General features: G+C 45.1%; 2 protein-coding genes and 2 pseudogenes across 3 annotated transcripts; 1 reads left to right on the forward strand and 3 right to left on the reverse strand.

Moving 5' to 3' along the window:
* The first annotated feature begins 6,941 nt into the window (after positions 1–6,941).
* THAP3 (THAP domain containing 3) lies at positions 6,942–173,884 on the forward strand. 2 transcript variants are annotated; one of them, XM_085604452.1, is made up of 5 exons: positions 6,942–7,202; positions 49,720–49,924; positions 77,783–77,860; positions 147,588–147,659; positions 171,678–173,884. In XM_085604452.1, the coding sequence occupies exons 1-5, from the start codon at positions 7,129–7,131 to the stop codon at positions 171,948–171,950; spliced, it is 702 nt and encodes a 233-aa protein (XP_085460578.1). In that variant the 5' UTR covers positions 6,942–7,128; the 3' UTR covers positions 171,951–173,884. The 2 variants fall into 2 exon arrangements, with proteins under 2 accessions (XP_085460578.1, XP_085460585.1); XM_085604459.1 differs by having other exon boundaries at positions 7,009–7,202; positions 77,783–77,854; positions 171,678–173,688.
* On the reverse strand, positions 73,894–76,666 carry LOC146867356 (putative tRNA(His) guanylyltransferase; annotated as a pseudogene).
* A 99,147-nt stretch (positions 173,885–273,031) lies between the features above and the next one.
* DNAJC11 (DnaJ heat shock protein family (Hsp40) member C11) lies at positions 273,032–868,524 on the reverse strand. Its single transcript, XM_085604469.1, has 16 exons — positions 868,365–868,524; positions 735,945–736,074; positions 708,183–708,256; positions 573,119–573,220; positions 473,323–473,451; positions 445,340–445,462; positions 415,683–415,756; positions 405,262–405,451; positions 402,043–402,128; positions 391,755–391,871; positions 343,516–343,671; positions 340,124–340,193; positions 326,804–326,861; positions 323,907–324,049; positions 301,409–301,538; positions 273,032–274,257 (listed from the first exon to the last, which is right to left on the reverse strand). The coding sequence occupies exons 1-16, from the start codon at positions 868,434–868,436 to the stop codon at positions 274,232–274,234; spliced, it is 1,680 nt and encodes a 559-aa protein (XP_085460595.1). The 5' UTR covers positions 868,437–868,524; the 3' UTR covers positions 273,032–274,231.
* Positions 577,845–581,565, reverse strand: LOC146867358 (band 4.1-like protein 4A pseudogene; annotated as a pseudogene).
* Positions 868,525–1,153,433: the final 284,909 nt, after the last annotated feature.

Here is a 1,153,433-nt window from a genome sequence, read left to right on the forward strand (position 1 = left end):
ACATTGACAATGCTCCGGAAGTGGAAGCGTAGTGTCCATGGTATACACACTGGTAATTCTCTGGAAGCGGAAGCGTGTGTCCCATGGTATACACACTGGTAATGTTCGGGAAGTGGAAGCGTCGTGTCCATGGTATACACATGGGTAATGCTCCGGCGGTAAAAGCCTAGTGTGCCATGGTATACGCACCTGTAATGCTCCGGAAGTAGAAGCGTAGTGTGCCATGGTATACACACCGGTAATGCTCAGGACTGGAAGCGTCGTGTCCATGGTATACACATGGGTAATGCTCCAGCACTAAAAACCTAGTGTGCCATGGTATACGCACCTGTAATGCTCCAGAAGTGGAAGCACAGTGTGCCATGGTATACACACTGGTAATACTCCGGAAGTAAATGCCTGGTGTGCCATGGTATACACACCGGTAATGTTCCGTAAGTGGAAGCGTAGTGTCCATGGTATACACACGGGTAATGGTCCAGAAGTGGAAGCATAGTATGCCATGGTATACACACGGGTAATGCTCCGGAAGTGGAAGCATAATGTGCGATGGTATACACACGGGTAATGCTCCAGAAGTAAATGCCTAGTGTGCCATGGTATACACACCGGTAATGCTCCGGAAGTGGAAGCATAGTGTCCATGGTATACACACCAGTAATGCTCCGGAAGTGGAAGCGTACCATGGTATACACACCGGTAATACTCAGGAAGTAAAAGCCTATAGTACCATGGTATACACCGGTAATGCTCCGGAATTGAAAGCATAGTGTCCATGGTATACACACCGGTAATGCTCCCGAACTGGAAGCGTAGTGTGCCATGGTAAACACACCGGTAATGCTCCGGAAGTGAGACATTTTTTAATAATCTGAAGTAGAAGCATAGTGTGCTACGGTAAACACACTGGTAATACTCCAAAAGTAGAAGTGTGCTGTGCCATGGTATACACACGGATAATGCTCCTGAAGTGCAACCGCAGTGTGCCATGGTATACACACTGGTAATGTTCCGGAGGTGGAAGCGTAGTGTGCCATGGTATACACACCGGTAATGCTCAGGAACTGGAAGCGTCGTGTCCATGGTATACACATGGGTAATGCTCCGGCGGTAAAAGCCTAGTGTGCCATGGTATACGCACCAGTAATGCTCCGGAAGTGGAAGCGTAGTGTGCCATGGTATACACACTGGTAATGCTCAGGAATTGGAAGCGTCGTGTCTATGGTATACACATGGGTAATGTTCTGGCCGTAAAAGCCTAGTGTGCCATGGTATACGCACCTGTAATGCTCCAGAAGTGGAAGCACAGTGTGCTACGGTAAACACACTGGTAATACTCCAAAAGTAGAAGTGTGCTGTGCCATGGTATACACACGGATAATGCTCCTGAAGTGCAACCGCAGTGTGCCATGGTATACACACTGGTAATGTTCCGGAGGTGGAAGCGTAGTGTGCCATGGTATACACACCGGTAATGCTCAGGAACTGGAAGCGTCGTGTCCATGGTATACACATGGGTAATGCTCCGGCGGTAAAAGCCTAGTGTGCCATGGTATACGCACCAGTAATGCTCCGGAAGTGGAAGCGTAGTGTGCCATGGTATACACACTGGTAATGCTCAGGAATTGGAAGCGTCGTGTCTATGGTATACACATGGGTAATGTTCTGGCCGTAAAAGCCTAGTGTGCCATGGTATACGCACCTGTAATGCTCCAGAAGTGGAAGCACAGTGTGCCATGGTATACACACTGGTAATACTCCGGATGTAAATGCCTAGTGTGCCATGGTATACACACCGGTAATGCTCCGGAAGTGGAAGCGTAGTGTCCATGGTATACACACCGGTAATGCTTCGGAAGTGGAAGCATATTGTGCCATGGTATACACACCGGTAATGATCCGGAATTGGAAGCATAGTGTCCATGGTATACACACCAGTAATGCTGCGGAAGTGGAAGCGTAGTGTGCCATGGTATACACACCGGTAATGCTCCGGAATTGAAAGCATAGTGTCCACGGTATACACACAGGTAATGGTCCAGAAGTGGAAGCGTAGTATGCCATGGTATACACACCGGTAATGCTCCGGACCTGGAGGCGTAGTGTGCCATGGTAAATACACCGATAATGCTCTGGAAGTGGAGCATTTCCAGTAATTGGAAGTGGAAGCGTAGTGTGCTATGGTATGCACACCGGTAATTCTTCAGAAGCATAATTTGCCACGGTAAACACACCGGTAATGCTCTGGAAGTGGAACCAAATGTGCCATGATAAACACATCGGTAATGCTCCAGAAATGGAAATGTAGTGTGCCATGGTAAACACACCGGTAATGTTCCGGAAGCGGAAGCGTAATGGCCATGGTTACACACTGGTAATGCTCCAAAAGTAGAAGCATAGGGTGCCATGATATACACACCGGTAATGCTCTAGAAGTGGAAGCCTAGTGTGCCATAGTATACACACGGGTAATGCTACGGAAGTCGAAACGTAGTGTGCCATGTTATACACACCGGTAATGCTCCGGAAGTGGAAGCGTCGTGTCCATGGTATACACATGGGTAATGCTCCAGCGGTTAAAGCCTAATGTGCCATGGTATACGCACCGGTAACGGTCCGGAAGTGGAAACGTAGTGTGCCATGGTATACACACCAGTAATGCTCCGGAATTGGAAGCACAGTGTCCATGATATACACACTGGTAATGCTCCGGAAGTGGAAGCGTAGTGTGCCATGGTATAGACACCGGTAATGCTACGGAAGTCGAAACGTAGTGTGCCATGTTATACACACCGGTAATGTTCCGGAAGTGGAAGCGTCGTGTCCATGGTATACACATGGGTAATGCTCCGGCAGTAAAAGCCTAGTGTGCCATGGTATACACACCGGTAGAAGCATAGTGTGCTACGGTAAACACACTGGTAATACTCCAAAAGTAGAAGTGTGCTGTGCCATGGTATACACACGGATAATGCTCCTGAAGTGCAACCGCAGTGTGCCATGGTATACACACTGGTAATGTTCCGGAGGTGGAAGCGTCGTGTCCATGGTATACATATGGGTAATGCTCCGGCGGTAAAAGCCTAGTGTGCCATGGTTTACGCACCTGTAATGCTCCGGAAGTGGAAGCGTAGTGTGCCATGGTATACACACCGGTAATGCTCAGGAACTGGAAGCGTCGTGTCCATGGTATACACATGGGTAATGCTCCGGCGGTAAAAGCCTAGTGTGCCATGGTATACGCACCAGTAATGCTCCGGAAGTGGAAGCGTAGTGTGCCATGGTATACACACTGGTAATGCTCAGGAATTGGAAGCGTCGTGTCTATGGTATACACATGGGTAATGTTCTGGCCGTAAAAGCCTAGTGTGCCATGGTATACGCACCTGTAGTGCTCCAGAAGTGGAAGCACAGTGTGCCATGGTATACACACTGGTAATACTCCGGATGTAAATGCCTAGTGTGCCATGGTATACACACCGGTAATGCTCCGGAAGTGGAAGCGTAGTGTCCATGGTATACACACCGGTAATGCTTCGGAAGTGGAAGCATATTGTGCCATGGTATACACACCGGTAATGATCCGGAATTGGAAGCATAGTGTCCATGGTATACACACCAGTAATGCTGCGGAAGTGGAAGCGTAGTGTGCCATGGTATACACACCGGTAATGCTCCGGAATTGAAAGCATAGTGTCCACGGTATACACACAGGTAATGGTCCAGAAGTGGAAGCGTAGTATGCCATGGTATACACACCGGTAATGCTCCGGACCTGGAGGCGTAGTGTGCCATGGTAAATACACCGATAATGCTCTGGAAGTGGAGCATTTCCAGTAATTGGAAGTGGAAGCGTAGTGTGCTATGGTATGCACACCGGTAATTCTTCAGAAGCATAATTTGCCACGGTAAACACACCGGTAATGCTCTGGAAGTGGAACCAAATGTGCCATGATAAACACATCGGTAATGCTCCAGAAATGGAAATGTAGTGTGCCATGGTAAACACACCGGTAATGTTCCGGAAGCGGAAGCGTAATGGCCATGGTTACACACTGGTAATGCTCCAAAAGTAGAAGCATAGGGTGCCATGATATACACACCGGTAATGTTCTAGAAGTGGAAGCCTAGTGTGCCATAGTATACACACGGGTAATGCTACGGAAGTCGAAACGTAGTGTGCCATGTTATACACACCGGTAATGCTCCGGAAGTGGAAGCGTCGTGTCCATGATATACACACTGGTAATGCTCCGGAAGTGGAAGCGTAGTGTGCCATGGTATAGACACCGGTAATGCTACGGAAGTCGAAACGTAGTGTGCCATGTTATACACACCGGTAATGTTCCGGAAGTGGAAGCGTCGTGTCCATGGTATACACATGGGTAATGCTCCGGCAGTAAAAGCCTAGTGTGCCATGGTATACACACCGGTAATGCTCCAGAAGTGCAGCGGTCTGCTTAGCTGACATGACTATGCCTGCCTGGCAGGCGTACTCTGCCTTTTTAGACAACGACTTTTGATTAAATAACAGGCCGGACCGGTCGTTTACTTCCATTCTCTTGTTTGAGGACTTTATCTCTCCCGGAGTCCCTCCTATTGACGATGTGCCCTTTCATGTGATTTGCGCGTTACCAGGCACGCACATCATTGCCACGCCGAAAACCTCCGTAGATAACCTGATGTTGCCGTTGCTATTTTTCTCTATCAATATATAAATCTCTGCTCTCCCAGTCTCACCTGGGATCTAAATCTAATTATCACGCTGCTGGAATCCCACGATCGAAAGGTCTGGCACTGACATCAAGCCCTCGACTTCCTTTACAGCAGATTCTACCTAAGTAAACGCCTTGACCTCCGTTCTTTTGAGACCAGAGCGGCCCCGCCTGTGTCCTCACTTTGATATATCTGCCACGCCTAGAGTTTTTACAGGTCCCAGCAAAAATTCTAAAGCTATTTCCTTGTTCGCCCTGAGGAAGGTGGCACCAACATTTCGGTGCATTCACCGAAACGCGCGTCGGCGCTTCTACGGGGTCCACCCAAGCCCTTTTTCCCTTAAATTCGAACATGTACTTTTTAGCACAGCATTGAATGTTCATATATCTTTGTTTATATATTGATTGCTGTGGCTTCCTTTGGACCTCTTTTTGATTAGTTGCATTTTTATGTACAGATGTTTGATGTCTGTTTTTATGGTGTGATATTATACCGGTATAAGTTTGTGAGTCTGTGTGCGTTTGATTGTGACTGGGACCTATTCACATTCGTGTTTTGTTATTTGATGTTATTCTCTCAAATTACCAATAATTCTATGTATTGAATTTATTTCTTTTTGAAATTGATTATAGTGAAAAATAAAACACTAATGCATCTTTCTTTGACTATGTGTTGAAAGTTTTTTTTTTTTATTAAATTACTGCCTTGTATGTCTAGCTTAAGTGTCAGTATACCTATGTGATGATACATTGTACATTTTGAAACATATAGGTAGAGTACCCTCTTTACTCTTTTATTCTTATTTTCCCCTGAGTCTCTACCTACATCTTTACTGCAGGGGTTCCCCTTGTTATATTGGTTGCAATCAAATAAACCAATGGGAGATATAGTGACAAATTAAAAAGTGTGAGAAACAAATAAAGGAGTGAACATGAAAAAGAACCACAGAGACGTGTGGAAGACAAGCACGCGCGGCCGCTATGTGTAATTTGTAACATGACGCTATGTGTAATTTGTAACATGATCCACGACAAGGGAGGAATGCAGCTCGCAGCCTGCGCGCCCCTGCTCACTCCTGACAGCTGGAGGCTGTGGGAGTGACCATTTAGAGAAAAGGTGGGACATGCACCCTATTTTGGCCAATTGTATGCTTTCATTTTTGAAAGCCACACGCAAAGGCCAATAGAATGTGTGGAAGTTGAAAAACCACATGGAACACAAACGTTTTGGGGAAGTCTGAAGTGATTCCAAGAAGCCTCCCCATAGGACAGCACATGCGTGCTGCGCTAGGCTTGACCTAAAAATGGCTGTCGCCGTTTTGCAAGTGTTCTTTGTGCATAAAAATATATGTGCATCATTAAATAGGAAAACTTGTGGACATTATGTGAATTTTTATAGCATGATTATGCCAGTTTTGTCCACTTTACTTCCACCTTGCAAACCAGCTAGTGCTCTCCACGCCTGATTTGCTATAATCACCCCACCCAGAATGAAATTATCAGGCAGTGTGTTGTGGCATCTGCAGATCTTTCAATTTCTGGCTGGTTATATAATTCATAGGGTTGCCACCTTTCCCAGAGAAAAATACTGGCCTTCTGTTCACGTTTTAAGTCTCTACAAAGGCCGGGTATAAGAAATTGCAGGTAATTATTTTTAACGTACCGATTTTGCCTTTACTTTAATTATCAGTCCAGGACATTAGGGCAGTTATAGAACACATTTTAAAGTGTTTTCTTCGAATATTCACTTTTTGAAGTATGTACAGATAAATCGAAAAAATACCAGATTAATGCGAGTTTTCTGTTTTTTGCACCGGCACAAATATGCCGGTCACAACGGTATGAGACCGTATAGGTGGCATCCTGATAATCCTCTATCGCTCGATTCTTCACATCATCCATTATTACATTGGATTCAGGAACTCAGTGAGAAGCGAAAACGTTCCTATTTTCACAACACCCTCCGACACCTGACGATCTCATTTTGATTCCCATATCACCATCATCAAAAGGCCGCTTTGACAAAGCTTATATGTCTCAAGGATGAGGTCTGTTGGCTTTGCCAGTGCTTGTTGTTGTTTTTACTTTTTAAAGTGACGATGACGGCAGATAAATCGTAGGCATTGCGGACGGCCATGTTGGAGACCTCTGTCACCCAGCCACCTGTAACTACGCATGTGTACGAGCATAGTATCCTGGTGCGGCGGCCATGTTAGGGTCAGCTCTAGCGTCGATTTGTGTAGGATATTGGACGAAGGATGCGTATCCGTTTGCATGGAGCATTGAACTCGATGACCTTAACATGGCCGCTGCGGCCAGACAATGATACGCCCACCAGCTCAATCGTGTGTTTTAGGTACGGGGAGGGGATAGGCGTCCATTTTTGTTGGGGGCAACAAGCAGGCTGGATAGGATGCCCAAGTCGTGTTCGGTGCCCTACTGCAAGAGCAGATATAGCAACAACAACAAGGACGTAACCTTTCACAGGTAAGAACCCAGAACAGTTACAGACCAACCTTCACTGTTTTGGACGTGCCCTTTTTGGAAGTGAATACCCCCCAGGATCCAGCAGTCTAAAGCGAAAGCCATAAATATGTAACAGCTCTAACTGCCCCTCCAATGATTTGTGCTTCCATTTTTTGCAATATAAAATTAGCAAACCTGTAATCTTTGTCAAAACTTTCACTTTCAAATTGAAAATGGTAATGTTTCACGAGTTTAAATATTGTTTCTTTTTTTGTCTTTATTTTAAATAGTAAATCATCAGCTTTATGCTCTGCAATTGTTATTATTAATTGTCATTTGTGCATAACAGTCTGCCATTCGAATCTCTCATTGCCTCTGTTATGCTATACGGATTCAATAAATAATAACCAGTATGGCACTTCAAAATTCTCAGTAGTCCAGAGATGATTTTAATTTTCCAGCTCTTTCTATTGCAGACTGGAACCTACTTTGCTTTGGGGAGATGTGCGGTCAGTAGAGAAAAATTGTAGTGGCCATCTGATAGGGGAACGTGTTTGATTCAAAGAGTTGAGCTTGGTGGCTTACTTTTGAGGGCTATACCAAATTGTTTACATATTTTCCCAGATTTCGTATATAAGCTAATTCAGAGTGTGTGCCGTTCTTTGCATCTCTCCCTTTTTGATGTACCCTTACCTGTTTTGTCTCAAATGTGGTGAATGAATACACGTTTTACTTTTCTTTTTTTGTTTTTGGTTTTTAGGCAGTCCTTTAGGTTATTGAACCATAAAGTTTGTTTTTAAAGCTTTAGATTATATGCCTCGGATCATTTTAGCAGTGTTCTTTTTGTTGCCATTTTTTTTTTATTTTTGCCACATGCGTCATCTTTGCAGTTTATTCATTAAAGCAACCGTCTTAAGAATTGAAACTTCTGTGGTATTTTAAACTGATATTAAGAGTTTTACTTTATATGACAGTTCATCGCTTTACTTCCTATTTTCTTATTTGTCAAAATGTCATTTGGGAACTAATTTCGAAACAGCATAGCAATCATTCAAAAGATTAAAGATCCAGGTAAAGGAGAGCTGACATAAGATAGAACAATACATTTTAAGACGTTTAACTACACTAATGTTTGTCCTTACATGCAATTAGAAGCAGTTTAAATCCTATGAGAATCGGATTGGTGGAGTGTTGCACTGCTTGTTATTATGACAGTGGTGGTCAATTAGTCAATGAGTCTTGATGTATAGTAAGTCTTTTTTATTTTCCAAGAAATAGTTTGCCAGCCAACGCGTTTCGTTCATGAAATGAACTTCTTCAGGGCTGTAATTTATAATAAGAACATATAAAAGTGTGCACAAAATAAGCATGTGCACGTGTGTTTTGCATACATTTCGTGACACAGAGGTGAGTACGGAATTGGAACAGTGATGTGGGAAAGGAAGGAAGTGTGTTGGATGAGGGAAGGGGGGTTTAGTGAAGGAAAGACAAATATATGCTGGATGAGCAGTGAATAGAAGAAAAGGGAAGGAATTGTGAAAGGGACTGGAGCCAGGGTGGTGGCGAACATGGTGTGCTATTACAGATTCCTGGTTCCTGGACATTATTGCCAATCCAATGAGGGCTTGAGTATATCGCCAAATCACTAAAAACACCATGATTGCAAAATGCATACATGAAACTATACTGTCGATGGACCTCCCAAGCCAATGGATGCGGAATAATCCAAAGAATAATGCAATGGCTATATGTCATGGATTATTAAAACACAATAATGCTGTATCTAAATACGTCAATGCGCCCAGCCCAGTAGCTAATAAATGCTAAATGAGCAGTGAGTGCAAGCAGCGGGAAGAAGTGGTGAAGGGGATGGGAGCCGGAGTGGTTGTGAAGAACGGTGCGTTAATACTGGTTCCTGGTTCCAGGAAAATAGTGCAAATACAATGTATGCATGAATATGCCGCAAAATCACTAAAAACACCATGGCTATAAACTGCATACATTCTAACTTAAGATGGATGAAATTCCCAAAGCACGTGACACAAAATATTTCAAACACATAGATGCATTGTCTACAAAGCTCGAGTTAGTACAATTATTATTTCAAAATAATGATGTGATATCTATATAAGTCAGTACTCCCAGTCTCGCCATGGTATAGTTATCAAAAAAAAGAAAAAATATATAAAGTGTTTGAGCCAGGATGTGCTAGGTTATGAAATGTGGCGATTTCTAAATCATAAACGCTGACCCTCCCACAGCTGCTGCACCCGGACATGGAAATAAGGTGCATGTACGTACCATGTGTAAGCACTCTTGTTGGATCGGAGCAGTAAGGTGGCAAGTATTCAGCGCGGGGGCTGCCTTGATAAGGGCCTGTATGCGCCAAGTCTGTGAAAAACAGAGGGCAGATAAGGGCTAAGAAAGCGCAAAGGGTGGGGAAAGCATGGTGGCGCGGGAGAGCGTGTGAAAGACAAATGGGAAGCGAGAGGGTATGAAAGGGCAGGGGCTTTGATGGTGGGGCATGGGCAAAGGCGTAGCCATGTGGGGCCAGGGATAGTACGGTGGAGCATGGGCTCAAGTGCAGCCATGCTGGGGGAATGGCCACGAGGCGCGACGATGAGCGGGCCACGTCTGAGTGTGTGGATGACGGACGGGGCGTGGGAACAGAGAGGCTCGAAAAATGTAGCCGGAGCTGGCCAAGCGGAAATAGTGGCCTCTGAAAGTAACAAGGAAGAATGCCAGGTAGGGGTAAAATAAGGAATGTAGGCTCCGGTGAAGTTGGAAACAGCCGGGAGGCCTGGTGGGGAGAGAAATCTGATCCGCAGTGGAGGTGACGTGAATATGTGGAAGCTAAGGGGAATGTGAGCCAGTAAAGTGCGGAAATGACAGAGAAATAGTGAAAAAATAATCAATTTTGCCTTTGTTGGACCGACCAGCACACCTGACTATCCCACAAAGAATATGTCTAAACTGATCGACCGACAAGAAGAAATAGCGCAAGACCTCTTTGGGAAGGGGTTCAGTGCAGCGACATCTGCACAACCTACAGAACAACCCAACACTGGACTAAAATCATGTTTCATATGTCTGGAAAAAATCAAAAAACAAGAACTGGCCTGCTGGTGGGACGGAAGGACCCTCCAGCATTACATGGACAACGACAAAATCCCCAGAGGCCTCAGAATCCTAATTTTTCCAACATTCGAGGACCTCAGTGGAGGCCTATTGGAAGAATGGGAACATAACCTCAAAGAATCATCCTTCACCATGATGAGAATCCTCGTGAAACATGCTAATGAGAAAGGCCAGAAATTACAGGCAGAAATTGAGGAGACTGAGAAACAAATAGCTTCCATGAACTGTCACAACTTAGTTGAAAAAAACTATGCCATACTTAATAAAGTCATTGATGAACACCAACAATATCTTAGGGATAAAAAAATGGGAAAAATGAAGAGGGATGATCGTGATTATAGGGACGGCAGGATTTACACTTTTGCCAAAAAATATGATAACCCCGCAAATAGCGATGACAGAAAAAGAACCAGGGAAGCAAGCCTAGAAATCAAATCTGTCAGTAGTAGCTCACTGGCATCCAATGATAGTACCACATCTAGTACAGGACAAGAATCAATCCCTTTAGAGGAGGGCACATCCAACTTCCAAAGGGAATTGGAAAGATTATGCATAGGCGAGAGACAGTCCAAAAGGAATACAAGAAAACCAGACGAGGTGGGAGGACAGGGAGGAAGAACAGACAATCACACAATGTCCCTCCGCTCCAAAAAGACCAAGTGATCACCCACACCATTGAGCAACCTGAGGCTCCCACCACAGGGGGAACCACCGGGCCTGCACCCCTGAATCTACCGAATTCAGAGTTACAGATCATTAACCTCTCCAATAGACCGCTTGACAAGCATGAATGTAATGTTTTAAAAATGGGCTTAGGTTTCTGTCCCACCCAACAGGGTGACCTCGTTGATGTGCACATTGATCTGTACAAGTTTATTAGAACACTTAAATTAAAATAATTTTTTGCACAGCAACAAATCAGACCTGTTGTCAATATTGTACCCACCACACCATCTGACCGCACGTTTGGAGACATACGGGGGTACAAACACTTCTGGCCATCGAATCAGATGAAACACCCAATATACGGAACATCCTGGATGACTTGAACATCCAAGAAGATTACAATAGGGACACAGGCCTCAGGTGCAAATCCAAGTTCATCCCCCCCGGGGGATTCCATGCCAATATCGAAATATTCGGTGACTTAATCACACAAGAACTCAGGAAATTAGAAACTCCTGACAAATACGCACAACATTTATCCCCTAACCTGGCACGAGAAGAGAGAGAGGCACTTCAGAGACTACAAGATGACACTAATATCGTCATCAGAGAGGCAGACAAAGGGGGTAACGTCGTGGTCATGAACATACAAGATTATATGGGGGAAATCACTAGACAGCTGAATGACCCCCATTGCTATGAACCCATCTCACACAACCCTACTGACACACTACAAACCACCATCAACACCAGACTTTCTGTATAGAAAGAGGAGTGTTTACTGACAGATCAGGAATATAGATATCTGCATGTCAACAATGCGCGCTTCCCGTGCATCTATATTCTGCCCAAAGTACATAAAGGGGGTCCCTTTCCACCTGGCCGACCAATCATTTCCGGGGTGGGCTCCCCGTCAGAGAGACTGTCCCAGTTTGTGGACCTTACACTCCAGAAACACGTCATCAACCTGCCCTCATATCTTAAAGACAGTAATGACATCCTGGTTAAACTGGATGGCTTCACTTGGTCTGAGGAACTCAGTTTTGTCATGCTAGATGTGGTTGGACTATACACATGCATTGACAAACAGTACCGCATGCTCGCCACTCGCCATTACCTAGACACTGAAGGGGCAGAACACTTTTCCTACAACAACATGATCATGGACATGATTGACTTAATTCTCACCAACAATGTTTTCAAACATAATGAGAGGTGGTACCACCAATTGCAAGGGACCGCGATGGGTTCTAGATTTGCGCCCTCGTACGCCGGACTCTTCATGGGCTGGTATGAGAAAGAACACGCATGGGCAAGACTTGCCTCCCCCTGGACCCAAGTCATCATGTACTGGGGGAGCATAGACGACATCATCTGCATTTGGTCAGGGTCCGAGACACTTTTGCATGACTACTTGCACTACCTGAACGACAACCCCTTTAATGTCCAACTCACCATGCAAAACCACCCCACGCACATCGAGTTCCTAGACATCCATTTCTACATAAAAGAAGGAGTAATACATAGCTCACTGTACTGCAAACCCACCTCATGCAATAGCATATTACACGCAGACAGTGCCCATGCCAAATCAGTAATTGCCAACATTTCTTATGAGGAAATGGTACGGGCACGTCGTATATGCAGTGAGGATGTGAGCTTCAAGAGGAACATTGCTGACATCAAGGCTCGTTTCACGTCCAGGGGTTATGACCAAAAAACTGTAGACAAGGCAGAACAGAGAGTACTTGCATTACCCAGGGCAGAGACACTCACCACCAAACACCCACATAGGGCAACTGCCCACGGTAACCAAACAATGAAAGAAAGGGTATCCTTTTTCACCAACTACACATCCCATAGTGACAAAATATTTAAGGCGTTTAGGAAACACTGGCACCTTTTGGTTGAAATTCCTACATTACGCCCTCTCATTAGCAACCATCCATCCTTGATCTTCAGGAGAGGGCGTACCCTAAGAAGTTCCCTATGCCCAAGCTACGTCACTACAAGGAAAGCCAATACCAACACCTGGCTACCACATCCACCAGAGGGATTCTTCACATGCACCAATTGCAATGTCTGCTGCCTGGGACTCAACAAAAGCAAAAACTTCAAGTACAACTCAGGTCACACACATAGAATCAGGCATCACATCACCTGCAATACACAATATGTTGTATACATTCTAGAATGCCCGTGTGGTATCCTCTATGTAGGAAGCACAGCTCGCAACCTCAAGACCAGAATCCAAGAACACCGCAGAGCACTCATCAACAATGATGACAGGTACCCCATGACAGAGCATTACCGCACCACACATACAGGACCCATCAAATTTGGCTTCCTAGGGATAGACCATATCCCACTAAGTAACAGGGGTGGCAACAGAGAACTGTCACTTAGGAGAACAGAATGTAAATGGATATGCAGACTTGATGCGGTGAAGAAGAGACACAACTCTGACCATGAGTTTCACTGTTTTCTTTAGCCTAGCTGCACTGTTTTAAAGCTCCCCCTAACTTTTTTCTCCCTCACGATGGAGCCCTGTCCTTTCCATGACCCATGTCCATTTTCCATTTCAATTTTACTTATACTTTGTTTACCCTCTGCACGATATTCTTTGTGGAGTTGCATTTGGACTCCCTGATGGGTATTTACTATTACTCCCACATTCATTCCCACTTTTAGGTTTATCTGATACTTTCATTCTGTATTCATTTCAGTTCTATTCACTCTGTCTCTACCCCAACCTATTTCCTGCTCATGTGCACTGATTTCTCCATTTCATACTCAGCGCCTTTTTCCCCCTCCATTGTTGTCATGTTTGTCTCGCTTGGCTTGTGCTGTCCCTGCTACCACCCTTTGTTGCACTACGGAGCCCTTGCCCTTTTCCCCCCCTCCTCCCATCTGCGCTACCATTTATCCACACGCACATTTTGCACCAGTGCTGACTCTGCCCCCCAGGGCCGTCACACACCCAGAGCATTGGATCTATCCTGATCTCGCAGCGCAACTACACCACCTAGTGGACTTCCCCTTCCGTCCATTCAGCGACGTGCGCACCGGCACGTTTTACGCTTCCACCACTTCCACCCGAAGCTACTTATCTCCCCCGACCAACAGAGAGGCACCACACTTTCTTCCTTCAGCGAACAGCTCTACTCTCAGCCTGCTTTACAGGTACGTCCCTCTCGCAGGTCACCACGGCCGGCGCACCTGCACACTCCCCCTTTCCGCCTCCAGACCCTGACCTGGGTCTTCTTCCCCCGCGAACTTCAACGTCTCGCCAGGATTTCTGCACCTCTGGTCCAGACTGTGAACCAGACCCCTCTCCTAACGGATCCCGTGTTCCCTTTTTTATTTTATATTTTTTCACTATTTCTCTGTCATTTCCGCACTTTACTGGTTCACATTCCCCTTAGCTTCCACATATTCACGTCACCTCCACTGCAGATCAGATTTCTCTCCCCACCAGGCCTCCCGGCTGTTTCCAACTTCACCGGAGCCTACATTCCTTATTTTACGCCTGCCTGGCCTTCTTCCTCGTTACTTTCAGAGGCCACTATTTCCGCTTGGCCAGCTCCGGCTACATTTTTCGAGCCTCTCTGTTCCCACGCCCTGTCCGTCATCCACACACCCAGACGTGGCCCGCTTATCGTCGCGCCTCGTGGCCATTCCCCCAGCATGACTACACTTGTGCCCATGCTCCACCGTACTATCCCTGGCCCCACATGGCTACGCCTTTGCCCATGCCCCACCATCAAAGCCCCTGCCCTTTCATACCCTCTCGCTTCCCATTTGTCTTTCACACGCTCTCCCGCGCCACCACACTTTCCCCACCCTTTGCGCTTTCTTAGCCCTTATCTGCCCTCTTTTTTCACAGACTTGGCGCATACAGGCCCATATCAAGGCGGCCCCTGCGTTGAATACTTGCCACCTTACTGCTCCGATCCAACAAGAGTGCTTACACATGGTACGTACATGCACCTTATTTCCATGTACGGGTGCAGCAGCTGTGGGAGGGTCAGCGTTTATGATTTATAAATCGCCACTTTTCATAACCTAGCACATCCTGGCTCAAACACGTTATTTCCTTTTGCTTTTTTTTTTATAACTATACCATGGCGAGACTGGTAGTACTGACTTGTATAGATATGACATCATTAATTTGAAATAATAATTGTACTAACTCGAGCTTTGTAGACAATGCATCTATGTGTTTGAAATATTTTGTGTCACGTGCTTTGGGAATTTCATCCATCTTATGTTAGAATGTATGCAGTTTATAGCCATGGTGTTTTTAGTGATTTTGCGGCATATTCATGCATACATTGCATTTGCACTATTTTCCTGGAACCAGGAACTAGTATTAAATCACCGTATATAGATACAGCATTATTGTGTTTTAATAATCCATGACATATAGCCATTGCATTATTCTTTGGATTATTCCGCGTCCATTGGCTTGGGAGGTCCATTGACAGTATGGTTTCATGTATGCATTTTACAATCATGGTGTTTTTAGTGATTTGGCGATATACTCAAGCCCTCATTGTATTTGCAATAATGTCCTGGAACCAGGAATCTGTAATAGCACACCATGTTCGCCACCACCCTGGCTCCCGTCCCTTTCACAATTCCTTCCCTTTTCTTCTATTCACTGCTCATCCAGCATATATTTGTCTTTCCTTCACTAGACCCCCCCTTCCCTCATCCAACACACTTCCTTCCTTTCCCACATCACTGTTCCAATTCCGTACTCACCTCTGTGTCATGAAATGTATGCAAAACACACGTGCACATGCTTATTTTGTGCACACTTTTATATGTTCTTATTATAACTTACAGCCCTGAAGAAGTCCATTTCATGAACTAAACACGTTGGCTGGCAAACTATTTCTTGGAAAATAAAAAAGACTTACTATACATCAAGACTAATTGACCGCCACTGTCATAATAACAAGCAGTGCACCACTCCACCAATCCGATTCTCTCAGTTTTCTGCACAGCAGTTGGCACTCTACGACGGCGAGTGCTGGAGTTTGTTTGTGCACGCTCACCCCACATCTGACTACCAGTTGACAAAAAGGGAACAACACAGGGTAGTGCGGTCACTGTGTCCGCCGTTGTTTGGAACCACAATTTTGCAGTTTAAATCCTATAATGACCGAATTTTGGATATGCATGTAAACCATCTCCAGTTTTCTTACTACAAAGGACACTGGATGACTCTTTATTCACATACTTAGACAATCGCCAATTAAAAGGAGGAAAGAGCATAGAAATAATCTCTGCATTCAAGAGAATGAAATGTAACAAAATAGAATCTCCAATATCGATCAATCGATTGACTCTTGTCTCGGAAAGTGATTATTTTCTACTGTAGGCCCCACGTATGAACTCTGACTAGCAAGTGATTCAGAAAACTATCGGATTCAACTATAATACGTGGTGAGCCCGGGTTTCATACATGAGACAAAATTTTCATCTCTGTGATATTTTTCGTATGGATCTAGTGGAACAGTTTTGTAGAAGAGATTACATTACACCAGTGACGTTTTTACTTATCTGCCTTGAAAAAGTCCAGATTGGGGAGGAGCCTAGCGCTTGACCAAGATGGCCGCGTGAGCTTTGAGCTCCCGGGACCCACGCGCCCTCCGTCGATTATCCTGTCTTAAATCCTGTTTTATATGCACGGCATCTTGCAGATGACTCATTGCTGAGGCGATTGATGCTGCCCGGGCTCGGATCACCCACCGGGAACCGGAGTTGTGCATGGCGGAAGATTGAGGCCTATCTCCGAGGGATGCCAGGGGCTGGCGTTGGCAGGATGCCCGGCCTCTAATTGAACAACAGCGGCCTGGCGAGGTGTGAACTGGCGGACGGAGAACGCCGTACTTTCACTTTCACTTTCTCGCCCTTTGTTTGCCTTGGCCCGGGAGTGCCTTCTGATGCTTTATTATCCTCTGGACGCCTTGCGCCCTACTCTGCCTGGTTATTGCAGATCTGGCTTCTCCTGTTCCCTCTGACTGAGAGAGGGTCGTCTCCTTGCACCGGATTGCTCGGTGCCAGACATGTCGGGTAAAGCAGAGGTGGATAGGCTGAAACCCAAGGCTACCAGGCGGGGAGCCTATACCCAATCCAATAATATGGATCGCTATTCCCAGCAGAAGGGATCGCCTGGTGGATCGGGCCAGTCGCTGGACGTACAGAAGGCTGCCTCATCCCCGACCTCGGAGCTCTCGTTGCAGGATGTCATGGGTGCGCTCGAGGGGATGCAGGCCTCGATTGGGAGACAGTTTGATGCCCTGGCGCATAAAGTGGATACTATCTTGGTGGATGTCAACTTGATCCGCGCGGATTTGGGCAAAACTAATGAGCGGGTTAAATCCCTTGATCTCAAGACCACAGGCCTCGCTGATGATGTCTCGGAACTTCAGACCGAAGTTCGTAAGCTGCGGGCCGAGAACGACCTCTCCGCCCGCCGGCTGGAGGACTTTGAGGGCCGGGCCAGGCGCAACAACGTGCGCATTACTGGGGTCCCGGAATCCTCGGACGAGATCTCCGCAGATCTGCTCGTGGAGGACTTGGTGCTTAACCATCTGAAGCCTAAGGGCCTTGGGAAATTTTTTGCAGTCGAGCGGGCTCACAGAGTTCCTGGCGGGAGGCCCAGGGCGGGAGCCCCTCCGAGACCGATTGTCGCCCGGCTCTTTCACTTCCGAGATCGGGACGCTATCCTGCAAGCATCGCGGGTGACGGGCCCGGTCCCTTATCAGAACGCATCAGTGAGTTTCTATCCTGACTTCACCCAGCTGGTGCAAAAGCAAAGGCAGAGTTTCCTGGGGGTGAAGAGACGTCTTCGGGAGAGGGACCTGAAGTATGCTATGCTTTTCCCTGCCAGATTACGTGTGGTGTATGAGGACCGGACTTTCTTCTTTAAGTCGCCTGCTATGGCCGGAGACTGGTTGGACACTTTGCCCCGACGACGGACTGGCGGGGATGCTGCCACAGACGTGGAGGGTGACCGGGATGGGCAGGGTTGATGCCTTTGGGGCCAGTCTGACTTGCTTTGGTTCCGGACAATGACTTGAGCTGATTGCAGTAATACGGAGGGTTGCGGGAGGAAGATGGGACTTCTTTCCTCCCTCAGGGTACTTTTTGTAGTTTTGCGTTATGGTAGGGCGACAGGCACACTGCAAGTTGGGGGGGCTTTGTAAGCTGCAGCAGGGGTGCAGGGTGGGGGGTGGAGTTGGGATTTTGGGGTTGTTGTTGGGGGGTTTGTTTTTGCAAGGCGTAGTAATGGTTGTCAGGGTTGTTTACTGGTGGCACTTCGGGTGTGGGGTGGGCCTCTTTGTGTGTGGGGATGGGGGGTAGGGGCTTAAATATTATTAGCTGGAATGTTAATGGCTTGGGAGATCGTATTAAGCGGGGGATAGTCTTGCAGTTCTTGAAACGGTCTCTGCCGGATGTGGCCCTACTGCAGGAGACACACCTTATAGGTAATACTTGCCATGCTCTTAATAGAAAAGGTTACAAATTCATCGCTCACTCGGGATTCTCCTCAGGCTCCAGGGGTGTGGGCATCCTAGTTAGAGCTTCACTACCTTTCGAGGTGGACTCCACCATTGTTGATGATAGGGGGAGGTTTGTGGCGGTGGCGGGGAGGTGGGAGGGAAGAACGTTGGTGTTTGTTTCGGTTTATGTCCCTCCAGCCCTGCAGGCCTCCACGTTTGCAGATCTGGGCAGGGCTTGTTGGACCTCCCGGAGGGTATGCTAGTGGTGGGGGGAGACTTTAATGCTGTCGGCTCTGGGTTGCTGGATAGGTACCCGCCCAGGGACACCGGGGGGGGCTCAGAAGTGGCTTCCAGACTTTATAGATACACTCGGTTTGGTAGACTGCTGGAGGCTCCGGCACCCCACACAGAGCCAATATACCTTCCACTCGGGGGCGCATGGTAGTCTCTCTCGGATTGATTATCTGCTCACTCTGGCTGCGCACGCCTCATTGGTATCTGAGGCTAGGCATATGGCGCGGGGCATATCTGATCATTCGCCAGTGTGGGTCCGGCTGGATGTCGGCCGCGAGGGAGGGGGCAGGGTTGCTCCTATTAACCCCTGGTACTTCCGTGATCCCAAGATGCGCAGTGCGCTGCTGAAGACAGTTGATCACTATTTTAAGGACAATCAGGGTTCCGTTGACTCGGCTGTGTCGTTGTGGGAAGCATTTAAGACCGTGTTGAGGGGGGAGGCCCTCTCCTTGGTAGTGGCCGCCAAGCGACGGAGAGATGGCGAGGTTATGCAGGTTGAGGATGAGATCGCGGCTTTAGAGGTGGCCCTGGAGGGGAAGGTTACAGCGGCCTCACTGCATGATCTGAGCTTGAAGCAAGCGGAATATAGGGACCTGGTGACGAATGCCGCCAAGACCCTCAGTAGGGAACAGCAGGGTCGCTTGTACGATGTTGGCGATAAGGCCGGGAAACTCCTAGCGTGGCTGGACAAAAAAGAACGTGTTAATAGAGTGGTGCCGGAGCTGACGAGAGAGGGGGGAGAGGTGGTTGTTGATCCCGAGGGTATAGTACAGTGTTTTTCGGATTATTTCCGTGTGGTTTACACCTCGGTTTCGGATAGGCCAACTGAGGATTCGCGTGACCTCCTGCGTGACATCGCTCTGCCCTGCCTTTCTGACGTAGATAGAGATGACCTCGATGGAGATATAACGGTTGATGAGGTGGCGGGTGCTATCCGCGCGCTGCACTCGGGCAAGGCCTCAGGCCCAAATGGTTTGCAGATTGACTTGTATAAGCTGTTTCCGGATAGGGTCGCTCCTCACCTGCGCGCCATGTTTGTGGAGGCGCGGGGGAGTGGGTCCCTTCCGTTGGACCAGCGACTGGCGACGATTGTTGTGATCCATAAGGATGGTAAACCCCGGGATAAGTGTGCCTCCTATCGGCCAATATCACTCGTTAATGCTGAGCTGAAAATTCTGGCTAAAATCCTGGCGGGCCGCTTGGTCAGGGTACTTGGAGACCTGATCCACCCGGATCAATCGGGCTTTATCCCACACCGTAACACTGCGTTAAACCTTAGGCATCTTCATGGAGTGATTGCCAGGGCGAACACGCTGCGTGAACCAGCTATTGTGGCGTCTCTTGATGCCACGATGGCGTTTGATACGGTGGAATGGGCATACCTGTGGGCTGTGCTTGCCAAGTTCGGCTTTGGCCCTGGTTTTGTGAGCTGGGTGAGGTTGCTTTATGAGGGTCCTCTTGCGAGTGTTGTGGTAAATGGGCGAGCGTCGACTCCGTTCCAGCTTGGGAGGGGCACCCAGCAGGGTTGCCCCCTGTCGCCTTTGTTGTTCGCCCTTGCCCTCAAGCCGCTGGCGGCGTGGATACGCTGGCACCCGGATATACGTGGACTTAGATGGTCGCCTGATCACGAGGACCGTATTTCGCTCTACGCCGATGACATCCTGTTATATCTCGCCTCGCCCAAGAACTCGCTTATAGTGGTTTGTGACGTTCTGACATCTTTTGGTAAGAACTCTGGTCTCATCATCAATTGGAGTAAATCATATCTGTATGTTCTGAGCGGCGACGTCCCACGAACTTGTTCGATCCAGATCGCCCAGCAGGGCTTCGTGTACCTGGGGATTTTTATCTCTCCACTGATTCCACTTTGCGGTATGAGAGGAACCTGCTCCCTCCCCTGGCGCGTTTGCGGCGGGATGTTGCGGGCTGGCGGAGGATGCCGATCTCCCTCCTCGGACGCGCCGCTTTGTTCAAAATGATGTCTCTTCCCCGGTTCCTCTACGCCTTGCAGAATACTCTTGACTGGGTACCGGCCAGTTACTTTCGGGAGGTTGAGAGCCTCCAACGATCGTTGTTGTGGGATGGGCGGCCGCGCATTGCGATTGCTAAGTTGACGCTTCCGTGGTACGACGGGGGTATTGCGCTTCCGGACATTCGACGCTATTACTGGGCCACCCAGTTGAGCGCGATTAATCATGGTTTCTATGGTCCGGCTCTAAGCCCCGGCTACGCCATGGACCGATGGTTGTTGCGCGGCGGTAATTATCACCGAGCGTTGTACTCGAGATCGCTGGACTCGTCCCTCACAGGGCCCACGGGGGTGGCGGTGCGGGTGTGGAAGTTGGCGACTGACTCGCTGGGCTGGAAGGATAGGCTCACCCTTGCTACCCCGTTGTTTGAGTCTGACAAATTGGGGAAGCTTTGGCATACAAAAGGTTTTGAGAAGTGGGACTTGATCGGTATCTCCAGGGTTGGAGATTTGCTGATCAAGGGGAGGGTGAAGTCCTTTGAAGAGCTGCAGAAGGAGTATGAGTTGGGGAAATCTGAGTTTTTCCGCTATGTTCAGGTGCGTCATGCCCTGCGGTCAGTTCTCGTAGAAGGTGAGAAGGTGCCTGAGTCCTCTCCATTGGAGGACCGGATCCTCGATGGCCATATGCCGGAGAGTACGATCTCTCTTATCTATAAGAAATTGATTAATGTTCGGGCTGACCTGCTATTGGGGCTGCGGGATCAATGGATTAAGGACGGACTTGAGCTGGATGACGAGGACTGGCAGTCTGTGGTTTCCTCTCCTAAGGAGGTTGCGATCCCGTCGCGTCTGCGGCTGGTGCAGCTCAAAATACTCCACAGAGTCTATGTTACGGGGCCAAGGCTGGTTCATATGGGATTTTCTGAGGAGGGCTTATGTAGGAGGGGCTGTGGTATGGTGGGTACCTTCCTGCATATCATTTGGGAATGTGGCGTCATCATGGAATTTTGGAGGAGAGTCCATGCGGTAATGGGGGAGGTGACGGGCATTGTTATGCAGCCGGAGGCGCGGTGTTGTCTCCTGAACGTTTGGGGGCCTGCTGATCACGATGAGGCACAGACCCAGTGGGTGACTCTGGGTAACATGGTGGCTAAGCGAGACATCACGCGCCTGTGGGGCTCCGCGGGACCCCCCACATTGGCTGCGTGGAAGGAAAACATGGACTGGAATATGTTCAGGGAAAAGACGGTATATTGCGCTAGAGGGCGCCCTCGGAAGTGGCATGCCATTTGGGGGCGGTGGAACCAATATAGGGGGGGCATATGTCTTGCCCCTGATCTGGATCCCCCCGAGGAGCAGCTCTCTCCTTAGCATTCTTTCCAGCTCTGTACATATGTTTTGATTGTTAATTGACTTCTTGGGCCTCTGCTTTTCCCCTTTTTCCTCTTATCATAGCGCTGTGACTGATAGACGAAGGGGGTCCGGTCTCCCCTGAGGGGCAATCACCAGGTGTATTCAGTGTACTTCGCCTTGCTTGGGTTTGGTTTGTGTTTGTGTTTATTTAAAATAGAACCTGTTTGCTTCTCCTTTCTATGCACTGTGGACGCTTCTTTGTATTGCTCTCTTGAAGCTGCCGAACCTCCGGGTTGTCGGCTGAATAGCTGTGTCCTTATTTTTTGATGAATAAAGGTTTTATAAAAAAAAAAATTTAAAAAAAAAGTCCAGATTTACGAAACACGTGTCGGCTGAGTTTTCTCTGGAGGCGTTATTTCTTCAAAATAAACCAACTTTAAATGGAAACAGGATCGTGTTCTTTGTCATAACATATCGTTATCTGGACTTATATGTACTTATATGTACCAACTGTGTTCTAATAATATAGCATTAGTACAAGAATGATGTAAAGCACATTGTCTTATCAACAAATATCCACTATTGTTTTGGATTAAGTGACTTTTTTGGAGAATGCTCGTTCCAGTTCCTCTATACGCTCAGCATGTGTAAATTGCAACACGGTCATCCCGAGGGGTATCTGGGTGCTGTGCCTCCGTTGAAGAGCCAGGTCTTGAGTCTCTTTCTGAAGTCTGCCAGCGAGGGTGCTATACGGAGCTGGAGGGGAAGGTTGTTCAAGTACTTGGCAGCGATGTAGGAGAAGGAGCGGCCACTGCTGCGGCTGCGACGGGTGCGGGGAGTGTGTGTGAGGGCAGATGAAGAGGAGGGCAGGTGCCTAGTAGGTTGGTGGAAGTTCAGTTGGTGGTTGGTACACAGGTCTCAGGATGTGGAGGGCTTTATAGGCATGCATGAGGATCTTGAACTGGCATCTTTTCTGGGTGGGGAGCCAGTGGAGCTCTCTCAAGTGGGGGTGATGTGTGTTTGTTTGGGGAGGTCCAGGATGAGTCTGGCTGCAGTGTCTTGTATGGTCTGGAGCCTTCTGAAGAGCTGGTTGGAGATGATGGCGTAGAGAGCCTTGCTGTAGTTGAGGCGGTGGTGACGAGGGCCTGGGTGATGGTCTTTCTGGTGTTTGTCGGAATCCATCTGAAGATTCCGCGGAGCATGTGAAGTGTGTGGAAGCAGGAGGAGGCAACTGCGCTAACTTGTCGTTTCATGGTCAGTTGACTGTCGAGGATGATGCTGAGTTTGCTTGCGTGGTCGGTCAGTGTGGGTTCGAGTTCTGCAGGCCACCAGCTGTGGTCCCATGCAAAGGTGTTCTTCCTGAAGATCAGCACTTCGGTTTTGTCAGGGTGGAGATGGAGGCAGTTGTCTTTTATCTACCTACGTTAGTCATTGTGTTGCAGAAGTTGGTTTTGGCGTTAGATGGGTCCTCATCAGTTGAGTGTCCTCTGTGTAGGAGATTGTTGAGTCTGTGGGATTTGACGATGTCAGCGAGGGGAGTTCATGTAGATGTTGAACATATTGGGGCTGAGGGATGATCCTTGTGGTACGCCGCATATGGTGTCTTTGGATACGGAGGTGAAGGGAGGCAGTCGGATGCTTAGTGTGCTCCTGTGAGGAAGGAGGCAATCCATTTGATGGCGTCTTGCTGTATGCCTATGTCCTGGAGTTTGTTGATGAGGGTGTTGTGGGAGACTGTGTTGAATGCCGCAGAGAGGTAGAGGAGGAATAGGGCCATGGTTTCTCCATGGTCGAGGAGTGTTCTGATGTTGTCAGTGGCGGCGATCAACGTTATCTCAGTGCTGTGGTTGGCACAGAATCCTGATTGAGAGGCGTCCAGTAGGTAGTTTTGTTCCAGGAATTTGGTGAGCTGCTGGTTGATGGCTTTCCCGAGAACGTTTGCCGGGTAGGTAAGCAGGGAGATCAGATGATAGTCTTTGAGGTCGTTGGCGTCAGCGGAGGCTTTCTTTGAAAGGGGTCTGACGTCTGTGTGTTTGCATCTGTCCGGGAAGGTTGCTGTGCAGGTGTTGGGGATGCTGGTGAGTTGCATGCTTATAGGGTTTGTTGCAAGGTTGAAGAGGTGGTGGGGACAGGGGTTGGTGAGCTCCCCGGAGTGGATGGAAGACATGATGGCTGAGGTGGTGAAGGCAGTAAGCAGTGACCAGGTGATGATGGTTTGACTGGTGTTTGCTGGTTGTTTGAGATTGTCTGGGATGAGGGTGGCAGGTTGGATGTTGAAATAGTTGTAGATGTTGGTGATCTTGCTGTCGAAATAGTCTGCGAGGGTGCTGCAGAATTCTTGGGACGGGTGGATTCTGTTCTATATGGCTGTAAGGTTGGAGAATTCTTTGACTATAATGAAGAGTTCCTTTGTGTGTTTGGCCACGGAGTCGATGCGGGTGTTAGTGGCTGCTTTATTGGCTCCTTTGATGTGCCAGTAATAGTTGCTGAGGGCTGTTTTGTGAGCTGCTCTATGGGCAAGGTTCTTGCTGGTGCACCATCGTTTCTCCAGTTGATTGCAGTTGCACTTGGTGGTCCTGAGTTCTAGGGTGTACCAACTTGTGTGTTTTGGGCTCTTGTTGGCTGTTGTAGGTTTCAGTGGGGTGACTCTGCCGGTGATCCAGGCGGTAAAGTTCTGGACGGCCTGGTTCAGGCCTGCTGAGTCCTCAGGTTAGGAGGTGGTGAAGGCCTATGCCCACTGAGTTTTGGTGACCTTGCTCCAACTACGGTGGGAGGAGATCTAATGCCTGGTGATGTTGTGCTGGGCGTCCAGTGAGCTTCTCATACAATTAAGCTAAACAGGGCCCATTCAGTTATAATACAAAGTATGTGTCCATGGCACAAGTCAACATCATGTCAATGCCTTATAGAAACGTGACATCATCATCACGGCTTTGTATTCCAGTACATCTGTTCTCCAGGGAGTTCCGCCATATCGGAGTGGGCAACACTATATTGTGTGCCCCAGGGATGGGGAATTTCAGTCAAAACAGTCCTGTCAGCAGGCTCCTTGGTTCCAAGAGGGTCCCCAACTCCAAGGATCCTGGGCAGTTGGCAAGCACTCTCATCACCCATCTCCAGCAGGACAGAGCAGACTCCAGGCCAGGGCTATGTTGAGCTCCAGAGAAAATAGCCATCTCAGAGCCTAGTAAACCCCAACCTATCTAACTGGCTCTGTCATAACCAAATAAGGACCTGTGACCATGCAGCTAGATCCTATACGACCTTGGGAGGGTTTTGTAAACAAGTACATTTAATATGTAGTGCTTCCACAGTCTAACACATTGTTGTAACTTTGATTATAAATCATAACTAGTGCATTAAGTACATAGCTAGTTTGACCAGCCATGGCTAAATCACAAGCAGCTGCATCACTTGGTAAACTCTTAGTTGCCGGACCGGCAGTGTTAAAGTCACCCTCCCCCCACCAAGGGTGAGGGCCTTTGCTCTTGGGAGGCCAGAAACCAGGCCTGCTTGGGCAGGGGGTCTTTTCACCTCCCCCCAAAGGATGAATTGAAGATTAACATTCCAAGGCAGGGTAGCTTCAAAGCGCCTACTGCCTTTGGTATGTGAATCGGTTTTCTATCACAAGAGAAGAAGCTGACCCCCTTGTCCAGAGCCATTTGGCACCTGGACAGGCGAGAGAATGATCCAGTCAGATAGGCGAGTCCACCCTCAGGCTACTCCTAAAGTGGGCTACCTGAAGTGCAGGTGACTTTTCAAAGTTAGCCATATTGATGATGGCAAAATCAGTAATTCGGGCCAGGGATATGACCACTTCTCCCAGGAAGTAGTCAAATAGGGGGCGTAGTGACCCCAATGGTAGGTAGCCCATTGGCTACTACCCTACACTCCCCCAACGCTCCTAAATTCAGTATTTAGAGGAACCCTGGCACAAGGAAACAGATCCTGCTAACCCAAAGAAGAAGGACTGAAAAGCTTCGAAAAGCATAAACTGTGGAAGAAGCAACTGACTTGCCACCCACCCTGCCAAACTGTCTGCTGTTCCCTACAATTGTGCCAAAGTAGACTCATCCCCAAAGCTTCTGTGCCTGCAAAAGTCTGGGAGCATACTGGCACTTCTGTCAAGACACAGGAACTCTTGTGGAGCAGCAGAGTTGCTTCCCAGCATCCTGCAGGCACCCAAAGAGACCTGAGACTCCAGACCGCCAAAACCTGACACCGGAAAAAGCACCACTGCATCTGTCCCACCTAGCCAGAGCGGAAGTGGGCAAACTGTGCTAGCGTGGTCCCCAGGCCCTCCAGAGACAAAGCCCACCGTGAACTTACCCACTTTGGACTTCCTGCCGCCACCTGTCTCTGTTTGTAGGCCCCCTCTACGGCGAGTGCTCCTGGTGATGAAAATCCGATGCCTCAAGACACCTTTGCACCCGTCGCCCCTAGCCTGAGGAGAAGAGGACCAAAGGTGTTCCTAAGCATCCTGAGACCTGAGCCCCCCTTGTGGTTCAGTCTGACTGGCTTCCCAGTCCAAGCCTGCAGTCTCTTTTCGACCGGATCAATCCCCATAGGATAACATTGGGTAACCGATGCTGAAAAGTATCTCTGCACCTGGATGCCCCAGTACCTCCTAAGGTGGCCTGTTGGTGCTGTCTTGGTCCTTGCCCCATACTCACCTCAAGTCCAGGAGATTGGGCCCGTAAGTCGCTGCGAAGTGCCTGAATGCAGTTCCCCCCTTAGGATAACATTGGGCCCAGACGCTTGAAAGCACCTCTGCACCCCGGCCACCCTAATGCCGCCCAAGGTGACCTTTGGATGTTCCCTTGGACCTTGCCCTATACTCACCTTAAGTCCAGGAGAGTGGTCTCGTAAGCTGCTGTACTGTACCTGAATGCCATACTTGTTTTTCCTCCCATAGGATAACATTGCAGCTTCTGAAAAATGCACTAAGTGTTGACTTTTTAAATGCAAAAGTATTCCTCTTGAAAAACATACTTACCTGATTGTATTGATTGTGGTGCCTAAACATATATAAAGACCGTTTATTTTTATAAATTGGTGTGAATCTACTTATTGAGTTGCGTGCATCATTTACTTATTGACTATTGTGTGCATTTGCAGATGTCTAACACTCCTCTGTAGCATATTTAGACATACTGGCCACAGCATGCGATGCCATTCTCCCCAGCTGAAGAAACAGCAGCCCGCGTCCCTTGCTCCAGCAGTGCTGATTGAGCGTGTGCTGACTAAAGCACTCAGAACGGAGGAGAGATCCTTGCTTCCCCATCCCAGTCGCAGCGCTGATCGAGCACATGCTTGTCCTGCACAGAGTAGTGATTTCTGTACTCCCAGCGCTTCCCGCTGGCTTGTCTTCGCATGAAAATTCCAACCGTACAGTGGAGCTGACGCGTTTTCCCTGAAATATTACCAGTAAGTCGCACGGGGCCCTCCGAGTGTAATTGTACTAGTTGTATCACCTTACAGCGGCTATTCATAATAATTACACGAAGACCTGTACATTTCTTTTCCCTTCTTGAAGTTATTCTTTTCATATTGGCACGCAAGCTCATTGGCACGTGTTACAGAAATTGGATTGTATAGGGGCTACAGATGTTCCTTTTGTTATGGTCAGTGTAATTAGGTCGATATATTTCGCCTTGGGGAGCATGCTCAGCTTGCATGACTTGCCCAATTCATTAAGGCTCCACCTCACTCCCACAGCTATTCGCTCTACTTAACCCCTGCCCCCTTCATTGTGTTTTTTGTTTGTTTCATGCAGTATGTCCCATTATTGTCAGTCCTGATGAGACTCCTACATCCAGCTGAGTGGGAACACCTTTAACAGTAAAAACAGACAACCTTGCTGAATTTCTGCAAACTACTGACATTATTATTCATTCTGTGGAATTGTCTGTTGAACAACAACCTTCCTTCTTTTTCGTATATTTTTTTGTGTTTGTTGTTTGTGTTGTGTTCCTTAGCACTTGGGGCATATTATATGTATTTGTATGTACACTAGATCTACTAATTACGTTAATTGGGGCTCTAGGTTAACTATGAATCACACAAAAGAAATAACTTTAAAAAATCACTTAAATCTTTGTGTCCATTGTGATCATTTTTGGTTGTTTTACGTGTACAGGAACTGTTTGTGCCACTACCTAATTAAGTTAGGTGAGTGTCTTTTGACAAGATATTGGCATCTTTATTATAATCTTTAAATATAATATACTATATTGTACTGTTTCCTGTGAGAGCCACTGTAGCACTTATTAATCATGGATCAGGCAACACAGTGTAAGCAAAACACTCCAAATAAATATGCGCAGCATCCACATGACACATCACCCATAGTTGTTTGGGCACTGATGCTACAAAAGGGAGTTAAGTACGGGTCTCCGTTGTTCCTCAAAGTTTGATTCGTTGTAGGTAATTCTGAATCTCCTGATCCTTCCACCCAGTGATGGTGGATAATAAGAACTCCACGAGGTGGTGAACTGAATAAAGTGACTTTAACACTGCTGGTCCGGCAACTAAGAGTTTACCAAGTGATGCAGCTGCTTGTGATTTTAGCCATGGCTGGTCAAACTAGCTATGTACTTAATGGATTAGTTATGATTTATAATCAAAGTTACAACAATGTGGTAGACTGTGGAAGCACTACATATTAAATGTACTTGTTTACAAAACCCTCCCAAGGTCGTATAGGATCTAGCTGCATGGTCACAGGTCCTTATTTGGTTATGACAGAGCCAGTTAGATAGGTTGGGGTTTACTAGGCTCTGAGATGGCTATTTTCTCTGGAGCTCAACATAGCCCTGGCCTGGAGTCTGCTCTGTCCTGCTGGAGATAGGTGATGAGAGTGCTTGCCAACTGTCCAGGATCCTTGGAGTTGGGGACCCTCTTGGAACCAAGGAGCCTGCTGACAGGACTGTTTTCTCCATCCCTGGGGCACACAATATAGTGTTGCCCACTCCGATATGGCGGAACTCCCTGGAGAACAGATGTACTGGAATACAAAGCCGTGATGATGATGTCACATTTCTATAAGGCATCGACATGATGTTGACTTGTGCCATGGACACATACTTTGTATTATAACTGAACGGGCCCCGTTTAGCTTAATTGTATGAGAAGCTCACTGAACGCCCAGCACAACATCACCAGGCATTAGATCTCCTCCCACCGTAGTTGGAGCAAGGTCACCAAAACTCAGTGGGCATAGGCCTTCACCACCTCCTAACCTGAGGACTCAGCAGGCCTGAACCAGGCCGTCCAGAACTTTACCACCTGGATCACCGGCAGAGTCACCCCACTGAAACCTACAACAGCCAACAAGAGCCCAAAACACACGAGTTGGTACACCCCAGAACCCAGGACCACCAAGTGCAACTGCTATCAACTGGAGAAGCGATTTCTGATGGTGTGCTGACGAAAGCCAGTCAATCAGCACCAGGGGCTGGTAGGTTTACAGGGGGCACCTCTAAGGTGCCTTCGGGGTGCATGTATTACTAAATCCGAAACTGGCATCAGTGTCAGTTTAATAATACGAGATGTTTAATACCAAGCATCCTTCTTTTCAGTGAATCCATCATGTAGCTAGGGAATTCGTTTACACCGGTGTCCAGCACATGTTTTAAAATGGCTTCCCTGTTCACTTGTACTGGCAGTAATGGAACTGACCCGCACAGGGGCATATCTGCTCATGCAGATATGCCCTCGCATGTTATATAAGGCGCTCTGCCTTAGTCCTGCTGTAGGGGTGACTTCTGAATATTATATGCAGTATTAGGGAACATGGCTAACCGAGATGTGTGTCATAGACATGCAGCCTGCAGTGGCAGTTTGCATGAGTTTGGTGAGGGTTCTTTAGGGTGGCACAGGTCATGCTGCAGCCCTTGGGGACCCTCTTTAGCGTCTCAGGCCCTAGGTACCAGGGGTACCATTTAGTAGGGACTTACAGAGGGTACTAAAGGCATTGCCAATTGGGAATACAGTTGCAGTTTTGAGAAAGACATCTGGCTCCTGGGGACCTTGTTAGCAGGAACCCAGTGAACTTTCAGTCGAAATCACATCAAATACCAGGCAAAAAGTGTGGTGGTGACCATGTCAAAAAGGACACTTTCCTACAGCAGTTCTTTGCTCAATAGGGAGATCTCATCAGAGTATAGGAGGTGATTGTTTAAATTAAAAAGAGGGATGAACCTGTCAGTGTCCTGTTGGCTGTTATTGGATGAGTAGTTTAAGGTCCCTGTGGATCTAATCTGTAAAACGTCCTCCGGTTTTGGCGGCCCCTCGGCGTTTGCCATTGTTTCCACCTGCCTACTCTGCCCTCTCACCCCTCACTAAGAAAGTTGAAGGAGATTGTCTCAGATGTGTGACTCCTCTGGGGGTCTTCTTGGGCATCTGATTCGTCTGCACCCATGGATGAGTCGGAGAACGTCATGTTCTTGTCTTGTTTAAATCTGCCCCAAGTGTTTGGTCTATGGAATGTGGGGTTTGCTGTATATAAGTTGTTTCCTAAATATGGGTAAGCTTTTACTTGAGAGAAGTTTTTAATGTCTTTTTTCACTTTGTCAGCCTTTTTCTTCAACTCCACTTGGTTGAACTCTGATATACTTTTGTTTAATTTGTCTAAAGATGTTTGGGCCTCTTCTAGGGCATCAGTCCCTTGAAGTTTTTTTTCTAAATCCTTAATTACTTTAAATTCTTCCTTAGCATGTTCCAACACAGTTTCTATACCCAACATCATCCAGTGGCGAGAGCAAGTGGTAGAGGTGTTGCTGAAACCTCCCCTGACCATAATGTCTTCATGAAACAAGCCTGGGATGTTTTTAACTTGTAGACCTAATAGAATGATCCCAGCTTTCAGATACTCCTTTAACGTGCGGGGATGAAGTTAGGTGCATACTAATCTTTTCTTGGCTTTCTCTAGTTTTTCTATGAGTGTCTGTCTAGGATATGTTGTGGTTGGTGTGGTATGAGTGAAAAGCGATGGACTGCCAATGACCAGGGCTATATATTTCTCTGTGTACAGTGGCGGCTTCCAATTTGATATAGTGGGAGTGTGATGAATATGTATACTCATGATAGGTCAGGAGAAAATGTTCTTGATACAAGAAGCTCTTGCTGTGCAGCCACCACTCTAAACTAGGATTATAGCTGTAAGAGCAACCCTCCAACCCAATGGACCCTGGGTACACGATACATAAGTGCTGCAGTGGTTCTCATAGGAAACAGTACAATATATCATATTGGATTAAAATATTATAATATGAAAAATCTTGCCAAAAGACAGTCACTAAACTTAACTAAGCACTGGCACAAACAGTTCACGTAACAACCAAAAATGATCACAATGGACACAGAGATATTTAAGTGGTTTTTCTATTGTTTTTTCTCGTGTGATTCATTGTTAACCTAGAGCCCCAATTGATAAATGTAGTGTGCATAGAAATACATATAATATGCCCCAAGTGCTAACGAACACGACACAAGCAAAATGACAAACATAAAAAAATACATACAAAAAGAAGGAAGGCTGTTTTTGGGCAACAGAAAACTCCTCAGAATGATTATTAATTTCAATAGTTTTTAGAAATTAAGCAAGTTGGTCTGTTTTCACTGTCAAATTCAGGACTGACAATAATGGGACATCCTGCATGAAACAAAGAACAATGAAGGAGGGGCAGGGGTTAACTAGAGCGCATAGCTTTGAAAGTGAGTGGGAGCTTTAATGAATTGATCCAAGATGGCAGATTATTGGGCACCAAAGAAGTCCTTTTTACTTCCCCAGAGAATATGCATCCAATGACGTGTCATGTAGAAGTTGAGAAGCATACTACCAGACATTCTAATCCTGATGGAAACATGGCTAAATTAATCACTATCTACACCCATCCTGGACATACTAGTACACCCTAACTATGACATCACCAGACTAGACAGAATTGATAGGCCGGATGGTGGGATCGCCTGTATACATCAGAGCAATCTAACAATGACCAAGGCCAATGCTCCCGCGTCATCCTCCTATGAATACCTTCGCTTAAACATCTCTAGTAGTAACAAACTAATATGTTCATTACACACATACTATCACCCTCCAGGAGATAACCTCTCATTCATAGAACACCCCATGGATATTCTAGCTACAAATGACTGGCAACAAAATATGCAAATATTCCTGGGTGACTTCAACCTTCACTGGGATGACCAGAACGACCCAGGGGTCAACTGCCTCAAAGCTTTCCTCTCAGACCTTAATCTTAAGCAAATCTGTAACAGCCCCACACACGACAAAGGCGCAACCTTCGCCCTAGTAATCTCCAAACGTGACTCCACTCAGCTCGACTCGATCCTCCCCTGTGATTGGTCTGACCATCACATCATTACACTCCAAGTCATGAAATCAGTTAAATGACTTTAGTCACAACCCCTAAGAGCAAAGATCTGGAAGAGAAATCTGAAAAACGTCGACTCCGATCTACTAGCATACTCTATTCCAAATATCCTATGTCCCCCGGAAAACCTAGCCGATGCACAAGGTCTGACCAACCACTACTTCCACTCCATGAACAGCCTCCTAGACAAAATAGTCCCTCTACAATTGAAAAGAACCACCACAAAAGACTCAAAACCCTGTTATGATGGTAGGCTAAATAAAGACAGACGTTCACTTAGAGTAATTGAACAACGGTGGAGATCCGCACCTTCAGCTGACCACCTCAAGTTACTAAGAACCACCAGAAACTCCTACTTTAGAAAGATCAGAAGATCTAAAACCGACTTTTTCAGTAATCGACTAGACCAAGCCAAGAACCGTCCCAAAAAACGATTCGATCTAAGCAAAGCCCAAACCAAGAGTGCACCCACCCACCCCAAGGCTATCTCTGACACTCTATCCAACTGTGAGGAATTTGCCACCTTTTTCACTACAAAATCAGAATCCATAAAAGCCGACTTACTCAATAACCTTTTATCCCTTACGGACATGCAAAAGAACTCCTCACTGCCATTGACAGGTGCCCCAGTCAAATGCTCCACAAAATTCAACCTTAAAAATAACGCAACCTCATCCTCCTTCAACACTTACAATGAAGATACTATACTAAAGACGCTAACCGCCTTGAATCCCTCCAGCCACTTCACAGATCCGCTGCCTGCTAACAACTTAAAAGACTTCATTCCACTCTTACTACCTCTCTGGACCAAGATTATAAATACCTCCCTCCTTCAAGGAACCATCCCAGAAATCCTGAAATCAGGTCAGGTATCCCCTATCCTAAAGAAACCAACAGCTGACCCGTCGGACTTAAATAAATATCGCCCCGATATCCAACATCCCCACTCTAGCCAGGCTCTTGGAAAAATGTGTTAACACGCAGCTTAACAACCACATCGAACAATTCAACCTGCTTAACCAATACCAATCAGGCTTCCGGTCAGGTCACAGTACTGAATCAGCCATGACACAGATAATTGACGACGCTCTAAAAATCCTGGATCAAAACCAAGCCTGTTTACAAATCTTACTCGACCTGTCATCGGCATTTGACACAGTCAGACATGACAACTTGCTAGAGCTCCTGAAACACAGAATGGGATTATCTGAATCAGTGCTTACCTGGTTTACCTCTTTCCTCCAAAATAGACCTCAAAGATTCAAGGTCAATATATCCTGGTCCAACCCAGTTCCAGTCAGGTTAGGAGTGCCGCAAGGCTCTCCCTTTCACCCATACTTTTCAACCTTTTCATGGAACCACTCCCCGAAATTCTCAGTCTCTCCAAGATCCATTTCCATATGTATGCAGACGACACCCAACTCTACATCAAGATCCATTCACTTGAGGACATCAAATCTCTCAAGACAACGCTACAAAAAACTCAAACATGGTTGGCCAAAAACCATTTGAAACTAAACTCCCTCAAAACAGGGTTCCTCTTAATCGCCCCCCCCAAAAATTCATCCACCATCCTTGACTGGATGAAGCACCTAACAGCACTCAAAGGGCAACTTCTCATTTTAGAATCAGCGAAATCGCTAGGTGTGACACTTGACAGAAACCTATGATGCAGAAGCATATAAGCACCTCTACAAAAGGAGCAAATTTCCACATGAACACCCTGCGAAAACTGAAACCCTTCCTGCCAGGAAACGACTTCAAAAAAGTAGTTCAAGCCCTAGTAATCCCAAGAGTGGAATTTGGGGCTGTAACTCTCTGCGGCCTCCCCAGATCTATGGCAGCCCGCTAAGAGCCGCTATCAATTCAGCTGCGAGACTCATCACAGGTTCAAATAGAACCTTGCACATCTCTCCAGACCTTAGAGCACTCAACTGACTACCGTTTGAAGCTAGAATTCATCTGAAAATCGCATGTATGATGCACAAGGCCTTACACCACAACTCTCTGAGCTACCTAGCTCAGAAACTGGTACTCTCCACTGGTAAGAGAGCCTCCAGGAGCTCCAAGAATCTTCTGCTGAAACCACAACGATTTGCCAAGAAAAAAACTTACAACCGGACCTTCTCTGGAATGGCTCCCAGGATCTGGAATGCTTTGCCCACAGAAAAAAGACTGAACCCTTCCACTGCCTCTTTCAAAAAAGAATTGAAAGCGATCCTCATGGCTAAACTCACGTGAATTACTTACTTATTACTGTATTTTAATTACTAGTATGTATTACAGAGAACCTTATATCTGAATCACCTATACTTGTACTTCACTAGGCCTATACTTATTATATTTATTTGAAAAGTTTTATATAGCGCTGGCTAGACCCGGAGGTATCAGAGTACTTTACATGAGGAAGGACAATTGTTTCAAAGCATAGTTACAAAGTTACATCAGTTTCAGGAGCGTAGTTACATGAGATACATGAGTTACAGAAGCATGACTCAGGCATAGGGAAAAAAGCAGGCAAGGGGAGAGAAATTCAGGGGAGAGAGGAAAGGAATAGGGGAGGTAGATAAAGAGTGAGGGAGGGAAGAGGTAGGGGAGGGGGTAGGGAACACAATGGGGAGATGAGGAAAAAACAAAAAACAGTGTCAGACGTCCGGCTGGTGTACGGTGTACGGTGCTGTACTCCCAGCGGTAATGGGAACATTCCCAATCCTCCGCTATGTGTGACTCCCTTATCGCTGTGGACTCTCTCAGAGGGGTCTCTGAGACTCCAGGGCATAAATGCTGGATCCCTCCGCAACAAGGGGAGAAAGAGTGCTTAGACACATTCAGGGAGGCAGGAGCGTCAGGTCACCTGAGGACGGCTCAGAGGGCCCAACATGGCTGAAACATCTGACATGTAAAGCGCTCTGATACCCGCAAGGTTCTTGTTCGCGCTATATAAAACCTTCAAATAAATCAATAAATACATACAAAAAAAGTGATGTTTGGAATACTTGAACTAGTCTCAGACACTGTTAATTACTTTGGGCCTTATCCCTGACCATCTTTATTTCGCACACCATGCCACCTCAATTTGGACCCAACCATGTGCACATCAGTCTGGACTCCAATAGGACCAGTCTAGCCCCCTGGTACAATAAGTACAGCCGGCGGGCTGCCAGCGGCCTGGTGGACCTTTACTTGCGGCCCGCTGATCATCTTCTGTCACCACTGGTAATTCGGGTTGGAAAGCTGCTTCAGTTCATTATTGGCTAATTCTCTTAACCCAGAAACATCGTCATGTGATTCTGGATTTAGTTTCTATAGTTAGTTCAGCTTGTTTTAGTAACAGCTTTGTCCTACTCATAAAACAAGCAGCAATGACTAGAAACAAAGCGTATAATCATTAAGGCAAAAATGATGTTGCAAAGGCACTTTTTTTGCTCTCTTGGTTATGGGCTTTGTTTCTACAGCTATGTCACCTTCTACTTTCAATAAGGCAACCTTGCTCATTGGTAAAAAGTTAGATGAGAGTTCTAGAAAATGTTAACATGAGCATATTGGGACAGTGCCAATGAGTGTGGGGGAAGGGTGGTAGACAGGTAGTTAAAAAGAAATAAATATTCTGTTACTACTTTGATGTCCTTATAACCTACAGGTACCTGAAAATAAAATGTAATGCAAAACCCTTAAATAAAATATGAGTGCAAGTGAAACTGAGCTATGGAAATTCATGGTTTTGATAGGAAAGCGCAGTTAGTTAATACGATCTCTACAGAATTTACGTCTATATGTGTAACTAGAGAGTGGGTCACTAAGTTACATCCTGGTTGGAGCACTTGGGAAGTGATATGTATATATAATGCTACGAGGTCGCCTCCTGTGACAGCACTGTAAATATGCATGCAGTTTATTAAAAATAAATTATTACACACAGTATAATCTAACCTACACAATAAAAAAAATGATGGTCTACACAGAGTATAAGATAAACTGCAGCAAAATGTTCAAAATATTTTTTTAAATAAAGCATTTCCTAGTTACATTTTGAAAAGGTAAGTTTTTCTTTTCTGTCCCAATAATTTCCAAACCTATCCCATCTCTTCGCCACGGCATCAATGCAGCCCTCGGTCACACCTCAGAGTGTACATTTTAGCCCCCGAGAAAATGTTTGTGAGTGCTCATGGTGTAGGGCGAGCTGCCAGGCCAGGTCCTCCTTGATCCAGGCCGCAAGCAACCCAAGACTGGGTTTGGCCCTGATTTGGGCTCCTCAGTCGGGTTTAGCTTGGACACAGTGGGCACACGTTTCACACATAGGGTGCCACACTGAATCATTCAAAAACTTGATGACTGGAATGCTTGAATTAATCTTAGCCTCTGGTAATTTACCCGAAGGGCATGCTCATGTAGAATCTGAGGACACTGTACTCAATTATGCTACTGGTGCTCTGGTTCCTGCACGGCCATGGGAATTGTGAAGAATAGAAGATAATAACAAGGTAATGGATAAATAGTCTCTGCTATTATTTTGTACATAATCATCTTGTATTTTTTTGGCTTTTCATAAGTCAAGATTTCAAAATGCATTTCGCCACTTTTGTGTAGTCTTTGAAGAGTGTTGGTCAGTTCAAATTTAACATTAAACAACTTGAAGGGAAACCTTGTAAGCAAAACTTGTCAGGCAAGTACCATAATCTTCATTGCACCATTAGATAATACAATCATAATTTTTTCGAGATCTCATAGTTTCTGTTCATGCACAGGTTGCAGTTAGAATTAATTGTTCGTGGTGATGCTATGGAGGAGGACCAGAATTATCTCGATTATTATCACCATTATTGGTGGGGGATTTTCAGTCTTCCAGGACATTCATTACTCCTCTTAGGTAGTTAGAAAGCCAAGTAAGGGCATTTAAAGGCTACTGTCAAGCACGCAAAGAGTCAGACCAAGGGAGACCCCTAATTGCGCGCATTATGAACTTCCGGGATCGCGACACTGCCCTGCGCCTGGCAAGAGAGCGTGGGGACATTACATGGCAGAACTCTAAACTCTCCTTCTACCCGGACTTTACAGTCATGGTGCAGGATGCTCGCCGAAAGTACACTGGTGTCAAAGCCACCCTCCGGAATCTGGGGTTGAAATATGGCATGCTGTACCCCGCCAGACTGAGGGTGGATGTGGGGGGTAGGCCACGCATTTTTGAAAACCCCACAGAAGTGCAGGAATTCTGTCAGGCCTACAAAAAGAACAACAGCAGGACTGGGGCGATTGGAGGAGGCCCGTCGCCTCCCCACAGCGGCTCCGGCGCAAGCGTTGAACTCTTTTCCAGTTCCGGCACTGTTTAATGTTACTTCATTGGTCATTATTTGTTACATGCATGTCGATTTGGGGATTCTACCATACATGCATCCATAATGTGACATATAACTGGTTGTCTGACGTGGCGTTGCCACCTCCGAAGGCGTACACCCTTGACATTGTTCTGGTTAATACGATTGTACCTTTCTTAGGCACTTTAAGTTCAGTGTCAATGATATTGGTGTTTCACGTTCTACCTATTGAGATGGTTTTGCCTCGCTTGGAAGGGAGTGAGGTTGGGTGGGGGTGGTGGGGGGGTCGTTTGTCATGGTTTTATTATTTCTTTTTGTATCCAGCATTGATTACTGTCACTGTCTTCACTATCTACAGCTGCTTGACTATAATGAGGTCCAACAACCACACAACCGATGGCTAGGTTAGGTAATGTTAAAGGCCCTTCAGGCCTCTCCTTGTTGTCTTGGAATGTTAGAGGCCTTAATGATAATCGGAAACGGTGGCAGATTGTTCACTACCTACTGAGGCATAATGTGGACAACGCCTACCTGCAGGAAACGCATCTACCCAAATCAGACTCATACCGTTTTGCAGCAAGCTGGGGCACACATAGGTATTTTGCTTATTATAGTAACTACGCTAGAGGCACAGCCATCCTTATTCATAAACGGGTCCCTTTCAGTCCCAGGTCTGTGGTGGGTGATGAGGAAGGTAGATACATTATTGTCTCTGGCTCACTTATGGGACACAACACGGTGTTGGTGTGTATCTACGGCCCAAACACTGATTTCCCCAGATTTTTTCCATGCGTTACACGCCCAATTAGCAAAGATCGAACCTTGTTTCATGTTGCTAGGGGGAGATTTCAATCTGCTCCTAAATCCTTGCTTAGACATCACCACTATTTCCACGGACACCAAACCTAGGGAACGTCGTGCCCTATTGGAACTCTGTGAGCAATTGTCCCTACTTGACATCTGGCGTCAGCGTAATCCCACTCACATGAACTACACTCACTACTCTGGCCAACACAATACCTGGACTAGAATAGATTATTGGCTGATTGCCCCAGGCCTTTCTAGCTGGTTCAGGTCTCTCACGACCTTACCAAGGACATACTCGGACCACTCCCCAGTGCAACTTCATCTGCTCGTCCCTCGTCCTGAGGGGTTCGAGCGGAAATGGAGCTGGTGTTCGAGCGGAAATGGCGATTCCCGGGCCGAGCCCTCCAGGATGATATTTTTAACGCAGGGGTACGCGAGGCCATTGAGGACTATTTTTCGTTAATCACTGGCACAGTTGACACATGGGCGATTCTACGGGAGGGCTTCAAGGCATATATCAGGGGAGTATGTATAGCAAAGCATGCGGCGTTCTTAAAGACTTACGGACTACTCTTACACGAATTGAGCGCGATCTTGCAGATTTAGATGCTGAAACGGTCCACGCTCCCAATGCCGCGACCTCGGGTCGGCGGTTGACTCTTTTGGTTGAATTTCGAGAGGCCGCTGAATGCGAGCTCCTATATAAGGGTACATATCATACCGCTAGACAGTACGGAGAAGGAGAGCACCCTGGCAGAGTTCTGGCACAGATGCTCCGCCCCAATACAGTTGCGCTTACATCACCGTGCTTCGCTCCTCCACAGACCAGACTCTCACTTCTACCTCAGATTCGGGATGAGTTTCTTGCCTGCTTCACAGCCCTATACACCACTAGAGTGGAGAAAGATCCGTTGGCCCAGGAAGCACATCTGTCCGAGATCGCTTTGGTGTATCTGGAAAAAAACATGCAAGATTTCTTAGCAGAACCTATCTCGGAAGCAGATGTCCTTGGTGCCATTGACTCCCTACGTGGCTCGTCTGCGCCTGGCCTGGATGGCTTCACAGGGGACGTCTAAAAGGCTTATAAAGACCTTTTAGCACCACAATTAATAGAAGTATATGCCGAGGCCCTTGAAAAACAGATACTTCCACCCACGCTTTGTGAGGCTGTCATTATTCTCCTACCCGAGCAGGCAAAGATCAGTCTCTATGCAGCTCTTATAGACCATTATCCCTATTGAACCTAGATGATAAAATCTTAGCTAAAATCATCGCCAACCGTCTATCGCAGCTAATGGAGTTTATTATATCTCCGGCCCAATCGGACTTTGTCCCACATCACTCTACCTCTTTAAATCTCAGAACACTTTTCTCTATACTGCACAGAATTAACCCAGAGGTCACCGCTACCGCCATTCTTTTAGATGCCGAAAAGGCATTCGATTCTTTAGAGTGGCCCTTCTTCATCTCGGTTATGCGCCGGATGGGCATGCCTGTGGGCTTTATTGCCACCACTGCACTGTTATACAGCCATCCCACGGCGAGGCTTTGCCTGAACGACACGCTATCTAGTCCCTTTTCTCTCTCAAGAGGCACCAGGCAAGGCTGCCCCTTGTCTCCACTTTTATTTATTTTAGCCATGGATCCCTTAATCCGTCATTTTCAAGAACGGCATTTGCAGAGAGGCTTGCAATTTAACAGCGGCAGAACGGCATTTGCAGAGAGGCTTGCAATTTAACAGCGGCCCCCTGCTGGTTTCGCTCTATGCTGATTACACCATCTTGTATGTCAGAGAACCCAGAGCAAATTTAGATGCCCTCATTAGGGAAATCCTCAGATTTGGTCGTTTTTCTGGCATTGGTATCAACTGGCACAAGTCAGTGATCTTTCCCTTAACGCCATGCACAACCCAATGGGACTGTAAATTTCCCTTGGAATGGTGCAGTGACTCAGTTAAATTTTTGGGTATCCATATCCATTTAGATGCTGCCCAGATAACTCGCTTGAATTATGGACAAGCACTATGCGCATTAGAAACGCAGGTCGAGCGGTGGCTGCGCTTACCGCTGTCAATTGCATGTAGAGTCGCAATAATTAAGATGGTCGTGCTCCCTAAATTTTGATATCTTTTTAATAATATTCCAATTCCCCTTACGAATGGCTTTTTTTTAAACTCTACGTACACACCTCATTAGATTGGTGTGGGGAGGCAAGGGAGCAAGGATCAGTTGGCAGGTACTTACTCTCCCGTATGAAAGAGGGGGTTATGGCGTCCCTGATCTTCAATGATATTTTCTGGTGGCTCAATGCTGCTATGCCTACACGTGGTACCATCCGGACGCGAGAATCCCATTTCTTTGGCCTGAGGCAGATTTTGTCTTACCAGAACGTCTCTCGACAGTCCTTCCCAAAAGTGTGCCCAGAGATCCTAATGACATACAGACAGTCTCCACCACCAGCTGGGCATGGCATAAACTCAAGCGATACACTGGCGCCACTGCGCTATACTCTTCTGCGCTGCCCCTGCCTAATGCCCCTTGGCTACCTATAACAGGTGAAAAACTGATTCAACGCACCTTAACTGAATTCGATATCCTCACCACAGGGGATTTATATCCAGAGGGACACATATTCTCGATACCAGACGACACCCGGTTTCAAGATGTCACCTTCATGGATAGTTTTGTGTTAGGTCGTCTTCGCTCGGCTCTATGCTCTTCCCTACCTACTTATCCATTGGAGCCAGACTCCTTCAAGCCCCTTACTTTGAACATCGAACATGAGAAGGGTACCCATTTAATATCTAAACTACACAAAGCATGCGCTAGTCTGAAGCCTGTACAGGATGACAAAGCCCACAGTGCGTGGGAGAATGATCTGGGGCACTCCATTACGGATGACAATGAGCTATATGCTGCAATGTCACCAGGAGTATCTCTCTTAATAGTAGACATAAACTTCTTCATTTTAAATTCCTACGTCGTATCTATTTTACACCCGCAAAGGCACACAGGCTAGACCCGTCAAGACCACACACTTGCCTGGAATGCGCTGCACCGTTCACAGACTTTGTACACCTAGCATGGACATGCCCTAAGTTGCAGGGATACTTGGAACAAATATACACTATTTTAGGCGCCATGATAGACCTGCCTCTCATTCCTACACCAGAAGTAGCCTTGATAGGCTATACAGTAAATTTTCCAAACAAGATTTGCATCGATATGTCTTCTGTTGGCTAAAAGAGAAATTGCCATAATGTGGGGCCGCAAATCAGTTTATATGCTACAGAGTTGGCTGCGCAGCATGGCATATTGTAATGTTAACAGTGAAGTTTATGCAGGCATGGGGCCTAGCACTTCTCGACCTAAGGACATATGGGGGCCCTATAGAGCGTATGTCGAGACTTTAAGGCAATCCACAAACTCACAGCTGGAGAAGGGTATTGTGCCGGAGGGGGTGGGATGACGATCATACTCCAAGAACAAAATGAATGTAATGTTTTATGGTATGTTCTGCTACATAAATTTAGCGCAATACGGGACTGTAGGCATTGGGATGCTCCCCTAGATGGTCACAAGAACGACAAGGTGCAGACGGAATATTGGTAATGCAACTGTTTGCGGGAACCCTTATATTGTTACCAAAATGAACCATACCTTACTAAAAATGCTGTAGCTGTTCTAAACTTCTTACTGATGTTACTGACAGTAACCCTATGTTTTTGTTCACTGTGATAAATGGAAAATAAAGTTTAAAAAAAAAAGTCGGACCAAGGGCGCTAGCACTTGGCTCATTTGGTTCAGGCTGACATAAGTCATCCAATTTTACTTGGTTCAGGTCCATCATAAGCTGTTCTAGGTCTGTGGCAGTATCATTTTTCTATATCTCAGTTTGGTTTATAAACAAAAGATTACAAACCTAGCAAATCAGACTGCAGAGCAGTAGTACATAGCTTTGGTGTACATAACAACATACCATGCAGTGTAGCATATTTTATGCATAACATCAATCATATTTATCATTTATAGTTTACAGTACATCTCCCATATAAACTGACTACACTGTGTGCTGTTGCCTTTATTTACACCCAGAATTAATGCACTTATTAAAATTGCTTTTGTAAAACTTCATTTCTTAAATTCCTGATTAACACACTAATCAAATCTGCCCAACTGGATTGATCGTTTGGTGCTTTTTTTGTCCTTTCTTACAGCTTTTGTGCAGAACTCTTTAGCTGGGGTTCATTTTATCATCATACACAACAACAGGACCAGTTCAGATGGTGATTCTAATACTCAGATCCCTTCAAATCCGTTTATGAATTACTTAAAGAAATCTATTGGACCAGCGGTTAAACCTATACCGTCTGTATTACTGGGACCTGGATCACCATTTTTAAACAATTAAAAACTGACTGTTGCGTTCATTCTAACTAGTGTCTCCCATAGTCAAACCCATCTTCTCATGTGGTGTGACCAGCTCAATTGAGCAAAAAATATGGTGAAAACATTTTTATAAAAGAAATGTGGGGAAAATGTGAGGGGGGATTGGTGGTGCCTCACGGAAGTAACACCAAGGGAGAGAGCAGGATGGTACTCGCCTGCTTCCTCAGGTTCTCATCATCAGCAACCACCAATCCTTAACACAACTGTGAAAAAGTGAATGAAAAATATATGTGAACAAGGTGCAAGGGTGTGATGACAATTACTGCCTCTGCACCAGGTGGTTTATCTCAGTGTGCGGCAGAATCAACCCATATTAAATTGGAACTACGGGGTCAGTACTGTTACTCTGCTCGTCCCAAATTAAAACCGAGCTAGATGACACTGGCTATGTAATTTTATTCCGTGCTGTGTGTCTGCTCATTGAAAGCCAACATGTTTCATTGCCAAAGGAAAACTCACGGGAATTTCTTCAGGGCGTGGGTCTATCACTCCACCCTGCACCAATGCTTCTCTGTTTTAATATTCCTACGGGAGACACAAATAAGAACACAACCGCAACATAATCAAAGGGCACATTCTGAGAAATCCTCGTTATGGAAGCCCCCCTCCATGTTGTCACGATAATTACCGAGATACTGCCACGCTAGGGCATACCTGTACCGTTGTGCGCTCGTGAGTGTATGCATGTTTCACTATCTCACTGGTTCTTGCAGTCACTGCCCACCGTCACACTGCAAAACATGGTAAACTTGTTGAAAAGATGGATTGTAGTCACGAGGTAAGTTCAAGTAGAAGTTTATTGGTAAGTTACAAGTTAGTTCAAGATGGTAGTTACAAGTTCAGGATCTCAAGATCCCACCAGGAGCTGCATCTTTGCTGCTCAGCCTACTCCTCCAACTGTCATTCCTCCAGTCCACCAGGCACACCAACATTCTACACAGTCATCACGCATTCCAACATTCCATACACACATACTCATGCATACTGGCTGAGCAGCAGGAAGTGTAAGTACAACATATCCTCTTCCCTTGAGAAATCAACGAACTAAAACAAATAGAACAAGCTTTTAAGACGGTAGCACCCATATGCAGAGGGCTTATTAAAACACTGCATCCAAGAGAATATTTTAGGTGAAGAAAGGATGCAAGATGAGGAAGAACATTGAAGCTGCAAGAAAATAGGTACGTATTGCAGAAGAACAGAGAACGGAAGAATGAGTCAAAGTATACAGCAAGGAAAAGAGTGCAAATGAGAAAATACAAACATAACATAGCACATCCCCTTCCCTTGGAAACATAAAGAGGAAGAATCCAGAAATTGGAATAAATGAGAAACTGCAAATATGAGATAAAGAGGGAAAACATATTAGCAATTCACATGGAAATAAGATTTTCAGATGGAAAACGAGAATAGGAAGAAGGCTATCCTCTAAACCACTATATTAAATTCAATTTTAGCATGGAAATACTGTGCAAGGTTGGGAGAAAAGTTGATACCAATAAGGTATATGATCCAAACAAGTCACCCATTTCAACACACCACGCACTAAAGAGGACAAAGTGTAGGACTTGGAGAATGGAGGACACCCGCGGAGTGTAAATTCCAAACCAATCACACTGTTCTACACGCCACAACAATATAAGGAACACTATGGAAAACTCAATGCATTTACTTAAATGCATACAAAATAAACAATTCTAGGGTACACTGCCCATTGCGCAACAAAAAAAACAGACAAAATATATATAGGGAACACGGCCCATTGTGCACCATAAATTTTAGAAAAGGATACACTGCCCATTGCGCTCCAAAATATATAATGTATGGGAAACACAGCCCAATGCGCATTAAAAATGTAAGAAAAGGGTACACTGCCCATTGCGCACAACAAGTTACAATACTTGGCTAAACCACCAACTACACAAGTATGCAGGGAAAACAAAACAAAAATATAGGTGTAAAGGAAAAGTAACCCACACCGCTAGAAAATATACGGGTAATGCAAGTGTAAAAAGGGTAAACGACCCACACCACTAGGCAAACAATCTTCACAAAAATTAGGCACACATGCTGTAAAAGGTGAAATCAGTGTAAAGGGTGTGCGCACCACCCACACCGAAAGATAAAAACAAGTATATAGAGACCAGCTCTAATACACAACTACCCTAAAGGAAACATCTAAGCATAGTGCCCTGAAGATAACTAGATCGGCCAAAACATTAACAAATAAAGCTCACACTAAATGCATACCACATATGCAACAACTCAATTAAAATATGAGTAAAGATAGAACAAAACACAGTGTAAATAACAGATTACCTGGTGTACTAAATAAGATGAAACTGAAGTACACCTCCCCTTACACATACTTGTCAAACACCTTAGAATGTCATTAAAACAAAACATAAGCCATTACAAGCATATTAAATCGTAGTTCAAAACTCATGGCAGATGACTATCAATAAGAAAGGAAGAACAAACGCCGGTGAGCGAACTCTCTCACCCGAAAAGTGTTGAACTGTCCCACGCCGATTTTAAGACCTTTAATTGTTAGGACTTGGAAGAGAAAACACATACAGAATAACTGCACCCTCGGTTGACAACGATGTGACTTATTTTAAATGATGTAAAGATTGCTTAACGATTCGTAACGCCAAGTCAGCTGGTAGATTTTCCGGTGACTAGGAAGCACAGTATTCCCACAGATTGCCAACAACTGTCACACGCCAGGTGCAGGGTTGATCGAGGATACCAAAAACAGAGTACAACCCAGGAGCATTCACTTCAACTGAGCACGAAGGGTTACGTAGCGTGAATGTGATCGGGAAGCTAACAGCAACAGAGATGACTCCGGATGAAGTCAACAGTCAATATAACTTTATTGACTCGCTCAGCAGAACAAACGTGGTTGGCATGCATCCTGTTTTGTGCTGGAGTTTTCTGGACACGATGAAGCACGCCAAACTAAAAATGACGGCACGCACAGGTGACGCCGTGCAGGATGGCTCCCGGCACTTCTATGTTACAGTGCGCAATGCATTGAGGCTCTGGATACCATCACACGTCATAGAGGAAGCGCAGCAGCTCCGCTGGACACAGGAACGCGGTAAGGCTGCATGCGCAGTGTCCACACACAAGGTGAGCGCGCGATGTGGTGATTTGAACTAGGCGATTGAACCGTCACATGTAGGGAAACGGTTGAGGCCCAAATTATAAACCAAGAATTGGGCTTACCTCCAGATGTCCATAACTTCACGACTTCGGTACACATGGAAAGTCGACCATTTCGACAGTGTTCGCAATGCAGATCTCGTCTCACCCAAAGCGTAGCATTAAACACTCCTTAAACAAAGTGCTCGCAGTGCAGATCTAGCCTCAACCAAAGCGTCGCGTTAATCACACCTTAAACAAAGTGCTCGCTGTGCAGATCTCGCCTCACCCAAAGCGTCACTTTAAACACTCCTCACAACCGTGTCTTCTGTTGATAACAGTTAATCAAAACATTGCCATACATCTTGTGCTCTTCACCACTGTCTCCGAATAATTCTGAAAGTCCAATAATGTAGCCAACAATAAAAATATGCCAGACCTTGATGTCTACTGATCAGCGATGTATCCGTTTCTTTTGAAGTATAAAGCCATAAGGAATGTGAAGCGCCCTGGGTAGGCTGTCCAGATGGTGAAGGACACTGGTGGGATTTACGAGGGCGTTCTTTTCCTTGATTTTTAAGTTTCTTTTCGTCGAGTAGTTTCTTCAATCCATACAGTTCGAAAAAAAATATCAGTATCTTAACCTTCAGTAGTCTTGTCACGCAGGGTTTCTTCCAGATCGTCGCCAATGTAGAAAGGATGGATTGTAGTCACGAGGTAAGTTCAAGTAGAAGTTTATTGGTAAGTTACAAGTTAGTTCAAGATGGTAGTTACAAGTTCAGGATCTCAAGATCCCACCAGGAGCTGCATCTTTGCTGCTCAGCCTACTCCTCCAACTGTCATTCCTCCAGTCCACCAGGCACACCAACATTCTACACAGTCATCACGCATTCCAACATTCCATACACACATACTCATGCATACTGGCTGAGCAGCAGGAAGTGTAAGTACAACAAAACTCAACTTAAAAGAGGGCGTTTCAATATCGTATGTTCCATCTTGTATTTTGCACCCCTGGTTACACAGACAATTTTATCAATCCGAGGGTGTACTAATATCCAGCCCCCATTTCCATAGTCCGATTCAGCTAACCAAGCCCATCGTTGTTAGCAGAAAAATCCACTGAACATAATGAATACTGCTCCCCTCCCGCTATGCTTCTGGTCTCTGCAAATCCCGCTTACCGTGACCACGTCGGTGTCTGGTCTTAACTCAGCACCACGTTGGTCCGGTCCACTGTGGAGGTATTTAACAAGCCGGGTGCACCACGTCATCTCATGCGCCACCGGTCCCTCCTTCAAACTTCTAATCCGTGTCTGCTGCCGGCAAGGAAAAAACCGGCGCCATCTTGGAAGGGATACTGCTTCACTATTCTCCTGTTGGTTTTAATACTGCATGTTGCCCCCCTCCATATATAGATAAAGTCTGCAAGTGCTTGCTACCATCAGATTTAGACTGGGATTATCACTATATTTCGTCTCTAATTTTTGTTTATGTATTGAACTATTTTGTATTGTCATCATATGCATCGCTACATGCCTTCAGTCAATATGCTATGTTATTCAATGCATGTGCCGAACTTACGCACATGTACACGCTATATTATAAACTGGAAAATAGCGAGCAGCAAACGGTATCTATATAGATATTTTTTATATGTTTTTTGTTGTGTTTGATTACAAGAGTGGGGGATGACCTGTTTTCTACCCCTAAGCTCCTTATTGTATGTGCTCATTTTATCATGTCTTGTTCTCATGCTGACTCTGAGGCACCTTTATAATGAAGGCAATGAATGGCTTATTGTTAATGTTAACCTCCGTGTCACAAATTTGTTAATCTCATTGTCAAACATTTGTTTTATTGTGTGTTTGAATTTGGATTATACTTAACAGGCATTGTTTAGGTGCACGCATTAGGCATAGTGCCACCATAGGGCGTAGTCCCAGCACTTTTCCCCCCAATAATTAGTGCATTGCATATCTATGTCATTTGTATAAACTACATTTCTTGTTTGTTACTCCTAGGGCAGGGAGATAATCTTCTGGCTACATGTTCTAGATTTTGTTTTGGGTCTAAGTAAATGTGGAGCAGGAAGTTAAAGTGAAATTATTCAATTCTAGGGTTGCGTGATATCCCCTGCGACTGCAAGTATGTTTTCTTCCCATTCTAATAAGCTCTTGGGTATAATTTTCCTTTAAGGGTGTCTTTATCCTGTCCTACATTAGTGCTCTCTGGATTGGTGAATCCTGCCTGTGTCCCGTCCCTGTATTAATAGGGCCACAAAGTCTGTGACTCGTCAGGGGTATTTCGGAACCCTTTCCAGGCTGCTCTGGCAATTTCTTCCAATCAGGTGTACTTGAAAAACTGGGTAGGTGTTACTACAAAAGCCAAACACACTGATACACGGTGGCAGGGTATACGGTGCTGCACCACTACCTGTATTATACAAAATTAATTGGAAACTCAGTTATTGTTTCCTAAATAGTCTCATACAACATGCCCACCTCTAAAGACCAGCCACTGTTGGTGGTCCTGAATACAACATAGAAACACACAAAAATAAGAGAGGCACATATACAGAGACGTCTGAACACAGTCCTTGGGTTAGTCCATAGGTCAAAGAAAAATCACAATGTCAGAGGCAAATTATTCTTAGTGTGGACATAAATCCTTTTATTCATCATTTGGATTGTACAAGCAAATTGTGCAACACAGCCAACGCATTTCGCCCATGCGGGCTTCTTCAGGGTGAATTCTTATACAATAAAGCCTTTCAAGGTATTGGCCCGAACAAAAGGATGAGGTTTAGTTTCAATTTGTGGTTCAAATCACAAAATATCAATGATGGCAACAAAAACGTAGAATTCAAGATTTGTGAGGGATGCGGAAGTGAAGCTTTGCCGGCCGCATAGAGCCTATTGTTGTATAGCGCGACACGTTATGCGCTCCAGTTCTTGATTCCACAAATCTTGAACAACTACATGCTAAAAGTAAAACTTAGGGATTGCAGCACATTGCACACATTGCATCTAAAACTGCCACCACGACACATTTAGTTCACAAAAGAACTGAGAAAGTTTTCTCTTGCAATTTCTCTCCCACTGTCTTATTCACACACTTCCATTTATGAAGCTGTTTCATGTTACATTAATTGGTTCTTCATATTATGCTCATCCTTACAATAGTGCCTATATTTGATTGCTGAACAGTGATTTCAATGAATCCTTATTAACGGTCTATAAAATTCTGTGTACGTTCTGAAATAATATATGTTAACGATACCTGTTGCCATCCCTTCTGTTTTTTAAATAGGGTAATTAAAATTGCTTGCAAAAATACATTTGTTGATAAAGGCATAGAAATTGCTCAGAAAAAGGGTTATAAAATATTATTGAAATAGCTTTTAGGAGGTAATAGACCTACAGTAAAAAAAAAAACATACAACTAATATATCATAAGTCATGGAATGTGCTTTATTTTATAGATTCCCATTCAGCAGGCCTGACTTGCTTGGAGAGTGGATTGCTCGAATCGGATATGCTAATTTTAACCCCAAGCGCCACACCGTCATTTGCTCCGCCCATTTCATACCAGACTGTTTCAGCAAATATGGGAACAGGAAGAACTTGAAGGAAAATGCAATTCCCACCGTCTTCATGTCTGAAGACCAGAGGCTGGAAAAGTTACTGGTAAGGATGCATGTTTTTAGTATTCTCCAATATCACCGGAGTGCTTTGTGTGTCAGTGCACTGCATGTATGCAAATTTGCATCTCTTAAAACAAATATCACGTTGCCCACAAAGGATTGACTTTCTTTGTAACTTTACCATGCATGCTTAATGGTTGTGTAATTCCTCTAATTATGTAAAGCTTCTAAATCAGACACCAGTCCTTACTCTTGGATTACTTAAAGCAGAAATGTCCTTTGTTGAATGAAATGCTACGCCACTGCTTTCCTCTCTTTATTTTGATGGTCCACTTGCTGGTTAGTCCTCTTTTCTGCTGCTCCGCTGAGAAGACAATCTACTCCAAAGAGAAATGTTTAATTTGTTCACATCCGCTCCTAAAGACCATCAGCTCTGTATACAGTGATATATGCTTTCTATGCAGCCAGTTCATCTATAAACATTTTACAGTGTCATAATGGTATACTTTTGAGAATTTTGGGTAAACGGCATAACACAAAATTACACAAATTAAAGGGAGAAAGAGGTAAAAAAAGATAGTCTTCTGGACGTTCTGGGACCCCTAGCCAGAATAATTGACATGGCAGAAGAGTGCCATCTCAATGAAAACCCGTGGATGTCACTCTTCTCAGTGGTTGAAGCCAGAAGGCCTTAATCCTATTGGGTAAAGCTAACGCTAGCATTAACTCCGAATGGCGTAGGGTTATTGTGACCAAAATAAACCCCAAGTTGGTTTACCTGGCTGTTAAGGAACCATCTGAAAACCCCAAAGGTTTTCTCTTTAGGGAATGCATGATTAAATCCTTGGGAAAATATGTTGCTACCTTCACACCACTAGATAAAGCCCAATCTAACATGAAGAGCGTCTTTAACCGAAGAGTTTTTGGGCGGGCCAGAAGAAGGGACCTTTCTCCCGGCCATGCTTTATACAGTCCCTATTTCAGACGAAGGTGGCTTGGTAGGGGCTTCCAACCAGGAGCTTCACCATCCTTCTACCCACAATGTGGACGAGGTTCTCGAAAAAGAGGCTTCCAGTGGTGTGGACAAAGTGCAAGCAATTTTCACAGTGAGTACAAACATTCACCCTTTCTCCTCTCCCAGGAAAAAGTTAGGGGGTTGCCTCAGGTTCTTTTCTCAGGCCTGGGAATCAATTACTCGGATTTCTAGGGTCTTGGAAACTATCCAAGGGTTCAAAATAGACTTTTTACAACTACCTCATTAGTCTCGTTCCCCCAAGGGAATTAAGTCTATCTCTAGACCAACAGAAAGTGGTAGAGGTGTCCTCCATGTTAAAAAAAGGCGCTACGGTAGAAGTCCCATTGGATCATAAGGTTTTTATAAGTACTCTCTTTCTGGTAGCAAAGTAAGGCAAAAGTTGAAGAACAGTAATAAATCTCAAGGATCCTAATAGGTTTCTAATATACAGACACTTAAGGATGGAAGGTATCCATCACCTAAGGGATATATTATTGGAAAGAGATTGGTTGGTGAAACTGGACCTCAAAGATGCCTATTTCACCATTCCCATGGCCTTAGAGTGACAATGTTACCTCAAATGTTTCAGGCAAAACAACCACTTTCAATTCCAGGCACTTCCCTTCCGACTCGGTACGGCACCCTGGTGTTTTACCAAGGTAATGAGAGCGGTTACGTCCTTCCTCAGAGAGAGGAGAATACGTCTCAATATCTATCTGGATGACATTCTGGTAATGTCCCAATGTTGGACTCAAATTTTCATGAACTTGGATATGGTTATATCTCTCCTAGAGAGCCCGGGTTCCATTATAAACAGGAAGAAATCTATTCTAACACCCTTGAGTTCCCTAGAATTTCTGAGCTTCGATATAGACATAGTGAGGATGATGCTGGTTTGACCTCTGAAGAAGGTCTACAAAGTTCGCAAAAAAATTAGCTTTGTACTAAAACAACATTTCCTAACCCTTGCGAGAACTCACCAGACACCTGGACCTCCTTTCCTCTTCCATTCAGGCTATATTTCCAGGCCCTCTTCACTTCTGTGCTCTTCAGCGAATAAAAGCAGGAGCACTCCAAGCAGGTTTGTGGTTTGGGACAATGTTTTCTTGGATCAGGGAGCCAAATGGGAGTTGAGCCGGTAGCTTGACAACCTAAATGCCTGGAACGGACATGCAATCTTTGAATCCTTTCCAGATTACATTTTCGAATCTGATGCGAGCCTCCTTGAATGGGGCGCTCGCCTGGAAATCCTGAATACAGGGGGGCTATTGTCCCACATGGAGAGGTCTCACCATATGAACTTTCTGGAGTTAACCGCAGGGCTTTATGTTCTGAGTTTCAAGCATTCCTTACAGGGCAGAACAGTACTGTTGAAGATGGACAATGTCTCGCCGGTAGCTTACATAAACCGTTTAGGTGGCACAAGATCCACAAACCTATCGAACTTGGTCGAGAATCTTTGGGTGTTCTGCCTGGAACACAAGATCAACCTCAAAGCAGAATACCTTCCTGGGGAGGCCAATATATCGGCCAACTGGAATTCCAGAATCCTAAGGGATTACAGTGACTGGAGGGTAAACGTATCCCTCTTCAAAAAACGATGCCACCTATGGGGTCCACTGACGTTGGATTTCTTTACGAACAGAGCTAACTTCCAGCTAAAGAGAAATTTCAGCTGGATGCCATACCCGGGTGCTCTGGTGGTGAATACCTTCCTGCAGCCTTGGAAAGGAACTCTGGCGTATACCTTCCCACCTTTCGCGATGATCCAGAGAGTTCTTCAGAAAGTCAGACAGGAGGTATGCACTCTGGTTTTGATAACTCCCTTTTAGCCGTCTCGGGCATGGTTTCCAATGATTTTGGAACTTGCCTGCAACATACCCATTCTTCTACCCGCAGAGGAAGGACTCTTAAGAAACGTGGATGGAGGGAAACACACTTTGATCTTGACAGGGACTTTGAACCTTCTTCCCTGGAAAGTATTCGGATCACTAAAGAGATGTTAGGACTTTCGGGAGGAGCGCCTCTGGGAGGCCTGGACTCCAGATACCCGCAGTAGATACAACAGAATACGGAAGAAATGGGTATGTTGGTGCCTAGAGAGAGGGTTCTGGATCCCGTGGAGGCACCTATAGTTGAAGTAGCTGACTTTTTAGTGGAACAGTTTGTATGGGGCTTAGCTACAGAATGCTTAACTGCTATAGGTCTGCAGTTTCAGCTGGTCACGCTTTGGTAAATGGAAGAAGTGTTGGGAAAAATGTAATGGTGTGAAGAATCCTTAAAAACATCAGATTGAGAAGCCCTTCTAAGCCTAAATACCAGACTCTCTGGTATGTAAACCTGGTTCTAAACTTACTCACCTCTTGGCCAAGTAATAGATTTCTGAGTAAAGTAATGCTTTCTATGAAGCCTCTTTACTGTGCCTGATTTCTTGTCGATGTGTGTTGGATGTGAAAGCTCTAGAGGTAAGTAGCAGAGTTTATGATGCCTTTGAAGTGAAGTTTGAGATCATTAGAAGAACTAAATCAATGTCGGACTACATTTTTTATCCCAATTTTGACTCTTGCAAGAGATTGTGTGTGGTGGATTGTATAAAAGTTTATGATTCTAGAATGAACGAACATCGCTCAGATGGTGTAGATCAGCTTCTGATTTCTTTTCTAAAACCTTTTAGATCAGTGACTTGTGCAACTATAGCTCGATGGGTTAAAGGAACTATACAGCTAGCGGGTGTCAACCTTAATTGATTTCAAGCTCACTCAGTGGCGCTATGGCTAGTCAATCCTTCTGGAAAGGTGGCAGACTAGAGGACATCCTTAGGGCAGCCAATTGGTCAAACTATATTAATTTTGCAAAACATTATTGCAAACTGATTGAGCACATGTCAGATGTGGTGGCGAGGTCTGCTGTGGAGAGAATTCATGCATTTGCCCAGGCTTACTAATTTGTTTGCTTTCATTCATTCAATTTACAGTTGATGGGAGAAGTGCCAATTTGCAGTAAAAAATTAATGCATTTTTGGCAGTTAGAACGCTTAACTGGGATATACTAAATTTTTGTAATTAAACTTGGAGGGCAGGCCAAGATGATGAATGAACTAGTAACAGCTTACTCTAACCGTGCCATGACAATGTAAATAAATAAACTACCCACTGTACTTTGATGCACCTACTTTTGATGAACCAGAAGCCTGTTAAATAGCAGGATTGTGTTGAATTGGAGATGACCTAGTGATTCTGATATTTGAGGGCAGACATGGCAGCAGCTCTGGCCTACTGATCCCATGCACCAGAACAGAAGTCAAGCTCAATAAAGACCTAGACCCTCTTTCAAGTCTCAAGGCAAGGCAGAGGTGTGTAGGCTCACCTGTCCCAGCCCCACTGCCATATCCTGTATTAATTAGCTGCATGGGCCATTAGGAGGGCCCTGCTTATAGGTGAATTGGTGGCTCACTGCCGGAGTACTACAAAACGACATATGCCTGAAAACTGGGAATGGTGTGGGAGAGGATTGGTGAGCTGTTGGTTGTTTAGGTCTCCTTGAGTGGTATGAGCGCAAAGATGAGGAAAGGAAACATTAAACCATCTTGTTGTTCCACCAACACAACATGCTTCCATATTATGTTAAACTGTTCAACACAGCTAATGGGTCATGTAACAAATGTGCCAATGTGATAATACTTGATCAGATTCACTATCCGTGACATTTTTTTTTTTTTTTTTTTTAAACCGTTTATTACAAAATTAAAAAAATATACAAAGATGGGCCTACAACCTTCAGGCCGGCCGCTAGCAAGCAAGAGGAGCATGTGATACAAACAATAGCGCGCATGCCGCGGCAAAGGGAAATACACAGGAGTTAGAAGCGGTGGTAGTCACACCATCCGGGCCCACATAACGGTTTCATTTTAATATAAATAACAACAAAAGAACAAATCCACAAGGCAACCCACAATCGGAAACAGCAGCATGTGCTCCCCTAGCGGGGGGGACCCTACCAATCCATAGGAGTAGCAAGGGGGGGAAAAAGGTCAAGACTGGGATTAGGTGGACTCAGTGCCCGGGACCGGGGAGATACACTGGCTAAGGGGATGGGGCCGGTGACGGATCGGGCAATAACGGCGAGGTACAGATTCCCCCGCGGTAGGCGTTCCAGGGGCCCCATACGTTCACCCATGTCCCAGGCTTACCTCTCGCAACATACACCACCTTTTCCCGAAACATGCACCAATCCATGTTATCCTTCCATGCCGAGACAGTCGGCGACCTCTGGGAACCCCACAGTTGAGCAATGTCGCGTTTGGCCACCATATATCGAGTCACCCACCGCGTCTGCGGCACCGAGTAGTCGGTTGGCTCCCACACGTTCAACAGGCATCTCCTCGCTTCGGGCAGCAGCGACACACGCGTAACCACCCGCAGGACCTCATGCACACCACGCCAGAATCGCTCCACCTCCGGGCATTCCCACAAAATATGGAAAAAGGTCCCCAAAGAACCACACCCACGCTTACACAACCCGTCTACAGCATATCCCATACGCAGTAGCCTTGGCCCCGTGACATAGACCCTATGGAGTATCTTGAGCTGGACGAAGCGAAGGCGGGCCGGTATGGCCACCTCTTTCGGGGAGGCCACCGCCGATACCCAGTCCTCGTCATCCAGCTCCAATCCATCGGCCACCCATGCCTCACGAAGGTTAGTCAGCAGTCCCGAGCGGTCATTGATAAGTTTTTTATAGATCAATGAAATCGTGCTGTCCGGTACATGTCCATCCAGCACTCTATCCTCCAGAGGGGAATACTCCGGGATGGAGGCAACGTCCGGGAATACGGAGCATAGCGCATGATGGATCTGCATATACCGAAAGTACTCCCTGTCCTGCAACTGGAATTCTGTCCGTAGCATCTCGAACGTTTTGAATCCCCCCCTCGTCCAGAGATCACCCACCCTGCTGATGCCTATCATGTCCCACTTTTCAAAGCCCTTCGAGGTCCACAGGGAGCCCAACTGCTCAGATGCGTATAGTGGCGACGCCCGGGTCAAACGACCTTTCCACCCCATCGCCACATTAGCCGCGTGCCACACTCGTACCATGACACGCGTGGGGCTCGTCAGACGTGCGTCAAGCGAGCTGGAATAAAGCGCTCGGTTATAATCACCACCCGGCAGTAACATCTTATCCATTTCAAAGGCCGGGTTTAGAGCGGGCCCGTACAGGCCGTGATTAATCGCAGCCAGCTGGGAGGCCCAATAATACCGTTTGATATCCGGGAGGGCGATCCCCCCGTCATACCACGGGAGCGTCAGCTTCGCCAGGGTGATACGCGGTCTACCTTCCCAGAACAGTCGGCGCTGCAAACTCTCCACCTCGCGAAAGTAGCGCGCCGGGACGACGTCCATTGTGTTCTGCAGAGCGTACAGGAAACGCGGCAGCGACATCATTTTAAACAATGCCGCCCGGCCGAGCGGCGAGAGCGGCAAGCGCCTCCAACGCGCAACATCCTCCTTCAGGCGCTGGAGGGGGGGAAGCAAGTTCTGACTATATCGGGCCTCCGCGTCCAGGGTAATGAAGACACCCAGGTACCGGAATCCCCGCGGGGCGATCTGGATAGGACAGCCCCGCGGAAGGATAGGGTCCTCCCCAGAGAGAACATAGACGCACGATTTAGCCCAGTTGATGACAAGGCCGGAGTTAAGACCAAATGAGTGCAACACATCAACCAGCACTATCAGTGATTTACGTGGGGAAGCCAGGTACAGGAGTATATCGTCAGCGTATAGAGATACGCGGTCCTCATACTCGGGGGTCCAGCGGAGACCACGAATAGAAGGTTCCCACCGCAGCCACTCCGCAAGGGGCTCCAAGGCGAGCGCGAAAAGGAGCGGCGATAACGGGCAGCCCTGCCGCGTACCCCTGCCCAGCTCGAACGAGGCCGACACTCTACCGTTCACCACGACCTGCGCCAGCGGGCCAGAGTACAACAATTTTACCCAACTGATGAATCCTGGGCCAAACCCAAACTTGGCGAGCGTCGCCCAAATATAAGGCCATTCAAGCGTGTCAAACGCCATAGTGGCGTCCAAGGACGCCAAAATGGCCGGCTCTCGTATGAACGGGACACGTGCGAGCACCCCATGCAAACGCCGCAGGTTAAGCGCTGTATTGCGATGAGGGATGAAGCCGGACTGATCCTGGTGAATCAAGTCACACACTACGCCGACCAGCCGATTGGCCAACACCTTGGCGAGGATTTTGGGCTCTGCATTCAATAACGAAATAGGCCGATAGGATGTGACCCGGTCCCGTGGCCTCCCCTCCTTATGAATAACCACGATAGTAGCTAGACGCTGGTCTAGCGGGAGGGAACCCGCCGAGTGGGCCGCGAGGAACATAGCACAGAGATGCGGTGCTAGCGTATCCGGTCGCAGTTTATACAACTCGATGGGAAGACCATTAGGGCCCATGGCCTTGCCGGAAGCAACCGAACGTATGGCGAGGGCAATTTCTTCGGAAGTTGGAGCAGCGTCCAACGACACTCTGTCCTCCTCCGAAAGGGAAGGCAGCGCGATATCCCTGAGCAGGGCGTGGGAATCCTCTTCAGAGCGGGAGGACACCGGGGAATACACCCCACGGAAATAGTCTGCAAAGCAGGAGACAATTTCTTCTGGTTTAGTGACACACACACCATTCTGTTTCTCAATCAACGGGACTACTCGACTCGCTCTCTCCTTTTTGTCCAACCATGCAATCAATTTACCAGCCTTATCACCCACATCATACAGTCTCCCCTGTTGCTCTCTACTGAGGCCCCTGGCCGCCTCCGTAACGAGGGCCTTATAAGCCGCTTGCTTGAGTCGGAGAACATGTAATTTGTCATCCGTCACCCCACATTCTAGATCACCCTCCAACTCGGTTATCTCAGCTTCAACACGAGTCACCTCCTCCCGCTCGCGCCTCCGGGAATGGGAAATAAGGGACAAGGCCTCTCCCCTGAGTACCGTCTTGAACGCCTCCCACAATGAGATCGCCGATGACACAGACCCCACATTCTCGTCAAAGTAGCGCTTAAGGGATTTAACCAGCTCTGCGCGAATGGTGGGGTCACGCAGGTACCAGGGATTAATCGGGACCACCCTACCCTCTCCCCTCGGAAGAATATCAAAGTGCAACAAGAGTGGAGAGTGGTCCGAAATACCCCGTGCCAAATGGCGCACCTCCCCTATCCTCCCGACGTGCGCCGCCGGAACCAGGACATAATCTAACCGTGAGAGACTACCATGAGCCCCTGAATGGAAGGTGTACTGCAGCTGCGTGGGATGTTTCAAACGCCAACAATCCACCAGCCCCAAGGTATCCAAGAGGCCAGACAACCATGCCTGGGCACGGGGGAGATCCCTAGGGGGGTGACGATCCACAGTTCCGGATCCACAGCATTAAAATCCCCCCCCACCACTAGAATCCCCTCCGGAAGGCCAAGGAGGAGGCGCCCCAGATCCGCAAAGGTGGTCGTCTGCAGCCCCGGCGGGACATAGACAGACACGAAAACGACCACTCTGCCCTCCATTCTACCCACCAAAACCGTATAACGTCCCCTATCGTCATGGTGCACCTCATCAATCTCCAACGGGAGCGAGTTCTTAACCATAATGCCCACACCCCTTGAACCAGACGTGAAGCCCGAATGGGCCACAAGGCGGTAGCCCCGTCGATTCATGGCACAAAAGGAGTTGCCAATGAGGTGTGTCTCCTGCAGAAAAACTATATTGGGCGAAATTCGCTTCAAGAACTGCAGGACACACCTCGTTTTATCCTGTCCCCCAATCCATTAACATTCCAGGACAACAGACTCAGTCCCCTACCCCCCATCATAAACAGAAGCCATCACTCGTCCCCCAGAGAGCACTTTAGAAATGATGCAACGATGCTTTTGCCTTGTGGTAGAAACGAACAACACCCCACCCCAACCCACCCACCCCAATAAAACTCCCCCCTCCCTGCACCCCTGCATGAGCCCAGACAGCCCCCCCAACTTGCAGTGTGCCTGTCGCCCCTATATAGTGAAACTAGCTAGACCCCCTAGAGGAGGAAAGAGTACCCCTTCTAGACCCCACACAACCTCCAAGGGAGGGGAAAGAACAAAGACAGAAGCTTGGTCGAAAGTGGCATCATAGTCGTCCAGAGTGAGGCCCAATATCAACCCCTCAGTCCCGATCCAGTGGGCCGTCTCCTCCCGCCGCCCCCCCCCCCACCATCCCGAGCACTACCCCCAGACAGAGTGTCCAGCCAGTCCCCGGCCGCTTCGGGACGATCAAAAAAGTGCGTGCGACCATCCACCTCTACCCGCAGCTTGGCCGGGAAGAGCATGGCGTATTTTAAGTTCATGTCCCGGAGCCGGCGCTTAACACCCAGGAAACTCAGTCTCTGTTTCTGGACCGCTTGAGTGAAATCGGGATAAGAGTTCACCTCCATATTTTCCAGCTTAATCGGCCCTTGCAGTCTGGAGGCTTGCAAGATCACGTCCCTGTCCCGAAAGTTAAAAATCCGGGCAATGAGAGGCCGCGGAGGGGCTCCGACCTTCGGCCTTCCCCCGGGAACTCTGTGGGCCCTTTCCACGGCAAAGAATTTACTCAGTCCCCGAGGCTGGAGATGGGTAGCGATCAGATCCTCTACAAAAAGATCCGCCGCCGCTTCCTCCCGTCCCTCGGGTACTCCGATGATGCGGATGTTATTCCTCCGGGCCCGACTCTCGGAATCTTCCAGGCGCCGATCCATAAGCGCACTCGCCTGACGAAGTCGGTGCACCTCCGTTTGGAGGGTCGCCACCTCAGTCGTGAGGCCCGACGTGGTGTGGGCCAAAGAATCGACCCGGTCGTTGGTCTTGGAGAGATCAGCCCTCACCAGGTTGACATCAACTAGGACCGCGTCGATTTTATGGGCTAAGGTGTCAAACCGCTGGCCCACCGAGGCCTTCATCTCAGCAATGGCGCCCATGACGTCTTGCAGAGTCAACTCTGTGGGCAAATCCGGGGCATCCGGAGGGCACTCAGAGGACTTGTGCGGTCCACCGGGAGATCCTTTCGGGAGGGTGTAGCGGTCCATGACGTTGGCCTGATGTGCGGCGCCACGCCGGGTCGACTTGGCCTTCAACCGATCGCCATCTTGTTTCGTGGCCATCGTCGCGGGTCTTACACCCTCACTAGCCACGCAGTAAAAGGCAAGCAATCAAGGCCACGGGCTCCGGGGGGTCACCCCAGGACGGCGGAGCGGGCCACAGCAGGCAGGCAGGCTGGGTCACCCAGCGAGGCCACCCCAACACAAAGAGCGCCGCGATCCCACTTGCAAAGACGGCAAGGGGGCGCGAAAGTGAAAGTGAAAGTGCGGGGTACGCGACTCGCCAGGCCCAGCCCGCCGTTGTTGTTCACTTTGCCACCGGGTCGCCCCCAAACGCGAGTCCGGGGTCAGGAGCGAAGGAGGCCGCAAACTTCAATCGGTGCTCACTCCGGCACCCGAGGTCCGATTCGAAAACAGGAAACGGGTACCACCTCGGCTCAGGCTCACCGGCACAGTCCCCTCAACCGATGCAGGATGAAGACAGGATAAACGTAGGAGGTCGCGGAGGTCCTTGGGAGCCTCGCACCTACGCGGCCATCTTGGTTGCGCGCTAGGCTCCTCCCTCTATCCGTGACATTTTGTGGTCGATTGTTACACATTTGTATTGATTGTCAATGAAATACATGTATCTGATTGCTGCTTCTGAATTGAGAGTGGAACCACATGAAAAAACAAGATGTGCTCCTCAGTGACAGGGTGGACGTTCTCGCTAATGGGTTATTTTCCCTTATTTTCAGCCTATAAAAATGAACTGTTGGAGTATTATTTTTGAGAAGGGGTTGTTTGGTGGGGTATAACATACATTGTCTGTTTCAGACCAGTGAGGAAGAAATTAAATGCACAAGTTATTTTATACTTTTATTTTCAATCACCAGCCAATTTGTGTGTTTATAGCTGTAATGCTAGGGTGGGGTGCAGCTGAATGCTATTTCAATGATCGAGGTGTACCGTAAGTCAAGGTGGAAACTGATGTACATTACTTGTCCTCGTGTAGGAAATCCGCCTTTTATGCATGATCTCCACATATTTTTCACCTTTTGCTGTACCCTATATTTTTGCTGGTGTTAGAACTCTGTGCATGTTACTAATACTAATGTTGCCACAGTAAAGTGCCTGTGTTCTCCCTTTTAGTTGAATTGGCATATTCATTATTGATATATTTAACTTACCTATAAGTCACTACTATGTGGTACAAAGTGTACCCAGGGCCTGTAAGATAAATGTCATGAGTGGACTGCAGCACTTACTGTGCCTTCCACTACAGTGACAATGTAAAACTTGGCTTCAGGCCTACCAGTGTAGCTGGACGTAGCAGTGTAAAAACTACAATTCAACCTGTCAAAATAATCCCTTTTGACAAGTCAAAACCTCCTTTCTCAATATTAATATATGAAGCCAAATTCACTTTTTAAGGTATGGAGTGGTTTTAGCCACCATCCTTCAGTAGTTGGGCAAGTGTATGGAGCCCAGCAGATGCCCAGGTGTCCCACATTAGAGTATTTGACCCAATACTGAAGGCCATGATGTGCCATACCATATGGAGCTATGTGTTTTAACGGCATAATCAGTCCACAGTCATCTGAGTAGTTTGCCGCACCTTGCTCTGACAAAAGACTGGATGATTGGGTTGTGGTTCCTAAATCCAATGGTAGATCACCTAAACTCTCAAGTTGCAGGAGAAACGCATGAATACTTTTGTGAATTTGAAATTTTATTTGTTCTTAGTTCACTTTGCTTACATGATGACAATAATTTGGTGTTGATAAAATTGTACTTTTTTTTTAACACAATTAGAGTTTTGAGGTACACATCGTGTATACATTCAGATCATTAGTATTCTCTGTTTCGCGTCTTCGTGACAGTGCATTGTGGAGAACAGCCATGTGGTATATAAGCCTGTGATCCATGACACCATTTTAAGTTCACAATAATCTGGCTAGTACAATTCTTCTCATAACTCCGTAAAACATCAGTTTCGTTCCCAAACACCCGCCCTCAGTATCCCATCCACAACTCTTCCCTCCCTACTAACCAATAACCATAAACGTAGCCGCTGTATTCCAATCAGTCATGCCGGGGCAGGCTCCTGAGGGTCAATCCAGGTAATGCTCTGCTAGTGTGACCCAGGGCGGAAGAGGGGGGAGAGAATAAAAGGAGGTGGGGGGTTGGACCCTTCTCGTCCAGACTGCCTTCCAAGCAGGGATTCGGTAGTTATATCTAGGTTAACAGTAGGTCCAGGGCCTCTGCTGCATCTTCGTCTGTTTCCGCTTTGAACTGCTCTAGTACTTGGGCCCATTCCAGGGAAATCGGACTTCTCCTTAATCCCCTGTATTCCTGGTGACTGAGCGCCTCCCCCTCTGCCACCGCCCATCTAATGACCGCCTCTCTCCATTTGCCCTCTCGTGGCGCCGTGCGAGACTTCCAACGCTGTGTTATTAATCATTTTGCAAGCATCAGAGCTAACCCTGTGAAGCGACGTAGGAGTTTCGCCTTCTTCGAGAGTGGAAAGAGACTCAAAAGTTGATAAATTTGTACTTGTGAGTGAATTAAATTATACTTCCCAATAGTAATATGTGTGGGTGAAGTGTGTCCTCTATGAATGAGATTGGTTTCGCCTGAAAGTGCACACTCCTAATGTGAATAATCTATGGTTGTTCTCGCTCATATGAGGCATAATGGTTGAAACATAGATTGACTGATGCTAAAGGTTTTACAGCAAAAAAATGGACGGAATGCTGACAATGCAAACATTCACCCCCAGTCAACAGATCAGGGTTAAATCCATCGTTCCTTTGCTCACCATGCCACCCCAGTTTAGACCTGGCCATATGCAAATCAGTCTTGACCCTGTGCCTCATGGGAACAGTCCAGCCCAAACTGTCAAGCCAGGTCCTCCCTGGACCAGAAACAAGCATCCTGGGAACGGTTTCAGGGTATGTCACCCTTCTTCAGCTAGGCTAGCTTGAATCCAGTGGCACAGTGAGCAAGGGATCGACGTCTGGGCATACCCATCCCACTTAGAGCGAAAAGTGTTACAGCAAACAAATGATGGATGGAATGCTGACAATGCAAACATTCTCCCCCAGTCAAAAGATCTGGGTTAAATCCATTGTTCTTTTGCCCACTACGCCACCCCAGTTTGGACCCAGCCATATGCAAATCAGTCTTGACCCTGTGCCCCATGGGAACAGTCCAGACCGAACTGCCAGGCCAGGTCCTCCCTGGACCGGAAACAAGCATCCTGGGAACGGTTTCAGGGTATGTCACCCTTCTTCAGCTAGGTAGCTTGAATCAAGTGGCACAGTGAGCAAGGGACCCACGTCTGGGCATACCCATCCCACTTAGAGCGAAAAGTGTTACAGCAAACAAATGATGGATGGAATGCTGACAATGCAAACATTCTCCCCCAGTCAAAAGATCTGGGTTAAATCCATTGTTCTTTTGCACACTACGCCACCCCAGTTTGGACCCAGCCATATGCAAATCAGTCTTGACCCTCATCAGCCAGGATAGCTTGATTCTAGTCGCACAGTGAGCCCAGGACCCACGTAGTGGGCAAAAGAACGATGGACCTGGCTTGACAGTTTGGGCTGGACTGTTCCCATGAGGCACAGGGTCAAGCCTGATTTGCATATGGCCAGGTCTAAACTGGGGTGGCATGGTGAGCAAAAGAATGATGGATTTAACCCTGATCTGTTGACTGGGATTGAATGTTTTGATTTGTTCTGCATTCCGTTCATCAATTGATGTTTTTTTTTATGCTAAAGGTTGGCACCTTCAGTACAGCTTTGGTTGCTACAAGAGGCTGATTGTGGTGAAAAGCTATGACACTATTGTTGGCTTCAAGAATTCTCCTGCATATTGAACAGTGGAAGGACAAACACCTTTAGGTCGATGCACTGCAGCCATTCTCTATGATTTAGTATGTCTTGATGAGTGCACTCTGCTAAAATTCATATTTATTGAAGAAAGTAGGCACTATATGCACACACAACCACCAGAGTTCTATCTCAAAGTTGACCCAGTCCATTCACTGTCACAGTCAGCAAAGGGGCTGGCTCTCACAGATGATCCTTGCTTTGACTATTAGGTTATTGAAAAGCAAGTATGCAACATTATTAAATTCACTTTAGGTGGATGGTGTGCTTTTGTAGGTCAGTGACCTCCTGTTGTCAATCCTGTAATCATACTCAATCGAGGAATTAAGGATGATGTCGATCGCAGAGTAAACTCATGCAATTTAGTTGTGCTCCCTATACCTTAGCATTCTCATCTGGGGTCTGCAGTTTCTGCTCCTTCATTTAAATATGTAGACTTTCAAATACATGTAGATAATATGGACATTTATAGATTATGGTATGCTTCCAAATGACTTTTGAGGGTTCTGAAGGATTATTTCCTCTTCTTGGCCCTTCGTCCTACACCCAAACAGTGGAAGTAGCCTAGCAAAAATTGTGTAGTTTAGCCATGGGGTCCTTACCGTTGATGTCACTGACTATGAGGACTGGTGCAAGAGAATGGACGAGCTTGTCTCCTGAGAAAGGGAGCGGAATGCTTTTGAATTTCTGCTTTATTATTAAGTTGCTCAGCTGTAGCATGTTGGAAAACGATAGCATGAGCAGCATCAGCATTTCTGACAACCATGATCATGCAATGTATGGCTTCTGATATTCTAGGTAATGAACTCAGACCTGACACTTCTTACTGAGATGTTACCCTGAATCAGTTTCATTTGCTAGCTCAATTTCTTTCATTTTTCTTCCTTTCTCTTAGGGATAATGGCATGCTACTAAACAGATATTGGGAAATTAGGTATTGGTGGGCTGGCTACACAGGTGACTGAGAGAAACGGTTTAATAAGAGTTGTCCCTTGAAAAGTGATCTTTATATGGACCAATGTACAGTTGCAGCTGTGGCATGTACAAGGTTATGTGCATAACAACTGGGACTCCGAAAAAAGTCTCAGCTAATTGGCTTGAATGTGTGTGGGCAGATCAAAGTCAGGAACAAATGCTTTAAACTGATCCCGTTTTGTGTATCTACTTCAATCCCCAGTAACTAGTGCAATTTGTAAAATGAACCCGAATGCAGATGCAACAATCCAGAGTGTCTTCCACATTAGAACAGTAAATACCATTTGTTGTCTGTGGAACAACTCTTTTGAAGGCATTGAGCGGGGAACACTAGATCCCTATGCGGTCATATGGGTGCTTGGGAGGCATAATGGTCCAACGTAGCACTGAGGATATGAGCCACGTTGACCAGTCAGTTCCACCTTCTAGTTTCAAAGAAAGGAGACCACTCATCAAGGAACTTTGTCTTCCGCTTTAGAAACATGAAAATGATGCTCTCACAAGAGCCATTTTACGCATTTCAGTGAGGTATGACTTCCTAAACTGTGAAGTTGCTGAACATTAATGCCTCAGTATATTCACTTTGGCTGTGGCCAGGGTGACAGATAACCATTGGACAACTTTTGTTTCTGGTAGGAGGAAATATCTCATATGTCAGTCATGTCATGCAGAAGTGCAAGCCTACTGAAAGGTGTAAGGGGCTGGTCATCCGAACCGTTTAGTGTGTCTGACAATTTTCCAGAACCCATCCAAAACCAGACAGGACCAGAGAACATGACAAAATTCACAATCTGGTCATGTTCTTATGTAGCAGTTGTTTTTCATCCAGGATCTGAACAATTTTTGTGGAGTTCAGCACCAGTTCTGGAGTATTTTGAATTGGCTGAATGTCAAGCGGACTGGTCTTAATTCCAGTCCTGTTGGTATGATCAAGCAATATTTGACAAGTGTGTCAAAGTGGTCCACTAGGAGCTTGCAATATAGTCTGTCTACCAGGACTTCATATTAGCCAGACATCACACTCTTATATCTACCCCAGGTCTATAAGTAAGCCACTGTCTGAGTTTAGAGAGGACCCAAAGAAAAGTTCCCAGTATACTCTTAAGGGGGTAATTATATCTCCAAATTTTCCAGGCCATGAAGCCAAATTCACTTTTTAAGGTATGGAGTGGTTTTAGCCACCCATCCTTCAGTAGTTGGGCAAGTGTATGGAGCCCAGCAGATGCCCAGGTGTCCCACATTAGAGTATTTCACCCAATACTGAAGGCCATGATGTGCCATACCATATGGAGCTATGTGTCTTAACGGCATAATCAGTCCACAGTCATCTGAGTAGTTTGCCGCACCTTGCTCTGACAAAAGACTGGATGATTGGGTTGTGGGACAGTGTAGCAGGTGTTTTTACTGTTTAATGTGGAGAGAGGCTAGTAAAACCATAAGTCGCCCACCCCACTTCAGCAGCTTTCCACAAAACGGCACATCCTTGGCATATGGGAACATGTATGTTAACTGCTATAGCTGTAGCACACTATAGTAGGATTACATATGTGTAGGCTATCCTGTTTTAGGTTAAACAGCGTAAACATATAAACACCGATTAAAAACACTTGTACAACCACAAACTAAAATGGCATTCAAATTAAGGAAAGTGAGAGAATGAGTCGTATTTCTTGCTTTCTGAAGGGGCCAACACAATGTAACAAGTTATACAAGGTAGCGAGAAAGACTGTTCAAACATAATTTGGCTTGAGTTTTGTTGTTTGGGGATGTCACTAAAATAATGTTTGTTCTTCCTTTTGTTTCCTCCAGGTTTGTGTGCTCACTTAAAGGTGTAGGGTTTAGATGCATGTAGGCCTGATCTAATTCTTCTATACACTGTAGATCAGCTGGGAATATTTAAATCATATTTGATCTTTTGGCACTGTTTAATTCTTGCACTGATTGGTGAAATGACTGGCTCATAAGAATGTGTAGAACACAGACGCAGAATGGGTAGAACCCTTTGATACATCAGCCCCTTTTTTCTGGCAAATCGATATTGATAGCAGGCCACCTGCCAAACATCTCAGGCTTTAAACATTCAGTGAAGGGTGTAGTGACAGGTACTTGTGGGATAGTGGTGAAAACATTATACAAGACTTCCACTTACAAACTAGATTCTTAGCTGCAGATGTTTCAGTGTTATGTGTGATACCTTCAGCTAATCCTGGCTTTTTACTCAACTGCACTTTCTGCTGGGGTTTTTAAGCCCACAATATTAACAGCAAAACCTTTCAAAAACAAGGTCCCAGAATACAATGTGTCTGTTAATAGGTCAGGAATGACTTACAGTCAGATGGTTGCCATGAGAATACTTGGGCACAACGACTTGTACATCCTTGTATTATGCACTGTGTCATTGGTGGGGGGTTGTCGATTACTTCTCAGGGATTATGCTGCTGAATATTGTGTGTGATTTCGTGGATGTTTGCATAAAAACTCAATAAAGTGCGTTTAAAAAAAAATGAGAATACTTGGGCACTATGAATGTCCAAACAAGAGCAGCACCACCTTAATGTAGTCAGCCAATGAGTGCACAAAACGGTGTGTATGTTTAAAGCATCATGTTTTCGGTGTCTTAGAATGCAGGGCTACAAATAATCTGGTGTGATTCAAAATGTTAAAGGTTTCACAGGGTGCTAAGCTGTTGGCATAGTTGACCACCTCTACAATATCATAATCAGTAAAGAGTGGGTTAACAACTCCAAACTGTGTCCAGGATATTGTTTTTTTTAGATTCATATATATCACTCTTTCTTTTTTACTCTTTTAAGGTCCTGACAGAGTGAGTGTGAGAGTTAGTGAGATGTAAGAGAGGGCTACGAGAAGTGAATGTGAGGGAGAGTGCAATGCACAGATTTTCTTTCCTTAAAACAGTCGACCATAAGGCCATTGGACACACTGCCAACGGGACGACACTAAATACCTTGCATTACTTCTACATAAAATAAATATATGCTTCGTAACAATCAGTGCAAAAAACATGCTTTGTAAACGGTAGAAAAAACATAGATGTGTCTATTTTGGGGTTTAAGTAGCAGATTACACGTTTCTAAGCACTGATTTGAAAAGGTTTGGCAAATACTAAGAAAACGTCTCTGAAATCCACAAAACTTAAACAGTGAGAACAGGAGAGCCTACATAAGTCACATATCCAATCCACTAGACCACCTATCAAAGTTATCTTCATAGTACCCCACACAAAACATCTGATAACTTTACGTATGGCGTCAACACTGCTCAGCAGGACTCCTGGTGGTAGCATTCCCAACACAGTTAAATTCTGGTTTTATCTCAATTTTAAAAGTGATCACGGCCACATAACAGAAGTTGTAGGTGCAACATGCATGCATAGACGTTAGACATGTTGCCAATCATTGGGTTCAGTTGGTCAACCACAATACGCTGTAAGCTCAATTTGTGGAATATTCCTAAATATTTTAGACTGCCATTTCCATTGGTAATCATCCCCTAATAATGCTGGTGTAGTGACCCTGGAAATAGGCAGACGCTCCACCTTGTCCCAGCAGAGCTTGTAACCAGCGAACCGGGGAAAGACATTGATCACCAATAGAAGTGTTTGCACAGAGGTGCCAAGGCCTGTCTTCACATATCATCAGCATAGAACAATATTTTCGAATCCCTGCCGGGGTTTACACCTGTACTATTTTCACAGCAGTTCCAGTTGCTGCTTAAAGGCTCACGGGCAAGCGGAAGCAATAAAGGGGCACGGTACAATCCTGATGCATTCCATTTTGTATGTGAAAGGTATTGGACAAGAAGTCCCTGCAATTCACTTGTGCTATTTGGGAGTCATATACTTTCTCTTTTTGGCGATGAAGTCATCCCCCAAACCGGCTCTTCCCTGAGTGCGGAACACGTAGCCCCATTCAGTCTGATGAAATGCACATTCACCTTCATGCACCTAGAGAGCCACAGAGGTGCAACAGGGTTCATTGGTGATTTATCAATATCCTACCTGGGACAAATTACACTTGTGTATGATGTATAAGGGACAGTGTTACCTTCTGAAGCCTTTTGGCAAGAGTTCTCATTAGCATTTTGATGCTAACATTGATCCAGCTGTGACTGTAGCTACCACAGTGAAAAAGGTTCTTGGCCAGCTTGGGGAGAACAGTTACCAGTACCCTATTCAAGATAGATGAGGTGGCCTATAAATGGCCTATAAATGCACTTAGAGGAGTTGGAAAACGTGTATAATGTTTTCTGTAGGAGTCTCACTAGATAATCCGCGTATCATAAACAGCTGTTGATGCGTCCCTTTGACGAAGTTTAGCAGTTAACAATCCGCCTGCCTTCTCGTTATCACAATGGTGACTGATAAGTCAATATAAACAGTGTTTGGCCTTCAAAAGTATTCAGGGCATTATTTTCTCTAGTTACGTCAGTAGGTTTTGTAGTGTAGGAGCAGGCTAATGATTTACAGTCCGTTTCTGTTACTGTGGAGATGGGCGAGCCTCTCATCATTTGGGCTCTTATTGTTGCCTTCTGGCTGCCCGTAAGATCTGTGGTGGTGTCATAGTGGCTTTTTAACTTTAGATAGGTGCGCCTGGGATCTCTCAATAGCCAATTCCATGCAGAAAGCATGCCCCAAGAGTTCCTTAGCGCAAGCGCAACCCCCATTCCAGCTGCATGATATAACAAGGACTGCACAAAAATCTCACAAGGAGAGGAAATAGTCTATCTTTGATTGGTACTGTAGGTACATAAGAGAAAAGTATATGCCTTCTCTGAAGGATGTATATTCCTCCCTATAACAAGAACACCGCAACATTGTAAGGATCTGTCAGGACGGACCAGTCTATAATTAGATGTAAGGTAAGATTCCAGATTCCCTCCAAAATCGCCAGCATTCACCCGCATTCTGGATGGCTGGAACAGGGATTGGTGACATTAGGGGCATAAAATGATCCTAAAATAAAACTCCTGGCACATTATGAATGCTCCATGAACATGTACCATCCCTCTATGTCAGACTGTGACTTCTAGATCATAGATTGGAGTGTTTTACTGACCTGAATGGCTATATCATGGATCTAGCAGGATGGTGCTCAATAGGACCTCTGGGTGGGGTGGAACGCTGCAGTTAAACACCATACCAACTCAATTCCATTTCACTTTTTTTGAATCAGTTTGTGACAATTTGGGCTCCTCTTGGAGTACAATATCTGTGTTTTGAGGCAAAGTAGGACAGAATCTTGTTACACAATTCGAACAGAAAATTCAAGGTAAAGGAGATAATAGTCAGGGGGACCTGATATCGCGCCAGAAAAGAACAGTGTAGGAGAGCCCCCTTCTTGGGAGCATGCACCCTGAACTGGCTCTTGATGGTAGGTTAAGCATGTGCCTGCGAGAATAGAATTAACAGTATGTCAATAGGTGCAAGAGGTTAAGAAAGTACCAGTATAACAGCAGTCAGGTAATGGCACACCAAATGCTGTAGCACTACGGGGTGGGGTAAACAAATTTACAGGTAAAACTGGAGAGAAACAGATTAAGGAAATGGAGATAGAAAGACTGAAGGGGAGTCAGAAATGGTTTGCTAAAGTCCCCTAAAAACCTAAGCCCTAGGACTGGTTTCTGTCGCTGATTGACTGTGCTACCACATATTGGTGGTGGGCTGCCAAAGTTAAAGCCTTGACGTAGATAAGCACATCAGATTGTGGAGGATGGAGCCATTTGATATGTACAAGTGCCCATTCATGCAACGTTGACTGTGTGGGCCGTAGTACGGGGAAGAAAAACAGAAGCATGACTGCCTGTGGTAGAGAGTCAGCCAGGAAATAGAAATTCAAGGACGATAGGCCATGCTGCATAGGGAAGTCATGTATCAGATAAGTAGTGGTGGGGCTGTCATGAGAATTTGACAGAGTTGAGTAAAGTTGTGGTAGTGATAATTTTGAGTCAACACATAGAGGGAAGGGTAGAATGAAGGGAGTGTGTCAACCATAGAAGCAGATCAGTTAACTGCCCTGTGAGCCACACCCAGATTGGAATCATTCCCTCCCATCCTAAACTGGACATTAATGTAGGCAGCCACATGCCCTCTTGGCACCACATTGATAGCAGACAGCATCATCAAAAGCAGACATCCTCTACCGGAAATTAGTAAATCAATCTTCGGCAATGGGAGCTCAGGAGATAGGTTTCAGTGGGGATCTGGATTTGTCCCTTTTGTTGTTGCTGATCAGTTCTTACACTACTCAGACTAAGCTGTCTCCATCGGATTGTCTCCGGGCAGTCGATCTCTGTCTGTGTCCATAGAGGAGGATTTTATTCTGCCTTGAAAACTCTCAAGGTCCTCAGGTCAGAGTGATCTGTGGATTTTCTGTCCACTGTAATCCAGGTTTTAGACAACTTCAGTGTGGTCCCCTCTTCCCCAGACAGACAGATAGGCAGGCAGTGAGGGAGAGCAACAGCAACTTCGTTGAGGTCACTTAGGGCTAGCAGGAGTATCGCTGGAGGTCCCTTGAGTGCAAATGCCCTTTCTCTGTTTTGCAACACTGGCACTGCAGCATGAGGTCACACTTCACCTCTTTTACGCTGACAGGCATTGTGGTGGCAAACAATCTTCCACACTGGACCGATGATTCTCCGGCTCGGCACCTGCTCCTGGAGACGACACGAAGCGCAGCCTAGCTGTAGCAAATGAAAACCAGCATTAAAAATGCAATATGTCTCGCCTTTCATTAAGTTAAAGCCATTTGCGTTGCTATACAATACCATTAGCAAAGCAAATGGCTTTAACTTAATCAAGGGCAAGACCTCTTGCATCTCCAATGCTTGTTATTTGTTGTTTACCATTCTCTTAGGGACTTCTGTCTTAACAATCTTCTATGCATAACATGTTTCAGCTAGGCATAGTTTTCAGAGACAGATCTTGCTCTAATATACTTTTAACTATCTATCAGACAGTCAGTAGGACCATCTGCCTCTACTTTTTTTTTTAATAGCACTATTCTCAACCAGTTGGTTCACTGTTTTGAACAACACTACGGGAACCTTAGCCAAGAATGAGCAATATACATCTAGCACACACGGTCCACAAGACTTAATATCGATGTATGGTGACAGTTTGGGCTGCTGATGATTTATGTACTTCCTCTGAGAACAAGGTATGTCAAATAACCTGTCAAATGTGTCCGTCCGCTTCCCTTTTTCCTCGCCCACGGGTTTCTCTTGTGATTGGAAACAGTAAAGCAAGGAGGAGTGAAAGCATTGCTCTACACTTCACACAGGAGATACTAGAGTTAACCACTCCATTATATGTTACGGCATCAGCTGTCAAGGTTCTACAGGACTAAGGAAATACTTAAATAAGGGTGGGTCTCAGACTAGGGAAAATTTGAGAAGAAAACCTCCGAATTCTGTTCATATAGTGATGAAAATGCATATGGAGGTTTCTCAAATTAAAAACTAAAATAATACAATTAACAAACAACATTCACTGTATTTATGTTTATTATTCTGTTTGCAAAGCAAACCAAGTGAAGTTTGTAAAGATTATGTCCCCTAGTACAACTCGCCACAGATCTTTGTACTTCTTTAGGGCCATGTCTCTGTTCTCCTCACATAAACGCGCACACACCCCTCATCCTTCCTGTGTCATGATGACAGTTTCTCTGCTCTCTCACACAACTCGCTTCAATTCTCCCTTGCATTTCTGTGTTCCTAGCAGTACACACTGGCTTGCTATATTATCAACAATTTTGCAGCACACTTCTACCAACAGTATGGTTCTGTAACGCTTCTGGAGATTGGGAACCCTTTCCTGACAAAAAGCATTTGCAAAGCCAAGAGGCCTCACCTTCTTTGCCGATTGGGCTTTGAGGCAAAATGTTTTTTTGTAAAGGCGTGATGTCGAGTTGAAACTGAAACCCACGTCATAACGCTGGTGCGCGAACTCTTGATTACATATATGTGTGCCAATGCAATGATGCAAGCAGCATGTTCTTTTTTTTTTTTTTTTTTATCGATCCAAGAAGGCAGGTTCCACTTGGTTCAGTAAATTTAAAAAAACCAATTGTTAGCACACAAGCACCAGTTAATTTCAGAGCTGCCTGGCAGCAAACTACAGCAGCCAAGATCTAAAAAAATATATATTTTTTTTAACTGTAAAAAAAGGTTGGGGCAACGGAGGAGCGAGGGAGAAGCAACAGGGAGTGGGTGGGAAGGGGAAGCAATGGAGAGTGTGCTAGAGGGGGAGAGCAGTACGAGGGAGACAGCAAGGAGGATGGGCACGAGCGCACAAAAGATCAAGCAGTATACGATGGAGAGAGCATGGGGGCAGATATTTGGCAGAGAGAAGCACACGAAGGAGCGAGCTGGAAAACAAAGGCAGTCTCAGAGTAGTGACCTAATTTTTTTTTAAAGTATTTCCCTAAAAGTGAACAGCGGAAAGATACAAGTCAGCAAGTCAAAAGGAAGGTGAAAAAGCTATGTTGTAGGGAGTAACAAAAACAAGATGAACAAGATGGGGCAAGGCAAGAATAAGACGCAAACTAATGAGAATGACACTCCACCTAAAACTAAGCCCACTGGAAGTTTTTGGTAAGACCATAACTGGTCTTTTATAGCCAAGACCTAAAAAATGTATGTGAGTAAATAACTGTGTAATGTGTTTTGTGGTGTAGAGCCCGCAATCAAATGGAGCTAAAGTGCCCGTCAGTGGTACAATACCCAGACAGCTCCCTTTCTATCCATCTAACTACCTCATGGAGACTGTGGCACCATCACGGACACATTGAGTATTCTTGGGTTTATCCCCTCTACAATGCATGGCCTTTCAAGGAGGGATGTTTTTTCTGCCAATTTATTTTCAGGGTATTTTATTCTACAGTAGTCACTTTTTGCTGCCAGTATGCACTAATCTCTGTATGACGGGAGACTGTTATCCTGACGTCCAAGACTAACCTCTCCACTATTAGCCTTTTTGCATAAACCGTGTTAATCTGATGATGGAGTCTGTCACTACTGGCTCAGGTTAACTACGGTGTGCCACACAAGTACGGTCTCTTTTACAACACTCGCTCTCAGATGTACGTCCCCCAACACTGGCTGATCCTTTTTCACCTTTTTCCACAGCAGGAGAGTTCCTTTCCGGTACATTAAGGGCTCGTTGTTATAGTTAATATTGAATTCACTAAACAGAATCTCGTTCTTATTGGCAGCAACTGTACCCTGGAAAGAGAAGAGACAAACATGAGATCTGCAGTGTACCTCAAACTGTAAATAAGTGCTCAGTAAAACACAAACGCACAGTGTACTGTCTATTACTGTTACAATTAAATGTCTCGCCCTCTTCGTCACATCCTGGTTTCTGTAATTGTCTCAGGTGGATTTCATACTACACTGTGTGCGGGATCCTCCAGATACAACATTAAAGCTCTATGCGGTGCTTGGTGCCAGGTCTGCATTATCGATCAAATACCCAACAGAACAAATGAAGGCCCAGGGCACAGGCTGAATGGCGTTGGATTGTCCTGCCTCCTGGGTTCTAAAGAAATAGAACAGTGCCATTGACTTGGGGGCGCTGGGCTCTTGAGTGGGAGACTGCCTCTGAGTGACAGCACAGGAGTGAAGATGAGGCATTAAGACTTACTACTGGGACTAGTTATCAAGGATCCCTACTGCAACAGCGCCATTGACTTGGGGGCGCTGGGCTCTTGAGTGGGAGACTAACTCTGGGTGACAGCACAGAAGTGAAGATGGGGCATCAAGGCGCACTGCTGGGACAAGTTATCAAGGATCCCTACTGTAATTAAGAGGACCCTGTTGAATACATCAAACCAAAATGCTGACAGCATCGCTGTATTCTTTTTACAGAATCTTTCTGCCACTAACACCACTATGCCCTGCACTTCGCCATGGAGAATGCCAGGTCCTACACCCCACCACCAATGAGAACGCAATATCCTGCTGCGTTGAGTGATGACATCTCGTCTCCCTTTGCCCTGAAAAGATGCATGGCCAATACAGAGTGCCAGCAGTCACTGGTGAATATACACAATAAAAGCACTATTTTTTATAGACTGCAGGCAATCATTCCACAACACAGTTCCTGAATCCTTACTCGCAACCTCTCCTGCGCCTGCGCTGGTGTCAGACCTCCTCCCTGGACGAGTGACCAGAAAGCAGTGTTATACAGGTTGTTACCGTGGCCTGAGGAAGGAATGCAAGTAACAGTTCAATGTCAGCTGAAAAAGACGTTATGCCTTCAGAGTGCTACTCACTCAAGAGGCCAGCTTACACAGAATACAAGATACCGTAATATACATCGAAAGCAAATAAAATCAGTCATCCACAACCAATCTTGCTACTCCTTCTCAACTCAACCCCAAAAATATTGTAGCCTCTGCCACTCTCCTACTATCGTACACCAGTGCCCATTCCCCTATCTTGAAAGGGCCCCCTCTCCTCAAGTTTCCGGTCATCCGTGCCCACTGATCTCTTTCGTCATCATCAAACACTCTTTACTGGTCAGCGTGACCTTACTGACACTCCCCAATAGTCTCCTTGTCAAAGTCAACTCGCAGCTGCCGACAGTAGCCCTGCTGGCGTTCCCACGGTTCCCGCGGAGCGTAGAGTCTGCTTGTCTCCAGCTGAGGTAGTCCTTCAGGTTTTGGTCGCTCGGATATAACTCAGCTCGGCCATCAAATCCCGGTGGGTAGAGGAGGGGCGGCTCCGCAAAGTAATCTTTCCAGTAGAAGACAAAACTTGATGCAAACTGGGAGGCCACTTGAGTCAATAACTGATGGGTAGAGGGGAATGCAAATAGAAAACAGATGATTACAAATGGGGGAGCGGAGGAGATATAGCATTAGAAAGCAGCATCACAGAAATACACTATTTAAATAGTACACAAAGTATCAACAGCGGCAGGGCAAGGGGGAGAATTACAAAAGGAGGAGAAAGGAAGCAAGCCAAAAATGGACATAGCTGAAGAATTACCATAAAACTGAGAGAAAGAAAAAAAGAAGTACAGGAGGAGCAAATGATGGGAGAGAGAACACATACCAACAATCTGAGCAAATCGTACAACCGCTTTTCAGACTTGGTCTTAATTAATGACTCTAAACTGTAGAGACACAAAGGAGCCCACACATACTATCTATGAGATCAGACCTATGTCTCTGAACGAGGAAATAATTGTGTGCAGTCAGATAAAATACCTTTGTGGCTATATGTGTTCCCACTAGTAGTTTTTTCAAAACTGCAACAGAGAAATATAGGAAAATTAGGGTTAAACAAAATCAACGCAATTACTTTTGGCTCCAAATTAGAGCTCACAAGCCTACCATCTGGCCTATTTCCCGCAGGTTCCATGTCACTGTTTTCGGTAACAGGTGAGAAAGCCACACCTAGTTGCACGTATAATTTACTATTCCATCTCGAGTTAATGCATGTTAGCGGGAAGAGGGTGCGGGCACTTGTAGGTCACTGGGCAAGCACAGACAACTGTGCACACTCACAAAGGAAGGACAATGTTTTTCAAAAGCTACGGAAAATTGGCAACAAATCAGTTTTCTTCCTTCTTGCTGTAGTTTTACCTTACTCACCTGGCCCGCCTCTTGAACCAATTTGATTTCTTGTGGAAGACGAAGTTATATTCGTCACTCTGCTGCATTACATTCTGTGCACAGCAGTTCATCAAGTGCAGGGCACGTGCATCATTGGGCTTGGAGAAGTTGTGTTGCTCAGAAAAACTGCACAGAAAACAAATCTCAGGTTCACGAACAGGCATGGTTATATTGTGAAAAACTAATAACGGTCATTGAAAAACAAAAGATTTAGAAACCAGAACTTAATAGCACCCAAAAAGCAGGTCAGTACCCACTCACTCAAAATTACATCCACAGCAATTCATAGACCTGCTCAGCGCTTGCTTGTCTAACAACAGCAACATACTCACATTCCGTAGCATGGTCAGCCTCGCAGCCTGCCCCATTATCAAAACGAGACGCCGTGCGTGTGCACATCTGCTGTCCGGCGCCGGGAACAGCTCTGAAGCCCACGAGCCGTGCAAGACGCCGTGCATGACGCCGTGCATGTGCACATCTGCTGTTCGGTGCCGGGCACAGCTCTGAAGCTGCCTTGTATAGTTGCAGTGAAACTGAAAGCTAAATGAAGCGCACAAAAGTGAGAGCGCAGTGGGAGTGTGTGAAAGCTAATATCGCTAGAGAGGAGACGCCATGCGCGTGCACACTGCCTGTCCGTGCGCGCACATGGTTTGTCTCCCTTCGCGCACCAAACCGACAACAATAGTCTCGCCAAGGCGAAGCAGCGCATGCACTGCGTTCGCTTGGCGAGACCTAAAAAAGGCTCCAGCAAACTGCATAGAGGCCTCTTAGTTTGACCAGTGAAGTATGTTAGTAGATGAGGGACAGGGGCCCTCTCAGCCTCACTGACAATCTTGCAAGGTAGCTGCCAAGTGTCCAGGAGAAATCCCTTGTCAATCGCTTCTTTCTAGCTCTCCAGTACATTACTTTGGGCACCAAAACCGGGACGTTTACTGGATGGCTTAAAGCTGGAAGTGGAGTTGGATCCAGAGAGTGTGGTGACTGTAAACTTGTTTTTGCTGTATTATCATGCAGTGTGTTCCTGTAGGATGCTTTTAGATTAATGCAATACTATCTAATAAATGCTTTTTGTCTTGGTACCCTTGTTTATTTTTGTTGATCGGTTTTGTTGTTTTAATGTTGATTTTTGAAAAGGAGAATGCAAAAGCTCAGCTCAGATTCTGTTTGCTTGTTTTCTGTTTGCTTGTTTTCTGATTCACATTGACAGAGGCTGTATCGCTGTGAGATTATTGATGTTATTTTGGTCCATATATAACTTCTGGCATTCACATTTTTTTCAGCAATTACAAGAAAGGGTAGAAAAGAAACATAATCTCAAAAAGCAGAGAAAGAAACTAGATCACCATTCTAAGGTAGAGGTAAGCATACTGTCTCATGGAGTAATTAGAACATTGTTATCTGTCGGGATTGGATTTATTTGTAGTAACAAAGAAACATGAATAACCGGAAAGTATGTAAATTTTGACTTACTACAGTTGACAAGGAAAATCGAATATTCGTCATGCAAATTTCAAAACTCTTATTTGATATTTTGTTACACAAAGGCTATCATTTTAGGGACCTAATGGGACCTGGTGAGTGTGCTAATTTAGCTGGGACTTGTTCACTGATGTGTTTGCTGGCTTCCACTCTTTTAACCAGGGGATTCTGCCTCAAGAATCGATTACTGCACTCTCTTCTTGGGTCTGTAACTTTCTTATTGGCCTGTAAATTTCTCTTGACAGATGACTATTCCTTCCAAATTCTTCTTTTTAAGAATACAGCAGTGTATTGATGAAGGCATTATACTAAAAGTTATCCCATATTGCCAATTCTGGGATTAGGACAGTATATGTTATGTCGATTTGTGGAGCACACTGTTCTACAGTTTCTACTAATCTAGGAGGACTGTGTATTTAGAACAAGAAAACTTCATAATACAGAGACTCAGTCTTCTTGTATAATCTGTGAATGTTGGTGTTTGACTAGCTCACAGTACTGCATCCAAACTCCTAAACCTCCAGTGTTGTAGATATTGTCAGTAACCTAGAACATGACTCCCAGATTCCCAAGGAAATCGTGGAGCAAGATCTAACCCCCTTAGTTTGTCACTTTTGCATGCCCAAAGAGCCGCAAAGAAAAGATACAATATTGCTAATGGTACTCCTATCTATTGCTAGCCTCTATGCTAAAGAGAGCATATTGGGAGTACCCACCTGCACGATCTGTTGGAATGACCTATCCCCATACCTTGGTAGTCTATGTCAGGAACACAGGCTCAGTGCATCCATGGATGCACCTCCAAGTGTACAGCTATCTTCTTTTTCAGGTTGAAGATTAGGGACAGAGGGTCTACATTTGAGCAGCGTTCTGTGATGACTCTGGCAGAAGCGCACCTCTCACCGACTTCCGCACGGACCCGGTTTATATAGTCAACCAGCAAGCTAATCAAATGGTGTCAAAGATGCAGGACAATGCATTGATTAGACTGAAGCAGAAGAGTCATCTCATCGTGAGCCTGAAAATAAAACAATGTCTCATGTCATGAATTTGTGCGACCCTGGAGCTAACTGTGCAGACTACAGGGTGACAGTGCCCATCAGGAAGAAATGTGTGCAATGACCATTCACACAACAGAAAAACATATACAAAGCTCCATTAGGAAATGAGGCGAAGTCAACACAAGAACTAAAATGGAAGCTAAATGCAAACCGCATAACAACACTATCACCCGTGAGGATATCCAGGTCCTTAACTGGTGTGTCGGCATGTGGACCCTGCAGAGTTATTCGAAGAGTCACATCTTCAACTTCTTGGGGAACTCACGAAGTGAGGAGGAGGCACAGATGTGTTGTGGGAGGTTGTTCAATGTTTTGGGTGCGATGTAGGAGAACGAACAACCTCTTGCTATGATTTTGTTAATGCGGGGTGTGCTTGCCAGTGAGACTAATGCTGAGCATAGGTGTCTGGAAGACTGGTGAAAGTGTATGCTGGTCCAGTGTTGTGCAGGGCTTGTAGGTGTATGTGAGGAGTTTGAATACGTTTTTGTGATTGGGGAGCCAGTGGAGCTGTATGAGGTTAGGTGAGATATAGGTGTGGCTTGGAAGGCTGAGTAGAAGGTTTGCAGCGGAGTCTGAATGGTTTAAAGACTGTGCAGGAGCTGCTTGGAGATTACGGTGTAGAGTGCATTGCTGTAGTCGAGTCTGCTTGTGATGTGGGCTTGCTTGACGGTTCGTCCGGTGTTCTGTGGCAGCCACTTAAAAATATTTCACAGCATATGTAGGTTGGGGAAGCAGGCGGAGCTCACTGCATTGACGTGTGCCATTCTATTTGGCTTGCCGTCCAGGATGATACCTAGATTTCTGGCTTGATGGTGGGTGTTGGTCCTAGTTCTGTCAGCCACCAGGTGGCGTTCCATGTGAAGTTCTTTTTTTTGGAAAGACTAGTACATCTGTCTAGTCAGAGTTGAGTTTCAAGCAGTTGGTTATCATCCATTCTGCTACCCTGGTCATGCAGTTGGTTAAGGTGGTTGCCTTGTCCGTCAGGGAGAGGATGAGTTGGGTGTCGTCTGTGTAGGATATAATGGTGATGTCTTGGACTGAGTGTATTTCGGAAACTGGACCATAGGCGATGGATGTCTGGGTACTCATAAAGAATGTGAACTGTGTTGCATGCGGTTTGGTTGCAACACCAGCAGTTCAAGTTGTGTAAGAGGAGTTGGTCAGTTTTTGCAGTGTCCAATACCAATCCTGGAGTGTTTTGAAAAGACAGAATTTCATTGTGGATTCTCTGGTCTCCCATCTCCATCCCTGTTTTACCGTCTTTGTTTGAATAAGTCAATTGTAGTTGTTTCTGCCATTTTTGACAAAAGTAGAGACAGTAGGGGTTGCGATTTGAGATGTATAAGCAGACTGTAAAAGCCCAGCTGTACACCTCTATACATTCCCCAGTGTTTCAGGTATTGCAGGATTAGCAAATTCTGGATATCCCAAGCTCTGGCCCCAAGACTCTATGTAGACAGTGTCTAATTTACCTGTATTTCTGTTGCTGAGAGGCAGGCAGATGGAATTCGTCCTCTAAAAATGTCAAATGTTTTCAGTTCACCTGCTATCAATAGATGGTCTAATGTCACAATCCCTGCCTTTTTCCATACCTCCCAGCATATGGGTTGTCCCTATACTTGCAAGACTGCATTATTCCACAGGGGGCTTGGAGATGCAATCTAGCATTGCATTGGAGTAACTTATTGGAGTGGTTTCAAATCCGTACTGTATTCTGATTTCTGGGATTGGACATCAACCTAGAGGGTATCCTGAACTGGCACAAGAGGTGGAGGCCCGAATCACAGTTGGCCAGGTGCTCCAGGTGTACCCAGAAGGGGGAGGGGTCTGTCACCCCGGGTCATATGTAAACTATCTAGGAGAGGTTAATGCATTTTAGTACTGTTCAATACACATTAAGCTTAGGTCCCCGCAGTTCCTGTGAGTGATCAATTTGGAGATTTTTAGTCTCTGGCTCATTCTTCCACAGATAAAACGTTTGATACCCTTTTTGATAGACAGGAGGACCTTGTTATGGAGTAGGCGTTACTAAGGAGTAGGAGTGGCAACATCCCCATGACATAGATGAATCATGGGGCCACTGCTATTTTTAGTTTGTTAATGCTAATGTTGATGAAACTTGTTGAGCGCACGAATACCCGGGGGTGTCTTGGCACTATTGACTGCCATAATTCTTCCTAGTTACTCAGTTCTGGAAAAGCCAGGTTTTCAACTTTCTCCTAAAAATGGTGAGGGAAGCTGCTCCTCTCAGCTCGGCTGGAAGTGTGTTCCACAGCTTTGCGGTACTATAGTAGAGACTCCGGCCGCCCCAACCCGAGGTGCGTATTCTAGGTACCTTCATCAGTCTTGTCCCTGAGGACCGCATCTGTCTGGCCGGATGGTACCAAACAAATAGCTTTTTGAGCGACAGAGGTCCTGTGTCGTTCAAAGCCTTGAACTCTAAACAGGGGCCTTAAACTCAACTCGTTTGGCCACTGGGATCCAATGGAGTCAGCGAATTTCCTTGGTGATGGAATCGTATTTGGGGCTATTGCTCATCAAGTTTGTTGATGTCCCCACATAGACAAATTAAGCTAATTCCATTTAGCATATTCTAAAGTATGATTGACTATGAATAAGTCTAGGTTGTCTGAGGCCATTACCTCTAGCACTCTGTTGATTAGGATCCCCAGATATTTGAGTTGTGACCTTTTCCATCTAAATGGATAGTCATCGATGGCTTCTTTGGCGGTAATTCGTAACATAGGCAGGGCTTCACTTTTGTCCCATTTGATTTTATAACCTGAGATTACTGAAACGTCTATTATGAGGGACATTATGGCTGTCAATGAACTGTCTAAATCGGTGCAGGTGAGCAGTTGTCACTCCCATAGAGTTGCAGTTTGGAGGGGCTGGCCAACCTGAAAATACCTGTAATATCGGGGGGTCTTAAATATAAATGCAGCCAGAGGTTTCATTGCTCACAAAAATAATAAGGATGACAGAGGGCAACACTAGCATGTCACTATATGTGCCAGAAAAGCGTTGAATAGAAATTCCTTCCAATTAACCTCTGCGAATGGGGAGGTCTAGGGCCATTAAATCTTCTTAATGATGTTCTTCGTGTTTGCAGGTGTATCCCCTGCGATGTAAATGGGCTCCTACAATGTCGCACATCACTCCATTCCTACCCGCCATTCAGCTAGCGCGGGCCACCTTCCATTCCCGGGCTGTCTCTCTTTTGGCAATCAACGTAGCTATACCTATGAAGTATCTTTCCCACCTGGTGTTTCCTAAGTCTTCTAGTATCCCCAAAAGGGCATGTTTGGGCTTCTGCTTCTTTGAGTACACCAGGACCAGAGTCTGAGACTTAGCTATTCATCTCCAGGAGTCGGCAATTGGAGGGCATAGCCATGTTGTATGGAAATAGTCTATCAGAGCATCAGAATTAGGTTGGAGAGAATAGTTCCCCTCATGCCATAACTTCAGGGGGGTAAGGTAGATGCTGCAGGGGGGTAGAATTTAATAAAATATCTACTTGTCCATGGGGCAGGTCGCGTCATAAATCTACTTTTCCTGTAACAAAATCCAGGTGTCCCTTTGGTGCCATGTAGTGCGGCGACAAATTATGGCAGCAATCTCATATAAGAGCTCTGATATAGCCTCTCTGATTATGCCAGCGCTCAAACCATAGTAGTGTTTGACTACTAGCAATCCCCTTATATTGCCACGTTTCCGCGGATCTATATACTGGGGCTGAAGGTAGTGGTAAGCAGTAGTTCCAGGGTTGGAATGCCCTTTTGAGTCTGTGCAAACCTACTAACTTGCATGTTTTAAGGGTTTTCAACAACTCTTCTATAATCTTTTCCCATACTGAGAAATGTTGGAAATGTATTCAGGACAATGGCAGATGTAAACTTTCTTCCAGAGATGGGGAGGTGGGGAGGTGGGGGAGGAGTGGATGGAGGGAGGGAAAGTGAACTTGCAAACACTCAGATTTTTGCATGAGCAAATCTACACCTGAATATTTGCTCATGCTAAAATGCAGTTCACAAATATTTTCTAGGAGTACTATTTCTTGCCCTACTTCTGTAAATTCTTGTGAATTCACAAAAACCCTATAGCTGCACTTAATTCAATGATGTATACCTTGGGTGCAATTTTGAGACTTTCTTTAATAATTGAGCCCCTAATTTGGTCTGGCGTTAACCGTGACCTTTTGTGTTTATTACAATTCAGTCTCTCTCTGTGTATTGGCTGGCTTCTCTGTGAGTGACCGCATTCTGCTCTTTCACAAGTAGCATATCGGCACACAAAGTAGTTTTGTTCAGTGCAAGTAACTACAGTGGCAGTGTGTGCTTTTTGAGACCAAAACCAATTTTTGCTTTTGCCAATGTTTGTTTTAATGGTGAGGGCCTGGCAGCTCCCAGACCAATAAGGTTTTACAAAAACCATGCCAAAACAAGTCACACATTGACAAAACTAAAAAGCTGACCACCAATTTCAGACCTACTGGCTTTGCCAATGCTGGTTTATTTTTATGTTTCCCATAATCTTATTGAAAGTGGTTACACTGATTTTCCATTATGAATATTTTGGGGAAATATTAGCATTCATCAACACATTTTACTAAATGATGCTGCAAAGAAATGGTACCTGAAATCTTACAGTAGTTTAGCTAACTGTTTTTTTTCCTGCTTTCCTTTTTATATGAACATTTTATTTTGAAAGCAAAGAATCATCAAACTTGCTTTCAAGCTTCTGCAAATATTAGTATCTAATCAGAAAGCATTCTGGGAGCATAATACATAGCCTCATATTGCTAAACTTTGAAAATGTACGTACACATTTTTATACTGTAACCACTGTCAGTAGTGCAGTTACAGCTTACAACATTTACTTAGAGCTTTCACCCTAATAATAAAGGCTTTCAATTAATAACCCATAAATACAAGTTTGAACAGTATTAAAACTAACCCTTAGCCGAGTATTCGTAGTGGTGCTCGGTGTAGTTTCACGGAGTTAAACAAAACTGCATGGAACTACGTGGTGCTCCACTCAGTGCCCACAAAAGAGTAAAACATTTTTTTTTTAAAACCACTTAACTTCTCTTCTGCCTGCCCTCCTCCTCGCCGCGGTGTCTCCCTTCTTCCGTGGTCCTCCTCCTCGTGTCCCTGTACGTATTACGTCTTGCGTGAACTGCGCAGTTCATGCAAGACGTAATACGTACAGGGACGTAAGGAGGAGGACCACGGAAGAAGGGAGACACTGCAGCGAGAAGGAGGGCAGGCAGAAGAGAAGGTAAGTGTTTTTAAAAAAAAACGTTTGTAAGGAGGCTGGCCTCGTACTCCGCTCCACCATGGAGTCAGAGTTTTGCAGCAACTTTGCGTTCCCAGTGGAGTGCGGAGTTGGTAAAACTCTGCAAACTCCGCTGGTGGAGCCGAGTACGACGCCCAGGGTTAATTAACACATGGACACAAATATTAGTTTAACTGCAGACAGTGCCCTTCCCTGGTCTATAATGTGGCGCTGCAAACTGGCAGCCAAAGAGTTTGTGCTGCAGGGAGTTGCACCTACTTGTCCCAAGGACAAAATACACATTAAAACTTGTTGCCCTTGACCCCAAACAATATGTCCTGGGCATCGGGCTATAGGAATTCCACATCCCTGATGCTGTGTAGATAATTCAATTGAATTTGTCTCAGTCAGGAGGATGTGGCGATTTCGCGAGAGACCCTGCAAGTGAGTCACCAGTTCAGGTCATCAAGGGGGCCGATCCAAATCTCCCATTTTCGTCTCGGGGGTAAAGGAGTCAGGGGAGTTGCTAATCAAAGTGCGGTATATGCAAGAGACACCACGTCTTTCGGGCTCGCCCATCAGTAATTTGACCTTTGGTTGGTAATACTCGGGAGCCTTCAAGACAATCTTTGTACATGGCTAGAGCATGCCTAAGATGCAGGTATTTATGAAACTGGGCCTGCGATAAGTCATAATGGGCCTGATGTGGGTTCTCTGCCAAATGTTTCCCAGGTTCGTTATGACGATTTTGTTCCGGACCTGAAAGCGTTGGAGACTTGTGGTGTGATGGAGGTGACGTGCCCTCCACAGTGAGTCTGTTGTGTTAGTGTGGTAAACCAGCCCATGTAGTTTAGCAGCATCTCTGAATTCCGAAAGATTATTCGGATAACCTCAGTGAGCTGCTGTTGGACAGGGTCCCCATACAGTAGTCCCATTACTCTCTCTAGGCCAAAAAGGGAGAGTTCAGCCCCGTATGCAGGATTGTCCCAACCTGTGGTCAACTAGTAGTTTATCACCAGTAACTGTGTTGCCTTATAGTATATCTGAAACTCCGCCATTCACAAACCACCATTGTATACCAACATTCTGCGTTTAGCCAGGCTATGCGGGCTGGGTGGAGGACATATAAGTATTGCGGTAAGACCATAATTTTAAATAGGGCCAGGTGGCCCAGTACAGTTCAGTGACAGAGTCTGCCAGTATCAAGAATTTTATTTCCTCGCAGATATGAAGAGTGTCTTGTTGAGGCTCCATGTCAGTTCTGGCATTCGGGAGATAAAGATTCCGAGGTATTTACAGCGTAGTGGTTTTATAGGTATGAACGATTGTCACTGTGTAGCCGCATTGTCACCCTGAATTGGAACAAGTAAGGAATTGACTTTGTTTACCCGAAGTCCGGAGGCATCCTCATAGAGCTTGAGGAATTGAAAACATTGTGGCCCCATAAGATGTGGGTACGCTAAGAAGAGGAGGATATAGTCGGCATAAAGTTCAATTCTTTCCTCCGTACTGCTCTCCCATTTTCACCTTTGCAATTGGGCGTCGCCTCTCACCAATCGGGCTAGGCAGTCAATGGCAAGGGCGAAAAGGAATGGGGAGAGGGAGCATTCTTGTTGGGTCCTCTTGCAGATTGGAAAGGGGTCAGAGAGCACACCAATATCCAACACCTGAGCTAGTGGTCATGAATAAAGCAGGTCAATATATACGTGTATGTTAGAACCAAGACCCATTTTTACCAGAACCGCCCTAAGGAAGCACCAGTTCACAGAATTAAAGGCTTTCTCAAAGTGAAGATGTAAAAGTGCACAGGGTTCGGCCAGTTTGTGGACCCGGAACAGTGCCTCATGCAATCGATGTATACAATAATGGGTACGTTGGTTGGGTATAAACCTGCACTGGTCCGGATGGACCAAGTTAGGTAAAGCTCATTTAAGTTTAGTGACAAGGACTTTTGCAAAGATGTTGATCTCTGTGTTAGTAAGGGATATGGGCCTATATGAGCTGCAGTGCTGCGGGGGATGGCCACATTCAGCTCTAGTGGGTAGTGGCTTTTCTGAGCTGCCTCTAAGTTGAGAAGATGATTAAGTAAGAGGACATTTCGACATTTTTGATAAGTCTTCCCAAAGTTCAACCCAGATATAGCCTTGTGGATTTCTACCACAGAAATGGGCTTGTCATTGTCAGCCCTATCTCTTGGGTATATCTGTGGGAGTGGTTTGTCTGTCAAAATGAGTCAATGTTGCTTGCAAGAGGGCAGAGGTCAATTCTCATACAACCTTGGGTTTTACCAACTAATACTGCTTCAATCTCAGCTGCGTTGCATTTAAGGGAGCCTTTCAAATCAAGGATTTTAGGGATTATTCTGTTGGTTGTGTCAGGTAGAATAGTAGCTTGCTGGATTTGTCCCCGTACTTGGATACCCTTTGTGTGGAGGCCCTCCAACATTGGCGTGCCTCCTCGAAGACAGTCTTCTTGAGGATGGACCTGGCAAGCGCCAATTGGTGCTGTGCGGTCTCAGTGAGACTGTTTGCTTTGTGCCATTCCAGCATGAGAACACCGACGTCCAGGTCTGTCACTACTTCTTGCGATCATTCCCTGTCGTTCGTATGTAATTCCTGCTACCCCACGGATAGTTGCTTTGCCGGCAGCCCAGAGCGTACCTGTGGCATCCCCTGTCCCTGTGTTAGTGTCAAAGTAAGTCTGTAATTCGGTGGCCAGGAGATCCGAACACCGGTCATCCTGGAAGAACAAGGCATTGAGACTCCAGAGTTGTGTGGTAGTAACCCCACCATTCCCAAATTGAGTTAAATTGCCGCTTAATCTGAAATACCCCTGGTGAAAATACCCACACAGTGGACATGCAGGACATCAGTTGCGGGAGCCGGGAGGAGGTCCATGCGTGAGTGATTTGTGTGCAGCAGACATATGAGTGTATACTTCATCTTGGGGATGCCAGATCTTTCATGTCACACAGGACCTTTTTAGTTGCTTAGCCCTCGTCAGTCGGTATGCTGTGGGGGCTCCTATATATCTATGTTGGGGTTTAGTGTGGCGTTAAAGTCTCCCCCTATAATAGTATTGTCTATGGGGAAGTTCATGATTATCTCTGCAAGGGCTTTAGAGGCGTGGGACATGCATACTCAGGATGTTGTAGTGTCGTCCCTCAAGGAGGCCTACTCAAGGGGACTGTCACAGTTTTGATAACGGTTAGAGGGAAGGTTTTGAGCAACAGTACAGCAACGCCCCTGGAGCCCCATGCAAATCCTGTGTGAAACACACTGCCTTATCCAAACTGTTTCAGGAAAGCGCTGTGGAGCCCAGGAGATGAGTCTCCTGCAGCTTAAGGATAGATAGACAGGAGCATTTGGCGTAATGGAGAACAGCTGTTCTCTTAACACCCGTCCAAAAGTGCATTAAGATTCCTGGTCATGTCAGTAGGAGCTGTCATAGGATTGTGGATAGTGTGTTACAGGGTATTGCCCCCTCTGGGGGTAGCCAGGGTAGGTAGAGGAGAACCAAGAGGGTCCAAGGGGTTCACTTGTTGGTCACATTTCCCGAGAGGGAGGGGCCACAGCAGACTGCATGCTGGTGAGACACAAAACAACAAAAAGGTAACTTAACAACCAACCCTTCCCAAACAACAGCCCCCCTCCCCGTACTTTCTCTCCCCTGAAGCATCTGTTGCCCTAATCTCCCACAACCAAAGATGTGAAATGAAAGTTAGCAAGGTGCTATAGGGGGACCTCCTCGAAAGAACGGATAGTCTGAAGGCAATGCTGGTGTTCTCTTGCCTCCTTTCATAGGATCATGATTTGTTGCTCCCTCGTGCTGTGGCATCCTCGGACATTGGGTCATTTCTGAGACCAGACCATCTTGCGACGCCCAGCTGGTTTCCTTTTGTTTGTGGAGTGGTCGAGTCATGGTGCATCCCTCTTTCCATACTGAAGGAGTCCAGCTAGCCCATTGTCTGCATGTCCTCCGGGATCCAGTCCTTCTTTGCTGCGTGGGTTGCACAGCAAAGGGTCATTTCGGTGACTCTGTGAGCAATGGTTTGGGGATCCTGACAGAGTAGTGACAAATTAACCCTTATTTCCCCAATTTTAGTTTTGACTGCGTCACAAGATGCTTGGATGGTCTGTAATGTGGTATTCAGGTTAGTAGACCGTCGGGCGCCGAGTCTGGGTATTGACACCCTGTTTCCCGGCTCCTCCTGCAGGGGCAATAGTGAATGTGTTTATTTTAGTTTGGGGGTTCATTGCCAAGCCCTTCTTCCACATTTCATGTTGAAGGTGAGTGGAGGCGTGCAGTCTGAAAACCCAGGGTTGCAGTGGAAAGTAGATGGTATCTTGCACTTAGCCCACTTGTCCAGCAGGCATGAGCAGCAGAGGGTGACTTGGTGCAGTTCAGTCGGGGGTGGAGGGTGTCACAAGACCATGCCCAGAGATTGTAGGTGGGTTTGTGCTGCTCATCGAGGCGAGGTAACCTCTAAAATAGCTCACCTACAGGCACACATGTTGCAAGTGTCTTATTGCCCACAGAAGCATGGGCATGGTTGGGCTATCATAGGTGGAGCGTGTCTGTTCATCCTAGGCATAGTGATAAGCCATGTCAAACTCAGCCCGGTATTTCAGTGGGGAAATCTTGCATTTGAGGATTAATAATCCCAGCTCAGGGGGAGGGTGCACCGGTATCCAGGGAGATGGCCCAAATCCTGGTGAGTGGGTGTAGTGTGGGGTCTCAGCTCAATTGCCCCAGCGATCTGGCAGGGGCAGCACATGCAGCCAAGGGTTGAGCAGCCCAGCATTGGGGACTGATTGTCCCAGGGAGCCTTCTCCATTGCAATAAGGAGCAGCAGTTGGTATAGTCACTTAGGCCTCATCCCCCTCTGGTGTCTTCAACTTGCACTGCATGTCCAAGCTGCTCCATCCACCCCGGGTGCAGCTTCAGGCTGAAGCTCTCAGTTGGCTTGCTCTCCTTCCCCTGCGCTCCTCACCTGAGTGCAGCACCGGACAACAGAATGCATCTCCCACAACGGGCCTGGTCAGACTACCCTTCTTAGGACGCTGGCCTGCGGCGAGGGAAGGTACGGGTTCTTCTGGCTGGCTGCATCACTCAGTCAAAGGCCCTGGTGCCACGATGTCACAAGGCCATCTGTGTCCAGGAGGGAAAATCGCAGGCTCCGTCACTGGATTCAGCTCCAAAACAGCCCAGCCGAACTCACGGGGTCTCCTCGAGAACAGAACTAAAGTGGAGCCACATGCAGAAAGCTGGATGCTGGGGGATGCCAGAGAAGGCCTGGGAGCACGTTCTGAGCACATCAGCCATCTTGGCCGGGCTAGCCATGCCTCCCTTTTTATAAGCATTTAAGAGGGATATTGGACAATAACTGCTACAGAGCAATGGGTCCCTGCCTAACTTTGAGAGGACTAGTATCGTGGCTCTATTTGAAAGAGAGGAGAGGGGGGAGGAGCCTAGCGCGCAACCAAGATGGCCGCGTAGGTGCGAGGCTCCCGAGGACCTCCGCGACCTCCTGCATAAATCCTGACTATATCCTGTCCTAGATGAGGGGACTGTGTTCGTGAGACCGAGCTGAGGTGCCACCCGTTTTCCGTTTCCAAATCGGACCTCGGACACCGGCGGGAACATCGATTGCGGTTTCCGGCCTTCTCCACGCCGGCCCCCCGGATTGGAGTTGTGGGGCGATCCGGAGACAAAGTGAACAACAGCGGCGGGCGAGGCTGGGCGATTCGCGTACCCCGCACTTTCACTTTCGCTTTCGCGCCCTCCTTGCTGCCAGGCGAGGTAGGGTCGCGAGGCGGCGTGCGGTGGTGTGACTTCATCGGGGTGCCCTGCCGGCCCGCCAGCTGTGATCCGCCCTTCGGAGCTGTGGTCGCCCTCCCCCGGAGCCCGTGAACCGGTCTGTCAGCCCTTTTCAAGGAGATTGGCACGATTTGGGGACTGGAGCCATGTCCACGAAACAAGATGGCGACCGGGCAAAGGTGAAATCGACCCGCCGTGGCGCAGCCCCTCAGTCTAACAACATGGACCGCTACACCCTCCAGAAGGGATCTCCAGAGGCGCCGCGTAGGTCCCCTGTTGGCCCGACTGATGCCCCTGCTTTGCCCGCGGATCTGACCCTCCGGGACGTCATGGGCGCCATCGCCGAGATGAAGGCCTCAGTGGACCAGCGCTTTGACACTCTGGCGCAAAAGATTGACTCGGTCCTCGTGGATGTGGGCCTGGTGAGGGCCGATCTGTCCAAGACGAATGACCGGGTCGACTCTTTGGCCCACACCACCTCGGGCCTCACAACGGACGTGGCGGCCCTCCAAAAGGAGGTGCGCCGACTGGGCCAGGCGAGCGCCCTGATGGATCGTCGACTGGAAGATTCCGAGGGTCGGGCCCGGAGGAACAATGTTCGCATTGTCGGGGTGCCGGAGGGACGTGAGGAGGAGGCGGCGGATCTGTTTGTGGAGGACCTGATCCTCACCCGTCTCCAGCCCCGGGGGCTGAGTAAACTCTTCGCAGTGGAACGTGCTCACAGGGTCCCCGGAGGGAGACCTAAGATCGGAGCCCCTCCGAGGCCTCTCATTGCTCGGATCTTCAACTTTCGGGACAGAGACGCTATCCTGCAGACTTCTAGGCAACAAGGACCGGTCAGACTCGACAATATGGACGTAAACTTCTATCCTGATTTTACTCCGGCGGTCCAGAAGCAGAGACTGAGTTTTCTCGGAGTCAAACGTCGCCTAGGGGACCTGAACCTCAAGTATGCGATGCTTTTTCCAGCGAAGTTGAGGGTAGAGGTGGATGGCCGCACGCATTTTTTTGATCGTCCCGAGGCGGCCGGGGACTGGTTGGACACTTTGCCCGGGGACCGGGGCCGGGGGGGTGGGGGGGGCGCGGTTGGTGGGGAGGGCTTGCCGGATCAGGACTGAGGGACTAATAGTAGGCCTTGCTCTGGACAACATTATTGTCATCATTGACTGATTGTGTAAGTTCCCCTCCCGTGGAGGTCGTACGGGGTCTCTTGGGGGCTTTCCCTCCTCCTCTGGGGGACTAGTTAGTGTTTTCATCTATGGGGCGACAGGCACACTGCACTTTGGGGGGGCTGTTCGGGCTCATGCAGGGGTGCAGGGAGGGGGGAGTTCTGTTGGGACGGGTGGGTTGGGGTGGGGTGTTGTTCGCTTTTACCGCAAGGCAAACCCTTTACTGTATTGGTGTTTTTGAGGTGCTCTCGGGGGGACGAGTGATGGCTTCTGTATGCGATGGGGGGTAGGGACTTGACTTTGTGGTCTTGGAACGTTAATGGACTGGGGGATAGGATTAAGCGAGGTGTGGTCCTGCAGTATCTGAAACGAATTTCGCCAGATGTGGTCTTTCTGCAGGAGACACACCTTATTGGTAATTCCTTTTGTGCCATGAATCGGCGTGGCTATCGCTTGGTGGCCCACTCGGGCTTCACGTCGGGCTCGCGGGGGGTGGGCATCATGGTGAAGAACTCGCTCCCGCTGGAAATAGATGAGGTGCGCCATGATGAGAGGGGGCGCTATACTGCCTTGGTGGGGAGAATGGAGGGCAAAGTGGTTGTCTTTGTTTCAGTGTATGTCCCACCGGGGCTACAGTCTACCACTTTTGCGGACCTGGGGCGCCTCCTCCTTGACCTTCCGGGGGGGCTTCTGGTGGTTGGGGGGGATTTCAATGCGGTGGTTTCTGGGACTATGGATCGTCACCCCCCTAGGGACCTCCCCCGGGCGCAGGCGTGGCTGTCCGGCCTTTTAGATACATTGGGATTGGTGGACTGCTGGCGCTTAAAACATCCCACGCAGCTGCAATACACCTTCCATTCGGGTGCCCATGGTAGCCTCTCGCGGCTTGATCATATCCTTGTCCCTGCGGCCTATGCTGGGAGGGTGGGAGAGGTGCGCCATCTGGCGCGGGGTATTTCAGATCACTCCCCGCTCCTGTTGCACTTTGGTGTCCTCCCGAGGGGGGAGGGCAGGGTAGCCCCAATCAATGCCTGGTATCTGCGCGACCCCACTATTCGCGCTGACCTGATTAAATCCTTGCAGCGGTATTTCGAGGAGAATGTGGGGTCTGTCCCTTCGGCTATCTCCATTTGGGAGGCCTTCAAGACAGTTATTAGGGGGGAGGCCCTCTCCTTCATATCCCATGCCCGGAGGCGCGAGCAGGAGGAGGTGACCCGAGTGGAGGCCGAAATTACTGAACTAGAGGGTGATTTGGGGAGTGGGGTGACGGATGCTGCACTGCATGTTCTACACCTTAAGCAAGCGGCCTATAGGGCCCTCGTCACGGAGGCAGCCAGGGGCCTCAGTAGAGAGCAACAGGGGCGACTGTATGATGTGGGTGATAAGGCTGGTAAATTGATTGCGTGGTTGGATAAAAAGGAGAGAGCGAGTCGTGTGGTTCCGCTGATCGAGAGGATGGATGGTGTACGTGTCACCGAGCCAGAAGACATTGTCTCTTGCTTCGCGGATTATTTCCGCGAGGTGTATTCCCCGGTCTCTCCCTGCTCGGAGGCGGATTCTCATGCCCTGCTTCGAGATATCGCGCTGCCCTCCCTTTCGGTGGAGGACAGGGAGTCGTTGGATGCTGCTCCTACCTCGGACGAAATTGCCCTCGCTATACGCTCGGTTGCATCTGGCAAGGCCATGGGCCCGAACGGCATCCCTATCGAGTTGTATAAGCTGCGACCGGACGTACTGGCACCCCACCTCCGCGCGATGTTCCTTGCGGCCCACTCGCGGGGCTCCCTCCCGCCGGACCAACGTCTGGCTACAATCGTGGTGATCCACAAGGAGGGGAAACCCCGAGACCGGGTTACCTCCTATCGGCCTTGAATGCGGAGCCCAAAATCCTTGCCAAGGTGCTTGCCAACCGGCTGGTCGGCGTGGTGGGCGATTTGGTCCACCAAGACCAGTCTGGCTTTATCCCCCATCGCAACACGGCCCTCAATCTGCGGCGCTTGCACGGGGTGCTCGCGCGTGTTCCGTTTGTGCGGGAGCCGGCCATCTTGGCGTCCTTAGACGCCACCATGGCGTTTGACACGCTCGAATGGCCATACATTTGGGCGATGCTGGCGAAATTTGGTTTTGGACCGGGATTCATCAGTTGGGTCAAATTGTTGTACTCGGGCCCGTTAGCGCAGGTGGTAGTGAATGGGCGAGTCTCGGCCCCGTTCGCGCTGGGACGGGGCACACGACAGGGTTGCCCCTTGTCGCCGCTCCTGTTTGCATTGGCCTTGGAACCCCTGGCGGAGTGGCTGCGGTGGCACCCTTCCATCCGTGGTCTCCGTTGGACCCCCGAGTATGAGGACCGCGTGTCCCTCTACGCTGACGATATCCTTTTGTACCTAGCCTCCCCGCGCAAATCACTGATTGTCCTGGTTGATGTCCTGCGCTCCTTTGGCCGTAACTCAGGCCTTGTCATCAACTGGGCTAAATCATGTGTCTATGTGCTTTCCGGGGAGGCTCCCGTCCTCCCGCGGGGATGTCCGATCCAGATTGCCTCGCAGGGGTTTCGGTACCTGGGTGTCTATATCACGCTGGACCCGGCGGCCCGCTACGAGCGAAACTTGCTTCCCCCCCTCCAGCGCTTGAAGGAGGACGTCGCGCGCTGGCGGCACCTGCCGCTTTCGCCGCTCGGCCGGGCGGCATTGTTTAAGATGATGTCGTTGCCGCGCTTCCTGTACGCTCTCCAGAACACTATGGACCTAGTCCCGGCACGCTACTTCCGTGAGGTGGAGAGTCTACAGCGCCGCCTGTTCTGGGACGGGAGGCTGCGTATAGCCCTGGCGAAGTTGACGCTCCCGTGGTATGACGGGGGGATTGCCCTCCCGGACATTAAGCGGTATTACTGGGCCTCCCAGCTAGCTGCAATTAATCACGGCCTCTATGGGCCCGCCTTGAACCCGGCATTTGAAATGGACAAGATGCTCCTGCCCGGTGGCGACTACAATCGAGCACTCTACTCTGGCGCGCCGGATCCCCGCTTGACGGGGCCCACGCGTGTCATGGTGCGAGTGTGGCACGCGGCCAATGCAGCTATGGGGTGGAAGGACCGTTTGACCCGGGCGTCGCCGTTGTATGCGCCTCAGCGGTTGGGCTCCCTGTGGACCTCGAAGGGCTTCGAGAAGTGGGACACGATTGGCATCAGTAAAGTGGGGGACCTCTGGACGAGAGGGGGATTTAAAACATTCGAGACGCTGCAGACGGAGTTTCAGCTGCAGGGCAGTGAATACTTTCGGTACTTGCAGGTCCGTCATGCGCTGGGCTCCGTCTTCCCAGACGCCGCCTCCATCCCGGAAGACTCCAGCCCTGGAGGATAGAGTGCTGGATGGCCACGTTCCGGATAGCACGATCTCCCTCATTTACAAAAAATTGATTAATGACCGCTCGGGCCTGCTGACCGGCCTCTGTGAGGCTTGGGTTGCCGACGGGCTGGAGTTGGACGACGAAGACTGGATTTCCGCGGTGGCCTCTCCGAAGGAGGTGGCCATACCGGCTCGCCTTCGCTTCGTCCAGCTTAAGATACTCCACCGGGTTTACATGACGGGGCCAAGGCTTCTGCGTATGGGTTATGCTGAGGATGGGTTGTGTAAGCGTGGGTGTGGTGCTTTGGCGACTTTTTTGCATATTTTGTGGGAATGCCCGAAGGTGGAGCGATTCTGGCGTGGTGTGCATGAGGTCCTGCGTCTGGTTACGCATGTTGCACTGTTGCCTGAAGCGAGGAGATGCTTGCTGAATGTGTGGGAACCAACTGATTACTCGGTTCCGCAGACGCGATGGGTGACTCTGAGATATATGATAGCTAAGCGTGACATCGCTCAACTGTGGGGATCCCAGCGGCCCCCGGCGGTGTCGGCCTGGAAAGAACATATGGATTGGTGCATGTTCCGAGAAAAGGTGGTGTATGTGGCGAGGGGCAAGCCTGGGGCGTGGGTGAAAATATGGGGCCCCTGGAACGCCTACCGCGGGGGTATTTGCGAGCCACCACTGCTGCCTGCTGCCTCACCGGCTCCGTCCCCCTAGTTGACCCCCTCCCCCAGCCCCGGGCACAGAGTTCCCCCAGTCCTGGACTTGTTTCCCTTCCCCCTCTTCAGATTCCTGCGGATGGTCGGGGTCCCTTATTCGAGGAGCACGTGTGGTTACCTTCGATTGCGGGTTGCCTTGCGGGTGTGTGTTTTTTTATGTTGTTGCGTGTGTATAAAATGAAACCGTATTGTGGGCTTAGAGTCATGTGGCTTACGTCGTTGATGTCTCCTGATTTGCTTCTCTGTAACGCCAAGTGCCCTTTTGTAAGTTTGTCAGGTGCTCCTGTCACTCTAGCGGCCGGCCGGAAGGTTGTAGGCCCATACTTGTATATACTTGAGATTGCAATAAACGGTTTCACAAAAAAAAAAAAAAAAAAAAAAAAAAGAAAGAGAGGAGAGCTTACGAAACTGTTCTACTGCCAGAGAAGGCCTCAAAAGGTTTCTCCACAGCCTCCTCTTTGACCCATTTGTAAAGCCGTCCTCTAAGGGGATTATTGCATGGGAGGTTCCATATGGCCTGAGAGATCTCCTTCTTAGCTAGCTCACCCTTCACTAGTATTTTGCCATCTGCATTTGGGCAGGGTATGGATATGTTGGCTAAAACGACCTTTGTCCACCCATCTATTTGGTGTGGTATAATATGTCCCAAAAGTATTCACAATACTCTGTTGATCTCTTTGTAGTTGTCCTAGTTCATCCCAGATCACCGGAATAGATGTCAGTGCTTCCTGTTATCGTAACTGGGCGGCAATGTCTTCCCCCTTTTTCACCATGGGCCATGAGTTTGTAAGGCATGCATTCTGCTTTGGTTGTATAGATATCATTGAGGGTCATTATGGCTTTTTCACAATAGGTCTTTCGGCCAGTGTGGAGTGTCTCGTATCCAGTCTTGTGTTTGTTTGACTGTTATGTTCGAGAATGCTCTGTTGTATCCTCTGCATCTTGGCTATCACTGTGTCCCTCATCAGTTCTCTTCTGAGAGAGTGGCTTTCGCTGCAGCCCACAATGTTTGTGCCGAGTATGGTTTTAATTAACTGTTCTCACTGGGCATTTTGCGTTGAGCAATGTTGAGGCACCATGGTTTTTTCTTATTGGTCGGCTGAAATTCAAGTCCAGACTAGTCCAGTGTTATGCAGACCAGTGCATGGTCCATTGGGAAGCCTTCCAAAATGGTGCAACCTAGGACCTACGGGATAACAGGTTGAGATATAAAGTGATAATCGAGTCATGATTGGGTGCCATGTTCTGCCTGTGAGAAAGAGTACTCTTTGTCAAAGGGGTGGAAAAGGCGCCATACATCGAAGAAGTTCTGATCTTTGAGTATGTCACTCAATAGTGCCCTGTCATTGTTATTCTACATATCTAGTGGCCCTGGTATGGTCTAATACAGCGTCAGGAGCCCAATTCCATCTCCCACAGTGATGACACCCAATTCTGTAATAATTCTGTTAAGATGGAGAAAGAAAGTGTTGTTGTCACCATTAGAGGCATATATGGATCCCACGCTTGATACTTTTGCAACAGTCCTTATCTCATATATCTCCTCAGTCAAAATATGAATGCGTATAGGATGGGATTCATGAATTGTGTGCCAATGTATGAGCGAAGACCTGTAACTTGGTGACAATACAGTACAGGAATTTTGCATGGAAATGTCAACGGTGGAGCAAGCCTGTTCTAGAACCCTTGGTCTCCGTAGGAGAGGAGCATTGGCCAAGGTAGGTAGCATAAGTATACCTTGTGCTGGAGAGTTGTAGTTTACAGGTAAAGGAAGATGCTTGTGCTGGGAAGGTAAGTGTTAAACTTGCTGCTGCAAAGGAAGTAGAGGGATGGGAAAAGGTTTGGAGGGTACAGAATGGGGAAAGTGGAGTGGGCAGAGGTCTTGGAACACCATTTTGAATGGTATCGGTGTGATGTAAGCACCTGATCTGTCAACCTTCTCATGCCCCTCCAGTATGTTCGTGGAGGCTATACTCGAACGTCATGTGGGAGCAACATTGCTAAGAGGAGTACTGGGATGGGGAGTCAGGGGTGAAGAAGAGGTGTGAACGTTCCTTGTTGGTAAGTGATTAAATTAAGGTGGACCGAGATAAGCGGAGGAAAGGGGAAATTGGCAGTCTGTTGTTAGGTACAACTTTGTCCTGTTGGACTTGTCAAGGGCTACATGCATCAGCTGAAGAAGCCATGCGAGACACTGGTTAGTGCTGACCAGGAGAGAACAATGTTCAGGGTAACAAGTACGAATGTTGCATGTTATAGACGGGAAACAGCAGTGGACATATATTATAAAACAAGATGCTATCCGTATGTTGGGGTTGCCCAACAACCAGATACTCATTTGTTCAGACAAAAGGCCGCCCATTCGGATACTGTCTTGGTTCATACTCCGCTGGCATTGTTGTGTAGCTCTATCTACATCTTCCAGGCGAACCAGAGGTTTCAGTGGGGTTTGTGATTTGTCCCAGGGAGAGAGATGAGTGAGTTCTACTTTTACCCATCATATCAACTTTTCTCTGTCCATCCATTTTCGGCGTGTGTGGTCAAATTGCCATCCCCTTCAGGCTTTTTGTTTGTCATCTCTGTCCAGTAGGCTGTGCCTTCCTGGTGAATGTTGGTTAACTTTGTCAGTGTCTAGAGTTTTGAGTGTATTCAAAAAGTGTGCTAGGTTGTCTGGTTCAGAGTAATCTTTAGACTTTCCATCAATTTTTATCCACATAGTTGCAAGCTCAAGGAGGCGATATTTGATATCTAATTTCTTAAGCTATGGCCTTATGGTTTGAAAGTGTTTTTTCTTGCCGTTGGTGGTAGAGGAGAAGTCCCTTGTGATCTAGATATTAGACCCATTCAAGTCGTAGGTGCCATGTTTGTGTATTTTCATCAAGATCAGCCTTGTTTGGGAGTGATGTAAAAAAAACAGGCTATATTCAGGGCCACTGGACTTATGCAGCAGGGAAGCACCAAGTTATGTGGCAAGGTTGACCAAATTATGCATCAGGGTTGACCAAATTATGCGGCTATAAAAAGCTAATTATGCTGCATAATGCAGCACTTATTTTTATAGCATTACTATATTATTTTGCCATTTTTAGGTCGAGCCTAGGCCGCGCAAGCACTCGTGACATGCAGCATCTACTGTATGGGCTTTCAGCATGCCCATCCGTTTTCATTTGTTCCTTCATGTGCCTTTCTAAATTCCATTCTTTTAATTTTTGAAACTTTGCTATTTGTCCCGCCTTTAGGTGTGTTCTTCACTTTCATGGCTACTGCCCCTGCACATGTCCCCCTACTCTTTTGTTTACTTATGGTTTGTTCGGGCCCTCTTTTTCTTTGGGTTGGTCCCCCGCCCGGTATTGGTTGTTTTATTCTGTTTCTGCCCGTTTTTTTAATGTGTTTTTTTTCCTCTATGCGTTCACGCAATCCTGTACCATTGCTGTAGTACTATTGGCATTTGTAATTTTGTTTCCTGTTCCTATTTTGTTTCAATTCGCTATTGTGTATTTATTTTTCACAGTAGACACGGGGGAGTTGATGCCGCGACTCGAACCCGGTTACCCTGTCCCTAAGTCAGCAGCTCTGTAAGTTACGCCACACCCTATCTAATGGGGACTCAAGGATACTGCATTTGTTATTGAGCTTTGTTCCTAAGATTCTGCCTTCCGAGACAATGCTAAAAAAGAGCTTTTCGTCCTGCCTTACCCCCTCGGACATTTGTTTCTCTCAGCCGGGGCTCTGTTAACCCATGGTGCACAGCCAATTATTTTATGTAAAGTTATTGCCTAGGCGCACTGCGCGTTCATTTAGCTTGCTTTTACAGACCCAGTTATAACGGGTGTGCAGTTTCAAGGAGAAAATGACCTAACCCTCCCTCCAGTTCATAGTTCTATGATATTTATTAATTCAAATACAAGATATTTGTATAAAACAATCGACACACTCAATCACCCCCAGAACTGGCATGATCAAATCTGCCCCCTGGCTGTGTTTGCTATGTGAACGTCCCTGGTGGAAGTTCCCGCTGCCCAGTTACAACTGGTGACCGCTGGATCCAGTTCTGGCTGCCCTGCAACCTTTAGATCACCTGAACGGCTTCTCACTGACCCAGTTGGATTCCAGAAGTGGGCATATGTTATAATGTTTTTTATTGGTTTCTGATGGAAGTTTTAAGTGCTGTTCTGAGTATTTGTTGTGTTTTTCACTGGTACTTTCCCGGCCTAGAGCTCACGTGGGGCAACTGGGTCCGATATAAGCCGTTTGCAACTTGACAATTTGACAATTGGAATCGCGGGTGCCGTGCTTACTCGGGCCCTGATTGCCTCCAGATTCACAAAAGTACCATGGGTTCAACTCTGACGGGGCCGGCTCGCCCTGTTATTCCTACTAGGGTGCTACTAAATTTGGTATTGACCACTCTTGCTATTTAAAGGATTATGAGAGACAATCCGGTTTTGTGGTGTTATGTTAATGATGTTATGTTAATGAAGCTTTTAAAGCGCACTGTTACTCAAGGGTGTCCTGGCGCTGAGCACTGCCTAAGTGGTAGCCAAGGAGAAGAGGATTATTCAGAAAACAGCCAAGTTTTCAGCCCCTTCCTAAATGAAAGGAGCTCAGTGGATTTCCTTAGATGCACTGGCAGGTTTTTCCAGGCTTTTGCAGCACAAACGATGAAACTCCTGCCGCCCCATTTAGCTTTTTTCACTCGGGGGACAGTCACTTGCTTTGCTCGTTCTTCCGGGTACATACCATTGTAAACGTTGTCTCAGGTAGTCCGGGCCGTTGCCCTTCAAGGACTTAAAGACCGTGCAAAGTGCTTTGAATAGTGCACGTTGTTTTACTGGAAGCCAGTGGAGAAGTCGGAGTCCATTCCTCACTGAGACGAACCTAGGAGCAGCCTGGCTGCAGCATTCTGAACAAGCTGGAGTCTGTTCAGATGTTTCTTTTGAATGTTGCAATAATCCATCTGCGACAGAATGAGCGCTGGGACTGCTGTCCTAAAGCTATCCTCTGGCAGAAAGAATTTTATTTTCCTCAGAATTCTGAGGAGAAAGAAGCTCGTAGAAACAACCCCGCTGACCTGATCACCAGAGGTGAGATTATTATCCATAATTACCCCCAGATTTTTGGCTTTCGTAGTAGGGGCTGGAGGCATTCCCATTTCTTCAGGCCACCAGTCTGGCGTCCAGATGTTAGGGTTATTATAATATTATAATAAAAACCTACATTGTTGCGATCCTTTATATAATACATTGTTTTTTTTACCTCAAGCTTGTTACAGTTTTGCAACAGTGTCAACAATAGGTGATATTTATTACCCAACCAATCCAATCCAATTCAGTCATTTGTAAAGCGCACTACATACCCGGGAGGGTATGTAGTGCGCTGGAAGGCGCTGGGGGGGGGGGGGGGGTGCTACTGATCGAACAGCCAGGTCTTAAGCATCCTCCTGAAGGTCAGCAGGTCTTGGGTCTGTCGTAGGCTCAGTGGGAGGGTGTTCCATGTCTTGGCGGCGAGATGGGAGAAGGATCTCCCGCCAGTGGTTGTTCTTCGGATGCGCGGGACGGTGGCTAGTGATAGGTCGGCGTAGCGTAGCTGGCGGTTGGGGGTGTAGAAGGAGAGCCATCTGTTGAGGTAGGCTGGGACGGTCTTGTGGAGTGCCTTGTGTGCGTGGATGAGGAGCTTGAAGGATATCCTTTTTGCTGACGGGGAGCCAGTGCAGGTCCCTCAGGTGGAGGGTGATGCGGCCGTGGCATGGTACGTCGAGCATCAGTCGTGCCGAGGTGTTTTGGATGCGTTGTAGTCGTTTGATGAGCTTGGTCGGGGCTCACGCGTAGAGAGCGTTTCTGTAGTCGAGTCTGCTGCTGATGAGGGCCTGGGTGACTGTCTTTCTTGTGTCTGTCGGGATCCATCTGTAGATCTTGCGCAGCATGCGGAGGGTGTTCAAGCAGGAGGAGGAGACGGCGTTGACCTGCGTGGTCATTGAGAGCGTTGAGTCGAGGATGATTCCCAGGTTGCTTGCGTGGTCGGTGGGTGTCGGGCTGCCCCCAGTGCCGTCGGCCACCAGGAGTCGTCCCAGGCTGAAGGGTTGGTGCCGAGGATGAGGACCTCCGTCTTGTCCGAGTTCAGCTTCAGACGGCTGGTCTTCATCCAGTCAGCGACGGCCTTCATTCCTTCGTGGAGGATGGCTTTGGTGGTGATGGGGTCCTTGGTGAGGGAGAGGATCAGTTGAGTGTCGTCGGCGTAGGAGATTATGTTGAGGTCGTGCTGTTGGCCGATGTGTGTGAGCGGGGCAATGTAAATGTTGAACAGTGTCGGGCTGAGGGAGGATGCTTGGGGTACGCCGCAGATGATCTCGGAGGCTTTGGACCGGAAGGGGGGGAGGCGGATGCTCTGGGTTCTGCCGGAGAGGAAGGAGGTGGTCCATTCCAGAGCCTTGTCTCGGATCCATGCAGCGTGGAGGCGTGCGCATAGTGTGCTGTGGCTGACGGTGTCGAAGGCGGCGGAGAGGTCTAGGAGGATGAGTGCTGCGGTCTCGCTGTTGTCAAGCAGGGTCCTGATGTCGTCGGTGGCAGCGATGAGGGCAGTCTCGGTGCTGTGGTTGCTGCGGAACCCTGACTGGGAAGGGTCCAGGATTCTGTTTTCTTCGAGGTATCGGGTTAGCTGTCTGTTGACGATTTTCTCGATGACCTTGGCCGGGAAGGGGAGTTGAGAGATGGGCCGGAAGTTCTTGAGGTCTCTTGGGTCTGCCTTGGTTTTTTTTCAGTAGGGCGTTGATCTCGGCGTGTTTCCAGCTCTCTGGGAAAGTCGCGGTCTCGAGGGAGAGATTGATGACGTTGAGCAGGTGGGGTGCGATGGAGCTGCTTTGTTTGTTGAAGACGTGGTGCGGGAAGGGATCTGACGGGGAGCCGGAGTGGATTGTGCTCATGGTCTTGATGGTGTCATCGATGCTCACGCTGGCCCAGGCTAGCAGGGGGTCGTGGTGATGGTGTGCGGAGGGTCTGTTGTGTTGCTGTCTGTTGGGGCTGTCTGGGTGTTGAAGCTGTTGTGAATGTCTGCTATCTTGCGGTGGAAGAAGGTGGTGAGGGAGTCGCACAGGGCTTGCGACGGCAGGATGTCGGTGTTGGAGCTGGGGTTGGAGAGTTCCTTCACGATGTTGAAGAGTTCCTTGCTATTGTGTGCGTTGTTGTCGAGGCGGTCTTTGAACGAGGTTCTCTTGGCAGGCCTGATGAGGTGGTGGTGGTGGTGGTTGCGGATGGCGTCCTTGTGTGCTGCGCGGTTGTCCGGAGTTTGTTCGCTGTGCCATTTCTTCTCTAGTTTCCGGCAGGCTTGCTTGGAGGCTAGGAGTTCTAGGGTTAACCAGCTGGCCCTCTTGCTGGTGTCTCTGTGGGGGGTTTCTTTAGCGAGGCGAGGGTGTTGGCGCAGTCCTCAATCCAGCGTTTGAGGCTGTGGGCAGCATCGTCGGTGTTGGAGGGTTTGGTGGGTGGGCTGGGAGCGAGGTTTGCATGTAGTTGGTCTTCGGTGATTTTGCTCCAGCAGCGGCGGGGGATCTGTTGGGTGCAGTGGTGTGTGGTGGGTTTCTGGAAGGTGAAATGGATGCAGCGGTGGTCGGTCCAGAGGAGTTCGGTGGTGTGGCTGATGGAGACATGCAGGCTTGAGGAGAAGACGGGGTCCAGCGTGTGGCCGGCGGAGTGGGTGGGCGTTGTTACGAGTTGCTTCAGTCCGAGGTTGGTGAGGTTATCGATTAGGGTTGTGGAGTTGTTGTTGTTCTCAAGGTGGAAGTTCAGGTCTCCGAGGAGGATGTAGTCGGTGGCGGTCAGGGCGTGCGTGCTGATGAAGTCGGCGATGGAGTCGCTGAACTGGGGGCGGGGTCCGGGGGGTCGGTAGACGAGGGTGCCTCTGAGGGTCGAGTTGGGGGTCTGTGTGGATCTGGAAGTGCATGTGTTCGGCGGTGCTGAGCGCGTCGTCGGTGCTAGTTGCGACCCTGATGCTGTTCTTGTGGACGATGGCGATTCCTCCTCCGACTCCGTTGGTGCGGTCTCTGCTGGGGATCTTGTAGCCGTCTGGATTGGCTCTGGCGATTGCGGGTGCGGAGGAGTCGTTCAACCAGGTCTCTGTCAGGAAGGCGACGTCCGGGGATGTTGTGTCGAGCAAGTCCCAGAGCTCGACGGCGTGTTTGCGTGCGGAGCGGGTGTTCAGTAGTATGCATCGCAGGTGGGTGCGGTCTTTCTTGGCGGGTGGTTTGTTGGCTCTGAGGCTGGTGTAGCTGCAGTTCCGGCAGGTGAAGGGACCGTGTGTGCGTTTCGGGGCGGCCTTGAAGCAGGTGAGGGTCTGTCCAGGGTTGAGAGCGTGGAGTGTGCTGACATTGTAGCGGCGGTGTTCGTCGCGCCGGGGGCAAGGGGTTCTGGCACTGGGCGCATTCCAGGCACGGACGGGTGCAGACGGGCTTGCCTTAGGCACGTCCGCTGCGCGCCCGCACAGCGGCCGGCATATATGGGGAGGTGGGAGGGAGGAGAAGCTGGGAGGCGGGAGGCAGGGGCATCGAATGGGCAGTCAAGGGGGCGGGGCTGCAGGGGACACAGCAGCGGGGGAGGAGAGGGATGACAAAGGGAACAGAGGGAAGGGCACAAGATCAAGTGGAAAAACGGGTGTTACAGAAGGCAAGGGGGCACAGGAAACAAGGGGGAAATGAGTGGCACAGAAGGCAAAAGGGCTAAAAAAAAAACGGGTGTTACAGAAAGCAAAGGGCACAGGAAACAAGGGGGAAATGAGTGGCACAGAAGGCAAAAGGGCTCAAAAAACGAGGGGAAAAAACGGGTGTTACAGAAGGCAAAGGGCACAGGAAACGAGGGGGAAATGAGTGGCACAGAAGGCAAAAGGGCTAAAAAAACGGGTGTTACAGAAGGCAAAAGGGCACAGAAATACAGGGGTAGCTAGGAGACAGAAGGCAACAAGCATTGGCATAGCGAATAGGTCTCGCTTTTGGGTCCTTCTAAGTATTAGTTATGCAGCACAATATCCTTGGTGCAATCACATCCACTGTTGCGTGGCTAAACACTTATAATGGCCCAAAGGAGAGACCTATTGGCTATGACAATGTTTGGTGTGGTTGTGTGTGTGGTTGTGTGTGGTTGTGTGTGTGTGGTTGTGTGTGTGTGTGTGGTTGTGTGTGGATGTGGTTGTGTGTGTGGGTGTGGTTGTGTGTGTGGGTGTGGTTGTGTGTGCGGGTGTGGTTGTGGGTGTGTATGTGTGGATGTGTGGTTGTGTGTGGTTGTGTGTGTGTGGGGTTGTGGTTATGTGTGTGTGTGGTTGTGTGTGTGTGTGTGGTTGTGTGTGGTTGTGGGTGTGTGGTTGTGGGTGTGGTTGTGTGGTTGGGTGTGGTTGTGGGTGTGGTTGGGTGTGGGTGTGGTTGTGTGTGTGGTTGTGTGTGTGGTTGTGTGTGGTTGTGGATGTGTGTGTGTGTGGTTGTGGCTGTGTGTGTGTGTGTGTGGTTGTGTGTGGTTGTGGGTGTGGTTGTGTGTGGTTGTTTGTGTGGTTGTATGTGGCTGTGTGTGTGTGGCGGTGTGTGGTTGTGTGTGTGGTTGTGTGTGTGGTTGTGGTTGTGTGTGTGGTTGTGGCTGTGTGTGTGTGTGGCTGTGTGTGTGGTTGTGTAGTTGGGTGTGGTTGTGGTTGTGTGTGGTTGTTTGTGTGGATGTGTGTGGTTGTGTGTGTTTGTGTGTGTGGTTGTGTGTGTGTGGTTGTGGTTGTGTGTTTGTGGCTGTGTGGTTGTTGTGGGTGTGTGTGTGTGTGTGGTTGTGTGTGGTTGTGTGTGTGGTTGTGGTTGTGTGTGTGGTTGTGGTTGTGTGTGTGACAGTAATACTAAAAGCATCTCAAAATAAAGGAACACAAACATCGAGTTTGTGGAAAGAGAAAGCACGTTGTAAGTCAAACGGGCGCAGCAAAGCATTAACACAACAACAAAACAAACAAGATCACTTAGCGAAGACTGAGTGCTGATAATGAATACACACAGCCCATCATCTTAAGAGTTCGATTGCAGCCAATGTGCACTCAAACCTGCCCCCTCCTTGTGAGTTGCACCCCATATTTCATGAGTTGTAACTGCTGCACCCACCATAGCGCTTTGAGATCTAAAGCGCTACATAGGTGTAATTGATTAACCAGTCGCCAACATGCTGTGCTTTTAAAGAGAATGTGCCAAAAGTTTCCAGCTTCCTCATCATGTCCTCATGAAAGCACCAACGAAAGGACTCCCTGAATGGTGCAACAGACATGAAGCAGCCGCTGCGATCAGAAATAAACACTGTGAACGTTGTCCAGTTTCACAGTAACATTTCCGTAATGTTCCTTAAGTCAACTTACAAAACAGTAATTCTAAAAGCATCTCAAAATAAAGGAACACAAACATCGAGTTTGTGGAACGAGAAAGCACATTGTAAGTCAAACGGGCGCAGCAAAGCATTAACACAACAACATGTTCTTTGATGTTCTTTGAGCGAGAACATCAAAGGGGCACCGCGAAAGTGATCGCGGGCGCTTAATGAGCATGACGAGGTGTGCCATATGGTGCCTCTGCTCCTAAGCGCGCCATGGTAGCATTTTTTGAGCCCTCACTAGAAGTCTCGCCAGACCAGCGCATGCGCTGGGTCAGGCGAGACCTAAAAACGGGCAGAGAGGCACGGGGCAGCGAGGGGAACAGCAGGAAAAACAAGCATTGGCATAGCCAATAGGTCTCGCCTTTGGGACCTTATAAGTGTTTAGCCATGCAACAGTTGCATAACTAAATACTTATAAGGTCCCAAAAGCGAGACCTATTGGCTATGCAAAGCGGCCGTGCGGCCGCGAAAGTAAAAGTGATCACCATCACGATCAAACATCAAAGCGGCCGTGCGGCTGCTAAAGTGAAAGTAATCGCGGTAAAGCGCGGCGCGCGCGCCCGCACACATGCACTGTAGCTCCAGGCTGGCCTGGTAGCCATTTTTGGAGCCCTCTCAATAAGTCTCGCCAGACCAGCGCATGCGCTGGGTCAGGCAAGACCTAAAAAACGGGCAGAGAGACACGGGGACAGCGAGGGGAACAGAGCGAAAAACGGCACAGATCCAAGTACAGGCAGCGGGGAAGACTGGGAACAGCAGTCACAGGCACACTAATGAAGACAAAGGCAATACAGGAAATACAGTGAAAACAATAAAAACAATACACTATAATACAATAACTAGCGGGGTAAAAAAGCGGAGATGAACAAACCTACGGCCTACCACTGGCCACCAGGGATGAGGCGCAGGTGGTAGCCTGCGGGTGGAGGAGGGCCTCGAACTTCCTCAGCAGCGGCAGCTGGGGCAGGGACACACAGGCGGTGCTGTGCGGACAGGGAGCGACCTACCTCTGTAGTCGCTTTATGGACACTGGGAGGATGAAATATGGGTAAACCCCTCCAAAACATGAGCTGGGTCACCTGTCCATTAACAACAGGTCTCTGTTGTTATTGCATCATCTCCTACTAGGCTTTTATTCCACAGTATATCTCCTGCAGCAAGCTGTAATGCCTGTTATTTTGGAGATGAACACAGTGTTTGATGTTTGTTGCTGCCGAGCCTTGCGCTAGCTCAGAAGTGTGAATGTTTGTAGCCGTGATTTATATGACGCCAGGTCCTCTTGGCACTGAATGAAATAACTAATAATGATCACATATACATATAGTGCCTTGCAGGTGAGAGTGTTATTACTTGTCTCGTGTGGTAACGCTTTTGACCACTGCATTCATCATGCATCTTACTGCATGTGATGGCTTGAGTAGCTGCCTCCTCTATGGTAGTTCCACTCACCGCCATATAACTGTGGATAGTTACTTTTTAGAAAAGGCGTACATGTTCCACAAAACTGAAAATATGATCAACATGATAAAAAAATATGTTTATCCGTGGCTAGGTAAGGAAGATTAACGGCATCTAAGTAGTGTTTGTCTGCTCGGAAGCGACACCATTATTCTGTGCAGGACCAGAAGCAGGCGATGGCTGCACTAATTGTGCGTCTAAGGTTGCATCCTTGATTTCTTTGTTTTTTATTCCTCTCCAGAGGACAGCTGGAAGTTAGCTGTGTTTTCTAAGGTAACACTATGACCAGTAACTGCTACTCTGACCATGTTTTGCCCTGATGGCGAATGGTGAAGTAGTTGTCTGCTGCGAGGTTACACCAGTAATATTGGCATTCTATCCTGTAATGAAGCTTTGTATTGTTTCACTTCACACACTCACTGGCTTTACCAATGCTTGCTTGTTCAGCTATGATTTCTGTCATGTCTGTTGCTTTTGATTTCCTCCGACATTTGCATTCTTTTCATGCTTGCAGTTTGACTGTTGTGGCGGTTAATTTATTTATAGGGTTTGTCTTGTTTCTCAGTGGACTATGCCAAACACTGCAGGGAACTGTTTGATTTCATGGTTACAGGTTCAAATCCCAATGGGGCCGCTTAGCATCTCATCCTTACAAGGTAAATAAAATGAGTATCTTTCAGTTGGGTAACAATTAAAATCTGTATTCTGTGTCAAATACCTCTCCAGGGGAAAGTTCCCTTAAAAATAAACATAATGTTACGGTTTCATACATGAATGCATTTTGATTTATACATGTTTGTCACGAAGACGCACGAATGTAGTAACTTTATTGTGTGTATTTTTTGGCCTATTCTGTGCCTTTGAAATCATATGAGAGTGACATGTGTGTTAAGGGTTTGCTTAGGGGACAAGTGAGACGAACCTCATCCAGGTCAGTTATATGGTGCGAAAAGTCATATGGTGGGGAGGAAGAAGCATATGAAAAGGTCACTCGGCTTCCACTGGTGAAGCATATCTTAATCAAAAGAGAGTGAATTTAAAGATCTGCTGATGTCTCCATGTGCCAGTTATATAACCAAAACCCTCAACCAATAGTTGCCAATGGTGATGTTAAGTGGTCACCACTATGGTGTAGTATCGGGCGGCATCATCATTGGGTTTTGCACCTGAGTACTCCCTTCCCTAGGTGAGTACCGTCTCCTTTTTAGGGAACGTATTGGTGGGATCTGTGGGGTGAAATATAAAATTACCTCCTGTATCTAAAATTTGATGTTTAATATATGTGCAGTATACTGGGGTAAGATTCAGTGGTGGTGCGTCCATTGGGGGCGTTGCCCCACTAATGCCACGGCCCCATTTAGAAATCGTTCTACTTCTGACGCTGATTGCGGACTCATGATTGGAATTAGTGTCAGAAGTAGAACACGGACGCTGAAGGGGGTGGGGCTGCGGCAGCACTCTCAGGGTTGAGTGACAGCGCAATAGTGCTCATGTTCGTTTTTGGGCTGATCATTTTTACGATCAGCCCGAACATGTGTACTAGCCTTCCCCTTAAGATTCCGTGGGTTGCTTCATGCGCAGCTCCCGGTCTCCTAATGGGCAGGGAGTATCCCTGCCCTCAGCCAAGCCTGGCACGCAGAAGACGTTGAAGGCACCAACGCACCGGCCCCCGGCCCAGGAGCAGACAGCAGAGGCGGCGCGGAACCGCGCAGTCAGGTAAGTTTAATTTTTACTTTATTTTTAAACCCCCCCCCCGGCCCCCCCCCCCCGGCCCCCACCCCCCCCGCGACCCCCACCCGACCCCCAGCGAGTATTGCGAGCCGCAACTGTCACAGCTTTACTTTGTTTTTTCTTTGCTGTTTCTCTGTTCTTTATACTTTGATTTTAAGCCTTTGGGATACACAATTTAAATTGAAACGCCCCTTGAAATCAAGCATACGTAGATCGATTCCTTGTTTGCGGTGCCGCATTAAACTGAGGGTGACATCTAACCCTATCCCCCTCTATCCTGGACTCCAGCACCTCGCTCGAAGCTTTAATGGCCTAGAGTATTTCAGAGTGTGGCAAAAGCTCTGTTGGTGGAGCCATCAGTGCTGCGGGTGTAGTCCCCGCTGTTTCAGGATGCCCCTCCCCAGCAGCTCAAAGCGGTCTATCTTGCCCTGGTGTGCCTCCTACCTTCAGCATATCACTGGGGGGCAGGCGTTGGAGGTATGTGGTCCACAGCAATGATCAGTTTGAAAGTGGGCCCCGGAGCTGGCAGCGGGCGTTTCTTAAGTAGTGCAAGCAGTAGCGGCTGGTGACATGTGAATTGGTGAGAATAAACGCTCTAATCTGGATGAGTGCCCGACTGCCATAAGGAGCGATTAGGGGGAGAAAGTTAGGAAAAATGATTGGGCAAATTGTGCTTTTTTTAAGCATATTTGAGAAAGCAAGGACGGCTCTAGAGAAATACCCCAAATTACGAAAAACACGAGTATATGACGCAGACATTCAAGCATGCCGCGAATAGGCAAAGCTCAGTGTTAAAGGCGCGAATATGTGTTGTGTGCTTGATTAAAGCAATATTACGTAGTAAAGAATATACACAGCGTGTTTGCAGTGCACTATGACAAAAATGAAAAATGAAATGCCAACAATCACTGTTGGCTCGTCATTTTTACTCCCTCTAACACACACGCACCCAGTGACGTCAATCCATCGAATGGAAAGTTCCAAGGTGCCCAGTAATTACATCTTGCACTTCTGCTGAATGCAGCACGTATATTTTCATTTTACTACTTTCATACCTGTACCAGCGTCGTCACCAACACAGCACTCCTTCAGCTTCTCAATGCGTGCTAGAGGCACTCACTTTACTATTCCACACAGCCAACATGCTGACTAACACACTGGTTTCAGCAGACTTCATTTCTGTAACAATCTGTTTTTTGGCCTCAATGTTGCTGCACTGTGCAAGGGAGAGGATAGCTCTCTTTTGTGTTTATCAGAGGTGTCACCTAGGGAATCCATCTCACCTCAGGAGTCCTGTGGGCCACATGCAGCTGCAAGTTCTAGCCTCCTATGAGGAGGCTGTGTCCAGGCTTGTGTCTTTGACCCTCTAGGGTCGGCCTCCTCCTTTGTCTTGGATAGTTGCCCTAGGGTCGTCTCATCTCCTATGACATGCAGGCCATGTGTTTTATAGCCTGGCTGCTTACTGTTGCGAGGGCCCCCCCCTTGAGGCCAGAGTCAGTGCTCCATGCGACCAACCTCACCACAGATCCCCGGGGGCACATGCGGGCGTGTGACATCTCACTTCACCACCGCCGGGGGTTTGAGTCACACCGAGTTGCCTGGTGGCAGTATTGCAGCTCAGTCCGTCCCATGCCGCTGTCTTCCCCATGGTCTTTATTCTCATTTATCCATCCCCCCACCTCTTCTCTCCTTTCCCTGGCGGGGGGACGGGGGGCACACTTTCCGTCGGAGCTGTGGCCCCGGTGCACCCGCCCTGGCACCCCGACGGCCCACCTCTGTGGTCCTGCCGGACAGCGGCTGTCAGTCTCCCCCACCATTCCTGAGGATGTCCTGCCCACAGCATTTCTCTGCAGAGCTGAGGGGTGGGCTTGTGCTGTATAATCAGAGATCCTGCTGATCCGTAGTAATCGATTATTCATCACTTCAGCAACACCTACTCACGGTGCTGCCGAAGCATCCGCAGCCGCCACAGACATCCCCCGCCTTCACTGGAAAAAACCCGTGCTTCACATGAGGGTATTGTTTTCTTCCAATCACACTAAAAATAACTGTTTCTTTCATTCTTCATGGCATGAAACAACGTGTTTTATTGTACTTAATGATTGGGGGATTTTTGTGCTACTGAACAATGTGATTTCCAAGCAGTGTTTTAGAATTTTTGCAGGTTGTTCAACCCAAGTTTAAAACTGTCCCATGTTTACGCAGCATAGAGGATCTACAACACAGAAGGGAATTATTTGATCCAGGCATGCTCTAGAGGCAGTATTAAGTGTCTGCCATGGCTCATGGATAATGCACTGACCCCGTATGAATCGGAGGTGGGTGGGGAAGGGGGGTGGGGGTGTTACGAAAGAAAGCACGTTTGTGTATCAAACGCAGGCTTTTGAATCCACAACTGGAGTTAGCGTTTCTCCACCTTCCGGTTAGTTTTTGGTGTTGGTGCGTCGGGGCTTATTATTTTATTAATCTGCATTTGGCAGCAGGATGCAGAGTCTTTCTGCTCTTTGGAGGTCCGTGTTGGCTTGGCTAACAAGCTGTACATCGACACCATCTCTGTTCCCTATTGATGCAAGGTGTGATCCTGGTACAATTGCATAATTTTTCATATTTGCCTGTGTTTGTGGAGTGATTTGGTATAACCCTGTAGCAGAGAATGGGCAGGAAATAGGCAGACTTAAGGGGTTGTCCCTGTATTGACTGTTTAACTGTGCACCATTTTATAAAACGTGCAATATGTTGATGGAAAAGTAATGGTTGTATTTATTTAAACATATTTTAATGCCTCATACCCCTAACTACTTCCTGGCTTTTAGAATGCAGCATGGTGTAGCAGAGGTACAAGCTTGAACATTTGAGATGGAAGCGGGGCGGAGGCTGAGTGTCTGACTATTTGTCTGCATTATAATTCCCATTATAAGATCCGTTTGGGTGTCTCTGCTTTACAGTTTCAAGACTGAGATGTGTCAGCTTGTTAGTTGTGTATTTTTCAGTCTACTTGGCAATCCCCAGTAGCGAAGTGTGTGTACACCTGTGAGTAAGCATTGCTATATTAACCTTCCTGTTTCCTCAAATTTGCTTAAAAATGCACCGTTTGTCCACTCTTCATTTCTTGGGGGGGAATCCCCCAAAACCCCCCGTAGGTTGTTCAAGCACGCTCGCTACGCTCGCTCGCCGCAGTGAGTACGACATTGTTACGCACTACCACTTTCAAATGTCACCAGCGCCACTGGTAAGATTAAAAAAGTGAGGTGGTGGTGATGTTCGAATATGTAAATTGTCCTTAGCATCACACGCATACGGTCAAAATGTTTCGGCCATTATTGCTCATAAGCGTCCAAGCCTTCGCCAGGACCAACTTCAGAGATCGACAGATCCCTTGGTATGACTCAGTTGACTCCTATGTAACTACTCACGTTTCTTCTCACCGATCATTTTACTGTGAGTAACAGCGGCTTGAATGGAGCCTTTTCATGATTCCACATTCGCCTCATACGTCATGGATGCGGCGAGGGTGACCGGCCCACAGCGTCTCCATCTAGATTGTCCTTATCTAGCCTGTAGAGAGCTCACTAATTATAAATACATTGTAGAGTTTGCAAACTGTGAAACTCTGTGTAATTATTGTGACAGTCTTTGACATGTGTGGACTGTTTCTCATCTAGCACCAGGATGCCAGTTCCTATGCCCAGATTCTAGTCCACGGACTTGACTGCTTCACATTTGAGGTCAGGACTTACTCTGAAGTCAGCGTACTTATAACAGAGTCAGCAGACTTTTTGGAAAGTTTAAAGACATTCTGAGGTTTTCATTGGTTGTGTTAGAGCTGGCATCTTATGGCGTGATTTCTCCTGTCTTTATGCTTCTGACCTTCTGTTTTTTAATGTGTGCTGCATTTTGTTTTTCTGGTTTTAGGACTTTGGGCACTTTATCACTGCTGACCAGTGCTAAAGTGCAAGTGTTCACTATCTACATTTTATTGTTAATTGGTTCATCCATGATTTGCATATTGGATTTACTAGTAAGTCCAGGGCCGGACTGGTAGTTGCGGGCACTGGGTGTTTCCCCAGTGGGCCGGTGGGGTGGGGGCCAGTTTTGTTACTGGGGGTTGGTTTTGCAGCAGTGCTGCAACATTGGCCCCCTGTAACAAAAGCGGGAGCGGTGCTTTTCACTAGCACCCCCAACCCAGTCCGACCGTGAGTAAGTCCCTAGTAAGGTGCACCAGGTGTGCCCAGGGCCTTTAAATCAAATGCTATTAGTGGGCCTGCGCCACTAATTGTGCCACCACATAGTAGCCCTGTAAACATGTCTCAGGCCTGCCACTGCTGTGTCTTCGAGTGCAGTTTTAAACTACTATTTCGACCTGGCAATTGCACTCACATGCCAGGCCCAAACCATCCCTTTTACCACATATACGTCAGCCCAAGGTAGGGCCAAGACAGCCCCATGATCTGGGTACAGTGTATTTAAAAGGTAGGACATGTACTGGTGTGTTTTACATGTCCTAATAGCAAAATGCTGCTAATTATGTTTTTCACCATTGCAAGGCCTATCTCTCCCATAGGGTAACTTGGGGATTGCCTTGCAATATCTTTTAAGTGTCAATTCCCATTGGGAACTGATAGAGATTTGGAGTTTAGGGTCTCTCAACTCACAATTTGAAAATACGTCTTTTTGTGAAGTTGGTTTTAGAATTGTAAGTTGGAAAATGCCACTTTTAGAAAGCGGGCATTTTCTTGGTTAACCATTCTGTGCCTCTGCCTGTCTGTAGAATACATGTCTGGGTTGACTGGCATTTGGGCTCTTGTACATTCACTCTAGACAGTAACGCAAATGGAGCCGAGGTGTGTCCTGCATATCCTGATGGCCCATCACCAGGCTGATGGTCCTTCCTGAGCTAGATCGGTGGAAGAAGTTGTCACTGACACCTGAATCGTGCTGTGCTTGTCTCACACAAAGCAGTCTCCAGTCCCCTGTAGTTTGTCTGTAGCCAGGGCAGGGAAAGGCAGGGTCTTGTGCCCCACGGAGACGTTCCTTTGAAGATTGCTACTTCAAAGTCAGAAAGATGTATAAGTATTGGACCTCTGACACCCAAAATCAGGAAGGTTCTGGACTGAGGAAATTCTGCCAGGAGGAAGAGCTGGAGAAGCTGTCAGGAGGGACTGCTACTTTGCTGTTTGCTTTGCTATGTTGGCCGACTGCTTTGCTGCGTCTGTCTTAGGAGTGAAAGGACTGGACTGTGCTTTCTGTATCATGCTTCCAAGGTTCTCCAAGGGCTTGAGTTGAACTTGCCTTCTGTTAAGTAACAGGGCAATCAAATACTTCACCTGCCAGTACCTGGGCTCTTCTGCAGAGTCCAGACTTGTCAAGTGGTGCCAAATCCAGTTCCTGGGCCCTTGGAAGTGCAACCTGGTGATCTTAAGTAGAAAATCCATGCATCGACTCCAGCATCTGTTTTGTCAACGCACCACTCTAAAACATTGATTCATTGCTGCTGCCTGCCCCAAAGCGTGGTTCCCTCTTGACGCATCAACCACGGCTTTCATCACAGGCCCCGGCTTGGCAGCACGTCTGAAAAATCGACGCTGCGTGAGCTTCGAGCCCTGTGTCACAGACGTCCATGACGACCACTTTGACCCAGCACCTGCTTCGCATCTGTGGAATCAACGCAGCGTCTGCTTCACTGCTGCACATCGGCGCAGTGCATCTGGATTTTAGATACATCATCCCTGGGCGTCAATTCTTCATCTACACTGTACTGCAGTAAGGAACCGAGGCTGCGTGTCTGGAATCTAACGCATCACCTTCCCTGCCAGTAAGGAACCGACCCATCACCTCCCCTGTGTAGTAAGGAACCAACACATCACTTTGCTTTTCGGTGCCACACCTTCCCTGCGCCTCATACCGTCTTTGATTTTTTGACGCATCTAAGGTATTTTGTGCTAAAACAAACACATCCATTGATTTCTATGGACTAACCTTTGCTTAATCTTTTGAACGTGATGTTTTTACTTCTGTATGTTAGATTTGTGTCATTTTGGTCTTGTTTTATTCAGATCCACAAGAGACTTTTCCCTACAGACACCTAAAAGCTATCCGACAGGCAAGACGTCAAGTGCCAAGCATCGTCTATGCAGAATCTACAAACAATACAGCATGTTCCTGTACAGGTGCTGCAGCAAGATAACAGAACAAAAGCCACCTGAGAAGCTTTCCATTTTATTACACAGACACGTGTGGTGCACAGAACAAAACCCCTGGATTTTGAGGGAGATTATGAATCAATTGAAAAGAACTGTATTTCAATTTCTAATTGGCTGTTTGCCATCACAGTTGCACCAAATTTCAATTAAAATAATCAAAATCCCCCCAAAACACAGAAACATCCGAAGCAAGAAAAAAGGTAATGTTGAAAACCACCACCAAAACACATTAAGAGAACTTATCTGCAAGGTCACCTGAGGCGGTATAGGCAAAGGCCTGGTTGAAACCTTAGCTTGTACACCAAATGTACCAAACATTATACCAATTAATAACATCTAAAAGCAACACATTATTAAGTACCCAGCTTCCTCATATTCAAAGTAAAAAATAACTTTATTCGGTTCCAAGAATAAAAGTTTGCCAAAACATACAATACATTTTAAGAGTTTCTAGCATATTTGTACAGCAGCATAGTTAAAATCAATAAAAAATAATTTCATAGTATTCAAACAATTTAGAAAGGAATATAATCCTGGTGCCAAATACCCAAAACAGCAGGCTGCTTTGCCTATCATAAAGCCTCACACATATGTAAAAAATTATCATTTTAAAAGGTTGCAGCGTTCCTGATCATCTAATGTGACTCATAACGTTTTCTAATAGCCATTGCAATTTAAAATAATTAATCACTGCAGTGCAAATAGCAGAAGTACCCAAAGAGTGCAAGAAATTAAAACCTTCGATATAGGTGCAAGGCCGGATTCCCCTCAAAAGTGGGGCTAACAATGTTCCCCTCGGATCTTTATAAAGGAGGCAGAACAATGTAAAGTGCAATGTGCTCTGGATTGCCAGGTTATTGCACGGGCAAGGAGTAAGTATATCGATCCATCCTGATTGTTTTGGGAATGCCACTAGAAAGTGCATAAACGTAGCCTAGTTAAAAGAAAACAGGTCTGTGCATTGGTGGTAAAAGTTAGATTAAATTGCTGTTGTGCTAAAAACAGATATGAGGGACCTGTCGCTACAGCTTGAGAGCAGCGCTCGGGTTACCCCAAAATGATGCGCTTCTTTTTTTTTTTTTTTTTTTTTAAACTTGTTTTTATTGGCATTTGTTAGTACAGTTGTTACATATCAGTATTGGAGCGTGGCGTCATTAAGTACATTGTTCCAGTCAGGTGATACCCATCTTGACATGTAGAAATAACTTTACTGCAATTATATGCAATGTAACAGGTATTTGCCATATGAATAAACAAACCAGGGAGGGGGAGAGTAAACTAGGGGCAGTCATGGACTATCAAGGATAGGGCAGCCGGACCATCTCACATGTGGTCCGTTAGGTAACTGGTGAGACGACGCAGTGGGAACCCCTGGTCGGGGTACGACTATGCAGGCGGACATACGACATAGGTGCAGGCCCCGGAGTAGCGGGGATAGGAACGTGGTCACTCTAGGGTGGGCGTGGGGCATTAGGGGGAGCATTATCCGAGTGGGGTTGTGTCGCGTAAGGCTGCGTGGCAGTAGGGATGGTCGCGGTCGCGCCCTGGTCAGCTAGGGGCTGGGGCTGTTTAAACTGATGCATCAATAGCGCCCACTCCAGGGAAATCGGGGTTTTACGTATGCCCTTCGCTTCCTCCTCTCGCAGGGCATCCTCCTCAGCCGCGGACCACTTGAGCACCGCCCCCCTTGATGCGCTTCTTTTATAATAGCTTTCGCATTTGTGGGTATACTAGCAGGGTTGTCATAGCAGTGCCCCAATCCTATTTCATGTAGTTTATCCGTCACAAAACTGAGCCAGGGGATCGACAATGCACTATCTAGATTATTGCAGTCCTTAATGACTTCCCTTGTGAACATTAATTCTTCCGACAGCCTCATTTTTGCCCATAAAAGCAAAGGGGCAATGTGTATTCGATCCTCAACAAATTCCAGCCCCAGCTTACGGTGTCAAAAGAATGTGGGGTACTGTATGCAGTCATCAGTAGCCTTTTATTAATTTATTTTCCAGAACCTGTAGATGACGGCTTTTGTGATAACCCCACACTCCTGCCCTATACAATGCAACAGTTAGGCATTTGGCTTTATAAAGGGTAACCGGCTTGTGACCTAACTTACAGGCGAAGCGGAATAACCCCTCCACAACCTGGCTAGTATGTTGCACCCTTGCAGTGATAAGGAGATCCCAATTCATAGTGTTATTAAAAATGTTCCCCAAGTATGTAAAATTGGTCAGCTTGTCAATAATCCTACCCCTTACAGCAAACTTTCTGGTTTTAGTCGATTTGGGTCCACACACCATAATATATGATTTAATAAAATGAACTTTAAAGTCAAGCATCAACATAAAATCTGTAAAAGCATGGAGGGATTTTTGGAGGCTGTTTGCTGTCATAGCCATTTGCACGGTGTCATCCGCGTACGATAGTAGCAGGACCGGATTACCTCCAATTCGGGGGAAATCATTTATGTTTCTAATAAAAATGCCTCTAGGCCATTAGTATAAATAAAAATAAGGAAAGGAGCTAAAATGCACCCCTGCCGTACACCTCCTGTGGAGGCAGTAGGCCCAGTCTTTTACCCCTGGGGGCCATATCTTATGGCAACAGTAGTGGAAGCATGAAGCTTACGTAAGAGGGAAATCAGAGCTTCCTCACTGCCCATTCGCCCCATTAGAGCCCACAACTTCTCACGATTTACAGTATCGAAGGCACTGGACAAGTCCATGAAGGCCAGGTGGATAGAACCCCTCCTGGCCTTCATGTACTTACCCATAATCAGGGACAGATTGAGGCACTGCTCCGTGGTGCCCTTCCCCTTCCTGAAGCCATAGTCCATTTTCAACATGATCTCTGCATTAGTCGCCCAGGTCTCAAGTCTTGCAAGGACGACCCTCCCTAAAACCTTAGCCGTGGGGTCGATAAGGGAGATTGGCCTGTAACAGACAGGGTCACTCCTATTGCCCTTTTTAAACACAGGGACCACAATGGACTCCTTCCTGGTTCCAGGGATTGGACCAATCACCCCTGCTTTGAAAACATTGGTCAGCAAGGGTGCCCAAAGATTGGGGTTACTTTTAAATAAATCTAATGAGACACCATCAGGGCCTGGGACTTTCATACAGATACCCTTTGCTAAGGCCTCCTCAACATCGGCTACTGAAAGAGATGCACCTAATTTAAGGGCCGAGTTTAAGTCTAATGACAAATCCTCACTTGTCTCCTGTAACTGAGCACAATTTGGGTTACATGTGGCCGAGAAATGAGATACCCAGGCATCCCCCAAAATCAGAGAATCCGTGTGCCTAACCTCATCCGTAAAGAAAGGGCAGTTAATTATATCCCCAAAACTTTTAGAGTCTTTTTTGGCACTAGCTCTCTCCAGATATTCCCAGGCTGATCTCCTTAATTCTTCTTTCTTTTGATTTATAATACTTTTATATGCCTGACTTGCGCTTTTGATTTGAGTTCTATCACAAGGATTGGCGTGAAGGGCCATTTAAAGGTTCTTCTGGCTCTGAAACACTCGGTGTTGAACCACTATGTCTCCTGGGGTTCACTTCTCTTTTTTTTTTGTGGAAAATATTTTTTATTGAGCACTGCTAATAATACACAGGTGTATACGATGAATCATAAGCATTTGAAGGCCTTGCATATTAACAAGGCGGCCCGGATCCTGGCCGCATGCCAAGATAAGGCATACATGCATCTTACAGAAAATATAGCATGACTTGCAGTATAAATGTATAAACCGTATATCCAGACAGGTAAGTACCATACTAATAAGTGGTATCTCATGCAGTACCCGTTACATCCCCCTCCCAAACTAACCCTCCCCAAACAATACCCCAACAAACAAGTAACTTAAGTGCCGCTACACAGACCACACACTGCGCTGATGTTCCTGTGTCCAGTGCGCATCTGGTCTGAGAACCCCGGGAAGGGGCGCGTACCGAGGGGGGGAGGGGGACGGGGGGGGGGGGAGAAGGAGAGGGTAGAGAAACATGGAGAGGAGCAAGGAGAAGGGGAGACCCAAGGGGACAGGGACAAAGGAACAGGGCCAGAGATAAGGAAGCAGGAGGGAGGCCCCCAGGTAGAGGGTGGGCAAGTAGGAATCCACCAGCTCCTATGATACTGCACCACTGTCCCGCCTACTGTGTTGCGATCCCGAAGTTTCACCATCTTCCATAGCCTTGAATTGTTCCATTAGGTGCACCCAGTCTAGGGAAATCGGTCACTTTCGCAGTCCCCTGTATTCCTCACGGTGTAAAGCCTCCCTTTCCGCAACTGCCCATCTGCCCACTTCTTCACGCCAATCACCCACTCGCGGCGCTAGAGTAGACTTCCAGTGTCATGCTCTCATACGTTTTGCCAACATCAGAGCCAACCCTGCAAATCTGCGTAGCAATTTAGCCTTCTTAGGGAGGGGGAATAATCCCAAAAGGCAGGCCTCGATTGTGTCCCACGGCGCACACTCTGTCAACCCCTCCAACCCCCGGACGACCGCTGACCAAAAAACCCGCAGCACCCGACAGGACCATATCATGTGAAGAAAATCAGCGTCATGCATCCTACACCACGGACATATCGCGGCCGTCGTGGGAAACATTTTCCGTATCGTAGCTGGGGCATGGTATCCTCTATGTAGTACAAATAACTGAATAGTTTTTAAACGGCAATTCCGAGAGACTCGCCGGGGATGTTCTAGCATTTGGGCCCACTCTCTATCTTCCAACTCCCGCCCTAAGGTCATGTCCCACTTCTGCCTAAGATGTATTAGTGGAACATGCAAATGTTCTCTCAAACCTCTGTAAAGCCATCGCACCAAGTGTCGGCCATGTCCAATAATGTGTAGTGATCTCAGTAATTGAAAAGTTGTGGGTTCCGTTTGATCTATATACGAATGAAACGCACTACAGCCGAGTGAATGAGAAACAAGGTGTCAGGCAGCTAGTTAGCGCGTACAAACTCGTCATGGGGCATCAAGTGGCCCTCGAGAAATAAATCCATGACTGTCCCCACCCCATCCCGAGTCCACCCCTGTATTTGGGTCATCGATAGCACCCCACGCCTAGTAGGCAATCCACAGATGGGGATATTTAGGGTGTACGGAAATGGCAACCGAGCCACCCTCTTCACCTGTGCCCAATAATGTAATGCAACATGCAACAAGTATGGAGGATCACGCATTTTCCGTGCACCCGGACAGAGCTGGGACTGAAGAAACCCACGTCTCAAACAACCCAAGGAGTATCCAATTTCGAATAAATTCTTACCGGCTAACCAATATGCCATCCACTGTAACTGCCCCACTATACAGTACGTCCTAACATCAGGCGCTCCCATGCCCCCCGCCGTACTAGGTAGCTGCAGTTTAGTCAGCGCCAACCGATGTCTGCCCACCCCCCATATCAGAGATGTTAATAACGTGTCAAGCACTTTAAAAATGCAAGCCTGCAGGACCACCGGCAAATTCACAAAGTAATAAAGAAGGCGGGGTAGCATAACCATTTTCGACACCGCCACAGTTAATGGCAACGAATTCCAAAAGGCAATCTGGGAGCGCAACGAGTTGATGGTGCGTACTACATTACCGTCTATAGTATCAGCGTTCGATCTATAAATATTAACCCCCAAGTACTTAAAAGTGACAGGCTCAACTCGGAAGTGCATCTGACCAAATTGCAGAGTAGGAGACGCACAAGTATTATAGAAGGCGAAGGCCACCGATTTAGAGGCATTAAGACGCAAGCCAGAAATTTCCCCGAATCTATAAAAGGCTGCAGCTATCTCGCCTTTATCAACGTCCAAATCGTGAAAATAAAACAACATGTCATCCGCGTATAAGGATACTGAATGTATCACCCCACGCAACTGTATGCCATAAGGGATCATAATCTGACGCAGGTACTGTGCACGAGGCTCAAGGGCCAACACAAAAAGCATGGGGGATAAGGGGCAGCCCTGGCGTGTACCCCGGGATATCAAATAAGAGGAAGAGATGGTCCTACCCGTCTTAGCACGCGCCATGGGACTAGTATACAACAATTTAATCCATGCACAATAGGACTGGGGCAGGCCAAATGTAGACAGCACCGCAAGCATATACGGCCAGCTGAGAGTATCAAAAGCCTGACGCACGTCTAAAGACAAGCAACCAGCAAGAGAGGAAGAGGCGGACGCAGCGTGTAGTAAGGCATGGAGCCGACGGATATTCAAAGAGGTACTGCTTTGGGGTACAAATCCACATTGGTCTGTATGGATCAAACGGGGAAGGAGTAGAAGGAGTCGTGACACCAATACCTTACTCAGCACCTTGTATTCTGTATTCAGAATAGAAAGTGGCCTATAAGATAAAAGATCAGTTGGTACCCTGCCCGGTTTCAATAAGGACGTGACTATCGCCTCCCTGGTAGTAAGAGGCAAGACCCCACTCTCTAGGGAAGTAGTATAGAGTTGAAACAACCTTAGAGTTGCAACAACCTTGGAACCAACTGATCAGCAAATGTGGAATAAAACTACACAGGGAAGCCATCGGAGCCTGGTGTCTTGTTGCAGACCAACGCTTTTAGTGCCGTCCGAATTTCTGCAGCAGTAATCGGAGCAGCCAACTCCTTGGCCATTGAATCAGTAACCGTGGGAAGCTGGACCTCGGACAAAAAGGAAAGCGTGGGAGCCATGACATCTAAACATGGGGCAGTATACAACCGAGCATAATATTCCCGAAATGCAGCATTAATCCCCCCTGAGACGTAACCAGTACATTATCAACCGTGTTTATAGCTAAAACAGGGGTAGGACTCATCGTGGGTTGGATCAGTCTCGCCAATAATGTACCTGCCCTATCGGCCTCAGAGTGTGTTTGCAGTGTGTAAGCATCAAAATCTAACAGACGCAATCGCTCTAACAACTCCGCATACTTAATCCTGGCGGATTGAAGCAGCTCTGCGCCGTCCTCACTCCTCTGAGCTGCCACCTCCAAGGCCTGCAATTCCCCCTCCAGGTCGGTAATGTCCCTGATCACTTCCCTCCGTGATCCCACCAAAGTCCCCATGGCAACCCCCCGTACAGTCACCTTGAAGGCCTCCCATTCGATAGCCCTGGGCGAAGCAGTACCCTCATTCTCCACAAAAAATGCGTCAATAGTTGCTTTCAATACCGCCCGATAGACCTGGTCTTCCAAATGTAGAGGCTGCATCCTCCACGTTGGAATTGGAGCAGGTGAATGGCCCCATGACAACCGCAATTCTGTGGGATTATGGTCAGATATCGTCTTGCCCAGAAACTCACAATGCGTAATTGAAGAGGAGAGACCCGGGGAGCATAGAAAATGATCTAGACGTGTGTGCAACTTACTGGGGTAAGAGTAAAAGGAATATTCCCTCATGTTCACATGCATTGCCCTCCAGACGTCCAATAAATCCCAACCCTGTGCCCAACGTGTCAAGGTTACAGCCTGTGCCCTTGCCACCGTATTAAATAAAGGAGGATGGGAACGATCCAGGCCAATGTCGAATACTGCATTCAGATCGCCCCCCAGAAGCCAAGGGACATGGGACCAGCCAGCAAGCGCCTGGGACACCCACGCAAAAAATGCCTCATGATCGGTATTCGGTGCATAGAGGGACCCCAACACTATCTGTCTTCCATCCAACGTTCCCAACAGAAGAACAAACCGGCCCTGATCATCTAACTTGCTCTCAGTAAGAGAGAAGGGAATGCCCGCCCGAACCCAAATGGCAGCCCCCCCTGGAAAAGGCTGAATATGCCGTCGCAAAAACCTGACCACGCCATCTCCTTTGTAGCTTCGTAGTTTCAGGGGGGATCAAATGGGTCTCCTGAAAACAAATTATGTGTGCTTTACAGCGATGCAACTGCGCAGCTAGTCTATGTTGTTTTGCCATAGAACCCATACCTCGCACATTCCACGAGACAAGGGTATAAGAATTAACAGCAGGCATCATCAAATGGAATAAAACCCCCACCCGGATCCCATCCCCATCCACCCACCCCCGCCCACCTCCCCACAATCCCCAGACCATGCAGCATAGTTGCATCAAAGTCAACAAAATCCCAATACTGGGTCCAACGCCCAAACATCGTTCGACCAAACCGTGATAACAAAGTGAACATACTTCACATTCAACCAGTGCTACCGCCTTTGGGGGGAGGTCGCTAACACCACCAACAGTCGCACAAGTGCAATGAGGCACTCAGAAAAGCGCCCAGAACGAGCACCGGGCCCAGGAACTTAACCATGTGTTCCCACCTGTCAAGACGGCATGCAAGTTCGATAATGTTCTGCCAGTCAGGTAAGGCACATATAGTGGATTATAGATCTACGATCCGGACTGTAACACAATAAGAAGCTAAACATATCCTACAAGGCAGAAGACAAAGAATCAAGAGTCTGACGAGGGCAGAGGATCATTGCTGAGTCGGGAGGTCGCTGTAGGGAACAGCGCTACGCTACCATCTGAATCAGTGTCCATATTCAATCCTTCCGATGGGCTAGAGCTGATCTCTGGGTGTGAGAAGTTGGCCTGGCATATGCTGTCTCCTAGTTATAGGGACACCTTGCACCAGTCCAATTCGACTCTTATTGATGATAGGTTTAAGACAACCTTTAAAGAAAGCTATCCTAGTGGTAGCTGTGGAGAGCAGCCTTCAGGCTAAGTCTTGAAGGAGTGTTAAGCTTATTGTTTTACCATAATAACCTCTTGAATAACCAAATGAAAGAGTAGCCCACACAGGTATATATATAAAATATATGTATTTATTCTAGGCAGAATCCCACAGTCTCTTTATGAAGCTGTGGCAAAGTTAAAATTTCAAACCAAGCATTGATAGATACAATAAATAGCACTATTAACATTGGGCCCCAGGGGGGGACCAAACCATATACTAAAAAAGTGGTATAAGAACCACGACAATTCTACAGACAATGCCTAGGGCATTTAGGATCGCTGGCCCCTTAAGAATCCACCCCAGGTTATGAGGAAGGGGACCCACGGGAGGCGCGTGCAGTGCAAGTAGCTGCTATCGGGATCTCTATTACAGCCTATGGAGAATGCCGCGGTTGGAAATAAACAGTTTAAAAATACTTCTAGCAGGAGTACAAAGTTAAAACTTTAGACTTAAGCTTTTGAGGAGCCCACTACCACGAGAGTACCGAGGTACCACTGTTACCTGCCCCAGGGAAGCCGGGTGCATAGGTCGTTTCTGCTGTCGGGTCGCGGGCTGATTTTCAATGGGAAAATAGTCAAAAGTTCTGCTAGCCAAAAGCGTCAATGATTCCGTGAAGATCAAAGATGTGAAGATTGTAGAGAAGAACCTGAAAGCAGAGGGGACAGAGTCTGGGTCACGGCAAAGTGACCAGGAGGCTCAAAGCAAAGAGCCCTTCGATGTCGGGTGCTTCAGGTGGAAGGTGGTGTAGCTTGGATCTGCAGCCACGGACTCCGGGAGGCTTCAAGGAAGGCCAGCTTCTGGAGGGCGACTGTCCCACGTCGGAAGAGGGTCGCTGCGGTGTTAGTGTCCGGATTGGATCCACTAAGCCTTGGCAACCGCAACCCACGAAGGATGAACAAATCTGCTACAGTGCAGACCCACGAGGTCTGGGAGAGGTCTCCTTTGGGGAGACTGTAGAGCAGGCCTGGAGCAACCAGGGGAACTCTTAATTCTTGAAATAGACCTCCGCTAGGGCCCACAAGTCGAGAGACGGCAATTTGGAGTGCGTAAAAGGGCACCCACGGGCCACCGGAGGGGGCTAGGGCGCTGGTCTTTGGCACAATTGCTGTAGAGTGGTTGGCTCGTAAACGGGCCAAAGCACAACTTCCCCACTGGTCAGGGTCGTGTGCTACGCAAGAGGTGGCCGGTGTCCTGGGGTATTGGGGATCTCGGCACCCACGCGGTCCATGGTGCCCAAACTCGTTGAGCACACTCACTGGCCTATGGGATGCGCTGCGAACCCACCTCAAGGTTTCTGGAAGTCGTCGAAGTTCGTGAGAGCAGCGAAGTTCCAACCGGGTCACTTGCAGTGTTTCAGGTGCCTGCCAAGCAGGAGGATAACTCCTTTATCCCAAGGGAGATTTCTTCCGTCAGCTGGGCAGCAGCAAGTCGAAGGTCAAGACTGTAAAGTTCAAGATTAATCTGAGGCTCTGGGGCCACGTTATTCACCTTTTATCCCCAAGATTAGGGGAGTGTCCAGAGTAGTGCCCACCAATGAGAGGTGAGGCGGGAAAGGGTGGCCACACCCTCTCCCCTTTGTGTGTTTCCCGCCTGGGCGAGGGGTAGGATGCCCCTGAACCGGTTCCAAGCGGTGTATGCAGAATGAGGTCTCTGCAGCTGCCTACGTGCAACTCTGAAAGGACATTTGGTGCACCCACCCTGTTCCAATCCACATTATCCTGTCTGGGGAGATGCTAGCACCTCCCTGCCACAGGAGCCCTATTGTCCTGCTGGCGAGGCTGGGGTTTTCCCCAGCAACAGCCAGCCAGGGTCGTGTAGGTGGCGGGCAGTAGCCATTTTGTGTTACTTGTGCACTATTAAATTGGTGTCCAAATTCTACCGCTTTTCCCATATCGCCTCTCTAGCAGGGGGGAATCGTACCCTCATGCCCATGACTGGACTGGGGGTATGATTCCTACATGTTTGACACCAAACACGATATGGTTCTGTGTAGCCATTCTCAAGTTATCGCGTTATCGCGATAGACTTATAATGCGGTTAAGAGTATATGGTATGGCTACACTACAAACAACCCAGCAATGATTTTACGAGGGTTGCAGAGAGGCCCTACTCACGTAGGGGTTCCCCCCTCACACATACCTCAGCACCCTGCCTTGTAGGATTAGCAAGGCCTGCTATAGGTGTGACCTATGAGAGTATATGTGTTGTAATGGAGTGGGATATAGGGTACCTATATCCCTGTAAGGGGTGCCAGCACCACCTTACCCAGACTACAATAGTGGTCTGGTGGTGTCAGTTTGTATGGCTGTCCCAGGGTGGCACAATAAGTGCTGCAGCCCTGGTAGGCCTACTGAGGGATCCATGCCCTGGGTACCTATGGTACCATCTACAGGGGACTGTCAGGGCATCCTCAGCATCCAGTTTGGGTTGTACCTAGGGTACTCACATCGTTTAACAGAGGAAGCAGATAGGCTGGGGTCCTCGATAGCAGGGCCACAGCCTGGCTAGAGTCATAAAACAGCAAAAACATCAGCAAAACGTTGGGGGCAACTATGCAGTCGATGCCACTCTCCTACACTGGGCGAGTGCCGCGAAAAGTGGAAGCAGCATGTAGAGCCCTCCGCCTGCCCTCCAGTACTTGCTGACGGCCAAAGGGTCTGGAGATCGAGCTTTGAGAGAGGATGCCCCTCTTACGCCTCCGAGGGGGACGCTGCGGTTTGGGCAGTGAGGAGTCCATGCGTCTCATAGGTTGGACGTTGGGGAACGTCTTGTCCAGCCATTCCCACGCACTGTCGGGGTATCAAAAAACAAGGAACGCTGATCATAGATGATTTTCAGTTTTGCGGGGAATAATAATGCAAATGACAGGCCTGCTGCTCGAGCCCGTGCTTTCACCTCCATAAAGGAAAATCTTCTGCGCTGGACTGCCAAGGTGTAATCCGGAAATATTGAAATACAAACATTATCAATTTGTAGAGGACCATTATCTCTTGCTACCTGTAGTAAATGATCGCGATCCCTGTAATTTAAAATCCTGGCCAGGATGGGACGCGGGGCAGCGCCCGGAATAGGACGTCGTGTGGGTACTCGGTGCCCCCTCTCAACCGTGAAATGCGCGGACAGTCCGGTGGGGTCCACAGTAGTCTCTAACCAGTTTTCAATGTACTCTGTAAGCGTAGTACCTTCCTTCCCCTCCGGCAGGCCTACGATTCGGAGGTTGTTCCGGCGTGCCCTACCTTCTGCATCATCCGCCCGTGCCTGGAGGGAGTCAATCTGCTGACGCATGTGCTGTAGTTGTTCTTCGTGCGCCTGTACCTGGGGTACCATGGTGTCAACCTGCCGCTCAGTCGTTCTAGCCCTCTCTGCTAACTTCTTATGGTCATCTTTCAGCAAGTTGAGATCCACCGAGATTATGCCCAGCTGCGCCTCCAAGACAGAACGGGAATCTCGAATCTCCCGCAAAATCATGTCCAGCTTGTCCCCAGAGTTATTGGTCTCCACAGCACCTGGTGGGATAGGGCGGAAGATTGACCCGAAGTCGGAGAGTGAAGTCGGAGAGTGAAATCCTGCCCTCCCGGACCTCGTTGGAACCCTAGGCCTTCCCTTGCCCATAGCCAGCGGCGTGATGGGGCTAGGCAGCAAGCCCCCAGCTACTGCAACTGAATACCAACAAGCACACAACAGCCAGCGGAGAGCCGCACCGGAAAAACCAGCAACCACCACCAGCTAACAGCACAGTTCCACAGCAAGGAATCCACTCAGTTCAAGCGGAAGGGAAACCCGGTCACCCTAGCAGGGCTTGGAAGCCGCTATCCGAAGTGTAAATAAAGGAAATGACAGCAGCAAGGTTTCATGCAGCTCCTGTGCCATCAGGTCCAAGTAGCTCAAGTAGGTCCCCACGCAGCTAGGCGCTCCCACAGACTATACTCTCATGCAGGGCCCAGACCTCAGGCTCATGACTGTCCCAGCTCGCCCCCGGTCTGAACTTCGCACCAGGTATCACCAGTCCGGGCAAGGCACCGCAACTGCCATGCAGCGTGAGAGGACTTTTTCAGGGACACCGTCACCGCCGCTCGATACCTTCCAGCTCCTGGGGTAGAACAAGGGAGGCCACCCCAATCAACTCGCACTGTCTGCGCCTCCAGGAGGGATCATCAGCTACCACCCCATGCAGGGGAAGGGGCACAGGTTCCAAGCCCCAGCGCTTATCCTTAGCGCCCTTCATGGCCTCACCTCAGCAGCAGGGGGGTACCACTCCAACTCTCCCAGTCACTCCTCCGATCAGCATGCTGTATGCGGCCTGCCAGGATCTGCCGGGGAGCCGCCACCGGCCTGTGGCGTAACGTGGCCCTCAACCACTCTGGATTGCGGCTGGGGAGCCTCCCCCAGGATCGGGCACCGCAGCCCCCCTTGCACTGGCGCAGCACTCGTCCCCTCAGGTGGGAGCAGGAACCCGACGCCTCCCAGCACGTCCGGGCAAAGCCCTACTCGGGGGACACAGCAGGTATGACGCCATTTGGGCCCAGAGCAGGGGGCTCGCGCGGGCGCCGCCGCCAGGCCCGGGCGCCCGCAGCCCCACCAGGCCTCAGGATATGCCGTGGCTCTCGATGCACTGCAGGCCTCAGGAAGGCCAGGAATCGCCGCCGTCGCCAGGGCCGCTCCAGGGGGCCCCAGATGACCAGAAGTTGCCGTCGAGGCAGCACCACTGTCTGAGATTGGCAGCCGCTCCATGTCTACCGTCTGGCAAGGTAGGGAGTCATGGATAATTTCTCGGATAAAAGTCCCGGGCCCGGAGCTCGTCGCCTATGCGACCACCATCTTGGGCTGCAGACCACCCCCCCCTCCCCCCGGGGTGCACTTCTCTTAACTAATCTAGTTAGTCTTTTAGCTACCTCTGCACAGACCAGTTCAAAGTCATGAACGACCTCGTCTGGGGTAGCATCATATTGAAGGCATCTCATAATAGAGTCTAAATTTGTTAAAACAGTTTTTTCCCTCAAATAGGGTATTGTTTATTTTGACACGATTCAGTGTCAACCCTTTGTTGCGATTGGAGTGAATGAGTCAACCATCTCTTTTCCCTGCTTGGGTTATTATAGTGAGGGAAGCAGTGAGGGGTTTGGGTTCACTAGCATTTTTTGGTTCCACCTCAAAGTCGTCAACAAGCAGGAGGTACTTCCTAGAGATTAACATAAAATCAATAAAACTTTCCCTGCCTCCCACAACATAAGTAGGGCACTGTGATGCTGAGTTATTAATATGGCCAAGGTTGTTTTCGATAATAATAGAATTCAAGGCTTCGCCCTGTGGTGTATGAATAAAATGCTGCTGGGGCTGACCCTCTATATCCAGCAACCCACAGACTCGTTTGGTACTATACGTACAGGTGGTACCGTTAAAGTTAAAACCCCCACCCAGAGGATACATAGTGGCTACCACTTCCCTGAGATGTTATTAATTTTCACCTCTAGGGCGTCAATAACATGACTGCTCTTTTGGTCAAAGATATTATAGTAACAAAATGGATGGAGAGGCACACGCTAGGTTTACAAAAATGAAAATTCTTCAGTTAATTTCTCTGTATTCTATACACTTTTGACATAAGCGTGCTGCAGGGGAAGGCATAAACAGTCAAAAGAATGCCAACCAAACACAACAATATCCAGAGTCAGTGAGACCCATCCTCTGCGCACTGTTGCTGAAGGTAAAACATACCCATACCTTTAAACATTGTTAACGCCACAATATAAGGCTGTTGTTGAGTTCTATAAGTGAAACATCAAATCCACAACAAACTCAGAAGTTAATGCAATGTATTTGCATGGATACATTCAAACATAATTCAAAAAATTGTCCATGAGTCCTTCATAACATAATTTCTTTTTTGTCAAACAATAAATTCTCATGTGTCCGTAAGTTTTCTTGCTGCCGAATGCATTTCGAGCCAATGCTGGCCCTTCTTCAGGGGATTGAGTTCTACAAAGGTAAGCGAAAATATAATGCAAAAACAGAAAGGACGCAAACATCATCAAAGTCAAAGCAGCAGCATAACAAAAAATCCAAAGGGTTATGAATGATGATACATTGGTGAAATAAATAAAAGGACGCAAGAGCACAAAAAGAGGCCCTCCACCATAATGTGACGAATACACCAAAGAATACTCACTAAAAACTCAGGGACCTTTGACGCATCTGAAATGAATAAGAAATGCGTGTCTCAATCAAGGACTCCACTTCTTAACGAACCAAGAAAAACCAAACTAATATGTGGATGAAACGAAGAATGAATACCTTTTATGTCACAGTAAGGGATATACTGGTTGCCAAGCGGCTCGTCAAACACCTGAAAGCGTTAAATCAAACAAAAATCAGCCCGTAATTCTAATGCCAAAAAGGTAAAAAACCATGTTCAAAACTGCGGAAAGAAATATTGAAATATAATACCTTGTTGAATGGCCGGGAATCCTAGAATGCCAGAACCCCCAGTAACGGCGAAGCTGACTCGGGAATACTCTGCCGCAACACCGCCCAAGTTAAATGCAAACTCGCCAGATCGCGGAAGTACGCGGTCGGCTCTAAAACAAACAACGGACTGGAAACCAACATGAAAAAAAAAAAATCAACGCGCATAAAGAAATAAAAGACCGGAACGTCCGTTCGTGCAAATGAATGCTAAGAAAATCGCCATATTTAAACAAACACTCGTGTGCTAAATACAAATGACCAAGCGCTCATTGGAGGGGGAACTACAAGGCTTTCTCGACCTACACAGGAAGAAAAGCACATACAAAGTGTACCATGTGAATGTGTATAGAGAAAAAGAGAATAAGAAAGTAAAACTAAAAAATAAATAAATCATAAAAAACATAAAAACAGAACCAATGTATAATACATCAAGATTCAGCACTTGAATATTAATATACCAGGAGTCTTCATACAGAACATGCCAGTCACAGTAATGGTGGGTGGTCTATAAATAACATGAATAATCAATTCTATCATTAATTCCTTTTTCTATCAGAGTATCAAGACGTCTGATCCAAAATGTTTCTCTTTGTAAAAGAGCTCTAGTTAGGTCCATATCTGAATGATGTATAACTCTTTCTAACACTGAAAATTTGAGTTGGGCTAAACTGTGTCTCCCCTCCAGCCAATGGGTGGCTAGGTTGCTGCTTTTATTTTGTGTTCTTATAGTACTCTTATGCTCAGATATGCGTATTTTAATCTTGCGTTCAGTCTTGCCCACATAGAGCTTACCACATGGGCATTTGATGTAATAAATGAGTTTATTGGAATTACAATCAGAGTTGTGAAAAAGCTTAATGGTTTCTCCTGAAATAGTATGATATAACACATTTCCCACAATGATATTGTTGCATTGGACACAATTATTACATTTCTTCATCCCTTTGAAATTGGTCCCGAGTGATTTCATAGGAATATTAATTATCTCTTTCAAATTTTTTGATCGCGTGTAGGCAAACAAAGGTGGATCCTTAAAGATATCATTAAAATCAGGTTCATTCTGAAGCATTTCCCACCTTTTAATAATGATTTTTTTCACCTTAGTTGAGCTCGTGGAAAATTTTGAAACAAAAACTTGCCTAGACGTTTGTCTACGGAGTTGAAATTGTAACAGACTCTTCCTCGTGTATTTGGAAGTACGTAATTTAGCTTGCTCAATCACTTCCTGAGGGTATCCCCTTTGAAGGTACAATTGTTGTTGTTGTAAAAAATGATTATCCATGTTGTTGGGGTCAGAACAAATCTTTTTAATCCGCAGAAACTGTGAGAAGGGTAAATTATGTTTGAGATTGGTAGGATGAAAACTCTGAAAGTGCAAAGCACTGTTGACATCAGTAGATTTCCTGTGTACTTCAGTCTGGATCATCCTCTCGCTGATAGCAATGGTCACATCTAAAAATGATATGGTAGTGTTGCTGATTAAATGTGTGAATTGGATGTGATCATCAACTGTGTTTAATTGTTGAATCTTTTCTTCCAATAGCTTCTGGGTATTGGTCCAAAGGATAAAAATGTCATCTATATACCTGCAATAAAGCAGGGAATTCCTAGTCCAGTCGGCATCATTGTAAATATGGTCAAACTCAAATTTAGCCATGAACGTATTCGCTTATGCAGGGGCCCCTGCAAAGCCCATCGAAGTTCCTTGTTGTTGAAGAAAAAAGTTGTCATTCCAATAAAAATAGCTATGGTACAGGCAAAAATACAAAAATCTCAAGTATAAAGACTTTATCAGCTCTTAATGAGGATTGACGCAGTAGAGCCCACTCTACAGCTTCCATACCGGCAACATGCGGTATGGAAGTGTATAGAGATTTAACATCAATAGTACACAATAAAGCCTCATCTGTGAGAACCACAGTCTCCAGTTTTTGTAAAAAGTCCTTGGTATCTTTTATGTAAGAATACCAGTCTTGAACAAAAGGTTGTAAAAAATGATCAATATAATGACCAAGTGGCTCAAAAATGGTCCCACATCCAGTCACAATTGGTCGCATGGGAGGGTTGTGCAGATCCTTATGAATTTTGGGCAACATATACAAAAGGGGTTTCCGGGGATAATCCACTGTAAGGAATTGTTTAGTAGCAATAGAAATCCAACCCATCTCGAAGGCATGGTCTAAAATGCTCTTGAGTGTGATTTTGAGATCATTGATGGGATCTTTGTCTAACAGCAGATATGTCTGTGAGTCTGCTACATGATCTTGAACAGAATCGAGATAAAAAGATCTGTCCATTATAACAATGGCGCAACCTTTATCCGCTTTCTGCACTTGGATCTCGACATCATTCTGAATAGAACGTAACATACGAATTTCATGTTTGGATAAGTTAGTCTTCTTCGATCTTTTAAAATGCAAGTGGTGAAAATCTTTTCTGACCAAATTCTCAAATGAGTCCAGTATTTTATGAGAGATGGGAGCCTGAAATTTAGATTTTGGACGAAACTCTAGAAATTCTGGTGTCACATTGTCATTTTTAGGTGGTAACACATTCGTAAAGAAATGTCTTAGGCGTAGGATCCTCAGGAACTTGAAAAGTGCTATTTCACATTCCAAAATGTTGATATCCTATGTAGGGACAAAGCCCAAACCTTTATTAAGAACTCGAATCTGTTATGAAGTGAGTTCCTTCGAAGAGATGTTTACAACTAGGTTTGTTTCTGGCTCCGTGTTCGTCCGGACTTTCCGATCACTTCTCCTGGTTTTCCGATTTTTTTATGTTCCTGGTGGTTGACTGGGATCCGGGTCCTTGGATAAAAAATGAACAGAACTTGACGTTGATGCACCTTCAGTGCTCTCCATAGGGTGTGCAGCACTTTTCTTTTGGCTTTGCGCTGGTGGTCTAGACGTAGTTGTGTCGGACTCAGTAGCTACACTCTCTTCTGATGAAGTGGTGGTAGTAGATTTTTTGAAGTATGAACGTCGCTGTGCATAAACTTCTGCCCACGTGTAAACTTCGTTTAATTTATAATCTAAAGTATCTCTCTTATATTTCAGCAATTTTCCTTCTTGCAGTTCTTTGGTATACTTATCCAATCTCAAATTTATGTCTTCCAAGGATTTATTCAATTCCACATCTTCCATTCGTGTAAGTAGATTTTGTTTGATCTCTTCAATCTAATTATTGATTTCATTAATGGCTTTGGATAATTCTTCTACTAATAATAGAATCAAATCGAGTGAACATTTGTTTAAAATCGAGTACCATCTTTCCATGAAGTCTTTATTTAGGTGAAACCTAAATAACATGGGTTTAATGGACAAGCTCAATCCACGTGAAATCCTTTTGGCTCGGTGATACTGTACTAGGGTGGACGCATGAAGACGCTGGTTGATTTCTCTCCTGACTAGAAATTCTAATTGCTTTAGTTGTTGAGTGATTGTGCTGCCTTGAAGATCCGATGCTTTGACATCCTGTATCAATGCAGAAATTTCTGATGCTTGCTCTGAAGTATAAGCAAGAATATTAGCCCTATTATCCGTCAGACTAGTAATTGCGTCAAATGACATGATTGGGTGCTCTCTGCCAAAGACTAAAAGGCTAAATAACAAAATGGATGGAGAGGCACACGCTAGGTTTACAAAAATGAAAATTCTTCAGTTAATTTCTCTGTATTCTATACACTTTTGACATAAGCGTGCTGCAGGGGAAGGCATAAACAGTCAAAAGAATGCCAACCAAACACAACAATATCCAGAGTCAGTGAGACCCATCCTCTGCGCACTGTTGCTGAAGGTAAAACATACCTAAAGAGTTATACATCATTCAGATATGGACCTAACTAGAGCTCTTTTACAAAGAGAAACATTTTGGATCAGACGTCTTGATACTCTGATAGAAAAAGGAATTAATGATAGAATTGATTATTCATGTTATTTATAGACCACCCACCATTACTGTGACTGGCATGTTCTGTATGAAGACTCCTGGTATATTAATATTCAAGTGCTGAATCTTGATGTATTATACATTGGTTCTGTTTTTATGTTTTTTATGATTTATGTATTTTTTAGTTATACTTTCTTATTCTCTTTTTCTCTATTCACATTCACATGGTACACTTTGTATGTGCTTTTCTTCCTGTGTAGGTCGAGAAAGCCTTGTAGTTCCCCCTCCAATGAGCGCTTGGGCATTTGTATTTAGCACACAAGTGTTTGTTAAAATATGGCGATTTTCATAGCATTCATTTGCACGAACGGACGTTCCCGTCTTTTGTTTCTTTATGCGGGTTGATTTTTTTTCATGTTGGTTTCCAGTCCGTTGTTTGTTTTAGAGCCGACCGCGTACTTCCGTGATCTGGTGAGTTTGCTTTTAACTTGGGCGGTGTTGCGGCAGAGTATTCCCGAGTCAGCTTCGCCGTCACTGGGGGTTCTGGCATTCTAGGATTCCCGGCCATTCAACAAGGTATTATGTTTCAATATTTCTTTACGCAGTTTTGAACATGTTTTTTGACCTTTTTGGCATTAGAGTTACGGGCTGATTTTTGTTTGATTTAACGCTTTCAGGTGTTTGATGAGCCGCTTGGCAACCAGTATATCCCTTACTGTGACATAAAATGTATTCATTCTTCGTTTCATCCACATATTAGTTTGGTTTTTCTTGGTTCGTTAAGAAGTGGAGTTCTTGATTGAGACACGCATTTCTTATTCATTTCAGATGCGTCAAAGGTCCCTGAGTTTTTAGTGAGTATTCTTTGGTGTATTCCTCACATTATGGTGGAGGGCCTCTTTTTGTGCTCTTGCGTCCTTTTATTTATTTCACCAATGTATCATCATTCATAACCCTTTGGATTTTTTGTTATGCTGCTGCTTTGACTTTGATGATGTTTGCGTCCTTTCTGTTTTTGCATTATATTTTCGCTTATCTTTGTAGAACTCAATCCCCTGAAGAAGGGCCAGCATTGGCTCGAAATGCATTGGGCAGCAAGAATACTTACGGACACATGAGAATTTATTGTTTGACAAAAAAGAAGTTATGTTATGAAGGACTCATGGACAATTTTTTTAATTATGTTTGAATGTATCCATGCAAATACATTGCATTAACTTCTGAGTTTGTTGTGGATTTGATGTTTCACTCATAGAACTCAACAACAGCCTTATATTGTGGTGTTGACAATGTTTAAAGGTATAGGTAGGTTTTACCTTCAGCAACAGTGCGCAGAGGATGGGTCTCACTGACTCTGGATATTGTTGTGCAAAGATATTATAGTACCAATTAACCACTAAAACCTTCACCCCGATCAGACTGGAAATCAAGATTAGTTGGTACCAGGGTGGGAAATTAACGCCAAAGGCTTGTACAGACCCGTTTTTAACTGAGATTAAGAACACTAGCCCTTCCTTTGCCCTCCCTGCCGGTGAAGGTGTTGCATGAACAGTGAAGGAATGATAGCCTTCCATCACGATATCATTCGTATGCCAGGTTTCCTGGAGGCAGATCACATCAAAACTCCTGATATACTCTAGCCATGCTTCATTGGACAGTTTTGAACGAATACCTGCAATATTCCAAGAAATTATTTTAAATGGGATAGGTGTGTGTCCCTGGTATGCCAGGCCCATAGTTGTAATGTTGATGGCGGGCATGGTGACAGAGGTTGCCCGATCAGACCCCTCTCCTCCGTACTTATCAATGTGAGTTGAGGTAAGAGGCCGGGAGGACTTTTCAGGTATGTCTATGTTCATTCTAATGCTGGAAGAGTTGCGCAAAATGGTGCCAGAACGCTCTGTAGGCAGCCTGCTACTAATGTAAACCGCTTCTGAAGCATTTTCTAGGTTGATACATTGTGAACTTGATCTTCTTGTTTTGACTGAACTGCCAGATCGTGAAGTTAGTCAGTCATTTTCGGTCAAACCAGAGAGTGCATCAAAGCAGTTAGGATAGATAAATGCGGAGAGCTGATAGGGAGATAAAATATTCGGGCCAAGCCATGTCTCATGAAGGACCCCTGGTCAGGAGGATAGAAAAAGCCCAATGGGCGAGCTATTATCAATTCCCTAGGTGCATCCCTAAAGTATGTCAGAGCAAGATGCACACACCTAGCGTTGCTAAAATTAAGCACAACACAGTCCCCTTCCACAAATTTGGCCATGTGGCCTAACCAGCTCACCTGCCTTGCCATGATAATATGTTCTGGCCAGTTTATCTGTGATGGAATTTTCTTAGAGCTCCAATGGCCTGATTTATTAGTGAGACTCTGGCAACTTTCTTGTTGGCCTGGTGGAAGATGGGGGACCCCTGTCAGGATCAATATAAACGGTGTGCAATCAGTAGGTAGGTTTAAAATGCTGTTTGCACCCCGCCTGCTTTGAGGACCATGTGCTGGGCTGTTTGTAATTTTGTTTCCTTGTGGCAATCTCCCCCCTCTAGAAGGGCCGGGTCTAAATCAATTCATGGCCCCATGGCTCAGCTTGTGGTTATTCCCCAGGGAACGCTCTTGCAGCCCCTTAGTGTTGGGCCGTCAAATTATTGTTAGTAATATTGAGAGAGAGCTCTTGGGCGGAAACCCAGTTGCTGGTGGTGGGAAGTCCATTTGTAGGGGCTAACCCACTCAGCGTTGCAGTAATGGGGACATCATCTGCCCTCTTATTTATATAACTTGGTTGGGGGGCCATATCTTTTTGTTTTTCAGTTGCCATTATTCTCCCTGTGGCATTCAATATGGGTCAAGGTGCTCTTCTATACAAACTAAGCGGGATAAAACAGGTGCCAAGGCCTCATGTACTGCTTTACTAATTCTTTCAGTAGAGGTGTCCGTTTCATCCTGTGCGGTGGTTCTTCCTCCTCCAGCACAAGATCTGCATCCATTTCTAGGGAGAGGGATTGTTTAAATCTCTTGACCTTTGGTGACTGGCCCTTCGGTCTATGGTCAGCCCCTGCTGGCTTGGTACGCTTCCTTTTTCCCCCGGTGCAGTCTGAGACCCTGTCTTTGTTGCGGTTGGGCAATAGGTAGGCTCAGTTATATCACGTGTGGCACATAGATTACCCTGGCTCAAGATTATAACAGTGGGCGAAAGTGGGGCTTGTGGCCTCTGTTCATAATCAGTTTCTGCCGTGACTGCATGAGAATCAGAGGTTGCTGGGCAGATCGATCAGGGAGTGGGGCTAGTGAAAGTCTTCGCTCTGCCAGTTCTATTTCCTTACTGTCTTTTGAAGGAAGCCATCTAGAGTAGTGTCGGTAGTTTTTACAGCAGGAGTAGGTTTCTGTTTCCCCATAATGGGATTTCCCTTGAAACTAGGGGAGATTAAGAATTATTACCTTGACGACACTGCTTCAACAGGTTAGGTCTTGGTAGCTCTTCCCTGAAATCCAGGCCGAAAAAACCAAGAGCGTAGGCCCAGTCTCCTCCGGGCTCTGACGGTTGTGGACGGGCCCGCCCTTGGCCCGGGCTTCTCCTGGGCACGGCATGGGCATGCCCGCCCTTGTCCCGCGCTGGAGGAGCCCCGAGCTATCTTTATGCGTTTCCTCAGTGGCGTAACAAAACTTTAGGGGGCCCTCCTTCAAGGTGCGATCAAGGGGCCCTGCTCAACTACATGCAATCATTGTCCCTCACCTTTCACCTTTGCAAGGATTTTCAGAACCGCATTAATTACAGACACTTATAGCAGAACTATTCCCAGATTACACACATTTTCAGGCTGTGGACTGAAAAAATATTGTACCTCAAGTGAAAAAAGGCCTATAGGCTGCACACACTAAATGGCATCAACCAGACTGGGTGCTAAACTGAGGAGTAGGTATGATACTGATACAAGAAAGAGAGGCATCTTAGACAAATTAGTATTGTTCTTGGTGTATCCAATGCTGGTGCTGGCAGAAAGGACATCGGAAGATCTAAAAAGATCTTTTATTTAAATGAGTAAATGGCAGAGTTGGATTCAAACAACTGTAGACAAGAACAAAAATCAATCAATCAGAAGGCTTATGTAGTGCAAACGCAAGGAGCACTAAGCACTTAGCACTGACAAGCTCAATACTTTGTTTCATGATTTGGGAACATGGTAGGCAGAAACCTTGAGGCTTTTTATTAAACCATAAACACGTGTTTGAAGATGTTGGTGCCTCTGTCTGAGGCAGCCAGTCTATCTGATAGGCACAAGTCTATACCCTGGTTTAGTTTATCACCAAAGGGAGATGTGTAGAACGGCAGAAAGAAGATGGAGGAAGAGCGAATTTGAGGAAGATAGAGCTTGCTGTAGGAAGCACCTGCAGCTTCATTAGGCACTGGGAAACGTAAACATATGTATTTTATTACTACAATAATGAAAGCCATAACATAACATTGTGCTGCTAGGGGGTTCAGTTAGCTTACTCATCCATCAGGCCTCTTCCTGATGGCATTGCCTTCAGAGTTTGATGACCTACTGGGACTCTTGCCTTTCAACACAAGATCATTATAATCCAGCACAAAATATGAATTTCATCTAGTCAGGAATTCACATTTTATTATCCCTATCTCACTGGGTGAGGCACTGTTGGGTCCCTGCCCAGCAGCATGTTGTGGTATCTGCCCCAGGGTGTGGTCTCACAATAGATTACAACTGCTGTTGTGACTCTTCACCTTAAAAAAGAATGTCTGCCCATAGATGACTGACAATTTTAGACCAAGTTCTTATTTGCCCGTATTGACCAAGTGTTGGAGGGAGTAGTACATGAAATGATCCAGCAGCATGTTTGTACGTTTTACTTACCGAAAGGTTCTGCAGTTTATCCATTGTTCTTTAAAGGATATATGGCTGGACTTCCAACTGGACTGATCTTTCAGCACTAATTATGACACCCAAATAAAGGTTTATCTGGAGGAAGGCAGTTGCCAGGCTCAGTTCCTACATTCTTAATGGCTCACAGAGATTGTGGCCTCCGAGTGGTAGCACTTATTCATGGAATTATTGCCTTCATCCAATAGAGCCTTCATCAGCAACCAATCCAAGCATTAACTGTTGTCTCACTCACTCTCTGTCTCTCTCTCAGCTATTTCTTTTCTTCTCACAGTCTCTTTTGTACCTTTTTAACTGGCCTCCCCTCTAACGCTCCCCATCGTGTTTCACCTATCACTAACACACCTGTCTCTTCTCTGTCTCTCTGCCGTGTTCCTTTTTCACCTGCCTGCTTCTTTATCACCTATCTACTCTAATTCTCTGTCAGCTGGCTCGCCTATTTCTGTCCCACACCTGTCTCCTCTCTCATCTGCCTTTTTCTCATCCTCCCACGTCGCCACCTCTCTCTGTAACCAGTTCTTTATTACCCCACACTAATTCACGCAGTTCTCTCTGTCTCTTTCTCCCTCTCTCCATTGTGCCTTGTAAGTGTCTATTTCTCGTTTGCCTTTCTCCTTCGCTGTGTCGTCTTTCCCCTCTCTCACCCTGGTCTCTGCAGGTGTTTCCTTCCTCACTGACACTGGAGGCACGTTTTACTGAGGGCCTTCTCTGCCAACAACGATTCATTTTGCAAGTTTGTTGTGTGTTCCACTGTGCTGGTGATATCCCATCCCTTGCTACAGGCTTCAGCCAGACAGCAGCTGCCATGTTTACTTCATTCACCCTTTGCGAGAAGGCTTGGGAAGTGGATGGGTGCCCCCTCTAGAGTAAGGGTAATTGGGGGGCCCCCCGCACCGCGGGGGATGAGGGGGCCTGTGTTACGCCCCTGCGCCTCCTGCCGCGGGCTGAAAACGTTCGGGCCGCCTGGTGCAAGTGCTGCTGGGGAATGGAGTCCCCTGATGGTGGTGTGGCGTGTAGCGGCAATGAAGGGGTTCGTCATATTATTATTAACACTTTATGTAATTTCGACTTTAAGATATTTTGCCATTTGAAATTACAGGTCTTGAGAATTGCATTTGATGTGTGAGGTATTGTTTGCATGACTGTTAACCGTAACTGGTTATTTTCAGTGGCTTTTCAATTTAAATTCCTAACTGTACTTTAAAGTATGTTTTTAAGTAAATTTCAGTTTTGTTAAAAACATACTTTTATGTGTTATGACCAAACCTAACCATAACTCCACTTTAACTGTGTTCTTCCCTGAAAATACTCTACCAGACTTTTCCAGAGGCTAAATCAATCTATTAAAAGCTTGTTGGCTTCAGCAACCTGTGTCTGGCAAGCATCGTTTGTTGCCTTGAAATCTGCACACCGAGCCCGGTGCGCCCAGCCTGTCTGGGGAAGAAGCCAATTTCTGTCAAATGTCTCTCAAACAGACGGAGCTTGCGTGCTCCAGCTCCACGCACAAACGCTGAGTCATTGCTAAGATGAGCAGATCTGGGCGATAGTCCAGTGTCTTCCTTTTGTGTAGACTTCGTTTGTCAACGCTGGTTAAGAAGACGAAAACTTAACTGTAGACGTGCCAAAGTCATTATGTTTATGAATCTTTCTTTAAGGAAGGGTGCCACAGTATTGATTTATCGAGTATATAATCAGGGACACACCTATCAATGCTACAGAAGGTGCAGAGGCTCCAGGTTCAGGGCTATGAGAGACCCCATGGGTGGCTCCACCATGTGGGCAGAGGAGCATCGCCCCACTGCTTTCTCGCAATGTGAGAAGCAGAAACATAAAATGGTATTATAAATACTGCGAGAAAGCAGTAGGGTCTGGTTGGGGGCAGGCGAGTGGGTGGATCTGCTCGAGGGCAGGGGAGGAGTGGCTTTCCCAATGCTGCGGGCCCTGACTGTTTGGTCGGCCTTCTGGGGCCGACCAAACCAGTCATGCGAACTCACTCTCCCTGTAGGCTGCAGCCTACATGGAGAAAATGGCCTCCCCATAGACGCTTGTGTGGTCGGCGTCCAAACCAATCACAACGCTGTCATTGCAGCATTGTGATTGGCTTAAGGGAGGGAGGCTGCCTGCATCCTGTTCCTGTGAAGGCAGTAAAGCAGGAGCAGACTCAGCAGTGAAGACGCGGGACCCGGGAAAGGTACTTTTTAAAAAGTATTATTTAATCCCTCCCTGCGCGACCCCCCACTTACCTTGCGACCTCTTCCCCCCCCCCCCCCCCCCATGTGAGCCATGCCTGCCACGACTGTGTTTTTCACTAGATAATGGGGGTATATGTGACAATTTTCCATACTTGCAGTAGGGGCAGTTTTCAGTTTGTTAAAATAACTACTGCTGGGACCCACAGTTTTGGCTATAAGTCTGCAGCCGGCGCTATTGAATGTCGGTGTGCTGAGTACGAAGACTGCGTAGTCTTGATTCCACCTCATGCCTCTCTAATCCACCACCAGATCTCCCTTGCCCCTTTATCTCACTCTTGCAGGTACCTGCTATCTACCTTTGTCACTTTTTTCCGTCTTTCTCCTCATTTCTCTCCTGTGTATTTTTCTCTCTCTTGCTCTGGGTCAAAGTTTGCTGAGGAAATGTAAGTGGTAGTCGCCAATAATAAGTGCCAGTGGGTCCCACCTGCAACCACCAGCTCAAATTAAGCGCTGATTAGAGGTCATGGCACCCTTGCTTCACCGCTCATCCCCTCTTTCCTGTGGCAAAGGGCTTGATCTTATAAAAATATTTATTTTTTACGTTCCTCATGCCCCTTTCTTTTGAAATTGGAGCTGGGCTGGACTTTGGTGTGTGTGGTACATTCCGTCACTGACAACAAATACACCTGGCTTCATAGTTTTGCACATTTCTGACTACTGAAGGTGTTGGGCGAGTTCCATATTTATGGTATGTGTAGAAGTGCTTGATCGATAATTGTGGTCTGCAGCTTGTTATGTATTGATTTATCTCTGACCATGTGAATTGTTTAGGAATTTGTATAATTTAAAAACATTTCTCAAGCTTCACCGGATACAGCATGAGCAGCAGCAGTGCAGACCTGCTTTAACACAACAAGTTACAACACAGGCAGCAGCAGTGAAAACGAGTTCTTTCTCGTCACAGACAGATAAAAGTGACCACACAGGCCTCCGTAGTGCACGCGCCTTTACTCCTTGAGGATATTTAAAGTTCTCATATTGGATTATGTCAAAGTGGGTAAACAATATGCACAGGCTGCAGGGCGAGTGATTGAGTGCAAACCGAGCGACAACAAAATCTGCAAATAAGGAAGGTTGAGTTATATCTTCACTGTGTACACAGCTTAGGCCTCAGATGGAGACTGAATTCCATATCTGAAAGAGTGTGGTGAATTCTGGTGCCTTATGTGGACTACTCCTGCTACCTTTAGTGGCCACATCTGGTGTATTGTCTGGTTTTCAAGGCCACACCCGCTGCCATATAGAGTTGGCTCGTGTGGTGTATCGTATAAAGTGCTTGAAGTCCCATCTGGCACATTGTGTCATATTCCATCGCCTCATCTGGCGTGTTGCTACTGCTTTGAAATGCTACCTCTGGCACAGTGGGCCTCAGTCTACTCTCTGGATTGTGTTCTGGTTTGAGTGCCACCTTTGGCTGTACTCCTAAATTCTGAACACCTCTTCTGGTATACTGTGTGCGGTACAGAGAACGCTTCTAACTTGTGTTCACTTTGGTTCTGAGGGCTACGTCTGGGGTGTGATCAATTCTGACGGCTTTATGTGGAGCGCTTTGTCCAGATGTAGAAAAATCAGCCACTGCGCTTGGACTCCCAAGAGCATTGAGCGTTGTTGTTGCTAGGGCAACTAAAACAATGGTGCCTGATATTTTGTGATGTTTGCAAAAATCTGTGCATGGCTGCCAAATACTTAACAAATTGTTAACTTTTGGCACTCACAAGATTGAAAATTCAAATTCTTCATTTTGATGCAGAAATGCAGAACATTATTTCTGAAGGTGCTGTTTCTAAGTGTTTTATTATAATCTTCATTAAGAGTGCAAATCAAAATGTATCACTTGAAAACGGGCAGGTACTGCGTAAGGCAGTCCATACAAAAATGTTACATAGCTCAAGCATGGAGTAGGCACAGCAAAGCCAGATCTTATGGAAGATCTTATGGCTGGCCCCTAACATATAGAAGAGATGTGCGGACATGAGGAAACGACCACATTCAAGAGAGGCGATTTTTAGATTAAGAGGAGGAGTCTGGGATACAATTGTGGTGAAGTTGAAGTGTTGATAAAAGTGAGGTCCCGTTACGTTGTGAGTGATGTGACAAGGAGGTTTGAGAGCCTGAAGTGGGGGGGGGGGGGTAAGGTAAAGTTTAGAAAAATCAGCTAGCTAGAAACATTGGCCCACATTTGCAAATCTGGGGCCCTATTATGTATAGGGCACACTTTCCCTGTTTGCACCCGGCGCACCTTAAAACAGCCAAAAAAGTCAGTGACTGCACCCGCTTGCAAGGGGATGTCAGGGTCCCGCCTCCAGAGGGCTGCTCTCAGGTGGCGCACGGTCAGTGGGTCTCCTGAGAGTTGCTTTGCCTCTGCACGCGAGTCTGTAATACGGCGCAGAGGCAAAGGGATTCCCTCATTTGCATGGGGCACGCTCCCATGCTAATGAGGGAACACCCCCTGAAGATGGCATTGGCGCTTTATGTGCCCCAGCACTATCAGTAGTACAGAAGGGGCCACACATGCATCTGCGGCCCCTTCTATAATACCAAAGTACCCCGGGGACGCGCAATGCAGTCCCTGGTCAGGTTTGAAGTTATGAAGACACCAAAATCAACATCAAAATCAGCCCATTCGACCATAAAACAGGTCAACAAACTGCTAAAACACCAGCCCACACATTATTCTGTCATGTCAGTCCTTCTGTCAAACTAGCCCTTCTGGCACTGCCAGATTGACGTCCAGTCCAGCCCGACCCTGATGGGTCACGTCGCCTACCTGCTCAGTTGACTAGCGCCTGTTAAAACATGATATGCATTCATTTAATGTCTGACTGACCACAGAAATGCTAATTTTGTTGATGCATCTAAGGGGTTGATCCCTCTCCTGGCAATGGTTAGTCGAAGTTAGCTCTGTGGGCGGAAGCGCTTTTGCGCTGTTGCTGTTTTCCCCATGTTGTTGCTGAATTAAATTTACCTGCAGTTCCTGTGACTCAGCCGGGATCTATTTCTTTCCGATGCCAGAGTTTGTTCTTTAGGGAGTCCGATAGCTGACGTTTTTACATACAAATTCTGCCTTCTGCCAAGGAAAATAAATGTAAGATGTTGAAGCTTCCCCAAACTGGAGCCCCGTCCGTGCATAAATGGCCGCACGACCTGCCTTGCCTGAGAGTAGGTGCGCGGCCATAAGCAGGGAAGGGCTACTACAACTGCTCGTAGGGTCGACCGGTTGACTGTGCGCCTATTGATCAGTACAGGGATAAAATTGAATATCCGGACAACATGGTTTGTGCATAATGATAATTACTCACATAGCTAATTGCATTGATTATTGAACCTGTTGCACATGAGTACTGCACTGTTTACTGTACAATTTATTTATTTAAAACATTTCTGTGATTGTTGCTTTTTCACTACATTAATACAAAAAAAAGGTTAATCAGATGCAAGTGATTTTCTATTTCCAGGCAGCATGGCTGAATTCAGGACAATAAGCAATTGTCTGGGCGAGCAGGAAGGCACATCAATCGTGTATGCGGCCCGGGAGAATGCCGGACATACATTTCAGTATCTGGTGCCATCTAGTGGCGTGAGCCATGTTAGCTGCAACAAATAAACAGTGCATGCACAAATGACCCTCCCCTTCTGACAGCCTATGAAAAGAAATAATCGTGTAGCAATTGAATCATGAGGCTACTTCAAAACAAGTCAGACAGGTTCTGGGATGTTTCTCAAAAGGGCACAAATCATGGTGTGCACTATTGACTGCAGGTGATCACCTGAGAAGTGTAGTCTGAGGTAACATGAAAGTTGTAGTAAATACTCTCCTGGGAATTAGATGTGAGATTGCCCATACAACAAAAATATGTACTAAAAATAATTTTGTGACATGTTTAGTGATTTTATATATCTTCTTGCACTACTACGAAAACGACGTTCAGGAGATGTTGCCCGAACCTCCATGACTATGGTCTTTTATCTTTGAGTGCATTTATATTCCCTAACCCCGATGCTCAACCTACCGACATCCCCTCAGTGAGAGGAACGTCTCAAGAAATGGCGGGTTTGAGAATATGAGGCTGTGAAGGGAGTTAAGTATGAAATGGCTTCCACCCCGGGTGCATGTGTCTCCAAGCATCTTCCAGAGTCAAAGATGCAAGCCCTTAACCTTTTCTGAAAGTGCATTAGTGTCATTAAAGAGTGAGGTAGATCTGTCCAATTCTGGATTCCTAACGTTGAGATCTTGGCAGATGAGATGTCCCTGGCCCCTTCTAAAAAGAAAAGGTAGGGTACCAATCTAGCTAGGAGCATCTTTGGAATGTGTGTCGAACTCTATATCTAAGCTTGAGTTACTGCACACAGAGAGGGCCCAGGCAAATGCACAATGGATTGTAATAGACTAAATACCGGTTATTGTTTTGTTATGTGTTGTTTTATTGTCAACTCGGTTTGCAAAGTTTAGAACTGACATGCAAACTTTGAATCTGTTTTTGACCTCTATGCCACATCAGATAGCATATTGAATTGCATGATAAGAACACAGTACTCTGAGGGAATATACTTTTAGTTAGATTACTGACCGAATGACACATCGCTAGTAAAGGAGATGGCTGGTATCACATTAAATGTGAATTGTGATGTATAAACGTTTATACTGCACTGCTTGTACGAATTGATCGACATGAAAATACAATAAACAGACGCTAAAAAATAAGAAGAAACTATTTGATTCCCTCCTCATATTGCCGTTACCTCACTTCATGTGTTGTGCTCTATTTTTAAGGACTGGTTTCTTCAGTGGCCTATGTGCCTTGTGCAGGCTGTGAGCTTTCTGAGGGTATTTCTCCTTGGCGGACGCACTCTCTGGGAGTGTGAGGCCTTGTGCGAGTTATATTCCCGGACACCATCTCTAGGTACCTGGGCTTCGTATGTCCTGAGATGGGCTGCACCTTTATTCAGATGGTGTGCCTTTGGCTCCCTCTGTTATTGATGGGCTAGGGGTCATTAGTTGAACTGAGATTTCCATCAGCTAGTTCTTCCTTTACATGGCTTTTCCTGGGCAGGGCCCTTGTCATGGGTGTTCCTGGGCTGCAACACTGGGTGGGCAATGTTTCCCACATTTTTTGAAGGACACTGTTTCTGGACACTGGTGATTTTCGGTGGAGGGGGCACGCTGCCTGCATATCAGCAATATTTCTCCCATGGGCATTCTGGTTTGTGTAATTCATAGTTATGCAAGTACTCACAAGGTAGAAAGTGTTCTTTATCAGTGTTACCATATCCATTGCTGGCATCTCAGGACAAGCGCTTCCTGGGCATTGTCGTTCATCAGCAGAGGGTCCCCTCTGTCATTGTTGGCCTCGTCCTGGAGCTCTTTGGCTGACGATTCATGGGCTGCACCTCCATGCTTGGGGTGGTACTTTATCTGAGAAACTATAAGCAGCATTGCAAGCACCCCCAAACCTCAGAGATGTTCAGCAGGGGCTCTGCTAACACCGATGGTGACCGTGGTCTGCTTGTGAGGACTTGAAACTCCTATGAACTGCAGCAAACAGAATGCACTTAGGAGGGCCACTGCTGATATGCTGGCAGTGTGCTCCCTTCCCTGTAATTGTAGGATACTCCTGGGTGGTGAGTCATGGGGCGCTGTGCTGTCCTTTACAAGGCCGTTTTCCAAGCACCCCAACCTCAGATGTCTAGTACTGGCGGTGCTAACGTATCTGGTGAATACTTTCTACTTGTGAGTATTGTTTTGAGTAACAGCATCCAGGATACGCTTGGGAGAACTGGTGCGGATATGGCAGCATTGAGCGCCCTCAAATCTGTAACTGTTTCTGAATATTGTCTATATGTGGACCATCCGATTTGTATGGTAGGCATCTTTTGGGGTCGGTTGTTTGACAGATACGTTTCCTAGAAGGGCCGTACCCCAAGTTTAGCTTTGGCCATTTAGCAAGGTGCCTGGGTGGGCTCATCCTGGCCTTTGGCTGATGATGTCTAATGGAGAATGCGGTCTTTGGTCATTTCTCTCCTTATGCCTACACAGCCGCAGAACTGTGGAAGTCTTTGTTGCCTTAAAAAACTGTCTCAGAATTTAGAAAGATAGTTGCAGATCTCAGTTGCCATGCAAACATGTCAGTCTTTCATTTTCCATTTACAGTTTTAAAATGCTATGTCTGGCATAATGCAATCCATGCTAAATAAAAAAATAAAAAAACTATAATTCACACGAATGCGATTTTCTAGTATACATTTTCTTAAACCTGTTTTAACATTTTTTTATAGGAAGAACAGAGTATCACCGAAACTAAATGTTGGAAGAAAAGACTCTTGGAAACAGCACAAGCCACAGAAATGGTGAGAATGCCGTTTTATTTGAGAAAAATTAAACTAACGTACTGTTTTTGTGCACTTTCACTACACGTTCCTCTACCAAGTCACACCGGATACTCATTCAGAAATATGCGTAGCAAAAGCCTATCTTCTTGCATGTACTAGCTGTCTTCCTTAATTAATCCTAGGGTACTCTATCATCTGGTGGCAGGAATGGACTGCGTTAGTGTTTAATAGAGCTTTGGGTGCCCTGCACAATGGAAGCAGGGGCAACCTTTTGCTCGTTTTCTTTTTTAGCTCATCAGTGTGGTTTGGAATCGCTTTCTTACTGGACAAATTCTTAATTTTTCCAGATCAATTTTTGCTCTTTTCTTCATTTTTGTTTATCTCTTGTAGCTTCTGCCTTACTGCTCTTTTTGAAAGCCATGCACATCATGCCGTGTCTTTTTCTTTTTTTGCACTGACCAGATCCCGAAAATCAGTTACCCCATGTATGTCTGTACTCGATGTTAGGTGCCCCTGGAGCACCTGGTGGGCATTTATAGTGAAGATAACCCAGTATTTGGTTAGGATGTGGCTTCAAGAGGTGATAACAGGTGTGCAACTAGAGTGCCCCTGCTCTCACCGAGCACCTACTCTGTCAGTAAGGCAGGAAATCATGCATCTATGGGCACTCTGCTCCTGTGCGGCGATCTCCCTCACTGGCCCTGTTGAGCAGTGCTAGTAACAAAGAGATGATGCTAGAGCAGAGCTGTGAAGTTGTGCAGTAGGCACAGTGACACCAGCACAACTCAAAGATAGCTGTATTTTGCGAAACTGGCTGGTCCATTTCCTTCGTTGCATGAGCACGCATGGCACACTTGCCACACCACGAGGAGGGTGAAGGAGTCCAGCTACTCGACCATTTCTCTCCTCCAGCCTAGTGCCAGATGACCTGTTTTAGATGTATCAGGTCGTCAAAGTCCACATCTAGGGTACCAAAAGTGTGAGAGGTAAGTGCCTTTGGTAGAGTCCCATTCTGCATCGAGGACAGCGCCATAGCTTAGTAGGAAAGACTTGGGGGGAGGGGGAGGGGGGGTGGATCTTAAATTTACCAACTAAAAAAGCTATGGGCTGAAGGGTGCAGTGGTGTGATGACCAAGGTTCGGTAAAGAATGTTTCCATGAGGAACAGGGTAAATACTGATTTGCGTAAGACGATCCTCTGTTTAGAGTGACACAGTGAGCAAAGAGCAATGGGCTGGAACGCTACCCTGAAGAATTGCCATTTGTTTGCAACCATTCATCCTATCCCCTTTTGGGTCTTTGATTGGCAGTCGTATGCCTATGAACTTGAGGCTGGCGTGGCTTGCCAAGCCTATTACTGCCCGTGTTTGTGCATTCCAAAAATAAGTACATTTGCAACCATGAGAGGAGTACTTCAGTGTGTTCAGACTCGACGTATGGCCCCCAGACCTTCCTGTCAAGCCAATAATGCGTTTGAGGGTTGTAACGCCACAAACATCCCACCTGAAGCTATGCTTCTGCCCGTCCCACCTGGGCCTGGCGGTTATCTCTGGGAACTTATGATAAGGGTCACCTAGAAATCGATGGCCTGGAGTCCATATCCTGGGATCACTTATTTTAAATATATTTTTACTACACTCACACCTGTTCATCTCTGCTACAAGAAGCCTTGATAACAGAGTTGTCAAATTGGTGCATATGGGCAGGGCTGCATCTTCCTAGTCCTCACCTTTTACAAATGATTTTGTCAGGTGACTGATTGCTCCATGTACTAAGCCCGAGCCTCGAATAGAGGAGGGCACACTGGTAAATTAATAAGGCAAGCCAAGCCAGAGATGAACCATAAATAAGACTTGGCCCCAAGAGTCCATGCACTTGCTATGACAACGTTTGGGAAGTATATAGTACAACAAACATAATATACAAACATGATATCATCTCTTCAAAATACAAAAAATGGTTCTTCTTTAGCATGCAGAAGCCTTTCACCTTAGTACATCAGGTGATATCACTGCCTAGACAGACATGTATTAAAAGTTTTTAGCAGGCCCCCAGTGACAATACCATTAGTAAACTAAGAGGCTAGTCAGTAGTCATATAAACTGTAAACATGGCCAAATTCTTATTATAAATAGAGCAACATTATAGTCTATTAAATCAAACATAAGAGATGTTTGTACCTCTCGCATCCTGAACTCAAGTACTTATAAGTGTGTTCATATGTAATGAAGAAAATGGAGGCTCTGTGAAGTAAAATATTTGCCTAAGATCACACAATTTGGACAAGCAACGAAGTTGGTGTTGATTCCAAGTTATCTGGTTTCACATTTTAAAATTCAACCAGCCGATGGGTATCTCTGTCCTTCTCTCTTTCTCTCTCTCTCCTGGTTAAATCAAAGGTCACTTTTGTATTTTTTATTTTTGGCTCACGATGAGAAAAACCTACACAGAGAAAGCAGACCCAAATCGGGGCCCCCAGACCGAACTACCAAGCCAAGAATGCTTTGTTAGGGGCTGTCACACCCCAAACACCCACCACCCTTTTGATCAGGTAGGAGTGGATTTTTGAGTTGCCATTACACAGTGGCTTTGAGAATACCTCTCCTTCTGGGCACAGTATTTCTGAATTAATGCACCTATAGCTCTATTATGTACCTACTAGATCAGTTGCCGGCCCACCACTAGGTGTCACTATATGCATAGATTGATAACTGTGACTGCCCAACACTAAGAGTAACAGACCAAGTAAAAGTAGTTTATCCTAGCCCCCACCCCTAATAACCAGAGAATGTATGTAATGTGTTTAAATGCATATATAATAATGTTGTGATCTACCTAGGGAAGATATAAATATCTAGGTGTAAAGGATTTCACTATACAGGTTGTTGTTTCAAGGTTTGTGGAGGCTGGACGCAGAAGATGTTTGCAAAATTGACGAATTCCTTGTAGTAAAATATTTGCCTAGAATCACACAGTTTGATAAATTAGGGAGCTGGTATTAATTCTACGTTGTCAGGAACCCACTTGGGTTTCACAGGATTATCGAGTGTTCCATTAACATCCCCTCCAGCACGCTTACACTCTCGTCACCTTCCATCGCCTTGATCTCCACGGTGTTGACTTGGCAGGCATCAGCATTATCACTGAAACACCTGAGCGAAACAGTCACCCTAATATTGGCAGATACGGCAGACAGTAGACACAGACAGTGACAACGGAATGATTTGGCCTTTGCATAGTGAAAAAGCTGTTTTAATCTTTGGAAAAAGTACCGTTATGTTTACAAATTAAAACAGTAAAACCACTGAAATTCACAGGTTATGGTCAGAGTCGCAAAACGTAAAATAGCCATGCCAACCTTAACACGCCCACGAACTACAGTGCTGATGACCTAACTCTTGATGGGACAGTTGCAATTACAAATGTCATAAATGATTTTATAGGTGAGATTACGTATCACATTACTCTTAAAACTATCTTTCAGAGTTACGAATGGTGGACCTTACTTCTGGTGAATTTAAGTGTTTATAAAAAACAAATTCAGTTGTATTCATGCCTGTACTATAACTGTGTGTGTTAATTTTTTTAAGTGAATTTCAGAGGTTCTTTTAATATGTACATTAAGGTATTATAACCAATCCTAAATGTAACTTTACTTTTGCTGTATTTTTTTTCAACTATTATTTGAGTTTTTTGAGGCTATGCTACATCCAACTTCTATGAAACTATTCCCTTCTGCAGGGCCGGATTGGCCGTTGCGGGCACTGGTCATTTTCCTGGTGGCCCAGAGGGATGGGGGCCAGTTTTGTGGCCGTGGGGGCCGGTTTTGTCACTGGGTGCCGGTTTTGCAGCAGTGCCGCGATATCGGCCCCTTTAACAAAAGCGGGAGCGATGCTTCTTACTAGTATCCCCTCTCCCATGGCCGGTCGGGCAGTAATCTGCCAGGGCTGGTTGCTGTTCCAAGTCCGGCCCTGCCCTTCTGCATTGTGCAGCCAGGACTGCTGCTCCCTGTGTGTTGGCCGCAGCGCCTGGCTAGGTCCTTTGGACAGCTGTGTACAGCTGGTGGGTGTGTACGTCTAAAGGGCATGCATAGCAGGTGTTAGGTACCTGCAGCTGGTTGGCCCCTGTGGATTAACAAAGGCACTTCTCTGATTAAAAGGTCTAGTATAATGCCAAATTAGGAGCAAATCCTTTCAGCTATTTGTTTCTGACTCTTATGGAAAACGCAGCTTTTTTGACACTCATACCCCCACCCACTTAATTTTGCCCCACCTTGATGGATGCACATGAAACTCAACATATCAAATATAAGCTAAACATGGTAAGTGTCTGCCAAGTGTTGCGCAGATCCGTAAAACTGTGATTAGATATTGGCATACACCCCCTCCCTCCCCCCACCTCCTGTCGGAATTACATCAATCCTGAGAGTCTATCACTGGCCTTTATTGGCTAAAAGCATTGTCTAATTTCATGCAGATCCATCAAACAGCACCAAAGGTATTAGCACATGAAGGCATTCTTACTCACCTCCCCCATTTAACGTTGCTTCTCCATTATGGATCTGTATTAAACTTACCATTTCCACAGAAAGCTGAACACAATAACGGTCTCTAAAGTTTCATGTGATTTGTCGAATGATGTCACAGTTACTAGCAAATGGACAGTTCTTTGACCCTCTGTCCCATTTCAGCTGTGCTCCTACCCCTTGAACGCGCTGCAAAAAAGTAAAATGACCAACAACAAGCTAAATGTGCTAATTTCACCAAACTACTGAATTGATTTACACCAAACAAAAGGCACTTGCTTCAGTAAAGTTGTATTTTCATGCCATGTTTGGTGTAAATCCTATCAGTAGTTTTATGTTTTGCCTGTAGTAGTCGAAAGACCTATTGTGGACAGTACCAAAACGCACAGTGGGCTTTGGCACCACTGGCTGCTTACCATTATTTGGCCGTATTCTCAATCCTTGCCTGCTTGTTTGATGGCCTTCCTCTTCTTGTGTTTGTCCCTCCCATGGAACATAATTTCTTTACCGTCCCTTTAATTCGATGTCATATATCCTCCCACTCCTCACATTCAGGCAACTTTTTTTCATGGGAGTGCATGTGATGTTTTTTGCCCTCTGCATCATGTGCTGCTTCTATATCAGATACCTGGCTCTCCGCCTTATGTTGTCATGTTGAAAGAAACAGACACCACATGAAGGGATCACTACTCTTGGAACACCTGTAGAGGAGATGTTGAAAATGTGTCTAAGATTACCAAACAGGAGTGACAAAGAAGAATACGAGAAGAGTCTACCTGAACCATAAGAACTTTTTGCTGCGGTTCACACCTCAGAAGGCAAGAGATTCACTAGTTGCATTGCAAGCAGGGCTGCATGACCTGATAAGCACTCGGATCGTTGCTGACCCAAAAGAAGAAATCTAGTCACAAATAACAATGGCATAGTGCGCATCAAATTTAAGAAAACAATTCTTGAAAGAGTGAAAATAAATCTGCACACCATGTTGGCTCTGGGGAATTTATCAGAACCTTTTCTGGTCCTAGTGGCTCACATGGAGGTGGTTTTCGTCTACATCACTGTGCAAGAACCTCCTGAGAAGGTGGACTGGATAAGCCACAGAGTTCCGGGGTATGTCCCAGGGTTAGCTGAATGGCAAACCTTGCAAATACTGTAGCGACCCTGTCAGGAAGGAATGCCCCACTGAGGAGAAGCGGTGCTCCACCTGTGGAAAAGACAACTACCTTGTGTGATGTCTGTCTCAACCAAAGACATCTTGCTTCAAAGGGCAGGCCAATGCAAGGACGATTGCATTAAAAAGGCCCAGTGGAAGGGGTTGCATACTCTAGTACCTCTGAAGAGAATCCGGTAGAAGGATTCACTTCATCCCCCAGGTGCAAGGCTTGAAACAGCAACAGTGCCCACCCAAAAGTGCCAAGAGGCCATACAAGGTTTGGATATAACTCCAGTGTGAGCAAAGTTCAACATTATAGAATTGAACCAATACTGCCAACTGTAAGCCTACCCATCCCTTTCCCCAAACATACCCACATACATGTCTTTGGATGCCGTGAACCTGATTATCACTGGGGTATTTCGAGTCCAACATCAAGCTTAATGGGATTTGATACATACCTCCAATTATGTTTAACTGAAGCAATGATGGCATACTGCTAAGATGCAGCACACTTACAGGGCTGTAGCTAGTCCACTTTGATCTCCCAGGCTTAAGTGTTCGGCTGAAAAAGTACCAAGAGCTGCTGCAAGGAGTTAAATGCCCTCATGACAAGCAAATAAAGCACATTGAACATACATAACAGCTCCTGGTACTAAGGAGACCTGTGCATGCCATTCTATGTTTGTCAGCAAGGAGGTCAATAAACTGGAAAAAGCAAAGTTATTGAGAAGGTGTAAAGACCTAAGCAAGATTTGCCCACTGTGGTCCTTTGCATAATTAAACAACCAGGCCAGATGGGCATGCGATGAGATGAAGTTAACCCAGCTAGCCATAGGAAAGGCATATCACGTCATGGAGACGAAGGAGGCTCAGGGGTCCTCAGGATTAGATGTCTTCCATAGATATCATCAATTGAAACTGCACCTTGGTACCAAAACATAACAATTTTACCCATACATTGAGACCTGCGAGACATAGCTTTGAAAAATCCTCAGCAGTAGACGAATTCAAGTGTAAATTACTCTGATCGATAAGTCCCCTTCAGTCCACCTTCACTTTCAGCCTTCCAGCGTTCTTTCCAGGAGCCAGCACTCTGCAGTGGAGAGGGCTGAAGCACTGGCAGCCCTGAGGATCTTCTGGGCAGAGGATGTATCTTCCTGCTTACATCCTAAAACCACCAACACCTGTCCCATGACTGCTTACAGTCGCAACATAACCAAGCACCCCTCTACACATCTCCAGCACTTTGTTGCGTTGACAGATCTTCATGGTTAAACGCCATGTGAAGGTGTTGCCTATTGACGTTTGCTACTGGTGTGAAAGAATGCACGTTGCAAACAGTGTTTGTGCCATCCAGTTTGGAGAGTCATCCCACTAGCGTGTTTCCTGCATGCACACAGCCATGAGGGAGGAGGCATGGCTTCTGTCAGTGAATAAGCAAAACTCCTCTCCGTTTATTCGGCGTTATGCAACCCACAACATGGGTGTCTGTGTTACATGTCCACCATGTCCCCATGCCCCCCTGCAGCAAGAATCCCATCCTGAGATAATCACACAACAAGGCCGGCTTTGCACTTCTGTTATTGTGGATACTGGACAATTTCTAAGGCACAGCAGGGTCTATTTCTGCTTTGACTCTTCTTTGAGTGTCATGCGTCTGCTGTCTTCAGCTTGGAGGGAATGTTAGTTGGTAGACGATGGACTGTAGTGTGTTGAGAGGTAGATTAGCAGTGGGGCATGTGATGGTTTGAAGGGTGGCAGTTGGCAAGAAGTAAACAGGATCATCGGACATGTACCCCAGTACTAATTAATTACAGCATTCTTGTTTCTTTATACGCTGTCCCAGAAATTTATCAGGTTTACAAAATGTACCCGTGACAAGCATTGTTTCTTCCGTTCCACAATGGCGACGAGCAGAAGACAGATCCGTAAACAACAAATCCTGATAATATCAACAGTAGACTATTCCTTTCAATATTAAGGTCTGGTATTGCATGAGAAGGGAGTAAAGTTGATGGATGGTGAAGGATCTTCAAGCATTTCTACCATGGGACTAGCAGTGCGTTCCAACAAAGAGTTATTGTGTGTTCATTGTGACATCATGCGAATACGCAATCGTTAGTTATCTTCGCAAGTGAAACGGTACGAGCACATAGCAAGCTGCTTTGCACGATTTTAGTGGATATTTGTAAACTTTCAAAAGTGGAATACATTTGACAGTTGTGCATTCAACTTCGAAGTCAACCATTTTTCCCGCATTCTGCTTGCATAAGTACGTAGTTCATTATCATTAAATAGTTTATTCGGTTTTAGTAAATACAAAGCCATAAAAGGGCCCATAAAAACAATACACAGACATGACATATATAAACATCAACACTGTTGACATTCATAGTTATAAATGACCATGCACAAAGTTATAAAATGTATCACCATCACTTCTTTGTTAGGTTTGCTTTCAGATCATTTTGTTCACGCAATCTTGAAACAGTGCACTAAAAAATAAAATAGATTAAAAAGTATGTCTAATTTGGGTCTAAAGACCAATATGGCCAAGCATTATACTATGGTGGTGGGCAAATCCCCCGCCCCCATTTTAAAATCATCATGTTTTATCAATGATAAGAGGATGTCTTGTGTCTCAATTTTTTCATATTTAGGTGGCATCATTTGGTTGAAACTCGGGTTAGTAGTTTCAACCAAAACTTGGAGGCACTCTTCAGGTTTATTAAGAAATTGGCATCCGGACCTATTGGTTCAATTATTAACATCTATAAGGCTCGCTCGTGCTCTGCAACATTCCGTGGGGCTGGGGTATGGGGCTTTTGCACTCCGTCTCACCTTCGGCAGTGGAGAATAATTTCCTCAGATGATTACTAACCGTCCCAAGCAGTCTCCCAATTATTCTTTGTCACAATGAACTAGGTCCGACTCCTCTAAGCCATCATATACAAATTGCTCCAACTTTGCTATGGCACTCAGTATATGTAAATGTAAATGTCAAGGTACTTATAGAGCGCACTGTCACCAGACGGCCACCTTGCGGTGTCGCCTTTTGCGGTTTCCTGGCGCTGATACTCATACCGCTGTGGAACCCCTCCTGGCTTTCCCTGTGAAGTGTCCACTCCTGGGCACCCCCAGGGTGAAGCCAGGCATCCTTAGCGCTGTTGGGGCCGGTGTGGAGGCTAAGCAAGCTATTGCCCAGAGTTGCAGCGTGGGGCCCGTGATTAGAATAGGCACCGAGGCGAGAATAGACAGGTCCGAGGAAATTGAGCCCGAGCCCCGCTGAGGCGGGAATCGAACCCTGGTCCCTGGCCAGAACTCTGCTTCAGGGTCTGCCGCTCTAACCATTGAGCCACACTCCTCCAAAAAGATGAGCCGGCCCTCAACCGTGCACTAATACTGGATTGCTTAGCCTTGATCATATGCAGAAGATACCATGGCTTAATTATATTTAAAGGCAGCTGGAGACAGTGGGGAATGGTGGATTGTTTTTATAACTTTGAACAAATTTCCAAGATTTTATCTTTCTTAAAGATGACCAGTGAGCATCTGGAGACTGGGAAAAAGAGAGTTTTGGAATATTTGCCTGCTACCATTACACCCCGCTCCGTTCACTTGTTTTATGGTTTTATTTGATCCGTCATGAATTGCCTCTGAACATCATGGCTTTTTGAGGACACTGCGTGGTTTTTAGCATTTATATTATATTATTATTTTCTGTGTGTTGACCTATGATCATGGTTACAAAATTTTAACCTTTGTCCACATTTGGAAATTAGCGATTTACTGCTACGTGATGAAATACCACTGTTTATTATGAATTTTATTATATATTGTCTGTTTCTTGTCTTACCTTTTGATGTTCTCTTTTATGGTTTCAATAAGAACCGAATAAAGAATATTTGACTGAGATTAAAAAATAAGGAGTGGGGCAACATCATTTAAACATACCTGTTTCCATACAGGATGTAAAGATTAATATGTTAAGGTGCTCATGCTAAAGTGCACATCTACAAATTGCTGGCAATACAGTCATTATACAATTATTTTTCTAATATATAAAACACTGCTTAAAAGTGCAATCACACAGTCAATAACTTCTTCATTGTCCCTAGACTTCAGAAAACTTCGGGTGTTATTACAGTTGAAAAAGCCATGTTTTCTATCAAATTTGACCTTGTTGCACTATAAAAGGTGCAAAAGAATACAAAGAAATATCGAGGGTGGGGTACAACATCATACATTGGCTTACAAAGAGCATATGTACACTTCTTGCCCACCTGTCTTTACTGAGAGCTTCAATGCATAGCTCCCTCACTGACTTATTCGAGATGGAATGCAGGCTGCTCGGAATCTCAAATAATTCCGGCCTCATGATTTTAGCGGTCATATGCTTGATATTTGGGATCCAAGGAATATGTAAGGTTCGGTGTAAGCCTAGACAGTCTAAAAGGAGGGCTATTGTAAAATGTAATTCCTCGGTCCTCCAGACCCTATGCCATAAAGTAAGATGTCCGGCCTGCAAAAATCAATCAAAAAACAAAGACCCACTTCTTTGTGACACAACAAAGATATGGCAGATGGTGGGAGAAATAACAAGTACTTTAAAAATGTATTTTCCACAGATTGTGCACTGTTTGCCATCTCCCAAACCCCGCCCAATAAGAAGCCACTGCGATACACTTCGCCCAATATATGGACAATAAGTGCTTTGCAAGGGAGGAGCCTAACTTTGTTAGAAAAGATTGCGCCTATCTCCCTTTCCATCTGGGCCTTCCTAATGCTGTTTTGATGCTCCCACGAACCCCAACTGTTGAAATGAACCCCTAGATATACAAAGGTGGTGGTGCTATAAGCGGGTTTCTGTTAAAATGGAAGTTTTGTTGTGGTCTACTAGTATGGCCACACATCATCACAAAGTTCTTTATCGTATTAACCCTTAGGCCCAGATCATACAGGAATCGGGTAAAGGCATCCAGTAGAAGCTGTAGGGAGTTCGGTGTTCAGCCCAGCTGCTCGCAACGTCTGCCTACAGCAGGGGTGGGTTTGGGCGATAACCTTCACTGCTCGACTAACCAACCCTCTGGATGGGCAATATAGAGAGTGAAGAGGAATGGAACTAGGACACAGCCGTGCCGTACCCCCCCCCCCCCCCACAACAAATGGGTCAGTACATTCCGTTGAGTGGCCGACCTCACACATGTTTTGTCTGCCTTTGCAGATCTGTGTTCAACCTAACTACCTCATCTTCCGGAGACAGATTAAAACACTAATCTTCCCTAAATGAATGGGTCACAGCTCAGTGTGTTAGCAGACATTAGCGTGGGGATGCCTATGGGTAACCAGGCGCTTTAGAAATCCTGTTTTCATTTCATTTCTCTTATAAACTGAATTATGGGCCTGTCCACGCCCATCGTGTGTGTAATATCCCACGATTTAGTGTTTTCCACAACATCAAAAGCACTGGACAGGTCTATAAAACCCAAGTACAGAGACATCCCCTTGGCCACAGTTTACTTTCCCAAAAGAAGCGACAAGTTCAGGCATTGATCTTCAGTTCCTAGGCCTTTCCTAAAGCCAAATTGGATGTTCCTAAAGACCATTGGTCTACCCAGCCCCTGTTTCAAGACGGGCCAGCAGAACTCACCTGAGAACTTTCACCAGAGAATCAATAAGCAATATTGGCCTGTAACATCTAGGGGCGTTACAGCATCAGGGGGCTGTGGGGATGCTGTCGCGCTTCGGCAAGCTCTCGGGCCTCAAGGTCAATTGGACCAAAACCTGTGTTTTCCCGCTGCGGGCAGATGTCCCATATTGCCCTCCCACTCGGGATGTGGTATGGGAAGCTATGTGCTTTACTTACCTGGGAGTCCGGATATACCACGACGTCGTGAATCTCTTGGACGGTAATGTGGGGCGGTGTATAAGGGCCTTGAAGGGGTGCATGGCCTTCTGGGCTGCCCTACCGCTCTCGGTGCTGGGCCGGGTTGCGTTGCTGAAGATGGTGGCTCTGCCCCGACTGCTCTATTATTTCCGCACGCTGCCAATATGGATCCCGCAGAGGATCTTCAAAGAATTGAAGTCGCAGGTCATCGGCTTCCTTTGGGGGACGGGACGGCGAAGGGTAGCCCTGACAACTCTGATGCGGCCTAAACTAGAGGGGGGACTAGCGGTCCCCGATTTTGAATTATACTACCTGGCGGCAGAGCTACAAGTGCTGACATAGAATGTTGCCAGAGTGTTCAGAGGCCCGGAGCAGGGACGGGGGACTGGCATCCAGAGGCATGTCCTGTCCTACATAGTCATGCAACAGAAATTGGACCTGAGAGATTTATCCATCGAGGAGCGGACTCTCCGGCTATGCTGGCAGAGGGGTATGAAGAGGGCGAAGACGGTGAGACCTTATGCACCGGAGATCCCGCTGGGGATGTTGACGGCACTGCCGCATGGAGGCGACTGGTCCCCGCTAGCGGAGTGGGAAGAGCTGGGGCTGCAGATGGTGGGGGACCTCTACATAGACGGGGCGCTGGCCCCCTTCGGGGTTTTGCAGGAGCAGTTTGGCCTCCCGGATGGGAGTTATCTCCTGCACGCGGCGGTGAGCGCGGCGATACAAAAATACTGGAGAGAGGGGCTGGCGGAACCCTCTGCGGCCCTGACCTGTCAGTACGTGGTGATGGCGGCGGGAACGATTAAGGCGGTGACATGCCTACAGGCTAGATTGCTGCAGGAGGGGCTGGAGCCGCTGGCGGCATTGAAAGAGCGGTGGGAGGAAAGCATAGGCAAACCCATTCCGGACACGATCTGGAGCCACATCCTGCGGAGGACATGGAAGGGTAGCGGGAATGCCCGCTTTCAGCAGGTGCATTTCTTCATCCTCCATAGGGCATATTTGACCCCGGGAAAGATTAGCCGGTACTTTAAGGTGCGGTAGGCCGCTTGCCCGCGCTGTTTCACACTGGGAGCTGAACTAGATCATATGCTGTGGGGGTGTCCGAAGCTTGGGTCGTACTGGGCTGAGGTAGGAGAGATCTTGAATACTATCACTGACCGGGAGGTGGAGTTTGACATGGGGGCGTGTTTGTTGCTTTGGTTCCCTCACACAGCAAAGACGAAAGTGACGAGCAAATTCATTGACTTGGGGCTCATGTTGGCTCAGAGAGAAATTACATGGCACTGGAAGTCCCGGGAGGGCCCGTCAGTCGGGCGGTGGATATCCGAGTTGTTAAAATGGTCTAGATGCGAGAGTGAGGTTAGACGGCGGCAGGCGACTAAGGCGGATAAAGAAAAGGGGTTGGAGTGGGTGAGGGCTTGGGAGATGATAGGGCAGGCCCTGCAGGATAGCCGGCTCGAGCGGGCGGAACGAGAGCGCGATGAGAGCGGAGTTCCTTGAGGCTGGGGAAAATAGTCGTAACCTCCGACGGATGGCACGCATTAGAGTTAGGGACCACTGGAGGGGCCTACATCAGCAGCAGTTGGGGGGTGGGGTGGGCGGGGGGGGAGTTCCTGAGGTTGGGGGGTGGGGTGGGCGGGGGGGGAGTTCCTGAGGTAGGAGGGTAGTGTTATATCGAGTTGGATGGGTAGAGAATCTGATTGGACAGAAAAGCAGAGGCTCTCATGGGGCATGGACCGGGCACCGCTATGAGGCGATAGTTGTGTTACTTTGCTTAACTGTCTATATATGCCGCCCGGCCCCCGGGATGTGGGCTAAATGGCTGTGTGCATTGCTAAACCGAGGGGTGTGATCGGAGATTGTACGGGGGTGTCGATTGCCCAGATGGTTATTTTGCTGAAAATGCTGCAATAAAAACACATGTTTAAAAAAAAAAAAAAAAATAGGGGCGTTACAGCATCCTTTCTTAAATATTGAGATAATGTTTTAGTATGACCAGGTCTCTACTGTGCCCACACCTCAGTGGCTTTCAAAACGTTGGTAAGCAATGGGGCCCACAACTCAATATTGTCTTTAAATATGTCCAAAGGAACCCCATCGGGGCCCGGGGCTTTTCCTCACATACTCAAGTTAATTGTGGTTTTCACTTCTTCCACAGAAAAGGACAAAGGGGGCAACGCTCATCCAGACTGCCACTTTTCAGATGCCCGAACTCCTCCATGCCTATTCCATGGGTATGTGAGGTGCAGTCATGTATTTTAGTGAAAAGGGCAATCTGTTCCTTTGGAGGTATATTAGCTTCCAAGTCGGGGATAACACTGGTTTTAAAAAGGGTGATTAATGGTAGCCCGAACAATCTAGAGTTCTTCACAACGCTAGCGTTTTCTAGGTCCTCCCATGCCTTGGAACTCAACTCCACTTTTCTATCTGAGATGGCCTTTTTATAATCCCACCGGCTATCTCTCACTCTAGAAATACATTTGGGGACCGTTTTAAGGGCCTGAATCAGTTCCCTATGTGCAGTAGAACAAGAATGTTCGGGCAAGCCCGTAATCATATAGGCGGGGAAAATAGGTATTTTTGTGTCTAAGTACAAGTCTATGTCATCTGGGAGTTTGGCCCTGTGCTCTGTCGACCGGGGACAGTCCCATAACAAGTGTAACAAGGTGCCCTGAGAACCACAACCTCTCCAGCAATCTGGGCATCACTCAGGTTGCCTCTGTGGAGACATACCAGGGTGAGATAACAATAAGTGGCTATCTTGGTGGCGGTTTCAATACTAGCAGTATTGCGGGCTGTATGCTGTGACCTGTAATAGATCTCTCCCCACTTCTTTGAGGACAACTGCCTGCCCAACTACAACTCCCATCTCTTCTGACTTGGAACAATCAAGGGCCGAGTGGGCTGGCGTTGAAAAGTATATAGATCGGTGATGAGCCTTTTATCAGGGGTTTTAGTCACTAGCCACCTTTCATAGGGCGTAAATTGTCTTTGTACTTCTGGGCAGTGAAAAGGGTGCACGAGTCAATGTCGCAGTTGCATATAATGCATTCTTTCAGTCTTCTGTAGATTGTAGTGCGAGGGTAGTTGAGTGAATGGTATTATCCTGTCCTAATCAAAATTATGGCCTGTTGAGCAGCATTGCGTCTGACGCCATATTACAAACGCCCGGCGGAGAAGTCCGCATTATTGAATAGTGGTGTCAGAGGGGAATGACGTGAAGCCCCTTCGGATCCCCACCTGATCCCAGACCTCCATCATCGTTCTAGTGATAGAGGATACATACAGACTCTTTGGTCTATGCGATATCTTTAGGAAGATGGGCTTTCCATAGGTGTAACCCTGCTATCGCCCTTTCTTGGAACAACCAGTGTTTTTCTGATTAGTCCCTGTTCCACTCTAGCAGGCAGCGCAGTTGCGCCGCTTGTTAGTATTGCTGGAGATTGGGTACACCCAAGCCTCCCGCATCCGGGGTTTGATAGCTCATCTCCCTTCGCATTCAGGGTCTGTTACCCATCCAGACAAATTGATTAATTTCTTTCTGTAATGTGAAGATCGTCCCTTTCGGAAGTATTACTGGTAGAGTCCGGAAGAGGTCCAGGACTCTAGGTAAGGCAGTCATTTTAAGGGCAGCCATTTGGCCAAGCCATTAGAGATGATGATGTTTCAAGTGATAAAAGTTTTTTCTAATCCGGTGGAGTAGGGAACCGTAGTTTGGTGTAGCGGTCAGTTGGATTGAGGAGGCAAGCTGAATTCCTAGGTATGGCCCACTGTATGGAGTATCGTGCCTTAAGTTGGGCTACCATTGACGGGGGTGTCGATAGGTTGAGAGCTTGGGATTTATAGAGATTGACTCAGAATCCCGGCCCGAGAACGAGTTAAACAACCTTGTTAGGATTGGAGCCAAGGCCTGACAGAAAGTTTTATAAAAGACCACCTGAAATCTGTGCAGTACCGGAGACTTTAAAGGTTTTTGACGGGACACTGCAGAGATAACGTCCTCCAGTTCAATAGGGAAATCCATTGAGGCCGCCTGTGCTGGGGAGTCGTGTTTACTCCCTGCAAATTCAAGGTGGGGCACTGGAGGGGGGGAGGTTTGCCTTGTATAAAGTTCCTTGTAAAATTCCTGAAATGCTGAGAATATGGATTTGTCATCTAGCACTTTACTACCATTGGGTGCCCGCAGTTGTTGGGCCCTTCATTTATTAGCTAGCAGGTGCCTGCACTTGTTCCCCCCTACATAGAAGGAGTGTTTTAGTCTGAGTGCTGCTTATTCAGCCCCGTCTAGACCTATACCTGCTAGTTGAGATAGCGCAGCTTGTAGTTGTCGCCATATCCTCGGGCCCCCATACGACAATGTATACATTCTAGTTTCTTCACCTAGGTGACCAGCCGATCCCTTTTCTCTTTGCGGAACTTATTGTTAGCTGCCGTGATAGCTATGACCTCTCCCTTATAACGGCCTTCAGGGTATCCCTGAGTGTGGAGTCAGTAGTCTCAGGAGTGTTGTTGAATCCTAAGAAGGTTTGAATTGCTTTTGTAACCTGTGATACGACCTCAGGGCGGTGCAGTAGGGTCTTCCGTAGTCTTGTAGGGCGCTCTGTCGGAGAGAATTTCAGTGCGAGAGTTACTGCATCATGGTCAGATAGGGCCACAGGTTCTATGTCAGATGCTACTGTAAGAGTGTGTATGTCTCTTGTCACTAAAAAGTACTTATTTGTGCATATGTTTTGTGAGCATGTGAAAAATGGTATACTTGAGCGCCTGTGGGTGAAATTCTCTCCAAAGGTCTCCCACTACCAGTCCCACTTGCCCCCCCCCCCGCCCTTAGACAGGGCCCCTGTTTAGCCATAGCAGTGTGTCGTCCTATCTTTGTCATTATCAAACACCAAATTGAGGTCACCTCCTGGAGGATTCACTGTTCCGGAGAGGACCTCCGAAACAGCTGTGTGTAAGAATTGTTCCTGTTTTTTCATTGGGGGTATAAATTGAGCCCACTGCGAGGGGTTTGTCCCCAATAAGCATGGTGTATGCAAGAAGTCTACCCTTTATTTCTGCCACTTTCAAACCCACCCTGCCCTTAAAAGATCTGGATATTAATATGGCCACTCCAGCTATTTTAGTGGGTGCGGATGAAAAGAACTGGTGAGGGAAAATGCGGGATCGGAATCGATGCCAAGCGCTAATCAGGAGATGGGTTTCCTGGAGTAAACATATGTCAGCCCCAGAGTGTTTAAGGTCTGACAAGGGTACTCTGCTTTTGATTGGGTTGTTGAGAGCTTTTACATTCAGTGTGAGAACTTTAACTTGTGTTCGGGTCATTTATATTCATGGTGGAGCAGGGCTAAGTGGACAATCCATGGTCTAGTTACATCCCTCCCTTCCTCCACGGTCCCTGCATAAGTGTGTCTATTCCATCATGTGTCATTGTCAAAGGTGAGTACTTTCCCCAAAAAACAAAATCAACAGAATGCAAGAGCATTAATATAAAGTCCGGTACTGTTGGAAGAAGTCCACAGGTCTCTGTAGAATGATGGTAGAGGTATGGTGTTGTGGCCCCTGGACATCTCTCCCCCCAAACCAACCCCGCCGCCCGCCCAGTCATCCTATCAATAAGTAGCAGTGTCAATGCCCAGTTATTGTATGTGCTGTCAGCTTTAGTTTGGTCCCCAGTCAGTGACTCCAGCACCGCCTGCCGTGCCATTGCAATCGTAGCTGGGTCAGGTATCAAATTCCCAGATTCTTGTTTGTTGTTGCCATCAAGAGCGCCTGCAGGACTGTTGCTTTGATGCGTCCACCTCGTGGGCTCCAATAGCAGAGTCATCTACGTCAAGAATCCGGCAAGTCTCCTCCAGTGAGCGCAGCCGACATAGTTTGCCATCGAGACGAAAGATAAGGCAAAAGAGGGTGGCCCCAGGAGTAAGAGACCCCAATGCGCCATAGGTGAGAGGTTGCTGGACAGAATTCAGGCCTCTTCTACAGCGTTATTGTCACAAAATCTTGATAATGCGTCAATGTGTGCCCCCTACAGTTCACTGGGTGTTATTCACAGGCCTTTCAGTGTGTGCCCCCTACAGTTCACTGGGTGTTATTCACAGGCCTTTCGCAAGATGTTCTCTTTTAGCTGGAAGTCGTTAATACAGGCTAGGATGTCCGCAGGTGGGGCCCATGCAGGTTTCGGCAGACCCACTCTGTGTGCTCGATCCATTTTAATCTCTAGATCTTTCGTTGCTTCCAATATGTGGTGGAAGAGATCTCGAAGGTAGAGAGCAAGATCCATACCCTCTTCTGATGATGGCACTCCCTTAATTTGTATATTATTTCGCCTTGCCCTGTTTTCCAAGTCCTCTGCATGAGCCTGCTAGTCAATCTGCTGTTCCCGTAGACGGATTATCACTTGTTGTAGGTGTTCCACTTCTTCATCACAATTATGTTCCTGCTCTCCGATAGCTGAGACCCTATCGTGACCACGTCTCGCCTGATCACTTTGATGTTGCTGGAGAGGTCTTGTTTCATCGCTTGAAGATCTTCTTGTAAAGAGAACAGGTCCTCCAGGAAGGAGCGAGTGACTGGCTCCTCACCTCTGTCATTATCCTGTAGCTGACTGGCGTTGAACGTCGACTGATGGTCCCCAGGAGGGGTGCCAGGGGGCCCGGCCAGCATCTCTTTTAGGGTCCGGTCCTTCTTTATCCGAGCTGATGCCATGTACCCCGGCGTGGGGAGGCAACTTCAGATCCCCTCACCCCTCTAGTTAGTACCGCTGTCTACAGCGAGGGAAGCGTATATCAGAGCAGTCGATAATTGAGGAAGCAGGAGGTATTCCGAGTGCACTGGGGACTCTTGAGTGAAGCAGCTGGAGCTCGTTATTGTGAGTACTCCGACCCCTTTGTGTGCCCAGTGTCTTTCCGTACCTGTGGGCAAAGTTGTATCTCTGAATCTGGGCCCTGAGAACTACACAGAGTCCAATGCACAAGCTCAAGACTCGCCAACAAGCAACTGCAAATGGACGCGGTGCACAGGGGTTCGGGTTATGCAGTCCCCACGAGGGGTACTGGCCTCAAACTTGCTGAGAGGGTAGATCGTCCTCAGGGAACTTCAAAAACCCATCTCCTGTGTTGCTGAAATCTTCGGAGTCCGCAGGGGCTCAGGAACAGCAGACCGGTCAGTTGCATTAAGGTGCCTGCAAATGCAGGGGAGTGACTCCTTCACTCCAAGGGAGATTCTTCAGTTGTCCTTAGTACACCACAGGTCCTGCATGGAGCCTGTATGGAGCAAGGGCACAGACAAAGGTTTGGATGGAGAGGGAGACTAAGTCGGTCCAGTTGAAGTCCAGACGGGCGAAGATCAGTGGTTTCTTCTTGTAGAATCTTGTCCACGTAAAATCTAAAGTCTTACAGCCAGGTAAACCCTTTTTATATCCACGGGAGAGGGTTGGACAGTTTCGGGGGACCCTCCTAGGGGAGGGTCAGGACAGAGGGGTGGTTGCACCCATGTCCTTTGCCCAGTTTCACGCCAGAGCAGGAGCCAATGGCTCCCAGAACTGGTTTGAGCCGGACTATGCACAGGGACACCAAATGTGCCCCCTGTGCAGACTTTGAGGCACGCTCAGAGTGCACCCACCCAGCCCCTATACACTAAATCCTGTCTGGGAGGTGGTCACACCTCCCCGTGACTGGATGCCTATTGTGCTGCCTTCCTCTGCTTGAGCTTGGCTCAGCAGCAGGAGGGCAGAAATGTGTCTCTGGTCGGTAGCATCCATTTTGTGCTATCCAGGTCGAGAAGGCTGGCACCGGATAGACCAGTGATCCCATGAACCTCGCTTCTGAAGGTGTGGAGGTATGATTCCAAGGTGTTTGATACCAAACATGATGTTTCTATGCAGCCGTTTTTGAGATAGCATTTACTGCGAGGTTATAATGCACATCTACCTATATGTACGGCTGAGTCACAGACAACCCGGGAGAATGGTCTCCGAAGGCTGCAGAGAGGCTCTGCTCATGCAGGGGCACCCTCTCACTAAAAACCTGGCATCCTGCCTTCAGAATTGATAAGGTCTGCTATAGGGGTGACTTATAAGTTTTAAGTGTAGTGACTTATAGATATAGTGAGCCTATATCTAACGTAAGTGGTGCAAGCACCAGCATACACAGGTTGCAGTAACAGACTTGTTGTTCCATTTTGCATGGCCTCTCGTGGGTGGCACAATACATGCTTCAGCCCATGGGAGGCCTCTGGGGTACCTATGCCCTTGGTTCATGGGTACCATATACCAGGGACTTCTAAGGATACCCCAGTATCCAACCTGGAGTGTACCAAAGTACATGCATAACAATGTTAGGGAGAATGCAGATAGACTGGGGTCCTGATTAGCAGGATCCCAGTCAGACTAGTCAAAAACTAGCAAAACACCAGGCAAAAAGTGGGGGTAACAATGCAGTCAGATCCGACCTTCCTACAAAGCTCATTAACAAAAGTCAAATAAAATTTGACTAGCAGGTGACTCAGTGCCCTACCATACTGGGTTTGCAGAAAATGGGTCATAGCTTGGTCGTCTATATACCATATACCACAGGCTTCTCTCAGCCTCAGTGGGCACAGGTGGATATTAAACTTACCCCCTCCCCACACCGAGTATAAAACATAAGCGAATTTTGGGTGGAATGAATCAAGATATTTCCCATTTTACCTAAGATCTCAAATTTATTAGGGCGGAAGGTATTACTGTAGAAATTCACCAACACCAGTCTAGAGCCATCTTTAAATGCTAGACATATTAACAAATAATGGGGTGGCCCAGTTATGCACCTAAAGATGGAGATATCTATAGTAAGTAAAATATTGAGAGGCCCCCCCATTATTATGCCCCGAACATGATGGAACAGCAGATATGTGATAAGATCTATAACCCTCTAGGAAGATGGAATTGTCAGCCCAAATTTCTTGAAGGTTAATAACAAACCGCTTGACAAAGCCCAGCCACTCCAGGTCAGTTATTTCTATCTGAGACCCCTGCTGTATTCCAAAATAAAAATGTGATATAATTTAGTTTGACCACCCCTCCCTAACAATCGTATCAATTGTTAAATGATCGACCCTAAGTTCCAGGGACCCACACAGCACTCAAAGCCCTCTTTAATATCTTAGCTTACAAGGTGTGTACACATGTCTCTGGTCACCATTATGCTGAACCGACATCATCAGATCCAAAGAGACCCACGGTACGGTACATACAATTTAAATGTTATTGTCCTCTCTTGTGATTTGTTGAGCATTGTTGGAATATGAACTCTGTGTAACAACAGCATCTTCTTGTTGTCCTATAGCTTTAGATCACAAACAGCAGCTTTCAAATGTAAAAAGTGTGTACTTGGGTGTTACACATGCACATCCTACAGTCATCTTGCCATTAACTCTTATCAAGACTTCTAGATGACTGTTTCTGCATTTTGTGTGTTAATTTATCATTTAAGTGTTTCACAATTTCTAGCATATTGATCCCTCCATTTCTCCTGCCGGTAACAGGATAACCAGTTCTAGCATGGGATGTATGGCATAGTATGTGTTTAGCGTATGTGGAGGTACTCGAAGGTGAAGAATGCATGTATCAAGAAAAATTGTCTTTATTGAAGAACTGCTTAGGAGGTGAAGGTCTACAATTAAATTGCTACGTGCTTTGACAAACGTTTCAAACTTAAACTCATTTGAGTATGTTGTCAAGCAACTTTAGAGCAGATACAGACACACAAATAATATTGGAATAAAAACGTGGTACGTGTTACTAAAGGAAACAAGGGGTAAGCGAATGCATCAAATAATATGTTGCATCCCTACGATCATTGGCTGCAAACTGTGAATTTGAGATAATTAATAATGATGAAGTCTTCAGACATCAGGTACTAATGAGAACTAACAGCAAGAAGATACAAGAACGCTGTGGGAAATGCAGATTCTAACCTTGAAAGATGCTGATGAACTAGCTAAGAGCATTGAACATTGAGAAGTTTGTAGAGAAAATCCATGGTCCAAGAGGATCAAGAGTTAATGTCCATGTGATATCGAAAAACAAGACAACACTGTTTAGGGCCATTAGAAAGAAGAGGACAATGGAGATAAGAAATGTTTCTCTTCTTGCTACTAATGTGTTAGTGGCAGCCATATAGGTAAGTCAAAAAGCAGCACAGCTGTTGATAAATTGTGCAATAGGTGCAGGAAAAAAGGTCACTTTGAGACAGTGTGTTAAGGTGGGAAAGTTATCATGTTAGTGCAAGATGTTAATGTGGATGATTCAGATTTGGATGCCAATATTATCTTGGGTGTAGGGCAGCGACAAAAAGAGCCAAGGTGTCTCAAAAAGCTATATTTATTTAGATTGTTGTTTGGTGGAAGTCTTGGAAGATTCAGGTGCAAGGTCTACAATTCTGGATAAAAATCTGGTACAAGAATTGTGGCAGGGGAGAAAACTCTTACCTGTTGATGTCCAACCTGGAAGCAATACAGGTCACAGGATAGGATAGGATAGGATATGTGTTTATAGAGCGCTCGTATGCCGTGGCGTCTTGGCGCTGAGGTGAGTACCTGTGTTAAAGCCCACAGCAGTCGCCTATGTTGTAGCAAACAGCCAGGACTTCAAAGCTCTCCTAAAAACCAGTCTGTTAGTTTGGAGACGCATGGCTGTAGGCAATGAGTTCCATAACTTTGCTGCACAATGGGAGATGTATTAATTATGGTGAACTGAGTTCTAACGGGTATAGGACACGTGGCAAGGTGTATGTTGTGGACACATGTGAAGCTATATTGGGTTGGCTTATCAATAAGAGAACGGAATAAGATTAGACCTGAGGCAGATCCCACAGTTTGTTACAGGAGGGTCCAAAGAAACGTGCATGGGATTGAGAATTATCTTAAGGCTAAACAGGACGCATTTACCGCTGTCTTTTTTGAGAGCCTAGGCAAGTACTTGAAGTTTGAACACCATATTAGAGTTATTAATGGAGCCATGCCTGTTAGACTTAGAGTGAGGAATGCCCAATTGTGCTACCGTTTTAATCTAAAAGAGAGTTTGGTAAACTTGTGTGCAAAAGATGTTTTAGAGCCAAAAGAGTCTTACCTGGGTGGCTGTCGGTAATTGCGCTCAAGGGTGAAGGGAACCTGCATCTATGGTTGTACAGTCTTAATGTGGCTATTGGAGTGGATCGTCACCCTGTTCCCAATATGCACAACATTATTTCTTCCTTACTTAAGGTTGCAGTGTTTTCCACATTAGATCTAAGGCAGTGCCTACTAGCAGATTGTTCTGGTGACTAATTACAGTTATGTGACTTCATCCAGCACTTCTGAAGGCATGTTCCAAATCCATTCCTTACAAAGCTGTTGGGTCTGCAATTGGACTTCAGCCTCTGAGTGCCACCTTATTAGCCAGTCCCCATTTGTGCCACCCCTCCCAATTCGGTATCCTTTTATACATTGTTTCCAATCATTCTCTCTGGAGAGGGGAGGTGGCACTCTTGTTCAACTCATATGTTGCTGCTACAGTGACGATGCTTGTTTTGCAGGGGCAGACGGGAGGCAGGCAAAGGTAACCCTTTGCCTTCGTCCAGGTCAGATGCTTGGACCTTTCAGAGAACAGAAGGCTCCCAGCTCTCTGCTTTGTTAACATGACTACTGTCAAAATGGTGATTGGGCATACATTTTATAGCATTACCAGTCAAAGAGTTCTCTTTATAGAGCCCTGTTGGCCTGGTCTGTAAGTAGCCTATGCATTATCAGGAAAATCTGCCACCCAGGACACAGTAAATCATTCAATTTTAACGTCAGCAAAACAAAACTATAAAAGTGGCCCTAGAACTAAAAATTCATTTATTGATGATTATCACCAGGGTATGAAAGATGATGCTACTCTAACTCCAGCATTCAAAACATTTACCATTTTTCATTGCCACGCATTCCTTGGAATAGTAAACTCCTGTCAGGGGTTTGCCTTCATGGTTACGTGTAGATTTCAGGCTACAACCCAGCACTATTTCTTTGTACAATGCACAATGCAAAACTGTTCTCTGGTGATTTTGTGGGGTTGGTTTTGCTGGGCAGTAGGGATCATCTGGATTCTAGTGATTGAGTTTATTGCATAAATTGTTCTCATTGCTGTGTGGATGATCTCTGTGCTGGGAGTAGCATCCTCCTTGGTTAAAGAGCCATCCCTTTCTATTTGCCCTAATAATGTGGGTACACAACATTAAATTTAAGAAACCCCAACCGCCAACTTTACCCCTAAAATACTGTGCATATCACTGTGTTGTCCACTTTAAAAAGTGCAGCACAGTGCATAGGTTAACATAACATGGTGAACAGACATTGTACCATTGTCTGGAACATGGATAGTCAGTTTAAAATTCCTAGAGCAAAAGTGAAAGTTCAGTATGAGCCATACCGGAAGGGTAATCATTTTCACGTTTTCTTCCTTTAGGTTGTAGAAGCGGAAGCAAACTTTTATTCCAGGAAGAGTGACCCACACCCCATTCAAGTCATCGATCACAGCTATGCCATCGGGGACTCTGCTGTTCTAAAGAAGAAACTATATTTTGCCTTGGAAGACAATGAGAAACTGAGGAAGCGGATGAAAGCCAAGAATTTAAAATTAAGACGATTGAATGAAAACATCAGGTTACTTGAAAGCGAACTGCAGACACTGAAGGATAAAGTGTCTACTGGTCAAGTAAACCAAGCAATGGTCGACTGAACTCAAGGAAGAACCAACTGGTATTGTCACAGCAGAGGGGGCTGCTTCTTGCCACAAACAATGAATTCTAGTTTGTGGGACCACTTTCGATGGTGTGGATCTCCTGCTGTCCAGAATATGAGGAGCTTAAACATTGGCCTTCCTGCAGATCTATTGGATGATGCACCTGTCATCACAGCCTGCTTCAGCTATTAAAATGGACTTTGTATCTTTATATAAAAAGGAAGGGTGAAACAGTGTTTCCAAGCACCACTGCAACATGGTGCCAGTGTTTCTGATAACCAAACCAGACGTGCCTCAAAGCATTGGGAAGTAGTCTTATGGTCTCTCCGTGTGAATATCTCTGCCTCTTGCCGAGGTCATGTTGATGTCACGTTTTGAAATCTAAAATTGATTTGGGGTTGTGGATAGCTTTGTAGACGTATCTTCTAGGAAGGATGATTGGTGTTAAATGTGTTCAGTGTAATATGTTTTTTTTTGCATTTGTTTTTGAAGTGTTAAATGCAAAAATATGATCATGAGCAAAATGGAATGCGAGGGTCCTCCCTAGGGTAAGGTGGTGGTTAGCCTGGTCCGCTGGGTCAGCTTAGGTCAGGGCTTCCAAGATCAAGGGATGTTAAGTGGCGTGAAGTTACCATCATGACTTGGTGAGTCAGGAAAAGAGTAGATGTATCAGACTCTGTGATCGTAGGTCAGATGAATTAATCGTGTCCGGAAAAGTTAAATCAAATTTCTGAGTATTTTTCTTCACACGTAGGCCAGCATAGTAATAATCTCTTCATTTGAGAGTCCCCATTTTACTTTACCTTTGTCTTGGAATTGGGCATAGCTTTCTGAAAGTTGCAACAGTGTTTTGCAGCATTTACTACCAGAGGGAAAACATCTTGAATATAAACCACATTTACAGTAGTATGAGGGTCCCTTCAGAACATGTAAATATTAACCCGCTGGGGAACTTGTCTTTTGTATTCTGGCATCGTTGTGTATTTTAATATGTCAGTAACTTTTCTTGTTAGTTCATAATACTTCAAAAGCAACGATACATGTGAAAGTGTATGGTGCAGAAAATGCCTTATGGTTCACTTTAAGTTGGAAGGTTACTGAAGGGGTGAAAGGTAAGGAAAATACCCTGTGTATAATGACATACCTGCGAAAATGCTGGTACCGCTTTAATATTTTATTCTTTTCATCATGGTCTTTGCTAAAGTTGCAAACCGAGTCTACATTGTACCTTTAAGTTGTGCATATGTTCAGCAGTCTCGGTGTAGAACTCTGGATTGGCAGCTACAATTTGTCATACCAAGGTTACATTCCCTTTTTCATTCCCCAAACTATTCATTAATTTGATGTGCAGCAACTTCAGTAGGACAATACTTGAAATGGTCATAAATCCAATGTTCTCTGTTCAGGACTCACTCATATGTTAAGATTGATTATCTGTCAGCATCACAAAGGTTATGTATATAGTCAGTTTCAAGTGTACGAAAGTGGATTTATATATATATATGTATATATACACTACTCATTGAAGCTTCTCAGAAACAATAACTGCCTTGGACAATCCTCCACAGGTTGGTTACCAGAATGATTTATTTAATAAATTAATTGGTGTGTATGTGCTGCCAAAAATGATAGCTATTCATGTCTTCTTGCTCTCAACACACGGAGTACAATAACAGCATATTATGGGTGAACAGTTATAATTATCTTCACAATCCAATAAAACACAATAATTTGATGATGTTACCTGCAAAGCCTATGTTAATCAGCTTCATTACGTATTGTTATCAAAGCATTATTGAAAGGTGCAATAATGCTTGTCTCGCTGCCCTTAATGGAGTCCAGGATTTTGTTCACAATCGCTAGAAAAAACTACTTTCGATGGACTGAAGATGAGTGTTATGCTGTATTAAAAGTTACTGTTTGTTTCATGACCGCTTCTTCAAATAACTTTGCCGTAAAGGCGATAAATAAATTGTTTGTTAATTATTAAAGTTGGAGGGCTCCAGCAACAGCTTTTCAGGAAGAGCATTACCAATGCCTATTTCTTTTCCTCAGGAACACTTGCCCGCGGCAAAGAAGGGGTGACAGACGTCAGGCGGTTAACTAGCAAAGAGTCTATTGTTTTCAAAGTTCCTGTGGAATGCATGTTCCTTGGTGAGCATGAACAATGGCTCAACTATATCCAGCCCAATACGCCTTTGTAGTTAAAGCTACAAATTCCACCATGTGTCTAGCAGATTTGCAGAACTGCAAGACTATGGCATCTTGAGGTTGAGCCATAGACCCCTGTTTAGTGCCAGACCTAATATTCACCCTGAAAGTGAGATTATGCTTGTCAAAATTCTTAAAGGTGAATTTGACGACACTTGGGATGGCCCTATGTTATTGAGTTGAGTATTCTGATCGGACTTCATGTGTATTCACAACCTATCATCCCTGAGTAGAACTCACAATTGGTAGGTAAAATGTGTTTCTTTGAAAAGTGTTATTATGTTCCACATAGTAATGCTCTTGCACCTCCTGCAAACGTTTTCCTCCTTTCCGTACCTCAGCCTTGCTACAGGTGAGCTCCACTGTAAATCGACCTTGAATGTGATGAAGTGCTGAGAGGTCATAGTATTATTTTACTTGCCTTATCTTTACTAATGAGGTAGTTAAATAAATGCTGAAAGCCTCAAGGCCCATTGCCTTCATTCCAATCAGATGTTCAGTATTTACTTAATTTCCGTGCGGCTACTTTGTTGAAACAAATCACAAATGAAACTCCTAAATGGTCTGCCTCAGTGACATGTTTAGGAGTACCTGCTGACAGTGGCAGCTCCTCCGCTAAGGTGGAGGAGCGTGACCCCACTGCTTTACAGCAGTAAAATAAAGGAAAAATAAAATGATAATAACTTGATTGTATCATTTTATTTTCTCCTGCTGCTGCATCTTGGTGGGGCTGGTGGAGGAGTGGTGCGCACACACTAAGTAATCAGGACTGGTTGGCCGGTCGTCTCGGGCCGGCCAAACAGTTATGCCCACTTTGCGTGGCCCACCCAGGCTGCATTACATCCTGGGTGGAGAGCATTTTCAGGCTCCCATTCCACAGCGCTCAGACCAATCACAACGCTGCATTGCATTGTGATTAGCTCTGGGGAGCCTGGGTGCTTCCTGTTCCGGCCCAAGTTTGACACGAGGAGAGACGGAGCCGAGACACAGCCATAAGGTACGTTTTTTTATTTTGAATTGTTTTTAAAACCCCTTAGCCCCCCACCCCGATCAGTGGCGGCAACCACTTCATGCTGACCTGACACTGTAAGGTTAATTACAAAGATAGGATCCAGGTGCTATGGTTCCACAGAATTGAGTCTGGCATTACTGGGCTCAGATTCTAGCCACAATTTCCAGGCACCAAGTATTACGAAATTAGATACATTTCTTCTTACTCAGAAAAGTGGAATCCATTTTGGATGCCCCTGGTTTAGCACAAGATAGAGGACGAGGAAAGCTTCCTGAGACAGTGAAACTGTGTAGCCTGCATTTCTGTGGCTTGAGGGTGGAGATCCAGACACACTGACGTGAGGAGGATGGATACAATGCTACCCGTAGAACTTCCGTGAAGACTTTGTTATCAAAGGGTTGGTAATTAGTGCTTCCTGAGCACTGTCACTTGGTTATGGTGGGTGGAACTGCTATTTCTAGTCAAGGTGGGAACGTTTCTAAGCTAGGTCTACCCTTTTGTCTGTCTAATTACTGCTTCAGAAAGGCTGATGACTGCCAGGTGCAGAGAACTCATGCTTCATTGTGGCCATGTGGTGGTCCTAAGAGAGCTAAAGATCTGCCTGGTGCTTAGAAGCCTGCTTCTGAGAGAGTGAATGAGGGTCCAGACCCTGTTGGAAGAGAAGGACAGTGTGCTTCTGTCTAGGGAGACCCAGAGAGAGCAGATGGAATCAGATAGTGAAGCACAGAGTGACCTGTCTTGTGAGGGCCTCACGGATCTCTGTGCAGTTCCCCCCTGAGAACTTACCCAAAGACTGCACCAAATCAAGCATGGCCACCAGCTACTGTGGGCCTTGAACTTGCATGCAGCCAGGTCAAGATGGCGCTTTGCCCCTCTGAGGCTAATCAGCCTGGGAGGCCTTAACAGCACCTTGCCGCTGTCAGCCTGAGAGGCCACAACTGCACCTCTACACTGTAAACTAGATTGGCCCAGGAGGCTGAAGCTGCACCTTATCGCTTTGAGCCCAGTCAGCCTGCAAGGCCGTAACTTCTTGTTGCCATTGCAAGCCTGATTGGCCTGTGGTGCTGCAGCTGCTGGAGGATCCATGCCATGATCCCGGACCAGCTGTGCGGCCATCACCCAATGATGGCACCAAAGAGTGACTACTCTTGAGTGACCAAGGTTAAGAACAAGTGACAGAGTTTCGCTTTTTGCCCAAAGGTGGTAACTACAATAATCAGCACCTGTGACTCATTCATGCTGGTGCCACCAGATACCAGGGACTTTAGTTCCTAGAGTTACACAGGTGGGGAGAAGATGCTGGAGCAGGAGGGTGTAGGACCTTCTGTAGAACATGATTAGGGATACATCCCTGTAGTCGCATGCTGTAAATTGAATTGTGTAGTATTTAGTCTAGTTATGCGAGTAAAAGACTTGCTTTTTCTTAAAGACCAGCACTAGGCTCCATATTAAATTATTGTGTATGTTGGTTGATTGTTGAAATTCAGGGCTTTTACACCCGTCCCATCATACTACTATAGAAGCCAATAACTACTCGCCCTCCCAAGCCTGAGACTCTAGAGTGGGAAGAGTTTTACTTGGCCAAGTTTGGACAGCCATAGCATGACTGACCCCGTAGCACCAGTGGCAGAGGGCCTCAACTACCACAGTTGGAGTCTAGTAACTGCTGTCTGCCCTGTGGCCCACCGAACAGGGGGTGGCTATCGACTGCAAGAGGTGTGGGATCGGCAAGTTCCAGTTCTAACTTTCTTGAAGACTACAGTAAGTTCAGCTTAAGCACGACATTACCAGGATAGTACAATGGTAGATACAAGGATGGTGGAAATAGACCATGGCACCCTATTCTTGGATAATTTTATAGATCAGGGTTTGGAGAGATAGTGGAGAATTCCCAGAAACCAGTATTGTTAGATCCTTGTTAGTTTTATTGTTTTTTTAGGCTGTCTTAGCCCATTAGCACTGGTCCCACTGAGACTCTGATTTCAAGAGTAGCACTAGCAGCAACTCCAGGAGTTATTCCCTTGAATAAGTTAAGTATAACTGAGGCCCTGAACTTTCAGTTGGTACTCCCTAATGCTGATTAAGAGGAGAAGGCTAGGAAGTTTATATTTATAAATTCAGTGTATATAGTTCAATTACAACTATTTTATTATTTAATACACACTTAATTTGATAAGTTAATGTGCTGTAACATTTTAATTTTTCCAGGTAGTAATACATTTATTTTGCATCTTAAAAAAAATAAAAAATAAAATATATATATATATATATATGTATGTATATATATGTATATATATATTCACTGAAAAAACATAGGTTTCAGGTACGTTATAGTTAGGAATTAGCATTTAAAAAACCTTAGAAATTCACTGAAAAAACCATAGGTTTCAGGGGCGTTCTAGTTAGCTGGACTTTTCACTCGTACAAAACCATTGAAATTCCCCCGTTATAGTTAGTTCAGCTAACTATAACTCGCGCGCCCGCAATGCACTGCTGATGACGTCACATATTACATCACTCATGACATGGTCAGTGACATCTCAAATGACATCACTGATGACATCACTGATGACATCATCCAGTGAATGTGTGTTTTTCTGAAAATTACATACGTTTTATATATGTATATCTCAAGGTCGATGGAAGAATAAATCGGTATATAAGTGTCTAAATGGATGATTTGTTTTTAAAAAATTGATTGTATAACTGACTGATTAAGTGTATCTTAGGGAATACATGGCTTAGTGAGTAATGTTTAAATATGTAAATATCTGTATCAGTCTCACTTTGTGTATAAGTGGCTTCATGGGTTGGTGAGTAGCTACATGAGTGTCTATATAGGTTATTAGTTGGTTTTTTGAGTATCAGTATGAGTGTCTGAGTGTCTGTATGGTTCGGTGGGGGGTATCGCGTAGTGCATAGGTGCATGAATGAGTGACTCACTGTTTGTAAGTGTTGAAGACTGTATGGGTGGATGAGTGTGTGCATGGGTGTGTTAGTGAGTGAATGACTGTCTCAATAGTGTCTTTATGAGTAACTACATATGTTTTAAACTAGTATATGTGACTATTGGTGTATATAAGTGAGTATATGTGAGAGTGAGATTGAAAGAGTTCCTGTATGAATAAGTATGTATTTCTATAAGTGATTGTTTAAAAGACTAAGTATGTGTAAGTTTCTGTAGAAGTAAGTGTGGTGGTGTGTGTATAACTGTATATGCAAGTAAATGGATGTTTGATTCTTTATTAGCATGAGTGACTACGTGTGTGAGTAAATCTATGGATGAGTGGTGTTGTGTAACAGGATGTATAGGTGTATGAGTACATATAATGAGTGAGTACATGTATGAGTGACTGTATAGGACTGTTGGTGAATGAGTGGATGTGTATGTGGATCTTAGAATTACTGAATAGGTTGTTGTAACTGATATTGGTATGTCCATTGTTTTGAAACTTTTAGTTTCTATTTTTGAATGTGTGTATCAAAGGTTATATTAGGGGGAGAGGAGGTCTGCCACGCTATCACAAGGATGATGTCATCAATGATGTCATTTGAGATGTCATCAGTGATGTCATGAGTGATATCACTGACCATGTCATGAGTGATGTAATATGTGACGTCATCAGCAGTGCATTGCGGGCGCGTGAGTTATAGTTAGCTGAAATAACTATAACGGGGGAATTTCAATGGTTTTGTACGAGTGAAAAGTCCAGCTAACTATAACGCCCCTGAAACCTATGGTTTTTTCAGTGAATTTCTAAGGTTTTTTAAATGCTAATTCCTAACTATAACGTACCTGAAACCTATGGTTTTTTCAGTGAATTTCAAAGGTTTTTTAAATGCTAATTTCTAACTATGCCTACAGAGATAGGACATGTGAAGAAAGAAAAAAAAACACACAGAAAGAAAAAAAAGAAATGCAGAAAGAAGCAACAGAAGTCCTCAAAGACTAAGAAAAGTGCAGGAAGAAGGATAACGTGCAGAAAGAACAAACAGAAGAGCAGAAAGAAGCCATGTTGCAAAATCATACTGTACCCTCAACTTTTTCAGACGGATACTGGTGGTAACTGAGTCTGACTAACCAGTCCTAGAGCCAGTGCTATGTTAAAAGACACTCAGAATACAGTGAAAACGCCTACATACACTATGGAACACTATGCGTTGGGGTCCCCCTGTGATCAGCATGACCTCCTCTGTAAGCCCCTAGTATATAATAGGGCAGGGGATTAAAACTACCTCTCAAAACGCGCCACAGGACGTGTTTGCACACGTCACCTGAGTCCCCGTCCCCTCACTTCCTCACTGTGTAAACACGCCCTGTGGCCATTTTAAGTTGGGAGATTAAGTCCCCTTGAATTCTGAGGGTCCCTAGGGTCCAACTAGACCACTAGGTACCTCCAGTAAGCGCCACAGAGCTGCGTTGCAGAGAGATGTAGAATGGGGCACGGCCTAGACCACCTCTCTGCAATGCAGCGCAGTGGCGCTTACTGGAAGCACCTGGTGGGCTAGTTGGCCCCCAGGGTCCCTCAGGATTGAAGGGGAATTATTTCCCCAACTTAAAACGCGCCACAGGGCTTGTTTGCACACGTTAACTCAGGCCCCGTACCCTCCCTTCACCACTGTGTAAACACGCCCTGTGGCCGTTTTTAGTTGGGAGATTAAGTTCATTTGAATCCTGAGGGTCCCTAGGGTCCAACTAGCCCACTAGGTACCTCCAGTAAGCGCCACAGAGCTGCGTTGCAGAGAGGTGTAAAAAGTGGCACGGCCTGGACCACCTCTCTGCAACACAGCTCAGTGGCGCTTACTGGAAGCACCTGGTGGGCTAGTTAGCCCCCAGGGGCCCTCAGGATTGAAGGGGAATTATTTCCAAAACTTAAACCGCGCCATAGGGCGTGTTTGCACACGTCACCTCAGGCCCCGTCCCCTCCGTTCCCCACTGTGTAAACACGCCCTGTGGCCGTTTTTTAAGTTGGGAGATTAAGTCCCCTTGAATCCTGAGGATCCCTAGGGGCAAAATAGCCCACTAGGTACGTCCAGTAAGCGCCATTGCAGAGAGGTGTAAAAAGGGGCACGGCCTGCACCACCTCTTTGCAACGCAGAGCAGTGGCGCTTACTGGAAGCACCTGGTGGGCTAGTCGGCCCCCAGGGTCCCTCAGGATTGAAAGGGAATTATTTTCCCAACTTAAAACGCGCCACAGGGCGTGTTTGCACACGTCACCTCAGGCCCAGTCCCCTCCCTTCACCACTGTGTAAACGCGCCCTGTGGCGCGTTTTAAGTTGGGAAAATAGTTGAGAGATTAAGTCCCCTTGAATCCTAAGGGTCCCTAGTGTCAGACTCTAATTACGGTACTCAAAACTTACACAGGAACAGAGATGCTAGTTCCCAAATCCACCCCGACAGTAATCCAGAGCTTAGTGTGACAAGTCTCTAGAGTGGCTATCTAGGGGGAAGGGGGAAAGTGGATAAAATAACAAAAGAGAGAAGAGACTGTTCTGCGGCTTCCTTGAGGAGTCCGTCCAGCAGACTTCTTTTGCTGAAGAGATAACCTGTAGATAAGAGTTATTGTTATAATAAACTTTTAGTCCTTAACCTCTCTTATCTCTCAACCCCAATAGCCTTATTTCCTTACCATGCCAATGTCAGAACTCTGCTTCTCTTCTATTTCTTTTCTGTGTGTGCTTTTGTTTCATTAACTATATTCTTCGTCTGCAATTAAAAAGGAAATAGCTAGAACCCAAGGTTTATCTGCCTCATATTTATCTTTCTCTCTGAGCTTCTCACTTACTTTCCTATTTTTCTTTTTACTCTCCTATGTCTTATCTTCCTTGGTATCTGCCTTTATTCACAGCTTCTTTTTCTTTTTGCACACCTGTAATATAGTTACATTTATCTGTTAAGAACTTCTGCTTTCTTTTAAACCTGACGTTATCTATTTTAATTTGGTATACTACTTACTGTGTTTGAGGTCTTTTCCTATTGGTAATTATTCATCTGTGTGTTTAATGCTTTCTCCTCTTTTCGTGGTGGTATTTCACTCTCTGTACTTAGCTATTGTTCGATGACTTATTTCTGTGGTAAGTATGGTTTTATCTTATTCTATTATTTGTAGTTGCTCAAGAGTTCTAATCTATATTGCAATTCTCTCTTCGACTTTTTCAGGACTTGTCGTTACTATTCGTTACCTCTGTGAAGAATTACAGTAAAGCCACTTCCCTCACAGTAAGTTCTATGACTCTATTGCTTTCGGTAATTTACTTCAGTTCTCTGACGTGACAAATATTTACTTCAGTTCTCTGACGTGACAAATATACACTCGTTAACTTAGCTTCATTTTTTCTTGTGCTTCCTTCAGATGCTCCTGTTGACGCTGCTTCCTCTTCCTGACGACTCGGTGCGAAATCTCCACAACTAAGATTTGCTGTTCTCCTCAAAAGTCACTTTACTTCATGGAACTCAGATTTCGAACTTGTATCTACTGACTTCCGAAAACTCTTCAGGGTAGATTCTGAAAAGCCTTCGAGCTAGACTAAAACACTTTTAGTCAGCGCGCACTGAAATGCGCACCTGACTCTCTAGAATTCTTGGTGAAGTGCGCAGTTCCTAGGCAGCGCGAGCCTCACCTAGGATTCCAGCGCGTTCTCTGCCAAACACTAGAACGCTAACAGCTACTCAGTTCTGGTGGCCTTTTCTGGCGCCATTTCCGAGTCAGCTCCACCCATGAACCTTCCATTGCTCGGGGTGTACAAACTTTGAGTCTTCGATGCGCAATTAAACCTATCTGTAATCTTGGGTTCCAGACACCTAGGGTCAAACTAGCCCACTAGGTACCTCCAGTAAGCGCCACAGATCTGTGTTGCATAGAGGTGTAAAAAGGGGTGTGGCCTCAGAACACCTGTCTGCAACTCAGCTCCCTGGCGCATACTGGATATACCTGTTGGGCTAGTTGGCCCTCAGGGACCCTCAGTATTGAAAGGGAATTAATTCCCCAACTTACAACTGGCCAGGGGGCGCGTTTGCAGAGTGCTGCAAGGAGGGGGCATGGCCTCCGGCGCGATGCCGGTCTTTTATTTATTTTTATTTTTTAAGAAGGAGGGCTGTGTGGCCCCCCTTCTTTTTCTAATTTACTGGCCCTGGGGACCCCATCCCCCAGGGCCTGCATCCTAATTTTTTTTGTCAAAAAAAATACATTTGGCCCTCCCAAGGCCTTAACCGGCACCGGGGATCCCAACCCTCGGGTCATGGCCTTTTTAGGTCTCGCCTGACCCAGCGCATGCGCTGGTCTGGCGAGACTTATTGAGAGGGCTCCAAAAAGTGCTACCAGCCCAGCCTAGAGCTACAGAGCATGTGCGCGCGCCGCGTTTTACCACGATTACTTTCACTTTCGGACGCACGGCCGCTTTGATGTTTGATCGCGATCACTTTCGCGGCCGCACGGCCGCTTGGCATAGCCAATAGGTCTCGCTTTTGGGACCTTATAAGTATTTAGTTACGCATCTGTTGCATGGCTAAACACTTATAAGGTCCCAAAGGCGAGACCTATTGGCTATGCCAATGCTTGTTTTGTTTTTTAATTCTTTATGAGGGGGCTGCGTTGAACCCACCTCAGGCCACTTATGGCCCCGGGGCCGGCCTTTTTTTTTTATTATTTAAAAAAATATATATATTTAGAGAAACACCTAGGACATGCTGGACAAACCATATGTACCTATCACCATGACTATTTGCGTGATATTCATTAAAAGGCGACTATGCATAGAATGAATCCACATTGAATGTTTTTACACCGCTAGTGAAGCTCTGACGTGTCTGACGCCCTATCGTGCCTAATCCCGGCGCGTCCGCCGGTGGGTACTCTCCAAGTAGACACCCTTGTCGTTGATTTATACAAACATGGGTAGCTATTGACGGGCACATTTAATATACACGCACACCAAGCCATTCAAAGGGGACTCAACAAAAATTCGACCAAACTATGCAAGAAACCCCCCTCACGGTTAATAAAACACACATCCACCGCCGGATGTGTAATACTTTTTATTTTACTCTCTGGAAAGGAGACAAACCTCAGTTGAGAGTCACAGCATGCTCCTGGCTGAGCCCAATGCTGTGTTACACCCACCAGTGCCCGCCAAGTGCCAAACACCTCTGTGTTTTATTCCACCAGCTAGTGCGTATGCTATGACACTCTCTAGCCCATGTGCACTGTAACACCACCCCGTGAATATGTCATGCCATACTTGCCTTCGCACGGGTTATATTGCCCCATCTAACGTGCCTTCCTCGATGCCTATGTTATAATGCACAGCGCTATGCCATACATATTACAATCTGGAATCCATATCTTTGTCACAGTGCATATGCAACGTTACACTCCCCAGCACATATTTTATATTACAACTTTAGAGACTAGTTAGGTTACACAACACTGCCCTGTGCATATTACACTCCAAGGCGCATATCGCATAGCACGTGCTAGTGCCTGTGCTATCTCGCGCTCTCCAATGAATCTGTCATTGCGCACAATGTATTGCATATTATATTTCACGCCTCGGTTCATCTTATATTACACTTTTTGGTGCATAGTTTATACCATATACCATATCTAATTTTCATTTTCAATCGTGCTCAGGACTATGTTCTATATAACACTGCATCCACCTACCCTTTTCACGGGCATTACATTTTGCGATGGGGGGTGGAGGGTCAGGGGGTGTTTCTGCCAAGTGAGCCCGGAGTCACAGTCACAAACGTCCTCTTCTTCCTGAATAAAAGTGAGATTATGCTGCATACTTGTTCATATTTTAAGTAGTTCGCACAGACACACATTTTAAAAACAATAAAGTTCCTAATACCCACCTTCTCTGAACAGTTAGCTTGCTGCCCCATCCACCTCCTCCCTATCCTCTGTTGTCTGAATCCATGGACTAGCCTCCTCTCACCTGCCATGCATGGTTTGATGTGCTGCCACTGCCCTCCATTTAGCATGATGTACCAGTCCACTCCTCCTGCCCTCCATCGCCCAATTCTATGACCCATCATTGACCTCCTGCTTAGCCTCTGTGCTTAGATTGCTGCCCCTATTCTCCTTCCCCCTGCCCTCCGTTGTCTTTGTGCATGCCCCTGCTCCATCCTTTTTGCCCACCATGTTCCATGGACCTGCCACTCCTATCTACTCTTGAGTGTTCTGTTGAGCTGCCACTCCCCTCCCACCTTCCTAGCATTGTCAGATGACTGTAACCTGTCCCTGCCACCTCCACCCTGCCTGTCCACATGCCATGCCCCTATCCCCTTCCTCCTGTCCTCCATGGTCCATTTTACTGCCACACCCTTCTGCCCTCCCTGGTCTGTTGTGCTGCAACTGCTCCTCCTGCCTGCCCCGCGCGGTCTGTTGTGAGGCCCCTTCCCCTGAACTCTCTTTTCTGTGCCCAGGTCATGACCCTCCCTTCTATCCTCCATGGTCCTTTGTGCATGCCCCTGCACCCTCCTTCTTGCCCATCATAGCCATTATGCTGCCACTAACCCTCCCGCTTGCCATGCATGGTCTTCTGTGCTACCATGGCCCCTCCCACCTTCCCTGTGTGGTCAGCTAGCTGCCCCTGACCCCTCCCACCTTCCCTCCATGGTCTGTGTGTATGCCATCATAGTCTCACTGTTGCTCTCCATGGTGTGTCTTGTTTCTAGTGCCCATCCTGCCTGACCTCCGTGGTCATCTTGCTGCTCCTGACCTGCCCCCTTGCCCCCAGCCCTCTGTTTCCATGTGCAGACCCCTATTCCCTCCCTCCTGGCTTGTCTGTTCCATTGTAATGCCCCTGATCCGTCCCTCCTTCCCTTTATGGTCTGTTATGCTGCAGCTTTCTCTCCTGTCTGTCCATTATGGTCAGCTAGCTACCATTGCCTCTTTTCCCTCTGTTCTCTGTTGTCCATGTGCATGGTCCTGTCCCCTCCCTATTGCTTTCTATGGATTGTTGTGCTGCACTCCCGTCCCGCATGCCCTGTGTGGTGTATTGTGCTGCTGCAAAACCTGATGCCTGCCCTGTAGGGTCAGCTTGGTGCACCTCTCCATGTCCCTCCTGTCCTCTGTTATCCCAGTCCATGTCCCTACCCCAATTCCTCCTGCCTACCATTATCCAATGTACCATACTTGCGAACATTTTGAACATGGTAAGAGGGAGATTTTGAAAAACAACTGGGGTATTGATTTTCCCCTTTGAGTTACATTGAAAAAGAGGAGATTGTAGACAGGAGACAGATCAAATAAAGCCCATTTGAGCTTAAAAACATTGGACGTTTCCTGGCTGAAACGGGTCTGTTGGCATGTATGGTTGTACTACCACTGCCTCTTCCTTCTGCCCACAATGGACTATTATATTGCCACAGCCTCTCTTGCCAGTCCTGTATTGTTGGTTTGTTGCCCCTGCCCCCATTTCCACTGCCCTCCATAATCTGTTGTGCTGCCACTGCCCTTCCTGCCTGCCCAGTGTGGTCAAATCGTTGCATCTGCACTCTCCTACCTGCCTTCAATGTTCAGAGTCCGTGCCCCTGGCCTCTGCCTCTCAACAGTATCCTAATGAACAATTAGATTGCTAACATTCTATATTTATTACAAAAGTGTGGAACGCCTGACGTCATCTTGATGTAATCGAAACTGTAATACCTAGAGTATTTCCTTTAGAAATTACATATATGAGAGGGTCTTATTTGCATCAAAATTATGGTTAGTGCTCTAAAAAACTAAAATGAGGACATATTTTCTGAGTTTTCAAATAGCGACAAAGAACTTATTATTATTTGTAATCTTTATGTTTTTTTATCCAGTTGACCACTTGATTAAATGTTGCATCTAGGGGAGAGGATGTGGTGTTACGTCCAGAGCTGCAGACTTTGCAACTGGGGAATCAGGTTGGAGTTTCTGCTTCAGCTCAACATTCTGTGATTCTGGTCAAATCACTTAATCTCCCCATGGCTACAACCAAAATGAATTTGATCTTGTGTGACGTAACCAATGCTCATGTAAAGCACTCCAATACCTGACTAGTCTGCACTATATAAAACTGCAAATACACAAAAAATAAGTGTTTTGCACACTTCTGTCATTGGGCTACATCTGGGTGATATTTGGGCTACATTTGGGCTCTTTTGTCTCTGGTGGCCATCTCGGTAGATTTATTTGTTATGAAGTTTCCTAATTTCCTCATTTACTGCAGTCTCCTCAGTGGGAATACTTTCAGTTTTTTATTTTGGTTCCATCAAGAAGGCATTCAGATGCGTCACACATTTGCCATAAATTCTGAATGTTAGCACTCTAGTTGCTCATTAGATCACTGTAGTAAAACTACTGCTCACCAGGGAAGTCTGCTGCTGGTATTCAAAGTGCATGTTTCAGTCTGCATGTCAGAATTTTTTTATTAAATAGAAGAGGATTTGAGAAGTCAAAATGTGCCCTAATTTTTCTTTCTGCAGAACTAATCATACTTTCTATGGCAAAATGAACCCCCTCATTGTGTTCCTTTGTAAATTAAATGTTTTAAGTGTTACCACTTTATTCCAATCAAGATGGCTTCAGGTGTGCCATACTTTTGTCATAAGTAAGACTGTTAGCGCTCCAGTTTTCGTTAGAACACTCTGGGATATTCTGTCATTGGGCTATACTTGGGCTACATCTGGGTGATATTTGGGCTACATTTGGGCTCTTTTGTCTCTGGTGGCCATCTTGGGCGATTTATTTGTTATGAAGTTTCCTAATTTCCTCATTTACTGCAGTCTCCTCAGTAGGAAATACTTTCAGTTTTTTACTTTGGTTCCATCAAGAAGGCATTCAGATGTGTCACACATTTGCCATAAATTCTGAATGTTAGCACTCTAGTTGCTCATTAGATCACTGAAGTAAAGCTACTGCTCACCAGGGAAGTCTGCTGCTGGTATTCAAAGTGCATGTTTCAGTCTGCATGTCAGAATTTTTTTATGAAATAGAAGAGCATTTGAGAAGTCAAAATGTGCCCTAATTTTTCTTTCTGCAGCACTGATCATACTTTCTATGGCAAAATGAACCCCCTCATTTTGTTCCTTTTTAAATGAAATGTTTTAAGAGTTACCACTTTATTCCAACCAAGATGGCTTCAGGTGTGCCATACGTTTGTCATAAGTAGGACTGTTAGCCCTCTAGTTGTTCTTTAGAACACTCTGGGAAGCTGCAGTAGAACACAAAGGAATCAACTGACAGTCTCTGCCCTTGTTGGATGTACATGTTTTACTGAGAATGTCAGACTTCATTCTCACATGACTGAGAAAATGAATGTGAATTTACAGAAAATATGCTCTCAGTTTAGCTTATAGATCACCTTCCAAACCTCTGTGGGAAAAGCATGAGAAAATAGTTTTCTCTCAAACATGATTCATGATATCACAGCAGAAGGCTTTTTCACATGGTAAAATCACCTTAGAACACACCACAATTCCTAAAATGAGTATGATACCATCAACAAATGATTTATAATGTAACTAAAGTCTTAAAACCTTCTATTAACTGCAATGCTTTTTAATGAGGTGCTATCATGTATATTGGTCCCAAGATGGCTGCCAACACTTCTTGGATGAAGTGCTGACAGCCAATCAGATCTCACGATGAGATGTGTGGTTAGGCTCCGCCCAGATATATATGTGATTTTACTTTTGATTTTCTCAGGAACTACTGAACGGATTTACACCATTTAAGCAAAAGGCACGAGTCTGAACTGAGGACTACCTCTTTGCCAAATTTGGTGTAATTCCGTTCAGCACTTCGGGCTGTACCTTCGACTAAAGGTCCTATGGGAAAATGCATGGGGAAAACGCGTTTTGGGACCCCGCTTGACGAATCACCCCGAAACTTTCAGGGTAGGAGCTGAGCGGAGCGCCCCATTAGTTTTGAACATTTCACAAAGATAAGTCAATCGGCGCCAAAGTTATTCAAAATAGAATTTTCAGATTTCCTATGGGAACTCGGTCCTAACTATAACTATCTACTGGCAACCGCCAATAGATAATATATATATATATTTTGGCTTCAACTCTCCTCCTCGCCTCCAACTTTCATCAAGAAAGATAGCACTTCCGGGGGCCGTTTCTGTTAATTTATTAAACAGCAAACTCGCACATCAAAACAGACGCGTTTCGGTAACAACCTTTTTCAACTGCAGGGAATTCAGTCCTGCATGCCTCTAGTGGCCACCCCACTAATCTGGTGAGGAGTATGCCCTATGGGGAACTACTCAGGATGAAGAGAAACAGCTCGGAAGACAGTGAGTTTCAGTTGGCTGCAAGGGACAGTATTAAACGTTTTAAAATACAGGGCTATAGCCAGCAAGTCCTAGATGAGGCCTATGGGAGAGCTAATGCTCTAAAAAGGGAGAATCTATTGATGAATAAGGACACACAGAGTACAGACTCCAGAACCAGTGAGGGCAAATTTAGTATCATCACTACTTTTTCAAGGAATGCTAGGGATCTGAAAAGAATTATGAAGAAAAACTGGCACATATTGCAGACAGACAATGTGATAGAGGAGGATCTTCCATCTAATCCCCTTATCACATTTAGGAAGGCCAGGTTGTTGAAAAATGACCTAGTACGTAGTCATCTAACCGATGCCCCTAGATCTGCTTTTGGTTCTATGCAAATGTTTTTCCTATGCAGGAAGTGTAAAGCCTGCAGGGGAAGCAAGAGGGTCCTCGCATATGATATTCCAACTGTAGGCATTCGTAAAAACATTAGGAAGTTTCTGACTTGTACTACCCCCATACAGTGTATTGTCTCATGTGCCCATGCGGCCTACGTTATGTAGGCAGCACAATTCATCCCACTAAAATCAGGATATTGGAGCATATGCGGGCAATAGTGAAGGAGGATAAAGCCTACCCTGTTGCGCGTCATTTTGATAAGGAACATCAGTGCAACAGGGATTTTGCTGAGTTACTTCTGCCTTCGTCATGTGCCTAGCAATCCAAGAGGTGGCGACAGGATTTTGAGGCTACGAAGGCTGGAGTCGCGGTTCATAATTGACCTTCAGACGAAGGAAGGTACCGCTAGGCCTCAATAGCAGTGAAGAGCTTGCTATACATCTGGGGGAGTGAGGCACCTGATGAACTAGTGTGGTCAATTAGTCTGTCGTAGATATTATGTATATATACTGAGATGATGCTACTATGTATATAGGATCTATAAGAGATGTGTGTATATATGTATATTGATGCATTTCTCCCTGTTCTATGGTCTCTACCTGTGCTTAATGGAATCCTCAAGTTGCTGATTTGATCCCCCTATCTTTCTTTATCTACCTTCATTTTCACCTTTTTTCCTGATTTTCTACTTCCATCTCTTTTGACGTAAGGAAAAGCAGTATAAGCTCATTTGTATACAAGTGTAAATAATGTGTATTATGTAGATAGGCTGTCCCAAATCCTGTAGGAGCGGATATAATTTTGGACATATACATTTTGAGGATTGGTGATACCTTTTCTTCCAGTATAGTGCCCATTCAGGACGTGATGAATTTAACAGTACATTTATCATAGGAGTAGCGCCAAATTGTGAGCAGTGCCCATTTATGGGCGAGATGGATAACTATTGTTTTGCATTTTGTTTGTGAGATTATATATTTTCCTCTTTAGTTGGCATTTAGGCTGACAATCAACTGCTTATGTGATGTTTATTTAAGCATTTTGACATTCTAAGATGACGCTCTTAGATTGTACTGAGTGCTAGGGACGCTGCGATTCCGCGACAGTCCCTCCTTTGTGTTGATGCAGGAAGGAAGGTGTTTAAAAATCATGACATTTCGGCGCTTCGGTAAACATAGAAAAAGGTTGTTACCGAAATGCGTCAATAATTAAAGAAGCACCAGCCTGCGAGTGCACCACGTTGGTGCTTGGGAGCTGGTATATATAGATATATATATATATATATATATTCACAGAAAAAAACATAGGTTTCAGGCCTGATATAGTTAGGAATTAGCATTTTAAAAACCTTAGAAATTCACTGAAAAAACAATAGGTTTTAGGGGTGTTCTAGTTAGCTGGACATTTCACTCGAACAAAACCATTGAAATTCCTACGATATAGTTAATTGTACTAACTACATCTCGCGCGCCCGCAATCCACTGCTGATGATGTCACATATTACATCATTCATGACATGGTCAGTGACATCACTGATGACATCTCAAATGACATCACTGATGAAATCATCCAGTGAATGTGGTTTGGTTCATTATTTAAATATGTATTATATATATATAGCAATTTGCATTGAAGAATGAGTGGATATATAAATATAAATTTCTGGATGGAGGATTTAGTAGCAGTGTGATTGACTGTTTACTTGACTAATTTATAGTGTCTCACTAAATATATTGGATAGTGACTAAACTGTGTGAATATCTGTATCACTGTGTAAGTTGTTGTGTAAACTGCTGCACCAGTTGATTACTAGCTACGTGAAAGTCTATTTTATTTATTGATTAGTTAACTGAGTATTTGTATGGGAGAGTGAATGTGTGTGTGTGGTTCGGTGGGAGGTGTGTGACTGCCCAAAGATGTGTAAATAGTTGATTCAGTAGGTATATGAAGTTAAAACTACATGTTATAACAGTTGTTTGGGTGAGTGAATATCGTCATGGGTGTGGTGATGAGCAAATATGTCTCAATGGTACATGTCCAACAAACTAGGAAAATAAAAGCCAGTGTATGTGTCAGTTGTTGTATATAAATAAGTATATATATGACTCAGTGATTGTATCAGTGACTGTATGGATAACTGTATACATGTAATAGTGTTTTTATAACACACTAAGTATGATTTATTATCTATATGAATAGATAAAGTGGTGTTTATATAAGTGTATAGCTAAGTAAAAGTAAGTATGATCCATTGTTTGCATAAGTGAGTAGGATGACTTCATAAGTGATTAGGATGTGTGCTGGAGTGTAATGTCGATATAGGTGTATAAGTGATAGTGTTCTATTGATCATTGACAGCATGTATGAGTGAATCTATAGGTAAGTGATTAGATGTGTGTATAAATCTAGGAATCACTGAGTGGGTGTTTAGAAACTTGTATTGGTGTGTCAATGGTTTTAAATCTGGCACTCTGTATTTTACAGTGATTGATGAAAGGTTATACTAGTGTATGATGAGGTGTATCTGATTGTCACGTGGATGATGTCATGAGTGATGTCATCAGTGATGTCATTTGAGATGTCATCAGTGATGTCACTGACCATGTCATGAATGATGTAATATGTGACATCATCAGCAGTGGATTGCGGGCGCGCGAGATGTAGTTAGTACAACTAACTATATCGGAGGAATTTCAAGGGTTTTGTTCGAGTGAAATGTCCGGCTAACTATAACACCCCTACAACCTAAGGTTTTTTAAATGCTAATTCCTAACTATATCAGGCCTGAAACCTATGGTTTTTCAGTGAATTTCAAAGGTTTTGTAAATTACAGTTTTTAATGTATTAATTATTATACTGATTTTTTTATACTGATTTACTACATTTTTTAAACTATTTATTTTTAGATATATTTTTTTTAATTACATTATAATTACATTATACATTACAATACAAAATATACTTTCTCAGAATGAATTACTTTAGTTTAAATACTTGGCAAATAGGCAACAGACTTTTAAGTACAGTAGTTACAGTTGTTGCAATGGGCAACACAATTTCAAACACAAAGCAACATTGAGCTCAATGTGAATTTCTAGTTAAATGCAATTAGTTACTTTATGGATTACTTTTCTAACCACAGGACTGGATCCTAGATTTAGTCCTTGGACATCTCCTGTAAACAGTTGAGTAAAAGTGTTTTGGTTACAGTAGGAATATTATTGTATTTTAAAAGTTGACACTTAGGAAATGTTTCACATAGAATCACCAATGTTATCCTATGGCAGAAAATTCACATAGCAGGTAAGTAGTGTTATCGTTACTTTTTCTTACTCAGTGGTGGATACTGGATCCAGCACTGGCCAACCTCCTGTAAACAGTTGAAAGAATGCGTTTAAGTCATACAGACGATTTTTTAGGAATATTTTTAGTTTGTGAAAATAGACACTTCGAAAATTTTCTGCTGAAAACCACACAATGGATTCCTATGGAAGGAAATACAAGTTACTGGTAATTACGCTTAGAATTACTTTTCAGAGTCAGCGCTGGGCTAAAAGATGCAGCCCTGGGTTCTCTCCTGATAACAGGTGAGTAAATCGGAATTCGTAGTTCGGCTGATTTTAGAGGAATATTTGTACAATGGTAAAGGAAGGGGGCGGGGCCTGAGGTGACATGTGCAAACATGCTCTGTGGCGCGTTTTAAGTTGGGGAATTAATTCCTCTTCAATCCGGAGGTCCCCTGGGGGCCAACTAGCCCACCAGGTACCTCCAGTATGCGCCAGGGAGCTGCATTGTAGAGAGTTGTTCAGAGGCCACGCCCCTTTTTACAACACTCTGCAACGCAGCTCCGTGGCGCTTACTGGAGGTACCTGGTGGGCTAGTTGGTCCCCAGGGACCCTCAGAATTGAAGAGGAATTAATTCCCCAACTTAAAACGCGCCACAGGGCTAGTTGGCCCCCAGGGACCCCCAGTATTCAAGGGGAATTAGATCCCCCTCTGCAAACGCGCTAGCGGGTGCGTTTGCAGAGTGGTGCAAGGAGGGGCGTGGCCTCCGGCCTGATCCCTTCTTTTTTTTTTTTTTTTTTGAAGGGGGGCTGTGTAGCCCCCCTTCTTTTTCTAATTTTTAGGCCCGTGTGGCCCCCCTTCCGAGGCCATAATTTGCCTCCCCCTCCTGTGGCCCATTTTGGCCCCGTTATTTTTTTTTAATCTTTTATTTTTAGGAGGGGGGCCGTGTGGCCCCACCTCCCGGGCCACTATTGGCCCCGGGGACCCCATCCTCTGGGGCCTGGCCACCTCGTTGGGGGCCGCGAGGCTCCTGCCCTGCCATTGCAAACAGCAGTGTCCTGGGGTGGGCACCCCGGGACACTGCAGGAGCCGGCCCTGGGGGGTGGCGCTCCCCAGGGCCAGCATTGGCTCCGGGGGGGGGGGCCGCGGCCCCCCTCCCAGTTAATTTAAAGCCCTGGGCCGTGGTGGTCCCCGGGGCTTGGGGGTCCGTAACGGACCCCCTATTTTTAATATTTAGTGCCCCGGGGAGGTGGCGGTCCCCGGGGCTGCGGGGGGGCCATGAGCCCCCCCGCATACATTGAAATAAAGCCCCGGGGGGTGGTGGTCCCCGGGGCAGTGTGGGGGGGGATTGGGACCCCCCCACACTTTTTTTTTAAATGATGCCCCTGGGATTCGGCCCCCGGGGACAAATTAGAATATTCAGCGCGGGAGCCCACCCTGAATTTTTTTTTTTTTCCGGCCGAAATTCGCACTGGGTGCGCGAATCTCGCCGATTTAATAAAGGGCAGGCCTAGGGGGTCAGGGTGTTTCTACCCTGCCCCCTTGTCGCGTTTTTCGCCTTTGTTTTTCAGGTTTCAGATGGCTGCCAACACTTCCTGATCTGGAGTGTTGACAGCCAATTAGAATACAGCTCGTGCACGGCAGGGTGCGCGCTGGGTGCGGGGAGGGTGCGCGCATCCTCGGAGGCCATAGATATCACTAACTTTTTTACCCTAATTTTCTCAGGAACTACTGAACAGATTTACACCATTTAAGCAAAAGGCACGAGTCTGAACTGAGGACTACCTCTTTGGCAAATTTGGTGTAATTCCGTTCAGCAGTTCGGGCTGTAGCTGCGTCAACAGGTCCTATGGGAAAATGCATGGGGAAAACTCGTTTTGGGACCCCCCTTTTTTCTCGGCCCCCGCCTGATGAATCACCGTGAAATCTTCAGGATAGGAGCGGACCGGAGCTGGCCAAAAGTTTGGAAAATTTCGCGAAGATTCGTCAATCGGTGCCAACGTTATTCCAAATAGAATGTTGCGGATTTCCTATGAAAAATAGGTCCTAACTATATCTACCTACCGGCGACCGCCAGTAGGTTATATATATATATATATATATATATATATATATATAGATATATATATATATATATATACTCATAATAAACCTTATTAGCCTTTCAATTGGGAGATCGCCACCTCAGTGGGAGCGATGTTCCAGCAAGGTGTGAAAAGGTACTAGTAGTAACTTTACATTTGTAAATTCTGTTGTAGGAGGCTGAAGATATGAAAGTCTACACCTAGGTGTAAATATCCATTCTAATATAGTGAATAGCAAAAAAGTGCGTAGGAGTAGATCTACACATGTAAATTTACCTTTGTTAATTTTAATGAATCGGACCTATAGTTTGTGAATATCAGCAGTCTTACTGTTTTCGGGGTTTGTGTTTGCAAGTCCCTCCCTAACCCCCTCCCATTTAGTAATGGATAGTCCCCATTTTTTCTCCCCTCCCCTTGGCTTCCAACATTCACAGCTAAAATGTCCATCTAGGTGTGTGGAAATCGCAGCACAGAAAAGATAAGAAAGGTGGAGGTGTCTGGGTGTAGGTTTGTGAATTGCATTCTTTAGTAAGTTGATGCTGTGATGAACAGAGGCTGTTGTCCCGGACAGGATTTTCTTTTTAGTGTTCATTTGTCACTGAACTTGTAGTTGTATTTGCCCTTTCATGCGGGTTCTCGGTAACAGTTAAATGCTATGTTTTTATATTGCTGCAGTCAGAGATAAAGCAAAGACAAAAGCATAAGCATCCTCTTGTGCTCGGCCATAGAATTTCCATTGCCATTGTGTGTGGTCTGAATTCTTCTCCTGTCACCTACCACCTCCCACCCAGAGTTCATCCCCACAAAAGGGTGTCTTATGACAGTGAATGCATAGAAGAATGGACACCATAAGGGTAGGTGGCATAATCAGATAGCACAAAATTAAGAGGAAGAAAACATGCAGACGTGTAAACATGGAGGCCAAATGCTTGCAATAAAACACAGTTTTTTTAATGAACCGCTCTGTATAATTTTAATAGAATAATGTGGGTTCTGCCTAAAGGGTGTGGAAACCCTGCGCTGTCTGGTTTGTTAAAGATATATTGGGGACATTCAGAAAGCTTGCCTCGGAATGCATTCCGCCGGTTCTTACAATTGGCTTTGCGGTTTGTAACTCACATTTGCTGGATTTCTATTTGCCGGCTTTATTTGTTTTAGGTTGTCCAGGTTCAGTTTGTCCGTCTCAAGGAACAAAGCTTTTTCACAGCTCCTTGTATTTTTCCACAAGTGCTCCTTTCTGTAAACAGGCATGTAAACCTTGTTCTTATCTTATCACATTTGCTGTGCATTCAAAGAAAGAGGACAAATATCAGGCTCTGTCTTCTGCAGAAGCTTGGTGTTTACTTTTCTTTCTGACTTCAGCGTGAAAGGATTTATGTGACAATTTTGCTAGATGCCGGGGGTAGAGTAAAGGGTTTTTTCTAGCACATAACACTTTAATGAACTGTGTATTTCAGAATATATCGGAATTAGCAAAGGCCAAATGAAGCACATTTTTGTTAATACTGGAGTGTGTGGAAAACAAATACTTTAATGTGAGGAAAACAAATCAATACACTAGGTGATGCCATTTCCACACATTATCGTTTGTGTGCTGTATACTTTTATTAGTAAAACTGTATGTCTGGGAAAATGTAATGGTCATTTCAATTGAAAATGTGTTGTCTGTAATGGAAGTGTGCTACTATACCATACATACTCCACTCTACGCCACTCCACTCCACTCCACTCTACTCTATGCCACTGCAGTCTTCTGCATTCTATTCTGCACCACTCTACTCTATGTAAATGCACTTTATGCCAGTCTCCTCTACACCGCTCACGTCTACTTTACTCTACTGTGCAACACTGCACTCTATGCCAATACACTCTACTATGTACCAGTCCACTCTGCCATTCCACTGAATCCACTCTAATCTACTCTGCACACCTGCACTCTGTGCCACTACACTCTACACCACTTTATGCCATTACTCTACGCCACACCACTCCACTCTGCACCACTTTACTCTACTCTGAGACAATCTACTTTACACCACTGCACTCTACTCTATGCTAAACCACTGCACTTTACGCCACTGCATTTCACTCTGCACCCCTGTATTCGATGCCACTGCTCTCTGCGCCACTCTACTCTATGCCAGTGCACCGCATGCCAATACAGTCTGACACTCTACTCTAGGCCACTGAAATCTATGGCACTTTACTCTGCACCACTGCACTCTACTACTATAGTCTAATCTGCACAACTCTCTGCCACTGCACTCTATGCCCCTCTACACCACTACACTCTATGCCAGTCCACACCGCTCTACTCTGCACCACTGCATTCTATGATGCTACACTCTACACACTATACTCTGCAACACTCTACGCCCTTGCACTGAACACCATTCCACTCAATGACACTGCACTCTATGACCCTGGATTCTATGCAAGTGCACTATACACCACTGCATTCTACTCTGCATTTCTCCACTTTTTGCAATGCCTCTCTATGCCGCTGCACTCTGCAGCACTCCACTGGCTGCCAATGCACTCTGCAGTGGCATAGAGTGGTGCAGAGTAGAGTGCTGCACTGCACCACTGCACTCAATGCTACTCTACTCTACATCACTACACTCTACACCATTATTCTGCACCACTGCACTCTACTGTGTAACACTCTAATCTACTGCATTGAACGACGCTGCATTGCATGCCTCTGAATTTGATGCCAGTCTACTCTATGCCACTCCGCTGTACACCACTCTACGGGACTCCAATTTATGCCATTCTGATACACAAGACTCAATGCCAGTCTCCTCTGCGCCACTAACCTTTAGCCATGCTGAATATCAGTCACGCTGGTGTGCTCTTGCATAGGCGGGACCTATTGGCTTTGCCTATGCTTGTTAGTTTTAGTGAACATCACAGGAAAATAGAATTCCTATTTACACAAATAAAAGAAAGTGTACTATGCACAGACCTGGGTTCCTTGCTCACTGTGCTACTGGATTCAAGCTAGCCTGGCTGATGAAGGGTGACATACCCCGAAACCAGTCCCAGGATGCTTGTTTTTGGTCCAGGGAGGATCTGGCTTGGCAGTTAGGTCTAGACTGTTCCCATGAGGCATATGGTCAAGAGTGATTTGCATATGGCTGGATTTAACCTAGATCTCTTGACTGGGGGAGAATGTTTGAATCAGTCAGCATTCCGTCCATCATTTGTAGCAGTTACAGTATTCAGGATATGGGCATAAAGCTCCGCCCAGTAGGTTGGCAGTGGTTACTTCACTCACTAGAACATCTCACATTTATTTGAGACCGTCTATAAATTTCCCTTTATCAGCTCCACACAGAGTACAACCTAATCCAAAATTAATGTAATAATTCTTTTGTCACATTTCAAAGCTACTAATCGTATATATGGACATAGCTAATTGAATGTACTTGTAGTACTGTCTTGCATGCAATGCATTATGGGTAGTGTGAATATACCCTATCTTCTGCAGGGTGCAGTACCATATGTGTCCAAAAGACATCCCCTTTCAGCCACATATGGTACTGTACCCTGCAACATGGCTAGGTAAAAAAACATTGCCATTTTTAATGCCAATAACTCCAACTTTGTAGACCTGCAGTGCTGGTGCCTTGCTCATTAGGGAGCTCTCGGAGCAGCTTGTGGTACTGCACCGAGACATGCAGTGCTGGTGCCTCGCTCACTGGGAACCTCTAGGGGCAGCTTGTGGTACTTCACCTAGACGTGCAGTGCTGTTGCTTTGTCCACTAGGGAACTCTAGGAGCATCTTGCGGTTCTGCACCTAGACGTGCAGTACTGGTGCCTTGCTCACTAGGGACCTCTAGGAGCTGCTTGCTGGACTGCACCGAGACATGCAGTGCCGGTGCCTTGCTCATTAGGGACCTCTAGGAGCAGCTTGCGGTACTGCACCGAGACATGCCGTGCTGGTGCCTTGCTCACTAGGAACCTCTAGAAGCAGCTTGCAGTACTGCACTGAGACATACAATCCTGGTTCCTGGCACACAACGTAAGCATTTGCAATGCATTATGTCTCGCATTACTGAAAGTATGAGCTATTGGCGTTGCATTGTTATTTGCAACGCCAATACCTCAAACTATCAGTAATGCTAGACCTATTGCATTGCAAATGCTTGTTTAGTGTGCCTTGAAGACTTCTGTGATATTTTTGAACTGCGAAGGAGGGATTTTCCACTTTCGCAAGCACAATACCTAGCCAATCTTTTTGTATGTCATGTTTTCTCAGCACATGCTACAAGCCGATTGATGTCACAGGTAAGTAGTGTTTTCCATTCTTTTTATGTTAAAAACAAAACACACACATTTCATTATGTTCAAATTGATGTATTGCCTCCTAGCTAGTCAACAGCTGATCAATACATTTATTTATGTTTGTGGAATTTGTAAAGCGCCGCATTAATTTAGCAAGTTGACAGCGTACCGCTGCCCAGATTACATGCAAGCATGCATACACCAGTTGGAGGGGTAGTTAGGGGTACTAGGGAGAAGTAGATTGTCATTGCTTTGTGATGTAGTTTTCTGTAAAGAGGCGTGTCTTTAGCTTTTTTTCCCCTAAATTGAAGCAGGGTTGGGGAGCAGGCGCGGTGCGTCCATTGGGGCGTTGCCCCCCCCGCCCACGCCCACACCCGCGCCCGCAGCTCCCTCCTCGGTGTCTCTGAACTTAGTTTACTTAAGTTCAGAGACGCCGAGGGTGGGGAGAACTGACAATGCATGTCAGTCAGCATGACGTCGGACCGTGGGCGGTCCGGCGTCATGTTGACTGACATGCATTGTCAGACAAGCCAGGGAAAGGCAGCACAAGTGCGCATGAGTGGGCATGGAGAGTAATTTTTAGCCCGTGCCCAGTCACGCGTACTTGTGTTTTTACTGCCTTGCGCATGCCCATTAGGAGCCCCTCGGTCTCCTAAGGGGCAGGAGGCGGACGTAGCGTAAGCTGTGCCCTCAGCCAATCCTGGCGCTGCAGCAGCGCCAGGATTGGCTGAGGGCACAGCCACTCCAGTGCTGACGTGGTGTTCCGGTTTGAAGGGGGCAGAGACGCCAACGCGGACCAGGAGCAGAGGCGGTCAGGTAAGTTTTTGTTTTTATTTTAATTCAGTTCTCCCGCTGCTGGTGGTAGGGTTGGGGTGGTGTTTAGGGTTAAGTGGTAGAGTTGGGGTGGTGTTTAGGGTTGAAATTTGCTAGGGTTCCCGGAGTCTAGGGCTCAGGGCCCGATTCAGGTTCGTGCATAATGGTGTTGGGAAGGTTTTAGGGTGGTTTTGCAAAATTCCATCCAGATTTGGCTGATTTTGGGGTGTTTATGTGGGTTTGCGGGGGGCTTGTGTTTGGGTGAAAAGTCGTACCCCTTCCAATGGATGGATTTGTGTAATTATTGCTGAGATTCATGGGAATGGCTGGAACTAGTGTCCCAGTAAATTTGAAGATGATCGAAGTCGTGGAAGTGCGAAAAAAGATCATTTTTTGTGAAGGCCCGGATTGCAATGTTATCCAATGGGCGGTGTTGGGGTATGTGGAGAAGTGTTTTTTAGGGGGTTCCAGTGGATCGACAGGAGCGGGGCTGCCTGAGTGGCAGGGAGGTGGAATTGATTGGTGTGCAGGAAGTTTGGGAGGAATCGATCGATGGGAAGGGTGTTTTTTGGCAAAGTCGAGGAAGGGAAAGAGCTGCCATAGGAGCCCATGTTAAACGTGAGTTTTGCATGTTTTTGGGGTTCGATTGTAGGGTGTTGCAGGTGGGTCCGAGTGGATTTGCTTAGCTGGGATCAGAGTTGGGAAGGTCTAATTTTGATTGCAAGTGTTTTGAAGAAAATCCATGAAGGGGAAGGTGTGTTTTGGGCCTAGTTTCAAGGTGCGTTTTGGTGCGACTTTAGGCCTTTGGGAGCTGGCGGTAATGCACATGTTTGGGATGTTAATTTAGGGTGTTCTGGCTTGGCAGCTTTATCTCCCACCTTTGCGCCGAAGTGGTAAGCTAGCGTCCAGGTTATGTTATGGGGCACTCCTCCAGCACTTTTACGCCCCGCCATTTTCAGATGTCACCAGCCGCCCCTGTGGGGGAGGTCCTGAAGAATACAGGGATTTCCAGAACCTGGGTGCATAGATGGAGGAGGCCTGTTGTCTGTTTTTGTCTTTTTTGTGTGTTTTTTTTTGTTTCTAGTCAGATGATGTCTTGGATTTGAAAGCTCAGAGAACCACCAAAAACGGTGAGTTTATCAGTGAGATGGGCAGGGGTACCGGGTTTGTTGATCCGTAATCTGGTTTGGAAGATGAAGCTGCCTGACTGAGGGAGCCAGTAGAGTTTCATCAGAGTGGAGTGATGTGAGCATATTTCTTCAGTCCCTTGATAAGGTGTGCTAATCCATATAATTCAGGCTTAACGGGGCAGTGTGTATTATTTTTGGTAATCTGTATAGAGAAGACCTACCTCCAAGGAGCTGAGAATGCTTTAGCAAGAACATTATTTAATTAGGAACATCTCAAACATGATCTGTTAAGGTCAGTTTTGTGTATGTGGGGCTCTAAAAAAAAATTGTTTTCTGTGAAAAATAGGCAGCATTATTGCGAGAATTATGTGGAATTGACTGCTTACATGGAGTTAGTGGTTTTGCATTGCTTTTCATCACAAGAGCCCTATCTCCACCACATATTCACAGAGGTAAATACATTCTTAAAAACGATAATTCTTAAAAAAGATATACAGTACATTGTGGGAGGCACATGCAAAGTTATCCACGATGTAGAGACGCCACTAAGCATGCTTCAACTTGCCACTTGGTTGATCCTTGCTGCACCCAAACGAGGCCCTCTAAATGATACATAGTTAACAACATGGGAATTAGTCAAACTTGTCCCAAAACAGGCTGTCCACAACAATAGAAACCTGACTGGTGCATGCACCCGTATGCTCGTATGTAAGGTGTATGGGCATGCAGGTGTCAAGGGCAAGAGTTGTGTAAAGCAGTTGCCTTGGTAAAAGTGTGCCCCCACATACGTCGGCTAGTAATTGCCCTGAAAGTGGTCTATGGCTGCTGTGAACTGTAGTGGTGCGTCTAACTCCCTGCCAGGGCAGCCCAAGGAATGTCATCATTGAGACCATGTGAATTGGTGGAGAGACGGTGCACCCATCTTTGTTCTATCTTGAAAAGAGCCCGTTGTGTGATCTTCGGGTGTGCTTCGAGGACCACCCACTTTAGGGATTCCGCAGAATAGTTAAGGTCTTTTCAGTGTGTGTACAATCTGGTAGTTGTTTTCATGCATCTAACATTGCTTTTATGTTCAGTAATGTGTACCTTTACAGCCCTCATCGTCATCCCTATATCTCAATGATAGGGATGACGGGGGCACACTTTTAACAAGGCAACTCTTGCTCTTGCAGCCGTGTTCCAATGCAGAACTGGATCAGTTAACCGGTGTCGGAACCTTCTCGCTAAACCTTTTTATTTCTTTACCTTGCCTCAAATGCTGCAAGACACCAAGACTCTGGTGTCTGGAGCCCAAAAACACCGAATGGAGTGAGTTTTATCCCTTAGTTAGGTGAGTCGCCGTCTGCACTTTTTGACTCCCTGTCTAGGGAATGTTTTGTAATGCTTTCTACCACCAGTCTCTCTTCTAGCCGTGATTGTAGTCCAGTCTCTCCTTTAACCACGCTTTTTAACCACGGGTCAGACTAAATTTAAAGTTTGATCATTAGATGGACAACTGATATGAGAATGTTGGGGTGTTTTGACCTGTCTGCAAGATGGAAGTATCTAGTGACTGCATACTGTTTTTTGATGTCATCCTCCTTGTGCAGGTTACCACTAGGATTGGCAGGACTTCGCGCTCGCATCCATGAAGTGTGGTAGGTAGGAGTCGCCCTTTCCACCACCACCACGTGTAGATAGTAACAACACTAGGTCCTGATGAAATGCAATGGATCAGTATTGACCGCTATGCATGAAACATGTCGACCACACTATATGAGATGAGCTAAGCTCCACTGGTCCAGAGAGCGGCCACTCAGTTTGCTTTTAAGAAGGTGGATAACCACCCTAATAAAGAGTTTATTTGGATTATCCAACCTTTTTTAACATCACCCACCCACACCACATCTACACTTTTCTTTAGGGCCCTCACACCCACGCACCATACGGCAGGAACAAAAGATCTTCGCTAAAGAGCCCCTCTATGGGTGCCTGTGGGGTATTGCAGTGCCGACCCGACGAGGAGCAAGTCCATATGATGATGCATGACACCTAGCTTGCAGGGTGTGTGAGGACTCGAGTTCCGATTAGGAGGTCTTTCCTCCCCTAATCCCTTCATACATTGTCCGCCCTGGGGAACAGCGTACCTTACATGTTAAGCACTCACTGCCATTCTGACACAACTGTTGTGATGAAGCACCCACTTCTTTAAACTTCCACCCATATCGTCCAATTCTGTAGAGATGCAAGAGTAGTGCTGAAATGGTAGCTAGTTGGTTGATTTGTCATGTCTGTGCAGACCGATTAAAGTGGTGGAATTTAGGCGGCGCTCTTGTGCCGTCAACCTCCATTTTTACTGACTGCTGAGCTTCTGCATAGACCCACGGCTGGCAGGAGAACATCACCATGGGCTGACATAGCTTACTAAGAACCGCTGTCAACGAGGAGCATAGAGCATAACAGAGTATGACGCGGAGGGATGGTGCAAAAGGTGGTGACGGAAGATGGCTGGATGCCATGCTGTCTATTGGGATTTAAACAAAGTATTTTGAAAGGGTGTAGCGTTGAAGAGGGTGGCATGATATGAGGTACACTTTAATTCAAATATTTGGATTGACGAGCTCAGGTAAGGGTACTGCTTATGGTGGATGTGGGGGGTAAGACTCCAAATATTATTATTATGACTTAGGGCCTTATTACAAGTACGGCTTGGTGGCGGTCTTGCCACCGCCACACTGCGGGTTTGCCCATATTCCGAGTGTGGCGGTCAGACCATCACGAGACCGCTGGCTCCGTCGGGAGCAAGGATCCCGCTGGGCCTGCGGTTTGCAACGGGCCTGAATATGCTGATTGTGCCCCTTTCATGGCGATGAGCCGTCCGAGAAAAGGGTGGCTGAGAGGCAACTAAGGACGATCTAATAGGGCCCCCTGTTGGATCTGGGCCTGGGGGGGATGCGGGGTGGGCACATGTTGGGCCCCCTTATAATTGCACCCCCGTTCCTACACAGTGTGGCATGCATGTCACACCGTGCAGGAATGTGCTGCAGGTGCTGTCACAGCAGCAGGCTGCATGTTAGGCTCGCCTATGAGCCTAACAGCCCACCGCCGCAGCACCGCCCATCTGCCATGGATTACACTGGTGATCCAGCAGGCGGGTGCACTATGGGCTTTGTGGTCCTCCTGTCGGCGCAGCGATGACAGGAGACCGCCAAACTCATAATAAGGCCCTTAGTACTTGGATGTTTTGTTAGGCGGGCCAGTAACTAAGGGTGATGGTTGATCTGCAGTGAGTAAGAGGGAGAAGCACAAGGGAAGAGTGAGGGGGTGTACGGCTCCTCTGAGTCCTCTCCCTCTGCTCAGTCTGTTTGACGGTTCAGGTTTTGTGACTTTGCAAACACCCTTACTGCAGGGGAGGAAAACTAATATTTGAGGAGCAATGAACTACTGGCACAATAATGAGGGAGGAATAATGGGGATGGAGGAGTGTGTAGGATGAGTACAATTATGAGTCCTATTACTGAACTAGAAGATTTTGTGACTTGATTTTGCATTTGCTTGCTGCATGTGCTTCTACTAATGAATAACGTTTTTGGTTGATCCTTTTAGGATAATCACAGTCCACTTTTTATTTTATTTTCTCGGCCGGATTCGCGACCCCAGCGTGAATTCGGACGATTTTTTTAAAAAAAACAAAATGCTTTTTTTTGGCCCTGGCGGTCCTTGTAGGACCCCCTGAGCAGGCCTAGGGGGTCAGGGGGGTTGTACCCTGCCCCCTTTTCATGTTTTTTATCTTTGTTTCACCCTTTTTCTTGTGATTCGGTTACCGAGTCACAAGATGGCTGCCAACGCTTCCTGGTTTGGAGTGTTGGCAGCCAATCAGAGTGAAGCTCGTGCCTGGGAGGGTTTGCGACTCCTCCTTGGTGCTCAGATATCGATATTTTTTCTTTTTCTAATTTCTCAGGAACTACTGAACGGTTTAAAACCATTTAACAACAAGCATTTTCAATGCAATAGGTCTCGCATTATTAAAGTTTGAGCTGTTGGCATTGCTAATAATAATGCAACACCAATAGCAGCTCAAAGATTCAGTAATGTGAGACCTATTGCATTGCAATATTTTTTTTTTATATAGCACGAACTTGAGTGAAAGGTGTGTATTTATGTTGCATTGCACAACCAAGAGAGAAAAGAACATTTCACTAAACAGGATTGGTGGGAAAGGGGTCTTATATTTAAAGGACAGGGGAGGTGATTCCAGACAGAGCTCCTGCTGCACTTCGGGGAATTACCTTTCTATAAATCACATGAAGACCAGGCTGCTTTTGGCGTTTGGGGAGCCAAAAACTAGTAGTAGTCAGCCAGTGCAATTTTTTTAATTTGACATTTTATATAGTGTCACTCTACCTGTGAAATGGGGTTAATGCACTTTACAATGAACAAACAACAATTTTCTTTACATTTAATCTTAAGGGAATAAAATAAGGGAAGGGAGAATTAATTAAACAATCGTCAAGTACATCATTTGAGTGCAACATCTTTTTCCAAAAAGGTAGGAATGGATAATGAGACGTGTGGTTTTGTATGTGTAGTTGTGTGTGTGTGTGTGTGGTTGTGTGGGTGGCTGCGTGTGTGTGGTTGTGTGTGTGTGTGCTTGTGTGTGTTTGTGTGTGTGTGTGTGTGGTTGGGTGTGGGTGGTTGTGTGTGGTTGTGTGGGTGGTTGTGTGGGTGGTTGTGTGGGGTTGTGTGTGTCATTGTGTGTGTGTGCCTCGTGAATGTGTGTGTGTGTATTTGGTTGTGTGTGTGGTTGTGTGGGTGGTTGGGTGTGTGGAAGGGTGTGTGGTTGTGTGTTGTGGTTGTGTGTGTGTGGTTGAGTGTGTCTGCGGTTACATGTGTGGTTGTGTGTGTGCTTGTGGTTGTGTGTGTAGTTGTGGTGGTTATGTGTGTGTAGTTGTGTGTGTGGTTGTGTAGTTGTGTGTGTGGTTGTGGGTGTGGTTGTGGGTGGGTGGGTGTGTGTGTGTGTGGTTGTGGTTGTGGGTGTGGGAATGGATGAAACTTTCCGCAAAGAGCCGACAGTCACGCGAGAAGTAATTCAATCGAAGAGCTGCAGCGATGGCATCCAGGTCACCTCAGTCAGGGAGAATAGTTTCATATGAGGAGGTAGCTGGCGAGCGGACGGACAGAGGGAGGGCGGGTTGGTCAGGTCACAAAGGGCCTCCAGTCAAGCGGCAACAGGATAAGCAACTGGAAGCTTAGCACATTTACGTCAAAATCCGTGGCAGTCTTGCCAAAAGCAGTGAAACGTGAGTCAGAGTGAATACATCGCCTCACTTACTTAAAATAACATACCATCCCTCTTTAAAGGCAAAAGCCAACAAGAACAATATCCCTACTTTAAAAGGACAACCACTTTTAAGCGCCACCATTCTTCTCACAATAAGGCTGAAAAAAACATAGGTTGAACATCCTGCGAAAAAATGTAAATGTTCTACTCTTTTTGCGGACCCGAAGGCAAGTGAAATACTCGCACCAGGCACATCGCAAGACGCTAGCACCAGCAGCCATTACTAAAACAAGGCTGGCAGTAAAACAGGCGCAAATGCGTGATCTATGGCCACTCCAGCCCTGAGCCAGGTAGGTCACCCTATCCAGAGCCCTTCGCTCTCCCGGTTGTGACGTGCTCGCCTGCTTCTCCCCACTAAGCGACATTTCTCCTATTAACAAGCCCCAGGCTATGAAGCATAGCGGCAAGAAAAGTAGCAGTAACCCCTGTTATCACTACTTTCCTTACGCCTGCTTCAGGACTGACTTAGCCATGATATCCTATGGAAGGTGGATATCATGGCTAAGTATGTGAGGGTTTCCAGCGATAATCTCACGTTTGGCAGTTAGCGCTAGGATTTTTGTCGCTTTTGGGATAAGCGTTGCTAATAGCATGCTATTTCAGCGATAAAAATCCACGCTAGCCGGCGATAATTATCCTAGCGCTAAGTGCGCTTAGCGATGATTATCGCCGGTTGTTGCTGATATGCCCCAAAGTTTATGAAATTGGGGCTTTCTTTTTGTCCTATCAATGATTTTAACTATGCGCAAAGCAGGATTGAACTTTGTAGGTCTCGCCTGGCGAACGCAGCGCGAAGCGCTGTCGCCAGCGAGATCTATTGTTGCTGACTTGCCTCGGAAGTGGGACAGGAGATGGGCACGCGCAGGCTCTTGGCGGATTTGAGTTGGTGTACGCGCTTACAGCCACGCGGCGTGCACATCTCCTGTCCCCCTTCCCTCGCAAGTCAGCATGCAGTTTCACTTTCGTGAACATTCACTCGTTAAAAACGCAGCATTTGGGCATCCGCAGGGCTTTTGGCGCTTGCATGTAACGTGTACAGCTGGTGCTTGGTGCCGTGTTAATTAGGCTCGAGGCGGTAGTTTCTTTGTGAACACGCTCATAAAGACTCGGGCCCCTCTCAATTCCTGAACTATGGCTATGGCGCAGCGGTAAAAATACAAGAACCACACCAGAGAGGTACGATGGACCTGCGCCACCTGTACCTTGGTACCCACATGCTGCGGTAATTACCTAGCCCTCGAACTCCAGTGCTCGCGCCCCTTGCGCCATTTCAATGTGTACATATTAACAGGTTCGAGCCTTATGCGCGCTCCGTCATACTACATGCCGCGCTACATCCGCTAATAGCGAACGGGAGGGTTGGTGCTCAGGGCGCCCTATACTGCCTTCTTCATTCATGCGTAAACAAGCGGGCCCATTCCTTTTTAGCGCTGGGAGCTAGGCGATTTGCCCAGAATCACCGGATGTTTGAGGGTCGGTGCCGAGACTCGAACTGGATTCCCCAGCTTCAAAGTCCCACGCTCTAGCCATTATGTTGTGTTGCTCTACACAACGCGTGTAGTGTGCCTTGCACCCCTAGGCCGTCGCGCTATCACCCCCCCTAGGGACAGGATAAAGGATCTGTGATCCCGGCTGTCAGGAAACCCGGTCTGGCTGAAGGGGGAAGCGAGGAGAGAACTCGCGGGCAGTCTTGCCCGAGTGTAATCCAAAGCGGGCCAGCCACCCCCATCGCTGGCTACCCTGGGGCAGTCCCCGGGCAGCTAAACATATCGGCATGAGCCCCCGGTCCTAGTGCCTGGTAGGCAAACCACTAATGCAAGCGCAATTCAAAGCAACAACGAATATTTCGCAGTCGCTGGGCCGGCATGTACTCCCGGGAAGACCCGCTGGTCATCTTGTACTCCGACTCGGCCTGCTCTCACCTGCTGAACTCCTGCAGCGCCTGCTTCGCCGAGTTCTACGCCCCCTGCGCCAACAAACACACACGCACCAGCCGCCCTCAGCCAGTGCATGTGTATCCCTCAACGCCCCCTGCTGGCATGTGCACGTGATCGGCCTGACACCCCGTGCTGGCATGTGTGCGTGAGTGTGAAGGAGCCTGACCCCACCCTGCTGGCGATCCTTACAGGCCAGCTGCGGCTGCGCAGGAAGGTGGGTGCCCCTGGCCTGACAGCCTCTCCTCCCCCTGCTGGCATGTGTTTTGTGATGGTATTGTGTATCTTTATTTTCAGTGTGGTCCGCTTTCAGTGCGGTCCGCCTTGGTCACGCTTGTCTTTTCATATTATCAGAGCTGGTTGTAAATTGCATTAACTGTTCTCTTGACTCTTCGTAAATGAGGTGCCATGGCGGCGGTACCTGCCCATTGATCGCTCGCCTTGCACCCTGGCATGGCAATTCGCAGCATGACCGGACTGAGAAATCATAAGGGGGTGTCCCGCCCAAACAGCCCATCTGAAGCTACGTACCTGCATTTACATTTAGTAAAAACATAATTTTCGGTCGATTTTACCATTGCCAGCACCTCTAAATGGGCCAAGTCCATAATGTAATCTTTTTGGCCGCCTTTGTGTGTGAATTCACTTCTAGCTGAGTGTGCGGGTTTGTGTATTTCTTTAAAAGTGCATGGGCATGGATGTCTGTGCCACTCTATCTAAGTCAATCTGGGTGTGCGTGCGTAAGGCTTTTATGATTAAGATCTAAGAATCCGCCTCGGGCACCACACAAACCCTTCGTTAACGCCTTTCACAGCGCAGCAGTAAATGGAACAAAAATTTCTTGGAAACCTACACGCGTCCCCGGGCGATTCAGGCTGGGTCAGTACTGCCAGCATTCAGCTTTTTGTTTCGTTTCTTTAATTGAATTTAAATATATTAATCAGCAGTTGAATTAAAAAGACATCCTGTGCATTTGAAGGCCGCAATCACTGGAGGAACGCCTGGCCCACCTTTCAACGCAACCACGGCACAAGTTTTCACGTTTTACAAATTATTTATGATTAATTATTTTGTTATTATGCAACAATACTGTATCCTGCCGTCGAGATGGAGAGAGTAACAAACATTTTGCGAATGTTCGACCTGGCACCCCGTCACCCTGAGGTTAAGCAATTGTTTGGCATTGGAGTCTGGAGCTTGTTGCTTTCTATTGAGAGTGATTTTTGTGTTCATCGTTATTTTTGTGTAGCTGTCTGTTGGCAATAGGCCTCGCATTACTAAAAATTAGAGCTATTGGTGTTGCATTATTATTTGCAACGCCAAAAGCTCAAACTTTTACTAATGCGAGACCTATTGCATTGCAAATGCTTGTTCAATTTGTGAGGAAACCAAATGGTTTACGTTAAAAGCTAAATATACCCCCAAAACAAAAAAAAAACTGCACAGAGCAACCTAAAAATTGGCGATATTGATACATAATAAGAGCGTGGCAATGACGGAAGTTGCATTGGTTGCACTAGTGCATGTTCAAACAGTATGCCTCCAATTTAGTAATGGGTGTTATTTCTGTAATTGTTTTTACCACGCAACGCTTACACAAAATGTACGAACATAGAAGGAAAGTTTATGTCAGGAAGTACACTCTCAATGAGAACGATACAATGTGACAACTATATGTTAAAGCCGGATACTTAAAACGTTATTTAGAAGTGCGTTTGCCCACTTGGGCATAATGGAATAATGGTGGTTACAGTGATTACTTCGAGTAATTGTCATCAGATATAGAACGTGCCGTTATATATTCATGATATTCTGAAAATACAAATGTGTTTGTGTATGTGTGAAAGGTACACTTACATATGCAGTATTGCACAAACGCGTAAATATTTGTGATAGATACAAAACTAGCATAACATTAAGTTGTTTGATGCCAGCCGTGATTGAGTTGGGGTTGTAACTGTGACCGCAGTGTGCTCTTGTAGGGGATATATGGTTACAACAATGGACAATATGTTAATATAATTAATTATGTTTTTGAACATAGCAGACAATATATTCGTTTCAGCATTGGACTTTGGTGATCATCAGATGATATGATGTTTGTTATATATTTTGATTTGATGAGGATATATGTGAATTAACATATTTAAATATGGCTGACATTTTTGAGATGTAAAAAGGTTTTTTACGTCTGTGAAAACCTGCAATTTGCCTTTTAACACGCCTTTCAAATTTGCTTGATGGAAGGCTGAGTGAACTTAGTTGGCATTCACAGAATCAATGCCTTGAAAACATATCCTTCTTTTAGATGTCTCGAAACTTGTGTCAGATAAAACACTGAACTTAAATCCACTGTTAACTTTGAAAACCTTAGTTACAAAAGGACCTGTTCTTCATTGTTCAGCCCGCGAATTCTGTCAAAAATATATGAGTATATTTAGGAGGAGATTCACTAAGATTTTATGCCGTGTTTGCATCCCAAAAGTGACGCAAATCAGTGCAAAATCTTTTTTTCCTATTTACTTTCCAGCGCTAAACTTGATTAGCGCTGGAAATCACAGAAATGCTTCGCATTACCTTGTGCCATGGGGCGTACTTAGGGTGGAGCATGGGGGTTCCCATGTAACCACCCTTGGCACTGTGCAGCACGCATACAAAGTGGGAAAAACTTTACATCGTATCTGGGCATCGTACTTTGTACAGGAAGGGATCCCTTGCTAGCACCCTAGTTTTAATTCTGGCGGTGGAGTCATTATATGAGAGCCGTCCAGTTCACAAAGCCATCCCCCAGTCCCATTTTCTGCATCACAGGAAATAGGAAAGCCCACTCACGACTGTTGAAGGCTTTTTCCACGTCCACCGAGAATATCGTGGCAGCATCCACATGGTAAGTGTCCGCTTCCAGGACGCGCATGAGCCTTCTGACATTGATCGCTGTGTTTCTAGAGGGGATGAACCCGGATTGGTCTACATGTATGAGGGTGGTCATGTGAGGGAGCAAACGGGAGGCCAAGATTTTACTCAGTATTTTATAATCGAGATTGAGCATGGCCAAGGGGCGGTACGCAGTTTTGTCCCACACCTCCTTGCCCGGCTTTAGCAGAGGTATGATGATCGCTTCCCTAGTGGAGACAGGGAGTTTGCCAATTCTCTTGGCATCATTATATAATTGTACGAGTTTGGGAGCCAAGAGGTCAATGTATGTGAGGTAAAATTCTAGTGGTAAGCCATTGGTACCTGGCGTTTTATTACGGGCCATACTCTTGATAGCACCTCTCTTATTTCGATCTCTCGTCCTAGCGCAGTTGCTGAATCCTCGTCTAGAGCAAGTAGGTCAACCCCTTGCGTGAACCCCTGCAGTTCCTCATCCGTTGGGGACAACTGACTTCGATAGAGTTCAGTATAATATTCTAAGAATAGGTTATTGATCCCTTGTTGGTCGTATCTGGCTACCCCATTCTGGTCTCTGATTTCCAATATGACTGATCCCCGCCTAGCCGTGTTTGCCAACCTGGCCAAAAGGGCCCCAGATTTATCCCTCTCCGAGTGTGCTCGACTTATGTAATGTTTGTAATCAAAGCAGCGCACCCGCTCTACTTGCACGGCTACCACCTCCCTGGCCTCTAGTAGCTCCTGTTGCTTGGCTGGATTTTCGGGTCTATCTTTTTCCAGGGCCCACAGGAGCTCGTTATCTCTTTTTATATTTTGGTGGAGAGTTTTCCTAACCCCATCCATCTCAGAAATGCACCTCCCCCTAAGGACCGTTTTCCAGGTGTCCCATTCCACGAGGGAGGATGTGGCTGAACCTTCATTGTCTTGGAAATAGTTAGTGATAGCTGTACCTATTGTGGTGCGTAAAGCTTGGTCGTCTAGGGCCTCTGGGCGCAGGCGCCAGGTGAGGATTTTTGGGCGTGCGCGTGACCAAAGTAACTGTATCGGGACAGGGTTGTGGTCTGATAATGTCCTTGTAAGGTATTCGCTGCAGCCAACATGGACATCAGGTGAACACAGAATGGCGTCTAGTCTGACATGTAGTTTGTGGAGCGCAAAGAAGAAGGAGTAATCTCAGGCCGTGGGGTGTTGCGCTCTCCAGGTATCAATTAAGCCCTATTTCTGTTGCCAGTTACGACGTAAGTCTGCCAATTTGTGTGCAGGTGCATTAGTGAGTGGAGGGTGAGAGCGGTCAAGGGCAACATCAGAGGTACAATTAAAGTCACCCCCCAACAGCATAGGCACCGTAAGGACGGTCGCCCGCTTCCCTGATAGAAGAGAGAAGAAGGCCGGTTGATACGAGTTGGGCGCATAAATACTACCAAGTGTGAGGTCCTTTCCGTCCAGCCTCCCCGACACCACCACATACCTGCCCTCTGGGTCAATCAGTTGTGTCGTGCATTGGTATCGAACACCAGCCCATATCCATATCAACGCTCCTCTTGCAAAGGCAGAGTATGTGGTGTAATAAGCCTGACCCCTCCAGCGGCGTTGCAGCACCTTCCCTTCTTTTGCTAGCACCTTCCCTTCTTTTGCTAGCATGTGAGTTTCTTGGAGGAATGCGATCTGAATGCCTCTGCAGATCAAATAAGAATGTATTTTATGGCGCCTGACCATAGAGTGCATGCCCTGCACATTCCACGAGAGACAAGTCAAGCCTAATGGGGATCTCATTGTTGGAGCCTATGGTTACAACCCTTAAAAAACGTTATCTCCGTGACACACCTGTGCCCCCTTAAAAAATCCCAACTATAAAAACAATCCCAACTCCCCCTCCCCAGGACAGGTATCCAACCAGGAATCCCAGTCCAAACCATAGTTAAACAAACCATCGTTCAGCAACAGCAGAAGGGGTGGTCACTCGACGAGCCATGATAAGCACCTCATCGTGCCGCTTGCCCTTAACTGCCCCAGCCAACAGGCCCCTTTCCTAGCTGGATGTTCCTCATAAGGCAATGCAGGGAAGGCATAGGTACACTGTCGCTGCATCAGTAGCATAAGGATGGGAGGCCTCGCAAAGCTGCCAAGTTGAGAGTCAACTCAAGATCGTCACATGAGATCATCAGCTGTTTTGAGGCGTGAACCTTGGCATGTCCGCTACGAGACTGTCATTATTGCTGCGGTCTGGTGAGGTCTCTGATCTACCAGTGTGGGGACCACTCCCACTTAGAGGAGAAACAGGGCTTTTTTGACTGTGTGATATCACCGCCTGAAGTGCCTTGAGACGTTCAAGACTAAGTTCTCTAGGCGAAGGAGTCTTGGTTCCAGTCCTACGGCTGCGAGGACTGTGCTGTGGGGTCCCAGGCGCTGAAGTATGATGACCCCCCAAACCTCAGGTGTCAAGCCAGTCCCAAGCATCTTGTGGCGTGTTGAAGAAACGAGTTCCCGTCGGATCTGCCACTCGAAGCCGAGCAGTAAATATCATGGCATAGGGCAGGTTCAATTTGCGTAGTTTAGCCTTGACAACAGCGAAGGATGCTCTACTGCGTTGTACCTCTCTCGTGAAATCGGGAAAAATCATGATGGTGCTATTATCAATGGGCAGGTCCTGTTTTGGCCGGCACTTTGCAAAATGTGGTCTCTGTCCCGAAAGTGTAGACGTCTGGCCACAACAGGATGGGGAGGAGCCCCTGGTTTCGGTGGTTTAGCTGGAACTCTGTGCGCACGTTCCAGGGCGTAGAAGGGGGGATAGCCCCATTGGAGCCACCTCAGAACGGAGCCAGTCCTCCAAGTAGCGGACCATGCTTGCCCTTCTGTTTTTTCTGGAATCCCGACCACTCGGATGTTATTCAGACGCAACCTCCCTTCACTGTCCTCAGCTCGCATTTCCAGTGTCTTTACCTTAGATTCCATGGCAGCAAGGGAGCGGTGCATGTCATGGACAAGGTCCGGCAGGCCATTCAATTCTTTTTCATTGCTAGACACTCTGTCCTTGAGCTTACGATGCTCATCTTATAGCAGGCTGAGGTCTGTTCAGATAGCATACATTTTCCTTACCAGCACCTCTCTGGAGGCCGTTATGGCCTGCATTATGTCAGCCAAGGTAGGTTTGCGGGAGGACGGGGCTCCACTTGTTTCAGGCAAGTTATCCTCCTCCTCAGAGTGGGTTCCTGGGGCATCCACGCTGAGGACAGTGAACCCATTTCCAAGACGTGACGTACTGGTGCGGTATTGACGCGAGTTCTGTACCCGCCGTGCTCAATGCGTTGGGGCACTACCAGTTCCGCCAAGTCGCCTCTGACACCTCACGCTTCTCTGACCCTCATACAAGGCACCGCCGTTGCCTCTGGTTTGCCCGCTCACTACAGGTGTCGTGGGCCGAGTGATCCCACTGATGGAAACTCTACTCAGTGGTCCGGGGGTCTTGTTAGTGGCCCCCAGCATTCTCCCGCGTCAATTCGCCCCAGGCACTTCCAGCGGCCTCTTCCTATTGGCATATGTGAAGGGTAGGCCACCCTCTGCACTTTGCGCAACTGCTGTGCAGTCGCGTCCCTCTCGCTGGCTATGACCTATAGTTCTCCGCCACTAGTTATAGGGCCAGCCCTCGTCCCCGCGATGCAGGTTCCAGTTGTCCCCCTTCTGCTTGGGGGTCAGGACGCCTGGTGGGCGTATAGGGGGTCGCTGCTGGGGTCCACTTTGTTGTCGCGCAGCCTCAGTAGGCACTTAGCACCAGTCACCACATGAGTGCCTACCGGTGAACCGTCCTTGCAGGCTTGCAAGCTCCATTTGCAATTTTGACGGCCCGGCGTAGTTGGGTGAAGTCTCCCCGCTGCTATTCCACCTTAGCAGAAGTCTAGTTCAGGTCATTCCGGTTCCTTCCTGAGCGGGCCTAGTTTGGTCTCACAGCACACATTTCCCCCACCCAATGCCACTGGGATCTGGCAGGGCCGCGCTGGGATCACTGGGGCCTCCAACGCATCGTCACTCTTACACGGCTCCCACCCCTGTTTGAAGCGTTTCGCGGTTCCCCAGGGAAGCAGGGACGTCTCTTCGTCACGGCGGTCGCTGCAGGATATTTATGACTCGGCCACCATTTTGTAATCAGGGCTGCGGAGCCTTGACCTGCGGCCCTACAGGCTAGATCTCCCTGTTTTATTCCAGGTCAGGGATGTGGGCAAAGGAGGGCTCCCTGGTTCTTGACTCTCCCACTGACGTCCTTGACTCACAGCGCTGGGCGGCTACCCACGTGGGCTCCTCTCTATCCAGTCCCTGCAAGGAACCTCATTCATAGCCCCCAGGCGCGGGTGGGCTGCAGCCGGCAGATCCTGCACTTCTCGAGCAGCGCCGCAATCACCAGGCACTCACCAGACGTCCTGGAGGTCCGCAGGGGATCAGGGCAGCTTCACCTCCACATCAGCCAATTCAGGCCAGCCGAGGCATGGGCGCCACTTTGCGGGCACTCCCGGTGGTTCACAACTGCCCTGTTGCAGCTGAGCAGGGATAGTCTGAACTGTGGCACCTTCCCCCCACCAGCAACTCCTCCAGGCTCTTGGCGGGTCAGGATGGGTCCCACAAGTGAGCTTTACTGCCCTGGCGATGAGCCACGACCCCTGTGCGCCATCATTCACTGCGCCGCAATCACCGGGCACTCACCAGGCGTCCCGGAGCTCCACAGGGGATCAGGGCAGCTTCACCCCCACACCAGCCCATTCAGGCCAGCCGAGGCGCAGGCGCCGTTTTGCGGGCGCTCCCGGTGGCTCGCAACCGCCTCGTTGCAGTCGTGCAGGGACAGTCTCAATTGTGGCGTCTACACCCCACCGGCAACTCTTCCAGGCTCTCTACGGAACAGGATGGGTCCCGCAGGTGAGCTTTGCTGCCCTGGCGGTGAGCCACGACCGCTACGCGCCCCCACTCACAGTCCGGTCGCCATCTTGCCGCCGCGCTCGTCTTGTCAGGAAGCTCCGGTATCTACCTCTTGCGGTCCAGTGAAGCGGGCAATCTGAACTCGCTGCCGCTACTTAAGTATACCAGTGGTTCCCTGGTCGAAGAATCCGCCTTCCCAGGGCTATTTGGGGCTCAGGATAGTTAAACTCGGGGAAGCGAGTCGGTCGGAGCTCTTCAGCTTGTGTCTGCTCTCATCGGCTGCTGGTCACGCCCCCTTCGTTTAATGGATCCATGGAGAGTTGCAAATCCATTGCTCCGAGATTTGACACTCATTAAAAATGTATTTCAGCAGCATGCTTTTTCCTAGTTTTGTAACAATTAAGAAAGAATATCGTCGAGAAAATTACATAGCTTCTGAAATCATGCAGCCATCTTACTTGAAATAAATTTAACTGTAATGCAAGCAAGTCCGAAGAGATGTCTTTTGAATAAGCCACAGCCACAATATGAGCAATGAGTTCAAAACAAGATGCAATTTATTAAGGCTTTCTTCCAGATTAATACAGGCTCAATGAATCTATCCTCCATTTGAGAGGCCCTTTAAAGTCACTCTCCGAGGCAGAATTCAATCTAATAGTATTGTCTTAAACAAGTGCAGGGATAAAAATTTCAAAAAAACTGAAACAGATAATTGCAATAGTGACATGAGATATGAAAATATTCAGCCTCACATAGAGAAAACTTGGGAAGAGGCAGGAATAGCTCAAATAGAGTGTTACTAGCAAGAACAGATGATTAATTAAAAGACTGTAGGCCAGAAGCACTATTGAGAAAGTGATACATTATCAGTCCTATCAGCAAATAAAAAGAGAACAATGGATTTTTATAATTCACAGACTTACTAGTGAACAAGCTCACAAGATGAACCAATCACAATGGAAGAGTTGGCTGATATTGTTCAAAGTCTGACTAGCAGTAAATTAGTGCGAGTGACGGTTTAGCATTCAAAATTAATCAATACATTGAAAAATTCCTCTAGCCTTTATTGCTCAGTAACATCCTACTTAAAGCTTATTTTTTTCCCCTCTCTGAGAGTGCATATTAGTAATTGAAAAATAATTAGAGAAAAAAAGCAGAAGATCCAATTTCATACAGGTTATTTGGTCCCCTAAATCTACACTCCAAGACTATAAGACATTCACAAAATTTGTAGCTAAAAGGCTACAAAACTACCCAAAAACCTAATCCACATGGATCAGACAGTTAGCGCAACCTATCTTATTGATGCTATAGATGTTTTCTCATATTCACTGGCAAGTTGCAATTTAGAATTTATTTATGCTAATTTAGTGCGATTTTAATTAAGTACTCCAAATAAAACCCAATCATACTCTGTACAGCCTATTGACACCAATTAACAAAACTATACAGTTAAATGGAAAAAAATAAATCAATTGATAGTTAATATTGCTAGAAAGACAGTATGCGAAGGTGCCGATTCCCCCTAAAAAACAATTTATTATCGTACATTAACTATATAAATAGCAATACATTTTCTGCTGTTAAAAACATTTCATATTCAAAGTCATACTAATTATGCTGCCCTAAATTGCTGAATTCATTCTGTTGAGAACCTTTAGGGGAGGTCTGCTACTCATGTGCGACTGTGCATACGTTAATCCTTGGCGCTTCCTTCCCTACAGTCTTGAGCATGTATTCTGTTTGTTACCTTTTCCAGTTCTCTGATAGCAAAGTCAAAATATTGAACCACTCTACTGATTACCTGTACACCTTTGCCTAGCACTCACGTAGCAGTCGCCTCTTTAATAGTGTGTACCCCCAATCATAAAAAACAGGGCCCTAATAGTCTATTCCTTGGCCCTAAAAAAAGGGGGTACATGTACAATACATAAGGAACTGATTACCGCATCCTCTACAAAATTTGCAAGACATCCCGCATTGTGAGTTCCAGCTCACTCGTAAATCTCCTAATGTGAGAAGTTGGAAGTCAATTTGCACAAATTTTATCCTTATCTCAGATTTGCCTTCATATAATACCGGGCGTTAAACGACTTGAAAGTGGGCAACAGCAGGACCCCTCTTTTTAACTTAGATAGCGCTTCCACATTCTCTGAAAATAACATGGTTAGTGTAGACTCTATCTATTTCCTTGAAGGAGATACAGCTCTGGATGCTGTTCCAATCTTCAGTTGTCCCAAAGCATCTGTGATTCTTCTGAGATTCTTATTGCCATTTGTGTTATGTATTATAGCCTTAAAGCCCGCCGTAGCGGGCTATACCGGCTATTAAAGGCCCGCTGCAGCGTTAAAGGCCCGAGCCGAAGGCGAGGGACTTTAACAAAAGCAGCGGGACTTTAATAGCGGTATAGCCCTGCTACGAAGGGTTATAAGGCTATTAGAACATTCTGCCACTAGAGGGCAGAATGTTCTAACAAAATAAACAAAGGCTTCTGGAAGCTCGAGGGGATTTAAATCCCCTCGAGCTTCGAGAGGCTTTTGTAAAACATTGGAATGTTGCTCTGCGGGCCTTTACCGGCCCGTAGAAGCATGGAGCACTCCATTGTCTACAATGGAGTGCTCCACATTCCAATGTTCTAATTTCAAGTTAATGCAAAGTTCCTTCCATAATACATTCTTAAGCGTGCCTGCGGCTGCATTTTCCAGCCAGAAACAATACTTGATAAAAGGGCTTCCTAGCGATTCTTTTAAAATGCCTTGCTCGAACATTTTCTCAATGACAGATGCCCTTCCCTCCTCTGCTTCACATGTAATCTTGTACTGAGGAATACAAGGAAATACTGCATTAGGTTTCACTTTGATCTGCACTTTTTTTATTAATTTAATTTCAATTCCTGCAAAAGTTTCAAACCTCCTCTTTCACCGTGTCTCCTAAATCGGGAGGCAAATCCTGTTTGGGAACAGACTCTTGTGATTTCAACTTAAAGTCTAAGGGGCAGATTTACAAGCCCCTTGCACCACTTTTGCGTGCTTTTAACATGGCAAAAGTGACGCAAAAGTGGCGCAAGGGGCTTGTAAATCTGCCCCTAAATCTTCATCACTATTGGGTGTATAATAACACAATTCATCTTACAAAAAAAGTTCACAACCCAACAAATGAACTTGACTTGTGTCCCAAATTATGAATTGGTGATTATTCTCTATAGATCAGATTTTTACTGGGAGATACGCTGACACCTTGTTGGTGATCATCTTATTACTGATGCCTACAATTTTGACTTCTTTTACTGAGAGGGATACGTTTGGAACCTCCATTGGTCTAACTGTGGAGTGGGTAGCACGTCTACTGATTGAAAATGATACTCTGTGGCCATTCACTTAACCATCAATATATGGGCTACTCTGGTCTACCTCAAGAACTGCAACAAGCATGCAATCATCCTCCACCCTCATGCACTGTGATTTTGCCTGCATTTGACTCAGTCTATATGAACACAGAGGGGCAGATTTACAAGCCCCTTGCGCTGCCAGTACGTTACTTTTTGATACTCACTGGCAGCGCATTTCTCTGCCCCATATTTACAATATATTGTAAATAGGGCTCCCAGTTTTCCGTTTTTACTGATTTTTACAGATAAATACAGACAGAAAACTATTTTTTTCCTGTCTGTATTTATTTTTAAATACAGAAAAATATGGAAAATATGTCTTCTTTGGATGTTTTTTCCTACTGTCAATCATGAGTGCCAGGTCAGTAAGTGTATAGATTGAGAGGTAGGGCAGATGAAAAAAGACAATACATTTCCTAATTTATCTTAATTAAGTGCAGATCTACAGTAATTTATGCTATTTTGCAATGCAAGTGTTTTCAGATAATGCTATTGCACTGTATGCTGCTGAAACCTTTTGACATTCAAATGTGAATATACATTTATCAGTCAAATAAATGTGGAAAAATACCCATGGCAGCTTCATTTATACAGAAAACACAAAATAGAAATGGATAAATGCAGACAAAATTAGCAAAAAATAAATATGGATAAATACAGACGGAAATGTAGAAAAAATAAATACCATAAAACCGGGAGCCCTAATTGTAAATATGGCCCCTTTACATGCAGCACTTTGCGTGAAAGGGGCGTTCCATGGGTGTTGCTGTGGGTGTTCCCACGCAACACCCAAGAAACCAGCCACACTTCCAGAATTACGAGGATTTGTAAATCTGGAAATGCGTCAGTTTGCTACACCACCCTAGAGGTGGCGTAGCCAGGCGCAACGAGGAGAAATGTTTTCATTTCGCCTCATTGGTTCCTCGTTCAATGCGTGCTGCATTCTACAGCACGCATTGAAAGAGGAAAATGCATGTAGTGATTGTTTTTGTGCAGGAAGGGGCCCCTTCCTGCACAAAAACAATCTCCCCATGGCGCAGGCACTCTTCCATCATGGTGCAATGGTGCCTGCATCGGCGCATGGCAGCTGTTTGTGCACCAGCGCAGGGGAGAGCACAGGAATGCGACATATCCTTGTAAATATGTCGCATTCCTGTGCTCTGAAAGTAGTGCAGCCAAAGGGCTTTTGGTGCCTCGCTGCGGCACTTTCTTGTAGATTGGCACCAGAGTGTGGGTGCAGTTTGAGGGCCATTTGTGCTCATCACTGAAGTGTTTTGCTGAAATCCAGGATTCTCTTACAATTCTTCATATTATGATTCATCATTGGAGCTGAAGGCAAGTTTCCATTGAATTGCCTTTGAGTCTGCATGTTCTACACAGATGCCAATTAGGCTGGGACTACTGACTGAATGATTCCATTCTGTGATATTTGATTTATGTTTCTTTGCATTTGCGGAACCATTTGAAACTCATTCTGCACTCTTGTCTGGATTAGAGCTATACTTTCATTTCCAATGGCCAATTTTGCCCAAAAAATGACAAGGAGTAGAGTTTTTCAACATATTAATATTTGGATTAAGCATATTCGAATCACAGAAGAACGTCTACCTCTACCTTGAGAAACAACCTGTCCATTTAGCATAATATGGAAATCATTATTCTGTATACCATCTCCTTGCATGGTCAATCTTGCACCAAAACAAACCATAATCAAAACCAGGATATGATACTTTAGAACCTTTCCTGCCACTTTTCTCAAAATACTTTGGGGCAAATTTATCAACGGGTTCATTGCTCTTACAACGGGGTGCAAGAGCGACGCAACTCTTCAGTGAGACTCTTCAGTTAGATTTATCTAACGGCTTGATAAATCTGCAGTAATGCAACGCAGCTCAAATTGCTGAGATGCGTTACTCTGCCCCAGGGAGGTGTTCCATTTGGGAAGTGTGGGTGTTCCCACACACCACCCATGGATTTTGGCACTTTCCCAGATTTACCATTACTGGTAGACCTGACGCCGTACCACATTTTAGCTGCTGCTTGCAGGCATTTTAATCTGACCTTTTATAAAACTTTGGGCCCCAAACTTATAAGAGGAACCTTCCTCTGATAAACCAGATAACATGGCAGTAAACATTACCCCCAGTGGTACTTTTGTGTTAGAAATGAATGCACGCACCTCCTGAGTTATTATGTGGCACCTCTGGAATCCCTTGTGGAGTTTCTTAAGTATCAAGAGCATAATTCTGCTTGGTGAGGTCGATAGTAGCACCAAGAATGCTCCACTTGTTTGCGGCTCCGTGCCACACAGGGCATCTTGCCACAATGAGGTTACGATGGAGTTAATGTTGGTAGAGCCAGCATACGTACAAGCTTAGGTTCATCAGAATGCGGCTGGGAATTACGCAGCAGAGCAACAGGCACCAAGCTCTTGAGGCAGGCAGAAGTTAGTAGCAGCGTATTGGTGTCGGCTTGCAATAAGAAACCCCGGCGACAAGCAGGCCAGAATGCTTAGATGGACGTAGGTGGCCATTTGCCAGAGGGTAAGTGTATTTTGGGCCTTGGCATATTGCTCTGCACTGGCCCCCCTCATCAAAATAAACTAAGAAGCTCCAGAGTCTAATGGTAAATGTAAGGCAGAGGGGTCATTGAAGGAAACTGGCAAAGGCTATACATTAAGGTCCCAAAATCCTCACTGGGCTCCCTGTGAAGATGACCTGGAGAGCAGACAAAGTAGTCACCAGTTGCCTGTTGAGCTGCTGGTTGGGCAAGGTAAACTGCGGATTAACGCACGTCCCCCCAAGAATTCTCAACCTAGAAAATCGATATCAGTGGCCGCATCAAAGGAGAGGCAAACCCCTGAAGATGTTAAAATCCCAAGAATTAGGCCAACTCTAAGATCTTTTTCTAAGTTAAAGTCGATTTAAAGAACATGAGAGACTTAGAGGAAGGTGAGAGTGGGCGAAAAGTTAATTTTGACCAGGAAAGTAGTGAGAGTAGACCAAGGGGTATGGGATCGAGGCTTGGGGGGGGGGGGGGGAGCCCCAGTAACGTAACCTTAGACCTATAGTACATCCTGCGGTACCTATACAAAATAAATGTTCTAGCCTGACTGTGGATGATTTGGTCCCAGCAGCAGGAGTTTTTATAAGTGAGAAGACATAGATCAGGGTAGGACCACCGCTCCTGGGGTTACAGAAATAGTGGGTGGTGGCTCTAAAGGCTGGGAAGCAGTTCAGGAAATGTTTGGTCAATTAATGCAGGATATGAAAGATCGTTTTTCAAACTCTGAGGCAAATCAAAAAGAAATACAGGTGACTTGCTCCAGCTTAGAGATGAAGATAGAGAGCTTAGCCCAGCGAGCACAGGAGTTAGAGAGCAGAATGCAGGATCTATGCCTAACAGTTCAAAAGAACTCACAAGAGGTGGCACGTTTGAAACAAAGAGACAAAGTACTGACCGACAAGTTGGAAAATAATGCCAGGAGGAACACTGTTAGAATTTTGAGAGTGACTGAAGATGTGGAGGGGTCGGATATTAAATCTTTTGTAATAAACCTGTAGAAAAGCAGGTTTCTGCAAGATCTCACTTCAGCTAAATTTGATCCAGAAATTCAGCTGGTTCACAGAGACCACTTTAAAATGCACTTTTGGCAGTAAAAGCTGCGGAGATTCCTGGTGAACTTTGTCTTTTGGTGTGGAGAAGATTTTGGACCTAGCCCTAAAGGAGAAGTCATTGCAAGCTTTAGGGGTCACCTTCAAAATTAGATCAGATGTCTCCCGCAAAACAACAGACAGAGGGAACTAGGGAAGCGAATGTAGGAGGTGAAGGGGATGGGTGCTAGTGTTCAAATGAGGTTCTCTGCAATTCTGAAGGTTATGTGGTAGAATAAAATGTATAATTTTCTAGATCTTGTAGAGGTGGACCAACTTATAGTGCAGGCCAAGAAAGGGGGAGAATCCGTATAAATGAAAAGTAAGAGGAATAATGTAATAGTGATTTAAACTCCTTGAGGGAACAAGCTCAAACAGGCTTAAGGAATGCCTAGATACAGAGTTGGGAGGGAGTACACATGGTAGTAGCCTAGGAAAAAAATACAAAATATATCTTTTTATGTCCTCTAGTCATGTTAGTGGCATCATAAGAAAAGTACATCACTCAGACTGAGATTAAGTAGAGGCACAAGGATGAGGGGAGGAGATCATTCGAGTGGTGGCAGGACCTTGCAATCCTATGTTGGAATGTAAATGACTTGTAAGTGAAAAAAGACAACGACTGATCGTGCAATATCTAAATGAACATAAATCCCAAATGATTATACTTCAGGAAACATGCAAGGTGGCCTTGCGTGTGTTGATAAATCTCATTTAGGTTTTGTGTCGTCCTTGCGCCCCCTTGTGTGATACAAGGGTATAGGAAACCTTGATAAATCTGGCCCCATGTGCGGATTGATAAACAGACTAGTGTGGAATCTGCTGTCTAAAAGCTTCGGGAAGGAACCTTATATCCTAAATTAATTGTTTTTATTAACTTTCAGACAGAGAAACTGCCCAGGAACTGTGTTGTGACATACAAATTACATTTCAAAATCCAGTAGTAAAACAGAAAGGACATCAAATTATATAATAATTATATTCTATAACTATATTCTATACCTATTGAATAATCCTGTATTATGCTCTACAATAAAAAACAAAAACACATAAAAAAATGTAAACACCTCTGTTCTAGGACACAGAAAATAATACATTTTATTTCTATTTTCTATTTAGGGAGTTTTGTAAAGCGCTTGGTGACGCACAGTGGCGTGTCCCCGCGCTAAGGAGCGGCTGCTAACTGGAACCTACAGAAGTGGAATACTTTACTGTTCGAATAGTGTAGTTTTGAGCTTGGCTCTAAAGATTTGTTCAGATGGTTCGAGACGCAATATTAAGGGTAATGTGTTCCATCTGACGGCTGCAAGGTACCTAAAGGATCTTCCGCCCATCCGTGCTCTGGACACCTTGGGGACAACAAGGCGTCCCGAGCCAGAGGATCTGAGGGAGCGGGACGGTTCATAAGGCGTCAACAGTCCTTTCAAAGGGAGAGGAGACCTCCCGTTGATGATCCGATGGCACATGCAGAGTGCTTTGAAATCAACCCTACTTCTTATCGGGAGCCAGTGCAAGGACCGAAGGGCCACCGAGGATGCGGCTCTTCTGGGTAGTCTAAGTACTAGCCTGGCAGCGGCATTCTGTAGGACCTGTAAACGGCTCAGATTCTTCTTCGGAGTCCCTAGATAGAGGAGGTTGCCATAGTCCATCTTTGAGGTGACTAGTGCATGCACAAGGGTTTGACGGGCCTTTACAGGTAAAAACTTCAATGCCTTCCTGAGACTTTTGAGGGTCCCAAAGCATGATCCGACCACCCGGTTGATCTGAGGGCCGAAGGTCAGGTCGGAGTCGAACCAAATGCCCAAGTTCTTTGCTTTCAGGCATGGGATAGGTGTTGAGCCAAGGCATGGAGGCCACCATGCCGACGTCCACGCCGATCGGTCTCCCCCTACGACAAGCACCTCGGTCTTATTTCTGTTAAGCTTAAGGCAGTTTGCGGACATCCAGGCAGCTAGGTCTTGCATACAGGCTCTGAAGATGTCCGCCGAAAGATCGGGTGCGCGCGACAGGGAGATCACCAACTGCGGGTCGTCGGCATAAGAAACCATTCGGAGGCCGTAGCTCTCTACCAAGGAGGCAATCGGGGCTACGTAGAGTTTAAAAAGTGTTGGGCTCAGGGACGAGCCCTGCGGCACCCCCTGGTCCAGAGCAATTCGCTCAGAGTAATAGTCACCCTGCCTCACTTGGAAGCCTCGGCCTGCGAGAAATTAATAAATCCATTTCAACGCTGCCCCTCTCACCCCACCTTTGCTCAGACACTGTAGCAAGATGGAATGTGCCACAGTGTCGAACGCCGCGCTAAGGTCTAAAAGGATGAGAGCCATGGTTTGACCCTCGTCAGCACCCTGCCTGATGGTTTCGGAGGCCCTAAGAAGGGCAGACTCGGTGGAGTGGCGTGGCCGAAACCCGAATTGAGTCGGATGAAGAAGGTTACTGTCCTCCACATATTTCATTAGCTGCTTATTTACCACCTTCTCTGCTACCTTCGAAAAATAAGGCAGGAGAGAGATGGGGCGTAAGTTATCCAGCTTTTCGAAGCCAATGTTAGGCTTCTTGCGGAGGGGAAGCACCACAGCCTGTTTCCAGTCCACGGGTAGAGAACTGGAACGAAAGGAGACATCTAGCAAATGCCTGATGTAAGGTTCCAGTGTCTCTATGCTGTCACTCAGCCTTTTTGGGGAAGCAGGATCGCGTGGGGAGCCAGATCTGACGGATCTTCAGATTTTAACGAGATCCTCCGATAGAGGAGTGGTGAAATGAAGTAGCAGATCTGAGTCAGCTTCAGCTCCTGCTAAATCTGCGGGTTCTTCCGCTAAGGGTGGCGTGTCGGGAAAAGCAGAGTAAATCTTGTGCACTTTGTCTCCGAAGTAGTTAGCAATGCGATTGCATGCTGTTACTGAGTGATCTTCATCTCGAGTAACGGTTATTGGGGTGGAAAGGGATTTATATATGCTAAACAATTCCCTAGCCGAGTTTTCAGCCACGTGAATTTTATCTGCATAGTAGGTGGCTTTTTCTATACGGATTTTATTATGATAGGATCGTCGTTTTGTGAGGTAAGCCTCTTTCATCCGATCATCATAAGCCATTCTCCATTGTCTTTCTGCTCGTTTACAGTCCCTTTTGGCACAGCGCAGCACCTCGCTGAACCAGGGAGCAGTTCTTTGTCTATGGACAGCTTTATTAGACCAACCCAATGGGGCTGTGTGGTCCAGTGCAGCCGTGATACGGTCATTCAGCAATTTATTTGCCGCTGTCACGTCATTTCCTCCTGGGGGCCCTTCCACGGTAAGAGCCTTATTAAACTCTCGCAGGGAGAATCTTGCCCACCTACGTCGAGGGTAGTTAAGAGGGGTGGGAGCGCTAGCTATATGCTTAGACAAGTAAATAGTAAACGGAACGAGAAAATGATCTGTCCAGGGCAAGGGCACTGGGGGAGCGGCTAAAACACCCTCCCAATTGGCGAATATTGGGTCGAGCAGGTGCCCACGGTTGTGTGTTGGCAGCTGACCTTTTAGCTCTAGCTGTAGGGTGTGAAGTTCTTCCCGGAACTCCACTGCTCCTTTGTCTAGTGCGTCTTGCAGGTGTATATTTAAATAAATGTTACAGAGCAGCAACACCAAAGAGTTAACTGAATTTTGTAGCATTATTATAATAATAAAGGTCACATCCAAGGCTATTCGGTGCACAGGTGGCGAAAGAGAAAATTAGACACACTTAAATTACGTGTACAACAAACTGAAAACACAACTAGGCCCACTTATGTCAAGATAAGAACCCCATTATTATTATTCAGATTCGTAAAGCGCATGGCTACCCCAACCGGGCTTCTCAGTGCTAAAACATAAACAGAAGGGCTAAAAGATGGCCATGTCTTCAGGAGTTTTAGAAAACTTTTCAAAAGAATTCCAGAGCCGAATCGTGGCAGGCAAGGAATTCCATAGTTTTAGACCAAGTAGGCAAAGGACCAACTGCATTGCCTCACCTTATTAATACAATGAACAACTGCATAGTTCAAATTGCTGGATCGAAGAACCCAATTAGGAAGACATGGTGACACCAGAGCGCTAGGATACAACGGTCCAGAATTAGTCATTGCTTTGTCCATGTAGCAGTGCCTTAAACTAGATATGCTTGGTGATTGGGAGCCAATGTAGGACCCGAAGATGGTAAGACCGTGTGTAGGTAGATCACCATGTTAAAAAACTGCACAAACATTTAAATTGTGTTTTATCTGTCACTTTAACACATAATCATTCATTTTAAAATTCAGTTCCACCAGGAAATCACTAGGAAGCTGTTATGCATATAGTTCCACAGCTCATCTGAATGGCCTGTCAGCCCATCAACGCCAAAAGTCAAGTTCCTGCCGGTTCAGGTCAGAAGAAGAAAGTTGGTTCCAGCACTTGCACTCATCTGTCCTCTACAGTGATGTTCCTCCCTGTGTCTACTGCCATCGTCTAGTAGCCAGTGCCCCTCAGGAGGCGGAGGAGGTAGCAACTAGAAGAGATCAGGGCATGCAGGAATGTAGTGCAGCCCTCCAAGGAACAGTATGACGGCTGAGTTTCTGGGGGCACGCACACAGCCCTTAATGTCACTGAACCCACAAGGTATATCATGGGTGAGGGAAAGGATAGCCTCCAATGCAGGCGCCCAGACAGGAGTCACTCAACACATGCAGTCCGGTCCCTTCGTGCCCAGGCATGCCACCACACATTTTCCATTAATGGCGCCCCTCCGTTGATGCAGAAACATGTCTATGGTGCCATGCCCGGGCAGAGCAGGCGTTGACGCAACACCAGTCCCAACCAAGCCCACATGGGGCGCCCACACTACAAGCATTGAAGCCTTGGCTGTAACCCCTAATTATTCCCACAGCTCAACTAGGAGTGAGGGTATACCAAGTCAGGTTGGCATTTCAAGAAATTGCAGTAGAAATCCTCAGTGTGTCACCTCAACTTTCTCATAGCCGCTTTCTCTGGAACACAGACTTAATGCCACAGAGCAGATAAAAAACAGGATGGACAGTAGGTATCAACTGCAGAGATTAGGGGGCATATGTAAAAGCCCCTATCGCCACCACAACATCACTTTTACTAACGTTGTGGTGGCAATAGTGGCTGCACCTCATGTTCAAGGCAGCGTTAAGCCACTTAACGCTGCCTTGTACATAGGCCCCCATTCACGCTATGGTTAGCGTGAAAGGGGAATGCAGTGGGTGTTGTGGTAGGCGTTCCACCGCAACACCCATTGTATTTGACGCTGCCCCCATGTACAAAGGTGGCGTACATAGGAGGCAGTGCCAAAATTAAGACCAGGAAATCCCTGGTCTTAAGTTGGCGAAACGAGGAGAAATGCATTATTTCTCCTCTTTTTTGCTTTTTCCATGTTTGCTGCCTTGTGCAGCACACATGGAAAAAGCAAAATGCCAAGGTTTGCTTATGCACAGGAAGGTGCCCCTTCCTAACCATAAACAAACCTTTAAAAAAATGCAAATTTGTTACTTACATGTGTGCTGCATGAAGCAGCACATGTGAAAGTGACAGAATGGCATCTCTAGGATTGTTTATGTGCAGGAAGGGACACCTTCCTACCCATAAACAATCCTCCCCTGCACGCAGACACCCTTGCACTCTGGTGTAAGGGTGCCGGCATTGGCTCCAAGTTGCTAAACTTAGCACCATCGCAGAGGGAAACGCAATGCATTCTTGCAAATATGGAGCAGCCCTGCGTTTCAGAAGTGGCGGAGCGTGTCGTTAAGCCAAGGAGGCTAACGACACGCTCCACCACTTCCTTGTACATATCCCCCCAGAAGTTTTAAAACTAACGGCCATCTTGCATCTCGCTGGGCTACATCCCAATCTGGGTAATTATAGTGAACAGCATCTAACATTTGCTTGTTACATATTCCACGATTTATTTTGTTTTTTTCCCAAATAATTGATTCCTTGTCTATACTACAACTCTGTTGCTAGAATACCGTCTTATGTTCGGGAGGGCATGCAAGTGTTTAAGGGGTCCACCATGAAATAAAGAGAATGTTATTAGACACTGAGAAAGCATTCTACAGGGTAGTGCTTGCTGTCAAACATTGTTCAGTTTTCTACAAGTCTACTCGGGTTGAGTGTGTTGTAGTCAGAATGTGAAATAAGGGTTGTTAAGATCACCTTATGATGTACATTATATATGAGCCAAAGCATCACAAATGTAATAATGCTTCCATAAGAGGTAAACAGTTGGTATTTGCATTTGCATGTTTATCTAATAAGTAGTTCAGGATGTGACAAATATCTGTAAAACTGGTTGGTTGAGTTGTCATTCATCTGCTGCATTAGAGCTCCGCAGAAAACAACCCGAAGCATCCGGTCCGGTGCCAAGAAAAAGCGGTGCATCAGTGTCAAGCCAAGCCCTGCCCTCAGTATTTGATGGAAGATGAGAAACTGAAGCAGGCGCTTAAATGATGCATGCCGGGAGAGCGAGGTCTTCCATGGGTGAAAGGGGTCGCGTCTTTTCCCCAAATGTTAACAGTTTCCATTCTACCCTGCAGGTAGTAAAGGGACCTAGGAAGATCAGGATGTAAAGTAAATAAAAATAAGCATCAGCATAGCCAATGTATTTGGCTGATTTTGAGTCCTGGCTAAAAATTTAAAAACAATCGGCTGCAGTGAAAAACAATAAAACAAAAACAATTGTTTTCTGTATGGAATGAATCACTGAGATAAACAATACAGGGGCATATCAGCAACAACCGGAGATAATTGTCGCTAAGCGCACTTAGCGCTAGGATAATTATCGCCGGCTAGCGTGGATTTTTATCGCAGAGATAGTGTGCTATTAGCAACGCTTATCTCAAAAGCGATAAAAATCCTAGCGCTAACTGCCAAACGTGTGATTATCGCTGGAAACCCAGCGATAATCCCACGGAGTTTGGCGATAGATTGCTGATAGGGCCTCACATACTTAGCCATGATATCCACCTTCCATAGGATATCATGGTTAAGTCAGTTTCAAAGCAGGCGTAAGGAAAGTAGCGATAACAGAGGTCATCGCTACTTTTCATGTCGCTATGCTGCTTTGCGTGAGCCTTGATAATAGGAGAAATGTCGCTTGGCGACATTTCTCCTGTTATCCTGGGGAGGAACGCCCACTTTACATCTCATTAGAGAAATGGAGATAAGCCAAGGTTTCACGCGATAGCGTGACCTTGCAGTTAAGGCGATAAAAGTATCGCCGCTTTTCGGACGAAAACAGACGCAAAAGCGGCGATAATTTTCTAACGCCTGCTTGCTGATATGCCCCTTAATGAGTGATGATTTAGTGAACTTTTGGATGGTATAGTCTCTCATGCACTGCATGAGGTGAGAGAGAAATACTCCTCTGTGAAGATCCAGAGCCCACTCTATGTTTGGTGTAAAGCATTGGAAACAATAGGTTATAAAGTCTGCTGTGTCCTCATGCCAGACCTAAAAATGGCGAAAGGATCAGTCACCTCAAGCTCTACTGGCACTTGTGGAGGTTTTTTTTCCCTTTATCAGGCAGTGCTGGTGGTGGATACTCTAACTGAAGAGTCCTCAACATCAGAAATCCCCCACGCGCCACACTGGATCTGGAACTTCTTTCAGCATAGCCCCTGTACGCTAGTCGGTGGCATTTGTCGGCTCCATGTCAACTCCAATCCAACCTGGCAGTGACTGATGGAGCTGCTTAGGAGTCACCCAAGCATGCTCACGTCAGTTTCTTTCTTGCCACTGACTGTGCCCTCAGATGTGGAGCTGAAAATCCAATTATCTGTGCCAGTGTGCAGATCTCTAATTTAGGACCTTTTTAGAAAAAGGGAAACAAGACCATACTGAAGAATATGAAGGTGGGAGGACGGTGAGCAAAATGCAGTTCGATAGAATATCCACCAGAAAGAATGTTATAGAAGGTTAGTAACTTGATCTTCTGATGGATATTTCTAACCACTTTTAGAATAGATACCAAAGGAGTACCTCTCCATGTGGTGAGTCTGTGGGATGGCTGAGACCAAAAATGTCTGGCGGGACCTAATGGCCAAAATACTCTTCCAATTGGCCCTGCCAGTTAGAGCAGTAGTGCTTCGTTAACGTGTGCACTGAAGCCCAAATTGCAGCCTGACAAATATCTGGGACAGGCACTCCATGTGCCAATGCAGTGGTGGCGGCCATGGCCCTGGTGAAATTGGCCCTCAGTCTTTTTGTAGGCTGGTTCTTGGCCTGCTTGTAGCAGATCTTAATGCAGAGGACTATTCACCTGGACAAAGTACTTTTCTGTGCTGCCTTGCTTTCCATCACCCCAGATAACTCCCCAACGAGCTGACCATCTTCCTGATGATATCTGGTAAAAACTCAGATGACTATCATGTCATGTAAAAACGTAGTGCTCTTTTGGTGTCCAAACAAAAGTCTGTCTACCTCCTTCGAGGGGTCAAGTGGAGCAAATAATATCAAAAGTGTGATGGGCTGTTTGAAATGAAAGAGAGACGCAACCTTTGGTAGAAAGGTCTCTCTACTCTTAGTACCAGTTTGTCATGAAAGAAGGTGTTGTTGGGCGGCAGACTGAAAGATCCTGAAGCTTACTCACATGACGAGAGAAAGTTATTTTGACAAAAAGGACGGTTTTCAGATTCAGGAAACGTAGAGGGCAGCTGTGCATTGTCTCCCAAGTAAAACACATAAAAAAGTAAGGACCAAATTAAGATTGGATTGTAGCATCACAAAGGGTTTAGAAGGAAACATATGAAGAAGGCATTTGATAAATCTCATCACAACAGGTGATTTGAATGAGGAGACTGGTCCGGTAAACACAAACATAAATAAATATATCCTTTAACAGTGTCCACTGCAAGTACTTGCTGGCCCAAAGGCTAAACAAACATCTGACAGTTTAGCCACCAATGGGTCCGATTACGGGTGCCACACTAAAGCCACAAAATTTACCCTGCGTAGAGACTTTGCTGAAGGATGCCTAGTCGCAAGGATGACATCTAGTACTTCTAGAGGGAGATTGAATATAGTAAACTGTCACCGATCAATCTCCATGAGTAAAGGTGTAGATTGTGCAGGTCTGGGTGCAAGGCCCTGCCAGCTGCTGTAACAGAAGATCCTCTTGAATTGGCAGACTGATCAGACAACAAATGCCGATTCCTAGAAGTTATGGGTACCACACTCTCCTGGTCCAATCGGAAACCACTAGGTTGACTTCAGCCTGGTCGTTTCTAATATTCTATAGAACTCAGGACAGGATAGGTAGTGGTGGGGAGGCAGAATAGAGTCCTGTACTCCACTCTATGTGGAATGTGTCTCAGAAAAAGAGCCCTCTTGGGAGCTCCAGCATGCTTAAGTGCTGACATTGCCTATTCTTGGCATTGGCAAAGAGATTGAGCCAGTATTTCCCAATTGCTGGTAGACACCCTACGCCAATTCTGATTGACTGCCATTCATGATCCACTAGGCGCCTCCTGTTAAGTTTGTCCATCCTGGCATTTAAAGATCCTGCCAGGCGGTGCAAGTTCAGGGAAATGCCCTGACAATTTAGAGGCATAGGGCCTCCTGGCACAGGGCCTAGGACCTCACTCTGCGTTTTTTTGCAATACCTGATGGTGCTGTGACAGTGAGGATCTGAATCAGCCATTCCATGATAGACCATCAGCTCTGGGTGAGGTGGGGATGGCTCTGCTGCTGCTCCAGTGGGGCTGGAGCAGTCACCACTGCAGATCTTTTCCAGTCTCCTCCGAAACCTGGATTGAATTTGACAGGTTCTGTTGGTGCAGGGCCCACTGAGACTTCAGTTCCCATTGCGGAGCCGCATATCCCATCTGAAATGGTCAACCAGCAGGAAGCAGGAGGCCAACAGACTAAGTCGTCTCAGAGCCACCTTACCGGAGACCCATGATCAAGGCTGACACATCGGGATCATAGCCCGAAAGTCCTGGACTCGCTGCTCCACAGGGGAGGTCTGAAATTTTGTATCCAGGATGGCGCTGATGAAATGGATCCTCAGTGAAGGAGTCAGGAGTGACTTCTGCACATGGATAGTGAACACCAACAATGTCAGGAGGTTCACCATTGTCTGAAGGTGATCCACAAGGCAGGAGGAGACTGATATACTTGACATCTGAAGTTAGTCTTCTACCACTGCCATCACCATCATGAACACCTGAGTGGCCCTGATAAGGCAGAAGAGGAACATGATAAACTGAAAATGCTTATGAGGGGTGACGAATTGGGGTCTGGCGCTCACTTAACAATCCCACACAATATCTAGCTAAATGCTAATTCGGTTGCGGTGCTCCAAGACTCACCCAACTCCAAGGTTCACCCAACTTCCCAATTTGAGTGATCCAAGACCACTGAATATATCACATTCCAGCCTCAAGCACACACTGCATTATTTGTCAGAGTACACAAAAGTATATTTAAAATCACAATCTGTATTCCATTGTTCTTTTTAATTATTCGGCCTGCTGGCCTCTTCTTTCTATTTAGCCTTAAAATCAACAATTGTTTCGTTGGGAATAGGGCATACCCTACGAATTACTCAGGGCTAAAAAATAGAAAACAATCCCAATTGTAATTTTACATATTCATATGCCACCCACTTTACTCCTCTGATCCTGTAACATTAGTGTCAATATCTATATTAATTGATATCCTCATTGGTGAGAAATATATATAATCCTTAATGGCACTCCATATTGTCCACCACAACATTATATAACGAATGCTTTAATCAAAGGGTTCAATTGACTCCTCAATAACTGTGTACTGCCATCATTAAAGATCTCCAAACGTGATTATCTACAGCACCTTACTGCACCACAGTGCATGTCAACCATCTCACTATACCACCAAACTGCAAAACCATATAGGTGAAGTATCTGTATGATCAAAGTAGTGTAGGTTCTGGGTTTGCACCTGTAATGAGAACAATATCTACCATAAGCAACTAACCATCTCAAAGTGAGTACGATGGTGCAGTAATAAAGGATACGGTGCTGTAGATAATCACGTTTAGAGAGCTTTACTGATGGCAGTACACATTTATTGAGGTGTCAATTGAAACCTTTGAATAAAGCATTAGATATATAATGTTGCAGTGGACAATATGGAGTGCCATTATGGATTAGATATATTGTTTTGTGCATAGATTTCCACATATTTGTCACCAATGAGAATATCAATTGATATATATATCGACACTAATGTCAACGGATCAGAGGTGTAAAGTGGTTGGCATATGAATATGTAAAATTGGGATTGTTTTCTATTTTTTAGCCCGAGGAAGTTGTGAGGGTACACTCCATTAACAATGAAACGTGTGTTGGCTTTAAGGCTAACCAGAAAGATGAGGCCAGCAGGCCGAATAATTAAAAAGAACATTGGAATACAGTTTGTGATTTTTAATATACGTTTGTGTACTCTGACAAATAATGCAGCGGTAGCTTGAGGATGGAATGTGATATATACAGTGGTCTCGGATCACTAAAATTCGGGAGCTGGGTGAATATCCCTACCTCTTGGAACACCGCAACCGAAATAGCATTTAGCTAGATATTGTGTTGGATCGTGTTGGATTGGAAGTGAGCACCAGACCCCTATTCGATCACCCCTCACGAGACTTAGTTTGGAATAAATAGGGAGGCAGCCCTTGACACACTTATTATGCATATAATGGATAACACAATGGATCATGACAGATTGGCTGAAGAATTACTCAACAACCTAAGTAAAGACAGTAAAATAGGAGAGGCAGTCGGAAGTGGTAACCCACAGCAGAGAGAAGGTCTAAACATATTAATTCATAAGATTAGCAAGACTGGGACAAAACTAAATGTCTAAACGGTGGGACAGAGCTACGATTAAATAGTATGCAAGACTAAACAGGATACCAAGAGGGTTGAGGTCACAGATCATCTCGACTTACAGACGATCTGGATGAACACTTGCTTGTTTGTAGCTTGGGAAAAGGACAACCAGCAGCATAACTACTGGTCTGCTTTCGACCTTAGCCTGATTTATTATATTGTTAAGAGAGTGTTTTACCCCTGAATCTTCAATTTTGGACATTTCAATATACCAGCGCCCCCCTAGCCGTGAATTTGATACCAAGTACTTAGGTGATGTGGGGCCTTCTCCTGACTTTCCTCATGACTCTATATAGGGGATACTTGATATTAGTATCTTCTTTTGGGCCTTTGGCAGCCTGGACCATTTGGACGGGCAGAGGGATGCCAACCCCTCACTCTACTTGAACTCCTGGGGACCTCCTTTCTCTAGAGCACCCCCTGTAAGCCTTTGAATTATGGCGCTGTCTTTTGAGACCTTCTGCCCTCGCTTGGACTTCTCCCTGGTGAGTATACCTGCATTCTTGGCTTTCCAGCTATACAAATGTTGGGCCCCTTTTCTGTTGGATTCCCCTATACGTTGTTTCACCCTATATCCTTCGGAGTTGGACCACACTTCTGAACTTCTGTATGTACTCCGGCTGGAGTGTACTCCTTTTTCCGTTCCTGGGCAGTCTAATAAGGACGTAGGCCTTATATATCTCTAATAGGAGGTTGGTTGTTCTGTATTAGAATACGTACACATCTCTTAGGAAGTAGGTATTTCTCACTATGCACAAACTCTTTTGCATGAGGTCCCCACAGAGGTTATATTTATTATAATGGGTCTCTATATTGTATGTATGATACTATGAATGCAGTGATATACCTTTCTGTGTTGACAACCTTTCTCTATCCTGGGACACACCACCAAATAGCACCATCTTTTCGATTTGTTGTTGGAATACGTATTAGTTTCATAATGGTTCCCCTTTTGTTTGTCATTTGCTAATACAGGCCCCACCTCCCCTTTTCCTTGATAGCTTTTGCTGTCTGTTCTGCCACTAGTCCAGTGCCCTGAAGAAGGTGTCTGTCCCAGTGCTTCACCGAAACATGCGTTGGCGCAATTCGAACCTGTATCCAACCTAAGTGGATAATCAAGCATGAAGTACTAATGTTCTAGTTCATTTCAATGATAATAAAAGTCTGCTAAAAATGACACAGCTAAATTATGTCTGCTTATTGGGCAAATAGACCACTGTAAGTGAATTATTGTGCAAATTAATTTGTGGGCAAGGATATGACGCAGTGGGATACTAATGTTTGTTTTTAATAGACTTTGGAATGAATGAGTATGAGTGGATGTGGTACGGTAGATTATAGCATGGGTGTGAAATTTTAGCAATGTCCTTGGACGGGGATCTCGTCATGTAATATTCTGCTTAACAAATTTTGTTTGAGCAAGCATATTTCCCTTTTATCAGTGGAATTTGGAAACATATGGTATTTCTGATACGAATTACTTTTTTGAGAGATATGTATACAATAGTGAAAATAAACATGTGTAAAAAAAATAAGACGTTATCACTGACTCATGAACTGGTATATTTTTTGTAAAAATTATTTTTATTAAGCATCAAGCAAAACTGATATATTTTACGTGGAATTATACCCGTATAAAGAAGTATGGAGTTGGCTATTTTTGGTGCCTGAAGCAATTTGTTCCCCTGGTTCTGCCTTCTCCATTCAATGTTTTACAGGGGCCCTCTTCAGTCTAGTTCTAGGGCAGATAGAACCTGGGCCAAAGTGACCATCTTGTATTTGTCAGTCCGGAAGAAGAAATTGGGAAGTGAGAAATCTAAAATAGGGCAAAGGCCTCCACCCTTTTTCATCACTAGGGAATAACATCCAGTTCCGATTTCCAATACTGGGACTCTCAATATCTCCTTTCGCCAAAAAAGCCTGAATTTCCTGCAGTAAAATGGACAAGTGCTCCTCCAAAAGCCATTTTGGTGTGGTCTGCAGATTCAGTGGGTCAGAAAGGAATGGCAGTACGTAGCTCCGTTGAACTATTTGCAGGCACCAACTCTCAAATGTTATGGCCTGGCACCCCTGGAGAATGTGACTGGTTCTGCATTCCATAGGGTAGTCAAGAGGCTGCTGCTGAAAGGGCGTGGGACTGAAATGATCGCTGCGGACCTAGATGTTGTCGGCTGGATCCGCAATATCAAAAGTATTGGGGTGCATGTTGGAGGGGTGGTATGTTTTGGTGTTGCCTATAAGCAAAATTTGGTGTTGCCTATAAGCAAAACCTTTTGCGATGCCTCGAAAAGAGAATAACTATTGTAAATACTGCCGTGCGGGCATGGAGAGACAGAGGGAGCATGCTATAGCTTTGCTGTTTTTGCAGTGCACTATGCAAAACGGTGTCATCAAATAGGTGAGACCCATGAAAAGGCATATCCATGAGTGACGACTGAATGCCAGCAGAGAAGCCCATGGATCTAATAAAAGGGGGCACCGGAGCACCATGGTAGTTCAAACTTCTTTGTTGTCCAATCCACTCCTTATGACGTATTTGGCTGCGTTCTGGCCATCCTGAATAGTTTTGCCCCCAGTTAGCATGGAATTCTTCTGGGTCTGCTGGCAAGATCTCAGCAACAATGTCCAATAACGTTTGGGAGTACCTTCCCAGCAAGCAGAAGGGATTGACTGACCAAAGGGCAAGGCTAGCAAAGGTAAAGATCAGTTTCCATAATGCCACCATTCTCTTCGGCTCTCTATCTGGGGGTATTGTAGGAATTTAGTTGGGATTAGTCCTTCTAGTCAAAGCCTGAACTGCCAGACATTCAGAAGTAGGGAGCTGCATTAAAAAAGAAGGATCACCCAAAGCAGGTCTGTGGCGTGGTGCTTCAGGTCTATTTACAGGTGGACAGGAACAAGGTTTTGCCACGGTACCCATGAGAGTGTCAGTCAGGGCTTCATTGAATGGCAGCAAGTGCTCAGATGAGGTGTACCCCTGCTGCAAAACTTCACTGAGAATATTGGCTTTCACCTCCGTAGATGACAACTGTGTCCAGACCTCAGCTGCTTGTCTGATGACTACAGCAAATGAAGCTGTCTCTTATGTTGGGATAACAGAGAAACCTGTGTGTGGGGAGGCGTCCAATACACTGGCCTCTTGAAGATCCAAAGAGAAATTGTCATCATCATATTGTAGGTGAATTTCATCCCCATCATCTCTATTGACACCAAAAGCTGGTTGACTTTGGTCACAGTAGATCCATAACGTTTTTGGATTGCTGGAGGGTGCGTAAGATGAATCCGCTGGGAGTAACCTGACTGGAGGACTCCACCCACCCAAGGAGCCCTAAGGCACGCTGGGGAGCTGGAAGGGTGCCAACCCTGACCCAGACTAGAAAGTCACTGGCCTAAGGCTAGTCTCAAGAGAAAAAAGCAGTAAGGAGTTAGTGAGCTTGTAAGATACAGAGACAGCTCCGGTGTAATTTGTCTCAGATTTAGTGTGGGTACTAGTCACAGAAGAGATTTGGGTTCAGGAATTGAGCGATCACTGGTGTTGGAGAACCTCTGTCTAGGGTAACTATTCCTGGTAGAGGAAGTAGGATTATATAATTCAGAAACAATACATATAGTTTGAAAAGACATTATAATAAATGACTTACCTGCTGTGCCAATAAAGACTGGAACTAACTCACGAATACACCAGGTCACCATCTTAGAAGCCACAATGGAACTACTGTCGGGTAAAGAGGACACCACTTCCTGTAGCCTTCTGAAATGGAGGCAGAAGGGCAGCAAATCATTGCTGGCGATTCCTGCATTTACCGTGGAGCAGCAAACACTTGTAAGAGCAGGGGGTGAGGTAGCCGCCCCCAAACTCGTGCTGTCCGTGGCGCACCTCACCCCCTTGCTACGTCACTACGGTAAAAAGCAGATTGTACCAAATGCTGCTCGCCTTATCTTATAACTCAACATACAGTGGTGTATTTCAACTAGTTAACCCAGTTTCCCTGGTGTATTCACAAACGTTTGAGTTCCTATATGTCTGTCAGCAAACAAGGTGAGCTTTCAGGATGAACACAATCAACACAATGCACTTCGTTGGGCTTTACCACCGAACACACCGAACGATACTCACTCGCATCACATCAGATAACAATCCAATGTCATCCAGGCTCCCGTATGAGAGGCGACCCAGAACTTTGTGGAAATGTACTGTCCAGACAGCCTACAACTATCTAAGAGACCATATGGAGGGCTCATGTGCACTACACACACATGCTGGTACATAAGCTATACAAATTGTTGGTTCCAATGATTGACCCTAAACAGATGTTACCTTTAGAATATCTCCAGGTGCCAGCTTGGATCCAGAGAATTTCAATTACTTGGCTCCTGTGTGCCAACAGATGGTGTCACGTGGCTGTGCGTTGGCTTTGTACCACCCCAGAAGGGATGGGGTGAAGACGAATATATACGGGCCAACCTTGCACATCGATGTCCGTTTCTTATGCCTTTCCTTTTCCACGTGGTAAGATGCAGAGCTTGGAACATTAGTTAGTGACAGTATACCTTTAACCAACTAGGAGAAAACTAACCCATGAGGTTGTTTACACTGTGCACAATACTGTGGGTGATTAGAACCCTTTGTTTATACAATCCTTTTTAAATCACGGTACAATGATCAAATCCAACCAATCTGGTATATACAGTAACATGTGTATTTGGTATCAATTTTTACACAAATATATGCATTGTTGTACAAAACAATCAAAGCAAATGTAGTAATCATGCTATTTTACAATTCTTATGGCATATTTAGCATGTAAATGCGTCATATACATTGCAAATGAACAATACATGAGATTAAGCCCGATGCATTTCGGGACTGGCGTGTCCCTTCGTCAGGAGCAATCTGTAAATAAAATAAATTGTATTACTGATTTAACCAACTAGGGCCATTTTTAGGTTTTAAAGAGGCCACCACACGAACAGGAGTGAGAAATCTATTTATCTGATGGATACTTCTAACAGCAGACTCCTCACCTTTAGAATAGATATAAAAGCAGTCCTCTCTAAGGTGGATGGTCTGGACAGTGCACTCATACCAAATAGTCTTCCAGGACAAAGTGAGGGAAGAGACCTTCTTGCTGGGCTGAACTGTAAAATAAGTAGTGCTTCGGAAACCTATGATCGGTACATAGGTTGCAACCTGGCAGGTATCAAGATTAGACATCCTTCATGCCATTGCCTTTACTGTGTCCTTGGCTGTGGTGGTATAAGCTCCCAGGGGCTGATTTTTAACCATTCCATAGCAGATCCTAATTCAGAGAACTATCAACCTTAACAGGGTCATCTTTTGCACAGTCCCTCTCTTTTTTCACATGAAAAGGTGATGAAAGGTTGATCATCTGCAACATGATTTTCGTCAGATTACTGTAAAAGCGAAAAAGTTGATCATCTACCAGATGATCTTTTGTCAGTCCGATGTAAAAGCTCAGCACCCTCTTTTGGGTCAAGGCAATGGAGACTCTCCTTCTCTTTCCAAGAATGAAGAATGAGGCAAGGTGACTGATTGACCAACATGTAAGGGCATTAAGACCGTTAGAAGAAAATCTGACTGAGTTCTCAACTCTAACTTATCTGGGAAGAACTTGGTGTAGAGTGGTTATACAGACAGTGCCTGCAGCTCACTCATACAACATGCTGACATGATGGTGGTAAAGAAGACTTTTTTAAGTGTCAAGGGCCTAAGGGAGCAGCTATGCTTAGGCTCGAAGTGTGTGCACATAAGGAGTGTCAGGACCTGGTTAAAATTCCACAGGACCATCACAAATGAACTGGGAGGAAACGTGTTAAACCTTTCTTGAAACAAATCACAATTGGTGACAAGCAAAGATGGTTGAACGACTAAACACTGAGTAGCATAAAAGACCACTACAAATGCTTTCACTGTACTCACTACAAGGCTTTGCTGGCTAAGGAGAAAACAAACGAGGGCACTACAGCGTGCAACATTGCTGACACTGCATGCTCCAACAGGGGAACATAGATCTAGCCAGGGCTTGCTGTTCATGTTCGAAGATGCGCAGCACAACCTCAAATTAGGACACCACTATTGGTCTGCCAGGCAAAGCCTGCTGAGACAGTCTGCTTTGGCATTTAGGGGCTCTGCCAGTTGGTTGGGGGCCAGGCAGATGTTCTGCTGTTCCTCACACCACCATAGGCACAGATCTTCATGTTACAAGGCCAATCACTCCACTCTATCCTGCTGGTTGCAGTACCACATGGTGGTAAGGTTGTCCATGAGGACCTGCACCAATCTCTCTTGATGGATGGAAGGAAAGCCTTTAGGGCAAGATGGATCACCAGAAGCTCCAGAAGACTGATTATGGCACTAGCTCTCCACTGATGACTGGTTATCATACTGTGCTTGGTGCCTTCGGGTGCCATGTACACAGGCCGGAAAAGACTGGACTGTCTGCTATACCACTGGTTGGGAAGGCTGATTTTGCCTATATGCTAGCCTGATTAGCCTCAGAATTTTGTGTATTAATGGGGGAAACTTTTACACTGGCATCACTAACCACAAAGAGCTTGCAGCGGCCCGGCTGTCTTTAAATCTCTGAAGTGTTGAGTCCGCAAAGAGTCTGTAGTCATCAAAGGGCACATTTCCAGGAAGGCCTGCTTATTGGCAGAGAATCCAGTTGACCTCATCAATGTGTGTCTTCGAAGCACAACACTGGTGTCAACAGTCCCGCCAAGGCAATCAGTATTATCCAGGGCTACATGGATACCACCGCTGCATCCTATCCATCATGTATTGTCTGAGCCGAAGAAGCTATGTGGAATTCGGCAAGATGCACAAGTTACTTACTTGTGTAACGATATATCTGTAAGAGACATTAGTTAGTGATATATTCCTTACCTTAGAATATCCCCAGGCGTCAGACTGGATCCGGAACGTTTTCGTCAGCAGTACCCCTGTGCGTCGGTAGGCGTCGTCGTATGGCTCCGTGTATGTCGCTGGCGTCGTAGCTGCCGAGATGACATCGTCAGAGCTACTTAGACGCGCACACGCACGCTGACGTCAGTTCTGTACACAACTTTTCCGCGCCAGAAGCGCAGAGCCATGCCAGAGACCGACTACTGGTGACATAGAACTAGGGCCCTGAAAGGGATGACCTGAACCCTAGAGAACAGTTTGCAGAATGGGGAGGATGGGTGGGCAGTAAGGAATCCATCACTAACTAATGTCTCTTACAGATATATCGTTACACAAGTAACTTGTGCATCTGAAAGAGACACGTTTGTGATAGATTCCTTACCTTAGAATATATACCCAAGCAATACCAACACCGGTGGTGGGTCTGCGAAGTGAGATTACACCAGAAAGTCACGGAGAACTGAACGGCCAAAGAAGCCGTCTCTCCAGACCTGACTGTCAAGGCAATAGTGCTTAGTTAAAGTATGCAACGAGGCCCAAGTGGCCGCCTGACAGATGTCTTGCAGGGGGACGCCGCGTCCCAATGCTGTGGTAGCTGCTTTCGCCCTGGTAGAATGGGCGCGCAGCCCAACCGGAGGTCTCTTTTTAGCCAGAGAGTAAAAGGCTTTAATGCACAAGACAACCCATTGGGAGATAGTTCGCTTGTGCACAGCCCGGCCTTTCTTGGCGCCCACGTAGCCAACAAAGAGCTGGGCATCCACCCAGAACTGTTGTGTGCGGTTGAGATAGAATGAGAGCACACGTTTTGGGTCCAGACGGTAGGGCCTCTCCTCTTCTCTTGAAGGGTGTGGAGGCGGAAAGAAAGTGGGCAGCGTTACAGTTTGCCCAAGATGAAAGGCAGAGACTACTTTTGGTAGAAAGGAGGGACACGGTCGAAGCACAACCTTGTTCGGATGAATCGCCAGGAAAGGTTTGCAGGAAAGAGCCTGGAGCTCACTCACCCGCCGAGCGGAGGTAATGGCCACCAGGAAGACAGTTTTCAAAGTCAATAACTGCAAAGGACAGTTATGAAGAGGCTCAAATGGAGCGCACATCAGATATGTGAGAACCAGGTTCAAGTCCCATTGAGGCATCATAAAAGGAATAGGAGGGAAAAGGTGAGTAATGCCTTTGAGAAATCTATTGACAACCGGGGACTTGAAAAGAGAGGGCTGATCAGGCAGCCTGAGAAAGACTGAAAGAGCAGAAAGGTAGCCCTTGATAGTGCCCATAGCAGAGCCCTGCTGGGTCAAAGAAAGAGGAACAATAGCACCTCAGAAAGAGGGGCAGCAAGAGGATCAACGGATTTTGCTGTGCGCCATGCCAAAAAGTTTTTCCACTGACAGGCGTATACCGTTTTAGTGGAGGGACGCCTGGCTGCCAGTATCACATTACAGACTTCGGGAGGCAAGTCAAATGGAATCAGCTGTCGCCGCTCAATCTCCACGCAAGGAGGTGGAGGTTGGACAGGTTCGGGTGGAGGACCGTCCCCTGTTGGTGCGACAGGAGATCCTCCCAAAGAGGCAGTCGGATCGGGGGATCCACGTTCATACTGAGTAGCTCAGGATACCAAACTCTTCGAGCCCAGTCCGGTGCCACAAGAATGACTTGGGCCCGGTCGCGCCTGATCTTCTTCAGCACTCTTAGCAGAAGTGGTGTAGGCGGAAAGGCGTACAACAGACTGCAACTCCACTCCCGACGAAAAGCTTCGCCTAGAGAGTGCCGCTTTGGAAACTCCAATGTGCAGAACTGCTGACATTGCGCTTTCTCTTCGGTGGCGAATAGATCTAACCAAGGTTCGCTCCACTGCTGAAAGAGACCTTGCACCACCTCCGAGTGAAGACGCTATTCGTGATCCAACATGCACCTTCGGCTGAGTTCGTCCGCCCTGGCATTTAGGGTACCTGCCAGGTGTTGAACCACCAAGGAAATGCCTTGACGTTCCAGCCACGTCCAGAGGCGCAGAGCCTCCTGACATAGGGTCCACGACCCCACCCCGCCCTGCTTGTTGCAGTACCACATGGCGGTGGTGTTGTCTGTGAACACCTGCACTACTCTCCCCTTGACAGAGGAATGGAATGCTTTGAGTGCAAGTACGATCGCCCTGAGCTCCAAAAGATTGATATGGAGCTTGGACTCCGCCGGAGACCAGAGGCCCCTGATCTCCGCCTCTCCCATGTGGCCGCCCCATCCCAGGAGGGACGCGTCCATCACCACTGTGTGCGCCTGTTGGGGAAGGGAGAGGGATCTGCCGCTGAGCCAACGCTGGTTCGTGAGCCACCACTGCAAGTCCTGTGCAGTGCCCTCCGAGATCTGGACGTAGTCGGACAGGTTCCCCCGATGCTGCGTCCACTGGAACTTCAGGTCCTACTGCAGAGCCCGTATATGCCATCTGGCATGATCGATCAGCAGGATGCAGGAGACCATGAGGCCCAGCAGCCTCAGTGTGTTCCTGACCGAAACCCAGGAATCATAGCCCGAATGTCCCGGACTCGCTGTTCGGGAGGATAAACCCGAAACTACGCCGTATCCCGAACTGCTCCGATGAAGAGGAGCTTCTGAGATGGAATCAGGTGCAACTTCGGCACGTTGATGGAAAACCCCAGCAAATGCAGGAGGTCGACCATAGTCTGGAGGTGGGAGACGATAGAGGAAGACTGAAACCCCTGATCTGCGCAGATGAGCTGCGACCACCGCCGAGGGGCGCTGGTAAGGCCGAAAGTGAGCACGGTGAACTGAAAGTGCTCGTGGCCAACCGTGAACCATAGGTAACGCCAGTGGGCTGGCAGGATGGGGATATGAAAATAAGCATCCTGCAAGTCGAACGCTACCAGCCAGTCTTGTGGGTCTAGAGCAGACAAGACCTGAGTTAGCGTGAGCATCTTGAACTTCTCCTTCCGGAGGAAGCGATTGACGTTCTGGAGGTCTAAGATAGGGAGCAGACCTTTGTCCTACTTCGGAACCAAGAAGTAGTGGGAATAACAACCAAGACCTACTTCTGGCGTTGGAACGCACTCGATGGCCCCCTTGGCCATGAGGGCCGTAACTTCCTGCTGGAGAAGTGCCAAGTGTTCCCCCGACATGCGGTGGTACTGAGGTGGCATGACTGGAGGGGTAGATTCAAAGGGGAGGGAATAGCCCCTGAGGACTATTTGCAGAACCTACCTGTCCGAGGTTATAGAGCGCCAGTGGGGAACTTGATGGCGAATCCTGCCACCCACTGGCGTCAGGTGGGCCTGAAACACCGGACTAGGAAGGTTTCGAGGCGGCGGCAGGGGAGGTGGTGGACTGACCCGTCCACTGTCCTCGGGACCCACCACGGCGGGTCCCACGTCCGCGGCTGCACTGAGACTGTGGCTGCACAGACTTGCGGGTCTGATAATTGGAGGGTAACTGAAGATCCAGCACCACAATTGCCCTTCTGACTACTGCGACAGAAAAAGCACTTTCTTTGGTTTGTGGCCCCTATGGCGAGTCAAGCTACATTTCAGGGGTGGTATCTAGCAGATTGGCATATTGTAAGCCAGAGTATAGTGCATTGTCAGTATAGTGAGGGGGGGAGTAATCCATCATTTTCCTCCTCATTATCATGAGTGCCCTCGGGGACCCTATGGGTTTCATGTATAGAATGAAGAATCTGCAGACACTGGGATAGTCAGGCTGCATGATAACCAGTAGTGCTTTCATGATCGTAGTGCAACACTGGCCAACATCTGTTCAGGATCTGGCATGGGTGTCGGCACTGGGTGTTTTCTCAGTGCCGGTGGAAATGGCATTGGTGTTGGTGCGAGGAGAACTGGTGGGGATGGTTGGCCAGTGTGTATGACTGTAGCGGTGTTTGTTCTGGATCCTTTAATGGGTCTGAAGGGTACATACACCATCGGGGGGAGTACTCACTGACGGAAATCTGGCATGTGAGAGGGAGTCAATCTCACTAGAGATATACAGCATGATGTCCTTGAAGGCTGCTATCTGCTGTGTGATCGTAGGGTGCATCTGGACCAGCTAAGGAATCGGTTCTGTAACCGAGGACTTCGAAGGAATGCGACCGTTATCTTGACTACCTTGCCCCATCTCTTTCAAGCTAGTGTTGAGATGTGGTTGAGTTCAACTTGGTCTTGTTTTCGTTGCGCTTGGACTTCGACTTAATGGAAGACTTCGAATGAGGTAGCTCGTTTGCCAGAAAGCCATGTGACCGAGACTGGCCGAGGAACCTGAAGCAGGAGCAAAACTTGTGCTTCAACCGCAACCTTTTCTTGTGTTTGTCGATGTAGAGTTTCTCCTCCCTCTCCTGATCGCCTCCAGGTGCATGAGGGCACAGTCACACGACAAAGTCAGGACTAGAGCCCAAGCACCTAAAATACACCTCGTGCAGTCTTGGCATGGATTAAGCCTGTAGTTTTCAAAGGGAACATAATTCCGTAGCACACTGTCTGATAGTTTTTGAAATTCGGAAGAACTACAAATTTGGGAACACAACCCTGGATCCACAAGGGAAAGGACAGAAAGAAAGAAACTCATGTCAGCATGCAGGGATGGCACTTACATGCATTTCATATCATACTTGGTTTGATTAATTAAAATCTTACATTACAAAACAATTGTTCGTATTATAAAAATCCAATTTAAATAAAGAGAATTAAAACATGGATAAATGCGGCATTCTTTCATATTATAAAATAGGTTGGGCTTGTTTATACCGATTTCATAATACTATTTACATATTATATACATCATGCATTATATTTCAATTTGATTTTGCTGATCTAACTTCGTTCTTACTATTATTAAAAACTTTACGAAAGCTGAAGTCAATAATAGTGTGGAAGAGAACAATGGTTCGGGATGGCCTGAGAAGGTCCAGTGAAATGAAAAGCCCTTAGGAGGGCGAGATGATTTAGTATAGGTTCAAGGACTCATATTGGAGAGTGATACTTAATATAGAGAAACAAGGGACAGGAGAGGTCAATGTATGACACTTATTTATTGAACAAAGATTGAATTCAAGTGCTCACATATTTAGTGACAAGAAAGCGTGACATGCAGGTGAGGGTGGGGTCTTTAAAAGAGAACATCGCATTGGCAACAATAGAGAACCATTTTTTTTTAAATAAAATTAGTACAAAATAGGTTCGAGTTGCATAGGGTCGACGGCGTTTCGAACTCAGTTATTTGAGTTCATCATCAGGACAAAATGTGAGCATATGAACTTGAGCATATGAGCGGTAGAGTGACGGGATAGTCGTCAGTAAAAACGTGTTCGTCGCGGTAGTGAACGTCTTGGTTTGAAACAATAGCTGAAGTAATAAGCTGGGTCCGGACTTCTCATTAAATGGAAGCGCGATGTCTGTGCCGAAATTTATTTCAAGCAGGTATCAGGAGGAAGTTGCTTAAGGTAGGAGTGTAATCATGCCTGCTCAGCGAGTTGAGGCGAGTTTTCGGTGCCGAGGAACTCAATTTAATCCATGCGGCACTCGGTGCATTCAATGGGGGTCACGGGGTGGAGCGAATCCTGTGTGCGTGTAGTTACGCGCGGCGACTGCGCGTAACTACACGCACACAGGATTCGCTCCTACCTTAAGCAACTTCCTCCTGATACCTGCTTGAAATAAATTTCGGCACAGACACCGCGCTTCCATTTAATGAGAAGTCCGGACCCAGCTTATTACTTCAGCTATTGTTTCAAACCAAGACGTTCACTACCGCGACGAACACGTTTTTACTGACGACTATCCCGTCACTCTACCGCTCATATGCTCAAGTTCATATGCTCACATTTTGTCCTGATGATGAACTCAAATAACTGAGTTCGAAACGCCGTCGACCCTATGCAACTCGAACCTATTTTGTACTAATTTTATTTAAAAAAAAAAAAAAAATGGTTCTCTATTGTTGCCAATGCGATGTTCTCTTTTAAAGACCCCACCCTCACCTGCATGTCACGCTTTCTTGTCACTAAATATGTGAGCACTTGAATTCAATCTTTGTTCAATAAATAAGTGTCATACATTGACCTCTCCTGTCCCTTGTTTCTCTATATTAAGTATCACTCTCCAATATGAGTCCTTGAACCTATACTAAATCATCTCGCCCTCCTAAGGGCTTTTCATTTCACTGGACCTTCTCAGGCCATCCCGAACCATTGTTCTCTTCCACATTGTATCACCCCAGGTTCGCATAAGGGGTACCCTTGTTCTTTAAAACAGAAGTCAATAATAGGTCATCATAGTGGCTAGCCATTGTAGAAAAGACTTAATATACGTTAATGGGAAACGACCAGTGACTAAATATTAGCTGTAAAGTAAAATTGACTTTTCTAGCTATTGCTAAGGTATGGGCCTGCTAGGTGCTTTTCACGTTCACATAAAACATCTCCCAATTCAAGTACACTTTTGAGGGAGGTCCTATTTATCTCAACCGTTCCCTTTTGTCTCGACAGAAAACGTTTCTTAGCCCCAGATTGATAATTCTTCACAGAAATAATTTTTTTAATCTTAAACACAAAGCTTTAAGGTAAAAAAAACAAAAAAATAATTTCGTGAAAGAGCCAAAGATCAGCCTATGTCCAGGCTTCTCTGGTTGGGTTCTATCTTGGGCTCTTGCCTTCTAGGATGGCATGAATATTGCTGATTCCTGCTTTGCCACACCCGCATCATTCTACACTGATCAAAGTTTCTTTACTTCGTGTGCACAGCGGGTTGAAGTAGTACCCCAATCCAAATGTATGCTAAATAACAATTTAAAATCAAATCATCCTCTTTAAATTGTGGGCTTCCCTGGTGAACTTCACTTAGCACAAAAATGCTCGATGTCCAAAAATTTCCCAGGGGCTGGTGGCACAAATGAACAGATCAAATCACCTTTATTAATGTCTTAACCTGTTTTTTCAGCTATTGGGTGGTCACTCTTAAAAAAAAATGCGCCTTTTACTGTGAAGATCTTATTCAGAGTAATATTTCAGAGAGTAGCGGATCGTTGTAAAGTAGTAAAGGTTATTTTAAGGATGTTTCCACAGTTTGCGACGGTTAAAAGTGAACGATTCATCATTCTCCAATGCCAGACTCCCTCGTGCCTTATTAAAAGTTCTAAGGAACAAAGGAGTGATGGATTTACGGCTGGCTCTTGGTGCACCGCAGCTTCCGTAGGAGGTTCCTCTCCCGCCATCTTGAAACCCAGGCGGCCTCCTCTAGCATGACAGATGGCCACTGGATACAGGCCAGCCATTAGGACAGAAAATAACTTCAAATACATAACAGCACACAGGCAGGTTTCCAAAAGTGGCGCTCCCTCCCACCCAGTGGGTCAAGATGAAGATTAAACCGCATACTTGTGAGCAGCGCCAAGGACAAGAGCTATTTAACTTTAGTGGGATGTGGTGCAACATCAGACCAATATATATATTTTTTTTATAACTTCGTCTACCTTCTGCGAGCACCCTCCTCCCCCAAAGCCTCCTTCTCGGGTGATAACATTCACACCCTCTGAAACAAGGAAGCAGGAGTCTTTTTTTCGCCCAGAATTGTTCAAACATTTCCTGCAGCCCCACGAAAAGTTTCCTGCAGCATGGTTAGAGCTCCTCGAAACCTTGCAACTAACGTAAAAAAGTCGCTTTAAATTGACGGTTCCACCATTTTTTTTTAAATTTCTTCAGTTGACACAGGCATGACAGACATCGCTCCAGTCCTTACAGGGCCATGTAGCGCGTCAGGATTGTCTGGTGCATATTTTATATGCGGACTGTGTAACGCATGTTTTTGTGCGGTAAACATTTTGCTGCTTGGTTATTTCGGAGCAGACTTAAGGGAGGCTTCAGTAGGTTGTGGAATACCATTTATTACATACACCTCAACCATTTGAATTTCCGAGGAGATTGAGTGGTTTGGGGGCTTATCTCATGAAATCAATGGAGATCAAAACATTTTTGGACAGTGAAGAAGACGGTCACGGCTGGTTATCCCACTGAAGCCTGTGGAGGGATTTTGTTTGTGCGGTGGATGTAGAGGGAGACATCTCCATAGGAGGTAAGTTGAGAGACATGCCTTTTGATGCAGGAATGCCTATTATTCCCATGGAGATGGGGAATGAAGGTGGAGGCACCTGTGTCAGTTAACCAAAGGCTGGATCAAAGTCTCCGGAAAGATATGCTTTCCAAGGCTCCCATCTGAAATCCTAGTAAAACAGATTGAAAGTGAAAGTCTAATACCCTGCGAGAGATGCGGTTACCTCCCCCATGTGTCATGCCACATCTGAGATGGGTTGCAAACTTTCCCGGTAACAATTACGCAGTATTCCTCTTTGGCTGGACTCGAACTTAGGGGATGGTCTAAACAATGGAACCCAAACCTTGTGCAAATGACAGCAATTAGGGAAAGCATACTTCAACAGTAGATAAAGGAAATCTATACTAGTAGGTAAAGAAATAATGGTTGACGATAGCAAGCAGAAGCTGGTCAGAGTATGAAAAAACCCATAACAGGTCATCTTGTAGACACTTTTGTGCAAGAGTGTCTAGTGCTGTGGCTAAGAGTTGTAGGGGTGACTATTCTCTGGTTCTTTGTTACCACTGTCAACCACAGGCCAGCTTACTGACGTGGTGCAGAGACCCCATATGTCGCAGTCCTTGGCCTCACTTGGTGGTCCTGGAGTAGGAACGGCTGTGCATCCCATAAGCAAAGAAAAAGCGTGGCCTGCAAAGTAATGGTGTGTGTGTGTGTGTGTACCCACACAACTGGGGGACCTTCAAGCTCCTTCCCTCAAGGGCCTGCAAACAGTCAAAAGACTCTGGTGGAGTTGCCATCTGTCAAAGTGCTCCCGACTACATCATTCCCTAGCACTATTAGGTTTCCTGACCAGAAGCCTCATATACGAGTCCACTGGCAGGTACTGTACGTGATTCTGGTTGAGCCAGTTATTTAAAGAAAGTATGGTGGAGCGAGAGCTCCACTGTAAATGGGCGCGGTCCCACCCTGTCAAGATTGCAGTTCCCAGCATCATTTAGAAGCGAAGGAACCGCAAGTTTTCCCAACAGCAGTGTCGCAGATGGCTTGCTATGAGAACCTCTGACCCGACGGCATGTCTGTCAAAGTGGCGCCTGGTTACAGTGATGGTTGTCACAACTGTCACTTTTTCCCTGCCTGGGACCACCCTACATTGCATTCAAGACAAGGCGGTCCCAGGCAAAGAAATCAATCAGTGGCCTCAGCGATCAGGGATAAAATTTCCTGTGCTTCAGGAAGCTGATTTTCCGTTTGGGCGACTGGACCAAACATGGTGCATGCTGGGCAAACCGGAAGCTCTGCAATACCCGACTGCCTGGCGAGATCTCTAAACTTGATGGGCAGTTTATTCCAGAAGAGTGGCCCTGGTCTCTACTGACCTAGCAGGCTGGAAGCTGGGATGTAAATGACACTATCAGTTTCTAAGTGAGTTGTACACCAGGAGAGTATTTCACTGCTTCAAATGCAGTATAAAGTGGTACTAATTTTCCACCTGAGAGACTACCATTCCCATTCTCCGGTCTATGACGCATCTAAAGGCTGCTATTATTTAGTCGTATAGAGGTGTAATTTACAGTAGGAAAGGCAGCCTACTGGCCCTTCCAAGTAAATCTGTGAAGTCTGCCATTACTGTAACCCTCTCAGTTGTTTCCTAGGCCTTGAGAAGACGTGGAAGCTGCTTGGATGTGGTGTACAGGAGGAGCTGGAAGTATCCAAGATGGGAACCATTCGTTTTTTCGGAGCTCCAAGGAGGAGGGCTGCCATCTCGAGACAGCATAGGTACAGAGACTGCTGTCTCACCTGACCCTGCATGTCCATGTACTGAACACCACCACTCCTTGCACCACGGGCACTGTAGTCGCGTCCCTGTGCGCCTGGTTCTTTAGAAAGACTGTGGGCAAGGCCACACCATCACGAGAATATAGGAGATTTTGTCAAAGGCACCTGTTGTCAACTGTGGAAGAAGAGGCTTAAGTACCCAGCAACAAGTAGCCAATTATCTGAAAGGTTCAATCCATTACAGCTGGTGATAATACAGGATGTCTGACATCGCCTTGGATAATGGAAACAGATTATTACTGACATGCGGGAGCAATAAATGACATGCGGGAGCAATAGGCCTAAGATGACATGCAGGAGCAATAGGCCCAAGAATAAACAACATCATGTGGGCGGGGTTGTTATTAACAGAGTCTCATCTTTTTCTTATTTGGGGATGCTTTTTAATAGGAGTGGTACTTGGAATACCCATATTGAATTATGTAATATGAAATTTTTAAGGGTTATAGAGAATATTTTTTGATTTTCTGCAAAAATAGGTAATAAACCCATCTGTGAAATCCTGACTTTGTATCGGAGTAAATGTATCACAGGGGTCTGCTATGGGGCTGCAATTTGGGGGAGAGCTAACACCGCATCCCTACAAACTTTAGAAAATAAGTTCCTAAAAAGATTGTTGGCAGTCCCTAGCTCAACGAACAAGTTACTTACCTTCGGTAACTATGTATCTGTAAGAAACATTAGTTAGATTCCTCACCTTAGAATATCCCCAGGCGTCAGACTGGATCCGGAAGATTTTTGTAGCAATACCCCTTGCGCGTCGCTAGGCGTCGTCTGCGGCTCCGCGTCCGTCGTTGGCGTCGTGCGCCGGAATGACGTCGTCGGAGTACTTAGACGCCGCCCTCGCGCGCTGACGTCAGTTCTTGTACATAGCTTTCCGCGCCAGGAACGCAGAGCCATGCAAGAGACCGACACTGGTGCCAAAAAATCTAGGGCCCTGAAAAGGATAGCCTTAACCCTAGATGTCGGTTCGCAGAACGGGGAGGATGGGTGGGTCGGTGAGGAATCTAACTAACTAATGTTTCTTACAGATACATCGTTACCGAAGGTAAGTAACTTGTTCATCTGAAAGAAACACGTTAGTTAGATTCTTCACCTTAGAATAGATACCCAAGCAATACCAACCCCGGTGGTGGGTCTGCGAAGCAAGATCACACCAGAAAGTCCTTGAGGACAGAACGGCCAAAGAAGCCATCCCTCCGGACTTGGCTGTCTAGGCAATAGTGCCTGGCAAACGTGTGCTGCAAAGGGACTCCCCGTCCCAAAGCAGTAGTAGCCGCTGTGGCCCGAGTAGAATGGGCTCGCAGCCCAACAGGAGGGACCTTTTTTGCCAAGGAATAACAGGTTTTTATACACAAAACGACCCACTGGGAGATGGTCCGTTTGTGCACAGCTTTTCTCTTCTTTGCACCCACGTAGCCAACGAAAAGCTGGTCGTCCACTCGGAACTGTTTTGTGCGGTCCAAATAAAACGAGAGCGCACGTTTGGGGTCCAGACGGTGGAGCCGCTCTTCCTCTTTGGAAGGATGCGGAGGCGGAGGCGGAAAGAAGGTGGGCAAGGTGACAGATTGCCCAAGATGAAAGGGGGTCACCACTTTCGGTAGAAAGGAAGGACGAGGCCGAAGGACAACCTTGTCCGGATGAACAGATAGAAAAGGAGGCTTGGACGATAGAGCCTGGAGCTCACTCACCCGTCTAGCCGAGGTGATGGCTACCAGGAAAGCAGTCTTACGAGTCAGAAGACGAAGAGGGCAATTGTGAAGAGGCTCAAAGGGAGCGCACATCAGAAATGTTAAAACAAGATTTAAGTCCCACTGAGGCATTACGAAAGGGACAGGAGGGAACGTGCGAGTAATGCCTTTAAGAAAGCGTGACACTACAGGGGACTTGAAAAGAGAGGGCTGATCAGGAAGCCGTAAGAAGGCAGAGATGGCAGCAAGATAACCTTTCAAGGTGCCCAGGGCAGAGCCCTGCTGGGCCAAAGAAAGAAGAAAGAGGAGAACCTCAGAAAGAGGGGCGGAAAGGGGATCCACAGCCTTTGCTGTGCACCATGCTACAAATTTGTTCCACCGGCAGGCGTATACCGTCTTTGTGGAGGGACGCCTGGCTGCCAGAACGATATCACAGACTTCAGGAGGCAAGTCAAATGGCATCAACTGCCGCCGCTCAATCTCCATGCATGGAGGTGGAGGCTGGACAGGTTCGGGTGGAGGTCCGTCCCCTGCTGCTGCGACAGAAGATCCTCCCGAAGGGGCAGACGTATCGGAGGATCGGTCAACATACTGAGTAGCTCGGGATACCAGTACCTTCGTGCCCAATCCGGAGCCACCAAGATGACTTGGGCCCGGTCGCGCCTGATCTTCTTCAGCACTCTGGGCAGAAGTGGTATAGGCGGAAAGGCGTACAACAGACCGCAACTCCACTCGCGACGAAAAGCGTCGCCGAGCGAGTGCTGCCTTGGAAATTCCAACGCGCAGAACTGCTGACATTGCGCGTTCTCGTCGGTGGCGAATAGATCTAACCAAGGCTCTCCCCACTGCTGAAAGAGACCTTGCGCCACCTCGGAGTTCAGACGCCATTCGTGATCCATCATGCACCGGCGGCTGAGTTCGTCTGCTCTGGCGTTCAGAGAGCCCGCCAGATGTTGAACCACCAGGGTGATGCCCCGGTGTTCCAGCCATGTCCAGAGGCGCAGAGCCTCCTGACAAAGGGTCCACGACCCCACCCCGCCCTGTTTGTTGCAGTACCACATGGCGGTGGTGTTGTCCGTAAACACCTGCACGACACTTCCCCGGACAGAGGGAAGGAAGGCTTTCAGTGCAAGTCGGATCGCTCTCAGCTCCAACAAGTTGATGTGGAGGCGAGACTCCGCCGGAGACCAGAGGCCTCTGATCTCTGCCTCTCCCATATGGCCACCCCATCCCAGGAGGGACGCATCCGTCACTACGACATGCTCCGGTAGGGGTAGGGAGAGGCTCTTGCCCGTGACCCAATCGCGGTCCGTGAGCCACCACTGCAACTGCTGTGCAGTGCCCTCCGAGATCAAGACATGGTCGGACAGGTTGCCGTGATGCTGGGCCCACTGAAACTTCAGGTCCCACTGCAGAGCCCGCATGCGCCGCCTGGCGTGATGCACTAGTAGGATGCAGGAGGCCATCAGCCCCAGAAGCCGCAACACTAGCCTGACCGAAACCCAGGATAGAGGCCGAAAGATGGGAATCAGGGCCTGTATATCCCGGACCCGCTGTTCCGGTGGATGAACCTGGAACTGCGCCGAATCGAGAACCGCTCCGATGAAGAGGAGCTTCTGAGAGGGGCTCAGGTGTGACTTCGGCACGTTGATGGAAAACCCCAGCAAATGCAGGAGATCTGCCGTAGTCTGGAGGTGGGAGACGACTGCCTGGGGCGAGCCCGCCTTCAACAACCAGTCGTCGAGATAGGGGAAGACTGGAACCCCTGATCTGCGCAGATGAGCTGCGACCACCGCCATCACTTTCGTGAACACCCGAGGGGCACTGGTAAGGCCGAAGGGGAGCACGGTGAACTGAAAGTGCTCCTGACCCACCGTGAACCGCAGGTAACGCCGGTGGGCTGGCAGGACGGGGATATGGAAATATGCGTCCTGCAAGTCCAACGCTACCATCCAGTCTCCAGGGTCTAGGGCAGCTAGAACCTGAGCCAAAGTCAACATTTTGAACCGTTCCTTCCGGAGGAAGGCATTGACGCTCCTGCGGTCCAAGATAGGGCGTAGGCCCCCTTTGCCCTTCTTGGGAACCAGAAAGTAGTGGGAATAACAACCACGACCTACTTCTGGGCTCGGAACGCGCTCGACGGCCTCTTTGGCCAAGAGGGCCGAAACTTCCTCTTGCAGAAGATTCAAATGATCCTCCGAGATACGGTGGTGCTGCGGTGGCATGGCTGGAGGGGTCGTCTCGAAGGGGAGGGAGTAGCCCCTTTGGACGATTTGCAGCACCCACCTGTCCGAAGTAATGGTACGCCAGTGGAGCAGGTGATGGCGAACCCGGCCTCCCACTGGCGAGGAATGGGCCTGAAAGCTCGGACTAGGAAGGCTTTGAGGCGGATGCTGCCGGGGTGGATGTGGACTGACCGCGTTGTCCTCCAGTACCGCCTCGGCGGAAACCACGTCCGCGACCGCGTGCAGGCTGGTTCTGCGGCCGGTGGCTAGGCGGACGTGAGGAGGTGCCCCTTCCTTGGCCACGAAAGGAGCGAAAAGCGGAAGTTTGTGGCCGCGGGGCCGAGAGGCCCAAGGACTTGGCCGTAGCCCGGGAGTCCTTGAAGCGAGCCAGCGCACTGTCCGCTTTCTCACCGAAAAGGCGAGTGCCATCAAAAGGCATGTCCATGAGAGTGCTCTGGACATCCCCTGAAAAGGACGTGGACCGTAGCCAGGCGTGACGGCGAAGCGCCACCGTGGTAGAAATCGCCCTACCCAGCGAGTCCGTAGTGTCGAGTCCACATCGGATTGCATGGCGCGCTGCATCTCTCCCATCGGCCAGAGCTGAGGAAAGCCGTGCCCGGGCCTCCTCCGGGCACAGGGGCAGCACGTCCTCCACCGTATCCCACAGAGAGTGGGAATAACGGTCCAAGAGACAGGCGGTGTTCAAAGACCGCAGGCCCAAACTGAGCGAGGAGAACAGCTTCTTACCGAACTGTTCCAGTCTCTTGGAATCCCGGTCCGGAGGAGCGGACAGGAAGGAGAATTGGGAGGTAGAGGCCTGGATAACCAGACTCTCGGGGGTAGGGTGTTGGGACAGATAACTGGGGTCGCCCGGAGCAGGGCGGTGGCGCCTGGCAACGTTCCTATCCACAGGAGGAACTGTGGAGGGCTTGGACCAGGTGCCCTGCAGAACGTCAATGAGGGCCTCATTGAACTGCAGCAGAGGCTCAGTGGAGCATGCGGCAGACTGAAGCACCTCAGTGAGGATGTTAGTCCTCACAGCCACGGCAGGCAGCTCAAGCCCAAGGGCCGCGGCCGCCTTGCGCAGCACCACAGAAAAAGCTGCACCCTCCTCCGAAGCCACAGTCGGAGGAGAGATGAATCCAGTGTCCGGTGAGGTATCCAACCCACTGGCCTCCCCAGTTCATCTGCCCAGTCATGTGAAAGTTGGCCCTGAAGGGCCAAAGGGTCCACGGACCCCTCCCAGTCGCCCCCATCATCCGATTCCTGGTAAACAGGAGGAATAATCGGAGCCGGTCGATAGACAAAATGTGTCTCTAGCGGCGTCGGATGCGTCATCGGGCGGCGCCGCACTGGCGTCGGGACCGGACAGGGGCTGAACCGGGGATCGACGCCGACCGGAGTCGGCGTCTGAGGTGGCACCGGTGTCGACGCCGGCGGAGGAGGCGTGACAAGGTCGACCGGCGTCGACGGGGGCCCAGGCACGGGCCCCTCGGGGACCTGCGGCGTTGGGGTCGGAGCCTCCAATGGCGCCGGAGCCGCCGGCGCGCAAGGTCGCCCAGTCGAGTCCGCGGGGCCCGAAGGCGCGCCAGTGGGGCCAGACTCCTCATGGCCGAGAGGAAGGCACTGACCACCGCCGGCGTCGCGTCAGTCCCAGGGACCGGCGGGTATGGGGACGTGCGCGGCGCCTGCGGCTCCGGCAGAGCCGCGGGGGTGGAACCACCCTGACCCTCAGCCGAGTCGCGCGACCGGCGAGGGGAGTCCGAAGAGCGGTGTCGCCTCTTGGACTTCTTGGAACGCTTCGACTTACCCGAAGACTTCGAGCCAGACGAGCGACGATGTCGAGTTCGGTTCCGCAACCAATCCTTGGACCTCCTCCTGGACCGGGATCGAGAGGGGCGCGGAGCCGAGTGGCGAAGATCGAGAAGCTTACGGGACCGCTCCCGCCTAGCTTTCAAGGTCAGGGCCATACAATCGGAGCACGACTCCGCGTCGTGGTCGAGGCCCAAACAATACAGGCACCGGCGGTGATGATCGGTCACCGACATCAGTCGGTGACAGTCGTCGCAGGCCTTGAAACCAGGCATCCTACCGGCACCAGAGTCGAGAAAGTGACCAAAAAGAGTCAAAAAAGTTAGTCAAAAAATGACTAAAGGGGTAGCTCTCCCGGATCAGCGCTTACTGGCGCGGAAAAAAGAACTGACGTCAGCGCGCGAGGGCGGCGTCTAAGTACTCCGATAACGTCATTCCGGCGCACGACGCCAACGACGGACGCAGAGCCGCAGACGACGCCTAGCGACGTACAAGGGGTATTGCTACAAAAATCTTCCGGATCCAGTCTGACGCCTGAGGATATTCTAAGGTGAGGAATCTAACGTGTTTCTTTCAGATAGCAAATTATATAGTCCACAAAGAAGTCTCAGTCCCGTATGTAAGCGACTCCATAAAATTGTCTGGTCTCACTTTCTGGCATGGAATTTGGGCTAAAGATGAAACAAAATTTACAAAATAATTAATTACGGATTGTTTAGCCCTCGACTTTAGTAGGAAAATATCTTGGCTGGAGTACATTTTTAGTCTCCAAAAATATTGTGAAGTTGATATTGATAGGAAGAACCCTATATCCATACAGGAAATTAGTAAAAAAAAAAAAAAAGATCTGAAGTTGAGATATCTAAAAGCCATGGATAATGAAAGAGAAAGGATTGCCAGTCATAAACAGTGTTTCCTATTGTTAACACCCACTTATGGGGGTATTCAGCCATATTTAATACTGGCGAGAAATGTACAACAGATTTTATTTAACTAGACTAAGGATGGGTACACTACATTATTTAGCTGCATTTCCTAGAATGGAAAAATGGCATAATAAATTACCAAACTGTTCATGTGATGGAAAATCCAAATCTACGCTGAATTTTATTCTTTTTTGTAGTTTTTATAAGGACAGCCGGAAATCAGTTTTAAAACCACTTTTTTTTTATCAAACAGGCTCTTTAATTATAAATATGTTAATGTTGTTTCTCTTTTTGTACAACTCGCAATTAGGAAAAGAAAAGACTATTCACATTGGGACGTATTGTTAAATGAAAATCAAGATGAATAAGCTTAGCCCTATTTTTAGGCTCCGAGTCTGGATGTGGAAACTGCACTTTATGTATCATTATGCACTTTCATGCATTAGCACTTTATATTTTATGTATGTATGTCTTGCAACCTGATAAGTCTGAAGTGTATAATTGATTTATCTCCAATTCTCTATGAATTTCAAATAATGGCATTTTGCACTTTAGATTCTTTTTCATGTACTAGTATCAGTCTTACTTTATACATTTTTAATTGATGAATCTTTAAATTTTAAACTGTATACATTTTAATTATGATGTAATGTAGGAATGCTTTTTGACTAGTATGCTTTTATGGTGGTATTTATTGCACCGAATAAAGCTGATTTTGACTTTGACTACTGAATATTTCTTTCTAAAATTCTCAGCAAGATGAAGGTGGACCTCTTTGGATCGCCCAAACACTGAAATTTCACACCAGTTCTACAATGGTCCCCAGAATGGACTCCGGTTATAAAATGGGTCTGTGAGAAAACCATAAATACTTACCTTTGTTTTCAGTTGAAGCTTTGCACCCTGCCAGACGTTTTGCACCAGGGATAGCAATACTAACTAACCAGACTTCAAGACCAGACCCAAAGGATGGCATCTACCATGACTTATGGCACCAAAATATGCAGGTTATTCCCTAAAAGCACACAACAAGTGAGATATAGAGCACCTTTAGTCCGACAAACTTTGAACCAGGGCCAAAGTGTCACCTCAGTTAAATGAAGAAAAAGTTAGTTACAAAGAAAATGTTACTTACATTAGGTAACAAACTGTCTGATGGACACGCTACCTGCAGATTCCTTACCTCTGAATGTTCTAGGCACAACAATGAAAGCGGAAACCTCTGAACTAGCTCTCCCACACCAGTGGCAGGTGATGACTCATTGTCGATGCCAGAAGTGGAGTTGTGGTGAAGTCAACTGGAGCCATAAAACAGCCACCTCAGTGTCCTGATGTCAGTTATAGTCTGTTTTAACTCTTAGAGGTGGGGATAAGATTTGACATCAGTAGTTGTAAAACTGTGGTACTACAATCTAAATAGATGTCACATCAAAAGGTCTATGATCTTCCTACAGAATGGAGAGGAGGATGAGATTCGTTAGGAATCAGCAGGTAGACAGGATATCCGCTAGAATGATCGCTTCTGAAAGTAAATAACTTTCTTCAGATGGATACTTCTATCTGCAGATTTCTCAACTCTCAATAGGATTCAAAGAAATACCGACCCCTGGAGGATGGTCTGGAGGAAGTTCAGATGAGGAAATCCTGGAGAACCGAGTAAGCAAAATGATCACCCTTTCTCATCTCCGCTTCAGAAAATAAATGCTCGAGAAAAGTATGAAGTATCACTTTGTTGTAACTTAGGGAGTGATTTTTTTATTTTGTGCTTTTAGATTTCAAAAGTGGACTATTTATTTATTGCTTGTACTTGAAACATAATGTTTTTATGTTTGGATTTTTTGATGATGAAACAATATGTTTCAAATGATCAAATAAACAAATAAAGTATGAAGGGAAGCTGCTCTGCAAATCTCAGCTCCAGAACGCCTTTGTCCACGCCTGCAGTGGAAGATTTTGTCATGATGCAATGAGCGAGGATTTTCTCAGTTGGCTCCTTCTTTGCAGTGTCATAGCATATTTTGATGCATAGCAAAATCCAGCAGGACATATTTCTCTTCTGAACTGCCTAGTGTTTTTCGTCTGGTCAACATAACAACTGACTGCACACCTGGGTCCACCTTGCGTAAACATGTTTCCCACTTAGTTGGGTAGGTTGGTGGATAAAAGGTGAATAGGTCGATAAATTGACCCAATTAGAAGAGAATCACCACATCTGATATAAACAGTACAACCAGTGGTGACTTGAAAGGAGAAAGCTGATACCAGAAGCAGATAAAGGCTGATAAGACTGCCATATACTCTTTGACAGTGCCACTGCACAACCCTGCTGAGCCAAAGTTTGTGCAAACTAAGGTTTCTATCAAGCCAGCCATTAAGTGGTCCAAATGGTGTTTGATACGCCAACTTAAAAATCTTTTCCACCTCCTCAATAATCTGACTTCATGGAGGGGTGGTGAGCATATAGGGTCATGACAACCCCTTTGAACTCGTGGGTCCACTCAGTGTCTCTAGATATGAACGTGTAGGCCCCAGAGACTGTGGTGCAGAACCTGCCCCTCCAACTGGCCGCACAGATCCACCCTGAGAGAGAGAGACAGAGTGGAGGACACAAGAAGAGGAGCAGAAGGTCTGTGTACCACGCACTGTTCTGTCAATCTAGAGGGGATTAGGATAACTTGGGTTCGGTCTTGGCAAATCTTCAGAATCGAGTGTGTGGGAAGAAAGCCATAGTGAAGAGTAAACTTCCACCTCATCTGAAACGTGTCCCACCAGGATCCCTGCAACAGATACTAGAGGGCACAGTACATTAAGCAATGGACATTGTGGTGAGAGGCAAACAGGTCCACCTGAGGCATGCACCACTGGGCAAAGATGTCCTCCGCTAACACTGTATGGGAAGATCACTGGTGGGTGGTAGGCAAGATGATTTAAAATCTGGCTTTCTGTCCATTTTTTCAATGAGCCAGCCTGATTGATGGCGACCAGTCAATTCCAATTCTGCTGCACCTAGCCACAGAGAGTCAGTGCTTGTTGAGAGAGAAGGCGAGACCCCAATTTGGCGAGACCCCAATTTTCCCCGATTGTTGACATACCGCAATGTGGTCGTATTATCCATCAAGATCTGAATGGATTGGCCACGAAAGGCATGAGGAAGGCCCTAAGCGATAGCCAAATTGCTCATTGTTCAGGTAAGCTAATGTGTTGAACTATCTCCTCTGGAGACCATAGGCCTCAGATCTCCACCTCCTCCAAACACAAGTCCCACCTTAAAGTGGAAGCATCCATCACCACTGTGGCCATGCCAGTGGCAGACAGAAGGACCTCACTTTAATAAGGCTCTCCTATGTCGACTACCTGCTTAAATCCACTGCTGTGTCCCTGAAGATCAACATGGATTCCGCCAAATCTCTCTGGTAATCTGACAATGAATCTTTCTGGTGAGACAGCGGCCTCCGATCTCCACCTCCTCCAGACAAGTCCCACCTGAAAAAGGAAGCATCCATCACCACTGTGGCCACGGCCAGACCAGAAATAAGGACCTCACTTTAATCAGGTTCTCCTTTGTCTACCACCAGCACAAATCCACGGCTGTGTCCGTGAAGACCACCATATCCGTGAAGACCACCATGGATTCCTCCAGATATTTCAGTGGCCCTCATGTGCCAGCATGCATGTGTGACCAAGAGAATGCAGCAAGCCAACAGACTCTGGAGGTGCATAACTGTCTTACCTGGAATGCGGACCCCAGCCTGAAATATCTGAATCGTATCCCTAATGCCAAGGATTGTCTGTAACAGATGGAAGCCTGGAAGTGATGTCTTCAATACGGCCCCTATGAACAGAAAGTGCAGAGATGTCTCCAGGTGAGATTTGGGCACATTGATGGAAAATCTAAGATCAAGCATGAGGTATTCTGTCACCCGCAAGTGATGCAACATCATCTGCGGCGAGCCTGCTTTGAGCAGCCCAGTTGTCCAGTTCCAAAAATACCTGAGTGAGGGATAGCATCTTGAACTTTTCTTTGCACATGTAGAACTAGAATCGGATGGAGACTGCTGTACTTCTTTAGAACCAGGAAGCACCGGAGCAGCACCCCTCTCCGATTTCCTGCCCTGGCACCAACTCCTCATCTCATTTCTGAAGCTGTATTGCCATCTCCTGTTGCAGTATGCAGAAATTGTTCTCTGGCTAAAGAGACTGCTGTATGGGCTGAAGGTGTTGCTATTGAAACAGTATGGTGCATCCCTTTTCTACAATTTGTGGGACCCATTGGTTGAAGTTATGGCCCTCCAGGCCTGTAGAAAACACAACCGTGACCACCCATCAACAATACGTGCTCCTTCCAGGACAAAATTCAGTGACTTCCCTGGTGGTGCCAGAGAGGAAGAGGATAAGAAGTAAGACAAGGAGGAAGGCTTGGAGGCCTCTACTTTTGCACTGTGGTACAATGGGATTTTGTTGCTGTTGGGATGGGTGGCAGTGCTCGCTTTAGAAAAATCTAGAAAACTTCTTAAAACTCCAAAAGTGACAAAAGTCCTTGAAGGAGAACTACAGACCCAGGGTTTCTGGCTGTTGCTCTTCTGTCCATAAATCTTTTTATGGCTGTATCTTCCTGGTCTCGGAAGAGATGTTCTCCATCGAGGGGCATGTCCATCAGGGTATTATGGGCATCCCCAGAGAAACAACTGAGCACAGCCAGATGTGACTGCCTAACACCATATATGACCTCATTGCCCTAGCTATCAGCCTCACTGATGATATGGAAGCCTCCTGATCATTCTGAACTACCTCATTGAAAGGTAACAAAGATGTTCAGACAGGTTGGGTGCTACCATGGCAGCAATGCTCCACTGAACATGGGGGGTATCCTACCAGTAGGCATGCAGCATTGAGGGAGTGCAGCACTTAGCTGCCCTAAGAGAAGACCTTTTTGCCTACACCATATAATTTCTGGTGGATGGGTAGGGAAGCATTTTTGGTCCAAACTATGTAAAAGCTCAGAGCTCCCTTTGGATCTAGACAATTAAGTCTCTCTTCTTTCTTAGATGGATGAGTGGCGAAGAAGACCAGTATGGCAATCAATTGCCTGATGTGGGAAAGTGTGACTGATTTCGGGAGGAATACTACTTTCGACCTTAGCACTAGCTTGCGTAGAAAGGTGGTGGTAAATGTTTCTGGACAGAGAGTGCTTGCAGCTCACTCAAGCAACAAGCTCACTTTATCACTATGAGGAACACTGTCTTCAACTTAAGCAATCACAGATGGTAGACATGCATCTGCCTTAATGAAGTGCATTTCAGGAATATCAGAACCAAATTGAAGTCCCACTAGGACATCACAAATGGTTTTGGGTGAAACATATTGGCCATCCCATTTAGAAAACGCATCACAGCAGGTGGCTTGAAGAAAGATAGCTGATCATGTAGACGTAAAAATGCCAATAAGACTGACAAATAACATTTAACATTGCTACAACAAGGCCTTGCTGGGCTAGAGATAGACAAAAAAGTAGATCATCAGACAAATGTTCTTGTAAAGGCTGCATGTGATGGGAGAATCGAAAAACAAACTCCTTCCAATGCCCTGCATAGTTTTAGTAGAGTAGGGCTTGGCTGCCAAAATGACATTCACAACTTCGAACAGAGGAGATCAAGGGCCGTCAAATGTTGCTCCCAGGAGACAATTGGAATTTGAGGACCACCCGAGAGCAAGGATGGCATATGAGAACATGTGTTTGCCAAACATGTTTTGACTGAGCGGGTGGTCAGAAACTCATTGGGTTTGGTCTGCTTGTGGAGGACTATGTCTCCTGGCAATTTGCCTGTTTACTGGAGGGCAAGATAATGGCTTCATACAGGTGCCCAGGAGTGTGCCCGTTAATGCTTCATTAAAAGGTAAAAGGGAGGTCTGCCTTCACTGCAGTACTTCAGTAAACATGTTTGTTTTTACTTTCATTGCTGGAATCTGTAAGTCCAGTATTTTGGCTACATTCCTTATAATATGGCGAAAGAGGCAGATTCTTCAGTGGGATGGCTAGGTAGGAGTTGGTGAATCTAGGCCAGTGCCTGGTGATGCATCATGATCACTGGCCTCTTAAAGGTCAAGAAAAAGTTTTTCATAGTCAAAGTTGAGATTGATTATTAACAACATCGTCTTGTGGCTCGGAATATACGTAATATATAGGAACCATTTCTGAATCCGAATTAGCTTGGGTGAGAAGTTGAAGGGGCGCAACTTCAAACAAGGTTGTGGTGGATTTGATTCTGAGTCTAAAAGGACCATCGACTCCTCCTCCAGCACTAGTGGTTTTGGTGCAGATACTCAGAGGCCTGGTGCTGGTCCCTGTGCCGTATGAGGTGTCTGAGCAGGCATCTGCCCCGGAGTCGGGGCTGACCCAGGAAGGGCATCAAGAGGCACATTATGCATCTAGGATGGATCAGACAGCAGTGACCCGACTAGAGAGACTCCTCAAACCTGTCTTGCCTGAAGGTGCTCCAGCGGGATCCAGCAGGGTACAAAAAACAGCAGCATGGCCTCCTTGAAGGCCTGATCTGCTGCGGCATTACAGTTGGACCCGGAAAATCAAGTTGGATTGAGCCTAATGCCGAGATTGGTTTTGTGGTCGGAGACCCAGACACTTGGGTACCATGAAGTCCTCGGACTTCTTGTGCTTCTTTTTATTTGATTTATCTGAAAGCTGTGAATGTGAGAATGGCGTCTCTCTCAGGATTGGCCTCTGAAACATGAACATGTCCTCGACTGGGACAGGCCATCCTAGCCGTTCTGCTGTGCTCAGCAATGTAGAGCTTGGCCTTGTGGTCCCAGGTGGCCACCAGTTTCAACAGGGCACAGTTGCCAGATGAGTCATGTGCAGACACAAGATAACATCATGGGGGCCCGTCACTGAAATCTGTTTGTTTTTTAAACTGGTCATCTTTGGGGGACACATGTACCTTTCACATTGGAAGAATTGAAAAATTTGGAAAAAACCTGGTCTGTCAGGCCTGAAAGCAAGAGGGAGCGAACTCTGGATCCACGTCAGAAGGAGCGGAAAGATAGGCAATGACATCAGGTGGCAGATATGGAGTGGCCCGATGTAACTTCCGAGGTACGATGGACCAGATGTGGAGCCAGACAGCGCAACCTACCTACCTATGTGCAAGGGAAATGCTGTGAAAAATTGATAGATTCAGTCTGGCACTTGGAAGTATTCACAAGATGAGGAATCTGCGTTTACAAGTATCCATCCAAAGCACTGTTGAAAAGGTTTTAGAGAATTGAAATATAACCTCAGAAAAATGAGGAGAAAAGCTCCGACTCAAGTCAAAATGTACCCAATTTTTTTATTTTTTTTTATTGGACGGACGTCGGGTTCCCAATGCAGGTGCTGTGTGCCTCCAGTGATTTCACCATGACTCCTCTTCTGGCCTGGACACAGAACCTGCATCTCCTACTGGTGTTGGAGACACATGTCACAAGTTTACAGATCCAATCTTGCGCCTGGCATGTTCATAGGTGAGGAATCTGTATGTAGAAGCATCCATCACAACAATGTAATCAACTTATAATGAAATAATGTGCAATACATATTTTAGGAGAAATGGCTATATGGGGCCATTGACAATGATGGCAACACATCAGAACTGTTGTTTACTGATAAATAGCTGCTACACGTTGCGTAATCAACCAAGGAAGTAAGAAGGCCAGCCATAGCAGAACTTCAAGGTTGACCAACTCAGCTTGACATCAAAAGCCTATCCGGTTGCTTCTTCACATCTCCATCAGTGTGAGTCATCACAAGGACAACTGAGTAATCTAGACTCCTAAAAGGGTTCTACCATATGTGGCAACTGTTTCTCCCAAATTGTATTTGCTTTTGATCACATTTCAAAAATTTTGCTAATCTCAAAACTCTTTCTAATTTATTAGAAGAAAATAACACTTTTAATCCCAGAACATAACTCGCCAATATTGATGTAGAAGGCCTTCATTAGACCATTCCCTATTTATGTTTGGTTCAACATATGTCTATTGTATGAACTATTACCTATTATTATCTGTTATCCCACTAGACATGCTATTGTGTAATTTCTCCAAGACTATCTTATTTCTTTCTTTCTATCCCTTCACTTCTGAATATAATCTGAATTCATATGCATGCTGCAGCTACATCAGCAGGCGAGGTAAACAAATATCACCCAAAATGGGGCAGAGCAAAACAGAGGGCATGCCACAAATACAAGGTTTTAGTTTATCTTTAAGTAGGAGTTGTGTTTATTCATTGCTTTATTCGAAAAAGTATTCTGAAATAATGATCGTAAAAGAATTGAGGCTAATGTGAATTTTAAGACAGGGAATCATGGATCCATGTATCGCTGTAAAAGCAGTCACTGTTATGGCCGCATGAGAACAAGGAGAAGAAATGATTACCTAGGAGTATAGTTCTTTAACACTGGTGTTTTTCATAAATTAAATTATTTTTTTCTTTTAGTATTTTCCACCACTCTGTTAGGTATAACCAGGAAAAGAAAAATCAGTTTTCAATTGACCAGTTACAGAAGTTATCATATACTACTTCTATGCATCCTAACTATCACCTTTTGGGGTAACTTTCCTCTCACCTAATCATGTGCTGGATGCCTCAGCTCAATTATGAATATGTGTTATGCAGTATAAAATCATGCACAACGGCATCCTTGGAGAGGAAGCTAATGACAGGTGAAACTACAAATGATAAGAATGCTGGAGAAAATTAACTACAGGATTACTACATATGTAGTAATTTTATCTTCCACAACATTAATTATATATTTCATACTCTGGACCCGAGATCTGTACACCATTAAATCACCAGTTAGTTTCACATGCCACCCTCCTTTAACTAAAATGCGCTGGGACCCAAGCCCCGGCCTACCCGTTTTTTCTTTTTTTAAATAGCATAGGAGCCCGTGTTAAAAAATATATATATATGTCCAGCCAATCCAACGCAAATTTGCAGTAAAATAATAAAATCAAAAAAGTTATTCACCATGGGGGGAGTGCCTCTGGGACCACCCCACCAGGCCTAGGGGGCAGGGTAACACTACCCTACCCCTTTATATCTTTTTTGATCCTTTTTTTCAGGACTGGTCCTCCATCCCAGAGTCTTAAAATGGCAGCCACCACGTGTGGTAGTAGCCAATCAGATGTCATCTGAGAGCTTCCGGCACCATGGATCCTCCGCAGCATTAAATATACAATTTGTTGTGCCATAATATATCCAAACTTACTGAATGGATTTACAAAAAATAGCATTCCTTCTGGACCAAGATCTAGCTTTCTGCCAAATTTGGTGCAATTCTGTTCAGTCGTTTTGGCTGGGTCTAATTTTCCTATGGTAAAATGAATGGGGAAAACGCGTTTTGGGACTCGTCAAACTGGGTCAAAGTTATAAGTAAACCCAAAAATGCTTTTCCTATGGAAATGTGGGTCTAACTATGTTTAGCCTGTGATGACCGCCACTGAGGAACATACAAAGACACACACATACATATAAATATGCATATTGCTCTGCTGCAGCTGGTCAATAGGGAAACTTGAGACATTTTAGTGATTTCCATTCTGACTGGAGGGGTGGGGGGGATATTACAAACCAAACGTGTTAATCTATGAAAGATCCACTGAGGTTGAAGTCAATATTTGATACATGAGTAGGGTGAATTTGTTCAGTGTGGTCACAAGTGGAAATGAGAAGAAGGGGGCACAGATGCATAGTGTAAATGCTTAGAATTCTGTAGAATTCTACAATTAATACAGCTCACTGATTGCTGTGTTGTAGATATAAACTCAAAGCACAGCGTCAAGGATGCTTTCCCAATTGAATACGTTTGCAAGGAAAACAAAGTAGACAGAAATTCAGAAGCATCCATTACAATAGCATTTGTAATGGGTGCACTAAATAAAATAATAAAGTGCCCATTAAGGAGATGCATAACATGAGTATAAAGGGTGAGGACTGAAAGGATGACAGTTTTTGGGAGGGTACTATCTTGAACAAGCGACAACATATGTTGCCTCCTTTTGGTGCATACATCATTTTAAAATGCAGATCAATTAACAGTTCTTTAATTGTTCTTAAGTAATGCACTACTCCTGCTGAGCTAAGCAGACTAGTATAACATTCAGATGCCAACCGGTTAATTAGGCCGAGGCCAGTGTGTCTACATTTCACAAGTAACGTGCCACTTACGTGCTCTGCAACTCATGCACACCAGCTTGACCAGTCTTACAATGCAATATATTTATTTTCTGTACTGATTTATTTCCAAGCATGCGCTCAAAGTCCTGAATGACTAAGTTAATTGTTTCAGGTAAATCTATAGTGACACTATAGACACCCTGCACATCATAATGATAAGGTATGTATAAACATTCTCAAAAGTATATTACCAATAAGCCTTCACTGTTTGTAAGAATGTAATGTATTTGCTTACAATACCACTTTGCTTCTTCCAGAACATCGACTACAGTGGACATTATGCTTTTTAATTACTATGTACACTATCATCCTATTTGGAATAATGCCACGCAACCTGCAAGACTTGTGGTCCTGCCATGACCAGCAACAAACTGTTCAAGTTGAATAATGCTATCCGAGACCATAATATCAAAGTAAGAACAGTTATTCCCTTCTCGGTCTACCCCTGCACAAAACGACCACACTCATGTACATGAGCTAATTTATCCCGCTACCCTGGCAGCAATAAGCATTGTTTTTGGCAATAATTTGACCCATAGTCGCTGGCGCTGCACTTGTATTTACTAATTTTTTATCGGACACAAAAGTATGCAATGTGGCTGTGTCCTCGAAATAAAAGAGGGCTAAATTCAATAGTCAGCCGGATGTGAACCAGAACCAATAAATGTATTCTTAATCTGCTGCCATGACGGCATATAGTCAGCATTTTGAATCAAGAGTATTTAACATATTTTTAAAAAATCGTTTAATTGGAGAAACGTGCTGATTGTTTATTGCTGAACTGTATTGTGTCTGAGTTTAATGTTCAAATAAGATACAATAAAATAGCATAGCATCTATATTTGAAATCTATATTTGAAACGTGCAAGTTCCTTCTTGGGGCATCTTGTCACTGAACACAAATGTTTACGATGATAAGTGTACTCAAGTGAGGAAGTTTCATCTTTCAAGAGTGCATTTTGTGAGCAACACTTGGCTAAAGGGGAAAAACACTTTACAACGTGGTTTTTACCAAGTTGTACCTTTACCACGCATTTTTTAGCACGAACATTTTTAGTACATATGCTTTTACAACGTATGCTTTTACAACGTATGCCTTTGCCACTCATTTAAGGTAAGTTTGGGGGAGTCGGGGGGTCCACTCCCCACAAATACATTGTGTATATATATGTGTGTGTGTATATATATATATATATTCACTTAAAAAACCATAGGTTTCACACATGTTATAGTTAGCTGGGCATTTCCCTCGTAAAAAACCAATGAAATTCCCCGTTATAGTTAGTGCAGGCAACTATAACTCACGCGACCGCAATCCGCTGCTGATGACGTCAGATATTACATCACTGTATTTAGACACTTATTTACCCATGTCTTCTTCCATTCATCTTCAGCTATACATATATTTCATTTTTTTTTTTTTCAGAAAGACACATATGTCATCAGTGATGTAATATCTGACGTCATCAGCAGCGGATTGCGGTCGCGTGAGTTATAGTTGCCTGCACTAACTATAACGGGGAATTTCATTGGTTGTTTATGAGGGAAATGCCCAGCTAACTATAACATGTGTGAAACCTATGGTTTTTGAAGTGAATTTGCAAGGTTTTTTAAATGCTAATTCCTAACTATAACGTGTGTGAAACCTATGGTTTTTTCAGTGAATTTGTACGGTTTTTTAAATGCTAAGTTATGTATTTATTAATATATTTTTTTTAAACAAAACTTTTTCTCGGCGCGCGCTGGGTGCGCTTCGCGCACCGTGCGCCCACTTTACGCAGTTCGTGCCGTGCGCACACGGTGCGCTTCGCGCACCGTGCGCACACAGTGGGCTCGCGGTGCGCACACTTTTCGCAGTTAGTGCCGTGCACGCGCGGTGGCCACGGAGCGCTTCGCCCCCAAGGGCCAAATACAATTTTTTTTTGGAAAAAAAATCATGGAGTGCGCGCACGCTGCGCGAACTTCGCAGAATTTTTTCAGTTTGGGTGGTGCGCGCAAGGTGCGCGCACTCGGCGATTTATCGGAAAAAAAATTTAAAAATGTTTTGCCCTTGGGGGTTCTTCTGGGACCCCCTGACCACGGCTAGGGGGTCAGGAACTGTCCACCCTGTCCCCTTTTTACGTTCTCCACATTTGTTTTTCACCCCCTCGGAGTGCAAGAGACAAAATGGCGGCCGACACTTCCTGGTTTCGACCGATTCGAATGTTTACTAAGATCTAACAACCAATCAGAATTGCGCTCGCGCACGGCAATGTGCGCGCACGGCAATGTGCGCGCACGCTGCGCGCGTACAGATATATATATTGATTTAAATGCTATTTTCTCTGGAAATACTGAGCAGATTTACACCAAACCTGCAAAAGGCACTTCATGGACCTTATGGCTACCTCTCTGCCAAATTTCACGTAATTCTGTTCAGCCGTTCGGGCTGTAGCTGCGACTAAAGTCCCTATGGAAAAATGCATGGGGAAAACGCGTTTTGGGACCCCCCTTTTTCTCGGCCCCCGCTTGACGAATCACCCCGAGACTTTCAGGGTAGGAGCGGAGCGCCCCATTAGTTTTGAAAATTTCGCGAGGATTCGTCAATCGGCGCCAAAGTTATTCAAAATAGAATTTTGAGATTTCCTATGGAAACTCGGTCCTAACTATAACTATCTACTGGCGACCGCCAGTAGATAATATATATATATATATTACGGAGTTTTTCGTTTCAAGCGCTCCTGTGCGCCTCAAATCCAAAGGAGACCAGGAACAAACGAACGCTGACCCAGGATGCGGGTGAGAAATTTAATTTATTATCATTAGAACAGCAATGCCTGTGTGTATATATATATATATATATATATATATATATATATATATATATATACACACACACACACACACAATGCGTGGTAAAGGCATGCGTTGTAAAAGAATGTGCATTCCCAAAAATGCAGAGTAAAAAATTCATGGTAAAAACATGGGAGTATTTCCCTGCGCTCTTCTGTCATACAACCGACTAAAGAAATAACAGAAATTGAAGAAAGCGTGTGTACTAACTTCAAACAGCCAATGCAGCCAAAAACTGTATTGATTGTGCAATATGTCTGGCAAGTTGTATAAAGATGCAGAGAATTAGAAGACATCATATTACTTCGGATGGAACATGATGAGTTTATAAGACTAGCTCGGATTTGTCCCAGTGGTATGCTACAAGGAGTTGGGATACCAGTTTAGCAACAAAGTGTGGACATTTTAAGGAGGGAACTACACAACATCAATGAATAATGATCCTAAAATTCAACTTAATTAAATTTTATTAACGGCAATTGCTGTGAATCTGGCCTAGTTCCAGCGAAGCACTAAATAAGATCCTACTGGAATATCCATGCCTCTCTGCGGGTCTGGCAGCTTCCTGCTTAAGTACCGCATTATGTGATATTTAGAATTGTGATTATGAGATAACCCAGAAACAGACTGTCAAAACTATCATAGTTATTATACAATACTTTGTTTTTCTTAAGATTAATTCTTACGAGAGTAATGCCAACCAGTCTCACCTCACAAAGTCTACTGCTATCGTCCTGGCCACAATCAGTGCTCTTCTCTCCTAGACTATGTGCTGTTTCTGTTCATACGAGTGCGGTAATCCCTCAAAGATATTGGTTGTCTCTAGGACAGACCATTTTCTCTACACATGAACTGCTAATTTTCGGTCATCCATGACTCACGCAAAGTATGGTTTAAATTGTCCATGGCGATAAAATGTTGTTACTGATGTAATGTTTGACTGAGTTCCTATCGGAGTCCAGGCTGGAGGAGTTGAGCAGTAGGCTTTGGCTGCATCTCTACCAGCACTCTCAAGGGTAACAGGGTGCAAAACTTGTTGGTGATTTTCAGAAACAGCCACACTGCTTGTTAAGGTTTCAAGGGCTAGATGTACGAACAATATTACGATTCGCTGCCATCACACGGATGGCGGCCTACTGGTGATTGCGTTTAAGGAAAGCATTTTTTTTCTTTTTAACTCAGCCAGCCAGTTTCCCTTAAAGGAAAACGGGATAAGTTTAAAAAGAAAAAATGATACATTTAAGATACATTTTTTTAGATTAGGCAGCTGTCCTTTCGACCACTGCCAACTCTTAAAAAATATTTGTTCAACCATTTTTAAATGGGAAGGGGTCCTTTGGGGACCCCTTCACATTTGTGAATGGGTTACCACCAACTTTGAGCTGTCGGTAAAGTGTGAATGTTTTGAGAAAGCATTTTGGTTGCAAAACATTTGTACATACTAATGTGAATCGGTATTTGGAAGGGATGCCCTAAATACGCCCCCTTCCAAATACTGATTCGCAAACCCAAATTGCGATTCAGAAACAGGTTTCTGAATAGCAATTTGGGCTTCGTGCATTTGGGATGTCTTTTTGTGTTTGCAAACGTCCCAATTCTATGAATCGGTCTGTTTGCGACCTCAAAAAGGCTTCGTATATCTAGCTCCTAGTTTGCTATTTATGTGTTTAGTCCAGGAAACCAGGACTGGATAGTATAGCACAACCTGCTTACAATGATTTAGTGATAAATGTTTGTGAAATGGACATCAAAGGCATAGCTATGACAAATGCATTTTCTAGAACTGGACTTTAAAAGGATTTATAGGGTATTACAGAGTAAAAAAGTGGTTTGGTGACTGGGTCCAACTTTTAATGTCAGATTGCTGCTAGGTGTCTGATTTCTCTGTCCACTTTGTTAACAATTTCTCAAAGTCAATTGAAAAGTAATAATCCTGTGCTGAAGCCAGCTGGGGGGAATGGGACAAACCATGAGTAGGCCATCACTATATACTGAATTGTTCTGCTGAACACGTTAGTTCAATAAGGATCAGAATTGACGCATGTTATCTACAAGACTATCAACATATAACAAATCAATAAAATCATGCAGGCTCAGTGGATCACTTTGAAGGCAATTCACATTTTTATTTTTCCAGGCAGACTGATCCATACCATGCTAGCATTTGGTTAACAGATATTTTAGGTGGACAGCTTCTGAAAGGCAATAGGTAGAGTTGAGTCAGAAACACATTGGGCTAATTACTTGATATCCATATTAGGGTTGGCTCTATTTACTTCTTTCAGGGCGCCTAGGGTACAATGGAAACTGAATACATAAAAAAGACGTTTGAAACATACATTCCAGGATGAGGACAACTTCTAAATTACAATCCGTGTATATATAGAAAACAATTAATTCACCACGTGGGCCAAAATCCACTAAGCTGTCAACTTTGTGAACAGTAGAACGGCAAATATTAAGACAGATCTAAAAGAAACGGTGCTGATAACTTCTACTTAAGTTCCTAGTATTGTGGTATCCAGATGGGAAGCGAATCGGTTGGGTAAAGTTCATTCTCCCATTCAAACACAAGCTTCAAAAATGTGCAAAACTATTCAGTGAAAAATAGGGTAAAAATATTTAATTTTGCTTGGCATGAAAGATCCATCTATGTGAAGAGCCATGCCCTTTGGACATATTTGACAATGTTTTCACAAAGACCTTTGATGATGATGGGGTGGAGGCCAACTTGTAATAGTATCCATTCAGCTACATGTCGCAGAACCTGCTTACATTTGCACTTGAGAGTGGAACCTTTCCAGTCCAGTGTTTGTTTCCAGTGGATGCAGTCACAAGAGACCTTGAGAAGGGCAGCTGTTCATGCAGTCACCTCTGTTCAGTTTCCAAATGCCAACATGGCTTAAAGTTTGTAGGCGCACTGGGCTAGACTACAAAGAAGTGTGGGCTTCAACACCCACAGCAAACACACCCACAGGAACAACTGCGGTGTATAAATACTAATTAGTTTAACATTAGAATACACGTTTGCCAAAAAAAGGCAAATGTAGCAGTTCTAAAATGTGTACTTCCTTCCCTCACCACACACCGGTACAGTGCAGTATTGCCAGATTTACTACCTGTAGCAGCAGGATTTGTATACAGTCAACATAATTGGTCTGTGACCACACTCTATATAATAAAAAATAAAAACATCTTTTGGATTTCTTGAGTTTCTCTTAAAACATGGAAAATCTTGGGAAGAGTATTTGCATCCTCCGTTGGTTCGGGCTATGACCCCCGCATTAACTTCTGGCGGATATTAACAATCTGCGTCAATCTTGTGAGCTGAAGAAGACAAAAGAGCAAAGAACCCGTTTATATATCATAGGTCTTAATGAGAGAATGCAGTTGTCAATCTGTCAATTAAAAGCGTATAACAATGCATGGGTAAACTCCGCTCAAAGGACAGTAAGGCAATCATGGTCGCAACAGTGAATCATGGCACAACATGAAAACAATTAGCCTGAAAAAGAATTTCCTCAATACACATTTCATATGCAAATTCATAAATAGCTTCTTAATTACTTATTTTCACATTTTCCATTCACAATGTACAATTAGAAATTATCTTTTATTCTTCTCGATAGCACAAGTTTCAGCTGCATACTCATTTTAGTACACTTTTTTTTCTTTGGACTATATGTGTCAAGCTGATAGTTTTAACTCGTTGTAAATACAGTCAATAGCTTCATTTATCTGTTTAGGCCTTCTACTTTATGATGCGCTGAGATATGCCACATTGTCATTTAATTAGTTTAACTAAATACGCAAAATTTGAAAAATATTTGGAATTTCTTTCTTCTTCCAAACGCTGGTATTGAAGCACTTAAGCCACTAGTCTGAGGGAGAGGCACTTTGAGGCAAGACTAATAATTATTTCTTGATTCCATGATGTATTTCAGTATAGGGAATATCCAAAATGTAAGATAAACCCCAAAGTCACTGATTCCACACTCCCCAGTCATGGTGGTGCTTGTGTGCCAATATCAATGCAAAGCACTACTTATTTCCAGAGAGCAAACATCCTAGTTGTTCAAACAACAATAAAAAAGCTATTTTATTATCTCAAATAACCATCTCTAGTTTCAGCTGTTACATGACTGCTTGTTCCTTCTTTCTTTTGAGCCCTTTATCCGATGCCAAGGTCAGTATATTTAACGCAGCTGCACAGCACGCGGGGTCTCAGCTTTTGTGGTGATAATCACACAACCCTGACCTTAACAAGTCTACACAGGCTTCTTGTGTTGAAACACACCTCACTTAAGGCCATATGCTATGCACAGTATATGTTCAACCTTTCTTTCACTACAAATCATTTATGTTACCACTTCAAGTTCTTTTTCTCAGTATGCTAAACGCAAGATGCTAAACTCTCTGGGCAGTGTTAAAGACCAAGGTGCCCCACAGTGGAGGCAGAGATCTCTCCATCAAGTCTGACCTCGACTGGAATAAAATCGACTCTCATTTTAGAGCTATTAGTTAACTGGCTTTGTAATGCTTTGACGTTCAAGTGTGTAATACAGGGAAGCCCAGACCAAAGAAAAAATTAGAGCGTCATCAGCAGTGCGAAAAAGCGGTCCAAATTGTAATCAATGCACTTGATCAGAACTAAGAGAAGAGACTATCTTATAGACATTTCACTCTCAATTATCTCTAAGTCCGGTCACTTAAGTCAGCAGATTGTGCTGTATTGACTGTCAGATTCATTTATGGGATACAGTGCCCATGTTGTACAATGTAAGGATACTGCAAGTCACAGAGGAGTTTTATTACAATAGAGAGAAACGAGGATGAAGACCCGCCTGCAGAGGATATAAATTACCCTCATTGAACCAGGGTCGAAACGCCCACACTCTCCCCCAGTGGGCCTGTACCTGATATCATCCCAGCCTGCCTTTTCACAGATGAATGTTCTCTGTGCATCATCAGAAAATCATGAAATTAATATTTGTAAATCCATAAGGGACTGGCCTATCTGTAAAACTGGTGCCACTATGAACCACGACCAGTTTTACTAAGGATACCAAAATGTGTAATTGATTGGTTATTAAATTTGCCTTTTGGATTCCCCTCCTTTATATCTGTCCTACTTCACGAGCACTTTCCTTTTTCAAACTCCCCTTGGAGCAACCTCTTCCTTAATTTGGAGAATTGAATATGGTGATCTGTTATAAAAGTAACTAAATAATAAACAGTCACTATTGGAGCAATATTTTGTGCCTGTGTCTTTTGAGGATATACTTGTTTGCATTGTAAAGAAAATGGTGGTACATTAATGATACAATGCTAATTCTATATGTACCGGATGCTCTTTGACTAATGAATGTTTTTCGTAACTGAATTGTAGCTTTAAAGAAGTCTAGGACCGTTGTTTCCTATACCAATCATTACCCAGGTCCGTGGACAATTGTGGGTTACCCCATTATATCATAATGGATGCTCACCATAGCACCACGGATGCCAGGATTATGCCAGTAATGCCCACCATGAAACTAGGGCCACAGTTGTACCAGGGCTGGAAACCAGAAGGATCAGGGATAAGACCACATATCAGTCATGACCATTAATATGCCAGGATAAGGTACATATAGGCCAGTCATGCTCAGAGTAGGTGTATGATGGCTGCCAGCAAACCACAACTAGACCAAAAAATAGTAAAATAGTCAAGGATGACCATAATTATGCCATTGGCATTATTATGTCAAGAATGGACACAATTATGCCAAATATAACACTCTTATGATGGGGCTAGCATACATATTTGGCGGTTCTTGGCACCAGGCATAGTTTCAGGAAGCAATAGTGTTTATTATGGACACACACAAAGGTTGATGAATCTCTTAATTTTCTCTGGTCTGGATCATACCCTGTTCTCCTCAGGTCTTGAGCTGATCATGCATCTAACAGACACATTTTCACTCTGACTCCTGAAGTCCCGCACTTCGGTGGGTCAGCACTGATTACAGCTCAGGCTACTGCTGCCATACTTTGATGGTGCACTGTTCACACACATGTTGTGACTGATAAAGGAGGGACTGTAACATGGTCAATCTCCTTGTGGCTTAATTATATTGAGATTGGATACAGACTGTCATGTAGCAGGTCCTATAAGCTGGCAAAGTGTGTGTTTGAGTGTTAGTATGAGTTACTGTGATAAGTTTAGCTGGCTGTCACTCTTAGCGTCTTGAGATGATCAGTGCTGCCTTCTTTAATAGGCACCTACTCTGAAATTGATACTAGGCTTGACTTCACCTCAGAGAGCTACTTTGAAGGTACTGGCGAGCTACCAGTAGCTCCCGAGCTACTCGTTGGAGACCCCTGTCTTAGAGATTAGAAGGGGCATGCAGCCGAATGGAGTGATCACAAAAGGATTCCCTCTGTATGAACTAGCAAGAAAAGCTGACAAACGAAAGCTCTATGTACAAACCGTTGAAGAGTGTACAAGATTTGTGAAGAACAAACAAGACAACTTTTAGGATTGTTTGCAAAAAGAAAATCTTATGCTTATAAACATAAAAGAAGACAAGGAGGGTCAGAATTCCAAGCTTGAACACTAGACCTTGTAGTGAAATTAGCATTATAATAGCATGGTGCAGCTATTATTGATAAGCTAAAGCTATTCTACTTGTAGTATTACCATGTAACACCTTGAGTTTTTACAAAGCAGGGCATGTGCTATTCATGTTATATTGCTACTAATCTAATATGTTGAGTAATTAAGGTATGTTAGAAAAGGTGAATCAGAAAACGCTCTAAAAATCTGTGGATGCTGTGTGCAGAGCATTCTCCACACAGCATCCATCCTCCCTGCACTGCCTGATACTTTGGCTGGCATCCAAGGTCTTTAGAGGCCCAGAGCCCTGGGACCTCTGCCAATGTTTTCAAAGCAAAAAAGACTCTAAAAATATTTTCAGAGCATGTGCTACAGCTGAAAGCATCTTTTGGTACGAAGCGAATCTTATACGTCTGGAATATATTTCAATAATAATGCAATCTAGGTATATCAGTTAATGGCAAGCCACCAGAACAGTGGCAACATCAGTTTAAACCCTTAGTATGAACTAGATTATATTATATAAATGTCTCTAGTGGTCTAAGACAAACTGAAACATTCTAAGACTTGTAAGTTGATAGGGGGATTTAATTTAATTTATAATTAGTTTGGATCTAAAATGAGATCAATAAAACTGGATTTGAATCAATGAGAATATCTGGGAGTAGGGGGGTGTTCCATCCATAATTAGAAGAATGGTACAAACTCTATACAAATTCATGCTTTTAGAAGCAGAGGGAGAGTGCTTAGATGTTGCTGGGCAGAAGCCAAAAACATACAGATGCCTATATCCTGTGCCAGCATCTTCATTCTGCTGGATGCTAAGCTGGAACCTAGCAGGAGTGTGATACTGGTCCTCTTATGGAAAGCAAAAGAGCAGGAATGATGGATCTCTATATGACATAGCTGTTTTTACTTCTTAAAAGTGTGTGTCTCTTTTAGTGTTTCTTGCACTGGTTTAATATTACTAATGTGACTGGATAAGAGTCTAGTTAGATTAGAATTTAGTATTTTGACATAAAAACAACCAATGTAAGGTTTTTATATCTAAATGATGACAAATACAGTATCTTCATCGCTGGTTTTACTTTATTTTTGCCTAATTTTGGTTAATGTCTAACTGATGTTTACTATTATCCTGATACATCAAAAGACTTTACAAATGGTGTCTAATATCACTAGACAATGTGGTAATAAATAAGGCATTAAGCCCCCCTGCCATATATAATAGGGATATTGCAAGTCATAGAGGACTTCCATACCAAATAGAGGAATGAGGCTGAAAGCAGAGTTCCTTTATAAAGTTATGGAATTCCGAAGTGGCTTTCGATATCCTTATTGTTAGAACCGGGATTCCCTGGTTGGCTGAGGTAGGTACTTTAGGCCAAGTAGGGACCCTCGCTTCCGCGTCAGGGAAAGGAAGGACACCTTCTCAGATAGCCCCTGCTCACCCCCTTGGCAGCTTGGCACAAGCAGCCAGGCTTATCTTCAAGGCAAATGTGTAAAGTATTTGCAACCACGCTCACAGTGACCCCATGATGACACCACAAAAGGACTCCACACGAGTTTCATAGAAAAATAAGTATATGTTTATATGGAAAGATATACGATACGACCACACGATAAGAATGCAACATATGCATACTTGTAATATTCCTCCTGGCCGGTTATTAGGCAAGCCAGCCCTTGTAGGTTCTAGTGGTATTAATGAGAAATTTTAGATGATCCAATGCAGTCCTAATGCAATGCTATGCAGTTCGTAATGCAAGAATCAGGCACTTTGTAATGTAAAAATAATGCAGTTCGTTATGCAACAATCCAGCAGTTCGTAATGCCAAAATAATGCAATGCTTAATGCAACAATCAGGTAGTTCGTTATGCAAACTAGTGCAATGCGTAATGCAACATTCAGGCAGTTTGTTATGCAAACTAATGAAGTGCGTAATGCGACAATCGGGCAGTTCGTTATGCAGAAACAATGCAACGCGCAAGGCACTTTGGCACCGATCATGGTGCTTTAGACGGTCTCTCTGCCTCTCGTACTGACTCGCGGTAAGCTTCCGCCAACATATGCCCCCAACACTCCGGCCCCGGTACTGCCACTCCTTGGCAAGTACGGGCTGCGATACGAGCTTAAGCAGAGGCTTGTGCTGCAAGAACAGTTGAGGCCGAGAGCATCTCTCTCTGAGCCTGCACCCTGCCCCAGGCGGTGACCCACATTACCTGGGGGGTGCGACCCTCTCTCCTCCTCTCCCGACTTGGGCCTCCGATGCGACTTGGTTGATTCCAGGGCAGTGGGACTCGGGTCCTCTCCCGATGGGGTTGGTTCGATGTCCTGCTTCTGGCAATGGCGGGCTCGGGCCGGCGGCACAGCTCCCCTGGAGATGCCGGTCCGAGTCGATGGTGATAACGAAGATTTCAGGCTGCAACAGGGCACACACACACACACAGCGTCGCTGAGAATCCCTTGAGCTTCGGGTGTGCACGGTCACAGGGCAATCCTCACGAAGGTCTCAGGCTGCACGAAGCACACAGCGTCGCTGAGACTCACTTGGACTCCGGGTGCGCACGATCACAGGGCAATTCTTACGAAGGTCTCAGGCTGCACAAAGCACACGCACACAGCGTCGCTTAGACACTTCTGGAAACTTTTGCGTTACTGAGTTTCCACAACAGGGAGCCAGCTCACCTCGGGTCCTTGGGGGTGAGTTACTTCACGACACAGCATAGCAACGTCCTTTCAAGCAGGGGGACACAGCAAAGTCTCTTTAGCTTCTCCTTGGTTAAATCAGCAAACTGCAGGCCAGCCCCAGAACACACAGCAAGGGTCAGTCCTTTCCTTCAGTCTATTCAGCTATTTCTTCCTCGGCAGAGGTTCCTCTTGACCACGAAGTAGGTTCAATCCTTTACAGTCTTGAACTGTTCCATTCCAAAATCCAGGGGTTTCAGCTCTCATAGTTATACCCCTAAATGTCTTTGAAGTCTTTGTGTTCAGGGGGGCACTGACCACTGTCCAAACCAGTTCTGGGTGTCTCCCTGCCAGTGACACCTTCTGCCTTTGATAGTGGGGGTCTGGGTCTGTAATCACTCAGCAGGAGATGGAGCCATTGTTTTATGGCAGCAACCCAAGCCTCCAGGGGCTACTCCTCCCCCCTACACTCCAGATGCAGGTCAGCCTGTTGCTGTTCACCTCCTCCCCTGGGTCAAGATATTCCCCAAAGCATATCACACTCAAATCCAGACAGTCAATCCACAACCTGGCAGAGACACACAAATGTTAAAACACAAAAAAACCAGCCCCTTCTAAAAGAGTGGTTTCTAAACACGCAATTCAAAAACCACCTTCACAAAAAGATGTGTTAATAAATTGTGAGTTCAGGCACACTAAACTTCACCTCTCCTTTGGGAAGGTAGGGTGGAAACATATTACACAGCCTCCCCCATTCTGTCCTATGCGCAAGTTGGCCTTTCAATACTGAAAAACGAAATGGAGAGTATTTCACCGTCAGGACATGGTACACACCACAGTACATGTCCTACCTTTCACATACACTGCACCCTGCTCAGGGGGGTACCCTAGACCTACCATAGGGGTGTCTGATGTGCATAGAAAGCGTAAGGCCTGGCAAGTGGGTGCACTTGTCAGGATAACATGGCAGTTTACCAAACTGCGCGCAGGCACTGCAGGGGCAGGCCTGAGTTTTATTTTTAAGGCTACTTGTGTGGGTGGCACAATTAGTGCTGCAGGCCCACTGATAGCATTTGCATTACCAGCCCTGGCACACATAGTGCACTTGACTAGGGACTTTACTCGTAAGGCAAACCTACCAATCATGGACAACCAATTATCATTACACTTTATACAGGGGGCACTTGCACTTTGACACTGATCAGCAGTCTAAGTTGGCAACACCATGTCAGAAAAAAGGTCTAGGACGAAAGCAAAAAGTTTAAGAAACTTTAGCCAAATAGGGCCAAGTCCAACACTTATCATCTGTGGAAGGGGGTACTTTATACCATATTATATATGTTCATGCCATCATCTTTCGCATACAGAACTTAAAACTTTCCTGCGTAGCTTTTTCACACGAAAGAGAGAACATGTTTGCAAACATGAAGACAATAAATAGAACCTCTAGTGCAAAATTAAACACATCAAACACCTGTTGGAGATTTGTTGCACAAAGATACTATAACCAGTTCAATACGAGTCAGTTTAAAAAAAAAAATGCTGCACTAGCATGGCATGTTTAGAACATGCAGAAAGATTCTAACTTTTCTCTAGTTATCAAAGGAGTGCAAAAAATAACCATGGTCTTTCTGTTTGTCACTGTGGGCTAAAACAAAATAGAGAAGAAGAAACAAAAGCTATGTTATATTCTTGTTGCTTCAAACAGCTGTTCTATGACTGGCCTGCCTTTCACCTCGGCTGCTGGCTCTAACAGCAGCCATTGTGACATCAGAACTCGACTGCAATAACATATTACAGATGAGTTCTGAATCCTTTTCTTTATAATTTGCGACTGGATGCATCACAATTAACCAATTATAAAGAAATTAGAGACATGCATTAATAAAGGGATTGCAGAATCCTGTAATAATTATATACCTTTATTGATTTGTGCACTTATTTCCAGAGTTGTCCTTTCTGAGTTTGCTCACATGATAACCTGTGAATCTCTGGCAGGTAGAAAATGTCTTATTCAAATGTACTTGCTCGTTATAGGTAAAAGTATGACAAGATCCACCTATGAGGTTTTCTTTTCTCATTATTAGTTTAGATGTTTCTAACCTAGTGCTCGAGTTGCAATAGTGTGCCTTTTCTCCTAATAGGGTCACTGGGGCCAAAACATAATGACAAACTCTTAAGATAAAGCAAACAGGAATCAGATATGTTTGCCATAGGTATAGAACAAGTCCAGAGTGGGTAGGGTGTCAAAAGGCATTGACTCTAAAGTTTGAGACATTGTTACAAAATTCACTTTCTTTCAGTTTAAAGAACAGCACAATAGGGATGTGCTAAAGCACAAATCTCTGTGTTTATAATTGAGAAGCCCAGGGCCGTAATATTTCTCAGTGCTGAGAATACCTCAAACCAGTGGCGGCTGGTGAAATTTTAAAGTGGTAGGCGAAACATTATTCCCATACTGCACTATGACGAGCGAGCTTAGAATGACTGAGAAATTTCTGACTAACTTCTCGTTCAATAAGGAACGCTTACATTTGGAAATTGCTTCTTTTTGCATATTTTTAAATCACATGCGCTAAAATATGTGCCCAATAGTACTTTGCATTAAAAATGTAATCCCAGTATCAAGACTCAAGCCTTAAATAAAGAAACTCAGGCATGCGCAGAGAATGGGAAATGCTTTAGCTTTAATGATTCTGAGCCACCACTTGGACTCACTGATGTTATGCACTTGGGCTTTGGGGGTTCATATGAGTGGTTTGTAGACTACCAAAGCTAAACATCCTCCTCCTTTGACATATGCATTAGAGGTAGAAGGCGCGTGACCCTAGCCAAAGAACATGCAGGAAATGAAATAAAAGGTATCATGGAAACATCACTTTATTTCCTGTTTCGAACATATCTCATTCATGTCTGGTCTATAGAGAGGCATCTCCACATTCATACCACCCATGCTGCCCGTAAAGTAATATGGATATTGCCCAAGTACATTTCTGACTTCTGTTTACATATACTGTCCATATATTTGTAACCACACAAAGGTAATCCTTGTGCTGTATACATGAGGCCCGATCAGCCCCCCGTTCCTTGTAGGAACATGGCCCATTAAGGGGGACACAGACACTCCTAATGAGGGGAGCTACCCCTTAAGTGCCTAGATGAAGTCTTGGCTGTCCAATTGAAGTGCAGCGGTACTAAGGACCTGGGACATGAACGACAGTAGCTGCACGCACTGAATGCTGCCCAATAATAAGCACTGCCACAGGACATCAAAAAAAGGCCTCACAATAACAGACACGCTGTCGACACAAAGCAAGCATGGAGAAAGACTGTCGTTGAGGCGTATCAATGCACACAGGGCTTGAGCAGCAGATAAAACAGAGAGGCCACACACGGCAGACGAAGTAAGAGTTACTTTACAATTGCAGAGAGGCACAGTGACTGCTAATGAGAGCCAGGGAGAGGCACCAGAAGGAAGCTGCAGGGAGAGAGGCAGATACATACAGGCATCTTCCTAAATTTGCAAGTTACAGGCTTTTTCTGGCCTCTCCTCACCAGAACATCTGCAAATTCCCTTTTTCCCCTTCGCTTTTAATGAAAGTCTGACCTCACCTGCTCCTTGTCAGCGACCTCGAGTTCACACTCGTGTTTTAAATGTTACAGGAAACCAGATATCACAGTAAAAAGAAAAATAATGTAAAACTAATGCAGCAGTGCGCCTAACTGCACCTGAAAGGGCCACGGCCTTCATTAAAAAAAGCCTGCATAATGGTAGCCTAAGGTCACTTCAGCTTTTGTAAACCGTACGAGAAAACCAGGAATGCCTGTGGCCCCAGATGTCAGCGGGAAGGCAGGCGGATTACAAGGGACCTGTGACTCTGCCTCTTTCTGCCTTTGCTGGTAGTTTTTTTTTCTTCTGTGTGTGAACAAGTGCTGCACTGCACAACAGATGGGCCCGGTATAAATGCCTGGGACTGTTCAAGAACTCTCCGCTGGGACTCAGCTGTGCTTGCAATTAGAAATAGACCTGAAATGATTCTTGTTGTGGTGGCCGATGGCAAACCGAAGTGACAAGTTTTGTGGGGTGAAGTTGTGGTGGAGATGTTCAGCAAGCTCTTTTTTTTGCAAACAGTTTGTCCGGGGCTCTAGCGCAGTCGCGGCTGGCATGATGGACGGGTGGGAGGGGGGTGGAAATGGGGTCGTCGCGGGGGGATGGGGGGAGGCGGGAGGGGTTTAATTAAAGAAAAATTAAAGAAACATATTAAATAAAACTTACCGAGTACGACTCCCGCTCCCGCCGTCCACCATTTTCCAATTTTGACCTGCAGCCCTCGTCATCATGGAAGGCAGCCTCCCTCGCTCCCCTCCGCCAATCACAACGCTGAGGCGCAGGGGAGCGCGCCCCACCCAGGCCATTTTCTCTATGTAGGCTGCTGCAGCAGCCTACATAGAGAAAATGGGAGAGTGGGCGGTCCTGCTCGAGAGCAGGGGGGAGTGGCTTGCCCACTGCTGTGGGTATTGACTGTTTGGTCAGCCCCAGGGCTGACCAAACAGTCAGTACCCACAACAGTGAGCAAGCCACTCCCCCCCCTGCCCTCGAGCAGGACCACCCACCCCCAATCAGGCACTTCTGCTTTCTCGCTGTGCGAGAAGGCAGAAACATAAAATGGTAGTTATTACCATTTATGTTTCTGCCTTCTCGCACGGCGAGAAAGCAGTGGGGCGACGCCCCTACGCCGCAATGGGGGAGCCGCCACTGCCTCAAACAGTGTTAGTTGGTGATCCTCAAGGAGAGTGCCGAAAACAACTTGGCTTGGAACATAACTAAACTAACCCCGGCCAACTATGCCCATCCTACCATGCATGCCCAGATCACTGGAAAGAAAACACATCCGATAATATCCTACTTTTTACTTTCTCAATGAATGCTCGACAGCCCAAAAATTTAAGCTTAACGATAAAATCGAGAGAAGCGTATTTGGGCATGATGAACACAGAATGTACGTATTCACTGATGATATTACAATTGTTATTTCCGAATAGTGAAATTCACTCAGTGAACTCACTTCCAGAGGATCTTGGATTTAGGACCAATTTTATCAAATCAAATTTTTTCTAGACCTTTACAATAACAAAGCAAACTGGATAGAAGAAACTTCAACGTGGGGATAAAATATTTATTTGCCCTCTTAAAATAGCACAAATTAATGAGGACCTCAATGAACAGATCAGACCTGACATCTTATGGTTAGGTAGGTAAGTGGTAAATAAAATATATATTTTATTATTACTTTTATATATCATCAGCCCTTACCAAAACAGATTTATGAACAGTACCTAACCTAACTACAACAGCTGGCTGGTGACTGTGGATTCATTTTCGGTAAAATAAAGTTTTGTGGCATCTACAAGGCCCTTTCTAACAATACCATAGATTGAACGCGATGGTCATGCGGTCCCGCCGCCCGCTCAGACTGAAGATTGTTCTAAGCGGGGAATGGTCAGAGATGCCCCAAGCCAGATGTCTCTGAAAAAGCGATCGGCCAGGGTAAGTATGTAATTTATCCGTGAGAGACTGCCATGGGCATCGGAGTGCAACGTAAGTGTTGCGCCAAACGGATTGAGGGTCCGCCATACATCAACTAGGCCCACGCAGAGAGGAATAGGTCACCAGAGGATGCACACTGTCCCAGGGGTAAGCGGTCACTGGAGTCGCACTGCCTAATTGAGGTCACCTTCCATTAGGAGTTCCCCTTTAGGCAGGCTCATTCGAAGAGAAGTAAGGTCAGGGAACGTGCTGTTGTGTTAAGTGGGCGGAATGTAAGTGGATAGTATATTCACCATGACCCTCTCCCATTTTCCCGAGTGGGCCGCATATCTGCCATGTGTGTCGGACCGGGTACGATGAACAACCAACGGCAACTGTTGATAGTCCATTGAGTGCCTCTGGATTGTCAGCACCAACAGGTCCCTGGTCCTGGCAGTATCGCCTGAGCCTTCCCAGCTTTGTAGGCCCAGCAGACCCGGCCCAGGGGGTCAGTCGTTCAGTCAGACACTATCAGCCAGGGCCACCTCATTGACTCTGGGGCAGTTTACGCCATGAGCCACTGCCAAAGGGACCACCAAATGTAGAATGCAGAAGTCCAAGGAGCTTGGCTGTTTGGGGAGTCGTACCATTCCTGAATGCCTTCTGCTGCTTCACGTCGGGTTGTCTGATCTGGTCATCGCCTCCGCTTTCCCGGGCCCAATTTTCACCCAGAGCCGCTCACTGTTCTCCATCTATCGAGCCAAGACTTTCCTTCTGCTGAAGCTACAACGTTGCGTTTGGACTTGAAGAGTAAAATCCGTAAAAAGGTTATATTGACATTTTCACAGGTCAGTGGAAGAGCGCTGCAGGCCGTCTGAAGCACCACACAGTGATAGTTATAAAGACGGGTTACAATGGAGCGAGGTGGGGACCTGGGCATAGGTCGTGTACACGGGCCCTGGTGGGCCTTCTCCACCAAAAAGTACTTGGAAAGGCCCCGGGGTTGCAGTTTCTTAAGGGTGAGGTCTTCCACGAACAGGTCCACTGCTGGCCAATCCCCACGCTCTGGGACTTTAATGATGCGGACGTTGTTATGCCCTCGAGCTGCCGTAGTAATTCTCCGAATGAGCTTCCAAAGTTTTGGTTATAGCACGTAATTCGCCTTCCTGGGCATTCAAAGTTGCTGTATCTGCCATATGAACCGCTGCTGAGTCCTCTACCTCTTACACTCTGGCGTCCATGTTGCGGAGGTCTGCTCTCACCAACGAGACCTTTGACTTGATTGAATCGTTTTTAGGTTCCAGCGACGAGCGCACACGCTGGTTTGCGGCCAAGAGGTCGTGGAGTGTCAGTGGAACCCCCTCAGAAGACAACTTAATGGTAGGAGATTTCTGTTCTCGGGCTCGCTCCATTGTCGCCGCCTCTTTCACTACCTATTTACACTTTATGAAAGTGGTAATAGGTAGGAAACAGCAATACAACTTACGACTACCCTATATCTAGGGCCCTATCCCAAAACACAGCCAAGGTGTGATTAAACTACATGGCTGCCTTTTACGTTTTGTAAAAACAGCCATTTCCCAATCATATACCATGGCAAAAAATATAACTATTTACACCTACTACCAAAAATGACCATTTACACTCCATAATCTATATTCCCGATTCATTACATCTGTTCACACTTTCACTTTACGTCTGTTTAAACTATGACACTACACTCTACGCCACTCTGTGCCACGCCACAGTACATTATTCCACTGTACGTCACTCAATGTCACTTCACTATATGCTTTTCCACTGTAAGCAACTACACTCTACGCCACTCCATTACACTGTACTCCACTCTACCCCACTCCACTATACGCTATTCCACACCTCGCTATTACACTGTACACAACTATACTCTATGCCACTCCACGCCACTCCATACTATTCAACTGTACGCCACTCTATACCACGCCACTATATGTTTTTCCACTGTAAGCAACTACACTCTGTGCCACTCCATTACACTGTACTCCCCTCTACCCCACTCCACTTTACGCTATTCCACTCTATGCCATACCTCGCTATTACACTGTACACAACTATACACCACTCCATGCCACTCCATACTATTCAACTGTACATCACTCTATACCACTCCACTGTACACCACTCCAGTCTATGCCACTCCACTTCAATATATGCTGTTCCACTGTATGCCACTCCACTGTACACTATTTCACTGTTCCTTACACTACTGTATGGTGTCCACTGTATGCCACACCGCGCCACTCTTCAGTAAGTTAATTCACTCTACGCCCCTCCACTCTATGCCACTCCACACTATTCCACTGTTGGAAACTCCACTTCGCCACTATAGTCTATGTCACTCTATACTATTCCACTGTATGCCACTCTACTACACTGGACTGTACACTATTACGCTACACCACTCCACACCACTATACGCTATTCCACTGTACTCCACTTCACTGTACACCACCCCACTATAAGTTATTCTACTGTGCACAACTACACGCTATGCCACTCCACGGTATTTTACTCTACGCCGCCCCAGTGTATGCGACTCAACTGTACCTCACTCTACACCACTCAACAGTGTGCTTTTCCACTTTATGCAACTACACTGTACACCACTCCACTCTTCCCTATTCCAATCAACACCACTCCACAGTATGCCACTCCACTGTACGCCACTCCAGTCTACGCCACTCCACTTTACCCCAATTCACTGTACAATATGCTATTCTACTGTATGGATCTACACTGTATGCCACACCACTGAACACTATTCCATTGTATGCCACTCAACGCTATTTCATAGTATGCCACTCTACTGTACTCTATTCCACTGTATGCCACTCCCATCTACACCACAGAACTGTATGCTATTCCAGTGTACGCCACTCGAATTACACTTCACTTTACGTCCCTCCACTCTGCACAACTCCTCTCTACGCTATTCAAGTGTACGCCACACAAATAACACTCCACTTTATGCCACTCCAGTCAATGCCACTCTACTCCACTACATGGTACTCAACTCTTCACATTCCACTCTATGCCACTCAACTCTATGTTTTTCCAGTGCAGCCTTTATGTTCTAAGGTGGTTCCTTTGTCACAGGGGGCCCCACAGGGCTCCTCATTGAGCCCTACCTTATTTAATTTGTACATCCGTCCCCTGTCAGATATCATTGTGTGGTATGGCTTTGAAATAAAATCATACACTGACGATACCCAGTTGATAGTTACCTTGTCACAGAATTTTGCTGCTGCGGACGACTCTCTGAGGGCTTGCTTTTCAAAGGTGTCTTACTGAATGGACTACAGCTGCCTGAAGTTAAATGCAGGTAAAACGGAGGTCCTGATCCTCGGCAAGCAGCCCTCGATATGGTCCTCTGCCTGGTGGCCGAAGTCTCTGCATCCCTTTTCACAGCCTAAACCTCAGGTTAAAGACTTGGGGTTTTGGTTTGACTATAAACGCACTTTTGAAATTAAAATCGCATCCTTAGCTGGCAAGTGTTCTGGCATTATTAAATCTCTCAAAAGTTGTATTTCATTTTTTGCCTGCCTCAGCCCAGCAGACGGTGATCCAAGCTTTAGTGGTTTCTCGGCTGGACTACTGCTACATCTTTTATCTGGGAGCTTCTGAGGCTGTGATTAAGAGACTTCAGTGTACTCAAAACTTGGCGGATCGCCTTTTCCTCAACCTCCCTAAGTGTGCATTTATGGGTATGACACTTCATAAACTGCACTGGTTCCCCGTGGAGAAACACCTCTGTTTCAAATCCCTTTGCTTCTGCTACAAGATTTATAGGAAGATTAGGGCGACCTATCTGCATCCTCTTCTTACTGCTTATTATCCTAGGAGGTGCCTCAGGTCTTCAGAGGCACTACTAATGCAGCTTCCCAGAGTTAAGGAAGCTCGCTCTGGCGATAGATCGTTTAGCTTTCCTGCGTCCAAACTCTGGAACTCCCTTCCGCTGCAGCTGAGGCAATCTCCGAAAGAACCTCAGTTTTTTAAAATCTGAAGACTTGGCTTTTTCAGATAGGCTCTTCTCTTCGTCTGCTATTCTGACCTCTCAGCGCTGGGACATCCTAATAGGAGTAGCTATGCGCTTTATAAAACTAAAATTCATTTAGTGTATGCCACTCCACTCTACAACACCCAACTGTACTCCCCTTGTCCACACTGTACTCACCTCAACGACAGTCTACGTCCCTCCACTCTACCACAGTATACTCCACTCTATAGCACTCCACTGTACAACACGGTACTCCTGTCAATGCGATTCTACAGCACTCTACTTTATTCTATGCCACTGTCCGACACTATCCCACGCTAGGCAACTCCCTCCATGCCGCTCCACACCACTTTACTATAATCTACTCTATGAGACACAACTCCACTACCACACTGTACGTCACTCCACTTTACGCTACTCAATGCCATTCAATTCTACGGCCAACTATGCCAATTCCCTCTACCATACTGTACCGCACTCCACTCTACTGTTGACAACACTGCAATCCACTCTGTGATATTCCACTCTACGACACTTTCCAACACTCTAGAACATGCCAGTCCACTCAGCTGCACGCCACTCTACTCTACAACACGCTACTCCACTTTATGCTATGACACTACCCATTAAAATTTAATGAAAAAAAACAAAGGTTAAACCGCAGTGAATAGTTAGAAAAACTTTATTATTTCTATACAAACCAAAATTTAGCTACACAAACATTGGAAATTCGAAAGTTACAGTTATTCCTTAAATGTATTTATAATTGATGCATCACATTGAAATACTAAAACTTTACTTACTCTTTATCTACAAACCAAATGTAAACTACATAAAAATTTGAAATTCTAAGTGCATTAATTTATAATTTACACACCACCTTCAAAAGGAAATAACTAGTGCATGGAGGAGGCGCGAGTTATAGTTAATGCAGTGTGGCTACTGTGTTCACTACAGGGTGTATGGAGGTGCACGAGTTTTAATAATTTGAAGGTCAAATTATAAATTAAAGGTATAAATATACATTTAGAATTTCTAGTTTTTGTGTAGTGTAAGTTTGGTTTGTATACATGAATAAAGTTACAGTAATTCAAAGGTGGTGCGTAAATTATAAGTTTACGGTATAACTAATTTTAAGATTTCTATTGTTTGTGTACTTTAATTTTGGTTTGTATGAAAAAAAAGGTTTCCTAATTATAACTATGGTTTAACCGTTGTTTTTCTTTCATTGAATATATACACAGACACACACACAGACACACACTTAAATGCTTTACACGGACACACAAGCACCAAACATTTTTTAAAATACTTTTGACTAACATTAACAAACTTTAATTTTAATTAAATATATTGTTTTTGATTACTTTTAAATAAGCAATGTTATTTAACATTACCTTTTTAACTATTAACTTTTTGGACTATATAAAAGGTTGCATATATTTAAATATAATTCAAAAATATTTACCTGCAAAGTCCTCTGACATAACTTAAGAACAGGAGAAACGAGCAGGTAATGACCCCATGGGCCACTACCCTGGATGTTTAAACAACCCACGGCTCAACACATCGATGTGTGTTGAGCAGAGTTTTACTGATATCCTGGGGAGTTACTTGCTGAAAAGTAGTTCATGAATACAGAAACTTTCAAGGCGAATCTGGAATTCTTCATACTGACCTGGTCAAGGTTGTCTCACAGCTTTCACTGACCACTGGTTATGGTCACCCAATAATTTCTATGAAATATGTTAGGTCTATCTAGAGCAAGCAGGATAGTGCTTGACTTTAGGATAAATAAATGAATGTGGTCCAGAGAAGACAGTTAAGTTCTGGGTAGGGCAGTGTAACAATTTTGTAGTAGCCTTTTTGTTTGAACTCCTTTTGTACATGAAAATCATAAATACCTCAAACCTAGGAATATTGTACTAACGATTTAGAACCTCTTTTCTTGCACTTTTGATTGAATTGGTAGCAGTCTATTATCTATAGACTTTTACTTTCTCTGATTTTTACTAACTCTTTAACCTGACAAATGCCTTTAAAACATAATAAAGCAAAACTGAAATAGGGTCTATATTTTCAGCCAGGTTAACAGCTCGATTGGTATCATCTCCTCGGCGGAAACCCACACCTTAAAAATGAACAGTACCACAATCCTAACCTTGGCATAGCACGCATACCAAAGAATACTACTGTAATTATTTATGTGACGATGATTTGTAGCTAGATAACCTTAATAAAATGTAAGTGAGTAGGGGAAAAAGTCTCTTTAAATAAAAGAAACTGTTGCTGAATACCCTGCTTTCAAATCTCGTATCTCTTTGGTGTTCGGGAAAAATAACAGGTTTAAAGTGGATTTGTGGTGTGAATTCATATCTATTGCTTTTGCTATAGCTAGTCATAGGAGCCCTTCAGGGGTGAGATGTGACTTCAAGATATAGTTACTTCTTGTCTCTACCTACATGTGTGCGAATCATGGAACCACTAGCCCATATAATAAAATTTGGCCAAGAAAAGATCATGGTGGGTGGACAGCCTCAGGTTACATCAACAGACACAATCTCATCAAACATTCACAATACTAGGCCAGAAGTGTCATAAATTATAGAACAATTTGCATGTTTTCTGTCATTCCCATAAACTGGTCTAAACTGGATAAACGGGTCTATCCACTTCTGGGTGATGATGCGTTTGGGAGTTACCCTCTGAATATTACATATTTACACATTAAAAATTACCTGGAATAGAGACATGTCAATGATAATTTAGCTCAGCTGCTGAATAAATTTGAGGAGAGTTTATTTTTGGCTATCCTTCTCAATGTCCCAAGATGGGCAGATTACATGGTCTAAAATCAGTATGTTGCCAAGAATATTATAGATCGTATAATGCATACCAAAGTAATTTCCAGCTACTATATTCAATCGACTGGGCATACTCTGCTTTGCTAGCTACAGAGCAGACGTGATGCTCAGATCATACTTTCTACTCTGGAATTGCCATGGGTTTTGGGTGTATGCAATTAAAATATTTCTGATAATATTATGCTGCTTCCCAGTTGCTGGAAATTGATCCTTTAATATATATGTGGGCCACGGCCTATTTACTAAAGTGGTATGATATGGATTAGAGTGATTAGATTCCATCAATACCTTTTTCTTAAAATCCACTCCTTGCCTAAATGAGGCAATTATATGAAGAAAGACAGTTTTTACTGTCTTCTGTAGTAAATGAGGTATCTACATGCATAAAATATATAGAAGCAACTGCTGCCAGATTTAGGGAGCCCTGGACCTTTTTTTGTGGGAACCCGAAGAGCACATGATCATTGCTACTTTACTTACCCAGTTAGGAGGAGGGGTGGAGGGCAATTACTAGAATTGGAGGCCAGTTCTGAAGTCAGACCAACTGGAGTCCGTCCGACATCGGACAGGAACTGGAACCGAACGACCTCTTGTCATCAGGTCCAGACCTGCAAGTAGGATGCGACTGAACCCTGTTCGGTCGCAATCCTATACTTAACAATGGGAGCGTGAATTCAGAACGGAATGAATGCTTGCATCGTTAAGTGCAAAGGTGCAGTTCATCCCTGCACCCGTGGCAGACACAAGGTGCCTGCCACCGGGTGCAGAGATCAACAGGGGGGCTAGGCCACCATTCGGCGGCCTCGCACCCATGGGGGCCCTGCTGGGGGCCCCTAAAGACAGTTTCCCACTGCCTTTCTGTGTCAGAAAGGCCGGCACAGAAAAGTAGTGGGAAACTGCCATTGTACTCTCTTAGCCGGAAAGAGGGTTTCTGGATGGCGGCCAGGCTCTCCGAGCCTGTCGGAAGCCATCCGGGAAACCGAGTTCGGATTCCTTTCCGACCGAGCCCATCGGAATGGCTTGGTTGGAAAGGAATCTGAACGGGTAGGCCCGATGCTGTTAGGATGGCTCGGACTGAGGGTCGGAGCCATTACTAACCGCATCGGAATTGGGCCCCATATGTATATGAAAGGTGGATGCATTAGGAAAGTAACGGGAAGGTTGAGAAATTGAGTCAAGGAATAGGTACCATTAGATGACACACAATGAAACAGTGAGATGGAAATATGCAACAGTATGCTGGAATCGCCAAATTCAAACCAAAACATTCTATAGTTCCACACATGTTGTACAGGTCTCCACAAATCATGCACAAAATTAACCAAAACAATAGCGAGAGCTGCCCGTTGAGTAGATCTAGACTAATTGATTTACATGGATGTCTTGTAGAGCTGTTAGATATTTTTCGGACAGTGTGGTCACCTTTCTTTCCATGATAGACTCAATGCGGACACCTTCAATGAAACCATGTTAACTGAAACTAATACCGGGTAAGAAAACAGTAAATTGAGCACCAAGTTAATTTCTTTGGGTTTACCACTGACCTTCGTAGGGTTTTTAGGGAACATTTTGATGGTTAAAGATCTTTATAAATGGGTAACATCAGAGAGCAGCATAATGATTCACATGGCTTAATTATACAGGGAGTGGTATACTGCACTTAATATACATACAGTCATCTTGAGGTATGTTAAGTATGTTCTGTTTGTCATTTTATTTGTTGAAAGACTTATATGAATGTGTAATTATCTTTAACTGTCCCATTAGTCCAATAATGATTGATTGACCCCAAGGGAGCGCGCGTGGAGGCAAGACCCAAGGAGTGGGCTGTAGACCGGGAGTCTTTAAAGCGTTCCAAAGTGCTATCCGCTTTGTCACCAAAGAGGCACATGCCATCAAAGGGCATGTCCAACAAAGTGTTCTGGACATCCCCAGAAAAAGCCAGTTGTCCTGAGCCAGGCGTAACGGTGTAGCGCCACTGTTGTGGAAATTGCCCTGTCGAGGGAGTCAGCTGTGTCAAGGCCTCAACGGATAGTGAATTTTGCAGCATCTCTCCCCTCGGTAATGGCTTGGGAGAGCACCGCTCGAGCTTCCACTGGGCACGGAGTCAGCACCTGTGCTACACTGTACCACACAGAGTGGGAATAGCGGCCCAACAGGCATGCAGTATTCACCGCTTGCAGCACGGAACTGGCAGAGGTGAAAATCTTTTTCCCAAACTGCTCAAGTTTTTTAGATTCTTTGTCCGGAGGTGCGGAAGGGAATGCGCTCGGTGAGGCAGAGGCCTGGACAACCAGACTCTCAGGCGTTGGGTGGTGCATGAGAAAACTGGGGTTGCCCGGGGCCGGGCTATGGCGTCGTGCCACACGCCTATCCACAGGAACCCCTCTGTTAGGCTTGGTCCAGGTGCTTAATAGAATGTCTGTAAGCGTGTCATTAAAGGGCAGTAGCGGCTCCGCCGAGGAGGTCGCCGGCTGCAGCACCTCAGTCAGGAGATTGGTCCTGATAGGCACGGAAGGGAGCTCGAGGTTAAGAGCCTCAGCCGCCCTACGCATCACCACAGAAAAAGTCCCAGTCTCCCCCGTAGCTACGGAAGAAGGGGACAGTGTACCAGGGTGCGGAGAGAAATCCAGATGGCCTGGACCTTCCATATGATCCTCCCACTCTGGTTCATCCTCACACAGAGCTGCGAGAGGGTCCTCAGACCCCTCCCAGTACTCCCCTTCGTCCACTGGCTGTTTAAGAGGCCGGTAAGGATGAGGGGCCCGGGGAAAGGGAATAAACTCCCCACCTGGAATAGGAATCGGAGGATAATAGACCAATCCAGGCTCAACGTAGTCCGGTCTGTAGGCAACGGCGTTGTGTTTGGGATCGGCCCCGACACCGGAGGCAGCGTCGAACCCGGCGCTGGAGGCGGCGTCGGACCCGGCGCCCGGAGCCAACGGCGCCGCAGGGTATCTTGCTCGTGTAGCTGGGGCCAAAGGCGGCGGCATGGGGGCAGACCCACCCAATGGGTCCACGGGGCCTAAAGGCGTGCCGGAGGGGGCAAATAAGCGGCCCAGTGCCGACAGGAATACATGTATTTCTTCCGGAGTCGCGCATGGCCCCGGGAAAGGCGGGTAGGCCGCAGGCAACAACGGAGGCTCCACCGGAGCCGAGGGGGAGTGACCACCCGCTCCCTCCACTGCGTCCCGTGACCCGTGAGGGGAAGACTAAGAGTGACGTCGCTTCTTCGACTTCTTATGGCGCCTTGACTTACCTGTCCCCGATTCCGACGAACGGTGGTGTCGGCCCTGCGACCTGTCCCTCGACCTCCCGCGGGAGCGGGACCTCGAGCGTCGTGAAACCGATTGCCGGGCCTCCAACAACTTTTGGGAACGGTCCCGCAAAGCTTTCGGCACCATGGTCCAACAATCGGGGTATGTCTCGGGGTCATGGGCGTGCCCCAAGCAGAAGAGACACACGTCATGCGGGTCTGCCACCAACATGTTCCGACGGCAGTCCCTACAGGACTTAAACCCGGGCATCTCCACTGCACCAGAAGTCGAGTACTCGACAAGCAAGAGAAACAAGTCTCAGAAATAAATGTAAAATATTAACTAGGAGTACCGCTCTCTCTCGGATCTGCGCTTGCTGGCGCGGAAACAGAAAGAACTGACAGCGCGCGTGGGCGCGTTTAAGTAGCTCCGATGACATCATCTTGGTGAACATGACGTCAGCGACGTACGCGGAGCCGCACGATGACGCCTACCAACGCGCAGGGGTACTGCTGACAAAAACTTACCGGATCCAGTCTGACGCCTGGGGATATTCTAAGGTAAGGAATCTATCACTAATGTGTCTCTTTCAGATATGAAGGTACAATGTGTGCTGCAGCCGAATGGTGACAGGTAACTTTCAGGCTTTGGGTATACTTTAGTTACCATATATTAAGGACGTATAGGCAAGTTAAATATGCCTATTTGAGGTATCAGTTTCAACATGCTTAAAGGGGACACACAAGCACTTTATCACTGGCTAGCAGGGGTAAAGTGCACAAAGTTCTATAGCCAGCAAAAATGGAGTTCAGCAAAACGGCCAAAAATTTAGGGTGGCAGTGCAAAAACGGCAAATGCACATATACATTATATGTATTAAACAAAGGTGATAGGCACTGTGCACTTTCATTGAGAATGCATATATTATTTTGTCTATAACTTCTGTCCCTGTGAATGGAACTGCACAAAATTTGGCAACCATTTGACGTAGCCAGCTAAGATCCAGCAAGCTAATTTTCATCCAGTGCTGTGCAGGTAAAAATAATGTTAAAGGGTGGTGAAAAAAAAATGTGATTTCCATTTTTTCCCACTGGAATTTTTTGCTCGTACCTAAAGCCAAAATAGCCGCACAGATTTACACCAAGCTTGGCAAGAAAGTAACTTTTACTCAGAAAAAATACTTTTGTTACTTTGGCATAAATTAATTCAGTGGTTTTGAAATGCAAGTCTTTTAAAAAGTTTCTGATTGGGCTTCAAAAAGTTATCATTTTTATATATCTGGGCTGTTTAGGATTTGCAGATCCTCTGAGAGTCAAGAAATTAAAAAAGACAAGGGCATCCGATTGGATGAGTGAGCCTTTTCTCTCATTCTCCATTTCAAAATCTCAGTTTCAAAGTAGATCAGAGTGATCCGATTGGCTGCTGTAAGAGAAAAACCTCTCTAGTGGCAGCCATTGCATGAGTTTGGGCACAGCCTCCATGTCCTTGAAAACAAATTGAAAGGCCATATAAGGGAATATGGTAGGCATACCCCGAACCCTAGGCCACAGTGGGGTAGATTGGGCCTTTGGCAGCAAGCAACAAAGGTTGGGCACCGAGCCTGTTCCCAGACCTACACTGTTCCCGTAGCCAACCTCTGCTATGGCAAGACGCTAAACCCTACCAGCTGCCAAGAGCCTTATGTTTTCCATGCCAATAGGTCCCTATCGCCTGTACCCTGGAGTCAGACACTAGTTATAGTCTCTCTCCTTACCTGTGCAATTTTATTTACCTTTCCACAAAAGGTGTGAATTATAACTGAATATGTGGATCTTTCAAAAAATATCACTTGAATCCGGTTCTTAAAATGGCTTGTCACAGGCTTGCAAATGCTTTTTTGATTTGTGACTGGCACACTGGTATATATGTTTTTTCTTGACACATTCCCCTAGGATCGGTTACCTCTGAAGGTGCCCCAATGCCTACAAAATATTTTTTCCATCAGCACAAAAATGATTGATTTTCAAGATGGTGCAAAAAATTAGGAGCCCAGCTCTAGCCAACCACACTTGTCAAAATATTCAAAACATGATTCACCAGAGTTGCCAATCATTATTTTAAACCACAAAGATATAGAAATGTTAACCCTTTCAAGCTCACATGGCACCTTTTTTTTCAAAAACGCTTTTATCTCAAAAACTACTGAACAGTTTACACTTAACCAACGAAAGTGCACATTTTGTGTAAAGTTATACTTTAATGCCAAGCTTGGTGTGAATTCACTCAGCGGTTTTGGCTGAATATGCAATCAAAATCACCTCTCAGAGCTAAAATGGAAAAACACCACTTTTGCAGACTTCCATTAGCATTTTTCCCCTGCACTGATCTGCACAAAAACTGGTGTGCCACACCTCTTGGATGACTATGCCAAGGCGACTGAGCTCATGGATGAATCTGTACCAAATTTGGCAAACATTACAAGCACATCAAAAAATACCTTGGACATAAAAGATACAATGACATATTAAAAATGCCATGAAGGATCTTTTAAGTTAGGTGTTACATTACCATCAATGCTATCATATTAGATAGCTAGGCTTATAGTACTATTCACTGGTTAGAGTATGTCTTTTTTTAATGACGCTGGGGTTTCAGGTGCTATTATTTATTAGCGTGTGTGTATGTGTATATATTTTCAGGAAAGAAATGACTCAAACAGATGAACTCACCAAAGAACAAAAACATATTTCCACTACAACCTTTCAGCTTCCGCCTTCCTCAGGTAGTACAACATGGTTTGCTCAGTGGCTGCACAGATGACACTGCTGAATTTTCAAAAAGCATCATGAGTGAAGGTTCCGTTTGGAATGTGGAATCAATGCAGTCCCAAGACCTCTTGAGATATGCAGTAACCAGGTGGTATTGCAAGTGATGCTCAGTCCATATGGATGCAGTGATTTTAAACAGTACATTCTAGAAGTTTCTCTGGAGTCCATTAGTTCTTGTTTTAAGACATGTTCCACAGGGAAAAATCTACAAATCTGATAGTAAATGACCCACAAGGTTAAAATGATTGGGTACAGGCTGGTCAAGTTTTCTATTAATTATAGCTGATTTGTGGTTCCTAAATCGTGTACAGAGGCCATTCACTATTTGGCCTCCATATTGTTTTTTACAGCTTTGGCATTGGAACTGAATCACATAAATAATACATGTTGAGCGGCATGTCAGATGCGGTCTTATTCCATAGGTCCTTCTCGTAACAGAACTAGTTACTGATGATGTTTGTAAGTGGTATGTACGTTTGATGCACCTTTTAGAGTCCCAGCAATGAACCCCTGCATTTGTTACAGCTTCTTGAGTTCAGCGCTTACAATAAGAGATCATTAATTTGAAGCTCTACGTTAAGCAATGATTGCCGGTTTTGGAAAAACCTTTTGTACTGCTTCACTAGTGAACAGTAAGGGAAATGTTTTTTGCATTATATTTCTGTAGTTGGGAGCTGATGGATGATAGTCAACCACAAATGGAATTCTGTCACTTTTGTGTCTGCTGTTGGTATTCCAAATCAGTGCTTCCCAGGGTAACTACAAAGACTTGTAAATTTGTTGCTGTATGATATGCAGAGGATAGTCTTGCATTTTAAATAATGTAGCAAGCTCTTGTCGATGGTCTTTACAGGTGTCCTCATTGCTGTAGATGTGTCTTACTCGGAGTGCTTGGCTGTAGACAATGCTGAGTTTAGCGTGGTGTGAGTGACATGAAGTTCAGTTTAGATACAAATGAGCATCTGTAGGCTTGTGGTACAGATCAGTTAATCAATCAAACATTTGTAAAGCGCACTACTCACCTGTGAGGGTCTCAAGGTGCTGGGGTGGGGGGGGGTGGGAGGGGGGTGATGCTACTGCTCGAACAGCCAGGTCTTGAGAAGTCTCCTGAAGGTCAGCAGGTCCTGGGTCTGCCGCAGGTGGATGGGGAGGGTGTTCCATGTCTTGGCAGTGAGGTGGGAGAATGATCTGCTGCCGGCGGTCGTTCTGCGGATGCGTGGGGCGGTGGCGAGGTCAGCGGAGCGAAGCTGGTGGTGGTTCGGGGTCTAGAAGGTGAGTCGTTTGTTGAGGTATGCTGGTCCGGTGTTGTGGGGTTCGAATTTTTTGTTAATTAATGGTGAGTAGCACATCAAGAAAAGGCAGAGGATGGTGTTGTTTTCTTGTGATAATTCATATTCTAGGATATATATATCATAAATACTGAATTTGGAGTGTGACTTACGGACTAACAGTCTACATGGTTCTTGTGCCAATTATAGGTCTCAAGGATAACCATAACTTGTGAATTTCAGTGGGTTTTTGGTTTTAATATTTGCTCATTACTTTAATGATGTTTAAGTGAATTTGAAAGTAATTTTACATTTGTTACATTTTTGTAACTAATCCTAACCATAACTTAAATTTTTAAATGATCAATTTCATTTTTTTGCAGTTTTTTTATAGTGCGAACCTGGTTCATGGCATTAAAATGCTTTACAACAAAACATTACTACACTACACTTTTTTGGCACAGTGAGATTAAGTGATCTGCACACAAAGATGTTGAGCTGAGATTTAAACCTGGCACCCCATGTTCTAAAGTTGACGGCTCTAGCAACTAGGTACCATCACACCCAACTTGCATGCAAGTATTCCCTACCCTGAGAAAAAAAAGACTCTGAGTCATCACATAGGCTATTATTGCTTCTGATAATTCTGGTACTTTGAAAGTGTTACAGTAGCTTCAAACTTTCTCATGTCACTGGAATGATTGATTTTGTCCTTGCTTCAAATGGTAAAAACAGAACAGCAATGACAATTCCAGTCACTCCAAATTCTGAATGTCCTGGAATGGCGTGCAATCTCTTCCAATTCAGATGTAGAAATATACTGTAAAATACACAGAATGACCTTAGCATGTATTAAACCCTTGTGTGCCCTTGACGGAACCACGCCGTCATGAGCCACGGGCACCGTGTGCTCATGACGGCGTGGTTCCGTCATGGAGCGGCCGCTCCTCCCACGCGGCTCGAATTCCCCGCCTGTGCGGGCGAATTAGAGAGTGGGCGGAGTCGTGACGGAACCACGCCGTCATGAGCACAGCTCGCCCGTGACTCATGACGGCGCGGTTCCGTCATGAGCACCGCGCCACCGCGCTGCCCCCAAACCCCCCCAGCGCTGCGGCGGAATTCACGCCGCAGCGAAGGGGTTAAACAAAAGAAGACATTCTCTGTCAATCAATTTAGCACATTAGGCAGTGACAACGTTTAGGTGCAGGTTCCTCAATTAAATCGGCATGGGATTTTTTAAGACCTTGTAAGTTTAACAATAACATAACATTGTATTGTGATGAATACCATTGCAGGTGGTTCCAGTACCACTTTTCAAGGTTTACCCATTGCCTAGCCTCCTGACGAATCAGCGAGTGCGCAGTATTCTAGATCTCAAGATGATAAAAATCGTATCTAGAAAAAGAAAGGAATACCTCCGATGTCAGACACTTACACTGCTTTGGTATCCTAAGTGCCTCCAGGTCAGCTGACAACACTTGGTGTAACACTCCTCGGAATTGATAGAGCACCTTCAAGCTTTTATCTTCTCCTATACAGGGATCATAGAATCCAGGCAGACCAGCCTAAAATTAGAAAAACAACCAACATTACAAATCTAGATCTCACTGGGTGACCACTACTGCACATCCCAATCATTAGCTTTTATAACGCTTTTCTACAACACAGAACTTTGGGTGCCACTGAAAGAGGGTGCAAGTGCCTAATTTATTAATTTGCCATTACTTTACAATGTTACACGTGCTATTCTTTAAAGCTTACGAATCGCAATTCAAGTTTATTTTCTAAGCAGTTTTATGAAGAATCAGAAGTTTCAAGATCTGGTAATCAGTGGACTTGGTGGGTATTGGTGGACCACTAAAAGATGTCTGAAAAAGAGACATTATCATATCCAAAAGTTGATTTCTACCCCATCTCCCTTCAATTCAGAAATTTGGGGTAGCACACTCTCCTGGCACAATCTAGAGCCACTAAGATAACTAGGGCTCAGTCTTTCCTGACCTTCTTCAGAACCCGGGCAGGAGAGGTAGATAAAGAAAGGTGTACAGGAGTCCTGTTCTATACTCTACCCTTAATGTGATCCAAGAGATGGCCTTCTTGGAAACTCCAGCAAACAAATGTTTTGACACTGCGCATTCTTGGCAGTGCAAAAAGAGCTAACCGGGGTTTCTCCTCTTTGCTGGAAGGTGTCCTATGCCACCTTGGGGTGTAATCGCATTTGGTGATCTGCCAGGCACCACTACCTGGGCTCATCTTCACTGGCGCTCAAAGATCCCACCAGGGAAATGCCCTGATGCTGCAGCCAGCACAAGAGACAAAGTGCCTCTTGCCTAGGACTGAAGACGGCATCACGCCCGCTTGTTGCAGTACAACATGGTGTGCATTGGGAGAGCCTGAACCAGTTGTCCTTTGATGGATGGTAGGAAGACTTTCAGACCCTGGTGAAATAACCCGCAACCACAGCAGGTTGATGTGGAGACAAGTCTGCCGTTGGTCCAACTGCAGTGGAGTAGCCATCCATGCATATTTTTTGCAGTCTCCTCCGTAACCTGGAAGGAATCCCACAAGTTCTTGTGGTGCTACCTGGCATAGTTGATGGGCAGGAGGCCAAGAGGTCAGAGGCCTCAGAGCCACTCCTACAGAGAAAGAGGAATAAGGCTGAAACATCGGGATCATAGCCTAAATGTCTGGACACAGTGTGCTAGAGGGAAGGCCCATACCCAGGATGCTGCAATGAAAGGGAGCCTCTGCAAAGGTATCACATGTGACTTTGGCACGTTCATAGGGAACCCCAATGAGGTCAGTAGGTTCGACTTTGTATGGAGATGACCTACTACTGATTGTGGCAAGCCTGCCTTCCAAAGCGTGTTGTTGTGGCAGAGGAAAATTTGAATCTCTAACCTCCAAAGTCTTGCTGCTATGTCCACCATCACTTTTGTGAACACGTGAGGGGCACTGGTGACGCTTAAGGGGAGCAAGACAAACTAAGGGGCATATCAGCAAGGCGGCTATAGAAAATGATCGCCGCTTTTGCGGCCGGTTTCGGCCGAAAAGCGGCGATAATTTTATCGCCTAATTAGTAAGGTCACGCTAACGCGTGAAACCTTGCATTAGCGCACGAAATCTTAACGCCCAGCTTTGCATCTCTAATGAGATGCAAAGTGGGTGTTCCTGACCTAGCATTACAGGAGAAATGTCGCTAAGCGACATTTCTCCTATCATCAAGCCCCACGCTATGAAGCATAGCGGCAAGAAAAGTAGCGATAACCCCTGTTATCGCTACTTTCCTTACGCCTGCTTCAGGACTGACTTAGCCATGATATCCTATGGAAGGTGGATATCATGGCTAAAGTTTGTGAGGCCCTATCATTAAGCTAACGCCACATTTCGTGAGATTATCGCTGGGCTTCCTGCGATAATCTCACGTTAGGCAGTTAGCGCTAGGATTTTTATCGCTTTTGAGATAAGCGTTGCTAATAGCACGCTATCTCAGCGATAAAAATCCACGCTAGCCGGCGATAATTATCATAGCGCTAAGTGCGCTTAGCGATAATTATCGCCGGTTGTTGCCGATATGCCCCTAAATGCTCCTGGACCACCTTGAACTACAAGTAGCATCTGTGAATTGCAGGACGGGTACATGGAAGTAAGCATCCTGCAGGTCCAAAGCCACCATCCAGTCGCCAGTATCCAGGGCCTAGGACAACATAATGCTCTTGAATTTGCCCTTTTATAAAAAGGCATTCAGAGGACAGAAATCTAAAATGGGACGAAGGTCTCTATTCTTTTTTAGCATGATGAAATCGCGGGAGCAACACTGAGTTTCTATTTCTGGGGCCAATGGAGTCTGCACTTCTTGGAGCAAGATGGACAGGTACTCCGTTGTGAGATGCTCTGATGTGGGCCGGAGGTGCAGTAGTGGAGTTGAGGCAGGTAGGCATAAGTGACACTTAGTAATTAACTTCTGTATGGTTTAGAACTGTTAACTACGTTGATTTAATTAAAATCTAACGTCAGTTAATTAGAAACAGTGAAGAATATAAACTATGAAAATCTTGAAAATGTTTCGAGGGATTTATAAAATAGTAAAGTAACTAGAACCCTGCATTGACAACTCAAGTTAGGTAAATAATTAAGTGAAGTTTTTGGCTGGCTGGCATAAATGTGGCATGGCTATCAATTTCTTGCTGGTGTAGAACTGTGCATTGAGTTGATTCACTTGAAATAGAATATTAGTTCATTAGATACAAAAATAGAAAATAATCTATGTTACGAAAAATTGCAGCTGGTTTGATGTTATAAATTTTTAAAACCGCACATAATCAAGAATTCCAATAGGTGGAAGTCATACATACGCATACATGGGATTTGAAGTATATCCATGTGTATATAACTTTAATAAGTTGAGATCTAGCCAAATGTGTCCCCAATTACTAGGTTATTAATGGTGCTACTTAAGTAATAAAGCATTATAGCCGGTTGCTGACTGATGCTGTCAGAGGTTCTCTACCCAAGTTACAGGTGAAGCCTCAGGCGAGGGCCTATATGAGATTGTGCATTTGACAAAGATATAGAGCGAGGCTATAAAGGTTTTAGCACACTGCATAATATTCTATATGAAACTCTTAGAAACAATAAGTGCACTGAATAGTGGAGAAGAATGTCTACATCAGCAAGCTTGAGGAAAACAAATGGAGCACAGATGTAAAAGGCACAGAACGAGGCTGGTTGCAGAGAAAAGAGGCACAAATAGTTTGCACATTTGTTCTTGCTTGTATTTACTTATCTTAATACATTAAAGCCAGACACATTAGGTTCCCTTTGTTTATTTAATTCTCTCAGTGAGACAAACCAAGTGCAAACAGTATACCCAGCCTTGGGTCCCATGCTCGCTGTGCCACAGAACTTAAGCTATACCTAAATGGAGAGCAACAATAGGCTGAAACCTGTCTTAGGTTCTGTTTCAACACAGGCAAGACTTCGCAAGACCAGCAAGATTGTTCCTACGGGACTACTCAATGTTGATTTGCATATGGGTGTTCCTGTGTCCGGTGGCACAATGAGAAAAAGATTACAGAGTGGAATAGGACCCAGAGTACTTACCATTAACTGAGAATAATTCAAACATTCAGCTCATCCACTTTGTTTGTCTCAGTGAATCCAACTGTGGTTGTTAATGCTTTCCCCACCTTGTAGGCAGTTGCTTGGGTGGTTTTCAATGCTCTGATGTCAGCTTTTGCATCTGTTCTGGTTCCAGTCATTGGTGTTGCTATTGGCCCTACTGTGGTCAATACTGTTGTCCCTACTTTGCTGGCAAGTGCGCTTGTCCCTGTCATGGTTGCACCTGTGGTCACTGCTGGGCCGGGCCACTGCTTTTGTCACTGCTGTTTCGACAATTGTTCCCGTTGTCCATGCTCTGATAGCAGATGTGGTTGCTGGTGCAGATCCTGCTGGAATTACACTTATTGTCGGTATTGCGGCACGTCGGTGTAGCCATTGTGGCTGTTGCTGCCTTTCCTGCTGTGGTGGCACCAATTGTCTTTGCTGTGGTTACAGCAGTGAATCCTTTTGTGAGAAAAGAGGGGTTGCTATTGTGATCGCCTTTGTATGGCTGTACAGTGGTGAAAGCTGTTGTCACTGCTGCAGGCCTCGTCATTCCTGCAACTACTGTTGTAGCTGCTGTTGCTACTGTGGTGCTGGCTGTGGTCACAGCTCTTGGACCTGCTGAAGTCCCTGCTGTGGAAGAAGCTCCGATTGATGATGCAGTGGCAGCTCTGGCTGATGTAGTTCCACTGTGGGTACAACTGTAGTCACTGCCATGGTGAGTGCTGTGGGACCTACTATCATTTACAAGTATGGTCTCCTAAGTGGCCTCTGTTGTTCTTGCAGCGGTTATTATTATGTCAGATATGGTGGATGATGTCGTAGCCAACACTACTTCTTGCTGTTGTCCTGGCTGTGTTTAAAACTGTGGTAACTGCTGTTATCATTGCCCTGCTCGCAACTGTGGTCACTGCTATGATGCATCCTGGTCTGGCAGCTGTTTTTGTCCCCCATCTTGGTGGCTGCTGCAGTCCCTGTTGTTGCTGCTGATGCCCATTCTGTAGTGGCAGCTGAGGTCTAAGCTGCGGTTACAGCTGTTGTGATGTGTTGTACTAGTCGTGGAGGCAGATGTTGTCATTACTGTACTGACTGCTGTGATTAGATGGAAGCTTTGTCTCTCCTGTCCTTGCAACTACTGTTGTAGGTGTTGCTACTGTAGTAGCAGCTTTGGTTGTAGCTGCTGTATTAAGTGTTGTGGTTCGTTATGTTGCCCTTGCAGTAATGATGTGGCTGAAGCTATTGTGGCTACTTCTGTTGCTGCTATGGTTAGAGTTGCAGTCACTGAAATGGTCTCTGTTGTAATGGCAGCTTTTGTCACTTGAGTGGTTGCTGCTGTCGTAACTGTGGACAACTGTGGTCCATGCTGAATTTGTTGTCTCTGCTGGTAATACAACTGTTGTTGCTGTTGTCTCAGCCATGTTGAAAGCTGTGGTTCCTGATTTGGTTACATCAGTAGTTGCTGTGCTGTCCAAATTGTGCTGACAGCTGCTGTGGTCCTTGCCATTGTAGCTGCTAACGCTCTGCTGTGATTGCAGCATTATTTGCTGCTATTGTTCCAACAATGGAGGCACCTATGAATGTTTGTGGATTCACTGCTGTTGCAGCTGCTGTGGTGCCCCCTATGGCACTGCTAAAGTAGCCTCTTGCTTTTGTTGCATGGCAACATTACAAGGATCCTCAGAGCAGAATTTGAGTCAGGGACACTCCATAATGCAATCACGGAGGAACTACATTATTTCCCTCACTGATACATAGGCAATGCAAAAAATATATAACTGCTCAAAACAACACTTCAATTTGGTCTCTGGGCGTGGCAAAGATGGCGGCCAGAGGGCGGCCAGAGAAGACGCAGCTTACTGAGCTCTGAAGCCGCCCGTCCAATAAACCTTAATCATCCTGCCCAATCGAGTCCTTGCGAGGCCAAAACTACTGCCGGCATTGCTATGAAAGCCGGTAGCAAGAAATGGGGAGCAGAGGGGGTCCCTTATGCCCTGGGTCGGCCAGCCTGGTGACACTAGAGAAAACAAGCGTCCCACAAGCGCATTGAGTAGAGAGAAGACTGTGCCAGGGCTCCTCATCTGTCTTAGGAAATCTCAATTAAAAATATTGCAATATATTAAGAACTACGTGAGGGGGCAGACAGAACTGTATCAAGGGGCCCTGATCCTGCTCCGACTTGCGGTGTCGGGTCAATACGAACACGTTGATGCCTAATTAGGAACGCAACCAAACACGACGGTGGTAGTAACTGCGATCGAGCACGAGCACAGAAAAACCACGCGGTGAAGACGACTATCGGATCCTGCAGGCTCACCCCCACTGGGGGAGCTGCGGATCACAATCTTGATTCCCGCACGACCAAGAGAGGCGAAACCGCAGCGAAGTCCCCCGCGATAGGATATTGGTTTCTGAAAAAGGGCAAGGACAGGCCCCAAAGAACTGCAAAACAGATGAAAATGGACCATTACACTGCGTAGGGAGTGCCCCCGAGGTTGGACTCACTGCGAACGGACTTGGTGGGGGGTGGATCGACCATGCCGGAACCTGCCGGAACCTACCGGAGCCCAGATACTTGTAGCAATTGATGCATCTAGTGTAACAGTCCAGGCAAAAATAGATGCAGTCTCGCTAGACATTGGACTGCTGCGTGCAGAATAAACTGTCAGTGAGCTTCAGATGGAAATCACCACATTAAAATCAACATTAACTGAACTCACGCACAAGCTGTGCCGGGCTGAGGATACAGAGGGTTGCTCCCGCAGATGTAATCTGCGTTTTGTTGGATACCCGGAGTGGGTCGAGGGGAAAGAGCCGGAACTCTTACTGGAAAAGTGGATTAAGGAGGTGTTCCCCGCAGCTGCACTTTCCCCCATCTGCTGCACCTTCCCCCATCTTCATAGTTGAGAGGGCTCACCAGGCGCTAGCGGCGCCACTGCCGCCAGGAGTGCCGCCTAGGACAATAATAGCACAGATCTTACATTTTAGGGACCAAGACTGTATCCTGAAAGCCGCGAGACAAGATGGAGACCCTGTCTTCGGAAATCAAAAAATGAGTATGTTCCCAGATTAAACACACCTAGTTCAGCAGCAGATCGCGTCCTTTATTGCGGTGAAACCAAAACTGCGAGCCATGAACTTACAAAGTATGCTCCTGTATCCAGCAAAACTTAAGGTACTTCATGCTGATAGAGCTCACTTTTTTACCACACTGGAGGCGGTCTGGGATTGGCTGGAGATTCACAGAAGCAAGAGGTCACTGCCCAGAGGGAAAGAGGAGAGGATACCTCCGACCAGTTCCAAAGAAGCAAGAGCAATCCCCGGCGGCAGGGACCCAGGCAGTCCTCTGGATTGACGCAAAGAGTGGTGGTCAGAAGGGATGGATCCCTGGACTTGGAACAATCAGATTCTGGCAGACAGGGCAGGAAATCTCCCAGAATTGATCAAGCGACACAGCAGGAGGAATAGGGGCTGTCAGAGCACTAGTGGAGGTGGTGACAGCCACGGGCTCCGAGACGGGTACAGGAGATATCGTTGAAGACACGCCGCAGCAGGGGGGCTCCTGGGTTATTGACGGATCAAGATGACAAAAGCAGGAAAATAGAACTTAATGGCTGGCTCTATGGGGATCATAACTTAAAACTGACGCACTTCTTGGACAGGGAACCGAGTAGCAGTGAAGCTGGTCCCCATCAATCCCTGGCTGGCGGACTGGATTCGGCAGAGCGGCCCACGAAGCCCCCCCTATTCTCCTTCTTTTTCCTCATTTGATCTCTCTAATTGTCTTGTATTCTGATGACCTCAATTTCCTTCTGACGTTTTCTTTTTCTATTCTAGATTTATTTTCTCTTTGGATGTTCGTATATATTGAATGATTGTGGGTATGAGCAGGTAGGGTCAGTGGAGAGTAGAGTGAGGGTGAGTGATGTCCAGGGTCAGGGGGGCGCTGCAGGCGGACACATAGCGGGTCTGGGAAGCTCGTTACTCTCTGGCCTGGCAGAAGTCTAGTATGATTTAACGAGTACTGTGTGCATGTTGATTTTGAGGTATGATAAGTATGAAGTGCGGAAATGTATGGTTGCTTTTGTTTTCGAATATTAAAGTTACAGCAACGGAAGTATGTTTGTTTATGGTGTTTAAGGGTAGGGATGGGAGGGGTGGGGTTTGGGGTTACATAGGGATGCACGTTTTGTTATTAAAGTGTCTTCCCGGGGGGTGGGATGTTCGAATTATTCAGTTTAAGGGCCTCGCCGGCAGCAAAGGGGGCATTATTCAGCACCTACACAAAAAAAGACAAGACAGATACGGGCAGGATGATATGGGACAATTCAAAATTATACCGTGGAATGTGAGGGGGTTAAATTCATTTGTTAAGCGGTACAGAATACAAACATATTTGCGGAGGCAGGGCATTCAGATCGCCATGCTACAGGAGACACACTTGTTCAACACCGGGACACAGAAAGTGGAGAGGGCAGTTGTTCCCCTCTACCTACTCTACCTATGCTAGGGGGGTAGCCATATGGGTGGCCCCACAGGTTCCGTTGAAATTACATACATATGAGGCAGATGTAGAGGGCAGGTATGTCATAGTACACGGTGTGCTTGATGGGATCGAAGTGTGCCTGGTTAACATATATGCTCCGAACATAGATGACGAGGAATTTTTCACAAACATAGGAGCCCGGCTTCTCCAGTACATTGGGATGCCGTTGATATGGGCGGGCGACTTTAATTGTGTGCTTGACGGCCTATTGGATAGGTACCCACCGAAACAACACACTAAACCACACATGATAACAGCCCTGGGTGAGGTGATGGGCAGACTCAACTGTGTGGATATTTGGTGAGACTCGCACGTAGGCGAGCAAAGCTACACTTGTTATACCCCTGCCCGCAAGGTACAGATTAGAATCCATCGCTTCCTGCTTTCTCGAGAGGCATGTGATGAAGTGACGGAGACTGAAGTGTTGGGTCGTTTTCTGTCAGATCACACCCCGGTGCTGCTGGTATGGGGACCCAAGAGAATTGGGCCACAGGCTCCACTGTGGAGATTACAACCAGCAGCATTGCTTGATCCAGTATTCAGAGAAGAACCCATGGAGGTTGTTGCAGGGTACTTTGCCACAAAGTGGTCTACCGCCGAGACCAGGAGCACAGAGTGCGACACTTTTAAAGTGGTTAATAGAGGGGACCGTCTGTCCAGAGTGGGAGGAACCAGAAGACAGTTAGAGGCAGAATTGAAAGAGGCTGAGGATCGACTTGCGAGGGTTCAGCGCAGCCCCCTAATGATTCACTCTTGCAGGCACAACACAGGGTGGGGGAGATCTGGGACAGACTAGATTGCTTAGTTCGGAGAGAATACCGGCAACCACTACATAGAGAGGATAGATCAGGGAGGTTACTGGCGTGGCTTTTAAAATGTGAGCACCCTGCTCTGCTGATATTAACGTTGCAGCGCTCTGATGGAGACAAGGCCAACACACAGATGGGGGTCAACACTGTGCTATTCCAACATCTATCAGACACTTACCGCAAAAACCTTGGTCATGGGGTCCCTGTAGAGGGGGGGTATATTTCGGATGTTCCCCTCCCACGACTTACAGATGACCAAAGGGGGGAACTAGAGCCAGCACTTCAGCTGGGGGAATTGCAGTAAGCACTACAGGGCATGGCTCATTACAGATCGCCAAGCCCGGACGGGCTCCCGGTGGAATTTTATCATAACTATGCGGATATTCTGCTCCCGCGTTTGCTGGAAATGTTGCAAGAAGCAAAAATGTCCGGACACTTGCCACATTCTATGAGGGAGGCACAGATAATAATGCTCCCCAAACCCGGTAGAAACACGGAGGATCCGGCGGCGTACAGGCCCTTGTCTACGTTGGGAGCAGAAGCTAAACGACTGGCCAAGGTCATGGCCAATAGACTAAGAAACGTAGTAACATCATCATTAGTACATGAAGATCAGTGTGGGTTAATACCCGGGAGAGGCACGCATATGAACTTAAGAAGGTTGTCTCATGTTCTCCACTCGGTTGCCGGCGGTGACCATAGAGCTGCGGTGGTTGCCTTAGACATCGAAAAGGCCTTCGATACTTTGCGGTGGGAGTACCTCTGGGAAGTGCTAGGAAGGATGGGTTTCAGGGGGGTGGGGGGGAATACATCTCGTGGGTCAAATTGCTATACTGGCAGCCGAGAGCTCGGGTACGAAATGGGAGCATAGTCTCGGAAGCTATACGGATCAAAAGGGGCACGAGACAGGATTGACCGCTGTCCCCGCTCCTTTTTAGGTCTCGCCTGACCCAGCGCTTGCGCTGGTCTGGCGAGACTTTAAGTAAGGGCTTCAAAAAAATGCTACCGCCGCCAACAGCTTGCAGTGCATGTGCGCGGGCGCGCTTGAGCAGAGGCGCCATATGGCATTCCTCATGCTCAGTAAGCGCATCGCTCGCCTGATCGCTATCACTTTCACGCCACGCGCGCACCTCTAAGAGACTAACACTGCCATCCCGTGGCCCTAAATAGCAACGGCATCTCCTGTATTTAAAGGCTTGCACGTACCGGTTGTGTAATTCAGTGATATTATGCAATAATAAACATTGATATTATGCAATAATAAACATTTTACAATAACTATGTGCAGATCGGATTCTTCTCGGAAACCAATCCCTTTGTCAAGCCATGACAACCCCCAATGTGCTAAACAGTTTAATATTACTAAGTTAAGATTGTAATTAACTAGTGTGCATATTTACATCTCGTAATTAAATCATGCATAACAAGACAGCTTCATAAAAGTTTGATACATCAAGACAGTAAAGGAATCCAAGTCTAATAACCTATGATACAGAGCCACCCGATTCATCTAATCAAAACCAACGTAGACCTTCATCCGATTCGAAACCTCCGTGCTTCAATGTGTGCATTATATTAATTGTGTTTGTAATTAGCAGAGTTAACACCCAGTCTACTGTTCTGGGATGGCAGGGTGCCCTACACACGCCTACAAACCTCGAGTTGGAGTCAGATTCATGTTTTCCACGAAACACATGCCTAGAGGGGTTCGAGGGTTGCTGTGGGATCCCCAACATGCTCTGCCATGCAGCATCAACTCTCTCTCTCTTTCACGCACACAAGCTCTCTCTCTCTCCCTCTCACACACGCACACATGCACGCTCTCTCTCTCCCTCTCTCTCACACACACACACACGCATGCACACTCCCTCTCTCTTTCTCACACACAGGCACACATGCACGCTCTCTCTTTCTCACCCACCCACACACACACACACACACGCAAACCTGCATACTCACACATGCAGGCTCTCTGCTCTCTTTCTCTCTCCCCCTCTCACACACACAAAGGCACGCACACATACACATTCTCTCACTCACACACACACACACATTCTCTCACTCACACACACACACATTCTCTCACTCACACACACACACACACACACGCACAAACACATACACTCTCAATTATGGGAAGAGTGGCTCTTTCGAAAATAGTGGTGTTGCCCCGCTGCTTATACGTCCTACAGAATTCCTTCTGTAGAATCCAAAAACCAACTTTTGATATATTAAATAGTTTTTGATTTCCTTGGTGTGGGCTGGAGGTCAAAATAGAGTAAAATAGGACATGAATGCAGGAGGCCTTGGGTTACCGGACCTCAGGTTATACTATTTAGGGGCTTTGCTACAACATGCCACACAATGGTGCATGGAGGAACGCACGGTGGACAAAGAACTATCGGGAGACTGGAATCAGGAGAAACAACTGCAGAAGTATCTCATGATGGGATCAAGGATCCCAAAAAACGCCCTATATAGTTCAGCAGGTTATAGAAGCCTGGGAACAGGCTGTCAAGCTGGTTCTCCGCAGGGCACCGTATGCAAACGCGCTACCTCTTCGGTGGTTGAAGGGGTTTCAAAACATCCAGGCAACAATGGACATCTCAAAGTGGTACGAGGGAGGATGCAAAAGGGCTTGGGATCTATATCAGAACATGACCTTTCTCACTTTTGAGGAGGCACAAAACTGGTTTCAGGTACTGGCAGGCCATTTCCTGCAGTATGCAAAGGTCTTGCGTATGGTCAGGGAGATATGGACCACATTCCCGGAAGAGCCACAGGAGTCACATACATTAATGACGCTCCTGGATCCAGGCTCCTGCAGAGGCCTGATTTTGCGCATATACGCAGTGTTGAAAGACCGGGTGCCTGATCTGTCGGCCATAAGGAGGAAATGGGAGGTAGACCTACCTACTCCACTGACAGACGGAGAATGGAAAAGAGCACTAGCACAGATGGCGGAAGGGACAAGTAACGCTAGGTTTAAGTTAATCCAATTCCACTATTTTCATCGTACATATGTAACACCACAGCTTAGAGCGCGGTTCACATCGGGAGCCACGCCGTCCTGCCCAAGATGCTGCACTGACCCTTCTACCTTTTTACACACGACCTGGAGCTGCACACGTTTACAATTATACTGGAACCAGGTGGTCCAGATCGTCTGCGCAGCAACAGCAGTGCGTATATTTCCATGGGGACGCGCTCACCTGATCACTCTGCCGCAGTGAGGGGAACGGCCACCGCTTGCCCTGCTCCACTTTACCCAGCACCTTCTGACAGGGGGCTACAAAGCCCAGAGGCACTACCGCCTGCGCCTGGAGGCGTGTTGAGCGCTGCTGGCCTCCCGCAACGCGGAACGAGCTCACCTGATCACTCTGCCGCTGTGAGGGGAATGGCCGCCGCTTGCCCTGCTCCGCTTTACCCAGCACCTTCTGACAGGGGACTACAACTCCTACAGGCACTACCGCCACGGCGGCACCGGCCGGGACGCTAACGCCCGTGCCTGGAGGCCCGTTAAGAGCGCTGCTGGCCTCCCGCACCGCGGCCATCCCCCTATCGTCTGCCCTCTAGTGCTGGAACGCCACGGGAGTCTAATCCCGGAAAGAAAGGTACTGTGCACCTATTTCTTTTGCTTGCTCTTTTAGCCACCCGAGCCTAAAATCTGCATTTTGATTAATCTAGCAACAGGACAGGTGGAAGAGCCAACCCTTGCAACCGTAACTCATCACCCCGGTTATGAGGAAAAGAAAGCTGATGGAAAGCGGCGGAGATGGGGGTGGGGAGGGAGGTAACGCGGGCAGAAGCGTTAAAAGGAAAAAGGCATGGAAGGTAACCAAGCAGTCTGGTAATAACTGTGTAATGGACAGTCTAGATGTGCCAATTGAAGAATGTGAGGATATTTTAACACCAGACACAAATCCGAGTATGCATAGGCCCAAGCTTCCCTCTGGTAATGTTCATACTCTGTGTGCTGGCTCTGTAAACGGCCCAGCTATTCCAGCCATGTTTACTATGCACAAGAAAAATCGCAATACTAAGGGAGAGTGTCGGATAAATACAACTAAGGAGGTAGATTCCGCTGCTAGCGCTCTTAGCCAAGTTGAACTAGAGGTCAACCATCCCCAAATCCTTGAGCCCACAGTGTTTTGTTCCAATAGATATGACATACTGTCAAACATCCAGGGGGAGGGAATTATGCAGCCCCCCACATTAATTCCAGGTGTCATCACAGAGCCACTAGTTAAAAAATCATCGGAACTGCAGGATATACTTAAAGTGGTATGCTCGCTTCGTGATGAAATTGGGTTTTTGAAGTCAACGATGGAGAATCTGACTATGGCGGTTGGTGCGCTTGACAGCAGGAGGGTCCCCCCCAAAAAGCTGCGTATCCAATGGAGTCACCAACTCACCACCATCAAGCCTATTCCCAGCCCAGGCAGAACTTAGCGCCCCACAGTCCGCTGGTAACCAGAAGAACGCTACCCTATCCTTTAGCGAGGTAGCCAAGAGGAAAATTTCCCCAACATCTTCATTAGCTTGTCCCAGCACAAATAATGCACCCCCTCTTATTCGTACCACTGCTAGGGTCCGCAACACTGATGTACCAAATGGCCGCCCAATGCTTAATAGGAGCATCAACAGGAGTAATAACATTAATATGCCTGCATGTACAAATAACAAATACAGCACACAAGAAGGGGGGGTGGGATCAGAGTACTACCAGAGCAGACAATAGCCATAGAATTTACATGGTGAATGTCCCAAAGTTGGTCCATAGAAAAAACTTTGAAAGTGTGGAGTTGTTAACCAACAAGGCAATCCACTGGATACGGCACGTAGGGGGTTGTCGTTCAGTGATCAGAGAAGATTTTACTAAGGTGTGCAGACTCACCTCCCCCTTCAACCATTTGGATTGCATAGAACTAACTATGCAGAGTGAGGAGCTGGCCGATAATCTATTTGCCCTTGAATTTCGAACCAGCTCCCCTGAACACTCAACTATCCAACTTAGGAGGTCCCCGACTGTAAGCCCGACAAACAATCACCCGGGGCAGCCACATATAGGTAGGATGGGTAGTTCCTTATTAGAAGGTATCGATTGACTGCTGGGTGAGCCTGGTCTGTATCATGGTTGTGCTGGTCACCTAACAGTCTCCAGGGGTAGGCACACAGTTAGGAATTTCATCAGTAACAGTAGTATGGCCGTGCCCATCAAAAATGTCCTCTCATTACCAACGAAGCTAGTGAGTCAGCACGAGCATAACTAAAACACTCCAGTGGAGCTAAAGGGACCAATAACCTTATGTTAGTATTGGTAGCACGATAGTTCCCAAGGCCAGTTACAGAGACAGGGATCCCAATTGCTCAAATATATCTACTAAGTCCATCCAAGTGGCAAACCCACTGTCTCCCCAGTCAGTGGGCCAGACTGGGCCCATCAAAACCGCATCAGTGGAGTTACATGGCATATCAAATATGCATCGCACCGCTAGCCAATGTTTGTTGATATCATGGAACATTGCGAGGTTGAGTTCCAAACTTACATCCCCAGATTGGCTGGCCTTCATTAACTGCTTCGACATATGTCTCTTCCAGGAGACATGGCTTTTGGCACCACAACATTGTGTAGGGTACTTTAAACTATCATATACCGGCAACAAAAGGAGCCAAAGGTCGGCCATCAGGGGGCTTGACCATATGGGTTCGTCAAGGCCTGGACGTCAGCATAAAGGAGCTTGCCTCAAAAACCAATATTTCCATAAAACAGTGCTTACTAGGCATCCTCCCAACGCCGAAAAGGGGGACATGGATACGACATAAGTTCCTGATGCTGGGACTGGTCCTGGCAAAAAGACGGACCGCGATACATTGGATTCTTTCCACACCACCCATATTGAATAAATGGAAAGCTGACGTGCGTGAATCGGGTGTGGCGAAAGAATGCCGCCTTAGGGCAGTAGGAATGGATGAAAATGTAGAGTGACCTGATGGATTGGGGACAAATGTTAACAGAGGTGACAGTAGCAGCAGCCCAGAAAAACAAGGAAACAAAACCCACACAGTCATCTACACACGCTCTACAGGTACCCTGTACCGAAGTTAGATTAGGCCCCCCCGCACTCACAATAACTTAAACTAGGTACATCATCCAACCTGAACGCCCACACACTGCACAAATAGTGATGTTGACAGCTGCCGGGGAGGGAGGGGGGAAATGTTTATGTCCAATGTGTTCATTGGGGGTTGTTTTACAGTTAAGATAAAATGAAAGAGCGTCGCAAATATATTGTGATTTGATAGGTCGCAGAGATTGTAGCACATCAATGTATAGTGTTAAAATGTAAGGACACACACGATAATTCTATAAGATGTAATGTGAAGCAACGCTATCAATAAAAACAGTTGGAAAAAAAACCTGACAGATTTACTGCTAATGCGGCGTCGTGAAGAGTGGACTTATCAAGGTCCTGACTCACCGAAAACTGAGCTCGTAAAAAATGATTAACACGTGACTCAAGATACAAACAAGTTCTTATAGAGCATATAGTGGCTGCTATTTGGACTCCTCACTTACCTACACTTTTGGATTTACATATTTCTACTTACATTCCATTGGAAATTTTAGCATATACATTTTTTGTATGAATTGTATGATACTGAACATACCCCAAGAATTTGAATTTAAGCCTTGAGAAAGTCCAGGAGGACGAAATGCACGTCGGCTACTGCTTTTGGTCTGTAATGGAATTAATTAAAATATCAACAGTGACCTGACTCATCATTTGTGGTGAACTTCTTCAAAGGACACCTTACGATTGGCTGGGCCGCGGATTACTTGCAAAGAATAAGAGTAACTCAAGAGTGGTGTGCTTCGGTGTATTTGTTGGACTTTGGATCTAGACTATTTTTACAGTTCTAGTGGATCTATTCTCAAGTGGGAGGGTATTGTGACACAATGAGAGCACCCCTATGACATGTGATTGATTTGAAACTGGTAAAAAAAATTACAATTCCGTAAAAGAATAGATGTGCAGATCAAATAGCATACCCATAATTATTGTATGTTTAATTTTCTCAAACACATACCTTACATTAAAACCTTGAACTGGAGAACCTGTAAAAGAGAACCTGTAAAAGAGGCTGATGGACACTAAGGGGGACACTAGGGGGCCAAATATGCATGGTGTTTCCATGAGTTCCTTTTGAGGAGTTCCGTATACGGAGGTGTGATGATTGTAACACACTAAGGTCACAATTGCAGCCACCTTGCTTGGGGTGCCATGAAAAAGGGTAGCATGTAATTAAATAGTAATTCAGTACACAGCCCAACAAAAGTATCACTATTTTCTCTTAAATGTAAAGCACCACATAAGAGACCCCCCCCTCTATAAAAGTGCCAACTTCTTCAACCACTTTACTGTCAAAAGTAGATTCCAGTACGTCTACAGTTGATAACAGAAGTGAGTATCAATAGTAATTATTGGTATGTTAGTGGGTACTTAATATAGCGCTTACGACTTGCCCCAGGGAGGGGCATCTCGGCCCTATAGCGACAGTCAAATAGAGTAGCAGCAGATCAGAATAACCAAGTTTTAAGATGTTTTTTTAAAACCTGTGATGTCGGTACATGCACAAATATACATGGGGACCCTATGCCAGTGGAAGGAGGCTAGCTAAGAAAAAACTAGGCTGCTGTATTTCGACGTACGGTTCTGGCAAGGACATAAGAGAAATGTATTTTTTAATTTTAAATTTTTGTCTGGACAGTAAAATATGAGTTTCTCCTGTAAGTATTTGGGGTCTTTACCGATCAGGATTTGTGAGCCAGACAGAGAAGTTTGAACAATGCTTTTCTCCTGATAGGGAGCTACTAGATGACTCTGAGCAAGGAGGCCAATAGTGCACCTTGTGGCAGTTCTTTAAACAGGCAGCCTGCAGAGTTTTAGACAACCTGCCTCTTAGAGAGAAGAGATTTGTTGGACACTAGTATTAGAGCATTTCCATAATCAAGGCGGCTGATTATTAAAGCCACTGAAAAATTCTCCTAAGAAGGTACATAGCTTCTGAACACTGGCCACATGTGAATATGACCTGGTCCTTCATCAATGGGTTTTTATCCAGGTGTATACCCACGTCTCTAGCTGTCTTGCAAGGAGATGGCCCATGGCCAAGCTTATCAGGCCACTAGTCCACCGACCTGTACGGCTCAGCTTTGCTTAACAGAAAGATCTCGGTTTTGTCTCAGTTTAACTGAAGACAACTAAGGGACATCCATGTGGCATTTTTCTCAGGCAGAAGATTAATCTGTGTTTGACATTATCAATATCAGACATAAAGGAGATGACTAGTTGGGTATCGTCTGCATAGGAAAGTATCTCAAAACACGAAGACTTTACTAGCTAGGCAAGGGAAGCTACATAGATGTTAAAGAGTGTGGGGGCTCAAGGAGAAGCCTTGAGGAAACCAATTGCTAAGGGAGAGGGTCTTGGATTGAAAGGTGCTAATAGAAACCATTTGGGTCCTGCAGTTGAGAAAGTCTTTAAACCATTCAAGGGTACTTACCTATGTACCTATCTAGTGGAGGCATTGAATCAAGATGGAATGTGAGACAGTATCAAACGCCGCCGACAGGTCGAAAAGAACCAGCATTGCTGGAACTCTGGCGTCTACTACTGCTAATAAGGTGGTTTCTGTACTATGGGAGGCTTTAAAGTCCACACGTGAGGCATCCAAAAGATGGTGGTTCTTTAAATAGGAGGAGAGCTGTTTGTTAACGTTGAACTCCTGAACTTTGCCCATCAGAGGCAGAAGATATATAGAGCAATACTTATCTGACTCCTTTATATCTGCATTGGGCTTTTTAGTGTGGATGTAACATGTGCATCTTCCTATTCCCAAGGTACAACAGCTAGGATCAGTGATCGGTTGCAGAGAGAGGCAATGGTGTGAGCAAGAAGGGTGGGTAGAGTAGTTAGCATATGAGGGGGGCAAGGATCGGAGGGAAAGCCTGATTTGGGTTTTAGCTAGCAGATCTAAAACCGGAATTTGAGAGATAGGGTCGAACCTTTCAAGCACTGTTGAGGTATTTGCATTTTGTAGGGCATGAGTAGCTGGAAGATGTAGCATTAGTGTGGAAATTTCGATATTTAAAATGTTGGTTTCAAAGTGGCTCGCTAAAGTATCGCATAAGTCTGAGAGGCAGGGATAGCGGAGATGCAGGCACAGGGTTTGGTAAATTCATTTGGGACCTTGAATAATTCTTTTGTGGAGTTTCCTGCTTGATCAATCCTATTGATTGTAGATTGTCTGTGTGCTGCCCTTCTTTTGGGGCGATAGGCACCTAGTGCTAGTTTTTTATCTGTAGCTGCTTTTGAGGCCCTCCACTTTCGTTCCAGTCTTTTGCGGCTCGATTTGTCAACCCTCAGTTCGGCTGTGTACCAGTGGGCATAAGGCCTACTAAATGTGTGGTTTGTAAGGTGCGACTACTTCTAGTGCTTAGAAAAGAGATTCTTAAAACATATTTGTGGCAGAATTAATGTCCTGCATACTTTCTAGATTAGGAGCAGGGAATGCCAAGTCGAAGTAATCCAGAATGACCTGCTTCTATGGGCTCGATCTCAGGCGCTTATCCATTTTAAGTTTTGAGAGAGTGTCCCTGATAGGGATCTGAAAGCTAATCAGAAATTGGTCGGTCCATGTTAACGGCTCTGGGATGTCTGCGTGGAGGAACCTAGAATAAACAAAATGAGGTCCAATGTGTGTTCTGCAGAATGTGTGGGTCCAGTCACTATCAAGTGAAGGTCTAGCATTTCAAGATTGGATAGTAGGAGAAACACATCACAGTCAGTGCCTATTTCTGTGTAATAGTTGAAGTTCCCCATCAGGAGAAAGTTCTCTGTGGATAGCACGAGGTGCTAGTCGATATGCTAGTTTATGACTAAAATTGTTCTTGGGCGGGGGGATGTATACTAGAGCACCTTTCCATATGTCACTGTGTGGGGTTTCCAGCTTGAATACAGCTATTTCCGCCCCATGAGCTCCGCTTTGAGGGAATCCAGAATGGCAATAGCTACTAGCTGACTTTGTTTGCTGTTCCTCCTCCTGACTGCATGTTTGGGGATGGACGTTGTGTTCCAGCAGCGTCCTTTTAGTGCAGGGGAACTGGACTAAGGTACAGTGTAAGGGTAAATAATTCAGTAGATAAAGGTTATTGAGTTGTGAGGCCAGATATCATCACGAATAGGGCTCTGCCTGTTGCTGGGTGGCGAGGTTACATATGCGACAGGACGGGAGAATCTACATTTATAGCAGAAGATTGGCCCTTCTAGACGCTAAGGGTGTTGGGGGTGAAATGTAAGCAGCTGGTCTCAGGCTTTTTAAGATCATTTCTATGATAGAGTTTGACAGGAGAGACGCTTACCTCTGAGGGTGCAGAAAAAGAGTCCCAGGCGCCTAACGACATTCGGGAGCAGATGGGCTTGCTCCTGGGATGCCTTTGGCACACGCCCCCTGCGTGTCAGTGCCAGGCTCTCTATTTATGTTATCTGACTGCAGAACAGCCAGACCACAAACCTGATAAAATGGCGGCCTCCGCAGTGTAGCGGACCAAGAGAAGTTAAAAATCAATGAAAGCCCTCAGTTGCCTCCTCACAAATACTGAACGCGCTGGACTGGGGATCTCAGGGATGAACAATGTAAAGGAGTGTAAAGTGATGTGCTGGCTTGGAACACAGGTAAAATACACACAGATAGTATTTCTTCTACAAATAACTAAAAGCTAGTATGAGCATGTTAAAAAACAAGTAAAACGCCCAGTAAATTAGAGAGAATTTGCCACTATTAGACTTGCCTCGTCAAGAACCAGCCACTAAAGTATCTAAGAGCAACAGTTTAATGGAGCAGCAGTTAGAAAAATATTTTTCCAAGATTAATTATCCCCTTTGTATGAGCAGGTAAAACTTGGTGAGTTGATCAATGCAAAAAGAACAATTGATGGACAGAATGCAGAACAATAGTGAGTTGATCGGCTCAAACTATGTGCCACATTAAAAGATTGTTTGGGGGGGGGGGGAATAGTCTGGCACTACCCGAATTTAAATTGTATTATCTCACCGCCATTGCCCAAAACCTTCACAAGATTGGAATTTCAGCTATTCAGGATCAATACTTCTGACATATAATTATTTATATGGCTGGTGAGCAGGGGGTCCTGTGATATGCCTTGTGACTTTCCAAAGTATTTAAGGATATCTTTTTCAAAAAGTTAAGTAAGTTTTGCCCATTCACAATGGTTGAATAATTAAAGAATACAAAAAGAGGCTGCATTCTATCATTGGATAACCCCAAACTGCTGGAAGCTTCTATACACTCTCAGAGACCGGTCTCAGCAATCGATGAGAGATCGATCAAATACTAGACAGAAAAGGGGTAAGCTCATTTACTGTACTATAACAAAAATATACATAACAGCACAAGAGCTTTTAAAAAAATATATATATATATTTAGAAATATTTACTTTACTCTACATAATCAAACTAGCAAATGCCTAGTTAATGCCGTCTTTAGCCATGCTCCCCTTCCTGGTCTTTACAGAATGTACATATCAGAATTTATTAGATACTATAATATGAGATTTTACTAAAAGCTGGGCTCAGTGGTTAGAGATCTTAATAACCCCACCAGTTTTCTCTGCTAATTGGAAGAAGATGAATATGGCTATCCCTATCCTCTCTGTAAGCTCTGATTTATGTTACCTTCAGTATTTCTTTCAATACGGATTATTATTAAACCCATGAAAGGCTGCATAAAACAGCCACAGAATATAGAAATGTATGCACCAGGTGACTTAGTACTGTCAAAAAGTGGATGCATATCATATTAGAATGGCCAAATTTACAACCTTTTTGGGACACGATTCGAGAGAGAAAGGAAGAACCTAAGGCTTTGAGCTGAGTAACAACGGAGGAGTTGCAATTGTAGGGAGTTGGAAAGACAATGGCAATCGTAGGGCTACAGCGAGGTTAGTCTTTTTTAGATCATAGTTGGCAGGATCAGTCATTGCTCAAAAATAGAGCTCATATAACCTCCCACTCATACAGTCTCAAAATTAATATAAAAAATTAAGAAAATCATGCACCTGGAGGAGGTGTATCATTTATGAAAATGGCAACCCTTAAGATGTAATTGTACTTAGGGACTGTATGAAGACTGGATTAAAACTCAGCAATAGATTGGAACCCAATCAAAAGCATTATAATTACATTTTTGAGCAATACGTAGATAGAATTGATATGATAATTTATTTGGTGTTTTACTTTGTCTTTTTCTTTTTATCTTTGTTATTTGTACTTGAAAAGAATTTTACTTGAACCAACCCAAATAAAAAAAGAAATAAAAAACAACTTAATTTGTTTAAAAAAAAAAAAAAGCTCACAAGATCACACTGACTGATTGTTTCTTTTTGCACAGGATTTCACAGTTTCAATCTGGGAAGTGCTAGGATTACAATCCAGTATTTGAGTATGTGATCTCTTTGACCCCTCAATGATGATGACAAACAACATTGAAAAAAGACATGTCATACAAACATATGCCAATAAATTTACAGCAAGGAGATCTGATCCTGAAAAACCATCTCAGAAACATATCCAGAGCTGTTCAAAACATTTTCTATAAGGTAATTCTAAAAGTGCAGTGCCGATTAAAAAGATTTTCGAAACCAACAACATGGCATGGATTCTTATTTACAGAAAGCAAAAGTGAAAATGAACATAAGCTTCAAGGTGCCTATAGAAATAATAAAACAAAGGTTTCCTCAAACAATATACATACACACATCAACAGTTCTTGCATTAGTACAAACCTGAATTCTATTCCACAGTTATCTAAATTAACTCAAGCTTTGATTGCTTTAATATTTAGTTTAGGATGGTAGCATGATCAAATACAACAGTGAAACTTCAATTACTTAAGTAGCTTTTTATTATTACAATTATGTTTGCAAGAGGAACTCTACATGACTGTTTTAACTACATACCTATCTAAGAGAAAGGAGCAAGTTCAGTGACAAAGAGGTGTAGCCACAACAAGAGGGTAGTGGACAGAAGTATTTGTTCCATCACGCATCTACTTTCTAGCCATTTATCACTGGGGCTTTATCAGTGTAAAAGATGGTTGTTCACATTGTTTTCCTATTTTCTAATAATATCAATCATATTAAATTGTTTCGTATGGAATCATTGTCCTTAAAAGCATTATAAGATATAGCTAACAGAAGTTATAATCAACATCAAATGTGGTACCACTATCTTCTGGACAATTTAAACGTTCAAAAATAACCAAATCCATTAAAATCAAAGAGAGTGGGTCAACAATAAAACAAGGTCAGTCATAAACTGATAAGCTTCTCCTCACCATGCCTTTGAATGAGTGTCTCTCCTAAAACCCACAGAGCTTGCAACAGGTTCCTTACCTTGCACGCTTCGGTGAGGATAAGCTTGGAATCTTTCACCAAACATTGGAGAGGTACTGTCACATCGATCACCTTCACCTTTTCATTCCTTTTACTCTTGTCGGTCACAAACTTGCCATACCAGGCATTTAAAATGATCAGACCTGCATTATAAATATAAAACTGAATCATCAGGAATAATAAGTAGAATTTATTTGTAATTTTGAAATGGTGAGCTACTGCGGCTCAAATATAGTCAAGAATTCCCACAGCACAGTGCCAAAACGAAAATTAATCACACTGAATCATCATATTGAACTAGAAGTCTCGTTCACCCAACCCAATGGTTCTAAAGAAAAATAAGTGTTTTTTTTAAAATCAAAATCAAGACTCATCCATTCGTATTCTCTTGGCTCTACTTGGGATCACATACATTCGCAAAGGGATGCCAAACTCACATGAGAGGTGTTAAAGCAGACTTCAATCCCCCAACCTGAAGTAAATAGTGACACATGCAAAATGGTGCCCCAGGACTGTGCATTTATAGTAATTAAATTGTTTTCAGTGGAAATCGTGGCCCATTATAAACTATATTGCATCATCATTCGTATGGACATTAGCACATTCCACAACAAGAACAACAGAGAAAAGGAGGCAGCATACAAAGAAGATATCTGCCCCAGACGTTTGAGAAAACAATGTGAATGAACTACACAAGCTGAACAAGAGAACAAACTATCTCAGAGCAGTTCTGAGGAACAGTGGTGTAGAGCTCCGAATAGGTTGTGCCATTACCCAGAAGAAATGCCATTCGACGCACTTTGTCTAAAATAATATATACTTGCCTCAAACACAAAGGGCACAGAGACCCTACAAATACTTGTATCCAAAACCATGATTAGCTTTCTAAGCCAGTAAGGCTTCAAATGAATGGTTGGAGATAGTGGGGCAGTTTGTAAAGCACTACTGAACTCCAAGGGTAACAGGGTGCTTTACATGCCTGGAAAGTATAGTAATAAAACACTAAAACCAGATTCTCTGCAGCTCTGTCATACATTATAGCTACAGAGCCTTTGGAAAAATAATTTACTTCTAAACTGACACTTCTAAATCGATACGGATTTGTATAAAATAAACCATGTAGGAATGTATTGATTTAGTAGACTGAGCACACAAATTGAGACATAGGGTTGTGATCCATGAGACCAAGACCGAATAGGTCTCAACATTTCAGCACTGTAAAATGTACTTGCTGATGCCTCTTTATCTAGACAAGTAAGCAAAATATATAGAGTGGTATTATTATGAAGGAATGGACCTCTAATTAAAGAGACAAGAGCAGTGAGCACAACCTAGCAATTACCGAAGGTAACATAACATATTGCCAACAGTTAAATAACTGCCTAACATTACATGAATTCTACAGAAGTGGAAACTAGTTTTTAAAGTCTGAGCAACAGATCCAATAATTTATCTGAGTCCGTATTCTATGCCTTCACATCCACCAGGAAACCTTTGTATGGCAGAAACACAGGGTAGAAAGACTTCCATGCATTATCAGACACAATTCTGATTGTCATGATTACTGATGCTGCCTGTCATGCTTCCAGAAAAAACATGCAGAGACAGATGTGTCAGCTTAGGCTTGCAAAGTACCCTACAGCATTAGAAGAAATGTCTGTGCAGGAGAAAGAAGGTACACCACAGTACAATCTCCACATGATCAACAGTATTTAAGGTCCTTAAATTGGAATCTTTATCAATTTCTGACTTCTTCAGGAGTAGCTAATGAGCACCTAACTAAGATTGCCTTGGAACACTCAATCAGAGCGGAACAACTGGACCAGTGCAGACTAAAAGGCCACGCAAGAAAAGGCAATATATGGGTCATCATAAACTGTGCCATTTATACCCGATTTGGGCTGAATAAGGTGAACAAGCATGACTGATACATTGTCTCAAGAAAAAGACATTATTTTGGTAGGACACAGACAAATTATATAACAAAGAATAGGCAGCTTTTACATTTGTCATCAACCTCATCAATGAAAAGTACAAGTAAATCCTTGAAGCCTTCCACAAAAGAAAATGATCTCCATGGATGCTTGCAACCAGACTGTCTAAGGCTGAAGAGCATTATGGAGTCCTTCCTTAAATCTGGATAATATTCAAATATTTTTATACCCACAAAGATGCCTCTATCATAGTCCTACATACACTGGGATCCCTTGACCGTCAGTGGCAATCTGAGGTTTCACTGTACTAAAGTGGCGGACAAGAGCATTTCAAAAGGAAATGCACAGAAGTAGGTTGGACTTCTTAGCATGACAATATATGTTATCAAAGGACTATGAAGAACTCTCAAAGAGAAAGGGTTCGCCACCATTTGTTTGTGTGACCAAACCCTAGTCTTCTGGAGATCCACTGATGTTCAGAGAATCTATGCGTCTCAAAAGCCTTTTATTTATTTACAATCAAAAACAAAGAATAAATGTGTCAAATTAAAAAATCCCGGGTGCAGGCTCCACCATATAGGGACGTTTACGGAGAATGCATGCACTTAGCAAGAGAATTCCATTTTTGGCTGTGCTCTATAAGCTGTATGAATGTTGGTTGTGTGAATGTGTGTTTGGATTGTTGTAAATGGCAGTTGGAAAGATCTTAGAGAATGGGTAATCTTCCTACTCTTGGTAGGACACTGAATACTATAAGTGGTCTCAAATATGTTTGGAGCCACTTCTAGACCATCAATTACAATATTGAAAATCATAAAAAATGACACTGAATGGTCTAATATTCAAACACATCCATCCTGAAAAAGACCAGCTGGATTCTCTGGTTTCTAGCAATAGGACTACAATGAACTAACTAAAATGTTTGTCAAGACTGCTTAAATATAATCGAATTGTTGATGTTACCCATTTTGGATTCTTCAGCTTCAATTATTCTTTTAACAGACTCTTGCATCAACCGGACCTGCAAAGGAATAAAAAGAAATTAATTTGTAAATGTAGTCAACATCTCTGACAATTATTTCACAGAGGTATGGCAGCTCAAACTGTTCCACACTTGTTTCACAGGTATCACCATTACTAATGTGCCAATGCACACATTGTAACTTAACAAATCAAGCCTCGCACATCCCACCTTATTTTTCCACCAAATATTAACTGTGTGCTTATAATGAGGAAATGCTCAGTCAAGCTTTTTACTAGCACATGCCACGGGCAGTACATTTTCTCACACTCCAAATAACTGCATCTACAATGTACAGCCCTATTCTTAGCTACTACCTGCTCACATCGCTCTGAGATTACCCTTTAAGTTCTTAACCCCAACCATCTCTCACTTGCAGTAGCCTTTGACCTAATTTTGTATAATGAAGATCCTTTGAGAATAGGCGCTGGATATAATCAAAAACAACTATATCAAAGAGTGGGACCAGTACAGCTTAGAGGTCAAACATACTTGCTCCTAACTAGAACGTGAGAGAAAAGGGTATGCCGTTCCTTGTGAAAACTAGTATAGAACTAAATTTCAGGTCGGTGTCATCCTGGGGAGTCAGCAGGGAGAGCGACCCCTCAGGAGCAAGTGCCCTCACTCACCCAGAAGGGGGTCATGCTTTATCACTGGGCGTGCTCTGAGTTGGGGCGAACGCTACAATGTCTGACGGGCACCCACAAGGGGGCTTTTTGGAGGAGATCTTTTTGTTGTGCCGTTTGTGAAGCCTGGCTGTGGGGCAATAGGTGTAGACTGGCATGGGTTGTGTGTGTGTGTAGGAGGGAAGCGCAAGTTAAAAATAGTAGTCTTCTAAAAAAGGTTTAATAAGCAAGTCCACTTGCCTAATTTAAATCGTGGTCACTTTCATAAGAAATAACGGTCTATGATAGCTGGTAGGTCAACATGTTTCATGCTCTAATCAGTTAAAAGATCTGGTGGCAATTCGTCAGGACCTATATTTCCTAATCTACACAGTGGTTGGGATCTTATGTAGAAATGTATAACAGATAACCAATCACACGGCATCTATCTAGATCTGTATAGATACCTTCGACAGCAATTCTAAAAACAGACCCATTTGGGGTAGCAGTAGTGCTTCGACGAGTGAAAGCAGAGCCGCACGGAGGAAGCCGAGCCCAAGTATGTCATCCTGCATACCTTAGCACCGGACACTCGAGAATATTCACCATGCGGTTCCGCTTTCACTTATGAAAGCACTACCGCTACACCAAATGGGTCGATTTTATAGTTGATTAGGAAATATAGGTAATGCCGAATTGCCACTGGAAATTTTGACTGATTAGGGCAATAAACATGTTGGCCCTCCGTCAAAGAGCCCCCTTGTGGGTGCCCATCGGGCATTGCAGCGCCGGCCCAATGTAGAGCACTTCCAATGATGAAGCATGACACCCACCTGGGTGCGTGAGGGCACTATAGAGGCACTCACTACCTCTGGACTTGATGTTGCACAGCTCATTTTTCCCAATGCACTGAGGATACAGCATCTTGAGCCAAGCATAAACTATGGCAACATGGTGTTGAAGGATGACATTGGGTTTGGGAGGTTGGGGGGGGGGAGGGGGGAGTTACAGTGTGTGTTCATGTGTGTGCGTATTTATGTTTGTGTTCGCTCTAAGTTTTTTAATCCTGTATCTCTAGTAGCAAATACTCTGTAGGCTGGATGGATTACAGGTAAATTGCACATCTTTTATTTAAGCCTTCATGAAATAAGTTATTTTTGGGAGGGTGTGGAAGAAAACTCTAGTTGTCTCCTTAGGGCGGGTCACCCTGTAGTTTCACAGGGTAGCCTCTTGAGCGGGCTGCTCACCTAACAGTCGCTGGATCAACGTGAGCTTGAGCTATGAGTATGGTCTCAAAGAGGAACAGTAATGGAGATGACTTGTGCTAGTCCATCACTGCTTCTTTAGGACAGGTATTGTAGGTGACATGACAATACCAATTCCTGGAGTGATGGACTGTGTTCAATGTAACGATGACATTGCCATGAGCTTCCCTTTCTCCTCAGGATTTATTGGGTACACAGGAAAGTCCGTCTGAGGCATAGAGAACATAGAGGCATACAGAACCTCTCACAGTACTTCTGAGCTTGCACCCGCCACCATTGCTCCACATTAGAGATCACTCACTAGTCAACCCTTTTTTCGTCCACTTGTTGGGCAGACAAGTGGGCTCATACGAGTGAATAATCTATTCTAAACTAAACAAAGGCATCTGCCATCCTCCTTTTGAGATTCAGGTATAGATTCATGGATGTTACTATGGCTCTGTTTAATTAAATGTCATCCTGCAACATTGTTTTATGCCATTTTAACAATAATTCCTATTTTCTGACGATTTTAACAAAGGTACTGAGCTACTCGTGGGTTCTTATTACCTTCCCATTCGTAACATTTGGACAACCTTCTGAGCCTGCTATAACCCATGGGTGGCTCCCTCCATGTGGGCGGAGGAGCGTCGCCCCACTGCTTTCTCGCAGTGCGAGAAGCAGAAACATAAAATTGTACATTAAATACCATTTTATGTTTCGGCTTCTCGCACTGCGAGAAAGCAGAAGGGTATGCCTGGTTAGGGGCGGGCGGGTGGGCGGGTTGGGGAGGAGTGAGCAGAAGGGTATGCCTGGTTGGGGTGGGTGGGTGAGCGGGTCGGGGAGGAGTGGCTTGCCCAATGCTGCAGGCCCTGACTGCTTGGTTGGCCCTCTGGGGCCGACCAAACTAGTCATGTGCACTCTGCCTTTTCTCTATGTAGGCTGCATGCAGCCTACATGAAGAAAATGGCCTCCCCATAGATGTTCGGCTGAGCGCTGTCCCCACCAATCACAACGCTGCCATTGCTGCGTTGTGATTTGCTAATAGGAGGGAGGCTGCCTGTGGCTGCTTCCTGTTGGAAAAACGCGGGACCTGGCCAGGAGCTGAGGCGGCGCCGGACCCGGAAAGGTATGTTTAAAAACCTTTTAATTAACCCCCCCCTGCGAACCCGCGTGACCCCCCCCCCCCCACGCAACACCTCCTCCCACGAGTCATGCCGGCTGTGACTGCTATAATCTTTACCTTACCATCACGTATGGGACTGGGCCACGTCTCAAACATGCTCATATGCCACAACAGACCCGATTCACTGCCACAGAGGACGGAATGGTTTTATACCATATGCTGTTCGCAACTCATCCCAATGCATAGCACTTTCTCAGCAATGAACAGCATCCTCACTTAAGTGTTGGCACACTGTAAAACCTACAGTGTGTACTATTGTAAGCAATAGTTTTCAAGCACCACACCAACAACAAGCATGCAAAAAACTATTAGTAGGCTTTGGGCAATATTTTTAGAAATGTAGGTTTTGGAGCATGGTTTTTAACATGCCGTGTCAATACATATGTGTATATATTTTCTCAGGTATATTTAATTTCCACTTGTAGGTAAAAGCAGAGGGTTCCTAATAAATCATCACTGTCAAGGATGTTCATTTTCAATAGATGTGTAATCATCATCTTGCTCTGCAGTTCTGTTCATTGTAAATTACTGCATTTGGTAAGCAGGACAGGCAGGCTCGCTCTTGTTGACCCCCTGTCCAGTGTCGGATTACAATATGGAAGAATACTTTCCCAAAACTCAGCTTCAGGAATATTTAGTCAACAACAGAGTTCCAACTGCCCAAACTCCGGACTATTATCCTTCTCCAGGCTTAACATTCCCAAAGAGAATGGCAGGTAAAAATTACATTTGTTTGTGGGCTAAGGTAATTTAGAAAAAAGCCCAGTGCCTAGCAATCGCTATACTAATTTGAGGGCCACATATGTACCATGTTGTGCTGCACAATTTTTTTTCCAGAGTGAAACAAATGTCTGTATTTTTGCAAAGGTGTGTTAAAACCCTAGGGGTGTGAGATCCTTATTGTCGGTCAATTGTTGGACTACAATACATTCTCATGATTGAGTTTTTTACTCAGGCATGTACTTTCTGTAGTCAAGTTCATTTGTAGTTTTCCTTTAGGACCTTATTGTATTGAGTAACATTAGGTCGCAAACAGCTGTGAAATACAATTCACAGAGATTCAAGTATCCGCCCCCTTGGAAAAAACAGTTCTTTGCAGAGCTTGCTATCAAGAACTGCACTGTGCACTAACTCATTGTTGATGCCCCTACCTTCTGCATCTTTAACACAGTTGTGGGTGGAAAACATGCCATTCCATATGAGGACATTTTCTATACACTCGTTGCATAAAAAATCTTAAAGGTTTTTAGCGATCCCTCAAAATCTACCACGGCACCTAACACCAACTTTTAACCTACAATTTGATCTGCCCAAGTCTACACATGTTAATCTTTCAGGAACCATACTCTCAAAGCCAGCAATCATAGGGAGGTACAATAAACCATCACCTCTAGATTTGAAACCTGCTAGAAAAAAAAAAAAATGTTTTGCACAGAAGCAGGGGACTCGTACGCCACACTTGATGAGGTCATACGGGAGTTGGGAGAATTAGGCTGGAACTTTATCTCTCGCTCAATGGAGAGGAGCGGAAGGATGGAGTGACATCAGGCCTCGGAAAATGCCCCGAGAATCTGAGGATACTGTGACCCAGGGTGTCAAAACCTTAAAGGGCCCCCTTTCTGTAGGCTGGACTTGGCAGTTTATTGATGAAGTAACAAATGTTGCTTTCCAAATGTTGACATGTTTCTTCACTTACGCCTTTGTGGATTCATCAGGGCCAATATTGCTTTGGGACTAGACCAAAATCCATCTCTCACATGGCTCTCATGCATAGTACAGTTCAGACTAATACCATCATTCAGTGCTTGGTCACAACAGAATTATAAGTAATAGTTCAAACTACTTCATGGACCTCTCCATAAAGTACTTACATTTTCACACAGCCTTATTAATAATGATCCAGCATGAGGGCCAATAGCCATTGCTTTGTTGGGTCTCACTTGTGTTTCACATTCGCCCTCTTCTGAAGTCAGTATTCAGTAGCGCAGGCTACAGGATTGTTTTGATCACTTGTACTCTTATGGCTTTTAGTTGACAACAATTAAGATCTGATTTGGGTGGAGGGAGAGCAGGACGACCGATAAATTGATCCTGTACCTTAACAAGTGGTATGGCACCTTCTCCACAGTAATTGTAATAAAGCTTTGTAATGATTAAGATAGCAGCCAAACCTAACTGTATTCTAGTAATTTTAAGAATTAATAATTGTATCAGTACAACAACTCTTATCAGAATGGTGGATACCATGAGAATCCTGTAAACCCACATGTTTGTCCAGGTAAGTTATCAAAATGTTTAAACACTAATATTTTAAATAAAATAGTTTACGGTCGTGCCAGGTAGGTTTTGCTACCAAGCAGTCTACTGATCAATCCAAAAGCCCAAACTACTACTACATTATATTATTTTATATTATACCAAGGGACCATTGCTTTCCTGGGGATAGGAACCATTAACACAGTATTGCTGTCTATCGTGCTGGAGTTTTCCCTGTGCCAGTATTATGTATTTCTCGTGAAATATATGTTCCTCATATTCAACAGAATACAAACAAGCATTGAAAATGCAATAGGTCTCGCCTTTGATTAAGTTAAAGCCATTTGCTTTGCTAATGGTATTGTATAGCAAAGCAAATGGCTTTAACTTAATGAAAGGCGGGACCCTATTGCATTTTTAATGCTTGTTATGTCAGTGCCCCTTAAGCACTGTCACCCGTTCTGGAAGTACAGGTATGTCACAGGAACTTCCTGCAGTTCTAAAAGTACGGTCAGAAATCCAATGAACGCCAAGTGTATTTACGTGAACTGAATGAAGATGCTGTCCATCGTTGTACAGGAACAGGGGATATGGTCAGTCATTCTACCAAAGGTAAAGGAAGACGAGGGCAGTAAGTCCACAGATGAAAATAAGACATCAGAGACTCTATAGGCTCATACAAGGTGGCAACATTTCGGTAGGTGCAGTCGTGGTTCTCAAGACAAGACGCAAGTATGATGTCAATGGATTCAAAGGTCCGATTGTCAAATGTTGTAGAGGCACTGTCACATGAGGTCTCTGGGTCTCGCAGAAGCCCCCTTACCTGAGCCTCTGCTTCTCCGCCCGGCCCATGGCGGCTTCCCCAGGGTGGGCGCTCCCACAGAGGAGCTCCAGGAAGAGCAGTGCACAGCCCTGGGATGGGCACATGTCCCGGCTCATGGCAGCGGAGAGGGGGATAAGCCCTCGGGGCAATACTTTTTTTCTGGGTTCCTTCGCAAAAGCGTCTCGCACAGGAGTGGCTCAGCCGGTCTCTTGAAGAGTCGGGGGGGAAGAAACCCTGCGCGTAGCTCCATTCCCGGAGATTGTGTTCATCCTGTTTGGTTTGCAAAATGCCGCTGGCACAGCTTGCTGATCCCTGGCAGAAGATGGCCAAAGAGAACCTGGAAGGCAGTGAGGTGAGCCTGTAAGATAGACATCACGCTCTGCAGTTGGGCTTTATAGGCGGCGGTGCCCTTGCTGCGGAATGCTCTACTTGCAAGGCAGACCTTTCTCAATGTGTCAGCTGCACCCCGTCCGGTCTCCAGCAGCATTGGGGGGCGAGAATCCGAGACTCGAACCTGGTTACCCAGCGCCAAAAATCGGTAGCTCTAGCCATTAGGCCACATTAGTTGTGCTTTGCAGTGTCACACAACCACACCACAAGCTGTCACACAGTCAGGGTACTGTATCACAGCCTCTTACCATCCACACCGCAGCTGCACACTGCGCCGTCACACAGCTAGGGCTCTATATCCTGGACAGCACTGTCCCTCCGTACAGCAGAGGCTCATACTGGCCCGAGGCCTGGGCACGTACCCCAGCTGCACCCTGCAGAGTCACAGCGCTATACCCCGCACTGCCCTTCTACACAGCTCACTGTCCCACAACCCGCCCGACCACACGACAGATGCACCGTGCAGGGTCACAGAGACAGGGCGCTGTACCCCAAGGGGTATGTAAACCAACTTCACTATGTAGCGTTACGAGGTTAGGTTGTTGTGTAGAAACTCAGTCAGGAGAACTGTAAGAAGTGACTGCGGGGGAGTGTACTCGTGGTGCAAACTGATGAAACGCCCCAGCTTGTTTTACGGTGTGTTAACGATGCACCCACCTTGTTGGCTTTTTATGCCTTTGGGGCCGATGTGTGTTGTTGTAAATGTCCCTTCAGCTGAGTTTTCGTTTGTGGCCGCTGCCGGCCAAGCCAGGAGAGGCCTAGTTTTGCATCTATGGCCTGTATGATGCAGGAAACCGGGGTAGACCCACACCAGGCCCGGAAGAACAAGAGCATTTTTTGAATTTTTACCGGGATGCTTTCCCAGAGCGTGCGGTACCCCTTCCCCCGCAGTGTTTCTCTTGGAGAGGAGCGAGTGTGTTTGTGATCCGTGTGTGTGAAATGTTTATTGTCCCTGCTCACTGGGCAGTTTTTGTTAGTGCGCCGCGGCTGTTTGTCCCATGTGGCGAGCAAAATGGAATTCCACGAAGACGTGTGCAATGTTGTTATGCTGCTGTTCCCTCTGTCGTTGGGTCTGTGGGAGTGTTCTTGCCACAAAGTGTGTGTTTACAGTGTACATTTCTTGTCTGGAGAGACAAATGTCAGCTATGTCTATTTCGATCACCAGCTCCATCAATCGTTAAGAGTCACTGCCCCACTAGTAGTCCAAAGAACCACACAATGCTACCTTGCCGTAATTCTCTTACCTGGACGCCGAATCAATGTTTCCCTTTCCTCGTGTGCAAACAACGCTATCCCGCCGCCGTTACAAATACACGGGGCTCCACCCCCAACTAATTAACACGGAAGGGACTGTGGCAGCTATGGCGGCCGATTTCCGGCATCTGTCTTTTTCGCAGCATACCAGTACCGCAAATCCTGGGAGGGGGCGTGCTTTTAATAGAGGATTCATAACGCGCTTTATCGCCCACACAAAAGTGCGCATAAATGAAATATCTGTAGAGTCAAGCGTTCATTCCTGTTCTTCTGCATTGCCTGTGCTTGTTTTGCATTCATCGTTCAACCCCCACTGCTCCCCAGTCAACTTTCACTTTCATCCTTTACGAAAGCTTTCTTGTCTTTATGGGGCCATATGTTTGAAACACATGGCCCCATTAAGATAAGAGAAGCTTTTACCACAAACGTAAAGGAACCGAGCCAGTCCAACTGGGATGGCTCTAAAAGAGAAAAGTGTACGTCACTAGACGCTCTTTTCCAATGGCTGGCCACCGTTTAGCATAAACGGTGACACAGGCCAATGGAAAAGAGGGGCGGGGCTTAAAGCCCACTAGAGAAATCTACCCTAAAACGTTAAATCTCGCCAGCGAGACTGCGCATGTCTGAGCAGCCTACGCTAGCCGAGACCTAAAAAACAAAGTAGGTCTGATATCTTTTTTTAGAAGGATGACTGTTACAACCTATAGAAATATTTTTTTGCCATAACTGCAATGACATCTTTGCGCACTACCTGGTGCAAAGGAGTGTACCTATTGTGCTATTGTAATGCTTCAATCCCATGCAATAAACTCTCGTCCTGTTCTCAAAATTCTTTTTTGCTTGTCTGACCATAGAGATTCAATAGGATCAAGTACATTTATAAATCAACTTCTTTGTCTTTTAGCATAGGTCTACACACATTTCCTAGGAACAGAATAGACTATAGCTTGAAATAAGAGATTTTGTGTTGTGATGTAAAGGAGTTTTGGAAATGTGAAAGGAATTTAAGAGAGTACATCCACACCTTCTATGCACAGGGTTTACCATGGACAAGAGGGTGTAAACAACATCTTTCAATATTTATTTTATAGTTGCACTTTTCTATTAAGCAAAAGCACTTGAAGTGGGCACTAGTTTCCACTTGGAGCGAGTGAATGGCTCTTTTTGTTACCATTGTGACATGAACTCTAAATGCCCAAGCCTTAGGCCAGCTGAGGTACAACATTTTACTTCTAAACAACTCGGACAGTCTGTCTCTGGTAATCTCGAAGCAGAGCCCTCTGTAATAGCAGAGACAGGCGTGGACTACAGCACTGGACCGTGGGATCCATAGACCACGGGGAACTAGCTCACTCATCTCAATCAGTCAGGAAGGGGGTGATGTGATGTTTTTCACTACATAGTATCTTTGACTGTCCAAAGACAGGGTGTCATACTAGAAGTCCCAGGTTTTTCACTGGCTTTAATCAGTGGGGAATGTTCAAAAAAGCTTGTGGCCAGAAAGAGGTCAAGAATCTGAAAATTGTTGCTTTGTTTGGTCTGGTTCCGGACAGTATGACTTCAATTTATCCCATTTAAGTTGTAACCAGATACGAGCCATCCAAATGTCGATATTCTTTAAGCAATTGATGAGATGAACACAGTTTAGTTGATACCCACTGACCTTAATCATAGCCCGAGTTTAATCTGCCGAGGAGTGATACCGCAGACTATGTTTAGCAATTAGGCCTGTTATCGCCTGGATGAAGATACCGAAAGTGTTTAGGGACCGTGGAGAACCCTTAGGTACTAATCACTAGAAATGGTTAAATAAAAGAAGTAAAAGTAGCAGATTTAACTCTTTGCTTCATTTGGTCCAAAAAGCAAACCAGTTAAGAACAGTGCTTTTTCATGCCACTACATTCACAAAAATCCAGTGATTGACCTTAACAAATGTGAGGATGCAACTCACATCAATGGTCCCCAGGGGACTGTCCAGCACCTCAATCAAGGTGTTTGTGGTGATAGTGCCTTGGCACACCTGCACTACATTTTGTTCAAGAAGCTAGAAATTACCAAGGTGTGACTGGATTTGACCGGTAAAGAGCCTCTCCAAGAAGCCGGTCTGTAATTACTAGCATAGCAAATTAAACATTGGCTTTCTGAAAAAGAGGCTGCCTGTTTTTATAGAACGGTGGTCAGTTGGTCGGTCTGAGGTCAACCATCAATTAGATTCTTTCAAGCTTTGGGCAAGTGGCTGGATTTCATGTTGGATGTGATTAATAGTGCAATAGCCATTTTCTCCGGCATCCTAGTCAGAGGAACGTGCTGATATCCGTAGGTAAGTGTTAGACCTGTCAGCCCTAGGGTGGTCTCCCCATCTATTTTTGATCGTGCCTCATTTTTTCCACCCTCATTTTTGTGTTGGACTAGGTCTCTGGGCGCCTTTTCATTGCCAATCAGTGTTAAGGTGCAGGTGCTCCCTTCTCCCAAGATGGCTGCCACAGGCCCCTGCTACTGCAGAGTGGTCTTTATTAGTAGCACCCTAGCTGCCTGGAGCTGGCTGGGACCCCGCAACAATGTTGCGACACCAGCCCGCCTTTTTCTTGTCCCATAGGTAGAATGGGGAAGCTCCTGGAATGTGCTGGAACCTTCTAGAAGGGAGGTGTGGTTTTACTTTTGCCGCCTTGGCTAGAGGTCACCGGACCTAGGGCTACTTAAGTGAGGGAGGGAACTTTTTCTAGTTAGTTGGCCAGTGGGGTAAAGCAGAGCTGGAGAATCCATGCAGGAGTTTTAGGCGGTAGGGCCTAGCCAGGGACTTATGCCTCTGAGAGTGACAGGGCTTAGGTGCTGCCTCTTAAGTGAGTGAGGGATCCTGTAAAACCCACTGATCTTGCCCAGCAGTAGGAGGACCCAGGGAACCTCTGCCCAGCCTGACTAGGAAGGACCTAGTCGCCAACTCATTCCCTACCCCCCAGGAACAGAACCCCCAAGAGCGCCAGAGTCATCTGCGCCGCAAGGACTGAATACTGAAACTTCATGCCAGAGCTGAATCCTGAAACTTCATGCAAAAGCTGAATACTGAAACTTCATGCCAAAGTTGAATACCGAAATTACATGCGAAGACGGTTTGTCTGACTGCTGGGGATCAACCAGGTACTAGCGGTGTGTCCCCTGCGCTCCCAAACCTGGCCTGGGATCCCCCGCGTTCATCTCCCGTCAAGCACAGAGCTGGCAGAGCTTCTGCTTAATTTGTGACCCCCCCCCCTGGTGCGAGGACCAGCAGCGCGATCACCGCCGCAGCCCGGAGGCCTCAGGGTCGTGTCAGCACTGAGTCGGGGCCCGCGGAGAAGCCCGGGGCCCCGCTGCTGCCGTCGCAGCGTTGTGAGGAGGAGCTGTTGGCCGTGACGTGTACCGCGCCGTTGCGCGTATGAGATGAAGGGCCCGGAGCGGAGCCGGACGACGAGACAGAGGTAAACCCCGGGGGCTGGGAGGTAGCGTGGCCGTGGGAAGGCCTGGGACTCGCCCCCCCCCTGCTCCCCGAGAGACGCGGGAAGGCCCCGGTGCGCCCCCTGCCGAGTGGGAGCGACACCGCACGGAGAGACTTTGACTTTCCCCCCTCCGCGGGAGACTCCCCTTCCATCTGGAACTCGAACTCCCCCTCCGTGGGATTGCCCTTGCCTGGGGACTGCCGTATGTTCTTAAATGCAATGCGCTCCGTGTACGAGTAGCGCTCTATCTGAAAGATGTGTTCTTAAATGCAATGCGCTCCGTGTACGAGTAGCGCTCTATCTGAAAGTTGTGTTCTTAAATGCAATGCGCTCCGTGTACGAGTAGCGCTCTATCTGCAAGTTGTGTTCATAATTGCAATGTGCTCCGAGTACGAGTAACGCTTTATCCTCAGGTTATGATCAGAGGTGCCCAAGGTGCTATAAATACGTGTCGCGCTTTATCCTCAAGTTAGGCCCATAGGGGCTCAATGTATTATGTATGCGTGTAGCGCGTTGTCCTCACGTTATGCCCAGGAGTGCCTAATCCTTGATAAAAACGAGCAGCGCTCCAACCTCACGTTATGCTCAGGGGTGCCTAAGGTTTGAGGTATAAGAGGAATGCTTTACTCTCCCGTTGTGCTCCAGAGGGTGCATATGCACAAAGTTCAATGTGTACGAGAAGTGCTTCATTATCCAGTTATGTTTATGTGCATTTGATTCCTTGTAGATACCAGTAGCGCCGTGTATGCAGGCCCTGGCCCACAGCACTGGTGGAGCCCATGCTAAAGATCTGCAGGGATTGCTGAGGTAACTGTAATGACATGCAATAATACCAACGTTAATGTGTTCAAGTGAGGCCCATTGCCATCTAAGAAACTGTGCGTGCTCCTTTGATTAGATAAATCTGATTAATTTGCATTCACGTTACTGTGTGGTGTCCCTTATTGTGTGTGTTTACTGCTTCAGAGGATGTGTGTGTTGTATGGTCGCTTAACACATAGGCCTTTGGGTGCCCAGCCGCTCGTGTCACGTTACCCCCTTAGGGCCTGGAGACCCCAGGTCTTACAGTAAGGATGTAATTTCTTGCTGAAATTGTGCGATCTGTTTGTCTGTTACCACTGCTGGTGTCTGGTCGGTGGATGGTCATACCATGTATGAGGTGGTACCAAGCATGAGTGGCTCTCATTTCATCAGAGTGGAAGGTCTTCATCAGTCACCTTTCACTGACTAATGCATGAGCGGGAGCCATGGATTTTGTGCATGAATGAGGTCAGTCCACTGATGGTGGGTGCTGCGATATGGAATGGCGTTCGACTGATTACTGCCAACCAGTAAGCCTCATAATGGTATTAGTTATTGAGATGGCGGTCGTCTACACTTTAAAGATACCAATATGGTGCCGGGTATGGAAATTCTGCTCCCCATCTCCAACCCCACTCGTGTTATGATGGAGCGAGAGTCTCCAATGGTGTTATCTATTTCTCAAAATCAATATAGGTACCCTAAGCATATCATCCTCTCTACAGCTCCATGTGCGTAGCCCAGGAAAGGAGGCGGCCATCTTGAGCTTCCTCTTCCTGCTTACGTCAGCCACGAAATACACTTGTGGGCTACAAAACCTTGCGTATGTGCATGGCAGCATCGTCGTGCAGTGGAAATGTATTCATGGTGAACTGATCTGGATCACCTAGTTCACCTCATTAACACTAAGCAGAGATTACGATGGTGAAGTCACAAGTATGCTCAATGATGTATTTACTCCCTTTTCATATGTGAATGAGTTTTCAGATAAAAAATGTATTCCTGATCCACTTCTGGCAAAGACAGTCAACATTAGCCAAGTAAATCAGTTTCAAATTTGTTTTGAATGTCCTAATGATTTCCGAGGGGAAAATACTTTTCCATTTAAAAGAGAAACAAACTGTACTATAAAGACATTGAAACTGATACAGATTTGTCTGGGTTTCCCAACATTCACCATAATGCACAGCATCGCGATGATTCCTAAGTGTTATTCCACATGACTGTACTCACCGCTGCTTCAGCTTCTTGTTTCTTCTGTAAAACGTCTGTTGCTGAGCTTTCTCTTTGTTTTTCTAAGTCCCTGGTGAAAGAAAGGGCACAAGTGTTTGAAGGTTTTTTTGGCACAACACATTCCAACTGATAACTCAGATCTTTGTCTTGCACAAACATTCAACTCACGTGAATAGGCCTTGTGTAACAAAGGGAGTGGCAGGCCAAACTGCACATACCATTCTCCATCAGTGCACCTCAGTCCTTCTGTGGAGGCTCCACCTTCCTGGCAATTGCAACATGTGCACCAACTAGGTCACTGACAAAGAAGTATCTCTGATCGAAAATTACCTTTCGAAAGGGGATTCAGGTCTCAGAGTGCTATGAAGCCGGTGGACTAACACGATGTCTTTCAAACCAAGATGTTAAATAAAGACTTTTGGAAATGCTGTGCCTTACGTGCTGCACAAGGCCCGACGTGTATTGTCGGCATTTTAACATCTTTAACACTTTCTGCTATTTGCTTGCAGGGTAAAGCGTGCAATGCATGTTAGATGGTTTAAACTTAGAAGTGGAAGAGGGTTCTATCAAGGGAGATAGAAGTATTGAGTAACTGCATTCCTACTAATTTATGGTACCTCAAACAAGGCCCTTTTGGCGAATCTAAATAACAAATACGGCAATTTCGAGCAAAACAATTCACCAAAAGGATGAATAAAAAAAAATGGATTCATCAAACAGCTCTGATAGATTCCAACTAACAAGAAAGGTCAGGAGAACAGAGTGCCAAGAGAGGTAGCAATTCTCGGACAACAAAATACTATAAAACACCATCGCATTAAAACAAAAGACGTCTAAACAACTTTTCAAGCAAAGGGCAGAATTGGCTTCACAAGAAATGTGGGCCCTATTCCGTCTAGTAGATGAGCATCAACCCGTAAAGCGATCTATGCCATCCCCAGCTGTGCCTGAAGTCACTCAATCAGTCTCTTTTCCAAGACAAAATTCACCTAATCATTCTCAACATTCAGAAGAGATCTCTACACCCGCCAAGGCTTTCAGGTTTCCATCAAGAGCTACTTTGCAACTGGATATGCCATAAATGAGCAACAGGAGCATCTTGATTGAGGCAACCGAACCCTCGTGATCACTCGCAAATGAATCCTTGGCCACTCTCCTCAAAACTGTTGTTGGCGCATCAGTCCCATGGAAAGGACCTCTCATACAATTCAACATCTGCTTATACGTCATCTAAATCCGTGATACTCAAAGTATGGTGCGGGGGACACTTGCGGACCTCTTGACCTTTACATGCAGCCGCCTGGTGAACAGCAGCATGAGCTGCTGTCTAGTTGCTGAGCACTAATATTCAGAAAGAAACGTTAAATAATCGGGCAAGCATTTATTAACCTGCAAATAAATGTTTGCTCGTTAAAAATTTTTTTTAGACCTCCTTTCACAATCCCTGACCCACTACCGCCACCCTGTCGGCAGCAGTGCAGCCCTCGGTCCCACGACAGACCGTACTTTATTGCAGCTGCTCAAATGTTTGCAAGTACCCATGATCTAAATAAACATTAATGCAGTTTTGAAGAAAAACGTCCACTCAGCCCTAACCTTGGGATAGACTATCATCCCAGGTCCAACTTGCTCTGATTGGCAAACAAAATAAAAGAGCAATCACTCGGCGGAGTCAATGTTTACCCTTTGGAATGAAAATCTTTGGCTCAATGTAGCTGGTGCTCAGACCGCTTTACAAAACAGAATTAGCAACAATGATGAAAAAACCCAGACGAATGCTTATCAGGAGAACGTGTGCTATGCTGATTATGTTGAAGCAATTCATTGCATTCAATATAGCCTTATAGCCCGCTGGCTATACCAGCCATTTAAGGCCCGCTTTAACGTTAAAGGCCCGAGCCGAAGGCGAGGGACTTTAACAAGGGAGCGGAACTTTAATAACCGGTATAGTCCAGTTACGAAGGGCTTTAAGGCTATTAGAACATTCTGCCACTAGAGGGCAGAATGTACTAACAAATGAAACATAGGCCTCTCTTAGTTTGAGGGGTTTAAATTCCCTCGGGCTCTGAGAGGCCTTTAAAAACATTGGAATGTTGCTTTGCGGGCCTTTACCGCCCCGTAAAAGCATGGAGCACTCCATTGTCTTCACTGCAGCTCTCAGCATTCCAATGTTCTGATATAATATAGTGGAGTGTAAATGAGCAGTCCACTAGTTATCAAACATTTCACACACCCTTCAACAGAACAAGGGTGTGTACTGTACAACTTATAGATGATTGAATGTTTTAAATTATAAATTAAAATGAAATACAGAAATCTCTAGCTCTGAATTTGGAAATTAACAGGAGAACCTGCTATTTAATCATGATCTGAGATACATTGTATATCATTTAATAAACTAGGTTATAGGACAATATGTAACGAGTGACGGCATTGGTTCTCTCATTTTTGGAGATCGTCAGGCTTTACAATGTGTGACCCCCCCATTAAGAGTTTCAAAATACACGGTAAACATATTTCAATAAAGTTCTGTAGCTTACACGGTATTTAACTTCAAAGACAAGATCAACCACATTTTTCAACACAATTAGGAAAGAGTGTGGAAATTAGGAGGTACTTTTACAATTGCATGTGCAACCATGCAGTTGGTGGATCCATTTGTTAGAAAATAATAACTGAGAACTAATGGAGAAGTTGGGTATAAGCAGGAATTTTAGGATGGACGAAATGCGGGTGGGTGATACATTGTGGTCATTCGTGATACAACCAGCATCTTAAAAGAGAGTGATAAAATGAGGTATTTTTGATTGAAAGCCATGTTTGCACGGATAGCATGGTAATAAAACGGAATGCCCATGTTGAGAGCTAATGAAGTTCATTGCAATTAACCTGATCTCAGCTGCCACTGTTCATAAACAGGTAAGTCCCGAAAGGAAGTAAATGAGGCCCTTGAAAAGATAAAGGCAGCATGATCAGAAGATTTAAACATGATCCTTAAAGACCAAAGCTGGAAAAACCTAGACTCAAGCCATGTAGTGTTGTTCAGGGCTATCTGAATTTAATCATCGCTTAGCTCGTGGCCAACTTAATGAGGCGCCGAGTCATTGCTTTTGGACCACTAGAGGATGAGATTTTTAGAATCATATAATTGAACGGGTGCAGCCGGTCATGGAGTCCAACATCACTATGTCACCTATGTGCATTTTACTTCACATTCTACCAATTATTGAAATAATATCTCCACATTTAGAGTTCCTAACAATATGTTTCTACAGGTTTGGAAGTCTGGTTTTGAAAGTCTGGGCACAAGGTGTAAATGGAGCACTGGCAATAGGACATGTTACTCAAACATCACAGTGTGATCACAGTGAACAGCTTTCCTACACACTCACTTTTCTTTCTGGGCTTCGAGGTAGGGTTTGATGACCAGCCTGTGCATGGCGACGTATATCACCAAGGGTCCCACGGTGGCATAGAACACAGCACTGGGTAACAGTTGATCTGTCAGATGGATAGGAAAGAAATATGTCTGACTGGCTCTATTTAACCTAGAACATAGAAGAGTAACACAAAGAAATTTAAGAGAAATCATCAGTACTTGGAAAATGAAAAACATGCCATAAACAATAACACTGATAAAGCAGACCAAATGTGTTGCTTGTAAATATACCAAACTGGTTTCCTTTGACCCCATACAATCTAATGGTATCTCATTTTCCCTCCAAAATTCCAGGTTTATAACAAAAATGTCACTCAAAATACTCTCAAGAGATCTCCGCCTTATTTTTTACCAGTAGTTTTTTGTGTTCCCATGCCATTTCGGCAAAGTGCTTAGAATTCCTAATGCTGTGGGGGTCCCACCCCACTCATGCAACTATTATAGTGCCCTTTGTTCTCGTTATCATGGGTGTAATGCTTGCAGTGAACAAGGTGACAGGAGTATACTCCTTTATGTATTTGACACGATAGTATCCACGTTTGTTTAATTTTTCAGTACAGCAGCTGGTGAAAGTAGTACATTTTTGATATTTCCAAACATCCCTCTAAAACTTAAACCCTATCCTTCCTACCGCGTATTTACATCAGTTCTGAATCACAACAGCAACAGGACATGAGGGTACCTTAAAGCTACTAGAGGAGAGAGGGGAGCTAGAGAGGTCACGTGCACAAATCATGAGACTACAGAGCTACAGAAACCTAACTTGTTCAGATATCACGGTTTCCTATAGGCACAATCCCACTTGCAACCACAGCAATGATTCAGATGGCCTGTCCAAACTTGAAGAGATCCTTATGCAAAATAAAATGTCTTACAGGTCTGCTGTATGAGCCACAAACTCTGGAATAAATATTTACTGTTGTGGTATTGAATGTATGCACAGAAGCACACATGGGGTGTCTCGCAAATTTTAAGGATAAAATTAGACCTGTAAATGCCAGCGACAGTTGTCTTAGCTCCAGTACAAAGTAGAATGTAGTCTGACCACTTTTAGAATACCTTTTTGTAACAGGACATACTGGGTTGCATCACTCTTATGCATGTGGATTCCTCACAGCTATGAGTTGCATCACTCTTATGCGAATGGATTACCCTCAGCTATGGGTTGCATCATTCTTATGCGAATGGATTCCCCTCAGCTAATGGTTGCATCACTCTTATGCGTATGGATTCCCCTCAGCTATGGGTTGCATCACTCTTATGCGTATGTATAACCCGCAGCTATGGGTTGCATTACTCTTATGCATATGGATTCCCCACAGCTATGGGTTGCATTACTCTTATGCAAATGTATTACCCTCAGCTATGGGTTGCATTTCTCTTGTGCATATGGATTACCCGCAGCTATGGGTTGCAGTACTCTTATGCATATGGATTCCCATCAGCTATGGGTTGCATTAATCTTATGCGTATGGACTCCCCTCAGCTATGGGTTGCATTACTCTTGTGCGTATGGATTACCCTCAGCTATGGGTTGCATTACTTTTATGCGTATGGATTACCCTCAGATATGGGTTGCATCACTCTTATGCGTATGGATTCCCCTCAGCTGTGGGTTGCATTACTCTTATGTGTATGGATTACCCTAGGTTATGGGTTGCATTACTCTTATGTGTATGGATTACCCCTCTTCTATGGGTTGCATTTCTCTTATGCGTATGGATTACTCCTCTTCTATGGGTTGCGTCACTCTTGTGCGTATAGATTCCCCTCAGCTATGGGTTGCATTACTCTTACGCGTATGAATTTCCCTAGGCTATGGGTTGCATTACTCAAATGCGAATGGATTACCGTCAGCTAACCCGCATGGTACCGGTTTTTCATCTTTATTAAGTGATAAAAGGCTGCCGGGCTTCAACTCCAGTCACTGCCCTTCTCACAGAAGCAGAGATGATGTACAGATTAATGGACATTGATGCTCATTACTGTATTGTACCACTTCTGTCCCTTCCCAGTAAGTTAAAACCTAAACTAAAAGGAGGTAATAGGGCGCTCAAAATGCATTTAAACTTCAATAAGTTTTTTAAAAGTTTTTTAAAACAGAAGAGGATAATCTTCCAGAAGCCATGGGCAGACATGGTTCAGTAACCGTTGCACTACAGTCTGGACTGAAAATGATGTACATAACCCAGGAGAACAGCTAGAACGTAGGGCTGTATGATTATTCACATACCATTACATTCTACCTATATGCATAATCTCTGGTGACTGCAACTGACCTCTGATTAATACTTGTTAAATCTGTTTACTATAGCTAGATGGAAAGAGTCTTGCACAACATGACACATCCTTCTTGCTCACAGACAGAAGCAAGGGCTTGTGGCATGTTCTACCATGAATTTGTTTTATTGCTACCTTATTCTGCAAGGCTAAAGTAAGGAAAGTAAGGTTTTTAATGTTTTTTCGCAATATCAGAAAACTGGAAGGTGCTATTGGTGGCCTCATTTTGGACGTAAAAAGCATCACTGATAAAACCATGTCACAGACCACACTACGGTTGGTAGGTGTTAATGGGCACCTCCGAGGTGCCCTCTGAGTACATGGTACAATAAATCTCACACAGACATCAGTGCGGATATATTGAGAGGAGTAGTTTGGAACCAAACACTCCTGTGTTCAGTGAAGCCATCATGGTGCTGTGGTACTCGGGTTGTCGAGTTTCCAGCCCATGTACTCTCTGGCTTCACTGGCACTTACAACATTAATGAATGGACCCTAATATTGTAGGGGTATATTGTCTCATGCAAATATGCCCTTACCTGTGGTATAGTGCACCCTGCCTTTAGGATTATTTGGTCCGACAGCCAAAAGGAGAATCCCTTCGTGGAGACCCGGAGAAGACAATGCAAACATAATCCAGTCATGACACCCTGCTCGGCCACAACTGCGGTGAGTTGTCATTGTAAATCCCGCACTGTTTTGGACTCCAATTTTAATCTCACTCGGACTGTGACATTCAATGCAGATACCGATCCCGGCTACCACTAATTGTGTAACATTATTTTAGCTGGCCATTGGTCTTTAAGCACTAGAAGACCATTCTGAAGACTGACTCAGTATCTAAAGACATCCTTTATTCCAATAACCTCTTGTAAATGAAGTCACATTTTTAAATAACATGTTGGTTTTGGACACTTCACTGGGGTAACATTTGTCACAAATATATAAAAAATGTTCTGTACAGTACATATACATGTTGTGCGTATTTTTCTCTTTATAAAAAATAATGTAGTTTTGTAAAAATCTTGTTTATAAATGAATACATTGTTACTCATTTCGGCTGAAATGAATGAAACCAGTTAAACGTATGGGCTAATACTGTCCTGATCTTGTGAATGAAACTAGATGTCCAGATTGAATTGTGTTATCCTATACTTGTCTCATTTCAGGATTCAATCCTTGCAAGAACATACACTTGCTCAATTTAAATTTCTTATGAATGAGTTCCTTGTGAACAATTGTTGAAAGCAATATAGCTCATACCCAGTTCACAGGAACATATGAGTCGCTCTTGTGTTTTTAAATATTAGTTCTATGCTTTAACACATGGAATATGTAGAAAGATAGATGATAAGACGGTAACAAAGGAACACTGATCAAAAAACAAGATACTGTATTAAAAGAACAAGATACTGTAGTAAAAGAGGCGCTCTTGTGATCGGGCACCCTGTGATGACCCTCGACTACCACCGTTTTAACTGACTTTAGTGTGTTATTTTGCCCTAGCCTTAATGTAGGATGGTCCTGCATATGCCTGCTTCTCTTCTTTCCTGTAATCTTGCTGTCTTTCAGTGGGAGCTGTCATGGAGTAGAACAGTCTTGCCAAGAACAGAAGGTGTGGGATGTGCATTTGAAGGTGTGAGAGGGAGAGAGAGGTGTGGAATGTACTCTTTGGTCTTGAAGTGCAGTGTTGTGAGCGGTGGTGCACACATGTGCTCAGTGTTGTACATTGAGATATAAAGTATGTGATGCTATAGGACATTGAGAGATAAAGTATGTGACGCTATACACAGTTGTGCAAAAATGTGTATGGTGTTTGGGTTATGTGAATTATGAGCTCTAGCTATTGGCTTTGACATGGTCTCATGTCATTCTTGTTTTCTGACATTGCCTTGCTTATGAGTTCTGACAATTGGCTTTGACAGGGCCTCATGTCAGACTTTGCCTTGTTTCTCTGCGTGCAGAGCAGTGCTTGCAAGTTGTTTGGGTTATTCACATTTAAGGTCTTGCTGTTTTCCTGAGCGATTCTTTTTGTTTAATGTACTCTGGAAAGCCTTGTGAGCGCTTCGTCAAGATAGAGGCTGGAAGATGTGGGAATGGAGGAAGGGGCTTGAGAGCTCGTTACTGCCATGGGGATGCTTGCTTGGAACTTGGCCAGTTCTTGTAAAATTCCTCTGGCGCTGGGAGGAGGTCTTTCGCGAATCTTCTAGTGTGTTTAAAGCTGAGGGTTGCAGACTGAGAAAGTAGGAGTTTGGAATCCGAGCGAGGGCAGACGTGTCTATCTCGGAGTGACCCTGGTAGCTAAAGCTCTGAACCCCGGCTGTGAACTTCCCCGGCCAGAAGTGGGCTAAGATGCAGATGCAGTGTTTGCACCAGGTGATGTATTGAGTTTTGTCGTTATTGCCATTGTGATGTTTAGCCAGTGGCTTTGATCATTTGAGGTGTTTTCTTTGTGGTGTGGGAGGTGCACATCCAGAGTAATCCTCTGCTGTATATATATATATGTATATCTTTCTGATCTCTTGCAGGACGTACAGTATATCTCATGTTATTTGCTGCTTGTTTATTAATCAGTATTATTCATGCATTTAGATTATAGTTTGCTACATATATTTGAATCTTGTGCATTTGCAATCTGCGACAGCCTTTGTTTAGAGAGCATTGTGTAATAAACCACAAGCCTTATTCCCTGCATTTTATTTTACTTGTTCATTTAAAAGCGTTTGATACCTAATTACTCTGCATTTACTGATATATTTGGCCTACCGTTCATTAATAAACTTGTGTGTGTGTTACTTTATCTACATTTGGGTTTGTTTTCTTACCTCGCCTTAAGGAAGTGCTGGGTCTTGCCTTGCCTTTTGGAAGTGTTGGGGTTTGGGTGTGTCCTTTTTTGTGAAAAGCAGATTCATTACAGATACACAGCTGTGTAAGCCCTACTATGTATGCCATTAAGAAACTCACAATGAACAGCCAACAACCTGAATCAACTGAGGACAGGAAAATAATGACTAACAGAGGTAATCAAACACAAGATTAATGGACCACGTTCACAAAGTCTGCCATTTTCTCAATGGTACACTGTACGAGAAACCAGCGTAGTAAACAAAGGAAAACTCTGATGGGCGTGTGGGAAGCAAAATATAACTGCCACAGAACACACTCACTTGGGGTGACAGAAAATCACAATACTTAACCACCTTACTAAATACGAGCAACTGGGGAACCCCACAACGAGCCTTTCAAAGACACCTAGAAGTGTCAAGAGGCTATGGATTTGCCAAATAGGCCTGGGCGGTGAACTTTGCTCCGTTCACGGAGTTTTCTGCACTTAGGCGGATCTCGCAGAGAGCAGAAAACTCCGCTTTGCGATGGGCAGAGGAGTTTTTTTCCCCTGCTCGCGATCGCAAACGGTAAGTTTGTGAACGAGAACGGTAAGTTTGCAAGCACGAGCTGCCGCTCGGGTAGAATTTCTATCCGAGGGGCAGGAATACCAGCACAAACTGCAGTTTGCACTGCACTCCGCCACTCGTGGAACTTCGCTGAGTTTTTTTGTAACTTCGCGGAGTTCGCCTAGCAAAACTCCGCGAACTACGTCCAGGCCTGTTGCCAAACACTGCGCTACGCAAAGAACTTGTAACATAACTGAAAAAAAGGACACAGTAAGAAAAGCATGACTAATATTTAAATAGTTAAATACACAAAGAAGAAATGGCTTGAGCCGGGGAAGTGACTTTTACAAGTCAAATGAACATTTACCTTTCTTATTCTTAAGAGAAGGAAATGTCTGCTTCAAATGGCCATGAAGACTGTGCATTAATAATGAGGCAAAAGCAGATAGAAAATCCACTATTAATCCCAGATAAAAACCACCGTCTTTGGGAGAGGCCGTACCAACTTGGGAACAATATGAAATTACCTGTAGCCAGCTTTTGCACTGCCCTGTAGAGAATTTCGATTAAATGTTTTACTTGTTTTTTACCACAATCTCCCGACGTGAGTTGGGAGACTAGAGGAGTGAACACCTGCCACACGAGCTGGTGCAGAGGGTCGCTGCACCCCATGTCGCCAGCTATTGCCCACTGCTTCCACCAGAAAGAGGAACATGCCAAACGGACCATGTTTTTGCAGGTACATGACTAAAAACACTTAGTTTAATACACTACGTTGTGCCTGCAATGTACACATTAGGCACCTGTTTTTGACATTTTGTCTTTGGAGCTAGAAAGAACATTTCAGGTTGCCGAATAACACACACTAAGAACTGGAAAGAGGTTCAAGAGGCTACAATCAGTCGATTAAAAACACGTTTGCTGCTTGGGTTTTTGGGGGCGGAGGTTATCGCTGGCATAATTCAATATTTTAATCCATTCATACAGATGTCTTTTTGGTCACAATCGTAGGAACACATGAGGCCAAAGATATCAGCACGAGCCACATAGGTGATGGAAATAAATGCATTCTGGGTGTTAAGGGGTACTGCTGAAAACCACACGCTGGATAGCAGAGCACCAGCAGTATAAAAGGCCACTAGCATTGTGCGAAAATGAAGGACCAAGTTATGTGGCAAGACTGACTAAATTATGCTGTAACGAGAGCCAAATTATATGGCATATTAGGATTCAAAGTCAAAACCATGCTGCATATTCTGTGGCTTTCTCTTGCAGCTATTTTGAAATTGAACATTTTGACAAAAAAAAGAATCCAAAGGAAATAAAATACATAGGCTGCTTAATAAAGAAAATCAAACAATTTAAGCAGGTCCTACTGAAGGTGTTTGTGACCAACAATTAATGATTTGGTAGGGAGGAGCCAAGATGGCGACCGGAGCAGACGCTTGAGCGCCCGGCTCCGTCGGCCCTTGGCCTCGGACTATCATCCTGACTCCTATCCTCGCCGATTTTCGAGGTGCAACGTGTGCGACGACGCGCTGACTGCGCCGCCGCTTTCCCAGAGTCTTAGCCCGCCCGGACGCCGGAGTTCTTGGTGCTTTTGTTCTCCGCACTGGACCCCTGCTCTATTGTGGCCTTGGCCGGCCCCCTGGAAGCTCCGCAGTTACCGGACCCGCTAGCGTACACCTGAGCCCCGAGGTCCCGGTCCCACCTCACACCACGGACTGTCGCCGGATGAGCCGGGGGAGGGACGCCCGGACACCTCCTGCACCCCGCACCTGATGGGCTGGAGCTACAGGGTAAGCCCCGGTGCGGCGGGTCTCCTGCCCCGTTCTGTGGACCGCGCTGTGGGAGGCTGCAGACCCCCTTCTTCTATTGCCTAGTCGGCCGCAAAGAGAACCCGAGGGGAGGGCAGCGACTGTTGGCTTTTCCCTGTTGCGGCGCAGACCTGAGGGGAATTGCCTCCTTGCTACGACCCTTCCCCTGGCCACTGTACCGTTCTGCGGTAAAACATGGCGTTGATTGCCTGCTCGCGGCTGGGGGATGCTACTCCGGTCTCGCCCGCTGCCCGCTTCGCCCTCCCTCTACCAGACACCAGCTCCACAGTGCCGTCCCGGATTGCTACCGATGTGGGGGCGCAGCCTCCGCTGACATGCGGCTCCGTTCTGGCTGCCCTGCGGGACTTTCGTCTACAAATGTGTCTTGGCTTGCAAGCGCTGAGTGAGCGGTTTGACTCCATACTGTCGGCTGCGGGTCGTGAGCACCCCGTTTGTCATCAACAAGGCGTGGGTCTGCCAGTGCTTTTGTCCTCTTGCGGGGACGCAATGGCTGTTTATGATCGTGCTACACTGGTGCCTGCATCTGGCTTTACCGGCACCCAGGATCAATCGCTCTCCAGCTCAATTGCGGATACTTTGTCTCCCCGTTCATTGCTGCCTGCTTCGTTGTTGCCTGCCTCACCGTGCCCGCAAGAGTATCCAGCGGAGCGACACCTGACGTCCTCGAGGAACCGTTCATGGTGGCCTACTGCTTCTTTTCTGTGGAACTCCTGTACTTTACATGCCAGGTCTGGACTTTATGTGGTGCACAAGGGGACCTCAATAGATGGTCGGCGGCCATTTTGTGACTCTACTTCACCATCTTCTCCCGAGCGGCCATATTGTCTTTGTCTGCACGGGGTGCGGGGCCTTCATGTAGGGGCTGGTGTAATCTTAAGCCCGCGATCGGGCCAGGGCTGAACTGATTTATATCGCCATGGTTTCACGGATGGGCTGGACTGGGACTGGAACTGTTTGCATATGTTGTGCGCACTCGTCGCGGTTTGTTCGCCTTCATTTAAATTGTTGTGACACGTTATCTTCACACGACCGCTTTTGGCGTAGTGGGCTCTCAGTGTGTGGAGGCCATAGCTGGCCGATGGTTTCGGGCGCTCTGGGGTAACGTAGGCTCCTCCCCACTTACCTCTCTGTTCTCTTATTTTTCTTTACTCTATTCCTACTTTCTCTCTTGTCTATATTTCGGGTTCATTGGGCGACAGGCACTATGCTGGGGGGGGGGGTAGGCCGTAGCCTCCGCATTGGTGTAGGGTGGGGGGGTAATTCACTGTTTCTATTTAGTTCTATGGGCCTTTTTCTTTTATGTTTCTGCGCTATACTTGTTTCGATTCGGGGTCCGGGTGGATTGAGTGGGGGCGGCTCTGGAGGGGTGCATATTTACTCATGTGACTATCCTGTTATATAACTGCATCGCCTCACTGCCTGAGATTTTCCTTCCATGACCGTTTTAATGATGCTGCTGCTCTCCCGTGTGGTGAAGCTATCTTGCGGACTCGAATCTCCTTGGTTCTTATTCTTTACTGATTTTTTCCTGATACAATTATTTTGAAAACCTTAAAATTAACCTTCACTTCTCCTCCCCCTGGTGTCAAGGATCTCTCCAGTGTATACCTCATGACTCGTTGCTAATCTTGACCGTGGATGCGCAGGGGATGTAATGTTTGTACCAGTGCTTAACCGTACCGTGGCCGGCCTGACGGTTGTAGGCCCGTATTTGTTCTTTTCATATGCACAAATAAAGGTTTTTAAAAAAAAAAAAAAAAAAAAAAAATTAATGATTTGGTCTTCGAAGACAGTAGAGGAACCCTCAACACTGTCCTTTCTAAATCCCAAAGTAAAATATTCTATTTAATACATACATCAGTTTCCCTCAGCAGAAAACACCTACATGTGCACACTATCGCCAATAAAAATGATCCGATTTTGTAATTTGCAGATCCCGGTTATGCTTTAAATCGGACCTAAATAAGACAAGCCACATTTTGGGGAATTCGACTAAAGTAAAATGTGTGCACTCTTGCAAAAATATGGCTCTGAAAACTCTGTCTAGGATGTAAAGAACAATTTAACATAACACGTTTCTTCGTAAGGCGCACATTCACCCAAGTCTTGGGGTCTCTTGACGCTGAAATAACACATTTTTTACCCAACTTAATGATACTCGTTTTGTCGACCTCGGAAGAATTAAAGGCTGAGAGGACCTGACAGGATTCAAACCTGTGAACATAAGGTCAAACCCAGATCCCTGGGTGAACGCATTAATCCACTGAGCCAACAACCCGGTAATTTGCAGAGTGAAACTAAATATTATAATAACAAGGAAAGAATGGTCTTTCCGCCATGTTCATAGCACCATTAAAGAAGCAGGATTTTTATTTTCTGCTGGCAGGACTTAATTTGGTTAAAATAAACATAAGAATGCAGAGGGCAAAAGTTTTTCTCAAGAACCTGCAGATGGAGCTTCCGAATTCTGGAGATGTTGAATATAAATACTGTCTGTTCTTGATCCCACCTTAATCTGCATAATATTATTTATCTGGGGACTACATGAAGTATACATGTGTAGCCTACAGATCTAAATATGTTTATGAAATACTAAAGAAGTGGTCAATCTCTTCTAAGAGTGTGCAGGGATGCTACCCATTTCATCGTTGAACAAGCAACCCTCCTAACAGTGTACAACGACAGACATCATCAAACTTCAGAGAATGTTGAAAAATCCTCCAGACTAAAACAATTGCCCAACTACAAGCAGCCGGCACCCATCTATTCACTGCAGTGTGGGATCTGCCTTAGTCATGGAGTAGGCGAAATCTGCAAGAATCGACTGAATTTGTCAGTGAAAGATGTGTGTCCTGGTGCCACTGGATCCAAGCAGGGTTTCGGAAAGGTGGATGAGGAAAACATTCCTTCCCAGTGCCGGATTAAACCAGGCGCGCAACACCCATTGGGCTCACCGGCTCAGCCCCCCCCCCACCGTCGTGTGTGTCAGCCCAGGCTGAGACAGCCTCGCAGGCTGGCGTCCGTCTAATTGCAGCCGCACCCGAGTACTTCACAGGTCTTTAAAAGACCATTTACTTGTTCATTAGGCTTTTGTTGTGTTTTCACCCCTTCTTAGAGCCACTCTGCCTATGGCTGGAAGAATTAGCCCCCCCCCCCCGAAATTTGGCTCTAGTTGCCCGCCTGGATTAAACCCTTTGGAGGCCCCTAGGCAGTCAAAATTTCGGGCCCCACCCCGATTCATTTTTTTCTTACTTTTGGAAGCAATTTAAGAAAGCTAGATTGTAATTTTCTTTCAAAATCAAATCAATATTATTTTGATCCGTTGTCGCGGGGCCCCTAAGAGGAGTTGCCCATTTGGTAATTTGTGGCTGTTACTTCCTGCTGCTTGGAGGGCGCTGTTGCGTCGCACTTCTCTCATCCGGTCCACTGTGTTCCTGAAAATTACCCGTACTCTTGTCACCAGATCACGTGCACAGCTTCCTATACATTGCTCGTCCTCTAGTCCCTACATCAGGCACGAGCAAAAACAATATTGAACATTACTCTGCAGAGGAGACGCTGACATGCCTGTGAGTAGCCGACACACATACGCAGTTAGGCCGGGAAAACTGTCGGTCCTCTGTCCAACACATGGATTCCAAGACCTCATTCAGAGTCAGCTTCTCCAACCCAGAAATGCATTTTTTAGGTCTCGCCTGACCTAGCGCTTGCGCTGGTCTGGCGAGACTTTAAGCTTGAGCAGAGGCGCCATATGGCGTGATTACTGCTGCACGCGCACCACTCGCGCACATGCACGGCAAGCTGTGGCCGGCGGTAGCATTTTTCCCCCGCTATCACTTTCACTTTGGCCCCGGGTTAACTTCCTTGTTTTAAATTCCGCCAGTTGGCATGAGAATTCCTGTCAGCGATAAAGAAGCAACTGTGGAGTCAGCATCTTTCCTGTGGGTTCTTTCTTCATTGGAATGGAGTTTGTCTGCTTGGCATTATTTTCCTGTTTAAACAGGCCCCGGGAGGTCTACTTTAGAGAGGACCATGCTTTCCTACTGGTTTATTGCAGCATGGTGACCACTGGTAGTGGTGGTTTTTTCCAGTGTTGTGAGTATAGTTCCGGGGTGCAATGCTACGTTCCGGTCACGTGGTTCTTACGCCCATTGAGTCGTGGCATTGGAGTAGTGGCGGGTGGCATCTGCTGTCCTCGCACATAGGACTTACTGGGGTTCTTGCTCCCAGTCACCTCTCTCCAGTGTTCCTGAGGACTTTTGGCTTTCAAGCTCAGGCTCTGCAAACTGGTGGTGTGCGCTTTGCTGTGGCGACGGGTGCCATTGCATCAGGCGCCAAACTGAGGGGGCGCACTGAGGGCCAGCGTCTTCCTCATTTCCCCATCTTGTGGAAATAAAAGACGGGCAACGTTGCTAATGCGGTAGAGAGGGTTGTAATTAGTCGAGAGCTGCGACTTGCCTGAGGCTGTGTGCTCCCTCCTGCCCTGATGAACCATAGGGTGACCAACCGTCTGTAAATTTCACGGACAGTCCGTAAATTGGACCTCACGTCCGTTGTCCGTGAGGATCCTTTTTACGGACGCCTTTTGTCCGTAATTTTAGGCATTTCAGGAAACAGATCTGTTCCCCTGCGAGGCCTCAGCCCCCTGATGGGGCCGCCTTGCACTCCTCCGAGTACAAGAGCAGCCCCACACCGCCCATTGTCATTCTGTGTAGGGCTGATTGCCACATACAGAATGACAATGGGGCAGTCTGGGCTGGCACAGCATGTGGTGGCCTCCTCCTGCCTCGGTTTCGGGCAGGGCATTCTGTCACCTGGAAGTGCAAAAACGCCCATGCTGCTGCTACCTGAGAATCCAGTTAATGAAGGAAGGCAGTGAAAGAAGATCAAAGGAAAGGATTATAGTTATAGTATAGCAGCCATGGTTGCGGCTTTTTACTTTTATGCAACTAACAACCATTGACAAAGCCAATAGTTTTGGCTTGTTGTAGGTGTAACGTTACTTGTTCTAAGTGTAACGTCACTTGCTGTATTATATATCTGGATGCAATTACACAAGCAACAAAAATACCAGTCGGGCGGCACATTATATTAAGCACTGATTTTTAGTTTGTGTTTTAAGCCACGCATTTTACTACATTAAACACCCTTTTGGAGAGACCCCCATAGTTTTTACATCCCACTTAAAGCTCTGAAAACAACACCATGTCAAAGTCGCCCCACGTCCAGGCACTGTGCATCATGCATGACTCATGCCTTCCACTTGTTCACATTGCCTAAGTGCAGGGGCATAGTGAACCCTGCCCCACCCCACCCCTTGCTTTAGGAACTACAGCGAGGGTGGAGTTCTTGATGGGTCTCATAATTAATGTGAAAAGGTGAGTGAATAAGTAAATTAAGGGATGGGTGGAGGGATGGGTGGATAGAGGAGTGAAATGATGGATTGATGGATGAGTGAAAGGATGGATGACGGGTGAGAGAATGGGTGGATGGATGAGTGAAATGGTGGATGGATTGATGAATTGATAAGTGAAAGGGTGAATCGATGAATTGATAAGTGAAAGGGTGAATGGATGGACGGATGAGTGAAAGGGTGGATGTAAGGCTGGATGAGTGAGTGAAAGGGCGGGTAGATGGACAAAAGGATGGATAGATGAGTGAAGGAGTGAAATGGTGGATGGATGAGAAAGGATGGATGGATGAGTGAAAGGATGGATGAATGATAGGTTCAATGGATGGATTCATGAGTGGATGAGTAGATGGATGGGTGGGTGGGTGGATGGAAGGATTGATGGCTAAGTGAAAGGGGATTTGAAAGAAAGGGGGATGGATAAATGAATGACTGAATGGGTGAATGGGTAGAAGGATGAGTGACTGGATGGATGAATAAGTAAGTGAAAGGATGGCTGGATAGGTAAATGGCTGGATGGATGAGTGAATGGATGGATGGGTGGAAGAGTGGATGGATGAGTGTACGGATGGATAGGGTGAAAGGGTGGATGAATGGATGATGGATGAGTAAAAGGGTGGATTGAGGGATGGATGAGTGAAATGATGGATGGAATGATACGTGATGGATAGGCTTGTAAATGGATGAATATGGACATGGATGGGCACATAGATGGAAGGACAGAATGAATGCTGAAAGACTGAATGATGGATGAAAGTATGATTACACATTGTAAGCTCCATTATCTTAAGCAACATTTCCTATACATTGACACTCACATTTATATGAGTGATTGTCTCTATATAATATGTGTGTGTTGTAACGCACTCCAACACTCTGCCCCACATACTTGGGATGAGTAGCACTATAGAAGAAATTAAATACACGTGAGAGAGGGCCTATGTGAAGATGAGGGGCGCCATTGGAGGGTGGTATCAAGGCCGGACTGGCCGAACCGGGCATTGGGCGTTTTCTCTGGGAGCTGGAAAGGTGGGGGCGGTTTCGTTATCACAAAAAGACCTGCACATTTGCTTAAAGCTGCGCGCACACTTTCAAACCACGAAGTGCACAATTGTCTCAACCTAATATAAACTTACTTTCACTTGTACTTTAGTAGTTGTCTATTTACTTACTTATATACTATTGCGCAACCTTCTCTGATGTGTCTGTAAAACGTACCTTTTGTCCTGAATGTTGACCTCCTGTCTTGAATTTTTGTCCTGAATTTTGACCCCTTGTCCTGAATTTTTACACTCACTGTCCTGAATTTGCACCCATGTCAGTTGGTCACCCTAATGAACCAGCCCGCCACCCCCCCCAGGTGCACACTTAGCAGCCAGACACCCTCCGGTCATCCAAGCACTCGGGCGGCCTCTCAGCATTCCGGAACTTGGGACCTTCCAAAGGCCAGCAGGGTTTGGAACGGGAAGGACGGGGCGCTGGCTTTTCTTTCTTTCTTTCATCTCTCTTTGCAAATTAATACGCATGTTGGCTATAATGTTCTCTTTCAGGCTACTGGGGGGAGGCCCCTTAGAAACTATGGTTTTTAGGTGCTAGCTCAGCCACTTTAGAACTTATGCTATTGTAAACCTCAGTGAGAGCCGCACACAACTCTGGTCTGATCATTCTGTGGATTGTAAAGTTATGCTGCGTGTTATACTCTTTGGGTTACGTTTTGTTAAATACTGATGCCAGCCTTTTTGGGTGAATGAGACAGGAAAAGAGGATATAATGTACAGAAACAAGCAGTTATGCACTGCACAAGGCCATCCAGGTAATTAAAAGCTCACCAGAGTGTAAATGGAATGACTACTTTTTTCTGAATAAGCAATTTTGGGTGTTTTTTAAATTATGATTTCCCTAAATACGGCCGATTTGTGAACAACATTATTTTCTTTCTATTTGCTTTTCTCGTGTCACTCCAAACATCGGTCTTTCCACTCGCTGCAAGCATCATGCCAAGTGGAGTCCAGCAATGTACTCACGAGTGACATTTTAAGCACTTTCTTTTGTACAGGCGCAGGAGGCAAAACTACAGACAACGCTTTTCGGTGTTATTCAGCGGTCTCCACCCAACCCCAAAAACCTATAGTAACTCAATACTTTTAGGGCCTAATGCACCAAATGCTTTTACCCCTTCTGTGCTAAGGGAAAATGCGTAGAATCATAAGGGCCTAAACTTGTAATGCTGTCTTTTTGGACCTTCTGAATGAACAAAGGCCAATTTGTTTGCATTTCAAACATATCTATTATTAAAATGTGTGCTTCTTACTGGTTCAAGCAGCATGCACTTATGCGTGCCACACAAGGCCCTACATCTGTGTGCGCCTCTGGGATTTAGCACTGGACATAAATTGCCCCTCCTGCACTTCTTGCCACTCCTATCAGCCTCATGTCCAAATGCTTTTATTGTTTTAACGACTGGAGCAAATGCTAAATGTTTAATTCTTTTACTCACTACTTTCTTCGATGCCACTTACTGCCTTTCTTCAAAAGATTCAGACCAGTCTGTCTGGAACCAATGGCCAAACCTATGGTTTGACTTTGCAAGGCTAGTGCGGTGGTAATACCTTTTTATTGCAAGAATATTCCCCAAAGTAAAAAGACGGTAAAAAAAGTTAAATTGCTGCTGGCTAAACAAGGTAACTGTGTGCTTGCAATAAAACTGTAAAACTAAATTTACAATCTCTCATAATTTAATGGAACCGTGCAAGTGCTGCCTGGCGGGCAGATTAAGTTAGAAAAGTTAAAGAAACCCTTTTAATGTTTAATGCATATCACATGAAAATTATGATTGCTCGTAGTACACAGGAAACTACTATTTGCTTTGTATTACTGTAACCGGAAGATGGTTTAAACGCACAAGGATGACGCAAAGAAAGTGAAAAGAATGGAAGGACAGAAGCGTTGGCAAAGTAAAGTATTGCCCACCAGCCCTGGCATCCAATTGCATTTCTTTTTGTCACAGCTGTGCACATGTGCTCAGGAAAATGCTACTCCTCACAGTGCACGAGAATAAATTACTGAAGTTGACCGACGCATTGCCCACGTTGTGGAACGAGGAAGCAAAATGTGAATGACAGTTGAGTAGACCAATGGATGACGAGGACTCGCTAAAAGTCTTTCAATATATATATTTTTTATTTATGATATTTTTTTTTAATTACATGAGGCAGCAGTACAACAAAAGCTGTGTGAAGTGTGGGCTGCTGTGCAACTTGGCTAAAAAAAAAAAAGCTATGATGCGGTACACACTGGCTCTCCTACTGCTATTTTTAATATTAACTACAAGCCATGTTGCACAGCAACCTGTGCTGCTGTGCATCATGTTTAAAAAAAAAAATGGACAAAGCTAATGATCACGTATCAGCTTTGCCAATGCTTGTTTTTTTTGTAAGCGAACACCATTTTCCTGCTTGATCAAGCAATGTACAAGTTAGGCAACTTAAGGAAATTGATGTCCTGGTGGCTCAGATGGCTGCTGAAAGAAATACTGCTGTAAAAGCTTTGTGAAAAACAGAAGATCTAATCGAAGCAGTATTTTACGTTTCTGACAGCCTTTCATCTATAATATGCAGCTCTTTGAATGCAGAAAAACAGAGCGTGTGTGTCGTTTACTCTGGTTCCAGGCTGATAGAGATGAGATTTACTGCTACGAAAAACTGTGCAACGAAGGAAGAATATAACCACTTTGGCCTGCCAGTTCATGGTCTGTCTTCCAGTAGGGTGAATCCCCTTGCTCTGAGATCTCATCTTCAGCCTCTGTCCGATGGCCTCACAGTGTGAGCTGCAAGCCATTCACTGCATGCCATGTTGCATGCTGGTCGGAGACCACTTGGCAGTGAAGGTGAAGAGGTTCACATTGAAGGACACTCATCTGTAAAAAGTCCAACCTTGAGAAGCCTTCAGGAGCGGGTCTAGGGATGAAAAGGAATGCAAACGAGGGACCTCGTTGAGGCCAGGGTGGTAGGCACCATCTGCACACTTCAGATAGTGTTCCAGATTTTCCGGGACAGTCTTTTTTTTTTACCATCCGCCTCAGCAAATTTAGAAAATGTAGCATGTCCAAATTTTTAGAGAGGGTCAGCATTTACTTACCTCTTGTGCCTTATCTGTGTTTTCTGTGTTGGTGAGTAGTGTAATTTATGCTATTCTGTGCAGAGTATTTATCCTAGCTCTATGTTCGTGGAATGTTCCAGTTTTTAGGTCTCGCCTGATCCAGCACATGCACTGCTCTGGCCGAGACATTTAGTGTACGGGTTTTGAAAGTGCTGCCACACGGCCTAGCGCTTGCGTTCACGCAAGCGTGCACGCGCGCAGCCGGCAGCTTTCAGCACCCGAGGCGCCATCTGGAGCGTTCACTTTTTCCGCCCGCGTCACGCGCCCAATGCTTGTTTTCCAAGCTTTGGCCGCGCGCGCACACAACTCCCACTTCTCCCCCACCACATAGGGCGTCTCGCACGCGCGGCCAATGCTTGTTTTCCTTTCACCAAAGATTTATTACACTCTAAAGACAACCAACCCCACGACCTATCACTGTAGCTATGGAAACGGAAGAACCAATCAGACACTAGTTGGCAGTTGAGTATGAAAGTGACCTTTCGTTTCAATCCAATGGCAAGTGGGCCCCAAGCCCCCAACTCCCACTCAACTTCCTGTGGCGGCGTTTGGCCTGCAAGAGCGTCGTAGTCAAAATTAGCAAACTCAGCAGCTGCAGCTTTCACAATGGAGAGAGAAAAGAGCAGCCCGAGGCAAAGAAGGAAAACGGGCACTTTGTAGAAGCAAGGCACACTGTCAAACAACTCCACTCTCGGGTCTCGAGTGGATAAGGTCACGGGTTACAAGCCTTGGACTGAGAACACCGACGGCATCGTAACCCATTGCTATATCCGAGCTCTCAAGATTCAAGCGCATGCACCTCTTTCTTTTCCCGGTTTTTACCTTTGAATTCTGGAACTCGTTGTCCTACCTTTAGAATGAGTTTAATAGAACCAGAAATCCATGCATGCAACTTCAAAAAAACTGATCTGGGTGAGATAGTCATGAAAGGGAAATTTGATAGCTTTGCATTCCAATATTTGGATCCAAATGCACCTCGATCGGGACTTGCAGCATCTTCTGAAATGTTAGTCCTGGCGTTTACAGAGTTCGGGTCCGATATTCATAGTCCTCACCTGCCACTGCCCTTTTTACAAGCACTTTAAATTGACAGCTCGCGCAAAGCCCCTCATTCTTCACCTGCAGCCAGGGCTTTAAGTGGGATGGAAAAACTGGGGGGTCTCTCAAAGGGACGTGGCCAATGTAATTAAGTGTGTGGCTTAAATACACATAAGCTAAAAATCTGTGCTTAGCATAGTGTGCCGCCCGACTTATAATTTGCTGTTTCTGTCATTGCATCTAGATATATGCTACAACAACTAACATCATACCTACGAGTCAGGACTATTGGCTTTGTCAATGGTTGTTAGTTGCATAAGATAAATAAGCAGCAACAATGGCTTGTATATAATATTGAAACAAGCATTGGCATAGCCAATAGTTCTCGACTTTGGGACCTTTTAAGTGTTTAGCCATGCAACAGTTGTTGTTGTACCAAGAATATTGTGCTGGATAACTAAATACTTAGAAGGTCTCAAAAGCGAGACCTATTGGCTATGCTAATGCTTGTTTTAACTTCATTTGAAACGTCTTCTAACCACCTTTTGATCCCAAAATCACTACAAGCTTCGCCCAGCTTGACAGGCTAAGGCTCGCTTATCATGAGCTCTTCTGCCCTCTAGCGGCAGAACTAAAGATTGCAGGGTTTCCTCATAACAAACTACATGGCGTCAAGGCACTGCAGCAACAAACCGATGTCCTGGTTTATCAGATCAGGGCACCGCAATTCTTGTCCTAATAATTTCTCAACACGTGTACATCACCATCTCCGGGCAACAGACTTTCTCTATGTGCAGAGGTGCTGTAATGGCTCATTCGTCAATGTGACTGCCGAGAGCAATGTCAGCTCTTACGTTAACATTTTCAAATTTCCTGTCAGTGCCTCTCAATATCACAAGGTCACCGGTGCGAAAACCTCCTTTCCGTATACATACTCATGTACCCACCTATGCACATTTACATATGTATGTGTATTGCGTGAATTATGATATAGGCGAAAGATAGGGTTTGCTCAGCAAAAATAAATACCAAATTTAAGAAGACATTGTAATTAATTATGGTACCTGATTAAACTACTTTTCAGAGTTGTAGCTTCCCCTTGCCGGGTTAACAACACATGTAATACTCGCAGGAATGAATTATGCGTTTAAATTTCTTTCTTACACTGGATTTCTCAAAGCTAGACTGCCCGCTGACAAAATCAGATTATTTTGCCATGCACTTGACAAGGCTAAATCCAGTGCTTAATTTGTAAAATAATAAGTGCCAGGGCCCTGGCCAGGAAGCCACTGCAGCTTGCACCACGCATTGCCTCTGAAATCGCTGCCAACGTCAGTACCACAACAACTACTAACCATCTCTCTCACATGCAAGTGCGACAGTTCAGATTATTCCAGGTTCCCAAAGCTAAGGGAATGGCTGGGGAGGCAGGTAGTAGTCATTTTGCATGTATATTGTATTCATAAACAACCGTTCTACTCCTCTGAGCAGCGCCACCATGTGGCAGTTGGCAGTATGGTGTTGCCAATTAAGTGCCGGTGCCAGCTCCGGAAACCAATTAAGTGCCGGTGTGCTGAGCAGAAACCACAGGGCACAGGCTCAAATAAAGCACCGGCTAAATCCATTCGGTCACCAACAGCTGCACTGTCGAACCCTACAGCGAAGGTGGGAGTAAATGGTCACTTTCCCCAATCATTTCCATTATCCCAGGGCACAGGCTGCCCATTGACCCCACTCCTCTTTCCGTTCGCCATTGAACCACTGCTTTGAGCACTCAGGAATGACCAGGAAATTAAAGGAATCTCTCCCCATGCTGGTAGACTACTAGTGGCGGCCTATGCTGATAATGTGTTATTATTCACAGAGGAGGCCGAACATGCAATTTGAGCCGGTGGTTTCCGGTGCGAACTTAATTGTCTAAAAACGGCACTTATGACAGTCTGCACGGTTTACCTAAATTAAAGATTAACACAGCAACAGTTATTTATTAGTTCAATGAACATTGACAATGACTAATATCCGCGGCCCAAGGCATTATTGTAGCTTTGGCGTCTGGAATAATCTGACAAGCCATACTTGCTTGTTGTGTTGATTAGTAGTTGTGTTGATTCTGTCACTGGTGGCAGGTATAGGGGCAATGAGCAGTGCAAGCTGCAGTGGCCTCTTGACGAGGGCCCCAGCACTTAAAAAATAAATAAAAAATTAAGCACTGTGAACACGCCATTCTGAACATCATGCATGAGAGGAGGAGGATACTCGATTGTCTCAGGTTGCTCTCTTAATAGAGAAAAGACAGAGTTTTTCCCACTCGGTGTTCATTGCACTCCATCAGTAATTGGTAATTCAAGCTTGAAATGGCAACCTGTTGCCTTCAAATACATAGGTATCTGGTTTGGCAAAGATCTGAAAAGCTCTATTGCCATTAATGAAAATAAAAGGCTATCAAAAATCAAAGAATTGCTGGCTGTCTTGTCGCTTATATACATCACATCACTTGGTGGGGAAAGACTGTAACTGTGAAAATGATGGTAGCATTGCATGGTAATGTTTTTTTATCGAGTATTATACCAATTTCACTCTTATCCACTTTTTTTTTTTTTTTTTTTAAATCAGTGGACAAATATATCTCCGATTTCCTATGGAAGGGTAAAAAAAAGCCAGGATTGCAGTGAATAATTAAAAATGTGCAAGACTAAAAGGGGGGCTTAACCTCATTAATTTCCCCAGATACCAGCGTGCAGTCCTGGCTTCCCTAGGCAAGTGGTGGTGCATGATCCAGGAACATAGAGCTCCACCTTGGCTACAAATAGAATATAATCTACTACACCATTTATCCCTTAGCTTTACTCGCTCTCCATGTAACGTATCAAAATTGTCATTAGAACACTCTAGTAATCCTAGACACTGCTCATGCCTTACTTCGAATCGATAAGTTACTAGATAAGAGAATGTGCGACTTTTCGAAGGTCTCTTTGTATAATAGAATCAAGATAGAGGGGAAAACGACGTATTGGGAACACTTGGAAAATAAAACAAACACTGTAGTGGATTTGGGACCACTTTACGCATGACATTTGCACTGCCTGATATAGAATTCTATAACTTCCTGAAATTGAAAAGGAATTAGGAAACTGGTCCATCCCTATATCCTAGAGCTTCCGGGGTTGCTCCGTAATTTCAGGAAGATCGGCCACTCAGCATCACATACTTCTAAAATGCTTGAACCTTCTAAAAGCTACTTAATGAAAGGTCTGATAAAGAAATGGTCCACCTACATGCAACCTACTCATACTAACTCCCTTAAGGATGCAACATGGGGAAAGATCTGTCAGTCCCCATTTCTGGCCCAAATCACCCAGGTTCTAGCACAATCCAGATTCTGGTCCATTCATAAAACGTACTGGAATCCTGCCAAGCTTCACAAATTGGGCTCATCTTAGACACCGACTGGAAATGCATGGAGGAGGTGGGCTTCTTAGATCACATGTTTTATTCCTGTAAACTGGTCCAACCCTTTTGGACCAGAATACAATCTCTGATCCCAGACGTTTACGACAAACATTTTATGGTACAGTCTGTAAGATTAAGGCAGCTTCTTCCTGATAGGGGCCACTCCATCATTCTTACCAACTACCCAATAGATAAAGTTGGGGACTGCGTAGGGTTCATCTCATCACTGGATCCTGGCAGACTTGAGCAGCAGAATACAATTCACTCCCCCTTTCCTCTCCTCCCACCACCTTTTTTTTTGTTTGCTCTTCTTTCTCCCCTTTCTTTTTTCTCTCAATATGCAGTTCTGTTTGGAATTAGGGCAAACACAAGGAGATGGACGGAGAGCTGAAACTTTTCCGACACTCATCTCCAGTCACAGATCTGGGATGAATACATCCTCATTCTTTAGCTCACTTCGCCACCTTCCCTGGACCGGAAACAAGCATCCTGGGACCGGTTTCTGGGTAACACCCTTCATCAGCTAGGCTAGCTTGAATCCAGGGGCAAAGTGAGCAAGGGACCCACGTCTTGGCATACCCTGCCAACTTAGGGTGAACAAAGCAAACACAAGGAGATGATGGACGCAGCGCTGAATTTTTCAATCACTCACCCCCAGCCTGGCTGATGAGGGGTGTTACCCCGAAACCGGTCCCAGGATGCTTGTTTCCAGTCCAGGGAAAATATGGCTTGGCAGTTCAGGTTGGACTGTTCCCATGAGGCACAGGGTCAAGACTGATTTGCATATAGCTGTAGTTGAACTGGGGAGGCGAAGTGAGCTAAAGAAAGATGATGGATTCAACCCAGATCTGTGACTGGGGGTGAGTGTCTGAAAAGTTTCAGCAATCCGTCCATCATCTCCTTGTGTTTGCTTTGTTTGCAATAAGTTGGCAGGGTATGCCCAGACATGGGTCCCTAGCTCACTTTGCCACTGGATTCAAGCTAGTCTGGTTGATGAGGGGTGTTACCCCGTAACCGGTCCCATGATGCTTGTTTCCGGTCCTGGGAAGATATGGCTTGGCAGTTCAGGCAGGACTGTTCCCATAAGGCACAGGGTCAAGACTGGTTTGCTTATAGCTGTGTCTGAACTGGGGTGGCGAAGTGAGCTAAAGAAAGATAATGGATTCAATCCAGATCTGTGACTGGGGGTGAGTGTCTGAAAAGTTTCAGCACTCCGTCCATCATCTCCTTGTGTTTGCTTTGTTCCGTTTGGAATACCATGTTCTCTTACTCATTGGGGGAATACTCTAGCCTTGCTCGAGATAGGTGACATATTGTGTTGTTCCCTAATATCTGCATCTCAATCCTGTGCTCAATAGTTGTAGGTACGAGGTGTAACGTATGACGAGGTGTCATGATCGCGTGGGCAGGACAGATCGGAACACGAACAGAGGGAGAATCTCGCCGGAACTACAGCTCCCACAAGGCGTAGCGACCGCGCTCCCCCACGTGACCGGGAGCGCTGTCGGTTAAAAGACGGAACTACGTAGGGAGGCGGCGCCAATGATTCGCTTTCGACACCAGTAGCTGACCAACGGCCCACGATCAGCATCTTCGGACCCCGCCGAGTTACACGAACCACGGACACCCCGGATCCCAAGACCGAAGACCACGCCTCCAGAAGCGCCGGACAGCCCGTGTCCTCAGTCCTGCGCTCACCGCCTCCGGAACCGCCCGACTCTCCTCCGGCACAAACAGTTACCCGAGGTGAGTGCCCTCAACGCGTCCTGCGCCCGACCCGACCTCGGAGGTTCAGGACCCCGCTCCTTTGCTCCATCTCATACGGAGGGGTAACGAGTGCCCTCCATTCACCTTCACCTTTCCCCCAGCGGGTGTGTCCGTTGCCTCGACACATCGCAGGAAGCACCCCCTCTGTGACCGCTACCCCGGCGCTCCTCGGCCCCAAGGATTCCTGGACCTTGAGTGGAAGCGCCACCAGCGGTAAGCGGGTGCTCCAGACCTCCTTGTTTTCCTTGCCTGCACCCTTCGTCCAGGCGCTCCTCGACCCCACGGATTCCCGGGTCTCGAGTTGTAGCGCCTTCGAGAGGCTCAAAAAACGTATTTGGGTCATTCTCAGCCAGAGCGAAATCACGAGAGTCGTGCCACCCCAGTCCATCCAGACCGAGCTCTTGACCAGGGCTCTGATTACAGCTCCGCCCAACCAGGGGAGAGAGGACGAGGCAGGTAACGCCGGGGACACCGGGGGGGGAATACTATAGCCACCGGGAGAGAAGGAGTAGCATCTAAATCCTCTCTCTTTGTCTCGTTGCAGGTGTCTATCCCAGCTGACTCTTCCCTTCCCTCGCCCACCTGTCTCCCGAGCCAGAGGGTCATTCACACGAATCCGGGCTGGGGACGGATGGGAGGGGGAACCCTCTATAGCTTCAGCGTCATCCCGAGGAGAGGACCAAGTGAGCGCCGCGACACGAGGCCACAACTCTTTCCCCTGATGTACACTCCCAGAGGTATGTTGTTCTTCTAGAAGGGTACCTTTTTTCGATATAAATCTCAATAAAAATATGTTGAAGCAATACGTGTTCAAACTCCTCCATATTGCAGGTATGTTCTGTCATAACAAAATGGCGGTCCTAGTTGTTTTTAATCAGTTATTACACTAAGGCTGCTCTGCAGCAAGAGTTGAATGGACAATCAAAGCAATTAGATACTAAGGACAGTTTGTCTCGTTTCATTGTCAAGCGGGAGAAAGAGGCTTTGTAATGTGCCTATTGTTGTCTTATAATAGCCAACATTTTCCTCCGAGTCTGTCCATTACTGGAAGCGATGGGTTGATGCAGGGCATGAGAGAAGTATTTTGGATCCGCTGTACTAACACAGAGTAGGGAAGGAGTAGGGGATAATGCATGCATGCTGGTCGAATTAAAGTGTCTATGTCGACTGCTGGAATAGGACACGATGCTGTTGGGTATGACTGGGGTACATTGGAAGAGTTGCATGTACGTTCTAGTAGGGAAAAAACAAAAGTACTACAAGGCAGATACTAGGAGAGCTGTGTGTTCAGTCACAAGGACGCCTTTGTAAAGTTTCATTTGGATGCGAGTATTAGAATAATAGTGTGTGTTGCACATGGGAGAACTGAGGGGCATTGGCATAGATCCTGTGTGTGATCAGGAATGCTGGAGATACTGCTGGTTGCGACAGGTCATTTCAAAAAGGGGTCTGTCCATGATGCTAGGGTGGAAGGGGGGATTGTAGTTCGAGGTTAATGTGCTGTGGTAGAGTTGTGTGACCCAGTGTTGGATTATGGTGTGTGTGGCAGACAGGGCAGGCCTTTACTAAGAGTGCGCCCCAGGTGAACCCAAATGAGGCCCTTCCAGCTTCACCTCCCCTCTGCTCTCCTGGGTGGACATCTCCCAATCTCTTGCTGTGGACTGGAGCCCTCACCAGTTACTCTCAAACCCAATGGGTGCCCTTTCCTGAATTTCTACTTATTAAATTAGATCAGTTTCTAGTAGTCTGTTGGTGAGCGGGCCCTACACATTTCACAAAACATTCACACCTCCCAAACGTTTGGATCTGCGTTCCGTCCATGCGAAAGGGTGACTTCCACTTGTATAAGCATGTGCAAAGCTATGACCACTGGAATTATGTGGCAGGGTTGGACCAGATTACCCAGTAGGGTTGACTAAACTGTACTGCAAGAAAAGGCAAATTGTGTGCCGTAATGCAGCACATTTTGTGATAGTATTATTTCACTACTTTGCCATTTTGATGCGTTATCACTGCCTGTGCAAAGGTTTCACCTGCTTAGTACTAGCTCCACACCCAAATACAGCAAGAAGCAACTAAGAGGTGAGTGGTCAAGCTTTGCAAATGGCCTTCCATTGCACGGAAACACGTGTCACTGCATTTTTTAAAACATTTGATCTGTTTGAGCTAAATAAAATCTGTAATAACCTGATTATGCAGCAGATGATGAACTATGTGGAAAGTGCGGTAAATCTATACTTATGCAGAAACCACCAGGCCACAGAATTGCATAATTCCAGTGGCTGTTTTAAGACTTAAGAATAGTAGGTGATTTATCGATCCACAGCATGGCCAGCTCATCCCTTCATCTTTCTGGGTGAGATAACATGAGCACCAAACATGGGGATCTCACCCTGTCTCCTCCCCCTCTCTCGCAGTCAAAAAAGAACAATTTAAAATACAGACTCTTTGCTGCAATTTTCTTATCAGCACCTTTGTTAAAAGAATTAAACTTTCTGCTTCAAGAGGACGAAGAGCAGAATCCAAACGCCTGTAAGGCTCAAGGAGTACAAAAATAGGGGTGGGTCGGGCAAGTGATGACTTGGACTAATAAGTGAACTCTTTTGCACATGAATCTAGTGGATGTTGTGTGCAGTGCACACTTTTGTTATGAAAGGATAAATGAAACCAGTGGCAGGGAACATGAGTGAGGCAGCGCGCTCTGGGTCACTATTTATTTGTGTTATTTTGCTCGATGGTGCGAATGGAGAGGTGTGGCGCAGCATCCAGAGCGCTGACTCCGGAGCACGGGGCTCATGTGACTGTGGCCAAAAGCTCACTTAATCACCTCCGACAGGCCCCAAAGCCTTGAAACCTTAAGGGCGATATGCTCATGCTTTACAAATATTATTATTATTACTTCTTCTTCTCAATCTTTATTTCGACAAATAGTCATAAAAGTACATACAATTTTAACAAAATACAATAAAAGTTGAAATGTATATATACGTCAGCATGGAGGAAAACTTATACTAAAATTTTCAGCAGCCGGGAAAAACCAAAGGCTATACAACATGCAAATATTAATAAGCAGTGTGAAATGCCTCCATAGGGACATTAAACTTAAGAACCTGAGTCAGGACATTTAATGATATAGACTAAGTGCCTAAAACTTCAGACAGAGGTTACACAGGATCTTCTTTTCCTCCACATGGATGCAAGAAATGATGATACGCCAAAGACTATTTGAGTGGATAAATCTGTTTTAAGGACCCGATAAGTTGGCATACATTGCGTGAATCCCAAATTCTTACAAACAGGCACAATCCAACACTTCCTAATCTTTTTATAGGCAGGGCAGAAAAATAGTATATGTAGGTCGGTTTCCTGATCTGCGTCGCAGCCAGGGCAATTTTTAGGGGAAATCGGCAACCATTTGCTAGTAAAAGCTCTTATGGGCAGTGTGCCGTATCTCCACTGCACGTAGAGTTTTCTGGCAAAGTGGGGTCTGATCTCACTCAAAGCCTCCTCGAAGTAATAAAAATCTTTACAAATTAAAAAAGTTTGTGTTAAAATGGAAGATTGAGATTTGGAAATAAAAACTGCTAATTTGGACTCATAGTAGGAATTAATAAGATGCTTTCGGGAGACAGTAGAACATGATGTTACCGGGTCTGACCACAGCTGTGAAAAGCCTAGTATTCCTAATTCCTTCTTCACATAGCTAAGCCAAGGATGTTTCCCTGCATTAGGTAAACTCAGAACTTCCATGAGTTCATTCCTGTACACCTGAAGCTCTGGAGTACTCCAGATCCTCCGCCAGAATGTTAAAGGTTTGAGACCGAGAACTTCATCAATGGGTCGCAAGGCCAGATCGAATCTCAATGGAAGAAGGGGAGTACTAGAGGGGAGGGCTAGCAATTGCCTTAGGAACTTAGTTTCTATAGATGAAATCTCCGGTGGGCATTTAGTCCCCCAGAGCTCACCTCCATAAACTACTCGGCCTCTAGCCTGTAATTTATATATTTCGAGAGGTGGGGCAATCGGTTTTACAGTTGATGTATTGAAAAATTTCATAATCCCTCCAGTTGCTTGGACTAATTTCAACTGTGCCTTAATTTGGTGTGGAGCCCAGGTCATTCTTTCATTTAATGTGAGCCCCAAATATTCAAAGGTGTGGACCATTTCTAAGGTAGTTCCCCCTATGCACGGATTTTGGCGCGTCGTGGTTGGTGGGTTAAAGATCATAAATTTAGTTTTAAGGGTATTTATTTCTAAGCCCTGCTCCAAACAGAATAACTCAAAGCCATCCAGCACTCGCTGTAGACCCATCGGGGATTTAGAAAGTAATAGAGTATCGTCTGCGAACATTATCGCTGGAACCCTATTACCAGCAAGTTTGGGGGCGTCGTTGTTAGATGTGAGAAAGCTCCATTGACGTAGAGACAGAAAAGGGTTGGAGCCAGAACACACCCCTGTCTGACTCCCTTGTCAACGGCAAATCTAGATGTTAAAGCCCCATTTTTCCCACACCTAACTTGCGCAAAATTACCCTTGTGTAGGCGAATTATCATGTTCAATAAAGGGACAGGGATACCCAACTGTGATAGTACAGACCACAATTTTGATCTAGGAACCAGGTCAAAGGCCGCACGTAAGTCCACAAATACAGTGTACAAAGAGCCACCCTCCACTTTTACAGTTTTCCAGTATAACATCATGAGGCGGAAGATTTGGTCCAAAGTTGAGACATTCTTCCTAAACCCTGCCTGATAGGGACTCAGGATAGAGAATTCCTCTATCAAGTCCCTGAGGCGTTCTAAAATCAGCCTTGCAAAAAATTTTGGGGGGACATCTATAAGGCTTATAGGCCTATAATTAGCCGGGAGTAAGGGGGAGCCCTTCTTGAAGATTGGAACTATTTCAGCTCCCAACCAAGTGCTGGGTATTGCCATACCCTTCTGAACTACATTAAATAACGCCGTCGGGTAAGGGACCCAAACCAACGGTTCGTTTTTAAAGAGATCGCCAGGGAGTTTGTCTAAACCAGGTGCTTTACCGGCAGGAAGACTGGAAAGTATATCAGAGACTTCCTGTTCCCCAAAATCATCCCCATGTTGGACAATGGTGAAATTGGGCAATTTTTCCCCCTGGGCCTGGCCACTAGTGGGAAGATCGTTACCATAAAGGGAGGAGAAGTGACCTTCCCAAACACTAGCAGCGATGTTGGGAACTATTGCAGATAAGGATTCAGACGAGCCAGTATTGACAATTTGCCAGAACTTGCGGGAATCTTTTTTTTTTAGTGCCTCGGTTAAATTATCCCAATTGTTGCTATCCCACTCTGACTTAGCATGGTCAATTAATTGCTTATATTCCCAGCGTTTGTCTAATTAGCGCCTTATTGTTATTAGACTTTACAGCTGCGAGTAGTTCGGTTTTTAATTTCCTGCAAGCAGTATTATACCAAGTAGGTATAATACGGCTCCTGCTCTCTTTGGGTGCTGTAGGATTTAACACATTAGCCAAAATGGCATTTAACTCCAAATTTAACTCCTCAAATTTTTTGTACATTTCAGAAGTGGGAGCATGCAACGGTAGGGAACCTACGGCTTCCAGTACCGGAATTACCTTCTCGTAAAGTTCAGGCAGTAATCCGGGATGATTAGCTAATTTTTCCCACCTTACCCTGCGCCTATTAGTGGATAGATGGCAACCTGTATCTAAGTCCTTATTTTCATTACCTGGGGCATTATAAATCCCCGGAGATAGAAACTGAAGAATCAGTGGGTTATGGTCGCTATCTTCCCTTGATTCGACCCTAAAATCTAAAACCTTGTCCCACGCACTCGTCTCGACAAATATATAGTCCAACCTAGACTCATTACCGGATTTATTAAAGGTACACTTGGCAGGGACATCTGATTTGAAACGACCATTACATGCCCTAATTGAATGCTTTAAAGTTAGGGCCGTAATCTGGACAACAAGAGGCGTCCATGACCTGGGTGGCAGACCCACAGCTGGGGGTATTACCCAGTAATCATCCTCCTCCTGGATATCACCATCTATCAAACCCGGAAGAGGCTCGAAATGACAGTTAAAATCTCCCCCTATTAGGAGGGTGGAGCCCTGGGGAATGGTATTTAGGAATATTGAAAGCTCATTAATAGTGTTAGACTCCGCTGTAATGTTCGCTGGTCTGGAGTAGACATTGATCAAAGCAAGCCGAAAATCATTTGGCCATACCAGAGTCACACACTGCACATCCGGGGATGCCGTGTCCACAACCATCGCCTGGCAACCGAGATGGGTATGGACCCAGATAGTCAGGCCCCCAGATGGTCTACCTCTCCCCCCCTCACCTGGCTGGGATCGAAAATGAAGCGAAACCACTCCGGTGGTATTCATCCCTTGCCCAGGTTTCTTGAAAGAGACATATGTCATTCTTATCTATAAACAGTCCCCAGTCGGGGCACATTAGTTTATTGGCAATCCCTGCTAGATTCCAAGATAAGATTGTCAACGTTGCAAGGGGAGGTAGAACATCCGGAGTTGGGTCCACAATATCTTCAATGATTGTTTGATTTACGAACGTCGAGCCGTTATCAATAGTCGTGGTCGGATCGCCTAAGGGTGTTTTGGGAGGAGAAGGTCTAATTAATATACTCTTGGCTACATCCAAGCCCTCTGAACCACCCTTACTCACTAATGTGACTCTGGGGTCGATGTATGTAATTTTCATGCTATCCATGGCGCCAACAGACGGCTGGCTCACTGAATTAGGGTTAGTGGTTAGTTAATCTATCTCACTCAGGCATCTGAACCTGTTGTAATCCCGAAGGTACGGAGTGGTACTTGGGGGGTAATAATTATTCCTAGCCCCTCTAGAGCGGCTTCTACGGCCCACCCTCATCCACCCTAATTCCAGAACCTCATCATAATGCCTATCTAGTGGTGGGTAGAAGAAAGCCAATGGAAGAGTCCGAATCAGGAACTCTTCCTCTAAGTGGGGGGAGCTTAAGATAAAAGAGACTGCTCACAATCGCCACCGATACTTTTCTTGGTTAATCCCAGCCATTGAACCCTTCTTACCATCATGATTTCACCAGAGAATTTTGGGGGAAGAGGTCTATGCTTATATAACCAGCTTACTACTTTGTTCTTTAATGAAGCAAATGTTTCTTCTCTTAAATTAGTAAGTTTGGGAACTCTCGCTAAGACGACTACCAATGGCGCTGCTTCCGGAGGGAGATTTAATGTTTGATCATTCCCCAAACTATTGGCCTCCTGGATTTCTTGATCTATGTCCCCAGTAGGCTTGTCCACGTCCTCACGAAAAGAGGAGGGGACAGCATGCTTGTTCGGTGTTGGAACATCCTGTATATGGGGAGGGGGGATTGCCGAGATTGGAACAATTGCTGGAGCAACAGAGTTAGGTAAACACTCAGTTAATGCAGTAACAGCCCTCCCCCTTCCCATTGTTGGCAATGTATGAGGATGTTCAAATCTCGGCTCAATAACCCTTTCGATATTTGCCAGCCTGAGATCTATTTGGTCAAGTCTGGCAAGAAGGGGGTTCAGAAGAGATTTCAAGAGACCTTCGAGGTCTTGCATTTGAGGGTCGACCCTTACCTGGGTGTTATCACTATTGGTCATAGTAAGAGAGTGATCTACCAGGGAGCTCTGGGTGGGCTGGAAAGCCGATAGAGTTGCAGGATCATTTGCTGCAGTAGGAATCACCTTAGAAATTATCCCTCCAGAGGAGTCTGTGTGGGAAACAGCAGGAGCTGCCCTTGTCTTTTTGCCACCCACAGCCTGCGCTCCCCTCTTTCTTTTGGGCACGGCCCCCTCTCTATTACCTCTTGGACGCTTGCGACTAATTTCTGAACCTCTAGTGAGTCGTTGATTAGGTGCGGAAACAAGGTTAGAACTGTTGAAAGAAAAGAGGGGGACAGTATTTTCACCAGGGGGGCAAACAGGGACCTGGGGGATATTTACCTCTAAACGGTCACTGAGCGATGTAGGCTCAGGCAACATAGTGTGTCTATCGGGTGTTCTTGCATTAGCTATGTGACCGAGAGACGATCTTTTAACATTGTCAATGCCTTGCGAGAGCCGCCTTTCCAATGCCTTGCGAGAGCCGCCTTTCCAAAATAGTAATCTCATTTGAAATCAGAGAGTTGGCTCTCAGCAAAAAACAGTCCAGGGTGCCCGAGATTGACACACTGGACGAAAGAGCTTTACTTCTAGTCTCCCTAGTCGACATTTTCTAAATGCGTTGTATAGCTAGACCCCAAGGTCAACAGGCTCAAAACAAGAAGAAGAATACAGTTTTCCAAACATCCAAGAGTAGTGGCCCGGTCCGGTCTAGAACGGTCTGTAACGGGCAAGAAAGGGCCTGCCCTTGGCCCGGGCTTCGCCCGCGCTGCGTCCCGCGCTGCGTGACTATACACACATGGTATTCAATCTGAGCGGGGGAGTGGAGTCACAAAGGAAGAGGCAGCAGCTGAGTGTTGGAGGGCAGCTGGACCTCGCAGTCCTGTGGACAAACTCCCTCGTTGGCAACAAGTAAGGCTCCTGAGTGGCTCCCGCGAAGCGGGGGCCGCGAGGCGTTTTGTAGCGTCCTGGGCAGGGAGGCGGAGTCACAAAGGAAGAGGCAGCAGCTGAGTGTTGGAGGGCTGCTGGACCTCGCAGTCCTGTGGATAAACTCCCTCGTTGGCAACAAGTAAAGCTCCCGAGTGGCTCCCGCGAAGCGGGGGCCGCGAGGTGTTTTGTAGCGTCCTGGGCAGGGAGGCGGAGTCACAAAGGAAGAGGCAGCAGCTGAGTGTTGGAGGGCTGCTGGACCTCGCAGTCCTGTGGACAAACTCCCTCGTTGGCAACAAGTAAGGCTCCCGAGTGGCACCCACGAAGCGGGGGCCGCGAGGCGTTTTGTAGCGTCCTGGGCAGGGAGGCGGAGTCACAAAGGAAGAGGCAGCAGCTGAGTGTTGGGAGGGCTGCTGGACCTCGCAGTCCTGTGGACAAACTCGCTCGTTGGCAACAAGTAAGGCTCCCGAGTGGCACCCGCGAAGCGCGGCCCGCGAGGCGTTTTGCAGCGTCCTGGGCAGGGAGGCGGAGTCACAAAGGAAGAGGCAGCAGCTGAGTGTTGGAGGGCTGCTGGACCTCGCAGTCCTGTGGACAAACTCCCTCGTTGGCAACAAGTAAGGCTCCCGAGTGGCACAATCAGGGCACAAGTCCTATAAAAAGAAGTGGGGGGACTGACAATATGCAAATGACCTCATGACGTCACGTGCTGAACGTGTCCGGGTGTCTGAAAATTACACCGGGACACGTTCAGCTTATTTCTGTGGAGCCCAGATTCTTGGCAGGGGGGACGGTGTCCACCCTGTGAAAAGTGTGGGGGGACGCCGTGTACCTGCGTGTACCCCCGACTCGAGCCCTGATTATAATGTAGTGATCTCTCACTGATCTCCTACTGGTCCACTGCTAGTCACCAACAATTCCCTGTGTGCAGACCAGTGCAGAGGAGGCAGTCCATGCAGCAAGGGGGCAGGGTTCTCTGATGCTTCACCAGGTCGAGGATGAAGGGAGACTTTGCACCGCAGCAGCTCGTCAGTGCCTCGTCAGGGGTAGAAAGCGCTACATAAATGACATTACTGGATTTGCAGGTCTGGTCACTAATGGGCTGCAGAGTGGGGACTCTCAATGGTAGGTGACCTGCAATGACCTTATCTATCACCCCCTCCTTGCTGCTGCAGATGCTGTTACCGGACCTGAACCGCCTATTCAGATGATATTAGAAATGAGCGGCCCTGGGAGGAGGTGCCATTGAGAAGACAGGTTAAGGGAGGAAAACAAGATTTCATGCAGCGCCTCAAGAGAATGGGAGGCAAGGGCAACCTCGAAATAACATTAATGACTCAAAGCATGTTTCTAACAATTAAAGTGCGCCCTTCTGAAATTAGGCAGCCTGGGACCAGCTCACCCATGTCTGAATCTGGTCCTGGTGGCAGATGTGAAATGGGGTGCGAATCTGCCATTTTGAAGGGCTCATCATCCATCTATAATTAGATAAAGTCAAACTATATGCGGTTATTCTGCAGTGGTCCAAGGCCGGCCGCACAATTATAAGCCCTGTGAGTGAATCATAGCCCCTTTTAATTAGCTAAACGGATGGCCAGTCAGTTTGCATGCTGGAGCAAGCATTGGCATAGCCAATAGGTCTCGCCTTTGGGACCTTACAAGGTTGCCCATGCAGCAGATTATCCCCTATTAGCATGCCCACACACTCAACATTTTCGAATAATCGTAAACTTTTTATTCAAAGTCGATATGAAATGAGCCAATATGCGTTGGAGATGAATGTGCGTTTCTAAGCACTAGTAAACAGTAATCATCAGCTTAGCGCCTTGAACTCTGGAAGGAGGGTTGTCTTTGAGGCACTATTGAGAAAGACACTACAGGTGTTCCACGCAGCTCTTTCACTGCCGTGAGACACCAAAGATTGGGAAGGGGCAGCAGTGAAAACATACTAACAGCATGAGGGCGGCCAAGACTTGTAAACTGAGGCGCTACACTCTGCCAGGCACCACCCTTACGGAATCCACGAGCAGCACATTCCTGACACGGGTGAGTTCACTACGGCTCGGCTTGTGAAGCGATGCGTGACTATAGCACGCCTGAGGCCATAGAGTGCGAAGAGAAGCCCGGGAATGAGAAACACGTCGATTGTGCGTTTACACTGGCAGCCGTGCATTTGCACTTCTATGGTGTGGGTGAAATACGTACACATAAAAGCAAACACCGTCTTCCACAGCAGAGCCCAGCCATGGTGCACAGGCGCAACTGCAGGGCCAACGCAATCCTTTACCTTTCCGAAGTCAACAAAGAGGACCAGCGGGTGGAATGGCTGCAGTATATTGTTTTAGCAACATGACGCAGCTCGCGCTGCGCTGACATTAAAGCCAGGTTATTCACCTTGCCAATGCTCTTTTTATTAACCATCCAACCATCGTAAAACTTAACGAACGATGCATATAAAAAAAATGATTGTGGAGGTTAATCTCAACCCCTTTACACACCCCCAGGTTGAAATGCACTTTGCACGGCAGAATTGTGGATCAGATCTGAAAACAAACCCCTCGCTGCACTGAACCTCTCGCCAAAGTCCTCGGTCTCCGCCCTGCAGCTGTACCATGGTGTTGCCTAGGAAGCCCCCTCCCTGCCGAGGTAGCCCCGGGCCCCAGGAGAGGGAGACCAGACGTCTCTGATTCCCCCAGACAGTCCCAGTTTCCGAGGGCTGTCCAGCTGTCCTGACGATTTCCTTAATTTTAAATCCATATCTCGGTTTTTGGGACAGAGGTTGAGTCATCCTGCATAACAGAATTAAAAGGTATATTCTTGTGAATTAATTTATCCGTTTAGGGCCACGCAGAAGGAGGTGGGCAGCATGCATGTTGCAGCAGAGGGGAGACAGTGAGGAGGATGGTAGAGGTCATGTCATAAGCTAATGTTATGCAAGTCTAACTTGTAAATGTGTGGATTAATACGCACGCACACTTACGAGGCTGTGTAAAAATCAGGCCAGAGATAGGAGTAAGGCTGCAAGGCTTTAGTACTACTTTTAACTCTGGCCTGTCCCGGTTTTTGCTTCTTAACATCTCGTCATCTTACCCTAGAACCCCCAACAAACACGCTACACTTGGGGTCTGTGCCGCTACAAAATGCCTCGATGCCCAGGGCAGCACATCGCGTGTCTAGGTGGAACACAACAACACGGTGAACCGGCAGCAGGCCGGACAGGGCCCTAAATCAATACCTCGAACAGCAGGAGCAGGCCGAGGTGACTGTGCCGATCCTAGCATGCACTAAGTGGAAACGAGGCCCTCCACCCTGGAGTCACCTGGGCGGCTGCTGGCAGTGCGACACGCACGGCCTGTTTATGTAGCTCCTAAGGGCAGCTGCTGTCAGTGAGATACGCACTGCATTTTTGTGTAGCGCCTAATAACGCCGGTTCTCATGTATATACGGCTCGAGTTGGCCACGCTGGGACGTGAACTAGCCCCCAGCAGCTGTGGGTAGTGAGTTGAGTCTCTCGAGGGAGACCCGGTAACTTATATGGTCTGGGACTACCGAATTTCCCCCTCCCCCCCCCCCCCTGCGCATACCACATTTCTAATGATGGACATGAAAAGGGAATTTCTTTTGGAGGCGGGGGTCGTAAAAACCCCCGGCCGTATTTATTAAAATATGCCAACAAAATTAAATTTTTTGAAATAAACGATATTTACATAATTATACGCAAAAACATAACACGACATTTTATTACAATTTATATGCACAGATATCAGATGGCTAACCTTAACATATCTCCAATACATAGTTTTCCTATCCGAATCTAACATAATGATCATAATCATACATTAATTACTTTCTGCGTATCCTATTTTGGGCCTACGGCAAAGTCGGTAAATGGTGTCAGATCCTTATCAATTAGCCACGCCCTCCCGTAAGAGTTGCGCATGCGCAGAGGGCCCGCTTACTGAGAGGGTACCCCCCCCCCCGGTTACCCCATACGTTCCCTGACTCCATTCAAATTTGGGGGGTCTTGCACTCTGCGCCATTTAGTGACGTCCATGCCAGTGCGGGGTGGCCAACCAGCCTAAAGAAAGCGTGACTCCCCCCTTTCCCCTCACCCATCCAGCCTACCGGATGTACCGCCCCTGGAGTTATAGGAGAGACCCCTTGTCCCTCCCCCTGGGCGACCCCATCCAAGAATGGCGCCGCCCCCTAAGGACCTTAAATTTACTGCTCACCAGTCATGACCTTACCGCCTGACCAAGGAATAGCAATAAATACGACGATTGATGACCTGTAAACGGGAAAAACGCCTAAGGAACAAAACCACACCGTCAACTTCATTACCCAATGACCATATTGCTACAGGGGATGGAGGGTGGGTAACAAAATTTAGCAGCATCCAGCCCGCAGCCTTCCAGAGGCTGCGGGCTGGATGCCTGAGAGCGCGGGACAAAGAGTCCCGCGCTCCCCGGCTTTTTATTGTTTGTACTGGGGGTAGGCCAGTTCTAACTGGCTGCCCCCTGCCCCCCCCCAACCCGGAAGCGCCTTAACGCTTCCGGGCCAAGGGTTCGCCGCCACCAGCCAATCCCCGCCGCGGCGCGCCCACCACGTCATACTGACGTGGTGGAACGCGCCGGGCCGGGCGAGCAAGGGGGTTGGTGCCCCGCCATATCTGCGGCGGGGCCTTTCTCGTGTTTGCTGCGGAGGTTACCAAGAGCCGAGGGCAACAACTTTCTCAAAACAGCGCCTTGACGCGCATCAGGATTAGCGCCGTGCTGCATGAATGCTGGATACACTTAGTGGTTATTCAGCAGGGCAGCTCGACATAAGCACTGGGGGTACATCTTTGCACTGGGAAGCAGGGGGGGGGGCAGCAATATCTTTGCACGTATGTACCTAGATGCAGCTTTTAAATGCCCCCTTGCTTGCACTGTGGGTTAATATGGCACTTTCAGGATGATGATTGTATGCGCAATCGCAATAGAAATGGATTAGGTAGATGTCGGAAGGAGAAAGAAGCATATACACATCTGATTCTGGTAGTTTGAATCGTTATTCAAGTATAAAGAATTTTTCAATTTTTCAAACAATACAGTAGTGCATAGTGTCCACAGTGAACATGGAACCTAAAACAATTACATATTGGTGATATGTACATGTGGTTTCCAGTATTTCATAAAGTCGACCATTTCAAACAATATACAATTAATCAGCTTTCTTTAAAATAACAAGTGCTGGTAAATGGTTTGCTTTAATTTTTGTCGACGGCATTTCAACCCTGTGTGCAGTAAAGGGTCTCTTCAGGACCTAAAATTGTAGGGACATCTAAAATTGAGACAAAGGAGGCTGTTAGTAAAAGGCATTGATTGCGGCGATGTTGCTTGAAACACGCTGCGCAGTGCAAGGTTAGCCTGTACCGGAGGAGATAGTTGTGCAGCAATGTGGGGAACCAGTGCCACACGGAAGTGAAATGGAAAAGGAATTACTCACATGGGACCCAGCCCAGCTTTGTACATGTGAAGAGGGAAGAATAAAGGAAAAGGTCAGGGTGGAATCCAGTAATCTGCTATTAGGAATCAATACTATATCATAATGAATTAGGTAAATGCGCCAACTTACCCCAATGTGAGGGCGGGGAAGCTGACATCTATGGATGGCACCTGAATTTCGAATCAAGAAGTGGAAGCTTGGGTATTGCGAGGAAACACTGTAATCCGCGAGTGCCTTCTGTACTCTGTGAAAGAGTAATATTTATTAGTTTACATAGTGGTAGCCACGTGTGTTAACATTAGTGATATGGGAGGGGGGGAACCTTACCCGTAGTGTGTGTGATGCTCAAGGAAAAACATTTGCTGCGACCTTTGATCGATCCATAAATAATTTCTTTCTTCACTGCTCTTAATTCTGTAAATAAGTGGGGACATGGGAGGAATGAACAGAGGGCCTATATTCATGGCCTGTGCACTCTTGAAGAGGACGGGTTCTTACCTGATTTCTGGCGTGCTCGGGTATAAGGAGCGCGTGTAGCGGCTACGCGCTGGTGTAGATCAGCGTTTGTCTGTCTACATGGGTCAAGTGGCAGGGGAGCGGCGATCGCGTCACCATTAAGTGTGTCACAATCCCACTAAAACCGGTTTCAGAGGCAGGCATCACTAGCGATCACTAGCGATAGCCGCTTAGTGATGCAATCCGGTTGTCTGTCATCATAAACAGAAATGGTGGAAAGACCGACAGTTAAAAGTGAAAAATAGAATAGTTTAAGTCAAAGGACAGAATATTAGAAGGCTGACACTTGCGCATCGTGAATAAGGCATAGGGTGAGCAAGGATTAGCCATTGTGGCATGAACAATACTATTCTTAAACATCTTCAGCGTAGCTATAGATATAATTGGGCACACAAATGAGTGTAAAAGAGGCCTGGGTAGGCTGACACTCGCGCTTTGCGTATAAGACAAAGGATGAGCAAGGATTGGCAATTAAAGCATGAACATTGCTATTCTTGTACAAGGGCAGCCTTACTAAGTAAATTCCATGAGTACAATAAGGCATCAGTAATAATGCTATTAGGTTGTGAATACTAGTCTGTACCCGTCCATGTGTGGAAATGCAGGTCTGTCTGATAGAGAAAACATAAGCGCTTGCATATACAGTTAGATATGATAAGTACAAATATCGATCTTTAAGATCAGTAGATCAACACAGAACCCTTCAACTGGCAGTTCTAAAACAATCAAGGGATATTGTATGTATAATGGCACATAATAGTCTGTAAACAACCCTGACATATAGGATATGCACATGAAATGCTTGTAGTTGTATACATCGCTTAACAGAGTGTAAACCGGGCCAGGTCATACGGCTATATCACGTTTACCAAGTAGTACATGTATTCAGGGCCGAGTTTATTAGTGGTCCATTTTAGGTAGTACTGTTACTTATATCAATGTGCAGCCAGTGCTAATCATCCTGTACCTTCATGTACCAAGAATACTTAGTTTGTCAATGATGTCACAAAACCCCGCCACTCTTCAGCAGAGTTAAATCCCTGGGTTATGGAGTTGGTCCTTTCTATCTACCGACATTCCAGTCGTTGGAGAATTTGTGAGAGATCACCTCCTCTTTCCGGGATAGTCACAAGGTCAATTATTTGCCATCTAATGTCATCTGGTGTATGATTTTTTTAGGCAAAATTAGTAACTAGTAGGGCATTGGATACATCTAATGTGGCTACGATGTTATCCTATTCGTGCCTTGGCACAATTAGAAAATAATTCTAATGTGTATTACACACGGCATGCGACAATTTCTGTGGACAAGTTTATTAGATAATCTTTGATATTTTTGCCTCTCTTGTATGCATTGCATTGCAGGTGGGATCAATACTTTTTATGAGGTTCCAATTTTTTGTGATCAAATTGAGGACCTGATTGGACGTGGAAAACTAACACGCTAGAATCAGCCTGGGGCTTACCAGAGCTGAAAGAACACTTTAAATGCAGCAACTGTTTCTCTTGTGACTTCACATTTGACACAAGTACGTTTGTACAGGCCAATAAGCAACACACATTAGAATTATTTTCGAATTGTAACACACGCAACGTGGTCTATTGCCTATGGTGTCTGTGCAATCTAGCATATATTGGACAAACACAACAACCTGTCAACTATCCCGGAAAGGGGAGGTTTAGCACTGGCTTCGCATTGATATAAGTAACAGTACTACATAAAATGGACCACTAATAAACTCGGCCCTGAATACATGTACTACTTGGTAAACGTGATTTATCCGTATGACCTGGCCCGGTTTACACTCTTAAGCGATGTATACACCTACAAGCATTTCATGTGCATATCCTATATGTCAGGGTTGTTTACAGACTATTATGTGCCATTATACATACAATATCCCTTGATTGTTTTAGAACTGCCAGTTGAAGGGTTCTGTGTTGATCTACTGATCTTAAAGATCGATATTTGTACTTATCATATCTAACTGTATATGCAAGCGCTTATGTTTTCTTTATCAGACAGACCTGCATTTCCACACATGGACGGGTACAGACTAGTATTCACAACCTAATAGCATTATTACTGATGCCTTATTGTACTCATGGAATTTACTTAGTAAGGCTGCCCTTGTACAAGAATAGCAATGTTCATGCTGTAATTGCCAATCCTTGCTCATCCTTTGTCTTATACGCAAAGCGCGAGTGTCAGCCTACCCAGGCCTCTTTTACACTCATTCGTGTGCCCAATTATATCTATAGCTAAGCTGAAGATGTTTAAGAATAGTATTGTTCATGCCACAATGGCTAATCCTTGCTCACCCTATGCCTTATACACGATGCGCAAGTGTCAGCCTTCTAATATTATGTCCTTTGACTTACACTATTCTATTTTTCTATCTTTCACTTTTAACTGTCGGTCTTTTCACCATTTTTATTTATGATGACAGACAACCGGATTGCATCACTAAGCGGCTATCGCTAGTGATCGCTAGTGATGCCTGCCTCTGAAACCGGTTTTAGTGGGATTGTGACACACTTAATGGTGACGCGATCGCCGCTCCCCTGCCACTTGACCCATGTAGACAGACAAACGCTGATCTACACCAGCGCGTAGCCGCTACACGCGCTCCCTGTACCCGAGCACGTCAGAAATCAGGTAAGAGCCCGTCCTCTTCTCCGAGAGCGCACAGGCCATGCATATAGGCCCTCTGTTCATTCCTCCCATGTCCCCACTTATTTACAGAATTAAGAGCAGTGAAGAAAGAAATTATTTATGGATCGATCAAATTTTGCAGCGAATGCTTTTCCTTGAGCATCACACTCATTACGGGTAAGGTTCCCCCCTCCCATATCACTAATGTTAACACACGTGGCTACCACTATGTAAACTAATAAATATTACTCTTTCACAGAGTACAGAAGGCACTCGCGGATTACAGTGTTTCCTCGCAATACCCAAGCTTTCACTTCTTGATTCGAAACTCAAGTGCCATCCATAGATGTCAGCTTCCCCGCCCTCACATTGGGGTAAGTCGGCGCACTTACCTAATTCATTACGAGGCCGTATTGATTCCTAATAGCAGATTACCATATTTCACGCTGACCTTTTCCTTTATTCTTCCCTCTTCACATGTACAGAGCCCTGGTGGGTCTCATGTGAGTAATTCCTTTTCACTTCCGTGTGGCACTGGTTCACCACATTGCTGCACAACTATCTCCTCAGGTACAGGCTAACCTTGCACTGCGCTGTGTTTCAAGCAACAACGCCATGATCATGGCCTTTTACTGACAGCCTCCTTTGTCTCAATTTTAGATGTCCCTACATTTTTAGGTCCTGAAGAGACCCTTTACTGCACACAGGGCTGAAACGCGGTCGACAAAAATTATAACGAATCATTTACCAGCACTTATTATTTTTTTATAAGAACGCTGCTTCATTGTATATTGCTTGAAATGGTCAACTTTATGAAATACTGGAAACCACATGTACATATCACAAATATGTCACCAATGTTTTAGGTTCCATGTTCACTGGGGACACTATGCACTACTGTTTTGTTGTTTGAAAAATCGTAAATACAAAAATAACGATTGAAACTACCAGAATCAGATGTGTATATGCTTCTTTCTCCTTCCAACATCAACCTAACCCATTTCTATTGCGATGGCGCATACAATCATTATCATGAAAGTACCATATTAACCCACAGGGACCTCTGTTTCTGTTTTCACTTAGATTACCTTGGTTCCTTGTGAGTAGGGTCTCCCTTGTTTCTTTTTCTACCCTTGCTTGCACATCAGGTATACATCAAAGTGAAAGGTGGAGTTGGCCAAGATCGCTGTTTATTACAGGACGGATAAAGGGGCCGGAATTGCCACCTCCAGATCCAGAGTCCCTGGCACCTAGAAGGTCCTTCCACTCCCTCCGTAGGCACTGGCCTGATGCAGACGTGCTCCGCCGGGCTGAAGTCCTAGAGCCGGCCACGGGAGAGTAGCCTTGAAGCACCCCCGGCCTGGGTGCAACCATGCAGAGATCCTCGCCTGTACGACTGGATGGGGACGTGTAGGAGGAGCATATGAGCCTTAGAAGGAAAGGGTAATCTGCTAGCTCGCGAGTGGTGCGCGCACACTGTTAGCAATGTAATGCCACCCTGCGCACTGCTGCTCGCTCCCGCAAGCAAAACGCTGTGGGAGTGAACCTTTGCTAAAGAGGTGGGACATGCACCCACCTTTAGCCATTTGCAGCCTACGAAAAATAAATGACACAGGCAACAACCAACCCTCGTGCGTGGGGGGAGTCAGACCCACACGGAGAAGTTTGGAAAGTTTGTAGTGCTCACAAGAAGCCTCCCATAGAGCAACGCATGCACGCTGCGCTAGGCTCCACCTAAAAATACCAAATTGAGATAGGCTTACCTTTCGGACGGAGAGAGTAAGGCACTGTATTTAGTAGATGTATGGATGTATAAACCGGTGTGTGAGTAGGTCTGTGGGTGAGTGAGATGCTGAGTGAGTTGGGGTATTGGTGAGTGCGTGGATGTGTCAGTGGCTGTATGGGGGTGTGAGTGGCTCTATGGCGGGGTAAGTGGGTGTGTAGTGACTGTATGGGTGAGTGAGCCGGTGTTTGAATGGCTGTATGAGTGAGTGCCTCTGCGTGTACGTGGAGGTATGGGTGAGTGAGGGGCTGTTTGGTTGAATGACTGTATTGGAGAGTAAGTGTCTGTGTGAATGGCTGTATGGGTGAGTGAGATGTGTGACTGCTTGTATGGCTGTGTGAATGGGTATGTAAGTGGTGAGTGTGTGTGAGTGGCTGTGTTGAGAGGCTGTGTGGGTGTGTGAGTGATTGTAGGTAAATAAGCGGGTGTGTGCATAGCTGTATGGGTGAGTGTGTGGCTATGTTGAGTGGCTGTATGGGTGAGTGGCTGTATGGGTGAGTGGCTGTATGGGTGAGTGACTGGTTGTATAAGTGGTTGTTTGGGTGAGTGGTTGTACGAGTGAGTGGGTGTGTGACTACTAGTATGGGTCTGTGAATGGGTGTGTGTGGGGGTGAGTGGGCATACAAGGGGTCATATGGGGGTGTGAGTGGTTCTGTGGATGATGTCATCAGTGATGTCACTGGCCATGTCATAAGTGATGTAATACGTGAGGTCATAAGCAGCACATTGGTGGGGTGTAAGTTAACTTGGGTAACTACAACTGCTTCAATTTCACTGGTTTTGTATGAGTGAAATCTGAGCCTAACTAGAACGTCCCTGTAACCTTTGTATTTTAAGTGAATTTCCAAGGTTTTTCAAATTCTATTTCCTAACTATATTGTCCTTGCAACCTTTGTTTGTTCTTTAAGTGAATTTCTGAGTTTTTTAAACTAGTAATCGAGTTTGCCGAGTGGTGGAGAGAGGTGGGGGGAGGCTTCTGGCCAGATCTCAGGAATCCTGCTGTGTCGGACCTACTGGAGTTAACAGGATGGTTTCCGGGCCGCCAAGAACTTCCAGCATTCAAGATGACTTCATCCTCCAACTAGTAGTGCGCCAGGAGGCACGTTTGCAGGGTGGTGGCAAAAAGGAATATCAAAAAAGCACGTCAAAAAGAGAGAGGTAGCTCTTCTCCGGATCAGAGCTAACTGACGCAGAAAGAAAAGAACTGATGCCCGGAGTCTGGGTGGTACCTATATAGGTGACCGCGAAGTCAAAACCGACACCAACGACATCACACGGAGCCAGACCGAGCACGCAGGGGTACTGCTCACGCAAAAAAGTTTGTGGATCTGGGAAACTCAAAGGTAAGGAATCTGCAGCTATAAGTCCTTATCAGATATATATAAGTAGTAGGTTATATTGTTGTTCCCTACCTATTATCACTTTATGCAGTGGTAATAGGTATAGAAATGTATTTAGAATGATCCATGTTTTTTTTTTTTTACAGATGTTTAAGGAGAACAGCGCATTTTAAAAAAAACGTTTTAAGTAGCGATGTCATTTGAATGCATTACTGGGGTGCTCCGTAGACTCTTTTCAGAAGATTTAAATAGGTTACAAAATAGAAAATACACTGTAGTACACTATATTTGTAAAGTATAATGTAGTGCAATGTGTTTTAAACTTTTTAATATATTTATTAAAAATAATTTCAAGTATTTCTGGTACTTCAGATGAAATACTGTGGTATATAAGCATATAGATATTTTTCCCTTCCTATTACCACTTTAATTGAGTGATAATAGGGAGGGAAAAATATCAACCATAGCACTTACCTATTTCTAAGGCTGTAACACAAGAACACAGTCAACCTAAAAACAACATTGCTAGTTTTAACTTTAGTAAAGGCAGCCACTGATCGTTATGTAACACAGTACTTCTGCAAAATTCCATGAAAATAGTGTGACGACAGATATCTCAAAGTACCGTATAACATAAAAAACACTAAACATGCTTATCTGCAACACTAAAAAGGATAATTTGCAAACCCTAATCTACAATCCTGCCAGGTTTCATGGAAATATGTTGGTTTGTTTTTATGTTACGAGTGATTACAAAGTCTATGGAACAATGCATCCTTTTATCTTTTCCCCCCTTTGATCAAACGCCGCAAAACCTTCCATCCTCTGCCAATGCAGACAAGCATTGGCATAGCCAATAGGTCTCGCCTTTGGGACCTTGTAAGTGTTTAGCCATGCAACATTCGTATAACTAAATACTTATAAGGTCCCAAAAGCGAGACCTATTGGCTATGCCAAGCGGCCGCGAAAGTGAAAGTAATCGCGGTAAAGCGCGGCGCGCGCCCGCGCACATGCACTGTAGCTCTAGGCTGGCCTGGTAGCACTTTCTGGAGCCCTCTCAATAAGTCTCGCCAGACCAGCGCATGCGCTGGGTCAGGCGAGACCTAAAAAAGCAACAGGTCTGGAAAGTTATGTGGAGATTCATCAAACATGCACCAAGTTAGTAATAGTGTAAAATCAGAGAAACTCCTAACTCTGGTAGCCCTCACTATAACTACAGAGTAGTTACTGCCACTCTGTAATTACACGGGGAGGGTTGCTACTGTTTGGTTATATTTAGGACGGGGTTTCCATTGGAAATAGATTTTTCGGTTCGGTAATAATTTTGGTGTCGCTTGAAGAATCTTCACAAAACATTTCAAAATTGAAAGGTTTATCCACCTCAGCTCCTTTTGGGAAAGTTTTGAGGTGATCCATCAATAGGGGACCCAGAAAAAAGGGGAGGGGTCTCAAAACGTGTTTCTCCTTTCAATTTTACTAAGGAATATTAAACAGGGATTACAGCAAAAACTGTTGGATGGAATGACACAAAATTTGGCAGAAAGCTAGATCTTTAACCCAGAAAGGGTGCGAATTGTGATTTGGTGTAAATTCATTTGGTAGTTTTTGATAGATTACAGTTCTAAATGCAAGTATATATAGAGATGAGGTAGTACAGTGGCTTCGGAAGATAAAAAGATAAGATCTAATTGGCTGCCTTACATTAGGTATTTAGTACCCATTTTTGAACTCGAGGACTCTGTTTCAGGGTCCTGAGAAACAAAAGTAGAACAAACCATACAAGAGCATATGGCAGCGATATCCTAACCCCCTGGGCTCAGTGGCGCAGTCAAAAAATAAACAAGCATTGGCATAGCCAATAGGTCTCGCCTTTGGGACCTTATAAGTGTTTAGCCATGCAACAATTGCATAACTAAATACTTATAAGGTCCCAAAAGCGAGACCTATTGGCTATGCCAAGCGGCCGTGGGACCGCGAAAGTGATCGCGATCAAGCGGCAGTGCGGCTCAGAAAGTGAAAGTAATCGCGGCGCGCGCGCCCACGCACATGCACTGTAGCTCTAGGCTGGCCTGGTAGCACTTTTTGGAGCCCTCTCAATAAGTCTCGCCAGACCAGCGCATGCGCTGGGTCAGGCGAGACCTAAAAAGGCAGGTTCCCGTCCTTTGGAATTAAAAGCCTCCCGGAGTGAGCCACTGCCAGGGAGGGTAGGCGCTTGTTTTAAAAAAATATATATTGGGGAGGTATGTGTGCTTGGGACCCCCTCTCCGAACCAGTTATGGCAGCGGAGGGTCCATCCCAGAGGCCAAAAAACATTTAATTTTAACGGAGGGGGGAGGCTGTGTGTGTGGCTGTCCTCTCTGAGCCATTTATTGGCTCCCTGGAACCACAAAGTCCAGCTCCTGTATTTACTTTCTTTCCCTGCCCTTGAGCGCGGGCAGGAAAGAGTGGTTGCTCCCACTGAGGGAGCAGAAGTTGAAACTGCTCCTGAAGGATGGGAGCAATTCTGTTGCCAACAGGCCCCCACGATGAATACTGGCTGGGAAGTTGGCAGAAGGCATGTAGGGGCTCATTCTTCGGCTCTTAAGTATACATAAACTGTGGGTGTCCTGGGTGGGACTGGGACACCCAAAAAAACAAAGAAAAAAAATAGAATAATAGATGAGCAGCAGAAGCCTCTAATTTGTTATTCACTGCATTTAAGGGTCATTTACATATTTTTCACAGCTTTGTGGTGCGAATTCTGTTCAGGGGCACCACCAACATGTTACAAAACTAGGGGGGTGCTGCACTAAATTAACAATAACTCCGCTGCCATGTACAGTTTTGAAATCATTTCAGATTTTGCTGTTATGTTATCAATGACGTCATGAAACATGAAACATGTAATTTGTGAGGAGATTAGCAGTGCTTGGTGAGGGCGTGAGTTATAGCTACTTTAGGGCACACGTTATAGTTACTTGAATTTTAGTGGTTTTGTCTGTTTAAAATGGTATGTTTTAACTTTTGGGTTTTTGTCCAGTGAATTTCTAAGGTTTTTTTAAGATAAAGGAAAATATTATTACAATTCCTCGCTATAAAGTTTCTTTAACCTTTGTTTTTTATGTGAATTTCTATATTTTTTAATTTAAAGTTAAGATGGTCATCGTCATGGTGCTGTGGCCAGACCCTTCATCCAACCTGCAGCAAATGTGCCCCCTCCCCCCACTGCGAACGAGTCACTATGTCATGTCATGTAACAATGTAAAGCGTGTCAATTTAAGTAAGGCAGAGCTAATGGCGTTGTTAATGGGTGAGAACATCAAAATATTGTTTTTTTTGAGGGGTCAGCGCATCAACATATGTAAAGAAGACCTATTGGCTTTGTCAACACGTCACCAATAACTATAATTGTAATTGCATTTATATAGCACGTGCTACCCCTGATAAGGCATCAAAGCGCTGTTCGGCGATTTGCACAGTTCTCCAGAACCCAAAAAGTATTAGTGGTGAATTAGTATAGGGAAATATAAAATTAATTTGAGCGGTGGACATGTGAGTGAGTCTGTTAGTTGGATTGAAAAGGATAGTGGCGTAATAGAAGAGGGAAGGGCCTAGAAAGTGTTTATTTGGAGATCATAGCAGTAGGGGGAGGTTTGGGATGAGTAAAGGAACGATGGAGGAGGGAAGAGTCTCGAGAAACGGATTAGGGAGAGAGATGAGGTATCAGATGAGTCTAGGAGGGATACATGAGGCTTGTTTGGGAGTTCTGAATAGCAAAAGACGTTTGAGATGATGCAATTAGGGGTAGAGGAGAGGTGGGAAGAGTCTTTAAAGGGTTATATATCAAATGTATATTTTAAAATTTCACACATGTTTAATAATAGTGATTGTGATGTTATTTTCAATACAGCATTAAAAAAAAGGTAATTCTTTAACATTTTTCTGGCCATGAAGTGCAGCCATAGAATTAACTAGAAGGGGTCCCTGCACTGCAGCTGAAGAGCATAGCTCCAGCTCAGAGTGCTTTACAAAATATGGTATGGTTTCAATGACTGAGTTTTATTTTTTTTTATGTTGCGCGGGGGGGGGGGGCTGCTGCGCTCTCTGCAGCCCCACACAGATTGTTAAAAAATGCTTTGCTCTGGGGCACCACCAGCATAACAAAATATTTAATGCGGGGCGTTATGGGGCACTCCTCGACTGGAGCAGCGAATGTGTGATGAGCGGCTACTCCTCGTTCCAGGCTGCACATTTGGGTCTTTTGAATAGTCCTTCTCAAAACGAGTCACATTCTAGAATAAACTCCAGCTCAACCTTAGTCTGCGTCCTAAACCTCTTACCTTCAAATGTGTAGCCCTTCCTTCTGAATATTTTGAAAGCCTCTCGTTCTGACCCAGGGATTATTGACTCATGAACAGTTTATGAGCATTGTCATCATGTCTGCATGGTCATGGTGATATCCCTTAAGTACATGCACAGCAAGTGGTTAATTAAGAGTTCAGTAAATTATGAAATACAAATAAAATACAAACTGACTTGATTTTCAGCGACACACCCTGAGGAACTCCCACACTGACGGTGGCGCCTAAAACACTGTGCCTGGAAATCTTCCTCTCTGCGCCGTATTCCAACACGGTCCCAAAGAATCCTGCCCTGAAAAACAAAGTTAAAGTTGGCAGCTTGGTTCTGAAATACAGAATGCATATTAATTGTTGCCAAAGCATCTGACTGAGTAACTCTTACAAGGACCACAGTTACAGGTGCACCACTTTTCGTTAAAGAGCAAAAATGATGTAAACAAGCCAGTAATACTTTAAGAGGAAATACCAACCAAACTATTATGTAGGAACAACTTGGAATGAATCTGGTTGTTTTGCTCGGCGATGTCTATCCATAGACATTTACAGGTGCATCTGGTAAATGGATAAGCATCCGTTTCAGTCTATAAGATAAAACTACAGCCTTCTAAAAACATTTAAAGGGATCAAATGTTGCGTTCTTTCCTCTAATCCCTTACACAAGGTATTTGGTCTTGTATTTGGATTGAGCAGGGAATTTTCGATTGGGTCAAGTGCATTCCTGGCGTTCTGCCATTTTAGTGCCGCTATACAAGAAAGATGGCCATGGTTGTTCTTCTAAAGGGCAATTTCCCTTTTGGATGGGGCTGGCTAGATCTTCAGGAAAGTCTTGTTAAATCTGCTCCAGAGCTGGTTGAATAGTGCGAATATCCTGTATGAGAAGCAACCTGGCTTCAAGCCATGGATAGGAACTATAGACCAAGCTATTCCCCTATACAGGCTCTGCTATGAATATACGGTAGTAAAGAAGGCACCATTAAATGTAAACTTCATTGACCTGAATTCAGCATTTGATCTAGCTAATCTCACAAACTTATGTAGAACCTTGGAGAATCAGGGAGTCGAGAATCTAATTTTAAAGGGTGGTAATAGGTAACACAGCTAAAGTCAGATTTAGTCCTGTGGGTGAAGGCAGTAGAACATTCCTCAAAGGAAAGAGTTTTTAAATGATGTGGAAGCTGCTTTAATGGGCATCCCTTGTGACGTCCCTATATTTGATGGGCGCAAGGTCTTGATCCTTCTTTTTGCTGATGACGTGTCCTATTGACTAGATCATAAAATGAAGTTATGGGAGTATGGTAATTTACATGCATTGCAAGTAGTTGAAAATAAATAACCTAGCTTCTTGCTAAGGCTTGGACCTGGTACCCCGCTATTGGCCCCATTTTCCTAAACTCGCTCACACTTTGATCTCAGACCTGGCTGTTACCAAACTAGTATTGTACTGCAATAAGCTGGTTAGGAACGCAAATGCCTCTACATATTTAAACACAGTGGAGAAAATGGAAGTTGTGGTAGGTCGTGGGGAAGTAATTGGTTGGTGCATGTTAGAAAGTTACTAATAGATGTACAATTAGGCTACTTATGAAATGAACCAGGTATGCTACTGGAGAGGTTTAAGAGACACGATCTGGATCCCAGAGTTGTGGCGGGGTCCCAGTGAATAAGTACTCATTGATCCAAAGAAGGTATTGCCCTAGAGATCACAGGTACACAGGGTTTATTGTCACCATTGACGGTCAAGTTATAAATAGGGCACTTCAACCCCCGCAGACAACCCTCCTCCCCTTGGGATTATTTTCATAGTGAAGGTTCTTTGGTGACACACAGACGTTCTGGTTTGTGATCCGGGTGGGTGATGCAGTTTACTTGAGCACTTGATTACTTTCCATGGGATTTAACTGTATAGGCTGCATCACAGAGGAAACTGGAAACTAATGACTTCAGGGTGACACTATGTTAAAGAATTCAGTATGTTATTCGTGCTCACGAGATGGACACCAATATTCTGTATTGTAGACTATTTGTCTCAACAAAATGCAATAAAGTTTGTGTTTAAAAAAATTGAATGATCCAGGTAAAGTTTGCCCCAATACTTTGGAAATGGTAAAAGAATGTTAGCAGCTGCCAAAGTGGGAACTTAGACTTGATACAATAAGATCAATTAATATAATGTCAGCCTACTTTGATCATAAGATGGAACTGGGGTTCAAATTTTATTTCGACCAGCTCCAACCTTAATAGAAATGGACTACAAATAAAGTTTAGAATTAGTTTTTTTTTCCAACCAGTGATTGATTATCTTGTCAAATGTGCATTGGTAATTTAGGGGTGTGGATTCTGAAACTAAGTTTTGCAGCGGGAAAGAGGACATCAGGAATCTTCAGTTCTTCTACACCAAGTTTGTAAGAGTGTGCAGAAACTGGCTCATGTCTTTATTCAAGTTTCATGGGATAAACTAAACTTGAAGTGCCTTGGCCCTTTGTTATAGGATAGACCAGGTCAACAATGTTAAATCTGTAGCTTCTTACTTGGGAGAAGTATTGCCATTAGTTAAGAATATACAGTTAGCTAGGAACAGTTAACTACCATATCTACATGAATAATAGCTGCTTTAACCCCTGTGCTCGATGTGGTTTTGCAGCAAGAACTTTATGAGCAACTGCACTTTAGTGTTTCCTTTACACACTAGTTTGGCATTGCTAGCGTTTTTGCTGATTTTATGCTGCATGTAATGTTATTGTTAGGCTCAGCAGATAGGAATTGTGGCTGTATGATATTCTATTTAATAAGAACATGACTGTCATTATCTTGACAAGTTGTTGTACTCCAATGGAAAATTTCCCAAGGTAAGTAACTTGTTCTTTTGAGGAAACCTTCTAACCCCAGATTCCTTTTCTTGTGAAACAGAACCAAAACACTCCCCCTCCAAGGAGGTCGTTCTGAGGAGTACACTTACACCAGCAAGTCCTGCATGAGGGAATACGCAAAATGCCCTTCTATGCAGACTTGGGATTCAATGTAGTAATATTTAGTACAAGTATGAACAGAAACCTGCTTGTCTGCCAGGCAGATATCCAAAAGAGAAAACCCTGAGCAAGTGCTGCAGTGGCGGTTTTTGCCCAGGTGAAATGAGCCTGAGCCATAATGTCCTCAGGAGGAAAGGTTTTGTTCAAGGAATAACCCTGTTTGATGGCAATGGACTATTCTTCATAATAAGGAATGTTTCTGGAACGCATTTCCTTTCTGTGCAATGGTGAACCCAACAAACAGCTTATCATCAACACGGGTCTCCTTAGTCATATTAATGTAGAAGCTAGGACCACACCTGGGCTAACCAAGCAAACAAAAAAAGGCTAATAATGAACATTTAAGAATGCCAACAGCAAAGCCTTGCCTTGCTTAAGCTAGTACAAACAAAAACACATTAGCCAGCTTTGCTTGTAAGGCATTAACATGCTTCGCCTCACACCAGGTGACGTCGTAAGCGCCGAGATGACGTAACGGAAACTACTAAGGCGCCACCCATGCACGCCGACGTCAGTTCTGTACACGACTTTCCGTGCCAGGAACGCAGAGACATGCAAGAAACTGACCACTGGTGTCAAGAAACTAGGGCCCTGAAAGGGATGACCTTAACCCTAGAATCAGTTCGCAGAATGGGGAGGATGGGTGGGGCGGTAAGGAATCTATCACTAACTAATGTCTCTTACAGATATATCGTTACACAAGTAGTAACTTGTGCATCTGAAAGAGACACGTTAGTGATAGATTCCTTACCTTAGAATAGATACCCCAGCAATACCAACCCCGGTGGTGGGTCTGCGAACAGGATTACACCAGAAAGTCACGGAGAACAGAACAGCCAAAGAAGCGGTCTCTCCGGACTTGACTGTCAAGACAGTAATGCTTGGTAAACGTGTGTAGTGAGGCTCATGTAGCTACCTGACAAATGTCCTGCAAGGGAACGCCGAGTCCCAAGGCAGTAGTGGCTGCCGTTGCCCTGGTAGAATGGGCACGCAGCCCCACAGGAGGCACCTTCTTAGCCAACGAGTAACATGCTTTGAAGCACAGAACGACCCACCGAGAGATGGTCCGTTTGTGCACAGCCCGACCTTTTATGGCGCCCACGTAACCAACAAAAAGCTGGTCTTCCACCCGGAACTACTATGTGCGCTTCAGATAGAACGAGAGCGCACGTTTTGGGTCCAGACGGTGGAGCCTTCCCTCCTCTTTTGAAGGATGTGGAGGCAGAAAGAAGGTGGGAAAAGCGATGGTCTGCCCGAGGTGGAAGGGTGTGACAACCTGTGGCAAAAAAGAAGGACGGGTCCTTAAAACCACCTTGTCCGGATGAACAGAAAGGAAAGGAGTTTAGGAAGAAAGAGCCTGGAGCTCACTCACTCTTCTGGCAGAGGTGTTAGCTACCAGGAAAGCCGTCTTAAGAGTGAGAAGACGCAAAGGACAGGTATGAAGGGGCTCGAAGGGAGCGCACATCAGATATGTCAAGACAAGGTTTAAGTCCCACTGAGGCATTATGAACAGCACGGGAGGAAACGTGTGCGTAATGCCTTTTAGGAAACGGTTAACAACTTAAAAAGAGAAGGCTGATCTGGAAGCTCTAAAAAGGAGGAGATGGCCAAAAGATAACCTTTGATAGTGCCGAGAGCAGAGCCCTGCTGGGCCAAAGAAAGAAAGAACAGCAGGACTTCGGAAAGAGGGGCAGAAAGGGGATCCACAGCCTTAGCTGTGCACCATGTCACAAACTTTTTTCACCGGCAGACGTACACCGTCTTAGTGGAGGGACGCCTGGCAGCCAGAATGACATCACAGACTTCGGGAGAAAGATCAAAAGTTGTCAACTGTCGCCGCCCAATCTCCACGCATGGATGTGGAGGCTGGACAGGTTCGGGTGGAGGGCCGTCCCCTGCTGCTGCGACAGAAGATCCTCCCGAAGAGGCAGTCGGATCAGGGGATCGGTCGCCATGTTGAGTAGCTCGGGATACCAGTATCTTCGTGCCCAATCCGGTGCCACAAGGATGACTTGAGCCCGGTCACGCCGAATCTTCTTCAGCACTCTGGGCAGAAGTGGTATAGGCGGAAAGGCGTACAATAGACCACAACTCCACTCGCGATGAAAAGCGTCGCCTAGCGAGTGCCGCCTTGGAAATTCCAACGCGCAGAACTGATGACATTGCACGTTCTCTTCGGTGGTGAATAGATCTAACCAAGGCTCTCCCCACTGCTGAAAGAGACCTTGCACCACTTCCGAGTGAATACGCCATTCGTGATCCATCAAGCACCGGCAGCTGAGTTTGTCCGCCCTGGTGTTCAGAGAACCTGCCAGGTGTTGAACCATCAAGGGGATGCCTTGATGTTCCAGCCATGTCCAGAGGTGCAGAGCCTCCTGACATAGGGTCCAGGACCCCACCCCGCCCTGTTTGTTGCAATACCACATGGCGGTGGAGTTGTCCGTGAACACCTGCACCACACTTCCCCGGACAGAGGGAAGGAATGCCTTCAGTGCAAGTCGGATCGCCCGAAGCTCCAACAGATTGATATGGAGCCAGGACTCCGCCGGAGACCAGAGGCCTCTGATCTCCGCCTCTCCCAAGTGGTTGCCCCATCCCAGGAGGGACGCATCCATCACCACTGTGTGCTCCGGTTGGGGAAGGGAGAGGGATCTGCTGTTGACACAATCGCGATTTGTGAGCCACCACTGCAAAATGCCGTACAGTGCCCTCTGAGATCTGGACATGATCGGACAGGTCGCCCTGATGCTGGGCCCACTGGAACTTCAGGTCCCACTGCAGAGACCGCATATGCCATCGGGCATGTGTCACCAGCAGAATGCAGGAGGCCATCAGGCCCAGAAGCCGGAGGGTCATCCTGACTGAAACCCGGGACAGAGGCTGAAAGATCAGAATCATAGCCTGAATATCCCGGACTCGCTGCTCGGGAGGATAAACCCGAAACAGCGTTGAATCCAGAACCGCTCCGATGAAGGGGAGCTTCTGAGAGGGACTCAGGTGCGACTTCGGCACGTTGATGGAGAACCCAGCAAATGCAGGAGGTCGGTCGTAGTCTGAAGGTGGCTGACGAATGCCTGGGGCGAGCCCGCCTTCAACAACCAGTCGTCGAGGTTAGGGAAGACTGACACCCCTGACCTGCGCAGATGAGCTGCGACCACCGCCATCACTTTCGTGAACACCCGAGGGGTGCTGGTAAGGCTGAAGGGGAGTACGGCAAACTGAAAATGCTCCTGGCCTACCGTGAACCGGAGGTAACACCAGTGGGCCGGCAGGACGGGGATGTGACAGTATGCGTACTGCAAGTCCAACGCTACCATCCAGTCTCCAGGGTCGAGGGCAGCCAGGATTTGAATATGTGTGCACATCAAGGACAAGGGTCTGGTTAGATCGAAATCGGCAGAGTATATTAATGGCTATAAAAAATAAGGCTGATTCTAAAGAGGAACGGGTTGTTATTCAAAAAAGTGGACGCAGATTTAGTTTTGCTGAATATGATGAGTGGTGATGCGGGGGAAGTATTGAATAGCAATTGACAGCACTACATTTGTACAGAAGAATTTATGGTGATGTAATGTATGGCCAAAACAAGATAAGCATGTTATTAAAGCAATGTTACCATTATCTTTATACATAATCATAGGGGACAGGACCAGTGGGCAGTCACCCATTGGGCACGCGATCAGCTGACGCGTGCGCCACTCAGAGATGGTTGCCGGTATGAGGGATCCTTGCAACCATTTGGTAATGAAGCATATGAATCATCTTTGAATAAATACATGGCATTGATGGCGCGAGGTCGTTTTGCGGTTTTTACAAGTGGCATGTTCTTTCTCTGTTTTAATGTCATACTATCATAGGTTTGATGTGAAATCTCACAAGAAGCTTATATTGGAACCCCAAGAGCCCTGAAGAAGTTGCGCGATTTTACTGCAACGAAACATGTTGGCTCAGAATTGATTATGGTTAGACAGAAATTATTTTTAATTGGGATGCTTACAGCATTAAATAAAGTTACATCAAGCTAGTAAGTCTTACCTGTTTTTTAACGGTGAGAATTGTTGGTTTGATTCTCACATGCGGTCCAGTGGGCACTAATATTGACACTTTGCACTAACAGTCTATTTATATTTTAGTTTTACTGGTTTTCTTCCCTTTATTTCATTGGGCTGGATATTTTCACTATAGAATACACATTTTTTCTCTAGTAGGGGAGAAAGTAACCTATGATGATAAGTGGGTGTGTGGGTGGGTGAGTACCAGCCACCAACCCCCTTGGTGTTACGACCGTGAGGTGCTTTCTCTCCTGTCTCACACTTTTTAGTTGTAGGTGGAGAGATTGATGGTATTTTGATGTTTTTTATTATAAATTGACGCACCACGACATTTTGACTACCTATAGGGAGTACATATGTGAGAGGGTTGAAAAGCTTGGGAAACCCCTCCAGTGTCAAAGGTGTAGAGTAAGGTGTGCGTTTGGTCAGGCCATTTTTTGATGTTAATGCGTTGAGTGGGGGGCGGCCTGGCCTTTTCTTTCCCCCTGTAGCTCCTTTTTTGTTGTCTAGGGCAGCCAGGACCTGAGCCAGAGTCAGCATTTTGAACTTCTCCTTCCGGAGGAAGCGATTGAAAGTCCGGAGGTCCAAGATGGGGCGCTGGCCCCCTTTGTCCTTCTAGGGGACCAGAAAGTAGTGGGAATAACCACTCCCTACTTCCGGCCCAGGAACGCACTCGATGGCCCCCTTGGCCAAGAGGGCCGTGACTTCCTGCTGGAGAAGTACCAAGTGATCCCCCGACATGCGGTGGCACCAAGGTGGCATGGCCGGAGGGGAGGACTGAAAGGGCAGGGAGTAACCCCTGCGGATGATCTGCAACACCCACTTGTCCGATGTGATATCGCGCCAGTGGGGGAGGTGCTGGTGGATCCTGCCACACACCGGCATGGGGTGCACCACAAAGCTCAGATTAGGAAGGTTTGGAGGTAGAAGCAGCGGGTGCGGAGGTGGACTGACCCCACGCTGATTCCCAGACTGGCCCCTGCAGAAGCCACGTCCGCACTGAGGCTGGTTCTGCACAGGCTTGCTGAAGGAACGTGCCTGGGCGCCTCTGCCGTGGCCACAAAAGGAACGAAAACCAGGAGTGGCCGGGCCCTTTGCAGAAAGACCCAAGGACTTGGCCGTGGCTCGCGAGTCCTTAAAACACTCCAGTGCCCTGTTGGCCTTATCGCCAAACAGGCGAGTGCCATCAAAGGGCATGTCCATGAGCAAGCTCTGGACATCGGGCGAGAACCCGGTAGATCGCAACCAGGCGTGGCGATGCAGCGCCACAGTCGTAGAAATCGCCCTACCCAGGGAGTCTGCGGTGTCCAGCCCACACCGGATAGCAAACTTAGCCGCATCTTTACCCTCAGCAACAGCTTGGGACAGCACAGCGTGGATCTCCTCAGAACACTGAGGCAACACCTGCACAACTGTATCCCACACCACGTGGGAATAGTGGCCTAATAAGCAAGCGGTGTTCACTGACTGCAGCCCCAAGCTGGCCGAAGAGAACAACCTCTTACCGAACTGCTCCAGCTTCTTAGAGTCCTTATCCAGCGGGGCGGTAGAAAAAGCACTCTGTGACATCGAGGCTTGGATGACCAGGCTCTCAGGCGTAGTATGAGTGGTCACAAAAGCGGGGGCGACATTCTTATCCACGGGGGCCCCTGTGGCTGGCCTCGACCAAGTGCCCAACAAGACGTCAGTGAGGGCGTCATTGAAGGGAAGCAGGGGCTCCAACGAAGTGTATGCCGTCTGGAGCACCTCAGTGAGGAGATTAGTCTTGAGGGCCACCGTAGGAAGATAGAGGTTGAGGACCTGAGCTGTCCTACGGAGCACCATCATGTAGGAGGCACCCCCCTCCATGGTAGGCGGGGGAGAGGCAAACCCCGGGTCAGAAGAGACATCGAGGTCGCTGGCGTCCTCCAAGTCGTCCACCCAGTCCTGCTCGGAGCCACACTGACGGGCAAGAGGGTCCTCAGACCCCTCCCAGTCATCCTCCACCTCTGTCGCAGGGGGAACAGACCGCGGCAGCAGAGCTGGAGAAGGAACATACGGCGCCGTGAATGGCGCCGGCCGGGGCCGAGCCGGCGCCGCCTCCCAATGCGGATCCCAGGTAGGAACTAAATGGTCCTGGAATCGGGGCAAGGACGGGACAAACGGCACCCACTGCGGTACTGGAGGCGGAGCCAAGGGTGGTGCCGGGGTCGGAACCGGCAGCGCTGGACCGTGTGGCGCCAGGACCAGAGCCAATGGCGCAGAATCGTGTGGCGCCGAAGCTGGATCTGCCGGCGGCCCCACAGGATCCAGACACAGGACCGCAGGGCCCGAAGGCGCGCCGGCGGGAGCCCGAGGCCTAAACAGGTGGTCCATCGTAGCAAGAAATTCTTGCACCTGTTCGGGAGTCGCCGACGGACCCGGGTAAGGCGGGAAGCCTGCGGGACTCCCAGGCTCCAAAGGAGCCGCAGGGGCAGAACCCCTGTCCCCCTCGTCCGCATCCGAGGACCGTCAAGGGGACATCGGAGAGCAAACTCGCTTCTTCGACTTCTTTTATGTCGTCGCTTACCCGAATCCGAAGACTTGGAGCCCGAGGAGCGATGACTACGGCCCCGCGAGCGTTCCCGGGAACGGTCCCTGGACCTGGAACGTCATTGGGACGAGTGCCAGGCCTCCAGCAGCTTCCGGCGCCTCTCCTTCGGGGCCATGGCATGACAGTCCCGGCAGGACCGGGAGTCGTGGTCGGTCTCCAGGCAGTAGAGGCATTTTGCTTTGTTTGATGAATCAAGAGGGACAGACAAAAGGAATCCTCCAAGATGAAAAGGGAAGGTAAAGTCGGAGTTAGAGTAGGGCGTGTAGTTTCACTGTAGCTCAAAAACAGAGTAAACTAAATTAAGCTTTCCCTTCCGCCCAACTGGGCTTTTATAAAATATTGTAGGATTGATGGACCATTAAACACCTGGTTCCTAAAGGGACAGTATCATGGTCACATGTGTAGTGGCAAGGATGCACACCGACAGTATTCAGCACCTACAACTGTCACAAGTTTTGCAGGCCGCACCTGTCCTTTTCCTAGGATTCCTGATTTCCTGCATTCAATGACGTAAGAAGTGGCATCATTCTAATGGAGGAGGACCTGGCATGCCCATCATAAATAGCGGGACGAGGACTGTGCGATAAATTGTGGTAGTTAGCTGGTGATACTTTTTGTGAAGCTGAACTTGTGCTCCACTAACAGAACTGCTCAATGATCACTCTAAACTAAACCTCCTGGAAGAATGCATCAATTTTTTACTGGGTCATAAGGATTGATCTGTAGCCCTAGAACCATAAGCAGGGGAAGGGAGGCGCATTAATACACTCATTTTTTTTATACTTATTTGTACTGAGCATAAGAAGTACTCACTTGATAGAGCCCTTAAGTCGCGTTTGGTCTTCATCTTGAAACTTGTGCTGGTAACTGACCATCATAAAGGAATGTGGGATACCCAGCTGAAAGAAACCAAAGATTATCAGTTTATTCATTACAGAGCCTACAAGTCACCACACCACTTGGCTCTTCTCTCCATGGACAGCTCTGATGAATGCCCATGCCCCAGTACCTGCACCATCAGTTCCCTTCACTTTTCACTCAGCACATACCTGGTGATCTGACTTCAATCACCCCACTAGTCTAAAAAGGATCCGCAGCCCGAAATATCCGCCTACGCTGATGCAAAATATCTCGATATTTTCTGCACCAAAATGATTATGGATCTGAAGATTGGTTTCATTTTAGGATGCGATCGACTGCCGAGCACACATGACCCTAGTTAGGAAAGAAGCTTCACGCAAAGGCCGGCGGTGAGATGAAACGGGCGAATTTGACTTTGGAGGGTGTTTATTGAAACTCCTGGCAAAGTGAACTTCATCAATTAAAAAGATCTTGTCTCCCTCTTCTGGCTCGAGACTGCTTGTGTCTCCCCATTACCGTGGTCAGGTAGCCTAGCACCTCCCAGAATCAAACAAAAGGTGAATGTTTGCAACTGATCATTAGTTTACAGAGACCTTATTTAAAAAGTGGGAAGAAGGTACCCGGCATGCCACACGTGAGCCTGAGAGTTAGCTATGGGTGATGGCACTCTCCAAGCGCCCCAGTTTGTGGCTGCAAATAAATATTCAGCCAATCAGGAGCCTTCAGGGCCAGAGGTGTCACAACTCTCTGAGACTGTCAGTACACTGGCAGACGTGCTCCTGCTTGGTCATACTAACTTGGATCACAGAATGTCACAGCGCTTTACAGAAGCAACTAAACAAAGAAATCATGTGCCTGTGAGTTAGGTTTGTACTAGCAGGTGTTATTACAGGTTGCTAAACATATGATGCGAAGAACGATGAACACCGTATTGAATTCCCGTGCACCACCACAGAGTACATAAGTGTTTCCAATTAGGTCCATGAGGGCTAGATCCATGTCAGATTTTCAATGTTACCATTAACGGAGTTCCATTTACGTACACTGCACGATTATTGCTTCATGTGGAGACCTAAAAATCTGGCATGGATCCAGCCCTCTTCGGTCTTTGATGGGCAGCCCGTATATACATGATTTAAAATGTTATGAGTGCGCCACCAGCTCTCTACTATGGTTAACCAGGTTGGACCACCTGTCTGCCACTGCAACGAGGGTGGGGGGGGAAACTTAATTCCCTAGTTGGGATGATTAATATTGTTGTTTATTTGTTATGCAAGGTATAGGTCCAACGAATATAAAAATATAAACTGTATTTGCACTGTTATAATAGATGAGCAGTACGCTCACGTGATGGTGAGACTGTATGTGAACAGGATATGACATGTGGACACCACAGACTGTTTACTGCTTATAAGATCCCAAATTGTATGTGCATGTCCAACACGATTTTAAAGATGAAGAGCCAATATGAAATAGAATATAAAATGCCAAAGTCCTAGCTTTGTCAAACAAGATTACATAAATAACTAAATACCCGTTTCTTATACATGTTTAAGCACCCGAGTACATTTAGGTGTGTAAAAAAAGTTGTTTGCGTTTCTACTTCAAATGGAATTTGCTCACACAGAATTAATTTTAGTAATTTCATTGATGGCATTTGGTGGGTCAACTTCTAAGGGGATCCAACTTTAAATGAGGCTGAACACCCACAAACGACGGGTTCGTGGGCATTTACCAATAACTTACACATTTACACATAGCAAGGGCAGAAGTAGTTGCATTTCAGGGTGGCAATTGGGGAAAGAACATCACCATAAATCATGTTTTTTTTTTTTTTTTTTTAGGGGAAGGGGATCTTTTTGGCAGGGATAAAGCGTTCCCTGTCAGTAAACAAGTATATCAAACATTTTAGGTGCTAACATGAGGAAATGTACATTTAATCAATTTCCGTTTGGGGAAATAGTTAGGTATTTGAGCCATGCATCGAGGGCTTCAAAAGGTAACCTGCATCTTCCCACAACCCTGGGATGTATTCTTTTAAAGTTATTTGCGTCTCAAAGCCGCCAGCATACTGAAAACCAGAGAAAGAGGTGTCTCACCAAAACCTTTTCATCCACTACACTGCTTTGCACTGCGCCCCATAACATGATAACTGCACCTAAGTGGTCAAAACACTCGACATAGAAACACTTATCACAAAGGATCAAAAATAAGGACAACACCCCTCCAATCCCACATCCTACATGGCGGAGTTTAGTGACCATGTAGGGAAGTGTTTCAGTGCCCACATAGGGGTAGTAAGCGCTATATAAATGTTGTAATACAATACAAACTCCTGTTAATCCTTCAGTTTCAAAAAAGTTTGAAATCGACTTCAAATGTGAACATAGATCCACTGAAGTGATTTCCAGAAGTTTTGTGAATCAGGCCATTGATGAACACAAATTTAGAAAATTAATTGTAGGGTATTATATTTAATGTGCAATGTCTACAATTAAGAGCCATTTTCCTTTAAGAAATATAAAAGTGGAAGAAGGATCCAGACAGGGATCCCTAGCACCTTTCTGGCAGTTGTTAAATTTACAAAGGTTGCTTGTAATGAAACAGATGCAGCCAAACGCAGTGTAACAACAGAGTTTATGTTTTGCAATATCACAGACCACCCATTAAAAGTAAACAGAATATAATACGAAAATTTAACACATAATATCTGAATTCATCAGACTTCTGTAAAATTATGTAGCCCTATTGCAAAGTACTCTTGAACCTGGTTTTGAACTTTGGTTCAGATTTTTAGCATTAGCTACTGATTTACAGTGTGTTCATTTTCTCATTTAATTGAAAATGACGTTTTATGGCTGTTTAAGATGGCCACTTTTTTTTACTTTTTAAAATATATGAAGGAAAATCTAAACCGAATCCTGTCAGTCCCAGATAAACCAGGTTTTTTATTTATTTTATTTTGTGGCCTGAAACCCACAAACGCAAAGAACGCAAAGAACGTGACCTGTAATGAAAGCTTCCTTATGGATGACTGTTGCCATTAAAGTTATTGAAATATTTGATTACATAAATACATCATGCCAAGGTGTTCCTTTTATCCCAAGTTTGACTGAATCTAGCCGGACCACCTTCACACTACCGCTCTCCTGATGCTGCCCACACCTTTACCTGCATGGCCATGGTGAAGTGGCTGGTCTTGGTATCGCGGACTATACTGGTGTTCATGGCAGACTGGATACCCCAGCGCCACTGGATGTACCCCATGGTGTTCTTGTCCAAGTGTCGCGCCAACACAGTGGTGAGGCCTGGCCGGATCCCACGGGACGAAAACTGTAGTGCGCAGTTTGTAGTGATAAAACTGCAAGACAACATGTGAAAGGTTACTTCTATGGAGAGGATCATGTGCACGGAGAGTTCTAGGCAAGAGCGCACGTGAAAGGACAGCACTTCTAGGATTACAGTAGTTCTAAGGACACTTTTCTGGACAATCTGGATCTGCAAAAAGCAGCATAAAGAGACAGACAGGAAACAAGTGGAACAAAAACAAAACTCATATCTTACCACAAAGTGTATAATTGTATGATTCTTTCAACATGTCCATTTTATGCCAATACATTTAAGTGTTAATCAAATGCGGTTATTTAAAATGTACAAATGCAGGAATGACAGTCCATCGCATAACTATTATTCACCTATGACGGAGCACCACTTGCCAAGAGAACAATGACTATTTTTCAATTAAAAGGTTCCTTTTGAGGGCAAATGCATTTTTCACCTGGAAATGAGTTTTGTCGAATGTCGAGCTACAAACCGAGGTGACAGACTCTTTCCCAAGAGATACCTTTCAACAATCGAATGACAAATGTTATGGCAAGAAAAGAGGTTTCTCAGTATGTATTTCTTTACATCTAAAGATCCAACTGAAAAAAACGGCATAGCCGATAAGATGGGGGAATTCTTATCATCAACCAACCCAAACCAGAAGCAAAACGCAGAAATATTGATTCCTTAAGGCGATTCTCTTACATCTCAAGCTTGCAGTGAATACTATTTTAAGGGATGGCATTCTTCTCATTTTGGCCAACAATGCTTTAACACTTTCCTTACAGCATCGTGATGGAGTGGGCAATCCCAGTTGCCTACCTGTGGAGCTCAAAGCTTTTGCGAATCCCGTTTTTTTGGTTTCCACACACTTTGACAATTGCTTTGCATGTGTGCATTTCATGTGTCCTGTGCTGCACATAGATTAAGGTGTGTGATGCATGGCCTGACACACTGGAGTGCTATACAAAGAGAACCCACAGAATAGGAGTAGATCTTCAGATCCACCATTTCACCAGTTGGAACCAGAGGACAAATCGAATGAACAAACCAAACATTTTCCCTCGAACCAGAGGACAAATCGAATGAACAAACCAAACATTTTCCTTCAAAAAGTTCAAGCCACGGATGCAAATAATTTATTTTGAAATATAACACTGGTTTGTGACATTGTTCTGCCAAGGAATACATGAGCAAATTACTTTTGCGACACTTCTTGTAACACAAATACAAACACAAACGTTGCATTTTGGCACAGGGCTTTCTTTTTCGAGTTTGTTTCGCATTTTGAGTGTGTATGTTTGCTAAATATATTATCTGTCACTGTGCGAAACGGATTAACGCTTGGGGTAAAACGGAAATGCACTGATGCCAACGTTACATTAGCACTAATGCATTTTAAGAGCATGTGCTATCGACGCACGTGCGGGCATTAAAAGGAATGCAAAACAACAAAGAAGACGCTACATAAGGAAGGACACAACGGGTGCAAGGAAACACACAAAAGCTGGTTGCACCTATGCACCTTTCCATTATGTGGCCCCACATATATTGTCACTTTAACAGGTTTATCTTAAGACCACCAACTTAAAGCATGTTCTCATTTTTTTTTAAACTTGTAATGTACTGGTCGTTACTTTTTAATACAATTTAAAATTGCCTTCGAATATTCAGGCCGACAGAAAACAGTGCAACACCGCAGGCTGCCAACACCATTCAGCCACAAATTACAGTGTCGGGAGGCAGCTTTCATACCACCTACCAAATATCTCCGCGCTTCAAAACTATGGTGCTAGCAAAAATTGCGATACACGAATTAGGTTTATAAGGTCTAAAAAATAAATATCTCCATTACATTCCAAAACGTTTGCTCACATTTTCGCTTTTAACGAATAGGGAAAGGGCGACATCTTGTGGTCACATAGAGGTACTTTACGGACAACTAGTTTTTGTCAGAGAAATCTGGTCAATACCTTTACGAACTGCAAAGAGATTTACAAAACCCACTTGTGTTTAGATTAGTAAGGGGCAGGGAGTAGCCTAGCAAAGATGCCATCGGCACTGGTGCAAGCAAAGAAAATATCCCACTTTATTATTGTTGGGGTAGTAAATGCAAATATGAACAGGATTCAGTGGGGCCCTCAAGCTGGGGGTGCGGCTTAATTAGATTTTGGGTGGGGGAACAGACATTTCTCAACCATTACTGCCACTGAAATTGAAAAATAGATGAAAATAGAATTAAATTAAAAATGCTTCTCTGCATCGCATAAGAGCCATTCAGTCCTTTGTTTATTGTTGGCCTGTTTGGGGCGAGAGGGAAGAGGAGGGGTATGTACAGGGCACAAGTCCTAAAAAAAGAAGTGGGGGGACGCTCCAAGTTAGGTGGTGTCACCGGAAGTGACCTCACATCCGGAAGTGACGTCACGAGATGTAGTCCCCACTAATTAACAAAGGTTAGAAGGTGATGGGGGCAGGTTCAAAGGGCAAAGGAGAATGTTTACGTTGGAATTAGTCACCGTATTGACACTCAAAGGAGCGGGGAAATTAAAGATGCGCTTGTTCGGTGCGTATTTATTGCCCACAGTAAATTTGCCGGTCTCCGTCTGAAATGCATAAACACATACTGACCTTTTCTAATATACGGCCACGAGCGCCCGTCTGTCATACTAAACGGCTCCATCAACGTGAAACAACTTAAAGAGCTCTGTTCGCCCTCTCTCGACAATAGAAGGTGAGGTTTGGTGAGTGCTGAGCGCGCGCGCAGGCTCGGGTACCGGCTCCATCTTTTGGGCAGGGGGGACAGCGTCCACCCGGTAAAAACCCGGTAAAATAAGTGGGGGGACGCCGTCCACCCGCGTGGTACCCCGACTCGAGCCCTGGGTATGTATACAAGCTCTGCAAAGTTTCATAGAGATGTGTGTCTGTGCTATGAGAGCTGCTAATCCGAGAAGAAACCAGACCACAGACATTGCTAGCCTGACTGGAGGCCCCTGGACCAAACTACACACATCAGAATCCATTTATTAGGGGATGTAACGCCCCGAACAAAGCTACTCCCCCACCCGGCGCTACGCCCTTGCCCTCAAGGCTCTGGCGTTCGATGCCACTGCACCTGCTGCAACAATGACCCCTGTGGAGGCGTCGGTTTCAAATTCTGGACAGCATGTCCTCTAAACACTGTAGCTCCTGGTTGTTTCTTTCCATTTAGATAATGAAGCTTTTGCACCTTAAAGCTCCAGCTGGAAGAGCTTACTGCTTAGAGACTGATAACGAGTTGAGGGATTGGATACCACAGACAGGGTCCTCAATTTTAAGACAGGTCTCAATTTTAAGGGGAATGTTGTTCCTGCATCTGAACTTTTCAGGGACGCTGGAACGCATTTTCTTGTCCGGAAAAAGCATCTAGTAAAATCTCTGGGATTGGCTGTAAGTGTAGAACAGGCCAAGTCCATGGCTTCCCTTCCCCCTCTAAGGAAGAGGGAAGCATGTGATGCTGACCACATCATATCACACGTTAACGCAGTAGCCATTGCATAAGGATACCGGTATTTTATTTGTGCCTCTCAAAGAGATTTGCCAACCTGTCCTACTTTCCTACTCCACATCTTGGCAATTCCAGGAATTGGATGAGGTGGGCTTACTTGCTTAATGTTACATGCTTCATCATAAGCCACTGCATCCTACCCTGGTAAGATGGTACTACCAGGGCAGACAAACTCAAGTGGGAATATCTTGGGGAAGTTTTTAGAAATTACTAAATCTGGATAATTATCTGCAATCCAGTTATCTTAGCTAAAAACTTCCTGGGGCAGACCACAAGAAATCCTTTTATTAAGTGGGACCCTAGGTATATATAAAAATACTTAAGAAGTATATTCAGAGAATGCTATTGGGTACCATGGCCCTGACGTACCTCTGTGATGCCAACATGTTTCATCCCCTGCGCCTACCTTACAGCCCCTCTCAAAGCTGCACTTATACCCTGCTGGCATGAATGCAGTTATTAATTTGAAAATGACTGTCTACCCTAGTACCATTATCTTTCTTCACTCTTATATCAGGTAAATTACCTTTGATTGCACAAGGGAAGGCCGGTCCTTTCCTTTATATTACCACATAGATTAATATAGGGATCCTAACATAAGCCTGACAAATGCTCGAGACCAAATTAGGCTATCTGGGGGCAGAGACATGCTGGCACAACAGATACGTAAGGGCCATGGCATCCAATGACGTCCTCTGAATATACGTCTTAAGTATTTTTTTTATATATTTATGGTACCACCTAATAAAAGGATTTTGTGTGGTTTACCCCAGGAAGTTTTTAGCTAAGATAACTGGATCGCAGCTAATTATCCAGATTTAGTAATTTCTAAGAATTCCCTCAAGATAGCCCCACTTGAGGTTGATTCCGCCCTCGTGGTACCATTTTACCAGGGTTGGATGAGGTGGCCTATGATGAAGCATGTCACATTACGTAAGTGAACCCATATCAACCAATTCTTGGAATTGCCCAGATTTGGAGTAGGAAAGTAGGACAGGTAGACAAAAATCTCTGGAGAGGCACAAATAAAACAAGGGTGTGCCTATCCAACAGACTACTGTGCCAACATGTAATGTAAGGGGTTATTTATAGAGAGCACTGTGACCAAAGATGGTATCCTGGTGCTAAAACCATTATGTAAGGAAACAGCAGATCGAAAAGCTGAGAAGCGGGTCGCTAGGGAGGAAATAACCAGGTCGTCAGTGCCTTCCTGAATTTTTGTAAATCAGATTGAGATCGTAAGGGTGTTGGAAGTTTATTCCATGTCCGGCTGCATTGACAGTAAAGGTGCGTCCTCTTTGTCTGACTTTTTGGTATCAGAGTTCTCGGATATAATTGCCAGTAGTAGATCGGAGGTTTCTGCAGGGGGTATATTTTTTTTAGTTTGTTTTTGAGGGGTTTTGGTCTCTGTTTGATAGGCAGCCAGTGAAGCTCCTTCAAGGCTTCTGTAGCAGATGAATATTGAGGTCTGTTCAATGTAAGCTTAGCAGTAATGGTCTGAATACGTTCTAGCTTTTTAACAAGTAGTTAGGGGCTCCTAGCAACAGGGCGTTGCAGTAGTCCAGCCTCCTTAGTATTACCCCTCTGGAAATCAGTGATCTGGCCGATAGATCAAGCAGAGGATATAGCTTCCTGAGGGCCCGGATCAAAGTGAAACAGGTCCTGGTAAGTCCGTTCACATGGTTTTCCAGGGGTAACCCTTGGTCAATGATTACACCTACGTTTCGTACCGCCACAGGGTTGCCCAGTGGCTTTTCCATGGGTAGCGGCCAGAAGTTCGGTGATAAGGATACCAGAATTTTGTTGGAGGGGCAGCAGAGGAGTTCAGTTTTGTTTCCATTCATTTTGAGTGAATTTGCATTCATCCAATCAAAGATGTCAAGAATGCATGCTTGGAAATTACCAGTGGTATCCCCCTGGTTATTGTTCAGTGGCAGAATTAATTGAGTATCATCTGCATAGTTGATTAACTTATTATTGTAAGTTTTTATAAGTGATGTATTGCGAACTAGAGGAAGACATGGGGTCTACTTCATCCTCTTTTGCTCTCTTGGTGATAACAATGCTGACCACATCCCCACTTCACTTATAGCTTTAACCCTTCCAACTCCTGCCCTCCACTGCTCACGTTTACCACCTCCTTTGAGCAAGTGGTAAATAACAGTTAATAATCGCCCTTGAATTGCGAAATGAATGACCTGCACACTTATTCCCTATTTCATGATGATTAGTTTGTAATGAATGGTCATAGATACGGAAATAGCAGTCGAAATTGTTAATTCTGGCCACCTAACCAATATAACTCATAATCGGATCATTTATGCATTTCATACCTCTACTACAGGGCGAAAGGCAGGATTATAAAGATGGCAGAGGAATCCACCAGTGAGGGTGCAGGGTGGCACTGCACCAGCATGCAGGGGAGATGTCTGTTAAGGTTCTGGGACCACCATGTCCCTCCCAAGAGGCACGCTCAAGAGGTTTAGGCCAACATGCAAGTCGACAGCAGAATAGCAAACTCACAGTATGCATGCACACTACTCTCCACCAATGACACTCTCTTAACTTTAACTCCCACCCAGAAAGTCCAATATGTAAAACTGGATGTAGGAAGCACATTTTCTGCAATGATTATTTTTTTTAACATTTTGAGCTTAAAATGTTAGCTAAGATGTGGCAGGTTTATTTTCAGTGTCTAAAAGGTTCGTATGTGCAAGGTGTAATGGCTTATGAATAATAACACTAAAGTACTGTGGCCATATACTATTTTGAGAAATGGTTGAATAATGTATGTTTTCACGTTTGTATTCATTATTAAAGACAGTAATTATAGAGATGTTAATGTAATACATGTTGTGGAATTTTTTTTAATGTTAAATGGTTGTGTTGATAGGGTGACTTTGCATTATGCTGCACAATACATGAAAAGTATTAATCAGGAAACTAAGTGTTGACAGTTAAATGCGATATGCACGTGTACGTATAATGTCAATTTAATTTAAATGATTTGCACAAAAAAAATGCATTTTGAAGTGTTTATAAAAAAGTGTTCTACTTTTTGAGAGTGACTGAAGCATTGAATTTGACAGTGTTAGTATTCTGCAGGCATGTGAAAGTTACTCTTTACCTTTGTGAAGGAACAGACAATACCTACTGACATTAATCAAGTGAGTTTTTTTTGCCAAACAGTATATATGTTAATAATAAAATGATATGATTGAATAAAAATGTATGATCTGAAATTTCAGCAGAAGTATGATGTACTGAAATTATATTTTTGAAAAAGTTGATTTAAATTTTAGGTTTGGCATGGCATGCGTTAAGGTAAATCGAATATGGTGGCAATTAAATAGAGAGAGGAGAAGCTTAAGTTTGAATTTCTCGTGTTTGTAATTTTTGAGGTGTAGGTATTATCAAAGTACTAGTCAAACCTAACTCCCTTTTATAATTAGTTTTTCTAGGGAATCTCACTTCTGTTTTTTAGACTAAGTATATGTTAAAGGTTGGCGTGTGCTTTTATAAATGGATATTATGTTATTTAGTGATGTTTATTGAGTTAATGTACACTTCCTGGTGGAGCATGTGAATTTTTCTTATGTCTGTCTGTGGTGTGTGTAAACTCCAGCTGTGCAGCCCTGCTAGAGTCACCAATGCCATCTAGTGGCTGGATTCAGTTACAACACATGGGCCCTCCCACTAGGTGTCTTCCGCTGTGCTACGCTGCCCTCTAGTTCTGCTGCCCCGCTGAACAGCCACGAAATACATGTCAACCACTATATCATGCTAGAGGCGGGTGGGTATACTGATACCCAGCGTCGGATTGGTAGCGCAGGCACTCGGACAACGCCCGAGGGGTCGGTGTCTGAGTTCCAGCTGTGGGCTGCTTTTTTTTAGCAGTCTGGCGGCAGATTTGGGCATTGTCGCTGTTGTTCAGATACAGCCAGCAGCCCAGTGGGTGTCTGAGTGGCCTTTATGGTAGGCAGATGGGCGCTCATTACCTCCCGTTTAGCAACAGGCAGAGGTGTCACTCCTTTTCTCTTGCAGGGCTGGCCCATTAATGTGTGCATACTGAGCGGGGCAGGGGGCCTGAGCATAAGTGGCCTCACTTATTTCCAGGTGTGTTTCACCAGTGTAAACTAATCCATGCATTTTTTTTTACCCCCCCCCCCTTTTTTTAATAAGATTTCGCCGAAGCAGTGTTTTGAAGAAAGGCAATATGCAAACGTGGGCCACTTTTTGTAGCGTGCCCGGGCCGATTCTGAATCCCAATCCAACCCTACTGATATCCCTCCCCTACATTACAGTACTGAGTGGGGGATTTCGATCAACCCCTTATGATGTGCCTCAGGGCTGGTGAGCCTTTTCAGCTTCTCATTGCCATGCTTTGTCAAAGACTGGGGCACGGGAACACACGAGATTCAAGGGCCACTAAGAGCTGCCTAGCTGCCCTCTTCACATTTCAAAGAGGGTGGTGGGGCTCTCCTTTACTTTCATAAAAACGAGGAGGAAGGCGAGTGTGACAGGGTGCAGCTGCCACATTTCCCTGTTCTCATTTGCAAACAGGGCAGTGGCACACCTCTGTGCTGACATGGTGCTCCTTTTTGTACAACTGAAAAAAGGATCAGGACTTCTTCCATTGCCTTTTCACAAATGCAAAGGCAACATCCACTTTCGGTGCACTCCTACATCAACGTAACCAAGAAAGCAGTTGCTCACCTGACTTGTATGGTGCTGAACTCTAGGCTCCACCACAACTAAGGCATTGTATTGCAGAATGTGAACACCAATTCATATGTTGTAGTAAGTCGTTTCCTTCTCTAGAGGATCATAATAACTTCCGATACTCCAGATTGGTTAAAAAGTGAAGAGGTTTATTTCTGGAACAGATGACCCACGACGTGCTCTATCCGTGACTCAGTCTTCATCTGGATGTCACAGCAACATTCCAGAATCATACAGAGTCACGCAGAACACTCACACTAATTCGATATCTTAAAGTAACACAGACATGTAATGTAATTACATTATATACAACACTTACTACATATGTGAGCCATGAAGTTTCCCAATTTACATCGGAGTTCGAGGGTGCCGTTCTTGAGAGCATGTTTGGAAGGATGTTGGATTTAGTATGTCCTATTTGAAAGATGTTGGTTGAGGTGCTTGAGTTTCAAAGACGTTCTTCAAAATGGTGCACTGTCTGGCACTGCACCAAAGCATGAGACATTCTATATCAGTGATACTCAAAGTACAGCCCAGGGGCCGCCTGTGGCCCTTGACCTTCACATACAGCCCACTGGTGAACAGCAGCACTGGGCTGCTGTTTACTTGAGAGAGTACCAACATTCGGAAAAATGTAAATAAGCGGGAAAGCATTTCCTTACGTTCTAACTGAAGTAAAAGAAGAGAGGCAAATAAGTTGTTGTGGACCACTTAACTTTAGGAACACATTCATTTTTAAAGACCACATGCAACAAATGTTTAAAAACATAATAAAGTCTCTTCAAAATCCAAAAAAGTTTAATTTATTAACATACAGAAGTGTTTCACCTTAGTACATCAGATTAAATCTGTGAATTGAGAAGTATTTTTTTAAAGTGATAGTTTTCAAAAGTGAACGTGGAAACGTTCATGCCTCCCCCTAGCCTGACAACAATGCCAATAGTGAACTACCAGGCAAGTACCATGTACATGTTTGGCCTCCCCTGCGCCCACCTTATACCCCTCCCATAGCCGCACTCCCACCCTGCTGGCATCAATGCTACTCTCAGGAGCACCACAAACCATACTCATGGCCCCTGGGAAAATGTTTGCGGGTATCCATTTCTAGAACGTCTGAGAACAGACACATTTGCACATACCCACTTTCCAGATTATAAATATTTAGTCATCTATATTTGGTGATTATGTGTTTGGGAAGAGTCAGATTTCTAGTCTCCAGGATTCAAGCTCACTGTCAGTTTTTCTTATTCTTGTACATATTGAGTTCCAGATCTTGACGGCCAGTATATACTTGGCTTAACACAGCAGTCGCAATTTTCTGCGTCGCTGTACAGCCCTGGCAGGGTTTTCTCACTTTGGTCTCCGTGCAGTGCTCTTCTACTTCTCAAAGCTAACTTTCTGCATTAGAAACACAAATTCACCAATGCCCTCGATGAAGCTCTGGCCTCTCAGCCTGCCATTTTCAAAATTTGCTCTAGATTTAGTCCATGCTTTTGCCTGTTTTATTTCATCTCCTTGTTTGAGCCCCCAGTAAAACCTCAAGTTTGCAAAGGTTGTGTGTGGACTGATATGTCTGTAGCTGCCTGGGCCATAGATTTGTACCTCCTGAGATAACTAATATCCCCCTTCTCCATGGAGCACATGTCGACATCCAGGTAGCACACTGGGTTCAGCTTATTTTTTTATTATGCTTATGAGAAAATTGAGCAAACCTCTTGACTGCGTGCTTCCAGCAGTCCCACGCCTCTTTCTGACTTACTGCTTCACATAAGATTGTGCTAATCATTTATCAAACGTAGCGAAGTTGTTTCCGTAATGGCCAGTGTGCAGTTACGAACAATGCAAAGCCATCCAAATTCATGTCCAAGGGGCTCGGCTACTACTACTTTTTGGTCAAACAGTTATCCACACAAATTCAATTAGCAAGTAGGATTCAACACTATGATTTGCAGTACATGTTCGTCCTGAGTACTTGATTACGCACATTTTCATATCCACTTACCATTTTGGGGTAAGGTTGCGAAACACCTTTAGACCAAACAAAGGTCCTTGGAGGTCTCCGGCTCCAAACTCCAGCTGCACAAATAGAAAAGGGGAGAAGTCAACAATGCACTGGTAATATGGTATTTTCATGGGGTTTCAGTCAAGCCTGCAAGAGCATTTTGACGAAGAAAATTGCTTTATACACATGAAACATTTGCGTTGCACTTGTGTATTTAACCAAGGATTTCCCAGTCAAGTGTGTGTAACGTGAAAGGTTCAGAAATGGTGATCAGACATCACTGCTTGCTTAGCATCTGAAGAGGACCTTAGCAAAAATACTTTGGACTTTACCTGTACCTCTCAAATACAACATCGAATTTCAAACAAAAAAAAACCTACATTCTGCAAATACCAGCTTGAATGAGGGCAGACAGACGGCAAAGGATTAGGATACAACATCACATCCGAACTAAAATGCGCATTTTCCTTGCCTTTTCCCTGGGCAGCCTCTGCCTCGAAAACCAGCGTCGATCATGCTTAAGGCGACCAGTCTTTGCTTTTGATGAAGACAGTGTCATTTCTGTTAATAGATCGCTGGATTACAGAGGTCAGGATACGTTACTTAATATCACAGTTCAATGAACAGCTCATCCTTGCACCATAAAAAACAAGCATTTGCAATGCAATAGGTCTCGCATTTACGGGAGTTTGAGCTATTGGCATTGTAAATGACAATGCCTTTTATTTATGTTTTGGTTTAGCTTCCTCGCGTAAATGCGAGACCTGCTGCATTTTCAATGCTTGTTAGATGAGCTTCAAAGACTTTTGAATGGAAGCATTAAAAGAAAACCTCTCATAACTGTACCAACAAATAGGTCCTTTTTCTCACCAGGCACATGGCATGCATGATTAGAAGCTGTGTAGAAATAGCGCTTCGCGGTACTGTGGTAAACACTAATGTACTGGAATCTTTATTTGAATCCCTTTCGGAGCAGTCAGTAAAAGTGGCAAATATGATTGAAAAATTGAGCAGTTAACATGCACCTTTTGGTTTCACTTTTCCAAAATTATCCTACATAAAATCCTATTGAGCAATGTGCTGGGGGTTACTCACTTGGTGCACATGGGGTCTAAGTTTATACTTTTTGACATGGCTGTTTTAAATTACCAGTCCGGCCCTGGACGTGTTCCAGAGTCAAGTCAATGACAAAGAAGTGGTCCAAATGCTACGTTTAGAAGGGGGAGGGTGTGGCTTAACGGCCAGTGCAGCCGACTTGGGAGCTGAGAGATCCAGGTTTAAGTCTCGATGTGTGCTCAACATCCTCTAATTCTGGGCAAATCACTTCCCCCTGCCTACGGAGAGCGCCTACAGACCCTCGCGGGTTATTAGCGGCGCCATACAAAACCAAGTATTATATTATAGTATAATTATTAAGAAGAGAAAGAGGCAGCCAAAAGATGAGGATCAAATGTCCAAGCAAAATGGAAAAAGTGGCCTAGAAGGAGACTAGATAAGAGTGGGGGGGGGGGGGGGGAGGAGTGGCCTGAACGCTACTCTTAAAAGCTGATGAAACACAACTAGTAGAAATGGACAAAGTATTGAGGAACTATATGCGGCCGTTCCAGGCGTTCTGAATTTCCGGTACCGACGGGAATCTCTCTACGCAATTACGAGTTTGCAGACCAATAATTACTTGGCATAATTCTGCATGGAAAGCTGCATGTTTAAAGCTACAGATCAAATTTTTAATGAAACTGCACTACAGCAACAGCACCGGCCCTGACATAATATTAATGGCCGCCGAGCAGCACGGTAGCAGCAGAAAGCCTTTTAGGCTCTTACGCAACACGTAGCTAAATTAATTATTTGCAGGGGAAGGATCCCATACCCCCTGCAGCCTCCGAGGGATCAGTGAGAGCCGGACTGCAGAGGCGCTCATTAGCGACCCTCAAATGTCAGACACCGGGAGGAAAGAAGAGGCCTGACAGGGAAGGAGACACAGCGACACAGAGATCTGGAAGGGAGGGGGCGCGAGAAAGACAGGGACAGCGAGGTACAATGATGGAAGAGGTGGCGATGGAGCGGGCACAAAGAGGGGAGAGGGCGCGAGGTAGACGGGGACTGCAGGTTAGATAGGGACAGCGAGGTACAATGATGGAAGAGGTGGCGACGCGAGAAATGGAGCGGGCACAAAGAGGGGAGAGAGCGCGAGGAAGATGGGGAACACAGGTTAGAGATAGGAAATGATGGAAGGCTCGTGAGAGAGAGCAGGATAGAATGGGGAGAGCGGGAGAGACAAAGAGCAGTAAATTCAGACATAAGCGAAGAGAGAGAGAGAGTAGTAAATACAGACATAAGCGAAGAGAGAGAGAGAGCAGTAAATACAGACATAAGCGAAAGGGAATGGGGTCGTAAGAGAGACAGAGGCCTAGGAAAAGGAGGGGAGACAGGTAGAGAACAAATGCGTATTACGAAGAAAACACGACAAGCCCGGCTTCTAAAGTGGTCCGGACGCGAGCGAGCGGCCGCCGCGCGAAAGTGAAAGCAAATTTGTCATGGCGAGACGCGGTGGAGCGTGGCGCGCGCACTTGGCGGGGGCAGGGGAGCGCATTCCAGGTGGGGGAGCGGACCCTTTTAAGTATGATGCCGAGGGCACCAGTGGGCTGAAGCGCTTCCCCAAACGGATTGCATGGCGGCACGATGCACGTGATTGTGCGCGTGCTCGTCATGCAATCCACTTTGGGGAGCACTTTGAAATGCCCCTCTTACTAGAGTCTCACATAGCGATTGCGTAAACGCAATAGCTAGGCGAGACCTAAAAATGACTGAAAGGGCGGGGCACTACACACTTCGCAAACAAATATTGTCCAGATCAGTTGTTTAAAAGGCCAGTGTCGGCTGACACTGATTGAGAGTGGTAGGTCAGGTGGTGGAAGGGGGCAGGCAGGGGTTCTATAATAATATATTTTTTTTAAAACATACCTGTTGCTGCAGGCCACCTCGCGCTCCTACTGTTTCACTTCCTGGTCCCAGTAGTCCCTGGGCCAGCATCACGGACTCCCCACCCAATGCCTGTGCTGCTCTCAAGCATGAGAGCAGCGTGGGGATTGGCCTGACTGGGCTGGATCAACGCTCACTCAGGCAGAGGGAGTCTGTGCTGTTTCTCCAACCCGGCTTTACAATACAGCTGGGTTGGAGAAACCTAAATGTGCATGTCAGTTTGGTGGCCCAACTGACATGCGCACTTAACAGTGCACATGTACCACTCCTCCTTCACCCTCCCATGGACCGGCCCCTCACTACACATGGTGGCTCAGCCAACAGTTGAAAAATAAATACGATAATAACATATCATTTTATTTTTCAACTGTTGGCTCTGAGCAAGGGCGTCGATGCTCCTCCGTCATTGCGAGAAGCTGCCCCTGTAAAAGACTATTTCATATAAGTCACTGTTCTTGGAAGAACAAAATGTTCGATTCAGTGACGCACTGAAAGTCCGAGTAAAAGAAACGTTGACAATCAGTCCAAACACAGGTTCATTAAGATGACCGGTGTGGATTATGCCTCACTAGCTCGGAGGCACCTTTATTTCCAGGGTCTCTGGCCCTACTGAAGAGCAAGTCGACAACACCGAGTGAGAGCCAACTGCTGTTACTAGAAGGAACTACCTGCAAAGTTGAATGGGATTGTGAGCTAGGATCTCTCTCTGAAATAAACCCAGAGAGGCATTACTTGTGTAAGAAGCCTGCAAAAGACTAATGCTCAGAATCAAAAGTGTGCATGCAGTGAGCAAAATGGCACACCAATTCTTCCACTCAAATACCCGAAACTTCATGGCCATGTTTTTAAATCCTACTGCATGGTTGCTAATGCCGAAATTCAACTTTGGAAGTGCAATTCAGAAGTTATAACAAAACTAATTTCAGGTCTGAGACGTTTAACACTCTAATGCGAAGTTTAAACTGGGCTAAATCAGGCGCACAGCCTCTCGGGCAATCTGGCAGTGCCTGTAGGGCTGGTCTGGCAGGTCAGTGCGTGGGCCGGTTTTTGGGCTATTTGTCAGCCTATTGTATGATCTGCTGGGTCGGTTTTTATTGTCGAGTTCCCTGATATTATCAAAGCACTGCCTGCAGCAAGCACAAAAGCACGCAGTCTCCCATGCCTTGCAAAACACATATAGAGTGTGTCTTTACAAGTTCAAAACTGCCCTGATTTGCAAACATGGCCACTTTTTTAGCTAATAGGGTCACTTTGTATTTTGGTGCCCGGGCCTGCTTTCTGCCCCAGTCCCGCCCTGGCAAACCATCTCCGTCCTAACTGGGGCTGAGATATATTTCACTTTTCTTCCCTTATAAAAAGAACCCTTTCCTCTTCCATCTGCATTTCCCCACCAGTTAAGGAAGCTTCATCACCATTGGCCAATCCATCAGGGCTGGCGGAGCCCGGCTACAATGCCATATGCTATAAGAGATCAAATGTCCGAATGTTTACAATTTGAACAGCTCTTTGCGGTCTTGGGGCTATGAGAGATGTTTAGATTAACATACTTAGGTTAATGACATGAAATGAAATGAAATGAAAAGGAGTTTTATAGAGCGCGGCTGATGCCCAAGCTTCAAGATTGTGCTAAACATAGTAGTCACTTTTAGATGAATATCAGAAAGTTCACACTGGATCCGAGGAAACGGACCGATGAAAGTGACTATTTTTTATTTTGTGATTCTGAACTAGTTCTCTCATCTTGGATTTTTTCATTAAAGGTTTCTAATAAAATACGGTGCTCAAACATGGCTAACATATGTTTTAAACCGATTGTGCCGTCTGTTGGAACTCGGATATTATGCAAAGGAGCCAGCTGGACAGTGGAGCTGCCCAGAGGGTTCTTCCCTCCGACGCCCCACTATAGGACATCAGTACCATTAATGTGACATAATTCTTGTTCAATGAACTAAGTGCAGGGACATTTGAAGTTTCTTGCCAGCATATTGTGCATGTTCACATTTACAGCCCTACTGCAGGTTGGTATCTATCTCGACATTTTTAAAAAAAACTGGCTTTGATGTCCTGTTGCTTTGCACCAGGTTTCAGGCACGATGTTACAGCTCTATGAGTGTTCTTGACTGACAACTGCTTCCACAGGCCCTTGAATGTCAATGATTCCATCAGCACTTTCTACAAATAAAGTGCTGAAACTACAGTCATCCTTCCTCAAAGACGGATCTCAGAGGGTGGCAGTGAATCACCAACTATCGAACCCTTTTTCTTTGCCATGTGGGCTCATCATTAAGCCCTACACTTTTTAACCAGTACGTCTCCCCCGCTGCAAGATTATTCGTTCATTTGGGCTTCAGAGGGTTTCCTACGCGGATGACACCCAGCTTATTGTGGCAATTACGAAAGGCACTGTAACAACTGCAGTCAATTTCACCCACTGCATGACAGCAGTAGCTGGGTGGATGGGGAGGAACTACCTGACGCTCAATGGGGAAAAGTCTGAGGTGTTTCTTTTTGGAACTCAAACCTCCATTTGGAATCACAGCTGGTGGCCCGAGACAACAGGTACTATACCTATGCATACTGGGAAGGCTAAGAACCTGGGGATCCTCCTGGACTGTCAGCTCTGCCGAGACCTCCAGGCCAATCGTGTGGTATCAACGTGTCTCTGGCTGATCAGAATGTTAAGGAAAAAATGTCCTTTCATTCCCCTTGCAGCATGGATTAGAGTGTCTCTGGCATTAGTCATGTCTAGAATCGACTACTGTAATGCCCTATATTTGGAGATCAACAAGAGCACTCAAGCTAAACTACAGCTAGTGCAGAACACACTGGCCAGGATCACTTTGGACGTTCCTAAACAGCAGTCTGTGACCAAGGGACTACACGACCTTCACTGGCTCCCGATAAGAAAACTTATTATGTGCAAGGCCATCGGCTTAGTGCACAAGGGCCTCCATCATATCTGTCCTGCAGGGCTATGTTTCATAGCTACACCCATTGTAGAAATCTTCGCTCAGCTCACCTTAATCTGGGGACAGTGCCCAGATTTCAGAAGAAGAAATGGGGAGGTAGAGCCTCCTCAGTCACGGCAGAGAGACTGTGGAACTCACCGCCAAGTCACTTGACCTGTATAGGTCTCATTACCCTTTAGGAAGGCATTAAAGACCTGGCTTTTCATGCTATAAACTATCTTTTGTGAGATACTGTGTTACACTTCTCAGTGGTGGACCCTTATCACTGGTATTCTAGCACCTTGACGCCTTCTGGCATTTGTTGCGCTCTATACATCCCCATCAAATCAAACTTCCATCAAACCTAACCCTTTTACGTCTCAGGCCGCACAGCATGTAGAAAGGGCAACTAACTTAAGTGTGTTTCGCAGTGTGTCGTCACTAAAAAGTTCAGCTAACTATTAAATAAAGTCCAGATTTCAAAGCAAGATGGATGCAAAAAGTCCAAGCCTCCATTACACTTCTGTCTTATGCTTCAATACAGCAGCTTGCACCCGACCAAAACGCGTATTAAGTGCGGTCCTACATAACCATAACATTCTTCCAGCTCCAAGCTGAACTTGCTTTTACGAGTAGTAATTCAACTGGTCCCAGCTGGACTGACGGAGGCACCACGTGCTTCTTGTGATGCAAAAAGTAGGTCACTTTCATCTAACGGAAGTGGTTTGGCAGGAAGGAGTAACAGACTTCGTGGATGCATTCTAAAGTAGCTACCTACTTCTTTTTCTGTTCATTTCATTTTGTTCTTAAGGTTGCCAAACTTGCATCAAAGGCGATAGTTGTACACGTTTATAAAATAATGAATTTGAAAAACTTCAGTTATTGAGAACTTCATGAATTTGCACGCAGTAAAGAAAATCAAACGTGAGAAAAACATGATTCTTGAACCTGGCACAGAACAAGTTGATTGCTAGTAAGGACCGGAGCACAGGAAGCAAAACGCCCGATTTGAGAATGCCACCTTCTTAAAGTGCAAACACAACAGTTGATGGACAGAATGTAGAACGTCATACATTCACCCCAGTACAGAGATCTGGGCCTAAATCCATCGTTTTTTTGCTCACCATGCCGTTCCAGTTTGAATCCAGCCGAATAAAAATCCGTCTTGACTTTGTTTTGTTCGCCCTAAGTTGGCAGGGTATGCCCAGACGTGGGTCCCTTGCTCACTTTGCCACTGGATTCAAGCTAGCCTGGCTGATGACGGGTGATTAGTCAGAAACCGGTCCCAGGATGCTTGTTTCCGGTCCAGGGAAGACATGGCTTGGCAGTTCGGGCTGGACTGTTCCCATGAGGCACAGGGTCAGACTGATTTGCATATGGCCATGTCTGAACTGGGGTGGCGGAATGAGCTAAAGAACGGTGGTGGATTAAACCCAGATCAGTTGACTGGGGGTGAGTGCTTGCAATGTTCAACACTCCATCCATCATCCCCTTTGGTTTTGCTACCTTCTTAAAGTGGCATGTAAAATCCTTGAGGAATCAGGAGAAAAAAATTCCAAGAATATTAGCCAGTACCCCAAGACCCCTTGAGAATCAATCAATTTTGGAAAAAATCACAATGTCCAAAACTGAATAGCACAGCTTTGTGAACCATATTGTCTAACTGGTACTAGACAGGAGACCAAAGGGAGCAAGTCTATGCTGTGAGGTAGCTGTGTGTGCCTGCTGGTGCCACCAAGGGGCCTGGGTGCATTTTTTGGTTTAACATTGCGTGTGGTTACTCCATTCTGAGTGGTGAAGACTTTGCATGGGTTTTGGAGCAGCCTGGCCTCCAGCTCCTGTGACTAGCTGCACTTCTCCCTCATCTATTATCTTGATGTCTCAATTGCATGTAAAATAATTAATCCCATGAAAGAGCCTCGCTAGAACCTTGAGACAAAATCTGAACTACAGTCATCATTGTAGTCTCAAACTAAATTCCTGAACATTTTCCTGAAACATCTGGTTTGCACGGTAAAGTGGCACATGAAGCGCTACGCCACAACAAAGTACTGCAAACTTCGAAAATATCTTTCAGAGTGATAGCACTCTGGGCCATGCTAAAAACGTCTGTGTGTGCACAAGTGGACCTAGTGCGCAAGATCATATTCGTACCTTTCAGCTGCGCCCAGAGAATTTATGGACCTGATCATTCCAGTTGCCTGTCCACCTTCATTCACCACAACTCATACTGTGTATGCAAAGGTCACCACTGCCCACATCTGCTTCCCGAGGTTAATGGCAACGCAGAGACTACCCAAGATTACCTGCTTATCCGTGCTAGAGCAGAACCTATTGCGCAAGTGCCGCGCAACGGGGTGCGGTGAGAAGGGTACGGATTGGAAGCTACCGCAGAATTCATTTTAATTAATTCCACATTTGTAAAGAGCGACTTAACACCCCTAAGGGTCTCCAGGCGCTGGGGGCCGTCAGGGAGATTAATTGAGCTGTTGCCCAGAGTCACATGATGCTCAGTTGAGCTGCTGGCAGCGATCGAACCATGAGCCCCCCCGCCCTGAAGTCAGCCGCTCTGGCCACTGCGCCACAGGATGTAAGACTGGAAATCAGAAACCACGTTTGGGGATGTGGGAAATTGAAAAAGTCAGGGTCAGCAAGAGGTTAAATACTGAGTAACTCACCATAAGAAAGAGCGGGAAATTAAGATCCGGACCAGACCAATTTGGAGACGGGAGCCACAATGGGATAGAAGAGTACAGAAAATGTATTTCCTGAGCGCAACAAAGGCTCATGAGCATGCAGGAATATTTAGAAAATGCACACAGTGATGCAATGGAAACATGTGGCACTAATAGCTCGCGTATTTAAGGGGTCTTCCATCAAGGGCATCTCATTTGTTATGTTATTTTATAGGGTATGTCTTAAGCGCACGGCTACTCCACAGAGTGTCCCGGCGCTAGCCTGACCCCCAAAACAGAGAAGCAAACCTGAATAACAGCCGCAATATTTCTGAAAAAGCCAGGTCTTTAAGCCTCTACGAAACTTGAGAAGGTCACGTTCTTGCCGCAAGATAAGAGGGAGGCTATTCCATAATCTGGCTGCGACCACCTGAAAAGAAATACTCACAGTGGAAGAGTGTTATTGAGTACGATTTTTGGTTAGTTTCTTCTCAACAGCACTTTGGTTCTCTAACCAGTGTACTGCTGCATCTATAGAAGGTACCCGTGTAGGCCCAAAAGCAAGCTCGCATTACCCCCCCAGTGCCTTTTTTATGTCAGAGAAATAAAAGCCAATAAACAAGGCCAGTGCAGCTGGAGGCAGTCCAGCCCTCTCAATCAGACATCACATCTGATGGCTGACTCGTCTCTGAAAGTAATTAAGGGCACCGAGATGAAATGGGGCTGCTTTGCATTTCCATTTTGTTCCACTCCATTGTCTGTGGGTCTCGCAGGTGATCGCAGGCCGTCCTCGGGGGTCTCGTGTTCCACCGTGTCGGCAGTTCTGCCCCCGAACAGGGCCTAAAGTTGAGGGAGCGCGGGCCGCCTCATTTACATGTCTGGATGACTTTCAGAGCATCTATCCAAAGTTAATCTGGAGTACTTTACTCTCATCAGGACCAGCGGACGGGAACGCGGCAGGACGAAGGAAGGATGTTCTCTCGGAGTAATTAAAAGGCGGATCATCACGTTGCTCATACATTTTAACGCCTCAGCGTCTCGCACGGATGTCAATTCAGAATGCCCTCGTTGGTGCTAAACGTGACACATCAACCCATGGAAAGGATGACGGTGCAACACTACAACAAAAGGCATTAAATATCTTGCCTGTGTTCTTCTGCCCACAAGCCTTTTCTCTGATGCACTATTCAGCCATAAGACACCTGTGGTCAAATCGCAAGGTTTTACTCAAAGTCCATTATCCGTGACTGTGATCCTGTACTCATCGGCATGTCCACTTTTAGGTCTCATCTGAGACAGTACATGTACTGCTGCTTGCAAGACTCTTCTACATAAAAAACAAAACAAGAAACTTTATAAAGCGCTTAGCCCATTACTTACCATTGGTTGGCTTCAACGTCACTCCTATTTCCTCGCTTCTCATTGGTCAGCGCCTCCTGCTTTCACTGTCTCTTCAAGCATTTGTCAATTTGGAGGAGTGTGAACCAAGTAAATCTTCCTTCCTGCGGTCAATGTCCTTCCACTGGCCGCAGGCTTGCAGAGGCATATTCTTTTTAGTTTCTTGTCTAGCATTCCATAAGTGTGCATTGTTTTTCAGCAAGTCTCTGTCCAGCCCTCCTACTCTACCTGTATTATTTTTTTCTTGCCCTCATCCCCCTAACCACCTCCCTCCCTTTGATGCTTGCCCCTCCCCCCCCACTGTTGCTTGCCAGGTCCACTAACCGCCTGCCCCTGTCGATGCTTGGCCCATTGCTGTTTGCCCCCACCCCTCAACCATTTCCCTCTCATGAGATGGGGTCAGCCACAGATTCCACCTGGTTTCCAATTCTGCAGCTTTATGCGGGTTCAGCCAATGCTACCTGTGGGTAGGAGCCCTGAAGTAGCTTATTGTGCAGCTCATGCATGGCCGTGTTATGTGCATGCAGTCTGAACTCTTCTTATACCCTCCTGAGCAGCTCTGAGGCACTCTGCTGGACAGAGGGAAGTGCACACTGGAGGGTATTAAGAGGGGCTACATTGCCATGTATAACGATCTCTGGGCTCATGACTTGTTATCTTTCACTGGAACCAAAGCTGCAATCACAGCTTGAACAATAGCCCACCCCTCCCCCTTTCCTTGCTTGTCCATTCCCCCTGACCCGTTAGTGCTCGTCTATCACCAATGCTCCCGCCTGCCAGAAAAAAGCACTACGGGCGCGTCATAGTCCTTTTATTTTCTTTACTCTCAGCCTTGTTGCACAGTGGCCACGGCGCTGTGCAACATGGCTGAAAGTAATAAATAAAAGCACTATGACGCGCCAGATATTTTTTTCCTTTACTTTCAGCCATGTTGCACAGCTGCTGGGCTAAAAACATTGACAAGGCCAATTCATCTCATATAGGCGAGACCTATATTGTTAGGTTGTCCTTGAATTTATTTTTGAAAATTCAATGAGAAATCGTCGATGTGTTAATGGATGTTTTGATGCAGCGAGGATATGGAGAGTAAAAACTAGTAGCCGCTCTATTTCCTAAATGAGACTTAGCTATATTTTTGACAGCACTCTGGTGGTAATATCTGCCCCTTTACATACACTTTACAATTCATCCTTTTCTCAAAGAACTAATGGAGGAGCCCACCTGCATTCAAGCAAGCCTGTGCACTTAAGGTTTCCCCCTGAGTCCTGGCATTCCTTATCCTCTCAATATGGAGGAGGTCAGTTGTATTACCCCACTTCTTCAATTACATACATTTCACACGGCATTAATGCTCTCCTAACAAAAAGGTAAAGTATACACACTTACATCGACTTACTGAGAGTGTAAGTCCATGAGACAGAAGATTGTGAACACATCATTCTATTATGACAGCATCTATGCCTTGAGAAAGCCCATGCCGTATTGGCTAATGGACGAAAAATGTGTTGGTGGTACAACTGACCAAAAGGATCTACTGTATGTAACTGAAGAAATCTTCAAAAACAAAAATGAAATAAAACAAGTATGAGCATAATCACATAATATTCGATGTTACTACCTCAAGAAGTCTTTGTGGGGCTCCTTACCAAAAACCTAATTATTTATATTTACACTGGATACATACACCACACCCCATCAGGGGATCTTAAGCACCACTCAGAATGAAAAAGACGTTAACCAAGCAATAACCATAAGCTGTGCTACTTAAGGCCTTTACAAAATATATCTAAATACATATCTTCAATGAAAAAAACAAAGGTTAAAGAGACGTTCAGGTAGGTGAAAATGTCAGTTAAAACATACCATTCAAACAAACAAAACCACTGAATTTCATCAGCTCTAGTTATCTCAAATAAATGTGCTTCATGACCCAAAGTAACTATTAAAATGCGCCTCCGCCATGCACTGTGTTGTCACCAATTATCTAATTTCAGATTTTATGTCTTTATCACATTTATAAGGCGCAACAGCTACCCAAAAAGGGTTTCAAGGCGTCAAGCAGATCAGAGACTGAGATGAAACGGCTAACAGGTTATTGGTGAAAGAGCCAGGTCCTCAATGATTTGCGAAATTGGACGTACTCTGTTTCATTTTGATGAGCAATGGGCAGGGCATTTCAAAGTGAGGGACCTACATATGCAAATGCCTTTCCACCCATCCGAGATAGTCTAGTTTTGGGAACGAAAAACTTCCCGAGTGGATGAGCGGAGATGTTGCAGAGATGTTTTGGCCTTCTGAGAGGTCTTAAACCTATTATTGGTTTCTTTCAACCCATATATTCGACAGTTGATCATTAAATCTATTATCATGTCACGTCTGGGCTTCTGAAACATCTTGTTTCTTGGTGGTAGGAAATCGATCTTAAAGAGGCTGCATTCGGTCCAAAATGCTGCTGTCAGATTACTGTTCTCTCTCCCTAAGTTCTACTCCTCCACTGAGATCCTTCAGAAGCTCCACTGATTGCCCATTGAGAAGCGCACCCAATTTAAAGTTCTCAGCACTGCGCAAAATATTATGAAAGCTGTTGGAGCCCCCATTCTCTCAGAACTCCTGCAACCCATCTTCCTGCCAGAGCACTTTGTTTAGTGGAATTAAAACTGGCAGTGAGCCCTCGGTTCAAAAGAAAAATCGTGAGGACGCTCCTTCCGGGATTTGGTTTTGGCCTATGGAACATCATGCCTCCTGATCTAAGGAATATGCAGAGTCATCTTTGTTTCAAGAAAAACTTAAAACCTGGCTTTTTTTCTATCTAGGCTTCTCCGCACCCTCCCAACCTCTCTTTGGTGCATAATACCTTTCTACTCTAGTTACCACTGGGAAGCCCCGTTGAACGTTGCAATGCATTCTATAAACATATTAACATAACGTAAAACAGGTTAGGAGTGATGTAATATGGGAGATAATAAGCAGTGCATGGCGAGGGTGCAAGTTAAAATTACTTTAAGATATGAGTTATAGTTATTTGAGATAACTATAATTGATTAATTTCAGAGGTTTTGTTAGCTTAACATGGCACAAGTTAGATACCTTAGGTAATGAGTTATAGTTCATTAAGACTAAACAATTTTACAGGCCACAAAATGCAGCCCCTCACACAACCACAAGAACCATGCACTCCAGCTGAAGAGGATAGAGCTCCAGTTTGGAGAGCTCTTGAAAAATACGGGTAGCTCTCCAGGGGTCATGGATTTAATGACCCAGGAGACTGATTTTTTAATGTTGCAGGGGGCTGCTGAGCTTCTTGCAGCCCCTCACACAATAATAAAAAAAGTTTGGTGTTGCCTCTGCCTCCTCTAGGGGTACTAACAGAAAGAAAATATTTTGCAAATAAAAAGCCCTAGGACATTATGGGGCGCTCCTTGCCGGAGCAGAGACTAATAAATTAGTGGCTCTGGCCACTCATTTATTATGCACATTTTCTTTTTTTAAATGTTTTTGTGGGTGTCCCGGTGCCCACCGAGGACACCCGCATCTTTAATTTTGGTTGTGAGCCCCAGGGCCTCCGTGGCTCAAACCGCACCCATTTTGGGTGTTGGTGGGAGCTGTCATTAAAAAAATTTAGGGCACCCACTGATCCTTTTTTGTTGGGGGCCATGTGGGGAGCCCCAGAGGCCCTGCCGGCTCACCTGGTTGAAGCTGGCCTTTAAAAAAAATTCTGATCGGGTGCCGGGTAGAACGTGGCTCAAGGAGGGAGGGGGCATGCACCCGCCTTGCCTATATTTGAAAATAGCCTGGTGGGATGGGGTTCCATGGACTCAGCAAGGCTTGGGAAAGGGGTCTGCGCCCCCCCCCCTCCTCCTAATAAATAAAGGAGCCCCAGGGATGGGGTCCCTAGGGCCTGAAGATGGCTCATTCCTTCCTCCCCTAGAAAATCCATTACGCCACGTCCCCAGGCCCTGGCCCACCTCAGGGGACTCATTTTTTTTTTAAGCCAGGTCCAATGAGGCTTGGGATGAAGGCCACTTGCACCCCCCCTTTAAAAAAAAATAGTGCCCTGGAGGATGGGGTCCCCAGGGCCTAATGAGAATCGGGGATGGGACTACATGGCCCCCTCGCCTTTGAAGAAGAAAATAAGGCCCTGGGGGAATGCGATCCCCAGGGCCTAAAGAGGTTCAGGCACGTGGGCCACGCGGAACTCCTCTCTTTAAAAAAAAAAATAATAATTAAAAAAAGACCCAGGGGATGGGTCCCTAGGACCTAGTGAGGCTTGGGTGGGGGCTAGTGGCCCCCTCCCTTGCAAATACTAAAGGTCCCTTGGATATGGCGTTCCATGGCCCTAATGGGGCACAGGCAGAGGACGCGCTGCACCCTCCCCCTTTTTAAATTATATGTGGCCCTGGAGGATGGGGTCCCGGGGGCCCAAAGGCCAACCCAATGTTGATCTCTGCAAAGGCTGTACGTGGTGTGGGGTTGGCAGCCTCCTGGGGTTTTGCCACAAAGCCTGTCGGCAGGCCAAGCCCAATGATCAACTACCGTTCCGCATGTCCAAAAAACTTTTAAAGTTCACTGAAAAAAACAAAGGCTAAAGTAACGTTATAGTTAGGTAAATATGTTGGTGACAACATTAACATTATGAACTAAAAAAACAGAAATTCACCAGTTATAGTTACCAGAGCATTGCTTATGACCTCACATATTACATCACTCATAATATGTTCTACGACATTACTGATGACATCTCAAATTACATTATTGATTACACGGATGACATGCAACAAGTGTGCTAATTTTTTTTAATTTATAAAGTTTACATAGTAGCATGTAACTACTATATTACTTTTTTACTTAATTTTGTACAGCTTGTCTCCAGCTAATGCGTGTAAGTGTTTACAAAACACATGTGCTCCAAACGCAACTTAGGTGTGTAGAGGTATTGAACACATTATAAATCTTTGTACTGAAGACTAACTGTGCACAGGTGACAGTGGATGACTTGTGTTCAACAGGGCCGACTTTAGCCCTGGTGGCGATCAGTGCAACAATGTATGTTGGTGCACCCCCAAAGACCACCTCCGGCACCCTTACTACCGCCCTTTAATAGTGCACCTCAAGTCTGCATAACCACTCTCTCTGATGCATTTAATCAGTTTTAAAGTGCCACTCATACCAGTGTAGGGTATCGGAGCACTTTACATCACACACAAATTACATAAAGGGCAATCAATCATACATGTGTAAATAAGTGTATATGAAGTGTTATACAAGACAAAGGACTAAAAGGTGTAGGAGTCATATGTTATCCATACTGGTGGGCAGTATAGTTTAAGAGACTTCGTCTGGAGAAGCACATACTCAGAATTTAAAACGTAACACCATGGCTGGGGTTTCTATTAAAAAATAAGAATTGATTTCTACCCAAATAAACCCTTTTTGCAACATTATGATAATTAAAAACAGGGGAAAGAATAACACTGTAATCTATGCCTTGCATTTTGCATGCAGGTCTTTGATGACAGTTAACAGCTCACTGTTGTATATTAGGATTATAACGTATAAACTGCAAGTAACAAAAGAATCTCCCTGACAAAAGCAGTAATTCACTGAACTAGCTACATTATATGCACTTAGCGATCTGCATGGGAAACGCCCTTTGCAGCAGGCATATTAACCCTCTGAACTATGCAGAAGGCATATTAATCCTCTGCACTACCTTACGATGAGTCAAAACTTCCACTATACAAAACTCTGATTTCTCACCAGGAAGAACATTAATCACCGGACTTATCTTGAAATTTTTATTGTTGCCTGAAAATTTCTGGAGGCAAGGAACACCGCAGCAGGTGCTTTTGAAATCATAATGTACGTGCAAATGCGGCGCCCCCACCCGAAATCAGAGCCTGGTGAGGTGGCACTGGATGCACCGCCCTAGAGCCGTCCCTGGTCTTTAGCATGCTCCATATGAGATTTTAGGCTGTGCATAAAAAAGTTTTCAACAGGGCAAATGTCCTACGTAAAACATATTAAGAATTGTAAGCAGCCTTGAGTTATTGGACAGAATCATCTCAGCATGACAATTTCTACATACCATAGAAGACTGTGCACCAGGTACTAACCTATGTACATGTGCTTGCTTTACTTCAGAAGATGGGTTATTTGTAAACATTTCACCACAGTATGAATGCTGCAGGCAGTATGATCTTTAGTACTTTCAGACCGAGGTTATTTTAAGAGAATAGTCGCTCTTTGGACAAGTTTTGCACAGGGTGTACACTGTTCTTAGTAGATACTTTTTGATACTCTGTGGTGTATTTCTAATGAGAGTTTCACTGCTTTTCCATAGAGTAAACAGTGTTAACAGTACCCACTTTTCTACTCATAGCCACTTAATTTCTCAATGTAATTTCAGTGACAGTCAGAGGTTTAATACAGGTAAAGAGTGTCCATAGTAAGGCATCAGTTATGTAACAGGGCTTGAGTATCTGAAGGAACTTGAACTTCCCAGAACAGCTGTATACTGATTGAACACTGTGTGCAGAACAGGATACCCTTTCATCTGCGATTCTTAGTCGTCATGAATTCTGCTACACATGAAGCGTGGGGTATCAGGTCAATATTGCACATAAGAGATGCTTGCTTTAACAATGGAGGTTGCATGTATGGTAGCAGTAATGATGCTTCATATAGTCTGAGCTATTTTGCCCTTACTTTCATAGCTCTAATACTATTCCGGTTTGTAGAACAATATGTAAAAAAACAGCTTGGATGATGTCATCAGTGATGTTGTTAGAGATGTCATCAGTGATGACAAAGGATGACATAGAACATGTCATTAGTGATGTTAAATGTGAGGTCATAAGCAGTGCATGGCGGGGCACAAGTTACAGTTAGCTCTGCTAACTAGATCTAGTGAATTTCTGTATTTAGTTCAAAACGTTAATGTTATCACTGGCATATTCACCCACAATAGCGTTACTTTAACCTTTGGCTTCTTAAGTAAATTTCTACGTTTTTTTTTTTTTTAAACAAAACCAGATTTTTTTTATCACATCTAACTATAACGTTGTGGAAGGCTATGGCCGAAACGAGTCAGTCATTTGTTATCCTGTTTGACAGATTTACTGAATTAAAATAAAGAACACTACATTACTGTGCCTGCTTGTCTTTTTTGGGTCCTGTTCACCGAAAGGAGGAGAGACGGGACGGTTGGAAGTGTATTTTTTTTACATATATATGTCTATCTATATATATTCCACAAGCCGAATCTTCTCCAAAGTAAAAGAAACCCCATAGAAAGTGTTTATTTTCTGGCAAAAAGACAACGTGTTTCGACCACAGCCATGGTCTTGAATGAGATGTGCACCATTCCTGGTGTTTCAAGGAAGGCCGTGGAGGACAATGTTCCAATCCTAGAAGCATGCTGTTCGTATTGCAAAAAGAAGCCCGCCCTCCGTGTCATTCTTTCCTACAAAAGGATTTTAATGAAAGCTTCAAGGACTGTACAGGGGCATGGAGCCTACTAAGGCAATATAATGTACTCACCTGTGGAACTACAGTGTCCATCATGCTATTTGGTGTTGATGGTAGCCACGCCCACTAAAGGCGGTTTAGTTTAACTAATAAAGTTGGAACACTAGTGATGTTTTTCTAATGCCTCTGTACATCAGCTCATGACTAAGAGGCGGGATGCCTCGAAACGCGTCGAGCATGAATTAATTATGGATGACAGGATGGCGAGCTGAAACGAGGTTACACACACACATACACACACATTATATATATATATATATATATACACACACACACACACACGCGCACACACACACACACACACACACACACACACACACACACACACACACACACATATATATATCTCATGACTTCTGCTGAAACTTTTTACAAAACAAAATGCTTTTGTTTCCGTGCGGGACACCTGCCATTCAGCACCTGCATACCCAATGGCATAAGGAACTTCCATTCGGGCTCCTCCAGTCATGTAGTGAGTCACAGTGAAGGTGGTGACTGTATAGATAAGTGAGAGGACAGGGTGCTGCTATGCTTGGACATGTGGAATTGATGAAGTTGCCATTTTCAAATTCAGTGTCCAGCTGAAACTAAAGAAAGACTCAATCTAAGACTCTACAGGGACCACCATGTAGCGTAATACAAGACTGTGAGCAATCGCATTTTAGATACTGGCAGCTAATTACACTGAAAGGTACATTGTAAACCTAACAGAAGATTATACAAATTTTGGCAGTCTAGGCATGCTGCACAGGCAGTGCTGAACTGTGTTCTGGCTGTGGGGACAAGCTGAAGAATCAGTGTTGGACTATATTCAAGGTGACTAAGTAAAGGAGGAGGAAAAGCTCCTTAAATACATGCTGCTGTTCAAACCTGAAAGAAGTTAAGTGCCAAAAAGAGAGTGGATACATGTTTGTAGCGTAGATGCTCGTCTACATAAACTCAGTTGATAGACTGGCCAACAGGGTGTTATATGCGTTTAAGAAACATTTGGGGAGTAGGGCGAGTCCAGCTTCAGAAGAGTGATAAATCTACACTTCCTCCTGTTGTCCCATAAATACTAATAACTTGGGCAAAATCCTGATTTATGGGGAAATTGATGGGAAATCGAGCACATACCTACTTTTTGGGTATTGCAAAGTTTTGGTCAAAGTATACGACGAATATCTGAAATGTATTATGTTCATTGACACAGGAGAAATGTACAGCTCTTTGATGGGCTTCTGAGTGATGAGCTTGGTTGGCATGGCAGATGCAGTATACACTCAGAAAAAAGAAAGACAAAAAAAGAAACCTAGCCAGCCAAAAACACATACTTTCAACCCACATTCATGGTCACCAAAGCAAATATAGAATTCAAGTTTGATTAGTGCCCATAATTGCTTTACGTCCATCATGGATAACACTTCCAATGTAAAATTCAAGTCAAGAGGTGAAAATAAAAAGAACAGGCATTCAGAAAATAACTTGAATTTAAAGTTTTGAGACTCGGGTTAGGGTCCCACGAAACAAGAGCACTTACCTAACTGAATATCATAGCAACTTATTCAATCATGGAAAACAAAAAACTCTCTTAAAGTACAATTAGAACACCCTCACTCGTAACACTAAGGCCCATATCACCCAGCATGTATCGTTGATAAGAAATAGCCGGTAACCAGTAATTGTATTTGTGGATTGTTGCTCTTCAGTGTTCTTAGTGCTAACATTAAATAAATGTATAAATAGCTAACTGGTAGGATAAAATTAGGAAGCAATTATGTTTTTGGGAGAATAAACCTCCAAAAGTGTAAAGGAAAATTTTACTTTGTAAGCATCCGTTTGAAAGGTGCAGTGCCTTAGATTCACGTGCTCTGCATTGCCATGCCATCTAGAACTAGGCACAGTAGTGTGGCATCATCCACGAATAGCACTTGACTCCATGTCTGTTAACAGTGCTGAAATAAAAAAGTTTTGTAGCAAGTGTAGTTGTAGATACACATGCTTTGCATACTCCTGCCATCTATTGTTCTGCTCAGACATTTATGTGTTGTTTTTCTTTGAAGAAGTAGTTTTTAATCACGGAGTGTCCTGTCCCCTCTCCTCTAATAGACAGTAAACATGGGCACTGACTCCATGGTAGATTGTTTTACACACAGAGGGTGAGAGTATGTATGGAGTGGCAAGTGAGCGTAGCATGGTATGCCATGTGTACAGTGCACTGTCAATTAGATAATAAGATACAAGAACTGCAACAAAAATAGGTTTCCGGGGAGAAGGGTGGGTGCATGTAAATCTACAGCACTCCACACCTGGAACAGATGTTTACAGGGTAATATTTTCCATTCATAGCATGTGGCTGCAGATGCACATCTGTTGCATAGACTGTAAAGCAGTACCATCCATTATAGATCGTTAGCCTGTGAATAATGCAGACGTCTAAAATAAAGTCCTTCAGACTGTCTGGCCAACCATATCCTACTGATGCACTAAACTGTCTACACCATAGTGTTAGTAAACGTATGTGGGATTGACAAAATGGCCTCTTTGCTTAGCTTGGCCAGCAGGATATAACCAAAGAAAGCCATGGTAGCCCCCTTTTTATATGGGTACAGTGTGCCGTGGGGGTAACAGGTAGGACTCTTTTAGCTGAGAGATAGCAGGTCTGGATGCACTTTACTATCTAGAAGCTGTGCCAGCCTTAGAGATGGGATGTCCTTTATGAAGTTTTGAAAGACTTGGTCCGGTCAGTAGATTACATGAAAGCCCACTTAACATCTAAGGTGTAAAGAGCTCTGTCCACTACCAACTATGGCTGTGGAAAGAAGACTGGAAACTCTAGGTTTATAATGGGATGGAAAGGGGATAACACGTTGGGGAGGTGCTTTGGATTTGTTCTGAGAACAACCCTGTCCCTGTGAAACTAAATGAAAGGGTCTTGCAGTGTAAGCACCTGTAACTCACTAATATATCTGGGGGAGGTTACGGCTACCAGAAAAGCCAGTTTTCAAGAAAGGAACCCTAAAGGGCAAGAGTACCAGATTTCAAAGGACGGATCCTTGAGACTGGTGAGGACTACATTAAGATTCCACATGGGGTGAAGACACTCGCAGGTATGAACTTTATGCGGCCTTACATGAATGCCTTGAATACTGAAATCCTAAACAAGGAAGAAGGTTCCCAGTTTAGCATGTAGGCTGCAATAGCGGCTAGATGAAGCTATATTGGTGTTTGGGAGAGGCCTGAACTTCTGTAGGTGCAACAGATGGCAAATGATGCCCTTGACGCTGGGATTTAGAAGGTCAAGGAGCTTGGGAATGCAATAGTGGTCAAACCATTTCTACTTTGCAGCATAGAGGCCTTTGTGGTAGGCCTGAAGGCTTTGTGCAGGACAATTATGTTCTCCTGCGGGAGATTAAGTTAGCCAAATTCTAGAACTTCAGGCGCTAAATTTCCAGGTTGAGCCGTCTGGGTGCCTGATCTGCAGGAGAACAAGCCTGGCCTGGATAGGACCTTCTCGTGGGGTTGATGGACATCTTGCGGAGCATCAAGTACAAGGGTGTCAGGCACACATTGGGGCCACCAAGGTGAGTGTGAGGGAAGTTTACTACATCTTCTTCACCATGTATGTATGTATGGAAGGGGCTAGAGGGAAGTGTTGGCAAGCAAAGATCCTTGACCAGTTGGTCCGTAGTGCATTGACCACGGACTGTGGCTACATGAAGGCAAACTTTATGCATTCTGCATCTTCGGTGTTAGCATACAAGTCTGTCTGTGACGTGGCCCACTATCGAAAATAGAGTAGGACTTGTAGGTAGAATTTCCACTAGTGTACTTTACGAGTCCTGCTAAGCAAGTCAACAAAATTGTTCTTCACCCCTGTAAGGTACTCCACCATGAGGTTACGTGGTGGCAGATGGCCTATTGCCAAATTTAATGCTCTAGTGTTGACAGCGAGGGAGTGTGTGCTATCTTGTTTCTGGAGGTACTACATGGTGGTCATGTAGACGGTTTTGATGAAAACTACTGTTCCTCAAATTATCTGAAAGAAGGTTTTGAGAACTAGACATCATCTCAAGGTAGTTTGTGTGGTGCCCCTGGTATTGAGGGTGCCACATTTCCTTTACAGTCTTATTGTTGAGACATGCCCCCCAGTCTGTGAGAGAAGCATTGGTGATGGTGATTATCTGTGGGACAGAAATGCCTGGGTCCGCAACTGAATGTTGCCATTCCAACACTGCAGAGAGTGATGGGCACTGGCTTTTACCAACATTAAATGCACCCAGGGACCATCCGCTTGTGTCCATTACGCCAAGAGGCAATCTTGTATCAGCTGCATGAGCAGCCTGGTGTGGGGTACCAGGGCAATGCAGGAGTCCATGATTCTTAGGAGGCAAACCACTGACGTAACTTAAGTTTGCAATTGGGCTGAAAAAGAGCAGCAGCTGCTGTGGTGCTGGATCGTTATATAAAAGTAAGTATCCTTGATGTTTAACGCTATCATGTAGTTGCCATGTTGGAGAAAAGGAATGACGATGACGATGTTTTTCATATGAAAATGCTAGAAAAGAAAGAATTTGTTGAGGAACATGAGGTCCAGGATTTGCTTACAGAAGCAATCTTTCTTCAGAATGAGGAAATAGAGAGTAGACACTCTTGCACTGGTGTTGAGGTAGCACGCTATCTACTACCCCATGTGAATGAGTGTTTCACAAGTGTTTCCAGGAGGGAAATATGCTTTCTGCTGAGTCTGTGTGTGAGTGGGGGATGGAATGTTGAGAGAGGCTGTGCCTTTGCATACCATTGCTAAGACCCACTGATCTGACACGATTTCCTCCCACTGGGAAAGGAAATCTTGCTTCCTGTGACAGGTGATGTGTGATGAAGGGGGATGGCTGGTTAAGTTATTGTTAGAAGGCAGAGGCCCCTTAAACTTACTGGAGCACTTCTACCCCTATCCTTGTTGCTGTTACTCCTATCGGCACCTCTGTTGTAACCCCTACCCATCTGCTGTTAAAAGGACTGCTGCAGCTGATCTAGATAAGTGGTATTTGTTGGGCACTCCTAGATTTTACAAATCTGTGTCCTCCTCGATTTTTTTCCATTATCCCCAGACTAAAGGAGGGGTCCCCAAATTGAATGGAAAGTTCAGGAGAAGCGGCAGGACCTCGGGTTTAAACCCGAGCTGTGGAGCAATGTGTGGTGTCTGTGGAGAACACCAGGGTTTATGCCTCGCAAGACTATGTCTGCAGCATCAAGCACACAGTGAATGTTGGCACTTGCCATCCTCCCTCTCCTGAACTCCTCTGGAAGGTGTTTTTTTAAGCTTCCGCATCTCCTCCCATTGGGACCTGTCATAATAGGAGAGGTGCCTGACTGAGTTGACTATATGGCAATGGGTAACTCCCCCAATAGCCACCTGTTGGCCCACAACATCCATCTGCTTGCTCTCCCTGTCAGGCAGCGGGCTGCAGCCTATAGTCTGAGCGGGGCCCTTTTGCTGGCAGTATGGACCACAAGATTCAGGGAGAAAATTACCATTGACTTAGACAATGTTGCTGGGTGCGAGTTTGTATTTCTTCTCTACTTTGGATGTTACTACACTCAAATGCTTGCGCTAATTAAAAGTCTCAGTGCAGATTTAAGCATGCCCTTGGACATAGGCAGGAACTGAAAGTCCACTCCCTTTTGGATAGTGCCTCCTTGTTTTTCTTGTGGAGGACGTGTACGTCCACATTATGAAAGGTCGTGGCCCATTGAATAATGTCATAACAGTCTGTGGTATCGTCCAGTGGAGATGCACTGACAGGATAGTGGTCCAGATCTGGGTCACCTAGTGGGGTCGATGACCTAGTCGCCACAGAAGTGATCTGTGGGCCCTGGCTTGATGGGCTGGACATAGGGATCGGCAGGATCAAAGGAGCTGCCAGGACCCGAAAAGGTGCGTGGGGAGGCCTAAAGTAAGTCTAGAGGAAGCAGAAAGAGTGGTGTGCACGAGCGTGGTAGTACAGAATGGTAGAGGTGTTTTTGAAGCTGGAGAAGATGGTGGTAGAAGGCTAGTGCCCCTGTCTCTATGACTCTTTGATACTGGTTCCAGAGGGACTTTCGGTGTGGGTTCTCCTTGAAGGAAAGTCTCCTCTTGTGAGGCAAAGTCTCTGTTGGCTTCTTTGGAGCTGGCTTACCTGGAGATGAGAGTGACTGAAGAGGTGCTTCAGCCTGGCTTCAAGCTCTACTTGGAGATCCTAGAGGATGTATCACTGAGTCCTCAGATTCGACTGTTGACGGTGCAGGCTTTGATGGTACATTCGGCACCGGCGAGTGTGGGCGCGACTAGTCAGTGCCCTTGGGCCGTGTAGGGCTTGATGGCTGGGAAGGGTTGCTGCTCTTGGGTGGGTTTCTCATGAGAACCGAAGCCTTCTTACTGTGCAGACGGGAGCATGAAGACAGTGGAGGCCCTGAAGGTAGCAGTCTTTTGTGCAGAGGGCTCGATACCAGACTGTAGCAGGAATGGTACTCTATCTCAGCAGGAGGCCTTTTGTTAGGCGTGGATTGAGTGTCAGAACCATGCACTTATAACCCTAGGTCTCTGGGTGTGACCTCGGTTCAGGGCTGATTGTCTTGGTAGCAAGCATGGCGCACTCATTATCCTCGTGTTCGGAGGCGCCACAGTAGATGGACTACGACCTGGACATGGCTTGTCCTTGGGGGAGGCCGAAGGAGCCACAATTGTCTCCTTCGTTTGCACCGAGGGGATGAGTGTTGGTACATCTTGGGGAGCGTCCAATTCCTCTTTTGGAACCCGAAGGTCTTCCTGGAGCCCAAAGCGACAGGGTAGGACTTGTAGCAGACATCATGGTAGTCAAGAGAAAGGCACACTTTGAAGTTGTCTTGACAATCGGAACACAGATCTTTCCTGTGCTAGCAAATGCAGTTTTTAGAAGGGCGTTTGTTCCATCACCCATTTATGATTTGCATCCACTAGCATCGAAGGTTGAAGTGGAGGGACGTTGCCCCCAACGGGCGAGGTCCCTAATGTGTGGGGACTGGATTGTTGGATGTGCCTTTGGAGGGTGTCTGATGAAAATTGCGCTGGGGGGCGTTGAACATGAACAAGTGAACCTGGAAAATGTGCAAGACATGGCGAATCTCAAAACTCTGCTGGTAGATGTCCAAACCCAATGGAGGGGAAAAAACAATATAAGAAGAAGTCAGTGCCCATGTGAATTGTCCACTAAATGAGGAGTCACAGAATACCTTGTGACTTGAAAGACTTCTTTGAAGAAAATGAAACCTGCAAATGTTCAAGCCCAACTCTAGATGGTTGCAGTATGCCAAGCATATGTTTCTTCAGCCACACATGCTACGAACATTTTTATTCCAGCACTTTTGACAGACATGGAGTCAAGTGCCATTCATGAATGATGCCACACTTCTGCGCCATTGGATGGTGATTAAAGCACATACGGAAGAGGTGAGAAATGAGGGTCCAAAAGGTGCAATGAAGGGCATGGAGAAGAATGTCGCACTGAGCCAGCTCAAGTGATTCACTAGCCGAGGTTACGGTTCACAGATAACTGAACACGACGGGGTTCATCCCACAAGGTGGTACAAACCTCAGCTGGGTAGTCCCAAGGCAGAGAGTGAAAAGGAGATTTTCCTAATATAAACTGTTCTTCTTAGGCCTTGCATTAGCCAAGACCTTTTAATTTCACTAAAATTATATGCAAAATATACTTATTTCTAGGGGCTTTCAGCTAGCCCTTTTCATTCACTGGTCTGTTATTGGGTCATTCACGTTTCTTTCCTCCCACAACAGCATACAGCATGGAGCAGTAAGTCCACTCATTTCAGCCACTGGCTAACTTCACTATGAGTGACAGCACTTCGCCCTTTTACAAGAAACACACCCACACACAAAGAAGTCCTCGTAAGAGCCAGGGGACGACTGTGGCAGTGTGTGCTTTTGGAAAACAAAAAACAAAAAAATATTTTCTGCAACAATTTTATTTTTAAATAAGATTAATGAGCACCCACCAGCTACCCTGACAGTACCGTTTTGGAAAAACCATAGCAACACAACAATTGCCAAAGCCAAAAGCTGGCAGCAGACACCCGATCGATTTGCTTCGTCAGTGCTTATATACTTTGACATCGTCAGTATGTTTCTGGAAGTGGCAGATGTTGCTCCTGTAGCAAATTCAGTACCACCTACACATTGAATGTATAAAGGCAGAAAGTCAAAACAAAATTCAAAGGGGAAATAAAAGGCAAAATATATCAAAGCCTTTCATTTCAAACAGATTCATAGAAGTACTCGATGCAACAGTGACTGGTTTAAACACTGAAAAGGGGATGTAACTATATTGTTAAAACATTTTGGGATGCCCAAGCTCTTCTACTTTAGTTGACATTACTTGCTTTAAAAGTAGGGCTGGCTTTAACTAGAATTATGAAAGCACTGCATAACACAATATTATGGGAAATATTAGTGGAAGCTTCAAAAGAGTCCTTCATACTTTCATTAATAACCTCAGTAACAACAGCAAATCGTGCTTTTTGTGATTTGGTGTAAATTTGTGCAGTAGTTTTGAAGATGACGCCGGAACACGGGGGTTCACGGTTCGATCCCCAGCGCCGGCGGCAGGTCAGCCCAGCACCATGTGACTCTGGGCAATAGCTTGCTTAATCTTCCCGACAGTCCCCAGCTCCTTGAAGCCTTCTGGTAATTGTTTGCATTTTACAAACACTGAATTTAATTTTTTTTTTTAATTGAATCCACCCCCCCCCCCCCTTGCAGGGCCCAACCGAAATAATTTAGGAAGGGGGTGCATGGCCCACCTCCCCGGGCCATGTTTTGCCCCGGGCACTCTATTCCCATGGGCGAAAAGTATATTTTAAGGGGAGAGTGCACGAGTCTTTGCTCCCAGGCTGTATTCGACCCCGGAGACCCGATCCCTCTGGGCATAAAGAATATTTTAAAGGGGAGGGGGCTGCACAGCCCCCCTCCCCATGCCTTTAAAAGTCCCTGGGGACCTCATCCCCCAGGGCTATTAATCAAAAGGGGTGGGGCTGCACAGCACACCTCCCTGAGCCATTAATGGTGCAAGGGATGAGGTTTCTGGGGCCATTAATCCCCAGAGGGACCCTGTTCTCCAGGGCAAGCTCATATACTGTGTCCTGAGGAGCCCGACCTCGGGACACAGTGGTTTCCCTGCCTGCACTGGCTTGGGAATGGAAACTTATGTTTGCTCCCGTCTGGTGGGAGCCTTTTTAACCCCTTGTGTGCCACGCCCTTTCCCCGCCCTGTGCCGGCCGTTACATTAGCGTGCGGGGTTCATGACGAGCTGGACTCGTCATGGGCACACAAGGGGTTAAAACTCCCGGCAAATGGGAGTAAACAAAGTCTGCTCCCAGTGGGCAGGAGCTTTAAAACTGCGCCCACGGGCTAGGAGCAAATTTGAGATCTGTGTCCCTGCCCGCACTGACGCGTACAGGGAAACAGATCACGATATCCCAGCTCCCGCACCATGTGGGGAGCTGACTCTGGCTGAGGGGACCTGGGGCTCCTTCTGCGGCCCCAAACATGTATATGGTGGGTGCCCTGCATAGACACCAGGGTACCCACCTTGAAATAAACGGGTCCTGGGAATGGGGTGCCAGAGGTCATACTAGGCTCAGGGAGGGGGGCAACATCCCCTTTACAAGAGATTCATCCCTGGGGTATGGGGTTCCCAGGGCCTGATGAGGCTCAGGGAGGGGGGCCAAGCGGCCCCCCAATCCCTTTTGTTAAAAAAACAGCCCTGAGAGATGGGGTCCCCAGGGACTAATATGATTCGGGAAGGGATGGCCACATTGCCCCCTTCCCCTTTAAAATACATAGAACCTGGGGGATGGGGTCACGAGTGCCTTATTAGACCGAAGGCCCCGCACAGCGTTGGGTTGGCTGCCTATGGGGGGAATCTAGCAACAGGGCCGGTCTGCATGGGGGTTGGATTTACGGTTGGTAATAAAATATTACTTGAAGTAAAAAAAAAAAAAGTAAAAATTCACTGGAAAAAAACCAAAAGTTAAAGTAATGTTAGTTAGGTGAAATGTTCAGCAACAGTGTAATGTTTCAAACTTTAAAAGCCAAAGAAATTCACCAGTTATAGTAATTTCAAGTAATTATAACTCATAACCTAAGGTAACTATAACCTGTGCCAATGCCATGCAGTACTAATTACCCCACATATTGCAACACTCATGACATATTCTATAACTTCATTGATAATATCACTGAAATATTTGCAATTGAATTATTGATGAGAAAACTGTGCATGGAGAGGACGCACGTTATAGGTACCTTAGGGCACAAGTTAGTTGCTTGAGATAACTAAGTGGTGAATTTCTGTGGTTTTTAGAGTTTAAAATGTTACATTGTTATTAAACATTTCATCCAACTATAACATCACTTTAACTTTTGTTTTTATCCGTGTGCGTATGTATGTATGTGTATATATACATAGGTATATATGTAGTCGCCGTATAAACAAAAAACCATTAAAGAGCATCTTCTGCCAAGAATTTATAGTGGCGGGATGGGCCATATTTTCATGTCAAAGAAATTTTAAAAACTTGGAATAAAAGAGTAAAAGTCAATCATTTTTGCTTACGAGTTCTAACAAATAAAAAATGAAATCACAACAAAATGTCCTCACTACTGTCCAAGCTAAAACTAAATTAATTTCAAAACAAACAGAGGCAGAGCCAATACAGGAAAATATTATTCAAATTATATGAAAGTAATTTCTCTTGGCTCTTTCTAAAACCGAAACGTGAAAAAATTGCTAACATTTTTCTCTGAGAAAAGGTGGCAGCCTTGACTCTCTGTCTCTTGTTAACCCTTCACCCAGGATCTTCCATGCCCCCGCCCCCTACGACCCTCCACAAGGTTTGTGCTAGGGGTGGGTGAGCCAACAAATTATCAGGGAGGGCCGAGCCAAGGGGCTAGCTTGGCTCTAAGAGCCCGCGCGCAACCCGATCCCGGAAACAAAAGGCATGTAAATCATGCAACAAACATGTGAAAATACGATAAAGTATTTTCTAAAAATGTATTATGACAAAGTCTTTGAAATTTTAAAAAATGTATTTCTTTTACATACGGTTCAAAAAAATGTATTTCTTGAACATGAACTCCTTTTTACATCAGATTAAATCACTGCATTGAGAAATATTTATTAAAGTGATAGCTTTTAAACAGAACTTAACAACACACCAGCAACCGCCCCACTATTTTGACATTGGCATTAGTGAAACAAGCGTCAAGTCAGCTGTCTTGTGTACCGTATATGTGGTACAGATTGTTATTATAAGAGGGGGCGGGGGTGTCATTATGTTAAACACAACACAAGAGGTGGTTTGTACACCGCACATTCTGAACGTGCGTATTTGAAAGCTCCCTCAAATGTCATAAAAAGGAGTCACCGTGAAAAAGTATTTGCCTCGATCACACAGTTTGGGCGTGGAGGCCGGGATTTCAAGTACCACACTGTACAATTCAACCAGTGGGTGGGTATCTCTATCTCTCGCCCTTTTTACAACACAGTTCACTACTCTGTTTTTCATTCGTGGAGCATACAGTTATAGGGTGGGTGACAACCAGAAGCCACGTGGAAGCTCAGATTGTTTTGGTTTGGAACTCGGGCCTCGAGCTGACCCAAAGCCAGGCATCTGGCAATTTACCGTCCTGTATGCTCCAGTGATTAATTTGCTAAATAATAAGTGGGTCTGCCCAGAAGCCCGTGGCCTGCGCTACTTAATGTCGACGAAAGCTGCGAGCCCTTAAGTAGACCACCAGAAAGAAACTCCGTGCCCCTTGACCTCACGCTTGCACGTTCCTGCTTTCTACGTTTGTCACGTTTCCCCCCCAGATTTCGGAACTTCCTTCTTACCTCCTGGGGAGTTTTTCACAGCCTTGCTCTGTGATAAAGCCTGATGATGAAAAGTAAGATAGGGGGCGGCCCCAAAATGAGTCCGGGTAGGCTCACCGGCAACCACCGCCACAAATTAAGCAATACGTCTGCTCCAAGGCGCTCCCCCACAGGATCTCGAGGCGGCGAGATGGATGGCGGGCGCTTTCGTGGTTAGTTACGGTGGTCGTTCATGCGCTTACCTCTCCCCAGCCCTTCGCAGAGGTCACGCGCCGGAGCGCCAAGTTAATCGATCCTCCTCCGTTCCCATTCTGCGTGGACAGGCTGCCGGAGAGGATGGCGGTGTCTGAAGCCGTCAAGGGTGCCTGTGGAGACAGAAGCAAGGTTACTGATTACAAACGGCCGCCATGCAGGGAGCCGGGGAGCGGGAGGCCGGGGTGCAAAGGAATGGGAAGAATTCACACCAGGAAGGTCGCGCCGGGGCAGAGTCAGACACACGTCAGGAGTGAAACTTGGCCAGCAGCTATGAAAGCATGCATTTCAGAGCAACTGGCCCACACTAAAGGAATCGAAAAACAACATGTAAACATCCCACAATTGCTGGACGGAGATCGGTTTGGAAAGATAGAAATGGCAGTTTTGTTAGCATCATTCGGTTCAATGCCTCGGTTTTGCTTTGGAGTAGGGCGTTTGCTACTAGCGTTCGTGCGCTTGTCCTTGCGAGTTCGGTATCTACTGGTGGCTCTCCACATCACGTGGAGATATTGCTTTAGTCAGAGGGGAAGTCTTAAAAGAAGAAGTGGGGGGACTAACCAACTTAGGCAGTAAGAAAATGACATCACGGCGCATGACATCACGGCGCGTGACATCATCGCACGTGGCATCACAGGTAGTGGCAGCGCAACCCATGACCTCACAAGAAACGACCTCAGATCTTAAGACCTCACACATATGTTTACCAGGTCTATCATGCGTACATTTGAGAGCATTCCAATATTTAACAAATGCGTCAGGGTTGTGCCTAAAAAGAGATGCAACCCCGATGCAAAATCTGGGCCGCAACTTATACGTTTCTTTTTTAAAATCCTGCTGCAAAGAAATTGGCAATAAGGAGACACTGTAAGCACATCTGATCTGCTTAATTGGTCGCAAAGTCTACATTTTAAAATATCTTATGGGGTAAGGCACCTGCTGCAGAGATCTGTGTGCCAAGTAAATCTCGGGGATTCATAATAATGGTAAGATAATTATTTGCTGGACAGGTTTGTGTTTGTTTTATCCCCGTTTTGAATCAAATTAGCATAAAGGCTCCCAAGCAATAGATGGCAAAACCTGTACACTTGTCTGGGATGGAGGCCCCCTTCTAACAGCCCTTCAGAAACTTGCAAGGGGCTGGCCTGATGGTGGAATAACTCTTCCCGACTTAAAAAAGTATTACTGTGCTGCACAACTTATCACTATTAATCATGGAGTCCATCTCCTGGAGGATGAACCAGCAAACAGGATAGGAGGAACATGCAACCTGAGGGCTATCTTGGAGCCATCTATGGGGAACCATACACTACACCCTTTCCCAGTCCTCCGGCACGTCATAAATACTATGGGTTGGAGGGACAAGATTACACTAGCCACTCCCTTGTGGGACACTGTAAATTTGGGCACCCTGCCTACACAAAGGGGCTTTGATAAATGGAATTTAAATTGGTCTGTCCAAAGTGGCAAACTGTGGAAGCAGGGAGAAAGACTTCCATTTGTACAGCTGTCGAGTGAATACCAAATGTCTACTACTGAGACCCAACGCTATTCAGAAATACATCATGCCCTACAAAAGGTGTTACTAAGGGATGAGGACCTCCCTGAATCCTCCCTAATTGAAGGCAGATTGCTAGATGAATAAATGCCTAGAAAGGCCATCTCTCTTACCTACAGTAAATTGCTTCATAACACTCCTGATACCTTGTCCCGTTTGCGAGAGAGCTGTGAGCGAGACCTTGAGAGCCTAGAGGATGACGAGTGGCCTAAGGCTCTGGCTGGCCATACGCTCACAATTTCGCCTAGTGCAATTAAAAATCTTTCATTGATGCTACTATGCATATACAACAATGGTTAAAATTGGTAAAGCAGAGAACGTAGTATCCCAGGAAATGTGGTCAGGAGGGTACATTTGTCCACATGATATAGGGCTGCCCGATGCTCCAGCAATATTGGGAGGCAGTGACTGCCTGCCTATTGTCACCACAATTTTCTTTGATTTATTTTTACAATACACAAAACTTTGAAAGAAAAGTAGCATTGAGGGTTAATATGTCTACTACAAAGCACATTTTGTAACAGATGAAATGTGTTTATTTTATGTAAATGGATAAGTGGGTTACTCCTTTTAACAAACAGATCCTTTTATTACTTGAAATTCATAAACGGTAACCCTTCTGTTATAGCACAGTAGGCTATCAAGGACATGTGGCTCCTACACCTTGTAGCCCTCACTGTCTTATGTAACACACCTGTTACATTACTTTACACATATATTATTGATTGTCAATGTATTATGTGTGATGTAAAGCGCTCAGACACCATGTAGTGGGATGAGTAGCACTATAGCGCTATGAAAGAAATAAAACAAAATAGTGGAATTAAAATTGTTATTTATGTAAATACTGAAACGGATCAACACAACTGACATTCTAACAGCGCATGCATATATCATATACAGGGAGTGAACAAAGTCAAAAGCATGCTTCTGTTAAATACCTGTGAAGTGATATGCCGTTTGCCTTGGTTTCCCCTCCATTGAATTTAGGCGTGAGACTCCCAGTAGCTCCCAGCCAGGATACTTCAACAAAATATGCATGAAGGCCCTTTAACTTTGGCCTTTCTTATGGGCCCAGCTGGAATCTTATTTTATAAGCCCCCTTGGCTTATAAAATAAGCAGAATGAAAGCAGACTAGGTGCAGGCGCTGTTGAGCGTGTCACGGTGTCTGAAAATTACACCAGGAGAAGTTTAGCAGATTTCTGTGGGGCTGAACCTCTTGGGTGGGTAGACGGTGTCCACCTTGTGAGAAAAAAAAAGGTAGGCGCTGTCTATCCACGTGTTCCTTCCACTTGTGTCCTGGCTTTAGTTGAAATTCTAGGTATCTGAAAATCTTACGCCTTCTCAAGCGTGGGTACATAGGGCAGGCGGGGTGTAGGATTTTCGGCTTTGTTCATGCAAATACATTTCACTGGAGACGCAGGTTGGCGCCACGGTTACCCAATGTCACTTGCAACACAGTGAAAATGGTTTAATGATCGGTGGGCATCATCCTGTAAAGAAATGTTCTACTTTCCATATCTTGTAAAAATCTCTAAGAGCTGTAACTATTTTTAGTAGAAATACGTTATAAGGGAAATACTCTTAAGGACCCAATGCCATGCCTCACAAAAGAAGCCGAAACAGCATTACCCGTTTTCCTCAAAAAACACAACTCGAACAATCCTGGATTTAACCCTTGCTGATAGGTTACAGGAACGTTATAGTTAGGCTGAAATTTCACCTGTACAAAACCAGAGAAATTCAGCTGTTATAGTTAGCTGAGCTAACTATAACTCGCGCCCTAGCAATGCACTGCCTATGATGTCACATATTACATCACTCATGACATGGTCAGTGACATTACTGATACCTGGAGACAGCATTGCTTTTGGACAGAAAGAGCTGCTAATATGCAGCTCCCTCTGCCCAAAAACAATTCTGCTTTGCTTTATGGAAGTGAGAGCATTTTCCCTGCTCTTGCTTGCATGAAGTGAAGCAGAGTTTGCTATGGCTTGGCAGGAGGAAGCATCTACTTTGTAGCCCCAGGGAGGTGGTGGTCCCTGGGGCCGGAGGTCCACAATGGACCCCACTTCTTTACTTAATTTGTGCCCACGGGAGGTGGCGATCCCCAGGGCTGCGTAGGGGTCAGCAGCCCTCCCACGCATGTTGTAATGTAGCCCCGGGGAGGTGATGGTCCCTGGAGCAGCGCATGGCCCCCCCACATTTTAATGTAAATAGCCCCGGGGAGGTGGCGGACCCCAGGGCTGTGTGTGGGGGGGCTGAAGCCCCCCCACACATTCTATTACAAATATAGCACTGGGAGGTGGTGGTCCCCAGGGCAGTGGAGGGGTGCATGCCCCCCTCCCACATTTTAATGTGAATAGCCCCGGGGAGGTGGCAGTCCCTGGGGCTGCGGGGGCCCGCGCGGCCCCCGCATTAGTAAGTCAATTGCCCCTGGAACCTGACCCAGCTGGGGTCTGAAGGAAACAAAGTGCAGGAGACCATTCTTCGTTTTTAAAAACAAATTCGGCTGGATGTGCGGATCCAACGCGAATCCAAACAATTTTATTTTTTTTTACAAAAAATGCTTTTTCTGGCCCCCCTGAGCAGGCCTAGGGGGGGGTCAGAGTGTTTCTACCTTGCCCCCTTTTCTTAATTTTGAAAGTTTTTTAACCTTTTTTCTTGTGACTCGGTTCAACCGAGTCACAAGATGGCTGCCAACACTTCCTGGTTTGAAGTGTTGGCAGACAATCAGATCTCAGGCACGAGATCGGTAGGGCTTGCAGATCCACCGCGGCCACAGTTGTATATCTGAGAAATCTTTAAATTTCTCAGGAATTACTAAACTGATTTACATCATTTAGCAAAGAGAGTGCTTTCAGAACCAAGAGCTACCTTTTTGCCAAATTTGGTGTAATTCCGTTCAGCAGTCGGGCAGTAGCAGTGTCTAAAGTTTCCTACGGAAATGAACATGGAGAAAAGGAGTTGTGTGATCTTCCCTTGTTCTTGGCCCCGCTTGACGAATCACCCCAAAACTCTCAACACAGCAGCTGACCTGACCATTAGTTTTAAAAATGTCACCAAGATTTGTCAAACACCACCAAAGATATTGGCAAATCAAAAAACGCTTTTCCTATGGAAACTACGTCCTAACTATAACGACCGCCAGTAGGATATATATATATATATATATATATATATATATATATATATATATATATATATATATATATATATATATATATATATATATATATATATATATATATATATATATATATATATATATATATATTTTGCTGGCAGTCACCAGTAGGTAGTTATAGTTAGGACCTACTTTCCATAGAAAAATCGTTTTTTTACTTGCTATATCTTTGGCGTCGTTTGACGAATCATCACAAAATGTTCTGAAAAAAGTGCCCCGGTGATTCTTGGGGTGCATGGAATGTTTTGGAGTGATCCGTCAAACGAGAGCCGAGAAAAAGAGGAGGGGTCAAAAAAAGTGCGTTTCCAATGTTAATTTCCATAGGACCATTAGACATATCTCCAGCACAAACCACTGGTCAGAATTGCACCAAATTTGGCAGGAAGGTAGATGTTGGTCCAGGGAAGTGCCGTGTAAATCCGTTCAGTAGTTGTGGAGCTATTAACCGAAATCCAAATTTTATATATAGGGATGCTGATCCTCCGAGGAACCGACAGTCCATGCGCTCAAATCTGATCATGTGGAACAGGTTACAAGCAGTTCAGGACTTCTTTCCCATTTTATACGACAGAATTCCACGCCCCCAGATGGGCCAGTCAAATGACCTTGCAGAGCCTTATGGGAATAGTAGTCCCAGTAATTCAAGTCCACAGATGGTAGCACTATTTACTGTCCATGATATTTACAAGCCCACAAATGGGCCTCTGCAGTCAGCGCATGTTTTCATCCCACGCCGGTATTCCATCAAAGCGGCTCGGTATATCCAATGCCACATGGCCCCCTCACATCGTGGGGTGGTGCACGCTCGGCGGCAGGGCTGCCGCCTCATATTAAAGCTCCAGTTTTGCCCAAGCAATGAGCTGCACTCCATACAGGCGAAAGGTAACAGGTTACTGCCGTATAAAATGGGAAAGAAGTCCTGAACTACTTGTAACCTGTTCCACATGCAGCCTTTGAAAAAGAAAGAAGGACTTTCGAAACGCGTCAGGCTATGCTGAGGAACGGCTGTCAATTGTTTTCAGCAGCCACCTGCATGTTTATACCCTGAATAAAGGCTTGTTACCTTTCGCCTGTATGGAGTGCAGCTCATTGCTTGGGCAAAACTGGAGCTTTAATATAAATATGTATATATACATAATACCTACTGGCGACAGTTATGATGTAGTTTCCATATGAAGAGCTTTTTTTGTTTGGACAACAACTTTGGCGTCATTTGATGAATCATCACAACTTTTTTCAATACTAGTTCAAAGCTCAATTCAGCTGCTGTCTTTAAAGTTTTGGGGTGATCCGTAAAGTGGGACAGAGAAAAAGGGGGCTCCCAAAACACATTTCCCCTACGTTTATTTCCATAGGAACTTTAGACACGGCTACAGCCTGAACTGCTGAACATAATTACACCAAATTTGCAGGAAGGTACATGTTGATTCAGGGAACATCCTTTTTGTTATCTGGTGTAAATCCATTCAGTAGTTGAAGTTATTTAAATACATTTCTAGTTGTATAGCTAAGAACACGGAGGATCCGCAAACCCCTCCTGATCTTATGCTGAGATGTGATTGACTGCCAACTCTTCAAACCAGGAATGTTGGCAGCCAGCTAGTGACTGGGTTGAACAGTCACAGAAAAAAACATAGAAAAAGAAAAGAGGACAGGGTAGAAACAACCTGAACCCCTAAGCCTCTTGAGGAGGTTCCACAAGTACCCAGCAGGGCCCCAAAAGCATTTTTTGCTAAAATTACTGCGGTAATCGTGCTGGATCTGCGAATCCCGGCAAAATATTTTTTTTAAACGAAGTGCGGTCTCCTGGGGCTCATTGATGCCCCGGGGACCACCACCTCCCTGGGTATTCTATAACAAAAAATACGGGGGAGGCCCATATGGCCTACCCACTGCCCTGGGGACCACAACCTCCCTGGGGCAAATTCTTGGTGAGAGCTTTACCGTCCCTTCAAGCCTTCGCAAACTGTGCTCCACTGCTAGCAAACAAAATCATAAAAAATGCTCTTGCTTGCTAGAAGCGGAGCACAATTGCTTTTACAGAGAGGTAGCTGCATTTAAGCAGCTCCCTCTCTGTAAAAACAATGCCGGCTCCCTCGGGAGGAGGGGAGACGGCAAGGACTGCGGGCCTTCAGGCTCCCCGCGGTCCTCATGTGTGGGGAGTGGGTGGCCTGAATGGGAGCAGGGCACTTACATTTTAGGTCGGGCCTGGGGGATGGGGTCCCCAGAGCCAAAATCAGCCCAGGAGGGGAGTCACTTGGCCCCACTCCCTTAGTGTTAAATTAAAAAACAAAAAATATTTTAAAAGGGGGGCCCTGGGAGATGGGGTCCCCGGAGCTGAAATTGGCCTGGGAAGCGAGACGGGCAGTCCCCCATTGAAAAAAATCCTGGCCCAGGTGGATGGGGTCATTGGGGCAGAAAACTGCCCAGGGAAGGGGGTCCATGCGGCACCCTCCCCTGACACAAAAAAAACATAAGTTACAAAAATGACTGGCATGTCGCCGGAAGCCCTGCCCCCTTCCACTACCACTCTGAAAACGCGCTTCCAGGCGCACAACTGGTTGGGTGATTTAGTCCCCTTGGCTGCAGTTGGTCTTTGGGGGCCAACTACCCCTCCTATTAACTCCAGTAAGTCCCACACAGCGTGACTGTTGAGAGGTCACCAGAGGCTCCACCCCCTTTCTCCACCACTTAGCAAACGCAGCTCATGGCGCACTGCTGGTTGGGGTATGAAGTTTCCTTGTGTACTTATGGTCCTAGGGGTCCAACAAGCCATCCTGTTACCTGCAGTAAATACCACACAGCGGAACTGATGAGAGGTCTTTGGAGACCATGCCAACTTTCTCCACCATTCAGAGAACCCACCTTATTGCTCACTGCTGGTTGAAGGATGAATTCCTCTTGGATGCTGAGGGTTCTTGGGGGCCAAGAAGTCCTCCAGTTGCCTCCAGTAATTACGACACAGCAGGATTCCTGAGAGCAGGTCGGAGGCCCTGCACACTTTCTTCACCACTCTGCCAATTCGACTTGCAGTTACAAAACCATAGAAATTCACTTAAAAAACCTCACGGGTTAAAGAGACGTTATAGTTAGGAAATAGAATTTAAAAAACCTTAGAAATTCACTGAAAAAAAAAAAAGGTTACAAGGACGTTATAGTTAGGCTGAGACCATGTTATGAGTGATATATGTGAGGTCATAAGCAGTGCATTTCGGGGGCGTAAGTTATAGCTAGCTCAGGTAACTATAACTGCTGAACTTGACAGGTTTTGTACAAGGGAAATCTCAGCCTAACTATAAAGTCCCTGTAAACCTTTGTTTTTTCCAGTGAATGTTTAAGGTTTTTCAAAATCTATTTCCTAACTATAACGCCCCTGTAACTTTTGGTTTTTTAATATATCTATCTCCTGGCTGCCCACCAGTAGGTAATTATAGTTAGGGCGGCCTAGTTTTCATAGGAAAAACATTTTTTTGACTTGCCTATCATTTTTGTGCCGTTTGACAAATCTTCATGAAATGAAAACAAAAAGTGCTCTACTGTTTCTAGTTGCACATGGAAAGTTTTGAGGTGACCTGTCAAGCGGGGGCTGAGAAAACGGGGGGTAAAAACAAATGCATCTCATGTTAATTCCCATAGAGATTTTAGACACGAATACAGCCCGAACTGCTGACCGTAACTACAACAAATTAGCAGAAAGCTAGTTCTTGGTCCAGAAAGAGTGCTATTTATGATTTGGAGCAAATCTGTTAAGTAATAGGAAAAACAAATTTGTATATATAGGGACACGGACCCTCAGTGAATCCAACAGATCTTGTGCTGAGATCTGATTAGCTGCCAACACTTTAACCATGAAGTGTTAACAACCATTTTGGGACTCTGACTCAGCAGAGCTTAAAAAAAAAAGACAAATAAAGCAAGAGGGGGCAGGGTAGGAATACCCTGACCCTCTAGGCCAGGTGATGTCATCAGTTATGCCACTGACCATGTCACAAGTGATGTAATATGTGAGGCCATAAGCAGTGCATTGGGGGGGGGGGGGGCGTAAGTTATAGTTAGCTCAGGTAACTATAACTGCGGAATTTTACTGGTTTTGCACAAGTGATATCTGAGTCTAACTATAATGTCCCTGTAACCTTTGTTTTTTTTCAGTGAATTTCTAAGGGTTTTTTCAATTCTATTTCATAACTATAACGACCTTATACCCTTTGGTTTTTTCAGTGAATTTCTAAGGTTATTTTAATGTTATTTGCCAACTATAACGTCCCTGTAACCTAACCTGCATATTAGGGGGAAAGACAAATGCTAAATGCAAGTTCCTCAATAATTATAGGTTATAGATTTCAGGCTACACACCAGAGATATGATACATGAAACAAAGTGCATTAAGATAAATATATACACATGACTATGTTGTCAAATTGTGCAGTTTTATCAAAAAACCCTTTATTCAAATTATTAAATTGATTTTGTTGAGTACTGAAATACTTATTAATCAGTTTCAAAATATATTTTTATAAATTTTCTGATAAGTGTTAATACATAAAACATACTGCAACATAATCACATATCCATAAAAAACATATGTACAAACATATAAAATACACAGAGACAATTAATTGACCTCATCGTGCGTTGAACATACAAATAGAAAAAGGAGCAGATGAGCTGTAGACAATATGAAGGCTGGCGGTAGATGGAAGCTACGCACATTTCGGCTAGGGTGCATTCATCAGGGGACCGTCTCAACTTTCTCTGTGTCAAATACATAATAGACATGGACTAAGGATACATGTGCACAAATATATTATCGTGGCCTGAAATAGAAACGCTTTTGTGAGCAGTTAATGCTTCTTCAAAATATAAGCTACTTGTTCAGTGCAAATACTTTAAGGGAAATAATCATATATACAGATTTTAAATATTGAATAGATATAAGCACATGCCTCAAAGATTTGTGTGCAATATGGCAGATACAACCACCCAACACCGTGCTGTAAAGATACAGCTCTTTATATCCCCAAAGAGTGAAATGTTTATGAGCAGTGACCTCAGGGCCAATATGTACAAGCCATATGTGGACCACTATTAGGTGCTGTACCCTTGTGATATGGCTTCCAATGAATAGAATTCCATAGCAAGCCCGTGTGCAGTTCATGCTAGACTCAATGAAAGCAAAAGGTAAATTTATCTATTTTTAGGTCTCGCCTGAGACAGCGCTTTAGCGCTGCTCTGGCGAGACTTATAGTAAGCACTTTTGGAAGTGCAAACGAGTGCTTTCAGGCCGCCAACTACTGTGCATGTGTGCCGGGCGCGCGCACCATTTGGCAGCCTGAAAGCACTCTTAGTCTTTCACTTTCGCGGCCGCTCTGATGTTTTATCGCGATTGCGATCACTTTCAGTTTCGCGCCGCTTGTTCTGGTTTTTATTGCAGCTCGAACACAATGGACTTATCCACAGCTGGTGGAGCGAAAACATCATGTGACCCGTGGCCTTCCTGCAACATGCCCTTTCACGCTTCGCAAATGGCCATTAACTCAACACCAGCCACGTCCTACCATGGCAACCGCACTCCAGGCATGCTACGATACTCCCCATGCGTCTCCAGCGAAACCAAGCCCACACCTCTTAAAGCAGCTGCCCTGGCACAGAACCCCCCCCCACACACACACACAACTCCCCCATGCCAGGAGCAGACGCGCTACAGCTGCTTTATTCCTTCATGGCGCAAACAAGGCCACAAGGCAAACTCTGTCATAACCGCCGCCCATGGCCCCCTGGCAACACAACACCAGCAGCACGCTTCAGCAATGCCCATCAACTTAACTTTAAACCCACAGCGCCTGCCTTCCCACCCGTGTACCCACAAAGCTCCATCCGCTCCGCTCCTCCCCTGCAAAACCATAAATGTTTTATTTACACTCGTCTTTCTGACAATTGACTGACATCTTGTCTTTAATCACACTGTACCCGCAAGCTATTTTATTTGTCCAGTGTTTATGAAGCTGCTGCAGCCTGCTGATAAACTCCCGCCTGGTTTGGACATGCTCTTGGGACACCAAGTCTACGGCGTCTCTGCACGTGACTACATTTCTTATCAGTCACACTGTTTACACGCTCCAGTCGGCTCTCTGATTGGGCCTCTATTAAAATCACGCTGCTTTCACGCCGACGTTACTGTCCCTCCTCCCCGCTGCAACAGCAGTGAGGCAGCACCATACGAGGGGGACTTCCGGGGACAGAGAGCCGTGCGTGTGCCCTCCTGTCTCGGTGTGCTTATTTTTAATCAATTAGCCGAATGATTTGCACGCGGGCCGCTTTTACTTTTGCGGTCCTCTGATTTCTGCCTGCCGTGTATTGCCACGAGGCAGGGACAGCCCATGGGCACACAGGGAGCGGCAGAGCTGCAGCAGCCAGGCCAGCTAAGCAGGCACGGAGCTCAGAGGTGCACACAGCCTGACTGATAAATAATTGCTAATTCCAACCACGACCTGCTTTTGGGGACCATATGACATGTAGGGGAAGGAAGACATGACTAGCCAGTCTGCATTATACATAATTTGTCTGCACCGTGCTTCCGTTTGTAAATTGTCATTTAACATTCGTGTTTGTGTTGCATATTTATTCTGTTTAGTAGTCAGATGCCCATCGGATAACTGCTTCCCAGACTAGCAAGAACATATTTGCAGTACCACACACTGCTGCACGCCACACACTGCTGCACGCCACACACTGCTGCACGCCACACACTGCTGCACGCTTCACACTGCTGCACGCCGCTCACTGCTGCACGCCGCTCACTGCTGCACGCCGCTCACTGCTGCACGCCGCTCACTGCTGCACGCCGCACACTGCTGCACGCCGCACACTGCTGCACGCCGCACACTGCTGCACGCCGCACACTGCTGCACGCCACACACTGCTGCACGCCACACACTGCTGCACGCCACACACTGCTGCACGCCACAAACTGCTGCATGCCACACACTGCTGCACGCCGCACAATGCTACCTGAAACACTGCTGCACGCCACACACTGCTGCATGCCACACACTGCTGCACGCCACACACTGCTGCACGCCACACACTGCTGCACGCCACACACTGCTGCACACTGCTGCATTACTCACTGCTGCATGCTGCACGACACTGCTGCACGCAGCACACTGCTGCATGCCGCACACTGCTGCACGCTGCACACTGCTGCACGCCGCTGCACGCCACACAGTGCTGCATGCCTCACACTGCTACACGAAACACAGCTGCATGCCACACACTGCTGCACGCCGCACACTGCTGCACGCCATACACTGCTGCACGCCACACACTGCTGCACGCCGCACACTGCTGCACGCCGCACACTGCTGCACGCCGCACACTGCTGCACGCCACACACTGCTGCACGCCACACACTGCTGCACGCCACACACTGCTGCACGCCGCACACTGCTGCACGCCACACACTGCTGCACGCCGCACACTGCTGCACGCCGCACACTGCTGCACTCCACACACTGCTTTTATGCGAGTTTATGCTACTGACATTGTAAATGACAATGCCTTTTATTTGTTTTAAAACCAAAGCATAAATAAAAGGCATTGTAATTTTACAATGCCAATAGCTTAAACTCTTATAAATGCGAGACCTATTGCATTGCAAATGCTTGTTATGCATAAGATATGGATCTAGGGACTGAAATTGAGATCAACGTTTCTTACGGTTCTTAACCGTCGGGAGGAGCCTGTGTTATCCGAGCAATAGACAAGGAAAAAGATGCAGTTTAGCCTAAACGGGACCGGTGACGCGGTCTGTATTTTTATCCAATCACAAAAAGGTAGAGGATATGGTATACCTGTACTGAAGTTAAAAGGGAGATGCTTCGCGGGTGTATATACTTTATATATCGTCTGCTTCGTTATTTGTAGCCACTCTGCAGAAACCGATATATAATATACCTATATTTTCAGAACTATAAAAATATGCACAATGCCAGTCTATTTGGGCTCATAATAATGCATTAGGAGTTGCAGGTCAACCCCCTGTATGGAAGTACTTACAGTAAATATCAAGTGGACAGTAACGTCAGTATAAAAAACATTGTCTCAAAGGGGATCCTTGAATAAAGTGCTCCGGGGTTAATTCTGTGGGGCGTTGGTTGCTACTGCATAAAAACAGAACACTAAAGGGGTGTAAAAAGGATCTATCTTGAGGAGCCCCTAGTTTATGCTAATGTTAATTAGCTGTACTTCCGGAGAAATTTATATTTACAGGGCTCTAGGACCCATGCTGGAGATAAATGGAGTAAAAGTCCAAACTTCTAACATTCAACTGAAAATGCCTATAAAGATAAAGCAACACTAATAAGGGCTCGGAAAGTATGGGACATATTTTTACATACATAACATAATTGCAAAATTGAAGCTGTCGCTGCCGGGATGTAAAGGTTGATTAGACTGGGTCTAATGGAATGATACAACGTTTCTGGGCACTACTAAGTGTAAGAGCCCTGATTCCTATCATGCAATGCGCTGATATAGGCTCAGAAAGCATGGGACATATTTTTACATACAATACATAATTATTAAATTGAACCTATCGCATGTTAACAGACCCAGGATGTGAAGATCGATTAGCCTGGGTCTTAATGGAGTGATACAGTGTTTCTAGGCATTACGAGTAAGAGCCCGGATTCCTATAATGCAACGTGCTGATACATAGCGTATAAATCAGAACAAATACTTACTTGCACTTAAACGGATGTCGAAAAAACGCCTCTCCTTTGTTGATCCGGGAAAGTTGACCCTCACATGCGACGCTATTTTATACGTCACGGCGGACATCAAAAATGCGTCTGGGATTACGTGACCTATGGCGTGCTTGCAGAGTAAAAACGGAAGTTAATTCTGCGAAGGATTGTACAATTCATAAAGTTAAAGGATGGACTAAAATATAAGCCGCCATATTGAAGTGGAGTCATTTTAGAAGTGTAATTTATTCAGTTATAGTTTACCAGTGACATTACGAAATGTGTCACCAGGGATCTCACAAGTATGCTAGAGGCCCGCGTGAGAAAATATAGGTAATAAGATCATAGGCACGCTTTAACATATTAAGGTGGTTATTGCAAGTGCCGGGTGTGATTACACGCAGGAAATAATATATAGAAATTGCACTATTCTGCATAATGTGTGTTACACACAGATTAGGATTATTGTCTGGAAAGCAAGATTTTGGCATTTTTATTTAGGGAGACACACGTGAGGTTGGTGGAAGGGCCTATTAGGAGGCTAAGGGTCTTGTCGCTTTCTAATTGCTTCATTATCCTGACCTTGTTCAGACTGAATTTTCTCAATGATTAATATAATATATCTCCTAATCTGCCCTTGCGGATTAGGGTACGTGGGTGAGACAGCACGCACCCTCAACACATGCTTAACTGAGCATCGCTCAGCTAGCCGCACTAAGAAATTGGCAGCCCCTATGGTACAACACTACATTGCATAGAACCACACAGTGGATGATATTCAGTGGTTCATCATTGATGAAATTAAATCTAAAACAGTTCAGCATAATGAGGTAATTAGAAAGCGACGAGAGGTCTATTGGATCTTTACATTAGACACCTTTAAAAACGGTCTGAACCAGGAAATGCCCTGGTAACAAGCAATAAGATTAAATTATTAGCTTTTAATTACAGAAGCCACCGTACAACTAGAAATTGATAATGGCCCAGGCATCTACCACCTTAGCCTCCTAATAGGCCCTTCCACCAACCTCGCGTGTGTCTCCCTAAATAAAAAATGCCAAAATCTTGCTTTCCAGACAATAATCTTAATCTGTGTATAACGCACATTATGCAGAATAGTCCAATTTCTATATTTTAATTGCTGCGTTTAATCACACCTGGCACTTGCAATAACCACCTAAATATATTAAAGCGTGCCTATGATCTTATTACCTATATTTTCTCTCACGGGCCTCTAGCATACTTGTGAGAGCCCTGGTGACACATTTCGTAATGTCACTGGCAAAGTATAACGGAATAAATTACACTTCTAAAATTACTCCACTTCAATATGGCAGTTTTTATTTTAGTCCATCCTTTATCTTTATGAATTGTACAATCCTTCACAGTTAACTTCCGTTTTTACTCTGCAATAAAATAGCGTCACATGTGAGGGTCAGCTTTCCCGGATCAACAAAGGAGAGGCGTTTTTCCCACATCAGTTTAAGCATGAGTAAGTATTTGTTCAGATTTATAAGCTATGTATCAGCGCATTGCACGGTAGGAATCAGGGCTCTTAATCGTAGTACTCAGAAACGCTGTATCATTCCATTAAGACCCAGGCTAATCGATCTTCATATCCCGGGTCTGTTAACATGTGATCAGTTCAATTTTGCAATTATGTAGTGTATGTAAAAATATGTCCCATGCTTTCCGAGCCCTTATTAGTGTTGCTTTATCTTTATAGGCATTTTTAGTTGAATCTTAGAAGTTTGGACTTTTACTTCATTTTATCTCCAGCATGGTCTCTAGAGCCCTGTAAATATAAATTTCTCTGCAAGTATAGCTAATTACCATTAGCATAAACTAGGGGCTCCTCAAGATAGATCCTTTTTATACCCCTTTATTGCTGTGTTTTTGCTGTAGCAACCGACTCCACACAGAATTAACGCCGGAGCACTTTATTCAAGGATCCCCCTGAGACAACTTCCATAAAGGGGGTTGACCAGTAACTCCTAATGCATTATTATGGACCCAAATAGACTGGCATTGTGCACATTTTTAAAGTTATGACAATATAGGTATATTATATATCTGTTTCTGCAGAGTGGCTACAAATAACGAAGCAGACGATATATAAAGTATATACACCAGCGAAGCATCTCCTTTTTCCCTTCAGTACAGGTATACCATATCCTCTACCTTTTTGTGACTGGATAAAAAAAAACAGAGAGCGGCACAGGTCCCATTTGGGCTAAACTGCATTTTTTCCTTTTCTATTGCACGGATAACAAAGGCTCCTCCCAACGGTTAAGAACCATAAGAAACGTTGATCTCTATTTCATTACTTAAATCCATATCTTATGCATAAAAATAGGTAAATTTACCTTTTGCTTTCATTGAATCTAGCATAAACTGCACACACGATTGCTATGGAGTTCTATTCATTGGAAGCCATATCACAAGGCCGCAGGGGTGCAGCCCCTAATAGTGGTCCACATATGGCTTGTACATGTTGGCACTGAGGTGTACTGCTCATAAATATTTCACTCTTTGGGGATATAAGGAGCTGCATCTTTACAGCACGGTGTTGGGTGGTTGTATCTGCCATATTGCACACAAATCTTCGAGGCATGTGCTTTTATCTATTTAATATTTTAAATTTGTATATATGATTATTTTCCCTTATAGTATTTGCACTGAACAAGTAGCTTATATTTTGAAGAAGCATTAACAGCGCACAAAAAGAGTTTCTATTTCAGGCCACGATAATATCTATGCGCACATGTATCCTTAGTCCATGTCTATTATGTATTTGACACAGAAAAAGTTGAGATGGTCCGCTGATGAAGGAACCCCAGCCGAAACGCGCGTAGCTTCAATCTACCGCCAGCCTTCGAATAGTTGACAGCTCATCTGCTGCTTTTTAGGTCTCGCCTGGCGTAAGCAGCGCGCATGCCTTGCCCTCACCACGCGAAGGCCTTTTGGAATCGATTAGGCCTGGGCGGTAAATTCCGCTCAGATCGCGGAATTTGGGTAATTTCGTGTTCCGCGGAGAACATGGAATAACCAAAAATTCCACGATCCGTGGATTCGCTGAATTTTTTGCTTGTTTGCGCTTTTAAAATGCGTGTTCGCAAGACATTTATCCCCGAGCACGCAAACAGCGTTCGCGAACAGGAAAAAAGCATCGCGAACGGGCAGAACAAGCAATTCCACGTGTTCGCAGGACTTTTGCGTGCTCGCAGAGATTTTTTTACCATTTCGCGGAGCTTTGCGTAGCGCGACATCGCAAATTCCGCCCACTCCTAGAATCGATACAGTTTGGAAGCTGACTTTAAGCCACGCCCTTCTTTTCAATTGATTAGCGGCAGCGTTTATGTTCAACGATGGCGCATGATTAGCAATTGGGCTTTTTGGTTCCTGCCTTGTCCACGTTTAGCACGGCCCATGTGGACAGGCCAACGCCATCTTTGTTCTCCTTTGTAATTAAAATGCAGCTCGCAGCTTTGTCTGCGATTGAAGGCCACACCGTGACAGAAGCGCGCACTGTAAACCATGTCCAGAGTAAAGTGAGGGCCCTGGGCATTTGCCTTTTGCCCTTGCCTTAAAACGTCTCTGCTCAAGGGCTGGTGTTTTGATACCTCTCTGCGCATTCAGTTATTGCTTCCATATATATAAAACACAACAACTGATATCCACGTAAAACTAGCTAGGACTATTGACTTTGTCAATCATTGTTAGTTTTTTAAGATAAGAGTAACAACAATGATTTTCTTGTAAATAATACTGAACATGTTTTAATTATGAGACTGTAAAGTAAACATTCTTAGGGCATGCACGATTAAACAAAACACATGAAATTTAACTAGCATTCGGAATGCAATAGGTCTTCCATTTGTAAAGTTAGAGATATAGCGGTTATATATTTCACTGTTTTTTATTTGCACTGGAGTGTTTTGTTTTAAAAAGAAAGTAAGTGCACGCTATTAAGTATTGAAGCGTATGTGTAAGCAGGAGGCGCCGAGTGAGTGAAATCATATGTAGGTCAGTTGAGGGAAAGAAGGGAAGTGACATGGCAAATTAGTGGGGGAAGAGAACCACTCAGTTGACCCTGTGCTGAAAGCTAACGCATGGACCCTGTGCATATTGAAGTTTGTGTAAGTTGGTGGGATGAGGATGGGGGGCTGTGACACAGGAAAGGAGGAATAACAAGCATTGAAAAAGCAATAGGTCCTACCTTTGATTAAGTTAAAGCAATTTGCTTTGCTAATGGTATTGTATAGCAAAGCAAATGGCTTTAACTTAATGAAAGGCGAGACCTATTGCATTTTTAATGCTAGTTCTATATGTATTTTCAACACACAATGAAGTCAATTAATTGTCTTGGTGTATTTGATATGTTTGTACATTTTTTTTTTCATCGATACGTGATTATGTTGTGGTATGTTTTATGTATTAACGCTTATCAGAACATTTATAAAAATATATTTTGAAACTGATTAATAAGTATTTTAGTACTCAACAAAATCAATTTAATAATTTGAATAAAGGGGTTTTTGATAAACCTACACAATTTAACAACATAGTCATCTTAATGCACTTTGTTTCATGTATCATCTTTGGTGTGTCTAGCCTGAAATCTATAACCTATAATTATTGAATAACTTGCATTTAGCATTTGTCTTTACACCTAGTGTAATTTTCCCTACAGCTAGCAAGTGTACATGTTCTTTGTAGGGGCCCCCTTCTTCCCAAATCACCTAACCTGCATATTTCCACCATCCAGAGAGATATGTTTTTTTGTTTAACCAGGAACTCACCTCTATTTTAACCTTCTTTAATATTGAAAACGGTCTCATTCAACTGCAGCCTTCTCCTGTCTGCTAATGCACCTTCACATCAAAATGGTTAGTGTGGATTGTAGGCTACAGCTATGTCTTTTGGGCTAGACAGTCTGCTAAAAAGAGAGGCATTAACAAGGACTTGGGTTTGCCTAATGCGGACATTACTTAGGTTGGCCAGACGAGGCTAAAGTAGCATCAATTGCTGCCTTTGGATGAAAGCATTCTTGATTGCCAACCCCCTGACCTCATGATTGTGCATTGTGGTGGCAATGCCCTAGGCACACCGACTGGGGTAGGATTGGAAATCCTAATGAAGGATACCTTTGTACAATTAATGACACTCATCCCTCTCACTGATTTGGTATTCTCCAACATATGCCAAAGGCAGAAATGGAAGTGGTCAAATCAATTCTGTCCACAGATTGGCAAAACCAGGAAAAAGGTTAATAAAACAGTGTCTGCATTCCTCATAGACCGTAACATGTGCTGGATTTACAACAACTTGCGTTTTGACATGCATGGAATCTATAGAAATGATGGAGTTCACTACACAGACGAAGGGAACAGGGTGTTTCTCAGGAACTTGAAACTCTGCATCCTGTCTTATCTATTGCTGTCATATACACACAATAAACAGAAAGGCTCTTCTCAGAGTCACTCTATTTCCCCAAATGTCCATTATCTTTAAAAATATCTTTAAAAACAAAATTCACGAATAAGTCGCAAATATGAAAAACAAAAGCAGACATTCAACAGACATCAGAACATTCAAAATTCATAATTATGCTAATGATTCTGTCCATCACACTGGGTACATCAGTATCTAAATTACTCTTTAAGTGCATGTATGAGTCTCATTCTCAGCAGAGAAGGAGAGTTTTGAGAGAGATTTTTAACTAAATTAAGGCTAATATATACACCTAAGGATGAGAGGGCGGGAAATCTAGTCTAGTGGTGCATGATGGTAGAAAGAGCAATGACAAGATCTGGGGGTTGCAAACAGGGTGGAGGTTAACACAACACTGTGGTCAGAAAGGTGAGTAATCAGAGAGAGGGTTTGTGAAAGAACCAAATTCAACACCAAGGTGAGGAACTTTTTGGCCTGTTGTCAATGGGGTGCTGCTGTTCGAAGAGCACGAGGGTTACAAACTTGATGACTGTTGATTGGGGAAAGGGCATACTGAGGAAGACCCACAAGCATGTTATTGTGGTAGTACAGTTTCCTGAATAGCCCTAAGATAATGTGTGATTTGAGTGTAGTTCTGCAGAATGAAGGCTAGCGATTGTGACGAAATTGGAACAGAAGTGATAGAAGAAACCAAAAGAGAAAATAAGGTCAACCAGGCATAGATCGGTAGCGGGACAAGTTCAGTCCCTTGGGGATGGATGTCTACGGGGGGATGTTGAGGCCAAGGATAATTAGACAGACAAGGAGTAGCTGCAGATGGAGAAGGAGAACGAGTCCAGAATGGTGGAAGTGATGCAGAAAGACAGATGTAGGAGTGTTAAGTAAAATAGAGAAGATTTGAGACTGTATCAAAGGTGGTTGATAGGGTGAGGAGGACTGGAATGGACAATAGACAGGTATAATGGGCTAAAGTGATGAAATTAGAGACTAGGCAAGTTGGAGAAAGCAATCAGAGTACAGAGAATAGAACAGAAACCAGACTTTTGGGAATTAGTCAACTATTGGAGGAGAGGAAAGGTGAAACCTATTGAACCCCAGATACTGTAAGAACTTAAAGAAAAAAAAGGCATGTACGATACAGAATGGTAGTCTGAATGAAAGCAGTGGTCAGCTGTTTTTAAAAGAGATGATACCACATGGTGTGAACAGATGCCAGTGGTTATACAGATGGAATAGAGGAAAGAACTAGATGTGTGGATTCTATGTAGGCAATTGGATCAGAACGGGCAGGCTGATTTGAATAGAGGATTGACGTGGATGTGGTAGTGAGGCGGTCAGTTGGGAGGAGTAAAAGAGGAAGAGGTAGGAAGGAGAAGGTAGTTCTGATGTTTTAGGTTCTTAAATGTAAGTAACTATTTACCAAAATCATCATCCACAAGGGTAGAATAAAAATCAGATTAATGGTGGGGTACAGTAATTGAAGCTCTGCTCTGATGCATCTTCTAGATGAACGGCTTGAAGGTGGTGAAGGTCAGGAGCTCCTCAACCTGTTTGGGAAAGGTGGTCCAAGTGGCATCTCAAGGGAAAACAAAGGAGTGTCTATGAGAAAAATGTGTCTTATGCTTAGCATGATTTACTTATCATGGGTGAAGAGTATGCACTGTTGGTAAAAGGAAAAGCACCTTTTGCATAAAAAGAGGTACATTTAAAGTTTACAAATCTAAATGTGACAGCTTGCTGGAAAGACTCAGAGGAGCTTTCTTGAGTACCTTTTTCGAAGGCTTTTCACTCCAATCTCTTGTTGTACAAGTAGAGTGAGCAGGTTGCATTGGGCTCGTTTGTCCAACTAAATAATGCAATTCTCTCATTTTTTAATCTTTTTTACAATGGGTAATTTGTTGTCCCTTGAGCACTGGCAATTTTTTCAGGTTATGGTCCTCAGTGAGGATTCTCGTTTGCTTCCCTTTGCAGCTCATTCTCCTTATTGATCCATTTCTCAGTCTAGTCCCTCTCCACTTTTGTGCCGTCCTTTGATCTTCACCCACAGTGCCCCCGTTCTTCAGCCCGGTGCTTACTCCTTTGCACTTCCTTTACAGCCCAAGGGATTGTGCCTTTATTGTCATCCGTCTCGGCATCGCTCTTCTGGTTACATACAACACCTTCTATTCTTTCCCTATTCTCTATGCCCTACTTACCACCAGGTTTTTTTCCAGTCGACAATTTTCCCATTAGGGGAGAGGGAGCACACTGCCTAGCATACCAGCACACAATTTTCCGAGAAGCAATTGTTAGAAGGTGGTTCTGACATTATGGGCCGCCCGGATTTTTTGCTGTTTGAGCACCTAATTGTTGAGCTTTTACTGTGGGGGAGCCTCATAAGTTGGGACTCACCCACAGTGAACTCAGGATGTAAGAGACTGCATGGGGATTTTACTGGTGTTCCCCTGGCTTGACCAGGCCACTGTGCAGCAGCTGGAGTAAGGGACACCGGGCTGGTTACATGCAGACACATGTGTACATGCGTGTGCACACGTGTATGGGCAGCGCAGGGGAGATTCCTAGCGTGCGCAGTCCAGGAGCAGCTACAAAGTGAATGGTGTGGCAGGACTTATGCAGTATTGGATGGCGATATGGAATAGGCTTTATACGCTGGAAAGAAACATGCCAGGGAAAGTCAGTGTTTTACTGTGTTTTCACTTCATTATTTCCCTAAGGGAATGTGGGGCCCATGGCTAAATTAACTTCCACAAGGCCTACAGTTTCCAGACATGCACTAAAGTCCATTGTATTGGAGGTGAAAAGAAGTATTCTGCAGAGTCCAAAGTCATATTTGTACTGCTTTTGAGTCATCCAGAACTGTCGTATTTCTGTGAGCCAGCCAGGACCAGACCCAGGCTGAGGGCTGACCTCAGCTGGATGGATTGATGACCTTTCTTCCACAAGCTAGGGCCTCCTCTCCACAAAGAGAAGATGGGAGGGGATACAGGTTCATCAATTAGCAGCTGTCACTGGGTGCCAGGCACCAGGCTGCACCAAGGAGGGAAGGCAGCGTGGGGGATGAGGCTTCAGACATGTGGCCAGAAACCCTGGACGACACCATTTTGAACAAGCTCAGAGGCTGGACAAGAAGGAGGGAGCAGGGGCAGGGACGTGATGTGTCGCTGTTTGATAGGACCAACAGAGACTTCCTGCCAGCCCCCTACTCAACTTTTTAAAAGTGCTTGCACAGGAAGAGAAGGTCTCTCTGGGGTGTGTGCTCGGCTGAGGCTGAAGGTGCTGGAGCCTGGCGCAATGGGCAGTTGGAAGGAGAGACCCCCTGACTGCCCCCAGGACCCTATCAGCACCAAAAGAAGAGCCCAGGAGTGGTGCACGGAAACAGGAGCCTCTGCGCAGGGACAAGAGGGGCCCAGAAAGAGAGCCTGGCAAAAGGCTGGCGCAGGGAGCCAGTGAAGACAGCACACAGCTGAATCTACCCTCCCAGAGACCCAGAGGGCAGAGGAGAGTGTTCCCAGTGGCGGGGGCTGGTAAAGAGGAGCAAATCTGCCGTTTTGGTGCTTTGTGGCCCCCAGAGGAGGGGGGTCACCCTCACTTGTGAAAAGGTGCTGGGGGAGCTGCTGGAGAAGCGCAGTCTTCCCCCCCAACACGAAGAAAAGTCCCACCCTCAGTGTCATGGGGACCTAAAGGAAACTACCCCTCAAGGGCTCTGCTAGCATTTAAACACATTCTAGGCAGGAACTTTTGTTCTACAGCTGAGGGTGTGTGGAGAAGTGCATTATGAAGTGAAGGGCTGAGTGGGGGATGTGTGAAGAAGTGCATCCCCTGGAGGTGAAGTGATGTAATTGCACCAAAATGCATTTACTAGTGGTTATTTCTTTTTAGGTGGACTGAAAGTCACATGTGTAAAGTGAAGTACCTGTGTAAGGTGATGTTAAGCTAAATGGAGTTATGTTGCTGGACCTTCCTGCTAGGGGGTCTGGCTGTATTTACGTAATCCCATGCTTTTACCTGTGATTCCTTTTAAAGTGAAGAGGTTACTGCAGGAGAAGTGTAGTTGCCAGGAGTACTTCTTTTGAAGGGACTGTAAGTCACATGTGTAAGGAGATGTCATAAGCCAAGTGGGGTTATGTTGCCAGACAGTCCTGCTAGGGTGTCTGGCTGTAGATGCGTAATCCTGTGATTTCATCTGTGATGCCTTTAGGGGCTGTAATTGCCATTCATTCAAATGATCAACCAAGGTGATGAGTACTGTCATTCTAAAGTGTGCGTAAACATGGATTCTTGCTGCTGCGCTTAGGTGAGGACCCCAGACTGCTAGCCCTTAAGATATAGAGGTGCATACTGTATGGTCAGTAGGAGATGCTCAGTCAGGGTCATGTGTCACCAAGGCAGGTTTACCCCTTTTTAATGCTTGTTGAGGTAATGGGGTGGGTCGCCACTGGGATGGTGCCAGTGCGCAGGGTCCTCGCTCCAGGTTATGTTCAACTATCTGCATTGGGGCAAGTTGATGTGCATACATGGGAGTGGTGGTACTAGACCCCACCCCCCCCCACCTTTGCGGGAGGGGTGGAGATGTTATGCAATGTCACAAAGTAATTCCAACAGCTTATGTATATTTGTAAATTGGTGCATAGTATTGAGTAGTGTGTGTGTTTAATAAATATACTCTTACTTTTATAAAGCAAAGTACAGACTGGACAATCAATTATTGAGTGTTATTTTTGTGCACCTGCAAATGGCGATTACTAGCCCACACCGCCTCCCATGAGTAAGCCCCAGACTGCTCTGCAACGCTACCCTCTGAGAGTGAGGCGCTACAATTGGGTGTTTGGTTCCCAGTGAAGGACAAATGTAGTCATGTTATTTGTGCAGGCCTCACAGATGCTGCCTCGTTTTCCAACAGCAATGCAATAAATTCAATGGATGATAACAATCACTTTAGATGAAAATTCAACGGGGCGAACTGTGTGCTGGTATGCCAAGCACGGTGCTTCCTCACCCTTTAGTGACTGGCTCCTTGTTGAGCTGACTCGCTCTGGGGATCTACCTGCACTCCGGATAATAACAGAAACCTGAGATTACTGTGAACAGCACTGCCAGCAGCCCTACATTTTACTTGTTACTCTATGCTGAAGAAGGGCAAATATCCTGAACATGTCTAGGGATACACAGCACTGGCTGGACCAACAATGGTGAATACTAATGAATATCAAATAAAGTGAGTATTATAATGCACTGCATTTACCACAATGTATTTGGGCGAATAAGCCATGCATTGTGCTCCCTCCCACTTTTGTGACTGGCCCATTTTTCCACTCACTGCACCGCTCCAGTTCCCCTTCTTCCTCCTTCGCCTCCTCCACTGGGCATGCACCTTCTCGGGAAAGAGAAAAGGAACTTTACATTCCCCATTTCAATGCATTAATGGAGATGTTCTTCTGTTTCCTTTGATTTGGTTTGTACATTTTTTACAATAATTGTGTTACCATATTTTAAGTACACAGTCTGTGCCATGTACCTAATTTTGTGAAGTTCCAGAGTATTTTGATCAATTCTCTTTTGACAGATTCTTACTTTTTAAATAAAGATTTTCTCTTAACCTTAAAAGGTGACTATTTTTAAGACTAGCTATAAGTGCAATGATTTGCAGATCCCTTGAGCTCTAGGATCCAGAATATAAAAGCTGCCTACTGCCTTTGCCTGAAAGCAATACTTTCATAGGGATCAAAAGTGTGGTCTATAAAGAGAAGGTAATACTTAGCGTCCCTTAAAGACAAATGCTTCCTTCAGCCACCAGTAGCGGCTGCTATCAAACAGGGGTGGAAGGGTGGAGGAGGGGGGTGAAAAATAATAAAATATTTAAAAAAAACAAAAAAAAACACTTACCTATAACGCCAGCCGCCGCCTCTTCATCGTCTGTCCTCCTTCCCAGGAAGCACAGAGCCTTCCAGAATCCCCTGACCAGTCACAACGCTGCCTTAGCAGCATTGTGATTGGTCTAAGCGCCGTGGTTCGGCACTCTGATAGGGGCTGGCAGGCTGTGCATGTTCTCTGAGCAGGCTGTAATACAGCCAGCATGGAGAACATTCAGATTGCGCAGGATGCTTTGGCCGGCCCGAGACGGGCGGCCAAACCATCAAGCGCATTTTAGGTGCCGCCAACACTCCTCCCCCTGTGACATGGGCAGTCCAGCCTCGCCGCTCCTGGCTTCAGCCGCAAGCTGAATGCAGAAAACAAAATGATAACGAACAATACTATAATTTTATTTTCTGTATTCAGCTTGCAGTTCAAGCAGTGGGGCGACACTCCTCTGCCTAAGCAGAGAAGCCACCACTGTCAGCCACGTTGCTGCAGAACAAACTCTGAAGTTTAAATACTTGCAATGGAATTGATCAAGCTACATGTTATGTGTTCCGTATTACTTAGAGCATTTTTTTGTCAAGGTAAAAGACAATTCCTTGATATGTGACCACCAGCATTTCCATCAAATTATCATTCTGCCCAAAAATGATTAAAGGATATGTGGATAAGGCAACACCTGTTCCTTTAAGTGGAAGTTAAGACAACAGCACTGCTAGATTTTGTTTCCAAGTCATATTAGTGATTCTTCATTTCAGAAATGAATGTGATGTACAATGGCACTATCGCTGATGTAGGATAGTAAGAAATCCTGTAAGCAAAAATGTGGTCTAAAGGGCACCATATACGCTCAAACAGCTCACATCCCAAAACGAGGTGACATTCCAAGTACCTCCACCGATTCAGTGCACGCTTGCATGGCTTCTAAAATGATAGTGAATGAATGAATGAAATAGCACTTATAAAGCGCGTAGCTACCCAAAGGCATCCCAGTGCTGTGGCAGTTCATAGAGGTGGAAGGGAACACCTAGTTCCCCTAAGCCATGTCTTTAGCTGTTTGCGGAAGGCCAAATGATTGGATTCTTTTCCGCTAGAGCAGAGGGAGCGAGTTCCACAGTCTGGCATCTTTACATCAGACCGCTTGATAAGAGGTATTTGCATGGATAGAAGGTTCCCATGGGATCACTTGGAATGGAAGGAAGGAAGGAAGAATGGAAAGAAAGAAAGAATGGAAAGAAAAAGAAAGAATGGAAAGAATAGAAAGAAAAGGAAAGAAGGAAAGAAAAAGGGAGAAAGGCAGGAGGGATGTTTTCATTTCTTTTTTTTTAAAGAGGTTTGTCTCGCTGGAGCAGATAAATGAAGGAGCAGGGATAAATAGGCCCCATTTTTTAGACACTTTTACTACAAGAAGCCATCACTGCAGCCCCTAAACCTGAACAAAAAATGCCAGTTACTTTGACCACATTTCTTCAATATGTTTATCATTACTAACCATGCCACCAGTCTCACAGGTCACTCAAACTATGAAGCTAACCCAAATCTAAATGTAACGTCGACGGTAAAGCTAAAACTAGCCCAAGTATATTATAACAAAATACAAAATCGAGAAACCAAACTCTAATCTTAAAGCCATAAAAATGTTACAATGTATTTCTGAATATCAATTACAGTGATGCAACAGAAGGTACTTCATCAAAAAGAAACAGCCACCCCTCACCTATAACCTTCGAAACGTAATTATTAAATAAATCTAAAAGGAATGTAATTACAGAAATGGAAAAACCTAAACGGGGCAAAGCAGACAGGAAGCGACCACCATATTCCTCTTCATTTATTAACCAAATGACGAATTGTGATTCAGCAGTAAATTTAAAGCATTTTTTTAATATATATATTATTTTCCATTTATTGTGATGCTAACCGATATTTTAAACTTTTTAACAGTAATTAATTTTTTCAGGCCCGCGTAAGTTGGTCTAATGTTTATTTATACTATTGACTTTACTTGGCTTAGGAGTCATAAGCCAAAATGAAATTGAAATGGCTGAGGTAATGATACCCATCCAGGCGCGCAGCACCCATTGGACTCAAAGGGCTTCACCCCCCCCCCCCTACCCCCCCCTCCCCCCCAGTCGTGTGTGGCGCCAGAGATGAGACAGCTTCCCGGGCACACACACAGCCGCACCCGAGCACTTCACAGGTCTTTAAAAGACCATTTGCATATTAATGAGGCCTAGCTGTTGTTTCACCCCTTCTAAGAGCCCCTGCAGCTCCACTCTGCCTATTGCTTAAAGACTCCGCCCCTCCCCCCCCCCTCCCGAAATCTTTTCTTAGCCCCCCCCCAGAAATTTGGCTCTAGTTGCGCCTCTGTACCCATCAGTATAGAAGTCACACCGATGGTAGGCCGAACTTGTGAGTGACGCCAGAAACACAGTGGAAAGTCTGTCCCGTCAGAGTTTGTTTTAAGGAGCCTTCTTTAAAAGACACTGAAAGAAACAAGCCTCAAAGACTAGGTAGGAAACGATTTCAAGTCATATAGGATGAGAACACTCGAGGGATATTTTGTACCCTGGCCGTAGGTGGTTTGGGTCTGAGTTTGTAAGAAATTGTTTTGATGCCTCGAGAGGCTCCCTTTAGGCACTAGATAAATGTTTCCACTCATTTAATCAATGTACTGTGTCCAGGAGTCACCCAAGCGGCGTGAACCGTCAGGCTGAGTTCCTTATCTGTCATTCGGACTGTCGGACCCTGAAAGAGCTACAAAATCTCCGATCAGAGCAGAGGGGGCGCTTCTGTCGGTTTTAACCTCGACTGACAAATAACCGAGCACAGTCCTTGAAAAATCAGGGCACGTGCACAGAGCCACAGCGTGGTGACTTGGAAAGTCATTTTGCATCATGACTAACTTGCTGCGAAGATTTAGATGCCCTGACAGAGGAGCCAAAAAGGCAGATGTGTTTTTAACTCAAAATGTATGAGCTACTGCGCAAACATTCCCAGGTGGAAATTAATCTTTTAAAAAGTTGGTAATTGTATCCCTCCATACATAAAGATGAGGGAATAAATAAAACTTGAGCGGCACTTCATTTTGAAGTTACGCCGCGCTGGTTTTGCGTTGCTAATTCGGAGCCGCCGCGAGGCAGGCTGGGTAACAGGCGGCGGCGTTACTGTACCTCAATTGACTGGGCGATGTGCATGCGGTTGATTTCGATGTGAGGGAAAGTGCTCCCGGGTGCGTCTTCGAAGTCCTCATCGTACCGGTCGAAGAGCTCGGTGGCATCCACGCCCACACTGATGGTCCCCTGAAACGAGAGGAGAAGGAAGTTACATGTCTGAATAACTAACACACGATGAACAAACACACTATAAGAAACTATTGCAGCAGCTCCTGAAGGCATGATGTAACATTCACATATTGTGTGGTGCTCGCGATTGGACAAACAGCTTCAAATGTTTCCCAAAACGGACACGTAATTTTAGGCATGTAGAATTAAGTAGAAGCACAGTGCTTTAATTGGAAATACAGACGTGCTGGTATTCCTGTTCAGAGTACCTGTTTGCTCCTGAGACGCGCCGGCACTCTCCTATTAAATATATTGCAGCAATGGTAAGAAGTAGGCCTGGGTGCTAAATTCAGTTCTGCTTGCAGAATTTGCGTTATTTGGGTAAATTCGCGTTCCGCGGAGAACGTGGAATTGCCCAAAATTCTGCGTTACGCAGCTTCGCGGAATTTTTTGCTTGATCGCGTTCTCAAAATGTGTGTTTGCGAGATATTACCCCCGAGCACGCAAACAGCATTCGCAAACAGGAAAAAAGCATTGCGAACAAGCAATTCCGCGTGTTCGTGGAATTTCTGCGTGCTCGCGGAGATTTTTTACCGTTTCGCGGAGCTTTGCATAGCGCGACTACGCAAATTCTGCCCACCCCTAGTGATAAGTAGGTACTTCTGTTTCCAAATTAAGTAAGTGCAGGTACTCAGTACCGAACAGGACCTGCCCATTTAAAGCACTGAGTCTGCAAGTGCAAACATACGGGGCCACATGCAACACACACACACTGTCTCTCTCAAGATATACCTGTTATCTACTTGAAAGGGAATATTTTGAGATTTAATTTTTCATTTCTTCCAAGATTATCTGTCGTGCCCTCACAGCGCTCGGGCGTTGGACCCTTCCCAACACAAACGCAATAACTATTTCACATTTTATTGGATACCTGCGATACTAGCAAACCTGCCAGTTAGGCCCCCATCTACCTAGTAGGAATACGGAGTCCTTCGAGTTTACCAATTTTCCAAGTGCAATCACTATGCAGATTATGTACTGCTGATCTATTAGGCGATAACCTTATTCTAAAAGAGGATTGCAAATATCACTTCCTGATCTCACATGTCCTCATATTCAGAACCACCACAGAACAATCAAGTCATTTCTAATTCTTTTTGCAAATACCCCGTATACACTAATGTCACATCACTCCATGAACTCTACCAACCTGCACTTAAAACACCATGATGAAGGCAGCACGGATCAGCTCACTGTTCACAATGCAAACCAACCTTTGATATGACCTTGTTCACGCGACTGTACTCTGGCCTAAGTGAATGTCTGCTCCTTCTTTCGGCTATTTGGGGGTTGAGCAATCTCTGCTAATTAAAAATGTTTCCACATCTACGAGTCCCCTCAGAGCCCCACATTTTCTCCAACAGTAATACCTCAAATGCTTGTGGTCAGCAATGAACTTATGGGGCACCGGCCTACTAGCAGCAGAAAAAACACAATCAAAATAATTGTAAGAGTTCATGTCAGGCCCTCAGCGATGACCTGGGCAGGCTTGCACAGCAGAGGGACCGGTGAGAAGCAGGGCTGGCTGCAGCAGAGAGGGGCTACTTTTAAAATCAGGCCCCCATCCTTTTTTTATGCTCAAATGCTGCCTGCCCTCAGCTAAATGCAAAAAGAACTATTGATGGACAGAATGCAGAACAATGTCATACATTCACCCCAGTACAGAGATCTGGGCCTAAATCCATCGTTTTCCAGTTTGGACCCAGCCATGGGTGGCATGGTGAGCAAACAATGATGGATTTAACCCAGATCTCTTGACTGGGGGTGAATGTTTTGATTTGTTCTGCATTCCGTCCATCAATTGTGTGTATTTTGCCCTCAGCTAAAGCAAATGTTTTTTTTGTGGTGTCCTTTAAATTTTTTGCTGTTATGCCTATCTTTGACCCAGTCTACTCCCTTTTGGCTAGGTTTGAACTATATAAATACAATATTCATACACACATACATAAATAAACCCAGCAAAACAAAGTCCATCACACTCCTACAAATAGGTGCACAATTTTAGCACAGGTATTTAGCTATCAGCAATGTACGACAGAGCAACAATAAATTCGCAATGGTCTATGGCAAATTCTGGGAGGGGGCTATACAAAGGAAAGAGGGTAAAAATTCAGGACAAACATTCTGGAAATAAGGTCAGTTTAACAGACATCTGAGTAAATCAAGCAGCAGTATAAACAGTAAGTAAATATATTGCAGACACAAGCAATATTGAGCATTATATGTATCTGGGTTTATTTATAGATTAAGACCTTGAAAATATTGGCAATATTTGACATCCAACGTAGGGGAAAGTACCGCACAGTTCACCCCTTTTCTGCTGAATAACAGTATCAGAAGCAGTGCTCTACAGATAAACGTGGGTTTCCAGCTCAAGGGTAGTAATTGTCCAGAGATAAACGTCGAGTAAGTGGTTACAAAAGATTTGGAGGAATAGTTTATTGCCAGTGTACCAAAGCCCTTTGCGTAAGTGTAGCACACACCATGTTCACCAAACACGTGAATGAGAGACAGAAAAGGAGCACAGACAACATTTTGAAACATACCACACATACAATCCTCGATCAGCAAGCGAGAGAGGTGCCAAAAAATGGACCACCATATACCCGGGACAGTTCCCCATTAGCCACTGCATGGTGTAGCTCCACCAACAGCATAGTGCACCACCACATATAGCACAGGGCGCAATCACTCACAGAACAGTGCCACACCACCCACTGCACAAGCAATTATAACCTGAGGAACACCATTACCGTCAGAACTATGCGCCGCCACCTGCTTCAAAGTGCACCTTCACACACTGAGTAATGCACTCACGCAAATGGCATAGTGTATCAATATACAAAGCACAGTGCACTACAACCATGAAATAGTGGACATTAGGTTCAATTTACAGACCGTCCATGTAATGAGTGAACAGGTGGCCACTCTACCTCAGTAAGACATTCAAGAGAGCTAGACAGTCCGATCAATAAGTATTGTTTTTTTATCACAATATAGTTTGTGGTAGTCTTTCACTTGCTCTTTGATTATTTGAGATTTTTTTAAAACGTCTTCTGGCCTTAAAATGCTGGCAGGATCTTAACTAAAGCCTACCTTTTTATCAGATGAAGCTGAGAAGGCTGCTGAGCAGAGTACTGGAGCCCTTACAGGAAAGGGAAGAGGTCTATGTGGCTTGTGAAGCGCTAGGCAAACAACCCCAATAATGACGTAGGTAAGTGAAGCGCTAGGCAAACAACCCCAATAATGACGTAGGTAGCATGGTATGGGCCACTAGAATTATGTGATTTTGAAGCCTCGGCATTTTCTTCAGAATTATGAATTTTCCGAATTTGCCACACATTCCATCATAGCAGCATAATCTGCTGATTTTAACAACACAATTTGAATCTGGCTCATTCGGATCAAAAGTTGCTAAAAGTGCAGCTACACAAGTTGCCACAGAGCAGAAAACGCTTCTCAAAGGATGACTAGTCACGTTTCTGCTGCTTATTACAATATGTGGGGGTGTAACTGGTAATAATGAGCTGAAGGTTTGGCCCAGACAGTGTTAGCATGAGTACAAATGCCAAAATAATCAAGTAATACTCTCACAATATGTGCCGCATAATTTGCATTTTTTTGCTGCATTATTTAGTCGACCTTGCTGCATACTTTTTGTCCTCCCCTGCCGTTTAATTTCATAGTCTCAAATGTAATAGGGTCCACGGCTTTTCAGATGCTCACTTTGAAGCCTAGAGAGCACAGTGAGTGCCTGAAGGCCTCCAAGTGTATCAAACGACTAGTGTTTCTCATAGATCCTCCTGTTGTCTTCTAAGGGTACCGGTAGCTTCTTGATATCAATGTCGATGCCAGAATCCATTTACCGCTGGCAAACACAGCAAGCTGCAGCTCATGTAATACTGACACTGAGCAGAAAGGTAAACACTACATTGTTCAGAATGCAAATACACATCAAGAAATTGTTCATATCCATCTATCCTAACCACACATTAATCCGCCTAGGCACCACAATGAGAAAATCATTCATCCAAGCACCGATTTGGCCAGCCACCAATTTGTCCACCAAAATCCATCCTCATAAACTCCCAGATCCATGCACTCACCTGTTTACACCATCCTCTTCATCCATCCATTCACCCACTTAACCATCTACACCCTCTTTTTTCATCCCCACTCTCCATCCATCAAAATCTTCTTCATTCATCCAGACACTGTGCAATCATCCACAAGGTACACCTTCATTCACCCCCGTACTTTGCGCCCATTCATCTACCCCCTCTTAATTCCTCCCAAACAGTACCGTCCATCCACCATCTACACCAGCTTCATTAAACCTCACTCCTTAATCCATCTATCTACACCCTCATCACTCATCTCCACACACTCTAGCATACAGCGCTATCCATGTTCCCAACTAATGGAGCTATCCTTTCACCCATCCACCCATAACCATACCTTTGTCCACCCGAAAATGTTTAAGGAACTGTACTTTGTTTACATGCCCTGTGAAGTTTGGAAATATCGAGCATTGTGAAATATATTCGATCTACTCAACAAATAATGGGGCATTTTAGTGACCAAATGAGTGTTTAATTTAATTACAACACAAAACCTAGACCAGGCACAGCCTAAAATATATATATATATATATCATGCAATATAAAGCAAAGCTAGACAGACATCAGAAGTCTAACTAAAATCGTCAAAAACGGCCACCCATACATAGAATAAACAATTAATTTGTTGGTGTCAGTGGCGTCACTAGGGGGGTGCGGGGGGTGCGGACCGCACCGGGTGACACCCTCACGGGGGGGTGACACCAAAGGGCCGGTCCGGTCGGTGTGTCACTGTCCGTACACAATGTTATTGAAACCAGCAGTCCACGCAACGACGACGCGCGCAACCTAACCTGGCTTGTTCGATTCACAGGAGGTGCCTGTGCGCAGCGCGCACTGTCTCCTCCTCCGCCGCGTCTGCGCGCCGGCGCCTCGGCAGGGACGTTCAAGGCAGCAGCTTGGGGACGAGGCAGCGAGGGCCGCCGACTCCAACGTTACACGCACCGTCTTGGCTAGATAGAGCAACACACTGGAGACGAAGGCGCTCAAGGCAGGTAATTTTGACTGCATGATGCATTATTGGCAATCCTAATGGTTTGGTACACCTTCTTTCGCTTCCATTTTCATACACCGCTGCTCCCGCCTTTTACGTATACACGGGCCTCCTAGGCGAATACCAAACAGCGCTGGTTTCTCTCAGAGCCCTTATTTTAGAAAACTACTCAACATGGACGCATCTCTTTTTGTGCTCCATTTTTCCATTAGCGAATCGCTAGAGGGAAATCAAAATTGCAAAATCCGATCAAGATGGTGCTTCATGTGTATTTGTAATGGGCTTATATGTAGAAACTAGAGCAAAAAACATTTGCTCCTGTTTTCAACGTGGCGCACTTTATAACTGAGGTACCCACAACCCCCCACAGTGTGACCAATGAACTCAACTCTGAAGGCAAGCTAGTCTGTTTGTGCTTTGTAGCTCCCTAACAAGTTCTATGGAACTCCTACACGACCTCCTGTGTTGTTGTCCTACTCTTATGGACGTGAATGCCTATAGATGCCTTAGGCCTTATGCACTGAAATGTCTGCACTTGTGTCCTGCACTCACACATGCCCTCAGACACACGTTTACACCTATGTGCAAGTTGTTTTCCTCTCCTCTTCTCTCAACCTTCACAATGCTCTCACAATTCCACCTTATTGACATGTTGTGGAAAATCCGACATATGCTGTATCCGCCACTCATTGGAAGTGACTTCTGTTGGGTCTAGAATGTGCTATTGTCTGATGTCGTGGTTCTACGTTGAGTCATGCGGACACCTGCTAAACACTATTTTTAGATAATTTTATCACAATCTGTTTTTACCTTGATGCTGCTGCTGACTGTATGAATTTGCTTAGTGTTTTATATTGACTTTTTTGCCAGACTTTTTATATTAGTTAACCGTCGTTGATCTGAGTTGATGTTTTCTATGGATTGCTAATGAAATTATAACCAAATAATTATTAGCTGGTCCTGAGGAGGGTTGTGTTGCTGGATGCTCTGTACCTGTTTGTATGCCTTTTTTCTCCGGGCTGGCTGCTCCAGAGACATTTTTCTTTCTGTCCTGGAAGCCTCCATCTTTGCAGGCAGTAGTCTAGTTGTTGGAAAGGGGTTGTCCTGACCCCTTATGAGAGGAGCCAATGTGCAGGTGCAACTGGCGTGCCAAAGGTGCACCTAAGGTAAGCTCATCTGCGCCAGTCTGTGCTCGGTCCTCGCTCAGTGCCAGCCATGCTGCCCGTTTTGGCATTGCCCAAAGCTAGCCAATTACCTAATCTTCACAAGCACTCTGCTCTTTCTGCCCTAGGACTTACTGCAGAGGTATGTGTTTAGAGTCCTGTGATACAATGCCAATTGTTTATGACCAATGGGCAGCCACCGTCCCTGAAATAGATCGGGCTGGTGAGAGTCTCCACCTTCAGTCCTCGCTTAGGAAACAGATAAAGTGGTTTGTAGATATACAGGCGGCACTTGTAAACGTTCGGCTACTGCATACAAATACACTAAATATATTTGATTTACTTAAAGAGGAAGAGCTGAATGTTTTTATTGCTTACAGAGACCTGGACCTGATATAGTGCTTGTGATACTAGGGGGCTATACTATGCTACATCTTGATAAAGTAGGGAAGAGGAGTTAGGGTGAGGCTATTGTTTTTAAAAAGGATTTCAAATGTGTGTCCTTTGAGTTGAATGAACTGCAGGGGGCAGAAGCCCTTGGCTTCTGTCTCTCAGTATCAGCCAATAAATCCCCGGCTTTAGCATTGATTTAACGACCCCCAGGATATGCAGGAGAGTTCCTCAACTCTCTGGATGAGATCTTACCTAAATACTTCCTCAAATCTTCCAATTTCACGGCCCTGTGTGACTTGAGTACACATCTCGACAGGGCGACTGACCCCTCAAGGCAGGGTATTAATGGAAAAGAAGTCCTCCTGGAATTTTAAGCAATTCAATAAACAAACTTCCCACTCTGCCTGTCATATTCTGGGAGAAGGCCCAAGCTTCCCCTCTCATATAGAAATTGGTCCAAAATTACAGTTACCTACCTATATTGAGTCTTTCCTTGGAAGCTGTTTGCTGAGTACTAACGGGAAGACTGAGGCTGACGCCATGGCTGTTAACTCTTGGCTATTAGACATGGCAAACACCTTAGCCCCAGTTAAAGTGCAGAAGTCAGCTAACTGTACCAGAAGACTTTCATCTGCCCCTTTACGGTGAATTAAGAGATATGCATAAGCACTGTAAACAATAAGAAAGGACCTGGAGAAGGTGCTATAAAGTACCATACCTATGATATTATAAATTCCAATAAACTGTTGACTAGCAGGTAGCCCACTGTACAACCTGATTAATGAGTCATTATCACACTGTTGTTAACAGGCACCTTTTATATATAGGACCTACATTTACAAACGTTACTAAGGATTCTGTATGGTCCCGTTATTTGCCAAGTGTGTCCACTGGCGGACTCGGGGCGGAGGAGGTCCATGCGGTAAGTCGTGAGGGGGTGACACCATGAGTTACCCGCACCGGGTGACACCAACCCTAGTGACGCCACTGGTTGGTGTTGGTGCACTGAAATAAAACCGGTTGAAGACAAAAAACGGTTCACTTCTCTGGGAATGTACCGCACATAGCTGAGGTGGTGGAAACGCTCGTTGCACTTTAGAAAAGTGGTAAATCGCCCAGGAACTTAAATGAACTTCTGTCCTCGGTCAGTGGGACATTTTCTAAGATAGAGGTTGCACATGTTGAGAGAGCCTGCTCTGTTTTCAGGCGTCAGTAGGGTGTCTGTGTGCCTCTCTTCAGAGGGATAGATGTGTGTGCACCTCCTTGAAGACCACTTACTATGCCTTGCTCCGATCCCTTATGTTAGGGTCGAGTTGGAGAGAGGAACAAGCATTCGTTCGTCTGCAAATGCAGGAGCCAAGGCAGCAGTTTCCACCCTATAAAGAGCTTTTATAATATTTAAAATCAATATTTTGAACAGGAGCTGTACCAGGCTGGGACTGTGCAGTGCCTGATGAGATCACGCATTCAAATCCTTTTCATAGAGTGGCGCGTGTCCATGTCTGGAGCACAGTTACTAGGGCTGTGGCGGGGCGGTTTCAAAAGGAACTGACCCACTAGGTAATGGCTACTTTTCAATACATGGAACACCAAAGAATAAGCACAAGCAGCAGGTCACTGAGTGACAACAACAGGGCTTTCAGGATACCGACATGGAATGTCATCCAAGTGAGAATGGTGTTAGAACTCCCAATCCACTCACTGCTCCACCTATACATTACTCTCAGCGAGTTACGCACCCGATCCAGAGATCTGTTTGTAGCCTGCAGATCAACCATGCCTGAAGTGTACATGACCTGTGTACAATAAAAGCTTGCACTAGTGTACCCATCTGGATCAGTTCTGCAGGGAATGGAAGTTTGCACTTGCTGTCTTCTGTTAGAGAGGGAAGCTTGCTTTCCTATTGCCATGCTGTACCTGTTCTTCGAGGAAGCCAAGATTGCACAATTGCTGCTCAATGTGTCCGGGTCCAGTGATGGGAAATGCTTGTATTGTTTCTATGAAGAAGGGAAGGTTGCACCGTTTCAGCCTAAAGTGTACCGGTTTATTTATTTTATTACGTAGCTTTATATAGTGCGAACTTGACCCGAATCGGGTATCAGAGTGCTTTACATAGCGCCAGTTGCATTACATGAGGACACATTCGTTTTTTATTAGGCACGGGGAGATTAAGTGATTTGCCCAGAATCGCAGGATGTTCAGCATCATTGCCAAGACTCGAACCCAGCTCCCCAGATTCGAGGTCGACCGCCCTAGCCGTTAGGCCAACTCCTCTCACCTGTTCTATGAAGAAGTGGCGGCTCCATTGCTATTCACCCATCTTATGAAAAACAAAGGATACCATGAATATGTTTCATCCTCCTGTTTTAAATCTTCTGGTAGGGAGATGCTAGTAAAACATGTTTAGATCACCAGCACAATTTGAATACAGGTCTAACAGTTTTATTAACTGGAAAAATATAAATGTGGGCATAAGCAACGCAACCTCACCCACTATAGGGAATCCACAAGTAGAAAACTGTAATAATCGGTGAATAGCAGTACTCTTGATGCTCCGCAGTGCTAGATGTGGAACCCGCTGCTGAAGTATTCCACGCCTGATGGGCCAGGGTTCAACATCCTAAATGAGTAAGTGAATGGTAATCTCAGAAGAGGTTTTGTCTGTTTATTCAAGGGGTTTTGTACTTCTTGCATTTTTATGTCTGTTTACAGGTAGCATACACCAGTCCTCTGACTCCCCTCACTCATTCTTTACTGTATTAGCTACCTATTTTGTATCCTCCCTTGTATGTGTATGAATCGCGTGAACTAGACAAAAGACAAGACAAATTGCATTGCCAATGCTTGTTTTAATGCATGATGTGAATGAAAGCGTGAATACTTACAAAATATGTGAGCAGAGTTTCACATATAAATCATTTGGTTGTGCGTGTGAAACTAGCAGTTTTAAGTTAGCTAAATACTTTGTAAATTGTTAATATATAGCTGAGAAGTGGCTTCATGAAAGGTATAACACCTTCAGTCAATTCTGACATTTTAGCCAACACCACTTTGCCATCTGAGGTTTTGAATCCATAATGAAAATGTTCAAAACAAAACTATAAACCCCACAGTGAAACATTCAGTTGGCTCAAAAGCCAGGTGTGGCTGATGGTACCACATTGTCATAGTGCTACTTGGCAGACTTGTGAAATACAAAATGCAATTTAGTGCCCAACTTGCTGCCATTTTAGTTCTGTGAGACATGTTGTAAGGGTACAGTGAGCGTCTTTGCTGACCATTAGTTGGTTTAATTGTCACTCTCATTTACTGGCTTCTTATTTGTCAGCTTCTAAAGGCTTTCCTTCCTCTTCTTAATTGTGCCCTCCCCGGGAGCATGGACACATAACTTGCGTCCTTCCACTGCTCATTTTTAAAGCGCTACTTTTTTGTTTAAGCACCCCAGCTGTCTCCCTTGTGTACTTTCCCGGCTACATATTCTTCTTTCGTGCCTTCCCTCAGTCGTCATTATTGCTTCTTCCAGCCCATTGGTTCTTGCTTCCTAACCGCTCCTTGGCGGTTTGCTTCCTCAGCCCCACCTGTTCACCCTCTGTTGTCTGTTTGCTTTCCCAGCCCACTCTGCCCACCGCTGGCAGTGTGCTTCCCTATCGCCTCCTGTCCGCCCTTTGTTCTCCATGTGCTCCCCCAGCCATTCCCGCTCGACCTCCATTGTCAGGTTGCTGCCCCAGCACCTACCACCTACCTTCTGTTGTCAACTTACTACCCATCAGCTTGCTTTCTCAGCTCCTCCTGCCCACCTTCCGTTGTTAGCTTGCTGCCCCAACCTCTTTGCCCCCCACCCCATTTTCGGCTTGCTTCCCCAGCCGCTCCAACCTACCCACCGTAGTCCGCTTGCTGCCCCATTCCTTCCTGCCCATCCTCTGTTGTCCGCTTGCTTCCCCCATCACCCCCCGCCCACCCTCCAATGTCAGCTGGCGGTTTGCTTTAAAACCAGTAGTAAAATATAGTACATGGGATCCCTCTCCCTCGTATGTGTCTCTAAATTCATTATTAAAAGCGTCTCGTGCCATCTCTATTCGTATGTAATAAAGAAATGACGTAGCTGCCCAACTGTAATACGTTATTACCGTTGCATTGTTACATCATAATGTTTGTTGCCAGCAGCTAACCTGAAAAGCAAGCCACAGAGCATCATTACAGCTACAGTTTAATCAAAGCAGTGAAAACGGACTTTTCATTCATCTGAACTTTGTTTCTCACAGGAACAGTGATGAACAGAAAGGAAATATTTATAGGAACACATTTATTTATTTTGCTGTTTTATGGAGCGTGAGCTCGACCCAGATGTATCATTACAGAAGAACAGAATGTCTCTGCATTTATCTACACATTGTGAGCCGTATCATTTTTAATCTGACTTACATTAAACTGATTCCAATATGTTTTTGCATTAAATTACTAACTGCCTTTTGAATTTTTGCACTAGAGTTCGCTTCCCCCCTCCCATTTCTGCAACTATGCTATCTCTTTTATTTGAAAGAGCAAGACACCAATTATTTTGCTGGTTTGAGGGAAGGGTATGCGATCATATATTACAAGGAATAAAATATTCCCCCGCCATACATTAGATTGATCCTTTCAAGTCACCACGGATATCCATCAGGGACGAACTGGCCGTAGCGGAATCGGGTGTTTCCCCGGGAGGCTGGAAGTGTGGGGGCCGGCTTTGTTACTGGGGTCGGTTTCGCAGCAGTGCTGCAATATTGGCCCCCAGTAACAAAAGCAGCAGTGCGGGGGTCCAGTTTAGTTTAGCAGCATTGCTTCACACTTGCACCCTCCCATGGTCCGATACAATTGCCAAGGCTGATTTGGGTTCTCAGTCCGGCCCTGAGATCCATGACCTTCTAATGGCCCTCAGCCTTCAGCCTTGTTCCTCTATATGGTCATAGAGCTCACTGGTGACATGTAATATCCTTAAAATGTACGGCAGAGGGTATTTTGTCCTATATGTAAGGATGACATTGTGTATGAAAAAGTGCACCAGCAGAGACAGCTGGAGCCTAAGAGAGATACACCAGCAGGAACAGACAGGCTGCTATTTGCTGTGTCTGGATTTTATGAACACCTCCGCCATTTACACAAGATGAAAAGGTTACCAGCCTCTCCTTCCTGCTCCCATTGGATTTTATGACGATGAATGTTACACCTAAACGACTCCACGTAGTGCACTTCCAGTGATTGGGCGGGTTATTTATGGGAAACCATAACGAGGCTGATATTCACAGCGTGCGCTTCTTGTACCTCTGCGTTGCTGTGTGCGGGGTTCAGGCTGGCGGGCGCAGTGAGGGGACGAATGTCCCAGTTTCGAGTCATTATTATTAAGAGATTTCACATTTGCACACTGACTTATAAAGGTGCGTGGGTTCCCGTACATGAAATCAGGTTAGAAACAGTAGTTTCTAGTCCTACGCTTCACAGAGACCAAGTCCTGTTAACCAGTTCCACACGCCCCACATCTCCCAGGCCACTTAGACACGCAGTTAGTGATCTCCTGGACTCCCAAGGGCTTCCACACAAGGAGGAAAGCAACTCTTACCCACATTACTAATCAAGCCACATTTATTAAGCCTTATAAACCTTAAGTCTTAATATCTTAAGTACTGACCTGGTACTCCAGAATAAAAAAACAGATGTTCTGCTCCACACTAAAATAACGTTGCTTTGCAAATTATCTGGAATTAACCATTTCTGGCGATAAAATGAAATGCGGCGTAAACCAGTCACGGTTTCGACGGCCTATCTATCGTTTGACTGACGTCGAGAGAGATCTCGCGGCTTCACTGTATTTTTTCGTAAGTCACTACCTGTGTAACCGCCCCTCGTGTTTTTTAGGTCTGACCCAGCGCATGCGCCGGTCTGGCGAGACTTATTGAGAGGGCTCCAAAAAGTGCTACCGGGCCAGCCTAGAGCTACAGTGCATGTGCGCGGGCGCGCTTTACCACGATTACTTTCACTTTTGCAGCCGCAGGGCCGCTTTGATGTTTGATTGCGATCACTTTCACTTTCGCGGCCGCACGACCGCTTGGCATAGCCAATAGGTCTCGCTTTTGGGACCTTATAAGTATTTATTTATGCAACTGTTGCATGGCTAAATACTTATAAGGTCCCAAAGGCGAGACCTATTGGCTATGCCAATGGTTGTTTTTACTTCACTTGAAGCCCTGTGGGGGAAGTTATTGGCTCTCTCAGGAAAGGTGCCGCCATATTGACAACAGGCATTCTCGACTGATACTTCTATGGCTCTGCATCCCTGGGCGTGGACGCCCTCTTTATACTGGATATAATGTGAACAGGTAGGCTATTTTTAAGCTGTAATCGCTCCAGGTAAAGGGCAGCTCATCACCTCAAATGCAGTGCTTTAAAGAGCGTGCTGTAAAGCCGTTTACCCAATGCAGGAAATCAATCATCACGGTGGCACCCGCAACAGGTTCCTTCAAAACGGCGTTTTTAATGAAAAAAAATCCTGGCGGGTAAAAGAGAAAGAGCAAGGAAATCACAAAGGTCGTGTACATTTAAATAAAGAAAAAGTAAGATTGGAGTTAATATTTTATCCGTTTCATCCTTTTTACTATTTATGAAGTCTTCCCAGGGTTCATGCTGTGGAAGCACAGCACTCATTTCCAAGTAATGCTTCACTTTAGCCGAGGCTAATGGGCTCCCTCTCAGTAAGAGTTTTAAATACATGATCCTTCTTTTACCTCTAATGAGCACTTCTCCTCAAAGTCTGCATAATCTACATAAATGAGAGTATGATTAAACAAGTTGAGTGTTTCAAATAAAAATTCAAAACCAACGTAGGTACAAGTAAGATTTGGATACATACAGATATTTGTTGCTGGGAAACTCAGTGAGTTTCTCAGCTTGCTGAATTAGCTTCCACTGCAGTCTGAGGAAGGGACAAGGGCTTGGGCGGATGTACAAGAGAGCAGAGCTGGTGGTGGACCTGCCGCTGCTGTCTGCGTGGCAGAACACGCTTTGGCACAGAAGAATGCAGCAGGCCCTCACTCACTCTGCATGTCCCAGTCCACCCATGATGATGGTCTCACAGACCGGTACTGTTCTGCACTTCACCAGCCTGAGAAGGAGCAGGTTAAGAGAGAGCAGAGGGCTGCAGAAGGAGGCCAAGGAAGTGCCAGGTACTGAATTTACCTACATATTGTGGGTACTGACAGGAGGGGGGAGAGGCTAGCCTAAGCAAGTGAAAAGTCTCAAAGTGACATGCAGGGAGCTGGCCGGCAGCAGTGGGGCTGGGTGCAGGGCCTGATCAAAGGCCAGACACTTCGATCAACTCCCCGCTGGGCACAGTAAAAAATCTTACGTGGGGATGCGGGTGGGGAGGAGGGGGTGTTGTGGGCAGAGCCTGACCAGGTCAGGCCCTGTGTTCAACACCCTACTGTACACGGCCTAAGGCTGTGCACTGTGCGGGTGTTCTCTGAATATGATAAAGAAAAATCAGAAATTCACAGAACAAATTAAGGTTCATGTGATATTATAAATAGGTTTGGCAATAAGATCTTATCTTACATAAAAAAAAGAAATTCATTGGAAAAAATAAAGGTTAAAGTGATGTTATAGTTAGGTATCACAATAAGATCTTAGCTTGCACTAAAAAAAATAAAGAAAGCACTGAAAAAAAACAAAGGTTAAAGTGGTGTTATAGTTAGGTGTTGAAAAACTGACTTTTAAAACCAAAGAAATACTGACAAATTTGCCAATTACAGTTTACGGAGCTAACAATAACTTGCACCCCCATACACTGCTTATGACCTCACATATTACATCACTCATGATATGTTGAATGACATCATTGAAGAGATCACTGATGACCTCATTAAAAGAATGTGACAGTGTGCTATATATAGGCTTTGTGGACTGAATTTTTTTTAACAAGCTACACCTAGGACCAATTTTCTATCACTACTCAGACGGTAATGGGCATAACATTTGCCAACATGCAGGACACAACGCATATCTTGTTAAGTCACCCAAATTGGGTGGATGCGAGTCTCCTTTAACTGGTATTCAGCCAGCTATCAAAATACCTGCATAGCTGTTAATGGGGTTACCCCCTTTTTAAACCAACCGTGAACACACTCCAAAAAAAAAAAAAAATGAGTTCTTACTCTAGTCACCTTAATGGGATTATTCTCAACGTTTTCACATGACCCGCAATTTTAAGTCGAGGGATTCAGTCTACATTTGCCACTGAAAAGACACTTTCTGCCAGGCCCTTTGGAGAACCCTCAGTAGTTTTGTAAAATACCCTGTACATATGCTAGGGATGGAAACAATGTCTACAACCTTAGAGCCGTTCTTACAAGATCAGAGTGGGATAAACCACCTCTCCGTGGGGTACCCCTAAATTCTATATGATTCAACACTCTGCAATGTCTAAAAATCTACAATGAAATTCTGGAAATAATCATTCACATCTTACAAATGTCCTAATTAAAAGGAACTTGTCTATAGCATTGTATAACAATGCTTTAACACAGGTGCATGCCCAGATAAGGCACTTGTTGATAGTCTACTGTCAAGAGAAGCTTTGGCCCTACTCCGAGATTTTTGCACTAGGCTTTGGTGTTGAAAGATATCCTACTTTGAAACACATCCCTGCAACCCCCATCAGGTGCGCTCAACCTTTACCTTACACCTCAAACTTCAGTGATTTGTAAACCGTGCACCACATCGCTTTGCACATGCAGAACCGCACTTGCCTCCGGGCTTACGCTATTTCCATGCTATGCAACCATATGTTCACATAGTAACTTTATGCTGTATATGACTCTGTTGTTAGCACTGAGGTCAACGGGATGTCATCAGTGATGTTTGTCTCCTAATGGCGTGAGGACGAGGATAGAAGTGAGACCGATAGTGTGAATCTGTGATAAATATTGATCAGGAGGATATTTTGTGTAATGCAAGGTCCCTTTTGAACTTTGGTTTAGATGGAATTGTAGTTTGGGGTAGGACCGTCACTCCTGATATGCATGAGGATTGAATCATGTAATGGAAGAAGGTGATATTTGGCTGTGTGCTGAATAAGGATATTGACCTATTTCATGCATTCTTGAGAACTTTTAATAATAATGAGTGTGAGATACTAGGTTCTAACCCCAAAGAAGCAGCTCACAACATGTCAAAACATGTTGTCTGTAGAGGTTGTATTGCATTTTAAAAAATGTGCATACACTGATTATTATGTTCAGAAAATCAATCTCTTTGATATAAAAATAAATTGCCTCACCAGTGTTTACTGAGGGAATATATGTGCTCAAAGCTGAACGATTTTGTGACTATGAAATTGTTCCATATATTTTCTAATAAATATAGTGAAATATAAAATGATAATTGTCAGACGTATATCCACTTAAAAATATACAGATTAAACCCACTGTTCCTATGTACTTGTGTTTAGTTTTGAAAATTATGCCATTTAACATGTCATGAGTTGTGCAATATGTGAGGTCATAAGCAGCGCATGGTGGACAGATATATACATATATAAAAATAAAGAATGAGGGTGCAGAAAAGGTCTACAGAACATTCATGTTTAACATGAAGTGGTGAAGGGAAGCCTTAACGTGAAAAAGTCATGTCAAAAGGAGAAAATGCTTGTTGTGGAATTTCACAAATTACCAACTATAGGCAAGCAGATTTTATATTATGGGATATTCCTCACATGTAACCAATGGGGAAATCGGAGTCATGTACCAGGCAAGTTACGAAACACATACATTTAATACCACAAACAATGGGAGGTTTTATTAATCAAATAAATACTTTTTGCATTTATTGATATAGGAGTATTTTGTGACCCATATGGTTTTTTGGGTCGGCCATTTTCTGGGAGCAAGTGCTAGATAAATAAATATTCAAAATACACATTTAAATTCCAATAGACCTGTCACTTTCACAATTGCACGACTGACATTGAGATCTATGAAAATGTGAATATTGCTATGATTGCTGAGCAGATGCAAGTTTCACAACTGAATTAATAGGCAGTGCGGCTGAAGTTGAGCATCAAAGTGCAGTGGTGTGCTGGGCGTCCTTTAAAAGTATAAATTGTGCAACAGCCTTAACATGAGATGAATATGATAGAGGAGGGAATCAAAACAAGCACTGGCAAAGCCAGTATGTCTGGGTTTGATGTGATAAGGCATGCATCTTTAGCAAGTTAGTACACTTTAACACATTAGAGCGACACACTGGAGGAAACCAGCTGGAGAGCTCCTGAAGAAGATCAAAGTTCCTCATGAAGATCAATGCAAGCACTCTAGCGGAGAGGGAAGGAGGCATCCAAACAGACAATAGTTTTGGGTGAGAAATGAATCCTCAACTGGGCTGAAACAAGAAGTGAAAGGAGGTGGTACCTCATTCACAAAATGTCTGAAATTAGGTGTCTGAACTGCAGCATCAAACAGTCTGGTCAAACATTAAGGTTCCTAATAAGGAAATATCCCAGAAATAGGAAGGGAATAGCTGGAGATGTAGACAATAAGGGGAACCGGATTTAAAAGGGGCAAGAGAGAACGGAAGAGAAACACGTTTGGCATGAGTGATGAGTGATTTCTAGCTCCTGCTGAAGAATGTCCAGCTCCACTACAATTCTTAGGTCATCATTCGAAGTCCCGACTGCCCAGTTATCAATAAATGTAATATGAAATCCAAAATCAGGTCACAAAACATTAAAATTTTACAACCAACTCAAAGTAGGTGGTAACCCATTCCCAGAAGGTTCCCTTACACTTTGTGACTAGTGAATGTTTGCTTTAGGATCAGGCAGTGATCCTATGGACCACTGCTTACTTAATATTAATAAATGGTTGTAAACATTTTCATTATTTAACACATGCCATTGTCCTTTTAGGAAAACAGGCTACATTAAAAAAAATGTTTTATTTAAAACCAGTCACACACATGGTGGCCTGATGACCTCAGCAGACCACTATTTCTGTGATTGTATCCAACTGTTATGGGTGTCAATTTGCGACCTACCACATTAATATTTAAAAGGTAGGTCGAATTGCGACCTACTGGGATTCTGTATTTTGTGAACTGACCTATTAAAAAACAGGCCAGTTCGCAAAATAGGAATGCATTTGGTAGAAGTCGGCGCGGGAATTCCGACCCCTTTTACGGAATGTATTCTTCATACATAAGGCCCAAAAATCCTGGAAGGAAGTTAGACAGCACTCCTCGGCAGAGGCCCGACAGACTGCCCCTAGTGACCATCAGCTACTTAACTGGTCACTGCCCCCAGTGACCATCAACTACTTAAATGGTCACTCTGCCCTGCTGATTCATTACAGAGCAGCCACTTAAAGTCCCCGGGATTCAAGCTTCTGGTCTCTGGAGCCGCTGACTCCATATGCAAAAGGTTGCACTGCATTTTTTTCAAAAAGCACAGCTTGCATTAATCGATTCTGAAGACATTTTAAGTACATCCCCGGTTGGTTTACACAATGTCCTTTCATTAGCATACGTAGCGGACTGGACGGAACAGACACATGTAGAAGGATGCCCTTGAAGCCTGGGCCTCACAGCACATATCTGTAAATTAAACTCTGTGAATAAGCTACAACAATTAAATCACATCTCTAGAAACTGTCTCAGAACAATTCCGAAACTGAACACTGTTTTTAGAGTACCAAAGTTATGGGGGGAGGATCAGGATTTTAAAAGGATGCCACTGATGTTCAGCATTCAGGCGTTGAGATGGAAAAGACGAAGCCATGGCTTTCAAAGTGCATGTACATCAGACATAACATAACCTGTTTTCCCAATCCAGTGTTTTTGGGATGAGGGAGCAGGAAGGTAAGGAAATGACTTAGTGGACACAACGAAGTCACTCTGGCACCTTCTTTGAGATGAACTGTGTTAGACAAAACGTGCTCATTCAGCCTTGTGCTGGCATTTGACGTCCATATTACTCACGGGGGGCTTACACAAACATCAGAATTTCCCACCATGCTTACATTTCAGAATTTTATATCGTGTTCATGTCCTGGATTAGTTAGGCAACTTAAAGCAGATGTGTGGGCGAGGAAGACAGGCAGTTTGGTGAAAAAGCAAGTAAAATTAACTGTTGTGAACTCAGAATAATGGCACTTTCTTCACTGACAGTGTGTGTCAAAATGATGTCCTGCAGGAAAGATGTGGGATTGAGGGTAAGAACGAGAAACATAACTGAGTCTTCCATAGCCTGGACATATATATCCACATTTTTGCATAATAGAGTTTATTAGCTATTATAGCCCTGGGTGATTTGGCATGGAGTACCATCTGAGATGAGAGACCTGCTTCTTGGAGACCTTTTCCAAATTCTTAGTAATTCTACTATTTTGATCATCCCCAAATATGATGCACTCTGTTTAACCTTAATTCAGTTTTAGTTGCTGTAAGTCGACCAGTTTTGTATTTTAGATAAGTAATCTTTGATCCTGTGAAGAGATACATTATTGCTGATATTCGTGGTAGAAGCTGCTAAATGTTTTTAAGAATTCTGATAGATGTTCCAAAAACAAGATCAAATGGATGGCTGCTGAATCTTATGGGGCACCAAAAAGTATTTATGGCGTGTGAGAAAGGAATGGGAGAAAACGTTGCTTATATTAACAACTTGGCATGACTTATCAAGATATGTCTTGAACCAATGAATGAATGAATGAATTGCAGAGCTATTGAGTGCAGCTGTCACCTAGCAGGGTATCCTAGAGTTAAAACTGCGGCGCTAGAAACAAAGGTGAGTGCAGAGTCAAGAGCTGAACAATGAATAATTACATTTTGAGCTTTTTTCTAAAGGACAATTCAATCTCAGTGAGGCGTAGATCCAGTGGAAAGGAGCTCCAAATTTAAATACCAAGTTAACAAACGAGCGACCACCTAAGCGGGCGTGCATGACTTTAGTAATGCAGAGTAATTTGACAGGGGTGGTTCTCAAAGACCCGGTAGGCTAATGAGGTTTTATCAGCTTACCATTATTACCCAGACATGTATTGACCAAAAGGTCTGAAGACTAACATGCATTTTATTAATAGTCACCCATGTGTAAGATTTAGGGATTCCCGAATACCAGCTGCTGAGGAGAAAGATGCAAAATGAGCAGCACAATTAAATTTTGAACAGCTGTAGTACTGTCCAACCGATACCGAAGTTTGTGGACAACCACAGCAAATTCTACCAAGAGGTACAGTAGATTCAGAAGTTATGTTTCACCCCTGCTCATCATCTGGTAGGCGGTGTCTCTGATGTTGAGCCTAGGCACCGCTCTCCCTTGTATTGGTATCAAAGGGTAGACCAGTGATGGCACGGTATGTTAAATTAGTATCCAGGATGGCCTTAGAATTTTATTTTTTAGGATTTGCCCTCCATTCAGGAGGTGAAAACATGGATTTGGTCAAAGAAAGCGTTCATGAAAGGTTTTCAAAGACAGCAGAGAAATACAGATATATTTCACTAATTTTGCTCATATGGGGTGTAGCAGATAACTCCATGTTCAAGCAATATACTCAATTGTACCCATATGTTCGTCACTCTACTAAGACCTGTACTTGTTCCAGTTCTCTGATGCAGTCTACCATTAATTTTAAATCAAGCTCTAGCCTACACTGAACCAGTTATTTATTCCTATTTTTTACGCCAGCTAGGGCTATTCATTGCCTGCGAGACATTTGGCGTGTCACTGCATGCTAAACAGCCCTTAAACGTCTGTGACCTCTGCCTTATTACAGTATCTTGCAAACGTTATCTCCCGGTTTCAATTTCTTACGCCTAGGAGAAAGGTCTAAGCCTGTAAGTTCTGTCTCCGTTGGGTGTGCCTGGAGATAGCTATAGAACCAATAACTGCTCTTGAGGCCAGCCGCACCAGAGCACTGGTGACAAACACCATATCTATCCTGGAGTATGTACAATGTAAATGTGGGTGAAATATAGGCCCTCTTACCTTGTTGCAGTAGTTGGCATGTATTTCACTCAATGTAGTGCGTAAGGTGATATTACGTGAGATGCTCAGCACTCCCTCCCACAACTGTCCAGGTCCTTTTCAACCCTTGGATTAAAGTCTCGTCCTAGAATGATATGCCATCCTGCAAATTCCTACTGTTTCCCTCAAACGTTTGGTATACATTTGTCTTGAGCCTAGTTAGAAGCGTACCCTCAAAATTTCAAGCTCTATGTGGTAATTAACATTTTTCCCTGTCTGCCGATTAAGGATTCCTAGAAGATCACCCCCAATGTGTTGTTGAGTATCGCTACTCCACACACTTTCTTGTCTGCTGTTGTGTGCACTACCATATTACAGTGGCATGACCTGAACTTACACAACTTTCCACTTTTCAGGTCTTTTCTTTCAAGATGCACAATATCCACCTAAACTTCTTCAAGTATGGAGTATACTCTTCAATGTTTAGTGGGGTAATTTAGGCCCCCTCATGTTACACTTAAGAACCCTGAGCTGTGATCCAAAGTGTTTCTAATACTTAAGAGCACAACATTCTGTATATTTCATATGTATGATTCCAATATGACAAGTGTGATCGTCTCATGACCGCCCCTCCCCAAAAATCAAACACCAGTAAAATAAGACAGCAAGAAAGAAAAATGCAAACAACTTACTCTGATCATTATCGCATATGCCCGCAGTACTTATAATACGTTTTTGTACCTTCATTGGTCTTCCTAGTTGTAAGGAAATGCCTCTTTTTGCATGATGACCCTCAAAGTTTTGGTCTGATGCTGCCAGGTTTGCAGATCTGAGAGAGCACTGAGGCCTGCCGACCAGACCTCAGTACCAGTTTTCTATCCTATTACTTGAAAATCTAGCTCTCCGAAACCCTCTGGTGGATTTTTCTCATCTTGGTGTCTCAAAATTCATATAAATATTATCTATTTTTATAAATTGGTGTCAGATTTTGTTTATGCTGTGTGACTTTCTTAATTCATTGTTTTGTGCCTCCGAATGCTTCACACTAGTTCCGTTGTTTAAGCCTTGCTCCTCGAAGCCACAGCTATCCAGGGATGAGCTTAAGGTTTTACAAACAAGCCTCACTGGACCCAAGACAGTTTGAGTGTATTGCATGGTAACAGCGCACTACCATACCATAAATTACACCACAATCCCACACTAGAGCAGTTGTAAATGTTGTCCACACCAACATTCCGCCCCACCCGACCCCAAATCACCAACGAGGCAGCAGTCTGATGCTACTCTGGTAAGACCGAATGCTTACTGGTGTATAAACTGTGCAGGCACTAGCACTTTAATTCAATGTCGCTGCCTGTCATCATTTTGTCAGCACCCCCAGGAAAGTCAACCCTCTTACACAGACATTACATGGTGGTTCCATCCATCCGGAACTACCACAAAGGAAGGTCCAACAGAAGGGGGTTGCTCGATCAGTCTGAGGAGTTTAATTCTGGCTACAGGGTCGGTGCTAGATCTTGCAATAGCATGACAGAGCCAACCTGAAAATCCACTCGACTTTTTCTACTGTGCCTCCATGAGGACCATTTCCTACCGTAGATGATTATAGTTGGCAATTGTGTCCCTCTGGTAGTAACCACAGCTTTGTTTTTGTGGGCTAACTCATAATTCCTCCTAAAGTGTATACTCCTTGCCTTCCTTCAAATATAGGATCTGAGTGACAAGTAATTTTGTTTAGTCTTTGATGATTTCTTTCACTTCTTCTGAGACTTTCAGAATTCCAATATTAAATTGCCAGGTGCAGTTCTATAAATCTTTGCATTTCAGTTGTGATCATTCTGTTAGACAGAAGTTTGTCAGTCATGTATCAGCCTTCTGCCTGAAGAACTGCCAATTCCAATAAGCTTTCCATTATCTAGTCCATATCTCGCCCCAGAGTTGCCATAAAATCATTTAAGGCACAAGGCCTTCCAGTAGTTCTTATTTAAAATTGTTTTCCCACTCTTTTAGAGGTTCCTCCAGGAAAGCGTGGGCATGACCTATAGTTAATGGTATGTAATCACTCCTGGCTGGCATTTCTAAAGTGTTGTTGCCTTCTTCCATATCGCATTTGCTTTGTTCAGGAGTCAACACCCAAGGACAGTGAGTGACAAAGTCCTTTGTGGTTTTTCTTGGCCTGTTTGTCTCATTCAGATGTCCAGCACAACAGTATTGTAGAGATGGCTAGCGTCAAGGCCCCTCACCCAAAATGGTTATCACTCTAATTTCTGAGACCTTTGCCGGTTGCACCCCAGCTAGTGCCCAATCCAGGGTGGTGTTCAATCTGCATCCATCCTCGAGATCAAAATACAGATTGCAAGTGCGCCTCTGTCACTCGTGTCCTATGCCAGGCACCCCAGCACCCACTATCCAGTTTCCTTTTACGTTGCCGCTTGCTGGTAGTACTTGACTAGAAAATAACCTCTTTCCCAGAACTGCCATTTCCAGTAACTAATTAGACTCCAAAGGCTGGGGAGTATAGTTCTCGGGAAATCTTGTCATCATCTTTTTGGAAAGTGTTAGTGCCTAGAAGCATTGTATAAGCAGCCTCTTTGGCCCTGCAAGCCCCTGGAACTGTGCAGTCTTCTTACTGCTAGCAAGTGCTGCAATCAGAAGGGCTGCAACCAGACAGCCATCCTAGCTCGGGCATGCCCCTACTGTCAGCTCCCAGCACTCTGCCTCAACCACTGCTGTTGTCTTCCTTCCCGACTCTGATCCAAGGCTTCCCGGACCACTTTTTTGTTTTTGTTTGTGTGTGCAGGTACCAAGAACCTTGTTCTCACGGTCAGCCAGATCTCTTGGACCTACTACACCCTGTCCCTTTTAATATAATGACGGATCTGTGATTAATCGCTTTTACAGTGACCATGCTAGAAAGGCACTTGAGCATGGAAGGGAAGGGATGGGAGGCAGTATTGGGGGAGAAAGAAAACACACTCCCAGATTCACTAGACTGCGGATAAGAGCAAAAGATCGAACTATCATCATTAAAATTAGACGTGTATGAGCGTACATTAAGTTGTTGTTAGCAGTTTTATTAAAAGAGATGCCCTAATCTGTACTGAGGATCAATGGAGAGGAAAATCATTGTGCAATTTTGCTTCACCGTCAAATTAATAATACAATGCTGTTTTAAAACAACAAAGGTCCTTCTGCATTTCGAATTAGCAACATGTAACCAAATAAGGATAATCTATGTGCAATTAGTATTAATTAAAATTGGTATTAAAATTAGCTACAAAATTACTAAATCCAATTTCAGAGATTGAGAACCCTTTTTTAAGAAAATCACGGCCCAGATAAAATTTTTGTCTTAAACTTAAGAGGCAGGAGGCGTGGCCTAGGAGGCCACGTTCACGGTCGAGCCCTAAAATAGTTCAGTCGCCAGACTACAATACTCTTTTTTTTTTTTTTAAACCGTTTATTACAAAATTAAAAAAATATACAGAGATGGGCCTACAACCTTCAGGCCGCCCGCTAGCAAGCGAGAGGAGCATTGGATACAAACAATAGCGCCCATGCCGCGGCGAAGGGAAATGCACAGGAGTTAGAAGCGGTGGTAGCCACACCATCCGAGCACACATAACGGTTTCATTTTAATATAAATAACAACACAAGAACAAATCCACAAGGCAACCCACAATCGGAAACAGCAGCATGTGCTCCCCTAGCGGGGGGGACCCTACCAATCCATAGGAGTAGCAAGGGGGGAAAAAAGGGCAAGACTGGGATTAGGTGGACTCAGTGCCCGGGACCGGGGAGATAGACTGGCTAAGGGGATGGGGCCGGTGACGGATCGGGCAATAACGGCAGGGTACAGATTCCCCCGCGGTAGGCGTTCCAGGGGCCCCATACGTTCACCCATGTCCCAGGCTTACCTCTCGCAACATACACCACTTGTTCCCGAAACATGCACCAATCCATGTTATCCTTCCATGCCGAGACAGTCGGGGACCTCTGGGAACCCCACAGTTGAGCTATGTCGCGTTTGGCCACCATATATCCCAGAGTCACCCACCGCGTCTGTGGTACCGAGTAGTCGGTTGGCTCCCACACATTCAACAGGCATCTCCTCGCTTCGGGCAGCAGCGACACACGCGTAACCACCCGCAGGACCTCATGCACACCACGCCAGAATCGCTCCACCTCCGGGCATTCCCACAAAATATGGAAAAAGGTCCCCAAAGAACCACACCCACGCTTACACAGCCCGTCTACAGCATATCCCATACACAGTAGCCTTGGCCCCGTGACATAGACCCTATGGAGTACCTTGAGCTGGACGAAGCGAAGGCGGGCCGGTATGGCCACCTCTTTCGGGGAGGCCACCGCCGATACCCAGTCCTCGTCATCCAGCTCCAATCCATCGGCCACCCATGCCTCACGAAGGTTAGTCAGCAGTCCCGAGCGGTCATTGATAAGTTTTTTATAGATCAATGAAATCGTGCTGTCCGGTACATGTCCATCTAGCACTCTATCCTCCAGAGGGGAATACTCCGGGATGGAGGCAACGTCCGGGAATACGGAGCATAGCGCATGATGGATCTGCATATACCGAAAGTACTCCCTGTCCTGCAACTGGAATTCTGTCCGTAGCATCTCGAACGTTTTGAATCCCCCCCTCGTCCAGAGATCACCCACCCTGCTGATGCCTATCATGTCCCACTTTTCAAAGCCCTTCGAGGTCCACAGGGAGCCCAACTGCTCAGATGCGTATAGTGGCGACGCCCGGGTCAAACGACCTTTCCACCCCATCGCCACATTAGCCGCGTGCCACACTCGTACCATGACACGAGTGGGGCCCGTCAGACGTGCGTCAAGCGAGCCGGAGTACAGCGCTCGGTTATAATCACCACCCGGCAGTAAAATCTTATCCATTTCAAAAGCCGGGTTTAGAGCGGGCCCGTACAGGCCGTGATTAATCGCAGCCAGCTGGGAGGCCCAATAATACCGTTTGATATCCGGGAGGGCGATCCCCCCGTCATACCACGGGAGCGTCAGCTTCGCCAAGGCGATACGCGGTCTACCCTCCCAGAGCAGTCGGCGCTGCAAACTCTCCACCTCGCGAAAGTAGCGCGCCGGGACGACGTCCATTGTGTTCTGCAGAGCGTACAGGAAACGCGGCAGCGACATCATCTTAAACAATGCCGCCCGGCCGAGCGGCGAGAGCGGCAAGCGCCTCCAACGCGCAACATCCTCCTTCAGGCGCTGGAGGGGGGGAAGCAAGTTCTGACTATATCGGGCCTCCGCGTCCAGGGTAATGAAGACACCCAGGTACCGAAATCCCTGCGGGGCGATCTGGATAGGACAGCCCCGCGGAAGGATAGGGTCCTCGCCAGAGAGAACATAGACGCACGATTTAGCCCAGTTGATGATAAGGCCGGAGTTAAGACCAAATGAATGCAATACATCAACCAGCACTATCAGTGATTTACGTGGGGAAGCCAGGTACAGGAGGATATCGTCAGCATATAGAGATACGCGGTCCTCATACTCGGGGGTCCAGCGGAGACCACGAATAGAAGGTTCCCACCGCAGCCACTCCGCCAGGGGCTCCAAAGCGAGCGCGAAAAGGAGCGGCGATAACGGGCAGCCCTGCCGCGTGCCCCTGCCCAGCTCGAACGAGGCCGACACTCTACCGTTGACCACGACCTGCGCCAGCGGGCCAGAGTACAGCAATTTTACCCAACTGATGAATCCTGGGCCAAACCCAAACTTCGCGAGCGTCGCCAAAATATAGGGCCATTCAAGCGTGTCAAACGCCATAGTGGCGTCCAAGGACGCCAAAATGGCCGGCTCTCGTATGAACGGGACACGTGCGAGCACCCCATGCAAACGCCGCAGGTTAAGCGCTGTATTGCGATGAGGGATGAAGCCGGACTGATCCTGGTGAATCAAGTCACACACTACGCCGACCAGCCGATTGGCCAACACCTTGGCGAGGATTTTGGGCTCTGCATTCAATAACGAAATAGGCCGATAGGATGTGACCCGGTCCCGTGGCCTCGCCTCCTTATGGATAACCACGATAGTAGCTAGACGCTGGTCTAGCGGGAGGGAACCCGCCGAGTGGGCCGCGAGGAACATAGCACGGAGATGTGGCGCCAGCGTATCCGGTCGCAACTTATACAACTCGATGGGAAGACCATTAGGGCCCATGGCCTTGCCGGAAGCGACCGATCGTATGGCGAGGGCAATTTCTTCGGAAGTTGGAGCAGCGTCCAACGACACTCTGTCCTCCTCCGAAAGGGAAGGCAGCGCGATATCCCTGAGCAGGGCGTGGGAATCCTCTTCAGAGCGGGAGGACACCGGGGAATACACCCCACGGAAATAGTCTGCAAAGCAGGCGACAATTTCTTCTGGTTCAGTGACACACACACCATTCTGTTTCTCAATCAACGGGACAACTCGACTCGCTCTCTCCTTTTTGTCCAACCATGCAATCAATTTACCAGCCTTGTCACCCACCTCATACAATCTCCCCCGTTGCTCTCTACTGAGGCCCCTGGCCGCCTCCGTGACGAGGGCCTTATAAGCCGATTGCTTGAGTCGAAGAACATGTAATTTGTCATCCGTCACCCCATATTCTAGATCACCCTCCAACTCGGTTATCTCCGCTTCAATACGAGTCACCTCCTCCCGCTCGCGCCTCCGGGAATGGGAAATAAGGGACAAGGCCTCTCCCCTGAGTACCGTCTTGAACGCCTCCCACAATGAGATCGCTGATGACACAGACCCCACATTCTCGTCAAAGTAGCGCTTAAGGGATTGAACCAGCTCTGCGCGAATGGTGGGGTCACGCAGGTACCAGGGATTAATCGGGACCACCCTACCCTCTCCCCTCGGAAGAATATCAAAGTGCAACAAGAGTGGAGAGTGGTCCGAAATACCCCGTGCCAAATGGCGCACCTCCCCTATCCTCCCAACGTGCGCCGCCGGAACCAGGACATAATCTAGCCGTGAGAGACTACCATGAGCCCCTGAATGGAAGGTGTACTGCAGCTGCGTGGGATGTTTCAAACGCCAACAATCCACCAGCCCCAAGGTATCCAAGAGGCCAGACAACCAGGCCTGGGCACGGGGGAGATCCCTAGGGGGGGTGACGATCCACAGTTCCGGAAACCACAGCATTAAAGTCCCCCCCACCACTAGAATCCCCTCCGGAAGGCCAAGGAGGAGGCGCCCCAGATCCGCAAAGGTGGTCGTCTGCAGCCCCGGCGGGACATAGACAGACACAAAAACGACCACTCTGCCCTCCATTCTACCCACCAAAACCGTGTAACGTCCCCTGTCGTCATGGTGCACCTCATCAATCTCCAACGGGAGCGAGTTCTTAACCATAATGCCCACACCCCTTGAACCAGACGTGAAGCCCGAATGGGCCACAAGGCGGTAGCCCCGTCTATTCATGGCACAAAAGGAGTTGCCAATGAGGTGTGTCTCCTGCAGAAAAACTATATCGGGCGAGATTCGCTTCAAGAACTGCAGGACCACACCTCGTTTTATCCTGTCCCCCAATCCATTAACATTCCAGGACAACAAGCTCAGTCCCCTACCCCCCATCATAAACAGAAGCCATCACTCGTCCCCCAGAGAGCACTTTAGAAATGATACAACAATGTTTTTGCCTTGTGGTAGAAACGAACAACACCCCACCCCAACCCACCCACCCCAACAAAACTCCCCCCTCCCTGCACCCCTGCATGAGCCCAGACAGCCCCCCCAACTTGCAGTGTGCCTGTCGCCCCTATATAGTGAAACTAGCTAGACCCCCTAGAGGAGGAAAGAGCACCCCTTCTAGACCCCACACAACCTCCAAAAGAGGGGAAAGAACAAAGACAGAAGCTTTGGTCGAAAGTGGCATCATAATCGTCCAGAGTGAGGCCCAATATCCACCCCTCAGTCCCGATCCAGTGGGCCGTCTCCTCCCGCCGCCCCCCCCCCCACCATCCCGAGCACTACCCCCAGACAGAGTGTCCAGCCAGTCCCCGGCCGCCTCGGGACGATCAAAAAAGTGCGTGCGACCATCCACCTCTACCCGCAGCTTGGCCGGGAAGAGCATGGTGTATTTTAAGTTCATGTCCCGGAGCCGGCGCTTAACACCCAGGAAACTCAGTCTCTGTTTCTGGACCGCTTGAGTGAAATCGGGATAAAAGTTCACCTCCATATTTTCCAGCGTCATCGGCCCTTGCAGTCTGGAGGCTTGCAAGATCGCGTCCCTGTCCCGAAAGTTAAAAATCCGGGCAATGAGAGTCCGCGGAGGGGCTCCGACCATCGGCCTTCCCCCGGGAACTCTGTGGGCCCTCTCCACTGCAAAGAATTTACTCAGTCCCCTAGGCTGGAGATGGGTAACGATCAGGTCCTCTACAAAAAGATCCGCCGCCGCTTCCTCCCGTCCCTCGGGTACTCCGATGATGCGGATGTTATTCCTCCGGGCCCGACTCTCGGAATCTTCCAGGCGCCGATCCATAAGCACACTTGCCTGACGAAGTCGGCGCACCTCCGTTTGGAGGGCCGCCACCTCAGTCGTGAGGCCCGACGCGGTGTGGGCCAAAGAATCGACCCGGTCGTTGGTTTTGGAGAGATCAGCCCTCACCAGGTTGACATCCACTAGGATCGCGTCGATTTTATGGGCTAAGGTGTCAAACCGCTGGCCCACCGAGGCCTTCATCTCAGCAATGGCGCCCATGACGTCTTGCAGAGTCAACTCTGTGGGCAAATCCGGGGCATCCGGAGGGCACTCAGAGGACTTGTGCGGTCCACCGGGAGATCCTTTCGGGAGGGTGTAGCGGTCCATGATGTTGGCCTGATGTGCGGTGCCACGCCGGGTCGACTTGGCCTTCAACCGATCGCCATATTGTTTCGTGGCCATCGTCGCGGGACTCACCCCCTCACCAGCCACGCAGTAAAAGGCAAGCAATCAAGGCCACGGGGTCCGGGGGGTCACCCCAGGACGGCGGAGCGGGCCACAGCAGGCAGGCAGGCTGGGTCACCCAGCGAGGCCACCCCAACACAAAAAGCGCCGTGAAAGTGAAAGTGCGGGGTACGCGACTCGCCAGGCCCAGCCCGCCGTTGTTGTTCACTTTGCCACCGGGTCGCCCCCAAACGCGGGTCCGGGGTCAGGAGAGAAGGAGGCCGCAAACTTCAATCGGTGCTCACGCGGGCACCCGAGGTCCGATTCGAGAACGGGAAACGGGTACCACCTCGGCTCAGGCTCACCTACACAGTCCCCTCAACCGATGCAGGATGAAGACAGGATAAACGTAGGAGGTCGCGGAGGTCCTCGGGAGCCTCGCACCTACGCGGCCATCTTGGTTGCGCGCTAGGCTCCTCCCCCCGACTACAATACTCTTCATCCTGCCTGACAACGTCTACAAGACTAGTGCCCCGAGAGACGATTCCTATCTGGCCATATCCTGAGTGCGGCCTGTTGAGCCACAGATCCCTGGACAGAGCAGCCTGCCTCTGAGGGAGACCCGCGTGGTTCAGGGCCACTAGCCTGCCTCTGCTGTGGAACGGGGAGCCACCCCTCGTGTGGAGGGCGACAGCGTGAGGAAGGGGCAGAAGCAGATCTTACATGGGGCTGCAGCGGCCTGCGGCTGGACTACGCCGCTGGGCTCCGGCAGCAGCCACTGGAGGAGGCCACCTCTTGGGTGTAACCTGGAGCCGGGGGAGGCCCGTGCCGGTTAGGAGGAGGGCTCCTTTAACGTACCGGGGGCCTCACCCATCTCCATCTCTTATCCAGGGTGTTCTGCGCCGGGCTGAACAGTGGCGGACGGGCCGGTGAGGAGGACGACGACCCACTCAACCCTATCTCTTGGGCCGGTTGTAGGGAGGTGGAGGTCCACCCCATTTTGTCGATCTGCAGCGGATAGGCAGCCCGGAGCTGTGGAGCCGCTTGCAGTGGCACTTTGTGTGGCTGTGCTGGAGCAAAGTGGTGGCTTGGTGGAGGGCACCGCCGACCGAAGGTGAGGGCTGGGCAGAGGGCCTTTTATTTCATCCCCCCCTCCATTCTTGCCTATGCCACGCGTGTGGTCGCTGGGGCACCCCGGGGTAGGGGGTGGAGGACATGGATGACTCATGATGCAGAAGATTGTGCGGCAGCGGAGAAGGAGCAGAGGTATAGGCCTGCTGAACTTTGCCACTGGGCCTGAGTGAGTTTACTAGTTTGGTGAGCGGACACGGTGGGCATGTCTCGCTCCGTGGTGAGCCATGGCATGTGAGGCAAGAGGTGGCAGTGGTGGGATGGCGTGCCAACAATTATGAGCCAGCAGCAGTAGGGAATAGATCCTGGCTCGTCTGGACCTTGTGCAGCCAGGGAGCCCCCCTCCCCTTCCCCCGGGTGATCCGGATTCAGCCCTGTGATTGTGGTGCACCCTGTTGGCTTCCAGAGCCTACAGTGCCTGTGAGTGTTGAACAGCCCCCCCTGCTTGCAGCTTGAGGTGGGACCCCAAGTGTGCAGCTCGGGAAGTAGTGGACTGCTACCTCTGGGGCAGTGGGGGGTGTGTGGAGAGGCTCAGGTATAGGGGGCTCGGACTGATGGCCTAGGCTGGAGCCCGCCTGTATAACGCCATCACCTGCAGGCAGTGTCCAGACATTTCTTGCCCCCCTCCCTGACCTTTGCCTTTTGGGGACCTGCTGTCTTGAAGCCCGGGTGGTTGGTGGCCCTTGTCCCTCCCCTGGGCCACACTGGGCCCTGCCCTGGAGGTGTTCTTGCTTCCTGCTTACCTGCATTGTGGGCTCACGACTCTGGAGAATGGGACGAGGGAAGGTACCGCTCAGAACCCGGCCCAAATGAAGATGGATCACTATACAGTCCCTCCGACTGTCCCTGAGCATTTAGAGGGTTCGACTGATCGGATGCCTGATTTGGTGTGGCAGGATGGCCTACGTGTAAGTCTCCTCCTGCTGCATCAGGATCTTCATAATATGGTGGACAGGATCACGGAGGTCGGAAACCAGGTCTCCACTGCCAAGGATGAAATGTCTTCCCTCAAAAGGTAGATGTCTAGGCTTTCCGCTTCGGTCTCCTCCTTGACAGAGAGAGCGGAGGATGCCGAAAATAGATCTTGGTGTAATAATATTAAACTCATTGGCTAACCTGAATCCTTGGAGCAGAAGGGCTTAGCCAGAAGGCTGGAGGACTGGTTTAAAACATGGGTGCATGAAACTAAACTGTCTCCCTTTTTTCTCATTGAAAGAGCTCACCGCTCCCTGGTGCCGAGGCCTTCGCCTGGGTCCTTCCCGTGGCCCGTGATCTTGAGGCTGCTTAACTTTAAGATCAGGATGCAATATTACAAGAGGCACACGCCCATCCTAATCTGCGGTTTGGCAACGCAAATATTCTCTTATTTCCGGACTACACAAAGGCAGTGCAGCAGCAGTGGGGCTCCTTCGCTGAAGTGAAGCAGACGCTCCATGCATTAGACCTGCGCTATATGCTTCTGTTTCCTGCCCGACTCCAGGTCTTTTTCCAGTCTCGCACCCTCTTCTTCAATACACTGGAGCAGGTTCGGGAGTGGACGATTGAGAGCCGGCTGCTGCAGCACCCCCCGAGTGACACCGACCGGGGAGCACAAAGGCACAAACTGGGTCACTTTCCAGCTCTCGGCAGAGGGGTGGAGGGAGGAGGGGGTTGAGGGGGGACGGTCATGCTCTCGGAAACGCCGATCGAGTGTGGGGCCGATGAGGACAGCTCAGCAGGAACATACTCTGGACGAGGCTTCACAGAGGGAGGTTGAAGACCTTTTGAATACTCCATTGGTTTTTCGCTCTACAGAGGCGGATTTGGGCTCCTCATCTCAGCTTTCTGGTCCGCCCTGACTCAGATACTCTCTTTCCATTTGCAATATCAATCATGTTGCAGACGGTGGGCTGGGAGTGTCTGCCTGGGAGGATGGCTGTGCTTGCTTCCCCTCCCCCTCCCATTGTGGTTCCTAGCACACATGGCTTTCCTTTTCGTTTTGGGTGTTGCTTCTGCTGGGTACCGAGGGGCAAACTCTTATGTGGTTTACTTCGTTGTCAGGTGCTGGATTCTACTGTATGGATGCCTATGGCTCACAGAGGTTTTTCACCCACCCCTAATTAGAGGTGTTGGCGTAACAGGTTGACAGATGCCTCCTGGTTAAAGTGTGGGGTTGGGGGATGTTGGGGGGAGGGTAGTACAGTCGGGCTTTCGAGTCTAGTTTATGTTTTTTGACTGTTTTGTTTTACCAATGTTTTTCCCTTCCTGGTTAGTTGCGGCAACTATGCAAATAACAATGGTTCACTTCATATGGCATAGCGGTACAGGTCATCAAGGTCTCATGTCCACTCCTGTCGGGTGGGGTCTACTTCTGGTTTCTTCGGCTGTGTCATGGCCTCCCCTAAGATAACAGTACTCAACTGGAATGTGAATGGCCTCCTGGACCGCATTAAGCATTCTGCAGTGTTAGGATATTTCAAGCGCCACAGGCGAGCAGTCGTTTTCCTGCAGGAGAACCAGCTACTAGGTACAAACTGCCCCTTTCTGGGCCAGTTCGGCTATTAAAGGGCTTACCACTCAGGTTTTACACGTGGCTCCAGAGGAGTTGCTACACTCAGGGGTGCGGAATTTAATAAAACATCTACTTGTCCACGGGGCAGGTTGCTTCATAAATCTACTTGCCTGTAACACAATCCACTTGCCCCTTTTGTGCCATGTAATGCAGCAACAAATTATGGCAGCAATCTCATTATATAGGGACTCTGAAATAGCCTCTCTGACTATGCCAGGGCTCCTTCCATGGTAGGGTTTGAATACTAGCAATTCCCTTATGTTGCCACGTTTCCACAGATCTACAAGCTGGGGTTAAAGGTAATGGTAAGCAACAGTTCCAGGGTTGGAATGCCCGTTTGACTCTGTGCAAACCTACTAACTTGCATGTTTTAAGGGTTTTCACCAACTCTTCTCTAATTTTTTCCATACTGAGAGAGGTTGGAAATTTACTCCTGACACTGCCATACGTAAAACTTATTCCAGGGTTGGGGAAAAAAGTGGTTGGAGGGAAAGTGAACTTTCAAACACTCAGATTTTCGCATGAGCAAATCCACACCTGCATATTTACTCATGCTAAAATGCAGTTCACAAATGTTTTCTTAGCGTACTATTTCTTGCCTTACTTCTGTAAAATCTTGTGACACGAAAGCTGTATATCTGCACCTGAATCAAGGACATGGGTGCCCTTTTGAGACTTTAATTAATAATTGGGCCCTTAATTAGGTTTGGAGTTAAACGTTACCTTTTGTGTTTATTACAATTCTGTCCCTCCCTCTCTCTGTCTATCTATCGGCTACCTTCACTGTGAGTGACTGCATTCTGTTATTTCACAAGTATCATATCGACAGTCTTTTTCTTCATTGCCAGGAACTACGGTGGGAATGTGCTTCTTCAGACCAAAAAATGTTTGCTTTTGCCAATGTTTGTTATAATGGTGAGGGCCCAGCAGCTCCCACACCAATAAGGTTTTACAAACGCCATTCCAAAACAAGTCACCCATTGACAAAACCAAAAGGCTGACCAACAATTGCAGACCTAATGGCTTTACCAAGGCTTGTTTATTTTTGTTTCCCATAATCTTATTAAAACTGGTGACACTGATCTTCCATTTGAATATTTTTGAAATACTCGCATACATCAACACATTTTGCTAAGTGATGCTGCAAAAAAACGGTACCTTATATTTTACAGTAGTTTAGTGAAATGTTTTTGCATTTTTTTGTGAACATTTTATATTGAAAGCAAAGAATCCTCAATCTTGCTTTCAAGCTTCTGCAAATATTTGCATCTCATCATAGAGCATTATACATAGCCTCATATTGCTGAACATTGAATACGTGTGTACACATTTTTATACTGGAACCACTGTCAGTAATGCAGTCGGAGCTTACAACATTTACTTCGAGTGCTCACCCTTATAATAAAGACTTTGTATTAATGAACCATAAATACAAGTTTGAACAGCATTAACACAGGGACACAAATATTACCTTAACTGCAGACAATGCCCTACCCTGATCCATAATGTGGCACTGTAATCTGGCAGCCAAAGGGTTTGTGCTGTAGGGGGGTTGGGTCTACTTGTCCCAAGGACAAAATACACATGAAAACTTGTTGCCCTTGACCCCAAACAATATGTCCCGAGCGTCGGGCTATAGGAATTCCACATCCCTGTATACTGCTGCACAAGTCTCTTCCCTTGGCCATTAAAGCGCACCGCACGAACACCCAGGGCTGCTATGTTAATATTGAGGGTTGTATGGAAGCGAGGCACTATCATTTTATACCGGTTATGTCCCGCCGCCCCTGTTGCAGTCTTCTCTGCAATTGCTGAGATCCTTCATCTTGATTCTCCCTCAGGGTGTTATGGTTATCGGGGGAGACTCTAATGCGCTTTCAGATCTGGTCCTAGATGCCTCCTCCGCTCCATATCCTGCCAGTCATTCCAGAGTGGTCTGCTTGTCCTCGTGGGCAGATTTGGTGCACCTCTGCGATGTCTTGCGCTCCTGGCATCGTACCCAGCGGGTTTACACTATTCAATCTGCAGCACATGAAGTGGAATCCCACATAGACTTGATGTGGTTACCAGCCGCAGATCTTCTCTCAATTCAATCGGTGCGCATTCTACTGCGTGGTATCACTGATCACGCTCCGTTGTTATTGTGGGGAGTTCAACACACTGTATTGCACCCGGCCTGGAGATTCAATGCATGGTACTTGCAAAGCTCCGAATGAGAGGTTTAGTCGAAGTGGAATTAAGTCAGTTTGTTTTTAGCTGTGTAGGCTTGGTGGCATTGGCAGCGACACTATAGGTGGGTAGTAAGCCATCTTCAAGAGGCCTTATTAAAGGCTACATTTGTCCGGCTGAGGCACTCAGTCAGGTGCGCCTGACCGACCTGGAAACCCAGATACTATGCATAGAAGCAGCTCTTCACCGCTGGGACACAGAGCATTCCCACCGTCTCCTAGACATAGCCCGAACTGATCTACGACAGGTTTCCCTGGAAGAAGCAAGACAATGTTGGATGGCCTCCACTCGGAGGGTATATGCCTCAGGTGACAAATCAGGTAAATTATTTTATTGGTTGGCCACCCGCGGCGTCTCTGACTGAGTGGTTCTGGTGATTTAGGACTCGTTAGGTTGTTCCCAAGAGAAGCTCCCCGTAATTGCTCAGACCTTTGCTGATTTTTATCAGGGGTTACACTCGCTGTGTCTTCTGCTGCAGGGAGAAGTCATAAACCCCCTTTTAGACAGTATACCACTGCCGACTATACCCAATTGCTTGGCCCAAAAGCTGGACCAAGCCCTAACGCTTGAAGAAGTGAGTGCTGTAGTCAGGGTTGCAAGCTGGGAAAACTGCCAGCCCGGATGGGTATCCTACTGAATATTACAAATGCTCCAGTGAATTTTTATACAGTCGCATTGCAGCAGGGGTCCTTTCCACCAGAGTTAGACTGCGCTACCATAGTCGTCTTGCCCAAGGAGGGTCTCCCGAGGGACCTGTGTTCCACCTACCTCCCAACGTAGGGACCGGTATGCCACCTACCTCCCGAACTCGTTGATCAACACTAACATAAAGATCTATGTAAACGTGTTAGCTGAACGACTGGGTCGGGCCATACCTTACCTAGACCACCCGGATCAGTGTGGATTTATGTCGGGCCGTAGGATGCGCCACTGTATTAGGAGGGCCCATGTGGCGCTGTCCCGGGTGTCGGATCTTAATGGCACTCTCGCCCTCTTGCTTGACTTCACTAACGCATTCAATACAGTGTCACTATGGATGGAGTCCTTTGTCGAGCCAACCTGGGGGAGGGACTCCGTCGCATTGATCAGCTTCTCTACCACTCCCAGACTGCTCAGGTTCGGGTGAATGGGGTCTTATCTCCTGCATTTCCCATCGTGTGGGGCATGAGCCAGGGGTGCATACTGTCCCCACTGCTCTTTGCATTGGTGATAGAGTCTCTGGCGCGGCTGATACGCTGTGATGCTCAGGTTACGGGCTGGAGGTGGGGGACTGGCCTTGAAGACTACGTAGATCTCTACGTGGACGATATGCTCCTGTTCTTGAGAGATCCACAGTGCCCGACACGCCTCCGACTGTGAGGCGAGGTATCCGCGCTCTGGGTTAATAAAGGCAAGTCCTGTTTAGTAGATGTAAAGGGTGACGCTTTAGGACGGTCCTGGTGCCCCAACATTCCTACTTGGGATACCTTTTAAGTATTTAGGGGTGCACATTTCCCCCAACCCAGATCTGGCCTGGGCGCTCAACTTCCAGGGACTGGACCGACGGCTTGACCAGGATCTTGGCCACTAGGCCATGCTGTCTTTGAACCCTATGGGGCGCACGGCCCTTTTTAAAATGGTGGTCCTGCCGCACTATCTGTAAGTGTTGGGTAATTATCCTCATCACATCCCCGCAAATAGTTCTACTCTGTGACCTCTAAAATTACTAATTTTGTGAGGCTGGTGGTCGCCACAAGGTGGCGTTTTACTCACTGCACAAATCTCCTTTTGACGGCGGCCTGAGTTTATCAGATATATACTTATACTAGCTTGCAACACACATGGTGCAGGTTAATGATTTATTCACAGGGGGTTGGGATGAACATACATTCACTGGGTATAGATGGCGTGCTCGATCTCCTATAGGGGGCGCATTTACTGAGTACACTGCCTTCTTACATGTGGGGTGTCCCTCATTTGCTGGAGGGCGTCTCTTCACCTCACTGGTTGGGACCGTTGCGTGACCGGGATGACTTCACTATGGCGTGAAACATGGCTTGGTCAGCTCTCAACTCTGGAGTTTTTTCTGCAATGGGATCACAATATCTAATTACAGGAATTAAAAGCTAAGTATTCTCTATCTAACTCACAGTTCTTTCGGTACCTCCATTTGCGCCACGCCTGGAGTTTTTTCTGCGATGGGATCACAATATGTAATTACAGAAATTAAAAGCTAAGTATTCTCTATCTAACTCACAGGTCTTTCGGTACCTCCAGTTTCGCCACGTCTTGCTAGCCCATGAACTCCAGAGTGAGTCCCCGCCCGAAAACAATCCATTGGAAGCGAAGCTTTTCTTGAGGAGGCTAGGTAAAGGGGCCACTGCTGTAATTTATCGCTCCTTAGTGATCCATGCCCCGGATGGTCTCGAGAAAGTCCAGCAGAGATGGGCATCCTGGGTGGGAGACCTAGATGAATTTGATTGGAAGGAGGCTTGCATGGCGCCTAAGGAGCTGGCGATCTCAGTGCGGCTGAGTATGGTACAGTTCAACTACCTGCATGCGACGTACCTCACCCCCGAGGGGCTTAGAACAGTTACGCTCTGATGTACACACAGTGTGCGCATGCTGCATACGTCCCGTGGCAGATTTTTTCCCTGGTGCCTGGGAATGCCCAGTGCTGAGGCCCTTTTGGGAGGAGGTCGGTCAAATACTCTCCACTGTCATAGGCTGCTTCCTGGAGCGAACGCCTCGTGCTGTGTTACTAGGGCTCATGGGTAAGGTAAGGGGTCCTAGAGCAGAGGAATCTAAATAAGCCACCGACTGTCAGAAGTTAGCGTACAGGGGTTGACTGGGGTGCAAATTAGGAGAAGCCGATTTTTGAGGACCGTGGCTCTCCAAAGAAACAATGAACATATATGGGGGAATGGTGTGACTAATATAGTTTATCAATATGACAATCTACTGTTATATATTATTGATGCTTCAGATTGCTGTTACGCCAAGGTTGCACTTCGACCAAATCTTGCACTGTGTTCTGCTGTGTCTTGCTGCAAAACTTTCAATAAAGTTGGCTATAAAAAATATAAAATTGAGGCAAATTCTTTGCAAATTTCGTATTGCTTTGCGAGCAGTCTTGGTTTGAAATTATGCATCGAGTCCAGATACAAAATTATCAATGCAGGCTCATATAAACCAACAGATAGTATTAATGGATAGTCATGTAATGTGATTAGGGAAAGCAATTTTCAGGTTACCAGTTTGCAAAAAAATCTAGATTCAAATTCATAATAGGTAAGAAATTACAATATTGAATCAAAATGTGCCTCTCGAACATGGTCTCTGCCATCATCCGTGAAGCTCTGGGCAAGTATTATATGTGGGTGGAGTGGTTTACTGTAATCTAAAGAATCACAACACGGATACTTTTTTAAGTTGAAGAGACACAAGTGATCAGCACGAAATGACCAATGATGAGGAGATAAAATGTATAGAAAAGGAAAAGGTGGAAAGCAAGGAGACACTGAAGCAAGCAGACAGACTGGTAAAAGGCAGATGACCAGTCAATGCGCCGGATGCAGTCTCACTTCAGCTTCAAACCACATTGCATCCTAGGCCTGAACACCCTGATATAATGCATGCTGCGTGCTGCTAAGCAGCATACCCTCCACTTTGCCCCTTATAAACCCAGGTCAACAATATGTCCCCAAACCATCAACTGGCCACAGCCTCGCTCGATGTCTTTGGCTGCCTCGCTCGCCGTCTTTGGCTGCCAGAAGTGAGGGCACCGAACAGGCCAGTTCTAGAGGGACGGACAGGTGGGCCTGGCCCACCTAATGCCCATCTACAAGTGGAAGAGCGCCCATTTGTGCTTTATGTTTTTAATATCTCACTTCTGCCTGCAGTCCGTACTTTTTGCTATGCCATTAGCATGAGAGCTGAGGCAAAGGACTTTGCTGCTGCAAAGAATTTCATGCTTTGTTAAAATGCTCATGGAGATGGGGTGTTCTGACCTTAGAAGGAGCAGGGTTTTCCGTATCCTGAGTGTACTACTGGGTGGTGAACTTTTTCAGAGAAAAATACTGGCCAATTCTTCCCTTTACGAGATTCTATAAGGGCCTCATGCTGGTACTCGAATACAAATCTGTGTAAAATTCTCTCCATTCATTTTCAGCCTGCAGTGTTTCTGAAAGGCAGGCAGGGCTGGGTCAAAAGCAATCGATGTCAGAGCATACCTTAATTATATTGTTGCCCAGCATGTGCCCGAGTTCAACCCAGCCCTAGCAAGCTTATTTAGACACCTGAATTTGATCAAATACTCCCTATTTTTTGCGTAATTTAAAATAATTCTCTTCTGGACTTTTTTCCACAAAATCCTACCGAGTTCGGATTACTGTTACCGCCTCAAGTCTTTTAAGTGCGCCATACCTTTTCAAAGTAATCACCGAAAAGAAACTACAAGCCCCATGCACAATGTTGCTTCAATTCATTCTAATGTTTTAATCTAGGTTATGTTTTAAAATACGTTGCTGGTCCAGTATGCATTAAAATGCACAATTAATATTTTTTCCCTAAAAGTTAAGAGGGGAACCCGTCTCTCCCATACCCAGAAATCATATTTTGTTTTGATCACTGTTACTTGCCCATACAGTGTTAAAAGTCACATTTTCTGGCTTTAATGCTTTTCCAGCAGGTAGAAAAATTGGACAATTTGATGCATGGCTTTCAGACTTCAATGGACATAATATGGAAGATGTGATCCTATAACACTCCCACTGCAGCAACACACAAAACATGCAAGCTCTCATAAGATGGTAGTTAAGAGTCACAAAGAGTAAAATGGGCACTGCACTGGGCATGGTCAATAGTTATGGGCATTTGAACCAAGAAATGCAACTTATACTTCTTAGACATGTCCATTAGGGACAGATGTTGCTAGTGTCTCAAAAGAAGATCTCCTAAAACACATTGTTGACTTTTGCACACTTTCCCCATGTACCTTCATGGCTCATAAAGCCATGCATTTTCATAGCCCTCCCAGATCAAGAATCCTAGAGCCTGGGAGAGCCCAGGCTGTGTAACTTTATTATGCCATGCATATTATTCTATTTGTTCACTATACATTTACAGGCTAGAACAATGCCAACGATGCACTGACATCCATTGATGATTGCTCAAACAATGTATATGTCGGTGTCACCTTATATTATACATACAACTGTTTCCCTCTCTGTCCTGCCCTGAAAGATGAGCGTTTCAATAAACAGACTTTCAAATTTAAAACAAGCATTTACAATGCAATATGTCTCGCAATTGCAAGTTTTTGAGCTATTATCATTGTAAACGGCAATGCCTTTTATAAAAAAAATTAAAAGGCATGGTCACTTACAATACAAATAGTTAAAACTTTTGCAAAAGCAATACCTATTGTATTGCAGAGCGTGGTGTCCGTGAAGCGGGCGCAGCGCTCATTATTAAAGTATAAGCATAAAAAAATGAAACAGAGTGTGTTGTGCCTGAAGTGGGCGCAGCGCGGAACATCAAAGTTTAAAAAAAACCCATTTAAACTGAGCACGGTGTCCCTAAAGCATGCGCCGCGCACAAAATCCAAATGCAAAAAAAGGCAGCTATTGTCCCCATCAGTGTCCATAGACAAAATAGTGCTCAACCACTAGATAAAGCCAACCTTGTAACAAGCCAAGTAAAAGGTCCAGTTCTAATGGGCGGTAACAAATGCAGACAAGGCGGGACTAACAAGCCTATTTACGAATCAGAAGCCACCATTTAAGAAGGACAGTGACACAAAGCTAATGACAAATATGGGCAGAGAGTGGGAAGGCTGCTAGTGCATACCCTAATACAGCATGCCTCGCAGAGCGAGCAGCGCATGCGCGCTATCGCTAGGCTCAACCTAAAAAATTATGTTGTTAATGCTCTGTGCAGCGAAACAAAATATATCTGCTTTATAGGACAAAGATAAGCCTCGGGAAGTGACAGAGCTTGTGGCTCAGAGTAGGGATGGAGAAGATTGTCAACTCCCACACAAGAACCGCAAAGCACCTCGAGACAAAATGTGGGCCATTAATACAGTGCCCTCTCATCTGAAGCGAGAGGACTTACTTGTTTCAAGTGTCTGCAAGAGTTGAGGACTGTCCAGCTTGACCTCGCTCCCATAATAAACCTGTGGTGACCTGCTCTGTGTTTTTAGGTAGCGCGGTCAACATGGTTTTGTAAGCTTACTCTGTCGTCGGTTGGGGGGAGGGAAATGAAAGAAGGGGTAGTAACTGGATTTAATGATCGCATCATGCGGCCAGTTAATTGCAATCTTTGTAATAAATAAATACATCCATTTGATTTGAACCATGAAAAAAGAGAGAGCTCTTTGCTTTTACACGGCATGAAGGGGAAGGCCTCCTGTGCAAGAAGGGACCACTGCGGCTCCACTGTGGTGCGTTTGATAGAGGCCGCGCGGAAGCAACGGGCAGTACCATTTCTATCTGGGCCGGTCAGCCACAGGTGTGTACCACTGCACCCCGTGCTTCCGTCGTCCCAGGTCGGCTCACGCTCTGCGCTCAATATGAATTACTCTGCCGCGGAGGCTGTAATAGATTGTAGTGTTTGACACTCAAAGTTTAATATTGGCGCAGTGCTGTTCTTTACAGCCCTGCGAGCTCCGAAGGAGGCAGCGAATTGATTAAGTGCCAGTCTTGGCAGCAGACGGAGTTCTAGCAGTAAAAGTGAGATTTTTCAGTATATTACCGTTCTTATTAATTATCATCCCGGCCTTCCACCGAGGGAAACGTGTGTGAAAAAACAGTGCCTTGCTTGCCTCGTGGTTTCTGTTCGGCTGTGGAGAGAGGTACGGACACGATGTAATTATGTATTTTTATGCATTGCGTGAAGCGCCCCACTAGGTACACAAGTGCTGTAATAAAACTGCTGCTCCTGTTGTCCGACTCTTTGGTTCTTGTATTATTGAGCGTATATTGGGTAATTTAGAGGGCCCGAATAGTCTTAACTGGCTAACCGGATCTTTGGACCTCCAGGAGTATGGTTGTCCCCCCCAAAAAAAAAAAACTGAGTGCGGTGTCCGTAAAGTGGGAGCCGAGCTCAGAATGCAAATACAAAAAAAGGCAGCCATTGTCCCCATCAGTGTCCATAATCAAAATAGTGCTCATCCTCTAGATAAAGCCGACCGTGTAACAACCCAAGTAAAAGGTCCAGGCGTTGTGGGCGGTAACAAATGCAGACAAGGCGGTGTCAGGAACTATGTGAACGCCATGACTAAGTAATCACTCTCTGAAAAGACATCGAGTCATCGTTAAGCCTTCTCTTTGCAACTGTTGGTCAGCTGTTCCTTGTAGGTCGACCGTTACAAGATGGCCGCCTAGTCTACCCCAGTATTGAAGGGAGTTGGAAGTCTCGCGGGAAGTGAGATTTCGCGCGCCGTGGAAGAACGTTCCACTGCGCACTTCATTTCGCCTAAGTCTGAGAGAGGTTGTGTTTGCGGAAGGCTCTCAGTAATTCCAGTCAGAGCGTCTGTCTTGTACCTTCGTGTGTAACCACGCGGAAGGAACTCTTGTCCCAGACCTACACTCATGAAGTGGGAGGTCGTGAATGAGCACGTCAAAAGAAGAGCGTTTCCAGTCAGAGAAATCCGTTAGCCCTTCTTGAGTCAGAAAGGGTAGCAGAATCCAGATACACAGATTATCGTCGAGCTACTGAGAACAAGATATCTCGTGTCTCCTTTACTCCGGTAGGCTTACCGTCGAGAGAAGGAGACCGAAGTTTGTCAGCCAACCAGTTGTCACAAGAAGCAAGTAAGCACTAGACTGTTGTTGCAGTGCATGCCTCGTTCTTGACTGAAAGTACTTACGCCTGCAGCACGGAATTCCTTGCCTCCCTTGCGCTTTCCCTATTCTTTCCTTACTGTTTTCCTTCCCTGTCCCTTTTTGCGCGATTTCAAGCCGTGAAGCAGAGCTACAGTGGAGCAGGGATAATCCTTCAAAAACTAAAGTTCTCCTGAACTAAACTTTCATCTTTTGGACTACACCAAGCATTATCAGAAGGAGGTAACGATAGGAAGATCAGAGAATAGGTAAGAGAGAGGGAAGAGAAGGAAGGATACTGTAAGCAGAAAGCATAGAGATTTAGAATAGGATCACTTAACCTGTATTTATCCCTCTGTGCATTAGGTGATCCACTTAACCTAATCAGAAGTGGACCTCTGATCATAAGAAGAGAAGCAAAACTCCTGCAGAGACCTGGTAGGCAAAGGGGGGGGAAGGAAATAAACTGGAACCGTAGTGATTAGGGGGTAAGTTGAGGCATTAAGTTGAAATGATGTTCCCATCTGTGCATTAGGAATCCTCCGGAAATCGTCACCTGACTGAGGAGGGAGTCCAGGCCAGCACGAGTGTCTCTTCTCTGTCCCATTCCCCTTTCCCCCCATCTGGAGCAGCTGCTCATACGCAGTGTGTTCCGGAGAAGGGGCAAGGGGAGCTAGCATCATTCTGCCTCCGTGAAGATATTGGTGCCGCAGTCTTGACAGGCGGTACCAAGGCAGGACTAACAAGCCTATTTACGAATCAGAAACCACCATTAAAGAAGGACAATGACACAAAGCTAATGACAAATATGGGTGGAGAGTGGGCGGGGCTGCTAGTGCATACCCTAATACAGCATGCCTCGCAGGGCGAGCAGCGCCTGCGCGCTGCTGTTAGGCTCGACCTAAAAAGAAACCAAGTGCTGGATCTGGTCCTGAAGATGGGTACAGCCACAGGCTGGGAAACAGGTTATATGTGCCAGTAGCAACCATGACTACCTCCACTGTTGCGACCCTCTGTCCTGATGTTAAATACTTAGTACACCGACATGTCAAACAGAAAAAAAAAAAGTCAGAAACTTGGTCTAAAGTACTTGTTCTGATAAGAAAAACACGATTCCCAACCGCACACAAAAGACATATTTACCTAATCTTTCACTGCCCATGCTTTGCACCATTTTAAGTAACAATTCACTGACAATGTAAGATCTGAGCAGAACATCAAGTGACCCCCCCCCCCCCCTCTCCCCAGAATGGAAAGAGAAAGTTATCCGTAGTCAGATCCCGTAAATTTGACTGAGCGGGGTCACTTCGTAGGGGAGCTTGGCGTGCTCTTTCAGAGGCTATTGGCTGTGTTGGCACTGTGGCTTCATTAATGATAGGCCTAGCTACAATTGAATCTTCAGAACCATTAGGCACATAAGTAGGAACACTAGAGGCAGATGGGCGAACATGGGCATTTTAGGCATTTTGGGGCCCCTGTTTGGATCAGTTTTCAATTTATGATCCAATTTCAACTCTTTTATGTTCTCTTTGGCCAGGTCACTGACAGCGCACAGGTCCAAACTCTAAATGTGTTTAGATCTAATATTCAGGGATTGTGATGTGTGTTTTTTGTACTGTAACACAGCAGCAACTCACAAATAACAATGCAAATTATCTCTGTGACACCCGCTCATTCCTCATATGTAAGGTCTGTTTTGATCTCAAAGAAACATTTTTTATGGATTTTGCGTAGGACAAACCAACGTTTCTCTGGAAAATGTTCGGAGTAGACACTCACATCACCCATATTAAAAATAAATTAAAGGGAATCATTGTTTAAAACAATAGGTTTAAGAATTTTTCAAGGTCATCGGAGCAGGAATCTCTGCAGAAAAGAGCTAGCCTTATCAGGGGTCCATTGAAAGGCTAGCGCCTTGGGCCAGAGCCCACTTTGCCCATGCCTTAAAAAATCTCTGCAGGCAAGCTATTCCCATAGTTCCTGTGAGATTAACCACTAAGAGAGACTGATTTACGTTGATTATGATTTTATACAGAAATGCAGCGAGCTTAAATTCCATATTTTGCCATACGGTTTTCACAATTGCTTCAAATTTCAAAAGAAAAGTGATACAAATCTCCCTCATTTGATTTGACACTTCCAATGGCACTTCCAATGGCACAGGACAACCAATACTGCTGATACTGCCAATTGGGCCATTATCCAGAACTTCCCAATTATGTGAATGACAGACAAGATTCTTCTGGCCCTGCAAAGTTGAGGATGGAAGTCGTTGCACGCCTGTGGGCTTCTTACAGGCTCTACCGCCTCCCCCTTCTTTTTTGAGGTGGAGAGCTTAAGGATGATGTTCCTTCCACATATTCAGGACTATCTTTCTTTGTCAGCCCATCAGGGGGGAGACTGACCTTAAAAGACACAGAGAGCCCAATAGCAGCTCTCAAATTATCATGAATAAACAAGTCATTATCCCAATTTTCAGCACAGACCTTCAGATTAACTACCAGGACTTGTGGTTCCAATGCGGGTTCGCGTTAATCCTTTCTTCAACAGACACTATTTCTGACTTAATTGCCTCCATGACTCTTGTTAAGTAATTTGTAATCGGGGATGATGGCTTTATCACTTTCTCTTTGTTGCCTTTAGAAGTCTGTACTTTTCGTTTCCCCATAGTGATACTAAACAAATACAAAGCATTTGCAATGAAATAGATCTAGCATTTGCGAGAGTTTGAGCTATTGGCATTGTAAATGTCAATGCCTTTAATTTATGTGTTGGTTTTCAAAACAGATAAATAAAAGGCATTGTCATTTACAATGCCAATAGCTTAAACTCTCCCTCTAATGTGAGACCTATTGCATTGTAAATGCTCGTTTGAAAAAAGGGCCCCATGCCGCACTTTCACTTTAATGGCGCCCGCGCCCCTTTCTTAAAACTAGCCACGTCTAAATAAAGGTGCGAGGACGCCATTAAAGAGAAAGCGTGGTATGGGGCGCTTTCACAAAAAAAAAAAAAAAAAGCATCTACTTGTGAAGTTGACATACAAATATATTTTTTTGTAATAGCACTCCATGCCGTGCTTTCACTTTAATGTTGGCCACACCCCTTTCTTTAGACGTGGCTAATCTACAGACAGGAGCGCGGCCGCTATTAAAGTGAAAGCGTGGCATGAGGCGCTTTAAAAAAAAAAAAAACATGCTTCTCAATTTGACAAACAAAAGCTTTTTTTTGTTAAAGCGCCCCATTGTATGCTTTCACTTTATTGGCGGCTGCGCTCCTTTCTTTCTAAAGAAAGGGGCGTGGCCAACATTAAAATGAAAGTGCGGAATGGGGAGCTTTAAGAACAAAAAGTTAACAAATAGGAAGAAGAAAATGAGGCCGAGAAGGAGGGCTAGTACCAGGCACAGCGTCCATATTAGACGTGCAGTCGCATAAACAAAGTAATTAAAAAATATCAAGTGGGGCGGCAAGCAGCATAGCGTGTGCAGAAGTGCCGCGCTGTGCAATAGTAAAGAAAGGCGCGTGGTTACTTAGAGAGAAAGCAACTAATGTAAAAGCCTTACCAAATAATAAAGCGCAGCGACTGGCTGTGAAGCAGGGAGGGAGCATCTTTCAAAGAAAGTGCAGCGGCCATGATCGGGCACCGCACTGTCAGGAAAACAGGTTTGGTTAGGGAGAGCTGGTCATGCCTTCAACAGCAGCTATAATAAAGACATTAAAGAAAATAGTGCTCACAGACTGTAGATAAAACCGACCGTGTAACGACACAAGTAAAAAGTCCAGCCCTCATGAGAAGATACAAATGCAGACAAGGTGGTACTAAGGAGGGACTACTAAGCCTATTCATGAATCAAAAGCAACCATTTAGAAAGGACAGTAACAGGAGCCAATGAGGAAAATGGGCGGAGCTTCTAGTCCATACCTGGATACAGCATGAATTGCAAAGCAGCGCATGTGCTGCCCAGGCTCGACCTAAAAATCATTCCTTTAGATGGAAGCTGCTATTGGTGGAAAGCTAGGGCTCTGCATGGACAAAGCGAGAGTCCCAGGCAAGTCTAAAGCAGGTGTTGATGAGCGTGCTCTTGGACCCGGGTGTGTCCCACGCACGACTGCCTCCTCCAGCAGAAGTAATGGCGGACTCTTAAGTCCTGGTTCCAAAGTGTTAGCAATGCGCATCCTGCGCTGCGGATTCCAAACGTGCTTAAGTAGTGAGGGCTTCCAGTCCCATTGTCTTCTCCAGCGGCAGGAATTGGAGGCTGAAGTACTCGTCCCGGCGTGTCATCGATGAGCGTCCCTCGCTGCTGGTTCCAAACACACTTAAGTAGCGAGAGCTGCCAGTCCCACTGCATCCTCCAGCAGCAGGAATTGCAGACACTGAAGCCCTGTGTCACCAATGCACGTCCTGCGCTGCGGGTTCTAAACGTGTTTAAGTAGCAACGGCTGCCAGTCCCCTTGCCTCCAACAGCAGGAATTGTGGATGCTTAAGTACTGGCTTCAAAGTGTCGCCAATGCGCACAGAAAGGATTTCTTCCTTCAAGCAATAATTTGTACCTGTATAGTACTGGGCCTCTAGCTGAGTGAGGCCTGGAGCAAGGGCTCTTCGCCCCGCTGCATAAGAGTGGTCCTATTGTGGAACATGGTAGTTTAAGATGCACGTCGGTTACTAAATCAAAATTAAACATAGGTAGAAAAAGAAGGTAATTCTTTCTACCCACCGCCCCTGCCCTACTTAATAAAGTATTGTTAGTGTGTTCTTTAGAGGTCACTGCGTGTTTCGAGGGGCATAGGGAGGGGCCCAATGCCCTAACTGGACTAAACATGGAGCAACTCTTCACCCTTGACAAACTGCCCAGGCAAAGTCAATCTGGGGAAGAAGACAATTGTGCTGGGCAGCGGAGTGGAAGAGATGTCACAGAGAGGTGATTTTAGCAATAGTAGGGCAGATTTAGCAATTTCAAAGTACTTTTGGAATTGCGAGTATGTATACGGGAATATTAGGGCCGATTTTGCAGATTCAAGAACCGTGGCAGATTTAAGACCACAGGGGCAGAATTCTCTGGGAATTAATCAGGATAAAGCAGCTGCTGTAAATGCCGCAATCTCAGAGAGTGACGACTCGATGTTGCAAAAAAAAAAAAAATAATAATAATAATAATAATAATAATTGGCAAGGCCAAAAAGACTGGCTTTGGCAGCTGATGTTTTATTTTTTTAAATGTCTTCTGCCACAAAAAAGGGAAAGAAAATATGCTGTACTGCCACATGTGCATGTCCACTCAATGAGTAATATTTAAAAACATGTATCCTTTTAGCGCTGTTATGCAGTTTATTATTTGTGATGGAGACAATAATGCATTGCAAACTTACCAAGCACTCAAAACGCACACAGCTATACATTTAGCGTCCCTTGAAAACTTTATAACAAAGTTTAAAAATAAAATGGAAAAAAACACCATCAACTTGGTACCCTAAGAGAAGGCACAACAAATAAGCAGCATTTAAAGTAAATTAAAAAAAAGAAAATAAAGAAAGCACCCCTTGAACCAGCTTTGTCACTGAAGAGAAAGAATCTATTTTAAGCTGATGGACAATGAACAATGTGTACGGGATATGCACACAACATGAAGTGTACCCACAGTTAAAGTGGGCTGACCCATGGCCCCATGATGTATACTGTGGGAAGCTACAGTGCTCAATTCGAGCCAGAGGTTGCCGGTGCTCGGCACCTGGCACTTAATCGTCAACATCTGCACTTATGACAGTCTGCCATGTGGTGGAGCGGTTTGTCTAATTTAGATAGGCGCAGAACAACAGCTATTTATGAATTCAATATGTTTAAAATAACTCATACCGGCCGCCCATGCCATTGTCACAGCTTTGGGGGCCTGGAATAGTCTGAATTGTCACACCTGTGGTAGTTAGTAGTTGTGTTGGTATTACCATTGGCTGCACTGGCAGGGCAAACTGCAGTGGCCTCCTAACAAAAGCCCTGACACGTATTTATTTGTTTTTACAAATTACGCACTGGCAGAGGATGAAACAAAATCTGAATGACAATTTAACAGACCTATGGATGAGGCCAGCTGACCGAAAGCCCCATTATGTATGCATATTATGTAAATGTTTGAGACGAAAATCAATGGTCTGGCGAGTTAGTTGGCCAGACCTGTGCTGTAACAGCACACAAACGGTGCCCACCGAACATTCTGGAATACAGCATCAAATCAGCCGGAGGCAGGCATCAGAGGGCACACAGCTCAGCTGTGCATTAGTGCCTCCCAGCCACTCATGTTTCGACGTGCCCAGCGAAGTTGAATGTCTCCTGAAACAATGCCATGTTTCGGAAACAAGGGGGCGTCAGTCACTTTCTGCAACTGCACCACTTCGACGCCTTGCCTAGCTCTAGCAAAGACTGGTACCAAACAAAAGAAAAAGGCAAAAAAATAGATCACATTTACAAGTCGTCCACAGACCTTCTTTTTGGAGAGTTATTGATCAAGTGAGAATGGGAGGGCTTCCATTTCTTAAGTAAAGCTGAATTTAAGGTCAAGAGACCGAGACTACTATATCAAGTTAAGTTTTTTTAACTTGCACAACCAATAGCAAATAAATGAAAGGGTACATCTAGAAATAAGAAGTCAAAGCAAAAACAAAGAACAATTAGTACTAGGTGCTCATTGCTGCATGTCCAATCACCAAGCTTTAGCGCTGGTGGCGCCTTGCGTGATAATATTTGTTGGCGCCCCCCAATGACCACCTCCACCACAGATTCTCTCACTAGCTCCCTTTAACAGTGAACAAGTCTCCAAACCACTCGCTCTCAGATGCATTGAATTAGTTATATAGCGCCACTCATACCGGTGTAGGGTGTCCGAGCACTTTACATCACATACACATTACACAGAGATAATCAATCATACGAGTGTAAATCAGTGTATAGGAAGTGTTACCTAAGCCAAAGGACTAAAAGCGTAGGAGTCACATGTCATCCATACCGGTAGGCAGAATAGTTTAAGAGTGCTTGGTCAGGAGAATCAGAAACTCAGAGTTGAAAAGGAAACAGCATAGGTGGGAGTTTTCTGTAAAAATTTCTAGCTACATTAACCCTTTTTTGCAACATTAATCACTGTTCTAATGTATACTTTGCAGTGTGTATGCAGTTCTATGATGAAAGTGAATAGCTCACTGTTCTATATTAGGACTAAGTTATAAATTGCAAGTAACAAAAGGACGACTCTTTTAAAAGCAGTAACCTCCTGATCTGCTCACATTATATGCACTTTGTAATCTACTTGGCACACGTTCTTTGGAGCAGGCATATTAACCCTCTGCACTAAATTCACATAAGTCAAAACCTCAACTATACAAAACTCTGATCGCTCTCCAGGAAGGACATTATTCACAGGAGTTATCTTGACATTTTTGTGAGGCCTGTTAATTGCCGAGGAAAGGAACGCTGCAGCAGGTGCTTTAAAAGCATAATAAACTTCCAAACATGGCGCCCCCAGGAAGCCAGCACCCGGTGCGGCGGCACCGGTCGTACCGCCCTAGAGCCAGATAATGGCATGACCCGCCAGATCCTGCAGCATATAGCCGCCCTTTTTGCTTACCTATTTAACTAAAAAATGATCAATGTATTTTATTTTTAGTTTAATTGCCTTGTCTGGCGGCTCTGATTCTTACAATATGGGTCTGCTGTTCATTTGTCTCACCAGTTAGACGGGGGCCAGTGCTTCTTTGAGGCCAAGACGGCTATTCGGGGGAAAGATGGGGTACCGATGAGTACCGATGAGTCCCTGGACAGGTCGCTGGCCTTTTGTCCAAATACAAGGGCAGAAATTACGAACATCATGCCAGTTTTTAGGTCTGACTTAACAGCCCACCTTACTACAAGACCTACTAGTAACTACACTTTAAAACAAAACGAGTGAGCTCTGGCTCGAACATGAGGGGTATTTTTACCACCGCTCAAGTTATTGTCTGCTTGGTGTATCAAACCGCATTCTATGGCATGCTTGCATTGCAATGCCTAAAGTACCCCTGAGATCAGAAGTACTCTGATTAATCCACACAAAATTCATTATCTTATAAATGCTATGTATACTGAAAGCAACCATTGACTATTTATGTTTTTTCAAAACAGCATTTTTTATTTTTACTGTTGGTAGGCAGTATTGAAAATACAAGTCAGACCTGTGGGCTTCGCCAATGCCTGTAGCCCCGGTTCACTTTGCATGTCACATCTTCCGTGTTGGCCACTGTACAGGAAGCACATGCCCACTTTTATGGCCAGTAAGAAGGTGCATGGACCATACCTTCACAAACTTTAACCCTGCCAGATTGTATACCGAAAGTCTGCTTTCACTCTGAATAGGAGAATGTATGTGGCAGAATACATGTTAGAAGGAGGGATCATAGAGTATCCTGTTCTCAAAGGGCTATCTATGTATTGCAGAAGTTAGGAAGTGTGCTTGGGACTTTGGAACCGAAATTAATGGAGTTATCTAACTGAGAACCTGGCATATGCTGATTGGCTAACAATTTAATAAGGACATTTCTAAACATGCGGGGCTCCATACTCAGAGTTTTGGGACATAGTGGAAAGAAAGACCTCTGAGCTCTGCAGCCAGTCCAAAAGCAGTTGTCCACATTTTTCCACTATAATAGGAAAGAGTATGATTAACTATAAATGCTGGGGTTCTCAACGCCCAGAGTACGAAGAGGACCATAGATGTCAAACACACCTCACTGTCAGACTCCTGGCTCAAAATCACCAAAACTCTTTGGAAGCGCCAGTCGGTACAGGAATTTCCAATTATACTCTGCAATGAGCCAGTTTAGCAACATCTTCTTTGATGTTTTTTTTTTTTTTGACAAAAGAGATATTCAGCGGGTACATCAGAAAATGTAGGAATCAGCTATGAACGGTCCACTGTTTGAATTCCAATGATTAAGCTGGTCTGTTTAAGCAACATTTTGATGGTGAAAGAAAAAATATAAAAGGCTTACATCTAATTATATATTCGAAAATGTTCAAAGGTAGGTTTCTATTGGAACTTTTCAAAACAAAGGGTATCATCTTTCAAGGCTCACAATTCTTCCAGGGGATTAGATGACCACACTGCATCTAAAAGAGCATACTTGTGCATCAGTACCAGTTTACAATGTACACTAACACCATGACTTTTCTGGACAAGGTATTTGTCTCCCATGCCCTTCATTCTGTCATTCTTGGTGTTTAATTATATTCATTAAATTGAGGGTGGCAGCTCTCATAGCTAGGGGAAATCGACAGATGATTTACTAGGACAATATTCTATTGACATCGAAATTCCAAGGGATACTTTCCCATGCATACATACATAACAAATCTTCTCCTTCAAGATTTGATATCCATCATCAGTTGGAAGAAATCATAGCTAGTGCCTTCCAAATAAGCGGAGTTTAAACCGTTTACATCAGCTATCCTTTTCCTCTCCCCTCAAATTTCTTTTCACAAAGATGAAACTCCTTTCATCACCTCCTTCATGGCCTTTATATGTCAGCGCTAATTAATGGTCATAGTTCGAACTTTATGGATTCTATCAGCTTCAATCCAAGCTATTTTTCCAGGTGACTTGAGCTATCTGTAGGTTCAGAGTTTGGAATTGCAATACATCGGGAAGGGGGGGTGGTCTTTTTTACTTGGATTACACCTTGCTTTACACAGCTGTAGAAGCAATTATGTGCACTGGTGGTAAATCACAATCCGTTATGAAATGGTAACAACATTTTTAAGGTTTTTGAATCATTGCACTGGATGCCAGTCAGTAACGAGGGGTGCCAGATGGGTGTCCATGTTCTTTGGGAGCAGGGTGGTTCTCGGGGCAGCGTAAGAGTTTAAAATAAGCTCTAATAACTTGGTCTTGTGCCAAGAATATATAGCGAATAGACACGTTTTCTTGCAAAACATATACTGTATTGGAGGATGGGGTGGGGGGTCAACTCATCAGAGCAGACTGCATGTTACAAAAGATAGATGAGCACTGCTGAAATATATCTCTAGACAGACACATTATTATTCAAGTAAAATATCCCTCCCAAACAAGCAATGTGATGGCAAATTAGAATTCAAGACACATAGGAGATCTGATTGATTTGATATCAGACATGACATTTTCCATAAAGAAATTAAGGAGATGGAGACCCCCTAGAAGTAGACCTGTTTCCATATGAGATTTTACAATGCTCGTCTCTGAAGCCCTATATGTTTTTTCCAGGTTCGTTCAAGGGATTATGCTTAAGTAATAACTCTTTATCAAAGATTCAGTAATTTCGGATGGAGACTACATTTGTGGTTCTACTGCCTCCTCTGGGGTCCTCTAAGAATAGGTGCTGCTGTCTTTGAAAATATCCACTCATCTCCCCCCAAACCCTATTTTCATCAGCAGAAATTAATAAAGATCGATTAAATAATGAGTTCTACAGTTGGTAGCATGGTAGGGTTTTATTAGCACCTAGTCAAAGGGCTGTGTAACTTAAGTTAATCTTGACCATCGGAAATTCTTGTTATAGAACAGCTGGGAAAGCTCTGATCTGCTGGTGATAAGAAAATGTAAAATCTGTTCTTACACCATTGCCTAAGCTAGAGAATATGTTTTATCCTTCCTGGTTGTACAGATCAGCAGTTGAGGTAAGACACAAATTGGTAGATGGCAAATCATTATGAACACAAATTGGTAGGGCACCCGGTTTGCCCTCCTGCGACTCCTTTGGAAGTTTCTGTTCCTATTGTCCTTGGCCGCCATACAACAAGTGATTCAAGCCCTGATCATCTCATGTCTTGACAATGGGAACGGTCTGTACTCAGGCATGCTTAAGTACCTAATGAACAGGATTCAGCTGGTCCAGAATGCAGCCGCCCCAACTATTTTCGGGCTCCCCTGTTATGCTCATGTGTCAAGCCTTCTTGGCAGTCTTCATTGGCTGCCAGTAAGGTAAAGGATGATTTTTAAGACGCTGCTTGTGACCCAGAAAGGCTTATACGACATGGGCCCAGGCTACTTAAAAAACAGGATTTTTACCTATGCCCCACAGAGAAATCTCCGCTCTGCGAATCATTTCCTGGCCTGTACCCCATGTATCGAAAAGGCCAGATCAGGGGGAAAGGCCCTCTCCTTTCTGGGCCCTCCCTTTGGAACAAACTGCAGCTGAGCCTTAAGTCAATGCCTGTCTTTCGGAAGAAGCTGAAAACTTGGCTTTTTTCTAGCCCATAGTACCTTCCTACCCCCACTTACACTCTTCGGCAATCAGTGCCAGGACACTCCTTGGAGTAGCAGTTGCACTTTATAAATATTCCGACATAGCCATAGGGTATTTACGTAAATGACTAAAGGGCATCAAACCTCCAAAACCAAAACATTGTTCACTGTGGGATACGAAGATTATTTTCAAGTTATTTATTGAAAGCCTAATCAACGAAAATGTTCGAAACCCATCGGTAAGAAAATTATGTTTTTATGTCTGATTTCTTTCAAATAACTTTCTGATTTTATAGCTGTGGATATTAACAAATGCTTTCTTGTAATGAGGCAAACAATATGTTATGCAGTTAACATGGAATATCCTGCTTTATCTGAAGTGGATTCGATGTGTTTTGAAAATTTTAAACCAGGACAAACATCAGAAATTCTGCTCTTTGTGAATGGGTGATTTCAGTGCTTTGTGTGGGATGAAAAAGATGGCCACAAAAACTGAATTAGAACTCCTTTATATAGGCATGGGCTACGTAATTATGGGTGTAGTCTAAATTTTGTGAGCTCCGCTACTGTGTTTGATACAGAATGCTCCATGACCAGTATTTGGTTGCCTCTTTCTGTGTTTTTAATTTGTGCCCCCAAATACATCCTGCAATAAAGAATACATCCATACACCTATAAAATGTCACACCTACTGGCTTTATCAAAGCTTGTTAGCGCAGATTTCTTTTCAGATAAATGAGCAGCAACTGCGATTTTTTATCTTCAAATTACTTTCCTCTGCAATTTACCTCTTTGGTACCAACGTATGCCAATTTTTCTCCAAATCAATCTTTCTGAAGTCCTTTTATCTGCAGGTCTCACAGTTCATATCCATCGCCATCCTTCCTCCCACTCTCTCTCTCCATTTGCCTCCTCCACTTCACCCCACCTTACATTCTGCATTTTCTTGTTCTTGCACTCTTTTCCATAGAATCGTTATTACAATTGGTACATTTATGACCTCTGCTTTCTGCATTGAGCAGAGAGACCAAGGATGGGATGAGGCTTTAGCTCAACTCTAGGCCTTTCAATTGTGTCCCATCTTAACACTAGAGTTGTTAACTTACAGGGCGCCACCATGTATCACACAACATCGGCTCTCTTCACATGGTCCCAACAGTGAAGTGCTGATTTCACACAGTGTGCACAGAGTAAGGTAGACACTCTTGCAGAGAGCAGGTTTCCAGCTCATCAGTGGAGGCTCTGCACAGCTGATGTCCATCACAGGTTACAGCAGTTCAACACAGCGTGGAGGCAGCCAGATAAGTCTTTGTAATTTGTTTTGGTGAAGATCGAAGGTATGTGCGTGAGAGGAAAGTCTGCTTGGGCAGAGTGGGTTCCAAGTCCTGTCCCTTCTCCATGTTGATTAACTTGGCAATATGATTAAAGCTCGGTCCATCCTACAAACCTGTCCCCTTCAATGCCACTTTAGCTCCACACACGTTAAAACTAATTTAAAAGCTGGCAGGTCAGTAATACCTATCGGCACTCTGACCTCGCCCAGATAACCAGAGGAGACTCCGTTCACATGATGCACTATGCAAGACCTGTGTGCGGTTTGAAAAGAAAAATAACTGTAGAAATATATTTGGGAAAAGGAAATACTTTCAGTAAATAAGGATGAATACACCATGCACCATGAAGCAAAACGTGAAAAATGTAACAGGGACTGCATCACTGACCTGGATTACCTTAAAGTTTCTTGTACACATGTCGAGAAAGAGATTGGTGTCTTCCATATAAACTTAATGACAAGGATAGACAAGACAGTAAGAACCTGTTTTTAGATCTCAGCTCTAGCCAGCGCATGTTGTATATAATTTGTGAGCTTCAGCCCACCCATAGGCTTCCCATTTGCTGGCTCCATCGTCGCTCTCATATTCTTCCTACAAATCAGTCTATAGCTTGTATGTGCCCTCCCTTTTCCTGGGTTTAGCCCTCCCTGAGAGCAGGGACCAATTACTACTATCCATCCACAGCTTGCTTTAAAGCAACTGTTTTTGAAACTACTTTTTAAATTGATTTTAAGCACTTCACACAAGCGCTCGCTCATAGCGCCGTTTGTGTAATCAGCCCTGTAAATCTTGTCCTTATCTCGTCACATTTGCTGTTTTCCATTTGCTTTTCTCCAGGGGTGCCCGTCCTGAGCCCCAACCCCCTCCCACTTCGAAGCTGGACACGTTCCCCCCCCCCTCCCACCAACACAGCTTGCCCCCTCCATTTTGGGCCGCTCTTTCCGTCTCCTCCCCTCGAAGTCTCGTTCATGGTTTCCTTAATTCTTCGCCTCTCTGACTCCAAGTCGGCAGAGCTATCTTTATCTTCCAAGCCACTTCCTCCTTTGCATTGTGTTCAGGAGGCAAGAGCTGTTGTTTCCTCCAAACCCAGCGTTTTTACAATTGCTGAGTTACTTTAACATTTATTTGAGGCATTACTAATGATCTGTGCACCCCCTCACTTCGCAGTGCTGCTCTTAAAGGAGCATGTACTCTTAGACAACCATGTACTCTTAGCCAACCACAAAATGAACAGCATGGCCTATTTAATCAGATGCTATCTTGCTGCTGAGGTTTAACCCCTTGCATTCTACTGCAGATTACATGCAATTGTTTACACTGTGTGATCTTGAACAAACAGCATGGCACACATGTAATTGTATGGCTGCAAACCGTAGAGGACTATTATAGTGGCCACAGTTTTTCTAACCTTTAAAGAGGGTTTATAGCTGTCCAATGATGGCATCTTGGGCCAAGCTCGTGTTCTATAAAACAGCAAAATAAGTAAACAAATATAAATCTTTGATGCAGGGGATGAGCAAGCTCATGGCGTGCTGCACCGAAGAACACTGAAGTCTCATTGTATGATTCATAATGGACATTTAGATTTCTTACAGTTTCCCGCTTCACCTTCGAATGTTGAAACTATAGGAATGCCTGTTTTCAAAAAGGGGGCGGGGGGCTCTCTCCTTTTGCGTCTCTCAAGTCAGTGACCCAGAGCTGCCGTGGGAAAGCCCACCCAGCACTCTGTGAACTGGTGTTCCCTTGATACCTAATGATATCGGGCTGTGCTCTCGGAGTGTGCTGTGAACGCAACCGCTATCGAGAGCCAGATGGATCAAATGGATGAGTTTTGAGAGCTTGTAAATGATGAAACTGTTTGCGTTTTTATGGAGACTAAATCATAGTGTGGACCACCTTGAAATGCATTTTATTAGTGGGCTTTGTGCACTAAAATATTTCCTGCTTATGTGGCAGCCGTTTTTAGCAGTAGTGCAGTGTTTAAACTGTAGGTTCTTGTTCTTGGGAGACCTTTACACAGTGTGCAAGGACTCAATGAAAGGAGACATGCAAATTGCTCATAAGTTGTCAATGAAAGCTCAAATGACGTTCTGCAAGGGAGCAGACAGAGCCTATGACTAATTCACACAGAATGTCATTACTAATATAAACACAGGACTATGATTTCCATAATACAAAGAAAACCGGACTAAAAAGGCCTCAAGCACTGTAGTCTGAATTTATTAGTAAGTAGCAGTAAACAAGGAACTATACCTTAATTTTAGGTCTCAGCTCTTTGACAGCGAATGCACGGTCTCTAAAACATACTTGCAATAGCCCTCGGATTGCCAAGACCTATTGGCTTTGCCAATGCTTGTTAATTAATGCCAGTGCTAAGCACTGCCAGGAGCCGGCTTACTTAAACTCCTGACTGATTCTTTTAAACTAAACTGATGATTAGGTAACAGTGGCGAGCACAGTTTTTCGAGGACACGGTTAGATCACACTTGAATATTCAGAACTAATTCCCCTGAATATAAAGTGCAGCACATTGCTCATTCCTCCCCTTTAGCTACTTGCCATTGCCCCCTCCCACGAGAAAAACAAAGCACTATGACGCCGCCAGCGCTGGCCATATCAAAGCAATTTTTTCTCCCTCAACTTTAGCCGTGCAGCATGTCAGCCACACTACAGTATAACATACAGACAAAACAAATGACTCTCACATAGGCGAGACCTATTGGCTTTACCAATGCTTGTTCTTCTTTTACCACGACTAGTAGATAGTCTGCTCAATTTAGTATACCAATTGTGTTTTACTGTATGTGACTTCCATTAAAGTATTGGTTACTTTTTTTCTTGAACTGTTAAAAAATGTAAGAAACAGATTTTAAAAAGCTATACCTATCCAGTTCTGGAAAAAAACATGAAGGATACTGATAATGCCGAGCTGTAAACAACCCTCTCCAATACAGTGGCAGGCAGTCAGGGTAGGCATGCAGAGAACGCATTTCATCTTCGGTTCCAAGTGAGGTTTGCCCTTGCAGTGGCTCAAAGCAGGGGGGTTCCCATGGGCAGTCAGTTTACTATGCTAGTGGTACATAAACAATATCCAAAAATCAAAATAACACTCCCATCCTTCAGACATCCAGATCTGTCAGGTAATGATAAACTTCCTCCAACCACCACGATGGAGTGGACTTCAAAGTGATAGCGAACACAAGATAGCAACCCCCCCCCCCCCACCGCACCGGGAAAAGGTACATTTTAAGCCTGTTTACAGCCTCTGCTTGAGCTTCTCACACACAACACACAAAACCACCTTCATAGCGGCTGGCATGCCAACATCGCCACCATCATGGGTAGGAACCCAGGAATCGTTGACAGATGGCTACAGAGGTGTGTCAGATTGGTCCTACCACTTCCGATGATCTGCGAGAAAGTACTGACAAGGAAGGAGAGACATTCACCGCTGGTTACACAGCTGGTGAACATCCAGGTTAGACGTATTTTACCACGTCAATTAGAGAACCTCTTTTTTTAGTCATTTGGGACATTTCCAGTTTGCTGCAGCAAATTAAGTATTGAGGTCAAACAGCAATTAAGAGGAGGACTCTGCAAAAGAAGACACTGAAGCAATTTTAAAACAGCGCGCGCTGTAGGGTGGTAAAACACAAAACAAACCTGAATGTGCTCAACGTATTTATGTAAAACAGACGTCAAATGGTTTTGTGTGTAATATCTTTATTCTACATTCCAGTTTCTACATATCGTCTGCGTATTACACGGATTACTATTACAATATATACTTATTGCGTGAGCGTCTGAAGTTCTGCTATGCCACTTTGCACCAAAACTGGCTTGTCTAAAAGCTGGGCTGCTGCAATATGGATACATCCATTTTTTGCTGCACAAAATGCTTTTAATTCTGAAGTATAACAGGGATTTAGCATTGTGTGAATAATTGATATTAACAATTTTTTTCTATTACCCTTTAGAATAGTGGTGTGAATGAAAACTGTTGGACCCAACATCCTTGGTGTGCTTTTCTCCCAACCTTTTGCCTTCCATTCTCTTGTTTTTGCTGACTACGTTTTTGCTGGCCTTAGGACTCTGCACACTTTACCGCTACTATCCAGTGCGAAACTGCTTTTGCTCGCTGCTCAAAACATGGTAAGATTGGCTTACACCCAATTGGCACCTTTAATGTACTTGTAAGTCCCTAGTACAGTGGTACTACATGTAGCCAGGACCTGTAAATTATATAATACTAGTGGGCCTGTAGCACTTGTGCTACCCACTCAATTAAATGGCTTTGTAAACATGTCTCATGCCTGCCATTGCAGCCTGTTTGTGCAGTTTTAAACTGCCAATTGGACCTGGTAAAGTAAACCTTTTGCCAGGCCCAACCCTTCCTTTTTAATACATGTAAGCCACCCCTAGTGCAGTAACTAAACAGCCCATAGGGCAGGGTGCAGTGCATTTTAAAAGTTGGAATGTACTTTTACATGTGGTGGAAGTGAAAAACTCTTAAAATAGTTTTTAAACACTTAAATTTGTTTTCCACCACTGCAAGGCCTGCCTCTCTAATAGGATAATAATGGGTTACATTATTACATTTTGTAGGTGATAACTTTCAATTGGGAGCAGGTAGGAATATCGAGTATAGAGTCTGGCATTTAAAGAATTGTAATTTAAAACCCTCTCTAATGGTGAAGTCAGATTTCAAGTGACAATTCTGAAAATGACACATTTAGAAAGATGGCATCTTTTTGTCCCAACCATTTGGTGCCTGCGGCCTGTATACTGGGTCGCACGTCTAGCTGTCTGTGGTGAGGCTTCCCCCGAAGTGGTGCCAACCCAGCCCTGGACCCTTGGAAATGGGCCTGAAGGTGCTCTGCCAGCAAAGCTGTGGTCCAACCAGAACTGATACAGCGCGACGCATCACATATCCGCATCGAAACTGCCGTTGCGCAACGCATCCTTGATGCAGGACCCCACAGCTCTTTGGAACCGCTGCTGCGTGTCGCCCCTTGATGCAGGACCTCGCATCGCAGACACACAATTTCTCGGAATCGCCACTAAGATGCATCCTTTGTGAATTAGGTCATATTAAGGAAACATTAGGATTTTCTCATGAGTTTCATGCCAGTGCAACTAGAAGTGTGCACACACACGAGAGCAGCATATTCTGGAGCCGTTTTGAACATGCAAAGAAGCAGGGGGTGCCCCAAAAAAACGAACTGCATTTAAGATGTGCATCCAGTATTTTGGGCACTGTTAGTGTTCTGGAAGAATATATTTCTTGATTTCTGCAACAGTTGATCCTCATATGGTATTTGTAGGGTAGTTAGAATGTTTCAATTGTATCTATAGTCCGTGTTCTGGTTGTACGTTTGAGTGAGACGCCGCTCACCTGAGTGGAGAACTTTGGGTGCTTTCAGAGTATATTTTTAAATGCCACGCTGAATTTGCTGCAAGAATATATATTTTTGGATGCCATGCTGAATTTAACAAAATGCTTTTTATGATTGATGTTTGCAAGAGTCTTGTGAGGAGTTACTGCTCCTTGTTTGCGTCTCTACACCTCTAAGAGTACGCATGAATCTTATGAGGACTGCGGCTATGGCTGAGGCCATGTTTTAGGCCCCTGGTCCTGCGGGTGTGCACAGACGAGGGTGTCCATGTTTTGCATGTGCATGACTGATGTATAGTGCCATTAAGTTTTCTGGTCCTGCAACAGTATGCATCAAGGGGGTGAGTGTTTTAGTTCCCTGGTCTTGCAAGAGTATGAAGTAGGGGGTGAGTATTTTAGTTCCATGGTCCTGCAAGGCTATGCAGTAGGGGGTGAGTGTTTTAGTTCCCTGGTCCTGCAAGAGTATGCAGTAGCAGGTGAGTGTTTTAGTTCCCTGTTTTTTTAATAGACACTTAAGCAGGAAGTAACAAGGAGATTCTTTACCTTACAAACAAGTGCTTCCATTGTAATACATGGACCGTGAAGTGTCCATTGACTACATCAGAAGCACATTTGTCCTTTTTAGGTCATGTCTACCAGATAGCGCAAGCTGTCTGGTTATAAGAGGCCTATTGTCGTCTTTCCAAAATGTAGTTGGCGTAGATCCCGCCTAACGCTTATCCTTTGTTGAAGTTATTGTCACTCTCACTGCTTGCTTCTTATTTGACAGCTTGCATTTCTCTTCTTGTGTTTGCAGACCCCCTGGTGTGTGCCTTCATTAACATACTCGATTGGCTGGTCTGTATCTTTCCACTGCTCATTTTTAGGGAGCGTCATTTTTCCTTTTGGTTAGGTTCTCCATTAGAGTGCATGTGTATTCCAGCTCTCTCCCTTGTGTGCTTCTCCCCGCTGCCAAACAATCACCTCGTGTGCTCAGATTTGCTCTTTCCTTCATATGTTGTTTCCACCTCCTATTTCCTGTTGCTTCCCAACCATTCTACTTGCTTCCCTCTCTCCTGCCTTCCCAAACCAATGTGCTTGGCCGAGTCCTCTTGTTCCCTGCAACTTAGTGAATCCCACTGTCCCACCTACGCCCCATTGCCGCTCCTGAATCATATAGCATTACACTCCTATAAGCTCCTCTTATATAGTCTGCATCCTAACATGCCCCCCAACCTGCCAACCACGGTCATAAGCTCACTGCTGTCATCTAGAGGTAGGTGAACCAACAAATAACAGCGAAAGCTGAGCCAGAGCTGAGCCAAGGGTCTGGAGCTTGGCTCTTACAGCCCGTGCACGGGTGAACCCTGAAAATGTTTGCTATGTAAATAATCCCACAAACATCACGTAAGATATGAAAAGGCTCTTCAAAATTAAAAAAGTGTACTTGTTTTGACAATTAAACATCAGAATATAGCACTGTACTGCAAAGTACTTAATAAAAGTGCAAATTTTTAAACATGAACTCGGGACCATTCTGCAATAAATTATCAGAGCATGTAAAGAATTAACAATATACTGCCAGAAACACCATTTTGCTGTAGATGCCCACAGTGTGGCAAGAACTGCCACCATTGTGCCCAGGTGAACATTATGCCAGGGATGGGCACCACTGTGCAGTGGATACCTGCAGTATGCCAAGCATTACCCACATACTGCTAGGACTGTCATTATGCTATTGGTGAGAACCACTGTTCTGTGGATGTGCTCAATATGCCCTTCCGGATGGCTATTTTGTCAGGACTATCATTGGGCCCGACATAGTAGTCATTATACTATTGATGCTCATAATATGCCATGAATCACCACCATTATGGCCTGGCCATTAGTATATAAGGCATGGTCATCTTGCCACGGATAACTACATTGTGCCAATACTGATCAAGATTGGCCAGGTGGTGCACATTAAGTTCCCCAAAAGTGCCACAGTTATGCTACTGTAAACATTTTGCTAGAGGTGGGCAATCACAACTGTCCAAGAAATACAAATTCTATGTGAGGGTCAGCAGTTTAACAGGTGTGGGCAATGGACAGTATGCCACAGGAGCCTACGGGTTGACAAACTGCACCATTGTGCCGACTCAAGCGTTTTACCAGGGTGAGCAACCAGTCTGGAAGCATCAAATCACATGGATGCTCAAAGAAAAGAAAGGAACTGATGTCATCGCGCTGGAGTGGTGCCTATACAGGCCCAGAACGTTGTTTCCAGATCGGAGAGACAACACTGCGGAGGTACTATGGAAAAGTTTCAGTATCCAGTCTGACACCTGCGGAATATTCAAAAGATGAGGAATCTACAGTTAACAGTCTATCAGAAAACGGTATTTACAATAATTCATTTTGGATCCGATCATAGTTGCCACCACTGTTTTCGACGTAAAGGAAGCGAACATTGGCCTCTGTTTTCGAAGACAATGGGTGAAGACGATACAATGACAGATGTGTCTTTCATTTGTAAGTTTCTTATCTAAATTAATTCCTAGATTTTTTTCACAATTATTGTAGGAGGCAGCTGTTTGACTAAAATGAAGGCCAAAGAAAGGGTGACCACTGGATAGGTTTTTATTTCTACTGAGTAATATCTCAGTCTTATTAACGTCGCTATTAAGCCAGTTACGATCCATCCAGATGATATCCCTGTTTAAACATTTTTTGAAAGTGTGACAGGTATAGAGTTTCCCAGGTTAAAATGTATCTGGGTATCATCAGAATAGATGAAAATGTTACACCCAAAGTATTGAATTGGACTCATTAGAGGGAGCAGGAAAATGTTACAAAGGAAAGGCTAAAGGATGGATGGGTGCCTGCAGGAATCTAGTAGTAATGGAGTAGAACTCAGAAAAGAAATTACCCAATATTGCTATTTGTGATCTCTCCTTCAGAAATGATCAAAACCAGGCAAGAGCAATGCTAATGATTCCACATGGTCTAAGTCTGGATATCAATGTTATATTATCGATGGTTTTGAATGCTGGCAAAAGGTCCAACAAATCAAGGACTGATGATATGTCACTCTCAGAAGCTATTCGCAAATCATCTACCATCGATATTAAGGCAGTTTCAGTGGTTCCACAGGGGCAAAATGCCACCTGGGCATCATCCAGAAGCTTCTTAGTTTCTAGTAATGTAGACAGTTCTTTTAGCCCTGCATTTTCCAATATCTTAGCAACAACAGGAAGTAAGGTATTAGGGTTGTAATGGTTAGATCCTCTGGATCAAGATTCATCTCTTTTTTTATTGGTCTAACCATATCTTGCTTCTGTTCTGTTCATACAATTCCAGAGCGTAAGGACTGATTAACTATTTGATCTATAATTGTATTTATATAAGAGATTTCTTCATGAATCACCCGCAATAGAATTAGATCGATGCATGAACCCGATTTACTTTTATGGGTATTTGCCGAAAGTTCACTTGATGATAATGATAATTCTTTAAATTCTTTGAGGGTTAAGACTTGCAATTCACTCTGTCTTGAGTTGGTAAGGTTCTGCAGATGAAGGTCCCATGGTGTCCTTAGTGATTATTTGTGGCTGAATATAAATGCAAAGGTTATCAATCTTAGAAATAAAAAAAGGTACATTGTTGTATAATGCTTGTGCATAATTTGAAAGTGTATTTTTGTTTATTCACAGCTTTGTTAATTCGATCTTTGAGAAGGGTGGAATGAATTACTTTTTATTCTAAGAATCTAGTTTGGTTTTATAAAGCGGTTTATCCTTGGGGGTAAAATGTAATTTGGCTTGTTGTAAAATTCAATTTGGCTTGATCTACCTCAAGTTTAATGTGATGAAGAGAGGTAGTGAACTAGTCAGAGACTTTTTCGTTTAGAATTTACATTTTTCTGTATCAGCGGGGCTCATTTGTTTACCATATTAGTGGAAGCAGTAACACACTAAGTATAACTAGTGGTGGGACATATGAGAAAAAGAAGATCATGGCAGACATATTTTTTGTGACCTACTGTATTCCAAGTTCAAAACACTGCAGAACATATTTCTGAGATCAAAATTGGGAAGAAATTATTGATTTGAAATATTATTTGATAATTGTTTGTCCATGTTAAAGGTTTAATCTGCATTTTGTCAATTGTTTTAGGGGAAGCGTATGGCAAAACCAGCGTATGGTCTAATGCATGGGCTTGCTTATTACTTAACTGAGTAAACCCTCAATCGATCAGATGTTTATAAAATGATACAAGTAGTTGTATAATTTTTATTGTCAAAATGAAAGTCAAAATCACCAAGAATTAAACAGTGATTTTTTTCACAGCCATTAGATGCTACAATATCTCAAAATTTGAAAATAAAATAAGAAAGGTGGGCTAGGAAGGTGACAAACCAATATGACGTATAGTCTAGATTTTGTAGAAATAATATTAGAGAGGGTTAAGCCTTCAACAATACCATTAAAAACCGTGTGTCTTTTTTTCTCCACTGTTGACCAAATAGTGTACTGATACAGGAGACACACTTGAAGGTGGCAAGTTGCAAGGAGATTGGGTGAGTACAGCATTGAGTGCCAGCTCCAGAAATACGGGAGAGCCCTCCCAAGACCCTTCCAATCCCTGCAGAAAAATAGGAATTGCGATCGTATTGCATACACCGCTATCAACCAAAGCGCTGCGTACATGGGCAAACAGATGGGTGTTACATGCATGGTGAATTTTAAGCTTTGCTTTTTTTTATTTTTTAATAGAGATTTTTTATTATATCATTTTCAATTGGTCATGGCAAATATGACATCAAATAATACATTCACAATCTTAGATAAGGTAACAAATATTTCCTCACAAAAAAAAAGAAAAAAGGGGGACGAGAAAGGAAAAAGCAAGACACAAACCCCTCAAGACACGATACATAATCCAAAAGAAGAAAAAACGAAAGAGAGGAGCGAGGCAATAAAGCAAGCAGAAGCAATGATAGAGAAAAAACGAAAAAAGGAATGCCATAGAAAAAAGAGAAACATATGCATTAAAAAAAGGGGGAGCGTGGATAATAAAAACGAAGACCAGTGCCAGAGCTGCTTACCCTATCCAGCTGGTGATTGGGGCCCATATTTTCCTCCCCATTTCTCATCTCCTACGCCCTTCTCAGCCGATATACGGCCGATTCCATGTTATATGTGGCTAACAGCCTGGCCCGCCAATTTATAAATGGAGGAAGGTCAGGGCTAATCCACTGGGAGGTAATGCATAATCTCGCAATGGCCATTGCGATGAATACCAATCGGATCTCTGAGCTACTCCGGGCCTTGCTGCCCTGACTTCCTTCCATCCCCAGAATGATTCAATCTGATGTTAGTAGTAGCGGAATATCAAGGATCTGGGTCAAGAAAAATTCAATATCCTGTAGGTATTTAGCTAGATTGGGACAAGCAAAAAACATATGAATCGTATCAGCAGCCCATGCCCCACACCTACTGCATGAGTTAGCCTGTGAACCGGCCCATTTAGAGACCTTCCCTGGAGTATAGCATAAAACAAAAACTGACATAAAAAAAAAAATAATAACTCTCACATAATAAGGCAATATTATGATATATTGATAATGGCTTCCTTTAACTCTCACATAATAAGGCAATATTATGATATATTGATAATGGCTTCCTTTAAGTCTCACATAATAAGGCTATATTATGATATATTGATGATTTCCTTTAACTCTCACATAATAAAGCAATATTAGGATATATTGATGATGGCTTCCTTTAACTCTCACATAATGAGACTATATTTGATATATTGATAATGACTTCCTTTAACCCCTTCGATGCGGCGCCGATTCCCGCTGAGCGCTGACCGTTTCTTGCGCGGGCGTGGTCATGACGGAACGGTTCCGTCATGAGCACAGCTCAACCGACGCTCATGACGGAACCGTTCCGTCATGAGCACCGAAGGGGTTAAATCTCACATAATAAGGCAATATTATGATATATTGATAATGGCTTCCTTTAACTCTCACATAATAAAGCAATATTATGATATATTGATAATGGCTTCCTTTAACTCTCACATAATAAGGCTATATAAAAAAAAAAGAAAAAAAATCCTGTGTCTAAAAGTTTAAAAGGAATGGAAAAAACAAGATGAAAAACCACCGCTCATATTTTGTCTTGAATGATTCATCTTTAAAAATAATGACAGCTGTGGAATAATTGAGTCAAGAATTATGGATTCTTAACCCTCTTTCAGCATATTTTTGTTATGAATAGTAAATAAAAAGTACAATTAGTTAATAGATTGAAAACTTCAAAAGCACGTTTAGCCCATTAATTGGGCTACATTTTAAATCATTACCCTTTTGAGTATTTTGATACATTAATAGGAGTGGCTGAACAGCTTTTATTGTGTGGAGTACGCGGACTAGACTCAGAGGAAGAACACGACAGAAGTAAATAGAAACTATAAGTCTTGGAAAATACTTATGTCATTTGCTGCTTGGTTTGGAGCTTAAGCTCTACAGATTCTAAGATCTCCCATGAAGTACTGCATGTGGAATGTCCCCTGTATGGAATCTGGGGTAATTTTGGCATAGTGTTGGGTTTCTGTCCTAGATGGACACAGACAGGCTTGCCTCTGTTGTGCAGCGGCACGGATGTGAAATATTGACCTTTTAATACGTCACCCAACGCATGAGTACTGAATGTCTAGAATGTAAAAAACCAAGGCCAAAAGTCCTCTCAAGATGTCCTCTATCCAACAGCCATAGAAGAAAGCCTAACAGCAGCAATGAGTAAGCAGTGCGCTTTGACCAATATATTAGAACTAGATGGATTAAAAAGATTATACAGAAAAATGTAAAACCCAGGATAAACTGGTGTTCAAAACACATAGCTGATTTTATGTGTATTACCCATACTTGCACACAATAAGAAGCAACTCTCCAAGAAGTTATAAAGACCGGGTGTAAAACGGCAAACTCTCAGACAACCGATGTACAAACGTGCCATATTTAGGTTTAATTAGGTCTTCCGACATATGAGTGTTCACTGCCTAGAATGTAAAGAGACCAAAGCGAAAAGCCCTCCCAAGATGGCCACTAACTATTAGAGATAGCATAAAGCCTAATAGCACTTGTGGGTCAGTGGTGGACTTTGACTTTGTCCCGTATCCAGCCGCATAATTTGCAAGGTGCATTACCTAGTGCCTCATCTGGGTGAAATTTCTCAGTTTCATCCAGAGAAATTTTCTGTTTGCATGCCTCAAATGAAACTTGGCCTCGGAAGAGGTCTGAAATAGGCAATCTCCTTGCTTCCACTTATTAAATGGGCCAGGTGGGCAGGCAGTGAATCATAGTGTGTAGGGAGGGAGGGAGGGAGGGGAAAGTAATCGCTGTTGAGTGTCTTGCAATGGTGCCCTAGAGTTCTAACGTGGATAGAAGCTCTATGTTCTAATGCAATAACTACACATAATTACACAGGCTTCGTATCATTTTAGACTGTTGTACTTATTTTTGTATTAATAAATTGAAAGTATGACATTTAATCTGCTACAAATTGTTAAAGTATGTTTGTATGGACAAAAACGTCTAATAAACAATAGTTTAATAATAAAAATATAACCTATTGTTCCTCATCAAAATATTCTTATTTTCATCATCATCAACTTTATTCGGTCGTTGAGACCAACAAAGCGCATAGGCGTACAAAAGTATGGTAATTAAAACAAAATTTGCATGATAAAATTGTAAGCCAAAGTAGATGACATTTATACAACAACAAAGCATAATAAAACCCGAGCCATTATTCTTATTTTTATTTGCTGAACATCCTTTCCATGCCTTCCAATTTTAGCTTCTTACTAATAAATGTATAAATAGTTTGATTTTGTTTAAATAATCTTCTAAAACAAACATATTTATTATTAGTTTACATGTAGTTTTGTACTGGGCTTTTTTACTGGGCAAACCAGAGCTACTGGGAGAGCAGAGTGCTTTGCATTTAAGGAAAAGAGTATTAAAACTACAGTTCAAAACGACAGGGCGGAGATTATGAAAATATACAAATTCTTTGTTCTTTACTGGGTCAGAATCGTAACAGGAGGTATAACAGTTAGAATATCAGTCATAGCTCATACAAGTTAGCTGCAGTGAATCAGTGATCACTTCATCAAAAGTAGGAATTTGAGCTCTGTTTTAGAGAGCTTAAAAGTGGCGAATGTCCTGCTTGAGGACAGGAGAGTTAACTGGCGCAGATTGACCTGTGCATCATCGCCCAATAGAGTTGGAAGTTCGGACTTCATCTTTTTTAACGTAGGAATTAGGGTCTGACCACAAGAAGGAGGCCCGCAGCAAGAACCTACATTTAGGCTCCAAACGACCCCAGGAGCGTAATCATTCATGCAAGGAAGTAGATTGCACTTGCCTAGAGGAGTATGTGTGAAATATATTTGGTGGGAAGGTTGTATGGAAGATCGTTCCCTTGTGGGGGAATAACCAGGAGAAGGGGAATGCTTCAGCATATCCCTGTGGGCCTTGGTCAGGCGTAGCAGGTCGAGGAGACATGTTGAAGCCCAAGAGACCACATGCAGATGTCATGGGGCTCCACCAAGGACATCGTCTTCAGGCGTCTGGGTCAGAGTTTATATCTTAAAATCTTAGGAGGCATTTGACCTAGCTGCCGTCACAATGCCAAGGAAGTACCTCACTGAAGCAAATAAAAGAGCTCCAGACCTGCATCAGTGAGGAGGGGAAAAACAGGACCACTCTGCTGTGGTCACATCACAGTTGGGCGCCATCTTGGCTGTGGCGGCATGAGACCACACTGAGTCACTGGAGAGCTACTGATAGTGATCTTTGTTCCAGGTGTAGTCTGGTACCCGGGGGGTAATCAGAAATATAGTTACCAAAGGTAAGTAACCTTTCTTTTTGAAAGTGTTCATACTTAATCCTGCTGCATGAGGAGTCGGCTTCTTCCCGATACATGTCCAAAAGGTCCCATGTAATTATCCCTTGCGATTTCCCATTCAGCACAGAAGATATCCTGCCCAGAATTCATCCATCTCCGGCGTGCTATACTTTCCGGATGCAGATTTTACACTGCCCTGCTAAACTGTGCCAAGTAAAACTTTAATAACTCACACCTTATCTTTCATTCTGTCCTGCCTCTCCTTGTAATGCTACAATGAAACCATCTGCAAGTAAGAGTCGTGTACAGACCTGTGCACGTGACTCCACATCTTTAGGTAACAAATTGGCAACTGGTTGTCTTTAGAAGAGAATCCTTGCTCTCTCCATCCCTCAGTATCCTCAAAAAACCTCAAGTAACCTCGCTCTACCCTTCTATCCGCCCTTTGTTACCCAGTGTACACTCCTTGTGCTCCTATCTTCATCAATTCAGTACAGTTCTATCCTGAATTGTTGATAAAAGTGTGCTTTAGATGTCCTGCGTACATACTAGAATTCTAAGTGAAATACACTCGTGCCTACCATGGAAAGATTCGCAAAGTCAGCAAGTCAGAGTATCCCCCACTATCCTTCCTAAGAACATAGCATTCACCGCACTAGTTTGTCCGAGGCTATGAATAATTGTACGGCGTCCTAACTGCATTTAAACACGGCTTCATAACCCGACGAGATGGTGAAGGTTTTTTGGGAGAGGCGTAGCATGTTCCACTTGCTTGGGAGTGCTTGGTTAGAAGAGTGCTGAATTGCAGCGTGGCCTATAGTGGAATTTATTTGGTGTGCCTGAGTGACAACGGGGTGCTCTTATCTGTGCCTACGCCTGTATTGCTGGGAATAGGAGTGAGAGAGAGAGGACACTTGATAGAGAGAGAAAGGGTGAGAAAATCTACACATTTACCACCCCACCTCTGTAAGCAAGTTTGGTGCTAATGTGCCTACTGAAATATCCAGGCTGCTACGCCAGTCCTACAGTCGAATCCCTGTGGGATACTGTGAGTTAATGAGGATTCTATCCTTATTGGCCTGTAATCTGTATGTACCACGATGCAGTCCCAGTAAGGAAGATCAGAGCATTACCTTACTGAGGAGATCTTGGAGTAATCGTCAAATCATATGTTTAAAGTCTGGGTGTCTATTCAGCCTTGCAGCCATTTAAGTTTGACAATGTGAGTACAGCAGCTGCTTGAATTGAGACTTATGACTCGTGTCAGTGAGTATTAAATACTCTACTCACCAACTGCAGAAATGTAATTTACTACTACTTGGTATTGTGAAGTTGTAAGGAAATGGGAAAGTAAAATACAGCTAAGTCTGTCAAACACTGATGCAAAACTCAGGGCTCTTTTCTTGAAGAGAGAGATGAGGAGTAGGAACAGGCACATTCAGCTGTGTTGAATTTTTAGACAGCAATATTAATACAGAAATAATAGTTAGGATACCCTAAATTATATTTAGTTACCTTTACTTCTCTACATCCCACTCCTGAAGAAAGGGCACATGACTGTCTGCAAATAAATTGTCCTGACATAATCTAATCTAACCACCCAGCCGGACTTTGGGCAGACTTTCCTTCGTCTCTCCGTCGCATTCTACCTCCTACCCCTTTCCCCCCCATGCGCCATTTATCTTGTCCCCTATGCTCTCTAAATGTTTTCCCATTCAGACCTAGCTATTTGACCGATGACAGTTGGAGCTACCTGATAGCTATAGAGGAGATGGGCTGTAGACTTCCCCCTCGGCAGTCACCTACCCAGCCGGAATTTGGGCAGATTCTCCTTTGTCTCTCCATCCTATTTCCCTCCTACCTCTTTACCCTACACCCTTCCCTTCTAAGCTCCACTTATCTCGTCTTCTACGTTCGTGAAATGTTTTTCTAGTAACTGATGTAACTTATGTAATTTTGTAACTTTGTGGAACCTTATGTAAAGCGCTCGGATACCTCCGGGTCTAGCCAGCGCTATATAAAACAAATAAAAAAAATAAAACATTCTCAGGACAGAAGAGACAAGACCCCTGGACGCCGGGTATAACCCCTAAAGGCTTTGTCTACAATAACATGTTAACATTGAAACACCAACAAAGTGCTTATGTGCATAGGTAAAGCTGTCCTTGCTTTTAGACGTCCTGCTGGAATCACAAGAAAAGTACTCCCTTTGCTCCTGAACTCAAGTCTATCAACGTTTTAAACAGAATAGCTCTGGAGAGAACTGTGGAAACACAGGACGTGCCTTCCTTACTATGACAAAAGTAGCAGCAAATAGGAAGCAAGACCTTCCCAACCCTAACTTCACAAAGAACGATAACTTCCCAGTTTATTGCATGCCATTTACTGATAGCTACACACCTTCCCACCCAATTGATCTCTAATATTCGGTTCAGGGTACCCCTAAATATTAGAATGTTATCAAGCCAAGTTTTCTCAGGTGTGACTACTGCATGGAGCAAATTTTCGTAAATAACCACACGTTCCTGGTTTAGGCTTTTCTGATAAATACGGTCCATTCATCGAACATACCATTATGTGGGGCTGGATTTCTAACAATGACTGATAAAAACGGAACAAATAAGAGAACGTTCAACGTCGCCACGTGCCCTTTCGTCCTGCTGCCTATATGATAATACTGTATTAAACTAAGGGTGGTCTGCTAGAAAGATTATATGGCCCAGCCACCCATTCGTGGAAAAGTATTTATTTGCAGAAATAGCATCACACACCATTACAATGTTTTGGGATCCTATTACAAACCGAGATGTTGGAATTGTCAGAGTTTGCCGTCAGATGCTTGCATTACACCCCTTTATCACTTTAATTCTCACAAAGACTCACTCAACAAAAAATGTACCAAATATTCCACGTTGCCAGGTAGCTCGTAGACAAACTAGACCGAAACTAATTCCCCTTAATTACGTCTTCCCTCTGCACACCTCCTGAATGAATTTGTTATAAAACAAATGACTTCCTTCAGAAATGAAAAACTAGGACTGTGCTTTAATTTAACGAACCAAATTAAAATGCATGACGCTCTGGATCACAGAGACAATGTCAGTCACTGCGGGCGCCTTTAGGTTTAATGGGAGCCGCGAGGAAGGAGCAGCAGGGGCATCTGAGGGGAAGAACAACACTTTGTGCAAAATCAGAGTGATGGGAGAGGCAGGAGAAACTGCATCAGAGACAACAGAGCATCCGATTCACAAGACTGAGTGGAGGGAGAATTTGTCTTTACAAGGAAGTTAAGCGGAGACAAGTGCAGCAACACTAGTGTTCGACATGTGACAACCTTATTGTAGTATAGTGTGCCAAGAGAAGACAGATTCTGTGGAACTGGTGTGGAAGTTGCAGATTCCTAAACAAGTTCACTTTCCTTGCTTTTGGTAACTTTGAAGCAATTCGAGGCACTGTTTTACCATTCTTGGACCCCATATGATCCACATCACAGCTGCTGCCAATACACACATTCCAGGCAGTCTACAGACGTCAGTCGTTTCTTTTGAGTTTTGGGTACACCACTCTGCAATACCTTTCAGCATCATATGAAGGAGACCATAATTTATATAATTTGCAAAATGTTCAAAAACTCAACTTCTTAAATTCTTTTCCAGCCATTGTTTCTTTCACGTGTGGTTTGTATTTTCATTTCATCCTTCAAGGCGCTTCTATAGCTAAAGGTGTGGGCAGAACACAGTCGAGATCATATTCTATTCTAATGGCTGGTAAAGGGGGCCTGTCTCCTGGAAAGCTATCCGGGTCCCGAAAGTTTGGAGCGAAAAGACAGTCAGATAAGAGGCTGATGATTATGAAGGGCAGAGGAAGGTTTTGAGTTAAATCGAAGAAAAGATGGAAGTGCATTTGAAGATGGATGCGAGGAAGCTGGACTTGAGGATGAAAGGCTGACCTGAAGGCCCTAGAGCGACTGGAAGGAGTCCACTTATTGCACAGTAACAGTGGGGGTCTCTCTCTCTCTCGGGGTATGTCTCTCGGGGTCTGTCTCCGTCTCCCTCTCGTTTTCTCTCTCTTTCTCTTGCTTTCTTTCTATTTCTCTCTCTCTTTCTTTCTCTATCTCTTTCTCTCTCTCCTCCCCTGTCTCTCTCTTTCTCTCCTCCCTCCCTCTTTCTTTCTCTCCTCCCTCCCTCTTTTTCTCTCTCCTCCCCCCTCACTCTCTCCTCCTCTCTCTCTCTCTCTTCCCCAGTCTCTCGCTTCTCCTCTCTCTCTCTCTTTCTCTCTCTCCTCCCCTCTCTCTCTCTCTTTCTTCCTCTGTTTCTCTGGGAGAAGAAATTAAGGATGAAGGTAAGAATTTCAAGTCCGCTCCAAGTTCAGTGTTTAGCTCAGTTTTCGGTTGGTTCATTCACTTACCTTGCTCCCTTAGACCCAGCCCCTTTCCAGTTTGGAGCCTGCTCAGCCCTTGCAGCTTTAGCCTCTGACTGACCCTATCTCCAGCTCCTCTCCGTCCGGTGTCCCCGAGTGCAACGCTGCAGCTGCCTGGTTACCATCCTTCTATACCCAGGACACGTCACAATGGAGACTTTCAACGTGTCATCATACATCATCACTTTGCGGGGGAAGCCACGTGTTTCATTTTAACAGGGGGAGCAGGCATTGCACAGGTATTATCCAATTTCTTAAGACAATTAAACTATTCACAGAAATGATCCTGCGGTCAACCTGAAAGAAGATCCCGTCCTACCCGACATACTTCTTGTGGACACCAATAAAGTTTGTTTACTAAACAGTGGTCTCTCCTTTTCCCTCAGCTGCGGCGGAGGCCTCCCCTCTGCACGTACCCTGGGCCTCCTGACGTCACACAGGGTTGCTTTTCACGTCATAAGTGTTCTGTTTACAGGATTCTGCTCCTGGTGCTGCGGGGGAGGCAGGGACCTTTCTACATATGAATCTTAGAATGTGGATTTTTCTCAGTATTAGTTTAAATTTTTTTTTCATAACAATGCTCATTGTCACAGCTTACTTGCTCTGCCTTTCGATGTACCTATTACATTATTTTTACTCTGTGTCTGCTTGTTCCTCTCCTCGGGTATTGTCCAGGTCTTCCCCTCACCCCTTCTAAAAAGTTGAAATATCAATAAAAATGATACCTTTAAGAGTTGTCAGCGGGTGATTATTGAATCCAGTGAACAGAATGGAAGAATGTTTGAGTGTGCCCTCTGATGCCTGCAGTTTGAATGCGGGGCAATGGTCAAGATTTGTGGTCCTGAGGCCACCAAACTGGTTCTCAAACAAAGGCGATCAGTAACTTTCCAATGCTTGATGCCAGCAGGGGAAACCCCCTTAATGCCTCTTATACCCTGTGACGTGTAAAGGATGTTGGCATTGTGGGTGAAAAAGACATTAGCAGGTCACAGTGTCCCTTAGGTGCTTTGTGCTTGGGTTTTTATCCATCACCAAGTCTGCCAAAACAGTCTTCCTAAGGAGGCAAAAATGTAAATAAATGACGCCTGTTATCTGTAAATTGTACTTGGACTTGCTCTTGTGGTGCGATATCTAGTGTAGACTGTGGAGAAATTACCTATTTCCATTCGATGAGTTCCTGGAAGAATATTTAACAAGCATTGGCATAGCCAATAGGTCTCGCCTTTGGGACCTTATACGTTTTTAGCCATGCAAAAGTTGATGTTATTGCACCAAGGATATTGTGCTGCATAACTAAATACTTAGAAGGTCCCAAAAGCGAGACCTATTGGCTATGCCAATGCTTGTTGTAATTTCCTACAGCATTTTAATAGTTAAGGCGTTTGTCTTGGAAGTAGGTGTTAACATCAGGTTCTCTTTGCTGTTTTGCATACGAGTTTAGCGTTCCTACGAGAATTTAAAATCCAAGGGGCTGGAGGCACATATGGGAAATTGCGAAAGAGTTTTAGTGGGCCTATTCAATCCAATGTGGATGATAACTAATTGCTGTAATTCGATTTGCTGTAATTAGAGATAGTGTAACCTAAGGAAGTGCCCTCAGTTGGGGGGGGCAAGGAGGGAGTAAATAATAACATTAAATTGCTGCTGGATACTTTAAGTCAAGGATGTCTGAAAGCAGAAAGTATGTTTTATGAGCTGTTAGGGTGGTAGAAAAACTCCTTTGTATGGGTAAAGGCTTAGTGATCAAAGCAAGGGAAGGGAAGGGACGCATAGTCAATCTCAGCATCAGTATGTGCAAAGAGGAGACCAAGGGTGTTTGCTTTTTGCATAGAAGTGGAAATCATATGTGACCGGCCTAATCCCGCTAACGTCCAAAATATCAAAGCATTGCGATTGGAACAGTTCCTTGGACTACTAAAAAGTACAAACGCAGCAATGGGCAACTATTCTCTTTTTTGTCTGCAATGGCCAGCAGAGTTGATGAGCTTTATTTCTGATTAAACTGCCGCAGTCTGAAAACAGGCGGAGCTTTCACATTAAGCAGTTTCACTAAAAAGAACCTGTAAGGCCAGAAGGATAGTTTAAAGGAGTAGTAGCACTGTGTTCTTCTGTGAAGAACTAACTTAAAAAAAAAAAAGTGAGGTAAGCAACAAAACAGTACAAGAGAAATGAGGGTGAAATAGATTGACAAGAGCAGAAACAGTGGGATGAGGGTAAAAGGCATTACGTTGCAAGGTCAGGGATATAAACCAGACGAGCCCGATGGAGCAATTAATTCACAAGCTGTCTTAAACCTAGTACTTTATTCCTCAAGAAACCAGTACAAGTTCATTAAAACACAAATTGTAAACATAAAACTCATTGACTTGGAGCGGGGCCACGTTCACCTTCATCTGAAAGCTCCTTTAGCTCCCAATGGTGAAGTTTATGAAAAGCAACATGGAAAATAAATAAACTATAAAAAAAAAAAACCATAGCAAGGCAGATGACAGGTGTAAACAATGCACATAAAACTACGGCGCTAATACTGTGTCAACTATGAAAATAGAGGAAAAACACATACCGTAGCGTACGGTAAACACACCACAATGTCCATGATCATTGCAGCTGTAGAATAGAGGAGGATCCCTACAGCTGAAATCAAGGAGTGAACTCTGGCATATACGGACAAGAAAAACACTGTCCCTTTCTCAAAGTGCTTACAGTCAGACCTGTGCAAAAGAAAATATATATTCTACAGAATACTGTCTAGAGTACACACGGCTTTACAGGCGGATTCACACTATATCCAGATCGAAAAAGAAACTGTAGATTTGCAAACTTTCACAGCTGACCGTCCACTTTTTGACATAATGAATCGTAGGTGAAACCCAACAATCGGATAAAACTAAAGGCTTTCTCCCAAACGTAACCTTAGAAGTGACATCCATATCTTCCACAGATTTTCAATCAGAATGTACGTGTTTCACCTCATACGACGCTCATCAATTTGAAGTTCTTGGCAGTGCTTGCGAGTAGTGTAGTGCGAGTGGTCAAACAACTTTTAGAGCAAGCATTGGCATAGCCAATAGGTCTCGCCTTTGGGACCTTATAAGTGTTTAGCTAGAGATATTGACTTTGCCTACGTCTTTAAGCAGTGATGTACAGAAGTCTGTAGCATGCTGAAAAGTTATAATAAAGAAGTGTCAGAAGCATTTTTGTTACCTTATATTATGACCAAGAAAGCATTATGTACAACTGAACAACCATATTAAAAAAAGTATTAACAATAAATAATGTCTTGAGTTTTTTTGTCCTTTTAATGCTGGCAACTTCTATCTGCCTGTCCAATGGTCGCTTGTTATGGGTTTTTTTTGTTATGGGGGCATAAATAAGAGGAGGGTGAAGGTTGGGAAATAGTACTGTATAACAGTCAGTGAGGGAGTCAGTGAGTGAGAGAGTCAGTTAGTCAGTCAGTCAGTGAGTGAGTCAGTTAGTCAGTCAGTCAGTGAGAGAGAGAGTCAGTTAGTCAGTCAGTGAGAGAGAGAGTCAGTGAGTGAGAGAGAGAGAGAGTCAGTGAGTGAGAGAGAGAGAGAGTCAGTGAGTGAGAGAGAGAGAGAGTCAGTGAGTGAGAGAGAGAGAGAGAGTCAGTGAGTGAGAGTGAGAGAGAGAGTCAGTGAGTGAGAGAGAGAGTCAGTGAGTGAGAGAGAGAGAGAGAGTCAGTGAGTGAGAGAGAGAGAGAGAGTCAGTGAGTGAGAAGAGAGAGAGAGAGTCAGTGAGTGAGAGAGAGAGAGAGAGAGAGAGAGAGAGAGAGAGAGAGAGAGAGAGAGAGAGAGAGAGAGAGAGAGAGAGAGAGAGAGAGAGAGAGAGAGAGAGAGAGAGAGAGAGAGAGAGGAGAGAGAGAGAGAGAGAGAGAGAGAGAGAGAGAGAGAGAGAGAGAGAGAGAGAGAGAGAGAGAGAGAGAGAGAGAAGTTCAGTGGGTGAGAGAGTCAGTGGGTGAGAGAGTCAGTGGGTGAGAGTCAGTGGGTGAGAGAGTCAGTGGGTGAGAGAGTCAGTGGGTGAGAGAGTCAGTGGGTGAGAGAGTCAGTGGGTGAGAGAGTCAGTGGGTGAGAGAGTCAGTGGGTGAGAGAGTCAGTGGGTGAGAGAGTCAGTGGGTGAGAGAGTCAGTGGGTGAGAGAGAGTCAGAGGGTGAGAGAGTCAGTGGGTGAGAGAGTCAGTGGGTGAGAGAGTCAGTGGGTGAGAGAGTCAGTGGGTGAGAGAGTCAGTGGGTGAGAGAGTCAGTGGGTGAGAGAGTCAGTGGGTGAGAGAGTCAGTGGGTGAGAGAGTCAGTGGGTGAGAGAGTCAGTGGGTGAGAGAGTCAGTGGGTGAGAGAGTCAGTGGGTGAGAGAGTCAGTGGGTGAGAGAGTCAGTGGGTGAGAGAGTCAGTGGGTGAGAGAGTCAGTGGGTGAGAGAGTCAGTGGGTGAGAGAGAGAGTCAGGCACAGAGAGAGTCAGGCAGAGAAGAGTCAAACACTGAGAGAGTGACAGTCAGTGAGAGAGAGAGAGAGAGAGAGAGAGAGAGAGAGAGAGAGAGAGAGAGAGAGAGAGAGGAGAGAGAGAGAGAGAGAGAGAGAGAGAGAGACAGTCAGTGAGAGAGTCCGTCAGCCAGTGAGAGAGAGAGAGAGAGAGAGAGAGAGAGAGAGAGAGAGAGAGAGAGAGAGAGAGAGAGAGAGAGAGAGAGAGAGAGAGAGAGAGAGAGAGAGAGAGAGAGAGAGAGAGAGTCCGTCAGTCAGTGAGAGAGTCCATCAGTCAGTGAGAGTCAGTCAGTGAGAGAGTAAATGAGGACGAGTATGAGAGAGTAAGGAGACGAGAACAGCATGACGCAAGAAGGTAGTGGCAGGCGTGGAGAGGAACATTACTGAGACAGGGTGGAGTGTGAGAAGCAGCAGTATAGGAGGGACAAGAAAAGAGTGTGAAGTAAAATGCGGAGGCAGTAGCGGCTGGCCCCGATGGGCATCTAGGTATCCTCCTTCGTTGTGTTCAGGTCCTCCAAAATTAAAGTCCTGTGCTTTCCAACCTTATCCAGCAACCATCACTTGGACACCATCTACTTCCCTCAGCAGTGCTTTCAAAGTTACCCCTTCGTCCAGAAACCTTGTGGCTCAAGTCAATTCGAATCATTAACTAAAACTAATCGCTACATAACCAACACAGAGTAACTGCAGGTTGATACGGATTGTTTTAAATTCAAGAAATCAGTTCTCTCAATCCATTCACGACAGAGTAACTCATTAGTATTCAGCAGGTTTGACTATAGGAGCGTAGCACGGCAGTGCTTAGCAGAAATGCAAACAATGAAATTGGGACCGCTTACCAATTTTTGGTAGTAATAAAACGGTTGCTAATTGGGAATGAAGTGAGTCCCTCACAGCCCTGGATCCCAGTGGAATAGCATCTGCTGAACTATTGCTGGCTACGCCCATGTAGGGTTATTGAAACAGTTTTTTCTAATGGGCCTCCCTCAGTTATTTTTGCACCACTCAACAAGGTCCAAAACTTTGCAACCGGAGCTTTGTACAATCTATATAGGCATATTCCCACTCCACCATACAGTCACTAATCTGGTTGGCTCTCTGCCCAAAAAAGTACCATACAAAAATCTCCTGACACTTGTATTCAAATCAGTAAATGGCACAGCAACTAACTACTGTCTAACATACTGTCTACACTCATACCAAGAATTTACGATCAACTAACAAGAACTTTTTCCACCCTAAGCCACCTGCAGGTTCAATAATAATTGTTGGACCTGGCCCTTTTTGCAGATTTAATCCCCACACGTTTTACCTCCTATTTTTCTGACGCTGTTTTTGTTGGCTATAGGTCTCTGGGCACTTTACCACTGTTAATTAGTGCTATAGTGCATATGCTCTCTGAGCAAATTGTAATTCTAACTGGATCTCCATGATTGGCAGATTTGATTTACTGTTGAGTCCCTAGTAAAGTTCACTGAGTGTGCTGATGACCTGTAAATCAAAGTGCCTGCAGCACTGGTTGTGCCACTCACACAAGTAGCCCTGTAAACGTGTCTCAGGCCTGCCATTGCAGTGTCCGAGAGTGTAGTGTTAAAACTGCCAAATCAACCTGGCAAGTTGACCCACTTGCCAGGCCCTAACCCTCCCTTTTACTACATGTAAAGCACCCCTAAGGCATGCCCAAGTTACCCCATGGGCAGGGTGCAGCTTATGCAAAAGGTAGGGCATGTACTGGTGTGTTTTGCATGTACTGATAGTGAAATACTGCCAATTTCGTTTTCCACTATTGGAAGTACAAGCTCTTCCACTTGCTATCATTGGAGCTGCCTTGTAATATTTTACAAGTGTAACTTTCAATAGGGAACAGCTATAGAGTTCGAATTTAAGTTTTCTGAACTCAGAATATAGAAATACTTCTTTAAGTTAAGACGGTTTTTAAATTGTGTGTATGAAAATGCCACTTTTAGAAAGTGGGCATTTTCTTGCTATACCATTCTGTGTATCTCTGCTCGTTGGTGGAATCAACGTCTCGTTTAGGCTGACGGGGCTGTTTGTGCATTCACTCCAGACACTCACACAAAGGGAGCTGAGGTGAGCCCTGCATATCCTGATGGGCCTTCCTGAGCTAGAGTGGTGGGAGGAATTGTCACTGTCACCTGAATAGGGCTGTGTCTGCCTCTCATAATGCTGTCTCCACCCCCTGTAGTGTGGCTGGACCAGAGAGAACAAAAATGGTTCTGGTAAGCAAGAGAGACTTTCTTTGAAACCTGCCGACTTCAAAGGCAGAGAGTAGTATAAGTAGGGGGACCCTGGCCTCAGAACTTTAAAACACTTATGGATTAAGAGGACCCTGCCAAGAAGAAGTGCTGAAGAGCTGCCAGGAGGAGTACTGCCCCTTTGCTGGTGTGTTGCTTTGCTGGGTTGTCCTGCAGTTGCGGCTTCTGTGTGTGGGCACTGGAAAGGATTGAACTTTTACTTTGTTTTGGTATCCGGATTTAGAAGATTCTCCAGGTGTTTGATGTAGAGCTTGCCTCCTGTTAAGAAGTCTCAGGGACACAAAGACTTTACTTGCAGCATCTCTGAACTCCACTGCTGGGAGTTCTGACCTGCCTTGTGGAGCCAATTCCAGCTCTGGGCCCTTAGAGGCTGTTTTGCTGCTGAAAACATTCAAATCGACGCATCACCCTTTCAGAACCTGTTTTTCCGACGCAACACTGGCAGGGAGAAATTTCCACCCACCGCCGACATGCGGCCAAATAAAGACGCAGCGCCTGTCTACGGCCCGAAAAACTGCTGCACACTGAGTTCAACGCACCATTTCTGAATTCTGAGATCACCGCCCTGACTCTGACTCTGACGCAGGCCCTGCAGTACGAATGTCAAGATCGGCAAATCGTGGGACTGCAGCTGAAGAAACCGACGCAGCGCCTGTTTGATGCCGCTACATCCATCTCCAGCGCATTCAATTTTTCCACGCATATCACCTGTGTGCCAAATCTATATAGACGCTGGACTTTCAGTAAGAAACCGATGCATCACCTCCTCTCGCAGTAAGAAACCAACATATCAACTCCTCTCACAGTAAGGAACCAACGCATCACCTTCTCTGCGAGTAAGAAACTGATGCATCACCTTCCCTGTTTTCGTCCTCTAATTTTGACACATCCAAGATACTTTGTGCTAAAATTGATGCATCCATTTCAATAGACAGAACAGTTTTACCTTTTAAAAGTCATAATTTGATATCTGTATGGTGGATCAGTCTCACTTTGGTCTTTTTTGTTTATATAAATATACTTTAATTTACTAAACTGGTGTGGTGTCAATTTGAATTGTTTTCACTGTGTTACTGTGTTATATACAAATGCTTTATTTACACATTGCCTCTGGCATAAGCCTAACTGCTCGTGCCAAGCTACCAAGGGGGTGAGTAGGGGTTATTTTAGGTTTGTAACTCCCTTACCTGACTGGAAGGATGGGTCCCTACTTGGACAGGGTACAAACCTGCCACCTAGAGGCACCCATTTCTAACAGATATCATATCTTCTGCTATCATGACTGCCTTTCGTATAAACAATTCATTACAAACAAAAGCGTTGAAAAAACTGGCACCACGGGTTTGGACTTGCTATTTGCCTGTTAAAGAGTTAAAAACTTGTTCCACGATCTTGCAGGCAGGAGATGTTCCTGAACATAAAGACACAACAACACGTAGGCAAAGCGGGAAGCCTGTCATTATTTTCAATATAATCTCGACTACCGTAACAAGCAGACGAAACAAAACAAAAAACATCTCCACGCCGCTCCATTGCGTGCATCTCTTTATTGCGCTACATTTCTAGTTAGAAATGCTTTATTTATCTGAAACCATTTTATTGGAACCAATAAAATGATGGAGATTTTCAAGTAACTTCCATTCTCGTATGAAGCCATAAACAGCTGCCCTGCCTAATTCGACGGAAACATTGCCTGGAGGTGCATTTCCATAGAATCCCAATAAGCCGTCGCTATAAACACCCAGATGGCTAATTTTATCGCAGGACACGGACACTCAGTATTCCACTGCAGCGCCTTCTTTTTATTACAGCAGCAAAAGCAGCCAGATGAAATGTCAAATGACTGGAGTAAGAGAGACATTCTGCACAGTGCGAGGAAACATTGCAGGCTCTCACAGAGGAGGGCACACGCTTTGTCAAACTAGAGCCTCTGTGACCTACTTGAAATGTCCCCATCTGTAGGCAAGTGATGGGATCCAATAAATAAACCAAAGTTCATCAATAGGCTTAGGAAATGAAGTAGATTCAGATACTTAGGTTCAGTAGGGTTCTGTACTGCCAAATCCTAAGAATACATGGCTTCCCAACCTAAATTAAAAGGGTTTCCTAACCTTTGAAATCTGCTCAAATGTGTCACTAGTAAAAATAAAAAAATAAAAAATGTTGCTGTAAAACTCCCAAATGGGTTGAGATAGACAAGCAAGCATGTAAGGGTCTCCCTTCCATTACATTTTTTTTCGGCGAATGGCAGAAGAAGCGGAGAGATAACACGAACTTTGACAGGTATTTAAATCAATTCTAATAAAAATCACGATAGTGTGTAAATTTGAAGTCAGTACGAATATATGTGCTGACCCATAATTCAAATATCTCAAAGTAGTCCGGTATATTGGAATACGTGGATACAAATAACCGCTCTCGTCTCACACTAAGGATTATTATGGTCTACTACTCAATGAAAAAGTTTGGAATCACTTGTTGCTTAGACAAAACATCAATAATGCAAAAGACAAAATGAACTTTCCTAGTATAGAACACAATATAAGTTAAAAAGTTTTGGGTTAGAAGTACCTTGTCCGAAAATAAACCGCTCAAGTGCTTGCATCAACAAAATTCTTGGTTGATAGTAACCTACACTTGTTATACAAAACAAAGACGACGAGGACACTGATCTTGCGTGTTCAAACAGAAAACAGTGGAATGGTTATCTCAAGACTATATCCAAATGGACTATTAATCTACAAGTTATACTGCGATAAGACAAAACATGTTGCTGTCTCCATTGGACCCCAGGAAACATTTGGAAGCTTGGTATCAACACCTTTCTATAGTGCCACATCTTTTCAAACTGGTTGATAGAGTTCAATGAAAGAAAATCGTGGATCTCACGTCTGATATACAATTATCAACCAGGAAATTTATTTTTACAATCCTAAATAGAGAATCCACTTACGATCCAACAGAAAAATCCACTTTTTTAGAGTATAATGAAGCCCAAAAATATTGTTCTGAGGTTCTGGAAATTTTCTTCTAAACTAACTCTCGACATATGGCTTATGGGCAAGGCAAATTTAGAACAATTGCAAAAAAGAACTTCACAATTGAGACACAAAGACGACATATCCCATTTGATCTAAAAAATAAATAAAAATGAACGGTTCATTTAACCTAACTTACTGAAGTCAGTGGAGCTGAAGAGAAACAGATTCTCACTGAGTGCCACAGCAACTGTGGGCTGATAGTAGATGGCCGGAGGCCATACAAAAACCCTCTTAGTTTGAGTAAGATTTTATCCGGAAATAGTTTTTAGACCCGTATGAAAAGTGAATGCTTGCTTGTTGATAGAAAATCCATACAGTGAGTTATTAGTCCATCCTCGTCCTTTTGTGTTTCAAGAGCTCCTTGGTTTTTTCTTTCTCGCAGAGTGAATCGGGGTAATTGATGTCTGTTTGACTTGTTTTTTTTATTTATGCAGTTATCTCATGGGTATACTCAGCAGTTTCTTAGCAACCAAGTTTAGTTGTGATTATGGAACAGAAGTATCGTTCACAACAGATATATTTAGATTTATCTTTCACTGCTGCTTTAGAATGTATTGTACTTCTATGTTGGAAAGTGGGATGTTGTCTATTTTAACTATGAACCACATATGACTTTTGGGTTCAATAAAACACTTTATGAATAATCTATCTCTACAGTTCCAAAGAAAAAAAGTAAGAAACACAAACTGTACAGCTGAAAGAAAATTGTCATTTTGTAGTATGAATGATGACAGCTGTACAATACCTCCAAACAGGAGGGACCAAAACCACCTGAGGGGATTTCACATCCCACACACCCACTTCCCCACGTATATAAGGAAACTTATAAAAACAAAAAGAGAAAATATCTGAGCAACACTACTACTACTACCAACAGTAGTAACAATAACAGTAACAAGTACCCGTGATCATTCGGCAACTTATTCCCATCATTTTCTCAGTAAATTACAGGTCCTGTGGTTACCCAGTTTAATGGCATCAAAATGTTGAAAGGCTGATTGGCCTGTAAGTCAGTGCAGAAGTCGGCAGCCACTGCTATGTATCGAGAACATTCGCTTGATGAGCCACTATGGCTCTTTTGGTTTGAGAACACAGCTTTCTTTTTCTGCAACCACGACTGTCGATACCTTCCAGGATGCCTACTGTTGGAAGAAGAGTAAATAATGGAAACGGTTGAGGCAGTTGCTAAGGGAGCAGGGGTCGAAAGCGGCCTTTCATTAAGGCATCAAGAAACGTCTCAACACTCACTTGAAGTTTAGTAGTGTTATCACATTTTGACAACAACAAAAAAAACACCACTCATCTCCCCACTTCACCTTCTGTCTAAATACTTATGATTACATGGACAGTTTGCTGGGTGCGTGGGGACAAAGCTGTGGGTGGGTGGGTACTGTGGAGACAACGCTGTGGGTGGGTTGGAGGTAGGAGTGGCTGGATGGGTGGGTTTAGGCTTGTTTACAACTGTGCAAAGGTGAATTATTACACTGCATCACTTGGAAAACTTTGCAATATTTTTGCCTTATCTGGAGATAGCATTGCTCGCCTTCCACTCTCAGTCTATCCTCAGGCGCTCCAGAATATCTGTGCTCTCAAAAACCTGAGTGGTTCATGTCATGTATCTTACTGAAGTCAGTGGGGCTGATGTAAAACTGCTCCTCAGTGCGAGTGTGACAGCAACAATGGGATGACGGTAGAGGGCCACAGGCCATGTACAGACCTTGTAAGCGTCAGCAAGATGGAACAGTTTACGGACAAAAGCATTTCAACATGCATGAGCGACGCATGTAAACTCGAGAGTGCAACTGACCTGAGGCCCACCGATAGCGGTGCACAAACCAGCAGATCTATCATTCTGATGCATATGATTTGTAGACAAATATTATCTAATAAATATTCATATTGAGTAAAATCCATCAAAAAGAGACAACATATTGCTTGTCAGTTTATATCAGAAGAGGAGAAAGTTGGTGCATTGAAGAAGCAAGGGCTCCGATCTACATGAAGCGCAGTCTTTTTAAAGTTTGTGTTCTTAGGAGGAATGGTGCTTGTACCAATGGGCCATCCTTCCTGAGACACAACGGGCGCGGAAAGCAGCACCAAGGGGAGCTTGCTTCTTCCATAATGAACTGAAGAAAGAAGCACAGAAGATCAAGGCTAATCTGTATAACGCATGTGCTCTGGACAGTCCTTGGGGATTAGCAATGAGCGAGCCTTATGGTCATCTTTACACTCCGCATTTCATGTACGTCTGAGGACCTCATTATAAGACGGAAGCAGTACTGGGAGAAGCTCACCATATACAAGGAGGCCATAAATAACGAGAATATTACAGTTGTCTGAAAAGTTACCTTAAGCTCAGAAGGACAGCAAGTAATTAAAGCTGTCCCACTTGTGGATATGACGAGGATGTGGACAGTTTACATCTGTTTCAATATGTATTGTTGCATCTGAAAGCCAGCTGACACCAAAGGTCAGACTGACCTGAAGACCTTCGCCATTGACTTGGACAGACCACTGAACAGTGACTATAAGAACTGTTGAAACATATGGCTTAGGAGGAAATGTGTATCTGGTTTTGTGTGTAAAGCACAGTAGCCGTGGTGGCTCCTCTACTGTGGCGGACCTCATTATAAGACGGAAGCAGTACTGGGAGAAGCTCACCATATACAAGGAGGCCATAAATAACGAGAATATTACAGTTGTCTGAAAAGTTACCTTAAGCTCAGAAGGACAGCAAGTAATTAAACCTGTCCCACTTGTGGATATGACGAGGATGTGGACAGTTTACATCTGTTTCAATATGTATTGTTGCATCTGAAAGCCAGCTGACACCAAAGGTCAGACTGACCTGAAGACCTTCGCCATTGACTTGGACAGACCACTGAACAGTGACTATAAGAATTGTTGAAACATATGGTTTAGGAGGAAATGTGTATCTGGTTTTGTGTGTAAAGCACAGTAGCCGTGGTGGCTCCTCTACTGTGGCGGAGGAGTGTCATACCCCTCGCCAGCAGCTGCAAAACAAAATATAAAACTATAATAAAAAATGTTTATCGTTTTTTTTTTTTTTAACGTGAACATGTTTTGGAGGCGGGGCTAGACGAGGACAGGCAGGAAGGGGGGGGGGGGCGGGGGAGTGTTGGGCACTGCTGTTAGTGCACATGTTGGTTTAGCCGGCTGTCTTAGGACAGTCAGACTGACATGCGCACTGAAGCGGTTTCCAATCCGAGCTGCGTTGCCAGGTTGCAGACAGACACAGGCACCCAGTCTTACTGGGAGCACAAATTGATGGCGCTCAGGCCAATCCTGATGCTGTTCTCAATGCGTGAGAACAGCATCTGGATTGCCCGCAGGGGAGTCTGGGAGCCTGTGCAGTGCAGCAGGAGAGCAATGTGTCAGCGATGCAGCGGGCGGCAAGTAGGTGTTTTTCTGTTTGTCGTCCGTCGCTTCCCCTCCCTGCCACTCTGACCGGACACTGCATAGTAGGCTTGAAAACTGCCACAACTGAATACACCTTGCAGACAAGCTTGCATGACCTTTGTAGCTTCTCCCCCAGGGAACATGGCAGAGGTTGCATTTCAAAGCCCACAGGACCAGCACCATTAGTCAGCCCTGGTTATAAATAAAATACAATTCCACAGTGGGGTTTCAGGTTTTCTACCAAGGCAATAATGGGCATATCAATAGCAAACAGTACATTTTACATCACAATATACCAGCAACGTTTGTAAGAACCTGACCAGATTTAAAAACAACTGCACGGAGGAAAGTATGAGGTATTGAGGGGCAATTGGCGTATTCTAAGGCACATGTGGACGACTTGCATAGGTTTCAAAGGCAAACCTTAAGATGCCGTGAGCTTTATAGGGATATATAATTTATGTAACTGGCCCCCATTAATGCCAGTTGCAAGTGAAGGTTGTGTTTGTAGTCTTAGCCAGCAAGTCCGTAGTCCCGTTGTTTGTGGCAAAATATTGACTTTCGTAGGGATGTAGCTTGTATTGTGTAACCCCAGCTCCTGCCCACGGTGGGATAGTACCTCTCCATATGATAAGATCCTGTAACGTTGGTGTGCCGTAAAGTACTTTTGCAGTGCAGTGCATGGTCATCTTCCACCCTCATCCCACTCTGCGATACACAAACTGCAAGAACACGATTCGCCCACAATCCAAACTGCAGCAGCATGCCGCGTCCTCATGAACAGCCTGTCCATACACTGACTTTTGGAGAATCATGTCCCCACATTCACTTCCAATCTCAATAGAGAGAATAGAATTCACTATAGCTAAAGGTGTGAGCTCCCTGGATACCGTCCTCCTGTATCCCAGCATGCATGAACTTCAGAGAAGCAAAAGCCTTTTTTATATTGGACAAACACAGCCCATATCTCAGAAAAAGGTCGGAGGCCTACAGCTAGAAACTGTGCAACAGTTCTGCTGCTCAAAATCAAGCGTTCTACCTTGTCAAAATTGATCATTTATTTGAATATCTCCCAAGATAAGGAGGCAGGGCACATCTCCTATTATAAGCTCTTGCAAGTTTAGTCTCCCCAAAGTACACAAGGTTGTGAGTATGCATCAGTAAAGAAAAGTGTGTGAGTGTTTCTATATATGTATTATTTTATTTTTGCAATTTTATATTGTATGAGCATGGCCAGCAAGCATTAGAGCTATTTACAATGACAAGTGGCAAAGTTACAAGAATGAGAATAAGGTAACCACGAATAGAAAACACCAAATGCACAGTAAAGTGCCAGACAACAGAGCAATAATATACATCACGAAAGTGCCTATCGAGGCAGAAGTGTAAAGGCTAGAAAAGAGTTAGTTCCATATTCTGGTAGCACTCCCAGAAATGGTCTGTACAATACTACAGTGAAAGGGGCAAGATGTATTTTGGAAAGATCAGATAGAAGAGAGACCCCCATAGTCAATTATTGACAGCACAAATGATTGCACAAGAATGTAATGCTCCTGTTCTGGTATAAAGTGACAAATCCTCCAAATAACTCTTAGCTTAAAACGCACACCTATGGCCATTCTATTGATATGTGAAAGTGAGTAGGAACACACTGCTCGCATGTAACAGCGACATTACCCCATAGCGTCTTGGTAGTTGTAGTTCAGTTTTTCACACAAAGTTGATATTATTTTTCAGCTAATGCAGTCTTTCGAAATCGTATCTCTAGACACCAGAGTTTTAGGATTCCTCCCTCATCAGTAGAGAATATTTACGGGTTGCTGGACATGCTGCCAATTTTCTCAGGGATAATCCCACTCGTAGCGTGCAGGCGTTCTAAAGCTCGTCAGCTTGGGGGCGGCTCACGACAGCCGCTACCCACTTTCACATTCTACTGATATGTGACTGAAGATTAAGTCTCATCAAGAGTGATGTCTATGGATCTAGCACTGCTGATGGTAACTGGTTTACAGTTCAGAACACAAAAGGAGTCATGCTAAGATTCGACTAGTAGTGTAGAGTACAACGGGTTGTCGACGGCGTTTCAGCAAAGAACTTTGGCTTTTTCTGTGGTCATTTATAAATTCGTTCAAATTTGATTGTACATAATCATATCTTGACCATATTGTCATTATCATTTTATCGCCGTTCACGCTGTCTTCACCTATTGTGCTCACTGCGCCGTTCACTATCACTAGCACGCCCAGTGCTCACTTGTGTGTTTTTGGTCATTTGTACCTTTATTGTACCGTAGTGCTGTTATAACTACCTACAATATATACCTTTTTTCTACTCTCATGGTGGTCTCCCGTCCTTTCCTTTGTGATTTCATTATTGTTTTGAAATTTGCCTTTGAATGATATCCAGTTGAGACATTGTTGTTTTGTTAAACATTATTGCCCGGTCTCTGCTGGGATAACGGGTACACTCCTGTTGTTTGTTTCTTTGTAATTGAGCAACCGCTGGGTTGCGAGAGTATTATACTCCTACTCACACAGATTTATGTGGTTCATATATGTGTAACTAATCTACACTATTATGTCATTTAGGGAGACCCCTATATACACGGATGACTATATCCAACGTATCCTTAGTGGCCCTTCCCTTCTTTCACATACTTCCACTCCCCTTACAACAGCACCTAACACTTCGAGAGTCCTGTTAGAGAAACTTGAGAACCTCAAAAAGAAACAGATACGCACAGATTTGCATGCACGAATGCTAACTGAGTACCTCAAATCAGATACTATACCAGTGGGCCTCCAAATACGTAATATCCCTGCCATCTTTACACAAGATCCTAAATTCCGTAACGGCTTCAGCCATCTTGCCACAACCTGTTCCCGACATTGGATGGTTCTAGGTATTGAAACAGCTATTGAGCACAGCAAAAAAGAACTTGAAGAAATTGCAGAATTGGAGAAACTTATTCTATCAGATACCTCCATCGCTGATGCAAAAGCATTATTAGATAAAATCAATAACACCATCGCCACATTTCATACTTTTGAACAAAATAAGAAGATGAACAAAATACAAAGAGATATCAAGAACTATAACAAGGACAATACCTACCCATACCTTCTGGATACTTTTTTCAATACACCCTACCAACCTCCAAGAAGTCGAAATTGGGGTAGATATAGAAACAACCAGGCCATTACTTTTTCGGACTCATCCAACACCTCAATTGAAGACTCAGATCCTGGTGAAGGCACTAGTAGTGTACACCCCCAAAACAGAGCTCCACTTCAACCTCCACCTCCTCTACTACCCTCCCTTTTTTTAGGGCAACGCCGCGGCCGCGGACGAGGGCAGTCGCGAGCAAACTATCAGTACCAGTACGCAGGCGAGAGACAAACGCGTCGGAAATTCTATCAATGGGGCCCACAATGATGACTCTCATGGATATCGAACAAAATACTGAGATGCAATCCTCAACCCATTTTTTAGATCCTCAAGCAGGTCTACCAACAGGATCTTTGAACTGTACAACTCTAATGGATTCTTCTATATCATCTATCCCTACTATTGTACCTGCAGTGGAACAAACTTCCTCGCCTTCTATGGTTTCCCCTATTCCTATTTTCAATTTGTCCAAACACATTTTGTCCACCGAAGAAATCTCTATTCTCAGTAAGGGCCTCTCCTTTGTTCCAACAGATCGTAGTAATTTTTTCAAATTGCAGGAAGATCTACTATTGTTCTTTAGACGTATCCGTCTAAAGTATTTTTTCAGGGATGAAATTGATCAACCCCAGACCTATGAAAAATCATTTCATCCCCCGTCTACCTTTCTTCCCCCAGCTTCCGCCATGCCACCTGAAATCTTGACTTTTGAGAGATTAGTCCTACATGAAGTCAAGGAAATACAGTCCCAACATGAGTTTGTTCCTTATAATATACCTATCTGTGAGAAACACGCCCTTAAAAATCTCAGCGAAAACTCAGATAGTCATAAAACCAGCAGACAAGGGTGGCGGCATCGTGATTATGGACATAGATAAATATGATGCCGAGATCTTACGGCAGCTTAACAACACTGCCCACTACCGCCCTTTACCAGGAGATCCCCTTTCAGACATCCGTAAACAAATACAGACAGTCACTACCCAAGCCTTACACTTTGAGATCATCTCCAAAAAAGAATTTCTTTTTCTAAATAATGCTCACCCTCGCACACCAGTCATTTATGTCCTACCCAAAGTCCACAAGGACTCTGCCAACCCCCCAGGACGCCCAATAGTATCTGGCTGCGGCTCCATACTGGAGCCATTAGGGAAATATATTGATTCCTTTCTCAAAACCTTTAATCCTTTGACAGACACTTTCATCAAGGACAGCACACACTTAATCAACATTATTGAGAATCTTTCCTTTGACAGCAACCATGATCTCATGGTAGGTTTAGATATTGAATCTTTATACACCAACATACCCCATTCAGAGGGCCTCACTGTCATAAGATCACTTTTAGACACCCGTCCTAGACCCACTCGCATCCCGTCAGAATTCCTCATGGACTTGCTACGCATTGCACTTACCAACAATTATTTTTTATACAAAGACACCTTTTTTCTACAGATTAAAGGTGTAGCAATGGGAGCTTGCTTCGCTCCAAATTTTGCAATACTGTATGTCCATCATTTGGAAACCACTGTTTTTCTCAACCCCTTGAATCCTTTTCTCAATAGGATTAATCTATGGCGTCGTTACATAGACGACATTCTCCTACTTTGGCGTGGTACACAGGAACACCTTGTATCCTTTATGACTTGGCTAAACAACTCTCAAAAACATCTCACTTTCACCAGTGATGTTAGGATTAATGACCTTCCTTTCCTTGACCTTATGTTGCATGCAGAAGAAGGATCCATAGGGACTAATCTCTATCGCAAGCCCACAGAACGTAACACCCTCTTAATGTATTCCAGCTATCACCCAAGAGGCTTAAGATATGGTTTACCCTATGGTCAGTTCCTTCGTATTCGAAGAAATTGCAAATGGCGAAGGGACTATTTCAGGGAAGCTGCTGTTTTATCTGAAAAATTGATCTCAAGAGGTTATCCGAAACGCATCGTTTCTCGTGCCCAGAAACGAGCCTGGTACTGTCACAGGGAGATCCTCCTTGCCCCTTCAGAGAAAAAAAGCAATCTGCGCATCCCCTTTGTTTCTAACTACAGCCCTTCAAGCAATTTGATTAGCAAAGTGATCAAGAGAAACTGGTTGCTTCTTCGGACTCATGTCCAATTCAAAGAACCCCCCCTGTTTTCATACAAAAGGGGCACCAATTTGTCAGATAAATTGGTCCACGCCATCACGTGGCCCATAAAAGAGAAGAAGATTCAATCTGTAACTACTCTCTGGGGCCTTCCCCCAGTTGTAGGCCATTACAAATGCCAAACCTGTGCAGCTTGTAATCTTACGTTTAATACCAAGGATTTTGTGACATCAGATCAAACATACCAACTGAAAACTTTCTCCAATTGTCGCACCACCAATGTCATTTATGCCATCCGTTGTCCCTGCAATCTTCTTTACATCGGCCAAACAACACAGATGGTAAAACAACGGATTTTTCAACATCAAAGCCGCATACGATGTAATGTTGAAACTGCACCTCTTGTTGGACATTACAAAGAACAAAACCACTCAGAAACCGATTTGATTTGGCAAGTAATTGATCATCCAACACTCCCATTACGAGGGGGTAATCTTCAACTCTTGCTGAACAAATGCGAATGCCGATGGATCGCACGCTGTGACTCAGTCAATCATGGATTGAACACTTTAGATGAATGGAATACAGTCACCAATACATCGTAACTCTCTCCTGCTGAATCTGAATCTGGTTTATAATAGTGGATTCTTTCATGTTGTCATTCTCCCTTCCTTGTGTTCCCATCCCTTGCCCCCCCTTTTTTTCCCCCCTCCTTCCCATCCCTACTCCCCTTGTGTTTCCATCCCTTGCCCCCTCTTTTCCTCCCTCCTTCCCATAATCCCCCGCACCCCCCCCCCATTCCCACTCGCCTTCTCTCCCCCCCCTCCCTCCTCCCCACACCCCACCTCCCCCCCCCCCGCCCCTTCCCTTCTCCTTGTCTCTCTTTTTATATCTAATTGATATAATCTTGAGTCCTCTTGGGTACACATGTTATAAGCATATATTATCCTGTTGCCCACTATTATTTTAATTTGGTCTTTTTGCTTTAATTGTAATCCAATTGTTCTCCCCTCCTATTTTCTTTCTTCATTATATAGTTGTCTTTGTTTACTGCGTATATGACGTTATTCAATATGATTTTTAATTTATATTTGTATTGTCGTATAATATGGTTGTTGCGTATGTTATTATGTTATACTGTCCAATCCTTGCCCTGTTTTTAGCTTCCTTTTGCAACCCAACACACCTCCCCCCCCTTACCCCTCCCCTCTTGCTGTCTACCCACTCCTCTCCACCACTCCTTCTCCTCCCCTTTTTTCCCCCCTTTGCCCCCCCCCAACCTCCCCCCTTTTCTCTTTTACCCCACCTCAGTTAATTTTGATTTGATGTATTACTAAACAATATTTATTATCCTCCATTGTGGTTTACTCTAGTTTCGAACCGTCCACTCTCGGTGTTTTTCACTTCCGGTTTCACTCCGCTTTCCTTCTAACTTGTTCCCCCGGGGCACCGTTCTACCCATGCTAGTCACAGGTCTAGTCCTTTCTCTGGTTTGTCCCGATCACGTGACACGTTACTCATAACGATGTTCCATAGCGGTTGCCACTACCGGCATGGACGTTTGACTCGTCCGTCCAGAGGATTTGTTCCTGCCCTTCGAGCCATGCGATCCCCAGCGATTTAGCCCTCTGTTATTCCACCCGAGGTAAGATCAGGCCACATAGAAGACGCCCCTTGATTCCGCTTTGGCCTTAATAATTAATTAATTTTTAATTTATAATTCCTCTCCCTAATCTCTCCCTCTCCTCCCTTCCCCAGGCTTTTTGAATTGATGCCCACGCCAGGCTCCCGAATTCCGTTTTTTCTGGCTACATACCTCCTTGATGCTGATCCTTCATTGACACATTGGTAATTACTTGTTCGTCCCTCTTCCTTCCCCCCCCCCTCCCCCCTCTACCCCTTTGAGATTACATGGTCAATAACTCGGACCCCTTCGTCCCTCCTTTCCTCCTTTAGATTTTACGGTGATTCACAACCAGGTCAACCCCTACCCTTGGAATTTTTACGCCCAGGTAATTAGCTCCCTTCCTTTTCATCTTTTCTTGGGCTTTACTTTTAGGGCCTTTCTCTTTTAGACAACTCAAAACCCCCCCTTTTTCGCCTCTCTCTTCACAGCACACGTTTATTTAAGACCATTGTCCTGATGATGGCCTGGAATCAATCAGGCTGAAACGCCGTCGACAACCCTCAGCAAAGAACTTTGGCTTTTTCTGTGGTCATTTATAAATTCGTTCAAATTTGATTGTACATAATCATATCTTGACCATATTGTCATTATCATTTTATCGCCGTTCACGCTGTCTTCACCTATTGTGCTCACTGCGCCGTTCGCTATCACTAGCACTCATCTTCAATGGTAACTGCATCACCAGTGCGCTGCATAATGTTGTGCATGTATTGTATTTGGTTTTATATAGCGCTTACAACCCCTGAAGAGGCGTCAAAGTGCTTTTTCGGCGAGTATCAATCGACTCCAGAACCTATAAATGATTGGTGATGAATAAGTATAGTGAAAAACGAAAGTAATTTGAGTGGTGGATGTATTATTCAGTTATTTGGATTGAGAAGGATAGTGGAGGAATAGAATAGGGAAAAAGGTTTGCATTTATATAGCGCTTGCTACTCCTGATGAGGTGTTGAAGGAGCACGTCCTGTCCTCACTGACCAATTCAGCTGAGATTGGAAGGGACACCGACATATGCACCTCCAGTGGAACTGAGGTGCTGGAAATTGTAGTTAGCATGAGAATGTGATGGTGCACACAAGTGCTAAGAAAACACTTGCTTAGTGCACGGCACAAATATCTACCCTACTACAATCATGTGGTGCACAAGTGCAGGAGTTTGTAGTTTGGGCAAAAGTGAGAGTTAGTTACGGAGGGAAATTGGTGTAATGTACACCAGGAGCATGTTCTGTATTCACTCTAGCATGAGTACTCTTTTGTGCAGAATGATGAGCTACCCTCCATGCCTCAACAGAAACCCTGTCTCATACATAAATCCCAGGTGTGAGCTTAGTGTAGGATGCAGTCCAATATTGTGGCATGGCATCATTTTTCTTCACTTGTCCTACTGAAAGGTGGACTGTCTCTTTCCCTGTCCACCATAACTAGCCCTATCCTGATCGGGTTTCAGTCTTCCCCTTTACTTTCCACTCTAGCTCCGACACCTTTCATATCTTTCTTTTGCTCCAACTTCTGATGCTGTACTTATGTTTTCAGACCAGGTTGGGTGACCAAACTGATGGGACTCCCCCGCCCGCTCCAAGCCAAGTGCACATAAAGTGCCGCACATGATCAGTGTTAAATCCCCAGCTTTGCTTCATGACTCCAGGAAGGGACATACCTAGGTTCATCTTCCTGGTTAAGTACGTGCTACTTTGATAGGGATGTTCATTTGGTGCAGAGATGGGTGCATGTGGTACACAGGGAGGTGGCGGCGTAGGGCTGGGCGTCCGGTGCAGGCAGGACTGGGAGTGAGCAATGCAGAATGTCATCAGCAGCCCCAATGCCCATATACAATGTGTGTGTCACTTTCCACCTTCAGTCCCAAAGGAGTCATCACCATCCCCAGATTAAAGCCTGGTCCATACTCTGTGCTGACACTGACATTCCTCGTTGGCTTCTGTAGTTAGCTTCTGTAGGAAAGTGCCCTTTTCGGCATTGTCACCCCTCCACCTTTTGCCTGGGATTTGATAGGATTTCAACTGCACGTGAACTTGGTTCTTGCTAACCAGGCCCTCTGTGTCAGATCTCTTTCCCAAAACTATGCAATTTCCCCCCAATTGACAATACCTTTAGTACCATCTGAAAGTCCCTACTAAATGGTACTGCTAATACCTTGGGCCGGAGGTCCTAAAGGGGGTCCTCAAGGGCTGCAGCATGACTTGTGCCACCCTAAGGGACCCCTCACAAAGCTCAAGCAAACTGCCACCGCAGGCTGCGTGTCTTGGTGCAGACAAAAGTGAAAAGACAAAATGGCATACAGCCTGTGTACCATGCCTACCAACACTGCATGCAGTATAAGTAAGTCACCCCTACATCAGGCCTTACAGCCCTAAGTAAGGGTGCACTATATTACATGTGAGAGCATCAGCACATATGCCCCTGTGCTGGCCAGTTCCATTGCTGCCAGTACAAGTGAACTGGGAAGCCATTTAACAAGCATGTGCTGGACACTGGTAGAAACATGTTCCCCAGCTACATGATGTCTTCACTGAAAACAGGAATGCTTGGTATCAAACATCTCATTGTAATGAATCCCCACTAATGCCAGTGGTTTGTTTATTAATAAATTCACATAGAGGGCACCTTAGAGATGCCCCCAGGAACCCTACCTGCTCCTGGTGTGCTGACTGACTGGGTTTAACCAGCCTACCAACAGAGACGAGTTTCTGACCCCCAGGGTTGAGGGTGTTTGCTGCCAGGGGGCCATAAACCAAGCATGCCTAGGCAGAGGGTATGTTAGACCTCCTCCCACAGGATAACCTGCAGATCAGCCTTCCAAGGCTGGGAGGCTTCAAAGAGCCTACTGCCTTTAGCATGCAAATCTGGTTTCTCTCATAGGAGAAGAAGCTGACCCCCTTTGTCCAGAGCCCTTTGGCACCTAGACAGGCAGGAATTTTAACTAGTCAGGCGGGAAAATTAACTAGTTAGACGGGCCTGCCCACCCTCAGGCTAGTGACACCCCGAAGGTGGGCTACTTGAAGGGGAGGCGACTTTTCAAAGTTAGCCATCTTGATATTGGCAAAATCATGAATTCTGGGACAGGGTTATGACCACTTCCCCCAGGAATTAGTCATAAAGGGGAATCAGTGACCTTAAGGATAGGTAGCGCATTGGCTGCTATCCTACACTCCCCCTATGACCCCTATATTCAGCATTTTGGGGAGCGCCTAAAAACAGAAAATCAGATTCCTACCGACCTACGAAGGAGGACACTGAAGAGCAGTAAAAGCACAGGCTGTGAAAGAAGCAACTGACTTGGCGCTAGCCCCGCCGGTCTGTCTTCTGTTCCCATCGAAGTTCCCAAAAGTCATCTCATCCTGCAGCTGTTTTGCCTCCAAAGCCTGGGACGCCTTCCTGCCTTCAACAAAGAACCAGGGACTCCCTTGGAACAGCAGAGCTGCTTCCCTGCATCCTGCAGGCACCCTAAAGAAGACTGAGACTCTGGCACTGCAAAAATCTGATACCACAAAGCACCAACGCACCAGCACTTCCTAGCCGGACTAGAAGTGGGCCAACGGTGCCAGAGTGGTCCGCTAGCACTCCAGAGACAAAGTCCATCATGGACTTGCCCACTGTGGACTCCCCGATGCCGCCTGCAGTCTCTGTTCGCAGGCCCCCTCTACAGCGACTGCACCCTGTGACAAAAATCAATCACCAAATGACACCTTTGCAACCGTCGACCCTGGCCTTGGAGAAGAGAACCGAAGGTGTCCCCATTTCCCCAAGCATCGTGAGGCCTGAGCTCCCTTGTTGGTTCGGGCCAACTGGTTACCCAGTCCGAGCCTGCAGCCTCTTTCCCAGATGACCCATCTCCATAGACTTGAATGGGGCACCCGATGATGTAAGGCACCTCTTCACCCGGCCGCCTCAGTGCTGCCTGAAGTGAATTGTTTGTGCTGCCTTGGAACTTGCCCCCTACTCACCTTAATTCTAGAAGATTTGTCCAGTAAGTCGCTGTTAAGTGCCTGAATATAATACATGTGTTTCCTACATAGGTTAACATGGCCTTGAAGGGCTTCAATTACGATTTAAAGTATCAAAATGATCGGATGCTGAAAAACACCTCTCCACTGGGACGCCCCAGTGCCTCCCAGGGTGTCCTGTTGGGGCTGCCTTGCACCTTGCCCCATACTCAACTTAAGTCCCAGGGAAGGGTGCTGCTGTAAGTCGTTGTTAAGTGTGCGTATGCGGAGTATATTTTTTTCCTAGCTTAACATTCCTGAGAAAAAGCTTCAATTACGATTTAAAGTATCAAAAAGCAGTTTTCTTCAAACCTGCCCTTGTAAAAATGACTTACCTCATTTTGATGATCTTGGTGCCTAAAGTTATATAAAGATAAGTGTTATTTTTATAAATTGGTATGGATCTCCTTATTGAGGTGTGCGTGTGTGTGCGCGCGCAGCGGATGACTAACACTCCTCTCTAATAAGACTAAGGCTGCTCAACCCCACTACCTCCTAAACAAGCGCCTTGGGCGTGCTAGAGCAAGCCCCTGTCCACTAGTAAGGGAATACCTGGACTCTTTTCACGGTATACCTCATTTTGGTATAGCATATAGACGGCGACTTCCTACAGCTTCTCTCATGACTCTCTTGCAGTCAGCAAAAGATGTAACTTTTTAAAATCAACAATGCTCACTAGCGGCACAGCAATCTCTAGGATTTAGGGAGGCCAGACAAAAACAGGGTCTGGGTGAGCCATGTCAGGTTCACCCCAGCACTCGGAAGCTAGGGCACATGTCATTTCATTAGAGATGATGCATGTTGAAAAGCACTTTTCTCTAATGTGCCTACTTCGTGTGACTGACTATCATTTGAAACCTCTTATCAACTGAACAAGCAAGCAAAATCTTCTTTAAAAGGAATACAACCCTACCTTTGGGTTGGTTCTTTGCTGGAGTCGCCGCTCTTCTCGTTCTCTCTGCAAGCGCTCAAACTCTTCTCTGATCTCAGTAGCTGTTCTTCTCCTTTCTACGACCTACACAACAACGAAAATTGTCAGTAAAAACAGAACACAACTTTTTAAAACTTTTCACTGATTCTCAAACTCAGATAAAAAAAAATAAATAAAAAAAAAGTACAGTACAGTTCATAAGCAAAACGCATACAGAGGGAACACTGCCAGCAGCATCAGCGCCGAAGGAGGACATCTATGCGTGTGTGCAGTGTGAACAAAGACAATAATACCTGCGACCTGCTTATTCCTATGGACACATGCATGGGGTCCATAAGTCAACATGTTGTCCAAATAGGTCAGCAGCTTATACATCCTTATTTGGTATGACCATGATTATGACATGTGTGCTTTCTTCTACACTTGTCCTAATGCAATAGTAACCAAATTATACTCAGACTCAAAAAGCAGTACCGGTCTGAGTTGCACTCACTGTACTTAACCGTGCACATCTACCGAAATGTTCTCGCAGTCCAGCCGTAAGCCACATTTCTTCTTGAATTTTGCGGATTGATTCGTTTAAAATAAACTGCCAACGTAACTAATTTAGTCTTTTTTGTTGAAACGAAACAAACTAATATAAAGTCACAATAAAACAAGTACTAGTAAAAGTTAGTAAAGCCTATAGTTCTGGCCTTTTGCTAGGGTAAGTTTTTGGCAATAGTTGGGCTACTGTCTGTGGACTTGCCTCCTGCTGTCCTATAAAGACAAACCCACAACGAAGCAACATCTTGGACTAGAAAATATATGTGAGCAATAAGTAAGGCCACTTTGCGGAACCGACTGCTTTAACAGACGTACGTTGAACCGTCAATGAAGTGTTTTATGAAAATTAATCTGAAGGTAAAGTTTGCACTGTAGATGGTGAACTTAAAAGCCATAAACAAGAAAAAAATGCATTGTAGATACATGTGACAAAGGACCAGTGTTTTCTGTGCATCTTTAAGAAGGACTGGCTTTACTTTGAGAGCAGAAACAGCTGTACCATGAGGCAAAGTAAAATACATGAAATCACTAATAAAATGAGTGAATATAACTACTTTTTGATAGTCTATGTTATCAGAGCAGCAATGCCTGAAACACACACACACAATGATTCTTATGTAGAATCTACAAGTAGCATTTGTAGTCTAAAAAATGACTATTTGATGCTCCATCGCCAAAACATAACAGAACACAAATGTGACCACCTGAAAAATCCATGACCTTGATGGACAGCACATCCAAGCAATTACAAGCCATCAAAAATGCATGAAACCTAAAAGCTGAATGTGAATGTGGCTGGTGGAAAAGCCATAGTCTATGTACTGCTACTTATAGTACTTTAAGAATCAAGACTATGAGGTCAAGCTCAATTGTAGACCAACCCAAAAAGATCATGAGGCACAATGATTCTGTCCCTATTTTTCAGAAATAGCTGCATATACACACACACACACACACGCACACACACACGCACATATATATATATATATATATATACACACATACACACACATATATACATACACACATATATACATTTTTATAACAGAAAGCATGAAGAGTAGACAAATTTACTAATTTGGTAATATGTGAAACTTAAGCTGGGAAATCACCGAAGACCGCTCGTGCTCGCCTGCGTATGTACAGATTCCCATTGACGGAGAACGTATATTTATGGTATCACACTTCAAGATGCAAGACACTAACTGGCTTATAATTTATTTTTATAAACTTGTTGACTTGGGGATGCTTCTCTGAGCAACCGAAAACATTTTTTGTGAACTCGAAATGGATAGTTCTTTGATCCTCCAAGCTACAGAAAATCTTTAAAGCATCTAAGCTGACTCCACCTTTAGATGCTTAGGTCCCTGAGAGCTTGAAGCAGCATTAAATGTTTTCAGCGTGTCTGTATTGCTCTATCTGATTGACACAGTGCGTGAATCACTTGCTGGTTCTACAACCCAAGTTTTCTTATCCTTGAGTTTCCTAAGACGAGCAAAAGGGCCACGTATTTTAACCCCAACCACCAGATGTTCAGTGACAAGGTAATGCTCCATCTAAAAAAAATACACATACTAGTGCATTTTAAACTCATTTCTATACTGTAGATCAGATCAAACCTGTGTTCTACACCCTAAACATATACCAGCTTACCCTGTCTGGTACCTTAGAGAAACTAATATCTCAAACTCAATGGAGGTTGAAAAACTAGTTCTACTCACTTCCACTGAATAAAAAAAACAATATTTATTTCATGACAGTGGCCAACACGTTTCTCAAAATTCTACTGATTTCTTCACAACCACACATTCATTAGTTACTGCAATGTCATTACTTTGTTTTTAACTTTTTCAGCACTAATAACTTTTGAAAGCACACATATTTTTCCACATTTCTATCAGGTCCACAAATGTCCTTGTACTAATAACAGTGTTTCATATTGAGAATGCTATCTGAGCATAGTTAAACTCTCCAAGTAACTGGGGCAGAGTGTTCCTTTCTCCCAGCGCAAACTTGCGATGGACTCAAGAGCCATTTGCCTAGCTTCAATAAAACAAGCACACAAACTCAACAGGGATATGGAACACAAATAACTGTAGAAAACAATAACTACACCGCCCCAAAGCTAGGTGTGCATATGCTTGCAATACAAAAATAAAAATTAAACACAGCAGGAGGTGGCCTTCTTGCAATGGTATTGCACTTAGTGTATTGTTGTTTTAAAGTTCCAACATAGCTGCCACAGTGAGAAGCAACATGTTGGCCATCTTAGACTGGCAAATAGAATGATATCCTATTACCAATACACTTTATAGACAACAGTTGAGTAAACTTCACATTGGGAGGCCTTCTCTGAATGCTAACTTGTATAGTGTTCCAATATTGTATTGCTCCAAGGTGGCCGACATAATGCTTCTAGGATACAGAACACTGAGAATGAAATGAGCTACAAGTGAGCTGTTCAGTTAGCACTATCTGGGGAGCTACAGGACACTCAAAAAAAGAGGAGAAAGAAAGGAAAGAGGTCATACAAATAGAAAAAATAGAAAACGAACTGTTCACCAGCAGAAACACTGGATCGCATTCATTTTCAGGTGGATGTGCACTTCTGAGAAGACAAATGCTGTTGCTCACAACATGACAGAGCGAATGGCAATCTATATGTGACCCCCCCCCCCCCCCGACAGCCTTAATCAAGTCATTTGTGTTGGCATTGATATCATATGCCGATGACACTCAATAATTGTGTCAATATCTAACAAAGGCCAGGATATGAGTGCGACCTCTAGAAGGTGCATGCATGCAGTAGGATTTTGAATGGGCCACAACAGTTTAAAATTGAATTCTGCGAAGACAGAGGTCATTCTGTTTGGCAATAACCCTAGCTTCTGGTCTCCTGCTTGGTGGCCAGAAGAACTTGGCACTTTGCCACAGCCAATGCAGAAGGTAAAAAACCTAGGAGTTATAATTGATGACCACCTGTCTTATAAGGAACAAGTAAACAAGGTTGTCTTGGCCTTTCTTCTATCTCCGCATCATCTGGAAAATTGTGGATTCTTTGCCCTCAGACATGCTGAAAACTGTTGTTATTGCTCAAGTCCTATTGAGGATTGACTACTTCAATGGACTTTATGTAAATTTAGCAAAAAAACATCTGGAAAAAAATGCATATTGTTCAGAATGCAGCAGCCCATTTGCGCGCCCCCGGGGCACTTTGGTATTACAGAAGGGGGCGCAGACGCTTGTGCAGCCCATTCTGTACCACCGATAGCGCACATAAAGCGTCAGAGCTATCTTCAGAGGGTGTTCTTTTATTTGCATGGGGGCGGGCCCCATGCAAAGGAGGGAATCCCTTGGTCTCTGCCCACCCCCTTCGTATTACAGACACGGCCGCAGAGGCAAAGAAGCTCTCAGGAGGCGCAGTGACAGTGTGCCATCTAAAAGGTGTGGCGCACTGTCAGCGTGCCCCCTGATGGCAGCCCTCTGGAGGGGGGAAAAGGGGTCCCATGGACCCCCCCAGACATCTCCTTGCAGGTGGGTGCAGTCACTGACTGCACTCACCTGCAAGGGGGTCTCTAATCCCCTTTACAAGTGGAGGCAGGTTGTCGCCTGCACTGTGAAAACAGTTTTTTCACAGGAATGCTCTGCCCCCATGGTAGAGCAAGTTCACGACTGCGCTGGGGGCAGCACATTTCATGTAATAGGGGGCACTTTTCCTATTTGCGCCTGGTGCACCTGTCTTAAGGTGCGCTGGGTGCTAACAGAGAAAGTGCGCCCTTTACATAACGGGGCCCCAGATGTCGTAAGTAAACTACATAGTAGAAATTCAATTTAAGTGTGATAGTGCGACTCCCGCTTCTGTAAAATGTGAACAATAAATCTGTCAACATGAGTGCCCTTTTTCAACCAGTGCAGGAGTCAACATTTGGCTTACGCCACATGCATACACCTGTTAGTCCGTCCAGCAGTTTTAAAGGCAGTGTTTGTGCACTGCAGAGTCCTTAATTCTTCTAAATTGAGCAAATGCCTGGGGGGGGGGGGGGGGGGGGGGCGGTTTGTGTTCAAAACAAAGGTGAATGGTCAAACTGTACCATTCCCGCCAAGACTCAAATAGTGCATCTCAATCATCCATAACTGTCCTCAAGCCCATGTTGTGCGGATGCTAACAACCTATCTCCATTTTCAGCCGCATCACATGTACAGTTTTTATTGTCTTCACATTGTGCTTTTCATCTAGGCTGCTTGTGGACAGTGGAGACTTTCCGTCCGACAGGCAGTCTTTGGATCAATTTTTCCTCTGCTGTGAAACGGGACCACCAGAACACTATCAGAGGCACCAGATCTTTCTTTGCATTGACTTCAGACAGGACTGATCTCTCCCCATCAGAACCTAGGGAGCATCTATTCTGACAGAAACTCAGAGGTCAATGGGAATGCCTGATGCGAACAGGGTCCCCCTGAGTCGCTATCTTCGTGTATGGAATCTCTTTTAATTGGTCGACTGATAAGGCAGATGGGTCAACGAGTTGCTTCTGTATGTATTTTCTACAGCTCTTCCTTTGCTTGCACATCTGGGCTTCTCGACCGGGATCAGTGCCTGGACCTCCTGAAGTTGGGATCAGCATGGTTTTTCTCTTTTTGTCGTATCAAGACAGCTTTCTACTGTGACGCTGAATCCACCATGTCATTCTCCTGTCACAATCGGTTTCTCTTCTTTCAATGCTCCCTGTGCAATTCTCTTATTCGCTGCCACTGCTGGTATTACAACGAGACGTCATCTCCTTCTTTGCTTTAAAATGGAGGACTCTACACTATTTTGACCTTTCCTTCTTAGTTCAGGCTGGCCAGAATCACTGTCACTTTCACCTGAAGAGTTTTATTGACGAGGGGTGGGAAAGTTTGGTGACTTGCTACGGTCAGTGGGCGAACTATACAGTCCACTCTATGGTCCATTTTCTTCCCATGGTGCACTTTTTTCTTTGTACCGATTCTGGACTGTTATCACTTTTACTTTCTTGGAGCTTTTCACTGAGGATGGAGCAATAATTTTTGTGGTTCTTTCACTTTCTTCATTTTCCATGGGTGCTGTTTACAATATGCGATCCGCTCAGCTGCGAGTCCCCCCCGCTGTCCTTTTGGGGTAGGTTTTACTCGGGCTCCTTTCCACACTCTTGTTTGGGGTAGCAGGGGTTAATGAGAAAGGTCTCTGCTCGTCTGAAAGGCTGTCCTGCCACTGAACCGATGTTTGCTACCCAGAGAACGAATCTTCTTTAGTTTCCTTGACGGGCAGCTTGAATCATTTCCTGGCAATCTGAAGAACGGGTTGTGCTCTACGTAGCATTTCCAGAGGTGCTTGCAGCTGTTTTACTGTGTGTTTAAAAAAGAAGGATGTTTCATTGCACTTGCAGCAGATATATGCCTTCCCGAAATATAGGAATTATTCACGCCTGTCCTGATACTTCTCTCGCCATAAATCCATAATCTTCGTGTAATCGGACAAGACTCTGGCCATTCACAACTTGTTCTGCTTACGAGTACTGGATGAAGAATCGAGATATAAATTCATAAGGAAATTAAAATCGACCCTTAAATCACTTTCCCTGGGAAGGTCAACAATGTTGGATACAACTCTACCAGTGGGCTGGGTCGTCTAAAATTGGAGGAAAGATTGAAGCTATATTGACTTTAAGATTGTTAATTAAACCTCTAACCAGGGTCCACTTCCCTTCTTTATCTGTTTGGAAGGAAGTAACAAGGAACAGGAAATGTCTATTTATATAAATTGTGATCCCCCTGTGGGCAGGGCTCACACTTGAAATGCACTCATAGCCTGCCCATTACATAAACATGTTATAATTCAGCTCCGTTTGATCCCGAAAATGTGTCTCCTAAAAAGCTCAACATCTGGTGAATGCCCTTTCAACCAATCTTCAATTGCTCGGGCTTTACGCATACTGTTCAGGCCACTGGCATTAAACAAAACTATCCTCAGATGATCTTTATATACCCTCATCTAAATTCTGGGTTACAGCATATAAAAGCATACTGACCTAAAGTGCAGTACAATAAATACCCCCCAAAAAAACTTCTTGCTATGTATATCGATTCACCATTCATTCGCCTGCTTATTGCACATTGCATGCTAAAATCTTTGTGCTGAAATACATACATTTCCTGAGATACAATAAGGTTGAGGGAACTCATACATATTCATAACTTCATGAAAGAAGAAGCATTACTAAAAATATACTGTGCCTAAAACTAAAGTGCAGAGTAAGAATATACATATGCTTGTTCTCAAACATTTCACATTATTTCACCTCTCTACTGCACCGTTCTGTATGTAAAGTGCATTTCACATTTCGCATTTAGAGCCTAAGGGTAAAAAAAGTGTGCTGTGCTTCTTAAAGTAAAATAAAGGCACAGATGTCCACCACTTTTCAATAAAGAAAACAATTCCTAAAAATATAAAGTGCTAAATCCTAAAGTGCAGTGCATAGCTTTATATGTGCTTCTACATAAACATTTCACAGCATTTCACCTCCATATTGAACCTCCCCATTGTCCTTCTCCATTGCACCGTTCCAGTTTTAAAGTGCATAAATACATTTAGCTTCATTAAACACCTAACCCTTTCTGCACATATCCAACCTCATCTCCATTTCCATTAGCCAATGGACATCTCCACAGAGCCAAGTATGAACTCTTCCCTTTTTTAACTGCAGTGACCCCCACCACCTCCTCCCCTTAATACCCACCCTGTGCTACCACACGAGGGGGAAGTGCCCGTACTACCTCACAATGGACCCACCAAAACCAGGGTGCCATGGCACTGCACCCCATCGCACACATGTCTCGAAAGTACCCGAACACGCCCACGTGGAAACATATCAGTTCTCCAGGGGTATAGCACCGCTGGAGCAATATATATCATAATGGAAGAGATCCTAGGGTGTACACGTTCCAGCCAAAAGCCAAGTTCAACCGCACTCATACCCCGAGGAATGCCCATCCCCACCCTCAGAAGGCATACCACACCTCAGTGAATATTGACCCCACTGGAGGCAAAATATTGTATATAAAGGGGATCCTAAAGTGGAAACACTTAGCCCATAGACATATTCAAAACCTAGTTCCATATCTTCTGGAGAAGCTCTTGAGCCTCCCCAAAATCCGAAAAAAAGATAGAATTGTCCTTTCACCAACAGCTTAAGCTTACCCTTCTGACCAATAGACGCCCGAGCCCCCTAAGATTCAAAGGAGTCAATCATCCTAACAATTTCTCTCCATCATCGTGCTCTGGGTGCAAACATATCTGAAAAAATTCGGAACTGGGGCATCTCCATAGTTGGAGGTGGTTCTCTTTTCTACGGCTTTAGATAAAATACATTTGTTAACCCGGCAGTCAGCAAAGTTCACCAATATTGTGCAGGGATACTCAGCACTAAAGAAGAGTTGAGCTGGCACCCTATGAGCCCTAGTGATAGTCAAGTCTCCCATTAATTCAGGCATCACTTTCTCTAACAAGGAGTCCACCCATTCAGGAATCTGCTGCCCTTTGCTCCCCTCTGGTACTCATATGATTCAGAGATTTGACTGTCTGTTCAAAATCTCCAAATCGTGCAGCTTATTTTCCAAAAGGCCTTCGTTTTTTTCAAGCTGGAGCAGTTCCTGCTGCATAAATGTCACCCTGTCCTCCAAGTCCGATTTTCTACTTTCTGCCTCTTTCAATCTCCCCAGGAGCGGAGCCATACCCTCTTCAATCTTTCTTAGTCGTTCATGGAGAGCAGCAATTTCCTGTGCCTGCGATGTTTTCAATTCTCTAATTTCGACTATTATAATTTCAAACATACTTTTGATAATCTGTTCAAGTTCACCTTCATTACCCCTCAGTTCTTGTTGTGGATTTTGTCCCCTTAGTATCTCTCCGTACTCCAAACACACTTGTGTCTCTACATTGCTAGCTATCACGGTCTGAGCTGTATCTACGAAAGGGGGCTCCTGCTGGGGAGAGAAAGGCTACTGCGCATTTCTCTTTTTACTGCTTGGGCCTTGCTTGTATATCTCCCTGCTCCCCTAGAAGTCTGGTTGAACTTGGAGGTCTGCCTCTCCATTTTCCTAGTGATGGCATGGTAGATTTCAAATGCTTCAAGAACAACAGATATTGTTTGGGCTTAGCTGGACTTGATGCTGCTACAATAATGTTGTCAGCTTCCAGTTCGATATTAGCATCTGTGCACTCCAAGCCTGAATGGGAGAATCCAGAGTCCATCAGCTGGGGGTCTGAGGACTCACCAGCTCTCAATTTCTGACCCCTTCTCGCCCTCTTTTTCTCTTTTTGATTGCTGGATCCTTCAGACTTCCCGGCCTCAAGCAGCTCTCCAACTATAGATTCCATTCTTTTGCTGCTCATTGTGATTCATCAGGGATGTGCCTAGTTTTGCTTGGACCCCCCCTGCATTTCAGCCTCTGATCCGGAGTGGATTGACTAATTGCAGACAGTGCCTGTGATATGCACCGCTTTACGTTGTTGTGTTCTCATACTGCAGCAAGATATTTCTCTCCTCCTGCCTTTCGAAGAAAAAGTCCCAGTCTTGGGAGCCGCTCAGCCTGTTAACTACCAATAGCGATGCAAGAGTAATCCCCCTCATCAAGATATGGCCTCTGGAGTCACTCGAAGAGAGTCTCTAACTTTTGGCCCAGCCAGTCTCAAATAGGCCGTAAGGGAAGGGGAGGATGAGCAACAATACCAATACCAAAAGAGAGCCTTGAGCCACCTCGATCAGTTTTCCGACCAATGCGCCCTCCCCATTAATGCTGAGCCTTCTTTACAACAAGAACTTTAATCTTCCAAATTAGGCATAGCCTACTGTCTCCTGCTGCAGTAACTCCTCCTGGTGCTGAGTCCCGACCTGCCCCTACTCCTTGCGGCCCACCGCACTCACCTCTATGCCAGGAAGTAGCGTTACGATCACTTGCCAGAAATACCATGGGACGAACCCAAAAGCCTCTTGAAAGTTCCCTTGCCATGTTATTTGGACGAAGGGTTTATTCTAGAGGGTACAAAACATCGAAATCCAACCTCCTGCCGTAAGCCGCGAGATTGCTTGTAACAAAATACAAGCTCTTCAAGCTTTAACACTGTAATTTAATGACAATTCAGATTAATGGATCATCGTCAAGGGCTTGTTAACATAACCAACTCGGTCCGGGTGTATTGGGCGTTGGCTTTCCCACAGTTAAAAAGTGCAATCGAGCACTCTTTCAGCAGATACACACAATTTATGTCCAATCAAAGTCTGTACTCATGGCAATCACAGGTGGGTGGTACCAACACCCCACCTCGGTAGTGCTTCGTACATCTCGATTCTGTTGATAACATATGGTCAGGCCAGAACTAACAACGGTGATGAGAGAGAAGGTTCTCTGAGTGCCACAAACCACTTTTCCTGGGTGGCATTTAGGCAGCAGCGGCCAGCACAGACAGAGGTGGGGGGTTAGGGCAGTAAGGAGGGGGGAGAGGACTCGGGCAGCCAAAAATAAAATAAAACTTACCTCCTCGCCGCATCTCTGCTCCGTAGTCCTCCCTCGCTGACCTGAACAGGAAGCACACCCAGGCTCCCAGTCAGCCAATCACACAACACTGCGCTCAGACTATGACTGGGGAGCCTGGGCATGTTCTCCATGCAGCATGGAGAACATGCGAAGGGTGAAAGACTGTTTTGGGCGGCCCGAGAGGGCCGGCCGAGCAGTCATTGCGCATTTAGGAGGGTGCTACCACTCCTCCCCGCCCCTTCATGCAACGCTGCGGGATTAGGAAAAAAAAAATTATAATGCGAGTTATCATTTTATTTTCTCTTTATTTCACTGCTAATAAGCTACTCTGCCTTGGCGGAAGCGCAGCCATTTTATAGAGGCAACTCACGGGCAAACTTACAACCAGCTTAGATCACAAATAGTGGTGCAAATGACCTTTTCCCAGGTCACTGTTCCCTCCTGGGGCCCTTAGAATTCTAAAACGAGTCAATGGCCACGGCACATTTCCAGTTCTAGTCATGAAAAAAAAACAATTCTAGTCTTAAGTGCCGAAATATTAATATTTCCTTAAGTCTGAAGCCCTGTGTGAGTTCAAGGCCCGGGCTATATACAGCCCCCCTACGCCCTCTCTGACTGGCCTTGCAAAAATCTATGTCTCGAGTTGAGTAGCACATACGTGATGTCACACTGCAGCCTATAATAGCTCAAATCTATGATTACTTTAAAAGGCGCATTCAGGCTTTCACCAGTTTATCTGGCCGAGGCCAATTTTATTTTACGGTCAAAACAACCTCTGCAAACCTCTGAACATGTTCCGCACAGCATCGTTCCTTTCATTTATCGGCGAATCAAACGACATGGGCCAAGCACGCCGCCAAAGCACTAAAGTTTAGCTAGCCTGGCGGGCCTTTAAGTGCCTGCGTCATTACAGCGCGGCCAGGAGCTTCACGAAAGAGCCCCAGAAGCTGCCACAGCAGCCACCAGCGCCCCAACTCTCACAATGCACATTAAGCGGATTACATTTAACAGATACTGCAAACGTTTCCTTCTTTGGCCCATTTCCTTCATCTTATTCTGCCAACTTTGTATTACGGGCAAGGAGCGCCTATTTTTAGTAGGTCAATTTCTGAAAATCTTCATCCGCCGGATTTATCTCCTGGCTGGCATTTTAAATCTACTGTTATCTCTCCCAGGCCAATACGAAATGGCTCTGCGAGAGAGAGGGATGAGGCACAATCAACTGACTTACTCTTGCAACGAGAAGGAGCTCCCACCTGCAACAGACTTCAGGCGAGTTCACGACCTAAATCACAAACAGATATTTTAAAAAAAACAAACAAAAAAACGTAGACGTGTAATACATGCCATGGCATATATTAAAAAAAAATATTGATAAATCGTCCACTGAAAGGGTGTTGGGTTACCGCAGATCCATATATTTTAGATGGCTTCGAGGCCTTTAAAAAATTGTACTTAGTTTACATATAAAAAAGTCTGTGATGCAAATGCTGTTTGGGGTGGCGACCTAGCCTCTCGTCTACAGATTGAGCAAGGGCTCCTTCCATGGGGTATCTGAACTGGCAATATGACCCAAATTGACTTGCTATATGTGGATGACGCATTGGTATATTTGAGAGGGCTGCTTAGGCCGGTGCTGGATGAACTGAAGAAGTTCAGAGAGGTGTCAGGATTACACACACAGTGTAGGAAGCCATGGCTGTTTCCTTTGGGGCTGTATTGAAGGGGAGCTTCCTATAGGCATGGGATTGAAATTAACCCTGGGCGTAGTGCTCCGCCCGCCGAGTGTGCGTAGTTTTGCCTACTTCGCGGTCCGCGAAGTAGGCGTAGGGCAGGCAGGCTATGCACATGCCACAGCGGAGCTGAGTTGCCCACCACCCGCCTCCCTCCCTCCCTCCCTCTTTTAAATGCAGTGATAATGTTCAAAACTTTTAAAAGCAAGCGCAAAGTAATTAAAATAACTTACCTGAGCTGCGGCGTCCCGGGGCTCCCTCTTCCGTCTCTATCGCCGACTTCTTCCTCACAAATGCGCATGTCACGACAAATACGCTTGCGCGGCTGGCGCCCGCGCATGCGCATTTGTGAAGAAGAAGTCGGCGATAGAGAAGGAAGAGGGAGCCCCGGGACGCTGCAGCTCAGGTAAGTTATTTTAATTACTTTGCGCTTGCTTTTAAAAGTTTTGAACATTATCACTGCATTTAAAAGAGGGCGGGAGGGAAGACGGGTGGCACGTAGTGGGGCTACGCGGAGGGTGCTGGGTGTGCGTAGATTTGCCCCCACTCCGTGATGCTCCGCATAGCCCCACTACGCCCAGGGTTAATTGAAATGGGAATGGAAAACGCTTTAAGTATTTGGGAGTGTGGCCTGCGGCTGCTGCCATACACAAAGGGTGGTGGGGCGGGTGGGGTCGCGCAGTGGGAGTCGGGTGGGGGTATGGGTTTTTTGGGGGAGAATACAATATTTAAAAATATATTTTCTTTAAACTTACTTTTACCACAGGCCGCCTCTCCTCTTCTTCCTGTGTCCCATCAGCCCCTGGGATAGACTCTCATCCAATCCCCGTGCTGCAGAGCAACTACAAACAACCCCTCTCGATTGCGAGCCAGCTGTCTCTGGCAAGGATGGTATTCTTGCCATGATGCTTGTATGTGTTGGAGACTACAATGTGCCCTATTTTCATTGACATGTTCTGGCAACTAGATAGCTTTTTATGTGCTTTGGTATGATCTGGGAAGAGAAGCTGTGCAAAGTTAGACAGACTGTAGCTTCCGTGGCTAAAAGGTGGATTGGGATTTCCCAATTACATTTTTTATATTATGCGGCGGCGCAGCTGTAGCATGTGCTTCACAGGTTCGAGGTTGGCCCTCCCAGGGGAACAGCATTATTAGCTGGTGCATGTGTACAGTATATACTGCCAGAGATGTTTATGAGGGAACAGGGAGTCCCAGGAAGTGCTTCTTAACTAGTTCAACGGATGGCAGAATTGTAGCATAAGGTGGAGATTAAAGTATTCAACAGCTTCCCATTTTCAATGGATATCCCCATCAGGTCCGTAAGCCCTTTAAGGACAGACCGAACAACGATGTTGTGTCGCCGTGCCTGACCGGTCTGCAACTTCCGGGTCAGGCATGGCAGGAAGCGGAAGGGTGGGGCGAGAGGAAGGAGCGCTAGTTCAGGGATAGAAGGCAAGGAATGAAGAAGTGTTTAAACCTCGAACGCGTCCGTGTGTTATTGTGGAGCGCGATCTGAAACCTGGCGACGAGGGTGGGATGCGAAGACACTCCCCTCTGATCAGCGCGCATAAGAAACGCCGATTGAACAGTGCAGCAGACGGTGAGCACAGCACTTCACTGTCAATGTGAGCGCGAGTGGCGGCTTTTACCCAAACCCTGCATACAGCTTAAAACCCAGTGGCCAGGACGCCAAGCAGCCTGAAACCAAGAACCCCTGAAGCCCAGACGGGAGAAACACTGTGTGGAGTCGGGGAAGCCCAAAATCTTCAAGTGAGGCTGATGTGTAGAGGTCGCATTCGGCGGCCATTTTGAGGTCAGGCACCCCCATTCAAAAGTCTGGATACCAGCCCGGCGGACATCTTAAAGTCAGGCAAGAAGAAGAAAGCTTGCCTACGACTGCCGAATATCAGTTGGAACCCCTCTACAGACGCTGCCACAGGTTGCTGTAGTGGAGAGTGAAGCCAGCTGAGTCTCAACATGACTACCCAACCGGACTCTTCACAGAACGCAGCGCCAGGCCCCGTGCGAACTGCACCACCCGGACCCATGCTAGTAGGAGTATCCTTCCTACGCCCTCACGAGCCGCTGATGCTGACCTCCGGAAACAGCATGGGTCCCAAATGGAAGAGCTGGATAGAAGACTTTGAAGACTTCATGAAGGGCTCACAAGTGAGTGATCCTGCCTGTTGGACCTATGTCCCAGGGGTAGCTTGGCTCAGGTCAACAGGCTTACATCTCTACTTGGCCTCTCATGCTTGCATCCTGCCCAGCTCGCAATCTTGCGCAGCCTCACACAAAAAGGACACTACACTGATTGAATTTTACGGTTTACTAGAATCCTTCAACTTTCTTTTCTTTAACGGAGGTACTCAGTTTCCCAAGACAGAGTAAAACATTACATTTGCACTTAAAATGACAATACCATTCCAACGTTACATCTATAAAGCGATTACAGAAACACCCCCTGAGCTTCTCCTCCCGCCCCGAATCAGAAGATCTAGGTTAAATTCCTACAGGGAGTGCTCCGCACCACATCTATAATTTCTACAACTTCAATAGAGAATTTGGTCCTATCTCAACCTCCTCCTTTTAAGTGCTACGCTGGATATTCCCTGTTGCTTGCAATTAAGTGGTGACCTCTAACAGTCTACCTACTATCTAGCCAATAAATCATTACATTTCAACATTGTACATGAACTCAGGCGGTTACCAGTGTGGAGATCGCTTCTCTCAGCCCTTATGATGGGTATCTGTATCTTCGCCTCCCCCCTCCCCTCTCAGTGGTCAGTCTCTTGTACAATCAAGTCAGTCTTCCCACATTACCAGTCTCGAACCAGGGTCTCTCAGAGACTGTCACTAGGGTTCCTCAAGGCAACACCTGGCCGCAATTGCCCACTCTCTGGTGCCCTCCGGGGTTCTCTTTTCCCCCCACCGCCTCCTTCTTGTGCCCCTCTTACTTTGATCACGAGGGTCCGGTTACAGGGGAATCCGGACTCCCAGCGCCAGCCGAGGAAACCTTGTCATCGGGTGGAGGGCCGTTAATAGACACCCCCGCTGAAGCGTTGCTCCCTAGGCTTTCCCTCCGGGGGGATCCCATCCGTTGCTATCTGCCTTCCGTTACGCTCCTCACGGCTGCGGACTCGGCCAGCCAGCCGGGCTCCCCGGGTTGCTTGGGTTCCCAATGCCTGCTGCCTCAGTGCGACGTGTCTCCTGGGGGTGCGGCCACGCTACCGGCATCAGAGAGGGGCGGCGCTGCGGCCCCTCTCACGTGACATGAGTACGCTGGCCTCTTTGCCTTCCGCGTCCCTCTCTTTCCTCAGACGACCTTCCTCACCTGAGACACGGCGCCGCTCGCTCACCCGCACCTCACAGGGAAGCCCTCCACAAACTTCTGTTAGCAGCGAACCACCTCCAGAGGACGACAGGAGCCTCCCGCCTGATTTCTGAGTGAAGACGGTGAACTGTCCTGGTAGGGTCTCGGTGAGAGAATTAGGGGGGGGGGCAAATTAAGGGTGCCAATAGTCCTTTTGTGCAGCTAGATTGGAGTTCAGAACCCTTCTATTTCCTGGGAGTGGGCATCACCCCCTTCAGCTGGAGTTTCAGGGAGAGGGGGGTCGATCACCAGCTGATCCTGGGCCACTTCCAAGGAGTGTGGCCACCGGTAAATCTCCAGATAGCACTGTCCACCGGTTCTCCGACTGTGTCCAGGGCCCGGTCACAAGGTTAGGGGTGATGTCACCTGGTTTGGAAGTTTGTGCAGGTCCGCAAACCTGTCTGTTCCCTTTCAGGCACAACCACCTCCTCGCACAGGTGCCTTCCTCCTGATTGCCACGCAGTCCACTCTAACCTAAAATGGCTGCCCTCCTGCGGCTGCCCTCCTGCCACCTCTATTTATCACCTTGGGCCTGACTTGCCAGAAGGGCCCAGAAGGTTCCGGAACCTCTCATGGCAAGTCATGGCCCAGGTGTCAAAGTGACAGTTGGAGCCACCATTTTGTGCATCTCACCTTCCCCATCTATTCTCCTCAGAGGAGCACCTTGCGTCTTTCCCTCAAGTGACGAGGAAGAGGCGCCCAGAACCTCTACATCAGCACCTAAAAAAAGTTTGGTAGACAGAAAAAATGAGAAGGTGAAAAGGGACAGAAAATAATAAAATGAGGAGGGAACTGCCAAAGGGCTGACAGGTCTAACACTGCCCAACAACTTATCGCGTTACATAACTTGATGGGCAAAGACATCGGACAAATTATCAAAGAATTACCCCAAGCCGATGCCGCATCATACATAGACGTGAGGGAAGCACTGGACAAGAAGTTTCTCCACGAGCGGAACCTAGACTACGAACACTGCACTTTCAATCTCGCATCTCAAGAACAGGATGAGTCCATGAGCGACTTTATCTCTCGCCTCAAGCGTCTAGCCCGCTTCTGTGAATTTGACAAGTTCAACACCTAAGATGCGCTTCGCCTACGAATCATTGAAGGATGCCAATCAGAGTCTCTACGTCGTCGCTTGCTAAAAAAGCATTACTTGCTTGACGACTTTGAGGAGCTCACACGAATAAACGACCAAGCGGAAGAGCATGCAAAAAAGATGGAAGCTGGTAAGACAGAAAAACGGGTTCAGGCGTTCTGAATACATTCCCAGATGGACTCAAGACGTAGGGCTGGATCATCAGAAACCTGAGAAGTTCGCAAGTTCGCCCCGCAGAGGAAACAAGAGCCGTCACACCCAGAAACAACCTCCGCAGTACTATCGTTGCGGCCAGGACTACCCTTACACGGGCCTTTGCCCAGCCGTCGGACAACAGTGCCACCGGTGCGGGAAGGACAATCACTTTGAAGCGGCTTGCCAAACCTGTCGTAAGGAAGCCGGGCCGACCAAGCGAAGCACAGGATAACGTCACCACATGAGGGCGGTGCAAGGGAGGAGAGACCGCTCAACGAGCTCGTCAAGATCCAGCACCCAGTCACAAGGTTCATATCGATCACGACGATCAACGTCAAGAGAATCGTCTGCCCTTACTCCCATATCACAAGATAGTGACGAGTATGTGTATATAGTGGCACACTCAGACCGATTAAAGAAGTATCCTTGACTACACATTCAAATGTTTTAGATACTGGAGCGTCACTCAACTACTTCTGCACAACTGAATACAAGAGAATGGACCCCAAGCTATAGTTAGAACCAGTCACGGTGCGCGTCTAAACGTGGATGTCCAAAGAACAGCTGCCGTGTTTAGGACAATTTTGCACGTCTTTGACCTACAAAGACAGAACAGTTCAAGCTCAAATTCATGTAATCGAAGGCCCTGAAGCAGCCGACTGCCTTCTCAGCTTACCAACAGCAGAACGTCTTAAGCTCGTAGAAATTCTGTACAGAGTTGACGACTCACCTGACATAATCAGCAAGTTCCAAAAACTATTCTCGGGCCTAGGAAAATTAGCTCATGTCAAAGTCAAATTGCACATAAATGAGCAAGTGACGCCCGTGGCTCAGCACCATAGGAAAGTACCATCCCACCTCCAACAAGCAGTGGATGATGAACTCCAAGACCTGCTGAGAACAGACATCATAGAAAGGTCAACCAGGCCTACTCCGTGGGTGTCTCTGGTAGTAGTTGTGCCCAAACGAGGACACAAAAACAAAGTGCGCTTGTGTGTGGACATGTGAGACCCGAACACAAGCTATCGAACGGGAGCGGCATCCTGGACTCCATATCAGCGACATGATCACTCGCCTGAATGGAGCGACAGTCTTGTCAAAACTGGATCTCAACAAGGGGTACCACCAGCTCCACCTCCACGAGAAATCTAGGTACATCACCACGTTCACCACACACCAAGGGCTCTACAGATACAAGTGCCTCAATTTTGGAATCTCTTCAGCGGCAGAGATCTTTCAAGAGGCAGTCCGGCGAGTGATCCAACACATCCCGAACTCATTCAACTATAGCGACGACATCCTCGTGTTTGCCGAAACACGCAAGGATCATGACAAAGCACTGGATCGCGTGTGTCATGCCCTTCTCAATGCTAACCTCACAGTTAACCAACACAAATGTGAATTTCATAAGTCAACTCTGAAGTTCTTTGGTCACATCTTTTCCAAAGAAGTCTCGGCACTGGCTGACACGCCACAACCCCATGAAGTTAGTGACATTCGATCCTTTTTGGGCATGGCCAGCTACTGTGCCAGATACAAAGACTATGCGACTATCAGCTATCCACTACAAGAACTCACGAGGCAAGGCCAAAGCTTTCACTGGTCAACCAAATGTGAACACGCCTTCAATGCGATCAAAACTGTTGTGAGCTCCGCCATCAACCTAGCGTACTTCAACCCTCGAAGAAAGACTGAGATTACAGTAGACGCTAGCCCCGTTGGTCTTGGTGCTATTCTAGCTCAGTACGATGATGAAGGGGACCAACGCCACATTGTGGCATACGCCAGTCGAAGCCTCACTGACACGGAGAAAGCATATTCGCAGCCTGAAAAAGAAAGTCTAGCGGTTGTGTGGGATTGTGAACACTTTCATCTGTTCGTGTATGGGAAGCACTTCACACTCATCACCGATCATCAGGCTCTAATAACAATATTCGGCAACCCTTGAGCGAAGATGCCTCCACCGATTGAGCGGTGGGCGATCAGCTTGCAAGACTACACATACACCATCATTCACAAACCGGGGAAGGCGGAAAACCCGGCGGATTACATATCACGACATCCCCAAGCCCTGACGCAGACACGCGGCTCGCTAGCTGAAGAATACCTCCATTTCGTCATCTATCAAGCAAGCCAACCTGCCGTTCCACTGGATGCCATTATAGAAGCCACTGCCAAAGCCGCCACGCTTCAGAACATCATGCAACGCATCCACACGGGCTCGTGGAGACATTTGGAAGACCCGCCAGCTAATGACGCTATTAATATGCAAGAACTCTTATCATTCAGACACGTCAAGGATGATCTCACAATCAGTGCCAATGGACTACTGCTGAGAGACAGGAGAATTGTTATTCCTCACCAATTAAGACAAGGAACTGTCAATCTAGCACACGAAAGTCCCAGAAGTGTGGTGGCCACGAAGAAAGCGCTGCGAGAGCGAGTCTGGTTCCCGTCTCTTGACCAGAAGGTAGAAGCCACACTTCAAGACTGCCCGCAATGTCAACTAGTAGGGCGAGACAAACAACAATCCCTGCTGCAAATGTCTGACCTCTCAGACAGCGTGTGGCAGCAAGTAGCTGTTGATTTCGTCGGCCCGATCAAATCTGGAAAATACATAATCATCATTATGGATGAATATTACCGATTCCCTATTGCACACCAAATCTCATCCACAAAAGCAACCGCCGTCATACCAGTCATTGACGAAGCGTTTGCAGCATGGGGGATCCCCACAGTAGTGAAAACAGACAACGGGCCACAGTTCAACGGACATGAGTACACAGAGTTCGCAAATCACCTGAACTTCAAACACAGAAAGATCACTCCCCTGTGGCCCCAAGCCAACGGGATGGTTGAACGTTTCAAGGCCACCATAAAGAAAACAATACCACAAGCTGAACCGACCCAACGCGACATTCAACCAGCATACAATGAAGTACTACGAGCGCAGAGGACCACACCACATAGCACCATTAACAGATGTCCTGCCACTCTGATGCTCGGGAGAGCCCCGCGCACCAGGGTACCGACTTTGGACACAGCCACACAGTCCCAACCCCCAACCTCGAACCATGAGACCTTAGTGAATCTTGATAAGACCAAGAAAGCAAAGATGAAAGAATATGCAGACAACCGTCAACATACCAAAGCATCTGACATCCGAGAGGGAGATTGGGTGCTGGTAAGGCAGGAGCAGAAAACCAAGGCCGACAGTCGCTACTATGCCCACCTGCTCCAAGTAACGAGGAGGAAAGGAACCATGATCACAGCTGCCTCTGGAACTAAGAGGACCACAAGAAATGTGTCGCACTTCAAGAAATGCAATCCAGCAGTGTACACTAGAGGAAGAACCTGACTGGGACACAGACATATCAAGTCAAGAAGCGGATGATCAAGAGGAACCTCGACGTGTGGCCAACACAAACGAAATGAGAGAGAGAGGCGTCTCTCTCGCCGACCACAGAGAATTATCTTTAGACCAGCCCGGCTCATCGAAGAACTCTGAGAAATGAACAAAGTATTTTCAGTTTTTTTTATTGCTGATGAATTTTGTGAATTAAGACTCAACGCCTTAACTGCTTTGAGGATTATGTTGTATAGTACTGTGTGCCCTGTGTTTGAGGCAACAAAACAATAAATCCTTTAAAAAAATGCGGAGCCATTTGTTCCAGTGTTTGGCCATTACCAACAGCAAAGAATAAAGATCTTTTGTTTTGCCTCAAGCTCTGCGAGGGAGAGGATTCCACGAAAAAACTTTATTCAGGGATTTCAAACATTTATTAATCTTTTGCCCTAGTATACAACAGTCTTTACACCCTGGGGCTAAGTACGCGCTTTTACAAGTTTAAATTCATTCATTCATTCTCTCTGGAGTCTGTTGAAAGACTTGAGCCCCGCTTTCATTAATAATTCCCCATAGTACTTTAAATGGAAAAAGAGGTGCTGGTATTCACCAATTTGATTGGGATGGGTCTTGAGTGTCTGGTAGGGATGGGTCTGTAGTGTCTGGTAGGGATGGGTCTGGAGTGTCTGGGATGGGTCTGGAGTGTCTGGTAGGGGTGTGTTTGGGGGCATGGCTTCGAGGCAGGCGTTTAAAAATACCAGCATTTTCTTATTCAATGCAAAGTGCCATAGTGTCCTTCAGCCAAGTTCTGCTGATATGTGTAGGGCGTAATTAGTATTCTTTGCAGTTCTATGTAGTGCAAACTTGGCCAGAGGCATCAAAGGTTTTTACCTGAGAAGCAGAGGTCTTACATGAAAGCATACTTTTTAATTGTTTTTATGGCACGGAGAGATTAAGTGATTTTACGAGATTCACTGGATGTTGACGGACCCTCAGCTCTCACCTCCGTGTGCCGTAAAAACAAAATAAAGAATGCTTTAATGTACCAATTGCGCACTGTACACTTGAACCGAACTTGGCCGAAAGGCGTTCGGGCACCGTGACAGTCAATGGAGAGTGTACTTAGTGTGTATTTCAGGGCTGCAGCCTTACACTCTAACTGGCAGCAACAGTTCCAATGTCGGGAGCTCTTGCCGTCAGGCCACATCTCCTTTCTCCCGTTGGGCTGTTACAGTGTAATGATGCAGCAGCAACCTAGAGCTGGAATACACTCACTGTTGACTGCCAGAGCGCCTCCATGACAAGCTCCCTCTGAGAGCGTACTATTCGGCAGCACCTGTGCTCCATGTACCCATTCCCCAGAGCCCGACCCCAGCGTGCCTCTACGAGTACTGGTACTCTCCCACCACAAGGAGAAGTTCCAGTACTCAAGCGGAGAAAGCTGAGAAGTGCCGGTACTCAGTACTGGTGAGTCCCGTCCAATATAAAGCACTGACTCTCCACTACATTGGCTTCTTTACTGCACCTTTTATGATCTTGGCACAAACATTTTCCTAAACAACAATTCAACCAGGTGTAAAACGAATGATTGGAGCTAAAGGTTCAGTCATCCTTAATTTTACCCTCCCTCAGTCAGTGAAAGTGGAGACTGATTTAGGACGACATAAATACACTGAATAATAATGACATAAAACAGAGTAGACGCAATATTTTCTTAATTAGGTAACTGTGGTAGCAGGCCGCATCCTGGCATCTTGTTTATTTTAATCACACAGGCACCACATTGTTACATTTAATTGCTTTAGGAAACATGCTGGGGAAATGTATCAAAGTATCGCTAAGAAACACTTATCTAGTTTACTTGTATATATTGTGGAAAGTATTGTGGTGCAGTGGTCAAGGAAGGCATTTCTCGGTTTATCCTCCTTCGTGAAAACCAATGGACTTGTCTCTGCATGATGATCCACTACAAGCTAGCCATTTCTAGTGCTATTACCATCACTTATTTTTAATATTTATCGATAAAATGTAAAATTCCGCTGCCTTTCCGATTTTGAGCTCTAACCGCTTCAATGAATTTAAACTTTCATTGCTGTAGCGTTTTTGGCTCATGTTAACATTTAAAATGCTGCTGTCAACTCGATAGTTCTCTCTCCCGCATCTAAGCAAGACATTTGCTATAAAGGGATTCCTCTTTCCTGTTCAGCTGACTTCCAACCTTTTGGGGATTCACAAATATATTCAGAAGAAAGTAAAGCTTCTCAAGGCGTAACGTTCTATGAGTAATCTGCCTCCTCAGCACAAGCGCCTGTGAATTATCCATTGGCTTCAGTGTGGCCGCCTACAGCTAATTTGAACACTTGCGCAGCCTTTAAAAGCACTACGCCTGCCTATACTCACTGGGAGTGAAAAACACAGCATAGAATTTAAACTAACCACAAAATTGCCCCTTAATGAGGACTCACCACTGTCATCATCACAAACCTTGCTACTCTCCGAGGAATACCCCTACATGGGTAAAACGAGAACTACCAATCCCATAATGCACAGCATTGGCTTTCGCCTGAGAACAATGATTTAAATGGGCATAAATTGGTGGGCAGTGGTTGCAGTGTTTGACGTGTGCTGCCTTTCAGAAAGGGAATGGATTCCAAAATGCGTCAGGCATTGTACTGCTTTGTTTGTGCAACTTACCAAGGCCGCTCTGTGTGAATAAATTTGGCTGCCTTAAAGAGTGCACTTCGCCTGGGGGCAAGGTATTCTTTGGATGATGTATGTATGTATGTATGTATATATATGTGTATATATATATATGTGTATATATATATATGTGTATATATATATATGTGTGTATATATATATATATATGTGTATATATATATGTGTATATATATATATATATATATATATATATATATATATATATATATATATATATATATATATATATATATATATATATATATATATATATTACCTACTGGCGATAGCCAGTAGGTAGTTATAGTTAGGACCACGTTTCCATAGGAAAACCTCAACATTCTATTTTGAATAACTTTGGCGCCGGTCGACGAATCCTCGCGAATTTCTCAAAATAGGTGGGGCGCTACGCTCCGCTCCTACCCTGAAAGTCTCGGGGGGATTCGTCAAGCGGGGGCTGAGATAAAAGGGGGGTCCCAAAACGCGTTTTTCCCATGCATTTTTCCATAGGACCTTTAGAACGAGCTACAGCCCGAATGGCTGAACAGAATTACTCAAAATTTGGCAGAGAGGTAGTCCCTAGGTCAAGGAAGTGCCTTTTGTAGGTTTGGTGTAAATCTGTTCAGTAGATTCTGAGAAAATAGCCTTTAAATCAATATATATATCTGAGCCAGCTTACGGTACGCTTACCGTACGCTTACGGTAAGCGTACGGTGGCGTGCGCGAGCGCGATTCTGATTGGCTCTTAGATCTTAGTAAACATTCGAATCGGCCGAAACCAGGAAGCGGCGGCCGCCATTTTGTCTCTCGCACTGAGAGAGATTTTTAAAATCGGAAGCCCAAAAACATGTAAAGGGGCTGTTTTGACAACTCCCTCCCACATAGTCATGTGGAGGGAGTCCCCAAACATCCCCCAAGTGCAAAAACGGTTTTATTTTTTTTTCGGCAATTTCGCGGGGTACGCTTACCGTACGCTTACGGTAAGCGTACGGTAAAAAAATAAAAATAAAAAAAACACTATCCACACTTACCCCACCCCCTGTGCTTTTGGTGGCCGAAGGCCACCAAATGTGCTGGGCTTATTACAATGGAAAAAAACACTATCCACACTTACCCCACCCCCTGTGCTTTTGGTGGCCGTAGGCCACCAAATGTACAGGGCTTATTATAAGGGAAAAAAACTTAGCATTTAAAAAACCGTACTAATTCACTGAAAAAACCATAGGTTTCACACACGTTATAGTTAGGAATTAGCATTTAAAAAACCTTGCAAATTCACTGAAAAAACCATAGGTTTCACACATGTTATAGTTAGTGGAAATTTTACTGATAAAAAACCAATGAAATTGCCCCGTTATAGTTAGCGCAGGCAACTATAACTCACGCGACCGCAATCCTCTGCTGATGACATATGTGTCTTTATGAAAAAAAAATATTTGTAATATATGTATAGCTAAAAATGTATGGAAGAAGACATGGGCAAATAAGTGTCTAAATACAGTATTAGCATCAGCAGAGGATTGCGGTCGCGTGAGTTATAGTTGCCTGCGCTAACTATAACGGGGCAATTTCATTGGTTTTTTATCAGTAAAATTTCCACTAACTATAACATGTGTGAAACCTATGGTTTTTTCAGTGAATATATATATAAATCTATATATATATCTATATATATATTTTCTCAACACTTCTCCAGCGGGACAGAAGCAGGTGGCACAGAGAGCTAAGTCTCCAGGTTTCCAGCAATCTTCATTATTTATGTATTTCATACGGTGCAACAAACAATTGACCTACACGTTTCGGTGTTAGCCTTCTACAGGGTCATAGAGTACCAAGGAGTAGAATGTCAAATTTAAAGGAACAAGCCTTTACCACCACCAATAAAAAAAACATCTGACTGCGGCATTTATCTCATGTTCATACAGACTCACCTACAGTGGACGGACTCTCTCTTGCTGTCCCTAGGTTTTCTCATCAACGAGGAAATAGTCTGCGTTATCTCCGACGCAATCCATAGTAATCCAGGGTTTTATAGGGGATTCCGTTCAGGCAACTCTAAGCCTCCCCTTCAGAAACCAAAATCAGACACAAACTGATCCGCACCCTGACAAAACCAGTCACTTCCCTCCATCAGGTGGCGAGGGTGGTCGGACTTCTCTCTTTGTCCATCCGAGCCATTTTTCCCTGACCCTTACATTACAAGACCCTGCAAAGATTAAAGATTTCACACTTTTGGAAATTTCTGACATACTCGGAGTACAAACCCCATTCAGTTTAAGCAAGAGCGGAAATCCAATGGTGGCTGGCCCATATGGAAGTGCGTAATGGCCGCACCATCTTCTAGTGACAACCAGACTTGGTGATAGAATCAAAAGGCAGAGGAGTGGGCTGGGGGCACAATGTGGGGAATTCTCCACAGGAGGAAAATGGTTAGAACTAGAGAGCTCTCTTCATATCAATTGCTTAGAGCGGATGGCTGGCTCACTCAGTCCAATGTTGTACCAAAATACGAATACCATGCACTGTCCTACTCAAGATTGACAACGTAGCAGCGGTCAGGTACGTCAACCATCTTGGGGGGACGTGATCCAAATCTCTATCAGATCTGGCCAGGAGATTCTGGGAGTACTGCTTGGAGAACCAGATCTCAGTCACAGCGGAACACCTTCCAGGCTCGGACAATCAGGTGGCGGATTGGCAGTCCCGACACCTGAGAGACCTCAGCCTCTGGAAGCTGAATCCCTCTGTCTTTCAGAAGCTGAACCTCCGGTGGGGCCCTTTCTCAGTGGACCTATTCACGTACATGCTAGATCACCAAGTAGCCAAGAACTTCAGCTGGAGACCGGATCCCTCTGCTTAGGCAACGGATGCGTTCATGCAGAGTTGGGAGACTGAAAATGGCTACGCCTGTCCCCCGTTCTCAATGAGGAGGTTGTCCGCACAAGTCCGTCGACATCAAGCACAGGTAGTGGTAATCACTCCCCCTGTGGAGGTCTCAAGTTTGGTTTCTAGTTCTGATGGAACTTATTTGGGATTCTCCAATCCATCTACCCCCGTTTCCCACTCTCCTCCGAGATCCATTCAGCAATCCCCATCCTCTAATTCTAGAGTGGTAAATGCGGCTCATGGCGTGAGGGATTACCAAGCTGCAGACCTTCTCTACAAGGCATGGGCAGATAACACAGTTAAAAGATATTGATCAGCTTCGTACAGATGGATGGGTTGGTCTAACCAACGAAACTTGGATCCCGAGGGGGCCACCACAGTCCATGTCGTGAACTTTATGGCCTCTTTGGCATAGGAAGGGATGGCTTACAACATGATCAATACTTTCTGATGAGCAGTTTCCTTGGGTCACCCCCGACTGATGGACACCCTGTGGGTGAACACCCACTGACACAGAAACTCGGAGGAGTACGGCAATCCACTCCCCTGGAGCCATGATATGCAGTCCTTTGAGACGAGAACGTGCTTCTAAATGTATTCCTCTCATGGCTGAGAAACAAGTACATGTCTAGGAAACAGTTATCCACTAAGTTAGCTTCCCTCCTCTGCCTGATCTCCTGTAGACGGTTTTCTTATATCAGGGCTTTGGACATTACCGGAAGAGTGTTTACTCCGAGCGGAGTTACTTATCGTGTTTCAAAGAGAATGAAACCGAATTCCAGAGTGATCTCATACCCAGCTTTTCCACATTCCCCCAAGTTATGCATAGTGAGATGCATTAAGTCTTATGAATCTATGACTGAGGATTTCCATCCTCATGGAGAACGGCAACTTCTAACTCAACTCACCTCACACAGCCTCATAGAGGTCTCTTCCCCTACTATCGCGAGATGGGTAAGAAAGCCATGCAAGAGGCTGGTGTCAACACTCAGATATTTGGAGCACATTCCACCACAGAGGCTATCACGTCTAAGGCCTTCTCCTTGGGAGCTCGTTTAGAGGATATCATGAATGCAGCAGACTGGTCATCAGACTCAGTTTTCAAGAATTTTTATTTTAAGCCGCTTCATATCATGGCATCCTTAGTGAGGGATAAGCTGTAAACTAGCACAATCCTCACCTCTGGTCTAGACATAGAATAGAACATTTCCTAGCTTTCGTAATGGAAAGTTTCAATTCTATTAAGGGCACGGAGGCGAGGATTATCCCTCCCGGAGTTGTGGAATGACTGTAGCCTCCTGGTTACAGATAATGCTTAGTAATGAAAGTGAGCAACGGATATTGATTCTATTTCAATTGGTAATGTAGATAGGGTTCACATCTGAACATACTGCAATGGCTTTATGACAATCAGCTTATGTGGTTATGCATGATGGTTAACAAGTTCCAGAATGCGTTTAACAGTGTCCTCTCTTACAGGAAATTATTTGGACAAGCAGGAATAATGGTTAACTTCCGCCTATTCATCGCTCTAAGAACAAGCATTTGCAATGCAATAGGTCTCGCATTAGTAAAAGTTTGAGCTTTTGGCGTTGCAAATAATAATGCAACACCAATAGCTCTAATTTTTAGTAATGCGAGGCCTATTGCCAACAGACAGCTACACAAAAATAACGATGAACACAAAAATCACTCTCAATAGAAAGCAACAAGCTCCAGACTCCAATGCCAAACAATTGCTTAACCTCAGGGTGACGGTGTGCCAGGTCGAACATTCGCAAAATTTTTCAGTTACTCTCTCCATCTCGACGGCAGGATACAGTATTGTTGCATAATAACAAAATAATTAATCATAAATAATTTGTAAAACGTGAAAACTTGTGCCGTGGTTGCGTTGAAAGGTGGGCCAGGCCTTCCTCCAGTGATTGCGGCCTTCAAATGCACAGGATGTCTTTTTAATCCAACTGCTGATTAATATATTTAAATTCAATTAAAGAAACGAAACAAAAAGCTGAATGCTGGCAGTACTGACCCAGCCTGAATCGCCCGGGGACGCGTGTAGGTTTCCAAGAAATTTTTGTTCCATTTACTGCTGCGCTGTGAAAGGCGTTAACGAAGGGGGTTGTGTGGTCCCAGAGGCGGATTCTTAGATCTTAATCATAAAAGCCTTACGCACGCACACCCAGATTGACTTAGATAGAGTGGCACAGACATCCATGCCCATGCACTTTTAAAGAAATACACAAACCCGCACATTCAGCTAGAAGGGAATTCACACACAAAGGCGGCCAAAAAGATTACATTATGGACTTGGCCCATTTAGAGGTGCTGGCAATGGTAAAATCGACCGAAAATTATGTTTTTACTAAATGTAAATGCAGGTACGTAGCTTCAGATGGGCTGTTTGGGCGGGACACCCCCTTATGATTTCTCAGTCCGGTCATGCTGCGAATTGCCATGCCAGGGTGCAAGGCGAGCGATCAATGGGCAGATACCGCCGCCATGGCACCTCATTTACGAAGAGTCAAGAGAACAGTTAATGCAATTTACAACCAGCTCTGATAATATGAAAAGACAAGCGTGACCAAGGCGGACCGCACTGAAAGCGGACCACGCTGAAAATAAAGATACACAATACCATCACAAAACACATGCCAGCAGGGGGAGGAGAGGCTGTCAGGCCGGGGGCACCCACCTTCCTGCGCAGCCGCAGCTGGCCGGTAAGGATCGCCAGCAGGATGGGGTCAGGCTCCTTCACACTCACGCACACATGCCAGCACGGGGTGTCAGGCCGATCACGTGCACATGCCAGCAGGGGGTGTCAGGCTTGTCCACACTCACTCACACATGCCAGCAGGGGGGTGTCAGGCTCGTTCCAACTCACTCACACATGCCAGCAGGGGGGTGCCAGGCTCGTTCACACTCACTAACTCACACATGCCAGCAGGGGTGTGCCAGGCTCGTTCACACTTACTCACACATGCCAGCAGGGGTGTGCCAGGCTCGTTCACACTCACACATGCCAGCAGGGGGTGTCCGGCCGATCACTCTCACATGCCAGGAGGGGGTGGGGAGGGTGTCTGCCGGGGGCACCCACCTTCCTGCGCAGCCTCAGCTGACCGGTAAGGATCGCCAGCAGGAGCATCTTGAGCAGCAGTGTGTTCTCCATCCTCGTGGCCGTGCGAAGGCTGCTCTCTGCCGAGGGTCACCGAGCAGTGCGTGGCTGCGCTGGGAAGAGGCACTAGGTAGTCAAAGGGGGGAGGAAGGTGACTCAAAGGGCAGGGAGTAAGACAAAAGGGGGTCGAAGAGGAGGCAGGGAGAGGAGGGGAGAGAGCTGCGAGGGAGGAAGAGAGGGGGCCTCAACGGGCGGGAGAACCTGAGCGTGGGCTGAAACGCCGGAGGGAGGGAAAGCGAAAGCACGCCATGCGCGCGTTGAGGGATACGCATGCACTGGCTGAGGGCGGCTGGTGCGTGTGTGTTTGTTGGCGCAGGGGGCGTAGAACTCGGCGAAGCAGGCGCTGCAGGAGTTCAGCAGGTGAGAGCAGGCCGAGTCGGAGTACAAGATGACCAGCGGGTCTTCCCGGGAGTACATGCCAGCCCAGCGACTGCGAAATATTCGTTGTTGCTTTGAATTGCGCTTGCATTAGTGGTTTGCCTACCAGGCACTAGGACCGGGGGCTCATGCCGATATGTTTAGCTGCCCGGGGACTGCCCCAGGGTAGCCAGCGATGGGGGTGGCTGGCCCGCTTTGGATTACACTCGGGCAAGACTGCCCGCGAGTTCTCTCCTCGCTTCCCCCTTCAGCCAGACCGGGTTTCCTGACAGCCGGGATCACAGATCCTTTATCCTGTCCCTAGGGGGGGTGATAGCGCGACGGCCTAGGGGTGCAAGGCACACTACACGCGTTGTGTAGAGCAACACAACATAATGGCTAGAGCGTGGGACTTTGAAGCTGGGGAATCCAGTTCGAGTCTCGGCACCGACCCTCAAACATCCGGTGATTCTGGGCAAATCGCCTAGCTCCCAGCGCTAAAAAGGAATGGGCCTGCTTGTTTACGCTTGAATGAAGAAGGCAGTATAGGGCGCCCTGAGCACCAACCCTCCCGTTCGCTATTAGCGGATGTAGCGCGGCATGTAGTATGACGGAGCGCGCATAAGGCTCGAACCTGTTAATATGTACACATTGAAATGGCGCAAGGGGCGCGAGCACTGGAGTTCGAGGGCTAGGTAATTACCGCAGCATGTGGGTACCAAGGTACAGGTGGCGCAGGTCCATCGTACCTCTCTGGTGTGGTTCTTGTATTTTTACCGCTGCGCCATAGCCATAGTTCAGGAATTGAGAGGGGCCCGAGTCTTTATGAGCACGTTCACAAAGAAACTACTGCCTCGAGCCTAATTAACATGGCACCAAGCACCAGCTGTACACGTTACATGCAAGCGCCAAAAGCCCTGCGGATGCCCAAATGCTGCGTTTTTAACGAGTGAATGTTCACGAAAGTGAAACTGCATGCTGACTAGCGAGGGAAGGGGGACAGGAGATGTGCACGCCGCGTGGCTGTAAGCGCGTACACCAACTCAAATCCGCCAAGAGCCTGCGCGTGCCCATCTCCTGTCCCACTTCCGAGGCAAGTCAGCAACAATAGATCTCGCTGGCGACAGCGCTTCGCGCTGCGTTCGCCAGGCGAGACCTAAAAAGGAGGAAAGGACACCGATGTAGGACTATAGTGGCACTCATGCAACCAGATTGGTTGACCTCCAATTAACTTTCTTCCATACATTCATGGATTTTTAGTTTTTGTTAATGTTTTACATAGCTGCGGTTTAATAAAAGCAAATAAATTAAAGCATAATCCTCACCTCTGCGTCCTTAGTAGAACTGAAACTTTGTTATGAAAGCTAGGAAAGTTTATATTCTATCAATGTACATACTGACAAAAAAAAAATCAGTTCTTAATTAAGGATTATCTTTTCATCTCGAGAGGTACATTTTGAGTTTGTGGAAACAAGGATAGAAGTATAAATTTGACAGGAATTAGCAACAGGCTAAAATTCATGCAGTAAACAAAGAAACAAAAAAGATCATTTTAGCAGATAGACGGTCAACCGTGGAAGGCTCCAATCTATAGATCCACCAAATACCATACTTAATGAATTTGTATCAACTATCACGCAACACCAGTTAAACTGTGGAAAAAGAGTTAAATCCTGGAAGAATTGCCAATTAACACAAATACACATTAACATGGCATGCTTAAAAAGAAGTCAACATTTTGCACTATCCTATCAGCTGGAAATAAATTACAGGTTTCATAAATCAGTCTCAAAAGATATTGAAAAACTTGAAAAATCTACAAGACAGTGAAAAGATCATTATAAAGCCACTTGACAAAGGTGGAAATATAGTTAAAATGGATAAATACGCATATACCACGGAAGAAAATGGACAAAATGAAGAACTATGAAAAACTGGAAAAGATTCCCATGAATGACATCAGAGCAATGTATGAGAACTGTTTATAGGATTGGCACACAAAATTATTAATTCATGAATATGAATACAATATCTAAGAACTAATAATCAAACATCACCCACAATATACTTTCTTCTGAAAATTGACAAATGATTAACCAAACCTCCAGGAAGACCCATAGTATCGGCCTGTTAATCCTTATTCAAGAGAACATCCAGTTAAGTAGATCACTACTTGGTCCTAACTGTATCTAAGCTCTTATGTTAGGGGGACAGGAGATCTTCAACAGATACCTTCTAAAGCGACTTAGCAAAAAAGCTATTTTTTAGTAACAACTAAAGCTGCGTCACTGTAAACATCCATCTGACATGACATCGATCTTAAAGCATATGAATATTTCATGAAGTGAGTCAACACTGGTGAATTAAAACATTCAAAAATGCCGCTGGAAAAGCCCGACATCTATCTAAATAACATTTCTTTCATTCAGTCATCAACTTTTTAGGCAATACTGCGGAACTGCTAATGGCAACTAGGCAAGTCTTGCGATGGGATGGTCAGAGAAGGAGACAGCATGGGAAGGACCCAATGAGGAGTGTCTGGAAAAAGTAATTCTACAGACTACACAGACTAGATATAGAGAGTATTCACTCATCACCTGGAATGGCAGTAAACAAATGTTTGAGAAATACGTCTCGCAATTGAAAAAGAAAATGTTATGTTATGTTAATGGTTTTTATACCGCGCACAGCTGCCCCAGCAAAGGGGCGTCCTGGCGCCAAGAAAGGTAAACACAACATCACAAAATGCAACAGAGTCAGTTGATTTTATTAAAAAGAAAAGTTTTGATGACACGTCTGAACCTGGTTAAATCTTCCAAAGCACGGATGTCATTAGGGAGAGCGTTCCAAAGCTTAGCGGCTACTACTCGGAAGGAGCGGCCTCCAATCCTGCTCAGCAAAAAGCGAGGAACAACAGCCAAATTCTGGCCCATCGATCTCAAAAGAGCGAGAGGGGACATATGGAGTCAGAAGGTTCATGAGAATAGGTGGAGCCATGCCTTTCAAAATTTTAAAGGCCAGGCAGAGCACCTTAAACTCAATCCGCCGAGCAACAGGCAACCAATGGAGTGTTTGCAATGCTCTGGACACTGAGCAACGTTTGGGCAGCCCAAATATCGCTCTTGCGGCGGCATTCTGCACTCGTTGTAGCCGCAGAAGTTCAGCCTTGTTCGTGCCTGCTAGCAGAGCACTGGCATAATCTATCCTGGATAGTACCGAGGCCTGGACCACAAGCTGTCTAGTGGGGGCATCGAAGAATTTAAGCACCGCCTGATGCCCCTAATAATGCCAAAACAAGAGGCAGCCACCCTCTTAGTCTGGCAAGTGACGCTAAGTAAAGGGTCCAGCCAGACCCCGAGGTTTTTTAACTCCATAGCAGGAGAGGGGATCATTCCTAACTCGGGGGGCCACCAGCTGTCATTCCAACATCCAGGTTGCTTCCCAAACACCATCACCTCTGTCTTCTTTGTGTTCAATTGGAGACAATTCTGGTTCATCCAATTGGCCACCGAGCGTAGCCCCTCACAGAAGTTGAGGGCGTCCATGGCTGAGTCCCCACTTAGTGTGACCGCCAGCTGCGTATCATCCGCATAGGACACCATTGTCATGCCCCAGCCTTTGACTACCGCAGCCAGCGGCCTCACATAAAGATTGAAGAGAGTGGGGCTCAGAGATGATCCCTGTGGGACCCCCAAGGTGAGCGGGTGAGAGGTGGATTTACCGGGTGGTATCGCAACCTGAAAAGATCTATTGGAAAGGAAGGAGCGGAACCAGCCTAGTGCCAGCCCCCTAACCCCAGCTTCCTCTAACCGCCGCAACAGGATTTCGTGGGACACCGTATCAAAGGCGGCGCTCAGATCTAACAACAGGAGTGCCGCTGTTTGTCCGGTGTCCAGCACGGAGCGCAGATGTTCAACCATGTATAACAAGGCAGTCTCCGTGCTGTGGCCTGTACGAAAACCATTTTGCGTGGGATCCAAGATGTTAGCTTTGGCAAGATGGTCGGCCAGGATCCCATTCACGTGGGCTTCGGTGACTTTAGCAGCCCACGGCAGCAGAGAGATGGGGCGATAGTTCTCAGGTTTTATAGGGTCTAGGGTAGGCTTTTTTAGGATGGGGGTAACTACCGCTTGCTTCCACTTGGTGGGTACAATCCCTGAACCCAGTGACATATTAATAAGGGCAAGCAAAGGTGCGCGACATGTGGCCTGCATGTTTTTAAATAGGGCCGGTTTGAGGGGGTCTGCAGGGGAGCCTGATTTAATTTTTTGGCTCAGTAAATCAAAACCCTCCTCAGATAGGGGGGCCAAAAAATCCAGGATCCTATCATTGATCTTAGGACAATCAGATGAATCCGAGCGGTGCACAATAGTTGGAAAGGTGTGGTAGATTACTTGCACCTTTTGAACAAAGAACAAGGCCAGACTCTCGCAGTGAGAGTCAGTGCAGATTTCTGCCGCGGAGGCCCTCTTAGTTGTAAGGTCCTTTAGGACCTTAAAGCTTAGTTTGGAGGGATTAGGGCTGTTCCGGAACTCCTGCGCATAAAATGCGGCACGTGTTCGACACACCGCTCTGTGATATGCCTTGGATAGAGTAAGGTAGCAGGTTTTGAGCGCGGGATCATAGGCTTTCCTCCATCGCCTTTCTGCTTGCCTACACTCTCTCTTGAGAGACGACAAGGTCTCATCATACCACGGGCTATGGGCCTTGGTCCGGCACTTGGAATGTACAAGGGGAATAAGAGAGTCCAAGGCCGTGCCAATCCAAGTACAGAATGAATCATACCCACAGTCAGCATCGGAGAGAAGAGGTAGGGGTGTTTTTCCTAATAAAAGGTAGAAGTCTTCAAGTTTTAATTTACTCCACTGGCGGGAGAGAGATGTTTTATTCTGTGCCACAAAAAGAGAATCTACCACAGGGATAACTGCCTTCACCAGCATATGGTCTGTCCATGACAACTGAACAGGTTGGCATAAAGTAATGTCCTCTAAGGAGGTAAAGAACGGGTCCAGTATGTGTCCGCCAGAGTGGGAGGGGGACATCACTCTCTGTAGGAGCTGCAAGGCTTCTAGATCTGCTAGGCAGCTCTTAATGGAGGATTGAGATGGACAGTCAAAGTGCAGGTTGAGGTCACCTACCACATTGAAATTTGCACAACCAAGAGCTTCTATGCTAATGACGTCCGGGAGAGCGGCCCTAAAGGCAGCATCGCAGCCCGGAGGCCGATATATTAGAAGACCTGAAAAGCTATAGCAATGGGACAGAGAGATTCTAAAGCGAGCACATTCGCAACCTGGAAGTTTTAGCTCTTTCCATTCACAAGGAAAGCGGCGTTTCACCGCCATTGCAATTCCACCACCTCTCGAACCGCGGTTGAGAGTTGCCACGGTATAGTCAGGGGGGAAGGCAAGGTTTAAAATCGCAGTGTCAGCATCTTGTAGCCATGTCTCGGTCATAAAAAACACATCAGGGGAGTCATTGGTGACAATATCAAAGATCTCCGCCTGATGTTTGACCAGAGATCTGACATTTAGGCTATATATACTGGCAGTATTTACCCCCGACACGTTAATCTGCCGGGATGAAATTTGCAAGGAGCGGACGCGAGAAGGGGGAGGCAGGCGCCAACAGCAACAGGTGCACCGATAAGGGCCCCTTAGCGGTGCTACAGGCGGAAGTGGACAGATAGTAAAATGTTCACGTAAGGCCAATAAGTCTGCTCTACCATACCTGAGGATGGAAGCAGCCATAATGAAGATGAAAAGGTCTGCCGCACCCCGCACTTCCTTAGCGCTGACGGGCGCAGACGGGCAGACTCTGGCTTGACTCAGGCGAGAGTCAGGCGCTTCATATATACAATCGACAATGAACCAATACAGTTTTTGGAAGACAGTCTGTGTAAAGGAGGGTAAACTAGCGACTAAACTGCATAGAAAAAACCATCTACATATAGCATATTACATGGAGCCTGTTTTCATCCTAAAGCTCTACTGAGAAGTATTCCATATGGAGGATTTTTTTTTAGAATTTCTTAGAATAAAAAGAAGCTGCTCAGAGTTAGAGAGGAACTTTGAAAAGGTCTAAGAACGTTCTCAAAGCAGAGGATACTAAATCACAACTACTGAACAAGACTTTGAAGAAAAAGCATGGATTGGGAACCATTATCACCAGAAAAGAACAGGGCTGAGGAAATTCAAAAGAAAACCAAATAAGATTGATCCTGAACTATAGTAAGGAAAGTAATCAAATTAGAAAATATTCCAGAAACACTGAAACCTAATCAAAAATGACCCAGATATTGGACAAGAAATAAGCCAAGCGCCATCAATCTCATTCCAAAAATGCACCTGCCTTAAAGGATTGATTAGCAAAAAGCCATTTCCAAAATGTAAGAATTTCTTAAGAGGGAAATTATTCAAATATTGTAAGATTGCTAAATATACTTGAGATAAACAAAAAAACAATAAATATACTAAAGAGATCAACAATAAATTAAAAGATTCAAATCAATAAAAATCACTTTTGACTCACTTTGTGGCATACATCTGGAATATAATTATGGGCTGAAATATGTGGGAAGCACAACATGTACCATGCATAAAATAATTTTGGAACATAGGGGCTGTGAAAACAAATACCAAAGAAATGCCATGACCAAGCACCACATGAAACATCATAGTGAAGATTGGAAGTCCATGTCTTACTATGGCATCAACATTGTATCAAAAAACGAAAGAGAAAGCAACAGAATAAACTGATTACAACAACTGCAAACAAAGTAGATAAAACCAATTCTGAAGTAGGGCCCCTATGGACTTAATGATGAGGAATTGTGAAGTCACTGATTATTTGTCAATAACTGAAATGCATTGAAAACTACCTTAAAAAGTGTTCACAAGACATTTGTGGAGTCCTGGGGCTTACGGCGGCGGAGGAGGAAGGAGCTACACTGTCGTGGAGGGCCTCGGAGAGACGGAGCCGGCGGAGGTCGGCGAGGCGACGATCAGCGGCCAGCGCAGGGCGTCCTGATTCCCCTACCATCAGGGCGGACATGGCCGACGCTTTGAGGGCGGCGGCCAGGGACTCAGCCGGCTCCACCGGCGTGGCCTTGACGGCCTAACACTCACTCCGGGGGGAGATGCCTTTAGCTTCTTTAAATGCTGGGTACCGGGGGGGGGGTCGGGGGGAGCGGCTGGAGGTGAGTGGCTGGACGTCCACTTCGTTCTTTTCTACGGACTTGCCCGTTTTGGGGCTTGACTGGGACAATGGGGTGTTTGAGTTTGCGTTTGGCTAGTTGCCAGGGTTGTGTTTTGGGTGGGTGTAGGGGTTGTTCTGGGGTTGGGGAGGTCCCGTCTGATGTTGTCCATGCCCACGCTTGGTCTGTTATGGCTTGTCCTGCGCGGCTGCCCCGCGCGCCCCACCCGCTGATCCCCTGCCCATTGCACGGCGCTCCCGATCCCTGAGAGGAATGTCGGCCCTAAAGGTAGTGACCCTTAATGTTCAGGGTCTGAATAACCCCGTGAAGCGCAGAGCGATCTTATCTTTGCTGGAGGGGACGCAGGCGGACATTTGCCTTTTACAGGAGACCCACTTATTGTCCCGGGATTGCCATAGGCTGCGCTCTGCTAAGTTCCCTACCCAGTTCTTCTCCTCGGCAGCGAACAAGACGGCGGGGGTAGCCATTCTTCTAGCGAGCTCCTTTAGGGGGGAGGTTTTGTATAAGTGTGCTGAACAGAAGGGGAGGCTTCTTGCGTATCGCATGCGCTTAGGAGGCATAGCGTTTACGGTCGGCTCCGTTTATAGCCCAAACGACCACCAAGAGCGTTTCCTAGACTCCGTGTTGGTGGATGTCACTGCTTCCCCCGACCACCACGTCATTTTGGGGGGAGACCTTAATATTGTCTTCGATTCTGTGATGGACAGATCGGCGCAGCGCTTCCCGCAGACGGGGGAACTGTCCCAGGCTGTGAAGGCCCGGATTGCGGAAATGGACTTACACGACCATTGGCGCTCCATGCACCCCACGGATAGGGACTACTCTTACTTTTCACACGCACATCGAACCTACTCACGGCTGGACTACCTTCTGGTGAGTGGACCGATGCATGCCGCTGCCACGGCGGCGGACATCGGGGTCCTGACCTTGTCTGACCATTCACCAGTCACCGGCGTTTTCCAGTGGCCGGCGGCCTCCCCCTCTCGGGGGGTGTGGCGCCTCCGGGATACCCTTTTACACAAAACGTCTGTAGTGCAGCGCATTGGGGAGGTCATACAGGACTACCTAACTCACAATAGCAACACCGACACTTCGCAGGTGACACAGTGGGCGGCATTGAAGGCAGTCCTCCGGGGGGAATTTATTTCTATCTCCGCAGCCGAAAATAGGGAGCGGCAACGGAAGAGGGACGAGCTGACCGTTCAGGTCCGGGAGCTTGAGCAGGTCCACCGCCGCATGGGGGCGCCAAGGGTGTGGAGGCAGTTGAAGGCTGCGAGGAAGCTCCTGTCGGCATTGGATCTTGATAGGGCGGAGTATGCCGCCTTGCGCTTGAAACACGCCTTCTACACTGGGGGGGACAAATGCGGCAAGCTCCTAGCACACCGGCTCCGGGTCACGCAGCAGCGTGGCGTCGTGAGGGAACTGGTGGGCACGGACGGGGTGGTCGTCTCCGGGGACGCAGAGGTAGCAGAATCTTTCCGCGGCTTCTACGAGGCGCTGTATGCGGAGGAGCCCTCCTCGCCACGGGACGCCGAAGGTTATTTGGAGTCGGTGACCCTTCCGGTGCTGGATCCGGCTCAGGCGGACCACCTGGAGCGGGATATCCATGTTGAGGAGGTGATAACCGCTATCGCGCGGCTGAAGCATGGTAAGGCCCCGGGCCCGGACGGGTACACGTCTTTGTTTTATAAGACTTTTTGCACGGCTGTGGCCCCTGTCCTTAATCGGCTATTTAATTCCTTTTCCGAACCGGGAGCCATCCCACCGGATCTCCTGAGGGCGACGGTCGCGGTAATTCCGAAACCTGGGAAGGACCGGGCCCTCTGCGGTTCGTATCGACCCATCTCGCTCTTAAATGTCGACCTCAAGTTGTATACAGGGATTCTAGCGTCCAGGCTGGGTCAACACCTCCCCGGATTGGTGGAGGCGGACCAGGCTGGCTTTGTACCCGGCAGACAGACGGTTGACAATACCAAGCGGGTGGCGCATGTTCTGGAGAAGGCCTCGCGGATCCCGGGGGAGCGGATGTTGCTGTCCGTCGACGCGGAGAAGGCCTTCGACAGAGTTCACTGGCCGTATCTCGAGCTGGTTCTCAAGAAATTGGGAATCGGGGATAAGTTCCGCACCATGGTATTCAACTGTTATAAGCATCCTTCAGCGTCGGTGCGGGTCAACGGGTGCAGCTCCGGTGGATTTGCCATCGAACGCGGCACGAGGCAGGGCTGCCCCCTCTCGCCGCTCTTGTTTGCCCTCTACATGGAGCCGTTTGCTCAGAGGATTCGCGATAACCCGGATGCGGTTGGGGTCCGGATGGGCCAGTATGTCCACACTGTCAGTCTCTACGCGGACGATGTCCTGTTGACCTTGGACGACCCTAGGAGGTCGCTGCCTGCTTGCCTCCAGGAACTAGACGCCTTTGCCTGTGTGGCCGGCTTCAAAATGAATATGAGCAAGTCGGTGGCGTTAGACGTGTCCCTGGCTGCGGACACCAGGAGGGACCTTCAGCGACTCTTCCCCATGCAGTGGTCCTCCTCCACGGTGCCATACCTGGGGATTCTGCTGGCGCCCACATTACCGGAGATGGTTACGGCTAACTATGCCTCCCTCAGCAGGAAGATCAAGGAGGAGCTTGGTCGCTGGAGCAAAGGCCTACTGTCCTGGCTGGGGCGAATCGCGGCGGTTAAGATGACGGTGTTGCCCCAGATACTGTATCTTTTCTGGGCCCTCCCTCTCCAGCCCCCGGTGGGCTGGATACGACAAATGCAGGCTGGCAGGGCCGCAAGCCACGAATGAAGAGGGTCCTCTCCACGCTTGCTCCGGAGGCGGGGGGCCTCGGTATTCCGGACCTCCGTAAGTACTTTCAGGCGGCACAGCTGCGATATTTGGTGGAGTGGAGCAGGTGGGAGTCCGACAAACACTGGCTCTTTCAAGACCAGGCAGTGGCGGGCCGCACTTTACAAGAGGTTCCATTCTTGCGCCGCGCGCACCGCCCCCTAACCTTTACGCTTCTTTTATTACGCGGGTCCCCCTGCGGGTGTGGGACGCAGTCTGTGAGGCTCGGGGCCTCACTACCTTCCCTTCGCCGTTCACACCCATAGCAGGCAACCCGGACTTCTCCCCAGGGATGGAGCCGGGAGTTTTCTCCCATTGGGTGCAGGCGGGCTGCAGGGCGCTCTTCCAGATCTATGGCCCGGAGGGAGTGATTCCGTTTCAGCAACTCCGCCAGGAGTTCGGCCTGACGGAGCTGGACAGATTGCGCTACATGCAGGTTCGGCATTGGGCCCTCCAGCCCCAGGTGCGTGACACCGCTGCTCGTCAAATTACACCGTATGAGAGGTGGCTGGCTACCCGGACCTCCGACGCTAAGCTAATTACCGATCTGTACAAGTACCTACAATCCCCGCCGTTTCACTATTACAACCCGGGGAGGGAGCGCTGGCACAGGGAATTGGGTAGGACACTCAGCCACAAGGAATGGGACAAAATTGCGTATCGGGCGCGGCACTCTGCATATCACACGGGCCTTACGGAGACCTTCACTAAGGTGTCCACTTATTGGTATTACACCCCGGAGCGACTGTATGAAATGCATAAATACACTGACAAGGGGTGCTGGCGGGGCTGCGGGCAGGAGGGTACCCTCTCACACATTCTTTGGGATTGCCCCGTGCTGACCGCTTACTGAAAGGAAGTTTTGGACGAGGTGGATAAGCACTTTGGGATAGAGCTGCCGCGCTTCCCGGCGTATGTCCTGCTGGGCCTCCCCAATGACCTAATGTACCCACTGAAGTCCCGCAGGGGCAGGCAGATCACGATTGCGCTGGGGTCTGCGGTCCAGAACATCCTTATCCACTGGCGCACCAACACTGTCCCCTCCATCACGGGTTGGTTGCATAGGCTTTGGCATGTGCTGGGAATGGAGAAGCTGTCGCTCACGGTGGCGGGGGAAATATACCAATTTGAAGAGCTGTGGCAACCCTTTCTAGCGCTGCTGTCCACCGAATTCCGGGAGCTCACCTGTCCGAGGTATCTTAGGCTTCTCAGGCTGACGCCGCCGGTGATCCCGGCGGACTAGATCACATGTGAGACAGGGGCCTCGGGGGGGGGGGGGGGTGCGGGGCTTCTTGGTGAGGACTAATCTGACGCGGGACCATAGGACGGGGGGGGGTGGGGTATTGTTTTTTCTTCCTTCCTTTCTTTACTGGGGGGATGGGGGAGGGGGGGGGTGGATTGTGCTTTGTCGAGTTGCTGCTGGCTTTCATTGCTCAGATTTGGGGTGTTGGATATGCACGCAGGGATTCCACAGTTTGCATTTCTAGCCTTTCATTTACTGTGCTTTTCCCCTGGCCCATCGAGCTATCCATCGCCAACCCTCTTGAGTTGCACCTTTTTTCTTTGATTGTATTAAATGTACCCTAACCTCCTATCCCCCTCCCCCATGGTTTGTTTTGTTTCAATAAAAACGTTTTAAACATAAAAAGTGTTCACAAAACCCATATGAAAGCTGGAGTCTCTCTCAGAGAGCATACGCTAATGATCAAGTGACTGCCTACAGCAGATGACAGAAAGTCATACCATGCGTGCACGTGGACAGTTCACACCAAAGTAAAATTTAAATGTAATGACATCAACCATGATGTCCTCAAAGCTTAAAGATTAAGTGCCATTGTACATAATCATGCAATACAAATCACTATGATTTAGGGTGTAACAATGAGATCCAGGTTGAACAAAAGTGCAAGGATCATTTGAATAATAATGCAGGACGCACAACACAAAACACAGTTTATATGAATTTCAAACCATGTGATTTATGTATGATCTACTCAGCGTAAACAATCACAATTGTGGTTTTTATCAACAAACGTAATTTCCCCTTGAGGCATGATTGGAAGGCTATACATATTGAAACAATAGTAGGACTAATCTGCTGCAATCAAGGTTTGTAATGGTCAAAATGCATCAGTGTTTTTTAAATAAGCTTAATGTAGGGATTGTATGTAACCCTACCAAGCGTCCCATGATATGAAATGTGTGTTTGAAAGAGCCATTCATCATAACTCTGTACTCAACAGTGCTATACTGTGCAATCAAGACTCCATTCTTCTGTCCCACCCGTTTAGATCAGTGCGTGTGTATTTCAAAATTTTACGTCATCGGAACATTGCAATTTTACTTCTGATCCTCGTCATGTCCCCATATTAACCCTACTAAATTCCACTTTCCCTTTCAAATACTCCCTCCCAGCAAGACCAGGAAAGGGGGCGGGGGTCCAAGAATTGCTTAAAATAACACGTCCAGCTTTTTGCTTCCCATGATGCTTCTTGGTATATTTTTTTGATAGTTTTGAGGAATTCAGAACAATAAGCTGCCCATGTACACCGAGAATAGTCTTGGATAGTTGCAGCCCAAATTTAGAGGGATGCTATATGCAAGATTGACTTATTTACCAGAATCCAATTGTATATATTTGCTAAAAAAAAAAAGTGAAAATCGCACCCTTATTTCTTCATTTTGAAAGTTTGCCACATTTTTCCCCAACACCAGTTGTTTAACCCCACTTTAGGAAAACCACCATTTGCTGCCACACGAGAACTCACATTCAGTATTGAGATATTTGTCACAAAGTGCTTTCTGATCAACAGGGGAGTTTCTGAACAATTATAATTGTCTCTACTAGCCCTTCTAAGACGGAAATTCCAAGTTTAAAAATGTGAAACGCCCTTTTTAAACTTTTATTGCATGAAAGCTGAGACCAGATTAGAGACTTCTTTAATCTTTGACTGCAAGACGAAGCAGCGGTACCTTTATCAGTTTGACACACACTAATTTCTTGGAGACAATATGTGGGTAATAAGGGACTAATTACAGAAGGAACTGTTAGCAAACGCTGTGTGACACCATTCGACTGGCAGAGTGTAAACTATAAAATTAACAATGACAAGGTCTACCTCTTCTCTTATTTGAAGATTTGGTTCCTAGCATGAGGAAATAGGATAGGGACTTAGCTCAAACACGAAGAGTAATGACATTTGTAACAGGATAATTGTTTGGAGATTCCCTAAGCCATGGTATGAGTTGATCACAGATTAGGCTGTGCAAAAATTGGAGTCTGAAGATTAATATATCATTACGTTCAGAGGCAAACATGTATACCTATTACAAAAAGCATTTGCAATGCAATAGGTCTCGCAGTTACGCGAGTTTGAGCTATTGGCATTGTAAATGGCTATGCCTTGTATTTTGATTTCATTTTTTAAAACATAAATAAAAGACATCGTCATTTATAAAGGCAATAGCTTAAACTTGCGGAAATGCGAGACCTACTGCATTGCAAATGCTTGTTTGGCCGGGAGCGGTAACTGCATTTTCTGGCTGGCGGGGCTACCAAACATGCTGTCGCTTTTGTCACTTCTTGGCCTCCATATGTCCATGTCTTCTCAAGGCATCTCGTCCTTCAGCCACACCAACTGCGTAACGTGCTTAACATAGGTTCGACTGTCTCACTTGTTGTGAAGTAGTGCTTCAGAAAACAGCCACAAAGGAGCTGCAGCATCCCCACCAGTGCTAAGACAGGTAGCCAGCACAGATCCACCCCAGTGCACATAATTTAGCCAGTCAGGGCTCCGAGAGGCCGTACCCACTATAAATTAACATGGAAGCCTCGCCGTTGCAAACTAATGCACACAGAAGCAATATTTGCTTTCAGCCTGCAGGAGTACAGACAGTATCCGCCCCTCACCAGCCCCATCCATCACAGGCCCACCCGAGAGGTACATAACTATCGCCTTGGGTGACATGGAGATACGGAGCTGCTCCTGAGCAAACTTATCACTGTCAATTGACACCAAATATTGGTTTCAGATCACTCCAACAGACCTTGAGGCCCATACGTTTAAAGGGAGAAAGGAGCTGTGCGCTCTGCAGTTGGATTAAAACGCATACTGGCTTGAGGGCAAATGGCGAATATTAGCTGAATAAACATCATCTTGTTTGGAAGTTAAACTTTATGTTAAGTATTCCGAGCTCGTTTTTCTCCCCGTGAACACCTTATTCGAGTCCAGTCTTTCCTGCTACAAACCACTGCAATAGAGCGATTTAGTCCTATTGAGGTTAACAAAAGTGCAACCAACAGATTGCATTGGGTTATTAAAAGAAAATCCGGGACTGGATATGGCTTTCCTGAAAACAAGCACCTATCTAGTAATCTTGCTTTAAACGCTTTTCTCCCATCATACAAAACCAAAGTCTTGAGCAACGAGATGCTCAAAATGCATGTGTATATTTTAGACTAGTAAACTTCTTGGTCCCCAATCAAGGAGAAACGGGTACGTACGGTTCTATCGATCACTCAATCAGTCGTCCCTCCTGCACGTAGCTTCGCTGTAGCACATGCTGCAAACACACGCTCACTTTCTGCCCTGGCCTTATATACGCACACTAAGGCAGAGCTTGGCGGGTGCCCAGATAGCTATCTTCTGCCAGAGCGTAAAAATCGTTATCTGTACTTTGAAACACTGATTGCATAATATGTAAACAGCCACAAGTGCTGGACCCGCCCACCGCCTCGTGAGAAGTGAAGAGACGCAGCGCGCATGACAAGCATCAGACGAGTAAAAGATACAGTCCGGGTGAGCGGGGCCAAAAGTAGAGACAGCGGTAACAAGAAGGGACTAAAAATCCTCACTGACAATGGAAAGCCAGGGTTTAGAATGCACGATGACGCAAGCCAATGGAATGAAGGGGCGGAGCCTAGACTCCACTTCTGAAATTGGCTTAATTACAAAAAGCTTAGCAGAGCGAGCAGCGCATGCGCACTGCAACGCTAGGCGAGATCTAAAAATAGAGCCACAAGGCCGACGTGGCACAGGGGATACCAAACAACCAGCCACAAAAAACACTGGAAAGTAATGATCAAATCAGGAGCCGCATAAAAAACAGCTATTGAAGAGATCACACTTTAGCAAGCTTCAGGAAAAGGTATTATACTTGATCTACCTACTAATTACGGCTGTCCCATGCCTCGGGGAGCTCATTTGATGATACTGACTGCTTCCATGACTTACCATACTCATAGCCGATTGTGTGCGAGCCCCAACACAGAGGATGGAAAGGACTGTTGGTAGATTCATCAGTGGGGTAGGCGCTCTCAAAACGGCCCAGATCACTAGCAAGGAGTACTAATGAAGGTTCTCATAAATGAGCATCTCTGTACCCATATGTAGGTGGTAATCAGTGAACAGTACTTGTACCCTACCTCATGTAGCAGGTTACAAAGGTGAGTGCAAGAACGTGACATTCTTCCCTGGTGCTTCTGATCCCTGCTGTGTGCCATTAGCCTAAATAAGTTCACCGGGGGTGCTATGGTGAACCTCGGCCCATATACAATCCCGTCCCGCCTGCCTCACCCTGCAGTTTTCAAACCATGAGGCCCCTCCGTAGTGAATTCAGGGTTCCCCCTCCACAGCTGAGTCGTCTCCACATCTTACGCCCGTGGCCCTCTAGACAGGCTGTCCTGCCCATGTGCTGGCTACTCCCCAGCAGCATTGCAGTCTCCCTGGCCCTGTGGTGCTCTATCACTGCAATTGTAATGCCCACTGAAATTCAACCCCTAGTGTGTGGTGGATTCCAGTTAGAAGAGCTGCGACAAGTGCAGTGCACTCACTAGTGACGGCTCGATACAGATAAATACCGGGGGGGGCCCCAGCAGAAAGAGCGATGGGTGAGCGCGCAGCAGGGGGGGTTTAACCACTTCCATGCTCAGGACGGCTCCCGGCCGTCATGAGTCACGGTAGTCGTGTGCTCATGACGGCCGGGCGCCGTCCGACCGTTGCCGTGTGGTAAATATTTAAATTACCTGTACTATTTTTTTATGCGGGAAAGTCTAGTAAGAATAACTCAGTCAAAATAAGAGACAGAATCCGTGGTATTAGAGGTTCTGAAAAGGGCTTTATTCCTTACAAAGGAATTATGGTTCGAACCAGGCAATCTTATTCCATCACCACGAAGGTTCAGGAAGGGATAGGCAATACATTATTGACAAGTAACAATATATATATGAAAAGCATTGCATTAAGACAGATGCAGGAGGCGTAACAGCTGATAATACAGATAAGAATACACATACGTAATGAAAATGGGCGTAATAACAGGCGTATACTAGAAACGTCATTTAAAATGATGTCACAAGTGGGTGGATCCATAAGAGAATCCTGCAGTGTCAGCAGAAATGTTTGGCAGAGATGCGCGCGCAGCCGCATGACGTGTGATTGACGTGCAACTAGAGGGTGAAGGGGAATTGACATTTAGCTCTACATGTGGAGACAGAAGTCTGGGGGTCAGGTCAACCTAATCCCAAATCGTATCTAATATCTTTGTTTAAGGAACTGTTTTATCCAAAAGGAAAAGTCTCTCGGACGGAATCTACTCTATACTGACTGTTAGTGCATGTACAAGCGTCTATGTGTCTACATGAGATGCGAGGGGGCAGGAATCTTCCATGGTAACAGGGGCTATGAATTACTTGCATAAAGACAGCGAGGCCGAGCTCTTTGCTCGGTAGCTGGAAGGATGTTTACCTAAACTACTAGACAGGAATGCATTGGATGAGGAGCGGAGCAGATAACTTGAAGGCTGAATACAGTTTTTGGCAGGCAACAGGCCGCGTTTAGCACCGTTAGCCGCGCAGGGAGTAGGACAAAGTTCAGGGATACGGATGCAGGTCCAGGCTGGAGCATTTCAGAGGTAGAAGCAGGAAAAGGCTTGATGGCAGAATTCAGGGCCTACTCGCCTGAACTGTAAAACTAGAAAAGTGAACCATATAAAGTCTGTGGCCAATCATACTTAGGAATGGAATATTCGGCCCATTCATGGCGGATCTGAGAGAGGACATGTTGACGTTGGACGCACATGTATTTGCGTCTTCATAGCTGGAACTGGAGGGAACATACATGTACTTGTAGCATGTACATGGAGCCGTTGGGGTCTAAGATAGGGGACACAATTGACCATAAAAATTCATATTTCCTCATTCCCTCCTTGTCCCCTACGGACCCTTATGAAATATCCATCTTCATCAATCCATCAATCTGTTCATATAGCATCATTTGTTCTTCTTTCTTCTTCCGGGATCTTGAATGAAAATTCGAAGGCGGGATACACGATGTGGCACACAGACCACAAATCGCTGGCCCACATTGTAGACACAAGCAGCAACTGAATAGAATGAGAAAGCCAATACCTAGGAAGGATACGATCCTCCATCCCCAGGCTGACAACACGCTCCAGAACCAACCGGACCAAGTCCAGGTGCCTGGATTCTGGTGTATCTGGCTTACAATCTTATGAAGTCGAGTTATGGCTTTATATACTGACGGCGCGTTTTCTGGTATGAAAACACAGCAACTTGATCCGATGACCCTGCAAGCTCCGCCCCTATCGGCCAGGATGACGTCAAGGACAAGACGATTTTGAAGAACAACAATCCGCATCGCAGACTGCTCCTCTGTTAAGTTGCCTAAGGCGGAAGTAGTTTCATTCACTACTGCTTCAAGGGTTCTAGTTAATCTACGTATCAACTTACTATTAGTGACTGTACCTATGTAGGGAAAGAAACCTTTATTGAAATCTGTGTATTGCTCCCATGCTGTTTCGGTGTAGTCGACAATCGGGAGATCTCTCTGCTGTCTATTGTGTACTAAATGGGTATTCCTATGGTAATCAGGCGGGGCTAGGAAAACAGGTGGCAGAAGGAATGCAATGTAACAGGTACCATCCCAATCTAGGGGTAGGCGTATGTATGCGGTGTGACCACAGATGAAGTAGGAGTGACAAGAAGCTCTAAATGTAGATTTGCCTTTATCACTGAATTCTATTACAGTGGTACATTTACTATGGCCCATGTGTATTGAACCATTCTTTCTTACACATAATTCGCCTCTAACTGGAAATACTGACACAGCGGGCAAGATTGGTGTAGCTTCGGATTCAACATTCAGGATCATGAGATTAAGTGTAAAGTTACCTAATCCATATACTTCAATTTCTAGATCAGTTCCTGTTCTTTTGGGAAGTCCCTCCTTGTTAGGGTAGCAGACTTTAAGTAAAACTAGGTTCGGGTTTCCCCAAACCCAGTTGTCTTGATAAACTACTGAATTTGAATCTAGGGAATTAATCAAACTAAACCATGCTCCACAGGAGCCATTGTGTGTGAATGGATACGGAAAGAGAGGCAGAACTCCCTTGTATTTCTGATAGGGAGGGAGTCGGCCACATATCCAACAATTTGTAGCATTGCTGGTCTGATGAGAATGATGTAACATACTAATGAATGTATTGTTGCGCAGCGCAAATCTATAGGACAACTCATGCGGGGGTAATTCGCTAAAAGAATGTTCGGCAGTAGCATTGAAAGCACGCTGGGAAATAGGGTAATACATGTGTAATAATATACTGACAATGATAATCAGAAGACTTAGAAAAAACATAATTAACAATGTCACTATACAGTGACTACGAAGTGATTTACAGTACGCATGTTTCTTGAGCTGTTTCTGTCTATTTCTCTCTCTATTTCGGTCTAGAGGATACATGTCAGAGACAAATTCAACCGATTCACCTTGGAGAGGACTTAAACAATCAAATTGTCTGACTTGCTAGACCTTAGTTTCAGTTTATAGTTTTCCTTTTCTGTCTTGTCAACCAGGGGGAGTTTTGAGTCAGTCTGTGAGGGAATGCAGGGCTGATAATTCAAGTCGGAAGATAGTCCATGAAATTTTTTGATATGGCTCGAGTGCAACCACCCTTTACGTCCCTCAATCTTCACAGCTGTCCTTGTGGTCAATAAGACGAGTTTAGGCGACTGCCAGCGAGGCTCCAGCGGGTTCCTTCTGTCGAAGTTCCTTATCAGTACAAGATCTCCCGGAACCACGTCATGGGGCTTCACCTCAGTGTTATCGGGAAAAGCTGCAGCTACCTGTGAACGACAAGATTGTAGTGCAGACATCAAGGAAGCCAGGTAATCTGTCAGCATATTACAATCAACATCAGTTATTTTACGGGGTATAGGCGTCCCCCACATATTTGGTGGTATACCGAAGATCACCTCATACGGGGATAGCCCTGTTCGAGAATGTGCTACCATTCTCATGTAAAAGAGCGCAACTGGTAAAGCTACTATCCAGTCGACACCTTTTTCTCTACATACTTTGGACAGTCTAATTTTCAAAGTTTGATTATGCCGCTCCACGAGACCTGCTGCCTCGGGATGTCGGACACAGTGGAATTTCCATTGATAGCCTAACAAAAGTGAAACATGTTTCATTAGCTCGGATGAGAATGGCTGGCCATTATCTGAGTACACAACACGGGGCAAACCATACCGTGGGAAGAATTCTCGAACTAACTGTTTGGCAGTAGTCGGGGCAGTGTAATCTGAGACGGGATACGCCTCTGTCCACCGGGAAAGAGCGCATACAACTACGAGGACATATTTGAATCCTCGACATCGTTCCATCTGGATATAATCCATCTGGAAGACTTCAAAAGGGTGATCGGGGGGTTGAAATCCACCCTGCTCTACAGGTACGCCTTTTCCTGGATTGAACTGACAACAAATCATGCAGGTACGTACTTTCTGTTTAGCTGCTGCTCGCAAGTGTTTATTGAACCAAATGTGTTGAATACTGTCTAGCATAGCTTTCTCTCCTAGGTGCGCTGGACTATGGATTGTGTTAATGATGACTTGAACCATTGAGTCGGGGAGAAACCATATAGATTTTCCCTTCGTCATCCATCCTTGATCCGTTTGGATCCCTCCTAATTCAGTCCATCTCTTTATTTCTTCTGGTGTAGCATGTGTTTGTATGTCAATTACATCAAGGGCGGGATCCTTAACTGTCATGCAGTGTGTTGGAGTCGGAACTATTGTCTTTGTCGTGTCAGTTGTATGAGTCTGATTCTGAGCAGTCTGTTTAGCTGTTCTGTCAGCTAGGTCGTTACCCTGAGAAATAATGTCAGTCACTTTTGTATGGGCTTTACACTTCATAATCGATATTGCAGTCGGCAGATGTATTGCATCTAACAGAGCTTGAATAAGGGGACCGTGCTGGATGTGGGCACCGTGAGAAGTTAAATAACCTCTCTCTCGCCAAACACGCCGAAGTCATGGACGACTCCAAATGCGTAACGTGAATCTGTGTATATGTTGACTTTCTTATTTTTGGCTTGAATACAGGCTTGTGTCAGAGCGATGAGCTCTGCTGCTTGAGCTGACAAGGTATCTATGCAATTTGTTTCAATAACTTCAGTGTCTGTTGTGACTGCATAAGCGGCCACTAACTCTCCTGTACTTGTTCTCATGCATGAACCATCTACATACAATGTCAGGTCTGGATCTGATAATGGAATATCTGTCAAGTCTTGTCTGGGTTTCGTCGTAATAGTGATAACTTCAATACAATCATGTGCCAATGGGTCTGTTCCACTTAATGGCAAAAGTGTGGCAGGATTTAATGTACTACAACGTCTGATTTCTATATGTGGCTGGAACAATGTCAATTCATAACCCGTCAGTCTTGCTATAGTCAAGTGTTGTGTTTGGGTCCGGTTCAAGAGAACCTCTACTGCGTGTGGTACTTGTACTGTCAATTGATGTCCTAACACTATGGCATCACTTTGTCTGATTGCTAAAGCTGTCGCTGCCACTGATTTCAGGCACGCAGGAAGAGCCTGGGCTACGGGATCTAATGTACTGGAAAAGTAAGCACATGGCTTGTGTGATCCTGCTTGTTCCTGCGTGAGTACTGACAAAGCAGTACCTTCTCGTTCTGTAACAAAAAGTGTAAAACGTTTGCTGTAACATGGTGTTGCTAAAACAGGTGCTTGACATAAAGCTTTCTTTAAGCTTTCAAAAGCTTGTGTATGTTCCTGAGTCCAAGGGAGGACAGTCGATGACGCTGCCTCCTGTGTTGTCAACTGAATGAGTGGTTTTGCTAGGAATGCATATTGAGGGATCCACTGCCTACAGTACGAAGTGAGGCCAATGAATGCCCGTACCTCCTTTTGTGTCTTGGGTGGCGGCATGTTAACAATTAACTGGATACGGTCGGGTGTAAGCTGTCTTCCCCCCTTGGACAGCAAGTGCCCAAGGTACACAACTTGCTGGACACAGAATTGCAGCTTTGAAGGGGACACTTTGTGCCCCTTGTCGGCTAAGAAATGTAAAACCGTCAGTGATGCTTTTTCACATTCAGGTTCGCTTTGGGCGGTGATCAGCAGATCATCGACGTATTGAAGCAGGGCAGTGTTAGCAGGCATATGGATACTGTCAAGTTCTCTTTTCAGTGCTTGGCTATAGATGCTGGGGCTTTCTGTGAATCCTTGAGGTGCACGTGCGAATTTAAAACTTCGTCCATTTAAACTGAATCCGAACAAATATTGGCTTTCCGGATCGATTGGGACGCTAAAGAAAGCGTTCTTGAGATCAATTACAGTAAAGAACGTTGCTTCTGAATCTATGGCTGTTAGCAATGAAGAGATATCTGGGACCACGGGGTATTGTGGTACAATGCATTTATTTAATTCTCGCAGATCAATAACTAATCGATATACTGGTGGTGCTTTTGGATCAGTTCGTTTAAGAATCGGAATTATCGGGGAATTACATACATTAGAGTCCGTTTCTACAACCACTCCTTGTGCAATGAGCTCGTCAATGATTTGCAGTAAAGCCACTACAGCATCTGGGGGTAACTTGTATTGTCGTATTCGTGGTAATACCACTCCTGTTTTGAGTGTGACTCGATATGGTGTAATGTGCATACAACCTACATCAGTGGGGCCTTGCGCCCATAAATGTGTGGGTAAATTCTGTAACCGGTGATCCATGTCTCTGGACACATAGTGACCTTTAAAGTCACGCAAAAATAGTCGTACTCCTTCCGGAGAACAACATATTACAGCTCCTAGAGCCTTCAATGTTTTTATACCTAACAAGTTTTCTGGGCATGATTTCGTAAGCAATAGATCTGTAGTCCGTGTTAATGGACCGACTGTGAATGCAAGTGGTTGCGATACTTCGTTAATAGTGGGCTTTCCTGAAAAACCAAGGGAAATATTTTGTGAGCCTGAGATGGGTGCCCCTGGGACTTCGCTGTGACTGATAGTGGTTCTGCTTGCCCCTGTATCGAGTAGAAACTTTCTGTCTTTCCCTAATACGTGACTCTGTACGTAAGGACCTTCTTGATCTACGGGAACCTCAATAAGGGGTAGGCCAACTTCCCTCTCTAGGCTATTTCATGTGTAGCGCTGATACTCTGGATAGTCATTTTGTGCATACTGGTACATCTGTTGTGTCGTGTTTTGTGTTGCAGCAATAGGCTGTGGCTGTTGTTGTTGTTGTTGTTGTGGTTGTGGTGCGGTCTGTTGTGGAACTGGCATAGGTTGCGCATGCTGAGGTACTTGTTGTTGGATCTGATCCTGTCTAGGCGGACGTGGTCTCTCTTTCGTTATACCCGTAGAGATATTATGTTTTAGAACTGCGCAATCGTGTATATAATGACCTGGCTGTTTACAATAGTTGCATGTCCCTCTAACAGGACCTACTGAATCATTGGACTGTGTCGTACCCTTTTTATGACCGTCAGCTGGGACTGACTGAGCAACAAGCATTTTCATTTTCGTGTCTTTCATACGTCTTTGTTCATGTTCTTGTTCTTCTCTAATCCTATTGTGATGTTATTTTAACATTTGTAACATCTGTGACGGTGTGTTACCTTGCCAAGTACTCTCGAATTTTAATACTCTACTCTTAACTTGGGGCAGGGAATTCTCAACTAATTTTGTCACAAACAGATGCGGATACGACTCACTACTTGCTTTTATGCCACTATTAATACCAAAACATTTTTCAAATCGGGAATAGAAATCACTAGTGTCTTCATCTTGTTTTTGTTTACAGGCTGAAATTGCACCCCAGTCTTCCTTTTTCGTAGTTAATAAACGTGGTAGTACCTGCACTAATAATCCTGGTAATGCTGTAGTCTTTTCCCCAAGCCCTGAACCTGCAGCTCGGGCTTTTTCTTCGGTTTCTAGTGCTGTCCAATCTATCTTTTGGTCTCCCACCTCCCATTCCTTTTCTTTGAGTTTCTCGTAAATACCGGCAGGCAATAAAACTTTCAATATTTTCATAATGTCAGGATAAGTATACTCTCCCATGAGTAACATGTCTTTTATCTCACGGTGGAAACCTGCTGGGTCTTTGTCATGGCTAGGTACTACTTTCTTCATTTCTAATAATTCAATTTTAGTTATGGGCGTGTACACAAACACGCGTTTAAATGTATTGTCTTCACCTCTGATTGGGTGTACTTCGCGTAAGGGATTCTGTCTGTCTATGTGATACGTTTTTCTTTCTAACTTGGGGGGAACTGAAACATGTTCTGGGCATACGAAGACAACGTACTGGTGTCGATATTCTAGGATTTCTTTAATTAAATCAGTACCTGAACCTCTCCATTTATTCGTGAGTAATTCTATCAGTATATCAGGTAGGGGACCAGGGTCGGAGTGTTGGCTTCTATATAATATAAGGAGGTGTTGTATCATGTATATACCAGCTAAACGCTGTTCGTCTGGGGTAAGGTTCAAAAACGTGTGTGCTAGCGCATCATCACTGTATTTTTCAGAACTGTCAGCCCATTGTACTGCTGACCTGGCTAATTCTTGTTCATCCATAGAATCGAGCATGTGATACCCCCTTCGGTCTCGGAGTAATTTATCAGCAGCCTGGAACAAGTGTTCAGGGGACTTCGTATTTAGCATAGGAGCTTGAAAATGTCTGTTACATTCTGGACGTATCGGACGTATCGGATCATTAAAGTATCTGGGACTGTTACAAGGTCTTCCCCTACCTACATAAGCTATCGTTTCTAATTGTCCTGTGGGCATTTCTGATTCTTCCTCCTCCTCTCCCTCTGATTCAGTTTTGTCTGCCTCCAATCTGGCTTTATGTATTCGTTCTACTTCCTTGCGGATCTTTCGGCACATAGCTACTATACATGTCTGTTTATCATGTTTTCCCTCTGATATATTCTGACCCCATCTGGTAAGTACTTGCATTTCATCCTGGTCTACCTCGGACCTATCTCTGTCTCTGATCAAGCAGTTTATGAAGAAACGTAACAGTAGTCTCTGTATATCCACTTTCTGGTATTCCATGGCTTCGTCAATACTTTCAGGGCCTTGCCCCGTTTGGACAAAGCGATATATATTGTCTAAATGTTGAATCATTCCTGGTAGTGTCGTTAAATACATTGAAGCTCGTCGTATACGTAGTGATGATAGCAGCATTCTGTCATTTTTACCGGGCACTGGATCATATCTACAATCTACAAGATGTTCCTTAAACATGTCGGACGTTGCTATTTGGGGTGTACGTTGGTTTGCTAAATCTTTGTAATGGTGGCGTGGCGAAAATTGCTGCCGCACCTCCTGTCGCACTTTCTGAGGTGCTAGGCATAAAAGGATTTGTGGGATGTAAGGTAGAAACTGTGGATGCAGGAAAAGTTGGATTGTGCGGAGGAGTTTGTGGTTGCGGAGTTGGGGGCGGATGGTCTCGGGGTTGAGCACCATCGACAGGTGGCGTGTGTGGTGGAACATTAACATATTCGGGAGCTACATCGTCTAAATAGGAGGAAAGGAAAATATCTTTTGCGGTCTTGGGATGTGCCTTAATCTGGAGTAACGGGGGTGGCAAATCTTTCGGTATTTCCGGGGTGGCCTTAGGTAAACCTTCGGCCAAAAGAGGATACATACCATTCATAAGAGTGTTTCGTTGTCTATCTACTTGTTCTGTTTTTACTCGGATACCTTCCTCAACTAATACGTTTTCTCGGGCTTTATTTGAGTTCTCCCTACTTTTCTCTACCTGTCTGAGCGCTTTCTCTGTGCGCCTATGCGACTCTTTACGCCATAACTCAATGGCATCTTTCTGTGACTGTCTGGCTTTCTTTTTCCATAATTCTTCTTCTACTCTCATGATGCAATCTGCATCCCATGTCCCAGCTACGGGCCACCTCTGACTTTCTGCTAGATCCTTGGTGTAGTCCACCCATAAGTCAAGATATAACACGGCATCTAGGCCATGCTTATGGTACATAAAATACCCTGGAGTGTCCCTAGGTGGAATGGGAACAGCTTCTTCGAGTACTCCTTTTCTAGTTTTGATCTGTCTTAATTTTGAAAAGAACGGCATCTTTAAACCTTGCTACTTGATTCTTACTTGAACTGGATTTGAACACAATTAATACGATAAACACAATAATGAACGCTCATTCATACCACAATTTTTGAACACAGTAAAACATTTAACATTTAACGATAATTAAGAGAAAACTAACTACTGACATAATAGTAATACTAGATAACACTAAATTATATACATGAACATACTGGATATACTGCTAAACAGTACAGATACACTGCTAAAACAGTGCAGACTGGATCTGTGTACCCAAACCCGTCAGGACCGGCACAAACCAATGTGCACGTCTAAATGCCTCCCCAGCAATGGTACTCACCGGGTAGCACGGAACGGAAGGCCTCGGAACTGAACTGAACTGGACCGGACTGGACTCGACTGGACTCGGAACTTCGGAACCTGGTGGGCCTCTGTATACCTCGGATCTTGCTCTCTCAGCTAGGCTCTGGTCGGGATACTTCGCACTTCTCACCGCCTCGTCTGGGTGTTGATCGCAGCCTCAGTCACCCCCGCTTGGCCGGAGGGAGATACAGGAAATCCTGCGGGTACGCGTTTTTGTCCGTTCAGCTGTGGCAGGGGACCGGGCCTGCAACGCACCTCCGGCGCGTGAGATGAGAAAGTGTCCCTATTCGGGCGCCAATTTATGTGGTAAATATTTAAATTACCTGTACTATTTTTTTATGCGGGAAAGTCTAGTAAGAATAACTCAGTCAAAATAAGAGGCAGAATCCGTGGTATTAGAGGTTCTGAAAAGGGCTTTATTCCTTACAAAGGAATTATGGTTCGAACCTGGCAATCTTATTCCATCACCACGAAGGTTCAGGAAGGGATAGGCAATACATTATTGACAAGTAACAATATATATATGAAAAGCATTGCATTAAGACAGATGCAGGAGGCGTAACAGCTGATAATACAGATAAGAATACACATACGTAATGAAAATGGGCGTAATAACAGGCGTATACTAGAAACGTCATTTAAAATGATGTCACAAGTGGGTGGATCCATAAGAGAATCCTGCAGTGTCAGCAGAAATGTTTGGCAGAGATGCGCGCGCAGCCGCATGACGTGTGATTGACGTGCAACTAGAGGGTGAAGGGGAATTGACATTTAGCTCTACATGTGGAGACAGAAGTCTGGGGGTCAGGTCAACCTAATCCCAAATCGTATCTAATATCTTTGTTTAAGGAACTGTTTTATCCAAAAGGAAAAGTCTCTCGGACGGAATCTACTCTATACTGACTGTTAGTGCATGTACAAGCGTCTATGTGTCTACATGAGATGCGAGGGGGCAGGAATCTTCCATGGTAACAGGGGCTATGAATTACTTGCATAAAGACAGCGAGGCCGAGCTCTTTGCTCGGTAGCTGGAAGGATGTTTACCTAAACTACTAGACAGGAATGCATTGGATGAGGAGCGGAGCAGATAACTTGAAGGCTGAATACAGTTTTTGGCAGGCAACAGGCCGCGTCAGGCACCGTTAGCCGCGCAGGGAGTAGGACAAAGTTCAGGGATACGGATGCAGGTCCAGGCTGGAGCATTTCAGAGGTAGAAGCAGGAAAAGGCTTGATGGCAGAATTCAGGGCCTACTCGCCTGAACTGTAAAACTAGAAAAGTGAACCATATAAAGTCGGTGGCCAATCATACTTAGGAATGGAATATTCGGCCCATTCATGGCGGATCTGAGAGAGGACATGTTGACGTTGGACGCACATGTATTTGCGTCTTCATAGCTGGAACTGGAGGGAACATACATGTACTTGTAGCATGTACATGGAGCCGTTGGGGTCTAAGATAGGGGACACAATTGACCATAAAAATTCATATTTCCTCAGCCGCTCCGCCCATGCGCGGCAAATTCCCCGCCTGTGAGGGCGAATTAATTAGGGGGCGGAGTTCGGACGGCTCCCGGCCGTCATGAGCACACGCCCACCGTGATTTATGACGGCCGGGAGCCGTCCAGAGTACCTGAGCGCCACGCCCCCCCCTCGCACCGCGGCGGAATTTGCCGCGCCTGGAAGGGGTTAATAATTTTAAAAAAAACACACACAAACACTTACCTGGTGCTGCTGGCCACCACGCACTCCTCTTCTGCCAGTTCCTGGTCCTAGCAGTCCCTGGGACATCATGACTCCCCATCCAATCCCTATACTGCTCTCAAGTATGAGAACAGCGTGGATTGGCCTGAGCAGGCTGGATTAACACTTGCTAAGGCACAGAGAGCCTGTGTTGTTTCTCCAACCCGGCTGTGCAATACAGCTAGGATGGCGAAACCTAAGTGCACATTTACCACTCCTTCTCCCTCCTCCCATGGCACGGCCCGCCCCTCCCTGCATACGAAGGCTCAGCCAGCAACTGAAAAATAAAGCAGTAGTAAAATATAATTTTATTTTTCAGCTGCTAGCTAAAAGCCAGTGGGGCGACACTCTTCCATCATTGTGGAGGAGCCACCACTGTAGTGTATGCAGTGTAGTCTGGAGATTGGACACAACCAATCAGATGCCAAATATCCAAGCCTTCTAACCATAGCCCCTTTTGGACTATCCTGGCCTATTCTACAATCCCTGCTACCAAACATCTGATGTGTGTATGAGATAAGCGTGCATTATCTGAAATAAAGGAGCCTGCCATAACTGTTCTGTGCATCAACTGAAAGTGAAATGAGATTCAATAAGAGTCAGTGTGAATCAAATTATCTGTGCTCAACGATGCAAGTCTGAATGAGGCTGTGGCTATAACAACATGGGGCAACAGAGAGAGTGTGACATACGGAGAGTATTTTTGAGCCTCTTCCAATCAGTCCTCACATCTACATGGCCGCTACCCACGCCCAGTTTCGAAGTAAGCAAAAGACACACAATTGATGGACAGAATACAGAACAAATCAAAGCATTCCCCCAAGTCAAGAGATCTGGGTTAAATTAATTATTCTTTTGCTCACCATGCCACCAGTTCTTGGAATTTATTTCTTGAAATCATTCGAAATTGGGAGGTTCATCGTGTGCAGAGAAACCATTGCCCACTCTAAGACTGTTAATATTCAAGTCAATAAAATACCAGCGTACCGAGCAAATACTTGCCCAAAACCAGAAAGTAAGACGGGTATCTTGAGAGGGCACCAAATTTCAACATATCTCCGGATTTTGCTAGAAACACAGTAACACCTAAATAAGGACAATCAGAGATAATTCCAGCACTGGACACACTAACCTAAATGCAACATGCAAGAAATTCAAAGAATCGTATCTCAACTTATACAAGGCAAACTATTTTGTCACATTATAAAATGAAGCTGCTTTCCTGCAAGAATTCGATAGTAAGAAGTAAAGTAAACGAAATAGGATAAATTAAACATACTCATTAAGAGATCAGAGAATTTAAAAGCCACTGCATCAATTCCTACTAGCAAGATCTCCACATTTTATTCTATGAATCCTTTTCTGATCCAATCATTAACATGCTGGAATTGCTAGTCTATCATTTTCTTTTTAATACCAGTAGAGGCTGCTATAGTTGTAAAACGCAAGGAGGGGAAAGACCATAGTCTAACAAAAAATTATAGAGCAATGTCATTAATAAACATGAAGTCAAAAATATACACAAAATCCTAAGGAGAAGTTGGAGAAAGCCATCAAACTGGTCCACCACTCCCAATCAGACTTTAAGGGTTGATTAACAAGCAACAACGCTCAGATCGTTTGCCACATAATTATAAAAGCCAACATGATCCAGAGTCCGACCGCCGTGGTAGTCCTTGATGCAGAAAAGGCCTTCAGTAAAGTTTCATGGCCTTACCTATATGAAATGCTAAATCACTTCGATTTGGGTGACCACGTTACAAAAATGGTTATTGCGTTATATGCCTGCCCAGAGGCAAGGTTTATTATTTTTTTAATGTTGTATATTTGGAGTGTTTCCAAACAACACCAAACCAACACCCAGTGCAAAACCAAACACACTGTCCTTTAGCACAAACCTTCCCAAACCGCTGAGCCAACATCAATTACAGATCAAACATGCAGCTGCAAGTCTGGCTCAGTATTGGATAGTAAACCATAGCCAAAGTCTCTGCATGTACAAGGGACGGGAGTTCATAAAAACGCAGTGTGCCCAATGTACTCAGCCTGGGAACTGATTATACAGAGAATACACCTCACCTGCCATCAACTGAAATGCACAGCAGCATTAAGTCGGTAGGACCGCAGCATGTTCCAAAAGTCTTAAGGTCTATATTGGGTTGTGGAAGTGTGTAATAGTTAAGTTCCAACTGTTTGTTGCAAAAGGTCATATCATCTCGCCAATTCCTGACCGAATAGCCTTGTCTCTGCTCCAGGCACAGGCCACTCATCATTTCACCAGGAGCGTAGTCACTCTGGATAGGGACAGTGCATCCCAGAAGGCCCACAGGCATGGGTTAGAGACAATGGCACATCATCCAATACTTTTCGCCTGAGTCAAGGCACCAGTCAGGGTTGCGCTCTTCCTTGATCCTCTACATCAATACATTAACAACCACCCTGGGATTGTTGCCTGTTGAGTTTAAGTCTCACTATTTTAAGAGTGCAGTGTAGGGGTAAGACATCTTGGTATTTAAAGATGATGAAGAACACTCCATTCCTGCCTTGTGAGACATCATACAGAAATACTCGGGTTCTGCTGGGTACTCTCTCAGAGACAAAAGGAAGATTCTCCCTCTAAATACATCATGCACCTCAGTGCTTTAAAGCACTGGGTCTTCAGTGGCACCATCTTTGTCAAATATCCGGATATGATCTGTGTGTATTATTGTGGTGCGGGAACTATGATAACCCATTGCTCCATGTCAAATGTTTGGGGATGGCTGCAGTTTTTCTGTTTTTTTTCCTTGTATTATTTATATATAGAGATGAGTGTACCATCGGATCTTCCAATTAGATGGTACAGTAAGAGAAAGTGCTCATGCAAGATATCATAGAGTGCTTGTCTTCCCATCACCACCTATATAACTTTGAAGGATGAGTAAAGCTGTAATTTACCCTATAATCTCCGAATAGAAGATATTGCATAAAGAGAGGCAAGGATAAATCTATTGGGCATAAACAAATAAAGATGATGAAATAATAAAATTGGCTTTGAATATATAAACATGAAATATGTCAAAATAGCATAGAGAGACAGAGATTTAAATTTGGTATACCTCTTATGATGTTGAGGCTGGCTGTCCTTAGTTAATAAATGACAGAGAGACAAAAGAAACTTCAAGAAACCTCACGGCATGAATAGATGAATAATTAAAGTAGATATTTTGCATGGAGTTATGGAATACTTGAAAGCCATGCTGTATAGAGAGCATAGTTTCCAACCCACGGGTAGCAGACCTAAATGCAAACCAGTGACCCATGACGGTCACCAAACGTGGAATGAAAAAAACACGGAGAAGCTTCCTTAACACATGAAGGTGGAGAAAACACTTGGGAAACACAACCGTTTTTGAGGAATCACAGTCAATTTGAAAAAATGTATAATCCAGATTCATTACCACTTGGAAAGTAGGAGGTGGGGGGTTGACAGCAAGAAGATGGCCCGAAGTTACTGGCTCTGAACATTTCAACACAAACAGGGCCTGGATTTCCGTTTGATAACTGATTACCATCAGTCTGATGGGAGACATCCATCCATCTATCTATGTTATAAGGGCAAGCATGGAGTAGTCTATCGAGATGTTTACAACTCTCCCCATCGCCTCTGCCCATCTCTCAACTTGACCATCATTTTCAAATTAAGAAAGGTGTTACTATAGGTCCTGACCAGGAATTAGACACACAAAATTAATAACATAATTTCTGTCCCACAACACACTAAGAAGTAAGACATTCCATATTTTGAACTTAATAGTTCTTTTCTGACATTCAGAAACAGTAGGTTACACATGCCTCTGGCTGGGGCCCTTTTCATAACTTTCAGCAGGACTGAAAAAGACTCCTCCAACTGCAATCTGAATCAAGCAAGCACATTTGGTGTTGTTTGCAAACGTCTGAGATGATGTATCCTACAAACTTAATTTAAGAGCAGCAGTTACTGTGGGTTATCAAGAAATTTCTTAAACCTTTTCTTTACCTCCTCCAATGACAATCCAAACCTGAATCTTGATGAGAATCACTGTGCAACCCCAGAGCTGCTGGGAGGCTGCAGGCTCTTCAGAAAATGATGGGGGCATCAGTGCAGCTACATATAAACCCAATGGGCATCTAAATACTGTCTTTTGTTCATAGGTTTTGATAAAGGGGATCAGGTGGTACATTCTGCTGAGATCCAGTACAGCAAACCAGCAGCTTTGTGGAAGGCCTTCGAGGGCATCATCGACTAGGGCACAGTGGAGTAGTCTAAATGAATCATTAAGGGGAAGGTAGGCAATGGACATGCACATGGCATTGTTCTTCTTTCCAACTTCCTTGATCGGTGTGGCTCATGGATAGCTAGATTCTGGAATATCCTCTGCTTTTAAATCATCCAAGTGTCTCCTCACATCTTCAACATCTCTAAAATAGGTGTCATGGTTTTATCAAATAATGTATCGGATCCATTAAGACTTGTCCCAAGTTCCATTCAGAGGCGACGGACATTTGAAGTTACTGGTCTGATTTGAAGACTTCACTATCACTCAAGGGTCGGGCGATTGAGGCCGAAAAATCAGCATGAAGTTGAAAGAGAAGGTTGCGCGAGATATGGTAGCTAGTAGGTAGGTCTGTGTAGCATGGTATCACCAGATAGTGAGAAAGGGTGCTGACTATTCTTGGAGATGGTCACAGCCAAGATAGAAAAGGTTTATGCTGATTGGGACAAAGGACGTAATCAGCAGCATAACTTGTTCCACCAACAAATGTCATGTCTTAAAAACATACCTTGGCAATAGAGATCAGCAGCAAAAAACAAAGAAGCAATCCATGATCACATACTTGACAGCTGTCTTGGCTTAGCACACATTAATTGATACTGGCAATAGCACTAATGTGTGACCATTTAAAATGACCTAATCAGCTTTTGATACAAACATTTTCATCAAACTCCACTTTACAGAATAGAAGGTGGAGTTACTAATACTTTCAAACAACCCCCTACACTTAATTCACTCTTTAGAAAGCCTCTAAACTATAGAGCAGACAGAATAAAACTACAGAGGTAATAATTAATTGGTAGAAAGTCATAACACTTAAAAGTTAAATAAAAAACAGAACATTCTTTGCTATAATACAACATTATTTAGACACCATTTATATTTAAAGAACTATTTAAAACAGTCTAGATGTTTACATTCCCAAAGAGAATATCATCTAGGGTTAAACTGTCAATTATGAAACCTCTGTGATCATATTGAGAAGATCTGGACAAGTACTGTAAGAGAGGGAATTGCCATCTATCAACTAAACATACATTTTCCTCTTCAAAAGGTCCTTTTATATGCTCTGTGGGCCTTCATCACTCTTCATCAGGAGGAAGTTTGTAATTTATTGATATTGAGTTAAAATTATGACAACAATTTAAGACAAAATATTACAATGTCACAACTTAATTAAAACAATTAATTTATACCATGACCAAGATTTATTGGGGCCCTTAGTACCGAAAATAAAGCTAATATTACATTTCGGATTAAGAATCCCATGTTTTTCTTCATGGACCCTGGAGCACTATGTTAGAAAACTAGCCATCAATGAAAGTGATTGCTTATGTAGGCCAAAATCATGAGGTTATCTCCATATTGAAACCCTGTAGCGACTCCAGATGATGCCTCCCATTAGGATTCCTGTGCAACGAAGTCACTACAAGAATATACCTCCTACTTTCAGCGATTTTCTGTTGATGAGCAATGGTTCCTTGTCCTTACAGAATGTCCCAGGTGACCAAATGAGCTGTGGTGACAGCATTATTAGAAATTTATCTTTGGACACAAAGCATCACACTAATTTTCACCCTATTTTTCAGCTCCCTTGCTCGGTTAAACTTCCGGAGCTGGTAGCAACACACTGCATTAAATGTTTTTTTGTGGCAAGGGACATTTTAAAACCTTTTTGGGTCAACTTTGCTCCTGACCGTCAAGAAGTGGTACTTCTATACTTCTGTTTCTGATGGTCTACGGATGGAGGTGGTATCTGAACTTGGATTATGCTGGGAAATAACACAGTTCGACTATCCCTTCTTTTTATGCTGGGATCAAGAAGACAGTATTATGCTATACTGATTCCTTATCAAAGCCACACATAACCAGCGGCACTCCCAATGTTAAAACTCATGTGAATGCTGATAAACCAGGGAACTATTTTATCCCTGCAATGCAACATTTACAGGCCCATTACTGGCCAAAATTTTATACCAGTATGACGTTCACTTCTTTATGTATCCATAAGCAAATTATGGTCAATTTCACCAATAAAGCCAAGAAATAGTCTAGCTCCTCTGCTAGCAATCGGCTTCAATGATAATAATCCACATTTGTAAAGCGCGAACAATCACCCGTAAGGGTCTCTAGGCACTGGGGGCCGTGGGGAAGATTAAGCAAGCTATTGCCCAGAGTCACATGGGGCCGGGCTAATCTTCCGCCGGCGCTGGGGATCAAACCGTGATCCCCAGATTCCAGAGTCAGTCACCCTGGCCGCGGCACCACACCTCTTCCATGATACCACCAATAACTCATATAGCTCCTCAATTTTCCATGATGATATGTTTAATGACCATGACATTTCTTACACTCAGCCAAAGTAAACTGGGCTACCACTAACCGATTTCACCTTAAATCTCAGGACTCAAGTCTATGGCCACAATCTTCCCCCATCAAATCAGATGGTCAGAAACCTTAGCGTTTTGAGAGACTGTAGTCTTAAAGCACTCCTCAAAGTGGAAGCAATATGTAGTAACTTTATTAGCTACATCTCCAAGTGTGAAAAGTGTCTCTCACCGATTTCAACTTCGTCCAGAAAAGCACACCTGTAGTTCCTTGTGGCTACGCACCATCATCTGCCCACACAGTAGTTATGTAATGTATCTTTGTATAGCGCACTATCACCCATGAGGGTATCCTGGGGCTGAGCAGGTGTGTGTGCCTGGCCTAGTACAGAGAGTGGGGTTATTTGCATTGCCAGGTCTTCAGCTTCTTGTGGAACTGAAGAAGAAATAAGGATGTTAGGATGTGCAATGGGAGGTCTTCCCATGCTTTAGGAGCCATGTACAAGAAGGTGCGGCCTGTGTATACTGTATATTCTGTGTATGCATTGGATGTGTGCGAGTGGGAGTCTGGCAGAGCACAGGTGACTGGCTGGCTGGTGGAAAGTGATGCATTTGTTCAAGTAGGCAAGGCAAACTTAATGTAGAAACTTATGTGCCAGTGAGGAGTTTGAACTGTGCACGTTTGTGTATCAGGAACCACTGAAGTTACCCGAGGTGCGGTGTGTGTTCGGCTTGGAAAGTTGAAGATGAGTTTAGCACCTGAGTTCTGGACGTTTTGCAGCCTTCTGGCGAGTTGCATGGTGATTCTGACGTAGAGATGTTCCCGTAGCCCAGCTTGCTAGTGACAAGGATGTCAGTGACGGTTTTTCTAGTTTTGCTTTGGAAGCCATTTGAAGATTTTATTCAGCATCTTCAGGGTGTGGAAGCAGGTGGTTGGGATGACATTGACTTGTGCGGTCATGACCAATTTGCTGTCAATGATGATCCAGGGATTCTGGACATGAGAGTTGGGGTGAATGTGGGAGCAAGTTTTGTTGCCCACCAGTTAGACTCCCAAGGCTTCTTGCCGAAAATCACTACTTCTATCTTGTCGGAGTTGATCTTGAGACAGTTGGACTTCATCCAGTTGGTGGCTTCTGTCATGGAGGCGGTGAACTTGTTACTAGTGTTGGGGCAGGGGGTCTTGTCTGAAAGTGAGAGTACGAGTTGTGTGTTATCGGCATAGGAGAGGTTGTTGTCATTGTGAGTGCAAATGAAATTTGTCAGAGGGGTCATGTACATGTTTAAGAGGGTCGGTTTGATGGACGAGCCTTGAGGCAATCCACAGCTGAGTTTGCAGGCTTCTGAGGCGAACAGGGCCAGGCTCACAACTTATGATCGATCTATCAGGAAGGACCAGATCTAGTGGAAAGCGGGCCATTCGATGCCGACCTTATGTAGACATCTGAAGAGTATAGGGAGGGGACAGTGTCAAATGCTGCTGAGAGTATAGGGGTTCTCAAGTTTACAGGCTTCCTAAAGAATAGATTTAGCATATCGCGTTTATTAAAAGTATTGGTAACGCCACCTTCCACTCTAAAGAGTTGAGTCCTGGAGGATAAGGGCTCTCACGTTTACAGGTTTCCTAAATAATAAATAGATTTATTAAAAGTATAAGTAATTCTACCTTTCATTCTATAGAGTTGAGTTTGATGAAAAAGGTCGTACTAATAGGTGATTTGGTAATTTTAAATGGTAACTCATTAGGGCTATTGCTAATGTCAATTAATAAATACTAAAACAAGAAAGCAGTAAAGAATGAGATCATGGATTGCTTCTTTGTCCTTTGCTGCTGATCTTGCATTGACAAGGTATGTCTTTAAGACATGACAATGGTTGGTAATGGTGGAACGAGTTGTGCTCCTGAATAGGTCCTTAGTCTCAATCAGCAGTAGACCTCCGTTTACCTTGGCCATGAAAATCTCCAACAATTATGCTTAATGTCTCAAAGAAAAGATTTGCCTAGGGAACAACAGTTGTTGGGGTTCTTCTACTAATGTCCTGACTCAATAACAGTTCAACTAGAAACATGCTGCCAGACGTCCGTTGGCCATTCATAGAAAATGATCGCACAGCTTTAGCTCGCGATTCACTAGCTTCCTGTCAGTTAAACGGTATTCTTTAAATGGATGCACTTGATATACACCTGATTTACTATAACTGCACTCCAGGTTTGGGGGGGGTTACTATATACCAAGATATTCTGTCAGATCACCTAGTAACCTCAGATTCATTTTAAAATAACACTGTCTTATTGTGTGAGCTAGAAAGTTTTTCAGAGTACAGGAGGCTAGGATGCACTGGAAAATTCTCATCATAACTAGGACAGGAACAAGCTACCTGCCTCAAAGTGCAATAATGATACTGCTTCTGCCTCCTCACACCACCATGAAACTCTTACTTTATGTGAGCTCTATAAATAAAAACTTCAACTAGAACAGAATTTCAACAAGAATTACAAAATTCTGAGACAGCGGGGTTAACTCTCTAGCACACTCCTGCAGGACTAGTACCAGCCCCTCCCCTTCGTAAGATTACTTTGCCACCTGATCTGGCTTATGTGCTTTCCTAGCTTGATAACTATAGAGGAAGGATTGCAGGCATGATAGGCAGTATTTCCAGACTGCAGCTGAAATTGAGTGCAGCCATAGCTTGGCCAAGACCGGCAGGCACGTTCAATTTAACTGCATCCACTATGAAAATACATCTAACCATCTTTCTTTTCTTTGAATTGGCAAACAATACCAGCATAGGCATCCTTTAAAAAATCTCAGCAACTTCGTTAGTTGTGCTGTTTGGACTTCCTCTCCCACATGTGTGCACTTCAGCTGAAACATTAGTTGGAGGCCACTGAAGAAGAATTGAGATGTGTGAAGGAAATGATGGATCCAAGTGTAAGACAATAATGGAATTTGCAACATTAAGTGGTTTTGTAAAACTGTAGCGAAACGTGGAAGCAGCCTAAGCCTATTGGGGTGAGCCAAAGTGCAAATCTAGGACGGTCCAGTATGAACTGTTAAACGCACCCGGAAACTGTCTTTGATTAAACGCAGCTCATAGGAAGCACACAGCAGTCTTCTTTACTGTGGTAATAAGTATTTCAAATAGCCAGTATTGTATTGTGCTGCTGCAGCATTTTCTACTGTGAGGCCAAACGCTCTTGGAGATCCTTTCCTATTATTTATATAGTGCTTTATATCCCTAAAGAGATTTACAGTGATTGGACTGCAACAGTTTCCTGGAAGGTCTTTGGAACGCATGCTTGGTGATAGTTTAGCCTGTATGGCATTCTGTTTGAATGTGTGGTGGGAAGGTACTTAACATTTTTCTGTGGACAATATTGGTCAGCTAATGGTGGTCTGGGCCAGCCAGATTCTCCAGGTGTTGGGTTGTGAAGGAGTCTGATGATGAAGGGTAAAGGTCGATTGAGAATGTGCTATCTGGTACCTCCTTGGCATCAGAAAACTCAAGGCAGTCCCAAATTGTTAAAATACAGTGGCAGGCCTCAATTCATGTTCATGGGTATACTGACTCGCGGGGCACTGGTGCTTGGGGCAGTCATGCAGGTCCAAGTGGTGAAGTCCTTCAGGGGTACCTATTTAGAAGTCTCTCTCAGGAGCTTAGCAGAATCCTGCCCCCAAGACCTTTCTAGATCAGTCATCCACAGCTCAATGACAATCCATAGCTAGAGCCCTGTCAAGCAGGTCAGCTTATTTGCTCCTCCTCTTGAATGGCCAACTTCAATGGAAGGCAATCTCACAAAAATGTAGGCTACAACAATCTTATGGTGGGACTGAGTACAGCTCAGCTCTCACGTGCAAGTGGAAAAGATTTCCCACGGTCATCACATGACCTGACACTGCAATACAATGAGTGAAAAGTAGCCAATCCTTTGTTCCTTGATGGGCTCACTTTCAAGAGAGGAATGGCATTTCCTGGGTCCACCAAGAAAGGGGATCTTGGATGATCCTGCAAAAAGCGTAGAAAGCAACCCCATAGACAAGACCATATTTAGGCCAAGCAGACTGAAGCTGGAAACGTAGAGTGCATGGATCCTTCTTTGGTATAGTGGCTGTTATCTTAGTCTCCTGTTAGCTCTGGAAGGGAAATGAAAATGCATGACATGATGGGACAGCCAAACACAGTGGCTACACCAGAATCATCAAAGATAACAATCCAGTCCTTGAAGAGAGCAGAGGTTCATAGATACTACGATACGCCAGTCCCTTAGAAGGCAAAATGCTATCCATGGAAGCCGCACCCTTATAGCCACAAAATTGACTTAATTTACAAATGTGATAAACCTTGGTACTAAGTGATATTTACATACTGAATATTTACAAATGGCTGAGATTAATCCGACAACAGTGTGAAATAGGTTGCAGCCAGTCTTTACCGAGTTGAAAGAGATGTCACTGATCCAGACATGAGCAGCTAGAGGGCTTGAGGCTACAGAACCGAGCACGTAAATGCAAAGGGCTGATGGACCTTTACATTAAGTGGTGCATTATCCAATCAGTATTCAGATAATAACATTGGTATGTGTTATCAACTAAAATAACGATAAAGGTAAGCTTTCCGTAATGGTGAAGGAATCAGACAAAACTTAAAGAATTATCCGAAACAGTGTAGATGAAAAAAAATGTGGTCTGTGCTTGGCAAGGAATAATGAAATGGTATGAATCCAACAGGCGATTCTACAGGATAATAGAGAAAGTAATGCAAACTACTCCACTCTAATACCTTTCCAAAGACTACAGGATCCCCACAGACTCCACTCTCCTTAACATCCTGTAAAAGAAAATGTGTCATGCAAGAAATCTAGCTTGATAGCGACTCTGTTATTTATTATTGGAAGGAGAAACTTCTTAACTGAACAACTATCGGCATTCCTTCTTCCCAGTAAGGAAAAGGTTAGTGCTCCCTACATTAAATAGGACAACTTCCATCACTAAGTGAAGAATGTTGACCCTTGTGGATACTACTTAGATAGCACCCGAGACCCCTAGCTCTGTCCAAACCAACCCTACAGATGTTAAGTTCATATCATAATATCTTACAAAAGGGTTTTAGCAGCATACCTGCATGATGTTTATTTCAGCAAACTTCCTATTTAGAATAACTGTACCCAAATCATGAACACGTCAACTATTATCCTAGATACAGATGTCTTGAGCTCTCCTAGAAAAAATGCAACCATATTACAGTTGGTTTCATAAATATGGACAAGAAAATCCCTGTGTATTGAACCAATGAAATAAAAACGCCCAGCGTCTCCCAATTTACTGAATGCTTATGTCTGCCTGATGATGAGCAGCGATTCATCACTGGTAATGCTTAGCCGGTTTCCCCTTTTTACCACCTTACAACATTTAACTAAGCTAGCTCCCAACAAAAGAATTCAACAACACTCTGCTATGTTATCCAAAGCGACTTTATGCCCCATCGCATAGTTTACACTAGCAGTGTTCAAAACTAGAAAAAGACAAAAGAGACTGTTAAAAAAAAAAAAAAAACGTGTCATAATCAAATGCCTTTTGCTCGGCACCTTCTGCCTGAAGCCGTGGGTAACACGAATAATCTGGTGTCCTTTACAATATTCGTCATTCGTGCTCCGACATCGGCTATTGGTAAAAACATTCCACACAAGTGCGGGTCGATCTCGGATCATCAAAATTAATGCGCATATTGCATTTAACTTAGAAAAGCTTCAATATAAACAGGGCCTGCGGGGTTATTATTTCTTTCCCGGGGCCGGGATGAGACACTAATGTGTGGCAAGAACTGCAGAGGGCACAAAAGGAGCGGGATTCGCTGCGCAGGATTCTCAGCGCTTAACCTTTGCAAGCTCGAATTAATAACTCTAAATTACTTTATCTCTGACATTTTGGTGACATACTGAAGGAAAAAAGGTGCCGGTTCACTCAATTTTCAAGTCGTCAAGTTAGAAAAGCCATTAAAAATGCAGTGCACGTCGTGAAGGGCTAACTGCAAGGTTAAGAGGCCTGTCGAGGAGGCCCCCTCGAGTCCCAGAGCGGGAAACGGGCCATGCCAATACTTTACAAATAAACCCGCTCTACATACTAATTTATCAAAGATCAATAAACCCCAAAGACAACAAGAAGCTATTTACAGCACAGGCACAGATTACTGCACTGGAGGTAAACATGTCGTTTTTCTCCATTAACTAAGTAACCCTACAACACCTCTGCACGTGGCAAGCCAAGGGGCTGGTCCTTGGGTGGGTTGTAAACTGCCATGAAGAGAGGCTGGGGTAGCTGTGGTCGCACAAACACAGCCCAGCCTTTGAAGGCTAGCATCCAGAGGGTGGTTTGTGGAGACAAGATTGTGGTGAGGGGGCTGCTTGGGTATATAAATAATGTTAGATAAAGTCTACCAAATTCTTACGCAAGTATATTTTTAGACGCTTGTAGGACCATCTGACCTTTAAACCCTCAGAATCAAGGGACACGGCATCCAAGCTCAGGGTGCTGTGGAACAGTCATCCCTGGAGCCTTCAAGAACAATCACTTCGTTGTATAGGGCTTACGTCAATATGAGACTAGAGGGTAGTGGGGATACTTCACTGCACCAATTGAAATTATCCCTACAAGGTACTACATGGCAACAAATTACCTGAAAATTGGTTTCATTTTCAAGGGAAAGGGAGCACCCTAAGGCATCAAACCTAACCGGGACTCCAAAAATGAGAGGGCCAGAGCCATTAGAACACGCTAATAATTGCACCCCTCTTCTAAGTTCGCAATGCTTGAGAATTTAAGAAAAACACGATATTAAGTTGTGATTCGGCTTGACTTTGGATCTTAACACAGCCATATTCATAAGAAGGAGACACTTGGAAGCTATGATATAATATGGCAACAGACTGAACATTGAGTTAGGGGACGCGGTGTGTAAACCAGGTGAATGGCATTGGGCCATTCCTACTGTCGTCCGTACTCACATTTTTGACAGCTGATAAAAAGCAGCTGGAGGACGTCAATATATATTGCTTCTGAAAAGTAGCAACTTGACTGCCAGGAGAGGGCTATTACTGTATATATTCACTTTTAATATAAGGAAATAGGTCGCTGATGAGTAGAAAGCTCTCGAGACCGCTCTTTGTACAGCATTACCAACAGCGCTAACGCAGCCCCTTCAGAATGTGAACTCCAATTGCAAAACAACAGCAGGAGATTCAATCATTACTGCTTTTTCCCCGAAGACGGCTAACGTTTGATTTGGAGAAAGTACTGTCCCACATTTGAGAAGTGATCTTTCAAGAAGTGTTATTTTATGTGCTTTTAATTTCTATTTATTAACCTTTATATTTATCTAGGTTGGTTCCAGGGAAATTCCTCACTACCACATTGGGTATGGATTTTAATGTTGAAAAATAAACCAAGCAAGACAGTCGAGATACAAAACTGCTTCATATCCATTTGAAGAATAATGCATGTGTTATGTAGGATGCCCTACTGCACAGGTTGTTAATTTTTTTATGTTAATGTTTAATGTTAAGGGGACATTTGTTGCAGTCAGGACAAAACAATTTTTTTTACTTGGACCAAGCCCTTGGGATCTAGGATTGAAATGCTTCCACAGTTTTTATTTGCTCAGTTTGCGGTATACTGTAGAACTTCACAATGGTCAAGAAAACAATCCATTGATGAGCAAGAAAATGATCACACTAATATGCAGCCAGTGCTTATGCAGGTAAAAGCGGTGGGGCCTGGTTTGGGGGGGATTCAACAGACCACGAGCGAAAATTAAATAATAAATTTTCCCTAATCTGCCGAACCCATCCCCTCCCACCCCTATCACAACTACACCCCTCACCCCCACCGATTTTACCTGCACGGGACGCAGCTGCTAATATGTTGCTTGGAGTGTCATTCAACTGGTGTGATTTACGGTTGTCCAATAATACATCGAGTTTTATATTGTCAATTTAGATTTAACCCAGCTTATTTAAAATAAAAAGTGCCTGCAGCAAAGTTAGCTGATTTACTAAAATACATGATTATTATGATTTGCTGAGGCTCTGCTTCTACGGCCTATCCTGCTGCAACTGGCAGTGCAGGTTACCTCAGTGAACAGTAGAAATCATCCAGGAGATGCGGGGGAATCGTGAATTTGAACCCTGTGCCGTGCCAGTGAGATAGAAATGAGCAGTGGCCTAGAGAAGTTTTAACTTGAAAAAGGAGGTAACTGGCAGCAGAAATACACTTCTGCCATGCCTAGCCAAATAGTAGCAGAGAAAGGTGTGATGGCTGAGAGGTGCCAGGAAGGGATCAAACCTCATTGGACTTGGCAGAAGAAGCTTCATGGTTGATGCCGGTGACTACAAGCTTAATTTGTTAAAAAAATTAAAATAAAACTCAAAGTGAGAGGGCCTGACGTATTTCTTACAAGGAAGTCTGTGCAATCGAATGCCGGAGGTGGCAAATACCAAGGCTTCCTAGACTTCATTCCATCTCATACTTTTCCTTCCACCACCTTAAACTTCCAGGACCTTGTCTAACTCTTACAGGATTATCCTTCCTGCTTTCTCACTCTTCCACTGCTTTCCTATCTTTCTGACTTTTATCCCTCTCGCTCTTGCCATGTTAAAAGCCAGACAAATATAAGTCCCTGTGCCCAAAAATGACTGCCAGTGCAAACCACCTGCACAAATTGGTCACAGAGGCCAAGAAAGGGTGCAGGGATTTACAGGAGTAAGTTTTGAGTTTATGTGCAGGGATGCAGCTAACATTGGAGGGTGTAATTTGGGCAAAGGAGATTTTCTTGGGCTCTGGAAGAGAAGGAAAACCCATGGTGGATAGCAAGATTTCTCGTCCAGAGGATGGGCAGTTGCTGTATTTTATGGGAGGGGTCTTGTATCACAAATATTTTAATGAGAATAATAAACTGATTTTGGTTATAGAATACGTGCCTTTTGTATTTTCTACAGTTCTTCCTTAAAGCCAACCCCGTCCCACTACCTTCTTCTCTTGATCTTCAATCCAAGGGATGGCAGCTTAAATGGTGGCAGAAATTAACAATAATTATGTCTATTATGGTGATTTTACCATTTGTACGATGGGAAGATTATTGTCTAACGTCTGACAAAAAAATATTTAAAAGAAAAAAACAGAAGCACACTACCTATTAAACACACTGTGCCAATGGAGTTAGCAAGTTACATTTGAAGAAACATCATTTGCAGATCAACTAATTCCTTACCTTCAGCTGCATTTGACCCAAGCAATCAACCACTTTAAACAGTAACCGTGCAAGGTTTAAATCAAAAAATATAATGGTCAAAATTGGATCACATCTTTTTTCTCTGAAGGTCTGGAACTCTCCCAAATGATGTGTCCCTGCGGTGTCTTGCCAAAAACAAGCACTCTCCCACTTTAGAGCTCTATGGTCCCATCCTTTTGAGAACCAACAGCTCATCTTCCAGGTTCACCAGAGGTGACCAGAGAAGGTACAATACATGTATGAAGCTGAGCCGAGTTTTGCAATACTTCATGGTTGGTTGCAATGTGAAGAATGACAGGAGATAGGCTTGTGCATGTGTTTTATGCTATCCTTGCATTCCTCTTAGGGCACCATACGAACATATTCCTTTTTCATATGAACCTCAAAAACATGTGGCTGAAGCTCATTGTAAATTAATTGCTAATGGCTGATGACACAGGCAAACTAAGTTTCTAGGTTTGCCTACCATCCACTGGGAAATAGAAAGCATAGACCTATCTAAATCATAATGATAGTCAACCTAAAGCAGTAAGCAGATCAAGCCAAACATCAAACAAGAATCACAGTCGTACATAAAGAAAAGTGCAAGTCCCACACCATGAGGAACAAGTTACTTGCCTTCGGTAATGTCTTATCTGGTAGAGACTATCAAGCTGCAGATTCCTTACCATAGAATATTCCCCAGGTGTCAGTGTTAGAGAGAAAATGAAATGCGAGGAAATCGCGCTACAGCACACATTAGTGGCGAGCAATGCAGAGTAGTACGTGGTTAAAGAGCAATATAAGTCTTGGTTTCATAACGATGCAATGTAGTTCAGCAGGTTTTCATTTAAATAGAAAAACATGTTTGTACCTTGATGACATTGTAATCACAGCACACATGCAGAGTCCATTCTCGTTGTTACTTGAGACCTGGTTTAGAAAACGATTGTCAAAGGCGATTTTAGTCTAAAGCATACAGAGTGAGAAAAGAAGTCATGGGAACCGAGTAATAAAAATGAGCACACACTGAGAAAGAAGGTTAATGTTTCATTAAAGCTTTGTCAGAACTATGATAAAGAGAATGTAGAGAAAAGATTAGGAGGTTAAAGGACACATGCAATGTGATGTTTATGTAAAAGTATATTATTAACTCATGTATTCTTTGAACTGTTATTAGCTTTTTTAGACAATTATGTTTAGGTTATCCCTTTTTCAACTATTTAAGTGGCTGCCTGCTAACATCAAATTGTGACCAGTCTTTCAGCCCGAAGGAGGTGACTGGTCTCCTGGCCGTTGTGATTAAACCTACTTTTGCCTTGCCAGAGAAGTCTGGTCTCTCTTAATTCCAGTTTTCTCCCACATAAGACTAGGACCAGAAAATCTTCAGCAGTACCTCTGTGCGCCAGTAGGTGGTACTGATCGGGTCCTTGTCGGCGTTGTTCGGCTGACGTGATGTGCATGGAGCCTATATTGAGGCTACTCCAGCGCACTGACATCAGTTTCTTTATGTGACTATTTCCGAGCCAGAAGGATGGAGCCACGTCAAAAGGCTGAATGACCAATGTGCAGATAACCAAGGGACTACAAGGGCTTTTTAGGTAGAGGAACCGGTTTGCAGAACAGGGAGGAAAGGCATGTCAGGAAGGAATCTGCGGCTAGAGTCTCTACCAAACAAGGTGTTAGCGAATGTAATTAGCTTGTTCATTTGATAGTGACTTCTATGCACAGATTCCTTACCTTAGAATAGATACCAAAGAAATACCTTCCCGGAGGTGGGTCTGCGAAGCGTCTCAGACCAAAAAGTCCTGGAGGACCGAAAGGGCAAAGTGCCCCTTACAATGGACCTGGATGTCAAGGCAGTAGTGTTTGGTAACCATGTGCAAGGGTGCCCACATAGCTGCCTGACAGATGTCCATGACAGGAACTCCATGAGTTAAGGCAGTAGTTGCAGCTTTGGCGGTTGTGGAATGAGCCCAAAAACCCTCAGAAAGTTGCTTCTTAGCGAATGCATAGCAGATCTTTATGCAGAGTACAATCCATCAGGAGACGGTCTGTTTCTGCACTGCCATCCCCTTCTTTACTGCAGTCAACCAAACAAAGAGCTGATCGTCCACCCGGTGGTCTTTGGTGCGATCGATATAGAATGACAATGCTGTTTTTGGGTCTAAGGGGTTGAGTCTCTCTTCGTCCTTGGAGGGGTGAGGTGGAGCAAAGAAGTTTGGCAGTGTGATGCCTTGGCCGATGTGTGAGGGTGCCACTACCATCGGCAGAAAAGAGGCACGGGTTCCGAGAACCAGTTTGTCTGGGAAGAAGGGTGAACAGAAAGAGCTGTAGCTTGCTGACCCTCCTGGCCACTGTGATAGCCTAAAAAAAAGACTGCCTTGATGGTAAGGAGTCTTAGAGGGCAGCTATGCATTGTTTCAAACAAGAAGCACATCAAACAGGTTAAAACTATAAACAGATCCCATTAGGGCATAAGAAAAGGTTTGGGTGAAAACGTGCTGAAGTCCTTTCTGAAAATATGTCACAATGATTGACTTAAACAGGGAGGGTTGATCCAGCAACCGCAAGAAAGCAGAGATGGCCACAAGATGCCCCCTTTACTGTGCCCAGAGCAAGTCCTTGCCAGCTAAGGACAAAACAAACAGCAACACTTCTGACAAGGGTGCAGTAAGCGGACAAACATTTTTCAGCACACTGAACCACAAATTTAGCTCAACTGCAGGGTTATACAATTTTTGTAAATGGGCGCCTGGCTGCCAAGAGGATCTCACATACTTTGTTCACCAGTGAGATGGAAGACTCAACTGCTGCCGCTAAATCTCCACGCATGAAGGCGGAACATGCACAGGTTCAGGTGTAGGAACCTGCCCTATTGCTGCAATAGGAGATTGTCCGAAGGGGCAGCAGCCTGATTGAAGGACCAATGCTCATGCTCAGGAGTTCGGGATATCATACTCTCCATGCCAAGCCCGGTGAAACTAGGATGAGGTGGGTCTAGTCTGTCCTGATCTTCTTCAGAACTTGGGGCAGAAGTTGAATGGTGGAAAGGTGTAAAGGAGTCCTGAGTCCCACTCGAGTTGGAATGTGTATCTGAGCGAGAGCTGTCTTGGAAACTCCAATGCATAGCAGTTCTGACATTGCACATTCTCGCTGTGGCAAATCGACTTACCCAAGGTTCTCCCCAGTCACAGAAGAGACCTTGCACCTCCTCCAGATGGAGACGCCATTCGTGATCTGCAAGGCATCAACAGGTGAGTTTGTCCGCCCTGACGTTCAGGGAACCCACCAGGTGATGTATGACCAGGAAAAGGTCTTGACATTCCAGCCATGTCCGGATGAGAAAGGACTCCTGGCAAAGGATCTACAATCCCACTCTTGCACTACCACATGGCAAGAGTGTGGTTTGTGAACACCTGAACCAGCCTTCCCTTGCTGGATGGGAGGAAGGCTTTCAATGTCAATTAAATCACTCTCAATTCCAACAAGTTAATGTGGAGCTGAGACTTCGCCGGAGACCAGAGTCCTTTGAGCCCCACCTCTCCAAAATTGATGTTCCCAACTCACAAGTGACTCATCTGTCACCACAGTGAGCGCTGGGTAGGGAAGGGAGAGGGTCTACTACTGACCCAATCGCAGTTCATTAGCCATCACTGCAGATACTTAGCAGGGCCCTCCGATATCTAAACTAGGTCGGAGAGATTCCCCTGGTGCTACCCCCACTGGGACTTCAGATCCAACTGCAAAGCCCGCATATGCAATCAAGCGTACTTCACTAGCAGGGTGCAGAAGGCCATCAGATCCAGAAGTCTTCCAAGTTTAAAACTATTGATCCCATAACATTGATATCGAAGGTCTGCAATCTCATGAAGGAGCTAGTAGAAACAAGTCTCGTGGACCTTAATATCAACATGGAGAGGTGGTAGGCTTTGAGGGTACAGAGTTAATATACATCTCAAAATATGGTTCTGAACCCCTAGCAACTGTGAAAATGTGTAATATTTTATTTAGCATAAGCGACAGCCATTTTGGCTGTGGTGTTCATTTTGTTTCCTTCGTAATTCTTCCGTCCTCGGCTGCTCGTCTTTTCACTCTGCTTGTGTTATCTATTTTTGTTGACTTCCTGACTCAGCTAATAGCAATGTACGTGCTAAGGGTTTGTAGCTGCCAAGTGCACCTGGTCTCAGATGTTAACTGTTGACAATTTACTGCTGCCATAAGCATTTCTGCTCCCCCTCCCACTTTGCTGACCAAGTGGTTATTCATCTGCCCTTGTTTGATAACTATTTCTAAAACGTGTTCTTCCTATTTCTGTTCACATGCTTACAGTGCAGAAAACCGGTATAAAAGGGACACAGTTTGTGAATTCAGTGTACTACCTCCTTGCAGCACTTGAGAGTGTTGTGTGGATGTGGTCCCACTTTTGAGTGATTAATAAACTTATTTATTCCAACTCCAGTGCTGATCTCTATTTTGTTGGTCTAGGGACCCGTGGACAAGAGGGTGACTCTGCACCAGTGTGTCCACTTTTAGGCACATTTCCACAGTTGGACACGTGGGGCCCCATTGGTGACACAGCCGTCCGAAGGAGTGGTCTTGACGGAGAATCGAAATCTTACTGAGGAAGCGCACTGCACAAGGTGACCTTTGTCTTTGCAGGCCGACATGACTTTTCCGGATTTTCCGATTTGACCCTCCAGGTGGTGGCCGATCTTAACTGGCGTTTTCTTTGGCGCAATTTTGAAGTGACCATTAGGTCGTCCAAGAGATCGGCAGGTGGGGTTTGGAGACTTCTGTTTGGTAAGGTTGCTGAAGCGGCACTCTTGATTTGTTTGGCCTGGGCTTTTTTTCTAAATTTGTTATTCAATCTTTGCAAAGTTTGAAGGCAGGTAATGTGGAGATTTTTCTCCTTTTGAAATATTTGTTTGGAGTAGTAATATTTTACACCTATTGGTAAAGCATGCCTGTTCTCAGCACACTCCGTAGGTGGTGTTGCTGCTCTGGTGGTACCAAAGTAAGCTTGAAAAAAAGTCAGCCGGCTCCCCCAGAGGGGACACCTAATAGAGATATGTATGTCAAATATGGTATTTCTTCCATAATGTACGGTACACTGTGGAACAAATACACAAAGAAAGATTCTGATCTGCAATGGCCAGTGAATGGGTCATTTGATTTTAAAAAGGTTCAATATGTAGAGCAGTGTTTATTTAAAAGAAAAAGTAGACCGGATATGTTTTATTGTGTGCGTGCGAAGGAAGTACGAGAGAGAGTGAAGAGAGCAGAAGCTATAGCAGAAAAAGAACAATGAAAAACGATATATCAAAAAGCTCTAGAATTAAATAAAGAAAAGAAGAAAAAATAGAAAAAGAAGATAGGGAATGTCGATTAGAGGTAAACGGCCAGTACCCTATTAGGCGCCGTATTATCCCATACTTAATAAAACTCAGGATGACTGCATCCTATTAGAACGCCACCCCCACCCCCGTATAAATTTCCCACTCCAAGTGCCCCTGATGAGGTTTCTGATGACGAGCATGTCTTCACACGAAAAAGAACAAGATAAGCAAGATGGGCGACAGACTTGCTCTACTTTGACTAAAGCAGAAAAGATAAATTAAAAACCGCTGCTAGAGAGGAGGCTCGTCGGCCTCACACTGTACCCGTCATCGTAGCTATGGTTCAACAGTGGCAAAATATGGAGCAATTTAATTTTGTAGAAAAATTTGCTTGGGAGGTAATATTTGATTATAGACAAATTTCTCAGGAACTACAGCCAGCTGATATAAATACTGATTATAAACGATTAACAGAGGGGACTTTCCCTTTTTTTCGGCCTCATCTGATATGATTAGACGAGTGATTAAAATACGAGACGCAACATTACGTTTACAAAAGAAGCAAGAATTGGCTAGAAAACAGAGAGGTATAGAGGCAGTTCAATCCCCAGCACAGAAAGTAGATGCTCCGTTGGATGAGGTTGTGCCTGTTAGTACTACAGTTGCTATAAACCTATGCGTGAAGTTGCACCCCTCTATGTTCCTCCTAAGGGTGCGGGAACAAATGATGATAAAACTTCCGATGATGCAAAGGGATATTTTATATATAACTGGGTTTACACTCCTTGGAGTAGAGCGGACATGATGGCTCTTAAAGCTGCTTTGCCCGACCCACAGAAAAATCCTGTTGCCTTCTATGAGGGTGTGGAAGGAGCCATTAGCTCCTGGATTATGACCTTGCCAGATATTGATATGTTCTTTGGGCTTATTTTGCCCCCTGATATGTGGAGAACGATACGTAAAATAGATGACAATGTAGCCTATGGTGATACCTGGGAACATTTAGAACAAATAGATGCAGAAAGGGAGCCTGCGCAGAAACCTCAGAAGGAGATATTCGATCTTCCTAAAGCTATTGTGACTAAGTTACAGAATCCATACCCCCTAAGAAAATAGATTGGACTACTTTAGCGTCCTGTAAACAGAACAAGCATTGGCATAGCCAGTATGTTTGGGACCTTATAAATGTTTAGCCATGCAACACTTGATGTTGTTGCACCAAGGATATTGTGCTGGATAACTAAACACTTATAAGGTCCCAAAGACGAGACCTATTGGCTATGCCAATGCTTTTTTTTTTGGAGCTGTCGACAGAACTAAAAACCTGGGAGCCAGGGTGTTGAACTTTTTATGACCTTCAAGTGTTTTTCTTACTATGTATATTTCTGGAGTCTGTTTTACTTTTGCTTTTTAATATAAAGATTAGTGCTTGCAGGCACCCCAAATTTTTACATAAGTATGAAACTGAAGTTGCGTGATCCTGGGCAAATCGGATAAATCAATTTGCCCAGGATCACACAATTAAGGCACATTGCCCAGCCAAACTTCGGGCTTGAAGGTCAGTTGATATGAAAATATGTTTGGCATACAACTTCACCAGAACGACTGCTTTTGATTTTTTATCATATTCGTATTTCAATGTTTGAACACTTACTGTGTTGTGATCCTCTTCCAAACCCATCAGTGATGTCAATGGCCTCATCTGACATCATTTATCAAGCGCAGGCAAAGGACAAAGTGATATCAAAAGTCAAATCAGTAGTTGGGATGAGGGAAGACGGTCAAAGCAATTTAGGCTAGTGGGAACAAAAGATGATAAAACAAACATGTGGGAACACCACCACCTTGTGGACAGTTGTAGTAACAAAGAGCAACAAGGAAGCTATCGACTTCAGGAATGTGAAAGAAAGCTCTCGTATCTTGAAAGCTGATGACCCATAACGAGAGAGGAATGCCATATGGCGCATCTGCTCGTATGCGCGTGCCTGCGCACATGTACGCAAGCTCTAGGCCACAGTGTAGCACTTTGAAAAGCCCCTTACTAAAAGTCGAGCAGCAGGCTCGACCTGAAAAGGATGAGTTAGTTTCTGATTTCTTTTCAAGATTTGAAGAGACATTCCATGATTTTAGTGGTCAGTCATTGGCCGATGATACGGGTAAGCATTTATTTGTCGATAAATTTGTTGCTAATATGTTACCGGAAATAGCTAGTAGCTTAAAGGCCAGCAAGAGTTCTTGAACCACGTTTTCCCCATTTTCCCTTTTTGACTATGGCCCAATATTATGAGCGGCAGGAAAAGGAAGCAAAAGGCAGGGAGGGTAAGAAGGTTGAGCATCGATCCGCATGGTTGCTTTGCAGAAAAGACTTGTTCTAGATGTTATTCTGGCGGATTGAGGTGGAGCATGCTGTATCATCGGATCCAGCTGTTGTGTCTTCACACCGGACAACTCACCTTCCGTATATGCAGTCATCTCCAAACTACCCAAAATAGCTACTGAGATACATCAAGACTCAGGAACATGGATTTGCGCTGGATGGTTCTGGAACATATTTTCTGTATGGGGTCTAAAAATATTATCGGCCTTATTCATTGCAGTTCTCTTTTCTTGTTGTTTATGTATCCAATGGGGGCCAATGCTTTGTTCCGTCTGTATTTCCACTTGTACTACCTGTCTACCATCTAAAACAAATGTCTAAAATGTAAATGCCCGTTTAGCAATAGACCGAAAAGTCAGCGATATAATGTTAAGTGATATACATGATTTTTATTGTACCCCTTTTAAAGCATAGGAAAGGTCTTAGCTTATGCTAAAAGGGTTGTCTGTGGAAATGTGTAATATTTTACTTCGCATAAGCGACAGACATTTTGGCTGTGGCGTTCATTTCATTTCCTTCGTAATTCTTTCGTCCTCTGCTGCTCGTCTTTTCACTCTGCTTGTGTTATCTATTTTAGTTGACTTCCTGACTCTGCTAAAAGCAATGTACGTGCTGAGGGTTTGTAGCTGCCAAGTGCACCTGGTCTCAGATGTCAAATATCGACCATTTACTGCTGCCATAAGCATTTCTGCTCCCCCTCCCACTTTGCTGACCAAGTGGTTATTCATCAGCCCTTGTTTGCTGATAACTTTTTCTAAAACTTGCTCTTCCTATTTCTGTTCACATGCTTACAGTGCAGAAAACCGGTATAAAAGGGACACAGTTTGTGAATTCAGTGTAATACCTCCTTGCAGCAATTGAGAGTGTTGTGTGGATGTGGTCCCACTCATGAGTGATTAATAAACGTGTTATTTATACCAACTCCAGTGCTGATCTCCATTTTGTTGGTTTCTAGATCCGTGGACAAGAGGGTGACCCTGCACCAGTGTGCCCACTTTTAGGCACATTTCCACACAACAGTGACCTCTAACATCATCAAATAAAGTACTAATATTATTATATATGCGATCTCCATTAGATAATGTACTTCTGAGATCTAAAACATGTATGTGCTTTGAATTTTTAAGTCACGGATTCCACTTGCTGTGTTAAAAGCAATTTAAATAAAAAAAAATAATAATAATCTGAACCTACAATCTCCATAATCAGAAGAGGAAAAAGAACAGAAACTCTTAATTTTACACTTCATGTGAACCAAGGCTTATATTACGTCTTCAGACTACTTGGAGCACCTTCAAATTGCATTTAAGCTGCTGGAGGGCAAACCCTGCCCTGGCTTTTAAGTTTGGTCAACCTACAGCTTTTACATCTGAAATTTCTTAGTTGGCTGGGATCTCAATCTGGGGCTACCCAGTCCTATAGAACTTAAATTGGTACAGGTTAAAATGTTTAACTTCAGTATAAAGGTTTCTTATTACAAAACAAAAATATTTCAGCGGGACAAATACCTGCTTTGCAATTGACCGCAAGAGATCGAAAGTCTGCTACAGGGTTGCCTGGTGCACAATCAAAATAGCAGTCCTATTTTTAATTTCCCTTCATTACATATCACATTTTCCAGTTTGATTTACAATATAAAATTATTACCCAGCTTTATCCTTGGTGAATTTTTAATTATTTTATTTGCCATCCATATTTCAATTTTTGCTGTTTTTCAAGGTTATGTTTTTCCCACAATGTTTACAGTCATGTCGGCTCCGTTTTTTCTTTTAGGATATTTCTGCTTTTGATTAGTTCAAATTTTTTATGTTCCATTTATACCACAGGCTTTTAGTGGTGACACCAATATCTTTTGTTAATACAACACTTTAACGTTAATTACTGCAGCTATTTTTCCACTGTTGATTTTCTGTAGAAACGGAGCGCAACACATTTTTTTCCACAGAATGTTTACTAGTGCTATTTATTTCAGTTTTGGCAAATCGTTCTGAACCTCTTCTCCATTGGGCTTACTTTTCATTTTATATTTTTCCTAATAAAGTTTAACTTCACTTAAACTTGTGGAGTTAATAAAGTTAGATGTTCTCACTGCATTTTCTATGTTGTTTTACTAAGCATTTTCTGTACAATTTGCCTTATCATCTTTTCCAAGCAACCAAACATGAGCAAAGCTTTCCATCATTGAAACTAGTTTAGCGCTAAGGACTATACAGCAGGCCAATTAAAACAGGCCACTCACTCACAGACTATATAATTCAAAGTTCGGGGATCCTGCACTCTTGAGGAAAAAATTGGCTTAGTGCAACAGCAATAGAACCATAATACTGAGTTTGAAATATGGTGCAATAAAAATATTGCAGCCACAATTTCGTGAAGCTAAGTATATAGTTAGGTACAGATTTACTACACTAAACTCCACCTGTATGTATCTTGAACATATTTACGTTTCTACATGGTATGTAGATGTGGCGATAAAGAATAGTAAATTTCTTATGCCATCCATGGTGGGAGTCAGAGCAAAATCCTTTGATCAAATGGCTTTTAGAAGCATGAATTCAATGCCTTGTAAGCTTCCTAGTGATCTCCACCTCTCTGGTCCACTGACAACAAATCCTTTCTCTTCTCTACCTTCTTAAAAGTGCTATGTCCTTCCTTTAGAAAACATGCTTCAACAGTGTGATGGCTCTAAGGAATGAAGCAAAAGATATGGGAGTAGGGAACCGGTTGCAAACTGATTACTGACCACTAAATAGGGTACTTACAATGTACAAAGACTCGCTCAAGTAGTTTTTCTTAAAATAGCATACAGCATCGAATAAATTGTGATTTCTTATTTTAGGGATAGCAAATAACTAACGGCTAAATGTGATTTCCAAATAGCGAGTCTCCATTTTGATGGACTAAGCATTCGCAAACAGGAAATTCAGTAAAACACAGAATTTTGCAAGTGACGGGACCATGACCATTGATTTGAGACCGGTAGAAACCAGGTGAACATTTTTAAGGTGGTCCTAAAATGCCTTGTAATCTTTCACAATGGCTGCACTCTATATTGTAGTGAGAAAGATGCTGATTTTGGAGCTCAACAGAGGAGGACAAGAGCAAGGATATTCAAGTAGAGAGTCACTTTGTTTGATCAAACTAATGAGGAGGTTTATGCCAGATACAGGTTTACAAAACAGGTTATTTTTAGTTTAATTAAGGATTTTAACGCCGTATTAAGCAGGCCTACTCAATGCAGTCTAGCAATACCTACACATATTCAGGTATGTCTAGCTTAAATCTGTTAGCTTCTGATAGCTATCAATGCACTGTGGCTGGTGCAGGGGGGGGGGGGGGGGGAGAGGGGGATCTCCCAAAGCGGATTATGAAGTGTTTTAAAAAATGTCATATCCTAGAAGCAATGATGTCTTCAATAAATCTCATTCTCAAATACCCCTGCAGAGTGGGGACATATCTAAATCTTATTCTATGCCATAGCCTATTTCCAACAAGTGCAGAGATGTGTAGACTGAACACGTTTGAATGTGCACACCCGCTGACACAGAGTTGTATGTAATGCAAAGTGGCTGATCACAGTACCCTGGGAGTACTCATGACTCCTAAATATTTAGACATTGAGGATTGTATGAACGGCTATTCAGTGGCGAGTTTGGAGACAATTGGTTGTTCAGTAATTGTAACTCACATTTAAAGTTATCTTTCATTATTTCCTTATACAATTACACAGCTGTTACACTTCAGGTGACAGTGCATTTTCCTAAAGACCATGGATTAAGACTCCCTACTTTCAGGACAGGACCCCTAGACAAAGGAGGTACAAAGCCGCCTGGAGACAAACAAGTAGCATTAGTGAGAGACTTTTGGCCTATGTAAAAGCAGATTCAACTGTCTGCATAAAGGTGGTGGTGCACAGGAGTACTGACCGTACAAGGTATAAAGATATAGCCATATGTGCAACACTGCACAACTTAGCAGTGCGCAGGAGTCTACCCACTGACCCAGAAAGTCAGGATTCGGATGACAACAATGATGAAATTCCACCTCGCTTGCCACCTCCAGAACCTAGTACTGCAAGAGTTGTAGAGGGACATGCGTGCAGAGCACATGTCAAAAAACTATTTTTTAATGTAAATGAAACACTTTAGCAATGCACAAACATATCACACAAAATGTACAGAGCACCAAGCATACATTTTTCTGTTTATTCATAGATTGTCAAATAACCATTGCCTTAGGGGGATTCACTATTTACAGCTTTGACGTCCAGTACTTGGTCTTTGAACCAAACGCTGGGTGGACTTACTGCACTCTGGCTTCTAGCCTTGATGTACCTAGCTCTCACACTGAAATACTGTTCATACTTAAACTCTCTTCAGCTTCCCCAACAGATCTAGTTGGCCGAATCCTGCATTAGCAGTTTGCATTTCCTCAAGCGTATTTGTAATTTGTTCACACTTCCGGGATGCTCCCAAAAGGAACCAGCGACTTCTAAACGATGACTAGGTGATTTAGGTTACTGCTTCAGCTATTCAGTTAAGAATGAGTGCTTTTGCACAAAGAGCCATCTCCATGCATGCCTGTTTTAAGGTCTGCGAATTTGTAATTTTAAAGCTTCGCCTTTGACCACGTTCCTGATGAGGAGTCTGTGTGCAGCTGCCTGCATCTCAATCGATGTCTGTGGCCTCGGGCTTTTTAAATACACCTTTTGTGTGGGAATATAGTGACAAGTGATTACCAGCTGTGCCATCATTCTTGAGCCTCCGAGATCACTATTCATCTCCTTCGGACCAAGTGCCAAAACAAATTTCAGATTGATTTTTATAGATTTGGTTTAGGACTCCTGATTGTGGTTCCCAAACTGGGGTCCGCGGACCCCCAGGGGTCCGTGACACATTCCCAGGGGGTCCACAGACAGCAGTTTTAAAAGCACTGCAAAGTTCCTTGTATAATGAGCAGTTTTTGGGCAGCAATAAAATTGTCAAGATAACTCCGGTGATTAATGTACATGCTGGAGAGAGATGGGGGTTTGTCCAGTGGCAGCTTTGACTCATCTAAGGAAGTGCAGATGGTTAATATGCATGCTGCAAAGAATATCTACCAAGCATTAAAAAAAAGTATTTTGTTGTGTGCATAGCTCAGTGGGTTCCTGCTTTTGCCACAAATATTAGGTTGTTATTGTGCAGTTCACAAGTTCCAATCATAATCTAGCACAGTGAGCTATAAACTGCCGTCAAAGAGCTGCATGCAAACTGCATGGTACAAGTTAGTAAGTTGTGCTGTTTCCCAGTCTTTCATTATCCCGATGCTGCTAAAAAGGTTTATTTGGGTAGAAAAAAAATCCTTATTATTAAAGTCAACGCTAACCCCTGTGTTATGTTCTGAATCCTGAGTTTGTGCTTCTCCAGAGCAAGCACTCTTAAAAAACGCCTACCAGCATGGATGACATGCGAATCCTACACCTTGTAGTCCCCTTTGTCTTATGTAACATTTTCTATTAACTGATCTACAGTGGTATGAGAGGTGCTATAAAATAAATTAAATACATGTGCTATGGAGAGATGAGAGGCACTGTTGGAGGGTAGTAGTGAGGGAATCATTGAAGATTGTCAATCATTGAAGATTGACAAAAGATTGTTGTATCCTGGTGCATAGTAAGGTCATTATTTACTATGCTTTAAAAGCTAATACTATTCAATATATAATGTCAAATGTCTTGTAAATTGCACCATTTCCCCCCAACTTTTCTATGGGGAGAGCCGCCCAAAGCCCCCTTTGTAGTGGTCAGGCTCACTCTCAGCACTTGGTGTGCACTGTACAGGGACTGGTCTGACAACATTTGCCAGAGCAACTTTAGGTTTCCAGTCCAGCCTTGGGCAGCGAAATAATACCAAACAATGAAAAGTTAGGTTGCTAGATGCAGCACCAACCTTCTCATTAAGATTTTTTGATTTTTGCAAATATTTTTAATATAAAAATACTAAAATCTTTAGTAATTCAAGTCTAGTTTTTGATTGATGTGCACAGGTATGTTTCTTTTTTTTCGAATTACAGTTTTAATGTTTCACGTTTAAATCATACAAATTGCTTGGGGGTCCCCGGCTTCCAGCAGTGACTCAATAGGGGTCCTCAGGAGTGAAAAGTTTGGGAACCACTGTTTATGTGTTTTCATATCCGTTATATGGTTGCTTTATGGGTAACTGACCGCTGCAGCTTTACCATCCCATTTTTATTCAGGCTACCAAAAGCAACAGAAGCGTTTTTGCGAAGTTCACTCTCCATTAAGATGTTTGGGTATAAATTAATTTGTATTTTTTCACTCGTACAGATTCTATCCTCTTCTAGAGTTTTTACATGTCTTTTCACTAGATCAGTAATTCACACGTATTGCAGTACATTAAGTTCAATATTGCTTTTTAGGTTGAGCCTAGCGCAGCACGCAGCGGTGCTATGGAAGATGACCTTTAGAAAATCGGTCAGCTCTTTTCAAGCACTCGTGCTTGTGCTGGCATCCACCTTGCGGGAGCAAACAGCGGCGCGCAGGGGCCATCTGTTTCCAATTAGCGTGGCCGCGCTTTTTTTTTTGTATTTGTGCCATTCTTTTGTGTCTGTTGAACAGCCTTGCCGCTCAGGTTCCAATTAGCATGGCCGCGCTTGTTTTAGGATTTGTGCCACTCTTTTGTTTCTGTTGAACAGCCTTGCCGCTCAGGTTTGGACCCCAAAGTAAAGATACCATTTACTTTTCAAAAGAAGACGCATATTAGAGCGTTACTTGCAAGTCACCAAGGTGAACTCTTCCAAAGTCGCCCCACCCCAGAAGAAGTCACCATCTGCCACTGGTGTGTTCTTTCACATAGGTAGCCTTCGGCAAGCCAGAAAGGACTGCGGATGGCGCCACCATCACCCACCAACCCCCCCTCTACACTGCCCCTCCTGCTCTGCAGAGTGGTTGTGACAAAAGCCAGCAAGCTCGCTCCGCCGCAGCCACTCCCCTCTGCCTGTGCATTTCCAGACATGTCCATTAGCCTCGCAACAGACAAACAAACACCTTTGGGGCAGCCCCACATGTCTAATTCATTCTCCAAATGCATAATGAGGCAGGAGTGAGCTTTTTAGGGGGGAATCTAATTGACCTTTTACAGCAGCGGCGGGCAGAATGACTTAAACACCATTAAGGCATAACGTGGCCCGCAGAGATTTTATGGAAGGTTATCAAAAATCCAGCACCATTGCATTTTTTTTGTTCCATTTTTGCCAGTGCAAACGAAATGATGGGCTGAGAGTCGGCGTCGGGCAAGATGGTCAAGGTATTTTATGCGGCATTGATGGGCCAATAAGGGTAGAAATTGAGGAAATTCTTGTGGGAAAAGCTTTTGAAGAAATGTATACACATTTTTCAATAGTGAGACCTAGTAATTGATTAAAAGAAGTAAACATTTAGATCTGATGAATTCACAATAGCTGATTATGGAAGACATAATTTTAGTGTTTATAAACTCGATAGGTTTGTGGTAAAAGTATGTCCTCTAATGTACTTGTGGATCAAAAAGTCTGTTTTCTAATTTATGTGGGTGAATATCAGGACATTCACTGAGCTCTTCCAAGACGTTAGCGATTATGGGTTGGCTTTGGTACATACTGTACGACACAAGTGAAATCTCTTTTAGATCCTATTATTGGCCTACCTGGGGCGTAACACAGGTGACTGTAGCCCCTGAGGTGCAGGAGGCCCCCAACACTTTAGGGGGTCCCCAATCCTTCAGAGGACCCACATCTAGGCAGACCTAAGGAATATCTGCAGGATAAGGGAGACTCAGGGACCCTGTAACAGATTTTGAGGGGGGCATCATTTTGCATTACGCCACTGTGACCTACCACTGGCTGGCAGTATTTACTGCCTTTTCTTTGTTTTCGCCCATGCAGATTTCTCTGCAAAATGCAATATTTGGCAGAGAGCACTAGATGACACTAAAAATGAACCTTTTTAGATCAAGCCTATAAGACAGAGCAGCTGTCTGGTTGCAAAAAGACTTCTTGAGGGCATTCAGAAAGCTTCCCTGGGAATGCCTTCTGCTCATTGCTTACCATTAGCTTTGTAACTTAGATTTTCTAGCTTTTGATTTGCTGTCTTTATTTGTTGTAGACAGTCCAGAATGTCTTTGTCCCACCTGTGGAGCATCCCCCGTTTACTGTTTTATTCCACCACTGCTCGCTGTCTGTAAACAGGCCGTTAAATCTTGTCACATTAGGTAGTTGGAAATCGGAAAGTGGGGCTCTGAAGCCTCCTTGACTAACTAATGTAGCTTGGTTGACTAGTCATGGGCTAGTGGTATAGAAGGTGGTGTGAATATTGAGTCAGTTCATTGGTTGAAGGAGACCCAAACCCAAGGCGGCAGAACTGATACCATGGCACCCTTTAGGTGTGTAGCCTAAAGTCATAGGTTTAGCTGAACAGATCACCCTAATTGGTCTACCACCCAAAATTCAAAATGTTCTGAGTCACACTCTGGAGACAACATAACCCCATTGTGTCAGGTGGTTCCGGCTTCTCTCCATGCTTTCAGACAAGGTTCTGGGTCAAACTCTAGATCCTTATACTGTGCTCGGTGTCATATGGATATTATCTTTGTGCAGATTTTTGATAGAACCTTGGGGTCACCCAACCCTTAATACGGCTGACTGTTTCAGTCTTATGACCTATTTACACTTATCCAAGCACAGTGTCACCTTGGGACCACAGGGATGATAAAGAATGATGAAACCGTGACCGAAAGAAAATGGGGAGATTCACCCCAGTTTATTTTAAGAGGCAGGACCCTGCAGATGGTCAAACATAACCTTGTTGATGAATATCAGGTCGGAGTCGAACCTGGCTACCCCTTGCCAACATCATATGGTGCTAAGAATAAAAAACTGGGGAACTTGGTAATTTCGCCTGATGCAGAGAGGTTTTGAGTGAGGAATTCTCCTCAGAGCCCTAGTGAGAATTGGCCTGGGCCATGATTTTATCTCTAAGGTGACATGGGCTGACGCAAATCTATCAGCCCATATATAGAATGGGGGTATCATATCTGATATGTTCTAGCCAATAGGTCTCGCTTTTGAGACCTTATAAGTATTTAGTTATGCAGCACAATATTCTTGGTGCAACAAAATCAACTGTTGCATGGCTAAACACTTATAAGGTCCCAAAGGCGAGACCTATTGTTATGCCAATGCTTGTTCTAACATTTGCGGCATTGTGAGCCCAGGTGCTCCTCTGAACCTCCCAAAGAGAAGGTGCATCTTCACATATACCTTTCAGTTCCTGTAGGACTCGAAAACCAGTGAATCAACAAGATGAAATTCCTGCTTAGAGAATGTTTTCGGATATCTCATTCAGGCTTTTCATAGAACACTGAACTCTCATAGCAGAGATGCTAGTGACTGCTACAGTACTGGACTTTGGCTATAATTCACTGGAGCTTCTTTCTCACAAAGAAGGAGTTGATTCCTGATCCAACTACTTATGTATCAGAGAAAACTTTTAGTCACTCACCAGGTCCTATCAGTTCCTGATTTTTAGGTCGAGCTAGACTTTGCATGCACTGTCTCTTCGCGATCTGCTGTAATCAGTCAGTGGACTTTAAGTCCATCCCATTTCTTGCCATTGTTTTATCTAGGTCAGTGTCCTTTAAAAATCCTTGCTTGCTAGAGGTCAGTCCCGACTCTTTGTCCCTCTTTACTCTCTCCTGTTGCTCCCACAGAGCAGGGACTCAGTACTGTCTCATTCCGCTCTGGTTCTTTATTTGTTCTTTGGGGAATTATTTTTTTTCTTGGTTTCCTGCCCAGTTACTGTTTGTCTGTGTTTAGCTTCAACGCCCTAGCTGCTTACATTCAAATATAACATTCTTCCTCCCACCTCCTCTTAATGCCACAGTTGTGTTACTGCTGCCTTTTTTACTGCTGCCTCCCCCACTGTGGCTCCTCCTCTGTAGCTTGTTTTTTTGTAATCATTCTTTTTGCAGTTTTCGATCTCCACCGTCATTTCTAGTAGGATATTTGCTTGGTTTGGGCTTACTTTTAAGGGGAATTGGGCTTGGTTTTTTTTAGGTATGGCCTGCAAAAGGTTTTGCATCCCCGCCCCCGCTCTTTTCTGGCTTTTCATTGGTTACTGTGCGGGCCACTTACTTTTCCTCCAGTTCCATTGGCTGTAGCACATTTTCTTGCACTGACCAATGCTTGTTCTATACCTTTCCAATGAAGGTCCATTGCTTTTCTTCCGTATCTATAAAATAAACTGCTCACCCCTTTTGACAGAATATGGCACACGTCACCTTCTAAAGTCTCGGAATCCAAACTTCAACTTATAAAACCTCAGGCTCAAAACTCTGTCAATGGTGTTGTAAAAAGATGTCTTTGTTAGATCCTTGATAAATCTGCACATGGTGTCTATGGAACAACCACGACCCATCAAGCCTCTGCCAAATGCATGTCCATGCATCTGAAGGCCATCATGGGGCAGGAGATCAAGCTACTTTTGGCAAAAACTTGGTGCACATACTCTAAAAAGGTCTCTCTCTTCTCCTTAGGGAAAGCCTCGTGACAGATAAAGACCCACCCCAAGTGTCAGCCTGTTTAAACAAAGGACAACAGGAAGGAGAAACCTTCTTACTCCTCGAGTAAACGGCCTGCTTTCAATGTCTCCCCAGTCATCTTCCAAGCCATATCTGGTTCTCAAAATGCTTGATCCATCATGCCAAGCCTTGTCCGGTGACGCGTCTCATGATGTGGCTTTTTGCAGTACATGATGGATATCTTGGGGACAAATTTATCTGGGTCAATCCCAAAGGCAGGTCAAACCGTGTCCATGTATCGTTCCCGAGAAAGCTTGGTAGTACAGAAATATCCAGCTAAGTTGAACCAGAACCTCTTTCCTACTGCTTCTTTGGACCATGAGTCCAAAGAACTGACTCCATGGACTGAAAAGCTTTTGCTTCAGGCTGCCTTGCTTTGCATACTACCTAAATCACACAACTTCTTGGTTGTTATGTCCATGCCTTGAGGGTATTGGCAAGGACGGCTGCAGTTAACCTTCCTAACCACATGAAGAAGCCCTTCTCTGATTTGGTACGTGATAGTCTGGATGGCGTCAAAGAAAGTTTAACATGTAGCCTGGATAAAGCGGACACAAAAGCTCGATTCATGGCTAATGATGACCCTCTAGGAAGGCACACCTGGATGAGCTCAACAGGCATCAGTGAGATGTCCAGGTGGTCAAATGGACATGCCCTGCAACAGCGAGACAGACTTTAAAGAGAAGGTAAAATTCTCTGAGGAATGTTTCAAAAACATTCATGCCATCGACTCCACGGCAAAACACTTTCAGAAACCTTACCAATGATTCCAGGAGTTCTTGAGGGGACAACCCTCAGAAAAGTGACAATGTCCCCAGTTGCAGGAAACAGTGGTCCCTGAAACCAAACGATAGAGCAAAAAATGAATATAGTCAAAATTGGAACTATATTATAGCCAATGTCCAGCCGGGCATGGCAACTTTAATAAGTAGAAATTCTTGACAGTAAACAAGGAAATGTAAGTAGAAATTCGGTGGGACACAAGCCTGTATCCTCTGACTTACATACCAAGTAGACAGAAAATGACAAAACACATTCAGGCAATTACAGTGATGTTTCTTTGAGAAATAATGAATAGCGAAACATCTGATATTCAGATTGCCACCTTCACACTATATTACATACAGCAATATTTAAGGTGTAGGGTGGGCAACAGAGTCGACGGCGTTTCGATCCTTATGAGAAAGATACAGGATCATCATCAGGACTAATTTAGTTAAATTGCCCTTATTTTGAATGCCTCATGTTGCCATGGAGGCAACGGAAAAGATGCCGATTCACGAAAAGGTAACGTTGAGTTAAGGTTTACGGTAGGACAATGCCTACGCACAATTCTTCCGGGAGGAAGGACACGGATAGGTCTCAATCAACTTGCAGAAATGGGTTCCGTGGCCATGCAGTGTGTACGGACGATGCCGGATCAACATCGTCCTACCGTAAACCTTAACTCAACGTTACCTTTTCGTGAATCGGCATCTTTTCCGTTGCCTCCATGGCAACATGAGGCATTCAAAATAAGGGCAATTTAACTAAATTAGTCCTGATGATGATCCTGTATCTTTCTCATAAGGATCGAAACGCCGTCGACTCTGTTGCCCACCCTACACCTTAAATATTGCTGTATGTAATATAGTGTGAAGGTGGCAATCTGAATATCAGATGTTTCGCTATTCATTATTTCTCAAAGAAACATCACTGTAATTGCCTGAATGTGTTTTGTCATTTTCTGTCTACTTGGTATGTAAGTCAGAGGATACAGGCTTGTGTCCCACCGAATTTCTACTTACATTTCCTTGTTTACTGTCAAGAATTTCTACTTATTAAAGTTGCCATGCCCGGCTGGACATTGGCTATAATATAGTTCCAATTTTGACTATATTCATTTTTTGCTCTATCGTTTGGTTTCAGGGACCACTGTTTCCTGCAATACGTATCTACCCAAGGTCCCTGTCTAATTCCTTTGGGTGCCCTTGTTCCTCCTTTGATAATGTCCCCAGTTGTGCAGTCCCTTTAGCATGGGGTCCTCAAACCTTTTCTATAATAAGAGCTACTTAGGTTCAATGGAAATCATCCTAAGCTACTAATATTAAAGAAGTAATAGCGACCCCATTAGACAAGATTACATTAGGGGCTACTCTATGTAGGTTTACCAGCAGTAATCACTTTAGCGCATCAGGGAGAGTTGTCAGCATTAATGTAACAAAAAAAAAAAGAAAGAATTTGCCAGTTTGAATGCCTTTACACAGGTAACACGTAACAGTCACAGCTACAAAGCCCGTGCCCAAGGTAATAATGTTAGTAATAAGTTTCTCCGATGCCACATGACTTTTCACTCAAATATAGCTTAAAAGTTTTGGGAAATTCAACTCTTTTTTTTACAGACATCCGCTTACGGGTTCTGAAAACACACACATTTTCATCTTGGATAAATGTTTTAATTTTGGTATACCCACATTAATTCAGCCAAGCCAGGCCTTCTAATGTACACAGGAGAGCTACTTATCGGTATCTGGAGAGCTACCAGCAGCTCATAAGCCACGTGTTGGCGAAGCCTGCTTTAGCAGTTCTACCAGCTGTTCATGAGAAAGGTGGACCTAGGGGGGGTGCCAAAAACAGCACTAGTAGCTGTTTCACATATTTTCTGCTAGATCTGCCACCTCAAAACTGCTTTGATTTCTTCTCCTTCCAACAATACATCTTCTGGTAAAGGCAGGGTCTCCAACATCAACAGCAATTGGTACAAGATCATTGGGTGGTCCAGCTTATGCGCAGGGGCTACACCTTTCCTTAATCCAGTCAATCACAAAAATGGTAAAGCACTTCCATGTCCCTTTTATTATTATTGCCCGAGACAGTGACATCCTAAAGGATGACGATTAGCCGCTGCCAGAACTTGAGAGGGTCAGAGTGACAAGTCTCGCACCATTCAAAGTGACACAAATTTTGGGATCATATATTTCTTGTAGCGGAGGCTGGTTACATCTTGAGAAGCTATCTCAGCTTCAATAATGCACGTCTACCAATTTGTCAAGAGGCAAGAAGAAGTTTCTGATCTTAGCCGCATTTAACAAAACTGATGCCTCTCTGGTGTTCATGACTTTAGAACCTGCAATCAGCAGCTGCAAACAAATTAAGTGGTCATTTTGAAGGATTTCTTTGTTGCACTACAAGCTGAAACCTCTGAGAAAGAAGTCAGAATGGAATTGGGATCAATCTTCAAAACCAAATGCTATTACTTAATTTAAATCAAGACTGACACATCGTTTTTCTAGTTCACGTGATACAGCAACATTGACGCTGACTAAGGAGAGCTATGAATTAACGTTGTGTGTCTTGATAGGATTAGCGAATGCCTTTATATTTCACGATACAAATGTAAGACCACTGATTGTATCACTGTCACCCTTGCGGTCTTACTGAGGCTTATTTAATAGAGAAATAAATAATCTTTTAAACCCATAGGTCCAAATATGTACACTAACTGAAATGAGGGGGTCTGGGATTTGGCTTTGGCTAAACCTTTCTTTAAAATTATGGAAACTAAAACATGTATTACTCAGTCGAAGTCCGTCGCTTAAGTCATGTAAGTAACTATTTGCTCACAGTTTCCTGCTCCTTATTTAATGGCTTCCTGCTATTGCTGTGTTAGTCCCACCCTTGTGGCATTTCTTCTTTAGAGCATTTTTAACTGAATGACTTCCACTGGATAAATGACTTTTTTCCTTTCAGCATTTCATAAGAGTGCATCACTTTCCTCGCTCCATTCCCTGACCCTACCCTGATGTTATCTTTTGTATTTGTTAATTAATATTTTTCCTTTTTGCAAAGGCTTGACAGCTGCATACTGCTAAGAGACTTCTCTCTTGCTCACATTTGTTCGACATCTTGTGCATACTTTATTTTACTCTGAAATGGCCATCCGCCCTGCAGGAATAGTAAATCAGAATAAAGTTTAAAAAAAAAAAAATTGAAGATGACTGCCATACAATCATGCGCAAGGCAGTCATCTTTGAATTATTTTGCTAACAGCAAAGAAAAAATATCTCAAGATAGCCAGCACATGCGCATTCCAAGGGACCATCGTACAATTTTTCTTATAATTAAAAAAAAAAAAAAAAAAAAGAATTACAACATGGATGCACTCCAGTATGCATATGAATGTTAGTCATGTAGGGAGGAAGAAGCATTGGCAAACTGAAGAGTTCTCATGTGCGACACGTATTGGCCTTGCCCACGCTTCTTCTCCACACGTTGTAAACTAAAGACCTCAGGCAAAATAAGTGCATTTACCAGTCTCAAAAGGAGATTTTTGTTACTTTTTTGGCAACAATCAAGTACCACGTCTTGAATCTTAAGCATAATCTCTGAAGTCATTTAATTACAGATGTTGCAAAAGGCCTTTTAAAATGAACTGAAGACCTGACTGATTTGACCATCACACACAACTTCATTTGTGGATAGCAACGCAAGTAGGAGGCTAGCAAAATCTAGTACTGATTCTAGATACTAGCCCAGCTTTTTTTGCTGTTCGATTTTGACATCCTCCCTAGAAATGTAGGCGGGTAGGAATGGCCAGTGTGCAGTAATCCAAAGAAGGAAAGATAAATTTGCAAGAGGTTTAATCCAATTTTATGTGCGAGAGCAAATAATAACTAGAGATCTCGATGCACCTTCGTCTAGTGAAGCCAAAAATGGCATGTATTCTGTACATTCTATGGAGTAAAAATTCCGAGCAAACCTTTGAAGACCAGGTGTCAAAAATGTGGTTGCCTTAAAGCTTAAACTTCTCTCTGAGGCTTTACCCTTTTACCCTGAAATCCTCACAATTCTGTGGTGGGAGCCTGTGTGCTATGAATGCTTGTTTATTGCAGCACAAGGTGGGAGTTTGTGTCCATTTCAACAGTAAATCTACAGAGGCTTTATAAACCGGCCATCATCCTGGTACATCGTTTAAGGAAATTTGATCAGGTCAACCTCTGCTCACCAGTCACTACACTGGTGCTCGGTGAAGCAATGCATTAACTTTAAAGTCTCATGCATGGCCCAACAAACCTTCTACAAACTGGTGCGTTTTTAGGTCTCGCCTGACCCAGCGCATGTGCTGGTCTGGCGAGACTTATTGAGAGGGCTCCAAAAAGTGCTACCAGGCCAGCCCAGAGCTATAGTGCATGTGCACGGGCACGGGCGCCGCGCTTGACCGCAATTACTTTCACTTTTGCGGCCACAAGGCCGCTTGGCATAGCCAATAGGTCTCGCATTTGGGACCTTATAAGTATTTAGTTATGCAACTGTTGCATGGCTAAACACTTATAAGGTCCCAAAGGCGAGACCTATTGGCTATGCCAATGCTTGTTTTTATTTCTTCTTTCAAACGTGGTTGAGCCGTCAAATTGGCATGGGTAACCTAGTTTTCTCCTACTAGGTACTTGCTTCAATATACTAAATATATGAGCATGACCTTTAGAGTGCAGGCTCCACAGCGCCACTCTTAAACGTTTGTCGGTGCTTGTCTGCCTATATTTTTTTCTTTCTTTTTAAGTGCGCTTTAGAAAGAAATTGATCAATTAATATATAAACAAATACGAAAAAGTTGCATTGATAAGCTCATCTGAGTACACTTATGGTGTTTTTTCTTCACGGCCGTCATCAATCAAATTAACAGAGTCAATATGGTCACCGAGATGCCTAAATGTTTAATTTCCATTCTGGTTTTGTAAGAGATAGCTCCTTCCCATTTCCTCACCAAATCAAATCATGGCGCTGAAATTACATATCTCAAAAGTTCTTCGCAGACGATATCACGTGGAGAATAAAGTTACAAGACTTCATAGTTATATGTTCTTCAAACGGAAATCTTTTTTCCGAGTGCTTTTTTCACTCGTTTAACCGAAGGCAACGCTGTGAAATGAATACGAAAAACGTACGTATTTCATAAACTGAGCATGGAAATTTATAAATGGCTGAAAGCAAAACAAATTCACAGCGACATAAACCTTCGTCTTCGCTTTCCTCATTAGAAGACGACTCTGCAACTATTAGAAGATCCGAAAAGAGTTAGCAAAGTAAACCCAGCCTGGTTACTCATCTTGAATTGCCTGGCATGTTTTTGTCCAAAACAGTTCGATCCACTGTTTATTTAGCTTGAAGCTTGTAAAATGTTGGCACCAAAGTCTATTCCTGGTTTAGTTTACATCCCTAACATCAGTTTCAAAGACTTTACTCCTCCCTCCTCCTCTGCGTGTGCCTCTTGACCTCCTGCGATCCCTTCTATCCCACGCAGACGCATAAGTGCCATCGCGCCTGTTGGCTCACAGACACTGTATATGCAGAGCTATGCCACACAGGGGGATAGTTACAACTTTGAAGTATTTTCCCTATGAACTTCATGTCTTTCTAGGCTAGCTCAATCTTCCCTTTCTGCCGCGAAGCAACGGAGTGATTTCCACTGAGTGCAATAACGCCTACTTGTGCAAGCAGGGCTCATCGGCAGCAGGCCGTCTCCGCGCTGAAAGTCAGCCAGGAAACCACTCACGGCTTCCAGAGGGGCGATTTGTAATCCTCAAGTCTGTGCAAATATGCATGAACCCCAAAGCAGAGGAGACTACAAACTTTAGCTTCGACTTAGGAAAGCAGGAAGGAGAATGCACCGTGCAGGCATCTATTCTACATCCAAGTGTCGACTCTGCAAAAAAAAAATGTATGAAAAGCAAGTGGTGATGGGGATCCTTCTTTTTCACCGGCAGGTGAGGTTATTATTGCGTAAGTCACTAAGACGAGACAAGACTGGATACATGCAGAACTTTTTGGAGAGCGACCAAACTACGTTTTGCCCTTTCTTTGATACAAGCCTATCCTCCAGACGAAATAATTAAGATAAAAAGTTATACCCAGTGCAATGATTATGACAGAATATTGGGAACAGAGAGTTAACAAGCATCTAACGAACAAAACAGCATGTAAATGTAGGCCTCTACTCCCTGTCAGCATTGCTTTATACTTTTTTTTTTTTTTTTTTACAGTTTTTAACCTTGCTGCTTTGCACTACACGCTAGATGCCGCTAGTTCATTTCTGGGATCGTGGGCGCACTCGCACTTTTTGGCCATGTTTAGTGTTGGAAGTAATAGAGAGCCCCAGTTGACGACCAGACACGGGTAGATCGAGCACTCCGGGGAACCTCTAAAGGAGTGTTTCCTGTCTCAATAAGTTGCGAGTACCTTGGATGTCACAGTAGGGGCCATTTGACCACCCTTCTAGGTGTTTTCCAGAAGGTATATTCAACTTTACCACGTTCCTCAATTTCACACAGGACTACCACAAGAGTCCAGACTCCAGGGGAAGGAACAACTGGTATATATACCATCACCGCCCCCTCTACAGTAGATGAGTATCCCCCGGCCCTGAAGAAACGCCAAGATCCAACTGGACAATTTAGGGCATAAAACATGTCGACCACCTCCATTCCACACATATCACCTTGAACTCGAGATTGTATAATTTCCCCTCTTCAGCCCAAACTTCTCAGTCCGCTGTTTTTACTCATAGCATAGGAACCCAGTGTTGGAAACAGCCCCACTCCCACTCCGCAGGGTGGTGGTGGACCTTCCCAACACAATGGGGTAGCTTGGCTCGAGTGGTCAGGAAACAGGCGCAGTGCTAAGCATACAATATACCCATACAATAACCATGCGTGCATCCGTTCCAAAAACGACTCTACACCGTAAAAATTATGAAAATATTCTTTCTTTATCTTTTTCTCTTAGTTGCTGATTGGAAAAATAAATAGGTCAATCACAATATACAAGTTTCAATTAGTGCAGGTCAAATAAATATTGGCTGATTGATGAAATAAATAGGGGTGATCATAAATAACAGGGCATAAATACAAGTGCAATATATACAGACAATTAAATACTTTGAGGTAATAAATACTGTACCAATAAATACTGTACCAATAAATACTGTACACCAACAAGTCCTGTGGACCTATAAATACAGTGCAGCAATAAATAGATAAGAATTTAATAAATACAGTTTCCCCAATAAATAATTAGAAGTATACAGTAACACTCATGAATCAGATGACACTTCAATACTTAAGGGCTGATTTGGCCCAGGCACAGCTTGTAGGGTGTGGAAGGCTTGGGGGGTCCTACTCCCTGGCTGAGGCAAAGGCTGAGGCCTAAACTGAGGTAGATCAAAGGGGGGAATTCCAATGCCCTGGCTTTCCTCTCCACACAACCTCTCTAGGTTAGTCCCAGTTCACCCCAGGCACAGTCAGGTGGGTTTCAGCACCTCCCTAGCCCCTTAGAGTAGTCTCTCAGGTCTCCACAGGGCCTTAGGCGCCCTCTACTCCACTTACTGCCCTTTTCTGATGTTCCGACGCCGCTGGAGTCGTGTCGACGCCGTGAGGCGGTTCCGGTTCGGTCTCGGCGGCCTCGGCACAGTGTCAGTTCTTTGTCGACGCCGGTAGGCGGTTCCGGTCCGATGTCGGTGGCCTCGGTTCGATCTCGACCTCCGATTCGATGGCGTCGGGCAGTCTCTTCACGATGTCGACTTCGGGCGGCTCCGGTCCGATGGCGCTCTCGGCTCCGATGACGTCGGCCGGCCTGGCCTCGCTGTCGACTTCCGGCGACTCCGGGGTGCGATCCTCACCCCCGACCTCCGGTGCTCTTCCTCACAGGTTCCGGGCGACTCCGGAGTGCGATCCTCACTCCCGACCTCCGGTGCTCCTCTACCTCGGTCTCCGACGACTCCGGAGGGCGGACTTCACCCTTCCGATGACGCCGCTCACTCGACCTCGGTTCACCTCCTTCTCGACCCTTGGTATTCCTCTCGACCTCCGCCGGCGCCCTCTTACGACCTCAGGCGGCTCCGGGTACGACGTCTGCTACCTCAGTCAGCGCCGCTTCTCCACCTCGGGCTCCAGGTCTTCGGCTACTCGACGCCAGGCTCCAGGGAAACCAGTTCTCAGGTCAGAATCTTGCTGCTTTCTTGGTTCTAAGGCCTGTTCCTGCTGTCCAGGTCCTTAGGATGGTTTCCTTCTGACTTCTTCCCACACAGGGCTATAGGCTGGGATCCATCAGTAGGGACCAGTATCAAGGGTGGGTTTATGGACCCCAGTCCAGGCACAAGTTTCCACCCCTGCTGCTTCACTCCTTCCTCCTTCACTGTTGTGCTCCTCTCTCTTCACCAGTCAGGTGCCAACTGCCAGCTCCAACTGCCAACTGCCTCTCTTGCCCTCCCAACATTCTAAACCGCCTCCAACGGTCACAGGGTTCTGGAAGCTCCTGGAATGTTCTGGAAGGTGCTGGTAGGTTCCAGTGGATGCTGGTGATGTCATGGGAGGCCACCATTTTGTGCTTCAGGCCCTCAGACAGAAGTTTCAGGGGTAGCTAAAATGGTTCCCTGAATCTGTGGCAACACGAAAAAGTCTGGTGGTTCCCAAAAAGGAAAAATTCAAACAGGGTTTGAGGCAAAAGTGGGACAAAATAAATAATGATGAGGAGGGACCACCCAAAGGGCTGACAGGTCTAACACGCGTCCCCCCCAGCTGAAAGTGGGGAGAGCTACCCAACCCCTTGGGAGTTCTCATCACTAAGGCGGAAATACCTTGAGAGACCGTCTGCATTGGCGTGGTCCACCCCAGGCCGATGTTCCACCTGAAAGTCCATCCCCTGTAGGGAAATAGACCACCTCAACAACTTGGGATTCTCCCCCTTCATTTGCATCAGCCAACGAAGGGGTCGGTGGTCGGTCTGAACCAGGAAGTGCGAGCCAAACAGGTATGGCCGCAACTTCTTCAGAGCCCATACCACTGCAAAGGCTTCACGCTCTATTGCACTCCACTTCTGTTCCCTGGGAAGTAGTCTCCTGGATAGGAAGACCACGGGTTGATCCAGACCCTCTTCGTTGAGTTGCGATAACACTGCCCCAATGCCATGTTCTGATGCATCTGTCTGGACAATGAACTCCTTGGAAAAGTCGGGGGCCCTTAAGACCGGGGCCTCGCACATGGCTTTCTTCAATCTCACAAAGGCCTGCTGACAGGCCTCCGTCCAGACTACCCGTCGAGGTTGTTTCTTGGACGTGAGCTCCGTGAGGGGGGCTACGATGGTACCGTACCCCTTCACGAAGCGGCGGTAGTATCCCGTGAGGCCCAAAAATGCTCGGACCTCAGTCTGGGTCTTGGGGGGTTCCCAGGCCATGATGGCCTCGATCTTCGCCTGGAGGGGTTGCACCGCTCCCCTACCCACCAAGTGTCCAAGGTACACTACCGACCCCTGCCCGATCTGGCACTTGCTGGCCTTGATCGTCAATCCAGCTTGTCTCAGGGCCTGGAGAACAGCTTGCAGGTGACGCAAGTGATCCTCCCAGCTGTTACTGAAGACGGCTATGTCATCAAGATAAGCAGCAGAGAAACTCTCCATTCCGGTGAGGATCTGGTTTACCAGGCGCTGAAACGTGGCAGGTGCGTTCTTGAGCCCAAAGGGCATCACACAGAACTGGTAGTGGCCATTGGGCGTGGAGAAGGCTGACCTTTCCCTTGCTCCATCAGTCAACGAGATCTGCCAGTACCCTGAAGTAAGGTCAAAGGTACTTAGATATTGGGCAGCTCCCAGCCGGTCAATCAATTCATCCGCCCTTGGGATCGGATGTGCATCAGTCTTTGTCACTGAATTCAGTCCCCGGTAGTCCACACAGAACCTCAGTTCTGGTTGGGCACCCGGTGGTGCAGCTTTCGGTACTAACACCACCGGACTAGACCAGGGGCTGCTAGAAGGTTCAATCACTCCTAGCTCCAGCATCTTAGTGACTTCACTATGAATGCTGGCCTTCACCTTGTCTGACATCCGGTAGATCTTGGACTTCACAGGTGGGCTGTCTCCTGTGTCCACGTCATGGACGCACAGGTGAGTCCTACCCGGGACAAGGGAGAACAACGAGGAGTACTGCCCCAGGACCTGGCGACAGTCCTCCTGCTGTTCAGGAGTTAGAGATGGGGAGAGAATCACTCCCTCCACCGACCCATCCTTTTCTTGAGACGCAAACAGATCAGGGAGAGGCTCGCTTTCCACGTCCTCTCCTCCGTCAGTCACCATCATCAAGATGACTTCGGGCCTCTCGTGGTGGGGTTTGAGGCGGTTGGCATGCAGCACCCGCAGGGGCTGACGAGGGGTCTTCAGGTCCACCAAGTAGGTAGCCTTACCCTTCTTCTCCAACACCTCAAAGGGTCCTGACCAGCGATCCTGGAGGGCACTAAGCTCTCCCGGTTCGATCACCCACACCTTCTGGCCAGGCTCCAACTCCACCGGGTGAGCGTTGTGGTCATACCACGCCTTCATCACTGCTTGGCTGGCTTCCAGGTTGTCAGAAGCTTGCTTCCACAACTTAGCCATTTGGCTCCGGAAGGCCAGCATGTAGCTCACCACATCCTGGGGGAGCTTTCTGGGAGTTCTTTCCCATCCGTCTCTCACCAGGTTAAGAGGTCCACGTACAGGGTGCCCATACAGAAGCTCGAAGGGGCTGAAGCCCACTCCCTTCTGTGGCACTTCCCTGTAAGAAAAAAGTAAACAGGGTAGGAGGACGTCCCATTTCCTCCGCAGGCTTTCAGGCAGACTTCTGATCATGCCCTTCAAGGTTTTGTTAAACCTCTCCACCAGACCATTGGTCTGGGGGTGGTAAGGAGTTGTGAACCGGTAGGTCACTCCACACTCCTTCCACATTGCCCGCATATATGCTGACATGAAGTTGGTCCCCCTGTCGGACACAACTTCCTTGGGAAAACCCACTCGGGTAAAGATTCCCATCAGGGCCCTAGCCACAACAGGTGCTGTTATGGTCCTCAGAGGTATTGCCTCTGGGTACCGTGTGGCATGATCCACCAGAACCAGGATAAACCTGTGACCAGCTGATGTTGGCGGATCTAACGGACCCACAATGTCGATGCCCACCCTTTCAAAGGGGGTGCTAACGACAGGAAGTGGTTCCAGGGGAGCTTTCAGCTTCACCCCTGTTTTCCCACTGGCTTGGCAAGACACACATGTCCGGCAGTAGGTATCGGACGACACTTTCATCTGAGGCCAATAAAAGTGTGGGACAAGACGGGCGAAGGTCTTGTCTTGCCCCAGGTGTCCTGCCAATGGTATCTCGTGAGCCAACTCTAAAAGGAAGGCTCGATAACGTTGAGGGACTACCAAGGCTCGTGACGATCCATGTAGGGGTGCCTTGGGTTCACTGTAGAGGAGGCCATCCTCCCAGTAAACACTGTAGTTCCCTTCAGCGTTCCCTGCTGCCTGGGCTTCGGCCTGTCGCCTCAGCCCTTCAAGGGTAGGGCACTCCCTCTGGCCCTGGCAGAATTCCTCCCTGGACGGGCCTCCCTCCACGTGCCACTCGGCCGGGATGGGTAGGTCCTCCAGGTTGGTAACGTCCCCCTCCGCAGACTCCTGGTCCACCACCTCCGGTGGCCTATCCGTCCTACGGGGTGGAGACGCCGAGGCAGGCTCCTCCTGTCCTCGGTTCTTCCCTTGACTGGCAGCTGGCTGGGCCTTTGTTCCAGGCTCCAGCCGGAATGAACTCCCTCTTCGGGTAGTCACGGACCTTGTGCTAACACAGGCCCAGTCAGGTGTACCCAGCATCTCGGTATGAGTCCGGTATTCCACCTCCTTCCAAGCGTTGTGCTCCATGTCATTGCCCAGCAGACAATCGACTGGCACGGCAGGGCTTACGGCAACTCGAAGTGAACCTGCAACCCCCCCCCATTCAAAGGGAACCTCAGCCACGGGATAGTGGCCGGTTCTGCCGTCAGCCATCGCGGCTGGGTGGAGTACATCGGGAATGACTTGCTCTGGAGACACCAGTTGGCTACGTACCATAGTCATACTGGCTCCTGTGTCTCTCAGAGCCTCCCCTCTTTGGCCATTGATGGTGATCCACTGCCCATACTTTGCAGTATTTGCGGGCACCTGGATCTTAGGAACCATCTCCCGTTCTCCCAGGGACACTAAAGTGACACCCGCCCACTCCCTTCCCTTAGTTAAGGGCATCTCCTCCCCGAGCACTACACTAGCTACTCCGGGGGGCTTTCCTCCAGTGGGAGGGGGTGAGCGTTTCTGACACTTCGGATCTCCTTTATAGTGTCCAACGCCACCGCACTCGTAGCAATGGACAACCCTTGGCTGCTGACTCTGGCCAGGATTAGGGTTTCTGGGTGGGTTAGCCTTAGAGGTGAATCCTGTTCCCTTCCCTTGGAAGTTATTTTGGGGGCCTTTGGAGAACTCCTTTTTCTTTTCCCCTCCTTCTTTCTTCTGGGGGGCGCCCTGTCCGGCCTTTTGAGTATCCCCTCCAGTCCCCCTTGTGGACACCCGGGTACTAGCCCAAATGTCCGCCTCCTCAGCAAGCTTCCGGGGGCTGGTCAGCTTGCTATCCACCAGGTGTTGCCGCAGTTCAGGGAAACATTTCTCGAGTAGGTGTTCCTTCAGTACTAGGTCAAACAGCTCCTCGTAGTTCCTTACTTCACTACCCTGAATCCAACCTTCCAGTGCCTTCTTTGCATAGTCCAGGAAGTCCACCCAATTCTGTGTGCCCAGTTTGTGACTACCCCTGAACTTCTGTCTGTACTTTTCCGGAGTTAGTCCAAACTTTCTGATGAGCGCCAGTTTCATGGTGGGGTAGTGGGTTTGCTCATCCTCTTCGAGGGCCAATAAAGCATCCCTACCAGCTGGAGGCATGTACTTATACAGTCCCCCTCCCCAATACTTCGCTGGAACCCCATGGGCCCTCAATGAGACCTCATAGGCTGCTAGCCACTTGGCGATGTCGTCACCTGCCCCATAGCTCGCTACAATGTCCTTTGGCAGGTAAGGTTTGGATTCCCTGGTGGACTCTTGGTTTTGGCTGCCACCATTGGGAACAGGTTGTGCCCCGATTCGCAAAATCTGAAGATCTATTTCTTTCAGGCGCAATTCATGGGCCATCCTCTGCTCCTCCTTTTCCTTCTCCAGCTTTGCTAAGTCCCATGTGAGCTGTCTTTTCTCCCTCCGGTCTGCTAACTCCACTTCAGACAAGCCCCCGCTAGAGGCACGGCTGCCCCCCCTAGAAAGTGTCCTGGGCCCTGCGGACAGGTTCCCCACCTCAGGTTGGTACATCTCAGCCCCCTCGGGGTCAGGCTCTCCATCCCTGTCTTCTTCCTCAGCCTTGCTTTCCCTGCGTGCCTCCCCCCAAGCCCTTAAGCTGGTTTGGAGTGCACCCTTCTTTGCTCCTGGGGGACAGTACACCCCCTCCCGCTGGCAAAACTCCCTGAGTTGGGCCACAGTGTACGTTTCTAAATCTTCCAGTACAAACTCCATCTTGCCCACTCAGGTTAGAGGACAGGTTTTGTGCAGTAACAATGCAGGGGGGTACCTTTAGTAATACCTCCTCCCACCACCAGAGTAAATTTGGAAAAAACAAAAACCCACAATTTGGAAGGCCGCTGTGAGAAAACTCCCGGTGTAGGCCTATGGACTACCCACAGTTATTGTTGAGTATATGTAGGCACAGCTCTATCCCACCACTGAACACCAATTTATGTTGGAAACCGCCCCACTCCCACTCCGCAGGGTGGTGGTGGACCTTCCCAACACAATGGGGTAGCTTGGCTCGAGTGGTCAGGAAACAGGCGCAGTGCTAAGCATACAATATACCCATACAATAACCATGCGTGCATCCGTTCCAAAAACGACTCTACACCGTAAAAATTATGAAAATATTCTTTCTTTATCTTTTTCTCTTAGTTGCTGATTGGAAAAATAAATAGGTCAATCACAATATACAAGTTTCAATTAGTGCAGGTCAAATAAATATTGGCTGATTGATGAAATAAATAGGGGTGATCATAAATAACAGGGCATAAATACAAGTGCAATATATACAGACAATTAAATACTTTGAGGTAATAAATACTGTACCAATAAATACTGTACCAATAAATACTGTACACCAACAAGTCCTGTGGACCTATAAATACAGTGCAGCAATAAATAGATAAGAATTTAATAAATACAGTTTCCCCAATAAATAATTAGAAGTATACAGTAACACTCATGAATCAGATGACACTTCAATACTTAAGGGCTGATTTGGCCCAGGCACAGCTTGTAGGGTGTGGAAGGCTTGGGGGGTCCTACTCCCTGGCTGAGGCAAAGGCTGAGGCCTAAACTGAGGTAGATCAAAGGGGGGAATTCCAATGCCCTGGCTTTCCTCTCCACACAACCTCTCTAGGTTAGTCCCAGTTCACCCCAGGCACAGTCAGGTGGGTTTCAGCACCTCCCTAGCCCCTTAGAGTAGTCTCTCAGGTCTCCACAGGGCCTTAGGCGCCCTCTACTCCACTTACTGCCCTTTTCTGATGTTCCGACGCCGCTGGAGTCGTGTCGACGCCGTGAGGCGGTTCCGGTTCGGTCTCGGCGGCCTCGGCACAGTGTCAGTTCTTTGTCGACGCCGGTAGGCGGTTCCGGTCCGATGTCGGTGGCCTCGGTTCGATCTCGACCTCCGATTCGATGGCGTCGGGCAGTCTCTTCACGATGTCGACTTCGGGCGGCTCCGGTCCGATGGCGCTCTCGGCTCCGATGACGTCGGCCGGCCTGGCCTCGCTGTCGACTTCCGGCGACTCCGGGGTGCGATCCTCACCCCCGACCTCCGGTGCTCTTCCTCACAGGTTCCGGGCGACTCCGGAGTGCGATCCTCACTCCCGACCTCCGGTGCTCCTCTACCTCGGTCTCCGACGACTCCGGAGGGCGGACTTCACCCTTCCGATGACGCCGCTCACTCGACCTCGGTTCACCTCCTTCTCGACCCTTGGTATTCCTCTCGACCTCCGCCGGCGCCCTCTTACGACCTCAGGCGGCTCCGGGTACGACGTCTGCTACCTCAGTCAGCGCCGCTTCTCCACCTCGGGCTCCAGGTCTTCGGCTACTCGACGCCAGGCTCCAGGGAAACCAGTTCTCAGGTCAGAATCTTGCTGCTTTCTTGGTTCTAAGGCCTGTTCCTGCTGTCCAGGTCCTTAGGATGGTTTCCTTCTGACTTCTTCCCACACAGGGCTATAGGCTGGGATCCATCAGTAGGGACCAGTATCAAGGGTGGGTTTATGGACCCCACTCCAGGCACAAGTTTCCACCCCTGCTGCTTCACTCCTTCCTCCTTCACTGTTGTGCTCCTCTCTCTTCACCAGTCAGGTGCCAACTGCCAGCTCCAACTGCCAACTGCCTCTCTTGCCCTCCCAACATTCTAAACCGCCTCCAACGGTCACAGGGTTCTGGAAGCTCCTGGAATGTTCTGGAAGGTGCTGGTAGGTTCCAGTGGATGCTGGTGATGTCATGGGAGGCCACCATTTTGTGCTTCAGGCCCTCAGACAGAAGTTTCAGGGGTAGCTAAAATGGTTCCCTGAATCTGTGGCAACACGAAAAAGTCTGGTGGTTCCCAAAAAGGAAAAATTCAAACAGGGTTTGAGGCAAAAGTGGGACAAAATAAATAATGATGAGGAGGGACCACCCAAAGGGCTGACAGGTCTAACACCCAGTGAATAATTTTTTTGGGGGGAATCGTATAGCTATTTTTAATTCACACTTTCTTTTTTTCCCCACCTCTACTCTTTAAACATACGCCCCACCACCTCTTTTTAGTTTCAAGTTGGCAACCAGAGAAGATCTCTGGCAAATAGCCCCCTTGCAGGGTCCGTTGGTCATTGCAGTGACGGGCCAACGAGGAGCTGCCCAATGATGAAGCAGGACACCCTTCGGAGTGTCTAAGGGCCCTTGCTCCTTATTGGAGCTACTCCACACCTTCGGTTCTCCTTCATCTGAAGAAACCCCCGGACCCCTCTCCCCTTTTTCTCCCCTCCCCATTACTTAGAAACAGCATACCCTTGCTTCTTGTCAAGTAATCGAGAGCGATACTGTTTTGGGTCGGCGGTCTAGTTCTTGCTCATGACGTGAGGAGCCTGGGGGCGCAGCACAGTGGACACGCGCCAAAGGCAAGCTCGTCTCCGACCACCCACGCCAAGACCACGCCAGGTGCCTCCCGCAGCTTATTAAGGGTAAGCTTCCCTTATGTAACAGTTTTAACATGAATCTGGTCCCAGACAAGTTAAACAGCAGCCATTGTAACTTGTTTCGTCAAAGGGAACAAACTTTCCCAGAAGAGAAACTAGATGGCTTTTCCAATACCCAGCCTCAAATTGTTGACCGACCTAGATTGAGAAGTACATTGATAAATTCACATTATCTGATTAAACATAAAATGGAATTCTTCAATCATTTAGAAATCAATAACCGTGAGTTAGCATTCTTAACAGAAACACATGCTAACGAAACATCAGACCCTGATCTGGTTGATGCCTTACCCACTGGATTTGCTAAAACAAGGATAGACCGACCAGGTAAGAGGTGTGACAGTACTTTATTGGGACCACCTTAAAGTAATATACAAGCCCGTAACAGTTACAGATAGTGAAGCAATGTCATTAAGCTGTAAACTATCCAATAATACCAACTTTAATGGACTACTGATTTACAGGCCACCTGACCGAAAGTAAAATTTCTTGAGGACATCTGAGACGGTCTAGAACCATGTATACAGTATTCCAATTTTACTTTTTTTAGGCAATTTTAACTTGCATCTACAAATCAGCAGTGACAAGGAAGCTGAGCAACTCATTGATATTTTAAAAAGCTTAAGTCTGACTCAGCTGGTAAACACCACCACACTTATCGCATACACACCCTTGATGACATTTTCTCTACTAATTTGGACGTAAAGGTTAACAACACCCTACCTATTATATGGTCAGATCATAGTCATCAATTTCAACTTAAAATCTGTCCTAGTGACGCCTCTCAACAATGAGATGGTCCAAAGTAAGAAAGTTCAAGCCTGGAAAGAATTAATAAAGCAGACGTGACAGACAACTTAGATAAATCTCAGCTGATAATTTTGAAAGATTCAGCACTAACTGTTTGCAAATACTCTGAATGGATAGGGACTGCAGTCACTAAACTGGCCCATGTAAAACCATTATAAATTATAGAGGTAGGCCTTCAGCTCTTCACAGTTTAAAGATTTAAAGCAAAAATGCAGAAGGCAGGAGAAAGTATGGAGAAAAACGGATGTCACAGAAGAATAGATCAGATACAGACAATACATTCAGGACTATAACAACAACAACAGCTTGCTATCAAAAATTGTAAATACTTCTCAGAATTTTTTTTTAATCAAAGAATTTTGCAAGAGAACTTTTTAAAACAGTTCAGCTTCTTTCTAGCTTATCATCAAGCCCTGCAGAACCTCCATGTCAACTTTTTTTTTGATAAGCTAGCTGAACACTTGGAAAATAAAATAGAGACTATTCATGGCAAATTGAATCTGGGGGAACAGGGCCTTAGCCCTGGCCTTGAGACCTTCTGAAGTACCCAGTGATAAAAACATCTTTTGCAAGTTTCCCCCCGCCCTATCAAGGAAGAAAAAGCAATTGATCTTATTGACTAGAGCGATCGACCTCGAAGCTGGGGAACCGGGATGGAGTCTCGGCAGGGACGCTCCACATCCTGTGATTCCGGGCAAATCACTTAATCTTCCTGTGCCTAACAAAATTAATGTGTCCTTCTGTAACCCAAATGGTGCTCAAGTAAAGTGCTCAGATACCTTTGGGTCGAGTTCGAGCTATATACATTTCCAAAAAGTAAAAAATAAAGTCTAGGACTCCTTCGAATCTCCGTCCTCCAAAAATCATTCAAGAATTTACAGAGACTGTTGCTTCCCTCCTCACAATACAATCATGGACTCAGGTTTCTTCTCTACGGAGTTAAAAAATAGGCCACCACCCTTCCTCTACTGAAAAAAATTCATAGTTCGATCCAAAAGAGGACAAGAATTATCGCCTCCTATCCCACCAACCCTTTCTAGCAAAAACCATTAAGAAAGCACGTGAACATTGCTCTTTTCACATTTGTGGAGGAGAACGAAATCCTAGAACCAGCACAATTTAGATTTAGACCAAATCATGGCACTGAATCAGCTATGGTTGTGGCCACAGAGCTATTTTAGACAACGTTGGGAAGGCGGTAATGATCCTGTTGGATCCATCGGGGGCCTTCGATATCATGAATCACAAAATTATAATAGAGCGCTTGGCAGATATAGGTATCGGAGACATTGCCCTTGAATTGTTTCGCTCTTTCCTCACTGAGAGAGAGAGCAATCAGTCGCCCCGGAGAACCCGGTTTCCAAGTCCTTTTCACTACCTCAGGGTCCATGGCTGAATTAGACATTGTTTAATGTCTATGTGGCTCCCTTGACCAAAGACTGATTTGTTTGGTTTTTACTCCAGTAACCTAGGCAGATGGCACACAAATCGCGGTGTCTACTTTGAATGAGAATGACAAAATTGCAACTTGTTTTAATAACTGCAGAAGCTCAATTGAAGGATGGATTAACAATAACAGCCTTACTCTGAGCTCAGACAAAACTGAGGTCCTCTCCTTTGGTAAGGACAAGGTTGTTTGGGATCAAACTCGGTGGCCACAATCACTTGGTGCACCTCCAAACTTAGGAATAATATTAGACTCTAGCTTGACATTTGATGCTCAAATCAACAAACTTACATCTACCTGCATTTTCATGTGGCGCACCGCACCTTAAGGAAAGTTCTTCCATTCATTCCTTATGATCTTCAAAAATAAGTGGTTATTGCCCTAGTTTTGTCTAAGTTGGACTACTATAATGCAATACATTTAGGCATTCAGCAACGCTCTTTAAAGAAACTTCAATGTCCACAGAATGCAGCAGCTTGCTTATTAAAACAAGCATTTGCAATGCAGTAAGTCTCGCATTTACTAGAGTTTGAGCTATTGGCATTGTAGATTACAATGCCTTTTATTAATGTGTTGATTTTTCAAACAAATAAAAGGCATTGTCAATTTACAATGCCAATAGCTTAAACTCTAGCAAATGCGAGACCTATTGAATTGCAAATGCTTGTCTTTTCAGAGCCAAAGACTTGAGGATGGTTTCAATCAGGTTTTCTAAGGCTGTGAACAGTATGAAATAAATTGGGTGAAATAATGTGCACAGTACGGTGCAGAAAGCATGGATATAACGCCAGCCCCTGCAGCTGCTGTGGTGCAGGTGGCCCCCGCACTTTAGGAGAGCCCACGTGCAGCCCAATGTCTATAGGTAACTTTAGCATATGGAAAGCTAGGGCCCCCTCATCACATTTTGCGGGTGGGGGCACATACTTTTGCACTGCATCACTGCAGAATGGTGGTGGTGCATTGTTCATGCGAACTACATTGTCGCCTTTTGCCAAATTCTATCTGTGCAGAATCAAGCTGCGAGCAGCTCTTGTGGTTGTCTGTCCTGATGGAAATGTCCTCGTTAGTTTTACTTCAAACATGACTGTCTAAAAAGGCCAGAAATAAGTCCCATGCGCTGAGGAATGACTGTCAGGCTTTTTGTCCTGTTTGAGGCCCACCGGTAACATACTTTCATAAAACAGTTAATTTTCTTCTCATCCTCATGAGTAACTTTCTGCCAGCACGCTGAGCATGCCGGGAGTTGCAGGTCATTGCATAAGTTTGGGGGCCTCCAAGACCCAGCATGCTTAGTGCTGTTGGCTGAAAACCCAGCACTGGCTGGAAGTAGTAACCCTTCTGACATGGGCCTGCGTCCAGCTATGCTGTCACTGGAGGCTTAACGCGCCCCTCCAACGGCAGACATGCGCTCTGTGCTGCTGGAGCAGGGTTCTGTGCAGAGGAGGTTTCTCCAACTAGTATTGTAAATTCTGCACATAGTGTATGCATTATCGCAAAGCTTATAGGGAGCCCCCGAGGGTGGGCGAGAAGGGAATGCAGCACATGTGATGTCTTGAACTCGCGAACGCCGAGCTGGGTACACCCACCCGCACGCGAGGGGGACACCGCCAGCAGCTGTGTTCGCGCGCGGACTCACCGCGCCGTCCAGTAGTTTCTCGTGCAGCGGAGACGCGTTCATGCAGCGACCCAATGTAAGTCCCCCTGCTGTGCCAGGCTGTGTGTGGTGCCGAAAACCGGACTGGCCTAGAGGCAGTCCGCAGGTTTTGGAGCAGGCATGTGACTGTCTGCGAGGGCAGTTGGGCTGGGGCTAGAGGTCTAGAGGTTTTATGAGAAAACTGTGTCTTTGGGAAACCACTAGGACTGGGGCGGGGTCTGAATATTTTGCTTATGGCCGGAACTTCCCCATTAAAGGTCAATAGGCCAGATAAAAAGTCTTTATTTTGCGACGCACTAATGCTTCTGGAAGTGCAGTTGAGCTGGGGCCGAGCCACATGGATGTGAGGGCAGGGACTAGCTTGGAGGTATTATTACAGACCATGTGGACTCGAGAAGTCAAGGGCGTCACTCTACATCTGTAAGGCCAATGCAACGGGTGGAGTCAGTCCCTTGTCAGGCTCTACCTGGCATGGAACTGACACTTCCCCAGCACCGCTGCCTTCCACACGGGGACAAACTGTCACAAAATCTCTAGATGTCTTTGGACTGAAGCAAGGAGCTCAGCTACAGAAGTTTAACATCTGTATTTTGAGTGATGGGAGTGCCAGAACGTTCAGTGCGCTGAAATGAGACCCTGGCAAGAGCAGCCTCCTGGCCTGTTCTGCTCGAAGGTTTATTGTTGCTGCCGCACGAGGCACCGTACCCCATGCTGGCGAGCGAGTCTCCACGTAAGCAGACGCACTTGCAGGGAGATCTTTAAAAGTACTTGCTTGCCTGCCTGAAAGCCTCAGACGTGTCCTGCCCTGTCGTTGCACACTTGTTTGTGTCAGATCTTTTAAAGAAGTTTGTCTAGAAAGGAAACAAGTAAAACAGGGGCGAAGCAACAGGGAGGGTGAGCTGGTTGGGGGCGCAGAAACAGAGGCAGTGAAAGCGATCGCAAAAGCGATCTCTATTGTAAAAAAAAAAAAAAAACATGCCTGCGAGTGGTGCGCGCGCGCACCACAGCGAAACATGCGCTTTCAATCATCGCGCCCGTGTCTGGGCACGATAATTGAAACCACATGGCCTTTGGTGCGCATAATAGACACCAATAGGCCATGGGCGGCGCAATGCGTCCGCCTTTGGCCTATTGCGTGCTCTTAGTAAAAAACACGCACGCAAAGGCCAATAGCGGGGCACAAAAGGAAAAAGACACGCACGAGCGTGTGCTTTTCCTGACTCGATTTCTGAACCCCCTACAAGAGGTCTATCGCTGCGCGAGCACTGTTGCGCACTGCACCGCTAGGCGCGAGACCTAAAAATCCCTATGTTTAAGCCAGTGTCTAAGGCTTTATCAGAGCTTCTCTGGCTTCCGGTGAGAAAGAGTGATGTTTAAGGCCTTCTGCATGGCACACAAGACTCTGTATGGTGACGGCCCTGCATACTTGAAAAAAAGTTCACTTGGTACTCCCCCAGAAGAAACTTGCACTCTGCAAATTCTTAAGCTGCTAATGTACCCAAATTCAGAGGAAAAAAGTGGGCTGGCAGGAGCTTCACCCAAACTATGGCACAACTCTGGAACAATCTGCCTGACTAGCTTAGAGGTCAACCTAGCTTATACAGTTTTAGGAAACATCTTAAAACTTGGTTATTCTCTCAAACATTCGATCAGCTTTAAGACACCCGGTTCAAATGGCAGCTTCTTGATAATTTATTATCCTACGTGTAGACTCAGCGCCAAGTTGCCTATGGCATTTTCACGCTATTAAGGCATCAATATCTGCCTTACCGGTCATCCTTACGAGCAGTTGAAGATTTTGCCATTGTACAATACTTCACTGTCTTTTGGTTTGCAATATTTGCTAACAAAATGGTTATTTACCAGTAGGTATAGTTTTGCAACCTGAAGAACTTTCTAGATTCACATGCTGTGCATCAGTCTGCCGTCTAGTGGTTGGGTCATGAATAGTCCATCTCTCTCTCTCTCTCTTCTTTTTTTGCATGTGGGCATTGATTAGGCCAACCAGCCTTTGGTGTCATGTCCATCTTTCAAAAGGTCGGACGTACGTCCAGAAGCCCCTGCATGTGGTCGACATCTTCAGATGAATTTTTACCCCTTGAGACTGGTTAGTGTTGCTCGGCTTCCCAGATATCAGGCGCGCTTCTCTCTATTTATTTTACAAATCACCTAATTTCTCAGGGAGTTGTGAGGGTCGAATATGAATACAGAAAATTATTTCAAGCTGCAGAACTGTACTTACAGGTAACCATTTAATTTAACAGCATGAATGTTTTCTCGATCTACATGCTCTGAACAGATTTTGTGGGTGTGTTCTCTTCCTACAGGAGCTTGGGTTGAAATGAGTGTGTTTGCGAAAAGATTTTTAGGTACTTGCTGTCCGACTTGCACTTCCTCGTTAGCTTGAATTTTCACCCAGTAGTGCTTGGTGAACATGTGTACACATACCCATGTGTCTGCCTTAAAAATGTCATCAACCGATACATTAGCAGTGAAGGCCAGTATTACTCCTGTCTTCCACTAAGTGTGCTCTAGGTTTTTCTTGCAAAGCTATTCATGCTTTCATGTAGCATATTTGTATTGTTTGGATTTTCCCTCTGGCAATAGTTCCCTTGGTTACCGGTGAACCTTTGCTAGCTGCTTCAAAGGTTATGGGGAAAGGGTCTCCTTTCTGTGTTGCTTTGTTCCTTGTAAGTCATACTTAACTCCTCTTCTAACATCCAGTGTGTGAAGTGTCCTTTCTGCTTGGGTTTCCGTTTTTTGGAGAAAAAAAGTTGGTAGCTGTATATGCTGATTAATATGAAAATGTGAGATCACTTTGGGCAGAAATGTTGCATCAGCCATCTTCAGCAGTCTATTGTGTATTTGTAAATAAATCTCTTGCTTGATGAGGGCTTGCAACTCGCTCATTCTCTGAAAGGATGTGATGGCTATGAGGAAAGGAGTCATAAACATTAAGTATTTGAGTTCTGCCTTGTGCATGTATTTAAAGGGTGTTTTCATTAACTGAGTACCAGATTTTAGTTTCGTAATGGTGTGGATATTGGTGGGGCTATTCTTTTCACCCCTTCTAGAAACCGTTTGATCAAGGGTGTCCTGAAGAAACTTCTTCATGGGACACCTTTTTAATATGTCACTATGGTCGACAGATATACACCAAGCGTGGCACAAGATAGTACCTCATCTATAAGGTATGTGAGGTAACTAACAATGGTAGTTACTTTAGCCCATTTTTCTTTGTGCTTGAATCTACCACATCAGTGAATGAACCTGCTCCATTTTACTGTGTAACACCTTCTTGTGGTCGAAATACACTACTATTGTCCTCTGTGGCAACCCCATCTCCAATATCTATGTCTTCAGGAGTCACACAACTAGCCTGGGGATAATCTACTCCAGGTGAAGCACAGGTGAGCTAGACCGGATGTGAGGGCTGTCTCATCATTCTTCCCAGTGCTATTTGCACTAGGTCTGAATACCATGTCTATCTAGCCCATTGTTTGGCTATCAGAATTAGCGTTGCCTGCTATGGTTTGTCTCTGTCCAGTATTAGCATATCAATGGGATTGATGGAAAGGCATATTCAAATTTCCGCAACCAATCTATCGACAGGGCATGACCCAGAGACTAGTGGTGTGGGTATCTGGAAGCTTTGGCATTTTGTATCCTCTGGGGTTGCAAAGAGATCTACTTGTGGTTTGCTCCATACTTTGAAAATATTTTCTATTATCTCTTGCTGCCTCCCTGCTTAGCTTGTCTGCCTGTTTCTTTTGTATCCTTGGCAGGTGAATGGCCATAAGGGTGATCATTCTCTGTATGGCACATTTCCATATCTCCTGTGCCAGTTGGAATAATGGGTGTGACTGGTTCGGTCTGATTGTTGACATGAAAACACTGTTGTTGTGTTGTCTGGCTAGATCAGAACTGTTCTCCTTTCTATATGCGTTTGTAATGCCTTTATGGCTAAAAAGACTCTTCCAATCCAACACATTTATGTGCATTACTGCAACTTTTGGACTCCATAAGCCCCGGACTTTGAGTTTTTTCTTGTGAGCACTTCACCCCGTGTGGGACACATCTATTGTAATGGTTACAGAAGGAGTTGGGTGTTTGAAGTCTACTTAGTGTGATATTCCCGATACTCCACCACTGTATTTTCTTGTGCATTGTCAATCACTAGATTTTCCCAACTCCTTGCCTGTGACCACTGACATTGCAGCCAGTCCTGGAGCGGGCTCATGTGTAACTTGGAGGGAGTAATTAGTGGGATCCGAGAAGCCATCATGCCAACTGGTTCCCTGTCCTCACTTGCTATAGCTGATAATTGAGAGCCTGCTATGTTATTGACAAGATCCTTTTTTCTACTGGGTAACCTTTGGTTTCCCTTTAGTTTAGTCTCAATCCCAGAAAAATCTTTTCCTTCTGTGTAGTCGGGGATGATTTTTCTATGTTCAACGACAACCCCAGCTCATGAAGCATGTCCAGGACTGTGGTAATGCTACCTTTGAACTGTGTGAATGTTTCTGCTTTTACTAACCAATTGTCTAGATAAGAGTATAGATGGATGTCCTGTCTCCTCAAGTGTACTGCTACTAGTGCTAGACAATTTGTGAACATTTTTGGTGCAGAATTATTCCAAAGAGGAAGCACTTTGAATTGGCAATCTACCCAATCTACGACAATCCTCAGGAACTTCTTGTGTCCTGCGTCCATGGGCATATGCAAGTTTACCTCTTTGAGATCCATGGTAACTATATAGTCCCTTTTCTGTAGTCATGGTATAATAACCTCTTAGAGTTTTGTCATATTAACTTTTTGAGTCTTTATGAACTTGTTCAAGTTCTGCAGGTTTAGGATTGGCTTGTCAGTTTCGGGCACCAGGAAATAGGTCAAGTACACTCCATGGTGTATTTTTTCCTTGAAACCCTTTCTATTGCCTGCTTCTTTAGATACTTGCCTTTTTGCTGTAAACACAGCTGCGCTTTCTTGCTCTAGCTCCTGGTCTTTAGACTGATGTTTGGTGGTTGTTGTATTAAATCTATTCAATGTCTGTTTTATAATGTTTAATGTCCATTTGTAGGAGGTAATAGCACTCCATCTGTTTCGAAAACCTCAGATTCTACCTCCTACTGCTGTTGTGTGCAGGAGCCTGCTTTTGGTGAAGCTGCTCACTCGAGAGACCAACCCCTCACAGGAACCCCTCCTCGAAAGGGCTGTTGCCTTGTTCAGGCTAGAAACGGCCACAGCGCCCAATTGCTTTGTGATGTTGCTTGCAGTGTAAAGGTAACATTTCTGATAACTAGTTGTGATCCTCTTCTTCCCTGGATGATTCTCCTAGGGGCAAAATCCCACCTGAATGTTACTCTAGACTGCAGTGTGCCCATTGCTTTTGTGTTGCCATTATCTTCATGCCTTGTAATGAATCATCTACTGAGTTCCAAAAGAGGGTTTCACAACTGAACAGCATCTTGATCACTGCTGCCTGTAATTGTGACTCAAAGTCTGACACCTAAGCCCGGCATGTCTTTTTAGAGTGGTTGCTGAGCAGAGCATTCTGCTTGCTCTGTTTGTTGCATCTAAAGCAGATTTCAAACATGCAATAGTTTTGCCTTCTTGGATGGCGTTATGTGACCCTTTCGTATGCACCTCTGTTAGATGCTGTATGAGTTCTTTTATCTCCTCTCATTTTTGGTGGTCGTAGCTTTTAAGCAGGGTGTTTGAATTTTCAATGCGTTATTGCGTTGGGACTGATCTCTCCTTTTTGTTTCCTATAATTTCCACCCTCTTGCTCTCCTTGTCAGGTGGTGGCCCCATTGCTGCGAGTGCACTGGTGCATTTACAGGTCGCGGTAACGAGGATGGAGTCCACTACTGCATTTGCCTGGATATAAACTGGGTCCGATAATGAAGGCTTGCATTGTTTCCTTTGTTCAGGGTTTTACTGTGTTAGCCACCACCGGTTCCTTGAAAACCTGACGTTTTTGGTCTAACACGTAGGGTACATTGGTAGGAGTTTATTTTTTCGTTGTGAGGGCAAATGTGTCTCTAATAGAAAGCATGATTCAGTTTGCTCTCCCTCCAACTGTTTCCCATAGGCATCAGTCGCTTTTTTTAACGAGGGGGTTGTACACTGCCAAATCATATGGCAGTGAGGGTCTTGAAGGGTGTGACTCGACCCTTCCTCTGGTGAGTAGGTGCTCATGTGAGGTGAGGTAATGGCCTTCATACTGGCCCTCCCAATGTTCACCTTTGTATTCTTAGAAGACTTTATTTTAAGTCCTGGGGTGCTGGTGCTGAAGGTGCCTCCAGTTTACTGGGCTCTTTTTCTTCCTACTTTCCGTGTAGAATTTTCTTGGCAATTTTGTAACACTTCAAGAAACTGTCACACTCCTATTTCGTTTCATCAAAGACCCCATTTCGGCCATGAGGATACACTTTTTGACATTGAAGGCATTTGGTTGGACGTAGAGCATTGATGGTCTCCTCTTTGAAGTCCAGGTCTCTTCTTGTCGGCTTTTCTCCCTCCTGCGCTCTTGAGTGCATTTCGAAGTTACGGCCGGTTTAGAGGGTTTTATGCAAGCAGTACCTTTATACATTGACCCAAGTGGTTGCTTATGTTTCTCCTCCATTACCAATGGCTTTGACATCGGGGCGCTCTTTGAGGGTCTTGAGTACGAATGTTTCAGCTCAGCCCCAGTCCGGGCCTGGTGTTATGTTATGTTATGTAGTATTTATGTAGCGCAGCTGTCACTCCGAGGAGCATCATGGCGCTATAGATGATTGAGTTGCAGGTATAGTGCAACAGCTACTAAGAAACAGGATTGAAAGAGTTAGATATAGGCACTGCATCGGGCATCCGCAGAGGTGAAAATCCAGGCTTTTAGGGACTTCCTAAAAAGGGTTTCTGACTGGATGAGGCGGATGCTACTAGGGAGTTGGCTCCAAGCCATTGTGCCTAACACTGCAATGGATTTGCCTCCTTTGGAAATACATTTGAAGGTTTGGGGTTTTAAGTGATTTGAGTTAGAAGATCTAAGTGTGCGGCAAGGTACGTAGTGGGTAAACCTAGATCGAATATACTGGGGGGCCAGATGAATGAAAACTTCTAAAAGTGAATATTATAATGTTGGCATTTGGAGCAAAATTTTAAAGGGCTATACTCCTCCCATTATTCGACCGATTCATTCTTAAGTGAAAAGCCCCTAAAACTAAGTTCTTCCTTCAAAACCCCTCAACAATTCCAACGGTTTGTTCAAGTCTTCCCTGTTTTCCACCAACGTCCCGCTAAAAAACTTTTCCTGCTTCTTCAACCGAGTTCTTGATTGTGCTTCCAGGCCCAGCAGTGGAAAACAAATCGGAAGGTGACAACCCCCCAGGGTTTCTGGGGTATACATTTGACGTCAAAGGAGGATGGAGTTGGCACCAAATGGTGGTCGATATCGAGGAGGCCCACACCAAAATAAAAATAAAAGACAAAGGTTAAGATAGACTACTGCACATCAAACCACTAGATGGCAGAATGGTGCACAGCACGTGTATCTAAAAAAAGATTCACACTGCAAACCAGGTTATTATAGTCATTTTACATTTACTTAACTGTTTGAAGGATGGGAGATAAGATACAATAATCATCGGTATTTGGAAAAACGTTACGCCTATGATGGAATACATTTATTGGGCATCCATTAGATTAGAGAGTTCACAAATGGAAGTGCGAGCAGTGCAGTGATTGCTAGGCTCTGTGCAATTAATAATGAACCACAAATCCTGGGAACCAGAGTGTCTCCTGGTATACCTGCTCATAGGTCTTTCCTAAGAGCATTTTCTTGCCTACTGCTACCTTTTTGGAGACCTTTACAAAGGGTGAGTGGGCGCTTGTACATATTAAGGGTGCCAAGACTTACAGAAGAAAGAAAGGAAAGGGACTATTTTGCACCATTGTTTATCGGAATTCTTTATCACAAACTCAAGTTTTAATCATGAAAATGTGTGTTCAAATTAATGCACCAATTGATGATTGACGCAGGCAGATACAAAGTACAAATGGCAATTGTTCCTAGCTCTTTTGAACCCTCAAATAAGCAATCCACATGGATGTCCCAGAGGAAAGGGGAGTGACTTATTCAATCAGATTTTGCAAACTAGATCATATGTTGTTTTAAACAAACTGGGTGATTAACTTTGAATAACGTAGACATCTTCCTTTAGAAAATGTTATGCTTAACACGAGAACTGGAATACTTGATGTGATAGTATATGTCCAAAATGTAAACTCAACATAAAAATATATGCATCTCAGGCAGTGAGTCCACTTTGAATGCAAAGCGAATAAGAGGAAAAAATGTTCATTTAAAGTATATATTTAGGTCTCAGACACACTCTTCTTTCATTAGTACTGCAGTCGCTATTCTTTGCGTACTCCAAGCCCTTGCAATACTTCTGTACAAACTGGAACTCATCAGTCAGGACATGTGGAAAATCTTTCAGTTACCTGGCAGCCACATGTTGTAAATCTCCTCGCCCCACCTCTGATCCACCTCCAACTCACCTGCAAATTCCATAAATCTCTACAAAATTGGCTTTTCTACACTTTTCTTTAATTCATTCAAACGTTACTGCGTTACAGATATCACGTAGAACAGCAGCGCCCCTCCAAGCGTATACAATCATCCTCTTAGATGCACTGGCATTCAACAATGGCAAACTAGTCCTCTTTCCAAATGCTATTTTCATTTCAGTAGATCTTAGTCCAGGTCTCACTTTAGCATTAATAGATTTGAAACCCTATACCCAATATGAGCACACCATTGACGAGATTTTCCCAGCCATGGCACGGAAGCTGTTCATACAATTTAGATATATGACACTACCTACCTGGGTGCTTTGGAGCAGATGGCGATCCCAAGCACCACTTGATGATCAGTGCCCAGCATGCAAAGGAGGACCTGATTCTCTGGTTCATTTATTATTCTTTTGCCCCTTCTATAAAATGTGAGATTTAAGTGGATTCTGCCCCTATACAGGTGTATTGGTTAGAAATACCATCTTGAGGTGCTCTGAACTCTCAGCACTGACACTAGGAGATTTGTAGTATTTGGTCTAGCAACATTTCTGATGGTTCCTATGAATTAAGACTCTCGAAAGGTTTAGGGTGTCCTTTTTATTCTATTCAATACTGTATGATGGTTTTTGTACTATTTCATTCTTGGAGATGTAGGTTTTTAGGTGCTAGGCCCAATATTTTAATATCTATGTATGGACTGGGTCACTGACTGTTTTTATAACTCATAAAGAATGGTATGTGAGTTTCCCTAGGAATCATTGTGCACACGTGGGTCTACATACGATTAATGCGGTGTTAAATAGGGCATCTACCCCCGCGCTCTCTAAGGAAGCTTTGCTAGGTTTTGGTGTATTTTTTTATTCTATTTTAACATCATGATTGCTATGTTGTTAATAATCCAATGAGATGCACTTTACAAGGTCTCAGTGATCGAAAACAAAGATGATGTTGATGATCTTAGTCTATCAAACTCTGCAGAGGTACATGAACCTACTGAACTATCAACACATTGTAGCCTTTTTCGTCAAGCATATAGTCTGTCATATACAAGGTATTCTTCAACTGTAGCTAATATTTTTTTTATAGAACCCGTGGCCATTCTTAAGACATATGAATAGGATCAGATAAAGAATTTTCCGGGGCTCAATTTAATAACCGTAGACAGATGGAAAGCTAAGTCGGCCATGTACAGATTGAAACCTGCATATGATAGTGTGAATTCCTACCTGATCTGCTCTGCTAAACCTTGGAATAATGGATGCATCCTGTTTTTGGAGCGAGGGTCAGGTGTGCAGCACACTAACACAAGCTGCATGTGCACCAGTTGCTGTCGACTTGGTCCATAATGCACTGTTCTAGACCTGCGTTATTAAAATAGAGAGGAGCAGATAGCTACGCAGAATAAGTACTATAAAGTTAAAAGGAGCTGCTACCAGTGTACACGGACTCTCTTTCTAACATACATATGCACTGGTCACTCTTTTCTTCCACACTATTAGTAGCATGATGGTTATATGCATCATCTGCTTGGATATTTAAAAATCTTTCGATGGGCCAACATAGCGGAGACACATCCCACCTCTCCCCTGCCTCCTTAAAAAGTCTACCCTAAGAAAGGAATGACAAAGGGAGGCAGGTGGCAGCAGTAAGGAATGCCCAAGCAGGACTACAGTACTTAGTTTTGTCTTGGCCACGGTCTAGATCAGTTTCTCACCTTGCCCCAAGTGGCTTAAGGAAAAACACCTACACTATTTTGACAATAATAGCACTGTGCACCACTGCGATCAGACCTAAGCAGAAGGGCTTTTCCAAACCCATGATGTTGGCATTCTTTGTTTCAGGGGGTGTGTATATTAACAAAGGATATGGCCACCCCACAGGATTATGAACATGTACTCCATAAAATAAAGCTCCACAATATATATAGGAATATTGTTTTCAGCGGGGAGCAAGGTCGGCCTCTCGCCTTCATCCTCACCCACCCAATACTGTCTCCGATGTGAAAGGGCTTTTGTAGGATAATAATTAATGTTTCATGTTAACATGACTGCATTTAATATTAGAGACAGCATGTATAAGTGTGTACGTCATAGGAAGGCAGACTAACTGTTCAACTGGAAATGCTAACAAATGGATTCTCAATTACATTGCTTTCATTTTAGAAACTTCAGGTTTCTCTGACACAGTTCAAACTAACAAGGCAGAGAACTCAAATCTACTTTTCTAGGTATGCATTGTAATTGTGGCTGCAATGGAAGAAGATGCTGTAGAGACCAGTCTTGAAAAGAAGAAGGGAAAAGTAACGTTAGCTTCAGTTTGTTTCTACGGAGGCACACTGTGTGCTCATTTTTGTTGCAAAGGAGGAGCACAGCATGCTTCACCCCATACACCATTAGCAATAAAGGTGCATAGGTACTACTGAGTGGGGCGGGTGAGACATATGGACCAACAGATATGGGAAGATACTCAAGAGCAGAATTCCGACTGATCTGATGACAGCATACGATATGCAAGGACACTATAAATGGATTGGCGAAGTAAAGCTAATTGAAATACAGCCATTTAGATTGAACTGCTATTTTGGAAATGACCATAGTTTGAGTAGTATTTTCATAGAGTTTTGATTCCTTTCGTTGAAAAATGTTTTTGCTGGCCATAAGACCTTGCCACATTACTCCTGTTAACCCCCTGGTGAAGGGTTTTTGTTCTCCTGTCTGAACATGTAAGAATTGGCATATGCCCCTAATTAGGACATTTAATTTACTTATAAGTCCCTAATATATGGTAGCCTTGTACCCATCACCTGCAAAATTAAATGCTACTAGTGGGTTGTCGCACCCGTTTGGACAACAACTAAAGCAGCACTGTAGAACATGCCTCAGGGCCTGCCACTGCACCCTGGCAGTGCAGTTTTTTTTTTTTTTTTTTTTTTTTTGGAAAACCTTTATTTAACGGTATGTGCAGACAAATACGGGCCTACAACCCTCAGGCCGGCCTCGACAATAAGGGGCACATCAGCAAGCAATTATACAACTCAGCAGCATATCAGTACAAGCACGAATAGGCCAGGTCACGTTATACACAATTGTGCCGCCGAGCGCCAGGATGATGTGGTTTAATTTTTATAAAGTTTTGAAATAAGTCCCTTGCAACAGGTCTGGAAGGATCCGAATCAAAGCAATGCAGTTAGGACTATAGTGGGCAACGATCATCAGAAGAGTCAGCAAGCATTATCCGTAAGGTAATCAATCGCACTCGATGAAATCAGGATAGAAAAGAAACATATCACATGACGATCCCCAAGCACTACCCACGAGTTCCCAATCCTCCCATCGACCCAAGAAAGAAGAAAGGGAAGAGCAAGCGAGAAAGGTAAAGAGTAGAAAGGGAGAAGAGAAAAAGAGAAGAGAAAGAAAGAAAAAGGAGGCCCATAGAAAAAAAAAAAACAACAAGGAAATATACCCCCCACCCTACACGCATGCAGAGGCTACGGCCTACCCCCCCTAGCAGTGTGTCTGTCGCCCCAAAAGAGTACCCGAAATGTAGAAGAAGAGAAAGAGAAGAAAAAGAAAAAGAATGTCGCGGTTGAGCGGAGGAGGGCCAAGGATCTATTCAATGCAAGCAAAATCGTTATCCGCGGTCACCCAACCCCAGGCCCCGACCCAACACCCATGCTACATGTACCTCCAACAGTCACAAGTCCCAGTCCCAGCCATACACGTATCAATGTGCAACAAGAAAAACCCCCTTCCTCAGCCTTGGCCCCTTCGAATCTGCAGTCCAACAGAATCCAATTGTAGTACAGCCAACCTGGACGGGATGGGCCACCATGGAGTCCGTTGCAGAAGTCGAGGTGTAAGAGACAAGTCAAACTGGAGTGAAGCTGGATAGTAAAGGACCACAGAATGCGCCACTGCTATGCCGTGGCTAGTACAACAGGGAGCAGGACGATGCATAAGTTCCAGAGTAGCGGCCGGCCGATGTACAGGAAGCAAGTCCAGGAAGACGCTCAAAAACGTGGCACCAAAGGACAAAAGAGATGGGCAAAACGGCGTCTGAGACACAAGCTCCGGCCATACCAAGGGAGCAGTATTGTCAGACTCCTCCAGGGCAGAGCCGAAGAGTACCGCAGCGGGCACTGTGACACGTCCCCCCGTCACTGACACATACCTCAACTCGGGTGATCCACCGACAGTCGACTGAAGATGTGGCTTAACATGCCGCACTGGAGAATCATCATGGCCAGCTGAAAAAGTACAATCAAACCGGTCCTCCAAATCAGTGGCAGAGTCGTGGAAGGCCAACCGCAGGTCCTCCAGTGCTGCCAGGATGTCGCGAAGCCCCAGCGGTGGATCAAGGATGGAGGGTGCTGTTGCGTCCGCCATCTTAGGCAAGCAACCATCGAGCGCCCCGGGAAGCAAGCCCCCTTCACCAACCATCGGTATCTGGAAAGTGATGAGCTCTCTGCGGGGCCCTGGTGGTGCCGGAAACGTGGAGGCAGCCGGTCGTGGAGAGGCCTCAAGGACAGGGGAATCTGTGGCGCAGGGAAACCCACCGGCAAGACCAGGGCTTCCGATGCGGAAGATGGCGTCCGCTGCTGTAGGCTGCAACAAAGAAACGATCCCGGCCCTCTCAGCTGGGCCGGGATACAGTATACGAGAGCCGGATACAATGTTGCGAGCGGGGCGCGCTGGGCAGCCGAGCATGGAAAAGGCGGCTGTGAGAATCCCAGTGCCGCGCTCCAGGTCCGGTGCACCGGCTCCTCCCTCTCCACAGCGGCCGCTGCTATCGTTGTCGCCGCCGGCCGTCCCCACTAAACAATGGCCCGGCTGTGACCGCTTGGAAGGCCGGAATGGAAACCGGGGCTCAACTCCGCCGGGGCAGCTCCGTTCTCGACCGGAGTCACAGTAACGTGGTCAGGAACGTGGCGCAGGTAAGCGTAGGGCTAGGAGGCACAGGATTCTTGCCAGGATATCGACGAAGGGCGCAAGGGTCGGCGGAGCCGAAGAGCTAGGCGGCCATCTCGGCTGCAGGCTAGGCTCCTCCCCCCGGCAGTGCAGTTTTAAACTACCATTTCGACCTTGCAAAATAAACCTTTTGCCAGGCCTAAACCTTCCTTTTTAATACATATAGGTCACCCCTAGGGTAGGCTTTAAAAGCCCACAGGGTTGCATGGTATTTGAAAAGGAGGACATGCATAATTAATGTTTTATATGTCCTGGCAGTGAAAAGTCTATAGTCGTTTTTCACTGTGGCAAGGCTGGCTCTCCCATGGGTTTACACCGGTTTTCACCATTGCCTTTAATGACATGCTAGATTCGGTTTGGGAACTGCTTGAAAAAAGGTCAAAGACTCATTTTAATAGTAAGTTAAAATTCAACTTGATGAACAAGTCAGATTTTATATTACAAGGCAAACACAAGGAGATGATGGACCGAGTGCTGAAACTTTTCAGACACTCTCCCCCAGTCACAGATCTGGGTTGACTCCATCATCTCCTTGTGTTTTCTTTGTTCGCCCCAAGTTGGCAGGGTATGTCAGTACTGATTTGCAAATGGCTGGGTCTGAAATGGGGTGGTGAAGTGAGTTAAAGAACGATTATAGATTCAACCCAGATCTGTGATTGGGAGTGAGTGCCGGAAAATATATTACACTCTGTCCATCATCTCCTTGCATTTGCCTGGTTTGCCCTAAGTTGGCAAGGTATGCCCGGACGGGGTTCTTTGCTCACTTTGCCACTGGATTCAAGCTAGCCTGGCTGATGAGGGGAGTCCCAGGATGCTTGTTTCCGGTCCAGGGAAGACCTGGCTTGGCAGTTCAGGCTGGACTGTTCCCATGAGAAACAGGGTCAAGACTGATTTGCATATGGCTGGGGATGCACTGGAGTGGCGAAGTGAGCTAAAGAACGATGATAGATTCAACCCAGATCTGTGACTGGGGGCAAGTGTCTGAAATGTTTCTTGGCTCCGTCCTTCATCTCCTAGTGTTTGCCATGTTTAGAAAAACACCAAACGAAATCAAGGCCAACAAAGAAGTAACAGGTGTAGAGACTAAACCAAACAAAAAGATACAAACACATTAAAGATGACCCAAAGGGTGGGACAGTAAAATAAGAAACTAAGGCAAACCACGAAATGTGTCAAAGCAAGAGGTACACTACAGGAACACAAACTTGCACTCCTATCAAAATAGACATTTAGATGACAAAATAGGAGTGTGGATTATGAGTTTTTTTTGAGTTTATTAAAGCGCTTATTAAAAAAAGATAACATTATACTTGATGGTCTGAAAGGAATGCCCCTCCTTGTATGAATAAGCAAATGTTGAAGATGCAATAATAATGAAAATGGTACCACTACAATATTTAAATAAAATCGATAAAGAAGAATAAAAAAGCATGGGCAATATACCAGCATGTGAATACATTTGGGCCCACTCTATGACACTGTCCCTAGGATTTAGGGTCAGCTTTTATAAACAATCAATTTCCATATTAACTCTCTAAATTAATATAAAATATTTTTACAAACTAAAAGCATTGCCGCCTCTACTGTTCTTAAAGTCACTCAAAGCGCTAGGCAAACAAAGATCGGTTGAGTGTTTTAGCTCTTCTTTTGAGAATATGCCATGTGTATGAAGCAGCAAAAAAGGCATGCTGGTAGCAAAAAATAAGCTTTACAAAATAAACTGAGTTTCTTGGGTTCTGCTTGTTAATATCTGAGTGGAGTAAGTGTCAGAAACTCGAGCATTGACTTACTGCACTTACCAGTAGAAGATTGACCAAATTTGTCGCCGTTTTAGGACAGAATATGGGAGACAGAGCAGATATGATGGGGGCTATGGTAGATGTGATTATCTGAAAGATGAGTTAAGATGCAAGCAACAATGGGGAAAATGATGAAGCTACATTGTATAAGGTGGATGTGTTGATAGATAAGGGTAAATGTGGTGAATAATATAAGGAAGGGAGGAAGTAATAATGAAGTAATGGGACCGTCATGATGGAAGCAGGATGCTATGTCAGAAGGAGATTGATTTACCCTCAACTACAGCACAGACATTTTGCCTTTGAGTATATCCCTCGTTTGCAGTTAGACACGGGCTGATTTAGAGTTTAGTGGATGGATTGATGTCAGTCAAGGCAATTGAGTACTTTACTTTGCTGCCCTGACAGACATGCTGTTCACCAAATTGTAAGCAATCCACAGCCCAGCAGACCAGGAACCACCATTTTAGCGATTCCTGTCAACGTATGAACGTATGAAAGTTTAATGAACTGGAGCATCAACCATGATGGCTAGCAGTCAAACTTTTCAAATGTTTTTTCGTTTTTGAAAAACAAACTCCCAAAGAGGGAGGTGTGGCGCAGCGGCCAGAGTGGTGACTGCAGAGTGCGGGGCTCACTGTTCGAGCCCCGGCAGCACCCACGGTTCGAGCCCCGGCGGCACCTTCACTCAGCATCATGGAACTCTAGGCAATAGCTCACGTAACCTTAAGGGGGTGATATGTTTGCGCTTTACAAATAGGAATTATTATAATAAATAACTTTTTCATGTGTAACTAGCCTAATACCCTTATCCTAGTTGTGTCGCAGTGGCCTTATGTTAAAATTACTAAAGAATAAGGGGAAACCCAGTAACCCTGGAACCAATGATTCACATTCGGCCAGGCGCAGCAGGCACACTAGCCACCAATCCGTGGACGGTGTTAAGGCAATATGATTTCAATATACACCGTAAACGATCCGCCCCCGGAATTATTTATGCTTATATCCGGAAGTGATTAATTCATTCCTGGGTCATAATAGCGAGGGCAATACAGTGACTGGAATATACATCACTCAAACTCCGACATGTCAGATTGCTGATATAAAGTTACACTGATCCAATGACAGTGTTACACACCCACTAAATTGGGTTTTTCCAACCGCCCTACATGTGCTAGCATTTTGATGATCCACAGTTATTTGTCTATTACCAATCTGAATACACCACTTAAAAAGGGATTTTCCAAATCGGAAGACTGACTTGATGTCCTCGGACTGACATCTTGCTACGCCAGAGTAATCCATTTATAAGAATTACTGCCATATCCCATTGGTGTCTTCCACATTTTACTCTGTCCTGATGATGACCCTATTGTAAATAATCAGTGTTAGGGGATGAAATGTTGACAACTGTTACAATGGACTGCTTTTTTTTTTAATCAACCCTCCTATACTGATTGTTGCTCTTGCATCCATTATCCTGATCAGTCACATGTATATATTTGCAATAGTGTATAGCACTTTAGAATCACTTTTTCATATACATTGCGCAGCAACACTATTTGGAGCACCTTCTATTTGAAAAATGAAATATAAAAAATGTAATAAATAAATGTTATTTAAGTCACAGGCTAAGCAAATCACCTGATGGTTTGTCCTATATTTTGCCAAGAAAGTTGAGGGTAAACCTTCCTCCTTAGGGTCCGTTGTTTCTCTAATAACTTATCTTAAAAGAAGTAAACATGTGCAGCCCATTTACCATGTGATTACCGGTGGTGAGGCACATGTAGTGAGACTCACCCACAGTACAAAATCCAAAACCTGGTGACCAAAAAAGCAAAACTAAGGTTATACTAAATGGGCGGCACCCAATTTGCAACAAAAGGCTTTAAATTGTTCACATTAAAAAAGGGTGGATGATGTAAAGTCCTTCTTCTGATAGCCACTAATAAGTGCAGCCACTGGAGGAAGTATTCCGTCAATATAGCCAATGCAGACTCCGTCACGGTATATTGACGATCTGCCCAACACTAAATGGGGTTGGTGGACCATCAGGTTGGTGGACAGGGTATTACATCATGTTTGTGACAGAGTACTTGTCCGTCAAACTCAAAATAAGCCTCAGAGTTCACCCCAGTATATTCTTACCAAGTCCTCATGTGTTTCAATTAAAATGACAAGCCTCCTTGTAAAATGGGACCGGTTTTAAGTAAAAAGCTACAGAAAATGTAATTGGCTTTGCGAAATTTGAAAAATGTTTCAAAGTTACAGTATCACCTGTTCAATTATGTAACCAGCGCACACAGCATAGATATAAAATCTCACGGGGTGAGGAGGTGTAATGTTTTTATATCTGAAAGTGGTAAAGAAGCGAAATCCCTATTCAGCTCAATGGGCTCTCAAACACGGACCGAAAAAGGTGGATTTCATGCAATCATTCCACTCAAATAGCTTTGGCACCTCATCAGGAGTCTGAAGAACTATATAAATGCTACTGGACTAGAAGTGAAAAACAGTAATGCCCCCAGGACATATAAAATACTTTCCTCATGTTTATAAACATATATTTTATGTCTAGATGGTGACAGCCTTAAAATGCCTGATATGGCAAACTGCCCAGATGTTATAAACAAGTTTGATGTAGAAAGAATTAATATAGCTTCTTCAGCCTTCAAATAAAGTGAAGTAAATTGTAGTTCTTGGGATAATTTGGTAGATAAAGGCCTGCCCCTGTCAAAAATCACCAGAGACATGGCAAGAGCTAACCTATGTGGAAGTTAATTAATTCTTGCAGAGTTAGAAGCAGCAGGTGCCCATCTTTATGGTGTTTGCTAGATTTTCTAAACACATTCAATATCAAAGGTTAATCAGCAGAGATGCCTCTTATTACTAAGGACACACCACAAAACCTGAAATAACAGCGACCCACTTTTCTCAAAACAAGCACTATGAAAACCAATAGGTCATGCCAATCTAATGCGAGTGAAGACCCGTTAGCTTTTCGAGTGTTTGTGTGTAAAGTATTTCTTTTTTAAAGTTAAAGAAAAAAGTTTCAAAATACTGGAGTAAAAGCAAACACAGATTATGGTTTCTCAAAAACTGCGCACTGATTTCAATGTTTTCAACCTTTATAAATTACATGGATTATTTTTGGAATACTTTTTACTCCTGAAACTCTACACAGAATTTAAAAAGAATAAGGTAGTGTCAGAAGGTAAAACAAACATATGCCAAGGCCTAACTTACTTTCCACAGGATTCAGCCTTTGGTCTTCTGCATTAGCAGATTTATGGGCCTCCAAGGGACGTGTCATGCTAAATACAACTTCTGCTTCAGAGACTAGCTGAGTAAAAGCACCAGTTTACCCAACCCCTACTGTCAGAAAAGCCTTTGTGAGCCTGCTTGCGCTTTCATGCAATATGTAGAATATAGGAGATAAAGGAAAAACATCTTCTAAATTCTGCTCCTCAGCCATGCAAAAAAAAAAAAAAAAATACATCCAGACAAGCTGGGCGGGGTGGAGAGCAAATACAGCAAAGTGGAAGTCAGCACAAAGAGATAGTTAACGCATGCACTCTTATGGACAGCTGAATGGAAAAGAAGAAAGCAGTTGACTAAAGCATACAAGCTAGCCGATCAAAACAAATGTACAGAGGCTATGCCCTAGGGTGTGGGCAAACATAAGAAGAGGAAGGCAAGGCATCCAATAAGAAGCAAGAAAAAAAGAGAGACAGTAAAGCCAACCAATGGTAAGCAATAGGTTTGATCTAAACCTTCTGTTAAATTCAGAATAGGCTATTTTGCTTTGTCGAAGAGACCTAGAAAGGGTCTGAGTGGCCATCTTAATAAATGTGTGCCATGATACTCGCTGGGCAGTTAATGAACTTAACCAGAGTTTCTAGGTGCCCCCTCTGCTGCAAAAGTTGGGCTGGAGCAATAAAGATATTTACAGTTGGTTAGGGACAGAGAATGAAATTGCTGACAATCAATCTGCTAATCACCACTTCAATCAACTTTGGCAAGTCTATCTTCCATGCAAGCTTGGGAGCAGAGAGATCTGCTTTAGCATTTGGATTAGGAATTCTTCCGGAAGCAGCCTAATTGGACTCCCATGCTGCTGTCAGGATAAATGGGAACTTCAGAATGTTGGAGATTTAGGGCTCCTGAGCTCTAAAACCTAAGTACTTATAACACCCATGAATAAAGCCAGGTAACTTTGATACCTAGCCCTGTGGCAAAGAGAACAAAATGATTTTTTAGACCAACCAGTGAAGTGACCAGGTGTGGCCTGCAGAAGACCTCCTTGAAATAAAGAGCCCTTACACCTATGTACTGTACCAACACCAAATAGGTTCTTCAGTTTGGCACCAAGTATTATACTGAGTAACCATCTGTCAGAGTCAAAAAATGCAAGTACATGACTTGAAAGTGTTAAATAGCAAGGAGCCTACCTTTGTGATGCCTAGTCATGAAAAGACACTTCATATAAAATACTTTTTACAATTACTTCATCAATATTTCAGGTCGACCCACTTTGAAAGCAAGTGTGCATCAACCTCCTAAAGAAACACCGCAGAGATTAACCAACTGCGAGTAACTACTATGCCAATCCTAAGGCCTTGCATCCTGCTGCAGTTTATAGGAGACAGATCTTGGAGCATTAACTTCAATTTCAGAGTCATCTCCCAGAGATTGCGTAGATCAGATTCCTGGTTGTAGTATCCCTCTGGTGAACTTTGGTCTGTACTATGCTTCCACATCAGAAATATCTTCATGTGCTTTTAAGTTTCTTAATTGCATGCGATCTTCAAGAAGATGACCACTGAATTGGCTTCAGGCCACTTGTGATCTGCTCGCCCATGAGTAGAATGAGCTCCAAAGTAATTTTTAAAGCTTAAAGTTTTAAGAGACTGAAGGAGTCAAGGCTAAGAATGGCAAGATTCCAGAGGAGGTACTGATCACTGCCAGTGCGAGGTAATATGAATAGACATGGCAAGGTGCAGGGAGCAGGGCATGGCAAGTCTGTAAGCGTTGTACATTGGTAGAACTATACTGTTTCTAATTAAATATGCATAGGAGAATTTAATGGATGGGACATAAGGAGACAAAAGTATAATTTTCAAACTATTCAGCTTTAAAAACATCTATATTATTCATATTATGGTTTGGGGATTTGTAAACCACACTCTTTCACATGGAAAGGTACCTTCACATTGTAAAAGTGCAGAGTTGTTAGCTGACTAGAAAAATGTGGTTTCTCTTTGTACTTGAATATTCGGTGTTATAAAACTAGTTAAAGGTGCTCATTTTATACCCTTTGTAAGGATGCAAGACAGAGTGACCCTGCCAAGAACTAAACCTTTGATCGGCAGATTGACTATAGTGCATTAACCAACAGAATTATACTTGCATGTTTTGGTATCACTATCTAATGCAAGTGCACACAACCTCATGATCCGAGCTTAGAAGGAAGAGAGAAGGCAGGCAAGCAATGAAAAAGCCAACAGGTCTTGCCTCTGGGGCCTATTGGCTTTGACAATGGTTTTTAGCAATGCTGTACAGCATCGCATATGATGTGCAAGATGGGTAAAGAAAAAAAGAAGAACAAAGTGCTGCAGCTATTTCATTTTGTAGGAGGGCGCATGCACATGCATGTGCCTACAAAATGTTTAGGCACCTTTCTTCAGTCAGGAGGTTACATAGAGGGCTGAGGGAAGCATGACGAGGGGTGTGGGAGGCAAGCAGGCAGGTGGCAATGGAAGAGAGAGAGCAACATGCAGTGAACGTGGTTGGACAGAATCACAGAGGTGAGTGAGCAACAGAGGGCAGGGAAGCGCACATGGATGAAAGGCACACGAGTGATGCGGGAAATAAGCACACGGGCAATAGGGAGCGACGTGAAGCACAGGTGGAAAGAAGCACACAGGTGAGGGAGAACAATATGGTGCACAGGGGTGGAGAAAAACACTCACAGTACACAGCTGGAAAACACATGCACTCTCATTAAGTGTTTAAGCTGAAAGAAAAAATAAATAGTTCACTGAAAGTCAGCAGCGGAAAGTATAAAAGCCAGCCATCAGAGAGATGGTAAAGAGGATATACTCTAGGAGCGAGACAAACGCATGACTGGTAAGCTGCAACATTGAAAGACAATGAATAAAAGAAAGCAAATAACTGACAATAAACCAACCAATCGTAAGCAAAGGGTAGACTAAGACCAGATAAACCCTCCATAAGCCCACATTAGGTCTTTTGCTAGAAAGCAGTCAGGGTTGATGGACTATCGCTCCACATGCAAAGAGGAGACACCTGAAAACACAACTTTCATATTTGGTTATCCAACTGAGAAAATGTTCTTTAAAATTTCAAGTGGCAAAGTGAAAGCATTTCAGAACTAAAAAGGTGTGCCAATCCAATGACGTAATGCCACCAATCTTGGATATTTGGATGGAACAGAGCATCAATTACAAATAACAATACTTAAGTATTTCTAGATGTCTGAGCTCAAAGATCACCTACTTATAACTCGCTTACAAGTGATTATATGGGGATGCATTAATTATCATACTTGTTAAAATTTGATACCCGGAGATTTGGAATTTAACGGGAACAATATTGTGACCCTTACGCAAAAAAATGTTGTGCCAGGGGCATAAAACACAAGGACACTAAAATGGAAAGTTACTAAGTGAAATAAGTTGTTTATGGTAAACAAAGGCTATGTACAAAATGTTCGGATAAACACTGCCAGTTAAAACTTCAGTCTACAACATTCTGTTCTATTAGGATTTGTTCTCTTCCTAATAAGAATCCGTTCTGTGCGCACACAATTTCTTTCATCACTTCATACAACATGTTTGAGTTGCTTTAAATGCATTATCAAGCAGCATGCTTTACATCAGCCTATTCACTTGTTTGAATTCAGCACCAAGCACAGAACAGAAACGGCACTCAGAGCTGCCACAGAGGACATCCGCATGATCCTAGACAGAGGAAATACATCAGCCCTCATTCTCCTGGACCCCCCTGCAGCATTTGACATGGTCTCACACCCGATCCTCATCAGCACCTGCCTGAGATTGGCATCCAAAGACCCTTTCTCTGCTGCGTCCGCTCTTAACAGATAGAACACAAGCTGTCAGCCTGGCACCTTACTCATCAGAAGCCCACAAACTTATCTCTAGAGTGCCTCAGGGTTCATCGGTCAGCCAGACCCTCCATCCCTGCACACATCAACATCCTTTCCTACACAGACAAGACAACTCATTCTCTGCCTCTCAGACAAGGCCCCTAACACAAGAAACAAGTTCATAGCCTGCATGACCGAATTTGCTAACTGAATGAAAGCCAGCTATCTCAAAACACTGACAAGACAGAAGTAGGGATGTTTGGCACAATTACCTGACCATAGAACTCCAGCTGGTAGCCAGATAAACTCAGACACACACCCATACCCACAACATAACCCATGCCAGGAACCTTGGAATAATCATCAACAGCAAATTGAACATGACCGCACAGGTCATCGCCATCACTGCATCCTGCTTCCACACCCTGATGATGCGGAGATAAATCTTCAAATGGCTCCCAAGCAACACTAGAAAAAAGGCCAGTAATGCCCTAGTTACCACCAAGTTGGACAAATGTGCTCAATTCAAGCTCCTCACAAATAAATTCAAGGCACTATACAACTCAGGCCCCACCTACCAGACCAGCCGCATCTCCTTCCACCAACCACCCAAACACCTCCGCTCCCCTGGGCTCTTACGTGCACAAATGCCATGCATACACAGAACCAGATCAGGAGGAGGGCTGTTGTTCCATGCTTTAGGAGCCATGTAAGACAACACTGCACTAAACACCAGCTGAAGACACATAACAGTTTAATACTGTGTATCGTATACCATACTGCACACAGGTGTAAGGCATGAAAAAAGAACATGAGTTAAAACATGGGTTTTCAAAAAGAACACAGCTCCTTACCTCCCATCCTTCCATCTCAAGCCCTCTTTTTCCATATATGTCATAGATTGCTCTGGCCTGTGGGTCACTAAGAACTGGAGAAAGAGAAAACATGTCGCTAAGAAAGTATCCATACAACACAGATGATTTGAAGTCTGAGTCAATTACCTTTTTTGCATGATCTCTACAATGACCTTCATTGTAAAGGTCATGAAAGACCTATATTGGAGAGGATTAACATTTGAGATAGAGTGATGCACAGACAAATGCATGGGGGAAATTCAATTGGGGAAGAGACATCAATATGTGAGTAACCAATCAGGGAAATGTTTTGGAGAATGGGGGGCAAACACTTGAAGAAGAATGACGGAGGCAAAAGTGAGGATAAATAATTAAAATATGCTACAAATGAAATCATTCAGAGGCTTTTAAACGGTATGCATTACAAGAAGAGATGTAGCAGAGGGGAAAAAAACACTTGACAAGGAACAGTTAAGTCAGAAAAGGATAAGGGATAATGTCAAATAATGAACCAAGGCTGAAAAAATTTAATAAATATCAAAAGCAATTATCAATTGTTTTGTGTTGGGCGAGCGTTGCAAGTTGCGTTGGACTGTGTCAGAGCACTTTAATTTGGTATGCGGGTAATAGTTGGCAATAACAGTAGAGGGACTTGAGAGAAGAGAGAAACCATCGGACACTTCTCGGAGCCAGAGAAGAAGTTCCCACAAAAATGGATAATCGCAGTTTGTGCATGGACACAAAAACAGGGCTGTTATTCAGTACAGTGACAGGGGGTGACTACAGAGAATGAACAAGCTATAGTAGTGGGCTCTTTAATGCTTCCAAGTTTGGCAGGTAGGAAAACTGGCCTAAGGTGTCAGCATAGAAATGCATCAGGTACACATTAGATAACCATTACTTTTTTTTGTGATCTGACAGGGGCTCAAATTACTCATAGGGAGGGCTCAATCAACAACTTGCAGATTCCAAGTGAGGAATTCCAATTTCTTGACTCTGCAGTAACTAATTTCACTATATCTGAGCCAAAGGCATTTTCCATTCAATATTGATGAGTCTCTAACGGTCAAAACTCATTTAACAAGGCCATTTTAAAGTCATGGCTCAGGTGCTGAGATTACCCGCCAGCAGACACACATTTAATAACCCTTGTTTTTACTCTGCTGCTGAAAATAACACGGCTGCTGATCACATAACCATTTCTTCCCTGCAGATGCCACTTCTAAGAAAAAATATCAGGACTCCGATTAGAAAGATATTCAATTTTCCTCTAATCTTTATGTATGAAATGGGCAACTGGTCTAACATTAGAAAGTTATGTTCACTCAAAGAAACTACCTGAACATGCTGCGGTAGCATTCTGGAAGGGAGTGCAATACTTTAACAATATATAACAAACATACTCATTTTGATGCTGAATTCCATTCTACATGCACACCTTACAGTTGTGTATATTGTTAAAGCACGGAGCTCGCCATAGTATTCAGAGGAGACTAAACTGAACATAAAGGACAAGGTTCATCTATCACAAATCTATACACTACACTACCTCTTCCTACAATAAACAATGTTCTTCACAATAAAGACTTAAAATTGGGCCTGGAAACTTATACACAGCCTAGTAAGCGGACGTTCCACCCGATATCAGTTCTGGTCACACATTTGCCAATCCTCTCAGAAGTTAATTGTTACAACAGAGCTACATTCACTCTGGCGGAATATTACTGAGGCCCAGTAGCAAATTCCCGACTGGCTGATTGAATGCACAATTAATTTATTATTTTGAGTACATGTGCCTGAGAAGTTTGTGGGACCTGTACTTTCAGGATATTAGAAAATACTCCTTTCTAAGAAACTGAATTTAATATTAAAATAGGTAAACAAACTCAATCCCCCCCCAAACTCAAATTTAAAGTGCTTCCTACAAATGGCAGTCCCCAAGTTAAGTAAGCCGGCCCGTGAGACAGGAAATATGGTCACTTTTGCTTTCAAACTAGAAACCTGTGTGGCTGCCTCATCCATAGGAGCAAGAGTTCTCTATATCCCTGATGCCAGGAAATAGGGGTAGAAGTTCAGGATAGTATTGGAACTAATCACTTTTGCAGTGGTGTTCATCTGAGGTTCCACTATTCTCCCATGACACTGGCTTGATGCTTCTGTGCCAACTACATGTGGCACTTCGCTGCAACTCCTGCTTGATACAGAGGTGTCTCTAAGACACTGGCGCAGAACCACGGCGTGCCATGCGGTCTAGGACCGAGGCCATGGGAGTCCTATATAAGCCTATACCACCATTCTGACAACTGCGACCCTAAAGAAACCTGCTGCTGCTCATAATACACTGACTGGATGCAACAGGATTGCACTAGTGCATCTAGACAGCCCAACGAATACTTGTTACAAGGACTGCCCAGATGCCCTAGAGCTCCCTGGACCATGAAGAACTGGTATTACCACTTTTGAAGGACAAACTTGTGTGCCCCTAAGAAGGCAAGAAAAGATGAACCAAAGAAGATACCAACATTCATGGAATTATTCTTACATTTCTTATGACTTTCATTAGAACTTATTCATTACTCTGCTTTTCTGGTCTTCAACACTGAACCACTGAATGCCAACAGCAGCACCAACATGGCTCTAATGAACTTTTATTTTCAGTCACGCTCTCTCGAAAACATGGCAAACAACTTGCAAGAACTGTAAAAATAATCAGTAAGATAACAATATAATCAGAGGGAAAGAGTGTGGATCAAGTGCTCTGTATAAATTGATGAAGTACATCTGTTCCCAATGGGTGAGTTAAATCTGATAAGGCTGCATTGTCTCGAGTACGCAAATTCATCATTTTGCTCAAACTGTTACAGCGGCCATTAAAATCACATTTCTAGGCGAGTGCGTGAACTGGGACGCTAGATTGTATCTAACTTGTACTGTGCAAACTCATTTTTGTGTCAGTACAAAATGTTCACCGATATCTAGTTTGTCTAATTACTGTACAAGCGAATGACTCTTTGTTGAAATAAAGGTAATTATCTTTTCAACAGGGGTACATACTGCTGAAATATCTCGTTCAAAGCACATTAACAAAAACCAAGAGAAATACATTTTTGCTATAGTGTTTGTTTGGAGTAAATGTATACATTGTTTATAATTTATGGTGGGTAAAGGAATGTGTCCAAATACTAAAAAAATAAAAAAGGAAAAGATATGGCTAGGAGATCGGGGAGCAAAAGAACCAGGCAGTAATCTGTCAAGAGGACATATTAGTACAGATAGGACTAGGGACAAGTCTCCACTTGCTCAAGGGGCTCTTCTCTTCAGTCTGCTTCTCTGCTGCACCTGCACGCAGATCCTATCTTGTAGCCTCTCCTGTTGGTACACCGCTTCTCTTTGTAGCAGTGATAGATAGATAGATAGATAGATAGATAGATAGATAGATAGATAGATAGATAGATAGATAGATAGATAGATAGATAGATAGATAGATAGATAGATAGATAGATAGATAGATAGATAGATAGATAGATAGATAGATAGATAGATAGATAGATAGATAGATAGATAGATAGATAGATAGATAGATAGATAGATAGATAGATAGATAGATAGATAGATAGATAGATAGATAGATAGATAGATAGATAGATAGATAGATAGATAGATAGATATATATTTTGGGACTGAAAAAACAGCGGGACTTATAAACCTATCATTTAACGGCTTGAAAACCACTGAAATTCGCCAGTTATAGTTTAGGGAACCAACTTGCACCCCCCCACCCCCATGCACAAGGAAGCAGGGAACCCTAGGTAGCTCCCAAGTTTTAGGTAAAGAGCAGCTCCTTCTTATGGAGATTTTGTTAGTTTTCAGCTCGCAATGGATGGCACTAGTTAATCCTATGCTTAAAGATTTTGCTGCATAAATGGCAAAAAACGTCACTTTCTACTTTTACGTCGGTGTTACTATGCTAAACGTGTGCTAAAACTCTGCTAGAAAAACAGGCACTTGAAGTGAGCAGTTTTAGAGTGTCTGTGGTATTGCAGTGCTCCACATGAAGGAGCTGCCCCCCCACCTAAAACTTGGGAACTACTCAAGATACCCTACTTCCTTTTTTGCATAAAATACATAGCACGCTAAACCTGAAAGAGTATTGCTCTGGAAGCTCTTTGTGTCTGGACAAAACTATCTCTCTCTCACTCTGATTAACTCAAATAATAGCGAAACACACACGTCAGAACCTGCTTTTGTTCAATCCATGTTGGCTTAGATAGTATTTTACAATCCAAAGCTATAATACTGTGCCTGGACTGGTTAAAGGCTTTTGTCACTTTTCAGCTCGGAGTGGATGGCATTAGATAATTATATACTTGGAGACTTTGCTGCATGAATGGCAAAAGAGTTTATCACTTTTCTAGCTCAGTGTAAAAAGTAAGCAGCAAATACGTGAATCCCGTGCTTACAAACTCCACTAGAAAAACAGGATTTTGAGGTGACCAGTTTTAGAGTGTCTGTAGTGCTGTTGAGAGCTCCTCACGAAGAAGCTGCTCTCCAACTAAAACTTGGGAAACATCCAGGATTCCCTACTTCCTTTTTTTGAATAAATTATTTGGCAATCGAATTTTGGAAGGGGAGAGGAGTTGGCATAATGACTAGGGCGATGGACCTCGAATCTGGGGAACTGGGTTCGAGTCTTGGCAATGAGCTAATCACTTAATGTCCCCGTGCCTAACAAAAATGAATGTGTCCTCATTTAATGCCACTAGTGCTATGTAGAGCGCTCTGATACCCGATACCTTCGGATCAAGTTTGCGCTATATAAAACACCATAAAATAAAAAAAATGAAACAAATAAAATAAAAAAATAAAATAATTGGTCTTAGATATGTATGTATATAGATATATATATATTTTTACTTTTTTAATTACCGAGTGGTTTTTGAGGGGGGAGGAGCATCAGTTTATACTGAACAAATATGCGAAGACACCTGTGTTATAAGTGCTCCCTAAAATAAATAAAGATTTGAGCAACCCTCTGGGAAGACCTATTGCCTCCTCTATGGGATGCCTGATCTAGAACACATCACGTTATGTGGACTACTTCCGCAGGCCATTCCTAGAACCACTGCCCTCTTGTGTTAAGGACAACAAGGATTTCCTCAGGATAATCAATGGCATAATCTGGTTGGAAGATTTTCTACTCATGGGATTAGATGTCTGCAGCCTTTACACATGTATCCATCATGATTTAGGGGTTAAGGCATGTCAACTTTTTGCAGGCAAGGTCACTGTTCCACTTATTCCACACTGAAGCCATCCTGGATATGAGTCAGTTCTGCCTCGACAATAACCATTTCATTTTTTACAGTAAACATTTCAGGGAAACCCAGGGCACTGTGATGGGGAGTTGCTTCGCCACCACCAATGCATGTCTTTACATGGGCTTGCGGGAGGAGCAAACTATGAGTGATATCTTTATGATGAACAGGTGGTGCTCTGTCTTCGCTACATTGATTACATTTTTGTCATCTGGAAAGGGTCCAATGAACTTGCCTCACAGTTTGTGGAGGAACGTAACTCAATCTTAACCTGAAATTCACAAGTAACATCAATAAAAACATTCTTGAATTTTTAGATTTAAAACTCACCATAACGAGTTGTTTTCAGGAGGCTGGAATCCCATTACATCATTGGGTTCAACACATAATATCCGCAGGGACTAAATACATATGAGGAGCTAGCTGCCATTTGGGGAAAAATTGCTGATCTGAGGATGTAAACTGCAGTATCTGTTCTTAATAATTTGTGGCTCATCCGCATTTCACTGTAATGTTTCTCCTCTCTCAAAACTGTAAATGTTGTGTTTTTATCCTCCCATTATAAGGTTTTAATCCCTATTTTTGTCTTATTTATTCACAGGTGCACTGTTTTGTTGGCGGAGACTACGGAGTCAAATAGGCGGCTGATTAAGTTAAGCAAGAACTATCTTGTTTATATACTCCTATTTTGTTTTTTATTCCTATTTTGTACCAGTGGTGTATAGATATGAATGAAGAGTTTAGGACCCAAGAAGGAAATTCTTGATTGTATCTGTTATTTTTCCTATGCAGACAATTTTGATAAGTTCCTCATTTCTGTGATCTGTTTTTAATCTGACAATAATTATTTACTATTCAATGAATGCATATTCAGCTTATTAACCTGTATGATTATATATTTTTTTCATACATGGCCTGCTGCATGTAGGATTGTTCGTGCTGCCATTTGGTTGTCATGCTATGACGCAATTGTCGTGCTTGCCCACTTGGGCTCTAGAACACATGACTATGGGAACTGTGGACAATATGTTTATGCACCATTAATGTTCAGTATTTGGGATCCCCACAATTTGTTTTACAGTGTGAGGTGTTTGCATTTTATGCCTGCAGGGGGTGCATGTGCTGGCCCAATTGGGCATTATGGCCATTGAGCACATCGGGGGCGCTACTATGCCTTGGGTGGCTGCACAATGGCTGGGGCATTACAGGTATGTTCACTGCATTATGTATGCACCACTTCGTTCCCTCATATGTTCATGATGATTTTTTGAGCCCATCAAATTACTAACATGAATTATGTAGGGTCTTTATGAATGCATCTGCTGCTCTTTGTAGACTCGGTTTATTGTAATTGGGACCCAATGTATTCCCTGCGATCCTTCTGGGGTTAAAATGTATTTAGTGATCGCTAGCCCACTTGTGCACATTTGCTAGTTTCTCTCTTCTTTATTTACAGGGAACAGGTACTCTAATTCTTTGCACACTGGTGAAGTCACATCATGAATTACTTATCCTGGCTATATTATTCATTACAATATCGGGTTCCCCTTCACATATCGTTGTTACATTCTTTCTTTAATATTTGATGTGCTATAATGCATAAAGCAACCGCCCACGAAGCATTCCAAATTGTTTTTACATTACTCTCCTGCATGTAAATATCCCCTTTAAGATGGCGGTGATGCATTTTGACTCATTAGGATTTGTGTCCCCTCTTTCATTTCCATGCACTGGTGAAAGTATAGGTTTGTTAATTTCAATTAAGAGGATCACTCTTGACCAAAAGAACTTGCTTTCTCGAAAAGCGTGGAGTGTTTTACTGCCACCGCAATAAACACTTGGATATTCTACACCCGAAGAGCATGTGCGTTTCTTTGTGCATTATGAAGTTCTGGATTGATATATATTTATTACCTACTGGCAGTCGCCAGTAGGTAGTTATAGTTAGGACCTATTTTCCATAGGAAATCCGCAACATTCTATTTGGAATAATGTTGGCGCCGATTGACAAATCTTCGCAAAATTTTCCAAACTTTTGGCCAGCTCCGGTCCGCTCCTATCCTGAACATTTCACGGGGATTCGTCAAGCGGGGGGCGAGAAAAAAGGGGGTCCCAAAACGCGTTTTCCCCATGCATTTTCCCATAGGACCTGTTGACGCAGCTACAGCCCGAACTGCTGAACGGAATTACACCAAATTTGGCAAAGAGGTAGTCCTCAGTTAAGACTCGTGCCTTTTGCTTAAATGGTGTAAATCCGTTCAGTAGTTCCTGAGAAAATTAGAGTTAAAAAGATAAATCTATCTGGGCGGAGCCTAACCACACATCTCATCGTGAGATCTGATTGGCTGTCAGTACTTCATCCAAGAAGTGTTGGCAGCCATCTTGGGACCAATATGCATGATAGCACCTCATTAAAAAGCATTGCAGTTAATTCAAGGTTTTAAGACTTTAGTTACATTATAAATCATTTGTTGATGGTACCATACTCATTTTAGGAATTGTGGTGCGTTCTAAGGTGATTTTACCATGTGAAAAAGCCTTCTGCTGTGATATCATGAATCATGTTTGAGAGAAATCTATTTTCTCATGCTTTTCCCACAGAGGTTTGGAAGGTGATCTATAAGCTAAACTGAGAGCATATTTTCTGTAAATTCACATTATCTTTCTCAGTCATGTGAGAATGAAGTCTGACATTCTCAGTAAAACATGTACATCCAACAAGGGCAGAGACTGTCAGTTGATTCCTTTGTGTTCTACTGCAGATTCCCAGAGTGTTCTAAAGAACAACTAGAGCGCTAACAGCCCTACTTATGACAAACGTATTGCACACCTGAAGCCATCTTGATTGGAATAAAGTGGTAACTCTTAAAACATTTAATTTAAAAAGGAACAAAATGAGGGGGTTCATTTTGCCATAGAAAGTATGATTAGTGCTAAAGAAAGAAAAATTAGGGCACATTTTGAGTGACTTCTCAAATCCTCTTCTAGTTCATTAAAAAATTCTGACATGCAGACTGAAACATGCACTTTCAATACCAGCAGCAGACTTCCCTGGTGAGCAGTAGCTTTACTACAGTGATCTAATGAGCAACTAGAGTGCTAACATTCAGAATTTATGGCAAATGTGTGACACATCTGAATGCCTTCTTGATGGAACCAAAGTAAAAACCTGAAAGTATTTCCTACTGAGGAGACTGCAGTAAATGAGGAAATTAGGAAACTTGATAACAAATAAATCTCACAAGACGGCCACCAGAGACAAAAGAGCCCAAATGTAGCCCAAATATCACCCAGATGTAGCCCAAGTATAGCCCAATGACAGAATGTCCCAGAGTGTTCTTAAGAACAACTAGAGCGCTTTCTGTCTTACTTATGACAAACGTATGGCACACCTGAAGCCATCTTGATTGGAATAAACTGGTAACACTTAAAACATTTAATTTAAAAAGATACACAATGAGGGGGTTCATTTTGCCATAGAAATTATGATTAGTGCTAAAGAAAGAAAAATTAGGGCACATTTTGAGTGAATTCTCAAATCCTCTTCTATTTCATAAAAAAATTCTGATATGCAGACTGAAACATGCACTTTTAATACCAGCAGCAGACTTCCGTGGTGAGCAGTAGTTTTACTACAGTGATCTAATGAGCAACTAGAGTGCTAACATTCAGAATTTATGGCAAATGTGTGACATAGCTGAATACCTTCTTGATGGAATCAAAGTAAAAAACTGAAAGCATTTCCAAATGAGGAGACTGCAGTAAATGAGGAATTTTGGAAACTTCATAACAAATAAATCTCACAAGATGGCCACCAGAGACAAAAGAGCCTAAATGCAGCACAAATATCACCCAGATGTAGCCCACATGTAGCCCAATGACAGAAGTGTGCAAAACACTTATTTTCTGTGTATTTTCAGTTTTATATAGTGCAGACTTGTCCGGTATTGGAGTGCTTTACATGAGCATTGGTTACATCACACAAGATCAAATTCATTTTGGTTGTAGACATGGGGAGATTAAGTGATTTGACCAGAATCACAGAATGTCGAGCTGAATCAGAAACTCCAACCTGGTTCCCCAGTTGCAAAGTCTGCAACTATGGAAGTAACACCACATCCTCTCCCCTAAGTGCAACATTTAATCAAGTGGTCAACTGGATAAAAAAACAAAGATTACAAATAATTTAAAAGCTCTTTGTCGCCATCTGAAAACTCAGAAAATATGTCCTCATTTTAGTTTTTTAGAGCACTAACCATAATTTTGATGCAAATAAGACCCTCTCATATATGTAATTTCTAAAGGAAATGCTCTAGGTATTACAGTTTTGATTACATCAAGATGACGTCAGGCGTTCCACACTTTTGTAATAAATATAGAATGTTAGCAATCTAGTTGTTCATTGGGATACTGTTGAGAGGCAGAGGCCAGGGGCACGGACTCTGAAAATTGAAGGCAGGTAGGAGAGTGCAGAGGCAACAATTTGACCACACTGGGCAGGCAGGAAGGGCAGTGGCAGCACAACAGACTATGGAGGGCAGTGGAAAGGGGGGAAGGGGCAACAAACCAACAATACAGGACTGGCAAGAGAGGCTGTGGCAATATAATAGACCATTGTGGGCAGAAGGCAGTGGTAGTACAACCATACATGCCAACAGACCTGTTTAGACCAGGAAACGTCCAATGTTTTTAAGCTCAAATGGGCTTAATTTGATCTGTCTCCTGTCTACAATCTCCTCTTTTTCAATGTAACTCAAAGGGGAAAATCAATACCCCAGTTTTATTTCAAAATCTCCCTCTTACCAAGTTCAAAATGTTCGCAAGTATGGTACATTGGATCATGGTAGGCAGGAGGAATTGGGGTAGGGACATGGACTAGGATAACAGAGGACAGGAGGGACATGGAGAGGTGCACCAAACTGACCCTACAGGGCAGGCATCAGGGTTTGCAGCAGCACAATACACCACACAGGGCATGCGGGACGGGAGTGCAGCACAACAATCCATAGAAAGCAATAGGGAGGGGACAGGACCATGCACATGGACAACAGAGATCAGAGGGGAAGAGGCAATGGTAGCTAGCTGACCATAATGGACAGACAGGAGAGAAAGCTGCAGCATAACAGACCATAAAGGGCAGGAGGGATGGATCAGGGGCATTACAATGGAACAGACAAGCCGGGAGGGAGGAAATAGGGATCTGCACATGGAAACAGAGGGCTGGGGCAGGGCAGAAACAAGACACACCATGGAGAGCAACAGTGAGACTATGATGGCATACACACAGACCATAGAGGGAAGGTGGGAGGGGGTCAGAGGCAGCTAGCTGACCACACAGGGAAGGTGGGAGGGGCCATGGCAGCACAGAAGACCATGCATGGCAAGCGGGAGGGTTAGTGGCAGCACAATGGCTATGATGGGCAAGAAGGAGGGTGCAGGGGCATGCACAAAGAATCATGGAGGATAGAAGGGAGGGTCAGGACCTGGGCACAGACGAGAGTTCAGAGGAAGGGGCCTCACAACAGACCGCGTGGGGCAGGCAGGAGGAGCAGTTGCAGCACAACAGACAAGGGAGGGCAGAAGGGTGTGGCAGTAAAATGGACCATGGAGGACAGGAGGAAGGGGATAGGGGCATGGCATGTGGACAGGCAGGGTGGAGGTGTCAGGGACAGGTTACAGTCATCTGACAATGCTAGGCAGGTGGGAGGGGAGTGGCAGCTCAACAGAACACTCAGAGTAGATAGGAGTGGCAGGTCCATGGAACATGGTGGGCAAAAAGGATGGAGCAGGGGCATGCACAAAGACATCGGAGGGCAGGGGGGAGGAGAAGAGGGGCAGCAAGCTAAGCACAGAGGCTAAGCAGGAGGTCAATGATGGGCCATAGAATTGGGCAATGGAGGGTAGGAGGAGTGGACAGGTACATCATGCTAAATGGAGGGCAGTGGCAGCACATCAGACCATGCATGGCAGGAGGGAGGAGGCTAGTCCATGGATTCAGACAACAGAGGATAGGGAGGAGGTGGATGGGGCAGCAAGCTAACTGTTCAGAGAAGGTGGGTATTAGGAACTTTATTGTTTTTAAAATGTGTGTCTGTGCGAACTACTTAAAATATGAACAGGTATGCAGCATAATCTCACTTTTATTCAGGAAGAAGAGGACGTTTGTGACTGGGACTCCGGGCTCACTTGGCAGAAACACCCCCTGACCCTCCACCCCCCATCGCAAAATGTAATGCCCGTGAAAAGGGTAGGTGGACGCAGTGTTATATAGAACATAGTCCTGAGAGCACGATTGAAAATGAAAACTAGATTTAGTATATGGTATAAACTATGCACCAAAAAGGGTGATATAAGATGAACCGGGGCGTGAAATATAATATGCAATACATTGTGCGCAATGACAGATTCATTGGAGAGCGTAAGATAGCACAGGCACTAGCGCGTGCTATGCGATATGCGCCTTGGAGTGTAATATGCACAGGGCAGTGTTGTGTAACCTAACTAGTCTCTAAAGTTGTAATATAAAATATGTGCTGGGGAGTGTAACATTGCATATGCACTGTGACAAAGATATGGATCCCAGATTGTAATATGTATGGCATAGCGCTGTGCGTTATAACATAGGCATCGAGGAAGGCACGTTAGATGGGGCAATATAACCTGTGCGAAGGCAAGTGTGGCATGACATATTCACGGGGTGGTGTTACAGTGCACATGGGCTAGAGAGTGTCATAGCATACGCACTAGCTGGTGGAATACAACACAGAGGTGTGTGGCACTTGGCGGGCACTGGTGGGTGTAACACAGCATTGGGCTCAGCCAGGAGCACGATGTGACTCAAGTGAGGTTCGTCTCCTTTCCAGAGAGTAAAATAAAAAGTATTACACATCTGGCGGTGGATGTGTGTTTTATTAACCGTGAGGGGGGTTTCTTGCATAGCTTGGTCGAATTTTTGTCGAATCCCTTTTGAATGGCTTGGTGTGCGTGTGTATTAAATGTGCCCATCAATAGCTACCCATGTTTGTATAAATAAACAACAAGGGTGTCTACTTGGAGAGTACCCACCGGCGTGGGCGCTGGGATCAGGCACGGTAGGGCGTCAGACACGTCAGAGCTTCACTAGCGGTGTAAATACATTCCACGTGGATTCATTGTATGCATAGTTGCATTTTAATGAATATCAAGCAAATCATCATGGTGATAGGTATTAGCATTTAAAAAAAACTTAGAAATTCAATGAAAGTGTGTTTTTCTGAAAAGGACATATTTTCAAAACAATGGACATACCAAAACCAGTTACAACAACCTATTCAGTAATTCTAAGATCCACATACACATCCACTCATTCATCAACAGTCCTATACAGTCACTCATACATGTACTCACTCATCATATGTACTCATACACCTATACATCCTGTTACCCAACGCCACTCATTCATAGAGTTGCTCACACACACAGTCACTCATGCTAATAAAGAATCAAACATCCATTTACTTGCATATACAGTTATACACACACCACCACACTTACTTCTACAGACACTTACACATACTTAGTCTTTTAAACAATCACTTATAGAAACACATACTTATTCATACAGGAACTCTTCCAATCTCTCACTCTCACATATACACCAATAGTCACATATACTAGTTTAAAACATATGTAGTTACTCATAAAGACACTATTGAGACAGTCATTCACTCACTAACACACCCATGCACACACTCATCCACCCATACAGTCCTGCACACATGCTGTCTTCAACACATACAAACAGTGAGTAACTCATTCATGCACCTATGCACTACGCAATACCCCCCACCGAACCATGCAGACACTCAGACTGATATTCAAAAAACCAACTAATAACCTATATAGACACTCATGTAGCTACTCACCAACCCATGCAGCCACTTATACACAAAGTGAGAGACTGATACAGATATTTACATATTTAAACATTACTCACTAAGCCATGCATTCACTAAGATACACTTAATCAGTCAGTTATACAATCAATTTTTAAAAAACAAAATCATCCATTTAGACACTTATAAACCCATTTATTCTTCCATCGACCTTGAGATATACATATATAAAATATGTCATTTTCAGAAAAACACACATTCACTGGATGATGTCATCAGTGATGTCATTTGAGATGTCATCAGTGATGTCACTGACCATGTCATGAGTGATGTAATATGTGACGTCATCAGCAGCGCATTGCGGGCGCGCGAGTTATAGTTAGCTGAACTAACTATAACGGGGGAATTTCAATGGTTTTGTACGAGTGAAAAGTCCAGGTAACTAGAACGCCCCTGAAACCTATGGTTTTTTCAGTGAATATATATATACACACACATTCTACATACACATTCATACACATACACAGACATATATATACACACACACACACACACACCCCCCCTCCTCTAATATCATAGAACGAGTAATGCTTGCCACCTCATTTTAATAAACAGCACACTACAACAACAACAGAGCTATCTTTAATTGGTAGAAGACCAATATATTATAAATGATATTTAGGGTACCACACCCGAGTCCCTGTGGAAAACTGACTGTCTGACGGATGAGGGCAGGGAGATGCACCCTGGCAGAATCCTGTGGAGTGGGACGGAGGCATGGTTGGAAGAGTGGTTGCAAGCGAGAAAGCAGGATACATCTGAGACAGGACAGAACATCTCTGCAGGTGTCTGACATGCCATGAAGATGTACAAAATGTTACTAGTAATATACAGAAACAAATGGTTTCATAGTAAAATTCTGCTGAGGACATAAAGACTCTTATCTCTGTGGCTGAATGCAACATGGGGGCCAAGAACCAACACGTGGCTTTGGTGGCGAGAGAGTTAGACAATATCAGGAGAGTGCCCCATAGGTGCTGCAAATTATAAAACTGCACATTTAGAATCTCAGGTGGAACTCTTGGAAGACGAGGCCAAGTCCATCAAACACCAAATCTTTGGGTTCCCAGTGCCAGATGACAAAGCAGACTTAAAAAAAGGAGGTGCAACGAATCACGAGAGGGGTCTGCTTGATACATGAAGCGGTGATCAGTGCCGCCAGTCTGTTTCTCACCTACTCTGAGTAAGGATGTGGGCACGGAGATATTTTCAGATGAATTGACTTAAACTGTACAATGTGACTTTGTAACTCATCCTTGCTACCCTCCGGTGCAGGCATAACCTGAAAGTTATAAAGGAAGAGTCAATATCTAGTACAATTGAGGCAAGCCTGTGGTTTCCACAGCTGCTTCAAGTCCAAGATAGTAATACAATTTACATGCTTGTGAACCCCTGGGCAGCACAGGAGATCCAACCTCAAGGAAAGATGACGCCATCCATCTGAAGTGAAAAGAAGGACCTGTAATTGGCTGAGGTCTGAGAGTACTGTGATATAATGGTTTTGAGTCTGGTCTGAGGTTGCTTCTCTGTTATTGAGACCTCAGTGGATGATTACCGTGTTGATTGTCTGTGTGTGCTGGTAGAGGTTGAATCGCACTTTATATATCATGTACTGTTACCATTATGATGATTTCCTCTCTCGCCATCCATACCCTTTTCCTCCCGAAAAGTAAGTAGGGCGGAGTGTTTGTTTTCAGCATTACCTTTTAGCTGGGTTGACGTTTATTCTTGAAAAAAAAAATGTTGTCTTTGGTGTATATAGTGGGTTCTGTATTATTGGGCTATGGTACTGGGGCAAGTTAAACCTGTGATGATTGTCCTTATAGTTTTAGGTCTGGGCTGCAGACAGGTTTAGCTGTCTCTCCCAGTTCCATGTTTCCAAAAAACAAAATACCCACACACACACACACAAAAACACTGAGGCATTCGTTCACCCCTCTTCATCCATCTCATTTATTTTTGTTGGCAAACACATGCCAGACTGGCTTGGATAGTGACATGTCTACCTTTTATTACTTTACACTTTTAATGTCTATTGCATAGGTTTTCGCAGACCAGAAATAGAGCCTTGCAAATACTTATTTACATACTCAATAACACATTTAAACTTGAACGGCAGCTAGATGAGTAGTTTTGTACTTTGGCCCTTTGGTATGCCAAAGAACTTTATGTTTGTTTGAATTTGATTCTAAATTGCTTGTCTTAGGGCACGAAGCTGGATTACTGCATGATAACTCTTGATTGCAGAGTCTTATATTACGCAAGCAGATTCATTTTCCCTTGCCAGTGTTTAAGGATTTTAGGAAGCATTCAATAGCCCTTTATTTTCAGGTTGAAGGGTTTGGTTTATTTCCTATTTTCCTTTAAGGGATATTTATGCAGGGTAAGTTACACTGATAAAATGAGAAACCTAGGCTTGTGTTTTCTATGGTCTATCTATATAGTGAAGCTCTGCTGCAGTACTCTGATGCCCTTGCTGGAACTATTACTTAACACAGAAGAGTTTTTAATTCTTGCTCAGCAATTATCATGGTAAAGGTCACTAGACTGGATCATCTTCGACCAGTGCCTTTCAATATGAGGCACCAGTAACTGTACAGTCATTTTGCAGCATTTGTTGACTTTACAGCCACGGGATCTGGAACAACACCTCTTATCAATAAGGACTGCCCAAGACTCCTCCAATTTAGGAACGACACTACATTACAATGCAGTACCAACTCAATAACCAGCTACCTTTATCACTCGGCTGCATCCTTATCGTTTCCTTTGACCCTCTACAGCTTTTTCGGCTACGTTTAAGCTATGCAAATACAGGATACATACATCAAGCAATGTAATTGAAAAGGATAAACATGTGAGGAGTAGTGGAATGGATAGAGTGACTCACTATTAAATTCGGATTCAGATTAGTACCTCTGTCAAAATTCTGAAGAAAAAAGCCTATACACTCAATTGCTTAAGGTTAATTTAGAACATGAGTAAATTTGGATCCACTAAGTGCATGCCCTAATAGATAATGGTGACGGTGCCCCAAATGGAAAAGAAAAAAAAACACACAAGCACTTTTCAAAGCAAGCAAGATCAAAAATCAAGGGAACAACAACAGTGGGGGTACTGAATACGCTCTTATAGTCACAATGTACATTTTATGCTCAGGTGACACATATAGAGGATTATGGATTTCCTGAGGATAGCGAAAAGCAGTGGCTTAATGAAGCTATACACAGGCATCTCACAAAAATGCCGGCCTAACACAAACGTTTCTGCTGGCCCACTGTAATAGAAACAGCCTTGCATTCTTTCTTTATTTCTTTAGTTCAAAAGGCTACACCACTGGTGCTGTAATGCGCAGATAAATACATGTGGTACAACAAGCAAATGCTGTAGTAATGGAAATATCAGTAGCCAGAAAAAAAGCAATGTGGGATTACGTCCGCTTATGCATTTGATATTCAGTCAATCTTCTGTAATGCAGCTGGCAAATCACGGCCAGTAAGTCCAGCAAAGCAGTCATGAAGAAACAGACTCCTCCTCTCTAACTGTGCTGCCAGGTACATGCGTGTGCCACCCAAGGCTTTCTACTACTCTAGACTTTTATTTTTTTGTCAGAATCTGTTTATTTGGTTTTAATATGACCATAGACGAGCATCATACACAATACATACAAACAGAGCAAATATAGGGGGAGAGCCAGGAGTTACAGAGAGCTAGTAGGAGTGTCATCTTCACCCCAAGTGCTATGGCTCGAAAAGGTCCCCAGTCCAAGCATATACAACAAGTATTGTTATGTGCAAGTCTTGAACAGCATATCAGTCGACCCCCTATGGGGGGCGTTGCAGGGAATTTTGACAGATATAACAAAACAGTAGAACAACAGAAACAAGGGTGCCGTGGTGCCATAAACAAAATATGGGTATTGGGGGGGGGGGGTTTAGGTGTCTGTTCTCATTGTTGATTTTGGGCGACGCGCACAAGCGGCGGAGAAGCTAGGCCCCTAGATAAAGAACAAGTTGAGGGCTCTACGCCTTGGCGAGCAGGCCGTAAGTGGAAGGCCTTCAGAAAGGTAGCCCACCAGCGGAGGCAAATCTACTCTAAAGTTTTAAGGTCTCTCCTACCAACATCTGCAAGCCTACTGGGCTCTAAAGTTACGAATTAAAGAGCCTTGAACGCTCATACATCTGGCGTGATTGCCTCAGTGGGAAAGCTCCTCCTACCATGTACAGGCCTGGGTTCATAGCCAGGAAAACATGTAACCTTATAGACAGTTACAATCATTTTCGAGTCTACTAAATCTCCATATAATCAAAGTCCGACTTAAAGCACAAGCACAGCTCAATTTCAAGAAAAAAAGCATATTGTTTTCATTTGTTAAAATATTAGTGTATGAGCTCGAGAAGGTTCAGGAGTTCACAGTACCAGCAGTCAACCAGTTACCATTGTGCCAATTGAGGTAGACATCCAATCACAAAGTAGTTTATCACCATGGAATGATTCTCAAAGTGTGTTGTCAAGGACTACTTGGATTGTGATGGGTAAGAAATTGACACAGTATAACTCACTGTTCTTCCCACTAACACCATGCACAAGCTTCGTGTTTACTCACCAAATAACGTCTACAACATCCTTCAGAGCATGAGAGGCATAAAGAAATAAAACATCATGCCCATTTTGTACCCAGATAAAACATTACCAAAAACATTTAGCGGGATCCTTCGTTAAAATGATTTTGAGTATCTTGTTAAACCTATTCAACGCAAGTTTGTTACTGATACTGCTTTTGAGACACTCAAACAGGGCAGCTTCTAGGGCTCCAACCCCTCCCTAATTTCAGCCGAAAAGTAAACATTTCCCATCACAATCTGACATGCATATTAAAATGAAGTTTTTAAAAACATTAAATGTTAATGCCTGGCCTCACTTTCGCTTCTGGACAAGGTCAGTTTTTTTTTTTTTTAAACAGATTTTATTAACCATTTATGCATAACAATATGCAATCAGCAGTGCAAATATACTTATCACCTAGTCACCATTGCTTTTCGTTCCATTCCCCAGACTGTTGTTCCCAGCCAACACTGTAGTGAGCGTCTTCATATTGTGAGGAGTGCCTTGAAGTGATCAACTGCTGTGTCTGCCTCCGCTCATTGCTATTAACTTCCACACAGAAACAAACTGTATTTAACCATATACTATTGCCTACTGCATGCCAGCAGCCAACAATGCATCCACCCTCCCCCACCCGCCTGGCGTGTCGTATGCTGTGATCCCCATTCACCCCTCAGGAATCATTGCATGTGGCTTCATGCATGTGGTATTGTTCCTCTTCTCACTCCTTAATCATGGAGTCTGGGTAACCCCCGACCAATGATCCTCATCCCTGACTCATGAGCAACTCCAGCCGGCTGTTGCAGGTCTCGATTCCCTGCTAGGATTCTTGATGATCCTCGCCTAGGTCTACTGGCTGTTTAAGTATTGCCACCAAAGCTTTCCACGCCCTGGCTGATTCTAGGGATTTCTTTTGGCCACCCCTAATCATACAGCCCCTTCATAGTCTGTCCAACTTATGAACTGTCTCTTCCATCGGTCTGCTTTGGGCCCCCCCCTGCGCCTTCCAGTGGCTGGTAATGTCCCTTTTTGCCAGTAGAAGACCCAGATCTTGGAATTTAATGGTGATTTTATTTTTAGAGGTGAGGGGGGAACCAGTGCAAGAGGCAGTACCCCAGCGCTGCAACTACGTCTTTCTCTGTCACCGCTAATAGTGTTGTGGTCACCTCATTGCAAAAGTCCCTATTTTCGGGCAGTTCCAAAACATGTGGATAAACTCTGCCCCCTTCCCTCCGCAATGAGAGCAGGCCGCTGTTCTTGTGTTAAATTATCTATTGATGCGATCTGGGGTGAGGTATGCTCTATGAAGGCCATAAAAATTGATTAGTTGAAATCTGGCGTTTCTGGTGATCTTACTGGCCCACTCTACCAGTTCACCCCAACATCTTCTCAGCTATAGGCTCGCCCTGGTCTTCCTCCCACCTCTGCTGTAAATCAGTAAGGCCCAGAAGTGTTGCATAACCAAGGCATCTGTATAAGCAAGTGACCGCTTTGTATGTCCCAGCTGCGAATACTACATAATGGCGGCTCTGATAGTTCCCCCCCCCCCCTATTGCTTACGTTGCGCCGCTGTAAAGGCCGTGTGTAGTTGAACCCACCCCCCCCCCCCTGGTAGATCAAATCTTTCCCAAAATTAATTGAAGGGCAGCAAGACTCCTTCCTCATACAACTTTCCGACCGTGGTCACACCCACCTCTATCCTCCCAGGCCTCGCCAGTCCGCCCCATGCGGCAATGCCATACAAACTGACAATGGGATATCCGGGGCAAATGGGTGCTTGGTTTTTGACTTCTGTAGGCCCCTTGCCCAGCATTTGTGAATCACTTTTAGCTCAGTAGTGGCACCGCCCTCTGCAACGGGGAGGCGCAACACCAATCGGGAGAGCAGATCCAGGCTTGGCACCCCAGCCTCTTGCTACGCGGTCCCACGCACTCGGCCCTCTATCTACCTTGTGAGCCACTGCAGCTGCGCTGCTATGTAATAATACTCAAAGTCTGGTACTGCCAACCTCCCGCTGCCTTTGGTCTTATAAGCTGTCAGTGCCACCCTGCATCTCCCCGCTCCCCAAAGGAACGCCGTCATCAGTGATCGGAGGTGCCGAAACATCCTCGCCAGTATCCAGACCGGCAATACTCGAAAGAAGTACAATAGCCTCGGGAGGGTCACCATCTTCAGTAGCGCCACCATGCCTGCCACTGATAAGGGGAGGGTTCCCCAAAAATCAAAGCATGCCTTTACCCTCCTGAGTGCTTTCCCCACGTTGCCTTCTAGTAGGTCTGCCTGGTCATGGTACACATGAACGCCTAGGTACGGGAGACAACTACGTTCCCATGCTACCCCGTCTACAGTCTGCAGCTGCTCCCGTCCCGCCTCGGTAGGGAACAGGCAAGACTTCTTCCAGTTTACCTTAAGGTCTGACACATTCTCCAGGACCCTTAGCAGGTCTCTAGTCCCGCCAAGATCGATAAGTTCAGTCATGCACTGTGAGGCAATACAAATACATGTGCCCACTACGGCACTTAAAGAATGATAGTGTAATGTAGAGCTTACCTTTTGAACGGTCCACAACATACAAAGTAAGTGGAGTAGGGGTCTTCAGCGCCTTCTTGCTGATATCATGTATCCCCTGTGTGTTTCCATGTGTAGTCTGAGGCCGAGCATCACAGTAATCTTCTTTGGCAGATTCTACTGTTTCTCAGTTATCAATTATTCATTTTTTTTTGTGCAATTTTATATAGCACAAACTCGATCCAAAGGTATTGGAACTCTTTACATGTGCACCAGTTACGCTACACAAGGTCACATTCATTTTCTTTAGGCACAAAGAGATTAAGGGCCTAATTGCGATCTTGGTGGATGGGATACTCAGTCACATCACAAACGTGACATATATCCTGTCTGCCAAATTACAAGTTCCATAGGATATAACGGAATTGTAATTTGGCAGACAGGATATCCGTCATGTTCGTGATGGAGTAACCCTCTCTGCCAAGATCGTAATCAGGACCTAAGTGATTTACCAAGAATCACAGGATGTTAAGCTGGCGCAAAGACTCAAACCCAGTTCCAAAGTCAGCAGATCTGGCAATAACGCCACATTTTACCCCTTAAATGCATCCATGGAGTGACCAGGAAAGTAATGCATGCCACTACAGCTCCTTCAGTGCTGGGGAGCCCCCAACCCCTCAGGGGCACTCCACTCAGCCCAATGCAAATGAATATCTGGGAGACATGGGAGACTCAGGGGACCAGTGGTTGAAGTGGGAGGGGGGTGGGGGGTCTGAAGAGCACGATGTGCCCATACTTTTTTTAATGATAAAAAACTGTTCCACTACTTTCTGTGAAAAAACAAATGCCTCAGGACAGTGGATTCCGATTGTTGAAATGCTTCAGCAGAAGTGTAAGGCAGGGTGTCTCTTGTGCTGAGAAACCGAGGGAGGGGCAGACAGCTACACAAGCCTTCTTGCCAGGGTGCCTGTAGCCTGAAAGACATGTGAATGTGCACAACTGGTTAATGTGAAAATGTACAGGGTGCTTGTAAGCTGGTATTGGCTTTAATTGATGGAATACCTTGAAGCTTCCTGATGAGACCCATTTATTCTTTGAGTGTTATTGTAAGGGATCTACCAGCTAAGCTGTGAAGGTGTGCTTTTAAGAGACTGTTATAAAGCAAAATTGCACTACGCATAGTCTGGGAATGACTAAAAACTGTTTTAGAAGCACTTTTTATCTGAAACCTTTTTGAACATTTTGTAGCAACCTAAGGTATACTGTGTGCAATGCACTTTTTAAAAAAAAATATTTTTATTCAGTTCAAGAAAATGAATAACAAAGCAGTACAATTATATAAGTGCATGATCATATCTTCTCTTATAAAATCCGGTAGGTTGCTCTCTTTTCGGTACTCATGACAATGCAGGGCTAAATCACCATTACTGTTCCGGTTTCTTATTCCAAAGTGACTGAGCAAATACTGGGTGTGCAATGCAAGTTTAAAATAAAGGCTTACATGTTCACAGTGCTTTCTCTCACGGACTGGGACAGTGGTGAGTACAGGTGCCCACCACGTATACATAAAGTGGTGGGTAGGGCTGAGTAAGCAAACTTCGCATAACGGTCTTAACTCTGGGGTGCACAGACAGCTAAATCAGTCACATCTACATGGAAATGTGCTGCATAGGGAATATTTTGCCTGGTGAAGTAGGCTGGCGGCGGAGTAGTTTGTTCAATCCTCGGGGAAAGGAAGCTTTATGCATTCATAAGGCAACACTGTTATGTGTAGCCTATAAAAGCTAGAGCCTTCTGCTTAAATCAAGAGTGTTTGTATGTATCCTTACAAAGCACTCAAATGTACTCATAACAGACCTGCCAAACATATGTGCAAGATCTTAAGATCTGATGTTATGTCTTGTGATGTCACTTCCCGTAAAGTCATGGGCTGCTATGTTACTTCCTGTAATGCCACGTGTGATCTCACAAGCCATGATGTCAGTTTCATACTGCCTAACTTGGTTAGTCCACCCACTTCTTTTTTTTAGGGCTTGTACTCTGCTCAAGGTGGATGGGGAAAGGTATACTTGCTCACTATACTCACTTTCCCCTACAATTTTACGTCCCACCAAAGTCGCCATTACACTTGAATGCTTCTTGACAAACCTTTCTCATTGAAAATCTGTTTTATGCAATTGGTACATTTGTGCGGTTTGATATTAAAGTGTAGCACAACCTTACCATAATATTTTCCCATGAAAAAAGACAAGGCTCGCTTTATCTACTGGCTGCACAGGCTTAAGTATTCTTTTCAATAACTTAGTTTTTTTGAATGACTTGTTTTCCACCTCAGGTCAGAAAAGGATAATCTTGTTGACTTGTATTCAACACCAGAGTCCTTTATTTCTAATCCGCATATCTGAAAGGACATTCAGAAAGAAGCAGGCAATGCAAAATTACCATCAGGATCATCTAATATTGGCATAGGAGTATCACCGAAATACCACTTTGCCCATGATTCGAAAGAAACATGCCCTCTCTAGAACCTGCCAAAATTGATCACTCTTTCTTTTTTATGATATACCCTGAAATCATGTAGAAATAAAAAACATCCTTTTAGACATCAAAATAATGTATTCTTCGTTCTGCTAAAAGCCGCTTCAAGAGGGGACCACCAGGGATGTTCTCATTTACATTCAAAGCTAGGAATCTTGAAAAAGATTAATCCAGTAGTAAGCAAAATAATAATAATTACTACTTCACGAACAGTGGTCAGTGTCACACATTTGCTCGACAGAGGATGGAGATCTACTGAAATGTTCCTACTGAGATTATACAAAACTGATGCAAATTAATAATGTGTGTCCTGAATACGTTCAATAACTGTGGGTTTCAAACATCAATGCATACAAAGACCTCTGCAGATTGGTCCTGGAATATTCCACTGTCATCTCAGGTTAACTTCCTACTGTCTTGAAATGCAGCACTAATGCCTCCTCCATGAATGATACTGTGGCTAACTTCATCCGGACACAAGACCAAAGTATGTAGGAATACCACCAGCAACAAATGAGGTACGCAAAGAAAGAAAACATAACACCTAACAAGACAATCTATGAATCAGGTTACAACTTGTAAGATTATAAGTGCTGAAAAATGTATTTGCGGCATTGGCAACAATTAACACGGCAGAAAAAAAAGTAGCAAATCTACCACCGAAAATAAGAAGCTTGGATCTGGACTTAAAACTGGTAAAAGAATCATAGCTAGTTACAGATGCAGGAGTATGCAGCTCAAATAGAGCGCCAACCCGGCCATAAAAGTAAAATTTATTTTGTACCTGCTGTATGTGTACCACATGGAGGTACTTTCAGCAATATGTGTTTATCTAATTAAAATATAGAAATATGTCTTCCACCAGCTGTAATTTTATTTACCACTCCACTTTTTTACCTCACATGGTTTATCACCGAGAGTTAATGATGGCAGAGCTGTAATTTACTTTCCACAGTAAATCTTACATAATTGGACTTTCCAAGCTGATCAATGCGCAAATCGGAGGACATCTGCTTTAATTCCACACCTTGCAACCTCACCTCAGTCTGAACAATGTGTTGACTTGCAGCTCCTTTTAAGTAGCATAATGACACCCATACTTATCTTTCCCTAAATCTTACTGTCGAGCAACAATAAATTAGCACACATTACTCTATACGCCTTGAGTTTATCTACCAGTTTACCTGGATCCAGCGTATTCCCAAGATCAATCTTAAGAACCTTACTATACAAAATATGTATGGTTATGAGGAATCCACTAGAAATATAAGTATGAGCCAGTCCTTCGCTACGCAAGATGGGTCAATCGTCAATGCATGTCGATATTTCTTCCACTTTTTTCTTCCACAATACACTTTGGTGCATTTTACCACTTCATTTGAACATTATCGACATGTGGGACAGAACAAATGCACTCACTTTGAGTGGAGGATTGTTTGGTTGTATTGTCTATGTGCTGCTGGATCCCACACCTGTACGACACACATCTATGCAAGCTATGCTCCTAGATCTTAAATTGTTTGTGAACAGGAAAGAACCATTGCACAGTTATCCACGAAATCTGCTTATTTTTCTAATTTCCAATAATATTATACTTAGCCGTGATCTCTATGCTGTCTGTGGTAGCTCTTCTGTAAACATTCTGACATTATCATCCTGATGTTCGATCTCGGTTAGATATCTAACCATAGGATACCAGTCTGCCCCTCAAGCAGTATTATTTTCCTGTCACACAAAATCCCATTTGGTACCTTTCACTCACTTAACATCTACTGAAACAAAAGCGTCACAGTAAGTCACTAAATGGCTCTGAGAGTCAGACAGTTGAGCTGAAGAAATACATGCAAATAGCATGTTATGTTGCATAGACTTTTACTACATCCCCACGGGTTGCCAGGATCATACCTTCTGCAGGCATGCTGCAGTACATTCCTTTGTTGTAAAACATGCAAGAACGCACTGGGCATGCACCTGCTGCTCCAGCAGATGTTTCCAGGCACTGCTAGGACAGCATGCATACAGAAATAGTAGTGAAGGATATTGAGTCATGATGCCACCTTTAACTCCTCATCCTGCCAAGATGCTCATTGTCATGCTACACAGTATGCGCACACACATGGGAAACAGAACTTCTGTCTTTAAAGGAGATCCCGCTGATACCTAATGGAGATTCTTACTGCGGCATCTACATCTACTTAAAAACATCTTGGTGGTTACCAAACAAGTAAGGCAGTAATTTCAGGTTTTATTATTTAACTACCAAAGAGGTCAAATCCATATGAATGTATAAAACATGCCTGATAAAAATCCACGAAATATGACCATGTTAAGCAAAACAGGAGAATAATGCAATGCCAACCGCTGATATGACAAGTAGCAGTTCAGCACAGCCATATACAACGTAACTCTAAAGGCAGACCTTGCACCTTGGTCTCTTACAGGAGCATGCTGATGGAATTAAGGGTGTTGCTTAAAGACTTAAGCTAAAAATCTGTACTTAGCATATAACACAACAAACAACATTACACCTACAACAAGCCAGGACTAGTGGCTTTGTCAATGGTTGTAAATTGCATAAGATAAATAAGCAACAACTATTACTTCGTTATATAAAATATTGAAAATGCTTCCGTTCTTGTGGGCGAGGTCGTAGCGTAAGGCTAGAGCTGAGAAAGCAGGTTCAAAGCTCACGACGGCTCAACATCCTGTGATTCAAAACAGGAATAAGTCCTTGTGTAAAGTAACTTGGCTGGGGTATATAAAACTGAAAAATCAGTCTCTTTGAGGTTACATCAAAAGCAGTGACAGATGGTACTATTGCAGAGTTTACCTTTTTTTCCCCCCACCCGAAGGTAAAAATGGAGAGCCCGATAGGGACCCATCTCGGCACCTGCTTTCAAGAACTGCTGGTGCTTAGTACCGACAGGACCCGGCACACTTTAAGCCCTGGAAACTGTGGTCTCAAAGTGAGTTTTTGTAAGCTTGACAAAGATTGTATTACCATCCTATTCCGGGTGAATCCAACTTACTGGGAGGAATATGGGTTTTCGCTCACATAAATCTATTTTAATTTCTTGACTGATCTAAAAAAGATATCCAGGAGTGTTGCAAGTCTCAACAGCTGCCAAATAATGTTTCTGTGTTCCTATATTATCCACAAAATAAGTAAAAGTGACAGAACTCCACCAAAACGTCAACTACGAGACTAATGATCCCCAATTAGAGTCCAGAAAACTTGAACGACACTTTCCAGGAGAGATCTAGAATCATTTAATTTCAGCCTTATATCTTTAAATTGGATGTAGCAATGTTGTAAGAATTAAAAACGTCAATTCTTTAACAGGGAAAATGCAGCACTAGAAAGGATGCTAGTAAAACATGCCTCTTATTTGGAGACAGAAAATGAGAATGCACCTTTTAGGGTTGATTTGAGCTCTAGCTATATCAAAACTCTGCAGAACCAGTATGACCAAATAGTCATCTTTCACCTAAAGCATGCTAAACTTTGTCTTCCTCTGGCTAAAGGATGTGAACAACAACAGTTTGTGTGGGCGCCCAGATGAAATATGAAGTCCTTTCTTAGGATGAACTGAATTCCGTTTATGAGTTGTGATTTGTGTGTGTGAACCAAAGGAAAACAGTATTTCACTAGCTTTGCTCTCACCTTTCGCTGGTCCTAAATAACACATATGCCCAAGAAACCATCAGTCTCAAATACTTACAAAACCACAGGCAGGCTTCTTGGATAAATGAAAGTCTGAAATGAGTTCACTGTGGGATAATCTTTTACTGGTTGAAATAAATCACACGCACACTAATATCCAGATGCTCTGGAAGAATGTGGGGTTTATGGAAGATGTCTGCATAATAAGAGAGAAACTTGATTTACGTAGGTCTTCCAGAACTATTTGGAGACTACAGATGGATTGCTGTGGCGTTGGAGCACTTTCCAGTTAAAGCCCCAATTTGTGTGAACCAGACAGGCTAATACCACTGTCAGTCAACCGCTGGAGAACCCCAATTTAGGATTCAAACGAAAAAGGGTATGGCTTTCTAAAGGATCTCTTAAGTGGGACATTACGCAAAGGAACCTGCTGGCACTCCAGGGACACCAAGACTTAAAAAGCTTTGCACCACTTACATTAAGAGGAACTTAAATCAATAAAAAAAATTCTTACATGGTCAATATTATTATTGGTGCCTCTTGTCACTTTTGCGAACAACTCTTTAACACTGACTGGCAGACGAGGTCTATGTACACATTTCTTGTGTGTTTTGTTCAAGGTGGCAGAAAGTAAGTGTATATATGATTGAAAAGGGTACTTTAAAATACATCAAACTTGATCTGAAATTTTACAATTATCTCAACCCAGAGTAGGGGTTTTAGCAGTATAAGTTCAGCAGGTAACATATTTGTTAGCCTGCAGCAATCACATCTCAGTATAGTCCCGTGATCCAAAGGACACATCCATACCATCTCCAAGTCTGTTATTCAATTGAGGACTAATGGAAAATCTAAGGTAGAACGCCTTTTCTATCTGATTAAATGGTAATATCTAAATACTACTTCTGGCATTTGAAGTATCAGCTTCGATTTCCATGCACACAACCTCACACAACATTCCAGCCATATCCAGTCGCAAATGTGACCTTATGCATTTCTAATGTAATCACCCTCCCATTGTTTGGCATTTGCTGATATTCCGAAACCACGTATTGATTGTTCTCAGGCTGGGGTGAGTTAAAGGTGCAGAACCAGCCATCATCTTTAATCTCCCTGGCCACTCTCCACAGCCCAAACACTAAACAAATCTAATACCTGCTCCAGATGAAGCTTATGCTGTTCTAGCATCCTCACTGACCTTCATACGCCTGATGAACAAGGTTGAAGAGCTGCTCGGCTTGCTTTTTCAGCTCAGGGTCTCTGTGCTTGTCAGGATGGTATAACATGCAGAGCCTGCGGTAGGATGCCCGGAGTTCTTCCTGAGAGGCCTATGGGAAAGAAACACAAAACATATTCAATTAGAGCAGAATCAATGATGTTTCTACGTTGTCGTCATCGAAAATCAGCACAGAAATTGGAAGCTGCCACTCACTTTTCAGCATGTTCAGCTTTTCTGCAGACCGCGTTTAATCATGCTGTGGTTCATCGCAATTTAAAACGAGAAAAACAAATCTAAAAGAGTTTTGCTTGCCTCCTAGTTTTCCACTCATTTGAATTTTAGTAATTGCATGACAAGCGGTCTAACTATAGCTGCTAAAATCAGGCAGTAGGATATTAAAGCAAGTGGTCTCCACCAGGCACCGACCTGTCATGGGCTAGATTGCACAAGGCGTGCCCTTTTGTTTTTCTCGTGGGACAAAGTCTGCCTTGGTCTTTGAGGCCAACGAAATTCCTTGACTACAGTAAAATGCTGTATTCAGCCTTTGCTGTGCAGGACCTGCTCACTGCCAGTTATGCTAGTGACAACTGTGCACGAGGTGGCACCAACAGCCCTTGTAGGTATTCCACGAGTTGTCTGTGTGACCCATCTCTTTCGGGTGGCAGCACAGGTTAAGACTCCAGTCCCACTTTTCTTTTTCGATGTGTGTAATGCCACCAGGTGTTAAAACCTAGAGACAGTCTCAAATATCATATGCTTTAACAACCAGATCAATGTCACTTACAATGCAATCCTGGCACAATCTTAAAGACTCATTGGCATCCTATTTGGCTAACATTTCAACTTCGATAGAGATAAAGTGGTTGAAGATCGTCTCAGATAAAAGGGAAGCAAACCATTAAACGGACAATGGAACATGATCTTCATTAAATAACATTGTGTCCATGTCACACAACCACGGTGTTCAATTTCTGGGGTTTTGACTCCAGTCTTAAGGCACCTGTAGTAGTTAAGAAGGTTTTCTTTTTGTATTTTAAACTTTTATATTGCGCGGCATTGGTCCGAAGGCATTAGAGAGTTTTAGATGAGAACCAGATGTTACTGTTTTTGTTTTTTAGGCATAGGAAGGTTTAGTGTTTTAACCAGAATCATAAGAAATTGCACCAAGGTGGGGATTGGAACTTGGTTCCCCAGTCCTAAAGTCAGCAGCCCCAGCAGCTAGGCCCTTTTGCCACCAAAGTAAATCAAGTGAAAACCACAATGGTTCAGGGAAGACAATTATTTCATAAACAAATATAAACAAGAAAGAAAAAAAAAAGAAATAAGGTACCCACAAAAGAAAATGGTCAAAGCAGAAAAGTGTACTATTGTAAAATTTGCACAAAGGTAACACCACAATACAATGTACAAACAATTTGTGCTCACAGTGTTACACTAGACAAACATATACTCACAATATACAGTGTAAAAGAAAAAACACGGTCACAATGGCAAAGGGTCATCTATTCAAACACAGTTAACTGTGTCATGTTCTTGTTTTCAATACGGACAAACCCCATTTGAATTGCCGACCTTTTGCCATCGAGATAGTTTTTGTCGTTTACACTATATATAATAGGGCCTCTACTGGGTGTAATCACCAAAGTAAATCAGCCACTGCAATGGGAAAACCTTAAATATTGGTCTTCGAACCTTCGCCTCAGTATATCTATGGAACGCATACGTTTGCGACACGCAGCCAGTTGAGGAGGGTGGAAGGGGTTCTCGTTTCTCTACTCCATGGCAACCAAGCGCAAGAGAAAGTTGCATCATGTTGTAGAGAATCCAGTGGGATCTCAGAGAGAATGCTGGACTTCGAACCAGAGGACATTGTCCAACCGCACTCAGATGAATGGTTCCCTAGCCCAGAAGTAGCGCACTATGTGAAAAACACTTGCGCAAAGGCTTTGAACAGAAGGTTTGCGCAAAACATTAAACAGAGTGACCAGACCCTCTCTAATGTGGAAAGTGGGTGATACTAGAACAACAAAATGGATGGTAGAGGCACTCCGTAAGATATAGTTCGTATTAGAAACAATATTTTACTCGTTTAACTGTCCTTTTAAATAGCGTGCTGTGGAGTAGATTCCAACAGTCATGGAATCCAAACAATTCAAACCTCCAATACTAGGACCAGTGGGGCCCTGGTCTCCACGCACAGTTGCGTTCAGGTAAATACCTTGACAAAATTCTCAAAAACTGTATTCTACTTATGCAGACTCGATCCGAAATTGTAGTGAATGAAAAAATATGTCGAATCAATATATCAATGATTGTAGCAATTTATTCCTTGCGAAAATATTAGTTAATTGGATCATCATTCATTTCTTCATACAAATCCAAATTCCAATCTTTTTTTTTGAAAGATTGGAATTTGGATTTGTATGAAGAAATGAATGATGATCCAATTAACTAATATTTTCGCAAGGAATAAATTGCTACAATCATTGATATATTGATTCGACATATTTTTTCATTCACTAAAATTTCGGATCGAGTCTGCATAAGTAGAATACAGTTTTTGAGAATTTTGTCAAGGTATTTACCTGAACGCAACTGTGCGTGGAGACCAGGGCCCCACTGGTCCTAGTATTGGAAAGTGGGTGATACACCAGCACTCGACCCCAACATGACAGTCTTCATGAGGAAATACTCCAGAGACCGAAAAAAGGTCTGATGCCAGGACAAATTGCTCAACCTCTTAGTCCGCTTACCAAGATACTCCAAACGGCAGTCCAGGCAAAGGAGACAAATGTTTCTATTGATCCAGATATCCCCTTGGGGTGGACCTAACGAGCAGTATGCCTACTAGGAAAAGCAAACTGTGTGTGAAGTGTGTTGGTCCAAAAACATGCCAGGTAGTTTAATCCAATACTTTAAGTATTAAGTATCCGATGTATGAGTGCATCCACAAGCATGCGCCCAGTTCTGCTGTTCTAAGGTAACTGTCCAACGGACAACCGTCCTTCAAGGATGGAACACAGAACATCAGGGCCCGCTTGGAAGAAGCACTTCTAGTTAACATGTCACAGAAAGATCATTAACTGCTTACTATAGATAGAGGAACATGACCTCACAGTGCTGATATCACCCCCCTTAATAAAAACAAAATGACAAAACAAAAAACACAATAAATAAATAAAGAACTACCTTACATGTTAAAGTATTGCATAGGTATATACATTACGTGTCAAAATCTTTCAGGTAACCTGTTTATTTTGACAATCTACCATTTCTGGTAGTGTAATCACTTGCAGAAGTACACTCACTGCTGACACAACCATCCCTAGTGTCTAGTACAGGAGCAGGACTGAACATTAGAACCCTACAACAAATTACTTCTGATGAAGCCTTCTCTTGATATGTCACAATGGTTGTTATCCACAGTACCTGACTGAGCGTGAGCAGCAGAACATTTACCACCCAAAACGATTTGTACAGGGGGTAGCAACAAATTACCATGAGGTTGCAATTCAGTCCTCACAACCTAGCTTTGAAAATCATTCATTGTTACAAAATTCCTTTTTTCACAAAATGCCAGTCTTCCAATCTTACTGAAGTGCGTGCAACTTTAGAAACTTTGAAAGGCCCAAGTAATTGAAACTCCAGCTTAGATTTTTTTGATCTCATGACCTTTAACATAACCCAAGCACCCACACCGATTTCTTTGCAAAAACACATTTATTGGAATCATGGTACATCTTCATCCTTTCCTGAGCTGCTTTCACATTAGACCTAAACCTATCCAGATCCACATGTTCGTTGACAGACTGATCAGATTTGTCCCTCAACCTAGTAGGACACAAATCGGTGCGAGGTAGCCTAACATGCAAAATGGAGAAACTTCAGTTGTAGCATGAGGGGTATTATGATATGCCCATACTTACTTTGAACAAAATCTTTTACAGTCTCACCACAAGAAAGTGCGGTCTGGATACCATCTTTGAGCAGGTGGTTGGTCCTCTCAACAGCTTGTGGTGTGTACAACGCAATATTATGAAGTTTGATACCTCTCTTTAAAAAAAATAATTCCATCCTGTCTGAAATCAACTGGACACAGTTATTAGTATCTAGTTCCTCAGGATAACGTTACAGGCTAAAAACCTTTTCCAAAGATTGAACAACAACACTAGTGGTGGTTTCCGCTACAAAACTATTATTAATCCACTTGGAAAAGTTGTCTATGAGCACTATTAAGTACTTAGACCCATTCGGCAAAACCGACAAAAGTGCAGCATAATGTTGTGCTACTTTAGACTAAGAGGTCTGAAGCAAAGGAGTGGGGTATCCCTCAATTTCCAATGCTTGTTGGACATGATACACTCTTGACAAGCATCCTCAAAGTTTTCTACATCTCTCTCCATGTATGGCCACCAAAAACAAGATTAAGGACTTCTTCGTGGCACTAGATTCTAAATGTCCTCTTTGTGCTAGATCCATAAATTTCACCCTCAAAGTTATAGGCGCTACAAAATTTCCCAGCATGTAGCAATATACCTGTCTTCACAGAAAGCTGATCAGAGAGCTGCTTAAAACAATACAAGTCACCCTTTGAATGCTTAACACATGGCCATCCTTGTTGCACAAACTGCTTAACTTTCCTTAACATGTTATCCTCCTGACATTCATTAATCCATTCCAGCTCTGAAATGACATCCTGACAGCTATCTACCACATTAAGGCTAGCCACAAAGCATGAATTCCCTAGTAACTCATCGCTAAGAGATCTACTTTTTTCCTGAATAGGAAATCTAGAAACAGTCTGCTCTAGCACTGGTGCTATGAGGAATATATCTAGCAAGAAAATGTATACTCCTGTAATTTAGACAAGATTCTGCTACGCTGTGATGATGCAGAGGATGGGCCTTAATCTCCTAATTGATAAATAAGGGTTTTGTGATCAGTGTATAGTACAAATTGAGTTAAGAGCATCCTTTTCAGTGTTTCATTAAGGGTTGCATATTCGCAGACAAATCTGGTATAATAATCACTTACGCTAAAACGTATTTTAACTCCTCTTTACTGCTAGGAGGAGAAACATCCCATAGTGCTTTAAGCAAGTCCTCCTTGCTTTAACACCATCAGCAGATATGCAGTGTCCCAGGCACTCAACACTGCTGGTGATAAATTTGCATTTGTCTTTTGACACTGTCATACAATGTTTGCATATGTGTAGCACTTTGTTCAAAATAAGATTATGTTCACAGATGTTTTTTGCAAATATAAGAATATCGTCTTGGAAGGCCAACACACCAGGTACAAGAGAGTAAAAATACGTTTTCGATAAACGCTTGTCGCACTAGCCAGGCCAAATGGCAAACGTAAGCGTTTGTAGGCCCCAAACGGTGTAATAAATTAAGTGAGTGTTTGCAACTATGCAAGGCAGCTTTGAGATCGATGTTACTAAAATCTTTAGCCCCCTCTAAGGTACATAGCAGTTCATTTATTTTTGGTATAGTATAGCACTCAACTACGATATTCTTATTAAGACAACGTAGATCAGCACACAGCTGAATCTGGCCATTTTTTTAGCGATAACAACCGCACTGATCCACTCAGCAGCTTTGACCAGTTCAATGATCTTCTCCTTAGACGGCTGATCAAGATGTTTTCTTAAATCTTCTCTAACGGATAAGGGATCAACTATCACTTTGACCTTCACCGGTACAGTATCAGGTTTCAAAATAATCTCATGCTCAAACCCCTTAACAGTCCTTATGTCATCCGAAAAAACTGGAGGTTATTTGGAAATAATCTGTTTAATATAATCATTGGTCTCAAGTGACATTACTGGAATGTTGGTGCCCGAGCTGAAAACAATACCCACTCTCCCTTGATCAATCCAGCCCATGAACTTCCTTTCATTCACAGCCACATAAATCTTAGTAAATATCTCCCTGCCTGAAAAATGCAATCTCTCTTCAAAAAAACCCATTGTTTCCATCTCACACTCACCATTAGCAATGACTCTTATGTAAGCTTTTTTAGGCAAGGTATTTCACCAATGCAACTTGAAAGAACATTCAGATAATATCGTAAAAGACGAACCAGAGTCCACCATGACTCTGATATTGACATTACTAATTTTAACACTACACTATAGTCCATTCTACCTAGTCAATAAGACAACTCTATCAGCACAAGAAGTATAATTGGTTAGCTGTTCATTTAATTCTTGCTGATCGGTATCCACAGTTAAAAATGTCAAAGTATTAAACTCTTTCTCAACTTGGTTATAGTATTGTTCTACTTCAGGAACACAACTCACTTTAACGTTTGCACTATTTTTGGAAACTTTCATGAGATGACCTACTTTATAGCATTTAGTACACTTTTTCCCTCGAGCTGGGCAACTAGGATTGTTTGCCAAATGACTAAGAGAGACACGTCTTTAACACACAGCAGATTTTCAAACTTTAGGTTTGTGGTTATCCTATAATTTTCTAACTGCGTTCACGCTCATACTTTCCGCAACACCAGAAGCACCTGACAACACTTTTACTGATTCTAGACAGTGCCCTGGGCATTAGCAATCTACACAGTTTGATCAAGAGTAGGATTAGTAGCACACACAAGATGTTCCTGAACTTTCTTAAAACAGTTCAGAACAATTTGGTCTCTAAGATATTGATCTTTGGTATTCTCAAATTTGCAACTGCTAGCCAAGATCCTAAGAGCAGCCACACAGTAATCAATACTTTCCCCGGCTGCTTGCTTTCGTGAGTAAAAATTAAATCTCTCCAAACCAATGCTAGGTTCATCTGAGAAATTTAGATCCAATCTTCTTTCAACTTCCACAAACAGATTCCACCCTTCAGCATCTCCTGAATCCTCTTCTGAGGATTGAATTTCAGGCAAAGTATTGAATATTTCCTGTTCCTCAGTCCCAAGACAGTTGTACAATATTGCAGACTTCCTGGCAGCACTGTAATTTTTCCCATCAATAGCAACCAAATAGTTTCTAAATACGCGTGCCCAATGTCTCCACTCCAATTTAGGCTTTCCTGGATCAGCCAAAAAATAAGGAGGTTGTTGCACATTCCCACTTACAGACAATGTGCAACACAAGAAAAAAGCAGTAAAAAATAAAAATTAAAAAAACTCAACAGAAGAAAAAGAAATAAGAAAAGGAAAGAAAAATAATTACCATCACAGAGTAGTGCCAAACGTAGGGCGGCAGCTCCTGAAAGCGAGGTACACCAGTAATTTAGAAGACAAATATGGGAAAGCACATCATCTCAACTGTTAGATGAAATCATTGCACACGAATGAGCACAAACGCCAAATCACCAACGTTGTTGCCTGGAAACGGGGCAGGCTAGGTCACATGTAGCCATACACACAAGCCCGCTCTGAAGCTTCTTTGTTGCCTGGAAACAGGCCAAGTTCGATAACATGGCACGCGCATAAACATCAGCAGTGCACAAGCCTCTGAAATGCTCAAAAATGCCTTGTGAGGGTAAACACGGCGTCTCTGGGGTGACGTCAGATCAGTCCCCCAATCAAACTTCAAAATGTGCCGAACCCAATCAGGAATGCACATACGTATCTGGAAGCTGCCGATGTGAAGAAAGGCACGCAGCAAGGAACAGCCGGCCAGGGAGACAGACACCGCAGGGGGATAAGCTATAGACAGACTTCAAAGAGTATACTCCTTACGTAAATCCTTTCCCAGTTGTCGCCAAAATGTTGAAGTGTGTTGGTCTAATAAACACACCAGGTAGTTTAATCCAATACTTTAAGTATTAAGTATCCAATGAAGGAGCCCATCCACAAGCATCCTCTCAGTTCTACTCTTCCAAAGTAACTGCCTAATAGACAACCGTGTTCCAAGGTTGGAACATAGAACATGAGAGCCCACTTAGAAGATGCACTTCCAGTTCACGTGTCACAACGAGAACATTGATGTGGAATACAGATTGAGGAACATGACCTCACAGTGAGGATATCGCAATGTGCCATTTCCTCTGAAAGGCGCAGATCCCTGCTGATGACTATCAACAATGAATAGCAGACCTAGCTCCATCTAATGCGGGTCCTCTAACTAACAGCCTCATTTTTGGAGACAAGATTGTTTGGATTTCAGCACGTACACTGCAGCAAGCTCTACATTGGATAAAGCCCAGACATCCCTCAAGAAGGTTTTCAGAAGGGGCCTTTTTGCCAGGGCCGAACGTTTGAGGCCGAGCGTCAGGCAGTGGGTTCTACATGACCTCCGCCCGAGGTTTCAACCACAGAGGGAGAGGAGCCTAGGTAATACCGGAAATTGTACCATCTACTCCTAAAGAGCTCAAGGGGGCTGTGACCGGGTTCCAGAGGATTAAACACTGAAGCAGAAACACTGTAACAGACACTAACTATGCAGGTAAAGGTATCCCAGTTTCAGATGTAAATCTAGGAGCAGGGTCAGACATTGCATTTACCTACACAAGTTAATTTCCCCGACCCCACCCTGCTCTCTCAATTTTTCCCTTAGATAGAATGTCACTTCATAGGCACCAAAATTTAGGAACTCTTGTGCAAAGAGGCTATTGTCCACTCCCTACCTCACCCCAGGCCCAGGGGTTTCATCAGCACCATCTCTCTAGTGCAGAACAAAGGAGGGGGCTTCCGATTGCTTCTCAATCGCAGACAGTCAAACTCATGGGTGGTTTATCACCACTTCAAAATGGAGGCCTCCATCTTCTGAGAGATCTGTTCTAGGAACGATTGCTCTACAAATGCCTTTCCATCCAGTTTCCTCGGCGACTCTGGCCATATGGGTCAGACGGATTCTTTCCAAAGCAGGAATTGATGTGTCTGTTTTTGGAGCACGCACAGTTAGAAGCATCTCAAGCATATTCTGTGGGCTCACAACTGGAAGATATTATGGCAAAAGCGGACTGGTCATCGGATTCAACATTTAGGATATTTTATCACAAACCAATTGTACTCAATGTGGTGGCACAACTTTAAACAAGCAAAATCCGAGGCCTCTCGTCCTAACATAGAATGAAAAGTCTTCAAGCTGATCCTTCAAAATTTTTCAATTCCATCAAGCACACAAATGGAAGGATTAGCCCACCCTCATTTATGCTATAAAATATATACAAATGATAGAACAGTTGTTAATCTGGTGATGAAATTGCTGGTCCACCCATTGTTATATGCATGTGTTTTTGAAGGTATTACGACAATGTTCCTTTTGGACAGGTGCAAATAGCAAGTCATAGTAGACATCCTGCTAAGAGTTCCATTCATGGGTAAACATACAGAAATCGATTAATTTCCACAAACAAGTTACTTTGAGTTGACAAAGCTATGTTAGATGCAGAACTATGATGTTTCTGTTGGGCTAAGTTTGAATGACCCAAACAAAGGGGAAAGACAATGGTAACAGGAGGCCTTATAGGGTCAGGATAGTCCTAAATAGGGTTGGGGGCCATTAAAAGGGTAGTGACTCATGGGATATGTAGTCAATACGTTTTTGTAAAGTGATTTGATTGCTGTATTTAAAGCTGTAAAGAAAGCAGCATAATCCTGCCTCCGCGTCCTAACAAGAATAAAAGATTCTTGACGTGTCAGTTAGAAGATTTTCACACCGGTGCGGCTTATTCGTTTTATGCATTCTATTATCCACCCTTGATTGTGTACATGAATATAAATTGATACCTGTGATGGGATTTTATTTTTTCAGATGTGTAGATTTTGTTCACAGATGGGACACTTGCTTTTCTCTTTAAAAATCTGCTAATGAAGATCTACCATTTGGTTCTCTGGAAACATGTGGGAAGTTGATATTATACCAAAGTACTGTAAAGGGTGGTGGAAAACAAGGGGAGAGGTCGATGCTAGCTGGTCTTTCATCTCGCTTTCACATACGGCCAAAGCACAATTTGGGATAAACCGGTCATCACGGTAATTTTCATTTAGAAACTATATTAATACAGTTGCTCTGTGCGTCATGGGGCAGACAGAGTAGTCAACTCAAAGCATACAATTTGCATTTTCTAGTGGACTGGAATGGTAAACTGCTGCTGCTGAAGTGCTAAGGGCAAACATATCCACAGTGGAAGCCACAATAGAATGAGTTCCTTTTGAAGTTAAGAGGGACAAGGCGATCAGAGGAAAGCTATTTAGGCTTTATTTGCACCGACCTGGCAATAGTAAAGTGATAAAATCTGACAGGAGTTCTTCACATAATCTATAAACCTGATGTTGTATTTGATGAAGATTACAAAACAGAGCATTTTCCTTCCCAGATAGCCACCAAAATCTCACAAGTTTGGTCAAAAATAGTATGAGGAAATACATACTCCTTATCTGCAGGCTTTCTAAATGTTGGCCCACTGTCTTTGCTAAAATTTTAGAGAAATAGTTTTACATATTTTTGATTCAATTTCAAGACTGTCCTCATCAATGGAATTAGAAGATACCGTACTCTCCCATGAAAGAAGAACAGAAGCCAGAACCTTCTTTTTTAGTGAGAATGTTCACCAGAGTAAAGGTATTACCAGACCATTCATTTAAGACGACCACAAGCTCCAGAACTGACTAAGTGGAGAATGGCTGGCCTAACTGGAGACACAATGTAAAAGATATGGATCAGAGTTCTGGGTAACAAGACCTTGATGGTAGATTTTGAAGGCGCTTGACATAGCCATCTAACCTTAATTGAGTTTCTGGTTGAAAAGCATGATGCAAATCATGGACAACTGATTCTTATGGGGATGGCACTGGGTTTTAAATCACAATAAGACAAGAAGACCTCTTGTTTATTATGTTCTCCTGAGTGTATTGATAGGAGTGCAAGACAACGATGTATGCAGCAAGTAGTAGCTAGGAGTCTACAAGGGACCCTAGATTGGGAGAGCAGGGGCCTTGAGACAAAGAGTGTAAAAGGAAACTGATTTTCATGAGAGCCAAGATAGGTATGAAGAATGTGGAACATGTGGACACTTCTGTCACTTCTATTACACATCTGAATCAGAATCTAGGCCATATCTGTACTTTAGAACACTTATTTGAATATTCACACTGGAAGAGGAAAAGGTTCCGATTGTTACTCTTTACCCATCAGCAGGGAATTCACTTCTTAAAGACTCAGAAATAGTGGAGAAACTGGAGGAAGGGAATAAGAGTCCCAGGTCTCCTTGCTGCCAAGGAAGGTGGAGGGGTGAGCAGGAGCCCTTCATGTTGCCAGTGCTACAAAGTAGTTTCACTTGCCCAGCTGCACAGGACGCTGGAACAAGGGACTAAGTGTTCCATGTCACTCTGCTGTTAAAGAAGGAGGAGAGGTAAGGAGGGGCCTTTCCTGTTGCCAGAGCTATAAAGCGCTTGCACTTGCCCCGCTGCGCAGGAAGTGCGCTGGCAAAGCCCGGACCAAGGACGGGCCTGTCCACATCTGGAAAAGGCAGGGCAATGCCACCTCAGTTGCTTTGAATTTCTTCATCAAATCTCGTCTAAGTACAGGCATTACAGGGTGTAACGCTGATTTTGTTGAATCGAATGCTTTTCCAGATTCTGGAGTCATGTTACCTAGTAGTTGGTAAGAAAGGGCTTTTGGTGGCATGTCAGAAATTGAAAATGTGGGAGTTTTTGCAGTACGTTACCTCTGCTAGCCTGCTGACCTTTGCAAATGGTGTTATTAGATTTTTTTACTTTTACCACTAGCCTGCCTGCGTAAAAGGAGCAATCGGAAAAGGAAAAGCTAGAAATAGCCGTTCCGGTCTTTCCAACTAAACAAAAAAAAAGTTAGTAAACATGCAGCAGAAAACTGTATAGTCTAAGAGATTGATCATCTTACTGAGGAGGTTTAATCTATACTCAACGCCAATGCGCTGGTTAAAATCTTTGCCACTTCATATGCTAGACCCTAAAGCCACTACAGGCTGGGCTGCCAATCGTATCAGGAATCGAACAGTAGTATTGCCAACTGTCAAGTGTTCTAACAGATTCAACCCATTATAGATCGATAAAACAAATGCTCAACCAGCGGACAATTTGAAATTTAGCATCACCTGCTGTGGCTATACCGAGGGGAATTAAAAATAGGTTTCTATACACCAAGACCTGGAAATTATTGTCTTCGTGGAAGAACTGAGGGGGGAAAAAAATCAATGAACCGAAACTAATGATATTTAATATAACTGAACTACTGCTTAGTCAAAAGAATTTGCCACCAGAAAAGCCTAATGATACCAACATTAGAACACTGGATATTGAAACTAAATCTGTACATCTAGTAGATATGTTCTCCAGGTGAAGAAAAAAGGGAAGGTGGACCAATCTTTGAGGTCGTAAACCAGACTATTTAAGGGGAATCTCCCCCCCTCACCCCCGAGACAGAAAGAAATTTACATCATGATAATGGGAAGTGCAGATGTAGCTTATATTTAATACTAATTTTGACTAAACTAGACATTTTTTGTAACAATCAGTATTCTAGATCTTCACCCCAAAAAATTGTGTTCATAGCAAAGGTCCCAAAACTCCTTTATGGTGCCCTCGAGCTTCAATAAAAAACAAAGATCTGATCGGGATTGATAATTTGGGGGATGTCTGGAAAGGAGATACCCCCCGATCGTTGAGTATCTACAGAAGGAATACGACCTTCACCAGTTGTAGCAGTACCACTATATTCACCTCTTGCATGCCCTACGCGCACATATACATAGAGGCACGTCTATCCCTGAATACTCCCCTCTGGAGGACAGGTTGTTGCTCAACCCTATTATAGAGAAACCGACCTCTACGATCTATCGCAAACATATCAATAACATATCTGACCCACTAATCGCTCTCAGAGAAGCTTGGGCCAAGGACCTTGGTAGTATAGATGATGAGGATTGGCTGGATGCGTTGCAGAGCCCTAGGGAAATCGCAATCCGTTCCCGATTCAGACTAGTCCAGTTAAAGATCCTACACCGCACCTACTATCCCCGCACACACCTCTATACATGGGGCAAGGTTCAGTCAGCGGTGTGTGTCAGGGGATGCCAATGGGAGGGCACCTTCTCCCACACCCTATGGGAATGTCCGGAGATTAGTCAGTTCTGGAGGAGGGTCACTGATACTATGTCGCGGGTGGTGGGAGAAGCGGTCCCGATGGATCCGAGGTGGCTCCTCCTGATGATAAAAGGCGACACTGCTTGGACTAGGTATGGGGAGATATGGCTGATCCTGGCAGCAGGAATTGCGAAACGCAATATTGCTAGGGGATGGGGGACGCGGGCGCCATCACAGCTGGGGGACTGGAAGCGGGAACTCGACTGGTCCAAAGGGTCGAAGAAACTGCGTACAAAAGCAGGGGGGGTGCTAAAAAATGGAAGAAAGTGTGGACGCCCTGGCGGATGTACAGAAAATCTGTGGCGGGCGTGTAGAAGCTAGGGGTGGGGGGGTTACTGATTGTCTAGCTTGTTCCCTCATGATTGATTTACTGTTGATTTCTATGATATCTCCAACGATGGACGTCTGGCATTACTGTGTACTGTATGGTCTGATGAGCACTGTTAATAAAAAAAAGATTTAAAAAAACAAAGATAAATTAGATTCAGAATGTTAGTCACTGCTACTCAGTTTTCTATGCTGACATTGTTTTTGTAAAGTGTCATATTGCCCTCTTGGGACCTTGGGACTGTATAGATATTGAGATATTGCAGAGGATGATTTTGTTGCTGGTTTTATTGCAGTAGGACTTGGCCCTCTTTACTGGGTCACACCAAATCTGTTTGCATTCACCACAACTGCTTTCTGAAGTCATTTTTGTTGGCTTTTAAGACTATCTACTTTCCCACCGCTAACCCTTACTAACATGCATTCACTCAAGCCTTAAAACATGATCAAATTGGCTTGCACCCAATTAGCACATTTAGTTTACTTATAATGCCATAGTACAGTGGTACTACATGTACCCAGTGCCTGTAAATTAAAAGCTACTATTGGGCTTGCGGCAATTATTGTGCTACCCACTTAAATAGCCCTTCAAATCATGTCTCAGGCCTGCAAGGGCAGCTTGTGTGCCGTTTTAAACCGTGAATTCGACTTGGCAAAATATCCTCTTTGCCAGCATTAAACTTCCCTTTTAAATACATATATGTCAACCCTAAGGGGGGTCCTACAAAGCCATAGGGCAGTGTGCAGTGTTTTTAAAAAGTTGGTCATGTACGTTTAAGTTTTACATGTCCTGGTATTGAAAAACTCAAATTTGTTTTTCATTACTCTAAAACCAGCCTCTACCATAGAATAACATTGGCTTACCTCATTACATTTAATAAATGCTAACTTTTGACTGGGAGCAGGTAAAAATATTATGTTTTGACTGAAATTAATTAGAATTTAAGACCTTATATAATAGTAAAGTTGGATTTTAGGTTAGAATTTTGAAAATGCCACTTTTATAAAGTTCACTGTAAAGATGGGATGCACACCCTGTAATCCATATTTAGTTAATTTTATTTGTCCTTTTCATCCACGAATGCGTGCAGTCTGGTTAAATGGCATGCCCAAATGCCATGGGTAGCAACAACAACTCTGTAGGGTAGGGCATCTTCCTGCCCCAAAGCCAAACGCACTGCTCTATGCCGCCATTCTGACAGGCATGCATGCCTTCAATTTAAACCCGGAATTCATAGTACACTGTTCAGTATTCCACTTTAAACCATCTTTTCTTCATTCTTTTATGTAAATCCACATGCGGAGGATATTTCGATTTTTCAAGTTTCTTATATTCCAACTGTGCCCATCCGGACCTCTTGTAGGAATACGACTGATGCGGGGTTCATCACAAGCAGTTTTTATTCAGTAAAAACCCAATGCATTTCGGGCTGTAAAAAGCCCTTCTTCGGGGGTCACTATAAATAACAACAACACAATTGCTCCTTTGACAAATGCACATAAGTATATATTTCACTTAATCATGCAACTCGAATGTTGGTAAAACTTAACATTGTACCACATTAGATAATTACTCCTCAATGGTATACGCATTAAAGAAATTCACATATTGCGCCAATCCCATCACCCAATCTTCCCTTCCACCCATTTCTTTCTTTCACCCTTCATTCCTCTATGACTGTCCCCCCACCTTGTGGATACCCAGATGTCCATCCTCGTGCTCCCCAATATCGTCTGCAACTCTCTTTCTAAATCCTGAGCCACATTCAAGGTGGCTTAAGGGCACAAACAAGCACAACTGACCAGGTGCTCTGCTTCCTACTGGTAACAAGCATTGGCATAGCCAATAGGTCTCACCTTTGAGACCTTTTAAGGGTTTAGCCATGCAGCAAATGAATACACAAGAGGAAGGACACTGAAAAAAACATGCAAATACGCTAAATGAAAAAACATATATAGATATCTCTACTCTCGAAGACCAACAGACTTACAGTTAGCCTTGGACCTAGTTGAACGTGCTGAGTGCTCTTCACATGTGAAGATGCCAGGAATTTGGAGACATGCCGATGTTCAGATTGAGAGGACGGTATGGTTTGTGCATGGATCGTTGAGCTGGCGAAGTAGCCTGTTTTTTGGTGTATTGAAAGGAGCTGAGTTAAGGGGGGGCATGATGTGCACACTTAAATTGAACGAACATACAGTGTTCAAATTAATTCCAGCAGTGTTATTGCAGTTAAAACTCTTTAGGATAGAGCTGAGGTGATGCTCATCAGCTCCTATGCCCATACGCCCATCTCTTAGTGGTGAAACAAGGCTGTATTTGGTGAAATAACCAAGTGACATCACTGATAAAAAAGGATAGCCAAAGTAAAGTATTCAAATCCGCCAAACACTTTCAGAAGCTTTCGCACTGCCACAAGGGTAATAGCACCTTTTTGTGTGTCAACCAAGCAACGCTTAACCAAGCGTATATTTATTTTCTTTAATTAACTAGCAATAATATCTGAAGTCTGTTTATGTGCACTTGTAATCCTGGAGTATGATGAAATGGCACCTTTCTGATGGAAAGCCTCTTTCTAATGGACTTCCCAGACAATCAAGAGAAATTGAAGACCAGCTGAGATGGGTCTCTGGATCAGATGGCTGAAGTCGAAATGAAATAAGAAGTATTGTGCACACCCAGGATTACCCAAAAGGGGAGAATGAAGAGATTGCCTCAAAACAGTGGCTGTTAGTTTCCCGAATAAATGGCTGAATGGCACTATATGAAAGTTGTTAATATCAACCTACAATAATATTGCATACACTACATCGACCTACCACTACATTGTAAATTAAGTACATATTTACCAATCCTAACTCCATCCTCCCTTACCTTGGGATGTGCATATAATCGGAATTAAGAATACAAACTATATTCATACCATTCAATGTAGAGGTAAGCTTATGCAGTAGATACGTTTACTACCATGCAATATACTGCATGAGGAATACTGCTCTCTACACTTGGCAAAACTAAAAGAGCAAATCTGAAGAGAATCATGTAAATTGACCATTCAAGTTCATTACAAATACAATTTCAGCTACTACAAAATGGATGAAATAAAAAATCTGTCCTGCCAGAGAAACACCCAGACACGTGTGGACCCGAGTATGTGTGAATGTACATACACATAATACCTAAATGACTAACTATCCAGGTCCTGTACACAATGGGGACATTCTACTTGATCATATGGACAACTCAACTTATACTAGACACATATAAATCTGAGAGCAGAACAAGGATACACTGCTTTAGATTGTTTTTAAAGACCGAAATAAAAGGCAGCTTATTGGACACAAAAATACTACAGTGTATTTTTTACTTTCAAACATCTCCTTCCCCGCAGTAAATGTTCTCAACTGCCTCAACGAGTAGTATAATGGAAGAGAGTGTCATTTGTAGTGGCTATTTCATTATTTTTTTTAAAAACTCTTTTTATTAACAAACACAAGAGACCATACGGTACAAACATTACCATTAGTACATGCAGGGAGCGACCACAGAGAATCAATCGCCACGTGTTCATGAGGGAACAAGGAGAACATTATCATTTTACCCGTCCAACAAGCGTCTATACACCCTCGCCTAGTTCCCTGTACTTTCGCCAGGACGCCCACACTCTTTCCCATTTTTTAACACATCCCCGGCTTTTATACACAGTTTCTTCGGCCTGTTGGCGGCAGTCAAGATCGCGTTTCGATTCCTCCAACTGCGGAGGCGCTGGCACCCCCCACCCCCTAGCAATATTACGCTTCGCAATTCCCGCAGCCAGAGCCAACCATATTCCCACATATCTAGACCAGTCATATTCTCCTTTGATCATCAATAGAAGCCACTTCGGCTCCAAAGGGACCGTCTCTCCCACCACCCTGGACATGGTGTCAGTAACTTTCTGCCAGAAGCGAACAATCTCAGGGCTTTCCCATAGGATATGCAGGAAGGTACTCTCTTGCTGACATCCCCTAACACAGAGCGCCAAGGGTATCCTGCCCCATGTATATAGGTGCGTGCAAGGATAGTAGGTGCGGTGTGGAATCTTCAGCTGCACTAATCTATATCTAGAGCGTATTGCGATCTCCCTAGGGCTCTGCAGCGCCTCCTGCCACTCCTCATTGTCAATACTGCCAAGGTCTTTGGCCCAGGCATCTCGGAGGGTAATCAGGGGATCTGGTACATTATTTATCAATTTGTGATATATAGTGGATGTCGATTTCTCAGAGATGGGGTCAAGTAGCAACCTGTCTTCCAACGGGGAGTAGTCGGACACCGATGTACCACTGTGTATGTGTGCGCAGAGCATGCAGGAGTCTCATATGGAGATATCTTTGTGACTGATGGAGGTTATATTCCCTCTGGAGATCTGCAAACATGAGGGGGGCATCCCCTTTCCATACATCCCCCAGATATTCAATCCTTATCAGCTTCCACCCTTTGAAACCCGTCAGTGTAGCCACTTCGCGCAACTGATCACCCATACACCGTGGGGTTCAGTTTTCCCGCCCACCCTAGAAGTTTATTAGCCTCTCTCCAGCATTGCAGCACAACCTTAGTGTGTTCAGGCCACTCTGGACGCGATCTCGAGAATATAGGAGGGGTTCACAATTCCCTCCTGGCAGAACGGTTCGGTCTACTCTGTAGTCTGGTTCGTCATCGTCAACATATACCCAATCATTTATCACCTGCAGCTGCGAGGCCCAGTAGTACAGCCTGATGTCTGGAACAGTCAGGCCACCATCATATACTCCCTTCTGTAGCTTATGGAGCGCAATTCTCGGGGATCCATCCTCCCACAGCAATGTTCTAACCGCCTGTGCTATTCGATTGAACACAGTAGAAGGGACAGGATATGGAGTGTTCTGAAGAAATAGAGGAGCCTCGATAATGTCATAATTTTAAATAAAGACACCCTACCCATAAGGGAGAGAGGGAGAGTGCGCCAATGACTTACATCCGCCCACAGGTGACTCATTTGGGGTCCAAGATTCCTGTCGAGGAACACCTTCTTATCCCGCGTGACAGAGACACCCAAATACTTAAAGCCCTCTGATGCCACCAGGGCCGAACACCGCGCCGGAACCCTGAGAGGGGGACCGACAATGAAAAAAAATCACTGACTTTGACCAGTTCATATTATAGCCGGAATAGCTACCAAATAGTTCGAAGATATGGAGTACTCGCGCTATAGAGTAGTACGGTCGTCCAAGATACAAAACAATATCGTCGGCGCAAAGGGAAATACGCTCCTCCCATCCTCCCGGCGCCTCTATACCCCGGATCATGGGATCCCTCCGGATCCAGTGCACCAACGGCTCCAATGCCAGAGCAAACAGGAGTGGGGACAGCAATTGGAAAGATCTAGATAGTACCCCGTTCACAGGCACTCGGGCCGTGGGCATCTCATACAAGAGTCGAACCCAGCCACACCCATAAACAGATAGGGCCACTCAATACTATCAAAGGCCATGGAAGCGTCTAGCGCCATCAATGCCGTCTGTTGGGTCTCAGTACCATCAGTCATGTGCAGCACCCCATAGAGTCTCCGTAGATTGTGTCGGGTACTTCTACTGGGCATGAACCCCAATTGGTCCACGTGTTCCAGCTCTGCAATGACGGACACCAATCTGTCCGCCAATTTCTTGGCGAGGACCTTGGCTTCCACGTTAATGAGGGAAATAGGATGCTAAGAACTACAATGATCGGATGGCTTTCCGTCTTTATGGATCACGACAATCGTCGCTGCTCTCCGATCCGGCGGAAGCTGCCCGGTTACGCGCGCCTCCATCAACATCTCTCAGAGTGGAGATATTACAATCGAGGCCTGCCTTTTATAAATCTCTACTGGGAGCCCATTGGGCCCCGATGCTTTCACGGATTTGAGGGAGCCCAGAGTATTGCCGAGCTCTTCCTCCGTTAGGTTCGCTTTGAGCCGTTCGCACGCCTCTATGGACAGCATGGGTAGGGCGAAATATCGCAGAAAATCTGCACAATCCTCTTTCGACCTAGTGCATACGGGAGCATAAACCCACTCAAAGTGCGTGGCAAAGGCCTCTGCTATATCCATGTTTGTAGACTGGAGCGACCCAGACGCATCACGCACCTCCGCCACCCACGATCTGCCCACGCCAGGAGCTTCAGTGCCTTGTCCCCCACGTCATATACGCGATGTTACGTATCCAGCGCATACACCCGCGCCTCACCATCTGCCGGGGCCCTGAGGTCACGCTGTGTCAATGCCAGCCTATTGCGCAATTCCGTACACAAAGCTATTGCACTGTCCCCCTCCATCCGGCTAATTTTCTGTTCTAATTGTCGAATCTGCAGGGATTCCTCCTTTTTCTGCGCTCCAATCAGCGCCTGCGCAAGCCCCCTCAATACTGTCTTGAAGGCCTCCCACACTGTAATATGTGACTCTACAGACCCCTTGTTCTCTTTAAAATATAACTCCGAGCCCTCTCGAAGCTTTTCCCCAATTGCAGGGTCTCGGAGACATCAAGGGTCAATCCTCGGGAATGCAGCTCTATTAATAACCGGGCCTCTGAGAGTGATGCACACTGGAGAGTGATCCAAAATCTTCCGTGCCATGTGCTTGGAATGAAGAAAATTTCCCACCTTATCATTGAGGGCGAAGAAACGGTCTATCCTAGAGAAGGACCAATTTCGTGCCGAATAAAACTTGTAATGTCTTAATGAGGGTTTATGTGCCTGCCACAAGTCAACCATGCTCGGGCCGTAACAAAGTCTGCCAGACCTCGCTCCACCCGGTCTGCCCTTCTGGGAAGCATAACGATCCAACTCCGAGTCCATTACTGCATTTGTATCTCCACCAATAAGGAGAACACCCAGAGGAAGGTCTGTTAAGAATGAGCTAAGCTTTGGAAGGACTACCGTGTGGAGACCCGGAGGTATATAGCAAGAACAGAACACTATCAGACGCCCCTCCCATCTACCTGCTACCGCAACAAAGCATCCTGCGCATTCCGACCATGTACCTGTAGTAACCAGGGGTAGTGTGTTATATATCAGGATCCCCACCCCCGTGCCCCAGACGTAAACCCAGAGTGAGCTTTTATTTTATACCCAAAACGATCTAGGGCCTTACATGTACTTCCCAGCAAGTGTGATTCTTGGATCATAAATACATCTGGGGAGTGTCTCTTAATATGTTGCATAACTAATGTACATTTGATCTTATTCCCAAGACCATTCACGTTCCAGGTCCATATCTGCATGCTAGCCGGGTCACCCATGATTGTGAGTAGGGCCTATAGTATTTAAATGGCCCCTAGCCATTGAAATACCCTCTGTGTCAACCTCCATCACCTGCTGGATATCAAGGTCTCGAGCGTGTGTCCCCTCCCCCGGAACAAAATAAACAGCAAACCCAACTCCCCCCTCCCTGCAACGTGAGTCCCCAACCTCCCACCTCCTAAACGTGCAGAGTGCCTGTCGCCCGAACAGTTCAGAAAGAAACCCTGATGAGGAGCTGTGAACTAGCAGCCAGCATGAAGTACTACATGTCTGCTGATGAAAATTACCAGCCCATAATGCAACAGTCAAAGGCCCCCCCACTAGCAAACCACGAAGGCGACCAAGCTGCACACATATAAGAGAAACGGAAGGATAAATGGGCCGTGCATTGCCGGAGCCCGTTGAAAGGACGCAGGACCCTTATGACAGGAGGCACCATATCTCTTGGCCTCCCTCCCAGGACCCAATTACATCCTAAAGCGTGTACATAAAGATAGAATTCAGGTTCAGCAAAGTAAAGAGTGTCCCATAAGTCACTGATCTGGCCGCTAACGTTGCATCTGACCACTGGCCAACTGCCCAACCTCTTGCTCGATCTCTTCGCGGCCCTCCTCTGTACCGGACCGGTGCGGCCCTACTTTGCGACAAACAGTTCGCCAGCCCTCCAGGCAGTCGCTCGCAACCGCTGGCGTATTGAAGAAGTATGCTTTCCCTCCATCTAGGATTTTAAGCCTGGCCAGGAAGAGCATCATGTATTTCACGTTCTGTTCCCGGAGGGCTTTTTTGATCGCATCAAAGGAACACCGCAGACGCTGGACCTGGAGAGTAAAGTCTGGAAAGAAACTGATGATGGCGTTTTCATACCGTAGATCACCATGCATACGTGCCGCTTGCAGGATTGCATCCCTATCCCTAAAGTTCAGGATGCGGGCGATGTCTGTGTGCGGAGGCGCCCCAGGGCGAGGCATGCCTCCCAGAGCACGATGAGCACGTTCCACTGAGAAAAGGTTTGACAGGCGTTTGGGCTTCAGATGATTTAAGATCAGGTCCTCTAAGAACAGGTCCATTGACGATCCCTCCATTCCCTCTGGCACCACCACCACCACACAAATATTGTTGCGCCGGGCCCTTCCCTCCTGGTCTTCGAGCTGGGCGTATATGTCCGATTGATTCTTCATGAGAGTGGCAACCTGGTCTTCAAGACGTTTAGTTATAGACTGTAGGCCCCCAATGCCCGCCTCCGCCGTGGAGACCTACTCGGAAATTTTGCAGAGATCGGCTCGTAGGAGGTTCACCTCCTCAGTAACGGAGGCGAGCTTCGATTCCAGACTACCTTTCCATTCCCCAATGACCTTCATAATATCCTTTAATGATGGGTCCGGGGCATTGTCATCAGATTCCTAATGCGGGCTCCCACCTGTCGCCCCCTCCTCGCAACCCATGTAGTGGCTATTTCTGATAAGGAAGTGTGAATAGTGTACTGCAAACGAAGAAGACGAGCCAAGACTTTATCTGCATTACTGTTAAGCATTTGAAGGCTTCCTCTTGTAGTTACTGTACATGAGCTCTCGGGCAAGAAGTTGGGACCGCGGCAAAGAGAAGCAAACACTCATCCCACGGTTACCAATCGGACACAGAAAGCAGAAGTCTTTAGAACACAACACAGCCCCTTTACGAGGTCAGCGTCTCTTTGACGTATGGAGATCCCTAAAGTGACATTTGGGAAAATCGTGACCACTTTGTAACTTTGGGCACACAGAAAACAGGCTTATACCACTCATTCTATGCTTGGTGCATCTGTGGGCGATGCAATGAATCCGGCGAGCGGTGTTTTATTTTAAAAAGCACCGGCAGTGAGCTACAGCTGGTGACGAAGATTGTCTTGCATTTACAAAATGCATGCGAGATAGAAATTGAACTAATAAGCCGATCCAAGGGGTTTCCACAGCAGAGGAAGCATGGGGCTAGTTACCCGCACTTTGTCAAGCCTTTATCCACAAAGAAGCAATCGTGCATTTGAAAATGGAGCAGGAACCACGAGTAAACCATGCTTATATAATTGCCACCAATTAAGACCTGGGAAGGGATCATGGCAAAGAGTAGCCGAAAATGTTAACGCAGAGACTCAAAAATCTGTCCTTCAATGAATGAGCGGCCTTACTGCTTACTTCGATGAAAAAGTGGCTTCTGAAATCGGCATCTTAGTGGCGAGGCAAGCTTTCCAAACACTAATGTTGTTAAGAACAGAAATGTATTTAAGAAGGAACGGTGGAGGCCCAGGGAGGGTCATTTGACAAGCTACTGCTTGCTGTCCCACCGCAACCAATTACTTGGGCTGGCATGTGTGCCTTGAGCCAGTATCGAGCTGTGGGTGCAGAATAGAAAATGCCAACTGTGGAGCAGTGTTGAATTTGTGGCATGCTGCATACGTTTCAAGCCATTGCAAAAAAAAAAAAACCATGAACGCGCGCCCGCAAAAATGAAAGCCACCACGCTAATTGAAACATGATACAGATCACATGGCGCACTGCACTAGGCTCAACCTAAAAAGGAAGATAATGGACTTGAAACAAGGTAGTTTTCATGCGTTTTTGTAGCCTTACTAGATGTTTTTGATCTAGACTTGCGACCTAAGCTTTGAGATGTTCTTAGAAAGATGGGAGTTCTGCCCCACCTTCTACATATATTCAGCCAATTATATATAGATAATTTTGCACAAGTGAGATGGGGCCTTAATGGTGAGATGACAAAGAAGATCCTGGTCAAGATAGATGTGTGCCAAGGGTGTGTCCTAGCGCCCACTCTACTCTCTCTTTTCATCAGGGGCTGTATTGACCACTTGCTAGACTGTGAAAACCGTGCCCCAAAAATAGCAGCTGCAAAGGTCCTGGTATTACTATTTGCGGATGATACCCTGCTCATGTCTAAAATATCAAAGAGTCCACATATTTTGCTGAAGAAGTTCAATGTTTTGCATTTAACAGGGGTTGGAAATTAATACTCTAAACAGTGTTTCCCAAAATGTGGGTCACAACAAGATTTTTGGCGGGTTGCCAAAGACAGGGCAATAAATAAAGAGGTCTTTAAATTATATATTTATCTTTTTACATTTGCTGCACTTCAAAGACAGATCAAATATGCCTTTTGCTGCTTAACACAGGACTGATGTTTACTAACTCCTCTAATTTTGCAGTCAGAGAAAGTAAAGTGATTTATGTGACAATGCTGCTGGGGTAACATTAAGTGTGACAGGAAAGCTGAAGTATTTCATTTTTGACTAACGCACAACAAAACGTAAATACCTGTAAATGAACTGCACACATTCAGCAGTTAGGAAAGCAAAATGAAAAACATTTGTTTGTAATTCTGAGGTGTGATGGAAGCAAAGATTTTAGAAGGATTATAACAATATTAACATACTTGGTGATGCACAAATAATACATAGTCATTGAAACCCGATTCCAACACATTATCATTTGTTTGCAATATAGTTTCATCAATCAGACAATGTCTGTGCAAATTTAGTGACCATGTTCTAGTAAAAGCGGTGTCCTGCAATAATCGGTTTAAGCTACTCCACATTAATTATTTACACACACTTACATAAGGTCAGCCAGACTCGATTGTATTGATCCTAATAGGAGGGTATGTTGTGCACCTTGTGGAAAGGAGGGGGGCCATGTTCTTACATTTCGCCAGGCACTGTGTGGCGGTCCATGTGTTCTGGGAGGTGTTGGTACCCCGCATCTCTACAGCAGTAGGTATTGATACCCCTATGACGCCTGGTGTCTGTCTTCTGGGAGAGATACGACAGCCCAAGGGATACAAGATTTCATACAAACTTCTCCAACTGGCATTGCTTCTTGAGAAGCGAAGGATAGCGATGGGATAGATGGGACCACGGGACCCGAGGGAGGTCTTATGGGTAAAAGATGTGTTGGAATGGGAAGTTTCTGAGGAACAACATATGAGGCTCTCTTGTACCAATGACAAGGTCATGGTGGATTTCATGGCCTGGAGGTGGGGGGGGGAGGGGGGGGGGGCGATGTTGGAATACTTTAATGAGTATAATGCTATGGATACGGACTCTGATCAGGGGGACCCGGACTAAGGGGTAAACATAACCTCAACCGTTGTATGCGAGCTGACACTGTCAAGTGCATTTTGTTGGAATACATAGTGTCTATGCTTTGCTTATTCTCTTGACAGCTGGAAGGACTATTCCGATATAGTGGATTGGAGTATGCGCGACCACGTTTTTTTATGTGATAATTGCATCTGTTACCATGCACTTTGTTTTGAAATGCATAAATAACAATTTTAAAAAAAAGAAAAGAAAAAATTGTGACCATGTCAATAGAAAATTTGCTGTCTGCAAATATCAATGCGCTACCATACAATGCATTTTCATATTAAAATAAATCGCCGCCTCATGTCCATTAAAGCCAAGTAGGTTGCGAACATTTACCGTTCTAAAAAGTGGGTCTGGTTCTAAAACGTTTGGGAAGTACTGCTCTAAAAATCAAATACATTGCTGTTAATCCAAAGAAAAAGAGCAAGTTAAGCTTGTTTTAGAGGGCAATACATTAGAAAGGGTGTTAGACTTTGATTATCTTGGGGTTAGACTCTCTGACACATACCAGGTAGGTTCAAGATGTAAACCATTTTTTTTTCCTGCAACATCAGGCAGCTGCGATCATAAGGTCTGCAAACCACTCACCCACTTATCCTATAACTCCCGCTCTGGCAGTTTACAGACCTCAACCATTGGAAACCATCCTCTACGGGTCAGAACTATCGGGATAACTGTAATTTACAGTATCTGGGAATAGGTGAGAACTATTTTAGAAGATCCTTACTGAAACTTCCAACTAAGTCCCCAATAGTATACTTAAGGCTAGACCTTAAACTGAAATCAGCTAATTGTCAGTATTACAAAGCGGAGGCCTATTTTATACTGGTTTCAAATTTGGACTACCAGCAATTAGCCACTGTACAAAAAAAGGCACTGCACAATCTTTTTGAATGTCCCTCTACACAAACAATTCCATGGTTAGGTTATATCAATGGTTGAACAACCAAGGGTTACCTAACCAAGGACTGAACCTCTAACTATACCTACAGGTGCCCCTCAAATAGTGAAAGGCAGGTACTGGCACTTGGTCCTTGGTTCCTGGCTACAAGGCGCCCGACCAGGAAGTCGGATTTATCTTTTTGTATCTATCAAGAGCGAACCTCAAATTTGAGGAGTTTCTGGATTATATAAACCCCCCCCCCCCCTCTCGACTAGGGCGCTATATTTAAAATTCAGGACAAACTCCCTTCCACTTGCCTCGTTTACCAGTGCATGGGTCACTGAAAATAATGAATCGAAACAGTACCCAAAGGGGTGCCAGGGAGCCAAAAAAGAAGAACATTTATTATTTTTCTGCACAAGTTACAAGAAACAGCAGGTTCGTGGCATTGCCACACTCTGCAGAGTACTGAGAATTAGAAACTACCACTTGGCTTTAAGGATATGTAAAGCTGATCCTACCCCATGTGTGTTTTTTTCTGGATCAAAATTCCCACAAACAACTTGGGACCTTAATGGTAGCTAAATGACAGTGTCCATTTTGTTTTTTAAAATATTTTAACAGAGGGCCAGATGTACGAGCATTTCATTTTACAAGTTTCTAATTGCAATTTGACTAGCAATTAGTGACTCGAACAATGAAATTTACTAATGTGTCTGAGGTACATTAGTGATTCCCAATGGGGTTGCAGTTGACTTGCCTCATAAATACTAATGAGGCAGGTGGCAATTTGTGAATGGGCAATAACACAGGGATGGTGGCCTGCTGGGGATAGCAGACCACAATGTCTGTGTTTGCTTTTAAATAAATAAAGTTTTTTTTATTTTTACATTTTTTTTTAAATGCAGCCCGTTTTCCTTAAAGAAAAACGGAAAGCGTTTCAAAACGAAAACTTAAACGTTTCAGTTTAATTTTTTAAGGGTAGGTAGTGGTCCCATAAGGATCCCTTACCATTTGCGACTGGCTTGCCACATTCTTGAGTAGGTGGTAAACTGCGATTGTTTTGCAACCGCATTCCGGTTGCAAAACAATCGTACATCCCCCTTGCGACTCCTTATGATGAAGGGAAGCCCTTAGCACGCCCTATTTTGCAAGTCACTAATAGATTGCTGACTCACAAAATAGGGCTTGTACATAGAAAAATAAATTTTACCAATAAACTACTCCTAGTGTGGCCCTGGAAAAACAGTCCCTTCCCAGGGCAATAACACAACTGGAGTAGGAAGAACCAAAAGGTCAACAACATAGCATTCGGGGCACCTCAAGTTCATTCATAGCTCTCAATGAGTCCCAGGGAAATTTTAATTTCCATTAGAACAGACCTGTCTACAAAATATTGTGACAGAACTGAAAGTGTCGAGCCTTAGCTTATTTTTGAAACTTGTTTGTTCTACACTGGTTTTCCGGCTCAATCAGTCCGGTATGGAGGAGAGATTATTAGACCTACTTCAAACTAAACAGACAAACTTTCTGGGCCAATCAAGTGCACCCCTCTCCTTACTGGTAGAATATTTAAACATATGAAGCATCGGAACTGGATACTACGCAGAACCTGCACATCAAACGAGTCTTAGCCCTTTAAGCACCCCAGGACAAACACAAGTACTAACTTGGACATGGTTTATGATGTTCAATCCATGAAATGGGACTGGGCGATTATAAATTCCTTCAAGTCTATCCTAGAGACTTAGAAATCAGAAGATCAGCAGGAAAAATGACTGCTCACCAAAACGTTCAAGGGAAACTGTGAGAATGAGCTTGTTCAATAGCCTGTGCATGCTGTTAAACAAATGTCCAATCCCCAGAAGCAAAGAGAAAGAAAGGTTGCCTTGAAAGACTGCAATGTGTATTAATGTCCACTAGCTTGAAAGGCACTTCAATACTCTGTGGTATACAAAGTGCCGCAGTCCCAACCCAGGAGGGACTGAAGCGTAGATGCTGAGAATCATACCAGACTTACAAAATTCTTCAGGCTCTCAAGTCTGCCCATTTAAGGAAGCACTTAACTGTACTTTAATTTGTTCAGGATGGCAAAGCTGTTCAGCCATGGATCTTACCATTCACTAGAGTTCCGATTTATTTTGGATAGTACTGCATAGGTTTGAATTCTGCTACAAGTTCTGTTCCACATACCAATGGGTTAAAAAGTTAACCTTTAGTCTGAGTAAAAGTCAGTCTTCGCACAAATTGCAATTCCTACATTTGTGTCTTATAACTTTACACCTTGATGCCCCTATGATTTGAGATCATCTCATTTAAATAAGGAAATAGCGATCAACATTGGCATTCATTTATTTGATAATGTTCTGAAAGTGGAAATGGTGAACTTTATTATGGCTAGTGTCTGTTGTGGAGTTAGCGGATACAAACCAAGTACATTGTGGAATACAAAAGAAAAGTGCAGTTGCTGCTCCTTCTGGAGTGAATAATGTTAAAGTGGCACGGACCCTTAATTTAAAGGTCCATTTGGAATGGCAGTATGATATTCATCTTCTATGCTGTAAACAAATACTTTTTCTAACCAACATTCCATTTTCACAACCAAGAAATGTCGCCTAAAATCTATAGGTTACTGTGAAGAATCGTACTTTCAAGACAAAATACAGTATCTGGAAGGTTTTGGGGAAATGCATGGCTAGGACATGAACATTGGCTACATCAAGGTACAGTCTTAACACCGCCCTGATTATTGCCCTACTCTTCGACAAATGAGACTATTACAATAGCCTTGTCCATGATCTTATTTTCTAGGACTCAATTTGATCACTCAAACTCTATTTGAACTTTGCAAGCTTAATTTCCTTTTCAGGGCTTAGGCAAGCTTTTTGACTGAGCACAGTAGTCCCATCAACCAATTACTAATATTCAAATAGGCCCATGACTTCATCATTCATTTCTCTTGTTGCAAGGACCTTCTCCATTAGCAGCAATGCCATTAACAGCATGCATTACCTCAACACGTTAAAACCTACCCGAGACTATTACGTTTTAAGACCCATCCACTGCATTACCACTGCATAACTCTTCTATGCTCCAGTCCTCCATCCACCCAGGAAACCACCCAAGCTCTAATGATAAACAAGATGCCTACCATTAGTCCTGAAACACCACATCCAACAACCATTATCACCGACCCAAATGTCAACATCATATACTTTATGGCATTGTATGTGCACCACTGTGCATCATTTCCTTTTATGTATGCTTTTCGTTTGGATCCATCCCTCTACTGAATTTCCTAATTTCCCTCTTCTGTGGCTGCCACTTGGTAACATTTACTAACATTTAGTAAACATGTTTGAATGTGCAGTAATTTGATGGATTGTTGAGATTTCGCTTTGTAAGCAAAGCCATTTGGCAGCTTAAGAAAGTTGGTATCCAAAAAGTTATTTTGAATTAGCAACCAAGTACATTTCATCTTTGTCTACAAATACCAGGAAATAAAGACACACACGAGATAAGAACATCTATATCTAGCACGTAGTAAAGAAAAAATATGACTTTTCAATTACTTATATCGCCCTTCCTGCAAGCATTTGGCTGTCTGCATTACAGTAGACATGGGACATGAGAAATGGGAATACGCTGTGATTTGCCTAGGATTACAGACAAGGCTGTTTCACAAAGGTATCTGCCAACCTAAATTTCACTTTAGGTTAGCAAATACATTTATTAACTGGTGCAAATTCCCATTGCTTATTCATAGACTAAGAAATGGCGTGCATTTGTACTCTTAAATGACACTTGGCCCATGTAATTTTTTGTCACTATGGTAGAGCTTCTCTTTGAGTAAATCTGCTCTCTTCCATCGCTCAACAATAGTGTGCTGATGACATCAAAGACCATTACTGACAATCAATAAAACCACATGTATGACTTTGTTAATAAAAGCATATGAAACTAACTTAAGAATGACAAATAGAACCTAACAACATGGAATAGAACGGTCTATTCCCTTGCCTCTTTCTTGCCCTTTCATTATAGAGCAAGTCTCTTAAAATTTGCTAGGTTGAGCAGTTTGTTTGGAATTTGGAAAAATCAAGAAAATACTTCAGACAACCTCTGATTTATGCACTGATATTTACGACAAAGCCATCAAACATCAGTAATACTTTAAAATACAGAAAATGCACAGCAGTGTGATCATGGGCTTCTGAACACGCCTGAGTTCTTTCTGGAATATAATGGTAGGAGTGTGAATGGGATATTATCAATAATATGGTTATCACCTTTTTGCAGGAATGCGGTTTTAAAATAGTTTCAGTGGTCCTGTTTATCTGTCCAAAGTCCATAAGCATCCTGGATTCTCTAATGACAGTAACCTGAACAGAGTATGGATCCACAACAACCAAAAATCAGTTCAAATGATGTGCTTAGTAAATTACGCTGTCAATCAAAGCAAAAAACAGGACCTGCATCCTCCGTTTATAGCCTCATCTTTCTGAAACGTGATAAAATATAACTTAAGTGTTAGTATAGCTTTACCATAAAATCTAATGTAGTTAGAAATATATTAGTCCACCAATTAAAATACGAATGGGTACTTATACTATTTTTAATGCTGCAAGACTCAGCTGTGATTTTTATGTTGAGCCTGCCAGACAGCACAGCTGTCTCATTGGGAAAGACACACACTGGGTTTACCAAGAACACATAAGGCCTTGGAGCCTGCCAATTGCTTACCATTGGCTGGCTTTCCTGTCACTCATTTGCCTGCTTCTTATTCATGTCCCAGCTTGTCATTCTAGTGATTACCCACCCATGGAGCAGAGGCTCTTTACCATTTAATTGGCTGACTTCTATGCTTCTACTGCTTGCTTTTCAAGCACTACTTTTTTCTTTTTAGTTAAGAACACAAAGAGAGTGCTTGTGTTTTCCAGCTGTCTCCCTTATGTACTTATCTTCCCCTGCACTTTGTTTTGCTCACTGTCTCATGTGTGCTTCTCCCTGCCAACCTCCATCTGGCACCCACGGTTCTGTCCTCCTTTGTTGCTCTCTCCCATATACTTATCTTCCATTTGTTCCATGTTGCTAACTCGCCCATTGTTTCTTCTTCCCACCCCACCATCTGTATTGCTTCTAAAACCCACGCTCTTTCTCTGCTGCTGATGCATCTCCTCCCCACCCACCTTATTACTACTCCTATTGGCCATCCGTGTTCTTCGCCTCCACCAGCACCCTCCTTGTTGCTTCCCTCTACATGCACCCCCATGGTGCTAAAAAAAAATGCTTTTGTGCATTATTCTCTTTATATTTGCCCATCCAACTTGGATGGGCGAGTAAGAGACCAAAACGATGCGTTCACCTACAAAATGACTCAGCCGGCCGCTTACTTAATCATGCTGCACAGCATCAGTTATGCTGTACAGGCCTAAAACACTGACAATGCCATTCGGTCTCAAAGAGACACCTATTGGCTTGGCCAATGCTGGTCAACAAAGCCACTTAAACTGTACTTTGACTTGGCAATGTCACTGAAAACAGTTTATCTGAAAGGCCTCAAAGTAACTGACTGGATTGTGGCAAAACTATTGAACCTAATAATGGTAACTAATAACATACCACTTACTACAAGATTAAATCAATTGTTGACTGTACAATAGGAGGTTTCAGGTCCTAACTCAATGGTACATATTTAGTTGGACTCTCAGTCATGCTTAAATTAAACCTGATACAAGGAGGGATCTTGACAAATTACTAACTCACTGAGCAGACGTAAGCAATACCCAACACAGCCACTGCAGAAAGCTCGTATCACACCACTAGGCTGAAACACTGTGAGCACAGAACTCAAATGGAGGAAGAAAGTAAGACAGGGGCTCAATTCCATCTCTCTGCATGTGGCAACAACTATTTAAATCAACAGGCACCTCGAATTAAGACACACCAGTCCCTATAAAGAACACTTTCCATTTGGATATATTTTCAGAAGAGGAAATTGGAGATCACTGCAATAAAGTGCAACACCTAGGGTAGGGAAAGGTAATTGTGAGAACCAGCACGAACAGGGTTGTGGAGATTAAAGTTGCAAAGCTGTAACGCACCCTCCGCCTATGTGACCCTAGCCTCATCTGATGAGTGCAAGGGAGCTGATAGTTCTCCAGTAATGAGCACATTTCCACAGTCGTGCCAGCCAAGTAGAACTGGTGAGGTTCCATATGTAACTTAACTATAGCATATGAAGTGAAAATGAGGGTGGAAGAGCAAACCTGGGGTCAAAGTGAAACTTGCCGACCTTCAACATAAAGCAGCTGGAGAGTCCTAAAAGGATCCTTCTTTCAAAGGTATGACACTATGCAGAATGCATGCATCATACGCCAGAGGTGGGATCTTCTGGAAAACATAGTCATAGGTTATGCACTTATAAATGGATAGCACACTGCATTTTGTTTCTGCGAAAATACACTTAAGGACAATAATGATGTCAATTCGTCTTCCTGGCCTTGATGTTCCTAATCTTGCTTTCACTGTGATGACATGCTACCTTTTGGCAGAAAGCAAGATAATTACATTTGTCTCCACTCTACATCTTTTCACCACATCACATAATTGTTCAGAATCACAATTAACCTAAAAGGACTTTTGCAAGTGTTCACATTAAAGAAACTAAACAAGGGGGAAAAGTCATATGTTGACTAACCTGAGCCAATTTAAACAGGGCGGTCTAGCGGGAACCCCAGCAGAAAGGATACATGTAGATTTTCAGTATATCTCTCTAAGAGACATTTACATACAGTACGTCAAAATGGAACTAATTTCATGTGGGTAATGGTTATCCTGAAAGCATGACATTATTCTAGGCTTCCAGGAAGCTAGTTAGTTTTGGTTTAGTGATACATTGAGTTGTTCACTTCACATAAAATTCAATTGTTTGTTGAGCAATCAACTGTTGAGCTATAGGTCTAAGTTTGTTAAGGTAGCTAAATATCTAGGGCCCAATTCAGAAACGTAAATCTACAAGTGTAGATATACTCATACAACTAGGTTTAATTGTCCACTTGTTTTGCTAGCCATATTTCTGAGTAGAGGTGCTGTATTACAGGAGTCCTCCATCTCTAGTGATGGAAAGGAGCCTCCTATGACTTTCAACCTAATGATGGGAGATCTCCTCCCCTGGGGCAGAACTGCCCTATAGTAAAGTTTAGGAACATTTAATGAAGTTTATTTTTTAAAAACATTTTAAAAATTATTTAAATGTAAAATATAAATTTAAATTATTTAATAATAACTTAGAAATAATATCAAAACAGTACAAGACATCACATCCTTAAATTAAATGGATACTAAATTATAAAGCTAATTATATCCATTTAGTTTATAAATATTAATTTTAAACAGATTTAAAAATTAAATTAACCACTTTCACTAACATTGTTTTGTTTAATTTGTAATATACAGTCAAAAGTTACATATTTTAACTTATTTTTTTTATATTTTCGAAAATAAGTAAAACACTTCTACTTAAGTCGCTCGACAAAAAAATAAATATAGATATACAATTTCAACATAGAATTAGTTTAATTACTGATAACATAGAAAGGTTTGTTTAATTCCCTGCCTCATTGTTTTCTACCGGAGTGGCCATGTATGGTGCTTAGTTTATTCATCAGGGGGTATCCTTTGTATTAGCATGTTCCTCCCAAAAACCTCCTTAAATTTATCCTAAACCAATTATTTTCAATTTTTCCACAACTCTGCGTGGTCCCTCTAACATTTACTACAACTAGTATTTATTTGTGGGTGGAGATGTTACCATGCCACTTTGTGTAAATCGTTGCACAAAAAAGGTAGGAGAGGTGGAGGTCACCGTGAGGTTGCGAATTGCTTTCTGTAGTAGGTAAAGTTCTACAACTATTGTACTTTAAGTACTCCAAATTTCAGTTTGTGAATCAGTCCTTTAATTTTGGAGAAAAATGCAGAGTACAACCGGAGAGATCAGAGTCTGAAAGCTCAGCAAAACGATTTTGGAGCTTCTACATAGCTACTTTCTGAAAGGTGCACAAAAAAGCAGCTGCAAACCCTTCATTGAATGAGTGAAAAACTGGAACAAACATTCTAAAGGCTCTCTGACTAAGAGAAAGCTTTCAAAGAGTTTTACTTTGACTGGAATAATCATTAGCACTTTTACTTTTAGGACCAGCACAGCGAGTACTTGTTTTAAATTCTGAAATTAGCAATTAGGCCTCAGTTTTAAAAGGTTACAATTACTTTGACTGTGGGTGATGCAATGCAGGAAAATTATTAGCAAATCATTGAAAAAAAAAATCTACCATGCTATGTCCTCAAAAGAAAAACAATCCAATTAAAAATATTTTTGCCAATGTAGAAACATACGGACAAATCGATTTTATTTTAGGCTTCTTTATTTGAACTCCAACAGCGGATTCAAATTGATTAATCACAATAGTGGACAAAAATAAAAGCAAAATGCAATTAACAAAATGAGAAAAATCTAGTCAAGTGAACCGAAGACATGATTGTTTGTTAAAGATGGTGCCAAAAGGCGCAAAAATCATCAATTGTGGTTAATGGTTGTGATAGACCAGGATCTAGGCTCGATTGAGGCTGATGCGATGGTGCACGGGTCAGATACACCAAGTAAATTGGCCTAATAAAAACTGGAAGAAGGGAAGGTCGAAAAGTTTCAAAGTCCCAATCGGAAAAAAGTCTTTGGTGTATTTCTGAAGAAAACTTTCTTCATGTGGGACAATCTGAAATTCAGTCTAACATGGAGATGCAGGCCGGGTCATTTTTGCAGGCGGTCCCCCAGAAGCTCTGAAGCAAAAGTTCTGAAAACATTTCAAAATTCTTTTGGTGTCCAAACAATCACAGGAGTACACTTCAAATGAACCCTGGACCTCAGTGGGAGCACTTAAGAGACTTTCAGGGTGTCAGGCAGAGGGCACAACAAAGTCCTGTCAAGGTCAAGTTGTCACCTATCAGCTGGTGTTCTTTACAGAAATTACTTCTTCAGCTTTTTCATGTTCCTGGAGTCACCCAGTGGATGATCTCTAGTGAGCTTGGTGTCCTTGGATTTGGCGGTGGGGTCCAACTTCCTCAAGTTCTTCTCACAGGTGCAAAGAGCAGCAGATTCAGTCCGTCTGGTACTCTTTGACAAGTTATTAGTGTTCTGATGGGGTGCCACATTTATGACTGGCACTAGGTGGGGATGACTCGTGGTAGCACCTTAACCAATGGTAAAGACGTTTCTGAAGCAGCCCTACCCAAATTTTCAGCAGTTCCGTTTTAACGTACTGCAAACAGACCCAAAATGTCATATGGCAGGGAACTTTCAAGATGGCGAAAGGCTTTGACCACACTAAACTTTAGCTCTAAAGGCTGGGTTTGTGTGTGCGTGAGTATCATAAGGAGATCACCAGTGTCCTCCCACATCAAATACTAAAAAACAGTTTGAGGCACACAATGTACCCACAAGAAACCCAGAGACAGAAGTCTGGAAAGAAAAAAGCAGGTGTGATGTTCTGTACTTCTGGATTCTGGAATGTGGGGTTGGTTGCTAGGGTGGAATGTAGATCCGGTAGGAGCGGCAGTTGGACCTGACTTGAGTGTGAATGGGGTATTTGCAGATGTGCTACTGAATAGAAACGTGTATTATTCACTTCACGACAAGCCTGCGTCATTCTTGGAGATCACCACCTTTACAGCAAGACCCTACATCATCTAGACAGGGAATACATGAATTGTCTTGGCATCCTGTTCTCTACCTTTCAGCTACACCCTAAGTGTTAATTGTGGCTCACCAGCCCTGTAATTCAGGATTTAACCGTATGGTGTCACAGGATGCCCTAAACCGCACTCTCAATATTCTGTGGAGTTCAGAGAAGTCATCTCAGCCCATTCAGGTCAGCCCATTGTTTGCTCCTGGAAGGCATTTCACACCTCTTTCACACCTATTGCCGGTATAAGTGTAGGCTGAGTGAAGCCACAGAGTTCATGCAAATTAGAACTTCAGGCAGGGAAAAGTTAACTTTTTAAAAGTTACTGTGTCTTAATATTTATTAACTATTAAAAATTGTTGTTTTATTATTTTTGTAACCGGTCCCATTCCTGAGAGGGCAGACATAGTATTTTAATCGGTACTCTGATTTTTTAAGTAGGACAGCTAGGTCTGCCACAGTTTTTAGGGTCTGGTTATTATTGGGATATGGTAACATTCATTTTCCACATATCCTACTTTTAAATATCAAGCATCCTATCCTCTAAGATACAAGGCTTACAAAGGGGTGACTTGCAAACGTTTAAAAGGGAGGCTTTTAAAAAAAAGGGTTATTTTAACAGGTCACACTGCAGGTGTTACTTCGCAGCAGCCAGACTAAAAAGGTAAGCTTAAAGCCATGTCTGCCTTTGTTACACAAGTAGATGGTACTATAAGTGCCGCATTCCACAGGTGAAAACTAACTTTTCATGCTATGAGTGTATTTCCAGACAACATACTATGGACTTAAAGAAGGTTAAGAAAACCAATCAGGGATTAGCCAATTTCTACATGTTTTAGGGGTCGGAGCACATACACTGGACAGCAGTACCCTAGAATGTAGTGTCTCAAGAAACAGCAAGAAAATTCAACAAAAAATGGGGTTGATCACGCAAAAAGGGGTAATAACTAACATCTTCTCTTGGCAGAAGTCAGCCATCGTAAACAAATATCAGTGGCCACTCTAGGATCCTCCTAGAAATGCTGGGAAGTGACATTGATAAGTTGTGAGGCATCACAATTATAGTGTTGTTCAATAAATATTTAAGGGTCTGATTTAGACTTTGGTGGATGGAGTATGTACCGTCACCACGGAGGAGTACTTTACTAGTTTCATAGCATGGGTACTCTGCCCTCCAAATTTTGAATGGCCTCCAGCCTAGCAGACATTGTCTGCATTTTCAGGAACCGCCGTCACAGTGGTTCCTGGAAATGCATGGACAGGTTGACAGATGGTGCCATAAAAATGACTGAGCTGAAAATAAAATCCAAAAGCCGGGTTTTGTTCTTGGAGAAAAAAAAAGCAATAACCACCTTACAATGAGTTTTCTCCCATGGTATGGGTGGTTATTTTTCAGCTTTCACTGCCACTTACTATCAGGTTTTACCTGATTTGATTTGATTTGATTTTGGGTTTTGTAGAGCGCACAGCTACCCTTAGGCATCCCGGCGCTAGTGAACACAGTCCTGTAGGGTGGGAAGTCATGTGGGGGAGTGCTCAGGGGAAGAGTAGGGTCTTCAGTCTTTTCCTAAATCTGAGGTGGTTTTGTTCCTGCCTCAGGGAGAGTGGGAGGGCATTCCATAGTCTGGGGGCATTGTACGAAAACAGGCGACCACCTGTTCTGGCCTTCCTAATTCTGGGGACTTTTGCCAGTGAGAGGGAGTTGGATCTAAGTTGTCTGCTTGATTGTTGATGGGACACAAGAGGCCTGAGGATGGGAGGGCCTTCATTGTGCAGTATTCTATGGGCAATGCACAGGGTCTTGAAGTTGACCCGTTCCTTGACTGGCAGCCAGTGCAGACTTCTGAGGGCTGGCTTGGCCGAGTTCCTTGCTGCGGTTCCTGTGAGTATTCTTGCCGCCGCATTTTGTGCGCATTGAAGTCTGTGGGCTACAGAGACCTGGTGGTAAACTTGCCATTTGTTCAACCACTCAGGTGGGCGGACAAATGGCAAACCTCTAATGGGCCTTAATCCATCGGGGTATATATCGGCAGCAGAGACGGAGTAGTCTCTGCTGTTGACATACTGAAAGTCCACCCGACTATAAATGAGGTGGGTTGACCTTCAGTTTGACAGAGGGTACTCACTCGCAATTGTGGGGGAGTACCCTCTCCACTAAATTCTAATTCAGCCCCTAAATTCTTTTGGACACAGTCTAGAGCAAATTGCAGTCCAGAACAGGAAACAATTTCCTTCTTTTTAACAGTGTACCGCTATTAGATTAGAAAAAAGTAATTCTCGAGCAGCACTTAACCTAATAGACAATCATATTTTAAGTTAGTTGGCAATATTGAACTCTGAATCTACTACTTGTGTTTCCTAAAGCTTTATGAAAACATGTTATTCATATTTTTTTCAATTAAATATTTATTGTTATTTGTAAGCAAATACAAAGTACAGTTGTAGCTAAAAGAACTGACAGCAGATATTACACCAGCTCTGGGCCCGTTATCTGCCTTTGGAGACACATTTTCCCATATTTTTGACCTGCTTGAATCTGGTAAATACACAATGTGACTATGATTTGTGACATCTTACAGCATATTCCACCTATTTCCATCATTAGACAAACATGCTGTGAGATCTTTGCAGTAATACGTTTAAATTCTTATCGCTATTACCAACATATAATGCATTAGGAGGCATGCATAAGCAGCATGCCGCAAACCAATAAACCCACACCTGCTCCCGAGAAGTGTAGGTAAAATGTATCTTGTAATAAAATTTGCAGTGCCATCAATCCGAAATAATTAAATGGCGCGAGGGGCAACAGAAGCAAATATGTACCACAATATTACACCAGACTACTGTGCCATCATATATCAATGGTTCTTAGACAACTTCTGGATTGCTTTATCTTCATCGAAATTGCCCTGTCTAAGCAGGGGTACCTGGACAGGGCCAGAAGAAAGATGCAGAAACCTTGCTTGATCTGGCACAAATTACATCCCACTTCTGTTGCTTCACTGAGACCTCAATTTTGATCTCCCATACCAGCTTCAAAACTCGAGGGAGATCATTTGCTCTGCTCAACGGTCATTCACTCATCAACACTTTTCTAAGAAAGCACTTGTGGCATGCATCCTACATGCTGCATTTATTGGCATGTTGCAAAATAGGTGTACACCTTTACAGAGAGAATCCTCAATAGAGAAGAAAAAAAAAAAATCAGAAGTGAGTACGAAGCCTGGGTGGTCCTCAGCTCATATGTACATATCCCTGTGCAATTCTATTCAAAGCAGATGAGCAGGGAGGGGAATATACAGCTCTCCAATGACCTTCTTTAATCAAATTAATGATAAATGGTTTAATGGGCTATTGATTAAGTCATAGAAATATGCAGTTTCATTTTTCATAAATATCATGTTCAATAAAATGGTAGATTGAGCTTTTAATCATGGCTGAATAGCTAAGGTCATTGGTTCAATATTTCATGAATGATCACCTCCCCCTCTCTCCAGCCACCCTGTAGATACCGACAACATTTCAAAGTGTATGGGATACATAACTCACTAGTAATGATATCTTAAGAAACATCCTCCTTACCCGAACGTTCTATGTAGTGAAAGGTTAACCGCTGCCCATTTTAAACAACAAAGAGGCTACTAAGTCATGCAGATTTCACTGTGGATGATGTTTCAACCAAAGTAAAAAAAAAAAATAAAAAAAAATGCTTCTGTTAAAGCCGAATTATGGCATATTAAAGGAAGGCCTCATTGAATCACAAGTACATCACCAAGAAGAGTCCCACAGTTCCGTGAAAGTGCAAACCATATGCGGTTTGTTGGTTATTAACAGCTGCTAATTACCTTCACATTTAATATGTATCTTTTCCTTTGTTTTGGGCTGATAATTATTCTGATACAGATATTGTATGAATTTTACTCAAGAAATGAGTGACAATGGGATCGCAATTACTATTTTTGAGAAATGCCTTTTGCGGAAATCAAATTTATGCTGCTGTATGCATAAAAACATTAACCCTGCTTTGTACTGCATGTGGGAAGGAGGAATCCTATATGCACTGCATTACACAAAAGCACAGAGGTGGTGTTAATAGCCATAGAATACAACGAACACATCAAACTCCTGCCACCATGCTGGATTTGACATCTGTACTTTTCCATCAGGGTTCAGTAGCGTTCCTATCTAGATACTGAGAAGCAAGTCAGAGGCTTTTTCCCGGCTGGAAAAAATACACTTCTGAATCCCTGACCATATCTCTCCGCAACAGAGTCCGTCACCCTAACTCTCTACCCGACTCTGTATCACTTTGCCCACTTACTGTCTGCACCATAGTTCAACCTCACTGTCTCTTGCTTTATCCCACCTCACTCTGAGCAGTATTTATTCTCCACTAATGCAAATTGCAAACGATCATAAACAAATGATGATGATCAATGAGAAATTAGGGGCCATAGGACAAAAATCTAGAATTGCGATTTCCTAATTAGGAAATCGCAATTCCTGATGTAAGAAAACGTACATCTTTGAAACAGCGATTCCTAATGCGTTGCAAATCAACCTACCCAATGAATATTGGTGAGGTAGGCTGCAATATGCGATCCATTAGGAATCGCAGCCATTAAACGGATTGTGGCCTGCTGAGGTCAGTAGACCACCATGTCCGATTGCTTTTCAATAAAGTAAACTTTTTTTTTTCAAATGTCACCTATTTTCCATAAAAGAAAACTTGAAGCATTTAAAAAGAATAAATGAAACGTTGACGTTTAATTTTTTAAACATCCTCAAAGGAGAATGGGTTCCTGGGGAACATTTTCCCTTTGCGAGTGGGTTACCAGCAGTTTTAAAATTGATGTAAAGTGTTTTGTGACCGGAATTCGGCTGCAAAGCACTAATACATGGCACACCTACTTGGTATTTGGAAGGGGTGTTCTGAACACGCCTCTTTGAAATACCGCACTTCCAAACACAAATTGTGATTCGGTAGTATGTTACTGAACTGCATTTTGTGCAAGTACCACAAAAATGCTTTGTACATCTGGCCCTTAGTTATCTAAGGGGAGAGAAAAGAATGACACTTTTGCTTTAATCTAGGGATCGGGGATGAATCGCATGGAAATACTGGGACCAAACAGTGCTAAAAAATGCCCTGTTCACTTACGCAATGTCTCTATCGAACAGACACAGATCGTTTCAAATTATAGATTTTCCTTTGACAGTGCATTCAGGAATTTGTAGTCCTGAGTTTATGCAATTGATATCACAAATCATCTTAAAATAATTGCTTGGAAAACAAATATAAATGTCCATGATAGAAAACGTTTTTTCCTGGTGTCACAGAGTCCCGTGGTAACTACATACCTTACTCCAGTCCTGCAGTAACCCTTCCTGTTTAATTACTGATCCCTGCCAGAGGACCAGAGACTGACCACCATTGTGGTCATTTCAAAGAAAGGTAGTCCACCAAAGTTATGCAGCTCCTACAGGCCCATATCCCTACTCAATTTCGAGGCCAAAGTCTTGGCAAAGGTATAGGACAATCGCTGGGTCCGGTTGCACCCATGGTAATCCATCCTGATCAATCAGAATTCATGCCGCACAGGAGTACCAGGTTATATCTCCGACGTTTGTATGGAGTCATGCATGTGACTGCGACTTGGCCGGCTGAGGTCGCTGCATTTCTGTCGCTGGATGCGTGAATGGCATTCAATAGCACTGAATGGCCATACCTGTGTGGGTTCCTGTCCAGACTGGGCTTCGGGCTAAAGTTCTGTGCCTGGGTCCGCCTCCTATACCGCGACCCACTGGCGAGGGTCCGTGTGAACAGAACGATATCCAGGCCATTCTCACTGAATAGGGGCAGGCATCAGGGATACAAGCTTTCGCCTTTGATCTTTGCGTTAGCACTCGAACCACTCGCGGTATGGGTTCACGGGGGTCCTATCGTCTGTGATATTAATGTGGGGGCGGCTGGGAGGAGCGCATCTCCTTATACTCTGATGACATTCTGCTTTATGCCTACAAGCCCTGTCAGATATTACACAAACTTATCCACATATTCGAACTTTCGGCAGCTAATCCAGCTACCAGATATATTGGGACAAGTCTTTGGTTTTCCCCTTGATCAGCGAGATCCCACCCCTCACGTCTGCTGTGCACCCCTGGTCCTGCGAGACGAGTTCAAGTACTTAGGTATTTGGATCACCAAGTCAGAAGACTTCATGGTTCGGAATATACACTTCAAGTTGTAGCGCATTTAGGTTATACTCCAGAAAATATAAATTTGTCTCCTACAGATGTCAGTTTTTCATATGCAAACAATTATGCCACCACAATGAGTTTTAACAAATGCTAAGTGCTTTGTAAACATTGTGAGGCTGTCTACAAGTATTTTACTACTAACAAGATATTCTTATTGCCAGGGAGTCATTGATGAATGATTTCCTCCACCATAACATTACAGTAAGGTCTCAGCAGGATACAAGCTACCCTCCTTAAATAGTCAGTGGGGAGGAGAGGGGTTTGATTGGTTGTTCATATCAACACTTTGAAAGAATAAAGTAGTTAAGTATATAAAGACTAATAACTCACTTAGAGATGGGTTCCTCTTTAATATTGTACAAAGCTCTAAGTTCTGCTACCAATAACTGTGAATCTTTAAGCAACCCAAGTAACTAAATTAAATGTACACTTATACTTACTTGTTACTTTAGGCCAGTGAGGGCTAACATAAGGCCAGGAGGGCATGATTTTCAGCAAACCCAGCATATGTATTTAGTTTAATTGGGTAGCAGAAATCTGCAAAGGATCCTGATCGTATGCACCCTAGTTGAATAAAATTGCTTAAGGAGCTTCTTGCAGCAGCCTTTAACTTCTCTCCCTACCTGGCCTCTTGGAGCTAGCAGCCTCTTATGCTTGTACCACTATTCGGGTCAATATTACTACACAACTCTGCAAAAGGTCTTCTGCCAATCCTGAAGTAAAAAAACGAAAAGCAAGATTTTGTCTAGTGTGCAGGAAACCTTTGGATGCATTTTCTTTCAGCAGTCATAGTGTTAACCAAGCAATGAAGAACGTCTCACAGCTGAATTCAAGCGGAGGCTCCACTCGAACTTGATATCTCTTGCATGGGTGGGAAGGCAGCCACGAGTTGCGTGGGAGATCCTGTTCGAACTGAAGAGTAAGGGAGGTCTGGGCACCCGTGGCCTGGAATTATATTATAACTGTGCTCAGGCTCACTTCGGGTTCTACTGGGTAGATCTGACACAATTTTTGGCGCACACCGCCCCTGAGAGTGATCAGGCGGATCCAACACCATTACTCATGGCGCTTTACAGACCACAGAACAGACCACGTGCGGAGGTAAAAACAGTTGGTTGCACGGTATGAGCGTGGCGGAAACTTAGGCGTAGAGCACTCCTGGAGACACTATTTGCCCCCTCGATACCACTCACTAGACACCCAGCGTTGCCCTTCACTGCAGAGATGGGGTATACCAAAGATTGCGGAAGCTTCAGCTCCACACCATGGTGCGAGCATTTCCAGACGGCACCTTTATTACCATGGATGCTGCGCTCTGGGGCGAAAATAGTGGGATGCTGAACAGACTGACATATTACCAGCTCAGAGCAGCGTTGCGCACACTCTTCGATTCATTCCCAATAGCGCCACCAACATTCCAGGTGCTGGAGGAATTCCTGGTGAACCCTTCACCACAGAAACTTATCACCTGATTATACTCTGGCATACAGCGCGTGTCACCGCTATGTGCCCCTGCCGCCGGAGCAGCGCGAATGGCAGAAGATCCTGGGAGGTCCCTTCAAGAAGGGCACATGGGCGTATTGCTGTGCGCAGGCAAGGGAAATGTCACCTAACTACAGACTGAGGCCAATTCATTATAAGTTTATTTATAGACTGTACAGGACCTCTGTGTGGTTGAATAGAGCCGGCCTGAGTGAAGGTACGTGGTGTGCGAGATGCCGGGCACCAAAGGCCTCTTTTCTGCATCTGGCCTGGGAGTGCCCAGAGGTTGCGAGATACTGGGGGCACATTTTTGATGCGTTGAAGTTGATAATAGAATGCAGGCTTGAGCGCTCCCCTCTGACTGCTCTACTGGTATGTGCGCAGGGCGCCAGCGGAGAATAGGAAACTGGCGACTATGCTATTATTGTTGGCAAAGCAGCGGGTTGAGATTTGCTGGGGCCGAAGGCGTAGCCCGCGATTAATTGAGTAGCTCAAGGATGCCGCGTTTTGCCACAAACAGCTATCAGATTACTGTGAATTAATGCCCGTGCAGTCGTGCCCTCAGAACAAATGGGAACATCTACAAACTTACCTTCGTTTTCACCCCCTCAACCACATTGAAGCCCCGTTGCAGAGGAGTAGATGTTGTGTGTTGGCTGTATGAATCATCTGCAATGGCTCTGGACGAGCCATAGCGACACGTAAAAGTTTTTCCGTGACGGCCAGAGAGAAGTCCCATTTCCCGCACGCCCCCTTCTTCCCCCTTTTTTCCTATGGTGTTCTTTATGCACCCTGAAACTCGTTCAGGGCAGTCCGATGCGGCATTGATATCGGGACATTGAATGACAATTGGACTCCTGCCAACTTTATAATGTATGATATAGATGATCATAGCTTAATAATCCTACAAAACTCTGCCCCAATGCCATGTAAATGCTAGTAATATGTGATGCTGTTTGTTCTTCCTGAAAATCTAATTAAAAAAACAAAAACTAAGCAATAAAGAATCAAAAACACAGACAGTGTCGATAGATGTCAATTTGTTGCAAGCCGATTTATGAAACGTAGCAGACAAAGTAACGACGATAGAGCGCAACATTGCAGAACTACAGGGAGAGGTGGCCACCCTCAAGGGACAAATTGCCCAGATGACCACAACCATGAAAGTCCTGGAGCAGCGAGCGGAGAGCAGGTCCCGATGCATCAATATTCGTGTCCTGGGTTTCCCTGAACAGGTGGAGGAAGGATCGGCTGAAAAGTTCCTAGTGAGCTGGATCCATACTGAACTTCGCCCTCAGGACCTGTCCGAATTCTTTGTTGTGGAGAGAGCGCATAGAGCACTTGTGCCACTGCCGGGCTCCGCCGAGGGCTATAAATGCCAAAATCCTCAACTATCGTGATAGGGACTGTGTACCACGTGCAGCATGAGAGCAACCAGCCCTAAATTATGGTGACGCTAGGTTCACCATGTATCCTGACTTCACCAAGCAGATATAGGACCTCCGTAAATCCTTCCTTGAGGTAAAGTAGAAGCTGCGGGCCCTTCAACTGCAGTATATGCTTGTGTACCCTACAATACTGAAAGTACTGGCACAGGGGAAGGCACATTTCTTGGAATCACCGGAGGAAGTGTTGAAATGGCTAGAAATACAAGGAGACATGCTGCCCCCACACACGCCACACAGCCAATGACAAATATGGAACACTTACGCTAGATGGATGTCACCGCGTCAGTGTTTGTCCAGAGATGGTCTCAATACTGTCCGCTGGGGATGAGGAAGGTCACAGTCAGCAAAGAGTGCACTTCGCAACTCAGCGAAGAGGTAATGCAGGAAACTGAGCAGAATGAGAACCCTCTGCAGGCCCAAGATGAGGAGGTCGCTATGACACTGATCCCACTCCAGACTTTGCACAAGACACATTAGTAGCTCCGGAATAGGGAGATGATGATATAGGAGTGTTTGGAGACTCTGGCAAGCACATCCGGGTTGTCCTGGAGTGCCTGCGTCTAGTGCGGAGACGGAGTTGGCGACTGCGGAAAGTTATGGGAATGTGTGACCAACGGATGTGTACCTAGCGTACATGTTCACAAGGTAGGATTAGGGAGAATTAGCTCTGTAAGGTGCATAACTGTTCAAGGTGTAAATACCACAATGCAGGTGTAATGGACTTAGTCTATGCAGAAGAGTGTGACTTGCCGGGAAGCTGGTTGTTGATGTGAATTTTCTGGTCCCTGTTAGAACAATTGGGAAGCCGTGTACGTCCTGGCACAAGCTTGAGGTGCGCATTAATAGTCATGCAGTTGCACTATGTATGTTCGTGGGTGGGAGCAGGGGGAGAGGTATGGTTAAGAGTTCTGTGTTTATGTTATGTAATTTGCAACAGGCAAATAATGTGGGCGAGGGATGGGGGGGGACGTGCGACGACTTATGCCTGCTCAGTACAGAGATGAGGACAGACATTAAAGTCCTGACCTGGAACGTAAGGGGGCTGGGTAACTATACTTTTAAATATAGAGTGCTCACCTTTCTAAAGCGGCATAAAGTCTCCCTAGCACGCCTGCAGGAAACGCATCTGTATGACACTGGCGCCACATGATTGGCCAGAAAATGGTGAGGACAGGTGTACCATTCTTCCTATTCTACTTACGCTAGGGGCACGTTGATTTGGGTGGCACCTGGAATCCCCTTTTCCTCCCCATAACATCTCTTGAAGCCGTTGTGGGTGGCCGCTTTGTCTTACTCAGGGGTACGTTAGATGGTCAGGACTTAACTATACTAAATACATACGCCCCGAATACAGATACCCCAATATTCTACCAAATTATGCGAGGCTTAATAGTGCATGACATAGATGTGCCCCTTCTGGGGTTGGGTGATTGTTTTTTGCATACTAGAGCCTAACATCAATAGGTCACCGCCTAGACTGGGCACAAAACTACAGATGATAAAAGTGCTTTGAGGGGTGATGCATGACCTGGATAGTCATAAGATTTGGAGACTTGGCCACCCTACGCAACGGGTATACGTTTGCCATTCAACTACACACAACATGCATAGTAGACTGGACAGGATACTCATGGCAAGAATTTCTAAAATGGAAGATATTGTGGTGACGCACAAGGCGTGTTTCTTGTCCGATCATACTCCGGTCAGTTGTGTTGAGAGATGGAGTATGTCTTCTGACGTCCTGGAGGACCCAACGGGGAGGGAGGCACTATCGCGGGCACTTTCGGAATACATGATGCTCAATTGGGGCACTACAACTAGCAGGGCCATGGAGTGGGAGGCACTGAAAGTAGTGATGAGGGGTACATGCATGGGGTTGAAGTGCGGTGTCTGCAGACCACTTCAGAGAGCTCTATGAGGAGGAGAAAGAATTGGCCAGGCTGCAGGCAGATGCCTGCTGCCAGGAGCAAACATTGCACAGACGAATTAGTAACATATGGGACTGGCTAGATAAATATACACTTCAGCAGTAGAGACAGTGCTTACATAGAGAAGGGGATAAATCAGGCAGCCTATTGGCTTGGAAACTATGGAGGGACACTCCCCACCTCTGACCACACATTTGGTATCAGCAGATAGTACCAGGGTCGGTACAAGATCAGGTACAGTGGATGTGTTTCAGCGACATTTGCAATGAGACTATATGGCGGACCCCATTGTTACACCAAACCGTAATGTTCCATTTCTCCCGATACTGGAGCCACTAAGTGTGGAGGCCCTAGATGCTCAATTGAGCTTGGAAGAATTAAGTGAGGTGTTGATGGCGCTTACGAGGGTGAAGGCAAAAGGCGAGGATGGGTTCCCGCCCGAGTGTTACCAGGCTTTCTCGGCGACAGTGGCGCAGGGACTCCTGCAGGTCCTGACAGAGGCATGTCAGACTGATGTTTTGCCCCTGTTGATAAGGGAGGAGGAAATTTGTATGCTCCTTAAGCCAGGTGGTGATAAATCCAACCCTGCTGCTTATAGTCCGCTCACTACGATTAATACAGATATCAGAACACTGAGCAAATTGCTTGCCAAACGCTTAGCGCCACACATGCCGCAGTTAGTACACAAGGATCAATGTGGTTTTATTCCTGACTGGCATGAACCTGCAATGTTTAACCCACATAATAAGTAAACATAGAGAAGAGGAATAGGCGCTGGTGTCGATTGACCTGGAAAAGGCTTTCTATACAGTGGACTGGGGTGATCTGTTGGAGGTGCTGAAAGTCGTAGGAATAGGCCCGCAATACCGGCGATGGGTTCAATCACTCTACACGGACTCAGGGTGCAACCGGTTTTGGCAAAATGGGGTTTCCAATTGGAGGGTACTAATCATGTTATCTCATATGCGGACGATGCCCTATTTTATATAGCCTCACCACGTGAGGCATTACCTGAGCTGTTGAGACTCTTAGATGAATTCGGAGATTTGTCAGGACTTCGTGTCAGTCGAGCAAAATCCCTAGTTTTCCCCTTAGCGAACATGGCCTCTCTGCTGATAAACCAACTCCAGTGTCTTGGTTTGCGTTGGGAACTGGCACACTTCCGTTATTTAGGCATACAAGTGGCCCACACTAATGCTCAGGTACTGCATTTAAATATGGGCCGAGTTATTGACAAATTATGGAAGTCGATCGCTTTCTGGAATATGCTTCCACTTTCATTGAAAGGCAGACTTGCAGTGTCTAAGATGGTATTGCTTTCCTGGTGCCTATACGGGTTACAGAACTCACTTTGCCCCATTCCTAAGTCGGTCTTTAAACAACTGCACTCAGCACTTATTTTGTTACTATGGGCTGGCAGCCGTAGTAGACTGGCCTTACATACATTGACCAGGTAATATGAGGCGGGAGGACTAGAGGCCCCCAGACTTGACCTGTAATATTATGCTGCACACCTGCAACATGCGGCTCAGTAGCTAGACAAGAGTGACAATTGGGAAAAGCACTTACTAGTTGGACTGGTAACCGCAGAATGCCTGCCTGCTGCCTTGCTGGAGAGAATGGGAGACGCAAGCGACCAACCATAAATAGTGCGCCACACTGCACATATATATCAACAGTACATTGAAGTAGTACTGAAGCATGCCCTTTTCATTGGAAACTCCCCATATGGATATTGGCACCGGTTTGGCAAATGATGGACCATATGTCCTTCCACGTATGACAGGAGGATGGGTTGCATTGCTGGGAGACCTGTATCTGGGCGAATTCTTTATGACACTCGAACAAGCCTGTGAGGACTTTGCACTGGATCAGGGCCAATATTTACAGTATGCAGGACCGGCTGATATCGCCAGGACAACCTGGCCAGAAAACCGTGCTGTCCCACAGACCACGCATACGCTAGAAATACTACTGTCATTTGGCACAGGTCGACACTTGATTATCCACTTATATAGGACTATGAGACGAGACTCATCGGGTCCACCACCCAGGGCTCGTGCAGCATGCGACATGGACCTCGGAACCTCATTAGAGAACAGTACAAGGACTGCCATTAGTGAGCTTACACTCAGTGTCATGCAATGGCAGTTTTAAACAGGCGTATTATAACTTTCTACATCTGACATACATGACCCCAAAGATGCTCCACCGAATAAACCCTACAAGACCTGACGATTGTCCACAATGTGGAGCCAGTAGTGCTGACTTTTTACACTTTGCGTGCCCTTGGTATAGGGCCACATATCCATATAGACAACACATCACTACACTGTTTACAATGCCACATCAAAAAACTAAAGAATCGTAGGATGTCATTTAAATACTTACATCTGACCTTGGTGTTAGCTCGATGTGGAGTAGCCATCACCTGGATGAGTCAGCGCGCTCCCGCAGTAGAACACTGGCACGGAGATGTACAAGAATGGACACTGGCTGAGGAGACCAACATGAAATTAAATAGGAGGGATGACAAACAGGTAGATGGCCTTAGATTGTAGAGGGAGCTTTGTGATGCTATCTTGAATCCAGCTGGGGAAACAGACTCCACTAACTGTACAGAGACAGATGTGAGTGAGATGGAAGATGACGGCGCATGTGAGGTGCTACCCTCCACAAGAGAAAGATCAAATGCATAAAGTGTTGGATAGATGAGAATGCATGTTATGGCGCCCCCTGCATACGGAATAATTGTAAGATATTTATCAAGTAGTCGCACCATGTACTGAACCTGTACGCCATTATGTTGCAAGTGTACTGCTGCAGAGTGTGGTGAAAATGAGAAATAAAGGTTTTAAAAATAAATAAAAGTAAGCAATGAAGAAACAGACATTTGTTTCGTAAACAGGCTGATTTAAAACTAGTACCGACAAAGCCAACATGTCCGGCTTACATTGTATTGCTGTAATACACATTCAGTGAGTACATAGGAGGCACAATTATTCAATTCATGTGAAACGATGTAGTTGAAAATTGATGTAGCTCCTTCAACAACGACAGATCGAAGTTAATGGGGTAGGTTTCCATCTGCGATATGCCTCATCTGTACTGATCTTATAAACTCTTGCTGTTGCAAGGCGCCAGAAGTAAACAGAACATTTTGCTGTAGTATCACTTGGCCCAATGCCCTTTTCCAGAGCACTGCATGCACAATACTGAGCAAGACACCCCACACATTTTGCTCCATCTAACATTGTGTACCAAGCTACTCACATCATCTACAACTCCAATGCCTAAATGTAAACCTTGGCTAAATGCACTGGCAACAAACAGTTATACACTGTTCTAATGACAAACTAAGGTTAAATAAAATCAAAAAGACACCGTGCCAAGTGCACTCATCTTATGTCAAACAAGCAGCTCAGATATTTACAGTTGAACTGTAAATGCTATCCTCATGGCGGTTACAAAAAGGCTATATACAGTGTTCCAAGACTTTCACCAAACAAGAAGAAATTCATCCATTTGAGGGGAGCTGTAAAGTGTTAATCCTTTTAAAAGGAGGATATTTGTGTTTTTTTAAAAAAAGGCTTCATTGAAGGATATTTTAAGTGCATCTTCCAGACAAGAGAGGAAGCGGTTATGAAAGACTAGGAGAGTTTCAGTTCATCACCTAAACTAAATTATAAATGAACACAACTCTGAAATATATAAACACAATTGAATTTCTGTACATTTTCGAAGTAATACATGTTTATATAAAAAAAAAAAGGGGTCCAGCTCATGAACCTTTTAAGATAGGATCCACTATGCCTTATGTTACTTGTCTGCCCTGACAAACCAATTCACAGCTTGGTGCACTGACATCCATGCAGTAGACGATTGCGAGAACGCTACAAAAATAATTGGTTCACTGTACGATAACAGATAAGAAGGTAATGGGACAGAAAGAGCGGCCTCAAACTGCATCAGAGATGATAACAGTATGTTAAAGCAAAGGAAAGAAAACTATGCCATCTATATAAAAAAGATGCGTACAAATAAGACCAAGATTGAATACATTTTTTTACTGATCCTGTTCTTGCCAGCTCACATTACACTGGAGAAGGTGGCTAGACTGGTTTGTTTTCATGATTCTGAAGACATGCACTGATGGTGGGAACAGGTATTGGACAGTACTTATTAAGCAAGCAACCGGGGACAGGAGACCAAACCGCCATAAAAGAAGTACGTGTTTTTCTATCATAGAAGATAACTGTTAAACTGTTTCGCTACGTAGAATAGAAAATAAAACGCAATATCAAGAATAGCATTGAGAAGTGGCAACCATGGCTTCATTTACATGATGAAAAAAACAGTATTCTTATTCATAGTTTTAAAAAAGTTAGGACCAACAAAGAAATTAGTTGCTAACAGTTCTCCCTTTGCCCTCTTTTATAATACCTATGCCAGCATTGCACACAACTCTCTTTAAAGTTCATAACACATCTTCCATTAAACTGATGGTCCTTGGATCCAGCAGATAATTACTGCTGGTAGGAAATCAGTCGACAATCGATACATCACCTTTATTGTTAGCAAGATGGACATCCACTGACACGCAGGTCCCAAGTTTCAGTTGTGTTGGGGTCCATTCAGAAAGTCCCTCATCCTTGGTCAACAACATTAATACCACGGAGTTACCCAATGAGAACTTTTATTTTAGCACCAAGAGGCAACTTTAATTATGGAGGATGCATGCACAGCCTATATTTTGTATAGGTAGGAATTGCATAAGAATATCACATAGTGCACGAAGCACAACATTCAGGGTAAGACCATGGGGATATGTAGCGGGTTTTGTGAGGTGATGGGAGTCATCTTTTGGCGCATGCACTAACCACAGCTTCATGGACAGCATCTTGGTACTACTGCCCTGAAAGAAGCTGTGCAGTGGCATCACAGGGGGTGTCGTCTTGCAGAAGATAGAGAAGAAAATCCGGCAAACAAAACCATAAAATAGAGGAGAAGTAAGGCAATGGATGCTATGGATTAGGTGAAAGGATATCAGTCAGTGGGTTATGAAAGAACAGTTCAAGTCTGCATTCCAATCAATTTGACAGGACAGAAAACGGTGAAGAATTCCATTCAATTTTCAACTCTTGTTGCAGCCTATTATTAAGGCTTAGAATGCAGTCATTCACTACGGTCTGTCTGAATTTTAAGAGCTGCTAAAAGCTGAACAGAGGACATAAAGCAGACGGGAAAAGCTGCCTTGGCTGCGCTATGGGGGAACAGGCGACGCAGCTGGGAGGTAGGAGGGCAAAGATGTGAATAGGAGTAATATATGCACGGTGACAATGAAATTATCTGTTATCCGATATCCAAACCCCTATGGGCAACACAGTGGAGCTCTGTATCATGCAATAAAATATCTCCGGTACTCTCTCAAACCAAATATTGGTTACTACACAAAGCTTTTTGGACTCCTGCTCGATTATGCTCTTTCAGGATTCGTGACGACGACGCATTATGTTGGAATTGCAATCAAGAAATGGGCGACTTAGCCCATCTTATCTTACACTGTACGTCAGTGAAGTCTTTTTGGGATACGATTTTCGATTTTTTAAATGTATTGTTTAACTATGCATTGGTTAAACAATTCTCTACCTTACCTATGGCATTTTTTGAGGGTGAACTTGGGATCCTATTCTGATAAAGCTTTTATTGATCTTCGGCTAACTTCTGCAGTGAAAATGGTTCTTAATAACTGGAAGGACACAAGTAAAACATCCTACAAAGATTGGATCAACTGGATTACACACCTTAGAGGTGCAGATAGCATTGCCTTACAAAACTCTCCTTGGAGACTTTCATCCAGATCGATGTGGAATACTTTGGACAATTATTTCGACTCTTATAAACCTCCGTGACCCCAAAAAGACCTTTATTGTATGGCTATGTTGTATCTCATAAGTTTCGATAGTATTTTTTTGCTTGAATTTATATTTATATATATTGTCACTCTGGATCTTTGTTGTTTGTGACAATCTCTGTAATAGCGATTCTTATATGGTACATAGGTCTCTATTGGATTACTCCTGGGCCTACAAGTGCATAGAATTGTTTCAATATTTGCCTCTTGCTCTTCCTTTCCTTTTTTTCCCTTTTCTCTTTCTTTTTCATTTTTGATTATTAGGGGTTAATTCTTTGTGAGAGACGTTGTTTTATCTTTATGTCGCTCTCACCTCGATATAATGTTTATTTCCTTTGTTTTGCTTTCTTTTTTAAATCAATAAAGTATTTGGGAGAAAAAAAAAAAAAAAGAAATCCGCTGTTAATTTCGCTTCCCTGCATTATGTACCCTCACCTTCAATCCAATATCTGTGCGGCAAGCAATAAGCGATGATTAATGGCCCTCTGGGCAATTATGCAGAATCATTAAAATATGTGGTCCCTGAACTGCTACCTGTTGCTTTGCTACATTATATTCATATCAAGAGGGATGTGTGTGTGCTCCCACTGTGCAGTGGCCCGAGTGGAGGCCTAAAGAAGTCTGAGTCAAAGAAAAAATGGCTTCGTCAGAGTTCGGGTTTTTGGTATTTATGAGAAACTTTACAGCACAACTGTCCTCGGGGGTCCGAAACAAAAACGTATCTCAAAAGAAAAAAACTACAGAGACTGCCTTTGCCAGCATAACATTCTCTAGATTCACAATAAAGTACTAAAACAGTACAACTAATTCAAGATCAGACTAGCACTGCAAACAATGCATTTATAACCTGCTGCTAACGTGAAACAGTTGCCGGGGTGTGGGGGGGGGGAGGGATTAAAAAGTGCCCGATGTCCACCGCCTCTCCAGACGATGCTCACACAGGCTTCCAGAGTCTCCAGTGCCAATCCAGATGCTACTCTAATGCTGTTATTGCCCAGCATGAGAGAAGCGTAGGGATTGGGCAGAGCGGGCTGGTTCCACGCTCCAGAAGGGACTGGGAACCTGTGCTTCTGAGCCCTGCCAATATCTCCAAGCAATAGCCTGGAGATATCCAAGTGCGCATGTCGGTTTGGCAGTCCCAATCGGTGGGCGGGTGGAACTCCGTGCTCAGCGACTTTTTTCTGAGACAGTGTATGAACAAAAATGGCTAGACATTGACTAAGAAAACAGTGATTCATAGAAGCTTACCAGCAGCCAGAAGTCTATCATCTGCCATACGAGGAAATCCTCATATCTTGTAGATCAAGACACCATTTAAATGGGTGTGCTGGCAGTTGGTACTACTTCTTCTACCTTATACGCATTTACATCCCTATCAATGAATATCTATTGCACCCTGTGGCCTTACCAACATTCCCTTCCTTCTACACATTTTCCTCATCAAGCGATTGTCAAACCAAAGCCTGTCTTACTTTCGATGCTTTTGTAAATGTGTTGGTTTATTTTCTATGTCGAGAAAAGGTGTTGCGTGAATAACGCAAGCAGATTTAAATGAAATCTCCTGCCTTTATGAAAGTATGCAAGTGCATAAAGCAGCAGTCACGTCAAATAGTATGGGTAACAATCAATTAATACATGTGCTTTTGCCTGCCCTATTATGGACTCTAGTTCAGAATGAGATGGCTGAGTATCCTTTTCATATAATACATACTGCTCCAGCATTTCCAAAGATAAATATTTTGCTTGTGACTTGTTTTTTTGTTTGAGATGGACATAAATGATTTTATGGACAAAAATGTAAATACATTAGAGTGAAGTAACTGAAATATATTCAGCTGATGCAGGGATTTTTCCTAATGAAAACGTTTGTAAAAGTACAATTAATGGTTAATTAGTAATAAGCAAACTGAGTGAGTGGCCAGGATCCAATAGACTGATGTGATGTGTTCTTTTATTGTTGATTGGGGGAACTGCAGTAATTATCACTCAAACAAAAACTAGATATAGCTGGCTTTTCGCATATGCCTCTCCTTGTACACGTCATTTTACAGTTATTTAATATTTTCCCTACTGCATCCAGTCATCGATATTATTGTCCCTCTTTTTCCTGCCTTTTTTCAACTTCTTGTTCTATTTGGACAAAATGGCGCAGTGTTCTCTCTGCAGCTTCTTTTTAATGCAGGCACTACATGGGACTTCCTGATATCATCTTAAGTATTTATTTAAGCGAGTGCAATTTTCGTGTAGTTCACTGGCCTAAAACGCGGCTAGGCTGATCACCTTAATAAATCGAAATTGGTCTTCATACATACTCCTAGGAGGAGAAGCACCATTGTGAGGTTTGTATGGTAGACCTTGTCCTGCAGCAGAGACTAAGTACATGTAGGCCAATAAAATCACCTGAATAAGAGTAGAGCTCATTCAAAGTATTTGCTACACTGTACACAAGGTACACACATCTTTTACATGCCCAGTCTGAATAGTCAAACAATATTAAGGTCGTTCAAGAATGATTTCGGTTTAATTATTGAAGCACTGAAAGTAGAAAAGGAGGAAGTTTAGAATGGCAAAGGGAGAAACCAGGGATAAAAAAAGAACCTGCAAGAGAAAAACAGAGACAGGAAGTTCACAGTGGTGGAAAAAGGCGAATTTAGGTAAAGGGGCAGTTCCTAAGAAAAACTCTGGACCCCCATCCATTACAAACTAAGCAAGGATGAAAAAATTAACTTCCAAGTTTTCAGTTACAGAAGGACTCTGGCAACTTAGAAGGGCTTCGGAGTGTTTGTCACTCATAATTTAAGGTTCACTTTCCCTTCTCTTTAAAATTAATGTACCCTACGCAGAAAACACATTACATATTTTTCCAATCGCACATCCACTTTCCATACAGAACTCTGAGGTGCTGCCAAATCCATAAAAATAAATTGATTCGGCTTCATCACTGTTGTATATCTGAGACTGCTCTCACCATGCTTAATCTTAAGTATCACTTCCCACAATCTCAACTTTTACAGCTCACGTTTCTTCACAAACTCTTACTGGAAAGGCCAACTCAAGTCCAGTCCCAACAGTTTTTAAAGCTGTACAACTTTGACTAATGTGTGCCTATAATAAGATCACTCACTTTAGATCTACTGGCAAGGTCACTACAAATATATCCCTTCTGACTAAACACAGGTTAGAAGCTCAGATTGTGATAGTAATTTGCCTGCAAGAGTGCGCCTGGGAATCTGACCTGGCATCATAATGTGTTTTGATTGTTTATACGCAATTGCAAGTTTGGAGGCAGTGTAGATGCTGACTGCATGGGATAGATCATGTTTTTGAAGACTTGTGCAAGAACCAGTAGTTTAAAGATGGTTAAAGACAGCCCCACACACTATCTTTTACCTCCCCAATGGGCCCAATAAATGAATTGCTTCCTCGAATACAGATTAACCTTTAATTTTCCATCACTCCCCAGTTTATCGAAGGGCTGGTACCAATTGTTGTTATAATTCTTAAGTTGGGAGGCATCTCCAACACATTCACCTTTATCGAGCAGAACGTTTTTTTCAACCCCTGGCTCATTTGCACAGACACTGCTTTGATACATGTGTTCAGGGTGGATGGTGTGTGACATGCTAGTTTCTATGTATTGTAGGATGGCTGTATGTGGGTGCATGTGTTGCTAGTTTACATATCTTTCTCTCTGTCCGAGTTCCATAATGCTTGTCCAAGTTATGGATTTGGGGTGATGGAGCATTCCATGCTAGACAACCAAGCACTAAGATGGTCTTGTGGGTTTTTCCATAGAAGAGTAAGTTTTTGTTTGGTTGAGGTCTAGGTGTGCACTGAGGTACTTTATGACAAAGCATATTTGTTCTATTCCTGACCTAAGTGATCTCATTCGACTTAGAATAAAACATCAAAACAACTTTTAACATGAACTGCTATTCATTGAATTTCAAAGGCTGAGTGGTAAACTAAGCTATCTAATTCAAGTTATATAGCGATGCCACGTCTGTCCTGGAGGTGATGCTCATCTTACAATATGATATCTACATTTCCAAAATCATTGGGACATAGCACATCCAAGTAAACAACCAAAAGCTAGATATACATCTAAACTATCGCATTTTTCAATGGCATCGTATACTTTACAACTGAGTTCATCCTAGGCATGCCGAAGCACTCGTGTGTACAAATAACTGCTGATACGGTTCGATATCTACGGGCGATGGTTCACCAGAGGGGACTAGTTTTTCTACCTTCCATTTATAACATAGGTGTGGCTCCCACCCAAGAAGCACAAAGTAAACAGCCTTACCCTTTCCATGTGCATGAAAGGCAGCCCTAGAGTCGAAAACAAAATCTGCACAGAAATTTACTTCATGACTTAGAACACATGACCATCAGTAAGACATTGAGAACAACATCAATACTTCCAGTTTATGTTGCATTGTACTGTGGCATTCTGAGTAAATTAAGTGATGTCCACGTATAAACCTCTTCTGACACTTGTATGAATTATCCTCCCACCAAACTCCTAAAACTGCAACAAAGCCATTATTTCTTCATACCCCTCAATCATTTGTACCTGTTCTGTTCTAAATAACTTAGGTGATAAATGGTTTTATTTTGTTTTGAGTTCCAAGTAAGAACGTACCTAATTATTATTTTAAGGATTTTCTGTCACTTTATGTCACTCATTTCACTTATGTAAACTTATCTTGATCAATAGCCGGGCTCTCTTAAAGGTGTCCAGATTGTTAAATTTCAGGACCAAGACCTTCTCTGAAAAATGTAAATACATTTGATCGAGCATAGACTATGCGTATACTTTATTGTATGTAAAATGTGCTGCGGCCAGCAAGTAAAATCAGGGAGCAACAATGGAAGAAAACAATGAGCCCAATGACCAGAAGTAAAAGAAGACATGTGTAGAACAGATAGGAGAAGCGAGCAAAATGTAAGTTTGCTAAAAAAGCTAGGCCAAAAGCAGGGCTGACAGAAATATGGGGGTGGGGGACTAAAAGAAGAGTGAATGTGATGGGAACTAGACTTTAATGGCATCCACACAATCTTACTCTGAACAGCTAGAGAACCACCCCAAAAATTAGTGTGCATATTTGGAGAGAGTTACCGGCAACCATCAACCAATACGTTGATTTTGGTAGTTCTCTGAATGGAGGAAGGTTTGGCAATAACATAGCTCTGTACCGAACTTAATGTGTAAAATACATAGACACATATAATATGTCCTCTGCTCGTCTGGTACCCAGTGCTACGTTCATATATGAAAAAGCCATTTTTTACGAATCAGGCTTCATTAAAAAAAAAAGCAGGCTACAAATTCCATGTCATTTGCAATTCATTTACAGTGTCTTTTATAAACAAACAGAGCACTATAATTCAGAAAGCAAAACTGTGCATTCTTACATCAATTAAACTATCTGATAAAGTCAATAAGGAATGAAAAGATGGCAGTAATCCAAGGTGTAACCCTCAAATGCAAGGAGCCACAAAGCACTATGAAAATGAAGCAGACACAAAATAAAATATACATTCAAGATTAGACGCTGAAGATCTTCCATTTCAGCAACAACAAGGAAATTGCCACAAACCCTTACAAATCTGCCGTCTAAGAGTGGCAAGTCAAAGGCTCAGCAGTGTGGAAGAAATTGCTTCCATTCAGAGAGCAACAGGGTATCGCAATTGCAGAAAAACGTAAGGGTCTCGTTTCATCTAGCAATAAGTTTGATCAAATGGACTTCAGAACCAGTAGTGTGTGTTGTCACTGTCACAATGGCCTACCTGCATGCTCACTGTCGCCCATTTATTAGTTCCAAAGGATCTCTGAACAACACAAGCAATTTTGGCGCTCTGAATAGGTTTTTTTTGCATCACGTGCCACTGAATAAAACGTAATAAATAGAAGCACACAGACAGTTTTTTTTCATTACCAGGATATTACATGGGAAAAATGTGTTTTCTATCAACTCACACCACAGTCCGTTTTGCTGTTTGTTTGGACATGGGGCACAGATCTACCAGTGTAGTGATGATCGTTATCTACCTATGAACAACACTAAGTTAGCATAACCGTGTTAAATGTTAGAAAGCCATTTTGCCGCTTTTGCTGCTTTTGCACACGACACTGTAGTCACATGTTATTAGAAGTGAGAAATGCTTACTCGACTTTGCTTCACATGAGAACTGTCTGTTGTTAACATCTTGAACAGTGAATAGCGACCTTGGTCTGTACACAGTGTAACAGAAACAGTCTGGATCGCTAGACGGTGCATGTTGTTGAGTTCAGGTTGATCGGCCCACTAGTTTAGCCATAACATGCACGCAGCTGCAAATACCTGAAAGTCGATACCTGAAAGTCGAATGTTTTAATATTGCAGTGTTACATGTTTTTAACACATTCGGAAGAAGAGCGTTCCTAGGAGCAGAGCAGAGCTGATCCTGTGATGTGAACTCTCTGAGCTGATCTATACGGTATGGGGTTCCCCATTCAAGCCTAGAGACCTTTTATTAGTCTAATAATACTATTAGTGTGTTAGAGAAAGGAAGGTGGCCTAGAGCCACTGTCATTTTAGTATGATTGCTCCTTTCATGTTCTATGGTATTGTAACTATGCTGATGGTTTTGATTTTAATCGTTTGTCTGCTGTTAGCGAAACTGCTGCATATTAGGACACGAGGTTTATAAAATAAACTCTTTAAACTTTTCCCGTGTCTCTGTTTATTCTGTTGTGGACTGGTACGAGAATAATTACGAAAAGGTGTTTCTGATTCCCACCATTCCTGAGAAATATACTAAGTCGCTTGTTCTGGGTTGTCTATACATTGGGACCGCCGAGCTAAACCTCGGATAACGAATGGGACACTGATGCTGGCCGGATAGGGGTTCTGAGGTGAGTTTTTGGTACACCGCAATTCACTGAGGGCCTGGGTTCCTGCGCATAGTTCTGCGCATAAGCGGAATCCCTGCAACACCAGAGTAAGGCAATTCTTAAAACGGAGGGTTTTGCCTGGTACCGCGCTCTTCCATTTTTAGGTCTCGCCTGGCTATCCCGTAAGCGATCGCACAGCGAGACTTATGTAGGGGCTTCAGAAAATGCTCCCAAAGGCTTCCCAGGCGGATCGGGTGGCGGTTACGCGCACAACCACATGCATTCCATTTGCCACCAGATACTTCCTGCGCGTGCGCCGCCTCACGCATTCAGAGATTTAGTAAGGGGCACAAGACCTTAGGAATGCGGTTTATGGCCAGTGCATGTGAGGCATTCAAGCGCGAAGCTGGCATCTGGCATCGGACTTGAAAGCAGCAGACTGCTTTCGCCAGCGCGCGCTCGGCCTCACTTCCTGCATCCCCTCTTACAACAATTAACTTTCGTTATAACTCACACCCCATATGCTCGTTCCCTCCCACCATTCCTTTGATGTCCGCTTTTCTTGTGCTGCACGCCACACACTGCTGCACGCCGCACACCGCACACTGCTGCACGCCGCACACTACCGCACGCCAAACACTGCTGCGCACACTGCTGCATTACACACTGCTGCACGCCGCACACTGCTGCACGCCGCACACTGCTGCACGAAACACTGCTGCACGCCTCACACTGCTGCACGCCTCACACTGCTGCACGCCGCACACTGCTGCACGCCGCACACTGCTGCACGCCGCACACTGCTGCATTACACACTGCTGCACGCTTCACACTGCTACACGAAACACTGCTGCACGCCGCACACTGCTGCACGCAGCTTGCACGCCGCACACTGCTGCACGCCGCTGCAAGCAGCTACATGCCACACACTGCTGCACGCCACAGTGCTGCACGCCACACACTGCTGCATGCCGCTGCACGCCACACACTGCTGCTTGCCGCACACTGCTACACGCCGCACACTGCTGCACGCCGCACACTGCTACAAGAAACACTGCTGCACGCCACACACTGCTGCATGCCACACACTGCTGCACACTGCTGCATTACTCACTGCTGCATGCTGCACGGCACTGCTGTACGCCGCACACTGCTGCACGCCTCACACTGCTACACGAAACACTGCTGCACTCCACACATTGCTGCACGCTGCTGCAAGCAGCTACATGCCACACACTGCCGCACGCCACACAGTGCTGCACGCCACACACTGCTGCATGCCGCTGCACGCCACACACTGCTGCACGCCGCACACTGCTACACGCCGCACAATGCTACAAGAAACACTGCTGCACTACTGCATTACTCACTGCTGCATGCTGCACGACACTGCTGCATGCCGCACACTGCTGCACGCTGCACACTGCCGCACGCCGCACACTGCCGCACGCCGCACACTGCTGCACGCCGCACACTGCTGCACGCCACACACTGCTGCACGCCACACACTGCTGCACGCCACACACTGCTGCACGCCACACACTGCTGCACGCCACACAATGCTACACGAAACACTGCTGCATGCCACACACTGCTGCATGCCACACACTGCTGCACGCCACACTGCTGCAATACTCACTGCTGCATGCTGCACGACACTGCTGCACACAGCACACTGCTGCACGCCGCACACTGCTGCACGCCGCACACTGCTGCACGCCGCTGTTAGACCTGGCATCATTGGCATGAGTCTCTCCTCCATTTTTTTCTGTTGGCCTCCCCTGTTTATGTTTTGCTGGAATATTGCTTTGGGCACTGTGCCACTGCTGATCAGTGCCACAGTGCAAGTGCTCCCTATGTTAAATTGATACATTGATTGGTGTTACCATGATTGGCTTGGTTGACTTACTGTTCAGACCCTAGTCTAGTGCACTGCGTGTGCCAAGGGCAAGTAAGTTAACTGCTGCTGGTGGGCTTGCAGCACTGGTTGTGCCACACATGGCAGCTTGTAAAACGTGTCCCATGCCTGCCATCGCAGAGCCGGTGTGCAGTCCCTGACTGCCATGTCGACTTGGCAAGGAAACCTACTTGCCAGTCTCTAAAACCTTCCCTTTGCCACATTTCAGACACCTCTATGGTAGGCCCTAGGGCTGGGTGCATTGTTGGTAAAAGGTAGGTCATGCCCTGATGTGTGTGGCATGACCTAATAGTGAATTACAGCCATTTTCGTTTTTCACTATTGAAGGGCTACCTGCCTTCAATAGGCCAGAATGGGCAGACTGATTATTAACTCCATTATAATCTTATCTGACTCAGGGAGCATGGTAGCGGTTCGAGTTTAGTATCCCTGAACTCAAAATTTAATAACACATCTTTTAGGATGGATGGTTTTTAAATTCTGTGTTTGAAAATAGCCCTTTTAGAAAGTGGCTATTTTTTTGTCCAACTATCCACCGGTCTCTGCTGGTTTGGTGTGTGTGTGTGTGTCAGGGGCTGGGTGGCTCCAGAGGTCTGAATGAGTCAGTGTGGGGTGAATGAGGCATTTACATTTAGAGTGGGGGAAGAGTAGTCCCTGGTAGCCTGCCCTGCCTGACACAATGCTGGCTCCACCTCCTGCCGGGCGACTGATGGCCCTGCCCCTGCCAGTGACAATACTGGCTCTACCTCCTGCTGGGCGGCTGATGACCCTGCCCTGCTCTGTGAATAGGAAAGGTGCCTCGGCCTGGCAACACCCACAACAAACCTGGGATGGGGGGAATTTCCCTGTTTGGACAAAGGGAACAAAGCAGAAAAGGGGTATAAAAGAAGGACCCCTGAACCAAAGAACTTAGATCACTTCTGACAAGGAAACCTCTACCAAGGACAAGAAGCCTACTGATCCAAGGACTTGCCTCCCCCTTCTGCCAGTGTGCTGTTTGCTGGGGGGAACCTGAAGCTGCTTCTTTATTTTTGCCAAGGGACCAGGAGAGAGGAACTTAGTGTGTACTCTCAAGCTTGCAAGAACATCTCCAAGGGCTGGAAGAGTGCCAGCCTCCTGTTGAAGTCACAGGGCTAAAGGACTTCACCCTCTGCTGAATTGCTTGTGCACAGGAGGAATCTGCAATTTCGATGTCGACGGACGCCGCCGAATCCAGCACAACATCGTGAGTACGGCTCCAGTGTTCCGAGCCTTCGAACCGGCCGCCGGGCCCCATCGACGCCAGTAGCGACGCCAGTGAGTAGTGAGTTCGGCTCCAGTTCCAAGTGACCCCGTCTCAAAGCCGCTGCTGATCGCATCGACGCTGCGCCCTTCTCGACGCCGTGAGCGCTGCTCCGGCCCGACACCTCTTGACGCCGCTGCTGATCGCATCGACGCTGCGCCCTTCTTGACGCCGTGAGAGCTGCTCCGGCCCGACACCTCTCGACGCCGCTGCGGATCGCCCCGACTCCGAGGCTCGATCGACGCCGACCTCTCGACGCCGTGGATCATCGTTTTTCTTCATTCTAAAGGTACTGTGTTTGTGGGGTCTGTTGCAACTCCGGGCTCGACGTAGCGCTCCTCACGTTCGACACCGAACCTTGGGAATATCGTAAACTCTACGTCGTGTGACTCCTGTGGGGGTCACATTGTTGCCAAGAACTGTGTTTTAAGAAGAATACTTACTTTTTTGCTAAATAACTATTTCCTAAAGAAGAAACTTTACCTGAACTATTATTTTTCCTTCCAAAGAGTATTTATTAAGATTGTGGTATATTTTTATCGTTATTTGGTCTTGTGCTAAGCCTTATATAAAAATACTTATTTTTTATAATAACTCCTGTGTTGTGTCCGTTTGTAGTGTATTCACTTTATTACTGTATGTGGTCATAAATGCTTAACACACTGCCTCTGAGATAAGCCCGTCTGCTCTGCCAAGCTACCAAGGGGGTGAGCAGGGGTTATCTGAGTGTGTAATCCCCTTGCCCTGACTAGAGGAGGTGGGTGCCTATTTGTCAGAAGTGTATACCTCTGCCAACTAGAGACCGCCGGTTCTAACAGCCGCACACTGCTGCACGCTGCACACTGCTGCACGCTGCACACTGCTGCATGCCGCACACTGCTGCACACTGCTGCACGCCGCACACTGCTGTACGCCACACAGTGCTGCATGCCTCACACTGCTACACGAAACACTGCTGCACGCCACACACTGCTGCACACACGCCGCACACTGCTACACGCCACAGACTGCTGCATGCCACACACTGCTGCACGCCACACACTGCTGCACACTGCTGCATTACTCAATGCTGAATGCTGCATGACACTGCTGCACGCAGCACACTGTTGCACGCAGCACACTGCTGCACGCCGCTGCACGCCACAGTGCTGTATGCCTCACACTGCTACACGAAACACTGCTGCACGCCTCACACTGCTGCACGCCGCACAGTGCTGCATGCCTCACACTGCTACACGAAACACTGCTGCACTCCACACACTGCTGCACACACGCCGCACACTGCTACACGAAACACTGCTGCACGCCGCACACTGCTGCACGCCACACACTGCTGCACGCCACACACTGCTGCACGCCACACACTGCTGCACGCCACACACTGCTGCACGCCACACACTGCTTTTATGCGAGTTTATGCTACTGACATTGTAAATGACAATGCCTTTTATTTGTTTTAAAACCAAAACATAAATAAAAGGCATTGTAATTTTACAATGCCAATAGCTCAAACTCTTATAAATGCGAGACCTATTGCATTGCAAATGCTTGTTATATCAAGATAGCATACATTCAATTTGTATTCTTTGGGTATTTTCCATAAGGCAAACTAATGCTGAAAATTGACCCGGCTGTCACTAGAATTTAGGTTAAACTTCTAGCTATGCTCCTCTTCAAAGTTAGCCAAGCAAGCCTATGTAAAATAGTCAATAACTAGAGATACCACAAAAATCTCTGGAACACCACCAGAAAAGCCCACGTATGGTCTGCAATAGCACACTATATGTGAGTTTACTGAGCTGCTGGCTAACTAAAACAATATTGAGGTTCTTTGGCTTTTAACTAAGTAACCCTGATTGACTGGCAGAACAAGTTGAAGTTTGACAGTATTGAACAAGTGGACCGAAGATAAGAATGAAACAATTAATAAAGCTGAAACTGATCATTGGAGAAAAGGCAGGCTACATTAAATATTAAAAAGTGCCACACATCAAGGAATCGATCATGCTCACCACATCTATTAATTGGCATCTGCAAACCTGACGATTTAAGATGTCTTTTATGATGGTAGCAAAGTTATCTTTTTAAGGCTTCGACTGTATTTCTTAACATGGACTGTAAAAATGTTGTGATTCAAAAATATTGTACCCAAACGTTTGGCTAATAAAAATATCGTGAAGTTAAGTATACATAGCTTAGTAGAGATTTTCAATTCTTAACTCAACATATAGATATATATGTACCATCAAACAACACATGCCGAGATGAGGACAGTAACTCTTTGGTTATATATACAGAAACAATAAGAAAAAAGTAGAACCATAAATAGAGGAACAGTACCTCGAGATTTGGAGAAGTTGTTCTATTTAATGATACTGGATTGACATTTATGCAAATAGACACCTTAAGGAATACCATCATGGTAATCTTACTGTAAAAGGAAATCCACGTAGGATAATAATTTCATTAGTTGAAACAATTAGTAATGAATGTACAATTTGTCATTTAGACTTGTAAGAGATTTGAAATACTTCAATGATGTGCTGTATTTTAATTGGTGGTTGGGGAAGCATGCCTCTTTAAATGTATACTCCAGCTTGAAAAACTCTATGACCCTGTCAAAGGCTCATGCCGAAACGTTTAGGTCACTTTGTTTTGTACCGTATGGAAGGAATATATATTATAAAAACAAATAAAGATCCTGGGAAATCAACATCCTGTGCCGCCTGCTGGTCTAACCCGCTGAAACGTCTATCTCTGCGGGGTCGGGAGAAGCTGTCATTTGCATAGTAGAGTGCGGGTACCGGAACGCATGCGACAAGCACCTGGATGTTAAGCGGTGTACCTATCCGGTGGTAAAGTTCATGTGAAAGGAAGAGGAACCGCAGCTTCTGCCTTTGCTTTAGAGGTGAATGCACAAGAGAATAAGTGAGGACAGGGTAGAAAGGCTGAGGGGACAGGACTGCTTTTTGCTCCGGTGGGGCCACTAGGAACTAGAGGATGCACTGGAAGGTTCTGCAGAGAAGTAAGAAATACAAAATGCATTAATGAATATGGAAAAGAAATTAGACAAACACGAGAAAGAAGTGGAAGAAAAGAAAGCAAAGAAATGCAATCGGGATAGGAGGGAGTATGCAGCGGGAAGAATTTATATCTTTGCCAGGAGATTCAATCATCTATACAATCGTCAAGCAGCGGATAAGAAGACAATGCCGACAACAGCCCCATCGTGCGCGGAGAGCTCAGAAGTGAGCTCGGAGAACAAAAAAGAGACCACAGGTTCACTGCCCAAACAGGATTTTTTCAGGGGAGTTGAGATTGTATCAGATGAGTACAAGAAGAGGGGGAAGAGAAGGATTTCAAAAGGATGCAACAGACCTTCCTGAAAAAGAAGGTCCAAAAGAAATCGCAAAACGAGGACGTGAACCAAAGGAAAGAGAGTTTGAAAAGAGCAACAACAGAATATAACTTGATTATCAACCTATCTGCAAAAACCTTGAACGATGACCATGTCAATTTTCTAAATAAAGGATTAACCTTTTGCCCTAGAGTCAAGTGGAATCTGGTAGATGCCAGAATTGATCGTTTCAAATTTACAATTAAGGTAAAATAAAAAAAATCTTTGCTCAGAAGAAACGAAAACCACGAGGTCTGAAGAAAGGATCAGTGTTATCCAAAATAACTGGAAAAGATTTGAATCCACTTAGAGCTCTCATGAGTTTGGAGATGAAGATGGTGGAAGATGGACCACATGAGGAAACAGAGCCTCTATCGGACACGGAGCTGTGCCAACACCAAGGGATTCCAACAGACAAAGCAACTGGAAGCAGCTTCAAACCTGGTGCAAAATTCTGTCCTCAGCTTCCAGCTGGCAATAACGTGAACATTTTCCAGGAAATGATGATTGAAGGTTCGAATAAAACCAATGGTTTTAACATCAGAAAAAAGAATAGAAAAAGTAACATGACAAAAAAAGATTGGGAAGCATTGATTGATTTGCCACAGGATAAGAATATCATTATAAAAAAAGCGATAATGGTGAGAATATAGTGATCTAGATTGTGACATATGTAACAGAGGCCAATAACCAACTGACAAACAAAAGCTATAATGAAAAACTGGGAAAAGATCCAACTGAGGAATATATGAAAACATTTGATCTGAAATTGGGTCAATGGCATGATGCAGGACTTCTAGACTTCGAAGAACATCAATACTTAAAAACAACTCACCCAATCTTATCAGCTATATACCTTTTACCTAAAGTACACAAGGACTGTAAAAACCCTACGAGAAGACAGATTGTGAGCACAATAGAATCCCTACTTGAAAATACATCAAGATTTATTGATATTTTCCTGTTTCTTTATGTGATGAGTCTCCTCTCCTATATAAAGGAACTCCCTGGATGTTTCTAATCCCGTGGAACTCTAAGTACCTAATGGCTACTGTTGATGTAGTTTCACTCTATACCTCTATTCAACATGGAGCTGGAATAGAGGCATGCCAGTACTTCGATATATCGCTACGTATCCCTTCCCGATCATTTGACAATGTTGTTTGAGTTGATGGATTTTTGCTTAAATCATAATGGGTTTGTCTTAAATATCGAGTATTTCCTACAGATACAGGGAACAGCAACGGGGACATCTTTTGCCTCGACAGATGCCAATCTTACAATGGGAATTTGAAGTCGCATGGAACGAACAAACCTCATCTCAGATGGAAAATATAATATTGTGGGTTTGTTTCACCGATGACCTGTTTATCATCGGGGAAGGAGAGGGAGACTATCTTGAAAGTTTCCTGAAATCCCTTAACGATAATCCACAAGGTCGAAGATTCACATATGAAATAAGTGACAGAGTAATAAGTTACCTGGACATAGGAATATACATAAATGACAACAAAATCTGTATTAAGATTCACAGAAACAGGACAAGTACAAACAGCATATTACATGCAAATAGTGGACACCCTCGCAGTTTAAAATGGAGTGCACCCTACGGAGAATTTCTACGCAAGGAGGAATTGCTCGGAGGAGGAGCAATTCGACAAACAAGCGAGGGAGATGTATGATCGCTTTAAGCTTAGAGGATATCCTAACAAAGTTCTGGATGATGCATTTGATAAAGCAAGGACAAAGAAAAGAGAGGATCAGGATGTCAAGATTAGCTAGGATTGAGTCTAATATCACTGGACATTGTTTAACTGCAGACCGACTATTGTATAGCATGCAGTTCAGGGAGAAAGCTGTTGTCTTTCTGACTTGACTGTTCAGGGTGAGTAGTTGGGATTTGTATCTTGTTCAGAGGGGAGGATTGTTCACTGAGATGGTGTGTGGGAGTTTGAATGCAATCAGAGATGACGGTGGAAATCGGGCAGTCCACTGCGGGAAGAGAGGAAGACGGGGTAGCGAAATTTGAAGCTGCATAACTCTCTAGGAGATAAAGAAGGTCGGAGTTGTCTATGAGTCTTGGGTCTGGGTTGACGGCTGTCTTTCGATATGCTGGAAGGATACGGAGGGGACTGCAAGGGGTGAGGAGGGGAGCAGCAAAGACAGGATAGAAACTCACAAAGCTAGAACAGAGCCATTGCGAGAATGTTCAATGAGCTTATTGAATGGAGGCTAGTTATGTTCAGCGATTGGGGTGGTCTGTCAGGAATGGACACTGAGGTGTTGAGGTGCAGGTAGGGAGAGGCATGGGTTGTTGGTATCTGGTGTTGGAAGATTTTAGGGCAGTGGGTGATTAAGGTAAGGAGGGATGGGCAGCCTTATGGGCAGACTGTGGGGCGGAGAAAAGGGATGAGGAGGCAACCGGAGGGGGAAGAGGATGATTTGTGCGAGGCTAGAGAGAAATGGTGTGGAGATGGTCTGTGGGAGGGATACACATGGTCTGGTGTTGGTGGTAGGCTATCGGATTGTAGGAGAGTCCGGGGTGAGAGGTGTCTGGGTGGACCAGAAGGAGAGGAGAATGCGTGGGGGTGTTATGGATGGTTGGAGGGGGAGGGGAGCGTGGAGGGTCGTCGGACGGCTTAATAAATTAGAACGTTTTGCTTGGCTGAATTAATGTGGGTATACTAAAATTGAAACAAGTATTCAAGACAAAAATGAATATGTTTTTTAGAGCCAATAAGCTGATGTCAGGCAAAAAATGGCTACATTTCCAAAATAAATTTGAAATGGATATTGAAATGAAAACTCATGTGGCATTGGAGACATCACTAATATTGTTACTTTGGTGCCAGGGGTATTGCATCTGTAGCTACCACCCATGTAATGGCCTTAGAACTGACAAAGCTTTGCTACATTATTGTTGACAAATCTGACTGATGCACTGATGTGATTATTGCTGGTAAACCTGCATAGAGTGGTCACTGATGTAATATTGTCAAATTGGGTCACTATTACAACATTAATATTAGTAGCCAAGAAGGATTTTAATTGAACATAAGGGGCTATTTTTACAGATAAGGTTAGGGACTCCTGCTCAACAGCAATGTTTTTATAAAAACTACAAACTACCAACAAAAAAACAGTTCAGAAGAAAAATACACTCATCAATATCATGCTACTTGACGTCCTGAACATGTTGTCTTTGACATTTGGCTGGCTTGATTCTGCACTTCAACCTATTACTAACAGACTAAATTTACCTATGTAAATCTCAAAAAAAGGTGAAGAAAAGAAGTTGATTAAAATAATGCTTTTTCAGAGATTGACATTAGTCAGCATTTTACACTGTCAGAAAGTGGCATCTCACCATGCAGATGATTAGTTAAATCTTGAATGCAATTCATCCCATTTTCCAAGCATCTGGCCTGTTCTATAAAGATGGGTGTTTTTTTATCAGGCAGATATCTGATATTTTTTAACTAAACAAATCCTTTAAAAATAAATTTCATTTCGTTTTTCACATTAGTAATATACAATGTATATCAGACAACAAATTCCACACAATGCCAGTCATGGTTAGGACATTGCACATGCCCTGCTATTATTACAACACTATATCAGGAGTTCAGCTGCAGCTTATGCTTGCAATGTCTCAGTTTCACAACAAACAAGACAATTCTTTCCCTAATAAATATCACATTACCCTTCGTACAGGAGTACCAAAGATGTTCAGATTATTTTCTCAAAGTTGAATTAGAAAACAATTTAAGAAGTACTATCTGGTATTCAAGATCCTCTTCTAATTTCTCACCTTTCCTGGCCAGTCTCCCCTGGTGCACTCCTCAGAATCTTTCAGCCAACGTTTTTAATATTGGGCCTTATTACAATGAACCATGTTATAAAATTTCAACTTTTATCAAAGACAAGTGCAAATACTGCTGTGTTTTTCGTGGAGAAAGGAAAAATATCCAGTCAAAATAATTTTGAAGTCTTAAGTACCTAGAGCCTGGGTCTAGCATCAAACCGGTAAACTACATGTTTCCATAAAGTAGCGCTTCCCAAGTAGTCCCATGGCACATTAAAAAATGCAGCCAAATGGCACTGCATCCAGGATCGTATTTATTTGGATCATTGTTAAACAGGGTAACAGGAGTCATATATATATATATATACAATGCAAAAACGTATATTGTGTCATTTTAATCCTCACATTATGTTTACATTGTTTTCAATGAGGAACCAAGGAATGCAATATAAAGCACAAACTATTCAGTATTCCTTCCTCTATATTAATGAAAGAATACACCACTGCAGGATCTCCCCCTTTAATAAATCTACAGTCAAACTCAACTTTAAGCTTGTAGTGGATGCAAATGGATGGGAAGGTGGGGAGGGGAAGGGAGCAAGAGCAAAATGAGGCATTACATCTCCTCAGATAAATGTAGTCTGAAAAATGAAATAGGATCAACATCCAGAGTAGCCATCTACATACCCACTCTAACCTAGAACAGCAGACTCATTTTACGCTAGTGAACATTTAAGAAAACCCAAGATACCCTGCCATTTTCAAATGTTAAAAATGTGTAAGATTTAAATGTAGTAGATTTCTGAGTAGATTTATGTGAGCACATTCCTTTCAATCATGGTATCACTCTTGGAAATTGCTCTTTTTGTGCAGCTAAGTCGAACTTGCGTGCGCAAAAATGTTTGTAAATTGGGCTCACTGTGATTAAAAAAGGCGTGCCAAAGTGCTCTTCATAGAAACTTGAAGTGGATTACTGGTTACTGATCCAAAACATTTTTCTTTTTATATTTATTTCAAACAGACACTGGCCTTTAAATGACTACCAATTCATAATGTGCATTAAGCTGCTTAGGGCTTGTGAATACCAAATCAACAAAAATATTATAAAAGACCAAATTGACAGCAGTTTAGAAACATATTAATATCGGTGCTCTGTTCTCAAGAGAACACCTAAACAGTAAATAACTCTTATAAAGAATAGTTGGTGGCACAGTGTTAGTAGAAAATCAAGGTATTCTGTACATGAAATGTGCTTAAGGTATCCATATTGATCAATTTTCTGAAACACTGCATACCAAAGAAGTAGCTATATTTTATTTCATGAAACCAAAGAACTAGAAATAAAATGATTTGCAGAAGGAATCTCCCGACCAAACTAACAGTGGCCAGTGATATAAACCTCGGTCACCTTACCTCCGCCAGAAACAACCAAAAGAGGTAAGGTATAACTGTTTAGCTACTTAAAATCATGGTTTATGTAAAGAGGAAGAGAAATCAGAAAATCGCCACTTTTTTTGTACACCATTATACATAATTAGTAGGCTTTCAGCTCTCGATCTGCGATGAATAAACATGATACTTATTTTCAAAGTTGAATGGAAATGGAATGGTCACTCATGAATGAGACAGCCAGAAAATGGTCAAGCTGCCCTTGCTTACAGAGTAACACCTATAAATTAGCTTGCAAAGTGGTACGCAGAACAAGAAGTCAGATATTTGCCAATGATAAGAAGTACAGTAACATCTTTTTCCATCAATGTCAAACAGTAGCATGGCATATTGGACTAAATGCATCCACACCAGTAAGATATATTTATGCAGTATGATGCATATCCTTAGATAACAATGTATTTTGATGGCTTAAACAGCAAAACGTTTTCAGAAGATGCACATCCTTAGATAATGTATTTTGATAACTTAAACAGTAAAGGTTTTCAGAAGTGGTCCTGCCATAATATGAAAGGGAAAATAATTCATCGGGAAGCAGGAATCATTAAGAAAAAAAAAAAAAAAACACACACATTTGGCGACACGGGATAAAAGTGAAGAATAATCTTGCAAAAGACAGGAGCATCCCAGAAAAAATATCTGTAATCAATTTCACATCCTTTTAAAAATTAGAAATAGAAGGGGGTGGGGGCTCTATTTCCCATTCGCCTGATGGGATCACTTTGAAATCAAATCTTCTACATAGGTACCTCTTTCCTACATAGGTAGCTTATTCACTACCCATGAGTATTGTCACACTGTCGGCATCAGGCTAGATGACCTCTCCGACACTAATGCATTCTCGTGAACTTGCCCCAGTACGAGACACTGAGATAGTTTTCAGTGTTGATGAAATGCTTTACAGCGATTAATATGATGAACAACAATAGACAGCTGCCATTCATCTTTACAAGTGATGGTATGAAAACACTTTTGCTACGGAAAATTGTCTGGGTTACCCCAGATATGATTGTATTTCCCTAATAGCTGTTTTAGATGAACAACAATATAAATGTTATTGTTATATAAATATGTATAGTGTCAACCATGCCACCTTGTGGGCACACTAGGGCAGTTTGTGTCCTAACTCTGGTACACTGAGTGGTATCACTTTTATCGGGAAACTGATGGGAACACTGGGTGGCAGGACATTTGTGCCAGCGAGATGACCGGTCCTAGGATGCTTGATTCCGGTCGAAGGAAGACATGGCTTGGCAGTTCGGGCTGGACTGTTCCCATGAGACACAGGGTCAAGACTGATTTGCATATGGCCATGTCTAAACTGGGGTGGTGTGGTGAGCAAAATAACGATGGATTAAACCCAGATCTGTGACTGGGGGTGAATGTTTTGCCAATGTGCAACATTCCGTCCATCATCTTGTGTGTTTTGCTGTTCGCCCTATGTGGGAAGGGTATGCCCAGACGTGGGTCCCGTGCTCACTACGCCACTGAAGTCAAGCTATCCTGGCTGAAGAGGGGTGAAACCCCGAAACCGGTCCTAGGATGCTTGATTCCGGTCCAGGGAAGACATGGCTTGGCAGTTCGGGCTGGACTGTTCCCATGAGGCACGGGGTCAAGACTGATTTGCATATGGCCATGTCTGAACTGGGGTGGCGTGGTGAGCAAAATAACGATGGATTAAACCCAGATCTGTGACTGGGGGTGAATGTTTTGCCAATTTGCAACATTCCGTCCATCTTGTGTGTTTTGCTGCGCGATGAGCCCAGGCAGAAATGTAAGGAAAATGCGCTTTTTTTTTTTAGCTAAATATGAGGTTTGCAGGGGATTCTAGGTAGGAAAACATAGGGAGATCCACTCAGGTAATACCTCCCTGGACTCATCGGGGTGTCTAGTTTTCAGAAATGTCTGTGTTAGATAGGTTTCCCTAGATAGCCACGAGCCCGAGAGCAAAAACAGGTCGTTTTGTGATAGATAATTTTGATGTCTCCACAATACGTTCTGGGCCCTTCCCTGCCATGGGTATTTGGCCCCCCCCCCACACAAGTGAGGTACCATTTTTATTGAGAGACATGGGAGAACACTGGGTGGTAGGAAATGTGTGTCAGCCTGGTGATCCCACAACTTTCCCACATAGAAATGTGAGAACATATGATTTTGTCAGTTAAATTTGAGGTTTGCAAGGGATTCTGGGTAGAAAAACGTTGAGGGATCCACGCAAGCCAAACCTCACTGGGATCCCCAGGGTGTCTATTTTTGTAGAAATGTCTAGGTTTGGTAGGTTTCCCTAGATGCCCACCGAGCCTGGGACCAAAAACGCAGCTGACTCCCTCGCAAAACCAAGTCATTTTGGGATTGATAATTTTGCAAGTCTCCACAGTATATTTGGGACATTTCATGTAGCGGGCACTAGGTCTGACCACACAAATGAAGTACAATTTTTATCGGCAGACTTGGGGTAATGGTGGGTGGGTGGAAGTTTGTGGCTCCCCACAGATTCCATAACTTTCCTTCACAGAAATGAGAGGAAAATGTCTTTCTGATTCTGATTAACAGAACCTGGCGAGAGCCACACAAGTCACCCCATACTGGCTTCACCTGGGTGTCTAGTTTGAAAAAATGTACAGGTTTACTAGGTTTCCTTGGTGCCGGCTGAGCAAGGATCCAAAATCCACAGCTAGGCACATTGCAAAAAAAGGATCAGTTTTCGGTGGAAAAATTTTATGTGTCCACGTTGCGTTTTGGGCCATTTTCTGTCGCGGGCACTAGACCTCACCACAAGTGAGAGATCATTTTTATTGGGAGACTTGGGGAATGCAAGTTTCTCACTCCCTGCAGATTCCAGAACTTTCCATCACAAAAATGTGAGGAAAAGGGCTATTGCCCCGATATGCCCCCAAGTGGGGGGGGGGGGGCGGGGGCAGTAATACTGTGGTCATTGTTTGGGGTGGGGCATGCATTTGCATGACTATTCTGGGCAGGCCCCAGCCCTAAACTAAGAAACGAAAATAGGCCCTCGTGCCTAGTGGGCTTCATGCCACCCCCCTTGGGAGGCAGATTGGAGGCTATTGCTCCCATATACCCCTGGGAGGGGGGGGGCAGAAAGAATGTGCCCATTTTAATGGGAGAAAAATGCAAAATGAACAGACGATGGGGGGAATTCTGAATTAATTGTTCACCCCCAGTCACAAATATGGGTTATATCCATCATTTCTTTACCCGCCACGCCATTCCAATTTAGACCCAGCCATATGCAAATCAGTCTTGACTCTGTTCTCCATGGGAACAGTCCAGCCCGAACTGCCTGGTTATGTCTTCCCTGGACCAGAAACAAGCGGTACAATCACTCATCAGCCAGGCAAGCTTGAATCTGGTGGCGTAGCGAGCACGGCACCCATACCCTTCCCACTTCGGGCGACAAATGCCAAAAGAACAGATGATGGATAGAATGCAGAACATTGTCATACATTCACCCCCAGTCACAGATCTGGGTTAAATCCATCGTTTTTTTGAACGCCATTCCAGTTTGGACCCAGCCATATGCAAGTCAGTCTTGGGCAGCCCCCACACCTACACTAAGAAATAAAAAATAGTCCCTGGTGCCTAGTAGTCTCTCTGCCCCCCCAGGCGAATAGATCTGGGGCTATTGCCTCATCTACCCCCTAGGGAAGGCAGAAATACTTTGGTCCCCATTAATGTGGGGTGGGGGGGGGAATGGCCAAGCCAATTGTGGGCAGCTCCTTTCCCTCTTTTATATAAAATATTTTTAAAAAACGATTGTCTAGAGGATTTTCTAACCCCCAGGGGGCCTAGACCGGAGGTCATAACCCTCATCTGCACCGCAGGGGGGGCAGAAAAACTGCCCCATCTGTGTTTGGGGGTGGGGGCATTGGCATGCCCATTCTGGGCAGCCTCCAGCCCTACGTATGAAAAAAAAATCTGTGGCGCCTAGTGGGCTTTCTGCCCCTCACCGGCCGGGCAGATCAGGGGCTGCTGCCCCCATCTGCCTCCCAAGGGTGCGGGGGGGCAGAAAGACTGGCAAATGTTTTGGGGGGTGGGTGTATTGGCATGCCCATTTTGGGCAGCCCCCACCCCTACTATAAAAAAACCCCCAAAAAAACAATCCCTGGTGCATAGTGGGCTTTCTACCCGGGGGGGTGGGGGCAGATAAGGGGCTATTGCCTCATTTGCCTCTGGGGGAGGGGGCAGAAAGACTGTGGCAATTTGTTTTTGGGGGTGGAGGCAGTTGCACACCCGTTTTGGGCTGTCCCTACGTATGGAAAAAAGCAATCCCTAGTGCCTAAGAAGCCATTGCCCCCATCTGCCTCCTGGGGGGCAGAAAGACTGTGGCATTTTTGGAAGAGGGTGGGGGCACTGGAATTCCCATTCTGGGCAGCCTCCACCCCTGAACTATGAAAAAAATAATCCCAGGCTTACTAGTGGTCTTTCTGTCCCCCCCGGAGGGCAGAAAAGGAGCTATTGCCTCCAACTGCCCCCCAGGGAGGGCAGAACGACTGAATATTTACAGAAACATTAGGCAGGAGAGCAAAAGCCCTTGCCCAAAGGGCTGCTCTCCCTCCCTGGTGTCTAGTGGGTGGATCCCAGCTTGGGAATCACTTGGAGAAAAAAAAAAAAAAAAATCGGAACAGCCTCGGGAGCTGGGAAAGCTCTTCCTCAGCTCCAAAGCGTTTTTTTGGTACAAAAGAAATCCCTCTGGTGCCTGCACCAGTGGGGTTGCCAGTGCCATGTGGTCGGACGCACAGGAACCGTCGCGACGCGCATGAGCACTGTAGGGTCGGACGGCTCCTGCACGTCTGACGCACCGAACGGGTTAACATTAAGGGAAGGCTGTGTTTACTTTACATTATCATCAGGCTGCAGATAGCGGGCTGATAATGAGCAGTGCTTAGTCAGATTTATGGGAAAGCCTGGGTCAAAGAGGTGAAGCACTGAAGTATTTAACTCAGATAAAAGTCATGGTCCACTCAATATTGGAGCCCGAGAAGGAAATGGCGTCTCTAAAATGATTTAAATGGTTGAAAATTAAAATGATTAACACTTCATTTTAATGTTATCCCATTGTAAAGAGTCACATTCACAAGCAGCAGGCCCTTTACTCTCAGTGGCCATAGACACTCCGGTTTTTCAAATAGGAAAAACTTACAGTGAAGAAAAAAAAAATTCTATGGAACATTAAGTATTAATATCTTTGGGGGCGTGGCCGAGCCGAGCACAAGATGGCGCTCACTGAGAGGGCACTGCCGGGCATCAAGAATATCCTTCATTTATCCGTGATGAACTGGGGCGATACGCAATAAAAAAAAAGCTAGAAATCGGGAGCAGGTGCGAGGACGACAAACCAGCTTGTAAAACTGGCAGGCAATTTGACTGACAACTGCCGAAGCGCCGCACGAACGGGGCGGCCATCAGGTCTCAGCGATCCTGAAGGCCGGGGTTGCTGGATAGATTGCCGGCGATCCCCCTGAGCTGAAGAGCAGGAGGTGAGCGGCAGTAGGGTAGCGTTGGGTGCCGGGGGCTGCGGTGAGCGTGGAGCCCAATCCCCTTCCCGGCCCCTCTGCACGGCCTGCCGACCAGACGCCGGCCCGAGCTTCGGAGGTTAACGTGCCCGAGGCCAGAAGACATCAGCAGGATGTGCGGCTCTCTGCGAGCGGCAATCCCAGGTGGCCAACAGTGGAGGCGGCAAACAGTGGAAGCGGTGTCTGCGAGGAGGCCGGATCTGGGCCTATCAAGGCGGGGGATCCTGCGGCCACCCGTGGCGGTTCGAATGAACACTGGGGAGCCCCGGACTTGCTTCACCGTGTGTGAAATAGGAAGAGCGCCTGTTACATAAATACTGCCATGTTTGGCCGCCAAGGGTGCCTGTGAGTACTGATCACTGCCTTATTTGCGCATGCTGTGTAGCGGCCGGCCCAAAGTGTGCACCGGTTAAATTGGAGGCCGGTGCGCCAGAATGCCCACTTGTCCATAAACCCGTAGCCAGTGTACTGACCAAGTAGCGCAGCAGAGCGTGCCGGTTCGGCGTGGGGCTGGCGGCATGGGGTGCGATGAAGAAGCGTGAGTGAAAGGACACGCCATGGGGAAAACAGACGCCAGGCAGGGTAAACTTAATTTCGACGCAAAACGTCAAACCAGGCACACTGAAACTGTGGTTCAACAAGATGGTGATGGGACTGCAGGGGAGACTGCTGGGCAGCCAGATGCAGATATCAGCACCATACTACTGGACGTGCTGTCCAGCCTCTGTGTCATTGACGGGAAACTTGATGCCTTGATAGACCGACTGGACCAAGTTAAGCAAAAGGTCAACAAGCATGACTCCCGCTTAGACACTCTGGAAAACAAAGCCAATGGCATGCATGAATTTCAAACAGACACCAAGTAACAAATGCTCCAAATGAAAAAAAACTATCGGTAATACCGGCCAAAAACGAGGACCTTGAAGCCCACTCTTGGTGCAAGAACCTGCACATTGCGGGGGTGCCGGAGACAACAGCTATGGCTTCAATGGAGCAATATGTAGAAACCCTACTACAAGACCGTTTTGGCATGGATCTCTCTGCAGTATTTATAGTAGAACTGGCCCATCGCTACCTGGGTTCCAAACCACCTGTGGGAGCTACACAAAGGCCCACCATAAAGCGCATACTAAACTACAGAGATCAGGACAGAGTACTTCGTATGGCCCGCGAGCGTGGCACTATACAGCACAAAGGTAACATTAGCTTTCTACCCCAATTTCACCCCTGGAGTCCAAGCGGCCCACAGAGAATCCATCCAAATAAAACGTCTGCTGTAGAGGCAGATATTCCTTATGCTCTTATATACCCGGTGAAATTGTGCGTCACTCATGAAGGGAAACACCACCTCTTCACGGATGTAAAATCAGCAATGCAATTTGCAAAGAACTTTCAATGACCAAAACGTGCCAACTTGACCCCACCTGGGAAGAGAGTGGATGACATCTTAAGTGACAATGACTAACCAGCTTACTTTTCTCCAATCGGACACTTATTGACATTGCACCAAACTGCACAGACTGAGGTTCTACTAAACTCCTTGTTGCCCTCTTAATGATGTCCTTGCCCCGACTCCCTTCTCTTAACATATACGCCTAGGGAACCCATAAAGCACCTAACCATTTGGCCACCTCACTAACTACGGTGAGGGGGTTCGACGGTGATGCCCCACTCCCAGCGGGTGTACTCCCTCCTCTGTCGCAATGCAACTCTATATCGGGTGGTTGAGAGGCTGGGGGGTGGGAAAGGGTACACAACCTGATTGGGGGGGGGGGGGGTTGGTGTGGGAGGAGGTGGGCTACTGTTGTCGTCCATTTGGTAGGTCACCGAGAGTTGTTCAATGTTAGCCTTGGGCTAACCAATACCCATTTAGCATGTAGCTTCCACACAGCCTATAGAGAGCCCTGCGACCAGATTGCAGCCACTGCATTACAGCGTCTAACCACTGCAACTTGCATAACTGGACTACTAACCACATTACATGACTGCACATGAAGGCTTCAACACTCCTCACTTGGAATATTGGAGGGTTAAATGAAAAGTGCGTTTAGTGCAATCCTATTTAGCATGGCACAATAGACATGTGTTTCTTACAAGAGACCCACCTCACTGCTGCGACGTGCACCAGTTTGCGCTTGAGGAGATGGGAACATGTTTATGCAGCACACTACTCGAACTACTTAAGGGGTGTAGCAATCCTGATTCATAAAGACCTAGGATGGGTCTCCGAGATCATCCGTACAGACCCAGATGGCAGGTATGTTATAGCAGACGGGTATGCCAGAGGGCAGAAACTCAAGTTGGTGGTGGTGTACGGCTCCAATATCGATGACCCGGACATCTACTTCACAGTATGGGCGGAAGTGCTGAAAACTGGGAGCAAAACGATTATCTGGGGCGGAGATTATAACCTTGTACAAGATGACACAAGACGGGATGGGCGCAGCCCGCAGTCTGCACCCAGAAGCCACGGTACAGGTAAAATCCATGATGGGCGAAGATCACTTGATAGATATCTGGAGACAGACGCATCCAGATGCACTTTAAGGCACGTGCATCACCACAAATCATACAGCATGGTCCCACCTAGATGTTGCTATTTGGACGCCAGACATCAAGCATATGCCACACTCCCTATCGGATCATGCCCCAGTATTACTTAAACTCATGCTCCCCAACACACTACCAAGAGCCTTCACATGGCGACTCTCACCAGGAGGCACTACTCGTTCAGGTCTTCCGGGAAGAAATTAGATCCGAGAAAATAACATAATTTGAACTGAATAGGGAGTCCGTACGATCCCCAGCGACCGTTTGGGAGGCTTTCAAAGTGGGGATTAGGGGGGCTTACATAGCAAAACAAGCGGGAGTCCTCAGAACCTTCATGCGCACATTAGATAATATAGAGAAGGACATTAAACTTAAGGAAAGTGAATTCTACCACTCAAATGACCAGTTTGCTGGCGAGCATCAGGGAGCCGATGACGGCATATAACGAAAAGGCAGATAGGGAGGTGAAGTTCCTGGGTAAATACACCAATGCCCGCAGGTTCTGTGAGGGTGAGGGACCTGGGAAAACCCTAGCGACCATACTGAAAAAAGCCCCAAGTAGCCGCTTACATACCACAACTCCTGGACAATAAATCTAACATAATATGCGACCCAACCCTCATTCCCGACACCATCATCCAGTTCTATGAAGACTTCTACACCTCCCAGGCACCTCCAGACACTGGTACATTAACAAAATACTGGGACACCACAGAATTAATCTGGTTAGACAAAGCATAAAGAGAATATCTGAATGTCCCGCTCACAGTAGAAGACATTGTGCGTACTATCCAGAGCATGCCAGGCGACAAAGCCCCTGGTTCAGATGACCTCACATCTGCATTTTACAAGGCATACACTTCATTACTAGAACCACACTTACTTAAAGTAGACGAAGAAGCCCTGGAAACAGGCACTCTCCCCCTATCTTTGCGTGAGGAACTGATCAACACAATTCCAAAGCCGGGCAAACCGGTGAATAATTGCGACTCTTACCGCCCGCTATCACTAATAAACGTCACCAACAAAATCTATGCCAAAATGCTTGCCTCACGCTTGCAGCCACTCCTACCAAAGATAATACGCCCAGACCAAATCGGGGTTTGTCCCAGGTAGATACACATCACACAACCTTTGTACCATATGCCCACTCCTGCACTATCCACACCCGAAGGAGCAAGCAGTGGCGACCCTACTGGACGCAACTAAGGCATTCGACACTTTGGAATGGCATTTCCTACTCGTGCTGCTCGCCTGTATTGGTTTCAGGGCGCAGTTCATCCAACAAATACAGCTGCTCTACACTTACCCCACAGCACGCCTTAGAGTGAATGGCATAGTGACCAGGCAGATCAAAATATCCTGGGGCATGAGACAAGGGTGCCCTTTATCCCCCTTGCTATTTGCCATTGCAACAGAACCACTGGCCGTAAGACTCAGACAGCATCATGCGCACAGGGGAATTGGTTTCCGATCAAGGGGCTTAGTGTTTTCCACGTATGCAGACGATATCACGCTGTACCTGTGTAACCCAATGGAGAATATGAACCCCCTGATGTGTGAGTTGGTGTTATTTGGTTACCACTCAGGGGTCCGGAAGAACTGGGCAAAATCGGTAATTCTGTTGCTCACAGAGGTCACTCCAACATTTACACCGGACTTCCTGGTGGAATGGGCGGACGGCCCGGTCAAGTACCTGGGGGTGTGGATCAGCAGGGACATGAAAGAGCTATGGGAATTGAATTATGGACAGACCATGTCCTGGCTAGAGGAGAAAATTCCAATCTGGACAAGGCTGCCCATCTCACTAGCTGGGCGTATCATAATTGCTAAAATGATAGTACTGCCCAAGTTCCTCTACTTGTTTGTCAACTTACCCATGCCACTAACCAAAGCCTTCTTTCGTAAACTTAGAACTAGCATGATCACCTTAATCTGGGCAGGCAAGCAACGTAGAATAACCAGGGAGATCCTAACGCTGCCGCTACATCAGGGCGGCCTGGGGGCCCCAGATTTTAAACTTTATGCGTACTGCGCATAGGTTCAGTTTCTACATTATTGGCTTTATCCTGTGCCATTTCAGCCACACGTTGCTATTGAAGCGGACAATGTTAACCCCTTGCCACTGCTCACGGCTTTATATAAGGAATACAAAGCTCCACACAACGAAATCAACCCAGCTGAGACCCTGAGTTAGGCATGGGGTGGACTGAGGAAAAGAGCAGCACACACAGTACTCTTTATCCCTGCTATACCGCTACTCAGGAATCAGAGTTTCCCTACGTTGCAAGACTCTATTACCGTACAGAGGGCAAGATAGCTGGGACTTACCACAGTCGCAGATCTCTATCCCAGAAGGAATATGCTACTTACCAGTATGCATCTGTTCTTGGCATGTAGAGCTGCAGAGCCACACACTTAGGATAGTAGATCGCCATCTGGTGTTGGACTTGTGCGTTGCAGGTTGTTGTTGTCTTCGGAAGAAGTCTTTGGTCACGAGATAGGTGACTCCTCCCTTGCGCATGGGCATCCACTCCATCCTCAGATTGTTTTTCGCCATGATGGGAAATGATGGAGTTTGTAAAAATAAAGAAAAGGATGTCCATGTGTAATGTCTAAGTAAGGCAATGCTGGAACAGATACAGGTCTCAGGGAGGTGGGTGGGCGTGTGTGGCTCTGCAGCTCTACATGCCAAGAACAGATGCATACTGGTAAATAGCATATTCCGTTCGAGGCATATGAGCTGCAGATCACACACTTAGGATAGACTATATAGCAGTGTCTCCCCTAGCGGTGGTCACCTGTATCAGTTGCAGCAGTTTGGAATAAAGGACTTCAGGAGACAGATTGCTAGGTTCAGTTGATGTGGATCTGGGTGTCTGATTTCTCCATGGTTCTGGGTTAATAAGGACGGGGAGAGGCGCAGTTTTTGGTGTGGAACTAGAGAGTTCCAGCAGTGTTGTGAACCAGGGTTGATGCGCCCATGTGGGAGCTATTAGTATCAGCTTGAGAGACTGTTGCTGAGTTTACGTACCACGAATGGAATGAGTGGGAGAGGCGGAAAAGCCTTCGCAAATCTGCCTGACCAGTTCATCCATATTGCATTGCCCTTCGACTGTGGGTGGGGAAACCTGGCGGCGAAGGTTGGGCATTTTGCGTTTTCGTGTGTGGCGAACAGGTCTATGTCTGGTTGCCCCCATTTTTGGAAGAATGGGAGTAGGACTTGTGGGTGTTGTTCCCATTCGTGGATCTGTTGAGTTTGTCGACTCAACAGGTCGGCAATCTGATTGTGAACTCCTGGAAGGTGTTCTGCTAGCAGGTATATGTTCTGGGGAATGGCCCATCTCCAAATGTTCTGTGTGAGCTGGGACAGCTGGAGAGAATGTGTGCCTCCTTGTTTTTGTATGTTATACACAGCTGTCATGTTGTCCGTCCGGATGAGGACAGTTTTGTTCTGGAGATGTAATTGGAATGATTTTAGTGCTAGGAGTATTGCCAGTAGCTCCAGGTAATTGATATGGAGCACTTTCTGTTGAGTGGTCCATGTGCCCTGAGTGGTGTGTGTTAGGAGATGGGCTCCCCATCCTGTGAGAGATGCGTCGGTTGTCAGCACAATTTGTGGAAGAGGCTCTAAGGACAGGTTTATGGTGTTCCGCCATTTTAGAGAGCGATGTGAGTGGCTGTCCACCAACACCAGATCTGCCAGTTGTCCGTGAGCCTGATTCCACTGACGTGCTAGACATTCTTGCAAGGGACGCATTTGAAGTCTTGCATAGGGCACAATGAAGATGCATGACGCCATCATGCCTATGAGTTGCATAAACACTCTTGCTGGAAGAGTATTGGGTTTGAAATTCTGCGATCAGAGCTTGTATTTTGGCTATCCTGGCTGGGCTGGGATATGCTAGTGCTTTGGAGGTATTTATGGTGGCTCCCAGATATTGATGGATGTGGGAGGGTTGGAGATAAGATTTGGGATAGTTTATTGTGAATCCCAAGTTGAGTAAGATTTGAATAGTTTGGCGAGAGTGTAGGATGCACTTGTTGAATGAATTGGCTTTTATCAGCCAATCGTCTAGATATGGGAAGACATGAATTTGTTGTCTCCTGAGATGTGCTGCTATTACTGCTAGGCATTTGGTGAATACTCTGGCGCAGTTGTTACCCCGAATGGAAGGACTGTAAACTGATAGTGTTGTCCGTCCACCACAAATCTTAGATACTTCCTGTGAGCAGGATGCATGGGGATGTGAAAATAGGCGTCCTTGAGGTCTAATGTGGCAAGGAAATCGCCTTGTTGTAGTAGTGGGAGTACTTGTTGAAGAGTGATCATATGGAAATGATCTGAGTTTATGTACTGATTTAGGAGTCTGAGGTCCAGTATTGGTCTGAGCGTCTCGTCTTTTTTGGGGATTAGGAAGTACAGTGAGTATACTCCTGTACCCTGATGTAGTAAGGGAACTGGTTCTATTGCGTGTTTTTGCAGCAATGAGAGCACCTCTTGTTTGAGGAGCGTAAGATGGTCTGGTGACATATAGTGTTGCTTGGGTAGAATGTGTGGGGGGGTAGTGGTGAGTTCCAGGCAGCAACCATACTGGATAATTTGTCTTACCCACTTGTCTGTTGTGATGGAGTTCCAGACAGGTAGGAACTGTTTGAGTCTTCCCCCGACTGGAGTGGAATGTTCTGGGGGAGTGGAGGAAAGTCACTGTTTTGTGGCGGGAGAGGTACGAGTGTTGGTATTGCCTCGACCTCGTCCCTTGGTGTTGTTTCCTCTATGTCCTCCTCTAAAATATCCTCTACTGGGGGATGTTTGTGTAGAGGGTTTGAATGTGGAGGAGGTGTCTGCTCCAATGTTTTTGGAGGCTCCCCTGTAGAAGGAGCGTCGAAAGGAGCCACGTGGTTGTGGAGACTGCAAGGCTCCCATGGATTTAGCAGTCTCTGTGTCTTTTTTCATTTTCTCAAGTGCAGTGTCTTCTGCTGGTCCAAACAGTTGTTCTTGATTAAATGGTTGGCTAAGTATGGTAGTTTGTACCTCTGGCTTAAAGTCTGAAATGCGTAGCCATGCATGGGGTCTAAGGAGTACACTTGTGTTTATTGCCCTAGAGGCAGTGTCTGTGGCATCAAGTGCACATTTAATTGAGGCATTTGAGATAAGTTTACCCTCTTGTATAAGGTCATTTGCCTGGGCCTTGTATTGGTCTGGTAGGTGTTGTATCAGGTCTTCTAACTGATCATAGTGAGCCCTATCGTAGCGTTCTAATAGGGCTTGAGTGTTTGCGATACGCCAATGATTAGCAGCTTGTGCTGCTACTCTTTTGCCTGATGCCTCTAATAGATTGGATTCCTTGTCGGGGGGCAGTGTATCCCCTGTAGTTTGGGAGTTGGCACGTTTCCTTGCGTTGGAAACGACCAGGGAATCCAGAGGGAGCTGCCCTTTGATGTAACAAGGATCTTCTGGGGCAGGTCTATATTTTTTCTCAATTCTTGGGTTGAGAACCCTGGCACGTACGCGGTCTTTAAATACCTCTGTGGCGTGTTTTATGACCCCTTTAATCATGGGTAAAATTTTAACTGACTTTTGAGACTGTGCAAAGGTGTCTAAGAGGAAGTCTTCCTCGGGTGAATCGGAGTGCATGGTGACGCCGTGATAAAGTGCTGCTCTGTGCACTAGTTGTCCAAACCCCAGGTGGTCATCTGGAGGTGATGGTTTGGAGGGATATGGTGTAGGGTCAGGCATATCTGGTAGAGGGTATGCCCAGTCATCCAATGGTACAGTATCTGGGTTTGTGAATGGATTATTAAGATCATCCGGATCACCTGGATCACCCCCTCCCCCTAGGTCATCATCATCCTGTGGGGGTGGTGTAGGTGATGGAGATGGTAGAGGTAGTGGTGGTGTAGGCGGAGGGGGTGGGGTAGGAGGTGGAACAGGAGAGGAAGGAGGAATTGGGGATGTTGCCGAGTCCTTCTTCTTTATAGGAACTGGGGCAGGTGTTGTATCCGGTTTCCGTTTCCTACAAGGTACAGCAGTGACCTGTCCAGTTTTTGGATTAATATAGATCCTTTTTTGTGTTGGATCTGGGTGGAAAAGTTCTTGGTCTTGAGGAACAGACTTTGGCGCCGACTTTTTCGGTTCCGATCGAGGTTTTGGGTGATCGGTAGAGTCTTTGGCTTTAGGAGGTATATTATAGTCCTTAGCCGGTGGTTTCGGTGCCGATGAAGGTTTCGGTGCCGAAGTTGAGTCTTTAAGCTTGGGAGCTTTCGATGCCAGCTTGTCTATGGGCCTCGGTGTTTTCGGTGCCGAAGGTGCCGGAGCCGGTTTCGGTGCCGAAGGTGCCGCTGGCACAAGGATATGTGGTTTGCTCGGGCCCGAGCCAGTGGAAGGCTTGTGTTTCTTCGGAGCCGAGCCCAAAGGTGGAGCTTCTGAAGGGTGTTTTCGGTCTCGACTGGGGCCAGCTGGCGAAGTCTTGACCAATGCTTTGGTTTTGGAGGGGTTGGGGTAGGGGCAGTATTACTCACGCGTTGCCCCGGAGTAATGGGGTCGTCTGAGTCGTCTGCTTCTGAGATAATTTGAAGTTCCTCGGAATCTTCTTCAAGAACATCGGGACCCTCATCAAAGATGTTCTCTGGTTCCGGGGCTGGTCTGTGTGCCATGATATGGCGTCGAGCTCTTCGATCCCGAATGGTCTTTTTGGATCGAAATGCGGCGCAAGCTGGACAGCTGGACTCGTTGTGATCCGGCGAGAGGCACAGGTTGCAGACCTTATGATGGTCACTGTGTGGGAATTTTGCTCCACACTGGGGGCATTTTTTAAACCGCGTCCTTTCCATGAGCCGTAGGCCTTACGGCGCAGATAGGTCCAATCGCCCGCGTCGATGTCCGGAACAGGTCCGATGAATTCGATGTCGTGTGAAGGTGCCTCGATGTAGTTTTGTAAAAGTTTTTCGCTTCGAAAGCTTGTTTTTGAAGTTTTCTACCGGAGTGGAAAAGTTACATCCGAACCCAATGGCGGAAAAAAACAATCTGAGGATGGAGTGGATGCCCATGCGCACTGTAGTCCAAGGGAGGAGTCAACTATCTCGTGACCAAAGACTTCTTCCGAAGACAACAACAACCTGGAAGCATCCGAGCCCAACACCAGATGGCGATCTACTATCCTAAGTGTGTGATCTGCAGCTCATATGCCTCGAACATGTGTTTCTGGCCCCACAACAGGCGGCCGATGGCAGCCCCCCTAGTCTGCTAGATACATTACTCTGTTACCATTTAAAGGACACATGCAGAGAACTGCATGGCACATTCCCAGCCCCACCTCCTACATTAGCCCCACTGGAACACATACTAACCAACTACTCATCCGGTAAGCTAATAACCCATTACATGCCTCCATGCAACGAGAGCAACCAGTGGCGAAACCGCAGGCGATTGTGCTTTGGAACTCTGCACTGGAGAATCCACTCACAGAGACACAGTGGCAATATTGCTGCAGCCAGTTAGAATCACTCTTCCCCCAATTACAGATTGCACCTACTGCACTTCAATGTTTTGCACCAACTGGACAGGACTCCTGTACAGCTCCAAAAATGGGCCTCCGGCCCGACAGTCGCTGCTGGAGATGCCGGGCACCGAACACAACGTTCATGCATCTTGCATGGCACTGCCCTCTGATAGCCGACTTTTGGAGCAAAGCATTTAATATAACAAGGGCGGTTACAGACACGGACACAAACTGTACAACGCTGCGGAGCCTACTGGGGCCCGTTAAGGAGATCCCTCCAGGTACTCGGAAACTAACAGCAATGTTGTTACTATTGGCCAAGTGCGAAATTGCAAATAACTGAAGGGGGGTTGTCACAACCCTTCAATAAACTCCTGGATTAAGTGCGAGATGTAGCCAGAAACAACTGTCGACGTACTGGGAACTCATGCCCATGGCTTCCAGACCTAAAGACATTTGGGGGCCCTTTATAGGGTGGCTGAGCAGAACAGAGTCCCAGAGTGCTGATACTCACACGCCCAACACAGATCAGGACATTATCTCACCCGAAATTGCGGCATTGCCAAGCATGGAACCCCAAGCACCACGTTCATAGAAGTGCACGAATACCCAAACTGGCCAAGGGAGCTACCCCCTTGAAAGTGCGGATTAAGTGCATAATGTATGATATATGTGATAAATGCAAATGCTGATGTATTAGAGGCCCCTCTCCATTTGCTATGGGTCAGTTGGCAGGGCTGAATGCGGCGGACATGGGGAAATGTTTATTGACCGCACCTTTTGTTTGTGTTTGTTATAAGTTGTGATATGCAAAGTTAAATGCTAATGGACTAAACAGTGATACCAATTTGCATAACAAGCTGCTATAAACAATTTATTTTTAAAGTAGTAATATTATTTTTCCACTTTCAAGTAAGCCAATTACTCCTTAATATTTTATGAAGCATGTTTATTCACTTAAAATTCCTCCTATTTAACCAAATGTATATTTCTGTTATAAATATGGCCCCAGGTCACTGGGAGCAACATTCTTGGTGTTTGTAAATCTGACACTTGGAAATGGGCAAAAATTTAAATGGTGAGTTTTATGGAATCCACATAAACAAAGTTAACTCTTCAATTTAATTTTCTCGACACACTGTGACATATTTATAAGTGAAAAATAAAGCCATTATTCCAAGTTGAAAACATTTAAAGTGCAGAAAAATGTTCCATACTCAACCTTTTTGAAGAAAATGTTTCTGCACTTTAAATTTTTACTTGGTTTGTTTAACATATAACGGTGCCACATATTTCGAAAGATATGTCTTGTGCCAAAAGTACATATGACATGGTCTCTGTCTCATGCACAGATATATCCAATTCATACGAACATATGTTCATTACATTCCAAAAGGCCACGCTCTCATGAACACACACGGCAGCCCTGTCAAACCATAGCATCTGGCACTATGGACATTAGGCTTAAAGCCAATTAAACTGGGTGTGGGGGGAGGCTGGTAACAATGCACAAGTTGCTTAGCCTTCAGTAGCTCACAAGGATTTTCAGTGATCAGAAGCAGCTCTCACTACAGAAAAGGTTCGAGACCCCTGCCCTAGTGAAACTCCACCGGACAAACATTGCTAAATATTTAGCATTTAATGTAACTCAATAACCTCCTCAGTTACACGCTGGGGGGCATTGAACCCCGTCATAAGAGGAGATGCATGTCTTACATTAAGGACAAGTTGCTGGTTAGACCCTGAGAGATACCAGTTTTGAAGAGTGTACAATGGCAACAGAGAAATTGTCAGCCATCTCCTCCGATACATCCTCTGTTCGAAACAGACTGCTTGGCTCTGCAAGCATCGGATGGATGGGGTCATGCAGCAGAATTTACGAGATGGGTGATAAAGCGGGCCAGTTTTGGGCCTCGCTCGTCAATAAGAAACAAAAAACACAACAAACTCTTTTGTGTAGGCCTCATACCATAAATCACTATATTCACCTAGATGGCCCATAGATGCATAATGTGCTCATCCAATTATTCATGACTTGCCTATGTCTAAGTTGTCGTTTGCTGCTAGAACTACGCTTGACGCTTCTATCACAGAGGGAGAGATAATGAAAGCAGTAACAGCTATGCCCTCAAGGAAAACCCCAGCCCCAACCGCATTGCGGAAGAGTTTTTTTTATTTTTTATTAAGTACTCCTACTTATTGGCCTCCAACTTCCGGTATTGTTTGAGGGAGTATTAAAGACTAGCTTTCTACCATATAGATTTACTGGGAGCTACTATTGCCATCATTCTTAAACCCAACAAGCCAGTGCATGACTGCCCCTCCTATTGTCCCATCTCGTTATATTGAATCGAAAATACTAGCCAAAATACTAGCAGCTCACCTTCCTGGTGTAGTGCCATCTTCGGTTCACCATGACCAAAATGTGTTAAATCACGGTCATAGTATCAGACCATGCCAGATACGTCTCCATTTGGTTCTTGTGTGGGCACAAGAGATCCCAGTTGACTGTGTAATGTTAATGCTCAACTTGGTTTATTGGCCATTCCTACATCAGGTGCTAGTTAAAGATATTTGGAGCAGAGGTGCTTTCACAGGTTTGTTGAGGTCCTTTAAATGGAACCATAAGCACAGGTCAGAGTGAATGGAACCATGTCAGTGTCAATCAGAGTGGGAAGGGGCATGCGGTAGGGATGCCCACCCTCACCTCTACTGTTCACGCTTATGGTTGAGCCCTAAGCTACATGGATAAATAGACGCCCAGGTAGAAGGAGTCCAGTGCGGAAATGGTGGTAAGGATAACATTTCTTAATATGCTGATGACATACTGATGCACGTCCAAAGACCAGAGACCTCCATTCCCCCAATCATCAATATTTTCCGAATATTTGGCGGGGTCCCCAGCCTGCAGGCAAACTGCTGGCCGTGCCCATTAGTGAGAGACTCAATACACTCTTGGCCTCGGCACCCCTTCAGAATCCGGGTGACATTTCAAGTATTTGGGTATGCAAATTATGGCGAGCCAACAACAAGGTTGGGAATCGAATATAGTTAGTTCCTCTTTTAGACAAACTGAAGATGGAGCTTACCTACTGGGCCACTCCTCACCACCCCATAAATAATGGGTCGGAGCACATTACCTAAAATGATTTCCTTGCCACTATTTTTTTTATTTTACAAAACTACCGGTTTTAACTCCCACCAGCCTTCTTTACGGATTTACAATCTTAGATCAGTGGTTTCCTCTGGGTTGGCGCATTCCTGTGGGTCTCCTTTGCTTAGTGTAGGCAGGCCTCTAATGATGGAGGTTTGTGGGTCACAGAGGTTCGACTTTATTACTCGGCTTTACAGCTCATCCCGATAAATGATTGGATATTTGGGGCCAAGAAGGACCCGCGAAAAGATAAAAATTAGACCTTCAAGACAAATTTGACTTATTTCACATACTATATGGCAAAGCAACTAATGTTGCACTGTCAAGAGGCACTTAATCCCCATGTAAAACCCACTGCAATGACTTCGCTATGGCAGGGATGGCCCGCTTCCAGCAATGGGATGATAGGCATATCCTCGCTAGGTGATGTGCGGCAAACTGATGGTATTCAGTCCTTTCAAGATCAAGTCTGATATTTACAATTACACAAAACACCTCCTTTGGAGGCCAAATTAACTACTGAGGTCCTGGGGGCGGGGGAATATTGAGGCTATATTGATCTCTAGCTGTTACCTCCCCTGACTAAAATCTGAAACTGAGGGAAATGCGGGAATTTGACCTTGTTAAGTTGGATGAGGATGATTGGATCGAGGTGAAGACGGCACCATGGCTGCTGCCATCTCTGCCTGCCTACATCTTATTTAGTTTGAGTACTTTCACAGGTACTATTATAATCATTCATGTTTATGGAAAACGGGGAAAGCGAGAACCGCTAATTGTCAAAGGTGCAGTTGCCCTGTTGGTACATACTTTCACATGATATGACAGTGCCCTCAAATAGAACAATACTGGTGCAAGGTATGTGCAATGTTCAGGACTTGGTGGAGAGTTCACTGTTTTTAGGCCCCACAGTAATGATTTTTGGAATTATGAATCATTTGGTTGGTCTCTGACACACCCGTATTCTCATTGTTACTGGCCTCCTAATTGCCAAAAGGGACATTGCACTCCACTGGCGAAATGTGGACCCTCCCTCTGTGGAAGAATGAATAGGGCCATTGATTTCTGAGCTACGATGGAGGAACTGTTTTATTTTGACAGGCTGAATGAAGTTTGTACACTGCTACGGTCAAGCTACACTGGCCGGCCTGAAGCCATATCTGCACTGCTGCTATAGTGGATGCAAGAATAGATGTTGCACTGCTCTAGTGACATTTAAACTACATGCCCTGTGTACATCTTGTAACATACCAGGAACTTAAAAGGCGAGTTAAATATACCAATTAGGAATGTGCTAATTTTACCATATTTAAATGGGGAGCACAGGCACTTCACTACTGGTTAGCAAGGCTAAATTGCCCAGGTTCTAAAACCAGCAAAAATATAGGATCCAGTAAAAAGCGAAAAATCCAGCGTGACCAACCAAGCCAAAAAGACAGATTTCCTACATAAACACACAGACACTGAGATTATATATAAATTCACAGACAAAAAGATTAAAGGAGACATTAAAGTTAAGTGAAATTTTAGATGAAATATCCACCAGTTATAGTTATTTCAAGTAATTACAACTCATGTGCGAATCCAATCAAATCAGGGGCATTTGTATCGCGCACATACCACTCACCTGAGTCTCATGGCGCTTGCAGACAGCTCTGATAGACGGACCAGATCTAGTTTACATAAAGCCAGGTTTTCAACTCTTTACGGAATTTACTATGTTCTGGTATGCTACGAAGATGGAAAGGCATTTTGATCCAGGACGATGGTGCCAGAAAGGAGAACGAACGGCCTCCTTGCCTGACGGTATTAATTCTTAGAGGAGTCAGCAATGCCGTATCGCTGGAGCGTAGCATTCTGGACGGATGATACCACTGTAGCTTTGTTCACCAGTATTTTGGACCAGTTCTGCACATATACTTGTGAGTGAGACATGGGGCCATATGTAGGTAGCCTCACATTTACCGATTCATAAATACCGAATTTTACCGATTCGGTATTTATGAATCGGTAAATGTGATGTAGGTAATGATTCGGTAAAGTTTACCGAATCGGAAAAATTCGGTAATTATGAATCGGTATTATGAGGCATACCTTCCCATTGATTCCTACCGGCCTGGAGGCCCATAGGAATCAATGAGAAGGTATGCCTCATTACCGAATCGGTAAATACCGATTCAGTAATGGGGGGAGCATATTCAAGGGTGGCAATGTGGCACATTGACACCCTGTTGCACCCCTGAATCTTGCATGTGTGCACATGTGGCGCACATACATGCCCTAAGGGCATGTATGTCTGCCACATGGCACTCTTAAATCTGCAAAATATTGCTTTTTGCAAGGTATTCGTTATTTATCACCAACCTGTATTTGGTGGTAAATAACGAATTTCTAATACTAATTTTCACTCTTTAGAGTGCTCCCTACATCTGATTTCTGGATTCGGTATTTACCGATTTCTTAAATTCCGACTCGGTAAATACCGAATCCAGAAATCAGCCCCCTACATTGCAAATCCCTAAATACCGGCCGTTACCGATCGGTATTTGGCTTCCTACATGAGGCCCATAGTATTTTAAAAAGGGCTCGCTTTTTTACCGGGAGCCAATGGAGAGTATTTAGGCAAGCTGCAGAGGGAGATCTAGAAGGGCGGTCAAGAACCAATCTTGCAGCAGTGTTCTGTAGAACCTGAAGTTTATTTATGAGATCTTCATTTATTGATAGCAATAATGCATTGCCATAGTCCATTCTATTTATTATCAATCCGTGTGTCAGTGGTTTACGCGCCTCCAAGGGGAGCCATCTAAAAACCTTCCGAAGGCTACGCATGACACCAAAACAGGTGCCAACAACATGGTTAACATGGCCCCGCATGGATAGACAGTCATCCATATGGAAACCCAGGTTACGGACCGTGCTCTGTGGGGCAGGACAAAGGCCAAGCCTAGAAGGCCACCAATCATGTGACCAATGGTTGATAGCCTTACCAAAAAGCATGATCTCTGACTTGCCCCCATTTAGCTGGAGATGGTTAGATCTCATCCAATTATCAACATTGATAAGACAGTTTGTAAAACGTTGCTTGGTGTCATTTGGGTCAGGACCTAAGGTGATCAGAATCTGCGTGTCATCAGCGTAGGATATGACATCAAAACCATGAGATCTGATCACCTCAGCCAAAGGGGTCATATAAAGATTAAAAAGGGTGGGGCTCAAGATAGAGCCCTGAGGGACTCCCATCTTTACCGGTCTTTCACAGGAAACAAAGTTTCCCATCTGGACGGTAGTTGTTCGTTCTGATAAATAGCTGATAAACCATTTAAGAGCATTCCCCTTGACACCCACCTCCCAGAGCCTTTGTTCAAGGATCTTATGGGAGATGGTGTCGAAGGCAGCAGACAGATCGAGCAGGACGAGGATAACCGATTGGTGTTTATCTAGAGCTAATCTGATATTATCAGTGACCTCAACCAATGCCGTTTCTGTACTGTGTGCTGCTCTAAAGCCGGATTGAGAGGGGTCTAAGAGTCCGTGGCTCTCAAGATGGTTTACCAGTTGCAGGTTTACAAGGGACTCCAGTATTTACCCAAAATAGGGAAGTAATGAAATGGGTCGGTAGTTCAGGAGAACCTTCGTATCGGCTGTCGGCTTCTTTAGAATAGATCTGACTCTAGCTACCTTCCAAACAGAAGGAAAAACCGCTTCGGAGAAAGATTTGTTAAAAAGCGCAATCAGGCCATCTAAAACTGTGGGTACCATTATAGAAAAGAATTTTGAGGGAAAAAGGGTCAGCAGGAGAGCCTGATTTTATCTTTAGCATAGCTGAAGTTACAGACTTGTGGTCACATTCAATGAATTTATCTAAAAAACCTGGAGGGTCCAGTAAAAAACAAGGCAGTTCTTCAGGATGAATATAATTAGGTATAGAAGAAAACGTCCGATGGATATTCATAATTTTTTCTTCAAAGAATTCCGACAGAGAGTCTGTCCAGTTTTGGGATACAGGCATAGTGGGCAGATTTGTGGGAGTAGTAAATTCTTTTAAGATATGAAAAAGTTCCCTAGAGGAGTTTTCTGCCGTTGTGATCCGCTTCAGCAGAAAGGATTTTTTTGCCTGTTTTATTTCATTCATATGAATATGATGCTGTTTTTTATAGCCTTCGCGGTCGGCAGGGCTTCTACTTTTCCGCCATGATCTTTCGGCCATTCTGCACAGACTTTGAATGGTTTTTAGTTGATCAGTGAACCAAGGGGCGGCTCTAGTCTTGGTTTTAACCATATGTAAAGGGGTAATTTTGTCTAAAGTGGTCAAGATGTCTTTATTAAATTGTGATGCCATTTGGTTAATACTAACTGCTGAAACAATCTGATCAGGCAGAAGTTATTTTGAAAAAGGGAAGGGTTGACTTTGCGCCAGGATCTGCACAAGACGACTTCGCTCTCTAAGTAAATTTTTTTCTTTTAAGACAGTAGAAATGGCGAATTTTAATAGGTAGTGGTCGCTCCATATCAATGATTCTGGGGGTTCCATAGTTATTTCAGAAGTATTCGTGAATAAGAGGTCCAATGTGTGACCGGCATGGTGGGTAGGACCAACCACCAACTGAGCAAGGCCAAGAGAACTCATACTAGTAATTAATTTGTCAGTGTCTGAGTTTAATAGTATTTCTGCATGGTGATTAAAATTTCCAATCAAAAAGAATTTATCAGAGGCTAAGACATGGGGCGCAATAATTTCTAATAGCTGGTTTGAAAAGTTTCCTTTTACACCAGGGGGTCGATAGGCCAAGGCCGCTCTCCAAGAACCATTAGAAAGGCCTGTGATCTTAACGATACATATTTCTAGTTGGGTGTTCATTATATTCTCCAAAATGGTGAACGTTAAGACATCTTTATGGGCAATTAGCAGACCGCCCCCTCTTTTCTCTTTCCTATCAATTCGGATGATTTTATATTGTGGAGGGAAGGCGACAAATACATCAGAGGAGGCGTATTCCTGAAGCCAGGTTTCTGTAACAAAACATATATCAGGATCATTTAGATCTAATACGCTCCATATCTCAATGGGATGTTTAGAGATGGAGTGTGCATTGAAATAGATCGGGGAGGCATGTTCTGTTGACTGAGGTCGTGGGAGCATTTTGGCGCCTTAAGACCAATAGGGACAGAAGAGCGCCTAATATCAGGGACCCTTGATAAGTCAGTTTCCCATACGCCCGTAAATTTGTCTGTAAAGATTTTCAAATCTTTTATTTCTTGACTTGTGTATTGAATGAAACCCATGGTTCTTGGACAGACAGAAACAGTGGCAGATAAAGTATGAAAAAAGCACTAGGGTTGGAGACACGAGTGCGGATCGAAAGAAATAGGGGTCCTGGCTCCTGGCTACGGTCATGCGCGGACGGGCACAGACGGGCTTGCCTTTGGCGCGCTTTTGGCACGCCGCCTGCGCGCGTCCGCGCCCTTCACCCGAATAAATAGGAGAGGGGCGAACAAGGCTGGAGCGCTGACCTAAAGCTTCCAGTAGCACACCGGAAGCAAATACAAGCCCCAAGCGACCCTCCGTTCAATCGGCACACGCCGTGACAGACCGGGGTCAGGGGCGGCTATCCACAAGGAAGAGGTTAAGATTCAGTAAGTGTCATGTGCGTATTAAAATTTCATGAACAAATGTGCAAAATAGGCAAAATTATAAACAGGTGACACAGTATACTGAGAAAGCAAATAATACCTCCGTAAGCGTTTCGTCAACCCAGCAGCGGCCCACAATCGAGCAGCGCTGCTAACAAAGTGGCACTCCGCCATGCACAGTTTTCTTATCAATAATTGAATTGCAAATGTTGCAGTGATATTATCAATGCTGTCATTAAACATGTCAAGAGTGATGTAATATATGGAGTAATTATCAGTGCATAGTGAGGGCGTGAGTTATAGTTACCTAAAATAACTATACCTGGTGAATTTGAGAAGTTTTTTTCATTTAAAACTATTTTTTTCTGTGAATTTGTATGGTGTTGAACGTAAAGTAATATAGTAGTATTATAAGTTAAGCCAACCCACTGCCACGTAGGCACCCAGTCAACTAAGTGGGCATGGGATTGGCCGCAGGGCCTGGCCTCTGAGCAGCCAACTCTACGCCACACATAGCCTTCAGCAACACCAAAATATAAAAAGTGAGCCTAATGGCTTTATCAAAGGGTGAGCATATCAATATATATAAAGCAGATCCATCGTCTTTGTCCAAAAATAAACAACAATTTGAATCAAATGTATATTAATATTGATTATTTTATTAAAAAACATGTATGTGACTTTTTACATCGTTTTAGTATTACATTTTGAGATTGAAAGATGCAAATGTAAATAGTCAGAGACATATTGTTTTAAAATAATAAATGAATGTCTCTATAACATTTTTCAGCCTAAAAAATGCAATCGTAAAAACAACCACAAGCGGCCTTGCGACTTTTTTTTAAATACATCTTCAGATGCATAAAACACAGCCTTAGAACCAGCTCCTACAGAGCGCTACACTCCCAGCTGTACAGCAAAATCTCCAGCCTGGTAAGTGTTTTAAACAAAATATGTTAAGATCGCCTTCCGGTCATGGAGTCAATGACCCAGGAAACATACTGGTTTTTAAGGTCACGCCTAGCGTTGCAGTGCATGCGCTGCACGCTCGGCGAAACCTAAAGTGGGGGAGGAGATTTCATAAGGGGGCTTGAAGCCCCACCCATCATTTTCATTGGGTCACGTCAGTGTTTATGCTACACGCTGGCTTCCCATTGAAAAGGTTGCTTTTGGGCCACAGCCCTTTCTCCTTTTTGGACAGCCCATCCGGACTGGGTCGTCTGCTTCACGGCTGTCGTGAAGCACTTTATCTTTAGGGGGGCCATCTGTTTCTAATTAGCATGGCCATGCTAATTAGAAACAGATGCCCCCCTCCCCACCCCCCCCCAAGATAAGAAAGGCTGCAGGCACTACACTGCACACTAAGGCCCGGGCGAGCCCGCGCGGCTCTCCGGTCTCCCCCTGGAGGAGAGGGGGGGTCATTGCAGGGCGAGTTAGCAGGAATCCAAAGTTTGCTTGAGTTCGCTGGCTGCTCGTTGATCTACCCCGATGTTCCGTGGCTTTTGGTTTAATATATCTTGCTTCTTTATATAATTTCAATGACGCCATACCCTGCCTAGTCATTGTTGTCTAAAACCATGTGGCATCCTTCCTGTGATGTCATCTCGTCATTCATTGAAATGTTCAAAACTTGAAAGATCTCCATTTCCGGTGCCACGCTGAAGCAAAAGGAGAGTTCTTCCTGACTGTGTCTCCGCATTGAAAATGTACACGGTCTCCTGCCTGTAGATTCCCCACTTCTGCATCATGGCCTGATTGATTGTATGGATTTCCACCTATGCAAAGCCTTTAGCTTTATTCTGGCTATTTTCCATCGCTTTAGAATCTGTTGTCTGCCTCTTGTCATCCTTTCTTCTTTCCCTGCGTCCCCACTCCATTCTTTGCCCCGTAGCCTTACCGTTGCAGCCCTCTGCGTGCTCGCGAGCGCTCCACTCTCTACATCTTCCAAACCTCGCAGGCACTAAGCAGAGGAGGGGAATTTATGGCTGCGTCACAGGTCCATTTACCCTAATGGGTTCCTGGGCTCAAGTGACTCGTAATGACAGTTTCTGAATCACACCCCTGCCGGCACAAGCTAGCACGGGAAAGTCATGGCACATGCAATCTGTTCGCTTTCCCACCCGCTGACAGTGATTTGCCACCCTGGCTCCCACTTCCGTACGTTTATGATCACCACTGTCTCTGCGGCGGCAGAGGCCCTATGCTCTTTATCCTCCTCAGAAAAGACAGGTTCTCGACATAGGGAGGGGCCTGCAGGCACGCGGGAGGTCAGTGCATCCGCCTGGCCAGTGAACGGCAGAATCTGGCCATCATGCTTCAGGGGTCATGCCACCAGCATCCCTTTCAGACCACTGGCTTGATGGGAATTCTTTCTACCGCACGAACACTTAAAAAGGCACACTCGTATGCAATAGCTGTATCGCATGTTCACAAGGAGGGTGGTGGGTGAGCAAGATCAGGGAAGGGCCCACGGGGACCTAAAAGAAGGCAGGTGGAATGTAAGACCAGCCCCATGTTGCACCAAGAGAGCTAATCTGACTGTTCTAGGTGGGGTTCAGGAACTTTCCATTCACGCTTTTTAAATAAGGTTAAACAATGCATTTAATGCACAACTATTTAAATAAAATATGTTGGCTACACGTGGAGCCATAGGTTTTACAAACATGCAGCTTGGAAGAGCAGCTTATGGGATATTCCAGCATTACGTATACAGTGGCATTGCTTTCTTTCAGCAGAAATCCTATCAAACCATACACCTATGAAAGCAACAACTGGCCCCCAAGTCTAGCAGGCACATCCCTGTGGTGTCCCTAAATGCTTTTCCAGCTCAGTGAAGGATAAACAGGTGATGATGATAGGATAGCAGTGAAGGGATGAATCCGCTGCCAATTTCCCGGCGAAGTAGAGCAACTCTGAGGCAGAATGCAGAACCTCAGACAACACTGTCCACGGATATAGCCAGAGGTGGGTTAGGAAGCTTGACAGTGGTCACAGTGAATACACAGAAAGACAGGATGGACTGGGAGGCAGGGGGTGAGTACTGGGGTGAACAGCATAGTGCAGTGGGCAGAGAAGGATGTGTGGGGAGGACCGCAGAAGAGCTCCTGTGTGGGTGTGAAAAGAAAGTAAAACAAGCATTGGCATAGCCAATAGGTCTCGCCTTTGGGACCTTATAAGTGTTTAGCCATGCAACAGTTGATGTTGCTGCACCAAGGATATTGTGCTGCATAACTAAAAACGTATAAGTTCCCAAAAACGAGACCTATTGGCTATGCCAATGCGCACTACCCCAACACACTTTTTTTTTTTTTAACATTAATAAGCGCAGTGCCGTCTTCACGGACACCGCGCTATGCAATGCAATAGGTGTTGCTTTTGGTATTGTAAATGACAATGCATTTTAATTTTTTTAAAGGCATTGCCATTTACAATGTCAATAGCTCAAAATAATGTCATTGCAAGACCTATTGCAATTCAAATGCTTGTTTTTGTCTGGCGATGGGGTCCCCAGTGCCTTTTAGAGGTTTGGTGAGGGGAGCCAGTGTCGCACCACTGGGCTCTAGCCCAACCCAGGGGTATTGTTTTGAATCTGGGAACCCCCCCACTAAGCCTAGTGGGGGACAGGATATCCTTACCCTGCTCCTCTATATCTATTTTTTAACCTTTTTTTTAGGACTTAGAATTGAGTCCAGAGTCTGAAGATGGCTGCTGCCGCACCCGGATTGATGTGGCGACAGGCAATCAGATCTCACCATAAGATCTGTCGGCTTCGCGGATCCTTAATGGGGTAATAGATAAAAAGTTTTGGAGCCTTACTTGTTCAAAAACTACTGAATGGCTTACACAAAATCACAGAAAGCTCCCTTTTTGGATCAAGATTTAGCTTTCTGAGAAATTTTGAGTAAATCCGTTCAATTGCTTGGGCTGTAGCGGAGTCTAAAGTTTCTATGGAAAAATGAATGGGGAAACCCCCTTTTCTCTGCACCCGCCTGATGGATCACCCCAAAATGTTCCAGTTAGGAGAGAGGTCAAAAATGTTGGGGGTAGACTTTAGTTAAGATCTATCAAACGGCGCCAAAGATATAAGCAAACCAAAATTCTTATGGAAACACAATCCTACTAATAACTACCCAATGGCTACCGCAATTGGGTTATGGATGGATGGATGGATAGATATATATTTATATATATAGTTGGTGGTATTTTTAATTGCAAAGATGAGCTGAAAACACAGGACTGGACTGTACAGAGAAGAATCCACATTGGTTAGGAAGTAATGGCTAAAGAATTTCTAGTTTCACTTTTCCACTGTTTTTAGGTCTCGCCTACGCAGCGCGTATGCGCTGCATGGGGGGGCCTTTAGCCGTTGCTCTTCATTTTCAAGCACACACTCATGCTTGTGGCAGCATCCACCTTGCGGGAGCGAGCAGGGGCCCGCCACAAGCACGAGTGCAGTGCTTGAAAATGAGCAGACTGCTCTCCCAAGTGCGTACCTCTCTCCTCGCTGACACTTCCCGGTCACTCACTCGCTGCGCCCTCTACTTTTTGCTCGCGCTTCTTGTTGCTCTTTCGTCCCTTGTGGTTAGCGTTTCCAGTCAACTGCATTGTGTGCCAAATTGAGTAGAAACTTTCAACCTTCCAAAGGCGCTTTAAGCCTGCAAGTGTATAGAAAGCACTGTATTAAAATCGGATGGAGTACTATTGGTTATTGTACAACGTGAATACTGATCCCATCGCTAGCAGCAGTATGTGTACGGGTGTTGTGATGGCAGGCTCCTCCATTGTGCGAGGCTGTAGCAGCCGGTGCACCTGCTGGGGCTGCTTGAAGATGGCCAGCTCTTGTCGCTCCTCTGTGGATGGGGCGCAGGCACTGTGCAGGCTCAGGTGCGGGCTGCTGCGGCTGCGTACGCGGCACCAGGCCCCGCTGAGAGGGGAACCATGAAGGTCGCTGCAGCACCGCTCCCGCTGCCCCTCCCCGCGGCCGCGCCTTTCTGCATCTCACCAGGACTCTCTCCTCCCGCGTCTCCTGCTCAGCTGCTTTGCGGGTCTTTTGCTGCTTTCCGAGGTGTGGCAGGCTTGGTGGGTGCAGTGTGCCCTAGTTTTTGCAAAGATGAGATTGAGAGTTCTTCTTTTTGCCTTTTGTTTTTGTAGGCGCGCCGCATTAGCAGCATCTCTTGTCCTGCTGACTGGCTTGTTCGGGTTGTTTTTCCAGCCCCTGTCCTTTCTCATTTGCAGGTGGAGAGAAGCTGTCAACGAGGCGCTATGTTGGCGGAGAGTATGGTTGTTAAACTCCTGGTACTCAAGCGGTCTTCTTCTGAGCGGACCCTTTCATTTCTGATCCTGTCATGCTCCATTCAGCCCATTGTGAAGCATGATCTTGGTAGAATTCCTCCTCCTCCCCTAGTGCTTTTGGCAGGGAGGGTCTGTGTAATACACAGTGGAGGGAGCAGTTGCTTTATGCTACGTCGTGCTCGAGGCCCGGCTTGTAACCTCACGTGCGCCGTTTGTTTTGCTGCACTTCCTCTGATAAGAGCTTGCTTGGTGCCAAAATTGCCCAGCGGAGATGCTCTGACTAATAATGTACATGTTGCATTTGTGGTCCTGTTTCTGGGGAGGAGTGAGCCCCTCCGTGGCCGCCTTCTGCTTTAAAGGAAGGGATGCATATTATGATTTGGCATGATGATTGTAGAGGTGCGCTGGGTAAGGATCGGAGGCATATTACAGTGATATTTTAAAGACAAGAGATTTGCCCTGTGACCTTTCGGCCTGGCAAAATTGGGTTACTTTGTGACACTCTAATTCAGAGGGGATGTCTCGAGTCCACCCTCGGCTAAAATACACGTCACCCGTAGGAAAATTATGGCGTCCAAGCAGAGCTTTTCATCTTTTCCAATTTAATACAATCGAATGACTATTGGATGATACTATGTCTTTTAAACAGAAAAGACGACATACTGTGTAAATGGCCAGCCTTATTCGGAATATGTGTTGGAAAGGTCTTAGCTGCCTTACAGTATTACAGTATTTCTATTTCCATGTATGAGAGGAGGCATTGTGCCCTGTAGACGAGAGAATGTGCTACAATGACTCAGCTTTACTCTCCTCTCCATGTCTGTTGAGCTAAAGTATCTTCATCTGCTCAGTGAGTAGCTATATGACACAGTTGCTTCAGGAATTCACATCAAAGCACCACTCCTTGGGTAAAGGGAGAATCTTTTATGTGGTTCTTATGATCTAAGTGTGATTAATGGCATTTTATGGGTAATTTTGCCATGGAACACTTTATCCCAATTTTAAAAATCGAGTAAGCGCCCTCCTTCTACTGCCTAAAACAAATATGACAGACCCAGTTTTGCTTTAGATATCAGGGAGATGCATTTAACTTGGAAAGAACCAAGAACGTCGGGTGTATGCAGATCTTGTTACTGTGTCTGGCTCATGCCCCATCTTGTTATAGTCTTCTTCGTGAAAGAAGATCTTTACTAGTTCCAGCTTTTCGTTGATCAGGAATCAGAACTTGTGCTTTAGCAGTAAAAGAGTGTTTTAATACTGCAGACCTGCAACTGGTTGATGGTTTGACAATTAAAAAAAACAGGGCCCAAAACAGAGCCCGATAGAGACCAGTTTCGAAGCCCTCTTTAAACAAGCATTGGCATAGCCAATAGGTCTCACCTTTGGGACCTTATAAGTATTTAGTTATGCAGCACAATATCCTTACTGCAACAACATTAACTGTTGCATGGCTAAACACTTATAAAGGTCCCAAAGGCGAGACCTATTGGCTATGCCAATGCTTGTTTTAATTGAGGCTAGCTCAAGCTACACCTTATTGATGACACTCAGCAAGATAAACTGGTCTGAATTCCTTTTTTTCCCATTAAGAGGGAACGTGGACTGGCAATCAGTTCAGGCTAGATTGTACCTATGGCAAACAAGCCAAAGCTGATTTGTGTAGTGTTGGTAGCCGCTTGGTGTCAGAGTGAACAAAAGAAATTATGGAGAAGATTTATAAAGAGCAACCTGTCTGTCAAGCAATGAAGCAAGGGAACAGCAACTCAGAATGTAGGCAGTTTTAATTATGAATCGGTCCTTAGGTGTGGCGGAACTAGACCGTCTTTATCAATTGTAAAATTTAAAAAAACAAATGATCAAAATATAGTAAAAAGTGGATCAGTGAAACCGTGGAGGTATGCAGGTATGTGAAGATATGCAGATTCCTGAACAAAAGTACTAATGAAAAGGGAGTTGTAAGAGTGAGCCCTCAAAGGATAGAAGGTACATATGAGGAAATATAGAGTACAGACAGGTAGACCTGAACAACAGAAACACATGTGAATATAAGAGGCGAAGCCTATCGCAGATTGTTAAATCTTCCAGGAATGAAATTGAAAAAGACAATTGCTTCTGGGTATAGCCGTTCTTACATGTTAACTCTTCTCATGCTCCAAACTCTGCTGTTTTATGTCACCACATAACCCTTGTTGATTTACAAATTTAATTGGTTTAAACAACTCAGATTAGACCTTCGAAAATAAAAATACGAGACAAAATCCTTACACAACTACTTACCTTAATGACTGCAGTTGTGTTGGCCGTGTTCACCTTTAGGATCTTGGTTTTATCCCTGTGCATGTTGAGGGCACAGTTGTGCTGATGAGGCTACCACATTGTCTGTCTTCTCTTGCATCTGCAGATGGGTATGGGAGAGTAGGGCCAGGCCCTCTGCAAAATCAAGGTCGTCTAACTGCATCCTAGGTGTCCACTGGATCCCATTTCTCTCCTTGCTGTGGATGCCTTCATAATCCAGTCTATGGCCAGTGGGAAGAGAAAAGGCAAGGGCAAACAACCCTGGTGGACTCCAGTCTTCACTTGAAAGCCTTCCATGAGTTGGCGTCCATGAACTATCTTGCAGGTTATTCTCTCGTAAGAGTTCCTGGTGATTCTTTTGAGTTTATCAGGCACACCATAGTGGTAATGGAGTTTCCAGGGGGTGTTTCTGTCCACGCTGTTGAATGCCTTCTCATAGTTCAAGTTGACAGAGTCGGGAGTTCCATTCCATCGACTGCTCAATGATGATGCGCAGTCTTGCAATCTGGTCTGTGCAGGATCTATCCTTGTGAAAGCCAGCCTGCTGGTCTCGCAAATGAGCGTCAAATTGTTCCTTCATTCTGGACAGGATGACATTGTTGAACACTTTGCCTGAGGTTGATAAAAGAATTATCCATCTGTAGTTTGCGCAGTTACTGAGTTCACCTTTCTTGGGATCTTGAAAAGATATCCCTCCTTCCAGTCTGATGGCACCTTTCCCTCTTCCCATATCCTTCCAAACATAAGGCAGAGCAGGTCTACTGATGGTTCAATGTTTGACGTCAGTGCCTCGGCACGAATGTTGTCAGATCCTGCTGCCTTGCCATCTCTCAGATGTTTGATGGCTTGTCGTATTTCTTCTTTCGTTGGTCTGCTGCAGTCGATTGGCAAGTCCTTTGCAGCTGGATGTATATGTATATCTGGTGGAATCTGCAGCACTCTTGAAGACGATGCACTGTAAGAAGGTGAGGCCTTCACCTACCTGAGTGGTATCATAGACAAGCAGGGAGACACATGTCAATATCAAGGCAAGAATCGGCAAAGCAAGGGCTGCCTTCATTCAGCTAAAAAAAAAGTCTGGAGCTCCAAGGACTTAACACTGCAAACAAAAATCAGGCTTTTTAACACTAACATAAAATCTGTCCTTCTGTTTGGAGCAGAAACCTGGAGGACACAATGATCACAACGAACAAAGTCCAGACCTTCGTTAACACATGTTTTAGGAAAATCCTCCAAATCCACTAGCCAAACAGCAACAACAACCTATGGCAGCAGACTTCTCAACTTCCTGCCCATGGAGAAATAATTAAGACGCTGGGGCTGGATAGGATAGGATAGGTTATGTTATGTTATGTTATGTTATCCGGATTTATAAAGCGCACAGCTGCCCCAGCAAAGGGGCGTCCCGGCGCTATAAAGGACAAAATACCGGACACAAGTAATACCAAAGACAAGAACACAGCAGCACTAAGAATCCAGAGGAAAAAGGAAGGTTTTAACAGCCTTCCTAAAGGCAAAAAGTTTGCTAATTGCACGGACATGGACAGGAAGAGAGTTCCAGAGCCCGGCAGCAAGTACTCTAAAGGAGCGGCCGCCGGACCTAGCTCTCTTAAAGCGCGGGACTGTGACCAAGTGAAGACCCGAGGATCTTAGAGAGCGCGAGGGAATATAAGGCAGAATAAAGTGCTCCAGAATCTGAGGAGAAGAGTGCTTCAGAATTTTAAACACAAGGCACAGAGATTTAAACTTAATCCTCTGAGCGACAGGGAGCCAATGAAGTTTGACAATGGTATTTTTGGCCGAGCAAAATCGCGGTAAGCCCACCAGAGCCCTGGCAGCAGCATTTTGAACGCGTTGAAGTCTAGAAAGTTCGGCCAAATTAGCCCCCCAACAAAAGAGAACTCGCATAGTCCAACCTAGACAAAATCGTAGCTTGAACAATAAGCTGTCTGGTTGGAGCATCAAAGAATTTAAAGATAGGTCTGAGCCTACGTAGAATCCCAAAACACGTGGCAGCGGTTTTCTTAGTATGACAGGCAAAACTGAGTTTGTAGTCCAACCAGACCCCAAGGTTCTTAACCTCGGTGACAGGAAGAGGAGTTGAACCAAGCTCGGGTGGCCACCAATGAACCCTAAACGTGCGACCAGATAAAAACGATCGAAACCACTCGAGTGCCACGTTATCGACACCAGCCTCACCCAGACGCTGTATTAGAATGGCGTGGGAGACGGTGTCGAAGGCGGCACTGAGATCGAGAAGCACCAGTGCCGCCGTTTGACCCGAGTCGACCAGAGTACGCAGGTGCTCAACCATAAAGAGCAACGCAGTCTCAGTACTATGGCCGGGTCGAAAGCCATTCTGCGAGGGATCCAAAATGTGAGCGCAATGAAGATGATTAGATAAAATGGCATTAACATGAACCTCAGTCAATTTTGCGACCCATGGGAGCAGAGATATAGGGCGATAGTTCTCCAGCTTTAATGGATCCAGGGCAGGTTTTTTTAAAATAGGCATCACCTGAGCTTGTTTCCAGCTAGCAGGGACAGAACCAGACGTCAAAGATAAATTGACAAGATCACGCAGGGAAGGAAGACAAAGTAACGCTGAATCTCTAAATTGGGCAGGCTGAAGAGGATCACTAGGAGAGCCAGATTTGACTTTCGCCACAATTTTATTAAACTCCTCCATCGAAAGCTCTGGGAAAGAGCACAGAGACATAGTAGTCATTGGGCAAGGTTCCAACTTCCCACAGAGACGGATGGAACAGAAAAGGAACGATAAATGGCCTCAACCTTTTCCACAAAAAGGCAGCCAGGTCCTCACAGTGCGAGGCAGAACAGATCTCAGCGACTGGAGCTCTACTGGCTGTAAGATCCTTAAGCACCTTAAATACTAATTTAGTAGGATTGGTGCTGATGTTGAATTCGCGAGAATAGTAGGCAGCCCGGGCTTTGTTAACCGCTCTATGATATTTCTTCGTCCTGGCACGGTAGATCGCTTTCATGCCTGGCAAATAAGACTTACGCCAGGCTCTTTCAGCTTGTTTGCATGCTTTCCTAAGGAGCCGAAGCGAATCGTCATACCAAGGACTAGGATCACACCCTCCGCAAGCCTGCATCAAACAACAGCAGGCAAGCACCGACTTGGAATCCACAAACGAAAAAGGAAAGGAGGAAGACAAATAAACACCTGGTGCTGGGCCTGGAGGCTGACTGCAAGAAGGAGGGCTACACCTGGAGTCAGACTGAGAGAAAAGCCTAAGACAGAGATTGCTGGAGAGTCCTGGTTGACGACCTATACTCCAGGAGGGGAAGTAGGCATAAGTAAGTAAGTCTACACCCTCTTTTGTTTGTTTTCATGCCATTTTGAATTGCCTGGTGTCTAGTGGGCTTGCTTTCCCTCCACCGTGGGACAAATTCAGGACAGACCCCATGTCTGTTCAGGGGTGACTGGGGGCAGAAAGACAGTTTTCTCTCTTTTGAGGTGAAGTTGTTGCCAATATCAGAGTTCAACACCCACACCCCAAATGCTAATTCCATGTTGTCTACTGGACTTTCTACCCATTCCAAATAGCAGATTTGGCCCAACCTCTCCAACTGAGACAAACCTATCTGCACCAGGGAGGCAGAAAGACAATACTGCCCGTTCTGGGGTGGGATATGACTCTGTGCCAGGGTTGGCCGCACCGTCCTTTTGTTTGTTTTGGCAATATTTTGAATTCCCTGGTGTCTAGTGGGATTCCTGCTCCCCAACAGGGTCAAACCCCCAGTCTGCCCCGGGTGGGAGGGACTGGAAGACTGGTTTGTTTCTTTTTGAGAGTTGGAGAGGTGGTATGCCAATGCCAGAGTGTTATGCTTGCAACCATTTCTTTGGCCCCAAATTAAAAAAATCCCTGGTGTCTACTGGGTTTTCTATTCCTGCCTTCGGGGTACAGATCTGGGGCAACACCCCCAATTGGTAGAAATGGGGGGTAGAAAGACACTATTGCCCATTCGTGGAGGGTGTGCCCCAATGCAAGGGTAGACTACACCCTCTTTTTGCTCATTATGCCCCATTTTGAATTCCCCAGTGTCTAGAGGGCTTTCTTCCACCTAAACCCCCCCCCCCCCGCCCCCGAGGGGCAAACCCCCTAGTCTGCCCGGGGAAGTGAAGATCAAGGGGAGGACAGTAAGCAAGGCTAGTTTGTCCCTTTTAGGGTGGGTGTGTGGCCAATGCCAGGGTGCAACTTCCGCACCCCTTTCTTTTGCCCCAATTGCAAAATCCATTGTGTCTCCTGGGCTTTCTCCTCACCCTTTGGTGGGCATATTTGAGACAAACCCCCTAACTGGCTCTTCCACCAGCAAACGACCTTCACACCTGCTCCAATGCCTAGATACCCCTCATGTGATAAGTTGTGCTATTCAAAACCTGATAAAATAACATCTACCCGCAGGGAGAAAAAAAGTTGCTGGTCTGGGGTGGGGTGTTGTAGGCCTAGATTCCAGAGTTGGCTGCACCCTCCTTTTTCTTTTGCGCCACTTTGTAATCCCTGGTATACAGTTGGTTTTCTGCTCTCCCGGGAACAAACGAGGAGAAAACCCCCTGTCTGCCCTTTGGGAGGACGGGGGGGTCAGAAAGGCTGCTTTGTACCTTTTTGGAGTGACCAATGCCCGAGTGCAACGGTAACCAGAAATGAAAAAAATCCCTGGTGTCGACTGGCTTGCCCTCCTCACCCACCACAGGGCTGATTTGGAGCAACCTCCCTAGATAGAACAAACTTTCTATCTGCCCCCAGTGGGCCTTGTGCGCTGATAGCCAATACAAAAAAAAAAGTTAATATTGGGCTGCTCAGGAAGCTCTTCCTGAGCAGCACAAGGTGGCAAACAAAAAAAGGAATCCCACAAGAAAAATATTCAAAGTCTGCATACACAAAGAGCAAAACATGGCAGGGCATGTGTTATGGTGTGTTGCACTTAACAACTAACATGAGATGCTCAGTCTATTCAAACTAAACAGATAACTAATGATAATCGTGAGATTGAATAGTGAAGCTAAAAGTAGAAACCAAAGAGATCAGATAGTTTGCTCATAAATCGGTAAGATTATAGAGTCCATCAGCCCACCCTAATTGGCGGAGCTTCGTCATCTGGGTCTCTAGGAGAACTGGATCAACGGCCACAGTCTTGAGCCACCAGGCCCTGCTGGACACCTGACCTTGATGCTCCTGAAGAAACTCTTACCCAGATGTATGTTCCAACTATGTGAACTCCAAAAATGTGCAGTGCTCTAGTGCATGTGCTAATTAAAAATGACTACTGGGGCAAAAAAATCTTTATTTATTGTGAGATTGTCCAAGTGTCATGTCTAAAATAACCTAATAGTCTTGAAATATATAGACTAATTCCTGACTAAATACAATTGTGGTCGACATGTTTCAGCCGGATTGGTCACTCGACCCGGCTTTCTTCAGGACCTCAACAAAAAATATAGCTACTGCAAAGTAAACGCAAATCGTGCAAGTGTATATATAAGACAGTGCTTATAAAAAATAATATATATGCTGGTCCGACCAGTCTGTGGCTATGGCCACCCTACCAGATAAACGGACCCAGTATTTGGAAGGTAAGAATCACCTCTTCTTTCCTAGAAAAGATAAGAGTCAAACTATCACACACAAAATAGCTGCAAAAATCACTATCTCAAAGAATACCTGTTAATTAATGCCAATTGTGCACTAATTATTTGGATGAAAACCCCACTGGGTGGTCACATTCATCAAATCAAAAAAATAGATTGTAACTATATTGGACTTACCCAGCTTTGTGTGGGAGAACAGCCTCACCTCACCCGGCTGACTGCTCGGAGAAAGAGGCACCGCTCTGTTAGTTGCTGGAGTAAAAACAGAAAAGTTTGCATACTGCTACCAATCTGACTGCATACTTCACCCATATATCAAACATTGTAATGACCCTAAAAAAAGCCTGAAACCAGAAAAACACAAAACCCCTGATTGGTGCACTTTTGCAGGAAAGATAGACCAAAATGAAACCTCAATCTTAAAACAGCTGAGAAAGTCTGATGCTGGAAAGTTCTACAAACTGAAGAACTACAGGGCCCAAAGAGCCCTCTGTATGCAAACCCTCATTACTGGTTACTAAAGATAGAAAGAAACCGAGTTCAGAACAAGATAGCGTTGTGTAAGGGAATTGCTAAACACATCAAAATAAGCCATCTAACTATAAATTAACGTTAGAACAAAAGAAGGACTTGAGAATGCAATCAATATTAGAAGCTCTCCTTTCCTACCTGTCCGTCGGTACTTCAAGCCAGGCTGCGAACAGTCTGGGAGGTGACGGCAGGCGGAAGGAGAGCTCTTTTTAAACCCGCCGTAATTGGTGTGAAAAGACCTAATCTGTAACAGCTGCCACTGTGAAACCTATCAGTGGGCATGCGCCTGAATTTGTTCAGTGCGTAAACAGAGACACTGATTCTCACACATGCGCACAACGGTAGTAGGTCTATCTGTCATTCATACCTGTATGACTCGTCATGCTCGAGAAAAAGACACTGATCGCTGCAACCGCGAAGTAACCGAAGTTGAAGAGAATGTACTGTATCCCGATCTGCGCAAAAGCGTAGAGATCGAGAGCCAATACAGCTCAAAGGGAAGCAGCGTCGGCCAATGATATTGATGCGAACTATCACAGTATAGAAGTGCCATAATAATGACACAGTTCAGTGTTGGGACCATGAAGGTAATCTGAGGATCTACGGGTCCCCAACTAAAATATAAACGGTCTACTTCATCAGAGCTTTATCCGAGGGGTACACAGACACCATCTAGGCGGTACTCGTCCCAAAGCCGAAATATGCAAATACCGTGAAACCTTACATCCTAAAGTGGATGGTCGTACGGGTTTTCTCAATCTGCGGATGCTTAGAGGTGTAATGAATCGTGTTCAATGAAAGTGAACACAAGAATCTAGCACCCACAGATGAAAGGTAGACATATCTCAACCCTACTCCTGACGGGTGCTGCATAAAAAGTAAGGGCAATTGATAAGACGTTTGTGTGTCATGTAAAATAAAATTCAATCTAGCTCTGAAGAAGTAGACCGTTTATATTTTAGTTGGGGACCCGTAGATCCTCAGATAGACCTACTACCGTTGTGCGCATGTGTGAGAATCAGTGTCTCTGTTTGCGTACTGAACAATTTCAGGCGCATGCCCACTGATAGGTTTCACAGTGGCAGCTGTTACAGATTAGGTCTTTTCACGCCAATTACGGCGGGTTTAAAAAGAGCTCTCCTTCCGCCTGCCGTCACCTCCCAGACTATTCGCAGCCTGGCTTGAAGTACCAACGGACAGGTAGGAAAGGAGAGCTTCTAATATTGATCGCATTCTCAAGTCCTTCTTTTGTTCTAACGTTAATTTATAGTTAGATGGCTTATTTTGATGTGTTTAGCAATTCCCTTACACAACGCTATCTTGTTCTGAACTCTGTTTCTTTCTATCTTTAGTAACAAGTAATGAGGGTTTGCATACAGAGGGCTCTTTGGGTCCTGTAGTTCTTCAGTTTGTAGAACTTTCCAGCATCAGACTTTCTCAGCTGTTTTAAGATTGAGGTTTCATTTTGGTCTATCTTTCCTGCAAAAGTGCACCAATCAGGGGTTTTGTGTTTTTCCGGTTTCAGGCTTTTTTTAGGGTCATTACAATGTTTGATATATGGGTGAAGTATGCAGTCAGATTGGTAGCAGTATGCAAACTTTTCTGTTTTTACTCCACCAACCAACAGAGCGGTGCCTCTTTCTCCGAGCAGTCAGCCGGGTGAGGTGAGGCTGTTCTCCCACACAAAGCTGGGTAAGTCCAATATAGTTACAATCTATTTTTTTGATTTGATGAATGTGACCACCCAGTGGGGTTTTCATCCAAAAAATTAGTGCACAATTGGCATTAATTAACAGGTATTCTTTGAGATAGTGATTTTTGCAGCTATTTTGTGTGTGATAGTTTGACTCTTATCTTTTCTAGGAAAGAAGAGGTGATTCTTACCTTCCAAATACTGGGTCCGTTTATCTGGTAGGGTGGCCATAGCCACAGACTGGTCGGACCAGCATATATATTATTTTTTATAAGCACTGTCTTATATATACACTTGCACGATTTGCGTTTACTTTGCAGTAGCTATATTTTTTGTTGAGGTCCTGAAGAAAGCCGGGTCGAGTGACCAATCCGGCTGAAACATGTCGACCACAATTGTATTTAGCCAGGAATTAGTTACATTTCAAGACTATTAGGTTATTTTAGACATGACACTTGGACAATCTCACAATAAATAAAGATTTTTTTGCCCCAGTAGTCATTTTTAATTAGCACATTCACTAGAGCACTGCACATTTTTGGAGTTCACATAGTTGGAACATACATCTGGGTAAGAGTTTCTTCAGGAGCATCAAGGTCAGGTGTCCAGCAGGGCCTGGTGGCTCAAGACTGTGGCCGTTGATCCAGTTCTCCTAGAGGCCCAGATGACGAAGCTCCGCCAATAAGGGTGGGCTGATGGACTCTATAATCTTACCGATTTATGAGCAAACTATCTGATCTCTTTGGTTTCTACTTTTAGCTTCACTATTCAATCTCACGATTCTCATTAGTTATCTGTTTAGTTTGAATAGACTGAGCATCTCATGTTAGTTGTTAAGTCTTTGAATGGGGATTGGAGATTGCTCAGTCTTTAATTATTTTCCCTATGACCCTTATTTACATATGTTTGATGGTGTGTTGCACACCATAACTAGCAAACGTCAAGCGTTTTTAGAATTTGGGGTAAATGACCATTAACTGTAGTTATTTCAGTCTTAAATAATATATATATATAGCACTCATACATAAGAGTTTACAAATTCCTAGACTTGGGACATGCCTCAAGATTTAAAAAATCCAACATACCTAGAATGTAAAATATCAGTGTATGCTGGAATGAGACAAATCTAGACCGAAGATCCGGCGGCGGAAACCAAATGAAGGCACTTACAGACCCGTCATTCGGCGGGTAGTCTGAAAAATTAGACAATTCTTTTTAATATAATCAGTGATTGGTAGAAGACACTTACACAACCTGAGGCATTCAAGGTGTGAGAAGGGGAGGTAAAAGGGTGCGCATAGACCACAGAGAGAGAAATTATTTAGAAGAAAGACTTATTAGATCAGAAGTGAGGTCTCTCCAAAACTATCACCAGTCGATGTAACAAGCAGAGCCACTCTTGTAGGCAAAAAAAGGATCAGCATGCAAAGAAATCGTGAGCAAGCAAATACATAGCTAGGCAACCAGTAGACGAGGACAGACATGTTTGGGAAACAGGCATGCAATTATGTTAAAAGACAGATGTAACACCTGATGAGTAAACAGCCATAATGAAACAGTGGAATCGTTCCTACAATATTAGAAAAGCAGACTACAGATAAATATTAAACCAGGCTTCCTTGGAGTGGTTTCCCCCCCCCAACGTTTTGCCTTCAGACCTCCTGTTTTGCTGACTTCGTTTTTGCTGGCTTTAGGTCTCTGTGCACTTTACCACTGCTAACCAGTTCTAAAGGGCGTGTGCTTCCTTTTTAAAACATATTATGGATTGGCCTATACTCAAATGGTGTATTTAATTTACTTACAAGTCCCAAGTAAGATGGCAATACCTGCGACCAAGGCCTGTAAATTAAATGCTACTATTGGCCTGCAGCGCTGATTGTGCCATCCAACTAAGTCGCACTTTAAACATGTCCCAGGCCTGCCATTGCTGCCTGTGTGTGCAGTTTTAAACTGCCACGTCAACCTGGCAAAATAAACCTTTTGCAGGCCCAAACCTTCCCTTTTAATATATATAAGGCACCCCTAAGGAAGGCCCTGAACAGCCCAGATGGCAGGGTTCAACGTAATTTAAAAAATTGAACATTCAATTTTAAATTTTACATGTCCTGGTAGTGAAAACGTCTTACATTTATTTTTCACTACTGCAATGACTACTGTTATATCCTTTGGCCTCCTAGTTCCTTGCTGCTCAGCCTGTGTGACTGTGATGTAATAGAATGTTCATGAGTGCAAAGTTTGTGTGAGTGGTCAGTTGGAATGAGTGGGGCTGAGCTGCAGGATGCTGCTCCCAATGGGGCACAATACTTACCATCTGACTTGTGACTGAATAAACCTACTTATATCATCTACACTACTGGCTTGATTACCAACAAGGGCCTTAACTTGTTTACAAAACCTACCTCTCCAATAGTATAACACTGGAATTACCTTATTACATTTTATATGTGCAATTTCCAAATGGGAACAGATTCCAAGTTCATGTTTGGTGTTTTTGGAATCGTAATGAAAAATCCTAATTTATGGTGAGTCAGATTATAAATTACAATTTTGAAAATGGCACTTTTAGAAATGTAGAAATGGGTGGTGGGCGCACTCGTTTTTAGATAATAGTTAGTTAAATTTTAGCGGTAAGCGTGCAACATTGCCATATGCTTGCGTGGCACGTGGTATAAATGAAGGGGGTGGCCTAGTAAAGAATTAACTAGGACTGCAATGTGCACTGCTGTGAAGTAATTTCAAGCATTTAATTCATTTCACATCAAATTTACAGTGATCATATTCAATTTTTTCATATGAGTTGCCACAGTATACATTGTCATTCAATATGTATACAGTTGTACAATGTTAAACACAAATAGCAAATTAAATAACGTTCCAAAAACCCAATGCATTTCGGGACATTTGTGGTCCCTTCGTCAGGGGTAAACTGTTGAAAAAGAAAGGAGAGGATATCAAAATCTGCGCGTTGCGTGATCATAAAATAGTACTTTAAACTTAAAGTGAGGTATACGATACCTTTTGGAATTTGATTCAAAATTCGCAAGTGTTACGTGTTCACTCTCTAAGAAAAAAGTTAAAAATGAGAGTTTGAGGAGAACTGATCTCTCTTAAGGTTTGTGGAATCAAAATGCAAAGAAACCCAACTTCGTACCTGGTCATTGTATAGTTCTACGTGTTTTCATGTTGCAGCGAAATTAGAAAGTCTGCGGAAATAAGAACTGGGTTTTAACTGTGCTGTGTAAAACATAACACGGTGAACGCTGTTGTTTAAAACGAAGCTCACCTTGATTAAAGGGGTTCAGATGGCGGTGAAGCCGTTTGACGTGAGGAGAACCAAGACCGGAGTAGAATGTGAACAGTGAATCTGAAAATAGAAGGGAAGGATAAGACCTTGTATTTCAGTAAAGTGTGAAAGTAGAAGCCCATAATGAAATGGAGCCAAGTGGAGAGGTTTGCTTACCGGTTCGAGAAAGATTAGTAGCGAAGTGTGCTTCCACGGGCGCTCTCGGCCGCGGTTTGCTGCTCGTCAATTTCAAAAAGGTTTTGACGTCACACCGTAGGCATAAACACTAAAAAAAGACTGGAGGAAACGTTGTTGTGAAGAAAGACTAGATTACTGCCGGCAGTGGGGCGGAACTACGAAATCCTAATTGGTGTTATGTAAAATATGCGCCATAGATAGTATCCGATCGTGAAACTAAGTGAAATAATTTGAAACATATAAATGTTCCAGATGATTCCCGAACTGAATGTAAGACGCAGCGAACTGATTTGATGTGAGGAGGACCTTCTCAATAAAGTTGTGGGAAACACGAAAACAAAAAAACACGAGGAGTAAGGATAAAGCGAAGTGATGTTAGTGGAAGTTATTCTTGACAATTATATCTAATAAGTAAGTTTAGACATGTTGTCAGGTAGTTCGACCGCCTAAGTGTGGAATACATGATAAATTGCGACATCAACATGTAAACACTAAACATCATCAAATAATACAGGTCATGTTCTGTAGTATCCAATCGCCAGAGGGCGAAGTTACATGGTAAATTTCGACATCAACATGTAAATACAAAGCATCATCAAGTAATAGAGGTCATGTTCTGTAATATCATAACTGTGGGGGTTCAAACTGGGGGTACATGTGTATGTGAGTACATGTGTGTGTAATGTCAGGTAAGAAGTGAGTATGGGTTAAATGCGTTTTGAATAGAGATACTTTCAAATTGAGTTGGGATCCCGAGGTGGAGTACGAGTATCAAATCTGGGTATTAGTTTAGAGAAAGCAAGCCATCTCAAATTTATCATTGAGTCCATGCGGAGTAAGGGTTTTAAGCTTCTTAATCCAAAATGCTTCTCTTTGTAGTAAGTACTTCGAATTATCACGATCTGTGTGTTTTGGTACTTCTTCGATGATTTGGAATTTCAGTTGGGCGATTTGGTGTCGTGATTCCTCCCAATGTGTCGCTATACTAGACGTCGTACTTTTGGTGCGTATTTTGCTTTTATGTTCTGTCAATCGAGTTTTCATTTTTCTCTCGGTTTTGCCGACATATAGCAGTCCACAGGGACATTTGATGGTGTAAATTACATTTTCAGAGTTGCATGTTGTGCTGCTGTGAATTTTAATTTTTTGACCCGTAGATGGATGCAATAAGATATCACCTGTGATTACGTTATTACAATGAGTACAGTTCCAGCATTTTTGTGTGCCTTTACTTGGTTCAAGAGTCCGTGTCGGTTTTTGTTTTTTAGATAGCATTTCTTTTAGATTTTGAGCTCTTGTGTAGGCGAATAGTGGTTTGTCTTTGAACAGGTTTTTGAAATCGGTTTCCAGTTGAAGTAGATTCCAGTGTTTATGTATGATTTGTTTGATCTTCCTGGATGCTGTAGAGTATTTAGAAACGAAGACTGTAAGTGTGCTAATCTCTTTTGGAGCTTTCTTTAATAACTCATCACGTGGTCGGGTTTTGACTTTGTTTAGTTGTTCTGTAAGTAAGTTCTCAGGGTACCCTCTGTCTTTGTAGTTCTTGATCTGTTGTTGCCATGTGGATTCACATGCCGTATCTGTGGAAGAAATTCTTTTAGTTCGCAGGAATTGAGAAACTGGTAAATTCCGAATCAGCGAAGGAGGATGGAAGCTGCTGAACAGCAGAGCATTATTTCTGTCTGTTGGTTTTTTATACACACTCGTTTGTATTTCACCTTGTCCAATGTCTATCCAGACATCTAGGAATGAGATTGATTTGCGGCTTATAGTGTGGGTGAATTGTATTCGAGGGTCTATCAAGTTGAGTGTCCGTATGTTGTTGATGAGTGCTGGTTCTGACTGATTCCAAATGAGGAAGATGTCGTCGATAAAGCGTTTAAAGAATATGAGACCTTCTTTCAATGTGAGGTCCTTGAGGATGTAGTCATGTTCAAATTTTGCCATATACGTGTTAGCGTATACGGGTGCTCCCGGAAAACCCATGGATGTACCATTTAGTTGTATGTAAAACTGTTCATCCCAACAAAAGTAGCTGTTTTGCAGGCAAAACTCTAATAATTGTAAGATGAAATATTTGGGTGTTTGTATGTTTTCTTGTTGCAGTAGGGCCCATTCGACTGCTTCAATGCCGTTGGCGTGTGGTATCGAGGTATATAATGCTACTACATCTATAGTGCATAAAATCCAATTTTCTGTGTTTAGGTGTTTAATCATTTGTATGTTTCTCAGAAAGTCCGTAGTGTCTTCAATGTAAGTTTCCCAATTTTGAACAAACGGCTGCAGAAAAGTGTCAATATACCGGCCTGGTTTTTCAAATATTGAGTCGCATCCAGAGACGATGGGTCTGAAAGGAGGATCCATCAAGTTTTTGTGAATCTTTGGTAATAAGTAGATTTTTGGTCTCCGTGGGAAGTCAGTCTTAAGATATTTTTTGGTGGATGAATCAATCCAATTGAGCTCTTCAGCTTTCTCCAACATGACGTTGAGATTATTGGAAATTTCCTTTGTGGGATCTTTGTCAAGTTTTCCATAAGTCGCTTCGTTCATGATGTGTTCAAGAACTTTCCTTTGGTAGTGTTCGGAGTTCATGATTACTAATCCTCCCCCTTTATCTGCTTTCGATATCATGATTGTTCCTTTGTTCAGTACGTTTTCTTCAAATGGTGTCAGTTCAAGAAAACGTACTGAACAAAGGAATGTCCTTTGTGTGTACTTACAACAGCACAGAACTGGAGACAGAAGTAGCTCTTTATAAATTTATGAGAATTTTGAGACTTCGCAATTTTTTCACCAACATTTGCCCCCAAGATTCAACGGACGACTCTACCACAGACTTAACACTTCCAACTTTCAAACCCAAGAGCACTTTTGTTGCCCCAGTGTCTCACAAAACTCTGGACACATTTGAATTATTGGTACAACAAGACCTAAAAAAGATTCAATATTCCAACAAAACAAAAAATTTGAGCAGGGCTGAAAAAAGCGCTTTAACCAGATTAGCCAGAAACCCAACAATCATGATATCGAAAGCAGATAAAGGGGGAGGATTAGTAATCATGAACTCCGAACACTACCAAAGGAAAGTTCTTGAACACATCATGAACAAAGCGACTTATGGAAAACTTGACAAAGATCCCACAAAGGAAATTTCCAATAATCTCAACGTCATGTTGGAGAAAGCGGAAGAGCTCAATTGGATTGATTCATCCACCAAAAAATATCTTAAGACTGACTTCCCACGGAGACCAAAAATCTACTTATTACCAAAGATTCACAAAAACTTGATGGATCCTCCTTTCAGACCCATCGTCTCTGGATGCGACTCAATATTTGAAAAACCAGGCCGGTATATTGACACTTTTCTGCAGTCGTTTGTTCAAAATTGGGAAACTTACATTGAAGACACTACGGACTTTCTGAGAAACATACAAATGATTAAACACCTAAACACAGAAAATTGGATTTTATGCACTATAGATGTAGTAGCATTATATACCTCGATACCACACGCCAACGGCATTGAAGCAGTCGAATGGGCCCTACTGCAACAAGAAAACATACAAACACCCAAATATTTCATCTTACAATTATTAGAGTTTTGCCTGCAAAACAGCTACTTTTGTTGGGATGAACAGTTTTACATACAACTAAATGGTACATCCATGGGTTTTCCGGGAGCACCCGTATACGCTAACACGTATATGGCAAAATTTGAACATGACTACATCCTCAAGGACCTCACATGGAAAGAAGGTCTCATATTCTTTAAACGCTTTATCGACGACATCTTCCTCATTTGGAATCAGTCAGAACCAGCACTCATCAACAACATACGGACACTCAACTTGATAGACCCTCGAATACAATTCACCCACACTATAAGCCGCAAATCAATCTCATTCCTAGATGTCTGGATAGACATTGGACAAGGTGAAATACAAACGAGTGTGTATAAAAAACCAACAGACAGAAATAATGCTCTGCTGTTCAGCAGCTTCCATCCTCCTTCGCTGATTCGGAATTTATCAGTTTCTCAATTCCTGCGAACTAAAAGAATTTCTTCCACAGATACGGCATGTGAATCCACATGGCAACAACAGATAAAGAACTACACAGACAGAGGGTACCCTGAGAACTTACTTACAGAACAACTAAACAAAGTCAAAACCCGACCACGTGATGAGTTATTAAAGAAAGCTCCAAAAGAGATTAGCACACGTACAGTCTTCGTTTCTAAATACTCTACAGCATCCAGGAAGATCAAACAAATCATACATAAACACTGGAATCTACTTCAACTGGAAACCGATTTCAAAAACCTGTTCAAAGACAAACCACTATTCGCCTACACAAGAGCTCAAAATCTAAAAGAAATGCTATCTAAAAAACAAAAACCGACACGGACTCTTGAACCAAGTAAAGGCACACAAAAATGCTGGAACTGTACTCATTGTAATAACGTAATCACAGGTGATATCTTATTGCATCCATCTACGGGTCAAAAAATTAAAATTCACAGCAGCACAACATGCAACTCTGAAAATGTAATTTACACCATCAAATGTCCCTGTGGACTGCTATATGTCGGCAAAACCGAGAGAAAAATGAAAACTCGATTGACAGAACATAAAAGCAAAATACGCCCCAAAAGTACGACGTCTAGTATAGCGACACATTGGGAGGAATCACGACACCAAATCGCCCAACTGAAATTCCAAATCATCGAAGAAGTACCAAAACACACAGATCGTGATAATTCGAAGTACTTACTACAAAGAGAAGCATTTTGGATTAAGAAGCTTAAAACCCTTACTCCGCATGGACTCAATGATAAATTTGAGATGGCTTGCTTTCTCTAAACTAATACCCAGATTTGATACTCGTACTCCACCTCGGGATCCCAACTCAATTTGAAAGTATCTCTATTCAAAACGCATTTAACCCATACTCACTTCTTACCTGACATTACACACACATGTACTCTCACATACACATGTACCCCCAGTTTGAACCCCCACAGTTATGATATTACAGAACATGACCTCTATTACTTGATGATGCTTTGTATTTACATGTTGATGTCGAAATTTACCATGTAACTTCGCCCTCTGGCGATTGGATACTACAGAACATGACCTGTATTATTTGATGATGTTTAGTGTTTACATGTTGATGTCGCAATTTATCATGTATTCCACACTTAGGCGGTCGAACTACCTGACAACATGTCTAAACTTACTTATTAGATATAATTGTCAAGAATAACTTCCACTAACATCACTTCGCTTTATCCTTACTCCTCGTGTTTTTTTGTTTTCGTGTTTCCCACAACTTTATTGAGAAGGTCCTCCTCACATCAAATCAGTTCGCTGCGTCTTACATTCAGTTCGGGAATCATCTGGAACATTTATATGTTTCAAATTATTTCACTTAGTTTCACGATCGGATACTATCTATGGCGCATATTTTACATAACACCAATTAGGATTTCGTAGTTCCGCCCCACTGCCGGCAGTAATCTAGTCTTTCTTCACAACAACGTTTCCTCCAGTCTTTTTTTAGTGTTTACGCCTACGGTGTGACGTCAAAACCTTTTTGAAATTGACGAGCAGCAAACCGCGGCCGAGAGCGCCCGTGGAAGCACACTTCGCTACTAATCTTTCTCGAACCGGTAAGCAAACCTCTCCACTTGGCTACATTTCATTATGGGCTTCTACTTTCACACTTTACTGAAATACAAGGTCTTATCCTTCCCTTCTATTTTCAGATTCACTGTTCACATTCTACTCCGGTCTTGGTTCTCCTCACGTCAAACGGCTTCACCGCCATCTGAACCCCTTTAATCAAGGTGAGCTTCGTTTTAAACAACAGCGTTCACCGTGTTATGTTTTACACAGCACAGTTAAAACCCAGTTCTTATTTCCGCAGACTTTCTAATTTCGCTGCAACATGAAAACACGTAGAACTATACAATGACCAGGTACGAAGTTGGGTTTCTTTGCATTTTGATTCCACAAACCTTAAGAGAGATCAGTTCTCCTCAAACTCTCATTTTTAACTTTTTTCTTAGAGAGTGAACACGTAACACTTGCGAATTTTGAATCAAATTCCAAAAGGTATCGTATACCTCACTTTAAGTTTAAAGTACTATTTTATGATCATGCAACGCGCAGATTTTGATATCCTCTCCTTTCTTTTTCAACAGTTTACCCCTGACGAAGGGACCACAAATGTCCCGAAATGCATTGGGTTTTTGGAACGTTATTTAATTTGCTATTTGTGTTTAACATTGTACAACTGTATACATATTGAATGACAATGTATACTGTGGCAACTCATATGAAAAAATTGAATATGATCACTGTAAATTTGATGTGAAATGAATTAAATGCTTGAAATTACTTCACAGCAGTGCACATTGCAGTCCTAGTTAATTCTTTACTAGGCCACCCCCTTCACTTTTAGAAATGTGTAATTTTCCTACCATAGGCATCTGGTGGCTGCAGCCTGTTTCGGGTTAAAACGTCTGGGAATAGTTGACAGTTGTACTTCGTGCATTCCTCCAAGCCAGCCACACACAATAGCAAATGCATGCGTTTCTGGATGGGCCATCACTGGCAAGAAGGGAGGGAGGAGATGGACCCACCCTCACTTACACTTGAATAGGGTGTGTCCAGCCTCCACACAAAGGACTGCATACACTCTGTAGTTAGTCTGGAGCCAGGGCCAGGAAAGCAGGGCACCTGTGCACTTCAAATGCCTGCCTTTAGAAGCTTCTCCCCACTTCAAAAGGTACAACTAAGTATAAATACTGGACCTCAGGCACCCACTCTTCAGTACACTTCTGGACCTTTGGTTACACTGTTTGGAAGAAAGACTGCTGTGCTGCTGAAAATACTGGACGGCTACTCTGAAGGACTGCTGCTGTGCTTCTGCTCTCTTGTCTGGGTGAGAAGGACTGGACTTGCATTTCTTGAACCCACCATCCCAGAGTGACTCCAAGGGATAGTTGGCTGGCCTCCTGACTTGAAGCCTCCAACACCTTGCACCTGCACATGGACTCTGCCATCTGTGAGTCTACCCTGTTAAGTGGTGCTAACCCAGTACTGGACCTTTGGAATAAAGCTTAAAGTGCTCTGCCAGCCTCTGTGGATCCAGTGGAACAGACGCATCTCCTCTGCTGCATGGTGCAACCCTGAGCACAACTGACTGATCACCGCTGCTGCATGGATTGGACCCGTCACAAAGAGTCACATCGCCTCCGAGGCCTCTTCGGAACTGCTGCTGAGCGATGCATCCTTGACATAGGTCCTCGCCCCCCTCTTCTAAGGCAGCCTCGACAACCAATGGAGTCCGCATTGCAGGCCCTCTGAACCATTGCATTGCCCAACTGTGCGACGCATCCTCCACACCGGACTTTGCATTGCAAGCCCTGGTCAACGGGATCCTCGATGATGGCACAGATCATCGCATCGCACCCTCAGCGCACCTAGGGAACCAACGGGGGACTTCAGCTGCGCAATGCACCTTCAACACAAATCCTCGCAACATATAGCAAACCAGAATTGAAGGTACTTTATTCAGCAGGCCTAAGTGGGTTCCTGTCGACAGCCCGCGCTCCACTGCGATCAGCCTGAACATGTGCCTTTGTACCAGTCCAGTGCAACCAGTTATCCACAGTTGACGGGATGCTTTTTGGAGCAATTTTTACTAAGACCTTTAAAACTGCACATCTCCAATTCTACTGATTGGATTTTTGTAGTTTTGGTCTTGCTTTATTTATTAAAGAAAGTTGTATTTTCCTAACTTGGTGTAGGATTTTTTTTGTGCGATGTTCTTCACATAAATACTGTTTGAAGTGTTGCAGAAATACTTTACACACTGCCTTTAAGTTATGCCTGACTGCTGTATGCCAAGCTACCAGAGGGCTGAGCACAGGTTAATTTAGGGTTGGCTTGTGCTTCACCCTGACCAGGATTGTGGTTGCTGCTTGACCAGGGTTCACACTACAGTAAATCAACAATTCAATTTCTTACAATAAAGACCTATCACAAATGTGTATGTAAGAAGCGGAATATCTGCTCCAACCAATGCTAGAAGATGCGTAGCACCTACATGCACCATTAATGAAAATGGAACTCGTGGAAACCACTGGGTCTGTGAAAAGTAAAAGACCCCATACAGTAAGTGACATGTTCATTAACATTTCTTCAACATGTATTTGAAGGGCCCAACCTGCAACAGTTTCCATTTATGTTTGTAGTAAAATGTAAAAATATGCACAGACCAGGAAGTTTATCATGAATTGTTTTGTTGTTCCTAAATCTGAACTAACAGCTAAGTGATGAGTAAAACACAGAGTTAAGCCAATACTCGTGTGGTACCAGTACAGTTTAGCTAAAATATCACCTGACAGAAATATCATGTCTCAAGTGTTGTTTATGTTATGTTAAATAAATTTATACCGCGCGCGGATACTCAAGAGTGTCCCAGCGCGTGCTCGGAGGAAGAAGACAGAAACCGGAAGTGCTAAAAGAGGAAGGTCTTTAGCTTTTTTTTTTTTAAAGTTACAGGATCTTGGATGCTGCGCAGCGCTAAAGGCAAAGCATTCCAAGCCAGAGTGGCTTTCCGCACAAAGGAGCTCCCACCGAGCCTTTGACGGTTAAACCAAGGGGTCTGTATCAGAAGTTGAGAAGAGGACCGCAACTGTCTCATTGGGTTATAAAAAACAAACCTCTTCTGCAGATAGGCCGGAGCCGGACCCGAACCATAGAGTGCCCTATGGGCAATAGCCAGAATTTTACATTTTATTCATGATTCCACTGGAAGCCAGTGTAAGGAGCGTAAATGAGCTCGCACGCTACACTTGCTAGACAACCCGAACAACCATATCACCCCATTGGAGAACATAATAGAACATTTAAACACACAATGGGACATTTTCTTAACTGATATTTAGCACACTATATTTGTCAGACAATATTTTTGAAAATCATATTCTAATATACAACTGTTAATAGTAAACTAAGATGTAAAGATTGTTCCGACTATAGCGCAAGGTCACCAAACTGGTGCGCACATAAGTTAGGGTTATGCCCCAATAGGGATACAATGATCTTCTTAATTGAGTGGACATCTTAAGGAAGTGATGGGGTGACTTCACTACCAAAAAAAACCTTGGATTCCAATGTAAGTGGGTTCATGCTTGCCGTATAGAAAATGCTAAACCTAGGCTTATACCAGTTTCATGGATTGAATTACTGTACAAAGACCATAGAGAACATGATAGAATGAGTTACGTGGCAAAAGACACCTCAAGCATAAAAGGGAACTGAAAAGAAGACGGTTACCCCCTGACCCTGTTCTTTAGCCTTGATTTTCAGGAAGCTCCCACAGGAGGACTTTGGAATGTAACACTGTAGAGCCAATTTGCTGTGACTCGCAAAGGAGTGCAATTTGCGACTATAAAAATGACATGGCATACATCAGGCCCGAAATCATCTTACTGGTAGCCAGATGCTGATATGGATGCAGAGACGTTTGTAAGGAACTGTCAAATTTGCACTAATTCGGGCAAGGCACAATCTAGGTTTCGTCCTCCACTAGGGGATAGGAAAAAAACAGAAAATCCTTGGGAGAATCTCAGCACAGATATACCAGGACCCGTTCTAAAAGTATGGGGAGTACTTAAGTATGTGATTGCTATCATCGACCACTATTCCAAATGGTCGGGATGTGCGATATCGGAGACCATTGATGCTGGAACTATAATCTCCTTCTTAGAGAAAGTATTTTTGCTTAATGGTATACCAAAGTCCATTTTGAGCGATAATGGACCACAATTTACAGCTGAGAAGTTTGGAAAGTTCTTAGCGAGTAATGGCATTATTGAAAAGCACCTGCCAAATTACCATCCTGCTGGCAACGGAGTAGTGGAGCGCTTCAACAGAGTCTTAATGGGGAGTGTGAAAGCAACTATTAATAGTGGCAATGACTGTGAGAAAGAGTTGGGCAAGACAACTTGGGCTTATAGAATAACACCCACTGTGACTGGATATAGCCCCTTCAGGATACAGAGCCTGGATGCGTTTGAAGTTGTGCAGTAAGTGGTCCCCTTCGGTTGTGAAAAGGAATTTATTAAAAATGTAGGAATTGTTAAAGGAGTATTATAAAAAGAAACATTGGGTGAAGGAGGGGTACCTGGAACGGGGCGATTGGAATAGGATAAAATTAGGCTGAGAGGTTGGGAAGGGCAAGAGCAAATTCTCTCAACCCTTGCAAGTAAAGGAAGTTTATGCAAGATCAGCACTGTTGATTGACGGAAGGGTATGGCATTTCTGCAGGACAACAAGGTGCAAAAAAGTCCTGAAATGGCATGACAAGTGTGATGTGAACCTTCCCCAGTCCTATGAGTGGATGTTGAATGAGTGTGTTACCATAATGAGTCCCTCCAACCTCAATGGTGCACTTGCGAGAAAGAATGAATATGTTCAGGTTTCTGATGTGATTATTTCTGGACCTAGTTGTGGTGGTAAGTCTACCCACATTGGTAGATCTGTGGTGTTACTCACTAAATTCAATGATTTTGTGATGAGTTGAAACTAGCTCACAAGTTCATTAATAATACAGGTAAGGCATGCAACGACCATTGGGCTGAGAGGGTATTTTATATCCTGCCATGTTGCTTTGTCTGAAACTTTTAACCTTCATAACCGGACTGTCTTTACCACCATGACTATCTCCCACCTTTGTTTTCATGTGATGGGATTTGCGACCACACCTCCCAGTTAGCTGATGGTCTCCAAGGGGCAGTGTAAAAAGACATAACTGGCTAGGTGGCTTGCAGATCAGCGCTGAAAGAAGACAGAGGAGTTCTAGGAGATGGCAGAGGTGTAAGCAGGAGTCCACTGACCCAACACTCTGAGCTGGCATCCACCCCTCCTCTCCCCTTCGGCATATATTGCTGGGTACCTCAAAGCAGACTTCTGCACTAAATCTTATCTTCAAACACAGACTTTAATGCAGGGATGATCCCCATAGCTTAACCCTGCGCCTCACAACAGCCTTCCTACACTTTTGGTGTCAGCGTGGGCCCTAGGTTCCTCTTTCTGCTGCATATGCTGTACCTGTTCTGTCTGTGAGGTAAGTGTGTATTGCTGTTGCCAATGAGGTACATTTTTTGTGTGACAGAAAAGCATACATAAAGTGTACTTATACTGGCCGGTTTAGTGGGCTTTTTTTATGGTGCAATGCTGTTACTGCCTTTGAAGTAACATTCCATATTTGGAGGATGGAGTGGGGTAATGTACCACATAATATTGTGGTTACACTGCTACCTTTGATTTTAGACCCAACTGCTGACAGGGGCATGGTGACCATCTGGCAACATGCATCCCCTCCAACTGGGTTGTCAAAATTGTGTCTTTGTGGGATTTGCTTTCGATGCAAATAGCACTTGCAGCTCACCGGAGAGAAACATTCTTCCAGGATGTTTTGTATCAGGCCAACTAGCCCAATGTGGTGAAGGTCTGCGGGAGAAATTGATGAAGAGGGCCAAATTATTTTGTAGTGTATAGGATCGGTGGAGAAAAGTAAGAGATGAGGTCAGGGGACCGTGGTAGATGAAGAAAAGTGATGAAGTTGGTAAAGAAGTAGATACGGATTGGGTGATAATCACTAAGAAGAGGGCGGAAGAGGAAGGACTCTTCAGTGGATCTAAAGAAGACAAGCATTGGCATAGCCAATAGGTCTCGCTTTTGGGACCTTATAAGTATTTAGTTATGAAGCACAATATCCTTGGTGCAACAACATCGACTGTTGCATGGCTCAACACTTATAAGGTCCCAAAGGCGAGACCTATTGGCTATGCTAATGCTTCGTATTACTCCCTCAAGACAAAACTGACATAGGCACAATTAACAAAAAGGTTCGAATAGGTTCATAATGCAAATTACCATCAAAAGCTAGGACCGCAAAACATTTTGTCGGCAAAGTAAACATGAACGTTTTGGCAGGCTTCTTTCTGCAGCTTTGGCGTCTTATATTCTGTGTAGCTCAGGGTGTTTTAATAGAAAGCCGTCAGGTCAGAACTGTCCCAATTGGAGTGCACAAATTCCAGATTCTATTTGAGGAAACTACAAATATCCAAATGCAGCACTCCCTCGCCTAAAATAGCATACAGCTTAATATGGACACACAACTCCACGCCTTCCCAAAAGCAACGAGCGCTGCACCTGCCAAAAGGCTTGGTTGAGTCCTGCCAGGTGACTCTCCTTTGGCTAAAGGGTTGTGGCTATCAAAACAAAGAACAATGATGGCAATAAAGAAATATGAGCTTTGGGAATCTCCAAAGCCTGGCCATTTCGTGCAATGCGTCTGATTGACAGTTTACGTCAGCGGGGAGGTGTGGCTCTCAAGTAGGGGGCGAACACTGCTCGTTGCTGGGTTAATCCGCTCTGTCATTGGTTGTAAGAGCAGCCAATCTGGGAAGAGTAGTTATTATACACCCGCGCTCTCTCTGTCGGGGGGGGGGGGGGGGAGGATGGAAGTTCCCCCAGTGCAGAGGGGACTTTCAGGAGCAGCGCATCTCAATGGCGGATACCTCACAGCTGAGCAAGTTTTTGTTTACAGTTTTATATAGCGCGAACTCGACCCCAAGGTATTGGAGCCCTTTACATGACCACCAGTTACGTTACACAAGGATACATTCATTTTTGTTAGGCATAGAGAGATTAAGTGATTTGCCCCAAATCACAGGATGCTGAGCCGACGCAGAAGCTCGAACCTGGTTCCCCTGCTCTAAGGTCGGCAGATCAGTCTACACTAGGCTAACAGATTCAAATGCACAATGGGAAAAATTAAGAATCGCGAGCCACACTGCCCTTTGCTTGCGAGTTACCTTCTTGTGCACTTGCATGACTCATTTTATACTTCTATTTCATGTCCTGTGCGTCCTTGCTTTACAACTGGTGGCTTAACCAAACAGTGACTCTATCCACTTGTAGCATCGCATCTCCTCTCACCACTTCCTAAAAAGCAGTACTCCATTTTAATTAAGGAACCCATAAGCCTACGTGTTAGTTTAGTGTCGTCACCAGGGCACAAGTCCTAAAAAAAGAAGTGGGGGGACGCTGTCACCGGAAGTGACGTCACAACAGGAATCTCATGAAAAGAAGTGGGGGGACGCTGTCACCGGAAGTGACGTCACAACAGGAATCTCATGAGTATTCATATGCCTTTAGATGACGGGGCATTTCACAGCACTGCTACCCCTGGTCTGTTCCTCGATGTCCTTTGCAACCCCCCCTCCCCCCCCACTCCCCCGAGGGGGTGCCCCAGTTGCACAACGAAGTGCTCAAAAGCGCACAAGATACAGAAGGACACACATTCCAAGCGTTAACCGCCAACGCCTGCTCGCTCCGCCTCCCAATCACTCCAGCCTGCACACACCACCGGTGCCTCTTAAAGTCTCCAATTACAAATATTAGCATATCTTTGGTAATTTACGGGAAACTTCCATCCCACCCGGGCTCTCTGCTCACACAATGCTGTCCAGCTTTTGGGCAGGGGGGGACGGCGTCCACCCGGAAAAACCTGGTAAAATAAGTGGGGGGACGCCGTCCACCCGCGTGGTACCCCGACTCGAGCCCTGGTCGTCACCTTCTTCTGTACGTTATTTAAAATGCTAAATCCAGATTCCCCAACAGGAGGAGCACAAACATGAGCCCGAAACTGACTTGTATTCCAAATCATATCGTTGTCACAAATCTTTTTAGGGGGGCGGGAGGGGGAATTTTGTTGCATGTATCCATTTACATGCAGGCAATTAGCATTGTGTTTCTGGTATTGCATTGGTATGTACAGTACCTAAACCTCTTGCAGATCTGGCACTTGAACAAAGCATCTTACAGAAGGACCAGGGAGCGTGGGCTGCCAAGTGAGAATTTGCGCGTATTGCAGGTTAATCTATATGGCAACTGCCATTTAAGCCAGCTGCCTTCTAGCTTCCGATATTGGTGCATATACTGGAAAGTGGCGTGTAGTTCCCCCAGTGACAGTGAACCTATCCATCTCTAAGGGAACACTTGCGCGCCCCCCCCCCCCCCCGTGGACAGCATCGTTTTCTGATTAACTGACGGAAAATGCGAAAGGCTTGTGGCCACACATTGTGATGTTAAGCATGTCAATGTTATGATTGGATCAGCACTTAACAGGCCATTTCCTTCTGAAATGCATGGAAGAAGATTCCTAAAAGATGTAAAAAAATATTTACTTTTTGTGTTATTTATGCAACCCCAAACCCTTTAAAATAACTGTCATCCTGTTTATAGGCCGGAACACCTTTTAAAAAAATGTAAACATAATGTTATTGTTTTTGTGTAACAGAAAACACAAAGGACACTAGTGCTTCAGAGAAAAGGTGCGGCTAGGAACGCTCACAATCCTAGTTTCTATTAAGGGTTGCATCATTGATGCCAGATTTCCCCGTATATCTAAAGGTGCTAAGCACTGCAGTGTTGCTGGCTCGTTTTATCTCGTGCCTGTCTGGTTCCCCATCGTGCAGGCTGCTGCTGAGGCGGCCTGGCACCATGCGGCCACAATGCAAGTGTATGTGAACTTTCCAGAAGCCTCACCCTGGATCTTTTCTCAGCACCCTGCACATCAATAAAGTAACATTCCCAGAACCTTTTGTTTTTACGTTTCCCCTAGCATCCTGTTGCTGTGATACAAAATGGAGGTCGCAGTTTGGGTCGGCAGAACCCTTACATTTCTGCTCTTTTACTGATGAATACAGTTAACATCTTTTTATTTCAGAAAATCCGTCCAAATAAACAGCATTGTTATGCTTTTATTTGTCCCGCCCCCTTCCGGTCCTGTCAAAGACACAGTCTGGCAAGAAGGTTCAAGGTCTTGACAGCGCCTTCCTGTTGGCACGGCTAAGAGGCACTAGAAATCTGTGCTGCATTTCTGACCATAAAGCACCTGCAGTGCCAGCCTTTCGGACTTAAATATAATTCGTTTCTCTGTTTTGTTTACTCTGTAGAGCGTTTTCTAAACACGGCAAAGAGCAATCTTGCTTGTATTCAGAGCAGCACTGGGTTTTAATTGGTTACACAGCATTAAAGTGACGCTGGTTTGAACCGCAAATATTTGGCAGCGCGAGACGTGCAATCTTCTGTGCCGAGCCTCGCTCCTCCCTGCTCTGTTGTGGTGTTTCTAAGCACAGACACAGCAGAGTCCCTTGGCAGAGCCACGCACCAAATGCTAATAAAGAAAACCTTTATACAAGTTAAATAAAATAAACTAAGACAGAGCGACTCGCTCGGTGAGAATTTCATCTCGGAAAATGAGCTCTTACTCCATTTCTGGTAGCTTTGATTAAATCATTAGTGTCTCCTTTGTTCTAGCAGCTCAACATCTAATGCCTTATGATGCTGAGTCCCCATGTTGTGCGTTGTAGTTTAGTTAGATAGCACAGATAATACTCTAAGGTGTCCAGTAAAGGATGCACAAAGACACATGCATCCTCTACTGCAAATTCAGTTTCATTCTTACAGAAAGGTAAAGAAAAACAGAGTGAAAGGGAAAATAAACAAGTGATGGCATGGAAGACGGGAGTTGTGTGTTCCCGCGCACGACGCGGCCGTCAAAGTGAAAGTGATCGCGATCGCGGGCTGGAAGGGTGCCCGCGAGCGATGCACTTAATGAGCATTGACGAAAGCGCCCGCGCACGTAACCGCAAGCTCTAGGCCACAGTGGTAGCATTTTCTGAAGCCCTTACTAAAAGTCTCGCCAGAGCAGCGCATGCGCTGGCTCAGGAGAGAGCTAAAAAACTGAGTATGACATGGATAAGTGGAGACTGAAATAGAGAGAGAGGAAGTGCTAAGGGGCTGCAGGGTGACGAGCAGCGGAGGAACTCAGAGAAGGACGAGGGAGTGAGAGAGTGAACGAGAGGAGTGAGAAAGAGAGAAATTGAAAATGTTCCTAGAAAGAGAGATCTAGAGAGAGCAGCAAACACCAAGAGAAAGTGTGAGACCACAAGAAAGATACCCAGAGAGAGATAGAGAGTGAGAAAGAGAGAGAAAAGGGGCTTCAAAAGTTGTTGTTTTTTAAATGGCAACTTGGAATGTTAGTGCAAATGGAATTTAGTTAATTTCTGGTTGACTTATGATGTTATTTTACTTATGTGTCTCTGATTGTCTTAACATGATATTTTGCTTTTCTGTATAGCTTTTTATGCCATCATACATTTGTCTTGAAGTACAAAGAGTGAGAGGGAGAAAATATGGGCAAGAAGAGAGAAAGAAATAACACAAGGCAGAGAGAGAGGTGTTCTCTAAGACATTGGTCTCTCTCACACAGGCAGCGGTGCTTTTTGAATGACCAGCCTTAGGCATCTGGCCAACAGCTATGAAGTACAGAAAATTAGAAAGAATGAGTGGCGGACGCATGAACACAGTGAAGGACATTGTTGGGGTGATGGTGAGACGAATCAGATGCTGAAAGAGCTTTGTAAATCTAAAAGAGATACAAAGGTAGTTCAGATAGAGTTAAACTGAGTAAGGAAATTATCCAGCTGCTCTATAATATCTAAAGTCCGACCTCTCAGGACGCTCCTAATATTAGTTACATTTTACTGTGTGCCCACTGCTGAAGAAGTGTTGGGGGAAGATCTGACCTGGAAGAAAACAGGCATTAGCTTCGGGATTTTAAGTCAATAAATAGTTCTTTATGAGGTAGGAGGAATCAAGTTAGGTTCACAAGAGGGGCTGTGAACAATACTCCTGTTTATCCAAAACATTGTTCATAAATGTTCTGATTTAACCCAATCACTGCTCAAAGAAGTCAGACTATCCTTGTTTCTAGAAGTACACTAAGGCTTTTATTGTGCATTACCGGAACATTTGATAATCCTTTTGCTCCCACTCAGGGATTCCAATTAAATATATGCACCACAAAATCTGTAAAAACATGGTGTAAAATTCCACAGACTTAAGGCTGAAGAATTTACTCTTCTTGAATAGTAACTATTTTCAGAAATCATTACTATTTATTACTCTGCTCCTACTAATGTTCATTTTTGTATTGCATACTTGGTTGTTGGTTCTGTACATTCATGGACTACAAAGGACTAAAATACCAAAGCGGACCTGACATTACATACCTCTCAAGCGTGTGGTTCCTTACTACAGTAAGCAAGCGCTGTATAAATGTTGCAATAAAATACAAAACTCAACTGACCTTAGAAGTATGTTATGAAATAGGATACCCAACCTCGATCCTACCCCACCACTACCCACGTTAGCTACCCCTTCACACGAATGCTCTGCAAAATAGTATGCCTGCAACGTTCTCCTGCGAGAGATCACTGCTACATGAAAATGTAGTTCAAATGATGTAATTGTCAAGTACAATACGGTTTATTTTTAAAAACCAACACAGGATGTTTAAAGTACGTAAGGTAAATTCGAACCATCTCGGAGTGACCCGTTAAAGTCAAAGTGTTCATCTACGTTAAGGCTTTCTGAGACCATTATATTCTACGAACAATTGGTGTGCAACTGGTGTTATGTTCACATCTTTCAGGGGCACCGTGGTCCCCACAACAACAACAGCGATATTTTCCAAGTAAAAGTAGACTCGCATGAGTTAAGGAGACCGGTGTGCGTGGTCAGTGGTCCTATGTATCGCCTATGTCTACAGTACAGCACTGACAGCAGCAACGCCCCCTTCCCCCCACCCCGGCGGCCTGCATGCGGCAACAGACGTCCTCAGTTCCGGGGGTCATGGCAGCTCCAATGCGATAGTCACAGTTGCACCTCGGAAGAGAGCGCTCGCTGCCCTCCCGCGCTTAACACCACCATCTTGCCCTCCAGCTCTCACTCACCTCTCGCCGTACGTTCAACAAAGAGTAATAGTCCTGATTCTCCAACTCTTCTTCTCCCAAGGCCGCTGCCATCTTCACAACCTCTGACCTTACCAGCCAGCAACACTGACAGGTTCTCCCAAAGAACAAGCGGTACTAGCCAACGAAATAGGACCGAAATAAAACCCGCCCGCACAGCGACGTTGATAGGCTTCAAAAGCAGACATAAACTTTTACAGTCTACGTGAGCTTCTTCACTTTGTATTCGGCTTTGGAACACAAGGGAATAAAAGAAAACAGTTGTTTAAGCATATACAAGTTACAATGGTAATCACGCGTCATAACGAGGAAAAGCCTCATATTTTAATTATCTTTCCCGCTAAACACCTGGTTCATAATTATAAGCAGCTCGAGAGCTGCCAAGATTCCCACGTTCACGTGCAGTCATGAGCTGCTCTAGTCCAAGTGTTTCCCCTCTAATTCTGAGACTTTTAGTCGCGGTTTTATATTGGAATAAAATATGCTACAAGTCCCAGAATGAAAAAAAACCTGGACCGGAACAGGTAGTCATGTCATTATACATTCTAACAAATGCACTGTAGGTCGCCCAATGTTTAGACTCTAAAAGGTATTTTATATGAAACTTCTCCCCTACTTGGAAAAGTCTCTACTTCAAAGATAAACACATGGTACTTGTTTGGTTCTATGAAAAATATTATCTTCAGAGAGTTACTTTTAAAGTTCATATACTTCTCAGAACTTGGCCTTACTTGGCTGGCATAATTTTGGTTTTATTAAAGATTATTTTATAAAATATAGTTAGTTTTGAGGGAATGGGGCTTTCAGCTGCCCTTTTCATGCTTTGGTCTATTAGTATGTCATATGTAATCAAGAAGAGAGCGAGGAAAAAAGAGTAACTTGTCCTCTTCCCCAGCAAGTATTTAAGAAACAAAATGGACAAATTCTTTTAACAAGGTATCTTCAGGCATACGTTTTTTGCCATTACCTTATGCGAAAGTGAAAAGGAGAGTAAACAACTGTTGTAAAAAAACCCTCACCCACCTACCTAGTAGGTGGCATGCTTCCTCATTGGGGCTCAACTGGATTACCTAATGTAATCCAGCTGTGCTACAACGCCTGAGTTACAGCGGAGCAGGTTGTTTGGTGAGAGGGAAGTGACGTGCTATGTGAAAAGTGATTATGAGTTAAAAATGTCTCATAGGAATGCCCTTTTGAACATTTTTAATAGAAGGGTCCTAGGACATGAGTAAAAACAAGATCGGGATCATTACAATGGTATGATATGTACCCTGGTATCCCTGATATATAGGTCTACTAGTTTCAGCCTTTTAGATAGTCCTTTAGGCTTTCTTCAGGACCCAAAAATTTGTGCGTGGCCTAAAAATAGGTGGAGGCCACGTGGGGTGCAAATATCAGCACACACCCTAAAGTGTGCTGTGAGTGTAGTGGGTTGTGATAATTACTCACAAAACCTCTGATCGGAGTACCTGTAAATAAAAGAATTAGTGAGTACAAGTACAGAGTTGTTCTTTCATGCATTTGTATTATTAATGCATGCTCCTATTAATTGTAGCTGGTGGTTTCATGCATGTGGCAGGGTGGGCATGCATGATGGTTAACTACTGGAGAAAACTTGCGTGGCTACAATGTGCCCCGGTGATGCTAAGGATAAACGGGGAATCCATAGGTGCATAAGGGTTGGTGATAATGGCGCGACAAATTTGGGCACATTGACCTCATATACACTATTGCCTACGGGTTTTCTTAGGTGTTTTTTTAAGACTGTTAACTTCTAAATGTGATAAGGTCCATATGTATGTGGCACATGGTGGCAATCACATAAACCATTTAAGACTAACTACAGACAAACAAGTCAACATTCAACATACATATATTTAGTTGTGACGCGTAGTTCATATTCTGTGAAAATCAAGTGAAAACTAGAAACAGACCAACAACATAAAATGACTGACAATGGCATTCTCACATTGACTCTGAGTAAGTTATGCCTCTGAGATCCGATCGGTCTGCAGTATCCCAAGCTGACCCTATCGAAATGAAGAGGTCGTAAGGATATCTAGATAGAAAAAAGGGGGGTGTGGGGGTGATCCGTTGTGCAGTATGGTATAGCTGATCAAAAATAGTACTCACATTTGGCAGGGGAAAAAAAGGTCGTGTTCACCTATGCAGTCGATCGGGTCCGCTTGTTTGGCCGTGTACAGGTAACTGTGCTGACATTTAGTAGGAAGCGGAAATGATCGCAAGGTCACGTGTGGACCTCCCCTGTACCGCTAGTGCGTAGTGGAGCATTGGGGAATATGTGCGGCGCATGCGCGGCAGGTCTGCGGGGATTGGGGTAACTAATACGAGTAAGATGTATACCCAAAGCGTGGGAGTAGTTGATGTGTACGTTTATGTTAAATGTTAAGAAAGACGGAGTATGCATTTATGCATGTCTTTGTAGGTATCAGAGCCCAAATCAAGAAAGTGGCCGACGCTCTGTATTCTGCAATTTCACGCTAATATATAAAAACGTAAAAGAGCGGAGGCGCATGCGTGTTGATATCCTTGTAACTATCGGTGCCTGAATAAAGTTGGTAGTATGTGCAACGTGTTAAGCGATTTGGTTATGTGCTTTAAGCGTTAGAACACACACATTGTACAAAGAAGTAGCATATGCTTATGGCTGAATTGGGACGTGTGAGGGTGTGTAAGTACCCAAATACAGTTAATAGTCAGCGCAATGAGTAGATTAATTTATTTGTATACTTTTAAGGTAAGAGCAATTACCTGTGAGAATAGTGTCAGTAGGTGTTAAGAAGGCAGCGAATGGCCCTATCTCTCATTTCCCATACCAAAAAATGCGAGGCGCAGGAGGTTGTTCGGCTAGAAAATGAGATCACCGAGTTGGAGAGTGAGCTGGAGCAAGGTGTTACGGATGACAGATTGCATGTGCTGGAGCTTAAGCAGGCCGACTATAAGGCGCTGGTTACTGAATCTGCTAGGAGTATGAGCAGGGAGCAACAGGGGCGATTGTACGATATGGGTGATAAGGCCGGGAAGTTGATTGCCTGATTGGATAAGAAGGAAAGAGCGAGTCGAGTGGTGCCAGAGATTGAGAGGGTGGATGGTGTGCGTGTGACGGACCCCGGTGACATTGTTGATTGCTTTGCGGAGTATTTTTACGGGGTCTACTCTCCGGTCTCAGAGCGATCGGAGGAAGACTCTCGACTGCTGCTTCGAGACATTACTCTGCCTTCCCTATCTGATGAGGATAAAGTATTGATGGATGCGGCCCTATCGCCAGATGAGATTGCTTTGGCCATTCGTTCCATTGCCTCGGGTAAGGCCATGGGTCCTAACGGACTTCCCATCGAACTGTATAAGCTGCGCCCAGATGCGATTGCCCCGTATCTCCGGGACATGTTCCTTGAGGCTCGGGCGGCGGGCTCCCTCCCTTCTGACCAACGTCTTGCTACTATTGTTGTTATCCACAAGGAAGGGAAGCCGCGGGATCGGTGTACTTCTTACAGGCCTATCTCTTTGTTAAACGCGGAGCCCAAAATCCTCGCCAAGGTACTGGCCAATCGTCTGATCCGGATTGTGGGCGACCTGATTCATCAGGATCAATCCGGTTTTATACCCCATCGCAATACCGCTTTGAACCTGCGGCGACTGCATGGCGTCCTTGCTCGCGCCCCATTCATTCGTGAGCCGGCCATCTTGGCGTCCTTGGACGCTACCATGGCGTTCGACACCTTGGAATGGCCATACATCTGGGCGGCGTTGGCGAAGTTTGGGTTCGGCCCGGGGTTTATCGGTTGGGTGAAATTGCTTTATGACAACCCACTGGCACAGGTAGTGGTCAACGGACGGGTGTTGGCTCCCTTTGTTTTGGGTAGGGGCACCCGACAGGGATGTCCACTATCGCCTCTTCTCTTTGCGCTTTGCTTGGAGCCCCTTGCGGAATGGTTGCGGTGGCACCCCTCGATACGTGGCCTTAGATGGACGCCGGAATACGAGGATCGTGTTTCCCTATATGCGGACGATATCCTCTTGTATCTCGTATCTCCGCGTAAATCGCTCATTGTATTGGTGGATGTGTTGAGCTCCTTTGGTCGCAACTCCGGATTGGTAATTAACTGGGCTAAGTGTTGTGTATACGTTCTCTCCGGGGAGGCCCCCCCCCCTTCCGCGGGGGTGCCCAATCCAGATTGCGGAGTCGGGGTTCACGTATTTGGGTATCTTTATAACCCTGGATCCGGTGGCCCGGTATGAACGGAATCTTCTCCCCCCCCCTTCAGCGCCTAAGGGCGGATGTGGCGGGTTGGCGGCGGCTGCCGCTCTCGCCGCTCGGCCGGGCAGCATTGTTCAAAATGATGTCGCTACCACGTTTTTTGTACGCCCTGCAGAATACTATGGACGTAGTGCCGGCCCGTTATTTTCGGGAGGTGGAGTGTCTCCAGCGTCGATTGTTTTGGGATGGGCGGCCGCGGATTGCTCTTGCTAAACTGACCCTACCGTGGTATGACGGGGGGGTCGCCCTCCCTGACATTAAGCGATATTACTGGGCCTCCCAGTTGGCTGCCGTCAATCACGGGATGTATGGCCCTGCTTTGAACCCGGCTTTTGAGATGGACAAATTGCTACTGCCAGGCGGAGACTATAATCGAGCACTATACTCGGGGTCCCTTGATGCGCGGTTGACGGGCCCGACGCGGGTCGCAGTGCAGGTGTGGCATGCAGCAAATGCGGCGATGGGGTGGAGGGATCGCTTGACTCGGGCTACGCCATTGTACGCGTCCCAGCGTTTGGGTTGTCTGTATACTACGAAAGGCTTCGAGAAGTGGGATACGATTGGTATCAGCACGGTAGGGGATCTCTGGACGAAAGGGAAATTCAAGACGTTCGACATGCTGAAAACGGAATACCAGTTGAATGATAGGGAATACTATCGGTATGTTCAGGTTCATCATGCCTTGTGTTCCGTGTTCTCAGACGTGGCGGCTATTCCGGAGCATTCCCCGTTGGAAGACAGAATATTGGACGGCTATGTGCCGGATAGTACCATTTCGTTGATTTATAAAAAGCTTATCAATGATCGAATGGGTTTGCTGGCCTCATTGCGGGAGACATGGATTGCAGACGGTATAGAACTGGACGACGAGGATTGGGTGTCAGCGGTGGCCTCCCCGAAAGAGGTGGCTATCCCGGCCCGATTGCGGTTCGTCCAGCTTAAGATACTGCATAGAGTGTACGTCACGGGGCCCGGCCTGATGCGTATGGGGTATTCGGTGGATGGTTTGTGTAAGCGAGGCTGTGGGCTACTGGGGACTTTTCTCCATATCTTGTGGGAGTGTCCGGAGGTGACTCGGTTTTGGTGCAGAGTGCATGCGGTGTTAGAAGAAGTCACGCATGTTGCCTTGTTACTGGAGGCACGTAGATGCTTGCTGAATGTCTGGGAGCCGACTGATTACAATGTGACGCAGACGCAATGGGTGACCCTAGGCTACATGATAGCGAAGCGTGACATCGCACAACTGTGGGGCTCCCAGAGGCCGCCAACGGTCTCCGAGTGGAAGGAACACATGGACTGGTGTATGTTTAGAGAGAAAACGGTGTATGTGGCGAGAGGCAAGCCTGGGAAGTGGATTAAGGTGTGGGGTCCCTGGAACTCCTATCGTGGAGGTATTTGCGCCCCGCCCCAGACGCGTGAGATGGACGCCGCTCTGTCTCCCTAGCCCCCGCATTCCTGTATGCTCCTGCGACATGCGACTTTGTCGCTTCTGCCTTGCCCCCCTCCCCCCCCTCTGTCTACCCGGGTTGGTTTACTCCCTCGATACGAGGAGCACATGTTTCTGCCATTAACCTCCTCTGCCTTGTGAGTTTGATGTTTTCTGTTTTTCAAAAATATGAAACCTTTCCTGTTTGTTTAGGGACTGCGGCTGTGGCTGACTGCGATGATTAGCACTTTAGTAACTCTTTTGCTGCTTCATTGATGTGCATGTTAAGTCGTGCCTATGTTTACACTGCGTTTAGCGGCCGGCCTGTTGGTTGTAGGCCCATACTTGTATCTTTTCGGAATTGTAATAAAGGTTTAAAAAAAAAAAAAAAAAAAGAAGGCAGCGAATGAGTGCGGCTAAAATAGGGAGGTGTCGAGCACCAAGTACAGTTAGATGAGGTATCTTGTAAAAGACAGCGCATGCTGTTGGGCATACTATTTCGGGGGGCCAAAGGTCGTATGTAGCAAATTAAGCGTAGCAGCAGTTAGGCTATATTAACTCATGTAGTACTGTGAAAGATATCTACAGGGGAAAAATGGCCTCAAGATATCTTACGTGGAATTGACACATGATAGGCGGATGACACGCCTTATTATATATATATATATATAAATGCTTTTATATATATTTTCTTCTATATATTCTTGTTCTTCTCAACTTGGGCCCAAAAACTGATAGAGCTAAGTGACTAGAATAATAGTGGTCCATATTATGTGGTATGGGTCCTATGAACATATTAAATGTATCAGTCTGTTCCTTCTTACAGAAGGGTATAGGTGTGATTACAGGCATCGTATACTGTTCCAAGGCACGTTGTCATTGAGCCCTGATGTGTGGGTAGAAAGTCTGTAAATCCAACGTTGTTCTTTCTCGAACAACCGTTCCTGGATATTTCCCACGTTTGGCTCAAGTTGTTCTATTATTACCCAGGACATATCGTTGGTAGTGTGACCCATTGTAAGGTAGTGATCTGTAAGTTTCGTGGTACTCCGTTTGCAGCGGATGTTACTGCGATGTTTGCAAATTCTGATTTTAATTTTTCTACTGGTCATGCCGACATAGCGTAGTTTGCAGGGACATGTTATCAGGTAAATCACGTTCGCAGAGTTGCAGTTTGTGTGTCTCTTGATAGACCAAACTTTCCCTTCCTCCAGATGTAGGGTTTTTGTTGTCTGTGTGAGATGGCAGATGCTGCAGTTCCCACATGGGAAATGGCCAGTCACTTCTGTTAGGCCCCATGCATTCTGTACAGTGTTTGGGGTGTTCATAGAACTTTTGGGACAAGTGGATACGAGACTGTCTTTGAGGTTGTGAGATCTTTTATAGGAAAACAGTGGTTTCTCCCATTGCAATTTGCCTGAAGTCACGATTTTCCAATTGCTTTGAATTAGTCTGGCACCTTTGTTTGAAATGGAGTTGTAAGTAGTGACACAGGTAAGTGGTATTGTTGTGATCATATTGGCTTTAGGTTCTAGCAGACTGTCCTGATTCTGGTTCCTTGCTCTCTTTTGTGCTTTTTTAATGATTTTGTTTGGGTATCCACGGTTCTTCAGTTTTTCTGTCAAATGTTCTGATTGGGATTTGAATTCCTTTATTTCACTGCAATTACGGCGTAGTCTCAAATATTGCCCGAAGGGTAAGTTATCCCTCAGTGGTCTTGGGTGAAAACTCTGGAAATGTAGAAGAGAATTTTTAGCTGTCGGTTTAAAATGTGTTTTTGTCATAAGGACCCCGTTCCGTGCTTCTATTTCTAGGTCCAGGAAAGTGATGCTTTCACGGCTTGTTGTATGTGTGAATCGTAGGTTAGGATCCAGTGTGTTGATCCAGTTCAGAAATTCACTGAGTCTGTTTTCTTCATTTGTCCATATCAGAAAGACATCATCAATGTATCTCTTATAGAATGTTATGTCTTTGTTGTATGGTGATTGTGAATTCAGGCACCGATAGTTACAAGGATATCAACACGCATGCGCCTCCGCTCTTTTATGTTTTTATATATTAGCGTGAAATTGCAGAATACAGAGCGTCGGCCACTTTCTTGATTTGGGCTCTGATACCTACAAAGACATGCATAAATGCATACTCCGTCTTTCTTAACATTTAACATAAACGTACACATCAACTACTCCCACGCTTTGGGTATACATCTTACTCGTATTAGTTACCCCAATCCCCGCAGACCTACCGCGCATGCGCCGCACATATTCCCCAATGCTCCACTACGCACTAGCGGTACAGGGGAGGTCCACACGTGACCTTGCGATCATTTCCGCTTCCTACTAAATGTCAGCACAGTTACCTGTACACGGCCAAACAAGCGGACCCGATCGACTGCATAGGTGAACACGACCTTTTTTTCCCCTGCCAAATGTGAGTACTATTTTTGATCAGCTATACCATACTGCACAACGGATCACCCCCACGCCCCCTTTTCTCTATCTAGATATCCTTACGACCTCTTCATTTCGATAGGGTCAGCTTGGGATACTGCAGACCGATCGGATCTCAGAGGCATAACTTACTCAGAGTCAATGTGAGAACGCCATTGTCAGTCATTTTATGTTGTTGGTCTGTTTCTAGTTTTCACTTGATTTTCACAGAATATGAACTACGCGTCACAGCTAAATATATGTATGTTGAATGTTGACTTGTTTGTCTGTAGTTAGTCTTAAATGGTTTATGTGATTTCCACCATGCGCCACATACATATAAACCTTATCACATTTAGAAGTTAACAGTCTTAAAAAAACACCTAAGAAAACCCGTAGGCAATAGTGTATATGAGGTCAATGTGCCCAAATTTGTCGCGCCATTATCACCAACCCTTATGCACCTATGGATTCCCCGTTTATCCTTAACATCACCGGGGCACATTGTAGCCACGCAAGTTTTCTCCAGTAGTTAACCATCATGCATGCCCACCCTGCCACATGCATGAAACCACCAGCTACAATTAATAGGAGCATGCATTAATAATACAAATGCATGAAAGAACAACTCTGTACTTGTACTCACTAATTCTTTTATTTACAGGTACTCCGATCAGAGGTTTTGTGAGTAATTATCACAACCCACTACACTCACAGAACACTTTAGGGTGTGTGCTGATATTTGCACCCCACGTGGCCTCCACCTATTTTTAGGCCACGCACACATTTTTTGGTCCTGAAGAAAGCCTAAAGAACTATCTAAAAGGCTGAAACTAGTAGACCTATATCAGGGATACCAGGGTACATATCATAGCCTTGTAATGATCCCGATCTTGTTTTTACTCATGTCCTAGGACCCTTCTATTAAAAATTTTCAAAAGGGCATTCCTATGAGACATTTTTAACTCATAATCACTTTTCACATAGCACGTCACTTCCCTCTCACCAAACAACCTGCTCCGCTGTAACTCAGGCGTTGTAGCACAGCTGGATTACATTAGGTAATCCAGTTGGGCCCCAATGATGAAGCATGCCACCTACTAGGTAGGTGGGTGAGGGTTTTTTTACAACAGTTGTTTACTCTCCTTTTCACTTTCGCATAAGGTAATGGCAAAAAAACGTAAGCCTGAAGATACCTAGTTAAAAGAATTTGTCCATTTTGTTTCTTATATAAACTATTAGTATGTCATTCATACTTTTCTTCTGCCCACTACAGCACATAGCACGGAGCAGGGGTTCAGCACACTTCAGCAATTGGCTAGCCTCAAGACCTGGCTCTTCGACTGAACCGCCACACCCAGATAGATCAGCAGCATAACCCCCCACCCCACCCCCCAGCACCTTGAGACACTCACGGGTGAGTAGCCACACTATACTAACGCGTGATTGATTGAGTGATAGGGTTCTTTGCTGTCACAAGGGGCACATCCTCACACAAAGTAGCTCACGTAAGGTCCAGAGACTACTATAGAAAAGTGTTCTTTTTGAGACCAAAAACGATTTTTGCTTTTAGCCACAAAACAATTCTTAGACTGATGAGGGTCCAACAGCTTCTTCAACAATAAAGTTTTGTAAAAAAAAAAAATACCTTGGCAAAACAAAACAAACATTGACATAGTCAAAAACAGATCAGTTGACTTTGTCAATGCTTGTTAGATCTGACATTAGCAAAACCTTTTGATATTAGTAAAATTACAGGCCTCGAGAAATCATAAAAATGCTATCAGACCTGCAGGTCTAGTGACTTGAATTATCTACTTGATCTAACTGTAATGCGCTTGACTCATAAACAGGTCTCAAATTGTGTGATTCTAGGCACATTTTTTACCACACCGAGTCACCTTTTTGTTCAATATATCCAATGAGAGCACCTTTAAATATGTGAGTTCAGCCAGTTGTGCAAAAATCATGACAAAAAAATATTGACAAAGCCCGGAGGCTGGCAGCCAAGTTTAAAGTTATTGATTTTGCCAATGCTTGTTTTCTTTTGCTGCAACCATTGGTTTGCAGTTTTGATGCTGTGAATTCTCTTTCATCATTTATCGGCCATTGATCACATTTTTATAATGTAAGATTTACAATGCACCTCTTTTTGTTTTGACACGAGTTGTGGACTAAAACTGCAAAGACAATTTATGATCCAGTTTTAACATAATGATGGCTTATTAAAATATCAGAATCGCCTCCAAGCACTCACAAATTATTACAGAAAGCTCAGCAATGACGTCCGATAATACTCCTAAATATATTTTTATTTCAGTCTCTGGATCAAATCAACAAGCTTCTTGTAATCCATAAACCCATGTCTTTTGACATCCACACAAGCCAACATGTGTTTCGTCGCTATGGCGTATTCGCCTGTGACTTCATCAGGGCTCATACGGTTAATGATGCTAGTCCAGATGCCTCAACGAAAGAATCTCACTATCAGTAAATAGTAATTTTTCACTTCACAAGTAATAGAGGGAAAAATATCCCAACAAACCCATATCAAGGCCAGGCGGGCTCAGTCACAGCCACATGTGTATAAGGCATTCTGGGCAGAAATATCATTAAGCTAAATGTGGTATGGTAAAATGTTTCACAACATTGTGATTTCAACACATGTGGATTATTCAACATTTGTGGATTATTCAAGCTTGAACATAGGGGATGAGCTGCAAGCTCTCTTTCTGGTTCAAAATTAACGTATTGTTAAAAAGAGGTTTGCTGGTGATATCCTTTAAGTTTTATTAGAATATTTCAGAACTTTACCTTGCTCAAAGGTAATCATTACATCTGTCTTGTTTTCACTATCCTTTTTGGCATATTTCATATTTGTTTTTACGTAAAATCTCAAAAGCCTTTTAACTTGTAATCTATTGTAGTTTGCACAACTAAAGCTCAAAAACCATGGTCCGCAAATGCCCCTTCCACCTCTCACCAGTTTGGAAAGCACAATCATTGTTTGCAAGTGTTGTAGTGCTTCAGTGCCTACACGGAATCTTTATCTCAAAATCAAGTTGCCTTTCAGGCTTAACTATTAAAATATTAATCTTGAGTAACATTGTGGCATATCTTAGGCACTCCAAATTCTTATTCCCCCAATTCAGATTAAAGGCTGATAAAGTAATGTACTACAAATTGGATAGTGTGTAAGCAATGAGGTTCAGATGTCCGAGTTGTGAATCTTAATAGTATGTTCTGACATCTTAACTATGCTCTCCATCCACCACTATTACACAGCATTTAATAGTATTTGTTTTAAAATCGAAAGACATGAATCTGTCTCAGTTATAAATATGCTTGGCGAGCTGATAGTACTTAATTGAAAAATGTCTGCTTGTTCGCCAGATCACGTTTTTAAGTTTGTTGTGTATGGTGTGCGTGCTTACCGCGCAATGTATTCCTAACATATTGTTTTGCCTTTTAGCCCATCGTAGCGGGCTACACTGTCCACTGAAATCCTGCTCTAGCTTTATTGGCACAAGCCGAAAGCTAGGGCCTATAATAAGGGAGTGGGCCATTAATTGCCAATATAGTCTGCTATGAGAACATCCTAATTATATTTTTAACAAGCATTTGCAATGCAATAGGTCTCGCATTTATACGAGTTTGAGCTATTGGCATTGTAAATGACAATGCTTTTTATTTAAGTTTGTTTTTTTTAAAACATAACTAAAAGGCACTGTCATTTACAATGCCAATAGCTCAAACTGGTATAAATGCGAGACCTATTGCATTGCAAATGCTTGTTGTGAATAGTAGACGTGCTCCATGCAGCCACTTTGCCTCTCGGCGTTTTGTGCGCTGGGAAAAAAAATCGATTTTTAATTACCGCCATTAAAAAATCAAATTTGCAATTCTTTGGGTGGCCTGATGGATTGGCTGACTGACAGCTGAAATTGACACTCCGGAAGCCTCTTGTGTCGGGCATTTACGGCAAGTTGTAATTGCAGGTAGTTTGTTTTTTCGCTGCCTTGGATTGCACGGGAACTGAGCGATTACTTCAAGAGGCCCTGGGTTAAGTGCAGCGAAAAAAATAACCAATCCACATCCAAATTGCTTCATTAAAAAGACACAGCTTTTGTTGCAAAAAGGGGGTTTCAATGCCCACTAGAAAAGTTCTTATTTATTGTTTGGAGCTGGTTTATATAGGCGCCCATAAGCCTGTGGTTTTGAAGCAGAACTTGGAGAAATTCGGAGCCACCTGTTTTTTTAGGCCGCTTCTTTCTGTCGTTTCCCGAAGGGTGATGTCCCAAGACACGGATCTCGTGCAAGGAGCCGCCCTGTGCCTGGAAGGAAAGCGCTCCTGCATCATGGTAAGGACGGAGGCATGCTTTCAGGGTCCAAGGCAGCCGGGGTGGGTCAACGCGCATGCTGCGGAGCTCCGCCAGCTGCCGGTCGAAGGTTCGAATCGTTGCTGGCTCACTTACACCGCTTCTCAGCCTTCAGAAGGTGACGAACTAAGCAAGTGCTAGCTCAGCGAGTTAAGCACGTACTGCTGGCATACTCGCAAGCTACAGATACAGGGCTGACAGACCCACTCTGTTATCTTCCAAGGGTCACTAATCATTTATTATTTGCAAAAAAAGGCGACTGTCCTAGCCTCGCGAGCTATTCACGTATAATAATTGGCGGTGTATGGCCGTCTCCAAGTTTTCTGCCACCCCAAAGTAATGCCCCTTCCACAAACTATCTAGCCATATGCACTGCACCACCATATTAATATGCCACGCTTAAGGGGCAGTTTTAGATGGAGCTTTGGGTAAGCGGCCATGGTTACACATAACTCAGGGGCTTCCAAATACTGACATGTTAAACCTGCTCCTCCGTCGCGCGCTAGTTAGTTATATTACAACTGTACAGCAGGCGCACATCTAACACGTTTCCCAGCCGGATTCACCCTGGGAGTGTGTAATGTTGGCGATTCCTCCAGAGGTGCTGTGATTGTCTCGGGGGCAGGCGGGTGTAATATGGGCACTTGTCTCTGTAAACGTGCGTTTGTACAATCTGGAGAGCGCTTCTGGTCAAGACAGTCCCGAGTACTTCTACCCTGGTCTGGTGGCGCACGGACAGGAGGGCATGGCTCCTACCCTGGTATGGTGGCGCACGGATAGGGCCAGTGGTTCCTAACTTGGCCTGGTGGCGCACGGGCATAAGGATTGGCAATGATAAACAAGCGGCAGTGCGGCCGCGAAAGTGAAAGTGATCGCGATCAAACATCAAAGCGGCCGCGAAAGTGAAAGCAAATGGTGTGCAGGCTGCCAAATGGTGCGCGCGCCCGGCGCACATGCACTGTATTTGGAGGCCTGAAAGCACTCGTTTGCACTTCCAGATCCCCCATTTACAAAAGCTCTCGCGAGAGCAGCGCTAAAGCGCTGGCTCAGGCGAGACCTAAAAAGCAGCCTTCCTTCAGGAACACACAGGGGGTTTACAATCCTTCACACCTCCTAAGATTCATAGCCATTATCTGGTCTTACTATGTGTGCCTGGCAGCTGTTTCTGTGCTTCCAGGACCATGGCAGTAACAGCAAAAATCAAACATGCATAGCACATGCTGTTGAATGAGTCAGAAGTCATCCCTTGTCTCCCTTGGCTCAGCCAAACTGCTTGCCAAACTGCTTCTCTTCATTTGGAAGAGCAGGTAGAGATACAGGAGATGAGGAGAATTCCCCCTCCCTCTTTCTGAGTCTCCAGTGATAGTGTGATCTAAGGAAGGAGAGAGGTGAAAGGTTTGCTGTGACCTCTCGACCACAACCTCTGCCACACTCTTTTTCCTGCTAAATCCACATATCCAGGAGAGCTAGGGGAGAGGGAGAGTTAGATGCTGCAGGTTAGAACATTGGCAAACTGACAGCAGTGGGCCTATACCAGTGTTTGTAGCCTGCTACTGCTCCATTGCTCATGCAAAGTAATATTTTGAACATTCCAATGTTCTAATTTTCTATACTTAAGGCTTTGGGTCATCCTCCTTCAGCTATTTTCTTCTTTTGCTCGTGAACCTTCACCCATTAGCTAGAGACAATGTCAATCACATTTTGGATCAGATCACAAGAATATTTTCTTCTGACTATTATTCTGATGACTTTTTTATCATGTCCTTTTGCCTTGTTTACAATGGACATCTGAAATCAGTCGGCGAGCAACCTAGTAGCACTGGGGAATGAATATTGTCAAATCTAACACAACCTTTTTTTCCTACAATATCTATTTTTCAGATGCTTCTATCTGCTCTTTAGTACAGCAGGTTCGACATTTGTAAGGTGTGCCCACGCCCAAATCACAAGCCATACAAATGTCAAACCTATTGGCTTTGGCAATGTATGTTATGCTTGCGGTTGTGGGATGCGAAGTTGAAATGTGTATATAACCCTCATCTGTGCACTCCAATAAACAGCACTTTTTAATAGATATTCTAGTCTTCCCACTCACTTATATTCTGGTGAAAATAATACTGTACAAGTCTTGGTTCTGGCATGGTCAACTTAGCGTGCTTCATTCACATGACACCTTCTAAGTGTATGTGCAGCAACGTCTATGGTTTAGTCTGGACTTTTATGATAAAAGGATGTTTATAGCCAAATCTCCTTAATTGATGTCTCATAATGGCGACCAGGTAAAGGAGAACTGTAATGCAGTCTATCATGGCACTTCTGAGATTGGCACTTACGCCTTCTCCACACGTGTGTCCTCTAGCAGATCCATAAGATCACATAGCAAATGGCATAATGCCAGAACCAGCTCAGGATATGGAATTAGGAATATAGCGACTAATTAGCAGTACAATAAAGGGAACTTCAGAACTAATCTGTGTGCCAGCATGCCACAAACTATAAAAATGCATGTCTATCTCTCATAATTCTTCATCCAACACACTGTGAAACATCTTATCCCATATCCCAATAACTGCCATCCGGTGGTCATCATGCACAACATGGAAACACTTCCCACCTAGGCTCAAAACAAAGACAACAGTTCCAAACATTTACATGGTGTAGCGTGCTATCCTTGTGGATAAGCACTTAAGTGTCCTACATGTGGGTAGTAAGTATTATACAAATGCTACAATAGAATTACACTATAAGGTTGTTCCTTTCGACAGCTTTACATCTTCAGATTGCATGTTATCTCAAAAAGCCTCCTCTAACTATATTCATAAAACTCTGCATGAAAAACTACCCTTGACCTAAAACAATTGATTCTCTATTCTGATTATCAAATGGCCCTCTCCTTACAGTCCGTGATCTGCATGCCTCCTCTCTCTTAGTATAACTTACTTGCAGTTGAATTACATGCCTTATTCTCTATTAGTATTTTATGTCTGAAAATTTTCCACACCTTATTTTATTAATCACAACTTCTTCTTTGAAATCATATGCTTGCAATCTAACAATACTTTGTGCCTCATGTGTTTGGTGGATGTATACTGTGCCACAAACATGAGGGATATCCAGTCCACCTTATTACAAGTGGCCTAGGTTGTAATACTCTTGTAATAACACCGAAGGGAAATCAGTCTATCTATTCACCCAATCAAATATCTTTTTGAACTCACATATCCTCCACTATTGATCTGACAGGCTTGTGAAAGTGTATGCAGCTGTTCAGGTATACTGGTCAAGTGTTATGTGAGGCTTTGTATGTATGTATGTGTGAGAAGTTTGATTTGGCTGCGCTTAGGAATGGGGAGCCAGGGAAGCTCCCTAAGGTGCGGTTCGATGTTGGTGCAGCATGGGAGGTCGAGTATGAGTCTTGCGGCGGGGTTCTGTATGGTCTGAAGGCTGTTTAGAATTTGCATGGAGATTCCGGCATAGAGTGCGTTGCCATAGTCGAGCATGCTTAAAATGAGTGCTTGTGTGATGTACCATCTGGGGTTCTGTGGCAGCCACTTAAAGATTTATCCTAGCATGCATAGGATGTGGAAGCATAAGGTACTCACTGCGTTGACTAGTTTTGTCATGTTGAGCTTGTTGTCTAGGATGATGCCCACATTTCTTGAGTGGTTGGTGGGTGTTGGTCCTAGCTCCAAAGGTCATGGTTCCATGTGGAGGTTTTATTTCTGAAGACCAGTATTTCCGTCTTGTTGGAACTGAGCTTCAAGCAGATGATTCTCATCCACTCTGCTATGATGGTCAAGCAGTTGGTGAAGTTGATTCTGGTAGTGGTTGTGTTATCCATCAGGGAGCGGATAGGTTGGGAGTTGTTGACGTAGAAAATGAATGTGATGTCTTGGGAGCTTATGATGTTGGTGTGCGGTGTCATGTAGATGTTTAATTGGGTGGGGCTAAGAGATGATCCCTGGGGGACTCTGCAGATCTGGTTCTTGGTCTCTGACATGAATGGTGGCAATCTGACCCTTTAGGTTCTTCCCATAAGGAAGAAGCACATCCAGTTGAGTGAGAATCCTTGGGTGCCATTTTTGTGGAGTTGTCTGATGAGAGTGTTGAAAGCTGTGGAGTGGTCGAGCAGCATGAGGGCTGCTGTTTTTCCTCGCCTAGGATGGTCCGAATGTGGTTAATGTTCTTTATATACAATGTTGCAAAGAGTCAAGGAACCATAATGCTTATTGTTTTAAACAGATAAAGCAGAAGAAGTGGTGTATATGGATATCAGAGAGTAGAGTTCCCAGACGGCAAGTCGCTCCTGTGCATTTGTGTAGTGGAATGGGAAATTTGCACCATGAAGTTCCTTCTTTCCAAATTAACCATATTTTAAACATTAACCAAAATGCCACCATGTAAAAGCCACATGCTTCTTCTGCTGTTCTGTCAGAAGCTGTCAACACTGAGCACGTCTAAATGACTTGCTCCAGGATCTCCAAAAGGGAGGTAGTAATCAACCGGTGATTTACACGACCGTGGAGACATTCGGAGACTGCAAGCGTACTCACTTTCAGGAGAGTATAGGAAACAAACGGGTCACAGAAGAGCGTCTCACACCAGACATAATGAGTCGGGCGACACGTGAATTTATAGACAGGATTTAATACATGGGAATTTGTTTTACTCCTATGAAGGAAGGATACATATATATTGGACCAGCCGGGTCGGAAGTAGATCGGGCGGAGAGGAAAAGAGTGATAGGAGATGGAGAAGAGCCTGACAGCCCTGAGGAAGTCGTGAGGTCTTCCCCTATTGACGAAACACGTGTTGGCTGGCGAAGGACTTGGCTCTTTTTGGCTAAAGTTGCCTAAACCTTTTGCTTTCCCCCTAGACCTATTTTCTGACATGGTGTTGTCAACTTAGATGCTTTGGACACTTTGCCACTGCTAAACAGTGTCAAAGTGCAAGTGCTTCCTGTATAAAGTGTAATGGTAATTGGTTGTCCATGATTGGTAATTTTGCCTTACTAGTAATGTCCCCAGTAAAGTGCACTATGTGTGCCAGGGCTGGTAATACAAATGCTACTAGTGGGCCTGCATCACTAATTGTGCCACCCACACAAGTAGCCTTAAGAAGGGAACTCAGGCCTGCCATTGCAGTGCCTGCGCACAGTCTGTTAAACTGCCATGTTGTTCTGACAAGTGCCCCCACTTGACAGACCTTACCCTTCCCTTTCTATGCACATCAGACACCCCTATGGTAGGTCCAGGGTACCCCCTGGGCAGGGTGCAGTGCATGTGAAAGGTAAGACATGTCCCAAGGTGTGTACCATGTCCTGACAGTGAAATAATCTCCATTTCGTTTTTCACTGTTGAAAGGTCATCTTGCCCATAGGATAGAATGGGAAGGCTGTGTAATATGTTTTCCAGCCTATCTTCCCAAAGGCTTAAGATGGAGAGGTGAAGTTTAGTATGCCTGAACTCATAATGTAATAACACATCTTTTTATGAAGGTGGTTTTTGCATTGTGTGTTTAGAAGCCACTCTTTTAGAAGTGGCTGGGTTTTTGTGCTCTAACATTTCTGTGGGTTTCTGCCTGTTTGTGGATTGACTGTCTGGATCTGAAAGCGATAAGATCTGGGGAATGTCTTGACCCAGGGGAGGCGGTGAGACAGCAACAGGCTGACCTGCATCTAGAGTGTAGGGGGAGTAGTCGCCCCTAGAGGTGAAGAGGCCTGGGTTGCTGCTATAAAACAATTGTCCCATCTCCTGCTGAGTGATTGAGAATCCAGACCCCCACTAATCAAAGGAAGAAGGTGTCACTGGCAGGGAGACACCCAGATCTGGTTTGAACAGGGGTCAGTGCCCCCCTGAACACAAAGACTTCAAAGCCATTGAGGGGTATAACTATGAGAGCTGAAGCCCCTGAACTTTGGAGAACGGCTTGATCAAGATTGAACAAGACTGGAGCTACTTCGTGGTCGAGAGGAACCTTTGCCAAGGAAGAAACAACTGAAGAGACTGAAGGAAAGGACTGACCCTTGCTGTGTGTTCTGGGGCTGGCCTGCAGTTTTCTGTTTTAACCAAGGAAAGGCTATAGGGACCTTGCTGTGTGCTGTGTCCCCCTGCTTGAAAGGACTTTGCTGTGCTGTGACCTGAAGTAACTTATCCCCAAGGGCCCGAGGTGAGCTGGCTCCCTGTTGCAGAAACTCAGGAACACAAAAGTTTCCAGAAGAGTCTCAGCAGTGCTGTGTGCGTGTGCTTTTTGCAGCCTGAACCCTTTGTGAGGATTGTCCAGTTATTGTGTGCACCGGAATCCAAGTGAGTCTCATTGACGCTGTGTGCGTGTGCTTTGTGCAGCATGAGACCTTCGTGAGTATTGCCTTGTTATCGTGCACACCCAGAATCCAAGTGAGTCTAATCGATGCTGTGTGCGTGTGCTTGGTGCAGCGTGAGACCTTTGTGAGGATTGCCTTGTTATCGTGCACCCGGAGCCCAAGTGAGTCTCAGCGACGCTGTGTGCATGTGCTTTGTGCAGCCTGAGACCTTCGTGAGGATTGCCTTGTTATCGTGCACCCGGAGTTCAAATGAGTCTCAGCAACGCTGTGCGCGTGTTCTTCGTGCAGCCTGAGACCTTCGTGTGGAGTGCCTGGTGATCGTGCACCCGAAGCTCAAGGGAATCTCAGCGACGCTGTGTGCGTGTGCCCGGTGGCAGCCTGAGATCTTCGTAGCAGTAGCGGCCCGAACCGGCAGCCCCGGAGAAGCTGAGCCACCAGCCCGAGCCCGCCGTTGCCAATTCACAAAGATTGCATCGGAGGCACAAGTCACTGGATGAGAAGAGGAGAGTGAGTTCGCACCCCCCAGGTAACGTGTGTCAACTCCTGGGGTGGGGTGCGGGCTCGGAGGGAGACGCTCTCGGCCTCTCTCTCATTCCCGCAGCGCAAGCCTCTGCTTCGGCTCATATTGCGGCCCGTATTGCCAAGGGAGTGGCAGTACCGGGGACGGAGTGTGGAGCTGCAATTTTTGTTACACCATACCCGTGTTGGGGGCAACTGTTGACAGAGGCTGACTGCGAGTCAGAAGGAGTGGCGGAGAGACCGCCTAAGGCACCGTGATCGATGCCAGATTGTATTACGCATTATCTTATTTCTGCAGAACGGAGTACCTGATTGTCGTATTACACATTGCATCATTTTTGCATAACGGAGTACCTGATAAGTGTATTACGCATTGCATTATTCCTGCATAACGAACTACCTGATTAGTGTATGACGCATGGCATTATTTCTGCATAACGAACTACCTGATTGTCGTATGACGCATTGCATTGTTTCTGCATGACGAACTACCTGATTAGCATATTACGCATTGCCTTATTTCTGCATAATGAACTACCTGATTAGTGTATTACGCATTGCCTTATTTCCGCATAACGATGTACCTGGTGGTTGAATTATGCCTTGCATTATTCTTACATTGCAAAGTGCCTGATTGTTGCATTACGTATTGCATTATTTTTACATTGCAAAGTGCCTGATTGTTGTGTTACGCATTGCATTATTTTTACATTGCAAAAGTTACTGATTCTAGCATTATGAACTGCATAACATGGTATTAGGATTACAGTGGAATGTTTAGAAGTGCTCATTAATATCGCCAGAACTTACAAGGGCTGGCTGGCCTAAAAACCGGCCAGGAGAACTAGTACACATACTCATATGCTGGATTAATATTGTGTGGTTTTATCGTATATCTTTTTACATAAAATTTATACTCGTTTTTATAAAACTTGTGTGGAGTCTATTTGTGGTATCATCATTGGGTTGCCATGAGCGTGGTTCTAAATACTTTACACATTTGCCTTGAAGATAAGCCTGGCTGCTCGTGCCAAGCTACCAAGGGGGTGAGTGGGGGCTATCTCAGAAGGTGACCTTCCTTTCCCTGACGTGGAAACGCGGGTCCCTATTTGGCCTAAGGTACCAACCTCAGCCAACCAGGGATCCCGGGTCTAACAGCTGGGCATTGTGCAATTAAAGACAAAGAAAGAACACAATGGACTACTCTTTCTTATACAATGAAGAATATGTTAATTGTATTTTGAATTTGTGCGTGTGCAGAGGATAGACATAACTATGCCATAGGTATTTGAGATGTCAGTAGATTAATGTAGGGTGGAGAACCCCTGCAACACTGATCCATATAGGAAGATAAGCAGGACACTTTAACAGGATGCAGATGGATTTTATTGAAATGCCTGTTTGTAACGGGCTGAGATAAATCCTGGTTATAGTGTGCATTTTCTCCCAATGGGTAGAAGCCTACCAACATTGGAGAAATGACAGTCTCACTGTAGCCAAACTGCTGTTGCATGAACTCATACCATGGTTCCGAATTGCAGTTTCCTCTGGAATCAGACAGAGGGACCCACTTGAACGATGAGGTCCTTAGAATGCTATTTGTAGCACTTCAAGTGCCACAGAGATTGCATAGTAGCTATCGTCCAGAAGCTTCGGGTATTGCCGAAAAACTGAACGGGACTTTAAAATCACATTTGGCTAAAGTCTGTGCATCCACCTCTTTAAAAGGGCCGTTGGGTTGTCATTAGTGCTTATGAGTCTCCGAAGCACCTCTGACAGGAGGACTGGATTATAGCCCCACGAGATGCTCATGGGACACGCTTTGTGACTGCCTATGAATGCTCTTGTAAATATCGCAGATGACACGATCCTTGACCATTGCAAAGGATTGGCTGATGTGGTGTGTTCTGTTTCTCACCATGTTGGAGCTGTCACTGTAACTCCAAGCTAGGAGCAGTGCCACGATCTTAACCCTGGTGACTGGGGGGCACATTTATCATCATATCACACAGTGCAACAAGTGCCTTCCCAGGGCAGAGTAACGCAATGCAGATATTTGCATTGCGTTACTCTAGATTTATCAAGCCAGGCAAGGCCACCCAAGATGGCTTTGCCTGGCTTGATAAATCTTCCTTAAAAGTTGTGTCGCACTTGCACCACGTTGCATGCAGGAGCGGCGCAAATATATTTGATAAATATGGCCCTGGGTTCTGATCAAAAAGCATGTTTGAAAATTCTGCCTGGAGCCGGGTCGGAAGGGCCCCTACCAGGTGATTTTAATCACCAACACTACTGTGAAATGTGACTGGATACCTAATTGGGTGCGTGCCTCACACACCCAGAGAATGAGGTGTCCACTTAATGAAGTGGTGACCTTTGAGCCAAGCCTGAGGCCACCTGTGTCCATATGTCTTGAAGGACCAGAAGGGGTGTGAAGTACAGCAGAATTCCTCACATGTTCAAGTTCCTGAAATCTCACAAAGTGGTGTGGAAATATCTCATGAAAATGGTGAACTGAGAACTGGAAATATGGGAGCTGTTGAATTGACACCAGAGCAAATGAATGATCCTAGTGTAGGAACAGGTGTGAGGAGAGAAAGACCTCAATGGAGATCAGAATGCCCACGTAGTAGGAGACAATTTGAGATATAGTGTGGCAGTTGAATGAATACACAAACCATTGTCAAAGAAACAAAACCCAAGATACCAAGGAGAACTAAGAGAGCAAGAGTACCTTTTCGTAGGTATTCAGCACCGGAGTGGACTTACTATAATGAGAAGGTGCCTAATGCAATGGATCAAGATCCCAGTAAACTAAGATCAGAAATCTCTTGAATCCCTTGATCCTCCATGGTATGCCACACTAAAACAGCATTTGATTTAAATTCCTGAAACAATAATTCAAAATAAGACTTAACAAGCAATATTTAGCTAATTCAAAGCAGAGAAATATAATTCTACAAACAGTAAACTTTGTCTAACCAAATAATAAAGACTTTGGATAATGAACATGACAATTATTCATTAACAAAGACAAATAAAAAGAATTAAGAAGAATTCTCTAGGATTCAAGGCTACAGTAGAAGAGTAGGGATAACACTTCTAGAAGAAGATGGAGTAGGTTTAGGGATGCCTTATGAAGAGTAATGTAAATTAGCTGAATGTAATAACCACAATTTAATCACCTAACTTTTTGATTGTTTCACTGAAGTAGAAGTCATTGCACACTATTGAATCTGCCAGCTACTATATTCTATTAAAGGTCTGAATGTAGACAAACATGTGCTTCCTTACTAACGATAGATGTAGAATAATCATGGTTGCTACACTAATGGTCGTTGTGTTAGCACTTATAGTTTATTTAGTTGGTATGAGTCTAACCCCAGAGACAGAAACATTTAGATCTACACCTACACCGACATCACCTGCACACATGATCGATGAGAAGAAATGAAAGGATTCTTTTATAGAAGATTTCACGTCAAATTTTGTACTAGATTAGTTCAGGAATACACACAAGCTTTAGACGCTAAGGATTGCTACATATTTGCATGCATACCTTCTTCAGCTGCTGAAGATGTGACCTATCACCACCTTCCACTTTCATATGCAGTTACATGCAGTATATTACTTAGCTTATTTTATAAACCGGAATGTTTTGAATATTATGTTTCCAATCATAACATGATTATTTGTAAAGTTCGTGTAATCAAGAGGGGGACAAGAGAGCTAATTATTTAACGAGATCCTGTTCTACTGCTCCCTGATAAGTATATAGACAACCAGAAAAGAACAGTTCCTCCTCAAGGTCAGGGTAGTTAAAGTTGCTACCGGCCTGCTGTTATTTGGTCACGAGAGGGAAATCTAAATTTCAGATCTTGTTGCCCTCACACACCTGGTAGGGTGTCATGCTTCATCATCGGGCGCTCCTCGTCGGACCGGCGCTGCAATGTCCGACGGGCCTGGTGGCATCTTTGGCGGAGATCTTCTGATCTGAGAACGCCGTATAGTGATGAATGTGAGTGGGAATATAGAAGTCAGTGATTACTGATTAGTGTGGGGACTAATAAAACTAAAATAGGCCCTGGCCCCTGAATAATTTTTAATTGGTTTTGTATGGGGCTGGGACTAGATAAAACCAGGGAGGCTACTATGGAGATTCTAGGTATCAGGGTAGCCTTTAGTTAACAAAGGTCAACATGTTTTGTGTCTTCTATGCTCTAAATCGAGCGACACTTCTTCAGGACCGTGGATAGAACTGTAAGTAAATAAACCTCGGATCTAATAACTGGGTAAGGAGATCTATCACAACTTTGAAAAAAGTGTCCCTGATTCAGGGTCTTTAAATATCGACTCCGCCTCAAAGTGGAGGGGTAGGAGGCTTCATAGGTGGAGGAGTAGCGACCGGACCAAAAGAACACTTCAGCCGAAAGGGTAGACCACACCTCCTCCATGAAGGAACAGAAGTAACTCTGTACCCACTTTGTCCTTGTTTGGCCTCATCAGTGAGGTGCAGCTCGATTATGCTCTTGTCAGAGAGGATGTGGCCTAGCAGTACAGGCTGGATTGAACCTTCTGAGTCTTGTCCAAGACTGGTTTTCAAATGATTGGTTCCTGTCTTCAATTGTAAAGATGAGCCAAAGTCATGGAACAGAATGCACTAAGAGTAATTACCAGAGTTTAAGCTTAATTCAAGCATTTCCATCCATCATTTTGTACTGTGTTGTATGCTTAAACTTCTCTCAATATAAGTACCATGACATTAACAGAGGGTCTTGCTATATCGTGATTTATTGGATGAAATTTTTATATTTGGCAGTGTAAGAAAGGCATTTAAATGAGAGTGTGTGTTCAATGGTGATTTATATCGAAATTGTCACTGTAAATGTTTCCTTATTTCAGACTTCTGAACGTGAAGGCCGAAAATCCCCTCTGGAGGTGATATGATCTCAATAATAATCATTTGTATATTGGTATAGCTCATTAAAAGCAATGGTTCAAGTATTATATTAAGCAAGGAAAATGAAGGAAGCTTGAATTATGTTGTAAATACAGAATACTTTAGGAGTACTGAAATCTTAATAAATTCACTGTCACCGATGTTCCGAAAAGATTCTTTAATGACTTCCTTATTTTGTACTATAGATAAAGTGAACTATATATATTTTTCCAATTAAACATACTGTTTTGGTCTGAATCTCATAAAACTAACACAAATTCTTTAGGTGTGAAGACATATCGCGTCAGTATTCCCCCTCTCTGAAATGTTCATGGGTTGTTCTCTCTTATATTCTGTCACAATTTCACATGATATTCCAATTTCAGAGACTTAAAAATGCATTTTCGTTGTATGGGTTACACAGATACATAGAAAGTGAATTTAGATTTTTTTTTTTTAAACACGTATATTACGTCTCAGTCTCCATAAATGACTGACCCAATTTTAGATCCACGCCTCTACTACAAATGTGAAGTTCTCTTCTACTGTGATAAACCCCTATCATATTTAAAAATCCCTCTCATGTCCCACCACTTCATGCAGAAGAATTAGTTCTTCCTTCTTACTGTCAATGGCTGTCCGGGATTATGTCAGGAACGCAGTCAGGGACTCGGGCAAGGACTGGGAACGGATTAGAAAACGTACACAGGAGTACAGCGCTGCCCAGGATCACAAAGGAAATGAGAGGAGGAAAAGGGATCCAAAGGGGAAGCCTGTACAAGTGAACAAGATGGCTAAGACTCAGAAAGGAAGGGCACTCACAAGGCAATTTAGCATTCAGACTAACTACACCCAGGATGGACGTGCAAGACATATATATAATACAACATTAACAATAAAGGGGAGTGTGGGGCAAAGCACTCAGGAGCTCCACGCAATAAGACTGAAGCTCAGTAAGTTTCTCACCCACAATTGCTGTTACAGATCCTGACTGCAAATACCCACTGTCAATGGGCACAGAGGGACAGAGAGGGATTTCTGGTCAAAGCAAGGTGTCTTTATTGTATCGGCACTACATAAGCAACACAAGAGTCTCTGCAGCTTCCGTCTTCTCCCCAGAAGAAGTGGCGTGGACTTCTCTTCGTCCGTTCTTATGGATGAGTGACCTCAGGAATCAGTCCGACGTAGAAAACAAAATAAAAGAAAACACGAGTTTTAGGGAACCGATACGTTTTTGCTTAGTGGACAAAAGGGGGGGAAAGGGAGTGAGGGGAGATCACCAGCACACCACCACCGAGTGTTTTCCTGGTCTAAAACCAAGAAGGCTTTTATTCAGGATCTGTGCCCGTTATGCGGAGATCGATCACCCTTCCCCCTCCCTGCTTACGGAATCTCTTCCAGCAAGCCTCCCCTTCCCGAACCACTCCCGGATACGGCCATGTACCTCGGGTAGCCACGCTTCTCCAGGAGCACGGCTGGTCAGCTGGTGATGCCGGATAGGGTCCGGCTCCCTGCTCTGCTCTTCTGGATCTCGGCGTCCTGTTGCTTCGGATGACGTCTTCTCCCGGCTCTCCACCACCGGCACAGCTGGTCGCGTTGTATACCCGCTACTCCTCCACTCCGGATAGTCTTGATAGGTACTCCCTCCTGCTTCAGACCCACGACGGACTTCTTCCTTCCATACAGGGTTCGTTAAAAAGCCGGTCTCCTCTGTCTCTGTCACGTCGATACCCATTGGAGCATGTGACGGGGTCACATGACACGGGGCAGGTTCCAGGAAGTACGGTGAATTAAAGGGCTCAACACCAACTCTGGTCGTGGGTGACTGCAAATAGAACACAGGGGAGTTAAGGGGTCATTATCTCCCTCTTTCATGTCCGGGGTTGGCCCATCGTGACCCCCACATATAGGATATTCATGCAAAGGCAGGGTCTGTAGAGCTTATACCTATTGTGATATTATAAATGCAACTCAAAGACAATATTCAGAGTGAACAAGAAACACCACCTAGGTAGTCAGCTGTGCCCACGGATCCTGGCGATCAAACAGGAACACGCAAGGCAGTAACAGCAAGGGGGTAGAACTAAACACAAGCACAATAGGCAAGGAGCTAGCAAGGAGAAGTGCTTAACAGGAAAGGAAGGAAATCACAGGGCACACGTGGCAGAAAGCAAGTAACAAACATGCAAGGTAATAGAAGCAAGACAGCAGAATAGAAAGACAGCAAACTAGGAATTGGGACCAAGGAAATGGGAAGAAAGGCAGGAACTGGAAAAGGATATACAGAAGGGGAGGCTACAAGGGTATACTAGAATAGTGCAGGTTCAGGAATCAAGAAAGCAAAGTAGCATAGAAGGCAGTGCTGGGGCAGGAACAAGAATTGAGCTAAGGCTCAGGAGTCAAGGTAGCACTGCAGGCAGTGCTGGTTCAGGAACAGTGAATTACTAAAGCTTCAGGAGTTAAGGTAGCACTGCAGGCAGTGCTAGTTCAGGAACAGGGAATTACTAAAGCTTCAGGAGTCAAGGTAGCACTGCAGGCAGTGCTGGTTCAGGAACATGGAATTACTAAAGCTTCAGGACTCAAGGTAGCACTCCAGGCAGTACTGGTTCAAGGAAAGAGGAAATAGCCACAGCTCAGGAAACAAGGAGTCAAGAGAGCACTGCAAGCAGTGCAAATCAGGAACAAGAAATAGCTGAAGCCAAGGAACAGGAACAAAGAATAACTGTAGCTCAGAAACTCATGAAACAAGGTAGCACTACAGGCAGTGCTAACTCAGGTACAAGGAATAGCTATAGCTCAATAATCAAGAAACAAGGATTAACTAAAGCTCAGGAATCAAGGAATATCAAAAGATCAGGGAGCACTCGAAACAAGGCTCGGTCTCACTGGTACACAGCTACAATGACCAACCCTGGGCTGAAGGGAGCTGGGGCTTAAAAGAACTCACATTACTCACATGCATCAGGTGTGAGCAGGCTAGCAGCAGCCAGCCACAGGTGAGCTGAATTCCTCCACCCATCCTTGGCCTGCAGGGGTGGAGACAAAGCAGTGAGAAGGGGAATATAGGTAATGGAGTTTCCAGCATGAGCAGACTGGCTTCCACAAAACCCGGCATGGATTGGGAATGAATGTCAATTCCTAAATGATGTCCAAATGCCTGAAAGTCAGGATATGCATACAGGGGAGTGTCTGGAAGCATATTAGAATACTGGAAAACCCGAAAATTCGCCCCCCTGGTGGTGGGAACGAGAGCACAGGGAGTGAATCATGACACTTATGTGGTGGTAGAGTAGTTCAGTGAGCTGAATGCTTGCTGCTGACAAAAATAGTGTTCCGAAGTAAAGTGCTTGAACCTTGGCAGGGCAGAGTCAACTTTCCATCCCTTAGAGGTCAATATAGAAAGCATCATGAACTGGGTAAGAATATTATCTGTCATATACACTGTATCGAAACAGGTGAAGAGCAGTATTTAGTTCTATATAAAAATACATTGTTATCTCTCTTGCTAAAGGTTTTTAATCAGACCTTGGGCTGTGTTGGTATTTCTTCTCCAGAGTATCTCTAATCCACCTTTCTTCTTCTGGAGATATAGCTTTATGAATTTTAGGGTGATTGTGTATCCCAATGCGGCATTCTCACTACTGAGGGGAACAAAACACAGCATACAATTGGAAAATGGCCAGGTACTTGCTTAGTCAGGAAAACTACCACAATAAAAGCGATATCTTGTTTCTGAAGTTGAAGAGAAGGTAGTCAAAGATAGTTCTCATTCTAAGTTAGGTAAGTAATTGGCGGGCTCTAAGCCCCCTTTAACTTTTTTATTTTATTTACAAGAGATTCCACAATGACAGCACAAGTACTGTGCAGACGAAAACCTAAAAAAAAGGACATTTTGATAAATAAAATGACAGCGAAATGACAAAATTCCAATCAGCAGAACTGTAGTTGTGAATTTTTAAAATTGGAGGTAAAAATAGCTCCAAAAAGCTCAAAGCGCCACTCATGGTTATTTGTTTGCACTGGACAGAGTCAAACTCACAAGTTCCAGCCGACCCAGATGGAGTGTGTTTGGATAGTGACCAGGCTCATCCCAGTGAAGAAGATACCTTCTTTCATTCCAAGTCCACGCAAAGAGTCTCAGTTAGAGCTTTGTATTGGCATGGGCTGCAAGGAGATTGTTGTTGGCGTAAGGACAGGCTGTCGGTGGAGCTTCGCACTGGCGGAAGGCAAAGGCAGTCCCTGCTTGGTGCAGAAAGCAGTTCGCCTGTGGAACTTTACGCTGGTGGGAGGTGTAGCTTTCATTGCTGATGTGCAGAGTCCACTCGCAAAAAGCCCCAACTTCTGGATTTTTACCTGTAGCTCAATTTTGAAGCAAAAGGAGTACTCTCTGATGCCAGCCAAGAGTCCAGGACTTGTGGGACGCCTTGCTTCTTATTGGTCACACAGCCTCTTCTTCACCTCAGATTCGTCATGGAGATTTGTGTATGTGTCCGTGCCATGGAGCATGGACCAAGTACAGCTTCCTGTGGCCAGTGTACTTTTTTCACTTTTGGACATGCACTCTGACAGAGTGCATGTCTCTGTAGCCCTTCTTCTTTACCCCACCCTACTCCAGCTGTTGCTACTACCTCCCTTGTGTTGCTTTCCTTCGCCGTCTGTTTTTTACCCCATCACTCTTGCTGCCCATGGTTGTTTAATACCCCGCAACCATTCAGCTGTTAGTGGTTTGTTTAATCCCCCCCTGCCTTCTCCTGCTGTTCATGGTTACTCCGCTGTCAGGGTGGAGAACTCCGCACATAAAAAGATACAACATGCCTATCTTTTTATGTGTGGAGTTCTCTGCCCAGAATGTGGAGCTTCTGCAGTCGTAAGCTGACTAATAAATTGGAACTTGTGAATTGCAAAGCAAACATAAACGTACCCAAAAGTGTAAGTTTACCTTTGTAAATCAGGTCCTCAGTCCGTACTACCTCATGAAACTGCCAGATAAATAAACCGATCTATCGATCTCGTGTACGATTTTGTTGCCCTAATAAAGTTGCATATTTCATCTTGTTGGTACCGAAAGCATAAGAGTGTCTCAATGCTGTCACAGAAGTATCATTTAGCGATTAAATTGGTCTTTGACGCCTTCTCTCTTATGGGTACAGTTGCATTACCTATTTCGCCTTTGGCATCTGTCGCATTATTTCATTCATAAACTATCCAATTGCGCTCACATTCTAGAGACAATTGTCCAGACAAACTGGCTTGGTTTGCTGCTACATAAGGAAATTCTGTATTGAATATAGTGCTTTACACTGCACTTCTGTAGTTTCTAAGCGCGGCAAGCAAGAGGTTTTACTATTACCCAATTCATTGCACTCAAGTGTACCCACTTCGGAAGGACGGATGCCTAAGTCACCTTGCCACTTGCCCTTCAGATGATTGCTTATTTTAGCACAAAGAGTTCATCTCAGTGAGCCATCTGACATAACGCTTTCCAAGCCCTCTTACATAAGAGCTTCCTTTAACCATAAATTGATCTGTTTTCCTCCTGTGAGGAGGGTTAACTGGTCATATACCTAGTGACTCCTGTTTCTTCCTGCATTGCATGTTCTGGCATGTATATAACCCGATTTATTTCACATACTACTAGCTGTTGCATTGAAAAGCACCGATTCAAAGAAATCCTGAAATTTTGCGGATTACCAACATTTAACCCGTAGAGGTGGTCTCATGGTTGTCTCCCCCTTGGCCTTTTAGAGGTTGTCGCATAAACCGCAGTGGTTTTACCTTCGCTAGTAAAGTGGCTGGGAATTGAGTTTTTTATGGCTCTTTGTTTGGGTTCGGTGCTACCAGGCATATTTTATATTATAAAGCACCATAAATATCAGATTGATAAAAGAAAACCTGCGCTGCTGTGTAGCATGGCTAAAAATATGATTGACAAAGGCTCTAGATGTCGAATAGGTGAAACCAATTGGCTTTGACGATGCATGTCTAAATTGGTTTGGGATTTTTCCTAGATTGTGTTTTCACTTTATTATGGTTTGATTGCTTAATACATACTTTACACATGGCCTCTAAATTAAGCCTGACTGCTTTTGAGCCAAGCTACCAGAGAATTAAGCACAGGTTTATTTAGTGGCTTTTGTGGTTCACCCTGACAACGATTGTGTTTATTAATTGAGTGGTGCTCTCACATCTCTCAACTCCTAACCCAATTCCTTACACACTGCATAAGATTTACAGCCTGTTGAGAGGCTGGAATAAATCCATCCACCCTGCCCTGTCATACAGGGGTAACTCCATCTTGGACCATCTGACAAGTAATCAGACTCTCAAAATAGTCTATCCTCAATGAAACAACCGCACTACTCAAATTTAATTCAAACGTGTCAAAAAGTAATTGGATGCCAGAAATTAACACTATATTGCAGCATTCTCAATCTGTGGTCCTGGATCCAGGGGGGTCCGTGAAGCCTTTTCAAGGGTCCGTGCCTGCTTAGAAAATCAAATAACATTAGCAGTTTAATGAAGTATGTACACATAAAAATAAAAATGTAAATTTAAATTTTTTTAAACGCTCTGTAAATGTGAAGGGATTTGAAATTGGAGACTAAAACTTAGGTTGGCATCTTTAGTTTGATTCATGGGAGCTGCACATGATTAGTGGCTTCAAATTAAGCACTAGTATGCACCAAAAACAGAGAGGAATTATTATGAGCAAAAAAGATAATGGGGCAAATGTACACATTTTTTTATGCTGTCGGAAATGGGCCAATTCGCAGAATCAGCCCATTTGTAATAGCAAAAAAGCAATTACTATTGTACATATAGCAAATTGCGATTCGCTAACTTGGTACCGAATCGCAATTTGGGCAATTCAGTATTTGGAAGGGGCATGTTTAGAGAGTCCCTTCCAAATAAAGAATCAAAGTGATATGTATCAATCATTTGCAACTGAATTACATTTGCAAAACATGCCTACTTCACCAATACCTCAAAGCAGGTGGTAACCATTAGCAAACGGGAAGGGCTCCTTCCCCTTCTTGAATGTTAAAACAGTATCATTTAAGAGCAGGCAGTGGTGTCAACTGCCACGGACCACTGTCTACTCTTAAAAATTGAAAGTTAAATGTTTCATTTTATTTTTTTGAAACTCATCCCGTTTTTCTTTAAGGAAATTGACCTGCATTTAAAAAAAAAAAGATTGCTTTATTAAAAAGCAATCACAGACTAGGTGCAGGAGAAGACCCTCAAGAGCACCCCCAGGCCGAAGGCACAGGTGTCGCAAGAGGACCTCGAGCATCTCACCAAAGATGAAGCCCCACGGTGCAGAGAATGTGGTGAGGACAAAGATCTTGGCAGGAAGAGATGCTGGAGGCTGGAGCGTCTTGTAGCCAGAAGATCTCTGACATGCAGAGCCAACAAGCCTTTGCGACAAGTCAATGCATTGAATAGGGGTTCGGTCCCATCGGTTCCCATGATGGATACTGGCCTCAAAATTGCAGAGAGGACAGGTCAGGCCTCATGGAAGTTGCTGAACCACCACCTGTGTTGCTGAGCCTTTTGAAGTCCATTGGACGTCAGGAGCAGCAGATTGGTCAGCTTCATTGCGGTGCCTGCAGATGTAGTGACTCCTTCACTCCACGGGAGATTATTTTGGGTGTCCTTGGATGCCAACAGGTCTGTTGAAGATCCTGGAAGAAGCACAGACACAGACGACGAAGAAGACTTGAAGAACAGCGAGACCAGGAGCAGCAGGAGTCTTCCTTGATGCAGTCCTGGCCCTGACAGGACTCAGTCCAGGACACTGGCATGTGTCAGGAACTCTGGCTAGGACTGGGGGCAGGGAGGACAAAGTAGGCAGAATACTGGGTACAGAGCTGCCCAAGATCACACAGTGAGTCAAAGGTGAAAGGGAATCCAAAGAGGAAGCTCTGTACAAGAGAATAAGAACTCTGGAGTTCCACACAGTTAAACTGAAGCACAGTAAGTTCCTCACCCACAATTGCTGTTACAGATACTGACTGTAAAAACCCACATTTAGGATTTACAAGGAAAAGGAAGGGTATGTGGAGCTGATACCTATGGTGATGTTATAAATGTAACTCAAAGACAATACTCAGTGAACAAGAAACACCACCTAGGTTGTCAGCTGTACCCACGGGTCCTGATGATCAAACAGGAAACCGCAAGGCAGTAACAGCAAGGGTGTAGAGCTAAACACAAGCTTGATAGACAAGAAGCTAGCAAGGAGGAGTGCTTAACAGAAAAGGAAGGAAATCACAGGGCACTGTTTGCAGAAAGCAAGTAACAAATATACAAGGAAACTAAAAGCAAGACAGTGGAAATAGAAAGACAGCAAACTAGGAACTAGAACCAAGGAAATTGGAAGAAAGGCAGGGACTGGAAATGGATATACAGAAGGAGAGACCACAAAGATATACTAGAATAGTGCTGGTTTAGGACTCAAGGGAACAAAGTAGCACTGAAGGCCGTGCTGGTTCAGGAACAAGAATTTAGCTTGAGCTCAGGAATAAAGGATGCACTGCAGGCAGTGCTATTTCAGGAACAATGAATTAGCTACAGCTCAGGAATCAAGATATTAATGAAGGCAGTGCTAGTTCAGGAACAAGGGAAATCTATAGCTCAGAAACAAAACGAATGCTAAGGTGCAGGAGTCAAGGTAGCACTGCAGGCAGTGCTAATTCAAGGAACAGGGAAAACAGTTACAGCTCAGAAACAAGAAATAACTATAGCTCAGGAACAAGGACCAACTATAGCTCAGAAACTCTGGAAACAAGGATATCAAATGCTCAAGAAAGAAGAGTCGGTCTCATGATACACAGCTACAATTACCAACGCTGGACTGAAGGGAGCTGGGGCTTAAAAAAGCTCACAGCAATCATGTGCATTAGGTGTAAACAGGCTAGCAGCAGCCAGCCACAGGTGAGCTGAATTCCTCCACCCATCCTTGGCCTGCAGGGGTGGAGATGGAGCAGTGAGCAGGGGATTATAGGTAATGGAGTTTCCAGCATGAGCAAAGTGGCTTCCACAAAACCCGGCATCGATTGGAGATGGATGTCAATTCTCAAATAGTGTCCAAATGGCTGGAAGTCAGAATTTGTATGCAGGGGACTGTCTGGAAGCGTGTTAGAACACTGGAAAGTCACACTATGCAGCCCCCCAGTGGTTGGCAGGAGAGCGCAGGAAGAGAATCGTGACAGGTTCCAGGCGAAGTCCAAGTGTCCAGACGGTCGAAGAGTGACGTGGTTTCAGGTTTAATTCTTGTCCCATGACAAATCAGAGGACCCACCCACAGGTAAGCCCTTTTATACCCTAAGAAAGGTGTTAAGACGACTATGGGGTCCCTCCCAGGGAAGGGGCTGGACAGAGGGGAGGATACACCCATGCCCTTTGTCCAGTTTCACACCAGACTGGGAGCCAAGGGCTCCCTGAACTGGTTCTAACTAGAGTATGCAAGGAGGCCACCAAATATGCCCTTCAAAGCAGTCTGGTGGCGCTGGCAAGTGCCCCCACCTCAGCCCAATACAGTAAGTCCTGTCTGGGAGGTGTTCACACCTCCCTGTGACAGTAAACCTATAGCTCTACCTTCCCCTGCTCGAGCTCAGTTCAGCAGCAGGAGGGCAGAATCGTGTCTGAGGTTGGCAGCAGCACTAGCTTGCTGGCAGACCCTGGAAGGCTATTACTGGGAGTACTGGGGGCTTCCCGGAGGAGACCCCCAGTGCATGGACTCATACCAGTAACATCGGTAACAGTGTTGGGGTATGATTCCAACATGTTTGATACCAGGTTTGGCTCGGCCACTATAGTTAGCCAACCCATAATGACGCATGGCCACTATATGTATCAAAATGGCTGACCGCATTTACACAGCCTGGAGAATCGACTCTGCGGTTTGTATGGGTGTTTTGCACATGCAGGGACACCCTCACACTTGTAACCCAGGACCCTGCCTTCAGGATTGAAATGCCTGACTTATAGGGTTTAAGTGTAGTGACCTCAGATATAAGGAAACTTGTATCTGTTGTAAGTGATGCTAGCCCCAGCTTACACAAGCTGCAATGGCAGGCTTGTAGTCATAGTTTGAGTGGTCTCTTGTGGGTGGCATAATACATGCTGCAGATCATGGGAGACCCCCTGGTGTACCTATGCCCTGGGTACCCTAGTACTATTTACTAGGGGTAACGAGGGTACACCAGTAGCCAATTGTGGAAGTACCAAAGTACTTACCATGTAAAATGTAGAGACAAATCACAGTGGCTGGGGTTCTGATTAGCAGGATCCTAGCCACACTAGTCAAAAAAACATACTGACACCAGGCAAAAAGTGGGGGTAACCATGCTAGGAGGATCCTACATTGCTACAGACCGCATATTAATAAACAGACACTCAGGCATAATATTCAATGTTCAATGTGTATCTGCCCAGGGTAACCTAGAATATTGATCTATATGCCATTATCCAGTACTCACCGGGTATATATTGTTTAGTGGGCTTCTCAGCCACGTCTACAAACATAAGGAAGTTACAGCCAAAAATAGGTGAACGTAAAGAAGATATTTCTTGCCTAGCTTATTCAGACGTCTATTTAACTCTGTGGTCTCCCCCACCAAAACAGTGCACCTGTAAATGAATATCAAAATAACAGTGATTAAAAAGTGGAATGACGAGAGAATGAAAAACAAATTCATACAAATCCTTAATATTAAAAAAAGGAGAATAGAAAAGAATGCAAATATCATTAGAGACACTCTAGGCCAGGTTCATCAACAGCTCAATTAACCCTATACATTCTCACTGGGTACCTTACTCAGCCCAAATGCACAGCCAGTTCTTCATCCATATTCGAACCCAGTGGGGGTTGTGTGCTGGACCCTATTATGTAACGGGATCCAAGCCGCCTGAGAGCATAATGTCAGCCAGGGAATGTTTAAGTAGTAACACTTTGACCTCAGGGCCTGGCTGGGGCCCAAAGCAGCTCTGGCAATGTAGTCGGACAAAACCCTCCGGGGAGTGGGGGTTGAGGGGAGTGTGCAAGTGGGCACTGCTGCTTTTGCTACTGGGGGGCGATATTGCAGCACTGCTGCAAAACCGCACCCAGTAACGAAAGCAGCCCCAATGCTAAACAAGCATTTGCAATGCAATAGGTCTCGCATTTACGCGAGTTTGAGCTATTGACATTGGAAATAACAAGGCCTTTTATTTTTGTTTTTAAAACATTAATAAAAAGCATTGTCATTTACAATACCAATAGCTTAAACTCGCGTAAATGCAAGACCTATTGCATTGCAAATGCTTGTTCTGTGTTATTATTAACACGACCCCCCACCCACTCCAGCGCTGACCCACCACTTTCTTTTGGCAGCAGCTGCTACTGGTATCTCGCACAAAGTCCTACATTGTAAAGGGGCCTTTCCAGGCACCGGCCGCACGATCACCAGACCCACCCTCCGATCCTGGCGAGAGTATACCTTAATGCTGTTCTACCAAAGCGCACCAACACACCCTACAGTGGGCTGGAATCTACAGATTGTTATCGTGTGCCATATTGTAATAGTTGTCACTTGAACGACACTGTCTTTCTAATAGGTTGTGCAAAATTTTAAAAAACTTCAATAAAAAGAGAAGAGTTTAATAAATAAAAATAAAGAAAGAACAACACCACACCACCAGGCTTCAGTATCCAAACAGTGCACAACCTCCAAACAACGTGTGGCTGAAAAGATAAAAAAACAAAAAAATTACAGAGGAATTTATACCTGGAACCAAAAGCTGAAAGTGACTCCAGAGGACCTGCAAGAAGTGAGGCAAGACCTGTCTGTTCGCATTGTAGAGAGCCATTCGGCTACTCCACAACAATGTATCGCGCAAGCACCCCTCGTGACCAGGCTTGCATCTCTCTTTAAAAAGGAAATGAAGAAAAGACAGGTAACACGTGGCACTAACCCGCCATGAACCAAGCTTCTTGTGAAATAACCAAACATGCCGAAAGGTTTCGTTTAATTGACAAATATAAACAAAGGTGCCTGGCACATGCCAAAATAGCAGGCGTCTGTTATTTCTAGAGAACCCTTTCCATCGTAAAACACTGCATCCACAGTTTAACAAGAAAGCATCGTATGGAAATCAGCGTTTCAAGAATTCGGTGGCAGGGAGCCAAGGCAGGAGGCTGGCTCATACAGTCAGCACTATTTATGTGCGCCACAGTTTAGATTGAACGCATGATAGTTGCAAAGTACCATCTTACCTCTTCGCATGTATACCTGATCTTTTTGTGCCCTTCCTCGCTTACCTGCACAACGGTGCAGGGTCGCAAGGCGAAGGTGGGAAAGTTGTCTCGTCTGTGAATGGGCATGCTCTCCCCCAGGATGGCGTTCAGGAGCTGCACTTGCTCCCAGCTCAGCGAGCTGAATCGGAGCGAGACACATGCCGACGGCTAGCTGCCGGGTGCGCGGCGACACTGTGGGGACGACATCACTCGGCGGCTCCTGGGGTGTGACGTTGCTGCTCCTGATGTAGCGACCGGTCACCTCTGGTGTCCGTGCACGAGACAAACATAATTAATTTTCTAAGTCTGCACAGTGTCCTTATTTCGGCTCGAGTAACCTTGACGTCACAAGAGTTGTGACGTAAAGTAGCGAGACTGGCGTCGCGAGCCCCTCGGCTTGTGGCAAAGTAGCAAGTCTGTGCAAATGCAAAAAATAGTGCTTAGGAGACAGTATAACACTGCCAGTATAACGCCGCAAGTAAACGATCCAGCCCAGATGGGCAGGGCCAAAAGGAGACAGGGTGGTAACAAGGAGGGACTAAGAAGCCTCGTTCACATTAGAAAGCCAGCGTTTAGCATGAATTATGACGCAAGCCAATGGGAAGAGGGGGCGATGCTTAAAGCACCCTTCTGAAATCTGCGCGATTACAAGAAGCCTTGCAGAGCGAGCAACGCATGCACGCTGCAACGCAGGCCCGCGGGACCTAAAAAGCACCCCCGCCCTTCCATCCTACTGGGGAAATGCCCGCTACGGCCAGTCCAGGCCTGTTTGACCTGCAACACTTTCTATAATACGCTGGGCGCAGTGCATTGCATGACACTGTACTGCATTTCATTAGTTATGCAGATATATGAGTGTTGGCCACCCCCCCCCCCAACTTGGGCATCACATATTGCTCCACAATTATCTGAGAGGGGAATGCCAGCAAAGATTTGTGGTTTAAGACAGGCTGCGGAACATGGTGTCGTATTTACCATATTCAGTGGAGGCTCGCACAGGTAACGCTGTGGGGCGGTGGGGCGGGGGCGGGGCTGGCTGTGGGGTAGTGGACTGCGACATACGACGGGAAAGTGGAGAGTAAGGAAATAAATAAATAAAAGCACTTACTTTGCGCTCGCAGCATCACCGAGTCGGCGATGCTGTGAGCGCATAGTGACTACGGGAGGTTTTTCCTAAAAGGCAGCTGATAAGGACATCAGGTGTTTAAGAAGGACTCAACACCAAACCCACATGGGCTTTATTTTAATTTATTTTCTGTAATGTTAAGACGGACTTACTGGAGAAAAACACCGTCGCACTACAAGGTCCAGAAGGCTGTGAATACAGCCACGCCCACTGAGGCAGACCCTTTAAAAATAACAGTGCATGAGGAAAAACCACCATTGACACACAGAACGCCATTGAGAAAGGGAAAGGATTCCTGAAACCGTTCTGGCGGAGTGAACTTGGATGATTTCTTCCTTTGCTTTCCCCTGTATGCAGCTGCCTTTCAATACATTTTGGAAAATTTTTACTTACCTTGTGGCTTCTTCCAGTGGGCAACCTTTGGAAGTGGATATATATCTATATATATATTCACTGAAAAAACCATAGGTTTCAGGGGTGTTATAGTTAGCTGGACTTTTCACTTGTACAAAACCATTGAAATTCCCCCGTTAATCTTAGTTCAGCTAACTATAACTCGCGTGCCCGCAATGCACTGCTGATGACGTCACATATTACATCACTCATGACATGGTCAGTGACATCACTCATAACATCACTGATGACATCTCAAATGACATCACTGATGACATCACTGATGACATCATCCAGTGAATGTGTGTTTTTCTGAAAATTAAATATGTTTTATATATGTATATCTCAAGGTCGATGGAAGAATAAATGGGTATATAAGTGTCTAAATGGATGATTTGTTTTGGAAAAATTGATTGTGTAACTGACTGATTAAGTGTATCATAGTGAATACATGGCTTAGTGAGTAATGTTTAAATATGTAAATATCTGTATCAGTCTCTCACTTTGTGTATAAGTGGCTGCATGGGTTGGTGAGTAGCTACATGGGTGTCTATATAGGTTATTAGTTGGTTTTTTGAGTATCAGTCTGAGTGTCTGCATGGTTCGGTGGGGGGTATTACGTAGTGCATAGGTGCATGAATGAGTGATTCACTGTTTGTATGTGTTGAACACAGCATGTGTGCAGGACTGTATGGGTGGATGAGTGTGTGTATGGGTGTGTTAGTGAGTGAATGACTGTCTCAATAGTGTCTTTATGAGTAACTACATATGTTTTAAACTAGTATATGTGACTATTGGTGTATATATGTGAGTATATGTGAGAGTGAGAGATTGAAAGAGTTCCTGTATGAATAAGTATGTGTTTCTATAAGTGATTGTTTAAAAGACTAAGTATGTGTAAGTTTCCGTAGAAGTAAGTATGGTGGTGTGTGTATAACTGTATATGCAAGTAAATGTATGTTTGATTCTTTATTAGCATGAGTGACTATGTGTGTGAGTAACTCTATGGATGAGTGGCATTGTGTAACAGGATGTATAGGTGTATGAGTACATATGATGAGTGAGTACATGTATGAGTGACTGTATAGGACTGTTGGTGAATGAGTGGATGTGTATGTGGATATTAGAATTACTGAAGAGGTTGTTGTAACTGGTATTGGTATGTCCATTGTTTTGAAAATTTTAGTCTCTATTTTTGAATGTGTGTATCAAAGGTTATATTAGGGTGAGAGGAGGTCTGCCACTCTATCACAAGGATGATGTCATCAGTGATGTCATCAGTGATGTCATTTGAGATGTCATCAGTGATGTCATGAGTGATGTCACTGACCATGTCATGAGTGATGTAATATGTGACGTCATCAGCAGTGCATTGCGGGCGCGCGAGTTATAGTTAGCTGAACTAACTATAACGGGGGAATTTCAAAGGTTTTGTACAAGTGAAAAGTCCAGCTAACTATAACACCCCTGAAACCTATGGTTTTTTCAGTGAATTTCTGAGGTTTTTTAAATGCTAATTCCTAACTATAACGTGCCTGAAACCTATGGTTTTTTCTGTGAATTTCAAAGGTTTTTTAAATGCTAATTTCTAACTATGCCTACAGAGATAGGACATGTGAAGAAAGAAGAAAAAATGCACAGAAAGAAACAAAAGAAGTGCAGAAAGAAGCAACAGAAGTCCTCAAATACGAAGGTAAGTGCAGGAAGAAGGATAACGTGCAGAAAGAACAAAAAGAAGAGCAGAAAGAAGCCTTGTTGCAAAATCATCCTGTACCCTCAACTTTTTCAGACGGATACTGGTGGTAACTGAGTCTGACTAACCAGTCCTAGAGCCAGTGCTATGTTAAAAGACACTTAGAATACAGTGAAAACACCTACATACACTAGGGAACATTATGCGTTGGGGTCCCCCTGTGATTAGCATGACCTCCTCTGTAAGCCCCTAGTATATAATAGGGCATGGGGATTAAAACTACCTCTTAAAACAGGCCACAGGGCGTTTTTGCACACGTTAACTCAGGCCCCGTCCCCTCCATTCGCCACTGTGTAAACACGCCCTGTGTCCATTTTTAGTTGGGAGATTAAGTTCATTTGAATCCTGAGGGTCCCTAGGGTCCAACTAGCCCACTAGGTACCTCCAGTAAGTGCCACAGAGCTGCGTTGCAGAGAGGTGTAAAAAGTGGCACGGCCTGGACCACCTCTCTGCAATGCAGCTCAGTGGCGCTTACTGGAAGCACTTGGTGGGCTAGTTAGCCCCCAGGGGCCCTCAGTATTGAAGGGAAATTATATCCCCAATTTAAAACGTGCCATAGTGCGTGTTTGCACACGTCACCTCAGGCCCCGTCCCCTCCCTTCACCACTGTGTAAACGCGCCCTGTGGCTGTTCTAAGTTGAGAGATTAAGTCCCCTTGAATCCTAAGGGTCCCTAGGGTCAAACTAGACCACTAGGTACCTCCAGTAAGCGCCACAGAGCTGCGTTGCAGAGAGGTGTAAAAAGGGGCTTGGCCTCAGAACACCTGGCTGCAGCGCAGCTCCCTGGCGCATACTGGAGATGCCTGTTGGGGGCGCGTTTGCAGAGTGCTGCATGGAGGGGGCATGGCCTCCGGCACGATGCCAGTCTTTTATTTATTTTAGTTTTTTAAGAAGGGGGGCTGTTTGGTTCCCCTTCTTATTCTAATTTATTGGCCCTGATGACCCCATCCCCCAGGGCCAGTCTCCTAATTATATTTTTTTGACCCCAATCCCCAGGGCCGGCCACTGTTTTTTATTATTTTTAAAAAATATATATTTATAGACACACCTAGGACATGCTGGACAAACCGTACGTACCTATCACCATGACGATTTGCGTGATATTCATTAAAAGGCGACTATGCATGCAATGAATCCACGTGGAATGTATTTACACCACTAGTGAAGCTCTGACATGTCTGATGCCCTACCGTGCCTAATCCTGGTAGACACCCTTGTCGTTTATTTATACAAACATGGGTAGCTATTGACGGGCACATTTAATACACATGCACACCAAGCCATTCAAAGGGGATTCGACAAAAATTCGACCAAAACTATGCAAGAAACCCCCCTCACGGTTAATAAAACACACATCCACTGCCGGATGTGTAATACTTTTTATTTTACTCTCTGGAAAGGGGACGAACATCACTTGAGAGTCACAGCGTGCTCCTGACAGAGCCCAATGCTGTGTTACACCCACCATTGCCTGCCGAGTGCCACACACCTCTGTGTTGTATTCCACTAGCTAGTGCATATGCTATGACACTCTCTAGCCCATGTGCACTGTAACACCACCCCGTGAATATGTCATGCCACACTTGTCTTCGCACGGGTTATATTGCCCCATCTAACGTGCCTTTCTCGATGCCTATGTTATAACGCACAGTGCTATGCCATACATATTACAATCTGGGATCCATATCTTTGTCACAGTGCATATGCAACGTTACACTTCCCAGCACATATTTTATATTACAACTTTAGAGACTAGTTAGGTTACACAACACTGCCCTGTGCATATTACACTCCAAGGCGCATATCGCATAGCACGCGCTAGTGCCTGTGCTATCTCGCGCTCTCCAATGAATCTGTCATTGCGCACAATGTATTGCATATTATATTTCACGCCCGGTTCATCTTATATCACACTTTTTGGTGCATAGTTTATACCATACACTATATCTAGTTTTCATTTTCAATCGTGCTCTCAGGACTATGTTCTATATAACACTGTGTTCACCTACCCTTTTCACGGGCATTACATTTTGCGATAGGGGGTGGAGGGTCAGGGGGTGTTTCTGCCAAGTGAGCCCGGAGTCACAGTCACAAACGTCCTCTTCTTCCTGAATAAAAGTGAGATTATGCTGCATACTTGTTCATATTTTAAGTAGTTCGCACAGACACAATGTTTTAAAAACAATAAAGTTCCTAATACCCGCCTTCTCTGAACAGTTAGCTTGCTGCCCCATCCCCTTCCTCCCTATCCTCTGTTGTGTGAATCCATGGACTAGCCTCCTCCCTCCTGCCATGCATGGTCTGAAGTGCTGCCACTGCCCTCAATTTAGTATGATGTACCAGTCCACTCCTCCTGCCCTCCATTGCCCAATTCTATGCCCCATCATTGACCTCCTGCTTAAACTCTGTGCTTAGCTTGCTGCCCCTATTCTCCTTCCCCCTGCCCTCCGATGTCTTTGTGCATGCCCCTGCTCCATCCTTTTTGCCCACCATGTCCCATGGACCTGCCACTCCTATCTACTCTGAGTGTTCTGTTGAGCTGCCACTCCCCTCCCACCTGCCTAGCATTGTCAGATGACTGTAACCTGTCCCTGCCACCTCCACCCTGCCTGTCCACATGCCATGCCCCTATCCTCTTCCTCCTGTCCTACATGGTCCATTGTACTGCCACACCCTTCTGCCCTCCCTGGTCTGTTGTGCTGCAACTGCTCCTCCTGCCTGCCCCGTGTGGTCTGTTGTGAGGTCCCTTCCCCTGAACTTTCTTGTCTGTGCACAGGTCCTGACCCTCCCTTCTATCCTCCATCGTCCTTTGTGCATGCCCCTCCACCCTCCTTCTTGCCCATCATAGCCATTGTGCTGCCACTAACCCTCCCACTTGCCATGCATGGTCTTCTGTGCTGCCATGGCCCCTCCCACCTTCCCTGTGTGGTCAGTTAGCTGCCCCTGACCCCCTCCCACCTTCCCTCCATGGTCTGTGTGTATGCCATCACAGTCTCACTGTTGCTCTTCATGGTGTGTCTTGCTTCTAGTGCCCATCCTGCCTGACCTCCATGGCTATCTTGCTGCTCCTGCCCTGCCCCCTTGCCCCCAGCCCTACTCCCTCCCTCCTGGCTTGTCTGTTCCATTGTAATGCCCCTGATCCGTCCCTCCTGCCCTTTATGGTCTGTTATGCTGCAGCTTTCTCTCCTGTCTGTCCATTATGGTCAGCTAGCTACCATTGCCTCTTGCCCCTCTGTTCTCTGTTGTCCATGTGCATGGTCCTGTCCCCTCCCTCTTGCTTTCTATGGATTGTTGTGCTGCACTCCCGTCCTGCATGCCCTGTGTGGTGTATTGTGCTGCTGCAAACCCTGATGCCTGCCCTGCAGGGTCAGTTTGGTGCACCTCTCCATGTCCCTCCTGTCCTCTGTTATCCAAGTCCATGTCCCTATCCCATTTCCTTCCATGATCCAATGTACCATACTTGCGAACATTTTGAACTTGGTAAGAGGGAGATTTTGAAAAAAAACTGGGGTATTGATTTTCCCCTTTGAGTTACATTGAAAAAGAGGATATTGTAGACAGGAGACAGATCAAATAAAGCCCATTTGAGCTTAAAAACATTGGACGTTTCCTGGCTGAATCGGGTCTGTTGGCATGTATGGTTGTACTACCATTGCCTCTTCCTTCTGCCCACAATGGTCTATTACATTGCCACAGCCTTGAAGGAGGGTAGATTTTGTATCACAGGGGGCCCCTGGCCCGTTCTGTCCACACCTGAAGTATGAGACCCTTGTCCTTGCCCTGCCAGCTGCATTTGTAGGCCGTATTAAATTGACCAGCGGGTCCTGTGTTGCTATATAATTATCCTGAGACATCCTTACCACTCAGCCAGCATAAAACCCCTGTGTAGGCCCTTCTGTTCAATATGTAGGCCTCTTTGTTAAATTGACCATGGCTCTGCAATTTTAGTGTATAGCAGTCTGAAGGCAGGTCTGCGAGGCCTTCTGATCCAAACTAGTAGCCCCCACCCTACCCGAGTGCTCCGTGCTCGGTATCAAAGTTCAACATCCCCCTGAAGCTGTCGACATACAGTAGGCTGCATCCTGGACTGGTACTTGCTTCCTGGGCAGGTTTCCCGCTTTTAAGGAACTGGCAACCGCAGAGCGTCAAGTTAGGAGTACTGAGGAGTTTTTATACATGAATATATTGAATTCCCGTACAATACCCATTATTTTCTGCTTGCCCTATGGAACTTACGATAAGCGATTGGCCTGAGAGACTGACCTTTTCACCCAGTCCATTGTCAGCATTAAGTGGGTAAATGACGAAATGTCTGGTAAAATCTGCAGACGAAGCTTTTGGGTAGCATACGTAGGTAGATGTAGCGTGCAAAGGAGCCCACAAAATGATATAAAAAGGGAGCACCCACAGATATCGACGGACTACCTCGCCGTCTGTATGTAGGTTAACAGGCAGTGCAGGTTTTCCCCAAGAGCTGGGAGCTCTTGTCTTCCTTTGCTTAAAATGTCTTGCTCTGCTTTGCTTGAAGTATCTTATTCTATTTTACCTATATGAAATGTCATGTTATGTTTAACCATTGTTCTCTTTACTTTTGCATTTAAAAGATTTTGTATTGTAATTGCAGGAATGCTTGCTCTAAGAGTAAACGTGAGTGTTCCTAGGTAACATTTTCCTTGGTGTAACTTGTTTCTCATGATGCATTTATAGATGTGTTTTCTCTCTCTCTCTGTCAGTACATTAATTGAGATACAGAGAATATTATGACAGCTGTATGATTATCTGGATTCTGTATTTTGTACTTTATGTCTCTATTCTGCGGTTTCTTTGAAGTTGCATCTTCTCATTAAACTGCCATTGTATTCTGCCTCCAATTCCATGTCTCATATGTCTGTTTTCTTCATTTTTGGAGCAAGCGTTCCGAGGCACCCCGGCTCAAATTAAGGTGCCCCTTTTGTCCCTGACTCACTCTCCTGCTCAGTTCTGTGGTGGCTCCCGGGGATCTGGGGACCACCCCTTGCTTCCTTGACCCGTAATAGATCTTCCCTCCAACAGCCTCTCTTGCAAGTCCTGTATTGTTGGTTTGTTGCCCCTGCCCCCCTTTCCACTGCCCTCCATAGTCTGTTGTGCTTCCACGGCCCTTCCTGCCTGCTCAGTGTGGTTAAATTGTCGCCTTTGCACCCTCCTACCTGCCTTCAATTTTCAGAGTCCGTGCCCCTGGCCTCTGCCTCTCAACAGTATCCTAATGAACAACTAGATTGCTAACATTCTATATTTATTACAAAAGTGTGGAACGCCTGACATCATCTTGATGTAATCAAAACTGTAATACCTAGAGCATTTCCTTTAGAAATTACATATATGAGAGGGTCTTATTGGCATCAAAATTATGGTTAGTGCTCTAAAAGACTAAAATAAGGACATATTTTCTGAGTTTTCAAATAGCGACAAAGCACTTTTAAATTATTTGTCAACTTTATGTTTTTTTATCCAGTTGACCACTTGATTAAATGTTGCACTTAGGGGAGAGGATGTGGTGTTACTTCCAGAACTGCAGACTTTGCAACTGGGGAACCAGGTTGAAGTTTCTGCTTCAGCTCGACATTCTGTGATTCTGGTCAAATCACTTAGTCTCCCCATGTCTACAACCAAAATGAATTTGTTCTTGTGTGATGTAACCAATGCTCATGTAAAGCACTCCAATACCTGACAAGTCTGCACTATATAACACTGCAAAAACACAAAATAATAAGTGTTTTGCACACTTCTGTCATTGGGCTATATTTGGGCTACATCTGGGTGATTTTGGGCTACATTTGGGCTCTTTTGTCTCCGGTGGCCATCTTGGGAGATTTATTTGTTATGAAGTTTCCTAATTTCTTCATGTACTGCAGTCTCCTCAGTAGGAAATGCTTTCAGTTTTTTACTTTGATTCCATCATGAAGGTATTCAGATATGTCACACATTTGCCATAAATTCTGAATGTTAGCACTCTAGTTGCTCATTAGATCACTGTAGTAAAACTACTGCACCATGGAAGTCTGCTCCTGGTATTAAAAGTGCATGTTTCAGTCTGCATGTCAGAATTTTTTAATGAAATAGAAGAGGATTTGAGAAGTCACTCAAAATGTGCCCTCATTTTCTTTCTTCAGCATTAATCATAATTTCTATGGCAAAATGAACCTCCTCATTGTGTTCCTTTTTAAATTAAATGTTTTAAGTGTTACCAGTTTATTCCAATCAAGATGGCGTCAGGTGTGCCATACTTTTGTCATAATGAAGACAGTAAGCGCTCTAGTTGTTTTTAAGAACATTCTGGGACATTCTGTCATTGGGCTATACTTGGGCTACATCTGGGTGATATTTGGGCTACATTTGGGCTCTTTTGTCTCTGGTGGCCATCTTGGGAGACTTATTTGTTATGAAGTTTCCTAATTTCTTCATTTACTGCAGTCTCCTCAGTAGGAAATACTTTCAGTTTTTTACTTTGATTCCATCAAGAAGGCATTCAGATGTGTCACACATTTGCCATAAATTCAGAATGTTAGCACTCTTTTTGCTCATTAGATCACTGTAGTAAAGCTACTGCTCACCAGGGAAAACTGCTGCTGGTATTGAAAGTGCATGTTTCAGTCTGCATGTCAGAATTTTTTAATGAAATAGAAGAGGATTTGAGAAGTCACTCAAAATGTGCCCTAATTTTTCTTTCTGCAGCACTAATCATACTTTTTATGGAAAAATGAACCCCCTCATTTTGTTCCTTTTTAAATTAAATGTTTTAAGAGTTACCACTTTAATCCAAGCAAGATGGCTTCAGGTGTGCCATACGTTTATCATAAGTAGGACTGTTAGCGCTCTAGTAGTTCTTTGGAACACTCTGGGAAGCTGCAGTAGAACACAAAGGAATCAACTGACAGTCTCTGCCCTTGTTGGATGTACATGTTTTACTGAGAATGTCAGACTTCATTCTCACATGACTGAGAAAGATAATGTGAATTTACAGAAAATAAGCTCTCAGTTTGGCCTATAGATCACCTTCCAAACCTCTGTGGTAAAAGCATGAGAAAATATTTTTCTCTCAATCATGATATCCCAGCAGAAGGCTTTTTCACATGGTGAAATCACCTTAGAACATACCACAATTCCTAAAATGAGTATGGTACCATCAACAAATGATTTATAATGTAACTAAAGTCTTAAAACCTTCTATTAACTGCAATGCTTTTTAATGAGGTGCTATCATGTATATTGGTCCCAAGATGGCTGCCAACACTTCTTGGATGAAGTGCTGACAGCCAATCAGATCTCAGGATGAGATGTGTGGTTAGGCTCCGCCCACATATATATATGCTTTTAAATGCTATTTTCTCAGGAAATACTGAACAGATTTACACCAGACCTGCAAAAGGCACTTCCTTGACCTTATGGCTACCTCTCTGCCAAATTTCAAGTAGTTCTGTTCAGCCGTTCGGGCTGTAGCTGTGTCTAAAGGTCCTATGGAAAAATGCATGGGGAAAACGCGTTTTGGGACCCCCCTTTTTTCTCGGCCCCTGCTTGACGAATCCCCCCGAGACTTTCAGGGTAGGAGCGGAGCATAGCGCCCCACCGATTTTGAAAATTTCGCGAGGATTCGTCGACCGGCGCCAAAGTTCTTCCAAATAGAATGTTGCGGATTTCCTATGGAAACAGGGTCCTAACTATAACTACCTACTGGCGACCGCCAGTAGGTAATATCTATATATATATTCACTGAAAAAACCATAGGTTTCAGGGGTGTTATAGTTAGCTGGACTTTTCACTTGTACAAAACCATTGAAATTCCCCCGTTATAGTTAGTTCAGCTAACTATAACTCGCGCGCCCGCAATGCACTGCTGATGACGTCACATATTACATCACTCATGACATGGTCAGTGACATCACTCATGACATCACTGATGACATCTCAAATGACATCACTGATGACATCACTGATGACATCATCCAGTGAATGTGTGTTTTTCTGAAAATTAAATATGTTTTATATATGTATATCTCAAGGTCGATGGAAGAATAAATGGGTATATAAGTGTCTAAATGGATGATTTGTTTTGGAAAAATTGATTGTGTAACTGACTGATTAAGTGTATCATAGTGAATACATGGCTTAGTGAGTAATGTTTAAATATGTAAATATCTGTATCAGTCTCTCACTTTGTGTATAAGTGGCTGCATGGGTTGGTGAGTAGCTACATGGGTGTCTATATAGGTTATTAGTTGGTTTTTTGAGTATCAGTCTGAGTGTCTGCATGGTTCGGTGGGGGGTATTACGTAGTGCATAGGTGCATGAATGAGTGACTCACTGTTTGTATGGGTTGAACACAGCATGTGTGCAGGACTGTATGGGTGGATGAGTGTGTGTATGGGTGTGTTAGTGAGTGAATGACTGTCTCAATAGTGTCTTTATGAGTAACTACATATGTTTTAAACTAGTATATGTGACTATTGGTGTATATATGTGAGTATATGTGAGAGTGAGAGATTGAAAGAGTTCCTGTATGAATAAGTATGTGTTTCTATAAGTGATTGTTTAAAAGACTAAGTATGTGTAAGTTTCCGTAGAAGTAAGTATGGTGGTGTGTGTATAACGGTATATGCAAGTAAATGTATGTTTGATTCTTTATTAGCATGAGTGACTATGTGTGTGAGTAACTCTATGGATGAGTGGCATTGTGTAACAGGATGTATAGGTGTATGAGTACATATGATGAGTGAGTACATGTATGAGTGACTGTATAGGACTGTTGGTGAATGAGTGGATGTGTATGTGGATCTTAGAATTACTGAAGAGGTTGTTGTAACTGGTATTGGTATGTCCATTGTTTTGAAAATTTTAGTCTCTATTTTTGAATGTGTGTATCAAAGGTTATATTAGGGTGAGAGGAGGTCTGCCACTCTATCACAAGGATGATGTCATCAGTGATGTCATCAGTGATGTCATTTGAGATGTCATCAGTGATGTCATGAGTGATGTCACTGACCATGTCATGAGTGATGTAATATGTGACGTCATCAGCAGTGCATTGCGGGCGCGCGAGTTATAGTTAGCTGAACTAACTATAACGGGGGAATTTCAATGGTTTTGTACAAGTGAAAAGTCCAGCTAACTATAACACCCCTGAAACCTATGGTTTTTTCAGTGAATTTCTGAGGTTTTTTAAATGCTAATTCCTAACTATAACGTGCCTGAAACCTATGGTTTTTTCTGTGAATTTCAAAGGTTTTTTAAATGCTAATTTCTAACTATGCCTACAGAGATAGGACATGTGAAGAAAGAAGAAAAAATGCACAGAAAGAAACAAAAGAAGTGCAGAAAGAAGCAACAGAAGTCCTCAAATACGAAGATAAGTGCAGGAAGAAGGATAACGTGCAGAAAGAACAAAAAGAAGAGCAGAAAGAAGCCTTGTTGCAAAATCATCCTGTACCCTCAACTTTTTCAGACGGATACTGGTGGTAACTGAGTCTGACTAACCAGTCCTAGAGCCAGTGCTATGTTAAAAGACACTTAGAATACAGTGAAAACACCTACATACACTAGGGAACATTATGCGTTGGGGTCCCCCTGTGATTAGCATGACCTCCTCTGTAAGCCCCTAGTATATAATAGGGCATGGGGATTAAAACTACCTCTTAAAACAGGCCACAGGGCGTTTTTGCACACGTTAACTCAGGCCCCGTCCCCTCCATTCACCACTGTGTAAACACGCCCTGTGTCCATTTTTAGTTGGGAGATTAAGTTCATTTGAATCCTGAGGGTCCCTAGGGTCCAACTAGCCCACTAGGTACCTCCAGTAAGTGCCACAGAGCTGCGTTGCAGAGAGGTGTAAAAAGTGGCACGGCCTGGACCACCTCTCTGCAATGCAGCTCAGTGGCGCTTACTGGAAGCACTTGGTGGGCTAGTTAGCCCCCAGGGGCCCTCAGTATTGAAGGGAAATTATATCCCCAATTTAAAACGTGCCATAGTGCGTGTTTGCACACGTCACCTCAGGCCCCGTCCCCTCCCTTCACCACTGTGTAAACGCGCCCTGTGGCTGTTCTAAGTTGAGAGATTAAGTCCCCTTGAATCGTAAGGGTCCCTAGGGTCAAACTAGACCACTAGGTACCTCCAGTAAGCGCCACAGAGCTGCGTTGCAGAGAGGTGTAAAAAGGGGCTTGGCCTCAGAACACCTGGCTGCAGCGCAGCTCCCTGGCGCATACTGGAGATGCCTGTTGGGGGCGCGTTTGCAGAGTGCTGCACGGAGGGGGCATGGCCTCCGGCATGATGCCAGTCTTTTATTTATTTTAGTTTTTTAAGAAGGGGGGCTGTTTGGTTCCCCTTCTTATTCTAATTTATTGGCCCTGATGACCCCATCCCCCAGGGCCAGTCTCCTAATTATATTTTTTTGACCCCAATCCCCAGGGCCGGCCACTGTTTTTTATTATTTTTTAAAAATATATATTCATAGACACACCTAGTACATGCTGGACAAACCGTACGTACCTATCACCATGACGATTTGCGTGATATTCATTAAAAGGGGACTATGCATGCAATGAATCCACGTGGAATGTATTTACACCACTAGTGAAGCTCTGACATGTCTGATGCCCTACCGTGCCTAATCCTGGTAGACACCCTTGTCGTTTATTTATACAAACATGGGTAGCTATTGACGGGCACATTTAATACACATGCACACCAAGCCATTCAAAGGGGATTCGACAAAAATTCGACCAAAACTATGCAAGAAACCCCCCTCACGGTTAATAAAACACACATCCACTGCCGGATGTGTAATGCTTTTTATTTTACTCTCTGGAAAGGGGACGAACATCACTTGAGAGTCACAGCGTGCTCCTGACAGAGCCCAATGCTGTGTTACACCCACCATTGCCTGCCGAGTGCCACACACCTCTGTGTTGTATTCCACTAGCTAGTGCATATGCTATGACACTCTCTAGCCCATGTGCACTGTAACACCACCCCGTGAATATGTCATGCCACACTTGTCTTCGCACGGGTTATATTGCCCCATCTAACGTGCCTTTCTCGATGCCTATGTTATAACGCACAGTGCTATGCCATACATATTACAATCTGGGATCCATATCTTTGTCACAGTGCATATGCAACGTTACACTCCCCAGCACATATTTTATATTACAACTTTAGAGACTAGTTAGGTTACACAACACTGCCCTGTGCATATTACACTCCAAGGCGCATATCGCATAGCACGCGCTAGTGCCTGTGCTATCTCGCGCTCTCCAATGAATCTGTCATTGCGCACAATGTATTGCATATTATATTCCACGCCCGGTTCATCTTATATCACACTTTTTGGTGCATAGTTTATACCATACACTATATCTAGTTTTCATTTTCAATCGTGCTCTCAGGACTATGTTCTATATAACACTGTGTTCACCTACCCTTTTCACGGGCATTACATTTTGCGATAGGGGGTGGAGGGTCAGGGGGTGTTTCTGCCAAGTGAGCCCGGAGTCACAGTCACAAACGTCCTCTTCTTCCTGAATAAAAGTGAGATTATGCTGCATACTTGTTCATATTTTAAGTAGTTCGCACAGACACAATGTTTTAAAAACAATAAAGTTCCTAATACCCGCCTTCTCTGAACAGTTAGCTTGCTGCCCCATCCCCTTCCTCCCTATCCTCTGTTGTGTGAATCCATGGACTAGCCTCCTCCCTCCTGCCATGCATGGTCTGATGTGCTGCCACTGCCCTCAATTTAGTATGATGTACCAGTCCACTCCTCCTGCCCTCCATTGCCCAATTCTATGCCCCATCATTGACCTCCTGCTTAAACTCTGTGCTTAGCTTGCTGCCCCTATTCTCCTTCCCCCTGCCCTCCGATGTCTTTGTGCATGCCCCTGCTCCATCCTTTTTGCCCACCATGTCCCATGGACCTGCCACTCCTATCTACTCTGAGTGTTCTGTTGAGCTGCCACTCCCCTCCCACCTGCCTAGCATTGTCAGATGACTGTAACCTGTCCCTGCCACCTCCACCCTGCCTGTCCACATGCCATGCCCCTATCCTCTTCCTCTTGTCCTACATGGTCCATTGTACTGCCACACCCTTCTGCCCTCCCTGGTCTGTTGTGCTGCAACTGCTCCTCCTGCCTGCCCCGTGTGGTCTGTTGTGAGGTCCCTTCCCCTGAACATTCTTGTCTGTGCACAGGTCCTGACCCTCCCTTCTATCCTCCATCGTCCTTTGTGCATGCCCCTCCACCCTCCTTCTTGCCCATCATAGCCATTGTGCTGCCACTAACCCTCCCACTTGCCATGCATGGTCTTCTGTGCTGCCATGGCCCCTCCCACCTTCCCTGTGTGGTCAGTTAGCTGCCCCTGACCCCCTCCCACCTTCCCTCCATGGTCTGTGTGTATGCCATCACAGTCTCACTGTTGCTCTTCATGGTTTGTCTTGCTTCTAGTGCCCATCCTGCCTGACCTCCATGGCTATCTTGCTGCTCCTGCCCCCTTGCCCCCAGCCCTACTCCCTCCCTCCTGGCTTGTCTGTTCCATTGTAATGCCCCTGATCCGTCCCTCCTGCCCTTTATGGTCTGTTATGCTGCAGCTTTCTCTCCTGTCTGTCCATTATGGTCAGCTAGCTACCATTGCCTCTTGCCCCTCTGTTCTCTGTTGTCCATGTGCATGGTCCTGTCCCCTCCCTCTTGCTTTCTATGGATTGTTGTGCTGCACTCCCGTCCTGCATGCCCTGTGTGGTGTATTGTGCTGCTGCAAACCCTGATGCCTGCCCTGCAGGGTCAGTTTGGTGCACCTATCCATGTCCCTCCTGTCCTCTGTTATCCAAGTCCATGTCCCTATCCCATTTCCTTCCATGATCCAATGTACCATACTTGCGAACATTTTGAACTTGGTAAGAGGGAGATTTTGGAAAAAAACTGGGGTATTGATTTTCCCCTTTGAGTTACATTGAAAAAGAGGATATTGTAGACAGGAGACAGATCAAATAAAGCCCATTTGAGCTTAAAAACATTGGACGTTTCCTGGCTGAATCGGGTCTGTTGGCATGTATGGTTGTACTACCATTGCCTCTTCCTTCTGCCCACAATGGTCTATTACATTGCCACAGCCTTGAAGGAGGGTAGATTTTGTATCACAGGGGGCCCCTGGCCCGTTCTGTCCACACCTGAAGTATGAGACCCTTGTCCTTGCCCTGCCAGCTGCATTTGTAGGCCGTATTAAATTGACCAGCGGGTCCTGTGTTGCTATATAATTATCCTGAGACATCCTTACCACTCAGCCAGCATAAAACCCCTGTGTAGGCCCTTCTGTTCAATATGTAGGCCTCTTTGTTAAATTGACCATAGTTCTGCAATTTTAGTGTATAGCAGTCTGAAGGCAGGTCTGCGAGGCCTTCTGATCCAAACTAGTAGCCCCCACCCTACCCGAGTGCTCCGTGCTCGGTATCAAAGTTCAACATCCCCCTGAAGCTGTCGACATACAGTAGGCTGCATCCTGGACTGGTACTTGCTTCCTGGGCAGGTTTCCCGCTTTTAAGGAAGTGGCAACCGCAGAGCGTCAAGTTAGGAGAACTGAGGAGATTTTATACATGAATATATTGAATTCCCGTACAATACCCATTATTTTCTGCTTGCTCTATGGAACTTACGATAAGCGATTGGCCTGAGAGACTGACCTTTTCACCCAGTCCATTGTCAGCATTAAGTGGGTAAATGACGAAATGTCTGGTAAAATCTGCAGACGAAGCTTTTGGGTAGCATACGTAGGTAGATGTAGCGTGCAAAGGAGCCCACAAAATGATATAAAAAGGGAGCACCCACAGATATCGACGGACTACCTCGCCGTCTGTATGTAGGTTAACAGGCAGTGCAGGTTTTCCCCAAGAGCTGGGAGCTCTTGTCTTCCTTTGCTTAAAATGTCTTGCTCTGCTTTGCTTGAAGTATCTTATTCTATTTTACCTATATGAAATGTCATGTTATGTTTAACCATTGTTCTCTTTACTTTTGCATTTAAAAGATTTTGTATTGTAATTGCAGGAATGCTTGCTCTAAGAGTAAACGTGAGTGTTCCTAGGTAACATTTTCCTTGGTGTAACTTGTTTCTCATGATGCATTTATAGATGTGTTTTCTCTCTCTCTCTGTCAGTACATTAATTGAGATACAGAGAATATTATGACAGCTGTATGATTATCTGGATTCTGTATTTTGTACTTTATGTCTCTATTCTGCGGTTTCTTTGAAGTTGCATCTTCTCATTAAACTGCCATTGTATTCTGCCTCCAATTCCATGTCTCATATGCCTGTTTTCTTCATTTTTGGAGCAAGCGTTCCTAGGCACCCCGGCTCAAATTAAGGTGCCCCTTTTGTCCCTGACTCACTCTCCTGCTCAGTTCTGTGGTGGCTCCCGGGGATCTGGGGACCGCCCCTAGCTTCCTTGACCCGTAATAGATCTTCCCTCCAACAGCCTCTCTTGCAAGTCCTGTATTGTTGGTTTGTTGCCCCTGCCCCCCTTTCCACTGCCCTCCATAGTCTGTTGTGCTTCCACGGCCCTTCCTGCCTGCTCAGTGTGGTTAAATTGTTGCCTTTGCACCCTCCCACCTGCCTTCAATTTTCAGAGTCCGTGCCCCTGGCCTCTGCCTCTCAACAGTATCCTAATGAACAACTAGATTGCTAACATTCTATATTTATTACAAAAGTGTGGAACGCCTGACATCATCTTGATGTAATCAAAACTGTAATACCTAGAGCATTTCCTTTAGAAATTACATATATGAGAGGGTCTTATTGGCATCAAAATTATGGTTAGTGCTCTAAAAGACTAAAATAAGGACATATTTTCTGAGTTTTCAAATAGCGACAAAGCACTTTTAAATTATTTGTTATCTTTATGTTTTTTTATCCAGTTGACCACTTGATTAAATGTTGCACTTAGGGGAGAGGATGTGGTGTTACTTTCAGAACTGCAGACTTTGCAACTGGGGAACCAGGTTGCAGTTTCTGCTTCAGCTCGACATTCTGTGATTCTGGTCAAATCAATTAGTCTCCCCATGTCTACAACCAAAATGAATTTGTTCTTGTATGATGTAACCAATGCTCATGTAAAGCACTCCAATACCTGACAAGTCTGCACTATATAACACTGCAAAAACACAAAATAATAAGTGTTTTGCACACTTCTGTCATTGGGCTATATTTGGGCTACATCTGGGTGATTTTGGGCTACATTTGGGCTCTTTTGTCTCCGGTGGCCATCTTGGGAGATTTATTTGTTATGAAGTTTCCTAATTTCCTCATGTACTGCAGTCTCCTCAGTAGGAAATGCTTTCAGTTTTTTACTTTGATTCCATCATGAAGGTATTCAGATATGTCACACATTTGCCATAAATTCTGAATGTTAGCACTCTAGTTGCTCATTAGATCACTGTAGTAAAACTACTGCACCATGGAAGTCTGCTCCTGGTATTAAAAGTGCATGTTTCAGTCTGCATGTCAGAATTTTTTAATGAAATAGAAGAGGATTTGAGAAGTCACTCAAAATGTGCCCTCATTTTCTTTCTTCAGCATTAATCATAATTTCTATGGCAAAATGAACCTCCTCATTGTGTTCCTTTTTAAATTAAATGTTTTAAGTGTTACCAGTTTATTCCAATCAAGATGGCTTCAGGTGTGCCATACTTTTGTCATAATGAAGACAGTAAGCGCTCTAGTTGTTTTTAAGAACATTCTGGGACATTCTGTCATTGGGCTATACTTGGGCTACATCTGGGTGATATTTGGGCTACATTTGGGCTCTTTTGTCTCTGGTGGCCATCTTGGGAGACTTATTTGTTATGAAGTTTCCTAATTTCCTCATTTACTGCAGTCTCCTCAGTAGGAAATACTTTCAGTTTTTTACTTTGATTCCATCAAGAAGGCATTCAGATGTGTCACACATTTGCCATAAATTCAGAATGTTAGCACTCTTTTTGCTCATTAGATCACTGTAGTAAAGCTACTGCTCACCAGGGAAAACTGCTGCCGGTATTGAAAGTGCATGTTTCAGTCTGCATGTCAGAATTTTTTAATGAAATAGAAGAGGATTTGAGAAGTCACTCAAAATGTGCCCTAATTTTTCTTTCTGCAGCACTAATCATACTTTTTATGGAAAAATGAACCCCCTCATTTTGTTCCTTTTTAAATTAAATGTTTTAAGAGTTACCACTTTAATCCAAGCAAGATGGCTTCAGGTGTGCCATACGTTTATCATAAGTAGGACTGTTAGCGCTCTAGTAGTTCTTTGGAACACTCTGGGAAGCTGCAGTAGAACACAAAGGAATCAACTGACAGTCTCTGCCCTTGTTGGATGTACATGTTTTACTGAGAATGTCAGACTTCATTCTCACATGACTGAGAAAGATAATGTGAATTTACAGAAAATAAGCTCTCAGTTTAGCCTATAGATCACCTTCCAAACCTCTGTGGTAAAAGCATGAGAAAATATTTTTCTCTCAATCATGATATCCCAGCAGAAGGCTTTTTCACATGGTGAAATCACCTTAGAACATACCACAATTCCTAAAATGAGTATGGTACCATCAACAAATGATTTATAATGTAACTAAAGTCTTAAAACCTTCTATTAACTGCAATGCTTTTTAATGAGGTGCTATCATGTATATTGGTCCCAAGATGGCTGCCAACACTTCTTGGATGAAGTGCTGACAGCCAATCAGATCTCAGGATGAGATGTGTGGTTAGGCTCCGCCCACATATATATATGCTTTTAAATGCTATTTTCTCAGGAAATACTGAACAGATTTACACCAGACCTGCAAAAGGCACTTCCTTGACCTTATGGCTACCTCTCTGCCAAATTTCAAGTAATTCTGTTCAGCCGTTCGGGCTGTAGCTGTGTCTAAAGGTCCTATGGAAAAATGCATGGGGAAAACGCATTTTGGGACCCCCCTTTTTTCTCGGCCCCTGCTTGACGAATCCCCCCGAGACTTTCAGGGTAGGAGCGGAGCGTAGCGCCCCACCTATTTTGAAAATTTCGCGAGGATTCGTCGACCGGCGCCAAAGTTATTCCAAATAGAATGTTGCGGATTTCCTATGGAAACAGGGTCCTAACTATAACTACCTACTGGCGACCGCCAGTAGGTAATATATATATCTATATTCACTGAAAAAACCATAGGTTTCACACATGTTATAGTTAGCTGGACATTTCACTCATAAAAAACCATTGACATTCCCCCGTTATAGTTAGTTCAGGTAACTATAACTCGCGCGACCGCAATCCACTGCTGATGACGTCACATATTACATCACTGTATTCACTAAGATACTGTTAATAAGTCAGTTATACAATTAATTTTACAAAAAAAACCATCCATTTAGACACTTATTTACCCGTTTATTCTTCCATTAACCTTTAGATATACATATATAAAAAATATTTATTTTACAGAAAGACACATATTCACTGGATGATGTCATCAGTGATGTAATATGTGATGTCATCAGCAGTGGATTGCGGTCCAGAACTTACACAAAATGAATCCAGCAATTTAGTGGATACTATTTATGACTTAATTCATGAAAATGACCAAATGGACAGTAACACCAGTGGTGAAACAATGACAACCAACATCAAATTATGTCAAACTCCCTTCAAGCCACCATCAAAATTCTATCCGCTCATGATAAAGGACACAATAGATAGTTTTCAGGAACAAGTCATTAAGGACTTAAAACAGTTGAACAAAGTGACACTCAAAGAAAGAAACAAAAATGTGAAAAAATAAAAAAGAGCTCCAATATCACCAACTAATGACGAAGATAAAAAACAACAAAGAAGTAGTCATCAGAAATGCGGACAAAGGTGGTAACATCGTACTGTGGAAAAGAGATGATTATCTGGCAGAAGCAATGCGCCAACTCAATGATAAAACCTGCTATGGCAACAGCAATAAAATGATCTTCAACTCAATACAGACGGCGTTTAAAACGAAACTGATGGGATGGGGCAACGCTGGTCAATTAACAATAGATGAATACAAATACTTATGGAATGCGAATCCCACTATACCCATTCTATACTTCATCCCTAAAATACACAAAAATGAAAAAAATCCCCCAGGAAGACCAATAATTTCTGCGAGGAACAGTACATTTGAAAACACCTCAATCTATATTGACTTCTTCCTACAGGACCATGTCCAGAAATTAACGTCCTACATCAAAGACACAGGAGACTTTTTGGCTAAAATGGTTAACTTTCCCTGGCACAATGACTACTTGCTGATCACCCTTGATGTGACTTCCCTGTACACCTCAATCAAGCACAAGGATGGCTTACGAGCACTACAATATTTTTTGTGGAAAAGAGGAACTCAATACTGTGACCATACCAAAATGCTAGTGAATATGGTAGAAATGTGTTTGCTAAATAACATATTCATGTTTCAAAATGCTATGTACCAACAGTTACAGGGAGTAGCGATGGGAGCCAGCTTCTCCCCCAGCTATGCCTGCTTACACATGGGCTGGTGGGAGGAGCTGGTTCTCAGAATCAAGTATACAGAAATTCTAGAAACCCACGTGAAATGTTGGTGGAGATTCATAGACGACCTCTTTTTGGTATGGCAGGGCACTGAAGAGTCAGCACTAAAATTCATAAAATCTATCAATATCAATGATTTAAATCTTAGTTTTACCGCCAACATCAGTAAAACCAATGTGGTGTTTCTTGATGTCGAGCTTGTTGTCAATCAAGATAAATTAGACACCAGACTCCACAGAAAGCCCACGGCAGGAAATGCCATCCTCCATGCCAAAAGCGCACATCCAAAACACTTAGTGCAAAGCATTCCTTATGGGGAGTTACTGCGAATTAAGCGCATCTGCAGTAACGATAAGGACTTAGAAACAGCACAAATGGAATGTTTAACCAGATTCAGAGAACGAGGGTACAGCAAAACATGTTTGGTTAAAGCTTTAAACAAAAGCAATTTGAAAACAAGGGATAATCTGCTGAAGCAAAAAGAAAAAGAGTGCAAAGTAGATGCATTAGACAGTAAATTTAGATTCATTTTGGAATACAATCAACATGAGTCATCAGTACGCAAAATCATCAACAAGAATTGGTATCTGATCAAACAGGATCCAATCATAGGTGAATTAATCCCCACAAAACCATCCATAACATACAGAAGAAACACCTCAATGAAAGATACCCTGGTGGACAATGATCCCTGTGGCGTTACAGCCAAGGGATCATGGCTAGCTCAAAGGACCGGATTTTACAAATGCAAAACATGTAAGGCTTGTCAGTTTGGAGTAACAACCACCGAATACTCAACCCCCTTTGGTGGACCAAACAGACAGATCACAAAGGCCTTAAATTGTAAAACCGAATTTGTGATTTATGTGTTGGAATGTCCTTGTAAGCTAAAATATATTGGCAGTACCATCTTACAAGGACACAAGCGCATACTACAACACATACGGGCCATCAAGAATCATGATCAGGCCTATCCTGTGGCCCGCCATTTTTATGAGCTACATGATGGAGATCCAAAGGATCTTAAATATTTCCTATTGGACTCAGTCCCCAAAAATAAGCGAGGAGGTAACAGGGAAAGAACCCTTCGTATCCTGGAAATGAACTATATTCTCAATCTAGATACGAAACAGCCAAATGGACTCAATAGTTCTGATGAACTTCATGCTAGCTTGCAATAACTTATATAGTCCATCAGCATTGACACCAAATAAGTTACTAGAAATGCTCCTCAGATATACACCTTGGAACATTTCAAGTGAAAAGATAAATTAATATGATAAAATTGTAACAATTGCAAATAAATGGCCTCAGTAACAAAAGTAACAAAAATATACTGGATATTTGAACCACTATAAAAGTTACCGACAACATCACAACCATTTAACCTACTGTAATCTCCCTTCCCAAGTGAATTGTTTTTAACCACTTTTTTTTAATTTTAGGCACCTAGCACTTTTTTCACCAGCACTAAATATTTAGATAGTCATGGGTGTTTTTTATTTATTAAACACAATAACAGTATTAAAATGGAATTGATTAGCAAGCAGAGACACATGACATTGCCTAAAATCCAGGTTCAGATTAAGGTGTATGAATTATCAACGCCTAGACTTAACAATATCCCTTTTAAAAAAGCACCAGCACTTGTAAACCACTATATGGAAATGATTAAAAGCAAACCATCTATCTAGATCAGCCGATACTCAGTATAAACACTAATTTAGTGAACAGAAAGAGTATTTTAGGCACATCGAACAAACAGGGATTTATCCTGTAAATTTAAATTTTATGCATGTATTTATTTATGTATAATAATAATTTTACCATGCAATGCAACATATCTAATCACCATAAATTGTGGCTTTTACGGATTTTATGGATGTATTTTAAGCAAAGATTTGTACTTCATTTTGCATATTATTAAGTATTTAACTATTTATTTATTTATTTATTTATATAATTGCAAATTTGCACACAATAACTTGCACTTTATTGTTATCCACGAAACAAAATCTGAAACTTCAATTTAAATGATCTAAATTCTTAACGACAACGAATAAGCAATGTATGTTGATGTCTTTTACTTGCTTTGAATTATTTTAATTGTTATTATTAACAACTTTAAAATATGAGCACAGTTGTAACACATAAAGTTAATGTGGGAAAAAAAAGGCGAAACAGAGAAAAAAATAAGCTGGAAAAAAAAGAGTGTGTATCCTATAAAAAGCATTCCTATTGGTAAAGGCGCGTCATGTGATCAAGTCCCCAGGGAGGGACGAAACGCGTAATGGCTGCCGCTCCTGTTGTGTAAAACTATGAGAATAAACTAAGCGGTATTACAAAAGGATTTTGTGGTCCATGCTCTTTGTATCCAGTATCCAGTATCCAGATGGAAGGAAATGCGGTGAAAGAGTATTAAGGTGATATATACATATATATATATATATATATATATAAATTCACTGAAAAAACCATAGGTTTCACACATGTTATAGTTAGCTGGACATCTCAGTCGTAAAAAACCATTGAAATTCCCCCGTTATAGTTAGTTCAGATAACTATAACTCGCGCGCCCGCAATCCACTGCTGATGACGTCACCTATTACATCACTCATGACATGGTCAGTGGCATCACTCATGACATCACTGATGACATCATCCTTGTGATAGAGTGGCGGTCGCGCGAGTTATAGTTATCTGAACTAACTATAACGGGGGAATTTCAATGATTTTTTACGAGTGAAATGTCCAGCTAACTATAACATGTGTGAAACCTATGGTTTTTTAAGTGAATTTGCAAGGTTTTTTAAATGCTAATTCCTAACTATAACGTGTGTGAAACCTATGGTTTTTTAAGTGAATTTGTAAGGTTTTTTAAATGCTAAGTTATGTATGTTTTAGTATATTTTTTATATATTTATTTTACAATAAGCTACCTATGTATATAGTGATAGATTGACTGTATCCTGTAATATGGAATGGCTCGTTTAAAATGCTTTTTTTTTTTAAGGTTTTTCACCATGCGCGCACGGTGCGCGCACCCCGCGATTTTTTGAAAAAAAATAAATGTTTTTTTCACCCTTCGGGGTCCTTCATGGACCCCCTGACAAAGGCTAGGGGGTCAGGAACTCTCTACCCTGCCCCCTTTTCACGTTCTCCACCTTTCTTTTTCACAGTCACACACAAAACACACAAAATGGCGGCCGACACTTCCTGATTTCGAACGATTCGAATGTTGACTGACATGTAACCACCAATCAGAATTACGCTCGCGCACGTCATGGCGCGCGCGTGCTTATAGATATTTATGTGCTTTTAAATGCAATTTTCTCAGGAACTACTGAACAGATTGACACCATATATGCAAAAGGCCCATGCCTGACCTGAGGACTACCTCTTTGCCAAATTTCAAGTAATTCTGTTCAGCCGTTCGGGCTGTACCTTCGACTAAAGGTCCTATGGGAAAATGCATGGGGAAAACGCGTTTTGAGACCCCCCTTTTTTCTCAGCCCCCGCTTGACGAATCACCCCGAGACTTTCAGGGTAGGAGCTGAGCGGAGCGCCCCATTAGTTTTGAAAATTTCGCGAGGATTCGTCAACCGGCGCCAAAGTTATTCAAAATAGAATTTTCAGATTTCCTATGGAAACACGGTCCTAACTATAACTATCTACTGGCGACCACCAGTAGATAATATATATATATATAGCACTGAAAAAACCATAGGTTTCACACACGTTATAGTTAGGAATTAGCATTTAAAAAACCTTAGAAATTCAGTGAAAAAACCATAGGTTTCACACACGTTATAGTTAGCTGGACATTTTACTCGTAAAAAACCAGTGAAATTGCCCCGTTATAGTTAGTTCAGCTAACTATAACTCGCGCGCCCGCAATGCACTGCTGATGACGTCACATATTACATCACTCATGACATGGTCAGTGACATCACTCATGACATCACTGATGACATCTCAAATGACATCACTGATGACATCATCCAGTGAATGTGTGTTTTTCTGAAAATTAAATATGTTTTATACATGTATATCTCAAGGTCGATGGAAGAATAAATGGGTATATAAGTGTCTAAATGGATGATTTGTTTTTGAAAAATTGATTGTGTAACTGACTGATTAAGTGTATCATAGTGAATACATGACTTAGTGAGTAATGTTTAAACATATAAATATCTGTGACAGTCTCTCACTTTGTGTATAAGTGGCTGCATGGGTTGGTGAGTAGCTACATGGGTGTCTACATAGGTTATTAGTTGTTTTTTTGAGTATCAGTCTGAGTGTCTGCATGGTTCGGTGGGGGGTATTACGTAGTGCATAGGTGCATGAATGAGTGACTCACTGTTTGTATGTGTTGAACACAGCATGTCTGCAGGACTGTATGGGTGGATGAGTGTGTGTATGGGTGTGTTAGTGAGTGAATGACTGTCTCAATAGTGTCTTCAGGAGTAACTACATATGTTTTAAACTAGTATATGTGACTATTGTTGTATATAAGTGAGTATATGTGAGAGGGAGAGATTGAAAGAGTTCCTGTATGAATAAGTATGTGTTTCTATAAGTGATTGTTTAAAAGACTAAGTATGTGTAAGTTTCTGTAGAAGCAAGTGTGGTGGTGTGTGTATAACTGTATATGCAGGTGAATGCATGTTTGATTCTTTGTTAGCATGAGTGACTATGTGTGTGAGTAACTCTATGGATGAGTGGCATAATGTAACAGGATGTGTAGGTGTATGAGTACATATGATGAGTGAGTACATGTATGAGTGACTGTATAGGACTGTTGGTGAATGAGTGGATGTGTATGTGGATCTTAGAATTACTGAAGAGGTTGTTGTAACTGTTATTGGTATGTCCTTTTTTTTTGAAAATTTTAGTCTCTATTTTTGAATGTGTGTGTCAAAGGTTATATTAGGGTGAGAGGAGGTCTGCCACTTTATCACAAGGATGATGTCATCAGTGATGTCATCAGTGATGTCATTTGAGATGTCATCAGTGATGTCATGAGTGATGTCACTGACCATGTCATGAGTGATGTAATATGTGACGTCATCAGCAGTGCATTGCGGGCGCGCGAGTTATAGTTAGCTGAACTAACTATAACGGGGCAATTTCACTGGTTTTTTACGAGTAAAATGTCCAGCTAACTATAACGTGTGTGAAACCTATGGTTTTTTCACTGAATTTCTAAGGTTTTTTAAATGCTAATTCCTAACTATAACGTGTGTGAAACCTATGGTTTTTTCAGTGAATTTGCAAGGTTTTTTAAATGCTAATTCCTAACTATAACGTGTGTGAAACCTATGGTTTTTTCAGTGAATTTGCAAGGTTTTTTAAATGCTAATTCCTAACTATAACGTGTGTGAAACCCATGGTTTTTACAGTGAATTTGCAAGGTTTTTTAAATGCTAATCTCTAAATATTTCGTTTTTGAAACCTATGTTTTTTTCTGAGAATTTGTATGGTAAGTTATGTATTTTTAATTAAAGATATTTTTTTTATTTAAATAAAATTACTTTATATTCATTTATATATTATCTGTATTTTTTTATAAATTATTTTTTTAAATAATTCAATTTGGATATTTATTTTTTATAATTTTTTAAATTCTTTAATGTCCTCTTTTTTTTTTTATTTATAATTTCTTGGGGTGCGCGCTCTGAGCGCGCTCCTAGTACTATTTCGTATGTTTTTTATGAATTCCGGCGTACGTTATTTACGTACGCAAATATACTTGTTGGTGCGCGCTGGGAGCGCGCACCCAGTACGTATGCGTACGTACGTACGCATGCGTACGTACGTACGCATGCGTCCTACGCCCTCGACGCGGTTTACTTCCGCATACGCTAAAATTACGCGCAATAACGGTCGCGTATACGCGTGTTAAACGTATGCGCGCTAGGTGCGCGTATATGACGTATGCACCTGCGCGTTTACGCGTTCGTGCATACGTCATCACGGGGTGCGCGCTCGGAGCTTGCGCAGTGCGCGCACCTCGGGTTTATACATAATAAAACAACATTTCTTATTGGTTATCATTACTTTCAGTTTCTAATTGTTTCAATACCACACCCAATCCCCTCATGGCAAGTCATGTGATCAAGAATCATCACTTTTGATTGGTTTGAAGTACTTTCTGTTCCAGATTCTTCCCAAACCACACCTACTCCCCTCATTATTAGTTCTGATTCCTTTGGAGAAGGAGCTATTCTGTTGTTGAGAGACAATGGCTGAACAGCAACCTACTTCAGACAGTGAGCAGGACACTCTTGAGAGGCAAAGGAACAGGAAGCAGAAAGACAGCTTTATATGGCAGTTTTTCACTTTTCCCAAGAATGAGAAAAAGGTAAATGCACCAAAAGTTACTTGTTTACTTGGTGGCAAAGTCTTATCTCGTGGGAATCCTAATAAGAAATATTCTTTTAGCATTCACACTATGTTAAGACATGTTGACAAAATGCACCCAGTATCTTTTCGTCGAGCTTCTGAAGAAAACTCTTCACCTGCTCAGCCGACGACATCAGCAGCAGCTCAGCCGAGCACATCTTCGGCAGCTCAGGGGAGCACTTCAGCTGCGGTGGTGCCTTCACCTGTTTCTTTACCTCTTGTTGGTCCACCTTGTTTGGCGAGGTTGTCTACACGGTGCACTGATTGCGGTTCACTTATTTCTGTGGGGGAGACCAGTCTTGATCTCCTTCAGAGAAAATTTGATGCACATTCATGCACTAGGCCATAGATTTTTTTTTCATTTTTTGCGTTTTTCTCTTCCTGTTTCCCTCCATTAACTCAAGGGCTCTTTTAAGAGCCACTTATAAACTTAACCAAAAATTTTTTTTTTTTTTAATTTTTTTTTTAAATTTTTTTGAGGTGCGCGCACCCTGCGCGCACCCAAGTTTTTTTTTTTTTTTTTTTTTGAGAGACTCCCCCTTTTTCCTACTAATGCAACTGTGAAATCACCAGAGCAAAATGCAACAAATCTCTTCCTGTAATTCCTATTTGCACACAGAGTCATGTTTTCACATTAGTCACAAAACGAAAAATCTTTGCCAATTTGAATGCACACTTACTGCTCTTTTTTGTTGGCAAGTGAAAATCACTTTTACAGACTGACACATTATGAATCCACTTTTCACATTTTTTTAAATGCACATGTCCAGACTGCATTTTCAGACCACAAACCATGTGTATGCTGGCTGACTGCCTACACTCCAGCAAGGGCAACCAGCCTTAGTGATGCTGAATGTATTTGTATTACAGACTGAAACCTCAAAACCCCACAGCACATTATCAGAGCCAGGACCTTTGTTCTCTACACCTCTCTCCACTCAGCAGAACCAGATAATGGCAATCTTTCCCTCTATTGTTCCACACATATAGATGTTAATTTCAAATCACACTGCTTCCCCCTTTTTTACAAATGTAATCACACATTTCTATTGCTTGAAAACCAACCCTTTTCCAAAAGTACCCTTCCCCCAACTTGACTTCTGCCTAGTACCCTTCCCCCAACTTGACTTCTGCCTGCTACCATGGCAACAGCTCATGGAACACTGCTGTGTGGAGTTAGGTCAGAAGTTCGCCACACAATGTTTCAATTCCACAGAGCAAGAGTGCTTGACTTTTCAAACCTTACAGCAAATCCATAGTACTGTTCTTTGGTAACACATTTTTCTGAACCAATACAAAACATGCTTCTATTAATTTACACATACAGCCTAGTTTTTAGTGTAGAATGGTATGAAACAGCCAATCAGTTCTTTTTTTTTTATAAAAAATATGTATGCCTCCCATTCCCAAACTGTCTTTCATTTCTTTTTACCATTCTACTGAATTACACCTCCTGAGTGCATCCAGATCTCCTTTGAAGATGTTCACAGTGTGGATTGTAGGACACAGCTATGTCTTCTGGAGTGAAAAATTTGCAGAGAAAAGAGGTATGGTGAGAGACCTTGCTTTGCCAAATGTAGACATCAAGTGGATTGGTCAGAGAGGGTTAAAGTGGCACCAATTAATGCCTTTGGTGAAAACCTTTCTACATCTCCCACAGCCTAACCTTATTATTGTGCACTGTGGTGGTAATGATCTAGGCACTTTAACTGGGGTAGGTTTGGAAATGCTTATTAAGGACACCTTTGTGCAATTGATGTCGCTTTTTCCTCAATCTGCCTTTGTATATTCTAACATATGCCAAAGGCAAAAGTGGAACTGGTCCAACCAATTTTGTCCGCAGATTGACAAAGCAAGGAAGCACGTCAACAAATCTGTTTCTACTTTCCTCCGTGACTATGGTATGGGTTCCATTTACCACAACAACTTGCGTTACGACATGCAAGACATTTATAGAGGAGATGGTGTGCACTTCAATGATGAAGGGAACAGAGTCTTCCTCTTGAACCTCAGACTCTGCGTCGGTACTTACTTGTAGGTACCGAAAAACAAACAATAAACACAAGGGCTCTTTTTAGAGCCACCTTATATCTAAACACTTAAATGCAATTTTTTTAAAAAAAATTTTTTTATTTTTTTTTTCCGGGTGCGCGCAGGGTGCGCGCACTCGGCGATATTTTTTTTCAAAATATTATTCTTTTTTTTTGCCCTACAAGGTCCTACTTTGACCCCCTTACAATGCCTACTGGGTCTATTTCTTCCCACTCTTCCCCCTTTTCAAGTGCTCCCCCTTTGTTTATCACCCCCTCTTTATGCGATAGACAAAATGGCGGCCGCCGCTTCCTGACTTCCACCGATTCGAATGTTTACTAAGATCTAACAACCAATCAGAATTGCGCTCGCGCACGGCAAGGTGCGCGCACCCAGCGCGCACTCTGCGCGCATACAGATATATATATTGATTCAAAGGCTATTTTCTCAGAATCTACTGAACAGATTTACACCAAACCTACAAAAGGCACTTCCTTGACCTAGGGACTACCTCTCTGCCAAATTTTGAGTAATTCTGTTCAGCCGTTCGGGCTGTAGCTCGTTCTAAAGGTCCTATGGAAAAATGCATGGGAAAAACGCGTTTTGGGACCCCCCTTTTATCTCAGCCCCCGCTTGACGGATCCCCCCGAGACTTTCAGGGTAGGAGCGGAGCGTAGCGCCCCACCTATTTTCAGAAATTCGCGAGGATTCGTCGACCGGCGCCAAAGTTATTCAAAATAGAATGTTGAGGTTTTCCTATGGAAACGTGGTCCTAACTATAACTACCTACTGGCGACCGCCAGTAGGTAATATTTATATATATATATATATAGTAAATCAAAAGTACTTGTCTAACGCCAGGCCTATACATTGGTGACAGTATTTGCCAATATAAAGCAGGTTTTACTTGGATTTTCTCCTCAAAGCATACTTTTGAGAAATGTTTCCCTGTAAATTATACTCCTCAATCATCACAAATTATGCAAGATTCTGAAAACAAAGTTCACAAGGTTTGTGGCAAAAAAACAGCACACCCCTCAATGTCTGCTTATGCACCCGAATTTAATGCTAGGTCGCCACACTGCCGTACCACAATGTCATTAGATGTAAATGTTTTTGTGTCGTGTGAAATGTATACGTCTGTTTTATTAACGCAACTAGAATTACTGCATTGAAATGTTATTGCTGCTTGCCAATGTCTGCTTGCTTTTTTAGATCTGGTAATTGAAAACTTTGGCTTTTAAGTAAAAGGACTTTTGTTAATATATTTATATTAGAAGAGGACTCTTTGTCGTCCTAGGATTCAAAAGTATCTAAGAGAGGAGGAGGTATAGGCAATAACGAGCATACCGGGTCATGCCTTACATACCACTACCTCACCTGCCACTCACCATGACTCTCCCTCCCCTGCATACTTTCCAAGGTGCCATGCAGTGATTAATGCTGTTGGGTCCTCTTGTAGCTTCTAAGAGGTTGGGGACTAAAGGAAACGCGATGGACACAAAATAAAAGATGGATAAAGGAGTTCGCGTGGGTAGCTTGAAAAGTGTTTGGAGCTCTCATAGTCTCATAAAAAGACAAGGTCGGACTGGAGCAGAAAAATAGGACCGGTCATCAAAATAAAAGTGGCCCTCTCGGTGAATTAAAAATCTAAAAATTGAACCACATTTGCAAACGGGGGCTATTTTGAACTATTAAAGACACTAGTTGTGTTCTGCGAGGTATGGGAAATTGCAGGAATTTGAGTTTACTGCATGCTATGTTTGGTTTAATATTAGGGAAATCAACAGTAAAACCCGTCCCAGCAGACTATTAAACAGATCTAGAAACAGCCTTAAAAAAACTGGCCTACACCCTTACCTGCCACACCTGCCCTTCTGGCGATGCCAGAATGCCTGTAGGCCAGTCTGTCCCAGTGGTCTAGCAATTAACGTGTTTTTTTAATAAGACCGAAACTTTGACCGACTGAAAACAAAGCCTGTAAAAGAGGAAAGGCCGGCATCAAACAAAAGGCCTCAGTAGTTTTGTTTCACACTTTTATTTTGTTTTCTTTGCTTTTATGCACAATAAATCCAGCTGACAGAGCTGTTTGCTCCAAACCCCAGGACTCTGCCTTCATCCCCCCAGCCAGCACACTCCTGCTGTGCCACAATCTGCTTTCCTCTCAGGAAAACAGCAGTGCAGCCGTACATCACCCTGACATCTCGCTCTCACGCTCACGTCTTGCAGGTTCTTCCCTTCTAGGTAGGTACCTGTTCTTTCTTTTCAAACAGCGCTCACATCTCTCACCCTGCTACGGGTGGTGCCTCGCTTCCGGTGTCCATCAAGTCACCGCTGTCTGCAGAGAATCGACGTTGTAGTGGCAATTTACACAGTTGTGGAGATATTCACAGCAAAATCACGGCAGGTGACCTCATAATGTAGGGGTTATCCGAGTGCGTGTTTGTAAAAAAAAAAAAAAAGATATGGGCCAGGGCTCTCGTAAGGAGGCCACTTTTGTTTACACCGCCCTTTGCCTCTGTCAGCGAGGCTAAATTACAGTAACAACACACTGACCAACTCCTAGAAGCGTGACAATTCTATTCCAGGACCCCGACAGATGTAGGAATGGCTTTGGCTGCAGGTATGAATCATTTTAATGAATATTGAATTAATGAACAACTATTGTTGTGCTCGTCTCTAAATGAGATAAATAGCTCCACCATGTGGCAGAATGTCATAAGTGCTGGTGTTGGCTATTATGTGCAAGTGCCTAGCAATGGAAACCACCGGCTCAAACTAAAACACTGGTTTATTCAAATGAGCTTTTTAGGTCTTGCCTACACAGCACCCAAGCTGTGCAGCGAGGCATATTGTTTAATATTCGGTGAACTTAAAACCCACCCAAAGCATAACATTAGTTTTTTCTTTGTCACTCTCAAGTGCAATCTTTTGATTGCTTAGCTTCCATAAGCTTCCTTAGTTAGCTTCTCCTTGGAGCATGGACCAAGTACATGTGTTCTTCCTCATCTTTATGCAATGCACTATTTTTTTAATCTTATAAGCGTTTCATTATTATTGCTGGACTTACAATGTGATTTCTTCTTTTGAAAAAGGCTTACAGCTTATTTGCCATCTCTGTTGAAGCTTTAGTTAATTACACCCACAACTGTACTCTACACCACTCTACTCTATGCTAGTCCACTCTACACCACTCCCCTCCACTCTACACCACTCCACTCTATGCAACCCTACTCTAAGTCACTCTCCTGTGCTCTACTCTACCCACTCTATTCTTTACCACTCCACTCTACTCTACGTCACTCCACTCTAGGCCACTCCACTCTACTCAATGCAACTCTACTCTATGCCACTCCACTCTACGCCACTGCACTTTACTCTATCCCACTCCACTCTATGCCACTCTACTCAACTCCACCCCAACTTTATGCCACTCTGCTCTACGCCACGCTACTCTACTCTTTGCCATTCCACTTTACTTCACTCTATCCTACCCTACACCACCCCAATCCAATCTATGTCACTTTACCCTAGTCCACTCTAATCTATGCAACTCCACTCTATGCCCCTCCACTCTACTCTAGTTCACCCCACGCCACTCTACACCACTCCACTCTATGCTACCCCACTCTATTCCACTCCACACCAGTTCATTCCACGCTAGTCTATGTCACTCCAGGTAACTTTACTTCACTCCATGCCACTCTACTATATGCCACTCTACTCTACCTCACTCTCCGCCACTCCACTCTATTCCACTCTATTCTATGCCTCTCTACCATACACCACTCCACTCTACTCTATGCCACTCAACTCTATGCCACTCTACTCCATCCCACTATATGCCTCTCTAGTCTATGCCACTCTACTCTATGCCCCTTTATGCCACTCTGCTGTATGCCACTGTATGGCACTCCAGTCTACTCCAGTCTACACTAACCACACTATGCCACTCCACTCTATGCCACTCCACTTTATGCTTCTCCACTCCACAAAATGCCACTCAACTGTACACCAGTTCATTCTACGCCACTCCATACAATGCAACTCTACAGTCCTCTGCGACACTCCACTGTATGTTACTTTACTATATACCGCTCTACTCCATGCTACTCTATGCCACTCCACTTCACTCTACTCTATGCCCCTCTACACCACTCTACTCTATACCAATCTACTCTATGCCACTCAACTCTATGCCCCTTCAGTCCACTCTGGGTCAAGTTCCGGTGGCTTTCGTTGACTACTGCGTCTACTATAGGGGCCTATGTTCGACCTAATGGTCACAGGTTCAAATCCCATGATGGTCCACTCAGCCTTTCATCCTTCTGAGATCGATATAATGAGTACCAATGAGTTGGGTTACAAGAAAACATCTGTTATTCAGTGCCAAGATACCCTGCTGGGTTAACGTGCGCTTAACAAATACTCATGTTATGTTACTCCACTCCACTCTACACCATTCTATGCCACTCCACTCTGCACCACTCCCTGCCACTCCACTCCACACAATGCCACTCTACAGCCCTCTACACCACTCTACTCCACTATATGCCACACTAATCTACTCCACACCACTCCACTGTAGTCTACGCCACTCTATCTGACAATACTCCATTGTACGCCACTCCAACCCTTGCCATTCTATTGTACGCCACTCTACTCTATGCACTCTACACCACTCTATGCCACTTCAATCTACGCCACTCTACTCTACATCACTCTACTCTAAGCTAATCCAGTGTCTTCCACTCTACTCTACTCCATGCTACTCCACTCTATGCCACTTGGCTCTATACAAATTTACTCTACACCACTCTAATGTACACCACTCCATGTCACTCCACTCCTGTCTTCACCACGCTATGCTCCCCCATTCTATACCACTCCACACCACTCCACTCCAAAATTATCACCCTCATTAATGCCTGTCGGCTTTTTGCCCCTAAGGTAAGTCTTCTACCTTCTACGCCTTTTTACCCAGAGGAGGTCGAGACACTAGGTTTTGGTGTGAGTAAGTTCTTTATTCCTTTGTTTGTTTAACAATACAGAATCTCCAGGGATGGCAGGTGAGGAAGGGACAAAACAAATCCGGTGAAATCAAGGTCTCTTTCTCCATAAATCAAACATTTGGGCTTTCTCTGGGGTGCTTTCCTTAGGTCGGGATCTCGATCTGTTCCCTCTGTGGCTGGTGCCTCCAAAATGAAGGGACAGGGCAAGGACAGCAAAACAAAAAACAAAAAAAAAGAAGTAACAAAACTGCTTTGAGACAGCTGTTTTTCAATACTAAGAGAGAGAGGGAGGGGAGGTTGTGTTCTGCCAATCGGTGTCCTAAACGTGCGGTGCCTACGTGAGGGAGATTCAACGTGCTGGTCTCTGTGTGGCCCTTAGACCTGCCCACCACCCCCTTATAGAAAAAGGACGTGTGGCTGTCACTTGCCTGGTGCCACGACCCTCCAGGGCCGTGGTGTAGGGAGAACCCGCCTCCGTGTCCCTTCCAGGAGAGCTGGTCCTGTTGTCGTAAATTGGCTGCGATTGGCTTAGCATTAGCGGAATCCATCTGGTATTTGGAGGCTATCTTGTCAATTTTGTGGAATCCATTTGTATTTCTGGCAGCCATTTTGTCTGCCATGTGCTCACCAAGAGCTGTTTCCTTCTTCACTGTTGTTTACCCTTGTGTTCTGTTTAAAGGACTGGTTATACTTAGACTCTGCTACTCTGTGCATGCGCAGAAGAGTCTAACTGTCCATACATCTGTTTTTAGCCTGTAGCTGTCAGGTTGTTTCTACCAGAGTCAGCAACTGCTAGCTACTCCTTTACTGTTGACTGTGCATTTCTGTATGACCATCTATGTATGTAATTCTCCTATGTGTGCTTGTACCGCCCTCTTTTTTGAGCCCCTGTGTGGGTATAAAAGACCCATGGTTCTTCTACTCTGTGTGCTACTTCACTCAATACCGAAGGGTGCTGTTTGAATGTAGTTCCACCTCATGAGGTTTTATTAAACTTTGTATTTTCTATTCCAGTTTCTGTGCCAACTTCTTCCCAATAGTCTGAGGACTCTGTGCAGAGAAGGGCGAACCCCTTGCACTGGTAGGCCTAGCTGAGGTCACTTTCAACACTGTGGGCATTACTCGCGTCCTCGTCTCCTCCTTCTACCGATCGGTCAGGTTGCGGATCGTCTTCTTCGGTATCCTTTGTCGTTCCCTCAGTTCTGCTGGACTCGGGCCGCCTTCCTCGTCTTCTTCCTTCTCTCCAGCTTCCCGCGACTGGCCGGTGTCTCGTTCCTCCATCTCTGCCTTTTGTCCCTCCTCCAGGTTCATTCTTCCGGCGCTAAGGGGGAGAAAGTCTAGACCGGCACCACTACTTCCTGTCAGTGGTACACCGGCGGCCATGTTGGAGTTCTCGGAAGTCTCGGGCGGCGAGATAGAGTCGGTGTCCTCACCACACTGCCACTCCACTGTATGCCACTCGACGCCACTCCATGACACTCTATACCACTCCACTCTATACCACTCTACATCACTCTACTCTACACCAGTCCACTGTCTGCCACTCCCCTCTACACTGTGCCACTCTACTCTATGACACTCCACTCTATACCAATCTACTCTACGCCACTCTACTCTACACCACTCTATGCCACTCCACTCTAGTCTACACCACACTATGCTGCTCCACTCTATGCCACTCCATGCCAGTCCACGTCACTGCTTGCCCCTACATGCCACTCCACTCCACTCCACTCCAAACAATGGCACTCTACTTGTTGCTACTCCTGTCTACGCCACTCTAATCTACCCCACTTCACTCCAATCTACGAAATTCCACTCTACGCCACTCTATCCTATGCCACTCCACTCTACTCCACTCCATCCAACACTACTCTATGCCTCTCCACTCCATACCACTCTCCTCTACATCACTCTCCGCTATAAAAGTCTGCTGTATACCATGCCACTAACGTTTAGCCATGCTGAACAGCAGCCACTCTATTGTACAACGTGGCTACAAGACATTGGCAAAGCCAGTAGCTCTCACATAGGTGAGACCTATTCACAGTGGCATAACACAGGCCCCTGCAGCGGGCCCCCTTAGCACAGTACTCTCGTCCGAGAGCTCGAGCGGGGGGCTGCGAGGAGGGTAGAGCGGGTGGACACGTAACACGTCCTGAAATGAGCCAGGTGGAGAGGACGAGAGGCAGAGACAGATCGGAGGTGAAGCCTTGGAGGAGGAGAAAAGGATGGGAAAGTCTGAGAGTAGAGAGGATGTGATGGTGATAGAGATAGACTGAGGAGGGTGATCAGTGAACAGAAGGCAGGTAAGAGAGGTCCCGAAGAGCATGAATGAGTTGATTGACATAGAACAAGAAGGGAAAGAGAGGAGAGAGAGGTGGAGAGGAGACAGCAACGCAGAGAGAGAGGGAGCGGCCGCTCATTACAGAAGTCACTGTAATTGTATTTATATAGCACTTACTACCCCTGACGAGGTGCCGAAGAAGGAGATCGGGGGAGAGAGAATAAAATTAGATACTTAGGAAAGATGTGCAGAGAAAGTGAAGAGAGTGTTGTAGAAAGGACAGAGAGAGAAATAAAGGTCGACACCCGAGAGCAGATAAAGGAGAAACAGATAGAAGAGATGGCACTGATGAGAGAGTGTACAGGACGAAGAAAGAGATGGGGGAATAAGACCACAGATAGAGGGAATGACATAAAAGACTGCAGGAGTGAGGGTACCAAAGATTTGGGATGGGGAGAGAACAAGGAGAAGTGAGGAACTCAGAAAGAGAGACGGAGAGGGATGGATGTAGACAAACAGGGAGTGTGAGAGGAAGGGATCTAGAAAGGGTGGGTGGAGGAGACGGACTAGAGGGAGTGATGAACAGAGAGAGGCAGCAACAGAGAAAGAGAATGATGGGGACAGGAGTGGACATAAGGGATGGAGAAGAGACCTTTGTGTGGTCGAGAATGGAAGGAAAGAGTGTGAGGGATAAAGATAAAAGGGGAAGGAAACGACAAAGCAAGAAACAGGGAAGAGAGTGAGTGAGTGATAAAAAGGAAGTGATGGAGAGACTTGAAGGAGATGATCTGATGGAGACACACCGGGAGGAGAGTGAGTGATAAAGAGTGAGTGATGAGAGAGACAAAGAGGATAATATATGATGGAAACACAGGGAGGAGACTGATAAAGAGAGACAACGACAATATTGTCTGATGGAGACACGCACAGAGGAGAGTGAGTGATAGATAATGATTGATGGAGAGAGACAGCGAGGATATTTTGTGATGGAGACACACAGGAGAGTGAGTGATAGAGAGGAAGTGATGGAGAGACTCAAAGGGCATCATCTAATGGAGGCCCATAGAGAGGAGAGTGAGTGATAGAGAATGAGTGATGAGAGAGACAAAGAGGATATTATATGATGGAGATACAGGGAGGAGAAAGAGTGAGTGATAGAGAGGAAGTGATGGAGACAGACACAGAGGAGATTGTCTGATGGTGTCACGCAGGGAGGAGAGTGAGTGATAGAACAACATAGTGATGGAGGGAGAGAGACGATGTGGATCTTATATGATGGAGACATACAGGGAGGAGAGTGAGTAATAGAGAATGAGTGATGAGGGAGACAAAGAGGATATTATATGATGGAGACACAGGGTGGAGACTGAGTGAAGAGAGGGAGTGGTGAATAGAGATAAGGGCAATATTATAAGATGGATACACACACAAAGGAGAGTGAGTGATAAAGAATGAGTGATGGAGACCACGAGGATATTGTATGATGGAGACACACACAGAGGAGAGTGAGTGATAGAGAATGAGTGATGAGAGATACAAAGTGGATATTATATGATGAACACACAGGGAGGTGAGTGAAGAGAGTGAGTGATAGAGAGGAAGAGTTAGAGATACACACAGATGAGATTGTCTGATGGAGACACGCAGGGAGGAGAGTGAGTGATAGAGCAATAGAGTGAAGGAGGGAGAGAGACAGGTTATTGTGTGATTGAGACACACAGGGAGGAGAGTGAGTGATAGAGAATGAGTGATGAGGGAGACAAAGAGGATATTATGTGATTGAGAAGCAGGGGGAGAGGGAGTGATGAATAGAGACAACAACAATATTATATGATTGAGACGCACACAGAGGAGAGTGAGTGATAGAGAATGAGTGATGGAGAGAGACAGGATATTGTGTGATGGAGACACAAACAGAAGAGAGTGAGTGATAGAGAGGAAGTGATGGAGAGAGACTCGAAGGGCATAATCTGTCACCTGAACCCACAGACCACAACCCTTGAAGAAGAACAGTGGGGCATGGCATTCGACAGGGCTGTTCCCTACCCCCCTCTGTTTGCCATGGCCATGGAGTCCTTGGCATCTAGGGCACAGGCAGGGTGGGAGGAATGGATGGCTGCCATGCAGTCTCCCTATATGCAGATAACATCCTGCTCTACCAATGGGAAATCGCTTCTCACTGCGTTCGTCTTATGGAATTTGTTGAATGTCAGGACTCACAGTCACCTGGCACAAATCTTACCTATTGCCCCGGGTCCCTGAGCTGCACTGAGGGCTGTGGGTGGGCAGCCAGATGGGAGCCCACCTTGGTCCGTTATTTGGGGGATTTGGGTCTAACACACGATTCCAGACCTACTTGAAGGTAACATATCAGCAGCAGTTGCCTCCATCCAGTCACAAACCCCATTTTGGACATCCCTACCACTGTCAGTGGTGGGCCGAGTGAGAATTTCCAAGATACTTATTCTTCCCCGCCTCCTGCCTTACTTCATGAACCTTCCAGTCCCACTCCCTAGATCACTCTTTCGGGGCCTCCAAGTAATCCTGGTGGTTTATGCTGGCGTAAATCACGCAAACATGTGGCCTTGCAAAACTTCAACTTTCCCTGGAGCAGGGAGGCCTTAGGGTGCCTAACTTCGAATACTATGACCAGGAGGTCCAGCTGAAATGACTCTTCTACTAGTTGGTGGTCCGATTTCTGGAGAAAACAGGGACTGTTAACCACCTCCTCTCTTCTTCGTATCATACTCACTGGTTCACATCTTCCCTGGGGCTTGCCTCTCTTCCTTAGGGTGTCCCTTTCATGCTTGTCGTGGGTGCTTCATCTCACTAGACATTTTCCCCCTTATGCTCCAGCAATCCCACTACTCGGCTTCCCTACCTGGAGGGGCCTCCTCTCCAGCGGCTGGCTACAGAGATGGGAGGAGGGTGGCCTTACCTGAATGGATGACCACTGTGCAGATGGGCACCTAATGGCATTTGAGACACTAACTGAACAGTATGCACTCCCCGAGGGTCAGTTCCCACTCTATGTCTCACTGTAGAGGGTGATTGAGGAAGCCTGGGCTACCCAGGGCTCAGAACCAGTCACACACCAGCTTCCACAAGCAATACACACTATGGGCTCTGGTCACAGATTAATCACATGGATCACTAAAGCTATAATCATACCTGCATAGTTATCACTACAACCCGTGTAAGAGGTTTGGGAGACTGAGTTTAGTAGACCACTCCAAAACAAGGAATGGGTATACCTCCGAAAAATGTCCTGCAGAGCCCCACCGCTCACCTCTAAGGCCCCCACCATCTTCTGACAGTAGAGAGACATGCACCATATTCTCATCCTTTCATGCTACCCTGTTCCCCTATCCCCCTACCCTACCTGCGCAGCTGGATCATTTATTTATACACTATAGGTCTACTTCGAGAGACTGTGCCTTTAAACAACCACGAGCGATATGTATTAACATTGTAATTGCATGCAAATAAAGGTACGTATATTCTTGTTATATGTTCGTTAAAAATCTCAATATACAAACGTGTTTAAAAAACAGATGCCTGGCTCAAGCTCATCTCACAGTACTCTTGGACCCTTGAGCCCAAACCAAGCCATGCTTTCATGTGGCTCTACCTACCACTCACTCTAGCATTGTGCACCAACAATTAAAGACAAAACATTAACCTTTAGTGTAAAACAGGCGTGAGAATACTCATCCAGTGGTGCGACCAAATCCCAGGCTTGCCGAATACCAAAGCTACGTAGTCTTGATTCCACCACATGCCTCTTTCTTCCAGCACCCATACACTCCCTGTCCCTTTATCTAACTTGTTCAGGTTCTTTGTCTTTCCTGCTTTTTAGGTGGAGCCAAGAGCAGCGCATGCGCTGCTTGCTTGACTTTTAGTAAGGGGGTTTTCAAAGTGCTACCCACAAGCTTTTCCTGGCCTAAAGCTTGCATGCATGTGCGCATCACCGCGCGCAGCCGCCATCTGCCTTTCTATTCTCATTAAGCCTTGTTTTACAGTTACGAGCCTTCATGGCTTATTAAGTGCTTTCGCGCGCAGCGCGCATGCCCACAACTCCCTCCGCCTCTCTCTCCCGCTGCAGCCCCCATTTATGCATTCCGCGCGGCCAATGCTTGTTTCACTTAGTCTTATAGTCTTCGTGTATTTTTGCATGACATCTGACCCTTACGATTATTTGCGTGCGTGTTGTGGACATTTCCCATCGTAGGGCAGATTCAGTTGTTCTCTCGTTTTCCTCATTACCTTATCACAGTAAAACTTTGTTTTCTGATTCTTTGTGTTTGATCTTTGAAAATTAAAGTATTATTTGTGTCCTCTAATATTCCAAAAGACCTCCTCTGGACTGCATGACATTATTTTCCGCCACTTTAATTCAATGTATTGTTACAGTTGGCTGTCTGAGTAAATAGCATTGGCTTTCATGGGTCATATTAGAGAGAAAAATAGAGTATTGGCACAAAGTAGTGTAGAAACGTTTTTCTGTGTGGATGTTAAATTTGAAAATTCATACCTACTGGCTTTTCAAATATGGAGAATTAAAAGTTCATTCTAGGTCAATAGACAAACACATTTAACATTCATTGACAGAAACGCATGTTGTTCAGAACATAATATGGAGACTAAGAATGTGTCGGATGTATTTCAAGTAACAAATTGCCAATATTGACACTTGTATTTTTAAAGACTAAATAGCTGCACAGGGAAAAACTTTTGGTCACTTGGATTTTTCATACCACTTTCAAATAAACTTCTTTAAAACTCTAATATGACAAAGACTTGCTGCAGACCTCCGTATTGCTACTGAAAACTCGTTAGCAAATTGTATTGATTTCTCTGCACATTTGATCTTTCCGTCTAAATCCTTTTTTGGTAGTATGTGAAGAATCAAATATGAAGTTAATCCATCACATACACGAATGTGGATTAGATGTGTTTAGAAGTAGCTCAGGAGCACCTCTGTCTCCTTAAACTGTCTCTTGCGTGAGACAGTGGAAGAGATTTTGTTTACTAACATTGGTTGCTTACCATTCATTGAGTTAATTGTCACTCTTATTTGCTGGCTCCTGATTGGCCAGTGTGCCTGGTTTCAATTTCACTTTGTTTCTGTCTTCCTTGGAGCATGGATCAAGTACTGATTGCTTATTTTTGTTTAGTGTCCTTCCGCTACTCACGCTCCGATTGAGTTACTTCTTTTTTCTTTTTTCTGGCCTGCAGTGCTTGTTGCCCCATGCCCATTTCCACGTTAGCATATGTACCACCAGCCCACCACTCTACCAACATCTACAACAACCACACCACCTTACCACCATCACCTTTCCACCACCATCCCCTCACATATCAGTATGTTTATCACCACCCAACCACCCCCTACTTCCAACACCCTACCAATGCCACATCGCCCTACCACTCGTACCACCTGACCCTAATCACCACCACCACCACCCTCGCTACCACTCCCACCACCACCCTAACTGCCACTACCGTAACAAGCCTTACACCATCCTCTACCACCAACTGATTCACCAACACCCTAACCAGCCTACCACCCTCACCACCACCTTCACCACCCTACCACCGCCACCCTCCCACCGCCACCCTACCAATAATGCCACCACCCCTACCACCACTACCTTACCATAACAACCAGCACCCTACCCTAGCAACTACCACCCTACCATGACCTTCATCACATTATCCTACCCACTACCACTCTAACCTGACTACCCTACCCACTACCCCTACCCTAATTGGACCCTACCCTAACAACCCACCACCACCCTAGTGCTACCACCATCACGCTCCCCAACAGCCTAACCACCACCACCCTAGCCACAACCCCCGTAACCACCACCTTCACCACCACCCTTGCCACACCACTACACTTACCAGCCTGCCACCAACACCCTAACCACCACCAGCCTAACAACATCAACCACCAGTCTACCCATCACTACCCTAGCACTAACACCAAACTACCCTATCACCATAACCCTAACCACCACCACCACCCTAACCTCCAGCACCCTCTCAACCCTCACCACTACTCTTGCTCCACTACCATACGACTCCCACAATTATAACCACCACCACCCCCTCACCAATACCCTTCACCACTATCCCTCTCGCCCATACTACCATCACCCTAACCAACCACTACTCTTTCGCTGAACATGGCTCTCAGTTTCTGTAAACGCTCATCATTTTTTAACAACCATTTTCAATAATTAATTGATTGTTGTTCTCATGGAAAGTTGTGGTCTACATTTGCGTTTTTTTTACTCTTGTGTAATTTGTTCTCTCCTGAAACTATGCAACTCGGTATCCAGTAAAGTTAAGTCATATCAAAGATTGAGAAACATTCACATGTCGTCAATAGCTATCTGTCAGCCTTATCTGTAGAAATCTATATGTGAACGTTGAGAAGAAGCTCGATGGTATGATGTTGCTTTGAACCCTAGGGTGAGTACTCACTTGGCAGATAAACATTTACATAAATGTCTTATTTAATTGCCTTGCACATGCCAATTGCTGTGCAGAGGGAATAAGAAAATGCAGTGTTCATTGCATAAAGTGGCATGCTTTTAATAAAGCAACCTACAAACTCAGCCAATTCTGCTTCGAAGACTGGTTGTGTGGGCTTATTTTCGTCCTTCTTGTGTTTGTCCCTCCCTGAAGAATTATTTGTGTCCTACCACTGCTTACGTTCCGGACACTCCTATTTTAGGTCGAGCCATGCACTTTTCAAACACTCGTGCGTGTGGTGGCATCCACCTTGGCATTAACCCTCACCCTCCCTTTGTCCGTATTAGCCGTTCCCATATGAAAAAAGCGATAAGAGATGCCCAGCTCTGGCCGCATCACAGTGTTTTCTGCTGTCCTGTTGCTTTTTTCCCTCCCACCCTCCCTCTCGTGTCCTTTTGTTAAAACTGCACACACTAAGTGATTTATTGCAGGATGTGCAGAGGAACAGTTGACAAGAACCTCTAAAAGGGCACCATGGACGCTACTTCGAGAAGGCTTACTCCTTCTAGGCATTTAAGTGACAAGATTCCCAAGTCTGTGCATTCTTTTGTGAGCCCACAGTGCTCAAGCATTGTTTAACAGTGCCTGGAACTGCTGTAGAGAGGTGCATCTTGCCGTTGTGTGGGCTCTGACAATGTCAATGCATTGGCACAGCAAAGATTGCAGATTGGAGATAACACGTCGTGCAAGAACACACACAACAGGAGGCTGGTACACAAGGATTGAAAGGAAAGTCTCAGCAGGGCGCGCCAAGTAAACATACAAGACAAACATTGGCATAGCCAATAGGTCTCGCTTTTTAGACCTTATAAGTATTTAGTTATGCAGCACAATATCTTTGGTGCAACAACATCAACTGTTGAATGGCTAAACACTTATAAGGTCCCAAAGGAGAGACCTATTGGCTATGCCAATGCTTGTTCTCTTAGTCCCTGTTTTCCTATATTTATCTGACTCCTTCTTTTCCCTTTTTCTACCTTTCTTTCATTTGTCCCAGGTCAAAGCGTGAGGGTGAATCAGGAGTGGCAGTGCCCACAACATGATGCCACCTGAACAAATTAAGCACTGCCCTGAAGTGGCAGAAGGGAGCCTTGAGCACCATCAACCAGGCGCGGTGCGTCCATTGGGGCGTGGGGGCATTGCCCCCCACCCCCGCACCTGCCCGCGCCCGCAGCTCCCTCCTCGGTGGCTCTGAACTTAGTTTACTTAAGTTCAGAGATGCTGAGGGGGGGGAGAACTGACAATGCATGTCAGTCAGCATGACGTCGGACCGTGGGCGGTCCGTCGTCGTGTTGACTGACATGCATTGTCAGACGCCAGGGAAAGGCAGCACAAGTGCGCATGAGTGGGCCTGGAGATTAATTTTTAGCCCGTGCCCAGTCATGCGTACTTGTGTTTTTACTGCCTTGCGCATGCCCATTAGGAGCCCCTCGGTCTCCTAATGGGCAGGCGGCGGGCGAGGAGTAGGCTGTGCCGTCAGCCAATCCTGGCGCAGCAGCAGCGCCAGGATTGGCTGAGGGGTTGCCAGTCACTTGACTCCAGTGCTGAAGTCACGTGGTGTTCCGGACCGGTTTGAAGGGGCAGAGGCGCCAACGCGGACCAGGAGAAGAGGCGGTCAGGTAAGTGTCTTTTAATTTTATTAATTTTAATTTCTCCCACTGCTGGTGGTAGGGTTGGGGTGGTGTTTAGGGTTAGGTGGTAGGGTAGACGATCGAAGTAGGGGAAGTGCGAAAACAAAGCATTTTTTGTGAAGGCCCGGATTGCAATGTTATCCAATGGGCGGTGTTGGGGTGGTGGAGAAGTAGTTTTTAGGGTGTTCCAGTGGATCGACAGGAACGGGGCTGCTGTGAGTGGCAGGGAGGGGGAATTGATGGGTGTGCAGGTGGTTCCGAGTGGATGTACTTAGCTGGGATCAGAGTTGGGAAGGTCTAATTTTGATTGCAAGTGCTTTGAAGAAAATCCATGGAGGGGAAGGGGTGTTTTGGTCCTAGTTTGAGAGTGCGTTTTGACGCGACTTTGTTACGGGGCACTCCTCCAGCACTTTTATGCCCCGCCATTTTCAAATGTCACCAGCCGCCCCCTGCCATCAACCCAAGCTATCGCAAACCATTAGCTACAATGATAGTGATTAGAATAAATAATTTAGGACAGGAGCCGGCGTCAAAGACAGTCAAGGAATCAATTTAAATTATCTTGAGGATTAGATGAGATCATGACAATGTGACATGACTAAAAAGGTCCATCATCTGTGTATCCCTCTCAGTTCTTTAAGAGGTTCTCTAAATACCCCATTGGCATTCCATTGTGCTCCTATGGTAGAAGAGGACAGTCTCCAACCTCCTTGGGCCTACAAATTCCAGTAGGGTATCAAACTGGGGTGAACCATGTGCACCAAGTTTGAATATGCAGGTCTCAAGAAACTACATGTACGCTATTTGTGTGGCATCCTGAATTGTCCTATTTCTCTGGCACAGCTCAGGATCAGATTCTCGTCCTTTTGTCACCCTGCTGGGCCAATTAAAATACTCTGCTACCCACAGAGGGAACAAAGGCCTCCCCTCACAAAAGGAGTAACTAAAAGTGCTTCACTCAGCTCTTGATGTGGGAGGGGTGGTGAAGTAATTCAGCATCTATTAATTAGCTGTGCCACTTTACCAGGGTTGGGGCAAACCAGGCACACTGAACGACAGAGGAAGCCCAGATCTCTGGAGCCTAGACAGGATGGAGCTCCCCTTTAAGTTTTGGTGGGGAATCTCCTGGCAATGAAGTCAACTAGAGGGGAGCTGGGGTCCTCAGAGGAGATGTGAAACGAGACCACTTAATGGCACCATCTTTAATTCTCCCAGCGTGCTGTACAGGGGTGTTGGGGCAGGGGTGGAAGGTTGATATGGCATCCTAGGATTGGCTAAGGGTGCCTGGCACCCATACCTTTCCACCCCTATTTAAGCACTCATGCACAATGGCGAGAAAGAGAGGTGGCCACTGGAATTGGACAGCTGCAATACCATGGAAAGCTGGAATGACAATCCCCCTGACGCCTTAATGGACTAAGGACTCCAGATGACCCCAGGACCAGTGGGTCTCTCCAGGACCAGTGAGACTGATAGACTTACACACCCTAAGGATCTGTTGGATTAAGATCTTGACTTCTGTGCCACAGCAGGAGGAGAGGAGTACAGAGACAAAGGAAAGGAGGAAAGCTGATGCAGGGGGTCAGTGGAACCAGCTCCCTGCACAGAGTACAACCCTTTTTATGCCAGAAGGCATTCTGAAAATGCTCCTGGTGGCTAGAGCTCACCGCCAGAACCAAAACAAGCCCTGGATCATCCAAATTGGCCCAATGGGGTCAGAGTTATGGGCTTCTGAAGTTTTTGCCCATTTAAATATGGCATCAGAAAACAGAGTGCATGGGGCTCCGAGGCATGTTCCTTAAATTATGCCCAGGATCATCCAGTGCGTGGGTATTGGTGCAAGGTTATTTTAATTAATTAATGCCTAAAGAGGGGGCTTGAGTGGGCCCCATCCCCAGACTTCTATTTGACTTGGAGACCCCATTTGCCAGGCCAGCAAACTTAAAGGGGGCCTTGTACCTCATCCCCACACTCTGAAGGTGAAGTCTGGATTCCGGTCCCCCATTCCCGGGACCTAAGAAGCATGCTACCAGGTACCACCTGCTACACCACATCCAGCTGTATGCCACTCACGGACTGGGGCAGAAGGACCCAATTGTTCACTCCACCCACAGTAGACGAGTGCGGGCACGGGAGCCGAAGAGATGTTGCTGGCTCCTGTGCGGCGTAAGAGCAGTACGCAAGGAGCTAGCCACGGTCTTGGGGGCCTTGGGGCTCCCCTCGTAACCCCCTCCACAAAACTTGTCTTGGGGTTGTGCCAGGTGGGACGAGTCACCCCCATATAAAAAAGAGAAAGATGCGTGGCGCAAGGCTGTGCACCTCTAGAGAATGCAGCCGAAACCACTAATAAAATAAGAACCACTTCCCGGCTAAGAGCACCTATAATGCCGTGGGGGCTTGTTTTGATTTTATTTTCTGCTTATGATGGCCCCAGGATGGCAGTGGCACCTCATACAAAGTAAAAAAGGGTCATGGGGCTGCAGGAGTTGCAGTAGCAATTCCTAGAAGTTAATTTTCAAAGCAACCATGACTTTCTGGGGTCTTGGAGTCCATGACCCCAGGATTTTCACCACTACTTTAAAACACTCCTAAGACTGGAATTTATGTTCTACAACTTGGGAGTGCAGTGATTTCTAGTGGTTGCTTCTACTGCATTTAAGGTGAGTAAAAAACAGACTCAGACACATGTTATGTTGGTTTTACATGCTTTATTGAAAGTCTGTTGCTAACATCGATTCTTGATTGACATTGGAATAATTTATTGATAATAATGATTGCATTTATACCTGATCATTGATTTTAGTGATCTAATGGTGATTTGCCACATGCGGTTAATGGTCTTTTATTGTGGTGACTTTTGACAAAGCCAATAGGTTTACATCATATTATAGTTGTGAACGACTCCTTGACAAAGCCAACAGACAGTCTTTATTTAATGTGATACCCCCTATATTAATATTGTTCTATCTGGTATAGGTTGGGGGTACTGTGATTGTGAGGAGTCATGCCTATTTGGGGTTCAAATGTGATTTCAGATTTTCCCCAAGGCATTTCTATCTGACTGATTGTAGGAAGCTGGCTCTTTATATAGGGGTCCAAAACGAGGGACACTTGAGTACAGAATCCAGGCAAACCTCAATGGGTTTACAGAGGCAAAAATTATAACCTAACTGCTTTCTGTTGTGGTGGTGTGAAGAGCAGGTAGGCTTATCCGAGGATAGTGCTAAGCATCGGCTGCACACACAAGGGCAGTAAGTGAGACACACACTCAATAAAGAAATGTGACACCAATTTTTAAAAATAACACAGATTTGTATATGAATTTAGATACCAAGATCATTGGAATGAGGTAAGTTATTTTCGAGATATGAATTTTTACAGGTTTCAAAAGTTGACTGCAATTTCTGGAGCGGTAATGTTATCCTATGGGAGGAAAACAAGTGCTGCATTCGGGCACTTGTGAGCGACTTACAGGACTCTTCTCATAGACTTAAAATGAGTATGGGGCAAGGTCCAAGGCAGCACCAACAGGTCACCTCAGGCAGCACTGGGGCATCTGGGTGCAGAGATGCTTTTCAGCGTTGGGTGCCCCGTTCACTTCAATGGGAAATGGTCCGGTTGTAAAGAGGCTGCAAGTAGGGATTGGGGCGGGGGGCAGTCCGGGTGAACCCATAGGGGGGCTCAGTCCTTGAGATGCTCGAGCACGTTGGGTCACCATTGGTCCACTTCTCCTTGGGCTGTGTGCAGTGGTGCTTTTAGGTGTCAGGTTGTGCTGTGGGACATACTCGCGGTTTGAAGAGGGCCTGCAAAAGAGGCTGTAGGTGGCGACTGGGGGTCCAGTCCGGCCAAACTCAAGGGTGGCCTCAACTTTTGAGGGTCACAGGACCTCATTGGCACCATCCCATCCCTCACACTGGTACTGTGGGGCTGGGGTGCAGGGGTGCTTCCAGGTGTCGGGTAGCAGCTGTCAGAGGCGCACTTTGTGTCTTGGTTCTGCAGAAAAGGGGCAAACAGGAAAGGCTGCGCCACTCTTGATGTGGGTCTCACTGTACCTGAAGTCCCTCAACATGCAGGTCAGTCTCTCTTGGTGTCCGGGCTGAACACGACAAGCCTTGTTTGCTGCAAGAGGTCCAGTACCCAGGGTATAGGGAGAGGATGGATCTGACCTGTTGGAGCACGGCAACTTCTTCCTGAGCGGCTGCAGCATCGGTAGTCTCAGTAAGCGGCAGGCCAGTGATTTGGCCTGTGATTCTTTGATGCTTCCGGGTGCAGGGAAGTAGCTCCTCTACTCCAAGGGAGTTCTCTCGTGATTTGCAAAGCACTGGCAGACCTCCGGGTTTCTTGCAGTCTGCACTGTGGCAGGATGAGTTGGGTTCTCCACGAAGGTCGGGGCAGCATGCAGGCGGCTGGTTTGGTGCCAAGTCAGTAGTTGCTCCTCTGTTCTCATGTCAGCCCTCCTCTTTGCCCTCTCCTTCTTTGTGCCCATTGAATCTGAGGTCTTGGCATCAGGGGTGCCACCTAAATACTGTATTTAGAGGTGTTACAGGGAGTGACAGGTACGAGCCAATGAGCTACCTATCTTTAGGGTGGCTTCCTGTGGGAAGAGGTCAAAACCCTGACCCAGAGAGGCTAATTCCACCAAAAACCAAGATGGTGGAATTTTCGTAGTCATGGGCACATCAGGCACATCAGGCACATCAGGTAGCCCACCTTAGGGGTGGTACTAGCCTGAAGGTGAACACACCTCCTGACTAGCTAATTTTCCCACCTGTCCTGGTGCCAAATGGGCCCTAGGCAGGGAGTGGCATTTCCCCTGTCTGGGGTAAGCCAGGGTCGCATATCAAAGGCAGTGGAGGCCTTTGAAGCCTCCTGCCTTGACATGCTGATTACCAGTCATCATGCTTGAAGGTGGTGACAACACCTGCAGGGGGTCAGAAATCTGTCTGTGGTGGCAGGCTGGTCTACACCAGTCAGCCAGCGCAATAACTGGTAGGTTTTCAGGGGGCACCTCTAGGGTGCCCTCTGGGTACATGTATTATTAAATCCATCACTGGAATCAGTGTGGGATTATTAATACAAGATGTTTGATACCAATCATCTCCAGTTGCAGTGAAGCCATCATGTAGCTGCGGAACTCGTTTACACAAGTGTCCAGCATATGTACTCAAAATGGCTTTCCTGATCACTTCTACTGTCAATAATAATACTGACCAGCACAGGTGCATATATATGTCCTCAGATGTAATATTATGCACCCTGCCTCAGGGCTGAAGGGCTCCATGGAGACTTACAAATATTACATGGAGTGTTAGGGGACATGGAACACAGGGTGTGTGCCATGTCATGTTTTCACTTTTTAAAGCACCTTGTCACCCAGCCTACAGTGGCAGTATGCATGGATTTGGTCCTGGGTTCCTTAGAGTGGCACAAAATATGCTGCAGATCTTAGGAGCTCTCTTTAGTACCTATGCGCTAGGTACCAGGGGTACCACTTACTAGGGACTTACATAGGTGCTAAAGGCTTTGCCAATTGGGGATCAATTGACCAGTTAACTTGTTTTGGGGAAAGAACACTGGCACTGAGGCCCTGGTTATCAGGAACCCAGTGCACTCCAGTTAAAGTTGCACCAAATATCAGTAAATAAGTCGGGGGGGGGGAACTGTAACAAAAAACGGGTTTCCTACACTGTTGTATATATTTGTAAAGTAATGTGTAGTATTTAGTAGTGAGTGTATATTAAATGTACTTTTCCTTTTTTAGAGAAAAAGCACTGACTGGAAATTCATTTATTGAGTTTTATTATTGCATGCCAGCGATTGGTGATTACTAGCCCACATCACCTACCTGGAGGAGGCTTTGGATTCCTCTTCTTCATTACCGTGAGAGAGTCAGGTGCTACAGTGCGGGGCTTGGTTCCCAGTAAGGAGAAATTGTGGACATATTACTGGTGCAGGCCTCACATCCTGCACAACTAATAACCCACATTCTTGCACTTTGCTTTTGTCACCCACTGTCTTATGTTGAGCACCAGGCCCCAAAAAACCGAAATAATACATTTGTGAGCACTGTCAAGAGGGATGGAGATATACTGAAACAGGCAGAGTAAAGGTTGGGGACCTTGGGAAGTGGCAGGCCCATAATGCAGCTTGAAATTAATTTGTAAAGATGCGTGACTTTATTGTCAGAGTGACATACCTCGGATTCAGCAAAGCCTTCATTGAAAAAAAATGTTTAAAAAGCAGTTATTTGATCGCGGGCACTGAAGTAGAAATATATAAAGCTTCAGTGGAAGATTTACATGCAGCCCATCATGCTCAGTTTTGCATACTATCTCCAACAGGGCATGCCTCACACGCTGCCACCCATATAAGTCTCCCACTGCCCACCAGACAAGTGATCATCATATCTGCTCTAGGCGGATAGGAAGAAGTTCAGACTTAACATTAGTTCAATCCTTGGCCTCTTTGTAGAGAATGGGTTGACACATCACTCGAAGGAACCCAGGGGCGGGGCGTCCATTGGGGCGCTGGGGCGTTGCCCCTCTAATGCAGCCCCAGACCCCATTCATTGTTCTCTGCTCGCTCCGGTTGTTGCTTGAGTAATTACTGTAATTTAACTCGAGGCCGGGCCGTGGCGCACAATGAACCGGGCCACACCCCCGAGGCAATCAGACATGAAGGGGGTGGGACTGCGGCAGCACTCCTGTTTCTGAGTGACAGCCAGGCCAAGCGAACCGGAGCGACACCACCAGAAATACAGCGCGTATGTTCGATTTTGGGCTGGTCATTTTTATGACCAGCCCGAACATGCGCACTGTAACTAGCCTCCCCCTGCCTTGCCTTAACCCAAGTTGAAGTTCCCCGCCCTTAGGAGAGCAAGCGAGGAGCAGCAGCCCCCGGTCTCCTATGGGCGGGGAGTATCCCTGCTCTAGCCAATCCTGGCACTGCTAATGCAGCGTTTGGATTGGCTGAGAGTGAGATCGCGCACTCACTGCCCTGCCCGTGAGACAATGGAGTCAAGAATGAAGAATGCCCTACGGAGACGAGATGCACCGCCTGCGAGGGGAAGTGCCACACTCCCCACTTATCTAGGGAAGCGTTCCACAGCTGGTGGCGAGCCGGGCCAATGTTTGAAATGGCTGGATTAGAGTCTGGTCAGCGCGGAGCAACTAGCTCAGCTTCAGCATGCCTGTTCCTCAGAACGCGCGGCTGGACCTCGGCCCAGGACTAGAGGCGGCGCGGACCCGAGCCCGTCAGGTAAGAAGTTTCCTTTATTTTAACCCCCCCGATCCCCATCTCCCCCTGTGAGTATGCGAGCCACGGCTGCCTGCAACGCTGTTTTAACTTTGTTGAATTTCAACACCTCTAAAGATGTATGTCACGTAACTCTAGCTTGCCTGCATCAATTTGATGGAAGCAGTGACTCACCTAAAGCAGGACAATATCATGCGACACTCTATTTTTGGGGGCTAATTTGCACGTTACAGAGAAGTATGTGTGCAACCCATTATTGAAAGAAATTGTACCTCTGCCAGTGCATTGCAATAACGTGCATAGCAGGGGAAGCAATGGAGCCTTATACACCTAATGGATACCAGTCAAGAGGACGCAGGTTCTTTCTTCCTTGCTCACGTGGCTCGTGCTCTGTGAGCAGTAGGAGCATTGCACACTGGCATGTAATAGCTCTGGACGAAATATTAACGATGTAACCGCTGATGCAGCAGGAGTAAAATCTTTGTGGAGGTCCCAGGGTAGCCACAGAGACCTTTACAGGCAAGATCTTCTGTAATTGGTAGCTAAAGAGTTAGAGAATGGGCCTTCAGCTTGAGACTCGTACTTGAACTGGCATGCCATTGTCACACCTCAGCTGCGGCATTTGCTCACTTGTGAAATGGATCCAAATATCCGAGTCAGGCCCAAAGCGAGAGATATGTGCTTACTGTGTAACATGTGCTTACAGTGGCCAGTCCTCTGATGTATGGCATTAAAACTGGCCCTGTGTACATGCCCCTAAGCTAACACTGATGCCAAAAACATGGATTGCATTGCAAACAATGAATGTTAAAAACGTAGCGGGAATGCATTTCAGCGATTTAGTTCCTCTCTTATTTTACATGTTTACTTGATCTTGCATTCCCCACGAGTTAGCTATTTTATAATGTTGTTGTTTATCTGTATTTTTTTCTGTGCATACTTTGAGGTTTGAGCCATGCCAGGTGTTTATGAGGGGCTTTGATTGAGCATGCAGGCGCTAAGGCTAAAGCCAAACAAAGTGCCTGTCAGTGGGTTGGCCTCTCTGCAGAGCACACAGAACAATATTTGTGTATTCCATTTACAACTGAAATTCTGTGGAAATGTGTGTGAAGGGGGACACTGATGACAAAATATTTGCAAGGCAAAAGTAAGAGAAATTAAAGTGCTTATATTTGAGGGAGTGCAGTGCAAATTGGGGGCGGTGAAGTGACAGAGATGTGAGGAAGGGCATTCGGGGAAGAGTCAAAAGAGGATGCTGAAGAGAAAAAAGAAAGGGGGTTGAAGATGTGCAGATGGACAAGATATGCAGAGAAAAAGAGGATATATATCTAACATAAAGCACACATAATTGAAGGCCAAAACTCCTTCCACAGGCCTCAATGCTTTTTATTTCGCACTCACTATTTCAGAATTTCAGAATTTAAACATTTTCAATGTTAATTATTTATAAGAAATCATTGTTGTTACTCATTTATCTTAAACAGCTAACACCCAGTGACAAAGCCAATCATACTTACAGACTTTAGGCGTATGTCAGTTGCTGTGCCATTTATCTGGATAAAATTACATCTCAGAGAGAAACTAAGTCTGATGGCACACTATGGGAATCACAGAAATGTATTTGGCATGTTCCTTTATAGGGAGCACACACTTTTTTCATGTCACTTAAAGTCCTGTCTGCATGTATTTCTATATGACTGGTTACAGCCAGCAGCTGTGGGTGCTTCCCGAAGTCTGGTTAGAGCATATTTTTCCAAAGTTAATGCTCCATGCAGTGCAAGACACTGGGCAAGCATACATTTTAAAGGGCTAAAGTTGTCATGCAGAACAATTTACATATTACAGTAACTGTTGAACAAATGAATGCAAGAAGATTCGGGGCAGTTTTTAATGTGTTTAATATTTAAATACTATATGTTTCCACTGCTTAATAAGTCTTGCTTTATTGCTACATTCATTTGCTTTAAAATGCACCATTTGCCAATATTTTTTAATTTATTTCTCAGGTGGAGAGGGACTCTCCTTAGACCCCAGGTTTGTCCATTGAACTTGTTCACATCGCTAACTAGTGTTTTCTATTGGAAAGGGTAGAGCAAAAGCAGTCTTGCCTAGTACCCTAGCCCTCTTCAGAAGTCAGACTTGCTTGGAAACCCACAAATTATCTGAAATAATGTATGAGTTTTATTTTATGAATGCCTAGAAGAACTGAATTTTTTGTCCATTTATCACAGAAATAGTGCTGAAAATCGCACCAAAAAGCTTGCATACGTTGATTCGTTCTGCATACGCCTCACCAGTTTCAAATTCCACCAGCCACCACTGAAGGAACCTTAACAGAGCCTGAGACATATTACAATTCCTAAAGGTGAATCCAATTCTGGGGGCTTCTCTGGTCACTGAGGATGAGTCCAGTTCTCAAGGAGTTGAGAAGGGTCCATGGTACACTACAGTAACCTGAAATTGTGAGCCTTCTCTGACCGAGTCTAGGTATAGCCTGGAACTCACTTTGTAGTCTGTCCTTTGCAGTTGATCGCACATGTGAGTGACTGATTCTAGGAAGGACTGAGACAAACTTCTGTCATTGATTGTGAGGTCTGCATTAATACTGAAAGCCTAAACCCTGCTTGCCATTCACACTCAGCATGAAACACAGGTGTAATTTATGAATGAGTGTTTCTCTTTACTTTCAGATGTTCTGGCAGGCAACTAAATATGATTTCCTTCCTATAACTTGATACACCATAGTTATCAGACTAATTGAACATTTTGGTGCCGATTAGGATCCTGGAGAAACCGGGTACGAACCGTCGGACGGAGGCGTTTCTCCGTCCGACTCGTACCCGGTTGTAAAACATTACAAACATGCAAGTACGAATCGCACGGAAACACCATTTCCGTACGAATCGTAAAAAACACCGACCGACGAAAATATACAAACAAATGTGATCCGGGAAAGCGCCGACGTGACATCGGGACGCTTTCAGGCAGCGTTTCACGAACCAGGAAGTACGATTCGAACCGACAGCAGTCCGGACGGCAATATTTTTACGGCACCCAAAAAGTGCCGGAAAAGCGAAGTACGCCGCGAAACGACCAGATTAGGGGGCCCGGTACGCGCCGTACCCCCCCAGCCCCCGTGAGTACGCGCCGAATCCCCCCCAGCCCCCGTGTACGTACGAGTCGAACCCCCCTCAGCCCCCGGGTACGTACGAGTCGAACCCCCGTGTATGTACACCCGTGTACGTACGAGTCGAACCCCCCGTGTAGGTACACCCCCACCCGTGTAGGTACACCCGTGTACATACGAGTCAAACCCCCCGTGTAGGTACACCCGTGTACGTACGAGTCGAACCCCCCGTGTAGGTACACCCGTGTACGTACGAGTCGAACCCCCTGTGTATGTACACCCCCACCCGTGTAGGTACACCCGTGTACGTACGAGTCGAACCCCCCGTGTAGGTACACCCGTGTATGTACGAGTCGAACCCCCCGTGTATGTACACCCCCACCCGTGTAGGTACACCCGTGTACATAGGAGTCGAACCCCCCGTGTAGGTACGCCCGTGTACGTACGAGTCGTACCCCCACCCGTGTATGTACGGTGCGTACCCCCAGCGTACATACACGGGTTGGGTCTTCTTTTCTCTTTTGGTCTTCTTCGCTGGTTTCTCGCCTCGCGTTCCCATCTCGCGTATAGCTGGACCAGCTACTGACCAACCCGACGCGCCCTCTGCCCCGCCTTCTTGAAGCGTGTCATCGTTCTTGATGTTCGTCCTTAGCGCCGTCTTAAAGGGGCCGCCTGCTGGTTCCCCTCTCTCCACTTCTTGTTGACAGCAAAGTTGCCAGCTGGTAAAAGGGGACTGTGAATACAGGAGGGGGGAAATGTATGAAGGGATGACGTCGCATTCCTTCTCCTCCATCCCATTGTCTGATACAGGGGCTACCTGACACAGTTCTACTGCATTTAGCATTGTTTCTTAGTGCAAAATCCATCCTTGTGACCATTTGGATGCGAGTGGGCATTTTGCACTATGAAAACATGCCTGAATGCTGATAGTGAGTTGAGGAACCGTCCTACTCCAAGAGTACATTTTGTGAGTGGGCTCTTGTGCTCGCTATTCGTGTTATGTTGCATGCAGCACTACTTCTTAGCGCAACATGCACCCTTGAATCTATTTTGGATGCGAGGGAGGATTTAAGAAATAGCGCTAAATGCAGAATTACTCTTCTTGCGAACCTCAAGTGTAAACTCACGGAATTCTTAGGTCATTCCGCATGATTATGCTGCATGGAACCTCCATCATGTTTTAAATTAAAGTGTCTGCTCCTCGATCAAGAATAGGGCTCCCGGTTTTATGGTATTTTTTTTTTTTACATTTCTGTCTGTATTTATCCATATTTATTTTTTGTCAACTTTATCTGTATTTACCCATATTTATTATGGGTTTTGTGAGAAATTAAAGCTGAAACTAGTATATTTCCAGATTTATTTAACCAATAAATATGCAGTCATGCTTGAATGCCTGCCAGGCTTCAGTGATATCAACACCCACAGAAGATAAATCAATGCACTTGAATGCAAAAATGCACATTTCAGTATCAGCCTTCTGCATATCTACTGCTGTTTAAGCCTCTTTAATAAAATGCCTTTGCTTTAAACCCCATTACCTATCAAACCACAGTTATTGGCCTAGCATTCATGGCCAAGTATATTTGGAATCACTCAAAAACACCCAATTTCCGTTTTTATCCACATTTAAAAATATATACAGACAAGAAAATAAATGTTTTTTTCTGTCTGTATTTATCTGTAAAAATCAATAAAAATGGAAAACAGAGAGCCGTAATCAAGAATAAGACCATCAGGGTATAGGTCTCATCGAAGGTACTGCATCGAAAAAACACTCCCTCTTTTCCAAACCAAATAAGTCACTAGTATTTATTTGCTGAAAGCTGCCCGTTCCCTGATCACTTCACTTTTTTTTAAAAAAATTCTGCAACATAAGGAATAAGCACCTTTTCATTACCAGGCAGCCGACATGCTGAGGCAGCGCCAGTTTTCTTTCCGGACTTAATTGCTTCTTGCAGGTCTGCATACCTGCATTCCTATATTTAGAAGACTAATTTTCATGTAAATTTCTTGCTTGCTGTTTTATTACAACATCTAATTAATTTAAATCTGGCTCCAGCCCCTCGTATGATTACAAAAGTTGCATTATCGCTTTTAAATCAAATGTAAACATTTTTTATTGGGTATATATTTGTCTCTAACTGGTCAAAAAGAAAATGGGAATCGCGGGGAAGGTGGCGGAGCTGTTCGGCCCAGCTCTTCTTAGCAATTCTCAAAAGCCTCCATCCTGTTTTATAGGTGCTTTCGGCGCAACCTCGTTAATACTGCTCACGCCACAGACTTATGCAGGCAGCGAGCTGTTTGCAAAGCAAGCTCCAATCCTCAGCTTTATGAGGCGGGGCGTGTACGACATGAATTCCCGGCGCTTTGCGAATTCGTCTCGCTCCGTCTGCGTGTCTCTCACAGAGACGTTTTAATGCATGGGCAAAGTGGGCTCTGGCCCAGGGCCCCAGCCTTTCAGGGGGCCCCCTGATAGTCAGCTCCATTCTCCAGAGTTTTGCCCCAATGACCTTGAATATTTCCTAAACAGTTTGTTTTAAATTATGTTTTCCTTTCATTTATTTCTTATGTACCTGATGTGTGAGAGTCTAGTACAGCCATTTTGCAGAGAAATTTTGTGTTTATGTTTCATGCAATATACATAAAAAAACGTTTATTTTAGAGCAAAACAAGGCCTAACATATAAGAAATGGGAGGGCGACACAGAGATTATTTGCAGTAATATTGGTGAGCTGCTGCTGTTTTACAATATTGAAAACACACATAACTATCCCTGAATATTAGATGTAAACACATTCAGGGCCTTATTTATGAGAAGTGATGCATCGCTGTGTGAAAACAGGGATGCGTCACTTCTTAGTGCGCCCTCGTTGCGACATGATGGATGTGTCATATTTACTGTATGACGCATCATGTCGCAAGGAGTTACAGATATGTCAGTATTTCTGACGAATCTGTATGTGCAAAAGTGATGCATTGCTGGGGTGTGTCTGAAAATAGACGCAACTCCAGCAATGTGTCCTTTCACATGGGGCAAGCCCCATGTGAAAGGGCCTGCATCAGTCTTATGCCTGCTGTGTGGCAGGTGTAAGATATTGACGCAATGGCGTCCTAGAAGTGGCGCACTGAGTTCTCATAGATTTCAATGCGCCACTTCTACAAGGCATTTTGCGGGGCAACACCCACCCTGCATACATTATGCCTGGCGCAGGTATAATGCGGTGCAGGGGTTTACAAAGTGAAGCATCTGCCTAGATGCGTCACTTTGTAAATAGGGCGTAACATTGCACATATTTTATGCTGCCGGTGCGTCACAAAAAGTGACGCACCAGCGGCATAAAAGTGAAGCAAAGCCTCATAAATAAGGCGCTTAGCATTTGGACGAGTGTTCCTTTGCACTGTCAGGGACCTAATGAAATGAAACTGTGTATTTAATAAAGCGCGCAGCTACTGAGACTAGAGAGTCCTGGCGCATGACAGTGGGAGGAAAACATGCGTAAAAGACCCATCAGTTATCAAAAAGCCAGGTTTTTAAGTTCTTTCATGAAAGAGAGTAGGTCTGTGGTTAGTCTCAGAGACTCAGGGAGGCAATTCCACAATTTTGGGCCTAGAAAGCCGTGGGATCTGCCTCCAATGTGGGCACTCTATATTTTAGGCATGATGGCCAGGTTGGCATTGGAAGAATTTAGGGGTCTAGCTGTTGTGTAGCGATTAACGCGCTTATTTATGTAGCCGGCTCCTAAGCCATGGAAAGCTTTAAAGAAGATGGTCATCGCTTTGAAGCCAATCCGTTCTTTTATGCGGAGAGACTTAAGAATAGGGGTCATACTAGATCTGGGTTTAGGTCTCAGGATGGCTCTGGCCGCCGCGTATTGTACCACTTGTAGGCCCTGGATAAGGGATTTGGGAAGACAGAGGTACAAGCTGTTGACACAGTCAAGCTTTGATGTCACCAGAGTCTGCACCACGATCTTTCTGCTCTCAAGCGGTAACAGTGGCAGGAGTTTTTTTTAGCATCCAGAGTATGCCAAAGCAAGTGCCATTTAGATTTTGAATTTGAAAGCACATGGAGAGTGTCTTGTCTATGACAAATCCTACGTTTTTGACTTTCTCCTTTTCAGCGGGCGGGGGCGGCAGATCTTTTGGCCACCAAGCGCTCCAGTCAGGCGTTTATGGATTACCAAAGAAAACAACTTCAGTTTTGTCAGGATTGCACTGCAGCTGATTGATCTTAAGCCAGTTAAAAACCTTTGTGAGGCAAGACCTAATCATTGCCCGTCAAAGTCGGTTCCTTTTTCACACGTAAAAATCAGCTGAGTGTCATCAGCATAGGAAACAATTTTGGCGCCCTCTTCCTCTACCAGAAATGCAAGGGGGATAGATATATATTAAAAAGGGTAGGACTGAGAATGGAGCCCTGAGGGACACCTACATTCATGGCCGGAACTGGGGATGAGAAAGGGGGGAGCCAGATGTCCTGAGATCTATTTGCCAAGAAGGATGACATCCATTGTAAATGCGGTCCCCCCCCCCCCAGACTGATGTTAGCAAGTCTCTCCGGGAGCCTCTCATGTGGGACCATATCGAAGGCCGCCGACGTATCGAGCAGTATCAGAACAGTCTTGCCTAACTGGTCCAGCTTACCCGTGAGAAATTCAGTCACTTCCAGTAGAGCGGACTCCATACTGTAGTTAGCCCTAAAACCGGATTGGGACTCATGAAGGAGCTTCCCATCTTCAATGTGTTTTTGGAAGGCCTTGTTTACATGCTTCTCTAGTACTCTGGAGAGGGTCGGGAGAATGGAGATTGGCCTGTAGTTGGCAGGGTCCGTCTGTTTGGCGTTAGCCTTTTTTATCAGTTGAAGAATCTTAGCATTCTTCCATAATTTCTGCATGTTGCCTGAGGAGAGAGAAGCATTAAAGAGCTGGTTTACTGTGGGGTTTATGGTGGGAGCTAATAGGTTCAAGATATTCCCTGGACATGGGTCAGTAGAAGAGCCAGACTTAATGCTTTGGAGAGGGGTCAGTGACTCTTCAAGCTGAAACTCGGGGAAAGCTAGTAAAGATGTATGATCCAAGAGGTGAAATTTGCTATTAGAACTAAGGTAGAAGGTCAGCTCTTCCTCTGAGATGTTAGTGAAGGCTTGTTGGATCATGGAGATCTTTTTGTGGAAGAATTCAACTATTTACTTAGACCATTCTTCAGTGCATGGCCCTTCCTTTGTGACGGCTCTCAGGGCAGTAAAGGATTTAACTATGCTAAAGAGTTCCTTACTCTTATTTTGGGCATTTTCTATCTTGGTTTGAAAGAGGTTTTTCTTGGCTGCCTTCACGAGAATGTAATGAGCTTTTAAGGTGTCTTTATACACCTTCCTGTCCTCAGGTAGATAGGATTTACGCCATTTCCGTTCAATTGTTCCATAATTTCTGTTGCGAGATCTAAGGGAATCGTTAAACCATGGAGCTGGTGGGGCTGACCTCTTTGAGGAGCAGCAAACAACCAGTACCACTGCATCAATGTTGGTTCGGAGCCATGAATCTATTGAGAGGGCGTCCGAGTCGGGGCAGCCAGACAGCTCTGGTGAGGAATGACCGAGGGCGTCTGCTAACATGGGGATGGATATTTTATGGAACGTCCTATAATTAGAGACCCTCTGCCCTGTGTTAGCTCAAGGGGCTGTGGCAGAGTTGGGAATGACTAATTTTAATAGGAGGTGGTCAGACCAGGTAATGGGTAGAGGTAGGCTTACTGATATGTCAAAGTTGTGAACTATTTGGTCTAGGGTATGGCCCTTCTCATGGGTGGCCAAAGAAACAGATGGAAACATGTTGCAGGCCTGCAGCGCCTCCAACAAGGAAATTGTTTGAGGGTCTTTTCCATTGTCCATATGTATATTGAAATATCCCAGAATGAGGCAGTTGTTGTATTTTAAGGCCAGGGAGGTGGTGGCTATATTATGCGTAGTAATAAAATTTCCAATAGCACTGGGAGGTCTGTAAATCAGAAATCCAGCTATGCTATGATGGGGGGATAAGGTACAGCAGAAGCCTAAGCAGTCTAGTTTTTTATTGTAAATTATGGCAACACCTCCCTCCTTCCCATTCGATCGGTCCCTCCTAAGAATGTTATAACCCGTAGGGATGGCCAAGGTGATAGTAGGGTTGGAGGCTTCAGACAGCCAGGTCTTAGTGAGAAATAAAAGATCAGACTGTTAGTCTAAAAGTAGGCCATAAATGTATGGTTCACGCTTTTCTATAGAGCGAAAATTTAAAAGGGTGGCCTTTAAGTCCTCTGTTTTCTTATTGTTTTTACACTTATTGTTGTGTGGGAGGATATTGGGTGCGAGTTTCCTGGGCTGGAGGAGAGTCCAGTTGCACTTATTGCATCGAAAGTCTACCTCCAACCTCGGATCAGCGGCTGTACAGTGACATAATGGTAGCCGCCTAAGGCTAAGCAGTTTTTCCCTATTGCAATATAGTGGAAGAAACTCACCGGAGGGGAACTGGGCAGCATGGCCGGCGCCGAACGCCTCCGGGTGCAGACAGGCTTACCTTCGACGCCAGCGGCGCGCCCGCTATGCACGTCCCCTTAGCGCATCCGTTTGCATCGGGAATATATAGGCTAATGCCTATGATGCAAACTGGATCGCCAACGCAGCTGAGGAAGCGGAAACTGCATAGGCATAAGTGAGGAGCCCGATAGTAGCCCCAGCCCTCCGCACAATCGGCGTATCAGCCGCGGCGGACCAGGACTGGAGGAAAAGCGAGATGCGAATCGAAGCAGCTAAGGAGGTGTAGGCAAGCAGAATCAAGTAAAGTGCAAGTGCGCATAGGTATGAGAAATTATTAAAAATCACAGAGTAATTCAGCCAGACATATACAATTTAAAAAGTAATAAAAACCTAGTAGCAGGGCAGAAAACACGAAATCCTACAGCTATCAGCTGCGCGCATCCGTTTGCATCGGGAATATAAAGGCTGATGTCTATGATACAAACTGGATCGCTAGCACAGCTGAGGAAGTGGAAACTGCGTGGGCGGAAGTGAGTAGCCCGATAGTAGCCCCAGCCCTCCACACAATCGGCGTATCAGCAGCAGTGGACCAGGACTGGAGGAAAACCGAAATGCGAATCGGAGCAGCTAAGGAGGTGTTGGCAAGCAGAATCAAGTAAAGTGCAAGGGCGCATAGGTAGGAGAAATTGTTAAAAAGCACAGAGTAATTCAGCCACACATATACAATTTAAAAAGTATTAAAAACGTAGTAGCAGGGCCGGAAACCCTGAATCCTACACCTGTAAGCTGCACATGTCCATTTACATTGGGAATATATAGGCTAATGCCTATGATGCAAACTGGACCGCTAGCGCAGCTGAGGAAGCGGAAACTGCGTGGGAAACAGGGACTCAAATTAGATCATAAATTCAAAGGTGTCCTGAAGAGGGGCCCCCAAAATATGTTTGGCCCAGGGCCCCCCAAATCCTTAAGATGTCCCTGGTCTCTCATCTGCCAAGACATAGCCAATCGTTGGGTGGGTGGCGCAATCGACGACGGACACCACAAAAGTGGTAAAGGAAGCGAATCTCTTCTTACAAAACATTATTGCACTTGTGTCACTGCACTGTATTGCAGTACTTATCATAGGAGTAGAAAGTGCTGCATAACTTATGTAGCACTTATGTAGTGCGCTAAAGGGCTTGCTTACAGACGCCCATGCCATGTAGGGTGTGTGGCTGGCAGAGTGTTGTCTTTGGCTTTTAATCCTTTGTCGGAAGTGTTTCCATTTCATGCTTAATGACCACCGAGGCGCTGTTATCATGTTATGGGTCGCAGCAATTAGTAGAGTGGTGGATAAAGAGGTGTGAGAGAATGAGCTGGCAGTGGTTAATTTGTAAAACAATAAGTGCCAGGGCTCGCGTCAGGAGGCACCTTGCACCAGGCCATTTTCCTGTTAGCGCCGCCTAAAACAGAACAAACTGTAAACCATGAACGTGGGGAGAGGATGTGGCCTAATGGCCAGAGCTGCAGACTTCGGAGTTGGGGAACCAGATTCAAGTCTTGGCGTCTGCTCATCACCCTGTGATTCTGGGCAAATCACTTAATCTCCCCCGTAAATTAACGTGTGTAACCTTAACTGGTGCTCATGAAAAGCGCCGGTGTTAATGATTAAGTGCAGGTGCTGAGCACCGGAAACCACCGGCTCAAATTAAGCACTGTGAGCTGGTGGCTTTGGGGAGCTCTGCAAGTCCCATTATTTCTTCTGGCTGTAGCCTACTTAGCTGGTCACTGCTTTGGGTTTACAATCTGATATTTTATTTAAGATTTTTGGTCCAGCACAGGCATGGTTGGATAGAGAAGTGGTGGGAATATCTGCTGGGATAGGCTTTATTACTATCATTCTATATCTGAATGTCATTCTGAAATGTAAAGAAGTGTTTACAGTATGCAGGTGAGACTTGCAGTGGCGGACTAGATAAGCAGGGTGCATGACAGATGATTGCCTAAAAAATATTGCAATACTAAATATTGCAACAAAAATATAACACACAAATATTGACAATACATACTTTGTATGCAAAGTACAAAAATATCAACTACAAAAATATAGAAGACCAACATTTCATCATAAAATAGCTAAGTATATAGAATTTTATACATTAGATATATAAACTTTAAAACAATATAACTGTAAAACTTGACATTTAAAAAATATAAATATAATACAAAAATATATATAAATGTATATGACTTCAAAACATAAAATATCTATACTTTAAACTAAATGCAAATAAATATTGAAATTATTAACATTATAAAGTAAACATAAAAATGCTAATTACAATTACAAACACTAGATAATAACAGTTGTAGGAAGTGCATACAATGAAATTAAAAACATAATCTCATAAAAATTATATACACACACACACACACACACACACACACACACACACACATATATATATATGCAAGGTTGTCCACAAACAGAGAGCCAACACAGGTACGTTTGCTTAATCACGAATTTACTTGTAGCAGCAGACTTTGCAATGCAAACAGGAGCACCTTCAGTGACGCCAGACGCGTTTCGGGTAAAGTCTCCCTTTCTCAATGGCGTTTCATCACAGTAAGACAGTCTGTTTTTTTACCTCTTTATTGAGTACTTTGTCGCCTCAGTGGGCGTGGCTCGCTAAGCCTTGTGGTTCATTGAGTTTTAGCAATTAATATTGCTCTCTGAGCTTGTCTCTTCTTTCCACATACAAAATTATTATCAAAAGCCTCAGTGGGTCGATGTTCGAGGTCACATCACTCAGGCTGCTTTGTTTTTGCTGACAAGTTTGGAAAATACCTCCCATCACGGCGGCAATGTTAGATTCTTTCGATGTCGCCTGGGTCCGCTGTTTCGCGGTGGGGCTCTCCACGGCTTGGACGAGCCGTAATATATCCAAATGCAAGGTTGTCCACAAACAGAGAGCCAACACAGGTACGTTTGCTTAATCACGAATTTACTTGTAGCAGCAGACTTTGCAATGCAAACAGGAGCACCTTCAGTGACGCCAGACGCGTTTCGGGTAAAGTCTCCCTTTCTCAATGGCGTTTCATCACAGTAAGACAGTCTGTTTTTTTACCTCTTTATTGAGTACTTTGTCGCCTCAGTGGGCGTGGCTCGCTAAGCCTTGTGGTTCATTGAGTTTTAGCAATTAATATTGCTCTCTGAGCTTGTCTCTTCTTTCCACATACAAAATTATTATCAAAAGCCTCAGTGGGTCGATGTTCGAGGTCACATCACTCAGGCTGCTTTGTTTTTGCTGACAAGTTTGGAAAATACCTCCCATCACGGCGGCAATGTTAGATTCTTTCGATGTCGCCTGGGTCCGCTGTTTCGCGGTGGGGCTCTCCACGGCTTGGACGAGCCGTAATATATCCAAATGCAAGGTTGTCCACAAACAGAGAGCCAACACAGGTACGTTTGCTTAATCACGAATTTACTTGTAGCAGCAGACTTTGCAATGCAAACAGGAGCACCTTCAGTGACGCCAGACGCGTTTCGGGTAAAGTCTCCCTTTCTCAATGGCGTTTCATCACAGTAAGACAGTCTGTTTTTTTACCTCTTTATTGAGTACTTTGTCGCCTCAGTGGGCGTGGCTCGCTAAGCCTTGTGGTTCATTGAGTTTTAGCAATTAATATTGCTCTCTGAGCTTGTCTCTTCTTTCCACATACAAAATTATTATCAAAAGCCTCAGTGGGTCGATGTTCGAGGTCACATCACTCAGGCTGCTTTGTTTTTGCTGACAAGTTTGGAAAATACCTCCCATCACGGCGGCAATGTTAGATTCTTTCGATGTCGCCTGGGTCCGCTGTTTCGCGGTGGGGCTCTCCACGGTTTGGACGAGCCATAATATATCCAAATGCAAGGTTGTCCACAAACAGAGAGCCAACACAGGTACGTTTGCTTAATCACGAATTTACTTGTAGCAGCAGACTTTGCAATGCAAACAGGAGCACCTTCAGTGACGCCAGACGCGTTTCGGGTAAAGTCTCCCTTTCTCAATGGCGTTTCATCACAGTAAGACAGTCTGTTTTTTTACCTCTTTATTGAGTACTTTGTCGCCTCAGTGGGCGTGGCTCGCTAAGCCTTGTGGTTCATTGAGTTTTAGCAATTAATATTGCTCTCTGAGCTTGTCTCTTCTTTCCACATACAAAATTATTATCAAAAGCCTCAGTGGGTCGATGTTCGAGGTCACATCACTCAGGCTGCTTTGTTTTTGCTGACAAGTTTGGAAAATACCTCCCATCACGGCGGCAATGTTAGATTCTTTCGATGTCGCCTGGGTCCGCTGTTTCGCGGTGGGGCTCTCCACGGCTTGGACGAGCCGTAATATATCCAAATGCAAGGTTGTCCACAAACAGAGAGCCAACACAGGTACGTTTGCTTAATCACGAATTTACTTGTAGCAGCAGACTTTGCAATGCAAACAGGAGCACCTTCAGTGACGCCAGACGCGTTTCGGGTAAAGTCTCCCTTTCTCAATGGCGTTTCATCACAGTAAGACAGTCTGTTTTTTTACCTCTTTATTGAGTACTTTGTCGCCTCAGTGGGCGTGGCTCGCTAAGCCTTGTGGTTCATTGAGTTTTAGCAATTAATATTGCTCTCTGAGCTTGTCTCTTCTTTCCACATACAAAATTATTATCAAAAGCCTCAGTGGGTCGATGTTCGAGGTCACATCACTCAGGCTGCTTTGTTTTTGCTGACAAGTTTGGAAAATACCTCCCATCACGGCGGCAATGTTAGATTCTTTCGATGTCGCCTGGGTCCGCTGTTTCGCGGTGGGGCTCTCCACGGCTTGGACGAGCCGTAATATATCCAAATGCAAGGTTGTCCACAAACAGAGAGCCAACACAGGTACGTTTGCTTAATCACGAATTTACTTGTAGCAGCAGACTTTGCAATGCAAACAGGAGCACCTTCAGTGACGCCAGACGCGTTTCGGGTAAAGTCTCCTTTTCTCAATGGCGTTTCATCACAGTAAGACAGTCTGTTTTTTTACCTCTTTATTGAGTACTTTGTCGCCTCAGTGGGCGTGGCTCGCTAAGCCTTGTGGTTCATTGAGTTTTAGCAATTAATATTGCTCTCTGAGCTTGTCTCTTCTTTCCACATACAAAATTATTATCAAAAGCCTCAGTGGGTCGATGTTCGAGGTCACATCACTCAGGCTGCTTTGTTTTTGCTGACAAGTTTGGAAAATACCTCCCATCACGGCGGCAATGTTAGATTCTTTCGATGTCGCCTGGGTCCGCTGTTTCGCGGTGGGGCTCTCCACGGTTTGGACGAGCCATAATATATCCAAATGCAAGGTTGTCCACAAACAGAGAGCCAACACAGGTACGTTTGCTTAATCACGAATTTACTTGTAGCAGCAGACTTTGCAATGCAAACAGGAGCACCTTCAGTGACGCCAGACGCGTTTCGGGTAAAGTCTCCCTTTCTCAATGGCGTTTCATCACAGTAAGACAGTCTGTTTTTTTACCTCTTTATTGAGTACTTTGTCGCCTCAGTGGGCGTGGCTCGCTAAGCCTTGTGGTTCATTGAGTTTTAGCAATTAATATTGCTCTCTGAGCTTGTCTCTTCTTTCCACATACAAAATTATTATCAAAAGCCTCAGTGGGTCGATGTTCGAGGTCACATCACTCAGGCTGCTTTGTTTTTGCTGACAAGTTTGGAAAATACCTCCCATCACGGCGGCAATGTTAGATTCTTTCGATGTCGCCTGGGTCCGCTGTTTCGCGGTGGGGCTCTCCACGGCTTGGACGAGCCGTAATATATCCAAATGCAAGGTTGTCCACAAACAGAGAGCCAACACAGGTACGTTTGCCTAATCACGAATTTACTTGTAGCAGCAGACTTTGCAATGCAAACAGGAGCACCTTCAGTGACGCCAGACGCGTTTCGGGTAAAGTCTCCCTTTCTCAATGGCGTTTCATCACAGTAAGACAGTCTGTTTTTTTACCTCTTTATTGAGTACTTTGTCGCCTCAGTGGGCGTGGCTCGCTAAGCCTTGTGGTTCATTGAGTTTTAGCAATTAATATTGCTCTCTGAGCTTGTCTCTTCTTTCCACATACAAAATTATTATCAAAAGCCTCAGTGGGTCGATGTTCGAGGTCACATCACTCAGGCTGCTTTGTTTTTGCTGACAAGTTTGGAAAATACCTCCCATCACGGAGGCAATGTTAGATTATTTCGATGTCGCCTGGGTCCGCTGTTTCGCGGTGGGGCTCTCCACGGCTTGGACGAGCCGTAATATATCCAAATGCAAGGTTGTCCACAAACAGAGAGCCAACACAGGTACGTTTGCTTAATCACGAATATATATATATATATATATATATATATATATATATATATATATATATATATATATATATATATATATATATATATATATATATATATATTACCTACTGGCGGTCGCCAGTAGGTAGTTATAGTTAGGACCTTGTTTCTATTGAAAAAGCGTTTGATCTTTTCCCAATAACTTTGTCGCCGGTTGACGAATCTTCACAAAACTTTCAAAACGTTGGTCTCGCTCCGGTCAGCTCCTATCCTGAAAGTTTCGGCGTGATTCGCCAAGTGGGGGCCGAGAAAAGACTTTAGACACGACTACAGCCCGAACTGCTGAACTGAATTACACCAAATTTTGCAAAAACGTAGCCCTTGGTTAAGAAAGAGACCTTTTTTTTAAATGGTGTGAATCCGTTCAGTAGTTGCTGAGAAATTCAAAAAATAAGAGTGAAAAAATCCATTTCCCAAAGGAAACTTTATGCAGGGATACAGCCGAAACTACTGAACGGATTTACCCCAAATCTGGCAAAAAGGTACTGCTTGGCTCAGAAAGTGACCTTTTCAAAAATGGTGTAAATACGTTCAGTAGTTGCTGAGAGGATCAAAAATAAAGGTTTTGATATTTTGAGGCACGGAGGATCCGCGCACCCTCCCGATCACGAGCTGCGTTCTAATTGGCTGTCGAAACTTCAAACCAGGAAGCGTTGGCAGCCATCTTGTGCCTCGGTAGAACTGAGGCACAAGAAATCAATAAAACTAAGGCTCAAAACAAGAAAAGGGGGCAGGGTAGAAACACCCTGACCCCCTAGGCCTGCTTAGGGGGTCCCACAAGGACCCCCAGGGCCAACAAAAAGCATTTTTTATTTTTAAACGCGGGATGCGCGGAGGATCCGCAGATCCGTTTGCGAAAAAAATAAAAACGAAGCGCGGACTCACGCGCTTCGTTATTAATTAGCCCCCGGGTGGGCCAAGTCCCCGGGGCATGTTCAAAAAATATTTGCGGGGGCCCAGGGGGACCCCCGCAGCCCCGGGGACCGCCACTCCCTGGGGCTTGTTTTTTAAATGGGTGGGGGGCCTCCAAGGCCCCCCAACCCCGGTGACCGCAACCCCCGGGGCTTTTCTAAAATATTTGTGGGGGGCTCACGGCCCCCCGCAGCCCCGGGGACCGCCACCCCCCGGGGCTTGTTTTTTTATTTTTAAAAAGGACCTGTGTGGGGGGGCTCGAGCCCCCCCACACGCCCCGGGTACCGCCATCTCCACAGGGCACTAAACATGCAAATTTGGGGGTCCGCTATGGACCTCGAGGACCACCACCTCCCCGGGGCTATGTTAAATGATGGGAGGGGGGCCGCGCGGCCCCCCTCCTGGAGTCAGTGATGGCCCTGGTGACTGCCACCCCTCAGGGCCTGCTCCTGCAGTGTCCCAGGGTGCTCACCCCCGGGACACTGCTGTTTGCAATGACAGGGCGGGAGCCTCGCGGCTCCCGTCCTGTCATTGCAAACTCTGCTTTGCTTCATTAAAGCGAGAGCAGGGAAACCTGCTCTCGCTTCAATGAAGCAAAGCAGAATGGCTTTTCTATAAGGGGAGCTGCATGTCAGCAGCTCCCCGTGTGGAAAAGCAATGCCGGCTCCCGCAGGACGCTGGGAGCCAGTGGGACCGTGGGTGGAATGGGGACCCCCCCACAGTCCCCAACGAGAGGCCAGGCCCCGGGGGATGGGGTCCCCGGGGCCATGAGTGGCCCGGGAGGGGGGCCACGTGGTTCCCCTCCCCCATAATAAAAAAAGAACTAAAAAAAAAACAACGCAAAGGCCGGCCCCGGGGGATGGGGTCCCCGGGGCCATAAATGGCCTGAGGTGGGGGGCCATGCAGTCCCCCTCCAATTATTTTTAAAATAAAAAAACAATGGCCATGCCCCAGGGGATGGGGTCCCCGGGGCAGAAAATGGCCTCAGGAGAGGGGCCACGTGGCTCCCCTTCTGTTTTAAAAAAAATTAAACAAAATAGGGGTCAGGCCCTGGGGGATGGGGTCCCTAGGGCCCAAAAATAGGAAAGGAAGGGGGGCCACACAGCCCCCTTCTAAAATTTTTTTTTTTTTTAAAAGATCGGCATCACGCCGGAGGCCCCGCTTCCTCCTGCAGCACTCTGCGCATTGAAAGATGGGGAACTAATTCACATTGAATACTGGGGGTCCCTGGGTGCCAACTAGCCCACCAGGAACCTCCAGAATGCGCCAGGGAGCGGCATTGCAGAGAAGTGTTCAGAGGCCACGCCCCTTTTTACACCTCTGCAACGCAGCTCTGTGGCGCTTAATGGAGGTACCTGGTGGGCTAGTTGGACCCCAGGGACCCTCAGGATTCAAGGGGACTTAATCCCCCAACTTAAAACGTGCCACGGGGCGCGTTTGCACAGTGGTGAAGGGAGTGGGCGGGGCCTGAGGTGACATGTGTGCAAACACGCCCTGTGGTGCGTTTTAAGTTGGGGAATTCAGTCCTCTTCAATCCTGAGGGTCCCTGGGGGCCAAATAGCCCAACAGGTACCTCCAGTAAGCGCCACAGGCCTGCGTTGCAGAGAGGTGGTCCAGGCCATGCCCCTTTTTACACCTCTGTGCAACGCAGCTCTGTGGTGCTTACTGGAGGTACCTAGTGGGCTAGTTGGACCCCAGGGACCCTCAGGATTCAAGGGGACTTAATCTCCCAACTTAAAACGGCCACAGGGCATGTTTACACAGTGGTGAAGGTAGGGGACGGGGCCTGAGGTGACGTGTGCAAACACACCCTGTGGCGCGTTTTAAGTTGGGGAATTAATTCCCTTTCAATCTCGAGGGCCCCTGGGGGCCAACTACCCTACCTTGTGCTTCCAGTAAGCGCCACTGCGGTGCGTTGCAGAGAGGTGGTCAGGGCCATGCCCCATTTTACACCTCTCTGCAACGCAGCTATCTGGCGCTTACTGGAGGTACCTGTTGGGCTTGTTGGACCCCAGGGACCCTCAGGATTCAAGGGAACTTTATCCCCCAATTTAAAATGGCCACAGGGCGTGTTTGCACACGTGTAACCTCAGGCACCCCCCTCCCTTCACCAGTGTGCAAACGCGCCCCTTTGGCACGTTTTAAGAGGTAGTTTTAATCCCCCTGCCCTATTATGTACTAGGGTCTTACAGAGGAGGTCATGCTAATCACAGGGGTACCCCAACGCATAGTGTTCCCTAGTGTATGTAGGTGTTTTCACTGTATTCTAAGAGTCTTTTAGAATAGCACTGGCTCTAGGCCTGGTTAGTCAGAGTCAGTTACCACCAGTACCCGTCTGAAAAGGTTGTGGGCACAGGAGGACTTTCTGCTCACCTGTTGGTTCTTTCTGCACATTTCTTCTTCTTCCTGCACTTTTCTTCGCCTTTGTGGACTTCTGTTGCTTCTTTCGGCATTTCTTTTTTTTCTTTCTGTGCACTGTTTCTTCTTTCATTACATGTCCTACCTCAGTAAGCATAGTTAGAAACTAGCATTTAAAAAACCTTTGAAATTCACTGAAAAAACCATAGGTTTCAGGCACGTTATAGGTAGAAATTAGCATTTAAAAAACCTTAGAAATTCACCTAAAAAACATAGGTTTTAGGGAGAGTTATAGTTAGTTGGACATTTCACTCGTACCAAACCAGAGAAATTCCCCCGTTATAGTTAGTTCAGCTAACTATAACTCGCGCCCCCGCAATGCACTGCTGTTGACATCACATATTACATCACTCTTGACATGGTCAGTGACATCACTGATGACATCACTGATGACATCTCAAATGACATCACTGATGACATCACTGATGACATCATCCAGTGACTGTGTGTTTCTGTAAAGTTTAAATATGTTTAATATATATAGGGAAAGGTGTATTGAAGAATGAGTCGGTGTATAAGTGTCTGAATGGATGATTTAGTGGGTGTGTGACTGACTCTATAAGTGAGTGATTAAACGTATCTTACTGAATGCATGGGTTAGTGATTAACCTGTGTGAATGTCTGTATCCGTCTGTCTGTTGGTATGTAAGCGGCTGCATGGGTTTGTGCATAGCTACATGAGTGTCTATATGGGTTATTGATTGGTTGTCTGAGTATCTGTATGGGTGCCTGAGTGTTTGTGTGGGTGGGGTGTGTGTGACTCTGTGCATAGATGTGTGAGTGGGTGATTCACTGGGTGCATGGTTTCAAGAGTGCATCTGTGATGGACTGTGTGGGTAAGTGAGTGTGTGTATGGGTGTGTTAGTGAGTCAATGTATATCTCAGTGGTACATGTGTGAGTAACTACATATGTGAAAGGCAGTATATATGTGTGTTGGAGTATATAAATGGCTATAAGTGAGAGTGTGTAATTGTGAGAGTGGCTGTATGGATGAGTGTGTGCTTGTATCAGTGATTGTATAAGAGCGTAAGAATGTGCTAGTATTTGTATGAGTAATTGAGCTGGTGTGTGTATAACTGTATAGGTGAATAAATGGCAGTGTGATTAATTATTTGCATGACTGACTAGGTGTGCGAGTACCTCTATGGATGTGTGGTGATGTGGGAGTATCTATATAGGTGTATGAGTGCATATGATAGTCCTGTACTGAGTGACCATAAGTATGATTGACTGTACGGATGAGTGAGTAGATGTGTGTGTAAACCTAAGAATCAGTGAGTGGCTATGTAGTTATTGGTGTTGGAGAGTCTATAGTTTTGAGAATGGCAGTCTGTAATTTAGAGTGGGTGTATCAAAGGTTATATTAGGGTGTGAGAAGATGCGTCAAATTATCACATGGATGATGTCATCAGGGATGTCATTTGAGATGTCATCAGTGTTGTCATCAGTGATGTCACTGACCATGTCAAGAGTTATGTATTATGTGACGTCATCAGCAGTGCATTGCGGGGGCGCGAGTTATAGTTAGCTGAACTAACTACAACGGGGGAATTTCTCTGGTTTTGTACGAGTGAAATGTCCAACTAACTATAACTTTTCCTAAAACCTAGGTTTTTTCAGTGAATATATATATATATATATATATATATTCACTTAAAAAACCATAGGTTTCACACATGTTATAGTTAGGTGGACATTTGACTCGTAAAAAACCAATGAAATTCCACCGTTATAGTTAGTTCAGATAACTATAACTCGCGCGCCCGCAATCCAGTGCTCATGACATCACATATTTCATCACTCATGACATGGTCAGTGGCATCACTCATGACATCACTGATGACATCATCCTTGTGATAGAGTGGCGGTCGCGCGAGTTATAGTTATCTGAACTAACTATACCGGTGGAATTTCATTGGTTTTTACGAGTGAAATGTCCACCTAACTATAACATGTGTGAAACCTATGGTTTTTTAAGTGAATTTGCAAGGTTTTTTAAATGCTAATTCCTAACTATAACGTGTGTGAAACCTATGTTTTTTTAAGTGAATTTGTACGGTTTTTTAAATGCTAATATATATATATATATATATTTTTATGGTTTTTCACCGTGCGCGCACCCCGCGATTTACAAAAAAAAAAAAAATGTTTTTTCACCCTTAGGGGTCCTTTAGGGACCCCCTGACAAAGGCTAGGGGGTCAGGAACTCTCTACCCTGCCCCCTTTTCACGTTCACCACCTCTCTTTTTCACTCTCGCACCCACAACAAACAAAATGGCGGCCGAATACTTCCTGACTTCGACCAATTCAAACGTTGACTGACATGTAACCACCAATCAGAATTACGCTCGCGCACGTTAGGGTGCGCGCACCGTGCGCGTACGGTGCGCGGCTATAGATATGTATGTGCTTTTAAATGCAATTGTCTCAGGAACTACTGAACAGATTGACACCATATATGCAAAAGGCACTTCCCTGGCCTGAGGACTACCTCTCTGCCAAATTTCAAGTAATTCTGTTCAGCCGTTCGGGCTGTACCTTCGACTAAAGGTCCTATGGGAAAATGCATGGGGAAAACGTGTTTTGGGACCCCCCTTTTTTCTCGGCCCCCGCTTGACGAATCACCCCGAGACTTTCAGGGTAGGAGCTGAACGGAGCACCCCATTAGTTTTGAAAATTTCGCGATGATTCGTCAACCGGCGCCAAAGTTATTCAAAATAGAATTTTCAGATTTCCTATGGAAACACGGTCCTAACTATAACTATCTACTGGCGACCGCCAGTAGATAATATATATAGATATTACCTACTGGCGGTCGCCAGTAGGTAGTTATAGTTAGGACCACGTTTCCATAGGAAAACCTCAACATTCTATTTTGAATAACTTTGGCGCCGGTCGACGAATCCTCGCGAATTTCTCAAAATAGGTGGGGCGCTACGCTCCGCTCCTACCCTGAAAGTCTCGGGGGGATCCGTCAAGCGGGGGCTGAGATAAAAGGGGGGTCCCAAAACGCGTTTTTCCCATGCATTTTTCCATAGGACCTTTAGAACGAGCTACAGCCCGAACGGCTGAACAGAATCACTCAAAATTTGGCAGAGAGGTAGTCCCTAGGTCAAGGAAGTGCCTTTTGTAGGTTTGGTGTAAATCTGTTCAGTAGATTCTGAGAAAATAGCCTTTAAATCAATATATATATCTGAGCCCGCTTACGGTACGCTTACCGTACGCTTACGGTAAGCGTACGGTGGCGTGCGCGAGCGCGATTCTGATTGGCTCTTAGATCTTAGTAAACATTCGAATCGGCCGAAACCAGGAAGCGGCGGCCGCCATTTTGTCTCTCGCACTGAGTGCTGTTTATCAAACATGATGGCCAAAAACATGTTACGGGGCTGTTTTGACAACTCCCTCCCACATAGTCATGTTGAGGGAGTCCACAAACATCCCCCAAGAGCAAAAACGGTTTTATTTTTTTTTCGGCAATTTCGCGGGGTACGCTTACCGTACGCTTACCGTAAGCGTACGGTTAAAAAATAAAAATAAAAAAAACACTATCCACACTTACCCCACCCCCTGTGCTTTTCGTGGCCGAAGGCCACCAAATGTACAGGGCTTATTAATCGGTGAAAAAAACTAAATTTTGGCAACATGAAATTATAAAATTGAAATAAAAAAAACACTATCCACATTGACCCCTCCCCCTGTGCTTTTGGTGGCCGAAGGCCACCAAATGTACAGGGCTTATTAAAGTTGATAAAAACCGTGCACGGAACGAACTGCGTTAAGTGGGCGCGCACGCCTCGAATGGCGTAAAGTAACTTAGCATTTAAAAAACCGTACAAATTCACTGAAAAAACCATAGGTTTCACACACGTTATAGTTAGGAATTAGCATTTAAAAAACCTTGCAAATTCACTGAAAAAACCATAGGTTTCACACATGTTATAGTTAGCGGAAATTTTACTGATAAAAAACCAGTGAAATTCCCCCGTTATAGTTAGTGCAGGCAACTATAACTCACGCGACCGCAATCTTCTGCTGATGACATATGTGTCTTTATGAAAAAAAAATATTTGTAATATATGTATAGCTAAAAATGTATGGAAGAAGACATGGGCATATAAGTGTCTAAATACAGTATTAGCATCAGCAGAGGATTGCGGTCGCGTGAGTTATAGTTGCCTGCACTAACTATAACGGGGGAATTTCACTGGTTTTTTATCAGTAAAATTTCCGCTAACTATAACATGTGTGAAACCTATGGTTTTTTCAGTGAATATATATATATTTGGAGTGTAAATTGTAAACCATGGGCATTCAAACTCCAACATTTTCTCTGCTATTGTTCAGGTTGGAGTGGGAATGGTGAATTTGACCCCTCTAACACATATATATATATATACATATATATATATATATAGCCACAAAAACACCTTCGTCGTCGGGGGCCCCCAACCCTGCAGGGCGGCTTCAGCTGCCAGGGACGAAGCATCCTGGTAATAAATACACCAAAGAAAGTTGCTGAGCCAATTCACGGAATCACAGTATTTATTCTCCAAGTGAAGAGTGGCTGCAGATTAGAAAGTCTTTCATTTCCTGACGCGTTTCAGCAGTTACGCCTTAGTCATAGGATCGAGGTATAAACAGTGTCCAGACACAGGTGCTTTAAATCTCCTGCATCCCGTGATCAAAGAACAACCTTCAAGTCCCAGGATGCAGTGGTGAAGTACCTTAGTGTTGTGGTAAGTATGCTTGTAATGCTAATAGCGTTTTTCACTACCACCATCAAACACATTTCATAATTTGCATGCATCCTGTTAATAAAGTGTCACGTGCATAGTAAAAATGTAAAAATTTCAAACAGTTCTGGACAGATTTCGTTTTTCAGTCTGTAAGCCACATAGAGCACAATGTCTCATAAAATAAGTGGAAACCGGAATTGCAAGGGAGAGGACATCTCTCCCTTCTCCCTTTCTCACCTCCGTGCTTTTTTGTAGCTGGCAAATCCATCTCTGTGCACGAAGACAAGAGGGTCATGCCCCCCAATTAATAACCACAAAAACTCCTTCGTCGGGGGGCCCCCAACCCTGCAGGGCGGCATCAGCTGCCAGGGACGAAGCATCCTGGTAATAAATACACCAAAGAAAGTTGCTGAGGCCAATTCAAGGAATCACAGTATTTATTCTCCAAGTGAAGAGTGGCTGCAGATTAAAAAGTCTATAATTTCCTGACGCGTTTCAGCAGTTACGCCTTAGTCATAGGATCGAGGTATAAACAGTGTCCAGACACAGGTGCTTTAAATCTCCTGCATCACGTGATCAAAGAACAACCTTCAAGTCCCAGGATGCATTGGTGAAGTACCTTAGTGTTGTGGTAAGTATGCTAATGTATATATCTATATACATTATCTACTGGCGGTCGCCAGTAGATAGTTATGGTTAGGACCGTGTTTCCATAGGAAACCCGCAACATTCTATTTGGAATAACTTTGGCGCCGGTTGACGATTCCTCGCGAAATTTTCAAAACTAATGGGGCGCTCCGTTCAGCTCCTACCCTGAAAGTCTCGGGGTGATTCGTCAAGCGGGGGCCGAGAAAAAAGGGGGGGTCCCAAAACGCGTTTTCCCCATGCATTTTCCCATAGGACCTTTAGTCGAAGGTACAGCCCGAACGGCTGAACAGAATTACTTGAAATTTGGCAGAGAGGTAGTCCTCAGGTCAGGCATGTGCCTTTTGCATATATGGTGTCAATCTGTTCGGTAGTTCCTGAGAAAATCAAAAGTAAAATCATATACATATCTGGGCGGAGCCTAACCACACATCTCATCGTGAGATCTGATTGGCTGTCAGTACTTCATCCAAGAAGTGTTGGCAGCCATCTTGGGACCAATATACATGATAGCACCTCATTAAAAAGCATTGCAGTTAATAGAAGGTTTTAAGACTTTAGTTACATTATAAATCATTTGTTGATGGTACCATACTCATTTTAGGAATTGTGGTGTGTTCTAAGGTGATTTTACCATGTGAAAAAGCCTTCTGCTGTGATATCACGAACCATGTTTGAGAGAAAACTATTTTCTCATACTTTTCCCACAGAGGCAGGGGTGGGGGAATCATATCGCCGGACGCCCGAACCATGTTGTTTATATTGACGGGCAAGAAGATTTATTGTCTATTTCTGTCCGAAGGACATGTAGACATTAATCACGTTTTAATCAATGTAAAACAACAGGCTGTGGGCACTCTGGGGCTCACAGCCAATCCGAAGCTTGCAGAGAGCCTTTGGCGGCATCTGATTGGCTAGCAGCCCATGACTGGGCTCTAGCCAGTGATTGGCTGGGGGAGTGAAACGTCACTCAGCCTCTGCAAGCAGTAGTCCGTGGCCGCCACGAGGCTTGCAATAAGCATTCAGGTAAAATAAGCAGTTTTGTCCGCTTGAATTGTGTGATATTGTGACGGAGGTGCTGCGATTTTCTTTTATTTATATTTTTAGCAACTGTGCGTGGGTAGATTAATTAGTACAAGAGCCTAGGCCTGGCCCGCCTCGGTGCCTCAGATGAGGACGTCAAAAAAGCGTATCGCAAGCAGGCGCGCTGCGCTACCACCGCTTCATGGGGGAAACACCCATTACAACGAATTCAGATTTACCCGCTGCCATCGCAACGCGGGTTTAACATCGCGGGTCCGGAGCCTTCATACCGCAGATGGAAACAGATCTGCAGATTAATGCTTTCAAAAGAGACATCCGTTGGAGACTTGCAATTTATAACTTAAAGTCCTAATATAGAATAGTGAGCTATTAACTTTCAGCCCAGAACTGCATAAACACACCGACAAATATACATTACAAAATTGATTAATGTTGCAAAGAGGGTACATTTGGTGAAAAAAACGATTCTTATTATTAAAGGAAGCTCCCAACTTTGCTGTTTCTTTTTCGACTCTGCGTTTGTGCTTCTCCACACCAAGCACTCTTAAACTACTGCCTACCAGTATGGGTGACATGTGACTCCTACACTTTTACTCCTTTGGCTTATGGGCAAAAAAACATTGTCGCACACGGCGCAGCCAGCACTAAAAGCTTTCGAAGCACCTGCTGCAGCGTTTCTTTCCGCCGGCAATTACCAGGCCTCACAGAAATGTGTAGGAAACATGTGTGATGAATTACCATCCTGGAAAGAGATCCGTGTTTTGTATAGTTGAGGTTGTGACCTCGGTGAAGTTAGTGCAGAGGGTTAATATGCCTGCTGCAAAGAACATGTACGAAGTCGATTACAGAGTGCATAGGATGGGAACAGATCTGCAGATTAATGCTTTCAAAAGAGACATCCGTTGGTGACTTGCAATTTATAACTTAAAGTCCTAATATAGAATAGTGAGCTATTAACTTTGAGCCCATAACTGCGTAAACACACCGACAAATATACATTACACAATTGATTAATGTTGCAAAGAGGGTACATTTGGCGAAAAAACGATTCTTATTATTAAAGGAAGCTCCCAACTTTGCTGTTTCTTTTTCGATACAACTTACCGATTCGCAAGGAACGTAGGGCTCACGTCTGGCCAGCTGCAAAAGTGAGGGGGAAATGGCAGGAGGCACGCTGGCTGACACCTTTTATATCTCACCCATACGTTTTTACAAGGGTGACGGTAAATTAGTACATTACGTATGGTTTGAAATGTACGTATTTTGTGGGAATAAATACACAGCCAAGGGTGACGGTAAATTAGTACATTACGTATGGTTTGAAATGTACGTATTTTGTGGGAATAAATACACAGCCAAAAAAAATGGAAAAAAAGGGGAATAGAAATAAAAGAATTGCCGTCAGGGTTAAGGGGAGGGGGCGCAGGGGGGCAGGGACGCGATAATATCGCTTGACAAGTTTTCCTTTAGCATTATTATTGCACAGCATTCAATGGTTTACTGATTTTAATAAAGCAAAAATATATTAATGTTTCTCTGTCAGCCGGAGCCCTTAGGTTTGATGTGGAACGGGGGTAGGTGGGACAAGTGGATTTTACAGGACATGTAGATCTCAGTGGCATTTTGTCCCTTGGACAACTAGATTATTTGGAAAATTCCACACCCCTTCAGAGGTTTGGAAGGTGAGCTATAAGCTAAACTTAGAGCATATTTTCTGTAAATTCACATTATCTTTCTCAGTCATGTAAGAATGAAGTCTGACATTCTCAGTAAAACATGTACATCCAACAAGGGCAGAGACTGTCAGTTGATTCCTTTGTGTTCTACTGCAGCTTCCCAGAGTGCTCTAAAGAACAACTAGAGCGCTAACAGTCTTACTTATGACAAAAGTATGGCACACCTGAAGCCATCTTGATTGGAATAAAGTGGTAACACTTAAAACATTTAATTTACAAAGGAACAAAATGAGGGGGTTCATTTTGCCATATAAATTATGATTAGTGCTGCAGAAAGAAAAACTAGGGCACATTTTGACTTCTGAAATCCTCTTTTATTTCATAAAAACATTCTGACATGCAGACTGAAACATGCACTTTGAATACCAGCAGCAGACTTGCCTGGTGAGCAGTAGCTTTACTACAGTGATCTAATGAGCAACTAGAGTGCTAACATTCAGAATTTATCGAAAATGTGTGACACATCTGAATGCCTTCTTGATGGAATCAAAGTAAAAAACTGAAAGTATTTCCTACTGAGGAGACTGCAGTAAATGAGGAAATTAGGAAACTTCATAACAAATAAATCTCCCAAGATGGCCACCAGAGACAAAAGAGCCCAAATGTAGCCCAAATATCACCCAGATGTAGCCCAAGTATAGCCCAATGACAGAATGTCCCAGAGTGTTCTTAAGAACAACTAGAGCGCTTACTGTCTTACTTATGACAAAAGTATGGCACACCTGAAGCCATCTTGATTTGAATAAATTGGTAACACTTAAAACATTTAATTTAAAAAGTGTCAAGAACACGAGTTTTCGAGCCGACAATCCTAAGTCCCTTCCGTTCTACCGCGTTCTTCGCTCTGGAGACTACAGGTCCCATGAGCCTTTACGCTTCCGGCATGCGCGCGCAGACGCGGAAGGCTTGATAGAGCACTTCCGCGCTGGCGTCTTGGCCGATTATTCTTGGGAGTTCGAGAGAGCAGCGCGTTTTGGTTGCGGTCCTCCTTTCTGGTTGGCGAAAGGTCGTTTCGTCAGGAGACGGAGCGGCACTGAGAATCCCATTCTGCATGTTTGTTGAACCTTGCTAATCTGAAGCGGTAGCGGGGGGTAGACGCTCACGGAGTATCCAAAGTCCATTCTCGTGCTTGGTGAGACGTGTGGCTGTTGTGGTAAGGGTGCAGTGCACCACTCTGTATTCTTCCTCCACTACTGCCTGAAATATACCCGCGATAGACTTTCTAAGTGCTTTAGAAGGTGAACTTTGCCTTTTACGCGCTAAGTGGATATAACACGTCTGGTGTTCCTCCTCGTTGGAGAGCCACACGTTTGTATAGTCGTGCGAGTGGCAGGAATACCGGTGTACGAACGCTGTTAAGTGGATATAACACGCCTGGTGTTCCTCCTCGTTGGAGAGCCACACGTTTGTAGGCTCGTGCGAGTGGCAGGAATACCGGTGTATGAACGCTGTACAGTTCTTGGGCACTGTAGCCCATATTTGGATTGCTGTGATACCGTGTGGAGTTTAACACGGAACACTTGTACCACCTGTATTCCTCTCACGAGTGTGAGGGGTGGATTTCATTTTGCTTCCTTTATTCCTGGTTTCACGCAAAAATACTTGAATTGCACATAAACTGTTCTATTTCTGTTTCTCTATCTGTGGATTGTGGTTGAGTCATGGCGCACTCATACGTCCTCTGAGATGCTGGTATCAAGGCCACTTTTTGGTACGTGTGGAAGAAGCGGAATGTCTGCCTAGTGAGAATAACCAGAGAGTAGGATTGGTGTATGTCTAATAATGTCTGTCATCTTTCCCATAGTGGAACACATGTTTTGTTGATCCAAATCCGCCTTGTCCTAGGACCCTCGAGGTTGGGGGTGAACGTCCAAAGGTCACAAGCGATGAGATTGTACCTCGTTATTTTCTTTACAGGTAGATAGAGTCCTTAGCAAACACCTCACATACAGCCTAGGAGGGAGAAGTGGTGGGAGGAGGCAGAGTGTTATAACGTGCTGTTATCGTCTCATTTCAGGTCTCCTTCCCTGCTGTCCCCACCCTTTCCTTCCCTCGCTCGATCACTTCAATGCTCTGCGCTATAATAGCTATCAGACTTGGAGCTGTCGAGAGGTGGACCATAACAAGCATCGGTCCGATCCTGAGGAGCTGAGGAACCCGACAGAATAATCGGCCGACGGATTTAGCTCCTCCTGATCGGGTCCTTTACTTTAGTATGGCTACCCTTGAGGATGTGGTGGCCGCCTTACATGTAGTACAGCAGGAATTGGCGGCCTCCAGACTAGAGACAGCCACTTTACAGGCCAAGGTAGAACGTTTACAGAGAAACCCGTTTGATGCAGGGGGGTTTTCAGGATCTCAATCACACCCTATTACGGTAGAAGTTCCCACGCCTATACCCCTAGCACCCCCAGAAAGATATTACGGGGACGCAAATAAGATCCAGGTGTGCCTGACACAAGTTATGCTACATTTTAACTGTAAGGCTAAAGCTTTCACTACAAACCAAGCTAGGGTAGCGTTCCTCATATCCTACTTAGCTTGGGACGCAGCGTTGTGGGCCGTTCCCTTAGTATAGAGAGACGACCCACTCCTTTATGATTGGGATGGCTTCAGAACGGAGTTTGAGAACATCTTTGACCGTCGGTCACATACCCTATCGGCCGACCGAGAACTATTGGAATTAAGGCAGGGTAGTAAGGAGTTGGTGGTATACCTTACTACATTTAGGCGTTTAGTTGCAGAAACCAACTGGCCCGAGGAGAAACAGTTCGCTATTTATTATCAAGGGTTAAGAGACGAACTGAAGGACATTATTGCACAGATCGATCCCCAACCAACCTCCTGTAACGAACTGATCAACCTCACCCTACGACTAGAGCACCGGTTAGGTGATAGGAAAAGCGACACCCGGAGAAAAGAAAGAGTTCCCCTGCGTTATGACAGGGTCCGTACAAGAGAGTCACCACCGACTCCCGTCGAACCTATGGAGATAGGAGCAGTAAGAGCTCCATTGACCAGCGAAGAGCGAAATATGAGAAGGAAGAACGGGCTGTGCCTCTATTGTGGTAAAAAAGGGCATTTTGTTAGAGATTGCCTCCAACGCCCTCAGACCACCCGGGGCTCCGGGGGAAAAGAGGCCAACACCTTCACCAAAAAGGAGTCGGAAAACTAGATCGCTCGAGAAAGCAAGGAGGGGAACCCTCGAGCGCTACCTATGTGCCCTCTTTAAATGCGGCAGACATAAAACGATTCTTTTACGTCACCATAGAAATCCAGAGCGGTGAAGAGTGGAAAGAGGCCCAAGCACTAGTGGATTCCGGTGCCACAGGAACCTTCATGGATGAGACAGTAGCCTCACAATTGGGAGTAAGCCTCATGAAAAAGGCCATACCAGAAGCAGTGGTAGCAGTGGACGGACGTGTGCTAGACTCTGGTCCAATATGCTTTGTAGCTAATAAGGTGGAGGTCCGATGTAATCCCAGACACGAAGAAACCCTAGACTTTAACATAATCCGGTCCCCCCAGCATGGTATTATCTTAGGACTTCCATAGCTCCAAAAGCATGATCCTCATATCAGTTGGAAAACAAAAACTATCCACTTCAACTCGGAGTATTGTAACCAACATTGCTTCAGGCCGTCGGCTACACCCTCACAAGCCCTCTCTTCACAGCAGTGGATCGCGACGGAGGCAGAAAAAGACATAATTTTACCAGCTCGTTATGAAGGATTCCGCGATGTCTTTAACGAACTTCAGGCAGAAACCCTGCCGCCTCACAGACAGTATGACTGTCAGATAGATTTGGTAGCAGGGGCCGTGGTACCTTGCGGTCAGATTTACGCACTCACGGAAAGGGAGAATGAGCATCTGCGACATTACTTGGACAAATACTTGGAGTTGGGTTTTATCCGTCCGTCCAAGTCACCCGCTGCATCGCCCCTGTTTTTCATTCCGAAAGCCAATGGAGAGCTACGCACTTGCATAGATTATAGGGCATTGAACGACATCACAGTTAAGAATCGCTACCCACTTCCCTTAATCCCAGTGCTATTGGAACAAGTGAAGACAGCAACGATCTACACCAAATTAGACCTCAAAGGAGCATACCACCTTGTGAGGATGCGAGCTGGAGATGAATGGAAGACCGCCTTCAAAACAAGATATGGCCTATGCGAATATCTGGTGATGCCCTTCGGCCTTTGTAACGCCCCTGCGGCATTTCAGTTTTTTCTGAATGAGGTGTTGCGTGAATTCATGGACAGATTCGTAGTCGTCTACATAGACGATATTCTGGTGTATTCATCGTCTGAAAAACAACACATCCAACACGTGAGCTCGCTGTTACAGGCTCTACGCCTAAACAACTTATATTGTAAACTCAGCAAATGCGAGTTTCATGTAGATGTTGTGGAATTCTTGGGAGTAATGCTGACTCCTAAAGGGCAGGTGATGGCAGAAAGAAAGGTGCAAGCGGTCAAAGACTGGCCCGAACCACAGAATGTTCGCGACGTGCAATGTTTTTTGGGCTTCGCCAATTTCTACAGGCGCTTCATCCATCATTTTTCCAAAACCGTGACTCCCATTACCAAGTTACTCAGAAAAGGAACTACCTTTCAATGGTCCACAGAAGCCCAACGGGCCTTTGATGACTTAAAAACCGCCTTTATCACGGCCCCCATTTTGGCACACCCCAACCCAGAAAGACCTTACATCGTGGAAGCCGATGCTTCGGAGGTGGCCATAGGAGCCGTTTTGTCACAAAGGAACGATACTACGGGACAAATACATCCTATTGCATTCATGTCCCAAAAGTTAAATGAGGCAGAAAGAAACTACACCATTGCCGAGAAAGAGCTGCTGGCAATCAAAACAGCGTTTACTGAATGGAGACACTTCTTGCTAGGAGCAAAAGAAAAAGTCACAGTCTATACCGACCATAGGAACTTACAGTTCATGCGCTCTGTTAGGCATTTAACCCCCAGACAGCTAAGGTGGATGCTTTTTTTTGAAGAATTCGACTTTGTAGTGACGTTCCGACCCGGGAAGGACAATAAAAAAGCAGATGCTCTTACCAGGCAAGAATCCATCAGAGAAGAACATGAACCCATAGAACATGCTATCATACCCCCTCATAAAGTGGTCTGTGCTATTCAAACGGATGATTTCCTGCAGAAAGTAGCAAAAGGAAGCCAAACATGTAAATGGAGATCGTGGTTCCGGAACCACCCCGAGTGGAAAGAAAAACATGGCCTGTTCATGTATAACCGAGTAATATTGATACCATCCAAAACCTTACAGAAACAAGTATTCCAATGGTGCCATGACATACCTAGTGCAGGGCACAACGGCTTGGTCAAAACTCTGGATCTCATTAGGAGACAGTTTTGGTGGCCTAGTATGCGCAAAGATGTGGCTCTATGGATAAGAGAATGTGAGACATGTGCTCGCACGAAGACGGACCACTTGAAGCAGCAGGGGTTGCTTCAACCCTTACCTACACCCACAGTGCCGTGGAAATACATTTCTATTGACTTCATTACGGGATTACCCAAAGACCAGGGTTGCGACACTATCATGGTCGTATTTGATTATCTCACCAAACTGGGGCATTTTGTTGCCTGCAAACAGATCCCCACAGCCGGGCAACTAGCCAAACTATTACTAACACATGTTGTACGACTACACGGACTGCCCCATCGCATCGTGTCCGACAGGGGGACGCAATTCACTGCCAGATTCTGGAAAGTATGGTGTGCGGCCTTACATATACAAGTAGCCTTGTCCACAAGTTTCCACCCCCAGACAGATGGGCAGACAGAACGGGTTAATCAAACCCTCAAACAGTACCTGAGGGGTTATGTAGATTCTACAACAGAGGCTTGGGTGGATCAATTATGGGTAGCAGAAATAGCCTATAATAGCGCCCTACATAGCTCCACAAAAACAACCCCTTTCTACAACACGTACGGCTTTCACCCTAGGTTCCTTCCCTTTCTTCACCCAGAAGTAGGCAATGACCTTCCCGAGGTACAAGACAGAGTTAAACACATACAGAAAACCTTAAAAAGATCTCAATCCCACTTGCAAAAGGCGAAAGAACGATACAAAAGAGAAGCCGACAAACATCGTCGAGTAGGTCCCCAGTATAAACGAGGCGATATGGTATGGTTGTCCACAAAGAATATTCACTTCAAAAAACGATCCCTTTTCAACCCTAAATATATCGGGCCATATAAGATCATAAAAGTCCTGAGTCCCGTAACCGTAAAACTCGCTTTACCCTTGTCCTTACACATCCATCCAGTGTTCCATGTATCTCTTCTCAAGCCTTCAGTTACCCCCATAAAAAAGAAGCCAATTCCCATATGGGTAGACAGTGAACAAGAATACGAGATAGCAAAGATATTGGACACTAAGACAAGAGGAAGGAAGAGATGGTATCTCGTAGCATGGAAGGGGTATGGACCAGAAGACAATTCTTGGGAACCCGCTGCGGCCATACACGCGCCCCGTTTGCTCCGCGCCTTCCACAAACAAAACCCCCATTAGGAAGCGGCTTAAGAGGGGTGTACTGTCAAGAACACGAGTTTTCGAGCCGACAATCCTAAGTCCCTTCCGTTCTACCGCGTTCTTCGCTCTGGAGACTACAGGTCCCATGAGCCTTTACGCTTCCGGCATGCGCGCGCAGACGCGGAAGGCTTGATAGAGCACTTCCGCGCTGGCGTCTTGGCCGATTATTCTTGGGAGTTCGAGAGAGCAGCGCGTTTTGGTTGCGGTCCTCCTTTCTGGTTGGCGAAAGGTTGTTTCGTCAGGAGACGGAGCGGCACTGAGAATCCCATTCTGCATGTTTGTTGAACCTTGCTAATCTGAAGCGGTAGCGGGGGGTAGACGCTCACGGAGTATCCAAAGTCCATTCTTGTGCTTGGTGAGATGTGTGGCTGTTGTGGTAAGGGTGCAGTGCACCACTCTGTATTCTTCCTCCACTACTGCCTGAAATATACCTGCGATAGACTTTCTAAGTGCTTTAGAAGGTGAACTTTGCCTTTTACGCGCTAAGTGGATATAACACGCCTGGTGTTCCTCCTCGTTGGAGAGCCATACGTTTGTAGGCTCGTGCGAGTGGCAGGAATACCGGTGTACGAACGCTGTTAAGTGGTTATAACACGCCTGGTGTTCCTCCTCGTTCGAGAGCCACACGTTTGTAGGCTTGTGAGAGTGGCAGGAATACCGGTGTATGAACGCTGTACAGTTCTTGGGCACTGTAGCCCATATTTGGATTGCTGTGATACCGTGTGGAGTTTAACACGGAACACTTGTACCACCTGCATTCCTCTCACGAGTGTGAGGGGTGGATTTCATTTTGCTTCCTTTATTCCTGGTTTCACGCAAAAGAACTTGAATTGCACATAAACTGTTCTATTTCTGTTTCTCTATCTGTGGATTGTGGTTGAGTCATGGCGCACTCATACGTCCTCTGAGATGCTGGTATCAAGGCCACTTTTTGGTACGTGTGGAAGAAGCGGAATGTCTGCCTAGTGAGAATAACCAGAGAGTAGGATTGGTGTATGTCTAATAATGTCTGTCATCTTTCCCATAGTGGAACACATGTTTTCTTGATCCAAATCCGCCTTGTCCTAGGACCCTCGAGGTTGGGGGTGAACGTCCAAAGGTCACAAGCGATGAGATTGTACCTCGTTATTTTCTTTACAGGTAGATAGAGTCCTTAGCAAACACCTCACATACAGCCTAGGAGGGAGAAGTGGTGGGAGGAGGCAGAGTGTTATAACGTGCTGTTATTGTCTCATTTCAGGTCTCCTTCCCTGCTGTCCCCACCCTTTCCTTCCCTCGCTCGATCACTTCAATGCTCTGCGCTATAATAGCTATCAGACTTGGAGCTGTCGAGAGGTGGACCATAACAAGCATCGGTCCGATCCTGAGGAGCTGAGGAACCCGACAAAAAGGAACACAATGAGGGGGTTCATTTTGCCATAGAAATTATGATTAGTGCTGAAGAAAGAAAAATTAGGGCACATTTTGAGTGACTTCTCAAATCCTCTTCTATTTCATTAAAAAATTCTTATATGCAGACTGAAACACGCACTTCTAATACTAGCAGCAGACTTCCGTGGTGAGCAGTAGCTTTACTGCAGTGATCTAATGAGCAACTAGAGTGCTAACATTCAGAATTTATGGCAAATGTGTGACATATCTGAATACCTTCTTGATGGAATCAAAGTAAAAAACTGATAGCATTTCCTACTGAGGAGACTGCAGTAAATGAGGAAATTAGGAAACTTCATAACAAATAATTCTCCTAAAATGGCTACCAGAGACAAAAGAGCCCAAATGTAGCCCAAATATCACCCAGATGTAGCCCAAATGTAGCCCAATGACAGAAGTGTGCAAATCACTTATTTTTTGTGTATTTGCAGTTTTATATAGTGCAGACTTGTCAGGTATTGGAGTGCTTTACATGAACATTGGATACATCACACAAGATCAAATTCATTTTGGTTGTAGACATGGGGAGATTAAGTGATTTGACCAGAATCACAGAATTTTGAGCTGAAGCAGAAACTCCAACCTGGTTCCCCAGTTGCAAAGTCTGCAGCTCTGGAAGTAACACCACACCCTCTCCCCTTGGATGCAACATTTAATCAAGTGGTCAACTGGATAAAAAAACTAAGATTACTAATAATTTAAAAGTTCTTTGTCGCTATTTGAAAACTCAGAAAATATGTCCTCATTTTAGTTTTTTAGAGCACTAATCATAATTTTGATGCAAATAAGACCCTCTCATATATGTAATTTCTAAAGGAAATGCTCTAGGCATTACAGTTTTGATTACATCAAGATGACGTCAGGCATTCCACACTTTTATAATAAATATAGAATGTTAGCAATCTAGTTGTTCATTGGGATACTGTTGAGAGGCAGAGGCCAGGGGCACGGACTCTGAAAATTGAAGGCAGGTAGGAGAGTGCAGAGGCAACAATTTGACCACACTAGGCAGGCAGGAAGGGAAGTGGCAGCACAACAGACTATGGAGGGCAGTGGAAAGGGGGGCAGGGGCAACAAACCAACAATACAGGACTGGCAAGAGAGGCTGTGGCAATATACTAGACCATTGTGGGCAGAAGGAAGAGGCAGTGGTCATACAACCATACATGCCAACAGACCCGATTCAGCCTGGAAACGTCCAATGTTTTTAAGCTCAAATGGGCTTTACTTGATCTGTTTCCTGTCTACAATCTTCTCTTTTTCAATGTAACTCAAAGGGGAAAATCAATACCTAAGTTTTATTTCAAAATCTCCCTCTTACCAAGTTCAAAATGTTCGCAAGTATGGTACATTGGATCATGGTAGGCAGGAGGAATTGGGGTAGGGACATGGACTCGGATAACAGAGGACAGGAGGGACATTGAGAGGTGCACCAAACTGACCCTACAGGGCAGGCATCAGGGTTTGCAGCAGCACAATACACCACACAGGGCATGCGGGACGGGAGTGCAGCACAACAATCCATAGAAAGCAATAGGGAGGGGACAGGACCATGCACATGGACAACAGACAACAGAGGGGAAAGAGGCAATGGTAGCTAGCTGACCATAATGGAGAGACAGGAGAGAAAGCTGCAGCATAACAGACCATAAAGGGCAGGAGGGACGGATCAGGGGCATTACAATGGAACCGACAAGCCAGGAGGGAGGGAATAGGGGTCTGCACATGGAAACAGAGGGCTGGGGGCAAGGGGGCAGGGCAGGAGCAGCAAGATGACCATGGAGGTCAGGCAGGATGGGCACTAGAAACAAGACACACCATGGAGAGCAACAGTGAGACTATGATGGCATACACACAGACCATGGAGGGAAGGTGGGAGGGGGTCAGGAGCCGCTAGCTGACCACACAGGGAAGGTGGGAGGGGCCATGGCAGCACAGAAGACCATGCATGGCAAGCGGGAGGGTTAGTGGCAGCACAATGGCTATGATGGGCAAGAAGGAGGGTGCAGGGGCATGCACAAAGGACCATGGAGGATAGAAGGGAGGGTCAGGACCTGGGCACAGACAAGAGAGTTCAGGGGAAGGGGCCTCACAGCAGACCGCGCGGGGCAGGCAGGAGGAGCAGTTGCAGCACAACAGACCCGGGAGGGCAGAAGGGTGTGGCAGTAAAATGGACCATGGAGGACAGGAGGAAGTGGATAGGGGCATGGCATGTGGACAGGCAGGGTGGAGGTGGCAGGGACAGGTTACAGTCATCTGACAATGCTAGGCAGGTGGTAGGGGAGTGGCAGGTCCATGGAACATGGTGGTCAAAAAGGATGGAGCAGGGGCATGCACAAAGACATCGGAGGGCAGGGGGAAGGAGAATAGGGGCAGCAAGCAAAGCACAGAGGCTAAGCAGGAGGTCAATGATGGGCCATAGAACTGGGCAATGGAGGGCAGGATGAGTGGACTGGTACATCATGCTAAATGCAGGGCAGTGGCAGCACATCAGACCATGCATGTCAGGAGGGAGGAGGCTAGTCCATGGATTCAGACAACAGAGGATAGGAAGGAGGTGGATGGAGCAGCAAGCTAACTGTTCATAGAAGGTGGGTATTAGGAACTTTATTGTTTTTAAAATGTGTGTCTGTGCGAACTACTTAAAATATGAACAAGTATGCAGCATAATCTCACTTTTATTCAGGAAGAAGAGGACGTTTGGGACTGTGACTCCGGGCTCACTTGGCAGACACATCCCCTGACCCTCCACCCCCATCGCAAAATGTAATGCCCGTGAAAAGGGTAGGTGGACGCAGTGTTATATAGAACATAGTCCTGAGAGCACGATTGAAAATGAAAACTAGATATAGTATATGGTATAAACTATGCACCAAAAAGTGTGATATAAGATGAACCGGGGCGTGAAATATAACATGCAATACATTGTGCGCAATGACAGATTCATTGGAGAGCGCGAGAGAGCACAGGCACTAGCGCTTGCTATGTGATATGCACCTTGGAGTGTAATATGCACAGGGCAGTGTTGTGTAACCTAAGTAGTCTCTAAAGTTGTAATATAAAATATGTGCTGGGTAGTGTAACATTGCATATGCACTGTGACAAAGATATGGATCCCAGATTGTAATATGTATGGCATATCGCTGTGCTTTATAACATAGGCATCGAAGATGGCACGTTAGATGGGGCAATATAACCCGTGCGAAGGCAAGTGTGGCATGACATATTCACGGGGTGGTGTTACAGTGCACATGGGCTAGAGAGTGTCATAGCATACGCATTAGCTGGTGGAATACAACACAGAGGTGTGTGGCACTCGGCGGGCACTGGTGGGTGTAACACAGCATTGGGCTCAGCCAGGAGCACACTGTGACTCTCAAGTGAGGTTTGTCTCCTTTCCAGAGAGTAAAATAAAAAGTATTACACATCCGGCGGTGGATGTGTGTTTTATTAACCGTGAGGGGGTTTCTTGCATAGTTTGGTTGAATTTTTGTCGAATCCCCTTTGAATGGCTTGGTGTGCATGTGTATTAAATGTGCCCGTCAATAGTTACCCATGTTTGTATAAATAAACGACAAGGGTGTCTACTTGGAGAGTACCCACCAGTGGGGGCGCCGGGATTAGGCACGGTAGGGTGTCAGACATGTCAGAGCTTCACTAGCGGTGTGAATACATTCTACGTGGATTCATTGTATGCATAGTCACCTTTTAATGAATATCACGCAAATCGTCATGGTGATAGGTACATACGGTTTGTCCAGCATGTCCTAGGTGTTTCTATAAATATATATATATATTTTTTTTAAATAATTTTTTTTAAATAAAAAACAAAGGCCGGCCCTGGGGGATGGGGTCCCCGGGGCCATAAGGGGCCTGAGGAGGGGGGCAACACAGCCCCCCTCCTAAAGAATAAAAAAATTAAAAAAAGGCCATGACCTGGGGGTTGGGGTCCCCGGGGGCGATTAAGGCCTTGGGAGGGCAAAATTAATTTTTTTCAACAAAAAAAATTAGGGTGCAGGCCCTGGGGGATGGGGTCCCCAGGGCTAATAAATTAGAAAAAGAAAGGGGGCCACACAGCCCTCCTTCTTAAAAATAAATAAATAAAAGACCGGGATTGTGCCGGAGGCCACGCCCCCTCCTTGCAGCACTCTGCAAACGCGCACCCTGGCCAGTTGTAAGTTGAGGAATTAATTCCCCTTCAATACTGAGGGTCCCTGAGTGCCAACTAGCCCAACAGATATCTCCAGTATGTGCCAGGGAGCTGCGTTGCAGACAGGTGTTCTGAGGCCACGCCCCTTTTTACACCTCCATGCAACGCAGCTCTGTGGCGCTTACTGGAGGTACCTAGTGGGCTAGTTTGACCCTAGGGGCACTTAGGATTCAAGGGGACTTAATCTCTCAACTCAGAACGCCCACAGGCCCTGTGGCGCGTTTTTAAGTTGGGGAAATAATTCCCTTTCAATCCTGAGGGACCCTGGGGTCCAACTAGCCCACCAGGTGCTTCCAGTAAGTACCACTGCTCTGCGTTGCAGAGAGGTGGTGCAGGCCGTGCCACTTTTTACACCTCTCTGCAACGCAGCTCTGTGGCGCTTACTGGAGGTACCTAGTGGTCTAGTTGGACCCTAGGGACCCTCAGGATTCAATGGGACTTAATCTCCCAACTTAAAACGGCTACAGGGCGTGTTTACACAGTGGGGAAGGGAGGGGACGGGGCATGAGGTGATGTGTTCAAACACGCCCTGTGGTGCGTTTTAAGAGGTAGTTTTAATCCCCTGCCCTATTATATACTAGGGGCTTACAGAGGAGGTCATGCTAATCACAGGGGGACCCCAACACATAGTGTGCCCTAGTGTATGTAGGTGTTTTCACTGTATTCTGAGTGTCTTTTAACATAGCACTGGCTCTAGGACTGGTTAGTCAGACTCAGTTACCACCAGTATCCGTCTGAAAAAGTTGAGGGTACAGAATGATTTTGCAACAAGGCTTGTTTCTGCTCCTCTGTTTGTTCTTTCTGCACGTTATACTTCTTCCTGCACTTTTCTTCGTCTTTGAGGACTTCTGTTGCTTCTTTCTGCATTTCTTTTTTTTCTTTCTGTGCGTTTTTCCTTCTTTCTTCACATGTGCTATCTCTGTAGGCATAGCTAGAAATTAGCATTTAAAAAACCTTTGAAATTCACTGAAAAAAAATAGGTTTCAGGCACGTTATAGCTAGGAATTAGCATTTAAAAAACCTTAGAAATTCACTGAAAAAACCATAGGTTTCAGGGGCGTTATAGTTAGCTGGACTTTTCACTCGTACAAAACCATCGAAATTCCCCCGTTAAAGTTAGTTCAGCTAACTATAACTCGCGCGCCCGCAATGCACTGCTGATGACGTCACATATTACATCACTCATGACATGGTCAGTGACATCACTCATGACATCACTGATGACATCACTGATGACATCATCCTTGTGATAGAGTGGCAGACCTCCTCTTCCCCTAATATAACCTTTGATACACACATTCAAAAATAGAAATTAAAATTTTCAAAACAATGGACATACCAATACCAGTTACAACAACCTATTCAGTAATTGTAAGATCCACATCCACTCATTCACCAACAGTCCTATACAGTCACTCATACATGTACTCACTCATATGTACTCATACACCTATACATCCTTTTACACAACACCACTCATCCATAAAGTTACTCACACACATAGTCACTCATGCTAATAAAGAATCAAACATCTGTTTACCTGCATATACAGTTATACACACACCACCACACTTACTTCTACAGAAACTTACACATACTTAGTCTTTTTAACAATCACTTATAGAAACACATACTTATTCATACAGGAACTCTTTCAATCTCTCACTCTCACATATACTCACTTATATACACCAATAGTCACATATACTAGTTTAAAACATATGTAGTTACTCATAGAGACACTATTGAGACAGTCATTCACTCACTAACACACCCATGCACACACTCATCCACCCATACAGTCCTGCACACATGCTGTCTTCAACACATACAAACAGTGAGTCACTCATTCATGCACCTATGCACTACGTAATACCCCCCACCGAACCATACAGACATCAGACACTTATACTGATACTCAAAAAACCAACTACTAACCTAAATAGACACTCATGTAGCTACTCACCAACCTTATACACAAAGTGAGAGACTGATTCAGATATTTACATATTTAAACATTACTCACTAAGCCATGTATTCACTAAGATACACTTAATCAGTCAGTTATACAATCAATTTTTCAAAAACAAATCATCCATTTAGACACTTATATACCCATTTATTCTTCCATCGACCTTGAGATATACATATATAAAACATATGTAATTTTCAGAAAAACACACATTCACTGGATGATGTCATCAGTGATGTCATCAGTGATGTCATTTGAGATGTCATCAGTGATGTCATGAGTGATGTCACTGACCATGTCATGAGTGATGTAATATGTGACGTCATCAGCAGTGCATTGCGGGCGCGCGAGTTATAGTTAGCTGAACTAACTATAACGGGGGAATTTCGATGGTTTTGTACGAGTGAAAAGTCCAGCTAACTATAACGCCCCTGAAACCTATGGTTTTTTCAGTGAATTTCTAAGGTTTTTTAAATGCTAATTCCTAGCTATAACGTGCCTGAAACCTATGGTTTTTTCAGTGAATATATATATATATATATTACCTACTGGCGGTCGCCAGTAGGTAGTTATAGTTAGGACCCTGTTTCCATAGGAAATCCGCAACATTCTATATTTGGAATAACTTTGGCGCCGGTCGACGAATCCTCGCGAAATTTTCAAAATAGGTGGGGCGCTACGCTCCGCTCCTACCCTGAAAGTCTCGGGGGGATTCGTCAAGCAGGGGCCGAGAAAAAAGGGGGGTCCCAAAACGCATTTTCCCCATGCATTTTTCCATAGGACCTTTAGACACAGCTACAGCCCGAACGGCTGAACAGAATTACTTGAAATTTGGCAGAGAGGTAGCCATAAGGTCAAGGAAGTGCCTTTTGCAGGTCTGGTGTAAATCTGTTCAGTATTTCCTGAGAAAATAGCATTTAAAAGCATATATATATGTGGGCGGAGCCTAACCACACATCTCATCCTGAGATCTGATTGGCTGTCAGCACTTCATCCAAGAAGTGTTGGCAGCCATCTTGGGACCAATATACATGATAGCACCTCATTAAAAAGCATTGCAGTTAATAGAAGGTTTTAAGACTTTAGTTACATTATACATCATTTGTTGATGGTACCATACTCATTTTAGGAATTGTGGTATGTTCTAAGGTGATTTCACCATGTGAAAAAGCCTTCTGCTGGGATATCATGATTGAGAGAAAAATATTTTCTCATGCTTTTACCACAGAGGTTTGGAAGGTGATCTATAGGCTAAACTGAGAGCTTATTTTCTGTAAATTCACATTATCTTTCTCAGTCATGTGAGAATGAAGTCTGACATGCTCAGTAAAACATGTACATCCAACAAGGGCAGAGACTGTCAGTTGATTCCTTTGTGTTCTACTGCAGCTTCCCAGAGTGTTCCAAAGAACTACTAGAGCGCTAACAGTCCTACTTATGATAAACGTATGGCACACCTGAAGCCATCTTGCTTGGATTAAAGTGGTAACTCTTAAAACATTTAATTTAAAAAGGAACAAAATGAGGGGGTTCATTTTTCCATAAAAAGTATGATTAGTGCTGCAGAAAGAAAAATTAGGGCACATTTTGAGTGACTTCTCAAATCCTCTTCTATTTCATTAAAAAATTCTGACATGCAGACTGAAACATGCACTTTCAATACCAGCAGCAGTTTTCCCTGGTGAGCAGTAGCTTTACTACAGTGATCTAATGAGCAAAAAGAGTGCTAACATTCTGAATTTATGGCAAATTTGTGACACATCTGAATGCCTTCTTGATGGAATCAAAGTAAAAAACTGAAAGTATTTCCTACTGAGGAGACTGCAGTAAATGAGGAAATTAGGAAACTTCATAACAAATAAGTCTCCCAAGATGGCCACCAGAGACAAAAGAGCCCAAATGTAGCCCAAATATCACCCAGATGTAGCCCAAGTATAGCCCAATGACAGAATGTCCCAGAATGTTCTTAAAAACAACTAGAGCGCTTACTGTCTTCATTATGACAAAAGTATGGCACACCTGAAGCCATCTTGATTGGAATAAACTGGTAACACTTAAAACATTTAATTTAAAAAGGAACACAATGAGGAGGTTCATTTTGCCATAGAAATTATGATTAATGCTGAAGAAAGAAAATGAGGGCACATTTTGAGTGACTTCTCAAATCCTCTTCTATTTCATTAAAAAATTCTGACATGCAGACTGAAACATGCACTTTTAATACCAGGAGCAGACTTCCATGGTGCAGTAGTTTTACTACAGTGATCTAATGAGCAACTAGAGTGCTAACATTCAGAATTTATGGCAAATGTGTGACATATCTGAATACCTTCATGATGGAATCAAAGTAAAAAACTGAAAGCATTTCCTACTGAGGAGACTGCAGTACATGAGGACATTAGGAAACTTCATAACAAATAAATCTCCCAAGATGGCCACCGGAGACAAAAGAGCCCAAATGTAGCCCAAAATCACCCAGATGTAGCCCAAATATAGCCCAATGACAGAAGTGTGCAAAACACTTATTATTTTGTGTTTTTGCAGTGTTATATAGTGCAGACTTGTCAGGTATTGGAGTGCTTTACATGAGCATTGGTTACATCACACAAGAACAAATTCATTTTGGTTGTAGACATGGGGACACTAAGTGATTTGACCAGAATCACAGAATGTCGAGCTGAAGCAGAAACTTCAACCTGGTTCCCCAGTTGCAAAGTCTGCAGTTCTGGAAGTAACACCACATCCTCTCCCCTAAGTGCAACATTTAATCAAGTGGTCAACTGGATAAAAAAACATAAAGATAACAAATAATTTAAAAGTGCTTTGTCGCTATTTGAAAACTCAGAAAATATGTCCTTATTTTAGTCTTTTAGAGCACTAACCATAATTTTGATATCAATAAGACCCTCTCATATATGTAATTTCTAAAGGAAATGCTCTAGGTATTACAGTTTTGATTACATCAAGATGATGTCAGGCGTTCCACACTTTTGTAATAAATATAGAATGTTAGCAATCTAGTTGTTCATTAGGATACTGTTGAGAGGCAGAGGCCAGGGGCACGGACTCTGAAAATTGAAGGCAGGTAGGAGGGTGCAAAGGCAACAATTTAACCACACTGAGCAGGCAGGAAGGGCCGTGGAAGCACAACAGACTATGGAGGGCAGTGGAAAGGGGGGCAGGGGCAACAAACCAACAATACAGGACTTGCAAGAGAGGCTGTTGGAGGGAAGATCTATCACGGGTCAAGGAAGCTAGGGGCGGTCCCCAGATCCCCGGGAGCCACCACAGAACTGAGCAGGAGAGTGAGTCAGGGACAAAAGGGGCACCTTAATTTGAGCCGGGGTGCCTAGGAACGCTTGCTCCAAAAATGAAGAAAACAGACATATGAGACATGGAATTGGAGGCAGAATACAATGGCAGTTTAATGAGAAGATGCAACTTCAAAGAAACCGCAGAATAGAGACATAAAGTACAAAATACAGAATCCAGATAATCATACAGCTGTCATAATATTCTCTGTATCTCAATTAATGTACTGACAGAGAGAGAGAGAAAACACATCTATAAATGCATCATGAGAAACAAGTTACACCAAGGAAAATGTTACCTAGGAACACTCACGTTTACTCTTAGAGCAAGCATTCCTGCAATTACAATACAAAATCTTTTAAATGCAAAAGTAAAGAGAACAATGGTTAAACATAACATGACATTTCATATAGGTAAAATAGAATAAGATACTTCAAGCAAAGCAGAGCAAGACATTTTAAGCAAAGGAAGACAAGAGCTCCCAGCTCTAGGGGAAAACCTGCACTGCCTGTTAACCTACATACAGACGGCGAGGTAGTCCGTCGATATCTGTGGGTGCTCCCTTTTTATATCATTTTGTGGGCTCCTTTGCACTCTACATCTACCTACGCATGCTACCCAAAAGCTTTGTCTGCAGATTTTACCAGACATTTCGTCATTTACCCACTTAATGCTGACAATGGACTGGGTGAAAAGGTCAGTCTCTCAGGCCAATCGCTTATCGTAAGTTCCATAGAGCAAGCAGAAAATAATGGGTATTGTACGGGAATTCAATATATTCATGTATAAAATCTCCTCAGTTCTCCTAACTTGACGCTCTGCGGTTGCCACTTCCTTAAAAGTGGGAAACCTGCCCAGGAAGCAAGTACCAGTCCAGGATGCAGCCTACTGTATGTCGACAGCTTCAGGGGGATGTTGAACTTTGATACCGAGCACGGAGAACTCGGGTAGGGTGGGGGCTACTAGTTTGGATCAGAAGGCCTCGCAGACCTGCCTTCAGACTGCTATACACTAAAATTGCAGAGCTATGGTCAATTTAACAAAGAGGCCTACATATTGAACAGAAGGGCCTACACAGGGGTTTTATGCTGGCTGAGTGGTAAGGATGTCTCAGGATAATTATATAGCAACACAGGACCCGCTGGTCAATTTAATACGGCCTACAAATGCAGCTGGCAGGGCAAGGACAAGGGTCTTATACTTCAGGTGTGGACAGAACGGGCCAGGGGCCCCCTGTGATACAAAATCTACCCTCCTTCAAGGCTGTGGCAATGTAATAGACCATTGTGGGCAGAAGGAAGAGGCAATGGTAGTACAACCATACATGCCAACAGACCCGATTCAGCCAGGAAATGTCCAATGTTTTTTAGCTCAAATGGGCTTTATTTGATCTGTCTCCTGTCTACAATATCCTCTTTTTCAATGTAACTCAAAGGGGAAAATCAATACCCCAGTTTTTTTTCAAAATCTCCCTCTTACCAAGTTCAAAATGTTCGCAAGTATGGTACATTGGATCATGGAAGGAAATGGGATAGGGACATGGACTTGGATAACAGAGGACAGGAGGGACATGGAGAGGTGCACCAAACTGACCCTGCAGGGCAGACATCAGGGTTTGCAGCAGCACAATACACCACACAGGGCATGCAGGACGGGAGTGCAGCACAACAATCCATAGAAAGCAAGAGGGAGGGGACAGGACCATGCACATGGACAACAGAGAACAGAGGGGCAAGAGGCAATGGTAGCTAGCTGACCATAATGGACAGACAGGAGAGAAAGCTGCAGCATAACAGACCATAAAGGGCAGGAGGGACAGATCAGGGGCATTACAATGGAACAGGCAAGCCAGGAGGGAGGGAGTAGGGCTGGGGGCAAGGGGGCAGGGCAGGAGCAGCAAGATAGCCATGGAGGTCAGGCAGGATGGGCACTAGAAGCAAGACACACCATGAAGAGCAACAGTGAGACTGTGATGGCATACACACAGACCATGGAGGGAAGATGGGAGGGGGTCAGGGGCAGCTAACTGACCACACAGGGAAGGTGGGAGGGGCCATGGCAGCACAGAAGACCATGCATGGCAAGTGGGAGAGTTAGTGGCAGCACAATGGCTATGATGGGCAAGAAGGAGGGTGGAGGGGCATGCACAAAGGACGATGGAGGATAGAAGGGAGGGTCAGGACCTGTGCACAGACAAGAAAGTTCAGGGGAAGGGACCTCACAACAGACCACACGGGGCAGGCAGGAGGAGCAGTTGCAGCACAACAGACCAGGGAGGGCAGAAGGGTGTGGCAGTACAATGGACCATGTAGGACAGGAGGAAGAGGATAGGGGCATGGCATGTGGACAGGCAGGGTGGAGGTGGCAGGGACAGGTTACAGTCATCTGACAATGCTAGGCAGGTGGGAGGGGAGTGGCAGCTCAACAGAACACTCAGAGTAGATAGGAGTGGCAGGTCCATGGGACATGGTGGGCAAAAAGGATGGAGCAGGGGCATGCACAAAGACATCGGAGGGCAGGGGGAAGGAGAATAGGGGCAGCAAGCTAAGCACAGAGTTTAAGCAGGAGGTCAATGATGGGGCACAGAATTGGGCAATGGAGGGCAGGAGGAGTGGACTGGTACATCATACTAAATTGAGGGCAGTGGCAGCACATCAGACCATGCATGGCAGGAGGGAGGAGGCTAGTCCATGGATTCACACAACAGAGGATAGGGAGGAAGGGGATGGGGCAGCAAGCTAACTGTTCAGAGAAGGCGGGTATTAGGAACTTTATTGTTTTTAAAACATTGTGTCTGTGCGAACTACTTAAAATATGAACAAGTATGCAGCATAATCTCACTTTTATTCAGGAAGAAGAGGACGTTTGTGACTGTGACTCTGGGCTCACTTGGCAGAAACACCCCCTGACCCTCCACCCCCTAATGCCCGTGAAAAGGGTAGGTGAACACAGTGTTATATAGAACATAGTGCTGAGAGCACGATTGAAAATGAAAACTAGATATATTGTATGGTATAAACTATGCACCAAAAAGTGTGATATAAGATGAACCGGGCGTGAAATATAATATGCAATACATTGTGCGCAATGACAGATTCATTGGAGAGCGTGAGATAGCACAGGCACTAGCGCGTGCTATGCGATATGCGCCTTGGAGTGTAATATGCACAGGGCAGTGTTGTGTAACCTAACTAGTCTCTAAAGTTGTAATATAAAATATGTGCTGGGGAGTGTAACGTTGCATATGCACTGTGACAAAGATATGGATCCCAGATTGTAATATGTATGGCATAGCACTGTGCGTTATAACATAGGCATCGAGAAAGGCACGTTAGATGGGGCAATATAACCCGTGCGAAGACAAGTGTGGCATGACATATTCACGGGGTGGTGTTACAGTGCACATGGGCTAGAGAGTGTCATAGCATATGCACTAGCTAGTGGAATACAACACAGAGGTGTGTGGCACTCGGCAGGCAATGGTGGGTGTAACACAGCATTGGGCTCTGTCAGGAGCACGCTGTGACTCTCAAGTGATGTTCGTCCCCTTTCCAGAGAGTAAAATAAAAAGTATTACACATCCGGCAGTGGATGTGTGTTTTATTAACCGTGAGGGGGGTTTCTTGCATAGTTTTGGTCGAATTTTTGTCGAATCCCCTTTGAATGGCTTGGTGTGCATGTGTATTAAATGTGCCCGTCAATAGCTACCCATGTTTGTATAAATAAACGACAAGGGTGTCTACCAGGATTAGGCACGGTAGGGCATCAGACATGTCAGAGCTTCACTAGTGGTGTAAATACATTCCACGTGGATTCATTGCATGCATAGTCGCCTTTTAATGAATATCACGCAAATCGTCATGGTGATAGGTACGTACGGTTTGTCCAGCATGTCCTAGGTGTGTCTATAAATATATATTTTTAAAAAATATTAAAAAACAGTGGCCGGCCCTGGGGATTGGGGTCAAAAAAATATAATTAGGAGACTGGCCCTGGGGGATGGGGTCATCAGGGCCAATAAATTAGAATAAGAAGGGGAACCAAACAGCCCCCCTTCTTAAAAAAATAAAATAAATAAAAGACTGGCATCGTGCCGGAGGCCATGCCCCCTCCGTGCAGCACTCTGCAAACGCGCCCCCAACAGGTATCTCCAGTATGCGCCAGGGAGCTGCGCTGCAGCCAGGTGTTCTGAGGCCAAGCCCCTTTTTACACCTCTCTGCAACGCAGCTCTGTGGCGCTTACTGGAGGTACCTAGTGGTCTAGTTTGACCCTAGGGACCCTTAGGATTCAAGGGGACTTAATCTCTCAACTTAGAACAGCCACACGGCGCGTTTACACAGTGGTGAAGGGAGGGGACGGGGCCTGAGGTGACGTGTGCAAACACGCACTATGGCACGTTTTACATTGGGGATATAATTTCCCTTCAATACTGAGGGCCCCTGGGGGCTAACTAGCCCACCAAGTGCTTCCAGTAAGCGCCACTGAGCTGCATTGCAGAGAGGTGGTCCAGGCCGTGCCACTTTTTACACCTCTCTGCAACGCAGCTCTGTGGCACTTACTGGAGGTACCTAGTGGGCTAGTTGGACCCTAGGGACCCTCAGGATTCAAATGAACTTAATCTCCCAACTAAAAATGGACACAGGGCGTGTTTACACAGTGGTGAAGGGAGGGGACGGGGCCTGAGTTAACGTGTGCAAAAACGCCCTGTGGCCTGTTTTAAGAGGTAGTTTTAATCCCCATGCCCTATTATATACTAGGGGCTTACAGAGGAGGTCATGCTAATCACAGGGGGACCCCAACGCATAATGTTCCCTAGTGTATGTAGGTGTTTTCACTGTATTCTAAGTGTCTTTTAACATAGCACTGGCTCTAGGACTGGTTAGTAAGACTCAGTTACCACCAGTATCCGTCTGAAAAGTTGAGGGTACAGGATGATTTTGCAACAAGGCTTCTTTCTGCTCTTCTTTTTGTTCTTTCTGCACGTTATCCTTCTTCCTGCACTTATCTTCGTATTTGAGGACTTCTGTTGCTTCTTTCTGCACTTCTTTTGTTTCTTTCTGTGCATTTTTTCTTCTTTCTTCACATGTCCTATCTCTGTAGGCATAGTTAGAAATTAGCAATTAAAAAACCTTTGAAACTCACAGAAAAAAACATAGGTTTCAGCCACGTTATAGTTAGGAATTAGCATTTAAAAAACCTCAGAAATTCACTGAAAAAACCATAGGTTTCAGGGGTGTTATAGTTAGCTGGACTTTTCACTTGTACAAAACCATTGAAATTCCCACGTTATAGTTAGTTCAGCTAACTATAACTCGCGCGCCCGCAATGCACTGCTGATGACGTCACATATTACATCACTCATGACATGGTCAGTGACATCACTCATGACATCACTGATGACATCTCAAATGACATCACTGATGACATCACTGATGACATCATCCTTGTGATAGAGTGGCAGACCTCCTCTCACCCTAATATAACCTTTGATACACACATTCAAAAATAGAGACTAAAATTTTCAAAACAATGGACATACCAATACCAGTTACAACAACCTCTTCAGTAATTCTAAGATCCACATACACATCCACTCATTCACCAACAGTCCTATACAGTCACTCATACATGTACTCACTCATCATATGTACTCATACACCTATACATCCTGTTACACAATGCCACTCATCCATAGAGTTACTCACACACATAGTCACTCATGCTAATAAAGAATCAAACATACATTTACTTGCATATACAGTTATACACACACCACCATACTTACTTCTACGGAAACTTACACATACTTAGTCTTTTAAACAATCACTTATAGAAACACATACTTATTCATACAGGAACTCTTTCAATCTCTCACTCTCACATATACTCACATATATACACCAATAGTCACATATACTAGTTTAAAACATATGTAGTTACTCATAAAGACACTATTGAGACAGTCATTCACTCACTAACACACCCATACACACACTCATCCACCCATACAGTCCTGCACACATGCTGTGTTCAACACATACAAACAGTGAGTCACTCATTCATGCACCTATGCACTACGTAATACCCCCCACCGAACCATGCAGACACTCAGACTGATACTCAAAAAACCAACTAATAACCTATATAGACACCCATGTAGCTACTCACCAACCCATGCAGCCACTTATACACAAAGTGAGAGACTGATACAGATATTTACATATTTAAACATTACTCACTAAGCCATGTATTCACTATGATACACTTAATCAGTCAGTTACACAATCAATTTTTCAAAAACAAATCATCCACTTAGACACTTATATACCCATTTATTCTTCCATCGACCTTGAGATATACATATATAAAACATATTTAATTTTCAGAAAAACACACATTCACTGGATGATGTCATCAGTGATGTCATCAGTGATGTCATTTGAGATGTCATCAGTGATGTCATGAGTGATGTCACTGACCATGTCATGAGTGATGTAATATGTGACGTCATCAGCAGTGCATTGCGGGCGCGCGAGTTATAGTTAGCTGAACTAACTATAACGGGGGAATTTCAATGGTTTTGTACAAGTGAAAAGTCCAGCTAACTATAACACCCCTGAAACCTATGGTTTTTTCAGTGAATATATATATATATATTCACTGAAAAAACCATAGGTTTCACACACGTTATAGTTAGCTGGACATTTCTCTCGTAAAAAACCATTGAAATTCCCCCGTTATAGTTAGTTCAGCTAACTATAACTCGCGCGCCCGCAATGCACTGCTGATGACGTCACATATTACATCACTCATGACATGGTCAGTGACATCACTCATGACATCACTGATGACATCTCAAATAACATCACTGATGACATCATTGATGACGTCTTCAATTGACTATGTGTTTCTAAATAATTTTAATATGTTTAATATATATAGGGAAAGCTCTGTTGAACAAAAAGTGGTTGTAAAAGTGAGTGAATGGATATATTACTATGTGCGTAATTGACTCTATAAGTGAGTCATTAAATGTATCTTAATGCATACTAGTTACTAAACTGTGTGAATGTTTGTATGTGTCTGTGTGTTGGTGTGTAAGTGGTTGCATGGTTTTGTGAATAGCTATATGAGTGTCTATATGGGTTATTGATTGGTTGTCTGAGTATCTGTATGGGTGTCTGAGTGTTTGTGTGGGTAGGGTGTGTGTGACTCTGTGACTAGATGTGTGAGTGGGTGATTCTGTGGGTGCATGGTTTCAAGAGTGCATCTGTGATGGACTGTGTGGGTAAGTGAGTGTGTGTATGGGTGTGTTAGTGAGTCAATGTATATCTCAGTGGTACATGTGTGAGTAACTGTATGGTTGACTGAGTGTATGTATGGGTGTGTTAGTGATTGAATGTATATTTCACTGGTACATTTGTGACTAACTACATATGTGAAAGGCAGTATATATGTGTGTAAGAGTATATAAGTGGGTAGATGCGAGAGTCTGTGATTGTGAGAGTGACTGTATGGATGAGTGTGTGGTTGTATCTATGATTCTATTAGAGCGTAAGAATGTGGTACTATTTTTATGAGAAAGTTAACTTGAGTGTGTATAACCGCATAGGTAAGTAAATGGGAGTGTGATTATTTGCATGACTGACTAGGTGTGAAAGTACCTTTATGGATGATTGATAGTGTGTGACTGAGTATATAGGTGTATAAAAGCATGTGCTAGTTTTGTATGGAGTGACTGTAAGTATGAGTGACTGTACAGGTGAATGAGTGGAGGTGTATGTAGACCTTAGAGTTAATAAGTAGATATTGGAATTGTATTGACAATGGAACTCTAAATTTTGTTTTGTTGTATCAAAGGTTATATTAGGGTGTGAGAAGATGTGGTAATTTTTCTTATGGATGACGTCATCACTGATGTTATTTGAGATGTCATCAGTGATGTCATGAGTGATGTCACTGACCATGTCATGAGTGATGTAATATGTGACGTCATCAGCAGTGCATTGCGGGCGCGCGAGTTATAGTTAGGTGAACTAACTATAACGGGGGAATTTCAATGGTTTTTTACGAGAGAAATGTCCAGCTAACTATAACGTGTGTGAAACCTATGGTTTTTTCAGTGAATTTGCAAGGTTTTTTAAATGCTAATTCCTAACTATAACGTGTGTGAAACCTATGGTTTTTTCAGTGAATTTGCAAGGTTTTTTAAATGCTAAGTTATGTATTTTTTATTTATATTTTTTAAGTATTTGTTTTTAAAATAATTTCCTATGTATTCATTTTTATATTATGTTTATCCTTTAATTTTGTTTGGCTCATTTTTTTAAATATTTTCAATTAGGATAAAGTTGAACAGCATATTTAATATTTTCTATTAAGTTATGTCCATTTTTTTTTTTTTTATATTAATTCTTAGGGTGCGCGCTCAGAGCGCGCACCTAGTACGTTTGCGTAAGTTTATTTTGAATTCCGTTTTACGTTATTTACGTACGCATACATACGTTTTATTTCGCGCTCGGAGCACACACCCAGTACGCATGCGTAAGTACGCGTACGTACGCATGCGTGCGTGCGTCGTACGTGCTCCACGCGGTACACTTCCGTATACGCGTAGAGTACGCGCGCTGTCGTTCGCGTATACGCGTGTGCTACGTATGCGCGTTACGTACGCGCATACCACGTATGCGCATGCGCTCGTGCGCGTTCGCGCATGCGTAATTGCTTGGTGCGCGCTCCGAGCTTGCTCCATGCGCGCACCTCGGGTTATGTTCATAATAAAACAACACTTCTAATTGGTTTTCATTACTTTCAGTTTCTGATTGTTTCAACACCACACCCAATCCCCTCATGGCAAGTCATGTGATCAACAATAATCACTTTTGATTGGTTTGAAGTACTTTCAGTTCCAGATTCTTCCAACACCACTCCCACTTTCTTCATTATTAGTTCTGATTCCCTTGGAGAAGGAGCTAATCTGTTGTTGAGAGACAATGGCTGAGCAGCAACCATCTTCAGAGAGTGAACAGGACACTCTTGAGAGACAGAGGAACAGGAAGCAGAAAGACAGCTTTATATGGCGGTTTTTTACTTTCCCTGAGGGACAAAAAAAAGTGAATGCACCGAAAGTTACTTGTGTATTGTGTCAAAAAGTCTTATCACGTGGGAATGCTAACAAGAAGTATTCTTTTAGCATACACACAATGACGAGGCATGTTGAGGCAATGCATCCAGTGACTTTTCGTCGAGCTTCTGGAGCAAACCCTCCACCTGCTCAGCCGACGACATCTGCAGCAGCTCAGCCGAGCACATCTTCGGCAGCTCAGGCAAGCACTTCTACTGCGATGGTGCCTTCACCTTTTTCTACACCTCTTGTTGGTCCACCTTGTTTGGCGAGGTTGTCTACACGGTGCACTGATTGCGGTAGTCTTATTTCTGTGGGGGAGACCAGTCTTGATCTCCTTCAGCGAAAATTTGATGCACATCAGTGCATTAGGCCATAGATGTTTTTTCTTTTTTTCGTTTTTCTCTTCCTGTTTCCCTACATTAACTCAAGGGCTCTTTTCAGAGCCACCTAAAAACTAAACCCAAAAATATTTTTGGGGGATTTATTTTTTGTTTTTTTTGTTTTGGGGTGCGCGCACGCTGCGCGCACCCGAGGAGGTTTTTTAAATTTTTTTTTTTTTTTAATTTTAATGAACAAAGAGAGGTGAAGAAAAGGAATCATGAAAAGGAAGGATTAAGAAATACAATATTTTTAACTTATCTTATTTTTAAAATAACTTATTTTGATAAAAAACATTTTTACTAATTTGCAAGGAAACAGAATTTCATTTTTTAATTTTTCTTTCAAGTTCTGAAAAAAAAGAAAAAAAGTATTAATATTCAATCATACATTTTATAAAGCAGTACATGTTTTTACATATTTTACAAAGCAATTTTTTGCCCTTTTTTTGCTGTTTTCAGAATTTTTTAATTTTCACTTAAAATAGTGAAAACAAGAAAACAAGCTGTCCCTTTCCTGCAAGTGCATGTTTTACAGAACAACTGCAACACAAATTACATCTCTGGCCACAATTCCTGTGCGCACACAGCCTCATGGTGTGATTCTAAGCAGAAAACAGAATTTGATTGGCAATTTCAAAGCACATTTACTACTGTGGTAGAGCAAGTGATAATTACTGTTACAGCCTGACACATTTTCCTTGTAGATTACAGAGGCAGAAAAGAGCACATGTCCTAACAGCTTCTTCATACCATGAGCATGTGCAACCTGGGTGAGTGACTACACTAGAGCAAAGGAAATGAGCCTTGGTGTTGTTGAATGTCTTTGCGTTACACAGTGCTATCTGAAACACCACACAGAGCTGAGTACTACGCATGGGAGTGTTGGAGAAGCTGCTGCGTGTGTGCAAAGAGTGTGTTTCTGGAGACTGTGTATTGTCTGGTGCAAGAGAGATGAGCAAAGAGACTTCCAAAACTGCATGAAGACTGCTGGGATGTATGTAACAGTGCATGTGTGGTAAGGGTTAATTTGTGTTTTGAAAACAGACTGCCCCTTTCCTGGGTCTGCAATTCTTACAGAACAACAACTTCACAAATTAAATCTCAGACAACAATTCCTATATGCACACAGACTCATGCTGTGTTTGTAGGCACAAAACACAGGCTGCCCCTTTCCTGGGACTGCAATTCTTACAGTACTAATGCTAATTTCAAATGTGTTGCCATTTTCCTCTCATTTCTTTCAAAGTGATTTCTGCTAAATCCTAACCATCACAGTTAAAAAGAAGTTGTCCTTTTCTTTCAACTGCAAGTCTTACTTTTCAACAGCAACACAAATTAAATCTCTGTCAACAATTCTTCTCTGCACACATACTCATGGTTTGATGGTAGGCACAAAACAGTATTCCTCATTGTTACCAGTACACATTAACTTATGGTGAAAACATACTCCATAATATTTAACTAGTTAAAGACAGTTAAATATCTCCCAAACCTCAAAATGTAAAACATAACTTTTAAAGATGATTCACAATTCTAATATTTATATCAAAAATCACCACATACATCCCCTCTCAAACTCATAACTCACCTTTAAAATTAGTTAGTTGTGAAAGAAATGTGCCACTCAAACAGCAGACTATCAGAGTCAGAATATCAGAGCTCCACACCTCTCTCCTCTCTCCAGAACCAGTAAATGGCAATGTTTCCCTCTCTTTTTTCACACATATACATGTTGATTTCAAATCTCAGTGCTTCCCACTTTTTTTCAAATGAAATCACACATTTCTATTGGTTGAAAACTTCAACCCCTTTCCAAATGTACCCTTCCCCCAACTTGACTTCTGCCTGCTACCATAGCAACAGCTCATGGAACCCTGCTGTGAGGAGAGAGGTCAGAAGTTCAGCACACAATGTTTCAAATCCAAAGAGCAAGAGTGGTTCACCTGTCCAACCTAACAGCAAATCCAATCTAATCTTCTGTGGGAACACAATTTTCTGAACCAATACAAAACATGCTTCTAAAAATATACACATACAGCCTACTTTTTACTGTAAAAAGATTTGAATCAGCCAATGTGTTCTTTTTATGTTAAAAAAATATGTATGCCTCCATTTTACAACTGTCTTTCATTTCATATTGCCTTTCTACTGAAAGACACCTCCTGAGTGCATCCAGATCTCCTTGGAAGATGTTTACAGTGTGGATTGTAGGTCAGAGCTATGTCTTCTGGAGTGAAAAGTTTGCAGAAAAAAGAGGTATGGTGAGAGACCTTGCTTTGCCAAATGTAGACATTAAATGGATTGGTCAGAGAGGGTTAAAGTGGCACCAATTAATGCCTTTGGTGAAAACCTTTCTACATCTCCCACAGCCTAACCTTATTATTGTGCACTGTGGTGGTAATGACCTAGGCACTTTAACTGGGGTAGGTCTGGAAATGCTTATTAAGGACACCTTTGTGCAATTGATGTCGCTTTTTCCACAAACTGCCTTTGTATATTCTAATATATGCCAAAGGCAAAAGTGGAACTGGTCCAACCAATTTTGTCCACAGATTGACAAAGCAAGGAAGCACGTCAACAAATCTATTTCTGCTTTCCTCAGAGACTATGGTATGGGTTCTATATACCACAACAACTTGCGTTACAACATGCAAGACATTTATAGAGGAGATGGTGTACACTTCACTGATGAAGGCAACAGAGTCTTCCTCTTGAACTTAAGACTCTGCATCGGTACTTACTTGTAGGTACCAAAAAACACACAATGAACACAAGGGCTCCTTTTAGAGCCACCTTATATCTAAACACTTAAATGCGATTTTTTTTTTTTTAAAGTTTTTTTTCGGGTGCGCGCTGGGTGCGCGCACTCGGCGATATTTTTTAAAAAAATATAAATCTTTTTTTTTGCCCTACAAGGTCCTACTGTGACCCCCTGACAATGCCTAGTGGGTCAATATCTCCCCACTCTGCCCCCTTTACACGTTCTCCCCCTTTGTTCCTCACCCCCTCTAAATGCGAGAGACAAAATGGTGGCCGCCGCTTCCTGATTTCCACTGATTCGAATGTTTACTTACTTCTAACAACTAATCAGAAGTGCGCTCGCGCACTGCCGAGTGCGCGCACCCAGCGCGTACGCTGCGCGCGTACAGATATATATATTGATTTAAATGCTTTTTTCTCTGGAAATACTGAACAGATTTACACCAAACCTGCAAAAGGCACTTCATGGACCTTTTAGCTACCTCTCTGCCAAATTTCACATAATTATGTTAAGCCGTTCAGGCTGTAGCTGCGACTAAAGTCCCTATGGAAAAATCCATGGGGAAAATGTGTTTTGGGACCCCCCCTTTTTCTCAGCCCCCGCTTGACGAATCACCCCGAGACTTCCAGGGTAGGAGCTGAGCGGAGCGCCCCATTAGTTTTGAAAATTTCGCGAGGATTCGCCAACCAGCGCCAAAGTTATTCAAAATAGAATTTTGAGATTTCCTATGGAAACTCGGTCCTAACTATAACTATCTACTGGCGACATATATATATGTGTATGTATATATATTACCTACTGGCGGTCGCCAGTAGGTAGTTATAGTTAGGACCCTGTTTCCATAGGAAATCCGCAACATTCTATTTGGAATAACTTTGGCGCCGGTCGACAAATCCTCGCAAAATTCTCAAAATAGGTGGGGCGCTACGCTCCGCTCCTACCCTGAAAGTCTCGGGGGGATTCGTCAAGCAGGGGCCGAGAAAAAAGGGGGGTCCCAAAACGCGTTTTCCCCATGCATTTTTCCATAGGACCTTTAGACACAGCTACAGCCCGAACGGCTGAACAGAATTACTTGAAATTTGGCAGAGAGGTAGCCATAAGGTCAAGGAAGTGCCTTTTGCAGGTCTGGTGTAAATCTGTTCAGTATTTCCTGAGAAAATAGCATTTAAAAGCATATATATATGTGGGCGGAGCCTAACCACACATCTCATCCTGAGATCTGATTGGCTGTCAGCACTTCATCCAAGAAGTGTTGGTAGCCATCTTGGGACCAATATACATGATAGCACCTCATTAAAAAGCATTGCAGTTAATAGAAGGTTTTAAGACTTTAGTTACATTATAAATCATTTGTTGATGGTACCATACTCATTTTAGGAATTGTGGTATGTTCTAAGGTGATTTCACCATGTGAAAAAGCCTTCTGCTGGGATATCATGATTGAGAGAAAAATATTTTCTCATGCTTTTACCACAGAGGTTTGGAAGGTGATCTATAGGCTAAACTGAGAGCTTATTTTCTGTAAATTCACATTATCTTTCTCAGTCATGTGAGAATGAAGTCTGACATTCTCAGTAAAACATGTACATCCAACAAGGGCAGAGACTGTCAGTTGATTCCTTTGTGTTCTACTGCAGCTTCCCAGAGTGTTCCAAAGAACTACTAGAGCGCTAACAGTCCTACTTATGATAAACGTATGGCACACCTGAAGCCATCTTGCTTGGATTAAAGTGGTAACTCTTAAAACATTTAATTTAAAAAGGAACAAAATGAAGGGGTTCATTTTTCCATAAAAAGTATGATTAGTGCTGCAGAAAAAAAAATTAGGGCACATTTTGAGTGACTTCTCAAATCCTCTTCTATTTCATTAAAAAATTCTGACATGCAGACTGAAACATGCACTTTCAATACCAGCAGCAGTTTTCCCTGGTGAGCAGTAGCTTTACTACAGTGATCTAATGAGCAAAAAGAGTGCTAACATTCTGAATTTATGGCAAATGTGTGACACATCTGAATGCCTTCATGATGGAATCAAAGTAAAAAACTGAAAGCATTTCCTACTGAGGAGACTGCAGTACATGAGGAAATTAGGAAACTTCATAACAAATAAATCTCCCAAGATGGCCACCGGAGACAAAAGAGCCCAAATGTAGCCCAAAATCACCCAGATGTAGCCCAAATATAGCCCAATGACAGAAGTGTGCAAAACACTTATTATTTTGTGTTTTTGCAGTGTTATATAGTGCAGACTTGTCAGGTATTGGAGTGCTTTACATGAGCATTGGTTACATCACACAAGAACAAATTCATTTTGGTTGTAGACATGGGGAGACTAAGTGATTTGACCAGAATCACAGAATGTCGAGCTGAAGCAGAAACTTCAACCTTGTTCCCCAGTTGCAAAGTCTGCAGTTCTGGAAGTAACACCACATCCTCTCCCCTAAGTGCAACATTTAATCAAGTGGTCAACTGGATAAAAAAACATAAAGATAACAAATAATTTAAAAGTGCTTTGTCGCTATTTGAAAACTCAGAAAATATGTCCTTATTTTAGTCTTTTAGAGCACTAACCATAATTTTGATGCCAATAAGACCCTCTCATATATGTAATTTCTAAAGGAAATGCTCTAGGTATTACAGTTTTGATTACATCAAGATGATGTCAGGCGTTCCACACTTTTGTAATAAATATAGAATGTTAGCAATCTAGTTGTTCATTAGGATACTGTTGAGAGGCAGAGGCCAGGGGCACGGACTCTGAAAATTGAAGGCAGGTAGGAGGGTGCAAAGGCAACAATTTAACCACACTGAGCAGGCAGGAAGGGCCGTGGAAGCACAACAGACTATGGAGGGCAGTGGAAAGGGGGGCAGGGGCAACAAACCAACAATACAGGACTTGCAAGAGAGGCTGTTGGAGGGAAGATCTATTACGGGTCAAGAAAGCTAGGGGCGGTCCCCAGATCCCCGGGAGCCACCACAGAACTGAGCAGGAGAGTGAGTCAGGGACAAAAGGGGCACCTTAATTTGAACCGGGGTGCCTAGGAACGCTTGCTCCAAAAATGAAGAAAACAGACATATGAGACATGGAATTGGAGGCAGAATACAATGGCAGTTTAATGAGAAGATGCAACTTCAAAGAAACCGCAGAATAGAGACATAAAGTACAAAATACAGAATCCAGATAATCATACAGCTGTCATAATATTCTCTGTATCTCAATTAATGTACTGACAGAGAGAGAGAGAAAACACATCTATAAATGCATCATGAGAAACAAGTTACACCAAGGAAAATGTTACCTAGGAACACTCACGTTTACTCTTAGAGCAAGCATTCCTGCAATTACAATACAAAATCTTTTAAATGCAAAAGTAAAGAGAACAATGGTTAAACATAACATGACATTTCATATAGGTAAAATAGAATAAGATACTTCAAGCAAAGCAGAGCAAGACATTTTAAGCAAAGGAAGACAAGAGCTCCCAGCTCTTGGGGAAAACCTGCACTGCCTGTTAACCTACATACAGACGGCGAGGTAGTCCGTCGATATCTGTGGGTGCTCCCTTTTTATATCATTTTGTGGGCTCCTTTGCACGCTACATCTACCTACGTATGCTACCCAAAAGCTTCGTCTGCAGATTTTACCAGACATTTCGTCATTTACCCACTTAATGCTGACAATGGACTGGGTGAAAAGGTCAGTCTCTCAGGCCAATCACTTATCGTAAGTTCCATAGAGCAAGCAGAAAATAATGGGTATTGTACGGGAATTCAATATATTCATGTATAAAATCTCCTCAGTTCTCCTAACTTGACGCTCTGCGGTTGCCACTTCCTTAAAAGCGGGAAACCTGCCCAGGAAGCAAGTACCAGTCCAGGATGCAGCCTACTGTATGTCGACAGCTTCAGGGGGATGTTGAACTTTGATACCGAGCACGGAGCACTCGGGTAGGGTGGGGGCTACTAGTTTGGATCAGAAGGCCTCGCAGACCTGCCTTCAGACTGCTATACACTAAAATTGCAGAGCTATGGTCAATTTAACAAAGAGGCCTACATATTGAACAGAAGGGCCTACACAGGGGTTTTATGCTGGCTGAGTGGTAAGGATGTCTCAGGATAATTATATAGCAACACAGGACCCGCTGGTCAATTTAATACGGCCTACAAATGCAGCTGGCAGGGCAAGGACAAGGGTCTCATACTTCAGGTGTGGACAGAACGGGCCAGGGGCCCCCTGTGATACAAAATCTACCCTCCTTCAAGGCTGTGGCAATGTAATAGACCATTGTGGGCAGAAGGAAGAGGCAATGGTAGTACAACCATACATGCCAACAGACCCGATTCAGCCAGGAAACGTCCAATGTTTTTAAGCTCAAATGGGCTTTATTTGATCTGTCTCCTGTCTACAATATCCTCTTTTTCAATGTAACTCAAAGGGGAAAATCAATACCCCAGTTTTTTTTCAAAATCTCCCTCTTACCAAGTTCAAAATGTTCGCAAGTATGGTACATTGGATCATGGAAGGAAATGGGATAGGGACATGGACTTGGATAACAGAGGACAGGAGGGACATGGAGAGGTGCACCAAACTGACCCTGCAGGGCAGGCATCAGGGTTTGCAGCAGCACAATACACCACACAGGGCATGCAGGACGGGAGTGCAGCACAACAATCCATAGAAATCAAGAGGGAGGGGACAGGACCATGCACATGGACAACAGAGAACAGAGGGGCAAGAGGCAATGGTAGCTAGCTGACCATAATGGACAGACAGGAGAGAAAGCTGCAGCATAACAGACCATAAAGGGCAGGAGGGACGGATCAGGGGCATTACAATGGAACAGACAAGCCAGGAGGGAGGGAGTAGGGCTGGGGGCAAGGGGGCAGGACAGGAGCAGCAAGATAGCCATGGAGGTCAGGCAGGATGGGCACTAGAAGCAAGACACACCATGAAGAGCAACAGTGAGACTGTGATGGCATACACACAGACCATGGAGGGAAGGTGGGAGGGGGTCAGGGGCAGCTAACTGACCACACAGGGAAGGTGGGAGGGGCCATGGCAGCACAGAAGACCATGCATGGCAAGTGGGAGGGTTAGTGGCAGCACAATGGCTATGATGGGCAAGAAGGAGGGTGGAGGGGCATGCACAAAGGACGATGGAGGATAGAAGGGAGGGTCAGGACCTGTGCACAGACAAGAAAGTTCAGGGGAAGGGACCTCACAACAGACCACACGGGGCAGGCAGGAGGAGCAGTTGCAGCACAACAGACCAGGGAGGGCAGAAGGGTGTGGCAGTACAATGGACCATGTAGGACAGGAGGAAGAGGATAGGGGCATGGCATGTGGACAGGCAGGGTGGAGGTGGCAGGGACAATTGTTAAATGGTAGCGGCAGTTTCAGTCGGTATCCTTTCAAGTATTTGCCCGGCGGTAATCGCCTCTCATACCACTCGATAATTTACCAATAAAAGAGGCAGGCGCTGGAGACTGGAAGGCAGGAAACAAGGTTTTATTCCGTCGGAGCAGAACACATCAGATCAGACAGCAAGGTATCGTCACGAGGTGCTCTAACTGCATCTCTGAGACCTGGTCTCTTATACACTGGTTTATTGCTTTATTATACATAGTACATTCTTGAGATTCCCTTGATGTGCGGGGAAATATCCCCTGAAGCCCCGGCTCAGATCCGATCCCACACATGGTTACAGTAGAGGTTCCCACCCTACCCGCAGTGGGAGATGGCTATCGCGCAGCAGGGAATTCCGCTAATTCCCGGGGGTGTGTGCAACCGGCCGGGTCTCAGGGGGTAGGGGCTTTGATTCTACTGTAATCCCTTTGATGTGGGGTGTTTCCCTTACAGTAGGGGCAATAAACTGCATCCGCAGGGCTAGGTGATGGCCTGGGACCAGTTCAGACAATGGGGCGCAGAGGAAGGGGGTTATCAAAGGAGAGGCATGACCATGTATGGGTTGTCGGTCGGAAGTGGTTCCGTAGCAGGGTCGCGCAGAAGGAGAGGGTTTATGGCCTGTATGAGAGAGCGGGGGTGGCCGGCGCGCGGGGGATGCTTGCAGCGCCAAGGGGACCGCGCTGGCGATTGACAATGAGTGGGGAGAGAGTGGGGTGCCTAAAATGGCAGCCGTGCGTTCGCTGTGCGTGGTGCTGGGGAGGGGCAAGATGGCGCAGATAATGTTCAGTTTGCAAGCTAAATTTCCACAGTCCTCCCTTTTAACATATCTCGCCAGCTTGTCCGGCCAATATTCACCTTTGTTAGCCTTTCAGTTACAGTATCGTCAATGTTCGTCACACATTTTAAAGATACAGAGTCGTTAGGGTAGGCAGGAGTAATCTGACACATTTGTACATTGTCTCATACAGTTTGATAAAGTAGGCGAGGAGGAAGTGCATTCAAAGTTGCAGTATAGTCGTGTACATGGCTGGTGTTGTATGAATGTTACTATACAAAGTTACATTTTCTTAACTTCTCAGTGTACAGTCGGAAGTGATTGATGCAACATCATGAAAACTTGATAAGAAGATAGTTAATATAATAAGGTGGTTGGGAGAGGATTTTCAACTTTGACATGGGTCCTTCTTTCCAGTGTCCTTGTTTTATAAAGAGCTATCACTGGTAAGCTCTCATTGTTGTCCTTTTTTTCGTTGGCACTGTTGAGCACCGGCGGTGGAGCTAAGGTCCAGCTCAAATCCGATTTCTCACGTGGCAGGGTGTGACCACTCACTGTTCTTTGATCACAGTCCTGTTCCTTAACACAGTTCACCACAGGCACTTTGAGACAGGGTGCCGGCCTTTTGTTCCTCGGTAGTAGGTCAAAGTCATAGTCCAAATGAAAGAGGAAGAGAGAGAATGGGGTGGCATGGGATCGGATCAAAAATGCGGACCAAGGAGAGCAGAATCTTTTCAGCACTGAGCCCATCAATCGGGCCCGACGGGTTGAGACTTCAGGCACGCTGGTCAGTGAGCAGGGGCCTCGATGTAGCCCTCCGCGCTCATTGTTCTGATAATGGTGTCTCGTCTCACACCCTTGTTGCTTCGTCGCTTCCCCCTTGGTCGATGTCATAGATGCTTTATGATCCGCAGCCAGACTGTGCGTCACGTCCGACCCCTCTCTTCCGATGGCTGCAGGTTATCCTTGAATAGGTTATAAGAAACGAAAGTCTTAGAGATCTTGGCAGGGAAGACATTTACATACTTCATTCTCTCTCCCAACCACTGAGTAGTTGCGGAAATGCTCTTATCTGTTACTACATGATTGGTGCCTATTAACTCTGATGTTAATGTGCGTGTTTCTAATCTATTAATTACTGCTGTGGTGCAGGGTTCTGTGGGTGTCCCTGTCCATCGTCTGGCCTTCTAGGTGTCGGTTTCTGCGCCTTATAATACAAGGTTTGGTAGTACCCGTAAGTGCGAGGTGCTACTGTCATGCGTTCATGAGTATCCTTTTCATACAGTAGGTGACCCTTTATCAGTTTAAAACAGGGCCATCAGCTGTTTCGTTCGGGATACTCTGAGACGGCTAGTATAGGGCTGGAGTTATCTCTGGGAGAACAGGGTGCTTTAGACATTCTATTTCGGGCTAATTGGTCAGGGGTAATTCTGGGTGGTGGAGATGGTGTCCTTTAAGAACAAAAACCACTGACATATAGTCCCCGTGTTGAGGGTCAGATTGGGAGACATCAGTCGTCTTACCTGTCCTTTCCTTCTCAGCCGATTAGGCTTAACGTTTGTAAAAAGGAGAGGTAGTAACGTGGTAAAGTATGGTCGTTTTTTGTTTCTGTCAATTTGTTCGAACATCACTGTGTTCAGGCCAATTATACACTTACCAAAGAGGTGTATGTCGTTAATTTATTCAAGAAGAAAAGAGGGCAAGAAAGAGCCTTTTGCGAGGGAGGGGGAGAGAGAGTGAGAGAGAGAGAGAGAGAGAGAGAGAGAGAGAGAGAGAGAGAGAGAGAGAGAGAGAGAGAGAGAGAGAGAGAGAGAGAGAGAGACGTGTGCATCAAGTAGGCTATTTTGGCATACATACGACACAAAACGAGAGAGAGAGAGAGATGGGTAAGATAATAGGCCACTTGGTGCACACACAACATGGAGTAGCATGGGTCTGTTCCATGTAAGAAAACACAAGCGGGGAAAAGACATAAATTCGGTGACCACGTACACACAAATGCCGGATAGGGTGTGACAGTACATGCATCAAGACGGAGACTCAGGGCTGCGTCGAGCACGGGGACCTCTCCTTTCCTGTCCTCTATTCCTATGCATGCTGCGTACCTTTAGCATTTTGTAGTTTATCTTATGGGTTGTCTGACCCTTTATTCTCCTCCCTTTGATCGGTGGACGAGCACCTCAATCATACGATGACGCTCTCTTCAAGTGACCCGAACATGAAATGCATACACATTCATATCGTATAATCGTAGTACACACGCACAATCATATCATACAGTTTTTCATGTTCCCAATGGTGGTCTGTAATTTTACGCACTATCTCACAACGTTTGTCTATGTTTTCCCTGATATTGAATTTGGTTCGGTTTATGTCCACTCCACTCTTCAGTCGGAACTTCGTCGTGACCTATAGAGGGGAAAATAAGAGGGGAGGGGAGGGGAGGTGCAGTATTCAAAATACCCCAGCGCGCGCAGACACGAAAAGTTCTACCTACCATGTACCAGGCTAGCCGCAGGGGTGGGTAATACCACGGACCTATTATTCTTTAGTTCGAGGCAAAGATGCTCTAGTTCATTCATCTCCTAAATTCGGGTTCCCTGGTCGTGCATGTATTTCTCAATTGGTCGTGTATTATGGTGCAGGATACCATACCTTGCGTGCGACATATACCTTAAGTTATAGTTCATTATTGATGTGACAATTCTTGGAAAAAGGGCAGGCATGATGGGTACAAATTTCGTTAAACAAAAAGATTTTTAGGCAAATTGTGTCTGTATTATCTGTATGCTTTCGCTTAGGAGTAACAATCATTTATTTAAAAGAAAAACCTTCAACAACCTAGATGATTAGTCATGACACTGATTCCGTAATTCTTTTTTAAGAAGCCCTTTATTTAAAACAATGTCAGTATGGAAGTACGGGCCTACAGCCGCCATAGACCGGCCACGGTGTGAGAGGCGTCGAGCAACATGAGCAACACTAGATTAACATAAAAATCGGTCCCCCCCCCCCTTTTCCCCACCATCGTGTGTGAAAGCATCGCATATATATATATATATATCTTTTTTTTTTTTATTAACACAAATGTCACGTGACTGGAACGCCACAAGGAGTTGTAGGCCACTCCTACATCAGTGCCATCTTGGGGCGGGGTCGGGTCAGTGCACAGTCTAAGTCTTTCCATGAATTAGCTGTTGAACCAGAATTCCTTTCGGTAGTTCGAGAACTTTCGTTAGCGTCAACTTTGCGTCAGCATGGCGTCACTGCAACCCTGTAGCAATGCCACGGTTTGTTCTTAGGGCGGGGCAGCAGGCGGGTTCTTCCGCCGACGCTTTACTGTCTCACTGTGTCAAGCGGAGGCAAGGTGGCTGCCGCCCGGGGGCAAAAAGAGCAATGGTGGTGGTTTTGTCCTTACCGGAAGTCCGCAGGAGTCGAACGTCAAATGACTCCAACCAATTCTGCAAGGCTGAGGGGAGCGTTCTGTCAAGGGTGGGGCCCATGCCCTAGCAAACAAGCTTTCGAGTCCAGAATTGTCTCACGGTGGGCCAGGCCTGGAACCGGAGGGGTCAACCGCCGGAGTTCAAGGGCAGCAGTAGCAGCAGCTCTTCGGTACAGTCACCGGAGAGGAGCCAGCAGCAGTAACAGCGGCAGTCCGGATGGTACTGCCACCGGGGTGATTCCAGCAGCAGTGACGACAGCAGTTTGGATGGTATCACCACCAGGGTGGGTCCCCGATTACCTTGCTGCGGGGGCCCACTCCTTACGTCGGGTGTTAGCGGCAGTCCTGGTGAACCCGGTGCTTGGGTGGTTGCCTGGCGGCCGCGTGCAGGGGTGCCGGCTCAGCCGAACGGCGAATGAAGTGGCAGGGCGCAACTCAGCTGGCTGACGTGTGAAAGATGCGGTTTGGGGTGCCCTCATCTGCTGGCGAGCCTCCACCTGGGGAGGTGGGGGAGGCCCGTCCGCGTCGCCTCCCCCCGCCAGGGCACCCTCCGTTATTGAAGGAAGAAGTGACTGGGAAGATCCGCACAGCGTGCCAGGGTGAAATTCAGCAGGCCGATGAAAAAGATGGCTGGGTGCAGCTTAGCTGGTCGGCGAGTTAAAGACGGTTGGGGTGCCTGGCGGGCCTCCACCTGGGGAGGTGGGGGAGGCCCGTCCGCGTCGCCTCCCCCCGCCAGGGCACCAGCCCTCATTAAAGAAAGAAGAGAAAGCGGAAAGGCCCGCACAGCGTGGCGGGCTCCGCCTTGGTGTTGCCAGAACTTCGGCGCTTCGTATAGCCTCCGGCCTATTCGCACAATCGCCCGCCACTGATGTCAAGGGATTTTTGCATGGCTTTTATAGCCCAAAGTCAACTAAGAGGGACCGCCCAAAACAGGCCAATGTTGCGATTTCGAGGAAGGAGAGGCGAGGACGGTGTCACGTGGACGTTAAGGCTTTGGGATGGAGGTTGCAGCAGACTGTCATGTAAATAGTTGTTTTAAAACGTGTTTTAACCTGTTTACCCTGTTGGTGTGTTTGTTATATCCTATAAGTTATTAAAATGTTATAACTACATTACTTCGTTGGAGTGTTTGTACATATTTGTAGTTTGATGACGAGCACAAGGAGGTTACTGTGCAATCGGAAAAATAACATAGCCCAATTGTGCGCGATCTAGCCCTAGTTTGGTGACGTCGATGGTGGGTGTCAGCAGGCTTCCGTTTGTGCGGGATTTTGTCATGCTTATTGGGCGGGGTGGGCAGTAGGGCAGACATGTTTAGGTAGCGAGAGTAATGGAGTCGGGCTACCTCGCGGTCGTCTCGACCGTGAGCTTGACTCCTTCCCTTGGTTTCATATGTCCCACAAAGGGCTAACTCCTAGCGTTATTTTAGTTTTTGTAAGGTCAAAAAGGATCCTACCAGTGCCTTTACTATCTTGTCGATTCCTGTTCGTTCATCCTTAGTTAATCGATTCATTCTGGTGGACTCTTTCTTTCCTATCTCATGGTCGTCTAGCGTTGTAGTCGACGTTGGGTTCGGCACAAGAGGCTCAGCCGGCGCGGAGGCCGTGAGGGCCGAGGCCCTTGTACTGCTTTCGCTCGTGTTCGGGGGTTGTGGGTGTTGCACTATTGATTGGGAGGGTGCATACGGAGGGGGCATGTAAATGATCGGGGGACCTAACAGTAATTCGTCATTCGTTCGCTGCTTGGAGGACAACTCAGGGTAGAGCAGAGAAGGGGTCCTAACAGCGTACTGGCCTGAGGTTTCGGGCTCCTGTGTTAGTTTAGTTTCCCTTCTCTCCTTTATGTCTTCTTCTAACTTTTTAGCGGCAAGGTGAGCTGCCTTTCGTAATTCCTTTTCTGCTTTTACTTCTTCCCTCTTTTTCCGTTGCGTCGCTTCTTTGCGCCACATGCCAATACTGTCAAGCATAGTAGGCGTCGTCTTATTGCTACGCAGAGCTACTTCTAGCGCTTCTATCTTGCGGTCGTCGTAGGATCCCATCAGTGGCCACTGACTTTCGGGGTCCTTCTTGGTATATTTATGCCACAGCTTGCTATAGGCTACGGCGACTAGTCCATATTTAGTGAACATGTCCTTATTAGGGGTGCCTTCCAGTGGAGCCGGATGGTTCACCTCTAATAAGCGGTCCGGGCAGAACCAACTACCGATCAGTGGGGAGAAGATAGGCATGACGGGTTTCAACGGGGACAAAAGTCAGCACTACCTATCTTTTCACTGCTTGCAAAGACTAGACAGAATATCTCTATTCTTCGTTATTTGTAAGCAGAGAATACCTCCAAAGAACCAATATCGAACAACTAGTGTTCGGACAATCAATCAATCAATCAATGGGGAGATAAAGATAGGCACGACGGGTTTCAACGGGGACAAAAGTCTGCGTTACCTACCCTTCACTATTTGCAAAGACTAGACAGAATATTCCTATTCTACGTTATTTGCAAACAGAGAATATCTCAAAAAGCACTATTCTTCAAAACAATCAATGTTCGGACAATCAATCAATGGGGAGATAAAGATAGGCACGACGGGTTTCAACGGGGACAAAAGTCTGCGTTACCTACCCTTCACTATCTGCAAAGGGAGAGAGAGAGAGTATTTCTACTCCTCCCCGTTTGTAGACAGCGAATATCTCAAAGAGAACAATCAATGAGCACAATCAATGAGCAATACTAGTATTTCCAGAGCATTAAACAATCAATCAATTATTTCTCAATTTGTCGTGTATCACGACCTTACCCGGACCGCGTGGACAGTTTCTCGTCTTCCGCCTCCAGCGCCCGATCGTCCTCTACTCTCCGTATTTGCCGCGGCACTCCTGATGGTTCCCAGTCAGGACCGTAGATCACTCGAGAGAGGTCTGCTCGGAACCAGTGAAGTTCGGATGATCGGCTGCCAGACGAGGGTCTATTGGGCAGGAGCTCTCCCGATCGTTGCAGTCGTTCACTCTGTCGTCGGGACCTCTCCCACTGGATCCACGTGTCGCTGATGGGCCCCACGTTTGGGACGCCAATTGTTAAATGGTAGCGGCAGTTTCAGTCGGTATCCTTTCAAGTATTTGCCCGGCGGTAATCGCCTCTCATACCACTCGATAATTTACCAATAAAAGAGGCAGGCGCTGGAGACTGGAAGGCAGGAAACAAGGTTTTATTCCGTCGGAGCAGAACACATCAGATCAGACAGCAAGGTATCGTCACGAGGTGCTCTAACTGCATCTCTGAGACCTGGTCTCTTATACACTGGTTTATTGCTTTATTATACATAGTACATTCTTGAGATTCCCTTGATGTGCGGAGAAATATCCCCTGAAGCCCCGGCTCAGATCCGATCCCACACATGGTTACAGTAGAGGTTCCCACCCTACCCGCAGTGGGAGATGGCTATCGCGCAGCAGGGAATTCCGCTAATTCCCGGGGGTGTGTGCAACCGGCCGGGTCTCAGGGGGTAGGGGCTTTGATTCTACTGTAATCCCTTTGATGTGGGGTGTTTCCCTTACAGTAGGGGCAATAAACTGCATCCGCAGGGCTAGGTGATGGCCTGGGACCAGTTCAGACAATGGGGCGCAGAGGAAGGGGGTTATCAAAGGAGAGGCATGACCATGTATGGGTTGTCGGTCGGAAGTGGTTCCGTAGCAGGGTCGCGCAGAAGGAGAGGGTTTATGGCCTGTATGAGAGAGCGGGGGTGGCCGGCGCGCGGGGGATGCTTGCAGCGCCAAGGGGACCGCGCTGGCGATTGACAATGAGTGGGGAGAGAGTGGGGTGCCTAAAATGGCAGCCGTGCGTTCGCTGTGCGTGGTGCTGGGGAGGGGCAAGATGGCGCAGATAATGTTCAGTTTGCAAGCTAAATTTCCACACAGGTTACAGTCATCTGACAATGCTAGGCAGGTGGTAGGGGAGTGGCAGCTCAACAGAACACTCAGAGTAGATAGGAGTGGCAGGTCCATGGGACATGGTGGGCAAAAAGGATGGAGCAGGGGCATACACAAAGACATCGGAGGGCAGGGGGAAGGAGAAAGGAGCAGCAAGCTAAGCACAGAGTTTAAGCAGGAGGTCAATGATGGGGCATAGAATTGGGCAATGGAGGGCAGAAGGAGTGGACTGGTACATCATACTAAATTGAGGGCAGTGGCAGCACATCAGACCATGCATGGCAGGAGGGAGGAGGCTAGTCCATGGATTCACACAACAGAGGATAGGGAGGAAGGGGATGGGGCAGCAAGCTAACTGTTCAGAGAAGGCGGGTATTAGGAACTTTATTGTTTTTAAAACATTGTGTCTGTGCGAACTACTTAAAATATGAACAAGTATGCAGCATAATCTCACTTTTATTCAGGAAGAAGAGGACGTTTGTGACTGTGACTCCGGGCTCACTTGGCAGAAACACCCCCTGACCCTCCACCCCCTATCGCAAAATGTAATGCCCGTGAAAAGGGTAGGTGAACACAGTGTTATATAGAACATAGTCCTGAGAGCACGATTGAAAATGAAAACTAGATATAGTGTATGGTATAAACTATGCACCAAAAAGTGTGATATAAGATGAACCGGGCGTGAAATATAATATGCAATACATTGTGCGCAATGACAGATTCATTGGAGAGCGCGAGATAGCACAGGCACTAGCGCGTGCTATGCGATATGCGCCTTGGAGTGTAATATGCACAGGGCAGTGTTGTGTAACCTAACTAGTCTCTAAAGTTGTAATATAAAATATGTGCTGGGGAGTGTAACGTTGCATATGCACTGTGACAAAGATATGGATCCCAGATTGTAATATGTATGGCATAGCACTGTGCGTTATAACATAGGCATCGAGAAAGGCACGTTAGATGGGGCAATATAACCCGTGCGAAGACAAGTGTGGCATGACATATTTACGGGGTGGTGTTACAGTGCACATGGGCTAGAGAGTGTCATAGCATATGCACTAGCTAGTGGAATACAACACAGAGGTGTGTGGCACTCGGCAGGCAATGGTGGGTGTAACACAGCATTGGGCTCTGTCAGGAGCACGCTGTGACTCTCAAGTGATGTTCGTCCCCTTTCCAGAGAGTAAAATAAAAAGTATTACACATCCGGCAGTGGATGTGTGTTTTATTAACCGTGAGGGGGGTTTCTTGCATAGTTTTGGTCGAATTTTTGTCGAATCCCCTTTGAAAGGCTTGGTGTGCATGTGTATTAAATGTGCCCGTCAATAGCTACCCATGTTTGTATAAATAAACGACAAGGATGTCTACCAGGATTAGGCACGGTAGGGCATCAGACATGTCAGAGCTTCACTAGTGGTGTAAATACATTCCACGTGGATTCATTGCATGCATAGTCGCCTTTTAATGAATATCACGCAAATCGTCATGGTGATAGGTACGTACGGTTTGTCCAGCATGTCCTAGGTGTGTCTATAAATATATATTTTTTTAAAATAATAAAAAACAGTGGCCGGCCCTGGGGATTGGGGTCAAGAAAATATAATTATGAGATTGGCCCTGGGGGATGGGGTCATCAGGGCCAATAAATTAGAATAAGAAGGGGAACCAAACAGCCCCCCTTCTTAAAAAACTAAAATAAATAAAAGACTGGCATCGTGCCGGAGGCCATGCCCCCTCCGTGCAGCACTCTGCAAACGCGCCCCCAACAGGCATCTCCAGTATGCGCCAGGGAGCTGCGCTGCAGCCAGGTGTTCTGAGGCCAAGCCCCTTTTTACACCTCTCTGCAACGCAGCTCTGTGGCGCTTACTGGAGGTACCTAGTGGTCTAGTTTGACCCTAGGGACCCTTAGGATTCAAGGGGACTTAATCTCTCAACTTAGAACAGCCACAGGGCGCGTTTACACAGTGGTGAAGGGAGGGGACGGGGCCTGAGGTGACGTGTGCAAACACGCACTATGGCACGTTTTAAATTGGGGATATAATTTCCCTTCAATACTGAGGGCCCCTGGGGGCTAACTAGCCCACCAAGTGCTTCCAGTAAGCGCCACTGAGCTGCATTGCAGAGAGGTGGTCCAGGCCGTGCCACTTTTTACACCTCTCTGCAACGCAGCTCTGTGGCACTTACTGGAGGTACCTAGTGGGCTAGTTGGACCCTAGGGACCCTCAGGATTCAAATGAACTTAATCTCCCAACTAAAAATGGACACAGGGCGTGTTTACACAGTGGTGAATGGAGGGGACGGGGCCTGAGTTAACGTGTGCAAAAACGCCCTGTGGCCTGTTTTAAGAGGTAGTTTTAATCCCCATGCCCTATTATATACTAGGGGCTTACAGAGGAGGTCATGCTAATCACAGGGGGACCCCAACGCATAATGTTCCCTAGTGTATGTAGGTGTTTTCACTGTATTCTAAGTGTCTTTTAACATAGCACTGGCTCTAGGACTGGTTAGTCAGACTCAGTTACCACCAGTATCCGTCTGAAAAAGTTGAGGGTACAGGATGATTTTGCAACAAGGCTTCTTTCTGCTCTTCTTTTTGTTCTTTCTGCACGTTATCCTTCTTCCTGCACTTATCTTCGTATTTGAGGACTTCTGTTGCTTCTTTCTGCACTTTTTTTGTTTCTTTCTGTGCATTTTTTCTTCTTTCTTCACATGTCCTATCTCTGTAGGCATAGTTAGAAATTAGCATTTAAAAAACCTTTGAAATTCACAGAAAAAACCATAGGTTTCAGGCACGTTATAGTTAGGAATTAGCGTTTAAAAAACCTCAGAAATTCACTGAAAAAACCATAGGTTTCAGGGGTGTTATAGTTAGCTGGACTTTTCACTTGTACAAAACCATTGAAATTCCCCCGTTATAGTTAGTTCAGCTAACTATAACTCGCGCGCCCGCAATGCACTGCTGATGACGTCACATATTACATCACTCATGACATGGTCAGTGACATCACTCATGACATCACTCATGACATCTCAAATGACATCACTGATGACATCACTGATTACATCATCCTTGTGATAGAGTGGCAGACCTCCTCTCACCCTAATATAACCTTTGATACACACATTCAAAAATAGAGACTAACATTTTCAAAACAATGGACATACCAATACCAGTTACAACAACCTCTTCAGTAATTCTAAGATCCACATACACATCCACTCATTCACCAACAGTCCTATACAGTCACTCATACATGTACTCACTCATCATATGTACTCATACACCTATACATCCTGTTACACAATGCCACTCATCCATAGAGTTACTCACACACATAGTCACTCATGCTAATAAAGAATCAAACATACATTTACTTGCATATACAGTTATACACACACCACCATACTTACTTCTACGGAAACTTACACATACTTAGTCTTTTAAACAATCACTTATAGAAACACATACTTATTCATACAGGAACTCTTTCAATCTCTCACTCTCACATATACTCACATATATACACCAATAGTCACATATACTAGTTTAAAACATATGTAGTTACTCATAAAGACACTATTGAGACAGTCATTCACTCACTAACACACCCATACACACACTCATCCACCCATACAGTCCTGCACACATGCTGTGTTCAACACATACAAACAGTGAGTCACTCATTCATGCACCTATGCACTACGTAATACCCCCCACCGAACCATGCAGACACTCAGACTGATACTCAAAAAACCAACTAATAACCTATATAGACACCCATGTAGCTACTCACCAACCCATGCAGCCACTTATACACAAAGTGAGAGACTGATACAGATATTTACATATTTAAACATTACTCACTAAGCCATGTATTCACTATGATACACTTAATCAGTCAGTTACACAATCAATTTTTCAAAAACAAATCATCCATTTAGACACTTATATACCCATTTATTCTTCCATCGACCTTGAGATATACATATATAAAACATATTTAATGTTCAGAAAAACACACATTCACTGGATGATGTCATCAGTGATGTCATCAGTGATGTCATTTGAGATGTCATCAGTGATGTCATGAGTGATGCCACTGACCATGTCATGAGTGATGTAATATGTGACGTCATCAGCAGTGCATTGCGGGCGCGCGAGTTATAGTTAGCTGAACTAACTATAACGGGGGAATTTCAATGGTTTTGTACAAGTGAAAAGTCCAGCTAACTATAACACCCCTGAAACCTATGGTTTTTTCAGTGAATATATATATATATATATATATTCACTGAAAAAACCATAGGTTTCAGGCCTGATATAGTTAGGAATTCGCATTTAAAAAACATTAGAAATTCACTGAGAAAACCATAGGTTTTAGGGGTGTTATAGTTAGCTGGACATTTCACTCGTACAAAACCATTGAAATTCCTCCGATATAGTTAGTTGTACTAACTACATCTCGCGCGCCCGCAATCCACTGCTGATGATGTCACATATTACATCATTCATGACATGGTCAGTGACATCACTGATGACCTCTCAAATGACATCACTGATGACATCACTGATGATATCATTCAGTGAATGTGGTTTGGTTCGGTATTTAAATATGTATTATATATATAGCAATTTGCATTGAAGAGTGAGTGGATATATAAATATAAATATCTGGATGGAGGATTTAGTAGCAGTGTGATTGACTGTTTACTTGACTAATTTGTAGCGTCTCACTAAATATATTGGATAGTGACTAAATTGTGTGAATATCTGTATCACTTTGTCAGTTGTTGTGTAAACTGCTGCACCAATTGGTTACTAGCTACGTGAAAGTATATATTAGTTATTGATTAGTTAACTGACTATTTGTATGGGAGAGTGAATGTGTGTGTGGTTCGGTGGGGGTGTGTGACTTCCCAAAGATGTGTGAATAGTTGATTCAGTAGGTATATGAAGTTAAAACTACATGTTATAACAGTTGTTTGGGTGAGTGAATATCTTTATGGGTGTGGTGATGAGCAAATATATGTCTCAATGGTACATATCCAACAAACTAGAAAAATAAAAGCCAGTGTATGTGTCAGTTGTTGTATATAAATAAGTATACATAAGACTCAGTGATTGTATGAGTGACTGTATGGATAACTGTATACTTGTAATAGTGATTTTATAACACACTAAGTATGAGTTACTATCTATATGAATAGATGAAGTGGTGTTTGTATAAGTGTGTAGCTAAGTAAAAGTAAATATGATCCATTGTTTGCATAAGTGAGTAGGATGACTTCATAAGTGATTAGGATGTGTGCTGGTGTGTAATGTCGATATAGGTGTATAAGTATATTTGATAGTGTGCTATTGAGCATTGACAGCATGTATGAGTGAATCTATAGGTAAGTGATTAGATGTGTGTATAGATCTAGGAATCCCTGAGTGGGTGTTTAGAAACTTGCATTGGTGTGTCAATGGTTTCAAATATGGCACTCTGTATTTTACAGTGAGCGATGAAAGGTTATACTAGTGTATGATGAGGTGTATCTGATTGTCATGTGGATGATGTCATCAGTGATGTCATCAGTGATGTCATTTGAGATGTCATCAGTGATGTCACTGACCATGTCATGAATGATGTAATATGTGACATCATCAGCAGTGGATTGCGGGTGCGTGAGATGTCATTAGTACAACTAACTATATCGGAGGAATTTCAATGGTTTTGTACGAGTGAAATGTCCAGCTAACTATAACACCCCTAAAACCTATAGGTTTTTCAGTGAATTTCGAATGTTTTTTAAATGCTAATTCCTAACTATATCAGGCCAAAAACCTATGGTTTTCTCAGTGAATTTCAAAGGTTTTTTTAAATGCTAATTCCTAACTATATCAAGCGTGAGACCTATGGTTTTTTCAGTGAATTTCAAAGGTTTTTTTAAATGCTAATTCCTAACTATATCAGGCCTGAAACCTATGGTTATTTTCAGTGAATTTCAAAGGTTTTGTAAATGACAATTTTTAATGTATTAATTGTTATACTGATTTTTTTTATACTGATTTGCTACATTTTTTAAACTATTTATTTTTAGATATTTCAGTTTTTTAAATTACATTATAATTACATTATACATTACAATACAAAATATACTTTCTCAGAATGAATTACTTTAGTTTAAATACTTTGCAAATAGGCAATAGAATGTTAAGTACAGTAGTTACAGTTGTTGCAATGGGCAATACAATTTCAAACAGAATGCAACTTTGAGCTCAATGTGAATTTCTAGTCAAATGCAATTAGTTACTTTATGGATTACTTTTCTAACCACTGGACTGGATCCTAGATTCAGTCCTTGGACATCTCCTGTAAACAGTTGAGTAAAAGAGTTTTGGTTACAGTAGTGATTTATAAGGAACATTATTGTATTTTAAAAGTTGACACTTAGAATTTTTTTCACATAGAATCACCAATGTTATCCTTTGGCAGAAAATGTAGATTTTCCTAATAAGTTATGACGGAAAGTCTTAATTTTATTAAAGACACGGAGGCGAGTATTATGCTTTCTTTTCTTGCGTTTATTCGAATAGCAGCAAGACAAGTGAAAAACCACACTCCCCAGAAGGCTGCAGGAGAAAACTACTAGCCAATGGGGAGAACGATAACACATAGAAATCCAATCAGGTCAGGCCAACCATATAAGGACCTATCTGACCGCAAGCAGTCCTCTTTTCTTGTGCGAGTTAGGAAGAAATCGAAAACAAAGGAACTAAAAACAATAATATGCAAACAGTCAAAATCCAGGTAAACAGTTCTTGATCCCGGAACACCATGGACGAAACATCCTGAGGAAACCATGTTGGAAGACAGATGGACGTCGAAGGCAAGAACTCGGATGAGGCAGAACAATTCTTACGAGGAAGCTGGTGGAAGTGCTGGAGTACCTAAAAGGGGGGGAAAAAACAGAACGAATTAGAGCTGTTGTGGAGGGATAATACTCGCCTCCGTGTCTTTAATAAAATTAAGACTTTCCGTCATAACTTATTAGGAAAATCTACATTTTATGGCAAGACCGGAGGCTCCTATTATGCTGGTTCAAAGCATATCGACAGCCAAAGAAGAAGCAGTAATCACAGGTTTACAATAAAAGGTCCTAAACACATTATCATTAGACCAATCTGCTGACTTAAGGATATCCTCCAGACGCGAGCCTGCCCAAAAGGCTTTAGAGGCCATGGCACCCCTGGTAGAGTGAGCGCCAAATATAGAAGAGTCAATGCCCGCGAGAGACATGATCCAACGGACCAAACGGGCTGAGGTAGCAGTGGAAACAGGGAGATGAGGTTTGCGGAAAGAAATGAGCAATTGCGTATGGGAAGAAGTCCTAAAGTCAGCAGATTTTTGTTCGTAGGCTTTTAAGCAACGACCTACACATAACTTCGGCTGAGCTGGAAAATAAGGATAAAACACTGATTGTAAATTTGTTTTTGTACGTCTCTGCACCTGAAACAACACACCAGTAGAAGAAAACTGTCTTGAGGAAAGATCTAAGGCCCTAACATCAGAAACACGTTTAATGGATATTAAACACAATAACATAGTGAGCTTTGCAGACAACATTTTCAGGGAGAGATCCGAATTGTCAGGCCAATCCATAAACAATTTGAAAACCAAATTAACATCCCATAAAGAAGTATACTTAGCCAACGGAGGTTTGGAAAAACGGACTCCTCGTAGCAAACGGCAAACCAGTGGATGAGATCCAACCGGTTTATTGTCAATGGGACAGTGGTTAAGCAAAATAGCTGATCTGTACAGGTTTACAGTGCGATAGGATTTACCAGCACTGGCCTCAGAGGCCAGAAAATTAATCACAAAATTCACAGAGGCTGAAAAGGGATCGATAGACCGTTCCAAACACCAGCTTGACGAAAGAGACCAAGCGGATTTGTACGCCTTGGAAGTACCGGGAGCCCAGGCCCGGCTGATAAAGATTGAAGCCTCTTGAGAAAGGAATTGGTCAGAAGAAAGAGACCGGACAGTTTCCATGCCGACAGAGTCAAAGACCGGTCCAGAATGAGATTGTGAGGGGAACCTCGAGGATCCAAGAGAAGGTCCCATGAATGAGGGAGAAGGACAGGAAAATCCACTGTCAGTTCCAAAAGGGAAGGAAACCATATCTGGGATTGCCAAAAGGGCACCACCATGACCCGAGACGTCTGTTGATGACGAATCTGGGAAAGGACCCTGTTGATCATAAGAAAGGGAGGAAAAGCGTAATTGAGATGAAGAGACCAATCCTGAAAGAACGCGTCGGTCGCTAACGCTAGCGGATCCGGGCGCCAACTGTAGAAACGAGGTAACTGGGAGTTGAGGCGAGACGCAAAAAGGTCGATGAAGAAAGGACCCCACTTGAGAGAGAGAGAATGAAACATGGAGGGAAGTAATCTCCAATCGCTGGAATCCCGGAGATACCGAGAGTGTCAGTCGGCGATGGAATTGAGATCGCCGGGGAGATATTCGGCTTGGAGGGAGAGATTGTGAAGGAGACAAAAGTGCCAAAGGCTCTTGGCGAGTTCTGCGAGGGGTTTGGATCTTGTGCCACCGAGACGGTTGATGTAACGGACCGCAGAAACATTATCCATCCTGAGAAGAATGGAACAACTTACCTTGTTTTTTGCGAGACTGCGGATTGCAAAGGAGCCTGCAAGCATCTCTAAAGAGTTGATGTGCAATGACGACCTCTCTAGAGACCATGTACCTCCAGTCAAGATTGGTCCACAATGGGCGCCCCAACCCGTCAGACTGGCATCTGATTCTAACACAAGATCTGGGGCCGTGGCGAAGATAGTCCTTCCGTTCCACGCATCTAAATGGTCTATCCACCATTGTAGTTCGGAACGCGAGTCGTGATCTAGGAGGATAAGATCTAAGTAAGCCAGACCCTGACGCAGATGGCGTATCTTTAGGCGTTGAAGGGCCCGATAATGGAGAGGACCTGGGAAAATGGCTTGAATGGAGGCGGAGAGAAGCCCCACTATCCTTGCAAGAGAGCGAAGGGAAATTCGGGAAAGAGCAAGAACTTGAGAAATTTCTGAACGAATAGATGCAATCTTTGCGGTAGGAAGGAGAAGAGACGCGGAGGGAGAATCTACGCAAAACCCTAGAAACTCCACATTTTGAGAGGGAAGCAACATGGACATCTCTGGATTGATCAGAAAACCCAGATCGGAAAGAAGGGATTGGGTCACTTGAAGGTCGTGTAAAAGACCTGGTTTGCTCGCATTCATAAGAAGAATATCGTCCAGGTAGATGATCAGGCGAATTCCCAAGGCTCGGAGAGAAGCTACTAGAGGCTTCATGATTTTGGTGAAACACCAAGGGGCTGAAGAGAGACCGAAGGGGAGCGAACAAAAGCGATAAGTGGCACCCAGCCATTGAAACTGGAGAAACTTGGGATGAGAAGGATGGATAGGAACCGTGAGATAAGCATCTTGAAGATCCAAACGGACCATCCAATCGTTGACTCGCAGAGTGTCTCGTAAGTGAATAATGGTCTCCATTTTGAAATGTCTGTAAACGACGAACCGATTGAAAACCTTGAGGTTGATTACAGGTCGCATCTTTTTGTTCTTTTTGCGAACAAGAAACAAAGTGCTCAGAAAACCAGAGGGATCGAAAGGGAGCTTTTGGATAGCTTTCTTTGTCAACAAGGAAAGAATTTCCTGAGAGATCAGGAGAGAAACGTCGGCGGAAAAAAACAGAGGTGGAGGCAAAGTATCCTGGAAAAGAGGAGCGTAAAATTCTATGAGATAGCCTTGGACAGAACTGAGAGTCTGAAGTTAACATTTGCCATTTGCTTAGAAAGAGAGCTAAACGCCCTCCTACAGGAGGGCCAGACGACAGGCTTACCTTGTTGGGGGTAGTTGGAGTTGTTGCCTCTGTGGCCCCTCTGTCCACGACCCCTGAATCCACGGCCACGTTGGGGTAGAACTGTGGCTTGTACTCTTGGTAACCGGTGTTGGAAGCTCCTCTGGAACCTTGGGAAGAGGAAAAACGGCTGGAAGAGCGGCTCCTGCCTCTGCCGGCCCTGCCAAAAACCCGAGGGGCGAAGACTTTTTTAATAGAGAGTTGCGCCTTGTCCAGAAAGGCGAAAGTTGACACAAATTTAGAGAGATCCTTGACCAACGAGTCACCAAAGAGAAGACCGTCCGCTTTGGCGCCAGGGTCCTGAGACGCCAAATTGGCCAACTTAGGGTCTAACTTGATAAGGAGACCTTTGCGTCTTTTATGGGTGATGGCGGCATTGGCGTTGCCCAGTAAACAAAAGGTACATTGGGCCCAAAGGGAAATATCCTCAGGATTTAGGCTGAGATTCTCTGAACGCGCCGTCTCCGCCAGATCAAGAATGCGGGCAAGGGGACCCACCATATCCAGAAGCTTATCCTAGCAAGAGGACCATGCTCTGTCAACCCCCTTACGAGGGTCCTTGCCGAACTTAGAGAAAAAGGTGAGAAGCGGTTGATCAATAGAAGGGGTAACCGTGACGTGAGAGGTCAAAGAAGGTTTGGGACATTCAGATTTTAATTTTGGTCTGACTGACTTGTCCAGGGGTTGTCTGAGTTTGGAAGCAATATAGTCTCCCACATGGGGAATTGGAAACCATTCAGTTGAATTTGGATGCCGAATCAATGCAGGGTCAAACATAGGAACCCCCTCTGAGTCAAAGATAGGCTTGGATTCAAAGGGGGACAACTTTTGCTTCTTAGGAGAAGAATCACCAACCCCGAATAAATCAAAGAGATTGTCATCGTCCGTGTCACGCATATCGTCATCCGTATCTTGGATAGTATCAATGACCAGCTTCTTAGGAACCTCCACGTTTTTAAGTTTGGTTTTACTCTTACCAAATGTCAAAGTAGATCCCTCCTTTGACTGAGGCCTGGGAGGAATAGAATCCTCATTCTTGCGCGAGGAACCCTCGCTAACCACATGTGACACTTTTTTGGCTAAAACAGTGGCAGGAACCAGTTTACGTTTTCTGCTTTCCCCCACAGACTGGGCTAAAGCTTTGGTCATAATGCTTATTAAAGAATTTTCCATAGTTCTGGACACTCTCAGCATGGAGTTTTCCACAGCATTTTCAACTGAGTAGTTGATAAACTGACTCAAATCATTTTTGAAATTAGCGTTTTCCTCATTATCAAGCTCAGGAGAGCTGGAAATATCCATTTGCACTGTCTGGTTAGGACGTGGGAAGCAAGGGGTTAACTGAAGGCAGGGGGCGTGTACAAAACTATCCTGCCGGTGAAACACGAGCGTGTGGAGAGGGAGGAGGAAGTCGCTAAGGGAAAACCTTGTCCGGTGACAGTTGAAAGGCAGGAGGCAGCGTTACAAGGCAGCAATTAACGAGGCGAGCGCTGAGGAGGCGAGCGTCGTTATGACAAAGACGCTAAGGTAAACAAAAGGCGCGCGCGAGGGCAGACGCGCTAAAGCCTGTGAACCGAGGGGGGAAAACGGAATGCGCCAGCACTTGAAAAGCGTTAACGATGGACACACAGTTCGGAATAGAACACCACGCTAGCGGCAATTAATGATTACAACGGCATAATATAAATAGATAACACTTTAGAAACACTTTAGAATACAAAGAGGAATGAAATAAGCGACTTATCTGACTGCGAGCAGCAAGAAAAGAGGACTGCTTGCGGTCAGATAGGTCCTTATATGGTTGGCCTGACCTGATTGGATTTCTATGTGTTATCGTTCTCCCCATTGGCTAGTAGTTTTCTCCTGCAGCCTTCTGGGGAGTGTGGTTTTTCACTTGCTGCTATTCGAATAAACGCAAGAAAAGAAAGCATAATAGGAGCCTCCGGTCTTGCCATAAAATTCACTTAGCAAGTAAGTAGTGTTATCGTTAGTTTTTCTTACTCAGTGGAGGATCGTGGATCCAGCACTGGTGCATCTCCTGTAAACAGTTGAAAGAATGTGTTTAAGTCATACAGACGATTTTTTAGGAATATTTTTAGTTTGTGAAAATAGACACTTAGAAACTTTTATGCTGAAAACCACACAATGGATTCCTATGGAAGGAAATACAAGTTACTGGTAAGTACGCTTAGAATTACTTTTCTGGGTCAGTGCTGGGCTAAAAGATGCAGCACTGGTTTCTCTCCTGATAACAGGTGAGTAAATCGGAATTCGTAGTTCGGCTGATTTTAGAGGAATATTTGTACAATGGTGAAGGAAGGGGGCGGGCCTGAGGTGACGTGTGCAAACACGCCCTGTGGCGGGTTTTAAGTTGGGGAATTAATTCCTCTTCAATCTTGCGGTATCCTGGGGGCCAACTAGCCCACCAGGTACCTCCAGTATGCGCCAGGGAGCTGCGTTGCAGAGAGGTGTTCAGAGGCCACGCCCCTTTTTACAACACTCTGCAACACAGCTCCGTGGCGCTTAGTGGAGGTACTTGGTGGGCTAGTTGGCCCCTAGGGGACCTCTGGATTGAAGAGGAATGAATTCCCCAACTTAAAACGTGCCACAGGGCGTTTTTGCACACATATCACCTCAGGCCCTGCCCCCTAACTTCACCACTGTGCAAACGCGCCCCATGGCGCGTTTTAAGTTGGGGGATTAAGTCCCCTAGAATCCTGAGGTCCCCTGGCGGCCAACTAGCCCACCAGGTACCTCCAGTAAGCGACATGGAGCTGCGTTGCAGAGATGTGTAAAAAGGGGCGTGGCCACATTACACCTCTCTGCAACGCAGCCCCCTGGTGCATACTGGAGGTTCCTGGTAGGCTAGTTGTCCCCCAGGGACCCCCAGTATTCAAGGGGAATTAGTTCCCCCTCTGCAAACGCGCCAGGGGGTGCGTTTGCAGAGTGGTGCAAGGAGGGGGCGTGGCCTTCGGCCCGATCCCGTTTAAAAAAAAATACAAATTTAAGAAGGGGGGCTGTGTAGCCCCCCTTCTTTTTCTAATTTATTGGCCCTGGGGACACCATCCCCCACGGCCTGCCCCCAATTTTTTTTTTTAAATATAAAAATCGGGAAGGGGGACGCGTGGCCCCCCTCCCGAGGCCATAATTTGCCCCGGGGACCCCATCCCCCGGGGCATGGCTTTTTCTTTTTAAAAATTTTATTTTGGAGGGGGGCTGCCTTGCCCCCCTCCTGTGGCCACTTATGGTCCCAGGGACCCTATCCCCCGTGGCCGTTTTTTTTTTTGAGGAGGGGGGCTGCGTGGCCCCCTCCCAGGCGACTACTAGCCCCGGGGACCCTATCCCCCGTGGCTGGCCATCTTCGTTGGGGGCGGTTGGGGGGTCCCCAATCCCCCCACGGTCCCAGCCGGCTCCCCGCGTCCTGCTGGAGCCGGCATTGCTTTTCCACATGGGGAGCAGCCTACATGCTGCTCCCCCTGTGGAAAAGCAATCTGCTTTCCTATTTGGAAGAGAGAGCAGGTTTCCTGCTCTCTCTTCCAAATAGGAAAGCAGTTTGCAATGACAGAGTGGGAGCCGCTCCCGCCCTGTCATTGCAAACTACAGTGTCCCGGGGGTGGGCACCCCGGGACACTGCAGGAGCCGGCCCTGGGGGGTGGCGGTCCCCAGGGGCTATACAAGGCTCCAGGAGGGGGACCATGCGGCCCCCCTCCCACATTTTGAAGAAGCCCCGGGGATGGTGGTCCCCTGGGCTGGGGGGGCCTGAGAGCCTCCCCACCCAATTTTAATAAGCCCCGGGGGTGGCGGTCCCCGGGGCTGGGGGGGGCCTGAGAGCCCCCTCACCCAATATTAATAAGCCCCGGGGGTGGCGGTCCCCGGGGCTGGGGGGGCCTGAGAGCCGCCCCACCCAATATTAATAGGCTCCGGGGGATGGCGGCCCCTCCCACTATTCTTTTTTTAAATGCCTTCGGGATTTGGCCACCCCGGGGGCCAATTACCAAAGAAGCGCAGGAGCCCGCGCTTCATTTTATTAAAATTTTCGGCTGGGTGCGCGAATCTCGCCGTTTAAAAATAAAAATGCTTTTTTTGGCCCTGGGGGTTCTTGTGGGACCCCCTGAGCAGGCCTAGGGGGTCAGGGTGTTTCTACCCTGCCCCCTTTTTGCGTTTTTCGCGTTTCTTTTGCTGATTTCTTGTGCCTCGGTTCTACCGAGGCACAAGATGGCTGCCAACACTTCCTGATTTGGAGTGTTGACAGCCAATTAGAATACAGCTTGTGCACGGCAGGGTGCTCTTAGGGTACGCGGACCCTTCAAGGTCATAGATATATATGTACTTTTAAATGTCATTTTCTCAGGAACTACTGAACGGATGTACACCATTTAAGCAAAAGGCACGAGTCTGAACTGAGGACTACCTCTTTGCCAAATTTGGTGTAATTCCGTTCAGCAGTTCGGGCTGTAGCTGCGGCTAAAAGTCCTATGGGTAATTGCATGGGGAAAACGCGTTTTGGGACCCCCCTTTTTTCTCGGCCCCCGCTTGACGAATCACCGTGAAACTTTCAGGATAGGAGCGGACCGGAGCTGGCCAAAAGTTTGGAATATTTCGCGAAGATTCGTCAATTGGCGCCAAAGTTATTCCAAATAAAATGTTGCGGATTTCCTATGGAAAATAGGTCCTAACTATATCTACCTACTGGTGACCGCCAGTAGGTTATATATATATATATGTTGGAGGGGTCAAATTCACCATTCCCATATATATATGTTGGAGTTTGACTGGGCATGGTTTACTATTTACACTCCAATTTAAGCAGTAGTAGGGAAAGTGTTGGACTCTGGAGGGGTCAGATTTACTATTAAACCCTCCAACAGTAGGAAAAATGTATTTTGGAAAGGTCATGTTTACTATTCCCACTCCAATGCAAGCAACAGTAGCGAAAGTTTTGGCTCATGGAAGAATAATAATCACTATTCCCATTCCCACCTGTGCAACAGTATGGAAAGCGTTATACTTTGGAGGAGTCAGATTTATTGTTCCTATTTCAATGTAAGCAACAGTCGCAAAAGGTTGGGATTTTGAAGGGACTTCATTTAATTCCCACTCCCAAAACAAAACAAAAACTGAATATAGATAAAATAAGTAAACATAAAATACATTTCAACAAATATGTATATATAATATTTTTAACATAATATAATCTATATAAGTAAAACCTAAAATTAATAAATTAATGATTTAAATTGTAAACAAAATTATATTAAATCATTTTACCAATTGAAACAATAAAAAAAAGATTTAATACACTTCTCATCGTATTACGCACAACTGCAACCCCCCCCCCAAAAAAATAATAATACCACAAAAAAATTAACAGTACACTTTCATTAAAAAAATATATATTATACATGAAATTATTACCTAGGAAATCTAAAACATAATATAATTGATATACAAAATTTTAAAAGCAACTAAATAATTTACAAAATCAATTAGCTAATTAACCATGTAACAATTAGAAATAATCAGTATTTTTTTAATTGTCTATTCAATAAGTTAAAAAAATAGTGATCAAAATGAATAATCAAACTAACTTATTGATATTATAAACTAAACTACTGATAAACAATTACCAAAATAGAAAGTAAAACACTTCTCAGCCCATTCCACTACAAAACCAACTTCCGGCTAACAAATTAAAGCATTCAAATAAAATATTAAAATCTTAAAAAATATATTACCTAATAAAAAACTACACTAAAAAGAATTACATATACCTTATATTAAATTAATAACTTTTAACTAAATCGAATAAAACAGAACAAAAATAATGTAAAAACACAATATTGTATGCAACTGTACAAAAAATACTTAATAAACAATATTCTTGCCTGCAGTATTGTGCCACACAAAATTTTGAATCAATTGATATTTTAGAAAGAACAACAGCTATTAGAGTCCTCCAATTAGCCAGCATAATTTTTTTTAAAGGTATTTTTATTATTTTATAGAACTGAGTGGTCACCAGTATTACAATATCAGTATCATATACACATCCGTACATAAAAAGCCATTACAGTTTTCATGTATTAGTACATCCACATGCACGTGGTCATAAATGTCCATTCCATTGTTGTTCTCGCATCTCCATCTCTATAGTGGGAGAGATGCATATCTCCCCTTGGTAAGTGTTCAATTTGGCCCATTTTTTTCCCACTTCTTGGGGCATCCCCTGGATTTAAACACCACCTTTTCAGAGATCATACATTTGTCTAGTTCCCTTACCCATCTCCCCGCAGTCTGCACCTCAGCAGCCCCCCAATGCATGGCAGCCGCACGTTTCACCAGCGTATATGCCAAGGGGACCCATTGCTGTTCCACTACAGTGAGGTCTGCCGCCTCCCAGATGTTCAGAAGCCCCAATCTCGGTGTCAGTTAGATATCCTTCCCAATGGCTCTGTGCATGTGACCTGTGGCTCCCTGCCAAAGAGCCTGAATTTGTGAGCACTGCCACAGAGTGTTGTATAGGGTCGCCTCCTCGAGGCATTGCCTCACGCAACCTGCATCTTCCCTGCGCCCAATTTTCATAAGTGTGGCCCTATGAAATATGACCTATGCAATACCTTCAGTTGGATAAGTCGAAACTTAAGAGGAATGGCTGCCTCTCTTGGAGACATAAGTGCTGTTTGCCAATCCTTGTCTTCTAATGGGCCTACGTCTAGCCAGCAGTATTTAACAAATCTCTTCAGTTATTCTGTGCCTGTTCAGTTGTTGATGGGCAAGGCCCATAGCAAATATGTCTTATGAGAGTGTAAAAGTATTAAGCTACAGTTGACTGCCGGCTGCTGAGTGTCATGGTGTAGGAACCTGGGGTCACCAGGCCCTATAGACGGTAGCGTGGCGCGAGCCGGTCGGGCAACCAGAGGGCTATGTGTTAAGCAACCATACACCACACGCTTCTCAGGGACTAGAGTCACACACAATAAGGGACGCCACACCGTTTAAATTATGCAAATACTTCAAGTTTATCCAAGTATAGCTGGTCAGTTGCAGTTCAGGAAATAACAAGACAATACATGAATCACAATACCATCGTTCAGTACATGCGACACTCTTGGTGATATCTATGCAGTGCCTAACCTCGATTCTAGCGCCGTGCGTGCTTACGTAAAGGCTTTCCCTGAACCGGCCGTCTAACACAGCGTAATACTTGTAAGGGGAAACATTGGGTTCACTAACATGGAGCCTGTAGAACTGAGCGCTCCTCGTAATCGATGGCCCCTAATCCTGTGAAGCAAAGCATATAAAACCAAGCGCTACGCGCAATCATTTACCTGTGAATACATTTGAGCAGGGCATATAACACAACGCGTTATTCTTAATCAGTTGCCTGTCACTACTTCTGAGCAGAGCATATATCACAATGCGCCGCTCGTAACCCTGGGCATGTAAATACTTTCGAGCCGGGCATATGACACCACGCGCTACTCACGATCATTAGCATATAAATACTTTCGAGCAGAGCATATAACATACCACGCTACTCGTGATCCTTAGCATGTAAGTACTTCCAAACAGAGCATATAACGTGGCGCGCTACTCGCGATCATCGGCATGTAAATACTTTCGAGCAGAGCATATAACATAACACGCTACTCGTGATCATCGGCATGTAAATACTTTCGAGCAGAGCATATAACCTAACACGCTACTCGTGATCATCGGCATGTAAATACTTTCGAGCAGAGCATATAACCTAACACGCTACTCGTGATCATCGGCATGTAAATACTTTCGAGCAGAGCATATAACATAACACGCTACTCGTGATCATCGGCATGTAAATACTTTCGAGCAGAGCATATAACATAACACGCTACTCGTGATCATCGGCATGTAAATACTTTCGAGCAGAGCATATAACATAACACGCTACTTGTGATCATCGGCATGTAAATACTTTCGAGCAGAGCATATAACATAACACGCTACTCGTACTGGACTCCGAGGCCGTTGCAGCGGAGCCGGTGAAGTGAAAGCGCCTCTCGTGAACAATGTTAATCAGTCCTTCGGAAGAGGCTTCCAGGGGGGGGAGTGCAACAGGACTCGAGGAGCAAGTGTCTACGCTCCGGTGCAGTTCACAAGGCACCGCACTCAGTCTCACTAAAGGGGGGACACAGAACGGATCCCTCGGCGGGGTCTCTCCGTCGCGCAGCAGGGGAGGGGACTCCCACGGAGGGGACAACCCGGGCCAAGTGCGGTGTGGTTTCCAGACCAGCAGGGGGCGCACCAGGGGGGATCTCGGCCTCCGGGCTTACCTCCGTCTCGGCGTCAGCAGGCGTCCGTCCTCACGACGTTGGGGGAACTCGGCCCCGACCTTGCGCACTTCCTCACACGGCTGCGACGGCAGCGACGGGGCCCCGGGCTTCGCCTGGGCCTCGCGACACAGCAGGGCACTCCTCCAGGGCCTCACGACACAGCAGGGCACTTCTCCAGGCCTCCAGGCTGCGGCGGTGAGTGCGCTGGCTTCGTCGTCGCAGGGGGGGGCTCAAATTAAGGATGGGGATATGGTGCTCAGCGGAGCACGCTGCCGGGGGTCCCAGACCAGGGCAGGGAGCGCGGGGGTCACAGCGCTAGTACCTGGTCGATCCCCGGGGTCTCGGCAACCGGCTTAGTATTTTGTTCAAAAGAGTAGCTTGGACACGCAGTCTCAGCTCTGGCATTCAAAGCTTACAGCTCGCTCTTGTCATGCAGTCTCAGTTCTTACAGTTAGGTTTCAGTTCTCAGTTGACAGATGAAGTCTTGTGGCGCAGATGTATCTGGCGCCCTTAAGGGGTTCTGTTACAGGGGGTAGGGATGGAGAGGGCGACTAGATCCTCCCTAGTCAGGTTGGCAGAGAGTCTCTGGGTCCTCCTACTACTGGGCAAGATCAGTGGGATTCACAGGGCACCTCACTCACTTAAGAGGCAGTACCTAAATCCTGTCACTCTCAAAGGCATAAGTCCCTGGCTAGGCCCTACCGCCTACACTCCTGGTGGATTCTTCCAGCTCTGCTTCACCCCAATGGCCAACTCACCACAAAAGTTTCCCTCCCACTCTTAAGTAGCCCTAGGTCAGGTGACCTCTAGCCAAGGCGGCAAAAGTAAAACCCCACCTCCCTTCTAGAAGGTTCCAGCTTCTTCCAGGAGCTTCCCCACTCTAACTATGGGACAAAAAGGCGGGCTGGTATCGCAACATTGTTGTGGGTCCCAGCCAGCTCCTGGCAGCTAGGGTGCTACTATGAAAAACGACCACCCTGCAGTAGCAGGGGTCTGTGGCAGCCATCTTGGGAGAAGTAAGCACCTGCACCTTAACACTGCAAAAACGAAAGATATGAGGGAAAAAGGGCCAAGTTGTCAAGAATTCCTGTCATACAAGGGAAACACGCCCTTATGTAAACAGGAGAGCTGTTACATAACTCAAGGGAAACACGCCCTTATGTAAACAGGAGAGCTGTTACATAACTCAAGGGAAACACGCCCTTATGTAAACAGGAGAGCGGTTACATAACTCAAGGAAAACACGCCCTATAAAGGGAGGAACCGGGAGGTACAAGGCTGTCGGATATTGTGTTTACACCGACGTACCTGCTTCGTGAAGAGCAGTGTTCCGGAGTGGTGCTCCAGTAAGGCAAGAACGGAGGTAGGTCGAGTCGTTACTCCCTGGGCCGTGTCTTGCCCCATCGTCACCTGTGAAGGACCCGGAAGCTCTACCGGTCAACCATTGAGCTTCGCTTTTTGACTCGGCTGAGTCCAAGCGCAGTGGCGCTTTTGCTGGTTGGAGTCGTAACTCCCAGCCCGACCAGAGACACAGGGACTGCCAGCTGTAACGCACACCAGGAGGTGTTTGCCGCGTTACAGACTCGGAAGTCCACAGGATCGATCGAGCGGCTGCTCTCGGTTCAGTCTTCTTGCTTGTGATTGGGGTATCGGTGACGCATCACCAGGAGGTGACTCCGCGTCCCGGTGCAGTCTGAGGAAGAGGTTGAGCGGCTGCTCCCTTCAGGTAGAGACCCCGGCTGGGTGTTTCCCTGACTCCTCGATTCTCCCCAACACTCTTCGTGCCCCTCACAGCCTTCCGATTGGCATTGTCGGCCATTTCATTTCTGCCCTCTGTTGGCATACGCCGGGATCGGCGTATATGCAGAGGACGGTTAGGACCATCCGTGCTGTGGGCTGGTAACGTACTTAGCCTGGAGGATTCCAGTGACTATAACTTTTGTTTGTTCTTTGTATTTTATTTGCCTTCATTAAAAGAACTAACCCTTCACAAGTGGTTGCGTCCTCATTGTCGTGTCTGTTAAACGATCCTGAGACGTTCAGGGCGTTACACAAGTCCAACATAACCCCCTTCCAGCCGAAAGCCAGGGTAGACCGATCAATGCCTTGATGGTCTTCCCTGCTTGGGGCGAGAAAAGGTGGACGCAGGCCCGCAACGGCAGGAGCACCCGCAGGTTCTCCTCCGCTCTGGAACCCAATGGTTCCCTAACAAACCTCCCTGGACCAACGAAACCACCCCACTGGGGCTCCCTAGCTAGTTGTGGCCAGGACCGGCCCCTGGGCCGTCCAGATGTCTCTGGCCCGGGTGATCTCGCGGAGTGGGGGGCAGTAGCCCCAGGCCTGTAGTGCCCGTTGACCACTCCGGTCCTCCTCCTTGCAGTCCTAAACTGCCTCTGGTCCTTCCTCCTGGGGTCCACACCCTTATGCTGACCAGCCTTCAGGGGCGAGGCTCTCCTCCCCCTAACTCTCCTTCTGGGGTTCCTCACCCTACCCTGCGAGGCACCCTCAGACCACCACTTCCTCCTCAGTCTAGGGCCTTGACCCTTCAACTGATTCCTCAACCTAGGGTCTAAACCCTTAGGCTGAGTCGGTGCCCGAGGCGAGACCTTCCTCCCTCTGCACCCCCTTCCAGATTTCAGCACCCTCCTAACGAGAAAAGTACCCCTGGAAGTCAATTTCGGGGGGACCCTGTTAGCAGAGGCCCCACCCGCCAGGTCAGGCAACCCCTGAGCCTGGCACCCCAGCCCAGGATCTAAACCCTGAAACTGGGCCAACCCCAGAACCTCATGCGCGCTGGTTACAGTCGCCCTGGGTCCTCCTGACACTAGGGGCTCCCCTGCACTGGATGGCCCATCGGGACAGCCTAGGCTCCCAACCTGGGGCTCCCTTGCGGAACTCTCCAGGCCCTGAGACTTCGGTTGGGGCACCTCGGGACACCTCCCCGTCTCACGCCTTCCTACAGATAGGTCGTGAGGCCCTACAACCCTCTCTCCCTGGGACCTAGCTGGGCTATCTGCCACTCCTCCCACCTCGCTGGGTTGGGAGATCCCTGCACCACCCCCTTCAGGTTCACACCCCAATGCCTCCTCAGACACCCTAGTGATGTCATCCTGGGGTAAATAAACTTCTAGCTCCTGTGGAGCTTCCGGTATGCTGCCACCAGTGTCCTCACTGGACACACTCATCTGGAGGGCACGCAGCTCCAACTCCTTCATCCGAAGCTCGTGCGCCATCCTCCTCTCCTCCATGCCCCATCTCTTGCTCTCTCTTTTATACTCTAATTTGGCCAATTCCCATTTTCTTTCTCGTTCCAATCTGGCTAGTTCCCATTTTCTTTCTCGTTCCAACCTAGCCAGCTCCCATTCTTTCTCATGTTCCAATCTGACTAGCTCCCATCTTAATTGCCTCTCTTTCCTCCTGTCCTCGTACTCCTCTGAAGACGCGCTCCTCCTAGACCCTGTCCTACTACTGACCCCAGAACGACTCCCTGGGGGCACATTCTCGGATACGTCTACATTCAAGATGTCTAGGACTTCCTGGGCGCTCTCCTCCTGAGGTGCCTCTGGCGCCTCCTGTCCCTCATCCCCTCTCCCTTCTGGGTGGGCTTCTACCCATGCCCTAATGGCGGTACGGAGTTCCGGCCCTTTGGCCCTCCGCATCCCGGGCACCCCCAACTCCTGCGCGAACTCCCTCAGTTGCCTCACGGTGTACCCCTCGAGGTCCGCTAGCCGGGATTCCATTCTGGCAGGTGGGGATCTAGACTCTAAGGAGAAAATTCCTAGGGTGTAGGCAACAGTCAATAGCTAACCAGGCTTCTCGCACTCTCAACCTGGACAGTGGAACTAATGATCCAGCAACAATGGTTTCTGAGCTGTGGAACAAAAAAAATGTAGGATAGGCGTTTATTGTGGCGCCCTTCGCCTCACGGAAGGGTGCTGTATGGTCACAAGTCCCAAGGATCCCACCGCTGGCCAACAATGTAGGAACCTGGGGTCACCAGGCCCTATAGACGGTAGCGTGGCGCGAGCCGGTCGGGCAACCAGAGGGCTATGTGTTAAGCAACCATACACCACACGCTTCTCAGGGACTAGAGTCACACACAATAAGGGACGCCACACCGTTTAAATTATGCAAATACTTCAAGTTTATCCAAGTATAGCTGGTCAGTTGCAGTTCAGGAAATAACAAGACAATACATGAATCACAATACCATCGTTCAGTACATGCGACACTCTTGGTGATATCTATGCAGTGCCTAACCTCGATTCTAGCGCCGTGCGCGCTTACGTAAATGCTTTCCCTGAACCGGCCGTCTAACACAGCGTAATACTTGTAAGGGGAAACATTGGGTTCACTAACATGGAGCCTGTAGAACTGAGCGCTCCTCGTAATCGATGGCCCCTAATCCTGTGAAGCAAAGCATATAAAACCAAGCGCTACGCGCAATCATTTACCTGTGAATACATTTGAGCAGGGCATATAACACAACGCGTTATTCTTAATCAGTTGCCTGTCACTACTTCTGAGCAGAGCATATATCACAATGCGCCGCTCGTAACCCTGGGCATGTAAATACTTTCGAGCCGGGCATTTGACACCACGCGCTACTCGCGATCATTAGCATATAAATACTTTCGAGCAGAGCATATAACATACCACGCTACTCGTGATCCTTAGCATGTAAGTACTTCCAAACAGAGCATATAACGTGGCGCGCTACTCGCGATCATCGGCATGTAAATACTTTCGAGCAGAGCATATAACATAACACGCTACTCGTGATCATCGGCATGTAAATACTTTCGAGCAGAGCATATAACCTAACACGCTACTCGTGATCATCGGCATGTAAATACTTTCGAGCAGAGCATATAGCCTAACACGCTACTCGTGATCATCGGCATGTAAATACTTTCGATCAGAGCATATAACATAACACGCTACTCGTGATCATCGGCATGTAAATACTTTCGAGCAGAGCATATAACATAACACGCTACTTGTGATCATCGGCATGTAAATACTTTCGAGCAGAGCATATAACATAACACGCTACTCGTACTGGACTCCGAGGCCGTTGCAGCGGAGCCGGTGAAGTGAAAGCGCCTCTCGTGAACAATGTTAATCAGTCCTTCGGAAGAGGCTTCCAGGGGGGGGAGTGCAACAGGACTCGAGGAGCAAGTGTCTACGCTCCGGTGCAGTTCACAAGGCACCGCACTCAGTCTCACTAAAGGGGGGACACGGAACGGATCCCTCGGCGGGGTCTCTCCGTCGCACAGCAGGGGAGGGGACTCCCACGGAGGGGACAACCCGGGCCAAGTGCGGTGTGGTTTCCAGACCAGCAGGGGGCGCACCAGGGGGGATCTCGGCCTCCGGGCTTACCTCCGTCTCGGCGTCAGCAGGCGTCCGTCCTCACGACGTTGGGGGAACTCGGCCCCGACCTTGCGCACTTCCTCACACGGCTGCGACGGCAGCGACGGGGCCCCGGGCTTCGCCTGGGCCTCGCGACACAGCAGGGCACTCCTCCAGGGCCTCACGACACAGCAGGGCACTTCTCCAGGCCTCCAGGCTGCGGCGGTGAGTGCGCTGGCTTCGTCGTCGCAGGGGGGGGCTCAAATTAAGGATGGGGATATGGTGCTCAGCGGAGCACGCTGCCGGGGGTCCCAGACCAGGGCAGGGAGCGCGGGGGTCACAGCGCTAGTACCTGGTCGATCCCCGGGGTCTCGGCAACCGGCTTAGTATTTTGTTCAAAAGAGTAGCTTGGACACGCAGTCTCAGCTCTGGCATTCAAAGCTTACAGCTCGCTCTTGTCATGCAGTCTCAGTTCTTACAGTTAGGTTTCAGTTCTCAGTTGACAGATGAAGTCTTGTGGCGCAGATGTATCTGGCGCCCTTAAGGGGTTCTGTTACAGGGGGTAGGGATGGAGAGGGCGACTAGATCCTCCCTAGTCAGGTTGGCAGAGAGTCTCTGGGTCCTCCTACTACTGGGCAAGATCAGTGGGATTCACAGGGCACCTCACTCACTTAAGAGGCAGTACCTAAATCCTGTCACTCTCAGAGGCATAAGTCCCTGGCTAGGCCCTACCGCCTACACTCCTGGTGGATTCTTCCAGCTCTGCTTCACCCCAATGGCCAACTCACCACAAAAGTTTCCCTCCCACTCTTAAGTAGCCCTAGGTCAGGTGACCTCTAGCCAAGGCGGCAAAAGTAAAACCCCACCTCCCTTCTAGAAGGTTCCAGCTTCTTCCAGGAGCTTCCCCACTCTAACTATGGGACAAAAAGGCGGGCTGGTATCGCAACATTGTTGTGGGTCCCAGCCAGCTCCTGGCAGCTAGGGTGCTACTATGAAAAACGACCACCCTGCAGTAGCAGGGGTCTGTGGCAGCCATCTTGGGAGAAGTAAGCACCTGCACCTTAACACTGCAAAAACGAAAAAAATGAGGGAAAAAGGGCCAAGTCCAACACATGGTATTAGCATTAGTGTGGGCCAGAAGAATTATAGATGAATTTATATTACTATGTAATACTCAGACTAACAGTTATATATGAATTGATATAACTATTTTATACTCATGGTGCCCATAGGTCAACCCTTCTTTCTTTCAGCAATATAGACAGCAGTGTGCTGAATGTGAAATTCCATATCTGTAGGGTATAATCTGTACATTTTACTTGAAAGTGCAATTATCTGTACAGATTCCATCCCAGAGTTGTGGAATTAAGTAGCTATCTTGAAAATAGCCATCTTTTCAACACTTCTGAAGTGTCTATGCTCATGAATGTCTGGTAGTGAGTTCCAGAGCTTGATGTCTTGCACTGAGAGAGCATTGACTTCTATGGATTTCCTATGCTAAGGTGACATGAATGTAAGTGGTGAAAGCCTGGAGCGCAGTGTCCTGTTTTCTTTGTATTGCTTGAAATTAATTTGTAGGTATAGTGGGCCTTTTCCTTGGGAGGCTCTGTGGACAATGCAGAGTGCCTTTAACATTTCCCTTCTTGCTGTAGGTTTCCAGTGTAGTGGTGGTATGATTGAGTTATGCGTTCTCTTGGGTGAAGGAGAAGGAGTCTTGCTGCAGCCTTTTGTATTAGTTGTATTTTGTGTATGATGAATGTGGGTGTGCCAAGTTAGAGGCACAATGTGACGTGCTCATGTGAAGAAATTGTCAATGATGATGTTCCTACGGGCTATTCCTGCTGCAGCTGCAGTGGGGTGTGGTCCACCTGCCTCATCTTCATCATCATCGTCCGGTGCATCTGGCACTTGTATCCATGGGGCATTGCTGCGTACACATATGTTGTGCAACACACAACATGCAACGATCATCTTGCACACGATGTCTGGGCTGTACAGGAGCCTTCCACCTGTGACGTCCAGGCACCTGAAACATGACTTCAACACGCCAAATGTGCATTCCACAATGCCCCTGGTGTGTTTGTGGGCTGCATTGTACTGCCTCTGGGCCTGTGTGTTCGGGGCTCGGAGGGGTGTCATCATCCAAGCGCAGAGTGCATATCCTTGGTCACCTGTGACAGTGCAGAGAGACATGAGTCAATAGTTGGTTCTGCATGATGTGTTGGCAGGCTCACTGGTTCATTGGTGTGTGATATGTGTGACTTTGTGATTTCTGTATGACATGTACTGCTTGTTGCAAAAGAGTGGTATCAATGTGTATTACGTAGCCTCACTACTGCTCCTCCCTCCCCCAAGCCTATTCATCAGTGTGTGCAGCCCGGTTGCATCATTTACACCGCTACGGCACACCATTATCATGCCTGTCTGCGGATGTCCACATGCCTGACAACGACACAGTGATGTCGTGCGCTGAAGGTTGGCAGGCACGTGTGTGTAGGCCTATGGTAAGGACAGGGCGGACACAGATCTAGAGTTCATGCCTGGCTGAACTCGTCATGCGGCTGAGGGTAGACCTTTGGCTTATGCTGCAGAAATAGCGACACACAAAACATTTGGCATGTCTGATCCCTGACCCCGAGCGGGCTTGCGCACCTTCATGTACCCCTCGGCAGAGCCCGCACTCCGGGGGCATGCTACATAGCAACACTGTATATTGCATGACGGGTGGCCCCGACACTACACCAGTGACACATGCATTAGTATCTTCCTTCGCAAGGTCTAAACTCAACCACGCCCAGAGCCATGTGTTGAATGACCTCACCCCTACGACATACTGCCGTATGCCGGTCCACTCCCTTATGCTCACAGGGGGGTCCGACACAGCTACATGTCCCAGGTCTACCCCACTGCCTGAGGTGACAAGGTTGCACCCGCTGTACACAGCACAATGTAATATGGTATGACCCGGGGCCCTCATGCATACATAATGACCACACGGACACACTGAGATAATTTGTGGACTGGCTACGGGCACGTGCGCCCGGCACCTTTTATTGCCAGGGTCACACTTCCAGTGATGCCTGTGCTGGCTGGGTGTTGGGTAGTGTAAGCCACCCCTCAGGGGTTGGTTGGTGCTGGCAACAACTACAACAGTGATCAGACAATCAGAAGTTCAAAGTACAAACAGCAAGGTTCCATGACTTGAGCTGCACAGAGTTAGTGGCCCTGGATGCACTGCGGCCGGCACAGGCACACCCGCAAGGGACGGTGACTTGCCGTGCACTGAGATAGGGCCACGAGAGCTGAGCGTGTCCTCATTGATGTCCAAGGAGAATGTCGCGGAGTGTTACAGGAGACAGTGGAAGGTGTCCATCCAGGACATGATGCAGAGGGCAGAAGCAAGCAAGAACTGGCAATATGGAGGAGTTGAATGCTACAGTCTCCTATTTCCCACCATGTCAGTATCAGCCACATGATGATGAAGACAATCCCCAGGCCATAGACTCAGACACCACCAAAGTTCGTCCAGAGAGTGTCCCTGACTCCCGTGGCACAGAGTCAGTGGCACCAGAGCTGGAAGGGGATGCAGTCTGCGATGAAGCTGTACAATGATATGAACTCTGCCATAAATAAATCAAGGCTCAGTTCCAAATGTGTGACCTACAGGGCCACAGTATGGGCCAGAGGCAGCAGTCAGCATGGGCCCACAGCCGCATGTCGTTGACTTGCGATGCACAGAGTTAGTGGCACCAGAGCGGTTGTTGGTAGTATTCGATCACCTCCGTAACAAGGATCTTTTTTTCCTCAGGACTGAATAACGTCTTCCTCTTACTCCTCTACTTGCGTACAATGATATGAACTCTGCCATACAGGAATCAAGACTCAGTTCCAAATGTGTGACCTACTCGACCGCAGTGTAGGCCGAGGGCAGCGGTCAGCGCGGGTCAACCGCTGTGCAGCCAGCTCCTCCTGGTTCCCTAACACACGGCGTTGAAATGGCATGTGGAGAAGATGTCTGGTTGACGGAGGTGGAGTCACCAGAGCTGATCGGGGTGCACCCTGTGACGATGCCGTTTCCTGCCTGGTACGGACTGTATTGGATTGCTGTGAGGCCTGCTGGACAGCAGTGTAGTCTGAACGCAGAAGTCAGCAAGGGCCCACAGACAGGTGTGGTCGGAATGCTATGCACAGAGATAGTGGCACCACATCGAAGGGAGTATAGTGACATAAACTCAGCCATAAAATATGTACTCTGCCATTGTGTAATCAAGACTCAGTTCCAAATGTGTGACCTACTTATCCGCTGTGTATGCCGGTGGAGTACATCAACGAGAAAGGAGTACTGTGGGCCTTGCTCGCAGAGGTCGTGATGGTCTGAGGAGGCTGCCAAGGTCGCGGGCCTCGGGCTTGGAGCTTGTACCGGCATGTGGTGGGCCCTCTTGGAGACATGCCGGTGTCGGAAGGTGAGCAGTGAGGCCTGGATGCAAATGGGCGGGCAAGACGACGTCTGGGGACCAGCGGCCTGGGGTGCAGTGTGAGAAGTTGGCCTGGCATATGCTGTCCACTAGTTATAGTAGGCACCTTGCACCAGTCCAAACAACCCTTATTGATGGTAGGTTTAAAGACAACCTTTTTTGAAAGCTATTCTAGTGGTAGCTATGGAGAGCAGCCTTCAGGCTAAGTCTTGAAGGAGTGTAAAGCAGCTTGGTTTACCAGATTATAACCTCTTGATTCACTAAATGAAAGGAGAACCACACCAGGTATATATAAACTATATGTATTTATTTCTAAACACTCACTACTAATCTCTTTATGAGATTAGAGTCCAAGATACACAATAATACAGTTCTAAAACGACAGTAAATAGCACAATATAAATTGGGCCCTAGGGGCGGACCAAACCATATATTAAGAAAGTGGTATGAGAACCACGACTTGACTAGACACAGTGCCTAGAGCACGTAGAATCGCTGGGACCCCAAGGAACCACCCAAGGTAGTGACACAGGAGACCCACGGGGGACTAGTGTGCAGTGTGAGAATACAGCCGCAAGCCCTGTACTATTCTATGGGAAAGTCGCTGTTGGAATTTTAGAAGTTAAAGACACTTAGGAGAGGACTTTGAGCAAACCCCTTTAGACTTAGGGGCTCTAGGGCCAGCACCCACGGGAGCATCGGAGTACTCAAGTTACCTCACCCAGGGACGCCGGGTGCATAGGTGTCAAATGGTGTTGGGAATCGTCGTTGATTTCAATGGTGATCTGCTTCAAAGTGCTGCTGCCGGGAAGGAGAAAAATGTCCGGTGTGATCCAAGCCTGGATCGAAGATCAGAAGAACCTGAAAGCAGAGGGGACCGAGTCTTGGTCACTTGCCAGTGACCAGGGGCACGATAGACGAATACCCACCGATGTCGGGTGATACAGGTGCAAAGAAGTGAAGCTTGACTCTGCAGCCACGAGGACCAGGAGGCGTTGATGACAACCAGGAACTGGATTCGAGCTGTCCCACAAAGGATGTCGAGTGCTGCTGTGTTGGTGCCCGGATTGGACCCAACAAGCCTTGGCAACAGCAACCCACGCAGGAAGAGAAAAGATGCTTCGGTGCGGACCAGCAAGGTCCTGTGGACTCCCCAAGCAATGGAGAGTCTAGGCACGTCTGGAGCAACCAGGTAAGCCCAATTAAAGTTAAAGTTGCCTTCACAGAGACCCACCAGTCGAAGGACCAGGGATCGCAAAGGGACCTCAAGAGAAAACACAAAGGGCCAGCTCACGAAACACTCGTGCAGTGTAGGCAGGCAATCTTTGGTGCAAATGCTGCTTGGGGTCAGTGCTACAAGTAACCCAAAGCTCAGCTGCAGGAGTTGTTGGAAAGCTGATGCTTCTGCAAATGGTCGTGGTGTCCAGGGGTTCAGGTTGCACGGTCTTCCACGAGGGATACAGGCCTCAGAATTGCTGAGTGCACAGATTGACCTCAGAGACTACGGAAACCCACCTCCTGTATTGCTAAATTCTTCAGAGTCCGGTGGGAGATCCGGAGATGCAAACTGGACAGATGCATATTTGATGCCTGCCTTGCAGGGGAGTAACTCCTTTACTTCAAGGGAGATTCTTCAGTCATCTAGTTCAATGTAGATCATCAAAGTTCCAGAATTCAGTTTCGTCCAGGTGTAATCTAAAGTCCTTTAGCCAGGGGTTCCTATCTTATACCCAAGAAAGGGGTGGGACAAACTCTAGGGACCCACCAATGGGAGGGTCAGGAAAGAGGAGTGGCTACACCCATTTCCTTTGTCCAGTTTCACGGCAGTGCAGGGGCTGGTAGCCCCTGCAACCGGTTGGAGCTGGACTATGCACAGGGACACCAAATGTGCCCCCAGTGCAGACTTCAAAGCACTCTTGACTGCACCCACCCAGCCCCAATACACTAAAGCCTGTCTGGGAGGTGATGATACCTCCCTGTGACAGGAAACCTATTGTCCAGGCCTCCCCTGCCGGAGTTTCATCCAGCAGCAGGAGGGCAGACTCGTGTGTGTGGCTGGCAGCATCCATTTTGTGATGCCAGGGCTCTGTTAGCTGGTACCGGGTATACCGGTGCTGTCATGTCTCTCCCTCTAGAAGAATGGGATCATACTCCCACACCAGTTAGTGGTGTGGGGGTATGATTCCAAGGTGTTTGACACCAAACACGACTTGTTTTCGTGCAGCCATCCCAAAATTAGCATTTACCGTTTGGTTATAATGCACTTATTTATTTATTTATTTTTATTTATAAAGTTTTATATAGCGCGAACAAGATCCCAAGGGATATCAGAGCACTTTACAATCAAACTAGAACTGGAAGGCTAATAAAGTAACAATCACAAGTTAAATAAACAAATGAATCATAAAGTGCACGAAAATTCACATGGAAGATATGTTAAACAAAGTACAGTGTAACGACAAGGAAGTAGGAACAATGTCAACGGGCCAAGGGGTTAGCCCAATTACTGAAGGAGTTTATTCATCAGGAATCTTTTGACTTCCAGTTTGAACACCGTTGTTCTGGTGATTCTGCGTATTTCTGGAGGAAGAGAGTTCCATATCTTTGGACCCGCGCCAGAGAAGGCTCTGTTAGAGGTTCTCTTTTTGTTAAGGATAGGTGGTTTCAAGAGTAAGGTAGTAGCGCTTCTAGAGGCTCTTACACTACAAGATAGTTCAAGTTTTTGTGCCAGACACCTGGGCGTCTTGAAGTGGATAGCTTTGTGCGTCATCGTGGCAATTTTTAGCTATATTCGTGCTTCATAGGGGAGCCAATTTAGAGTTTTTAGGACTGGCGATATGCGCTCATTGCGTTTGGTGCCTGTGACCAATCTAGCAGCAGCATTCAGTGAAGCCCTTAGCGGAGCCAGGGTGTATTTGGGCGGGCCACAGAGGGTAGCACTGCCGTAATCTAGCCTCGGTAGGACAAGCGCTTGAACCACCTGCTTGAAATCCTTAAGTGGAAGGAAAGGTTTGATGTTTCTGAGTGTCCTTATCAAGTGGTTTGCTCCTTTACATGTGTTGCTGATATGATTTTTCATATTCAGGTTCTTGTCCAAGGTGACTCCTAGAGATTTAGCAGAGTTTACGATGAGCGGAGTGCAGTTGAAAGCAGTGAGGTGGCTCATCCAGAGGTCAAGATTGGGGGTGTAATTCAGAGGGGAGATGAGCAAGAATTCTGTTTTTGAGGTGTTGAGCAGGAGATGGTCTCTGGTTTGGCTGCATCACAAACAACCCCGGAATAAAGGTTCTGTAGGCTGCAGAGGGGCTCTGCTCATGCATGGGCATCCTCTCACATAAAACCCAGCACCCTACCTTAAGGAGTAGTAAGGCCTGCCATAAGGGTGACTGATAGGTTTATATGTGCATCGATATGGAGAGATATAGTGAACCTATATCTAGTAAGGGGTGCATGCACCACCTTACCCAGGCTGCAGTAGCAGTCCTGTGGTGTCATTTTGGAAGGCTTCCCAGGGGTGGCATAATACATGCTGCAGCCCCTGGTAGGCCTCTGGGGTACCTATGCCCTGGGTACATAGTATACCATATACTAAGGACTTATAAGGGTACCCCAGAATCCAATCTGGAGTGTACCTAAAGTACTGGTAATCAATTTAGAGAGGAAGCAGCTAGGCTGCGGTCCTGGTTAGCAGGGCCCCAGCTGGGCTAAAGTCAAAAAACAGTGAAACATCAGCAAAAAGTGGGGGTAACTATAAGAAGCAGATCCTACTCTCCTACATGCAGAAGGCACACAGGATTGCAGGCACCACCACTCACGGCGTCGGCCTTGTGGCGAGGTGAGAGGCGCCGCCCTGGCAGACACGTTAGCCATTCCGGAAGAGAACCACGCCCAGAGCTACATGCTTTTTATTCACACCCCTACGCTAGCCTGGCGTATGCCGGGCCAGCTCATTCCGCACACGCTTGCAGGGGAGACGTAACAAGCTACATTTCCGAGATCTTCCCCACTGACTGGGGTGACATGGTTGCGTCCACTGTCCACAACACTACCACCACCAGCAGTATATGTCGACATGGATATGTCTGTGGTCTGCATACTGCAGTCTGTCCAGTACATCCACGCCACACTTGGCATTGTGTGCATTCTCATTCATGGGTCACTTGCCTCCTTCGCACATGCTTGGGTCCCACCTACCCCCACATTCTGCTATTGTGTGGCTGAGGTGCCATGCCGTTAATTGGTCATGTAGATGGCTAGCCCAGGTTACCGCAGTACGTTGTAATGTTGTGTATGGTGGGTGGGCATGTTGTTTGGCATGTTGTATGTGAGTTTGTAACGTGTGCATTCCCAGGGTTGTGAGTTGCATGATTGTGGAGTTGAGGTGTGTGGTGTGTTCATTTGGTATTTACCAACGAGCACTGCATTCCCGTAGGTGCCATCCTGGAAGCGCCGGTTGATGATGGACTGTCGGAAGATGTATGAGTCATGCACACTGCTTGGGTAGTTGGCGACGACATTGGTGAAGAGTCTCCGGTAGTCCACTATTGCCTGCACATTGATGGAATGCGTGTGCTTTCTGTTGCGGTAATTGTGTGCAGTGTCGGCAGGGGGCACAAGTAGGACATGTGTGCAGTCAATTGCCCCCAACATGTGCGGGAATCCAGCTATGGTGTAGAAGCCTTGCTTGGTCTCCAGCTGTTTCTGCGCGGTGTGGGTCAAGTATAGGTACTGGGGTACCAAGCTGATGATGGCATCCAGGACAGGTGTGAGGAACTTGGATAGGGCTGGCTGTGAGACTCCTCCGACTCTGGTGGTTGTTGGTTGGAATGTCCCAGAGGCCAACAGGTGCAGCACAGCCAGAAGCTTTGTCTGCGGAGGGATGTTGGTTGTCCGCTGTGGTGGTACCGTCAGCCTGTGGGCTATGATGTTAAGGATGCGGAGGATGGTTTCCTTTTGAGTCTGTAGTGGATAATGACATTCTCTGGTGTTAAGTCTGTGAGGCTGGTGCGTTTCCTAAAGGTCAGCTGTCTTTGTCTGCGCTGCCTCTGTGGTGGTCCGGGGGGAGGTCGGGGGGGGGGGGCCTGGGAGTGGTTGCAATGGGTGTTGTGGCCCTGTTGGGGCTCCGAGCTGCATGATGAGTAGCTCCATGGCATCTGTTGTGCTTCAGGTGTGGTTGTGGGCTGGGCTCCCTTTTCTGGTGCAGGTTGTCGCCCGACTTTGCACCAGGTCAGAGCAGGTGTTAATTTCCTGCTGCTAACGAGCCTTATCACCTGTTTTGTGGTCTTATTGCCGATCTGGCTGGTCGTTGACAATGTTGCGGTGTGATGTTGTCGTGGCTTTTTGCACGGGAACGCCTACTCTGCATCTCATTAGCGACAGTTGCTGGGGTCATCTGTGGCGATGTTTTTTGCGGATGCTATCGCAGGTAAACTGGTGTTATGGGCTGTTAGCACCAGCTTGTGAACGGGGCGATAAATTTATCGCAACTTTGGCTGCGATAAAGTGCCGATAACTCGGCGATAAGTCTTTGAGAATATGCCCCAGTGTTTTCATTGTGTAGAAGACATTCACTGTGATGTTGTTGACATGTGATATCAAAGATAGGTCCCACTAGGATTTTGACTGGGGCCTAATGTGCCAGCAAAATATTCAGCAATTGAAGGCTACAAATATATATCATGCTGTATATACCAGTGTAATGCAGGAGAAAAATGATATGACTGTCCTTTTGTTTACTGAGCAAAATGCAAAAAAGGTGGTGGATCATACCACATTGGAATGACAAACTATTCTAAATTGTTTTAAGGACTTGCGATTCTATTTCAACACTAGTTCAAATGAGCAACGCTAGTCTCCATTTCAAATATTACTACAATCTCAGGCCTACCAACCTTAAGAAAAAAAATCACTGTGTAAGGAGGGAGCATGGCCTTAGACGGGGCAGGGCCCAGAACTACCTAGGACGCAATTCTGCAGCCATTTCCACCCAACCCCCTCCTCCTAAAAACAAGCTTGCTGAGGCTGGTGCCTATGTCCTGGGGTGTTCTCACACTCATAATGGAAATCGGCTTTAAAAGCCTCCAAAAAGAAAAAAAAACGAGCTGGAAATCCACTCTTTGCAGTGGTTTCCAGCTTTTTGCCCTGCCACCGTGTGATATCGGCTCCTCATCAGGTGACTGTGTGAAGGGAGCAGATATCGTGTGACACACGGTGGCACCGTATGAGTTGGCAGGTTTGCAATCTTTATATTCTCTAAATGCAGCAACATCAACATGCTCCAAACTCCACCCACACATAAAAATATGGATATTTTCTAAGGGTGGATACATCAGGAAGTCTATCGCTTGAAAAATTGACAGGTAACTAATATGTTTAATAATTTTAGGTTTTATCTTTCCAAGCTAACAATCTCCTATGCAACGCAGAAAAGAACACAGTGGATTTCTGCAAGGAGCTTCATTGCACCATGAGTATTCATGCAGAGGTGTACAGGAATGTTCCATGCGGAGGTGTACAGGAATGTTCCATGCGGAGCTGTACAGGAATGTTTCAGACATCACAGGAACACTGAAGCTATCTAACACTTGTCAGCACTAACTGCACAGCACCATCTTTTATGCATTTATTGTATATTTACAGTTTTATATAGCACTAATTCTAGCCCAAGGGAACTGAAGCGCTTTAGCACTTTGCATGAACACCAGAATACATTACACAAGGTCAGATTCATATTTTATTTAGGCATAGGGAGAAGATTAGGTGACTTTGTCTAGAATCAGAGGATGTTGAACCTATGTCGGGCTCGAGTCTGGTTCCCCAGGTCCAACATCGGCAGCTCTGACCATTAGGCCACGTAATCTTCCAGAACAGATGGGGAAGTGCATAATGTGCCCATCACCAATGCTGACCTCATGCAATTGTTGTATTTAGCAGCGGAAAACAGGCCTTTCAAATGGCATTCAGGTCGAAAAGTGACATGGGCTACTCACAGCTACCATGATGTGTTCCAGTGTTTTGATCGACGCAATAGATTTATTTATGTGTGAGCCTATGGGATTGCACAACATGGACTTTGCATGCCATAGATCTGGTGAGGCCCACAGCAAATATCAGAAGTGGAAATGCAACCTAGAAGAAGGAGAATATGCCATTTTTGCGGAAAATCTGGCATTTGGAACATTCCGCTTTTTTGTTAATGTATTATCTGCACATGCTGTGGACATCACCTGCCACGTCACGCCTCATAAACATTTAAACGCTATACTGCACAACACTGTATCTAAATTGGCGTTCGAGTTCTTGCAATATTAAAACAAAACAATGTACTTTAACATTTCCTTGGCGCAGGGGCATAGCTACAATTGGTGCAGCAGGTGCAGTGGCACCGGGCCCAGGGCCCGTGGGGCCATTTGAACCATGAGAATTGCTGTATTTTAAGACCTCAACAGCAGCCGAATGGGACATTGGCCCTGCTTGCACCAGGGCTCATGGCATCCTTACTGCGCTTCTGCCTGGATGTACACGTATCTTGGGATATAGCAGAAACGAAAATCTATGCACAGATTAGCGTAGTTAGTTTATAACTCAATTTAAACAATACTTATCCAGCTAATGGGGGGGGGGCATTATTTATCAATTAATTTAGTAGTGTGTCGTTTCCAGCAAATCTGGTCATAGTCTCCAAGACACATTTCCCTAATACTCGACAGTGAACACAGGCCGCATAACGGTAAACAGATGTGAAATGGCCGACAGGGATGATTGAACATTTCCAAGTAGAAAGATGAGCAGGCTGGGCAGAGGTCAGTCACACGCCAGAGCTCTCATCTACACTATTCATATCCATTCCTTTATTAGCGCATCTGCGTCACATATCACCTCAGAATCCAGGGATCTCACCTAGGCAACTCAGATACACATTTTATTCTTACCTTATAAAGTGCGCTTCTGTCTCCATGAACAAAAAGACGCATTGCCAGTTGTCCAGGTAACCATGGTGAGTGGGAGTATGAAACTGTTCAATTTCTACCACTAATCCACGCATTAAACCTTTCGCAGGGTTCGTGTACGTCAGGAACGTGTTTTCACACGGTCTTACATTCCTCAGGAAACTCCTCGTTCGGTCTGCCTAAGACAGGTATGGCTGCTTCGCGAGCCTTGTAGTTTCCTTAAAACTACAATAAAAGTACATATATGGCTATGCTTGGTCATGCCTCTTCATTCACTGGTCTGTTCAGGTGTCATTCACGTTTTGCTTCGGTCCACCACTGCTTACATCATGGGCAATGGGTCCGCGAGCTTCATTCATTGGCTGGCTTGCACTGCGAGTGAAGGTATTTTTCCTGAGCACATGTGCACATGTACCAGAAAAAGAGAGCACTCCTGTATGGGCTCTGCTGGGCCACTCCATTATTTTTATATTTTTCATACATTTGCCAAATATTTTTGCATATTGCATAAGTTTTCAAAAACCGCCAAAAAATTCGACGCAGTGCTCGTGTTTCAAGGCCAGACCCATTACTTTGCCAAAGTTTATCTTTAATGTGAGTGTGACTTTGAGGGGTCTGGTTCGCGTATCCCAATTGCAGGATCCACCTGTCTTAGACGATTACATGCCTGCTAATTTGTTTATTTTTTATAATTATAGGTGAGTCACTTTATCATTGTTCTTGTAGAAGAAATGCTTTTACTTATGTTCCGGCCATTCTGGTCTACAGGCCACGAGCCAGATTTTGGAAGGACTGAAGCACTTGCAAAGCCCTCGCTGCTAATTGACAGGCTGCAAGTTCAAACATGCGCCTGACAGCAAACCAATGAGCATTGGGAGTTACAAGTGGATTTGCAACTCACAAATGTCATCTCCAGTTCCTCGCTTATTACAAGACATGTGAAGACTGTAAGGGGTTGTTGCACCGTTTGCTACAGTTCACGTGGAAATGTTTCACCAAGCGGAGTTAGTATCTAATTGCAACGTTGAAAGCTGTAAGGGACAACTTCTGCTGTGAAAATGGCAGCTGCAGCCAATGGAGAAAGCAGACCGCAACGTCAATGACCACTGCATGCCCATTCCTATAGGCCGTTTTTATTTTGCAATTGTAGCCCCAGTGGCGGCTGCCAGAAACAAAGGGTGGTGGGCGGGTGGACGTAACACAGGAGGGGTCATGTCGCACGGGAGGGGATTAGTAATAAAATATTAATAAAAATAAAAAAAAGAACTTACCTGAAGCCGAAGCCCGCCTCGCCTCCTGCGTCGTGCTTCTTCTCTTCCCGGCAGCCTTGTTGACAGGCTCCCATCCAATCCCTGCGCTGCTCTCCAAGAAGAGCAGTGCAGGGATTGGCCTGAGCCGGCTGAAAAGATGCTCTGCTCAGGTCAGGGAGTCTATGGGGGTTTCTCCATCCTGGCTGCGCTGGAGAAACCCAAGTGCGCAGATGTGTTTTGGTTGGCCTGAGATAGACGGCCAAAACACATATGCGCACATAGCACTCCTCCTCCCCATCCCATGCCTCGGCCCGCCCATCCCTACAGTGCTGCTCACAGCCAGCAACGAAAAATAAAACAATGCTATAACATCGTTTTATTTTTCATTTGCTGGCTCTGAGCCAAGCAGTGGGACGACGCTCCTCCGCCATTGCGGAGGAGCCGCTACTGTGTAGCCCCGTGTCCTACAATTATGGCTCATTACTTGTAGAAAGCATCTCTGCATTTGTAGGCAGTCATAAAGGTGAGAATCCTGATTATCGACCTTAGAATATCGATGGGACACAATATTGAGGACTATGTATTAAAAAACTATATCGACAGGTTGGTAAGTCTAGATTTTCTATACCTAACTCTACATGCATGTACCCAAAACTGTACATATATCTTTAAGTTTAAAGACATTTTTATTAAACATAAGCAGAAGTTACAATTAATAATACAGCATAGTATATAGAAGCAATACAAATAGAAAATAGATTATATATAATAAAGAAAGAGGAAATGAAGAAAGAGGGGAAGAAGGGGGGAGGGAGAGAAAGAGGAAATTATAGGTATATCCTATAATAATACCATAAAAAAGGTATTATACACAATATAAAACAAGGCACATCATGGTGAACCCACTGCCACAAATTCACCTATATACTGAGAGCATATATAAAATAGAATAATATTTAAGATACCTTAATCTAAATAACCTTAATTTAAGGAGGTTTGGAAACTTCTTCTATGGCTGGAACATGAGAAGGTAATGATTGAGCAGATAAATCTAAAAAATTGGTAACAGGAAGCCACAAAAGATCACGTTTAATAGCCAAAGTGATCGGGTAAACATAAGCTCTATCTAACCTATGATTATAGCAAACACCATACCACCAGGCCTGAAAAGAGACATTAGAAGCATTTTTCCAGGACTTAGTGATTTGTTGAAAGGCAACAGCAATGAGTAAGTCAATAATGAGGGGATTAAGGGAAGTGGATGAAGACCAAACTTCCCCAGCACTACCTAGAAAAATATGAGAAAAAGGAAAAGGGGATATGCGTGTGAAATATTTTGTTAATTTGCTGCCAAACTTTAATCCAAAATTGATGAATAACCGGGCAAGTAAACAACATATGATTAAGGTCTGCAACAGGGGCTGGACATGACCAACAAGTGGAGGGAGAGAGAGGATTAATCTGATGTAATTTGGCTGGAGTAATTAAAAGTCTATTATATATGAAAAATAATGTTTGTGTAGTATTTGCCGCCCTAGAAGATTTCCTTATCTTAGTCCAAATGTTATCCCATATTGACGTGGAAAAGAAAGTGTTTAAATCGGATTCCCAATTAGTTTCAACTGCAGATTTGTCCCGAGTTTGACCAATGTGTCTCAATTTATTGTAAATTTGAGAAGCTGAGGGGTTCGATTTCAAGAATGAAATCGTAACAGGAGAAGAAATGGTCTATGAGGAGGGAGTCGCGAGTTTATCATAAGAACTTTGGGCAGCTAAAGTCAATAATTTATACTTAGAATGAAATGAGGAGGGAAGGAGGAAGCTCCGTTGCAGTATAGGAAAAGGTATGCAAGTATCACCTGTGAAAAGTTGATGAGTCCATTTAAGACCAAGATCGAACCATTCTTTCCAAAAAAGAGTGCGATTATTGATCTTAATATGAGTTTTATACCAAATCGGTGATTGCAAGAAATGAGTACGGTCATCTAAACCGTCTAGCTGAACAGGATGAAGAATTTTACGAGTATGTTTAAGAATGGGAAGGGAGAACTTCTGGGGAGTATTCGATATAGATAAAAAGTCATCAAATGAGAAAGGGTAAATGAAAGAGGCTTCAATATCTACCCACAGAGGTAATGATAACAAATCAGTCGTATTTTCAGATAATAATGAAGAGGAATTTTTAAGAAAGAAGGAAGTATGATATAATGCAAAATCAGGGAAATTAACCCCACCCAGGTTTTTAGGATTTTTAAGTTTGGAAAAAGACATCCTAGATTTTTTGTTCTGCCACAAAAATTTTGATAAAATAGTATATATTTGTTTGTAACAAGATTTAGGGATGTTAACAGGCAGATTAGATAAGAAAAATAGGATGATAAGAACCAACATCATCTTTACAGAATCTAATCTACCCCACCAAGATAAAAATAAGGGATGCCATTGTGTTGTGGAGCTAATTAAAGTGGACTGGAGGTTCTTAAGATTAAGCGATACAGTTTCTTTAATAGAAGGGGTGAACCATAAACCTAAGTATTTAATTTTTGTAGGGCTCCAGTGGAAAGAAGAAGATACAAAATCAGCATGGAAACAATATTTATTTAATGGAAGAATTTCACATTTATCCACATTAAGTTTGTATCCTGAAACAGAAGAAAAAGAAGAAACTTCTGAAAGAAAAGCCGGTAGAGAGGTCTGAGGATTAGATAGAAATAAAAGAATATCATCAGCATACGCTGAAAGTTTTAAGTGTTTATCGCCATACGGGAAACCAGTAATACTGTCATTCAACCGGATTTTAGATAAAAAGGGTTCTAGAGTCAGAATAAATAAAAGAGGAGAAAGGGGACAACCTTGTCTGACACCGCGGAGAAGTGGGAAAGAAGGAGAAACAAGGCCATTAGCTAAAATAAACGACCTCGGAAAAGAGTAAAGTAGAGAAATATAAGAAAGAAATCTAGGGCCAAAACCAAACCAAGTAAGAGTCGAAAACATAAACTGCCAATTAACCCTGTCGAAAGCTTTTTCAGCATCCAAAGCTACAGCTGCTAACGAAGATTTATGGGAGTGAGATTTCCTAAGAACATTGAAAAAGAGGCGAGTATTATCTGAGAGATGACGACCTTTAATGAAACCACATTGTTCTCTGCCAATTAAATGAGGTAAAATATTATCCAAACGGAGCGCAAGAATCTTTGCAAAAATTTTATAATCCAGATTGATTAAAGAAATAGGCCTGTAGTTTTTACATAGTGTATGGTCTTTACCCTCTTTTGGAAGAAGACAAATCAAAGCCTCTTGAAAAGAACCTTCAGATTTTCGGGAAGATATAAAAAACAAGAACAAATTAAGTAATTTAGGGATAAGTAATTTGGAAAAATGGCTATAAAATTCTATGGTAAAACCACCAGGACCTGGAGCTTTCCCTTTTTTAAGTGACTGGAAAGCAGTAAGAATATCTTTAGTCTGGATATCAGACTCTAAAGAAGAGAAGTCTACATCTAAAGAAGGAGGCGGAGGGATAGAAGCTAAATACTGATCGATGTCAGATAAGAGAGGAGTAGATTCAGGAGTATAAAGGGATTTATAAAAATTAGAAAACTCCGAAAGAATGTCTTCATCTGTATGAAGCACGGCATTGGTAGAGGATACGATAGAATCAATTTTAGTACGTTCCTTTTTTATCTTGAGATATTTAGCAAGAAGATTGCCAGATTTGTTCTGCGCACTATAAAATTTAGCACTAGACTTGAGTAAATATAAATTTGCAGAGTCAGTAGAAAGCTTATTAAAAGAGAGTTTAGCACTAATTAATTATTTCAAGGTAGATTGACTTTTCGAAAAATAATAAAGATGTTCCAGTTTTTTAATTTGTAAAGTGAGTGCATGAGAGGAAAGAGAAGCTGCACGTCGTTTTCGGGCAACAAAGGATATAACAAAATCTCTAGAAGCAGTTTTAAAGGAATCCCATACAAGTTGAGGGGATAACTGAGGGGATTCATTTTCCTCAAAGAATAAGGAAGCGAATTCGAGAAAGGCTGGTGTGAACGTAGGATCTAAAAGAAGAGAGTTATTGAATCTCCAGCGTCTAGTACCCTTAATGGGAGGAAGTAAATCTAAACTCAAGGAAACTGGGGCATGATCTGAGAGTAGAATAGAACCTATGTCCGAATGAGAAATGTGCTGAAGTAGGGCCTTAGAAATAAAAAGGTAATCTAATCGGGATTGGGAGGAGTGAGCTGGTGAATAATAAGTATACTCTTGCAGTGTGGGATGGCAAAGTCTCCAAGAGTCTACAAGGGCTCTTTGAGAAATAGTGGACATGAATTGAGAATGCATAAAAGACGGGACAAATCTGGAGCCGGAATTCCTGTCAATAAAGGGATCCACAATCATATTGCAATCCCCCCCAAAAATTAAGTAGTCATCAGTACATTGCATTAAACGGGAGAGAATTTGAGGCCAAAACAACTTATCCGGCGAAGTGGGAGCATAAACATTAAAAATAGTAAGGGGAATCTTGTTAATTAGTAAGGAGATCACCACCCATCTACCCTCAGAATCATTATCTTGACTTATGAGTTGAACATCTAAGCGTTTGTGACAGAGAATAGCAACGCCATTGCGTTTTCCAGAACCTGGTGATGCGAAAACATGGCCCACCCAACATCGTCTCAATTTAGTTATTTCAGAGTCTGGTATATGAATTTCTTGTAAAAGAGCAATATCTCCTTTTAAGTTTGCAATATGAGACAAAACTCGTTGACGTTTGATAGGAGAACCCAAACCTTTAACATTCCAAGATATAATATTCAACGACATGTTAGAACTTATTTAAACATTTTTAAAACTGTTCGTAAAGGAAAATATTGTGCATAAAGGCAGAGGCAATCAAAGGACACAGCAAAACATGAGGACAATTTCTTATAATGAAAAAACAGCAGTGAGAAACTGAGAAGATCAAGAAACAAAATAGGAAAATGAAAATGAGGATAAAAGAAAAGTTTTAGATAAGTGAGAAATATAAAGTAAAAACCAGAAATATATAAGAACAGCAGAATCAGGAAAAGATAAGGAAGGAGAGAAAGAAAAAAGGGACAGAAGGACAAATTAAAGCTATCAATTGATAAAACAGTACAATAACAGAAAAACATACCACAAAAGAACAAGAAAAACGGGGTAGGTGGAGCCATATGGGGAAGGCCACACGACAGATGGGAGGTCGCAGAACGTGAAATACACAGAAGAACACCATCCAGGCGAAACGAAGAACATTAAGTAGGGGAGTACGGAAACCACGACCTGGGAAAAAAGAGATAAAATAAGATAACAATTAATGTGAGAAATGATAATGACACCAAAAACTTACAAATATGACTGACACACACGAATTGCACAATTATGGTAAATACGCCACAGGCACTACACGACATATCATGGTTTAGAGATATCCATAGAAATTCCTTTACAAGAGTCCAAAAATTGTTGCAGGACAGCTGGGTCTTCATAGTTGGTGGTTCTGTTGTTGTAAGTCACTTTAAAAAGGCAGGGGTGGAATAAGCCATAACGTGCGTTCAAACTGCGTAGAGCTGGTCTCATATCTAAAAACCTTTTTCGACGGTCAGCAGTTATTTTGGCATAGTCCTGAGCGAAGTAAAGATTGGAACCGTTCCAGGAAATTTTTCCTCTTTGTTTGGCTGCCTGTAATGTAGTAAGGAATCCCTTAATACGTACATACATTGTTAAGTTAGCATAACCACGTTAGATGTTAGAAAGCCATCTTGCTGCTTTTGCGCACGACACTGCATCTACATGTTATTGTTTAACCAAACTGCTGCCTCGCGCTTTGCCTCACACGAGAGCAATCTGTTGTTACCATCCCGAGCTCTGCGCAGTGACCTTGGTCTGTACATGGTGTAACAAGAACAGTCTGGGTCGTTAGACAATGCATGTTTTCCACTCTAGGTTGATCGACTCACTATTTAGCCATAACATACAGGCAGCTGCGAATACCTGAAAGTTGGTGCTTTAATATTGCAGACATCATGTTTAATATTCAGACCGAAGACGAGCCTTCCTGCGAGAAGACTTCTGATGCTCCTGTGATGTGATTTCACTAAGCTGATCTTTGAGGTATGGGGTCCTCCCTTCAAGCCTAAGAGACCTTTTATTAGCATAATAATAAATATTAGCTTCTTAGTAAAGGGAAGGTGGTAGTATCCACTGTCATTTATAACATGATCACTCCCTTTATATTCTATGGTATTGTAACGATGCTGATGGTTTTAATTATAATCATTTGTCTGCTTGTATTAGCCAAAGTACTGCATCTTAGGACACGTGGTCTATAAAATAAACTCTTTTTATTTTCACTGTGTCTCTGTTTATTCTTGTTGTGAACTGATGTGAGAATAATATACGAACAGGTATTTCCGATTCCCACCATTCCTGAGAGTACACTGAGTCGCTTGTTCTGGGTTGTCTTTTCATTGGGACCGCCGAGCTAAATCTCGGATAACAAATGGGACACTTATGCTAGCCGGATACTGGGTTCTGGGTTCTGAGGTGAGTTTCTGGTACACCACAATTCACTGAGGTCCTGGGGTTCTACGTATAGTTCTGTGTATAAGCAGAATCCCTGCAACATGGCGCACCTAACGTTTGGTCTATGAGTTGAAACGCCTTAGTAGTGCTTATATTAGTCCACGGCACCCTCATTCTTGTTTCCGGATAACAAGTCTGACGGATTTAAACCTACCTATTTCTGTTGATATAGGTTTCTTCAAGCTTGATCATTAAAAAGGTTATTGAACCCTTGTGCTACTAATTACTTCGAGTGTGGCTTGTCCTTATGGCGGTCGACATAGCGGCGCACAGTCGAGCACCTTTGAGACGTCATTTGACGCAGTATGGGGTGCTGGACACTGGTATGAACGTAATCTTTGTGGTAGGAGCCGATGCGGCTCATCCTTATGAGTTGTTTTACTCTTGGGTGACGCTTCCGGCGGTGAGTGAGGACGATAACTTTTTTCATACTTACACTGCCACTGCCGTGCCAGCGAACTATACACCGTGTAGGACACAAGAAATACCAATATCTGCTTGGCAGCATCTTATTTGGTTTAATGGCGCCCTCCCCCATGCGGTTATACCGCCGAGAATGGGCCCTTTGTCAATTGCAGGGGCCACTTGGCCGGTACTAGCCGGATATACGCCTCATCCCCGTTACCTAACGGTGCCGGTGGCTGATTTGCGTGTACTGCACACTGCCCTTATTACAGTACATAGGGCTTTGGTACAGTACGTGTCACACAATGTGCAGGCGGGGGCACCTGCTGTTGCGGGGCAGCCTACTGACCACCACGCGGTGGTCATTAGTCCTGTTATGGTTAATTCTGTTATGGGCAAGCGCCCCCCAAATAGGGATGATTTCCCTTTTTGGCTTGCTGAAAAATTTAACCAAATAGAAGCTGTTTACCCGAATACATCTCCTGTGGAGAAACACAGGATCCTTACCATTAGTTTGCCTAAAGACTTGGTCCCCGACATTGATGATTGTGTAAACTGGGGCAAAGTCTTTGCAGCGACGTACTCGCAGTGCTTTGGCACTCCGTCTATGTCGGTACTGCCCTCCGTTATTAAACGTGTTCAAGATAACCACGGTGCGGAGTCTGCGATAGAATTAGGAATGCGGCTCCTCGGACAGTTTGACCTTGTGGCTACCATGGTAATGTGTAACCTTAAGGGTGATGCTATGCAATTCCAAGTTCGTAATGAACTGAAGAAGGTTGCTGATGAGGATAAACCGCGGGAGTTCGCGAAAATAATCTCGACGGCATACAGAGATTTGGGTCGTAGCTCTTTAGGAGTTAAACCTCCCGAAATTAAGCAGCAGGGTAAGGCAGATGCCTCTGGTAAGGATGACCGTCCAAACTTTCCGAAACAGAGTTGGCGGTCTAAACAACAGGGAAAGCAGCAGCAGAAACAGGGGTCTCGGCCTGCCTCTCCCGTTCAGTCAGGTAGTGAGCGCACTTATGATCTGCGTGATCGTGCTACTATTAAGTCTCCTGATAGATTGCAGGTTTCTGAACAACGTTCTCCTCGTTCTTCACAGGAAACATCGGCTTCACAGTCCGGTGGCGGAGGCGGTGGCAAAGGTCGGGGTGCTCCACAAACACGTGACCAACACCGACAGACTGAAGGTAAAGGCAAGCAGGACGAATTCGCACGACAAAGGCCCCCGTTTCAGAAGAAGAAAGTGGCTGCTCTGACGGCAAGATATGCCTCAGATAGTGCGGACACAGCTTCTGAACCGGACATGGGCGCTGACGCTACTGGACAGCGCAGCGGAAATTACCATAGTCCGTCAAGCTCTGCGTCCATTTCTGGCGGCGACAGCAACTGATACATTGGTTACTGTTGAGACAGCTGACACCAGAGTGGCTCCCCCTGACAGACTCTATGAAATAGTCTTACTAATTGAGGGTGACATGCAACGTACAATAAAAGGGATTTTTTGGGATAATCTGACTATCACCTATGATATCCTCCTAGCGGAGGCAGATTGGCCCCCAGCTTTCATTTTAGACGCTCCTAGAGGGGAGGAGGTGATCCTCCCGTCCTTTGCGCACACAGTGGCTAGGGACCAGGCTGAAGTGTATGCTGAGGAGTGGGCACTGGCGCTAGCGCCGGCATTGTATCGTACTCAGGTGGGATGGGACCGGTTGTCCCCCTGCCATGAGATTCCATTGCGGTCTATGCCCCAGCCACAGCCCCAATATCCTATGCGTCGTGAAGCTAGACCGCACGTCGCTGCAATCCTTGACCAATTGGAATATCAGGGTGTTATTGAAACTTGTGTGTCCCCTATGAATAACCCTTTATTCACAGTGACGAAGCCTGACGGGTCGTACCGTTTAGTTTTGGATTACCGGCACTTAAATTTGCATTGCCGGACCTGCGCGGTACAAAATACTCACAGCTCGGCTCTTGTCGACAGTCTCGTGCGTAAGAGATTTAAAATGACACTTGACATCTCCAATGGCTTTTTTAGCCATAACCTGTCCACACTGAGTAGCCAGTGGACGGCGTTTACTTCAGGCGGCAAACAGAAACAGTTCACAAGATTAGCCATGGGCTATAAAAACAGCCCTGGCGTCTTTGCCGCTCGCGTGGTCTCTCTCTTAGAAAGAATGGACCCCGACGCATACTCCTATGTTGACGATATCTACCTCACGGATGATGAGCTGATCCCACATCTGTCTCGAGTCGACAATATCATTACGGGTTTTGCGGACTATGGCTACAAATTTAATTTTGCGAAGTCTCACATCGCGGAATATACAGTGTTGTTTTTGGGCTACGAGCTCAACGACGAAGGTAAGGGATTGGCTCCTCACTTTCTGGAGAAGTGCGCATGCCTGCGTGCTCCTACAACACTGAAAAAATTACAATCTTTGCTGGGCTTTCTGAATTTCGGACGTACGTATATTCCTGATTATGCCCAGCGTATCAAGCCGCTTTACGCCTTGGTACAACCTTCTTTTTCGAAGTCTAGCTGGCAGCTAGAACATTCTGCTATTCTACAGTCTTTACAGGCTGATCTTCTTGCTTCACAATACTTACTGACGCGTAATAACCGCACTAACCTGGTAATAAGAATAGTACCAGGCGCAGTGGGTTTCACGTACTTGATGTTTCCATCTGGCCTTTGATTCCGACCTTGAAAGCAGAGTTCAACAAGATGAGCAGAATAAGAGCTCTATTGTCCCAAAAAGAGGTGCCATTAACTTCCTCCCGAGAAACATTTGTCCTTCACGTGGCAAATACGCGCACTGAGGTACAGGCGCTTTTGAATACTGACCTCCCCCTGCATTTTGGAGCTTATGAGTATTTTTTTGTTTATGTCCATTGGATTTGTAATAGTATTTTTCCGTCTGGTGAATGGCCACTATCTCAATGAGAGATCTATAATTAGACTTATCGATGGAACTTTGGCCCCCCACTCCTCGTCCCACATCATGAAAAGGGACCAGACTTTTGTGAATATTACCGCCCGGCCCGTTTTGGATGGAATTGCGTGGGATGCTGTTAAATTCCAAATTCATGGTCCTACTGAGATCATCAATGTGCCTAATGTATTTCGTGTTTCTATGGGTGATGTGGTTAAGCAGAACATTCGTTCTGATGATTGGGATGTTCATGCCATTGAAGCACTGTTTTCTGATTTCAAATATTATGCCGCTTTTGATGCAGAAGATTTATATGAAATGCGGCTAACTATGCAGAACAGTATTGTTTTCAACATTATGGCAATCACTTCCTGCATAAAGCAAATACGTTTCGAAATTGTGTAAATTTTACCCAATGGGAACACTGTCCTACCCCATCTTTAGGCAGTTCACCTACATTGGTTGATAAATATACTTATTTTACTGATTTCAGTGTTTCCAGCCCAGCATCCTTTTATTTTAAAGTGATGTCTGAGTCTGCCTCGAAGGTTAGACTGACACACACCAAATTACTATATTCTAAGTCCTTTATGGATGAGTTGTCAATCAAAGGTTATGATCTGTGGAAGGCTACTATTGATCTTAAATCGGTTTGGGGTTCCAAACCGTGGCAGGTTCAGGGAACTGAAGCTTTACATCGTGCCTGTCTTGTGCCAAATCATATGTTGTTTTTGAATTCAACCATCTTCCAGACCACCTGTTTTGGATTGGCCACTTCTAAAAAACTGAATTTCCCCTCTGTTCCAGATCTGGGCGCTTACCCAAATTGGGATAACCAAACAGATCTGTCCCTTCCTGATTTGCAGTCATTAGTCTCTAATACATCTTTCAATATTTCGAAATTTAGTAGTGAAGGATGGTTAATTTGGCAAAGCAGTTCAGATGCCTGTCAACGTCGTTTTCTAGGTCTGAAACCGGGGTATACGCAGCAGTGCGTAGACCCTCGGTTTGAGTCCTCTCATACAGTAACTACCTACTCTGTAGGGAAGTTATGTCAATCCTGGCTGCGACATTCCACCTTGGCATCTGTCAAAGTTCATTTATCAAAATTGCATGACAAAATAGATTTGAATGATTTTGTTAATGGTCCTGTGGGTTGCAGATCTAAGAGGTGGGCGTATGCTATTTACAACGAAGTATGGAAATTGTCGCAAATTGAAGCGGCTTCAAGGTTGAGGGCCATTGATCAAGCAAATATGGAAAAGGTCTTGGCCGTTATAGATAACAGCATTAACACACTTTCTTCCAGAATTTATACATTAGACAATATTGTTTCTTCAATTGTTGATATTGTACATGATGATGTGTCTGTATTGTATCATGGTCAAAACCAGTTGTGTTCTGTTATGCAGTTTGCATGGACATTACAAACGTTAAAGGCAGGAAAGGTCCCCTGGGACTATCTGAATACGACATCATTATTCCTTCCCTTTAACCTTACTGTAAGGCAGCAGTTCATGTCCATGAAAGATGCTACATATTCATTGTTACACATTGAAAAATTGGAGCCGTTACCTTTCTCTGTGGCGGAATTGAATTCAGCCGTGTGGTTAGTACATGGGTTGATCACGCTCCCTTTCGCGCTTTTTAAGTTTACGTCATGCATGAAACACTATGCTCTGGGTAGATATGAACAGTTGGGTACCGCGTTCCTACATGAGGTTTGGTCTCTCCCTTTTACGTATAGATGTACAAGAGACGGTACAGAGGTTTACCTGAAAGGTGAGGAGTGTACCTCGACACCTGATCGTTCTTTAGTATGTAGGCACATTCAGTTACACGGTGCATGCAATGTACACGCCCCAAATTTGGCCTGCGTCCTCAAAGGTATCCCAGTGCCAGTGATTACACCATCTTTCACGCTGCTTGCAAACGGTAGTTATTTAATTTTGAATAATGAAGCTTGCTGCGGGATGTTAGTGGGAATCCCATATATAGTAACTGTATCGCAGAGAGTAGTCTGCTGCAATAATGTTCTATTTCCACCCCCGCATGGGCGGCTGGATGTTTCCATCTGGCCTTCGATTCCGACCTTGAAAGCAGAGTTCAACAAGATGAGCAGAATTAGAGCTTTATTGTCCCAAAAAGAGGTGCCATTGACTTCCTCCCGAGAAACATTTGTCCTTCACGTGGCAAATACGCGCACTGAGGTACAGGCGCTTTTGAATACTGACCTCCCCCTGCATTTTGGAGCTTTGATCCAAACAATCTTCAATGCCTCGTCAACAACTGGCCTGGCTCATTTTTTTAAACTTGTGGGCTCAGGCCTCGTGACCTCCTTCCAAACTATTTTTGGTGTGATTCCGGCATTTTTTCATTCTATTTTTTCGAGCGTCTTTGGCGGTGTCCCGCTGATTCTGGCGCTGGTGGCGGGTGTGCTACTTTTACTTTTCATGCTACGAAAAGGCTGCCCTTTCTGTGCCTCACGACAACCTGCCCCGTCTGCATCTTCTTCGTGACAGGATGCTTGAATATTATGGTACGCTGCCATTGGCGACTTTGAGCCTGGCGTATGGATTATCCTTCCGGTATTCCTACTTTACCTGCGTACAACCTGTCTTTCACTGCCTAGATTGTCCCTTTGAATGGCCTCTGGATTTGTGCTTAACCAACACGGTGTCTCTGGTTCCGGATTATGATCGACTGATGAGTCCCTTAGTGTCTCACGAGTTTGCCTGTTCTGGTGTTCAGATTATGGCCTGTGGTGCGGCGCATGGAATCCTGGGTAATTGGGACATCGCAAGGGCTGCCTATGACTTCTTGGATATGAGTTATTTGGAAGAACACGTCGGTTGCCCTCTGATGGTGCTAGAGGCTCCGCTTATTGAAGAACATGTATGTTCCTTTTCTTTGATTAACTGGATGGCTGAAACTTTTAGTGGCCGTGCCAACGATTTTCTGTTGGAAGCTGTTGCTACGTATGCTGCATACACGTTCATGGATTGAGTGAACTGTCATCCACTATGTTTTTTCTACCATGTGACTTTGGATTGCTGGCTAAAGCAGCATTTTTCATTTTTTTTTTCCCTTTCCCTTTTTGAGGTTTTTTTTGCTTTTCTTTTTTCTTTCGAACTTTCTCTGAACTGATACTTGGTTTCGATTTGAATACGCCTTGTTCTGCTCTGTCGAATTTGAACTCTGCGTTCTCTCATTTCTTCCCTGCTGGTTAGTGCTTCGATCAAGGGGGCATGTAGTAAAGAATCCCTTAATACGTACATACATTGTTAAGTTAGCATAACCACGTTAGATGTTAGAAAGCCATCTTGCTGCTTTTGCGCACAACACTGCATCTACATGTTATTGTTTAACCAAACTGCTGCCTCGCGCTTTGCCTCACACGAGAGCAATCTGTTGTTACCATCCCGAGCTCTGCGCAGCGACCTTGGTCTGTACATGGTGTAACAAGAACAGTCTGGGTCGTTAGACAATGCATGTTTTCCACTCTAGGTTGATCGACTCACTATTTAGCCATAACATACAGGCAGCTGCGAATACCTGAAAGTTGGTGCTTTTAATATTGCAGACATCATGTTTAATATTCAGACCGAAGACGAGCCTTCCTGCGAGAAGACTTCTGATGCTCCTGTGATGTGATTTCACTAAGCTGATCTTTGAGGTATGGGGTCCCCCCTTCAAGCCTAAGAGACCTTTTATTAGCATAATAATAAATATTAGCTTCTTAGTAAAGGGAAGATGGTAGTATCCACTGTCATTTATAACATGATCACTCCCTTTATATTCTATGGTATTGTAACGATGCTGATGGTTTTAATTATAATCATTTGTCTGCTTGTATTAGCCAAAGTACTGCATCTTAGGACACGTGGTCTATAAAATAAACTCTTTTTATTTTCACCGTGTCTCTGTTTATTCTTGTTGTGGACTGATGTGAGAATAATATACGAACAGGTATTTCCGATTCCCACCATTCCTGAGAGTACACTGAGTCGCTTGTTCTGGGTTGTCTTTTCATTGGGACCGCCGAGCTAAATCTCGGATAACGAATGGGACACTTATGCTAGCCGGATACTGGGTTCTGGGTTCTGAGGTGAGTTTCTGGTACACCACAATTCACTGAGGTCCTGGGGTTCTACGCATAGTTCTGTGTATAAGCAGAATCCCTGCAACAGTAAGACCTTAAGCAGATCCGTATATTCCAGAAAATACAAAATTACTCCTCTGGGCTTTGTGGATGAAGATGAAGAACGGGGACTCTGGCCCAAACGATGTGCACGCTGGATATTTAATGGAGGAGATTCCGGAAGACCAAGAAGATTCGGAAGAAATGACTGAAAATAGGATATGGCGTTAGACCCTTCAAGACCTTCAGCCAAGCCATAAATGCGTAAGTTATTACGCCTATTTCGATTTTCCAACTGTTCAACCTGTTGCTGAAGACTTTCAACATCTTTATGGATAAGAGGAACCTTGTCAGCGAACTCCTGAACAGAGTCAACACGTTTCTCCAGAACATCAACCCGCTGCACAGTGTGAGACCAGTTATCCTCTAAGCTCAGCAAATGGGTGTTGGTTTCCTCCATATATGGTTTGAGGGCACGAATCTCCTCAAGAAGAAGTTCCATTGAAAGAGGTGTAGCGGAGTTAGTGGGAGATGGAGGATTCGCTTTCCCTCTTTTTCTAGGCATGAAGGGAGCTGAAGACGGAATTTTAGATCCCTGCTTGGAGCCTAAACGAGTCGTAGAAGAAGAGGAGCCTTTTATGGGCATAGAATCACTAAGAGCTTCGTCTGTATTTTCTTGTAAAATAGTGAACGGATTGAAGTCCTCTAAAGGGGCACCAGCGGATTGCGGCACTTCTTTACGGTTGATCCGAGATGTCGCCATAGTGTAGAATTGAAAGAGGGAGATTCTCAACAAAGCTCCAGAGAAAAAAGTCACTGTAGAAAGTTTCCAAATTAAGAACAAACACAGTACCACTCTAGACGCAGAAATGCTGGCGACGGTTCCAAAAGATTCTGACCCGGAGAGTCTTGTTACACAAAGTAGGCTGGTAGAAATATGGAGCCTTGACAATCGGTTTTTGACCCCCAAAGCTAGAACCAAACGTGAAGCCACATAACTTGAAGTAAATATTAACGCAGCTGTAATGCTCAAAACTGAAGACCCAAGCGCCTCTTCACACAGGAAATCAATGAGGACATAGAAAAATAGAAGGTTTCTGAGTATTCAGTCATTTCAGGCGAAAATACGCATCCTCTGAGGTAGAATAGCAAGGAATATGAAAAATGCCTGAAAAATGAAAACAAAATGGCGGCCGCGAGTGCATTTCGGCCGTTTTGAGAAGAAAAACTGTCAGAAGCTCACCAAACGGTGGGAAAGATATTGCATTGCGCCAGGAGACACTTCCGACGTCGATAAATGTACTTTCCGCGCTCCAAAAAGGGGTAGAAATAACCTGGATAGGGTGCACTGTGTCACGGCACCACGGAGCTCCCGAAATCGGCGGCCATCTCCGAAGACGCCGAAGCCACGCCCCGTACATATATCTTTAAGCTGCATAGATGTGGAGTTAGGAATAGTAAATCTATACTTTCCTATATACATGTACCTTTCAATAATTTTTCCCTGGATATTCTGTCCTCAGTATTCTTGTAACACAATATTATTAGGGTCGATATTCAGTAGTGCAATTGTTACAAGGATATGCGCAGGCTTTGAAATAATAACATTGCAGCTTTTCTTTAAATCCATATGAAAAGCCTTTTTGTACTAGATTGGATCAATACATCTGGAACATAGCAAATAAAATGTCCTGGTTGCATTACAAATGCTGTGAAAACGCAACATCTAATCTGATCTGATCCAAGCCATAGTATATCTTGACCAAGGCCTTATGGGTGAAAGAGCCATGGCACTTTCGTCTGACTCAAGCTGACTCTCGAAATATACAAGATTTCCTATTGGCTCTCCAGGTTTACTCAGGTATATACAACCCCTCGCCTGAAGGGTTCAGTTTAAGTGTGTTCCAGACCAACAGGGATCAACATTCAGTATTGGTTGCAAACTTGTATAGAACATCATCTGAAATGTTTGCTTCTATGCAAGTAGCCATTCGTTAAACCCAAAAAACATCTTCCTGAATGGCAGGATTGTTGCTAGTTGCTGATCAAAGATCAAGTAGTGAAAGAGAATGTAGTCTGAAATCTCACTCACCTTCTGAGCTAGTTCGATGAACATGACAGACACCGAAGAAGCTAGTACTTCTGTGGAATTACATATTCTCTAGTGTTCGTACTCAATACTTTTTCACCAAGCCCCTAAATCCTCACAAACACCTACAGTAGTTGTCCGGTGAATTCAACTTTCCTAGCCTTGGTAGAACGGAACGTTAGGCAGCATTAATTACGATGTCAGTGGTAATGCCACCGATAGGCTGTCGGTGGCGGTCCCACTGACAGAGAGTCCTTTGGTCCAACTGCTGCATTATGATGCAGGTGGTCAAACCAAAACCTTTGGGGGGAAAGACTGTCGCCTCCGACAGGATCTACGATCCCGGCAGGTTGGCGGTCGGAATAGTATCTCTTGAATGGCGGTGGTGCCAAGGCAGGCACCGCCGCTGGGATTATGATGTCACTTTCCGACTGCCTTTTCATGGTGGTCCGACTGCCATAAAAAGGTAGTCAGAAACGGACTTTGGGGGCCCCATACAGGACCCGTACCTCGTGGGCCACTGCAAAGTGACTTTGGGGGCACATGTAGTGCCCCCACACACATTCCTGTACCAAATGGCACCAGGTGCATGGATGTGCACAACATGCTTTTTTACACTGTGGCTTGTGCTGCATATATTATTTTGACCAGCAAAGACACATTTGAATCCTGATGAATTCTGACGAGATAAATAGCCATCCATCCACATAATAACACTATGCCTCTGTATCTCACCAGACTGAAGACTCACTGCGCCTGTGGCTACTGTTTGCCCAACTTAAACATGGCACTTTCATTCCTTGTGCTGCACCGCCAGCCACAAAATGATGGGTTAACACCGCTCTTCTGTTATATCTGTACTATTCCAATACATAAGATGCCAGCTTCCCTCCATTACTTGTCTTTCAAACCAGTAGCACCAATCATTATGATATTTGTAGTTTCACATTTCCTATTACAGATATTTATTTTATTTTATTTATTGTTCTAGTATAGCTGTTAAGACTAATGCTTCTGAGTACTCACGTAAGGGAATGGGGTAGGGGAGATGAGCGTGTTGGGTACTTAAAATGAATCAAGTCAATACACATGGTGGGAGAGGCGAGTCATATATTTGTGGAATCTTTTGAAGTCTTTGAGGTAAAAAACAAATAGATCCAGTGGAAATAGGTCTTGTGAAAGGAGCAATCTACACCAAACTGTTTGTTGATACATGAAGTTAATGACACTGTGCTGTCATCAATTGCCACCTCCCCGGCCTCAAGCTACTCTGTGCACGTCTGAGGAGGGTGGGACCTCTCTCCATGCTCGCAGTGGTTCAGTCACACCTACATTGCTTGCCTGCAGTCATCATGGTGCTGGCTCTTCACTCCCTCTTTGGAAAGCAGACATCATAGGCTGGGAAGGATCTCCTGAAGGGCTGTGGGAGAATGGCGGCAAGACACCATGTGTTATATATGTTGTAGCTTGTTCCGCGTGCATCTTTACCTTCCCTATCCCACTCCATTTACTTCTAATTGGAACACCTTGGTACGTTAGAAAGCAGACAGTTTGAATGGTCATTGTATTGTTGAGGGGATGCCAGTGACGACTTTGAGGTTTTTGACTTTAATAGGCGTACCTTTTGCCATGACATATCCTACTTGGTTGAATGCTTCAAATTTTGGCGATGAGGTCAGGATCGTTGGATTGCTGCCATTCCTGCTTTGGTGGCAAAGTAGTGATGAACATTGTTCATCATACAGTTTCAGATTGTTTACGCTGACAGGACTTGTCCTGCCAACTTGTGTTCTCCTCCCACCAGAGTGGAGACTGAAGAAAACTTGAAGGTTTGCGACGGTGCAGCTCTGATCAGCAGATCCCTATGAGCTCAGGTACCACCTTTCCTCATCGAGTCTAGTGTGCAAGTTGGGGAGAGATGCTTTGCAACCGTTGCGATCCAAGCCTTGTTTCCAGACAGTCAATGCCATTTTGTATAATCATTGACTTGCTTGCATTTCATACATTTGCCAGCTGTGTGGACATCTTGTGTTGCTGAGGAAATGCTCTCTTCAAAAGAACTTTGCGCTTTCAGAAATTTTCATTTTACTTTCTCTTCAGCACTTATCCTTTCAATAGCATGTTGAACCAGAAAAGTTACTGATAATCTTAAGGCCAGTGACACAGATCATCCACAGAACATTTATTACAGTCTTTTCCTTAATAAACCCCTCACAAGGCCTGTCTTCAAATAAAGTAATTATCTAGGAACATTAGTACTGACAAAACCCTTTGCCCAACTAATGTTGAAATACAACGTTCAAACCCCTACTTACGTCCTGTCATTGCAGCCGGTGAGCAGTTTTAAACAGCCAATTCAACCTGCCAAAATAAACCCATTGCCAAGCTTAAAACCCTTTTTAAAATACATATAAGGCCCTAAACAGCCCATGGGGCAGAGTACATTGTATTTAAAAAGTTGGACATGTACTTTTAAGTTTTATTTATTTATTTATTTTATTTATTTTTATATGTTCTGGCAGTACAAAACTACTGTGAGGCTGCCTCTTCTATAGAATAACATTGGGTTACCTCGTTACATTTAATAAGGGCTAACTTTTGATTAGGAGCAGGTAGAAAAGTCCTGTTTAGGCTGAAATGAATTGTAATTTTATTGTATAACTCTTTTTCTTGGTTTATCACAAAATACAGCATTGAAAGCCTACAGCCGTAGGTATCGGGTAGCCGACTTAAAGGGCACTAGTCTGAGAGCTTGACACAGGTAAATGCCAACAACCCGGAGGCAGGCAGCGTAGGTCATAGGCTGCATCCGACTACCCAAAAGGCTGAGATCTATAGCCACGTTTGTCTAGAACTTAGTTCCACATTATTACCGGTTTGTGGCAGCTGCTAGATGATTTCAAACTTAGCAACAAGCCATAGGAAATGGCAACAGCGAAAGAAAAAGGGGAGAAAAAAGGAGAACCATACCCCCACCCCCATCCATTACCCTCTGCACCATAAATTGGGTTGGCATCTAAGCTTCTTGTAGCTTACAAGGATGATCTGTATCAAGAGAGACGCAGAACTTGTAAGAGCTTTGGACATGTAACTTTTCTGAACTCCTGAGAATGGTTATGAACGGAGCCCATAATGCTTGGTAAGCGTCCCCCTTTCCCTCTGCCATCAAAGACAATCGCTCCATTCCCAAGGCCGCCCATAACCGTCTGAGCCATGTAGAGTGATCGGGTACCCTCTCGAAGTCCCAAAGGGACCATTACTCTAGGCATGCCACGTTCAGCGCTAGCGCTATCTGCCTCCCCCTAATGGAGCGCAGGGGAAAGGTCAGGAGGTGGGCAGACCCAGCAGAGTGTAAGCGGGGAAGCGAGGAAGATCCTTGTCAAAGGCGTCATTTATGTTGTGTATTATTAGGTCCCAGTATCTTACTGGCTTGGGGCAGTGCCACATAAGATGTATTAGGGAGCCAGTTTGGCCGCAGCCCTGCCAGCAGGAGGCCGATCGTCCCTTGTTCCAGTTGTTAAGCCGGGCCATGGTCAGGTACCAATACGTGGCCATCTTATAAGCTGCTTCAGTACCCGAAGTGTCATGTGCCTTGTGGTGTGCTCTATAAAAAATATCCTGCCATACTTTGTTGGTAAGTCGCCTGCCCAATTCCTCCTCCCATGGTAGCTGCCCCTTGGACTTCATGGGTGAGATAGCAGCGGAGAGGAATGCATAGAGTTCTGAAATGAGACGTTTGTCGCCGTCTTTGGTGATGAGCCACTTCTCAAACTGTGTGAGCTGTCATGAAGCACCAGTGTTCACCTCAGAGGAGGTTACCCAATGGGGCACCTGCTGGTACATGTAATGGTCCGATGCGGGGATTGCATAGTCTGCCTGTAGTTGAGCAAAATATATAATACCCTCCAGGTCAAAGAGAGAGCTCACCCTTAAGCGTCCCTTCTCTCGCCATCTCTGAAAGGATTCTGATTTACACCCGGGTGGAAAGGCTGGGTTATCAACCAGCGGGATCATCGGGGAGGGGAAGGAGGTGAGCCCATGTTGAGTCGTAGTTGCGTCCCACACTTTAAAAGTGGTTGCCATGACCGGTGAAGAATAAAGACCCCTTGCTTTGTGTCTACGCGGGAGCCATAGTTCCCGCCAGAGATTGTTGCCCGCTATGGCTTGGTCCATAAACGTCCAATGCTTCTCTGAACGTGGCTGGTTCCACTCCAGGATGAACCGTAGCTGAGAAGCTTGGAAATACTGAGATACCACTGGGACTCCCATCCCCCCTTCAGACTTTCCCTTGGTGATTAGTGAGAAGCTGAGACGCGGTTGTTTCCCACCCCATATAAAGCAATTGATAGAGCGCTGGAGGCTTCGCAATGTGGTCAAGGGAGGAGTCAGAGGGATAATTTGAAAGATGTGCAGAATTCATGGCATTATCGTCATCTTCACCACAGCAATCCGACCTGCCCATGAGAGGCCCGAGCGGTTCCAAATGCTCAGTGTTTTATTTGTCTGCTCCAGGAGTGGAGTGTAATTGACTGATAGGGTCATGGCCGGTGTGCGCGCTAGGAGAATTCCTAGGTACGGATTGTGGTGATCTGCCCAGGAGAAGGGGAACTGTTGTTTCAGGGCTTTTTCTGTCTCATGGGGGTGGATAGATTCAGGATTTGCGACTTCTGGAAATTAATCTTAAATCCCGAAACTTCGCTAAAGTAGGAGAACTCGCCCACCCATGCCTCTGAGGAGGTCGCCGGGTTCGTCAGGGACAAGATCACATCGTCAGCATATAGGCTGATAGTGTGTGTGTCCACCCCAAGTCGTATTCGAGAGATATCTGAGTTGTCCCATATCCTCTGAGCTATTGTCTCCATATATCAGGCAAATATAGCGGGGAGAGCGGACACCCTTGATGGGTCCCCCTGCTTTTGGGAAAAGGCTCGGAGGAATACCCGTTGACCCTAACCGAGGCTCTGGGCGCTCCGTATATGCATCCCAACCAAGTAAAGAACCTATTTCCAAAACTGAACCGGCGTAGCGTTTCCATTAAAAATGGCCAATGGACCCTGTCAAAGGCTTTTTCTGCATCAACTAACAGCAGGAGGGCCTCCCGTTGGGAGCAGGAGGTCCATAAGATGGATGAGACGCTTCGTATTGTCACCGGCCTGTCTCGTCGAAATAAACCTGGCCTGGTCCGGGTCATTAAGGCCCGCCATGTGTGGATTAAGGTGCGTGGCTAATATACCAATAAAAATCTTTGCCAAGTTAAGTAAAGAAATTGGTCGATAAGATGCGCAGTCCTGGAGGTCCTTTGCAGGCTTCAGAATGACCGATAATGAGGCTTCCGTAAAGGAGCCCGGCAGTTCCCCAGTGTCGAGAAATGAGTTGAAAAGCCGCACAATTTGTAGTGAGGGCTGCAATTTATAAACAGACATTGCTAAGTTAGCATAACCGCGTTAGATGTTAGAAAGCCATCTTGCCACTTATGCAGCTTTTGCACACGAAACTGCAGTTACATGTTATTATTTGAAAAATGCTTGTTCGCCTTTTCTTCACATGAGAACTGTCTGTTGTTCACATCCCTAGCCGTGAGCTGCGACCTTGGTCTGAACATTGTGTACAGAAACAGTCTGGTTCGCTAGACAATGCATGTTTTTGAGTTCAGGTTGATCGGCTCGCTATTTGGCCATAACACGCACACAGCTGCAAATGCCTGAGAGTCGAGCGCTTTTGATATTGCAGGCTGCATGCTTAATGCACACATTCTGAAGAAGAGCTTTCCCAGGAGCAGAGCACACCTGATCCTGTGATGTGATTCAACTAAGCGGATCTTTACAGTATGGGGTTTCCCATTCATGCCTAGAGACCTTTTATTAATATAATAATATTAGTTTACTAGCAAAAGGAAGGTGGCTGTATTCCACTGTCATTTGTAATATGATCTCTCCTTTCATTTTTTTTGGTATTGTAACAATGCTGATGGTTTTGATTTTAATCATTTGTCTGCTTATGTTAGCCAAAGTACTGCATCTTAGGACACGAGGTTTATAAAATAAACTCTTTAAACTTTACCGTGTCTCTGTTTACTCTTGTTGTGGACTGATATGAGAATAATAACGAATAGGTATTTCTGATTCCCACCATTCCTGAGAATACACTAAGTCGCTTGTTCTGGGTTGTCTATACATTGGGACCGCCGAGATAAATACGGATAACGAATGGGACACTGATGCTAGTCGGATAGGGGTTCTGGGTTCTGAGGTGAGTTTTTGGTACACCATAATTCACTGAGGTCCTGGTTTCCTGCGCATAGTTCTGCTCATGAGCAGAATCCCTGCAACATGGCGCACCTAACGTTTGGTCTATTGATTTGAAACGCCTTAGTAGTGCTTATTTTAGTACACGACTCCCTCACTCTTGTTTCCGGATAACGGGAGTGACGGATTTTAACCTACCTATTACTCACCTGATAGGTTCTTTCAAGCTTGATTATTAAAAAGGTTTCTTCAATTTCTGAACCCATGTGCTACTGATTAAACTCGTTGTTGATCTTCTGTGTGTCCTTATGGCGGTCGAAATTGCTGCCCATAGCCGTACACCTCTGCGACGTCATTTGATGACTTATGGGGTGCCGGACGATGGGATGGCCGTTATTTTTGTGGTGAGTGCAAATGGAACCCATCCTTATGACCGATTATTTCGGGTATCGGGTCTCCCACTGAAAGGATCTCTGAATACATTGACACCTTTTTACAACCATTGGTGATCAATATACCTTCTTTTATTAAAGACACCACAGAGGTGCTAAATATCATCTCAGATGTTGAATGGACGGAGGGTCACTACTTGGTAACCCTCAATGTATGTTCCCTTCATACAAGCATTCCAGGTGATCTGGGACTTAAAGCTGCACAACATTTTCTAGAGACTCGACCAATTCAACTATATGAACACACTACTATGCTTTTAGAACTGATGGAGATGGTTCTAAACAACAATATCTTTGTACATAATGGCAATTGATACCGTCAAACTAGAGGTGTGGCAATGGGGGCGAACTTTTCGCCTTCATATGCCAACCTCTATATGGGCATTTTTGAACTTATGCACCTTTGGAGAAAGGGGCCTTGTGCCCTTATGGAAAATGTACTCTATCTAGGACGTTACATTGATGACATCCTAATGTTTTGGGCTGGAACAAGAGAAGCACTGGAAGAGTTCTTTTGTTATATCAATAATAATCCATTTAATTAAAACTTTCACAAAAGAACAGAGTACCTCTTGGATTAATTTCTTAGACATTGCAATTGTGGTGGACAAGAACAAATTACAGTCGGTACCTTTTAGAAAAAAGACCGTATGTAATGCAACATTGCATGCAACAAGTGCACATCCTCCCTCACAAATTAAATCTATCCCAATGGGGGAAATGATAAGAATCAAAAGAAACTATAGTGACACAAAGAAACTGTCAGAAGAATTAAATGCTGTAGAAAAGAGATTTTTGAGTAGGGGTTACTGCAACACAGACATCAAAAGGGTACGCAACAAAATCAATAAAAGTGATAGAAAAGATCTTTTAAAAAAAAAAAGAAATAAAACATTAAATAGTAGAAGGATTAGATTCATTACACCATACTCAACAGTGAGTACGGATCTTTTCAAAATACTAAATAAACACTGGCAACTGCTCACGGATGATAAAGACATATTAGAAGTAATTGGACGTAAACCCAATATTACTTTCGAAAGAGGAAGAACTTTAAGACAAACACTATGCCCTAGCTTAATTCCAATAAACACGAATAATACCTGGTTATCTACTAAACCGAAAGGTTTTTATAAATGTGGCTCCTGTAGTGTTTGCTGCTTTGCAATTAACAAAACTAAAACATTCAAATACAACACAGTGACAACTTATACAGTAAATGAATTTATAAACTGCAACTCAAAATATGTGATTTACTGTATCAAATGTATTTGTAATAAGATCTATATAGGCAGTACTATAAGAACACTAAAGGAAAAAATACAGGAACATGTCAGGGCGATACGAAATAATAACATCCAATATCCTCTGGCTTCACATTTCAATACAATGCACAATCAGACAGAAATGATGAAGCTAGGCTTTCATGGCTTGGAATCAGTACCTGCCAACAAAAGAGGGGGCAATAGAACCAACAGATTACGTCAAATAGAAAGCAAATGGATTATCGATCTGAGGGCGGTTGAACAAGGAATTAATATTGATAAGGAAATGTTTCAATTCCTATGATGTTTACTTGTGATTGTTCCGTGAGATATAACAGATTCACATATCCTATCAATGGGTCTTTCATGCTGTGATAACTTATATTCACTAACTCTGTTTTCTGCATGTTATAACATCATTCAGAACACACACATTTATGAGACATAGCCAATCATATGGACAGCTATTTTGGCAAAATTAACCAATACATGGACGAGTGGATTCCATCTGGTACACAATTCGTATATGATACAGTATAAATAACTGTTTTTGTATCATTAGGTAATTGGAACATGTTTCTGTATATACTATTATAAGGTCATGAAATTGGCGCCTTCTAGCTAAATAGGAGAATACGATCATATTGCGTACTCATTTCTCTTATCTGCTCTACAAATTTTTTGAGCACGTAATACCCACACACGCAACATTGGCATTTCAAGCAATGTTCTTCTCAGCCTAGGGTACGATTATACATGTCGGCAACACAGATAGAATCTCAATTAGTGCACTGCACGATACGGTAGTGCAATTTGAAACATTACCATCTAGCAACAACACAGTTGCATACTTTTAGACAATGGGTTTTGGTTCCATCTTTATAATACGTTTTTCGTATATTTTAGATACTACTGGACCTGAGCCCCGTATTTAGGGTTATTTTATCTCATACGTATCAGTCGTATTAGTTCGTTTTTTTCAATACGCACTTTATTTACAGGTAATGGGACTGATGCTATTACATCTGTTAAGATGGCCGCCAAACGTGAATATTGTCTTCAAACTATTCCCGAAGTCCCCTTTCTGTTGTTATGAACTCTGTGGTCGCATTTAAGCGTGCATATGGCGCGAGGTGAAAACGCCAACTTTCAGAAACCTGGACGGTACACAGGCGTTACTTTGCATTACGGGTAAGATAACTATCGTCCAAATATTGGATTGAGTGTGATTTTCACACCCAGCACATGGAATATCAACAAACAATTCCTTTCATTTTTATATGCACATTACTGATTGGATAACAGATGGAACTGATTTTCCAGAACTGAGAAGGTACCGTATGCTTTTGAATTTTCTAGACTTGCACTGGCTTTTCAATATTCCTCTATGGAGGGTTTTATGAGCAATTCTTATCCAAATATTTTTTCGATCCTCTTACAGAATTACTACAAGTAATTGACCAGGATTTGGATCCATTTGAGAACCAATAGATGTACAATTTTCTCGCGCTGGAGGTGAGATATATTTTTTATCTCACGTATACAGTTTTTAATCTTAATATACATTCTCATGATAGGACTAATGAAATTGGTGTCACACACAGCGGATAATTTAATTGTTATTCACTGTTCACGGGCGATCAATAAATATGTCATTAGTTCACACATTTTGGGTTCACATAACGGGTGTTTCTAATTCTCTCCAAATGAAGGTATAATTTTTATACAATGAATTAATGATATCTCACTTATTCGTTTCTTGTGCTGTATTTATATTGTATATTGTGGTTTTATTCTGGGATTTCGATTCCAGACACAGCTGTTTTCTCTCACGATCATCTGTAAAAAGTTACTTTATATGCATATGTACAGAAATAATTGTGCATTAATCAATGATTTTATTTTGACAACAATGATATATGAAGTACGAAGTGTTGATTGTTTGATATGATTTTTATAGCCTTGAGGAAGCCCGTTGGGCGAAACGCGCGTCGGCTGGCTGTGAATTGGAAATTACTGTTCTTGTATGAATTTGGAATAAAAATTAATCATTATCAACTCGACGTGAATCGAATATACTTGATGGTACCAGATCAACAGTCTGGTGTGGTGTGCTACAGTGTTCTTTGGTTTTCATCCTTATGAGTTGTTCTACTCTTGGGAGACACTGCCAGCAGTGAATGCGGATGATGATACGTTTCACTCGTATACTCACACGCGGGTCCCAGCAAATTATTCGCCATATCAGACGCTAGAGATCCCCCTTTCAGCCTGGCAGCATAGCATTTGGTTTTATGGCGCCCTTCCCCATGCGGTTGCACCGGCTAGAATGGGCCCTTTGTCAATTCCAGGGGCCACATGGCCGGTGCTAGCCGGATTTACGCCTCACCCCCGCTATTTGACTATTTCGGTGGATGTGCTGCGTACGCTCCATACAACCCTTATTTCAGTATATAGGGCTTAGGTGCAATACGTTTCACGCAACGTGCAGGTAGGTCCTGCTGTTGCGGGACTACCAGCTGGTCACCTGGCGGTTGTTATTAGTCCCGTCATAGTTAATTCGGTAATAGGCAAGCGCCCCCAAAATAAGGATGATTTTCCTTATTGGCTTGCCGAGAAATTTGACCAGCTGGAAGCAGTGTTTCCACACTCTACAGAGGTGGAGAAACACAGAATACTCACCATTAGTTTGCCGAAAGACATCATCCCTGATGTGTCAGATTGTGACAACTGGGGAAAGATCTTTGCCGCAGTCTACTCGAAGTGCTTCGGCACTCCGTCTATGGCCATGCTGCCCTCTGTCATTAAACGTGTTCAAGATCAGCACGGACCGGAGGTGGCTGTAGAGTTGGGAATGAGGCTTGTCGGAGTATTCGACGTTGTTGCCCCCCTCGTCCATGGTAATCTCAAGGGAGATGCGGTACAATTCCAAGTGGCAAATGGCTTAGCCCGCGTTGCTGAAATCGATAATCCCAAAGAATTACCTAAACTTATTGCGGAAGCCTATAAAACTATTGGCCGCAGTAGTTTGGGAGTTAAACCAACTGTAATCATGCCTGACTTGATACAACAAACTAAGGTGAGTTCGTCTGGTAAAGACGATCATCCAGCTTTTCCAAAGCAGAATTGGAGAGCAAAGAAACAGGGAAAACAGCAACAGAAACAGGGGTCTCGTCCCTTACAGCCGACTAGCGAACACACTTATGATCTGCGCGATCGTACTAGTATTAAGTCGCCTGATAGATTTCAAGATACTGAACAACGCTCTCCTCGTTCTTCACAAGAAACATCGGCCTCACAGTCCGGTGGCGGAGACCGTGGCAAAGGTCGGGGTGCACAACAAGGTCGTGAACAACCCCGTCAGGCTCACGGTAAAGGCAAGCAAGACGAGTTTGCACGTCAACGACCCCCGTTTCAAAAGATGAAAGTTGCTGCACTGACAGCGAGGTATGCCACAGATAGTGAGAACGCAGCTTCGGAACCTGACATGGGCCCTAACGCTGCTCGACAGCGCAGCGGAGGTTACAGTAGTGCGGCAAGCACTGCGTCCATATCTGGAGGCGACAGCAACTGACACGTTCATTACTGTAGAAACTGCTGACACTAGAGTAGCTCCCCCTGACAGACTATATGACATAGTCCTCCTAATTGAAGGTGACATACAACGTACAATTCAAGGGATTTTTTGGGATAATCTGACCTCTTATGACATTCTCCTAGTGGAGGCAGACTGGCCCCCGGCTTTCATTTTAGATGCTCCTAGAGGGGAGGAGGTCATCCTCCCGTCCTTTGCGCACACAGTGCCAAAGGACCACGCTAAAATGTTCGCTGAGGAGTGGGCTCTGGTGCTAGCACCGGCTTTGTATCGTACTCAGGTGGGCTGGGATAAATTGTCCCCCAGCCATGGATTCAATTGCGGTCTATGCCCCAGCCACAACCCCAATATCCCATGCGTCGCGAAGCCAGATCTCACGTCGCGGCAATCCTTGAACAATTGGAATATCAAGGTGTTATTGAAACATACGTGTCACCAATGAATAATCCTTTATTCACTGTGACGAAGCCTGATGGGTCGTACCGCCTAGTTTTTGATTACCGGCATTTAAACTCTCATTGCCGGACATGCGCGGTACAAAATACTCACAGTTCGGCTCTCCTCGATAGTCTCGTGCGAAAAAGGTTTAAAACCACACTTGACATTTCCAATGGCTTTTACAGCCATAACCTGTCCTCTATTAGCAGTCAGTGTACAGCGTTTACTTCAGGCGGCAAACAAAAACAGTTTAACCCCTTCGCTGCCAGGCCTTTTCCTCTCCTGTGCCACGCCCTTTTTTGGCTATTTGGGGTAGTGCACGCTGAGGCCCCTGTAACTTTTTGACCACATAAGGTATCCACGCCAAATTTCCGTCCTTTTCTTCCAACATCATGGGGATTCTAAAGGTACTCAGGGTTTGGGGATTCTCCTAGAGGGGTCACAGAAATGAGCCAAAATATAGCAACATTTTGTTTTTTTTCGGAAAAATTGGAAAAACGGGCTGCAAATGGAAGCATCTGGGTTTTTCCCTGCCAATGTTATCAAAAAAGGGTTTGTGGGGTTGAAATCACCATTTTCCCAGCTTTTCGGGGATACCAGACTTTTGTCAGAAACCCAACATTTTTTACACAGTTTTGGCATTTTTCTGGGACATAGCCTAACTTTGCTATTTTTTGTGCTTTTGACCTCCTTCCAGTTAATGGCAGAAATGGGTACAAAAGCAATAATGGATCCTGGAAAGCTATACATTTTCAAGAAGAAGACACAATTCTGAATTCAGCAAGGGGTCATTTGTGTAGATCCATCAAGGTTTTTTTATAGAAACTAACAGTTAAATATAGGATAAATTGAAAATTAGTTGAAAAAAACAGCCTTTTGTGTCAACGTTTTCACCTGTAACTTCTTCTAATTATGACAGCTCTTTGTAAGCAATATACCATTACATCCGCTGGACATTACTGGTTGTGGGGATGTATAGGACTTGTAGGTTCACCAAGAACCTGACGAACCCAGAGCCAAAAACTGAGCAGCAACTTGCAATGGTTTTTTATTATGTACCGGGTATATAGTAATTATTCTGTAAAAATGTGTACATGGAAAAATCGGTATGAAAGACACCTATGTATTTCTGAAATGGGAACACAATATAGAGTTTAGAAACAGTAGATATTTGCACATTTCTGAAATTGGGAATACTCATACTAGCATGAGAATTATCAGTCATTTTTTAGAATGACTTCTTTTTTACACAATATCTTTCATTTGGAAGGCAGGAATGCATCAAAAGTCAATAGATAATAACAGTTCCTTTACAAATCTGAATTACCCTAAGTCTCCCGATAAAAATGGTACCTCACTTGTGTGGGTAGGCATAGTGCCCGCGACAGGAAACGGCGCAAAACGCAACGTGGTCATAACTCAATATCGCAGTGAAAATGTACCCTTTTTTGGCAAAGTGCCTAGCTCTAGTTTTTGAACCCTAGCTCTGCGGGGACCTTGGGAAATGTTAGACCTGGCACCATTGGTGTGGGTCACCCTTCCATTTTTGTCTGTGCCTCAATGTATTTTTGTGCTGGTGTTAGCTGCTCAGGGCACTGTGCCACTGCCATCCAGTGCTACAGTGCGAGTGCTCCCTATGGGAAAATGTATTATGTGAATTGACTTCCATGTTTGGCTTATTTGGTTTACTATCAGTCCCTAGTAGAGTGCACCAGGGGTGCCAACGGCTTGTATATCCAAATGCTGCTAGTGGGCCTGCAGCACTGATTGTGCCACCTACAGAAGCAGCCGGGTAAAATGTGTCTAAGGTCTGCCATTGCAGAACCTGCATGCAGTCTGGTACTGTCATGCCGACTGGGCAAGTGTCCCCTCTTGCCAGTCCCTAAACCTTCCCTTACCTTCATGTTAGTCACCCCTATGGTAGGCCCTAGGGAAGGGTGCATTGTAAGGATAAGGTAGGACATGCCCTGGAGTGTGTGGCATGTCCTAATAGTGAATTACAGCCATCTTCGTTTTTCACTATTGTAAGGCTACCTGCTCTCCATAGGCCAGAATGGGCTACTAGATTATAACACTCTATAATCCTAGCAGGCTCAGGAAGCATGGTAGAAATTCATGTTTAGTATGCCTGAACTCAGAATAATAAAATACATCTTTTAGTAAAGTTTATTTTAATATCCTGTGTTTGCAAATGCTACTTTTAGAAAGTTAGCATGTGCTTGCCTAAACCATCTCAGTCCGCCTCTGCTGGGAGGGGCTATCTTCTTTGTGTGTAGCTTGAGTGACAGGGCTGGGAAGTTCCAGGAGACAGGCTGGGGCTGCCAGGTGGTGAATAGAGAGATTACACCAGGATGGGTGGGAGGAGTGCACCTTGACTCTGAATAGGGCTGTGCTCTGCCACCACAATGCTGGCTCCACCCCCTGGGGAGCGTCTGATGTCTCTGCCCTGCCTGCTGAAAGAAGAAGCCAGAGTCCCAACAACAAAGTGCTCCTCGGTGAAAAGAACTGGGCTGGGATTAGGCAAAGGCCCCCCTGGCCTGTAAAGACACAAGAAACTTGGTATAAATGTAGGAGCCCTGCTCCTAAGAAATCAGATCCTGATTGAACCACGAAGAAACTCTGCCTGACTAGAAGGACCTGGAAGAAGCTGAAGGAGGAGTAACTTTCCCTGACCTGGGGGATTGACCTGCAGTGGGTGCCTTGCTGAGAAAGGAGAGGAAAGGACTGAAAGAGACTTTGCAACTTTGTTTCAACAATCTCCAATGGCTTGGAAGAGAGCTTGAACTGAGTCCCAGGACCATTGGACTCATCTGCCTTCCAATATTGAGTTGCCTGGACAATTCTTGCTTGTTTCCCGCTGGATTTGGCCCCCAGTACGACCCTTACCCCATCCGCCACGAAGCCGTGTCTTTGCCGCCCGGCACCGTGTGTCTATGCTGATTTAAAAGCGTTACTACGCACCGTATCCCTCCCGGCCGCATCGCACCTAACCTTCCCCGCCGATTCGAGTCGTACAGCCCTGGCTGCCTAATCCTGTATGCCTTGGACACAAGCTTCGTTGTCCCGCACGTACGGTCCGTACGCTCCTAAAACGTACTGCACTGTGCCGTGCTCAGAGCCGAGAAGGCGCATCGCACCGATCCTCCCCGTACGCTGTACGGTTCGCCGAGAAGTGTCGCCGCCTATCCGCACCGAAGGTACGGCTCGAACGCCGAACGCCACGGACTCTGTAAGCCGATCAGGGCCATCCGCAACGTATCCCTGAAGGACCCATCGACTTGTCCCGCACTGTCTGTCGTGGACCCTACGAAACCAAGGTACTTTTGTTCTGTTCGCACCGCAGCGTGCACGCCACGAACCCCGGAGTCCGCAACGATTGTTAGACTCGTACTTTCTTTGTTTTTAAACGCCAATGAGTCGCACATCCAGGTACGAACCGTACAGAGCCTTTAAATTTATGTGAAAGAAGCGTATTTAACTAAAAGAAGCCTATTTTGGTGCTTTAAGCCTTTCCACAAGAACATTGAACTTTAAATAATACTGTGGTCATTTTTACTCGTTACTCTGGTCTTGTGCTAAGCCTTATATAAAGAAAACTATTTTTTATACAACCTTGACTGGTGTCCATTTGTGGTGTGTCATTGTATTGCTGTATGTGTTCACAAATGCTTAACCTATGACGCCCTGAGAATAGTCTTGACTGCTTGCGCCACACTACCTAAAGGGTGAGCAGGGGTTATTTGAAAGGGTGATCCCCTTATCCTGACTTAGAAGTAAGAGTCCCTGCTTGTCACCGGTGCATACCTGTGCCAACCAGAGATTCCAAATTCTAACAGGAAACCTAGCAAACCTATACATTTTTTAAAACTAGACACCCAGGGGAATACAGGATGGGGTAACTTGACTGCCTCCCACCAGGGTTTGTTACCCAGAATGCCTTGCAAACCTAAAAAATTGTCAAAAAAAACAAATTTTCCCCACATTTCTGTGGTGGAAAGTTCCGGAATCTGCGTGGATCCACAAATTTCAACCCACCCTGCGTTCCCCAAAGTCTTACGAGAAAAACGGTACCTCACTTGTGTGGGTCGGCCTAGTGCCCGCGACAGGAAACGGCGCAAAACGCAACGTGGTCACACCTCAATTTCGCAGAGAAAAATGACCCTTTTTTGGCAAAATGTCTAGCTGTAGTTTTTGAACCCTAGCTCTGCGGGCACCTTGGGAAACCTAGCAAACCTATACATTTTTGAAAACTAGACACCCAGTGGAATCCAGGATGGGGTGACTTGACTGCCTCCCACCAGGGTCTGTTACCCAGAATCCCTTGCAAACCTAAAAAATTGACAAAAAAAACACATTTTCCCCACATTTCTGTGGTGGAAAGTTTTGGAATCTGCGTGGATCCACAAATTTCCACCCACCCCGCGTTTCCCAAAGTCTTACGACAAAAACGGTACCTCACTTGTGTGGGTCGGCCTAGTGCCCACGACAGGAAACGGCGCAAAACGCAACGTGGTCACACCTCAATTTCGCAGTGAAAAATGACCCTTTTTTGGCAAAATGTCTAGCTGTAGTTTTTGAACCCTAGCTCTGCGCGCACCTTGGGAAACCTAGCAAACCTATACATTTTTGAAAACTAGACACCATGGGGAATCCAGGATGGGGCGACTTGACTGCCTCCCACCAGGGTCTGTTACCCAGAATCCCTTGCAAACCTAAAAAATTGACAAAAAAACACATTTTCCCCACATTTCTGAGGTGTAAAAGTTCCGGAATCTGCGTGGATCCACAAATTTCCACCCACCCCGCGTTCCCCAAAGTCTTACGAGAAAAAAACGGTACCTCACTTGTGTGGGTCAGCCTAGTGCCCGCGACAGGAAACGGCGCAAAACGCAACATGGTCACACCTCAATTTCGCAGTGAAAAACGACCCTTTTTTGGCAAAATGTCTAGCTGTAGTTTTTGAACCCTAGCTATTTGGGCACCTTGGGAAACCTAGCAAACCTATACTTTGTGTAAACTAGACACCCAGGGGAATCCAGGATGGGGTGACTTGACTGCCTCCCACCAGGGTCTGTTACCCAGAATCCCTTGCAAACCTAAAACATTGACAATAAAAATCACATTTTCCCCACATTTCTGTGGTGGAAAGTTCCGGAATCTGCGTGGATCCACAAATTTCCACCCACCCCGCGTTCCCCAAAGTCTTACGAGAAAAACGGTACCTCACTTGTGTGGGTCGGCCTAGTGCCCGCAACAGGAAACGGCGCAAAACGCAACGTGGTCACACCTCAATTTCGCAGTGAAAAATGACCCTTTTTTGGCAAAATGTCTAGCTGTAGTTTTTGAACCCTAGCTCTGCGGGCACCTTGGGAAACCTAGCAAACCTATACATTTTTTAAAACTAGACACTCGTGTGCTTCCAGGGAGGCATGGCTTGCGTGGATCCCCCAAAGTTGCCTTACACAGAATCCCAGTGCCGGCTGGTGACATTTGAAAGAGGTGAGGCGGAAAAGTTGGGGGATGAGTATTATTGCACGAGGACCAAAGTGTGATTCGGATGGGCTTCATGGACCTTCATGTCATATTGATTATCTCAAACCAAGCGTGGTCATTGCAAAATTAAAATATAAATGTGAATTTGTTTCGATCAATAGTGGTAACGCTAGGAACAGTAGGAAGTATTTGTATCTATTCAACTAGAACCTCAGCCAGGGAGAGGGTCTGCCATACGCTGTACCGAAAGAGTAATAATATTTAAACAGCAAAGTCATACATTTTTTTCTTCCTTATTGAGGACTGCAGCTGCACACTTCTTCCTACAAACTATTTTTGTATAACCCCTCATGTGAGGCGTGTCATGACCTGCCTCAGAGAACTGAACAATTACGGACACGCTCTTTAGCGATAGATTGGGTGTGGGGAGGAGGCTGGGTGGAGCATTAATTTTTCAGGGGCTCTTTGTCCACTAATTGTCTGAAACTCAAAGCGGGCAGGGAGGACAGGGGCCGGTGACTCGGGCAGGGTCCAGTTACAGGCTAGCTGCACATAGGGATGGTCCCTGGAGCGGGCTGTGCCTGTTCACCAACCCCCACCTGCTGCATCCCAACATCGTCTCCACGCGCCGGTTAATGCCCCTAGACCATGCACTATTGCTGTCTGTCTCGTTGCTTCAAGTCTCAGAGACCGGTTGCTCCCTTCCTCTCGCTGCCGCCGCCCGCATGGGAGGGCGCGCTCTAATCACTCTGCAGCCAGAGACCCGTCGTCTGTCGCGGGGTACACACTTCCTCCCCGGCCCGCTTTCCTCAGAACTGACTCTGCCGCGCGCCGATGGAAGGGGCAGCGCAGACGTTTCCATAAGTCGGTCCAGAACTCCAGACAGAACTTGGACATTCTGGGTACCTCAGTGGTGGAGGCTCTTACGATTCCTCTCCGCCAAAGATGCGCTCTAGGCCACGGACTGAGTGTGCTTTAATTGACTATTCCCTAGCGACCCCCATTCCCTCCCCATTACACCCTACAGCATTTATACCCATGTCATATCATTCCTCGTCCCAAAACACCATGTATGCAGCCCTGCTCTACAGCGAAGCTTGTTTGTCATTGCTGCACTGTACATTTCATAGGTTCACATCCTCCCTTACATGAGATGTTTGCAGTGCCTGGCGCAGTACAACCAGAGCAAACCTAACAAGGCCAATCATTATGGCTCTTGTACAGAGAACATGTTTTAGGAATCTTCATTTACAACGTACAGCATGGACAACAGCACTGCAGCTTCCCATACACAAAGAACAGGGGTACTGCAGGTGGCACTCACAGCCGTGTACAACACAGGTAGCAGCAGTGCGTGCTTCTTTACACACAGGAGATGCACAGCATAACGGTAGAAGCTTCCCCGCGGCCTAACGGCGCAAGGTTCCCCACAGCACCACAGTACATACAAGCTTCCCCACAGCATAACAGTACAAGCTTCTCCACAGCATAACGGTAGAAGATTCCCCGCGGCCTAACGGTGCAAGCTTCCCCACAGCACAACAGTACAAGCTTCTCCACAGCATAACGGTAGAAGATTCCCCGCGGCCTAACGGTGCAAGCTTCCCCACAGCACAACTGTACATACAAGCTTCCCCACAGCACAATGGTGCAAGCTTCCCCACAGCACAATGGTGCAAGCTTCCCCACGTCATAACAGTACAAGCTTCCCCACAGCACAACAGTACATACAAGCTTCCCCACTGCACAACGGTGCAAGCTTCCCCACGGCATAACAGTACAAGCTTACTCATGGCATAACGGCACAAACTTCCTCACAGTCCCCAGTGGCGGCTGCCAGTAAGAAACGGTGGAGGGAGCACGGGGGAGAGTGAGCACGCGGGGAGGAAATTAATAATAATTTAAAGGCACTCACAAGCGGTTTTGCCAATGAACCTCCATCTCGTTAATCTGTGTGTTACAGTACCGCCAAGTACGTTTTGTACTTCTCTGCCTCGGGGCAGCAGTGCACAGTAAATGGCGTAGCGCAGGAGACGGGCCCCGGTTACAGAATGTGATGAGAAACCCCTCTGCCCCACAGCGGCTGCAGGACCATGTTACACCCCTGAACACAGAAACAAAATTACTAGACTTGCAAGATTGAGCCTGTGCTATTGCACTGGCTGCGACAACAATAGCTAATCTCACTAAATCGTTATTATGGTCTGTATCTTTACAATCTTGCACAATATAACATTTGTAATACTTGACTGTGATGCCATCCGCGCGGACCATTTAATCCCCATTCCTCTGCCCCCTGGCCAGCAGAAGCAAATGTTTCAAGAATTATGCTTGACGTATTTGTAATTCGTGCAAGAATAGAAACCGATCGACGTGGACTGAAGTACGCACCCTCTCGAGAACGGGAATGTACACTACCTAGGTTTGTAATTTGAACAGCGTTTCCATGTTTCGAGAGTAATTATCCTCAACAAGAGCCCGGAAACTTTCAGCGTTACACTTAGCACTATACCATCGCCCCCAAATTAAGATAGCAGCAGTTTTAGAATACAAGTTATGAAGCGCTATTTAGATGCTAAATGCAGTACAGTTTTGGCGCTGCAAAGAACAACGAATTTACAGTGGTCACCGCCAGTGCGTGGACGCCCAGGGACAGGCCGAGGAGCACACAGAGCAGCTGCAGCGCTTTAATGGCGAATTCCGTTCCTTTGTGGTGAGGAAAGGGGTGCTCCTTTCGGACATGAAACGACGCAGGTTTAATATTTAACCTCTCTTAAAATACTACCGAGGGGCTTCTTTGGAAGATCAGCAGCACTGGAATGTGTAAAGAGCCTTTATTTATTAGAGGTTCAGTGTGAATCCACCTTAACTCAGTCATTAACCCATGGAACCCCTCTCGTCATTGTAATACCCAGTCGCGGCTCGCGGGGGGGGGGGTCGCGCACGGGGGGGGGGAATGAAATAATATATAAAACAAAAAACTTACCTCACAGCCGGCCGGGTCCACGCCACCTCTCAGACCTCTGCTCCCCTGGGCGCCTTCACCAACGGCACTGGAGGGGCCTGCCAACCCCTCTCAGCCAATCCTGGCGCTGCCAGCAGCACCAGGATTGGCTGAGGGCACAGCTTACGCTACGCCCGCCGCCTGCCCATTAGGAGACCGAGGGGCTCCTAATGGGCATGCGCAAACCAGTGCAAACACAAGTGCGCATGACTGGGTACGGGTGAAAAATTCGCTCACCTTCCCCACTCATGCGCACTTGTGCTGCTGCCTGTTGCCCCTGGTCTGACAATCATGTCAGTCAACATGATGCCGGACCGCCCACCCCCTTCAGACTCTTCAGACTCTGAAGTGGGTGGGCGGTCCGACGTCATGCTGAAATGATTGTCAGTTGAGTTCTCCCTCGGCGTCGTCTTTGAACTTAAGTAAACTGAGTGATTCAGTTTACTTAAGTTCAGAAACGCGACACGCCGAGGGAGCTACGGGCGGGGGGGCTACGCCCCGACGCCCCCAATGGACACACCGCCGCTGCAGAATCCCCTGCAAACCTCAATTTTAGCTGAAAAAAAGCACATTTTTCACACATTTTTGAGTGGGAAAGTTGTGGCATCACTGGGCTCACTCAAATTTCCCACCACCCAGCGTCCCCCCCAGTCTCCCGGTAAAAATGGTGCCTCACTTGTGTGGGAGGCCCAAGTACCCACGACAGGCAAGGGCCCAAAACGCAGTGAGGCGACATCAAAATTGCCTATCTCAAAACCACCTGGTCTTGCAAGGGGGTTCACTTGGGTTTTTGGCCCGGTGCTCGGTGGCCATCTAGGGAAACCTACCAAACCCATACATTTCTGAAAACTAGACACCCGGGGGCTTCCAGGGAGGTATGGCTTGCATGGATCCCCCAACGTTTCCTTACCCAGAATCCCCTGCAAACCTCAATTTTAGCTGAAAAAATCAAATTTTTCACACATTTTTGTGTGGGAAAGTTGTGGCATCACCGGGCTGACACAAAGTTCCTACCACCCAGCGTTCCCCCGGGTCTCCCGATAAAAACGGTGCCTCACTCGTGTGGGAGGCCCAAGTACCCGCGACAGGCAAGGCCCCAAAACGTATTGAGGCGACATGAAAATTGCCTACCTCAAAACGACCTGGTTTTGCAAGGGGGGTCACCTGGGTTTTTGGCCCCATGCTCGGCGGCCACCTAGGGGAACCTACCAAACCCACACATTTCTGAAAACTAGACACCCCGGGGATTCCAGGGAGGTATGGCTTGCGTGGATCCCCCAACGTTTCCTTACACAGAATCCCCTGCAAACCTCAATTTTAGCTGAAAAAATCACATTTTTCACACATCTTTGTGTGGGAAAGTTGTGGCATCACCGGGCTCACTCAAATTTCCAACCACCCAGCGTCCCCCCGGGTCTTCCGATAAAAACGGTGCCTCACTCGTGTGGGAGGCCCAAGTACCCGCGACAGGCAAGGCCCCAAAACGTATTGAGGCGACATGAAAATTGCCTACCTCAAAACGACCTAGTTTTGCAAGGGGGGTCACCTGGGTTTTTGGCCCCGTGCTCGGCGGCCACCTAGGGGAACCTACCAAACCCACACATTTCTGAAAACTAGACACCTGGGGGATTCCAGGGAGGTATGGCTTGCGTGGATCCCCCAACGTTTCCTTACCCAGAATGCCTGCAAACCTCAAATTTAGCTGAAAAAATCACCTTTTTCACACATTTTTGTGTGGGAAAGTTGAGGCATCACCGGGCTGACACAAATTTCCTACCACCCAGCGTTCCCCCGGGTCTCCCGATAAAAACAGGGCCTCACTCGTGTGGGAGGCCCAAGTACCCGCGACAGGCAAGGCCCCAAAACGTATTGAGGCGACATGAAAATTGCCTACCTCAAAACGAACTGGTTTTGCAAGGGGGGTCACCTTGGTTTTTGGCCCGGTGCTCGGCGGCCACCTAGGGGAACCTACCAAACCCACACAGTTCTGAAAACTAGACACCCGGGGGATTCCAGGGAGGTATGGCTTGCGTAGATCCTCCAACGTTTCCTTACCCAGAATGCCCTGCAAACCTCAAATTTAGCTGAAAAAAATCACCTTTTTCACACATTTTTGTGTGGGAAAGTTGAGGCATCACCGGGCTGACACAAAGTTCCTACCACCCAGCGTTCACCCTGGTCTCCCGATAAAAACAGTGCCTCACTCATGTGGGAGGTCCAAGTACCCGCGACAGGCAAGGCCCCAAAACGTATTGAGGCGACATGAAAATTGCCTACCTCAAAACGACCTGGTTTTGCACGGGGGGTCACCTGGGTTTTGGCCCCGTACTCGGCGGCCACCTAGGGGAACCTACCAAACCCACACATTTCTGAAAACTAGACACCCCGGGGATTCCAGGGAGGTATGGCTTGCGTGGATCCCCCAACGTTTGCTTACCCAGAATGCCCTGCAAACCTCAAATTTAGCTGAAAAAATCACCTTTTTCACACATTATTGTGTGGGAAAGTTGAGGCATCACCGGGCTGACACAAATTTCCTACTACTCAGCGTTCCCCCGGGTCTCTCGATAAAAACGGTGCCTCACTCGTGTGGGAGGCCCAAGTACCCGCGACAGGCAAGGCCCCAAAACGTATTGAGGCGACATGAAAATTGCCTACCTCAAAACGACCTGGTTTTGCAAGGGGGGTCACCTGGGTTTTTGACCCCGTGCTCGGCGGCCACCTAGGGGAACCTACCAAACCCACACATTTCTGAAAACTAGACACCCGGGGGATTCCAGGGAGGTATGGCTTGCTTGAATCCCCCAACGTTTCCTTACCCAGAATGCCCTGCAAACCTCAATTTTAGCTGAAAAAATCACATTTTTCACACATCTTTGTGTGGGAAAGTTGTGGCATCACCGGGCTCACTCAAATTTCCAAACACGCAGCGTCCCCCCGGGTCTCCCGATAAAAACGGTGCCTCACTCGTGTGGGAGGCCCAAGTACCCGCGACAGGCAAGGCCCCAAAACGTATTGAGGCGACATGAAAATTGCCTACCTCAAAACGACCTGGTTTTGCAAGGGGGGTCACCTGGGTTTTTGGCCCCGTGCTCGGCGGCCACCTGGGGGAACCTACCAAACCCACACATTTCTGAAAACTAGACACCCGGGGGATTCCAGGGAGGTATGGCTTGCGTGGATCCCCCAACGTGTTCTTACCCAGAATGCCCTGCAAACCTCAAATTTAGCTAAAAAAATCACATTTTTCACACATTTTTTTGTGGGAAAGTTGAGCCATCACCGGGCTGACACAAATTTCCTACCACCCAGCGTTCCCCCGGGTCTCCCGATAAAAACAGGGCCTCACTCATGTGGGAGGCCCAAGTACCCGCGACAGGCAAGGCCCCAAAACGTATTGAGGCGACATGAAAATTGCCCACCTCAAAACGACCTGGTTTTGCAAGGGGGGTCACCTGGGTTTTTGGCCCGGTGCTCGGCGGCCACCTAGGGGAACCTACCAAACCCACACAGTTCTGAAAACTAGACACCCGGGGGATTCCAGGGAGGTATGGCTTGCGTAGATCCCCCAACGTTTCCTTACGCAGAATGCCCTGCAAACCTCAAATTTAGCCCAGGGGGCAGAAAGGCTGTAATGGTGGCGGGTGGGTGGGGGCATTGGCGTGCCCGTTTTTAGCAGCCCCCACCCTAAAAAAAAACCAGAAAACAAATTCCTGGTGTATAGTGGGCTTTCTGCCCCCCCCCGAAGGGGCAGATTAGGGGCCAATGCCTCATCTGCCCCCCGGGGGGGCAGAAAGACTGTGATAATTGGGGGGTGGGGTGGGGGCATGGGCCTGCCCGTTTCGGGCAGCCCTCACCCCCAATTTTTTTTTTTATAATTCCCTGGTGTCTAGTGGTCTTTTTGCCCCCCCGGGGTGGCAGATTGGGGGCCAATACCCCATCTGCCCTCCAGGGGGGGGGCAGAAAGGCTGTAATGGTGGTGGGTGGGTGGAGGCATTGGCGTGCCCGTTGCGGGCAGCCCCCACCCTAAAAAAAAAGTAAAAACGAATCCCTGGTAGTTAGTGGGCTTTCTGCCCCCCGAAGGGGCAGATTGGGGCCAATGCCCCATCTGCCCCCTGGGGGGGGCAGAAAGACTGTAGTAATTGGGGGGTGGGGTGGGGGCATGGGCCTGCCTGTTTTGGGCAGCCCCCACCCCTATTTTTATGGATAAAAAAATTCCCTGGGGTCTAGTGGGCTTTTTGCCCCCCCGGGGGGGCAGATTGGGAGCTAATGCCCCCATCTTCCCCCCAGGGGGGGCAAAAAGACTAAATTGCGCCAAATTTACATGGGGGAGCAAAGGCCCTTGCCCAAGGGTCCGCTCCCCCCTCCCTGGTGTCTAGTGGGTGGATCCCTGCTTGGGGATCGCCCTCCTGTGGAGACCCCCAAGCAGGGATCCACTGGGGAGGGTACCACTGGAAAGGGGAGATTCTCCGCTTTCCAACGATACCTCTCCCGTCTTTCTACGTGCTCAGGGGGCTGGGATAGCCCCCTGAGCACGTAGAAAAGGAAACTGAAATGAGCCTCTTGGCTCATTTCAGTTTCACTTTCACTGTAATGACATCGGCGCGACGTGCGCGCCGATCGTCATTACAGTGAAAGGGGTTTGAATGATTTTGTTAAGGGTCCTGCAGGTGGCAGGTCCAAAAGATGGGTATATGCTGTTTATAACGAAGTTTGGAAGTTATCACAAATTAAAGCTGCTTCCAGATTACGGGCTATTGATCAAGCCAATATGGAAAAAGTATTGGCTGTTATAGATAATAGCATTAACACCCTTTCTTCCAGAATTTACATGTTAGATAATATCGTTTCATCTGTTGTTGACATTGTGCAGGATGATATGTCTGTTTTATATCATGGTCAAAATCAATTGCGTTCTTTAATGCAATTTGCATGGACATTGCAAACATTAAAGGCTGGGAAAGTCCCTTGGGACTACATGAATACTTCATCTTTGTTCCTTCCCTTTAATCTCACTGCGAAACAACAATTCATGTCCATGAAAGATGCAACATACTCATTGCTGCACATTGAAAAGTTAGAACCTTTGACTTTCTCTGTGGCCGAATTGAACTCCGCTGTGTGGCTTATCCACAGGTTAATTACATTACCATTTCCCCTGTTTAAGTTCAGTTCTTGCATGAAACATTATGTGCTAGGCAGATATGAACAACCAGGTACTGCCTTCCTGCATGAAGTTTGGTCACTCCCATTCACATACAGGTGCGTGAGAGACGGTAAGGAGGTCTACTTAAAAGGTGAAGAGTGCACTTCCACTTCGGATCACTCTGTAGTATGTCGGCACATTCAATTGCATGGTGCATGCAATGTGCACGCTCCTAATTTAGCTTGCATCCTGAAAGGGATTCCAGTGCCAGCTATTACACCATCATTCACGCTGCTGGCTAACGGTAGATATTTGCTCTTAAATAATGAAGCTTGCTGTGGGATGTTAGTGGGAATTCCCTACATAGTGACTGTATCACAGAGAGTAGTCTGCTGTAACAACGTCCTTTTCCCACCCCCGCATGGGCAGCTGGATGTATCCATCTGGCCTTCCATTCCAACCTTGAAAGCAGAGTTCAACAAGATGAGCAGAATAAGGGCTCAATTGTTTCAAAAAGAAGTCGCGCTGACTTCTTCCCGGGAAACATTTGCCCTTCACGTAGCAAACACGCGCACCGAGGTGCAAGCGCTTTTGAATACTGATCTCCCACTTCATTTTGGTGCGCTGATTCAGACTATCTTTAATGCCTCGTCAACAAGTGGCCTGGCACATTTTTTCAAAATTGTGGACTCCGGCCTCGTGACCTCCTTCCAAACTATTTTTGGTGTGATCCCGGCATTTTTTCAATCTATTTTTTCCAGCATCTTTGGAGGTCTCCCGTTGATTCTCGCCCTCGTGGCTGGGGTGCTGTTGTTGGTCTGCTTACTATGCAATGGCTGCACAGTTTGTGTCACACGAGAGCCTGTCCCGGCTGCTCCATCTTCGTAACCGGATGCTTGAATACTATGGAACACTACCACTGGCAACCTTGAGCTTAGCCTATGGATTGTCCTTCCGGTTTTCCTACTTTACATGCGTACAACCTGTCTTTCATTGCCTAGAATGTCCGTTCCAATGGGCTCTGGATTTGTGCTTGTCAAACTCGGTGTCTCCCGCCCCGGATTATGATCGACTAATGAGTCCCTTAGTGGCTCATGAGTTGGACTGTTCTGGTGTCAGGATTATGGCCTGTGGAGCGGCACATGGAGTCCTAGGGAATTGGGACATTGGTACGGCTGCAGATGACTTCCTGGCAAGAAGTTATCTTGAAGACCACACCAGTTGTCCTCTGATGGTACTAGAGGCTCCAGTTGTCGAAGAACATGTGTGTTCATTCACCTTACTGAACTGGATGGCAGGCAATTTTGCAGGACGTTCCAATGATTTCCTCTTAGAAGCTGTTGCTACTTACTGTGCTTATACTTTGATGGATTAACTTGGATGTCGTCCAACATTCCTTTGCACAAACTTTTAATTTTTATTCGACATCCATCCATGATTTTTTTTCCCCCCTTTTTATGTTTTTTTTTCTCTTCGAGCCTTCACTGCCTTTATATGGATTTCCAATTTGTGCTCTTAGTTCCGTTCTATCGAACTTGAACTCTGCGTTCCTTAATTGTACCCCTATTAGTTAGTGGTCTGATCAAGGGGGGGTGTAGTGAGGGCTGCAATATATATACAGACATTGCTAAGTTAGCATAACCGCGTTAGATGTTAGAAAGCCATCTTGCCACTTTTGCTGCTTTTGCACACGACATTGCAGTTACATGTTATTATTTGAAAAATGCTTGCTTGCCTTTTCTTCACATGAGAACTGTCTGTTGTTCACATTCCTAGCCGTGAGCTGCGACCTTGGTCTGAACATTGTGTAAAGAAACAGTCTGGGTCGCTAGACAATGCATGTTTTTGAGTTCAGGTTGATCGGCCCGCTATTTGGCCATAACACGCACACAGCTGCAAATGCCTGAGAGTCGAGCGCTTTTGATATTGCAGGCTGCATGCTTAATGCACACATTCTGAAGAAGAGCTTTCCCAGGAGCAGAGCACACCTGATCCTGTGATGTGATTCACCTAAGCTGATCTTTACGGTATGGGGTTCCCCATTCAAGCCGAGAGACCTTTTATTAATATAATAATATTAGTCTACTAGCGAAAGGAAGGTGGCTGTATTCCACTGTCATTTGTAATATGATCTCTCCTTTCATTTTTTATGGTATTGTAACAATGCTGATGGTTTTGATTTTAATCATTTGTCTGCTTATGTTAGCCAAAGTACTGCATCTTAGGACACGAGGTTTATAAAATAAACTCTTTAAACTTTACCGTGTCTCTGTTTACTCTTGTTGTGGACTGATATGAGAATAATAACGAATAGGTATTTCTGATTCCCACCATTCCTGAGAATACACTAAGTCGCTTGTTCTGGGTTGTCTATACATTGGGACCGCCAAGATAAATACGGATAACGAATGGGACACTGATGCTGGTCGGATAGGGGTTCTGGGTTCTGAGGTGAGTTTTTGGTACACCACAATTCACTGAGGTCCTGGTTTCCTGCGCATAGTTCTGTGCATGAGCAGAATCCCTGCAACACATTATGGGCGATAATATGACAGAATTTCTTATAAAACAGAGGGGTGAAGCCATCCGGGCCCGGAGATTGGGCTACCTTGAGGCGGGCAATCGCTGCAATCACTTCCTCTATTTGAATTAGTCGGTCCAAGTGGTCGGCTGTATCTAATGGCAATCTGGTCAACTGTACGCCTTGGATGTATACCGCAATGTCTCCGCTAGGGGGGTCTCCCTCTTAGTAGAGCTTGCCATAAAACACACTGAAAGCCTCTGCTATCTCGGAGTCCGTGTGGGCCAGTGTTCCCGACGAGTCTTTCACTGCCTAAATCGACCCTGTAACCTCTTTTAGTCTCAGTATATGAGCAAGCATGCGGCCCGAACGATTGCCATTGAGAAATAATTTGTTCCGTAGTTTAAGTACAGCGTATTCAGCCCTGTCAAGGTCTAACCTGCGAAGGATGAGCCTTTTCTGTTCTAGTTCTTGCCACACCTGTGGGACACCGGTACACTTATGGATGATTCTAATTCCGTCACTTCTGTCTCTATCTCCTTCCGCTGCTCTTTTCGGAGCTTGTTATTATGTGCTGAGATAGCTATCAGCTCCCCCCCGCAACTAATTTTAAAGCTTCCCATAAGGAGGCAGGGCGCACCCCCTCCCCGTCATTATTAGTAAGATAGTCTCGGAGGGTTTCCAGGAGGACCTTCGTTATCTGTTCTGAGTGCAGCAGTGTGTCTCGGAGGCGCCAGCGTGACTGCCGGGGTTGGGCGACCCCCAGATTCAGCGAGAGCGTAATTAGGGCATGATCAGAGTGAGATTGCGGTTCTTTTGTGGCATCTACCACACACCCTCCCATGGCGTACGAGACTAAGAAGTGGTCAATGCGGGCATAGGTCTTGTGGGCAGCATAATAATATGTATAGTACCTGGTAGAAGGGTGTGTCTGCCTCCATAAATCATTCAGTGTGTTACTTGCGAGCCAATGTAGTCCTGCCTGCGAGATTGTTCCAGTTTGGGTCAGTCCGTGGCCGGAGTGGTCTAAGTCTGTATTCATCACTAAATTAAAGTCGCCCCCTATCACCATCCCTGATCAGCCATGGTCAGTACTAGCTCAAGGTAGGCTAAGGGGAAGCGCTCCTGTTGTGCATTCGGCGCATATAGTGACGCTACTGTAAACTGTGTGCAAACCCTTTGTATTCTCAGCCCCTGGGCTCTACCCTTATGCTCTACGATGGTCTCAATCACCTTTCCATGGAAGCTATGGGCAAGTAGTATAGCCACCTGTTCTTCTTAGTTACGTCTGACGACCAGTATTGTCTGGGAACCTTCGAGGAGCACATGCGATGGGTGTTCCTGGCCATTAGATGCGTTTCTTGCAGCAAGCAAATGTCCCCCCGCTGTGCTCTAAGTAAGAAAGGATTGCTTTGCGCTTAACTGGGTTGTTAAGACCTCGAACATTGAAGCTCACTATGCGAATGTCATGCATCCAGTCGGTGGAATTTCGAGTTCTGCCCTGTGACCCTGTAGTTCGTGCTGCCACTGCCAGGCCCAGCCAGTGTTTGAAGTGTGGAGTATCCAGGTAGTGTACTAACCCGTTTTACTCTGAGTTGGTGTGGAAGGGAGGAAGAGAAAGAAGACAGAGAGACCCTTTGAGAAACCATAAAAGAAGCATCAAACAGAAGAAAGGACAACATTTGAGTGTCTGAGTCCATTTGTCTGATTGGAGCAGTATTAGGCGTGACCGGCCAAGATGGAATCTTGTCATCAGAAGGATGCCGAAGAGGTCCAATGAGGTGTCCTCGGGTGTGTGGAACATCATGTCAGATGGAAGTCCCCATACTCCTCCACCACTTCTTTTGGGTCCTCTCCCGCCCACACCAACCCACGGGGGTGAAGTCACTACCGAATCATGAAGCCATTGGGGTGGTAGAATCAGATGATAGAGCCTGTAGCACTGCTTGTCTCTCTTTAGTAATAGTAGCAGGGTCCGGCCTAGGCCCCTGGTGGCCGCCACCCACCTACTTCCAGGCTGGCCGCTGCCGCTTAGGAGAGACGGGCTGCCCTTCTGGGGCCTCTGGGAGGTCCAGATGTAGGAGAGCACAGGCCTCACAGAGAGATCTTAGCTGATGAAGTGCCCCTTAATATTTAAGGATGAGCTTAAGGGGTGCCCCCAGGCATAGGGGATCTTGGCCTGCCTGAGGTGCTCGGTGTCGGGGTGGAAATCTCTACGCCTCTGTAGAGTGATCCTCGACAGGTCCTGATAAAAAGTAGGCGAGTGGTCTCTGAAGTGAACCGGATGGGAGTCCCTGGCCCTCTGTAGGATGTCTTCTTTGATATGGAAGTCATGAACACACTCCACTATGTCAGCTGGGGGCCCCTTACCTGATCTCTCTGGGCCCACCTTGTGAACTCGATCCAGCTGCAGCGGAGATGTCTCTGGAAGGCCCCTGACATGGCGGAAGAGGGCTGTAATGTATTCCAGCAGGTCTGAGCCTTCTGCTTAGGATGGCACACCTCGAATTCTGACATTATTTCTCCTCAACCGATTCTCGAGTTCCCCATTTTGCATTTGGAGGTCTAGCTGCTGTTCCTTTAGTCTCAGCACTTCTTGTCGAAGCCAGGCTACCTCCTCCACTCAATTTGACCCTTGTTCCTTAAGCTCGGCCACCCGTTCTCGGATGTATGTCGTTACAACGCACACTTTTACAACGCATGCACTTACAACGCATTTTTTACAACGCACAATCCATTACAACGCATGACATCACAACGCAGGCCACTACAACGCATTTTTAAAAACTACCTTTACAACGCATTTCCATTACAACACATACTACCTTTACAACGCATACCATTACAACGCATAATATTAAATTGCATTTAAGGTAAGTATTAGATAGTATAGGGGTAAAAATTACTATTCTAACTCCAGGGGGTGCAACAGTAGGGTAAGTGTTGGATAGTATAGGGTTAAAAATTACTATTCTAACTCCAGGGGGTGCAACAGTAGGGTAAATGTTGGATAGTATAGGGGTAAAAATTACTATTCTAACTCCAGGGGGTGCAACAGTAGGGTAAGTGTTGGATAGTATAGGGGTAAAAATTACTATTCTAACTCCAGGGGGTGCAACAGTAGGGTAAGTGTTGGATAGTATAGGGGTAAAAATTACTATTCTAACTCCAGGGGGTGCAACAGTAGGGTAAGTGTTGGATAGTATAGGGGTAAAAATTACTATTCTAACTCCAGGGGGTGCAACAGTAGGGTAAGTGTTGGATAGTATAGGGGTAAAAATTACTATTCTAACTCCAGGGGGTGCAACAGTAGGGTAAGTGTTGGATAGTATAGGGGTAAAAATTACTATTCTAACTCCAGGGGGTGCAACAGTAGGGTAAGTGTTGGATAGTATAGGGGTAAAAATTACTATTCTAACTCCAGGGGGTGCAACAGTAGGGTAAGTGTTGGATAGTATAGGGGTAAAAATTACTATTCTAACTCCAGGGGGTGCAACAGTAGGGTAAGTGTTGGATAGTATAGGGGTAAAAATTACTATTCTAACTCCAGGGGGTGCAATAGTAGGGTAAGTGTTGGATAGTATAGGGGTAAAAATTACTATTCTAACTCCAGGGGGTGCAATAGTAGGGTAAGTGTTGGATAGTATAGGGGTAAAAATTACTATATTATGCGTTGTAATGGTATGCGTTGTAATGGTAGTATGCGTTGTAAAGGAATGCGTTGTAAAGGTAGTTTTTAAAAAGGCGTTGTAGTGTCATGCGTTGTAATGTCATGCGTTGTAATGGATTGTGCGTTGTAAAAAATGCGTTGTAAGTGTAGTGCGTTGTAAAAGTTGCGTTGTAAAGGTTGTTCCCCCCCGTTCTCCCACTTCGTCCACATCTTGGCACACTTCTCTGATATTGGAGGCGAGTTTCGTCTTTATCGCCTGTATGTTCGCTCGCAGGGAGGTGAACAGGGATTCCATGTAAGCTTTAGTGTATTCGGGCTCTCGCCTCCTTCCGACTCTTGCTTGGACTCCGTTTTGTGGAGACCGGGTGCCTCCCCTGCCTCCGGGGTGCCTGTCTTCCCGAACAGTTCCTTGAGGGAACATTCTTTCTTTGTGCGTGGCCCGCCATGCTGCCCTAGTCGCAGCCTAGGGCTGTCTTGTTGATGAGGTCGAGAGACTTCCCCGCCGTACGTCAATGATTTGCAGGTCTTAGTCTGTTGAGGAGCCCCCCCAACCTCCCTCCCTGGATCCTCTCAAGGGCCGATGGCTTCAGTGGGGACACGCATCTCTGGATCCCACAGGGCTATGCGGTGTTGATGAGGCCTCCATGGAGGCACCAGCCTTCCTTATTCAGGTCCGTCACGCCAGGGATTGGCCTTCTCCACTACCAACCTCGGTAATGCCCCTCCTGGTTAGATTCAGGCCCTCCTTTTATATTGTGGGGCCCCTGTTGGAAATGTCTCAAAGCTCTCCGGCCTTCTTGCCTTGCGCTCCCCACTGGACCTCCTATGCTGGTTGAGGAGCCCTCCGTCTCCCATGCTTGGTTAAGGATTTGGGGCACATCTCCGCCCCCTTCACTGCCTGTGTAGTCCGACGGCAAATGCTCACGGGTAGGGGGGAGGCCGCCCCTTGGGTGACCGTCTGCACTGTCAGCAGCCGCCTACGGGGTAATGGTCTCCCTCGTTAGCGGACTGTCCACGTGGGTGATGCCTCACTGCCCGTCCCGCGCCGTCATCAGGGCTCTTTTCATTTTGGTCCTCCGCTAGGCCCTCCGCAGGCATCTCTGCAGAGGTGTCTCAGTGCCGGGGGGTATCCCCACCACCTAGCCACTCCACCCTGGTCAGGCCGACAAGCGTCCCAGACCGCCAGTTCTCGAGTGGGGTGCCAGGAAGCAGTGGGGAGCACTCACCGCTAACTGGCCACAGTCTTCAAGGGCGACCCATAAGCCGCTTCTCCTCCGAGGGGGGCGCCCGTGCCTCGCACACCCGCTCCCCACTATCCGCTCCTCAAAGGCTGGGCCGTGTCCCCGAAGCCACGGCCTCTCACCTTTGCTCAGAAGGTCGGCGCCTGCTGCATGGGCCTCAGGCAGTCCCCACCCGGGCCCCCCCGCTCTCGCCGTCCGCCGGTGTCTTTCTCTGTGCCCTGGCCAGTGATTGGGCTCTCGTGCTTTCTGCCGGGATCCTCACGCAGTGTGGACCCCGGCCACACCACGTGGCAGCCGCTCTTTGCTCACGGGCACTCCGTCCAATCCGCTCTCTGCTTTACTGGGCACCCCCCTGGGGCAGATGGCTCCTGACGCTCCTCGGAAGCCTGAAAACTTCCCCGGGGGTCGGAGGGAGTAAGCCGGTGGGCGCTATTGCATGCTGGAAAAGCGGCAGGACGGAGCAGCAGGGAAACACCTCCTATCCCGCCGCCATCTTGACCACGCCCCTGAATTGTAATTTTAAATTATTTTTAATAGTAAAGATGGATTTTAAATTATAATTTTGAAAATACAACTTTTGCAAAGTTGGCATTTTCCTGACCTAAAATGTCTGAGGCCTTCAGGGAGTTTCTAGCTGCCAGGGCCTGTTAATTGTTCCTCCATTAGGAATATATACTAGCCCAGACAGTGAACAATAATATCTGGTGTAGCTGGGAAAGGGACATCTTGCCAGAATGGAAGGGGGTGAGTTGTTCCTTGCCCCACCTACATTTCAAAGGAGCTACCTCATCACACTCACAAAGAACTTGACACCAGGCTTTTGTCACCCAAGACATCCTGGGACATGGGCAGGGAGGAAGGAAGTTTCAGAATCATCTGTGGGGGGGACTCCACAGAATTTCCTTGACTTACAATCTGGCACCAGTTATAAATAGGGGACCTTCAGACAACTTTTCAGTACACTTCTGGACCTGTGGAAAACTACAGAAGGACAGCCTTGTACTCCAGAGAACTGTCCTGCTGCTTGAAGCCTCCCTTGTTTCTCTGAGGAGTGCCCTGCTTCTACCAGAGGACTGCCCTGCTGCTTGAGGCCTGCCTTGTTCATCAGAGGACCGCCCTGCTGCTTGATTCCTGGGTTGTCTTCTTGAACTTAGGACTACCACAGTGACTTCAAGGGTCATTTGGCTGACCTCCTGTTCTGAGCTACAGGACCCAACAAGCTCCAGAGGCCTTCATGCAATTGCTCAGCTGACCTCCTGCAATTGGCCCTGCAACTGGACCTTCCTGAGCAATGCTGAAGTGAGTTTGTGACCACCAGGAAGTCCCCACCCGGGTCCTGGGCACTTGACTGGCATCAGTGGTACTCCGCCTGTGAAATCCAAAACCTTAGAACTCTGCACACTGGATTTTGAGACAGCAACTTTTTCAAAGGGACTAACCTGGTCCCTGTTTGCCCACACTCCATTGCTGCCGGCCTGAACTTGTGATTTTGTCCCAGTCTAGCGCGACAGATACCCATAGTTCGAGCTTTCTGTTTTTTGGCGCTATTACTGTTTGTGTGCAGCATAACTACTTAACACAGAACCTCTAAGTTAAGCCTGACTGATTTTGTGCCAATCTACCAGACGGTTAAGAGCAGGTTAATTTAATGGCTTTTGTGGTTCACCATGACAAGGATTGTGGAAGTTGCTAGGGAAGGGTTTTCAAGCCCCTTAATCAAAAACACAATTTTTCACAGATTCAATAAAAAAAATCATTATTTTGTAGGTGTGTGTGTGTTGCACACACTTACAAAATGACGCGACTACTGAACTTCTTTGAAGTTTACTGCTTTTAACCATGTTGGACAGCATCCGGGATGCTATATAGCATGGCTAAAAATAATTTGGTAAAGCTAATAATCTCAAAGTGAGTCCTAATGGCTTTGCCAGTGCTTCTTTTATTGCATTGGCAATGGGAGCCATTTTAATAATTTGTTTTTGCAAACACGTTTTTATAATTTTCATTTTCCAAGAGATAACAGTTTTGCGTTACAGCAGAGGTGATTAAATCTTTGAGATGATCGAAACATACGTGGTTACAGATCATTTATGAATTTAACAAAATCAATCCACCCTCTTACAATATACAGTGAGTATCTTAGAGAGCCAGGAATCAGCCATACGTAGCATATCGAGCCAATACTGTCAGGCTAGCAGACATGCTATCTCTCATCCTGTACTTGTCAACAATAATACATTGCTATTGCAACATTATTATTCGAAAAAAACAATAATCATGAGTTGCCCATGGAAACCAACCACGAATATAATACTCCATCTCATCTTCCCCTCCCAAACATCGTTTGTGAAACAAGGAGACGAGCAAATGCAAGGAGAAAGGGGGCGGAAGGGAAGGCAAGGTGGACCAAACTCAAGCCCAGTTATTCCAGGCTTTCCCCAACACCACTCCAGGAGAGAGGCTTCTATGTCTTGTATCTTCATTTATGACCCAGCCAAGAGAGAAGGGGAAGTGCCCACTATTGAGCCATTGTCATCCTCCACAAGTGAGGTCAGTATTGTCTCCCAGGCTCTCGCCGACTACATTTTGCCCGCCCTGTTTAAGCCTCATCAAGCAATATCCTGATCTCGCAGCTGCCCATTTAATAAGTTCCTTTTTCTATGACTTCCAGTTCATTGTTATCTATTTTGAGCAAATACTAGGGCGAAATCTATGAATCCAGTCATAATCTTGTGCTTTTTGGGGTCGGGGATAAATGCCAAGTATACATGTCTCTGGAGTGCTAAGTAGTTTTCTATTTGTGCCTCTTTGGGCAAGCACATCATATCTGGCCAGTATGTACTGAGCTGAGGGCATACCCAAAGCATGTGGTATAAGTCTGCCCTAAACGCTTGACACATAGGGCACTTCGCCTACGGGTTTGGAAAATATCTATTGATTCTTTCTGATGTGAGATAAGCCATATGGATAATATAGAAGTGAATCAATTTAAAATGCGCATTACAAGAAACTTTGGGAGCATTTTCTAGGATGTACACCCTGTCTGTGTCCCCTATTAGTTTGTGGACATCTTCTACCCATTTGTCCCAGAGGGGGCTCAGAAAAACATTAATATGTGTCCTCAACTCCCTATACATCACAGTTGTTACCTTATATGTACCTCATGTAGAAACAGTATGAAGACACTGATGTGTATTTGGTTCACAAGTTTCAGTTTTCCAGATGTTTCTAATTGCCTCTATCAGAGCCCCATATAATAGGAATTGTCCTGCAAGCAGTCCAAAGTCAGTCATCAGTTCCATTCATCAGATCTTTATAAGAGAGCCGGTGGCCATCCCTAAATACATCTCAGATTTTCTCAATCACGTTTGCTAGCCAGAGATCTAATCTGCTTGTACAGGTTAATATAGCAAAGTAGTTTAATGGAATATATGGTAGGGAATGAATGTCCGAATTTTTTATATGGCTCTAGTTCAGCTGTATTTCATTTTCCTCAGAGATCCCATGATATTTGTGTTTGTTTTCCTGGGAGTCAGCAATAATTTCATCAATAAATGTAGTTATGGATCTCTAAATTATATTTTCTTTCACTTTTTTTTCCCATTACCGCCCCGATGCAAAATCCAGGTTAGTATGTTTTTAGCCAACGAAAATGGTGATTTGCATTGGGTGGTAACCAAAAATAAGGCAAGGCAACACATTGCGTCTAATGGGGCATTCCATGGGCGGTGCATAGGCATCCCTGTGTATCAACCCATGGATTTTGATGCAAATCCATATCTACAAAGAATTGTAGACATGGATTTGCACGAATATCCTGCGTCTCACGATTGCTAACTAACAAGAAATATTTTTATTTCTCCTCGTTTTAAACTCTTTGCATATGTGGTACATTCTGCAGCACACATTCAAAAAAGAAATTGCCTTAAAGCTCAGTTTCTATGGAGGGAACAACCCATTCCTGCACGAAACTATGCTGAACACAAAGCAGACACCCTTGCACTATGCAAGGGTGCCTGCATTGGCGCATAGCTTCTGAAAGTACACTAGCACAGGGAGAGAGTAGAACTGCACCACTTCTTTGTAGATATGGCACAAGTCTGCTCTCTCCACTTCATGCAATACAGGGCAGCAACTTTGTTTGCTGCCCAGCATCGCGTCAACTGTTTGTAAATCTGGGCCTGACTCTCCCTATCAGGGTGACAAGTATTGTATGCAGAAATCCCATTTGATCATTATTGATCATTATTGGGCGCATATATATTTACAATGATTAAGTCCCTGTCATTAAGCCTTTCTGTTGCAATATACCGGGCATCCATATCAGAGCTAATCCAAATAGGGAACCCCCATGCAAATGAATAGTACTCTGTACAGTAAAGATATCCTCTCTACCTCTTCTAGAATGCTACCCCCTCAGGAGTAGTCAAATGAGGCTACTGCAATGAGGCTATGTGCATTCTTCTTCTCATACATATTATTGAGACCCCATATGTTCCAGGTCAGGATCCTGACATTAGTTGCTATATCAGTTAGGTTGGGTGAGTACTTCACTTGCCCCTTGTGTGCTATTTGAGTCCCCATTGTATGTTCAGAATTCTACCTACCCAAGTATGATAGGTTAATCTGTTTCCCAAGAAGTGCAAATCTGCAAACAACCCTAACTCCTTATACCCAAGATAGTGAGACAACGGTCTCCCATCCAATCTGAGCCTCAAACCGAAGGTATGAGTAACTGAGTATGCTCATAATGCACACAATATTGTGGTAATGCCTATAATATTACTCCCTGTCAGACCTGTCAGCCTTAGGATGTTCTTTCCTCCAAGTTTTTGCCTTCCTCCTCTATTTTTCTGACCTACTTTTTGGTGGCCAAAGGACTGTCAGCACTTTACCAGTGCTAAAGTGCATTTGCTCTCTCCTCTAAACATGGTAATATAGGCTGATACCCAATTGGCATTTTTAATTCACTTGTAAGTCCCTAGTAAGCTGATACTATAAGTGCCCAGGGCTTGTAAATTAAATGCTACTAGTGGGCCTGCAGCACTGATTGTGCCACCCACTTAAGTAGCCCGTTAAACATGTTTCAGGCCTGCTATTGCAGAGCCTGTTTGCAGCTTCTACTGCTATTTCAACCTGGCAAAATAAACCTTTTGCCAGGCCCGAACCTTCCGCTTTAATACATATAAGTCACACCTAGGGTAGGCCCTAGATATCTCAGAGGGCAGGGTGCAGTGTGTTTAAAAAGCAGGACATGTACATTTAAGTTTTAGATGTCCTGGTAGTGAAAAACTCTTACATTTGTTTGTTCACTACTGCAAGGCCTATCTCTTCCATAGGATAACACGTGGATTACTTTATTACCTTCTATAAGTGTGATTTCCCAATGGGAAGAGATTAACCTCTTTAAGTTTGGTGTCTCTGGAATCACGATTTAAAATCCTAACTTATGATGAAGTCTGATTTTAAATTGCAATTGTGAAAATGCCACTTTTAGAAGTTGACATTTTCTTGCCTTAGTCATCCGCCGCCTGTCTCTGGTCACATGACTGTGTGTAGTCGGCAGTTGAGCATTGTGTATTCCTCCTAGACAGCCACACACAATGGGAGCTTAAGTGTGGCTGAGTGGGCCATCTCTGGCAGGTTGGGAGGGAGGAGCTGGGCCCAGCCTCACTTACACTTGAATAGGCTGTGTCCTGTCCTCACACAAAGGACAGCATAGCCCTGGGAGTCAGGGCATAGAAGGCAGGGCACCTGTGCACTTCAAAGGCACAACTGTGTATACAAGTAGGATGTCAGACACCATAATTTCAGTACACTTCTTAACCCGTGGATACTCTGCCAGGAAGAAGGACTGCTGTGCTGCTGAAGGACTGCCACTCTGCTGGATTGTTGCTCTGAAGGAAATGCTGCCCTGCTGTGCTGACCACCTGCATGCTACCCTCTTGCCTGGGTGAGAAGGACTGGACCTTCATCTCTTTTTTAATTTTTTTAATTAATTTATTAGGAATTAAACATCAGACATACAAGTGACAATATCAGCATTTCTGAATAATTTCAAATTGCTACATTAGCCGTAGGTAAGTTAACATCACATTGTTATAAATCATGCTCATATACCGCAAGGTGAAGCATTCTTGGGAAATGCTGGAAGAGGAACGACATATAACACAGAAAGCTTTGATACGCATAGTGGAGAAGGACTGCTGTGCTACTGAAGGACTGCCACTCTGCTGGATTGTTACTCTGAAGGAACTGCTGCCCTGCTGTGCTGACCTGCTACATGCTGCCCTCTTGCATGGGTGAGAAGGACTGGACATTAATCTTTTTTATTTTTTTTAAATTAATTTATTAGGAATTAAACATCAGACATACCTATGACAATATCAGCATTTCTGAATAATTTCAAATTGCTATATTAGCTGTAGGTAAGTTAACAGCGCATTGTTATAAATCAGGCAAATCAAGAAAACTTTGATACACATAGTGGAGGGGGGAACAAAGGGAGGGAGGAACAGGTATGAGGGGTCGTGGAGTCCATCAATGTGAATGGTAATGCTGTTGTGTAACATATCAGTGCAGAGTCTATATGTGCCAAAAAACTGAGAGGGGAGCCCAGGTAGGTCGGCATTGCGGAGCAGTGAGGACTATCATCCATGGCGGAAGAAGAATAAAGGTTAAGTGGTAGGTGACCTGTTACGTGCAGGGAGCTGATGGGGGACCAGGGCTGCAGGAAATGGCGCTGCGTCCATGGCTCTGTGGAGGGGATAGTACTGGAGAGTTGGGTTGTAGGCTAAGCAGGAAGACCCGGAAAGGGTGCCAAATATCTTTTGGATGTGATGTGGGAGGTTGAAGTGTGGAGTATATCTCACTTTGCATGTCACAGTATGTTAGACTCTGGAGCCATGCCCACTTCGTAGGGCAGATTTAGTTTTACCAGTGCAATGCAATCTCCCTTTTGACTAATAATAGTGCAATGGCTGTGAATCTGCGGTGGCAGACCGGGATTTTGGAGGCATTACCAAGCAGGGCCAGCATGGGGATGGCTGGAGGGTAATGGAGACCATAAGTGATAGCGCTTGGAACACTGATGTCCAATATGTGGCGACCACAGGACAGATCCAGGTCATGTGGGTGAAGTCTGCCCCAGGTGAATGGCATTTGGGGCATTGCGAGGATCTAGAGGCATCCTATTTGGCAATCTCCAGAGGTGTGATATAGGATCTATGAATGAATCAGAAATTGAGGAGCTTGTGGTGGTGGTTAGGAGATAGAAGTTTGATTCACGTGCAGCTGTGTGCCTAGTCTTTGTCTGAGATTGGGTATCGCAAGTCTTCCTCCCACACCCCATCACGTCTGTGATTTAAGGCCATGCATGAAGGGTAGAGTTTTGTGATCAGGTAGCAGTCATCCGGATCCGCTATTAGTAGTGTGAGAAGGGAAAATTCCATGGGTGATAAAGGGTAGGAGGGCATTACTGTATGTAAAGTACCCTGCAGCCCAGTAAGGATAAATCTGTCCATGTATGATAGCATTGTATCATGAGTAATGTCGAGATGCACCCCAATATGGCCATCCGGGAAGAGGTCCCCAAAAGTGTGGAGGTGCAGTTTCTGCAAGTTGTGTTGAACCAGCCTCTCGGATGTTAGTGGGAGCCAAGGATTTCTAAGCGAGGGTAGTCTAGGGGAATAAAGAGTATCTAAGCCCAGCATTCTGCTGAGTTTGCGCCAGGCACAGCACGTTTTGGAGAGTGTCTGGATGCCAGTTGGGTCCAGACAGATGCCTTGCGGCAGTAGCACACTGAGGGGTGTGGGGTCTGCTAGATCCTGCTCAGGTTTATTGTACGGGAGACGGGCATCGAGGTGGAACCAGTGGTAGGCAAACTGAGCCTGTGCTACCATATAGTACAGGCGGAAATCAGGGACGGCAAACCCACCCAGTTCGTAGGGGATCCTGTGTGTCCCAGGCTATGCGTGGCTGACGGTCCGCCCATACCAATCGGAACAGTAGATTGCGGAGCTCAGTGAAGAATGCGTTCGTTAAAGGGATAGGAATATTTACAAATAGATATAGGCAGAGCGGGAGGAAATTCATCTTGATGAGGGCTATATGTCCAGCCATGGAGAGCGGGAGGCAGATCCAATGGTCCACCTGAGCAGCGAGCTTATCAATGGCAGGGCCATAGTAGAGGCAGATAATCTGGCCTTTTTCTCTATGGAGCGTGATATTTAGTGGTATTCGCAGCCCAACGAATGGAATGCCCACTTGGTGGGTTTTTTTTTAATCTGTCAGCTTGGATTGTTCCCAGTTGATACGCAGGCCGAACATATCTCTGAACTGGGCGATTTCTTCCAATATAGGATTTAAATTCTCAGAGGGACGTCTGATGAACAGCAAAATATCCTCCACATACATAGACATTAAGAGAGTGCCGGGCCGAAACCACAAGCCTCAATGCAAGTGTTTTTCCTGAATATGCCGGATCAGGGGGTCCATGGCTATGATGAATAATAGTGGTGATAGCGGGCATCCCTGCCTGGTGCCCCTGGAAATGGGAATAGGATCTGAGAGAGAGCTGTTTACCCACAAACAGACCATGGGCGAGGAATACAAGAGAAAGACTAACGCATTAAAGCAATTGGGTACAACAAGCTTACGGAGCGTTGCGTGAAGGAAGGGCCACTCGGGCAAGTCAAACGCCTTCTCGGCATCCAGAAGGGCGACCGCTGCAGGTGTCGTGGGGGACACTCTGTTCAGAACTGAAAATACTGTTCTAAGGTTAAGAGCAGTAGATCTATGCGGTATGAAACCCATCTTGATTGGCAAAAGGATTTGGTCTAAGAGGAGCGATAGCCTGTTCGCCATTGCCTGATGCTTAATGTCGAAGTTAAGGAGTGATAGGGGTCTATAGGAGGCGCATCTGATAGGATCCTTTCCGGGCTTCAGTAACAACGTGATCGCAGCATCACGCATAGTGGGGGGAAGTTAACCATTGTCTAAGGTTTCCGAGTACATCTCCAGTAAGTGAGGTATCAGTGTCTGTTTAAATGCCTTGTAAAAGGTTCCAGATAGGCCGTCTAGGCCGGAGGCCTTTCGCGCAATCGAGCGAGTCTATTGCCTGGGCGAGCTCTTCAGCCGAGAAGGGTTCACTAAGACATTGGGCCTGTCCGGTGGTGAACCAGACCCTCGCCAGCTCAACCAGGTAGACCAGGTAGGCAGTTGAGTCGGGGGCAGCCTGGAGGTATATAGGGATTTGTAATACGAAACTCGCATGCATATTATGTCTGCATTATCTGATACATTACTGCCATCTTCTAAACAAAGGGTTGTATGTCCTGCTCCCCGAGGGGGGGTTGGATGCAGGCCAGTATCCTTCTGCGGTGCTCCGCCTCCCCATATCTGCACGCTGCTGGACCTGCATCTCTTGAACCCAGAGTGACTCCAAGGGCTAGTTGGCTGGCCTCCTGATCTGAAGCATCAGGGAAATAAAAGGCTTCCATCCCCTTGGCCCCTTCACCTGGACTCTGTCATCTGTGACTCTACCCTGTTAAGTGGCACCACCCCATACTGCACCCTTGGACGTGAGCCTAAGGTGCTTGCCAGCAAAACCAATGCATCTTCTCTGCTGAGTGACGCATCCCCGAGCAGACCCAGCACATCTCCTCAGCTGAGTGGTGCATCCTCGAGCAGGACTGATGCATCACCGCTGTGTTGTGGATTGGATGCAGCCCTTGGAACTGACGCATTGCCCTGATGGCGAGGTGCATCCGCAGCCCAGGTCCACGCATCTCTCATCAATGACAGCCTCAACGAGGATGTCGGACTCCGCATCGCAGCCTTGCAGCTCCTCTGAACCGACGTATCACTAGTTGTGCACAGCATCCCTGATGCTGGACTTTGTATCGTAAGCCCTGCTGACAGGATCCTCTACAACGATGCAACAGGACCTCACACGGCAGCCTTGCTGCATTTCTGAACCGGCACATCGACTCGGCTGCACATCGCATCTTTGATGTGGATCTACCCAACGCTCCACAACCAGGATTTGAGGTACTCTGTTCAGCGGGTCTAACTGGGTCTCTGTAGCCAGTTCCATCACAGTTGGCCTGAACTTGTAGCTTTGTCCTGATCCAACGCAACCAGATATCCCCAACTGACGCTTGGTGCTTTTTGGTGCCATTTTCACTACAAAGCTTTAAAATTCAGTGTCTCCAGTTCTATTAATTGGAGTTTTTGTCGTTTTGGTCTTGTATTTATTACAAACTACTCTATTTTTCTAAATCTGCTGTGGGCTCCTATTGTGGTGTATTTTCACTGTTTTACTGTTTAAAGTGTTGCACAAATGCTTTACACATTGCCTCTGAGTTAAGCCTAACTGCTCTGTGCCAAGCTACCAAGAGGGTGAACACAGGTTAATTTGGGGTTTGCTTGTGCCTTACCCTAACAAGGATTACGGTTGATGCCTGACCAGGGCTTACACCCAGTCGACCAACAGCCCAATGTCTTACACTCTCCACCCGAATTGGTCTGTTTCAACCAGATGTGGCATGGTTATTAAAATTAAGATTATACAGTCTCCCCTCAGCAATATACATACTGTTCTCTCCATTGGAAATGAGTGGCGGCTAGTGGAAGTATCCTAGTATTATGGATTTCACTCTAAAGTCAAACAATATCATCTGCCAATATCAGCGTGCATGTGGGGGCGCCTCCTATGCTTCTAGAATACAACATTAAGTCAGTTTTACTGTCAGTGTCAATATCGATTTGAGCTGTTTGTTCAGGTATGGGTCTTTCTCCGAGGGAGCCACTCTGCAGTCGTCTCCACTTATTCTGTGTGCAGTTAAGCCTGATCTTTTGAAGGGTGGTCCCAGCATCTTGGTTTGCTTGTGGTGCATGCACTCTGCAGAGGTCACAGCTGTGGACGATCTTTTCTTCTTAACTAGCTTGGGTGACGTGATTCTATCCATTCCCAAATTTCCTGCGGCTCAATGAAGATTTTAGCGCCATTCTCTGTTATGACTCTCAGTTTCACTGGTAACAGCATGGAGTGTTTAATATCCATTGTTTGCAATTGGTTTTTAAATTCTATGAATTATACCCTTTGCCTTCGCGCTGCAGCCGTAAAGTCCAGGAACAGCATCACCTTTCTATTCTCAACTTGAATCTCCCCTTTCTCACAGACTTGTATATAACCATGACTGTGATAATGTAAGATTCAGGCGATAGCTGGTCTCACTGGGGCACCAGGCGGAGGAGATCTCACTGGAACGCTATGAGCCCTTTCTAGCGCAATGAATGGGGACAGTCATCTGGTTCAATTAGCTGTCTGAGTCAAGATTTCAAGAAGGTGACCATGCATTTTCCTTCCACCATATAGGAATGCTTATAATTCTGATATTTTTCCTACAACTGTATATTCCAGAACACACACCATCCCTACTATCTCCTATAAGTGTCCCTGTAAATCCACAGTGACTGGCGTTAGATCATTCACTGCCAGCTCTGTTTTTGTAATCCTCCCAGCCACCTTGAGCTGGTCATTGTGGAGTAATCCTTTGTACCATACTACTGTATATATATTTTGCTTCAGAACGTATATAGAGTCCTTAATGGCGACCAAAATTATGTCAAGTTTGTCCATCTCCACCATTTCCCCCATTTCTTGTAGGTGATCTAGATATCTCCCCAGCCGTCTCTAGTACGTTTCTGAAGGTATTCAATGTGTTTCTTAGGCTGGGAGAGTTCAGTATATGGTAGGTAATCACCTAATTCATTTACTACAGTCCTAAATAATTGGGTGGCAAGAGAGCTTCCTGACTTAGTGTCACCTTTTTTATGCTTTATATCCCTTTTGCTGGTGTTGAAAGTATGTGAGGTCTGCACTCGATGATGCTTCTTTTTTAGATATGCCCAACTCAAATCTCTGATCACTGTGTAGAACTTAGGTGTTAATTAAATGCATCTCAGGCATCCTCCAACTAGGCGCATTCTGCAATATGCAAGGTCATTGCTCTCCTCTTATGTTTGCACTGGAGCATGTCGGCTGTCCCTGAGCAATGTCTCAAGGTTCACATTTATCCTTTAATGCCTTGTTTGTTCCAGGAGTAAGAATGGCCTGTTAGCCTCCTCCCATTGTCCCCGCCTTCTCTCAGAAAACCTCCTCTCAATACCCCCACCTTCCCTGAGTGACATGCTTTCTGCCTTACAATTTACATGGGTGTAAATGACATCAATAGAAATTACACATAGAACCGGTTGGGGTCAGTACTGCGGAGTTAGTTCTAGGTCACCCTGTAGGCTTTTAGACCATCTGTAAAACTAGAGCGCTACCACAAGAATCTAAAAAAAGACCTTCTGTCAGGGGCATAGCTATCAATCGCTAAGCAAGTTCTGTGGCACCAAGGCTGAGCATTGCGTGCGGCCCACTTCACTCCCATCAGTGACTATTTCTCGCTACCGCGTCGAGGGACGAAGTCTCACTTTCATTGCTAGTATAGGCACCCATGGGGCCTATACAACACCACTATTTGCTATACTTTGCGTGTCTGCCCCTCAAGCGTCTTCTGTGGAGGGCGGCCATTTTCAGATGACCCATCCAGGTTGGTGAGGCATAGTGATAGATGTGACCTCTTATGTCATTTTGGGTCACAGAATTGTGGGCTCTGACTACTTCTTTACAATGTGATACACGGAGCTCTCTCTGCCTTGATCACAAACATACTGCTGTTTCAATACGTATTTATTTCCCTCTTCCGGACTGGTTCGGACAGGTAATTTGTTCCTGTCCGCAGAAGAGAATCGTGGCATGATGGGGGAAATAATAGGAACATGGAAAAAATACACTTTTCTGTAGCGAAGCAGCCCTCATTTCAGAAAATCTGACACGGGCAAGATCAATAGAGCAGCTCACAGTTGTGCAGACTAGACTGGCTTTATATTTTTTTCGCTTCCAAAGGTACAGCCTAAAAGCAATTTATATCATACCAAGAAAGCGCGAGCCACGTTCTGTTATCAAATGTACTTATCTGTAAACTGAAAGTATAACGGAAAGTGTCCCCGCAGCACAAAACGACACTGGCTCTTCGACCTAACAATGGGACAGGCGACCCGCCAACTCTCTGGGCGACTGTCAAAGCCTTTAATGAGACCAGAACGGGCCCACGGCTCGCAGGAAAATTTTGAGTTGGAAACTATTCTCTCTGTTTCCGCTTTGAGACAGATGGGGAGTGCTGTGGCATTATACTGCTCTGATGTGCGGACGTGCTTGTTCTCCGCTGTGAACCGGATGTGGTTGAAGAGAGAACTTTTAGACATGTAGGAAAGAATGACTGTTTCTTGAATGGCTGCATGGAAGTCAATGAAACCCCAGAGGTCATCAAAAGGTGCGAGAGGTTATGGTATGGTCAACATTTATTTTCTTGTTAAGCAGGTTGTGGTGTAGGCCTTAGAAAGGTGTGTATGAAAGAAGCAGGTCTCTTTCAACACTACAGACAAATATAAAATGACAGCAGACAATGGCCTCTAACCAGGCACATCTGATCCTCACAGTTCTTTTCTTCCCGCAGCAATGCGGAGTCTACAGTCGCTCTGATGTGAAAATTATCGCAAATAGTTTTTGCCCCTGTTTAGGTCGAGCCTGGGCAGCGCATGCACTGCTCTGTGAGGCATGCTGTATTGAGGTATGGACTTGGAGCTCCGCCCACTCTCTGCCCATATTTTTCATTGGCTTTTGTCATTGTCCTTTGTAAATGCTGGCTTCTGATTCGTTAATAGGCTTATTAGTCCCTCCTTAGTACCGCCCTGTCTTTATTTCTAACCTCCCATGAGGACTGGCCCTTTTACTTCTGTTGTTACACGGTATTACTTATTTAGTCTGTAAGCACTATTTTCTTTAATGAGTTTCTCCTACTTCAGGCACGACATGGAATATGTCACGTTACAACGCATGCGATACATAGCATGCCATTACAACGCAGTTGTTACAATGACCGCATTGTTACATCGCATACCATTACAAAGCAAGTCTTTACAACGATTTGCTGTAGTGGGTGCTGGATGTTGGAATAGTATAATTTACTATTCCAACTCCAGTCTGTGCAACAGTAGGGAAGGTGTTGGTAAAATCCAACACCTTCTGCCCCCTACAGCAAGTCGCGGTAACAACTTGCGTTGTAATGGTTTGCTATGTAACAACGCGGTCGTTGTAAAGACTGTGTTGTAATGGCATGAGATATATCGCATGCAATGTAAAGGATGTTTCCCACGACATGCTTTCCTGCAGCATTCAGCGCACCACGCACGCTTTCACTTTCCAAGCAGCCCGGGACAATGGTGGCCACTTCTTTGAAGTGAAATTGGTCTCGCATTTACCGGAGTTTGAGCTATTGACATTGTAAATGACATTGCCTTTTATTTATGAGTTAATTATCAAAACAAATAAATAAAAGGCATGGTCATTTACAATGCCAATGGCTTCAGCTCTCACAAATGCGAGACCTATTGCATTGCAAATGCTTGTTTTAGCCCTGCTCTCCGTCTCAGTTATTTGCGAGTAGCGCTCGTTCTGTGCTTAAGTCCCTGTTTATAGACGTCCGGGTGTCAAAAATTCATGGTGAATATGTGGTAGGCAGGTTATTGCATATTTGACATGACTTTCCTATGTGAATTAATACTGTACTAAGTAATTGAGAATTACGGTAATAATGGACCACAGCATGGAAAAATGACGATGCTCACTTGGCAATCTAAAATGTTGAAAAAATAGCAAAATAACTTTTCTGCCTGTTATTCTCTATTTAAATCTAAATCTAAGCAAAATTGTCATTAGCAAAAGACGTATTAAGTGCAATGGTACACTTGCCAGATCTGTGGTGGGGCACCCTTATTGAGTGTGCTCTGCCAGAGCAGGACAGTGCGCCATGTTCTAAATAAAAATGCCGACACCCCAATGCTGCAGCTGTAACTGCTGGCCCGGCTTCCAGGGCAAAGAGCCCAGAATGACTTGAAAGAGGGCCCAGAAGCCCAAGTAGGTGGGTGTACTGTGTGACTACAAATGCTGCGCCAGATCTTGGGAGTTCCCTGAGACCCCAGTTTACCCTCCCAAAGTATACCATTGGGAAGGCACGTTAATGTTGCAGCACTTCCTATGTGTGCCGCCTGGTAGCGTGGTTGCCCCTGTGCAAGCATTGATTCTATGGCATAGGCCGCAGAGCAAAAGCCTTCTGTTATTTGCATTGGGCCATACCCCCAAGTAAATGAAGAAATGCCCACTGGGATAGAATGGGTAATTAATGTGCACCTATTGATCCATTTTACTCTTCTGTAGTATGGAAGTGCCTCGTAAGTGTAAAATCGGGCACACGTGTCTGGTGTGTCCCCACGGCACTGGCAAAATAGAGTTTCAAGTGTGGTAAAGCAATAACTGATTCGTGATATTAACACACAATTTCTAAATACGGATTTAGGTGTTGTCCCCAACAATTAGCTGCTGTTAAACCTGAGTTGGCAAGTTAAAATATGGCACAGTCATATTTCAATCAATACGATCAGTTGACTACTCAGTGTTATGTGGATGTACGACTGCAGCTCTAGCCATACGCCAGACTGGTATTTAAGAGACTACGTTTTAAGCAAATGAAAATTTGTGATATCACTTGTTGATAGCAAAGACAGGGGCATAAAATAAGGTGCTAATTATTTAGATTAAATATTGAAAATATCATTCCTTTAATTACAACATGCCCATCCTTGAAGATGGTCAGAATTCGCTATTTGAAATACATTTTTAGAACCAATTACAAAAGTTCAAGTAAGGAAGCTATATCTCCCATAGAAATGTTACCGATTCTGGGGGGGTGTGGATTGAGAAGTCCAACTGGTGATGTTATGCTCAAATGTTACATGATGTGTTCCACTGTCTCAGTGGCTGTGAAACCTGCCTTTGATGCCTCAATGTGTTACTTTCAGTAATATACTTGTCTTGCTCAGTGTTTACACTGAGGTCCATGTGGATCGAGCTCAATGTTTGTCTTGTTTATGCTACTTTTTAACAATGCCTTAATGGCTTTGAAGGGTATCCCCACCCAAGACAGACAATAATTACAGCACCCTGTGCTGTAGCTTACCCAAGGGTTCAATGACACAATATCGATGCACACAATTTTGCTATCCAAAAAATAGGAAAATAAATATTTTAAAAAAAATATTGCCTTCCTAACTTAACTAATAAAACCACAAATATCACTGTTAAAAATACTATTTTTAATTAAATAAAAAACCAAAAATATCAAACCAAATATTCGGTCAGCTCCTATCCTGAAAGTTTGGGGGGTGATTCGTCAAGTCGGGGCTGAGAAAAAAGGGGGGTCCCAAAACGCGTTCTCTCCATTTTAATTTCCATAGGAAATTTTGAGACGGGCTACAGCCCAAACTGCTGAACGGAGTTACCCCAAATTTGGCAAAAAGGTAGAGCTTGATTCAGAAGGCGACCTTTTTTTTAAATGGTGTAAATCCGTTTAGTAGTTTTTGAGAAATTAAAAAAATAAGAGTAAAAAAATCTATTTCCCATAGGAAACTTTGGGCAAGGCTACAGCCGAAACTGATGAACTGAAGTACCCCAAATTTGGCAAAAAAGTAGTGCTTGGTTCAGAAAGCGACCTTTTTTTCAAATGGTGTAACTCCGTGCAGTAGATGCTGAGAAATTACAAAAATAAAAGTTTTGATATCTAGGGCAGCTGTGGAGTCCTGACCCCTCCCGACCACGAGCTTCATTCTAATTAGCTGCCACGACCACGAGCTTCATTCTAAGTGGCTGTCAACAGTCCAAACCAGGAAGTGTTGGAAGCCATCTTGTGACTCGGTAGAAGCGAGTCACCACAAAACAGAGAAACAAAGATATAAAACAAGAGAAGGGGGCATGGTAGAAACACCCTGACCCCCTAGGCCTGCTCAGGGGGTCACAGAAGGACCCCCAGGGCCCAAAAAAGCTTTTTTTAAAAACATTTCGGCGGAATATGGGCTGGGGTCGCTAATTCTGCCGAAATTGTTTAAAAACAATGAAACGCGGGTTCCCGCGTTTTATTTTAATGAGGCCCCCGGGTGGGCTAGGTCCCGGGGGCATTTCTTAAAAAATAATAGCCTGGGGCCCCCGCAGCCCCGTGGACCACAACCTCCCCGGGGCTTCAATCATGTTGGGAGGGGGGGCACACGGCCCTCCTCCTGGAGCCCGTGATGGTCCTGGGGACCGCCATTCCCCATGGTCGGCTCCTGCAGTGTCCCGGGGAGCCGCACGGCTTCCGCCCTGTCATAGCAAACTTGCTTTGGATTTTGGAAGCGAGAGAAGGGAAACCTGCTCTCGCTTCCAAAATCCAAAGATGATTGCTTTTCCACACGGGGAGCTGCATGTCAGCAGCTCCCCCTGTTGAAAAGCAATGCTGGCTCCCGCAGGACGCGGGGAGCCAGCCGGACTGTGGGGGCATTGGGGCTCCCCCCCACGGTCCCCAGCGGTGAGGCCAGCCCCCGGGATATGGGGTCCTCGGGGCCAGGATTGGCTACGAGAGGGGGGCCGATGCGGCCCTCTTCTCGTTTTTTTAAAATTTAAATAATGAACATGTCGGCATGCTTCGGGCGATGGGGTCCCTGAGGCTAATGTAAATTTGTGAAAGTGGACGTTTAAAAAAAAAAAAAGATTCGCGACTCGAGCGTGGCTCTCAGCGCGGTCCCCTGTGTGAAAGCAATGGGTGCGCGGCTCTCAGTGCGGCACTTGATTACTTCTTAAGTCTTTCAAACACCGAGGGGTATATTCTGAAGGGCACATCGCCGAGTTAACAGCACTTTATCACAACCACAATGGTGATAAATTTAACGCACCATTCACAAGCTGGAGCAAACAGCCCATATCACCAGTTTACCAGCGATAGAAGCCTCAAAAAGCACCGTCATGGATGACCCCGGCAAATATTGCTAATGAGATGTAGAGTAGGCAAAAAGCAGCGAACACATACTTCGCAAGTTTCTCAACCACCAGCAAGATCGTCGAAGAGAGTACAAAACAGGCAATAAGGTGTGTTAGTAGCAAGAAGTTTACACCTGCTCTGGGCTGGTGTAAAGTCGGACTACAACCTGCAACATGAAAGGGAGCCCAGCCCAGAGCCACACCTGAATGGAAACAGATGCAATGGAGCCAACGATCATGCAGCTCGGACGCCCAACACTGCTCCGACACTCGCCACCAGCCCCTTGTCCGCCATCCCCCCTGAACCCCCACCCCCCACAAACAAATGTGACAGTAACCTTAGGAAATCTGGAACGTAACAAACTGGCTGATGTCGCACAATTATAATAAAGACGATGCATGTGAGGTTGGTCAAATAAGAATCTCAGTTATCTATGGATTTACGTATAAAACATTTTATTTAAACAAAACAACAAAATGAAAGTAGGTACAGGCATGGCGTGTAATCCCTCGACAATTTGTGAATCACAGCCTGCAAGACAAAAAGAAAGATAAGATTGTGCATCATGCGTCCATCAAAGGAGAGAGAGAGAAAGAGTGAGAGAGAGAAAGAGGGAGAAAAAGATAAAAAGAGTGAGAGAAAGAGGAAGACAGAGAAAGAGAGAACGAGTGAGAAAGAGGAAGAGAGGGAGAAAGAGAGAGATACAAGGAAGAGAGAGAGAAACAGTGTGAGAGAGAGGAAGAGAGAGATAGAAAGAGTGATACAGAGAGGAAGAGAAAGAAAGAATGAGAGAGAGAGGAAGAGACAGAGAAAGAGTGTGAGAGAGAGAATGGAAGAGATAGAGAGTGAGAGAGAGAGAAAGAGTGTGAGTGACAGAAAGGAAGAGGTGGAGAGGGAGAGTGAGTGTTGACACTGTGGAGAAAATCCTCACAGCTCACCTTTCTACCACTGGTGGGTCTCCAACCACGTGCCGTGACATAGTGCAGCCCTCAGGTTTAGTCATCTGAAACATAGCATAGAATCAGTAATGGCAGAGTACATTCAACTGCACACGCGTAATTCTCTGTTTCGCCCCTGCACACTCAGGCTGCTGCACCCCATCGACTCCTGCCACCCAGAGGTGTCTATCCGCCCTGCACACTCAGGCTACTGCACCACATCCACTCCCACTGCCCAGAGGTGACTGCCCGCCGCTGCGCACCCAGGCTGCTGCACCACATCCATTCCCACTGCCCTGAGGTGACTGCCCACTGCTGCGCAAACAAGCCTCTCCGCTCACCTTTCGCAACCTGCGTGTAGAAAAGAGGGCCTACCACGTGCCGCTGCAAGCCCCAAGCTCGGGGCCCGCGGACAGGGCATCCTGCATATCATGCAGCCCCGCTCCACAGGCCACCAGGTCTCACATTTGGTGCTGTGTCTTGATTTTACCATGGCAGAGGACATACCAGTGCACCCGCCATCATCGCAGGTTGCACACCCACTCAGCCCTTGCAGTGCCACTAACTATGTGACCAGTGATGCCACGCCATGTGGAGATAGGCCCCCGCTGTTCGATGGCTCAGGACTACACTGCGGTCCAGCAGGGCACACAAAACCTGACCTGTCCGGACCGCCGGGGTGGAGTATCATCGCAGGATGCACACACGCTCAGTACTTACAGTGCCCCTACCTCAGTGCACCGAAAGTCACCGTCCTGTGGCGGTGTAACAAATTACAGAGAGAGGTAGCGGTGGAAAACAGGGTAGCACATCAGTTAAACAATAGTCTGATAGAGACTGATTTCTTTCTCTTAAGAACACAAACTAGTATTGGTGCCACTCGAGGTAAAGTAGTACATCCCGCTACCACAAATGTAAGTACATAGAGGTATCAATGACTCCTATGTTAGATACAACAACACAATATTTACCTCGCCACTCTAAAAATATGTAACACTTGCATTAAGTAATACAGCTGGTATATTTGGCTTTCTATTTAGCAAGTAACCCAACTAGTCAATTTAGACTGTAGAATTATTTTTATTTTTGTATATTAATATTATTACATTGTCTTATTGTGGTGACTTTATATTTTACAGTAACATCAAAATATATAAATATACAGTGTGAAGCAACATAAGTGTCAGTCACAATTTCACGGAGACTCTGTTCTTGTAATCTCTAAGATGTATTTGGTGGAAAACAGCCGACACGTGTTTCGTTACCAAAAGTAACTTCTTCAAGGCTTAAGGAAAGTCCGAAAAAAAGGGTACGACAGAATAAATCTTTAAAAGATGCTTCCAGGTATTGAGAAGACACTCGTGTCTTGTATTTCGTTCAAAGCCAAGGTAAGAGTCAAGGACATGTATTTTATGTCAACCTCAAAGGAATGAAAACGGTATCTAAGAAAGAATATCTTCTTGTCCGGTATTTTCCCGATTTTAGTCAAGTAAATAGCAATCCTACTTCATGTGTGTCGCATTTGTTTTTGGAGCACATTGAAATTAACGAGGCGTCCTGTATATAGATCTCTATCAGTTCCACTTTGTATATTAGATGTAGGTATTGAAAGTGTACGGTGCCAGACAAGATCCTAAACTTTGTCGATGTCAGAGAAATATTCGGCGCTATGATATGCCCACCTTTACTTGGCGCAGTCCGCCGTCTATCTGTCGGGGTATCCTTCGTTTGGTGAAAGGCTATTTAGTGAAGACTGCTATTTATATACGTACAATGCTAAGTTAGCACAACCGCGTAAGATGTTAGAAAGCCATCTTGCCACTTTTGCTGCTTTTGCACACGACTCTGTAGTTACATGTTATTAATTAAGAAATGCTTGCTCGCCTTTGCTTCACATGAGAACTGTCTGTTGTTCACATCCCTAACAGTGAGCAGAGACCTTGGTCTGAACATTGTGTAAAGAAACAATCTGGGTCGCTAGACGGTGCATGTTGTTGGGTTCAGGTTGATCGGCCCACTATTTAGCCATAACACGCACACAGCTGCAAATACCTGAAAGTCGAGTGCTTTTAATATTGCAGGCTGCATGCTTTAGACACATTCGGAAGAAGAGCTTTCCCAGGAGCAGAGTCTAGCTGATCCTGTGATGTGATTCCACTAAGCTGATCTTTACGGTATGGGGTTCCCCATTCAAGCCTAGAGACCTTTTATTAGTCTAATAATAATAATATTAGTTTACTAGCGAAAGGAAGGTGGCTGTCATCCACTGTCATTTTATTATGATTTCTCCTTTAATTTTCTATGGTATTGTAACTATGCTGATGTTTTTGATCTTGATCATTTGTCTGCTTATGTTAGCCAAAGTACTGCATCTTAGGACACGAGGTTTATAAAATAAACTCTTTAAACTTTACCGTGTCTCTGTTTATTCTGTTCAATCAATCAATCAATCAATCAATCAGTGACACTTATAGAGCGCGCTACATACCCGTAGGGTCTCAAGGCGCTGGGGAGGGGTGGTGCCGCTACTGCTCGAACAGCCAGGTCTTCAGCTTCTTCCTGAAGGAGAGGTGGTCTTGGGTCAGGCGCAGGTCGGACGGGAGGGAGTTCCAGGTCTTGGCGGCCAGGTAGGAGAAGGATCTTCCTCCTGTAGTCGCTCTTCGGATGCGGGGGACAGCGGCGAGGGCGTGGTTAGCTGATCGGAGGTGGCGTTTGGGAGCGTAGAAGTTGACTCGGCTGTTGAGGTAGCTCGGGCCTTGGTCGTGTAGGGCTTTGTGTGCGTGGGTGAGGAGGCGGAATGTGATTCTCTTGTTGACGGGGAGCCAGTGAAGGCCTCTCAGATGTCCGGAGATGTGGCTGGATCGTGGGATGTCGAGGATGAGTCTGGCTGAGGCGTTTTGGATCCGCTGGAGTCTCTTCTGGAGCTTGGCGGTGGTCCCGGCGTAGAGGGCGTTGCCGTAGTCCAGTCGGCTGGTGACGAGGGCCTGGGTGACGGTCTTCCTGGTCTCTGTGGGGATCCACCAGAAGATCTTCCGTAGCATGCGTAGGATGTTGAAGCACGCCGAGGAGACGCTGTTGACTTGTCTGGTCATGGAGAGGGAGGAGTCCAGGATGAAGCCCAGGTTTCGTGCATGGTCAGTTGGTTTGGGTGCGGTGCCCAGGGCGGGGGGCCACCAGGAGTCGTCCCAGGCGGAGGGTGAAGGGCCCAGGATGAGGACTTCCGTCTTGTCCGAGTTCAGTTTCAGGCGGCTGGTCGTCATCCACTCGGCTACCTCTTTCATCCCTTCGTGCAGGTTGGCTCTGGCGGCGGCGGGGTCGTTGGTCAGGGAGAGGATCAGCTGTGTGTCGTCGGCGTAGGAGATGATGCTGAGGTGGTGTTTGCGTACGATGGCCGCGAGGGGGCTCATGTAGACGTTGAAGAGGGTGGGGCTCAGGGATGATCCTTGGGGGACGCCGCAGATGACTTCGGAGGCCTCTGACTTGTACGGTGGTAGGCGGACTCGCTGTGTTCTTCCGTTGAGGAAGGAGATGATCCATTCCAGCGCCTTGTCCTGGATTCCGATGTTGCTGAGGCGCCGTATTAGGGTGCGGTGGCAGACCGTGTCGAATGCCGCGGAGAGGTCTAGGAGGATGAGGGCCGCTGTTTCTCCGTTGTCCATCAGGGCTCGGATGTCATCTGTGGCGGCGATGAGGGCGGTCTCGGTGCTGTGTTTGGCTCGGAAGCCGGACTGTGAGGGGTCGAGGGATCCGTTCGTCTCGAGGAAGGCGGCCATCTGCTTGTTGACGGTCTTCTCGATGACTTTGGCTGGAAACGGGAGAAGCGAGATGGGGCGGTAGTTCTTGAGGTCGGTGGGGTCCGCTGTTGGTTTCTTGAGTAGAGCGCTGAGTTCGGCGTGTTTCCAGCTTTCAGGGAAGATGGCGGTGTCGAAGGATGTGTTGATGATGTCTCTCAGGTGGGGTGCGATGACAGCGTCGGCCTTGTTGAAGACGTGGTGAGGGCAGGGGTCGGTTGGTGATCCGGAGTGGATGGAGTTCATCGTGCGGATGGTGTCTTCTGTGCTGATCGGGGTCCAGGCGTGGAGGGTGGTGGTGGGGGGGGGTGGCTGGTCGGCCGTGGTGTGCGTTGGTTGGTTGTTGAAACTGCTGTGTATGTCCGTGATCTTGTTGTGGAAGTATGAGGCGAGGGAGTTGCAGAGGTCTTGTGATGGGGTGATGTCGTTGTTTCCTGCGTTGGGGTTGGAGAGCTCTTTCACGATGTTGAAGAGTTGCGGACTGATATGAGAATAATTACGAACAGGTATTTCTAATTCCCACCATTCCTAAGAATACCCTAAGTCGCTTGTTCTGGGTTGTCTATACATTGGGACCGCCGAGATAAAACTCGGATAACGAATGGGACACTGATGCTGGTCGGATAAGGGGTTCTGGGTTCTGAGGTGAGTTTTTGGTACACCACAATTCACTGAGGTCCTGGTTTTCTGTGCATAGTTCTGTGCATAAGCAGAATCCCTGCAACAGCTAACCAAACAAAGGATACCCCGACAGATAGATGGTGGACTGCACCAAGTAAAGGTGGGCATATCATAGCCCCGAATATTTCTTATTTATTTATTTTCTAAACTTTTAGAGCGCGAACAAATACCACGAATGGTGTCTCGGCGCTGGGCAGACAGAGAGGCACTTCCTGTGCATTATTGAGTGAATAACCAAGTCTTCACTTGCTTTCTGAAGAGCAGCAGTGAAGAGCTGTTTTTTATGTGATGGGGCAAGGAGTTCCAGAGCCTCGAGGCAGCTACCAAGAAACGTCTGTCTCCCCAAGTGACTGTTCTCACTCGTTGAATGCATAGGGATGCGGATGAGGCAGATCTTAACGCTCTCTTGGGAACATACAGCTGCAGTGATTCCCTAAAAAAGTCGGGTCCTTGGCTATTCAGTGCCTTGTATATAATACACAAAGCCTTGAATTTTGTTCTTTTTTTTACTGGGAGCCAGTGCAGTTGGTAGACGACGGATGAAATAAGCGCGAACTTGGGAGTTTTGGTCAAGATTCGTGCAGCGGCGTTCTGCACCATTTGTAACTTTTTGAAGACCTGCTCCTGAGCATTCAGTAGAAGCCCATTACAGTAGTCCACCTTGGATAGCACCAAGGAGGACATCAGGGTTTTCCCTGCAGACAGGGGAAGGTAAGGTAGTAACTTTTTCACTTTCCGTAGCGTAAAAAAGGAAGAGGAGACTACTGCATTGGCATGATTAGTGAAACTTAGTTTGTTGTCAAACAACACTCCTAGGTTTCTGACCTTTGAGACTGGGATAGGTGGGTTGCCCATTTCCGGTGGCCACCAGATCGGAGACCAAGATGGTTTTAGGTCTCCAAACACCATTACCTCGGTCTTATCGGTGTTCAGCTTTAGACAATTACTGTCCATCCAATGACTGATGGCTCTCATGCCCGTCTGAAAGTTGGCTGCCACTTCGGTCCCGTTTTTATGCACTGCCAACACCAACTGGGTATCGTCGGCGTACGAAGTCACTCCCATTCCGTGGGTTTTAATGACCCTCGCCAAGTCCGACACATAGATGTTAAAAAGTGTCGGACTCAGCGAGGATCCCTGGGGGACTCCGCAAGGCAGCACAAACGTTGGTGAATGGAAATTCCCCATCTTTACTGACTGTTCTCTGTTAGCCAGGAAAGAAGCCAGAAGCTCCGCAGCCTTGCCCTTTATGCCCATGGCTGTGACACGGTCGATCAAGATGTTGTGATCGACCGTGTCAAAGGCTGCCGAGAGATCAAGCAAGATCAGAACAGCCGAGCCACCCTGGTCCATGATCTGTCTGATCTCTTCAGAAGCCTTGATGAGCGCCGTCTCCGTTCCATGTCCTTTCCTGAACCCAAACTGGGTATTATCTAACAGGTTGTTATGATCAATATAGCTAGCCAACTGTTTGTTTATAACTTTTTCAAGTATTTTTGATGGATAAGGAAGGGCTGCTATAGGGCGATAACTTTTTAATTCCAAGGTGTTAAGGGTAGGTTTCTTTAGAAGTGGCTTTATTATAGCAGTTTTCCAACTTTGAGGATAGTTTCCTGATTCACAGATGGTACTGCAGATGTTCTCCAGGATTGGTGCTACCACATCAGATGTTAATTTGATGATGGTTGGTGGGCAAGGATCCAGAGGGGAACCTGACATAGTTGTTTTAATGAGATCTTTTATTTCTGATAGAGATGGAGGGAGAAATTCATTCAGAGAGGAGGATGTGAGTTGTACGTTCTTGGTGCTATCTGAAAGTTCCCCAGTCTTGATGTTATTAAATTTATCAAAGATTTCTGTGACCTTGGTTCTGAAAAAGTCAGCCATTTGATTACAGAAGTCTTGGGTAGTCTCAGTAGTATTGGCTGTTGGTATAGTTGTTAGTGTAGCCACTACCTGGTATAGTTGCTTACTGGAGTTCTGTGCTTTTTCTATCTGTTCACAGAAATATTTGCTTTTTTCCAGTCTTAGCATCTTCCTGTAGCCTGATAGCGCCTGTTTGTATCTTTATTTGTCGTTGTTGTCATATTTAACTCGCCAGCGCCTTTCTAGATTGCGGCATTTCTGTCTTTCTATTCTTAGCAGTTCAGAGAACCAAGGGGCTGATGGTGTTGGACGATTTAACCGCACTCTCTTTAGAGGCGCTACTTGATTAAAGGTGTCTGTAAGCCATTGGTTGTAGTTATTTGCTGCTAGTTGCGGGTCTGACACTTTGGATGGTTTAGTATTTTCAAGATTCTCGGCTAGTATATTCATATCTATGTTTTTCCAATCCCTGCTGGGCCTCTGTTGCTTTTTTGCCGAGGGTTGATTTTTGTGTTTCTTGACACAGGCGTGGAAAACCACCACTGCATGATCTGACCATACAATGGGAATAACAGTAGGGGGGTAATGGCCGGGTTATTCGTGAATAATCCGTCAAGGACGTGACCTGCTTTGTGCGTGGGTGAAGTAACCAACTGGTTTAGGCCAACGGCCTTGAAATCCTCAATCAGGCTCAGAGTATCTTTGTCTAATGTATTTTCTAAATGAAAGTTAAAATCTCCAAGTATTGTGAAGTCAGAGACTTCTGGCACTGTTTCTAATAAAGTGCTAATGGATTGGAGAAAAGGTGTTCGGGACGCTGGGGGACGATAGAGCAGAACCCCATTGAACATTTGGGTGGGGGAAAGCGTGATAGAGAAGGATAATGTTTCAGCAGGGATGGTATCTGAGGTTCCGGTTTTTACTGCTAGGTTTAGCTGTAGAATTATGGCAAGGCCGCCCCCTTTTTTTCCAGCCGGTCTATCTTGTCTGACAATATAATAGCCCTCAGGGATGGCTGTCACCAGATCGGGGTCGGAGGCCAAATCGGCCCATGTTTCTGTTATAAACAGGATATCCAATTTGTGTGCTGATATTAATTCGGCCACCTCTTCTCTATGTTTACACATAGATCTAGCGTTCACTAGTGCGCACTTAATGCGTATGGTCTCATTACATGGTGCCCCTGGAGTTAGAGGTATCTGAGTAAGGGAATGATTGAGTTTAAAATTGCATTTAGGGCAGGCTATATGAATCACGTTGGAATACTTGTCTAGGTTAAGATGTGGGCAGTCCTGCCGAAGCATGGTGTTTTTAATCTCTAACAGATCGGAGGAAGAGTATTTCATTGACTTACTAGGATGGTGTGGTGGCTGGCTAGGAGTTTGGGCCCTGGGCGCGGGTCCGGCGCGGACTGGCGCAGACTGGCACCCCTTTGGCGCGGTTTCGGCGCGCCATCGTCGCGTCCGCTGCGCCCGTCCGCTGCGCCTCCGGCATGGATTCATGGTTTTATAGTAGGAGCTTAGGTGTCGGAGGGGGGTGTGGCCAACAGAGATGGGCGTGTCTCTAGGCTCCTCGCTCATGGAAATGGCGGCAGAGAAACGAGCGTTTTATCCGATTCCAGCAAGTAAATCAGCTGATCGGCGTAGCTGAGGTGGGTGTCAGGGTTTGCTAAATAAGTCAGGCAGTTTTAAAATCACAACATACAATTTTTAAAATACGAAGGTTTCTGTCTGAGGCTCCCGGCTTCCGCCTCAGGAGTGACTCTGTCTACAGACATCTCTGACATCGACAAAGTTTAGGATCTTGTCTGGCACCGTAGACTTTCAATACCTACATCTAATATACAAAGTGGGACTGATAGAGATATATATATTGGACTTCCCATGGTGATGGGCCTGTACCGGCCGCAGTGCATCCGGTGCCACCAAGTCTGAAATGGAAATGGCGTGGAGCACGTGCGCCCGGTCCTTTTTATTGGCAGGGTCACGTGTCCTGTGACGCCTGTGCTTGATGGGTGTGGTGTGGGTGTAAACCAGCCATCAGGGAGTGGCTGTGGCGTACTGACAACTAGACCTGTGAGCAGCAGATCTCAACAATGAAAATCTGGGCCATGTAGCGTTGTTATCCCTCCCTGTATGCGTTAGCGAAGTGGGCTGGCCTGGCGTATGCCAGTCCTGCGTGAGACTGTGAACAATGACTCCGGAGCTCTGGGCGTGGTGCCGTCCTGGGCTGTATGAGGAATCAACTGATGCGGGTGTCCCTGTTGTAGTGCTGCCGCCACCCGGGCCGCAAGCGCCAATGTGTCACCCTGTGACCCAAGTCCCAAAACATGGCCAACATGGAAGGTAGGGGGAATCACTGACCCTCCATTCATCCATACTTCCAATCCACACATGAAAGATCGTGCAGATGACATATCTGTGTGGATATGAATGTTTATTGCACATGCAGTGGAGTGGTCTGGGGGTGAGGTCCTGAGGATGGTGGCAGTGGGTTTTGTGGCCTTCTTGGGTGTCGGAGGTGCATGATCAGTAGCTCTATGACATGTGTTGGTCTTCAGATGTGATTCTGGGCTGGGCTCCCTTTCACACTGTAGGTAGTCGTCCTACTTTACACCAGTAAAAAGCAGATGTTAAAGACTAGGAAGCCCAATTCTAGACTGGTACCAGGGTGGATGAAATGGCACAAAGGTTGGGTGAAGATTGATGTAAGCCAACAGTGGAGGAAAAAGGAGTTTTAGTTTCAGGCAGCCCACAAGGAGAGGTTTGACAAATTGCAAGGGACCAAGGTTATCAAGTTTAACGTGGGTGATTGGGTAAGAGTGAAAGCTCCAACTAGCAACAAACAATAGTCAAAATGTACTGAACCCATGAAGTCATAAAGCTCTTTCGGAATGCGGTCAAGACACAGGATGGTAGAATATGGAATCTGGGGAAGGTGGTGAAGCATTACTGGCCTGGACACAATGGGGAGACACATGGAAACAACAGTGAAGTAAGGTCAGAAAGTGGACATACGATGGCAGTCCTGTGATACAAAAGGGGGAAAAGTAAATACTGTGGTGTAATAAGTAGAAATATGAATGATGAAATGTCCGTTCTGGTTGGTAACTTCAAGTATGTTTATTGAAGATTGAAGTTACAGGTATTAAAGTATATAAATAGCGAGCCCCACCAGGAGCAGCCTGTACGCTGCTCAGCCCATAGACCAACTGACTCAAACCATTCCAACATTCTAACTCCAACATTCCAACATACACACACATCCTGGCTGAGCAGCATATTACATGTGGTTCGAGTCAGATCAAGTGGACGGGTGACTCCCCCCTCAGAGTTTCTTAAAAGATTACTTTATTAAGTAATACAGTGACAGTTATTACATTGTTAACGTTGCCTTATTGCTTGAAATGTAATGTGGTACCCATGTCTAACTTTAAGTCTGTGAAGCCATGAATGAAAACCCTTTCATAACTTATTTTTACATTTTGCTTCTCTTTTTCCAATATATTATTCACTGTTAAGTGTTTCCTTGCTTCCTGGGAAGAGAATCTGAGGAAAATATCTTGTGTGAAAAAAGGGAGATGTGTGGTATCTGTCTGTCACCATTGTCGCTGGCACTGTAGAAAATACCAGAACATTGTAGAATAGGCTATAACAGTGAAACCTTGTGGCAACAAAGTTCTATAATGTACAGTGAGGAGCCAGTGCGCTCTGGAATTGGCAGTTGGTATGCTGTGACTGAGGTGTATGGAGTAAACCTGATGCTTCTCTTCACTCTCTGGCCTTCTTATTGAATAACCCTCTTATCTTGCGTTGGACACCCTCCTACCTTCGCTTCCAGCTGTAGGCACCTCAAGATTGCCATTAACTTACTAGGAATAGTTGTGTTTTTAAACAAATTAAAACAATTTATTAAATTAATAAAAAAAGTATGGGCACGTCGTTCCCCAAAGTTTCTGCCGCATCCACCTCTGCAAATAATTTGGTTCTTACATAACTTCTTATATAGTGCTTCATACCACCCATGTGCTATTTGTATGCACTGTAAATAACAGGTCTTAATGTTATCCAATCACACTGTATTCAGTTTACCAACATCAGAAGGATAGAACCTTGAGCCAGTCCTGACACAATTTGAATAATAGACTAGCCTATCACTGTGATGTCATGGACTAGAATGTAACTATGCCTGAGTGTATGGGGCCAGAATAAGGTGGCCTAAATGTTGTCTGTCAAATATGAAGTTTCCTAAATATTGTTTACAGAAATATTGCCCCAAATGAGTTAATAATAGAAAATGTGCACCCAATAAAGCATGTTTTTTAAAGAAATATATAGGCCACAATATTAATGTTGGGCAATATTTTTATTGATATTCTGACATACAACCATACCTAAGCCACCTTGCCAAAACACTCCATAGATACAGCCACATTTTATCTTGGTTGATTTTCCTCCCTCTTCTCAAGTTTTTCTTGCTTCAACAGAAAATAATGCACTTTTTAAAATGCATACTTATTAACGGGGAACAACCTTTACAACACAACTTTTACAACGCACTACACTTACAACGCAATTTTTACAACGCAACATCCACTACAACGCATTCCATTACATCGCATGACACTACAACGCATTTTTAAAAACTACCTTTACAACGCATTCCATTACATCGCATACTACCTTTACAACGCATACCATTACAACGCATAATATTACATTGTATTTAAGGTAAGTATTGGATAGTATAGGGGTAAAACCCCTACACTATCCAACACTTACCCTACTGTTGCACCCCCTGGAGTTAGAATAGTAATTTTTACCCCTACACTATCCAACACTTACCCTACTGTTGCACCCCCTGGAGTTAGAATAGTAATTTTTACCCCTATACTATCCAACACTTACCCTACTGTTGCACCCCCTGGAGTTAGAATAGTAATTTTTACCCCTATAATATCCAACACTTACCCTACTATTGCACCCCCTGGAGTTAGAATAGTATTTTTTACCCCTACACTATCCAACACTTACCCTACTGTTGCACCCCCTGGAGTTAGAATAGTAATTTTTACCCCTATACTATCCAACACTTACCCTACTGTTGCACCCCCTGGAGTTAGAATAGTAATTTTTACCCCTATACTATCCAACACTTACCCTACTGTTGCACCCCCTGGAGTTAGAATAGTAATTTTTACCCCTATACTATCCAACACTTACCCTACTGTTGCACCCCCTGGAGTTAGAATAGTAATTTTTACCCCTACACTATCCAACACTTACCCTACTGTTGCACCCCCTGGAGTTAGAATAGTAATTTTTACCCCTATACTATCCAACACTTACCCTACTGTTGCACCCCCTGGAGTTAGAATAGTAATTTTTACCCCTATACTATCCAACACTTACCCTACTGTTGCACCCCCTGGAGTTAGAATAGTAATTTTTACCCCTATACTTTCCAACACTTACCCTACTGTTGCACCACCTGGAGTGAGAATAGTAATTTTTACCCCTATACTATCCAACACTTACCTTAAATGCAATGTAATATTATGCGTTGTAATGGTATGCGTTGTAAAGGTAGTATGCGATGTAATGGAATGCGTTGTAAAGGTAGTTTTTAAAAATGCGTTGTAGTGTCATGCGATGTAATGGAATGCGTTGTAGTGGATGTTGCGTTGTAAAAAATGCGTTGTAAGTGCATGCGTTGTAAAAGTATGCGTTGTAACGTCATACATCCCTTATTAACAGTTAAAGTATCAACTTGCTGCTAGGGTGTGACACAAAAAAAATGTGCTCATTTTCCTCTCACACTTTTTTGCCAGCTATCATTGATTTCTTTAAAGGGCTTTGCTCAAACCTGTCAACCTAAGAAAGAATATGAAACTGTCATGCACTCACCTGGTTCCAACCCCAGAGACGAGACTGGAACTAATGCTGGACCTCCTATCCCCAGAGGGCCTGTCCTGTTCAATTAATAGCTTCTCTCTAAACAAGGCACGGGCTTTGGGAGGCAAGGGGACTGGGACAAAATAAGAAAAGAGACACGTGCGGTACTGGTTCCGGTAAGCAAATGTACAGCACAGCAATTAACTGGTGGCCCTCTGAGTCAGCAAGGGAGATGTACAGGACAGTGACCTCTGATTTTGTGAAGACACAAAGCACTAGAAATAACAAGAAGAGGCAATTACCATCAATACACAACAGGCCTCTCATATAACGGATCTGCAATAACATCAGTAACATTCACTTGTGGTCTCTTTCAGAAGCACAGCAAGGAAATAAAATAACTGGAACCACGGATTGGAGCCATACACTCCCAAGGAAAAACTCAAAATACAGATTGGAGTTACTAGCACTCCCAAGGAAATACCATGTGCACAGGTTGGAGTTAATTGGCACTCCCTAGGGTAATCTCAAAACATAGCTCTCGGGAAAGGGTCAGTACATGAATCAAGCGCTCAGAGGAAAGTTCTCTAGGCGCAACTGTTTTTCAGGAAAACACAGAGCAAAGTCTCAAGTCCTTGAATAACTCAATTCAAAGGCAAGGTTGGAGGAAGGATCCAGAGCAAGAACAATCAAGGTGAACTGGAGGCAAGTGACTGAGCGGAAACGTGAAGACAAGTCTATAGTCTTGAGGACGCCGATACTCCGGCCGTGTACTACTATAAAAGGATATGGTGCACTAACTTGATATCAAGTACTCAGGAAGTCGCCGAGGAATTGGAGTAGCTGAGCAGGAGGTGGAGACGAAACATGCATTGAGGGCGCTGGAGCCAAGGGAATCACCGGAGGAACTTGAACTGCAGCCAGGAAGAGAACTTCCTTGACCCTGTCGATTCTTCAGGTGAGTGGGTAGGCAGGAAGCTTGTTCCGCTGGGAGCATAGGCCAAGCAAGGGGCTTGGCCTATGCTCCCAGGCCTATGGTTTATATACAGACTCAGGGTCCAATGGATACAGCAGGATCACATGTGGCACTTGGCGCACGTGGCAATCTGGAAGGTTCTCCAAGACTCCTGAAGGAAACACATTTTAGTACACTAGCCTAACCTTACAGGAAGAGAAAGTGCAAACTAGCAGATGGAATCACTTGAAAGGAAACAAATGTTTCATTTTGCCTAACATACACAAGGGAAAAAACTCCAAGACCCCAGCAACAGCGGGAGCAAGGCAAGCCATTGGTTCATGTGTTCAGAGAATGCTTACAAGCTCGGGTGTAATGGAATCGGGGGGAGAGGGGAAACTTGAGCATGGAATCATAGTGCGCCATAAGGTGCCACAGGCGTGGTGTAACATGAGCTCTGTGCACCAGGCCCTCTACACAGAAGAAGCATGAGGGAGTTGTGACGGAAACTATATTTAAGTAGCAGATGTTGTCTAGCGACTAAGAACACCAGAGGCTTTCCCACACTGCACCCATCTGTGTGCTTCTGGGTCAATTGCTTGGACTCAGTTCCCAAAGGTATTTGCTCACTTTCGCAAATTTCTCAATTTAGAAATCTGAATAAACGCTGCTCATTCACCAAATGTGTATTAACATTCACAAGTGAATTCACTCAATTGCATATTACACCAAATAGTGTACGATGCAAGGGAGAGCAGAAAAAACAATAATATAAAATGATAATGTCTTTGCTACTGGGCAGGGTTGGGATGTGGTGGGCTGGGGTCGGAGCCTGGGAGGAGTGGTGACTGCACACTCTCAAAGCTCGCATGACTGCTTATCCGGCCTTCTTGGCCCAGCCAAAGCGTCATGCGCACTTAGCATGTTCCCCACCAGGCTGCATTACACAGCCTGGTGTGGAACATGCCCAGGCCCCCAGTCCTCATCTGAGTGCCGAACCACAGCGCTCAGACCAATCACAACGCAGCATTGCAGCGTTGTGATTGGATTAGGAGAGCACGGGTGCTTCCTGCTTCTGGACTTGACAGGAAGAGAGGGAAGGACAGAGAAATGGCGTCCGTGGAAAAGTGTACCTTTTTATTGTTGCTTTTTTTCAGACCCCCCCCACCCCGCCTGTCACCCCTGTTTCCTATTAGCTACCACTGGTAATATGATGTGAGCAAATTTCTTCTCTTAGGGGGGTTGTGAAAGGCTCTATGGCCGAATCCCTGTCTAAGTAGGTGCTCATCTACAAACCTGCCTGCTTGTGGATGTTCAGAATCCTTTGAAAGATGCATTATGGTACACCAGCAACATGAGTAGCTTGAATTCATAGGTGAATTTCAGGACTGCTCATAGGAATCTGTGAATGTAGCATCTTTTTGGAAGTACTCCTCAAATCCTCTGTGAATTCCAGGAGCCAGAAATTTACTCTAAACATAGACGTAAGTCGGTTGGAGTACATTTCTATATTTTGACAATCTTGTCCTGTAGTCCCTAGTGCTTCATAACTATTAACTGAGAAAAAAGTCTTGGAAGCAGGCCAAGTTCCAGTATTGAACTACACAGAAAGTGATCCCTTAAATTTAAGCAGCTTCTAAGTATTAAGTGTCTTCTTGGCTGCAGCGGCTCTCGCTCACCTGCACGCGTCTATATTTGCATGCCATCACACCCAATTGGATTGTCTGTGGCCAATACAGATAGCTTTACCTCTGCTGGAGTTGCTATATATTTGGCACTTCTCAGTAATGCAGGCAGAGTGAATCATGTGCCTGGGGAGAAGGAGTTTAGCAATGATTAAATTACAGCCTACAGAGAAAGTCCTAGTTCTGAATCTCCAAAAGGAGCATCAATCTGGGCTGACTGCTGAGTACTGCTAGTCTAATGAAGGGGTCTGACTTTCTTTTCCAAGGATGCTGCTCTGAATCTTACTGTTTTGTGCCAGCCTCAAGTAAAAGTGGCATGTACTAATATCCCAGCCATTAGTGAAAGCTTTCTATGCTGAAAACCAATTTTCTTGGTCGGCCGCGAGTACAAGTCAATGGTATATACATGCTAATGTATGCGCAATGTCGTTGTCAAGCAAGGGGTTTGGTTCATGCCTTTGTGGTTTGCTCCAAAATTAAATCTAGATTCATTTCGCTGAAAGGCGCTGAGCCGTAGACAGCTCTGAGCCCCACGCGGGCTTTTCTGTCATCAAAGTTAAACATCACGTGGGCTCCTCTGTCATCAAAAAAGTATCTGCGATTACTGAACTTGAGTTAAATCTCAGGGGGGATATCAACACAATCCTGTCCTTAAGCGCTTAGGTAAAAGTGAAGGGCATAAAACCCATGAAAAGAAGGCAGTGCTGTAAACAGTGCTGAAATTCTCCCCTAGAGAAGTAGGCCACGAGACGCGAGAAACTAAAATGGCTGCGGAAACTGGAAGAGGGCAGGGTCAGCACAGGGCTGCCTGGCCTGTTGATGGCCTACAAAGAAATGCGACTTAGAATGCATAATTAGCGTTTGTCTCCTGGAGGTTGCCAGGATCGCTTCAGGTGAATGCCCCATTGATCACGTTGCCCCCCCGCCCCATTTTTTCAGGAAATTATTTATTTATTCATTTCACTGGCCCCATTATTCTAGTTATGCATTTCTTTAAAATGTATTTTATGAGTCATTGTTCATTTATGTGATGTAAATTGAAGGGGACACATGGCAAAGGTGCAGTTTACAGATCGTTACGATGATTTAAAAGCAGAAGTTTAGCCTCAAAATTCAAAAGTCCCTCTTTTTATTGCATTTTTAAAGGAGTTTCTAAATAAAAGCAGGGCGATATTCTTCACGTTTACACACATTTTTCACATTTACAGTTACTCTCATAAAAACAAAAATTTAGAGTTAAAATGAATAATCTCTGGCATAGTGTTGCTCTCAATTTACAATTGCCTTCTCGGTGTGTTGGGGGAAACAGGAAACCTTTAGCCTGGGTTTTGATAGTGATATTGTCAAATACCATAAACAATATATAAATATAGTGAGGGCTTTGGTTCCACCCCTTTTATCTGTTTACTTTCTTTAGCCAACCTATTTCAGCCATTGGCTTGTGACTTTGTCAATCATGTCTCAGCTCCACCCAGTACAGCATTTAGCTCTCACATAATCCTATTGGTTTGACTTAGTCAAAGAGGTGAAGAAAAGAGACAACAAGAGCAAATCTGGACTCTCCAACATTGGACTCTATCCACTTTATTCGAGACCCCTCAAATAATATTTGACCGACTGGATTTAAGCAGATCTCAAAGACTTAACTGTAGTTCCCAAAAAAATGCACATTCTGTCAAATATCTTCATCATTAAGATCTTTCGTTAATACATTCAAAGATTTCAAATTCAAATCAGATATCTTCGCACTCTCTTATTGCAGTTTATCGATTTTAACATAGCAAAGTTCTTGCCACAATTCATTGATTCTAAAAAAAAAGACAAACATTTTTGAAAACTAACTTGATCAGGCCTTAATGAGCAAACTTTATGGTTAACACTTGTTTCCAATCGAAAACTCTGGACTCACTCCATTATCCTTGACTTTTTATCAGCAAGTTCATCTATGTTTTCAGTTGTGCTTCTGTGCCATCATATGCTCTATATGCTCTGTTTTTATGTGGTGCCATCTAAAACATGTTAAGCTTATCCCGTTGCACTCTAGCACTTTATACATATTATTTGAGGAAGAAACGAACCAACATTTCCTGCATTTGTTTCCCTGATGGGCATAGACAGAATGAGACAGTATGGGGCCCTCAAGAGTATTTTGGCCCATGCGCACTATTGAAAATGTATGTATTTTTAATAAAAAAATTAAACTTTAAACCCTGATTTAAGAGTAGCTGTATTCTCTGACTGCATTCTATTTAATTTCAATTTTTACATCATTTTTAACCTTTTTCTCTTAAACATTCAGGTCTCACTGTAACCCAGTTCCAGGTCAGGTTCGATTTTGAAAATCATCCTGTGACAGAACCAGGGTTGACCTGCAAGAACAGATGTGGTCAGAACTGAGTTGGGGTTGGTATTTCGAGTTCTGCTTCGGCCATCAAGAGTAAGAGTATTTGAATAATTTATCTTTAATCTATTCAGTACTTTAAGATGCCTCAGACCTTAAAAAAGAGCAGAAATTACTTAATGTTCTTGGTTTTTCGTGGTCTCACTCAGTGTCCTAGGCATTTTTGTTTAAAAAGCAATGTTAATAGAGGTGAAAGATCATGTATCAGGTATTTCATCTTTAACTAATATTAATAATAATTCATTTGGAATCATAGTCGGGATGAATTAATTCAAGGACAGAGAGAGAAGAACTGGAGAATAAATGAAAAGTAAGAATAAAAATATATCATATTAACCCACCAGAAATCATTTTAAGGGCAAGATATATATGTCCATGGGTATTCTGAATCTATAACTATAGATGTTGTAGGCACCTTTAAATAACAAGATACCAATACCGGCCATTATGATGGGGAAAGAAGTGTGATATATAGTAAGTCATGAATATTTACAAATTAGATTATCAAAAATGTAATTCTTAGTTGCTATGAAGTTGCACAATATTTTTAAAAAACCTTATTGATGGTGAAGATTATTAGAAGAAGAAATGTTTATTAGACGTTATATTGAAAAGGTCAGACTTCATATTGAGGAAGAGCCTAGTTAATGAAAGTTTCTTACATTATCTCTGGGTTCATATTAATTTTTGAATAGATTCAGCACCCGAAGTAAAATAATTTGCACACTCTTTAGGGTTTGGTAATTTTGTATAGTAGGCCTGTCAAATGACAGGCAGGTTTCCAGGCATAATGGGTTGTTGCAGAAAATATATGTGTGAACACACAAAGGCACAGGGACAGAATCCTTCACACTAGGCCAGCAAAAATGTCTCTCATGATTTGGCATTCCGTGGCTGAAGAATTATATTTTTAAGATTACATCTTGAGCACATATCTGAATACCAATACACAAATACGTCCTTACAGTGCATTTTATGCAAAGACCTTAATAACTCCCATTTCCAACTTCATTTTTGACGCAGACCATATAAATTACAATTTCCACTGCACTTTGGTGCAGAAAACAGTGTTGAGGCCTGGTGCATCGAAGGGCAGGACCATGGCATTTATTCTGGCAGAGAACACAACTCACAGTCATTCTGGTTAGGACATACTAATACAAGGTAGAAAGACCATCATACATCCAGAATTGAGACCATTTCTTGGAGATGTGTTGTCGATGTAGTTCATTATAGAGGGAGTGCCCTTCTCAAATATCATGACCCTTGGGAAGAGGGAAAGGAGAAAGAAGAAAGAAATACAGAATTTCTGAAATAGGTTAGTACTGTTAACAGACCAAGTACAAATGTTTTAATCTAAAAAATGGGAGGATAATGTTACAAAACTATGGGGTCTATTATAATGGCGGGCGGATCGCCACCACCATACGGGCGGTGGCGATCCGGCCGCCTTTATTTACCGCCCGCCTACCATTTCCCCCCGCCATATTAGGATGGCAGGGGCGACCCAACGCAGACCGAAAGACCGGGTGGAAAAGGGGATTTACATGGTGGCTGCAAGACACCACCATCCATATTAAGATGCAGGCGGTGAAGCGCCTTTCCATGGCGGCGTTGCCGCCATGGAAAGGCATGCGGAGTCTGCATGTGGGGGCCCGTTGCGGTCCCCCAGGGTGTCGGGGGTGGGGGTGCACATGGGGGGTACCTATGGTACCCCCCTGCATTTGCATGAACAACATGGCAGGCACCGCGAGGTGCCTGCCACGTTGTGCATGCCAATGCACAAATGCCTTTTTAAGATTGCGGCGGGTGCTGCTGAAGGCACCGCCCGCCGCAATGTTAGAAATGCGGGATGCGCCCGCTAGTGTGGCGGGCGCATCTTAATTGGATTTGCGGGACCGCCGCACACATAGCGGGCGGTCCCATTTGCAGAAATTACGGCGGGCGGGCATCGTAATAAACCCCTATGTGTTCTACTTTATTG

This window comes from Triturus cristatus, chromosome 1_2 (genome assembly GCF_964204655.1).
Source record: "Triturus cristatus chromosome 1_2, aTriCri1.1, whole genome shotgun sequence".
NCBI classification, from domain to species: Eukaryota; Metazoa; Chordata; class Amphibia; order Caudata; family Salamandridae; genus Triturus; species Triturus cristatus.

Excerpts from the sequence above, each read along its gene's own strand:
- DNAJC11 (XM_085604469.1), bottom strand. The coding sequence starts at position 868,436 with ATGGCAGCGGCCTTGGGAGAAGAAGAGTTGGAGAATCAGGACTATTAC. Across the intron at positions 708,257-735,944 it reads TGTTCATCAGGCGTATGAAG|TTCTTAGTGACCCACAGGCC; the intron begins GTCAGTGAGGAT and ends CTCTTTCTCCAG. Across the intron at positions 343,672-391,754 it reads GGTGTGTCGCTGAAAATCAA|GTTAAATAGAGCCAGTCAGA; the intron begins GTCAGTTTGTAT and ends TCTATGTTCTAG.
- THAP3 (XM_085604452.1), top strand. The coding sequence starts at position 7,129 with ATGCCCAAGTCGTGTTCGGTGCCCTACTGCAAGAGCAGATATAGCAAC. Across the intron at positions 77,861-147,587 it reads ATCACCATTCTAAGGTAGAG|GAAGAACAGAGTATCACCGA; the intron begins GTAAGCATACTG and ends ATTTTTTTATAG. Across the intron at positions 147,660-171,677 it reads CAGCACAAGCCACAGAAATG|GTTGTAGAAGCGGAAGCAAA; the intron begins GTGAGAATGCCG and ends TTCTTCCTTTAG.